Source organism: Triturus cristatus, chromosome 3_1 (assembly GCF_964204655.1).
Source record: "Triturus cristatus chromosome 3_1, aTriCri1.1, whole genome shotgun sequence".
NCBI lineage: Eukaryota > Metazoa > Chordata > Amphibia > Caudata > Salamandridae > Triturus > Triturus cristatus.
The window spans coordinates 636620594-637774026 of record NC_140583.1 but is presented as its reverse complement, the minus strand read 5'-3'; the positions used below and the strand labels follow the sequence as shown (position 1 = coordinate 637774026).

The 1153433-nt window shown below is 45.5% G+C and overlaps 2 protein-coding genes and 1 pseudogene across 12 annotated transcripts; 1 reads left to right on the top strand and 2 right to left on the bottom strand.

The window, feature by feature from the left end:
• The first annotated feature begins 183178 nt into the window (after positions 1-183178).
• Positions 183179-662327, top strand: ZWILCH (zwilch kinetochore protein). 8 transcript variants are annotated; one of them, XM_085644606.1, is made up of 20 exons: positions 183179-183307; positions 250682-250730; positions 311449-311499; positions 349983-350078; positions 519366-519481; positions 521222-521424; positions 545851-545930; positions 547855-548010; positions 556092-556163; positions 556979-557072; positions 576594-576649; positions 578471-578576; positions 597190-597269; positions 605752-605908; positions 607976-608004; positions 609842-609978; positions 611506-611601; positions 612069-612187; positions 612602-612698; positions 661785-662327. In XM_085644606.1, the coding sequence occupies exons 1-19, from the start codon at positions 183255-183257 to the stop codon at positions 612691-612693; spliced, it is 1842 nt and encodes a 613-aa protein (XP_085500732.1). In that variant the 5' UTR covers positions 183179-183254; the 3' UTR covers positions 612694-612698; positions 661785-662327. The 8 variants fall into 8 exon arrangements, with proteins under 8 accessions (XP_085500732.1, XP_085500733.1, XP_085500730.1 ...); XM_085644608.1 differs by lacking the exon at positions 311449-311499 and adding an exon at positions 508165-508249 and having other exon boundaries at positions 183218-183307; XM_085644609.1 differs by lacking the exons at positions 183179-183307; positions 311449-311499 and adding exons at positions 183906-183943; positions 508165-508249.
• LCTL (lactase like) lies at positions 661832-843402 on the bottom strand. 4 transcript variants are annotated; one of them, XM_085644615.1, is made up of 17 exons: positions 843346-843402; positions 782297-782375; positions 781318-781553; positions 780638-780798; positions 777428-777515; positions 764589-764698; positions 762748-762876; positions 761390-761485; positions 709832-709886; positions 709124-709285; positions 695562-695836; positions 693291-693417; positions 691548-691747; positions 687725-687788; positions 680265-680326; positions 663968-664012; positions 661883-661969 (listed from the first exon to the last, which is right to left on the bottom strand). In XM_085644615.1, the coding sequence occupies exons 3-15, from the start codon at positions 781439-781441 to the stop codon at positions 680268-680270; spliced, it is 1650 nt and encodes a 549-aa protein (XP_085500741.1). In that variant the 5' UTR covers positions 781442-781553; positions 782297-782375; positions 843346-843402; the 3' UTR covers positions 661883-661969; positions 663968-664012; positions 680265-680267. The 4 variants fall into 4 exon arrangements, with proteins under 4 accessions (XP_085500738.1, XP_085500739.1, XP_085500740.1 ...); XM_085644612.1 differs by lacking the exon at positions 680265-680326 and having other exon boundaries at positions 661832-661969; XM_085644613.1 differs by lacking the exons at positions 680265-680326; positions 843346-843402 and adding an exon at positions 842316-842449 and having other exon boundaries at positions 661832-661969.
• A 194834-nt stretch (positions 843403-1038236) lies between these two features.
• Positions 1038237-1041368, bottom strand: LOC146860682 (peroxiredoxin-4 pseudogene; annotated as a pseudogene).
• Positions 1041369-1153433: the final 112065 nt, after the last annotated feature.

The following is a 1153433-nucleotide window of genomic DNA, read 5'->3' as shown; positions in this document are numbered from 1 at the left end:
TGTGCACCGCATTGACTTGCCGTTGCAAAGGCTTGTTGGCATCCTTACACCAAGATCTTCGGACTCCAAGAAGCTCCAACCTCAAGCATCTCCAGTGACCAGAATCTTCATCCACACCACATTGTTTGTACCATGGCCTGCATCTTTTGGTGAGCTGCTCGAGGTCCTCCTGCGACTCTAGTGCCTCCGGACTGTGGGTCCTGCTGAGGGTCATCTTTGTTTCTTTGAGCTCCCCTGATTGCTTGGGGCCTGCCCTGACTCCCCTGCTTGTGGTGAGTCCCCTGGATCTTGCCGATCCAGACATTGCACCTTCTTCGACTTCTATGTTGTTTGCAGTTGCCAAGGCTTGTTGGTGCTCCCGACAGACATTGACCCCTCAACTCTCGACATCCGATGTGGGACAGCTTGTGCATGGCTCCTGGTCTTCCTTAGCGTCGCCTGATCCTCAGCTGCAGAGTCAAGGTCACCACCAACTCTCCTGCAACTCCCGACATCGGTAGGCATTCGTCTTCCAGGTCTCCTGGTCACTCCTGAGTGACATAGACTCTGTCCCCTCTGATTGCAGGTACTTCTCATCCTGAATCCACCTTCGGATTCCACCAGACAGTTTTTCCTTTTCCAGCAGCGGTATCTTCCTGAAGTCTTCCATTGGATTCGACTGCGGTTTCCGACACTACTTCACACCTATGCACCGGCTTCCCTGGTGTAGATATCGTGGGTACTAGGGTATCCATGGGTGAGGTGGCTCTCCAACCTTCTGTCTTCCACGGGGTTTCTTCAGGGTCTACTGGGAAGGGTCATTAATCTTTAAAATTGCAACCGCGACCTACACGTTGATTTGTACGGAGAACGCGGTCGCATTCCCACACTGCACACGATCACGTGAGGTTCCTAGTCTGTCACATTGGGTGGTTCCTTGGGTCCCCAGCACTTCTACGTCCTCTGGATATTGTCTTGACACGCGTCGTGGTTCTTATACCACTTTCTTAGTATATGGTTTGCCCCCCCCCCCCCCTGGGGTCCACTGTGTATTCTGTGCTATTTACTTGATTTCTGCGCAAAGTATTGTGTGTATTGTGTATATCTCCAGGCAGGAGATATTTGTACGTATTAGTGAGTGTTATATAATAGATCCATATTTTTATAAATACATTGTGTGGTTCTTTTTCACTTAATTTATACATGTAAGATTGCATTCTGGTAAAACAAGCTGCTTTACACTCCTTTGGGACAAAGCCTGAAGGCTGCTCTCCACTGACATCACTTAGAGAGCTTTCTAAGGTTGATTAAGACCTCTTAAATCACCTTAAGGGTTGTCTGGACTGGTGTAGGGTGCCCACTTACATTGCTTAACATCATATACCAGGCCAGCCTCTCACATTGGTGTGCAGCGGTTGGGATTCAAGCCTGCATTGTTTTACCAGATAAATCTTTGTGTTGATTAATTGAAAAACCATCACTAATACTAGGCACATATGAAAGAAGATCGTGGGCTGTAGGCGGACTGGAAAAGCAGGCAAGGAGGCCGGATATAGTGGGCAATATTGACTTTTTTATTGTACACAAGTCAGGTTGTATAGTAAACAAGGGGCCCCAGAAAGGTCTCAAGCCGTGAGAAGGACGACACTCCGAGTCGGATTCTTCCTCTTTTTCCGTCTTTGGGGTGCCCCAGGAACTTGGAATCGGTGACGTCGACTTCGCCACCCGGTGGGGACGGTTCCTCGGAGGGCAGTAAGAGAAAGAAAAGGAGCCGTTAGTCCTAATGAGGCTCGTTGTTTGAAACCGTAACCATAACCAGGGGTGAGAAAGGCGAAGAAATGACCGTGAGGGCAAAGGGAAGAGAAGGGGGACGGAGCGGGGTTGACAAAGAAAAACGGGGTGCTCGGAATGGGGGCGTGTGGGACAATATTTACAAAGTGCACGGTGCTGTATATGATTTAGACAGGGTCTGTCCGGTGAAAAAGGACGTGCCTAGGGGAGAGGGGGTATTTACACTGGAGTTACACTATTTACACAGAGCACCTAGCGTGCTATTAAGATGGTAACTGGTACTCACGCGCTCCGCCGTAACTCTCCTCCGAGTTACGGCCGCTCTTCAGCCACCTCCGTAGGATTCCACCACTCTTCGGACCACTCTTCGGTTTCTCCGCCACCGTCTTCACCGTTCTCCGCACCTCCTGTCGAAACCTCCTGCCACGATACTCCGACGCTCGCTGACTCCCTCCTCCCGTCTTTTCTCTGTCTGGCCGGCAGTATGGAGGAGGGACTTCCGGGGTCAAGGGGCAGTCCTTCCGGTCCGCTGTCGTTCCGGATTGGCTCCTGTAACAAAGAGAGGGGCGGGGTCTCCGTTGTCACGGACGCTGTAGATCGTTTTCCGTATGGTGTACCCTGGAAGGGAGAGCATTGGAGGGGGAACAATCCAGGGGGGGGAAACACGGGTCTTGGGTGGCCGGGGACTACCTCACACTAAGTTCTACCTCCTTAGGGTTGGGTAAGCCAAGGGTATAGCACACCCTTTCTCCAACCTCAGAGAGTTTTGTTCCTACTAGGTTAGGTAGGTGCCACACCACACCACACTTATTATGTCTTCAAAAGGAGAAGCCTGTGGATCTCTGACTGGTATATACAGTGAACTTTCTTTCGTAGAACTGAAAGCACTGTGTGCCTCTAGAAAGCGGAAGACAGGGAAATGAGACAACACTCAACGCCTCCTAGAGGTGTTACTGTTAGATGACCTTCAGAAAACAAGTGGGTCAGAAGAACAGGAAAGAGTGGGTGGGCAGGAGACTGAAGATATGCCAGGGGGGAACCCCTTGATGACCTTGAATCTAACCCTGACCAGGAAGAACCTAATGACTCCCTCCCGAAAAACTCAGATCTCCCAGAGGATACTACAGGTGGCCCAGTGGGTGTCCCCCTTTGTACCTCCTGGGAGGGGTCAGAGTAGACCAAGGAGGTCTAGATCCTCATGTGGAGAATCCAATGTGTCAGGACAGTCAATAGGGACCTCCATATCTAGTAAGAGGGGAAACTCTTTGGATAGGGAATACCAAATGCTTGAACTTGAGAAAGCAAGGCTTAGGCTCAGGCAAGAGCAGTTGGCTTTTGACAAAGGGTCCCTAGAAGTCCAGAGAGCAAGGAAGAAATTGGGGCCAGAGTCCCATGGTGGCAGCAACAGTGTCCCTAGAGTTAGAGAAACTTGATCAAGATAGGCCCTCCCTACCATGTTGGGGATGACAAACACAAATGGATAACTGCCTTGGAAAGGGCCTGTAAAGTTCAGAGGGTCCCACAGGAGCAGTGGGCAGCTATCTTGTGGCTCTCCTTTGCTGACAAAGGTAGAGATAATCTCCTCACTGTAAGAGAAGAGGATGCTGAAAATTACTCAGTACTGAAGAGTGCTCTCATAGATAGGTTTGGTTTAACCACTAAACAGTATAGGATTACGTTCAGAGACACCCAGAAAGCACAGACCCAGGATTGGGTAGACTTTGTGGATAGTGCCATTAAGGCTCTGGAAGGCTGGCTACATGGAAGCAAAGTGCATGACTACCAAGGATTGTACAATTTGATTTTGAGGGAGCAGATCCTTAATAATTGTTAGAACCAGGTTTTTCACAAGTACCTGGTGGACTTTAATCTGACCTCTCCCCACAAGAATTGGGAAAGAAGGCAGACAAATGGGTTTGCACCAGGGTGAAGCAGAAAAACCAGGGCAATAGTGGTGACCAGAAGAGGCAAGATTCTTCTAAAACTCAAGGTAAGGGATAGGGCAAAGATAAGAAAAAGTCTTCACAAGAGCCCCAAAACATGCATCTTGGGGGGAGTCACAAACATCCAAGAAAGACATGAAGAAACCTTGGTGCTATGTCTGTAAAGTAAAGACCCATTGGACAAAGGATACTGATTGTCCAAAGGCCAAGGAAACTTCTATTACCACTGCCCCTAAGGCAACTGCACCCCCTAGCTCCAGTACAAGTTGTAGTACAACAACCAAGGGATTAGTAGGGTTAACCGTGGGTTCTGAGATGGGTTCTGACTTCTATGAGAAATTACGAGCTGAAACATAGTAGCACGCTAATTGTGTAGGTTATTACTGGGTCATATTCTCACCTTTCAACATTGACAATGTTTTCCCTTTTTGGTTTTTAATATTGACAATACTAGACACGAACGGGGTTCCCTGATCTGTTAGTATTTCTTTCGGGAACCCCACTCTGGAAAACAGCTCCAAGAAACAGTCGGCTATGTTACGGGTGTTGGGGGTCCTTAGGGGGAAGGCCTCGGGGAAGCGAGTGGCGTAATCTACTATCACCAACACATATAAGTGGCCTTTTTTTGTCCGGGGCAAAGGCCCTATGAGGTCCATCCCGACCCTCTCAAATGGCGTCCCTATTATGGGTAAGGGCTGTAAAGGGACACAAGGTGGCCGGTGGGTGTTCCTTTTCTGGCAAATCTCACATGCCTGACAATGGTTTTTAACGTCTTGGTATATCCCTGGCCAGTAAAAATGACGTAGTATGGTTTGGGTTGTCTTTTCTGTTCCTGTATGTCCTGCCAGAATGTGTGCATGGGAAAAGAACATTATTTGTTCCCTAAAGGGTGTGGGTACTAGAAGCTGATGGGGGTCAGACGGAGACGCCTGTCGGTATAGGAGCCCTGACTCAACGAGGAATCTGGGGTACCCCGGAGATTCTGTGTCTGCTGAGCTGTGTGCTTGTTCCCATGCATTGTATAGGGTAGCGTCGTTAGCTTGGGCGAACTTGAAACTTCGGTCCGTAAGCCACGGTTCGGGGGTTAACAAGGCTGATGATGGTGGGGGCAGCTCTTCCCTCTCTGGCCTACCTTGCCCTGGTTTGTGGAGTACCCGTTTGAACATCTCCAAAAAGTCCGGATTGTCTGTGCCTATTATGATGTCTTCTGGAAGGTTGTCCAAAACTCCTACCCTTATGTGTGTTTTCCACCCCTTCCCTGGATGTAAGATGGAGATGACAGCCACTGGGTATGGTTTCACGTCACCATGTACACACCTGATGTGTACGGTGGCCTCGGGGACTAGTTGTTTAGGAGACACCCATGTTCCTTGTATCACCAATTGCTTACACCCTGAGTCTAATAGGGCTTTTAGGGGGTTACCGTTTACCTGCACACTCACATGGAACGCCGTCCCCATCTCCGCCGTATAGAGAATGGACTTGGGTATGTACCCCACCTCCATGGGCTCTTCCGTTGGTCTCTTTTTTTGGCACACACGCGCTATATGTCCCCACTCCCCGCACTCGAAGCATTGGGGACCCTTCAGCCCAGGGACTTCGAGCCGTAGCTGTCGGTTTTTTAGCGGTTCCGGGGGTTTCGTTCTCCGTTCTACTCGGTAGGGAATACTACGCGTCTTCTCCCCTTCTGTCCCGAATCCCTTAGGTTGCGCTCTGGAAAATGTGGTAGCCATCTCCACTGCCTGTTGTATAGTCAGGTGACTATGCTGCCTTAACCACCTTTTGGGTGTGATATGGTAGGGCCTCGAGATATTGCTCCAAGTAGATCTTTTCCATGATCTCCTCCTTGGAACTTACTCCAGGGGTCAACCATTTATCGGCCGCCATCTTTAGCCGGAAGAAGAGCGTTTTGGGGTTTTCCCCGGTGCCCCCTTTCTCCTTCCGGAACCGCATCCTATACGCCTCCGCATCCAGTCCCAGATGATCCAATATGACGCTTTTAATGGTCCCGTACGGTGTGTCCCCGTTGGCGTTAGCCACCTGATATGCGGATTGGGCTTTCCCTATCAGGAGTGGAGCCAGGAAAAAAGGCCATTTTTCCAGGGGCCAACTGCATGCACGGGCCACCCTCTCGAAGTTGGTGAGAAAGGCGTCGGGGTCCTCACCAGGGATGTACTTCTGCAACGACAGCCCGGAGGGGGTGTGATGGCTGGGTCCCCTAGGTTCCCGTACTGCACTGACTTGGGGATCGGTTATCGCTTTTTGTAGTCCTTCCAACTGGGCAGCGATCGTGTCCTTGAATACTTCACGGTCCGCACTAGCGGAGGCCATTTGTCGCTCCACCGCCCATTCTAACTTCTCTTGTCCTTTGATCATATGCTGAATTAGAGCATCCATCTTCACAGTACAGATGGTGGGGTCACTGCCCGCGATTCGGACAGACGACTCAGGACACGGCGTCTAGTAAGTGAGGGTTTTATTTTTGACAGTACGGGTCTGTGCTTTTTATCCAGGTTGTGGCGCCTCGCTCCCCAGTGGTTCTTGTTCCCGGTTCGCCTTGGAGAGGGTTGGCCAAAGGACAGGTCACGGTAGTGGACGTCCGAGGACTCTCGTAGCCGACCACGCCAACACAGGGGAGACAAAAACAACAGAGGCTATGATCAGTCCGATGACTATGTAAGGAAATGACCAGGGCCGGGGACGTGAGGGATACACACCGGTGCTCTTGTGTCAAGCCTCCTACCCTCTCTAAACGATCGGTGTGCTCAGGGTCGGTAGTGCAAGTGAGGGGGGGGGAAACAGATAGGGTCAAGTACTCTCAATATTTACAAGTGCGGCGGCGAGAGAGAGTTAGGTCCTTACTCTGCCTTCTCCCTCCTCCCTACCCAGCCCGTGAAGCGTTCACGCACCTGGGTCAGCCACGCTCCTCCGTGGGCGCGGCTCGGCGAAACGTGGGTGCGGAGTCCTCCCTTCTCCGACTTCTCCTTCGACCCTGTCTCTCCCGTCTCCGACCTCTCCTTTGCTGTAGTCTCTCGCGTAGTCTCTCTCGTCTCCTCTCTCCTCGAATCTCCTTTTCCCGCTCCGGTGTAGCCACACACTACTGCTCTGTCTGCCTCCGATCTTATTGGGTGTCCGTCGTCCACGTCATTGTTGGGGGCGTGCATACCAGGGAGCTGATTCCAGTTAAAGGGGAATACGTCCGGGGATGTTTCCTCCGTTCTTGTTACATTCCACTTGTCTTCCTGAAAATCACAAATGACACTGTCCGTGATCTCCGGCACCTCCCACCAGTCCGCCCCCTGTAGTCTGTCACCCCAGCTCTCCTCGTGACAAAGTCAAATGTGAGCCACTTTTTTAGATTCTTTCTTACAAATTTTGTTAAGTGGTGATAATAATAGGACTTGCATTACGGAAGTATAACACATTAAATATTTGATAACTTCTTCCAGGCAGACACACATGTGTCTTCCGTGCGCTATTTATGTGACTACATCTGAATATAATACTTTCTAGCATCATGCTCATAACTTAATACATCTCCTTATGTTATTTTTTTGTAGAGTTGTTGGACTTAGACCAACATATTCTAACTAAATCTTAGAAGCTGCCGTAATGGATTGGTTCAGCACAATATAGTAGGACGCATGGTTGTTAATGAACTGACCCTATAAGGTATGTCGTATCTTATGAGCTCAGCATAATAATTATTAACATCTGTTGGCCACAGCTCAATATTTTTCATAAAATCTTTTCTCCTTATAGGACTCATTATTTTGCCGACAATATACCTGCATATATGCCCCACTTAATGCACAGCGCATAAGAAAAATTTAGGTAAGACGTTAATGACCCTTAGTAGATTCCATACTGTTGGATGCAATCTGGAGACGAGCACAGATGATATGCATCGCTTTATTTACCCTAAACAGAGTGCGGCATATATATCTAGAAAAATAGTCGCACAAGCGAAAAACATAGTCTCCTGTGGAGTATTAGTGGCAGTAAGTACTTCAGAGCTTCTATTCTTTTTAACTCTTGCCTACTTTGCAGGATAAGGTTATTATCGCTCTCTTGACAATTAGGGGTGTTTTTACTTTGTTTTTCTTTGTTCTTTGTTCTTGTTTCTTTCAAATTGCCTACTTTGGCAAATTGTGGTGGTGGCACAACAAGATTTTTTTAACCTTTTTGATTTTATGAAAAAACCTTCCCTCAGTATGTAGGGGCAGGATTATGTGGTCAATCTTGGTGGTATATGGAGTACACTTTTCAGTGGTATTGCGCCTTTTTGTATATGTACTGTGTTTGATCACAACCTATTGCACTCGCAATAGCCTACATATGAAGGTCCAATCAATATGATCTGTTTTAAATCATGGGCTATGAATTGATTGTACTTATACCTTTTCAGGTATTCCCTGGGTGTACCGATATGGATCTGATATCTGGTTAAGGTCCTGAGGAAGGTGGTGTCTTCCATTCTTCAAGCCACCGAAACGCGCGTCAATAAATAAGCTGAATATTTATAAATATGATTATGTTTTGGGATTTTGTTTCTATTTAGTTCCTCTTTAGCCCATGTTGAACTCATGTTCAGTTAGATAAAAGCAATATAGGTCACGATGGGAGCGTTCTCAGATTGTATGGGTTCTGACTTAGTCAGGACTCTAGTTCAGGCCGTTTTGGTCTGTGATGGTGGCATAAATCTTGCCACCTTACGAGTCAGTCCCACTAACTTGGGCAAGTACAGACAACTGCCTTTAATAAATGGACAAGAGGCAATAGCCTACAGAGACACAGGGGCCAATGTCACTATGGTGACAGAGAAAATAGTATCTTCTGGCCAGATCGTACTTGGACAAGTGTACCAAGTGACCAATGATAGCAATATCAAGACTGACCATTCCTTGGTAGTTGTGAACCTCAGCTGGGGAGGGGTAACTGGACCTAAGAAGGGTGTTTTATCTTCAGACCTACCTGTAGATTGTTCGTTTGGCAATGATTTAGAAACTTCAGCCTGGGCTGAGGTAGAGTTCAGGACTCTTACCACTGAACAGGCCCTGGATCCTGCAACAATGGACCAGGTGCCTAACAAGAGAAGGAGCAGGAAGGCTAAGGCTTTGCCCTCCACTCAGATTCAGTGTGAAGATCAGTCTCTTGAGGGAGATGATCTTAGCCCCTGTGAAGGTACTACCCCAGAGGAACTTGGGCCTGATCAGGCTGAGTTCCTGGGGGCAGGGAGCCCTTCTAAGGCAGACTCGAGTTTGGATCAGCTGACCTGCCCACTCTTGAACCCCTCGGACAGCAAGCTACTGTTGAGGCTACAGGGAATATCAGTGGGTCTCAAAGGATCTACTGGGATGAAGGACTTATTTACTCAGAGGGTAGAGACCCCAAGCCTGGTACCACCAGGAGGTTGGTAATACACCCAGAAGTTCAGTGGTTTCCAACTTACCCTAGCACATGATATTCCTCTGGCAGGACACGTAGGGCAAAGTAAGACTTGGGACAGGCTTGTCTCTTACTTTCACTTATGTCTGAGGACACTAAGGAGTTATTTTTTCTCCTGTGCCACTTACCAAGTCAGTTGTAATGCAGCTGGGATCACAAAAACCCCCTTAACACCACTTTCAGTGGTTGGGGTTCCCTTTGAAAGGGTAGGGGTTGACATTATTGGTCCCATGAACCCTCCAACAGCATCTGGGCATAGTTATATCCTAGCGGTGGTGGACCATGCCACTAGGTACCCAGAGGCTATTCCCCTTACAACCACTACAGCTCCTGTAATGGCAAGTGCCCTCTTGGGAGTTTGTTCCAGAGGGGGCTTCCTAAGGAGGTCTTTACTGACAGAGGTACAAACTTCATGTCAAGTTACATAACTGCAATGTGGAAAGAGTGAGGAGTGAATTACAAATTCACCACACCCTACCATCATCAATGCAATGGGCTTGTAGAAAGGTTCAAAAAGACCGTGAAGGATATGATCATGGGACTCCAAGAAAAGCTTAGGCGAAAATGGGATATCCTACTACTCTGCCTTCTCGTTGCCCACAGAGAGGTTCCTCAGAAGGGTGTTTGCTACAGCCCTTTTGAACTTCTGTTTGGACATCCAGTTAGGGGTCCCTTGTGTCTAGTGAAGGAGGGATGGGAGTTACCTCTCACTCCCCCCAAACAGGACATAGTGCACTATGTACTTGGTCTGCGTTCTCACATGGCTGAGTATATGAAGAAGGCCAGCAAAAACCTGGAGGCCAGCCATGAATTACAACAAGCTTGACATGGCCAAAAGGCTGTCCTGACTGTTTATCAGCCAGGTCAGAAAGTGTGGGTGTTGGATTGGAGGCTGTCCCCAACAGCTCTCCAAGACAAATGGAGTGGACCCCACACTATACTTGAGCAAAGGGGTGAGGTCACCTACTTGGTGGACCTAGGTACTCCAAAAAGTCCCCATAGGGTACTTCATGTCAACAGGCTAAACCCTTTTAATGACAAGGCTGACATGGGCTTGCTCATGGCAACTGATGAGGGACAGGAGAAAGAGAGAGGCCCTATCCCTGATCTCCTCTGTCAGAACCCTGATGATGGATCAGTAGATGGAGTGGCCTTGGCAGGGAACCTCACTGATCAACAGCAGATTGATTGCAGGAAAGTCCTCAATCAGTTCACGTACATGTTTTCCCTGACACCCAGTCAAACCACCTGGTATACAAATGAAGTGGACACAGGTGATAGTCTACCCATTAAGAATAAAATCTTCAGGCAGCCTGACCATGTCACTAACCGTGCCTTCCTCAAACCACAGCCCACGAGCAAACTGTACCTACCTCAAACCACAACCCTCTAGCAAAAGGTACCTACCTCAAACCACAGCCCTCGAGCAAAAGGTACTTACCTCAAACCACAGCCTGTGAGGTAAGTGTGCCTACCTCAAACCACAGCCCGCCAGCTAACTGTGCATACCTCATGCCATAGCCCTCAAGCAAACTGCACCTGCCTCAAACCACAGCCGCCGACAAACTATGCCTACCTCATACTGCAGATACTGCAGCCCTCCGAGGAACAGGCCTGCCTCTGAGTCATCCACACACAGCTCTCTGCCTACCAACACACTGTGCCTACCTCAAACCACAGCCCTCGAGCAAACTGTGCCTAACTCATACTGCTGCCCTTCAACGAAGAGGCCTGCCTCTGAGTCAGCCACACACACACCCCTATCTACCACAGACTACAGCCCTCGAGCAAACTGTACCTACCTCAAACTGTAGCACTGCAACAAACTGGGCCTGCCTTAGAATGCAGACACAACCCTCTAAAACATATAGAGGACTCAAACTATACCACAGCACATTGTCCTGCAACAAAGTCCAGGCACAGTCCTCAACAAACTCTTCCTGCCTCAAACCACAACTGCAACAAACAACTGGGCCTAACTCAGACTTCAGCCCGCCAACTAACTGCGGCTCCCTCAAATTACAGCCCTCCAACAAGCCACATCTGTCTAAATCTACTGCCCCTCCATTCACCAGCCTGTTCCTGGCTGTAACTGCATCCCTCCAAACATCCGACTGCCTCACATACCAGGCGTCCCACAAACCAGTCTGCATCAAACTACAGCCCATACAAATCCACCTGCCTCAGCGCAGACCCAACCCTATCAAATATCCTATCTCCAAACACACTCTTCAAACCTCAAACGAGCAGTCTCTCCAACACACTGCTCTACCTCAAAATACAGCCCTCAAACAAACTATCCTACCTCACTCTCTATAGGCCCAACAAACCTATCAGTTTCAGAGACCCGGCACAGACCTAATGAAGAGGCCGAGCTTCAAATGCAGAAGTCGTTCTACAATGAATAGGACTTGAATGTAGATATCTACCTCAAAAGCACCGCTATTTGAGTCTGGCTACTCTTTCAATTGCAACATATCCATTTACCATGGTAAACATAATGTTATCATCTTTAGCACGCACACTGCTGGCATTGGAGCTATGGGTGGGCTTTCAAACAGATTCATTGACGAGATTGATGATGGTTGGTTGTCACTGTGTTCGTACAGAGGGGATTGGTCGGTTCAATGTACTTGATCGATCATTTGTATCACTAACCAGTATGAAATTGATTAGCATGGCCACTATGCTGAAGGTGTTGTAGGCTTTCCTTTTACAAAGCAACAGCAAAAATCTGAAGTTTTCTGTACCAGTCGCCACTGAGATTGGAGATTCATCAAAGCTTATGATTCTTAATAATCAAGCAAAAGTCGCATAAAGTTACGCCAAAATAGCACATTTCGAATTGGCTAAGCTTTCTGCACATAGTAAAGGTGACACAATGATAACAGTTGGCCGTAGACCGCTTCCTGCACAATGAAAAGAGGACAAACAAGAAGAGGAATGAGAGGGCATGTGGAGACACAATACTTCTCCAATTGTACTAATTTCGGACTCTGAAGTTTCTTAAATGTTCATTTAACCCATGCAGGACCTTTGCGATACTGAAGTCAGTAGTCTGAGGCCAATGACTCAGGACTTTAGTTGTCCTGTGCAGGTGGGCCTATCGTCTATCGGGGAATATCCTGCACTCCAGAATTCTAATAAACTGAAATCATGTTGATCAGGCAGGTCTTAATAAATGCAATCAAGATACATCTCCTAATGAGAAACATCCTTTTACATGGTGCACACGAAGACACTAAATTGTGCTTTATGCAAAGTTTTCAAATTTGCCAGACGTCTACGGTTTGCTGTCTTTGATTCTATCGCCAAACTCAGCGGAATTCAACTTTTCTATGAGTCTTTGCCAGGGAGTTCAACTCCTGTGGCTTCTAGGTTTTCGACAAACTCACCGAGTTATCTTAGCCGTACTTGCCCAACTGACTGGTGTTCTATATGCATGCACAATATCACTTATAACTTCTTTAACAACACACTTTTTCAGGTGACAAGGGCCTCTTTTCTCACCATCTACACACCTCCGAGCAGGGCTGGAATGGACTCTTTGCCCCCATGGCATCTCCCCAGTGATAGTGGGATCATTGAAGAGCAAGATGGGCTACCACCATCCATCTCAGAAAGTGTGTAGGTCCCCATTCTAATCGTGGCCTCCTTCGAACATTTATGCCATGAATCACAGCGTTCTTCTCCAGCAGATGCTCAAAACAGATTCAGAAGTGTCAGATCTAGGCCATTATTTAGGGATATCCACTTAAGATACATTTACATAAAATTAATCTAAATGGATCTGATTTACACAGCCCAGAGCTATCCAGAAAATCTAATGCAATCGCTGACAACACTTTTTCACGCTCCTAGGGTGCGCACTATTCACGTACAAACATTAATTCTCTCACATTTTCATTAAATGTAATCACAATTGTGTTTTTGTGTTTAATTCAATCTCAGCAATACACTCCATAATGTTTTCTAAATCCTTATGTTGTTTAATACATAGTCAATGAATGTTGTATATGTTTCGGCACTCTGCGTGATGCCTTCACCAGTAAATAATTTAAGATAGACCTTCAATAAACAGAAACAATTTTGTAGTTGTATATTAATTTTTGAGTACCTCCTGTAATAATCCCCAATCCTATCTGCAAACTTCGTCCTACTAAAATCCTTTTATTTACTTAAATCTTCATTTGAGTTCATTCTCCAGTCCTCGTTGCTTTGTGTCGGTGTGTCGGTCCGTTCTAGACAGACAGAATCCACACCCTTTTTAGGTCTCGCCTGGCGTTAGCAGCGCGCATGCGCTTCTCTCGCCATGCGAGGGCCTTTTGGAATCAATACTGTTTTAGACCTCGTGTCTCTGCTCCGCCTGTAATTTTCATTGGTGAGCGTCGTTTGTCGTTAGTGTTTCTTTATGTTAAACACAGTTTGTTGATTGCACCAATGTCCTTAGCCCCTCCTTGTTGCCATCCTGTCCACTTTAGACCACGCCCACCTGGACTGGATGTTTTACTTGCGGCGTGATACTCTCTCCTTAATTAGTGGGAGAGAGTTGGCTCCCAATCTGGTGCAAAACTGGACAAAGGACATGGGAGTAACCTCCCCCTGTTCAAACTCTCCCCTGGGAGGGTATTCTGAATCATCCCAACCCTTTCTTTAGGGTACTTAAGGGCACACCTGGGTGTAGGTCCCTAGATTCATCGTGGGACACAATTAAATTCAGACACCACTTCAACTTCTACCGTCTGGACACTCTGGACTTCGCTGGACTTTGTTTGGGCTCGGCTTCGTCCCCCTTTCAGTGTGCTGCATCATCTGTGCCTGTGCACCATATAGGAATCTTCCAAGGCCTGTGGGCATCAAAGACACCTGAAATAATCTCCCTTGAAGTGAAGCAATCACTTCCCTGCATCTGCAGGCACCGCAACTAAGCTGACCGGTCGGCTGATCCTGAGCTCCTACAGACTCCAAAAGGTTCAACAACACAAGTAGTAGTTCTTCACAGCTCTTAAGGCCTGCCCTGCCCTCTCACCAAGTTTGAGGCCAGTATCCCTTGTGGGAGTCGCAGGAACTGAACCCCTGTGCACCGCATTTTCTTGCTGTTGCAAAGGCTTGTTAGCTTCTGTTGGACAGGCCACACGAAGGGCTGGCGCCCTCCCCGCATGACAGGGCCCAAGCCCCGGCCCCCCAGGCGCGGCCCACGAGAATCACCCGCACCCCGTCTCCCGACGGAACTCCTGCCCTCGGACCTCCCTGTAGCACGGGCCCAAACCACCACCGGCTCCCTCGGCCGGGTCAAGCCGCCATCTTGGGCCCTGCGCCACGAGGCCGCATGGCCTCCCCCCGACCCTAACCCTGGGCCTGGCCGGCCCCGACATCCCGGCACCACCATCCACCCAGGAGGTGAGCGGATCACTTGGCAGGTCAATGGGAGGACGAAGTGCCAAGGACTCTCCCCCGCCAGGTGACGATCGCCTCCAGCTCCCCCAGGCACCGGCTCCACCCCCCGCTGGGTGTCTGGACACCTTCATCCCGGACCCTCCGACCCCCAAGTGCGAGGGTCCGGACATCAAAGGGCACCTGCCCTATAACTGGAGCAGCTGCGGAGCAGGAAGGCAGTTGTATCCTGGAGTCGAGAGACACCGAGAGAACTCAGCCTTGACGGACTACTGGCGCTGCCGTAGCCCTATCTTGTGATCCACCGTCCTGCCTGCTGGCGCTGCCGCGGCCTTCTGCAACATCCATCCTCGTCGGGACCTGCTGGCGCTGCCGCGGCCCGTTGTAACGACCATCTTCACCGGGACCTGCTGGCGCTGCCGCGGACCGTACATCGACCATCTTTTCTGGGACCTGCTGGCGCTGCTGCGGCCCGTGTATCGACCATCTTCACTGGGACCTGCTGGCGCTGCCGCGGCCCGTACCAGCTAGACCACCTAGGCTCGAGGATTGTGAGCTACCCACCACACCACCTCAACTACCAGACTGGTAACCAGACTGTCCCGCTACCCCCTTTTCCCATCTTGAGAGACTTGAATCGAGGGGACCCCTGAGTCCAGACCTCCTTGTACCTTTTCATCGTACCTTAAGAAGTGCTTATAAAGAACGCTAACTCATCTCCTTGTGTGGTATCTGTCTGTGGGGGGGAAGTTATTTGTCTGTACGATCGCTGGAGACGGCTCTCCCCGGAGACCTCTCCCCTTGTCCTCGGCCGACCCTCCCGGTCCGTCTAACATTGGTGGCCAGCGGCGCGATCCGAATCAACGCGTAATCGTACAGAGAGTAGCTCACCCCACGACAAAACCACGATGTCGGCTAAAGATAGCGGTTCCACTGAAAAGTTCCAAATGGATAAGTTGGAAGAGTATAACCACCGCGAACTTAAACAATTCTGCATGGAACTAGGCATTGCTACCACCGGCCTGAGTACCAAAGAGGAATTGAAGCGCGCCCTTGAGTCGTGGGCAGAAACTGGGATCACCGGATCCTCCGACCAAAACAGTGTCGCACCAGAGGGGAACGCCACGGCTCCCGAGGAGAGGGGAACGGGCCTCTCGCAGGAGGAGATCCAGGAAAGAGAAAGGACCAGATTACACGAGTTGGAAATGGCACGACTCAAGATGGACGGTGAACTAAAGTTAGCCGAGCAGAAACTAAATCTAGAGCATCTGCGGCTCCGAGAGGAGCGAGAAGAAAAACAGAGACAGAGAGAGCTTGAGGAAAAAAGAATAACACTCGAACACGAACGCAAACTGGCGGAAATAGAACTTCGGAAACAGAATAAAGAGACGGGGGTGCCTGAGCGACCGCACACCCCAGGGGCAACCGAGAAAAAAGTCCACATCCCCAAGGATGTTGTCCGAGAGTATGTCCGAGAAGACGACATACAGCAGTGGTTCAAAGCCTACGAGATCGCCATGACCTCCCACCGGATCGACCGGAGTGATTGGGGAGCTGGACTATGGGGGAGGTTCGTCAACGAAGGTCGCGATGCCCTGTTGCAGCTCCCAGATCACCAAATGTCGTCCTACGACCACATGAAGGCTGCCCTCCTCACCCGCTACGGCCTCACACCCGAGATGTACCGCCAGAGGTTCAGAGATTGCACCCGGATCCCGGGTACAACTTGGGTGGAGTACGTAAACTATTTCAGCAGAGCCTTCGAGGGGTGGATCAAGGGGAGCCATGTAACGACCTACGAACAACTCTTTAACCTCATGGTATGGGAACACCTGTCGAACAACTGCTTCGTCGAGCTCAGGCAGCACCTCCTCGACAGTAAGTTGACCGACCCCCGGCAGCTCGCCGCTGAAGCTGACCGATGGGAGAGCACCCGAGTGGGCCGGAGAGGACCGCACGAACAGAACCGAAGCAACCAAGGCCAGCACCGTCCTCGGGGAGGAGGAGGAGGCCAGGGGCGAGGGAGAGACACCCTCCCGGCAACACCCGTGGCCAGCCCCTCGCCCTCGGCCGGCCGGGGAAACCCCCCGATGCGTCCAGGGTTCCGAGCCAATGTCACGTGCCACCGATGCCAGCGAGTCGGCCATTACGCCAATGTCCCGAGCTGCCCGCAGAACCAAACACCCAAGCCCCGCCAGGTAGCTGCCGCCGCCCTGGGGGAAGAACGACTGTCAGAGGAACAGGAAGAGTATGAGCCGGCCCAGCAAGAGTGGGAACCGGCCGCCATGGTTCTAGCATGCCTAGGGGGAAAAGACATAGTCCCGCGGGCTCCCCTACCCGCCAACACCAGGAAATACGGTCAGTGGGTGACCATTAATGGGCATCGGGCCGAGGCCTTACGTGACACAGGCGCCAGTGTGACGGCCGTCCGCTGTCACCTGGTGAAACCCGAGCAGATCCTGCCGAACATTCTCTGCCCCGTCCGCTCAGCTGACAATTCCGAAAGTCTGTGTCAAATGGCCTGCGTCCCCTTCGAATGGGGAGGGGTCTCCGGCCTGTTGAAAGTGACGGTCCGGGATGATGCCCCCGTGGACTGCCTCCTGGGGAATGACCTTGAGAGTTCCCAATGGGCCACCGTCGAGAGAAGAGAGCACCTGGGGATGCTGGGCCTCCCGGACTGGGCCTGCGTAACCACCCGGTCCAGGGCAGCCCGTGCCGTTCCCCGACCAGAAGAACCGGAATGGCCAGCACCTCCGCCCCCGGTCGCCCCAGTAGAAGACAACGATGAGACCAACCCCCCGGAGCCAACGACCGAAGGGGACGCGCACCTCCAGGACGTCCCCGGCCTGGCTCAGTGGCGTCAAGAAGGGGGGCCCACCCAAGAGCAGTTCCGCCAGGAGCAAAAGACCTGCCCCTCCCTCGAGGGACTCCGCCAACAAGCCAGCGCCCAGAGCGCAGGGGACTCCACCGGAACTCACTGGGTCTACTGGGAGAACGACCTGCTATACAGCGAACAGAGGATCGCAGAGCTAGGGGCCGGTCGAGTACTGGTGGTACCTCTCCGCTTCAGAAGCTTCCTGCTCAATCTGGCCCACGATGTCCCCCTGGCTGGACACCTGGGCCAAGACAAAACTTACAGTCGCCTAGTGACCCACTTTTTCTGGCCGAAGATGCGGAACGACGTCCTGAACCACTGCCGGTCCTGCCCCACGTGCCAGGCCAGCGGGAAGAGTGGCCGTAAGCTGAAGGCCCCTCTACAACCCTTCCCGGTGGTCACCACCCCGTTCGAGAGGGTAGGAATAGACATTGTGGGGCCCCTGGACCCCCGCACGGCACAAGGACATAGGTTCATCCTAGTACTGGTGGATCACGCCACCCGCTACCCCGAGGCGGTGCCTCTACGAACAGTAACAGCTCCGGTGGTTGGCCGGGCCCTAATGGGGATCTTCTCCCGGGTGGGCTTCCCCCGAGAAGTCGTCAGCGACCGAGGCACGAACTTCATCTCCAAATACATGAAGTCCCTCTGGCAACAGTGCGGGGTCACCTACCGATTCACGACCCCCTATCACCCCCAAGGGAACGGACTAGTGGAGCGATTCAACCGCACTCTCAAGGGGATGATTGGGGGATTGGAAGAGCCCCTCCGTCGCCAATGGGATGTGCTACTCCCGTGCCTCCTCTTCGCCTACCGGGAAGTTCCCCAGAAGTCCCTCGGTTTTAGTCCCTTCGAACTCCTGTACGGGCACCCTGTGCGAGGGCCCCTCAGCCTAGTCAAAGAAGGTTGGGAGATGGCCCCCCTAAAGACCCCTCCAGACGTCTTCAAGTACCTCCTGGCCCTACGTAATCAGACCCGGCGCTTCAGGGAGATGGCCAAGGCGAACCTCGAGGCCAGCCAGGAAGACATGAAGAGATGGTATGATCACCATGCCTCCTCCGTCGAGTTCGAACCGGGACAACAAGTGTGGGTGATGTCCCCCACCGAACCATGTGCCTTGCAAGATAAGTGGACGGGGCCCTTCAAGGTGGTCGAGCGCAAAAGCCCCGTCACTTACCTCATCGACATGGGGACCACCCGGAACCCCCTTCGGGTCCTCCACACCAACAGACTCAAACCACACTTTGTGCGCTCAGAACTCAGCCTCCTGATGGCTACAGACAGTGGGGCGGAAGAAGACTCCGAGCCTCTCCCTGATCTCCTGAAGACTCAGGAGAAAGACGGTTCCGTGGACGGGGTCCGGCTCTCCGATGCCCTCACCCCAGAGCAACGCCAGGGCTGCCGGGACCTCCTGCTGCGGTTCGCTTCACTGTTCTCCCTCACTCCCGGGGTCACCCCTTGGTGCTTGCACGACGTAGACACCGGGGACAGTCCCCCTGTCCGGCACCGGGCCTACCGCGTACCAGATCGGGTACGGGCCTGCATACAAGAGGAAGTGGCCAAAATGCTCACGATCGGGGTCATCGAGCCCTCGGACAGTCCCTGGGCCAGTCCAGTGGTATTGGTCCCCAAAGCCACTGCCCCCGGCACCACACCTGAACTGAGATTCTGCGTCGACTACCGGGGCTTGAACGCTGTCACCCGAACCGACGCTCATCCTATCCCCAGAGCGGATGAATTGATCGACCGACTGGGGGCCGCCCGCTACCTCAGTATCTTCGACCTAACAGCGGGCTACTGGCAGATCGGTCTCACACCCCGAGCTCAAGAACGATCCGCCTTCTCTACCCCCGATGGCCACTACCACTTCAAGGTCATGCCCTTTGGCATGAAGAACGCCCCCGCTACATTTCAACGTCTTGTGAACCAGGTCTTGGCGGGGCTCGAAGAGTTCAGCGCTGCCTACCTGGACGATATCGCTGTATACAGCCGCCACTGGTCCGACCACCTCCTCCACCTCCAGGAGGTCCTACAGGCCCTCCAGCGGGCCGGCCTCACGATTAAGGCCGGCAAATGCCAAATTGGTCAAGGGTCCGTGACCTACCTGGGGCACCAGGTGGGGAGCGGGCTGGTGGCCCCACTGCAACTTAAGATTGCTGCCATCCAGTCCTGGCAGCCCCCCGTCACTCAGACCGAAGTCCGAGCCTTCTTGGGGCTCACCGGCTACTACCGGCGGTTCGTGAGGGACTACGGCAGCATTGTGGGGCCCCTCACGGGTCTCACGTCCAAGAACCAACCAAAGCGGATTAACTGGACCCCCGATTGTCAAGCGGCCTTCGAAAAGCTGAAGGCCGCCCTGTGCACCGCCCCTGTGCTCCAGGCCCCCGATTACAGTCGGGAATTCGTAGTACAGACAGACGCCTCCGACCACGGCATCGGAGCGGTTCTTTCCCAAGTGAACCCCGAGGGTCATGACCAGCCGGTGGCCTTCATCAGCCGACGTCTCCTGGGCCGAGAACAGCGCTGGAGCACCATCGAGAGGGAGGCCTTCGCAGTGGTGTGGGCCCTCAAAAAGCTCCGGCCCTATCTCTTCGGTACCCACTTCCGGGTACAAACCGACCATAGACCCCTGCAGTGGCTGATGCAGATGCGGGGGGAAAACCCCAAACTACTGCGCTGGTCCATCTCCCTGCAGGGAATGGACTTCACCGTGGAGCACCGACCGGGCCAAGACCACGCCAACGCAGATGGCCTGTCCCGCTTCTTCCGCCTCGACGAAGAGAGTCCCCAAGGAGATGGGTGACTCTCCCCGCCTTCAGCTGGGGGGGACGCATGTTGGACAGGCCACACGAAGGGCTGGCGCCCTCCCCGCATGACAGGGCCCAAGCCCCGGCCCCCCAGGCGCGGCCCATGAGAATCACCCGCACCCCGTCTCCCGACGGAACTCCTGCCCTCGGACCTCCCTGTAGCACGGGCCCAAACCACCACCGGCTCCCTCGGCCGGGTCAAGCCGCCATCTTGGGCCCTGCACCACGAGGCCGCGTGGCCTCCCCCCGACCCTAACCCTGGGCCTGGCCGGCCCCGACATCCCGGCACCACCATCCACCCAGGAGGTGAGCGGATCACTTGGCAGGTCAATGGGAGGACGAAGTGCCAAGGACTCTCCCCCGCCAGGTGACGATCGCCTCCAGCTCCCCCAGGCACCGGCTCCACCCCCCGCTGGGTGTCTGGACACCTTCATCCCCACCCTCCGACCCCCAAGTGCGAGGGTCCGGACATCAAAGGGCACCTGCCCTATAACTGGAGCAGCTGCGGAGCAGGAAGGCAGTTGTATCCTGGAGTCGAGAGACACCGAGAGAACTCAGCCTTGACGGACTACTGGCGCTGCCGTAGCCCTATCTTGTGATCCACCGTCCTGCCTGCTGGCGCTGCCGCGGCCTTCTGCAACATCCATCCTCGTCGGGACCTGCTGGCGCTGCCGCGGCCCGTTGTAACGACCATCTTCACCGGGACCTGCTGGCGCTGCCGCGGACCGTACATCGACCATCTTTTCTGGGACCTGCTGGCGCTGCCGCGGCCCGTGTATCGACCATCTTCACTGGGACCTGCTGGCGCTGCCGCGGCCCGTACCAGCTAGACCACCTAGGCTCGAGGATTGTGAGCTACCCACCACACCACCTCAACTACCAGACTGGTAACCAGACTGTCCCGCTACCCCCTTTTCCCATCTTGAGAGACTTGAATCGAGGGGACCCCTGAGTCCAGACCTCCTTGTACCTTTTCATCGTACCTTAAGAAGTGCTTATAAAGAACGCTAACTCATCTCCTTGTGTGGTATCTGTCTGTGGGGGGGAAGTTATTTGTCTGTACGATCGCTGGAGACGGCTCTCCCCGGAGACCTCTCCCCTTGTCCTCGGCCGACCCTCCCGGTCCGTCTAACAGCTTCCTTCCACCAAGATCTTCAGGCTCCAAGTTGCCCCAACCTCAAGTCTCTCCAGTGACCAGAAACTTTGTCCACACCGCATCGTTTGCACTGCGGCCTGCATCTTTTGTTGAGCTGCTTGAGGTCCTCTTGCGACTTCAGTGCCTCCGGCCTGTGGGTCCTGCTGAGGCTCATCTTTGTTTCTTTTGGGCTCTCTTGATTGCTTGGGATCTGTCCTCACTCCCCTGCTTGTGGTGATTCCCCTGGACATTGCTGGTCCCAACATTTCACCTTCTTTGACTTCTACGTTGTTTACAGTTGCCAAGGCTTGTTGGCACTCCTGACGGACACCGACCCCTCAACTCTCGACATACGTTGTGGGACAGCTCATGCATAGCTCCTGGTCTTCCTCAGCATCGGCTGGTCCTGCCAACTGCAGAGTCAAGGTCACCATCAACTCTCCTGCAACTCCTGACATTGGTGGGCATTCGTCTTCCAAGTTTCTGGGTCACTCCTGAGAGACATAGACTCTGTCCCCTCAGCTTGCAGGTACTTCTTATCCTGAATCCTTCTTCGGATTCCACCGGACACTTTCTCCTTCTCCAGCAGCGGCACCTTCCTAAATTCCTCCATTGGGTTCGATGGCGGTTTCCGACACTACTTCACACCTAGGCACCTGGTTTCCCTGGTGTAGTTATCGTGGGTGCTAGGGTATCCATGGGTGGGGTGGCTCTCCAACCTTCTGTCTTCCACGGGGTTTCTTCAGGGTCCACTGGGAAGGGTCATTAATCTTTAAAATTGCAACCGCGACTTACACGTTGATTTGTATGGAGAACGAGGTCGAGTTCCCACACTGCACACGATCTCCGTGAGGCTCCTAGTCACTCACCTTGCATGGTTCCTTGGGTCCCCAGCAATTTTACACCCTCTGGACATAGTCTTGACATGAATCGTGGTTCTTATACCACTTTCTTAGAATATGGTTTAGTCCCCCCCTGGGGTTCACTGTGTATTCTGTGCTATTTACTTGATTTCTATGCAAGGTATTGGGTGTATTGTGTATGTCTTGGGGTAGGAGATATTTGTACGTATTAGTGAGTGTAAATACATATTTTTATAAATACATTGTGTGGTTCTTTTTCATTAAACCTACACATGTAAGATTGCAATCTGGTAAAACAACCTGCTTTACACTCCTTCGGGACTAAGCCTGAAGGCTGCACCCCACAGATACCACTTAGAGAGCTTTCTAAGGTTGTCTAAGACCTCTTAAATCACCATAAGGGTTGTCTGGACTTGTGCAGGGTGACCACTTACAGTAGTGGGCGAATGTATGACATTACAACGCATATCTTTACAACGCAGTTTTTACATCGCAACATCCTTTACAACACATACATTTACATTGCATGCCACTACAACAAATTTTTTAAAACTACATTTACACCGCATTCCAACACATCACATTATACCTTTACAACGCATACCATTACAACACATACCATTACATTGCATTTAAGTTAAGTGTTGGATAGTGTAGGGGTAAAAATGACTATTCAAACTCCAGGGGGTGCAACAGTAGGGTTAGTGTTGGATAGTGTAGGGGTAAAAATGACTATTCTAACTCCAGGGGGTGCAACAGTAGGGTAAGTGTTGGATAGTGTAGGGGTAAAAATTACTATTCTAACTCCAGGGGGTGCAACAGTAGGGTAAGTTTTGGATAGTGTATGGGTACTATGCATTGTAATGATATGCGTTGTAATGACATGCGATGTAATGCCTGCGTTGTAGTGACATGCGTTGTAGTGTCATGTGTTGTAGTGACATGCAATGTAATGGCTGCGTTGTAGTGACATGTGTTGTAAAGGATTTTGCGATTTAATGACTGCAGTGTAAATGTAGTGCAATGTAATGACTGCGTTGTAAAGGTTGTTTCCCGTAGTGGACATCATATACCAGGCCAGCTTTTCACAATTATCATCCCCCGAAATGTGAGGTTACAGTGAATGGTACTCTGGTACAATTTTGGGAAGACTCATGTTCACCTTTCACTATTATTGACAAACTAACATGGGTAAAGCTAAACAGTCCTGTATTAGTTCCCAAAGACATAGAACCAGAAGGTTACTGAGGGGAAAAGCTGCCTGTGATTGGATACATCATAGCGAATTTAAAGTTCCAGGGGAGACAGGCAGAGGGTGAGGTGTGCGTGGTTGAGAAAAGGAAATCGCTATTAGGTTGGAGAGAACAATGTGCACGGAGTATGATTTTAGACCCCAATCATTCACAACAAGTTTTGTTAACTCAAGGTGAATGTGAGTGAATTAGTCAGTCACCTGCATTGTTTAGTTGCGAATTGGGTTGCTTGAAAAAATTCGAGCACAAGATCATACTTAAACACGATGCTAAACCTATTGTACATAAAGTATGAAATGTACTATTGACAATGAGGGATGCTTAGAAGAAGGAATTACAAAGAATATGTGATAATGGTGGAATTGAGCCAATCAAAGCTTCGGAATGGTTTAGTCCCATAATTATCTCGATGAAACTGAATGGCAGTATACACATGTGTGTGGACCTAAGAGTTCTAAATAAGTGCATATGGGTGGATTAATGAAATGCTGTCAGGAATTTCTGGGGGTAGATATTTTACCACTCTGGATCTATCTTGTTCTTTTTTTTTTTGATAATCAATTTTATTGAGTTTTCAATGTAACCAAACATTCAGAGTTACATCGCATGGGAATAGTCCAGAGTAAGCACAGTTCACATTGATATAAAAAGTGACATACATGCAAATCAAAGGCCCAAGGGGCATATGTATCAAACTCCCTGTTAGCGAATCTCAATTTGCGATATTTTGCGATTCGCAAATTCAGATTCGCTAAACGGGATGTAAAAAATAAATCGCAAATCATTTGCGATTCCTTAAAATCGCTAATGATTCGCAGAATCCCATTTTGCGATTTCTTAATAGCGAAATTTGCAAATTAAGAAATCGCAAAAACGGGAATCTGCAAGCCAGGTGCAACAGGAAACTGGAGTGATTTCCAGCACCTGCTCACCTGAGCCACACCCAGAGGCTGCTTGTGGAGTGTGAGGAGGCATCCCTGGAGAGTGCAACCAGCAATGGATCCCACCCAAAAACAGCAGGGCAAGGAAGGAGAGAAAAGAAAGCGAAAACATACGTTTTCTGAAAAGGAGCAGGAGGTCCTCATTGAGGAGATGGTCTGCAGCCATGAGCTCCTCTTCGGAAAGAAGGCACTGCGTGCCCCAGAGTCCAGGAAGAGGAAAATCTGGCTAGACATACAGAGCAAGGTGAATGCTTGTGGAGTCACCACACGTACCATCGAGGAGCTGCGCAAGCGGTGGTACGACATGCGCCAGAGGTCCAAAGAAAGGGTGGCAGCCAGACTGAAGGATGCCAATCAGACTGGAGGAGGACCATCCACTGCAGAGCAGCCAACCCCCCATGAGGAGCTCGTGGAGTCTACTCTCCTGCCTGAGAGCGTTGGTGGTGTGGCTGACATAGACAGCTCCGACCCTGCATCCAGCAGCCAAGGTAAGATGCATGCAAAATCAATCTGCATTCCTCCCCATCCCTTGCACTCTTCCCCAATTGCGCATAGTAAACTCCCAAAATGTAAATCCAGGCCAGGTCTTACAGCACACCCAGCAATGCATCATGGGAGTCGTAGTACTGTGTCTGACTGTGTGTCCATGACACTATCAAACTAAAATGCAACATGTGTGTTTTGGGGATAAGTGAATGAAACTGTGTCAGAGGTTAGCCTTAAACAAAAAGTAACTTTATTGATTGCCACATGCAGACAGTAACACAAACTCATGTAGTCCCCTTTACATCCACAGCACATGGCATGCCACAAGAAGACAGCGCAGAGGGAGAGGAGCCTGCAGACCCTGCGGACTCCAGCGATGACACAGAGCAGCAGCCAACTCAGCGCAGGAAGCGCGCACATGTGCCCCCACTGCCCCCATTTGAGGACAAAATCCCAGCAACAGGGGATGACACCAACAGGAGAGAGGGGAGTCAGGGTGTGACACAAATGGCCTGTCATGACGCACAAACACCAAGGCGAAGGGCACAGGAGACATCCAGATCAAGGCCCAGGAGCAGCACTGCGACAGAAGCAGAAGGGTCCGTGTTCTCCGGCCTGGAAGAGAGCATGCCGCAGGAACAGCGCCTGCAAAGTAAGGCACTGCGGTCAATTAATCGCCAGCTATGCCGCATACATAAGGACCAGAGGAACATGGCAGCGGCAATCCATGAGCTCTGTGCCACTTTGAGGGACACTCAGGCTGCCAATGACAGGGCTGGACGACGTGCCAATGCACGCTACAAAATTATACTAAGGCAGTGAACCGCCTCTGCACCACCACCAGCGCCCTCACACGCAGAAGCATAACAATGCAGGTAGACATGGCACATTGCTGCCAGGACATTGCCCGAGGGCTTGCGCAGGTAACCACTGCTGTGGAGCAGCTGCAGACAGCCAATGCTGGTGGCAGCGCACTAATGGCCTCTGCGGAGAGTGAGGACACATCAAGTCGCAGCAGCATCACTCCCACCTTGCCAGGGGAAAGACGCCGCAGTGCCAGACAGGGTGCAGGCCAAGGGGACAACATGGGGGGCACTCAGCCTGGACGGCACCGAAGGAGGTGATCATCTGCGGGGACACTGACTGCAACACGGGTGCATTAACCCGAAAATGCTGTTTGCACAATTACTTGTGCCTTATCTGCACTGTGTGCACAATATGTACTGGGGACAGCTACTATTTCTTGCATGTGAAGTGTGATTAAACACTTGACACATCATCAAGCGTTGTTGTCTCATTTCATCATTACTCACCTAGAAGTAGTTTTGTGTGATCTCAGTCCGTCTCTGGCGTCCAGCAGCTGCCCCAACTCCTGCTGCTGGTCTGGCAGGGGGAGCAGGGCGCTCGTCATCCGATGTGTCTGTATTGGTCACATCAATTGTGGTGCCTTTCCTCATTGCCATGTTATGTAGCATTGCACAGCTTGCCACGATTTTACAGCAGGTCTCAGGGCTGTATTGCAGTGCGCCTCCACTTTTATGCAGGCACCTGAAGCGGCTCTTCAGGATTCCAAAGGTTCGCTCAATGACGCAGCGTGTAGATCTGTGTGCCCTGTTGTAGCTCCTCTCACTTGCATTTGCAGGATCCAGGTATGGGGTCAGGATGAAGTCGCGCACTGCATAGGCACTGTCATCTGGATGGAAAAAAACACAATAGGTAAGTCAATGTCCCCCCCCTCACATGATGTAGTGGATGTATTGATGTGTGCAATGTATTTACCAAGCAGGTACCCCTACCCAAACTCTCCAGCATTCAGACGTCTGTGTATTCCACTGTGTCGGAAGATGAAAGAGTCATGTGTACTGCCGGGGTATTTGGGTACGATGTCTGTGATGAGATACTTAGCGTTGCACACAATCTGTATATTGAGGGAATGGTAGCATTTCCGATTCCTGTAGACATATTAAGTTGCTGCTGGGGGTGTGATGGCCACATGGGTCCCGTCAATGCAGCCAATGACGTGGGGGAAACGTGCAATCTGGTAGAAGTCCAGTATTGTTTGCTGTAATGCCTGTTGGGTGGTGGGGAAGTAAATGTGATGTGAGAGCCTCTGTAGCATTGCATCTAGGAAGGCATGGAAGAAGCGCGAAAGTGCACTCTGTGACACCCCACCAACCTCCGCTATGACCCGTTGAAAACTCCCTGACGCCAGGAGGTGCAGGGAGCACAGGACCTGCACATGTGTGGGAATTGTTTGTGTCCTGCGTGTAGGGTGCTCCAAGTAGGGTTTCAGCTCCTCAATCAGGTCCATTATGGTCTGTGGGTGCAGTCTGTACTTGTCATAGATGTCCTCTTCAGTGTGCTGGAACAGGGTGATGCGCAGCCTGAATATACGTTCCTGTCTCATTCTCCTGTGAGCAAGGGCCCGAATACGCAGCCTCCTGGCTATCACGTACATTGCTGCCATTGTGGGTGGGTCTGTTGCATTGTGGGGTGGTTTATGTACCTTGCACCAGTTAACCACCTGCAAGCAATTGGTGTTAATAGCGATTTCTTAAATTGCGAATTCTGGGAATTCGCAATTTGCGACTTTTTCATACATGCGCTTGCGATTTCTTAGTTTGCGATTTCTTAGTTTGCGATCTTCGCTAGGCTAAGAAATCGCAACTTAGGTATTCGCACGTTATTTCGCAGTTTTGCTGTGTCGCAGCCTAAGAAATCGCTAATTTAGCGGTTTCTTATTTTTCTATGTGGAAGTGTGTCATACATCTGGAATAGCGAATAATAAGTCGCAAACGCTGTTTTTAGCGATTTGCAGCGTTTGCGACTGATTTTTCCTTTCATACATATGCCCCCAAATCCCTAGAAGCATTCCGTATACCCAGCCGACTCACCTTAAAACTCTATCACCCCCACCCACTTCCCCCACATTCGGCAAAATTTCCCGGGGCATCCCCATGCCACATAAAGAGGTTGTTCCTGGGCGGCACACCAGTCCACCCCCCTACGCCAGCGCGCCAATGTTGGTGCTGTGGCCGTCAGCCAATGGACGGCGATATCTCTCTTAGCTACCACCAAGGCCGTGTTAAGAAAAAGCTTTTCGGCTCTGCTACCGTCCAGACCATCAGTGATCTATCTTGTTCTTACCACCAGGTAAAGCTACATGAGAAGTCAAAACATCTAACTTTGTTGATTACACCAGATCGGGCTTTTCGATTTATCCGTATGCCATTTGGTCTGGCATCTGCATTTGTGGTATTACAGAAAGTGATGCAGAGTATAGTGGGGGACATGAAGAATGTGCTATTATTTCAAGACAACGTCTTAGTGTGGGGGAAAGACATGATTCAACACAATGATATTCTTAATGAAGTGCTAACAAGGTTAGAGAAAGCTGGTGTAACAATAGGATTAAAAATATGTAAGTTCGGTCAGACTGAAGTTGAATATTTAGGGCCTCATGTAGGTAAATATAATTTACCGATTCTTAAATACCGAACTTTATCGAATCGGTATTTATGAATCGGTAAGTTATATGTAGGTAATAATTCGGTAATAATTACCGAATCGGTAACATTCGGTATTCAAGAATCGGAATTTTCCGATTCGGTAAATACCGAGGTGGTATTTACCGAATCGGTAAATTCCGAAGTGGTATTTACCGAATCAGTAAATTCCGAAGTGGTATTTACCGAATCGGTAAATACCGAATCGGTATTTACCGAATCGGAAAAACTAAAACACATGACTGGATGAAACAGCCAATCCTGTGCAACCACACCCCACCCAACCAGGAAGTGGCCACACCCAGGCAGGTGCAATCAACAGACCCTGGAGAGGCTGGGAGTGCAGAGGAGAGGCAGGGAGCCAGTGCCTGATTGTGCAGCTCAAAATCACTATGGGCCATATGTAGGTAGCATACAATTTACCACTTCTTAAATACCGAACTTTACCGATTCGGAATTTAAGAAGTGGTAACTTTTATGTAGGTAATCAGTCGGTAAATATTACCGAATCAGAATTGATCGGTAATTTAGAATCGGTATTTACCGATTCGGTAATGGTAACTGGCTTCCCATTGATTCCTATGGGCCAGGAGGCCCATAGGAATCAATGGGAAGCCAGTTACCATTACCGAATCAGTAAATACCGATTCGATAATGGGGGGAGCACAATCAAGGGTGGCAGGGTGTCACAGTGACACCCTGTTGCACCCCTGATTCCTGCATGTGTGCACATGCGGCGCACATACATGCCCTAAGGGCATGTATGTCTGCCACATTGCACACTTCAAAGTGCACAAAAATGCTTTTTCACAGCTAATCGTCATTTACCACCAACTTTTAGTTGGTGGTAAATAACGAATCCCCACACCCACGACACACTCCCCCTACATCTCATTTCAGGATTCGGTATTTACCGAATCGGTAAAATTACCGATTCGGTAATTTTACCGATTCGGTAAATTACCGAATCCTGAAATGTGCCCCCTACATACCAGAAGCCTAAATACCGGTCGGTAACGGGATATTTACCGAAAATCGGCCATTACCGATCGGTATTAGGCTTCCTGCATATGGCCCTATGTCCAGCCAGAGGACACAGAGAGATGGAGGGGAAAGGAGGAGGAAGCAGAAATTCAGCCCCAGGGAACTCCAGGTGCTAGTGGAGGAGGTGGTGAAGCAGCACCAGAAGCTGTTTGGGAGGCAGTCCCTGCAAGTGCCAGAGTCAGAGAAGCGCAATATATGGCTGGGAATCCAGGCGCAGGTCAATGCTGTTGTAGTGACCCCCAGGGACATTGAGGTACTTAAAAAGCGCTGGTACGACCTGAGGATCGTCACAAAGAGGAAGATGGGGGAAATACAGAAGGAGGCCAGCCGGACAGGAGGTGGAATTAACAGGGCACCTGCCCTCACCGAACTGGAGGAGCTGGTGGAGGCCACAATAGAGCACGAGAGCGTCGTGGGCCTTGGGGATGCCGACAGCTCTGCCAGAGCCGCCACCCAACAAGGTAAGACAAATGCACAGCAATGTAGCCCCCCCTACCCCTATCCCACATCCCCCATTGTGAAATGAGTATCCCACTCCAGTCCATGTGTTAGTGCAGACAGGCAATGCATTATGGGAGATGTAGTCAGGGAAACCCCAACCATGAACTGAATAGCACAGAACAACAATGCATGGTACACACATTAGCCAAAAGCAGGCAGAGGACAATGTGAGAGTGTTACATAAATTTATTGTGATGCTAGCAATGCAGGGCTTCAGGTACACTGAGCTGATGTTGCATTTCTGTCCACTGATGTAACATCGCGCAGGACTGCACATGCTACAGGAGAGAGGGCACACCGGCAAGACAGGTCAGCTCTGGCCAGCACAAGTTCTGCCCAGGGAGCATTGCCACAGCCAGCAGCACCACTACCACAGCCAGCATCACCACCACCACAGCCCGCATCACCACTACCACAGCCAGCATCACCTCAACCACAGCCAGCATCACCTCTACCACAGCCAGCATCGCCACTCATGTTTGAGTCACCGGCCACATCACCGCCTGCATTTGTGAGGTCGAGGAGGCGTGCTGCTGCCAGGTTGCGAGCGTTAGAGACCTCATCTGACGACAGCAGGGGCCTGGAGCCAAACACTATGCCCCAGGATGGGAGCCATGCCACTGTGCCCTCCACCTCACAGGGAGAACACACGGGTGCAAGACGGCGCCGCAGGTCGCGGGTGCAGAGTCCACCAGCAGACGTTGACAGCCATGGGGTCTTTTGGGGCTCGAGGGCAACATGTTGAAGCAACAGCGCCTGCAAACAAAGGCAGTTATGTCAGTTCAGCGGCATATGCGGGGACTGAAAACCACTTTTGTCAACATGGACAGGAACATCAGCGCAATGGCGGTGGGGATGGGTGACATGGCAGCGGGCATTCGGGACATGTCCCAGTCCATCAAGCTGTTGTGCAGCAAATATGATGCAGACAGAGCTGCACGGCGCCGGGAACGGCAGAGGAGAGACAGTCACACCAGGGCACTCAACCGGCTGGCAACTGCCACTTCACTACTCTGCCGGCGCTCTGTGTCTATGCAGGAGGGCCTGACACACTGCAGCAGCGACGTGTCTCGCGGGATGGTGCAGGTCACAAGTGCACTTGAGGTGCTATTGACAAGTCAGGCGGCCACAACTGGTGCAGGGGATGCTGCGGAAAGCATCGACACCAGCAGCAGGAGCAGCATAACACCCCCGGTCCCAGATACACGCAGGAGCAGCAGGCGGCTTGGGGCTGGCACTAGTGAGGAGGCTCAATCCATGCCATCCCACACTGTAGCACGTGGCCGCAAACATTAATGCAGCACCGCATAGCCAAAGACTATTGGGTGACGTAACCCTGGACATACTACTTGTAATTACGCAATGTTGCCAGAATGGCATATTCTTGGTGTTGTGGCGTAGTGCCGCATTATTAAACTACGTCATGACATCCAACAACTGGCTGTGTCCCCTTACTTACTCAGAAATAGTTGCATGTGATCTCTGCCCGTCTCTCTCTCCCATCTGTTGCTGTTGGCACTCCAGCTGTGTTGGCCTCTGGCTGACCTGACTCATCCTCATTGTCCTCAAAATCTGTTAGTTCCACCTCTGTACCTCTCTTCGTGGCAAGGTTGTGCAGCATTGCACAAGTGGCAATGATCTTGCAACAGATGATGGGTGTGTACTGGCGTGCGCCTCCGCTCTTGTGGAGGCAGCGGAACCTGCTTTTCAATAGTCCAAACGTGCGCTCCACCACGTTGCGTGTAGATTTGTGTGCCACGTTATATCATCTCTCACTCTGGGTTGATGGGTGTAGGTAGGGAGTGAGGATGAATGACTGCACGGCATATACACTGTCGCCTAGGTGAGTAAAAGGGAACCATCAGTCACATGCCTCAATACACTATGATTTGCAAGTTTCATGGGGCGTCACTGTTACTTACCTAGCAGGTATCCTTCTCCAAATTCTCCGGCAAGCAGTCGTGTGTAGATCCCACTGTTCTGGAAGATGTAGGAGTCGTGGGTGCTCCCAGGAAACTTCGCAACAATATCAGTGATGATGTTCCCTGCATCGCAGATTACCTGCACATTGATGGAGTGGGTGGACTTTCTGTTCCTGTAGATGTGCTCAGTGGCAGCTGGTGGGCAGATTGGGATGTGTGTGCCATCAATACAGCCAATGACATGGGGGAACTGTGCCATGTGATAAAAGTCAGTTTTAGTTTTCTGCAGTTCAGCCTGTGTGTTTGGGAAGCTGATGTAGTGGTGCATTCTCTGCATCATGGCATCCAGGAACTTCCTGAAGAAACGGGACAGGCAACTCTGGGATACACCGCCCACCGCAGCTATCACCCCCTGGTAACTGCCAGATGCGAGTAGATGTAGGCTGCAGAGCACCTGCACATGTGGTGGAATGGCATGCGCCCTTCTTGTTGGCTGGTCCAGGAGTGGGTGCAGGTCCCATATCAGGTCCATGATGGTTTGTGGGTGTAGCCTGTACCTTTCATGTATCTCTGCGTCAGTCTGTTGAAAGAGTGTGATGCGCTGTCTGTAGATGCGTTCCTCCCGTCTCCAAATCCTCAGACCTGCTGCCTGTAGACGTAGGCGCCTTGCAATGACATACAGAGCGGCCATGTTGTCCACGCTGTTGCATTTTGGGATTGCTTATATGCACTGTTGATGCTTACCACCTGCTTTCAATCTGTGTTAATTACCGACTCTTAATTACCGAATTTCATGGATTTCTTAATTACCGAATTTACCTACATGTCTTTTTCCGTTTTACCACTTCATATTTACCACTTCATATTTACCTCTTCATAATTACCACTTCATATTTACCGAATCGGAAAATATGTATTCGGTAAATATGAATCGGTATTTTAGTAATCGGTAAATATGAATCGGTATTTACCGCTTCATATTTACCGAAAACTGGTTTTTGGCCTCCTACATCTCACTTGACTAAATACCGGTCGGTAACGGGATATTTACCGAATTTCGGACGTTACCGACCGGTATTTAGCTACCTACATATGGCCCTTAGTACCTATGTTAATATTCAGTGGGGTCAAGTTAGTGAAAGCTATGGAGAGTGCTCCTGCCCCTCCAGATAAAGGGCAGTTCAGGTCATTTTTGGGATTGGCTAAATATTATGCCCAATTTGTGCATCATTTTGAGGACAAGGTACATAGTCTGCATGATCTCATGAAAAAAGAGGTAACATACTCATGGACAGAAGAGTGTCAAAAGGCATTTGACATGATAAAAAAGGAAATTGCAATGGCAGTGGCACTAAAAGCTTTTTATCCAGCTAACCAAACCACGATTGTTACCGATACCAGTGTCTGTGGTCTAGGGGCAATTCTAAAGCAAAAACACCAAGGGTAGGAAAGGGTAGTAGCATTTGCCTCGTGGACCTTAAAAGGTGCAGAGCAATCTCATTCAGTTATAGCAAAAGAAGCCTCGGCATGCTGGTGGGGGTGCAGTATTTTTGGATTTATATCCGGGGTACTAAGTTTTATTTACATGCAGATCACAAACCATTGGTAGATTTATTCTCCTCAGCAGGTGCAGTCGAGGCTACACCACATATTGCTAAATGTTTACATCGTTTGCAGGAATACCATTTTTCTGTGAAGTATGTCCCAAGTATAGAAAACATAAATGCAGATTGTTTGTTCAGATTACCCTTGGATGTTGGTGTATGTGAGGAGGATGATGATTGGATGGTGGCAGACATTTCAGAGGTGTGTCGGGCGATAGACGAGAATGAATGGAGGGGCACAGTAAAAGGAGACCCTGTATTGGTAATAGTGGCAAGCAGGTTACCTCGAAATTTCTGGTTGGTAACTAGATGAAGACTTAAGTATATATAAGAACGTGTGGGAGGAACTATCGGAATTGAATGGCATTGTGAGGAGAGAGGACAAGTTGGTAGTACCGGAGGGGCTGCGCAGTAGACTTATAGGCATAATGCACGAAGGACGTGGTAGTATGTCTGCCATGAAAAGAAAAATCAGGATGGATTTCTGGTGGCCAGGAATGAGCAGACAGATCACAAAATATGTGAGGGATTGTATTTCGTGTATGTGCAGTGATAAATCACATTCTGTACAGGAGACCACTATTTATCTAGTGGAGTGGACCCAGAGGACCTGGGAGAAAGTTGCTATGGATATAAGCGGGCCGTTTGACTGCTTAGGGATGAATGATAGATTTGCCGTAGTGAGGATGGATTATCATTCAAAATGGCTGGAAGTAGCATTCATGCGCGAGGTGAAAACAAAAAATTTGATGGCATTTTGCGAGGATATTTTCTGCAGGGAGGGTTGTCCTGCAGAGATTCTGACAGACAATGGTCCGCAGTTTGTTTCATTTATATTTCAGAGTTTCCTAAAAAAAAAGATGCATTAGGCACAGTCAGAGCCCTGTGTATCATACAAGGAGGGACGGTCTTTTTGTGCACTTCAACCGCGTGTTGGGTGAAAGCGTGCAATTAGCCATATCTAATAACATTTGTTGGAAGAAACCGGTTAAAGAGATGCTGTGGAATTACAGGACGACTCCCCATTCTGCAACGGGGAGACTCCTTTTAGTTTATTGAAAGGAAGATTACCTTGTACAGTGGCTGTTCCTGCATGAATGGTGCGGTATGGGGAAAGAAAATTCAGGAGGAAGTGTTACGTGAGAAAATGAAAAATTACAAACATCAGCAAAGACATAATGGCAAAGTTATCAAACAGAGATTTATGGTGGGCATGTGGGTGAGAGTTTGTTCAGGAAATATGGTGATGACGGGTTCTTCCAAATGGTCTGAGCCAAGAAGGGTTGTAAAGAAGGGTTGTAAAGATTCTAGGAAATCAGTTGTTATTGTCGGATGGCAAGTGGCAGAATGCCAGAAGAGTGGTGGAATGTTTGGATGTGGAAATGTGTGAGTGGAAAAGTAGGAAAGAGGATCAAAATGGAGGAAGTAAACGTGAAAGACTAGTCATGAGTGAGAAAAGGCTGAGTGAAACAAAAACCAGTGTGGCACAAGGATTTCTGGTGTACGTAAAATGTAGTAAATGAGTAGAGTTTATCATTAAGTTGTGCTTATAAAGCATTTCAAGTGTAATTGTGTTTATGTGCAATTTTAATTTTGATTTGTTAAAAGAAGGGAGATATGTTATATTGTAGTATTGTATTATACCTGGAGACGGTTGCCATGTTATGATGCAGCCAGTGCTCTCGGCTCTGAATCTGGAATGTAGAGAGGAGACAGTGAGAGACCAGGACACGGGTGGCAGAAGAACTTGGTGAGCTCCCAGGGGCCGTTCCAGTTATCCTATATAAAAAGGTTTAAACCATCTAAGAGTGTCTCCTCTTCTTACAACTGACCTCAATAGTGTCAGAACCATGGCGGCTGAAACCCCATTTGACTTCAATGATCGTTTGGATGTTTTACAGGACCTTGAAGAATACGGAGCTTTATAGAGCAACGTCCAAGTAGAACGCACCACCACTGATGAAGTGAAAATGGTAACAGCAAGACCTGCCTGGGTCCCAGAGATTGGGGACTTGGTCAGAGAGAAAATTGTGGACAAAAAAGAATTAGAGCCATCTTACAGAGAGCCTGTACCTGTCCTAGAAGTCGTAGGAATCAGAACTGTCCTTCTTCCGCCTCTTGCTGGCCGTCGAGTCAAAAGGATGTCTCAATTAATCTGATCAACCCACACTATGTGGACAATTTTCAACATTAGGCCACGTGGGCTCCTGGGTAGCCGCCGGATTTGTCTTGCTAACATATAGAAAGTTCAGATAGAAGCTTTAATGACGACTGAAGACTCTACTTTTCAAAGAGAAGCTGTAACTGAAAATGAGATGATGCTACTCCCTATTGAAACAACTAATACTGTACAGTCAACAAGTACAGACATTTTAATTTGAAAAATGTACAACATATATGTCAACATGTCACAGATCGAGTCATTTCCCAGTTCTACAAAACCTGCTGAGCTGCCAAGAATAAACCGGACGGCATCTGGCTATTTCATGCATTATGACGATTTCTTATCAGATCCCAGTGAACCTCAGCTGCAGACACCACCTCTACCTTTCAAGCTTTGAGTTTATGCTTTCTATCTTTGGCTGAAAAAGACTTACTTCATTGTTCCCTGAATACATCCATGGATTACAATTGGATAACTTTTCTTGGTACTTTGGATTGGTATAGTAACTGTCTTTTTCCTACTTGTGAATAGAAAATTTCTCCCAGAATGCTCTGCAGTGCAACCAGTAAATTTGGTTATTCAGCAACATGCAACATCACACCGTGAACCAAGAGACTTGTCCCTGGTAAACATTACAGTGGTTCCAGTTTCTGAAGGGATTGTATGTGACAGGGTATTGTATGATGTATATGGTCCTACTGAACTTTTGAAAACTCCTTATTTGTTAAAAATTTCTTTACATTATATAATCACCTTTAGTACTTTCTCTGATGATTGGGACATTGAAACTGTGCATAATTTGCTTTCAGATTTAGAGCAATCTGCTGCATTTTCAAACGATGAATTGTATGATGGTACAACTAATTTTGGGGACATATTCTGTTACCTGCATTTTGGTCACCATTTTTTAGTTTAAGCCAGTATCCCACACCCTTTTTATAATTACACACAATGGAAACACTGCCCAACACCGCGGAAAGGTAGTTCAAAGACTTTTACACAAAAGTTTGTTTATTTTTTCAGGTTTTGAAACATCACACCCAGCCTCATATTACTATAAGCTTGCACCAACACCTGTAAAGAAAAATCTGCTAACAAACACCAAGCTGATATACTTTGCTTCCTTTATTTACCAACTGTCTACACAGGGTTTTGACTTTTGGAAAGACACAATAGACACAAAGTCTATCTGGAGAACAACAGGTTGGCAGGTTCAGGGAACAGAGGCCTTATTTAGAGCATGCCTCATACCACATCAAATGATTTTTCTGAACAATACAGTGCAGCAAACTTCACGTCTAGGTATAGCTAAAGCAAAAAATTTGAACATCCCACGTATTCCTGCATTCTCACGTTTTGAGAATTGGCAGCACTTTACACACTTTAGTGAGGATACACTAGATACCTTGATACGTATTGGTTCTTTAAATTCATCAGACCCCAATTGGAAGGTTTGGTTGGTTTGCCCTGTGGACACAAACGGATGTCAATGTAGATGTCACGCTCCTCCCCCGGCACGAACCAAAGAGCCCCAAGAACATACCTCGCAGCGGTGAGGGCATTCAAGAAACGTTGAAGGCGCAAACCCTGTGGGAATGGTCGCTCGGATGGTGGGGGCGCAACAAAGGAACTACGGAAGCAGAAAACACGGAAGTGGACGGGCGCCACAGAACCCAAAACTACATCCCCCATGATTCCCGGCGCCTCCGCTACTGACGCCGCTCACGTGGTTAACCCGGAAATCGCTTCAGGTTAAATCACCACGCAGCGTTCCACTCGCTGCTGGTTATTCTGAGATGCAGCCGAGGATTTCGAGGCTCCGACAAATTCGAGTCAAGCCTTCAACCCGTGTAGGGTAAGGGTGCACTTGCACCACTACGAACCGTGCCTTGCAATTCAGCTATCATTGTGGTGGGCGCTGAGTCCACGCTTGTTCTAACAAAAAGTCGAGTTGCACCATACGAACCTTGCCTTGCAATTCAGCTATCATTGTGGTGGACGCTGAGTTCACGCTTGTTCTGACAAAAGTCAAGTTACACCATTCCGAACCTTGCCTTGACATTCAGCTATCATTGTGGCGGACGCTGAGTCCACGCTTGTTCTGAAAATAAGTGATGCATCATACTTGTGAATGTTGAACTATGTCTTCCTAGGTACTCCTGTCTAGGTACAGCTCAAGACTAGAACGATTAGGTGTTTAGGACCCTATGTCTTGTGGAATACAATTCTGAACATGTACTACGTTTCATGGAATTGAAAGAGGCATTTTAATTCCTTTTCATTTGTGTATTAACAGGGGGTTTAAGAGGCGGCATTCTGATCTTCCCCTGTGAAGTGAAGCACAACTACAATTCTGGTGTGTATGGTTACGTGTGTGTGGTGGTGTGTTATATCGCATGATTACTGTGGAAAGGTGCGTGTTTTTATGATGCCTTCCCTTTATCCTTAGAAGCCAAAAATAGCGCGCAGAACTAGTGTTGCTTGTGTGAAGTCCAGGATGAATACACCTGGAGAACACGAGCTTTATTGATTTACAGGTGCGACAGGTTCAATACCCTCCACAGACTTAAGTTAACCCCGCAGGTTCTGGTAGAGCTTAGGGAGATTGGTCTGCGAGGGACGGTGTTGGACTGGTTTCAATCCTTTCTTGCCGACCGCCGACAGGTGATCTGGGCCCCGCCGTTCTCGGCCGAAATGCTTCCGCTGGAGGTGGGGGTGCCTCAGGGCTCTATCCTGAGCCCCACCATCTTTAACATATACATGGCCCCTCTTGCGGAGGTAGCGGAGGCGTTCGGGGCCCGGGTCATCTCATATGCTGATGACACCCAGCTCTTGTTCACTTGCAGGAAGGGAGAGGCCTTTAGCGGCGGCAGAATTAAGGACTGCCTGAGTGCAGTCTTTGCGTGGTTTCAGCGGCACAGCCTGAAATGCAACTCAGATAAATCTGAGCTGCTCTTTTTCGGCTGTGCCCCTGATCCGGGCTGGAAGTCATGGTGGCCCCAGGACATGTCCCCCCCTGAGAAGCCATCATCCCAGGTAAAAAATCTCGGAGTGGTGTTTGACGATGATCTATCCTTTCGTCCACACATCCTGGGATTAGCAGGGAAATGTTTCAGCATCCTTAAGATGCTTAGGAAATTTCTTCCCCTACTTTCACTGCAGTATCGTAGGAAGGTAGTCCAGGCGCTTGTGGGCTCCCGCCTGGATTATGCAAATGCTCTTTTTGCAGGCCTACCTAAGTATTTGTTATCTAAACTGCAGATTGCCCAGAATTCGGCGGCCAGAGCTATCTATGGGTTGCCTAGGAGAGCTAGTGCCTCTGCGCTTTTGGCTAGGCTGCACTGGCTCCCAATTTTGGGGAGAATTAGATTTAAGCTCCTCACTCTGGCATTCAAAGCCCTTCATGCGATTGGCCCTTACTACCTGAGGAAGCGTATTGTCTTCTATGTGCCGCGGAGGCTGCTGAGGTCGGCGGACCTGGCTAAAATGGAGGTGCCTATGGTCAAACGTGTCCGGATGGGAGGTCGCTCCTTCCAGTACGTGACAGCCTGCTTGTGGAACGAGCTCCCACTTTCCCTTCGGAAAGCGAATAATCTTCTGGCTTTCAGGAAGGAGTTGAAAACTCTGCTTTTTACTAAGTAACCTAGTGTGACGGTAGTAGGTCGTTCCCTTTGGGTTTCGTGTTCCTTTGGGTCACTTTGCCAAAGCGCCGGGACACCCTTCTGGGGTAGCCGTGCGCTCAAAAAGTGCGGAGTAACATAACATAACATGTGTTGAGTGTTTTTTCCTTTCAGATCTCCCTCCCTGCTGTTCCCATCCTTTCCTTCCCCCGCTTGACCATCCCACTCACCTGTGCTTTAATAGCACCAGGGTTGGGGCTGTCGAGAGGTGGACCCCTTTTGGCATCGATCCGCTCCCGAGGAATCTTCGAGTCAACACTAGATTCCTGGGTAACATCGAAGGATTTATGATCAATAAGGCTGATAAAAGATATATACAGACAGAACATTCGGGGTGGTGACATCATATAGTGTTGGGAAGTTATGCCTAGGTTGGCTAAAAACCTCAACACTCTCCCAGATGAAACAACACTTGTCCCTTCTTTCTGATGACATGGATCTCAGGGATTTTTTACTAGGTCCCTGGAACCCAAGTCAAAAGCACTTTATGGATGGAATATACAAGGAGCTGTTGAACATTTCTCAGTAGGAAGCTGATGAGAGAATGCGTGAGATCGTATGGTTAATTTAGAAAAGCTCTGGCTGTGGATGACAATGGTATGACCACTTTGTCATCCAGAATGTATTCATTGGGCAACATAGTGTCTTCCACAATTGACATAATACAGCAAGACATGCCTATATTACAACAAGCAAACACAAACCTAGAAACCGGTCCCAGGATGCTTGTTTCCGGTTCAGGGAAGACCTGGCTTGGCAGTTCGGGCTAGACTATTCCCATGAGGCACAGGGCCAAGACTGATTTGCATATAGCTGGGTCTGAACTGAGGTGGCTAAGTGAGCTAAAGAACGATGATGGATTCAACCATCACTGGGGGTGAGTGTCTTAAAAGTTTCAGCGCTCCGCCCATCATCTTCTTGTGTTTGCCATATAACAACAAGGACAGTTGCAACTACGGTCGATAGTAATACTGAGCTTGACGTTAGAAATTTTACTTTCTGACTACGTTCCATGACGTTACATCAACAGTACAAATCTGTTTTCAGCATACTATCTAACAGAAAGTCAGATGACAATGGCGCGTAGAAATGCGAAATATACCATGTTGCACATTGAAAAATTAGACGAGTTACCTTTCACCGTGGCTGAGACACCATCCACTGACTGGATAATCCATGGTTACATCACCCTACCGGTCACAACCTTTCAATTCCAATATTGTCTCCAATACCAACAGGTGGGCAGATATGAAGTGCTAGGGGAAAGATATGTGCACGAGTATTGGGAATTACCGTTCAGGTTTAAATGCAGGAATGGGGACACAGACGTTTTTCTTAGTGGCTCAGACTGTGAAGACGCCTTAAGTGGTTCCTGGGTTTGCAAGGACATTTGTCTCCATGGAACATGCAATGCTTAAATGGCAAACTTGTCTTGTTATCTGAAGGGTTCCTCAGCTGCTTTGATTCATCCTGTGTTCAGGCTGCTTTCGAATGGGAGCTAGTAGATGCCGAATGATCAAGGTTGCAGCGAGATGGAACCGGACAACGCTTATCTATTGACGGTTAATTCCATAGTCACTTGTGTACACAAGTATTGTTTCCACCTGCCCGTACAGTTAGGGAGGCAGCGCTATGTCCTTCGATAATGTTTCCAATATACAATTTTACTCCCTGAGCAAACTGAAAGCCATGCTTTTACAGAAGGATGTGGACTTAACTTCAGCCAAAGAGACATTTGATCTCCAGGTTGCAAGGTCCTCGTCTGAGATACAGACACTACTCCACACTAACCTTTTGTATCTTTAACATATCTGATACAAAAGGAATAGTGCACTTTCTCAAATGTATCAGCTCTGGCCTGGTTAGCACCTTTTAGACGATATTCAGACTTATACCATCTTTCATACACTCTGTGTTTGGAAGTGTATTTGGAAGGCTCCCACTTGTCCTGCTACTTGTGGCAGGAATACTGATTTTATTCTATCTGCTCCGCAATGGACGTCCCAGTTAAACTCGGAATGGAAACAGCTCTGCTAGTGCTGTGTTGCAGTGAGTGTATGATACACTGCTTTGGCACACCTTGGCTTCTGGTTCTTGTCGTTCTGGCTGGTCTGGCTTGACTGCTTTCAACCTGTCTTCTGCTGCTTGCTTTGCAGCCAAGAATGTGTCCTGGATATAGGTCTCAGAATTGGTTGGGCCACCTGACATTGAAATACTGATGGACCCCTTAAAGGCCAATGCGTATTGCTGTCCCAGCGTCTTCCATTGATGATGAACGCATTATTAGAGGCACCCTGGGATGCTTCAGCTCCTAGTAATGTGAACAAGTGCTCTGCGGACAACTTGTTAGACATGACATCTCCCTCAGCGGCTGCTGTGGGAACTGGATGAAATCACCTTTGCTCCTTAAACATGCTACAAGGTACGCCTCTGGGAATGTCAGTGGATGAGGGCAACAGCAATTTTGCCTTTACCACTTGGAACACATAAACAATTGGCCTTTATCCGTGTGGGAACAATTTGGTGTCTTTTTTGAAAAAAATGCACCAAACAGCTTTTTCTAGGCACCTCGGCTTTCTAAGTGCCTGGGATCTCAAATAATATAATGACTATTAAAACTTTTTTCATATTTTATCGAGAAGCCCTCTTATAGATGTTTGTAAAACTTGTCTGCTGGCTTTTTAGATACCTTATTAGATATCTACTCTTAGTATGAGGAGTGGGTGTTAGATTCCTGGTTTAGACCCGTGTAACGAAACAGCTCATTTTCTTACATCGTCCTCACTAATAACATTTCCCAGCTGTGGCCTTTGGTACACATTTGCACGCATAACAATGTTGGATTAGTTTCTCCAAAACTAAACTTGTTTTACATCTAGCTTCGCACAGCTTCATCACAATGCCCTGAACATAATGCACAAGATCTCTTTCCTTACTATGTACAAATGTCATCACTATTTTATCCACGGGGCGACAGGGCAATCTACATATCCACAACATCACTAATCTATGCGTACAATGCAAGGCTGCTTTCTATTATAAAAGATGATCATCCTGATAGATGAGTAGAGGAGGTACTTCCGCTGACACCGAGGGTCCTTGCATGCTGAGAAATCACCAAGCAGCTACCTGACAACTCGTGAGGGGTGTCCAGTTCGTGACCAAGACAGAGTCCTTCACTCTATCCCATCAGGTAAAGGGGTTGGATCGTCCCTTGGGGGGATTCTTGCCTTACACCTACAAACACTCTAGATACACTTAGAGTAAGGTCCGCATCATAGGAGTATGCCTGGTTGCCGCCTTGGTTTATATGCCTGCATCCATTGCTTTAGCAGCATGGTAGAACTCTACCTACTATTTACGCTTTTGGTACTCATAATCACGTTTATCTGATTCTGTCTCCTAATCATTCCAGCACCCGTATTTTATGCAAGAATAACGTTGGTTCAATAAATATTTTTGAAAATGTCCTACTGTGTATTCTCTATATGTATCTCTGGGAACAAGTGAGCACGAGTGACTGAGTGAAAGGTTCCGTACTATTTCCACGATCCCTGAGGGGACAGGGTTGTCATGTTCAGTGGTTGCCTGAAAACCATTCGCTCCCTGTTAGGATAGGGGGCTTATGGTAAACTGTGAGCCAGCTGGTCTATAGGCCAACATATCCTGTGGGGTGTCTGGAATCAGTCTTGACACTAAGCCTTTAGTTTATGTTGTCCAAACAATGCACAGGTCCTACGGATTGGTAGGATCTACACGACAGTGTGACACTTAGAGTGATACTTTTGCATGTGTAAAACCAAGCAATGAGGCACAAAGAAAGATGTAAATATAAACAAGCATTTACAATGCAATGGTCTCGGCATTGTTAAAGTTAGAGCTATTGGCATTGCTCATGACATTATTTTTGTTTATGTTTTTGTTTTTAAAACATATAAAGAAACAGCATTGTTATTTACAATGTCAATAGCTTAATCACTCTCAAATGCGAGACCTATTGCATTTGCACCCACACACACAGCCACACACACAAAGCCACCCACACACACAGAGCCACCCACACAGAGCCACTCACATAGAGCAGCCCACAGACAAATAGAGCCACCCACAGAGCCACCTACACACACACACACACAATTATTAAAAGGTGTTTATGATGGCGTGACAATCGTCTGCTCTAAATACACAAACACAACCGGTATAGCCATTCGCCGCAAAGCACGGATACACATTAGGCTTTTTATTATCTTTAATAAAGTTTTATTTTCTTACAGCCTCACAAGCACGCACAAGAAACAAACACAAACTTCAACAAACACACATTTCTGCATATGAGTGCACCTTAGTTGGCATAAGGAACCGTGCTCAACGCTTAAACGCATTTCTATATCCAAAATAATCCTAACACAATAGTTAACACAACCACAACGCATGCGTGCATTTCGCAGCACACATAACGGCATAACACTGACACCACACACACACCGGTAAATGTGAACCGGTGGTTGCAGGTGGCACTCACCGGCACTCATTTTTTAGGAGAAACCCTTATTTTTCCTCAGCATACCTTTATCCAAAGAAGAGAGAGAGAATTATACACAAGCATTTGCAATGCAATAGGTCTTGCATTTACGCGAGTTTGAGCTATTGACATTGCAAATGACAATGCCTTTTTAATTTTTGTTTTTGTTTTTAAAACATAAATAAAAGGCTTTGTCATTTACAATGCCAATAGCTTAAACTTGTGTAAATGCTTGTTTGTAGTAGCAACTGGTGACACTGGATATCCTCAGGAAAATAGACTGAACAGGTGTCTCACTTTACTTTTGTGTGTAAGTACATAGCCCACATACAATTTTCACATAGAAGTCCGGCCAGCATAATTCAACTAAGAAAATGACATTTATTTCACGAGGAAAAAAAATATACAATGCTGCCTACTTCTAACTGCTATCGAACAGCATCGCATGTTACAAGGGACACTTGACAGCAATGGGCATATTCAATCAACTTCCTTACTCCTTTACTGCATTGTTTCTCTCTTTTTTTTGCCCTTCTTCAGTTGCCTCCATCCTTGCTTCTTCCCTTTCCAGCTCTCTCTCCTTCTGTCTTCCGTCCCATCTCTCTCCCTACTGCTTTTTTCTGTCCCTTCTCTCTGGACGCCCTTCTCTCTTCTGCCTCCAGTCGTTAACTAGTGAGGCGGTGGCCACCATCCCCTCCCTGCGGCTGCCACTCAAGCTGCCAGTCTTGCTTGATCGCCTTCAGGTGTTGTATTGGTTGTGGAAGGGGCGGGTGCTGATGCAAGGGACTCCCAGTGGGCTCTTGGGGGGGGGGGGCAATCTGGTATCTGCCCTCTCGGACTGAGCTGAGGAAATAAGCCATCTGTCAGAGAAGCAGAGGCCCCTGACTGCTGCCTCTGCCTACAAGCAGGGAGGTGGGTACTTCCTAGAAAACTCTCTAAAAGCAACCGTGGGCGAAGGAAAACCTGGACTGGATTCTGTGCCGGTTGTGACTTGGGGATGAGGTAACGGACTGGATTTTGTTCCACCGTAACCTCTTTGTAAGAGTTCACTGGCGAAAAATGCTACGTCACCCGGAATGAACTGTTGGTAAAAGTATTTTTAATTACACAAACCTTGCCTTAGGGGGTTACAATGGACCAAGCCTAGTCACATGTTTTTTGCCCAAGACACAAGGAAATCAAACGATTTGCTTGACAGGCGCTGCGATCTATTGCCTCTATGAAAACTATACCCGCGCCCCCAGTGCCCTGTCATAATATCCGCAACCCCCCGTGCTTGCGAGTCCCCCTGTCTTCACTCGCTGTGCTGCTGCCAAGCTGTTGAAGTAGTCAACTGTATACTTGCCGGTCAGAGAGGGCCTGGGCAAAGCCGGCTTGGCACCGCACCGCCCACTCGCTCGGAAGTTACTTAGCAGTGCGAAAGCCGGCGGTGGCCAGGCCAAAAGAGTGTAGGGGCAGGACAGGGTCCAGGGGGTGGGATGGAGCATGGGGGGACACTCTGGGGGATCAGAGGGCGAGAGATGAGCACCGGCCATGGAGGCACGGACTGCTAGGGGGCGGCACAGAGCACACCGACATGGCTACGGGAGAAGACCGACTCTCGGGACTCTAGACGCGACGACGAGAAAAAAAAAGAAAAATGACGCAGCGGCATTTTCGGATTCGGAGGCGTTATTTTGTTAATGTTGTTTGCCTCATATTTGTCGTGGACCACAACTCAAAATATGGTAAATTACTACATTCAATATCACGGAAGGCGGCACTCGCGTCGCCTTTCGTACTGCTTGTTAAAACATGACGGCCTTTCCCTCCTTGCAAAAATCACGACTGAATTATTAGCACCGCCCAACCACCAAACCCTCCCCTCGCCCCTTCCTTACAAGACAATAAACCGCCTTTAACACCAGCCAGCGTGCGGCAGCGGCAATTGTGAGGCCTGCAACTCGTGCGGAGTCTCACAGTATCCCACACTTTCAGAGACAATACAGCTGCCGCACATGCGAGGAGCCTCGTTTTAAAAACCTCACATGTCTGGGCAATCATCTGTGTAACTAACATGACACCAGCTCCTTTGATTCCCGCGCGCAACTCGTGATGCGTGGACGCTCGCGGCTCGTGTTTCAAGACACAGGGTCACCGTCAGCTGATTCGTCAGTTCGCCTTCGCTATTTCTCGCTGCTGCTTCTGAGGTTATTCACAGCAGCGTGCGGGGCCGCCGGCAACAGAATCAGCACAATTTGGGGACGCTTTTTTTTCTGTGTTGGAAATAGAAATATTCTGCTGCCTACCCGTGATAATGTCTATTTCTGTCGCTGTTACGGTGACTCTTGAAAAGAACGCTTTAAATTAACAGCAGACATCTCACGCGATGAAGTGCAATTAGTAAAAGCGATAGCGTGTGTGCGCGGGAGCAACGCCGGGGCACCACCGCCTTTCTCCGAGGCACAGCAGAAAATGCCTCGGAGAAAGGGAGTGTCCTTTTCGGATTGGGGGGCGTGTTTTGCTGTTGTCTCCTCCCTGAGACTTCTCGCAAAAAACACGCCCCCCGATCCGAAAAGGACGGGGCCTAATCGGAGTGACTGACCTCTTCTCCAGTGGCTGGCCAGCATTTACGAGGCCAGCCAATGGAGAACAGGAGAGAAGAGGGGCGGGTGCAAGCCCCTCTTCTCAAAGTCACTCAAACTCATTAAATCTCGGAGCGAGACTGCGCAAGCGCAGCCTTTCGCAGCCGAGACCTAAAAAGCATTGAAAATGCAATAGATCTCACCTTTGATAAAGTTGAAGCCATTTGCTTTGCTAATGGTATTGTATAGCAAAGTAAATGGCTTTAACTTAATGAAAGGCGAGACCGATTGCATTTTTAATGCTTGTTTAATATCTGAAGCTTTTAAGCCTCCAATGTCGAAAAACGTGTGCCATTAAGTTAGGTAAAAGTGCATCTGTCATTCTAGCAATTAATGTGTTTAGAACATTCACTATTATTATTGTTATAGGAGTTGCAATGCCTTTCTAGGTAGCTTCTGGAGCCACGCTAAAGGTCATCGTTTGAAACCTACATATTATTTTATATTTCAAACATTTTTATATAATACATTGTATTGCAGAGCTAAAATGGAGATCAACCCAACCCCACAAGAAACGATCTTATTTTATCTGTTATATCTATTGTCTGCCTTGTCCCTGTTCCCTGGTGATATTTGGCAAAAGGTGTGCTGGTCTGATAATATTTCAATATAACGCATGCCATGTTCTCCCAGAGGGGTATTCACTTGGCACAGCCCCTCTTCGGCTCACTGCTTAATTCAGAAAACCACTCCTGAGGCGCTAAAACTTTGGTGCGTTTCCAAGGGTAGCGTTTAAACTCGTTTTACATGAGGTTTTAACTGTGGGTAAACGAACCAGCCCACAGGGAGGATGCAGACACAGTACCAATGCGGTTCCCTCGAACACATGAGGGGTCAGTGTCTCAGCACGCGGTGTACATGCCAGGGGTCGCTGTCCCGGAGACCTCAGTCTCAGCTGAAAAATGCACCATTTTCATAATGTTAAATATCTGAGCTCTGACACCATTGTAACATCCCCATAAATGCAAATGAATCATGAAAAAGCGATTGTGCGCACTAATATTAATAAATAAGATAAAAAGAGGGGAACTTAGTTCCTTTGAAAAAATGCCCTTGGCCAAAAGTCGTTTTTAAGAGATACCCTTTAGAATCTCAGTTCATTATTTATAATGAAGTGTTGTTTACATTCAGGAGCTCAACTATTTCTTTTATTAAAATTACCGACGGTTTTTGTTGCACAGTATTTAAACTATCTGTTTTCCGAGCCACGTCAGATAAGATCCCACTACTGCCAATTAAACGGGTGTCTCTCTTTTCGACACTGCAAGGATGAAAAGCTGAATGGACTATGTCGGCGGTAGGATACTGAGAGACCTCTACAGTGGGCGTTTTTCGGAGAGTTCCACCTCATTGTTTTGTAGCGAGCTCGCTTGCTCTGCCAGCGTTGCCTGCATTATAGTGTGTCACAGCCAATTTTTTTAATGGAAACTATTTTGAATACCTAATCAGATGTGTAATGTATCGCAAGTTGTGAAAACTGCAAAGCGTCCCAATTCTTCTTTGATAATTCAGGGGGAAAAATCAGAATAATGCCATACATAATATCTATAACTTTCTCACCCAAAACAGTGAGGTCCCAAAGACATTTATCAATCACGGCCATCTTGCTTGTCAGTGTGTCAGTGTGATCTAGTTGACATGCATTAAGACTTAAGATAATAGGGCGTAATGTTGAATTGATATAACAATTTCACCGAAATTACAAGTAGTCTAAAAGGAAAACGCAAAGAGCCAAGGTATAAACTGTAATACGCAGTAGATTAAAACAATCCGAACATTAATCTAAAATAACACGTCAGCACTCTACAATACAGGGAGAGAGCACCTCCTCCACCACAGCAATACTGCCGCATACCAACAGCAATACTTAATGACTATAGTTCCACAGCACCACTCCACACACCTGCATTCCATCTCCACACCGCCGCACTACCACCACACTGCAAGCCTTCAAACCACACCAGGTTCTGAGCCCACAGACCCAACCCCCGGCACCCACTGCAGCTCCACAGAAGATCACAACCACTCCCTGCGCTCTCGTTGTCCCACAACACTATGTTGCAACTTCACAAGAGCTCACAAACATCAAACACACAACTTTACACTGCTTATTTGCAAGCCCTTGCGCCGTCAGTGCTTCACTTTTAAAATGGGAAAAAGTGGCCTACCGACGGTGCAAGGGGCTTGTAAATAATCCCCAAAGCTTCTTCAGCACGAATGCAGATCAGTTTTCACTATAAAATCCAGATGTGTTGTGTTTGGCAGTGCAAGCTTCACACCGGCTCTGGGCCCAGGAGCCACGGTATATAAAGCACTAGTTCAGCTGAGGGTTCGTGAAAGCTCATCAAAGCCGGGGCCCTGCTCGAGATCAGAGGCGCTAGCAGTGAGACTTTCTTTTCTTCTTGTAAACTCTGCCATGTTTAGATGCCTGAGGCGCTGCCACTGGGTGCTTGTGACCAGGGCCGTTTCTAGGTGTTTTGCCACCCTAGTCGAGAATTGAAAAATGCCGCCCCCTCCCTTTTACTACGATACACATACACATTGACAATAAATCGTGCAAGTGTGTAAATCAATGTACAAGATGTGTTGCATGACTCGGTAAGGGTTAAAATATGTAGAAGTCACATACCCTACATAGCTCACTGTGGTATATTAAAAGGCTTACTAATTATGAGCTGCAAGTAATGAAAGGATCTGTGTTCAAAGCAGTAGCCCACTTACCTAGCTACATTAAAAAAAAGATTCTGTCATCTGCACATTCCATGATGTGCTTTGAAGGAGACACATTAGCCTTCAATACTACCTTGATTCAGATCTGGGACTACACAAAACAGAGATCTCTCCAACAAATACTTTAACATCCAGAGTTAACTCACCAATTATTATTCCCTGATATTTACTGGGCACCTCTGCAGAAGATGTCTTAACCCCATGACATATTAGAAAACGCAGACTTTGCAACCAATTAAGCATAACAGATGTACTACCATGCTTCTCCTTTTTGCCAATTTCTTTATGGCAGGTTTTTAAAAAATAGTAAAATTAGTTGAGGCCCACATTTTGCATCGGGAGTGTGCCACTTTTTCAGCACAACCCTAAAGCAAAATTTGTTAAATTAAATAATGCGCTGAATGCACTCTTGATATACCTAATAAAAACCAATGCATGAGATCTTATCTGATGTTACTTCTTGTGATGTCACTTACTGTAATGCCACACATTGTGACATCGTGGGCTATAATGGCATACACCATGATGTCACTTGCATACCGACTAACTAGGTTATTCCCCCACATGCTGAGGCTGCAAGAAACTCCTAGCGTCAAGGCCTTCCATTTCAGGAAGAAATAATTTTACCCAAACACGAAACCTGCTTTGACATCTTTTTCCAAAAACTACCACCCATTAATTTTAAGAGTATAAAAAATACAATTTACATATGTTTTCCTTTAATGCAGCAGCAAAAGTAACAAACTGTCCTACCATGGAAAAAGGCACTATAAAACACACAGGGAAGACAATTCCATGCTTTCTCATCCACATGCATTCCACAGGTCTGCCCCTTGCCTTCTGGTAACTTCACATGTGGTGTCCTTCCAACTTTCACCCATTTCGAAAAACAGGACCAGAGACACCTTAAACAGCCACCCTGAAGTTAATTTAACAAATATTAGGTTGGCTGCACCGGGCCAGGAACACATTGGTCATACGTTTCAACCCAGACCAGTTCCTACTGCTTCTGTGTAGCCTGGACGGAGACGTAAAAATTAATTTCACTTACTTAAATTAGGCCAGGGGGCTTGCTTCTCACCAGCAGTGGCGGGTGACTCTCAATCAGATTCTGAACCTAATCAAGAATCAAGGGAAGGCTGGGGTTGGGCCACAGCAGCACACACACCAGGCCCAGTGCACGCAGGTCGGTCTCCAAGTTCGATAAACACTGCGTGAGCGTGACTGGTATTACTCCATAATCCGTTGGTCCGTCCAGAGAGTGAGACTCTGATCGGTCTGGGGTCTCAAAGCGGGAGGACTCGGAGTAAATGATGGGACAGGACTGTGTGGCACTGACAGCAGTAATCAATTCACCAAGGCACCAAAGCAGCCAACACACACAGTCTCTCCCCCACACGCCGAGATAGAGGGTGGTGTGACGTGCGCATCCGCGAGTCACCGTCACTGGCTGCTGCATAAAAAGTACCACTTGGGGACTGGCCAAAAATGATGCCCAGGGCCGTCATTGGTAGCGCTTTCCCGCGCTACTGCTGGAGCAGGATTTTCTAAATGAAAATCTATAGGGTTTTGAAGCTCTGGTTTGTCTATTTGTCATGATTAAAATTAATAATCATTAATTAATAATTATTTGTTTTGTGTAAGTGTGTGTTTAAACTTACCAACATACTAATGATAAGAAAACCGACACGTGGGAACGCTTTTGTATTGCTATTAATAAATGTGCATATTTTATTAAATAAACGTTGCTGAGTGCTGTTTATTTTAAGCATGAAACGCTTTTGAATTAATGCTTTTTTGTGTTGCTAAAGCTAGATAATTACATACACATAAGGGTATTAGTGGGGTTAACACTGTTCAATCACTATGCTGTGGTAACGTTGTTTTGTCTCTTTTAATTAAGATGGTCTATTGTGGCCTATTGTGGCCTAATCAAAGATGGCTGACTTTTGAAGCCAGGTTTCGAGTGAGAATTTGTGATGGAAAAGGCCTTGCTGAATATGGATGCGAGTCATCTGTCCACAGTCCTTGCCTGGTTAAAACTTTCCGTGAGGACGGCAGCAGATCTGGGCAAGTCTCCAGATGCATTGGGACAGCCTTGGCAGCCTTGGAAAACAAAGGAGCTTTAAAGAAAGACTCTAAACTCTGAGCTCACCAGAGGAAATGTGTGGAAGTTGAGAAGATACATTTAATATTTAGTTCCTGTTCTGTCTTTTTATTTTTGTGACTTTTTCTGAGCGGAGATTTTTCCAAATGTAGCGATGCTACATCCTTTTCCTTCTCGCTCTGCTCAGCGGTTCGGCGGATGAAGTAATATTAAATGTTTCTTTCTTTTGTCTGAATTATTATAAATATACTAGACTAGAGAGGGTTTGTGTCATTGCGTTTTGGCCACTTTGCCATTTTCTTCCCAAACCTGCGTTGGTGAGGATCGATGCTGTGAAGACGGTGACTTGGGAGATTTCTACTGAGAGACTTGTCCTGATGACCCATTCTGACATTTAGCTAGAATAGGTAATTATGAGAAAATGATTTATTCTGATTAATTTCTTTGACTAAGTTTAGATAAAGAATCATAATTGTAAAATACGGTGTTGGTGATTATTTCTTGTCAATTATTGAGTACTCTATTTGATTATTGATGTATAGATTGTTTAGATTATGACAATTGCAATAGCTAGGTCTTATCGACCTCGGTGTAGTTGTGGGGTTTAGGAGGTTTCTTTCCACAGGTTCAATGCTGGTAGAGTATTAGAGTGTATGTTAGTGAAATGGGCCCTAGTGTATGGTGAGTGTATGTGCGTGTAACTGTGAAATTACTCTATCCGTGGAAGTAGGGAGATTTTGTACACCCCAATCTGCATCAAGTTCCTGGTAGCAGAGTGATGATGGTTATTGATGATTGTCTTGATCTGATTAGATTGCTTGTACATTAGCTTAGTGATTATTGATTATTGATTGATGTTGGTATATGTACTAATACTATATGTTGGAGTCGTCATGTTGAGTTATATGTAGTGCTTCTGGAATTTGGGAGCTAGTAGCAGTTCCGTAGTAGGGCAGAGGGAAGTATATGCTGCTCTCGGGAAAGACGGGATTGTTGGTCCTGTACGTATGCAGGAAAATTCACATTGTCTGGATTAAAATTCACATTGTCTGGATTCGGAATCAGTGACATTGTTATATGTTACTATTTGAGATATTTCTGGTATATAAGGAGTGCGTATGGTAGTGAAGGTTATCTGTGAAACTCTGGGTTTAAGTCCCAGGGATCCATAAGGTTCGCCGTTAAAGCTTATCACGGGAGAGGTAATAGGTATTCTCTGAGCTTGTTTGAGAAACTGGGTAGAAGTAAGCTGCTTGGTTGATGTGTGTTATAATTCTGTAGTGGAGCAGATTGTTTGCTGTTCTCGGGAAAACCAGGATTCTGTGTGTATGTACTACATTTTCTTGTATGAATGTGCGTGAATGTTTGTATACATTTAGTTGATTGTAAGACTCTTTGGACAAGTCCTAGAGGAAACAATTAATGAATGAATGAATGTTAGAAGGGCAGAGTAGAGGGATGTGCTACTGTGTCAACGGAATCCTTGTGAAATAGATTTTCTTTACTATTCTGTGGTTAGCGAGGCAGACAATGGAGATGTTTATATGTTGTAACTAATAGATTTTGTAGAAATTCGACACGAAGTCTACTGAGAAATTTTGTAAAGGAGGGGTAGACGACTGACAGGAGACAGGAGCGAGAAACTGCAGCGACTGCTGATGTCAAACAGACCGCGCTCTTATTGGATATTAGATCAGGATAGTGCTCGCGCTGAGATTGGTGCGTTGGTGTGAGCCGCGCAAGGATTGGTGGAGCTATTCTAGTGACGTAACGTTCCAGGATTGGTGCGTTAGTGTGAGTCGCGCTGTTATTGGTTGAAAAATCATATTGTGTAGTTGTATTACGGAAGGGATTAGAAAGTTTTGGTAAGCGTTAAAATATATTACCAAGAAGAGAAAAAGAAAAAATCTTTGTTCAGAAAGATTAAAAATTGGTTCGACAAGGATAAAGATGTTAAAACGAGAGAGGGTGAATTGTTACCTCCATCGAAAACGCCTGCATCCTTCATGGCTGCGAGATATGGGTATCATACCTGTATATGGTTGGAAAATTGAGTTAGGTATACCAAAGAAGATGGAGTTTTAGCATTTCCAGAGCATGGTTCATTTAATCTGGCCGTGTTGAAAAATTTACGGGAAAAGATGTTATGTCTTGACCCAAGACCAAGGCCGACACAATTCGAGGCTTTAGTGGAATGGGAAGAGGAAGTGCATGAGCGAGAGAAACAGAGGTCTGGAGGCAACTATAGGTATATGTTTGGGAGGAGACATGGTCGTGAAACTCATCATGATCGAATGACGAGATGGCGAGATGCTAGTATGTCAGAGGGATTATATCCTGTGAGAACAGTTGAAGAGGGAGCAGAAAGGGTTCCTGAGGCAGAAGTGAGAAGATATGGAGTTAATGAATATGAGGATGAGGTTTTGAATGACATGATTTACAAAAGACCACCTCCATATAGACCGGAACCAGAAGAGAGTACACCAGTTGTTTCTCCGATAAGAGATACAGTGTGTATCATTGAGACAGAAAATGTGACACCTGAGTTAAGAAGTGGTAATCCTTTCAGGGAGAGAGAGAATAGAAGCAGTGGCGAAAATACGAGAGAATTAGCCAGAACTACATCGGAGCTGACTGAAAGGATTAAGGAGCTGACAAAAAATCTAGATGCTGTTACGGTACCCGTAACCATAGGTCCGGTTATGCCTGTTTTTGATAAGCAGAGGAAGGGTGAGAATGGTTTGGTTATTCCATATGTTGGGAATAGATTGACAAGTTTGGCTGGTCCTTCAGGAGATTCAGGAAAAAGGGCAGGAAAATTCAGACATGACACCTGTAATGAAGGATTAGAGGAGTCTAATTCAGGACTGGATGCTGGTGAAGCTAGTTGTTCAGGGATGCCAATTTTAGAACCGCAGAAGAAAGTGGTTCCAGTGAGAAAATCTACTGAAATAACAGCTGAGGATCTGAATGAATGGATGAAAGTTCTTCAAAAGAGGGATAAAGATTCACAAGCAATTGATGTTGCTAGATTACGTGTAGAATTAGAAGAGCTTGTTGCAGGGACAGTTCCAACCGAAATTCTAAAAAATCATCATGATGGTGAATTATTGTTTATGTGTAAGAATATCACCTGGAGAGCGAGAAATACTCATGACAGATTAAGAGCGATAGCAAATGACTATGGAGTTGACATTGATAAAGTGAAAGTTTTGCAGAAGTCTTACAAGATGGATTTCACAGACAAAGACATAGAGAATTTGAATGGTACTGGTAGAACAGGACAGATTAAAGAAATGATCGCTTTATTGCGAAAATGGGGTGATGTTGAAAAGTGGAAGGATAGATGGTACAAAAAGAGAGAAGAATCAGGGGATAGGACTTATTCAGCATTTCCTGTGAGAGAAAAGGAAAAACCAGTGGATACTTATCCTATGAGAGAAATACCTGGAGGAGGATATGTACATGTTCCATGGACCAGACAGGATATTTTATCATTTACGAATGATTTCCCTCGATTGAGAGAAAAGCCCGTCGAGTGGTACAGGCAGGTAGACAGGTTTGTGAAATTGTCAAAAGTGCTGTGGATTGACCTGAATAGTCTGTTTGATATAATTGTTCCAGCAGACTTGTGGGCTGAGTGTAAAATAGTTGTGAGTTGGCCTACTGAGGAATATCCAAGGGATCAGAGAACAGGAGCACCAGATCCAGAAGTAATGAGAAAGTATGAGCAGGTGATTGTATACCTGAAAAATAAAGTACCTCCAAAAGAAACAGACTGGGTTAAAATAGATCGAACACATCAGGAAGCAAAAGAATCAGTTCATGCTTTTTACGAGAGGCTGATACTGGCATTTAAACAATTCAGTGGAGATGAACACCTGGGTGACAAGGATTTGAGTCATTTTGTATACAGATTTGTATATGGCCTGAGACCTGAGATTAGTGAAAGAATTCATGAGCATACTGTGGATTGGCAGAGTAAGAAAATAGATGAGATTCTGAGACATGCAAAATACTTCAGTGATGAGATTGAAGCAAAACAGAGAAAGCTGAAAGAGAAAGCAATGTGGGCACAGGTGAAAGTTGCGGAAAGACAGGAAGCACAGTTGGTGGAACAAGCGAATAATGCAGGAAATAATGCAGGGAATAGACCTAGGTATGCAGGGAAAGGAAAGGGGAATCTTGAGGAAGCTAAGAAAAAGTTCCCATGTCACAACTGTGGCCAACTGGGACATTGGAGATCAGAATGTACCAATCCACCATTAGTGAATAATGAGGGAAACTCCTTGAATCAACAGGTGCAGAACGAGGGGAAAAATCAACAGCAGCAACAGCAGAAAGTTGTGAGACAGCAGAGTCAAGAGCCAAAACCGCCCTTGCCGCAGAATAGAGGAGCACAAAAGTATAATCCGGATTCGGGATTCTACAATGATGAGCAGGTAAACAAACCAAGGCGTTCTAACCAGGTACAACAGTACTTGTTAAAGAATGAAGGGAGTGAGTCTGAGGGTGATTATTGACGGTGCCGAAGAGAGGAGGAAGAGTGCATACTTGGTGCAACTCTAGAAATAGACCAGGCAGGACCATTTGTGGATGGAAAAATAAATGACGAAGGTGTTACTTTTTTAGTAGACACAGGTGCGACAAAATCAACTGTCAGGTCAACAGATATTAGAAATCTTCCTCTCTCGGATGAAGCAATCCAAGTAGTTGGTGTAGCCAATACACAAATCAGAACACGTCTTACTGAACCAGTAAGAGTACAAATAGGGAAATTTTCAGACATGCACAGATTTATCGTCTGTGACACAAGTCCAGTGAACCTGTTAGGTAGGGATCTACTCTGTAAAATGAACTGTACAATTTTTTGTACACCAGATGGAATAGCTTTTGAAACACCAGATTAGGATATTTTGTACCGAATGACTCTAGAAAATAGAGAAAGTGAGTTAATTGGTGCATATGCTGTGTTTGATCCAGAGGATTTGCCTCAAGAGCTGAGAGACACAGTGAAAAGGACAGTTTGGGATTTTACTGGAGAAGATGTGGGATTGATGAATAATGTAGATCCTGTGAAAATTTCAGTGAAAGAGGGAATTACTTATCCTAACATTCCTCAGTACAAAATGACACCAGAAATAATTGAGGGAATAACTCCTATAATTGAGAAAATGATTCAGCAGGGAGTTCTGAGAGAACTACTGAGTAGTCCGTGTAATTCACCGATGATGGGGCTAAAGAAGCCTAATGGGAAATTCAGGATCGTACAGGATTTGAGAAAAGTTAATCAAATTGTGGTGGCATGTTGTCCTATTGTGCCAAATCCATCAGTGATTTTGTATCAGATTCCACATGATGCTGAGTGGTATACAGTGATTGATTTGTGTCATGCTTTCTTTTCAATTCCATTGCATCATGACAGCCAGCCGATTTTTGCATTTAGATTTGGCCAGCGTATCTTAGCATGGTGTCGTATCCCACAGGGGTATACAGAGAGTCCTTCAATATTCAATCAGTTATTGAAAAAGTCATTGGAGAGTTTGATTATGCCTGAAAACTCAGTATTAGTGCAGTATATTGATGACCTACTTGTGGCATCAAAGACACGTGAAGCTTGTGAAGTAGATACTATAGCTTTACTGAATCATCTGGCAGATGGAGGGTTAAAAGTATCTCCAGCTAAATTGCAATTCTGCAAGAAAGAGGTGCATTATCTTGGACACAATATTGAGAAAGGTCTGAGAAAAGTGACTGATGACAGGATCAAAATTATCAGGGAAATGAAAGCCCCAAAGACCCAGAGAGAGGTGAGAATGTTCCTGGGAATGGTGGGTTATTGTCGTCAGTGGATAATTAATTTTTCGCTGATAGCAAAGCCACTGATTAAGCTGACTAAAAGTGAGATGACAGACCCATTGGAACTAGATGGAGAACAAATGGCAGCATTCGAAGAGCTGAAAAGCAGAATGTGTGAAGCCCCTGCTTTGGGTATGCCAGATTATGAAAAAGAATTTGAATTGTACTGCAGTGAGAGAAATGGATGTGCACTTTCAGTGTTAATTCAGAAGCATGGATTACTGAGAAGGCCTATTGCGTACTTCTCATCGACACTTGACCCTGTAGTGAGAAATTTGAAATGTCTTTTCCCTCCTTACACAACACTACACACCAGACACTCTTTCATCATCCCTCTTTGTTTCTAAATAGACACTTTCCCTTAATTCTTCTAATTCAATTTCTTGTGGTTCTCTTTTCAACCTTTTATTTCTCTTTTCATTATTTCTTTTAATTAATTTCTTTTTCCCTCCCCTGTTTTTACAACACAAACACACCAATCTCAATATCAATAAAGCAACAATTATACAAGTTAAAGGAAACAATATCTTACCTATAATAGTACTACCTATTTTTGCAATAAAACTCTTAACAGCTATCACCTTATTAGCTATTTTAGTCCAGATACTTTCAGCTTCAAGTGGTACTAATTCTTCATGTAAATCAGTAATATTTTTGATATAGACCTTCAGGTCTTTGCTTTCGTCTGGAATGTAAGTGCAACAATGTTGAACTTTCAGCATTCCACAAACTCCACCTTCCTTAGCCAATAAAATATCAAGAGCAAGTCTATTTTGCATAGACATAGCTCGTACGGCAATTAACTCCGTATTCACCAAAAGAAACCCTCCAGCGGTATTTGTCGATAAGCGATCCACCACTGTTGACAGTTTCCGAATCCCATTAGCATTTAAAGAAATTCCCACTGCTGGAATTAAAGCTCCAAAAATGTCACCCACAATTTCAAACCAAGTTTCCCTCTTGAAGCGCATTAGTAAATTAATATGTTCTACATCTTCTATTCTATCTATATGAAAAATCTTTGGAAAAACCAGGCCCACATAACACGTGCCATACCAATGGTCAGGCAACTTGTAATAAGCCTTGTTCCCACAAACATAATACACTCCTGGAAAAATTGTATCTTCTCCACCTCTGAAACCCCATCCTGTTGCAATAAAGTATGTATCATGACATTCACTAGTCCCAACAAAATATGTATCATATTGGGATTTCCCTCTTGTAATACACAGCTTACCCTTCTGTGGTGCATCTAAAGCTAAAGTTGGACTAGCTCCATTTCTCAATTCTTTTCCCATCTCAATGTCCCAAATTGTCTCACTCACTTTATATTTCCCTGCCTTTTCATGCATACTCAATCTCCTTTCCTCCACCATGTCCAGGAAAGCTTTCTCCTCTTCTTCCAAACTACAAGTTAAATTATTCTTAAAAATGTAATCTAATGTTAATTCTTCTTTCTCAATAAAAATCTCACCAAAAATGTTAGCTTCTTTAGCTGGATTCAGCTCTTTATTCATTGGCAAGTGCCCAAAAATACTATCTTTGTTAGACATCTTATAATCTATTTTCCCTAACAAATAAAAAACACTACTTAATACACTACAAGAAATTCCATACGTAGCTGGTAAATGGTGATAAGTAACACCTTCTGAAACGGATGCAGGTAATTGCATACAAACGTAGCAATCCCTTACTTCCATTGTTTTCACATATTCGTATAACAATTTTGAAAAAACATTACTAGAAAAATCATTAATTGACCTATCTTTATGCATGTAAGTATTACTAATTCTAGTTGGAACTACTTTTTGCGAATTCTTTTCTACATTTGTCTCATTCTCAGTATTTATTCCAAATGTACCTATTGAAACTCTAAATGTAACTAATAAAGCTAAAATACCCCATAGTAGCATTAATAATCCAGTACAGCAGCAGCACATTCTACACCATCTTCTTAAGAAGGCACATCTACTTTGATTATTCTCTATGTTAGCCATTTTACTACTTTGACCTTGTCTTTTGACTTAGCCTCTACTACTCCACTACTGTAATTTCTCAAACTTTGGATTACTTCAGACAGCTGAGTTTCAGACTTTCTCCTTTTCACTTTTTCCAAGTGATTTCTTCAGTTCACTCAATTTGGATATTCATCACTTTTCACTCCTTCTTCTTCAGCAACATCAAATTGTATCAGATCATCAACAACATCCTGTGCATCTGACTCTTCTCCAATGTCAGTCAGGATAACTTTTAAGATTCCAACAGATTCTTCCTTTTCCTCAACCACTTTTCTCAAGATCCCCTCCGGATTATCTCGAGTCACTGTTTCTTCTTCTCCTTCTTCAGACAGTGCCACATAAGACCATTCCGGTGATCTGTACTTTTGGTTGGGTCTTCTAATTCTCTTTATTTCCTCAGGTTCTCTTGACTCCTTTTGCTCCTTTCTTTTTACTTCGTTTTGACTCGATACTTCATTCACTTGTTCAGCTTTCGATGTATTTCCTCTTATCAGTCTGTATCTCAGCCTCTTTACTCTGTTGTTAGGCCAAAAATCTCCTCTTACAACCTTTTTCGGTCTTATTTCTGTATTATTTCTTTCTCCAATCCAAGTTCTCTTTCTCAGAACTCGACCCTCTGATTTTCCACTTTCACTTTCATCCGATTCTGTTTCAAATGCCTCTTGTTCTTCAGCAGTTTTCTTTCGCTCCACAGTCTTTTTCACCACTATTTGAGACTTCCCTACTTCTTTCCCTCCTCGGGTCTCCGACACGTAATCTTCTTGCTGTCTACTTGTCCCTTCACCTAGCTTATTAGAAGTGTTCCCTACACCTCCTCGGGGGTCTTCCGCAATCTGTCCCTCTCTATCTTCTTCTGACCCTACTTCTTCAGATATAATCTCAAGTGGTTCTTCAATCTCCTCCTCTTCTGATTCAGGAGTAATTTCTGTGGAACTGCTCTTTTCTTTTCTTTTTCCTCCACTGCTTTTTGGAATTTCAGGCTCTCTTTCAGAATCAGATCTCCTTTCTGAAATTCTCAATGGTTCCCTTGAACTTGAAGCCTTTTCTGCTTCTTTTCCTGAACCTTGATTCTTTCTCACTGGTTCTGGGTCTTCATCATCACTGGAATCTGACTCTTCAAAATACTCTCTACCAGTCCCATCCTTTGGGTTTGGAACTCTCAGAGTATGACTCGCATGCACCCAGTTTTTCACACCAGCACACTTCACTGCAGTCATCGTAGTTAGAATGACTTGTCTTGGTCTTCCCCACCTTGGAACCAAGCAATTTCTTCTTCTGTGAACTGTAATCCTCACCCAGTCTCCTGGACTCAGATCATGAGCTTGCTTCTTCTCAAGTGTAGTAGCTTCTTCTCCAATCTGGTGAAACACTGAATGAACTGCGTCAGCCAGGCCTTTACAGTAGTCCAAAATCATGTCATCAGTTATTGTCATCAACTTATTGACAGGTACATATGCATGTCGCATTGCACGTCCCATTATGATTTCATGCGGACTTAAACCAGTAGGTCTATCTGGAGTAGATCTAATAGTCATTAGCACTATGTAAAGGTCCGTAGGTTAGTCTGCAGGAGCGTCAGGAACGTGAAGAGAAGTCTCGGTCTTCCCCTGCGGCCTTCCGTCTCTATCAAACACTAGAGTGCCGGATGACGCGCTAGGGGAAAACAGGGTAACAAAACAAGGGAAGGAGGGAGTGACGTCAAGGTTGTGGCGGCACCAAAGATGAGGCTCTTTTCTGCTGTAAAGAAAGTTTTAATTATTTGACAATGCTCATTAGGTTCTCCACTATTATCAACCTTGCTGATTCTGAAGTCCTACCTCTCGGTTATGCTCTTTTCTGTGGAGGATGTTGATTCCAATCGGAGGGGTATGAACCTTGGAAGGGGTATGAACCTTGGGAAATACAGGCCAGTATCCTATGTAACAAAAAGCACTGAATTCAGGAACTATCCCCCGCACTCTAACCTTTGGTTTCTTCATACAACTAACTCACCCTTTCATAAAAACCCAGTAACCCCGAGTCTTCAATGATGGTCCATGTAACATGTACTTCATGCAGGTGTAGACAAAGGGCTAGAAGGCTAGAACAGAACACCAAATGTTACCTCTTCCACTTGATCAATAATATGATTTAAGTACAAAAAAAAGAGTAGCGCACAGCGCTGTTACCGTACTTCAGTTGCCCTCCGGCCACCGATACCGTGGTCCACGCGAGTGCTTTCCCTCAGGAGTTACGCCGTTCTTCGGCCTCGAATGACCCTCACATAGTGACGAGACAGTGAGGATATGTGAGGGATGTGGCCCAATTAGTGAGAAAAACGCCGATGAAACCAAAATCGTCCACTCGTAACAAAAGGCTGGGAGGCACAAGGGAATTGACAGTGCCTCTCAACTCGCTAAATACTGGACTAGGTACATCAGCTGTGTTGAGGGTGCGGATAGTGGGGGCCAAATGCTGGGGACTGGGAAGTCTCTGGAAGTGGGGCAGGAAGAACGAAGCCAGAGCACAACGGGGCACAACTACCACACACACCATATGCCGCCTCCAAGGAGTGAATGTAACACGGAGAGGGGTTGCAAAAAGAAAGGGGAAATTAAACACACTCACACTTCACGCTGCGAATCAGTCTCTGTAAAGGTGAGATCAAAGCTGTACGAAAACCGCCCAGAAACTACCGGACTTCTACCAAGAGCAAGTAGCGTCTCCACGAGAATGCCAGGGACGCGGGTATCAGCCGCGAAACACACGAACATCAACAAAGCAACTCCGGAAACAGGAAACCAAACCCCCGGAAGTCAGGCACACGATCTACGGACGGAACAGGATTCCCGACTAGAACGCTAAGCGCGTTCAAGCATGCGTAGAGTCCTTATATACTGGACCGTCTGCCGATCCAAACCGCGGGGCATGACACACTAGAGGCAAGACATCTGGCCATTTCATGCCAGTGGCTAAGCACATCTTACCAATCCTGTTCTTGATTGTGCCATTTATCTGCTCAACCACACCAGAAGCCTCTGGTCTGTATGCACAATGTAGCTTCTGCTGTATGCCTAATGCTTCACAAATCAAACTCATGAGTTCATTATAGAAGTGTCCACCTCTATCAGACTCAATCGTTACCGGAAATCCGTATCTAGGAATCAATTCTCTTAACAGTAACTTTGCCACTGTTACTCCATCATTTCTCCTAGTCGGATAGGCCTCAACCCATCTTGAAAACAAACAGACTACCACTAGTACATATCTCAGTCTGTTCACTTGGGGCATTTCAATGAAATCAATCTGCATTCTTGTAAAAGGACCTCCTTCTCTGCCTATTGTTCCCAGACTCATCACTGTCTTCTTCCCAGTGTTAAATTGCTGGCAAATCAAACATCTTTGACAGATACTTTCTGCAATTGTCCTGAACTTTGCATTGTACCAGGTTTGTTTAAAAGACCTAATCATCGAATCCCTTCCCAAATGTCCCTGGCCATGATACATCCTTCAAAATTAACAAATTTCCATCATGGATTTACTCAATAGTCTCCAACTGTAAATTTCAGATCAATATATATTGAACCAAAGACAAGGAGTCCATAAGACTTAAACACAACAAAGATAGAATATATTGTTATTTTATTTAATTTAAAACTTGTTGTATACCTCAGATTGTATTATAACGATATGTCCACAATTATCAAGTACAATGGGGTAAGCATCTTCATAAACAACATACATATGAAAAATTAATAATCAATAAAATAATTCTCAATAACAATTCAAATCAATATTTACACATAATTAAATCAAACAAATCAAACATTCAATATGAGAATCAAGGATGTATTACATACATATAAAATTGGTTTAAAAACACAAATATGATTTTGTCCTCTTGTCGACGCGTTTCGGTGTAAAGTGTGATTTGTAACACCTTCTTCAGGACCAATACATTAAAAACAGCTCTCTCTATCAAGTATAATCAATCTATAAAAAGAGAATATATACAATTATAATACATACATGTACTCATGGTGTTCAACCCTATCTTTGGTTCGACATACTTGATTTTGGATGACTGAAAACATTAAGAAAGTTTTCTTGATTTATACAAGGTCTGTTATGTATTAAAGGGTGCAGAAAACTACACCAAAAACTGTCACAGCCTCGCTATTCTATGACCTACATTAGGCCTATTCTCTTGTGGCCCATCGGTCTATTTAATCGCTAAGGTATAATGTTATTTACTTTAATTGAGGACCTCCTGAAATTCATTACATTTTGTAAGAGGCATGCATTAAATAAATCCTCCCCAACAACGATTATTACCAAGAGTATATTGCTGTTACTTCTGTCATTGCTGTAATTGGCCCATATTGAATTTTAGGCATATACTCACATGAGAATAGGACCTTTAATCGCAGTCCTTAAGTGACCAGAGTGGCGTGTTAACTCAGTACATCGTACTCCAATCTAATTTGAAAAAAGGTATGGAGATTGTATCAAGATTTATCATTTTTTCAATTTTATCTATTTACCTCTTATCTTCATAGGCATATACTCACATAAGAATAGGACCTTTAATCGCAGTCCTTAAGTGACCAGAGTGGCGTGTTAACTCAGTACATCGTACTCCAATCTAATATAAAATAGTATGGGATTGTATCAAGACTTATTATTTTTTCAATTTTATCTATTTATCTCTTATCTTCATAGTTATTTACTCTAAAGAGATTGTTATATCAATTGTTTTAGAGTTAGTGGGTACCACTCACCCTAGTTGAGCGTGTATCTCTTCTAAAACCGCTCGTCAGCGTTATAGGTAGCTTTTCATATTCAAGCTCAGTTAATTCTATTAAGACAAATTGGATATGGACTTAATTAGTATCCAGATAAATAGTACACCCTGATAGCTAATGATTCTATTACGCAATGACTTGGCTTACCATAGAGTCAGCAACAGTGTATTCATTACTTTCTTGTCTTTAGTTACGCTGAATTGCCGGTCATTCCACTATGGACCAAGGTGTCTGTGCTTGTGACCCTCGTGTTTCGTTTGGGCGGGGACCGGTTTCTAAGATTAAAGGAGATAATCGCACTAGTTTATAGGATGCTAGAAATCGGGTCGGTATACGGTAACTTCTGGAGCCATTTGTGAATATTATCATGGGTTAAGTACTCTCACCCCATAAGTTATATAGTGACATTACTCTCTATATCACTAGAACTAAAACGCTTAAATATTTAAGAAAGCGCTGTGCTCTTTCATGGGGAATACATAGTGTCACGACTGACAATATTTATGCGCTATGTGTCTTAACGTGACGCTATGTCACAAGTTATTTCTGTTAATAGACAGAGGGTCTACCCGCTTATTGCACTCAATTTGGTGGTAGCACCTCTAAACTCATCCATCACGGACCTCAAACTCTTACCTTCCAAGGAGCGTAGCGTCACCTCGTACCGGATTCTCTGGTATGGCTCACCACCATCGTCTTCATTACCTCTCTTTTTATACGTATCCGCGTTTCCGGCAATTACTTCATTGCTTGTTTACGTATAGTGGGGCCATCTTGGTAGTTCCTAGTTGTTTTTTTTGCGATTGAAGCTGAGTTTGCACAAACTTTATGGAATCCAAGAAGCCACCTCAAATGGGTCAAACTAAGGTTTAGACGACCGCATTTCCGGCATTCGCTTGTTTACGTGTTTACGTGCAGTGCGGCCATCTTAGTAGTTCCTCGCTCTATTTCTAGCGATTAAAGCCACATTTGCAAAAACTTTATTAAATCTAAACCGCCACATCTATTAGGTATTAACAGTATCTATTGTTAAAAACCTCGCAGCGCTTATCGTTTTTTGAAAAAAATATATACGTTTCTATATTACTCGCAAATAATTATTTTGACGTATTTACATGCAGTATGGCCCTCTTGGTTGTTCTGAGGTGTTTTTCTTTTAGTTAAAGCCAAACTTAATTTCGATATACGCCAACACCACTGTGTGCAAAGGTTAAAAGATTAGTTGGTATAAATTATAAAAAAGCCTCGCAACGCGTGTCGCTTTTTAAGGGAACGTCTAGTTGATTAGTGTTAAGTTTGGGTTATACAGACACATTTATTTCGAGATGATTTTCTCGAAATTATAGATTCAAGTTTACTTTCCATTCGATCTTTAGGAGTGTTTTAATAACAGCTACATATTTTATTTCCTTCACTTACTTATAAATGGCAATAAGGTATTATACATCCTGCTAATATTAGCATTCGTGATCACGTTTCATTGTAAACTCAGAAGGACTCAAAGGCCATATTTTTCATGTAAATAGAGTGAGTTAGGAATAGATTTGTAGTACCTTATAAAAGACACAAAGATACAGGGCTGAAAATTGTATAAAGATAAAAAGCCCTTTGAAAACGTTAACAACAATTTATATTGTGAGTGATGTAATCCAATTACCTGATGATTCTTTCCCACTCTTCTCTATTGTTGAGACCCTGGAAGAAAGTCTTGAATTTAGACATGAAAAATTGTTCTCTTTGTTTTCTTCTTTTGTCCGTATCACCGCCTCTCACTGAGATTTTTATTTTTTCAAGAATGAACCATTTGAGATCATCTTCCTTGTGTTTCATTTCTTGCCAATGATCAACCAAAGGGGCATTCTTTTTGCCATTTTTTAGTGCTGACCTGTGTTCTGTAAGGCGAGACCGCATCTCTCTGCTTGTCTCACAAGCAGAGAGATGCGGTCTCGCCTTACAGACAAAGAGAACAATTTTTCATGTCTAAATTCAAGACTTACTACCAGGGTCTCAACAATAGAGAAGAGTGGGAAAGAATCATCAGGTAATTGGATTACATCACTCACAATATAAATTGTTGTTAACGTTTTCAAAGGGCTTTTTATCTTTATACAGTTTTCAGCCCTGTATCTTTGTGTCTCTTATAAGGTACTACAAATCTATTCCTAACTCACTCTATTTACATGAAAAATATGGCCTTTGAGTCCTTCTGAGTTTACAATGAAACGTGATCACGAATGCTAATATTAGCACGATGTATAATACCTTATTGCCATTTATAAGTAAGTGAAGGAAATAAAATATGTAGCTGTTATTAAAACACTCCTAAAGATCGAATGGAAAGTAAACTTGAATCTATAATTTCGAGAAAATCATCTCGAAATAAATGTGTCTGTATAACCCAAACTTAACACTAATCAACTAGACGTTCCCTTAAAAAGCGACACGCGTTGCGAGGCTTTTTTATAATTTATACCAACTAATCTTTTAACCTTCGCACACAGTGGTGTTGGCGTATATCGAAATTAAGTTTGGCTTTAACTAAAAGAAAAACACCTCAGAACAACCAAGAGGGCCATACTGCATGTAAATACGTCAAAAAAATTATTTGCGAGTAATATAGAAACGTATATATTTTTTTCAAAAAACGATAAGCGCTGCGAGGTTTTTAACAATTGATACTGTTAATACCTAATAGATGTGGCAGTTTAGATTTAATAAAGTTTTTGCAAATGTGGCTTTAATCGCAAGAAATTGAGCGAGGAACTACTAAGATGGCCGCACTGCACGTAAACACGTAAACAAGCGAATGCCGGAAATGCGGTCGTCTAAACCTTAGTTTGACCCATTTGAGGTGGCTTCTTGGATTCCATAAAGTTTGTGCAAACTCAGCTTCAATCGCAAAAAAAAACAACTAGGAACTACCAAGATGGCCCCACTATACGTAAACACGCAATGAAGTAATTGCCGGAAACGCGGATACGTATAAAAAGAGAGGTAATGAAGACGATGGTGGTGAGCCATACCAGAGAATCCGGTACGAGGTGACGCTACGCTCCTTGGAAGGTAAGAGTTTGAGGTCCGTGATGGATGAGTTTAGAGGTGCTACCACCAAATTGAGTGCAATAAGTGGGTAGACCCTCTGTCTATTAACAGAAATAACTTGTGACATAGCGTCACGTTAAGACACATAGCGCATAAATATTGTCAGTCGTGACACTATGTATTCCCCATGAAAGAGCACAGCGCTTTCTTAAATATTTAAGCGTTTTAGTTCTAGTGATATAGAGAGTAATGTCACTATATAACTTATGGGGTGAGAGTACTTAACCCATGATAATATTCACAAATGGCTCCAGAAGTTACCGTATACCGACCCGATTTCTAGCATCCTATAAACTAGTGCGATTATCTCCTTCAATCTTAGAAACCGGTCCCCGCCCAAACGAAACACGAGGGTCACAAGCACAGACACCTTGGTCCATAGTGGAATGACCGGCAATTCAGCGTAACTAAAGTCAAGAAAGTAATGAATACACTGTTGCTGACTCTATGGTAAGCCAAGTCATTGCGTAATAGAATCATTAGCTATCAGGGTGTACTATTTATCTGGATACTAATTAAGTCCATATCCAATTTGTCTTAATAGAATTAACTGAGCTTGAATATGAAAAGCTACCTATAACGCTGACGAGCGGTTTTAGAAGAGATACACGCTCAACTAGGGTGAGTGGTACCCACTAACTCTAAAACAATTGATATAACAATCTCTTTAGAGTAAATAACTATGAAGATAAGAGATAAATAGATAAAATTGAAAAAATAATAAGTCTTGATACAATCCCATACTATTTTATATTAGATTGGAGTACGATGTACTGAGTTAACACGCCACTCTGGTCACTTAAGGACTGCGATTAAAGGTCCTATTCTTATGTGAGTATATGCCTATGAAGATAAGAGGTAAATAGATAAAATTGAAAAAATGATAAATCTTGATACAATCTCCATACCTTTTTTTAAATTAGATTGGAGTACGATGTACTGAGTTAACACGCCACTCTGGTCACTTAAGGACTGCGATTAAAGGTCCTATTCTCATGTGAGTATATGCCTAAAATTCAATATGGGCCAATTACAGCAATGACAGAAGTAACAGCAATATACTCTTGGTAATAATCGTTGTTGGGGAGGATTTATTTAATGCATGCCTCTTACAAAATGTAATGAATTTCAGGAGGTCCTCAATTAAAGTAAATAACATTATACCTTAGCGATTAAATAGATCGATGGGCCACAAGAGAATAGGCCTAATGTAGGTCATGGAATAGCGAGGCTGTGACAGTTTTTGGTGTAGTTTTCTGCACCTTTTAATACATAACAGACCTTGTATAAATCAAGAAAACTTTCTTAATGTTTTCAGTCATCCAAAATCAAGTATGTCGAACCAAAGATAGGGTTGAACACCATGAGTACATGTATGTATTATAATTGTATATATTCTCTTTTTATAGATTGATTATACTTGATAGAGAGAGCTGTTTTTAATGTATTGGTCCTGAAGAAGGTGTTACAAATCACACTTTACACCGAAACGCGTCAACAAGAGGACAAAATCATATTTGTGTTTTTAAACCAATTTTATATGTATGTAATACATCCTTGATTCTCATATTGAATGTTTGATTTGTTTGATTTAATTATGTGTAAATATTGATTTGAATTGTTATTGAGAGTTATTTTATTGATTATTAATTTTTCATATGTATGTTGTTTATGAAGATGCTTACCCCATTGTACTTGATAATTGTGGACATATCGTTATAATACAATCTGAGGTATACAACAAGTTTTAAATTAAATAAAATAACAATATATTCTATCTTTGTTGTGTTTAAGTCTTATGGACTCCTTGTCTTTGGTTCAATATATATTGATCTGAAATTTACAGTTGGAGACTATTGAGTAAATCCATGAGGGAAATTTGTTAATTTTGAACGTTGTTACGTACCCGGTCCCTTCTGGCTAAACCTGGGAAACTCTCTATTTGTTTTTGGATTTTAACAGCTCTTGTAGCTGGAGAGTCATTTTGTGAGTGCAATGGACACTCTTCGCACATTTGGGTTTTCGGAAGACCAATTTAATAAAATAATAAATGGTACCTTCAAGACTATTAATACTGTAACCCTATCCAAAGGAGACGATGAGAAATGGAATAATTTGTGGAATCTAAAGAAAAAAATGATTCGAACCGAACTCCATTCTGATTTTTTGATAGAGTATTGCAAAAAGGGCATAATCCCTAAAGGGTTACAAATTAAAAACGAACCCGGATTATTCGTCAAAAATGAGAAATTTAAAGAAAATTGGACCCTAATAGCCAATCGCTGTAGTCGCGATTGGATGCTGTTGATAATCGAAACAGCCCAAGAAATAATTATAATTGAAAGGGAAGAAATAGAAACCCTAGAAAAACAATTAAAAGAAAATACAGCCTTAGAGGATGCTAAACGTAAACTGGAAGAAATCCAGGAAGATATAACCGGCTATAGGGACTACTTAATAAATAAGAAATCTAATAAACTACGAAAGGACATTGCTAAATTCAATACAGAGTTGATATATCCCTACTTACAAAAAGATTATTATGATCAGCCGACACCTACAGGATACGGACCTAGAAATCAGTATAATAAGAACAACTATTTCAAAAAACTGTTACTTTTTCAGATACCTCTTACAACAGCTCTGACTCAGAGGGAGAGAGAAATACTGATATTAGACCAAGAAATGATCCTAGAGAGGAGGTAGCAGGCAGTAGCCGTGATTATCCGATTTTTTTAGGACAACAACAACGAAGACACCCCCAAACATTCAGAACGAGAGGCAGGGGCCGCTCTGGGAGTCAACAAAGGGAAACAGGACAGAGGAGACCTTATATGCGGACGCGCAGCCAGAAAATTTGGGACTAGCAACGGGTTCCCTTAAAGCCCCAATCATTAATCTATCCAGCAGGGTACTTACAACAGATGAAATTGCCACTTTGGAAAAGGGTTTAGGTTTTGCGCCTAGTGCGCCAGCATGTAAATACACGATGGAGAAAGACATACGTGACCTCTTTAGAAAGATTAGAATAAAAAAATTCTTTGAAAACAAGGAACCCAGGCCCACTCAAAACAGATCCGGTATGAAACCCCAGTCCACATGGACACCAACAATTGGGATGGTAAGCCAAGAAGTAGACACTTTTGAAAAGGTCATCACTAGGGGACTAGAAGTTATGTTTGACAAGAAACAATGGACGGATAGGAATTTAACGAAAAGTCAAATAGATGCCCTTAAGAACCTTCATGACTGTGACTCTATCACAATTAAACCAGGTGACAAGGGTGGTAGTATAGTGGTCGTTGACACGGTTGATTACAATAGGAGGATGCAAAAGCTATTGGATGTACCGTTACATTACAGGAAATCCAACGCAGATGAATGGATTAAATTGAAAGATAAGGTTAGCAATCAATTGAGATTGGCGAAAGAGGATGGCGTAATTTGTGAAGAAGAATTTCGCTTTTTACACAACGATCATCCATTAATTGCAGCTATTTACGGCCTCCCGAAGGTACACAAAAACATCAATGACCCTCCTATGCAACCCATTGTTTCAGGGATTAATTCAATTACAGGATCACTCAGTAAGTATGTCGACAAATTCATAAGCCCCCTTGTTAAAAAGTTACCATCATATATAAAAGATACAACAGACATGATCTCAAAGGTAGAAGGACTCAGTTTTAATCCAGAGACTGAATGGTTGGTGTGTTTGGATATTGAGTCCTTATACACCAACATACCCCAACAAGATACAGTAGAGATGATAAAAGAGATACTTAGTGAAGAAGGAAGAGATCTCTCGCCCTTGGAAGTGTTCATTGTGGAATGCATAGAAATTATTCTTATGAACAACATCTTTTTATTTATCAATACATACTATTGCCAAATCAAAGGCATCAGTATGGGAGCCACATGTGCTCCCAGCCTGGCTTGCCTCTATGTGGGCAAATTTGAGGACCGCCACATCTATAATGAAGTCACTCCTTATTTTGAAAACATAAAGCAGTGGTCCAGATTTATAGATGATGTGTTCTTTATCTGGCAAGGAGACGAGGTGGAACTGGTTTCTTTTCTAGATTGGCTCAATTGTGGTGATGCCAATTTGAAATTCACGGGGAGTAGAAGTAAAGAATCAGTAGATTTTTTGGACATTACCATATAAGTAAAGGATGATAAACTAAAAGTTGAACTCTACACTAAACCATCAGATAGGAATACACTACTACATCACACGAGTCATCATCCCAAGTGCCAGAAGGATAGTATTCCTTTCAGTCAGTTTTTAAGGATTAGACGAAATTGTAGTGAGAACAAAGATTTCGAACATCATGCACTGGTTTTGCAACAAAAACTCCTACAACGAGGATATCCTAAACGACTCATTAAAGATGCGCATAAGAGAGCTAAATACTATAATCGGGATAGCATCTTTGAGCCTAATGATAAGCCCCAAAAAGCCCTACAAGAAATTGTCATGGTGACTAACTTTAATGGCTTGAGTAATAAACTTAAAAGTTTGATAAATAAAAATTGGTATTTACTGAACAAACCAGGCCAGTGCCCACTCAGTAAACCTATATTTTCCTACAGAAGGAACAAAACTATTCGAAATCAGCTAGTAAGAACCTTCAGTGAACCTAAGATGAGTATACAAACCAGTATCCATGACGGAACGAAGTTAAAAGGCAATTTTCCGTGCAGTTCATGCATACATTGTAAGACCATCGTTAAAGAACAGAAGATTGTACTAAATAACATATCACATTGGATAAATGAAATGGTTAACTGCCGAACCAAAAATGTGGTATACCTTCTAATTTGTCCCTGTCAAAAGGGATACGTAGGTGAGACAAGCAGAGAGATGCGGTCTCGCCTTACAGAACACAGGTCAGCCCTAAAAAATGGCAAAAAGAATGCCCCTTTGGTTGATCATTGGCAAGAAATGAAACACAAGGAAGATGATCTCAAATGGTTCATTCTTGAAAAAATAAAAATCTCAGTGAGAGGCGGTGATACGGACAAAAGAAGAAAACAAAGAGAACAATTTTTCATGTCTAAATTCAAGACTTACTACCAGGGTCTCAACAATAGAGAAGAGTGGGAAAGAATCATCAGGTAATTGGATTACATCACTCACAATATAAATTGTTGTTAACGTTTTCAAAGGGCTTTTTATCTTTATACAATTTTCAGCCCTGTATCTTTGTGTCTCTTATAAGGTACTACAAATCTATTCCTAACTCACTCTATTTACATGAAAAATATGGCCTTTGAGTCCTTCTGAGTTTACAATGAAACGTGATCACGAATGCTAATATTAGCAGGATGTATAATACCTTATTGCCATTTATAAGTAAGTGAAGGAAATAAAATATGTAGCTGTTATTAAAACACTCCTAAAGATCGAATGGAAAGTAAACTTGAATCTATAATTTCGAGAAAATCATCTCGAAATAAATGTGTCTGTATAACCCAAACTTAACACTAATCAACTAGACGTTCCCTTAAAAAGCGACACGCGTTGCGAGGCTTTTTTATAATTTATACCAACTAATCTTTTAACCTTCGCACACAGTGGTGTTGGCGTATATCGAAATTAAGTTTGGCTTTAACTAAAAGAAAAACACCTCAGAACAACCAAGAGGGCCATACTGCATGTAAATACGTCAAAAAAATTATTTGCGAGTAATATAGAAACGTATATATTTTTTTCAAAAAACGATAAGCGCTGCGAGGTTTTTAACAATAGATACTGTTAATACCTAATAGATGTGGCGGTTTAGATTTAATAAAGTTTTTGCAAATGTGGCTTTAATCGCAAGAAATAGAGCGAGGAACTACTAAGATGGCCGCACTGCACGTAAACACGTAAACAAGCGAATGCCGGAAATGCGGTCGTCTAAACCTTAGTTTGACCCATTTGAGGTGGCTTCTTGGATTTCATAAAGTTTGTGCAAACTCAGCTTCAATCACAAAAAAAACAACTAGGAACTACCAAGATGGCCCCACTATACGTAAACACGCAATGAAGTAATTGCCGGAAACGCGGATACGTATAAAAAGAGAGGTAATGAAGACGATGGTGGTGAGCCATACCAGAGAATCCGGTACGAGGTGACGCTACGCTCCTTGGAAGGTAAGAGTTTGAGGTCCGTGATGGATGAGTTTAGAGGTGCTACCACCAAATTGAGTGCAATAAGCGGGTAGACCCTCTGTCTATTAACAGAAATAACTTGTGACATAGCGTCACGTTAAGACACATAGCGCATAAATATTGTCAGTCGTGACACTATGTATTCCCCATGAAAGAGCACAGCGCTTTCTTAAATATTTAAGCGTTTTAGTTCTAGTGATATAGAGAGTAATGTCACTATATAACTTATGGGGTGAGAGTACTTAACCCATGATAATATTCACAAATGGCTCCAGAAGTTACCGTATACCGACCCGATTTCTAGCATCCTATAAACTAGTGCGATTATCTCCTTTAATCTTAGAAACCGGTCCCCGCCCAAGCGAAACACGAGGGTCACAAGCACAGACACCTTGGTCCATAGTGGAATGACCGGCAATTCAGCGTAACTAAAGACAAGAAAGTAATGAATACACTGTTGCTGACTCTATGGTAAGCCAAGTCATTGCGTAATAGAATCATTAGCTATCAGGGTGTACTATTTATCTGGATACTAATTAAGTCCATATCCAATTTGTCTTAATAGAATTAACTGAGCTTGAATATGAAAAGCTACCTATAACGCTGACGAGCGGTTTTAGAAGAGATACACGCTCAACTAGGGTAAGTGGTACCCACTAACTCTAAAACAATTGATATAACAATCTCTTTAGAGTAAATAACTATGAAGATAAGAGATAAATAGATAAAATTGAAAAAATAATAAGTCTTGATACAATCCCATACTATTTTATATTAGATTGGAGTACGATGTACTGAGTTAACACGCCACTCTGGTCACTTAAGGACTGCGATTAAAGGTCCTATTCTTATGTGAGTATATGCCTATGAAGATAAGAGGTAAATAGATAAAATTGAAAAAATGATAAATCTTGATACAATCTCCATACCTTTTTTTAAATTAGATTGGAGTACGATGTACTGAGTTAACACGCCACTCTGGTCACTTAAGGACTGTGATTAAAGGTCCTATTCTCATGTGAGTATATGCCTAAAATTCAATATGGGCCAATTACAGCAATGACAGAAGTAACAGCAATATACTCTTGGTAATAATCGTTGTTGGGGAGGATTTATTTAATGCATGCCTCTTACAAAATGTAATGAATTTCAGGAGGTCCTCAATTAAAGTAAATAACATTATACCTTAGCGATTAAATAGACCGATGGGCCACAAGAGAATAGGCCTAATGTAGGTCATAGAATAGCGAGGCTGTGACAGTTTTTGGTGTAGTTTTCTGCACCTTTTAATACATAACAGACCTTGTATAAACCAAGAAAACTTTCTTAATGTTTTCAGTCATCCAAAATCAAGTATGTCGAACCAAAGATAGGGTTGAACACCATGAGTACATGTATGTATTATAATTGTATATATTCTCTTTTTATAGATTGATTATACTTGATAGAGAGAGCTGTTTTTAATGTATTGATCCTGAAGAAGGTGTTACACACTTTACACCGAAACGCGTCGACAAGAGGACAAAATCATATTTGTGTTTTTAAACCAATTTTATATGTATGTAATACATCCTTGATTCTCATATTGAATGTTTGATTTGTTTGATTTAATTATGTGTAAATATTGATTTGAATTGTTATTGAGAGTTATTTTATTGATTATTAATTTTTCATATGTATGTTGTTTATGAAGATGCTTACCCCATTGTACTTGATAATTGTGGACATATCGTTATAATACAATCTGAGGTATACAACAAGTTTTAAATTAAATAAAATAACAATATATTCTATCTTTGTTGTGTTTAAGTCTTATGGACTCCTTGTCTTTGGTTCAATATATATTGATCTGAAATTTACAGTTGGAGACTATTGAGTAAATCCATGAGGGAAATTTGTTAATTTTGAACGTTGTTACGTACCCGGTCCCTTCTGGCTAAACCTGGGAAACTCTCTATTTGTTTTTGCATGATACATCCTTGCCATTGCTGACAGCATGGAGTTCGGCATTACTGGTCTGCCATCTCTATAGACCCAAACATGGTCTGTCTCTCTCGGGGCACAACCTGCCTTAATCCAATCTTTCCTTTCTTCCTCCTCTGCCTCATCCTGCAACTGTTTCACTTCATCCCATGTCTCTAAGACATTAGTAAACATCACAGAACAAAAAGACATTTCACCCTCTCGTTCCCGATTAATAGATTGGTTATTTTTGGCACAATATTGTGCAATGTCGTTAGCATATCTATTGCCAACTGTCACAAAATCATCTCCTTGTCCATGAGCAGCACATTTCACAACTGCTAATTCTTTAGGCAGCTGTATCGCCTCAAGCAATTTCCCAATCACTTCAGCATTCTTTATTGGAGTCCCACTCGACGTCAAGAAACCTCTTTGTAGCCAAAGTTGGCCAAAGTCATGCACAACTCCAAATCCATACTGACTATCAGTCATCACAGTCGTTCTCAAATCTTTCCCAATTTCACAAGCTTTTGTCAATGCAATTAATTCAGCAACTTGCGCAGATTTCACTCCTTTCAATGATGATGCTTCCATTACTTCTGAAACCTTACACACTGCATATGCTGCACATAGCACACCCTCATCATTCCTCAGGCATGATCCATCCACAAACAATACATGATCACTCTCATGCAAGGGAAGATCCCTTATGTCTGGTCTCGGTTTTGTACAGTAATCAAGCACGTCCAAACAATTGTGATCATCTTCTGTTTTCACACCTACATTTTCAATATCCGGCAACAATGTCGCTGGATTCACATTCACACATCTCTCAAGAGTCACATTTGATGCTCCCAGAATGACTTTTTCATATTTAGTCAACCGACTATGTGACATGTACTGAGTTCTGCTTCTCGTCAAAAGAATTGCCACATTATGAGGTACGAATACCCTTACAGGATATCCCATTATTATTCCCTCACTCCGTTCTAGGCTTCTGCATGTTGCAGCCACAGATTTCAGACAACCTGGTAAACCCACAGCTACAGGGTCAAGTGTCGATGAGAAGTACGCAATAGGCCTTCTCAGTAATCCATGCTTCTGAATTAACACTGAAAGTGCACATCCATTTCTCTCACTGCAGTACAATTCAAATTCTTTTTCATAATCTGGCATACCCAAAGCAGGGGCTTCACACATTCTGCTTTTCAGCTCTTCGAATGCTGCCATTTGTTCTCCATCTAGTTCCAATGGGTCTGTCATCTCACTTTTAGTCAGCTTAATCAGTGGCTTTGCTATCAGCGAAAAATTAATTATCCACTGACGACAATAACCCACCATTCCCAGGAACATTCTCACCTCTCTCTGGGTCTTTGGGGCTTTCATTTCCCTGATAATTTTGATCCTGTCATCAGTCACTTTTCTCAGACCTTTCTCAATATTGTGTCCAAGATAATGCACCTCTTTCTTGCAGAATTGCAATTTAGCTGGAGATACTTTTAACCCTCCATCTGCCAGATGATTCAGTAAAGCTATAGTATCTACTTCACAAGCTTCACGTGTCTTTGATGCCACAAGTAGGTCATCAATATACTGCACTAATACTGAGTTTTCAGGCATAATCAAACTCTCCAATGACTTTTTCAATAACTGATTGAATATTGAAGGACTCTCTGTATACCCCTGAGGGATACGACACCATGCTAAGATACGCTGGCCAAATCTAAATGCAAAAATCGGCTGGCTGTCATGATGCAATGGAATTGAAAAGAAAGCATGACACAAATCAATCACTGTATACCACTCAGCATCATGTGGAATCTGATACAAAATCACTGATGGATTTGGCACAATAGGACAACATGCCACCACAATTTGATTAACTTTTCTCAAATCCTGTACGATCCTGAATTTCCCATTAGGCTTCTTTAGCCCCATTATCGGTGAATTACACGGACTACTCAGTAGTTCTCTCAGAACTCCCTGCTGAATCATTTTCTCAATTATAGGAGTTATTCCCTCAATTATTTCTGGTGTCATTTTGTACTGAGGAATGTTAGGATAAGTAATTCCCTCTTTCACTGAAATTTTCACAGGATCTACATTATTCATCAATCCCACATCCTCTCCAGTAAAATCCCAAACTGTCCTTTTCACTGTGTCTCTCAGCTCTTGAGGCAAATCCTCTGGATCAAACACAGCATATGCACCAATTAACTCACTTTCTCTATTTTCTAGAGTCATTCGGTACAAAATATCCTCATCTGGTGTTTCAAAAGCTATTCCATCTGGTGTACAAAAAATTGTACAGTTCATTTTACAGAGTAGATCCCTACCTAACAGGTTCACTGGACTTGTGTCACAGACGATAAATCTGTGCATGTCTGAAAATTTCCCTATTTGTACTCTTACTGGTTCAGTAAGACGTGTTCTGATTTGTGTATTGGCTACACCAACTACTTGGATTGCTTCATCCGAGAGAGGAAGATTTCTAATATCTGTTGACCTGACAGTTGATCTTGTCGCACCTGTGTCTACTAAAAAAGTAACACCTTCTTCATTTATTTTTCCATCCACAAATGGTCCTGCCTGGTCTATTTCTAGAGTTGCACCAAGTATGCACTCTTCCTCCTCTCTTCGGCACCGTCAATAATCACCCTCAGACTCACTCCCTTCATTCTTTAACAAGTACTGTTGTACCTGGTTAGAACGCCTTGGTTTGTTTACCTGCTCATCATTGTAGAATCCCGAATCCGGATTATACTTTTGTGCTCCTCTATTCTGCGGCAAGGGCGGTTTTGGCTCTTGACTCTGCTGTCTCACAACTTTCTGCTGTTGCTGCTGTTGATTTTTCCCCTCGTTCTGCACCTGTTGATTCAAGGAGTTTCCCTCATTATTCACTAATGGTGGATTGGTACATTCTGATCTCCAATGTCCCAGTTGGCCACAGTTGTGACATGGGAACTTTTTCTTAGCTTCCTCAAGATTCCCCTTTCCTTTCCCTGCATACCTAGGTCTATTCCCTGCATTATTTCCTGCATTATTCGCTTGTTCCACCAACTGTGCTTCCTGTCTTTCCGCAACTTTCACCTGTGCCCACATTGCTTTCTCTTTCAGCTTTCTCTGTTTTGCTTCAATCTCATCACTGAAGTATTTTGCATGTCTCAGAATCTCATCTATTTTCTTACTCTGCCAATCCACAGTATGCTCACGAATTCTTTCACTAATCTCAGGTCTCAGGCCATATACAAATCTGTATACAAAATGACTCAAATCCTTGTCACCCAGGTGTTCATCTCCACTGAATTGTTTAAATGCCAGTATCAGCCTCTCGTAAAAAGCATGAACTGATTCTTTTGCTTCCTGATGTGTTCGATCTATTTTAACCCAGTCTGTTTCTTTTGGAGGTACTTTATTTTTCAGGTATACAATCACCTGCTCATACTTTCTCATTACTTCTGGATCTGGTGCTCCTGTTCTCTTATCCCTTGGATATTCCTCAGTAGGCCAACTCACAACTATTTTACACTCAGCCCACAAGTCTGCTGGAACAATTATATCAAACAGACTATTCAGGTCAATCCACAGCACTTTTGACAATTTCACAAAACTGTCTACCTGCCTGTACCACTCGACGGGCTTTTCTCTCAATCGAGGGAAATCATTCGTAAATGATAAAATATCCTGTCTGGTCCATGGAACATGTACATATCCTCCTCCAGGTATTTCTCTCATAGGATAAGTATCCACTGGTTTTTCCTTTTCTCTCACAGGAAATGCTGAATAAGTCCTATCCCCTGATTCTTCTCTCTTTTTGTACCATCTATCCTTCCACTTTTCAACATCACCCCATTTTCGCAATAAAGCGATCATTTCTTTAATCTGTCCTGTTCTACCAGTACCATTCAAATTCTCTATGTCTTTGTCTGTGAAATCCATCCTGTAAGACTTCTGCAAAACTTTCACTTTATCAATGTCAACTCCATAGTCATTTGCTATCGCTCTTAATCTGTCATGAGTATTTCTCGCTCTCCAGGTGATATTCTTACACATAAACAATAATTCACCATCATGATGATTTTTTTGAATTTCGGTTAGAACTGTCCCTGCAACAAGCTCTTCTAATTCTACACGTAATCTAGCAACATCAATTGCTTGTGAATCTTTATCCCTCTTTTGAAGAACTTTCATCCATTCATTCAGATCCTCAGCTGTTATTTCAGTAGATTTTCTCACTGGAACCACTTTCTTCTGCGGTTCTAAAATTGGCATCCCTGAACAACTAGCTTCACCAGCATCCAGTCCTGAATTAGACTCCTCTAATCCTTCATTACAGGTGTCATGTCTGAATTTTCCTGCCCTTTTTCCTGAATCTCCTGAAGGACCAGCCAAACTTGTCAATCTATTCCCAACATATGGAATAACCAAACCATTCTCACCCTTCCTCTGCTTATCAAAAACAGGCATAACCGGACCTATGGTTACGGGTACCGTAACAGCATCTAGATTTTTTGTCAGCTCCTTAATCCTTTCAGTCAGCTCCGATGTAGTTCTGGCTAATTCTCTCGTATTTTCGCCACTGCTTCTATTCTCTCTCTCCCTGAAAGGATTACCACTTCTTAACTCAGGTGTCACATTTTCTGTCTCAATGATACACACTGTGGGCCTCATGTAGGTAGCCAAATACCGGTCGGTAACGGCCGATTTTCGGTAATTATACCGTTACCGACCGGTATTTTGGCCATTGGTATGTAGGGGGACATATTTTGCTTTCGGAATTTACCGAATCGGTAAAATTACCGATTCGGTAATAATACCGAATCGGTAATGTTACCGAATCGGTAACTTTTCCGAATCGGTAATTTTACCGATTCGGTAATTTCCGAAAGCAAAATCGAGATGTAGGGGGAGTGTGTGTGTGTGTTTATGAGTCGGTATTTACCACCAACTTATAGTTGGTGGTAAATAATGAATGTATGTGTAAATGCATTTTTACGCGCGTAGCAGTGTGCAATGTGGCATACATACATGCCCTTAGGGCATGTATGTGTGCCACATGTGCACACATGGCCGAATCAGGGGTGCAACAGGGTGTCAATGTGACACCCTGCCACCCTTGTATGTGTTCCCCCCATTACCGAATCGGTATTTACCGATTCGGTAATGAGGCATACCTTCCCATCAATGGTAAGGTATGCCTCATTACCGAATCGGTAAATACCGATTCGGTAATTACCGACTAGTAACGAATCGGTAAAAATTACCGACTCATTACCTACATACGAGTTACCACTTCTTAAATACCGAGTCGGTACGGCTCGGTATTTAAGAAGTGGTAACTGGTACGCTACCTACATGAGGCCCTGTATCTCTTATCGGAGAAACAACTGGTGTACTCTCTTCTGGTTCCGGTCTATATGGAGGTGGTCTTTTGTAAATCATGTCATTCAAAACCTCATCCTCATATTCATTAACTCCATATCTTCTCACTTCTGCCTCAGGAACCCTTTCTGCTCCCTCTTCAACTGTTCTCACAGGATATAGTCCCTCTGACATACTAGCATCTCGCCATCTCGTCATTCGATCATGATGAGTTTCACGACCATGTCTCCTCCCAAACATATACCTATAGTTGCCTCCAGACCTCTGTTTCTCTCGCTCATGCACTTCCTCTTCCCATTCCACTAAAGCCTCGAATTGTGTCGGCCTTGGTCTTGGGTCAAGACATAACATCTTTTCCCGTAAATTTTTCAACACGGCCAGATTAAATGAACCATGCTCTGGAAATGCTAAAACTCCATCTTCTTTGGTATACCTAACCCAATTTTCCAACCATATACAGGTATGATACCCATATCTCGCAGCCATGAAGGATGCAGGCGTTTTCGATGGAGGTAACAATTCACCCTCTCTCGTTTTAACATCTTTATCCTTGTCGAACCAATTTTTAATCTTTCTGAACAAAGATTTTTTCTTTTTCTCTTCTTGGTAATACATTTTAACGCTTACCAAAACTTTCTAATCCCTTCCGTAATACAACTACACAATATGATTTTTCAACCAATAACAGCGCGACTCACACTAACGCACCAATCCTGGAACGTTACGTCACTAGAATAGCTCCACCAATCCTTGCGCGGCTCACACCAACGCACCAATCTCAGCGCGAGCACTATCCTGATCTAATATCCAATCAGAGCGCGGTCTGTTTGACGTCAGCAGTCGCTGCAGTTTCTCGCTCCTGTCTCCTGTCAGTCGTCTACCCCTCCTTTACAAAATTTCTCAGTAGACTTCGTGTCGAATTTCTACAAAATCTATTAGTTACAACATATAAACATCTCCATTGTCTGCCTCGCTAACCACAGAATAGTAAAGAAAATCTATTTCACAAGGATTCCGTTGACACAGTAGCACATCCCTCTACTCTGCCCTTCTAACATTCATTCATTCATTAATTGTTTCCTCTAGGACTTGTCCAAAGAGTCTTACAATCAACTAAATGTATACAAACATTCACGCACATTCATACAAGAAAATATAGTACATACACACAGAATCCTGCTTTTCCCGAGAACAGCAAACAATCTGCTCCACTACAGAATTATAACACACATCAACCAAGCAGCTTACTTCTACCCAGTTTCTCAAACAAGCTCAGAGAATACCTATTACCTCTCCCGTGATAAGCTTTAACGGCGAACCTTACGGATCCCTGGGACTTAAAACCAGAGTTTCACAGATAACCTTCACTACCATACGCACTCCTTATATACCAGAAATATCTCAAATAGTAACATATAACAATGTCACTGATTCCGAATCCAGACAATGTGAATTTTCCTGCATACTTGAGAAGGAAAAGGATGTAGCATCGCTACATTTGGAAAAATCTCCGCTCAGAAAAAGTCACAAAAATAAAAAGACAGAACAGGAACTAAATATTAAATGTATCTTCTCAACTTCCACACATTTCCTCTGGTGAGCTCAGAGTTTAGAGTCTTTCTTTAAAGCTCCTTTGTTTTCCAAGGCTGCCAAGGCTGTCCCAATGCATCTGGAGACTTGCCCAGATCTGCTGCCGTCCTCACGGAAAGTTTTAACCAGGCAAGGACTGTGGACAGATGACTCGCATCCATATTCAGCAAGGGCTTTTCCATCACAAATTAGTAGTGTTTTTTATTTGTTAGGGAAAATAGATTATAAGATGTCTAACAAAGATAGTATTTTTGGACACTTGCCAATGAATAAAGAGCTGAATCCAGCTAAAGAAGCTAACATTTTTGGTGAGATTTTTATTGAGAAAGAAGAATTAACATTAGATTACATTTTTAAGAATAATTTAACTTGTAGTTTGGAAGAAGAGGAGAAAGCTTTCCTGGACATGGTGGAGGAAAGGAGATTGAGTATGCATGAAAAGGCAGGGAAATATAAAGTGAGTGAGACAATTTGGGACATTGAGATGGGAAAAGAATTGAGAAATGGAGCTAGTCCAACTTTAGCTTTAGATGCACCACAGAAGGGTAAGCTGTGTATTACAAGAGGGAAATCCCAATATGATACATATTTTGTTGGGACTAGTGAATGTCATGATACATACTTTATTGCAACAGGATGGGGTTTCAGAGGTGGAGAAGATACAATTTTTCCAGGAGTGTATTATGTTTGTGGGAACAAGGCTTATTACAAGTTGCCTGACCATTGGTATGGCACGTGTTATGTGGGCCTGGTTTTTCCAAAGATTTTTCATATAGATAGAATAGAAGATGTAGAACATATTAATTTACTAATGCGCTTCAAGAGGGAAACTTGGTTTGAAATTGTGGGTGACATTTTTGGAGCTTTAATTCCAGCAGTGGGAATTTCTTTAAATGCTAATGGGATTCGGAAACTGTCAACAGTGGTGGATCGCTTATCGACAAATACCGCTGGAGGGTTTCTTTTGGTGAATACGGAGTTAATTGCCGTACGAGCTATGTCTATGCAAAATAGACTTGCTCTTGATATTTTATTGGCTAAGGAAGGTGGAGTTTGTGGAATGCTGAAAGTTCAACATTGTTGCACTTACATTCCAGACGAAAGCAAAGACCTGAAGGTCTATATCAAAAATATTACTGATTTGCATGAAGAATTAGTACCACTTGAAGCTGAAAGTATCTGGACTAAAATAGCTAATAAGGTGATAGCTGTTAAGAGTTTTATTGCAAAAATAGGTAGTACTATTATAGGTAAGATATTGTTTCCTTTAACTTGTATAATTGTTGCTTTATTGATATTGAGATTGGTGTGTTTGTGTTGTAAAAACAGGGGAGGGAAAAAGAAATTAATTAAAAGCAATAATGAAAAGAGAAATAAAAGGTTGAAAAGAGAACCACAAGAAATTGAATTAGAAGAATTAAGGGAAAGTGTCTATTTAGAAACAAAGAGGGATGATGAAAGAGTGTCTGGTGTGTAGTGTTGTGTAAGGAGGGAAAAGACATTTCAAATTTCTCCTAAAATGGGACTAAATTTCACTAAATTTTTTTTTTTGGGTTATTTGGTGATAAAATCACCAAAGGGGGGATTGCTGGAGCAGGATTTTCTAAATGAAAATCTATAGGGTTTTGAAGCTCTGGTTTGTCTATTTGTCATGATTAAAATTAATAATCATTAATTAATAATTATTTGTTTTGTGTAAGTGTGTGTTTAAACTTACCAACATACTAATGATAAGAAAACCGACACGTGGGAACGCTTTTGTATTGCTATTAATAAATGTGCATGTTTTATTAAATAAACGTTGCTGAGTGCTGTTTATTTTAAGCATGAAACGCTTTTGAATTAATGCTTTTTTGTGTTGCTAAAGCTAGATAATTTCATACACATAAGGGTATTAGTGGGGTTAACACTGTTCAATCACTATGCTGTGGTAACGTTGTTTTGTCTCTTTTAATTAAGATGGTCTATTGTGGCCTATTGTGGCCTAATCAAAGATGGCTGACTTTTGAAGCCAGGTTTCGAGTGAGAATTTGTGATGGAAAAGGCCTTGCTGAATATGGATGCGAGTCATCTGTCCACAGTCCTTGCCTGGTTAAAACTTTCCGTGAGGACGGCAGCAGATCTGGGCAAGTCTCCAGATGCATTGGGACAGCCTTGGCAGCCTTGGAAAACAAAGGAGCTTTAAAGAAAGACTCTAAACTCTGAGCTCACCAGAGGAAATGTGTGGAAGTTGAGAAGATACATTTAATATTTAGTTCCTGTTCTGTCTTTCTATTTTTGTGACTTTTTCTGAGCGGAGATTTTTCCAAATGTAGCGATGCTACATCCTTTTCCTTCTCGCTCTGCTCAGCGGTTCGGCGGATGAAGTAATATTAAATGTTTCTTTCTTTTGTCTGAATTATTATAAATATACTAGACTAGAGAGGGTTTGTGTCATTGCGTTTTGGCCACTTTGCCATTTTCTTCCCAAACCTGCGTTGGTGAGGATCGATGCTGTGAAGACGGTGACTTGGGAGATTTCTACTGAGAGACTTGTCCTGATGACCCATTCTGACATTTAGCTAGAATAGGTAATTATGAGAAAATGATTTATTCTGATTAATTTCTTTGACTAATTTTAGATAAAGAATCATAATTTTAAAATACGGTGTTGGTGATTATTTCTTGTCAATTATTGAGTACTCTATTTGATTATTGATGTATAGATTGTTTAGATTATGACAATTGCAATAGCTAGGTCTTATCGACCTCGGTGTAGTTGTGGGGTTTAGGAGGTTTCTTTCCACAGGTTCAATGCTGGTAGAGTATTAGAGTGTATGTTAGTGAAATGGGCCCTAGTGTATGGTGAGTGTATGTGCGTGTAACTGTGAAATTACTCTATCCTTGGAAGTAGGGAGATTTTGTACACCCCAATCTGCATCACTACAAGATTGACGGCACTGGAGACCCACATACACTGGTACCACTGGCCCGCTCCACACACCACCATGCTAGGGTGCGCTGCACAGCATGTAGAAGGAGCTGCGCTTGCACTCACATACAGGTGCTGCTGCCTTCAAATTAAAAAAAAAATCCCCCTTTTGCCGCCCTAGCCCTTTTGCCGCCCTAGACAGCCGCCTAGTGTTGCCTAATGGTAGAAACGGCCCTGCTTGTGACACAGGAGAGGAGGGCTGGAAGCGGCGCAGTGACATAGAGCCCGCATCCCATAGGAACTTTCTTTGTGGTGGCCAGTGACATTTCAGCCACCTCCATTTTGTCCAAGAGTGTGAATATTTGTCCGTAACCCCTGAAATGCAAGCGTCTGCACATGAAATCCAACCTCAAGCCTTTCCCCACTTCCCTAATTATACCGTTGACTGCTTCCAAGAACAAAGGTTGGAAATCCAAACTGAAACTTCATTTTTTAATCTTTTTACATAGCTGTCAAGTGGCCCGTCTTCGTGTGTGACACTTTCAGCCAACCCCGGCTTTTCATGGACAACGTCGCTGCAACCTGGGACCTATGACTTTTTTAACATAACTTAAAGATTGTCTGAAAGCTTCACAGGCAAAGTGCTGTTCACTAAAAAAGCCAGACGTGCCAGATTCTGTGTGTTGCATGACATCATACATGACATAAGATCACATGGACTTGAGGTTTTACTTTTTACAAAGAGGTTGAGTCCATTTCCAATACTATTATTGATTTCTCGCAGGTTATGCCAATGGTAATATTTCATTCACGTCAAGCATGAAAACAAGCAATGCCAACGCCATCTGAACACATTTATGTGAAAATTTTACTTTTAAGTGCGCATTTTTTCAAAGGTTCTTGGAGTGCCCGACCTCCTCCTTCCCCTACCATCCACCACATTAACCCTACTGAAAGAAGTCAGGCAAAAGACCCTGGTGGGCAGAAGTAACAGGGTGCAGAATCAGCAGAGGGGACTGGTGTGTACAGAGCAGGCAGCGGTAGACTTTTGGCACTTAAATTGGCAGCTTTCTTGACTCTTAAAATTGATAAAAATCGCTTACATTTCACCAGTGGGCAAGAAGCCTGCTGCACTTGCCTATTGAAAATTCGGCCATGTGACCAGGATCCCCCAATAATTTCGTGAACCTGGCTCCCATGGCTCCGCTCATAGCGTTCATGCCATACAAGCCACCGGGCACTCTGTGCCAAGTGTGATAGTCTCTGGAATTCCGGCTTTTAGGGGCTTGGGGTACCCCTCGGGTGCTACTTAAAGAACTCTTTCTGGTGAGACTCTCCTACGGGGAAAGGGGCAACCATGGTGCGGGGTTAGCCTGCGTTGACTCGATCAGTTGACTGGCATGAAAACGGAGACAAAAATATTCATCTGCGCCTACGGACCGACCCTAGAAACAGAATAATCAAAAAATGGGGTTTGTGTGAGCGCTGGGGCGGGAAACCAGTAGATGGAGAAAGGGGGCACAGAGGGTCAGGCAGGGAAAGTACAGGGCACAGGCAAAGATATCCTGAGGAGGAGGGAGGGGGGAAAGTGAACGCGAGACACAAATCGAAAGAGAGGGAAAGGGAGGAGGGGGCAGAGTCAGAGAGGGGAGGGGGCAGAGTGACAGGGAGGCGCGGCCCCTCCTCTGTGCGGGCGAACATGCAATAAAAACTCTTGGCTTACTAAAGAAAACAAGCCTTGATTTCTTGTCTTTATGGGGCCATGTGTTTTGAACACATGGCCCCATAAAGATAAGAAACCTTTTGCGACAGCAGGAAGGCGGACGAGGCCGTCCAAGTGGGCCGGCCGAAAAGTGGAAAAGTCTACGTCACGCAGTGCTCTTTCCCAATGGCTGGCCACCGTTTAGCATAAACGGTGATGCTGGCAAATGGGAAAGAGGGGCGGGGCTTGAAGCCCTTTACAGAATTCCCTCTAAATCATGTGCGCAGCCCACGCTGGCGAGACCTAAAAATGACACAATTTTGAGCAATAAGAATCTGTAAAAAGATCTTGAAACTGTTGCAAAACCCTTGAAATGGAAGGCTTGTAATACAACAGATGCATCGTCTCAGTGCTTTAAGTGCAGGTTGGCACCTTAAAGCACTATGAATACACAAGTCAGTATTCCTCCCGTTATTAGAGGCACCCTGGGATGCTTCAGCTCCTAGTAATGTGAACAAGTGCTCTGCAGACTACTTGTGGGACACGACACCTCCCTCAGTGGCTTCTGTGGGAACTTGATTGATCACCTTTGCTCCTTAAACATGCTACAAGTTACGCCTCTGGGAATGTCAGTGGATGAGGGCAACAGCAATGTTGCCTCTACCACTTGGAACACATAAACAATTGGCCTTTTTCCGTGTGTGAACAATTTGGTCTCTTCTTAAATAAAATGCACCAAAACAGCTTTTTCTAGGCACCATGACTTTCTAAGTGCCTGGGATCTCAAATAACATAATGACCAATGAGCACCAACGAGGACTCAATTCTGTTTCTCTCTACTTGTATATATATTCATTCTCAATCTCTCATTCTCTCTTTCTCTCTCTCTCTCTCTCTCTCGCTCTCATTAATCAAATAGAGTTTCATAAGGTGAGTATAAAAGAAAAACAAAGAATGCCTTTTCCGATCAATTTAACTTGACTGCTGGAGCACCACGCTCGCTATGTTTTCTTTGACGGAGATATTGCAGGTTTATAAATAAACAGCCTTTCTCTCTCTGCTCTCAATGTAATTTAAGAACCTCCATTAATACACATTTCAAAACTTTGCAAAGGAAAGATGCTTTAATATCGGAGAACCTGGTTGACCGCGACACAAGTGACTTTTGTGCCAATGGGCCCTTCTCAGCCCCCCCCCCCCCAACCCATGCAGAGGCCAGCAGTTGTTGTCTAACATGTACCTGAGTGGCAGTGAGTCGTCCTAGAGTGACAGGTGCTGAATCAGTGGCGTAACAAAACTTGAGGGGGCCTTTGCACAGTACATGATGGGGCCCCCCTCCGTACTCACACAGGAACGCTCAGGCCAGCCCCCCCCACACTGCTGGGGCTGCTGGGCCTTTGTTATGCCACTGTGCTGAATCTGGGGTGCCTTGGGTGACAGGACTCGGAAAATAGCGCGTCCTCCTCTGCATCTCAAAGTAGCACAGAGGTCGTCTGTTGAATCTGCAGCGGGCGCCAAGAAAAACCAAAGCTGCCACCCACCGCCTCAGGGGACCCATCACTACATGGCATTAGACACAACTGAAAACAACAACAGGCAAGGTGCCACCCACGGATTTATAAAGCGTTAGGCAGAATTCTACTCTCGCTGCAAACTACGACAGTTCTGTTGTCACCGGCCTCCCGATTGTGATTATTATTAGGCTCCACATGTATATTTATAAAGCAGGCACAGCTAGAATACATCATCAGCACATTCACTAGAAGCATCCTCGCTGCTTAAATACATGTATCTCCATGTTGTTGAGTGCCTCGCAGGGGCTGATCCCTAAGGGCGCTTTTAAAATGCATGACTAATGCATTTTAGTGTAGTGATGTGGACACCACACGAAAATGCGTTAGACTAACTCCTGATGCATGGTATTTGGCAGGACTGGCAGTTAATGTTCCATGTCCCTTTGAATTGTGCAATCACACACATGCCAACATTTTAGAAGAGAAAAGTGATAAAAAAATGAAATAAACAGGAGAATGTATTTCCTCCATTTACTTCTATTTAAGCAGAGGCAATGTCAGATGGGAGACAGCCAAAAAAGCAATACTTCTGCTTAAAAAATCTGGAGTCTCCTGCCTGAATTGGGTCTATAGGTATGCATGCATTCAGAATCTAAACAAGCACTGCAAAGCCAATAGGTTTCGACTATGCCTAATGTCTTTGTCAATGCGTTTAGACATTTAGATAGCAGTCATTGCCCTACTGTGCAACATGGCTGAAAGTGAAGAAAAATAATAGCACTATGACGGGGTCAACACTGGCCGCATTATAGTGCTATTATTTCCAATACTTTAAAGTGTCTAAGTGATTTGCCCAGGATCACATCATGTTGAGCGGACACCAAGACTCAAATCTCATTCCCATTTCCAGCACTTCCTGCGGGGGGTTGGAGGAGTGATGGTGTAATGAGAAGCCTTGTGAGCTCCCAGAACAGACCCAGATTGTAAATGTTGCTGGGAGGCAGGCAGGTAGCAAAAAAGGCAGCTTAGCCTGTGACTGCTCCTAGGTGTAGTGTCTTGTGAGTTTGTAATGACAGAATCTTTGTGGATCCTGATGGACTTTGTAAAATTGTGACGTAAGCATTAGTTCGTAGCGAAGAGAATTCAAGTTTAGAATGTTGAGTTTGTGGTTACACGCAGAAGAATAAAGATTCATTATACGAAGCTCCATTTGTGGTTTAGTCATTGGCGAGTGACCGGCTGGGGAGGACACTACAACTGTCGGCGAGATAGGGGATAAGTACCCAAAGATCGACAGTGCTCTCCCAGAGAATTTGCCGTGGTCCAGCAAGTGGCTCGTGCATGCCACGCGTGCCTCCGTCCAAGTTTGGAATCGATGTCTGGCATATGTTAAGTCAAAGTGCTGTCCCAGTTCTGTGTAAAGCATTTAAAGATAATGAAAGCTTCACTGTAAAATCTACATATCAGTGGCTGAGAATCTGTGGGGAAAGCCGCATAAAGTGGAACTGTGCTACTATGCCACTCAAAGCCATACATTCATATGGAGGGATAACACTGTAAACAGGAGCGCTGTGAGGCAGAGATTAACCAGGTGTCAGACCGAACAAAGAGATGCTTAAAGGCAAAGTGATACAAGAAACTGTACTTTTACTGAGTCATCATGCCACAGTGCTGAAGGAAGTGACACTTAGAGTTTTGCTTGCAGAGCCGTCCCTATCCAAAGAGGCACCCCATCAAAACTGCAGAGTGGGCTCAGAACATCTCCAAAGGTTTCTGAAGTGCAGAAAGTCGAGAGCAGCGATCGGAATAGTGACAGTTTGCTTCTCCCATGGAGACGAAAGAAAGGGGTCCTGTTTCCTGTCATTATCAAAGATGATCCAGAGGCCAGCACATTGCAATGTCTTAGAGATGGTGTGCATAAACAAGATCACCAAGCAACATTGGAGAGCACTATACTCTCCATGTCAGTAAGTTCCACCAGTGGCTACAATGCTGCTGCCTTTTTGAAACCACCACCGCCATTCGATACTGCAAGAAAGTTGAAAATTGGCAACAGATGAACTGCATGGATAGAGACATTTGATGATTTCATTGATGCGATTGAAGAAGCCGATAACAAAAAGATTATCAAGTAGCATAAGAATCTCGCTGCTGAATGTGTAAAAGCTGTTATTTAGAAAATGCTGCAAGCCAATGCAATTAGATACTGTCAAATCAAAGCAGCTTTGAATCTCAAGTTTAATCCAATGACAAATGTAAATTACGAAATGTACATCTTCAGTCAAGAATGGCAAAAGGCCAGTGAGTCCATTGACGACTTTGCTGAGAGACTGGATATGCTAATAAAACATTGGAAGTTAAATTGATTTAATGATGAGGAAGCTATACACCTCAGAGTGATTGACAGATGCTTGTCGGATTTGTTCAGACGATGAATGCTGAGAGAAACTCTTAGGTTGGAGCAAGCTCTCATGGCTGCTAGAGCTGAAGAGTGTGCTGATCGACAAACCGCTGACATGGAGGCCAGAGGTGCCAGAGTGAGCCAGTCACCTCTTGACATCCCCAACTCCTGCACTAATGGCACGGAAGGTTTAGGGCAATCAAGCGAGGGAAGGGAAGGAAGGAAACAGCGGGGAGTAGAACTTGTAAAGAAAAATACACAAATACACAAATACAAACGAAACATAGAGGCAGATAAAGCTACTCTCATGAATTCTCACTAGAACCATAGATAACGTCTATGAGCTATCCTTCCTGATTTTCACTTCAACAGCAATATTGCGTCATACGCTTACAGGCAAAGAATCCAAAACCAAACCCATCCACTGAACATTCATACATGGCACGAGATCAAAGCACTGTCAGGAAGACGCCCCCCCCTATTTCCTACTCCCTGAAAGGGTCTGTAGTGGATGTGACAGGAGGGATTCCCTAAAACTACTAGTTACGTCAGTGGAGGGTCTGGAAAGTCTTTAGGACGGCAGGAGGGACAAACTCTATCCACTAGGTATTAACTAGATCACCTCATTATAGTTTTCATTCGGTGTCCTATAGGGTTCTAGCAGTATCCTCATTAATCATCTTAGTTGCGTGAGTCTTTAATCAGCGGTTACCTCACCGCTCCATGTATGAATAAAATCCATCAACGGAACAACCTACGCACATCCACTCACGCTGGTGCAGGATCAGGACGGGGTAAGTTTCAGGTGGGGTCACCCACAGAAAGCCCACAGCGCTCCTGTCACGGAGTCCGCGGAAAGAACTAGGGGCAAAAAACAATAGAAAGTCGTCTGCTCCAGGGAGGCGGAGACGGGGCTAGCGGTACTGGGACTGTCCTCCGCTCGTCCGGGAGGGTGGTGCACTTAACTGGCATCCAGCGAGGGAGTCATCCGGCAGTTCTTCGGCCATCCGGTTTGAGGCAGCAGACAGGCCGCTTCGGAGCGAATTGGACCCGTTGGCAAAAGACTGCAGGAAACCAATCGTGGAACGCTTCCACTTCGGGTTCAACGATGGACTCGCTTACGGGAATTACACACAGCGTCACATGTGCGTTTCATCGCTTTTATGATCCCGACCCCTCCCCCTCCGGACCTCGGGCATTCTGGGGGTCGTAGGCAATGCAGGCGCGCGATGCCTGCTTCCTGACAGATAATTTCAGGTACATTACAACCTTTTCTACACATATTGGCATGTTCTGTTACAAGAGGCTAGGTTTTGGTGTGTCATTAGCTGCAGAGCCAGGACCCCTGCATATTGCGCCACGGATTTTATCAGGTACTCGTGGGAGGAGCTCCTGGCCTTGGCCTCCAATTGTCCTTCCCTGCCTTGGTCCTTTCAGGATCAATCCTTCCATTGTGACTTCTGTTCGCTCAGACTGACCTCTGCAAAGAGGGACCCATGCTCATCAGGCTATGACTACAAGTTCCTCAGCCTGAATTGCCGCTCGCTGGCAAAGCATCATGCAGAGGTGTTCGACCTCTTGGCTGACGAGTCCCCTGATGCCCTTTTTCTAATGGAGACTTGGCTTAACCAAGACTCCGTGGCAGAGCCTTGGTTGGCCCTTTATTATATATTATAATTATAAATCGAGAGGGGGGGAGAGGAGGTGGTATTGCAGTTGTGGTTAAGGAAGCATACACCTTTAGCCTATGTAAGGAGAACATAGTGGGCTGCGAAAGTGCTTCATTTAAAATCAGGCTAACCCACAATTTCACCATATCCGGCCTTCTAATCTGTAGGCCCCCGCGCCTGCAAGTGGTTTTAGGGAAGACCTACTTAGTAAATTGGGACACTTTGCCAGCAAGGCGGCACATTTCACTATTCTAGGGGATCTTAATCTCCACCTCGAGAACAGTGAGAAAGCCGAGATCGTCAGCTTCTTGGCCGACTTAGAGGCCTTCCAGCTGATGCAACACGTTCTCGAAGGTACTCACGTGGCCGGCGATTTGCTGGACTCCGTTTTTTCTAATCTTAACCCTATAAAAATGTATCCGCCGATCTCGTAGGCTTGGACTGACCATTTTTTGGTTTCATTCTTTCTGCAGCTGCCGGGCAAGGCTGATATAACTTGCTCAGCCCAAGTTCTCAAACGCCCATGGCACAGGTTAGACCTGGAGCTTTTCTCTGCCTGGCTATCTGGGCATAGGCCTCAGCTACCATCAGATGTGGACGCAGCAAATTCGTGTTTCCATGAATGGCTGATGGCCGGCCTGGATAGATGTATTCCAGCTAAATGGAGAGGAAAGGGACGTGGGCCATCGAATCCATGGTTCAATGATGCTCTTTCTCTAGCTAAGAAGGGCTGCAAGCAGCTGGAGCGTGCCTGGAGAAGCTCATACGATGCGGCAGCAAAGTTAGAATATCGGGCGGCCATCAAGCAATACCATAAGTGTATTCGGAGAGCATGAGCGGAGTTTGTGGCCAGTAAAATCTTGGGCAGTTCTAATCCCGCCAAGACTATCTTCTCCCTGCTTGATGTCATGAAGAGCGCAGGTGTCATTAGGGCTTCCCCTATCGCCTCCAACTATCAGTGCGACGAGCTGGTTTAGTATTTTGTCAACAAAGTGGAGCAGATTTATCTGGCTCTACCAAAGGCAGCTCTCTCTCTGTGGAGGGGAGGGGGCCTAGAGGGGGTGATATATCGGGGGGTGTCAGCCTGGCGTCATTTCCTCTTTTAACGCCTCTGGAATTCAAGGCCTTGTGCTTAAAAATCAAATCTGGCTCCCCGGCCGACCCTGTGACCCCTACCCACTTTCGCCAGTTTTACCCTCTGATCTCCGATGTGAGCTTAGATCTGGCTAATTTGTCTTTGCTGACAGCATCTGTACCACAGGCGTGGAAACAAGCGAAAGTTATCCCCTTGTTAAAAAATCCCTCCTTGAACTCGGCCGAACCTAGTAATTATCGGCCCATTTCCCAGCTGCCTTTCTTGGCTAAGGTGGTGGAAGCACATGTGAACTCCACTTTGTCTAAATTCATTGAGCAGTATTCCATCCTTGATCATTCACAACATGGCTTCCGGCCCAGGCACAGCACCGAGTCAGCGCTATTGGCTGTGTCGGAAGCCATTAGGGGCAGTTTGGACGAAGGGGACTCTGCGGCCTTGGTCCTTTTGGACCTAAGTGCCGCATTTGACACCGTGTCCCATAAGATACTTCTCATACGCCTACAGGATATTGGGATCAGGGATTCAGCTCTGGCTTGGATTGAGTCTTTCCTAGCGGTGAGATCCTTTCAAGTCTTAGTACCGCCTTTCTCCTCTCAGGAGTTTGCGTTGCATCAGGGGGTGCCACAGGCTCCATACTAAGCCCTCTTTTGTTCAATCTATATGTCAGCCCCCTGGCAGAGGTGGCTAAGGGTAGGGGGTTGTTGTTGGTGTCATATGCTGACGACACCCAATTGGTGATAGCTTTCTCCAAGAAATGCAACACCAATTTGGACAAGTTTAGGGAAGATCTTCTGGCTATATCCGATTGGATGGCAGCTAACTGTTTACAGCTGAATGTCAGTAAATCAGGGATTCTGTTGTTTAGGAAGGACCGGGAGCTATGGTCTGAGCAATGTTGGCCGGATCGCCTCAAACCCGCCCCTCTCCCTAAGGAAACTGTAAAAAATCTGGGTGTGTGGTTTGATAATGGCTTGACTTTCGATAAACAAACGAAAGTCGTTGCGGGGGTCTGTTTCGGGCTCCTGCAATGGCATAAAACCTTTGCTCGGGTTCTTCCCTCCCAAGGTGCGCCAGACTATTGTCCAGGCGTCTGTTTTGTCAAGATTGGACTACGGAAATTCCCTTTATTTGGGAGCTAACAAGGCTAGTATCAAGCGCCTGCAGAGGGTTCAGAACGCGGCAGCACGGATTTTGGTTGCATTGCCTAGATCTTGCTCAGTAGCGCACGTTCTCCCCAAACTCCATTGGCTGCCGGTTGACAAGCGGATTCAATTTAAGGCGTTGTGTATTTCACATAAGATCTTGTCTCCATCTGATGGAGGCCTATGTGCCTAAGTGCTCGTTGCGATCCGCCGACCTTGCTCTGGTTTGTACTTCCCGAGTCTGGAGAGCGAGGGCCAGGGGGCGTTCCTTGCGCTGTATGGCGGCGAAACTCTGGAACTCGCTCCCGTCCGACCCCTATCAAAACCATTCCGAATCATTTGGCTTTTCGCAAGGCCTTGAAGACATGGCTTTTTCCTACTGCTACTGTCTAATCACTCTGTCTTTCTCCTTGGCTCTTGTTTCTGGCCGTTGGTTTGCGCTGGGACGCCTCGTCGCTGAAGCAGCCATGGGCACTATAAATCTGAAATAAATAAATAAAGAGCTATTCCAAGATGTCATTCGATGTATCATAGAGCCTGTCATGAATGCTTCCAATTATAGTGATTACATATTGGTTTTCGGAGCCACACAGAAGAAGCACGACATAGCTCTCATGCAAGTGGTTGAGTTGCTTGCTGATGCCGGTTTAACTCTGACTGCAGAGAAATGTATCCACCAGACAAAGTTGAAATCCTTTGACCATATCTTTTATGATGGAGGCATGACAGCCAGTCCAGCTAAAGTGAAAGTGCTGTCAACTGCCAGTCCCCAACAAGATATTTCTATCTTACATTCATTCCTTGGCATGGCAAGTTATTTCTCTGGATACATATGAGTCTTTGCCATTGTCAGTGCGTCATTCAGAGACTTGACAAAAAAGAATATTTCTTTTCTTTTCTTTTCTTTTCTTTGGTCACATGAATTTGAGCTAAGCTTCCAGAAATCAAACAAGCTATTCAGAAGGCTACTGAAATGGCATATTTTGATCCAAAGCTTCATACTGGGTTTGTTGTTGACGCTAGCCCAGTTGGGTTGGACATCATCCTTGTACAGCACAGCGGACACCCAAATGCTCGAAGATGTATTGTGGCTTATGCAAGCCGAAGTTTGTCCCAAACAGAACATGCTTATTCCCAACCTGAGAAAGAAAGCTTAGCAGGGGTGCGGGCTTCTGAACACATCCATGTATTCTTGTATGGGAAGCCCTTCACACTTGTGACCTATCTGATTGGCTGAGTGTTCCTAGCTGCATGTGGCATCTGACTTTGTGGTATTTTGGGAAGGCTCACCTTTGGTGCTTTAATGGGGCCAATCTCCTTACATCTTTTGTGGTGTAGCTGACTATCAGTGGGATCAATCTGGATTTTCCCTGTTCGAGCATTTGTTTTCGGGCTATGTTTAACCTCACCTGTGACCTATAAATCGGTAGGCTTGGGTCGCAGGGCCTGTCTGACCACGTATTCCTGACTCGGGGTTGATGGGGAGGTCATCTCAAGTGGATTCGAAAACAATGATCAGAGTTCATTATTACGTGTACATATAACATGGCGTTCATTGATATCGTGTTTACGGATATTACCATTATTATGTGTACATTTGTCATGGCTTACATCAACATCGTATTTACCAGTACTGACATTGTTATGCGTACATATATTATGGCGTACATTGACATCGCATTCACCGATATCAACAGTAACGTAACTTGTGCTCTTGAAAAACACACCAATACCTTAGAGTCCAGTTTGCGCTATGTAAAACTGCAAAAACGTGCCTTTTAAAAGATTCTTGCTCTGCAGCAGGCAAGGATGCAGTTCAGCATTGGAATGCTCACATTTACCCTGATGCTGTCAGACATAGAACTAGATAACATCACAAGGAATAAAAAGCTTCCTATGTGCTTAATTATTTTCTGGGATTCCTAAAACAAGTAAAGGAAGTAATTTTTGCTCACTATTAGTTTACCTGCATGTTTAACATTATAATTTCAGGTTTAACTAACAAAATACTTAGCACCCTTGGTTCATTAATCGTTAAAGGGTATCCTTTATTGAGCGTGAGTTTGGGACAAAGGAAGGAGACAGGATCGAAGAGAGATAAATGAAGCAGTCAAAGGGACAAAAGTTGATTGGGAGGCAAGCGGACAAAGACAAAAAGAAGGATGGGGGAGTGGAAGGGAAAGTAGAGGAGAGACAGCAACCAGATAGAGGAAAGGAGACCTAGAGAAGCAGAGAGGTAGAGGCAGATCATGAAGAGAGGAAAGGGCGAGAGATAAAAGAAAAAAGGGTGGAAAAGCAAAATGTAGTGGAGGGAGGTGACAAAGAGCGAGAAGACTAAGCGTCATAGAGAAGGATGAGAGGGGAGGGAAAGTGTTTTAGGAGTTTTCTGATCCGTAACAATAAGGAAAGTGTGAATATTGTGACTGAAGCACTATCTCAGTTCATGTGCGACCCAGCAGTCTATTGGCCGGATATCAGGTTAGGCTTTAATGCAGAATATTCAGCTTTCTAAATTAGTTCTAAATCTGGAGGAAAATCCACCAGTTGATTTGAATGTATGACGTTACAATGCATACATTTACAACGCATGCCTTTACAACGCAGTTTTTACATCGCAACATCCTTTACAATGCATACATTTACATCGCATGCCACTACAACACATTTTTTTAAACTACCTTTACAACGCATTCCTTTACATCGCATTATACCTTTACAAAGCATACCATTACAACGCATACCATTACATTGCATTTAAGGTAAGTGTTGGATAGTGCGGGGTAAAAATTACTATTCTAACTCCAGGGGGTGCAACAGTAGGGTAAGTGTTGGATAGTGTAGGGGTAAACATTACTATTCTAACTCCAGGGGGTGCAACAGTAGGGTAAGTGTTGGATAGTGTAGGGGTACTATGCATTGTAATGGTATGCGTTGTAATGACATGCGATGTAATGCCTGCGTTGTAGTGACATGCGTTGTAGTGTCATGCATTGAAGTGACATGCAATGTAATGGCTGCGTTGTAGTGACATGCGTTGTAAAGGATGTTGCGATGTAATGACTGCATTGTAAATGTAGTGCGATGTAATGACTGCGTTGTGAAGATTGTTTCCCGTTGATTTCCTTCATATAGGCATAGTACTGCAACAGGCGTATTACTGGTTGAGTCTCCTCTGGTTTTACCACGTCCTGTAGAAATAGTTTTTTTATTACATTCAAAAGAGGGGGGTCATTCCAGATATTTACCTCATTACATGAACGTAACTGCTTTGTTCTCTTTAAATTATCAGTCATATGTCACAAATATATGCACTAAAAATGTCAAACATATGTGAGGTGAAAAGTTGGCAGCTATAGGCAGGGACCAGAGTGCAAGATAGGTATCCATGAGTTTTATGCGAATATGATTTTATGATGTAATTTAGGTATTTATATTTTACTAATGTGTTCAAATCAGCCAGTCTGCTGTTAGTTCTCAAGATTTTCAAAATAAGAGTCTAGAGCCGCCTGCTAAAATTTTGTTAAAGTCAGTAGATTTTTTAAAAGTTATTTTTGTGATTGATTCTAAGCTCAGTATGGGATTTAGACTTTCAGTGGTTCTAAGTTCCTCAACAATTATCCATTTTAATTCACTTGTCTGTCACATGATGAATGTTGATCAGTGACAGTAATGTTAGTTCGAATCGCAGGTTCATGTCTGTGCCAAGCGACTTAAACTCAGCAGGGATTTTATTTCATTGATATAAATTTGATTGAGTTTGTGTATAATATAATCCTTGAAGATAATAGAACCATATAAAAGGGTTGGTACCAATTTTTATTTCATTATTTTAAGTCCTTGAGTAATTTCACGCCCTCCATAGATGCTGGAAGATCTCTTTACTGATCTGGCAACAGTGATTGCTTTCTTCCACTTATTTTCTATATGCTTAGACCAGGTTAGATTATTTTCGACAGCTAACCCAAACAGCCATATGACTTTACTTATTCTATACGACTTCCCTCGATGAACCATCTCAGACCTTTTCTGATCTTCCCAAAGATCAATCCCTTTGTTTTCTACAGGTTTACCTGTAAGTCGTTCTTGGAATTACATTTTTGCCAGTTTAGTTATTTGATTTTGCAGTCTGGTTGAAGCTAAGAGTAAAATAATATTATCTGCCTACGCTAGGTAAATGATAGGCTGTTTGCCACGTTTTTGGGACAAAGCTGCTCGATGACCAAGATATAGTGTTAGGGCTGAGATGTATAGTGAGAAAAGTAAAGGAGCCTGTATACAGCCTTGATTCAGACCATTTTTGGGGTCCATTTTAGGAGAGAGGATATTTTTGCTAATTTGATTTGTAGGCAAGTATTTGCGTGCAACCTGATTGATAAATATTCCAGTGTTTGGTCCATACCCTAGCTGGACAGTTTTTCCCACAGTTCTGTTCGGTTCACTCTGTCAAAGGCTGCAGAATAGCCGACAAAACGTGGGTATGACCCAAGTTCCCTTTTTTACGTTTTATCAACAAGCAACCCTTTTGTCTGGTAATGTTATTCTTTGTGGACCAATTCGATGTAAATTCAGACTGATGTGATGGCAGAATACTAACTCCCATCGTCCATTTGTATAGAGCATTCAATAGGTCCTTGCTAAAGAGTTTACCCTCAGAATCGAACATGGTTATAAGTCAATATTTCTTTGGCTTCGCTTTGTCCCCTTTTTTTGTAGATTGGCTGAATTATTGCCAATGCTTGTCTGTACTGGCTCACACGTCTATGTGTTGATGGAGTGATAATACTGGTCTTCCCCACTCCAGCTTTCTTGTTAAACTTCCAAATCCACAAGTACCCTTATAAAATTAGATATTTTAGGTTACTTCATTCATCTGGGAAGTCCGACTACCAAAGGCTTTATTTACTGAATTCGTGTAGTACCTGTACACGGGGCCGTTGCTATAAATGGGGCAGCAGTGTCACCCTAGGGCCCTCTTCACCTCAATTATGGATGTTTTTCACTGCCCAACAGGGGGTTCGGCCTTTTCTCAATGTTTCCGGTAGGGTCCATGGGGACCCTTGCTTCCTAGCCACTGCCAGTACAGGCAGTCTCTTGAGATCACTGGCGGGAGGATCAAATAAACAAGCATTCCTTCTTCTGCAAATGTTAAATGTAAAAGCATTTCGGATGACCCCAATTTAATTTATCTACTGTTTACATAGATTATAGTTTAGAGAGAGTGTTAAATGCGTTTAGATGTTTCATGTGGCAGTGGAAGGGATTTGGCAAAGATGCAGCATTCTCAGAGTGGAATGAAATGTTTTTCCTCCTGCAGAAGATACTGAACCTTGCAACATGGAGGGTCCTGCAAGTGCCAGCAGACTCTTGAAGCTCCTCGTTTCTGAGCTCCATGCAAGTGTAGATGATGCACTCTGACCTTTTTCTTTGCCTTCTGGTAGTTATAGTCACATTTATTGTTTTATAAATACAGGAACACATACTGGAATACAAAGAAAGTTATCGGAATGGATCATCTCCTCAAGCATGGAACATGGACACTTGAGAATTCTGGACTTCTTTTTGACAAGCTGTCACTCACTGCCTGTCTCTGTCCAAAGTCTTCCATCCCCACAGGGACTGGTGACACAGTGGGAACAGCCCAGACTTTAGGTACCCTACCTGAGTGTGATGTGTGAGTGACATGTTTTACCTGTCATAACTATTTAGCCAAGCTGACTTTGCAATCAGGGAAGTTGAAATACTTCCACTGTACCACGTGGCGTAAAAGTCCCAGAATGCCAAAGCAAATGCAAAAAATGTAGGAATTGCTGTGGGTGTGGCATATGAAGTTTTACTACTGGTAGCTATTCCAAAAGAGCTAAGGCCACATCATATGAACTCTACAGCGCATACGTCACAGTCCAACTGTGTCTGAAAACTGTGCGTCAGCAGGAGTGCTCCAAATCTATACAAAAGGTCAAGCATCATTTTTTTGATAAATGTACATTTTTATTCTTGCAGTACATTTTTGTTCAGTGTCACATGCAGAGTATTGCAGTAAATTTGTGTTCAGTGTCACATGCAGATATTAAAATGTCACACCTATGCACTCTCAAAACATGGAAATATCACACATGAATAAAATGAAAACTTGAAAGCTATGCTTAGTATATGCAGTCATAGGTGGGGATGTAGAGAGATGGAAAAAGAGCCTCGTTTCTGGAGGATCATGTGCCCAAAATGTGTTCAGCCTGACACTTTCAGTTCAACAGTTCAGTAATTTGAAGGCACATAACACATAAAATCCAATGAAGACAAAAGACTCAAACAAAAAATGGATTAATATGAACTAACAGTCGTCTAGGATATGTTCTCTATTAGGGACACAAACCCTCGCCCACAGACCTGGTGACATGCTTCATTACAGCGATTCTCCTCACGCCCCAAGGCGTTGGCTACAACCCAGCGAAACCAGGGGAGCTCTTGAGATGGTGTGTAAAAGGGCACTATGGAAAAGGGGCCCTGTGGGTGTGGTGTACATTTAAGACCAGAGGAAGGCTGATGCCAAATGGATAGGTACAGAGGTGAAAAGTACGGTTAGAAATACCCACTAGGTAGACCATTGTTGTCCCCCTAAAATTATATTAAAATCTAGGGGGATAATTCACCCCTATAAGGTCAACATGTTTCAGCCCTAAATTGCCCTCAAGAAGGTGTAAGTGGTATTTCCTCAGGACCTCGATAACGGCTTGAACTCTGTACCATCATAAATCATTTAGGTAAAAATTCAAAGTGAGAAGGTACTTGACCATTTTGATCACTACTGATGCTCATGTCGTCCAGACATGCACTCAATTTATGTGAGGAGGCTGCAGAAGAGACAAAACATATGCTTTAGATCATCAGTGTTAGGTTGTGTCCTCCTAACCCCAGAGCGGTGCACAAGGACAACCACTATTAAATATGTTCCTGCAGGCCCTGGTAAGGTGCACCAGTTGTGGTGCAAAAGTTCTTTGTATGTGTTGCCCACCTGTGCATGTAATGACTTTCATTTATTGTACTGGGTGCAGCTTAAAGTGTACATGAGCAGAGGATAAGGAAACGGCTCCCTTAGAGGAGTTGCTAATATGCAGCAATAAGGACCTAACACTCCTTCCAAAACATAGGGACTAGAAGAGGCTCTAACCAGTGAATATGTTGTAGGTATTTTAGCCACCTATGACGTCATTTACAGGTCCCAGCTGTGACGCGGGGGTTGTAATGACATTACTGCTGCTTGGAAGCTCTTTATTACCCCTTGTATAGGCCTTCTGGGTTATGCATGAAGAAGAACATGCGGTGCCAGGTTTACCTCAAGTATTTTTCACAGTTATTAGCAGAGTTGGTTAGATCAGCATGATAATAAGGGTCTATGACCCACATGCATCAAACTCCCAATTTGCGATTCCTAAATAGCGATTTTTAAGAAATCACTATTTGGTAATCACAAAAGTCTATGCATTAAGAAATCGCTATCGCTATTAGCAATTGCGTATAACCGATGATATCGATGCAGCATAATGACATCACAACCAGGAAGTGATGCTGGAATTGCTCACACCTGTGTACTGAGAGAGACAGAGGAGGAGACAAACTGCAGGAGTAGAGCAGAAGGTAGCATTTTGGAGAGCACAACCTGTGCAAGGTCACAAGCATGGCTTCTGGAACAGGTGACAAGAAAGTAGAAGGGCGCAAGAGGAAGCTGAAATTCAGTGACAAAGAACTTGAATTCCTCATTGAGGAAGTCGTCCAGAGCCACGACAAACTGTTGGGCAAGCAGTCCCAGAGTAGGTGAAAAGGAAGATTTGGCTTGAAATCCAATCCAGGATCAATGCTGTGGGGGTCAAGTTATATTCTTCTCAAGCAATATTATGTAATCTTTGTATTTCTATGTCATCCCTTGGAATGCTTTCTGCTCCCTAGCAACCTGTCCTCTCTGATGCTGTTTTTGAATGTAAGGCAGAGAGAGAGAAGCAGTTGCTGTGGAGAGTGGCTGGAGCTTTCAGGGGTCATTCCTGTTTATCTCATTAAACCTATTTAATCATCCTGAACGTATCGTGCCTCTTCAAAACTGGCGACGAGGATGGGATCTCCTTTGCAGGTGGCTACCAGCTGAGGAGGATGTTCTGGTGGAGGAAGAACCATTTGTGACTGCAAGCGACCCCTGAAAAGTCTTTTATTAAGATATTGTTCTGCACTAGAAAATCGTTTAGTGTCCATCCAGCCGCTGGATACAGGTACAACTTTCTGCTGTTATTGTTTCTTTAAAAAAAAAAGAATAAGCTTAAAAGTTACCTGTAGAGGCAACTGTCAGAAGTGCCACGCGCTTTTGTGTTTTCCGCCTTGTGTACATTTGAATTTGGCTCCTCGAGGATTCTCTCTCTGACGCCCTGTGAAGACGCGCAGGCGGACGTCCTGACGTTATTGCATCACGCACGTTGCGTGCGTAAGAAACGTGCCACCATTTTGGGAGTATAAAACTTTGGTTACACGCACACCAGGAATTGTGTTGATCCCCGCAGTCAAGTTGTTTCTGCATTTGAGTTGCTCGCATTCAAAGTGTGTTTGTGGCGTTATTTCACACCTTGCATTGGTGACACGCACACCTTTCGCTATTGGTCATGGTTTCCAGTGTTCAACCATCGTGTTGAAGAATCGACCCTACAAGGTCAATTTGGTACTGTATCCTGATTTTTTTTTTATACCTTAAGCGTTCTGTCAGTGATATCTCCTAGACTCAATAGGATACAGCACTGTGGACAGCAACACCAGGTTATCTGTGAACTTGCGTTTGTTTGAAAACATCAGATGTACGCAGAGGCACTGATATCTTCTTAATGATGACAACACAAGTCATTCCTGCGCCACCTTATTTCCTACAAAGTCCAGGCCAACCGTGTATGGCTTGGGAAGACTGGAAGGAGATATTCGAAACATATTTAGAGGCCATAGGAGGAGATGTACATGTATCAAAGAGGAAATTAAGGATTCTTAAACAATTTTTAGGATTAGAGGGCAGGAATGTTTTAAAAACCTTACCCATGGTGGATGATATCATTGTTGAGGAGAATACTGAAGGTGAGGCTAGCGGAGCAGGTGAAAGCAGTATTGATGTGTATGAAATTGCTCTGAAGGCATTAGAATAAAACTTTGGAAAAAAAGTCAGCGTAGTGGTAGAAAGACATAAATTCTGTTCATGCACACAGTCACCAGGGGAGTCTATTGAGCAATATGTGGCTAATTTAAGGATGTTGGCTGTCACTTGTAAGTTCAGAGACATGAGAGATGAAATAATTAGGGATCAATTAATTAACAGAATGTCCAATCTTAAAATTCAAGAAAAATTACTTGGCATGAAAGATCCATCTCTAGAAAAAACTTTGTTAGTGGCTATGAGAATGGAGAATACCTCCATATATGTGAAGGAGTTAAGCACAGTTTCTAAAAAAGTTAGTCAAGATGAAACAGTTTATAACATCAAGAAAGGTGCTAAGAAAATTGATGAGAAAGTAACATCTGAAAAGAAACCTGAAGTAGTAAAATTCAGGTCCATGTCATGTTTTAGGTGTGGTAGTTCAAGACACACTGCGGATGTCAATCACTGTCCGTCTGTTAAAAGTAGATGTTACAAATGTAGAAGGTTTGGTAATTTTACGAGATTGTGTAAAAGCTCTGAATCTCCTGTTCCTTCTAAATCTATCAATCTGGTAAAGCAAATAGAACCATCTGAAAGGGAAGATGTTTCATGTGACAGTGATGATGACAACGTAGAGGTGATGGTGATAGAGACCAACCAAGTTCTTAAGTGTGAAGGGGGCAAGCATGATAGTTATCGTCCTTCCAAATGTGTAATCAAAATTAAGAGCAAGGATGTACAAGTCTGGGCGGATTCTTGTTCTCCATTCACCATCATCGATAAATCCATTTGGGAAGGTTTGGGTGGCAAGTTAGATGATTTACAACCCACTGATGTCATCCCTGAAGGGTACTGTGGTGACAAATTACCTGTTCTGGGTTATGTTGAAACAGAAATGTGCTTTTTAGACAGAAAAACGACAGCCAAACTGTATATTGTAAACAAACGAAGATCTCTTTTGGGTTGGAAGGAACAGCGGGCTCTTGATATTGTGTTGGACCCTAACCAGCCGCAACAGGTACTGTTGACAACATCTGTGGACACTACTGTTTGGATTACCAAATTTCCTAAACTGTTTAGGAAAAAATTGGGATGATTAAAAAAAGTCAAACACCGTATTATATTGAAGGAGAATGCAGTACCTAAATTACACAAAGTTAGAAATGTCCCGTTGATGTTAAGAGACAAACTTAAGGTTTTGCAAGGAGGGGGTGATCGAGCCCATTGAGGCATCTGAATGGTTGAGTCCAATTGTTTTAGCCAAGAAACCCAATGGCAATATCAGGATGTGCATAGACTTGAGAGACTTGAATGACAACATCTGGATTAACCGACATCCTTATCACCGCATTAGTGAGATATTAGCAGGTGTAAAAGGGGGTGCGTATTTCACCACGTTGGATTTATCCAATGCCTACCACCAAGTGTTGTTGCATGAGGATTTGAGACATGTTACAGCTTTCATCACTACTGCTTCTGCAGTCTTCCAAAGAGTTAAGCAAGCTGTTTTGTCTGGTTTGAAAAACGTTTTGGTGTTTCAGGATGACGTTTTGGTGTGGGGGTGTAATAAGGCCATGCATGATGAGATTTTGGAAGTGGTATTGAAGAAGCTATTAGATGCTGGTCTCACTATAGCTTTGGAAAAGTGTAAGGTTGGTTTAAAGGAAGTCGAATACTTAGGTCACACTTTGACCTGTGATTGAGTCAAGCCCAAGCGGAGTTTGGTGGAAGCCATAGAAAGAGCATCTGCTCCGTGTGACAAAGATCAACTCAGGTCTTTCCTCGGTCTTCCAGAGTACTATTCAAAATATGTGCACCATTTTTCTGAGAAAGTTCATGATTTAAGAAATGTAATGAAAAAGGGGGTCAAATTTGAGTGGTCTAAAATTGGTCAAATTAATTTTGAGACGATAAAGAAAAACATTGCAAGCGCAGTCACCCTTAAGCCATTTGATCCTGAAGATGAAACTATCATTTCTACTGATGCAAGCAACCATGGTCTTGGTGCGGTGCTCATTCAGGTACACAAGGGCAATGAGAGAGTGGTAGTCTTTGCTTCCCGCACATTAAAGCGTGCAGAGCACACTTATTCCACCATTGAGAAGGAGGCCCTGGCATGTTGGTGAAGTATGCAATATTTCTGTATTTTTGTGTGGGGAACCAGGTTCCAGTTACGTACGGACTGCAAACCCTTAGTGGATCTTTTCTCCACAAGTGGCGCGGCCAAAGCAACACCTAGGATTGCCAAGTGGTTGTACCGCCTTCACGAGTATGTCTTTGAGGTAAAATATGTTCCGGGTGCCAAAAATGTTAATGCTAATTGTATATCCAGATTACCATTGGATAATGTATAAGATGAGGGTGATGACGAATGGATGGTTGTGATGCAGCGCGGAATACAAAATCCCTCCCTACTGCCACGGACTAAAAGATCTCACACACGCACACTATCCATACATTCGCTGGTGGGGCCCATAACACCAACATACACTTACCATTAGTCTGTGCGAGAGGCGATTATCCTCCTAAGCGCTGAATAATGAGGGAGGAAAATACCACTTTACCCTAATGAGCAACAAACCTACAAACCCTTCTTATACTCATTAGGCCCTATATTCCACATTTGGTATTACCCTCATAACCGGGATGGATCTGCTAGTTGCGGTTTAAGTGAAATACTAATACTCTAATTAACCTTTACATTAACACATTTCAATGAATAAAAAACCCAACTCATTTCTGTAGATGTTCAAATCCAAATTTATAATAATATTGCAGATTAAATCATTCATTTGATCAAGTTGCCATTCATATTTACCTATTCTGGCTAAAGTCGTCCTCTATGTCAAATCTGTCAGTCTCGCAAATCTATGCCCATCAATTTAGCAGGTTAAGCTCATCAGGATTTTGGGCATTAATTCAGTCCGTCAAAGATTCAGGCTAACAGCTGTCCTGCAGTGTCACCGTCCTCTCCGTCAGCATAACATCAGGAAATCGAGAAAGGCCAGAAATGAACCCGCGCCCACCTCTCTATTCTACCATAATTTATAGTAAAAATCATTGACAATTTGTATCAAAAACGGGTCTTCAAATGTTCTGATTGGTCCATTGGAATCGTCTGACAGGAGTCTCATTGAACTACAGTCTCTGATGTCATTGAACTTGAATTATCCGGTTTTTAGTAGCATTATTATTGTTCATTCAGAAAAGCTGGCTTGCATCCCAGAGCAACCTTGAAGGGTACATGTTCATCTGGGGTCAGGTCCAGGCCACTGTGTATCTGTTATCAGCGAAGGCGCACTTCACCCAAGCACTGTTCAGCGTTGGTAGTCGGGTTAGGCACCAAAAGCAGCCATCTTTCGATAGGCCAAAATGGACAACTTAAGCAAAGAATCACAAAAACGTAATTAATACATAGAAATGACTAATGAAATGTTATTCCCTCGCTAATACCCATATGTGTATGTATTTATCTAGCCAAAAGCAACACTCAATGCGGTTTATACTTACAAAATAAAGCACGAATCACAATTACATCACTAAAGCAACATATATCATGCAACATTCTATTTATCTATCATTAGTATGCGTACGGAATTTAGTTCACGTAATTAAATAGGCCATGGAGATGCAAATCCCACGTGTATTTCGGTCATTAATAAGGTTGGTTAGTTATTCTCACATCACTCCAAACCATTAGTACGATTATAATTAATTAATTAATCTAGTTAATAATGACATGCAAAATGGGGTGGGTATACAAAATTTTGCATAACCCGCTCCAGCAATCCCCCCTTTGGTGATTTTATCACCACACCACCCAAAATTTTGTTCTGTCTTTACGGAATCTTTAAAATGTTTTCTTGCTCTTAATCATAATTCAGTTTCACCCATTTCTTCTCTTTTTACTGTTTTATACATACTCTCCTTCCATTCTTCTAATGTTATTTCTTCCAAATCTCTATTTTGATCTTTGTCTTTTATTTTTAATTTTTCTCTTTTTATTCTTTTCTTATCTTTCTTATTTTTACAGCACATACAACATAATCTTATCATTAAAACTATGCAGATTACACATGTTAATGGAAACAATATTTTACCTATAAGAGTACTACCTATTTTCACTAAGAAATTCTTAATAGCGGCTATTTTCTTTCCAATTCTATCCCAAACACTTTCAACCTCCAGTGGTGCAAGTTCATAATGCAATTCAGTAATATTCTTAATATAAGTTTTCAGATCTTTGCTTTCGTCAGGAATGTAAGTACAACAATGTTGAACTTTCAGCATTCCACAGACTCCACCCTCTTTTGCCAATAAAATATCAAGGGCAAGTCGATTTTGCATTACCATAGCACGCATGGCAACCATTTCAGTATTAACCAATAAAATTCCTCCAGCGGTGCTTGTTGACAAGCGATCCACTACTGTTGACAATTTTCTAATTTTGTTCGCATTCAGAGTTATTCCCACTGCTGGTATCAATGCCTGAAAAATATCACCTACAATTTCTGCCCAAGATTCTCTCTTGGTTCTAGCTAAATGATTACTTAAGCTATGTACACCATCTTCTCCTCTATCCATATGAATTTTTTTTGGAAAGACCAGGCCTACCTAACATGTGCTACACCAATGGTCTGGCAAACGATAATATGCCCTGTTCCCACAAATAAAATATAATCCAGGAAAGACTGGATCTCTTCCACCTTTGAATCCCCATCCACCCATGATTCGGTATGTATCATGGCACTCACTATTACCTAGAAAATAATTATCATACGCAGTTTCATTCCTTCGAATGCAAAATTTCCCTTTCTGAGGCCAATCTAAAGCTATAGTTGGACTAGCTTCTCCTTTCAAATGTTTTTCTTTCTCTATATCCCAGATTGTTTTCTCCACTTTTCCTTCTGCTGCTTTCATTTGCATTTTCAATCTCCTTTCCTCAACCATGTCTAGGAATGTCTTTTCCTCCTTCTTCAAACTGCATGTTAAATTGTTTCTAAAAATATACTCTAATGTTAGTTCATTAGTTTCCAAAAAGAATTCACCTAATACCTTAGCAGGCTTCACTTTGTTCAATTTATTATAAGAAGGCACTTGCGCAAAAATGTTATCTACATCTGAAAAATAATATTCTAGTTTCCCTGTCTCATAAAACAAACTAGCTATTACACTAAATGTTATACCATACGTTGCCGGAAGGTGATGATATGTCACTCCCTCAGAAACAGATGCAGGTAACTGCATACATACATAGCAGTCCCGTACGTCCATTGTCTTTACATATTCATACAATAATTTTGAAAACACATTATTAGAAAAATCTGTTATTGACCTGTCTTTATGCAAATAATTTGTATCTATTCTAGTTGGAACTACCTTTGAAGTTTTCCCTATATTAGTTTTATTCTCACTATGTCCTTCTAGTGTATCTATAGTGGCTTTAAAAGAAATGACAAGAGCAAGGATGCTCCATAAAAGCACTAATAATCCTGTACAACAACAACACATTTTACACCATCTTTTCATGAATGTACATCTACCTTTACTACTTTCTATGTCAGCCATCTTTGTTAAAATGGACCGTGTCTTTTGACTTAGCCTTTTTTACTTCACAACTAGTTTTCCTAACCTAAGGTTCTAACACCTATTTGGTTCTACCAGTCACTAATTTTAATTCAATATCTTGTTTTCTTCCTCAATAGTTTTCTTAACTTATTCAGTTTGGCATCTCATCGTTCTTCACTCTCCTCTCGTCTTCCAAATATGGATTTTCCTGAACTTCCGTTTCTTCTTCTCCAATGTCGGACAAGAGAACTCTCAGGATTTCCGATTCTATTTCATCCTCAACCACTTTCAGTACAGTCTCCTCTGGATTTCCTTGACTATCTGCCTCTTCTCCCTGTTCAGGCAGAGCCACGTACGTCCATTTTGGTGACTTATACTTCTGGTTAGGTTTCCTTGTTCTTCTACTCTCTTTGTCTTCAGTTAATTTGTCTTCTTTTGATTTTTCTTGACTTGTCACTTCATTCACCTGTTCAGCTCTTGGTGAATTCACTCGTGTCAGTCTGTATCTCAGTTTCCTTATTTTATTGGGCCAAACATCATCTCTTGCAACTCTTTTTACTTTACTTCCTTTGTCATTCTTTTCATTCCTCCAAGCTCTCTTTCTTAGAACTCGACTTTCAGGTATTTCATTTTCACTCTCTTCAGACTCTGTCTCAACTTGCTTTGTCTTTTCAGCAACTTCTTCTTCCACCACTTGTTTTGTTTTCCCTACTTCTGTCCCTCCTCGGGTCTCCGGCACGCAATCTTCCTGCTGGCTACTTGTCCCTTCACCTAACTCGATGTTGCAGTTCCCTACACCTCCTCGCGGGTCTTCCACAGAAATCTGTCCCTCTCTCTCTGTACCTGTCCCTTGTTCACTTAAATTTGTTACTTCAGGTGAAATTTCTCCCAGTCTCTCATCTGGTACTTCCTTTTCACGAATTACTTTTGTTGCGTCTTCAGTACCTTTTCCTCTTTTCTTCCTGTGTTCCTTCTTGGAACCCTGCGCTTCTTGCTCGTTTCCAGAATCGCTGGATTCGGAAATCTGCAATCTTCTTCTCAGAGCGATACTTCTGGGGACTAAAGCTGATCTTTGTTCTGTTTCCCCCCTTTCAGAGTTTCCTTGTGTCTTTGACCCTTCGTCATCTGATTCAGTGCTTGATTCTGATTCATCAAAGTATTCTTTCCTGTGCTGTCCACTGGATTTGGAATTCTCAATGTATGACTGACATGGATCCAGTTTTTCAGTCCAGCACACTTCACAGCTGTTGTCGTGGTCAAAATGACTTGTCGTGGTTTTCCCCACCTTGGAACCAGACAATTTCTTCTTCTGTGGACTTTTATCCTTACCCAATCACCTGGGCTCAGATCATGGGCTTGCTTCTTTTCAAGTGTGGTGGCATCTGGTCCAACCTGATGAAACACAGAATGAACTGCGTCAGCCAGGCCTTTACAGTATTCCAACACCATGCCATCAGAAATTGTCATCAGCTTGTTGACTGGTTGTGGGAGGGCAGGGCGAATAAACAGACGAGGAGGCAGTATATATGATGCCCGTCGGCGACTTTTATTTAAAGCGTCACTTAACGGATTCAAAGGGGTTGGGGTTTTCTTGGCGTCCTCGGGATTTGCTTCGTTCTTCAGGGAGGTGTCGGTTTCCGTAGTGCCCTCTCTCGGATGGTATTCTTCTCTGGGAGTGGTCTCCCCACGGAGGCTCATGAGCAAACAAAAAGAAAGAGGAGCCGTCAGTATATGTGCTTGTTTGTTTTTATAATAGTCCCTTCACCGTACCCAGGTGCTGGACCTACAGGTCTTTGTGCTCGGGAAGTGTTGCTCGTGAGGATGGGGAACAAGCGATAATTGTTTAGGGTGTCTACTGGTGATAGTAGTTTCTGTTTCAGAAAGTCCTGCTACTTGCAGGTCATTGCACAGGGAGTGGGTAGTGCAGGGGGGATGAAAGTGCTCTCAGGATCTTCAAAACGTGCCCTCGGGGTTGTTTTTACTCCCTATTCCTGGCCCCCCCAACCTCCATTTTCTCTGTCCACCTCTCTCCTCCCCTTCCTGGTCCTGAATCACTCACCGGCTCCGTAACAACTCTCCCGAGTTGCGGCCGCTCTCCAGCCTCCTCCTGTGGTGACCACCAGTCTTCGCACCACTGCTCGTCGTCGTCTTCTTCCTTGTCCCGGTCTTCTCCCGGTTCCGCGTTGTCCCCGGACTCCGCGTCTTCCTCTCTCGGCGTCTCGTCCTTCGCTGGCTTCTCTCTTCTTCCGGCTTCTTCGCTGTTGTTTTCCTGGGATTGGTCCGTTTTCTCTGGGTCCCCGTAACTGCTTCCGGGGTTCCTCCCGCCTCCTTTCGCGAGGTCTTGCGCGAGTGGTTCCTGTAGGGGCAGAACACGGAAGGAGTTGGTTACGCTTCTGGGTGACGCCTGGTGTTTCTCTGCACTCCGGGTCCTAGCGCCGGCGGGCGAGTGTTCGTGGTCGTGATGCAGGGGCCAGGGATGAGATACATGCGGTTCTTCCCCACACTGGTATAAACACATGTCTCATTGCACGTCCCATGATTATTTCATGAGGACTCAATCCTGTAGTTCTGTCTGGAATGGCCCTGATTGTCATGAGTACTAGAGGCAAGACATCAGGCCATTTCATACCTGTGGCCAAACACATTTTCCCTATTCTATTTTTGATAGTACCATTCATCTGTTCGACCACACCAGAAGCCTCTGGTCGGTAGGCACAATGTAGTTTTTGTTGTACATTCAATGCTTCACAAATTAATCCTACAATCTCATTATGGAAATGTCCTCCTCGGTCTGACTCAATTGTCACTGGGAACCCGAACCTGGGATGAATTCTCTCAACAGTAGCTTGGCTACTGTCAACCCATCATTTCTTCTTGTTGGGAAAGCTTCCACCCACCTGGAGAATAGGTAGACCACTACCAAATCATACCTCAATCTGTTATAGGGAGGCATCTCAATGAAATCTACTTGCATTCTGGTGAAAGGCCCTCCTTCTCAACCTATTGTTCCCAGACTCACTACTGTCTTCCTTCCAGGATTGTACTGCTGACATATTAAGCATCTCTGACAAAGACTTTCTGCCACAAGTCTGAATTTTGCATTGTACCAGGTCTGCTTAAATGACCTGAACATAGCATCCCGTCCAATATGTCCCTGGCCATGATACATCCGTGCCATGGTAGACATCATGCTATCAGGCATAACTGGTATTCCATCTCTATAGACCCATACATGATCCTTTTCCCTTGGGGCACATCTTGCTTTTACCCACTGTCTCATTTCCTCATCTCCTGCCTCACCCTGCAATTGTTTTACTTCTTCCCAAGTTCCCACAATGTTAGTAAACATCAATGAGCAAGAAGACATTTCTCTTTCCTTAGCCCGATTGACTGAATTCTGATTTCGTGCACAATACTGCGCCATGTCATTGGCGTACCTGTTCACGGTGGCAATATAATCACCACCTTGAATATGTGCAGCACATTTTACAACAGCCAATTGTTTAGGCAGCTGTATTGCCTCAAGCAACTTTCCAACCACTTCTGCATTCTTAATGGGAGTTCCACTCGAGGTCAGGAAACCTCTTTGCACCCATAGTTGGCCGAAGTCGTGGACGACTCCAAAGCCATACTGGCTGTCAGTTATCACAGTCACTCTCACGCTCTTTCCAATCTTGCATGCTCTAGTCAAAGCCACAAGTTCTGCTACCTGGGCTGATTTCACTCCTTTCAAATATGATGCTTCGATTACTGCTGCAACTGTGCATACTGCATATGCTGCACTCAGCACTCCTTCATCTGTTCTCAAACATGACCCATCAACGAACATCACAAAATCCCTTTCTGGCAAAGGTACATCTTTTATGTCTGGTCGTGGTTTAGTACAAAAATCAAGTACATCCAGACAATCATGATCAACTTCATCTCTTACCTCCACAATCTCATTATCAGGCAACAATGTTGCTGGATTCACATTCACTCATCTTGCAAGACTCACATTAGTGGCACCCAATATGACCTTTTCATACTTAGTCAGCCGACTGTGTGTCATATACTGAGTACAACTCCTTGTCAGCAGAATTGCTACATCATGGGGTACAAACACTTTCAATGGATATCCCATCACAATTCCTTCACTCTGCTCCAAACTTCGACATGTTGCAGCCACTGCTTTCAGATATCCAGGTAAACCTACAGCTACTGGATCTAGCATTGATGAAAAATATGCAATTGGTCTTCTCAATTTTCCATGTTTCTGGGTCAACACAGAAAGTGCACATCCATTTCTCTCACTGCAATACAACTCAAATTCTTTTTCATAGTCAGGCATACCTAATTCAGGTGCTTCACACAAACCATCTCTCAATTGTCTAAATGCTGCCAATTCTTCTTTGTTTAATTCAAGGGGATCTTTTACATCACTTCACGTTAATCGCACCAAAGGCTTTGCAATCAAGGAGAAGTTCCCTATCCACTGACGGCAGTACCCTACCATTCCTAAAAACATTCTTACTTCTCTCTGAGTCATGGGAGCTCTCATTCCTTTTTATTATTCTGATTCTGTCTATGGTTATTTTCCTTAGCCCTTTCTCAATGTTGTGTCCCAGATACTGCACTTCCCTTTTACAAAACTGTTGTTTTGCGGGTGACACTTTAAGTCCTCCATCTGCCAAATGATTCAGTAAGGCTATTGTATCTACCTCACAAGCTTCACGTGTTTTTGACGCCACCAAGAGGTCGTCAATATATTGTACCAGTACAGAATTTTCTGGCATTTCTAGAATCTCCAAAGATCTCTTTAACAACTGATTGAATATTGAGGGGTTCTCTGTATACCCCTGTGGGATTCGGCACCATGCCAAAATACGGTCACCAAAACGAAATGCAAAAATTTGCTGACTGTCATGGTTCAATGGGATGGAAAAGAAAGCATGACACAGATCAATTACTGTGTACCATTCTGCATCATGGGGAATCTGATATAAAATCACTGATGGATTTGGTACAATGGGACAACATGATACCACAATTTTATTCACCTTTCTCAAATCTTGTACTATCCTGAATTTCCCATTAGGCTTTTTCAGTCCCATTATCGGTGAATTACATGGACTACTCATTATTTCTCTCAAGATTCCTTGTCTGATCATTTTCTCTATTATAGGAGTTACACCTTCAATTATTTCAGGTGTCAATCTGTACTGTGGAACATTTGGATACGTTACCCCTTCTTTTACAGTTATTTCAACTGGATCTACATTTCTCATTAGTCCTACATCCTCTCCAGTGAAATCCCAAACCTCTGCTTTTACAGAGTTTCTCAGTTCTTTTGATAATTCATCAGGGTTGAATACAGCATATGTTTCAGTAACTTCACTTTCTCTGTTAGCTAAGGTCATCTTATACAATACATCATCATCTGGTGTTTCAAAAGCTATTCCATCCGGAGTACAAAATATAGTGCAAATCATTTTGCACAACAGGTCCCTACCTAATAAATTCACAGGACTGGTGTCACATACCACAAAGCGGCGCATTTCTGAAAATTTCCCTATGCTGACTTTTACTGGTTCTGTAAGATAGGTCTTAATTTGCCTGTTGGACACACCAACTACTTGGATCGTTTCATCCGAGAGAGGAAGATTCTTAACATCAGCTGATCTAACAGTTGATCGAGTAGCACCAGTATCCACTAGGAAAGTAATATTTTCATCATTAACCCTCCCATCTACAAAAGGTCCTGTCTGGTCTACTTCTAGAGTTGCGCCAAGTACGCACTCTTCTTCCTCCCTTCGGCACCGTCAATAGCGCTCTACTGCGTCACTTTCATCGCGTTGCAGCCAATACTGCGAGACAGCGCTAGCGCGCGGTAGCTTATTTACCTGTTCTTCATTGTAGAATCCCGATTCACTACTGAAAAGGCGGCTTTGGCACCTGATTCTGTGGGGAAACAACTTGCTGCTGTTGCTGCAGTTGACCACTCACCTCATGCTGCACCTGTGGGTTCAATGATGGATTTTCATTGTTAGTACTCGGGGGAAATTTACACTCGGATTTCCAATGCCCTATCCTACCGCAATTATGACACGGAAATTTCTTCTTAGCTTCTTCAATGTTCCCTTTGTACTTCCCATTATTAAATTTTGGCTTGGTCCCCGCTTGTTCCACCAATTGTGCTTCCTGTCTCTCCGCTACCTTTACCTGTGCCCACATTGCCTTCTCCTTTAACTTTCGTTGTTTTGCTTCAATTTCATCACTGAAGTATTTAGCATGTCTCAATACTTCATCTATTTTCTTGTTTTGCCAATCTACCGTATGCTGTTTAATCATATCACCAATTTCTGGTCGTAAACCATATACAAATCTGTATACAAAATGGCTCAAATCCTTTTCACTCAGATTCTCGTCTCCGCTAAACTGCTTAAAAGCTTGTATTAGCCTCTCATAGTATGCATGTACTGACTCTTTACTTTCCTGGTGTGTTCGATCAATTTTTACCCAGTCTGTTTCTTTAGGGGGCACTTTATTTTTCAAAAATACCATAACCTGCTCATATTTCTTCATTACCTCGGGGTCTGGTGCTCCTGTTTTAGGATCCCTAGGGTATTCCTTGTTTGGCCAGTTTATCATTAATTTGCACTCTGACCATAGGTCTGCTGGTACTATTATGTCAAACAGACTATTCAAATCAATCCATAGTACTTTAGACAATTTTACAAATCTGTCTACCTGTCTGTACCACTCGACGGGCTTTTCGCGTAGTCGAGGGAAATCATTCGTAAATGACAAAATATCCTGTCTTGTCCATGGAACATGTACATATCCTCCTCCTGGAAACTCTCTCATAGGGCACTCTGTCACTACCTTCTCCTTTTCTCTTACAGGAAAGGCTGAAAATGTCTTATCTGAGGCATCATCGCGTTTTCTGTACCACCTGCTTCTCCATTTATCCACGTCTCCCCATTTTCTCAGCAAAATGATTATGTCCTTAATTTGACCTATTCGTCCTGTGGTGTTCATGTTCTCAATGTCCTTTTCAGTGAATTCTACTCGATAAGGTTTCTGTAAAGCTTTTACCTTTTCCATATCAATACCCATTTCATTTGCTACTTCTTCTAACCTTTCATGCAAGTTTTTCGCTCTCCAGGTTGCACTTTTGCACAAAAATAATAATTCTTCATCCTGATAGGTTTTCAATTTTTCTGTCGGAATCGTCCCTACAATTAATTCTTCCAATACCATTCGTAACCTGGCCACATCAATAGATTGGGATTCTTTGTCTTTCTTCTGCAATCTTCTTAACCATTCACTTAACTCGTCTGTTGATGGTCCTACTGGCTTTTCTACACTTCCGTGTCCAAAATCATTTTGTGTTTCTGACACTGTCTTTATCATTGTCATACGTCTCTCTGCACAATTCTGATCTACAAATGGATTATTTGTAAAATTTGGTTCCATTACACTCATAGTTTGCCTCCATGGATTCTCATTCTGTCTCACTCTTGGTTGTTCTACAGAGTTACTATTTCGGTAAGGGACTGTCAAACAATGCTCACTGTCTTTCTGTTTTTCAAAAATGGGCATTACTGGACCTATTGTTACTGGAACAGTTACTGCTTCTAGATTCTTGGTCAATTCTCTTATTTTCTCCGTTAATTCCAGAGTTGTTTTTGCTAATTCTACTGAATTTTCTCCATCTGTTCTTCCTTCCGATCTCTTTTCTACTTCCCCGGTACCACTGTTTTTACTCAAGCTTAGGGATTCTGGTTCCGATTTTATAATTCGCACTGTTTCTCTCATTGGGGCACTTGGAGTTAACATTTCTGGTTCTGATCTATACGGTGGTGGATTTTTATAGAACATGTCATCAAGAACATCATCCTCAGACTCATTCGCTCCATACCCTCTTGACTCCAAATGATGCCTCTTTTCTGCACACTTTTGACCTTCATTCTCTCCTACAGTTCTTACAGGGAACACACCCTCAGTCATGCTCGCATCTCACCATCTTTTCATTCGGTCACTATGCGTTTCATGTCCGTATGGTCTTCCAAACCAGTACCTATATCCTCTACCACTTCTTTGTCTTTCTCGTTCATGCATTTCGTCTTCCCATTCTGTCAAAGCCTCAAACTGTGTCGGCCTAGGTCTTGGTTCCAAATTCATCATCCTTTCCCTCAGGTTTCTTAAAACAGCCAAATTAAATGAACCATGCTCTGGAAAAGCTAATATTCCGTCGTTCTTGGTGTATCTCACCCAGTTATCCAACCAAATACAAGTATGATACCCATATTTCGTAATCATAAAGGATGCAGGGGTTTTTGGTGGAGGAAGTAACTGTCCTTCCCAAGTCTTAACTGGTTTGTCTTTCTTAAACCACTTCTTAATTCTCCCTAACCAGGTCTTCTTCTCCTTCTCTGGTAGGTCGTAATACATTTTCTTGTCTTTCGCGCAACGCTAGTCCCTCTTTACAACTGTACCGCTAGTCTATCCAATCACAGGGCGACTTCACACTAACGCAACTATTCAGAGCGTCCACGTCACTGTCACAGTCCTCGAATCCTAGCGCGACTCACACTAACGCACCAATAAGGAGCGTCTACGTCACCCTGTTTCTTCTCCAATCCTAGCGCGGCGTACACTAACGCACCAATCCGGGGCGTTTCACAGTTCTGACCGACTGTCCAATCCCAGCGCGGTCGTTCTGACGTCAGCAGCCGCTGCGGCAGCTCCTGCTCCTGCTTCTGTCTACCCCTCCTTTACAAATCCGCTCAGTACGTTTTTGTTTCAATTTCTACACTTCTGTTAGTAACAACATAGAAACATCTCCATTGTCCGCTTCGCTAACCAAAGTACAGCAAAAAGACCTTTCTCACGAGAATTCCGTCTTTCCCGAGAGCAGCGCTTACCTCTGCCCTACTACGGAATCATTACTTCCGTTGATAAAGTAGCACATCCCTCTACTTCACCCATCTAACAAGCATTAGCTAATTGTTTCTCTAGTATTTAAGACACATAGTTGGAGAGCCAATGCTCCTGAGAAATAAACCCAGAGTTTCGCAATCAACCCAAATGCCTTTGCATTCACACTCGTTCACACCAGAAAATGTAGTACATTCACGCAGAATCCTGTCTTTCCCGAGAACAGCGAACAGTCTGTCCTACTACAGAATTATGACATACGTTAACAAAGCAGCGCTTACCTCTCCTTTGTCCTTCTAACAAGCTCAGAGAACACCTATTACCTTTCCAGTGATAATTGTTATCGGAATGTCAGTTGTATCCCTGGTACCTAAGACCAGAACTTCACAGGTAACCTTCACTATCATACACACTTCTCTCACACAGAAAACGTCTCTAATGGTAACACACGGCGATGTCACCGAATCGCCCCCAGACAATGCGCCGTGCAACTTTAATTGTCACACGTTTCCCCTGTGTACCTACAGGGCAACAACAATTCCGTCTTTCCTAAGAGCAGCGCTTACCTCTGCTCTACTACGGAACCGTTACAACCTTTCGACTTCCTACATCCCAGAAGCCGTGCATACAACGTATAACTCAACGTAACTCAACATAGAGTGTTAGTACATAAATCAATACCAATCAATAACCAAAATCAATAAGCAATGTACAAGCAATAATCACTAAACCAAACAATAACAAACCATCATTCTGCTACCAGAAAAAACTGATGCAGCGCGGAATACAAAATCCCTCCCTACTGCCACGGACTAAAAGATCTCACACACACACACTATCCATACATTCGCTGGTGGGGCCCATAACACCAACATACACTTACCATTAGTCCGTGCGAGAGGCAATTACCCTCCTAAGTGCTGAATAATGAGGGAGGAAAATACCACTTTACCCTAATGAGCAACAAACCTACAAACCCTTCTTATACTCATTAGGCCCTAGATTCCACATTTGGTATTACCCTCATAACCGGGATGGATCTGCTAGTTGCGGTTTAAGTGAAATACTAATACTCTAATTAACCTTTACATTAACACATTTCAATGAATAAAAAACCCAACTCATTTCTGTAGATGTTCAAATCCAAATTTATATTAATATTAAAGATTAAATCATTCATTTGATCAAGTTGCCATTCATATTTACCCATTCTGGCTAAAGTCGTCCTCTATGTCAAATCTGGCAGTCTCGCAAATCCATGCCCATCAATTTAGCAGGTTAAGTTCATCAGGATTTTGGGCGTTAATTCAGTCCGTCAAAGCTGTCCTGCAGTGTCACCGTCCTCTCCGTCAGCATAACATTAGGAAATCGCGAAAGGCCAGAAATGAACCCGCGCCAACCTCTCTATTCTACCATAATTTATAGTAAAAATCATTGACAATTTGTATCAAAAACGGGTCTTCAAATGTTCTGATTGGTCCATTGGAATCGTCTGACAGGATTCTCATCGAACTAAAGTCACTGATGTCATTGAACTTGATGTCATTGAACTTGAATTATCTGTTTTTTAGTAGCATTATTATTGTTCATTCAGAAAAGCTGGCTTGCATCCCAGAGCAACCTTGAAGGGTACATGTTCATCTGGGGTCAGGTCCAGGCCACTGTGTATCTGTTATCAGCGAAGGCGCACTTCACCCAAGCCCTGTTCAGCGTTGGTAGTCGGGTTAGGCACCAAAAGCAGCCATCTTTCGATAGGCCAAAATGGACAACTTAAGCAAAGAAACACAAAAACGTAATTAATACATAGAAATGACTAATAAAATGTTATTCCCTCGCTAATACCCATATGTGTATGTATTTATCTAGCCAAAAGCAACACTCAATGCGGTTTATACTTACAAAATAAAGCACGAATCACAATTACATCACTAAAGCAACATATATCATGCAACATTCTATTTATCTACCATTAGTATGCGTAAGGAATTTAGTTCACGTAATTAATTAGGCCATGCAGATGCAAATCCCACGTGTATTTCGGTCATTAATAAGGTTGGTTAGTTATTCTCACATCACTCCAAACCATTAGTACGATTATAATTAATTAATTAATCTAATTAATAGAATGACATGCAAAATGGGGTGGGTATACAAAATTTTGCATAACCCGCTCCAGCAGTTGCAGAGGTGAAAGATGTACGTAGTGCATTCAGTGAAGAGGATTGGAGAAAAGAGGTTACTGAAGATGCAGTGTTTACTAAAATCAAAGGAGTTTTAGGGTGTGAACAAGGATGGAGGTTGCACAAAGAATTTGAGTCTTTTAAGCTAATTTGGTCTGAGTTAAATGTTGTGAATGGTTTGCCGAGGAGAGGATGTAGGTTAGTGGTTCCTGAGGTGTTGAGAGAAAGATTATTGAATATCATGCATGAAGGACATGGTGGTATGTCTGCTATGAAAAGGAGAATTAGGGAGAATTTCTGGTGGCCTGGCATGGATATCAAAATTGAAAGATATGTTCATGACTGCATAGCGTGTGCATGTAGTGACAAGACTCACTCTTCTCAAGAAAATACCATCGTTTCTTCACCTTTACCCAAGGGTCCTTGGGATAAACTTGCTATTGATATTCGTGGACCGTTTGATACCTTGAATGTGAGTGAAAGGTTTGCCTTAGTCATGGTCGACTATTTTTCTAAGTGGCCGGAGGCAGCTTTTGTGAAGGAGGTCAAATCCAGTGGAGTAATTTCTTTTTGTGAGGACATTTTCAGGAGAGAAGGTTGCCCTGCCGAGATTGTTATGGATAATGGTCACCAATTTGTTTCAGAGGAGTTTGAAAGATTTTTAGTCAGATGGGGTATCAAACATACTAGAACCCCTGTCTATCATCCCTGGGGAAACGGCCTAGTTGAGCGCTTTAATAGAGTTTTGGTGGAGTGTGTTCAACTTGTGGGTATGAGTGGTGAGTGCTGGAAGTGACAGGTCAAGGATATGTTATGGTCATATCGCACCACTCCTCATTCTGTGACTAAGGAGACACCTTTTTCATTACTCAAGGGCAGAATACCTTGTTCTGTAGCGGTACCAGCTTGGATGAACAGAGCAGGAAAATGTGACATTGATGTGAAGGATGTAAAATGTAGAGTGGATAAGTACCAGGAAGGTTATTGTCAAAGGCATAATAAGAATGTTGTGAAACCCATGTGTCTTTTCACTGAGGGCATGTTTGTTAGAGTGTTTTTGGGTGACAAAGCTAGGAAGGGTTGTTCGAAATGGTCGTGCCCTACAAGAATTGTTCTTGTGAAGGGTAATTGTGTGAAGGTGTCAGATGGCAAATGGTGAAATACCAGGAAAGTGACGCCATGTTCTGGTACTGAAGTGGCAGTGTCATTGAAGGTCCAGCGGGATGTTGATGCACATGAAGCTGATTCTTGCTTGGGGGATGTGCCCTCGTTTAGAGTCAGAAATGGTTCTGGACGTGTCAGAGTGATGCCAAAAAAATATGATGATTTCATATGTTCATAATGTTACTTATATTTTGTTTGGACATTTTCTTATGGGGGAGATGTGTTATATTCTTCTCAAGCAATCATATGTAATCTTTGTATTTCTATGTCATCCTTTGGAATGCCTTCTGCTCCCTGGCAACCTGTCCTCTCTGATGCGGTTTTAGAATGTAAGGCAGAGAGAGAGAAGCAGTTGCTGTGGAGAGTGGCTGGTGTGTTCAGGGGTCATTCCTGTTTATTTCAATAAACCTATTTAATCATCCTGTCGTGCTTCTTCAAAAGGTCACACAGCGTTCCAAATCAGACTTGCGCAAGCGCTGGTATGACCTGCGGAGCCGTGCAAAGAAAAAGGGTTGCTGCAAGGTTTGCAGATGCCAAAAAGACAGGAGGGGGACCATCAACAGAAACTGCCAACACCCCCCAGGAGGACATGGAGGAGTCAACACTGCAGCCGGAAGCAGTAAGTTGGCGTAACACAGATTGACACCTCGGAACAGGCCGTCACTTCACAAGGTAAGATCCATGAAAATTATCATTCATTGTTAAATCTTAAAAATCTCCCCTCTATGCAGATCAGGCTTAGTGTAGCAAATCTGACTCCAGTCCACATTTTACTTGCCACACCCAAATGCATTATGGAATTAGCAGACAGCAACTACAATATGAAAGGCAAGGAGGGATCAAAACAGAATTAATGCATCAAATTACAACTAGCAAGTGAATAAACTAGACTTCGTATATAACTAAATAACTTTATTAAACAATGCGATGCACAATGTGACATATATGTCCAGCAAAGATACTGAACTTGCACTGTTTAACATCACAGATGCAGCTGTGCAGGAGTCTGACGGTGGTGAAGTCCATGACACCCAGGATACTGAGGCCCAGCCAGAAGAGGATGCACAAGTGGCACCAGCAACACCAATACCTGCATCACCTAGACGCAGGACCACAGTGCCACCACTGCCAGATTTTGAAATTGAAGAGGGGAGCCAACCTGAGACTCCAACACCACAGGCTGGCCATACCCCCACAACAAGAACAGAGTTACCGATGCAGCGCAGAAACGTTCATTTCCGTAGGCGCAGGACAAGGGCGCACATGGCAGCAGCAGAAGATGATGGGTCTGCTGTCTGGGGTGGGCTGGAGGGACAGATGTTAAAGGTTCAGCTCCTACAATGTAAGAACATGTGCTTAATGCAGACCCAACTTGGTACATTGGCCACTAACATGGCAGAAATCAGGGACTGCATGAAGGAGCTCACCACTGCAGTTGTGGAAGAACAGAGGTCACAAATGACAATTTCACTAATGTCACCAAAGCCATGCATGAGTTGTGCAGGGTGATGCAGGATGACCATGCATCACAACGTAAAGGCATCATAATTTGATGGTGCGCCTAGATGGGTACACCAGGGCCATCAATCGCCTGAGCACAACCACAGCTCAGCTGTCCCGTCGTGCTGTGGGGATGCAGGTGGAGATGACCCATTGCTGTGGGGATGTTGCCAGGGGCCTTATACAGGTAACCAATTTCAGACTGCTGCGGTTGGTGGCAACAATGTACTGGGTGGGGGAGAGAGTAAGGAGGCCTCCAGCCTAAGTAGTCTCTTGGCACCAGTAACCACAAGAAGGAGGAGCAGTACTCAGAGCACCACTGGCTCCGAAGGCTCCACAAGGGATGTGGCTGAGCCCACAGAAAGGCCCCCGGGAGTGCGTGGCCGTAAGAAGTAAATGAGGGACAAAGTGAAATCTGGTGAGGTAACCAGTAGCATGCAAATTGTCTGGGCTGACATTAAAGTACCATGGCAATGTCATGTTGTTTAGTTTCATGAAACACAATGCAAGTTTGCACCTGGTATGTGTGCATTAACACTACTACATTTTGTTAATTAAACAGTTGAGCATGTAGTGTGTTGTCTCATCATTACCCACCTTAAAGAAAATGCTGTGTGATTTCTGCACGTATCTGTCTCCCCTCAGCTGCACTCGGACCGTGTGCTGCTTGTGGTGGTTGTCCTGGCTGATTGTCTTCCTAAGGCACGCTATCAGAGTTCCAGGGGTATGCCTCTAGTAGTAGCAATGTTGTGCAACATGGCACAAGTGGCCACAATTTTGCAGCAGGTATCTGGCCTGTAATGCAATGCTCCACCAGTTTTGTGGAGGCAGCAAAATCTAGATTTCAGTAATCCAAATGTCCTCTCAATCACGTTGCGAGTGGAAATATGCGCCTCATTATATCACTGCTCACTTGGGATACTTGGATTTAGATAGGCGTTGGTATGAAGGCGTGCACAGCGTATTCGCTATCACCCACAGGGTGTAAAGCAAAAAGATTACTCACTGCTATGTGTCACCATGCCCAAAGAGTCTGCAAGACAGTATTACATATGTTTACCAAGCAGGTATCCTTCGCCAAATTCACCTGCAAGGAGACGTATGTGTATGCCACTGTGTCTGAAGATGTAAGAGTCATGTGTACTGCCAGGGTAACTAACCACTATGTCTATGATGATGTGTTTGGAACTGCAGATGACTTGTATGTTCAATGAATGGTATGATTTCCTGTTCCTGTAAATGTACTTATTCACTGAGGGCGGACAAATTGCTACATGCGTCCCATCAATGCAGCCAAAACTAGTGGGGAAAATGGGCTACCTGATAGAAATCATATTTGGTTTGCTGCAATTCCTGTGGTGTTGTGGGAAACCTCATGTGGTGGTGTATCCTCTGCAACATGGTGTCATGGAATGAGTTGATAAAGCGTGATAGGGTACTTTGGGAGACACCTCCAGCTGCAGCTATTACTCCCTGGAAGCTACCTGATGCTAGAAGGTGCAGTGAACATAGGACCTGCACTTGAGTGGGGATGGCATGTGTCCTGCGAGTCTGACGCTGCAGTTGTGGCTCTAATTCAGCTATGAGATCATAGATCATGTCTGCATTCAACATATATCTCTTCCTCTGTCTGCCCCAACAATGTAACATGCACTCTGAAAATGCACTCCTGTATCCTCCTTCTTTTCTGTGCTGCTGCTCGTAGCCTCATCCTCCTGGCCATGACTTAGAGCGCTGCCATTGTGAAACATTATGAGGCCTTCTGGGCCTGCTTAAGTAGTTTGCCAATGGTTACCACCTGATTTGTTAACTTTGAAATGGTTTCCACCTGATTTCATTTGGTGGTATTTAGAAAATGCAATTTGTGATTCCCAGCTGATTCGCAGTTTGCAAATTTTTCATGTATAGGTTTGCGATTACCAATTCAAAATTTGAGAATCGGTGAATAGGCAATCGCTACATTTTGCGAATTTGCAGAAGATTCTGCGATTTTGCTTCATGCATTGCTTATGGCTATTTTGCAATCGCAAACGGACAATTTTTGAAATTCGCATCGTTTGCGATTGCAAAATAGCTTGATGCGTGTGCCCCTAAATTTTTTTATGATATAATGCTATTTTACTGCATTTCAGTGACGCAGAAATACAATGCAGCAGTAAATCAGCAGAATGCAGTACATTTGTGCCGGACAGAGCCAACATATTTATTGCATTACCACGTCATCTGTAAATGAGGTCATTAGTTGTTTGGCCAGCTTTGACCCCAAACTTCCTGTCCTTAGTTGTATTAAGATCTATTTTGTCTTTCTGTTGATTGGCGCAAGTCCATCGGCCGCGAGAGGTGCAACTAAGATCGCAATAGACCGCCAAAGTGGTGATACTGCTAAAAATGAGAAACAGTGTTTCCTGGCCCCATCTCAGAGCAGCAAAGATCCGCCTGCATCTGTGTTTCAGTAACTGATGGACATTTCTATTGGGTTTCCTGGATTAGCTCATTAACATTTTCATGGAGGGCACGATTGTTGCAGTAGTTTGTTAAGCAGAGGGGCAATGTTGCATCCAAATGTAGAACTCTTGGTAGGAAGTGCCTCAGAATGCCATGTATAAATGATATAAGTATATTGCCAGATAACACAGATCTTCTACCAGCAGCAGTGCAACCACCACACTCATCCTCCCTCATATAACTGTCAGACCTCTCATACATCACACCAGCACCATTTCAAACTACATGATGCATCACAAACTGAGAAGGGGAAATAAAAAAAAACCCAAGAGAACATAAAACTGCACACCTTCCTACTACAGACACACAACAGATGGACAGATCACCTGTAAATAACACACAACACAACTACAACCATATAAAGAAAGCACTCCCATTAGTGCACAATTCAAACATGGCTCTATTATTGTAGTGGAGGCCACGTTTTAGATAGATACATTGCTATGTTAGCATAAGCGACTTTGATGTTAGAAACGCCATCTTGCCGTGTTTGCTGCTTTCTGCACACGACACTGCAGGTACATGTTATTATTTGAAAACTGCTTGCTTGCCTTTTCTTCACATGAGAACTGCCTGTTGTTCACATCCCTAGACGTGCACTGCGACCTTGGTCTGAACATTGTGTGCAGAAACAGTCTGAGCCACCAAACAATGTATGTTTTTGAGTTCAGGTTGATCGGCCCACGCTCTAGCCATAACACGCACACAACTGCAAATATCTGAAAGTCGAGAGCCTTTAATATTGCAGTTTGCATGCATTAGACACACATTCTGGAGAATAACTTTTCCAGGCGCAGAGCAAAGCTGATCCTGTGATGTGATTCACCTAAGCTGATCTTTACGGTATGGGGTTCCCCATTCAAACCTAGAGACCTTCTATTAGTATAATAATACTAGTTCACTAGCGATGGGAGCGTGGTTGTATTCCACTGTCATTTGTAATATGATTTCTCCCTTCATTTTCTATGGTATTGTAACAATGCTGATGGTCTTAATTATAATCATTTGTCTGCTTATGTTAGCCAAAGTACTGCATCTTAGGACACGTAGTTTATAACATAAACATTTTAAACTTTACCGTGTCTCTGATTACTCTTGTTGTGACTGATATGAGAATAATAACGAACAGGTATTTCTGATTCCCACCATGCCTGAGAGTACTCTATGTCGCTTGTTCTGGGTTGTCTATACATTGGGAGCTCCGAGAGGATACGGATAATGAATGGGACACTGATGCTAGTCGGATTGGGGTTCTAGGTACCGAGGTGACTTTTTGGTACACCGCAATTCACTTAGGTCCTTGTTTCCTGCGCATAGTTCTGTGCATGAGCAGAAACCCTGCAACATGGCGCACCTAACGTTTGGTCTTCCGATTTGAAACGCCTTAGTAGTGCTTATATTAGTCCACGACACCCTCACTCTTGTTTCCGGATAGCGGGAGTGACCGTTTTAACCTACCTGTTTGTACGATAGGTTCCCTCAAGCTTGTTAATTAAAAAGGTTTTTATATTTCTGAACTCTTGTGCTACTGTAATATCCACTGTTGTTCTTCTCTGTGTCCTTATGGCGGTCGATATTGCAGCGCATAGCCGGACACCTCTGCGACGTCATTTGACACAGTTTGGGGTGCCGGAAGATGAGATGGCTGTTATTTTTGAGGTGAGTGCCGATGCATCATATCCCTACGAGTTGTTTTACTCTTGGGTGACTATGCCGGCGGTGAATGCAGATGATGATACGTTTCACTCCTATACTCCCACGCGGCTCCCAGCAAACTACACGCCATATAGGACGCAAGAAATTCCTATTTCAGCTTGGCAGCATCGCATTTGGTTTAATGGCGCCCTTCCCCATGCGGTTACACCGGTTAGAATGGGCCCTTTGTCAATTCCGGGGGCCACTTGGCCGGTGCTGGCCGGATTTACACCTCATCCTTGTTATTTGAATGTCGCGGTGGATGAGTTACGTGTCCTCCATAGAGCCCTGATTACTGTATATAGGCTTTAGTGCAATACATTTCACGCAACGTGCAGGTGGGGGCACCTGCTGTTGCAGGACAGACAGCTGGCCAGACATGGGTTGTTATTAGTCCCGTCATGGTTAATTCGGTAATGGGAAAGCACCCCCAGAATAAGGACGATTTGCCTTATTGGCTTGCTGAGAAATTTGACCAGCTGGAAGCAGTATTTCCGCACTCTACTCCTGTGGAAAAACACAGGATCCTCACCATTAGTTTGCAGAAGGACTTAGTCCCAGAGTTGTCCGATTGTGACAACTGGGGTAAGGTTTTTGCAGCGGTTTACTCGAAGTGCTTCGGCACCCTGTCTATGGCTGTGCTTCCCTCCGTCATCAAACGTGTTCAAGATCAACACGGTCCGGAGGCGGCAGTCGAGTTGGGTATGCGGCTTGTCGGTGTGTTCGACGTAGTTGCCACTCTCGTCCTTGGTAATCTCAAGGGAGATGCGGTACAATTTCAAGTGGCTAATGGCTTGGCCCGCGTCGATGAGCTCAATAAGCCCCGAGAATTGCCTAAAATTATTGCGGAAGCTTATAGAACTATTGGCCGCAGTAGTTTAGGGATTAAGCCAACAATTGTCATTCCAGACTTAATACAGCAGACTAAGGTGAGTTTGTCTGTTAAAGACAATCGTCCAACTTTTCCTAAACAAAATTGGTGAACAAAGAAACAGGGAAAGCAGCAACAGAAACAGGGGTCTCGTCCTGCGTCTCCAGTACAGGCGAGTGGTGAACGTACATACGATTTGCGCGATCGCACTAATATTAGGTCACCTGATAGATTTCAGGTTACTGAACAACGTTCTCCTCGTTCTTCACAGGAAACATCGGTCTCACAGTCCGGTGGCGGAGAACGTGGCAAAGGTCGGGGTGCCCAACAAGGACGTGAGCACGCCCGTCAGCCTGACGGTAAAGGCAAGCAGGACGAGTTTGCACGTCAACGTCCCCAGTTTCAGAAGAAGAAAGTTGCTGCGCTAACAGCAAGGTATGCCACAGATAGTGAGAATGCAGCTTTGGAACCTGACATGGGCACTAACGCTGCTCAACAGCGCAGCGGAGGTTACAGTAGTGCGGCAAGTACTGCGTCCATATCTGGAGACGACAGCAACTGACACGTTCATTACTGTAGAAACTGATGACACTAGAGTGGCTCCCCCTGATAGACTATATGGCATAGTCCTTTTAATTGAAGGTGACATACAACATACAATACAAGGGATTTTTTGGGATAATCTGTCCTCTTCCTATGATATTCTCTTAGCGGAGGCGGACTGGCCCCCGGCTTTCATTTTGGATCCTCCTAGAGGGGAGGAGGTAAACCTCCCATCCTTTGCGCACACAGTGCCAAAGGAAAACGCTGAAAGGTTTGACGAAGAGTGGGCTCAGGTGCTTGTTCCGGCGTTGTACCGTACTCCGGTTGGGTGGGATAAATTGTCTCCAAGCCATGATATTCCTTTACGGTCCATGCCTCAGCTGCAAACCCAATATCCCATGCGCCGCGAAGCTAGATCTCACGTTGCAGAAATCCTTGAACAATTGGAACATCAGGGTGTTATTGAAACATGTGTGTCACCAATGAATAATCCTTCATTCACTGTAACGAAGCCTGATAGGTCGTACCGCCTAGTTTTGGATTACCGGCATTTGAACTCGCATTGTCAGACGTGTGCTGTACAGAATACCCACAGTTTTGTCCTCGTTGATAGTCTCGTGCGTAAAAGGTTTAAGACCACACTTGACATATCCAATGGCTTTTACAGCCATAACCTGTCCTCTATTAGTAGTCAGTGGACAGCATTTACTTCTGGCGGCAAACAAAAACAGTTTAAGAGATTAGCCATGGGCTATAAAAACAGCCCTGGCGTCTTTGCCGCACATGTTGTCTCTCTGTTAGAGAGCATTGACCCTGATGCGTACTCGTATGTTGATGATATCTATCTCACAGATGACGAGTTATGGCCGCATCTGTGTCGCGTTGATCACATCATTGTTATGTTTGCAAACTTCGGTTACAAGTCTCACATTGCAGAATATACAGTGTTGTTTTTGGGCTACGAGCTCAACAATGAGGGTCGAGGGTTAGCTCCTCACTTTCTGGAGAAGTGCGCATGCTTGCGTGCTCCTACAACACTGAAAAAATTACAGTCTTTGCTGGGCTTTCTGAATTTCGGTCGTACTTACATTCCCGATTATGCCCAGCGTATCAAGCTGCTATATGCCTTGGTACAACCTACTTTTTCCAAATCGAGCTGGCTGCCAGAGCATTCAGCTATTTTGCACTCTTTGCAAGCTGATCTTCTTGTTTCAAAATACTTACTGACACGTGATAACCACACTAACCTTGTAATAAGAATTGTGCCGGGCGCAGTCGGTTTCACGTACTTAACATTCAATGAGGGCGACACCGTCCCCATTGCCTACAAATCGCACCTGTACACTTCGGCTGAACTGCGCTTTTCCACAGTCGAAAAAGTTTTGACTGCAGTGTAGATGGCGATTCTTAAAGAACGAGCGCTTTCGCAAAGAAAACGCATGTTGGTGGTCACACCATATCCTGCTCTAGAGGCAGTGACAAAGGCCAGTGTACCTAATTCTAAAGCTTTGCATCCACGTTGGATACAATGGGCCACTTCTTTGACATTGCCAGATGTCATCTATACCTTTGAAGCCTCATTACAGACTCAGGAGTACTTGCAGTATGAATTCGTTCATCCAGCATCTCTGTCTTTGCGCCCGCTTGAAGATTACCATTGTGTCATTTACACTGACGGTTCGGCGCAACCGGCGACGGAATCGAAGCATGCCTATTCAGCAGCCTGTGCAATTGTGGCGGGTACTTTCGTGAATGGAGAATTCAAGTCTGATGTCGTGCATACGCAGTCATTGGGTGATTGTACTGCACAGTTGGCAGAGCTCCGTGCTCTGGTGCTTGCACTGGAGTTTGCTGATCCTCGGGTTACTACTCTTACAGTGAGTGACTCGTTTTACTGTGTTAAGTCTTTTAACCACAATCTATTCTTTTGGTCTCAGAATGAATATCGTGATTCCAAGGGTAGCACAATTAAGCATAAAATGCTTTGGGTTCGAGTAGCAGAACTTAAACAGCATCTGCCTCTCGTGAATGTAATTCACACTCTTGATCACCAACGAGTTGGTGTCCATGCTGTCGGCAACAGCTTAGCTGACGAGGTAGCGAAAACAGCAGTGGCAACATATCTAGTAGCAGCAGTTACAAGATCCAAAAGTAAGATCGATGATGACATCTTGGCAGCTATTGCTGCTACAGAGAAGGGAAGTAATTACCCGAGAGGTTTCCCTTCTCGGTACCATTATCACTTAAGTCCTGATAACGTCCCGTATGTGAGAATTAACGACGTTGGTGACAGAGTAATTCCCAACGCGGACTGCAGACCGTCCTTAATAACAGCGGCTCACAAGGGTATGGCCTCTGCCCATGCCCGCGTGTTTGCTACTGTTACTCAATTACAACAGCGTTACTGATGGTGCAGATTGTATAAACAAGCTCGCACTTATGTTCTTGATTGTGACATTTGCCAGCAGAATAAGCCTTCAACTGCTGTACGCCCACCACAAACTCAGTCGCACATATCTAATAAACCACTTGGATGTGTTTATTTAGATCACTGCGGTCCTTTCTCCTCTGATACTGCGTATAAGTGCATCTTAGTTGCAGTGGATTCGTGCACACATTTTGTTTGGCTATGGCCTCAAAGGAGTGCTGATGCTCGTACTGTCATAAGGGATTTGCGTGTCTTTGTGGGAATTTTTGCGTGTGGTACCTTTCATTCTGATCAAGGCCCCGCGTTCGCCTCTTAGGCGTACAAAGAAGCCATGAAATCCTTGGGGGTCCAAGTCAAATTTTCGTCTCCATACCGACCTGAGGGTAATAGTGTAGTGGAGTGAATGAACCGTGACTTAAAGCAATCCTTGACAGCCAGGGTTTTAGGCACTGGCCGGAACTGGTTAGCCCATCTGTATAACGTTCAACGTGCACTTAATAGTCTCTGGGTGGGCGGACCCCATACATGATGCTCTTTGGCATCAAAATGTTTGTCCCGGACCTTGATGGTCTAGACATGGCGGCGTCAGCCGCACCCTTTGACGTAGATGATCACTGTGCTGTATTACAGAATCTACAAGAGACAAGAGACAGTCTCGCAAAAGAACACTTGCCCTCCACATCTGATGCTGCGCTTCAGATTCCGGTAGTCGGCTGGCTACCTCGAGTTGGAGACCTGGTCCGGGAGAAGGTGGAGAACCAGAAGGAGTTCGGCCCCTCTTATCGTGCCCCGGTTCCAGTGCTTGGAGTGCAGGGTAGAAGAACAGTCATTTTACCTCCACTTCCTGGTCGCAAGGATAACAGGTACATCTCCATTGACAATGTCAAACTACAGCGAGTGGCCGATTCTTCTTAGTATGACTCCAGCGGTTTCTTGCCCTGCGATGCTGAGAAATTCTGTTTTGGCTCCCGCTTCTACCACCATGCCTGATATTGCCATTGAGATGCATACAGTTACTAATCCTTTGTTGCCACCACCGGCTGGTGGTCTGCCTGAAGATACTGAGTATGCTTATCTCACAGAAGTGTCATTGCCTGTTTTACAATCAACCGCAGTTAACCAGTCACGTTTCTCCTTTGACACTAACTCTATGACTTTCGGTGACCCGTCAAAAGTCTGTATTTTTGCTGTTTGGTTTAAAAGAAATTTTTTAATTCCCCCTTTTACTAACATTTGGCTGGTGCTCATATGTATTTTTTTGTTTATGTCCATTGGATTTGTGGTGGTATTTTTTTCGCTTGTGAATGGACACTACCTAAAGGAAAGATCTACAATTTCGACTAATTGATGGAACTTTGGCCCCCCACTCCTCATCACACATCATGAAGAGGGACCAGACTTTTGTGAATATTACTGCCTGGCCTGTGTTAGATGAGATTGTGTGAGATGCTGTTAATTTAAAAATTAATGGACCTACTGAGGTTATTAATGTTACGAATGTTCTGTTGTGAAACAAAACATCCGCTCTGATGATTGGGACGTTCAGGCCATAGAGGCACTGTTTTCTGATTTGAAATATTATGCTGCCTTTGATGCTGAAGATTTGTATTTAGACACAGCTAATTATGGGGAACTGTTTTGCTATCAACACTATGGCAATCATTTCCTACATAAAGCCAATACGTTTTGGAATTTTGAACATTGTCCGACGCCAATGCAAGGCAGCTCCAACACATTGGTGAACAAATTTGCTTATTTTACTGATTTCAGTGTTTCAAAACCTGCCGCCTTTTATTTTAAAGTGGCAGCAGAAGCTTCCTTGAAGTTTAGGCTGACACACACTAAATTGTTGTATTCCAAGTTCTTTATGGATGAATTGGCTATCGAGGGGTATGACCTGTGGAAAAGTACTGTTGATCTTAAATCTGTTTGGGGTTCCAAGAAATTGCAGGTGCAAGGGACTGAGGCTCTGCATCGTGCTTGCCTTATCCCAAACCACATGTTATTTTTGAATTCTACTATTTTTCAGACCACCTGCTTTGGATTGGCTACTTCTAAAAAGCTGAATTGACCCTCTATTCCAGATCTGGGTGCTTATCCAAATTGGGATAATCATACAGATCTGTCCCTTGATGCGTTGCAGTCATACATTACTAATACATCCTTCAATATTTCTGAATTACATTCTGAAGGATGGTTAACTTGGCAGACAAGCTCAGATTCCTGTCAACATCGTTTTCTGGGTCAACAACCTGGGTATACGCAGGTTCGCGTAGACCCCCGCTTTGAATCTTCTCATTCTGTTACTACCTACTCTGTAGGGAAGTTATGCCAATCTTGGCTGCAACATTCCACTTTGGCATCTGTTAAACTTCATTTATCTAAATTAAATGACAAAATAGATTTGAATGATTTTGTCAAGGGTCCTGTAGGTGGCAAGTCCAAAAGGTGGGTGTATGCTGTTTATAACGAAGTTTGGAAATTATCTCAAATTGAAGCGGCTTCCAGATTGAGAGCCATTGACCAGGCCAATTTGGAAAAAGTTCTGGCTGTTATCGATAATAGCATTAACACCCTTTCTTCTAGAATTTACACATTAGATAATATTGTTTCGTCTGTTGTTGATATTGTGCAGGATGATGTGTCTGTTTTGTATCATGGTCAAAATCAATTACGTTCTATAATGCAGTTTGCATGGACTTTGCAAACGTTAAAGGCTGGGGAAGTCCCCTGGGACTACATGAATACTTCATCTTTATTCCTTCCCTTTAATCTAACTGCAAAACAACAATTCATGTCCATGAAAGATGCAACATACTCATTACTACATATTGAAAAGTTAGAACCTTTGCCTTTCTCTGTGGCCGAATTGAACTCCGCTGTGTGGCTTATACACGGGTTAATCACATTACCATTTACTTTGTTTAAATTCAGTTCGTGCATGAAACATTATGCCCTAGGCAGATATGAACCGTTGGGTACTGCTTTCCTGCATGAAGTTTGGTCACTCCCATTTACATACAGGTGCATGAGAGAAGGTAAAGAAGTTTATTTGAAGTGTGAGGAATGCACTTCCACACCTGATCACTCTGTAGTCTGTAGGCACATCCAATTGCATGGCGCGTGCAATGTGCTAGCACCTAATTTTGCATGCGTCCTGAAAGGTATTCCGGTGCCAGCTATTATACCCTCTTTCACATTGCTGGCTAACGGTAGTTATTTGCTTTTAAATAACGAGGCTTGCTGCGGGATGCTAGTGGGGGTACCCTACATTGTGACTGTATCACAGAGAGTAGTCTGCTTTAAAAATGTCCTTTTTCCACACCGCATGGGCGGCTGGATGTATCCATCTGGCCTTCCATTCCAACCTTGAAAGCAGAGTTCAACAAGATGAGCAGAATAAGGGCTCTATTGTCTCAAAAAGAAGTCGCTCTGACTTCTTCCCGTGAAACATTTGTCCTTCACGTAGCGAACACCCGTACAGAGGTGCATGCGCTTTTAAATACTGATCTCCCACTGCATTTCGGTGCCCTGATTCAAACTATATTCAATGCCTCGTCCACAACTGGCTTGGCGCATTTTTTCAAAATTGTGGACTCCGGCCTCATGACCTCCTTCCAAACTATTTTTGGTGTGATACCGGCATTTTTTCATTCTATTTTTTCCAGCGTCTTTGGCGGGCTCCCATTGATTCTCACCGCTGGTGTGCTGTTGTTGATCTGCTTACTACGCAATGGCTGCACAATTTGTGTCACATGACAGCCTGTCCTGGCTGCTCTATCTTCGTAACCGGATGCTTGAATATTATGGAACATTACCACTGGCAACCCTGAGCATAGCCTATGGATTGTCCTTCCGGATTTCCTATTTTATTTGAGTACAACCTGTTTTTCATTGCCTAGATTGTCCTTTCGAATGGGCTCTGGATTTGTGCTTGTCAAACTCGGTGTCTCCTGCCCCGGTTTATGATCGACTGATGAATTCCTTAGTGGCACATGAGTTGGACTGTTCTGGTGTCAGGATCATGGCCTGTGGAGCGGCACATGGAGTCCTAGGGAATTGGGACATCGGTACGGTGGCGTATGACTTCTTGGCAAGAAGTTATCTTGAAGAACACGCCAGTTGTCCTCTGATTGTGCTAGAGGCCCCTGTTGTCGAGGAACATGTATGTTTGTTTACCTTAGTAGACTGGATGGCGGAAACTTTTACAGAACATTCCAATGACTTCCTCTTGGAAGCTGTCACTACTTACTGTGCTTACACGTTGATGGATTAACTTGGATGTCGTCCAACTTTCCTTGTACGGCCCACACACATTTTTTTTTTCTTTTCGAACTTTCACTCCCCTTTATTTGGATTTCCAATACATGCACTTGGTTCCGCTCTGCGAAGTTGAACTCTGTGTTCTTTAATTGTATCCCTAATAGTTTGTGGTCCGATCAAGGGAGAGTGTAGTGGAGGCCGCGTTTTAGATAGATACATTGCTATGTTAGCATAAGCGCCTTCGATGTTAGAAACGCCATCTTGCCGCGTTTGCTGCTTTCTACACATGACTCTGCAGGTACATGTTATTATTTGAAAACTGCTTGCTTGCTTTTTCTTCACATGAGAACTGTCTGTTGTTCACACCCCTAGACGTGCACTGCGACCTTGGTCTGAACATTGTGTGCAGAAACAGTCTGAGCCACCAAACAATGTATGTTTTTGAGTTCAGGTTGATCGGCCCACGCTCTAGCCATAACACGCACACAGATGCAAATATCTGAAAGTCGAGAGCCTTTAATATTGCAGTTTGCATGCATTAGACACACATTCTGGAGAAGAACATTTCCAGGCGCAGAGCAAAGCTGATCCTGTGATGTGATTCACCTAAGCTGATCTTTACGGTATGGGGTTCCCCATTCAAACCTAGAGACCTTCTATTAGTATAATAATACTAGCTCACTAGCGAAGGGAGGGTGGTTGTATTCCACTGTCATTTGTAATATGATTTCTCCCTTCATTTTCTATGGTATTGTAACAATGCTGATGGTTTTAATTTTAATCATTTCTCTGCTTATGTTAGCCAAAGTACTGCATCTTAGGACACGTAGTTTATAAAATAAACATTTTAAACTTTACCGTGTCTCTGATTACTCTTGTTGTGGACTGATATGAGAATAATAACAAACAGGTATTTCTGATTCCCACCATTCCTAAGAGTACTCTAAGTCGCTTGTTCTGGGTTGTCTATACATTGGGAGCTCCGAGAGGATACGGATAACGAATGAGACACTGATGCTAGTCGGATTGGGGTTCTGGGTACCGAGGTGAGTTTTTGGTACATCGCAATTCACTGACGTCCTGGTTTCCTGCGTATAGTTCTGTGCATGAGCAGAATCCCTGCAACATTATGTATAGAAAACACCTCTCTTGCCATTATAGCCAAAAGTACAAAACGTAACCAGAGAGGGCATGCTGTCACACGTCCACTTCCTTCCCATCAAGGGCGACACTCACTTCATTGAGAGCGCGCCCCTTGTGCTTCCTGGGACGAGCTTACACAGGGAAACTCTACAAGTCAACTGGAGAAGAGCTGGAGTTCATACTCTCCCGCACACTGACACATTTGCCATGATGCACGGATAACCAAAAGTCGGCTCTAGTGGACACAGATTCACACCTTCTGCCCGTGTAAGTATTTGCACGCTTTACCCTGGGAAAAACTCAACCAAGAAAGGAGCAAGAGTATTTAATTTCATTGACTTAAGGCTGCCTTCATAATGCAATGCCATGCAATATGTCCGATAAATAAGCGTTATCCTTAAACATACTTTTGGGTACTATGCATGTGTAGTTTTATAGAACAGACCAAGGCACAAAGACAAGGAGCACTGACGAGAGGAAGATGGGCAGATGAGGAACAGAAGGAAGAGTCCAGGGGAGACATCAGGAGGAAGAGGGAGGGGCCACAGGGAGGGGCAGCCATTAAGAGACAATCTACCAAGATCAGGGAGTGCTGAGGATACACTGTTAAAGAATGCTTGAGATTTGCATATTGATGAGTTGTTATTGAAGAGGAGGGCCTCTTTTATGAAGCCCCTACACTACACACCTTCAGGAAGAGCCTCAAGACCTGGCTTTTCAGCTGACCTACAGCTGTACCACAGCTCCTCCCAGCGCCTTGAGACCCTCACGGGTGAGTAGCGCACTTTATAAACCCCTGATTGATTGATTGATTGATTGAATGGGAGTGGAGGATTCATACTCAGATTGCATTTCATAATCTTGGTATGTAGCAGGAGAAGGCTTTTGTTGCTTTCAATTTGTGTTTCTTGTATTCTATTACAGGACCGGAGGCTTCAGATTATGCTTTCTCTTTCTTTTACTGCAACAAACAGCAGCCAATAAGATCATTTATATCATTGAAACAAAAACATTCCCAGAATGCTTAGCATAGATACACAACAACCATAGAGACTAGCCCTATATAACTGTCTTTACACCGGAACACTTCCTCTTTCTTTGCCCAACGAGCATAGTTCAAATTGAACAAGAACAAGTCCAAATAAGATCCATAATGCATCCAAATCACTCTAGAATGCTGAAATAACAGGAACTGTGAAACTTGAATATGATGATCGTAGAGCACGACCTTCCCCGATGACCACACGATGTTCTATTCTCCCTTCTGGTCAGCGCCTGAAACTGAAACATTTGTACTCGTAATACTTGCCATAGACCTGCAAACCAGGGTGGGGAAACATGAAATTATGAATCATAATATACATTTTCCTGGGCGGGATAATCTTCTCCTCCCTGTCCTTAATAGAATTGAAAATTTTGGGCGCGAATGCTAGCACATTTTTTATTCTATTACAGGACCAGAGGCTTCAGATTATGCTAGTTTAACGCTTATCTAATACAACAGAAGCTACATCGCCCACAGGTTTATAATAAAATTGCTTGAAAGTGGAGCTGGAAGACCAATCAGCAGCTTTCATGATATTCTGTATACTGGTACCAAGCATGAATGATTTGGAGGCCATAGCACCTCTGACTGAATGCGCTCCAAAGAAATCAGTGTCAATACCTGCTTCAGACATTAGATATCTAAGCCACCTGGCAATAGTAGCGGAAGTAACAGGTTTGAAAGGTTTCGGTAAAGCAATTAGTAACCTAGAACAACCAGCTGGTCGAAAAGAACGTGTACATTCTTCATACACCTTGAGACATTTCACCACACAAAGTTTTTTATTCAAAGGAAAAGCATTGTAATCAATAGCTTTGGAAAAGGTTTTGGTACAAGCTGTAATAACAAATGACACGCCTTCAGGCGAAAAAATCCTACCCTCCAAGTCTAGTACTCTGACATCAGAAACCCTGCGGCATGCAGGCAAACATAATAACATAGCTAACTTAGCTGATAATTGCTTTTGAGACAGTAGTTCATTATTAGGCCAGTTATCAAATAAATCCAAAACTTTAGAAACATCCCATAAAGAAGAATACTTAGCCTTAGGAGGATTGGCTATGCGTATTCCTTTCAAAAGCTAGCACACCACCGGATGCATGCCCACAGGCCTGCCATCTAGATGTGAATGGCCTGCTGAAATAGCTGAACGAAAATTGTTCACCGATCTATAGGATAGCCCATCAGCAGCTTTCTGAGAGAGAAAATTCACGACTTGAGAGATGTCTGCTTCTACGGGATCCAAGTGCTTCTCCAAGCACCAACCCAACCAAGCCTTCCAGGCCGAACAGTATCATTTCCTGGTTGAAGGAGCCCAGGCTTGTTGGATAAAACCTGAAGCTTGCTCCGAAATTCCTGGCAACGACCATTGTTGCCGGAAAGCCTCCAGGCCATCAGGGATAGCTGCCCCGCCAGGACTAATGGATGGAGCTCTCGCTGAGGGCCCTGGAGCATTAATGGAAAGTACGGGAGACGAAGTGGGCAATCGCATGCCATCTCCAGCAGGACTGGAAACCATGGTTGCGATTTACAAATCGGGGTGACCAATACAATCTCCGCTTTCTGCGGAGATACTTGATTCGCTACTCTGGGTATCAAGATGAACTGAGGAAATGCGTAGTGGAGACTTAGCAACCAATCCTGCGTGAATGCATCTGTCGCTCTCGCTAGGGGGTCTGGCCTCCAGCTGAAGAAGGACTCCAGCTAATGGTTCAGTCTGGAAGCAAAGAGGTCTATGTTGAACGGACCCCACAGAGATTGGAGCTGGTGAAACAGGGACGGGTGAAGCTTCCAATAGCTGTAATCTTTCAAGTGACGTTATTGCCAGTCTGCTTCTGCATTGTCTTGCCCTGGAAGGTGCTCCGCAATCACTGTTATCTGATGCGCTAGGCAATAATGCCAATAATCCTTGGCGATCTCCGCCAACATCAGGGTTCTTGTTCCCCCCAGCTTGTTGATATAGCACACAGCTGATATATTGTCCATTCGCAATAGAATACAACACGATACCTTCCTGAGGGAAAGAGTACGAATCGCAAATGAGCCCGCCAGGAGTTTGAGACAATTGATGTGCAATTCCAACTCCTGGACACCTCCCCGCAGCGGGCTCCCCAACCCGATCTGCTGGCATCAGACTCTATGATCAGCTCTGGGTGAGATCCGAAGATTGCCTGACCATTCTAGGCATCCACGTGGGTCAACCACCAGTGAATCTCTGCTCGGACTTCGTCCGTAAGTGGGACCAGCTCTGTATAAGAGAGACCTTTCTGGATGTGTCTGATTTTGAGACGTTGAAGGGCTCGATAGTGTAAGGGCCCCGGAAATATCGCCTGTATGGAGGAGGCTAGCAGACACACCAAGCGAGCGATCTCCCGTAATGTCATCAACCGCGTATCTAGAGTCCTCCTCAGTTCTCTCTTCAAGTCTCTGAGTTTCTGTTTGGGCAGCTGGAGCTGGGCTGATTGTGTATCGATCACAAACCCCAAGAACTCCAACGACTGCATTGGAAGGAGAATCGACTTTGTTTTGTTCACCACAAACCTCAGATTCTCCAACAGAGACATCATTATCTGAAGATGGAGAGATGCTAGGTGCACAGAGGGAACCATGATTAGAATATCGTTGAGATAGATCATCAAACGTATACCCTGCTCCCGGTGAAGTGAAACCACCGGCTTCAGGAGTTTAGTGAAACACCATGGAGCCGCGGAAAGACCAAAAGTCAGGACCAAGTATTCCAGGCGCCTGCCGCGCCATTGAAATTGCAGGAATCTGCAATGGGGAGGAAAGATGGCAATTGTTAAGTATGCGTCTTTGAGGTCTAGACGAACTAACAAAGCCGCCTGCCTCATGATGTCCGCTAGAAGATGGATCCCCTCCATCTTGAAATAACGGTAGAGAACAAAACAATTAAATTCCTTCAGATTCAGAACCAGGCGGTAACCGCCACCCCTCTTTTGCACTAGGAAGACGTTGCTGCAGAAACCCGCCGGTTCCCCTTCCTCGCAATAGGCAACCGTGTGTTTCTCCAGCAATTCGTCTATTTCGTGATCTATAAAAAGCTTGTCTTGTTGGGAAAAATATGGAGGGGTTGGAGGGGCTCCTTGCCGGGGAGTTTGGTAGAAATCTATGTGAAAACCCTGTACTGTCTGAAGGACCCAGGCGTCCTGAGTAACAACCTGCCAGTTGTGAAAGATGTGGCGAATCCGACCTCCCAGAGGGTAAAGAGAAAAAGATAGAGGGCTTACCTGATGTAATCTGAGGCTGGGTGACCACCTCGATGGAAGCGGCGGCGGCTGAAACGTCTGGTTGGATAGAATGTGCCTCTGGTGGGGTCTTGAAAGTCTCTTTGACCCCGGCCGTAAACCCCTCTGGAGGGACCTTGTTGATACTCATGGCCTGGCGAGCGGCCCCTGCCTCGCCCGGCCCGTCCAAAAAGGCCAGCGTTGAACACCCACTTAATGTTAGCCTGGGCTTTGTCTAAGCTGGTGAAAGTTCCCACATATTTGGATACGTCCTTTACAAAACGTTTACCGAAGAGTAAGCCCTCCGCCAAGGCACCTGGCTCTGCTGAGGCCAGCTCCGTTAAATTAGTGTCCATGCGCATTAGGAGGGACTTCCTGCGCTCTGAGGAAATGGCGCAGTTTGCGTTGCCTAAAAAGCAAATAGCGCATTGGGTCCAACCAGCAAGAATGTCTGGATCAGTCGGTGCACTCTTCCTCTTCTTCCTAAAAAATTGCTAAAAAAACACTGATTAAAAACAGGTTCGATCTTTTGCTAAAAGCTAAGGAAGAACGACAACGTTAGGACATCCTATAAACGCTGCGTCTAATCTCCTATGTGGATTCTCAGTTCTTCTTACACATTGAGTTCCACCGTGTTCTTAGTTCCTAAATTCGCTATGTGTTTAGATTCTCTTTTCCTGACAGCAAGTGCTCTATTGCCCGCCTGCCACCCCTCCCGGATTCAATTTTCACCTGCTCAATGGCAAAGTACCTTAGCATATTTCTATTGCTGGGGTGTAATTCAGCAAAGGGGAGGGCTAAGGGATAGTGTTGTCTACATAATCTATTGCCTTCATGTGTTCAAAGACTCGTTGTTTTAATGGGATGGATGGTGCTACCTACATATCGTTTTTCGCAAGGACACACTAAGACATAGATCACAAAGTAGGAATTGCATGAAATAAATTGTTTAATTTCCTTATTGCCATTTCTATATGGTACAGAGTATTCCATCACATGTTTGCTGTTCCTGCAAGCTTTACAGTTTTTTACAAAGAAAAAAGCCTTTCAGATTACATAAGGTCTGTGCTGGGATTCCCCTAAAATAGCTTTGCATCAGTTGGTCTCTTAGGGATCTCCCCTTCCTGTATGTGATGCTAGGTGTATCATCTATAGCATATTTGTATGATAGGGTCACATTTGAGCATCTGCCAGTTCTTAGAAACAATGTTCCTAATCTTTTTAGAAGCTTTGTTAAATGTGGTTATAAATCTCATTCCCTCCTCTACCTTTTTGACAGGGGTAAATATGGTCTCTTCGAAGAGCAAGGACTCCCTGGTTTTCTCCTTGACCCTTTCCACTACATTTTTCAGTACCCATTTCCTTTCTCCTTGAACATTTTTATCATTGTCTCCTCTTCTTTTTTGTAGAATACATCTGTACTGCAGTTTGTGCATGCTCTGTGGAGCTCTTCATATGGGATACTCCACTTGAGCGGTTCAGGGTGGTCACTTTGGGCATGGAAAATGGTATTCCCTGCTGTCACTTTTCTGAATAACCTGTTACAGATGGTGTCCTGTTTCATCTCTATTTCTATGTCCAGGAAAATGATCTTTTCCCTACTAATCTCTGATATAAATGTGAGATTGAATTTGTTGTTCAGGGCAGTCACAAGTTCCTCTACCATTTCCTTAGTACCATGCCAAATCAGAAAAAGGTCATCAATGTATCGAAGCCATAATACCACATGCTCGAATCCTGTCTGATTATCTTCTGCGATGGACACCTGCTCCTCCCACCAGCCCATCATGAACCCCGCATGAGTGGTAGCAAAACAAGTCCCCATCACAGACACCTTTTTTTGCCTGTACAACACATCATCAAACCTAAATACATTATTTTCCAAGCAATATTTGCAATATCTAGTAACGTTTACATGTATACTAAAAGGCTCACTGATCTGGCCCTGAGAAAATGTTTCATGACCTCAAGCCCATCTTTATGTCTGATGCTTGTGTAAAGTGAGGAGACGTCTAATGTCATAAGCCAGTAGTTGTGTTCCTATGAAATGCTTTCTATTTTTTCCTATTTTGTTTTACTTTTTAGAAGGGGATCCTGTAAACAGTTTTAACTCACTACCTTCACAATCTGACACTAATAAAAACTAGCTCTGCTGTAATCAGGCGTTGAAGCACACCTAGGATGTACTAGGCATCTTAGGTGGGAACCCAAAGGTGAAGCATGCCACCAACTACTTTGGTGGGTGAGAGTTCTTTTAAAAACCTATAGGTTTTTCTGACAGAAATGTTTTTGGAATGCAGTAAATGCAGTAAACTTTTCCTGAGCTCATTCTTTTTGTTGTATAGTATTTATTTTGTGTAAAGTTACTTTTTAGGACTCCAGCACTAAGTTCCCGAGTCCTAAGATAGGGACTGCAACTTTTCCTTCAGTTTTCCAATCACAATGCATGTTTGAGCTTGCGGATCTGTGGCAGATCCACTGTGGATCTTCTGTGGCGTGAAATATCTATATTTTTATAACTGTAACTTCTCAAAAACGACTAAATAGAATTACTCCTAGATCTAGCTTTCTGCCAAATTCAGTGTAATTCTGTTCAGTTTTTATGGTATCGCTGTTCAATTTTCCTACGGAAAAATGTATGGGGAAAATGCATATCTTCTCCCACTTCACGGATCACCCTGAAACCTTCCACGAAGGAGCTGAGGTCCATGAAGCTTTTGGATAGTTTTGTGAAGATTTGTCAAACGGTGTCAAAATTATAAGCAAACCAAAAATTCCTTTTCCTATGGAAACGCAAACCTATCTGTAACTACCCAGTGGTGACTGTAAAAAAAAATACTCACATCTACTGAAGAACAACTATTAAACTGAGTGCTGAGATGTGAGGCAGTATGCTCCCACCCTCTTTTTGTTTGAAAAGACACACTTGAGCTTTTGAGCTGACGAGCGCTGGCTGATACACCTGCGCCAAGTGAGTGGTACAGAGACCTGAGAAGACTTTGGGCAGCATTTCCAGCACCCCCAAAACCAGTGGCATTGTCAACCCCCTGCTTTAGCAGCTACAGCATAGGTGGAGTTTGTGATAGGCCTCTTCTGTCTGCACCTCGGCAGACAAAGGCTCATAATTAAGGTGAACGAGTAGAAGGGTAAATGAGTGGATGGATTGATGGATAGATGGATGCGTAAGTGAAATGGTGGATGGATGGGTGAGAGAAAGGGTTTATCCTTACATGAATGAGAAAGGACGGGTCTAAGGGTGGATTAGGGAAAGGGAGGATGGATGGATGAGTGACAGGATGAATGGATGAGGAGAGACAGGATGGATGGATTGATGACTGAATGTAGATGGATGAGTGAAAGGCTGGATGGCTGGACAAATTGAAAGGGTGGGTGGATGAATGAGTGAAAGGATGGATGGATGAGTGAAAAGAGGGATGTATAGATGGATGAGTGAAAGAATGGATGGATGAGTGAAAGGGAGGGTAGACGGATGGCTGGATGAAAGGTTTAACAGATGGATAAGTGAGAGTATGGATGGATGAGCAAGTGAAAGGATGGATCGATGTGTGAAAGGGTAAATGAATGATGGATGAGTGGATGGATCAAAGGGTGGATGGATGAGTGAAAGGATGGATGGCCAAGTGAAAGGGTAGATGGATGGATAAGTGAAAGAGAGGATAGATGGAGTAAAAGGGTAGATGGATGGACAGGGGCATTGACAACCCTCCGCTTTAGCAGCTACAGGGGGCTGGAGTTCTTGATGGGCCTCTTTTGTCTGGACCTGGGCAGACAAAGGCTTATAATTAACATGAACGGCTGGCAGGGAGAATGAGTGGATGGATGGATCAATAGATGTGTGAGTGAAATAGTGGATGAATGGGTGGGTGAAAGGGAGGATGGATAAATGCATAGATGAATGAGTAAAAGGATGGATGTATGGGTGGATTTGTGAAAGGGATGATCAGTAAAATGTGAATGAATGTGAGAAATGGTGGATGGATAGACAATGAGCGAGAGGATGAATGGATGAGTGAGTGAAGGTATGGATGGATAAGTGAAAGGATGGATGAATGGAGTGAAAGGCTGGATGGACGAAGTGAAGGGATGGATGCGTGAGTGAAAGGATGGATGTAAAGATAGATGAGTGAAAGAATGGATGGATGAGTGAAAGCGAGGGTAGATGGATGGCTGGATGAAAGGGTTGGTGAATGGATGAGTGAAAGGGTAGATGGATCAATAAGTGAAAGGGTAAATGGATGATGGATGAGTGGATGAACGGAGGGGTCGAAGGGTGGATGGATGAGTTAAAGAATGGATCGCTGAGAAAAAGAGTGGATGGATGGATGAGTGAAAGGGTGGATGATTGGAAGGATGGATGGATGAAAGGGAGATGGACAAGTGAAAGGATGTATGCCTGAGTGAAAGGATGAATGGATGGATGGATGGATAGTCTGATGGATGGGTTTGAAGATGAATGGATAGGTTTACCTATGGATGGGTGGAAGGATGAATGGACGGAATTGTGACAGACTGAACAATGGAGGAAAGATTGATGGATAACAGAATGTGAAAATGAAATGGTGGATATCACCAGAAGGATGAAAGGATGAAGGGATAGATACTTGAATACAAGAGAAGCAACCTCTTCTGAGGAGGGTTGCAATGACTTGCTGGGAAACAATGAAGCTGGAACCCAGCAGGCCTTTACCATGCAGGCTTTACTACGCATGCAACACTACCACGCATTCCATTACCACGCAAGTCTTTACAACTAATATGCCTTTATCAAACATGCCATTACAATGAATTTCGCTGTAAAGGCATGGACATTAACAGGCATATTCATTGTAAAGTTTTAAAGGTAAGTACAGTAAGTATTAAGGCCCTAATTACGATATCAGTCGGAGATGCCTTCAACTGACCGTAGGTCAGCGGTTCCGCACATGGCATGCACTACGCGGTGCAGGGATTTACAGGGGGCACCTATGGTGGCCCCCAATTCACCATCCACAGGCTGCAGAGGCATGGCGGTCCTGCTAGGGGCCCCCAAAGTTGCTTTCTGATAGGCTTCTCATGTCGGATAGCCCGACATGAAAAGGCTGTCGGAAACCAACATCATAATCCTGATAATGGAAACGCCATCCATAGAGGATTTATGGCAAAGCCTGGAGGCCAATATTATGCAATACCTTTATTGCTCTCAAACACAGCAGCAACATCAAATCACTAAAAACTCTAGAACACTGAACATGCATAAAACATCAGAACAGGCAGCCATCTTCCTCTTTTGTTGCTGCTCAAGCACAGATAAGTACATTCATTTCTTATGTACTTAGAGATTGATTTTAGTATAGTTGAAATTTGAATATTTAATAAGAAAGTAATTGGTTTTTGGGATATGTGCGATACATATTAGATGCAGTTTTATTGTTTTAATGATACTTTTAAATTATAAATATTTTTAGAAATGGTATTTTTAATAGTCAGACTTAATGTGTAGCTGTGATTTGAGGTATAGATTGACGCGTGTGACTATAGTTTGAAGTATAGATCGGCGCGTGTAGTTACAAAAGTTATTCAGTATTTAGTTTACCGCTGAGGTCCGGTGTAGATTTGAAATCCAGCACGCAGTGGTTCGCGTGCAGTTGATGCCGGGTGAAAGTTTGCTCGAGCAGGTAACAGCATTCTTATGCTGAGGCTCGAGCGCGGCTCAATCTTCACGCGCTAAATCTTATGAGTGCACGTGCGGGGAGAGCTTACTTTGCTTCTCTCCCGTCACGTGTATTGTGGGCAGAAGGAAAGTATTCAGGTTTTATTTATGGAACCCAGAGGCCGCCGTACACGCAAAGTACGCCTGAAGTGAAGTTTGTGATCACCCATGTTTTAGGGATTATGATGACCGGAAACTGACTGAACGATCGTCAGTTTCAGTCAGAGATTGACAGGAGTTCAGGAGGATGTTGTTTAACGGCGCGCTGGGTGAATTAATTTGAGATTGTCAAGAGGAAGTTTGTTTATTATTATTGAAGTGTTTAGGAAAGAAAAAGTTAAGGTGCCTTTATCAGTATAATTCAATAAGGTGAAATTTGGAAAAAAAGAAGCATTAGTTGTTTGTTTTGAACCTAATTAAAATATAGAAAAAATTGAGAATAGTTAAGGATCAGCTTTTGAGGAAAGGATGAGACAGTATATGGAGAAAATGTTTGGGAAGAATTCTGCTTCTTTTGGTAAAAAAAAAATAGAGAGTAGTGTAGAGAAGGGTTTGCAGGCTAGAGACTCTAGAAAGAGTTCTGGTGAGAAAGAAAAAATAGAAGGTTGCTGAACGTAAGGTTCAAGCTTTGGATGATGCTATAAAGGCAAAGAGAGGCGCTATAAAGGCACAAAAGAGAGGCCATAGTGTTGTGGCTTGCAATACATCATCTGCCAGTGGGGATGTAGAGTTGACATGCTCTAAAAGTTTTGAAGACTCTGATGTGGAAGAGATACCTCAAAAAAGGAGGAAAGTGGATGAAAATAGATTTAAGTTGGAGATGGGAGATTTTGTGGATCCTCAAAGGTGAGGATATGTTTGATCCACTTTTGATTCAACATCCTTTTTCTCCTCAGTGGACTCCTGCGGAGCATGTTGCTAAGTATGTAAGATATTGGATTAGGAGAGAAATTCCTAAGGAAGTGAGTACTAGGTTAAGATCTGAGTACCCACGACCAAACTTGGATTGCCAGGTGGCATATACACCTGAATTGGACCCGAAAATGTTGACTTTTTTAAATAAGTCAGGGAGAGATCCCATAAGGGGTCTGGATAAGGGTCTCAATGGATGCCAAGACTTGTAGCTTGACGTGCTTGGCCCACTAACAAAAGTATTTGATCTATGTGAGGAAGCACATACGAGCAATACAGGAGTGGATGTGGTGGAGTTACTTCAATGGGTGCAAATGACAATTTGCCTACTTGGAAATTCAAATGCCACCTAATGTGTTGAGAGGAGAAAATGCATATTATTAAAGATTGACCCATAGTTGGCAGACTTAGCAAATAAGGAGTTTGGAGAGCAAAGCAAATGGATGCTCTTCGGTGAGGAGTTTGTGAAGGATATGTCTAGGTATGTTGGTACCTTTAATTCATTACAAAAGGCACAAAAGGATATCCGGAGGGTTTTTGGTACAGCAGGGAGAATGCTGGGTTGATTCCCCGGCCGTGTTTAAGGCATTACAAGAGGATCGTTTGGTAGAGGATATAGACCTTATGGTTCAGGTTATGGATTTGGTTTCTCAAGCTCAGAACAGGGTGAAAGTTTCTACCCACAGAGACAAAGGTCGCGGTCTCGTGGAATGAGAGCGGAGTGAAGAACAAGAGGTTCCTCAGGTAAGATGTTTCACAGACCCTACTTCTATTGGGCAGCAGACTAGCCCAGTTTGTTTCAAGGTGGAAAGAGATAACTCAGGATTCATGGGTCTTGGAAACAATGGCAGGATATGGTATAGATTTTATGGAGACACCGATTCAAGAGAAGTGTCCTGCAGTTTTAAGATTTTCAAAGGAACTGGAGGATCTAATTACAAAGGAGGTAAAAGCATTGGCAGGGAAGGGAGCAATAGAGGCTGCGAAGATGGTGAATGGTTGTTTCGTGAGCAATATATTTTTGGTGGAAAAAAAGGAGAAGGGTATGAGACCTGTTATAAATCTACGAGAGTGGAACAATTGGGTGTGTTAAAATCTTTCAAAATGGATGGAATCCATATGCTAAGGGATTTGTTGAGGAAAGGGGATTGGACAGATCCCAAACTGTGGCACTGGGTGATTTCCATTCTATACCTTTCTCTTTGCCGTGCGGAGTGCCTCAGGGGTCCTTTCTTATCCCCACTCTTTTTAACGTATATGTTTCCTCCTTGGCTACTCTAATTAGTTCATTTGGGTTCAGACTGACATCATATGCTGATGACACACAAATTGTGGTGGCTCTGCAACCTGGCCAGGCAATAGGAATTGAAAATAGGTTCCACGATTGCATGACAGCAATCAGGAGGTGGATGTCACAAAACTGCCTGAAACTGAATTCAGGAAAGACCGAGGTCATCCTATTTGGTAACGATCCCAACTTCTGGACCCCAGGGTGGTGGCCAAAGGAAATGGGGACTCTTCCAAATCCCGTTAGGAAGGTGAAAAACCTGGGAGTCATAATTGACGAGAAACGTAACTTTGGCGATCAGATCAACACAGTGGCATCATCCACCTTCTTTATAATCAAAATGATTAAGAAAGTTTTTCCCATTTTGCTAGCTAAGAGCTAGCGGACTTTAGTCACTGCATTGGTCATGTTCTGACTTGATTATTGCAACAGCCTGTACTTAAATATACAGGTTGTTTCTTGTATAAATTGTAACTGCTGCAAAATGCAGCAGCGAGGCTGCTTACTGGTACTCCTAAATTTGCCCCTATTTCTAAGGAAATAAAAAAATTGCATTGGTTGCCGGTTAGGAAACGGGTGAATTTTAAAGCACTCTGTACCGTCCACAAGGCACTACATGGTATAGGCCCAGACTTATTGAAAAGGCAAATGCAGTGGTACATACCTAGAAGAACCCTTCGCTCCGGTGGTGCCAAGTTGGTAATAGTGCCACCCATCAAAAAGTCTTCATGGGGTGGGAGAAGCTTTACGGTATGCGCAGCTAAGGCCTGGAACGATCTGCCCCCATATCTGAGAAAGGCACCTGACCTCCTCATTTTTTGGACATGATTGGCAACTTGTTTTTTTACGCTTTAACAGTCTCCTATCCCAAGTTCTCAGAGAATTAGTGGTTAGCGCCAGGACACCTTCGGGTAATTGCCGCGCTTTAGATATAGCCATAACATAACATGACACGTTTGGACTTGAAGGATGCTTATCTGACTGTTCGGGCGTCTGTGGAGCAATGGGATTTCCTTCAATTCAGGTGAAAAGGAGTAAGTTGGAGGTTCAAAAGTCTCCCGTTCGGGTTGACATCAGCTCCTTGGTGCTTTACAAAAGTAATGAGGCCGGTAGTAGCATGGTTGAGATCCAGGGGAATTCGGTTGATTGTTTATCTGGATGATATTCTAATAATGGTCGAGGAGAAAAGTTTAGCAAAGGAGTAAACGGAGTTTGCAGTGAGAGTTCTGGAGGATCTAGGATTTGTTGTGACCAGGGAGAAGTCATGTGTTGAGCCTGCGCAAGTGAACCAGTTTTTAGGTTTTCAGATTCTGACATTGGAATGTGTGTTGAAGTTACCAATGGAGAAGGTGATAAAGATTCGGAAGGAAGTGTAGAGAGTATAGAGTGTGGGATGGATCCCTTTGAGTCATTTGGAAAGATTGCTGGGCCTACTTTCAGTGCCTATTCAAGCGATTTTTCCAGCTTCCCTTCATTACAGAACATTGCAGAGGTTGAAGGCTTTTCATTTGAGGCGGGGGCGAAGTATTCACAGAAGGTGAGGATGAATCAAGAGACTCTAGCGGAGTTGAATTGGTGGTTAATGAGCTTGGAAGCATGGAATGAAAGAGCAATATTTGGAGAAGTTCCAGAGGTGGAGATAGAGTAAGATGCAAGTCTATCTGGATGGTAAGTAAGGTGTGGGACACTGTCAACTGGGGGACAGTGGTCCAAGGAGGAGAGGGAGCTTCACATAAATTGTCTAGAGCTCCTGGCAGGGTCATTTGTGGTCAAGAGTTTCATGAAGGATCACGTGAAATGTTGTGTACTGCTAAAAATGGACAACATATCAGCAGTGTGTTATGTGAACAAGCTGGGGGGTCCTCCGTCAAGGGGACTAGCGGATTTAGCAAAGGAATTTTGGAGGTTTTATTTGGAAAAAGAGATTATGGTGCAGGCCCAGTATATACCAGGGTTGAGCAAAATGGAAGCGGATAGGTATTCAAGATATCTCAAGGATGTGAGCAATAGGAGATTGGACAGGGGAGTATTCAGGAAGTTAAAGCAGAGGTGGGGTCCTCTGCAGGTGGATTTATTTGCGGACAGACTGAATGTGCAGAGGCCGGAAGCGAAGGGGATAGAAGCTTTCCTACAGGTGTGGAATTTGGGGAGGCTTTATGCATTTCCGCCATTTGCCATGATTCAGAGGGTGTTGATGAAAGAAAGGAGAGAGAGGGCAGAGTTGGTTCTGGCAACACTCTTTTGGCAGACCCAAGTGTGGTTCCCAGACGTGATGGGTTTGTTGGTGGAAGATCCTGTTTTGTTGCCGATTTTCCCGGAGATTCTTTTGAAAAGGGAACGTACACGAGTTAGTAGTGACAGGTCAGTTGAGGCTTATAGCTTGGCTATTTCATGAGAGTTAGGTAAGTGCATGGATTATCAAAGGAGGCTTTGGATCTCATTGCAAGTTCGTGGGCTTCAGGAACAACAAGGGTCTACAAGTTAGCTTGGAGAAAATGGTGTGGTTGGTGTGGTGAAAGGGGTTTGGATCCCGTATCAGCTCCTATAGTGGAGGTTGTGAATTATTTATCAGTTCTGTTTAAAGGTGGTTTGGCATACAATTCAGTGAATTTGAGCAGGTCTGCGATTTCAGCTGGGCATGTTTTGGTGGATGGTGTGCCTGTGGGTCAGCATGCTTTGGTTAAAAGGTTGGTTAAAAGTGTGCGGTTGGAATGGCCACCTAGGGCAAAGTATGGGGTTCTTTGGGATGTTTCGGTTGTTCTAAAGGAGTTGGACAGTTGGGGTGCAAATTCGTCTTTGGATCTGAAGTTTTTGTCATGGAAATTGGTGATGCTTTTGTGTTTGGTCTCTATTAGGAAGGTTTCAGATATTAGAGCTCTGGAAGTGAATTCTAGGAGTTACCAACCGGAGGGTGTGTGTTTTGAGTTGCGGAAAAGAACAAAGACTATGTCTAGGACTATTTTTATCCCCATTTGGAGGGGCATAGTAATTTGTGTGTGGTTCGTTGTTTGAGAGAGTATGAGTTGAGAACATTGAGATTAAGACAGTCTGGTGTTTCTCAGTTGTTGATTTCTCTCAGGAAGCCTTTTAGGCCTGTTTCTGCTCCAACCTTGGCTAGGTGGGTAAAGGAGGTGATGTATAAGGCTGGTGTGAGTGCTTTTGTGGCACATTCTGTTAGGGGTGCTATGGTTAGTAAATCGTTTATGAAAGGTTCCAGTTTGAGTGGCATTTTGAAGGAGGCTGGTTGGTCAAATTATTCAACTTTAAAAAATCCTATTTCAAACCTGTGGAAAATGTGTTGGAAAGAGTTTTAGAAGAACTTTGAACATGCATAATATTGGCCTCCAAGTGGGCTTGATGTTAAATTCGCAATAACAAAAGCAAATATCTCCATCTCCTACTATTAAAAACAGTTTTTAATCATAGGAGACGGAGATATCAGCATACAATGTGGAGGAACGTAAAAGAGCTACAATATCAGAATGTTTTTATTATTGAGGAAGAAGTTGTTTGTGATTACTTTAGAATGAGAACTTAGCACACTGGGGCGGAGTTGAAATCGAATGTACTATGGACACATTGAAATTAATGGTATATTCGCTGTCGTTGTGACGCATTTTATGTTGTTTGTACAAACCCACTTGGGCTTGATGTTAAATTGTTGGATGGATAGCATTAGCCCACTGGGGCAGAATTGTATTGTTCTAAATTGACTTAAACATCAATTATGTTTATCATTCATGCAAAATGAAATCATGTGTGACAGCTAAATGAATTTGGAGTTTCTTACACTTATCTGTTGTGATTTTACTCAGTACATTGTTAACATCTAAATAATACTGTGGCTTAAACAGTCCATGCATAAGAAGTCAGTACTTAAAAATGGATGCCGTTTCTCAAAACTTGTGATGTGATATTGTAGTCCTACCTTTATTTCTATTGATTTATGTGCACTATATGTAATAGGTTAATACAAACGGTACTTGACCCGTGACCAAGGAGCGGCTGCTCCGAAACGTGTCGGTTGTTGTTTTTGCCATATGAAATAATTAAAAAACCACGCTGATAAGGAATTGGGCTTGGCTTTGTTTGTTCATCTACAGATGATTGTTTGTATGTGTGTGTATATATATATATATTCACTGAAAAAACCATAGGTTTCACACACGTTATAGTTAGGAATTAGCATTTAAAAAACCTTGCAAATTCACTTAAAAAACCATAGGTTTCACACATGTTATAGTTAGCTGGACATTTCCCTCGTAAAAAACCAATGAAATTCCCCCGTTATAGTTAGTGCAGGCAACTATAACTCACGCGACCGCAATCCTCTGCTGATGACGTCAGATATTACATCACTGTATTTAGACACCTATTTACCCATGTCTTCTTCCATTAATCTTTAGCTATACATATTTTACAAATATTTATTTTTCAGAAAGACACATGTAATCAGTGATGTAATATCTGACGTCATCAGCAAAGGATTGCGGTCGCGTGAGTTATAGTTGCCTGCACTAACTATAACGGGGGAATTTCATTGGTTTTTTACGAGGGAAATGTCCAGCTAACTATAACATGTGTGAAACCTATGGTTTTTTAAGTGAATTTGCAAGGTTTTTTAAATGCTAATTCCTAACTATAACGTGTGTGAAACCTATGGTTTTTTAAGTGAATTTGTACGGTTTTTTAAATGCTAAGTTATGTATTTATTAATATATTTTTTTTCTCAGGTTTTTCACCGTGTGAGCACAGTGCGCGTACGGTGCGCTTCACGCACCGTGCGCACGCTGTGGGCACTCTGTGCGCTTCGCGCACCGAGCACTCACGAAGCATTGTGCTAACCGTGTGCACACCGTGCGCGCTCCGTGCGCGCACCCCGCGCATTTTCGACAAAAAAATAAATGTTTTTTTCACCCTTGGGGGTCCTTCAGTGACCCCCTGACAAAGGCTAGTGGGTCAGGAACTGTCCACCCTGCCCCCTTTTCACGTTCTCCCCCTTTGTTTTTCACTGCCTCAGACTGCGAAAGACAAAATGGCGGCCGCCACTTCCTGATTTCGACCGATTCGAATGTTTACTGACATCTAACAACCAATCAGAATTGCTCTCGCGCACGGCAGGGTGCACGCACAGTGTGCGCACGGTGCGCGCGTATAGATATTGATATGGTTTTAAATGCTATTTTCTCAGGAAATACTGAACAGATTTACACGAGACCTTCAAAAGGCACTTCATTGACCTTATGGCTACCTCTCTGCCAAATTTCACGTAATTCTGTTCAGCCGTTCGGGCTGTACCTTCGACTAAAGGTCCTATGGAAAAATGCATGGGGAAAAAGCGTTTTGGGACCCCCCTTTTTTCTCGGCTCCCGCTTGACTAATCACCCCGAGACTTTCAGGGTAGGAGCGGAGCGGAGCGCCCCACCTATTTTGAAAAATTCACGAGGATTCGTCAACCGGCGCCAAAGTTATTCAAAATAGAATTTTCAGATTTCCTATGGAAACACGGTCCTAACTATAACTATCTACTGGCGACCGCCAGTAGATAATATATGCATATATATATATATATATATATATATATATATATATATTGGGGTTATATTTACCTGTTACATTTTTACCACGCATATACCTTTACCATACATGCCTTTACGACGAAAATTTCTTGTAAAGGCATGCATGGCAAAGACACATGCGTGGTAAAGACTTGCGTGGCGATGACATGCATGGTAGTGTCACTGTTGTTGTAATGACTGCGGGGTAACTGCATGCGTGTTAGTGGCATGTGTGGTTCCGTCATATGACCACACTTACTTGGTGCCATAAGAGCTTTGGTTCAAAGTGGGAGGTAATTTAATTTTCTGGCTATTCCCTTGCCCAAAACAATGTTTTGCTCTCTACTTAAGAAGGACAGCTATCCTGAAACACATGTCTATGGAGATACACCACTGGTTGCACCAACAAGAGTGAAAAACTAAAGGCTGTCACTGAAGTAAGTTTTATCATTGTCTGAATTAACCATGATGCATTGGGGTCGTTCTGAGTGCTAGCAAAGGAGGCTGTGTGTTTCCACCCTCTTTTCATTGTTAAAAAGTAATGACAATATATCTGGTTCAGACAACTTTTCCCTTCGCTGGAATATTCCTATCTTTCATCTTTTTGGGGGACAGATAGCATGTTCCCCCTTATACTGAAGCTGCTTAGGAGGTCTTTGTGGTCTCACTTTGTGCCCCACTACCAATTCACTGGCATGCTCTAATCTTGTATGGTGGCACATACACTTAGATTGTGTTCCAGATTTATTTCAACTCTTTGTGCAACTGGCAAGGTCCTTTGTCCTCTGTCTTTGAGAATGACCCAGCAGGGAAGAAACTCATTAAAAGCGAGTGGTTAAGTCTTCACAAAATCCATCAGCACATTTAGTTACCAGTTAAAAAATGTGTTTTTCAAATTCCAGACACCTGTGCAAACATGCTACTTTCAGCCATTTCTAAGCTCAATTACATGCTTATGTGTGGAAATCATATATGCACTCAAAAAGAGTAAAACTGACTTAAAAAAAATTATTTTCACACTTTTTCTGCATCACTGCATTCATTTGGTGTTTTTTTAAAGTACACACACATTATTGCCACAAACTTTATGAACCATAGCACATTTTTAAATGTATCACAAATAATTGGCTTTTACTTCATGAATCATCCCTGATACCATAAATTATATATTTATATGTACAGTTTATTTGTTAGTTATTTCATGCCGTGCAAATGGTAAATATTTATAAGTGCATGGATTACAACTCAATAGAATATGAATTGTAATCCCACTTCATAAATTTAATTTTCGGACGAGTTGTATCTTTCAAGATTACCTGATTTATATTTGGGGATTTAGAATGAAACCCCAAAAATGCGCTATGCAACTCACAGTCCTCCTGCTCTCCAATAAAGTTCACCTGATACACGCACACAGTGTCGCTGCATGTGTAATTTTTCTCCACTGGTACAAAGTGTCCTGCAAAGTGATAATGAAAAGTTGAATACCCTATTCCAGGCATTGGCTTTTAAATTAGTCTTTCAATCTGGCGTGTTGTTGAAATTCAATGAAAGCATACCAGGACATCAACATGCTGAATGGATTAAGTAGTCAGTCAGAGTTGCCATAAGCTCTCTCAGAGCATTTACGGAATCAGCGGCTTAGCATCACTTTACTGCTTTTTATATAACCCTGCTCATTTTAAGCCTCACTAGACTTCGCAGAACTAACCTATGTGATCCTGGTATCATAGACAATGTTTTGCTTACGGCATAATTCGTACCTCTCTGTAACTTTATTGGGCATATGTTGATATTGTGCAGTCCTCCCTTGCTCCTGCTTGTATTTTCTCCCTTAAGTGTACTCATGATCGTTTGCTCCTAATCTTTGAACTTAGGGTGTTTTCTCTGTAAAGCGCTCTGATACCCTAACGGGTCACGTTCGCGCTCTATAAAACACTAAATAAATAAATAAAAACCCAGGTCTGGTAACAGTGTCCATGATGATATGGAATGAGGTCCCCAGCCAAGCGACGGCACCTACTTATGTGTGGAACCGGTACTTGCAAGCTAGGGTGGCCAACTTTCCATTATCACTTTACGCCTGTGGTCTTCAGACTATGCCAAAAAAGACAGTAGCAATTCCAGCACCACACATAGCCCACCACTGATACTGCAAAACCTTCACATAGAAAACAATTGAAAAGGGCACTTAAAATAAAACCACACAGGAAATAAGGTTAAATTAAATGCGTTTTTTAAAATAATTAAAAATATAATTAAATATAGTTTAATATTACTTTTTAAAATAAAACATATTTATTTATAAGATATTTCAAGATCTTTTTAAATGTAAAATTAATGTAAGCTTACATTTTAATAAAATATCATGAATTTACTTTTAATTAATTCTATACATCACTTCTAATAAACATTAAGGCACAACAAAACATATTTATTCTACTTTGGGTGAGAATTAATTTTTTATATAAACTTCAGAAAAATTAAAATATATTACAATTAATTAAAGATTTAATTTAAAAATAAGTTAATAGTTCTGTGGTACTTTTTATTTTGCTCTACACTTAAAATAAATATAAACAATTCATCTACATAAAAATTTAACATAAAAATATTTTATTGATCTATTGTAAAGTTCAATAACTTTTTTTAATTTTCCCTATACTTTATCATTGTGAAATCTCCACCCTGACTGTGGATTCTTCCTATGTTTGTTTAACTAAAAAACATGAGTTCTTTCTGAGGTGATATATTGAGCATCCCTCCATACAATAGAAGGAAATGTTCAATATTCCAAAGTTGGAAACAAGAACGATGGACTGATGTAAAAAATCTGCCTTTCCTGTGTGGTCACCTCTGATATGTTGCCTCTTTCTAGACCATATATTTCTTCTGGCTGTAGAACTCTGTGCCCTTTACCTATGATAACTTATGGTAAGGTGTCTGTGTTGCCCCTTTCAACATGATGAAATTGGGATACACCTGACTGTCATATTTAACTTACCTATTAGGACCTTGTATATGGTAGAAAGTGTGCCCAGTGCCTGGAAGTTAAATGCCATGGGTGGACTAAAGCCCCCATTGTGCCACTAGCAGTGCAAACATGGTTTCAGGCCAAACCAGTGCAGCCTGACAGTAACAGTGTAAAATTTGCACGTTTGCCTGTCAAAAACAAATGCTTTTCACAGGTCAAAACCTCAATTTCAAATAAAGACACCCATTTAGGGTGACACACTCAAATATACAAAAAGGTGATTGATGGTATGCTCAAATTAATCTCAGCCACTAGTAATTACTCGATGGCGCATACCAGTCCATGATTATTTTGCACTCTTTGCCATCTCAGTTTGGATCCAGCCATATGGAAATCAGTCCTGACACTATTCCAATAGGAAAGGTTTAGCCCGAACAGCCAGGCCAGGTCCTCCCTGAACTTGAACACAAGCAACCCAGGACTAGTTTTACTCTAGCTAGGGCTCAACAGCCAAGTATAGCTTGATTGCGGCGACACAGTTTGCACGGGGCCTGCGTCTGGGCATAACTGTCCTACGTAGGGTGAAACACTAAAATATACGAAAAAAAAGTTATGGGTGGAATGCTTGAATTAATCTCAGCCACTGGTAATTACTTGGGTTGCATCCAGGCCCATCATTATTTTGCACACCATGCCGCCTCAGTTTGGACCCAGTCATATACAAATCAGTCCCGACACTGTTCCTATAGGAACAGTTCAGCCCAAAATGCCAGGCCAGGTCTTTCCTGAACCGGAACACAAACCTCCCAGAATGCATTTCGCCCTAGTTAGGGCTCAGCAGCCAGGTATAGCTTGGTTCTAGAGTCACAGTGTGCACTGACCCACATCTGGACATACCTGTTCCACTTAGGCCGACACATTAAAGTGTACAAAAAAGTGATGGGTGGAATGCTTGAGATAATCTCAGACACTGGCAACTACTCCCTGTGTCACTGGAACCAAGCTATACCTGACTGTTGATTCATAACTAAGGTGAAACTGGTTCTGGGTTGTGTGTGTTCGGTTCAGGGAGGACTTGGGTTGGCAGTTCGGGCTGGACTGTTACAATTAGAGCAGTGTAAATCTCAAGACTGGTTTAATATGGCAGGGTCAAAACTATGGTGGCATGGTGTGCAAAATAACAATGGCCTGTGATGCGACTCAAAGTATTTATTTTTGAGTTTTATATAGTGCTAAGTAGACCCGAGGGTATTGTAGCACTTTACAGGTTGTGATAGTAAGTTTATAAGAGGTATAAGTGTGGATTCATATGAGTGAAACGTTAAAAACAATACAGCATTAAGTGCACAAAGAGTCCCAAAGATATATAACATGGAAGCATTGAGGAAGTCAATAGGACACAGATAAGAGACTGAAAGAGTCATGCGACCGTCGAGATGGATCCAGTCAATGACTGAAATGTAAAGCAGCTTGTGTGTTGAAGTAGTTGTTGAGCAGTAGAGATTTGAGATTCCATTTGAAGGAAGCAAAAGAGGTGTTGCAGCAGAGATCCTTAAGGAGTGAGTTCCAGATCTTGGGAGCGTTTTCCTGAGAAGGAGCGCTCCTGGGATGATTTCTTCTTCAGATTGGGCAAATGAGAAGAAGAGAGTTGGAGCTTTTCAGTGCTCGGGCTCTGCCTGCCTTTGATAGTTTAGTTTCTAGGTATTTTAGGATTTTAGTATAAAGGGCTTTGTGGGCGATACAAGCTATATTGAAGATGCATCTATCTTCAAAGGGAAGCCAGTTAAGACTCTTAAGAGCAGGAAAGATGTTTTAAAATCGTTTAATTCCTGTGAGAAGCCTGGCAGCCCCATTCAGAACTGTTCTAAGTGGCGCAATGCGACATTTCGGAGTTCCTGTGAGGATGGCATTGCCATAGTCCGGTTTCGAGAGGACAAGCGATTGCACTACCGTCTCAAGATCATCTGGGGGAATAAACGGTTTGATTTTCTTGAGATGTCTTAGTGAGCAGTGGGCACCTTTGGTTGAGTTGTTGATGTGCTCCTTCATTTACATGTTTGTTTCTAGGGTGATACCCAGGAACTTAATGGAGTTAGAAAATGAAAGAGAGCAGTTTAGCGTGCCCACACTCTTGGCCCATTCTTGGATAGGTATAGGATTATTTTTTCGGGAGAGGAGTAGTAGTTCTGTCTTATTAGGGTTCAGCTTAAGGTGGTTGATGTTTAGCCAAGTTTGTATATTAATTAGTGTGGTATTAAGACGCAAGAGATCACTGGGTGATTTTATTTTGTGGTAGTGTTGTGTGTCATCGGCCTATAGGTGATATTTGTCCCCTGCTTGGTTCAAAATAACAGTGAGGGGTTCCATGAAGATATTAAAAAGGGTTGGGGAGAGAATTGAGCCTTGAGGTACACTTTATGGAACTGGTGTAGGTTTTAAGAGACAACTATTGATTTTTATTTGTTGAGAGCGGAGTAGCAGATATGACGTGAACTTTCTCAGGACTGTGTCATTGATACCAGTGTGGTTTTCAGCATTGCAAGTAGAGATGGATGGTTTACTGTATCAAATGCAGCAGATAAAGTGAGTAGGATAAGGAGGCAGGAGTCATCCTCATCAAAGGATCTGTGAATGTCATCAGTTATATTGAGCATAGCGGTCTCTGTGCTACAGCCTTTCCTGAATCCTGATTGGAAAGTGTCATGGAAGTTGAATTCCTCTATGTGTCGATTGAGTTGAAGCAAGACACACTTCTCCGATGTTTTGGTTAGGAAGGGAAGGTTAGTGATATATCTGAGGTTATTGAGGTCATTGGGGTCACTCCTGGTTTTTGAGAATGGGTGTGACTTGGCCAATTTGGAGGGATGCAGGAACACAGACTGATGAAAGAGAGGCGTTGATGATTTTGGTCCATGGTTGAGTTTCTGTACTGGATGGAGGGGAAGGGATCGGTAGTGTGGGATGTGGGCTTCAGGTTCACGATTATTTTAAAGACTTCTCCTTTGGTCATGGGTTTGACGTCTGTCCATTTAACATTGTTTTTCGGTTGTAGGAGACCATGATTGTTTTCAGTTTTTCCTTGGGTCACTCTAGTATTTTGTTATGTCTTGGAAGGGGATTTACGTAGAGATCTGAGGGTCAATGAAGTAGATGGGCTGGGAAGACAGACTGGTGTTATGGATAAGAGATTGTTCGATTTTTGCAACTTTGCCAGTGAGGAAGCTGGCTATTTCTTCATACCGTTCGTTGGTGACTTGTTTCATGTTGGGAGATGAGGGTACTTTGTTGTTTTATTATGTTGAATAGCTCCCTTGGTCTGTTCTTCGTACGGTCCAATTGATTGCGAAAGAATGTGACTTTTTCTCAAAGGATGTGTTTCCTGTGGAGAGACATTCGGCTCTTAGGAGTGCCAGGTGTGCCAGTAAAGGTTTGGTCTCCATAGCCTTTTGGTTTGCCTTAGTTGTCTCCTCTCCGTGTTACGGTCTTAGTTGAACCATGATCTGGATTGGATTTTTCTAGATCGCAATTACCAGTCGCTGAAATTAATTCAAGCATTCCAACCATTACTATTTTTATACTTTCGTGTTTCGCCTTAAATAGGACGGGTCTGACCAGATGTGGGTTCCATATACACCATGTCACTGGAGCCAAGCTATACGTGGCTGATGAGCCCCAACTAAGGGCAAACTGGTTTTGGGTTGCTTGTGTTTTGGTTCAGAGAGAACCTGGCTGGCAATTTGAGCTGTACTGTTTCCAGTGAAGCAGGACCAAGAAAGATTTACATGTGACTGGGTCCAAACTGAGGTGGTGTGGTGCAAAAAATAATGAGTGCAAAGACTTAAGGCAACTAACTACTTATTGAACAACAACAGTTGCAAAAATAAACTGAAAGAACCAAGGATTTTTAAAAAAAAATGCAAAACATAATTTATTGTTACAAATAAATGCACTTTACATAAAATACTCACTCATACTAACTTCATTCATGCCCACATGCACACTCCACATCCACATGATTAAAAACACAGTATTCAAAGACACAGAAAATTGTTCAAAGATAGCTGATATATTTTTACAGAAGCTAATCAGTCTTGCTCTGAAACAATTCAAGATAATTTGATGATTTCAAACATGAATAAGACATAAGATTAAGGTTCAAAGATTTTGCATTAGGACTGAAAAGACAGAACAAGCGGCGTGGCACAGACTAAAAAGATTCGATTGTTTCTACGTGCGTTTCGGCACCAGAAATGCCTTCGTCAGGAAGAGCCACAGCTTTAAAGACTTGGTGGCCTATTAGGATGTGGTCTACCCGGCATCCTAGCGGGAACGGGACCTCCAGCCTGCCATGCAGCGGTCTCGCACCCCTGATCATGATGCAACCGCCACCGCGGCGGTCGCATATGGCATTTTAATATTGGGGTGGGTGCTGCTGGCTGCAGCACCCACTGCAATGGTAAAATGCCATTGTGAGCATTTCCATGCACAACGTGGCTGGCACCGCGTGGTGCCTGCCACCTTGTGCATATACATGTAGGGGGGTACCATCGGTACCCCCAAGGGCACCCCCATCCCCCTAGGGGCCCGCAACGGGCCCCCAAAGCAAATCCCTGCCAGCCTCTCCATGGCGGCATCGCAACCATGGAAAGGCTTTGAAATCCCGCCATCATAATATGGATGGCGGTGCCTGCTAGGCACAGCCACCATATATGAGCCCCAGCTCCGCCCAGCCTGCGATACCCACCGCCATGGTAATATGGCGGTGGGAAATTCACGTTACGATGGCGTGACGGTCGGCGATCGTTACGTCATCGTAATCAGCCCCTAGATATCTGTAAATGCAAAAAACAATGCATATGGTTCTTTCAACAAAAGATATGTGTATCCTAATGTTACAATGAGAAAACGTAACTGATACATTGCTTACATTTGTTCGCAGTGAGAGAAAAAATGGAAGAATGAATCCCCATTACCATTGAAAAGATAGAATATAGGGCAAGTGTGTCAACAATTTCATGCTATCCATGTGCCAAATGGGAAAAGAAAAGAAAAAAGAAAAGAGAAAAAAGAAAAAAGGGTGCTCAGATAAAAAAATAAGTGGCATGCTTTTAGAACAAGAGTAACCAAGCACCCACAGTGTTGCCTTTTCACTTACATTTTTCTGATAAATCCAGATTGCAACAGATGACATGTTAATGTGACAAAAAGTGACTCTACACCCACAAAAGTACCATATTAATTTAATTTAAGATTGCTGATATTGCCAGATATTGTAAATGTTGCCCTGTGATGGGCAGGAGTCTATATAATGTGATGCAGAAAATTAGTCCATTATCCTAGGGTGTGACGCAATAAGCGCCTGTTGTATGGAAGAAATAACAAATTGTGTCATCAAATGAACCGCAGGAAATGCTATTCAGCGAACTAACTGATATGAGGACTATATAGGATATCTACCTCAACCGGTGGCTGTACAAGAATAAACTAGGAAATGCTGCCTGACAAACATCGTCAGGGTGAGTCGTAGCCAGAGAGAGTGCAGCGAAATACGCTAAGGCTGCAAGATGTAAAGATACTGAAAAAGTTCAGAAGAAATGTATGTTAATACTGCGTTTTGATAGTCATAAAGTAAAACTATTTGAAACTTTTCCCTGTCCGAGTATTGAACTTACACGTTGAATACAGAACACAAACGTGATAATATTTAAATATCTCAGGGGACGGCAAGTATCTAGAAGATAGAGAGGACGTGCGTGCCCGCCAAGTATAAATATGTTGCGCTGCTCCAGAATTCTGAATGATATCTGGAGCTAAAAAGAGATCATAAAGAGCATAAATACATACTCCCTCATGGTAGATATTGAGACAAATGCACAAATATTGTGGCAGTACCGCCGAACTTACGTTATAGTCGGAGAGCCAAACGGATCAGTACGGGCCAATAAGATAAGTCGGTGTTTCTGAAACAGAAACCATGTTCTTTGAAAGCTTGAAGTGAGATAATGATACAAACTAACAGAAATATCCCACACCCCCGTCTTACTTTAAGGATAGCTCAGGGCTGCAGTGATAAAGAAACCCCCAAGCGCAAACGTACTCCACATGAGAGATGCAACGCTGTTAGACCGCCCTTTAAATAGCCAATGGGCCGCAGTCACATGATACCCTTTCATCCTATATGAATCGCGCGAATGCGGTTTCACTAAACTTCATTAGACACTTCCAAGGCAGAAATTCCCAGCATGAGCCAATCTGCCAAACAACCTGCCAAAGTACTCCAATCACACGGTAAAACCGACCATGAAACCGGATCCAATACGACCTGGCAAATGATAAAATGAGTGACAACGATCACAATTGTGTTGTGCTTGAACAAAGACAAAAACAAAACATGTTAAAAAAATCATAATTGCCCATACGTATACTGCAGAGACAAAATCGCGCTCTGTGTGGCGTTATGTGGCAAACAAAATTGAATATCACTGCAGGTCGAAGATGAGAAAGCCAAGACAGATACTGATGCAAAAAATAACAATGGACTGGGATGCAGCCAAGTAATTACCAGTGGTTGAAATTAATTCAAAATGTCATCCATCACTTTTTGCATACTTTAGGATTTCTACATGTAACAGAGAGGGTGAACTTGAAAAGAAAGGAAACAAGATGCCAAAACAATTGTGTGTTTCCAGTGTCTGGTTGCTGAAGGGTCAGCTCTGTCCCACTAAACGTCTGTCTCTGGGTTTCAGCATATAAAAATGGAGGCATACTTGAAAAGAAGGGAAACAGGATGTCAGAACAATTTTTATTTATCCACTGTCTGGTTACTGAAAACCCCTGCTTTGTGCTACCAGACTTCTGTCTCTGGGCTTATTATGGGTACAGGGGCTGCCCCAATCTGGATTTTAGTGTTATATGTGGGAGGACACTGGGAACTTTCACCCCATTGGAGGTAGTGCCGATAAGTCATCCCCTCCCACTAGCTTGTGCCAGTTATAAATGTGACACCTCTATGCACCCACTTCAGAACACTCCTGGACTGGAGTGTGTAAAAGGGGACTGGGCGTGCTGTCTGTGACCTGAGAGGAGCCTTAAAGGATAGGACCTGCTCCTTCTTGTATCCTAGACAAAAAAAGTGGTCTCCAAGAGTCATAAAGTTGGCCTCCTATTAAAGCTGCAGGCACACAATAAGCTCCAAGAGGCCTTTTCCAGCACTCCCAGCAGACCAGTAGCTACTGGACCTGAATTGGACCCTGATGTTTGGCCTCAACCCAACACTCTGTGAGTCTCTAGGTGCCTCTCCTATGATCCTGGAGGACTTTGAAAGAGTACTCATCTGGTAGTTTGGGATTAAAGGACTAAAGTTAGTAGGTTAGTAGGACGAACATGGTTAGTGTATCTCACCCATGCTCTTCTCAGTCAGCATCAAATTGCACCTATGTCCCAGTCTACTGCAATCATTGACTATCATTGGCACTTTGAGTTTCTTGGTTCTATTTCTACTTAAAACTTTCAAAATTCATATATATTGTTTCCCTCACTAGATGTTTGTCATTTTGTTTGTTACTCTACTTTTCTTATTTGTTTTGGGATTGTTATTCCAACTGTTTCAACTACTCCAATTTCAGGAAATCATTAAAAACAGTATTGTTTTAGATCACATACACAGGCTCGAATTTGACTGAGTGCCGAGATACCCCCGTGGGGGTGATTTGTGCGCTATATCAAATTATGTTAATAATAATAATTATTATTATTATTGTGATGCATTTCAACTTTATTACTGTTTTGGTACTTCATACTTTCCACTTTGCTCCAAGCTAACCCTGTCCACTCTGTCCCATAGCTAGTAGAGTGTTGAGCTCAGGTTAATTTAGTGACCTTAAAGGTTTACCTGGACAAAGGTTGTGATTATACATTGAGGTGGCAGTCACCCACCCCAATTAATATTCTAAATTCTTACAAGGAGCTTTTAAATTTTGGGAATGCCTATATTATTAGAGAATAGTGACCTAGATGGGAAGGTGTTGGAGAGCAGGAGGATGATGAGTTCCTTCACACAGTTTGGAGTTTCATACTAAATCTCCCTCTTCTAAATCAGTCCATCTTAAAGGATATTACTTGTTCGAAAAATACGCTTATTGTGTGACATTAAGTTTGATATTGTATGTGAGCTCTAACCCCTTTACCACCTCCTGCAGTAGCCTTTGACTGCTTGCATTTGCAACTTTTGAAAAGTTTAGAAAGTGAACAACTCTGCCATACAAATCGACTGAAGTAGTCTTAAGCTTAGAAACACCAATGGCAAATATCAGTATCAACTACGTATACTGTCCAGTAATAATCTACTGCAAGAGGATCAAAAGAAAACATAGTTAGTGCAAAAAAATACCCTGGCAGTCTTGTCAACAAGTAGCAGTGTAATGCAGTCTAGGATTTACTACTTTAACAAATTGTTTGTTCCTGGTGTCTCCATCCACTGATCTGGCAGTATGCAAGCACTCTGAAACAATGAAAGAAATAAAAACCAAGGGCATACCACAAGGATAGGCCCCCAGACCTTCCAACTCACATTGAAGTGCTGATATCACATCATGTGCACACAGTGAGATGGAAATGCTTATAGACAGCCGATTCCAAGCTCCTTGTATTGAGGGTGTATGCAGCCAATGTCCCGACGTCCAGTAGGGTTTTTACAGCCTCCGCATGTCATCAGACAGCCTTAGAATCCTCTGTAATTTTTTACTTTCTTTTAGGGAACTCCACGGTGCTAGGCTTTAAGGCCTGTCCACTCTCCTTGGCCCGCTCTTTTGTCGGCCAATGGTGAGGGGCTTAAAGCCACTCTCCCACACCCGACTCTGCACCTTCTAGGCCCCGCCCTTCCCCGCTCAGAAAGTAAATGTATTTTTAAAATAGGCACATCGGAGGTCCCAAGAATAGTTTTAATTCACACTTTCAGGGCTATTTATTGGCAGGTGGCTGTATTTGCATTTCTGTAGCCGAACATGCTCCTATTGAGGCACTGTGCAGAATCTCTCATGTGCAGCAACTTCAGGTTTAATAGTGGCAGTAAACCAAAATGCATGGCAACTGGTGCGCCACAGTGCCTCTTTGAGGTCAGTGCATACATGCCAATAGACCTGATTCAGGCTGGAGACTCCCAATTTTTTAAGCCAAAGATGGCTTCATTTTGGCTGTCTCCCACCTGAAATTGTCTCTGCTTCAGTAGAACTCAAAGAGGGAATTAAAAATGTGCAAACATTCGTGACAAGAATTTTCAATTCTATTAAGGACACGGAGGCGAGGATTATGCTTCTCATTTTCTTTACTGAAAATCTCAGCAGCCAATCAGAAAGAAGTAAAAACACAACAAGTACTACAATACCCATAAACCTAGTGGGTATCACGACATAACCATAGAGTAGTCCACTATAAATGCAGCACAAGAGAATACCACTTCCTCTTTCTTTGTGTGAAAAGTTAAGGCAAAATATAGTCACAGTCTGGAATGCGAGGAAACTGGTAAAGTCCATCCAACAAAAAGAATCCAAAGGCCAAAGGCAGCAACGAAAGTGAAGACAACTTCAAAGGAACAGCATGTCCTAGAAGATGACGAAGATCCTTCGTTAAGATGAAAACAGGGCAGCAGAGCTTACTTGAGATCAGAACCTGGAAATAGAAATATAAAGCCGTAATACCATATTCCCAAGAAGGGATATAGCCAAAAAAGGGGGGGAAAAACATGAGCATAAATATACAATGCCTTATAAAACAATACTGAGAATGGGTGGGATAATCCTCGCCTCCGTGACCTTAATAGAATTGAAAATTCTTGTCACGAATGTTTGCAAATTTTTAATTCTATGTCAGGACCGGAGGCTCCGATTATGCTTGTTCAAAGCTGTGCCACCACAACAGATGCAACATTTACAATAGGTTTATAATAAAAAGTTTTTAAAATGTAGATTCAGAGGACCAATCAGCAGTCTTCATAATGTCCACTAAAGTGACTCCCCTAGAAAAAGCCTTAGATGCCATAGCACCACGAGCAGAATGCGCACCAAATTTGGAAACATCAATACCAGCTTCGCTCATGAGCCAATGCACCCAACGTGCCAGTGTAGCTGGGGTCACTGGACGAAAAGGTTTCTGGAGAGCAATTGACCAGTCAAATCTTGACGAAAACCTGCAGTACTTACCTCATAATCTCGGATACATTGTACCACACATAGTTTGGGATTGGCAGGAAACGCGGGATATGTGACAGAAGTGGTGTTAGTTTTTGTGCATCTAGTGACCAAAAAACTAACACCCTCAGGGGATAAACTACGACCCCCTAGATCAAGAGCGCGAATATCAGATACGCGTTTACATGATACCAAACAAAGTAGCATCGCTAGTTTGGCAGAAAGCTGTTTGTGAGACAAACTCTGATTGACAGGCCAGGAATCCAAGAAACGAAGTATAATGGAGACATCCCAGAGCTCAGAATATTTAGGACACGGAGGTTTTACCAACCGGATACCCCTAAGTAATTTACACACCAAAGGATGCTCACCAAGCGGTTTGCCCTCAAGGGCCACGTGACCTGCCGAGATGGCTGATCGAAAATTATTAACAGTACGATAAGCAAGACCTGAAGCGGCTAAGGACGCTAAGAAGTTCACTACCAAGGAGACATCTGCTGCAGAGGGATCCACATCCCGTGAAGAGCACCAATCACACCATCGTTTCCATGCTGTAGCACAACGTTTGTGTGTGTTGGGCGACCAAGCCTCATTGATAAATCTGGTAGCGTCTCCCGAAAGGCCAGGGACTTTCCAACGATCCCCGAAATTCGCCAAGCGACCAGCCGTAGTTGACCTGATGTTATCAACGGATGCGGAGATTGGAGAGGGTCTAACAACAGATTCCAACGAAGGGGAAGAAGAACCGGAACTGCACATAACATTTCTAGAAGTACCGGGAACCATGCTTGTGCCCTCCAAAGAGGAGTGATCAGAATCAATTCTGAGCGATAACATTTGGTTCTGGCCAATACCCTGGGAATCATTAGAAACGGAGGGAACGCATAACACAGCACTGGAGGCCAAACTTGCAGCATCCGTGGCTAGAGCCTCTGGATCTGGACGCCAGCTGAAAAAGTCCGGAATTTGTTTGTTGAGTCGGGAGGCAAACAGATCGATCTGGCAAGGGCCCCATAAACTGTCCAACAATCGAAACATTTGAGGGTGAAGCCGCCAATCGCTGAAATCTCGGAGATGTCTGGAATTCCAATACGCAACTTGGTTGCTGCACCCTGGAAGATATTCCGCCACCACAAAAAGACTGTTCTGAAGGCAAAAGTGCCAAAAGTCCTTGGCAATTTCTGCCAGAAGACGGGACCGAGTCCCTCCCAGCTTGTTGACATATCGAACCGCCGACACATTGTCCATGCGGAGAAGGATGCAACAATTTGTCTGGCGAGGAGAGAGACAACGAATTGCAAAGGAGCCCGCTAATAGCTCCAGACAGTTGATGTGAAGGTTCAATTCTTCCGTAGACCAACGGCCGCCTGTCGACACTTGACCGCATCGGGCTCCCCAACCCCACCGACTGGCGTCGGATTCGATCACTACCTCCGGAGTGGTGCCGAATAGGGCTCGACCGTTCCACGATTCCATATGTTCCAGCCACCATAACATCTCCCACCTCGCCTCCTCTGAAAGAGGAATCTGATCCGAATACTTGAGGCCTTTCTAGAGATGTCGGATTTTGAGGTGTTGAAGCGCTCGGTAATGAAGAGGACCCGGAAAAATTGCTTGTATAGACGAAGCCAACAACCCTACGACCCGGGCTACAGACCTCAAGGACACAGTCTGCTTGTTCAAAATGAACCTCAACTCTCTCTTGATCGATCTGATCTTCTGTTGGGGTAAGAGGAGTTGACAAGATAGGGAGTTGACAAGAAAGCCCAGAAACTCCACCGACTGAGATGGAGTCAACATTGACTTTTGAGGGTTGATCAAGAAACCTAGATTCTGCAAGAGATCCGTGGTCCAGGCAAGATGTTGCAAGACAAGACGAGGACATTGACCCATAATGAGGATGTCGTCCAGATAAAAAATGAGGCGAACGCCCCTGACCCGAAGAAACTAGACCACAGGCCTCAGAAGCTTTGTGAAGCACCAAGGTGCTGACGAGAGGCCGAAAGGAAGGACTTTGTACTCGTACCATAGACCCAGTCATTGGAATTGGAGAAAATGACGATGAGGTCCGAAGATGGGTACTGACAGATAAGCATCCTTCAGATCTAGACGGACCATCCAGTCCCCTTCCTGAAGAAGATCGCGAAGAAGATGGATCCCCTCCATCTTGAAATGACGATATACGACCCATCCATTGAAGTCCTTGAGATTTAAAACAAGCCTGGATCCACCCCCCTTCTTCTGAACTAGGAAGACGTTGCTGACAAAGCCCTGAGGGTGACGAACCGTCTGCTCTATGGCCCCTTTTTGGAGAAGCGAATCTATCTCGCTGGAAATGAAGACCCGATCTAAATGGGAAAAAACCATCGGACGGGGGGCATGACTCTGAGAGGGGGAATGAAGAAATTCTATTCTGCATCCCTGCACCGTATCCAGGATCCACGCATCCTGCGAGATCTCTTGCCATTTGTGGAGAAAAAACTGGAGTCGGCCCCCCAAGAGAACCTCTGAAAAGGGAATTAAGCTCACCTGAGGGTGTGGAATTGCGGTGACCTCCTTGGTTGCCTCCAAAACGTCCTTTTTTGCTGGAGTTACGGGATCCCCGTGTGGGGTAGACCTTGGCGGATGAAGTGGACTCCTGATACTTCCCACGGTGAGTATCATAGCCCTGTATAGTCCGGCCCTTCCAAAAACCGGGCGGAAAGCACGCTTTAAGGAGCCTTGTGCTTTATCCAGACCACTGAATGTTGCGACAAACTTAGTCAATTCTTTTAAAAAGGGTTGACCAAAAAGGAGACCCTGAGCCAAAGGGCCGGACTCCAAGGAAGACAACTCAGCTAGCTTGGGATCAAGCTTTAAAAGGATAGAGCGGCGGCGCTCACTGGACATGGCACAGTTTGCGTTGCCTAAGAAGCATATTGCCCGTTGGGCCCAACCAATTAGATCATCAGGGTTGATAATCTTCCCTGTGGCTTTGGCAATGTAACCCAAATCTAAAATCTTTGTGATGGGGCCGGACAAATCCAGCAACTTATCTTGGCAGGATCGCCATGCCCGATCAAGACCTCTCTTTGGATCCTTTGTATATTTTTTAAGATAAGTAAGCATGGAAGGATCCACATCAGGAGTATCCGCTATCTTGTCTGCTAGGTCTGGGCGTGGACATTCAGAACGCAAACGCGCTCTAACATCTTTGTCAAAAGGTTGACGTAAGTGGGAATGGACATAGGTCGCAACTTCATCTGAGGGGAGCCATGAAGAAGAGTTCGGATGAACAATTGTAGAAGGCTCGAAGGTCAATAAAGAGGGATGCGAGGGGGCGTCCACAAATCGCTCTTTGCGTGATTTCTTTGCAGGAGGAGGAGAAGACTCGGACTCCGACGAAGTACCAGAGGAGGTATTACCATCATCTCCGGGGGGGGAGCTAGAAGGAGTAATTTTGGACGTAGATCCATAGGAATGGTCTGAAGCCATGGTTTTTGCGAGTTTTGCAAAATCTGAAGAATGTGGGTTCTTACGTTTTACCCCAGAAGAAGTGCGGGGCGAAGAGGCTGGAAGCCATCCCTGCTGTAAGGCATAGTTGCATAAATGGCACTTCAAGGGTTCAATAGCCCTGACCATCGCTTTATTAACGGAGTGCTGAACTCCCACATCAAGAGCTTCGACGAGCTCATACTCCAAAGACCCAGAGGGTTCCTCCTCAAAATAGTCCGCCTCATCATAATAATATTCGGACATTGTAATCACCAAAAGTGACCAAATCTACCCACAGGAGGAAATTACAGGAGTAATATGCACTGTCAGAGGTCTCAAGCTGTTAAATCAATAAAGACAGTGATAAATAAGGGGAGTGGCCAAACCCCAGGCAAGCCAAACACAGAGGAATGAGGAAATTCCAATGTGAAAAAAAATATACAATTTTTCTTTTTTTTTTTTTAAATGTGGAGGGAGGGCTTGCCAAATAATGCCACTCTAGGCAAAGCCTATGCAAATTATACAGCCCAAGCCCTCTGGTGGACTTGGACGTCACTGGGGAGAACAACTGGCAAGTTTGTGGGTATAGAGCACTTAACGCTGCCCCTGCGTTCAAACACCGGTGCTGTCTGAGGAGAAAGTCGCCGGTAAAGCAATTATGCAAATATGGCCGCCGCGCATGCGCAGACGACCAAAACAAGCCAGAAAAAGGATTGCGCTTGCAACGCGTGCGTGTCCTCACTCCCCCTGCTCCCACTCCACTTGTAAGCTAAACGGGCGAAAAAACACCCGTAAGCGGGAGGCGAGAGACGAGCTCCCAAGGAACCGCAAGCGGCAACGAAGCAGGAAACACCGACTCTGCTTGAAGTGCGAAGGTGCGCAGGGAAGGAGGCGGAGACCGCCGAAGATCACAAATACATGAATAAATAACAATGCGAGCAGCGCGCACCGCAACCACAAAGCCAAGTAAGCAAGCAATATAGTTGAAACACTCGTAAGAAAAAAGGTGAATGTACTTAACTGGCTGCGGAGCAGCAAAGAAAGAGGAAGTGGTATTCTCTTGTGCTGCATTTATAGTGGACTACTCTATGGTTATGTCGTGATACCCACTAGGTTTATGGGTATTGTAGTACTTGTTGTGTTTTTACTTCTTTCTGATTGGCTGCTGAGATTTTCAGTAAAGAAAATGAGAAGCATAATCGGAGCCTCCAGTCCTGACATAGAATTATATTCTCCTGATTCTTTTTTTTTAAATCTCCCACTTTCCTCTTTTAAAATGTTGGTAGGTATGGCAGTGGGACAGGAGCCATGACTGGAAGACAAACCTGCAAAATATGGGATGACTGGCTAGCCTAGACTAGAAACTCTGCCTATGATAACATAAATTGAGGTCTCCCATTAGCAGCAAAACAATGCCAGGTAGTACCTGTTCTCTGTCTGTTCCCATATCACAAAACTCCATGGGCGTGGTTCCCAAAGGTCCTTCGCCCTCATGGCGGAGGACCCGGAGTCATGGTGGGGGGTCCGAACTCGTGGCGGGACCTCGGCATTGAGAAACAGCACTATGGAGGGCCTGCCAGGAGTGCTGAGGTCCTTTGTGAATCGGGCCCCATGTATGGAATCCAGATTTATTTATTCTTTTAACTCTCACTGGAAATCTCTTGCAGCTCAAATTAAATCCACTTCTCTATACTCACTGCCTTCAATACTTCTCCAGAGGAACACCTTGAGTTCTACAATATCTCAGTAGTTATTAGGGCATCCTTAGCTTGCACATGCACTAATGCTAGCGCAGTTAACGTGACTAACTGTATACGAATATTAACAAATGTGTCCATTACACTGCATTTTCATGTTTTATATTAGCACCTCACCTGGCCCATCCCTTTCATATTTGTTTCGATCATAACTACTGTTTTTGCACATGTTTGCATTGAAATTCTTCTAAAAAAAAAACTCCTGCTGGCCAAACAATTTTTGGGGAGTTTTATATAGCTCGAACTCGACCTGAAGCTATTGTAGCGCTTTACTTGAGCGCCAGTTAAATTACACCAGCACACGTTCATTTTCTGTAGGCACGGGTAGATTACGTGATATGTTCCGAAACACAGGATATTGAGCCGAGACTACAACCTGGTTTCCAGATTCAAAGTTGGCAGCTCTTAACGGTTGGTACGAGTTTACAACATTCCGAAAAAATATGCCAGAAGGTAGATATCGATGCTCCACAGAATATTTCAATTGAAAAACACAGGTCAAGCTAAAATAGACACTGACCGCTGACGAAGTACAGCCACGATCTATAGACGGGTTGTGTGTACGCCATACCTTTGAGGACTGATTCCTGGTCATTAAGTTGTTTATGAATCCTAATGAGAGGAAGTATTAATAACACTGCGAAGGCAATCTACTATACATTTCCCTGACTGACGGCTTACAATTTGGAAAAGATATAAAAAAAGAACATCATTGTTTTTAAAGTTTTGTCCTAAAGGAGGTGGAGTAGACCAACTGTGATCCACTGAAACGCCGCCTGTGTCCACAACTTGAGAACTTGATTGTTTTTGATTCTTTAATAATTGAAAATCATGTTTATGTAAATTTTTAAGGGGAGATTTAGATGCGTTGATTGTGTAGGAGAATATCTTGTTTGAGTATATGTATCAAATAATGACGTTCTACCTAAACAGTGCAGTGAAACTGTTATAAAGGACAATGTTGAAGCAGTACAGTAAGAAAATATTAGTGATTTGTTTATATGTAACAGGGTTTTATAAACCCCTTTTCTTTATGATTATTTTATGTAATGAATTGTTGATATTCTTTTTATGAGATTTTATTGAAGAACAAAAATAGTATTTTTAATAAAAGGATAGATATCTTTGCAATCAACAGGTCTCATTGCATGATTGGGAGGATGAATGAATATGGGGACGCGCTTATAGACCCTTGGCTTGCCCTTTCCTCTTGTAACGTTTCTACCCCGGTGGGACAGGAGTCCCGGGGCCGATAGACTGTCTTCCTTCTTCAGCGACCTGTAATCGCTCACCTGCACACCTGTGATCAGTAAGGGGACTACAAATCCCACAAGCCCTGGCGCTGCTGTACCACCTGAGGGGGAGGCGAGACCAACGCGCTATAAAGCGATGCCTCTCCCCCCGCAGCGCGGGACGCGCTTATAGACCCTTGGCTTGCCCTTTCCTCTTGTAACGTTTCTACCCCGGTGGGACAGGAGTCCCGGGGCCGATAGACTGTCTTCCTTCTTCAGCGACCTGTAATCGCTCACCTGCACACCTGTGATCAGTAAGGGGACTACAAATCCCACAAGCCCCGGCGCTGCTGTACCACCTGAGGGGGAGGCGAGACCAACGCGCTATAAAGCGCCGCCTCTCCCCCCGCAGCGCGGGACGTGCGCGGGCGGCGCCGGGCTAAGCCCGGGCCATGGGCGCGCCCGTCCTTGCCCGTCAGTGACCGGTTGAGGCCGGGCTGGGCCCTCTCTCTTGGCCCTTGGATCCGGTGTTTAGTTTGGACGTTGTAGGGATTTACAAATCTATTCTGTATTATTTGTGGGGTATTTGTTTATTTAAATACGGGTTTCCTAGGTGGCAAGTAATCTATTGATATGAGTAAGAGGAAGGCTGAGGGCAGGATGGTGGGGACTCTTGACGATTATTTAACTAGGGCAGAAACAGCAATTAATCAGAAGATATTAGCCGTGGAGCGAAGGCTATCCCTGGAACCAGCCCTAATATTACCCTGTGCACAGCCTTTTGTTGTACAGGATAACATAAAGAATAATCGGGCGGGTAATTGTTCCCCGACGGGACGTGTATGTTTAACATCTAGGTCTGGGATTACAGACCCCTCTTCAATTGTAAGTAGCCCCTCTAGCCCAGCTATGGTAACCACACGGGGGAAACAAAAAGCTACTGGAGCCAAAGCTAGTGAACCGCCCTGTAAGAAAAGGAAAGGACGAGGTCCTAGTAAGAAAAGTGCTCCTAAGGCTGTTTGCGGTAACATCGAGGCTCAACTCCATGGGAACCCTATTGCCCCTGTAGGCACCTCACCATCGCAACCTATGGCCCAGCATAACTTTGAGCTATTATGTTCTCTACTTAGGGAACAGTTAGTATCCCTCATACAACCCGTCCTGGAAAAGTTAGATTCTGTGGTGGTAAGGCTTAAGTGCATCGAAGCAAGCTTTATAAATAAACAATCTTTAGCCGCATCATTACTCGAGTCGAATCCCAAGATAGTGGCTAGCTACACTGGTGAGGGGGCTATTAATAGACACTATGCCCCATGACCCCAAGCAGATAACCCTCATGATCCCTTAGTGATCAGGGAACTCCCAAATCGGTCTATGGTCCCTCCCAATATTGGTAGTAGGCCGTCGACCGAACAGCAGTCAATGGGGAATAGGTTAAGGTCTGTTGCCCAAGTTATAGAGGGCCCTGATGCGATATCAAGTTTACATCTTCCCCCGGAAGCCACACCCTATACAGTTATTCTAGCTAACGTTCCAACACTTCCAGAAGGATCTAGGGAGCACTGGTCTAATCTTGAAAACAAGGCCCTGTACTGTCTTGGGAATAAATTTGGGGCCAGTAAAACGTTGTTTGAGGAATTTAAAATGGTTAGGCGGGTGAATTGGGTTGGTCATTCCCAAAAGTCATTGGCAGGGGATTGTGTGGTACTGAGCTTTAGGTCCCCGCTACTGGTAGAACATATACTAGATATGGCCTCCCATTATGCTCCCACCCCCAATGAGATTATGATTCTACCCCTAGGTTATTTTTATAGACCAGCAAGGGCCATGTTCAACAGACAGCACTGGGCCCCGCACAGTGCTCCCCAGCAGGGTTTGCAGCCTATTATGACACATAATCGATTTTCCGCCTTATCTACCTTGGAGGATAACGACTGACTGAGGGATAGCATTGTCCTCCCTCGGCCTGTGGTAATAGGGGGTCTAGTACCATCATGTCGGGAGTTACTTGTTCAAGTAAATCCAATTGCCCAAGGAAAGGAATTAATTTTATGCCCTACATATGAAGGTTTACCCAGTGTCTGTCCTGTTTCCCCTTCTAACCTGGCTAATCAGGTGGTAAATACAAAAATTGGTTGCCACAATGATACGATCTCCTCTTGGAATATAGCCGGGTTACAATCCAGGTTGGCTGTACCCGATTGGGTGGTTTTTGTCGACCAGGTGGATATATGATGCTTTCAGTAGACCTGGGTGGTAGATCCTATATTTCGTGTAGGGTTTTTTAATTACTTTAAACCAGCCGTTAAGGGCCCTAGAGGTAGACCGGTGGGAGGCCTGACTACATGGGTACGTCAATGTGAGGGTATTACAGTAGTGGAAGTTCCGATCGATAACCCTGATATCCTGGTCATCAGGATTACCTCCACAAGGGGTCTTAACATCTTTATCATAAATATTTATGTGAGGGGTCTTCCAGGAGGTAAGTGTTCCCCGACAGTTTTTCATCTGGAGCAATTACTTAGCACTGAGCCCATAGATGGTCACAGGGTGGTGGCAGGTGATTTTAACACCTGTTTTGAGCCTTTGGGCGATGATGATGGGAAACTGTCTGAGGTTGAGGACTCCGTGTGGGGAATCCCTCAGTTGGAACTAAAACCCATAAGGAAATGGACCCAAGCAGCCTTACACGTGAAGGGACTGTGCCTTGAAAAGGGTTTGAGGGCTGCTAATGGCAGAACGAAATCGGACAGGTCTGGGAAGATGACTTTCGACAATGGCAGAAGTGGGAGTAGAATAGATTATATTCTGGTTAATTGGAAGTTGTGGTCGGCTATCATAGATATGGTGGTGACTAATAGGTTAGAAAGTGACCACAACCCCCTGACGTTGTCTTTATCTGATAGTAGTTTTATTGGGTCCCCATCGATGATGCTAGTATTGTGCAAGCGCAAGTTATGCTAACTAATGACCAGAGAAGGGTTCGTTCGCCAAAGATAGCTTCTAATGTGAATACACGGGTTGCTATTGGGAATTTGGTTAGTATAGCCATGCATAAACTGACCAGATGTGAGTCCGAGGAGGGGATTAAGTGTATTATCCCGAGTATCCATAGTGAATTATTTGTGGGGCTTAAATCTCTCTTCATTAAAAGCATTCCTGTTAATGGTAAAACTAAACTCCTGAGGGAAAATTCGTGGTACGATGTAAGCTGTAGACAGACCCATAAAGCTTTGTTAACAGCTATTAAATCTAGGTTACCAGTAACCATTAGGAGTTGTAGAGTTGCATACAAAACTGCCCAAACAAAAGCAAAGAAAAACTGGGATGAAACTCGTTGGAGGGGGCTATACGAGGCGTGTGAGGGTAGAAATATGTGCCAATTTTGGCACCTCCTTAATGGGGCAGGTACCCGCAGGATGTGACCACGGCTACTCATGTTGAACCCGAACAGTGGGTTAGCTTTTTTGAAAACCAGTTTAAGTCTAGGGACAGGTTAGAAGCAGTAACTTGGTCATTTAGTGGTGAAGAAGTTCTACAGTTTGCTCCCAGTGAGGTAAAGGCAATTTTAAAATCTCTTCCGAGTGGTAAAGCTCCGGGACCTGATTGTATACCCGCAGATTTATTTAAGCAGGAGCAGGACCTCTGGGTCCCCTATTTAACCATCCTAGCTAATGCCCTGGCCAGTGGAGCATCGGTTCCGGATTCTTGGTTCAGGGCAGAGATATTGCCGATCTATAAGAAAGGTGATCGCTCTGCTCCGGCCAGCTATCACCCGATTAGCCTTATAGATGCAGTTCAAAAAATTATAGCTCGTTTGCTATTGGGTCGTATTCAGAGTTGGATGTCCGAAACCGATATACTAACGACATTACAGGCGGGTTTTCGGACGCATGTCGGAACCCTCGACCAAGCTTTCAGGTTCATTCTCTTATATTGGAAGGAAGTATATCTTGGGGGTGGCATGCTTTGTGCAGCCTTTGTGGACCTAAGGTCTGCATTCGATTTTGCGTCAAGGCCCAAACTGTGGGAAGTCCTCCGGGAGATGGCTATGCCGCCAGAACTGTTGAGGCTGTTAATTAACCTGCATGAACATACATACGCCCAGGTTCGCTGGGGAAGACCAGGGGAGGTGACAACAAGATTTGAGGTGTCCAAAGGGGTAAGACAAGGGTGTATACTGGCCCCCACCTTGTTTTCCTTGTTCATTAACGGGGTTATAAAAATATTTTTTAAACTTCCCGACAGATGGACCCTCCATAGCTGGCATGAAAGTCCCCTTGCTCATGTTCGCGGATGACACTCTTTTAATTTCTAAGACGCGACAGGGGCTACAGTTCGCACTGTCCCGTTTTGAGTTGTTTGGCCGCGAACATGAGCTTGAGGTAAATGTGGGGAAGACCAAGTTTATGGTCCTTCATGGTGCTAGACCAGTAAAAGCAAGGGTTGAAATGGGAGGAGACACTTTGGAACAGACATCTACTTTCACCTATCTGGGGGTCACCTTTAGTGACAATCTAAGCTGGAAGTCCCAGATTGACCTCTTCACCCTAAAGCATATACAACTAGGTGGAGCCTTGCTCAAAGAACATAGGCATTCCATAACTAAACCTATGGCCCCCCTGATTAAAATTTATGGGTCTAAAATTCTTCCAGCGGTAATGTATGGTGCTGAACTATGGGGGTTTAGCAATTTGGATTCTCTGAGGGTGGCACAAAACAAATTTCTTAGGTCTGCAGTAGGGTTACCACAATCATCCCCACGCATACCTCTCTTATATGACCTAGGTTGTCAGCCTGTTGAGGACATGGTGCGGTATAGGCCGCTGGCGTTTTGGCGGCGCCTGTGGAACTGTCCCTGTATGCCAAGGCATTACTAGAAGTTAAAGCTCTAGGGGGCTCTCATAGGATCAGTTGGTTGTCTGAAATTAAAACTATCTTGATTGATATGGGGATGGGTGAGTTATGGACCAACCCCGAGACGGCTGTTTTCCGCCCGAAAAAGACCTTTAGGGACACCTATTGGCAATGGATTAAAGTTAAGCGTCATGCATCCCTGACTGGTAGTTCTTTGACTATAACATATCTGGCTGTCAAGGATGATTCCTTTCTTTTTTTTTTTTTTTTTTTTTTTTTTAAACCTTTATTTCGGTAAATGCACAATACACAGCGTCTGCCTACAACCCCTCGGGGCCGGCCGCTATGACATTGTAGAACATAGAACAAGAATGTCAGGATAAGAAAAGGTTTAATTTTATGATTTTGTCGTGTACAATGTAGTGAACTACGAAAGGAGTCGAAGCTAACATTGACCAGGAGAGACCTAACCGTTCACGGAGCTCCCAGAAGGAGGCGTTATATAGGAAAGCATTTGCAAGGAAACAGGTAGCCACCATCCGGGAACTAAGAGCAAGCACTATACCACAGAATGATAGAACACAATAAACTCCCAACTAACACTGAACCCCGACCCCGAAGAAACAAAGAAACATAAAAGAAAAAGAAACCGAAGAAGAAGAGCGAAAGAAAGAGAAAGAGGGCCATAGAGACAAAGAAAAGACATAGAACACATCCCATCCCCCCACCCTGCATACCAGCGGAAGGCCACGGCCCACCCCCCCCCAATAGGCATGCCTGTCGCCCCAAATGAACCCCAAGTAGGAAGAGAGTCCGGAGAGTGGGAAAGAACATCCCAGTCTCCGACTCCCAGTGAAGGCAGGAGGAGGAAATTTTACATACTCCCGGTTACCACAGCCCCATAAGCATCCCCCACCCTGAATATCATCAGCACAACTGAAGTAGCAAGCAAAGCAGCAGGTGGGGAGACTCCATTCCAAATGTGCAAATAAATCAGATAATTAGCAGTCCCGTCCTAGTACCCGCCCGCCAATACGTACAGCAAACTAAAGGGAATCGCCCAGCCCTGGCCCGATCCTAAGTGGCCCCACAGATCCACCCCCGCAATCAACAATAGCAAATTACACACATGCGGCACAGCAAATACATAGACAAATATTCTAGTCCGGGTCATGCCAGGCGGTCAGGCAGGATCATCAAGGGAGACAACATCAGCCCTGGCCAGAACGCGGAGACCCCACCAAGCATGGCCACCGCTGGGAGTGTACCTCAGGCAGAACAAAGGAGCAAGATGGCCGCTCCCGGCATAGAAGACGCAGAGGGAGAGGAAGCGAGAGTTCCCAATCATAAACCATCACCACAGCGATAGTAACCAACACAGTTTTCCCCACAGAACGGCACACACTCCGGCGATGTTGAGGAAGCCGTGGCGACACTTGCAGAGGCAGAGTCTCAGCTTGTAAAGTGGAAGGGAGCTTTGTATCTGCAACTTTGTCATTAAAAGAACACTCGACACTGTAGCCAGGGAGAGGACGTTCCACAGTATCCCCCTGTCGCCACATTGTATCCACCTCGAAGGGAATGAGAGGCATTGGGGGGTCAGACAACCGCAGTAGTTCCCTGGATGGCATAGCAGCATCGATCTTCTGCTCCAGTTCTCGAGTGTGTTGGCACCATGTCGCCCTCAAGTCGTCCAGGGCTAGAAGGATATCACCATAGGTCAGGTCTGCTCCTCGCTTCCGCATGTCGGCAGTATGTAAAGGCGCCACCAGGACACCCTCCAGCTCGACAGTAGGCAGGGAAGCTTGCGTCAGGGGTATGGAGGCTTCCGTCTTTCCGGCGAGGTAGACCGGCACCGCCACCATTTTGGCAGTTAGCCCACAGCGGAGGGGTGAGGGCGACTCCATAGGGCGGAGGAATAGTAGTTAAGGCAAGAAAAGTTACTGCTCGCTATACGGGGCTCACTCGATGGGAGAGCCCTCGGCTGTATTGCAATGCGGGTGGTGGGCGCTCTAAAACGGATACCGCTCTGACCGCTGGTAGCAGGACAAAGGAAGGTTCGCCAGCCCGGGCCCAATCATACAGGAATTCTCTCCGTCGCGAAGAAGGCTCCGCCAAGCCGCCCACTCCACATCCGGTCACATTTCCCCAGGCGCCGGTCCAGCCCCAGGTCGTCTCACCGTACGTGATAAGCGGTGTCCGGTGACGGTGGTCGGGCCAGGGTGCGTGGGCAAGGTCCGAAGTCGGCAAACTCTATGAATCCTCGACCAAAAAAGCCGGCGGGGACATCGGAGGAATGCGGAAAGTATCAGCGCATTCGTGGATACATTTGCTCGCACCGTAGGCAGGATTAAAGATCAGGATGTCATATAAACAGCAGACGGGCTGCGGAGCCGGGAGCTCAGACGTCCTGTCCGTCCGCCATCTTGGCTCCTCCCGTCGATGATTCCTTTCTTGAAGAGTATTGGGACATAATAACAAAGCTGCAGGATCGAAAACTTTACCACCAGTTTAGACTCGGCTCCCTACCGCTACGTTGTTTTACAAAAAGCTGGAATACATCTGGTAGTGATAAATGTCCCCTATGTAAGGATAAGATCGAAACAGTCGATTATTTTCTCTTTGTCTGCCCAGAGTATCTCCAACCAAGACGGTTGTGGTTACGCCCTGTATGCCGTGAACTGGGCGTTAGATCTGCATAGGCAGCTAGCAGAATATTGAAGTCTGATACATCAAAATTTGTGGTTATTGGTGTGGCTAAATTTATTAGTTGGGCATGGCTCCTACGGTACCGGAGGATTAGTCCCTAATTGTCTGGCCCCTAAATAATGCTGAGACTAATGTGGTATATGCTTTACTTGATTTTAAGGTCAAGGCAGGAGGATTTCTACTATTTCTTTTATTATAACCAATTTTATCAACTGTCAAGTCGTTGCAAAATTGTATATTTAATATTTTCTTATTACTGATTTTAGTATGTTACTTATTTATTTGTCTTACTAAGTTTATTGTGTTAAACTATATTCTTACTATTTTTAATTAATTGCATATTATGAAATGTTTGTGTGTCTTTTATGAAGAAATATTCACAATAAAGACTTTTTTGTGTGAATGAATATGGTGTGTATGAAAAGCCAAAGGTAATAATACATATATGTGACACAGAAAGGACCTTTTTCTTGTTGGTAGCTCTGGTCCTTACGCCATGCCCTCTCAAAATTAATTTCTTGAGCGATTAATAAAATAAGTTTACTATTTTAAAAAACACCCAAAATTATCGAAGTTGCTAAACCCTCATACAACTATGTGAGCGCTTGAATCAATTTAATTAAATATGAACAAAACTTAAAACATAATTAAAAAATAAAAGTAGTACTAACATAGCAGGGTCATGGGTGTATATACAAAGAGCGGCTGCTCTAAGTTTTTGTTGTTGAATGGTGCTAGCTCAGTAGACGTCACCAAATGCTTCAAAAGAAGTGACCACATCACACCCATTTTGTCTTCTCTTCGATGGGTTCCCCTCGAGGCAAGATCAATCTACAAGACTGCCTGTATCACCCACAAAGCCTTGCACACTTCCTCCCCTTCGATACCTGGTAAATAAACATAAAATCTCTGGAGGCTCTAGACCTTCTCGTAATGCTGAAGATGTACTGCTTGAGCCCCCACCTTCAAAAGGGAAAGATCGCTGGCTCAATCCTTCTCAACAATGCGGTTATAATCTGGAACTCGCTTCCTCCACTACTCCGTACCACAACCTCTACCCGGACCTTCAAAACTGACCTCAAATCTCTTCTCTTCCATAGACACTTCCAGAACGAATACATTCCTTTTCATGTCCCTCAAAGAAGTTCTTTCAATATTGTAAATTTGTAATCTATGCCTGTACGAACCTCATCCTAATGTGTTTTTTGTGTAACTGCCATCTATTGTTTTATTTTACTTTTTCTGTTTTCTCGTTTGTATCTGTAACCTGTAAATATGTAAAAATTCTCCTCATGTAACATACTTGGTTCTATTGTGAAGCGCGCTGACACCTTTGGGTAAAGTCTGCGCTATATAAAAATGCATTCAATAAATAATAAATAAATATAAAAGGGTCTTCTTTCTCAAATTTAGAAACTCTTCAAATTTGAGCTTCATTAAACAAGTCCAAGTCATGTAGTTTTGAAACTATGGTTTGTGTCACACGGTTTAGAGAGAATGTAACGGAAAGGATAATAGAACCGTTTGCTCTGCAACAATGACAAACTTTAAACGTAACTACTGCGCGTAAACATAAACAGTAAATCCGCATTATAACTTTTTATCGGTCAACCTTAGAACTTGCACTGTGCCAAGATGGCATCTCGGTCGTCCCACGGGCCGAGGGCGTGGCCTAAAGAGTCCCTTATCACGCCTGGAGAGTTCTAGTGTCTGGAGTCTGCCTGTCAGTGCCTGCTCCCTGTTCCGAATCTCTTTGGCGGGATGTGGGAAGCACGGCACCGGGCAGCGGGGGAATTGCACCGTTTTCTTCGCAGGTAAGCCACTTTATGTATTAAATACGACGATGACAGCCTGCCATTGCTCGCTCATTTTTCGTCTCTATTCAGTTCCCTGCAGTTCTTTAGGCGGTTTTGGGTGTAGGGGCGGAGTTGTTTTGGTTTACGCATTAGTTAAATACTTTTTTATTAGTGGTATTTTGTGACGATCTAATCAGGTTGTAAACTGGACTATTAAGCGACTTTTTTAGAATTCCATGAACCTCTGGCTGTAGGAATGAAGGACGTGCTTAACTGTGCCGTGGTCCTGTAAGGAAGTAGCTACCTCTAGCAGTTTTCCCGGCGACTGTTATGCTTTAAATGTGTTCACACTTTTTTTGTATGTCTTTTTAAACAGTCTAGGCAATAGTGTTCACTTAAGACAAATAGAATGAGAAATTCTTTTTCTTAAAATGTGCGACGAAATTAAGGAAATTGATGTTTGAATTAAATTCGTTGGAGCTAGTGCATTTTCTGTGTGCTTGGACTGCCTCTACTTCAAGATGGCTACCTAATGTCCCGGCAGTGCAGGGCGGGTTCAGTCTTCCGGGGTTAGGTTGGAACCAACTTGAATACTCTTTGGCGGGATGTGGATGAAGCGGGTGACTGTCAGCACCGGAGGCGAGGATTATGCAGGTCTTTGTTTAGTACGCAACTCGGTGAAGTTGGTAAAGTTATACTTTATTGTAAATATGCGCCAACACAAACTCCGGGGGCGGAGTAGAAAAAACATCCGATGGATTTCGTGATCAGCTGTCAACTGTCACTTGACAGGTGGCAGCTGATGACATCACAGCTGATACAGCGTATCACCTGGAACAAACAGAGTGATGCTACGGTGTCTGCGCAGGGACACAACATAGGAACACAACACATCCTTCCCCCTAGGGAAACAAAGGAGGGGAGGAAAAAAGGGGAAAAAAGGGAACGAGAGTTCACTCACAAATGTAATCTCTTAATTTAGCTGGCGGACCAAGCAGTCTACCAGCCCTGCTTGTCGCTACCGGTACAGCATTGTCCAAAACCGGTGGCACAGGCAACCTGCGTCTGGTTCTGTCTTCCTTAGTCTGGGGAATGGGCTCCTCAACATGTCCAGAAGGAGCACCCTCGCCCAGGTTGACACTGGAAGTAGGACCCATTGGTATATCGCACTCAAAGTCACAATCATACGCCCGCTTGCGCAGGGATTTGTCCATAGGTTCCTGCCCGGAACCTCTGGCTGGTTCTTTTGATGTGCAGGTATCAGAGTCATCCCAAGAGTGTCTAAAAGCTGACAGATTTGAAAAGTGCCACACCCTTCCATCTATAAGAAGAGCAGAATTGCAATATACCTCACGGACTCGCAATGGAGGGGTGTACTTATCTTGACCTTTTGCAATATGACCACTCTTCTTCACCTTGACATAGTCACCCTTCTTAAGAACTATAGGTTTGCTTCCATGCGTTTTGTCATAGTATTCTTTTACTTTTGCTTGAGACTTCAAGAGCTTTTCTCAAACTTGTTTGGACGACCAAGCAACTCTCTTGGCTGCTTTGATCCAACCCACATTGTCTTTAGACAACGGTGTCCTACCACGCATTCGCTCAAAAGGGCTGTGACCCGTTGTTTCACATGGAGTGATTCTAGAAGCCCAAACAGTCTTGAGTGTTTCACGTCTCCATTGTAGACCATTGCTATTGGCAATCTGTATTATGCCTTTAATAACCCTGTTGAATCTCTCAACAGCCCCATTACCTGCTGGGTGGTAGACAGATGTGGTTTTGTGGTCAATATTGTTTTTCATAATTTAGTTTTTGAAAATGTCAGACGTAAATTGAGTACCATTATCACTTACGATTTGTTTTGGTAAACCTTCACGACAGAAGACGCTATCCATAAACTTTACAATGTTCAATGCCTCCGGGTTATTGATGAATTTAATTTCTGGCCACTTTGAAAAATGATCAATTATAACAAAAACATTCCATTTTTCTTGTCCTTCAGATATTGGACCCATAATGTCTATTCCAATCCTTTCCCAAGGCATGCTTAGGCTGGATAATGGTTGGAGAGGTGGTCTGAAAGTTACTTGTGCTTTGTCTGATGTCATACAAAGAGCACACTCTCTCACTGTACCTTCTATTTCTAGATTGACTCCTGGCCACCAGTACATGTTTTTAACCCTCTCCTTCGTTTTGATAATGCCTAAATGCCCTTCGTGACACAGTTTTAAAAGTTTACATCTGATATTGAGGGGAGGCACGAACTTTCCACTTCTGAGGAGGAAACCATCCTCATACGACAATTCATTTTTTACCTCCCAAAAGGCTTTGAGTTGTTCGTCAAGCTTATTCTTTGTGCACAAACCCTCTTTCAGTCTTTGTATGACTTGCATCATGGTGCTGTCATTATTTTGCTCCATGAACCATTCATCCTTAGATATGCCGCTGTCATGTTCCAAAATAGCTGCGACAGCATTCTCTTCCATATCGGAACATGTATCGTAGTTAGGATGACATACGGGCATTCTACTTAGGAAATCTGTGACAACCTTTTTGATTCCTGGAACATACTTAATGTCATACATAAAGTCGAAAAGGCATACAGAAAGTCTGGCTAGTCTCGGAGATGCCGTATACAAACCCTTGGTGGTGAAAACTTTTGTTAACGGTTTGTGATCTGTGCATAAAGTAACTTTACGGCCCCAAACAAAATGCCTGAAATGTTCCAATGCCCACACACAAGCCAGGGCTTCACGCTCAATAACCGAAAAGATCTCTTCTGAAGGAGTGAGCGAGCGTGATGCAAAAGCTATAGTATACTCCATACCCATGGAGTCTTTTTGTGAGAGCACTGCACCTAAACCTTTGTTGTTCGCATCTGTTGTTGCAAAGCTCCTAAGTGATGTATCAAAACCTTGTAGAGGTAGAGCGGAGTACATATCTTTTTTTATTTCCCTGAAAACCCTGTCATAGTCCTCAGTCCACACAAATTTATTTTTCAATTTGAGGAGTTGCCTCAATTTATATGTTTTGTGTGAGAAGTTCCTTATAAACCTCGCATAGAACTCCACCATTCCCAAGAATGATCTCAGTTCATCCTTGTTGGTGGGGACCGGCGAGTCCTTGATGGCATCCATCAACTCTTTTTTAGGGCTTATACCATCTCCTGTAATTTGATGTTCCAGGTAGTTGACCGAGTTACTTCCAAATTTGCATTTGTGATATTCTGCAGTTAATCCCTTTTCATTTAATATTTCAAGGACTTGCCTTACTTTTTTGTCATGCTCCGTTCTTGTTTTTCCCATGACTAGAATATCATCTTGAAAAATTAAGATGTCTGGGATTCCATCAAAAATGTTATGCATGAGCCTTTGGAACATTGCAACCGCAGAGGTTAGACCAAATGGGACCCGTGTAAATCTGTAACACCCGAACGGTGTTATGAACGTTGTGAGTTTTTTTTACTGTCTTTATGAAGTGGCACTTGGTGATATGCTGACTTCAAATCAATCGTAGAAAACCATTTTATACCCTTTTTTGTGGCCAGCATTTCATTGATTTTAGGTAGGGGGTATTGTTTGATCACTATGTTTTTGTTAAGATCACGCAGGTCCACACAAAGTCTTAAATTGCCATTGGGCCGTTTCACGACTACTAAATGCGCGACCCACTCTGAAGCCTCCACCCTCTCAATTATTACTTCTTCCAGAAGATTGTCGAGTTGTTCTTTGAGTTTTTTTTATTGCAAAAGGAATGTTCCTAACTTTATGTACCACAGGGGTGGTGATTGGTTTAAGTTTTATTTTGTGTAGGTACCCTCTCAAGGCACCTATTTTTTTGCTGAAAACACGTGGAAAATCATCAAGTAGGCTTTTACTAAAGTCTCCCTGCTCTGCTATGCTTAGCACAGGATCTTCTTTCCTCGGATCCAGAATAATTCCGAGATTACCCTGGTCCATCTATCCATCCCAGAACAGACGGACCAACCCTCGACACATAAAGTTGTCCAGTGGATTCCCTTCCTTTGTAAGCAAAATTGAGATCTCTGTAGCCTAGCACATCAATCGGCTCACCAGTGAAAGACTTTATTACTATGTCTGTTTTTTTTTTTTTAATTTTCACCAATTTTTCCCATAAACTTCTCTGACCACACTTTTTCATTTTTAATGGTATAGGGCGAGCCTGAATCTGCCACTATACTTATGTTTATACCACCAATGGTCATGTTACAAATAGTTTTTTTTGTTTTGGTAACATTCACATATGCAGGCTTTTCGTTATTTCCATCTTCAATATTGAGGACAAACATCTTCATATCTTCCTCCTCAGACAAATCTTGTTTGAACTCATTAGTTTCTGAAACAATTTTTACTTGTTTAGTTTTTCGTCTGTTGCATGCTTTTGAAAAATGTCCTTTTACCCCACAATTCGAGCATTTTACCTCGCGAGCAGGGCATTTTAATTCATTAGCCGAATGGGAAGCACTTCGACACCTGTAACATCGCCCCCGGTTTTTTGTCTCATACTTCTGGTTTTGCATTTTTTGACCACTTTTACACCACAGGTTATCCTGGATATTTTCATTCAAGCCTTGCATTACAATTTGATCCCTGATGAACTCATCGTGGAGTGCACCGAAACGACAATTTATTGCAAGATTCTTTAACACTGAAACGTAGTCATCTATTGATTCATCCTTCCCTTGTTTCCGGTGAAAAAAATTTGTAGCGATCCACACCCACGCAAACTGTTGGTTTATAATATGTGTTCAAGTCATCAATTACATTTTGAAAAATGTCACCTTCATTCTCAGCCCTAACCTTTTTGTTAATGGAGTTATACACTTTATAACCACCAGCGCCAAGACAGTGCATTAGCATCTTGTATTTTTTTATCTGGTTTAACCTCATCATCATCCTCCAATGTAGAAATATATAATTTAGAAAATACTCCCTCCATTCCTCCCATTTTAATGTAGGTTCGCCCCCACCACGTAAAAAAAATTCTGAAGGAGACAAATTCCAAACGCATCCTGATGCCGTGTTGTGGTGTGCTAAAATATAATACGCTGAATGTGTGTACAAAAATTGGATATACCAACAAAGAGATGGTGGGATGGTATTGAGAACGAAAAGTAGTCAAGTGCGCACCCTGTTAGATTGTTGTAGCAAGAGGAGGAGAGTGGTGCAAGTGGGGGTTCCCAAAGCAGTATAGATCTGTATATATCTTTTAGTGTCTATTTAATTTTGAAGTATTTGCTATTAGAAACGACAACACACTGAAGTAATGGAGAAAATAAACCTCACTGCACTTGTTTGAAAATGCTCTGAAAGTACATTACTTCCCTGGATGCATGTTCAACAGCTGTCGATTGTAAGCAAGCACCGCTTAAGTTATTACCTTTAATTTTCTTCATGCGCGATGACTGAATTGCAGGTGACGTTACGAAGCGAGGTTGTTTATAACGCGCACAGAATGAAATGTTATTTTGCTCAAAATGGCATCTTACATCGTAGCACGTAGACTAGACCGCTAACCTTGTAAGTAAAATGGAGACCTGACGTCGGATACGTCACCACGCGTACCGTGCAGGAATGCTAATCAGCAGTGAACTGACAGTTGGAAATCTGTTGGTCCGTTGGTGAGTGACAGTTGATTCCGTTGTAGTGGAGGATTTTATAACACGTTGGTCAGTAAACTTGCGCCATTCAAAATTGTATCGCCAAATTTTTCTCAGTATCGCTGCGACAAGGTTGATGCTTGAATAACTCGATATGTTTCAAATATCAGTAGACCAGCACTTGTCTGTTGTGAACAATGCCCGAACTTTTCAGGAACACAAACTAATTCCAGATATAGAATTATCCGCCTGTGCTATTTTCTTGAAACTGCGTGCAGACATGAATCGCCAGGAGATCTACTCGATAAGGTCCATAACGTAATCATCCACTATTACACATTCTTTCAATTAGATGAAGAGCACGCCTGGTTAATTTCTTTTAAGTCTTTTTAGAGAAATTGACTGACCTTTTAAGACGAAAATTGAGCTGAGAAGTCCTTATAATTTTTTATCCTTCAGGTGTGAATCCACAAATTCTTAACTTTTTTTATTTCTTCACAGAAAATTATTTTTCCTTTTTGTCCATAAATTCTTTCGTGGGTTCCTGTGTTGGTGCTTGTCGCCAAATTGTTAAGTACGCAACTCGGTGAAGTTTGTAAAGTTATACCTTATTGTAAATATGCGCCAACACAAACTCTGGGGGCGGAGTAGAAAAAACATCCGATGGATTTCGTGATCAGCTGTCAACTGTCACTTGACAGGTGGCAGCTGATGACATCACTGCTGATACAGCTTATCAGCTGGGACAAACATAGAGCGATGCTACGGTGTCCGCGCAGGGACACAACATAGGAACACACCAGTCTTACTACACTTATACTTATCAGCAGTTGTTACAAGTATATTCTTTAACTTGAACAAATTACTTTTACCAGTGAATGTGTAATACACGAGTAACAAAGTAACTTGCAGACTATGAGTCACATAGTCCAGTCCATTATAAGGACGCGTAACGCCCATTTATTTCCTTACAGGTCATGTAGATAATACTTTAGGTTTGTTTACTTGTCATCAGATTTATGTGCTTGCAAGGCTTGGTTAACCTTTCGTTCACACGTGCGTGACAACTGGGCACCCCGCGGAAGCATGGTTGGTGTAATAAGTTACAAATTACCAGGTTAGAGGAAATCTCTTATTCCTGTTCAATTTAGTGAGTACAGGGGCAGGCTCATCAGCGCATCCTCACAAACCGGCTAGCATTTCCAACTGTCTTTACAGAACCCCACAGCTGGAATGTCAGATTGACACCAATAACGCCCCCCACATTCCAGAAAGAAACATATAAGGATACAACAGTGGGCTCCGTACTGAGAGAGGCTGAGCCATCCAGGGCTTTTTGGCTTCTTGGAGACACAAGGATGACGGTGTGATGCCGGGCGACGACTCACTCAGTACGGCTGCTGCTTTGGTGTCGGGTGTGGGATTAGCGATCCTTAAACCTGTCACGGCACGTCGTCTGTGGAACCTCATGCTATCATCACAGGTGGCTTCTTGAGATCCCTCTAATTGTTCCTTGGCCTCACACTAAACACTGGTCTGCGGTAGGGTATGTCCCAGCTGGAAAAACGTCTGCTTGAGCATCTGAGTGGCGGCTTAAGTATCTAATAGGGTGCTGGTGACTGAAATTCAGGTATACAATTCATAGTAAGGGGCTACTGCCATTATTAACATGTAGACATTTATGACCACAAATACTTCCATTTCTGTGCAGGAGGTGGATAGGATTGGCCATCTGTAAGCTATGGTCTGCCTGGGGAGGTACTGAGGTCTAGTTTTAGGGCAATTTCTGAGGCCCTCAGACCAATTAATGGCCAGAGTATTAGTCTTTATGCTAGGCTTCCCATACCTGTGGTGGAAACCCCCCACACCTTCTCAGAATACTAGCCAGGTACTGTTTAAAGGTCCTCACTGCAAGAAGGAATTATGAAAGGGGCAACTGGAAGGCTTCAACACGTATTGTCTCTGGCGGCTGACTTCCGTGGAAAGAGTGGTAATACAAGCACCCCAGATAATGAACCCAACACCAGCCTCCCGCATTAGGCGATGGAGGTAATCACCACTCCTCAGACAGTGGATAAACATGGATGCAATAGACCCTCATGGAGTTTCTCCAGCCCGTAATGTTCAAAGCTGAAATTATTTGCCATCCTAAATTATCATATTGAGTTTGTGTGGAAGGCCTGTCAGGATCAGCTGCTTGATGTTGTGTGAGCTCTCATGAATTTATTGGAGTTAGTGGAAGAGGCCTAAGACTCAGGCAATTGCCTTTGCAGAGATGGTGCTGGGATGAGTTCAAAGAGCAGTCTGCGTGCTGGCCAACTCTAATTGTACCCTATCAGCAGTACACGCTGATCACTCTTGATTAGGATTGACCCTAAGTTAGGAGACCTCTCGACTTCAGAGGCAGGCGCTGTTTCTCAGGGCAATTTATTTGGAGACCCTGTGACCCTTTTGTAAAAGAGCAAATTAAATTCATAGCCACTTTATCAGCCCTACTCCAGACCCAGACTTTTATCAAGAAGCTATTTTTCTGTGAAGGTTTTCACCGGGGTTAAAAGAAGCAAGGGCTGCTCTTCCAGCTGGGTTCTCCAGCAAGGCGTCTTTCAGGGAAAAGGCAGGTGGAACAATGACTAGTATGATGGTGACCAGTCGGGGGCATTGACGTTCCTTCTTTAGAGGCTTTGGTAGAAGCAACAGAAAAAAACTTCAGAGGCAGAGCTAACACCCCAGGAGGATTTTCTGGTAGGGATTATCCATTCTATCTTGTAAAATTATTAGGGGAAAGGTTTAGGAGGGTTCAATGACAAATTGAGAGAGATCTCATTATCTACATTGGCTCTGAAAACAACTGAAGGGAAGGACCTTTTTCTATTGAAGATAAAGGCCATGGGTTTCAGACCCATAATAAATCTGAATGACTTGAGAAAGTGCTTAGTTTACCACCACTTACAGAAGGTCCTCCTTTTCAGGGACATCTTCCCACCAGAAGAATTGGGTGGTCAGGTTTGACTTGAACGGTGGCTACATTTTGTAAATTTGTTTTTAGTTTGACTTACACTTGGATTACATGAGCATATCATGGTATCGCCAATATACATAGGTGATATGTGGGTGAGGTTTCTCTAGTCTGTGTAAACATTAAAACAAATAAGCGACCATAAGGTCAAGTAGCTTCAATTTTGTCTTCAAGGCTGCGTGCTTTGTGGGTTTCGACTATAAGATTATGTGATATGTTTAGGGTGTCCGAGTCTGGACTCCTACCAATCCGCCTGGGATGTGGAATCTCTCTTACTAGGGCCCATTTGCGATTTGCTGTCTCAATGGGAGTCTCATTATGGGTCATGAGTACGCTAGAGTACTCTGATGCTCTGGGACACCTCTCCACATGTCTGAGGTAGGGCTTTTGCGTATTCTCCTGGATTGATCGCGTAACAATGCCCTTTCCTCTGCCTAGGCTCCTCTTTCACTACTGCCCCCCCCCCGCCCCCCCCCCCCCCCCCCCCCTAATCTAGGTTCATGCCTTCCAAGTCAAAGCTGTCTGCTTCCTATCGAGTGCAAGGCTCAACAATTTATTGCCTGCCCTTCTGGGTGTCGGTCGAGTGAAACCTCTCAAAAGGCAGACCTTAGGTGTCATGGCTATCTTTCTCTTCAGGGTTCTGTCCACGTATCTGACTTTTTTCTTCCAGTAAGGCAGTATTACTGGGCAAATTCACATCACATGTAAGATGGTCTCTGGAAATGAGCTACTTCTCAGGCAAGGTCTCGGGTCCCCTCCCTCCCCCCCCCCCCCCCCCCCCCCCCCAAAAAAAATTCAGTCTAGTATACAGGGACACTTTTTGGGTGTATGTTAATATCCTGCCCCATTCTTTATGCAAAATATCGTGCCCCGGTCTATTCCCCCCCCCCCCTTCCCATGGCATTAGTCAGATCTTTCTGTGCCATCTCATTAAGTGCACAATACACCAAGTAATCACTTGACTGCCATCTCCTATTGACATGAACAACTGTAGCACCTTGTGATGCGGTGTTCCTTGCAAACCCTTGTTCCACAGTCTGGAAACATTCAGATCAGCGTTCGATGATTTAGGAATTGCCATAGTGCTAGGTCATGATCATCTATTAACTGCTGTAGCAGTATAACAGCCTCGCCTGCGAAGTAGTCTCCGGCTGCTAGTAGACCTACAATAGTCTTTTGCATCAGATGGTGAGCTGTAAAAAATTACACCTGATCCATTTGTGGTAGGCCGATCAGAGGTAACACCGGAGCGTACAGAGAGTAATATTTAGTCAGTTTTAAGTGCATTTGCACCAGCATCTGATGACTACGAAAAGTAATATCGGTAGTTTCTGGATACTAGTTGGTTTTTGTAATAAGAGCCACTAAAGCTCCCTGGTTCGGCTCCCCTCCGTTCACTCTTCTCTCTTCCACACACTTTTCATCAAGCTTTCAACTGTACGTATGCAGTCTGATAATAATATAAGTCTAAGGCAGTGACACTTGGGTCAACTTCAGTAATCTGGTTTCTAAGTCTGACTAATGCCACTCTCAGTATCCCAAATCAGCCCCTATACCGATGAGTCAAGCTGCCTGAACCCCTTAGTCTGGACACAGGCTGTAGATTTTTTTTTAAAGTGCTGGAAAATGATAATTTTCACGAGGACAACCCGTGGCATGATTGGTAAGTGTTGTGACCTCCAGAATGCCACTGAACCCTTTAATGCCCCAAGTGCCGCTCCCAGGTGCCTATTTCGAAGGTCCACCAATTAATGGTATATATTCACCTCCCAAAAACTGACATGCTTACTTGACTGTTCTCATCTATACCCCTCATAATAGATTCCTGCAATTAATTTGGAGGGAGCAAGTGTATGAATTCCTGACACTGCTGTGTAGCCTGCTATTGGCCCAATGGTGCCTTACTAAGCTACTACGCAGAGTGGCTGAACATCTGAGAGCCAAAAGAAAGAGTGATCATCTACCAAAATGATATCCTCTTGATGGTCCAATGTCGACACCGATTACAGTTAAACATGATCACAACTATTATCATGTTTCAGGCATTGTGATTCGTAATCAGACAGTGAATCTAATTCCAGTGACTCCAGTTTGGAGATCACAAGTGTAGTTTTCGAATCTAATTGAACTGTCGTGGGATCTTCCACTTGCTCTTCAGTGATTCCCAACACTCTACTAGACTGCTGTGGGCAACTGCACCCCCTTCTGGTACAGGGGCACCTCAGACTGATGGGCAGTAGGATTTCAGGTGAACAAGAGCTTTTGGAAGTCACTTCTGGTTCCATCAGGTTGGCATGGGCCTCAGTCATACTTTAAGAGATATCGATCGGCTTTGAGGAGGTTGTCTGCTTGGAGAAAAACTTTGATTCACTGGGTGGGTGGCAGGCATTGTCCTTGTCCTGAATTTTATCTTGGAGAAGGCCTGACATGCCTGGCTTTTAGGACAGTAAATTCATTGAGCTCTGCCATAGGCCAGTAAACAAGAACATCCTTGGGTGTTTAAATTGAAAGAGATGCGATTATTCGAAATGTAGATGTATCCCAGCAGGATAATACATTTCTCTTGCGGAAGGAATTATCAGCCAAACTAGCTATGCTACTGTGCATGATCTCCTGCAAGTTAGTGTCTGCGTCAGACTTGGAATTTTTCAGGGCACATGCTCATGCTGGATAGAGTTATCTTCACCACTTTCAGGAGGACCAACGCAAATACTAGAGTATTTTCACACCCAGCCTTAAGGGATCAGCCCAATCTGTGTGTAATAAGATGTTTGAAAGCGTACGAAAATTTAACAGCAGCCATTAGACCATCGGGTGATAAGTCATTATTCATCCCCGTCAGGCCTTGAAAAATCATAAAATGTTACTAGACTGTAGTATCCTGGTTTGTTATGGTTCATGCTGTGCCAGTGGAATGCTGCCTGAATGATGCAAGATGGAATGTTGGGAGTAGGAACTTACAGTTGGAGAAGGGCTGAGCGCCTGGCTGGCTGCTCCTGGTGGGGCTGAATACTACTGAACCTACATCTTGTAACCAACTTGAATAAATCTACTTTAAACTCTGGATGTGGACCTGATTACTACATTTTATTGGCGACGAGTTATAAAAGAACCTACAATCTCTACCTCTCAAGTTCATGTGGAAGTGTCTGGGAACCTCAAGCAATCTGTTTCAGTACCTGGTCTACGTACTACCATCAAACTGCCACGTCAGCCCCACCAGTGACCCCTACATCGGTCGCCCTCATCATCCTTCAAGTTGGTTCCCGTGCTGTGCCCTCAGTGAGGGTAAGCCTGACACTCTACAACACCTTAGTCAAGTGCTGTGCCTTCAAGAGAGGGTAAGCCTACCTATGTCTGGAAAATTCTACAGCATTCATCAATGTGTATTCCTGAGTCTAAGTTTCAGCCTCATGTTCAGGTTTCCCTCAGCATCTCAAAAGGTCAGTGCCTGCTGTCAAGATACTTTAGATCAAAGTACTGCATGCTGTCGCTACTACTCCCCAAGATCTCCGTTTTTACTGCCTGCCTCCCTACTGCCTAGAGAGCGTTTACTTGTGGAGTGCCTGGCTTCAATCAATCAATCTGCAGTTCTCACTTGGTCCTGCTGCTCTTACAGTGTCTCTTGGGCCCTGTTGGGATTTTCAACTAACCTACTGTGCATCTACATAGGGAAGCTCTTGCCTTACATGCGGGCTCTACACTCTGGGATCGTCATCCTGCTGTCAGAGGAGACACGGAGCTGCTTAGGTGTGAGCATTGTTACCAGCTGTAACATGCATGTTTTCTCTGACAGCAGCATTTTGTTTTGGTGAGGCACGTTTTATATAATTTTAACTGTCTGTCCAAGTACTGCCTGTTTGACCATCATGGGTTGGTAAGAAAGAAAAAAACCAGCGCCAGTTTAACTGCCATGTTTACATTTCAAAAATGCAGCGTGCGTCTCACCTAGTGCGCGCACTTGCGTATCTTGGCTGCTTTCCACAGAGCCTTTATGATCTGTCTTCCTCCATGGGAATCCTCCGATGCTGTGTGATTTTGGGGAGCGACTGCGCACCGGGAGCCACCCGGCGTGACGTAATTAACGTGCCGCCATCTAGTGGATCATGATTCTTTAGTGCAGTTGCAAGTTCCCTTTCTCTGTGTTGCCAACCACATTATCGGTGTTTTGGATAAAGTTGTTTGAAGCTTTAACCTGTCAGGAGCACAAGGCATGCTGGTATCTTCATCTATGCAGCGTTAATGTGTGTCTTCCATTGTTCCCTGTAATCGGAGGGATCATCTTTCAGAGGGATGAGTGGTATTATTTACACTCTTGGACACAAAAAAAAAAAAAGAAAGAAATATGACGTCAAGATGTTTCACTAATGGAATTCAATAACGCTATTCTGTTCTCAGACTGCCATTTACCAACCAAGTGCTGCTATTGTCAAATTAAAAGCATCCTGAAACGAAGTGCTCACAATTACAATAAAGACGCAGAAGATTTTTCTTTGCCTGTCATAGTAATGTAACAGAACTGCACAAGTCCTTTTGTAGCTCGTTTAACAGTACACAAGTGCTATGGAGCTGTGTTCACTGCTATGTGTTATGCTGCCATCTAGTGACAAGTCGGGAAAGTGAATGGAATTTATTCCTATTGTTTATCTGTTTTTATTCACGGAGTTCAATGTTGGCAAGTCTGTATCTGTTAGCTCCATGTTCGGTGCCTCATTTCTCCGTATTATTATGCCAATTTTGAAGGTCTAAATGTATTTCAGTTTAAAGTGTTTCGTTCCATTTACAGATTATACTGTTTAACCCTATTTCTTCAATGCACAATGTCTCTTGACCTATCCGTGAGGTGTGTCTGACCTCTCCGTGAGGTGTGTCTGTCGGATCTCTTTCATTTTGATGTGCATACACTATGACTTCCAGTGGAGGTGCAACCTTTTACTTTTTCATCTTACTTAGGGTGTCGTGACGATTTCGGTCACAGCGTGGGGTACACAACGGTATTACCTCCTTACGAGGTGCCTGTACTCCTTGTATTTACTTACCTCACTAGTGCACACCGTTTCTTTCCACGAGGTGTGTTTCTTGGGTTGTTTTCGCCCATTATTACTGTGTACAGTGTCTCTCCTCATGTACACATGGTTATGCGTGGACTACAGTCCCACTCACACATTTTCATCTAATGACCTCTCCGCGAGGTGTGTTTTGGGGTTATGTCCCACTTTCATGTGCATATCAGTTGACCTCCAGTCGGGATGCGTTGCGCAGATGTGTGTCCCGCATTTACTATGCACAATCTCTTGACCTCTCTGGAGGTGTGTTGGGGGGTCTTTCCCCATTACCCTGTGCATAGCATTCTTACCTCCAGTCGAGGTGCGTCCAAACATGGACATCACATTACATGTATTTTGCCTTCACTGCAGTGCACGTTTTACGTTTCCTAAGGTGTCTAGTGTTGGTTATGTTTTTTTTTTAACAGTGCACATATCCTTACCTCCACTCGAGGTTGCCCATCCATAAGCAAAGGTTTTTACCCTTAGCGGGTGTATGGTTTAAGTCGCCATAGTGCATGGGTTACGTTACTCTGGGCGTTTTTTATTATTCTAGTTTTGTTTTCCACGCTGTAGCCCACTTGTATTTTCTATTTGTAATTCTTTCTTCAAATGTTTGATGGAGAAGTATGAGTATTTGCATTCCTCTTCTTCTCTGTCGTCTTGTTTCCTCCTGATGTGAGCTGCCTTCTTGCATGCTTACCTGGCCAGTGGGTGTGCAGAGGGCAGTCATGAATGGTGGTTTCTTCTTTTCTTTGTCCTCTGGTGTTTCTGTTCTGTTGCTATCTTTGGAAGAGAAGATGAGTTTGGTTTGTTATTCTCTTTTATCTCCCTTCATTATGTTTTACCCCTACTCTCTCTGGTGCTTTCCGCTTTTCTCGTTCCTTTAGCCTGCGTATAGCTTCTTCTCTCTTTCTCTTTTGTTATTCTAAATTTTGGCGTTCCTTTTGTTTTCTTTTTGGAACAAAGGAGGATATGTAGTATCCTGGTTTGTTATGGTTCATGCTGTGCCAGTGGAATGCTACCTGAATGATGCAAGATGGAATGTTGGGAGTGGGAACTTACAGTTGGAGAAAGGCTGAGCGCCTGGCTGGCTGCTCCTGGTGGGGCTGAATACTACTGAACCTACATCTTGTAACCAACTTGAATAAATCTACTTTAAACTACATTCTGGATGTGGACCTGATTACTACATAGACCTGCAGGTCTAGTGACTTAAATAATCTACTCAACCTATTTATAATGCTCTTGACCCATAAACTGGTTTCAAATGATGTGATAATAGGCAAATATTTCAATTCATTAAGTGCTATTTTCTTCATTATCACACATGAAACATATCACCTTCAAATTTGCGAGTTCAGGATGTCTTCTGTACGAAAAACTCTTGTTTTGATTTAATAAACTAAACTTTTTTTCCATATATAATGCAAATCTAGCCACATAAAGGATACACATTATCCCTGACTTCCCTTTTAGTTCATTAACAGCATTGTCATCAGGGCAGGAATGTTTCTCTAATCATGTTTAAAAACTAACAATTTTACTAAATATATAACTAAAGCAAGAAGTGGTAGCACATTGTCATTTGTATTCAGCAGATTTTTCATTGAAATGGCTACGAACTTTCCCACTGACATGCAGCTTTACTGATAAAACTATATCATGTAGAAACAAGAATGCTTGGAAGTAAAGTTTCTGCAAATGTGTCAATTGCACATCACCAAGTAAAGTGTTCTGGTTTATTTTGCTCCTATTTAACACTTTGTTTGCATCACACTTCTTAATTACAAAAAAATGCTTTTGTAATTCCTGATCCATTTTGAAATATTTGTAATAATAATTTACAAGCTATTTATATAAGTGTTATGTGTTAGAGAAACATAACTGACATCTTCAGACAGCTCACAAAATCCTCTAATTCTAGTGAGAGAGAGAAACATAAACCTAATTTTCAAAGAAGCAATCAGTTAAAAGACTTTTGTCGTCTTTCCTTGAACAGAGAGCAAATGTGTCATGGCATCTTTATTGCTCATTCCCTTTCTAAATGAACAGAACACCTGTTCCTTTCCGGCCTAAGTTTACTCTTCAGATGGGGCTAGTAGGTGCTAAAAATAGGTCGACCTGATCAAATTTTACTTGAAATAATTAAAGGTGGAAAGTTTCTTTTACAGTCTTCACTTTCTTTGTGGTTCTTTGATAATGGGAACCGGAATGTGTTATAAAATTTCTGATGGTTTTGACATCTGTTAACTGATGAGTTTTGTATTCTCTACGAATAGGTATAGTACATCATTATTTTTGAAAAACTGGGTAAAAGCCTTTGCATGACTTTCTCCTCGAGTCAGATCCTGATAGTGAGCAATAGGATTACCAGCGAGTGTGAATGTTGCACAAGGAAAGACTTGGAGGAAAGGATGCCAGGTATGGGTATTTAGGGCAAGGGCTGTGTGATTGGTGGTCTTGGAGATTGTTCCTTACTTGTTCAATCACTGGAAAATGTATATTGATCAAGTTTAAAGGAATATACTTGATTATGACTGCTAGCAAATAAGTGACAAATGAAATGTCTTGCCTCTTGTCCATAATAAAATTTAAACTTTTCGTCTTTATAGCTAAATTTTAATATTTTCTGTGAAGGCACAGAATATTATTTGAGACATCAGGCATTCCTATTTTTTGCCTTCAGCTGTTCCCTCATGGTAACAGTGACTGGCATTGCTAAATTCCAACGTGTGAACCATTAAAAAAATATTTTGGAGAGCTGTGGGCTTGAGGAAAGCTCATCTTCTCTAAAATATTCTAGTGCTGGAGAAAGTAAAAAAAGCCACTTGGAATTTAGGAGGTGGGTTGTGGGATCACACTATGTGGGGCTAGATTAGTAATTGGCCTTTCCAGCATCCACAAATTGAAGTCAATATCCCCCTCTTTAGTCCTGTTTCAGGTGGGGTATGGGCGAGCACCTCAAAATAAGTAATTTTCTATTTTATTTGCAGAAAGGGATCCATCGGTAAATAATGTCTACATGAGTTGGTTGTCTTCAGAGTTTTTAATGAATATCGTAATAAAAGAGGTCACGGAGGCTCCTATTGCCGTGGTTGTGTCAAACTCATCTGAATGTTTTCAGTTGAGATTCCAAAATTGACTGAAACACATGCACATCTAAAATAATGTTGTAAAAAAATCGAGTGCTGAGTCTACTAATACTAACTACTACATTTTGTAAAATCATGCAAGTAATTGTTACACCAGTACACAATGTGATCTCTTTTTTTTTTTTTAAACTTAATTATTTGAAAAAAGAAAAATAAAGGTACCAAACATATACATCAGTAGGCTGTTACATGTTGATCATCAAGACCATCCAATTAATATACTGTAGTACACTCCAAACATATAAAAGTCGATGTTATCAGGTGCAGCGTTAACCATAGAAATAGTCTAGTACACAGCTGTATACATATCATACCCCCCTGCATTCTGTACTCTGGTGCCTCCCATTATGACCCGGATTGTGTATCTGTGGCGTTCTCTAGTTCAAGTAAATAAGTACGTAACGGCTGCCAAATGTCCCGTGGCTGTGAGGTAGGGGGCTGTTTGTGTGTAAATGTCACTGTTTGTGTTGCACTATATCACACTATTAAGCCATGCCTTCTGGTCCCTGGTTCTACCTCCCCAATGTAATGCCGCTTCCATTTTGGATAGCAGGAGTGCTATGGCTGTGAATCAATGCGTTGTGTAGTGCCAAAACGGGTTCGGTGTAAGTGTGTTTTGGGTCATACGTGATAGCTCCAGAAATATGGCCCTCTAGTACTTAGCCAGTTTCTCGCATGTCCACTTCTTCATGTTTGCAAAATCCGCAGAGGGAGCGTGGCACTTGGGACAGTCGCGGGGGCGGTGGATGATGCATTTAAAGCTGTGTTCTATAAAAACTTGAAATGCAATATTTTGTGAAGATGGTTGAAGGTTACCCAGCGTGTTTGCGTACAACATTATTGTCATCAGTTCGCGTGTGCCCCAGGTTCCTGTCCCATGCGTTCTGGGTCCCTGTATCCCTAGAAGGGAGTAATGCCACGGCTACGTTGTACATCTTCGAGATTAAATGTTCACCCCCAGAAACCGTGATTATTAACGATCATGGCGGGAAGTCTCCTGGTTCAAGAGGATAACTAGGAATCTGGGCTCTTAGTGCCCCCGTCGTCCGTCTCAACACAAAGTGATCTATCATAGGTACGTCTTTAAAACGAGCGCCCAATGTCCGTGTGAAGGCATGTCCGTCTGGGAACATGTCGCCAATGGCATTCAGAGAGTATTTAGTTAGAGTACGTTTAACAAGGGTTTCCTGCGTAATGGGCTGCCACGTATTCCCTGCTATGGGAAGAGCAGATGAATATAAGTGTCCCCCCGTAGCCTCTTCTATGCCTAGCTAGTCGTAGACATTGTCTAGATGTCGTGTGGATCACGCGGTATTCCAACTGGCAGTATCGCAGCCAGTGGGAGTGGATCCTTTTAGGGATGGGTGGGTTTCCTGTAAATAGGCTACGTCTACCTTGTGTCTCTGTAGATAGTGAAGCACTAGTTTGCCCTTACGTGTGTTGTTCAGCCCTCTTATGTTCCAGGTTGCTAGCGCAAGATTTGCCTAGGGATGTATCTTGTGATCGAACATCAGTGTTGTGCTAAGTGATATGTGTTGGATGGTGACAGTAACAATTATGTGGTACCAACAATATTTTGATCAACCTGCCCAGCCCACCAATCCCAAGCCTGACACTACGGGGAAATCCTATTCTCAACAAATTGCACTGCTTACTGAAACTATAAAACCAAAAGCTAACATTTAAACCGTTGGGTGAGTACACACTTTGGAGGTGCCTCTCCAGCTACTTGTAAGTAGCTCTCCTGTGTTCAGCCCATCCTCCTAAATTGGAATACTTTGCTTGGTTGAATTATTATATGCATTCCAAAATGGAACTGCATATATTTGAGGCAAAAATGTGTGTATTTTCTCAGCTCGTCAGCTAATGTTTGGGAAAAAAATGGTTGACTTTTCAAAATATATTTAAACTGATATTTGAGTGATAAACTGACTTGTTAGCATGATTAGTAACTTGATACCAGTGGCATTGCAGCTATGACGGTTATATATATACAATGCTGAAGTATTCCAAATTGATAAAGTCCATTTCACAATAATGCTGGCAACCTTTCCGGATGAACTTGGGTGATCACTGCTGGTAATATGTATGGAGTGGCCATCTTATCTGACGTGGTCACTATTAGCACACTAAAAATATTAATGGCTCGTTATTTATTTCATTGAACATTAGTAGCTTTTGTCACAGAAAAGGTTAGAGACCCCTGGTTTTAACAAATGAACTAGTGTAAAGCATTTAGATGTACCAAACAACTAAATAAGGAAGTCACCCAACATGAAAGAGATCTGACGCCAACTTATGAAAAAAGATTATGTATTTTGGAATATTTAGACACCAAGATAAGCAGAATCCACCAAAGGGTTCTAGAGCTATAGATTTTTAAGTAAAATAGAAATCTCAGTTTTTCAGTCCTAAGTAAAAGCAAGCATTGGTAACCGTAAACTTGGCAAACTTTTATAAGTTTGATAGAGTTGTGTTTGGCTCCTCTGGCCTGAGTTGGTGACCAATTATGACAGGGGGAAGGTTGGGGGCGTCAATGAGGAATATTTGAACAATTACCTGGTCACCAAAGCAGTCTCAAGTCCAGTTCCACACTTTTCATTTAGACCTCAATGGAGTGGTCCTATACTGAGGATGCAGGATGCTGTGGATGATAAAAGGTGCTCTGGGTGCTGTGCAGCAAATGATGTCTTCTAGGGTTATTCCTCGGTACCTGGGTCTGACAACAGGAGCCTGTCCCTCGAAGGCCTCTTTGAGACCGTAGAAGTCCAGCTGCGGCTGGGCCACCAATCTCCAGAAACCGCGAGTCTAGCGGTAACCTTAGATGAAGGCTAGTGTCTTTTGTTTGGCAATCAATCCACTCTCTGACTACTCTACTGAGTCCGGCCACATGGGGGCAGCTTTTGAGTCTGTAGTGGAGTTTTTCTTGGCTGCACGTCGGGGGCTAGTGGCGATTCCTTGTGAGTGGCTGCTGACTGGCCAGAATGCCCTGTTCCTGGAACAGGGGGGCAGCAGACTGACCCTTGTAGTCACAATTTCGGTGTGGGGCTCGGGAGCAACATTTCCTCGAACCAGGCACCACAGGGTTAGTTGTCTCTTTGCTAGTCCAATGAGCAGCAGGCGCAGTTCAGCTGTTAGTGCAGCCTCTCCTGCCATGTTCAGAGGTCAACAGGGCAACATCGGTCCTCTCTCCAGTCTACATCTAATCTGAGGTTCAGTGTGCCTGTGATGCTAAATGTATACCCAGAAAGTGCCCTGGGGGGGATGATGCGGTCACTAGCTAAAGGGCTTCTAGGATCTCTCCCACCCTGTGACGGCTTCGGCTATGTGTGGCTTCCTGCAATTCCAGGGTAAACTATTTTGCCCTCTCTCAAGATGTCTGAACCCTTCTATTGATGTTAAGAGCTTATGAGACACCCTAGAGGTGTGGCTACCTGTGGGCTACCCGCCATCGGGAAAACCAATTTGGCCACTGGTCTCTCCTCTGTTCCCGCCACCAGCCTGTCTACTTGAACAAAGGGGCAGCCTTACATGAGTGTGATTGCCACTTGCCCACCGAAGGTGACTTCTCCTTTGAAGCTTGCCTTTTGGTCCAACACCCTGTGTGACTTTCTGAGAGGTGGAGGTAAAAATCTCCCTCTGTAAAAGGCCTCTATTGTCCCTCAGCCTAGGAGTCATTCACACTACACCCCAGGAGGACAGAAGGCAGTCTGATTGTCAGCAACTGTGAAGGTCACCAGATAAACTGGGCAACAGAGTGGCAACTTTCTAAATGTTACCTGTCTCCAAAAGTGACATTAAATTCGACTTGGGTGTCTAGTCTGGTTTAATGCCACGATTAAATTGATACATTGAAGTACCCATTTTAGTAGTCCCATTCATAAATTAGTCAGACTGAACGGTCAGCCGGTAACGCTGTTCTAGCCAATGGAGCTACTAACAACAACAAAAACAACAATCTAAGGGTTTTGCTTCTAGGACATATTAAAGTATATGTCCCACTTAATATAGCTCGCTGCCTTATGGCTTCAAAGGCTTTCCTTAGGTGGAGACTCCCATATATTAAGGAAAGTCTAGGCTTTGAAATATGCTTTAAACTGATCTCCTGCCTACTGTGGCAGGATGGGAGACATGTTACACGCAGGGTGGCACAATCAGTGCTGCAGCCCAGGCTTTGACACTCTTATCTCGCATGCCATGGGTACCCTTGGTACTATATACTAGAGACTTATAAGTACACCTATGCCAATTGGAGGTGCCAATTCAACATGCATTTTGGAAACTTTATTTTCGAAAAAAATGTGTGAAACTTAGTTGCTAATTGGGATGAGAGAAGCTTCAAACCTGGAGTGCTGCTGTTGACATGTCACAGTGTTAGACTATCTTGCACATAGAAGTATTGTTCTGTTGAGAATCCTGGACATTCCCTTGGTAGCAGGGCATGGATGTTAATGCTTCCCTTTGAGAAAATGTGTCTTGTGAATAACGTTATCAACATACCTCTACAGTTGAAATAATACAATAAAAACCTGAAACTCATTTAGTTAAAAGTAAAACCACATAAGTGAGATTTAGAATAAACGGACTGTAGTAAGAAGCACCAGTCAATTTGGACTATTTAAAGGACTTTTTATTTTTTTGTGAACATTTGTTTTCCTGCCCAAAACAGTGTGTATGTTTGCAACACATGCTCTGGTTTCAAAAAACATTGTTGAAACCAAATTTCTAGGTCCTCAGACACCAGTGTACAGTTTCCAAAGTTCTATAACTCCCTCCTGGTGTTCCAGAAGTTCCCAGTTTTCAGAAAATTAATGCTCCTTGCACAATAAGCCACGGGTTCAGCTGAGAGAAAAGGGCTTTACTTTGCTTCCTTCAAGCCCAGAGCCAAAAGTAGCATCACCAGTGGTTTTGCTGGTTTACTTCCAAGAGGTCACAATTCCTGTTACCTGAACCTTCTACAGCCAAAGGAAAACATCTGTAGTGGGCAAACTCTCTCCAAATAGACCTGCCTCTAACTCCCATAGTCCTCAGAGTAGCTATCCATTTCCAGGGTTTCAAGACAAATCAGGATATGCCTCTCATCTCTTCACCAAGCAGATCAGAAGTCTTCCATATGACTGTCTTATTTCTTTTCTTGTTTATGCGTTCTGCTCCAACCTCACAGAAAATTGGTTTCAGAGCACTGTATATCAGTTTAGAAATTTACAGTGATCACACATTATGTAGCAGAAAACATGGGTACTTTGGAAGTAGCGAGCATGTAAAAGCAACCAAAGCATACAATAGTCACTATAGGTAACAATTGTATGTTGCACAATAGGAACTGAAGCACATAGCTATCTCAATCTTTATCTATGCTATGTCATAAAATCATATTTTAGTCACAGCTGTGGTAAAAAAAAACTGAAAATGGCAGGAAGCAAATATCTGTTGTCTGTCTGACCGGGTAGTGTGAATTGTAGTAGTCCGCTATGAAATATATTAGACCAAACAAGCTCAAGATGACATTGACTTATTAGTCGAAGTAAAATTGGGTGAGGTTTGAAACTCAAGTAGACAGCAGTAACAATAGCACACATTTGAGAAGGTAGAAAGGGCAAGCATTGAGAAACATAATAGGGAGGTACAGTAAATGGCTTCACGCTCAGTTTATTAGTATATAGCTTTTGTATGTTTGTAGACTGGGCAAAAATAACATAGAATGAAGTACGATTTTGCAGGGGTCTGATAGAGTATCGGGAGACTAGGCTGAGAGTAGGGACCTATACTTATGTGGTAGACCAAAGTTGTGGGATAACGCTTCCAGATAAATGCTTACCAAGGAGCAGAGCTTAGCATTTTGGAATGTTAAAATTTGAAAAGATGCTTTTCTGGTGTAAAAAGGGGGAGTTGTGGGCTTTCAGATTCTGCAAGCATGGCTAGAGACAGATTTCCAAAGCATGGTAGTCCCATATTTTTTCTTAACACATTTTATATCAAGTACAAAACGTATCCAGTGCCTGACTGGGAAGGCAAACCGGCCCTGACAATTAAGTCGGATCCGCAGATCGGCGGGTGGAGGGGTACCCCCTCCAGGGGTCCAAAACAGAGCCCCCACCCTGAGGGCTCACCGGGGAATCGCCCAGTGCCCGCTACCGGCAGTCCGGTCTTGAACATATCACTGCCACTCTTATGAAGAATGTGGTAGCATCATTGTGCAGTTGCCTGCAGCAGTGTCCAGTTAAAGAAACAATACCTTGAGAGTGCATCATTCGCTTGGTCTTGACTGCTCCATCATGCAGCTCGGGCATGGTAATCCTATTAAAAGGGTAATAGTAGGAAAAACTTCTGTCTTTGCAGAGTTTGGTGGAAGACCACAAGATGTAGATAATTTATTGGTGGGACGCAGGTGGTTTGAATGTTTTAAGATTTGTGCATGTGGAGCAGTGTGCCTCAGTAACTATTTGAGGTAGGCAAAGAGCAGGGGGTCATATGATCCTTTTATTTATTTGTAATTTCTTTAGGTCTCGCCTAGGCAGCGCGCATGCTCTGCACTAGGAGATGACCTTTAGAAATCGGTCAGCTCTTTTCAAGCACTCGTGCTTGTGCTGGCATCCACCTTGGGAGCGAGCAGCGGCACGCGTGCTAATTGAAAACAGATGGCCTGTTCGCTGCTGCTCGCTCCCGCAGCCAGCACTAGCAAGAGTGCATGAAAACAGCTGCTGCTTGAACTTTGCCCTTCCTCCTCTTTTCCTAAGGCACGCGCTGTCTGACGCAATGAGGCTCGAGAATACTTCTGAGGGGGACAGGGGGCAACATGTGTGAGCGTGGTTGCATGCTCGCGTGAACCCGTCGCTGGTAGGTTTTGACTTTGTGCTTTGCGTCCAAACACTGGTTGCTGCATTTATTTTTCTAAACTTGCCTCGAGTGCGGGCGCGAGTTTGTGTGTGCGCGTGCTTAAGCTTATGCATCCACTAACCAGTCCGTGGAGTGACTTCAAATATTTGAATATATCACTGCTTTTACCCTTATTTAAATCCCCGACAGCACAGCCCGCCGAAGCTGAGAGAGTTTTTTATGTAAGCTCCTCGGCACCAAAGTTCAAAAACTTTTTTTTCTAATTCTTCCGGCTCCAGTCCAAGCAAACGGCTTCTTTGAACAGAGTGGAGCAGCTGCTCCGACGGAGGGCTTAGCACGCTCATGTGATCCTGCTCACGACTAATCCTGACCCGTGATTTACTTAATCTCCCTGTGCCTCCCTCCCTCACAACCCCTCGCAGCTACTTTTCTTTAGCCCTCTGCTTGCCGGCATACAGTGCTGATTTCACTTCTCTTAATCTCCCAGCCGCCCACAACACCTCCCACCCCTCGCAGCTTCTTTGCTTAATGTAGCGCACACAAACCTGAGGTAGCCCACCGTTCTTTATTTACCATGTTGCCTCTTCAAATTTGAGATTTACATGGATCAAACATGGCTATTTATAGACTTGTTTTAAGTGTCTGTGCCCCCCGTGATCTTTTGTTCCGTCTTTTACACTTCATTTGTTTTCCCTGTAGTTAGCTACAGGCAGTTTTTTTTTATTTTTTTACTTAGTTTACAAATGGCTGTTCTCTCTTCAGTCATTTTAATTAAAATTCACTGTTTTATGGCAATTTCAAAACGGTCAGTTAATGGTGACTTACTCATATGGCTTTCGATGTATTTTTCTTTTTCCATTTTAGTTTACATAGATATGGCCCTTCAACATCTCACGTAGGGAGAGTTGTTTATTTACTTGAAATACCTTTTCCATTTATATGGTACGTGATCAAGATGACCGTGTTTACAAGGCAGATATGATCTCATAGCTTCAAAGTTTCTTTTGCTCGAAGTTCTTTTGCGTGATCGGCGTCAGATCCTCAGCATTTGAAGCAGGAGTATCGAGGGCCAGGATTTGGTCCCTCCACTGCTGCACTGCTCCATCTTGTTTTCGGCATTGTGTACGGCCCTACCTCCAAGAAACAGTGTCACTCTGAGCCACTTTTCTGATGAAGCAAACATGCTGAGAGCAGGGAAAAAATCTTAACAAATGCCATTGATGTTTGGTATGATAAAAAGGTAAGCTTTTGTGTCTTTTGTTAAACTAAATGGGGCATTAGTTCTGAGAGAGTTAAGCCAATATATTTACTTCAAGCTGCTTGTTATTCTTGGCTTCTGTGAGGCGGTATGGCTAAGTGGATTCTGCAGTTACTCTTACCAGAACTTGTTTAGTATTTTTCCTCGGTTTTTCAGGCACATTTCAGAATTTGGATGCATGGAAGTTTGTTTGTGTTTAGTTCTGTAGCACTCAGAAAGAAAATTAATGTTAGAAAAAGGGCTCCCCTATTTCTGTCTCCCCTCCTGCTAAGAGCGTGTAAGAATATGGTATTCTCCTAATAGGGGGTTGCTTGTTATTCACATGCAGGGGACTTAAAGCTTGAGTATATCATCACTGCCATTTGCTTTCAAGGTGCCCCAGCACTGACACAAGTGCATATAACCCGGAAACATCCCACAAGGTTTGTCTTCATGGTAGACATGCGTTGCAGCATTTTTTATGTTATTTCTTTTTTAATATAGTTGTTCAATAATACATAATATCATCCTAATTATATATAAGGTAACAAAAATGCTTATAACTTTTTTAATGCACTGTAAAGCAGATACACTACGCTACACCACAGCTTAAACACACTGGTAAAGGCAATAGCTCTCGCTAAACACTTATAAGGTCCCAAAGGTGAGATCTATTGGCTATGCCAATGCTTGTTTGTGATGGTGATGAAAAAGAAGTAGCATAAAGATGAACTCTTACTGGGAGGGAGGGAGGCCAGTGAGGAGGGAAACGCCTTTTATTAATTCTGTAAATTGCTGTAGCCTCAACTACTAGTTTCATATCCTGAGGGCAGCAAATTTGTTTTGAATTCTTGAGTTTGTCAACTTAGAATCTGGCCAACTTTGCCACAGCTTTGATGAGACCCTTTAGCTTTGTGTTTTAGTTAAGAAGAAAACTTACAGATTTTCAAGTGCAAGTCACTGCATGAGAGAATGATGCAAACTGTGGTTTTGTGTTAGAGAAGATCGGTTATTAGGTCAGATATTGAGGATGGGAGAAGGAATTCTGTATTTAAGGCTTGCATTCAGTGTGCTTTAGTGTTAACCATTTATGCATGCTATATAATATTTGATATAAATTCAATAAATTGAATTTTGGTCGACTTGTGGCGTCCTCTGAATATATGGATGAAACAAGATGCAGGCTTCTTTGAGACGTTTTCCCTATAGTTCAACAGAGAGATTAAAAAGGATGGGTACTAAGATCAAACTCTAGACCCTGCATAAAAAACAGGATTTGGTCAGAAATGGAGTCCAGATTTTCTTTAGCTTAGGGGCACAATTGTAGATGAAACCTGTTCCCTCTAGGGCCATCTTGTTGAGTGTTGATCAAAATTTGATTGTCAGCAATCTCGTAGTAAAATGCTAACAGGAGAGAAGACAAGTAGTCAGTCCTTCATCCAAGATGCCAAGGATACTGTCAACCACCATTATTGTTGTACATTCTTTTCTGAATATGGTTAATCAATTGGGAGCAAACTCATTTCTCTAGGATCTTCGTGCGGAAGGGGAGGTAAAAGTTTTTTTTAGCTCTCAACATTAAGGGTTAGCTAAAGTAAGGTTTTTTTCTCTTCATAGGAGCTTTGAGGTAGTTCAGTACAACACTATCTTGAAAGTTGGAGTTGTGGAGGACCAATCAATGACGGGAAAGGCTTTATTTATAAAGCGCATAACCATACCAAGGTATCCTGGCAAGAGGAGGCAGAGATCCAATGGGACCGACCATAAGGCTGCAGGCTGTTTGAACATCTGTCTCAAGTTGGCGCTGTTTGTCTGAACTGAACGTTTGTCCAAGAATGTTTAGTTACCACATTCTTCATAAAGAGCGGGGCCAGTACAAAAGCAAGTCTTTTGTTAATGTTAATTTGGATCTTTTATAGCGCACGGCTACTCCGAAGAGTGCACCAGTCTTGTTTCTGCTGCTATTTGACTGTGAGTGCAGGACCAGCCTAGTTGTTGATACATGATCTGGCTCCGGAGACCTGACTCTGATTTGACAGTATTTGTAGTTTTCTCGTCCCAGGGGTCTCCTACCTGTTCTATAGTAAGAGCTACCTATTTTCAATGGAAATCGTCTTGAGCTGCTAATATTATTAGTGTTATAACTGTGTCCACACCAGACTAGATAACATTAGTGGCCATACTATGGAATTTTATCAACAGTGTTCACCCTGGGCATCAGGCAGGATGGCCAGCAGTAATGAAAAGGCTTTGTTACTTTGGAATTCCTTTAGTTAGGTAATACAAAATTGCCATAGCACCAAAGTAATAATTATAGAATCTCCCTAATGCCTCATGATTTATCATTTAGATATAAACTATTGGAAATTCAACCATTTTTGTCCATAAAGCTGAGTTTTGAAAATACAAGCATTTTCATTTCAAATACACACTTTTTAATTTTGGTATCAATATGTGAATTTAGAGAAGCAAAAACCACGAATTTAGTAGGCTTGACTACACACCGAAGAGCTGCTTACAGGTAGCTGGAGAGCTGCCAGTAGCTCGCGAGCTACTTTTTAGAGAATCCTGGCTAATCACAATGGCCGGGAGACCACAATATCCCAGGTCTTATAATGGACAGACCTCGACTACTGTAGGATGTAAAGCAGGTGTTAAAAATGAGTCTTGAATAGTAACTTTTAAGTTGAAAGAAGCCTGCAACCTAAGCCTTTTGCACTTGGTTGTTTGACAAAAGCTTAGTAAAATATATCATTCCTGTATTTGACTGACAAGACTGGTTCTGGGAGCACCCACAATTAGTCAAGCTAGCACACTGGTGACCAACAGGTGGTGTTCTTGCTCACAACTAGAATCTTTACCTTGTCTCCATTCAAGTCCGTGTTTCTATTGTCTGCTCTGAATGCAGCACTAGGAGATGGGCAGGTTGCAACCAGTTGTTAGCGAAACCAGACAGTACCTTTAAACATGGCCTTTCACTACTTGGGGTAGAAGGGTAGGTCATTAGGAAATGAGTGTTTCTTATCAAAGGCAGGCAGACAAGGGTTTCTTCAGAGATTGAAGTGTAAGAAACAAAGGGAGACTTGCTTGGTTTGTGACTGAGACGAAGAAACTAAATTAGGTGGCACTGGAGATTTTTGTCCTGCTAGATGAGTTGTTCTAAGTGACATGACGTTTCTTTTTAATTTCACTATTTTATCAGAGAAGGAGGCAAACATGTTGCATCTGGATGCATTCGTATTAAAAAGGGTGTGTTAATTATTGAGATTTAGTAATCTCAAACAGTTTCTTTGATCTTCTATTATAGAGGGTTATTTGACAGCTCCGTCCTTCTGCTTTTACAGAAATGATGCAGGCTTTCACATTTAATTGTTTATATTTTAGCTGAGTGAGTGAGTCACTGCTATCTTCCTGAATAATGGAGAAGATTGGCAACAGGCAATGACATAATTGGAAGAAGTTGTTTGAAAGAGAAAATGTGTGCCCTACTAGTGGTGGGTATTGGATTAAGAAACAATCAGACCATTCTAATTTGATGGGTTTCTAAGATTTTGGACAAGAGTCTGTTTGGCAACAGTGAGGTCAACGGTAAAGTCTTTGCTATGGCTAGTTCTGTGACAGTGTTTGATGTCATTGCCTGACCCAAAGGGTGTAAGATAAGGTGAATATGAGGGTTTGAATTCATCCAAAAAATTGTATCAAATGGAAAGGAGGTTTGAGGTGATTATTGATGCTCCCAATAAAGAAAGTGGAGCTGTTCTCTAGGTTACCAGAGAGGAGTCTCAATCTTCGTATTGTATTGTAATAACATTTATATAGCTCTAACTACCCCTAACAAGGCTTTGACACAATTTATGCAGGGCAGCAAGCTGCTCCGAACCCAAAGATTTGTTCATTATTGGTATTGTTTTTTACTGGGATTGGTCTTGTTTTCTCAGACAAATCACTCCACACGATTGCTCCAGTTTGTTTGTGGTAGATTAAATTCCAAGGAGTTATGCATGAGCATTCATGCTGGGGGGGGGGGGTCGAGGGTGTGTTATGTATGTTTTAATGTTGACAGACTGGTGGCCTTAATTCATGAGCAAGAGGAAATTGGATACTGTAGGTGGCAAGGGTTTGACTTTCTAAAGGAGTGGTTGTGGTCTTTGAAATGAGTTGTAGACTGTCCGCATTAATATATATTAGGGCAAACATGCATGTCACTTCAAGAAGCCTGTGTTCAGAGACCAGGCAGGCAGGAAGGAGAGGGCCATTTGAAAGCAAAAAAAGAGATGACAATCAACAATTTTTTATGCCAGATGTTAGGAATATAAAGAATGCTTATTGAGGCAACAAGTAATTTGAGGATGCAAGGTTGTAAAAAGAAACGTCCTATTTTAATTCAAATTTCTAACTGGTCATCAAGTAGTCCTTATGGCCCTCTTTATCTTCGCATACATGCCGGGATTAATCACTTTCATCCTTGCAAACGTTCTTTAAAAGCCTCATTAAAGTTCTCTGGGAACTTCACATGACTACTATCAAACATTAGCTCCCTTGAACACCTTCCCAGCAGAGAGGCCAAGGACATCTTAGTCAGGGAGCTTGAATCAAAATAAGTGATAAACTTGCCGGCAGTGCTGAGGACGGCTGCAGGTCACACTGCATCCAATACAGTGCTATTGACCACTAAATTCACAATCTAAATTGTGTTTTGGCAATGACCTAAATGTACAGGACTGATTGATTTCATTTCACAGTAGGAATTGCTCTTCTGGTACCATGTTGGTCTCCTTCATCCCAATTCCCCTCCCCCCCCACCCCACCCCCCCCCCACGTACGACCCCTGGCATTAGGCAACAGGCACAAACCCTCTTTACTGTCCCATCTCTGCCCTGCATGACACTCCTCCGTGGTATCCAGGCGCACCCATGGTACCTGGAATGGCTGACAGGCTGCAAATCCATTGTCACCATGGTTTGTTTGGGTGGGCCATCAACCTTCTTGCCTACTACAGTAATCTTTGAGATTCGATGTAACAAAGTGCCTGCCTATAGGCTTTTCCACAGTGTAAAAACAAACTGCCCTGAAAACCCTATTCCCTTTAACACACATACCCTCCAAGATGTTAGAGACCAGGAAGCAGACAGTAATTGAAAGAGATATTACTTCAAAGGGTTCCTGTTCCACTAGGCTGAGATTGGTTTACAAGAGAATTGGAAGGTGATGAAGAGAGAGAAAGGCAGTCATTGAGAACAAAGCTGAACTTAGTCTTCATCAGGAGCACAGCTCCAGAGCAGGGGGTGAGGCGAGGAGGGGCATGGCAGAGGAGGTGGAGCAGTGGTAGATTAAGTAGAGCGGATGCAGTTCAAGAGATACCTTAACTGGGAGATGATCAGTGAATCATAGAGGAAGAATTCAAGTTCTGAGGAAGAACCATCTGTACTGTGAAGTTGAAGGTTGCACACTCATAGTGGAGTCTCGCCTAGGATTGTGATTTCAATCTTTTCAAAAATTCATGTTAGTACGAAATTCCTGAAAATCATCTCAAAGTGGATGCCACCAGTTAATACGGGATGCTTGCTGCCGGCAAGCTATTTTGGTGAATATTTTTACTGACTTGACTTTCCGAAAAGATGTGTTCCTCTGTAGGTTGTTGCAATAATATTTACCAGTGCCCTTGGGGCTTTAGACAGATGATATTGGTCCAAATGAGACCCTACAATTGAGATTGGGTCGAAACGTCATTACCCCATTCCCTGGTCACAGAATTGCATATAGGGAATATAATACAAATGTATTTAATCCTCCTACATAAACTGTTGATAACCAGGAATATGTGCAGTGTATTTTGTCGCTCTTTTACATATTCACCTGCACCATAACCTTCTGCACTTTTCTGTTTTACATATTGCACATTGTATGTATATATCTTGTACGAAGACCAATAACATTTCTACCAATGAGTGAAGTGCTGGGTCTTGACTAATGTTTGTATGTTCATATATCAGCAATGCTAATTATCATACAATTCAGCTGAATACCTTCAAATTAGGTATTCCTGGAATGAGTCTTGCATGACAACTGATTTAAAAAAAGAAAAGAATTATGTATGGGTAAAATATAGTTGGCTCGGACCGTTCCGTGTTGTTTCAGTTTTTTGTCACACATCGCCAGACCATGCCTCTATCCTGGCCATGAGTTTGGGCTCTGCTTGCCAGAAGGGCAATAGAGTGAGTAGTCGCTACAGAGATGGGAAAAGGGGGCTAGGGACAGCTGCTTCTTGGTGTTCAAGAAGGACAGGAATTGAGATGTATCGAAATCCTCAGTTTTCTGAACACCATCCTTTGGAAGTAGAAGTTGACTTTGGCCCACATCCAGCCTTATCTTGCCCAGTCCCAAAGGCATTTCCTCCAGTTAATTTTGGAGTTGGAACATTTTTAGTTCACAGTCCTGCCCTTCGCCTCATTACGAAGGTTCTGGCGGTGGTCACAGCCCATTTTCGCAGGTCTGCGATGTGTTCGCATACCATGATGACTAGTGGGTGGAGGCAGGTTTGCCTCAGTCTGTTTCTGACCACCTATGACAATTATGCCTTTTTTGGTCTCCTTGGGATTTTCTATCAATAAGCTGAAATACAATCTTCAGCTAGTATAGATGATTGTCTTTCTTATTAATAATTATTATTATTAATTAATATTTATAGAGCGCCTGCCTACCGTTAGGCATCCCAACGCTATCAGTGACGAGCAGAGCAAAAAGGATTAACTGATTACGGCAGACTCCGGAAGAGCCAGGTATTCAGCTGCCTTTTGAAGTAGAGATGGTGGATGGTTAAGCGCAGCTGGACGGGGAGTGTGTTCCATAGTTTGGCAGCGTTGTGGGCAAACATGCGACTGCCTGATCGTGCTCTCTTAATTTTTGGTATCACTGCCAGAAACTGGCTGGCTGACCGGAGACATTTTGTGGGGTGGTCAAAGGCCATAAGAGAGTAGTTTATCTTAGGACCTGTCCCCCAAAGCGTTTTATGAGCTATATACAATGCTTTGAACTTAATCTGTTCGCTTATTGGCAGCCAGTGAAGTTTTTTTAGAGCCAGCTTAACTGATTGTGGGTAGGGAGTGTGATAATTAACCTGGCTGCACAATTCTGTACTACCTTTAGTTACCTTAAAGTGGCCTTTGTGGTGCCAAAGTAGAGGGAATTTCGGTAATCTAGCCGCGAGAGCACCAATGCCTGTACTATCACCCTTCGTGCCGGAACAGGGAGCTGTGGGAGAATTTACCACAGCATTCTAATAATGTCAAAACATGATGCGGCTAACTTGATTGCTTGGCTATTAAAATTGAGAGATTTATCTAGCCAGACTCCCAAACTTCTGATCTGACCTTTGGGAGTTGGTGATAGATCAAGACATTTAGGCCAGCTTAGTCCCACTAGTTCAATTGAAGCGCAGGGGTAGTTGCCTAGGATCATTAACTCAGTCTGGTCTCCATTGAGCTTGAGCCAAGACTGGTCCATCCACGTGGCCACAGCTTCCATACAGAATTCAAGATTAATTGGTGTATTCTTTGGATGCTTTAATGCTACTACTGATTGCGTGTCATCCGCGTAGGTAATAATTTGAATCCCATAAGGTAGGACTAGCTCGGCCAGTGGTTTGAGATAAATATTAAATAGGATGGGACTCAATTATGAGCCCTGGGGAACTCCACACGAGAGTGGAAGACATTTGGAGGTGTAGTTCCCCTCGAACATCTGAAATACTCTATCCTTCAGGAAAGATTTAATCCATGTCAAGGCCTTGGCTGAGACTCCCACCATTCTGAGCCTGTCAAATAAGATGTTGTAATTGACCGTATCAAATGCGGAGCTTAGGTCAAGTAAAATGACCCCACTGCCCCTCCCTGATCGAGTATTTTCCTGGATTCCTAAACTACTGCTAGCAGGGCTGTCTCTGTCCCATGGTCAGGGTGGAAGCCTGTCTGGGTGGTATGCAGAAGAGAGTGATTCTCTAGGTGTTCTGAGTGGATTTTATTTACATGTTTTTCAAGTATTTTTCTGGTCCTGGGAAGCAGGGAGACCGGGCGGTAATTACTCCATACCTCTGGATCAAGATTGGGTTTTTTCAGGAGAGCTCTTATCATGGCGTACTTCCATGACAAAGGTACCTGCCCACTGGATAGCGAGGAATTTATTACCTCCAGCAAAACCGGAAGAACAGTTTCTTCTACCTTGTGGAGTTTATGGAGGGGGGCCGGGTCCAGAAGGGACCCCGATTTGACCTGGGCAAAGAGCTGTGTTAATGTGGCCATGTCCAAGGTTGCAAGATATTCCAGATGGGGGGGGGGGGTGGGGGGGGGGGGGATAGTGCCACTAGGGGGGTCTGTTTCCTGGTCCGACTTGTCTGTCCTTATAATTTGAGGGAATGAGTTATAAATATCTGAAATGTTTTTACTAAAAAACAGCTTTCGTTGCATCATGCCTGTGCGGAGTCTGAGGGAAGATCTGGTGCAGGGAGCCTAGTACATTTTTTTTTGTAATTTGAAATATTTCCCTAGGCGCATTTGCAGCTGCTATTATCTTTTCCTCAAAATATAGGGCTTGCGTTCCTTTTTATTTCCGATTGATAAAATTGAATAGCCTCTCTCTATGTCTGTTTTTTTTTTCAGCATTTATAGTATTTCCTCCAGGTTCTCTAATTTCTTGCAGTTTTGGATAAGTTCTCTCAATTTGGGTTAGTACCATGGTGTCTGTTTTACCTTATGCTTTTCCTGAATCCATTTATGTGGGATCCTAGCTTCCAAAGAGGATCTTATCCAGTAATTCTAGTTATCTGACGCTGTAGTAGTATTAATTTCTTCCACTGGTTTGGAACTTACCAGAGCCTCAGATCAGGCCTTTGGCGAGAGTTTTGCCCAGGGACGCGCCCAATTCTTACATGTTTGTGTCCCAGCCGTCTGATGTGGGATGTTCCAAGTAACTGGTATTAGAAAGTGATCTGACCATGGTATCGGGACAGGGCTTCCTGTGCAGAGCTGTGTCATTTAAAAAGACTGGGTCCAGGATAGGACCTTTTTCGTGTGTAGTGCTAGACATTTTTTGTAATAGCTGAATGGCTAATAGATTTTGTGTGAGATCTACTGCCTCCGCCTTAAGAGGGTTCTCTAAGTGTAAGTTCAGATCGCCTAATAAGGTCCAATTAGGAGACGTGCTTGCTAGTCTAGCGACAGCATCTGTAAGTGATTTTATAAACTGTGCGTACGGACCAGGGGGATGGTAGACCAAGATCCCTGAGAGAGTGAGGGTTGAAGCAAAGGAGATCGAGAATGACATACTTTTGCAGTCTGATATAGTATCCGTCCCTATACGCCCCCTCAAGTGATCTTTCAGATTGATGGCGTTGCCTCTTCCTTTTTTCTTTTCTCTATCTCGTCTCAAGCTGTGGTATCCTGGGGCCAAAGCTTGGATCACATCTGGTTCAGCATTCTCGTGAAGCCAGGTTTCTGTTAAAAATCGGAATTCCGGCTGTTCCTCAATCAATAGAATATTAATTTCCCCCACGTTTCGGGAGGGACCTGCAATTGAGGAGGAACATTTTGTGTTCACTCTGCCATTCTATTGTGGAATGTGCTAGTATGATATTCGCAGGGTCAAAAGAGCAATGAGCACAGGATGCAGGGTCATTTGTGATGCTAATGGAATGTGTGCATCTATCTCTGAGTGGAATTCGCATTCTATACAGTTGGGAGGCCGAGTACTTTCGGTTGTCTTTAACCTGTGGGCCAGGGGTTCTGGCCCATGGTCCTGATCGGGTGCAGATGGGCTTGCTTATGGCGCGCTGTTTGCGCGTCTGCGCTTCCATGCAACTTAGGTAGTTGCCTCTACTTCCGCCTGGCTGCTTGAGCCCCGTCTCCTCTGGCCGCCTCCCTCCACACAAATGGAACTTCCGCGGTGGACCGTGGAGTCGGCTCGAGGTAGAGCCAAAAGAATGTACAGTGTGCTTTTGTTAAAAATATTATCAGGATTAAAATCTAAAATCCAAGTTAAAAATGCCCCCAAAGTGCTATGTGCTGTCGTTCTCGTTCTCTCTAGTCACTTACTTGTCGCTGCTGTTTGTTTCTGGTGACATTTTGAACATGGTAGCTTGTAAAGCTTTTCCACCTTTGCAATAATTTTTCACCCTTCTCAAGGGTAGATGGGAGACTTGTTCCTGCCTCAGTAGAACTCCCTACCTCTTCTGTGAATTTTCTCCTGCGCCTGTGATTCTCTGCGTTTTAAAGAAGGTAACCAGGTACTTATCACAGCTCATCCTGATGGCCCTGATTGGGCTTGGAGGGTATGCTTTTAAGATCTGCTGAGCCTGGCTTTTGCCCTAAGGAAGAGCAGAGGGTTCACCAGCTGGATCCCTAGTTTCATAGTTGACAAGATAAAGGAGCACTAGGTTGAACTTTTTTTGCCATTGAAAAGAAGAGGAGAGCGGTTTAGAAGAGGATCTTTAATAGGTGGCTTGTCATGAGTTTAAAACTTTGCCAGGCTTGGGCCCAAAAGGCGCCTCCTGAGGGCCTTTGTCTCATTCTATCGGTGTGAAAGGTTTGACTTTGCCTTGGCTAGAGGCATTCTTGTGTCAGGCATCTGCAAAGCTGCCTCATGGGCATCTGCAAAGCTGCCTCATGGGCATATGTCCATATATTCACCAGGCATTACTATATAGACTCATGGCCACATTGGCGGCCATGTAGACTACTAATGTAAAGTCTTTTCCTCACACCTGCCTCTATTGGGAGAGGTATTGCTTTGGTGTTGATTCAAAAAGTGAGCCAACAGCAGTTGGAAGTATCCATCAGTAACGCTCTTTCTGATGGATAGCCTAACCACCGATTCCTCCCCACTTGCCTGCCCTTGTTTCCCTTCTGTGGAGTAGACCTCCTGATAGTTCAGAAGGTCCCACTTTAGTTGCTACATATTGTCTGACTGTTATTTGTCAGTCAAGTGTGTCTAAAGGCATGGACGATGCCTTGGATGCAGATACCAGCATGCAAGTGTAGTTCCTGTATGCGGCTCTGTCATCGCTTCCTGAGGTCGGAGAAGGCTGCCACAGACGCCGAGGGCAACACTTGTTGAAATGCAAGAGAGAGTGCAATAACAATTCTGGGCCAAATGTTGTCTGGGGCGGTTCAAAAGGTAAGGAATCTGCATTTAGAGTAGCCACCAGAAAGACCATTACCAAAGTACATTGGGTTCTTTTTTGTGTACTTGTAAACTATGCCGTAAAAGGTCCAGACTCTCCAGTCTTCTATTTTACTATTTTCTTTTGGGTGAATATCTAGAGTAGTGTAGTCTTTACAGAGCAATTCCAGACCTATTACTTTCTTGATTCCGGTATTTGTCTCTGCTAGACTTTTATTTCTTCCGAACTCAGCTGATGGGTATTACTGAATTGCTTAGTTTCTTGGCAGACCGTTCCCTTGGGTGCCCTAAATGCTCATCTGGGCTCCTGTGGTGCCTACTATATCTAACTAACGCACATGCAGGTTGATGATGATGGCATTGGCCGATTTAAATAGTATTTGTGGCTGCTTAAAGTTAAAGTTCAAAGAGCCTTTGCTTGAACTGTTGACATGCTTGCTAACTAAGTGTCCTTTGCATGTGCAACCAGAGAATCTCTATAAACATTCTTCCTGTTCCAGTACTGAAAGTCCTAGTTGGAAAAGGCCACCAGTTTCCATTTGCATTGAATGTCTGGTGTTAGTTCATGGATTAACTGTAAACCTATGGCTTCTGGCCTGCTCCTCTTGGCAAAGGACAAAGGTCTAGATGTATCAAGCAGTTTTCCGATCGTAAACGGGCGACTCGCATATAGGCTCATTATGGGACTAGAAAGGGAAGACAAAGAATTGTCTAAACCTACTGTAAGAGCGCATCAGTTGCTAACAAATTCTGGGGAGATGGAATTGTATTTGAGAGTGGTTAATAATTCCAATCATAGATTCCTGTTGACCAGATTTAGGTTGAACAAAATGCATCTTCTTATTACAGGTCGTCCGGGTTGGACAAATGTGAAAGAGTTAGAAATTTGTTCTTGTGACGGATTCTCTATCATGGACACCACGCACTTCTTGTTCTTTTGCACATATTTTATCCCAATAAGGAAAAAGTTCATATTACCCCTAATTAAAGATAAAGGCTTCAGACAGGTTAGACCGGCCCTTCTGTACCTGCAATTCCTGTCAAATACTTGGGAAATTTTTAATATTGCGAATTTTCTGACCGTAGTTATGAGACTGAGCAAAAGAATAAATTGGAAGAGAGTAGTCAGATACATTTTAGAATGATATTTATAATTGTATGTATTTCCATTTTCTTTTAAAGAAAAAGAACGTATTTTTAGGGGACCTATTCATTTTTTTTTTTTTTTTTAAACCGTTTATTACAAAATTAAAAAAATATACAAAGATGGGCCTACAACCTTCAGGCCGGCCGCTAGCAAACAAGAGGAGCATGGGATACAAACAATAGCGCGCATGCCGCGGCAAAGGGAAATGCACAGGAGTTAGAAGCGGTGGTAGCCACACCATCCGGGCCCACATAACGGTTTCATTTTAATATAAAAGGGGACCTATTCTTGATGTTTGTACACTTTTATGGTTTTTGTAAATGAACCGAATAAAGTATTTCTTGACTTGACTAGAAAAATCCCATTTTGTATGTGTCATTCCCAAATTGCAATTCGGTAACATGTTACCGAATCGCAGTTTGGAACTGCAAATGGACACCGATTCAGTATTAAGATCTAGCGTGCCAAGGGTGTCCCTTCCTAATCCCAAATCTCAGTGGTATGTAAGAATGTTTAGCAACCGAAATGCGCTCGCTAAACATTCTCGTTTTACAACCTACTTGAATTGGTTGATAACCCATTCGCAAATGGGAAGGGGTCCCAAGGGAACACTACCCCTTTGTGCATGTTTGTAAAAACGTTTGAGCAGGCAGTGGTCGCACGGGCCACTGCCTGCTCCTTGAAAAGAAATCTTTTAATTTTTCTTTTTTAAATGCATCCTGTTTTCCTTTAAAGAAAACGAGCTGTATTAAAAAAAAAAAAATAAGATGGCTTTATTTAAAAGCAATCACTTACATGTTGGACTGCTGACCGCAGCAGGCCACCATCTCTGTGATTTTTAGCAATTCCTAATGGGTCTCAAATGCGACCTACCTCATTAATACTCATGAGGTTGGTAGTTTTGTGACCAACTAAAAATTGATAAATGAAACTGAGTTTCAAACATTAGGAATAGTGATTTCTTAAATGCGATTCGCAGTGAATCGCAATTAGCTTATTGCTATTCCCAATATTGATACAGCTGGCCCAAAGTTTTTATAGGAGCTGTGGAACCACAAGAAAATATGCAAGTTATATTTTGTGCATTGTCTTGGCCACGTTCGAAGGACTTGGATACATTTTAGTTCCTCTTTGTGAAGTGATTTGCTTTGTGTATATATGACACGCCGCAGTGTTTCACGTGGCAAGAAGCCACAATTCTTTGAAGAAGGGGAAACTAGTTGGCACAATTTAGAACAGTGGCTAGCATTTCCTGGAAAAGAGCTGAGTGAAAATATCAAGTTAAAATTATCTTCCAAAACCTAGTTCATTTGAGCTAGAAGTAAGAACCCTTTTAGAAATAGGCTTGCACAGGACTGTGGTCAAGCAGAGGTGTTAATTGGGGAAATCTACAGATGTTGCTTACTGCGTTCTGAAGTCTCAACATTGGTGTTGCATGTGGCAGGGCTGATAAAAATTTTTGCAAGATGACGATTTGGACCAAATTGGCCCTTTGGTCTCTTTACACAAAGATTTTGACCTGGTGTGCTTGGAAGTCTTGAGTCGACACAAGTGTAATTAAGGGTAGCTTCTGCCTCCTTTCAAGATTAACTCTCACTCCACATCCTTGCTGCTCCTGTCGGCATTGAAATGAAACTAAGCTCTACGGTTTGGATGATCTTATGCAGGCTTCTTCAACGAGTAGCCACGAGCTACTGGAAGCTTCCCATCTACCTAATAGTAGATCTTCTGTGTTCAGCCCGTCTACAAAATTAGACACTTTTGCTTGGTTGAATTAATGTGTATATCAACAATTAAAAGTATGTATTTGATGTTTGGAGAAGAATAGTTGAATTTCCAAAATATATATAAAGCTAATAATTCTGTTATTTTGCAAAATGTTCTTTACTTACCCTACCCTGGGTCTTGTTCGCGCTATAGAAAACTCTAAAAATAAATAAATAAACTAGTGGATTGGAATTGGGATATTATGAGGTACAACTTGGAAGCCATGCTCTTGTTTAAGTCCAGAAGCTTTAGCAACCTATGTTTGATTGTGCACTTATATTTATATTATTTTGTGGATCCCTCTGCAGCTGTTCTCCTTGCATTTACTTGCATCTTTTTGTGTATACCTTTGGATATTTTAGTAGATAACGTTATCAAATGAGTGCTTCAGCATGTTAATACCGTGCGTGGTTTATTCCATGAGACTGTTAAATGTAGCTTATTCTTTATCAACGTTCTGGCATTTGACCTCACCATACTCGCAACAGCACTACACTCATGACAATATGTTCTTGAATTGGTAAAGTCCTGTGGTTATATACTTGAAACTACTATTAAACAACAAAAGAGTATGGGAAAAATACTAAAAGAAGGGAGTGAAGCCAATACAAAAAAATCAGATTTGTAAAAAGAGCCCTCACTCACCAACCTGGTTGGTGACATGCTTCATCATTGGGCTCCCACCAGGGAGGTCTAATACCTCCCCGGTGTGCTACTACGCCTGTTTACAGCGGAGCTGGCGATTGAATGTGATGTGTGAGTGCAGAAAAATGTGCAAAGTGAGATAAAAAATGTCAGTGTTTTAAACCAAAATTCTTTATTGGGGTAAACCCGGCATTAATTAAAAAAGGGGGAGTTATAATAACTAAATACCAGATCTAGTTAGTTATCTCTTATAGTGAAAAAAATATATAAAAAGTGGTTAACATGTTTCTGCCTTTTTAGCGTGTTCACCAGGCATTCATCAGGACCCCACTGCCCCGGTGGTATGCACACGCTAAGGTGCACCCAACCGTTGGCAATAATACTTTAAAAACTCACGGTTTTTGTTATCGGAAAGCTTCAGGGTTTCTGAAGACCATGTGATTAAAGCTATAATCAGCCTCGCATCCTAGATCCAGGAGGGGGGTGCGCATTTGTATTCACACTTTCGTCAAAGTGCTGCACCTGCCGGAATACCTAGAGTTCCCTCTATCTTGGATCCCGTAGATGATTCATTTTTTATCTCACTTTGCACATTTTTCTGCACTCACACATCACATTCAATCGCCAGCTCCGCTGTAAACAGGCGTAGTAGCACACCGGGGAGGTATTAGACCTCCCTGGTGGGAGCCCAGTGATGAAGCATGTCACCAACCAGGTTGATGAGTGAGGGCTCTCTTTACAAATCTGATTGTTTTTTTTGTATTGGCTTCACTCCCTTCTTTGTAGTATTTTTCCCATACTCTTTTGTTGTTTAATAGTATTTTCCTAGTGGGACCAAGAGTGTGTTTTGATCATCTCTCTCTTGTTTGATTCTATATACTTGAAACAACAAGCATTACATTATGCACATGAGTAATCTGTGCACTCTCTTGGTCCCCAAACTTAAACTAGAAGGCAAATTGATTGGGTGCCAACAAGATATCACTCACTGATCCAGAGTGTCCCCAAGACCTGTCAGTTATGCACAGCACCAACGTTGATGCAGTGTCCCCCTGGCACACCATTGGGTCCCCAAAAGTGGGGTTCTACAGTTTAAACAGGAGGTTTATCCTTGTAAGCAAAAAAAAACAATGAAACTTTTCAAAGTCTTCGCTCATAGTATTAATTTTATTCTCTTCATCAAACGGCCATATTCATTGGTATATACATGGCCACTGGAATTATGCGATTGTGCAGCGATTTTTGCTCAATTATAGTTTTGCTGTATTTGCCACATCATCTGCCACACAATCTGCAGATAGATATTCCAGCACACGTGAGCTGTACGCATTAGAATATTTCAGGCCCTTCTGGGAACCACTCCCTCTGAACCTCGCAGCCATTCCGTATCGCAGGCGGCGCATCTTATTCAACCAGCGGTCCAATTCCGAAATATTTTGGTTGGTCAACCAGCGAGTAAGCATTGTAATTGGGCGGCCGCATAGTAATATTCCCAAGCTGTGCTCTAATAAAGGGGCATATAGTTTATTAATTGTCACTCGCTTCCTGTCATTACTCCATTTTAATGCAATCATGAAGATTTTCAAGTCTTTAAAAAAACCTTCGGGGTAAAAGAATAGGAAGGGCCGAAAAAAAGTGTAGCAAGCTGGGGAGAAGCAATGTTTTTGAGATCGCAATGCGACCCATATGTAAGATTGGCAATGTAGTCCAGAGCGGAAGGGAAGAACTTGATCTTGGACTAGTGATGGCCTTACGTATATTACCACCAGCACATATCTATCAGAATGTAAGACCTGGATCCCCAGATATTTAAACGTGACACAGGCCCATGGGAGTATGGTGTTTGGGAGTGCCCGTCGTTGAGCTGGTGTGAGGAATGTCAGTGGAAATAGTTGGGATTTATCCCAATTCACTTTTTTTTCTGGAAGCATCCCTGAAATGCCCTAGTAGCTGTATGAGACTTGGAAGGACCGTGGCATCCTCACAAAGATACACCAAGGCCTCGTCAGCAAACCTAGATGTTATATGCTAATGATTGTCTGCCTGTATCCTCCAACACTTGGCGCACAAGCCAGTGGCTTTATTGTGAGCGTGAAAATTATTAGGATAGGGGGGCAAACTTGGTGGGTGCCACGCCCGATAAATGGACCAGCAAATGTGGAACCAGTTTTTGCTCGAGCCAAGGGCAAGTTCTGCAGCAAAGAGGCCCACTTGATTAATTTAGGCCCCATTCCGAATTGACAGAGTATCTCCATTAGATAACCCCACCCAGGGTGTAATGCCTTCTCAATGTCAAGGGATGCGACCCAAAGGTGCACACCCATCTCACATGGCACAGGTTCAAAAATGTATTCTTACCAGGGCTGAACCTCAATTGATCTTGATGTACTACATGCTACACTATAGGAATCCATCTGTTGGCTAGCACTTTCCCAAGAATCTTATAGTCTGAGTTCAGAAGACAGAGTGTGGACGGTATGACCCCAAGAGCAATGGATCGCTGTCTGGTTTGGGTAGCATAACCATTTCTTCCTCTCTGGGGGAGGGGGTGGGTAAACTTCGGCGAACACTGTGGTGTAAACCTTATGCAGACGTGAAACGTAATGTGATTAAACAGTGGTATTAAACTCAAATGGCCTACTCTGTGCCATTTGTTTGATTGCATCTGAAATTTCAATTGCAGTAAGCGGAGCCTCCAAATCCGCCTGCCGAAATGCCTGTTTATGTGGAAGAGCCACTCCATCTAGAAACAGCTACAGTAAGAGAGGTGTGCAAGTTATAAAGACACGAATAATGAGTACTCAATAGACACAGGATTACGGCCGCACCAGGCGTCCTGCATCTGAGTATTAGAGGCCGACTTTTGCAAATGTTGTGTAAGGGAGATCGATTGAACCCCATGTACTGGGGGCGGGTGCGGTCATATATAGGTCCGGAGTGCAATTGAAGTCCCCTCCCCAGTAACTGGGCGCCAAAGTGTTGTGCTATAGTGCCGGCGTTGAGGAGTGTAGAAAAGGAGCCTGGTTGGTATTGGGCGCATATAACGATATAAGGGTAGATGTCTAGCAGTCCCTCCAACACCACATACTTTCCGTCTGTGTCTGGTATGCAACACCTCAAGAGGTACTCCTAGTGCCACCCAGATTTGAACTTCCCTATCATATCTAGACTATATGGTCCCTACCACTGGGCCCCTCCAACGCTTGAGCATAGCTATTCGGTTGGGGGCTGTCAGGTGCGTCTCCTGGAGGCTCAGCGTCTGAATCTGGCATCTACGTAGGTATTGATAAGCACTATATCGCTTTGTATAACTTGCTAGCCCACGTACATTCCAGGTCAATAACAAAAATGTCCCCACATCCGCAACAACGTTGGCGGCCATTGTGACGTGCATATGTCGTACATCCCAGGCACACCACACACCCTAAACCCCTCCCTTTCCCCCTCCACAAGCCCTGCAGCATGTCACACTGTCCACATGAACATAATGAAAATCTTCGTAGGAAATTTAGATCACCAGATTTACCAGAACTGGAACTGCAACCAATATCAAGTCCTCCGCTGTCTGAGCTGTGTCACGCAGGCCGCCACCTAGTATTTCGGCAATCTGTGAAGTAGTCACTTCTGGAGATTTATCAGGTCGGTTCTCAGTTTCAGATCTTGTGGGGGTTGAGGTTACCATGCGTCGCTCTCCATCGGCCCACGCCTGAGCCCTCTCCCTAGCCGCCTGTTCCTTAGTAGGACCATCAGGACGTGCCTGTTGCGTGATTTACGGTGTCTTTGTGCTTTCCATGTAGGAGGAGGGTCCATCTTAACCTCTGAAGGGGATGTGATGCCTCTGCGTTCCAACCAAGACCAGAAATCTTCTGGCATTGAGCAAATGGATGTGGTGCCCTCATGAACGATCCAGAGTGTATCTGGGAATTGCAGTGCATATTTGATGCCATGGTCGAGAAGGCACTTCTTTACTGTTATGAAGGAGGACCTGCGGCGCTGGACTTCTAATTTGTAATTAGGATAAATGTATACTTGGCCATTTCCTGCTGACCAAGGATCTCTGGCCTGTGTTACTTGCAGGATATGGTCTCTATCCCCGTAGTTGAAGAGGTGGGCAACCACTGGTCGTGGAGTGGCACCAGGAGGGGGAGGTCTCTCAAGTACTCTGTGGGCACATTCAACAGAAAAGGACGATTGCTTTCCCTGCAATATCGTGTTTACAAACCAGTCTTCTAGGTACAGTTCCATATTTAGGCCCTCAATTCCTACATTATTCCGCCTCGATCTACCTTCTTGATCATTTACTCTCCTTTGAATATAATCTATCTCCTCCTGCATGACCCAAAGACGCTTGTCAGAGTCTGCCACCGTAGGCCTCAAGACAGCAAGCGTTGACTGTGTTCTCAACACTGTCTTTTAGTTTCTTGTGATCTTCTCAGAGGAGGCCCATATCTATGCTTAATGTGTCTATTTTGGGTTCAAGGGTGGCTTTAATGTCCTGTACAGCGGACAAGAGTTCATCAAAGCAGCGGTAGTACTCTGAGAGTATGGCTGCATTGGACTAACCCGCAGCCTCAGTAACAGTTGTGGTCTCTACACCACTCCGGATGTCAACCATAGTTCCTGGGGTTTTGTCGGGCTGCAAACATACCATTGTGTGTGTGGTATGTGGCCAGGTACTAATACGCCTTAGGGTAACTGCAGGTAGCAGCAGGTACAAAGAAAAGGCAGTATCTGTACTCCAGTGATTCAGGAATCGATTGTAAACCAGTCTGGGCGATCCCAGGGGTGGACAAGAGGCAGCAGGTGCAGCAATGCCCGGGAGTCGCAGCAGAAGACACCCGGACACAAGCGGGCAGCCACTGGGAAAGAAAAGATGTACCCCTGCTAGGGGGAATCAGAGCTAATTTGGTTCACCCTCCAGGGGAGGGCCAGTGTTGTCACTAGTCGTAGATGCAAAGTTGCAGAAAAGAAGGCAGGCTGCCTAGAGTTAAAGTTAATGCAAGTATTCCTAGAGCATCCTAGTCAGCAGATGTGGAGCAGGGCGCAGACCTGTACAACTCGGGAGCCTCAGAGAGGGAGGCACATATTTTTCTGACTCAATAAATCTCTGATGCAGAAGCCAGAAGGACTGGCAAAGTCATGCAATTTAGGAGGGGTCTTCCATGTACCTGGATTATCCAGGGCAGTAGGGGACAAGAAGACAGTGTGGCATATATCTTCACAGTTGAAAGTCAATTGAGTGTCTGCCACGATATCTTCACAGTTGAAAGTCAATTGAGTGTCTGCCAGAGTAGCCACACGTAGCGCAATTGCTCAGTGAAATTAGCTACACATTTGAGACAGCCGTGAGGTGTACAACAGCAACTGACTCGCCCCTTGATAACGCTGTAGGGCCCTTTAGCAAGGCGTGTCCGTTTTGGGGCAAGTTGCAGATGGGCAGTGGTAACACCAGAAGGGATGGGAATCCGCCATAAATGGAACATGCAGAAACTGTTCCAGGCACTGGGCGATGTGTGCAGGGGAGATGTAGCACTGAATCTCAGCAATTGTGACCAGGTGTGTCAGATCCGTGCGGCCAGCGGCCTGAACTACCTCCTGCGAGAGGGCGGGCACACAGATCATAAGCAGTCTGGTACGATGTACCCCCAAGATGTTCCCCAGTCCAGCCGAGTAATTGGAGAGTGAGCCCACGCCGAGGCCACCTCCTCAGGGGGCAGTTGGGGACACTGGAGGAGCCGGGCATACCACCCAAAGTTGGCCGTTCAGCACCACGCTGACACTACTGTAGGGGTGACAACAGGACCCACTGGCTGCGATCCCGGGACAGGCAGAGGCCGGGCCGCAAGCTCCAAGGACCTTAGTTAAGGGCCCTCCGCATACAGGCCTCAGCAGTTTCAGGTTGTCAGCTGGGCAGTATCCCTGCGTTTCATGTTCCTCCAACGGCACTTGACCTAGGCGCCTCCCACAGACTGCACACACCTCCGTTCTTGTGTCCCCTTCCCCCCCAGCATGCCTCCACTGACCCCGGCGACACAGGTGCATGTCAACCGCACAGGTGCGGGGCTACACAGTCCTCTGCCTCAATCAGGGTCCAGCGCGCCGGTTGATGCCTCATGCCTGCAGGCAGTGTGGAAACAGGCATGCTGCTCATTAGGAATCATATCGGGTGGTGTCGCCTCTCTGCGGCGAGCTGACATTTCTGGAAGGATTGGAGATGGATGGGGACAGTAAATGCAGAATATTCTTTGGGCCATGCACGGAGCTCACTTCAGTGCGCCTATTGCGGCCACCATCTTAGCCACGCCCCGATATTTATTCAGGTTGCCAAATAATGTTGATTGCTCTGATGCAGCATTGCTGTTGTGGCATCATAAATGTTTGAGTTCAGACCATCCTTCAAGATACAGGTGCGCCTGAGGGGGGAAAATAAGGAAATTTGGGGATTCTCATAACTTTGTGTATCACTGTACCCCACCCAGTGGTTCTTGTCACAGGACCCACCAGCATGTGTGTTTATAGAAGCGCATAAAGCTTTTAGAAACAACCGAACCAAGAATGAATAATTGGACTTCTCAGTTGTCTTGTATGGAGCAATTGTGTGTTGACCATTCACTGTAAGTAATGATCTGGACCCCCCCCCGTGTCTATTATGTGATGCTTTTGCCTATATGTTGTGTATATTTGTTTTACTCCTGTAGTATAGGCACAGCGAAAAAGGGGGGAAAAATGAATAGACAGTACTACTAAGTTATAGTTTACGTAGTGGGTCGCGACACTGCTCGTCATACTAGCAAATAGCCCCAAAGAATTCTGGATAATGTAGTGGCAGCGGTGAGTACGCCTATGCCACGAGTATGTGAAATAATGCCATCCCTGGACACGTGTTTCGAGGTAATTGCCTCTCGTCAGCAGGGAGCAGGTAGGTATGCGGGGTGCCAAGTAGACTGCCAAAATATATAGGTAAAGTACCTTTCAAGGCGCGCAGGTGCAGACACCAGGCTCGTCAGCCCAAAGTCGCTCGAAAGAGCTTTAAATAGTTTACGTAGTGGGTCGCGACACTGCTCGTCATACTAGCAAATAGCCCCAAAGAATTCTGGATAATGTAGTGGCAGCGGTGAGTACGCCTATGCCACGAGTATGTGAAATAATGCCATCCCTGGACACGTGTTTCGAGGTAATTGCCTCTCGTCAGCAGGGAGCAGGTAGGTATGCGGGGTGCCAAGTAGACTGCCAAAATATATAGGTAAAGTACCTTTCAAGGCGCGCAGGTGCAGACACCAGGCTCGTCAGCCCAAAGTCGCTCGAAAGAGCTTTAAATAGTTTACGTAGTGGGTCGCGACACTGCTCGTCATACTAGCAAATAGCCCCAAAGAATTCTGGATAATGTAGTGGCAGCGGTGAGTACGCCTATGCCACGAGTATGTGAAATAATGCCATCCCTGGACACGTGTTTCGAGGTAATTGCCTCTCGTCAGCAGGGAGCAGGTAGGTATGCGGGGTGCCAAGTAGACTGCCAAAATATATAGGTAAAGTACCTTTCAAGGCGCGCAGGTGCAGACACCAGGCTCGTCAGCCCAAAGTCGCTCGAAAGAGCTTTAAATAGTTTACGTAGTGGGTCGCGACACTGCTCGTCATACTAGCAAATAGCCCCAAAGAATTCTGGATAATGTAGTGGCAGCGGTGAGTACGCCTATGCCACGAGTATGTGAAATAATGCCATCCCTGGACACGTGTTTCGAGGTAATTGCCTCTCGTCAGCAGGGAGCAGGTAGGTATGCGGGGTGCCAAGTAGACTGCCAAAATATATAGGTAAAGTACCTTTCAAGGCGCGCAGGTGCAGACACCAGGCTCGTCAGCCCAAAGTCGCTCGAAAGAGCTTTAAATAGTTTACGTAGTGGGTCGCGACACTGCTCGTCATACTAGCAAATAGCCCCAAAGAATTCTGGATAATGTAGTGGCAGCGGTGAGTACGCCTATGCCACGAGTATGTGAAATAATGCCATCCCTGGACACGTGTTTCGAGGTAATTGCCTCTCGTCAGCAGGGAGCAGGTAGGTATGCGGGGTGCCAAGTAGACTGCCAAAATATATAGGTAAAGTACCTTTCAAGGCGCGCAGGTGCAGACACCAGGCTCGTCAGCCCAAAGTCGCTCGAAAGAGCTTTAAATAGTTTACGTAGTGGGTCGCGACACTGCTCGTCATACTAGCAAATAGCCCCAAAGAATTCTGGATAATGTAGTGGCAGCGGTGAGTACGCCTATGCCACGAGTATGTGAAATAATGCCATCCCTGGACACGTGTTTCGAGGTAATTGCCTCTCGTCAGCAGGGAGCAGGTAGGTATGCGGGGTGCCAAGTAGACTGCCAAAATATATAGGTAAAGTACCTTTCAAGGCGCGCAGGTGCAGACACCAGGCTCGTCAGCCCAAAGTCGCTCGAAAGAGCTTTAAATAGTTTACGTAGTGGGTCGCGACACTGCTCGTCATACTAGCAAATAGCCCCAAAGAATTCTGGATAATGTAGTGGCAGCGGTGAGTACGCCTATGCCACGAGTATGTGAAATAATGCCATCCCTGGACACGTGTTTCGAGGTAATTGCCTCTCGTCAGCAGGGAGCAGGTAGGTATGCGGGGTGCCAAGTAGACTGCCAAAATATATAGGTAAAGTACCTTTCAAGGCGCGCAGGTGCAGACACCAGGCTCGTCAGCCCAAAGTCGCTCGAAAGAGCTTTAAATAGTTTACGTAGTGGGTCGCGACACTGCTCGTCATACTAGCAAATAGCCCCAAAGAATTCTGGATAATGTAGTGGCAGCGGTGAGTACGCCTATGCCACGAGTATGTGAAATAATGCCATCCCTGGACACGTGTTTCGAGGTAATTGCCTCTCGTCAGCAGGGAGCAGGTAGGTATGCGGGGTGCCAAGTAGACTGCCAAAATATATAGGTAAAGTACCTTTCAAGGCGCGCAGGTGCAGACACCAGGCTCGTCAGCCCAAAGTCGCTCGAAAGAGCTTTAAATAGTTTACGTAGTGGGTCGCGACACTGCTCGTCATACTAGCAAATAGCCCCAAAGAATTCTGGATAATGTAGTGGCAGCGGTGAGTACGCCTATGCCACGAGTATGTGAAATAATGCCATCCCTGGACACGTGTTTCGAGGTAATTGCCTCTCGTCAGCAGGGAGCAGGTAGGTATGCGGGGTGCCAAGTAGACTGCCAAAATATATAGGTAAAGTACCTTTCAAGGCGCGCAGGTGCAGACACCAGGCTCGTCAGCCCAAAGTCGCTCGAAAGAGCTTTAAATAGTTTACGTAGTGGGTCGCGACACTGCTCGTCATACTAGCAAATAGCCCCAAAGAATTCTGGATAATGTAGTGGCAGCGGTGAGTACGCCTATGCCACGAGTATGTGAAATAATGCCATCCCTGGACACGTGTTTCGAGGTAATTGCCTCTCGTCAGCAGGGAGCAGGTAGGTATGCGGGGTGCCAAGTAGACTGCCAAAATATATAGGTAAAGTACCTTTCAAGGCGCGCAGGTGCAGACACCAGGCTCGTCAGCCCAAAGTCGCTCGAAAGAGCTTTAAATAGTTTACGTAGTGGGTCGCGACACTGCTCGTCATACTAGCAAATAGCCCCAAAGAATTCTGGATAATGTAGTGGCAGCGGTGAGTACGCCTATGCCACGAGTATGTGAAATAATGCCATCCCTGGACACGTGTTTCGAGGTAATTGCCTCTCGTCAGCAGGGAGCAGGTAGGTATGCGGGGTGCCAAGTAGACTGCCAAAATATATAGGTAAAGTACCTTTCAAGGCGCGCAGGTGCAGACACCAGGCTCGTCAGCGCTGGTGTCAGAGCTGCTACTCTATCATCCAGAATCCTATGGGGCTACTTGCTAAAGACCAGCGGAGTGCGACCCACGTGAAAATAATGTTTGAAGCTCCCTGAGCGATTGGCTGACGAGCCTGGAGTCTGCACCCGCGCGCCGCCACGAAAGGTACTTAAACCTCATATCTTTTGGCAGTCTACGGCACCCCCCACACAGTCCTGCTCCCTGCTGACGAGAGGCAACTACCTCGAAACACGTGTCCAGGGATGGCATTTATTATTACACTTCGTAGCATAGGTGTACTCGCCGCTGCTACTCTATCATCCAGAATCCTATGGGGCTACTTGCTAAAGACCAGCGGAGTGCGACCCACGTGAAAATAATGTTTGAAGCTCCCTGAGCGATTGGCTGACGAGCCTGGAGTCTGCACCCGCGCGCCGCCACGAAAGGTACTTAAACCTCATATCTTTTGGCAGTCTACGGCACCCCCCACACAGTCCTGCTCCCTGCTGACGAGAGGCAACTACCTCGAAACACGTGTCCAGGGATGGCATTTATTATTACACTTCGTAGCATAGGTGTACTCGCCGCTGCTACTCTATCATCCAGAATCCTATGGGGCTACTTGCTAAAGACCAGCGGAGTGCGACCCACGTGAAAATAATGTTTGAAGCTCCCTGAGCGATTGGCTGACGAGCCTGGAGTCTGCACCCGCGCGCCGCCACGAAAGGTACTTAAACCTCATATCTTTTGGCAGTCTACGGCACCCCCCACACAGTCCTGCTCCCTGCTGACGAGAGGCAACTACCTCGAAACACGTGTCCAGGGATGGCATTTATTATTACACTTCGTAGCATAGGTGTACTCGCCGCTGCTACTCTATCATCCAGAATCCTATGGGGCTACTTGCTAAAGACCAGCGGAGTGCGACCCACGTGAAAATAATGTTTGAAGCTCCCTGAGCGATTGGCTGACGAGCCTGGAGTCTGCACCCGCGCGCCGCCACGAAAGGTACTTAAACCTCATATCTTTTGGCAGTCTACGGCACCCCCCACACAGTCCTGCTCCCTGCTGACGAGAGGCAACTACCTCGAAACACGTGTCCAGGGATGGCATTTATTATTACACTTCGTAGCATAGGTGTACTCGCCGCTGCTACTCTATCATCCAGAATCCTATGGGGCTACTTGCTAAAGACCAGCGGAGTGCGACCCACGTGAAAATAGTACTACTAAGTTAATCTAATTATTATAAAGTGACTTTTTCTGTCTGTGACTGCAGGTAAACTGGTTTCAGTGGTCTTATAGCCAAGATGGGTAATGTGCTTTCATCCGGTCAATAACTGATGTTCACTAAAAGACAAGACTATTGCCCGTAATATTTAAATTTAAACATAGCAATGTTACATAGCTCATCCACAACATAGTCATTGGCTCTCCCCTGTAAACAGAAAACATACAGTTGATCATGAAGAATGTGTGAGTAATCTTAGACCTGTAATCTGCTTAAATTGCGTGCAGAAATTGACACACACACACACACACACACACACACACACACACACACACACACACACACACACACCACGCCACCCCCCTTTACCTTGTGTATGCCTCGGAGTGAGTACGCAGGTTGTCCTAGTCGTGTCCACTGACTGGCGTAGGCGCCACTGATATGTTAGAAGTGAGCGTGTGTTTTGCTAAGGCTGGATTCAATGATGGTTACTTAATGTTGCCAGTCTACGGGTTGTGCCCTGGACGTGGGGGTCTGGGATGCCAGTATCTCGTGTTCGGCCACCAGGGCCAGCCGGAGGGCAATCAACCAGTGTTTGGTGGAAGGGCCTGCCAGGGTTTTCCAGGCCATAACCAGTGTACTTTTGGCCAGAACCAGTGCTAAGTCAAATTTGTTGAGGTTCTTGCGACGTGCATTACGTTTTGTAATGCCTAGCAAGTAGTGCGCACCCTGGGTTGGGATTGTGGTTCCCGCTGCTGACGACAGTATATCTGAAACTTTCTCCCAGTATGTCGTGATGTGAGGGCACATCCAGACCATATGCACAAAGTTGGCATCCGAGTTATGGCATCTGGGGCATATATCAATGGAGGTCGGGAACATATGCGTCAGCCTATGGGGGGGGGTTTATCATGCGTGGTGTAAATAGTTAAATTGAGTGAATTTTAGTCTGACGTTCATTGAGATTATCTTGGGGTTCCCCACGTATTGCTTCCATTGTTTATCTGTTATTTCAGTGGATAGTGCCCTCATCCAGTATTCTCGTAGCGGAGTTAATTAGGGGGATCTGTCTGCTCTTAAAGAGTTATAAATGGCCGTGATGGCTTTCCTGCCTGTCCCGCTTGCAATAGTGTCTGCAAGGCTTTGGAAGTTGTAGGTACTGTACTTATGTCCCCCCAAATTCGTGTTGCCTGTTGTGTTAATGTCGCTTAGAGAAGGAAAGTCCCAGGTGACACACCATAGTCGTCCATCAGAGTGTCGCAATCGCATAGGGTTGAGTCAGTAAACATGTCACCCCACATTGTCAGTCCGGCTGTCAGCTACTAAGCCAATTCTGGGTGCTTTAGGCGGGTGTATGTCCCTGGTAATGTCTCCATGGGGAGATCTGGGGCGTATGGTGGGGGACGGCATCTGGATAATACGTATTTCGACCAGACGTCATGGGCTACCAGCATCAGAATGGATCCCTCTGTCTGCTGAAGCAGAGTTTTAGAGCCTGACAACCACTCGAGCCGAGCTGGCTGCGGTAACGACACTGCCCAGGTGTCCAGATCAGATAGGTTCTTTTTTGGAAGCCAACGCATGGGCCACTGGAGCTGGGTGGCTGCGTAGTATAGCTCGTAATTGGGCGCTCCTAGTTCGCCCTCCGATATGGGGAAATGAAGCTTCGAGTGCTACCCTTGCCCTGGAGTTGCACCATATCAAGGAGATGAGCAGTGACCGTAGGTCATTGAATAGTTTCTGAGGCAGTCTGTAAGGGAGGATCGTGAAAAAGTATAGGAACCTAGGGAGGAGGAGCATCTTGGAAATGGCTATCCGGCCCCTGGGGGAGAGCGAGAGAGTGGTCTAGAATGGGAGTGTGGCCCTAGCCTTGCCCAAGTTTCTGTCTATCAAGTCAGATGAAAAGTGGTAAACTTGGACCCCCAAGTATTTAAATGAATCATATGTTGTGACGAGTGGGGCGGCCGCCGCCTCCGCTCCAACGGTATGGGTGACATTGGGAATAAGACCGACTTGTCCAAGTTAATTTGCAAACCCGATAGCCGAGCATGGGCGTCTAGTAGTTTAATTAGAACCTTGAGTGCCCCAGCCTGATGTGAAGGTAAATCAGGGCATCATCCGCGTAAAGGGACACAATTTACGTATGCCCCAGTCTATGACATGACTGCGAAGCGTGCAGGCCATAGGCTCCTTGGACAGGGCAAAAAGGATTGGTGAGAGCGGACAACCCTGCCTGGTGCCTCGCTCGATATCAAAGGGCAGGTAGGTAACGCGGCCCGTTTTCACCCGGGCTCGTGGGCTGGTATATAGTATTTTCACCCAACTTAGAAACTTGGGCCCTATGCCGAAACCGAGCCAGCACTGCCGATAAGTAGTCCCATCATAGGGTGTTGAAAGCTTTTTCTATGTCTAAGGCGGCGATTCAGTGCTGCTCAGTTGTCGTTTGGGCCCATTCTAGTAATTTGAATAAGCGAAGATTTAGCCCCGGTGTTAGACCTGGCACCATTGGCGTATGTCTCCCTTCCATTTTTGTAGTTTATGTCGCCTTCATGGTTGCTGGCATTAGATGTTGTGGGCGCTGTGCCACTGCCATTCAGCGACGCAGCACAAATGCTCCTTATTATAAAATAACTGATGAACCAGTGTAGTCCTAGTAGTACCAAGGACCATGCTAGGGAGATCGAATTTGGTATGCTTCCGCTCCAAATATTAACGTGCATCTGGTAGTAGTGATTGTCTTTATGTTCTGCGTGTGCAACTGCCGCTTTTGGAAAGTAGGTATCTTTTTGTCTAAGTCTTTCTGTGTGTTTCACTGGAATGTGTATTGGTTGTCTGGTTTAGAGAGCCAGGGCAGGCCGGGGCCGACCTGGGTCGAATGGAGCAATCTGCCGTTGAAGTATGGGGAGGGGTGACCCCTTTGATCTGAGCAGGGCTGTGCCTGGCAAGGTGAATGATGGCTCCACCTCCCGCTGGGTGTCTGATGGTGGGCCCCTCTCCCTGGAAGGGAGGATGCAGCCTCGTAAATAAAGTGACCCAAGTCAACATCAAACTGGTTCTGGCCGGGTAGAGTGATTTGTGACTTTCTCAAGAACAAAGACTTTGGGGGTATAAAGATCTGAGCTGAAACCCTTTCATGGTGTGTAACTTCGAGATGCCAAGACTAACCTCTGGCCTTGTAAACGAGAGGGAGAGGACTTTGAAACTTTGATCCATCCACTGAAGCAACTACCCAAGGGCCTGAATCGAGCTTGCCTCCTGCTGAAGTCTCAGGGATATTAGACTTCATTCATCAGCAGCCCGGTTTCCTATTGAGAGAAATCCTACTCACAGGTGAGGCCTCTGTCGAGAAATCCAAGGCCTCTAGATCTACTGTGGGGAACGCCCGCATTTGCTTGCCTACGGAAACTAATGCTATCGCCATTGTGGGCCGCTGCAGCCGAGGAGCTGTGCCGCTGAGTGCCCGTATTTGCCTTGTCTACGGAAACTATTGCTATCGCCATTGTGGGCCGCTGCAGCCGAGGAGCTGTGCCGCTGAGTGCCCGCATTTTCCCTACTACGAGAATCAGTACCACAGCCACTGTGGGCCGCTGCAGCCGAGGACCTGTGTTGCTGCAGGCCCTCATTGGCTTTGCTACAGGAGTCCTTACTATCACTGTTTTGGGCCGCCGTCATTGAGAAGTTTTGCCGCTGAGTGTCCATCCCTTCTTTGCCACAAGAATCATCGCTATCGCTATCGTGTGCCGCTGCAGCTGAAGAGCTGCGCCGCTGAGTGCCCACGCTAGCCCCACATCGGGAGCCTTGTCAACTTCCGCGTGCACCGCTGGGTGCCGCTTTTACCCGTCCCAGGATTATCGTGAGTGCACGCTGCGGATCGCCACCGCCCAGGAACTGTGGCCGCTGGGGGTCAGCCTGTCACCCCGCACCTTCGCTGAGGAGCTGTGCCCCGTGCCCCTTTACATCCTAATTACCTTGTACATCACCGGGTCGCATAGATCTCGGCTCCGAACCATGTTCGTTCCCCGCGCACGCACAAGTGCTTTCATCGCTCTTGAGACGAATCTGTAATTACATGCATTGTGGTTCCTTGAGCATTTCTCAGTTTCGTGTTTAATCTATATAAAGAGAACTATTTTTTATAACTACTTGTGGTGTCTATTTTGTAGCGTCTTTCCTGCGTTGTTGTTTATGGTCCTAAATGCTTCACACACTGCCTCTGAGATAGGCCTGTCTGCTCGTGCTACGATACCACAGGGTTGAGCAGGGGTTATCAAAGGGTGTAGCTCCCTTACTCTGATTTAGGAAGAAGGGTCACTATTTGACATCGGCGCCAGCCACTGTCGACTAGAGACCCCCATTTCTAACATTGGTGGTCAGCGGTGAGGATCAGGACTTGCATTTGTGATCCACATACAATAACCAGTGTACGCTACTAGTGAGGGTAAACCACGTACGGTTTGATTTTGGTTCTATTGCTGACTATGGTTGCCAGCCAAGTATTTTTTGTTGTTCTGTGCTGACTGTGATTGCCAGCCAGGTGATGTTGGTTCTATTGCTGACTGCGATTGCCAGCCAAGTATTTTTGTTTTTGTGTGCTGACTGCGATTGCCAGCCAGGGGATTTTGGTTCTATTGCTGACTGTGATTGCCAGCCAGGTGATTTTGGTTCTATTGCTGACTGTGATTGCCAGCCAAGTTTGTTTGTTGTTCTGTGCGGACTGTGATTGTCAGCCAGGTAATTTTTTGGTTGGCTCTGTCCTATTGTTGACTGTAGTTACCAGTCATGTCTACACTGGGAAGGCCAGCCTCCAATGCTTCGGAGAATCTCCTCTTTGAGGAAGATAGGTTAGAAACATACACTGCCAAACAGCTAATGTCTTTTTGCAAGCGATTCACCGTCCCTATTGCGGGCCTTTCTAGGAAGGAGGAATATCAGAAGGCCCTTAAGGCCAGGATGAAGGCGAGAGAATCCGCCAGGAATGAGGAAGAGGACGCTGGAGGGTAGCAGGATGAGGATGAGGAGGTGGGTTTAGTGGGAGGTAAGGCACTTTCCAACCCAGGTACTAGTGTGTCCTCATAGTCTGTCTCCAGAAGAGATGGCGGACAGAGAGAGAGATAGGAGGCATAGTTTGCAGATGGCCAAATTGGAAGGTCAGAAGGACCTAGAGAGCAAAAAATTGGATATTGAGAATAATTGGTTGGCATTTGAACTGGAGAAAATGAAACTTGAACATCAGAGAGCATTGAGGGAGTTGGAGATCAAAGCTTAGAGTTTGGAGATCTCCCCCTCTGGTGGCAGCATACCTTTAGTACCTACCGAGAGTAGAGTGTACATACCCAAGGATGTCATCAAGGATTTCCATAAGAGTGAGGATATTGGGCAATGGTTTGCCGCATACGAGATAGCCATGGTGTCCCACCGGGTCCCTGAGAAGGATTGGGGAGCGGGGTTGTGGGGACGCTTTGTGAGTGATGGGAGGGATACCCTGTTAGACCTGCCTGAGCAGAGCAGGATGGTGTATGCCCATACGAAAGAGGCCTTGATGACGCGTTACGGTTTGACCCCAGAAATGTACAGGCAGAGATTTAGGACCTGCAAGAAGCTAGAGGGTACCACTTGGGTTGAATATGTGTCTTTCGTTTGCAGAGCAATGGATCGCTGGGTAAAAGGTAGCAAAGTGGAAACCTTTGAGCAGTTGTATGACTTGTTCGCATGGGAGCATTTATCTAATAACTGTTTTCCAGAGCTACGCCTGCACCTTGTTGATAGCAAGCTCACTAACCCTAGGAAGCTTGCTGAGGAGGCAGACAACTGGGTTCGCACCCGGGTTCGCAAGGGTCTTGTGGGAGACTTCGCCAAAAGGGGGCAGGGGCCCCAGCAGAGGAGTGGGGGGGGGGACAGGGGTAAACGGAGAGAGTTCCAGAGAGGGCCCCAAAATAATTACCCAGGGAACCAAGGAGTGGTGTCCCAGTCTCCCCCTGATAAGAAGCCAGTGCCCCCGACAGGTAGGCCTGTTCAGAGGGGGCCCCTTACTTGATTTAAGTGTGGTCAAGTGGGCCACAGGTATTATTATCCTCAGTGTCCCCTGAAGGACACCAATGCACCACCCCGTGCACCCCCCTGCCAGATTGCCAGTGTAGCCCTGGGAGGGGAAGAGATGGGTGTCCAAAGTGGATGGGATCCCGTAGAATTGACCCTTGTCTCGCTAGGAGAGTTTGAAAAGGTCCCTAACCTCGCACTGCCTGCTAACACTAAGAAGGGTAGGCAGTGGGTAACAATCAATGGCCATAGGGTGGAGGCTCTGAGGGACACCGGGGCTAGTGTGACTGCTGTCAGCTCCTGGTTGGTGTCCAAAGAGCAGATTGTCCCCCATGCATTCTGCCCAGTAGTGTCAGCAGACAACTCTGAGAGCCAGTGTGAAGTGGCTCAAGTTCCCTTTGAGTGGGGGGGGGGTCTCAGGAACTCTACAAGTAGCTGTGAGGCCAGCCATGCCGGTTGACTGTCTGTTGGGCAACGATTTAGAGAACTCCCCATGGGCTACGGTGGAGAGGAAGTCTCATTTGGAAATGTTGGGTCTGCCTGAGTGGGCGTGTGCGACCACTCGGTCCATGGCAGCCAGTAAGGATGTTCAGAAGGACCTGGAGCCTTGAAAGTATGGCCCAGGCCCCTGCCTTAAAGAGAAGAGGCAGGGGGCATGGGAAACCGGCCCCCATGGTTCCCACGGTCCAGTAAGGAGCAGACCTTGAGGGGGATGCCCTGGAACCTACAGGAGAACAAGTAGCCGAACTGGGGGACCTACCCATTGGCAGCAGGAAGGAGGGCCCACCAGGGAGGAATTTTGTGAAAAGCAGAGAACGTGCCCTTCTCCCGAGGGACTGTGGCGGCAGGCCACAGCCCAGGCAGCAGGTGATCAGTCAGGATCACATCTGATCTATTGGGAGAATGACCTCCTTTACAGGGAGCCTAAGGCTGCTGAGCCTGGGTCAGCCCGTGTGCTGGTAGGGCCCCAGCGCTTCAGAGCCTTCCTACTGGGGTTGGCTCACGATGTACCATTGGCCGGACATCTGGGGCAGACTAAGACCTTTGAGAGGCTGGTCACCCACTTTTATTGGCCCCAGATGCGTAAGAGCTCAGATGCTCACTGCAGGACGTGTGAGACTTGCCAGGCAAGTGGAAAGAGTGGGGGGAAGATCAAGGCCCCGTTCCAACCCTTCCCGGTTGTCAGTACTCCGAGCGAGTGGGCATTCACATTGTGGGGCCTCTAGACCCCAAGACAGTCATGGGCATCAGGTTCATCCTGGTCTTGGTGGAGCATGTCACCCGGTACCTTGAAGCCATCCCCCTCAGGACAGTGACTGCCCCCGTGGTGGGACGTGCACTGATGGGGATTTTCTCCCGTGTGGGATTCCCCAGAGAGGTGGTGTCCAATAGGGATACTAACTTCATTTCCAAATATTTGAAGTCTCTGTGGGAGGAGTGCGGAGTAACGTACAAGTTCACGACTCCTTACCACCCCTAGGTAACGGGCTGGTTGAGAGATTCAACCGGACCTTTAAGGGCATGATTATGGGCCTAGAGGAGCCCATGAGGCGCAAGTGGGACGTCCTCTTGCCATGCCTGTTGTTTGCTTACCGTGAGGTGCCACATAAGTCTCTAGGGTTCACTCCCTTTGAACTGCTCTATGGTCACCCGGTAAGAGGGCCTCTGAGTTTGGTCAAGGAAGGCTGGGAGCAATCTCCCAGAAAGCCTCCCTAGGATGTGTTTAGCTACATGCCGGCCTTCAGGAACCAAACTCGGCGTTTCAGGAAACTTGCTGAGGCAAATCTGGAAGCCAGCCAGGAAGAGATGAAACGCTGGCACGATCACAATGCCAATCTGATCGAGTTTCAGCCTGGTCAAAAGGTTTGGGTCATGGCCCCAGTGGAGCCCTGTGCGCTCCAGGATAAGTGGACCGGCCCCTTTGAGGTGGTGGAGCGCAAGAGTCCTGTTACCTACTTGGTGGACTTGCAGTCTCCCAGGAACCTTCTGCGGGTCCTGCATGTCAACCGCCTGAAGCCCCACTTTGAGAGGTCTGAAGTGGGCATGCTTCTCGCTACAGATGCTGGAACGGAAGAGGAGAGTGAGCCTCTGCCTGACCTCACGTGGACAGAGGAGAAAGATGGGTCAGTGGAGGGTGTGGTCCTCTCCACCACACTGACCCCTGAGCAGCAGAGTGATTGTCGCCAACTGTTGGGACAATTCAGTGATCTGTTCTCCCTGGCACCTAGTGTCACTGATTGGTGTGTCCATGACGTGGACACTGGGGATAGTCCTCCCGTGAAGCATAAGGCTTACCGAGTGACTGACCGGGTCAGAGTGTACATTAAGGAGGAGGTCTCCAAAATGTTTGCTTTAGGGGTGATTGGGTGCTCTAGCACCCCTTGGTCCAGCCCAGTGGTCCTGGTACCCAAGGCTGCGGTGCCTGATGCCACCCCAGAACTTCGGTTGTGCGTGGACTACCGAGGTCTCAAATCAGTCACCAAGACTGACGCGCACCCCATCCCCAGAGCTGATGAGCTCATAGATCCGCTGGGGCCTGCACGGTTCCTCAGCACGTTTGATTTCACATCTGGGTTCTGGCAGATTGCCTTGACCGATGGGGCAAAGGAGAGGTCGGCGTTCTCCACACCTGACTGGCACTACCAGTTCCGGGTGATGCCCTTTGGGATGAAGAATGTCCCTGCCACCTTTCTGAGGTTGGTCAACAGAGTGTTGGTTGGGTTGGAAGATTTCAGCGCCGCCTACCTGGATGACATTGCAGTGTTTAGTTCCTCATGGGAGGACCACCAGCGCCACCTCTGGGAAGTGTTGATGGCCCTCCGAAAGGCGGGCCTCACAATCAAGGCAAGCAAGTGCCAGATTGGGCAGGGTTCGGTGGTGTACTTAGGACATCAGAGTGGGGAGCGGCCAGGGGGCGCCCCTGCAACCCAAGATTGAAACCATCCTGGCTTGGGAGCCCCCAAGGTCCCAGACACAGGTGAGAGCCTTTTTAGGACTCCCAGGTTATTACAGGAGGTTTGTCAAGGAGTATGGCAACAAAGCAGCTAAAGATAGTGAACTGGACTGACACCTGTCGGAAAGCTTTTGATGCCCTGAAGACTGCCATGTGCTCCGCACCAGTACTTCAGGCGCCCAACTTTTCAAACAAATTTGTTGTCTAGACAGACGCTTCCGAGCATGGTGTGGGGGCCGTTCTGTCACAGGTCAATGAGGAAGGCCTAGACCAACATGTGGCTTTTATTAGTAGAAGGTTGCTCCCCCGGGAACAGAGGTGGAGTGCAATTGAACGTGAGGCATTTGCTGTGGTCTGGGCATTGAAGAAGCTGAGGCCATACCTGTTTGGGACTCACTTCCGGGTTCAGACAGACCACAGGCCCCTCAGATGGCAGATGCAGATGAGGGGGGAGAATCCAAAGTTGTTGCGGTGGTCCATTTCTCTACAGGGTATGGACTTTACGGTGGAACACCGCCCTGGTACAGAACACGCTGGCGGTCTGTCCAGATTTTTCCACCTCCGTGATGATAACTCCCAGGGGGTTGGTAGTTCTCCCCACATTTCAGCTGGAGGAGACGCGTGTTAGATCTGGCACCATTGGCGTAGGACTCCCTTCCATTTTTGTCGTTTATGTCTCCTTCATGGTTGCTGGCGTTCGATGTTCTGGGCGCTGTGCCACTGCCATTCAGTGACACAGCGCAAATGCTCCTTATTATAAAATAACTGATGAGCCGGTGTTGACCTAGTAGTACCAAGGAACATGCTAGGGAGATCGTATTTGGTATGCTTCTGCTCCAAATATTAACGTGCATCTGGTAGTAGTGATTGTCTTTATGTTCTACGTGTGCAACTGCCGCTTTTGGAAAGTAGGTATCTTTTTGTCTAAGTCTTTCTGTGTGTTTCACTGGTATGTGTATTGGTTGTCTGGTTTAGAGAGCCAGGGCAGGCCGGGGCCGACCTGGGTCGAATGGAGCAATCTGCCGTTGAAGTATGGGGAGGGGTGACCCCTTTGATCGGAGCAGGGCTGTGCCTGGCAAGGTGAATGATGGCTCCACCTCCCGCTGGGTGTCAGATGGTGGGCCCCTCTCCCTGGAAGGGAGGGTGCAGCCTCGTAAATAAAGTGACCCAAGTCGACATCAAACTGGTTCTGGTCGGGTCGAGTGATTTGTGACTTTCTCAAGAACAAAGACTTTGGGGGTATAAAGATCTGAACTGAAACCCGTTCGTGGTGTGTAACTTCGGGATGCCAAGACGAACCTCTGGCCGTGTAAACGAGAGGGAGAGGACTTTGAAACTTTGATCCATCCACTGAAGCAACTACCCAAGGGCCTGAATCGAGCTTGCCTCCTGCTCACGTCTTAGGGATATTAGACTTTATTCATCAGCAGCCCAGATTCCTATTGAGAGAAATTCTACTCACAGGTGAGGCCTCTGTCGAGAAATCCAAGGCCTCTGGGTCTACTGTGGGGAACGCCCGCATTTGCCTTATCTACGGAAACTATTGCTATCGCCATTGTGGGCCGCTGCAGCTGGGGAGCTGTGCCGCTGAATGCCCACATTTGCCTTATCTACGGAAACTATTGCTATTGCCATTGTGGGTCGCTGCAGCCGAGGAGCTGTGCCGCTGAGTGCCTACCTTGGCCTTGCTAAGAAAAACCTTGTTGTCGCTATTGTGGGCTGCTGCCGCTGAGGAGCTGTGCCGCTGAGTGCCCGCATTTTCCCTACTACGAGAATCGGTAACACCGCCACTGTGGGCCGCTGCAGCCGAGGAGCTGTGACGCTGCAGGCCCACATTGGCTTTGCTACAGGAGTCCTTACTATCACTGTTTTGGGCCGCCGCCATTGAGAAGTTGTGCCGCTGGGTGTCCATCCCTACTTTGCCACAAGAATCCTCGCTATTGCTATCGTGGGCTGCTGCAGCTGAAGAACTGCGCCGCTGAGTGCCCTCGCTAGCCCCACATCGGGAGCCTTGTCAACTTCCGTGTGCACCCCTGGGTGCCACTTTCACCCGTCCCAGGATTATCGTGAGTGCACGCTGCGGATCGCCACCTCCCAGGAACTGTGGCCGCTGGGGGTCCGCCTGTCATCCCGCACCTTCCCTGAGGAGCTGTGCCCCGTGCCCCTTTATATCCTAAGTACCTTGTACCTTGTGCATCACCAGGTTGCACAGATCCCGGCTCCGAACCAAGTTCGTTCCATCCGCACCACAAGTGCTTTCATCGCTCTTGAGACGAATAAGTAATTACGTGCATTGTGGTTCCTTGAGCATTTCTCAGTTTTGTGTTTAATCTATATAAAGATAACTAATTTTTATAACTACTTGTGTCTATTTTGTAGCGTCTTTCCTGCGTTGTTGTGTATGGTCCTAAATGCTTCACACACTGCCTCTGAGATAGGCCTGTCTGTTTGTGCCACGTTACCACAGGGTTGAGCAGGGGTTATCAAAGGGTGTAGCCCCCTTACTCTGACTTAGGAAGAAGGGTCACTATTCGACATTGGTGCCAGCCACTGTCGACTAGAGACCCCCATTTCTAATACCCGTGCGTCTGCCAAACCCGTTTTGGTCTGTCTGGACTAGCAGTGGGACAGCCTCCACTAGCCTGGTGGCTAGCAATTTTCCTAAGATTTTGTAATCCAAGGTTAATAATGGACGGTACGACCTCATAAGGAGGCTTTATATAGCGTTGTGTAGTATTTTTATAGAAGGAATTGTTTATTTGCTCCTGTGTGTTGATTAAGTTGACTTCCAGGGCATATATTGCAGTGATGGGTGGTTGCGTAAGATTGCTTTTCAACAACCATGCAAGTGTCTTGCCTGCTTTGTCGCCTAGCCAAATATTGCTTATAGTCTAGGACACATAGTTTATCCTGTGTTTCCTTGTGTGCTAATCTTGATTTAGTAAGTGAGGGTATTGTGTGGGTCCATAGGGGCCTTGATTTCGCATTGTATTTCAGTTTCTAATTCTTGTAGTTCCCTACATAGGGACATACGAGCGCCTACACTGCCTGTATGACCTGTCAGCGCAAGACCACCTTGAGGGCGTCGCATTCAATGCCGGCATGTGTGGCTGTTCCATCATTAGTTTGAAAGTATGAGGTTATGGATTGCGATATGGTGGCGCTCAAAGCAGGGTCACAAAGTGCCTCCAAAGGGAGGCGCTAAGTTGGTATACTAGGTCTGGAGGCGCCCCAGGTCAGTTGAATTTGTAGGGGGCTGTAGTCCGATAACGTGTGAGCTAAGTAGTCAGCGTGGGTCACGTGTCAATGCTGTTTCTGTGCAATAAATAGCATCTATGGGAGTGTATAGGTCGTGGAGTGTGGAGTAGTGTGAATATGTTCGATCTGTGGGGTGTTTTGCATGCCAGCTGTCAAACAACTGCATGTGTGTGGCCCAAGTGGACATATGGTGTGCAAGCCCAAAAGCCGGTGCCCCAGGGAGGGGAGGACGAGAGCGATCCGTGACTAGGTCGGGTACGCCATTGTAGTCACCCCCCCCCCCAGTAAGTAGGAACCAAGGGTTCCCTAAGAATTGCTGGAGTTAACGTCTGTAACAATGTGGACTGCCCTGAGTTAGGCGCATAAATTGAGACCAGGGACAGTGGGCGACCATCTGGAGAGCCTTCTAAGATCTTAAAGCGGCTTGGGGGGAGGAGGAGTGTTAACGGAACGCGCATGCGCATTATTTGTAGTGGAGTGCCTGGAGCTGCCCATATCAAGGCACCTCTGGCATAGCCAGTGTAAGTCGTGCCAATTGCTGTGCCCCTCCACCGCTTACTGAGGGACTTCAATGTTTGCTGCGTTAGAGGAGTCTCCTCAAGTAAAGCTATGGAAATTTGTGCCTGCGTAAGTATTAGTAGACTTAGTGTAGCTTGACACAACCGGCCAGACCGCACACATTCCAGGTCATCGATAAATAATGATTCCCTTGCATTTACACCAGTAATGAAGAGACTGCAGATATAAGCTCCCCTCATACATCGTAAGTTTAGGTAGCGCAAAGCAGAAGGACCTAGTTTCACCCCACCGTCTATTAGAAGTACAGGGTAGTTCAAACAAGTAGAGGTCATAGCCATCTTGCCATACATTCTTTCTTAAACCATTCAACCTCCCTCAGCTGCCCAAACGATCAAACACTAGTACTTTCTGGGACCCCTTTGGGTGGAAACGTGCTTTTTTAGGTCTTGCACCTAGCGTTGCAATATGTAGCACTGCTCGCGCAGCGCAAGACATTTAGTAGGTGAAAAACGGGGTTTTGAAAGCTGACCAGACGCTAGAGTGTGTGGTTTTGCTCTCGCTGGCTGCCATTAGGTTTCGTGTGTTTTTTTTTTATTTTTTAAAAAAGGCACGCAATTGGGCAAAGGCGGGCGCATGTCCTGCCTTTGCGTCACCCATTCCCACTGGAGTCTAGGATGCGCAGTAACGCGCGTTTTGCCTCGCTGCCGTGCTCCCTTGCCCCTGTTCCTATGTGGTACGCGCGCACCACTGGTTAGCCATGCCGCCGGCTTCTAAGAGTCCGTGCTGAAGAATGAATGCGCGCGGGTGATTTATGCTGGCGTTATGCAGCAGTGTCGGCACCCATTTGACCGCTCGCGCTGAAAGGACGGTGCAGCTCGAGCTCCGGCCTGCATCCCCCACCGCGTGCCCCCCGCAGCCTACATTCCCATTCAGCGAGTCCTTGGCAAACGTCAACTCTGACGGCATAGATGACTGCCTGGCTACTCACTAACAGCAATGTCCCAATCCCCTATTACTTATCGAGCTGTCAAACGCAATGTCAGAATGCACGGCTTTCAGTCTCCCGTAAATCGAGCGCCGGGCTGCGGTCTCCGATCCTCAGGTTTCCGGGCACAAGCAGCCTCGCAGCAAACACGATTTCCCATCAAGTCTCACGAATTTAGGGCCACGGCTATTTAACGCATCAAAATTCATGAGTTGTGGTTTTAAGGAGCAGCGAATCCACTGTTTTTTTTCCCTAAATTAAAAGGCATCACCCGCTTTTAGAATTCTTCAAACGTGCCCGTTCATTAAGTAATACACAGCAGAGCCGTGTGCCACGTTTTACATCGGCAGTAATGAAATTGTTGTCCTGAGCACAAAGATTAACTGTTATTGTGACAGTAATCATGCACTGTGAGCTAGTGTGCCAGTAACCGTGCCCCATCAGTTATTGTGCATGCCATCAGCTGCTTCAGAAAGTGTCTGGGTAGTAATTATGCCCCATCATATGTTAACATGTCTGTAAACATGGCACACCAATTATTGTGCCAGTAATCCTACCCCATTCGTAATTTTACGTGGAACAACGTCACAACAGTAACCGTGCATGTTAAATAGTTACTTCTGATTCGTTAACAGGCTTGTTAGTCCCTCCTTAGCAATGCTTTGTCTGCATTTGTAAGCTCCCATGTGATTCCTTCCGAGTTGATGTCGGCGAGTCACGAGTGCTCGTGAGAGCGGCCTGTGTTACCGGAGAAGAGTGTTTGTGTGGCTGGGCTTCAAGCAGGTGTGTGCCTTCTGTTCTGTGATGAATGAGAGGCGGGGCTTGAGGCACCAGGTGTTGTTTATCAACGTGACCTCTGTGCAGGTTGTTATGTTGACCTGTCTGTGCATTTCGTGGACATTGTGCACCGGGCGAGATGTGGTGAATGGAAGAAAAAAGTTGTTTGTGGAACAAAACTGTAAAATGAAGTTACTGTAATTGGAGTGCTTTACATAGTCCTCGAATTACGAACATTAGCCTGGGTTACAAACTCTACCTCCACAAAATAGGCAATCATAAAAAACGCGTTCATAAAGTTACTCTGGCTTATTTCATTGGTCACAGACCGGATACATTTTGAGCTAGCCTAGAGGGCTAAGACACCTGCCGCAGAGAGCTATATGTTGAAGCACTTATCACGGTATTTTAACACCTGTAACATAACACTTGTAGTGGAGTGATCTATGTGCATTCTCGGGTTTGAATCATCCTAGAATAGCTCAGCGGGTTAATGTGCCTGCTGATTGTAGCATGTATGTGCAGGTCTGGACCTTATGTAGTATATCTCACTGGGTTGATACTTTTTTAGAGCTCCATGTGCTTCTTGCAGATGGCAGGTTAAGATCCTGGTAAAAGCGCTCAGTTTGATATATGACCACTTCAAAGAGCTCAATGTATCTATCGTTCAAGGCATAAGTGTCAATCCTTGCAGGGTTTAATCTGTCATTATTCTAAGGATGACATAATGGGGTTCGGTTGGTAGCAATGAACTCCTAAAATGCCCAAAAACAGTTTGTATTATGTGCTATTAATTGTTTACAAATACGTTTACACAGTGAACAAGCATTTGCAATGCAATAGGTCTCGCATTAGTAAAAGTTTGAGCTATTAGCGTTGCTGATAATAATGCAACCCCAATAACTGAAACATTTAGTAATGCGAGACCTAATGCTTGTTTTTTTTAACATCACAATAGCCTGCAGGGCCTAATGTATAATGTGAATTTTCACTTGATTATGACACTTATGGGCTTCATTGGTCTAAATACCCATTTTCTATTTTTAGATGAAGAGGCTGTTAAAGGGCACTCTCAAAGTGTGGACTATCTGATCATGTATTTGCCCCTAGCAAATCCATTATGTCCTTCATTACCCCTCTATTCTTCACGTTTGTGTACGACTCGAGATATTATGTAAATCCATGTATATCCTACACCATCCGCAATTTAAATTATTTAAATGTAACATTTAAAAATATATTAAATCTTGCAAAGTATTGTACCCAATGATAACTAGTTGTCTCAATGACTTTCAAGTAATGGAGGTTATTGGTTGGTCGAGCGACCATTTCCTCCTTCATTGGTGGTGTACCATGGTGTTTCCTTGGTCCCTTTCTTTGTGCTAGAGTTTATTTTTTTTTAAACTAATGTTGGGGCCAGGGCACATGGAACTTGCAGGAAGGGTCCGATTTGAAACCTAGCATTATATATTTTTCAAACTGCACTAATTACATTTTATATAATATTTCCTTCTCTCAATATTTTTGTTTCCATGTGTGCACTTTTTCATGCCTCAGTTAACTTTTATTTCTTTATTGTACACTACTTTACATCTTCTCAATTCTGATTGTTTTAAAGAAAATGTCACCCTATATGTCTGATAGTTAGTTTCGACCATTGGATGTCTGCTGCTCAAATCGGTGCATGGTCTGCAGGTGGAATTTCTACTATAGACATTGATCTTTTTAAGTGATACAGAATCCTTATTTTTCCTGAGATTTTAATTTCTTTTGTGTGCCCCCCCCTCCACCTGCCCACACCACCCGCTGGATGTCAGTTTTGCGATGTGATTTTAGCCAGCTTTCGCCACATTTATAATGGTTAAATTAATCTGTAGAGTAGTGCGCATTATAGCGTTTGTCTGTAATCCTAATATGAGCGTCTTCGACCTGCCTGTACAACATTTTTTAATAATTAAAGACATTTCCAGGAATTTCAGCCACAGGTCTACTGCATGCCTTTCAAGTGATTCATGGTTACCGGTGCTAGTATTGTGAAACATGAACTTGGATGGTTGTGACCACCTTCCTTCATGAGATACATTTATTTTTGTGCAATACTGTTGTATGTTTTCACTGACTTTGTTGTTGCTGTTCTAACCAATGATATGTTGTTTTTTTTAAATAGTGCGTGGGGAAAAAAAGAAGAAACATCAGATGTGGTATTTTTCTATGAGGTAATTCTTTTTTTACTTGCGTACATGGTGCTAACTTAAAAAATGCTATTGAGTTATACCTCCCGTGTGTTGAATTTCTGTGAAATAGGAGTTGTGCCTGCATGGATCATGTTTTACTGTTAAAATTGCTATTTTGTAGTTTAACCTGTTGCACACATCTCTCCTGCAACATTGGAGTTGATAAAGCCAATTTGTATAGCGATTGTATAGTGAAACTATTTTAATTAACACACACACAACACATACAGCTTGGGCATCAGCAGTGCTAGCTTCCCTAATGCACACGGATAATCAAAACAGAACAAGCATTTGCAGAGCCAATATGTCTGGGTTTATTATGCTTACCCTTGCAGCGTTGGCGCATAGAGCAGGACACATGAAAGGAGCCAGTAGGATTTGATAGACCACTATTGTTGTAAAGTAATCTCACATTGCAATTCATCGCAAGCAATCGCATGGAGGTGAAAGCATTATGTGAGAAAGACCATTCACTACTCGAAGCTCAAGCCAGTGTCTGAAAAAAGCAAGTGGAGAGAAAGCCAAAGCTTACTGTTTTTTTTTTTACCGTTTTCAATAGGCGAGTTCAGTTAAATTTTTTTCGGGCACAAAAGTACCCATGAAAGTGCATACAGAAATAAATATGCTTAAAAACCATTTATACACTTTTCTGTCCTCATTCCATAATAATAAAAATCAATAAAATTGCAGCACCACCCTATCATTAAAAACTAAAAAGTAGTATTTTTGTAAGACTAGCCCGCACAGCTGTTTTCAAAAACATACCTACATGGAAGGTACGTTCATCGGTATTCAATAGAAGCAGTTTACTATACGCATCTCAAAAATCAATAGTGTGAAACCTCTTGATTAAGGGAAATAAAGTAGTCTTTGTGTACAAAAAATAAAAAACATTAAATAGTAAGAAGTGTGACATAGATTGGCCTGATCTCCCATTTCAAGGGCAAGTATGTATTTTTGCTTGAAAACCTATTAAGATTATTAGCAAATATTTACATTGTCTGCCCTGAGGCGAAACAACAAACTACTCTCCCATTGCCCCAAGGGACTTGTCAAATAATTTAAGATTAAACTATTTATTTTCATATTTATATTCAATCAAGCACTCCCACTCGGTTCAACAGAGTCGCTCGCCAGTCTCTCAGCCTGTAATAGTTTAAGCCAAATAGTCTGCAACTGTTTTTTGCTAATAGTGTATGGACCTCTAGGTTCCTTAAACAACTGTTGGTAACCTGCCTTACACAGGATGGATCTGCGTACTCCAGCCAAGGGATGCTCCTGCCTTTATCGCAAGAGAGGCAATCTGTGAAGATGCCTCTAGTAAGAACTGCCTCCGTATTTCTCCATGCGGCGAGCCATAGCAAGAAAGGGCGGGCACTAATCTTCAACAAATGGGATGTTCAGTTCTCTGTGACATATAATATTCAAGGTAGAGATCGGTGCCCCTAAGATTCTTCTAGAGAATCTGTTTTCTTCAGCTTGGATTAAGTTGCACTTATCAATACCCCAGACTTCAGCCCCATAGGTAGTGATTGGGAGGCACTGCATTTTAAAAATCTTCAATAGAGGCTCAAGGGCTCTCACCTTCCTGGGTTACGGTAAGCTAAACAAGGCACTGATCACTCTGGAGCATTTATTCCCACTATATGCTATGTGCGCTCTCCATGACCCATTATCAGCGAAAACCAATCCCAGAAAAGAGAAAGTGCTTGTGCATTTTAGACTATATTCGCCCAGTGCTACAGATGCCAAATTATGCTTCTTTGGGCTGCAGGTCATAATGAAGCTTTATTAAAATTAGTGCGTAAATCCAGCAATGTCATAAAAATTACAAAACAACGTACTAACTGGCAAAGGGCCTTTGGAGTACTGGCCATTAACATGGCAACATTGGCATACATTAGTGATGTTAAAAAAAGAGCCTTTAGCTTTAGGGACATCAGGCGTAGTGGTTAGTAAAACAAGCATTTGCAATGCAATAGGTCTCGCATTTGCGAGAGTTTAAACTATTGGCATTGTAAATGACAATGCCTTTTATTGATCCGTTTCGATTATTAACACATAAATAAAAGGCATTATCATTTACAAAGCCAATAGCTCAAACTCTTGTAAATGCGAGACCTATTTAATTTCAAAGAAGCAACAGCCATTATCCCAGCTGCTTGGAAAGTGAAAGTGCGCTTGGGGTGCTGAAAACAGAAATACAGTGAAGCACATTTAAAGTGGTTAGAATAATGCACATTAAACAACAACTTCAAGGCAGACCGACTTTCCAAATGCATGTCCATTCTGGCTCGCTACTCAGTGGGCGCTGCACACATCTGTGGGGTATTTTCAACTTTTCTATCTGCAACAAGAACATCCTTCCGTTCCTAAGCAGCCAGATGTGTTTACACGACTGGCCTTCGTTCAGAACTCTGTCCAATCACAACTATCCAGTGAAAGCTTCAGAATTCAATTTGTGCATATTACGAAGAAAAAAAACACTGCAGGAAGCTGGCCCCATTCCAGTGTGCCCCATGTGAAAATAACGAACAGCCTGCAGTGATTATCAAACCTCTGATCCTGAGTGTTACAGTGTAAGGAAGTAGTAAGGTGGGCAGCAGGGCACAGGCCATGAGAACACCACAACTGAATGCAAGACATTTATTGCCGATGCCACTCAAGATGGCTGGCGCTATAGAGTAGCTGCATTTCTGCATTGCTTTGTATCCCAGACGATGAAGCAAAGCTCGTTAGCAGACAGGCAGCATGCTGCACCGTAGGTTGTGATAGGCCAAAAGATGTGGCCATTGTTGTGTTTGAGTGTCAGGCGTGATGACTGCAGTGATGCTCCTAAAACGTCAGTCGCTGGGCTTAAGCATCTAGTGGAGCATAGAGGGCTGTGTGGGTATGATGGAGTCGCCTTATATTATTGCCGACATGGGGGCGCAGACTGCCCGACATGGGGGCGCAGACAGCCCGACATGACAGTGCTCCTGATACACCAGGAATCATCCACAGGAATCGCTCTGTCCGAAGCAAAGTCCTGCATCCTAACAATTCTCATGTTTGCTCTAGTTTTGGACACCTCCCCAGCTGCCAGTGGCTGACTTCCAATTGGGTGGATGATGCCTTGTGAATATGTGAACTCTCCCCCATGCCCCCCACATCAAAAAGGGAAACAACATCCGCTGTGGGGTTGTACCCCGGCCTTTCCCTCCTGTTTCGAAATGTCCCTCTTGGATTTCTGAAATGTTGACAAGGATGTGCTGAGCCCAACCGCAGTCTTGAGAAATAACGTGTTATTATTACCCAACCTGGTGGCACTCCTTTTATGCCCCCTGCACCCATGAATCGGATCGCGTGAAATTCGATCCCGCAGATTGCAGACAGACTTATGCAGCAGGCGCATGAACCCACCGAGGTGCCTTCGGCCTCATTAATATTTGACAGCTTATGAAAGCCTAATGGCGGTTCACAGAGACTGTTCTAGGCACAGAATAGCAGGAATAGACTATAATGTAATGTGTGTCGATTGTGCAAATCACCGGGTGCAACATATATGCTACCAGAAATATAAATAGATATTTTGCACTTTGTATTATTTTATTAAGCTGTGGCACTGCAACTCTATCATTATCTACACGTATATTCTATTTTTTGTTTCACTGTGTATATATAGTCCACTTTTTTATTGTACATCGCGTTTTTACGGTTTCACATCTTTTTTTAACCCGTTACTTGAATGTCCGTTTGTGAAATTACTTTTAAAGCGCCTTAACGCTTCCAAGATCTACTTCATGCTATATAAAATATCAAATAAGTAACAATGCTGGTATATAACGGCATGCATACTTTACACATAAATCACAAGAAAATGGACCTGGGATCTCCAAACAATAGTAATCTACGCATGCACTTAAGAGCAAAACTTTTATCGCACTACGGAATTTAAACATAGGTGTGGACACGAAGCACATTCAGTTTGAGCGCTGCGGTATAAGCTACCCGAGCTCAAGAAAAGAGAAAGGGGACAGTCCAAGAATAACGAGCAGCATGCGCTGCCCGCCTCTCCTGCACACCGACTCCTGCCGCAGCCTTGCGCATGCGCCTCTGCCATGTTTACGTCAGGCAGAGATGCTCCACACACAAAGCGCGATCTGGCAGACGAAAACTGTGGTTGGTGGCCGCTGCTTCCGGACTACACGGAAGTCAGTTTAACATAATCAGCCACTAAAAAGCAAGCTAACAGGAGCCACGCCAACATTCAGCAAAAGGCAAGCAGCCGGAGAAACTACCGGCCGCTTGCCAACACATACAGATTACTTTAGGTCTCGGTGAGACAGCGCATGCGCTGCCAATACGAGACCTAAAAAGGAGGAAGGTAATTTATATACAAGATAAATGAAAGCGGGCTAAACCACATCCTTGTCTCGCGCATCTACAGATATCCACATCCCGAGACCTCTCCCCCTGAGCATTAATTCTTATTCTAGCCTTAATGCCCCTGTGCAAGTATTCCAAAAAGTGCACCAGTGCTTCATCCATGCCAGGGGTTAATAAGGTAGACCACACCTTCAAAAGGTTTACACTGTCAAACGCAGTGGTCAAGTCCATGAATGCTAGATAAATTGGGCAATTTTTGGCTACAGTGGATTTTCCTATTTGCAAGTTAAGGTTAAGACACTGCTCTACTGTGCCGACTTTAGAACTAAAATCCTACAGACTGGGAAATAAAATACTGAATTCGCTTCATTTCTTTCTTTAATCTATTGTATAGGACCCTGCCTAAAATGTTTAAAGTTGTATCTATTAATGATATGGGCCTATAACAACTGGGCTGAGAGCGATCACCCTTTTTAAAAATAGGCACTATAATAGATGATGACCATGTATGTGGTGGCGGGGCAAAAGCAAGACTATTAAACATTCTGCAATAAAGGCGCCCAGAATCCAGGGTTATATTTTAAAAGATCTATTGACATCCCATTGGGCTTTGGGCCTTGCCCCCCAATAATCTGGCTAATTGCATCTTCTACTTCCCTCAGGGTCAACTGTACTAGATATAAACACACTGAAACCCGACTTAGTCTGAGCAGTTAACTGTACTTTTTCAAAAACATCTGAGGTTAGTTAGGAAAACCTTTTAACTTCCCTCACAGGCTAGGTTCACTGCCACTGGCCTGTTAGTCCAACTGTTCACTTTTAAATAAAGCGTCAATACACCACAGTCCTTACACAAGTCAACAGACAATCAAAAAAATGTTTGACTAACAAAAAGTGTAGGAAAGGTCAGAAAGTACCTCACGTTAGCATCACCCTGGGGGGAAGCTAGTTGGTACTCACAAGCTTGCCCGCTTTATCATCATCGGTAGCTTTCTTGACCGTGAAAGGGAGAAGAAAAGTGTGTGTTCTTATTTCTCAGAGCTGAGAAATCACACAGAAGAATTGTATCATAAAAAGCATATGTAAATGCACTGTCAGTGCTAGTGTCACTCAGTGCCCACTGGTCCCCGTGATAAAAGAAACAATGCAGTTCCCCGTGATAAAAGAAAAAATGCAGTTCTCAAAGTTTAAAATGGGGTACGACTAAGCAAAAAACAGCAAACTGGCCATTGTCACTAATTTTTTTGGGGAGGGAAGATGTATATTCAAAGGTGGTTGAGAATTTTGTGTTAGGCATATTACTAAAAATCATTATTATAAAAGTTAATTAAATATATAGCTGGACCGCTTTTGTACCTCACTGCCAAAAAAGTGGTGTTAACTATCTCTAAAACATTCACACTGCCTCCTGCTTTATTACTCACCCAAATAGCCAACCAGCCTATTGCACACCCTGACCTAGAGAGAATTGCTGGGTTATAACAACATACAAAACCATCTTTATGTATTTCATGCGTCAGCCAAGTCTCCTGGAACATTAGAACATCAAACTGGATAATAAAAAGAAGACAGTCAGGACATAGCAACTTTGATTGTAGCCCTGCAACGTTCCAACTCATGATTTTTAGCTTATAGTCATTAGGACATTCTATTGTGCTGGGGCTAGACAGAATCTTAGGAACAGGTTCGGGACCCATCACATTAGATTCCGAACTAGACCTGACTGTAGACGCAGGCCTCAGTCAATCCAACCCATTAAGGTAGAAAACGTGTTCCATTGTGCAAAGATTGGTGAAGGGAGTATGGATTCTCAATGCCAGTGGTTTGTCAAAATAACCAGGAGGGATGCTACAGATATTGAAATTAAGGCCGCTGGAGTCCTCTTGCTGTTTTGGTATATTACGCACGCTCAGTGGAATACGAACAGTAATAACAATGCAGTCGCCCTCAGTGTTCTTTCCAGAACGACCAACCCACCTCTGTACCATCAATATAGCATTACTGTGAGCAGGGTTACAATTGTTGTGTTTACTAAGCCAGTTAACACATTTGTTCCATAGCTCCTCATAGGATTCCTGTTGAGTCTCTCAAAGGTGGTACGCCAGTTAATACCAAAACATAAGGGCAAGCTGCAGGTGGAAGACCCAGAGCATCCATGCTGGACACATGCCTTTTTCATTTCCACGGGGTCACTTTTATTGCTATAGTTAAGATGGTCATAAGGTCTGGCTCCTTGATTATTGCTAGTTTGGCGACAGTTGTTACACCATTCTCTTTGGTGCTTTCCTCAGCAGGCCGGGTCAGTCTCTTTCTTTTGCTGAGTTCTATCAGAGAGGTCGGCACCGGAAGATCGTTGCAGAGCTGAAACTTGGAACAAAGGTAGCCATTAGATGGTGTGGAGGAGTTATCGTGAGCTGTTCGGCCGCCGTCCTTGTTGGCATCCAATATGGGGGTGGGTTGGGGGGGGGACATTAGGATCAGCGCTCAGACACTTCTCCAACCTCACCAGCCGTTCATCATGGATATTGCCAAATCTGTTACAAAGGTTTTCAAGTAATAAGGGATCGGCAGGTAGGTCTTCAAAGGCCAAACCGCACAAATAGGATTATGAGATAAAGTCAGAGGTTGAGGTCGAGAGAGATTTACAGCCTGGGGGAAGGGGAGGGGCTGTATCCACGAAAGTAGTTAATTGCTATTACTAGCAGCCCAGGAAGGTTGTTTCCTTTTAATAACTGTCTGTTTACTAGGAACTCTTATTCTTTTTACAGCTGTTCTTTTAGGGGGAAGACCCACAGGTGCAGTCGTGTGACCTGCTGGGACAGGGTTATTACTGACACTCAGAATTATTACTCGTCGTGTTTGTGCAGGAGGTAATGATTTGTGGCAGCATCGCCCCCCTCAGAAGAGATGGAAGCAGCTGCGTTTTCCCCTGTAATCTAATGATGATATTCTCGAACTTAATTCAATTTTGTTGGAAACGATCCCCATGACTCTTTCCAACATGGAGTCGATGGAGACATAGGAATGGGGGCAACTGATCCCCATTCATTCTTGCTCTTTCCCATAATAGATTATCAACCTCTCACCTGACTGCAAAGATGCTGTTTTTCCAAAGTGCTGCCACCAAAGTTCAGAGTCTAGAACCCAAGAGGAGGAGGGACCCAGCCCGGCCTCCCACGGCCGCAGATGGGCCCTCTCTTGGCCCGGGTGCAGCTGGGCCCTCTCTTGGCCCGGGCGCAGCTGGGCCCTCTCTTGGCCCGGGCGCAGCTGGGCCCTCTCTTGGCCCGGGAGCAGGCGGGGCCTCTCTTGGCCCGGGAGCAGGCGGGCCCTCTCTTGGCCCGGGAGCAGGCGGGCCCTCTCTTGGCCCGGGAGCAGGCGGGCCCTCTCTTGGCCCGGGAGCAGGCGGGCCCTCTCTTGGCCCGGGAGCAGGCGGGCCCTCTCTTGGCCCGGGAGCAGGCGGGCCCTCTCTTGGCCCGGGAGCAGGCGGGCCCGCTCTTGGCCCGGGAGCAGGCGGGCCCGCTCTTGGCCCGGGAGCAGGCGGGCCCGCTCTTGGCCCGGGAGCAGGCGGGCCCGCTCTTGGCCCGGGCGCAGATGGGCCCGCTCTTGGACCGGGAGCAGGCGGGCCCGCTCTTGGCCCAGGCGCGTCTTACTCTGCGGGACACCTCAGATAATTATATGGTGCTTCCAGGGCCGGCTTTAGGGCGGTGCGACCGGTGCCACCGCACCGGGTGCTGGCTTCCTGGGGATGCCGTGCTTGAAAGTTTATTATGCTTTTGAAGCACCTGCTGCAGCGTTTCTTTCCCCCGGCAATTAACAGGCCTCACATAAATGTCACAATAACTCCTGTGATTAATTATCCTCCTGGAGAGAGATCAGCATTTTGCATAGTTGAGGTTTTGACTTATGTGAAGTTAGTGCAGAGGGTTAATATGTTGCTTGCGGGTGAGGGGAAAAAGGTCATCATCCCTTACTAGTCATGTAATAAGCATGTATCCTTCTTGTACTGGTTCTGGCCCAAAAACAGGGGGAGAGGCCCCCTAATATGAAGTAGGATTTTGTAGGTGTATCTGGGCAAGAGTTTAAGTTTTAAGTTAATTAGGATGAAATATCCAAATCAATGCAGATAGATCCGATGATATTAATCATATATTCGTGCTTTATTTGTCAGGTAGGAAAGGAAAAGAGATGGCACAGCCAACATGTGTTTCGCCCCCTAACAGGCCATCAGGCCTAGGGCTTCCTCAGGGCGGGTAATCACGTAATGGGGTATCTATGAAAGGATTGGGTTTGTTAACCCAAGATTCTCCGGTCTCTGCTAATGCCAGATTCGGTGAGTTTCTGCGGCTTGGGTCGACCTAATTAACTTAAAACGTAAACTCTTGCCCAGATACACCTACAAAATCAGAGGGTTAATATGCCTGCTGCAAAGAATGTGTACCAAGTAGATTACAGAGTGGGTATGATGTAAACAGATCAGCAGGTTATTGCTTTCAAAAGAGACATCCTTTTGTTACTTGCAATTTATAACTTAAAGTCCTAATATAGAATAGTGAGCTATTAACTTTCATCATAGAACTGCATACACACTGCAAAGTATACATTATTAGAAGATTGATTAATATTGCAAAAAGGATTAATTTGGCTAGGTGCTGTGCTGCTGGGAGAGTGTTGGGAGCCCACCGTTGATGACAAGAACTCTACCTATATTCCGGGAGCCTGTGTGTGCGCTCTTTCTGCCGGCGGGACTGCGAGGACCAGGGTGCTCAGCGCGGAAACCACCGCTGCACCTGGGGCCTCTTCCCGCCAGCTCCTCCCTTAATTAGCACTATTTAAGACTCGCGGGAGCCGCTCGCTGATTCCAACTTGTGCTGTGCTGCTGGGAGAGTGTTGGGAGCCCACCGTTGATGACAAGAACTCTACCTATATTCCGGGAGCCTGTGTGTGCGCTCTTTCTGCCGGCGGGACTGCGAGGACCAGGGTGCTCAGCGCGGCAAACACCGCTGCACCTGGGGCCTCTTCCCGCCAGCTCCTCCTCTTAGCCCTCACCTTATTTATCCACGCCCCCTCCTCACGCGCTAGCGGGACGCGCGCGGGGCGGAGCTCGGGGCGAAGACCGGGCAAAGAGCGGGCCGTTTGAGGCCGTTAGAGGACGGGAGAGGCTGGGCCTGGGCTTCCCCTCCTGGATCCCCCGGAAACCCTGGCGGAGTGTGAGGGCTATTGTCTAGTTACGCGACCCTCAGCATTTGTGCCCACGCCCTGAAATGGCAACAAGAGAAACAAGGAGTAAAAGTGCCAAGGCTCTTGAACCCGCACCAAAGGGAACATTGGACAACTACTTTGTGAAAGCTGGGTCCTTGCTAATTGAGGATATAACACTCCTGGAGAGACGAATATCCCAAGAACTGGACTGGGTGCGGAGATCGTCCATGGGACCTTTGGCTCTGGCAAAATCACCTGTGGTAAGCACAGAGCTCCTTACGTTGGACACAGGGGTGGATGGCACATTTAATCTTTCTGGGACATTGGACATATCAAATTGTACCTCCCAGTTAAGCAGAAAGGATCCCAATGATCTTGTTGATTTTAGTATGTTAACCCTCCCTCCTGCTCAACCCCACCCCATATCTATTACAAACCCCGCGTCAGATTCTGACAATGTCAACTCCATATGCCCAAAAATGACAAAGCGGAAGGGAATTAGGGAAGGAGCTATCCTGAAAAACAGAGGAGGAAGTAAGAATAAGAATGTGCGAAAGCCAAATATCCCAAAACCCTCCCTGAACCCGCTGTCAAAAAGCCTCAGCCTAAATACTAGGGGAAAAATGCAAAAAGATAGAGTTGAGACCTCGCGCCTCAAGCCATTGGAGGAGACAAGTAATCAAGTCGAATTAAACTCGCTTGAGTCTATTGAGGAGGATGTCACCCTGGCAGATATAGGCGCCCTCATGAGAAACCTTTTAAGCCCATTGGAAGAAAGACTAATAAAAATAGAAGCTAGGCTTGTGATCATAGAAAAATCTACAGTGCAACTAGCTGATAGTCTGAAAACAATGAATATTGGTAGGACTAAGGCTCCAGATAGGGCAACCAAAAGGGGACCCCCTCAGCCTACAAATGAGACCAAAAACGCTACACACATAGTGCACCCGGCATCACTTGCACCGTCCCTAAGCATTAACATTCACCCGAAGGCAAATGTTCCAAAAAATCATGTAGTTCAGCTGAATCATCCCTCTTCGTCTCAAAATAGGGTAAACCAAGCGGGGCTAAGTGATTGCGCTCCAGACAAAGCACCGAACAACGGGGAGCTATTAACGGGGGGTGTGAGCAAGAGGCTAGACCCGGGGCCAATACACCTTCCACCAGAGGCAGCCCCATATACTGTTGTTCTGGTGGGGGTACCAGAATTGAATCCTGCCTCCAAAGAATCCACCGCTCCGTGAAGGTATATTGAGCCCTGTTCTTATGGTACGAAGGGTCTCATGGTTGGGCAGTTCAACCAAATCTATAAATGGTGACTGTGTTATAGTCAACTTTAAAGACCATAGGACCGTTCTGCATATATGTGGATGGACCCCAGAGGAAGAAGGGACTACTGTTAAATCATTACCCCTCTCTTTTTTCTATCCCCCTCCAGTACATGAGAGAGAGGACGAGACTTGGGTGGGTTGGAAACAAAGATCGACAGGGTGGGGAGATCTCAAAAGAAGGGAAGTTTACCATCACCCCAGAACCCAATATCAAGGGCACCCTGAAATCCATGCACATTACACACACTCCGAGAGGCCGGGTGGAGGGCTGCTAAGAGGATGGAAAGAACCACCCAACTCTCGAAGACAGGAGCTAGCCCACTATACCTCCAACATGGACGATGAGGGATGGGAAATCTGCCATAGGAAGGGCGGTAATTGGGGTGCAGGCGGGCAAAATTACTATCCCCGGAGACCCCTCCAGCAATGCCAGCAATTCTACCTTCCAACCTATAACAGGTACAGCCAACTAGACATGGTAGATTGACTGCCTACATACAGGGGCAGGAAGTCTAACTCTGTAGTATGGGAGGCTGTGGAAGAAACTAGTTTAGAAATAGAGCCGCCCAATACCTTCAAACATCATGGGGCTCTGAGTAATTCCATTGGCAATTTAGACCGTAATACAACAGGGGAGGCTGGGGATCGAGCCAGTTTTGGATCGGAGCCGCCCAATACCCAAGAATGTCAAGGGGCCTTGGGCGATTCCATTAGTAGGGCAGGTCATGGTGTGGGGGAAGAATCAACCACTCTCCTAATACCACCAGAGATCACGACCAGCAGTAAAGGGATTGACTACACATATACCACTTCTTTGAATGATAGGCTCCCCATACTAAAAATACTATCATGGAATGTGGCGGGCCTGGGTAACAAGTCTGACTATCAGGAATGGATAGAATACATCGACTCCAAAGACTTATGCATGTTCCAGGAAACTTGGGAGAGAGAGGAACATGCAAGGCAGGGATTTGCAGTATTCTCCATTCCTGCGAAATGGGGAGGAAGGGGGCGCCCATCGGGTGGACTTGAAACCTGGGTAGCAGTGCACCTGGGATGCAAAGCCACGCGCTTTCCAGTGGCATCAGAAGACATACTTGTGGTCCTATTGGAATGGTCTCATCGCTGTAGACTAGCGGTGGTAAATGTATATTCGAGACCGGTAACCATTTCCCAGGAGTCACCCACCATCGATGAGCTAGCGGATCTTTTGACAAAACTTCCCAAGGGTTTCCCTTTCATAGTGGGCGGGGATTTGAACTCACACTATGAGCCCCTGCCAGGTCTCCTAGATGGGGACCTTCTAGAGGAAGAGATAAGATGGCGAGTACCATCGCTAGTATCTATCCCGCCCAAAGCTTGGAGCCCATTGGCAGTGCAGATTACTGCTTTAACTCTAAGACATGGGGTTAGGGCTTGTAATGGGCGAGCCAAATCTGATACCCCGAGTAAACCCACATTCAATCGGAAAGGTAGTGAATCAAGATTAGACTACATCTTAGTCCAACTATCCTCGTGGTTGCACGTCATTGATTTTAGGGTCACTGATAGAGAAGACAGCGACCATAATGCCCTGGAATTGGACTTACTCCTTCCCGGACGGGACCCCGGGGAAGCAGAACTACCCAAGATAAACCCTGATATAGTCCTTGAAAACAATAGGAGAAGAATCAAGTGGGAAAAAATCGCAGCAAGTACAACCAAGCTCCCACAGTTTTATAAAAATGTTATTCCTATTTTAGAGAATATGGCGTTTCTAAGTGATGAACCAAACACAGGGGATATTAACAAACAAATCTGGCTTAACCACGAAGAAGTCACAAAGACTCTGTCCATAGATCTATTTAATAATGGTCCAAAGAGGGGGGTGGAAGGAACCAGCGTACTTGGTACAATGCGGTATGCCGCAGAGCAAAGAGAGATCTTTTGTTGAGTATTAAGAATCGCAAAAGTAGGCCGGAAATTCATGCTAGGAGACTCGAATATAAAAAGCTGATTGTCAATGCAAAGATTGACTGGGAGCAGAACAAATGGGAAGAACTTGCTAGCTCCCTAGCGTCTATGGATTCACGGAAGTTCTGGAGAATCGTCAACTCAGGTTCTGGGGAACTCGCCCCGGCAATAGAGCCAAATATTTCCTCTAAGGCCTGGCAGGAGCACTTTCAGTCTCTGTATACAGAGGAACCAGGCCATGGGGGTTGCACCACTATTACGTCGCTCTTTAATTTCGTGGAAGGGGACCCATTTTCACTTAGAGAGGTCCGGGATGCCATAACGGGCTTGTCAACTGGAAAGGCGCCTGGCTTGGATGGCCTTCCGGGCGATCTTTATAAACAAGAGCCGGATATATGGGCCCCTTATTTTTTGATGCTATTTAACGCGATTCTAGGGGGCATGGAGGTGCCCTGTACTTGGCTGGGCACAGAGGTGGTCCCGATCTTTAAGAAAGGCTCGCCCCTGCTCCCATCCAACTACAGGCCCATCAGCCTGATAGATGTGTCCCAAAAACTCTTTGGGAGGCTTATCTTGGACCGCTTACAGAATTGGATAGAGGAGGCAGCCATTATGAGCCCTTACCAGGCCGGGTTCAGGAAAGGGGTTTCCACTATGGACCAAATCTTTCGCCTCAACCTCATTTACTGGAGGACGGCACTTATCGAGGGCGGCAGCTTGTACACGGTATTTGTGGACTTGCGGGCCGCCTTCGACCTGGTCCCCAGATCCAAGCTCTGGAGTGTCCTGGGTGAGCTGGGAGTCCCGCCAGATATCCTGGCTATTTTGATTAAATTGCATCAGGATAACTTCGCGCGGGTCAGGTGTGGCATGATGGGGGGCTTAACCGAAAGATTCCCCGTTGACAGGGGGGTGAGACAGGGATGTGTGCTTGCACCCACCCTGTTCTGCCTCTTTGTCAACGGGGTAATTGCCCATCTGTCCAGGCTGAAAGACATTGATGCTCCCAAATTGAACGGCAGCAGGGTGCCTGCCATAATGTTTGCAGATGACACCCTGCTGCTGTCCAAATCCCCCATGGGAATCCAACGGATAGTGGACGGGTTCTTGAAATTTTGTACTGAGAGGGGCTTAGAAATCAACGCCTCCAAGACAAAATTTATGATCCTAAACCCTACCCCCTCAAAACGTCCAAACCCTTTGTTGGGTGTGGTGCGATTGGAGAGGGTTTCCACATTTGAATATCTGGGGGTAACCCTGAATGAGAAGATGACATGGGGGACACATACGACTAAGACAAATTTGAAATTATTGCAGAAGTCGGGGGCATTTTGAGAATGATGGGCAAATCTATATATCGCCCACTGGGCCCTATGATACAGATTTATAAATCTCAAGCCTGGGGTTCAGTTGTATATGGGGCGGAACTTTGGGGCCATGTTCCTGTAAAAAATCTAACAACTACAGAGAATAAATTCCTCAGACAACTAGTGGCCCTCCCATCCAGCACGCCATTGCTCCCCTTGAGACTGGACTTAGGTCTAAGGTCAATTGCCGAGGAGCTAGGTATAAAGCCCCTAGCCTTTTGGCGACGAATATGGAGTAGCCAGGATCTCAGTGATTACAGAAGTGAGCTCCAAGAGTTCCTGGCTTTACCAAATACTTATAACATCCCCTGGCTAAAATACATAAGGAGCACATGTGAAAGTTTAGGTCTCCCGGAATTATGGACCGACCCTGCTAATTCAAGTAGGAGGATCTCCAGAAAGGCACTTACACAACTCTACTATCAGTCAAAGTTGACTATGGATCTAGGTAATACATGTGCGGGATCTTTGACACACACCTTTATCCAATTTAAAGATTCCTATCAATTGGAAACTGTTGGAAAAACACACTCCCACACTGAAAGGGTGGTGGTGTTCTTCCGGACACACTGTGGTAGCTTGGCTCGAGTGGTCAGGAATCAGGCACCGTGCTAAGCATACGACATACCCAAACAATAACCATGCGTGCATCCGTTCCAAAAACGACTCTACACCGTAAAAATTATGAAAATATCTTTCTTTATCTTCTTTTTCTCTTAGTTGCTGATTAGATCAATAATAACACAATCACAATATACAAGCTTTTTAAATAGTGCAGGTCAAATAAATACTGGCTTAATGATTCAATAAATAGGGGTGATCATAAATAAGGAAGGTATAAATATAAGTGCGATACATACAGGCAATTAAATATTCTGAGGCAATAAATACTGTAAACCAATAAATATTGTGCATCAATAAATACTGTGGACCAATAAATACAGTGAAGCAATAAATAGGTTAAATACAATAAATACAGTGCCCCTAATAAATACTTAAAAGCTGATAGTGACACTCATAGAATCAGATCACATTTGCATTCCTAAGGGCTGATTTGGCCCAGGCACAACTTGTGGGGATGTGGAAGGCTTGAGGGTGTCTACTCCCTGGCTTGGACAAGGCTGAGGCCTAAACTGAGGTAGATCAAGGGGGGAATACCAGAGTCCTGGCTCTCTCCCTCCACACAACCCCTCTAAATTGGTCTCAGCTCACCCCCTGGCACAGTCAGGTTGGTTCCAGCACCTCCCTAGCCCCTTAGAGCAGTCTCTCAGGTCTCCACAGGGCCTTAGGCGCCCTCTACTCCACTTACTGCCCTTTTTCTGATGCTCCGACGCCGCTGGAGTCGTGTCGACGCCGTGAGGCGGTTCCGTTTCGATGTCGGCGGCCTCGGCACAATGTCAGTTCCTGACGACGCCGGTAGGCGGTTCCGGTTTCGATGTCGGCGGCCTCGGTTCGATCTCGACCTTCCGATTCGATGGCGTCGAGCAGTCTTTACTCGATGTCGACTTCGGGCGGCTCCGGTCCGATGGCGACCTCAACTTCGATGACGTCGACCGGCCTTGACTCGATGTCGACTTCCGGCGGCTCCGGAGTGCGATCCTCACTCCCGACCTCCGGTGCTCCTCTCCTTAGGTTTCCGGCGACTCCGGAGTGCGACCTCCACTCCCGACCTCCGGCACGATTCTCTCAGGTTCCGGCGACTCCGGAGTGCGATCCTCACTCCCGACCTCCGGTACACTTCACCTCGGTCTCCGACGACTCCGGAGGGCGGACTTCACTCCTCCGATGACGCCGCTCACTCGACCTCGGGTGACTTCCTCCTCGACCTCTGGTACTCCTCACGACCTCTGACGGCGCCCTCTCTCGACCTCTGGCGGCTCCGGGTACGACGTCCGCTTTCCAGTCGGCGCCGCTTCTCCACCTCGGGCTCCCGGTCTCAGGCTACTCGACGTCGGACTCCAGGGAAACCAGTTTCCAGGTCAGGATCTTGCTGTTCTCTGTTTCTAAGGCCTGTTCCTGCTGTCCAGGTCCTTAGGATGGTTTTTCTTGCTTCTTCCCACACAGGGCTCCAGGCTGGGCTCAGTCAGTAGGGACTAGTATCAAGGGTGGGTTTATGGACCCCACTCCAGGCACAAGTTTCCACCCCTGCTGCTTCACTCCTTCCTCCTTCAAGTTTTTGCTGCTCTCTCTTCACCAGTCAGGTGCCAACTGCCAGCTCCAACTGCCAACTCTCTGTCTTAGCTTCCCAACATTCTAAACCGCCTCCAACTGTCACAGGGTTCTGGAATGTTCTGGAAGGTGCTGGTAGGTTCCAGTGGATGCTGGTGATGTCACAGGTGGCCACCATTTTGTGCTTCAGGCCCTCAGACAGAAGTTTCAGGGGTAGGTAAAATGGCTCCCTGAATCTGCAGCAACACGAAAAAGTCTGGTGGTTCCCAAAAAGGAAAAATTCAAACAGGGTTTGAGGCAAAAGTGGGACAAAATAATTAATGATGAGGAGGGACCACCCAAAGGGCTGACAGGTCTAACAGAAACCGTATTAGATGGTATGGGTCCTGTCTTGACAAGAAAACTCTACCTACAGTGGAGGTATGGCTCTCTACCTTTGAGGGCCTTTACCAGTTCTTGGTCCCGCCCTCCATCAATAGAGCAGTGCCCAGCTTGTACATATCCCCAGGAGAGTGATCTACATGTGGCTCTCTTCTGCAAAGCCTACCAAAGAGCAAGGAAGTATTGGCTTTTACCTATCCTCAAAAACATGGGCTTTAGGAAATGCCTCCCCGCATTTAGAATCCTTAAAACTGACTTGTCACCTCCGATTGTTTTTGCTGTGGCAAAGTATCTAACGGCCATGTGGCACGTTCGATCTCGTATTCTAAAGGAGGGGGGCAATGTGTGAAGCTATAAGATATTGGTTTATTCTTTTATGATTCTTAATGTTTGACCTATGGGTATTTTCTTTTTGAATTCCATTTGCAAATGAAAATGTTCAAAGTACTGTAAATTTTAAAATTTTAAACAACTGTATGTATTGATATCTTTGATGATCTAAATAATCGAGAATAAAGATTATAAAATTGAAAAATTGATTCTTATTATTAAAAAGAACTCCCAACTATGCTGTTTCTTTTTCGACTCGGAGTTTGTGCTTCTCCACACCAAGCACTCTTAAACTATACTGCCTACCAGTATGGATGACATGTGACTACACTTTTAGTCCTTTGGCTTATGTAACATTTCCTATACACTGATTTACACACGTATGATTGATTGTCTGTGTAATGTGTGTGTGATGCAAAGTGCTCAGACACCCTACACTGGTATGAGTGGCGCTATATAACTAATTCAATGCATCTGAGAGAGTGTGGTTATGGACACTTGGTCACTGTTAAAGGGTGCTAGTGAGAGAATCCGTGGTGGAGGTGGTCATTGGGGGGGCGCCAACAAACATTGTCGCACCGGGCGCCACCAGCACTAAAGCCGGCCCTGGGTGCTTCAGCACCTGCAGAGTGCGTTGCGGTCCTCCTACGGGCCGGGGCAGCTGGGATATGAAGTCTCTCTCCCCTGAGCACAGCGAGCAGCTTTTAGCAGCAGTGAGGTCGCCATAACAAGGCTCCTGCGCTGAGGGATGCCTCAGATTAGTTATCTGGCGGTACGGCACCTGCAGAATGTGTTGCTGCCTTCCTCCGGGCCGTGGCAGCTGGGGAATGGAGTCTCTTTTTCCTGAGGAAAGCGGCCAAGTCCCATCAGCATCAAAGTAGATGTAACAAGGTGGGGTTGACCGCTGTGCTCTCAAAACCATGCTGTAAAATAGGGATGTTTTTAAATGTGTAGTGTACAAGACTATGAAGGTGTCACTAAGGTGTAATTCGTAGTTTGTCTCTAGTTCTAAAGGCTTATTCTACTTTTCAATTGGGAATAGTGCTCCACTTTCTGTAGGACTGATCTGTGGAATTTGGCCAAGTGTAACAATCCAATTTGAAATATTGTGCCCTGTGTTTATACTCCACCTACACTATAGATTCTGATTTTAGAAGATTTGGCATACAGTGCCTTATTTGCTCGTTTAGTATCTCGAGTGTGTTACTAGTGGCAGCACATATTGTCCCGTTTTGGATAGATTACACTCCTTAACTGGTGTTTGTGTATAATGCAGTGAGAAAGGAGAAGGTTTTAGTTACTAACACATGAAATCGAGGTACACAAACTGTAAGCCTCTCTTATGTTGAAAGAACAGATTTGTGCCATTTCTTCAATGTCTGAACTCACTTACATGGATACTTGTGAACAGCTAGCTATAATGGGCTCTCACTAGTCAACATTGTTGGGGGTTAACACAGAATTCGAAGTTTGAGAGGGACCGCAAAGTTTGTCCCGGAAGGGTTCATTGATTGCAAGGGTCTGTGGTTCAAGGGGGCATTCTGGGGCGATTGAGGGGAAGAATTTCCGAAGGTTCAATGTTAGGAAGTGTATACTATGTAGGCTTGTATGAGCTTTTTTTCTGGGCATTCCGTGTGATCTAGACGGAATAGCTTGCCACTCCTTATCATTAAAAAGTAGGTTTTCTGTCTCACTGGCTTGTCTGAGGTGTCAAACCAGCAAGTTCACTGATCGCTCTGTATAGCCATGTAATCAACATCTTCGCAAACCCAGTTGTATGGATTGTTTAAAGCACAGCATGTATGAGAGGGGTGATGGGGGGCAGTGTGTTGTGCTTGCGAGGCCGATTACTATATATCCCATATGTGGTAGATCGGTCCATATGTAAAAATCCGCCTGCCAGTAAGCCAGATTTTTCTGTCACCCTGATCCACCTCGCTCGCTCTCAGGAAATTAATTCACACGCAGAGACAATCCCACCTCAGAGAGGGATTGTAGGTGCATAGGCAGGTGCCGGACTGGTATACCCCCGGTAGGGCTACCACTACCAGCGAGTGGCAGAGGGGCCCCCTACAAAAGGGGGAAAAGGGTGTTCTTCAGCACCATAGGTACGATTTATGTTAGTGAAGCCTGTCTCAGCAAGGTGGTGTCCAGTCAACTAGTATGCAGGCCATTGCAGTTGGGCAGCATAATAGTAGGCTTGAAAGTCTGGCGCGCCAAGGCCACTTTGGTCAGTGGTGGTCTCAGCCTGGCTAAGGCAATTTGACGACATCCCTTGCCCCATACCAATTGAGTTAATAATGTGATCTTAATATCTTAAACGGGATTATGATTAGTAGACTTACAAAATGATAAGGTGTGGAAGCAGCATCACCACCATGGAAAGGGATATTCTATCCTTGATAAGGGGAGGGTAATCTAGAATGCTATATGGGCATAAAGCGCTTGTACAGTGCCTCCAAGGTTGCTCTCAAGAAGGTCCTGTAGGAAGTGCTATATTTAGATTCCCAAATATCGAAAGAGTCACCTTTGAGTGACTTGGATCGGGCCAATGCGGCACTCCCTGACACTCCAGACACACAGACGCAAAAATCGCAGCTTTTTTGCATCCACGTGGTACCCCTCTAACGGTAGACACTTAGGCTACAGATGACTGGATCAATAAAAAGTTCTTGTTTAAAGAGTTCCTAGTTCAACACGCTTTCTTCTACCACACTGACGCCCTACCATAACTATATACTGCATTTACATACCACTGACGCGAATTGCACCATGCTATGCTGACTATTGCCTGTAAGATTGCTGGACACATCCCAAGTGAATGCATTTGGAGCATACCCGTTTGTCTGATTAATGAAATCAATAAAAATATTAGAGTGGATGGAAAGAAGTATATCATTGACATATACAGAAACATGCATGTGAGCCTTCAAAGTTATGTCCTATGCCCCTTTTAAGGTGGCAGGGATAAAAGGCATCTCTACATTGTTTCATCGACGATCGAGTAACTGCTGGAGATATGTCGACCTTTCTTAACCCTGGTCATAGTGTCCGTGTACAGTAACTAGATCCATTTCAACAGTTAAGGGGCCCTATCCCAAACCTTTCCAGCGCAGCAAACGTATAATCCCAGCTCAAAGTATTGAATACATGTTTGAGGTCAATGACTATACATGCTACCTCAGGCCATACATTGGTGACCTCTTCAATTATATGGTAAAAGCGACTTATATTATTTAATGAAGTATTTCGTCAGGGACAAACTTGTTTTGGTCTGGGTGAATGAGAAAAGGAAGGTGGGGGAAGAGCCAGTCTGTCAGAATCGTTCCTAAAAATGCGTAGTCTGTATTTAGAATTGATTATAGGCGATGGGAGGCTCTGTTTTGTGGATCACAGATCTGTTTAGGTGTTTGTGTGAACATCGCATGGTGGTAGATATCAACACTGGAGACATTCGTACATCTCCTAATATTCCACAGGTAGGCCATAGGAACCTGGTGTCTTACCACGTGCAAGAGCCTTGATTGCCTTCTGAATTTTGTGCTCTGTGATTGGAGCCTCAAGATTTGTTAAGTCATAGGTGCCAGTAAGTGGCTGGATTAATCTCACGATAAACAGTTCTAACACACCCTGTGCTGCGAGAAGGAGGGGGTAAATGCAACCTCTCGTAATACTGTTTGAATGTTGCATTGAATAGTGTTTTGGAAAAGGCAATCCCCATCTGAGAACTTCCTCCTTCTATTGCTGATACATCCTGGTAAGTGACAGAACAGTCATCTGTCCAAACCACAAACCATTCCCAAAAGAGGAATATAAGCTAAAAACACTCTGAAAATAGATTTAGCAAAGGGGTTGTCCGTTGTTTGGAATAAAGGTAAGGCTCAGCAATAGGGGTGTGCTAGCTTTGGCTCTACCTACTGCATCTATAGGTTTATCCTTAAATGCGGTACAGCAGAGATCATATGGATAGAAATCATATGTCAATCCTGATACCCAAGAGAAAGCACACATTAGTTTAATATGTAGCAGGTACATTAGGATCAAAGACCTATGTTCATCCAGTGCACAGAATATAGCCTTCTGGAGAATATTATCAGGCATCTCAACATAAGGTGTTTAATTGGGTAGATCAGTTTTGTTTTCATTATTATGAGAATTAAAATATATTCTCCCTGGGCAGGAGAACATATTGCAGACAGCTCAGATCAATTTATCTGCTGTATGTGAAGTAATCCGTGTTATGATTGTTGAGCTGATGTTCGAGTTGGTGTCTTCTTCTTACTCTTCCTCCTGAGTCCTCCCTTGTGTGGTACCTCGGCAATGTGTGAAGTGTGGCGGCAGTTTCAAAGGTATACCTGTGCCACCCCCCATGCCTGTTTCTAGGAGGGGAGGCCCTCCATAGCCTTGCGTTGCTGAAGTGGGGTTCTCTCTATCTTTTTTTAAATTTCAAATCGTTTTTATTGAAAAAGAAATAGAAAAATGACAAATACATACAATAAATGACATATGAAGTCCCAGTACAAAACAAACAGATAGTACCTGCGATCCGGCAAGTCAATAGGTGGTTCATACCCATCACGGACATGTATAATGCCATTGTCATCATAAACATAATAATAAAATCAGTAGGTCAATTCATTAACTCAGTTCCTCACATCAGAGTAATTTGAATTAACTTATATCAAATTTAAATTAAACTAAAACAAACTAAGATATGTCATGAAACCACGCCTAGCATACCAAGATCCGATTGCGCTATGTTGAGTGAGCACCATAACTGCCAATACCTTATTATATGTGTGTTACTGTCCTGAATGCCCATGCCGCGATCCGCCACGCCCTTTATGGCAGAGCATTATCCGCCATATTTCTGTATCCTCCAGTCAGGGTGGGTCAAATGAGAATGAAGATCCATCTAGAGCTTTCCATAGCCTCTTGTGGGGAGCACGCCACGGAGAGGAGTGCAGAGCTGGATTGTCAGCTCCTCTTAGAAACGAGAGCCATTCCTGCCATACCCTGAATGAGACCTCAGAGGCGCTTTTCCATTTACACAGCACCACCTTACAGGCTAGAGTAAGCAAGATATCTAACAACTGACGATCATTGTCATTATGGAGCTCCTGATCCAACACACCCAATAGAACATAGACAAACTCTCTTTTAGGTTTGATATTGAAAATATGATCTATGCAATCGAATACTTTTCCCCAGAATGGTCCCAACGCAGAACAGCCAAAGAGCATATGAGCTAAGTCTCCTACCGCTGAATCACAGTTCCAACATAGGGGGCTATCTCTCAGATGAAGTTTATGGAGCTTTTCTGGCGTCCAGTATGTCCTATTAATGAGCATGTACTTGTTTTGGGCTAGAATCGGGGAGATCTTATTCGTTAGGGCAGCAGCATGTATCAAATCCCAGTCAAACACTAAACCGGTAGAGTTGGGTTCAGACTCCCACTTGGATTCATTCTTCTTGTGTGCCTTCCTTGGGGCAGGGAGAAGCAGCTTATAAATTTTGGAAACAAAATGACCCGACTTCATAAGTCGTGGGACATGGGTCTTAAGCCATGGGTCACTCGTGTTAAGGGAGCGAGTAGACAGAATAACTTTGAGTTTCAAAAAGTCATAGAAATCCATCGGTGACAGATTGTGGCTGGCCTGGAGCGAGGAGAACGGCAAAGGATACCCCCCCTCAAATAAGTCGTTCACCAGGTTAACTCCTCTCCTAGACCAATTCTTCCACTGCATAGGTTTTCCTTCCATCTTAAGTGAGGGATTATACCATAAGGACACCATAGTAGTCTTCCTCCAAAGTAGTCCTACTTTATGAGTTTGATCAAGTCTCAGAAGGGCCCTTCTAGTGTTTAGTAAGATGTATTTGGAGTGGGGGAGATGGGATAGATCCATCGTGAGCAATGCTATAAGAGGAGCTCTACCAATCGGGGATTTTTCAATATCAATCCACATCGGAGTGTAGTCCGAGTCCTCAGTCAGCCACTGCGCCCCCTGTTTACAGAGAAAGGCCGTCTGATAATTCCTGAAGCTAGGAAGACCCAAGCCGCCTTTTCCTTTTGATAGCTGTAGCTTCTTCATTGATATCCTGGGTTTCTTCCCCTGCCACAGGAATTCACCAAATAGCCTATCTACCTTTGTCAAGAAGGCCTCCGAAAAGGTCATCGGTAACATACTCGCCAGGTAGTTTACCAATGGGGTCACCATCATATTTAAAGTTTCCGCCCTGCCCCACCATGTAAGATATTTCGGTGACCATCCTTCTAGTAATTTAGATATTTTCTTCAGAGTCAAGTTTTCGTTAACCCCCCAATGTTGTGATTAGATCTTTATCACATTCCAGCCCCAAATACTTAAAGCAGCCTGGTTGCCACGTCAGACCAGAGTCCCCCATAACCTCTCTATTTCCCAAATTATTCAACAATTTAACCTCTGTTTTATCTTTATTTAACTTGTATCCAGACACCCTGGAGAATTCATCAATGGTAGAGATGAGGGCCGGTATAGCCTCCTCCGCCCTTTCCGATACAATTAAGACATCATCCGCATATGCAGTTAGCTTTATTGTACAGTCTTCAAATGGAATTCCAGCAATACCTTCGTTAGCTCTCAAGTGATAGAGAAATGGCTCAATGGCTAATAAGAACAGTGAAGGTAAGAGGGGACACCCCTGTCTGGTACCTTGGTGCAATTGAAACACGGAGGAAAACGAACCTCCAGCTCTAACTCTAGCAGAGGGGCAAGAATATAGAGACATCACCGTCTTCGTAAAAAATTGGCCTAGGTTGAATTTATTTAATACCGCATTCAAATAGTTCCAATCGACTCTGTCGAATGCCTTTTCGGCGTCAAGTGTGATTGCGACAGTGGGGGTAGATAACAGTTTTGCTTTTTCGAGTACATGTGCTAGTATCCTGGTGTTATCACTGGACAGTCTATGTTTTAAAAAGCCCGCCTGTGAAGCGTGTATCAGTTTGGGCAAGACCTTCTGAAGTCGATTAGCTAGAATAATGGCTAGGAGCTTACAATCAAGATTAATAAGTGAGATAGGCCTATAATTCTTTGGGAGCGTTGGATCTCTCCCTTCTTTTGGTAGTACCGCAATGATGGCTTCAGATAGCGTACCCTTCACCTCCCCAGCAGTGCTGATTTCCTGAAATAGGTGCAAGAGTGGTTGTGATATAAGTGAGGAAAAACCCTTATAGAATCTAGCAGTGAACCCGTCCGGTCCGGGAGCCTTACCGCATTTTAACAACTTAATAACCATCTCGACTTCCTGAAGCGTGATGGGACCGTTAAGGTCTTCACGATCCGTATTAGAGAGTGAGGGAAGAGCACACTCATCCAAATAGCCCTCAATTTTGGAGTCTACCACCTCTGTATTTTTGGCATAGAGTTGCTCATAGAATTGTTTGAACACCTCTGCTATCTTAACCGGGTCCGAGTGTGCCGTCCCCCCTAGATCCCTAATGGAATTTATCATATTTTTCTGTATTTTGAATTTGAGGTATGCAGCAAGGCTCTTCCCTGCCTTATTTGATTCACATAGTTTGAATTGTTTCCTCCTGGTTAACCAAATCCCTGCTCTTTCACTTACTATTTTGTTATATTCGTACTTATTGGCTAGTTTATTCAGTGTTTCTTCCTTCCTATCAAGCAAGTGTCTCTTCTCCAGTGTGGCAATTTCTCCCTCTAAAGCCTCCAGTGCTTTATTGTGGTTCTTGTTTATGGCAGATTTTATTTTAATAATGACCCCTCTTATCGTGCTCTTTAGTGCTTCCCACCGTATCAAGTCAGTAGTGTCTCCCCCACTGTTATGCTCTAAATATTCTCTAATAGCGGTCTCGATCGTTACCCTATGCTGTTCTTTATCGAGGACCTCCTCATTAAACCTCCAGATTGATTGGTGAGTGGAAGATTTGACGTTGGAGATGGACAGGGAGATACATGAGTGATCGGATAAAACCCTTGGTTCTATGGATGCTTCTTCTATTCTGGGAATGCCATTCTTTGTAATGAATAAATATTCAATCCGGGAGAATGAATCATGCGGAGGAGAGTAAAAAGTATAGTCCCTCCCGTCAGGGTTCTGAAACCTCCATGTATCCACCAAATGGAACCGGGTACATAGGTTAGTGAAAGCCTTATGAGATTTGTTGCTTCGAAAGGAGCATCTGGAATCTCTGTCCAATACTGGATCAAAGGGTAGGTTAAAGTCCCCTGCAAGTATGTGTATGGCTGAATCAGGGATAGTCTCGAATTGCTTGGACAGATCGGACCAAAAAGTCAGATCACATGTATTAGGAGCATAGACATTCGTAACATAGAATTCTCCAGTATTTGGGGTGTCTTCCATAGATTCACATGCTTGAATATTCCCCGTCGTCGAAGTGGGAGTCCCACGGTATATATAAAAAGCAATAAGTATCATGTATATATACATATACACATACCTAACCACATAAGAGTATATACATACCCAAATAAACATATATATATAGTTCAAATAACCTATCAAGTTAAAAATACCATAGGATAGCATTGAGACATAGGAAAGCATAGAGAAAAAGAATCACTTTGCTAACATATCACTGTCACTTTATAGTCCAAACTCCAGCCAATCAGGCGCTAGCACCCTCTAGAACCTTCTCCTCAGAGGCTCAGGCCCTCAGATTTTCTACCGCACGTTGTGTGAAGGGAGTCTCCCTGAGCTCTGCTCAGTTCTTCATCTGGTTTGAGGTTTTTTATCTCTCATCATGTCTGCAAGTAAGAAATCTCTTTTCCGTCCTTGTTCATCTTGCGGAAAGTCAAGACTTTTCTCTGAGGATCCCCATGAGAAATGTATTTATTGTCTGTATCCTGATCATAAGGTGGCTAATTGTAAGATCTGCAGAACTTTCTCTCACAAAACTTTGAAAGATAGAGAAGGTCGCCTTTTAATATGGCTTCAAAAACTAAAGGACACAGACAACCCACTTTCTGAGGTGGAAAGTGTAGCCTCTGTCAAAACAGGAGTCTCCTCAAAGCGTGGAAGTGTCCAGGACTTGCCATCTCCTTTTCTGAAAAAGAAGAGACTTCACCTTGAGGAAGTGTCTACAGGCAAAGTCTCTGTCTCCACGTCTGCGCCCCCGAGACGTAGCTCTCAGGCGTCTGTGACTCCATCAGCACATGTTTCCAGTCAGAAACTTCCAAAACCGTCGACGGGCCCGTCGACGGCCCCTCCGTCGACGAGATCGGCTACTTCATCAGCCTCGTCGACGACGGTGACGACGGTATCGAGTAGATATCCTTCGTCGACGACACTGACTTCGTCGACGTCTTCTCCGTCGACGATAGTATGTGTGTCTCTTAGAACTGTCTCGTCGACGATACCACTCACTTCTTCGTCGACGACTGGGAAGCTGGCGCTTCCGTCGACGTCCACAACTCCGTCGACGATGGGTAAAAAGAAGAAGAGGAAATCTTCCTCGTCGACGACCGCCTCGTCGACGACAGCCTCGTCGACGACAGCCTCGTCGACGACAGCCACACCGTCGACGACAGCCATTCCGTCGACGGCAGCCACCCCGTCGACGACAGTCCCGTCGACGGCAACAACCTCGTCGACGACAGCTCCGTCGACGATTGCTTCGTCGACGGTCGCCTCGACGACGGTAGGGTCAAATTTTGCGACAATGCCATTGGTGCCAATGTCAACACCAGCACCGGGGTCTGTGGACAGCTCCTTAATGCTTCGTCGTAAGGCCATGCTAGACCCAGTTATGTTACCACCTGGACCACGGCCACCTCGTCAACTATTTCCCTCAGGGGATGAGGACGATTCGGATGAAGGCGATCAGTCTCTTTTTCGGGATGCTCATAGTCCTTCGGAGCTCCATATAAAATGCCAAGAGTCTGAGGAGGATGAATTTTATGAACAGGAAGAAGAGCAAAATACCTCTGCTCCGGTTCCTATGATGCAGCTTCCTGTGCAGCTTGTTTCCAACCTCCAGTATATGTTGGAAGACTATAATCGTCGTTTTCCAGCATCCCCTCAAAATACTCCACGTGAAGCGCCATCTGAGGTTCCACCTCCTATATTGCCAACGATACCCACGCCCTCCACACCTGCACTGCCTTTCAATGCAGAGGATGATAATATGGAAAATCCGGATACGGAAGAGGGCGAGCTCCCAGAGGACGACACTATGGCGGACTGGGATGATTACCAAATCAATTCGCCCGCATCACCGCCAAGGTCACCAGTCAACTCGCCACCTGTCGACATAACAGGGTTCCATCAGCTGATGGAGAGAGCAGCACAACGCTTTCACCTTCCCATGGTGGTTAGGGAAGAGGACTGTTTCTTATATGACTTCAAGTCCCAGCCTCAGAAACAAGTACGAGCTGTGCCAATCATAGACTTCATATGGAATGAAGGCCTAAAATTAATGAAGACACCTAATTCTATTCCGGCGGTGCTCCCACGCCTGGAGAAAAAATATAAAGCTCCGGATTCTTCCCCAGCCTGCTTGGTGTCTCAACCTAAGCCGGACTCAGTGATCACACAAGCGGCACAGCGCCGCTCCAAGAATCCATCATCTCCAATGTCGGCGCCTCCGGACCGCGACGGCCGTCGCCTGGATGCTATAGGCAAGAAGTTTTCAACCATGGCGTCAACGGTCCGGGCTGCGAATTCCTTGGCTATCCTCGGCCGTTATGATAGACAGATGTGGTCGGACATGGCTGCATTGGTCAAACTTATACCGGAGGATTCAAGAGCGGAAGCTCAGAAAATCCTGCAAGAGGGAGAAAGGGCGTCATCCGAGATCATTGACTGCTCTGTTGACATCGCATCCACCGGTTTTCGCCAATTGGCGGGAGCAGCCGTCCTAAGAAGACAGGGCTGGCTTCGGTCAACCTCTTTTCGGCAAGAGGTCCAGGCTAAGATTTTGGACATGCCATATGACGGGGAGTCATTATTCGGCCAGCATGTAGAAGATGCCTTGCAAACCATTAAAAAGGATACGGATACGGCTCGTTCCCTCGGCACTCTACAGTTTAAGAAGCAGCCCTTTCGAGGTGCGCGCGGCCGCGGCACCTCCTCATCATCATCCTTTCGTGGCTCCTCGTCCCAATACCGCTCGTACAATCAGGGGCAACAGCGGTACTATTCACAACCGCAGCAGTCCTACAGACAGCAAACTAGCAAGTCATACAGAGGAAAGTCGAATTACAGAGGAAATTCAACCAAGAAGCAGTGACTCTGTACGGAAAGAACTTCCTTTTCCCAGTTGTCCTCTAGTTCTTGTTGGAGGAAAAATCTCCCAGTTCTTTTCAACCTGGTCCTTAATCACTTCGGACCGCTGGGTCCTGGATATAATTTCAAGGGGCCACGCCCTAGAGTTTGTGAAGGTTCCTCCACGCACACCCCCATCCGGGCCACCACCCGCCCATCTCAGAGAACTTTTCAAACAAATCCAAATAATGTTAAACAAGGGTGCCATCGAAGTGGTTCCGAAATATCAAAGAGGGTTGGGATTCTATTCCCGTTTTTTCCTCATACTAAAGAAATCAGGGGAATGGCGTCCGATCCTCGATCTCAGATTGCTCAACAAATTTCTCAAGACTCAGTCCTTTCGGATGCTCACATTGAAGGACATCCTCCAATTCTTTTCTCAGGAGGATTACATGACAACGATCGATCTGCAGGACGCATATTTCCATGTGCCCATTCTACCGCGCCACAGGAAATACCTACGGTTTCGAGTGGGCCACAGGGACTACCAATTCAAAGTCCTACCCTTCGGACTCTGCTCAGCTCCGCGGGTCTTTACAAAATTCCTAGCCCCGGTGGTGGCTCACTTACGACAAGAGGGTATTCAGATATACCCCTACCTGGACGATTGCCTCATCAAAGCTCAATCCTCTCACCAGGCGGCCCTCGATACCCAGCGCTGTCTCGATCTGTTTCAGTCCCTGGGGTTGTCGATCAATGTACAAAAATCTCAACTCACGCCGACTACGTGCAAGACTTTTCTCGGCGCTTGTATCAATACGAGCACAACCATGGCCTTCGCTTCAGCAGAACGTCAGGAACGGATTCAACAGCTTGCGAGCTCCATCGCAGCAAAGCAGTCAGTTTCAGTCCGCATATTAAAATCCTTTCTGGGAATGGCGTCCTCATGCATCGCTTTGATCCCTCTCTGCAGACTAAAAAGTCGCATCATCCAAGAGGAGTTAGACAAGCAGTGGCGCCAGGTTTCCGGTTCCTTCAATGATCAGGTCGTGGTGTCACCCCGCATGGCTCAAGCGCTGCATTGGTGGACGTGTCCTGCCAACATCGCAGCAGGAACATCCTTTCTGTCGTCAACCCCAGAACTCGTCCTTACCACGGACGCATCCATGGAGGGTTGGGGCGCACATTTTCAAGATCTATCCGTCAAGGGCCTATGGTCAGCGGCTCAGCGTTGCTGGCACATCAACAGACTGGAACTGATGGCCATTTTCTTGGCGTTGAAATCCTTCCGCCTGCAATTCCAAGGGAAGTCAGTCCTCATTCAGACGGACAACACCACGTGCATGCACTACCTGAACAAACAGGGCGGGACAAGATCTCCACTGCTCTCCCGTCTGGCGCAGAGGATTTGGAGTTGGGCCATACTCCATCAGATGACGTTACAAGCAATTCATCTGCCCGGCATTTCCAATACTCTGGCGGATGCACTCAGTCGGTCAGCATCATCAACCCACGAGTGGGAGTTACATCAACCGACGCTGGAATTCGTCTTCAACCTTTGGGGTCACCCGACAATCGACCTCTTCGCAACCCCGCAGAATGCAAAATGCCAGTCCTACGCAAGCTGGTTTCCCCACGAAGGGTCGTGCGGAAATGCCCTTTCGATCAATTGGTACGGGATATTTGCGTACGCTTTTCCGCCGATTCCGTTGATTCCACGAGTGCTGCGGAAGATGAGACAACAACCGTGCCATGTACTTCTAATAGCTCCACGGTGGCCTCGGCAGGCATGGTTTTCGGAGTTGCTTCTCCTATCCCAACGCGAGCCCATCCTTCTCCACCTGAAGCCGGATCTGCTCACAATGAACGATGGTCGGATATGCCATCCGAATCCCAGATCTCTCAGCTTGTCGGCTTGGAACCTGAGCACCTTGAATTTGCTCATTTGAACATTCCTCCAGCCTGCAGGGAAGTGTTAGCTAAGGCAAGAGCTCCATCCACAGTGAAAACGTATAAGCTCAAATGGAAGCGATTTTGTCATTGGTGTGCTTCTGCCCACATTCATCCTGTGCACGCTCCTCCAGAACACATTCTGCCGTTCTTCCTACAACTAGCGCAGTCTGGATTATCGCACTCTACCTTAAAGGTCTTTCTAGCGGCAATATCTCGCTTCCGACAAGATGGCTCGTCCTCTCTCTATTCATCCAGAGTCATACAACAATTTTTCAAGGGTCTCTTCCGCATGTTCCCGCCCATTCGGCGTCCTCCACCCACGTGGCGCCTGAACATCGTGCTGGCTCAGCTTATGAAGGCGCCCTTCGAACCTATCCACTCAGCGGATGTCAAATTTTTAACTTGGAAAGTGGCCCTCCTCCTTGCTCTGACCTCTTCCCGCAGAGTCAGTGACATTCACGCTTTTACAATAAAGCCTCCATTCCTTCAATTCAGATCGGATTGTATCATCCTCCGCACTAATCCGGTTTTTATACCTAAAGTGCCATCCGATTTCCATCTTAACGAACCAGTGCTTTTAAAGACTTTTTTCCCGCATCCACAAACCCCGGCGGAGCAAAGCTTACACTCTCTGGACTTGAAGAGATGTCTAAAATTCTACATTAGCAGGACTCAATCCTTTCGCAAATCTGACCAGTTGTTTGTGGCCTACGGGCGTGCTTGCAAAGGACAATCTGTCACCAAACCTACTATTGCCCGTTGGGTTTCATCAGCAATCTCTTTTTGCCATCAAAAGGCTGGTAAGCCTCTGTCTTCGGGAGTGAGAGCCCATTCAACGAGGGCTATGTCATCTTCCACTGCCCTGTTCGCTGGTGTGCCCATCCATCAAATATGCCGGGCAGCTACGTGGTCCAGCAGGCACACGTTTACGAAGCACTACTGTCTGGAATCTATTAACGAAGCAGACACGGCTGTGGGACAGGCAGTTCTACGAAATCTGTTTAAATAAGGTGAGCCTCTGCTACTTCCCTCCTCCTGGGGTATTATTATTATTATTATTGCGCTTTAAATACATTGTTTGTATTACATGCAATATCAATACGGCTTGGTCAGCCGAATACTGTTTACTGCTTACTATTCTATTCAAGCATGTGAATCTATGAAAGACACCCCAAATACTGGAGAAGAACAAATGTTACTTACCTGTAAACTGTGGTTCTCCAGTATTGGTGTCTTTCATAGATTCACATGCGACCCACCCTCCTCCCCTCAGAGGCTCTCTTCTCCTCTTTCGGCTCTATGGTCACTCTCGTGCTCGAAAATCTGAGGGCCTGAGCCTCTGAGGAGAAGGTTCTAGAGGGTGCTAGCGCCTGATTGGCTGGAGTTTGGACTATAAAGTGACAGTGATATGTTAGCAAAGTGATTCTTTTTCTCTATGCTTTCCTATGTCTCAATGCTATCCTATGGTATTTTTAACTTGATAGGTTATTTGAACTATATATATATGTTTATTTGGGTATGTATATACTCTTATGTGGTTAGGTATGTGTATATGTATATATACATGATACTTATTGCTTTTTATATATACCGTGGGACTCCCACTTTGACTACGGGGAATATTCAAGCATGTGAATCTATGAAAGACACCAATACTGGAGAACCACAGTTTACAGGTAAGTAACATTTGTTCTTCAGTATCATCCTTAACCAACTTGGTTGTAACCCATCTCAGGAAAGCAAATCTACGTTAGATTTTTTTGCAATCAATGTCAATACCCCATTTTTCTTCCCTATCGCCTCTGACCCTGCAACTTCAACAAAAAATTTATTCCTGAGACTATGAAACTGTGTAGCGTTAAGTTTAGATTCCTGCAACAGGACAATATCACCTTTTTGCCTACGTAAATAATCCAGGACCTTCTGGCGTTTAACGGGCTGATTGAGACCCTTGACGTTGAGTGAGAGTATTTTCAAGTTGGTCACTCTTGTTACGCCTATAGGAGTGTCAATTGTGGATAGTGACATAGCAATTCAATCGCAAAACATGGTGAACTGGTAATAAACTGCACTTATATATACTTATATGGACCACCCTCATCCTCACCAAAAATACCCAAACTATCACAACATTGGTATGAAGGTAAAAGCAGCGTCTGGTCTGAGCCTGGCTAAGTGAGACAACCACAGGTTGAGAGGTGTCAACAGAGGTAACGCAATAGAGCATTCTATCAGGGCCGTGGCAGTATAATCGGCATAGGCATAGGCATTGACAGTAAAATGATTCCGGACCTGGCATGCATTGGATCATGACGACATAAACAACGACACAAAAGAAAATTAACACAAAAAGCAAACATTTACCCCACCCTATCCCCCTTTCCCGTCCTCCCTCCACCCCCTCACCCCCCAAACCACCCTCCCCCCCCCCTCCCCACTCCGAGATAAGCTAGTAGACATGGTGACATGGAAAAAATATTGTCCCTCCCATGGCCTCAAGTCGTACCCATGTTGACAATTCGGGAGCTAACCCAATAGTCAAAACAACACATAACTTGTGCATCCATTAAGCAATAGCACTGTTTTAAGTAACCACTAACAGATACAAATATAGCTGCAATCGGACCGTCCCCTGGTGGGGCTCTCTACCTTCACTGACCGCAGTAACTATACAGCCTCACTGAACAAGAAAGCACAACCGAACAGGCCTCCCATCCACCCCAAAGGACTCAATACAATATACAAGACCCCCTTATAAGCCAGACATTGGGTGCATCTCCAGAATTCTTGCATGGCTGGAGAACACGAGTGCACTTAGCATACCATTTAGTGATTAGCGTTCGAACAAGGCACAAAATACATAAGAGCACATAAGATAGAATTAGTGTATCCCCCTTCCCCATGAACATAGCCCAACAGTGCAACAGTACAACAGTACAACAGGACCCATCCGCGCATGACCCCAAGTGACACAATAATCTGCTGCGTAAACAATCAGAGGGAGATCTTATTTAGAGGAGGAAGCAGAGGCCAACGGTGATGCATCCATATGTAGCTCTTCGCCTCCATCCAGAAATTGTCTGAGTTTTAGTGGATTTGTGAATATCTGTGGAGAACCCTTGACAAAGACACGGAACCTAGCAGGACCTACAAAACCAAATTGGTGGCCGAGCGACTTCAACTTTGGACGTAAAGCAAGAAAGGCTTTCCTCGTATCGACAGTTTCTTTACTATAGTCCTGTGACATATAAACCTTACTGGATTTCCATAGTACGTGGTTATTTTTGCGCACAAAGGATAATATTTGATCCACATGCTGGTAACGCAAGGGTTTACAAACAATAGGTCGCGGACCTTTTTGACCCGGCATGATCCTGCCCGGAACCCTATGAGCTCTGTCAAATTCCAATGGGTGATGAAAGGTAAGGTTGGTTGCCTGCGAGAACCATGCCTCCAGAAATGGGACACAGGACTCGTATGCCTCTTCTGACCCCTCCGGTATTCCAAAGATACGTAGGTTCCCTCTTCGATTTCTGTCCTCCAACTCCGACAACTTCCTTGACATCTGTTCTGTGGAGATATGTAGGTGTTTAAGAGAGTTACAGGTTTTGTTCTCTGAATCTTCTAGACGACTGATTCTCGATTCTGACTTCGTAAGTTTGGCATTAGTGTCTCGGATATCCTCACGGATAGCTACAATTTCTTCCTTTGTGGACTTCGCAATCTCCCGCACCTCTTCTAGTTTATTCAGTATTATGTCCATTGTATCGGTCACATCCTTTTTACCTTTGATAGGTGAGATCGGTTTAGGGGGTTCAGCCTAAAGTCTTTTAAGGTTCTTTGTGTCTTTGTCCCCCATTTTGTAATCACTTCTAGAAGCCACTTTACTCGATTACCAAGTGATAGCCCGATAGCTCTTAAGAAGGCCCAGTCAGCTCGTGGCTAGGAGCCTTCCACCGGACACAATAAATGCACACTTGACAAGATATTCACCCTAACAAGGACACTTCTACCGGGTCCCCTCCTACCGCTGACAGCAGCGTGGTTAGAGACTTAAAACTATAAAGTAGACACCAGTGCCCTACTTGTGACCATGTCGTGCAGGGGGTGCGGTGTCGTCGAGCCCATATCTCGTCACACATCATGCTCAGACCTTCTTGTGCCCCTATTCTCCGTGATTGACCTTTCCGTTCAGCACATCCGAGCCACCTGTGCCCTCCCTGCGACTTTCCTGTGATCCATGTACTGCTCAGATCCCGTGCACTGCAAACGTGGATATGGTGCTTCCGATCCTCATCTCACTGCCTTACAATTTCATCTTGTGTCATCATAATCCTGCACAATGCCATCCCCTCATTGTCAGCCTCTCTCAGATCAACATTAGCTGCACAGCCCGCACATATGCATATTTAGAGAGCCATGAGGCCTGCATTACCAGCAATACATTTTGCAATACATCTTGCCTTCATCAGTACTCCTTACGTACTCCATGTGCTGAATATGTAAATGCTAAACATGTAACCTCGCTCCCCGACGTGTGATCCGCAGCACTCGCTGGTTAAAGCCAAGGAGGGTGAAGTGAGTCCCCCACCAGGAAGCCCACTCCTGCGCACCCCTTATCGCCGTATATTGAGTTATTTGAGAGACCAGCTAACGCTGCTGATTTTCAGTGTCCCGAGAGGAGCTTGATATCCGCAGTCACTGCCGCCATTTTGTGTAGGAGCGTCCATATGCACCAATCCAGCTCTCTACCTGAGATACGATGCACTCATTTGCAGCATTAACCATAAAGTACTTCACACTTCATATGCTCCAGTAGCAATCCCGCGCTGACCTCCCTTCTTATTGAAGCCTTTCTCGCACGCCGACAAATACACAGGAGCCTCGGAGACTCTCACCGCCGCCATTTTGCTTCTTCCACGCGTCGGCGTTTACCCAGCATGTTGGGGATGATATATATATTAACCATAAAGTACTTCACACTTCATACACTCCGGTGGCAATCCCGCTCTGACCTCCCTTCTTATTGATGCCTTTCTCGCACTCCGACAAACATACAGGAGCCTCGGAGACTCTCACAGCCGCCATTTTACTTCTTCCACGCATCGGCGTTCATCGGCAATACCCAGCATGTCGGGGATGATATGTATCCACCCTATCCAGTCCTTTATCCAGGCCCACTCACTCTTGGATGTGGTAGCGATGTGACTCCCCTTCAATCCTCCGAGGAGGCAGCGACAGCCCGGGGACCAGCAGGATCCTACGGCTGCATGCACCGCTCGTGGTCGGTCTCCAGGGCACTTGCTTAAAACTTGCCTTCAGGACCGCCTAGAAGTCTCAGATTCAGCCCAGAGGTAGACATTAACCTCCGATCACCAAAGTCTTCATTCTCGTTATTCACGGATTAGATTGTGACTCCCAAATTACTCCGTGCTTCATTGCCACGGGAGGAGCGATGCGCAATGCCGCCATTTTCTCCGGCGTCCAAACCACGCCCCCCGGGGTTCTCTCTATTTTGACTGAAATGTTGTTGCAGGGCTCCATGTCTGTGGTCCAACCAAGCCATGGCGTCCTCTGGCTCATTAAAGAAAACCGCTTTGATCTCCGTGGTTCCCCTCAGACGAATCTGGAATAAGAGTGCGTATTTAAAAGATAGGTCTCTCAGCCTCCTCTTGACAGACAAGAAAGATGCCCTGTGATGTTGGACTGCAGTGTGAAGTCTGTGGAAAATCGAGATTTTGGAAGCTCCTACAGTAATATAACAGGTCTCTTGCTTTCTGGAGTATCATGATTGCGGAAGTTCATTAGTTGAGCAATAATTGGTCTTGGGGCACCACTGGAACATGTCTGGTTATTGGCACATGGTGTGCCCCTTCCACTTCATACATGGCTGATAGACGATTTCAGGTTGCAGCCACTTGTCTGTGTAGAGTGTGGTGTTAGATCCTTCTGTGTTCTCTGGCATGCCATTATATATTACTATGTATATTATGCCGAGAGCAACTTTTAGCTTCCTCAGATGCCCTTCCAAGAACCTGATTTTTTCTGTAATTTCTGCGATTTGTTTAGCAGTCTCAGCACACTGAGGTTGAAGTTTATTAATAACTTGGCCATGGGTCATCTTTCTCTTTCATTTTATGCTGATCATCGCATTAGTAGGTTTAAGTCTATTGAGATTGCTAAAAATGCATCTATTTTAGCCTCCATTGCAACTTGGGAGTCATTAACCGCTGCTAGTATTCAATCCAGTTTGTTGGAAGAATTGTCGATGCCAGTCCTTTGAGGTTTCGGCTGTGATACCAGGTGTAAAAAAGGTGCTCCCCATAAAGTTCCTCTGTGAGGTGAGTCACAGTGAACATGTTCTCAGCCAACCTAAGGCGCCCCATTTTTCCCGCATATAGGGGAGGAGAACAGACCCGATATCCAGGATGTTGGAAAGAGTTAGGGCATTTATGCCATGCCGATAGTTCACTCCACTGTATGACAAGTGTTGATGCTGGCATTGGCATGAGAGGCCAGCCGCACGCCGCGCCAAGCAACTATGTGTTGGCCAAGGCTCATGAATGGGCGAAGAGCAACAGATTGCCAGACACCCAAATCACACCAAAAATCGTCACTACAGCCAGTGGGGAGGGGTTAGCACTTACAGCTACTGCAGCAGCACGCTTTATTTATGGTCATGCAGAGGGCGGTTAGAGCAGATGTTTGCTGGGGTTGGCCAGTTCTGTGCACCTCACAAGAGCACAGCAGTGATCCGGTCTTTTCAAAGGGAGCATCAATCCAGTCAGGCTGGCGCCATGGTAAACAAGCATTTGCAATGCAATAGGTCTCGCATTTGCAATGTAATAGGTCTCGCATTTGCGAGACTTAGAACTATTGGTATTGTAAATGATAATGTCTTTTATCTATGTGTTTTCCGTTGGGACATTATAAGTGTTAAGCCATTGAGCACATTAACCACAACTCCTGCGCACACTCACCGATGTAAACGTCCGAGTTTAATTACTATTGGTAACTCTTTGCCAATTCTTCTGACATCAAAGTGTGTGCTAAATCATCTCTGATATACTGGCTACGATTTAACTCACAAATGTTGTTCCCCTGGGAAATTGGTAAGGTGTGAATGTGGGCTGTGGGGGGGTGGGCAAGCAAGCAGTTTTGTGGGAGGGGGCTACAGAGACGGGTGAGGGTGCAAGGACATTGTAAGTGTTTAGCCATTGAGCACATTATCCATAACTTCTGCGCACACCCACCGATGTAAACGTCCGAGTTTAATTACTATTGTAACACTTGCGGATTCTTTTGACATCGAAGTTTGTGCTAAATCATCTCTGATATACTGGCTACGATTTAACTCACAAATGTCCCCTAGGAAAGTGGTACGGTGTGAATGTGGGCTGTGGTGGGGTCGGCAGGCAAGCGCATTTGTGGGAGGGGGGAGACTGGTGAAGGTGTCCTGTTGAGTGAAGCGGAGTATATGTATGTGAATGCCGTCTGTGCTCTGCATTAACAACAAAGCAGCCCAGCAATCTTCAAAAGATAAAAATAAGTAATACCGAGCAAATGGGGTGGTCAGAACACTTCTATGTTGACAGTGATACATGCCCAAGCAGAGATGGGGGAAATGAGTGGGAATACTCGTTAAGCAGCCATGTGGGAGGGTGTGGGACAGAGGAGTAATGAGGGAGGGAGGAAGCAATAATGACGATGCAATAGCAAGTGGTGGAGGGTGCAAGGAATGATGTGAAGACAGCCTGCAGGTGCACTGTATGTAGTGCTAGATACCAAATTAAAACATAATGCACAGCGTTTATTCATACGTATTTAGTCTTCTTTTGATTAGGCAGACACTTGCTGCCCCACGTTATTTCTCCTGAAATGAGACTCGTTTTGTGTTATCACTATGGCGGAATTTCTTGTCTTTCTTTCCGTAACTTGCTTTCTAGCCGCAGTGTACATCTCCCCTGTGAGTTTTTTTTCCTGTTGGTGCACATTCTGTAACTGGGCAGCGGTGCATGTGATTTACATGTGGGAGAAAAAAACGGTGCCTGGGAAGAGAATACATCCGAGAGTCTGTGCTTGCTTCAGAGCAGGGAGGTGTCTTCAAAGCATGTTTTCTGATGACGTTGTAATAACCAAGCAGCAGTATAAGAACGCGACAGGTAGAAAAAAAATGGCGCTAGGCGCTGATGAGAATACTGTGAACATGGTTCAATTTTACCAAATCAGTGCTGCGCTCGTGAAATGGGCGCAGCGCTGAGACAACAAAAAACCTTATCACTTTGAAGAAGTGCTCGTTCTACATAGAAAAAAAGTGCCACAGACACAACATTCAATGACAAAAGTGGAAGTAGACAAGTCCTCCGGCAATACTCCATGGGAGTTAGCAATTGAGAAAAGGTGGAAGCAGGAAGCAATTTTTTTTTTAATTTTGTAATTTTTTAATAAACATTTTTATTGACATTTAAAATAAAGCAATAATATCCAACACACTGAGATATTACGGTGCATATAAGAAGGCATAGCAGGTTCTTTAAACTTTCAATGTTGCATAGATACATTGGAAACTGATTGGTATAAGTTACAGTACCTAATAAACAACTGCATCACCTCTCGCAAATTGTACCAGTTATATTGTGATCATTCACTAATATCTGAGATAGAATCTTCATGCGGGGGTTGACAGATAGTCCCATGGCAAGTATTCCATTTTCCCCATACCCTCGACCATTTTTTGGGGCACCCGCGATGAGCGTAGACTGACTTTTCTGCCACCATTGCCACATCCATGTCATTACACCACTGGTGAAGGGCAGGGGTTTGCCTAGATCCCCAGTGTTGTGCTATATTTCGCTTTGCCAATGTCATGCCGAGTGTTACCCAATCTTGATCTGTATTATTTAAGTCTGTGGGCTCCCACATGTTAAGAAGGCAGCATTTCGGCTCTGGAAGAATCGTGACCTTCGTCACCTGTGAGAGCGTGCGCATCACCGCTCTCCAATACTGCACAATCTATGGACACTGCCATAGAGTATGGAAGAGTGTACCTAATTTTCCACATTGCCGAAGACAAAGTGGCGTGTCCGTCCGTTTTATTTTATGTAGCAGCGTCCGTGTATAGTATGTGCGATGCAAGATTGTAATTGCACCAACCTGAGCCTAGATGGTATTGCTGCCTCCCGAGGGCACGCGAGCGCCTCTCGCCGGTGTGCTTCGTCTATGTCACCTATATCTAGTTCCCATTTAGCCTTCAATGCCGCTGTAGGGTCCGGTCGGTTATTTACAATTTTACGATAGGTTTGGGAGATAGCTTTTTTGTGGAGATGCTCTGTCAGGAGCCTATCCTCTAATGGCGAGGATTCATCGAGTCGTGTTCCCGGTGGAATTACTGACTTAAGAGCATGCCTAATCTGCATGTAACAAAATATTTCGGTCTTTGCCAGTCCATATGTGGTCTGCAAGTGAGCGAATGTAACCATTTCCCCTTTCTTCCATAGATCCCCAACCCTTGTTATGCCTATCAGGTCCCATTGTTGGAACCCTTTAGTGTTAAGTAGTGTACCCTGCCTTTTTGTGTCCCATAATGGCATTGCTTGCGTTATTACTCCCTCCCATTCCAGTGTTCGCTGCGCCTCAGCCCAGACTTGGACAGTGTGTGCTGTTGGACCCATGAGGCTGCTGCTCCTGACCCTATTATATAGTGCACCCATAATTCCCACTGTGTCTAGTAGGTGTCTATCCATTCGGTATGCTGGGTCATCCTGGGGCACATGGAGCCATTGGTTTATGGCAATAAGCTGGGAAGCCCAATAATATGCTTTAATATCGGGGAGGGCAATGCCACCGTCGTACCAACTTCTTGTAAGTTTTTGCATGGCTATACGGGGCGTTTTGTCCTCCCAGAGCAGACTGGTCACTTCTGCATTTATCGCTTGAAAGTATGCTGGGGCGACTGGGAACGGTGTGTTCTGCAGTGCATAAAGGAATCTGGGGAGTGCAATCATTTTGAAGAGTGCTGCCCTTCCCAACAGCGTCCTTGGGAGCGTGCGCCAATGTTTGACGTCGCCTCTAAATCTCATCAGAGGCTGTGTAAGATTTTGCGCGATAAACTGATTTGTCGTGAGTTATGTACACTCCTAGGTATTTAAAACCACTGTGCGTCATCTCAAGCATACAGCCTCGTGGAAGTTACGGTGGGGAGTCATGTAGGCTGTATAGAAGTGATTTTGTCCAGTTTATGGTATATCCGGAGACCCGTCCATATGCCGTACAGATATCTAAAAGGCAGTTAATTGAGCGTGCCGGGGATGCCAAATATAATAGGACATCGTCCGCATAGAGCGATATGCGATCCTCCCAACCCATTGTCCACTTCAACCCACGTATCCCCAGATCATGACGTATCCACGCGGCCAGCGGCTCCAAGACAATCGCAAAAAAGAGCGGTGATAGTGGGCAACCCTGCTGCGTTCCCCTTCCCAACGGAAAGTCCGTCGATATATGGCCATTTACCACGACCTGCGCCAAGGGTTGCGTATAGAGTAGTTGAACCCATGCGCAGAATTTGGGACCAAATCCCAGGAGGACCGCAAACAGGAAGGGCCATTCAACAAGGTCGAACGCCATTTGTGCATCCGATAGGATAACTGCGTCTTCCTCTATAGTGGATTTGCGCGCAATAACACTATGTAGCTGCCTCAAATTAAGTGCAGTATTACGATTGGGCATAAATCCGGACTGATCCGGGTGGATCACTGTGGCGAGATGCGGCTGTAATCTTGTAGCCAATATTTTAGCTAAGATTTTTGCTTCAGCGTTTATCAGGGAAATCGGCCTATAAGACCGACAATCGTGTGGTGGTTTGCCCGGTTTGTGGATCGCAGCTTTCGTAGCCAGGTGCTGGTCTCTGGGTAGAATCCCCTTCTCTAGGCTGTCAGTGTACATGTTAAGTAAATGTGGTATGAGTTGGGAAGCTGCTTTTTTTATAGAATTCCACTGGAATTCCGTTGGGCCCTAAGGCTTTACCCGTATGCAACGCGCCTATCGCCTGTGTGAGTTCTTCCGGCGCAATATCCTTTTCTAGAACTATTGCTTCCTCCGACGCTAACGTGGGCATATGTATGTCTCTGAGGAATGCAAGATTGTCATCTATCGTGGATGTGTATACAGATTTGTAGTGTGCCGCTATTGCTTCAGTTAATTGTTGGCGGTCAGTTGTCAGTCGTCCATCATCTAGCCGGATCTGTGCCACCCATTTACTGGCTCTCTCCTTTCTTCCCAGCCATGCCAATAGCTTACCCGCTTTGTATCCTAGTTCGTAGACGGTGTGCAGTGTTCGAGTAAGCTTAGTGTTGGTCTCTTCCCGGGCGTAGGCTTTGAATGCCTGTTGTGTCAGATGTAACTTATGTGTTGTTTCTTCATTAGGATCTGCTATATGGGCTGCTTCTGCTAGAGATATTTCCAGTTCTAGACTGTTAATCTGTTGTTGCTGTTCCCTTTTATGGCCCGTCACCTGGGAGATTGCTTGCCCTCTGAGCACCATTATATAGGCCTCCCATAGTGTTATTGGGGAGGTGACCGAGTGTTGGTTGTTCTCAAAATAGTGCTTCGTGGTATTGAGAAGATCTTTACTAATTTTAGCGATTTTGAGGTACCCGGGGTGTAGTGGAAATAATCTACGCCTTCTCGGGGTGGGAGTAGTATAGGTAATGAGCCCTGGGGAGTGATCCGAGATACCTCTGGGTAGATGCGTAATACGGTCTTCCCTACCAGCCCTATTGCTAATGTAAAATTATAGTCCAGTCTGGAGAGACTATTATGTACTCCGGAGTGGAATGTATACTGCTGCTCAGTCGGGTACCTGGCACTCCAGGCGTCTATTAAGCCTAGCGCTTCTGTGAACTCTACCAGTTTGAGGTTTGCACTAGTAGGATCCCTAGGGGGCTTCCTATCTAAGAATGCATTCATAGTGGTATTAAAATCTCCTCCGATTATCAGCTCACCTTGTGGTAACGTCAGTAGGAATTTCCCCAGGTCCGGGAAGGCCATCTGGTGTAGCGTCAGCGGGATATATACCGACACCATGTTACAGATTTTCCCATGCCATTGACATGTTAATGCTGCAAATCGTCCTTGGTCGTCCTTGTGGGTCCCAGTCACGATTAACGTGAATCGCTTATTGACTAAGATTCCCACCCCCCGAGAGCCGGAGGTAAAGTCAGAGTGTACTACCATTTTGGAACCCCATCTGTCTAACGCCTTGCAGGTAATCCCTGTCAGATGTGACTCCTGTAGTAGCTCCACAGCGGGGCTCCTGCGCTTGAGAAATTGGAGGACTAGTCCTTGCTTGATCTTATCTCCCAGTCGGTTCACATTCCATGACAACACCGTCAATGGAAGGCTAGAAGGCTGAAGGGGTTGCGCCCGGGGGTCTGAGACATCAGTCACCGTGTTTATCTGTGTCATGGCAATCAGTCATTTTAATCAAGCATTTAATTTTCTGTACAGTTGTTTCTTCGTTGTCTCCAAGTATAGCCTCCATGCCTGCACCTTTCCAAAAAATTAGGACTAAAACAAAAACTAACCTGGTTAACTGTTCCCACTCTCCCTCCCCTTTCCCTAAAACCATGAACTGTCCCATTATTCCCTCCCTCCCGGCGGTCCCCAAACTTCCCGCCTCCCCAACTGAGCAGAGTGCTTTTTCCCCATAACTAGTACTTGAGTGGGGGATGAGAGTCCGTCTATGGGCCTCGGTAGCCCTCCCTTCCTAGAACATATCATCAGTAACGGCTCAGATCGTCTCTGAAGGTAATAAATTCGGAACTTTACCGGTACTCCACTGTCATTTTGGCTCGTGCGCAGGAGTCCTCCGCACCCTATGTCCTTCCACCTCTAAGGGGTAGCTAGTCTGCCGGTCCATTCCAGGATATTATGACTCTTGGGTGCTAGTCTATTGTCCATCAGTTCCCTTTTTCGCTGGATTCGGGGGATCTTGATCTGTGCGATTCCTGGGATCAGTGCTGCTGTGTCGTTCTCGGTTTGCCAGACCTCGTCGCCGGGCACCATGCCTCCAGCCAGTCTCTGGTCTTCTCGGGTGTATTGAAGAACCAGGTTTTTCCTTCCGCCTCTACCCGGAGTTTCGCTGGGAAGAGCATTGAATATTTGAGGTCTCTGGCCCGCAGTTCTTTCTTGACCTCTAGGAAGCTTTGTCTCTGTTTGGTTACAGCCACTGTATAGTCTGGATATAGCGTGATTGTATAGTTCTCTAGCCGGATTGGTGGGGCTATCCTTGCTGCCTGTAGATTAGCATCTCGGTCTCGAAAGTTGAAGATGCTTGCCAGAATTGGTCTGGGGGGGGGGGGGGGCCACGTCGTGGCCTCCCGCCCCCCCCCCCCCCCGGTACACGGTGGGCTCCTTCCACTGAAAAGAAGCTAGACAGTCAAATGGGTCCAGAGCTGGTCCCCTAACATTTTCGGGCACACCAATAATGCGGACGTTGTTGCGCCGAGCACGGCCTTCTTGATCGTCCAGTTTGGCCAGAATACGTTTATTTTCATCTTCTAGATGGCGCACATGTCGCTGCAGTGTGGCCATAGCTGCAGAGAGTGTCGTTGTCGTGATCTCCACTTCAGAGAGTCTGTGAGATAGCTTGGAGAAATCCGCCCTGATCAGGGAAATATCCGTAGAGATTGTGCCGATTGAGGACTGAACTTGTTGTAGAGCGGCCATAATGTCCACTAGCGTGACTGCTTCGGAATTACTCGATACCGGGGCCTCTTCTTGTGCTGTGTCAGTGTGATGTTTTTACCTGGCCCTTGCTGTAGGCATATTTTTCCAATTTACCGGTTGGGGCGCCCCTAGGTCCTCAGTCCCCCATCTCGTGCCCCTTGTCATGAGGTCTCCACCCGGCTCACAGGGGGAGGGCGGTAGTCGCCGCTGCCCGCTGCGTTATGAGGTCTTGCGTGAGGCCTTTCGGGTTTCTCACCCTCTACACCTGCAGCGTAAGGCTGATGCGATCACCATGTATAATTTACTCCCTTCTGCACCGCTAGCTCCAGGTATTAATTGCACCACAGGTGCCCGTTGCGCTGCAGCAGTTGCAGGCGTTGAAGTCAGCAGGTATGTATCGTATGTGGGGAAGTCCAAGTACTGGAGGCCCACAAGGGGTATTTGTGGTGTACAGCAAGCCGACCAAGGCTGTGGGCGGTAATGCTGGGGATATGCTGCGAGGCCAGCACCCGTGGCAGGCGGTCACCGCCGCAGGGTGTGTGGAGTTCAACATATTTTTTTTAAAGGACACTGACAAAAGCTAACCAAAATTTGGAGGCAAATATCTAAGCCCATAGACTGAATGCACTATGCCTCGAAGACAGTACATGCACGCTGCCTAGGCTCGACCTAAAACGGTCAGATCAGTCAGCAGGTGGGGTGCGGAGGAGATGTTCGAAGCCCCAATACCAAGGGAGATTCGTCACAGTGCTCCCTCACCATGATTTGTGGGGTGGTGCTGCTACAGGGCTCAGCTGTTAGAGATCTGTATAGCGAGTATTGGAAGGATCCAAATCCTGTGTCTCAGGGCGACGTCCAGCGTGGTCAGTGAATAGAATAGGGGCCCAAACATGTACATTGGCCCCAATCCCCAGGGAGCGTACCTGATGAGTGTGGTCCAACTGCAACTCTGTTGGTAAGGGCCAGTGGGCATCAACAGAGCTGTTCCCCTGGCTGGTAAGACTCCAGGCCAAAATTTCCCATCGTGGGGCTGATTCACGCTGTCCCCTCTGCGCCGGCCACTGAAAGATCAGGCCCACAACCACTTGGTCTCACTGAGGAGACGGCAGCCATATGAGAGTGTGAGGTGGGCAGGTTCAACAGGTCTCTGCACCAAATAACTGAGGATGTGTGGGCTTAGTACAGAGCTGGTTTAGAGTGCTTCTTCCAGCTTCAAAGGCCGCAAAACCCCCACCCACTTATAGAGAGCATGTTTTTACTAACTAATTCAATGTGTTTGAGAAAATAAAGAATTTCAAAGCAGTTTTTACTTGCAGGAACACAATGCCATAGGTTAACATTCTAGTTCATTATCATAAAACGTATTGATATAGGTTGTATGAGCCGCAGGAAAGGCTGAGCTCATCATGCCTAAGGCGTGTTGCTCAATAGACCGCATAAGTTAAGGATGTGGCTAAGAAGAGTAAGGGTTTTGAGATTTAGTTGTACTGTCGAATACCTTTACACAGCTACCGCTGGGCAGTGTATTGGTGTCCCTGGTGTACTGACCTATTTTTAATTGCCCCATATATGTCACTGTGACTTGAGCCCAATTGTGTGCACTTGCTGACAGCCCCTAAGGCTGTGGATACTCCTTGTGCATCCAGATTATCACTGAGCGAGAACTTTGGATTGCAAGGACTCTAGTTTCGAAGGGGTGTGCCTTCCAGCATGCCATGTGCAATAAGTACTCCAGTTGGGATTACTCATCTTCCAATTTAACAATACAATGATTTACATAAAGCAAGTAAGCGTGTCTTGCCTTTTTCCATAGTCTACAATGTGTAGAGTACCAAGATGCAAGAATGTGCCAAGTTTCGAGAGTGGGTGTATCCTTTAAATGCCAGCTATGAGAACCCTGTTGAGCTAAAGGTTTTACATTGATCTTCTCCAGTCAGATCTAATGATCCAACTACTGCATATATTATGCATGCTCAATGTGAATGGGATTTTTTTTCAAATGTTAGTGAAGTTTCTACAAACCTGTTAGGTCTTGCCATTTTTCCCAGCACTTTCTAGTTTTCCTTCCTCGGGCTGCTTCCCTCTCAAACATCTACCTCCACACATTCTGTGTTCCTCTCATGCCCCCCCCCCCTCCTAGTCTCGTCTGTTTCTGTCACCGCCCCTCCATGGTTTTTCCTTTTTACATTTTATTTTTTGCTTCGATATGATCTAGCCATAAGCACCTGTGTGTTGCTCCCTGATCTCACCCCACCTTTTCCCAGCCACCTGCTGCTGCGTTGCTCCCCTGCCCGTTGTGGCGCGTTAGATAAACGTTCTACTTTTTTGGAGGACCTGGCTGATTACATTTACTCCTGGGCTGCTCTACATTATGAGAAGTGTGTTTATTGGAGTATTATTTCATTGTTTCATTTTCCAATCCAAGATGGGGGAAGCCACTTGCAAAGGTAAATAAAAATTAAAAGTGGTATCTGCTTCCCTCATAGGCAGACGTGTGGTGACCCACATACGTTGCGTGGCAGAGGCATTGTGCTTTTATGTTTTTTGTCAGTGGCAAAGCCAGTAGCAGTAGGTTAGAAAGTTGACAGGTTGGTTTTGCCAAAGTTTATTTAAAATAGCTTTCAAAACAGCAAAATATCATCCATTTTGAGGACCATTTTAAATCACTTAAAATGTATGCCATAATTATGAATCTTTGATCTGCCCATGACAGCATATTTACTCATTGCAATTGGCAGTACAATTTATTGATCTGAAAATAAGTATTGTGAATTAAAAAATATTTGCAAAGTGCAAAATGTGACTGGGTTCTAATTCCTTGTAGAGATCGATTGAATTTTCTTATCTTTCAATGGCAGCATGTCTTTCGTAGATATAAAAGTTTAAAACAATCAGTCCATCATTTCATATACAAGTTACATATTTGAAGTATTGTATCCAAATACTGGTGCTTGCTGTATAAAGTTTCCATTCCTTAGCAGAGGCAAGATGTCCTGAAAAATGCTTTAACACAGAACCCATCTGACTGACGAGGATTAAAGTACTATAGCTCTATGAAAACTTCTCTCCCATGCAATTAGTTTTTTTGGTAAGTGAAGGTCCTGCAAGCATTGCCTTACTTAAAAAGTGATGTCAATATAAACAGTGTTATACATTTATTGTAGTAAGTCACATTCTCTTCTGGTAGACTCACTTGAGTGCAGTGGACACTTACTTTTTACCAAATATTGCCCGCTGCTTGTTGCAATTGGATATCACTTGACAATAATGTTAGTTTTTGAACTGATCTGTGCAATAATGTCCATACTATAAGCTCTTACTGATCCCTCAAATAAAGAAAATGGAAAGTGTGCAGTTCCTAATTTGTTGCATTGCCGAGGAATCAAGTTTCGACAAAGACTGACCGTTTAAGGGTAGGAGTAAGTTGATACACAAAAAGTAAGAGACCTCTTCGATCTCTTTGTCTGTTGAGAACAAAGATACCGATATTCAAAAATCACTGTTTTAGTTATTTGAAAGATTTGATTGTTTGATCAAGTCAGTATTTGATCAGTTGGACATTGAAAGCCATAGAGGGAGGATGGTGCAAGGGGACTGTGGAGGGGAAGGTGCGAGGAAAGCTGGAGAGGTGGGAGATGGGAATTCCCCCATATATAGCAGAGCATAAGAAGCAAGGTCGTTTCTCCTCAAGGTCATGGGCATCTGCGGACTCCAAGGACAAGCTTGGAAGAAGAAAAACTAGAAGCACCACTAGAAGATTTATAGTTCGTGAGCTAGGTTGTATAGTCTTCGTCCACAGGATCTATGTCTGGATTCATCTTCTTACTCTGAGCCCATTTTGCTCCTGAAAAAGATGAGCCAGCATAGCCTGGGCTGTCTTTGGATCTGCGGCACGTTGGGGCCTTCAAAGCGGATAAGATGCAAATTTCCATTATTACTTCATATCACTCTTGTGTGCCATTGGTCCTCCCAGTTGCACTTCTGCCAGTGGTCCCATCCTCTGATGGTTGGCCCTGCCTGAAACTTGCCTGATCTGCCTTTGGTGCCAGGTTGTTCTTGGCTCCTTTGCCAAAATCTTTGCTATTTGCCTCCCAACAGCTCCTATGACCCAGAATTCACAGTTGTGGCCCGCAGGGCCGATCTCCTCTTTTACAAAAGTCTGCTGTATGCCACACTATGCCATAACAAAATGGCAGCACTCCCTCCCCCCTCGCCCAAACTTAACTTGTTACTCTCAACTGAAGAAGGACTAATATCCTGAAGCATGTCTAGGGAAACACAGCAATGGCTACACCAACAATGGTGAATACTAAAGACTTTCAACGAAAGTGAGTTTTACTTTGCACTGAATTTACTACAAATGTGGGCGAATTGTGTGCTGGTATGACACTGTGTGCCCTCATTCCCCCCCTCCTTTTTATTTTATTTTACGAAATGGCAACCCAGGTTTAAAGACGAGCGCTGCTTCTGCTAATCCAGAAGTTTGCTAGGATTGAGGCACTTTTTGTATCTCGGTTAGACAGCGCATGCGCTGCCTCTTCATGACTATCTTGTGCAACAAGGGGCTTGCTGCCCGCCCATTGCATACATACCATTTGTTCACTTTATTGCCACTCTTCATTGCAGCTTTGTATTTGGCTAGCACACGCCAGTCGCCATTTCCTTTTCTTTGTTCGGCAAATGAACCAAGCACAGACTGGTGATGCATTTTAATTAAAGTGCGTCGGCCGCTTTCGCGGTTATTCAGATACTATTTCCCCTCCTTCCACCCACCACTTTTCAGTGGTGCTGCTCCTGTCCATCCACCCCCACACCAACCTGTCTTTACTTTAAACATTAAAAAACGCACCCTTTCAACTGGCCATGTGACTTATTTCTCCCACTGTTACCAGATTGTAAAAGAAATTTACTTGCTCCGCCACTTTTTATAAAATAGGGCAACATGTTGTGACAAAAGGATGTCAGGAAGTGAGTTGTTAAATAAAGGTTTTATTTATAAATGAGGCCTACGAGCAGACAGAATAAAAACGTGACTCACAAGTCTAGTAAGGAGGCAAGAACGCTGACAACGTTCTATGACATCTTATATATACACAGTCAACCGTCTAATGATGACATAACAGTGGTAACAAGTCGGCAGATATAGTACAGAGTGGTAACCTGGTATCAACCATATATATCAATTTTATTTATATATATAATATATATATATATATATAATCTCCCTTTTTCATGAAAAGCTAAAACAAAATCTTTACATTTATCTGGAATTTGTGAAACCCTTGCAAAAGAGGTAGAAATACATTCTGAAGAATTCTGTAAAACAATATATCCGTTACAACGTTTTCTAAGTTGAACCTTCGAATCATTTGACATATCATTTAAGTTCGAATGTGCAGAAGAATTTACATTAGGTAAAGCAACATTGGCTGATGTTCAACATTTTGTTGTTCGTCCAATGCATCATCTAAACTATCGTTAGAAGAACTTACATTTTCACTTACTGAAACATCTGATTTTCTTTAATACATGCATTAACATTTCTTTGTTTTTCAAAATCAATATTATCTCAGCTCAACCCTTCTCCCTCCTTATGTAAACTGCTTTTTGAATTTTCTATACTTTTGTGTTGACCTGGTTTAATTTTAACTACATCACTCCTATTCCACCAACCCTTTTCTCCTAACAAAAGAGAATTAATGGCAACTTGCTCAACCAAAATGATTCTGAATTAACAGATAGTCCTTTCTGTGCTTATATGGTTTTTTTTAATTATAACCCAATCTCCTTTTTCAAAATGTTTCTTGACTGCCTTATGAACATTGTCACGATCAGTTTTTGCCTTTAGTTGTTTTTCAACAATATTTTGATGAACCTTTAGTATTCTGTCATCTAACATTTCCACTTGTTTATTTATTTTTTGAGTGCTCTCAAACTTAGGAGTAAGAACAGTTTTTCCATTTCTTCTCCCCATTAAATAGAATGGTGTATAGCCAGTAGTAGAATTGACAGTGTTATTGTAACCATTTACTTTTTCCTGAATGGAATTAGAGACTGGTAAATTAGATGCTACTGTAAGTTGGATTCCTTCTTTTATAAATCTATCGACACGTTCCACTTGACCATTACATTTTGGAGAATATGAAGGTGTTTTTTTCCTGTTTAATCCCATATTTTTTGAAAAATGAAATCGTTTTTTGTGATGTAAACTGTGTTCCATTATCTGAAACAATAATAGATAAAAGTCCCTCGGTAGAAAAACATTTTTCTAGAAAATGTATAGCACAATCAGTAATAATTTGAGAAACAAATTCGAAATAAATCCATTTGTTGTAGTAATCAGTCAAAACAATAATGTATTTGCAATTACTTTCAGGAATTTGGAAAGGTCCTCCAAAATCTATTGCAACTTTAGTCCATGACATCTTTGGAATAGAAACCTATTCCATTTCACTTACACTGGATTTCCAGTGTTTATCAGACATAAGCACTCTGAACACATATCCATATATGCATTAACATCTGCATCTAATCTTGGCCACCAGTTATACACTTTTAAAAGTTTCCTAGTAGATGTTGAACCTGGCGGGTCTTTATGCGCTAGATTAATCTTTTTCTTAACTTAACAGGTGGTACAAATAGTTTCCTTTTCGATGGTACTGTAAGATAGTTCTGCACTGTTTAGTCTTGAAATAAAAGCAACTGTTTGAATTTTTCCTTTCACCTTCTGTGTGAATACGGTTCCAATACCAACACTACTTGCATCAACAGTCACAATATTGGTACCCTCACAATTATAAGGTTACAAAGCAGGTGCTTCAACAATAGCCTTCTTAACTTCAGTGAAGCCATCATTTTGTTCTTTACTCCATATGTATTTAACACCTTTCCTTAATAAACATCTTAAAAATTCGACTTTATCTGCCTAGTTAACAACAATTCGTGAGTAATACTCACTCAAACCCATAAATGTTTTAGTGAATCCTTGTCCTCTGGTTTGGCTGCTTCTGAAATAGCTTACACTAAATTCAATTTTGGTTTGATACCTATTGGACTTAAAACATGCCCTAAATACTCAATTTCTGCACTTGTTAAGGGAAACTGTCATTCATCTTTTCATTAGTGTACAAAGGACCGCATCCAAAATCTCATTGTTTTTCTACAGTGCTAGCATGTATTGGTATGTCATCTTGAATTTTTTCAACTCCATTAATATCTTTAAACCTAACATCCATACGTTTCTGAAAAACACTTGAGGCTGAAGGTAATCTTATGAATCTAAATGCTCCAAAAGGAGTTATAAAAGTTATATATTCTTTTGAATCCTCTGAAAGTTTGACCTGATGGTATGCTGACTTGAGATCTATCAACAAAAAATATTTTGACCCAGATGTTGCTGCCACAACGTCCTGTATATTAGGCAGTGGATGACAGTCAGCAATGATATTTTTGTTTAAAGATCTCAAGTCAGCACATAGACGAAGGTCCCCTGCCCTCTTTTTAATGATCACAATAGTCGAAGCCCATTCAGAAGAATTGGTTTGTTCAATGACTTTTTCTCTGACTAGTTTGCTAATATTTATTTTTTACTCATCCCTAACTGAAAGTGGGATAGGTCTTACTTTATAGTTTAAATGTTGTATTCACATTTAATAATAAAATAACACAGAGATATGGGTCGATGCTCGTTTCTTGCAAAGAAAGCTTTATACAATCTCATAGTTTAAATAACAAAAGAAGCGAAAACTGTGAACCCCTCCCGCCTACCTCCTCCATACCTCTTTTATGTCATATAGCGTTCTTCATGGATGCTTACAGAAGGTTGATTTTTAAATATATTCTTGCACAGAAATGTAGACCGGTTTTAATCATGGTGAACCATCATAACCTATGGCAATATGTAACTGGAAATGGGGTGTACTAAATATAACAAAGCTGTAGGCGTCTTATTTATTTTGATAATATAGTTCATGTTGGTGGCAGCATTCTTTTCCCTTGAATGACTGTTCAAGAAACCACATATATTGTGCGTTTTCCTTGAAGAGCTGAAATTTTCAGAGGCCCCACTCATACAGGTGACCTGAGATTTGCATTTCCTTTTATCAAGCCGTAAGGATACCACATGTTGGGAAGAGTATCTGTCCTCTGCCTGCCTGCACATAATCATTGCTCCCCATTGATTCCTCAGTAAATCTTGAGCCTATGTCTCCTGCACCAACTCTAAAGTCAGTTTCCACAACGGCCAGTCACCTTACAAAACACTAGTGGCATAGATACATCCCTGAGCTGAGTTTCCCCACTTCAGAGGAAGTTGTGCTAGTAGAACAGCACACTTCCATGCCCTTTTTTTATTATAGGCCTGCAGCCAAGACATTCCTGACTTAATGAAATAGTCAACTATAGATAGACACTGCGATGCAGCTAGACTATTTGACGGCCTGCGTCTCTTCCGAGAAAGGAGTCTGGCCTCCTGTACTTTTAAAGAGAGCAGACCTACTTAAAGGGCTAGACTTGCCTATAATACAGAACATTCAGAGGATTTAGCTACCAGGCCAAAAGACCACCTGACTATATCCCGCTGATGCTGCACTTTTGGTCCTTGTTAGAATTGTCAGCCTTAGGGTGGTCTTCCTCCAAACCTTTTGCCTTCACCCTCCTATTATGCTGAAGAAGTGTTTGTTCACTTCCTAAAATATGGTAAAACTGGCTTACACCTGATTGGCATATTTATTCTACTTAAGTCCCTAGTAAAGTGGTATACCATATGTCTGGGGCCTGTAACTTAAATGCTACTAGTTGGCTGTGCAGCACTTATTGTGTCACCCACTCACATAACCCCTAAAAACATGTCCCAGGCCTGCCATTGTGGCTTGAATGCAGTTTTAAACTGCCAATTTGACTTTGCAATGTACCTCCCCCCCCCCCCTTGCCAAGCCTTAATCTACCCTCTAATTTCATATAAGCCCCCCCCCTAAGGTAGCCCAGGTGGCAGGGTGCATTGTAATTAAAAGATTGGGCATATACTTTTAAGTTTTACGTATCTTGGTAGGTAAAAACTCCTAAATTAGTTTTTCACTACTGCAAGACCTATCTTTCCCAAGGGAGAACATTGGATTGCCTTACTGCAATTAATAGCTTTTAACATTCGATTGAGAACAGGTAAACATTTCCTTTTTGGTGTCTTTGTAATTGAAAACCCGCTTTAATGGTAAAGTCAGATGTTAGGTTTCAATTTTGAAAATGCCGCTTTTAGAAAGTTAGGTAAGTGAAAGCTGGTGTTGCACTCAACTCGTATGCAGTTGTAAAACAATTAAATCAAAAGTAAACATATAAATTATATTTTGTGTGCACACCGTGAGGGGACTGTACCCACATCCCCGCTTACTTATAAAATGAAAGAATTCCTAGAACAGGTGTCCCAGACACAGTGTGCACTACTGGCTCCCAAATATGGGCTAACAATAAATCCACTATATAACCAAAAGCTTGTATGAAAAGTTCAAGTTGTAATCAATTCAATGATAAAGCGTCCATGTACACGAAATCACCAATAGAAAATGATTAACTGTGCAAAAGCGTTGTTTTTCAGCCAATCACTTTAACAACAGCGATGTGAATATTCGTAAATAGTTTCAATGCATCAGCTAGTCTTGACAATCTTCAGATGCTAGCTGTGAAAGGGGTTCCCAATGTATTTCGGGCTACTGAGAATGCCCTTCATTAGGGGTAATTCTAAACAAAACATATGAAATGAGAATTAATTTCGAATTCATTTCTTGCAGGAAATTCTGGTATTGCCAGCTTAAGCAATCTCATAATGAGCAGGGCATATGTCAAGTTCAAAGCCATCGACCAAAAAAGAGAGGATAAAAAAACCTGGAGAACCACAAAAAAGTAAAAGAAGAGTGGACACTTAAAAACATGGTTTCCAAACACAACTAATCGTAGGGTCATGCATTACCCATTCACGAAAAATGTGAGGAAAACAACTAAAGCATTAAGCTAATAAGAAGGAAATCAATCCAGTGGAAAAAATGAGAAACAATGTGCAAAAAAGTGGAACAGGAAAGACAGCCTCCTACATAATGAATAGTGTGGCAAACAGTATCTTAATACCCGTTTGGTAATCCATAACAGTTACCATCGACATCTGTGCCTTTGTCAAAATCTCTGTCTAAAATAGAAAGACAAACCCAAAAGTGAAATTACAGGTACCCCAATGTATAAATCACCTTGAGTGTCCACGTGGAAATTCTTACCGAAGAGAAATACGCGAACCAGAAGAGTGCATAAAAAATGAACTGCCGACTGGAAAAAGAACGAGGAGAACAGTAAACCGAAAACTGAAAATGTGTAAAGAACGGTGAAAACATGAATAAGACATTGTGAGCCTTACTTGAAAGTGCTGCAGCTGCAACAGAGTGACACGCTCCGTTACACAGAGTTGGAACATGAAACCCGTAAACAAAGTGCTTTTAAGAAAGCCAAAGAAATAAAAAATTGACTAAGTGATCGATAGTATTGGACGGTGGTGAAGTAAGAGATGATTCCCATGAGAAAACTAGGGCAAAAAAAAAAGTTAAGGAAATCTAGAAACATAGTAATCACATGAAAGCTACATTTGGTGCAATTCAAACATAGTAATTACAAAGAAAACTAAATCCAATGCAATCAAAATGTTTGTGTGATGACCTATCATAATTTTCTAATGACAAAATGACTGGCTATTTTTGTCATTACACCAATGAAAATAACAGTCATAAGTGTGAAGCAGCATGATGAGTTGTGATAAATAAAACAGCATGTTGAGTTGTGATGAATGCAACAAATAAACAATCCTATGAATTGAGTAAATAGCAATGGCAAGTTAGCAAATCTGGATAATGTTACACAAGGGAGAAAGACACATCTATATAAAACAAGGTGCTGTGTGTACCACCAAGGTGGTATTGTATGTGTTAACAAGATAATCATCTATCAAAGGTAACACGACATTTCCAGCTTATCATTCAGATCCTTTTGGATGAGTGTGTCAAGATACCTTATCCAATGGGTCTCGCGTTGTAATAAGGGCTATGTCAAATCCCTGCCAGGTTTTGGTGAAGCAACCTCCAAGATGGTAAAACGTAATTGAGCAATAGAGTGTTTACATTCAACCCAAAGGGGAATTGAGAGCTTTGGTTCTAATATGACTCTTATGTTCAATTATCCTGGTTCTGATGGATCTCTCTGTTTTGCCCACATAAAGGAGTCCGCAAGGACACTTGACGGTGTAGTTATAACACCTTGGGGGTGTTACAATCTGCAGTGTATCCAAGAACAATTTGCTTTCCTGTCCATGGGTGCCAGATCATGTTGCCTACTAATGCATTGTTGGAATGCTTGCAATTGTAACATTTGGTCATCCCTTTATGAGTTTCAACTGGTTGCCTTGTGTCTTTAGATAACAGTTCAAATTGTGTGAGCGTTTGTACACCGTTTGAGTATGATGTTTTTGATAGTTACAGACTTAGTTGAAAATGTGGATACAAACACCTCTCTTGGTTCTAGAACTTTTGTTTGTGTCATCAGTAGGCTTTCTCTGGGAATGGAAAGTGCTCTCTCCTCAGCACGATCAGCCACCTCTTGCGGATAGCCGCAAAGTCTAAATAGTCGTTTGTATTCTTCAAAGGTGGAGAGGAATTGATCAGAACTAGATGTGATGCGTTTAATTCTCGTAAACTGGGAAAACGGTAGATGCTTTTTAGGTCTCGGCTGACCCAGCGCATGCGCTGGTCTGGCGAGACTTTTAGTGAGGGCTTAAAAAAATGCTACCATGGCCGGCCTAGAGCTTGAGTGCATATGCATATGTGCGGTCGCACGCCGTGCTTGATCGCGATCACTTTCACTTTTGCGGCCGCTTTGATGTTCTCCGTGACCCAATGCTTGTCTTTTTTCCTTGTTTGATTTTCGCTCTTTCGCTCCTCTCCCCTGAGATTTCCTCATGCTACCTATATCCTTTCCACTCGCTCTTCCTTTATGTTCCCTTTATTGTAGTTTTTCTGCTTTTGCTTCTCTCTTGCCTAGTTGTCTTCTCCCATCTCCTTCCATTATTCACAGTTCCCCACTCATCTCTTCTCCTCTCATTATCTCACTCATTTTCACAGCCCCCCTTGTTCTAGATATTAATTTCCCTTTGTGTCTCCCATACCTCAGTATCTCATTTGTAGCACCTCACTCTCTCTCATCTTTCCACCGATAGCTCTCTCATTTTGTCTTTCTCTTCCCTCACGCCCCCCCTCGCTCCCCCTTACTGGTTTCTTTCTTTGCATCACAGCATAGCTAGCTCCCCTTTGTTCCCCATCTTTCTTTTCTTGTTTCTGTAGCCTAAGTATCTTGCCCAGTTCGGTATCACTTGGAATTCTTCCTTTATTCTTGTCGCCTGATCCATGTTTCTATTGTCCTCCTTCATGCATACTCTTCTTATTATTCCCTTGTTTCTTCTCCCTGTGCCTAGTGCCTTTGATTAGCTTGTCTTTACTTCCTCCACCTTCTAAGGATGGAGGGAGAAGGGGTCAAGCAGCTGTAGCATACTGGAAAAAAAGATTATGTAAATTCTTTGTTCCATAAACTCTACATTTTGCTTCTGTTCCTGCGAATCGTATATAAATAATAAGTACATTCTGTTTTATACCAGTAGGTTTAAAAATGAAAATTAACAATGTTTTACGTTACGGTCATATTGGCTTTAATAATGCTTTGCCTGCTTTGGCGAGTTTTCACATATGCCGAGTCTGCTCGTTAATTGCTGGTCAGGGATGAGTGACTCCATCTACAACACAAACCTAAAGTAACGCTTAAACTACAGTCCTTGCTGGATCCAGCCACATTAGGGCATGACTGCTTGCTGCTAACTGCAAACAGTAAATTGATGAATGGCTGCACCTTGGCGTTCACTCTAGACAGGCCAAAATTGGGTCAAGCCCTTTGAAAATCCAGGAGCTTTTTATTTGTGTTCACGAATAATGGAACTCTAATGTGAAGAACTGGAATCCCCAAAGAAAACCCTGCTGGCTCCTGGCAAAGCAGAATATTAGGCTTGGGAAAACAGGCTATGACAGAGCTGTAAAATTATAAAATCTAATGCGGGCTTTAGCAGAGTCAGATGATTCAAGGAAGCAGAGGTACATAACCCTGGCAGAAAATTAAGGCCAAGGAGAGCATGGCAGGGGCTATTTATTGTGCGTAGGCCACTCACACCTGGCCCCAGCACTACCTGTAGTAATTCAGCAGGGTAAATTACAGGCCCAGAGTGGAAATATGTTGGTTTTGGACTGGTAAGACTAGAAACAAAACAAAAGTACACACACTTTATCACACTCTCATACACTCTTCACTTTTGTAAATTGTACAGCCATGAATGGAACACATTGTTGATTCTACAAGTTTAGATGCAACTGGAACACTTACTTACTGATACTTTGAGAATATCAGATCGCCCTGGAAGTATCCCTTTGGCTTTCTGTCTGCAGTACCACAGAATAGATATGTGAAAGAGGATTGTCTGCAACTAAGGCAAGATGTATAAGCTCCTCGCACTTGAATGTATGGTTTAATAATGCAAATCCTTTACAGAGGGGATGAGTGCTCTGAGGAAGTGCACTGCGTTTGATCTCCACTCACGGTGCTGACAGTTGTTCCAGTATAAACATGTGTACACATTTGCAAAACATAAGAATTTGAGACTGCTTGTAATGTTCCCTGTTTATATGCAAATACATGCAAATGGCTGAATGCAAGATTAGAAATGTTTTGGCTTCAAAATAAAATGCACACACAGAAATGTGTAATTTTGGGGGGGCAGAAATTTTGTGCAACTTGTATATCCATATTCTGACGCCTCATTTAGTAAGACCTTTGTTGCATGTCAGTATTTAAAAAATAAATAAGTCAAAAGACGCATACTTAAGATTAAAAAAAATAATCCAAGGCAACACAAAAATAAATAATGGGCCCGATTTTTTTTAAAGAAAGTCAATGAAGTGTCCCCTCATATGCCCTTGCATTTGTGCAGATTTCTGGCTTTCAGGAATCCAGAAAAGTTTACAGAAGTTGACTTAGAAACCATTCTCCTTGCAAACGTCGTAAGTCCTATTCTACATGATCAAAGGTGTTGGCATATGCTAAATTGTGCTGAGTGATTGCAAAATCATTTTCGCTACACCCTTAGTGCTTTGCACTTTAGAGCATATTCTCCCTTCGCTTGTGCTTGGCCTCAAGAGAAACCCATGTCGGTAGAGGTACTGCACTCATGCCAGTAGGATATACACCTTCACTCATACTTACTTAGAGATGGCTGGCTTGTGAAGACTTCCACACCTCACGTAGCACTTGTGAGGCATGATCAGAGTTGGTCCAGGGTTATCCATGTGGTTACCGAGCATCAATTGCTTCTACTCGGGTCATTTGCCAGTGGTGTCCTGGAGTCCCCATAGTTGAAAACCATACCCCTTCATCGTCTGACTCTCAGAGTGACAGCAAAGCAGTCTAAAATTCCCGCCAACCAGTGAGTGCATTTCAATTTATGGTAAAGTAATTTATTCCGCACAAAGCTACATACTTTGCTGAAAATGACATTTATGTACAGAGTGTACATTTAGCAGAACAGTATAACACGCTCTTGGTGGGGAATAGCCCAGATGACGAGGGTGCAAGTAGCCCCTAGCCCTAGTCATCTCTTATAACTACAAGGTACTACTTCACAGAATTGCATGCCTTTTGGCACTACTATGTGCAATTAGCAACACCCCTAACTAGGCCTATTGCTGTAATAATGTTAGGCCCAGGTACTTTGTCATGGTTACATTGTTCCCCAACATACTCCTTTGAGGTGTCTGGCCATGGAACCGATTCCTCAGTTGGTTCAGATGCACCTGTAATTTGGAGGCTGTCAGCCCCGCAGCAAACCAAAACCTTCAAATAAGCCATGGTGCAAAATGTTTGTTTGTTCTTGGGCTCCATGGAATGGCTTGGGCCTTCTGTTTGGGTACTGCCCGCGGGTTCCTCCCAGGTTCTGTTTAGCCGCAAGGGGACAATTACTGGGCACTTAATTACACCTTTGCAGATTTCTACTCCAGCCTGAGATCCATGCCAGTTCCTACCACCCAATGCCAGCAGAGGATGATCCAGTGACTATGTTAGACTGCAAACTGACATCGGCATGATCCTGACTGATGTCATGCTACAAAATTACAGAAGTGCAGCCAATCATCATGCAGCAGAGACTCCATTTTTCCTTTTGTTCTCTCCCAGACTAGCGATAAATCACATACGGCAGAAGAGTCAGATTGTTCTGAATGTGTATGCCCTGCTTTTTCGGTTCTCCCCACCCACTATTCCTCCTACACCAGAATACATTTCTGCGGTGCTACTGTTCATCCTGTTAAAGGAATTCTGCCTAATGCTCTCCAAGGGTGCCATTGAGAGAGTACCAGATGCTGAAAGAGGCTAGGGTTGTTGCACTCGCTATATCCTATTCCTGAAAAGGGACGGGAGACCACTCCAGTTTTGTACATTCAACATCTGAATGCCTTCCTGTGGAATGACAAAATCAAAATGCTCATGGCGGCCCAAGTTATGTCTGCTCTGGACTTGGGTGACTGGATTGGTCATCTGTGGACATGAAGGACATGTTTTCAAGTGTGCTCCCGCCCCATGACTGCACAGCCTCTCACAGCACACGGGCCACTTACTACATCAGTCCGTCACTATGCTGAACCAAAATGCTTGGAACTGGAGAGGCTACTCCTATCTTCAAATGTCTATCATTTCTGATATAGTGTTCGAGACCTCATTTAAGTAGTCTACTTTAGATGGCTTTCTTTTACTTCTAGTTGCAGAACCAACTTGGATCCTTAGAGGTAGCAATTTTGCGTGTTTGAGTTTGTGTCTCTAGTAGAGAGAAGTGTATGCATCAGAACAGTTTTAACTACTCGTGTGACCAAGGTTCATTAGTCGGGTTACCGTTTTTTTTTCTTTCAGATTCTTAAAAGATATGCTAAACAAATGCCCATCAGTCCCCTTCAGCATTTCTAGTGGTGCCCCAATTTGGAACTCTTCTTTTTATGGGTCTTCCTTATAAATCTATGCATGTGTGTCCATCAAGGTTTCTTGCATGGAAATCCGCTGTTCTTGTTGTCTTTAATAAGGAGGGCTTATCAGCTTCTTTGCTTTTCACTACCTTCTCCAATGATAAGGTGACATTGAGAGTTAACCTGACTTTCTGCATGAGATTATCTTAGAATTTCACCTAGCTCAAGTAATATATTTACCATTTCTGTTTCCTTCCACTCTTCTATCCATGGAGGAGTAGTGGCTGTGAAGACGTGAGTCTTGAAGGGCTATTAGTCATTACATTTATTGATCTGTGAATTACTGTTGGTCAGGCAGTGCCTAGGGACTCTGTGCACTCTTTCCTAAATACTGATTTCTGTTTGAGCAGAATGGAGCACTCTGGAAGAGCAGAGCTTTAGGGTTTTTAAGTTATGGATCCATGGTGGACCTCACACCACCTTCTTGTCGGAGCTACTTTGCCAGTGGCCCTTAGACTGAATCACCTGGGGTGAATATCCATTAGAACAATCTATTTACCTTTCATGACCTTATTACCAATGGACATAACATTTAATGCAAGTTCCTTTTGCCATTTTTTAGATCTCGGATAGACCGTGCTTGCGCTGTCTCTTTGAGACCTGCTGTATTGAGGTATGTACTTGAAGCACTGCCCTTCTTTTAAATTGGCTGCTGTCAATGTCCTTTGTAAATGTTGGCTTTTCTTTTGTTAATAGGCTTGTTAGTCCCTCCTTAGTACCTCCCTGTCTCCTATTGTCCCCTCCTATGAGGACTAGCTCTTTTACATGTGTTGTTACTCAGTAAGTTTCATTTACGGCCTGTCTGCACTATTTTCTTAAACAAGATTCTTCTTCCTGTTGTTCCAGGCACACTTTTTAGATCTCGCCTGACCCAGCGCATGCACTGGTCTGGCGTGACTTTTAGTGAGGGCTCAAAAAATGCTACCATGGCCAGCCTAGAGCTGCAGTGCATGTGCGCGGGCGCGCGCATAGGAGCAGAGGCACCATATGGCAAACCTCATCATGCTCATTAAGCGCCCGCGATCACTTTCACTTTTGCCAGTGTTAGAAAGGCTAGCCTCCGAGAAGGTCGGAATAGGCACCTGACCACCCTGCGTCCCACCCTTCTGGGAGGAGTAGCCGAGCACTGGCCGGAGACCCCCTCAGGGCTGGGTCTCGTACCTAGGATCGTACACGCCGATTCAGCACCAGGCAACACAGAGACACCACACCGTAGATTCTGGAGTACGTATACTTTATCTAGGAATATCAGGATCTTTATGATCCGCAGAAGCGTATGTACAAGTAGAGCAAGGGCTCACAAAGTCTCGGTTGGGGTATGGGTAGCGGGACAGTCTTAGGATCTGGGTCAATGCGGGAGCGTATCCGGCGCATGGCTCTCAATCCTCGAGCCGGGGGATACGAGACTATCTTTGGGGCCCAGCCGGACCGGAATGTCTCTTGAGTGTGTCCAAAACTGCAGGGCTCGAGTCCGGGTGTCGGAGGTCGGACAATCTTCCGGGAGCCGCGAGTCACTCAGCAGGGCTCAGAGTTCTCTAGGGTGCAAGGTGAGCCGCGACCACGTCAGCAGGGCTCGGATGTTTTAGGCAGAAGTCCGTCTCTGCCAGGGGGAGCCGCGACGCTGTCTGCAGGGCTCACCGAGGTTCCAAGAGTTCCGTCGGGTTTTGGGAGGATGTTCTTCAGCCGCGACCACGTCAGCAGGCCTCGTTTCGTTCCAGGATTCAACTGCCGAGGGTCCCAGGCGCCCCTTGTTATAGGTCGACTCCTCTTTGATGTCCGGAGTCCTCACGGGCAGGGGTCTTGGCGCCTGGGGGCCGTTTGTTGGGGGTTCCTGCCACGCGGCCCTTTGATCCTTTCAAAGTGGGTTCGGGGAGGGATCCCAGACACGCAGCAGGCGTGGAGCCAGCCCTCAGGGTGGCCGGAGGGGCGATCGAAACTATCTCTTGGGAGGAAGCCAGGTGTGAATGAAAACTACTCCTCCCTCTCCTGCTCACCAGGAGCTCTCTCTCCCCCCAGCCGGTATGGCGCGGCTAGGCCGGGGTTGCGCTTGGGTCGAGGGCGGCCATCGGGGGTGCTGGGCCGGGTCACTGGAGGCCGCGAGGCTGATGGAAGGGGAAGGGTGCCCGGTGTCGGGAAGATGGAGGGGAGGACGTGGGTAACCCCGGGTTCTGGGTCGGGTAGGCTACGTGAGTCAGGGTCGTGTGGGGTGTAGGGGTTCATCTGGTGTCGCTACGGGTCTGAATGGGCCACGCCACGAGGCCGGGTCCAACATGCGTCCCCCCCCAGCTCAAGGCCGGAGAGAACTACCCATCCTCTTGGGGGTTCTCTTCGCTGAGGCGGAAGAATCTGGAGAGGCCGTCAGCGTTGGCGTGGTCGTTGCCAGGGTGATGCTCTACTGTGAAGTCCATCCCCTGGAGGGAGATGGACCATCGTAGCAATTTGGGGTTCTCTCCCCTCATCTGCATGAGCCACGGTAAAGGTCGGTGATCCGTCTGGACTCGGAAGTGGGTTCCGAAGAGGTAGGGTCGCAGTTTCTTTAGAGCCCAGACTACGGCGAACGCCTCGCGTTTAATGGTGCCCCATCGTTGCTCCCGGGGCAGTAACCTTCGGCTAATGAAGGCCACGGGCTGATCTAAGCCCTTCTCATTGAGCTGGGATAGGACGGGCCCAATGCCATGCTCGGAAGCATCTGTTTGTACACAAACTCCTTGGAGTAATCGGGGGCTCGGAGCACAGGGGCCGTACACATGGCGAGTTTCAGGGCGTCGAACGCCTTCTGGCAGGCAGGGGTCCACTGCACCTTTTTAGGTTGTCATTTGGACGTGAGCTCCGTGAGGGGTCCTACGAGGCTGCCGTAACCATGGATCAACCTCCGGTAGTAACCAGTGAGGCCCAGAAAGGCGCGGACCTCGGTTTGGGTGGTGGGTGGTTCCCAGGCCAGGATGGCGTCAATCTTAGGTTGGAGGGGGGCGACCTGCCCGCTGCCGACCTGGTGCCCCAAGTAGACCACCGACCCTTGCCCAATCTGGCATTTGCTGGCTTTCACTGTGAGGCCGGCTTGGCGCAGGGCCCTCAAAACCCTCCGGAGGTGCTGGAGGTGCTCACCCCACTCGGAACTGAATACCGCAATATCGTTCAGATAGGCGGCGCTAAACTCTTCCAGCCCGGCCAGGACCCTATTCACCAGTCTCTGAAAAGTGGCCGGGGCATTTTTCATTCCGAATGGCATCACTCTGAAGCGATAGTGCCCATCCGGGGTGGAGAAGGCGGACCGCTCCTTGGCGCCTTCCGTGAGTGCAATTTGCCAGTATCCGCAGGTCAAATCGAAGGTGCTGAGAAATTGAGCAGACCCAAGGCTGTCAATGAGCTCATCTGCGTGGGGGAGAGGGTGAGCGTCGGCTCTGGTGACCATATTGAGCCCCCGCTAGTCCACGCAGAACCGTAGTACGGGGCAACCCCAGGGGCAGCTGCTTTCGGGACTAGTACCACGGGGCTGGCCCAAGGACTGTCTGTGGGCTCGATCACCCCTAAGGACAACATCTTCGATACCTCTGCCTGGATGGCTCGGTGCCGTACCGGGGGGCTGTCTCCGGTGTCCACGTCGTGGACGCACCAGTCTGTGACCTTGGGGACGAGGGAGAACAGGTCGGAGAACTGGCCCAAGAGCCGGCGGCAGTCCTCGTGTTGTTGGGGTGTGAGGGAGGGGGAGAGGATCACCCCCTCCACGGAGCCGTCCTTTTCTTTGGCCCGCAGGAGGTCAGGAAGAGGCTCCGTTTCCTCTTCCGCCCCGTCGTCTGTGGCCAGGAGCAAGCTCAACTCCGTCCGCACGAAGTGAGGCTTGAGGCGGTTCACGTGGAAAACCCGAAGGGGGTTCCGCGGGGACTGGACGTCCACCACGTATCTCACCTGACCTTTTCGTTCGACCACCTTGAAGGGCCCGGTCCATTTGTCTTGGAGGGCGCACGGCTTCACTGGGGCCATTACCCAGACCTGCTGGCCGGGCTGAAACTCGACGAGCGTGCCGTTCTGGTCGTACCAGCGCTTCATTTCTTCCTGGCTCGCCTCGAGGTTGGCTTCGGCCAGCTCTCGGAACTTCCGGGTCTGATTCCTGAGAGTCAACAGGTACCGGAACACGTCCTGCGGGGGGTTCCGGGGTGTCGTCTCCCACCCCTCTTTGACCAGGCTCAGGGGACCTCGGACTGGGTGCCCATACAGCAATTCAAACGGGCTGAACCCCAAGAACTTCTGGGGGACTTCCCTGTAGGCGAACAGGAGGCAGGGGAGAAGGACGTCCCACTTATGCCGCAGGGGCTCCTCGAGACCCATGATCATTCCCTTCAGAGTCCCGTTAAACCGCTCTACTAGGCCATTGCCTTGGGGATGGTAAGGGGTAGTGAATTTATACGCTACTCCACATTGTTGCCACAGGGATTTCATATATTTTGAGATAAAATTGGTACCTCGGTCGCTCACGACCTCTCGGGAGAACCCTACCCGGGAGAAGATCCCCATCAAGGCCCGGCCCACCACGGGGGCCGTGACGGTGCGGAGGGGGATGGCCTCCGGGTATCGTGTGGCATGGTCCACTAGGACGAGGATAAAGCGGTGACCCTGGGCGGTCTTGGGATCCAGGGGCCCCACGATGTCAATTCCGACCCGTTCGAAGGGGGTACTGACGACTGGGAAGGGTTGGAGGGGAGCCTTGCGCTTCCCTCCACTTTTACCACTGGCCTGGCACATGGGGCAGGACTTGCAGTGGGCCTCTACGTGGGCTCGCATTTTTGGCCAATAAAAGTGCGTTACTAGGCGGTGGTAGGTCTTGTCCTGGCCCAAGTGGCCGGCCAGGGGTACATCATGGGCCAAGCCCAGGAGGAAATCTCGAAAGCGTAAGGGTACCACCAGCACCCGGGCCGACCCTAGCTCGGCAGCCCGCTGTTCGCTATACAGGAGGTCATTCTCCCAATACAATAAGTGGGTTCCCGTTTGGTCGCCCGCGGCTTGGGCGGCGGCCTGCTGCCGGGGTCCGACCAGGGAAGGACAGGTCGCTTGTTCTCTTCAGAACTCCTCTCGGGAGGGGCCCCCTTCGTGGCGCCACTGAGCCAGCACGGGCAGATCACCTAACTCCGCGATCTGCGCCTGATCGGGCTGGATGAACCCGTCGTCGGTGAGGGGCTCTTCTCCTGGGGATAGGGCGTGAGGGTCAACAGGGTCGCCCCCGGTTTGGTCAATGGAGGTGGTGCTGGGGGTTTCGTCCTCGACTCCCCCGCGGGGGGGGGGGGTAGTCGGGCCGCCATGGATCGGGTGGTTGCGCACACCCATTCTGGTAGACCCATCATTCCGAGGTGGGTCTTGCGCTCTACCTGTCTCCAGGGGGAACTTTCCAGGTCGTTTCCCAGGAGGCAGTCTACAGGTTGTGCGGTTCGGACAGCTACCCGCAATGTTCCGGTTACTTCCCCCCCACCCCCCATTCGAATGGTACCAAGGCCACCTTACACAAACTCTCAGTGTTGTCAGAAGCTATCACAGGGCAAAAGACATTTGGGATGATCTGATCCGCCTGGACTAAGTGGCTGAGGACACCAGTGATGCTCGCCCCGGTGTCGCGAAGGGCCTCCACCGGGTGGCCGTTAACCTTTACTAGCTGGCGGTACTTCTTGGTGTTTGCGGGTAGGGGGGCCCCGGGAATCATATCTCTGTCTCCTAGAGAGACTAGGGCCATGGATGCAGGTTCCCATCCCTCGGGGTCCTCAAACTCCTCCCCTAGGTTTACGGTGGCCATGTGTCGGGCTGGGGGAGCTGTCGTAGGGGGTTTCTGGGCCATGGGGCACTGAGGGTCGCTGCCGTAATGCCCTAGCCGTTGACAGCGGAAACATGTGATATTCACCCGGGGCCCTTGTCTGCCTGGGGTGGTGGCACTGCCTGGTGGAGGAGCTGGGAACCCCGGGAGAGGTTTCCTCGGGGGGGCTACGCGGGGGCCCGGATGGAAACTCCCTCTGTCTCCCTTGATTTTCCCCCCCCTCTCTGATGGGGAGGTCCTTGCTGGCTGCGGGGGTAATCTCCTACGGGGTTCCGGGGGACCCGGGTGTTTACCCAGCGATCTGCTTCGACGGCCAGCTTCCTCGGGTCTGCGAGTTTGCTGTCGAGCAGGTGCTGGCGTAGTTCTACAAAACAGTTTGTGGACAAGTGTTCCCAGGCAATGAGGTCGGTCAATTCTTCGAAGGTAGTTACCTTGCTGCCCTTGATCCACCCTTCCAGCGCGCGGCTGTAAAAGTTTACGTATTCCACCCAGGTGGTGCCTGGGATCTTTCGGCAGACCCGGAACCGCCGCCGATACATTTCGGGGGTGAGGCCGTATTTCGTGAGGAGGGCCTCCTTCATGTAGGATGTTTGCATAGAGGCCGGTAGGTCGAGGACGGTGTCTCGTCCTTCTCTCAAGAATCGCCCCCACAACCCGGCCCCCCAGTCCTTCTGTGGGACGCGGTGGGAGGTCATGGCTACCTCGTAGGCTTTGAACCACTGCTGGATGTCATCATTCCGATAGTACTCCTTGACCACATCCTTAGGGATGTGTACTTTCGGTTCCCCCAGGGGCGCGGGTTCTTGGCCCCCCGAGGTTCGAGCTCCCTCGCTCCTTGCTCGGAACTCTATTTCTTTCAAGCTGCGCTCGTGCTCCAGCTGAAGTTTCTTTTCCTCGTGCTCTCGTTGCAACTTCTTTTCTTCCAGCTCTCCTTGTACTCGGAGTTGTTCCACTGCTAGCTTTTTTCGGCTAGCCTTATCTTGCCTTCTATTTTCAGTTTGGCCATTTCTAGTTCATGACTTCGATCCCTTTCCCTGTCTGCGACGTCTTCCGGGGACCAGCCCCCACCCGTTGCTTTGCTATGTGCCTGGGGGTTATTGCTTGTTCTCGGGAAGTTCCTGAGATCGTCCGGCCGCTCTGTCTCCTCACCGACGTTGTCCAGTCGGGGAAGGGATGCTCCGGAATCCACCCAGGCTTTCAGGGCTTGTTGCATGTCTTCCTTGGTGTTCAGACCAGTGGTAGCGATTTTCCGTTGTTTGCAAAACTGTTTCAGCTCCTTGTGCGTGTATTCTTCTAACCGCTGTTCACAGAACGTAGCACTCGCGTCGGTTTCAGTGGTGCTCGTGGTGGTTTCTTCTGTCGTCTTTGTTCGGTAGTGCGTCAGCCGTTCGTTGTACGATCTCTAGATTGTGGGCTCGGATCCCGTCGCTTGCCACCAGTGTTAGAAAGGCTAGCCTCAGGGAAGGTCGGAATAGGCACCTGACCACCCTGCGTCCCACCCTTCTGGGAGGAGTAGCCGAGCACTGGCCGGAGACCCCCTCAGGGCTGGGTCTCGTACCTAGGATCGTACACGCTGATTCAGCACCAGGCAACACAGAGACACCACACCGTAGATTCTGGAGTACGTATACTTTATCTAGGAATATCAGGATCTTTATCATCCGCAGAAGCGTATGTACAAGTACAGCAAGGGCTCACAAAGTCTCGGTTGGGGTATGGGTAGCGGGACAGTCTTAGGATCTGGGTCAATGCGGGAGTCTATCCGGCGCACGGCTCTCAATCCTCGAGCCGGGGGATACGAGACGATCTTTGGGGCCCAGCCGGACCGGAATGTCTCTTGAGTGTGTCCAAAACTGCAGGGCTCGAGTCCGGGTGTCGGAGGTCGGACAATCTTCCGGGAGCCGCGAGTCACTCAGCAGGGCTCAGAGTTCTCTAGGGTGCAAGGTGAGCCGCGACCACGTCCGCAGGGCTCGGATGTTTTAGGCAGAAGTCTGACCCTATTGTCAAACAGCCTATTTGTTAGAAGCTGTTTCTGCACCATTTTTAGATAAGGATTGGCAGGAATATTTCTCAATAAACTTTCCTTTTTTCCTCCTTATCCTTTTTTAACATTTCACCTTACTGCACTGCACCACTTATATATCATTTTTGGTATATATCTCATATTTTGCCCCTACTAGCGGCTTGTCTGTCCTTCTCTCCTTCCCCCTCCATGGGCCTCAAAAATGTGCTCCGGTTATTAACTAACCACGAATGAAACTCCAAGATGGAGTGAATCACAGTGGTGGGAAGGTGCGGATATCCAGATGATGATATTCACCAATCACTGGTTTTTGATGGAAATCTTAATGAATCCTATAGCACTCTGAGGCTTCCTTTTCAAACTCTTCGCTTATTCTTACCTTCTTAGCGACTGTGCCTTTGTTTTCAGACTGACAGATTCCTTGTTGTATTGAGAAGTCTGTCTCTGCCAGGGGGAGCCGCGACGCTGTCTGCAGGGCTCACCGAGGTTCCAAGAGTTCCGTCAGGTTTTGGGAGGATGTTCTTCAGCCGCGACCACGTCAGCAGGGCTCGTTTCGTTCGAGGATTCAACTGCCGAGGGTCCCAGGCGCCCCTTGTTATAGGTCGACTCCTCTTTGATGTCCGGAGTCCTCACGGGCAGGGGTCTTGGCGCCTGGGGGCCGTTTGTTGGGGGTTCCTGCCACCCTTTGATCCTTTCAAAGTGGGTTCGGGGAGGGATCCCAGACACGCAGCAGGCGTGGAGCCAGCCCTCAGGGTGGCCGGAGGGGCGATCGAAACTATCTCTTGAGAGGAAGCCAGGTGTGAATGAAAACTACTCCTCCCTCTCCTGCTCACCAGGAGCTCTCTCTCCCCCCAGCCGGTATGGCGCGGCTAGGCCGGGGTTGCGCTTGGGTCGAGGGCGGCCATCGGGGGTGCTGGGCCGGGTCACTGGAGGCCGCGAGGCCGATGGAAGGGGAAGGGTGCCTGGTGTCGGGAAGATGGAGGGGAGGATGTGGGTAACCCCGGGTTCTTGGTCGGGTAGGCTACGTGAGTCGGGGTCGTGTGGGGTGTAGGGGTTCGTCTGGTGTCGCTACGGGTCTGAATGGGCCACGCCACGAGGCCGGGTCCAACAGCCAGCGATCACTTTCGTGGCGCCCCTTTGATGTTCTCGTTCAAAGAACATCAAACATCAAAGAACATGTTGTTGTGTTAATGCTTTGCTGCGCCCGTTTGACTTACAATGTGCTTTCTCTTGCCACAAACTCGATGTTTGTGTTCCTTTATTTTGATATGCTTTTAGTATTACTACTCCCGTCTGAGCTTTAAGGAGCACAAGAGAAATTGACCGGCTGAACCATCCGAGGGTGATATTTTGACGACAAAACTCCCGTGTGGGTTCTATTTAAATGCAAACACCTCGTTTTTCATCGAAATGAGCTAACAACCTTTACCTTGCCACATTCGAGGATTGCTTTTGAGATAACCCCTCTTCTCTAGCCTTCTCCGACGCCATACATACGGTACATCTACAAGAACACTCACATCATTTAACCTACATGACTTGTTGACGTGAGACAACCAACAAAGGACAGTCGTTAATTAATTACATACCTATGGACAGAGAACCGAAGTAAAGTAGGACTCAGCTGTCAGCGTTCCTTTTGCTCCATGCATCTAAACTAGCACTGGTGAACATATTACATGGCCCCCTGACGAAGGCACATGCCGAAACGCGCGTAGGATTACGGAGACATCCTAAGGCCATTGACACACCCAACAATTTGTGCAATAGATTGCAAACACTGGTTTTAATATTTTGTTATTTGTATATTGTTTATTTTTCTATGTCCACTTTTGGGAGAATATCCATGTCATTTTCTGTGTAAACATGTTTTCGCATAGATTTATGATATAATTGTGAGTATTCGTATGCACATATGTAAAAAAAAATTAAACATGAACTCTTCCATTCATTCAAAACTAATAAAAAAAATTGCTATAAATCAACTTTTATAATTAGTCTTGCTTTCAAGAGCTATGCTGGCTATGTTTTGCTGATATTAGGATTTAAATACTGTTTCCTAAATCTTTGCTCTTTCTCACTCAAGCTTTTATACCCTGATTTAGGATTAACAATTAGGGGTATCCCTCTTCCTTCTTCACATACAGTATTACTACCACACACACAACCACACACACAACCACAACCACCCCCACACAACCACACACACAACCACACACACGCACAATCACACACACACACAAACACATGCACAATCACACACAAACACACGCACAATCACACACACACACACACACACAACCATTCACACACACAACCACACACACACACACAACCACACACACACAATCACACATACAACCACACACATACACACAACCACACACATACACACAACCACACTTACACACAACCCCACATACAACCACACGCACAACCACACGCACAACCACAACCCCACATACAACCACAGGCACAACCACACGCACAACCACACACACAACCACACACACACACACACAACCACACACACACACACACAACCACACACACACACACAACCACACACAACCACACACACACACAACCACACACACACATAACCACACACAACCACACACAACCACACACAACCACACACAACCACACACACAACCACACACACAACCACACACACAACCACACACACAAACACACACACAACCACACACACACAACCACACACACAACCACACACACACACAACCACACACACAACCACACACACACACAACTACTCACACACACACACAACCCCACACACAACCACAGGCACAACCCCACATACAACCACAGGCACAACCACACGCACAACCACACGCACAACCACACACCCTCAACCACACACCCACAACCACACACACACACACACACACACAACCACCACACACACACACACACCCCACACCCCACCCACACACCACCCACACCACCCACACACCACCCACACCACCCACACACCACCCACACCACCCACACACCACCCACACCACACACACACCCCACACACACAAAACCACACACACACACAACCACAACCACACACACACACAACCACACACACACACAACCACACACACACACAACCACACACACACACACACACACACACACATACACACAAACACACACATACACACAAACACACACAACCACACAACCACACTTACACACAACCCCACATACAACCACACGCACAACCACAAGCACAACCCCACATACAACCACACGCACAACCACACACACAACCACACACACACAACCACACACACACACAACCACACACACACAACCACACACACACACACACAACCACACACACACACACACAACCACACACACACAACCACACACACATAACCACACACATAACCACACACATAACCACACACACAACCACACACAACCACACACACAACCACACACACAACCACACACACAACCACACACACAACCACACACACAACCACACACACAACCACACACACAACCACACACACAACCACACACACACACACACACACAACGACACACACAACCACACACACACACAACCACTCACACACACACAACCCCACACACACACAACCACTCACACACACACACAACCCCACACACAACCACAGGCACAACCCCACATACAACCACAGGCACAACCACACGCACAACCACACGCACAACCACACACACCCACAACCACACACCCACAACCACACACACACACACCCACAACCACACACACACACACAACCACAACCACCACACACACACACACACACACACACACACACACACACACACACACACACACACACACACACACACACACACCCCACACCCCACACACCACCCACACACCACCCACACCACACACACACAAAACCACACACACAAAACCACACACACACAAAACCACACACACACACAACCACACACACACACAACCACACAAAGTATTGGCATAGCCAATAGGTCTCGCCTTTGGGACCTTATAAGTGTTTAGCCACGCAGCAGTTGATGTGGTTGTACCATGGATATTGTGCTGCATAACTAAATACTTAGAAGGTCCCAAAAGCGAGACCTATTTTCTATGCCAATGCTTGTTGCTTCCTAGTTAACACGCAGCTTTTGTATCCTACTAATCGGAGCATCTGGAGGGTGCATGCTCTGTTCCCTGCGTTTAACAACTCCTGCCCCCCACCCTGCATGTTTTAATAATTGTTGACATACTTTATCAGCTCTGTGCTGGTTTCACTTTTATGGTTGTGTATTTCCCAGCTCTTCTGTCCCACCTTCTCTGCTCTCTCTCCCCCCCCCCCCAATCAGTCAGCAGGTTCCAGCCTGCCTCACAGCAGAGCCAGACCTCAGAGCAGGGGGCACTGCTGTCTGTGCCTGCTCTGCTCCTCGCAGCTGCCCCAGTTGTGGACTGGCTCTGGTCTCTGGGAAGAACAGCAGGGAATGAGCTCTTTCAATGAGTTTTTAGTTTCTATCAGCGCAGCGCCCTTTCAGAGCACCACGCTGGTTAGCTTTCAATCTCCTTTTATCCCCCTCACCCCTGCTCCTCTGCTCCTCTATCCACTCTTTCTGCTTCTCCTCTCTTCCGGTTGGTCAAGGGGCCTGCCTCACAGAGGAGCCCGGTGGAGGAGATGAAGGGCTGTCCAGCCAGATGAGCATCATAAACCAGGCCTGGTTTCTGTCAAGCGCTGACATCATTCTTTCACGTTCTGTGGCACGAATTAGAGGCACCAATGCACTTTGACATTTATACTGAGACAAGAGTAGAACGTAGGTATGGAAAGTACACACTATGCTTTCCCTGCTTTGGAGTCAACATGATGTAACCACACTTAATATGCATAACTTCCCTCCTATTTTTTTCTTCTTCAAAAGACTCCTTTTTTAGGAAATATCAATTCGGATTGTATTCACAATTCTGTATTTCTGTTGCTAACATGCTGTTTGTTTGCTAAATTAAAGTATTTCTGTTGTAGTTTTCATACATTTTCTTTATTGTGCGCATTGTTTTTTGAGACGGTGCTTTGTAACGGGCGTGTTACGTAATATGCGGTTTGTCTTCTATAACATGCAGAAGTGAAAGTTTTCGGTTATATTTTTTATTTATTTTTCACAGTGTTGCTTTTGTTCGCGATGTGTAAAAAGTATGCTGTGAATAGATGTCTTTCAGTGTTCTGGGTGTCAATGTATTGTGGCTAAAATCTACTTTTGACGGTGTGCAATTTTTTTTTTAACTATGTACTGTTGTAGGCACTTGAACTTTGACCGTTCAAAGTCAGCACCTTTCTACCTTTATTTTGCTGATGTTTTTTTCATCCTAATTCTATCATATACTGTATCTTTGCTAAAATTAAACTTATTTCTACTCTACTTTAGAGATATATATATATATATATATATTCTTCTGTGCAATGTTGGTTTTGTGCTTGCTGTATAAGGTGCATGTTCTGTAATATGCTGTTTGTCCAGTACTAAAAGTCATCTGTGTTATATTTACTATTTAGGTTACACTATATTGCTTTTCTTCGCGGTGTCATAAATATGCAGTTACATTATTTTACACTTTAATACCTAAAAACAAATTTTTGTTGCATGTATTTTTTGACATCCACACTGTGTATCTGCCTTAAGTTTTTTTAATCACGCACTGGGTGTAAATGTGCGCTCAATTATTTATATAAACAATTTTAAACTTAAAACTACTGCTTAATTTCAGCTGGGGTTTTCCTGTACACACCACAGCCCTTAATAAGTAACACATGCTGTTATAGAGCTTTTAAATAACACCACTTAAATCCATAATACATTTACGTACACACAAAGTAAATAAAATATATGCCCAGGATCACAGGATATTTAGGCCACAGCAAAACTTAAACTTTAATCCCCAACCTCATTCTGCACCTTACGCCACATCCACTCCACAGTGACCTTTCACTCACACATTCTGTTCCTTCTTTCCAGCACATTCATTTACCTTTTTCACGTGATCCCTTCCTTCTTTTCTTCTCTTACTCCCTCTCACACTTTTTTCCTTTTAACATTTTCTCCTTCTCTCTTCCACTCCTGTCCTAATTTCTCCCCACACTCGCCCTCACTTACTCCTATTCTGTCTCTTAGCCACTCTCTCCACACTTTCTCTCCTTCTCCCATTCTCCTCTTCACATCTCTCCTCTTCTCCCTTCCCCAGCGAAAGTCTTCGAGAAAGCCATCAACAGCCAACTCGCCACATTTATCGAAGGGCACAACATACTCGACTCCTCCCAATCTGGCTTCAGAAAAAAACACAGTACGGAAACGGCCCTCCTCGCCGCAACAGACGACATCCGTACCTTACTGGACAAAGGAGAAACAGCAGCCCTCATCCTCCTCGACCTCTCAGCGGCGTTCGACAGTCTCTCACCACACCCTAATGCGCAGACTCCATGACGCAGGGATCCAAGACAAGGCCCTCGACTGGATCCGCTCCTTCCTCTCCGGCAGAGTGCAGCAGGTCAGACTCCCCCATCTCCCTTTCCTCTCGGACCCTACACCTACCACCTGTGGAGTCCCCATGGGTCCCCTCAGCCCTACGCTCTTCAATGTCTACATGGCTCCGCTCGCCCCCATCGTCAGAACCTACGGACTCAACATTGTGTCATACGCAGACGACACCCAACTCATGCTCAGCCTATCCAACGAACCCAACACCGCCAGACACAACTTTCGAGAAGGCATGGAAGCTGTCGCCAAATGGATGAAAACCAGCTGCCTACAAGTAAACACCAACAAAACGGAAGTACTCATCATGGGCCCAAACCCAGACGCCTGGTACGACACCTGGTAGCCCCCCGCCCTCGGAAGCCCGCCCACCCCCACGGACCACGCACACAACCTGGGAATCATCTTGGACTCAGAGCTCAAAATGGACCGCCAGATCAACTCCGTCTCGTCCTTCTGCTTCCACACCCTCCGCCTCCTACGTAAGACCTTTAAATGGATCCCCCTCGAACACAGAAAGACCATCACTCACGCCCTGGTCACCAGCAGGCTCGACTATGGCAACGCACTCTATGCCGGAATAAACAAAAACCTCAACCGCAAGCTACAGAACATCCAAAACGCCGTCGCAAGACTGGTCCTCAACCTGCCAAGACACTGCCACATCTTCCAGCACCTGCGCACAGTCCACTGGCTCCCCATCGAAGCTAAAGTCACGTTCAAGATGCTAACCCACGCTCACAAGGCCCTCCACGACACCGGACCAGCATAGCTGAATAGCCGACTCAAATTCCACGAATCCTAAAGGACCCTACGATCAGCCCAGCTCTCCTACGCTGTAGTCCCCCGCACCAGAAAGACCAGATCGGGAGGCCGCTCCTTCTCCTTTCGCGTGGCCAGAGCCTGGAACGAACTTCCGCTCCACCTCAGACAGATAACATCGCTCCCCATCTTCGCAAGAAACCTCAAAACCTGGGTCTTCGACAGACCCCCTCCTTGATGAACTGGAACCTGCGAACCCCCCCCACGCCCCTCAGCGTCTTGAGACCCTTGCGGGTGAGTAGTCGCGCTTAACAAACACCTGATTTGATTTTGTTTTACACCCACCCTCTCTCATACAATGCCACACCAAATCACTCTATGCAACGCCACTCCACTCTATGCAACACCACTACATTATACGCAGCGCAATTCCATTATATGCAGCGCCACGCCATGCAACACAACACTGCTTTGCTCCAGTCCTCGCCTCTCAGCTTTACCCCACGCCCCTTTACTCCACGCCACACCGCTTTACTCCACGCAGCTTTACTCCACGTCACGCAGCTTTACTCCACGCCACGCAGCTTTACGCCACGCCACGCAGATTTACTTAATCCCCAACTTCAAATTCTGCACCTTTCTCCCTTACGCCACATCCACTCCACAGTGACCTTTCTCTCACACATTCTGTTCCTTCTTTACAGCACATTCATTTACCTTTTTCACCTGATTACTTCCTTTTCTTCTCCTACTCCCTCTCACACTTTTTTCCTTTTAACATTTTCTCCTTCTCTCTTCCACTCCTATCCTAATTTCTCCCCACACTCGCCCTCACTTACTCCTATTCTGTCTCTTAGCCACTCTCTCCACGCTTTCTATCCTTCTCCCATTCACATCTGTTTTACACCCACCCTCTCTCAAACAATGCCACACCAAATCACTCTATGCAACAACACTCCACGCAACACCACTACATTATACGCAGCGCAATTCCATTATATGCAGCGCCATGCTATACTCCTCGCCACTCAGCTATACTTCTCGCCACTCAGCTATACTCCTCGCCACTCAGCTATATTCCTCGCCACTCAGCTATACTCCTCGCCACTCAGCTATACTCCTCGCCACTCAGCTATACTCCTCGCCACTCAGCTATACTCCTCGCCACTCAGCTATACTCCTCGCCACTCAGCTATACTCCTCGCCACTCAGCTATACTCCTCGCCACTCAGCTATACTCCTCGCCACTCAGCTATACTCCTCGCCACTCAGCTATACTCCTCGCCACTCAGCTTTACTCCTCGCCACTCAGCTTTACTCCTCGCCACTCAGCTTTACTCCTCGCCACTCAGCTTTACTCCTCCCCACTCAGCTTTACTCCTCGCCACTCAGCTTTACTCCTCGCCACTCAGCTTTACTCCGCGCCACGCAGCTTTACTCCGCGCCACGCAGCTTTACTCCGCGCCACGCAGCTTTACTCCGCGCCACGCAGCTTTACTCCGCCCCGCTTTCCTCAACCCTGCTTTCCTCCACCCCGCTTTACTCCAATCCACTCAACTCCACTCTTAGTCCACTCAGCCTTACTACACTCTGCGTTGCTCTGCTCTGCTCTGCGTTGCTCTGCTCTGCTCTGCGTTGCTCTGCTCTGCGTTGCTCTGCTCTGCGTTGCTCTGCTCTGCGTTGCTCTGCTCTGCGTTGCTCCTGCTCTGCTCTGCATTACTCCTGCTCTGCTCTGCATTACTCCTGCTCTGCGTTACTCCTGCTCTGCTCTGCGTTACTCCTGCTCTGCGTTGCTCCTGCTCTGCTCTGCGTTACTCCTGCTCTGCTCTGCGTTACTCCTGCTCTGCGTTGCTCTGCTTTACTCTGCTCCGCTTTACTCTGCTTTACTCTGCTCCGCTTTACTCTGCTCCGCTTTACTCTGCTTTACTCTGCTCTGCTTTACTCTGCTCCGCTTTACTCTGCTCCGCTTTACTCTGCTCCGCTTTACTCTGCTCCGCTTTACTCTGCTCCGCTTTACTCTGCTCCGCTTTACTCTGCTCCGCTTTACTCTGCTCCGCTTTACTCTGCTCCGCTTTACCCTGCTCCGCTTTACCCTGCTCCGCTTTACCCTGCTCCGCTTTACCCTGCTCCGCTTTACTCTGCTCCGCTTTACTCTGCTCCGCTTTACTCTGCTCCGCTTTACTCTGCTCCGCTTTACTCTGCTCCGCTTTACTCTGCTCCGCTTTACCCTGCTCCGCTTTACTCCACGCCGCTCTGCTTTACTCCACTCCACTTTACTCCTCTACAATGGACAGCACTCTTCTTTACTCCACTCCTTTACTCCACTCTGTGCAATGCCACTCTGCTTTACACAACTCCACTCAACGCCACTCTACTGTACTCCACTCTACACCACTCCTTTACTGCACTCCACTCTGCTTTACTCTGCTCTCCTTTACTCCTCTCTGCTTTACTCCTCTCTGCTTTACTCCACTCTGCTCAATCCCACTCTGTTTTACTCCACACTCCTCAATACTACTCTACTTTACTCCACTTCACTCAACGCTAATCTGCTTTATTCCACTCCACTCTGCTTTACTCCACTTTGCTTTACTCCACTTCACGCCACTCTACTTCACGCCACTCTAATTTACTCCACTCCTATCGACGGCACTCTACTTTGCTTCAACCAACTCTGCTTTACTCCACTGTAGTGTAGTTCCTATATCCCTGATAGGCTCTGCACATTGAAATAATATTCACTATAGTTTAGACATAGGACTGAGGTCAGTATGTCTCTATCGAGTACATTTAACTTAATTACTTGTGTGTGCCAGCTAACTCAGAGGTCACTAGAAACTTCTCGAATATACAAGAAGGGATTAGTTTCTGACAACCGCATAAACATGACAACTTTGTTTCCCTTCGTTAATACAGAAGGAAAAAAGGCCGAAACCATTTCATAGCAGGTTACCACAAATCAATTGTTGATGTGACAAGGTGGCACAATGTCCCTGGAAGATTTTCAAAGAATTCTGTGCTCTATGAATAGTTCTACTATAAGCAGATTACTGTGCCAAAAAATGAAAAAAGTTCCAAAGTTAGTCCCTTGTCTGAAAAGAAGGCCAAATTCAGAATCTCATCGGAACACTGTGTGCCGGAATCAAAAGTCAGTGTGTGGGCCTGGAGAAAACATGATATCTTCTAATCCTGTAGAGAAAAAGTCGTCTACCGTTGTAGGTGAAAGTTGGAATACCTCGTTTAGAAGATTAACTGCATATAGATGTGAACTATCACCTTCAGCATTGGTTGTATCAGCAATGTCCGAACCGGATGTTACCTCCATGCCTGATGTTTCCTCTCATACCTCAGCAGTAGCAATTTGTGTCTGTGAGATCTCAATGAATGCCGTCATCAGGTTTGGTAGCCGCTGGGGACAACAAAGAGCATGGGCCATTACCGGGTCCAGCAGAGTATCGATATCCGTAGGCATGACTGATGGGAGTGTTAGACAGATGTCTAGCACGCACTCTTCACAGCAAAGCAGGCAGCGTAGAATAGGTAAGATGCAATACTGAAAATGGAAAGTTGTAACAGGCAGAGTAATTTTACCATGTGTGATGCACTCAGTAGCTGGTTTTTCTGCCACTGTGAATGGTAATTTTTCCAGTTTTTCAATGCTCAGCATAGTGTAGTCTGCTCCCCTTCGTGCCAGTCTGATCTGTTTATCAGTGAGATTGAATTCTAAAAACAGCGACATAGTGTTGATTATACGCCAAGGCACATAGCCTGCATGCAAGTTTTGTAGCGTCCAGCCCAATAGCATGATAGAACGTAGCTGAGACTGACCATGTTGCAACATGACCAAGTCCTGTTCCATGATGTCTATGACAGAAGACACAATGCTGTCCAATGAATATATCCTGAACGACAGTCGTTAACCCATTGTCTACTACAGAGAGAGTTTTCTCTAAATTAATACGATCAATTCCTCGTATTCGTTCTGCAGTCTCTGCTTGGGTAACCTTCCATGCTTCATTATAAGCAGCGTAGATACCGGCATATATGAAACGTTTTTGACGCGGTTTTCTTGGTCCTAGCAAGAATTCCCTAAAGTCTGTGCCTTCTTGAAGTAAAGTTAAGTGTTGTTTTACATCCTTCAGTGTAGCTTTCTGTAGCCAATCAAGGCAAAGTTTCCCTACACTGTATGTTGTTACTACCCCTGTTTGCTGTATTGAACATAGCGTGGGTCTGGCCTATTGATATTGAAACCCTGTGTTTTGTTCAGGAATCGATCTTGACAGTTGTTTGTGTCTGGGGGCCAGAGCAACCATTTTTTCCATTCAGGATCTGATCTGTTGTGATGCAAAATATTATGTATGTCGACCTCCCCCCGTGTAGTGCTATTACTTACAGGTATAGGTATGGTCGGTGTGTTCATGTCTTTGATCTTGGCTAATCCAAGGCAAGACGTTTGTTGGACAGTGTCATTCAAAAACATAATTTGCTCAGGGATGATACAGGCTCTAAACAAAGCTTCTACCCCCTGTATTTGCCAATCTTTTGTACCCCAGACAGATTTTGTCTCAATGTTTTCTTTCCAAAAGTCGAAACCCTGTCCAGACAGTTGGGCAATAAAGGCTGCAGAATAAATCTGTATTGGTTAACATATTTTTCGTTCCTCTCTTGTTCACATTTTTAAAGGAAAACGTTCCTGGATTGGACAAATTGTAGCCTGAAAACTATGGAAACTTCATTGCAAAAGTTTTCAAACTACCCTTTGGAGGTGTAGGACGATGTTCTTATTGGTTATACATAAAAACATTTCTAGGTGTTGCAGATTTATGCAAGAAATGATGACCATAGTGGTTATAACAATACATTTGTTCATAGTCTGATGAACCCTCTAAATATTCATGATTTGTGAATACTGCAGACATTTCTAGATCAGACCTCATGTTATTAACAGTCTCGAAGTCTCAATCATCAGAAAAGGTACTAGAGGTAATAAAGTCACTTAATGAAATTTTAAATATGTGTGGAGTCTTCAAAAGCTCTGACGGCCAAAAATGTCATATTCAGTTGTGTCCCAAATTTGTGTGGCTGGAGAAGTAAGTTCACTCTTTTACTTGCAGTGTCCACTTGAATATATCTTCCATTTATCAGCATACCCAGAGTTATTACCAGAGCTTACCAAAATAGAAAGAAGAATATTCCCAAAACAATCCGTGGTGAAACCAGATAAGTCTTTTTCAGGAGATGAAAAAAGTCTGTTACTTGTTCTTTGAACGTTCTTTGTGCTGGCGTCGTTTCAGGTTCGCTGGGATCCTCAGAAAATGTATCAAAGTTCATGAAATAGCCAGAGGCAGTTCTGTCAATGGTTGGAATTGCATCAGGATTCGTTGAAATTGCTGTAACCAGTTGATCACTTGTCACTTCGTTGTAGACATGTGTATCAGGACGAACTGCTGTTTGGGTTTCAAGAGGGCCGAGTTCCATAGCTTTGTTGCTTAGTCCTTTATGTCTCACTGTAGAATCTTCAAAGGTGATGCGTCTTTCAGTTTGAACCTCTTGGATTGTAGCTAGAGGAGTGCGTCTGCTACATTGGCGGAGTCCACTTGGCCTACTGCTTACTATCGGCCACATAGTGTGGTTTGATCAGGTTGATGGAAACAAATCTTTTCTCCTTTTTACCAGCAAGGGGCAGCAAAAGTACTGTTCTTGATCCGTGGATTGCTAGGACAGGTACTGGTTGTCTGTAAGAAGGCCCAAATTCCTTCTTGTCTGCGATCTTTTCTCTGACTAGATCATCAAGCTTTGGGATCCAGACAGGCCTTGCTGGGACGGCCGATTTTTCACCAGTGATGGTGTTTGCTTCAGGAGCACGTTGCTTTGTTTCGTTCTTAGTTCATTTAAGTCCTGCAAAACAGCCAAACGATCTTTGATATCAAACTTTTTATTTTCAATCACTGTGCCTTGCATATCAAGGTCCGGTACCAACATTCTAGTTCCAAATAGAACTTCATATGGAGTGACAACCCCTAGAGAACTTCTTGCAAAGTTGTTAAGTGTGCGCCTGACCCCATAAAGGTGTTTTACCCACCCATCACCCAAACCTAATACTCTAGCTGTTATAGACTGATTTATGTCGGGGTTTTTTTTCTTTCCACAACAGAATTTCGCGCAGGCAGGAATGGAGAAGAATACCGCAATGCTACGCCCAAACTGGCCATGGCTTCTTTGTAAGCTCGAGAGCTAAACTCAGGACCCTGGTCAGAATGTAGTGTGCCATTTGCGTATGTGCCGATAAAAACTCGCAAATCTTTTATAACAGTTCGAGCATCAGACGAGCGCTGAGGCCATATCCATAGGAACCTTGATTTAGTGCTTGTGGGACTGCATTTGTCCAAGAGGACGCCTGCACGTAGATAGTCTAATGCTGTCTAATAATGGTGTCTGAACTGGGCTGGCTATGTTGTAGTCGGGTATCTGTACTGCGATCTCTATTGCAGTCTATGCAGTTATTGATGAAGATATGTATCGGTGTATTCATTCCTGGCCACCAGTACATCTCTTTTAGTTCTAAAATAGTTTTAGAGATCCCCAGATGTGTCAGACCCTCTCCCAGATGTGCTTCGTAAATCAAAACTGCTCTTCGTTCCATGTTGGGTATCACCCTATCCCCCACTCCAAGGGATTCGAGCAAACGGAAAATTGTTCGCATCGATTATATATGAGTGGAAATATTTTAGGTAACGCTGCGCCGCTGCCTTTGCTTGAAGCATTGACAGCCAGAATTATTTCACTGTCTATTTTCGTTTTTGAACAAGTGATTGCAGCTACGGAAGCTGTTTGCACAGCCCCTTTCGCGGCTTCATCAGCCAATGAATTCCCTTCAACGTGAACGCCATCACGTTGATGACTCAGCGTGTGTATCACGTGAGTCTTTTGTAGTCCGTTTCGCAACTGAACTACTTGTTCCCAATGCGTTTTATGCTTGATTGTTCCACCTTTTGCATCTTTGAAACCATTTTGAAGCCAATTCTGTAAATATATCCATGGATAGATTGAACACAGTAAAAAGAATCTCACACTATGAGTGTGGGGAATTCGCGATCCGTGTTTACAAGTGCCATCTTGAATGCTTGTGGTTCAGCTCGCTTAGCTGTACAATTTCCAAGAGATTGCGTTTTTGTGACCATTGCTCTGAATTTGCCATTGCGTATACGACCTTTAACGATCGCGCATGCTGCACTGTAAGCTTGTTTACTCACCGTAGCGGGATGTGCAGATCCGTCAGTATAAATTATAAATTCGTACTGATCTAGATGGAGAATTTCAGTAGACGGAGGACATTCGTGTTCGTATTGCAGGAATGCTAGTGTTTTCAAATAAGGATCAAAAACCTATTCAACATCAGTTGCAGCAAGAGAATTAACCCATTGTATCCATCTGTGATGTAAAGCTTTTGCGTTTGGAATGCTAGCTTTAGTAACTGCCTCTAAGGCTGGTACAGGAGTCATGACCATAATGCGTTTCCCCTGTGCTAGGGCTCTTTCTTTTGCTACAGCGGTTTGAACTGCTGTCAGAATTTTTTCTGTAGAAGTGAATTTCATTTCTGCTTGAGTATACAAGTGTGATTTGTATGCAATTGGTACTTTTTCACCTTCATTAAAAGTTAAGTAGGTGAATCCGCATTGACCCGGAATGATTCGGATCACTAAGTTGCATACATTTACGCGTGTTTGCAAGTGTTTAGTTGCTCAAATGTCTGTTTGAAGTGCACGCAGAATTTGTGTATTCTTGTGTCCAAGTTGTGGCTTTGAAATCAGGTTTGATTAATTCGTAGAGAGGTTTAACCCTCTCTGCGTAGTTTAGAATGTATGTTCTTCCAAAATTCAGGAAACCTAGAATCAACGGTAAGTTCTTCAGCGTTTTTGGAGGTTAGAGCAGCGCACACTTTCCTAAAAAGTTGGCTGCCAGGCTTTTACCTTCACTTTATAGTTCATATCCAAGAAAAAGGACGTTGATATGGGCAATTCTGGACTTTTTAAAGTTGAATTTGTAACCCCTCAGAGGCGAAGCCCAATATAAAGGTGTTCACCCTGTTCAAGTGTCTCTCCAGGCCATCGTCTGTCAGATATATATCATCGACATATGACAATGCCTCGTCATCATAAATTTGTAATCACTCTGTTACTCTTGCTGAGAATAACCCCGGGCTGTTTTTGAACCCCTGTGGGAGTCGACAAAATTGACGCAGGGTTCCCATTATTGAGAAAGCGGTCAAATATCTACTTTCAGGTGCAATATTTTGACAAAAGAAACCATTAGAAATGTCTAATGTGGTTTTGTACTTTTTACGCACAATGTTATTCATTAATGCTGTACTGTGTGCATTTTTCACTGCAAATGTTTTACAACATGAGTTTAGGTGTCTGTAATCCAAAACTAGACGATATGTATTGTCTGGTTTGGAAACGGGAAACAAAGGATTGTTCATTGACGCGGTGCATGTTTCAGTCACCCCCTGGTATTCAAGTTGATCTATGATCTCCCTGACTTGTTTTTTAGCTTCTTGCTTAACTGGGTACTGCCTTTGTGCAGTTGGTTGATTTTTTTAACTGGATTTTGTGGTGAGGTGAGTCCTCATCCCATCCTATATGATTCTTATATAATGCTGGGACCTGGGCTACTGCCCATTTCCTGGCATAAGTATATTTTAAATGTACTGGAACATGGTTAGAGAAGGCTGGCATAATGATGTCTTCGCCATGTGGGCACTCTCAGACAAATTCTGGTGGCCAGTCTTGTTCTGCTAGAGGTAGATCATAACCCTTTGAAAGTCGCTCCCAAAAGAGTGTTTTCACTTTTCTTGGTATGTCTCCCTCCATCCGGAGTGTTATTTCATATAACCTATGCGGAGAACTAACCCTGGTATCTGCAGTTTCAACTTGAATGTCCTCATTCAAGTCCACTGTCTCCAGAAGCCCCCTTCAGGTTCTGGCGAGCTACTGCAACTTCTGCTGCGCTGTCCAACATTGTCTGAGCCCATTCTCTGTTCTTTAGTTGTGTTCTCAGAATCCTCGGCATGTCTGATCTTCAGACCTGCTATTTTCTTCTTGGAGAATTGAGGTTTTGGTTTGTTTTTCTGAACGTGTTGATCGTCTTTGGACTTCACGTGTTTCGTCTTTGTTCTCTGACCGTCCTCTTCTTTCGGATGTGTGTAATGATATCTGGAAGGTAGGAGAGGAACATGTATCAGTATCTTGATACCTGTCAGATTTTCTCAAATTATCCCTATTTCTGAACTTATACCTCCTTTCAGAGGGCTCCTTTTGAGGAGACCTACCTCAGGATTGAGACTCTTTTTCTTTTGACTGTTGTTTGTTATTGTCCCACTTCTTTTTAGAAGATGTAGGATTGTTTTTAGTAAAGACCTTTTCAGGACTTTCAGACAGTTGTGGTTCAATTGTGTAATTCTATTAAATTTTGTATCTGATTAAGTAATTCTACATCTGACATTGCTTCAATGTCTGGATGTGGTGTGTAGCCGGCTAAAATCGGCCATGTTGCTCCTGTTCTACCTAGTGGACCGAGCCTTCTAATGTGATTGTAATGTTTTAGGGTGCCTTTAAACCAGAGATCATACTCCTGGTATGTGAGTGGAATTTCAATATCCTCGAAAGGAATATATTCCTCAGGTGGTTCATCTTCTTTGTAGAAGTGAAACGTTTTAGTTACTGGATTTGATTCTGGGAATACTATCCATGAATAGAATACCTCTGTCTGGTGAGATTCATGTGCCTCTATCACAAAAACTGCTCTACCACCTCTTGGTATTTGGCCATGTTTTATAAGTTTTAGAGTGATGGCTCTCCTTAAATTTGGATGGATGTTTATAACACCCTCATCGGTTTCATTTAAACCTGTAGTATTAAAAGCTGCTACGACTTGGTCAGCCGGAGCCTCTGTATCAGACATTTTTGTTTAATGAAAAATGTAGAACAAGTTTCAAGGAAACAAAAGATAAGGTGCACAATATTTTGGAACACTGTATCCTTCAACGTTGAACAAACCAAACAGCTAATACATAGGATTTTTGTCCTACTCGGCTATGGCGGATATTATCCCTACCCACGCCAGACGTCTTATGGAGTACTATGAGCAAGGGTCTCTGAGAAAAGCACGACTGAGTTACTTTAGTATCTAGCATTAAATGAGTGCCTTACCAAAATGTTGGGCACCATGTAGTATAGTTCCTATATCCCTGATAGGCTCTGCGCATTGGAATAATGTACACTATAGTTTTGACATAGGACTGAGGTCAGTATGTCTCTATCGAGTACATTAAACTTAATTACTTGTGTGTGCCAGCTAACTCAGAGGTCACTAGAAACTTCTCAAATATACAAGAAGGGATTAGTTTCTTACAACTGCGAAAACATGACAACTTTGTTTCCCTTAAAGTCTGAACAATCTCAGAACCGTGGAAACAATAGATAAGTTTCACTCAGTCAATCGTGCATGCTTCGTTTCTACAGAGTTGCACAGAAATAGAGAGACTGGCGTTTCAATAAAAGGGGTTTATTGAACAGTCTTATTTCTCATGCAAGAGAAATGAACTGCTACAATCGTAAGACAGGATGCGAAGTACAATACGTACAGAGTTAGCAGTAAGATAAAATAATACTGCAATAGCATGGTTTGTAGCTATGACATATATTCATAAAATACATATATAAATAACACAGGCTAAAATGTGAATACTCATCTGATGCTTCTAAATAGTTCTACCCCAATGTACCTAATCTAAGTGTAGTACGAGGTAAGAAGTAGGTGCTGTTTTCTAAAGTATAGCTAGCTATAGTTTTAGTTTTGCAAAGAGTTGCCAAAGGTTTCTCTAAGTTCTAGTCTGCTCCATACCTTAGAATGTGTGAGGTTGGAATCTCTTTCCGGGACTCGATATCTAACACCCCGCAAGGGGAGTCCGAAACACTGAAGCTGGATTCTCTGCGAGGAGGATGACAGCGTCTGGTCAGTGCATCAGGCGGGAACTCTATCTCCTTCCAAACTTGCTGTGGCGAACCGCAAGTAGGCAGTCAAACTGGACCGTACCAGAACCGTGGTTTGCCAAGGCAAGTGCAGGTATATTTATACCTTGAAGATGTTTAAGAATGCCTGTATTGACGTAAAAGTCGGGCATCGGAACGTAATTAATGAACCCCTAAGGAATAGATGTTCATGCATATAAAATGAGTTCTTGGAGAAATCAATATCCAAGCAAGGGGAATTCGTAAAGGCTTAAGAGTCTGGTTTAATTTTTGAAAAAAGAACCAACGATCATAATTATATGCAATGCATAGAGGGGCAAGTTTCATGCAAACATGCAATTTGTCAAAACCTGTTGATCAGTGTTTTAAGAAGAGAAAGAATCATTAAATCATTCTATTTATCTTTATTTTTTATTGAATATATGAAAATTATTTGTCATATCAAAAATAGAAAAACATTCATGTGTACAGATTTACAAAAATAGAGTGAATAAATACATATACCCAATGATAATCAAAACCACATGTTGAATTACCTCTATACCAAACAATGATTTTAGACAGCTGATAGCAAGTTGGCATAGTATAGTATTACAATATACATGATAAATCTAGTACCAACATTTCAATGATTGGCTGAAACTGTCTGAATTACTGACATACATGGTAAAGAAATTGATGACACATAATGAGAAAACCAACGCGTTTCGGCAATACCTTCATCAGGATTCCATCACTGTGGTTGACTGCACAAGGGAAAAATATATATATATACATATATGAAAAAACTAGAATACAAATTTGCCCTTACATGCATATACACGATGCTTAAATTCATCTTTAATTGATGCTGTAAGATGCTGAAGTGACTGATCTAAAATTTCAATAATGTGAGTCAATGGAAAGGAAAGGAGAACCTAGTGTGTGGTAAACAAAACCACTAATGCAAAAACAAAAGTGTGTATTCTGAAAGTTATGGATGTACTGTTCTCAATTTATATATAGCTCAGGTAATTACCTCTGTTAGTTCCTGCTGGGGAGAAGATATTATTTATTCAAGACATCAGCATTAATAAAAAATGGTGTCTCAATAAGACTGGAAGCTAAATGAAAGTAAAATATGAAAGAATGAAATGACCATTTTAATGATGCAATGTCTCTAACTCGTGAGAGAATCAGTGAGATACCAACTCTATTTAATCTGTATAAATTTGTTTATGAGACGGAGAGAATTGAAAACAAGAATACCTGGATGGTGGAGGGTATATAATAGAACCTGTAGATAAGTCAAGAAGAAAGCCCCATACTATGAGTTGATAACCTGCAGAATAATGTATGCTATAATGAATTACTCAGGATTTAGGATTATAATTCACCTTGTATCGTGATGGTTAGAAGGATACTGATATTAACCTTACCACTCCTATAATAGTCGTACTCCTTATTATTTAATGCCTCAACGTTGCAGTATCACTCAATCAGGCTATGCCTCCTTTTGATGGATACGAATTATAGAGGTTGAGCAGGAATTTGTGTATCTATAATGAGAATGGAGATAAGACTACATTATAGATATCTGTGACTGTAGAGATACTATTCACTTAAATGATATGTACTAACCTTTAACATAAAGGTGTTTGCACTTCCAGTGTAGTGAAAAAATCTTTGCTGCGATACAGCTGACTCTAATTTATGATGGAGATAAATATCTTCACTCTATTAGAAAAACAAGCATAAAAATAGAATGTGTGAACAAAACTTTTTTGTATAATGAAAAATGTATACAACTACACTATATGACCTAAAGTTCGATGTTTAATGGATCGTGTTCACATACTGACCCCAGTACAAGATGTCTAACTTATACTTAAATATGTTCTTAGTGAAAACCTAGTAATATTAATGTAGCTGTATCTGAAACTACAACCTAACAAGAATAATGTTAGGTAAACGATATGAAAAATGACGGAGCACCTAATCGAAATCAACAGAGTAAAAAGGTTCCAAATTTGCTTACACTGCAAACTAAGGACGTGGAATGCAGTGGTTGGTCTATGAATTTACGGCAGGAAAATTCTAATGTCGTGTAACTGGGCATATGATGAGTGTTGGATGGAGCTGTGCCGAAAAATGCCAGGGATGCACGAAAGATGACTCGTGGCCAAAAGCTGCAAATACATATTGGATAAAACTGTGCCAAAAAATAACAAAAGATCAGGGGTGGACGAAAAAAATGACTCGTGGCCAAGGACTACAGATGCAGGATGGGTTCGCTAAAATGCTATCCTAGAGCATAAAAACCGGCCACATGTAGTAGCCAGAGTTTTACCACCTGCCGGTATATATGAAGCAATAGCGTCTGCTGGGTATTGGTATCAAGATGTGCAGGCTGTTGTACTAAGGTTTATATGGTTGTAAGACGCGCCAACGTCGCACTACCTGCTTCTTCATCCGCGGAAGCCTGTGTGGAACAGCCGTTTTTGCTAATGTATGGGCGCCATATTAGAATGAATTTTCTAATAGAGAAAAAATGTGGGGTTGAACATAGAAAACCCTGCTGGAAAAGAAGTTTAAGTTTCCACAGGGGAATCTCTCAAATTGTCAAAAGTAACTGACCTAGTGACATGATAATTAAAGAATCTGTCTTGACCTGTATTGAGTACTCGAAACGTGGATCGGATGACCTCGAATTTCTTGTGTGAATTAGCGCCATATTGAAATGACTGATCTCATAAGGAGAACATGTAGGAGTGGACATGAAAAACCCTCTAGAAACATATAATTGTAACCACAAGGGGAACTCCCAAATTATCGAGAGTATCTAACATATTGACATGATAATAAGAAAAGCTGTCTTAGCCTATATTAAGGACTCAAAACATGGATCGAATGACCTCGAAATTGGTACATATAATTGATCACCAGGAAATGCGTGATAAATTTACTCTGATACATGAAAATATTGATCGTGGCAATGTCATGTCTCGCGCTGCATAGTAGGTTAAACTTGATGTTAAACGGTCATAAATGCCGATCTCAAGACGCCATTTTGGAATGACTATGACTATGTGGATGGAAGGATTACATTGGAATAGAATAGGAAAATGATCTACTAGAGAATTATTTGTGCCGACAACTAATCTTGCAGATTATTGATGTTGTCTGACAGAAGGCATGCAAATGTGTAAGATTTCATAATCCAAAATATAGTTAAAGTAACCTCATGTAAAGTAGGTATATGAGTGGGTCACTATTTTAAAACGGATGATTACATGTATGCCTTGTTATATTGTCCCAAAAACATGATTGCAACCAAAGTCTCTCTGAAGTCATGCAACCAGTCAAGGTGTCTTGAGACAGTCAATACTAGTACAGTTTACATGATGGAAATTGTCAGAGAACTGATGTTGGACAATTGGTATGATTGATAATGATTACCCGTTGGGAATATCTGAAAAAAATGTGTGGAACAAGGACAGGCAGGGAATGAATAAATACTCGGTTGTTATATTTGATAGCTTGATCCGAAGGTATCTCTTGATTCAATACCCTGTCTGCCGTGCCTAGAATAAAGATCCAATACACTTCCCTAACTTTTCTGGTCTTCCAAGAACTCGTTGTGACATCGATTGACGTATGTAGGAGACCATGCCTGTATTTGGTTAGCATGGACAATGCCTAAATAAGAGCTGGATTTTCTATGCCTAAATAAGGGCAATATGAATTGTACCTATATAAGGGCATAAATCGGGAAACCTATATACAGAATCTAAATCTATACACAACACCACGTTCCTTTATTCCACTCCACTTTATTTCACTCCACTTCGCTTTACTCACTGCACTTTATTTCAATCCATTTAGCTTTACTCCACTCCACTCCACTCTGCTTTACTCCACTCCGCTTTACTCCACGCACTCTGCTTTATGGATTCAGGAGTAGAGTCCTACTCACAGAAAAAATGCTTCAACACCTCATCATGGGTAGCAAGCGCTATATAAATGCAAACCTTTTTCCTCTTCTATCCCTCCACTGTTCTTTCTCAATCCAAATAATTGACTACCATATCCACCACTCAAATTGCTTTCATATTTTACTATACTAATTCGCTAATCGTTAATGGGTTCTGGAGTAGTGTGCTACTCGCCGAAAAAGCGCTTCGACATCTCGTCAGGGGTAGTATGTGCTATATAAACGCAATTACAATGTTATGTTATGTATGGGATTTATAAAGCGCTGGAATCACCCCTGTAGGGGTATCTCCACGCTGCCAGAATGAGAAGGTACAGGACAAGCACAAATCAGTCATGGGATAGTTCAGTCTTCAGGAGTTTCCTGAAACGAAGCAGACCGGAGGATCTCCGGCAGAGGGTTCTTATATTTCGGGGCAAGGTATGCAACAGTTGTGCCACTTGTTTGCAATTTCCTGTAGCGGGGGACCACAAGCAGCCCTTTACCTTCGGATCTAAGCAGTCTGCTTGGACAGTAAACTTTGAACATGTCTGCCAAATAGTGGCAACATTCTGGACTATCTGTAGTCTGCTTTAGAAGAGATTTGTTTGCAGATGCTAGCTGAGCTTTGCAGTAGTCAAGACGACCAATGACCAGTGCCTGTATCAAAGTTCTTCGTGCAGATAGAGGCAGCCACTGGAACACACTGCGCAGAAGCCTTAGGGTGTGGTAGCAGGTCCCTGTGGTGGTCATGACTTGATCCCTCATAGATAACGAGACAACCAAACTGACCCCAAGATTTTTTGCAGCAGGTAAAGGGATAGGGGTGGGGCCCAAGGCAGCCGGCCAACAATCAGGGGACCGGGTTGTCAATACTTTACTCCATGCCACTCTTCTTTACTCCACTCCGCTCAATTCTGCTCTGCTCCACGCCACTGTGCTTTGCTCCACGCCACTGGTCTTTACGCCGCTCTACTTTACTCCATCTGCTCTACTCTGCTTTACTCCACACACTTCTCCTTTACTCCATGCCACTCTGCTTTACTCCACTACACTGAACACCACTCTGCGTTACTCAACTCTGCTTTACTCCACTCAACGCTACTAATTCTCAGTGCCACTGCTTTACACCACTCTGCTTTGCTTAACTCCACACTGCTTTACTTCACTCCAATCCACTCTACTTTACTTCACCCCACTCTGCTTTACTCCACGCTACTTTGCTTTACTCCACTCTGCTCTGCTCCATGCCACACTTCTTTACTCCATGCCCCTCTTCTTTGCTCCATGCCACTCTGCTTTGCTCCATGCCACTCTGCTTTGCTCCATGCCACTCTGCTTTACTCCATGCCACTCAATGCCACTCTGCTTCACTCCACTCAACTCTGCTTCACTCCACTCAACTCTGCTTCACTCCACTCACCCCAATACCACTCAGCCACTCTGCTTTATTCCACTCCGCTTTACTGCACGCCATTCCGCTTTACTGCACGCCATTCCGCTTTACTGCACGCCATTCCTCTTTACTGCACGCCATTCTTCTTTACTGCACGCCATTCCGCTTTACTGCACGCCATTCCGCTTTACTGCACGCCATTCCGCTTTACTGCACGCCATTCCGCTTTACTGCACGCCATTCCGCTTTACTGCACGCCATTCTTCTTTACTGCACGCCATTCCGCTTTACTGCACGCCATTCCGCTTTACTGCACGCCATTCCGCTTTACTGCACGCCATTCCGCTTTACTGAACGCCACACTGCTTTACTCCACTCTACTTAACCCGACTCAAGGTCTCTCTGTTTTACTCCAAGCTTTTTTAAATTAATTTTTTAGTACGTATTGGGGGGGTAAATGTTTGTACAGTTACACCCTCCTGGACCAAGGCCACTCCGAAGCCCTTATCCTTCTCGACCTATCAGCGGCCTTCGACACAGTCTCCCACCGCACACTAGTCGCCAGGCTACACGACGCAGGCATACAAGGAACAGCCCTGGACTGGATCCGATCATTCCTCAACGGGAGAAGCCAAAGGATCAGACTCTCACCCTTCCTCTCCGACCCTGCAAAAATCACCTGCGGAGTCCCACAGGGTTCATCCCTGAGCCCCACCCTCATCAACATCTACACGGCCTCCCTTGCAGCCATCGTCCTACTACACGGCCTCAACATCGTACCCTACGCCGACAACACCCAGCTCATCCTCTCCCTCACAAAAGACCCCACCACTGCCAAACTCAACTTCCAGAAAGGAATGCAAGACGTCGCAGTCTGGATGACCAACAGCTGCCTGAAGCTCAATGCCGAGAAGACAGAAGTCCTCATCCTCTGTACCACCCCTTCTGCATGGGACAGCACCTGGTGGCTGACCACCCTCGGAAGCTCACCTAACCCCTCAGACCACGCCAAGAACCTTGGCATCGTACTCGACTCCTCACTCACCATGAACCGACAGGTCAACGCCGTCAGCTCCAGCTGCTTCAACACCCTCCGCATCCTCCGCAAGAGCATCCATTGGATCCCCCCTGAGTCAAGGAAGACAGTCACCCACGCACTCCTCACCAGCAGACTGGACTATGGAAACGCACTCTACACCTTCATCAACAAGTCCCTACTCCGCAAACTCCAGACAATACAGAACACCGCCGCCAGACTCCTCGTCTGCATCACCCGACACAAACCCATCCGCCAACACCTACTAAGTCTCCACTGGCTCCCTGTGGAGAAAAGAGTTACTTTCAAAATCCTCACTCACGCCTACAAATGCCTACACATCAACGGACCCAAATACCTCAATGACAGAATCAACTTCCACGTACCCAAAAGAAACCTCCGATCTTCCAACCTCGCACTGGCTGAAACCCCGCGCATCCACAGAGCCAGAGCAGGCGGAAGATCCTTCTCTCACATTGCAGCAATTCCCCGATTGATTGATTGATTGATTGATTGATGTCAACAATATTAGCCTTTGAACTAGTGCTTAATTTAAGCTAGGGTTTTCCGGTGCGCACCACCCCACCCCACTTAATGATTAACACATACTCTTATAATAAAACAAAAATCACCCCAAGTATTGAAGTGATTTTAAATAACACCACTTAATTACATATTAAATTTACGTACATACAAAGTGAATACATTTTTTGGGTCCACTTTAATCCCCAACCATAGAATTGTCATCTTTCTCCCTCACGCCACATCCACTCCACAATGAACTTTCACTCAAACATTCTGTTCCTTCTTTACAGCACATTCATTTACCTATCTCACCTGATACCTTGCTTCTTTTCTGCTCTTACCCCTTTACACTTTTTTCCTTTTGAATATTTTCTCCTTCTGCCTCCATTCCTTTCCTAATTTCTCCCCACTCTTGCCCTCGCTTTCTCCTATTTCATCTGCCTCTTAGCCACACTTTCTCTCCTTTTCTCACTCTCCTCCTGTTCCCTTCTCTCCTGTTTTACCCCCTCCGTCTCTCACACTCCTCTCCCTAGGACACATTTCACAGTGAAATTAACTGTATTTAAATTAGTCCTTAATTTTAGCCTGGGTTTTCCGGTGCGCTGCGCGATACTTCATATTGAAAAAATCACCCAAAAGTATTGAAAGTAATTTTAAATAACACCACTTAATACTATATTACATTTTTTTACATACAAAATAAATAAATATTATGTCTCTTTGGTTAAATAATGTTTTCTTTCATATTTAATGTACAACACTTTTTTTGTGGCTTGGATGGCTTTTTATGTCAACAGTGCACACATGGCATTCTTTCTTTTGTTTTCAAAATCCAAGCCATTAAGCATCCTTTTTCCCACTTGCATTGGAAGGCCTTTTGATAATTATCAGCATTGCCACATTTTCTATATGGTTAATTTGCACCCAGACAGTAAAAAGAACATGTATTTTCCACCTGCTGTTTCATTTCACAGTTTGTTGTGAACATTAAGCCAATGGGCTAAATTATTTCCTTGCTGGATACATTAACATCCCGCTTTCAAAACACAATTACATTTTATTATAGGTTTCTACAAAATGTTTTTACCATCGATACTGCAAATATGTTTATTTAACCCAAGGATATTACACTTTTTTTTTAAACATCACTTGAGGACATAATACATTTTCATACAGACAAATACATTACAGGATTTTCCCAAACACACATGCTGTTAGACCACGCCACGTTTGTTGTTGTAGGCTGCACAATGTGTTTTGCTTGTGCAACCCGTGATGCTGCAGAGTAGGTATTTTTTTATATTTATAGCTGTATAACATGCCGTTTGTTTTAAACAATTTTAGCCTTTAAATTAGTGCTCAATTTGGGCGGGGGTTTGCTGGTGCACACCACGGTGATTAATTATTAACACCTGCTTTTATTGCATTAAATTCACCCAAACATAGTAAAGTAAATTCAAATAGCAGCAGTTAAGGCCATAACAGGTTTTTACATATAAGGAAACTCATTTATTTGCCCAGGATCACAGGATGTTGGGGCCACGGCAATAGTCTGACTAATCCCCCGCTTCAAAATTGGCGCCTGTCTCCCTTTATTTTTGCCAAAGTGTTTTTTTCGTCCTAGTTCTGTAATATACTGTTTCTTTGCTAAAATAAAACCTATTTCTACTCTTGTATGTATGTATATATATATCCACACACAAGGTGGCCCTTTGATTAGGAAAGCCAACACAGTTGAAGGTAAGTTCCTTACTTTATTGCAGGTCGGGGCCAACAGCGCATTTACTCCTCCATATAGCGCCAAACGTTTCGGGCCATCATACCCTTGCTCACTGGCTTTGAACACAGCTGCTGCTGCTGAGCCAAACTTTAAACCTCATGCCCCGCCCTGATGGGACCTCGAAATGTTTCATGGGAGAGGTAGTTTGTGCATTTACTAAAATAGTTGCTGCAGTCATGTTGTGTGCAATGATTTCTTTCCCCAAGTGGGTTACACGGAAGAAAGCGGCAGTATGTATGTATATATATATATATGTATGTATATGTGTGTATATATATATATATATATATATATATATATATATATATATATATATATTCACTGAAAAAACCATAGGTTTCACACACGTTATAGTTAGGAATTAGCATTTAAAAAACCTTGCAAATTCACTGAAAAAACCATAGGTTTCACACATGTTATAGTTAGCGGAAATTTTACTGATAAAAAACCAGTGAAATTGCCCCGTTATAGTTAGTGCTGGCAACTATAACTCACGCGACCGCAATCCTCTGCTGATGCTAATACTGTATTTAGACACTTATTTGCCCATGTCTTCTTCCATACATTTTTAGCTATACATATATTACAAATATTTTTTTTTCATAAAGACACATATGTCATCAGCAGAAGATTGCGGTCGCGTGAGTTATAGTTGCCAGCACTAACTATAACGGGGCAATTTCACTGGTTTTTTATCAGTAAAATTTCCGCTAACTATAACATGTGTGAAACCTATGGTTTTTTCAGTGAATTTGCAAGGTTTTTTAAATGCTAATTCCTAACTATAACGTGTGTGAAACCTATGGTTTTTTCAGTGAATTTGTACGGTTTTTTAAATGCTAAGTTACTTTACGCCATTCGAGGCGTGCGCGCCCACTTAACGCAGTTCGTTCCGTGCACGGTTTTTATCAACTTTAATAAGCCCTGTACATTTGGTGGCCTTCGGCCACCAAAAGCACAGGGGGTGGGGTCAATGTGGATAGTGTTTTTTTTATTTCGATTTTATAATTTCATGTTGCCAAAATTTAGTTTTTTTTACCTATTAATAAGCCCTGTACATTTGGTGGCCTACGGCCACCAAAAGCACAGGGGGTGGGGTCAATGTGGATAGTGTTTTTTTTATTTCGATTTTATAATTTCATGTTGCCAAAATTTAGTTTTTTTTACCTATTAATAAGCCCTGTACATTTGGTGGCCTACGGCCACCAAAAGCACAGGGGGTGGGGTAAGTGTGGATAGTGTTTTTTTTATTTTTTATTTTTTACCGTACGCTTACGGTAAGCGTACGGTAAGCGTACTCGGCGAAATTGCCGAAAAAAAAATAAAACCGTTTTTGCTCTTGGGGTATGTTTGGGGACTCCCTCAACATGACTATGTGGGAGGGAGTTGTCAAAACAGCCCCGTAACATGTTTTTGGCCATCTTGTTTGATAAACAACACTCAGTGCGAGAGACAAAATGGCGGCCGCCGCTTCCTGGTTTCGGCCGATTCGAATGTTTACTAAGATCTAAGAGCCAATCAGAATCGCGCTCGCGCACGCCACCGTACGCTTACGGTAAGCGTACGGTAAGCGGGCTCAGATATATATATTGATTTAAAGGCTATTTTCTCAGAATCTACTGAACAGATTTACACCAAACCTACAAAAGGCACTTCCTTGACCTAGGGACTACCTCTCTGCCAAATTTCTAGTAATTCTGTTCAGCCGTTCGGGCTGTAGCTCGTTCTAAAGGTCCTATGGAAAAATGCATGGGAAAAACGCGTTTTGGGACCCCCCTTTTATCTCAGCCCCCGCTTGACGAATCCCCCCGAGACTTTCAGGGTAGGAGCGGAGCGGAGCGCCCCACCTATTTTGAGAAATTCGCGAGGATTCATCGACCGGCGCCAAAGTTATTCAAAATAGAATGTTGAGGTTTTCCTATGGAAAAGGGGTCCTAACTATAACTACCTACTGGCGACCGCCAGTAGGTAATATATATATATATATATATATATATATATATATATATATCTATCTCAAACAGTCCACCTCCTACAGTGACACCATGGAAGGAACCATGGACACGAAGTGGCTTAGGATACGGCATCTCTTTATTAGTTGATGTCGCCCTCGATCCCGAGCTCAAGGAGAGATGCGTTTCGGCCTCAAGAGGCCTTTGTCAATCTGGTTTGGCGCCGTTTACAACCGTATTATATAACCCCTCCCACTGGGCTTATGAGTAAACATAGAAAACATACTGTGGTGTATGTAATTGTCTTCAAGCAACATAACATCATATGCATGCAGTCTGTAGCTGGAAGTCAGCAAACTGAAAGTAAGGCATTCCATTAACTACTATTGTACATAATGCCTATATTAAAATTGCCCAAAATATCTAAGATTCAGACCGCATAGTTTGTTTATGCATATAAATCACATCAGACGCTGTACACAGTGAGAGTTAATACGGGTATTTAACCTCCATGGCCAAACCATAAATCCTATAGTGCCTAATGAAAAACAAATATATCAAAAGCAATTTAAAAGACAGTTTAAAAAGCCGCTACTACAAAGCATTTCTATTCATGTCCCAATAATGTCATTTAGTGTCCCGGAAAAACTTCTCTCGAGCTGATGCCAAGATCGTAACAGCCCGACCTCTGACCTCAACCATTAAATCACTTCAAATCTTGTCGTAATAATAGTGGCACGCTCACATTAATATAAGCCATAAGGCACAGATAAAAATACACTCCTCTCGGGCCACAAAACTGGAAAATGAGCAAACTGGAAACCCACAGTCTATCGCGCTCGTGCTCCCAGCCCCACTTGGGACTCCAACTCCCGTAATGCTATTGAATGAACAGCTGCATAGCAGCAAAAGTCAAGAAGTAAAAGTTACTGCAGGGTCAATGTCGAGAATGTCTTCTCATCGGGGTAAAGGCACATGATATTCAGAAAATAGTAGTGGACAACTTTTAAAATGAAATCCAAGATAGCACACCCTCAGGATTGAGGAGGACCCATCAGCAAAAATGATAGCGCCAAAACCACCTCACCACATCGGCGTTGGCGTCTGCGGTGCCCAATTACCAGCTGGTGCCAGACTTCAGGGCAAGGCTTTTCTTGCTGGCAAGCACTCCGATCCCATGCTGTATATGTGTGTGTGTGTGTATATATATATATATATATCTACTAGCGACCGGCAGTAGATAATATACAACACTCCATGTTGGTTTTGGACGTGCTATTTAATGTGCGTGTTCTCTAAATATGTGGTTTATCTTTTATAACACCCAGTATTAAAAGTCATCTGTGTTATACTAACCATTTAGTTTACACTATATATATTGCTTATCTTTGCAGTGTTTTATAAATATGCAGTTACATTATTTTTACACTTTAATACCTATAACATATTTATGTTGCAAATCCATATGAATCTTTTAGCCATATGTGGTACTATACCCTGCAGCATGCCTTGTAAAAGAAGCATTTGCAATGCAATAAGTTTCGCAATTGTTAAAGTTAGAGCTATTGGAGTTAAAAATGACAATGTTATTTACTTTTGCTTTTTTTATACCAATGGCAATAGCACTATGCAAATATAATAACTCAACTGCAGATAAAAAATTAAAAAGTAACAAACATTGTCATTTTCAACACCAACAGCTGTAACTTTAACAAATGCGAGACCTATTGCATTGCAAATGCTTGTTTTAAAGGTTGGTATGAACATTTATTGTTTTCACAATATTTTGGTTCCATCAAGTGTGTGCTTAATCTGTAGGGACGCAGAAATAACACAGTAGAATGCATTGCACTGGCCTTTGTGGCCTCTTCCATGGGCATTAGATGTGGCATTCTGTGGGGTCAGTTGGAACCATGGACTGTTGTGAATTGTTGCTCTGGTGACATGCTATTGTTAATACATTTTCAAGTCCAGTCTGGCAGGACGGAAGAAGGTTAATATTACACATTTGCAGGAGTAAGATTATCCAAAGGTAACTAATAAGTTCTTTTGAAGTCTCCCTATACCACCGTGTCTTGGCACAACAAAACATAAATACAAACATAGCCTGCATTTCATTCATTTATAGTTATTGGGGTCAAGCAGCGAACAATCCTGCTAGTTGAACACTTGGGAGATTTTATCTGCCCTTCATCTACTCTCCTTTGCATCCTACATAATGGAGCTCTTTATGCATTTAGATTGTGTGATACAGTTAAACCAAAAGTATTTTCTTCCACTCCTGTAATCTTCTTTCTTCTTCACAGAATGAAATCCAGGTGCAAATGATCAGAGAAGGACACAAGAGCCCACTGGATACATTTTGGAATGGCCAGGGTATACTGTTTATTGCAGAGAAAAAGGTGCGTACTAATTAAGCACTAAATCTTCTAAATTAGTATGATGCTTCCTTTTACCAGATCAGGTATGGTGCAGTAAAAAAAAAGCTGCACAACTTAAGTGAACAGGTTAACGTATTTTAGGGTATGAGATGGATTTTGTTGGGTTTGAGCAAATTGGAGTAGAGAGCACAAAGTGCTTTACATTTTTGAGATTGTTCTGTAGGTGTCCACAAATGCTAATTTTATATTGTGTTGCTAAAATGCCGTCTTGGTTTAAATAATGCAAAATGTAATTTTGCTTAATTAATTTTATAAGGCAATTTCTAAACGTCATTGATGAGAATACCTTCTTTGTGAGATATTGTATGAGAGGGAGGATTGTGGAGAGCCCTGTGCTTTATACCTGAGCCAGAAAGCAGCAACCAGTTGGTTGGGGTTAACTCACCATATTGTTTAGAAATGTTCTCCTCTGGTTGGGTTAGCTGTTCAGTTACTAGACATTGTTATAGAATGTGCCAGTCAAACAGGTCCAGTGCGAGCAAATTTGACTGAAATTCTTAGACTATATTATGATATTGAATGAAAGACCATAATTGGATGAAAAGTGTCCTCCATCTTATCCTCTGGGTTTGTAGTAAGAGGTGGCAGGAGAGCTCTTTGGATGACTTTACAGTATGAAAAATCCTTGCATATATGTGTCTTTTTAAAATATGTAAGAAGATTGTTTATAAACAGTTTAATGTAGTAAACAGATGACATACATTATAGTTAGTAGATTTATAGAAAAAAAATTAAAGAACAGATTTTATCAATCAAATAGCACTTATAGAGCACACAGCTACTCTGAGTGTGTCCCGTGCTGTAGGTACTATCAATCAATCGGGGGTTTGTATAGCGCACTACTCACCCGTAGTCTGCTGGTTATGAGGGCGTGGGTGACGGTCCTTCTGCAGTCGGGGGGGGGGGGGATCCATTTGAAGGTCTTACGGAAGCGACAGCATTGATCTGGCGGTTCATGGCGAGGGAGGATTCAAGGATGATGTCGAGGTTCCGAGCGTGGTCTGTAGGGGTGGGTGGGTTCCCGAGGGCGGGGGGCCACCAGGTGTTGTCCCAGGCGGAGGTGAAGGGTCCGAGGATGAGGACCTTGATCTTCTCTGAGTTGTGCTTCAAGCAGCTGTCTTTTATCCAGACTGCCACGTTCTTCAGTCCTTCCTGGAAGCAGAGTCTGGTGTCTTCGGTATTCTTTGTGAGTGAGAGGATAAGCTGGGTGTCGTTGGCATAGGATACGATGCTGAACCCATGCTGTCTGACTTTGGTGGCGAGGGGGGGGCCATGTAGATGTTGAAGAGCGTGGGGCTGAGTGATGATCCCTGGGGTATTCCGCAGTTGATTTCCGTGGTTTCGGAGAGGAAGGGAGGGAGTCGAATCCTCTGTGTTCTGCTGGAGAGGAAGGATCGGATCCAGTCGAGGGCGGCTCCTTGTATCCCCGCGGCGTGAAGTCTGGCTGCGAGCATGCGATGTGAGACGGTGTCGAAGGCTGCAGAGAGGTCTAGAAGGATGAGGGCCGCAGTGTTTCCCTGGTCTAGTAGCACGTGGATGTCGTCAGTGGCCGCGAGGAGGGCGGTCTCGGTGCTGTGGTTGCTACGGAATCCAGACTGGGAGGTGTCTAGGATGGAGTTCTCTTTGATGACAGCGGTCAGCTGGGCGTTCACAAGTCTCTCGGGTGACTTTGGCCGCGAAGGGGAGGAGAGAGATGGGCCGGTAGTTTTTCATGTCCGTGGGGTCGGCCGTTGGTTTCTTGAGGAGGGGTTTCACTTCTGCTCGTTTCCAGTCGTCTGGGCAGATGCCGGATCTGAGGGAGGCGTTGATAGTCTGTCCTAGTTCAGGGTCGATGACAGCGGCGGCCCTGTGGAAGATGTGCGGTGTGCAGGGGTCCGTTGGGGCTCCTGAGTGAGTTTTCTTCATGGTCGCGATGATGAGTTTGACGGTCGTGGGATCCCAGGACGTGATGGTTGGCTTATCAGTGGCGGTGGGTAGGGGGGAGGTGTCCGGTGCTGGTTCGCTGAAGTTGCCGTAGAGCACCTTGATCTTCAGATGGAAGTAGGAGCTGAGCTTTTTGCAGAGTTCCTGGGAAGGTGTGACGTCTGTGACTTCGCAGGTGGGTTTTGCGAACTGCTGCATGACGTAGAACAGTTCCTTGACGTTGGTCGTGTACATCTGGACTTTGTCTCTTATGATGGTCCGTTTGGTGTCTCTTATGCGCTGGTGATATTCCTTCAGGGCTCTCTTGTGGTTGTTCCGCGCTTCCGTGGTTTTTGTGTTTCGCCAGGTTTTCCTAGGCGTCTGCAGGAGTGTCTGGCTTCTTGGAGTTCTTTGGTGAACCAGGCGGCCTTCAGAGGGCGTTGTTTGGTGGCGTGGTGGAGGGGTGCCAGCTTGTCGGTGCAGTAGGAGACCCAGCTGTGAAATTCCCTGGCTGCGGAGTTGGTGTTGGTTGTGGCGCTGGGGGTGTGGGGTGGGTTTGACAGAGGGTGGTGTTGAGGTGTTCCTCTGTGATCTTGCTTTAGTTCCGTCATGACGGGCGCGGGGTGGGGCGGGCATGGGTGCGATGGTGGTGTTGAAGGTGAAGTGGACGCAGTGGTGATCCGTCCAGAAGGGCTGGGTGGTGTGGCTGAAATGGATGTTTGTTCCTCCCACGAAGATGGGGTTTAGGGTGTGACCCGCTCTGTGGGTGGGCGTGTTGACGAGCTGCTTCAGTACTAGGTTAGCGAGGTTGTCGAGGAGAGTGGTGGAGTCAGGGTCGTTGCTGTTGATGTGGAAGTTCAGGTCCTCGAGTAGACTGTAGTCTGTGGAGGTTATTGCGTGAAGTGCGGTGAGCTCGGCGATGGTAGTTGCGGGTGCCGCGTAGCGTCGTCCTGGGGTTGGTCTGGATCTGGAAGTGGAGGTGTTCTGTGTCGGAGTGGGGGTCACTTGTGCTGGATGTGGAGAGTTGGAGGGGGGTCTTGTGTGCGATGGCGAGTCCTCCTGGGCGGTGCGGGCGATCCTTTCTCTGGATCTTGTAGCAGTTGGGGATGGCCGTGACGATGTCTGGGCCCGGAGGTGGCGTTGGTCCAGGTTTCCGTGAAGAAGGCGACATTGGGCGAGAGGGTGTCGATCAGGTTCCAGATTTCTACGGTGTGTCGGTGCAGGGAGTGAACGTTGAGAAGGATGCAAGTCAGGGTTTTGGTGGTGCGTGCATCAGGCGGTTGTGGGAGCTTTGTCGATGGTGAAGGCTCTGCGGCAGTGTCTGCATGAGAACTGCCCATGGGTGGTGTTCAGCGAAGATCTTGCGCAGTCGGCGTGTCTTCCGGGATTGAGTGTGTGGAGGGTGGCTGAGTCATAGCGGTGGGGCCTAGGAGAACCAGGGTTCCCGGCGGACGGGCGCAGACGGGGTTGCCTTAAGCACCTCTTTGGGGCGCGCGACCGCGCAGTGGTCGCCATTAGGTAGGGGAGGGGGGTGGGAGCAGAGGTAGGGAGGCGGGGCTGAGTCGGGGGCGGGGCAGCAGAGTACAGCGAGGGAAGAAAAATACAACACACTGGTACAGTAATGCAGTCAGCAGTCCTCAAAAGGCAACAGTGAGGTGGGGAATAACAGTAATAAGAGCGGAAACACAGGGGAAAATACCGGATGGCACGCAATGTGAAACCTGAGGCGCAGGGACGGGCTGCTGGCTCGGACCCGGCTTGGAAGAAGGGCTCTGTGCTGGCGCTGTCGGCAGTGAGGCGGAGATGCTGGGGAGAGTGCTGGCCTTGGACCAGAGGTCAAGGTTTCACTAGGTACTATAACCACTGAACAATGCATAAGAGAGTTAGGGATGTATGGCGGAACCACACATGCGATTATATTGCATGCCTTAACAACGCAGTCTTCACCACAACCGTGTCTTTACCACGCATGCCTTTACAATAAATTCCATTGAAAAGGCATGATTGGTAAAGGCATATGCATGGTAAAGATTACACCCCATCGCTCTTCCCTGAGCCCTAAAACCTATCCCCCAGCCTTGAAAACAACCCTGCGTGCTGATAGGGTGCGGTGCGGTGGCAGACCGTGTCAAAAGCTGCTGATAGGTCCAGGAGGATGAGGGCAGCTGTTTCTCCTTTGTCCATCACGGTCCGGATGTCGTCAGTGGCGGCGATGCGGGCGGTCTCGGTGCTGTGGTTGCTGCGTAAACCGGATTGGGAAGGGTCCAGGATGTTAACTTCGAGGTAGCAGGTCAGCTGTTTGTTGACAATCTTCTCGGTCACTTTTGCCGGGAAAGGGAGCAGGGAGATGGGCTGGAAGTTCTTGAGGTCCTTGGGGTCCGTCTTGGGCTTCTTCAGAAGGGCGTTGATCTCGGCGTGCTGCCAGCTTTCTGGGAAGGTTTCTGTCTCGAAGGAACAGTTGATTGTTTTCCGGAGGTGGGGCGCGATGGTTGCGCTGGCTTTGTTGAAGATGTGGTGAGGGCAGGGGTCCGATGGGGATCCGGAGTGGATGGAGTTCATGGTTTTGATGGTGTCTTCGTCGCTGACGCTGGACCAGACGGTCAGGTGACTGGTGCGAGTGGTAGTCGCAGGGGTGGTGGACTCGGTGGTGGGTGCGGGGGGGTCGGAGTTGAAGCTGTCGTGGATGTCGGTGATCTTGCGGTGGAAGAAGGTGGCCAGGGAGTCGCACAGGTCTTGAGATGGCGGGATGTCGTTGGTGTTGGAGCTGGGGTTGGAGAGTTCTTTCACGATGCTGAAGAGCTCTTTGGTGTTGTGTGCGTTGTTGTCTAGGCGGTCCTTGAAGGTGGTCTTCTTGGCGGTCCTGATGAGTTGGTGGTGTCTGCGGATGGCGCTCTTGAGAGCTTTGTGGTTGTCTGGTGTACGGTCGTGGAGCCATTTCTTCTCCAGCTTCCGACAGGTGTGCTTGGAGATCTGGAGGTCCTCGGTGAACCAGGCGGCTTTCTTGTTGGTGTGGTTGGTTGTAGAGGTCTTGAGAGGGGCGAGGGTGTTGGCGCAGTCGTTGATCCACTGTGTGAGGTTGGTCGCGGCAGTGTCTGGGTCGGTGGGTGGTCTCAGGGCAAGGCGGTAGTCAGTTGGTCCTCGGTGACCTTGCCCCAGCAGCGGCGTGGTAGCTGTTGGGTGCGGTGGTGTGTGGTGGGTTTTCTGAAGGTAAAGTGGACGCATCTGTGGTCGGTCCAGTGTGGTTCGGTGGTGTGGTTGAAGGAGACGTGAGGGCTTGCGGAGAAGATGGGGTCGAGCGTGTGTCCAGCGGCGTGAGTAGGTGTCGTTACGAGCTGTTTGAGTCCGAGGTTGGCGAGGTAGTCGATCAGGGCGGTGGAGTCTGCATCGTTGTTGTTCTCGAGGTGGAAGTTCAGGTCCCCGAGGAGGATGTAGTCCATGGAAGCGAAGGCGTGGGTGCTGATGAGGTCGGCGATGGTGTCACTGAACTGTGGGCGGGGTCCGGGAGGTCTGTAGATGAGAGTTCCTCTGAGGGTGGTGTTGGGGTCGGTGTGGATCTTGAAGTGCATGTGCTCGGCGGTGGTGAGGGTGTAATCGGTGTTCGTTGAGATTTTGATGGAGTCTTTGTGGATGATGGCGATTCCTCCTCCCACTCCGTTGGTGCGGTCTCTGCGGGAGGTCTTGTAGCCCTGTGGGATGGCTATGGCGATGTCTGGTGCTGAGGTGGCGTTCAGCCAGGTCTCCATCAGGAAGATGACGTCGGGGCGGTGGAGTCTAGGAGGTCCCAGAGTTCGATGGCGTGCTTGCGAGCGGAGCGGGTGTTGAGGAGGATGCAGCAGAGGTGGTTGGGTTCTCTGGCTGGTGGTGTGGAGGGTTGGATGCTGGTGAATCTGCAGTTCCGGCAGGTGAAAGGCACCTGGGTGCGTTTCGGGGTGGCCCGGTAGCAGGGGTGGTCTCGTCTGGTGTTGAGTGCGTGGAGGGTGCTTGCGTCGTAGTGCAGTCTGGCGTTGCGGGGGGTGCGGGGTCCAGGGGTTCTGGCGCTGGGTGCGACCCAGGCACGGACGGGCACAGACGGGCTTGCCTTAAGCGCCTTCGGCGCACCCGCTGTGCGGCCGCTTAGCGGCCTCCATATGAGGGCAGAGGGAGGGAGGAGCAGCTGGGAGGTGGGAGAGGGGCGGCCAATGGGAGTGAAGGGGCGGGGCCGCAGGGGCTCAGCGGCGGGGGAAAACCCGGGGGAAAAAACGGCGGGAAAAGACGGCAGGAGAGGGACAACAGAGCACAGGGGTACAGAAAGCAAAACACAGGGGCACAGAATAAGAAAACAAAGTGGCACAGAAAGCCAAGCGCAGGGGTACAGAATAAAAAAGGGAGCGAGCAGTCAGGCGGCAAAAGCGGCAACGAAGGTTCAACCCACAGGGGGCTGCGTGGCGGATGGAGGGAGCGACCTGCCTGCCTAGCCATGAGGTATTTGGACATTAACATATGTTAGCACAAAGTGCTTAATGTGTGTGGGCTTAAAGTATGTAGGGGTAAATAATGTAGCAAACGCATTGTTTAATAGGTAGTAATTTATGAGCTGTTGGTAGTGTGTTACATTGTGGAGCAATGGGTTATTTTAAAATATTTGTAAGGACTGCAACTAGTGTAAACATCGCTGTATTTTTAGCAACAGGACATGGGGTATAAATGTGAGCATTGTTGTAGTAAGGATTTGCAATTGGTCCAATGCATGTGTATAGTTATAATCGCTAGTGACGTGATGGAGGAGGAAGGTGGAGATGGGGCGGGGGGAGGTGAGACGAGCGAGGAAGCAATCCTCGAACAGTATTTTGTGTAGTATATGTTACAAATTATCCTGGGAATTCGTGGGAAAAGTGCTGCAAAACCTGTGTGTAGCTTGTGAAAAGTATGGAAGAAATAATTTGTATTTAAAGGCAAAACAAAAGGTGCATTAGCGTACTAGCATAAGGCTAGTGCTGCCCGTGCCGTGCGGGGTAATGTCCGGTGACAAGATTGGTATTGTAGCTTTGTTACTAGTTTAAGATGGCTGTTTGTACAGTAATAGAACGTGTCGTAAGATTATTTGTTGTAGTGTTTTGGCATTGATCTAAAAGTATTACAAAATTTTCAGAAATGTAAAACAGGAAATGTAACGGGCATATGCGCCAAAGGCGTTTTTATGTCTCGCCTGAGACAGCGCTTTAGCGCTGCCTCTCGCGAGAGCTTTTGTTAATGGGGGATCTGGAAGTGCAAACGAGTGCTTTCAGGCCTCCAAATACAGTGCATGTGCGCCGGGCGCGCGCACCATTTGGCAGCCTGCACACCGTTTGCTTTCACTTTCGCGGGCCGCACGGCCGCTTTGATGTGATCGCGATCACTTTCACACAGTGCATGTGCGCCGGGCACGCGCACCATTTGGCAGCCTGCGTGTACATTTCGTGGGCGCTTTGATGTTCTCAGTGAGCCGCGCAGCCACTGCGAACATCAAAGCGCCCGCGAAATGTACACGCCATTTGCCACCCCCTCCCTTATCCCACTTCCTGCTTGTTGTTGAAGGGCAGCGAAACCCATACGTGCCTTGTTTATTTACTGTATTTCGGAGCTTGGCGCCCGCTTCAGGCACACCGCGCTCCGTTAATTTACTTATTTGCCTTGAGGCTCCCCCTCCGCTGCTCTTTGCCTCGGGCTGTGCCGTGTTTAAGATCCGCTCTCGTGTCTGTTTTTCTTTGCTCCCCCATGCACTCGTGCCTTTTTCTTGTTTTTATTTTCGAAGCACCATGCATGCTTTCACTTTCACAATGCCAGACCGCGCACACCACTCGCGGGGCCCTGCCCTTGAGCAGTAATGGCGCCCGCTTCATGTTAACATAAGGTGCTATGTCTGCTTTAGTGTGAAACAAGCCTGGTATGGTTGCTTTACCATAGAGCCGTGATGCATTGTGTAGTTGCCCTGTAAAGGCAGCCAGACCACTTCCTAATTACAAGTCCAGCATTTGATTAGCAGACACCGTAGCGGGCTACCCTGGACAAGGCGAAGGACCTGCACATGCACGAGACGCAAACCCAGTCATTAAGCAGCCTCTCTCCTTTCACTCGGTACAAAGGCGAGGCGCTATAATCCCTTGGGCAGGGCAGCGGCCTTGCCTGTAAACTACTCCCTGCCCAGGAACACGCAGGCATAGCATTGCAAATGCGTCCTTGTTGCTCCTGACCCGGGCAGCTAATTTCATGCAGCGCTTTTAAACTGCAAATGTCATGTTCTCGCCCGGAGATTGGGCCTCCGAGCTTCAGCTGTAGGCATGAAAACTGTCAAGCGCAGGCTTCCTCACGGCACATGTGATGCAGCTGTATATAGTACCCATCGAAAGCCAGGCTTCGTCACTGCAGATGGGTGCCTGCTGCATGACCCCGTCTGCAAACAGCTAATTTCAGATAGTGGCGCTTTCGTTTCATATGGGCATCTGCTGTAAGTACACCGCCAGTCTCAAGCCGCACACTAGCCAATTTTGTGAGACCAAAAATAGGATTTGTCAGGTTTTAAAACTACTAACTAGCATATGGATGAAATCACTGAAAATTACACTTGTTGGTCAGAGGATGACGTAATATGAATTCACTCTGTGTTTTTATTTAACTCCATATCTCTGGCCAAAACTTCCCCAAAAATAGAAACGGGCAGAGACTGTGGAGTAACGGCCAGAGCTGCCGTTTTTTAAGCTGGGCATCGACTCAACATCTTGTGATTCTGTGCAAATTACTTAATCTACCCTTGCCTACCAAACATTAATGTGTACTTGTCTATTTTGAAACTGCGTCCCAGGACGCAAGAAATCGCCATGGCCTATACATAAAGCTCGGCGTTCCTGGCATTTGAGAAAGAGCGGGTGGCAGAGAAGTAGCAAGACTCTGTCTTTTATTCTTGCCCAGAGAAGACAAGGACGTCCGCCATCTTCACCCGAAGGTAGGCTCTCAATCTGCAGGTTATGTCACCAGGAACCAATATTCACACTTTGTTCAGTCTGCCATTTAATTTTCATTAAGGCTTGCAGTTGTGTTAAGGTAATTTCATTACCCGGCCCCTGACCGTGCATGAAAGTTTTTCAGTTGGGGTGTCTGTTTATGGGGCACTCACTGCCCACACATGATTACCTAATGGGAAGTTGGTTTCAAGAGGGCTGTCATGGGCCCAGCCAATATGTTTACCTTAACATATTACGGTAATTACATTATGCACACTTCTGCAGTGCTTTTAAAAGCAGCTATGTTAGGCCTCGCGCTGCATGTTTCTTTTTCCACAAGAGGAGCAATCCTAGTTCCGCTCCATAGGTGCAAACATTTGTGAATATTGCCAGTGCTGAAATTCCCCTGGACATTTCCCCCACCCTTATCTACTGCAGTCAGGACTTTCACAATTACACAGGAAGGGACGGGAATAGGGAGATTTTGCTAAGTGCGTGAACGTTTGTTTACAGGTTTTTTTTTTTTTTTTTTTTTTTTTTTTTACATTCAAAATGTTCTACTTCTAAAATTGCTCAGTTTCTGGTTAGAAGCTTTGTGACACCTGCCTTAGTACAGGGGAATTCAGAAATTGTGTCAAGTAAATGGTGGCTAAAAGACACAAGTTTCAAACCAGGGTGTTAATTTGAGCAGCAGCTCCTACATTTTTGACATCTGTGTCCCCTCCTCTGAGTCAGTACTTCAAGGCGGGACCCCTCAAGCCAGGGACCCCCCAAGCCAGGGACCCCCCACCTAAGCAATCTCTTTGATTTACTTATCAAAACAGTACAAAAAATACGGAAACATGTATACGTCAAGCAATTACCAACTTCCAAAATATTTTATTTAAATAGCAAACAATACAAAAATTAGAGCTTTCATTTTTAATGGGAATCTTTGCAATATTTGCTTTCATTTCTAAAAGAAATGATATGCTAGATTTTAGTAATTTGGGCAGCAGCTCCTACATTTTTGACATCTGTCCCCCCCCCTCCACTGAGTCAGTACTTCAAGGTGGGACCCCTCAAGCCAGGGACCCTCACCTAAGCAATCTCTTTGATTTACTTATCAAAACAATACAAAAAATACGGAAACCAGTATACGTCAAACAATTACCAAAATATTTTATTTAAATAGCAAACAGTACAAAAATTAGAGCTTTCATTTTTAATGGGAACCTTTGCAATATTTGCTTTCATTTCTAAAAGAAATGATATGCTGGATTTTAGCATATCACGTTGTCTTTTTTGCTCTTAATGCATGCTCATTTTGTCGGCGCTCGCCAGTACTTCATTTACGGCTACCAAAGCATCCACGTTGGGCCCTGTTTGTTGCAATTGTGCTGCTCTAGCAAATCAAGCTAAAGATACCAACTTAACATTTAGCCTCCAATTTCTAACTCCTTCACATTTACCCAAGATTTCCAAATTGTATATGTTATTTTATTTTTTTTTATTAGGGTCGTTCAGTTGTACATAATGTCTTCTTGGTTATATATAAGGTGACAAAATTGCTTATAACACTATTTTATTAAACATTTTCAACGTGCTGCACAGCAGCGACACTGCTCTACAACATAGCTTAAAGACATTGGCATAGCCAATAGCTCTGGCTACACACTTATAAGGTCCTAAAGGCGAGATAAGGTCCTAAAGGCGAGACCTATTGGCTATGCCAATGCTTGTTTAGTCTGGCTGTTTGTAATTGTCATGGAAGCTTTTACGGGGAGGGGTAAAGGCGCAGCTTGAGGTATACGAACCAGACAAGCTTGTTTTAGCGGCTAATTGAGACCACACAATAGATGGTGTGATAGATTAGAAAAAATAATGTTTCTCGCAGACAGTAAACAGTGCTGCAGGGCATGTGTCTGCTATATGGAGGTTTGTAGTTAGCTAAAGATGTATTAGCTAGTGTATTAAAATTATGGAATGCAGTGAAAGGGCTTAAAGATGTATGTAATAAAAGTAAGGTACTGCTTTGCGAATGTATTTTGTGAGAGTTGCTGTTTTTTATAAATATTTATTCAACATTAAAAGTTAATCCATGCCTGTGGCTTTTTTTGTGTTTTTTTTGCGTGGGGCAGTTGGAGGCGTGTTAATATTTATAGGTTGTACCTTATGTAGTATATACAGCTTATTGTGTGCTAAGGAATGACGACATGGCGCGTGCAATAAATAACTAGCTGCACCAAGCATCAGATGAAGTCACTTTGGGAGATGGCATGAAACAGTCACCGGGAAGGAAATGCGCAACTTTGGGACCATGTTGAAAATATATTCAAATGCTGTGGACTGTTGGGCTACGAACTGGCCTTTTATGTGAAGACTTTGCATTGTGTAATCTCAAAAGCAAAGAATTAATCAAAGAGAGGGAGTGAAGAGGTACTAGGATAGAACCTACCTCCTATCTGATATTTAATAAACAAAAGTGATTCTACCCTGTCATGGAGTGAAAAAAAGTGATTATAAAATATTAATTTTTAATTTTTGATTTATAATTTATAATTTACGTAATGATAACTAAAGTGAGTGTAGAGTGATCCATGAGATGTCACGGAAAACACTGTTTTTAAAATACCCCTCACACACTATGAATCCCATAGTGTCATGCTTCATCATGGGGGTCTTCCCGTCCCGCTACGGGGCGGGGCGTGCTACTACCTACGACTACGTGGGAGCACTGTTGTTATGATGATAAGGCTTATGTGTAGTGCAAGGGATGTGAGTGTTTAGAATTATGTGTGAAATATAAAGATTAAAAGAACCCTGGCTAGTAGAAAAAACTATTTTATTCTGTTCTCTAGCTGGGAGCGTTAAAAATGGGGAAGAAAGTAGGAGATATCACAAGTTAGTGGCTACCTACTGGGTCAACATGTTTCGTAAGCAGTCCCCACTGCTTTACTCATCAGGACCAGTAAATAATCCCTTAAACACTTGAGGGATATTATATCCAGGTTTGTATGCCTATTTGTCTCTTTTGACAGACTTTAATGAAATCTGCGCCCAAGGTTACACTGACCCCAATGAAAAATAAGACCAATTTGGTATTTTAATTGGGCGTAATGTTCAGGCTTCATGAGCCGTCGGTGTGCACGGAGGCATACGGAAGCGAGGAACGATCCTACTAACTTGACTTAAACCAGGCGCCCTCCCCTCCAGTGCGTGCTCATGAAGCCTGAACATTACGCCTAATTAAAATACCAAATTGGTCTTATTTTTCATTGGGGTCAGTGTACCCTTGGGCGCAGATTTCATTAAAGTCTGTCAAAAGAGACAAATAGGCATACAAACCTGGATATAATATCCCTCAAGTGTTTAAGGGATTATTTACTGGTCCTGATGAGTAAAGCAGTGGGGACTGCTTACGAAACATGTTGACCCAGTAGGTAGCCACTAACTTGTGATATCTCCTACTTTCTTCCCCATTTTTAACGCTCCCAGCTAGAGAACAGAATAAAATTGTTTTTTCTACTAGCCAGGGTTCTTTTAATCTTTATACTTCACACATAATTCTAAACACTCACATCCCTTGCACTACACATAAGCCTTATCATCATAACAACAGTGCTCCCACATAGTCGTAGGTAGTAGCACGCCCCGCCCCGTAGAGGGACGGGAAGACCCCCATGATGAAGCATGACACTATGGGATTCATAGTGTGTGAGGGGTATTTTAAAAACACATAGTGTTTTCCGTGACATCTCATGGATCACTCTAATCTCAAAAGCAACCGATTTACATTCTGCTGACCGATTATTGGCAAACACAAACCAGTCGCGGATACTGGTAAAAGGGGTTAGGGTGCAGTGAGTTCCTATGCACTATACACACTGCTGCCATACTCTGGATTACCGATGTTATCATAATCCAATGTTAAATCACTGCATACGGTAGCCCGATTATCGGGTCAACCTAATTTTCGAGTTGATATCAATTAATTGAGTTTTAACTACATTGGTATTTGTATATTTGCATGTGACAGGAACTCCCACCCTCGGGATTTCAATCATACTGTGTTAATGAAGTTGGCATTGCGAGGGAAGGCAGTACCCAATAAAGTTGTTGACGTGACAAGCCAGAATACAAACCAGTGAACAGTCGGCTGATAGAGCGTTGCAATGCTAGCACCAAACATGCCTCCGGCACCTGTAAATAGGTGGAATGTGCACTCTATGGGCTTACCCAGAAAATGTTTTGAATGGGGGGAGTTACCTAGTATGTTAACTAGAGCAGTGAGGGGAGGCAGCCTTTCGGCTAACTGATGCAAGCCAACCGGCGCGTTCGTGGCTACCACCTTTGACACGCTCCGCTCGTGCAGAGATGCACTGCATGGAGTAGAAACCTAAGCCTCGTAATGAAAATATTCCACTGCAATGAGCATATGGAACTAGAACATGGGATCCACAGAAGGACGAGGGTTATGCAGAATGTCATGCGTGTGCAGTACCGGCTCTGCAAGCCAGACTTGGACGTAACACAAGGGGACAAAAGTATTCAGAAAAACACCATGAGCAGAGTTATTTCGCCAAGGTTAAACAAATCGGCAACTAAACATATTTGGTGTAGCAGCAGGTCTGTCGGCAGCAGTCAGCCAGAATATTAACCATTTGTAAACCGGGCACAGAGCAAGTCAGTGAAAACTATGAGAATGCCAGAGCTATATTCGATTTCACACTACAGATGTTAAAAAGTCGCTACTTACCATAGTAAATGTCACTCCTAGTCCACAGGCTCCTATTAACAAACCCTAAGAAATGTTGCCATCTGGTGGCCAGGGAAAGAAACTGTAAAGCATCTTGAAACAAGCATAGTACCCCCAGGGGCACCCCGCTGTCTCCCCTCCCCCATAATAGGTTACCCAAATGACACACACAAGACAGTTGGTGTTGGGTAACAATGCTGCAGGTTTATTACATAATTCCAGTATATGTAATGGGTGGGTTATCTTACGGGCGATCCAAGGGCAGGCAACCAACTGGGTCGCCTGCCCGCCTGATGAGCCGGGACAGATGCCCGCCGTTGCTGCCCTCCAGGTGATTCTTTCTACGATCACGTGCCGTTGGTAATTCTACTCACGCCCCCCCTCTCGGGGCGGAGCGTCGCATAGCAAGCCCCCGGTTGTTCAGGCCCACAACCGCCCGCAGGACTAGCGGGGCGCCGACACGGCTTCCGGGACCTCGCTTGAGGCTTCTCGGTTTTGGCTCAGGCACCCCCTATGGTGCCGCGCAGAGGTACCCTTTGTACCGGCCTGCTTCCAGATCGCCCTGTAACTCCGCCACAGCCCTGGAGGCGGCTTACCGTCGCAGCCAGGGCCCCCCACCAACCCGCTATAGTCTTACCTGCAACCTTTCCTATCTAGGGCTTCCTGCGCTAGCTGGAAGGGAACCATCCTAGCAGAAAGAAGGGTTTGAAATTCTGCCACCTCATAGACAGTGTGACAGCGCTAGCGGGACTCAAACCCTGTGGGATCCCTTATGTCCACAGGCCCAAGACTTACCAGTCAGCTATAGCTCCTGGTGTTGTAGATGGCCCCATCTATGTCCCCAAGGCCCCAGTCGCTATCCTAACCGGATAGGGTCCGCTGCAAGAGAGGACCCGATGGGCCTGGGGAGATGCGCCAAGAAGTATTCGCGCCCCATGCGGGCAGGTTACCCTCTTCACAATTCTGGGCCTGCCCTCTTTGGCTATGAAGGCGAGAAGGGTTTTACTTAACCTTTGGACTGTCCCCTCTGATTGCTCAACCTGGAGCACAGGAGTGCTCCTGGCTGCCAGCGCGTGACCATGGGCAAGGGGCGACTCTTGCCCTTGCCCACCATCCCTTATGGGAATTATGCCCCTACAGATCCCTCAGTGATGAAACCCCCTAGGTATACCAGCTACGGGAATCTGTCTGGCTTTAAGCATTGCGCGCTGTCGGTAAAGTTCAAGCCTTGAGGATTGAGTAAGGGGAACAACCTTTACAACGCAACTGTTACAACGCACTACACTTACAACGCATTTTTTACAATGCATAATCCATTACAGCGCACTACACTTACAACGCATGACACTACAACGCATTTTTAAAAACTACCTTTACAACGCATTCCATTACAACGCCTACCATTACAACGCATAATATTACACTACACTTTCCAACACTTACCCTACTGTTGCACCCCCTGGAGTTAGAATAGTAATTTTTACCCCTATACTATCCAACACTTACCCTACTGTTGCACCCCCTGGAGTTAGAATAGTAATTTTTACCCCTATACTATCCAACACTTACCCTACTGTTGCACCCCCTGGAGTTAGAATAGTAATTTTTACTGCTATACTATCCAACATTTACCCTACTGTTGCACCCCCTGGAGTTAGAATAGTAATTTTTACCCCTATACTATCCAACACTTACCCTACTGTTGCACCCCCTGGAGTTAGAATAGTAATTTTTACCCCTATACTATCCAACACTTACCCTACTGTTGCACCCCCTGGAGTTAGAATAGTAATTGTTACCCCTATACTATCCAACACTTACCCTACTGTTGCACCCCCTGGAGTTAGAATAGTAATTTTTACCCCTATACTATCCAACACTTACCCTACTGTTGCACCCCCTGGAGTTAGAATAGTAATTTTTACCCCTATACTATCCAACACTTACCCTACTGTTGCACCCCCTGGAGTTAGAATAGTAATTTTTACCCCTATACTATCCAACACTTACCCTACTGTTGCACCCCCTGGAGTTAGAATAGCAATTTTTACCCCTATACTATCCAACACTTACCCTACTGTTGCACCCCCTGGAGTTAGAATAGCAATTTTTACCCCTTTACTATCCAACACTTACCCTACTGTTGCACCCCCTGGAGTTAGATTAGTAATTTTTACCCCTATACTATCCAACATTTACCCTACTGTTGCACCCCCTGGAGTTAGAAAAGTAATTTTTACCCTTATACTATCTAATACTTACCTTAAATGCAATGTAATATTATGCGTTGTAATGGTATGCGTTGTAAAGGTAGTTTTTAAAAATGCGTTGTAGTGTCATGCGTTGTAAGTGTACTGCGTTGTAATGGATTATGCGTTGTAAAAAATGCGTTGTAAGTGCATGCGTTGTAAAAGTGTGCGTTGTAACGTCATACATCCATTGAGTAAGTCCTACTACGCCCCTCCCATCATGCTCCTCAGTAGGAGGGTGGCGGGGGGGTGCCCCCCCCCACCAACCCAGAGCATCCCCAGCGGTGTCAAATTCCTGCTCCATTGAAGTAGAGATTTAGTGCACCCTGGGAGTGACAAATGTACTATTGACATAATGTCCCCTTGTGTTTGCCCCGCAGACACCCCAGTTATTGGGACAGCAGCACCTTATGTTGGCAGGCAGCGCCCCTAGCGCGGTAAACGTGTCCGTAATCCCGGATCCCAGACTCCCGCAGCTGCAGTACGCGACCAGTGAATCCGGTGGGGGGATACCCGCAACCGCAATGGCCCTCTAGACCTCCAGAAAAGGCCCTATTTTACCTGGGCCTATCTCCAAATGATGGTGGTTTCACCCAGCTGTAAGGCCAGAGGCCCGCCTATGGAGCCTATTTACTTGTTTTGCTACTCGGCCCCTTTATGGGTGGGCCTCAGAATTAGGGCAACGCGCGTGCTCCCAGGGCACGGAGTTGCTGGAGAGCAGCTGCCTGTTACCCACACGCTGATATTTATCTGTTGCTGACAACAACAACAATGACACCCGAACCAAGCCCCCCTTCAGCAAAAGGTTGGAGACGAGGGACACGTGGTCACGTGTGGTCAGGATCGGATAGCGCGACCCTTGCCGTGAATAGCACTTTTATATGCGCGAACTCGACCCAAAGGTATAGCAGCGCTGTGCATGAGCACCATATTTACACCCATATTCGGGCATGGGAGTGAGATCATACGGCGATATTCACTGATTTACCCAGCGTCACCCACCCAGCGCGAACTCGATCCGAAGGTAATGGCGCGCCGTACGTGAGCACCGTATATACATACATCATCGGGCACGTGGCTATTAATTAACTTATCTGCCCGGAATCACAGCGTGACCCGTCCGAAGGTATTGGAGTGCAGTACATGAGCCCCGTATTAGCATACCTATTCGGGCACGGTGGATTAGTGATTAGCTCCAACCGTAATGCGCGTGAAATTATTAGAGCGCCGGACACTAGCACCGACCAAATAACCCATTCGGGTGCAGGGGGTGTCGTAATGCCCGGAATCACCTGATGCGCGCGAATGTGGGCACGAGCAAATTAATACCTGCACTTGTATCATGGTCTGCATTATAGGAAGCCAGCCCATACACGTTGCATATTTATCTAGCGTGAACTCGACCCAAAGGTATTGGAGCAAAATCTTGTGCACAATGCCTGCACTTGTATCAAGTGTCTGCCTTATAGGAAGCCAGCAGATACAAGTTGCCTATTTGGATAGCGCGAACTCGACGCCAAAGGTCTTGGAGCGCTTTACATGAGCACCGTATCCACATTACACCATGCAGGCACGGGTAGCGTAAGCGATTCGTACCATATAACACGATCCCTGTGCCAAATCACGCGAACACCGCACCAGATTAACCATTGAGGTGCGGGGGGTTTAGTAATGCCTGCAATCGCGTAATGTGAACAATGCATGTACTTGTGTAACGTATCTGCCTTATAGGAGGCTAGCAATTGCATGTTGCATATTTATTTAGCGCGAACTCGACCGGAATGTAATGGAGGACTTAACATGAGCACCGTAATTACATTACACCTTCAAACAGGGGGTGCTTAAGAGAATCGTACCATATTACACGCTCCCCGTCCCGGATCACGCGAGCACAGCACCAGATTATCCATTGAGGTGCGGGGGGTTTAGTAATGCCCGCAATCGCGTAATGTGAACCATGCATGCACTTGTATCATGTATCCGCCTTATAGGAAGCCAAAAATACAAGTTGCATAAATATATAGCGCGAACTCGACCCGAAGGTATTGAGCACCTTATTTACATTACACCTTTTTAAGCACGGGGAACTTACAAGATTCGTACCAAATAGCCGCGGCCCCGAGGCACGAACCCTGGTTTCCTGCCCAGAGGTGGCCGTGCAGCCGACGGACCACGTCCACTCCCGACATTGCAGGCGGTGCAACGTCCGTAACGGGATGTGTTTTTTGCCCCGATGGGACGCTTCGTCAGCGTCAAAATCACACAGCGCAGAATTAGAGACGCCATGATTAAGCTCGTATTTAGTTCATGATCACTTCTAGGCACTGTGCGCTCCGTTCCCGAGTGCAATATTGCGTGATCAGGTGTCTCGGCGCAAAAACCTGCGAGCCATGCATGCCCTGATATCGTGCATCTGCCTCTATGGGCAGCCACGATTACCTGTTGCATATTTATGTAGCGCGCCATCGGCCCGACGGTATTGGAGCGCTTTACATGAGTGCCCGGCTTACATAAAACATCCAGGCACTGGGCGCGTAATTCAAATTACTACCGTACGTGATCACCCGAGCACCACCCCCGATTATCCCTTGAGGTGCGGGGTGTTTAGACCTGGCCGCAATGCGGACGCGATCCCGCGGGCCGGGACTGATTACCGTAACCAGCCCCCAAACCGCAGCGTGCCACGGCTACTTTTTGAGCGCCGCGGGGGCTGCAGGTTCCTCGCGGTGCGCAGGATGTCGAAATAGTGCGCTGAAACACCCAGGGCCCGGTGTCATTGAACATGCCCCTGACCCCCAGCACCACGGAACAGTGACACACCCCACCAGGGTCCTCGACTACTACCCCCGGCAAGTGGCAATGTTGTCGGATAAGGCACTTGCACCATGGGAGGCGTCTCTAGGCCGCGCTTGTCGCACCCCCCGTCCCCGCACAGCGGAGGCACACGCGAGCACCGGTCAGAGCAAAAGGCAGCACTCGCCTGCACAGACTCGAGTCTTTTCGTCACATGATTCATGCAATCGAGTCCCGGCCGGCAATTGTTAAAACCCAGCGCCTCCTCTGAGGCTTCAGGCGCCTTGTGCTGTTCTCTGGCACTGGCCCCCATAGCAGAAACGTGGTCGCTCCCCGCAGTCCACTAAGGGAGGATGTCCTACTACCAACATCTGCCCAGTGCTCCTGCGACACCCTCCCCGTGTATTACGGTCACGGAGCGGCATGCACCCCCCCAGCCAAACCAGAATTAATGGCGGCCGGGAGGATGGTACTTAAACCGACCCGACCCGGGGAAATCAGGGAGGGACGTAGAATCCTGAGCCTGCACGGCTCCAACCCCCCACATGCTGCTTCGGCAGGGTGGAAGCGGCACCCCGCAGGCCTCTGCTCTGTGGCCGTGCATCACCCTTCGCATCCTCTACAGGAGCGGAGCGACGTGCTCAACCCCCAGCCGGAGTCGGGTTAAGCAACGGCTTGCACATGCTCATTCTCCTTCTCCCCCGGGCCTACCCGTACACCCGTTTGCTCTCTCGCCACAACCGCAGGCGGCGGCTGCCCGTGCTCGCAAAGAGCTAACAACTCCCCCTTGGCAGCCCGCGCAAAGGCCACACTGGCCTGCCCGGGACTGCCTTCCAGAAGGCGATCGGAGGGGGAGGAGGGGTGGCAAGCGTTGTGCACTCACCGTGGAAACGGATGCCATGAAGTCGCGTGCAGTGCACGGCCCGAGCAGCCAAACAAATGGACACGAGGGAAAAGGCGAGGCTCGAACCCACAACCTCAGCATGGCTCAGTGCAAGCACTGCTACACAAGTAAAGCGCGCCATCCGATTGCGCCACTGGGGCTCACCCATAAACTTCTCGACGGAATCAGAGCGCCTACCTGCGCACCGGTTTCGTCACAGATGACACGTCCGTCCTTGTTAGGCACGGGGAGATCAAGTGACTTTGCCCAGAATTACCGGATGCTGCATCGTTGCCGACACCCGAACTCGGCTGCCCAGCTCCCAGGTCGGCCCTCTCCCGCCCCGAGGCCACTACATCCTCTCCAAACGGTGTCATTAAACACCCGCTAAGCTTTTCCGCCCACGCACGCCTCTCAACCACCCATGCCCCTATCTTGCGCCCCCTCCGCCCGTGGCCATCATCGCCACAGGGCCCCGTCGACCTGGTACTGCCCAGGGACAGGGCCGGGGCGGAGTGGGTGCTGCAAGACTCACCGCATCCAGTAGTGCAGAGGCGACAACAACCGAAGTGCCGTGGGGGCCGGAGTCACACGAGGACGGCGCGGTCGGAGGACCGATGCTGCCGAGGTAAGGCGAAATGGCGAAGCGGGCGACACAGAGGTCGCCAGGAGGGTGGGGGAAGGCTAAATAGCCTCCCCCTCACACCAGGGCCAGGAAGTGACACGCATTGCGCGTCACTTCCGGCCAGCCCGAGGAGGGGAGCTCTGGTCTGCGTCCCCGCCCCCACCCCCACCCCAGTGGGAGGGGGTGGGGAGGGGTGACCGGGGCCCCGGGGGCACTAAGGCGCCGACCGCCGATTGGCCCCCTGCGGGGGCCGCGGTCAGCGGCATTGGCACGGCCGCGCAAGTGAAAGTGATCGCGATCGCGATGCACTTAATGACCCGTGATGGAGGAAGGACAGATGGCGGTTTTAAAAACCAAAACATAAATAAAATGCATTGCCATTTACAATGCCAATAGCTAAAACTCGCTTAAATGCGAGACCTATTGCATTGCAAATGCTTGTTGTAATTGTGTGAGCATGGTTGTGTAAAGCGCGGTCAAGAACTGCATACCTTGATACATGCTCATAAAGCACTCGTGCCACACAAATGGAATGGTAATGTGCTGGGCAAATTGAAGTGGTTTTTTCAGTTCCAATGGGCTAAGTGTGGTTTATGTGGCTTCATGATGTATTGGAATTATGTTCTAAAGCTTCCCTTATTAACCATGCGGAATACATGCTAAATGTGTGGTAAAGCAATAAAATGTCCGTGGTTGATTTACATTTTAACTACATTTGTCCTTCGTTAGATTGGCACAACACCCAGGATAATGTGCTGCATGGCTAAAAACTTTTAAGGTCTCAAAAGTGAGACCTATTGGCTATGCTAATGCTTGTTTGAGGTCTGTACTGACACAGTCCCTGGCCTTGAGCCTATCGCTGGTCCTTTTTCTGGCCCGGTCATTGGTTCTGTCTGAGATTCTGTCTCTTCTCGTGTCACCGGTGCTATGTTCCAGTCCTTGACAGAATCTAAGATTGCGCCTCGAGCCCTCGGCCCGTCCACGGTTCCCTCAATGGCTCACCAATTGCTTATGTTCCAGTTAGGAATAAAGAGCCCTGTGACTGGCCCTATTCCTGGCTTGTCCAGGCTTCTATCTGGGGGTACGGAGGCCGGGCTTGCGCCTTTCCTGTCCCTATCCATCTGCCCTTGCGCCTGTTCTCTTGCCTTGCTCAGAATGAAGCGAGCCTATTGATAGGGGTCGCTCTCGGTAAACCATTACCAGAGACATGGTATGGCTCTGAGAATTGTGAGGGGAGATACGGGTGAGGGAGGCAGGCATAAGCAGGCCAGGGATGGACTAGAGTAGGAAGGGTGGGTTGGGAGGAGGGATAGAGAGAACAGCACGGGATGAAGAGCAAAAGATGAGACGGATAGAAGAGGAAGGAGCAATGGAGGAAAGAGGGAGAGATTGTTGCCCTAATAGAGAGAGTGGTTAGAGGAAGATATGGAAGGCAAGAAAGAGTTGATGGGTGGAAATGAAAAGGGTAATATGGTGAAGAAATGAGGTAGAGTGACGGGGTGACAGAGGGCTGGAGAAGGGAGGAAGGTAAAGGGAGTGGAGAGAGTGATTTGAAGACAGGGGCAGGGATAGGTATGCATGGGTAGTGGAGCGGGTGAAGGAACGGGGGTGAAGGGGTTGCATAACCCATCGAAATAACAGAGATGGTTAAAAATAGGGACAGAGAGGGTAGGCTTCGCAGTTGAGCAGATAGTGACGGCTTGGGTACAGGAACTTCCTGAAAGAGGGAGAGGAGAGTGTCAAAGCCGGAGAGGATGTGGTGTCTTGGGGGCGTGGCATGGTTCCTCACCGTGCTAATGATTCGGGTAACAGTCTATGGCTGCCGAGGAGACCTCATAGGTCTTCACTCCGACTTGTACACAGCAACGCACATCAGCTGCCACCAATGTGGATATGAGCATCCAGTACACAGATGTGCAATGTTCTTTAGATACAAGGACATCTATCGACATAAAGGTTGGTGATTCCATTGGGGCCATATGCGAAAATACACGCGGACAGCATCATTGCCATAACTGACACTGAGGAGAAATCACAGGGTTATAGAGCAAGTCATTTTCACTCAATAGCTACAGTCAGATGTCCAGCTCCCCACATTCATACTGAATGTAGGACATATGGGATAAAACCACAAACGTTTGAAAAAGCAAGACAAGCACCCAGAGTGTCTACTGAAAATCAGGACTAATGTTCGGAAACACACTCTTGTGCCCGATTGATAAATTGGAAGGGGCAGTATGCCTGAGTGGGATACCGTTAACTTCCACCCAATTATAACCTTCACCCGGGTTTCCCAGGTGTGACAACACCGGAACTGATTTTATTTGCCGGTAAAATCACACAAGGGTTAGGCTGCAAGCACAATCTGGCCTCGGCACCTGGCCCCCGCCGGACCCTCCCCCACCCTCCTTTAATGTCACAGGGCACCAAGGAACGCTCACCACTGCCAGCATACAGGCCTGTTCTTTTCTTACACCATGCCCACCTTAGATTCTCAGAGCAGTTGGTTAAAGTAAGCACATTTGTCCCCAGAATGGAGACACTGCAGGCAGATTTGAACCCGATAGTTCCCGCTCCACGTGGAATTTATTACCCAAACACTCACGATATACGGCTTTATGTGCAGGAATACTGGCCAGAAACATTATTTCCAGCCACAAGGTATCTCTGCAATTAAATCCGGCCACCTTGTATTCGGGCACTAAGAGACAGCATCTGGTGCAAGCTGTCCACGAATCGAGATATTGAACAAAGGTACCAGTCTAGTACGTTTCGTACATGACACCTTAATGAACCCCTGTCAAATGCTGTTAGTATACAATCAGTTTCTGCTTTATGAACAAGTGCAAGCAGCTGCCACCAACCAAAGCCACCTTCTAGCCTACAAGACTGATGGAGTATGCACATGAAATAGTCACCAAATCAGATGCCTCTGCCATGACGAGTAGTGAGACGATCAGCCATAAACAGTGACACATCAAGGCACTGCCTGCAACAGGAGCTGAAGCCTGCTAGGGAAGTGTGAGCAAAAAAACTGTGCACAGAAGAGCATGGAGCAAAAAGCCATAATATTGCATCTATCTAAGCCACTTGGAAAGCTCGCTCCAGCAGAGGCCAGCGTTGGGACAGGGAGACAGCGGGAAGTGATGAGAAAAAGCACCAGAGACACAGTATGTTTATTGTTGACAAGCTGTTCTAGTGACAGGGGACAGATCTCACCAAATTAAAGCTAGATAGCGTGATCTATCAGTTGACAGCTAAGAGTGACGAGGCAAACCACAAACGAAAATTAAAAGAACATGAAGTCTTTGGAGACAGTCATTAACAAGCTGTCTCCGTGGAGCCGACGGGGGGACGGGAAGTGAAAGCGCGCGATGCGTGACGCCAGCTCTTCGTGAACACTTTACTTACCTGTCTGCAGAGAGGAGAGGCCATGCGCGCGCACATCGCCTGTCCATGCGCGCACATGGTTTGTCTCCCTTCGGCAACAAACCAACAAAAATAGAGTCTTGCAAGGCGAAGCAGCACGTGCGCTGCGTTCACTAGCGAGACCTAAAAAGAAAAGGACTCAAAAAGTGCCCCTGAAAATGGAAGAGACTGAAATAAAAAGGTTAGGAAAAAATCGGTCACTTGAGTGTATTTTGGAAAGTGTATTCCAAGGAGCAGAGTAGTGAATGAGTGATAGACGTGCCATCGAGGGTAAGATAGTGCCAGTGTGAGGGAGTGTGGCTCAATGGTTGGAGCGGCAGGCCCTGATGCAGATTTCTGGCCCGAGACCAGGGTTCAATTCCCGCCTCGGCGGGTCTTTGGGCTTAATTTCCTCGGACCTGTTAATTCTCGCCTCGGTGCCTATTCTAATCATGGGTCCCACGCTGCAACTCTGGGCAATAGCTTGCTTAACCTCCACAACGGCCCCAACAGCGCTAGGATGCCTGGCCTCACCCTGGGGGTGCCCAGGAGTGGGCACTTCACAGGGAAAGGCCAGGAAGGGTTCCACAGCGGTATGTGTACAGCGCCTTGAGACCCCCTTGGGGGTGATACGTTGCGCTATATTAGCACTACATTACATAAATATATTCACTATATAATTTAGTTACTATACAGTATTATAGCAACAACTATCTTTATTGGAAATTCTGTTTAATATTATTCTTCAATAATCTGAAATACTACTGGTTCTATTCTGACTCTAGCCAGCATTGAATGTTTTTTTCCAGGTAACCACTTAGTTTCCATTATTTTACTGGAACTTGGGAAGGTGAACCATTTTTAGGTCTCGCCTAGGCAGCGCGCATGCGTTGCTTTAGGAGATGACCTTTTGAAATCGGTCTGCTCCTTTTCAATCACACTCGTGCTTGTGCTGGCATCCACCTTGCGGGAGTGAGCAGCGGCGCGTGTGGTAATTGAAAACATATGGCTGTCGCTCCACTGCTCGCTCTTGTGGATGCCAGCAGAAGCACGAATGCTTAGCCGGGCTTTTTAAAAAATTCCTTTTAGCGCGTGTGCGCGCACCACTCCCGGGCTTGTTTGACAAGATTAGCAATTAGACGTGCCAAAGCCATATTGTTTCTTTCTACCAGTGCTTCAGCTCGTAAAGATTTCAGCACGCCACATCCATTCTCCAGGACTCCCCTTTGCACCTACCTATTAAAATGAAATGAGCTGCAGTTCTGTTCTGCAATTCACAGGTTTTTATGCAAGGTTTGTTTTTTGGCAGGATGCCTGCTTGCTGGTTCAGCATCAAGGCAGCCCACAAGCGCTTGGCGCATCGACCCTGGTGGAATTAATGAGATTCGAAGGGGAACCCTGTTTTAGTAGCAACTCATGCTAGATAGCCTTTGAATGAGTGACTTGCTAAATTCAGCCACCCTTGCCTTTCAGTATTTTGTTTTTCACAGCGACCGCTGCTATGGAGGTCACTGGGACCGAGGACGCATGTTTTTTGCAGTTTTTTATTATAGCGGGAAGTTGGCCCGAAGGTATTGGAGGACTTTACGTGAGCACCAGTTACATTACACAAGGACACATTCACAGATTAAGGGCTTTGCCCAGAATCGAAGTGTGTTGAGCCGGTGCCTAGACTTGAACCTGGTTCCCACGTTCCAAAGTGGGCTGCTCTGGCCGTTACGCCACATCGTCTCTCCTATATCGGTGCGCGCCTTTTTCTCTCTCTGTTTCATGGTTCCAGTGTGCAAGACATTTCTCGTAGCACTGGGCACTCTTCTGGGCTGTTTAAACTTGGCTCCAAGTAACGTCTTTTGGCCTGTTCAGAGTTCTCCGTCTGACCCTTACTTCCTGTAATCAGAACCCTAAGAGGATTCTATCGCCTGCAAAACTACTGCAAAAAGAGCTGTCACTGTCAAATGGCCGGTCACACGGAGTAGGTTATGCAGAGCAGGATGGCCAGGCTCGCTGACGTCATACTTAGGAGCTCTCCTTTGGTGATAAATTTGACAATTCTAGCTGGCAGTTTTTTAGGCACAATATGGTACTTTAGTTACGCGTTTACTGACCAGTTCAAACAGGAAATGACTGTTGTGTTTTCGTGATGTAACTTTTTATTACCGAATTTTCGGATACCTGCCAGTCTTCCCAGTGGTAGTTGGCATGTATCCGAATTGAGTGCGACCTCAGGCTCTACAACCTAAACACAACACACAGCAATACTCTTGTACATAAACACAAAGGCACCTGACTCAAGGAGTCACCTATAGCATTGAAAATGCTTGTCTCACTTTAACATCCGCTCACAGAATCCCTGGTATGAGGCGCTCTTCCTCCATTCCGATCCCTATGGCTTCAGAGTATGTTGGTTTGATAAATATCACACTCTTTTCCTGGTTCACTATGATCGGAGCTCAGCTGGTAGCTCGACCCAAGCATTGGCAAAGCAATTCTTGCGTGCAAGTTAGTGCACGTCAATATGTACCCACGAGCCTGTTGGATTTGCTAATGCTTGTTTGTCTGGCAGCATAGGTGTTCCATAATGTTCCTCTCCCACTAACCATGTACGCAAGCCCATACTTACTGCATTAAACCCTCATTGTGAATCCGCGCTCCTGCTCACGAGCTCATCTACCTGTTCCCTACCCTCCCCGAGTAAAGTACCTGAGCGCACTGCCCCTGTTCTCTCCTACCCTCGCTGTATCACTAACCACTTATAAGGTCCCAAAGGCGAGACCTGTTGGCTATGCCAATGCTTGGTAATACTTTTGAGACCTCTAACCTATGCCTTACTGTTGACTAATTAATGTTGTTTCTCTGTAGCCTCCTTGTTTCACAAATCATGCTTAACTTGCAGGTTGTACTGGTGTCCAGGTGAGGGTTGTCTTTTTTTATTCTAGTTATATATTGCATTGGAGTCCATCGGACTAGGAAGTAATCAGACGATTCTGGCAACAGATGTATGTAATAGCAGGCATAATCCACTATTGTACTTCGTCCCATTACCACCATGTAAATCGAGAATATCATCGCTCCACCTTTGCTAACCATGTATGCAACTTGTAAAACAAACTTTAATAAACATATTTAAACAAAAAAATTCATTGCATTGGAGTCACTGCTATGAATTTTTCTCTGCATAGTATTTATTTTAGTCTTTTAAGATACGACATGATTTATGCTTTGTACTTAACCTTTTGTTATATTGTGTACTCTCTTCCTGAGGCATAATTTACAACACATTTCTCATAGAAACCTGCCTGATGCTCTCAGCACCCACCCCCTTCACCCTTTTGATATAATAATTTCTTTATGCTGCCTTTTATTAGCAAGTAATGTAACAAGCAGAGCAAAGAGCATGTTGAGAAGAACCTTTTCTGCTATTTTCCAAACTACAGTGAATTTTGATTTGTTCTACAACGAGGGAAAAGACTTAAGAGCAACTAATTCTCATTTAATAGAGTTGTAAGAGGTGCAGGGAAGTACTCTGGAATCTATTTTCAACAAAACTTCTTTTTCTGTTTTTATTAGCAAGGGATCGTCCTTTAAAGAAATGATTGTACTGTACCACTCCATCTTCCATAGTACTTTACTCTACTAATAACCTGTCATCTATCCAAGTTTCCATTGTACGTCAGTGGATTATCAAACCTTTATGGTGAAAAGACTTCTACAGAACATGATTCCTTTAACCCATGTAACCTATTTTTTGGCTAGCTGTAATGTACGTCTGAAGATCTTGTTGTTTAGCATGGTCTTTGCCACCTGCGTTTTGAGTTCTCTAAAGGTATTTGAAGGACGAACGGTTTGGTGCATTTGCAATTTGTTCCAAAACTCTCATGGTATTATCACTTGCTTCACTAGTTTGCTTCATTATAATAGCTTGACTACATGCTGAAATCATTGGGGACTTTATAGTGCAGCAGTTAAGCACCGACTTTTAGGCCATTCAAGTGCACGATAAAAGTGATGCATTTACAAAAACACAGACAGCAATAGTCTTTCGTTCAGCGAAGAGTCTGTCAAACTTGTTGAAAGATTTTTTGTCTTGATATTTGTACCAAAACAGTTGCTATCAGTTAATCGACTAAAGATTGTTTCCCTTGAGCTCAGTGACACAGGGAAAGAGGAAAGTGATGGCTCAAAGCTATTATGATACCAATATGTAGCCTGGAGAGGTGGATAGGCTCAAGCGCAAAATCACTGATTTGTAATCAAGTTCACATTACCTCCATATCTCTGCTCATCAGTTAACACTAATTATACAACTAGCTGTATCTAAAATACCAGAAGTGAAAAGTTTCTCTTGTGACTTTTCTGACTTTCTGAGAATAAATCATACAGCAAATATTCAGCTAGTGGCCAATTTCAAACCACTTGTGGAAAATGTCTAGTTAGTTTACAGTATAAAGCTGTGGGGAATGGGTGACCTAGATGAAAAATCACCAATTTCTATCCTGTTGCCACAAGATTCTAGGATTGCTCTAATGATTCATCCAATAGGTTCAGAGTTTGAAGACTGTAGCACAAGAAGGCTGACTACTGTCCCTTAACATTCTTTAGACTGCTCACCAAACTCAATAGATAATACTTTATAATAAAATCCTAATATCCGCACTGGTAAATCCATACAGAACATAGTATATCCTTAAAGGGAAACCAATTGTCATACACCTGTTAGGTAGCCCCATCTCACTGAAACAAGGTAATATTGTATGACAATGTCACGTAGAGAGCACAGGATAACTGCAACTTGAAGGGGGTCGGAAGCTGTAAGTAGTGTCATATGAGCATCATCATGTGTGGCCAAACTCATTTGTTTGTATGTCTGTTGTTTTGACGTTCAAGAAGACTACAAAAAATAGTACTGGAAAGGTACATAAATTAAGAAGAGTATGTGTGAAGACAACATAGTCACATCTGTAAAAGCAAATATTGAATATTCATATTATAAATATGTATAGGAAGTAACATAGAGGCACAAACAACAGCTACTGTGTATATATTTTAACTCAGATTAATCCGCAACCAAATTAATATACATTCACGGAAGAGTATGCAAAGAAATCTAATAATCAGCAGGTTTCCAAAACAATTGGTATGAGGTGGCATTAATAGAATAACCATGAAGGGATAAATGGGCACCTCGTCCCGTAAGAGTAACACAGGACCACCAGGTATGCACTGATAAGAGAAGCAGTTTTCCAGTTTTATGTAATTGACTTAGTAGCCGAGAATAGTTAATCAAATAATTTACTATGAATATCAGATAAATTATGTGACAATGCAAGTGATTTGCAAACAATTCATAAGAAAATGAATCGAAGCTGGGCAGTATTATAGTGATAACATTCCAAACCTTCTTCCAAAATTCTGAAACATGTTTCAAAGAACTATCAACGATATTACAATGCCAGGACAGCACAACAGCTTAAGTGGAGTCCATAAACAGTTTAATAAAATTTATGTATTTGTTTGGTATAAAGTGACAGGGAGCCAGCCAGAAATATTTCGCAACCAAATTTTCCTTCAGGTATCCAAGGAAAAGGCCTGTAAGAGTTCTTCATTCTAAAAATTACTAAGAAATAATAAATCACCATCACCTGTATGTGGAGAAACACTAAAAGCAGTTAAGCACATTTTCTAATCTGGGAAAATGGTTGTGAGGATAGTGTTTGGAAAAGCATTAACCATAGAATTGCATAAAATGTCATGTTTATAGAGATATCTGCTGATGGTGATAAACATTTGCTGTAAATCTGAAAAGATAAAAAGGCATTGTCACTATAAATATCATTTAAATAAATATCCATCATAATCCAATATTTTCAAAACCTAATATTGTGGTTAAACTTAATTAATGGATTATACCGCAGTGAGGCTTTTTTTTAGATTTAGGGATAGGTGACTCATAGTATCAAAGTCATGCAGAATGAATTTTGTATATTTGATAATAGGTGCGGAGTTAACCAGCAAATTTGAATTGGGCATAGATCATAATGCTGGTGAAGGGAATGGGAAAAAGTTGTTGTTAAAATTGAAGCTATTTAGGTGTATCATTAGTATTGTGATGTCAGAACTCTAAGGATCCTTGTTTTAATATTAAAGCTTTATAATATTTGCGGAAATCTTGTAATCCAAGCCCACTATGGATTGTAGCAATTTTTAGCTGAACCTAAACAAACGATGGGGATTTATTATTCCAAATGCATTTGGAAATGATTCTGCCTATTTTCTTTTTGAAAGTGTGAGGCAGTTGTAAAGGAATCATGAATAGTACATACATTATTTGAGGAGCAATGGTCATTTTGATAGATTCAATTTTATCCGACCATGTTAGATATAGAAGAGACCATTGATGAATTTTGTCTGAATATTTTGAAAGTATAGAATCAGTTTAATGTAACTGTTTTGCCGAGTGTGAGAATTGAATGCCTAAGTATTTCATTTGATCTTCTTGTCAGAGAATATAAGTATTATTTAGAAAGTCTGGGGTACAATAACCACACGGGGACAAAAGAATAGGTATATATCTTGGTTACTAATAAATGTCCTCTTCATATGCAGTTGTTTTAATATTCAGTTTTTAACATTTAATCCTATAGTGAATAGCATGGACTATCTCCATAGCTTAGAGAAAAAGTAAAGGAGATAACAGCCAACGATGCCTAGCTCCTTGTAAAACGGAAAAAGAGTCGGAAAAATGCCCATTAATTATAAGCTTTGCGTAAGGGGAGTAATAAACGGCAGAAACCATTTTAATGAATGAATTACGAAATTAAAGGTAGATAAGGTGCGGAATAAGAATTTCCAATTAACTTTATCAAAAATCTTCTCAGCATCTAGAGCTAGAAGGCCAGAAGCAGAAATTAATGAAGGGATAGCTTCAAGTGTGTGAAATAAGAACCTGGAGTTCTATTTTTCATAAAACCTGTTTGATCCTTGTGGGTGATATGAGGCAGTATATTGTGCAATCAGGTATCAAAAATGCTTACAAAAATGCTTGCAGTCTTCATAATTAAGGTGAGATAGGGCGATAGTTAGATACTTTAGTATGATCGTTATCAGACTTGGGTAATTCTATGAACCAGTCTTCCGTGAAGGATCCAGAAAACATTCCAGTAATTAAGGGAACTAAATAAGGGGTAAGATACTCGGATAATATTTTATAGAATTCAGCAGGGATTCAATCAAAACCTGAGAATTTTATGTGGTTTTAAAGATTTAATAGCTACATTAATTCCTTCAATACAGATGCATGAGTGTAGGGTATATTTATCAGATTGCGATATTGAAGGAAGGCTACATAAGGTGAGAAAGTAATCTATACAGTGGTTATCTATGGTGTGTGGTACACTATATACATGGAATAAAACTCTAGAAACTCTTTAAGGATATCTGATGTAAGAGTCAAGTTTCCCATCTATCCCATAAGCAGCATGAATTTGAGATGTCATGCTTTGCATGAAGGTAATTACCTGACAATTTCCCCAACCTATTTGCATTAAAAGAAAATGTAGCTTTGTGGTTGGTAAATTGTAATCCAGTTTTTTCACTTAGCAAATAATTCTATTCATAACAAAGCTTCTTCAAGGTATGTTTAAAAACATTGTTACTAGAGATAATAAAGAGACATTCATATTTAGCAGTTTCGTTTTATAGGTTGGAGTTTTTAAAATGAAATTACGAATTTTCATGAGACATTAGAGAGAAGGTTGCATCTCTAATATATGGTTTAAAAGCATCCCCATGGCCAATATTGGATATGACACCATCAATTCAATTCAATTCAATTCAGCTTTATTCGGTACAAATTAATGACCATAAAAGCATACACAATCACAATCACAAATACAAAATATGAACGACTTATAGCAGACATAATCATACATCACTAAATGCTATGTTTAGTTAAAACAATAATTTACACCTTTAAAATTACATATCTACATCTAAAAACACATACTTTTCCTCGAATTGATGCATTTGTTTAAAAAAGTGGCAGTATAAAAACAGATGTCCGCAGATTGTAAGTTAAAAATCAATTTCATTGCGTGCTCAACCGTACGTGTACCGTATATAACAAACATGGGTTTAAGCAAGACGATACGGAAATTAGAGTACAGCTTGCAGAATAATATAAAATGCATTGTGCTCTGCTTGGAAATCCCATCACATCTACAAGGTCCTAAAGGATATTTTTTCATTACTGGACGGGCCACCAGATGGTGCACTATTCCAAATCTCAATCTGGTCAGCACATATTTATGTGTCGGCCTGGTGACAAGAGTTAAGTAGACAGGGAAACCATCCATGGCCAAATATCTGTTATAAAACATAACAGTGGACAAAGTACCAGCAATAACTGTTCTCTTCCTCTCAACAAAAGCTAGGAAGACCCTTTTTAACTCGACCTTGGGGATCAATAAAACAGCGTTCGGATCAGTTACAATATTCAGGTTAAAAATATCTGAAAAACACACAATAATGTATTTAATCCAGGGTATTGCTATGACTTTATCTAATCGCAAACAGTCCTGGATAATAGACCTTGTAAAGGACTTTTCCTCATTCAACCAAATAGACCGCCAAACCATCAGAGGTCTAAGTGACAAAAGGTCAGATAGGTAGTTCACAGATAGTTCTTGATGACATAAGGCATTCGAGGCCGAAGTGGGTAAACATAAAAGTTTTTTAAGAAAAGAATTCTGTTCCAGTTGCAATTCATATGCGCAACTGTAACCCCAGATTCCTGCCCCATACAATGCAGTTGATACACATCTAGCCTGATAAATTTTTACCATATCTCTGGTCCTACGATCCCCAATTTTCTGAGCAAATCTAAAAATTCCATGGGCGTTTCTAGCCATTTTATTGCGTATATTATTAAATTCATGTGTCCACTTTTTGTCATTAGAAAAAGTTATACCTAAGTAACAGAATTTGTCCACCTGCTGTACTTTTAACTTATCAATAAAAAACCCTTTCACTACATGTTTTGATTTCTTTGGGCCACAGATCATAGTGTACGTTTTACTTTTGTTAATAACTAATTTTTTGTCGTCAATAAAGGAAGCAAAACTATCCATCAATCGTTGTAACCCTATCGGAGTTCTTGACAACAATACAGCATCATCGGCGTATAGTAACACCGGTACTGGAACACCATTGATCATGGGAGCATCTGCGTGTACTTCCTTTAAAATTGCATCAATACCATTTATAAATAAAATAAATAAAAGAGGAGCTAAAACACAACCCTGCCTTATACCTCGTTTTACGCTAAAGTTCGGGGTACATTCTCCCTTCCTACCAAAACGTACACATGTTTTTAATCTCTCATACATCCTGGCAAGAAAATAAATTATGCCCTCTGGCGCACCCAATTTCAACAGGGTCGACCACAAAATAGAATGGTCGACCATGTCGAAAGCGCTGCTTAAATCAGCAAAGCACATATATATATGGCCAGGTTTGGCTTCACTATACTTCCCGATCAATAATTCTAGATTAATACATTGATCGAGCGTACACCTGCCTTTCCTAAAACCATATTGGCTATCTGCCAAAATACGATCTTGTTCTACCCATTCTTCCAATCTTACCAGCATAATCCTACTCATAACTTTTACGGAAGCATCCAGTAATGAAACTGGTCGGTAGTTTTTAGCCTCGGACCTGGATCCTTTCTTATATATTGGTACAATTATAGACTCCTCCCATGACGACGGAGGATCTATACAAACCGCGGCGTTGAAAACAACAGCCAGCAAAGGACCCCATACTTCTGGCGCATCCTTGTACACGTCGCTTGGAACCCCATCCGGGCCTTGGGCCTTTCCTCCCTTACTTGCCCTAATCCCCCTTTCAACTTCTTCCACAGTAATATCAAGTGGTAATATAGGCCATCTATCTGACCCAACATTACTATTTTTACCTGAATCAAAGATAGTTGAAAAATGGGTAATCCAGCCTTCGCAGGAGACATTTGCTGTTAACTCAGGTGTATTTGTCTCCTTAAGGAATGGGGAATTGACTGTTGCCCAGAATAATACAGAGTTAGAAAGTTCCGCCGCTTGGTTAAGAGAATCCCATGCCTGAAGCTGTAGAACCGTCTTCCTAGCTTTAATGGCATTTTTATATTCTAGCCTCAGAATTGTTACTAATTTTTTATCCCTAGGTCTTATTGCTAGGGCCTGCTTAAGATCAGTCAGAGCAGCAGAACAGGTTTTATCAAACCAGACAAAACCAGGTTTTGTACCACCCCTGCTACCACTTGTGAACTTTGCGTTAATGGCATTGTTGATTCCTATAAAACTAGATAAGACCTGCTCATGATCCAATCTATTTTCTAAAATAAAAACAATGTCTGCTAAATTCTTCATAATAATGGATTCAGTCATTTTGGATGCTTTTGCACCTATCCACCTCAACCTTACCCCATTAGCCCGGTGGGCTTCGATATTTCCAACGTGGACCCTGTCTCTCTATCATTCTCCTCCCACAAAGTCATGGCCACAATAATACAGTTGTGATCACTAGTATCCATTATTTCCATTTCCAATTGGGCAAAACAATCGGCAATACTAGAGGATACCAACACATGATCAATTACGGATTTGGAGCGCCAATTCCTAAATGTGGGGATAGGTGAACCATTACTGTCCCTGCAGCAATCCAAAATTTCCAGGTCTAGGCACCCCATTAATGTATTCACATTTTCCCCATACATATCATGACCAAAGTGTGGGACCTCCCATCCGGCATTATTCGTAACCCCACAGGCCTTTGTAGATAATAATTCACATAATGAGGTATTGAAATCCCCACACCAGATAATATCGAATACTACATTGGAGTCCAAACTTAAGGTATCAATAGCGTTGGCCAATTCGGTTATTATTCTGCCCCTGGTGCTATCAAAAATGTTGTTATAATAATTGATCAGAAGGATGTTACGACTTTTGCCTTCGCGAATCCAGATCATCTGTATTAGATCGCCCACCGGCACATATTTTATCACCAGCATCTGGCGATGGACCGATACAAGGGTGAGTAAGCCCCCCTTAGCTCTTCCCGGGCCCTCTCCATATGCTGGTAGGTTATATGAAACGAATCCCTCATAATCAATATTATCTTTGCACCAGGTTTCCTGGAAACATAAAATATCGTACCTATTAATAAAGGATTCCCAACCAGGGTCTCTACTTTTAGATTTCAGACCAGCTACATTCCAGCACACCATCCTGGAACATGTACCTATTCTGGTGGTAATCCCAATGGTGGAACCTCGGGCATTTCCCTCCGTGTTGCCAGCCCCGCTTGTTTGGCCCATTTCACATACATTCATACTACCCTCATGAATATTCTCTACCTCATTCTGATTAGGCACAAATCCGGAGACCATAGAAGTTATTTCAGGTACACAGTCGTCCATATGTTCATCCCTATCGGGACACCATCATTAATAGAAAAAATACTCAATAGCCGATAATATTTTTAGCTTGTTAACATTGTGGATCACAATGTTTGCATGCATACACCATCTTGCCTTAGAAACAAGAGAGTTACCTAATTACAAACACATGGAAATGAGAGCATGGCCTGAGACTTCAATGCTTCCAATAACAGGATTAGTGACAAAGTGAACTAGATTTCTTGAGACAAGTAAAGAATCACTTTGGCCACAAGAATGATAAGGATTGGAAAAAAGGTAAATTCTTTTTGAGTTGGAATGGGAAAAAAAGAGTTGCCAAATATCAATAAGTTTGTTATTTTTAAACAATGCTTTAAATTATTGGAAAGACTTGGGGATGGGTGGGGTCTGATTTTAGTAGTTAAAAGTCGATCAAGAAGAAGGTCGCATATTTTAAGTTAAAATATCCACTGACAATGAGGGGAAATAGGGGAAGTGTGAGAATTTCACATGTACTCTGGTTCCAAAAGGGCAGATCGTCTGTCGTAGGACCGTAAATGAGATGTAAAGTAGTAGTATCAATTTTAACCTTAACAAATAAGTATTGACAATCTCTTTTTTTTTTTGTAAATATTTTTATTTGCATTTTCGTTTTTTTCTTTATCATCAAAGAAGAACAACCAAACAGACAGATCAGCACTGGTCAGCACACCCACTTCACTTCTCGGCCGTCCCCCCGCACCCCCTCCCCCGAGGAGCCCATTCGATAATTGCTCTGCTGAATGTACCATCATCCTTATTGTTCACATCCGCCCACGCTCTTGGGCTACTCATACTGTCCGTGAACTGTGCAGGACCCCCCTCCCAGCCACCCTTCTATAGACCCCCCCTCCATGCCATGATATTTCCTCCACCGGGACCACACCCTGCGAAATTTTTGGGGACAGCCCCGCGCCTTGTATGTAACCCTTTCTGCCGCCATGTAGAGGTCTAGACCCTTCCTCCATTCCTCCAATCGGGGTGGCGTGGGCGCTCCCCAGTATTTCACCACGTCCCTCTTTGCGACCACAAGGGCCAGAACCAGGAAGATCAGCAGGGGGCGAGTGAGGTCTACATCGTTCGTCATGCCCAGTAACACCAGTTTGTGATCCTCCGGTAGTGGAACCTCTAGCACTTTACCTAGTTCCCCTAAAATCCCTCGCCAGTATCTCTTAATCTGTGGGCACATCCAGAGTATGTGATAGAGGTCCCCCCTTTCCCTTCCACATCTCAGACAAGTCGTGTCCCCTATCTTTCCCATTTTGTACAATCTTAATCTATCAAAATAGGTCCGATACAGGATATTAAATTGTATCAGCCGCAGCCGGGACTTGATCGCCACTTCTCGTGGATGCATAAGAACTATGTCCCAATCCACATCGTCCATCTCCCCCACTTTCGCCTCCCATGTCCCTCTGAGTGCCCCCAGAGTGTCAGGCATGTTATTCATGAGGGTCCGATACGTTAGGGACACCGCTCTCTCAATCATGTGTTCCTGCAACAGGCGTCCCTCCAGGGGTGCATATTCCGGGAGTGAGGCCGTCTGCTGCCCTCCCGACCTCCATGCATGCTTCAGCTGAGCATATTTATAATACTGCGTGGGGAGTAAGCCAAATTCCGCCCGGAGGACCGAGAAGGACTTCAGTTCCCCCTTCACTAGCACGTCCCCTAATGTCGACACCCCAATGGTATCCCAGTGTTTGAACCCTCTCAGCTTATTCAGTTCCGGCAGCCACGCGCAGTGCCATAGAGGCGTTTGTCTAGTCAATTTCCGATCCCATCCAATCTCCCGGTTCGCCCTGTGCCATATCGCCAGGGTGAGTCTAGTCGCCGGCAATAGCCGTCCCGTACCCTTACCACCATAGAGGTAGTGATTGTATGAGTGTGCGCTCATGGCGTACCGCTCTAGAGCATATGTTTGGTGCATGGCTGGGGCGTGGAACCAGTCGTTAATGGAGACCAGGTGTTCCGCCCAATAATAGGCCTCTACGTTAGGAAGCGAGATCCCCCCGCTATATTGGTGTCGCTGCAGAGTCCTTAGCGCCACCCTGGGTTGCTTGCCTAACCAAAGTAAACTACGGACCTCCGAGTCAATCTCCCGGAAGACCCTTCTGGGAACCGGATAATATTCGTTTTGGAATGCACACAGGAACCTGGGTAAGGTTATCATCTTAAACATGGCTGCACGCCCCAGTATCGTAAGCGGCAGCCGTCGCCATCGGTGCGCGTCCTCTACAAAGTTTTTAAGAACCCTTCCGACATTCTTACTATAGGAGACGCTCTGGTCAAGCGTTAGGAACACTCCAAGGTATTGAAACCCTTCCTCCGTCTTCTGGAGCCTGTCCGGGACACACAGCCATTGCTCCCTACCCCCTGGATCATACAAAACCGACTTGTGCCAGTTAACCCTATATCCCGAGTGGGCACCGTACCGTTCCAACTCCGAGAAGATTATCGGGATCGTCGTGTCCGGGTGGGTAACATAGAGAAGGACATCGTCTGCATATAGGGAGATTTTTTCTTCCACCTCGTCTTGTGGTCCCTTGCGAAAACCCCTGATCCCCGGATGCTGCCTAACCATTGCCGCCAGTACCTCAATTGTCATTGTGAATAGCAGGGGGGACAAGGGGCACCCCTTCCGTGTACCCCTACAGATAGGGAAGTCCCCAGAGGTGACCCCATTTACTCTCACTCGTGCCCTGGGGTCCGTATACAGTAATCGCACCCACTGGCGGAAGACTGGTCCGAAGCCCATGCGCCCCAGGACCCCTTCCAGGAAGGGCCAATGCACCGCATCAAATGCCTTCTCTGCGTCCAGGGAGGGAAACCAGTGGGGATCCTGCCTGCCGCTCACCGCCTGTAGCCAGTTATGCGTTCTCCGCAGATTCAGTCTCGTCGCACTGCTTGGGAGAAAGCCCGTCTGGTCCAGGTGCACCAAATCCGGGAGCACCTTCCGCAGCCGGAGGGCCAGCACCGTCGCCAGCAATTTCACTTCAATATTGAGTAAGGATATCGGGCGATAGGAGGTGTATTCCTCCGACTGCTTCCCCTCTTTGAAGATCGGGATGATCATGGCCAATCGCAGATCCGGGGGGAGGCTTCCCTCCTCTCGCGCCCCCTCAAATAAAGCCAGCAAGTGGCGAGCTAAGAGATCTGCCGTTTTTTTTAAAAATTCCGCCGGGAACCCGTTCGGGCCCGGGGCTTTCCCCACCCGCAGCTTGGTCAGCGCCTTTTTTACCTCGTCCAACGTGAGGGGAGCCTCCAAGTCTTTGAGGTCCCCGTCCGCGAGCACTGGCAGGTCCAGATCCGCCATGTACTGCAGCGCATCATCCTGCGTGCCCAGGTCCCGTGCTGCATTAGAATGCCCGGAAGTGTCCCGCAAATGTCTCCGCGATCTGGGCATCAGAACTCACCAGAGTCCCCTGCGCATCTCTCACCTGCTCTATCCACCGCGCGTCCCTCTCCTTTCTACTTAGCCACGCTAAGAGCTTACCGGACTTATCTCCGACGTCGTATAGACGATGGAGCGTTGTCATCGCCTGTTTTTGGCTTCCCCCGTGACAAGATCTCTATACTGCCGTTGGACGTCGAGCAACCGGCGGAGTGTCTCCCGCGCCTTTCTGACGAGATATTCCCGCTCCAGTTGAAGTATGTGACGTTCCAGTGTCTGCATTGCTCTCTGCCTTTCCCTATTCTCCTCTGCAATCCTATCCTGAACCCTACCCCTCATGACCGCCTTCATGGATTCCCAGAAGGTCACCGGCGACGACACCGAGCCCTCATTGTCGGCTAAGCAGACTTTGACATCCGCTCGTATGCCCCCCAGTACCTTCGAGTTCTGCAGGTCCCAGGCCGACACCCGCCAGTGTCCCTGACCCCGCAGCCGGTGTCCCAGTGTCACCAGAAGGGGGGAGTGATCTGATAGGCCCCTTGCGTTGTACTCGGCTATAGCCCCCCTAGTCAGCATGTGTCGAGCCATGAAGATATAATCCAGTCTGGAATACACCCTGTGGGCACCAGAGAAAAATGAATAATCTCGCCGTTCCGGGTGTAACCATCGCCATATATCAGTCAAACCTATAGCCTCTATCATGGTGGCGAGGGCAGTCGGAGGTAGGTCTCTCCCCCTGTCTCCCGACCTATCAAGCGCCTGGGCCATCACATCGTTAAAGTCGCCCCCAAGCACCTGCACCGTATCTGACGTATCAAGCATTATTTCCGCCACTCCTTTCAACGTGGCCGCCTGAAGTTTAGGTGGTGCATAAGCAAACACTATTGTGTATTCTTTCCGTCTCCACACTCCCCGGACCCCCACGTAAGTCCCTAGTGAGTCCGTCCACGTCCGTGTCACCCTAAACGGATGTGTTTTCCGTACCAGGATTGTCACCCCTCTCGAGCCTTGGGTAAATCCCGCATGCGCTAGGACCTTGTAGGGCCCTCGGGCTAAGAATCCACAGTTGCTCCCCATAAGGTGTGTTTCTTGCAACAATGCAAAGTCAGGGCCTAGCTTCTTAATGTATGCATTTACCAGGCCTCGTTTGATTTTACTACCCACCCCATTTATATTCCACGTGAGGATCGAGAACCCTTCTCTGTCTACTCCCTGCGGTCCCTGGGCGTCAGGCATTGCGGCGCCATCGGTGGTGATTGGTGTGGTGGCTCCCCGGTGGCGGCCAAGCCCCGTGTCGTGTTGTGTGTGCCGTCATTGACCTGTCTCTGTCCCCCGCCCACCCAACCCGCCCCAACTGTCCCTTCCCCTCCCCCCCATCCCCCAACACCCCAAAACTGTGAACCCCCAACACTCCCCTAAACCCCCCCCCCTCCCCGCCTCCCCCCGTCAGTCCCAACTTCCACGGAACCAGGACTGCTGGCGGAGTAGGCCTGTCGCCCTCCCTAGCAATCCCCCCGTCGTCAACCTATCTCGTGCCCTCTATATGGTCAGCACTAAAACAGTCCCAGCCCACCCGTGCCGAGAAACAAAATACATTGACGAAAAAGTAGGAAACAAACAAAGAAATAAAAGGGGGGTGCAGCAACTTGCGTGCTCCATCAGGTGTAAGCTGCACTCTTCACTGTTCAGTCCATCCGCACTCAGGAGTGGGAATCCTGGGTATCTGGTCTCAGTTCTTCCGTGAGGTCCGGTGCGTCCCGCTCTAGGTCCCGGATTGCTGCTTCTAGCGGGTGCATGGAACTCTGCTCCGTCCCACCCCCCCCCCCGATGCGCTGCCGTCCCCCTCATCATTCTCCTCAGAACTTCCGTTGCCCGCCAGACAGCTGAATCGAGATCCCGGCACCCTAGTCCCTCCGGGTGACACGGAGTCCTGCTTTCGGCATCTCGGCGAGCCGCCATCCGAGTATGGTGTCTTATGCAGCCGCTTCCCAGTTCTCCGCCGTGTCTGGCCCTGTGTCCGCATCAGCGCCGCTTCCTTGGGCCTCGCTCCACTGCCAGACGGTCGTTCTCAGCCCTCGCTCCGGTCAGTTCTTCGGCTGCTAAAAGTGGGTCGTTCCTCCAGCCATTGCCAGGCCTCCTCCGGCCGGGTGAAAAACTGAGTTCCGCCATCATGTATCACCTTAAGCTTCTCCGGGAAGAGCAGCATGTAGGTAATGCGTAGATCTCTCAATTTCGCTTTTACCGCATCGAAGGCTCGCCTCTGCTTTTGCACCTCTTGGCTGTAGTCCGGGAAGATCATAATGTTCGTATTTTCCAGTCTTATCTCCCCCATTTTCCGAGCCTCTCGCAGTATCAGATCTCTGTCCGCATAATTGAGGAATCGGGCGATGACGGGGCGGGGGCGCGCGCCCACCGGCGGCTTCATTCACCAGGAGCGCCCTATGTGCCCGCTCAATCACAAAACAGTTCGAAAATGGGGCCCGCGGAAAAGTGCTTTTCAGCCAAGTATGGAGGTACTGCGCCATGTCCGTCCCCTCGATACCTTCTCTAAAACCTACGAATCGCAGGTTGTTGCGTCATGCCCTGTTTTCCGCATCATCCACCTTCCAGAGCAGTTGTCTGTGTGAGGCCTGCAGTTCCGCCACATCCTTCCGGAGATGGGTGATAGTATCCTCCGCTTCGCCTATTCGGGTTTCCGCCGTCTGCACCCTCTCCGACAAGTTACGAAAGTCCTGTCTCAGCAGTGTCACTTCAGAGCCCACCTCTCCGATCTTGACCTGCAGCGCAGCCCTCGACTCGTGTAAGTCCATCCTTGAGGCCTGTATGGCTTCCAGCAGCATCTCCGTGACGGAGCGCGCGACAGGGGGGGCGGGATGGCGCCCCGGTCTGCGTCCGGGTACGTGCATAGTCCTCCATGGTCCCTTGCCGGGTGGGTTTCTCCAGCGGGGCCTTTTTCCCCATCGCCAGCCGCGGTGCAGGGTCACCAGCTCCCGCCTGGAGCGTCGGGCCGTTCTCCACCCCCTGCTCCCGGAGGGGTTTGCCAACTGTCTCCACTCCCCAGAGAGCCCCGCCGCAGTATCACCGCAGCACCGGCCCCCACGTCGCGGGCGCTGCTGTCCTCCGCGTGCTTGGCGACTCTGCTGCGCCGAGGCCGAGGACTCCTCACTGCTTCAATACCACGGACCGTGCTGCCACGGGTGGAGCCCCCCCGGCAGAGCTAGCCGGCCCCGTGGGGGGATGTGGAATGTGGGGCCCCCCTAGCTGCGGTCGAATCCTCGAGGCAGGTGCAACTCAGCCTCACTCGCTCCCATGCTCCAGCCTCCGATCGGGACGAAGGGCCCGGGCCCCAGAGACAGCCGCCACTGGGTCCGAGATATCGCCGGGGTCCACCGGTCAGACTCCACTAGCTCTCGAGCCCGCCGCCGCCAGCCGTCCCTGCCACCGCCGCGGCCGTGCGTCTACCGCTGTGTACACCCCTGGGTAGCCTCCCCGATCAGCGGGCTTTCCATCGGCGTTGCGCTTTAATCCAGCCGTGCCTCCCTGTAATGAACGCCGGTACGGACCTCTTCCTTCCGGCGCGCGCACCCACGCTGCGGGCAGGCGACAGGCGTCCCAGTCTCTCAGTCCAGCCTGCCTCTGCTTACCGGGGATATGCAGGAGTCGTAACGGCCTCGGCTCGCCCACACGATGCGTCGCGGTGTCCCCTGGAGGCTCTACTCCACACTCCGCCCTGCCGCCGCGCCGCCTCCTAGCTCACGGAGAGCAGCCGCCATCTTGCCGTCCCGCGGCCTCGCTCGATTCTTGGGCTGCGCCTCGCGGTCTCCTGGGTGCGGCACACTTCCCGCTTCTGTCCCCAGACTCTCCAAGAGCCCCTGACCTGGTGGCATGACAGTCCCGTCTTATCCGGACCGCCGGACCTACATAAACGCCGGATTCAGAGCAGCTCAGGCAGAGCTAGCGCGGAGCACGTCTCACTCGGCCATGTTGCTGGCCACGCCCCTCCAAGTATTGACAATCTGAATCAGAGTAGTTTGTCTAAAATCAGTATCTCCAATTTATTACCATTTGCTGGAGAGGAAATATTACTGACCCATTTTTTTCAATATAAGATATTTTATCCTCAACATGAGTTTCTTGAAGCAAACAAATAACAGCTTTGTCTAGTTGTATCTAAGATTTTCATACGCTTAACCAGATGTCTTAAACCCTTAACATTAAAAGAAACAAGTTACATTTGTTTTGAAGTATCCACATGGCAATATAATAATTAAGAAGAAAGGGCATTGGAAACTAGATATCCTTAAAAGGTGTAGGAAGTGAAAGGCATTAAAGTAGCTTTGAAGATTAACACGTAGAACAAAAGAAACAAAAGACAACATAGAAACAACTACAAAGAATATTAATGACAGATGTGAGTCACACACACACCTATGCAATATGAACCAGCAAGAACAAGCCTGTACATCTTTGCTGATTTTGGGCTTGTTTAACCATATTATGAGTTTAAAAATTGGGCTATGTTTGACTACTTTGCAATGATAGCCTAGTTACATTATATATTACCCGTTAAGGGTTTTGTTTCATTTTAGATCACAAAATAGTTAAATATGTTATGTTATGTTAGTAAAACTTATATAGCGCACAGCTACCCAAAGGTGTCCCGGCACTTGCTACAGTCCTCCTAACTAAGGTTTCGGCCAGAGGGAATTAAAACAGCCATGTTTTGAGAATATCAAGTAGTCAAGGGTGCGGCAACCCTTTAGGTATGTCGGTTCAAATAACTTTCGACTTGACATTGTGTTGCTTTTCTTGGGTTGAATGCATTAGTTTAAATGTTGTTTTAACTCGGGATTTCTCGGGAACTCTGTTTTGAGTTGATAAGGTAGCACCACATAGGATACGACCCACTATCCGGTTAACGCACGTTTTAATATTGGAATTAAGAATTTGGGTATATTGAAGGTTAAAACGTGCCACTGTTAGGTTCACCTCAAAGTAGTTTTGTCGTTTTTGCACTTATTTTAGAAGATTATTATGAGGTCAAAAAATGTGGGCTATGTGTAACTATTTTTACTTTTAATTAGAAAGTCTATAAAGGGCAGCACTGCACTGTTTAGTTTAGTTCTAAGAGGTTTTTCTGTTTTTGAGCTTGTTTAACCATATTATGAATTTAAAAATTGGGATATTTTTTACCATTTCGCCGCAAAAGAAGAGCAATGTTACAAAGTAGGCCATATTGAGAGGCTATTATTACAATAGAGCGGATTATGTGCAGAGTATGAACTGCCAAATTTTAGCTTTTGGTGTGTTTATCATTGAGTTCTTGTTAGTGAACATGGCTTCTTTGAAGGACAATATTGTTAAGCTCTATCTGGATTACCTTATAGAATATCTTTACTTAAAGTTTTTTCTTGTCTTGAAAAGGAATAGTTTTGAGCGAGGCTGATTCTGGGAAACCCTCGCAGCTCTGTAAACTAAATTACCTGCAACCAGCCTCCTTCAAATACTTGGCACAATATTTGAGGAAATACATTAATAAATCCTATGTTGCTTAATTTAAGAGGAAGACCATATAAAAAATTCAAGAATAAGGATATCAAATATTAGAATAAATTGCCCTGAAGAAACAACATGTTTTGCTGTGAAACACGTTGGCTGAAAATATTCTGTATTAGAAATGAGTCAATTGTAACTATTTGTGGAAATAATTTGTAATGATGTGGAACATTCTTCTTTTTTTTTTTTTTTTTTTAGAATTCTTTTTTAGTAAACAATGACGGAGCCATGCAGTTGACACTTCGCACAATGCATGAATGGAAGGATATACAGATAGTACATATGAGAAGAACATCACGGCAAAATAGGGTTGTCATGTTCAACATTTCGAGGTGGTGTGTAGATATCTTCTCTAAAAGTATTCCATGGGTTCCAAATAAGTGACCACTTCCTAGGGCACCCCCTTGCCAAATACACTGTCTTTTTTCTAAACATACACCAATCGAGGTTTTTCTCCCAAGCTTCCAATGTGGGTGGGTGAGCTGCCCCCCACAGTTGAGCGATGTTTCGTTTTGCCACCATGTACCCAAGAGTGGCCCACTGGGTCTGTGAAGTGTTTAAATCTGTGGGCTCCCAGATATTCAGGAGGCACCGTCTCACCTCGGGCGGAGGGAGACATGTAATACTTTAATTGTGTTGTTCACCTGGCACCAAAAAAGGTTGATATGTGAGCATTCCCAGATGATGTGCATAAACGTTCCGGTAAGGCCACATCGCTGTCTGCATTCCCCTGTATCAGACCACCCCATGTGCACTAATCTAGGTCCTGTTATTTAGGTTCTGTGGTGGATCTTAAGCTGAACCAGTCGCAAGCGTGTCGGGATGGCCACCACTTTGGAGGAGGAAACCGCTGCCTGCCAATCTTCATCATCCAGCTCTACCCCATCTTGTACCCACTTATCTCGCAAGGGGGTCTGCCATGTGGTTAATTAACTTTTTATATATTAATGATATTGTTTTATCTGGGAGGTATCCATCTAAGACTCTGTCCTCCAGAGGGGAAGCCTCCGGGGATCAGCTCCTCTAGGCAATGAAGACTGAAGTGAATGTGAGACCTGTATATAGCTAAAGCGTGTTCAGTATCTGCAAAATCATAGTCACTCTGAAGCGCGCTGAAGGACTTAATTTCCCCTTTTCCCCAAACATCTTTAATCGCTGAGATCCCAATAAGGTCCCACTTATCGAACCCCTTTGTCCTCCACAGGTCGCCCAATTTTCTGAATCCCAAAGAGGGGTGGCTAATGTTAGTCTGTGTTTCCAACCAAGAAAATTAGCGGCGTCGTGCCAGATTTGAACCAAATGCTTCGTGGGGCCTGTTAGCTGAAACCGCTTAGGGCGGGAGTACAGCGCCCTACTATATGTGCCGCCCGGAAGGAGCCATCTGTCCATGGCATAACCCGGGTCATCCGCCCGACCATATGTGCTATGACCGATAGCTGCCATATGGGATGCCCAATATTATTTTTTAATATCCGGAAGGCCGATGCCTCCATCATACCAATGTAGCGTGAGCTTATTCAAGGCGATTTGAGGCCTTCCATCCCATAATAGGTCCCTCTGTAGGCTCTCAACCTCCCTGAAATAACGTGATGGAATTAGATCTAAGGTATTTTGCAGGGCATATAAGAACCGTGGTAATGCCATCATTTTGAACAGAATAGCTCTGCCCAAAAGCGAAATGGGGAGAGTCTTCCAGCTAGTAATATCGCTTTTAAGTCTACGAAGAGGGGGAAGGAGATTCTGGGCATAACGGACCGAGAGGTCCAGCGAGACAAAAATCCCCAAATATTTAAATCCATCCAAGTTAATTTGTATTGGGCAGTACCGGGGAGGGACGGGAGGGTCCCCCCTAAGAACAAACAAAAAGGATTTACTCCAATTGATGGAAAGTCCCGAAAATCTACCAAAAATTGTGAGAATGTCCAGCACCACTGCAAGCGACTTCCTAGGGGAGGCCAAATAGAGTAAGACGTCATCTGCATGTAAGGATATGCGGTCCTCCCAGCCGGGAGACCACCGCAAACCCCTTATCATTGGGTCCCAACGAATCCAGGCGGCAAGGGTTTCCAAGGCCAGGGAAAAGAGAAGGGGGGATAGTGGGCAACCCTGACGAGTTCCTCGACCAAGCACAAAGGAGGCTGAAACCTTATTGTTTACCACCACTTGATATAAAAGTATAAAAGACGTACCCACTGAATGTACTCCGGGCCAAGTCCCAGTTTCGCCAGAACCGCCCACAAGTACGGCCACTCGATGGTATCGAAGGCCATGGTTGCGTCCAATGACACGATCACGGCCGGCTCCCGAAGGGTATGGGCTCTGGCTATCACCCCATGAACTCTACGCAAGTTCAGGGCTGTATTTCTATGCGGCATAAAACCGGATTGATCCGGGTGCACTAAGCCACCGATCACCTTCACCAAGCGGTTAGCTAAAGGTTTGGCCAGAATCTTAGGTTCAGCGTTTAAAAGAGAGATGGGCCTGTACGAGGCACAGTCGGCTTTGGCCTTCTCTTCCTTGTGGATGGTGACAATAGTTGCTATTCTTTGTTCCCGGGGCATCATTAACACTTCTCTAGATTCTTCAAACATAGACTTTAAATAGGGGGCTAGCTTATCCCGTTTTAGCTTGTAAAGCTCAATGGGAAGCCCATTTGGGCCCAATGCTTTCCCAGAATTCAAGGAGAGTATCGCTTGTGCGATCTCATCGGTTGTAAGAGGGCTATCCATATATTTCCGGTCATCGAGGGAGAGACAGGGAAGCTTGATATCTCGCAGTAGGTTCTGAGAGTCCTCTACAGTGTGGGAGGACACCGCTGTGTATATACTGAGTGGAAATGTTCCGCAAACCTGTCTACTATGTCACCTCCCTGTATTCTGAGCTCCGGGACTAATCGACTCGCCCATTCCTTTCTGTCTAGCCAAGCTATGACCTTCCCGGCTTTGTCTCCCAAATCATAAAGTCTGCCTTGCTGCTCTCTACTCAGGGCCTTGGCTCTTTCTGAGGTCAATGCTTTATAGTCGTGCTGTTTCAGACTCAGCAGATGAAGCTTCTCCGGCGTGACACCTGACTCCAATTCCCCCTCCAGTCTATATATATCTGCTTCAAGCTCAAGGACCGCTTTTTGTTTGTCTCTCTTGGAGCCAGATATCAATGACAGGGCTTGTCCCCGAATTACAGTTTTAAATGCTTCCCAAAGGGACCGCGAAGAGGACACTGACTCCTCATTTTCGGAAAAATAGTTGTCAATAGCTTTAATTAGCTCTTTACGGATCTTGGGGTTACGAAGATACCAAGGGTTTATTGGGGCCAATCTACCGACTCCACCCATACTTATGAGCAAGTGGACCCAGACAGGCGAGTGGTCCGAGAGCCCTCTAGCTAAGTGCTTAATTTCATTGATGTATGTGGCTTGTGCCGCTGGCACAAGGCAAAAGTCTAGGCGGGAGAGACTGTTGTGCGCCCCAGAGTGAAAGTTGTGCTGAACCTGATCTGGATGATATACTCGCCGGCCATCGACCAGTCCCATTGCCTCAAGAAAGTCTGGCAGCCAACGGGCAGACGGTCTCACCTCTCGAGGGGGATATCTATCCAATGTACCCGAGACCACTGCATTAAAGTCTCCCCCCCCCCCCCCCCCCCCCAAGACCAGGAGCCCATCCGGAAGTGTGAGCAAGGCTGCGCCGAGATTGGCAAATGTTGTACCCTGTAGGCCCGGTGGAACATAGACAGAAGTAAAGGTGATGAGCCGTCCCTCCCACATCCCGGATATAGCGACATATCTGCCTCTATCATCCACCCATGTGGAGTTGATTGTCAATGGGAAGGTGTTCCTCATCATAATACCTACGCCCCTAGAGCCCGATGTGAAACCAGAATGCGCAATGAGTTTATACCCTCCCCTGTGCATCGCCCTACATAAATTTCCAACCAGATGTGTCTCCTGGAGCAGGACTATGTCCGGAGAGTGCCTCTTAATGTATTGGAGAACCACGCTTCGTTTTATTTTATCAGCTAAGCCGTTAACATTCCACCTAAAAATGTTTACGTTTTTATCCCCCATCATGCCTGCTATGCGAACTGTAAGTCAAGAAGCCCCTGGCTTGTATTCTTTCTGCAACTCTTCTGCATGTGTACCCATACATTGCACCGATAAAATAACTGTAACAGATAACAAATAAACCAACTACCCCAATCAAACAACCCCCCACCCCGCTGCCCTGGGCTCAGAACTGCCCATCGGAAACCTGCAGAGTGCCTGTCGCCCTAAAGAGAAATTCTTTTTTTTTATTTTTATTTTTTTTATTTTTTATTTTTCTCTCAACAAAAGTAAGTACAGTATCTCTTACATTGAACAGTTTACAATATTCTCCTTAATTTCTATTATTTTTATCACCTTGATTGTACAATAAGAAAACCTTGAAAAAACATTAAGAAAATACAAAGAATAAAGGAGGCTCAGTCGTCCTTACTTTTGCTTCTCCTTCCAATTACTTATTGGCTCCCAGATCCTTCTCCCCAAACTTCTTCCTCTCCTCCCTTTCCGGGCATAAATATTTTGCTCCATATTATATGCATACAGCGTATTTGCTAACCACGTTTGGAATTTTGGTGGGTTTTTGTCTAACCAAGCCCTAGCTATTGTCAATCTATAGACAGCCATTATCACAAACAAAAATTCTGCATACTGCTCTTGCTCCCCTTCAGCCACTCCTAACATGATCCAAGATGGTACCAAAGAAATCACTATACCTAGTGACTTTGCTAAAAACCCCTCTATCTCTTTAATCAGTGTTTGTAGCTGGGGACATGTAGCAAATATATGTATACTATCTGCCTCTAACGCATCACAGCGAGGGCAGTTAATTCCTGTAATCCCACCCCATTTTGCTATCCTTGCAGGCGTAAAATATAAAAAATATAATGTTTTATAGTGTTGAGACTGGAGAGGGGCTGCACTTAATATTGTGCGTCGTAAGTTCAACGATTCGATAAACAGGTTGCATTCACCTCCTATTTTAACCGCCCATTTCATGCCAAATTTCTCCAGGTCGTCCTGGGTTTCTTTCAGGAGGACTGCATAAAATGACCTTATTGAGCAATCCCCCATCAACTTAATTTTCTCCATTATTTCTATTTTATTAAAGCCTGCAGGACCTCCCGTTTTGTTTTTAAAGAAGCTTCTAATCTGCAAATATTTGAAAAAACCCCTATTATCTAAACCATATGTAGTTCTCAAATCCGAAAATTGCTTGAAACCATCCTGGGAGAACAAATCTCCTATTTGCGTAACCCCCCTCGTTGCCCATTCTGCCATTATCTGATCATCAAATATTTCCGGTGGGAGCGATCTGTTGTTAGTTAAATGCACATATCTATTAAACCTCCCTATCTTCACCCTCTTTAAGAAAGCGTTCCATACCGTAACTGCTGCCTTAACAGTTTTAAACCTAGTTCTCTTGAAATAACTAAAATCTATACATTTTAAAAAACAATTATAAGAATTTGCCCCTAACACAGCAGCGTACACCCCAGTAGACATGTTATACATACTTGCATCCTCAGTATTCCCCCCTATTAAACCTTGTATATATTGTAAAACAGTTGCCATATAATACAGTCTAAAGTCAGGTGCCCCCCATCCCCCTTTTTCCCTGGGTAATGTCATGAACCTATAGGCCCTTCGAGTTTTGCCATGTGCCCAGATAAACCTATTACATATAGCCTCTAGGCCATTAAACCAACTATTTTCAAACAGTAGGGGTATAGACCTGAAAAAGTATAGAAATTTAGGTAAAACCAACATCTTGATGATATTTGTACAGCCTACCAGTGAGAGATGTAGATTGTTCATTTTTTCCAGATCCTTTTTGACTAGGGCTATTAGTGGTGTCATATTGTTTTCTACAATCTTATCTATTTCTGCTGTAATTTGCACCCCGAGATAGGTTGCCGCTCCCACCACTCTGCCGTCATTACAAATTGCCCACTGATTTTTTACTATCTGAGTTTTACCATTATTCAGACTGTATCCTGAGAACTGGCCAAACCGCGCAGCTTCCTCTTCAATTACCCTGATAGCTTCTGAGGGTTTTGCAGTTAGAATAGCCACATCGTCAGCATATGCTAATGTCTTTAATCTACAACCATTTAAAACTAGTGGTGGAATCTGTGCATTACTTTCTAACTTACGTATGTAGGGATCAAGGTATAAGGCAAAGAGGAGCGGGGAAGAAGGGCATCCCTGCCTTGTTCCCCTCTGAATCCTGACTGCGGATGACTGTCCTCTATTAACCTTTATCTTGGCCGTCGGGTTTATATATAAGGTCTGCAGAGCCTTAATAAATCCTACCCCTATACCAAACCATCTCAAAACTTCCCATAGGTACCTCCAAGAGACCCTATCGAATGCTTTCTCAGCATCCAGAAACAAAGCTGCCATAGGGTCTCCTAGAGTGCCTGCCGCATCAAATGCCGTAATTACTTGCCTGACATGCTGAGTTGTTCCCTTACCCGGGATAAATCCATGTTGAGAAGGGGTTACCACTGATTCGACTACCCTAGACAGCCTTTTCGCCAGAATTTTGGAGAACACCTTAACATCTGCGTTCATTAAAGTAATGGGGCGGTAAGACCCCGGGAGATCTACAGGTTTACCCTTCTTCGGTATTACGATGATTTCTGCGCCACCCCATGATTCTGGAACAAACTCACCCTTCTGAGCTAACAACATAACATTAAACATTTCTCTTACCAGGGATGATTGGAAAGTTTTGTAAAATTCTACCGGAATCTGATCCGGACCTGCTGCCTTCCCAGATGGTAACTCCCTCAGGGCCTCACCCAGCTCATCCAAGTGCAATACCTCTTCTAGCCCCTGCCTATCTTCCTCCGATATCACTGAGGGTTCTATCTCACTAAGATATGTCCTTACATCCTCCTCTCCCACAGGAGCATCTTCTGTGTAGAGCTCCGTATAGAATTGTTTAAAAACCTCTCTTATCTGTTTCACTTCCTTGACCCTGCTTCCCTGAGAGTTCCTGATCTCTTTGATATCATACACCTTTTCTTTATTTGCTATATACCTCTCTACTGTTTTTTTCCCCATCTCATCCATAGCTTCTGCCTTAAGAGCAACTATTTTCAGTAAAATCTGCTCTATTGGTGATTGTGTAAGTATGGATATCCTAAGTGCTTCTTCCGCTTCCTCAAGTGATTTATTAATTTGTTCAGCTTTTGCCTTCAACATTATTTGGTCCTTAATTACATAGCTCAGGGTTTCTCCTCTTATTCCTGCTTTAAAAGCATCCCATACTATCCCCGATGATGATGTACCCCTGTTTATCTCCCAATAATCCTTAATCCAGTTGCTCATTCTTTCCCGATACCGTTCATCCTGAAGCAATGTTCTATCAAACGTCCATTGCCTTAGCTCTCTATTTCTCCTTTGCCCAGTTTTTAGTGATAAGACTAACGGGCTATGGTCTGAAATGATCCTTGGTTCCCTATCTATTCTAGCTCCATCCAACAGTCCTCTTGTTATTAAAAAATAATCAAGCCTCACCATCACCTGGTGAGGGGCTGAGAAAAAGGTACTCCCATCTAAATTTGGGTGGCATTTTAGCCAAGGATCTTCCAATAGGTTGTGTGCTACCATATCTGCCAAGGCTGTGTAAGTCCTCTTTTTCCTCCCTGTGTATTTTCTGGTAGGATCTAAAAAGCTGCTGTCTGCAATATGTATATTCATATCTCCACATACTATAATAGGCTCCGGCCAGTGTGCCAACTCTGTATCTAGAAACTGAAAAATTTCCGGATCATCTCCTGTGGACCCATACACCGAGACCACCGTAATAATTTCTCCCCTAAAACTCAGTTCTGCCATAACCCATCTACCCCATTGATCCTCCTTCTTTCTCCTAACCAACGTGTCCTGTCTCCTACCGAGTATCACCACACCTCTTGTTTTTGTGTTTTGATTAGTTTTTGCTAAAACATTAAAGCCAAGCTGGTCCAATAAATATGCTTTATTGCCTTCAATATGTGTTTCCTGAAGACACACTAAATCGAGGTTCAACGATTTTAGCAGGGCGGCGGTTTTAAGCCTCTTATTTAATTCATTTAGGCCACAGATATTTATTGAGGCTATCCTACAAGTCATCGTAATCCATATTGTTTTCCCCCACACTCTATATATACCTGTACCGCCAATATTTCAATATTCATTATTTCCTTGTCAACAGTTTTTTTTTTTTGCTACGTTACTGCACATCCTGCATCGACAATCCTCCTTATATATACTGTACTCACAATCACCTCCTAAGTATGTGTCTACCCCCCCCACACCACCACCCCCTCCCTCTGTCTCCCTCCCTTCTGGATCCCACCCCCCCTAACAACAGGCAAATAGGTCAATCCTGACCTATGCGTGGCACCTGTAGTCTGTAGTGTCGCTACTCTCTCCTATCCTGTTTTTTCCTCCTATTGGCTATATCTTATGGCCATTACGGGGCTGTTACGGGGTTTTTGGTGGGCTATTTGCTGCCGTTTTCGATGGAGCTCTCACTTTACCTAGCTCCGTGATCTCAGCAAGATACTCTCCCGCTTTTATTTCAGACATAAACATTTTAGTGTGCCCTTTCCTAATAACTTTCAGTCTCGCCGGGAACAACAGATAAGCCTCTGCACCCTGCTTTTGAAAGGGTGCAATCATCTGTCTTAACTTCCACCTTCTTTCCACGGTAACGTGGCAGAAATCTGGCCTGGCAAAAAATAAATTTCCATCAGCTGTCTTTCTAGAGTCTGGTCTAGCTTGATCAATTATTTCTTGCCTTGCTAAGAAGTTCCCTAGACAAACCAACATTGCCCTTGGGAGTGCGTTCTCTTGAGCCATCCGGCTGTTTTTTACAAACAGAGGATATCTGTGAGCTCTTTGTACTTCTAGTTCCCAGTGCCATTTTGATTCTGGAAAGGCTTCTTTTAATACCTTGACCACGTACCCTCTCGGGTCCTGTCCCTCCCGCCCTTCCTCCAGTCCCAAAAGTCTTACGTTGTTCCGCCTCTGGCGGTTTTCAAAATCCTCCAGTTTCCATTGTAGGTCTTCCACTACTTTTCCTTGCTCCATTCTAAAAGTCTGCCAGTCTGTTACCTCATCTTCCACTCTACTTGTTCTTTCCTCAACTTGCGTTACTCTCACCTCAACCTCTTCATATTTTCTATTTACTTTTCTTAATGAGGCTTGCAGTTTTTTTGTATCTCTTTTTGCCCTTCTACTTTCTGCTCTGGCCTCTGACTGCATCTGCTTTAATGTTCCAAATAACAGTTCGAGAGTTACATTTTGAGGTTTAGGCCTCCCAGCACTGTCTCCTTCTCCCTGATCATTTTCCTGGTACGTTTCTGATGTAGCAGCATAGTCCCATGATCATTTTTTGCTCGTGTTGCCTCTAGATCCTCGACCATCTCTTCTAGTTCCAGCTTTTTTTTTCTGAGTCACTAGGTCCCTGGAGCCCCGGCTTTTATCAGAGCCCGAAGAATTTTCTGTGGAACTTTGCTCTTCCTCGCTTTCAAGGTCGCTAATATCCGTTGTATCAGAGCCCTCATTAACAGAAAAAAATTCAGGGGAGCCACCCCTCATACCTCTGTCTTCTCTGCCGCTTTTTACACTGGCCTGGTCAAGATCTTGGTGCTCTTCGATGCTCTGAGTGCTCCCCCAACTCGGTTCCAGATGTTGCATATTTCCTTTATTCAGCCCTGCCTCCACAGTCAACAGCGCGTCTAGCATTTCCACATTATTGCGCTTTTCCAGCTGATCTAACGCGCTTGAATCTGCATCGTCCTTTTGATTCTCCTCCTCGTTCGGCTTCTCGACTCCCAGCTCCGCTTGATGCGTGGTACTTCCTTCCGCTCCCAGCGGTTGCCCAGCAACCAGAGCTGCCGGGCTTGCGTCCTCGCGGTCTGTTGATTCTTCGGCGTTCCAGGCGGCTGGAGGCTGCGAGGCTCCCGCGTTACTCTGTGAAGCCGTAGGGTGTCCGCTCGCTACCCCAGATTGCCCAGATTGTCGAGGGTCGTCCGGATACTTCTGTGACATCATGGCTGTCTTCAACACAAAGGACTCAGGTAATGTTGACTGCCGCATCTGCTCCTTTAAAGTCGTCGTCATTTTCAGCCGATGAGTTTTCCCTTCCAATTCCAATGTCTGGTCCCTTACAGCCTTGCTTGCTGTTGAACGAGTCTCTGGTCTTGCCTCAATCTTCTTTCCTTGCCGCTCAGCTTTTCTCGGCGGGGGTTCCTTTGTAAGGCGGGTGAACCGCTCCGCTTGTTTTTTAACATTAGTGGCTGATTCTTTAGGGATCGCTCCAGAGCGATTTTCTTCTCTTGCTGCTAAGCCATCCATGGAGCCAGCCACTCTGTCTTTATCATTATCCGTACTTCTGTTCTTGTCTCCATGAATGTCTCTGCCCAGCTTACTTCTCTGCGACATACCAAATGACACTTCGCCACTGCTGAGTGCACGCCTCCAGCAGTAGGACAAAATTCTCCTCACACCAGCTGCAGTTCTCCAGAGTAAGCCTAGTCTTGCATCTACTGGCAAGATGTTAAATAATAGCCCACCGAGGAACCACATCCCAATCCACACAGGCCTCTTGACATCCTAGGATAGGAGAGAGGCAGAGGAGCGACTGGTGCCTACAGAGCTACGGCGGCCATCTTGCCCGCCCTAAAGAGAAATTCAAAGGAAGAAAAAAAGTGGGAATAGTGTGCTCCGTGTCCCCGCCCCTACTCATGTAAAGTGTAACACCCCTGATAGAAAAAAAAACTTAAAACATAGATCATATCACCAGCTCCCGCAATGAAAACTTAAGTTCCCCGCACACCCCAGCCCACCCCACATCAAAGTCCCCGTTACTCAGTTCCATGTCGCCATCTCCAGAGTTCCAATGCAAGCTGGTTAGATGCCCGCCTATTCACTGGCGTCTCGATCCGCCCGATTCTTTGCTTCGCGCTGTTCAATCCACTTTGCCACTGCTTCAGGCTGTTCGAAGAGCCACGCTCTTCCCTCTGCTTCAACCCGAAGACGAGCCGGAAACAGCATTGAGTATTTTAGGCCCCTTTCTCTCAGGTCACGTTTCACAGAGAGGATGGACCTCCTCTGCTTCTGTACTCTCTATGTGAAGTCCGGAAAGAAGGAAATATCAGCATTTTCATAGCGAAGGGGGGCCCCCGCTCTGGAATTTTGAAGAATAACATCCCTGTCCCGATAGTTCAAGACCCGAGCCAGCATGGGCCGCGGGGGAGCGCCCGGCTTGGGACAGCCGCCCGGGACCCTAGGAGCACGTTCAATAACAAAAAAATTGCTGAGGCCTTTGGGCTGCAGGTGTTTAAGTATGAGGTCCTCAACGAACAGGTCCGGGGATTGCCCCTCCGATTTCTCCGGAACTCCTAGGTTGCGGAGATTGTTGCGGCGGAGCCGGCCTTCATAGTCATCCAGCTTGAGATCAGTGTACTTGCGAGAGTCCTGGAGTTCATGCACCTCCCTTTGCAGTTGCGGGACATCACCCCCTAGGCTGGAGGTCGTTATTTCCACCTGCTTGACTTTTTCACTGAGTTTCCCTAGGTCGGCCCTAATAAAATTGATGTCGATCGCCATAGTGTCCATTTTGTGTTCCAGTGAAGTTTTGACCCCAGTGATAGCCTCCAGGACATCCTTGAGCGACGGCTCTGGTCCTTCTTCCCCTGATTTTTCCTGAAAGATCTCTCCGGACAGCCGGTTCTGCTGGGCGTCTTTTAGAACGGTGTACCTGTCCAGTTTATTAGTCTGGACCAGCTTTGCCCCACGGGACCCGGAACCCTTGACGCGATCTATGGTGGTGTCCAAGGTGTGTTCCAACGGGGCCGAAGTACTGGGGGCAGGCAAAGGCACCAATCCGACAATGCACACCAGTGAGGTCAACTATGCAGAGTATCAGCGACCAAAGCTCAGGCCCCAGAGGCCTAAAGTCAAGTCTTTTCTCCCCAGGGGGCGAGACCCGCAACCCAGGAAGACAGCAGAGGGCCGCCGGCCTGGAGGGTGGGGGGGCCCCTCACCTCAGTGCCTTGATGGGTTCAAATCGTGGCCCCCAGGGTCTCTCCTGCTGCATCTATGCACAACTGTACGCTAGTAGGGCAGGCTGAGGAAGATTTGCCACGCACAGGGGCGCACTGCCCCCACCAGCAGAGGCACGGCAGGCACACCCTGCGCCATCTTTACTCCTTAGTGCCCCCTCTCCCCTCACCAGACTCCAGATGCGGAAGTGTGATCACCGCTGCAGCCACGGGTCCCCGACGTCTCTGTACAGTTATAATTTTGATGGTCCTGGTGGCACTGTGAAACCCCAGCCTCACAGTATAGTTCAGGCACTTCTGACAGCGCCGGAGGGGGGTGAAAGCTGTGCCAGCTAGCTTCCGTTTGGACTGAGCATAGATAGCACCGCCCGATCCGGGCGCCCGACATTCATTCCCCTCGCAGGGACAATCAGCAGGAGGGCTCTCGTTATTGGGAGTGCGCCGCCGCCATTGATCAACTTTCGGCCGGCGCGCTCCTCTTCATACCGTGATGCTTGTTGCGGCCGCAGTGTTGAAAGCGCAAGGGGTGCTCACAGCCCCGGGTCCCGGGAACTCACTCTGCTCTGCTGACAGATGTCACGGCGGCGCCTCCAAGGCATGGCGCCCCCGCGCGAAGGTATCAGACCGGGCCGAGCCTTCCCACGGACCCTGCAGCCACTGTGGGTCCCGGCTCACGAGTTCAATGCAGGCCTCAACCCGCCGGGGCTGAAATCTCGGCTTCCCGAGCAGCTGGACGAACCGGGGTGGGCGGGTTGAGAACCGCTGCCGCTTAGGTCTTGGGAGCTGTCGAGGGATGGCACCAGTATGTAGTCAGGATAGACGTGGGGCAGGGACACACGGAGGAGCAGGTACACTACGCGCCCATCTTAGCCCCGCGCTCGGCCACGCCTCGATGTGGAACATTCTTATTGTCTTTAATAGAAATACGTGGAACAATATTTTTTGAAAAATGCACTTATTTATAGAAAGCAATTACAATACCATACAATTTAAGTGCAGACTGCAATACTGGCAGGACCACCTTAGTGGGGTCCGGTAGGTGGTGGAAAATTGGATCTCCATAAAGCATCCCAAGTATGTTATCTCTGCCATTGAATGCTATCCCCAAATGGTACGTTGGGTTGTGCCACCCTCCGCTCATCCAGTCATTAAGCAGTATTATGCGAGCTGCCGAATATCAGCCTGGGCCAATCCTCCATCATATCATTGTGATATATTCGATATCTATATGTGCGTTTGTTAGATGTATGTACATGGTATGCAATATGTAATCACGATATTTGGTTGTATAAGTTGAATCTGTATTTTGTTATATAAAAGGAGCTCTTTGTGAGTGCTTTATAGAATATAATTAAATTACATTGATGTTTTGAAAAAAAGACTTATTGGCACACATGATTTGTGTTTATGTTGTGATGAATTAACTAATGTATCTATGGCTTGTGGGGGGCACTTTGCTTTGATTATCATTTTGAGCAGGGCAGCCCTGCCAAAAATATTAGGAAGGAGCTTTGCCCACTTTACAAGATCCGCAGTTAGCTTGTCAGTCTTGAGTTTGAGATTGAGGGTCTAGGTTAGATTAAGCTCCAGTGCTATATAAATTCCCAGGTATTGAAAACTGAGTCTGTGAACTGGCAGCCGTAATTGCAGTCCGTCGCGCCCCCCCCCACCCCCCCCCCCCACTGCCCCTCAGAGGGAACAGAAGCTATTTCGATAAGTTAATTTGTAGGCTGGAGGCCTCTGCATAGGGTCAGCATCTGAAGCAGGTGTGTGCCTGTGAGGAAAGGTCAGGAAATAAAAAGGACCTTGATCCTCCATTTCCGTCCTGCCGTTCAAGCCCCATATTTGTGCATCATGTCTCATCCATACTGCCAGGGGCTCTATGGCTTAGGCCATAGCTGAGGGGGACATAGGCCGGTCCTGCCGGGTACCTCACCCAATCAAGAAGGGGACAGAGAGAGTCCTATTAACGCAGATTTGGGCCTGAGGATTAAAGTATACAGGTGTGTGCTCAAAATTTGGGTCCAGTTGTCATCTCTGCTGACACCTCGTCAAGAAAAGCCCAGTTTAAGGAATTGAACGCCTTTTTGAACTCCTATGTAGGAGGACCCTGGAATCTATTTGATCAGGGAGGGGTACAAATGCCTTTTGGACTCTACGGACACAGTGTCTAGTACTCTAGTAGTGCATAATCCCACATTGATCAGGGTGAACCAAGTATGGTATTATTCTAAGAAGTCTGTTGGCTAGAACTGGCATCAATCTTAATCTCTGTGTTAATGAGATGGGCTGATAGGAAGCGCACACGTCCGGGTGACTGCCCAGTTTGGGTAAAACCACAATGGTTGACAGGTCAAGTTCTGAGCAAAAGTGTGATTTCGCAATCTCTTCATGAAAAATCTCCAAAAGGTGGGGGCCCAGGAAGGTCTGAAAGCAGGAGCAGTATTACATGGGGTACCAGCCTGGTCCCAGGTTTTTACTGTTGTGCATGTCTTGAATAGCAGAGGCAATTTCCTCTTGAGAGGGGGAGATCCAGGCCAGCACGGTCGCTAGCGCATACCTTTGGCAGTTGGCTGGGTAGAGTCTTCACTATCTGTGTTATCTGAGAAGAAACCTGTACTGGTGGTGCATGTTCTGTGTTTCTTTGGTGCTTTGCTATAAGGAAAGCTTGTACTGTTGCTGCTTGTGCTGCAACAGCCTTGTCCACTAAGTGTTAAGTGTAGGTGGCACGGAGACGAGGCACAAATGGTCCAATCATAGAAGATTAGGAACAGACATTTTGGCTTTGCCTATGGTAGTTTATTTGAGTTAGATTGTAGTTTGTGGGCTTTTTTCTCCTTGATCACTCTAGTTCGCTCACGCTTTTAATTGTTTTATTTAAACAGTTTTTCGAGTTGCAGTCTACCATGCTTTGATTAGAAAAATTATATCTCCATTTTTTGCCTCTGCCATCCAACCAAAATAATACAATCTGGCTTTTAAAAACACAATAGCCATACTCCGGCACCCAACCCCACCCCTATTCAGAATAAGTTAAACTTGCCTGTGCAAATGAAAGCTACGGTTCTTTGATCAAGAATAAAATGTGAGTTTTACATGTAGGCAAAAAACAGATTCATTTAACGACAAACCTGTGTGCAGAATGTAGTTGTGACTGGAGGGAGCAGAATAATGGCATAGGGAACATGAACGTAGTTATTATGTCTCGCCTGGGCAGTGCATGCGCAGTCTCTTTCAACATGCTGTATCTATTGTATGGGCTTTCAGCACTCCCATTTCGATTTGTTCCTTCATGTGCCTTTCGAAATTCCTTTGTTTTGTGTGGTGAATAGTTTACATTTGTCCTTTTTTTGCTGTTTTGGTGCCACCTTGTTGACTGGCCTTGTTATATGGATCACTTCACTATCGGCCATGTAAGTTAGTTTCAGCGCACTGCTACTACCTAGGCTTGTTTTGGCTTTCTGAACGCACTCAGCCGAGGACTGCAAATCGTGTACTTATCTTTTCCACTGTCTTTGATTTCACAAGCGCTTTTTTGGCGGAGCCGGTCTTGTTTGTCATCCTTGAGCATTTTTGGTTTCATTAGCTCAAATATCCAAACCTTAAATAATATACTTACTTGGAAGAGTAGTTTAAGAAGACATCCAACAGTAGTCTCAACCTATTGTTATTGCTCCGGTTTATGAAAATGAAAGCAGCTTTAAATTGCCTGCTTTCAACTTTAGATGCTTTTTTTCAGGTTTCAATCGTGGGTGAAGTAAAACCAATATCAAGGAATGCCTCCTTGTGCTTTCTAAATGTGGCAATTATTTAGAGGTTACTTAACTATATTTCCTGTAAGTAGACCGTGCAAAACCACTTCAGTACCACCTCCCCACTAGTCGGCATCACTCCGCACCACTTAAGCATCACTCAGCAGGACCTAAGCACCACCTGAGCCCCAGCAAAGCACCAACGCATCCCCAATTCTGCATCAGTGCAGCATCACCTCAACACCAACTCGGCATCGCTCACCCCCACCTGAGCACCAGCGCAACATAACTCAGTAACACCACAGCATCACCTCAGCACAGCACCATCTCGGCTTCAGCACAGCACCATCTCAGCTTCATGGCATTACCACCTCCTCATCAGTGCACCCCCACCAGTGCAGCACCACCTGAGTCGCACCACAGCACCCTTCAGCACAGCACCATCTCATCAGTGCACCACCAACGCAGCCCCACCTCCATAGTAACTCAGCACAGCAATACCTCTGCATGAACGCATCACCTCAGCACACCACCAACTCAGCACCAACTGAGCACAAGCACTGCACCCCCATCTCAGCACCACCACAGCATTACTCCGCATCACCACAGCATCACTCTTCGCCACAACAGCATCACTCAGAGCCATCTCGACACCAGCGAAGCATCTCCTCAGCATCATTCAACACCACCACAGCACCACCTCAGCATCCGCACCGCCTCAGCATCAGCACAGCACCACCAGCGCATCACCAACTCCGCATCAGCACAGAACCTCCTCAGCATCAGCACAGCACCACCTCAGCATCAGCACAGCACCACCTCCGCATCAGTGCACCACCAGCGCATCACCAACTCCGCATCAGCACAGAACCTCCTCAGCATCAGCACACCACCAGCGCATCACCAATTCAGCATCAGTGCAGCCCCATCTCGGCACTAGTGCAGTGCCACCTCAACACTAGTGCATCACCTCAGCACCAACTGAGCATCACTCAGCACCCGCTGAGAATCAGCAGAGCACCACCTGAGCGCTACCTCGGCACCACCTCAGAGTCACTCAGCACCACCTCAGTACTAGCGCAGCACTAACTCAGCATCACTACAGCATCACTCAGCACTAATGCAACACCACCTCAGCACTAATGCAGCACTACCTCAGCACCAATGCAGCACTACTTTGGCACTAATGCAGCACCACCTCACCACCAGCGCAGCACCACCTCAACACCAGCCCAGGAGTAACTCAGCACCAATGCAACACCAGAGAAGCATCGCCTCTGCACTAGTGCAGCACCAGCTCAGCATCACTCGGCACCACTTGAGCACCAACACAGAAGAACCTGAGCACCATAAAAGCAGCACTGACCACCCCAAAACATCACTTAGCACCACCGGAGGGTGACCTTAGCGCCACTGGAGGGTGACCTCAGCACCCCCTCTGCATCAGTACAGCCCCCCTCTGCATCAGTACAGCCCCCCTCTGCATCAGCGCTGCACCCCCTCTGCATCAGCGCTGCACCCCCTCTGCATCAGCGCAGCACCCCCTCTGCCCCGTAGCATGCCTCTGCGCCTCAGCATCCCCTCTGTGCCGCAGCATCCCTTCTGCCTCTGTGCCGCAGCATCCCTCCTGCGCCACAGCATCCCCTCTGCCTCTGCGCCGCAGCATCCACTCTGCGCCGCAGCATTCCCTCTGCCTCTTCCCCGCAGCATCCCCTCTTCCCCGCAGCATCCCCTCTGCCTCTGCCTCTGTGCCACAGCATCCCCTCTGCACCGCAGCATCCCCACTGCCTCTGCACCGCAGCACCCCCTGTGCATCTGCGCCGCAGCACCCCCTGTGCATCTGCGCCGCAGCACCCCCTGTGCATCTGCGCCGCAGCACCCCCTGTGCATCTGCGCCGCAGCACCCCCTGTGCATCTCGCCGCAGCACCCCCTGTGCATCTGCGTTGCAGCACCATCTCTGCATCAGCACCACCTCATCAGTGCACCTCACCATTAGCGCAGCATCACCTCAGCACCAGCACAGCGCCAACTCCATTACCTGAACACCACCTCAGCACCATCGCAGCACTGTCTCAGCATCAGCACAGCACCATCTTAGCATTCCCTCAGCATCAGTGTACCTCAGCAAGACCTCAGCACCACCTGAGCACCAGCGCAGACCACCACCTCCGCATCGCCCAGCACAGCATCACTCAGTGCCACCACGGCATCACTTAGCACCACCTTTACACCAGCACAGCATCACTCAACATCCCCACAGCTCCACCTCAGCATCAGTGCACCACAACCAGCGCAGCATCACCTAAGCAGCAACTCCGCACCAATGCAGCACCATTGCACCATTAGCGCAGCACCACCTCAGCACCAGCGCTGCACCAACTTGTCACCTGAGCACCAGCACGGCATCACCTAAACACTACCAACTCATCACTCAGCACCACCTCAGTATAACTCCCACGTACAAGTACACCACCAACTCAGCATCAGTGAAGCCCTACCTCAGCACCAGCGCAGGCTTGCCTCAGCACCAAAGCAGCACCTACACAGCACCACTTCAGCATCAGCGCAGCACCACTTCAGCATCAGCACTGCATCACCTCAGCACATCACCAAATCAGCCCCAACTGAGCACCAGCGCTGCACCACTACCTCAACATGACTGCACCACCACAGCATGCTTCTGCATCACCACAGTATCACTGAGCACTATCACAGCATCGCATCAGCACACCACATCAGTGCACCACTATCAGCGCAGCACCACCTCAGCACAGCACCACCTGAGCGCAGCGCCACCACAGCATCACCCAGCACCACCACAGCATCACCCAGCGCCACAACATCACTCAGCACCACCTAGACCCAATTGCAGCATCCCCTCAGGATCACTCAGCACTACCTCCGCGCCACCTCCGCATCAGTGCACCTGCATGAGCGCATCACCAACTCATCAGCACACCCCTACCTCAGCACTAGTGCAGCGCCACCTCAGCACTAGTGCAGCGCCACCTCAGCACTAGTGCAGCGCCACCTCAGCACTAGTGCAGCGCCACCTCAGCACTAGTGCAGCGCCACCTCAGCACTAGTGCAGCGCCACCTCAGCACTAGTGCAGCGCCACCTCAGCACTAGTGCAGCGCCACCTCAGCACTAGTGCAGCGCCACCTCAGCACTAGTGCAGCGCCACCTCAGCACTAGTGCAGCGCCACCTCAGCACTAGTGCAGCGCCACCTCAGCACCAGCTGAACATCAGCACAGCACTACCTGAGCACCACCACAGCATCACTCGGCAGCACCACAGCATCACTCGGCAGCACCACAGCATCACTCGGCAGCACCACAGCATCACTCGGCAGCACCACAGCATCACTCGGCAGCTCCACAGCATCACTCGGCAGCTCCACAGCATCACTCGGCAGCTCCACAGCATCACTCGGCAGCTCCACAGCATCACTCGGCAGCTCCACAGCATCACTCGGCAGCTCCACAGCATCACTCGGCAGCTCCACAGCATCACTCGGCAGCTCCACAGCATCACTTGACTCCACCACAGCATCACTCCCGTTGTTTGTGGTCTATTCCACCCCCATAACAAAAATAATAAAGCCATAACAAACAATTATTAGAACAGGCAGAAAGAGGTTGCTAGCATTGCAAGGACAAAAATAAACTAGAAGACATTTTTATGTTCTTTTTTAATAGGGTCGTTTAGTTGTCTTGGGTATATATAAGGTAACAAAAATGCTTGTAACACTTTTTTATTATAACTGTTGTAAGCCACAATGCTCAACAACATAGCTTAAAGACATTGGCAAAGCCAACAGCTCTGGCTAAACACTTATAGGCGTGACCTATGGGCTATACTGGTGTTTTTTTTAGTTTTTGTCTTAATGGTTCTTTAGCATGGGTTTCAAGCTAAGACTTGTAATGGTGTACACGTGACTATGGTGCTTCAGCATCTGTTCAGACTGTTGCTTGAAGACATTTTTGTAATAATCAAATATCTTGCCACATCTTCTAAACTGCAAAGAAGAATGTTTTTGCCAAAGAAAATTATAATAGGTCTACTCTGAAAAGAGCATCCTTTCTAGAGTTAATCCATTGTAACTTTTTCCTGATCGCAGCTGTTGATTAAACACATATTTTTTTCTTAGCAAGATGACAACGATTTTCTTTTTTTCGCTATTGTCTAGTGGACTTACAACTAGTTTTCGATAGGTTGCCTTTCTCTCCATCGTGTTGTAGAAATGAAAATGATTGAAATGTACTTACTCTATGCCCAGCTGCTGTAGCTTTGAGGAGTACAGGAGGACTTGCTGTTCTCCACATCCTGCTACCCCCTTTCTTCCTGCTCTCCATCCAGAAACGTAGGCAAACACCAAGTGTCCGACTGCCCATCTACAAAACTGCAGTTACACCACTCTACAACTGCAAAAGACTGCAACTGTTTAGTTTTGCAAATGCAGCTGAGTTTGGTTTATTCACCACCTGTTATATATAGTCCTTCAAAATGACAAAACTGAGCACTTTTACAACACAAATTGCACATCTGCAGCATTACAACCAAGCTGTGCTTCTGCATCTGCAGTGGCACATTGAGAGCAATGCTTCAAGTGCACAATTCTGCAATTACACCACAACAGCATGAGAATGCTACAACTAGACGACACAACAAACTCCGTAGTACTGCAGGCACAAATATAGGAAATCTGCAATTCTAACTGCAACAGTACAGTTACAGCTGAAACAATACAATAGCAAATGTAACACCACATAATTTTAGTTTTCATAAAAAATGTATTGCACTTATGTTGATAACATACACGTGCAATATGTACCTTTTGTGTTTGTTCATGTTTTTAAAATAAATTGTGCAGGCTCAGGTCAGGGCATCATCTGGCTTGCTTTGCCACAGAAGCAACTTGCACTAGTAAGGAGCGTGTTTTAACAAAATGATTGTGCCCTTCTGTCCTAGCATGCCACTTTCATCTACTAATAATCTCTCTCATATCATCCCAAGGTTTCGTCGTACATCACTGAATGGCCGATGATTTGTGGAGAGAGGACTGCTTCTCTGGAACACTCTTCCTTCTGAAATCTGTGCTAATCCTTTCTGTGCTATCTTTAAAACGCTGCCTGAGCACCTGGTTCTTTAAGATGGGGTACACTGCCTGAATTCTGATTCTTACCACTTACGGTGATCAAATGGCGGTGCTGAGAGTCTTTTGAGAATTGCACCCTATAAAAAGAATGTAACACTAGGAGCCTAGTTGCAAGATTGTTTAACTAGTAGACAAAATGAATGCAGTTCAGGAGTTGCTCAGCAAGCCATTTTTGGGTCGGACCCATGAAGAGAAACTGCAGTTGAAATTCTTAGGACCTCATCAGCCTGATATGAAAATGGAACAACCGAGCTCTATGGATAGGACTAAGGCTTACACCCGTAGGTTTACCACAGGATGGTATGCAAAAAAGAAATGGCTTTGTGGGTGCCCCTTGAGGAAGGCATTGTTCTGCTTTCCATGCTTGCTGTTTGGTGGTGATAGTAGTTGGACAGAAAAAGGAGTTAATGATTTGAAACATCTTTCTGAAAAAATAAAAAAACATGAAACATCTAAATTTCACTTGAACAACTCATTGAAGCTGGTTATGTTTGGCCGTGTGAGAATTGCAGCACAGTTGGATGAACGCTATCGTGTGCAAATAAGTAAGCACAATGAGGAAGTTGATAAAAACAGATACACCCTATCTAAGATCATTGATTGTATACGGTTTTGTGGTGCCTTTGAATTAGCCTTACGGGCCCAAGATGAGGTGGACTGCTCTTCAAATCCTGAAATATTTAGTGGCCTTGTGGATTTTGTCTCCAGCATAGACAGTGCCATGGAAACACATTTAAGAACTGCAACAGTGTTTAAGGGATCTTCAAGAACTATCCAAAGGGAGCTACTGGACTGCATGCTGGATATCACCAGAGAGTTTATTGTACAGCAGTTACGAAGAACTGAATATGTGGCTGTCCTAGTTGACAATACTTCTGATGTGTCACCAAAAACCCAGTCGGCAGTAGTCTTTCGTTATATTGATGAGAAATCTAAACTTGTTGAAAGATTTTATTGTTTTACATGTTTGCTAGATACTAGAACTGAAAGCATAGCTACAGCTCTATTTGCTCACCTGCATACTATCTTTCCAGAGCAGTGTAGCAAAGAAAAAGTGATTGCTCAGAGCTATGACGGTACCTACGATGGTGCTAGTGTAATGCATGGAGAGTCTGGTGGGCTGCAGCACAAAGTCATCACTGTGTACCCAAATGCACATTATGTCCATGGCTATGCTCACCAGCTAACCCTAATTGTACAGCAAGTTGCATCTAAAATCCCACAAGTAAGAAGTTTCTTTTGTGATTTGTCTGGCTTTCCATCTTTTTTTATACCATTTCCAAAAAGGACAAAGGTGTTGGAGGACATAGTGACCAGAAGATTTCCAGACCAAGCTTCAGTACGATGGGACTTAAACAGCCCAACAGTCAATATTGTCTACGTGTACAGAGAAGATCTCTTTGAATGTTTTAAGACTGTTGAACATTGTGGTCATTTTGAGTCAACGGCTATATGTGAGGCTCGGGGACTTATCAGAGTGCTGGGTGACAGGGAGTTCCTTTTCTTTCTCTTTTTATTTCATGATATAATGGCTCATGTTGATACATTGTACAGCCAGGTACAGAAGCAGGACATTGACACATTATCGGTTCAGAGAGCTACAGCGGACTTTGTTAGCAGTATCTACGGTGTCCGAGGATCTGTTGAACAGTTGGGTTCTAGGCTTCCAGAGAATTCCATGTTTCCAAGCCAACAAATGGATATTAAGACCTTAAACCAAGTTGCAAAAGAAGTGTGCGATATTCTAGTTGTTCATATAAAAGGACGCTTTGCATTTACAAAACACCTGGTGAGTGCCAAGTTATTGAAGAGTAAACTATTTGAAAGCCACGATAAATCGTTTCCTGTGGATGCGATGGCTGATGCTTTGGAAACATATCCCACACTAAACAAAGAAAGATTGCTTACTGAACTTTCACTCATATATAGTAGGAGTGAGTTCCACCATGCTAGTGGTATGGTTGCTTTATTTAAATTCTTTGTTGAAAATCATCTACAGGAGGAATTTTCAGAGACATTGACATTACTGAGAATTCTCCTTACCACACCCATGATTACAGCTGAACCAGAGTGCTGCTTTTCTTCTCTGAAGAACATTAAAACATTTTTAAGGAACACTGTGAACCAGGATGGCCTCAATGCATTGGCAATGCTGTCACTGGATAAACAGCTCATCCAAGATATACCAGATTTTAACAAGAGAACTATTGAAAAGTTTGCTGGTCTTAAAAATCGCCAGGCAATGTTCATGTATAAGTAATAACATGATTAATGTTTTGAATGTCTTGTTTATCATGGCTTGTACATCACCCTAAATGCACCGCAAATTAGCCACGTAAAAAACTTTTTATTACACCTGTCTAGAATGGTTAATGATGCAAGGTTATTTTGTTTATTAGGAAGGTACAGTAATAGGTCTGTTGAGGATAGGAGTTTGAACAGGTGCCTTAAAACACATGTAAGTGTTTATATGTTTTTTCTGTTAAAAGAAATGTTGGTAGAATGCGTTTTCAATCAAGAATTTTTCAATATGTTATGTCCCCATATGGCCAGTAAAATGACAGAGAAAATAAATGTCAGTCCATGAAAGCAAGTTGTTTTGAATAGTGTACACATTTAATCTTTAAATCGATGCAAAGCTAAATCTGAATGTTATTTCCCGAGTACAGGCTAGGTTATCCTTCAGATTCATCTTTGATACGAGTATGATTCTTACCTGTTCATAACTTTAATACATACAAACATAGCATTGTATAAATCAAATGTTGTATTACCTTAATTTATAGAAGTGAGGCTGCCATGACACACTTAAGGATTCATCTATCCAAATAATGAGCCTCCTTACTCATAATAGTGGTAAAACGTATTCCAATCAGACCAGCTATATATTTGCAAGATAAAGGTACACGTGCTCACAAGTATAGGTTTGCAGCATAAACCTATAGATTCATATGCTGACATTATTCCTACTTGTAGTTTGAGTCTAGAATATTTCCAGCAAAAACAAGATTTGTTTTTGGATGCTGACCATTGTCAAGTTAATTTCCCAGTAAGTGAGCACCATCCTTAGATTGGTTTTAGGCTGCTCTGTACAGAATCAGGTAGGACGTGGTGGTGGCAAGCTTCAAATGTGAGGTACATTTAACAGAGAATTGTGTTTTGGAGTTTGGATGTAGGCCATAACAGATGTATCCATAAAATGTTTGTTCTGGCTTGAGGAGTCTATATGCACTATTGACAGTGGATATTTATTGTTACCAAACTCAATGGTCCTTATTTTATTGAATCAGGAGTTTGAAAGACTGATTGGATTTCCTGGGATTTGAACCTATCACCATGCGGCAAAATGTAGATCTCTGGAGGGGATGCATTAGCCTATTGAGTCACCAGACCCTGCTTAAACCTGAACCCATTCTGATATTTAAACAGATTTTAGTGACTATCCTACTTACCATGCATACCTAAAGATATAGGTTTTACATTTGCGGTCCAGTTCTGAGAATGACTGTTTACGTTGTTTTTTTCCCTACTAAAAATTTAAGTTTTTGTTAATGAAGAGACCGCAGTTTAATTTTCGTTGAAAGTGTCACTGTCAATGAACAAATTATTTGTGAGCACATATAAACTAGTTAATTACTTGGAACCTAGGTTTTGGCTCGAAACTTTGTAGATCCACATGCTGTACACTATATCACCAGTAAGTGCCGGGTCTTTGGCAAAGTTCATTATGAAATTGACCATAAAACTACTATGGCACAGTACATGACTACCACCTCTAGATTTTTCCTGTTGCTGTGTATATAGTTTGCAGGTCAAATGATAGACACTGGTAAAACGGTTCTCATAATGCAAGATTCAGTTTCGAGAGGCAAAACAAGCATTTGGCTTTTGAATGTAAGAGTAGGCCATCAGATCCCGAAGTAAAATAATAAAGTATTCAAAATATTCAGCTTTTAAGAGCAAAACTAGCAGCTTGAACTGAAAAATTGCTTCAATTGGAAAATCTTTTGATGAAGCATTAGAGCAAATACTATACCATATAGGGAAGAAAACCCAAAGTGCATTATCTGCGACTTGCAAGAATGATAAACGCATAATTTATTTTAGTGATCTAAGTTTTCATTGAAGCATGTGTTAATCTTGTGCATCTCTGATCGTAGGAAGGAAGATCTTGGGAGTGGAACTCTAAGCATTTCCTTAGTTCACTTATTATCGATCCAAGAGCATTATTGTAATTGATTATCTTTATGTGGTTTTGCTGCATCCCTGCTACCCCCTTACAGGGCTGACATTAAGGACGAGCAGCGCTTCCATTTTCTTGACACATAGTTTAGAAGTGGGTGAACTAGACTGCCACCCCCTGAATGCTAGAAAGGGGTTTAGCTTATTGAATATGAATTTTGGAGCTGCTTAGCTAGAAAGAACAGACATCATGGGCAGGCTGTAAATCCAAATAGAAACACAGTGCCAAATCTATAAAAGAAAAAGCATATGAATAGATATCCGATTCACTTCAATGTCATAGGAAAGGCCATTCCTAATTTGTTCTGAGGTTAAGAGAGGGAAATGTGGAGCCTTATCTTGCTGACCAACGAGCACTAACGTTAGGATTTCAGCTAGACAGAGAAGTAAAGTAAATTATTTTCCAGATGAGCATGTGTGAATAATCTCACTAAGCGGCCTTTTATAAGCTATTGAGCAACATGGCTTCAGTGCATTTGTCCTGGGTGTAGAAAATCGGGGAATATGGCTGTGAGGAGACGGACAGGATCTGCAGTCTTGATGCGAGTTTAGTTCCCAGAAAGTTACAAGCTTCTGACCCACAAAGGTGTAAGCTGCTTTTGTTGCGGGATCCTTAAGTGGCACAAGTGAAGTCCTTCCTCAGTATAAGAAGTGCATGAGATATATGTGCAACAATTCAACATCAGTGTGGTTAGGACATAAAAGAATGAAGCAGTGCAAATCAAGTCATTACAAAATACACATTTGGTAAGGAAATATTCCCACAAATAAATGATGTAGGGATCAAAAGTATGGAAACTGTCCCAAAAGTAAGTATGAAGAGGTTTGGGGGCAGCATTCAGTCTTATGCTGTAGGAAATATGAAAAAATGTCAGTCATCCATGCACTTGACCAGCACTTACACGGTTCTGTGGCAGACGTATGATTTATAAGAAGAAACATTTGTTCTTGTTGAATTGTATTCTTTTGGCAATTAAACTTCACACTTAAAGGTCAAAAGTCTTCATTGGAGAATTCCTGGACGCTGTAGCCAGAATGGGGCCTATGACATGGAATGCTCTAAGTGGTGCTTATGTGGCCTTAAACGCCTCACCATATAGAAAAAACTGTTGAGGATTAAGTGTTGGGAGAAATTGGGCAGGTTTTCCTAAACCTGCAGAAGTGCATTTTTATCCAAATCCTGCTAGTACTACTCTAGTGTATGGAAATGGTGCGTCAGCAGTCTGTTCAAGTCAGATTGCTCGCTTGACAGTCCCGGGGGCTTCTCTTTGCCTTTCCATGAAATGTTGCGACAGTAAATGTCTTGTGGGTAACAGCATAATCACAGAACTGTGTTTATGCCTTTTAGATATTACTTCAGCTGAGTTGCGGCAGGGTACATATCATAATCTACTTCTCTGCAAATGTAAAATTGCTTGTAATTTTTTATCAAAGTTTCAGTTTTCAGTATTGTTTTTATAATCTAAATGCAATTTCTATGCTTTATAAGTAGGTGGGACATATATATCCATCACTCCTCTTTCCAATGTTGCTACTTTGTGCAACTAAGCAAGAGTCTTGGTCACAGAGTTACTGTGGAATACCATAGCAATTGCCGTGACAATCACAAGAACATACAACAATCTCTGCTTACTTTGGCAGGGACGGGTCAGTAAGAGCAATGGGCTGACTCTCCAACAAAACAAATACACACTTTTCGCAATAATAACTGTGCTCCACTTGTATGATTGGGTCTAGTGCCCATGAAAAAGCTCCTCAAAATGCAACATGGACAGATCACATTTTCTCACTCAAAACCAGCCCTTTTTTCCAATGTGGTTAGCTGTTGATTTTGACTCTGTGCTTGGCCGGAAAACAGGGAAACTTGCCTAATTCCAAGGAAGTCCAAGGTGGTGTGCCATACAGTGGTATGGCATGCATGGATCACATGACCTCTTCATACACACAGTGCCCTTCAAACATTAAACTTTGACAAAACACTAGTTTTGTCAGAGAAAGTTCCAGAATCTGAGTATTCCACAAATTTCACCCAGCATTCCTGCATGGCTCCCGATTATAATAAAGATAAAAGGGTACCCCAATTGTGTGGTTCAAACCAGAAAGACTGTATTGCTCCGTATGGGTGGGGATATGGCACCATGATATGGTGGTCTGTCACTTTTTCTTAAACGAAAACAAAAAAACGAATGTGTAATGGGCTTTTAACACTACCCCTGATTGGGGGCAAAATGATTGGGGGTGGGTGCAGAAAAAGTGCATTTTCCCCTTTGGGGTTGGGGGCAGCACTAGATATTCACTGCTGTTGACCCTTTTAAGTGACCTCCATGTCAGTAGTACCTAGCGTGGAGCATGGTTGACGTGAAGGCCCCTTTGGTCCTATCCAAACTGTTAATTTGTGGATAAATTCTGTATACTGTGATGGATACTTCGAACTGCAGAAAATTAACCTTTTGCATGCCTACGGATCTGGAGATTTTTGTCAACGTTGTTCCGGCGCACCAGCAGGTGCTGTCATGAGACTCTGCTTCGACTCAAGGAAGTAATACAGAAGCCACATAGAAGCTCCGCCCCTGTTTGCTCACGTCAGCTCCTTTCTTCTGCACCCACTGATTTGGTTCTGGAGTTAGCTGCTCTTTCTTCGTCAGTTGAAGATTTCTTTTTTCTTAATAAATTTACAATTTTCTTCAATTTGCAAGGGAAACCGGCTTTAAACCTTGCAGAGATTTTTGCAATCAAATTAATGTGATTGACAAGGTGTCCCTCTGGTGTCTAGGATCTGGCCACGACTCACAAGTCATGCAGGGAGTGTGCTTTGATGATTCAGAAGAAGGCAAGCTATACTTTACTAAACATCATAATTCACGAAAAGACTGCTCTTGCTCAAAGTAAAAGATTTTCACTCTGCCCATTCCTGCGGCCTGTCCTGCGACCCCTGTCGCAGGCCAAGTCTTCAGGTTAACCCAAATCTAAGAAGAGAAGCAAGAAGTCAAAACAGGCCTTGTCCTTTCCTCCTAACTGTCCTGAAAAGTTAAAATTATGTCAAGGTGCCCTACAGTCTTGCTCATGGTCCCCTGCTGAGGAACTGATTCTGCAGTTGATTCCGATGCACCCCAGGTTTCTGGGTCTTTCGACGATACCACAACACATTAAGGAGTTTAAAGATGACATGCATTGCAACGTCTGCAACTTACCAGTTCTCTCTGGTGCATCTTCAGGCCTCACGGATCCACGGAGGACTCTAGCTGGGTTACCTCCAGCATACCTGCCCTTGGAGACCACTATGCCTTCTGAACCTGCTGTGTGTTCTGCTCAGACCCTGGAGCCGATCCTATGCATGCCACTATAACCCACCTTGGTCCTTGCTGCATCTGTGTTGTAGGAGGACTTCAAGCCTATGGTTTTGTCTGACTTTGAACTGAATCCACCCTGTCATTAAATGAGCTCCTACGTATCCCGCCCATATTTGTTCTAACTGAGACAAGAGAATGTCTTTGCCTAGAGGCTATCCTCCAGTAATCCAACAAATCTTTGGGTCCGACTCTGATCAGAGCCATCCTTCATTTGGTTGTGATGGGGATGGATGTTGAGGATGGTGGTGATATTTCCTCCCAAAACAAGTTTGACACTTTTTTATATCTACAAGAAGCCAGTGGGCACAACTCATTTCCTGAGACATTGATGGTTGTCCCCCCATGATCCTGCTGCAGAAGAATTTGTGTCCTTCGCCATGGTTTGTAGAAGGGAAGCCAAAGTCCTGGATTTGCATCCAAAATCTAATTAAGTGAAGACTAATATGACTTCACTTAAGACTAATATGTTCAGAGATGTTCTGCAACCAGAACAGCCTTCTTCAGAACCTCTGTTACCATTTAACAAGGCACTTACTGATACGCTCATGGGCACTTAAGCAAAATCTTGTCTGTGCCTGCCAGTGACTAGACAAGTGGTCTGTCTCCATAAACCATCTTATGGTGACTCCACCTCACTTTCGTAGCATCCTACTCTGTAGAGCTTTGTCAAGGTAGAAATCCTCAGGGTGGGTTTGTAGCTCAGAAGGGTCCACCTTTTGATATTACCAAGCCAAAACAGCTCTAATAGCACAGGACAGTGGGACGATCAAGCGAGGGAAGGAAAGGGAGGGAACAGCAAGGAGGGAGATCTGAAAATACGGCAAAAGGTCATAAATACACCATTTTGATGAGGGCCTCGGCATGTACTTAACGCGTCACAATTCCTCAACAGATAAAGCATTTCAAATACCTGTAACAAAAAATGAAACTTCTATGCAGCATGCGATATTCAACGAATTCCGTAGGTCCAATGGGGGGGAAAATCTGTTCTTCCTCTGTGATTGCGGTCTCCAAATACACATGAACAAATGTGTGTATACATCAACAGCATAACAATACAATACAAGTCAAGAATATGAGCGAAAGAAGTAATGCTTTTCCCCACATCATGCCATACCCTTTTATTGACTCCACATGACATCACAGGGATTGAGCGTAGACTAGTACCGCTCTGAAATCAGCCCTGTTAAATGGAGCCCAAAAGACAACAAACGTATAAACAACTTAATCAGCAATCCCACGTAGATAATATACTTTCATAAGCACATGGAGGTAATGCAATACCAGAGTTCAGTGTATAAGATCAATCCGCCAACTCCTCGCAAAAATCCTCACAAATAATATGCGTTTTAGCTTGAGTGTATCCTCACCATGAAGCAAATAGCAATGTCAGGTTTAACATAGAAGGAACCAACAGACGTGATTCTAGGTTGCAGGATTGAACCAAAGTCTAATGGAACTGAAACCAAAATGCTAAATACTCCTCAGGCTATCTGGGCTAAAGTCAAGTTTATAAAAGAACAAATCGAACTGGAGTGGTTCAACTTAATATCTGTGGGCGTGAGATATTAGATGCTGTGCGTTGGACAGTGGAGCAGGAAATGCTGTCCCAACGCGATGTGTGAAACGGAGGCTCCCCGTTATACAGAAAGCAACATGGATAAACAAAAACGGGAATTGACAAGGTGGTTTGCGCGTTGGATAGCGGAGCAGGAAAGCCGTTCCAACACACGGTAAAGTAACAAGGGCCACCCCGTAAAACAGGGAAGCAACAAGGGTAAGGGCGAGTGGTGCAGAGCACCCTTACCACACCAGCATGCAGACGTAGTCTTTCCTGGATCGGGAACAAAAAAGAATTTCCCACTGCATCTCGGAGTCAGTCTTCTGCTTAATAGACTGAATTCCTTCACTCTCAGCCGGCCATGCCTCATGAGAATTGCAGTTCACAATTCTCCCGCTTTTGTGTGCCTGTCACAATGCAGCGGATTCTTGGCCAGCCGTGCCCTTACGTCTGTCAATGCTGCTTGTTAAGATGCTACTCCCATGCATTGGGACTCTGTTGCCGAAATTCTGATGGCAGTCCAGGGCTAATTTGTCTCTGTCCATTCAAGATAGTCAGGACATGGTTAAGTATGTCATCCACTCTGGGCTGTAGACCACTGACTAAGTGGGTAGAGCAATTGGTACTATCATGGTTAAGGTGCCATGTGTGAATGAGACCTATGGAGTTTTGGGGGCGTCCATTAAAGTGTTATAATAGACCTGTCATTTGACAGTGCTAGTCTCCTATGAGATAAGGCGGATTTGGCCTCGGAGTGCTTCAAAGAAAGCTTGGGACACAGCACACTCCCTCTGCATTTCTGCGCCTGTGACCCCAAGTTTCGGAAGGGGCTTGGCTCAAAGACAAGGTAATGGCCTGCTCCATAGCGTAGCGCCAGCTATGCTGCCCGTGATGCTGTGGAGGACACAGTCTGGGAGCGGATCTGCTACGCGAGTGAGCAACTCAAAAGGATAGGTAGGTCAGTGAGCGATAGGTCCAGTACTTCCGGTGTGAAAGGTGTTTCGAACAGTAAAATTGATCCAAAAAGGAAGAATGCCATACTGAGAGGGCTGCTCAATGTTAGGTCATTGCCCAAACATCATGTGGAGATTCAACTGTTACTTGACTCTCATTGTCTGGACGCTCTCTTTATGACCGAAACCTGGACCCTGCCTGGTATGGAGGTCGATTTAGGCCTGGCTTGTCCTCAAGGTTATAAGGTTATACACAAGCCAAGGGCCTCAGGACTTGGAGGTGGGGTAGGAATTATATACAGGGAAAATCTGGACTTTATCCAAATAGAGATTGATGAGACTGAGGGCTTTGAACTTTATGGCTTTTTCTTTAAAGACTCCAGGGGATGCCTTCTGTCGGGCATTATCTGCTACAGACCCCCAGGGATGATCAAAGTATCTCACCTGCAGGGATTGATTGACACTATCTGCAATGTGGCCCTCACTCACTCTAATTTACTCCTTATGGGTGACTTCAATCTTTGGTGCAATGGAACACTGGATTCTGGATATAGTAATTATATCCAGGCCTGTGAGAATCTACAACTGCACCAGTGGATTACTGAACCCACGCATATTGGAGGGAATATTCTGGATCTTGTCTTCTCAAAGAAAAAAGCGGTGGAAATAGTGGAGATTCTCCCGGTTGACTGGTCTGATCATCACCTGGTCAAGTTTCAGCTACTTGACATTAGAGGGGTCGACCGGACACCAAAGTAACGAGAGTGTTTAAAAGTAGAGATTGGAAAGGTTTTTTTAAAAAAAGGACTGATTTTTTTTCTCAACCTTTCCGGTGAATCAGGTTTCTGATACAGATAGAACAGTTGAAGATATCTACCTGGACTTCTGTGTTCAGATTTCAAATAGGCTCGACATGGTTGCTCCTATCAAGGATTATAAAAGGATTGGCAGGCCGTCGGCATGTTGGTACAATGTCTATCTGAAGAAGCTTAAACTGAACTGTCGAAAGGCTGAGCGGAACTGGAGGAAGCATTACCTGGATGAGGATAGAGCCTCTTGGAAGGCTTCTATGGCAGAATACAAGAAGGAGATTAATGCGGCTAAATCTAACTACTTTGCCGACACTATTTTACACTCTAAGAATGACTCCAGAGCCATTTTTAAAATAGTGAAGGATATGAGTGCTCCTGAGTTGTACCCAATCTAAAATTACTCCAACCCAAGCCCTTTGCAATAACTTAGCAACCTTCTTTATGGAGAAAATCAGCAACATCATTGATGGACTGAACAGGAATAATTATTCCCAGAAAGAAAGAACTACTTCTGGCTGTAATAAGTCATGTGACTTGGGGCAGGACAACAGGGTAGAGAAAAGGTAATTGCCGGCTTTAAGTACATTCGAACTACCTTCGGAAGAAGTATTTAATAAAAGCGCCTTGAGCGTATCCTCAGGGTCTCCTTTAGATCCGCTTCCTCATAAGATCTGGAAGGAGCTTTTTCCTATTTTACGCCAGCTCTATAACCACTCTTTCACTTCTGGTATGGTGCCAGCTTGTTGGAAACGGGCTACGGTTACACACCTCCTAAAAAAGCAGACTCTGGACCCGACATGTGCGGGGAACTATAGACCCATCTCTCTCCTACCATACCCGATTAAGATTATTGAGCTGTTGGCAAGTAAATCTTTGTCTCAGTTCCTGGAAGCTAATTCTAAATTGGACGATGCTCAGTTTGGTTTTCGACCGGGCCATGGAACCGAGACTGCCTTAGTGACCGTGTTAGATGATCTACGACTGCGGGCAGACAGTGGTCAATCGGGTATCTTAGTCCTACTCGACCTGTCTGCCGCTTTCGACACGGTGAATCACGGCATCTTGTTGACCAGGTTGGAGGAGGCTGGAGTGGCAGGTGTAGTGCTAGAATGGTTTCGATCATACCTTTCTGACAGAAGTCAGGCGGTCTTTCTTCCTCCGTACCAATCAGAATTTTCTGATGTTCGCTACGGTGTTCCTCAGGGATCGGCTATAAGCCCTATTCTCTTTAATCTCTATATGAGACCCCTAATTGGAGTGATGAAAGCGCATGGGGTGAGAATAGTGAACTATGCCGATGACACTCCGCTTTTCTTCTCTTTGGAGGGAGATCAGTCAATCTCCTTGACGTCCTTTCATGATTGCATGCAAGACACCGCCCACTGGTTGAGAAATAACTCACTCCAATTCAACTCAGATAAGACGGAAGTCTTATACTGTGGGGTGGGGAAGGTCCTCCCTCCTTTTCCGTCTAATTTTTGGCCTTCCCCAACTACATCTGTCCAAACACCAGTTGGAACAGTGCGCAATCTGGGAGTGATGTTGGATGCGCGTCTGACCATGGAAGCGCAGGTAAATAAGGTGGTTGGAAGCTGCTTTTCCCTGATCAAGATACTAAGGAAAATTCTCCCTTTGCTGCCAAAGGAAACCAGGGCGCTGGTTGTTGGTAGTATTGTCCTTAGTAGGCTTGATTATTGTAACGCCCTCTTATTGGAGGCCCCAAAATTTTTGATTGATCGCCTCTGAAGAGTCCAAACTGTGGCAGCTAAATTGGCACTGATGTGGCCTCACCGCTCGTCTGGGTCACTAGCACTGGCAGAACTTCATTGGCTATATTAGAGGGTCCAGTTTAAGTCCCTGTGTCTGGTCTTTAAAGCCCTTCATGGCTTGGGACCTAGAACCGTGCAGGGGCTCTTTACATGGTACATACCATCAAGGCGCCTTCGCTCAGCCACTGCCTGCCTGGTGAAAGTCCCAAGGACTCAAAGAGCTAGATCAGGAGGTAGAGCGTTTAGCTCCGCTGCGGCCAAACTTTGGAACAGTATTCCTCTTGAATTTAGACAGACGACTGATCTGCTACAGTTCAGGAAAAAGATTAAAACGTGGCTGTTCCCTAGAATATGCAGCATTTAGGTGCTGCTATTATTATATAGCGTTCTTCTCTTCCTATATGATTCTTCCTCCCACTGCTTGTTGAGAATCTACGTAGCAGCGCCAAGATACCCTTTGGGTGATAGCTGCGCTTTACAAGTTCCGAATACAATACAATACAATACAATTCTCCACCTTTTTGAGGATGGGTTTGGGCAATCAGCCAACACCCAAACCCACAAGGGCAGCATACTGCTAAGGCTCTGCCTCTCCCGCTACCGCCACCAAACTTCTTTAGTTTGCCCTCTGCAGCTCATTTCAATTCCTTTGGGTCTATAAGGTAATACCTCCATGGGTGGCAAAGCATTACTCCTGACTGAAAGTGCTTTAACTAATCCAACAAGGATATGCCCTACCATTGCTTTCCGATGCACTGCTTATTCCACTTAAATTAAAGCGGCTGTGTGAGAACCACTTGTCCATTTTGTAGGTGGAGGTCTAGGCTCTTTTGGCTAAAGGAGCTATAGAGAAGGTCCTGGCAACAGAAATAGGTACTGAATGTTACTTCAATTATTTACTGGTGCTTAAGAAGGATGGATACCTTAGTTTTATTTTAAAATGTAGTCCTCTCAATTTCTTCCTTAGAAAGGACAAAATCACAGTGTTCACATTGGCCCAAGTTCTATTGGTCCTGGATCCAGAAGATTTGATGGTAATGCTGGACCTGCAGGATGCCTATTTTCACATTTCTGCCCTGCACTCCCACTAGTCTTTCTTGAGGTTAAAAGTGGGCCAGATGCATTTTCAGTTTTCTATGCTCCCCTTGCATCTTACCAGTGCCCCTCTGGTGGTCACGAAAGTGGTGACAGTGGTTTGCAGCACATTTTCAGAGGGTAAGGAGGCCAATCTTACCCAACCACGACAACGAACTGTTGAAGGCGGGCTCACCACATTCAGTAATAGACTACCCTCCATTCAATGTGCTCGACTGCAAGCCTTCTAATACCTTTGAGGTTCTCAATCAGCATGCCAAAGTCACACAGGACTTATTCGCAGAGGCTCCCCTTCATCCGAGTTGCTCTGGACACAGTGCAGTTTCAAGCCTTCCCCACCTCTTCAACGAGTCCAGGACATTTGACAAATGAGCCCAATATTTCTGCCTTTGTGGATTCCAGTGAGAGTGGCTGTGAGACTTCTTGACCTTGTGCATCCTGCTGGTGGGCTGTGCCAGGTGGTACATGTGGACTCTGCATTGTGATTTGTATGCCCAAAGGGGTTAAAGAACCTTGAGAACCTGGACGAGGGTGTGGCCTAACGACTAGAGTGGTCGACCTGGGAGCTGGGGAACTGAGTTTGAGTCTCGGCAGGGACGCTCCACACCCTGTGATTCTGGACAAATCACGTAATCTCCCCGGTGCCTAGCAAAAATGAATGTGTCCATCTCTAACATAACTGGTGCTCATGTAAAGCGCTCTGATACCTTCGGGTCGAGTTTGCGCAATATATAAAAACTAAAAACCAAAAATAAAACTGCCTGATTCCATCCAGAGTGTGTTGGAGACTGCAAAAGACATGCAGTAGTGGCTATTTGACCACAATTGGAACAGCGGCAGACAAGACTTCCTACTCCACTCAGAGCTGACTGTGGTGAAGGGCATATCACTGTTGTGTTGGGAAGGTATGTGGGAGATATGGGGATCAGAAGAGACTGGTCTATGGTGGGGACCTGCCTCCACATCGGTCAGTTGGAGTTGAGAGCCATTTGCTTGGTGCTGAAGACCTTTTGTCTGTCCATTAAAGGAAGCCTGGTACATGTCCTTCCTGACAGTACCTCTGCAATGTGATACTGCAACAAGCAGGGTGGACTGTAATCCTGGGTACTGTGACTTGAGGCCTTGCACCTGTGTAATTAGCCTAGTCAGGAGGTCATCTCCCTGGTCGTAAACCACTTGGTGGCATCCTTAAACGCTAGGGTGGGCAAACTCGGTTATCGACTTTTAATGGATACTGAATGGCAGCTACACCCCGTGGTAGTACAGGGCATCTTACAGCAATGAAAACTCTGGCAAGTGCTATTATCCACTGCAGGCAATGAGCAGTATCAACACTTTTGCCTGTGTGTGTGATCTCAAAAAGACTGTTTCTCATCCTGCCTAGAAGAAGCTTGAAACTTATGTATGCCTTCCTGCCTCTGCATCTCCAGCCCTAACTTCTAGGCTTGGGCATCTGCCCTCTGGTCGGGCAGCCGCTTCGGGAGGATCTCCTGTCACAGTATTAGGACAGGGTTGTGCATCCACGCCTGTGCAATCCACACCTCAGTGTACTGAGATTGAGCGGTGACAGTTGGCTGCCTTCAATGTTCCTCCAAAAATAGTGGATGTCATTCTATGGTCAAGGCGTCTAAGTATGAAAACTGTTTGCGCAGGGTGGGGCACTTGGCATGGTGTACATCCTGCCATATAGACCCATTACAAGCGAAGTTGGCAGTGTTTTGCTTTTTGTGCTGTCTTTAACACAGCAAGGACTTGCCGTGGGCACTAGTAAAGGTTTTTGTCTCCTCTTTCGGCCTTTTTGCACTTACCAGACCAACAACCCTCATTATAAATAACCTCTTGTGATTTGGTTCATATGTTTCCACCCAAGCCCTTTTCAATGCTGCTGTGGAACCTTTATTTAGTTCACTTTCTCCATGTGTACCCTATTTGGCCTGATGTACTACTGTTCTTTGCACTTACTCTCAAAACGGTCTTCCTCATAGTGATCACTTCATCTTGTCACACGAGTGAGCAGCAAGCTGGTTCATTCCACTGTACACTACCATTTTTCCCTGACTAACTAGTGTTGTGGACTAAGGCAGCATTCATGCCAAAGGTGTCCCTTTGCCTTTTCATGTCAGACAATCCATCACTCTTTCGGCATTCCTTGCTCCTTCTCACCCCTCGAAAGAGAAGAGGCATCACTACTTGGACCCCAAAACAGCATTTAGTTTTTACATCGATCAGACCAAGGACTATCGGGTGGATGATCAGATCTTTGCGGAGTACGCTGGACCAAAGAAGGAGAAGCAGTGCTAAAACGCACCATATCATGGTGAATAGTCCTCTGGATTAAGATCTTATGTGCGTTGGCCAAGAAACAGCCCTTGTAAGGTCCAAAGTTGAGGCTGCCAACACTGCGCGCATGCAGAGTGCTTATTCTGGACATCTGTCAGGCTGCGACATGAACGTAAACCCATATGTTCCCAAAGCACTACTGCCTTGATAGCCAGGTCTTGTGGTAAGGGCACTTTGCTCATTTGTTCCTGCAGTACTTCTTAGTTTGAGCTATTCCACAGACCTTTTACCTTAGGAGGTACTGCTTTGATACTTATTCAGACGGTAAGGAACCCTATCTAATAGTATATTCCTCACTGCCCTCCCACCTCCCCGAGGTGCGCACAGGGGTGGTAATATGTGGCTCTGGCATCACTTCCAGAGCAGAAGGGAGTTGACACATGCACACAATGCCACCTGCTGGCACGCAGAAGAAGTGCTGAGAATATTCTCCGGATCCTGTCTGGCGCCTGGAGGTATTCACATGTTGAGGAGTCTACGCTTAAACTATCCACCAGAAAGAACATGGCCAAAGGTAAGTAATTTGTTTGTCTTGAATACTAGTGTTAGTAGATTGTTGTTGACCGAGCCAGCCAGCCAGCTTGATTACAATGAGATTAACTGATTGTGTATTTTGAGAGGTGAGGAGTTTTAGGGTAGTGAAGTACAGAACGTAATTTGGTGAGAGAAAAGAGTGCTGGGGGGGATCTACTAAGAATCTATTACAGAAGACCAGTTTACTGAGTACCAGTGAGTTGATCAGTATTTTAGCTATGTGAAACGAAGTGAAATGGCAATTTTTTGTATATTTAAAACATGCAGAAGCACTGATATTTCAGATGCATGTTTGCACAGTAGGTGGAAAAGAACACCAAGATTTCTAGCAGAAGGGACAAAGGTTAGGGAATTAAGAGGGAAATGGATAGGTCATGGGTACTCAAACATTTCCCCCAAATACCAAAATATATGCCCTGTGGCATGACCAAGGGCTGCATTGATGCTAGCATGTTGGTGTAGGGTGGGCATAGGTGGAAGAGAAGCATTGCATGGTGTGGACAACAGACCACACTTTTGCATGATTTCTGTCTGCTACCCGCTCTCTAACCTCATTCGCCAAGAAATGAAGACAAAGCATTAACTTTTGATGTAAAACGTGAGACACTCATTTAGTGGCTGAATTGCACAATGTGAAACCAGAAAACGTGGGAACAATCCCAGCTTCCTCACATGCCCAAAATTTGTGATCCTAAGCAATTGTTTTATTTCACTTTGCCTTCCTTTTCGACGTATGAGATATAGGAGTTCAGGATGTGTGCTGCACAAAACTTTCTATTGTGTTTGATTTCATAAACTGTAATGGTGTTCCAATTATAACAACAACCTGTGAGGGTGAACCTCACAAATGGCTTGCCTCTTGATTCACTAAAGGCATTGTCGGGACGAGGGTTGCTTGAATGTTTTTAAGTTCATGTTTGAAAATTATCACCTCTAATAAACGCCTCTCAGTGCAGTGATATAATCTGACGTACTTCGGTGAAAACCTTCGGCATGTTACTGAAAACCATGCTTTTAAAATTTAAAGAGTGTCATATTTTTTTTTAAATTCTTTTCGTTGAACATTTGCTCAGCATACATGTAAAGAGTCATATATAAAATGCTGTTAAACAGATGATACAAAGAATAAATGTGTACTACATTAGCAGTGTCCGATAACCTCAAATAAGTGACCAAGTCACTTATCCAGAAGATTTGCAAATCTTTATATTGGTAGTTCTAAGACGTCTCTGTATCAGCTCAATTAGAATCTCTGTATGATATGTACTCAGCGGCCCCTGTATGCCTCCCACAAACCACATACCTTTTCCGCACTTCCGCGGGCATCTCTCACTGATACACAACTTTTTTGGCTTTGCTACACCAGTCGAGGTCAATTTTCCAGTCTGCCACTCTCGGGGGACGGAGTCTCATATTTTTAGATGTTTGTTGCACAATGTCTTGTGGTGTTCTTAAAGAGAAGTTTTGCAGGACCCCTTCTTTGCTTCTTAGCTGTCACTTTAGTTTTGGTTCAAATAATACTTGCCCATTTAACAGCTTTCCGAATGTTCGTGCTTTGTCTATTAAAGAGTATGTGTTGGACCTGTCAGCCCTAGGGTGGTCTCCCCTTCTATTTTTGTATCGTGCCTCATTTTTTCCACCCTCATTTTTATGTTGGACTAGGTCTCCGGGCGCCTTTTCATTGCCAATCAGTGTTAAGGTGCAGGTGCTCCCTTCTCCCAAGATGGCTGCCACAGGCCCCTGCTACTGCAGAGTGGTCTTTCATAGTAGCACCCTAGCTGCCAGGAGCTGGCTGGAACCCCACAACAATGTTGCGACTCCAGCCCGCCTTTTTGTCCCATAGGTAGAGTGGGGAAGCTCCTGGAAAGTGCTGGAACCTTCTAGAAGGGAGGTGTGGTTTTTCTTTTGCCGCCTTGGCTAGAGGTCACCTGACCTAGGGCTACTTAAGAGTGGGAGGGAAACTATTGTGGTGAGTTGGCCATTGGGGTGAAGCAGAGCTGGAAGAATCCACCAGGAGTGTAGGCGGTAGGGCCTAGCCAGGGACTTATGCCTCTGAGAGTGACAGGATTTAGGTGCTGCCTCTTAAGTGAGTGAGGGACCCTGTGAAACCCACTGATCTTGCCCAGCAGTAGGAGGACCCAGAGACTCTCTGCCAGCCTGACTAGGAAGGATCTAGTTGCCCTCTCCATCCCTACCCCCCTGTAACAGAACCCTTTAAGGGCGCCAGATACATCTGCGCCAACAAGACTCTATCTAACATCTGAGAACAGAACTTGTATACCAAGCACTGAGACTGCGTGTCCAGATTGAACTCTCAAACTTATATGCCAAGCACTGAGACTGCGTGTCCAGACTGACCCCTGAAGCCGTATGCAAAGCAGGTTGAAGAGCCACCGGGGATCGACCAGGTATTAGCGCTGTGACCCATGCGCTCCCTGACCTGGCCTGGGACCCCCGGCAGCGTGCTCCGCTGAGCGCGGAGTCCCCAACCTTAACTTGAGCCCCCCCCTGTGACGTGGAAGCCAGCGCGCTCACCGCCGCGGCCCGGAGGCCGGAAGAAGTGCCCTGCAGAGTCGCGAGGCCCGTGAGAAGCCTGGGGTCCCGCCGCTGCCGTCGCAGCTGTGAGAGAAGGTGCGCGAGGCCTGGGGCCGAGTTCCCCCATCGTCGCTGGAGCGGACGCCGAGAACGAGGTAAGCCCGGAGGCTGGGATTGCCCCTGGTGCGCCCCCTACTGGTCGGGAACCGCACCGCACCCTCAGCCCGGGTCCCCTCTCTGTGGGAGTTCCCCCTGCCAGCGCGACGGAGAGACCCCGCCGAGGGATCCTCTCCTTGTGTCCCCGTGACTGCTCTGAAGCGAGGTGCCCTACGAACTGCACCGGAGCCGAGAGACTCGCTCCTCCCGTCCCGGGCGCTTCCTGCTAAAAACTCCGTGAGGCGCATTGACTGTCCTACCCCACATTGAAGTACTCAGCGCCCACCATTACAAGTAGCGCTCTGTCAGTCAGGTGCCCTATTGAAGTGCTACGTGTTGGTGATTACGAGTAGCTCTCTGTTATTCATGTGCCATATTGAAGTGCTACGTGTTGGTGATTACGAGTAGCGCTCTGTTATTCATGTGCCATATTTAAGTGCTACGTGTTGGTGATTACGAGTAGCGCTCTGTTATCCATGTGCCATATTGAAGTGCTACGTGTTGGTGATTACGAGTAGCGCTCTGTTATCCATGTGCCATATTGAAGTGCTACGTATTGGTGATTACGAGTAGCGCTCTGTTAGTCATGTTCCATATTGAAGTACCACGTGCTATTGATTACGAGTAGCGCGCTGTTATTCATACTCCATAATGAAATGCTAAATGACATCTATTACGAGTAGCCCTATGCTAGATGCCCCGTTCTGAGGTCGTCACCAGTTAGCGCGCCTAGCGCCATCGTCACCTCCCTAAGGCGCTACAGGAAAGCGAAGCGCGCATCTACCTCCAGGTGAAGGGTAATTGTACCTCAGGCAGTACTGAAGTATACTGAATGTCATTTGTGGTATTACCAGCTTATGAAATGTACTGCTACCTCATGAACTGCATCTAACGTGCTCTGCTTGGATAAACTTGAGTATTTACTTAACTCCTACCGTGTGGCGTCACTTATTGTGTGTGTTCCTTGTCCCATGTGAGGTGCGTGTTGTATGGTTGCTTTACACACAGACCTTTGGTGGCCCGACCGCTCGTGTCACGTTACCGCCCCATAGGGCCTGGCGACCCCAGGTCCTACATTGTTGGCGAGCGGTGGGATCCTTAGGACCTGTGACCATACAGCACCCTTCTATGAGGCGAAGGGCGCCACAATTAAACGCCTAATTGTTCCAGAGCTCTGAAACCATTGATTGCTGCATTTTTTATTTCCACTGTCCAGGTTGAGAGTACAGGAAGCCTGGTTAGCTGAGAACTGTTACCTATACCCTAAGAAATTTTCTCCTTAGTGTCTAGGTCCCCACCTGCCAGAATGGAATTCCGGCTAGCTGACCTCGAGGGGTACTCAGTGAAGCAACTAAGGGAGTTCGGGCAGGGGATGGGGGTGCCTGGGGTACGGAAGGCCAAAGGACCGGAACTCCGCACCGCCATTAGGGCATGGGTAGAAGCCCACCCAGACGGGAGAGGGGATGAGGGACAGGAGGCACCAGAGGCACCTCAGGAGGAGAGCGCTCAAGAAGTGACCGACCTATTGAATGTAGATGTCTGAAAATGTGCCCCCAGGGAGACGTTCTGGGGCCAGTAGTAGGACAGGGTCGAGGAGGAGCGCGTCCCCAGAGGAGTACGAGGACAGGAGGGAAGAGAGGGGGTTAAGGTGGGAGCTGGCCAAGTTAGAACATGAGAAAGAAAGGGAATTGGCCAGAGTGGAACAGGAAAGAGAAAATAGGAAATGGGCAATGGAGGAGAAGAAGCTTGCGCACGAGCTTCAGCTAAAAGAGCTGGAGTTACGCGCCCTCCAATTGAACGCGTCCAATAAGGACAATGGTGGCAGCATACCTAAGGAACCTCAAGAGTCAAAGTTCTATCTACCTGAAGAGGTAATTGCCAATTACACAGTGGGGGACGACATCATGAAATGGTTGGAGGCATACGAGGTAGCCTTGACGGCCCATGGGGTACCCGAGAGTAATTGGGGAGGTGGTTTATACCGGTATATACCTCCCAATGTTAGGGACACCCTGTTATATTTGGCCAAGGCGGATCAGGTAAGGTATGCCCCCATGAAGGAGGCCTTGTTAAAGAAGTTTTGCCTGTACCTCTCGGGGTTGAGACCAAAGTTTCGTGGCAGCCATAAGCTGTCCACACAGACATGGGTAGATTTTTTTGACTATGCGAGGAAGGCACTAGATGGTTGGGTGCGTGGCAGCGAGGTCCAGGACTACCAAGGGTTGTACGATCTTTTTTTAAGGGAGCACCTCTTGGATAAGAGCTTTTCGGAGCTGCGCCAACATCTGGTGGACCGCAAGTTGATGGATCCCCGTGAGCTTGCGGAGGAGGCAGATATTTGGGTGAGCACCCGGGTGTCTCACAAGGGCCCCGGGGGAGATGGCTCGAAAGGCGGACAGGGTTTCCCCCAGAAGAAAGAGGGGGGAGATAAAAAGGTGGAGTTCTCGAAAGCTCCCCAAAATAAGTTTGGGAAGGGAGTAGGAACCCCACCCCCGTCCAATTCCACAAGACCCACTTACCCTGACAGGAGTCAGTAGCCTAGGATTGTGCGGTGCTACGAGTGTGGGGAGATTGGACACTACAGGGGAGATCCCAAGTGTCGCAAGCGACCACCAGCCCCAACGGGCGGGAAAAGTCCCGGGGTGAGTAGTATAGCGCTTGGGGTGGAGCTGCCCTTAGATAGGGAAGGGGAGTGGACAGGCCTGACGCTGGCTTCACTCGGGGATAGAGAAGTGGTCCCCGTAGTGTCCCTGCCCCCGAACACTGCTAAATATCATCAGAGGGTGAGAATTAATGGGGAGGAGGTGGAAGCTCTGAGAGACACAGGGGCCAGCATGACTACTGTCGTGCGGCGGCTGGTGTCCCCAGATCAAGTAGTCCCCGAGGAGTTCCATACGGCCGTATTGGCTGACGGCAGTATGAGTCACTATCCAGTGGCTCGTGTTCCATTTGAGTGGGGAGGAGTCAGAGGCCTGCTGAGAGTTGCTGTGAGCCCTGCCTTGCCTGTGGGGTGTTTGCTATGAAACGACCTGGAGCACACCAAGTGGAAAGACGTCGAATTTCACGCTCACACTGAGATGCTGGGATTACCAGGGTGGACTTGCGTCAGCACGCGGTCCATGGCTGCCCGGCATGGAACTCACCCTGGGTTGGAGCCTGGAATCATGGCCCAACCCAAAGCCCAACGTGGAAAGAAGAAGGTGGTAGAGGACATGCCTCGTGAGATGGATGGGGAGGCCGGAGAGGTGCCCCCGGAGTCCGCGGAGGTAGATGTCGTTCCTGTGGAGGACTTGCCGACCCTTGCTGACTGGCATGTGGGAGGAGGGCCTACCCGGGAAGAATTTTGTCAGGCACAAAGGGCGTGCCCCACTCTTGAAGGCATGCGGCGGCAGGCCAAAGCCCAAGTGGCCAGTCAGGAACTGGGAGGTTATCACGTGTATTGGGAGGATGGTCTCCTATACAGTGAGCCCAGGGTGCCGGTACATGGATCTTCGAGGGCCATAGTGGTCCCCCAATGTTACCGGGCCTTTCTGCTGGAGTTAGCGCACGAGATACCCTTAGCCGGACACCTGGGTCAGGACAAAACCTTTGCACGGTTAGTCCCCCATTTTTATTGGCCCAGGATGAGGATTGCATCAGACACCTTTTGCAAGACCTGCAAGTCTTGTCAGGCTAGTGGCAAGACGGGGACTAAGTTGAAGGTCCCGTTGGAATCGCTCCCCGTGGTCGGGACCCCTTTTGAGAGGGTCGGTATCAATATTGTTGGGCCATTGGACCCTCCGACCGCAGCGGGACACCGGTTCATCTTGGTTTTGGTGGACCACGCCACAAGGTACCCAGAGGCTATTCCTCTGAGGACCATCACTGCACCGGTGGTGGCGTGGGCACTGTTGGGGATTTTTACCCGAGTGGGATTCCCCAAGGTCGTGGTGTCGGACAGGGGCACCAATTTCATGTCGGCCTACATGCAGGCCATGTGGAAGGAGTGTGGGGTGACCTACCGGTTCCCCACTCCTTACCATCCCCAGACGAACGGACTTGTAGAGCGCTTCAATAAGACATTGAAGGGGATGATCCGAAGCCTACCAGAGGGTTTGAGGCGTAAATGGGACGTCCTCCTCCCCTGCTTGTTATTCTCCTATCGGGAGGTACCGCAGAAAGGAGTCGGGTTCAGCCCGTTTGAATTGCTCTATGGCCATCCCGTTCGGGGGCCCCTCAGTTTAGTGAAGGAGGGGTGGGAGAAGACTTCACAGAAGCTTCCCCGTGACATTGTCAGCTACATGCTGGCGTTCCGCAGCCAGATGGCCAAGCTGTGGAAGGCAGCCACAGAGAACCTGGAGGCTAGCCAGACCGTGATGAAGGAGTGGTATGACCGCAACGCTCGGACGGTCGAGTTAGACGTTGGACAGAAGGTGTGGGTTATGGAACCTGGGGAGCTTTGTGCCCTCCAGGACCGGTGGACTGGCCCGTTCGACATTGTGGAGCGGCGAGGCCAGACCACGTACGTTGTAGATGTGAAAACCCCCCGTCAGCCCCTCAGGGTGCTGCACGTCAACCGCCTGAAGCCGCACCATGAGAGATCAGAGCTTGCTCTCCTTATGGTGACGGATGGGAGCGAAGAGGAAGAGAGTGAAGCTCTTCCTGACCTTCTAGCGGTACAAGAGAAGGATGGTTCGGTGGAAGGTGTAGTCCTCTCCCCATCCTTGACCCCAGAGCAACAGAGGGACTGTCGCCATGTCCTGGGACAGTTCGCCTCGTTGTTCTCCCTCACGCCTGGAATCACTCATCTGTGTACCCATGATGTGGACACAGGGGACAGCCCCCCGGTGAAGAACAAGTCTTACCGGCTCTCTGACCGAGTGAAGGATAGCATCCAGCGTGAGGTGGCAAAGATGCTGGAGCTGGGGGTGATAGAACCTTCCAGCAGCCCGTGGGCTAGTCCAGTGGTGTTGGTGCCGAAAGCGGCCCCACCGGGTACGACACCGGATCTTCGGTTCTGTATGGACTAGCGGGGGTTGAACTCTGTCACGAAGACAGATGCTCACCCCATCCCACGTGCAGACGAGCTGGTGGACCGGCTGGGAGCAGCCCGGTACCTCAGCACCATTGACCTGACATCCGGATATTGGCAGATTGCCATGGCCGATGGAGCAAGGGAGAAGACAGCGTTCTCCACCCCCGAGGGCCACTACCAGTTTCGAGTGATGCCCTTTGGGCTCAAAAATGCTCCGGCCACATTCCAGCGGTTAGTGAATCAGGTACTATCTGGCCTGGAGTCCTTCTCAGCGGCCTACCTGGATGACATAGCTGTCTTCAGTGGCACCTGGGAGGACCATCTGCAACACCTCCAGGAGGTATTGCAGGCGCTGCAACGCGCTGGCTTGACCATTAAGGCCAGCAAGTGCCAGATTGGACAGGGATCTGTCGTGTACCTGGGACACCTGGTGGGCGGAGGTAAGGTGCAACCCCTCCAGGCCAAAATCGAAACCATCTTGGCTTGGGAGCCCCCCCAAGACCCAAACAGAGGTCCGAGCTTTCCTCTGCCTCACTGGGTATTACCGCCGGTTCGTCAAGGGATATGGCACCATCGTAGCCCCCTTGATGGAATTGACCTCAAAGAAGCAACCTCGCAAGGTCATATGGACAGCTGCATGCCAAGAGGCCTTTGACACGCTGAAACATGTGATGTGTACCGCTCCAGTACTAGCAACACCAGATTTCAGCAAGGAATTTATTGTGCAGACAGATGCCTCAGAGCACGGCATAGGTGCGGTGCTCTCGCAACTCAATACCGAGGGCCAAGATCAACCTGTGGCCTTCATATCCAGAAGACTCCTCCCTCGGGAACGGCGATGGAGCACCATTGAGAGAGAAGCCTTCGCGGTGGACTGGGCACTGAAGAAGTTGAGGCCATACCTCTTTGGCACTCACTTCCTTATTCAGACCGACCACCGGCCCCTTCGCTGGCTCATGCAGATGAGAGGCGAAACCCCAAGTTGTTGAGGTGGTCCATTTCCCTACAGGGGATGGACTTTCGGGTGGACCATCGGCCCGGAGTTGACCACGCCACTGCTGACGGTCTCTCCAGGTTTTTCCGCCTTAGTGATGAGAACTCCCTAGAGGTTGGGTAGCTCTCCCCTCTTTCGGCTGGGGGGGGACGCATGTTGGACCTGTCAGCCCTAGGGTGGTCTCCCCTTCTATTTTTGTATCGTGCCTCATTTTTTCCACCCTCATTTTTATGTTGGACTAGGTCTCCGGGCGCCTTTTCATTGCCAATCAGTGTTAAGGTGCAGGTGCTCCCTTCTCCCAAGATGGCTGCCACAGGCCCCTGCTACTGCAGAGTGGTCTTTCATAGTAGCACCCTAGCTGCCAGGAGCTGGCTGGAACCCAACAACAATGTTGCGCCTCCAGCCCGCCTTTTTGTCCCATAGGTAGAGTGGGGAAGCTCCTGGAAAGTGCTGGAACCTTTTAGAAGGGAGGGGTAGGTTTTTCTTTTGCCGCCTTGGCTAGAGGTCACCTGACCTAGGGCTACTTAAGAGTGGGAGGGAAACTATTGTGGTGAGTTGGCCATTGGGGTGAAGTAGAGCTGGAAGAATCCACCAGTAGTGTAGGCGGTAGGGCCTAGCCAGGGACTTATGCCTCTGAGAGTGACAGGATTTAGGTGCTGCCTCTTAAGTGAGTGAGGGACCCTGTGAAACCCACTGATCTTGCCCAGCAGTAGGAGGACCCAGAGACTCTCTGCCAGCCTGACTAGGAAGGATCTAGTCGCCCTCTCCATCCCTACCCCCCTGTAACAGAACCCTTTAAGGGCGCCAGATACATCTGCGCCAACAAGACTCTATCTAACATCTGAGAACAGAACTTATATACCAAGCACTGAGACTGCGTGTCCAGATTGAACTCTCAAACTTATATGCCAAGCACTGAGACTGCGTGTCCAGATTGAACTCTTAAACTTATATGCCAAGCACTGAGACTGCGTGTCCAGACTGACCCCTGAAGCCCTATGCAAAGCAGGTTGAAGAGCCACCGGGGATCGACCAGGTATTAGCGCTGTGACCCCTGCGCTCCCTGACCTGGCCTGGGACCCCCGGCAGCGTGCTCCGCTGAGCGCGGAGTCCCCAACCTTAACTTGAGCCCCCCCCCTGTGACGTGGAAGCCAGCGCGCTCACCGCCGCGGCCCGTAGGCTGGAAGAAGTGCCCTGCAGAGTCGCGAGGCCCGTGAGAAGCCTGGGGCCCCGCCGCTGCCGTCGCAGCTGTGAGAGAAGGTGCGTGAGGCCTGGGGCCGAGTTCCCCCATCGTCGCTGGAGCGGACGCCGTCGGACGCCGAGAACGAGGTAAGCCCGGAGGCTGGGATTGCCCCTGGTGCGCCCCCTACTGGTCTGGAACCGCACCGCACCCTCAGCCCGGGTCCCCTCTCCGTGGGAGTTCCCCCTGCCAGCGCGACGGAGAGACCCCGCCGAGGGATCCTCTCCTTGTGTCCCCGTGACTGCTCTGAAGCGAGGTGCCCTACGAACTGCACCGGAGCCGAGAGACTCGCTCCTCCAGTCCCGGGCGCTTCCTGCTAAAAGCTCCGTGAGGCGCATTGACTGTCCTACCCCACATTGAAGTACTCAGCGCCCACCATTACAAGTAGCGCTTTGTCAGTCAGGTGCCCTATTGAAGTGCTACGTGTTGGTGATTACGAGTAGCGCTCTGTTATCCATGTGCCATATTGAAGTGCTACGTGTTGGTGATTACGAGTAGCGCTCTGTTATCCATGTGCCATATTGAAGTGCTACGTATTGGTGATTACGAGTAGCGCTCTGATAGTCATGTTCCATATTGAAGTACCACGTGCTATTGATTACGAGTAGCGCGCTGTTATTTACGCCCATGTTGAAGTACTACGTGCTATTGATTACGAGTAGCGCGCTGTTATTCATGCTCCATAATGAAATGCTAAATGACATCTATTACGAGTAGCCCTATGCTAGATGCCCCGTTCTGAGGTCGTCACCAGTTAGCGCGCCTAGCGCCATCGTCACCTCCCTAAGGCGCTACAGGAAAACGAAGCGCGCATGTACCTCCAGGTGAAGGGTAATTGTACCTCAGGCAGTACTGAAGTATACTGAATGTCATCTGTGGTATTACCAGCTTATGAAATGTACTGCTACCTCATGAACTGCATCTAACGTGCTCTGCTTGGATAAACTTGAGTATTTACTTAACTCCTACCGTGTGGCGTCACTTATTGTGTGTGTTCCTTGTCCCATGTGAGGTGCGTGTTGTATGGTTGCTTTACACACAGACCTTTGGTGGCCCGACCGCTCGTGTCACGTTACCGCCCCATAGGGCCTGGAGACCCCAGGTCTTACAGTATGCCAGTAGTACCATACACCAGAAGGCATATATAGAATCCCCAGGCCGTTCTTTGAATATCCCAGGGATAGAGATTCGCAAGGGCATTGGTGTGGATGAAGAATTCTAATTCAGGATCTCCGCTAAAGGTGGAAAGAGAGTTGGAAATGAGAAAAAAGTCATCTATGTATAATTGGAAAGAGGAGCCACAAGAAGGGTGTAGAGAGGAAATGCTAAAACCCAAAACAGATCTTCGAGGGGCTGCCTGCAAGTAGAGACGTGGGTGTAAAACGTTCAGAATCACTGGCATCTGATAGCCAGTGGTAAGAGAGATAAGAGAAGCAATTTAGGGCTGTACTAGTTATACCTAGCTTGTTAAGGGATACAATTAATGTAGGATAGTTGGTGGTGTTGATTGTAGCAGATATAGGATGGAGGAAAGGCAATGTTATGAGCTTAAACGTGCAAGAGCGGTTTCTGTAGAGTGTGGTGCATAAAATCATGATTGGAGATGATTTTGTAGGTTGTTAGCAGAAAGGTGGTCGGTAGCATTGGAAAACTTAGTGGTAGTGATATAGCAAGGCGTGGGCGTTGATTTGAAAATGTAGAACAGACACCCATATATGAGGGAGTGGTTTAATAGAGTGTATATTAGTTAATCTGAGAAAATCTTTTAAGTACTGTGATGGTGTGGTCCCTGCAATGCCCAGAATGATTGGTCAGGAGAGGTGTTCTGTGGTTAAAAAGACCTTGGCCTCCTTTCTGCATCTCGGGTAGGACTTCCTCTTCTACTGACCAATCCACGCAGACACTGCTGAAATTTACCACCTGGACTTCAAATCTGAGCTTGATCATAGACTTCAACCTCGGATTAACGAAGTGACCTTATGTGCCTTATGTTCACCATGAGAATCCTATGCCAGATATTCCCTTAAATAGCAGTCTCCCATAGGGTGCTGGCCTCAAAAGAATGACTCTTACCATGCCTCATTATGCCTGTGGGCTACATCTTGAGTTCCTAAAACGGCTAACTGTAAACTACAGTAAATCTAATCTAGAGTACTGCAGCTGAGCAATTATTAATCTTCACCCAACACAAAGCATCCCTTTTGCTTTCAACACAATGTACTGGCTTCCTTAGCAGAGTGTTTCATATTCTTTGCATTGCCCTCCTGGCGGTACACAGGACCTGCTTTTCTAGGACCCAAACTCTGGCTCTATTGCTAAAGAAATGGCTGTAGAACTATTCCCGTTATTGTAGTGCTCAGGCATGTTAGCACCGTCGTGAACTCAGAGGGAAGATACGCATTAGTAGAAGGCATAATTGATATAAATACTTAAGAGCTGAAATATGCTGTCCTCAATTCAATTTTTATTCAGAATTAAATGCTATTTATGAATTAATGAACCTATGGGTTTTATACTGTGGGCAAGGGGCATTTCAACACCATCTTATATACTACTTTATATAAACGTATTCCCACAGGCTTATCATCCACAGGAAAAACATATTCAGCAAGTCATAGAGTGACATGGTCTGGTGGACATATGATGCTATAGGTACCCAGTGTCTCTAGAATTTGTTTTACTCCAGCCCATGGGGGTTTGCCATATATGGATTTCTGTCTAATCTCGCAAGAAGTGTGCCAATGGTGGATGAGGTGATGCACTTGCTGCATACTCTTATTCCAGGACTGTACCAACTCTGTATGCCAGCTAGGTCTGCTCCATAGCTTGTTGGTTCCCATGAGATGCACTAATTGATAATGCTTTACAGGCTGAGCTTCCAGCGAATGGTAAAGAATATTTCTGAATCAATTTATATTCAGTAGCTGAGAAATGGTGTGGGGAGCTTTTAATGTCTAGTTTGGAGGTGGTTCTGCCCTGCAAAACAGGCATCGTTTTAAAATCTATTGGGGATAGGCTAAACACCTTGGAGACCTCCTTCTGAAATCTTAAAGAACTGTATGTTTAAACGGGAGATTCAGCTTTGCTGTCGGAGGGACATGCAGTTCTGCGGTAGTTTAGAGCACCTGCTGACCAGCAAGTCCTATATATGGGATACATTAAAACCAGATTAAAACTTGCCAAATGCTTAAAACCCCCTATGGCTACCAGTAAAGTTGTGAGCGTTGACTCTGCAGTAGGGGGCTGGTATAAAATGCCTCAGTAACCTGCTTCAGGGATTACTACTTCGAATTCTATCATTCCCAGCTGATTCCTGTAAGAGTTGACCTGCACTTGCAAATCTCCATTTTACCGAGTGGCAGAATACAACATGAACTTTCCCCCACTAAGAATTTTCTGGGTAAAAATTAAAGATAAGTGGGTGAGCCCGATGTACCCCCCAGGATCCCAGGTCCATGACCCACCGTACACTCACACACTGCGGGGGGGGGAGCAGTCACGTGTTCCACTCCTGCCATAGTAGGCCTGAGGTGCCCTGGCAGGAATATAGGTCTTTGTCCCGCAGTCTTTTTTCCTGCATGGAATCACAACGCGGTCGTTCCAATGACCGCGTTGTGATTACGCATACCAACTCCGCAAGTCGGAACAACGACTTGCGGAGGGGGGGGGATGGATGTTGGAATAGTATAATTTACTATTCCAACTCCAGTCTGTGCGGACACTAGGGACGGTGTTGGATTTTAAATCCAACACCTCCCCTCCCCCCTAAGTCGTTCCGACTTGCGGAGTAATGGTATGCGAAATCACAACGTGGTCGTTGTAACAACCGCGTTGTGATTCCATGCGGGGAAAAAAGTTTCGTCATAAACGTTGATTACCGCCCTGGCAGAGCTTCTTACTTTCCCAATGGTGAAGCAGTAGAGGTGCAGATATGCTGCGGTAGCTGGGAAGAGATGAGGTGCATTGGCAGAGTTATGAGTTTACTAGTGGTGGAATAAAAAGGAGGCTAATGCTGCATTGAAGGATCGAGGGGCACTGGCAAGCGCTCTGTGTTCCCTGGCTTGGAGCTATAAAAATTTGAAGCAGTGCGCTGGTATAGACTGAGGATACGTTTTTTGTTGTCGCTGTGGGTGATTGAGACGGTCTAGATCCTGATCAGTCTGTTCAAAAAGTGCCAATGGTATCATGCAGCATTGAAGGATCACATTGCGTGACAAAGTTGCAAAGTTGACAGAATTATGCAGCAAGAAAAACACTTTGCTTATTAAAAAAAAAAAGGCAAATTATGATCCAAATTATGCAGTTATGGCAAATTAGCCAGCTGATTTTCTCCAATTATTTTATAGATATTTGGCATTTTAAAACCTATTCACACATAGTGAATGCCGTTAGTCTTGAGTCGATATTTGGTGGGTTGTTAAAGTCCAAGCAATAATTAAAGATACATTTACATTCTGTATTTATCTTGTCACATTTGCTGCGCTTCAAAGACAGAGGTCCAATGTCAGACTATGTCTTCGAGCAAATTGCTACTTATGTGTTTTTTACATGGGGATTGGTGTTTTCAAAATCCTCTCACTTTGCAGTCACTTTGGCTACAGCTTGTTCTGAAGGCGGGTGAATTGGAGGGGCGATATTCGTTTTTAGGTCTCGCCTGACCCAGCGCATGCGCTGGTCTGGCGAGACTTATTGAGAGGGCTCCAAAAAGTGCTACCAGGCCAGCCTAAAGCTACAGTGCATGTGCGCGGGCGCGCGCGCCGCACTTTACCGCCATTACTTTCACTTTCGCGGCCGCACGGCCGCTTTGATGCTTGATAGTGATCGCAATTGCGATCACTTTCACTTTCGCCGCCGCACGGCCGCTTGGCATAGCCAATAGGTCTCGCTTTTGGGACCTTATAAGTATTTAGTTATGCAACTGTTGCATGGCTAAACACATAAGGTCCCAAAGGCGAGACCTATTGGCTATGCCAATGCTTGTCTTTATTCCGGTTGCAACAGAACAGCTTCCATCGTTGGTGTGACTGGCAAAGCAATTAGCCGTCGTGTAGAGAGTATGCCAGAAGCAGGGGACTGAAAGGGGTATTTTGAAAACTGCCATGAACACCACTGGAAGTTTTCGAAGCACAGTTTTCGCCTTTGCTGAATTATGCACAGCTTGCAACAGCGCAGGCATTGGCGACAAGAACAAGGAGCGCCCTAAAGGCAGCCGCAGGCATAGGTGAAAAAAACGGTAAAAGATGCATTTCTATAATGAAAAACAACATTGAATTTCATGTGGCAAAGTCTCTTTTGCTGTTTGCGTTTGTCCATTTGTCATGCACATTTAGTGGAATGTCAGTAAACACGCAAGCACTGCGTTTAATACATTATTTGTGTTTGTGGTAACCTATTCCACAGTAGCTGCGTGTTTCTCAGAAGTGCCAGTACTCTCCCGTTAAAAGTATTGCACCTCTGCTGAGAAGTGCAGGTATTCCCCCTCTCCAAATGATGAAGTGCTCACAGTACAGGCCCATGTAAAGCATGCATGTATGTTTAGCGGAATGAACTAAATCTAATTTTTTCTATTTTCTAGTCAATCCTAGTAAATTCTCTTACCGAGTGCAGTACTGCGAACGTAATCATATCTATGCGCGTAACATGGTAAATTGATACATCGGAACACATTGCCGAGAAACATTTAGCATTTAAGTGCGTTTAAAGAAGGCCCGTGGCACTGCTCCGGCAGCGAGAGATCAACAAACTGCCACCCGAGGTAGAGGGACGTTAATCTCTTCTTCCTATACATCGAGGCAGCCGGGGATGTTGAACACGTAAGGATGGGCTGATCTAAATGAACGGCACGAGAAGTAAGTCGGATTTCTCTTCTCCAGCTGCCAATGGGAACGGCCGTGAACTTATTTTAAAATGAAAGAACATAGTTGAAAAGCTAGGCACCACGCATCCAGGGAGCCATGGCAGGCTACTCCCCTGTTGTGAGACCCCGCCATTTTACTTAGGCCAGATTCATTTTGGGCTGCCTCTAGCCACTACTTTGTTGCTAAATAGGAAGACATTGCACATTTACTACATTTAGACAAGCGAGACCACGCGGATGATGAAGCAACACTACCGTGGGCCAGATTCATTTTGGGCTGCCTCTAGCCACTACTTTGTTGCTAAATAGGAAGAAATTGCACATTTACTACATTTAGACAAGCGAGACCACGCGGATGATGAAGCAACACTACCGTGTAGCTTGCGGTTCAGTTGCTCCTGAATCCTTGTTTTGATGAGACCTGTAAGTACTTTTTTTATAGAAATAATTTCACACCAAATATAAATTCACCCCAGTAGTCGGACGATTGCACCTCTAACTAGAAAATGAGTTACTTTCACTGTGTAGCAGAGGTTAAATTATAATATGCGGAGACTCGCAAAAATCAAATGCCAAAACTGAATAAAAACACATACAAGGACCACCCATGGCATAGCAAACAAGCATTGGCATAGCCAATAGGTCTCGCCTTTGGGACCTTATAAGTGTTTAGTCATGCAACAGTTTGTTGTTGCACCAAGGATATTGTGCTGCATAATTAAACACTTAAAAGGTCCCAAAGGCGAGACCTATTGGCTATGCCAATGCTTGTTTTGTGTGTAAGTGAGGCTTTCGGTGTAGCCATCTTCTATAGGCTGAAAAGATGGTCGTACATTTGCTGTTCTGTTTGCTTCTCAGGCTTCCCAAGTGTCTTTTCTCGACATGGCCAGCTGTGTTTTCTTCGTTATATCATTGTCTTGCTTCTTGGTTGTAATTTTAATGCTGTTCATTTTTTGTGATATTAACCAAAAGGTTGTCATTGATATGGTTATGCTTGTCTTTGTTGGTTGTGCCTCCAGCACTCAGACAATGAGCCTACCTTTTCATGTGTACCGGTACCCTCCTCTGCAGTAGAGAAGTGCCGGTACTCAGAGTGATAAATCTAAGAAGTGCCGGTACTCAGTGCCGGTGAGTACCGGCCCGTTTAGAGCACTGTCTATACAGGGGCTTTCCGTCAGCCCTATTCATCCATCGGTTTGCTTATTCACATTCTGCTTCCAACGAGCACAACCTACTCCATGGGGCAGTGGATTGGCTCACTTACTTTAGTCATTGGTTCTCTTCACTCTGAATGGCTTAATTGTGCCTGTGCACATGTGCAATAAACCTATGTGAACAGGCACCTAAAAAGTAGCCCACTTCAACGCAATGGCTGATGGGCCCATCTCTGCTTTCATTTAATGTTTTCTTTATCTTTTTGATTGGTCATTTTGTACTTATTTTTTGCCGACATATGCGCACCACTTTTAGACCGTAGCACTGTTACATTTTATTGCTTCCGATCTTTTAATGCCGTTTGCATGAGTTTAAAAAAACATAAAAACATCACAAGCTTGCCAGGGCCAGACCTATTGGCTTTGCAGTGCTTGCTTTATCATCGCCTTAAATATCAAACACTGTGTCAAACCGCACGGATTTATACCTGAATCTTTCAGAATGGATTTAGATGTTTGCAACGGGTGCATTGATACTCTGAGCTATCTCACCTAACCTCAGACACATAATGTACACGCTTTTGAAGTATTCTGTGCTTGTGGTCTTTTGCCCAAAACAGATCTCATTTAAAAATACACTACCCATTGCTGTCGGTTCATGTTTGCTTTCAAATGTTCCAGTGACTGGAGCTGCTTGTACAAGAGATGTGAACAGTCACCATGAGCTTGAGAGAGGTTATGACAGAATCCTTCTGACAGGTCTGTAATGTACAGAACTCTGCAAACATGTCGAGAATGATGACGGCCGTGTAGGCGGTTATGATGTGGAGGGAGGGAAGGGAGTGGAGGTGAAGGAAGGAAGGGGGGGGGGGGGTAAGAGCAAAAGAAGTTGTAAAGGAATAAGAAGACACAAACATGGAGAAGCGAAAACAGAGGAGGCGTGTCAAAGAAATATGGGCACACACCTACACGAAGTCTGAAAAGAAAAGCAATCTGTTAATTACTGAAATGGGAGACAAAAGGATCCCTCAGCACCCAGCAAAGGTGTACAAAGGACACATGAATATGTCATCATGCACAGAGCTCTGCTTCGAAACTGAAACATAGAGAGGCTTAGCTGTGGCAGAAACTCTAGATGGAATAGTACACATTCTACCTTTGAAACGATACAATAGTAAATGGTCGGAGCTGAGCAAGCTCTGTTGATGCCAGACATGAGAGTGAGGCTTTACAAGTCAGAGATGGGCACAACTGGGCAGCATTGGTTTAACACTGGGCGTACAGTGACCCTAAGGCAAATCAGGAACATTTCGTAGTCCCTCCTTTTGCACAATATTGTCTAACCCTCAAAGCAAATCTATCAAATCAATCATCATATCTGTACACTTCATCAAAAATTACTTTAATAGAGTATTTAAAAAAAATCACACTCAGAATTGTTATCAGCATAAAATACCGATGTCTAGTAATGTGAAGGGGAATAAGGGAGCGGTCCCTTTACTTCTCCTGAGACGACTAATGGAGCATATACAAACAGTGATGAATATACTACCACACATCCCCCATGCATGCCCCTCCTATCCAGCCAAGCGTCCTTCCATCAACCCACCTCCATCCATTCCGAGCCATACTCTTCTTCAAACTGCAGCGTTTCCACTAAAAGCTGCCCTGTCGCCTGCCCTATGCAAATGCATATGCAGTAACCTAGTTATTGCACAGTGCCTCTTACCGCATTTCTTCCGTGTCTAAACTCTACGAGTAGGAATTACTATTATCCTATGTGAATTAATCAATGTACCGACATAAGAAGGATGGAACACCGAGTCAGCCCGGTGATGACTGCATGCCAGCTTCAAGTGTTTTATCATCTGACCCATAGGGCTGTAGCAACGTGTAACATATTCCCATCCTAGAATCCAATACAGTGGCTGCAACACCTCGCTGGATAGTTTGTTTCCTGAGCTTGCACAGCAGCTTCTCTCCCAGCACTCACTGATCGGTGTGTATGCTGCCACCCAACACGCACACAGTCCCACAAAGAAACTGCTACCGTCCTTGTCAAACACTTCCCAGAAAGCCAGCCTCGTGGATAGGTATCTGCTACCGATGCACTCTACCCTAAAGCTCTATTTCTATGGTGACATGAAGTGCTTTCAAAATAGAGCGCATTAAACATAAAGCAAATTTGAAGCTACAAGTTGCACCCCAGGAGGAATTTCTCACTGGAAGATTAGAAGAGACATTTTCACAATCTTCATATGAAATCGAACACTAAATGGATGCAGGTGACAGGGTCCAGTGTCCACCAAGACCATAACAGGGGGAGAGATGTGGATTAAAGAAAACAGCGTCTGCCTAACAGGGTTAGCATAGTCTGTATTTCCAAGTAACAACAAGCGTGCGCTCGCGCTGCAAATTAAAGCAAGCCCGGGAGTTGTGTGTGCGCGCGCGAGCTAAAAGAGAATGAAAAACAACTATAACAAGCATTGGCCGCGATGAAAAGTGATCGCGGTGAAAGTGATCGCGAGGATGAGCAGTGATCGCGCTGAAAGGGAGGCAGATGGCGGCTGCGCATGTGCACGCTCGCGTGAACGCAAGCGCTAGACCACCAAAAGCCTGTGGCAGCACTTTGTACACCCACACACTAAATTTGTCGCAGAGCAGTGCATGAGCTGGTTCTGCGAGACCTGAAAATAATGGCTCCTTGCATAATGTAATATGTAGCGAGGCCCTGTAAGGGTGGTACCTCCCTGTATACTACGTTGTGCACGCTATAATAGATGACTTAAGGATATGCGAACATCAATAATAGGGTTTAGTTACACAAAAAATCCGTTATTTGTAACGCCATATTTAGGGCCACAAATCCATTTGCAAGGAATTAAGTAAATGATCACAAAGCCATCAAGACCGCCAAGAAATCTTTAGTTGAGGCCGCTGTTGATCATCATCAAATACTTAATTTGGCTCTATTGAACCATAAACGTTTACAAAACAAAAATCCAAATAGAGTATTACATTTCATAAAATGATAGAAACATTTGTTTAAAAAACACTAAAGGGCTTTAAATGTGATCATTTATGTCTGCAGTCGTTAGCTGCTGTTCTATAACTTACATGGAAATTATTTTTATAGTATCTGTGAGGACTGGGCTCACTCATAAATTTAGCGTATATCATTTTTATTAAATAGTAATAATATAAACAGTTTAAGCACCTTTTCCTAACTTACAGCCATTGCCCTCAAGCCATCTTTGTATTTTTATAGTGCAGTGGCGTTATGTGGCAATAAAATGTTTAAACTATTCTGTATGTTCACAATAGAAATTGGAGCCTTGTATGTTTCTCTTGTCCCCCCCCACTTTGGTTGTATGACTTATCAGCAATTATAATGCAGTGCTTTAGCTCGCATTGCCTTTACCAAACAAACCTTTACCACACACATGCCTTTACAATGCGATATAAGTATATGTAAGGTAAGTGAAATCCATGTGTGTGTATGTGTGTGTGTGTGTGTGTGTATGTATATATGTATATTCAGTGAAAAAACCATAGGTTTCACACATGCTATAGTTAGCTGGAGATTTTACTCATAAAAAAACAATGAAATTCCCCCGTTATAGTTAGTGCAGGCAACTATAACTCACGCGACCGCAATCCTCTGCTGATGCTAATACTGTATTTAGACACTTATTTGCCCATGTCTTCTTCCATTAAATTTTAGCTATACATATATTACAAATATTTTTTTTTCATAAAGACACATATGTCATCAGCAGAGGATTGCGGTCGCGTGAGTTATAGTTGCCTGCACTAACTATAACGGGGGAATTTCATTGGTTTTTTATGAGTAAAATCTCCAGCTAACTATAGCATGTGTGAAACCTATGGTTTTTTCACTGAATTTGCAAGGTTTTTTAAATGCTAATTCCTAACTATAACGTGTGTGAAACCTATGGTTTTTTCAGTGAATTTGTACGTTTTTTTAAATGCTAAGTTACTTTACGCCGTTCGTGGCGTGCGCGCCCACTTAACGCAGTTCGTTCCGTTCGCGCACGGTAAGCACGCGGTGCGCTTTGCGCACCGCGCGCCCACTTTACGCAGTTAGTGCCGTGCACGCACGGTGGGCCCACGTTACGCTTGATGGGCCATGTACGCACGATGCGCTTCGCGCACCGTCCGCACATGGAGGACATATTATGCGCTTCGTTGTGAAAGGTAATATTTTAAATGTTCCTTAACATTGATATGCCTTGCACAAAAGGTGCCCTTCAGGGGTGGGGAAAGTGTGGATAGTTTTATTTTTAAAAAATAATTTTTACCGTACGCGTACGGTAAGCGTAATCGGCGTTTTTTCGAAAAAAAATAAAATTGAATTTTTTGCATTGGGGGTTCTTTTGGGACACCTTAATCAAGGCAAGGTGGTTAGGAGCTGTATAAACAGCCCCTTTACATGTTTTTTGCCTTTGTTTTTCCTCCCTCCCTCAGAGTGCGAGAGAGAAAATGGCGGCCGCCACTTCCTGGTTTCGACCGATTCGAATGTTTACTAAGATCTAACAGCCAATCAGAATCGCGCTCGCGCACGGCACCGTACGCGTACGGTAAGCTTACCGTAAGCGCACGGTAAGTGCACCGTAAGCTGGCTCAGATATATATATTGATTTAAATGCTATTTTCTCAGGATCTACTGAACAGATTTACACCAGACCTACAAAAGGCACTTCCTTGACCTGTGGACTACCTCTCTGCCAAATTTCAAGTAACTCTGTTCGGCCGTTCGGGCTGTAGCTGTGTCTAAAGGTCCTATGGAAAAATGCATGGGAAAAACGCGTTTTGGGACCCCCCTTTTTTCACAGCCCCCGCTTGACGAATCCCCCCGAGACTTTCAGGGTAGGAGCGTAGCGTAGCGCCCCACCTATTTTGAAAATTTCGCGAGGATTCGTCGACCGGCGCCAAAGTTATTCCAAATAGAATGTTGCGGATTTCCTATGGAAACAGGGTCCTAACTATAACTACCTACTGGCGACCGCCAGTAGGTAATATATATATATATATATATATATATATATATATATATATATATATATATATATATATATATATATATATATCTTTTGTAAGTGGGGAAACCCAGTTCCTTTGTCCACCCCTTAGCCCTAAAAAAAACATTTCCCACTCAAATTCCCTTACCCACCCCAAAACGCTAAAACAACCATGCCACCCTATACCCTTACCCACACCTAAACCTTAAAGACCCATACCACCCAATTCTCTTCTCCACCCATAAACACTAAGACACTCTTACCACCCTATAGCCTTACCCTCACATAAACCCTAAAACACCCCTACCTACCCATTTCCTTACCCACTCCTAAACCCTAAAAACACCATTACCACCCAATTCCCGTACCCACCCCATGACCCTAAAAACACAATTACCACCCAATTCACTTAACCCCTAAAACCACCTTTACCACCTTATTCCCTCACGCACCCATAAACCCTAAAAACACCCTCATCACCCAAAGTGAAAGAAATGTTGGAAGGGAGTTGAGATTTCAGTAAACATCAATTGTATGCATGAATTTAAAAATACTTTCAGTGACTTTGATTCACTGGCAACGTTTATAAACAAATACAAATGTTGCCTTCTTCATAAGTAGACACAAAATCAAAGGCATTGATTGCACAGAACTGCATATGTCACTTGGTATGCAAACAAATATACATGACGTTTCCTATGGAAAAGGTATCCTGATAATAAAATGCACAATGGATTGGAACGTTGTGGTAAGCTATGGAGAAGGGGCGAGGAGAGGTGGTACCCATAACAGGTCACTGGTGCTGTCACTGAGAATGTGAGGTGTATCTGGCTGACTGGAGTGGTGAATGGGGTGAACATGTTTTTAATCTAACTAGATTGTGACTTCATTGAGTGAGCCTTAGTTCCCGTGTTGTGGCTTATAGTGCAGTGGGAAAAATCACTGTCATACTATAAGGAAATGGCTCAGAGATCCGAACTAAGACTCAAGTAGGCACCTAGGGTTGTATTTGTCATACCACTCTGATATTTTCCCGATGGGCTGCAGGATGGCCTCCCATGATCTATCCATGGGCCATTCTAGTCACTGCTGCCTGTAGTGTCACCATTTTTGCCAATCTGATTTTTGGTTTTCCAGCAGCCACCCAGCAAGCTGCATTGCATTCTGGTAGAAACTTGCACCAGGAAACGTAATATCTCCCTCTCCTCTCTATCAGCAACCCCAGCCCCCAAACTGCACCTCTGAAAATTATCTTCCCTGGCCCATTTTTAGGTCTTGGCTAGACAGCGCATGTGCTGCCTTGAAGAGACATGTTATATTCTATCTATGGGTTTACAGGCCACTCATCCCCTACAATTGGTAAACTTCTGCATCACTCTTGTTTTCTTTGACATTTGTCAATGCACGCGGGTGTCATTCTCTCTTCTTGTGCTTGGCCCTCCTATAGCTCATGTACCAAGTACATATATCCTTATTCTGCTCCAGGTTATCGGATCAATTTTTTCCTTTGTTTACAAGCACTCCACAGGAAAACTTCTGTTTTCAGGCCGTCTCCCCCCTTATCCGTGGGGCTGTTTTTCGGTCTCGCCTGACCCAGCGCATGCGCTGGTCTGGCGAGACTTTTAGTGAGGGCTTAAGAAAATGCTGCCATGGCCGGCCTACAGCTTGAGTGCATGTGCGCGGGCGCGCGCTTATGAGCAGAGGCGCCATTTGGCTTTCCTCGTCATGCTCATTAAGCGCATCGCTCGCCGCCACTTCACCGTTTTGTTTATTCACTCACCTTGTCCTCTTGGACCCACCCCCGCCCCCTTCCTCTTCGGGGTCTGCTCAGCCCCAGCATCTTCGGCCTCTGACGTCACGTCTCCCTTCCCCCAGCTCCAGCCGCCGGCTGTGGTCCTCTCTCCGTCCGGTCTCCTTGAGTGAAATGCTGCAGCTGCCTGGTTACCATGTGGAAATTTAGTTCGTAACTGAACATTTTCTGCGCCATCTTGTCTCTCTCCAGCGCCGCACGCAGAAACACACGGCGGCCATTTTAGGCACCATGGCCCCTCTCCCCGCTCATTGCCGATCGCCAGCGCGTCCCTCTGGCGCTGCGAACATCCCCCCGCGCGCTGACCACCCCCGCTCTCTCATGCATGGGCCATAAAACCTCTCCTTCTGCGCGACTCTGCCATGGAACCACATCCTGTGCTTGACCAACACCTCCCTTCATCCCTTACATGGTCACACATCCCTTTGATAACCCCCCTTCCTCTGCACCCGATTGTCCGAGCCGATCCCAGGCCATCACCTAGCCCTGCGGATGCAGTTTATTGCCCCTACTGTAAGGGAAACACCTCACATCAAAGGGATTACAGTAGATTAAGGCCCCCACCCCCTGAGACCCGACCAGTCGCACACACCCCCGGGAATTGGCGGAATGTCCAGCTGTGTGATAGCCATCTCCTACTGCGGGTGGGGTGGGGACTTCTACTGTAGCTATGTGTGGGAGCGGATCTGAGCCGGGGATTCTGAGGATGTTCTTTCATGTATCAAAGCGATCTCAAGAATGTGCCATGTATGATAAACCTGCAATAAAGTCATAAACGTGTGTATAAGAGACCAGGTCTCAGAGATGCAGTTAGAGCACCTCGAGACGATACCTTGCTGTCCGATCTGACGTGTTCTGCTCCGACGGAATAAAACTTTGTTTCCTGCCTTCCAGTCTCCGGCGCCTGCCTCTTTTGTTGGTTAATCATCGAATGGTATAAGAGGCGATTACCGCCGGGCAATACTTGAAAGGTTATCGACTGAAACTGCTGCTACCATATAACAATTGGCGTCCCAAATGTGGGGCCCATCAGCGACACGTGGATCCAAAGAGAGAGGTCCCGACGACGGAGTGAACGACTGCAACGATCGGGAAGAGCTCCTGCCCGATAGACCCTCGTCTGGCAGCCGATCATCCGAACTTCACTGGTTCCGAGCAGACCTCTCTCGAGTGATCTACGGTCCTGACTGGGAACCATCAGGAGTGCCGCGGCAAATACGGAGAGTAGAGGACGATTGGGCGCTGGAGGCGGAAGACGAGAAACTGTCCATGCGGTCCGGGTAAGGTCGTGTAACACGACAAATTGCGAAACGATTGATTGATTGAAAATACTAGTATTGCTCATTTGATTGTTCTTTTTGAGATATTCGCTGCCTACAAACGGGGAAGAGTAGAAATACTCTCTCTCCCTTTGCAGATAGTGAAGGGTAGGTAACGCGGACTTTTGTCCCCCTTTGTAATCTGTCGTGCCTATTTTTCTCCCCACTGATTGATTGTCCGAACATTGATTGTTTTTGACGAATAGTGCTTTTTGAGATATTCTCTGTTTGCAAATAACGTAGAATAGAAATATTCTGTCTAGTCTTTGCAGATAGTGAAGGGTAGGTAACGCGGACTTTTGTCCCCCGTTGTAACCCGTCGTGCCTATCTCTTTCTCACCATTTGATTGATTGATTGTCCGAACACTGATTGTTCGATATTGGTTCTTTGGAGGGATTCTCTGCTTACAATTAACGTGGAATAGAGATATTCTGTCTAGTCTTTGCAAGCAGTGAAAAGATAGGTAGGGCAGACTTTTGTCCCCGTTGTAACCCGTCATGCCTATCTTCTCCCCACTGATTGGTAGTTGGTTCTGCCCTGACCGCTTATTAGAGATGAACCATCCGGCTCCACTGGAAGGCACCCCTAATAAGGACATGTTTACTAAATATGGACTAGTCGCTGTAGCCTATAGCAAACTATGGCATAAATATACAAAGAAGGACTCCGAAAGTCAGTGGCCACTGATGGGATCCTTTGATGACCATAAAATAGAAACGCTAGAAATAGCTCTACGTAGCAATAAAACGACGCCCACTATGCTCGATAGTATTGGCATGTGGCGCAAAGAAGCAAAGCAACGGAAAAAGAGAGAAGAAGTAAAGGCAGAAAAAGAACTACGAAAGGCAGCTCACCTTGTCGCTAGAAAGTTAGAGGAAGAAATAAAGGAGAGAAAGGAAGCTAAACAAAAACAAGAATCTGAAACGTCAGGCCAGTGCCCTGTTAGGACCCCCTCTACGCTCTACCCTGAGTTGCCTTCCAAGCAACGGGCGAAAGATGAATTGCTATTAGGTCCTCCGATCATCTACATGCCCCCTCCATACGCTCCCTCCCAACCTATAGTGCAGCACCCACAACCCCCGAACGCAAGCGAAAGCGGTACCAGGGCCTCGGTCCTCACGGCCTCCGCGCCGGCCGAGCCTCTTGTACTGAACACAACGTTAGCAATAACGTTAGATGACCCCGAGACGAGAAAGAAAGATTCCGCCAGAATGAATCGGCTAACAAAGGGTGAACGAGCCGGAATCGATAAGGTAGTGAGAACACTAGTGGAACGGAAGGAAAGTGAGGAATATGTGACAGATATGTATAACTCGTATGCCGACAACCACAGACGACACTTAGTCGTACGACTTTGTTATCACACTCTGAATGCCTATGAGGATAGGTACCAGGATAGAGGTCCCGAAGGCTTAGCAACCTTGTATAGAAAGGTTGATATTGGGGAAGAGGAAGAGGGCGATGTGACTGACCTCTTCGCACGTACACTCGAAGTCTTCCGACATCTTAAAGAACACAGGCAGACGACCAAGACAGAAACCCCCATAGCGACTGAACCCCAGGTAGGAAAAGCTGATACCATGATGCCCATCAAGGAAGCCGCTCCTTACTGGGTCCCCCCACGAGGTCAGGGAACACGATGACATCAACCACCAAGATGCGAAGGGAAGGGTTGTATATAACTGGGTCTATCAGCCATGGGACCAACAAGACATCCTGACCTTTAGAAAAACCCTACCCGACTTAAGAAAGAACCCGACTGCCTTTTACACAGAACTAGGTACGGCCTTAGGTTCAACTATAATGACCTTGGCGGATATCGATTTGTTCTTCGGGTTATGTCTGCCGGCTGATGTGTGGAAGCAAATCCGGAAAGTCGACCACGCTGAGCCGTTCGGATATACCTGGGTACAACTCGATACCATAGACAAGCAGCGAGAACCTGGACAGAAACCTCTAAAGGCCATATTGGAACTCCCAGACAAGATTGTTCAGAAATTAAAGACCCTAATCCCAGAAAGGAAGGTAGACTGGTCGATAGTGACGGCTTGCCGCCAGAAACCCCAGGAGGATGTATCCGAATACTTCTCTCGATTCGAGACAGTGTTTTCCGATTATAGTGGCCAGGACATGACCACTGCAACCGGACATCACCTCTTTGTCCAGAATTATGTGAAGGGTCTGTCACAGGAAGTCTCCCAGAAGTTACAGACCAGCGAGAGTAGTTGGGCAGCCTCCAAACCCGCGGCTATCCTCCAGATGGCCCAGTACTACGAACACCAAAAGAATGAGAACGATAGGGCGTCCGAGAGAAAGAAAAAGGAGCTGAAGGAAAGGGTAATGATCGCACAGTTGCAAGGGGTGACCATAGGAAGGGAACCCCCCCAAGGGAAACTACCAACCGACTGCTCCTAGAAAACTACCCCCTGGAGACCATGCACCCACACCCTACGCTGGACGCAGGGACTTAGACGAGAATCAGTGTGCGTTCTGTAAAAGGTTCGGACACTGGAAATCCCAGTGCCCGGTCCTTCTAGATATGAACAAGAATAGGGACACGAGAGACATAGAAAACAGCCCCAGAAATAGAGGACAGGGACGAGGGTACACGAACGACACCACCAACGACAGGCCAGACAGACCAAACACCTTCGACCGCCCCCGACAGAACCAGTGCCAGCAGTCCGACTACGAAAACATCCATGACTTTGCATAGGACCGCCAGGGGCAAGGGAGGGATCCAGTCGAACTCCGTGTTGACCAGCAAGGTCCTTACGTCACTGCTAAGGTCCTGGGCACAAAGTCTCCATTTTTGGTAGATACTGGGGCGACACGTAGTGCGCTATCTAAACGGCTGATCCCAAGGGCACCCTTGTCTGGCTCACATGTAACCTCAATAGGCTTTGATGGAACGCCCTCCACTAATCCCTTGTCCGCACCAATCTCCTTTGACTTGGAAAATAACACCACTGACACGACATTTCTGCTCTCCTCCAACACCCCCGACGCCATTATGGGTCTTGATTTACTAAAGCATTTCCGGGCTACCATCAGATGTTCCCCAGATGGAGTTCGAGTCATACTGCACGATAACCCAGATCTGTTCAGGCCTTGTCTCGCACGACGTATGTTCTCCATAACCGATGCTGACCTGTCCCTACTTGACACATTACCCACACATCTATGGGCTAAAACCGACTCAGACGTAGGACGCATGGTGATCGACCCTGTACACATAACTGTCCGACCGGACGCAGTGCTCCCAAAGCTTCCACAGTATCGGATATCGCCCGAAGGTGAGAAGGCGTTGGTGGAAATCATCCAGTCCCTAGTCGATGCAGGAGTGGTAGAGGAAGTAGTTAGTAATGTTTGCAACAGCCCTATCCTACCCATTGTTAAGAAGCAAGGCGAGGGAGATGAGAAAGCATACCGCTTCATTGTCGACTTACGAGAGGTTAACAAAGTAGTCATACCTCAGTACCCCGTAGTCTCAGATATCCCCACCATCCTCACCCTGATTCCGTCCACTGCCACTACCTTTACCGTTATTAATCTCAAGAACGCATTCTTTTCCATCCCCATCCACCCAGACAGCCGCTACCTTTTCGGCTTCACCTTAAAAGCCCGTTCGTACAGATTTTGTAGGGCACCACAAGGCTACACTGAGAGTCCCAGCATATATAGCCAAGCCCTCAAGAGACAACTGGATGCAGTTCGACTACCGGATGGAGTGGTGTTAATACAGTACGTCGATGATATTCTTTTGGCGGCCGAAACCACTCCGCTTGCAGTCACAGCCACCATCCACCTCCTCCACTTCCTTGCGGAGAACGGTCACAAGGTCTCCAGGAAGAAGTTGCAATTCTGCCAACCCCAACTGACATACCTAGGCCACCTCCTGTCCAAAGATGGGAGGAAGCTCACACCTGACCGAATTCAGACCATCCTAGAAACCCCTGTTCCCAAAACTCAGAAGCAAGTGCGGTCTCTGGTAGGCCTCACCTCCTTCTGTTGACAGTGGTTGCAAAACTTCAGTCTTATTGTAAAACCTCTGCTTTCCCTGTTGGCTAAAGATGTCCCCTTCCCCCTCCCCTGGACACCCGAATGCCAATCCTCCTTCGAAGAATTACGAGATGCCCTTTGCTCAGCACCAGTCCTAGGAACCCCAGACTACACTAAACCTTTCTCCCTCTTCACCCACGAAAGGGAGGGATGCGCGTTGTCTGTTCTAACGCAGTCCATAGGTCCCAAGCAACGCCCTTGTGCCTACTTCTCTGCCACTCTTGACCCTGTAGCCAGAGCTTTGCCCGCCTGCCTTCGAGCGGTAGCCGCCGCTGCTGTCTCTATCCGACAAAGTGAGGGGATCGTGCTTTCAAACCCCCTCACCGTGCTAGTACCCCATGCAGTTGACACCCTCCTGAACCAGACTAAGACTCAACACCTGACTAGGGCACGACTGACTGGTTATGAACTGACACTGCTTGCACCCCACATCACGTTGAAACGATGCACCACTCTGAACCCAGCCACTCTGCTACCTCTCCCTGACAATGACCCCAATGCGTCCCCTAAACATGACTGTGTGACCCTCACCGACGAACAGACCAAGAGTAGGGTTGACCTCCGAGATACTGCCTTCCCAGATCCTGACGGAGAGCTGTGGGTAGATGGCTCATGCATCAAGCTCCCCGACGGCACCACTTCAGCCGCCTATGCAGTCACCATGGCCCGAACAGTTGTTGAGACAGCCTGCATCACACAGCGATCCGCACAGGCGGCCGAACTGATTGCTCTCACACGAGCATGCATCCTAGCAGCGGGGACAACCGCAAACATTTACACCGACAGCCAGTACGCCTTCGGGGTGGTTCACCACTTTGGGCTCCTATGGAGGGAGAGGGGATTCCTGACTTCCCATGGCACACCCATCCTACATGGAGATCTAGTCTCCGCTCTGACCGAAGCAGTCCTCCTCCCCACACGGCTAGCTGTGATCAAATGCCAGGCACACAAAAAGGTGACGGACATTATAGGACAGGGAAATGCGCTGGCTGACATCACTGCCCGAACCACAGCCGAGAATAGGTCAGCAACACGCATGTACGTGACCAGGTCACAAACTGAAAAATGGAAAGATGCTAGGGAAACCATTAGAGACATACAATTAGCCAGCTCACCACACCAGCTCACCACACGAATTGACTGAATGGTCACGGGTGGGATTGAAAGACGATGAAGGCTGCTGGCGAACTAGAGACACGAACAAATGGTTGCTACCTGACTCATACCTGATTCCCATGCTGACCATGACACACTCCCCCGCACACATAGGGTCTGCCCCCATGATTGAACTCATCTCCAAAGTCTGGCACAACGACAAAATCCCAGACTCAGCTAAACGCCTAGTCCAACAATGTCTGATATGCCTCCAACACAACTCTGGTAAAGGAACTGCTGTACCCCGGGGAGGGTTTGGGGTTCCTAGTCACCCCTTTGAGGTCCTACAGATGGACTACATTCAGCTAGAAAGGTGCCAAACCCTGAAGTACGTGCTTGTCGTTGTGTGCGCCTTCAGCAAATGGGTGGAAGCCTACCCAACCCGCGACAACACTGCTATGACTACCGCAAAAGTACTATTGAAAGAATTCTTCCCCCGTTACGGCCTTTGTCGAATTTTGTGGAGCGACAACGGCCCCCACTTCGTAGCCGAAGTTATCCAACTCATCTTAAAGGGGTTGGGTGTAAAACAGAAGTTTCATGCGGTCTTCCACCCCCAATCTGCAGGCTTGGTTGAGCGACATAATGCCACATTGAAACTCAAACTAGCCAAAATAGTTGCCACCACAGGACTGAAATGGCCAGACGCCCTCCCACTAGCATTGCTATCAATGCGTTCCACTCCTACCTAACACCACTTAACCCCCTACGAGGTCGTCTTCGGGCGACCCATGAACCTTTGGACTGCACCAAAACCAGCATCCATTCACGACGTCCCGGATGTCCTCATGTCTGACTATCTGTACAATCTAACTAAAACGTTGTCTGTTATCCATCAGCAGGTGCTGCAAGCCATTCCCGATGCTTCCAGGGGCCCCGGACACGACATCCAACCCGGCGACTTTGTCCTAGTGCGCAACTTCCAGCGCACCAAGAGTCTGGAGCCCCGGTGGACGGGCCCCCTGCAAGTCCTGATCACCACCCGAACAGCTCTTCGAGTGGAGGGGAAACGTAATTGGCTGCATGCACACCACTGCAAGAAGGTATCATCGACCCTGACGACCACAGACAACATCACCGCCCAAGAGGAACTTCTGGACAAAGACCGACCATCCCTGAGCTGCTACCCGAATACAGAGACACTTGAATTGACTGAATATCCCGATCCCACTGTGCCATCCAAAGAAGGGTATAACCTGCGACGAAAGGAGGGAACTTCGGCTAAGCAGACCACAAACTAAGTTGAAATCTCAGAGCGGTAGCCTAGTCACCTCAAAGGCCTCCAGGAGAGAAACTAAACAAAGTCTGTGGTTCTGCCCGCTACCGAGTCCCTTGAAGGTGATGGAAGCGCCCGACATGAAGATGATGGAAGCAACCGGACGTCCAAAGATCCACTACAAAAACCCAAAGACTGACAAAATGCACAGCTCAAAGACTATTGCACTTTTTATTACCCTTCTCCTTTGCCTCCTTCTCATGGTCACTTTCTGGATCATGGAAGAAAACGCACCCGCTCATAAGACATTGCTGACCACTGCTCAACCCACCACCATGAAAGAACACCATCTGATTTCACTTTCACCCCAACTCCGAGAAAGACGTAAGGAGTTCTGAAATAACTCTTTTGTGCAACTGCTCCACCAACACAATCTTGCCGCCAATGCCACTAACTGCTGGATCTGTGGATTGCTACCACATGCCACTGGACATTCTATCCCTTTCATCCCTTCGCCCTTCTCTGTCCATGGCTCCTGCCTCGCTTGGCTAATCCTCCTGCAAGAAAGTTACAAGGACAGTGCCACTTCCAGCAAAACTGTGTCGCACTTCTATCATGGGTTCTGGCTGAACCAAACTGGAAAAACCTCTGCCCTCTTTTGTCCTCTGAGATCAAACACCTCTTTCCATATGGACATCCCTGCCAAGGAGCGAGTTGAAATGCAGGTGTTCAACAACCCAGCCAGACCCACCTTCTCTTACCTCCGGAAACGAACGGCCGCCACCCTAACAGTGGCCCTATCCGTCGTCAACATCACAGGTCTGGTGTGCCTCGAAGGCCTAGGAACACAGCCGGTAGGCCACAGTTCCTGTCTCATCGCCCGAACATGGGACTCAGTTGACCCACCCTCCTTTGTTACCTCCCCAAATATGTACTTCGTCTGTGGTACTAAGGCCTACACCTGGCTTCCGAAAGGTTGGGGAGGCACCTGCTACATCGCTTTTATCCTTCCTCCAACATATGTGGCTCCAGCAAACCATCACCGGCAGAAACGTGCAAAGGACATTGTACAAGCCGACTCCACTGGAGCACAGTTCATGGATGCGGTAAAGGGACTTGTTCCACTGTGGGGTCCAATGGCAAACAGCCGTGCCATCCGGCACCTAACCCAGGCAGTCGAAACCACAATGAACATTACAGCCGGCATCCTCACCAACAACAGCGCTGAGCTTCAGGCCGTCCGCCTGGTAGCTCTTCAGAACCGCCTCGTTCTAGACGTGGTTCTGGCTGACCGTGGAGGAGCATGCCGCATCATTGGATCCAGCTGTTGTACTTACGTACCGGATAACTCACCCTCAGTCTACAAGGCGATCGAACACCTCCACAGACTTTCCTCAGAGGTTCATCAAGAACAAGAAGGATGGTCGCTTGGGAGTTGGTTCTGGGACACAATAAAGGACTGGGGGTGGAGGTTGTTTACGTTTATCCTAATACCGATTGTGGTACTGTGTGGATGCTGCCTGGGGATTCAATGCTTGCCACCTCTATGTTCACTTTTCACGAACTGCATCTGCCCTAAGACTCTGAACTTTGAAGCAGAACGTATGAAAGCTCTGTACGAGGTAGAAGTACGTGGTATTATGGGGATAGATCCGAACTAAACAAGCTGGCGAGATATGTTAAAAGGGAGGACTGTGGAAATTTAGTTCGTAACTGAACATTATCTGCGCCATCTTGTCTCTCTCCAGCGCCGCATGCAGAAACACACGGCGGCCATTTTAGGCACCATGGCCCCTCTCCCCGCTCATTGCCGATCGCCAGCGCGTCCCTCTGGCGCTGCGAACATCCCCCCGCGCGCTGACCACCCCCGCTCTCTCATGCATGGGCCATAAAACCTCTCCTTCTGCGCGACTCTGCCATGGAACCACATCCTGTGCTTGACCAACACCTCCATTCATCCCTTACATGGTCACACATCCCTTTGATAACCCCCCTTCCTCTGCACCCGATTGTCCGAGCCGATCCCAGGCCATCACCTAGCCCTGCGGATGCAGTTTATTGCCCCTACTGTAAGGGAAACACCTCACATCAAAGGGATTACAGTAGATCAAGGCCCCCACCCCCTGAGACCCGACCAGTCGCACACACCCCCGGGAATTGGCGGAATGTCCAGCTGTGTGATAGCCATCTCCTACTGCGGGTGGGGTGGGGACTTCTACTGTAGCTATGTGTGGGAGCGGATCTGAGCCGGGGATTCTGAGGATGTTCTCTCATGTATCAAAGCGATCTCAAGAATGTGCCATGTATGATAAACCTGCAATAAAGTCATAAACGTGTGTATAAGAGACCAGGTCTCAGAGATGCAGTTAGAGCACCTCGAGACGATACCTTGCTGTCCGATCTGACGTGTTCTGCTCCGACGGAATAAAACTTTGTTTCCTGCCTTCCAGTCTCCGGCACCTGCCTTTTTTGTTGGTTAATCATCGAATGGTATAAGAGGCGATTACCGCCGGGCAATACTTGAAAGGTTATCGACTGAAACTGCTGCTACCATTTAACAACCAGCCTTTCATACCAAGGAAACGTCACAATGCAGGCTTTCCAGCGTGTCATCATACATCACCACTTTGTAGGTAATACCATGACTTTCAATTTCAGAGGGTAGCAGGCAAGGTGCGGGTATTCTCCAACTTCTTGAGAAAACCCGACTATTTAGCCACAAAAATTATCCTGCGATGAACCTGAAAGAATAATCAATCCTACCCGACATACTTCCTCTCCAGTTGTCTCTCCTTTTCTCTCTGCTGCAGTTTAGCCCCTTCTCCCCATTCCCCCATGCACTTACAGTGGCCCTCGTGACGTCACACTGAAGGGCCTGTTGTTTCATAAGTGTTCCATTCACAGGATTCCGCGTCTGGCGCTGCTTGGAAGGCACGGGCCTGTCAGGTGAAGTTTAGAATGCGGGCTTTTCTCAGCCTCTGTTTAAATACATATGTTCATCATAAGAGTTATCGTCACAGCTGCTCGCACACCGCTCCTTCATTCTACATATTAAGAGTTTTACTGGGCCATAGCGACATCTGTGTCGGCTCCTTCCCTCGAGTATTATCCTGTAACCGCTTCACTCTTAAGATATCTATTGTAGACTGTGGAAAAATGACCTAGTTCAATTCTACGATTTCGTGGAAGAATATTTACATTTTTCACATTTGTGTCAAATCCGTTGTACGGAAATGTAAGGCCATTCAAAAGCCCACTCCACTTAATAAAAAGTAGAAGCACTTCTCCTCCCACTGCTGATTCCGGCACACTAACGCACCGATTCCTACAACTCCCCAGGCATGGAACTCACTCCAGTACACCATAAGTCCAAACCCTCTAGGCATGACTTGCACCCAAGCCCTTCCCACCTACGCACCCCCCTCCTCAGACTCCCGTGCACCGACCTAAGGCATGACCTCTCCATAAACGAACAAGAGAGTCCTCAGGCTTCACTCAATAATACAAACTCCCTCACCTGCCAGTAATGCAACCCCAGGTCGCTCCTACATATTTAATAGTAGGGGTAAATTCTGCTCGGAAAGTCCTGCTGCACTTGAGATGATTGTTGTTAATTCCGTCTATTCATCATCATCAAAGAACCTTTATTTGGCCAATCATGGCCCTAAAAGAGATAAATCAACACAGTAGAAACAAAAATAATCATAATACAAGAATTAACAAGCATTGGCATAGCCAATAGGTCTCGCTTTTGGGACCTTATAAGTATTTAGTTTTGCAGCACAATATCCTTGGTGCAACAACATCAGCTGTTGCATGGCTAAACCTTGTACCTTATAAGTGTTTAGCCATGCAACAGTTGATGTTGTTGCACCATGGATATTGTGCTGCATAACTAAATACTGATAAGGTCCCAAAAGCGAGACCTATTGGCAATGCCAATGCTTGTTCTCTTTAACGACTCTGCCCTCGTCTGTTTCTTCTGTACCCTGCCTCCACTTTTTACATTACAGTCATACCCTAAGGGGGCTCATCCCCGAAGTAGAATCAAGACATCTGTATTTTAACCCAGGGAAAAGCAAATCCTCATGTTTTCTGTACAATACATTCTGTTCTAAATTAAAGAGCCATTGCTTGAGTCTGGGAGTATTTACAGCCTGGTGCGTTTCTAGCTGCGTCCATCTAGTGTACATTTGAATCCGTTGCATCCTTAATTCAGTCTGAGGTGCACAGGTATCGTTAAAGATTGAGTAGCACACAGACAGTGTAATGGTAATATCAGTTATTTATAGCGTCTAGAAAACTCAGAAGTGCTCTCTAAAGGGCTATATAAAAGAAGATCATTATTAGTATTGGTTGCGCATGTGTTGATCCCTGCTGGTACACTCTCGCTCGACTGACCTTACCATAAATGTCTTTACCAGGATGTCTGGAGCAGAGGTGAAAGAGGCATTCAAGTGGAAATTCGTGAAATATAGGGAGGTTACAAAGGTTTTTAAATGCCCCAAGTGAATGAAGAGGTCGGTTAAGCCATAACATCCTCCTTTTTTTTTTCTCCTAAATGTGTGTTTCACTGTAATGAGAATTTGCCACTTGTATTGGAAGCTGTTTTCTCAGCATTTGTATAGTGCATTCTATCATTGTTTTCCGCGCCAATTTAAACTAAATAGCTTTACAGTGGTCTTTAATGTTGGTACCTGAGAGACTTTGGAACTGGGGAACCAGGTTTGAGTCTCGGCGCAACATCCTTTGATTATGGGGAAATCACTTACCTCCCTGTGCCTAAAAAATGAATGTGTCCGTATGTAATGTAACTGGTGCTCATGTAAAGCGCTATACTGCAAAAAAAAAAAATGCTTCCTGAGATTAATTGCCTAAGGCACTGCTTTTCTTTTCAGGGAGTGGGTGTCTTACTCCTGACTTGAATGTAAATTATTAATATTACCTAAGTGTCAAATAAAAGAGAAAAGGCGAGTTCTGGTGCTTTTTAAGCCTCAGCTAGACAGCACATCTTCTGTCTTTAAGAGACCTGTTGTGTTCTATCTATGGGCTCGCAGGCCGCCCATCTCCTACCATTGATAAACTTCAGTGTCATTCTCAATTTATGTGATGCCATTTGTCATGGCATGTGGACGTCATTCCTCTTCTTGTGTTTGGCCCTCCCATAGTGCATGGAACAAGTACATGTCTCCTTACACTGATCCCGGTCTTCAGAGCTATTATTTTCTGTGTTTTCAAGGACTCCATATGAGTACTTGTATTTTCAAGCTGTCTCCCTTATCCGTGGTGCTGCTTTTCTTTCCAACCCTGCTGCCTCGTCTACTACTTCTCTACCCTCCCTCTGCTTTTCCCTGCCTGTGTAGCACATACCTGTATACATGTGTACACAGCCATGAGTGCAGACTATGCATATTTGTACACATACCACTAAAATGCATGCATGGGTACATGCCTGAATGCATTTCTCAAAAAGTGGTTAAAAAACAAACAGCACTTTATTTATTTTGCATGATCCGATGGTATTGGAGTGCTCGCTTCGTCCTCGGTCTTGCCATATTGTGAATGGTATTGAAGCACTTTAAGTGCTCACCAGTTACATTACACAATGACACATTAATTTTTGTCGCTGATCCTGCAACAATGAAGGTATTTTTTTCCCCTTCATTGTTGCGTCCTTCCGCTCGCTCCCGTCGTTGCTAGCACTTCTCCCCATCCCCTGCTGCTTCCTTGCTTGACCCGTCCCCTCCACTACCTTCCTCTTCTCTGCTGCTTTAATTTTTTTATGCACGATCCGATGGTATTGGAGCGCTCATTCCATCCTCCACTTTGCCAAAGTGCTAACACCAACCAAAGGTATTGGAGCGCTTTAAGTGCTCATCAGTTACATTACTCAAAGACTTATTCTTTGTCGTAGGCAGGGGGAAGCGTAAGTGATTTGCCCAGAATCAGATTGTTCAGCCGCCCCTGAGATTCTAACCTGGTTTCCCAATTCCCCTTTCGGCAGCTCTGGCCGTTGTGCCACATCCTCGCTTCACTTCATAGCTCCTCAATTGTTTCTCACTATCACTTCCAAATTTATTCAGCAAGACCCCATCAACACCCAACAAGCATTGGCAAAGCCAATAGATCTTGGCATGCCCGAGCTACTGGACTTGTCAATGTGAATGTCTTTTAGCCATGTTGTCTAGCAGCAAATCTGCTGTTCCCTATGACTGAAAGTCACTGAACAAAACTGCTATGATGCAGGCAGCGCAGGCTATGTCCGAGCACTTTTTTGTGTTAGGAGGGGTAGGACAAGAATCTCAACATGGGGGGCGAAGAGACCCTGCATCGGCTCAACATCCTGTGATTATGGGCTTTCAGTAACTTTCAGCCATGCTGAACAGCAAATGTGCTGCTAGACAACATGCCTAAAAGACATTCACATTGACCAGGCCAATAGCTCGGGCAGTGCTGAGACCTATTGGCTTTGCTAATGCTTGTTACAATGCTGGCAACTCATCCTCTGGGACTACTTCACACATGTCAACATTAGGCACCCTTAAGAGGAAGATGTAGAAAACAAAATCAGAAGGATTTCCTCATTTACCCCTTGTTAGATGTAGCTTTAAGAGGCAAAAAGTCAAATGAGAGCATTTGGCTTGGAGAAAAAAAAGTCCCCCGTGTACATGGAGTATATTCACAAATTTGATGCTACAGTTTGTTATGTTATGTTACTGAGATTTTTAGAGCGCTCTGTTACCCTGGGGTGTCCTGGCGCTGTGCGCTACCTCTCGAAAAGAGGAAACTGTGACAATTGGCTAAGATGACCATTTAGGTGAATAGCCACGTTTTTAATCCTTTCCTAAAAGGAAGAAGCACTGTCGAGTTTCTAAGATGGAAGGGAAGGCTGTTCCATGCCTTGGTAGCACAGTGGCGAAAACTCCTGCCACCCCAGCTAGTTTTGTTGTAGCGGGGGAGAATAGCGTGTTTAGCTTGCATGGAGCGCAGGGTTCTTCCCGGAGCATACCACTGTATTGAATGTTTCAGGAAATTGGGGCCTATGGCATTAAGGGCTTTAAAAACTATACACATGGCCTTAAATTAAATCCGTAGTTCCACAGGGAGCCAGTGAAGAGTTCCGAGTCCCGCCCTCACCGAGACAAACCTGGGTGTATCTGTGAGCATCCTAGCTGCCGCATTCTGCACGATCTGAAGTCTGGCCAGATGTTTTTTCTGGATGTTAATGTAGAGACTATTGCAGTAATCCAGCCGTGACAGAATGAGTGCTGTGACTGCTGTTTTCAGGCTGTCTTCCGGGAGGAGGAATTTGATTTTATGGAGAATTCTAAGAATAAAGAAGCAGGATGAGACAACCCTGCTGATTTGATCACCAAAGGCAAGTTTCAAGTCAAGAATCACTCCGAGATTTTTCGCCCTTTCACCGGGACTAGAGGCCCACCCATTGTATTCGGCCACCAGTCCAGTGTCCAGAGGTTGGCAGTGTTCCCGAATAATATGACCTCAGTTTTTCCTGCATTGAGTTTGAGGCAATTTGATGCCATCCAGGCTGCAATCGCCTGCATGCAGTTATGACATTTTGAGCCAGTCTCAGCCTCTGACCCTTTTTGGATTGACAACACAATGTGCGTTTCGTCGGCGTAGGAGTTTAACTGGAATCCAAAAGATTTGATCAAAGCTGCCAGCGTAGTGACATATACGTTAAATAATGTCGGGCTGAGCGAAGACCCCTGTGGAACTCCACAAGGGAGAGAGAAGGGCTTAGAGCTATCTCTGCCAAGGTCCACAGATGGTGTTCTGGTGGCCAGGAACGATTTCAGGAGGTCCCAGGCCTTGCCTTGGACACCGACCGCTGATAAACGGTCCATCAAAACTTCATGATGGACCGTATCAAATGCGGCCGAGAGATCCAGCACGATGAGTATGGCGGCACCACCCTGATCTCGTCTGTAGATTTTATTAATGCCAGTTCAGTGCTATGTTCCGCACGAAATCCAAACTGCGTGGTGTCTAATAAAGAGTTGGTCTGAAGGAACAGGCTAAGTTGGCCGTTCATATCCCTCTCAATCATCTTACCCGGGAAGGGGAGACGAGAGATGGGTCTATAATTGCTCGGGTCCTTTGGGTCTAAGTTAGGTTTTTTGAGCAGGGGAAGAATAGAAGCTATTTTCCAGGAGCCCAGGAAGTGACCAGTATTAAAAATGGAGCCAAATGGTGGGGTAAGAGCCTCCCCAATAATTTCTGGAATCAGTTTTAGTACCGAGACTGGACAAGGGTCCAGAGGGGGAGTCTGATCGAATCTCTGATTGAAGTTCAGTAACTCCATGCTGATCCAGAGATGTAAAACTGTCAAATATGGGGGAGGGCCCATTGTGCTCAGAGAGCCCTGTTGGCACTACCTCATTAGTAGCAGTGGACGTAAACGTAAAGGAGGAAAAGATATTTTCAACCTTTTGTAAAAAGAAGGCAGCAAAAGACTCGCATTGTTCTGAGTTGCTTTCTGTCTTGGGGCTAGGAGAAGTAGTTAGCATGGAAATAGTTTTAAACAACACTTTAGATTAGAATCCATCAACTCTAATTTGTTCCCCAAAGTAGTATTTTTTGGTTTCAGAAAGCAGTTTTTTATAGTTAGCAAGACCTACTTTGTAGGCCTCTCTACCAGAGTTACTATACTCTCTCCTCCATGCTCTCTTCAGTTTTTTGCACTCTAATTTGTGAGTTTTTAAGCTTTCAGAGTACCACGGGGCAGTTGGCCATGCCCGCTTGAGAATGCACCGTTTACCTGGCACTAATTTCTTGCAGGCAGAATCCACCCAGTCTGTATAGATGGTCGTGGCTTCTTCTACGTTACACGATGGTGCGGCCATTGAGCCTTTTAGGTTTCCTAGAGCAAGATTGTCAATGTTTTTCCAGGCCCTTGTGGGTATGGCTGCCTTGACCGGAGGTTTGCGGTTGTTGTGCAAGACTTGTTTAAATTCAAATAAAACCGCTGCATGATCGGTCCAAGTAAGTGGTTCAGTATTAGTATAGACAAGATTGGGGTTATTAGAAAAGATTCCATCCAGCGTATGGCCTGCGGAATGAGTGGAATCTAGCACGAACTGCTTAAGGTTGCCTCCACTTAACATTTGCTGCAATTTTACGTTATCAGAGTTGTTCGGATTTTCCAGATAAAAATTTAAATCGCCCATGACTGTGAAAAACTTGTTGCACAATCCTTCCTCTAATAGTGTTCCTATGGAGTCTAAAAACACACCCCTGGGCCCTGGGGGTCGATATAGGAGGATAGTGTTAAGTGTGTCATGATCCGAAGTTTGAATATTAATTGACGGTGCCTCACATGTCTGATTGGAGGCTTTAGTGAAAGTGGGTTTCAGAGAGTCATGATAAATGACTGCCAGCCCTCCGCCTCTCTTGGAGAGTCTGTCCTAGGTGAAGCAGAAGAAACCGGGGGGAGTAGCTTTATCAGATCGGGCCCGAAGCTTCATCAGACCAGGATTCAGTTATAAAGCCTAATTTGATGTTGTGGTCTTCCATAAACAGAGCACATTCCACACTGTGCTTAATTAAAGACCTAGCATTGAGCAGAAGGCATTTAAGTGGCGCCTGAGTTGCTCGGATGGTCCTAGCATGGGATATATTACCACGAGGAATGCTGGGATTCTCAGTGATGCCAGGCAGAGCAAAAGAGCACTTAGAGCAGCGCTCAACCTGTGCCTCCATGATTAATTGACCAGTAAAGACTAACCAGAGGCATTCAAATGAAGATTATGTTTACAGTGAGATAACCCAATGAGAATGCCATAGAGCTAGTAATGAGAAAGAGTATGGCAGTTGATATTCAAAGAATCTTGACAGAGTTGCCAGCCTGGTACTTAAAGGGAGAGAAAGTGGAAGCCTCTGGTGGTTAAAGGGAGATGTACAGACCACACATTTCCCATTGAAATTGGTACTAAAGTTATGCAGGCATAGAGGTTTACTGATAAAACTAGATAGCGCACAAATGATAATGTGTGTAAATCGGGTTTCGACAATCTTTATCATTTTTGCATCACCAAGTAAAAGTTCTTGATTTGATCCTATTAAAATCTTTGTTCTATCACACTGCAGAATTGCAAACAAATGTGCTTCATTTTTGCTTTCCTAACTGCTGAATGGTTGAAGTTCATTTGCAGGTATTTACATTATGTTGTGTTACAAAAGCAGCATCCACAGCCTTTCCTATCACACTGTCTGAACCCCAGCAAGATTGTCACATAATTCACTTCACTTTCTCTGACTGCAAAGTCAGAGGAGTTTTTAAGCACCAATAGCCTGTTATTTGACCTGCGTCTTTGAAACGCAACAAATGTAACAAGATAAATGCAGAATTTAAAGGCTTATTTATTTATTGCTTGAACTGTACCGACTCACCAAAAATTGGTCACAATTGACAGTTTAGTAAACACTGATTTAGACCGCTCTCAGATACAAATGCAATTACAAAACTGTACATGCCCGTGTGTTTTGAGTGTCATTTTGTGACTTGTCTGGGTAGATGTACCAGTGCCATCTTAAGAACCTTCATAGCTACGGCCAACCCATATTTCCTGGACGTTTTCTGTTTGATTTTTATCCTCAAAATTTAAGACGACTTCTGTAAATATTTTTTCACAAAGCTGAATAGTGCTTGGTCCCTGAAGTTTAATTACGGTTATTTTGAAAAGAAATGTGTTTTGTTAAAATTGTACAAATACTTTAACATCTGCACTCTCTGAACTGAACAACTGAAAGTATTTTCTGAGTTTGTTGATGTAAATTATCAGCTACTCATAAATACTAGCAACACTCGCTTGCTTTTCCCCAATACCTACAAAATCCGTTACCAGAATTTTGTTAAAAAAAAAAAAAAGCTCCACTGCACAATGAGCTACCTTCCAGGAGAAGCACAAGTGAAGAACATCATCTGTCTGCCAGATGGTACTTAGACAATGTTTAGTTGATCACAGGAGTAAACAAATCCACTTATGTTGCAGATAAGAAGCTAAATATTCTTGTTGCGTGACACAAGGCCTAATCACCTCGAAACCAAACCAGCAGAGGAAGATTATTATATTTTCTTTTTCAGATACACCAGTCCAACCTTCTACAAGAAAGTTCTAAATTGAACATGGGTACTAGTGTCTTATCTGCTTCTGCTCTGAAGCACAAGTCTCTGCAATCTTCAATGTTTGACTTCCTGCCATCACTGACGCAACAACGTATTACTAAAGAGGCTTGTCCAGCTCAACCAACTAGCGATGAGCCTAGTAAAAGACTGTCCACCTTTACAAGGACTTCCGCAGCTGAAGAGATTCTTAAAGCTAAGCAGAACAATACAATGGTGGTGAAAGTATGAGAATGCAATGGCAAATATCTGGAAGGGCATGCAGCTTATTTGACACTGCCTACTACTTGGCAAAAAGAATCGCCTATTCACTGACCACCCTAATTTAATACTTCTTGAGATAAAGAAAGACAGTGCAATGGACGTGTGTTGCACAGTACAGCACTTCAACATTTTTCTGGACTCATTGTGTGCCACATACAGCATGTCACCCAAAAAATAGAGAGCTAAACTAGGCCAACAGTGAGATGTGTATACAGCTTCAGAAGATTGGGGAAATGCTGGATACTAGATGGGTAGCATCCAGTTACAGATTGGTGAAAGCTGTTTGTATCTGCTTCCCTGCCCTATGTAAACATTTTGAGGATGCTTCCAAAGACACATCTAGACACATAAGAGAACAAAATAAGTTTTTTTTTTTTTAAAGTTTTATATAGCGCGAACTAGACCCGAGAAATCGGGTATCAGAGCGTTTTACATGAGCACCAGTTTCATTACAGAAGAGCACATTCATTTTTGGTTGGCATGGGGAGATTAAGTGATTTGCCCAGCGTTTTAGCGTTGTTGCCGAGACTCGAACCCGGTTCCCCAGCTTCGAGGTCGACCGCTTTAGCCGTAAGGCTACATCCTCTCCCCAAACTGAAGGTCTTTTCAAGAAGCTTACATCCTGTTATTTTATTAAAGATTTGGGGGGGATGCGTTATGCACTCCAGGAACGCAAAGACTTCGCACTCTCCTTACAGAGCAGGGACGTTCCAATTGTTAATGCCCTCAGACTTTAGGTCAGCCAAGTACGTGCATTTACTGCAATAAAGGACTTGCCAAATTAGTTTGCTTCTGTGGCTTCGAGAGGAGTCGACGAGGGCAAATTCAAGAATATTCCTCTTTTTGCAAAGAAAGTTAACTCTGTTGCACTTGATATCAGGCAGTTTACCCAAATTCTGGTTGTAAACCTCAATACACGATATGCCCCATATTGTGAGAAAGAACCTCTAGCCTGCTTCAGTGTGCTAAATGCAGGAAACCTGCCTGCTGGTGATGAATGTATGGTTTATGGTGAAACAGAAATCCAGAGGGCGTGTTTATGTAAACTTTTAGAGTGTTCAAATATTTTGGTGGAAACAAAACGCCTGAAGCATGAAACAATTAGTTGCTTGTATGGAACCCATGCCAGCGAGTAATGTAGACTGTGATAAAGATTTCAGCTCAATGAACTTGATTTATTCTCCAACAGGCACCTCTCTTCTTGTAGATACCATTTCTTCATGCTTATGGGTAAAACTCATTGGTCCACTGCTTTAAACAGTTGACACACAGCTGTATGCAAAGAGTGGGAGGGCTGCAGATTTTGAAAAAATTGTGAGGAAATCCCAGCAAAGTAGACAATATCTTTAAGGAATTTTGGGGAATCGTGCATTAGATTTCTAAGTAATATAAATCTTTTGTATATATATTCTAAACTGTTGTTTTTATTGCTTAATATAATAAATATACCTTCTTGCTTTTTATTATCCTTTGGTGAAAGCGACTTTATGATTTTCTTCAGCACTCAATGCTAGTTCTCATGATTTCGGCATCACCCCTGATTGGATTGGCCACACCCCTTTTACAGGTTTTCCATGCCCCTTTTAGAGACTCTCCATTTTTTTAATCCTTTTTAAAGCCCTGACCCGAACGTATTTGAGCGCCCTACATTATCACCAGTAACAAGGTTAATCATTATGTTTTTGTAGGCAAGGGGGGATTTTGTGATTAGTTGAGAATCGCATGATGCTGAGGCTGGTACCTGGTCCCCCAGTCCAGAGTCGGCAGCTCCGGCTGTGATACCGCATCCACTCCCCATCTCGGGGTTTGTGTCTTTACTCTCATCCATGGGTTGCATCTACCTTCTCAAACTCTTGTTGCTCTTTTTTGTATTCTCCTCCTGTCCCCATGTTTGCTCTATCTCCTTTGCTACTTTTTCTCTTCCCCCATCCACTCTTCCTCTGCCCTCACCCTGCATTCCCATTAAAAAAATATTTAATGCTAAATAAACGTTTTCGCTAGACATTACCGATCCATTTTAGAGCATAGATAGAAGAAGAAAAAAAAGACAACCACCTCATGTGAACGCATCCGCCCATTCAACTCTCAGATAATTAGTTTGGTTTCACCTAAACATGAGGGACAATGTAAATTACTTTTTTTCTATGCCCCCAGCGTTCTCTAGCAATGAGACATGAACTCTTCAAATGTTAGCCTCTCAAAAAAAGAAGGCCCTCAGATTGTGAAAGTGGACTATGGAAGATCGTGGACAGGAGGGCGGCGCTGGCTGAAAGCTTTCAAGCAACAAACCAAGCCGTATTGGCATTTTTTTATTTCGGCGCGTTATTGCCAAATGTTGTCAAGGCATGACAACATACACAGTGATATAGTGCTCATCTCTGGAATTTCAGCAGTGGAAAACTGACCTCTGGTAAGTGTAAGCGGAAGGTGTGCAGCTCAGTGCTGGCACTGGACATTACTCCTTCTTGGCAGTGGCAGCATTGGCTATACTGCTCAGGGCTTGCAGTTGTTACAATGGCCATAACACAGCTTATTGGTGACAGTGATGGAAGGGAACATAATTCACAGAGCCTAGAATGTTGGCATCAGGCACACAGTGTTTTGTTGGCAGTGTTAGCAGTGCAAATGCTGCTCAGGTAGTACAATGTTACCATTGGGCACTTTCCTGGCAGTGTTAGTAGTGCATTTACTGCTCAGGGCCTACAGTGTTAGCATCTGTCATACCACTTTTTGTAAGCAGGGTTTAAACTGTTAACATTGTAAACGTTGCTCATTTCCTGCTGCGACATCCGCTGTACACAGAAACGCAACTAGAGCCACATTTCGGGGAAGGGGGTTAAGAAAAGATTTCGGTGGGGGGGGGCTGAATCTTTAAGCAATAGGCAGAGTGGAGCTGATTTGTGGGGGGGGGCTGAATCTTTAAATAATAGGCAGAGTGGAGCTGCAGGGGCTCTTAGAAGGGGTGAAACAACAGCAAGACCTCATTAACATGCAAATGGTCTTTTAAAGACCTGTGAAGTGCTCGGGTGCGGCTGTGTGTGTGCCCGGGAAGCGGTCTCATCCCGGGCTGCCACACACGACGGGGGTGGGGGGGGGGGGGGGACTGAAGCCCTTTGAGTCCAATGGGTGTTGCGCGCCTGGCTGTACATATATATATATATATATATATTCACTTAAAAAACCATAGGTTTCACACATGTTATAGTTAGGAATTAGCATTTAAAAAACCTTGCAAATTCACTTAAAAAACCATAGGTTTCACACATGTTATAGTTAGCTGGACATTTCACTCGTAAAAAAACAATGAAATTCCCCCGTTATAGTTAGTTCAGATAACTATAACTCGCGCGCCCGCAATCCACTGCTGATGACGTCACATATTACATCACTCATGACATGGTCAGTGGCATCACTGATGACATCATCCTTGTGATAGAGTGGCGGTCGCGCGAGTTATAGTTATCTGAACTAACTATAACGGGGGAATTTCATTGGTTTTTTACGAGTGAAATGTCCAGCTAACTATAACATGTGTGAAACCTATGGTTTTTTAAGTGAATTTGCAAGGATTTTTAAATGCTAATTCCTAACTATAACGTGTGTGAAACCTATGGTTTTTTAAGTGAATTTGTACGGTTTTTTAAATGCTAAGTTATGTATGTATTATTATATTTTTTATATATTTATTTTACAATAAACTACCTATGTATATAGTTTTAGATTGACTGTATCCTGTAATATGGAATGCCTCGTTTAAAATGTTTTTTTTTTTTTAAATGTTTTCCACGGTGCGCGCACTGTGCGTGCACCCCGCGATTTTTTAAAAATTATTTTTAATTTTTTTTTCTTAGGGGTCCTTCAGGGACCCCCTGACAAAGGCTAGGGGGTCAGAAACTCTCTACCCTGCCCCCTTTTCACATTCGCCACCTTCCTTTTTACCTGTCGCACACAAAACAAACAAAATGGCGGCCGACACTTCCTGATTTCGACCGATTCGAACGTTGACTGACATGTAACCACCAATCAGAATTACGCTCGCGCACATTAGGGTGCGCGCCTATAGATATTTGTGTACTTTTAACTGCAATTTTCTCAGGAACTACTGAACAGATTGACTCCATATATGCAAAAGGCACATGCCTGACCTGAGGACTACCTCTCTGCCAAATTTCTGTAATTCTGTTCAGCCGTTCGGGCTGTACCTTCGACTAAAGGTCCTATGGGAAAATGCATGGGGAAAACGCGTTTTGGGACCCCCCTTTTTTCTCGGCCCCCGCTTGACGAATCACCCCGAGACTTCCAGGGTAGGAGCTGAGCGGAGCGCCCCGTTAGTTTTGAAAATTTCGCGAGGATTCGTCAACCGGCGCCAAAGTTATTCAAAATAGAATTTTCAGATTTCCTATGGAAACACGGTCCTAACTATAACTATCTACTGGCGACCGCCAGTAGATAATATTTGCTCAAAGCCTAGATTAGCATTGGGAGCTTTGCTTGCATTGTCAGGAGTGCATATACTGCTCAGTACCTGTCAATAGTGCTAACACCAGACACACTGCTTATTGGTGGTGCTGTTAGCCATTCAAATACTGTTCAAGGTGTTCATTGTTAGCATTGGGCACATTGCTCATTGCTGGCAGAATCCGCTGTATATATACTGTTCAGGGCTTATAGTGTTAGCATTGCTCACACTTTGCTTGTTCGGAACAAAAGCAGTACCTATACTGTTCAGAGCATTCATGGCTTACAGTGCTATCTTTGGGCACGTTGCTCATAGTTTGCAGTTGCTAGTAGTGGATATACCTCTCTTATTGTTTGATTGCAACTTCGTGGTACATAAATTAATTCTTTTAATTTTATATATATTTCTTAAATTCTTGCACTGATGGCACGAAAGACACTTGATATTTTGCTCTGTATAACGTGCTGTTGCTTTGTTGGACTTTTGTTAAATGAAAGCTTTTTGAACCTTGGGTATTTTTTATCATTGTCACATCTCATGACGGGGTGGAATATTTTATTACGTTTACTCACTGTAAATTAGAATCTTATCTCATGTATACGTATGTAATTTTATGATTTTTATGTGGACCCCTTCGGAGTTCCGTAATCATAAATAAAGTAAACTTGAAACTCTCAGAGCTTGTAGTTTTTCTTTCGGAAGTGTGTACATGGTAATACTGGGACCATCACAGTGCACACTTGAGCAGCGGGGATGGCGCATGCACACTTAAGCATCATTGTACCTTTTTAAAGTTGTTTCTGGTTCGCCATTGGCAATAACTATTTTTTTCCAATACTTGCTACTATATACCGATTTGAGTGCTTGGGCTGTGATCTCAAAATTTAAACCAGCTGTATCCTGCTTGTGTGCCGTGAACACATTGCTACAGCACTAAACCACGCTTGAGTGTCGATGGCTAATAATCAAAGGTATTTTTGGAGCTTAGCTCCAAATGTCATGGGAAAACCGGGGAGTGAGAGATGTTCTTGTTCTGGCATACGCAAGTGATTTTTGAAGTTTGCAGCGCCAGTGGGAAGAATGTACTATTTAACAAATGTTATCAAATCTACAAGGAAGGAATTGTTACACAAATAATTAATTCATATCTGTTTGCCTTGCCTGAAAACTGAACTGTTGGGTAAAGTTTTATTGTTGAACTAAGGTGCTATCTATGTCTAGAGAGCTTTGACAGACATTTTGCTGGAGATCCTGTAGCTCCTATGCCATTTGACTGAATACAACTTTGATCTCAAAGAACAATCCTGTTTATGAATTTGATTTAAGATTTGGGTGTTGACACCAAAGGATATGAGGACCATTGGGTTGACTGATTTGGATTGTCAAAGATGCCTTCAAGTGAAACAGACTTTATAAATCAGACTTGGGTGATCCTGGGAGTGTCGGCTTTCTGGGGGTAGGTGTTTACTGAATTACATTCAATGATACCATTTTTGATTAGAGTTTCCACCCTGGTAGCACGTTTGGGCTTCCACAATAACATTTCACTCCTTGCCAGATGACATGCAGGTTTGGTGCTGCTGTGAGTGAAGAGGTGAGTGGCTATTTCCTGGGTTTGAAGCCCATCACCTAATATTAATGCATTGCACCGCCCCATTAATTTACATCCTCAAGTTTTATGGGAGGCAGCATCTACAGCAGAAGAAAGATGCCTCCCAGATGTGTTAACATTTTTGGTCAGAGATGCAATCTGCCTTTTGTACAACATTTCTGATTGCTGTTGCCCCTAATCGGTATAAGTAGGCTGTGCATGCTCCTAAAGATTAGATACAAGTATATTACCGTAAGCCTGAAAACACCTAAAATACTGTAAGTACGCAACAATTTTTCTTCTTTTATAGCTTATGTATTTGTATTGCACACTGTGACAACATGCGATGTCAGCAGCTAGTATCATGTTTTGTTAATGTGATTTTAAGACGTAAAGATTTTAAAAATAAATACATAATGGTGCTACTTCTACTCATTCCCTCCTAGAAGAGTACAATTAAATGAGAAAGCTTTCTGTACAGTCTTGCATGCTCTGATGCACACTCTCGAGTGAAATGAGGAATGTCGACAATCCGCTTCAACTTAGTTTATTTAATAGGCCTGGTTGTTTCTTAGAACTGAATTCCAACAGCGTTCAGTTTATAACAAGCATTGACAAAGCCAATAGGTTTCGCCTTTACGAAATCTTTTGGATTTTTTTTTAGACAGGTTACACAGCAGCACGAGCTGCTGTGCAGCATGTCTAAAAGTTAAATTTTAAAAACGCTATGACGCACCCAGCCTTGACCACGTTGTGGTGCTTTTTTTCTTTTTATCTTTCAGACATGCTGCACAGCAGCTCGCTCTGCTGTTTAACGTGTCTGAAAAAACATTACCAAAACCAATAGATTTTGTAGAAGCGAAACCTATTGGCTTTGCTAATGCTTTTTGTACTAGGGCATTGCTTTTCCTGTACCCTCCTGCTCGTCTGCCCCCAGGGATGGGGCCTAGCAATAAAACTTGCTGTATTGGGAGTGTTGCACGCCTTTTTTCTTGCTGAGCTCATGGTTTGACAGGCAAGTGTCAACAGGTTGACCGGAGAATGTGTATAAATCAGGTTTTTTTTGTTCTAGTATACTTTTCAATACCTACAGGTGTGGAGTTTGGGGGTGTAGGACCTGGGGTCTCCAGGCCATATGGGGCGGTAACGTGACACGAGCGGTCGGGCCACCAAAGGTCTGTGTGTAAAGCAACCATACAACACGCACCTCTCATGAAACGAGGAACACACACAATAAGGGGCGCCACACTGTAGAAGTTGTGTAAATACTCAAGTTTATCCAAGTAGATCACGTTAGATGTAGTTCATGAGGTAGTAGTACATTTCAGAAGCTGATAATACAATTCCTAGCGATGTACATGTCAGTCAGGAGCTATAAATGTTGGTCATACCATAAATGCAATTCATGAAATATCAGTACTGCCTGAGATACAATTACCATTCACGGAGATGTACCCGCGCGCTTCACTTTCCTGTAGCGCCTTAGGGGGGTGATTATAGCGCTAGGCGCGCTAACCGGTGACGACCTCAGAACGGGGCATCTAGCACAGAGAGCTACTCGTAATCAAGGACATTTAGCACTTCAATATGGACCATGAATAACAGAGCGCTACTCGTAATCAATAGCAGGTAGCACTTCAATATGGGCGTGAATAACAGAGCGCTACTCGTAATCAATAGCACGTAGCACTTCAATATGGAACATGAATAACAGAGCGCTACTCGTAATCAATAGCAGGTAGCACTTCAATATGGGCGTGAATAACAGAGCGCTACTCGTAATCAATAGCACGTAGCACTTCAATATGGAACATGAAAAACAGAGCGCTACTCGTAATCAATAGCACGTAGCACTTCAATATGGCACATGAATAACAGAGCGCTACTCGTAATCAATAGCACGTAGCACTTCAATATGGCACATGAATAACAGAGCGCTACTCGTAAGCAATGACATTCAGCATTTCACTACGGAGCATAGATAACATAGCGCTATTCGTGAGTACGGCTATTTAGCACTTCAGGTCGGAACAGGGCTATCAGAGCGCTACTCGTACTCAGGGGCAGTCAATGCTTCACGCGGGGGCTGTCCGCAGGGAGCGCACGGGACTTGCTGAGCGAGTCTCTCGGGTTCCGGTGCAGTTCGTAGGGCACCGCGCTTCAGTGCAGTCACGGGGGCACCAGGAAGGGATCCCTCGGCGGGGTCTCTCTGTCGCGAAGACAAGGAGGACTCCCACGGAGAGGGAACCCGGGCTGAGGGTGCGGTGTGGCTCCCAACCAGTAGGGGGCGCACCAGGGGCAATCCCAGCCTCCGGGCTTACCTCGTTCTCGGCGTCGGAAGGCGTCCGCTCCAGCGACGATGGGGAAATTCGGCCCAGGCCTCGCGCACCTTCTCACGCAGCTGCGACGGCAGCGGCGGGGCCCCGGGCTTCTCACGGGCCTCGCGACTCTGCAGAGCACTTCTTCCGGCCTCCGGGCCGCGGCGGTGAGCGCGCTGGCTTCCACGTCACGGGGGGGTGCTCAAGTTAAGGATGGGGGTTCCGCGCTCAGCGGAGCACGCTGCCGGGGGTCCCAGACCAGGTCAGGGAGCGCAGGGGTCACTGCGCTAATACCTGGTCGATCCCCGGTGGCTCTTCAATCTGCTTTGCATACGGCTTCAGGGGTCAGTCTGGACACGCAGTCTCAGCGCTTGGCATATAGGTTTAGAGTTCAATCTGGACACGCAGTCTCAGTGCTTGGCATATAAGTTTAGAGTTCCCTCTGGACACGCAGTCTCAGTGCTTGGCATATAAGCTTCTGTTCTCAGACGTTAGGTGAAGTCTTGTTGGCGCAGATGTATCTGGCGCCCTTAAGGGGTTCTGTTACAGGGGGGTAGGGATGGAGAAGGCGACCAGGTCCTTCCTAGTCAGGCTGGGCAGAGGTTCTCTGGGTCCTCCTACTGCTGGGCAAGATCGGTGGGTTTCACAGGGTCCCTCACTCACTTAAGAGGCAGCACCTAAATCCTGTCACTCTCATAGGCATAAGTCCCTGGCTAGGCCCTACCGCCTACACTCCTGGTGGATTCTTCCAGCTCTGCTTCACCCCACTGGCCAACTCACCACAAAAAGTTCCCTCCCTCACTTAAGTAGCCCTAGGTCAGGTGACCTCTAGCCAAGGCGGCAAAAGAAAAACCACACCTCCCTTCTAGAAGGTTCCAGCACATTCCAGGAGCTTCCCCACTCTACCTATGGGGCAAAAAGGCGGGCTGGTGTCGCAACATTGTTGTGGGGTACCAGCCAGCTCCTGGCAGCTAGGGTGCTACTATGAAAGACCACTCTGCAGTAGCAGGGGCCTGTGGCGGCCATCTTGGGAGAAGGGAGCACCTGCACCTTAACACTGATTGGCAATGAAAAGGCGCCCGGAGACCTAGTCCAACATAAAAATGAGGGTGGAAAAAATGAGGCACGATCGAAAATGGAAGGGGAGACCACCCTAGGGCTGACAGGTCCAACATGCGTCCCCCCCAGCCGAAAGAGGGGAGAGCTACCCAACCTCTAGGGAGTTCTCATCACTAAGGCGGAAAAACCTGGAGAGACCGTCAGCATTGGCGTGGTCAACGCCGGGCCGATGTTCCACCCGAAAATCCATCCCCTGTAGGGAAATGGACCACCTCAACAACTTGGGGTTTTCGCCTCTCATCTGCATGAGCCAGCGAAGGGGCCGGTGGTCGGTCTGAATAAGGAAGTGAGTTCCAAAGAGATATGGTCTCAACTTCTTCAGGGCCCAGACCACCGCGAAGGCTTCTCTCTCAATGGTGCTCCATCGCCGTTCCCGAGGGAGGAGTCTTCTGGATATGAAGGCCACTGGTTGATCTTGGCCCTCGGTATTGAGTTGCGAGAGCACCGCACCTATGCCGTGCTCTGAGGCGTCTGTCTGTACAATAAATTCCTTGCTGAAATCTGGTGTTGCTAGTACTGGAGCGGTACACATCGCCTGTTTCAGCGTGTCAAAGGCTTCTTGGCATGCAGCTGTCCATATGACTTTGCGAGGTTGCTTCTTTGAGGTCAATTCCGTCAAGGGGGCTACGATGGTACCATATCCCTTGACGAACCGGCGGTAATACCCAGTGAGGCCGAGGAAAGCTCGGACCTCTGTTTGGGTCTTGGGGGGCTCCCAAGCCAAGATGGTCTCTATTTTGGCCTGGAGGGGTTGCACCTTACCTCCGCCCACCAGGTGTCCCAGGTACACGACAGATCCCTGTCCAATCTGGCACTTGCTGGCTTTAATGGTTAAGCCAGCGCGTTGCAGCGCCTGCAATACCTCCTGGAGGTGTTGCAGATGGTCCTCCCAGGTGCTACTGAAGACAGCTATGTCATCCAGGTAGGCTGCTGAGAAGGACTCCAGGCAAGATAGTACCTGATTCCCTAACCGCTGGAATGTGGCCGGAGCATTTTTGAGCCCAAAGGGCATCACTCGAAACTGGTAGTGGCCCTCGGGGGTGGAGAATGCTGTCTTCTCCCGTGCTCCATCGGCCATGGCAATCTGCCAATATCCGGATGTCAGGTCAATGGTGCTGAGGTACCGGGCTGCTCCCAGCCGGTCCACCAGCTCGTCTGCACGTGGGATGGGGTGAGCATCTGTCTTCGTGACAAAGTTCAACCCCCGGTAGTCCACACAGAACCGAAGCTCTGGTGTCGTACCCGGTGGGGCCGCTTTCGGCACCAGCACCACTGGACTAGCCCATGGGCTGCTGGAAGGTTCTATCACCCCCAGCTCCAGCATCTTTGCCACCTCAAGCTGGATGCTATCCTTCACTCGGTCAGAGAGCCGGTAAGACTTGTTCTTCACCGGGGGGCTGTCCCCTGTGTCCACATCATGGGTACACAAATGAGTGATTGCAGGCGTAAGGGAGAACAACGAGGCGAACTGCCCCAGGACATGGCGACAGTCCCTCTGTTGCTCTGGGGTCAAGGATGGGGAGAGAACTACACCTTCCACCGAACCATCCTTCTCTTGTACCGCTAGAAGGTCAGGAAGAGCCTCACTCTCTTCCTCTTCGCTCCCATCCGTCACCATAAGGAGAGCAAGCTCTGATCGCTCATGGTGTGGCGTCAGGCGGTTGACGTGGAGCACCCTGAGGGGCTGACGGGGGGGGGGGGTTTTCATATCGACTACATACGTGGTCTGGCCTCGCCTCTCCAAACGGGCCAGTCCACCGGTCCTGGAGGGCACAAAGCTCCCCAGGTTCCATAACCCACACCTTCTGTCCAACGTCCAACTCGACCGTCCGAGCGTTGCGGTCATACCACTCCTTCATCACGGTCTGGCTAGCCTCCAGGTTCTCTGTGGCTGCCTTCCACAGCTTGGCCATCTGGCTGCGGAACGCCAGCATGTAGCTGACAATGTCACGGGGAAGCTTCTGTGAAGTCTTCTCCCACCCCTCCTTCACTAAACTGAGGGGACCCCTAACGGGATGGCCATAGAGCAATTCAAACGGGCTGAACCCGACTCCCTTCTGCGGTACCTCCCGTAGGAGAATAACAAGCAGGGGAGGAGGACGTCCCATTTACGCCTCAAGCCCTCTGGTAGGCTTCGGATCATCCCCTTCAATGTCTTATTGAAGCGCTCTACAAGCCCGTTAGTCCGGGGATGGTAAGGAGTGGAGAACCGGTAGGTCACCCCACACTCCTTCCACATGGCCTGCATGTAGGCCGACATGAAATTTGTACCCCTGTCCGACACCACGACCTTGGGGAATCCTACACGGGTAAAAATCCCAAACAGTGCCCGCGCCACCACCGGTGCAGTGATGGTCCTCGGAGGAATAGCCTCTGGGTACCTTGTGGCGTGGTCCACCAAAACCAAGATGAACCGGTGTCCCGCTGCGGTCGGAGGGTCCAATGGCCCAACAATATCGATACCGACCCTCTCAAAAGGGGTCCCGACCACGGGGAGCGGTTCCAACGGGACCTTCAACTTTTTCCCCGTCTTGCCACTGGCCTGACCAGACTTGCAGGTCTTACAAAAGGTGTCTGAGGCAATCCTCATCCTGGGCCAATAAAAATGGGGGACCAACCGTGCAAAGGTTTTGTCCTGACCCAGGTGTCCGGCTAAGGGTATCGCGTGCGCTAACTCCAGCAGGAAGGCCCGGTAACATTGGGGGACCACTATGGCCCTCGAAGATCCATGTACCGGCACCCTGGGCTTACTGTATAGGAGACCATCCTCCCAATACACATGATAACCTCCCAGTTCCTGACTGGCCACTTGGGCTTCGGCATGCCTTCAAGCGTGGGGCACGCCCTTTGTGCCTGACAAAATTCCTCCCGGGTAGGCCCTCCTTCCACATGCCAGTCAGCAAGGGTCGGCAAGTCCTCCACAGGAACGACATCTACCTCCGCGGACTCCGGGGGCACCTCTGCGGCCTCCCCATCCATCTCACGGGGCATGTCCTCTACCACCTTCTTCTTTCCATGTTTGGCTTTGGGTTGGGCCATGATTCCAGGCTCCAACCCAGGGCGAGTTCCATGCCGGGCAGCCATGGACCGCGTGCCTACGCAAGTCCACCCTGGTAATCCCAGCATCTCGGTGTGAGCGTGAAACTCGACATCTTTCCACTTGGTGTGCTCCAGGTCGTTCCCTAGCAAACACCCCACAGGCAAGGCAGGGCTCACAGCAACTCTCAATAGGCCTTTGACTCCTCCCCACTCAAATGGAACACGAGCCACTGGATAGTGACTCATACTGCCGTCCGCCAATACGGCCGAATGGAACTCCTCGGGGACTACTTGGTCTGGGGACACCAGCCGCCGCACGACAGTGGTCATGCTGGCCCCCTGTGTCCCTCAGAGCTTCCACCTCCTCCCCATTAATTCTCACCCTCTGCTGATATTTAGCAGTGTTCGGGGGCAGGGACACTACGGGGACCACCTCTCTATCCCCGAGTGAAACCAGCGTCAGGCCTGTCCACTCCCCTTCCCTATCTAAGGGCAGCTCCACCCCACGCGCTATACTACTCACCCCGGGACTTTTCCCGCCCGTTGGGGCTGGTGGTCGCTTGCGACACTTGGGATCTCCCCGGTAGTGTCCAATCTCCCCACACTCGTAGCACCGCACAATCCTTGGCTGCTGACTCCTGTCGGGGTAAGTGGGTCTTGTGGAATTGGACGGGGGTGGGGTTCCTACTCCCTTCCCAAACTTATTTTGGGGACCTTTCGAGAACTCCACCTTTTTATCTCCCCCCTCTTTCTTCTGGGGGAAACCCTGTCCGCCTTTCGAGCCATCTCCCCCGGGGCCCTTGTGAGACACCCGGGTGCTCACCCAAATATCTGCCTCCTCCGCAAGCTCACGGGGATCCATCAACTTGCGGTCCACCAGATGTTGGCGCAGCTCCGGAAAGCTCTTATCCAAGAGGTGCTCCCTTAAAAAAAGATCGTACAACCCTTGGTAGTCCTGCACCTCGCTGCCACGCACCCAACCATCTAGTGCCTTCCTCGCATAATCAAAAAAATCTACCCATGTCTGTGTGGACAGCTTATGGCTGCCACAAAACTTCTGCCTGTACCTCTCGGGGTTAAGACCAAACTTTTTTAACAAGGCCTCTTTCATGGGGGCATACCTTACCTGATCCGCCTTGGCCAAATATAGCAGGGTGTCCCTAACATTGGGAGGTATATACCGGTATAAACCACCTCCCCAATTACTCTCGGGTACCCCATGGGCCGTCAAGGCTACCTCGTATGCCTCCAACCATTTCATGATGTCGTCCCCCACTGTGTAATTGGCAATTACCTCTTTAGGTAGGTAGAATTTTGATTCTTGAGGTTCCTTAGGTATGCTGCCACCATTGTCCTTATTGGACGCGTTCAATTGAAGGGCGCGTAGCTCCAGCTCTTTTAGCTGAAGCTCGTGCGCCAGCTTCTTCTCCTCCATTGCCCATTTCTTCTTTTCCCTTTCATGTTCTAATTTCGCTAGCTCCCATCTTAATTGCCTCTCTTCCCTCCTGTCCTCGTACTCCTCTGGAGATGCGCTCCTTCTAGACCCTGTCCTACTACTGGCCCCAGAACGTCTCCCTGGGGGCACATTTTTCGACATATCTACATTTAAGATGTCTAGTACTTCCTGGGCGCTCTCCTCCTGAGGTGCATCTGGCGCCTCCTGTCCCTCATCCTCTTTCCCTTCTGGGTGGGCCTTTACCCATGCCCTAATGGCGGTGCGGAGTTCCGGTCCTTTGGCCCTCCGTACCCCAGGCACCCCCATCCCCTGCCCGAACTCTCTCAGTTGCTTCACCGAGTACCCCTCGAGGTCAGCTAACCGGAATTCCATCTTGACAGGTGGGGACCTAGATACTAAGGAGAAAAATTCCTAGGGGATAGGCAACAGTTATCAGCTAACCAGGCTTCTTGCACTCTCAACCTGGACAGTGGAAATAACAATGAAGCAAACAATGGTTTTCGAGCTCTGGAACAAATAGGCGTTTTATTGTGGCGCCCTCCGCCTCACGGAAGGGTGCTGTATGGTCACAGGTCCTAAGGATCCCACCACTCGCCAACAATGTAGGACCTGGGGTCTCCAGGCCCTATGGGGCGGTAACGTGACACGAGCAGTCGGGCCACCAAAGGTCTGTGTGTAAAGCAACCATACAACACGCACCTCTCATGAAATGAGGAACACACACAATAAGGGGCGCCACACTGTAGAAGTTATGTAAATACTCAAGTTTATCCAAGTCGATCACGTTAGATGCAGTTCATGAGGTAGTAGTACATTTCAGAAGCTGATAATACAATTCCTAGCGATGTACATGTCAGTCAGGAGCTATAAATGTTGGTCATACCATAAATGCAATTCATGAAATAAGAGTACTGCCTAAGATACAATTACCATTCACGTAGATGTACCCGCGCGCTTCACTTTCCTGTAGCGCCTTAGGGGGGTGATTATAGCGCTAGGCGCGCTAACCGGTGACGACCTCAGAACGGGGCATCTAGCACAGAGAGCTACTCGTAATCAAGGACATTTAGCACTTCAATATGGACCATGAATAACAGAGCGCTACTCGTAATCAATAGCAGGTAGCACTTCAATATGGGCGTGAATAACAGAGCGCTACTCGTAATCAATAGCACGTAGCACTTCAATATGGAACATGAATAACAGAGCGCTACTCGTAATCAATAGCACGTAGCACTTCAATATGGAACATGAATAACAGAGCACTACTCGTAATCAATAGCACGTAGCACTTCAATATGGCACATGAATAACAGAGCGCTACTCGTAATCAATAGCACGTAGCACTTCAATATGGCACATGAATAACAGAGCGCTACTCATAATCAATAGCACGTAGCACTTCAATATGGCACATGAATAACAGAGCGCTACTCGTAAGCAATGACATTCAGCATTTCACTACGGAGCATAGATAACATAGCGCTATTCGTGAGTACGGCTATTTAGCACTTCAGGTCGGAACAGGGCTATCAGAGCGCTACGCGTACTCGGGGGCAGTCAATGCTTGACGCGGGGGCTGTCCGCAGGGAGCGCACGGGACTTGCGGAGCGAGTCTCTCGGGCTCCGGTGCCGTTCGTAGGGCACCGCGCTTCAGTGCAGTCACGGGGGCACCAGGAAGGGATCCCTCGGCGGGGTCTCTCTGTCGCGAAGACAAGGGGGACTCCCACGGAGAGGGAACCCGGGCTGAGGGTGCGGTGTGGCTCCCAACCAGTAGGGGGCACACCAGGGGCAATCCCAGCCTCCGGGCTTACCTCGTTCTCGGCGTCGGAAGGCGTCCGCTCCAGCGACGATGGGGAAACTCGGCCCAGGCCTCGCGCACCTTCTCACGCAGCTGCGACGGCAGCGGCAGGGCCCCGGGCTTCTCACGGGCCTCGCGACTCTGCAGGGCACTTCTTCCGGCCTCCGGGCCGCGGCGGTGAGCGCGCTGGCTTCCACGTCACAGGGTGGTGCTCAAGTTAAGGATGGGGGTTCCGCGCTCAGCGGAGCACGCTGCTGGGGGTCCCAGACCAGGTCAGGGAGCGCAGGGGTCACAGCGCTAATACCTGGTCGATCCCCGGTGGCTCTTCAATCTGCTTTGCATACGGCTTCAGGGGTCAGTCTGGACACGCAGTCTCAGCGCTTGGCATATAGGTTTAGAGTTCAATCTGGACACGCAGTCTCAGTGCTTGGCATATAAGTTTAGAGTTCCCTCTGGACATGCAGTCTCAGTGCTTGGCATATAAGTTTCTGTTCTCAGATGTTAGGTGAAGTCTTGTTGGCGCAGATGTATCTGGCGCCCTTAAGGGGTTCTGTTACAGGGGGGTAGGGATGGAGAAGGCGACTAGGTCCTTCCTAGTCAGGCTGGGCAGAGGTTCTCTGGGTCCTCCTACTGCTGGGCAAGATCGGTGGGTTTCACAGGGTCCCTCACTCACTTAAGAGGCAGCACCTAAATCCTGTCACTCTCAGAGGCATAAGTCCCTTGCTAGGCCCTACCGCCTACACTCCTGGTGGATTCTTCCAGCTCTGCTTCCCCCCACTGGCCAACTCACCACAAAAAGTTCCCTCCCTCACTTAAGTAGCCCTAGGTCAGGTGACCTCTAGCCAAGGCGGCAAAAGAAAAACCACACCTCCCTTCTAGAAGGTTCCAGCACATTCCAGGAGCTTCTCCACTCTACCTATGGGGCAAAAAGGCGGGCTGGTGTCGCAACATTGTTGTGGGGTTCCAGCCAACTCCTGGCAGCTAGGGTGCTACTATGAAAGACCACTCTGCAGTAGCAGGGGCCTATGGCAGCCATGTTGGGAGAAGGGAGCACCTGCACCTTAACACTGATTGGCAATGAAAAGGCGCCCGGAGACCTAGTCCAACATAAAAATGAGGGTGGAAAAAATGAGGCACGATCAAAAATGGAAGGGGACACCACCCTAGGGCTGACAGGTCCAACAGGGGGAAAGGGCAGAGATACCATTGGGGTTTCTGTTTAGTGCCAGGACGTTTTGAGGAGGTTTTAGGAAGTGCATTGTGACACCACAACATTTCTTGGGTGTGAGAAGAACACCTGGGTCCAGAGAATAGAGAAGGGGGCTGTACAGGCAGCTGGAATCCTGCACACGGTAATTCTGTTTGAGCTTTTGTTTCCTTCTTGCTTCGCTTAGTATCCATTACCAAAGGGGACTACGGAAAGAATATATGTGGCACATGCGGTCTCTTGCAGCAAGGACATAGGAAAATCCAAGCTTTTTTATAAGGGATTTTGACTGAGGTAGTTACATTTATACTGCTCCATTGGTGCTGCATGGCTGAACAAGAAGACAAATTCTAATCGCCTCTAGCCGCTTTGGTTTGCCCCGACAAAGTCAGCATCACAGATTCTGTAAATACAGTGCTGTCTGCATTTTTTGTACAGCGTTTTTACCAACTGTCACCAAGCAAATCAAAATCCCCACTTAAACTAGTAATACACTACAGAATCATGGCGCTGTTACCATAATTCAACACTACCTATCCTAAAGCAAAGCAGAAATGCAAAAATGCCCAGAAGCTCGGAGGAGAGAAGATGGACTGCAGATGCACTTATATGGGGTGCTCGTTTGGAAATGAAAAAAAAGTTCCCTTCGGAGTGAGTAGCCAGTTACTGGAAGCTGTACTTGGGCCAAGCTCCACGGCATGGACGACAGAGCAGAAAGGGAAAGCAGCTAACGTGCTGGCCAACCAGAAGTATCTACACTAGAACGACATTGGAATCAACGAATGGTACGTTCAGGTAAGTATTGAACGGGTTCTAAACCCCGTTTAAGATTTTTAAAATTATTTTTATTACAAGAGATTTCTAAAGCACTGCGCAAGTGAAACCTAAAACTTCTGGTTTGAATATGGAAACTGTGTTTTTCACCCTTTCGTTATATACCTCATCTAATATTGTGTACAACACACTCTGCAGCAGGATTGCCATACCCTTCAGTCCTATTGTACAACGTCAATATATCTCCCAAAGGCACAAACACAATTAGCATCTTTCAGTCATAGTGAAAATAATTACTTGCCCACCTCGAAAATGCGTTGGGCTTCACAAGTGGTAGGAAAGTGCTATATAAATGCTAGTGACATAAAATACCATTATGACACTTAAGGTAGTTTGAAAATAAAAACAACATATGCTTTTAATAAGAACACTTGTGGCTTGACCAGTTTACAAGTCCACTGCTCCTACTGAAGTCAAACCCTAGATACCTGGAGTAAAGAAATATGGGCGGCGCAGCAGAAAGAACATTATTTCCACAGGGTTAACATTCATTCATCTGCTTTGCAACTTTGCCTCCATCCGAAATCTCTTTGAACCAGAGCCTGAGACACAAAGCTTACTGGGCCCGTAGCTCTACAATCACCAACAATGTTCAAGCAACCATGTAGGCTCTGGGGTGACTGACAATAGAGTTGGGAATGGGCGTGTAAAGGCTTGATCATTTGTTAATGAAGGAGTTGTGACGGGGTTGTAGCAGTGTGAGCCCCGGACCTGTTGGACAGTTGTGGCCAATGGGATAACGGCATTACAGGGCAACCTACACGCAGGACCGGTTTAGCGTTTGTGGCCTCCACTGCAGTAATGCCCCCCCTCCCCCCCGCTCTTATGACCACCTTCATAGTTTCCCTCCCTTCAAACCGCCCTCCAATGGTGTAGCTCGCCCCTGTGTGGCCCTCGGCTCTGTCATTTCATGTTTTATAGTACTACTCATCCCAATATAGGGTATCATCACGTGCACATTATACAGAGACGATGAATCGTGTGTGTCAATCTGTGTTTCACTCAGTGTCGCAAATAACCAGCCCACAAGCCTCGTCAGTGTGACAGCCTATCTTATACTATGTGTAATTGTTTAAACTGTGACATACATATTTACTGTGCTTTCTGTCACAGGCTGGGCTCTCATGGCACCAAATTTACACGTCACTGTTCCCCAGGGCACCAACCCGCATTCTAATCCTTATACTTTCTGACTACACACCTAGACATTTGAAGTGGTCACACAAACCTATTGAGCTTCCCTAGCTGAACAAAGCGTATCCCACAGATAATTTTCACTTGCACACATTTACAATTGAAGGGTGTGCATTACATGGCATGTGCAGTGACCTGAATATGAAAGGCCAACACAATAGTCACAGAATATATTGTTATTTTCAGCTATGTGTCTCCATTCTCCATATGCTGACCTCACCCTCATTACGCTTACGTTTCCCATATTTTTTCCATGCACAACCGCTGTTTGGATGTTTTACAAGACTGCTTATCCACATAAGACGGGTGCTTAGTGGAGCGACACATTGCATTTGCATTTTGTAGGGTTGATGGTTTCACATTGTTACATGGTGATGCTGCATGTGTGTGCAGATAGTCCATAAACCTGTTTGGGAGGTTAATAATGTTTCATCACCTCTATTATCATGTTCTGATTGATGATGATAAACCAAGCAATCTTCTTGCCTGGACATGAGGTGTCAGAAGTGCTCTTATGGTAAGGGTTAATCTCGACAAGAAATTGAACTGTCCTTTTATGCTTGGGGTAGGGGGGGGGGGGGGAGTCATGATTGCATTTGATAAATATGACCTAAAGGTTTGTGATGCTTGTCAGACATCAATATATTAGGCGAAATGTAGATCAAGAACATATACCTCTAATGTGGAGGATTAGCAGTGTGCCTCGAACTGGCTGCAGGAGTTTAGCTGTGTGGGAAATAAGTGCGACTGCAAGGTTCTTAAAGCAAAGCACAACCTACAGGTACAATACAGTGGCACAGCGTGGAGAGGAGAGTGCTTTTTTGTAGTTAATGCTAGGCGTGTCTGCTAGACTCTGTCATTTGATAGCGCTACACAGGAGCACAGATTTGTGGGGCTTTTGTATGTGACTGATTTATTTTCTGCATTCAGCTTTAATGGTGATTATGGATGGGATCATAAAAGATCAACATTTCAACGTGCATATCTGAGTCAAATCTTTACCAAGCAATTCATGTACTGAATATAAGTGGTAAATCATCAGAAAGTATTCTGAAAAATAGAAAGGATGATTAGAAGAACTGAGGACGGGGGGTGGGGGTAGGCATCTGCATATTTGAAACACATGGTGAAAAGAGAGGGTTGGCTATACTAGTGTTTGAAGTTGCAGGTGTAGGGTATAGGATACTAGTGGGACCAAACTCAAGGCTAGAGTCTCTTAGCTAAATAAGACTGCATACAGGCCATAGGAAATCCGCTTTTTCTCTGTGGGCATACTGGATTATTTGCCTTTTAATGGAACCTAAATGTTGCTGGGTTTAGAACTCTCCTACTGATTAGCAAGGGAAAGTGTATAAAGTGCCTGTGCTTCCCCTTCAAACATGGTCAAATTGGCTTATTCCTAATTGGTATATTCAACTTGCTTATAAGTCTCTAGTATATGGTGCACGGTGTACCCAGGGGTTGGAAACTTAATGCCAGTAGTGGACTGCAGCACCTATTGTGCCATCCGAAACATTGGCAGTACAAACATAGTTTCAGGCTTACCATTGCAACCTGAATGATGCAGTGTTAAACCTGCTAAAATGAACCTTTTTGACAATAGAAAACCTCCCTTCTAACTATTAATTTCGCTCCTTTGTTATTCTTACAGCCTACATGATGGGGGCCATGGTATTTAAAGGTGGGACATACAGAAAATTAATATTACCATATCTCCACAGTGACCAGGCCCAAAAAGCTATTTTCACTATTGCATTACTTGCTATCCTATGTAAAAACCAAGAGTGTTATGTTATTTATATTTCTAAAGCGCGGCGGTTACCCGAAGGTGTCCTGGCGCGGGCTACTACCCTCTGAGCGCAGATTATTATGGAGACACTAAGTGTTAAAAACCCAGGTTTGTAACCCCTTCCTATATGCCATGAGGTCAGTGGCAGTTCTAAGATGGAGGGGAAGTTCATTCCAGGGCCTTGCGGCACAGGTGATAAAACTTCTCCCTCCCCACATGGCTTTTTTAATGGGGGTATTGTCACCATCTTAGCTCCTAGGGAGCGAAGAGTTCTTTTAGGAGTATACCATTGAAACCGCTGTTTCAGATATTCTGGTCTTATTCCGTGGAGGGCCTTGAAAGCGGTACATAAGGAATTAAAACGCGCCCATTTTCTAACTGGCAGCCAATTAAGTATTTTGATTTTCTTAGAAACCGAAACAAGTTTTGGTGTGCCGGTAAGCAGTCTTGCTGCCACGTTTTGCAGAAGTTGTAGTTATTTAGGTATCACTCTTGAATATTCAGATAGAGGCTGTTACAATAGTCCAACCTTAATAGAATGAGAGATGTAATAACTGTACCTTGATTGTCCTCTGACAGGAAAGGCATTATTTTCTTGATCATTCTAAGAGAATGAAAGGTGGATGAAGCAACGGTATTTATCTGATCACCAAAGTTTAGTTTGTTATCAACTATGACTCCTCGATTCTTAGCTTTTCTAGTGTGTTTAGGGAGGGTTCCTATTTATCTTGGCCACCAATTGGGAGTCCAAAAATTGGCATTGTTTCCAAAGATGATGATCTCAGTCTTGCCTGAGTTAAGCTTCGGGCAATTTTGTGTCATCCACATCTTAACTGATTTCATACAGTCGTAAAACTCCTACTCTTTTCTAGTTCTTGTCCTGGAAGCAGAGAGACAACATTTTGCGTGTCATCTGCATAGGAAGTAAGATAAAAGCCGAAAGATCTAATCAAGGCAGCCAGGGAAGATACGTAAGCATTAAAAAGAGTGGGGCTAAGGGATGACCCATGCAGCACGCCACATGGTAGGAAGAAAGGTTTTGAGCAAACTTTTTCCAAGGACACAATTTGTGTTCTTTCACTTAGGAAGGCTTTTAGCAGCTTCCATGCTTTGCCCTGACTCCTGCATGCGGACAAACGATCCATCAAAAGATCGTGATGGACCGTATTGAAGGCCTCAGAGAGATCCAACATAATCAGTGCTGCATTGCCTCCCTGACTCAGTGCAGACTCTGTGCTATGTCCTTCTCTGAATCTATATTGAGTAGGATCCACAGTATGTGCAGTTTAAAATACTAATGCTGCATCTCTAAAATGTTAGTAGTTGATAATGGAATTTTTCATTTATGTTTGTAATTCTGATAAAAACTAACATGATGCACTCCCATCACGCGATGAGCCTAGTAAGTGTACTCTTGAAATTCTTAGTAAGGTATTGGCTGCAAAAGGGTGCAGGTGTATTACTCGACAGGTACAGGGTGACCACTCCAGTTTTGTGCCTTGGTGCCAGATAGTCATTAATATCTCTTGCCTGGGACAATCATCTGTTAAGCTAAGAATCATCTCACTATGTACATATAAAATTATGCTACTTAGCACTGAAAGCTCACCTAATTCCATTGGATAGGAATTTGTGGTTCAAATGTCTGAGCTTTTGAACTGTAGTCCACTGTTCATTATGTGTTTGTCTCATGGGCACTAAGCCAGATGTAAGAAAAGATGGAGACCTTGATAGGAGGTCTATCAGAGATTCAAGCTCAGTAATGGGGCTTAACGGGAGTGGTTTATCATTATTATTGTGAACTTTAATGGTTATGTCGTGGTCTATGCTATTGGGTTACTGTTCATTCCAGTTTAACTATGCGCAGTCCTTAGATCTTTATGGGAGTAACAGGGAGTGTAAGGCGTCCTTGACAGTGAGGCAGCTGCTGGAGGGTTGGTCCTTTGTGGCTGTGCTGCTGTACATGGTGGATGCATTGAAGAGAGCTGAACAAACTGTACAGGGTGTGCGTTCCCTTAGCGGGTGAAATCAATGGACTAACTGTAATCATGTAGTACACGTGGCAGATAGGCATAGGAAGGGTGCATTTTCAGTTGGTACTATACTCGGGGACCGCTTGTGTCAAGGCACAAAACAGAGCCCGATGGAGACCCGTTTCGAGGCCCCCTTAAAAAAACTGCCGGTGCTCAGACCCGGTGAGACCCGGCCCACTTAAAGCCCTGACTTTATTCCTTCCTCTGGCAATTGAGATCGCTACTCCTGGCCTGAATTTCCGGCGAGAGAGGAGATGCTTCTTGATATTTCGATCCTCATTCTTTGTGGTATTCCTCTAGCGCCACCTAGAGGGAGAATGAGTTGGGATAAGTAACTGAATATGAATCTCTGTGAAATAGAGTTCACAGCTAGATATATGTTTGCAAATGCAAACAGTAAACATTCTCGGCAAGTAACTAACGGAAGATAGGTCTAGCTAAAGTCCATTTTCAGGCCGGGTTGAAAGTCATAAAGAAAGCAAGCCTCTACTAGGCCCCATCAAAGGACAAACTCTCACTTTAAGGGACGCAATCTAAGGAGGCAGCCGAGGCCCTCGTGCACGTGCTGTGGTCCGTGCATGGAGAGAAGAGACTTAATGGAGGCAAACCGTAGAAAATGGTAGTAGAGACAAGCAAGAGGTGGACCTCGAATCTAGGGAACTGGGTTCGAGTCTCGGCAATGAAGCTGAACATCCTGTGATTCTGGGCAAATCACTAAATCTTCCCGAGCCTAACAAAAAATGAATATGTCCTCATGTAACGTAACTGGTGCTATGTAAAGTGCTCTGATACTCGATTCGGGTCAAGTTCGCGCTAGATAAAACTCCGTAAAAAAAAGAGAATAAGCTGAAGAAAGCAAACGAGAGAGGGAAATGAATGTCTTACTTAGAAACTGTATTAAAACAGCATTCATTGTTGAGACACCGTATGCACCTGGATTTGTATGTGGAACAAATTAATTTCTCGAAGGCACAGCGAGACATGATTTTGGTTATACCTCTTATGCAGTGCTGAAACAGAAATTAAAGCATAGATTGTTTTAAGAAGCTATGGACTCTTGCGGTTATCGTTTACCTTTCACGCTTCTACAGTTTGTCATAGGACACAATAAATACACATGTGACATCGTACTTAAAATTTGTCATCATGTTATGTTTGTGCTCTGAAATTTCCTCTTGACTGCTTATATGGTCTTGATCCAGCGCGAGGCCAATAGCTGATCAGGGATCAATACTCAATAACATCACAATACAATGGCCCATACACATACACCCAAATCCCTGATGCGCCGGGGTCAATTTATATACGTTCAACTCTTCTCCTTTTAATATTCATATGTGAAATCCCAAAGTACTCCTCTAGCTTATACATCAACTTTCCTTCTACTTGGTCGATGAACCAATTAGTTGAATAGTTGATGGTAATGATAATACTATCTAACTATCAGTCAGCTAAATGATCAAAGACTCTTGGTGAGGTTAATAAAGTTTTATCTTAATATGGTCAATAAAAATACTCAATGGATATGGTCACAATGCAAACAATGAACTCACAAAGGGAAAGAATAACATCTGTAATTTCAAATAGAGACAAACTCGTCAATCAATGACATTGTGCATGAAGGAGTGGATAGATTAAGACACATCAGTTCCAACAAATTCACATGCGAAACAATATACATCTAACGGAGGGGATAGATGAAGAGACAATGGTTTCATTTAAATAATACTTTTCAATGCACCTATAATGGAGTGGATAGGTGAAGAGACAAAAGTTTCAGAGACAAAATACATTTGCAGGTAATTTTGCAAGAACGAGTCAGAATAATACAAACCAAAAGGTCAGTAGAAAACCACTCCCTGGCCAAGGTGATGGTGGGGGTTCCCTCAATAGAGCCAAAGAACAAAGATTACATGGACAGGAACGGGACAGGACAGGAACAGCTAGGCCTCTCTGCAAACTGACGGACAGCGACGCATCTCCCCTCTCTCTCTCTCTAGTCAGCCTAACTTAACCACACTCCTAAAGGTACCGCAGTTATACCCTAAAACCTACATGTCTGTCCCACATCAGTTGAAACATTTGACTAAACTCGACAGCTGATTGGTGGATGTAGGAGGTGGTGGGTCACACCACTGTGATCTTATTCAAAGGTTGGACTTATTCATTGTTCTACATCCATTTCCATGATTTCATTATTGTTCCGTTCACAAGTTTTTAGGTCTCGGCTGGCGTTGGAGCGCACATGCGCTCCTCGCCTCGAGACTTCTAGTCAACAAGTTTACTTTTACCAAAGGGCTTTAAGCCCTGCCCCTCTTTCCCATTGGCTGGCGTCACCGTTTATGCTAAACGGTGGCCAACCATTGGGAAAGAGCTATGTATGTTGCCTCCTTTTGGCTTTTTTGGACGGCCCACTTGGACGGGCTCTCCTGCTTTCCTTCTGGCGTAAAAGGCTTGTTATCTTTATGGGGCCATGTGTTTAAACACATGGCCCCATAAAGACAAGAAATCCCCCTGCTGCAGCGCGTTCCAGTCCGGATGGGCCATCTCAAAAGGAGACATGGCGCCAGTGTTTATTTTTACATCGCGCTTTCACTTTAAAGTGAAAGCGTGATGCAAAAATAAACAGCGGCTGACTTGCGAGCACTTGTTTATTCTGGAAGAAGTTACAAACAATAGTTTTAAATTCTGAGCTAGGGGATACATATTGGAGTGATTCAACGGAATGAATGAAGGTATGAGTGAATGAACACAATTTCTAAAGCCAAAACGACCTCGGTATCTCAGTGCTGGCCACAGCTGCCAAATTCTAGTAGACAGACACGTTTTGAGTTGTTTACAGAGCCGGAGATGACGGACCGTACAACCCTCCCATACATGTTGCCCTCGCCCGCCAGGCGCGCGAGGACACCAACGATGCTCTGTCCACTTGAAAGTGATGGATTGTGACACTGTCACGACAGTCAGCTGCCGAACGGAGTATGGACTCTCATGTTTATATCAGCCGTAGGTCTTGCAACATTTACTGTGAAACAGTGTTTCCCACAGTTCGAAGGGGTTCACTGCCTGAGAAGGCCCCTTCCTCCTCGTCCTTGCCTGCCCATCACAGCCTAGTGCATAATGCACGCATTGACCGTGAATAGCCTTTTTTTGTTTACCCTGGTTTTGGGAAGAACTCTTGCTTTTTGGAAATGTTTGGTGTATGAAGGGGCTGCCTGTCACTTGGATGCACGCGGTTTCATTTCAGTGACAGCTCGGCGTCACTTAACCTTCTAGGTACCCTTGCGCGAGCGGCATGTAGAGGGGCCTACCGCGCCTGCAGTCAGTCCCTTGTAGAAAATGTCAGGGAATTCTTCTGACACATTGGTAAAGTGTCTGCAGTGTCTGCCAAGCGACCCCTGGTCACTCGTGTGGATAGAGCCCGAGCCTGTTTTTATAAACTCATATTCCAGGTATGTCAAATTTCAACGTTTTTTTCTTAAAGGGGACCGGTCTTGAATTGTTCATTGTGTGCTTGTTCCACGTAATGTAATTTGAATCGACTGTAGGCGCTAGGGCTCGAGAGCCGGCGAAAGACGATAAAACGAAGGTGCTTTTCGAACGTAAGAGTTTGTTTTGTGAGCAACGCTTGTACCACTCTGTTCATGCATTCTAGGTGCCCTGTTGTCCCGAAGTTCAGAGGCGAAAAAGTCAGAAAGTGAAGTACCATCAGAACTGCTGCCGTCATGTGTCAAGGTTCTGGCCTTAAAATTCAGGGTGCCCAACTGACTCAGGACAATTACATAGCGCACCGAGGCTCCCATTTAGTCGATAGGCACAGCAGGGCATAAGTGGGATAAAAGCGGGGGGCGGGATCAAATGGGGCGTGGCCGATGTAATTAAGGGCGTGGCTTAAAAACAAGTATGATTAAAAAATCTGTGTTTAGTATAGTGTGCCTCCCGACTGGTAAATTTGCTGCTTCTGTATTTGCATCCAAATAAACAATACAACAAGTAAAATTACACTGATAAGCCAGGACTATTGACTTTGTCAAAGGCTGTTAGGTGCACAAGCAACACCTTCGTTGTATATAACATTGAAAATGCTTCAGTTCAGAAATGATGAGACTGTGAAAGAACTATAACGAGTCTCTTTCACGTTACGCCAAAGGCAGTGGTGGGTAGTGCTGCTACAGGGCTAAACAAAATGTTCACCGTGGGAGTGAGGTCAAAAATGGAGAGCCCGATATGGACCCGTTCCAGCACCTACTTTTTAGAACCGCCAGTGCTGAGCACCAGCAGGACCCGGCCCACTTAAAGCCCTGGATAGGCACTTGTGATCGAAGTGGTGCAGTAGTTAGAAAATGTAAGCCACAGAAATAAATTGTCTCGTGGAGATGCTTGGCCGCCGCATTGACTATAACTTTCTTTTCCCTAAAAAAAGTGATGTTACCAATGTCCTTTTAAAGATTTGTGGGGTTGTACGCAAGGCTTATTTGGGGCGCCCTGTCTCGGAACAATTTTGAATTTTTTTACACATTTTGTGCTAGCATATTGGCCAAAAAACTAAACTATGTCAAACTTTCGGAATCCCATAAAAACAGCAGACATACGTCTTGCCCTAAGTCTCAATAGTCCTTAAGATTACAGCAGAGAGTGAGAATGGCTGAGACAGGGGAATAGACAGATGTGACATAGAGGGAGGTATCGCCTTCTTAGGTAGCCCCTTTAAAGCTGGGGTCCCTGGGCTTGACCATATGTGTAGGCATTTGAAAGGCAAACTTGATACCATGAAGATGAGCTTTTCCTTCACATGGAGCCAATGCAGGGATGGCCTGACCACCGACACAGGATCTCTCCTCTTGAGTCCTACACTTTGTGCAGTCTGTAGTTTATGCAATAGATCCTTAGGGAGGCAAGCATAGAGCGCTTTAGTGCACTCTAAGCAAGCTTTACCCATGGCCCCTGCTATCAAGGCAAGGGACTGCTAGGTCTCTTGGCGCTTACATATGCCACATATGCTTACATATGTCTCCGCTGCTCTGAGAGCAGTGGGGCGATGCTCCTCCGCCTTAGTGGAGGAGCCGCCCCTGGTGCTCGCACTGAGCAGCGGTGACATATGTAAGCATATGTGGCATATGTAAGCGCCAAGGGACCTAGAAGTCCCTTGCCTTGATAGCAGGGGCCATGGGTAAAGCTTGCTTAGAGTGCACTTAAGCACTAAAGCTATGATAATAACTAAGCTATCATTTTATTTGTCATTGCTGCTGGGTTAGGGTGGGGCGGGGCAGGTGGTATAGGGAGGAAAAGGAGTGGCTCATGCACTTAAGTGCGCATGACTGTTTGGCCGGCCATCTTCGCCCGGCCAAATAGTCATGTGCACTTTGCATATTCCCCACCAGGCTGTAATGCACAGTCTGGTAGGGAATATGCCCAGGCTCCCTCTCCCCAGTTGAGCGCACGAACCACAGTGCTCACACAAATCACAGCGCTGCATTGCAGAGTTGTGATTGGCTTAGGGCAGCCTGTGTGCTTCCTGCTTCTTTCGGACTCTGAGTCAGGAAGAGAAGAGAAGTGGAGGCGACGAAGAGAGACGATGGAAAAAGTAAGTGGTTTAAAAAAAAAAAAAAAATTCGCCTCACCACTCTCGTTCCCTACCAGCCGCCACTGGCGAGCACGCTGCTTAAACAAAAGGCAGAGGCTGCTCCTGTGCCAAGTTTGGCTTGCTTTTGTGCAAGTTGAGGTTGCTCAAGTACCTGGCTTGGGCAGCGTATCGTTTGTGAGAACTGGGGCTGCTCAAGTGTCAGGCTTTGCTGCTCATGTGCCAAGCTGAACTGGTCAGTACCAGATACAGACCCCTTGTATGCTAAGGTGGGCTGCAGATGGGACCGCAGTCTCTACCTTCTTAAGTTGGTTGAGCTCCTCTCTCCGAGCAGATCGTGAAGTCCTTGGAAGTCTTCTTAGATAAGAATCCCTCCCACAATGTACACAGTGACTCTGGGGCCTGGCCTCGTTTCCACATGTTGAGTCTCTTGTGGAAATCCCTTCCATTTCTTCTGAAATATCACCTTGCGACCCTGGTGCCTGAGTGTCTTCTTTCCAGGCTGGATTTCTGTAACGACCTGTATCTAGATTTGCCAGCAAATGCCACCCCTAAGCTAAGAATTCCAAACTTTAAACAAAGTGCCTGTTCACAAGTTCCCTGGTAAATTATGAGCAGGTGTGGGCAGGGATTGCAATTCTAAATGGTGCGATGTTTGTTGATCCCACCTGGTAATGACAGGATGTGATAAAAAAAGTCCACACCCTCTGTTAAATTACGGTAGGCCAAACATCCCAAAATTTAATAGGTGAAGAATGCCTGGTAAGTACCGGGACTTGTGGATTTTCATATGGTGCACAACAAAATCCACATGCTATGCTCCATTTTTTAGGGCTAAACTCAGAATAGGTGGTATTTATCCTACGCTATAAATTCGGAATCCCTCAGTATCAGATTTTATTGGGGGCGATTATTACCAGGACATATGTGATCAGCCCTTAGAAGTAATCATGCACCTGCAATAATTTGAACAGGCCACCAGTCCTCGGTAGCTTCCACTGGCTGCCAGTGGAACAGAGATTTACCTTTCAAGGCCTTTATATTTTGTGTAACAATTCTTTTTTTCTTTCTAATAACAGAATAGTACAATGACGTTAATTTCATTGAGCACTGTATGGGCACTTAAGGTGAGAAGTGAGACTGTCTTATCTTAGTCACTATCAAGGGCATTGTACTGTACTCTAATACTTTACCAAACAATTTACTCTGCACAGTTTCTTGTCATCATGGCTTTCCCTATATTTAACAGTGAATTTGATGATACTTGAACAGACAGAAAAGTTCCGTCCAACTTCTCTCTTGTCTGCAGCTCTGTGACATTAACATCAATGAAAACATTGTGTTAAACATTGGACATAAAACAGGCGGCTTATATTATTCAAGTTGTTTTACCTTAGATAGTCGTACTTTGGATCCGTTCTTTTTCTGCTTTGCTTTTCTTCATCATGTCCATCCCCCTCCAGTTGTGATCTGTGTAACGCATCTTAAACTAATCGTATTTAAAGGGGAGGTGGTGGGTGGGTTATGTGTGTGTAATGTTAGAATGAGAACAGTTGCTTTCGTTATTACTAACTTGGTTTTGTCGGGTAGGCTCTGGGTGTGTTACTAATTTCAGATGAAATAGTCACATTTTGTATAACTTCCTACCCACTGTTGTGTTGAGGATTATCGGTGACTGCTAAGTATTGCCCCATGTCTCGTTAAATGTGTCTAGTGTTCGCTAATATCATTTGCTCCCAACCTACAGTTCATGTGATCTCCACATGCCATTCCCCAGTAGTGTGTTCTCCCTGGGTTCCCCAGTGTCGGAGGATGCATAGTTACGCTGTGGCCAGAGAAGTTGCAATCCATTTCATTTTTAGTTCACCAATCCCATCAGGTCACTGGTGTCCTGTTTTGAGCCTAAACGGGTAGAGACAGTCATTTGAGTGTAATGAAATTGTGACATTTCGGTCCAAAAGTGAACGCTAGTACTGTTCTAGTGTTGGGTAATACCAGAGTATGTGTATTAAGTCGCAATTATGTGACGCACATCGCTGGCAGTCAGAATGATGCACTATTGAAAAATACAAGGGTTTTAGTTTTGCTTCCCTGAGCTGTTTGTTGTGTGTCTCCAATAACGCAGCCCATTCGTTCGCTGTATATTCTTTATTAAGTACTGTTTGCCACTGTTGCCTAGTAATGTGTAGAAAGACTGCTCAAAGCGCTTATTGTTGAAGCCCTGTCCTCCCTCCACTGAATACCTCCTGCCCCCACATATAGTTGTGAACTAATGCAGGAGAAGTTGTGATTGGTATTTCTGGTACCTAAGTATCTTACGGAGATAATGCAATGGCTGAAGAGGTTGCCAGTGGTCTGAGACAGGGAGCAGAATTTATACCTTCAGTATTTAGAAGGACTTTAGTACTTGGTCTATTTTGCCCTTTACCTCTAATGGTTTCCAGTATATCAGTTTACTTTTGATGGTAATCCCTCAATTTATGCAGATGGGTGCTGAGGCATGTATGAGCAAATTTACTCTTATCCTTGTGTGCCATTCTCAGTTAGTAAGGAGGTCCTCACAATAGGATTGATACCAAAATACAAGTTCGCACTTTAATTATGCATGAGTACCAAACCATGTGCTCCACTCAGGAGGGTACGTTCCATTCATGTCCATATAAGGGATAGCGTATAAGGCCAGGTAAAATATATCACTTCCTATAGGGAATGGGCCCAGTATTATGCACACATATGTGGTAGCCTCAGGTCTCCTGATGTTGTGTGTACATGTAGCTTAAAATCTTACAGTCTAGAGCATTTATTCTGCCATATGAATGTGTTGATATCATTGTCTAGACGAGTAAGTTTCAAGTGATGTGTTGTAAAAGGTAGCATACCAGTTATGTAATTTAATTTCTGGGCTATTTCCATTTTAGCAACTTGAATTCTACCCCGAATGGAAAGGTTCAGGCATATCATTGAAAGTTGTTTGCATTAAGTGGTTTTGTTTGTCGTCTATCATTCCTTCAAGCCCTCTATTGATCTTAATACCTACTTATGTGAGGCCTTTATGGGTCCAACCCATATTGTGTGGTTCTAAACTAGTTCAAATCGTCATCTTTGTCATGGGCTTAATCTCACACTGTCACCAGTTTATTTAATATGTTTCAGAGAAGTCTTCAGCTATTGCCATAAATGTATTTAATGATGATTGGGGCTTTGTGATTCTCATCAGGATGTTGTCAGCAAAGAGGAAAGATTTTATTTACCACATACTACTGTTTCAATCCCCTATATGCCGTTTGATTCTCATATTGCAGCTGACAGCGGGTCCAACGTGAGTAGGAAAAGCAGGGGAGAGAGAGTGAACATTCTTTTTTGGTCCTGTGTTTATTGGAAAGGGTTCTGACAAACATCCCCCACATGAAACTTGTCTGGATGTGCTTATGTACAGCCATTGGCTCTTGAAAGGAAATCGCATCCCAGCCCTAACTTGCCCATGGTCTAAAAGAGACAGTCCACGTTCACTTTGTCGAACACTACTTTAGCTTACAATGAAGCAGCTAGCTTTTCCTGAAGTCTATCCCTCCTATTCCATAGCAAGTGTGCTAGTGTTTGCAGATGGTGCCTGGAAGAAACGGCATGGTAGAAAACCCACTTGTTATTCATGCAGCAAATATTTTTTCCAAGATTTTTATTTGGGCAACATCTTCTTTGGTGATCTCATCTTCTAGGAACTCTCCTTCCTTCAAATTATAGAGCAGGTAGCTTGAAACAATTGAAGAAAGCTCCCTCAGTCTGTCTCGTGTCTCACTGAACTGGGCTGTGTAGCTTCTTACAGTATGTTGTAAAGATCAATGTTTTCTACTGGATGCAGGTGTAGTAGACTGTCCTTGTTTTTAATGACTGCTATCAGAGACCCACTTTGTCGCAATTGGGCTGCTAACAGGCGGGTAACTTTTTTCCACCTTTCATAGTGTTTGCAGTAAGAGGGATATTAAGGTTATATTCATTTTCTAGTTTGCGTTATATATGTTGAGTAGAGCGTTGTGTTATTTCTTATGTTCAATTCAAGTTGGGACTTGTCGTTTTGAGCTTTCTTTCTGCCAACGAAGAGTCTGTCTTCATCAGCTCCCTCCAATTTAGCCTTTCCGGCTGCCTAAAACAGGTGTGCCAATGGCACAGAGTTCCTGTTTTCTGCTAAATATGTCGCAATGTATGTACTTGATGTCTTTTTTACTGGTCCAGTGTTGTTAAGATTAGTGAGTGGTCTGTCACCCTGCTCTCCAAAATTTCACATTTGCACAAATTTGAAAATAAGGATGTACAGGTCAGAAAATAATCTGTGCATAATGAAATTTCATGTGTGTTAGAAATTAATGTATATTCACGATTGTACTGGTGTAGGCATCTGCATCTATCAGCCAACCCAAGGTCAGCCAGCATGAAGGTACTGCCCTGTCATTATTTTTATCTGGATATCCTGTTTCGGCTAATATCGGGTGTAGTGGAAAGTTGTAGTCTCCTCTGTGTATTGCTCGTGAGTGTCCAACCTGTGAGTAATCTTGAGACTTTGGGAGGAGTTGGGCAGACAAATCTCTGTCAGTATTGGAGGCATACAAGGATCCAATAATCAGAGACATGTCTAATGTTTTCAGATTAATAAACACGTACCCGCCCTTTGGATCGTTGCATTTGTTGATAATTTTATGTGGGAGCACCTTCCTGAATGATATTGCTTCGCAGTGCTTTCTCAAGTTTTGTCTATAGTCCCTTTCCTGACATTGGCAGTATGACTCCCGCTGATTACCATGCCTACCCATTCACGCTTTAGTTTGGCTGATTCTGATTTATTCAAGTGTGTATCTTGAAGCAGAGCAATAACTTCATTCTTGGATCACAATTAATTCAAGATATGTTTACGCTTGATAAAATGCATCAAGCCATTGACATTTAAAGCGGTCTGTATCAACAGTTTGATTGTGCTAGTGTTTCCTGTTATGTCTCTGTTGGTAGGTTGCCGCATTGTAGGTTGCTTGGTGATCGTATCCCTGAGAGCGCAGCACCTTGCCTTTGGATGTCCGGCAGTTGTTCCATTCAGGTACTGACTCTTTGCTTGATCTTCTCCCCTTTCTTTTCAGGGAACTACATGCATCTTGAAGCCTATCTGTACAACTATCTTTTTTTATTGGCAGGCTATTAACTTATGCCTTTATACGGGCTGAGCAAGACCAATCATTGCACTAAGGTTAAGCTACTGAAACGGTGGGTGAGGGTGCCGCGACCACCATGGTAGGGTACAAAATAGGTCAATATAGAGGGGCCATCGCGTATCCACGTGGAATGCAATAACAGAACTTTCCTAAACCAATTTAATGATTCAGAGAACCTTTTCCAAATTGTTTGATTGTCTTGGAACATTGTAAATGGGGAATTAGCATTTGCAAACCCTCTGATTTCCCAAATCAGATAGTTTGCAAATGCTAAAACCCTTTGTACATGAGGCCCTTGGTATATAAGCAAAGTAGGGACACAAGCCCTCTGCCAAAACCCAAGATAACTGCCTTAGCATCTCATCTGTACAATCTCCTACCACTCCGAAGTTATTATTCGATGGAGCGTGGACCGGCTACAGGAACACAGTTAGGCCAGCTGAACAAGAGTACCCTAAATCCTGGTCCCGAAGCGTTGTGATGTTCTGCGTCGAGGATTCCTCATGCACTCGAGGCGATGCGTCTGTTCCGAGGGGCTGCAAAGTTGCAATGCAAGGTCCTGCATTGTCAGAGGATTGCTTGTGATGTGAAGTCCAGCGTCGAGGCGATGCATTAGTTCTGATGATCTGCGATGCAAGAACCTGCATCTTCGCCTAGGCTGCCATCAACGCGAGATTTGTACTGTGAGGGCATGTGTCAGGGAAACTTCACACAGCGGTGGTTCTGATGCGGGCTATTAGGGCAATGCGTTCTTGTGTTAAGAGAATCCTGGCAGCAGAGCTGATGTTGGTACTACTCGGGTTTGCGCAGTGCAGCAGAGGAGATGCATCTGTTCTCCTGAATCCTCAAATAGGCTGGCAGAGCACCTTCAAGCATGCTTAAGTGTACAGAACTGGGGTGGCACCACTTGGCAGGGTACGGCTCACAGATGGCAGAGTCCAGGTGCTGGGTTCAAGGTTGTTGGTGCCTTCTGTCCTTGAGGCTGTAGTCCGGAAGCCAGCCAACTAGCCCTTGGAGTCACTCTGAGGTCCCGGTTTCAATAGATGCTGGTTCAGTCCTTCACACCTGGGCAAGAGAGCAGCAGGCAACACAGCAGGGCAGCAGTCCTTCAGAGAAGCAGTCCATCTGAATGGCAGTCCTTTCAGCAGCGCAGCAGTCTTTCCTGGTAGAGTTCCACAAGTCCAGAAGGGTACTGAAGAGTTGGTGTCTGGGGTCCCATATTTATACCTGGGCCTTTCTTTGAAGTGGGACAAGCTTCTAGAGGTTTCCCTTTGAAGTCCCCAGGCATTGTGCCTTTCCTGTCATGGTTCCAGATTCACAACATGGGATATTCATCCATTTGTGTGGAGGCAGGACACCAACTATTCAAGTTCAAGTAGGTATGTGCCCCTTTCCACCCTTCCATTCTGACAGTAATGGCCAATCCAGGCACTCCTAAGCTCCCTACTGTGTGTGGCTGTCTAGGAGGAATACACAAAGCCCAACAGTCAACTACAACCAGTCATGTGACCCAGAGACAGGCCGCAGGCTCTAACTGGCTAAGCCCAGAAAATGCCAACCGCCTGAAAGTGTCCTTTTCAAAATTGTAATTTCAAATTAGACATAACCATGAGAGAGGATGTCTCATTACAATTCCAGAGACATCAGACATAAACTGGTTACCTACTCCCATTTGGAAATGACCACTTATTAAATGTAATAAGGTAATTTCACTGTTAGCCTGTGGGCGAGATAGGCCTTGCAGTAGTGAAAAACTAATTTACGAGTTACCATGTGCAAAACTAAAAAGTACATGTCCCTTTTTTTAAATACACTGCCCTCTATGCTGTCCAGGGTCTACCCTAGGGGTGACTTATAAGTATTAAAAGGCAAATTTGGGCCTGTCAAAATGTTTATTTTGCCAGGTCGATATGGCAGTTTAAAAACAACACACATATGCAGCAATAACAGACCTGAGACATGTTTAAAGTGCTATTTAAGTGGGTGGCAAAATCCGTGCTGCAGGCCCACTAGTAGCATTAAATTTACAGGTCCTGGGCACAGGTAGTGCCACTTTACAAGGGACTTACAAGTACATTAAATATGCCAATGTCACTCATGTTCCAAGGCTTGGATTCCTAGGGTGCCAGGCAGGTACCACTGGTTAATTGTATGGGACAGATTTTAGGCCATGCTGAGGATGTGAACTGTTATCCAGATCTTCATTTGCCCTTTTCTCCCCCGATAACCTCTCCTTTTTTCACTACTCTTCATTTTCCGCTCTCCATCCTCCTGTCTCCCTTCCCTCTTCTCTCCCCTTGCTCCTTCCTTCCTCTTCTTGCCCATTCCACTATCCTCACTGCTCCCACTAAGCTCACTGCTCCCACTAACCAACTCTTTGGAGCATCTATCGCGGTAGCGTAGGAGGGACTTGTCTCCTTGCTCCATAGCTAAGTACCCTACACTTGGCTATGTTATTCTGCTTTTCAGAGACAGATATTATTTTCAAGGTTAATATACAATATCTCGAAAAACTTGCACATAGTTGTTATCTTGAAAAGTGTTCATCAGTTAACAAAGTGCAAATGGGCTAATGTTAGTTTGATGGGAAATAAGTTAAGAGATTCTGCTAGTAGATACTTAATCAACCCTGAAAGAACAAGCATTGAAAATGCAGTAGATCTCGCCTTTGATTAAGTTAAAGCCATTTGCTTTGCTAATGGTATTGTATAGCAAAGCAAATGCCTTTAACTTAATGAAAGGCGAGATCTATTGCATTTTTAATGCTTGTTATTCATGTTACAATTGCACATAATTTCAAGCAATGTCCGCTGAAGGAGTCTTTTTGTCCCACGGTCTGTCACATCTCTTGGCAAGCGTTCATCACATTGGCCTTCGCCCTTGCACTTCTTCTGCTGTGCTCAGTGCTTCAGCGTGTCTTTGACAGTTCAGATTCACTCATTTTATCCTGCCCCTCCTTTATGCGGCTATGTTAAGGGAAAATGGCGTCTCATCCAGCTCTATAGCAAATGGAAAATGAACATTCATTAATTATGTGTTAATGTAGTTTTCACTGTTTACCACCCACCTTTGCACTATTGCCTGTTAGCATTTTGCATAGCATAGCTTTAAGCGAAAACAGCATTATTTATTATTTTAAAGCAAAATGCACCATGCAAACTTCGAAATGCACTAGACATGCATTATTTCTAATTTCTTTCTAAACACAATGTAAATAACGTTTTAGTTCTTTCATATATTATTTCACGTTATTGCACACATGCGCAAAGCAAATTCCCTTGTGTTTATATAAGGTGCACGTTAGTTTTCTATTACTACTTACTGTTAGTATGCATTATGGGGGTATTCATTCGAGCAGGTTTCTTTTTGCGAAATCCTGCTCCATCAGTCTCACGGCTAGACTGCCGACCTTGGTGCTGGGAAACCAAGGTTCGAGCCCCGGGGTTGACTCCACATCCTGTGATTCTGGGCAAATCTCTTAAACTCCCTGTGCCTACCAAAAAAATGAATGTGTCCTTGTGTAACGTAACTGGTGCTCATGTAAAATGCTCCAATACCTTTGGGTCGAGTTCGCGCTATATAAATCTGCAAAAAAGCAACAAATATAATTATTTCTCATAAACGTCCAAAGAGCATTTAGATGCCGTTTTTACCTATTGTAAGTCACATATGTTTGCTTATACTTATGAGGATAATCGATCTTAGAAATGACTTCAAGAAAGAAAACGTTTTGAAACACATAGTAAGTGAATGGTTAGTGTGCGTTTTTAGGTCAAAGCCTACCTGACAAGCGCAGCTACATTTTTGCTAACGACTTCTTGAGGGCTTTCTGAAAGCTTCCATGGGAATCTATTCTGCTCATTGCTTACCATTGGCTTTGTAACTCCCATTTGCTTGCTTTGTTTTAGGCAGTCCAGTTCGCCTGGTGGAGCAATGCTTGTATAAAGGCCTTTAAATTCATGTTCGTATCTTGTCACATTTGATGTGCATTCAAAGACAGAAGTCAAATGTTAGGCTCTATCTTCTGAGGGAGGTTGGTGTTTATTTTTCTTTCTCTGACTTCAAAGTAAGATAATTTTTCATGACAGTTTTGCTGTGAAACAAAATGCTTTTTTGTAGCACACAACAAAAATGAACTGTGCTGATATTTCTGAATATATCAGAATTGGGACAGTACAAATTAAGTAGAGTTTCTTGTAATTCTGAAGTGTGGAGGAAATAAATAATTGAATACCATCAAAACACATCGATACACTAGGTGATAATATTTTCACACATTATCGTTTTTGCGCAGTAAAACTGTGTCTGTGCAAATGTAATGATCATCTCAATGACATGCAACATGCCACTCCCCTCCACGCCCCTTCTACCCCACTCCACATGACCCTACCTCAATGTACCCCAATTCTCTCTACCCCACCCCACTTCACTACAATATAACCCTCTCCACCCCAGTCTACCCCACCCCAATCTATCCCACTCCAGTCTACCCCCATCTACCCCACTCCACCACAATCCACCCCCTCCAATCTATACCACTCCACTCTAACCTTCCCCACTCCACCCAGTCTGCCACACTCCACTTTATCCCAGTCCCGACCAGTCCCCTCTACCCCACTCCACCCCACTCCACACTACCCCACTTCAATCTATTCCACTCTAATCTACTTATAGCCTATCTACTCAAGTCTACCTCACTCCACTGCAGTCTACTCCGCCCCAATCTACTCAACTCCACCCCAATCTACCCTACATCACCACAGTCTACCCCACTTCACTTAAATCTACCCTAATCTATTGAAATCCACTCCTCTGATTCTGTCTTCCCCAATCTACTTCAATCTATCCCACTCCACTCTACCCTACTCCATTCAATTTAACCCACTCCAATCTTTAACTCTCCCCCACTCCACCTCAATGTACCCTACTCCATTCTGCTCTAGGCTACCCCACTTCACTCAATCTACCCCACTACACTCCTCTCCATTCCATTCTAGTCTACTCCACATCAATCTACCCCACTCAACCCCACCCCAATCCCTCACGCCACTCCATCCCAATCTACCCTAACCCACTCTTCCCCAGTCTACCTCACTGCACTCAATCTACTCCACTCCAATCCATCCCAGTCCACTCATCCCACCCACCCACTCCACCCCAGTCTAACCCAAACCACCCCATTCCAATCTACCCCTCCCTACTCTAATGTACCCCACTCCAGTGTACCCAATCTACTCCACTCCACTCTCCTCTACCCCACCCTATCCCACTCCATTCAAGCCCCCCTATCTATCTCACTCCACTTTACCCCACTCAAGTCTACCGCAATATACACCAGCCCACCCCATTCCAGTATACCACAGTCTAATCCACCCAGTTTATCCCACTCCACCCTAATCTACCTCACTCCTCTCTACTTCGCCATAATGTAACCAGCTCCACTCCACTCTACCGGACTCCACTCTTAACCACACCTTTCTACCCCACCCCACCTCACTCCACTCCAATCAATCCCACTCCAATAGACCCCACTCCATCCCATTCCAATCTACCACACGCAACTGTCAACCTTTGTCAATGCTTGTTTTGTTTTGACAGGTTCAATGGAGAACGTTATTGCTGGGGAAGCTGGCAGACCATAGCCAATCTAAAAAAACAAAAACAACATTGTCTAAAAGCAAACTTTTTTTTCTATACAGTGCCATAGTAGTCCTTGCCATTTAATGGAACTACTTTCTGCATGGATGTGCTCCTTATGAAAGAGCAGAATGAAGTCACTCTTAATAAATAAGCTATCGGCTCAAGTAGACTGACTAACTGCTGTATGCTGTAACGGATGGAAGAAATTGTGAACGAGACAACAAGCACTAAAGAACTGTCTGAAAACCCCATAAAGTATAATTTTAGTAAGCCTAAAAAATCTTGTCCAACACCAGACCTAAATAATACAGCAATACCAAATGTCACGTTGTGTCCATGGCCATCTGATTATCGACAGTACAGACCAGAATTTGACTTAACCTTCTTTAGTAACAACATTTACAACAAAACCAGAAACAAAGCGCTGAAACAACTTAATGTACATGCCACGCAGTGCGGAACAAGATAGTCCAAACGGGTTTATGAAAGCATTCGCCCTGATGATTCTGCCAAGCTAAGATTGATAGAGAAATTTGCAGTTTGTCAACTTGTATACATATGGTAAACGACATGCCAACATAATGTTTTATTTTGTGCAAAGTTACACAAAATACATTAAAATTGTAAAGTGCACCATAGGCAAGGCATGCAAAGATCACTAATTATGAGAGCCCAGGGCCACAGCTGGCTGAGTAGAATTTGATACTCATTGGTGCTTTTATGAGATGTTGTCTTAATCAAGTAAGACTATTAGTTCATTAAAACATCTACAGCACAAATAGATGGTGCTGGGACTGGATCAACACAGAGAAGGTCCTGAATAAAATACTGACCTTAGTCTACACACTTGGGCCCCGATTATGAGATAAGGTGTTATTTATCACACCTAATAAATAATGATACACAGATTGCATTATTTATTGGCTGCGCTAAATAACACCTATCACAAGTTCATGGGGAATAATATACACATTTTGGTGTTTAAAAATACACAGAAATCCGCATTATACAGTAAATACTGTATGTTTTCCCCTGTCGAATTTTGTCAGGTTTTACTTAACGAAATTTAATGAAGGTTAGTTGTTTAAAACACAATTCGGAATATAACGAGGAGCTCGTAATCAGGCCCATAGGGTCTTATTTTCTGTTTCTGAAATCTCCCTCTAAAAATGAGAAATGTTTTTGTCCCCCTTCTGCACGCAAATGTGTATAACTGTTACATGGATGGAGGCGAGTACTTAAACATGACCTTCTCTGGGTAGAGGAACTGTAGTGAAGAGGATCTGCATGAAGCAGGTGCCACATAGCCAATCATCAAAAGATTGCCCTTTATAGCTGTCCCTGACTCCATCAACAAACTAATTTTGCAGTAATGCATATTGATTGCAAAGTACAAGGATAAGTCATAAAGTGGTGGTCCTAACGGGACATTATCCGTACAACCTAAAACTCTCCAGACACCGAGTTAGTAGCTTGCGCTATTCCTTGGTATGTGAGTTTCTACTTGGTGTATGTCAAGATTGGTAAAGGTTTTGATTCCGAATACTAAGCTGATCAATTCCTCCTCAATGTCTGTGGATGTTATCCCTAGTGAGAACTTGTCTTAAAGTGTTGCTCACATACTCCGAACACATGCTAGGAATAGGAAGAAGTCTGGTTGGTTGAAAGATTTTGCAGAACACTGACCTTGATCTTTCTGCTCTATTTTTATTGTTATTTTCATGTCTGTATCAAAAGTTTGGGGAAATCATCCAAGTGTAATTGTTTCCATGTTTCTGTAATTACACTTGGTACGTTGGAGTTTTTGTTGCTTCTGATTGCGTTGTCATATTTTTGTCTTGTGTTCCTTATCCTTCTGTCATGGGTTTGGAGTTTTTCTTCAGGGTGAGATGTGTTGTGGCTTATCTTTGTAAAGTACCTTGGAGTAACCTGGTGTAATTGGAATCCGGTGAGGTCATCGGGAATGGTGAAGTTGCTTACCACTTTACATCATTCTCACCTCACTTTCACTTTAATGGTTAGAGGCTGGTGTGGTGCAGTCTTCCTCTGCTCCTGCTAACGTTTTGTTTTGTCTTCCCCAAGTGTACTCATGATTGCCTACTCCTACTATTTGTAATTAACTTGTTGTCTCTGCACAGTATTCTCATAATCGCCTGTTCTGATTCTTGCAATTACCTTGTTATTGCTGTACATAACTTGCTATCGCTGTAAAGCGCTCTGATACCCTAACGGGTCGCGTTTGAGCTGTATAAAACATAAAATAAAAAAATAATATAAACCACATACTTAAATAAGTAATTAATACATTATTACTCAACTTCCCACATTACCCCCTACAAACCTAACAACCGCTACAACACTATAAATTACTAATAACAATTAAATTACAAATTCTAAATCACTAAAAATTGCAAACTATATTAAAAAAAAATCATAAGCATTCTACAAACCATGATGGCACACAAAATTAAAATAAACTAAAACACATTAAATTAGTTACAAAACAATATTCTTTAAACGGTATTATTGAAAATGAGATAAACAACAACGTTCTACCTAATAGCGATATTACCCAAAAAAATATTCTTGACAACGATATTTCTGCATCACAATATTGTTGTATCACAATATTTCCCCCCCCCCCCCCCCCGATATTTCTGTATCACAATATTAAAACTCGATATTTTGTCCAAATGCCTTCTCATTACCAACTGCCAGACTACTCTCATGTTGGGTAACTTTAGAAACTATGAGCAAAGATTCCTCTTAAACAACATTGTTTCAGTTTATTTAATTCACACTGTCCTCACATTCCAAAAGGCTCCACCTCATCTCTTTAACCCATCCCGTAGTATTGTCAGTCCTCTCCGCAGTTTCAATGGCAGCACTTGGAAACAAGTTCCTGGATAGTAGTTTCTCTTGTACTCTCATATTGTTCGTACAAGGGAGTCTACAGTTATGAGAAAGCCAAAATGATTTTCTAGCATTTCCACAGAACGTTCATAAATGCCCCTTGGTGCCTCATCACAATTACACTAGTTATTATATCAAAGCTGAAATGAATATTCTTAATCTCAATGTCCAAACTGTTCAATAAAACACCCTGCTTTCTATATGGAATTCTTTTTTCACCACCTATGGCAATGAGGTAAGAACTGAATACTTTATCCACTGTTTCCAAGTAAAGGGTCTCCTTTTTCTGGAAGAAAAGATGGAGGCTAGGACATGCTAAATGAATTCATACTGACGATAAATGTTTCACCAAACAACACTCAAGTATGCCAGATGTCACAGATGATTTCAGAAATACTTTTCTGATGAAAAACAAGTCAGCTTGTTGCGTAACCCAATCCAATGGAAAATAGATGAAAAATGAAAGCACATGTTCAGTAGTTGTATATGTGATAATGTCACCACCTGCAGTAATAGACATTGCAGAAACAACAAATGTTAAAAAAGATTTTTTGAAGTTTTTTGTCTGCATAGAATCACTGCAGTTTGTTGCAGTGATGATAACCAAACATTACAAAAACTCATTTAATGTGAAGATACTAAAAATTAATTAATTAATTACTTAGTATGCTTGAGATCTGCTGATGCACATTAATCTAGAGGGTTAAATATCATTTTCCTTAAACATTCAATCCAATATACTTTCACCAAGACTTACAATATTTATACCCCCGTCTTGGAATGTCTCGTCTGGAAGATTGTACGTAGACCGCATTGCTTCCAAACACTTAAAATGGTGCTATACAGTAGGCGTGATGACGTACGTAAATGTTGTGCTTTCCTGTGTTTCTTTTACCAACAAGATGGCTGCTTACAATGTTGTTGATTAGTAACTTTTATCTCTTGCTGTAGTCCAGCTTCTAGGTGTGACTTAAGTAATTCCTTGCATGTCACTAATCGCATGAGTGCTAACATCCATACGAGGGTCTGACTAGAACAGTCAAAAATGTCAGAGTTCTGTGAAACCAGTTCTGAAATGTTCTTGGTACTCACACTGTACCAGTAACGTGTGGAAGGTTCCATTCCTTGGTGAGAAGCAGTTCACCATTGAAGATGGTGGTGCCACATGTAGCCAGCACAGTATATTCATTGCCAATGTCACCATGCTTACCCACAGAAGAAGCAACACTCGTGGCATTATTTTGTAATGTAATCTTCATAAAACTGCGGGTAACGGCACCACCAATCTTTGACCGGCACAGAGCCCCCCCCTTTCCCAACTGTCACATCAGAAATCCCAAGCCCTAACTATTCCAGATGACCTCACTCGCTTCTGATTAAATCATGTTACTCCAAGACATGTTATGAAGGTTGCTTTGAAAAGTTATGCACTTCAGTGTTATCCAATATTGGTCTATCCAATTAACGAGTTGCGAGGTTTTTATTTTCTTTGTCAATAATGCTTTAGTATTCTTTTGGGATGCTTTACAGAGTTGACCTACAACGCATCACAATTTATTCTTCTTTTTGTCATCCTTGGTGTGCTTCTACTGCTGTATCTCCTTTGTCCATCCCAGGCACAGGATGCACTGTAGCGAGCAGTTGTTATACTGATGAAAATTAGCACATACATATGTTTAAGTGAATCCTTTTTTATATATACCTGGTCACCACCACTCACGTCACACTCCTTTTATTTTCACATCAAAACAAGCACTCTCAAACCTGTTGCACATGTCAGATGTGTACGGAAGGTTAGATGTACTTTTCCACTCCCACTTTCCTGAAACTTCATGGAATGATTGTCTTCCTTAGCTACCTCCACCTAAAGTTCCTATTTTTCTCTTGCTGTTGACCCTCGTCCCCCTCCCCCCCCTTTGCTCATATGCCACAATTCTTTTTTGAAGCTTTAAAGTGTTCACTAGAAGTAAAAGGGCATTCACAAAGGCGTTTCCCATAAGGGGTCTGTGTCACCATAGTACAGTACCCACATTCCAACCGAACACATCACAAAACCAACTGACTGAAGTCAAAACTAGCATGTAAGGTATTTTCTTTTATTCTGTACGCATATCTGGAGGTGTTTGTGAAACTTTTCTTTTGTTTGTTGAGAGAAGGGGTAGCCCTACTATGTTGGAAGTGGCATCTTGCATGAAAAGATGTGCCTAATGGCCTGACAAAAATAGAGGAGTTCCTCTGGTAATACCATGATAGTTTACCTGCTGCCAGTAGTTCAAGGTTGTAGTTCTTTCTCTGCTGCCATTTTGGCTATTCCTTTTTCAAGTTTTTTGTTTCTGTGGTAGCAGATTCATTGATAAAAATTGTTCTATATTGAATGATGCCATTTACATGCTATCTGCCATAACCACTTGAGTGTTCGTAGTAGTCAAGTAACCTGTTTTAATATCATAGCCTGTGAAAATTGAAAATGGAGAACAAGAAGAACCATCAGCAGACGAGTCCCATGCATTGCAGAATTCATTGCAGGAGATCAGTGAACCAATTCCCTTATCTGTGCACAAAGCCAGGTACGTGTTATGGGTGGCGTTTGTAATGGATTCTTAACATAGGAAATAAAGTATCACATTGAAAAAAAAATGTTTGTGCTAGCCTGACTTTGTATCGCACTATTGTGCTGATCTGGCTTGCTCCACAATGCAACAGTAATGTTTTGAAGCATTATCCTGGGAACATTTACCTAGGGTTTTTGTGCATGAAACATTGATGGAAAAGTGTGATTCTGATTCAGAATGCGGGGCATGTTTGGGTTTCACCATTCCCTCTAATCTTACTTTACTGGTATCCTCACAAAATACGAACTATCCTGCTCGTCCTCTCTGCAAGAGCTTAGACTTCTGTTTCAGATGCACCTGCTCACTGGAACAGCCAACTACAATTTGAGGGCAACAATCAAATCTATTGCACTGTCGCCATATTTCTGACAAAAACAAGCAGTCACAGACGTACTTAAGCAGTCTTCCAAACTAAGAATAGAGCCAACCCTACTGCCAGGCAAGGTTTCCTAAGCACGAATTCTGAAATGCTTCGTGTAACATCCTCCACCAATAATCCTTACCTGTTAGAGAACTCTCCAATTTGTAGCATTCACCTACCTTTCTGTGAACCCACATGCATAGTGTTGATAGTCTGAAATTAGTTTTGTAAAGTGGAGCTAACACTTAAATTGGGTAGGTTTTCACGATACTGCAAAACATAACTTTGATCAACTGAATACGTTGCCTTGGAAACTTAGCCTTGGAATAAATGGGTGAACATTGAAATAATAATAATAATAATAATCCACATTTGTAAAGCACGAACAATCACCGGTAAGGGTCTCTAGGTGCTGGGGGCCGTCGGGAAGATTAAGCAAGCTATTGCCCAGAGTCACATGGTGCTGGGCTAATCTGCCCCCGGCGATCGAAACGTGATCCCCACATTACGGAGTCAGTCGCCCTGGCCACGGCGCCACACCTCTTCCCCGCGGTGCCACACCTCTTCCCCGTGGCGCCACACCTCATTGTATTAATTTTTGGCTAGACTACATCAACAGCTAGGAAAGTTTGAAATGACATTTGCTTTTTGACAGATTTATTACCAACTTTAGATACCTTTTTGTAATTTAAGCGCTATCATGAGCATTGACCAACTACTTCAGTTACTTAGTTCATGACCAGCTAACTACAATAGCAAAAGAAACAATTGATGGACGGAATGCTGGACAATGCAAACATTCACCCTCAATCACAAGGATCTGGGTTTAATCCATCATTCTTTTGCTTGCTCACCACACCACCCGCTAACTACAATAGCCATTTTGTACTTTACCAATGAAATGCCAGAGGACGGACCCAATCCAAGAGAAGTCTATTACTTCACCTATGTTAATTTATTGAAATATGTAACTTTCATGTCCTTGCCATGAGAAAGCGAGTTAATCCTGCAAAACGTGTTTCTAGTCTCTGGGTTTAATTTTGGAACAAACTGTTTGATTGTTATCACAAAACGATTATGATCCAAACAAAAAAATATACATCTATGAAGAATGACAATGTTGAGCTCACAATATTTTTATCATACAGTGATATATGTATATAATGTGAAAACAGATGTTATGGACAGTAGCTGCTTGATTTTACAAGGGTTAGATGCCCCTATGATAGATTTTCTTTAGGTATACTACATAATTTTATGTATTTGTATTCAAAACTTTGACAGAGGGTTTATTAACTGTGGTCATTGGTTTCTGTATGTGTTCTTCCTTCTAGGCAACTGTTGTCAAGCTACATTATGGCACATAATCCCAATATGGACCAGTTATCAATTAAGAAGCCAGTGGCAGTGCTCCCTCCCTTGTGGGTGAGGTGTGACAGCTCTGACCCAGAAGGAACTTGCTGGCTCGGAGCTGAACCAATCAAGACCAGTATCAACAAGTTTACTGGAATCAGTACCCATGTGGTGAGCTGTAAAGGTACGACTACACTCTGTCATATCTTTTACAGGGTATTGTTTGGGATGTATGTGGCATGGCGAATAAGCGTGTTGTGTCCTGTGATTTGTGAGTGATAACACAGATAAAATGATAAGAGGTTATTTGGAAGCCCCACTCCTATAACATGTTGACACCCAAAATATGTATTGTGTTTAGTAGTGGTGTTAGTTTGCTCCAAAACATTATTAATTTCTGGCTCATAGGGGGGAGAAACTAATTAGCCGAGGATCAGATAGTTTTAGCAAGTGGAAAAGCTCGGATTAGTACCCATTACTCCTGGTTCCAAAACCTACTTCTTAAATAATTTGGAAGACTATCTCTAATCAAATGGTGTCAAGTACTTGTACTTACGAATGATATAGACATTTTGTCATGCATCCATGAATATGTAACTGAATCTTGAACACCTATGGTACACTAAGGGTAAGATTTTTTGTGCTATTCTATTGTATTTTTATTCAATATGATACAGAACCTTCAGGACATAAGATTCCCTCAACAGCTTGCAAAGTGTAATGAAAAGCAGCCTTGGTTGAGCAACAAGGTCTTCAAGGTGCAGTACTTGTAAAACATCTAACATTTTATGCAACAGCTAAAACGTTTCACTCCATATGGCAAATGTGCCTGGGGCTTTTTCAAGGCTGACATGATGATGATGTATATTATGGTATTTCAATTTTGATACATTTTAGCTGAAGATGAAACAATAATGCAAATGATGCAGCTGTCATAACAGCAAGCATATTGCACTGCACTCTGTAGATGTAAAATACTTTTTAATGTTATGTGAAAATATGGTGCTAAACTCAAACCTGCACACTTATGCAGACACGTGTTGGTAGGTAGTGTTAGTAATAGTATTAATAATGTGGTGATTTAGCATACCTATTTAAATCTATGAGAGGCAGCTCAGTATATAAATGACTTAAATTTAGGATTTTCAAGGGAAAAGTGAAACTTCGTGCCAGTCACTTGGGAAACCAGAACAAACATTGAACTTGGAAAGGTGTGTCAGTGCAGAAATAGGCCAGTAAATGAGTTGGACAAGTCTCTATTCCCAATTGCTGGTAGCATGGCTGACCTTTCAGAAGACTGCAAGGAGGGTGCAATTTGGGACAGGTCCAAATTTGATTTGCTCATCAATCCGGGAAATATGTTCTGAGGTCGTGTTGGTTGTTTGCCATCAATGTGTCCTACTTGTCACATCACCTTGTGTTCATCACATTATGTAGTGTGTAATTAACTTCAAAAACCAAACAGAAAAACATGTGTTTAGCCTGCATCCTGGATCGATTTAGGACAAGGATTCCTAGGAGATCGACCTACAAAGACCATTTATAAGACAACCTGACTTCGTCTTTTACCTTGACCGTAAACTAACTCTGAATGCAAAAACTTCAATAAAATGTGTTTGAATAACATTTTTTTTTTAAAAACCTACTACCTCTTAATGTAGAATCTCATGGCAACCAAAGTAAATCACCAATGAATCTGGAATATCTTTTTCTTTTTTAAACTGTTTTATTGATGAAAAGCATAACCAACAGAACAGCAATGCATTGAGGCCATTGTATGCATTAGGTATACAGTCATTATGAGCTGGTCAACATTACATTAATAACATCACGATCCTCCATTAGGGGGTGACCCGTCGGTAGAAAATGTATTATCAAGTCTCATTCTAGCACGCCGCAGTTCAACTGTTGGAGACAAACATATATCCCCCCTATATTTATTCCACATACCCCAATTGCGGTCAGACTTTTTGTTTGAAGACATGCTTTTCCGCAGTCATGGCTCTATCCATGTTAACTGCCCAGTCGCGAATACTAGGCATCGCTCCCACGCCCCATTTCTGTGCGATGTTGCGTTTTGAGATGGCCCATCCCATCGAAGTCCATGTTTTCTGTCTGTATAAGGTCAGTGGCATCCCACACGTTTAGTAGGCAACATTTTGGGGAGGCCGTCAATGTCTTACCTCCAGCCCTCTCCATTTGTTTAGTAATAGCGTCCCAGTATGATCGGCCAACTGGGCATTCCCAGATAGTGTAAAAAAGGTCCCCTCCTGGCGACATCATCTGAGACCAGAGGGATCTACCCATCTGCCCATTTTGACCAAAACTCCCGCATCCAGATAAGCTCGATGTAGGATCTTCAGTTGGACAAGACGTAGTCTCATGGGGATGGCCACCTGTGAGAAGTTGGCCTGGTATATGCTGGTCACTAGTTATAGTGGCCACCTTGCACCAGTCCAATTCGACTCTTATGGTAGATAGGTTTAAGACAACCTTTTAAAGAAAGCTATCCTAGTGGTAGCTGTGGAGAGCAGCCTTCAGGCTAAGTCTCAGAGGAATGTAAAGCAGCTTGTTTTACCTTATAATCTCTTGAATTACCAAATGAAAGGACACCACACAGGTATATATATAAAATATATATGTATTTATTACTAGACACACTCTACTAATCTCTTTATGAGATTAGAGGTCAGGGACACTTTCAAATATCAATGTTTCACAATAAGTTAAGCACAAATATGGCTGGGGCCCTAGGAGCGTACCAGACCATATACTAAAAAAGAGGTTTAGGAAAGTCGACTTGCAAGGGAACAAGGCCTAGGGCCTGTAGAATCGCCGGGGCTTCACTAATCCACCCAAGACAGGTAAGTAAAAGACCCACGGGAGACGCGTGCAGTGTGAGAACACAGCCGCGGGTTCCCTATTGATATCAATGGAGAAAGTCGCGGTTGGATTTTTAAAGTTTTAGGGTACTTCGAGGAAGTCTACAAGCAAGCCACTTACAAGGTAAGTAATTCGAGGGCCAACACACACTAGTGCACCGGAGTGCACGAGTTACCTCACCCAGGGAAGCCGGGTGCATAGGTGTCTTTTGGTGTCGGGTCGCGTCGTCGTTTTCTATGGAAGCCGATGAAGATTTGCTGCTTGTGGAGTCTGTGGAAGTGTCCGGTGGAATCCAAGGCTGGATTCAAGATGAAGATGACCTGAAAGCAGAAGGGACAGTGTTCAGTCACTTGCCAGTGACCCGGGGCCAGGAAGATGGATGCCCACGGAAGTCGGGTGATTTCAGGTGATCAAGGGTGTTTTGACTCTTTGCCCACGAGGTCCAGGAGGCATCGATGATGACCAGCAGCTGGATTCGGAGTGTCCCACGACGTCTGCAGCTTACTGAGGTGTCGGCAACCGGATTGGAGCCAACAAGCCTTGGCAACAGCAAGTGTTGTGGAATGTGAAGGAAGTCAGCGGTGCAGACCCGGGAATTGCTGTTCCTCGTCATTCGTGGGATCCACTCGCCTCAGCTCTGCTGGAGACTCACAATGGCCATCGAGAAGTCAGGAAATCCACTTCCGGGGCTGCAGGGGGAGCGGGAAAGTTTGCGACCGTTGATTAAAGTTTTTGGTGCCTGCCAAGCAGGGGAGTCACTCCTTAACTCCAAGGGAGATTCTTCAGTCTTCCAAAGGTAGTGGAACGTCGAAGGGCCAGGATTCTTCTTGTAGAGCGTCGTCCAGGGATATCTGATTTGCAATGGCAAGGTTTCCCTATCTTATACTAAAGGTAGGGGAGGGACTAGCTCTATGTCCACTCCTCTGGGAGGGTCAGGGTAGGGGGTGGTTACACCCACTTCCCTTTGTCCAGTTTCGCGCCAGAGCAGGGACAGGTAGCCCCTGAACCGGTTTGAGCTGGCATATGCACATAGGAGCCTACTGCTCCCCCAGTGCAGGACTTCAAAGCACTCTAGGAGTGCACCCACCCAGCCCCAATACACTAAATCCTGTCTGGAAGGTGGTGACACCTCCCTGTGACAGCATGCCTATTGTTGGGCCTCCACCACTGCGAGTTTCAGTCAGCAGCAGGAGGGCAGCCCAGTGTCTGTGCTGGTGGCATCCATTTTGTGATGCCAGGGCTCTTTCAGATTTCTACTGTGTTACCACAGTAGGTGCATGTCGTCCCCTCTAGAAGGGTGGGATCATACTCCCACACCAGTTACTGGTGTGGGGGTGTGATTCCAAGTTGTTTGACACCAAACACGACATGTTTTGATGCAGTCATTCCAAAGTTAGCATTTACCGATAGGTTATAATGCACTTAAGAGTATATGGTTTAACCACATCCACAAACAGCCATGGAGAATAGACTCTGCCAGCTGCAGAGGGGCCCTGCTCATGCAGAGGCACCCCCTCACATTGTAAGCCAAGCACCCTGCCCTCAGGATTGATAGGGCCTGCCTTAGGGGTGACTGATAGGTTTATATGTGTGTGTATGGTGAGATATAGGGAACCTATACCTCAGTGAGGAGTGCTAACACCACCTCACCCAGGCTGCAGTAGCAGGCCTGTGGTGTCAGATTTAGTCTGCTTCCCAGGGGTGGCATAATACATGCTTCAGCCCCTGGTAGGCCTGTGAAGTACCTATGCCCTTGGTACCTAAGGTACCATATACTAGGGGCTCATAAGGTACCACAGTATCCAATCACTAGTGCATCTAATATGCACTCCAAGTTGTTATGGGGAGTAAGCAGATAGGCTGGGGTCCTGGATAGCAGCATCCCAGCCAGACTAGTCAAAAACCATTCAAACACCAGGAAAAAAAAGTGGGGGCAACCATGCAGTCAGATTCCAACTTCCTACACCACCTCTATAGGGGAGGCAATGGCATCACGCCAATCATCCTCCTCAAGCACACCCAGGTCCAACTCTCAGTGTTGTCGCAGACACGCCAAAGGGTCCGGGCGGTTGTTGATCAATTTTTTGTATGTGAGGGATATGGCCTTTTTGTTCATGGGATCCAGTAGTAACCTATCTTCTAATGGAGAGGCCTCTGTAATTGGGTCGCCCCTTGGCAGCACTGCTTTGAGTGCATGGCTGATCTGTAAATATCTAAATGTTTCGATCTGTGCAAGCTCGTGTTTCTTCTGGAGGTCTGTGAAGGTGGCTAGTGTCCCTGAATTCCATTAGTCCCTCAACCGTTGAGATGCCAATCCGGTCCCACTTATCAAACCCGGGGCAGGCACTCAGACAACCCAAGAATTCGGGCTCTCAGAGTGGTGTAGCGAGTGCAATTCTATTGTGCCAACCCATTTGTTTGTTGACCTTATGCCAAGTTTCAACTGTGCGCGCAATAGACCCTGTAAGGTTTAATTTCCGGGGGTTTGTGTATAGTGCTGTATTGTATCTGCCCTGCCACATGAGCCACCAGTCCGTGCGAAAGTTCGGGTCCCCATGATCCCTATGTGCCCAACGGTTAATCGCGACTAGCTGAGATGCTTGATAGTATAATTTGATGCCTGGTAGTGCAATGCCCCCATCATAATATCCCGCCGATAGCTTTTTCATGGCAATCTGTGGTGCTTGGCCGTCCCATAGCAGAGCGCACACGGCACTGTCTATGTTGGTGAAGTAGGAGTCAGGAATTTTATTGGGGGTGTTTTGCAACACGTAAAGAAAGCACGGCAGCACCAGCAGTTTAAAAAGGGCTGCACGTCCCAAAAGAGTCAGGGGGAGTACGCCACTGTTAGACATCAGTGCGGAAGCGTCTCAGGGGTTCCTGCAAGTTTGCTTCATAGAATTGGGCTGGGTCAGTCGTGATATATATACCTAAATAGCGAAAGCCCCCCGAAACAACAGGGATGTCATATTCTCTTGGATTACGCAGTGGTGGCCCCCAGAGTATGTACATCTGAGATTTAGACCAATTAATTGTATACCCTGAATGAGTGCCAAATATGTGGAAAATGTGGAGGATACGGTGAAGGGTAGATGACGGAGAGGCCATGTATAACAGAATGTCGTCCGCGTACAAAGAGATGCGATCTTTGTGATCCTCTGTCCATTTGATTCCTCGGATCAGGGGGTCTGCCTTTACCCAGACCGCTAGTGGCTCCAGCCCCCATGCAAATATTAGGGGCGATAAGGGACAACCTTGCCGGGTTCCCCTTCCCAGTTGGAACTGTCTAGAGGTATGTCGATTCACCACAACCTGGGCGATCGGGCAGGCATATAGTAGTTGAACCCACTTTATGAATTTGGGTCCAAATCCCCTCCTCTCCAGGACTGCGAACAGGAAATTCCATTCAATGGTATCAAATGCCATCGTGGGATCTAGGGACAGTAGAGCTGCATCCTCCCTGATTGTGTGGTGTCTGCCCATTCAGGGCAATATTCCGTCCAGGCATAAAGCCTGATTGGTCTGGGTGTATCAGATCAGTGATAAGGGAAATTAGTCTGTTGGCCAGTAGTTTTGCTATTATTTTTGCTTCTACCTTAAGAAGGGAAATAGGCCTGTATGCCTTGCAATCATCAGCTGGCATGCCCTGTTTGTGGATAACCATGATGGAGGCTAGTCTGAGATCTCTTGGCAGCATCCCTTCTCCAAAACTTTCGAGGTACATTTGGCGCAAATAGGGGGACAGATTGGAGGCCATTGATTTAAAGAATTCAATCGGCAACCCATTAGGTCCCATGGCCTTGCCCGATTGGATGTCTCGAATCGCCAATTGGATTTCCTCCTCTGTAGGTTCTCCCTCGAGGAAGTCTCTATCTTCAGGGGACAAACAGGGTACTTTGATAGTCGAGAGCAGATCCCCAGCTGCAAGTGGCGAGTTCATCCTGGTTGATGTGTATACTGATTCGAAATAGGTTGCAAATGTATCCGCTATCTTCTGGGGATCAGTAATTTCCTCTCCGGTAGACCCGAGCAATTGATGCACCCATCGTGATAACTGCTCTGTTTTTTTCAAATCAGGCAAGGAGCTTGCCTGTTCTCCTCCATGTTCATATATTTTATGACCGGTTGATTTGTATTTTGCCTTCCGTAAGGAGTTGTTTATAGTCTAGTCTCACGACTGCCAGTGACTGTTGCTCTTCATGATGTGGGGGTTGTGCTAGTATCAATTCCCGCTGTAGGACATCTGCCTCCAGTTGTGTCATGCGTTTGGTTAGTTCCCTCTTGTGGCCCATCATCAGTGAGGGCTCTCCCCTTCACCACCGCACCGAACACGCCCCACAGGGTTTGGGCTGTAGACCGCGCCAATGATTTCTTTTGAAGTATAGTTCTGTATCTTTAATTAATGCAGCTTTGATGTGTGGTATCTTGAGCACCCAGGGATTTATGGTAAGGGGCGTGCATCGAGGTTGGGAGCCAACTGTCATCCTAATAAGAAGGAGAGAATGGTCTGAAATTCCCCGAGCAAGGGAGCAGGATTCAGAGAATTCATGAATATCTTATGTATGTGTGTGAACATGTGATCAATACGTGACTGGCTATTGTGGGCCCTGGAGTGAAAGGTAAATTGTGTAGTCGTGGGGTTAAGTCGTCGCCATATGTCAACCAGGCCCATGGCAGATAGGAATTCAGCAAGTTTGGATCCCACCGTATGGTCTCTACGCGGGGGAAGGCGATCCAGTGCGCATCCACTGTGAGATTGAAGTCTCTCCCTTGCACCAGCATGCCGAGTGGAAGATCGTGAAAAAACTTTCAGAGATCTTGCAGCGTGGAGTGTTGTAGCCGGGAGGGAGGGGGGGGGGGGTGTAGGAGAGTAGGGTCTGCAATCCTATGATCACCCAGATTTTTTGCTTTTGCTTCATTGGTTTATGACTTTCCCCGGCTGTGGGCCTGCCAATCAGACCCACAGCCTAGCTGTTCTCTCTCGAAATTACACACATGTACATTAGGTGCATCCACCAATTGGAACTGGGCCGCCTTGTCAGTCCCTGTCTCAGCATACCACAGGTATCCAGGGCATCGGTGTACCCAGGGCCTACCAGGGGCTGCAGCATGTATTATGCCACCCCTGGAATGGCCACCCAAATCTGACACAACTGGCTGCACGACAGCTGGGGCAACGTGGTGTAATCACCCGTTGCTGTAGGTGTAGTATTCCTACACCTAACCCTAAAATGGACACATGGATTCCTATCAGTCACTCCTATGGCAGGCCTTATCAATCCTGAAGGCAGAGTGCAGGGAATCATGTGGGACGGTGCTCTGGCGCGAGCTGAGCCCGTCGACGGCTTGCGGAACCAAGTCCTAATAGCCGTTCCATGGTGACGCGGGCCAACTACTTTTAAATGCATTATAATCCTCGCGGTTATTTGCTAACTTTGGCATCGCATCACCTACACATGTCGAGTAGGGTGTCATACGAATGGGAATACGAACCCCTCGCCAGTTCTGGCGACAGGGTTAGCATTCCCCCCTTTTAGAGGGGCACGACATGGAAGTAACCTTGAACCCCGGTTAAAGTTGACTCAAGCCTCAGCATCACAAAATGGATGCTGCCACCAGACACAAGTCTGACCTCCTGCTGCTGGGAGACCTTCCAGCGAGGGGAGCTTGGACAAAGGGTTTCCTGTCGAGGGCGGTGTTAGCACCATCCCAGACAGGGTTTGTGTATCCCAGGTAGGCAGGGCTGAAAGGAAGGTGATTGCCAGTGGCACCCCGGTGCTCACTGTGCATAGCCCGGCTCAAACCAGTTTCGGGGGCACACCAGCCCCTGAGCTGGGGCGAAGCCGGACAAAGGATAGGGGTGTAACCACCCCCCTCCTGGCTCCACCCATAGGTAGAACCTAGTCACGGGCCAGCCCCTTTTCTTAGAATAAAGGTAGGAGCGAGTCCCCTTCCCAAATTGGATAATTCTGAATCTTGAACTACTTTCCACGAAAGGAACTCTTGACTATTTCTGAAGACTCTCCCTTGTGGCTAAGGAGTAGCCACCCTGCACCAGCAGGCACCACCTAAGCGCTTGCGGTTTGCTGTAAGTCTCTCCTACGGATCAAGACTGCTCAGCTCGACGAGACCCGAGTTCCCTGCCATCTCCGACCTTTTACCTCCCTCATCAGCTCAGCTGAGAGTCGTAGGTGTGACGAGACCTGCGGGACCGGCTATCCTCAGAACCTGCACGACGCTTATCTAAGCACGCCCACCGAGGGACCCTCGAGTGAGTGCACCTAGGGTTTGAGAAGCCCTAACCCTGAGCAGCTCCAGCACCGAAGTCTGCCTCCCCAGCATCCCCGAGATCTGCGTGGGGGCCCTTCCGCTCCTTGCTGTTCACCGCGTTGTACGACCACTTGCCGACCGGCTTGTGGCCCTCTTCACGACGCACCACGTTTGTTTCATCACTAGTCTGGTTGCTCCAGACTGGCTCTTGCTCCCCTTCAACAGAGGAGTACCACGGACCCTCCTGGTCCACTCCAGACGCCATCTTGACTCCACCGCGTGGGCTTGCCACTGCCAAGATCCGCTGCCCCATTCCTGGGCCCAGCATCATCGACAGCAGACACCTGCGTGGGACAGCTCGCCCTCCATCCTGGTCGCCGCCGCGCCTCCTGGTCCGAGGAACAGCCGAGTCTGACGTCATCCACTCACCTGGTCGAGGTGACTTCAGCCGGTACCCTCCTGGTGCCCCACGATCGCTGGCTAGCGGTTGAGAACTGAGTCCCCTCTGCTTTCAGGTTTCCTTCATCACCGCTCCAGGTTTGGATCTCGCTGAACATCGACACTGGTCGCCTGCCAGCAACTCTTCTTTCAGGCTCCTGAGACTACAACGAGGACGTCCGACATCTTGCCGAACCTTCCACAGCCGCAGCCTCTGGGCTAGGTAACTCGAGCATTTCGGTGCTCCATCGCAGGTTCGCTTTACAAGTGTCCAGTTCCTTTTACGTTTAGTCCCACTGATCGGATCACTCCGGAATCAGTCACTTTAGACTTTCTACACTCCTCCCCTTCCACTTGCAGTGTAATGGTTTCGTGCCCTCGGGCATTTGTGTAAATTGTGCAACCAGAAGTATTCTCCTAAGAGTTTTGTATTGTGCTTAGCTCCCTGACTCATAAAGAGCCAGGGTAGTCTTGTTATAAATAAATATCCTTTATTTTCATAACAACTTGTGTGGTGTCCTTTCACTTGGTGTTCAAGGGGTATATGTGATGGTAAACAGCTGGCTTAACACGCCCTCTAGAGTTTAGCCTAAGACTGCTCGTATCCACGCTACTAGGATAGCTGGTCTATAAGGTTGACTTACAACCAATCATCAATAAGGGTCGTTTGGGATGATACACAGTTATCACTAGAATAGTGAGCACTACATATCAGGCCAACTTCTCACAGGGGGCATATGCTGAAATTACATTAAGTGCTTTCCCTTCCCAGGTACTGAACTCTGCAACGAATCTACCCTGCCCATCAGACCAGGTCCTAGGAATCATATAGGGACAACCCTTCCGTATAAGCACCACAGTCCTCCGGGAACCCGAGGTGAACCCAGCATGTGTGGTCAACCGATACCCTCACATGTTCAGGGCCTTACAGGTGTTACCAACCAGATGTGTTTCCTGGAGGAGGACAATGTCCAGTGCCTGTCTCTTCAGGTATTGGAGGTCAATCCCTCGTTTGATTTTGTCCTCCAGACCATTGACGTTCCATGTCAGGAACTTAAGATCTGCATGTAGTCCCATTTGTGGAGAGGGAGAGGTGACTTGTGTGAACCACAAGCGGGGAATCTGTGCCACTGGGTTCACCGTGTTGGTGTGATGTGCGCATGTTCATGCTATGGGTCTGTGGACCGGTCCGCTGCATCGTGTAATATGTAAACAACCCACTAACTGTGTGCCTGGGCACCCCTATTCAATCATCTGGCATACCGGTATGAGCGTAAAATGTTACTTGTGGCTTTGTAGGAATATGGCATTGCCTTACGAAACTAGAACTACAGAAAAAACTACTCATCCCAACTCCCAAAACTCTCTCCACCCCCGTCCCTGCCTCCCTGCTAAACGGATTCCAATGACCCGTATCCCCAACAGTGCAGAGTGCCCGTTGCCCTCCCAACACTGTGATGGGGAACGTGCACGTGACCTGCTACTCCCATCCCTTTACATAGGAACTTAAATTTAAGCCATGGGAACTGGTATATAACACGGAGTATACTCATCACAGTCCCGGTGTACGCTTCCTCAGGTCCCCAAAGCGGTGTAGATCAACCTCAGTCGGAAGTGAGACTCTATGACAGAACAACAGGTCACATAGGTAGAATCAACCCCACATCCTGCCCCGCTCAGTCTGTGGTGGCGCAACACCAGCCAGGTGATTATTTCTTCAGGCGGCTTAAAGTCTAGGCTACACAGTCCTTTATATATATCACCAATTGGATATCCTCTCTTTGCTAGACGGGTCCCCAAATTGGTTGTTGGTATCTGTTCTCAGCGTTGTTTTCACTCTGGGCATCTGCCTTCCCCCACCTTCCGCCATTCGTCGAGCCAGTCCATTACCGCAACGGGGTCAGTGACGAACCAACTCCTGCCATCCGCCTCAACATGCAATTTCGCGGGGAACAACACTGCGTATTTGAGCTCTCGCTCTCTGAGAGACATTTTTGTGTCCAGGAAGGAGCGTCTGTTTATGGACCTTGTTAGTAAAGTCAGGAAAGAGAGTGATCGTACTGTTCTCAAATCTAAGAGGAGATGCACTGCTGGCCTTTTGAAGGTTATGATCTCTATCTCGGAAGTTAAACACTCTCGCCAGGATAGGTCGTGGAGGTGCCCCAGGCCTGGGTCTACTCCCCGGTACACAGTGGGCTCTCTCAATTGAGAAGTTATTGGATAGGTTTTTAGGCTACAAATGTTTGATCACCAAGTCTTTGACAAAAAGATCTGCTGCCAGCCCCTCCGCCCTTTCGGGCACCCCCAAGATACGAATGTTATTCCTCCTCGACCTCCCTTCGTAGTCGTCCAACTGGGCCACCAAGTGCTCGGTCGTTTGCTGTAGTTCCGAGACTTGTTTCCCAAAGCGGATACATCAGTGGCAAGTTCCTGGGTGACGCCCTCAACGTTTTTTACCCGAGAGTCCATTTTACGTAGCTCAGCTCTGAGGAGGGATATATCAGTGGCCACTGAGTCAATACAGCCCTCAAGCGAGACATGAACACCATTAATAGCTGCTAGTACGTCCTGGAGCATGGGTGGCGCTTGCTCGCCCTCCTGTTATTGGGTGTGGTGATCAGACTCCAACGTTGACTGTCCCCTTCCGGTGTCTATAGAGAGGTGAATGTATCAATTTTCTGTTGATGTACGAGTCAACCTCCCTTATTCTAAGTCATTTTGGACGCACGATTGTCGGGACCACAGCCCAAGGGTACTCACCGCTGCCTACCGCTGTATGCACTGCGTGGCCTGTCGGGTTTCCCCCCTTCCTGTGGTGCAGCCACTCGAAGAGGAACTCCTTAGGATTACAATCTCCAGTAAGATCTGTATAGTGTCCTTCTTGCTATGGAAAGTGGGGGGCAGTGCACGTGGAGCTCCACCACTCCGATACAGGTGACTCGTACCCTCCTCTTCTGTGTACCGTGATCCACTGGCTATAGGCAACACCTCTAATGACACGGATCCTCGTCAGGGCCTTATGGCGGTTTACAAAGATGTCACTCGAGTGTATGGCAGAACCCGTCGCTGAGGCGCCCGTCAGGCCGAGTGTCACTGAATCTCTCTGGCTCCCCCCAGTTCAGTGTTTAGTTGGCAGCTAATAGGAGGACGGGGGCCAACCCAGCTCTCTGGAACACCCACTGCTTCTTGCTTTTCGTGGGGAAAAAACGAAGCCTGCCAGCAATTGGCTCTGATGCTGAAGTGTACCACTCACTGGGGGTCCACTGCATGGTGTACCACCTTCAGTTGCCCAGGTTGTTCCACTCTTCTGCAGAGGATCACACACTCCGCATATAGCACGGGTCGCTCGCATGCCCCTCACTTGGACATGCACTCTCCCTTCCGGATAGCTGATCGTCTGGCTCTTTAGGGCCATCGCTTCACTGTTCTCTTCCCTCTGTAGCATTTGTGAGCGGGGCAATTTTCAGTCACGCCTTCCTCTGGGTATTGGTACACCAATATATGTGTCCCGTGGCCGGATAAATATCAGGATATTTCAGGAATTAAGGTCGCGGGTGCCGGAGCCACGTTAGCGAATGGCGGTCTTCTTTGGCTGCTGGTCACGCCCCTCCCCCCCACAAAATCTGGATTTTGGGTGCACTTGAGTCTTGTAATGAGCTAATGATTCACACCAAGGGCATGGAGAAGTCCACCAGGAAATATAAATAACTTCCAACCTTCAAAAAATTGCTGATGATCAGATTGTGCTCCATGTTAAGTGCCAGATTTCTCTTCGCCCTCTCTACTTACTCGTCCATATATCAATGATAACTGGAAATGTAACTTGTAACAAATAAACTGTAGAAATACAGGGATGTGGAATTTATCAAAATATCTACTTGTCCATGGGGCAGGTTGCGTCATAAATCTACTTGTCCTGTAACAAAATCCACTTGTCCCTTTGGTGCCATGTTGTGCGGCAACAAATTATGGCAGCAATCTCATTATATAAGAGCTCTTATATAGCCTCTCTGATTATGCCAGGGCTCATACCATAGTAGTTTTTGAATACTAGCAATCCCTTTATGTGGCTACGTTTCCGCAGATCTACATACTGGGACTGAAGGTAGTGGTAAACAATAGTTCCAGGGTTGTAATGTCCTTCTGAGTCTGTGCAAACCTACTAACTTGCATGTTTTAAGGGTTTTCAACAACTCTTCTCTAATCTTTTCCAATACTGAGAAATGTTGGAAATTTACTCCTGACAATGGCAGAAGTAATCTTTCTTCCAGAGTTGGGAAAAAAATGGATGGAGGGAAAATAAACTTGCAAACACTCAGGTTTTCGCATGAGCAAATCTACACATGCAAATTTGCTCATGATAAAACGCAGTTCACAAATATTTTTTAGGAGTACTGTCTCTTGCCCTACTGCTGTAAATTTGTGTGAATTCACGAAAGCCATATTCCTGCCCTTAATGCAAGGACATCAGTGGCAGCTGGTGTTAAGGGGCTTCGGGACTAGGATCCGACAGGGAGGAGATGAGAGAGTGTGTACACAATGTAGCAGCTCTCTTCCTAGAAAAGAAAAATGGAATTTGTATTCAACACGATGCAGTGACCACTTTATTCGATTCTAATGAAGTGCTCACTGCTTCGTGTGAATACAAATTCTGTTTTTGTTTTAGGAAGGGATGAGGTCAGAGACCTCCTGCGCATGTGCTGGCCGGGGCGAGGACTATTGCTCGCCCTCGATACACAATCTAGAAGAGTGATGTCCGCATGAAGGGAGTGGCCAGAAAAAGGAGAAAATGGTTGGTTTTCAATAGGGCGCATATACTGTTGCCCAGGCGATATTAGCACGCTATTTAAATGAATGGTAAGGGGCAGGGCTAGTGGGTGAGTGAGAGAGTAGTGGGTGGCAATAATAGGAGCACCCATTGCCTTCGCGGTACTTTTAGGCCTCCTGGTTGGATAATGGAAGCTGGGGGCGTGGGCTGTGGGCTGTGGAAGAGTTGGCTGCGCAGCTCTGATTCCGGCATAATCGGCATGCAGGCATCAGGTGTGCTGTATTCCTGTTGGCTGTGTTTGATCAGGATGGACTTGCTGTGAACCCCACTGGCGATCCTGTAAGTACAACATTTGAGATAAACTCATGTTATGAAGATCGTGATATATATGATGGATGGGGCCTGATTTGCATGCATACGAATATAGAAGCAAAACCCTGTAAATGTGGTGTGGTGTACAGTTTGCGTCTCCTAAACAAACTGCGCGATGGCTGTAACGCGAGGTAAGCTTTTATGCTCCAAGCCTCCCCCTTTAAAAAAATCACATTGCTACCTCTGTTGAGTTAGACATGGTCTGAAAGAATTCTGAACTTGCTTTTAATTAGAGCTTCCTATTACATATTATAAAGTTCTCGAGGGCACAGCAGCTGCGAGATTTCTGCGGTTAAGTCACACAATTCTGATAGCGTTAAAAGTCTGGCAGTATGTGTGAAGGGCATTGGTGCACATGCACGGCCTCTTGGCGCTGTGTAATATATCTCTGGCTACTTCATTTTCTTTTTTTTTTTTTTTATTAAACATTTTATTGAGGTTAACAATGATTCACAGTCCGATACAATTAATTATGCCATTTTAGAGTCTGTACAATCATTTACCGGTTCTTGTGTCACGGAGAGTTCACCGCTTATAAAATTAGACTTGCTTTTTGACCCAGTCCCTTAAATTGTACCACCCATGATCATTGGGGTCTTCCCGACCCTCTACAGGACGGCGTGTGCTGACTTACGTAGACGCAGGAGCACTTTATTCAGTGATTAGGTGAGTATGTGTAGTGCGTGGGATCGTGAAAAGAAAATGTGAGATTGTTAAAAATTCTCTGGGTAGTGGAACGAAAATACTTTGTCTTCCCTGGCTGAGAATAGTAAAAGTGGGAAGGTGTAGATGGTGTACTATAGTGAGTCACCTCCTACAAGGTCGACATGTTTCAGAAGCCATCCCCTTGGCTTTCTTCCTCAGGACCAAAAAAACGATCCCTGTTACACCTCAATGGGTGATAGAATAAATGTACATATGCTTGATAGTCACAAACAATATCCTTTGTTCCCTGTTATGGTAGTAGAAAAATATACCACTTGTATATCTTAAGAACTTTAGAATGTAATCGTTATCGCTCCATGAGCTTACACGAGCTGTGTAGGGCGCCTTCAAATAGACAATGCTGGAAGGAGCGCGATCACCAAAGGAAGTACCTTCTCGTGGCTCGTCAGAACCTGGTTCGACGAGCCACGAGAAGGTGGTGATCGCGCTCCTTCCAGCATTGTCTATTTGAAGGCGCCCTACACTGCTCCTGAGGAAGAAAGCCAAGGGGATGGCTTCTGAAACATGTCGACCTTGTAGGAAGTGACTAATAGTACACCATCTACACCTCCCCACTTTGACTATTCTCACCAAGAAAAGAAAAGAAAATATTTTCGTTCCACTAGCCAGAGAATTTTTAACCATCTCGCATTTTCTTTTCACGATCCCACGCACTACACATACTCACCAATCACTGAATAAAGTGCTCCTGCGTCTACGTAAGTCGTAGCACGCCCCGCCCGTAGAGGGGCGGGAAGACCCCAATGATGAGGCATGACACAATCAGGTTTCAGTGTGTGAGGGGTATTTTACAATTTTTTGAAACATTGCCCTTCCCGGAAATTGAGAGAAGGAGCTTTGATCCTTTTGCACCATTTTTCACGTATGACTAAACACTTCAAATAAAAATAGCAGCCCACACATGGGTGCATATATATTCACATAATACATGGTAGAATCCATCTATTACATAGCAACCAGGAAAATAGGCTCAGAATTTCTGACATTCATATACAACCTACCTTCACCATAGTTAACCAGCCTGACGTCTATCTGCTAGTGGAAAAACCTATAAAAAGGGCAGTGTCTGATAAGACTTCTTTAGCTGTAGGAAGGTTTTGAAACACGCACTTTAACTTTTGTTAGCTCTAGCTTCATCCAGGGCCCACAAAATAGAATAAATACTGGCCCTCTGGGCCAGAGAAATTGTACTTTATCTGGATTTTGAGGAGGCTTTGTGTTCCTTTATAGAAAGAACATTTGCCAGTGACCGGACCGTGATGGTGGTTGTTTGTCTTGTGGGGTTGGGACTAACTGTGGACTTTGGCCCAACCTTTCTTCTATCACCTGTCCATAAAAAGACTCTCACTGGTACTGGAGATGAGTCCGCAGTGGTTGATGGATCTAAACTACCGGAAAAAGAACCTTGCAAAATCTGAAATTATCCTGCCACAAAACTCCCCAAATAAGTGAGGACTAAACCCTCCCTGTATGGGGCTCTGCCCCCCTCCGGAGTGTGTAGTAGTCTTAACTAACCCCAATATTTCCCTCTTGCCTGAAATATCACAGGGTATCAAAGGTGTGCTTTATATGTTTTATCCCTTTTTGAGATTTGTCATAGTATTATGACAATGTGTGCTTTCATCCAGTGTTGCCTTTACTTTGCATTTGTAATTTTTAAATACTTAAGGCTTTCTGCCATATCTGTTTCATGATCCCCCATTACACTCCCCTGTCAGAAATAGTCAGGCCCGTCCCCTGGGTGCCATAATTTCTATCTGTTACCTGCCCTTTTCTTTTTTTAAATATGGATGCTCGAAGTTTGGATCCAAAGGGGACACCTTGGTGGGTGCCTTCACCACTACACCAGTTGCCTTCCTGTCAGAACTTTGTGTGGGCCCTTAACGTGTTTCAGTTGTGAACTGCATCCTGCTGGACAAGGGTTACTGGACACCAGGTCATTTTCTTAGCTAGACTCGAGACTGTTGAGCGGCCTGCACACTCACCTTTTGCCACAATTGTTGTACAAACCTCTTTTCGTTTTTCATAGTTTTTTACTCGAATAGCCTTTGTGAAATGTATTGAAAATAATTTAAATTGCAAGCCTTGTCATTTAATAATAATTTTTTATAAGTATATTTTTATTTGTACTTCACTAATACAATTGAATACAGCATTTTAGACTTATCAATGGTTATTTAATTATTAAAGTCCTTTTTAGTATTTATGTATCTACAATAATATGGGCCATATGTAGGTAGCTAAATACCGGTCGGTAACGGCCGAAAATCGGTAAATTTCCCGTTACCGACCGGTATTTAGCCCTTTGAGATGTAGGAGGCTGGATTGAAGGATTCAGTAATTTACCAATTCGGTATTTTAAGGAATCTGTAAAATACCGAATCTGTAAATTACCAAATCCTTAAATCCTATGTAGGGAGCACTCAAGTGAGTGCATTTTTGGTTTAAGGATTCGTTATTTACCATCAACTACAAGTTGGTGGTAAATACCAAATACCTTTTCAAAAGCAATTTTGTGCTTTTTTAAAAGTGCTATGTGGCAGGCATACATGCCCTTAGGGCATGTATGTGAACCACATATGTACACATGCACTATTCAGGGGTGGAACAGGGTGTCAATGTGAATATGCTCCCCCTATTACCGAATGAATGGCTTCCCATTCATTCCTATGGGCCTCCAGCCCATAGGAATGAATGGGAAGGTATTCCTTATTACCGATTCGGTAAATACCGAATCGGTAATAACGAATATTACCGAATCGGTACAATTTACCGATTTTTTTTTTTTTACCTACATTCTATTTACCGATTTTTAAATACCGAATAGGTAAATATCGGTATTTAGGAATCGGTAAATAGAAATTACCTACATATGGCCCTATGTCTTTAAAAATGTAAGTCAATATGCCAGTAATAACTGTAGGAGGTTAGCTTAGTATATGGTCCACACTTATTTAAGTGAAGCACCTTGCACTAAATCAGGCGACCCTTATGGTGATTTTAGTGGTCTTAGACAACCATTGAAAGCTCTCCAAGTGGTAGCTGTGGAGAGCAGTCTTCAGACTTAGTCCAGAAGGAGTGTTAAGCAGCTTGGTTTACCAAGTCTAATTATGTCGTGTTGGTTAATTGTAAGAGAACTGCCCAGTGAAGTAATAAAAAATAGGTCTATTTATTACACAACACTCACTAACACATTGATATACCTCATACCCAAAGAGATCAACCCAAATATACAAGAATACTTCAATTGCAAGAGTTAAGTAAGCACAATACACCGTGGTCTCCATGTGGAGAAAAAACCATATACTAAAGAAGTGGAATGCGAACTGCAACCGAAGTTGGAACTTGGACCAGGAGACTCAGAAGAGCTGGGGACACAAGGGCCCACCCGAGGTAAGTACCCAGGAACCCCACGGAGGCTGTGTGCAGAGTGAAAACACAGCTACATACCTACAAGTCACGGTTGCAGTTTTAAAGAAAGAGCCTTCCCAGTGGACACTGAAGAACCCCAGAGGAAGACAGAAGGTTGGAGAGACACCCCATCCATGGATACCCCAGAAACCAGGATACCTACACCAGGGAAGCTGGGTGCATAGGTGCAAAGTGACCACAGTGGAGGACTTTGGAAAGATGCTGCTGGCGAAGAAGGTGAAAGAGTCCGGTGGAATCCTAGGGTGGATTCTTGAAGAGAAGAACCTGCAAGCAGAGGGGACACAGTCTGCCACTCGGAGGTGACAAGTAGGCACGGAAGAGCAATGACTACCGATGACGGAAGATGAAGGAGTGCTGACGGTGTCCTTGTTGCTGCAGCTGTAAGGACTAGGCAATGCTGTGCAAGACCAGGAACCGTTCACAAGCTGTCTCACTCAAAAGCCGAGAACTAGGGAGTCGGTGTCCTGCGGGAGTACCAACAAGCCTTGGCAGCAGCAACAGACGTGGTAACGATAAAGGAGCAACGTTGGGGCCAGCAAGGTCCAAGGGACTCACCAATTGCAGGAGAGTCAGAGCAGGCCCGAGCAAGCAGGAGGGCCCACTGAAGTTAAAGAAGACCCTCAAGAGGACCTACAGGCCAAAGGCACAGGAGTAGCAAGAGGACCTTGAGTAGCTCACCAAAGATGCAGGCCCACGGTGCAGCGGTTGCGGTGAGGACGAAGATCTTGGCAGGAAGAGATGCTGGAGCTTCTTGTAGCCCAAAGATCTCTGGAGTACAGAGCCAACAAGCCTTGGAAATGGCAAGTCGACACGGTACACAGAGGTTCGGTTCCAGCAGTTCCGACGAGGGATACTGGCCTCAAACTTGCTGAGAGGACAGGTCAGATCTCGGGGGAGTTGCAGAACCACCACCTATGTTGCTGAGCTTTTTGAAGTCTGTGGGTCGTCCGGAGCAGCAGACCAGTCAGTTTTGTTGCGATGCTTGCAGATGCAGTGGAGTGACTCCTTCACTCTAAGGGAGTTTTCATCAGGTGTCTTTGATGCCCACATGTCTGGAGAGGAACCTGGAAGAAGCTCAGTCACAGACAATGAAGAAGACTCGCAGAACAGCGAGCCCAAGTGCAGCAGGAGTCTTCCTTGGTGCAGTCTGAGTTTCAGGCGAAGTCCAGCGAAGTACAGGTGCACAGACGATCGAAGTAGAAGTGGTTTCGGGTTTTAATCCTATCCCATGACGAATCTAAAGAGCCACCCACAGGTAAGCCCTTAAGTGCCCTAGGGAAAGGGTTGGAACGATTCAGGGGTTCCTCCCAGAGGAGTTGCTGGACAGATGGGGAAGATACTCCCATGTCCTTTGTCCAGTTCCGTGCCAGAGTGGGAGTCAAGGGCTCCCTGAACTGGCTCAAACTGGAGTATGCAAGGAGGGCACCAAATGTGTTCTTCAAAGCAGTCTGGCGGCGCTGGCTAGTGCCTCCCCACCCCAGCCCAATACGCTAAGTCCTCTCTGAGAGGTGGTCACACCTCCCTGTGACAGGAAACCTATTGTTCTACGTTCCCCTGCTCAAGCTCAGCTGAGTAGCAGGAGGGCAGAAACGTGTCTGTCGTTGGCAGCAGCACTAGCTTGCTGTTAGACCCTGAAAGGCTGGTCCGGGAATACAGGGGGGCACCCAAGGGGAGCTCCCCAGTACATGGGATCCTACATCCAACACTGGAATCGGTGTTGGGGTAGGATTCCAAAATGTATTCTACCAAACATGACCGATTTTGGTGCAGCCAAAATATAGGTAGACCTCTTGTAAATGACTACTTGTCCACTACTTGTATTAAATGGCTGACCACACTTACAAAGCCAGGAGAATCGACTCCGGGGTTTGTAGGGGTATCCTGCTCATGCAGGGGCACCCTCATACTTATAACAAAGCACCCTGCCCTCTGGACTGAAGAGCCTGCCTTAGGGGTAACTTGTACGTTTTAAGTGTAGTGACCTCGGATATAATGAAACCTAATGGATGTGAGAAGTGCAAACACCAACTCAAACAGGATGTAGTCACAGTTTAAGTGGGCTCCCCTGGGTGGCACAATACATGATGCAGCCCAGGGAAGACTTCTGATGTACCTATGCCCTGGGTACCTCAGTACTATATACTAAGGACTTAGAAGTGTATACCAGTAGCCAATTGGGAAGGTACCAGTGTACTTACCATTTTCAAATTTAGGGAGAAAGCACAGTGACTGGGGTCCTGAGAAGCAGGATCCCAGTCAGACTAGTCATAAAAAAGAATAACACCAGCAAAAAGTGGGGGTAACCATGAAAGCAGATCCTACTTTCCAACAGTAACTTTGTCATTTTTTATTAAATTAAGAAGTGGCTTCTGAATTCGGAAGAGGTTGCCTCACAATGGTCCTAAGGCTTTGCTCCATGTTTCTCTGTCAACTGTTTGTGACTGAAAATAATCTAGAAAGCAAAACCAACAGATGGCTCGCAGAAAAACTGGCAAAGCTAAAATGAGAATATAATGGACAAGCGAGGTACTGGAGCAGTATCTGCCCTATATAAAACCATAATAACACTAGATTGTCTCCTCTGACTTAGGATGTCATAGTTAAATAAAGTAGGTCCTCTAAAAGATGTTAAACGAGAAGCTTCCTTGATGCGTCCCAGGGAAGTTGATATGAGCAGAGGTACACCTGATTCAGTTAAAAATTATTCTCAAAGCTTATTATGACATGCTAGAAGAGGAGATTAGTTGCATCCTCTGTTAGAAATGTGGGGTGGAAGAAGACTTTGTTTAAATAAACTTGGGTCTCTGTGCATAAATAGCCTCGGGATAATGGATTACTGCTTGGTTTCGTATTTAGTATTAATACAATTTATGCTTTTCTGTTTTGAGCACTTTGAGCAGCAACACTCTTGGGTCCTCAAGAAGGCCACAACACCTTCTGGGTCATAGACTGAAACATGTCGACCTTGGTGACACATAAGAGTGCTTAATTATTCCTGCAGTGCCACACTGTTTTTAATGCTGGCCCAGGGTAGCCCCAATAAAGTTTGTGCAAACCCTGGAGTTAATTGTAATCACTTTTCTTCATTTGCTCTGCTGCCCTCACCACACCCAACTCCACACTTGGGTATTTACACCTGTCTTAGCACAAAAACATCCCGACCACCTCCCTCTCAGTGAGGGAGTTGTAGCCCGTATCATGAGTAGGTATCATGATACAAGGAGGTTCCCCAATGATAAAGCATGCCACCTACGGTGGGTGAGGGAAACCGTCCTATAAGAGGGATGCTCTTCGGTGGTTAGGCTTCCTGCAAAGCTATTTATGCACACAGACCCAAAGGTTCCTTTCTGTGTTTGCGCTATATGAAGTAGAGAAGCAAACCCTTGCAGATCTCTAAATCTCCTTTAACCCTCTGTTGTGATATAATAAGAAGACTGTTTCCTACATACAAGCAGAGAATGTACGTTTACCCCTAACTACTAGAGAGGGGTAGTAGCAGGAGAGTAACAAAGGCCCCCACAGCCCCAAGGCTTACCCATATTGGAGGGGGCTCCCTCAGTTCCTACTGATGTGGGGTTTGAGGGACCCCTTCAGCATATCTTGCAGGGCAGGGTGCCCCCTTCATGGTCCACTCTGGAAACCCATTCCTCATTTTGTAAGTCCTTGAAGACCTGGCTTTTCACCAGTCCTAATCTTTCACCTTTCCTAACCTTTAAACTCTGAACTTTATAGACATCTCTTACTCTGATCTCTTTCCGCAGCGCCTTGATGCCCCTGGGCTAAGTTCGCACTCTACAAAACTTGTATTCATTCATTCATTCATTCATGGTACTGAAAGGTCTTAGGCCGTATCTAATGCTTCCCTAAAAAGAATAGTTTTTAGCTGTTTCCAAAAGGGAAGAAGACCAGGTTCAAGGAAGCTTCTTGTTTAACATCTTTGAGAGGACCTACTTTATTTAACTATGACTTCCTAAGTCAGAGGAGACAATCTATTGTTATTATGGTTTTATATATAGCAGATACTGCTCCAGTACCTCGCTTGTCCGAGAGCAGTGAAAACCACTCATTTCCCGGACTTGAAGAGGCAAATATTATTGTTAATGAATTTATAGAGCGTGACAATTACCCAATGAGTGTCTTAGTACTAGGGGTGTATAAGAATGGCCGACCATTCTCAAAGTATTGCTGTGATTAATTACTGAAAAGCAAGGTCTTTGAACCTTTTCTACATGGAAAATGGCCATGGAAAATTCTCACAAATAATTGTAAACAAGTATGGAATCGGTGTTCTGGCCTCCTCTTGCGCTTTGTCTGGGCACAGAGAATTGGGTACTATGATTATACCCCTGCCCCACCCTGTGGAGCAGAGTGGACCCGTGGCAAGGCTGATATTAAAGAGAAGATGCTGCAGCCTAGCAGCATATGGAAATTCCAAGGCATTGGTATTATGTGGGGTCTTTGTTTCTTTCAACTATACATCCGTGGTCTTATGAAAATTAACAGAGGAAAAAGACTTATTGGAGCAAAGGACCGATTTATCTTCAACATCTGACTCTACAAGGAAAATACCGCCCTGCAGACAGAAACTTGGAGTTGAAGCATTGAGAGCCCTGGGCCCTACGCTGTGGAACTCTCTGAATCGTATCCTGAGAGCAGACCCAAAACACTTCATTAAAAACAAATGTAAATCTGGAATCTTCAACACAGTGTTTGGCTGTGGACTGGGCATCTGATTGGGACACAGAATAACAAGTGAGTAATATCACGTTTGCTTGGACTCCTGCTTCCCCAGTAAACTATTTGAAAATATTCAAACTGCAATATGATCAGCACTCTGAGCCACCAGTCAGTACAGAGTGTCACGACTGATTGTGTTACCTGGGATCTACCTATTGGATTGTCAGCCCTGTGCTGTTTAAGTCACAACCGGTCATTTTCAAAATGAAATACATAGTGGTGGTACTCCAAAATGATATTTGTAAAAGATTGGGCAACAATTTTGCAGTCACCTAGACTTTACCAGAAACTAATTGCACAGTGATAAAAATGAAGCGGCCTCTGAATAGGTATTCAGATTTTTTTAAGCATCATTTATACAAACGGTGGGCTAGAGCGAAGACTAGAAGTCTGATTGCAACAGTTCTAACCTGTGAAAAAGGTGGGGTCGTGATCTAGTCAAAAGATATTATATTTGGGTTACTTTGTGTTTATGGGAAATCACCACCTCCACTTGGACAGAATCATAGGGTTTTTCTGGTATATTTCCAACATTTAAGAAATGTGGTCTTGCACATTGGGTATCAAATGAATGCGAACAGTTTATATAGCTGCCTACCAAACTGGATCTTCTGATGTGTTTCTGAGAATCAAGGCTGTGCTAAGCATTATATGACTGATGCATCTCTGAAAGCAGAAACTCAATGTTTTTGTGACTCTATACTTAACAATGTCATGCCTGCATTAAAGCCCATGCCCCCATCTTTACAGTGTCCTGAAACGTTTAATACCTCCAAATGAATTTCATAGTTCAGGAAACTCGTATACATTCTAAATTGTCGAGTCTTCTTTCAGGTATTGAAACTACCATTATCTATATATTTGACCTCAATTGTAAATTCAGAAATGTTGCCAAGTGTGTGCCGTGTAGACCTTGTTTACCATGAACAGTGCACTAGTGAGATTTGAAAGGCTTTATCATTTTCTCATTTATTTTTCTTGCAGGTCCCATGTCTGACAAATTGCCCTTTGCTAGCTTGGAGGACCTTAAGCGAATCCATAAAGGCCAGCACCACTCATCTGTGGTAAGTTATAGTCCTAGCGTGTTTCAGAAATACCGCCTAAGCCAGAGCAAAGGGCATCGATGGACTCAGTCTGCTGGTCAGGTTCTTAGCTGTATATGTTGCGTTTGGGCCACTATAGGCTTGCCTCATCAAGTTGCATTAGCAGACCCTGACAAGTATGCTGTGGCATGGAAGATGCACAACCCTAATAAAATTATAATATAATGCCTTTTTATCGTTGGGTATACAAACCATTTACACTGGTAATTTTGTTATCTTATTAAAACTTGTGCAGTTGTGTAGAGAGATCAAACTCTTTGCGTTAGACTGCCACCTTGTGATTTTGTAGTCCTTTTAGTATGCTTTTCTCAGCTTGGATGGACCTAAGTAATTCATCCTGGCACTAACCCCACATTTCCCCTGATTTTTTTTTTTTGTTTAAATATCTTTATTGGTATTTTCTGATTTTATCAAAGCTGGCATCACATTATTGTACAGCATTTGCATATGTCCGCCACAAGAAACACAAAACACATGCGATCAACAGCAGGATATGTGACAACAGTATGAAAGGGATATTAACACAGTGTACCTGCTGATACATTTACATTGCGTGGAGTACATGTGGCGATGTCCCAGTGTGCCATTGCTCGCATGCGTTGCTACATCATGGTCTATGAATCTTAAACAAGGTCATATACATCTTGGTCAGGACATATCCTATCTGGGTCAGTCTCGCAACACCAAGTATATATACAATCCAAACACACAAAAATAATTAGCTTGCCGTTCGGAACTGAACAAACCCCACATTTCCCCTGATGCTTCTAATGAGTCCAGCATTCACTGATTTGCTGCGACTTTCCCTTGTTGTGGGCTGCATATGCATCACTCAGTCTTAAGTGATCCAATATGCACCATAACATTTTCAAAGTGTTGCAATGTTTAACTTTGACTAATCACTGCGATATTTGATATCTTTTTGTAAATGCCCTCCTTTCAACCCTCTGTCCATCTGCCAATATTTCTTTACATCTGCTTTTCCAGAATATTTCTCTGCTGCATGCTGGTTAACGGGGATGCGGGGCACACGGTTTTTAATAATAAAATATAAGTAGTTTACAGCTTTCTTACCTCGAAATTTTCTACAGGTTTCATACAATATTTTGTTAACAGTAAAGATGTTCTATTGGACGCATTTGCATGAAATGGTATGTTGCAATGAACAATGCTATACAGGTGTCAAGTTTCAGAAAAGCTCTATGAGCCTCAAACCTCTGCCAAGCAAACCCAACCTGAAATATTTTAAAACATTTTACAAAATATTTTTTAACACCAGGCAAGATGTTCTTAAGCCATTCAAACCAAAATGATTTGTTGTAGGTAGAAGCGGTATGGCGTCAATAGTGATTAAACCTTCACATCCTCTCAATTGTTAAACTGTATCTACGTTGACAGTTTCAAACAAGCATTGGCATAGCCAATAGGTCTCGCCTTTGGGACCTTATAAGTGTTTAGCCATGCAACAGTTGCATAACTAAATACTTATAAGGTCCCAAAAGCGAGACCTATTGGCTGTGCAAAGCGGCTGCGAAAGTGAAAGTGATCGCGATCACGATCAAACATCAAAGCAGCTGTGCGGCCGCGAAAGTAATCGCGGTACAGCGCGCCCACGCACATGCACTGTAGCTCTAGGCTGGCCTGGTAGCACGTTTTGGAGCCCTCTCAATAAGTCTCGCCAGACCAGCGTATGCGCTGAGTCAGGCGAGACCTAAAAAGTAGTCTGTATTTACTGAAAAGCAATCCCTTCACAACTTTAGGGATCATTCTTGGGATTAATGATGATAATATTATAGACCTGCCTTTATTCATATCGTAGCCTCTGCTGTTAAACTAGAACATCATATAGATGTGACATTTTTAACCTGTCCTTTTTTCCTTCTAGACGATGACTAAAGGTTTTGCTCAGTATGATTTATTTGGATCCACCACAGTGGAAAACAGCGTCATCGAATCGCAGAGTAATGTACTTGTGGATTTCATGTGGAATACGGTAGACAAGATTTTGCAGAAGCCACCAAGTTCTTCAACTGCAGCACTGGTAGTAGAATAAAGAAACTATTTCATGTATTGTACTTCTTTTAGGCATAATTTATTTGGTCAAGTATATGTATACATACTAGACAAGTAAAATATTCAAGTCCAACAACCTTCTAAACAACATTTTTGGAAAACTACTTGAAATATGCACCCCAATTAAAACACGTAAGTGCAAGCCAAAGCCTAAAGACCTTGCTGACAAACAATCTATTCACAGACAGGAAAGAAAATGAAAATAAAGATGAACTCCCAAATACCTCTTGATATTGTAGTCCCTGTGCACAACATGCAGACTGCTCACCATATCAGCCAAAGCAAAGTATTACACAAACCCCATCAGTGTAGCCATCAACAGATCAGAATACTTTAAAAAAACAATCAAATATTATCGATTTCCCTGCTGGCCCCACCTTTTTGACACACCACAGAAAAGTGATGCCATCATCCTCTGTAGTGGAACAAATACTGCAGGTCCAGAAGCACATTGACCTCACCATGTCTGCTTTATCTTTTTCATCCACCCCTTCAAATAGAATACCACAATAGTCATCCTTCAAAGCCCAATTTCTTGCAGATCTCCCTGACATACTAAACTTCCTCAGAGCCACATGTTATGAAGATGTCTTACCCTTGTCCTTCATGAAAGCTGTCTCCATGGATTCTCTCTGCCTCCCTCACTCAAGACATCATCGCAGAAGCTCTCGAGACAGGCCAGATCCTCCCACTCCTAAAGAAATCTACACTGGACCCTGATGACTTTGCCAACTACCAGCCCATCACTCACCTACCAATCATCTGCAAGATCATTGAAAAATCAATCTATCTTAAACTGCAAGATCACATCAGTGCTGTCTCCTGCACGACTATCAGTCTTACTTCATACCATGCAGTAGCATAGAAACTGCTACCTCACACATTGTAGATGATGCCCTCTTGACCACAGGTGAAAATATGCAACCTGGCATTGCTAAAATTCCCAGCTGCCTTCGACATAATTAGCCATCCCAACCTCATATACACCCTTCATTTTCAATGGGGATAAACCGGCAGTGTGCCTCACCAGCTTTCTTTCTATCGTTCCAACAGATCCCTGGTTGTTCACATGAGGACAACCAGGTCCCAAAATAATCCTGTTACATGCGGAGTTTCCCAAGGTTTCATGCTATTCCCTATCATCTTCAGCCTGTTCATGGAGCCGCTTTGTGTGCTCGCATAGATTTCAGCATCAAGATACTCCAATATGCTGATGATACATGACTCTATTTGAAAGTCTACCCTCTTTCAGACATCCAACTCCTCAAACACCGCCTGCTCCATATTGCTAATTTTCTATTACTTGCCAAGAGCAACAAACAAGAAGATTGTATAAGTTTGGTAAATATCATGAACCTTGATGGCTTTGAATCCCAACTTTCAATTAGTAGCAAGTCGCTTGGATTCACCCTGGACAACACACCATATTGAGAAGGACGCTGTCAGCAAAGACGTGTGCTCCGGCTTAGCATGCCGTTTAGAGATTGAATCCTTTTCTGTCCGCTTACTCATTGACGTGGTGCCAGAACTTCTTTATGCACCTCTGTATTTCCTGGGACGAGATGGTTATCTTGAAATACGGGAGGGCGATTATCTTCTTAATTTACCATACAATTCATAATTAATTTACTTTTGCCAGCAATTGCGAAATGATGGCATCTTCTCTATTACTACATGTATTCAGATATTCAATAAAGGTTCTTTTCGGGCTCCTTAATGGGAATCTCCTTTTTGCTAAACAACATTGAATCTACCATGTGCTCTTCAAACTGATCACTGTCCTTCTGATGACCCTTCAAATATTCTGCGAGTTGAAACTCAGTCGACATTTTCACATTGCTTCTGGTGGGCCAACCTTTATTACAAACAAAAGAATTGAAGGACTTTTTGTCTGCTTGGAAACATAATAATTTGTTGTATTAGCTCAGCAATTGGATCATTATATTAACTGCTGCCCATTTCCTGATCAACTTTTATCTTTTTCTCTCTATTATTGCACCTATTTGCACTATGTGATCACGTTTCATGGAGCACCATTGTTCTTTATTGTTGATCTTGTTGGACAGTATATGAATTTGAATCTCTTGATACATTTGATATATAAAGGACTTTTGTACTGGACTCAGGTCTATATTAACATTTGTCTGTTGCGTCCTTGATTATTGTAGACCCTATTTGTATCCAGGTATATGGGTTGCTTCTGTGAGGTTATCAGATATTACTCCAGCATTTGTCTGTGATTCCTCTGAAGTATTTTTCCCATGCTTTCATGTAAGTTGGGGACCTCATCTGCAAAGTTGTTTTGCTTCTCCTAAGCCTGAGATTTACAAAAACACAGGGTTTGTGACCGCAAAACACATTTTCACAATGTATCAAAGCCCAGTTAAGGTCGAAAAAGTCTTTCCAAAAGTGCTTTTGTGATCCACTACGAATTGCAAATAGGAGGGAGCATGAAAGTGACATCCCCCTCTTATTTGGGAATCACAGTGGTTTGTGACCTTAGTTGTGGTAGTCAATTATTGATTAGTTACAAATGCCCATTTGAGGTGGTAACTGATATGCAAAGGGGAAGCTGCCTAGTTGGATAGATTTGTCTTTGGAACGCCTCCAAGGTGATATACATTTTTTTGCTTTAAAATAATACCTCTCCATTTAATGGACTCAGGCTGCTCAAAATTAAAAGAAGAGTCCAGCTTTTTTAATGAAAATACAGGCTTGAAAGTCTTTTGATTTTACAGGCCTCCAACCTTGAATTCACAAATTTGCAGACAATAACGAGTTTTGCAAATGGCAGCCTCTCTAATTAATATTCATTAGACAGTTTGTTTTGCTCCCTCTGCGAATGGACAATTTGTGATTCGACCTTTCAGTACTAAGTAACATCTGAAATTGCATTCTTATTCGCGAACCACTTGGTGTGCAAGTTGCACTTCAATGTCCTGTTAGTTTATTAGTCTTTTTCCTGGGAGTAATATGTGTAACCATGTGTACGTGTGCTGTGTAATTCCCTAAGTTAGTAGTGGACATTTTCTGTCTGGATCTCCCCGCGCCCTCTTTTTTTAAAAATTTGATAGTAAGTAATCCAGTTTCTAAATTGAAGTAGGTTTATTTCATTTAGAGCAAAGTCTTTTCCATTGTGTTAATGTGTTTCAAATAGGACTGTCAAGAACATGGGCTTTCTTAACATAGATTTAAGCGGGGTCATGTGAAAGGAAATCTTAAATATTTGCATTGCTCCATCCCATTGGTTTAGCAGTATTCATGCCATTTGATTTGTTTCTCTCATTCCTCTTTTACAGTTTTTGGGTTGTCAAAATCAGTTAATAATTGAGTATTCAAACGCATTCCTTTTTGGTTGTATTGAGCCATTCAGAAATAGTGCAATGGTTCAGTTCCCTTTTTTCAGTGTTTCGTATTCCCAAACCTGCCTCGCCTCCTGTGGATAGTATTTTGATACTTAGCCTTCTCTTTTCCCAATAATAGGTTACTTTATTAGGAAATCCACATATAACTTTACTCTCGATTACAATGACAATTGTTTGTACTAAACATAGCATGTCGGGCAAACAGTCATTATAATAAGGTTTTTTTTCAAAAATCATTAAATAGCCCCAGTGAATAAACTGGAATGCTACGGCGAGAAAATACAAAATCCTTGCTAATATAAATATTTCATTTTCTGACCTGCCAATTTGTAATCATATTCTCTTTCTAGAGGCTATGTTATTGCAGTGCTGCTTGAAATGTTGATCTACATATTTAAACAGTTTCTTAAACTGGAAATCTTGTAAAACTCCAACAATTCTTCTTTGATAGCTGCAACCGCCACCGAAAAGTTTCTTGTATAAAGGGGTTTCCTAACATTCAGGTATTGGACTTTAAAGTGGTATTCTGTGGACAGTGCAAAATCAAGAACATAAGGAAAATCCTTGGCGGTTGCCCTTCTGAGTGACGCACAGTTTTGTCCTTCACAAAATTGTTCAAGGGTTTATCAGTCTGTTGATGTGTTCTCAACTTCTTCCTGCTACACTACTCTGAGTTGTGCCATCCTCTAGAAATTGCACTTTTTACCATAGTTCCGTCTTCTTACTGGCTGTTTGCTACTTTTGTTTTCAAGTCATCAAATCTTTCTAGGGCAGCAATGAGATTTTTTGTTCAACCCTTTGTGGTTTGGGATAGCTTCTCTTCTTATATGCAAACAGCTCCATGCAATCACTTACAGAAACAGCAGACTACTGAGCAGACATGAGACATAATTGCAGTCAACAAATATGGGAGCTAAACCCAAAAATGATATTTCGACAAAACTCCAAATCGACTAGACATTGCACCTTCAGGAATGCTCCTTCACCCCATAAAAGATCTAGGATCCTATGAAAGTGGTTTGTTGTTTAGTACTGGCCAGCAAGCGAGCGATGAAGAAGAAATAAACTTCAAGAGCTCAGACACGTGTTTGTTCGCCCATGTGTGTCCCCTTCCATATTGCTTTGATGTACGGTGCTCCAGGTGACCACCAGACAATGAAATGGAGGAGCTCTTTACAGGTGAAAAGGACATTTGTGGCTTCAGAATGTTTTCTTAATAAAGGTGCAACGGTTAACAAGCTGGCCTGATTTGAAAATAAAAGGAAATCTGATTCGAGTTACTGGTGGGAAGATAAGACTATGTTACTGGAAAGGGTCACAAAAAGGTTAGATGGTGTTAATCTGATTTATGAAAAAACACTGGAGGTTTTGATACATTTAATTTGACTAGTAAAGCATATAGTGATGCAATGGTGCAGTGAGTTCCAGAGTCGTTTAGAATGTGGTGTTCAAATAGTTTTGAAGCGCCTCACCAAATATTAGTTTTTTCTAGTAGCCCTCATTGAATATTAACTCCAAGCTCTCATTAAAGTTGTAGATGACTAAGTTGATGGAGAAACTGCTGACCAATGCATGTCGTATCTGATAGCCCAGCTTCTGCTGTTCCGGACTGCTTAAGGAATGTATCCTTGACGTCCATCCCTAAATATCACAGCTCTGAATGATCCTCAGCAATCTGGCTCCGGAGGCTAAGAAGATAAAACATTATTACAATGGTAGTCATGTCTAATTCCAGACAAGTCTCACCCAAAGAAGAATCCACAGATACTAGAATGTGCACATGCTTTCTTTATGAGACCTTTTCTCTCAGGCTAACATCCCACCCTTCCTGTCATCTCCCCATATCCTCATTCTTTTGTCTAACCCCTTACCATTCCTACACCATCTAACTGCTCCCACCCAATCTAACCACCCTAGTACTTCTCATTCTAGTACAGACTTATCGAACACTCTTCCTAACCTCACTACATTCACATTTATCCAGCTTACGCAACTTGTATGCACTTGAATCTGCAATTTATTTACTCTTTTCCTTTATTTAACTCTGTCCTCCAGCTTGTTATCTCAGCAAATCTCACCTTGTTCTTCCATCTTTTCCTCATCAACTCTCCTTATCTACTGGTTTACATTCCTCTTACCTCATCAAACATATGCTGCTCCCCTCCACTCTGCTCCTTGAATCCTTCTCTGTTCTCTTCCCTTAATCCCCTATTAACATACCAATTTTTAGGTCTCGTCTGAGCCAGCGCATGCACTGCACTGGTGAGATATTTAGTGAGTGGGCTTTTAAAAGTCCGACCACAGCTTTGTGTGGCATACAGTGTGCGGTTACGTGCACAGACACGTGCAGAGGCGCCATCTGGCTGTCCTCTCGCTCGCGCAAGCACTCGCGCCTCGCTTCAATGCCCCTTCCCCTTCCCCACCACAGAGCGCGTCTCGCAGCTTGTTTTTCCTTCAGCACGAGGCGCGCGTCTTTCTCGTCACCCTGACCCCACCGCCCTTCGAGGCTTCCGCTTTCTTCCTCTCTCTCACCTTCATCTCCAACTCTGAAGGTTTTCTGTTATTATTTTCCAGTGTATGATTACGTCACTTCACACCACTGGTCAACGCAGGTATAGCGCGTCGAGCGTAATACCCACACCCTTGTGTCTGTTCAGCGTGAGTTGCCCTTGCTACCCAGTCGCTGCGTTCTTTGGCTTACCTCTACGTCCATTATAGTGCATAGTTAAATTCACAGCTCCCTCGCCTCACGTAACAAACAACCTTTCAGCTGTAGCCTCCTGTTCCATGGTACTTACTCTGATCTTCGGTCGCCCGTCAGAACAACAATCCCCAGCCATTAGCAGAGCTTCTGACACGTCCAATGCTGATTTTGACGCACTTTTTTTTTAAAATCCCAGGTTCGGGTATTTTCATATCGGGTCGGTAATTCTTCTGCAGCACCTTGATAACAGAAGACCGTTTGAGCCCAGTCCACCAGTCACCCAATCAGTAGTGCCAGTTTGTCAGTGCTTAGGGCTTTGAGGGGCAGGGTGCTGTCTTCATACATCAATTTGAGGAACTGTAGTACATAGGCGTGCTGTCTGTTTTATCCTGCTACCTTAATGTGATATGGGTTATCTTCCTAAATAGGCATTTTTTTTCTTGACTGGAGGTTTCATATTTTCCTTCGCATATCCGTTACTTCACAAGTAAGGTATTCCGTGATCCCGTTTGATCCTCCGAGTGTTTGCAGAGAATACACAGAAGTTCACTTGCACTGACAGTCTTGAAGTCTCCGTGAGAGAGGGGTGCTGTAATTCAGCAGTAAATTGGATTTTAGTGGTTCAGCATGAATTGCTTCGGGACTGAGGGAGGTGTTTTGGGGGTTAGGAACACGTCCCCAAAAGTACCTCTCTAGGATGCTTGGCACAGATACTCTGCTGGCCAGGAATGTTATACATTCCAAGAACTGTCTGTAGGGCTTATAGCAGGCTGGTTCTGATCCACAGGGAAGCTTCACGGATTTTTCTTTTTTGCAAAATAAAGAGTTGCTACAGATGAGGCATTATTGGCAGAGCTGTGAAGGCTTTGGGTGGGTGGCATACGAAGGAGAAGACTAAGTGGGGTGTCACATAGCATTTGCATAGCGCGAAGGGGTAACGTACTTGACGTACGGGTACCACATGTACCGAATGTTCTCACGGCATGCGGTCCTCGGCCGTACAGGCCTGCCCCTGCAGCCTGGGTACCTCGGACTAGCCCAGGGCAATCTGGTCCTGATGATGGTCCTGAAGGAATAGGACCGAAACGCCATCGACCTCTCCCTCAGCACAACTTACCGCGCATCCTTTTTCTTTGGTTCTTCCAAAATTAAGACATTTTGTACAGTCATTGTATAGAACTACCCGTGTTGAACCTTTGATCACTGTATATAGCTTTTTGCCACCTTGTCACTTTGCGCCGCCCGCTGTGTTCTGCACTAGTCACTTGCGCCGTCATTCTCCTTGCCACGAGCACAACGTGCACTTTGCCACCTTGATTGCCACTACTATTTATACTCACAGTGCTGTTGAAACTGTAATGGATAAACTGTGGTTTCTAAAATATATGATGCCATGAGCACCTTCATACAAACAATCTGGAGTCTCCCGTTCTTTCCTTTGCAATGACTTGTACATGCTTAAATACTTGCCTTTCTCATTGAATCCAGTTGAGACATTGTTGTTATTTTTTGCTTACTTACCCGGTTCTCAACCTGGTCTACGGGTTATACTCCTGTTGTTGTTTACTATGAAAAAGCAGTCCGCGCACACTATGCTAGAAAATATGTAAACTCTAAAGGGCTTTTTTTGCTTGTGACTCTACCACTTAATCAGCACTATTGTTTTTACAGTTTGAATACTCATTTTGACCCTGCACAGTCTTATCTTGATTGGTGCATGAGATCATCACAATAGACTTTTGATATTATGTGCCTGTTTTCTTTTCTTTTTATGGTTTAATGTTGGCACTGTAGGGTATGGTCCCGTGAGCTCTTGCCAGCAAATGTGCAGATGTCAAGGCCGGGTGTCTATAGATGCATGGTTCATTTTGTAATAGGTTCCCTTAGCTTAATGATGAATTCTGCCTAACTTTTAGTATTTGGCCTTGTGTTGATATTTGAAGTAACGTCGGTCTTATGTTGATGTTTTTTCATCTTAAGAATATTCAGGTGGAATCTGGGGATCAGAGAAGTCCTGTTTATCAAGTTTACAGAGAGCTTGATTTCCTGCTGGTAAGATTATACTTAGCATTTATTCCTCCTGTTGGTAGCTGAATATAATAGGCTTATGTACTGCACAGTATTTATCTTTTAGCATAGTTATAATTTACATGTATTTCGTCATCATCTGGTAAATGGCTGTGATGTGTGGGATGTTAATTCTGAGAGCACAACAAAACACTATAGGTAACAGTACCTCAGTTTACCTGGTCATTCTCTGTAGTGAAATCTACAGTGCGTGAATACGGCTTCTACATTATAATCATAAACCTGTTACTGATCATCCTAGATCAGGCCTCTTAACAGCCCAAATTCCAGTTTTAAACATCTTTAAAGCATGTTGTTTGCACTACATTTTGATCAGACAGTCCATAATCAGGACTTGAATAAGAACAATTGGTTATGCTGTTGATTGTTTGTTAATAGTATCGTAGAAAGAGTTTGTCTCTGTTAGTGAGGGTTGTTTGATACACCTTGGTTACTTCCCATTTCATTTGCCATCTACTCCCATGCATGACCAAAGCCTATATCTCCATAAAGCCCTTCAATCCGGCTACCTATCTTTTGTCCAAAATACTTAGTATGTCTTTCTAGCAGACCTTTGTAACCTTTGCACCAGAAGCCTTGACTTTACTTGTATATCCTTTCATGGTTCCCCTAATCACAGATTGGCTTGCACTGTGATTGATATCGGTATACCTGCACCTGAGCAGTACTTGCATGGGTTACGTTTTGGGGGGCCTGTACAGCGCCCAGGTGCAAGGCCTTTTCGTATTTACTTAGATTGGTAAGTAGGTCATAATAAGACAAATTCTTCATGTTTCCAGGCATTGGCAAAAGGCTTGAAGACTGGGGTGACTGGTTGGCCAGAGCCTCTGGAGACACGGTCGGCTGTGGATTTGGTACAGGAGCTTCTGAATGGTAAGCTTTGTCGTGATTCACATTTCATGCTCCGTGCATTTCAAAAACATGTAATGTGTACTAGTGGGAAATAATTGTTAAATTTGGTTTATGTTTATTTAAAATCGGCTTGGAGAACTCCTGTGAGATTGCATCTGTCCAGTGGACTTTAGTTAGTTGAACTTCTTTATCTAGATTTATCTGTTTTTGTTTTGCCCGAATGACTTTTCATTTAATCTTTGTATCCGTAAATTAGATTTTACTCAAACTTAAAAAAGAGCATTTCCACTTTTGTGACAGCAGAGTTCTTGGATTCCCATGCAAGCATGATACATCAAGCACTTTTTACAGATCCCCTGCACCCAGTGACCAGTTCATATAGATCCTCTCCACAGGCAGGCACTCTTCAAGTTAGCATGTGAAACATACGTGTGCTGACTTTTACTGGATTCAACCCAAAAAGTAGTCTAAGATGTTTGTATGTCAGAATATTGATACAGAAATATCCTCTGAACCAATTATGTTGAAAATATTTGCAAAGCTGTTGTTATGGGTGTAGAACATTAATATTGCAATACTTTTCTAGACACTATTTAGGCACAAATACTTATGTCAGACAATATTCCAATAACAGTGTTGTAGTACCACACTGTCTATGCTTTGTACTCTGATGAATCTTAGTGTGCCAAAGAGCTTAACACTCTGTCATACTCCGACTTATAGATGCTAATGCTTGACCCTGCTTCGAAGTACCACAGAAGCTGGCTTATTCTTGCAGTAGGCAGACTCAAATGAGTTGATGCAGTCTTAAACTCTACCTCTAGTAGAGATGCAGGAGATCTTGACATCAAGGAAACTGTTTACAGACAATATACATCCTCGTTCATCAAATCCTGGACTCCTTAGAGAGGCCTGTGGAAGGTTCAGTTCCCAAAGAAAATGACTCATTCTGCTCTTTTATGGGGACAATATCTAGTCTCTTTCCTTCAATGTGGCCCAAACGGATTTAATCGTCCCGAAGGTTTTGGAGCGCTTTAGATGAGCACCGTATTTACATTACATATTCAGGCACCTGGAGATTAAGTGATTTGCCCAGAATCACAGGATGTGGACGCGACCTCGAGGCTCGAACCCTGGTTTCCAGCACCAAAGTCGGCAGTTTAGCCGACGGACCACATCCTCTCCCCAGTGTAGTAGAGCATGCCTCTGGGACGATTCTTCAGATTTCTTTCTGTGGCTAGAATGTCTCCATTGCATTCTGATTTGTATGCTTTGCCCATGGGCCACCCTTTGTCATCCTGATGCCTTTAAGTCGCCGATAGCGCATACACTGGATCCTCTTTGCCTGCACCAAATCATGGCCCTTTCCATAATTCTTGCATATCGATGGTCATTCTTATCCCAATGAGCCATCAGCTGCCTCTGATTGATGCCTCTCTGCTTATTACTGTTGCTTTTCTACAAAGTGAACCATTATATATATTTTTAAGGGCTGTCCGTTTCTGCACTAATGACAACTGTGTTTGGCCTTGTACAGGCAACTCTGGATATCCATAACCCTTGCCCTAGCTACAGGTTCCAGATGCTCTTCTCAAATCTGTGTTGTTTATGAAGAATCCTCTGTGCCACTGATCTATCAAAATCCCGAAAGAGAGACTCAAGACCTTTGCCGTCCCTTATTCCGAAAGCCCGACTGGAACATTGATGTTAGTGTTGGATCTGAAGGTTGCATGTTAATATTTTGGAGTATTTTTCCTCAGTGTTGGAGTTATTACATAGCATGAGCCTTTACATTGCAGTGCTTTACATCAGGACTGTCTTTACATTGCTGTTGAGATAGTAAATATAATTTTATACATATCTGTGCGTTTGTGTATATATGTGCATGTGTTTATAATTATGTATATTTATGTATACATGTGTTCATTTGTGTGTATGTATGTGTATAAGTAAACTTGTATACATGTGTATAAATATACATAATTTTATAGTTCTGAACATTTTTGTTCAATGTAACAAATATTAAGCCAATATGTAGTTGTAAATATTTGTTAATGCTTTTTAAATACGTTATTTTATTATTGTAGTAATATTTATTAGTTTAGCATAATTATCTCACCCTGAACCCTAAAGCTCCTTACTACCTACCCATCACTGGAACCTAAAACCCTTTATTACCTCTATACCCTGCCACTGTCCTGAAGCCTAAAAACCCCTTACTATCCCTAAGTGCTACCCACCCCTGAACTTAAAAACTCTACTTCACACCTGTAAATTCTAAAAACTCCTTTTTACTGTATACTCCACCCATCCTGAACTCTAAAATTGCCTTTATATTCACCTTTCCTCATCATTATACGTATGTAAATATTTATGTATATATTTAACTGTTAACCCCTTCGACGCGCATGACGGAACGGTTCCGTCATGCACGTCGGTTGGGCTGTGCTTATGACGGAACTGTTCCGTCATGGCCCCGCCCGCGCTCAGAACCTTCAGCGTGGCGCGGAAATCCGCGCCGCGCTGAAGGGGTTAATACTCACATATGTAAACATGTTTAAATGTACACAAAATCCTGCTCCAGAAATGAGGAAGGCACGTACTCGAGGCTGCTAGGATACGGCAACTTTATTTTCTCGGGTCTCCCTCGACCTTGAAACACAAAATATTTTTAAACGTATGCATATATAGTATAACTGTGTGCCTATATATTGACTTACAAATACTTACCTGCAAAGAAAATTTCTGTAAAGTACTGAAAAAACTACCTGCGAGGTAAAAACCCCTATGTACCTACCTGCAATGTAAAGTCCCACAAAGTAAAGTGTGTAATGTAATGGTAGCATACTCGTATGTAAAATGCGTTTAAGATGGCTATCTCAATGCGATTTGCTTCTTTCATGTCTGAGTCACATTGTGATATAATTAACTCATCCTTCACTGAGGCCAGAATGCTTGCCCTATCATTCCATCCCTTGGGTGGCAAAAGGACTGCTTGGCTATTTCATGGATCCTTTGTGAGGCTGTATCTCCTCTTCTACAGTCCAGTGTATTTTGTGGAGTCCAGAGTAGAGGCAAATACCGGTCATCAATTACAGTGACTCTTTTTTAACGTTGGAAATCATAGAATCTTGTTTCAAGCATTTCTGTGACAGTACCTTCTTGGACGAAAGCATTTCTATTTATATGCCCCATCATCTAATTTGCAGCCTTTGGCAAGATGTGGACAAATAACCCACTTCCATTCTAGATTTCATGGGATGCCAGGCAGTTGCAAAACCACAGCAGTGCCCCCAAATACCACACATCAATTGCAATTTTTTAAACAAATGTTTATTGGTATTTTGTTCAATTCAACACTCCTTGTTACTGTGGTATTTAATAATGACAACAAGCATTTAAACAAAGCATATCCTTGAGACTGACAATGCATTTTGTCATCAGGGCACCCCAATGGATCCTTTTTTCCCTTTGTCCTGCCGTATGGACTAGTAGTAGAAGGCTCTTCAGAGCGAAGTCTAATCAATTAGGATATCTACAATATATTCTTGAAACAAGGAGCCTAAAATAAGCTCCACCACATTGAAGCATACATTCATTTTCGGCTATGGCAAGGATAGGCACGTAGAGGTCGGGACCACAAAGGACCAAATTAAACCATGGGTTTCTTAGAAAGACGTGGAATGGATGTGGAATGAGCCCAACAGTCGGAATGTGTTATCTATACCTCATTGGGGGAGTGGCAGCGTTTTGGGTCCAGGGGGAATCCCAGCTTTCTCATGATAAAGTGTAAGGAGCCTGAAACAGCTGTATATTATTTTTAGTGTTCTGTGAAGTCATGAAGAATTTTATCCCTGTATTGTCAGAAGACATTTTTTCAGGGCCGTTTTTCCCTCTTTAAGGAGGGACTGTCTCGCTACTTATGCCTATTTACCTTTGCTCTCCACTGTATCGTTGAAAGGGAGACTGGAAACTTCCATCTCATTGCCAGGGTTCTGTTGACCAGGTGCAACGAAAGATCAATAAACCTTGTCGTGACTTTCTTGTTTTTAGGTCTGGGAATAATTGTAGGAGGCAAAGTTGGGCAGGGGATACATCTGTTCATACAGTGGTTAAATTGATATTAGATAACACTGTACTCCAGTATGCATTATTTTTTGGGATTGCTTAGAACATGTGAATCATGACCCTGCATCAGTTGATAGATTGGGATGTTGGGTCCTCTGTCAGAAAGAAACCAGAGCTTTGCTTCCCCTGCCTCAAACAGAAGCCTCAAGGTAGAGTGCTAAGACGTTTTTGATGAGATTCATAATCTGTTCTAAACAAGGTATATAATAGCCAGGTCAGTGTCGCTTATAACAGCGTTACAACCTAATTCCCCTCGAAACCATGGAAGCTAGTCTAACAGATGGACCTTCCAACACATATTTTATATTGACAACAGGAACAGGGACATATCCAATCAGGCTCTACACAATCTAATCAATATACGTCAAAATAGTCCGAATTGACACTTGTATCCTGGATAAGGTCATTGGGTCAGGAAAACATTTCTAGATTCTTGCAGGAATGAGGCAACATAATAAAGGACCCCTCAGTTCTGAGTAATAACATTCTTCGATACTTAATGCTTATAAATGTATATATCCATAAAGAAGACCATCGACAAATGAAAGGGTGGCTGGAACTATTTGAATCTTCTTTCCAGCATCTCTTAGTAAAATACCCGTCAGCAGTCATAATAATGGCCCGAGATGTTAATGCTTGTCTCTTCCCCCGAACAGCTCGACCTGCAGCTGGAGGAAGTCTAGGAATCTTATAACTTTCCCCCAGCGCAGTTTCTTCCTGGTGTTATCAAAAAGGAGGCCAAAGTTCTGAGTCAATGGTTGGCGAATCATGGTCTGATTTATTCAAACAGACGATTTAAAAATCAGCAGCAGCTTTCCGGCAGAGTCAGTCCTTAGGTCCTATTGACTATATATTTACGTCCTTTTGACATTCAATCTTTTTCAGATTTTTGAGGTGGCACAGTTTGAGGGTAGTGACCATTGGGGCAATTACTGCAGTTCTTGACTTTTTCGAGCCAGGGTCCACTGACAGGGTATTGCCTCTAGGAATGTCATCTGCGTAGGCTCTCAACACGCCTGGACTCTATTTATCTCCAACAGTTAGCCATTCTCCAACTAGAGGTGAAGATTGATATCCCCCCACCATTAAGTTGATATCATCATTGTGTAGTCCAATAAAATTGTATGCCATATTTTGGGTTGTATCACAGTAAACCAGAGGGTGAAGGATATGCGCACAGACCCATGTGCCAATAAGGGGGGGGGGGGGGGGCTAGGGGTTGATTCTGCCTGCCAAGAGTTGAGGCGATTGGTGAGACGGAGAGTCAGGAGCTCTAGACGTCAGCCTGGCTCCCTAGCCTCCCAGGAGCTGGCTAAGCTTAAACTCCATTATAAATCTCTTGCAGAGGCGAAAAAGTGGGAGGAGAAGCAGGAAATTATCCTCTCCAAAGATCAGCAAAAGTTCTGGGCTAAACTTGGGGAGTTTAGTGCCCCAAACATGGGTACCCTTGTTTGTGTGGTCTCGGAAGATCAGTGAGCTACTTATTTGACAGACCTGTATAGGGGTCCTTCTGGTTCAGATAGATTCCAGAGATTTCCAAGGCTAAAACTCCCTGTAGCTTGGTTTTCAGTTAAGGAGATAAAAGCTGTCATCGAGAGAGTGAAGCTCTCCTGTGCTGCTGGCCCGATAATATCCTGGCAGTAATAATCAAGACGAAAAGTGTTTGGTGGGCCACGGTTTATTCCTCCCTGTTTAGTTGGATTGCCACATCCACTTTTACCCTTCTTCTAGGAAGGGATCTATTGTAAAAACCGTTTGTTTGTTAAAAAGGGAGTGGTACAGACCCCAAACATTATAGGCTTATTAGCCTCCTGGATATTTCACTAAAGATCTTCTCTAAGATTATTTTATCCAAACTAGAAGACTGGGTCCTTAAATCCCAGAGAATACCAATAGAACAGGGGGGTTTCCGGGAGGGTCACTCTACTATAGAACATTGTTTTGCATTATGGGCCATTATCCAGAAGTCATTGGAGGTAAGTCAAAGGCTGTGCTGTTGTTTTGTAGACTTCAGGACAGCTTTTTACTCTGTGGATAAGGATATTCTCTGGGGCAAACTTGTTGCCTGGGAGCTTCTGTTAAACCTCCTGGTGTGTACTCCAATCCTTGCATTCTTGTAATTGGGCTCAGGTGGAGCTAGACAAGTCAGGTCGGTTATCCCAAAGAATCTCCATCAAGAAAGGCCTTCGGCAAGGGTGCGTCTTAGCTCCCCTGCTTTTTAGTTTATTTTTAGCTGACCTTGCTGCCATTATCTCCCAATCCAAGTCCTTTTCCCCCAAAGTTGGGAAACATTATATTGACTGCTTTCTAAACGCAGACGATTTGGTATTACTGGACTGTACTCCAATTGGTCTGCAGAGGAAATTAGTTGCTTTAGCAACTTGCAGAACCAGCTTTGCTTCAACTTAGAAAAGACCACAATTTTGGTTCTTGGGGGAAAAAAGTAAAGAAGCTCAGTTGCTACTTAGATAGATGGGAGGTGGAGCAAGTTGACCAAAATAAATATCTGGGTCTGACTTTATTAAGCAGAAGGCCCTATTGCAAGCCAGTTGCTTACCAAGATTTAATAGTAGTTTTTGGGGGCTTTCTCATATTCCACTATTAAAGGCTTATGAAGGGCATATTCTCCCAATTGGTCTGTATGGGTGAAAGGTTTTTTACCTTGAAACGAAATATAAATGGGATAGATTAGAAGGGGCAGTACTTAGAAGGCTTTATCTCTCCCCCAAAGCCCTATGGTACAAGCCATAAGGAGAGAGTGTAAGTTGGCTTCCTGGAACCTGATGGCCTTTACTTTTGCCCTTAGATATTTCAACACACTTTCTGATGACGATAGTGTTCAAAGTTCCCAATTTGTACTGGGTAGAGATCCAAGGTAGTGAAAGAAGGTGGGCAAATTATGTAAGAACCAGATTAATTGCCCTTAGGAACCTCCACACAGATAGTGGTACAATTAATTCCTGGTATCCCTTCCCAGGCAAGCAGCTATTAAGAGTCTGTTGCCTTGGTGTGTGAATCCAACAACTTATTTTACCTGCTTAAGAAAGTCTATCAGCTTTTCACGTACTACTCTAGGCCAGGATACTGTCTTTCCCTATTTGTTACAGCTACCAGATACAGGGTTGCGAAAGGAAATATTAAGGCCATGGTGGGATGTAACCCAATTTACACATCCCGGCCAAATAGGGCCTGGGTTCAGGATAATAGTGCCCCCTGTCCCTGCCCCTTGAATTTAAAATGTTCCTTGCTGCATATTTTAATGTACTGTGTTTTTTAATCTGCAAATCGAATTCAGTTTTTAAGACCTTTGTCTTTTAAATATGGTACTCTCCAAGGGGGAAAGCTGTGGAATTGTTATCAGAAATGCGCTATTTAGATGTGGCAATTGGAATTGCTCAGTTTTTATGGTCGTTAAATAGAATTTCATGATGAAGTATAATGTGAGTGGATTGTCGGGTAGTAAGATAGGACTTTTTATTTATTTTAATTGTTAACTGTGTTTTAGAATGTTTTATGTACAATTGTCTAAATAAACGTATTTTCTACCTACCTGTCCGTTCCAGGGGTTTTCATACTTCTGCCACTTCAGTCATTAAATCCTTTCCTTACTACGTCACCAATGCACTAATAAGAATTTCAGTCATTTCTGGCGTTCATAAACCTGTGCCTTTTTTTTTCTGGCAAAGTTTCAGTTCTGTGTGATAATCATAAACCGGGGGGTGGAGGGAGAAGGCTTTTAACTTTACACTTCAACCTCTTCGCTTTAACTTGACTTTGACATAACCCTTCCATTCCTGAAGCCGAGTGGACTGTTGTTGGGCACTAGATCTGAAGGATGCTGGCAAATGTCTCATCAAGACTGCTTCACCAAGTTTGCCTTTCATTTGATTAGCTTTACAGGCACCCAGCCTTACTATCTGGGTCTGTCAACAGTTGGGCAAAAGTCCCTCTCATTTCCTTGCATAAACTCTGCTCGATTAGTACACTGACTGGAAAGGCAATCATTGTGCCTCAATGAATTTTGGTCTTAAGACATGGTTTTCCATACCTCGGGTGTCACCATCAGGCCTCTGTATGGCGGATTAACGGATTTGAGTCTGAAGATATTCCTCATTAACATATTCCCACCACCCACAGCTTGTCACAAAAGATGAGGCTTTGAATCACCAGTCAATGATGATTCCAGTTTTGAACAATTGTTAAGAGGCTATATATGGTGGGGTTTGGAACAGACTATGCTGACTAATCTCGTTTAGTGCTTCACATTTGAAGGTCTCTGTTCTGATCACTCTGTGCCACCAAAATATTAGGATCTTTGTTCTAAGTACGTATTTATTGCCTCCCTATCCTCTGTTTTTGGGATCAAGGTAATTGCAAAGTATTACATCCCCAAACAGGAAGAGATATGTTCTCCTTAGCTAGAAGTTGCATTGCATTGCAGTCCTGGTCTTTCTCCAGAGACATTTTGCTATCAGCAATTAGACTGGTTGGATGAAGAAATCCCAGGCAGATTCCTAGAGTGGGCTTTCTCACGCCTCTTATTACTCAGAGTCCCCTTGAAATTACTTTTCATTTACAGAGGTGGGGGAATTTGGTCTGTAAATCTCAAAAAGCAACTGCGAAATGCCCTGTATTTGCTAAATTGTGGTATGTGCTAATCTCCTTGGATTGTGCTATCCTGGTCATCTTGGATTATCTGCACCTTTATTCATTTTCCCCTCTGCCTCTTGGGCTCAATGTCCTACAAAATATGTGCACTAGCAGGAATTACACTATGATCCTTATTGCTCTCCATTATCCCAACAGGTTCTGGAACTTGGATATTCTAGTAAGTAGTTATGTTTCCTGATATTGTTCTACCACTTATGAGGACCCTCTTAGAGGCTGGTGAATAATGCTTCTTCAGAGCTTGGCAGTGTAGTGCATAAGAAGCTAGCCTACGATAATCTAGGACTTTTACAGAGAAATGGTGATATTTAAAGCTGCTAAGACATGTGCAACTGATAAGCAGTATAGAGACTTTGCCAACTCTTTCGTATAGAAGTATTTACATCTGAGGCACTGTCCTTTGAAAAATGTACTTGCACTTTCTTTACAGCGAGCTTGAACAGGTTTTCACAACAAGGCATTTTCGCCATTAGTAGTCCTTGAAGAGATCTGAATTTAATTGTAGAGTGTCCTTTAATATGTGACTTCATCTAGCACAAAGCTTGTTTCGGTTGTATTTTCTTCAGCCCATGCTCTCTAGACTGCTAAACAGTACATGCTGTCCCAAACACACAAAACGAACAATTGTATATCCTGACATTTTTCATTGATCTTTGCCTGATGCCGACTTTCTAAAAAAAAAAGAAATGTCCTCATTTGTGCAATAAACAGGTTAAGGAGATATCGGGGGTCGCATTTCTCTCTGTACCGACTTGAATCTGGTACTGGGGGTGGGGGTGGGGTTCCTTCGTTTTAGTAGACCCTTATCATCCTGTCCCCTTAATTGCAAGGAAGAGGCAGCTTTCTGGGGCCACCAGCGCAGCTACCTTGTTTGTGGGTTATTGCTATAATGCATATTCATTGGACATCATTCTTTTTCTCTACCATGCTAATTTTCAGTGTTTAATTCTTTCTCCCACATGTCACTGAATCTTGTCCTCCTACTTTGGGTCGCCCTACGATCCATTTTATTAACTCTCTGGTCCGATGTTCACCACTCCCCTTGTGTGGGCGGACTATTGAGTACCCACTTAATGCAACTCTCTCGTCTGGCCAGTAAGATCAATATAAAGAGTAGGTTTCTATATTTATTACTTAGTTTAGCTTTTTCTTCATTACAACTTAATACCCCAAACATTACTAAGTCCGTGCTTACCTCTATATGTTGGCCTATCTCCTCCGTGAGGATCTTACCCACATTGTGCCAGAAGCTCTAGAGCAGAGGGCACTGCCGAAACATGTGTATATCGTTCGCCCTTTCTTCTCTGCATTTAGGACAGCACTTGGTTATTTAGCTTTGTCAGTTTTTTAGGCGTCTAGTATGCTCTGTGCACTGTAAATAAATGATTCTTTCTTAGAGGTGCGGACTTAGTAGTGTACCAACATGTAGACATTGATACTTGGCATAACTCTCCAGCGTCGGCAGGTTTTTCCCCCAGATCTCCATAGGCAAGGTAAATTCTCAAATTTCTGCTACTATTAAACTCCTGTACCATCTTGAGACTTCCTTTTTTTTTTTTGCATCAGACTATCTTGCATTCTTTCTTCTAGGTACCAATTCCCTGGCCCATCATTTCCCAGTGGGTTAGACCAACTCTTTAGCTGGTAATACTTACATTTTGATATGGTGCCGTTTGTCATTGTTGAGTGCCGTTCCCATCCTATTAGGTTATTTTCCTCTAACAGCTGTCCCCATTTTGTTATGCCTTTCTTCTTCAGGGGAATTGCGAGTTTGTATTTCAAGCATTCCGGAGTGCCTGGGGAGGCCGAGATTGGGGCATAATAACTATATTAAGGTATTTTCATACATCTCCTGATCTGGTACCATAGTTTACAGGCTGACCACAGCACCTTCAATTTCACTTTAAAAAAAACTTTGGGTGACCGAATTTATATAGGAAAAAACTGCCTTCCGGCTGTGTCTTGGCTTGCAGGTATGGGGGGGCAGGTTTGATATTCCTTTAGTAGCACTCTTATATTCTTAAATTGGAAAGCTCTGTAGTACTGATAAAAATCTGGGCTGGCAATCCCTCCATGATTTTTTCTCCTTCTGAGCTTTTTCCAAGCTATTCTGACTCCTTAGAGGCCCATATAAAACTGCTTAGCTCTCCTTGTAGTTTTTTTAACTACTGTCTCCTGAACTCCAGTGGTGTAGCATTAAAAATATATGTACATTTTAGGAGGACTGACCTTTTTAAGATATCTGATCTGCCAATAAAAGTTAATGGGAGGGCCCCCTAGCTTGTTAGTAGCTTCCTGGTTTCTGAGGCAAGTTTGTTAAAGTTCAGATGGGCTATTTTATCTATTTCTTTTACTACTAGGATGCCAAGGTATTTTATCCTTTCTTTTACTAGGGGATTGTTGTTTTGCGAGTTCCACTCCATGAGTTCTGTTTTTTGTTGGTTTACCTGGTGGCCTGAGCTTTCCCAAAATGATCCAGGACTTTTAATATTATTGGAAGTGTGGCTGAGAGGGTGTTCGTGAAATGCATTAGGTCGTCAGCATAGAGGGCAACTTTCTTTTCCTATCTCTGATAATAAAAGGGGTAATTTTTATGATCGTGTCTAAGGGCATAGGCTAAAGGTTCTATGTATAAGTTAAAAAGCAACGGGGAGAGTGGGCATCTCTGCCTGGTGCCTCTTTTTATGACTGTGTGGTAAGTAAAAAGGTGCCTACAAGGGATTTCGCTTTTCTCAACTGAATTATCAAATGTATCAAAGCACAAACAAATCAATGTGTTCAGTTAACACAAAACCTGAACCTGAATGTAGTCAAAGCATGTGTTCATCATATGGGTATCAAACTCCAATATTATGACTCATGTCAAAAGCAAATATAAAGGAAAATGTAAAGGAAAAAACACGGGAATATCTTTTTTTCAAAAAAATAAATCAATTTTATGAAGATAAAAGCCAAAGGGTACTAATCACAAGAATTAGTGTAGCAACAACAACATGAATGGAGGAATGTACAAATCAACCTACAATTCATGTACATGTACATCTATTCCTTTGTTTTATAAGTAACGTATCTAAACATACATAGAACAGTTACTACTTCATCAAATCATCAGGAAATAGATGGAAAGTCAACGTTTCGGTCTGTGATGATATAAATCCGTCAGACCATCATCAGGACGTACAATTTGATTGCATGAGAAAGACCCTATAATAGATAGTCAAAGTTGATTAAATGACCAAATGCAAATTTGTAAATTTAATAGACTGTTGCACCCAAAGTTGAACTTCATGGATGAAGAACTCTCTCAAGAATAGTAGATCATTCCTTACTTTTATTTTGAAAGTGCTGTCTGTTCAATCCGTAGTATGGCCGTTTAGAATTGAGACAAGGAAAGGCAGCGCGTCTAATTTCGTCAACCCGGGTATCGTCAGAGCAAATTTATAGTCTTTTTATGACTAGCTTCTCTGTGAGGTTGCCATTAACTAAAACTTTAGCTGTTGGGTTTTATACAAAGATTTTACTGCATCTGAAAACACCCTCTCCAGTTTGTGCTGATCGATCACTTTAAACAGGAAGGGCCAGCTAACCCTGTCAAAAGCCTTTGCTGCATCAAAGGTAAGAACTGACAAGGGGAATCTTCTCCTGGGAAGCTGCATCTATTGCTCTAACCATTCATATGTCAGCTCTTGGATCTGTCTTCCCTTAACAAAGCCCTTCTGATCCTGGTGTATCAGCTGCCCATCAACTTTCCCCAGCCTTCTGGCCAATATTTGAGTATATATTTTGTAGTCACAATCTAATAGAGATAAACACCGTTTAGGGTCCTTCCCTGGTTTCAGTATTATGCATATAATCGCTTCCCCACATGATTTTGGAGTATTTTACCCTTTTAAGAAGGTGGCATTAAATACCTCTGTCAAGAAAGGGACCAGTTCTTCTTTTAGAGAGCTATAGATTTCTGTTAGTAGCGCATCTGTGCCGGGTGCTTTCCCTTTTTTTATTCTCGTTATCACATGGACTACCTCATCAGTTGTTTTCTCTGAATTGAGATTGTCTCTGGTCTTGTGACAATTTCGGAATTGCCATTTTCTCAAGGTAGTCATCTATTTGCTCCTCTGAGGCTACGTTGTCCTCTAAATAAAGGTCCTGAAAGAACTTCATAAAAGCTCTCTCAATCTCTAGGTCTTCTGTGCTAAGGTTTATCTTGTCTTCTAGTTGTATGGCAGAAATCTTATTACGGTTTTGTTCTGTTAAGTTTCCAAGCTAACAGTTTACCGAAACCTTCCTTATATTCGTAGTGTGAGAGCTTGCTTGCCTCCCACTTATTTCTGACTATAAGCTCCAAAGCACTGGATAGTTCCTCTTTTTTCCTTTCTATCTCTTTTTCTATTTTGCCCTCCTCTTGAGAATGTTTAGTTTGCTCTAGTGTCCATCCCAGGAGTTGTAGATCACTCTCTAGTTGGTTAAGCTCTTTCTTCATGTTTCTACATTTATGTGCTGCTAGGCTGATCAGGTTTCCTCTGAAAACTTCTATGCATCCAATGTGATTTGGATGGGAGTTCCAGTTTTATTTATTGAGAAGTATTCTTTTGTCTCTGCTTTCAGTTTTTCCATAATCTGTTGATCTAGGAGTGTTCTATCCAGTGGCCATCTCGGAGGGGATTGAACCTTACCTACTAATAATTCCATTCAGACCACGGAGTGATCAGACAGATGCACTGGTAGATGTTCCACATTCCCGACGTTTTTGCCTAGGTCTTTATCTACTAAGAAGAAATCTATTCTGGAGAAATGTCCATACTTTTTATTTTTAAAAGTGAATTTTTGTTTTTAAACCCCTTTAGTGTTCCAGACATCATCCAGGCCAAGGTTTTCCATGTAGCACTTCAACCAGTTTCTAATTTTAGGCACTTTGAGTGCTTTCCCTTTGGGTAGTCTGTCTTCCCTTGGGTCCATTATCAGATTAAAGTCTCCACCTTGCATTACTGGGACTGAGAAATCTAAGATGTGGCTATACAGAGATTGTAGGGGGATAGGGTCATCTGTGTTTGGCCCATAGTATCCTTACAAAACATACGCATTGCCAAGTATTTTAACTTTTACAGAAACCCATCTCCCCTTGGAGTTGTTCCTCGTTCCTTCCACTGTTGCTTTAGCTGATGTTTTAAACAATATAGCCACCCACTTGACACAGCAAGCTTGATCAGTGCAGACATATGTATCAACCCATGTTTGCTTCTTCACTATCTCTGCCCATTCTTCCTTCAGTAAGTGTGTTTCCTGTAATATTATAATTTCGCTATTTGCTGATTTTAGATATTCCAGAATTGTTTGCCTTCTGCTTCTGACTCTGAGGCCATTTACATTCCAAGGTAGTATGTTAATTGACATCTGGTTTGTTTGGGATGTTTTGGATGGGCCCCTGCGTCCCCGTTTCTTGAATTTCTCAGGATTCACAATTTGGGCAAATTCTTTTGGTTGTTTCTTTTTTTGCGTATGCTCCCACACCCAGTGCAAATATATCTTCATGTTACTTTCTGGGTTCCCGTCATCTCCCCTCTCTCCCCCACCCCCCCCAACACCCCAGGAGAAGCATCCCTTTCTACTTTTGGACGACACGGTCTTTGCCCCTTTTGAGATCCCTGCTCCCCATGCTTTTTATGCTTTTCCCTTCTATATTTCATTTTCCTTCTCTTTTTTGTGTTTTGATCTGATCAGTGAGAGCTCCCACCTCATTGGGATCCCTTATGTTGTGCACTTGGCTTTTCCACATTATTTTTAATATGGCTGGAAAGCACATTTGAACTGATTCCCCCACGGACCTTAGCTCCTGTCTACGCTGCCCTAAATCACACTGTCGATCCTGTGTGGCTTTGGAGATATCTGATTGGATTCTGAAGGTTCAATCACTTTTGGTATAGGAACCAGTTTTGAGAGCTTCATTCAGAATTTTTTCGTTCAGGACATAGGCTTTGAAATGAATTAGTATTCTTCTCGGGTTTTTTCTCATTGTTCCTTTCCTGAATGGGTCCAGATGAACCCTCTGTATATCTTCTGCCAAAAGTGGTAGCTCTATCCCAGGGACGAAGTCCTTCAGGATATCAATAACAAAACTCCTGATATTCACTCCTTCAGCCCCCCTCTGGTACGTTTAGGATCCTCAGGTTGTTTCTTCTTGCTTGGTTTTCCAACGTTTCGATTTTTCCTGAGGTCCTTCTCATTAGATTTCAACATCTGTATCTCCTCCAGGTTCACCTTAACCTCCCTACCCAACTCATCTAGGGTGGCTTCCACCTTTGATCCTTTTTCCATTAGTGTGTTGATTTTAGCCTCAAGTGCTTCACATGTCCCTTGTTTCTCCCTTGGTTCCTTTCTGATGTGGTGAAGTTCGCCCTCATTTCCGATATTAGAGTCTTGATCAGTTTCTCCATGCCTGTGTGCCCAATTTGCTCTTCGGATCTTTGCTCCTCTTCTTGCCTTCCAGATTCAGCTTGTGATTGCTGGTCCGAGAGCTGAGATGATAGCATATCTAGCCTGACAGTCTACTCTGCTGCTAGGGCTTGGTATTTGTTACCGCTCAAGATTTTCTACGTTGGCAGATTCTCCCTGGTTGTAACAGGGCCCTCTTTCCTTTCCATCTGATTTCCTGTGTTTAGCTCAACCAGCTTTGTGGGGAGGGGAGGGTTTCGTTTAGCTAGAACTTTAAGAAAAGTTCGTAAAGAGGGGGTGATTTTAACTTTGGTGCCTGCGGGTCTACCCCTTACTAGAATAGAGGAGGAGTCCACGGGTTGAGTTGAAGTACCTTGCTTCCACCTCTTATTGTTTGTTAGAGGTATTAAAACAGGGCTTTTCCTTGTAGTTCCAGTAGTAGTGTCTTTGGTTATAGATACTTGTTTCGCCCCTCTTTTTTCTGTGTTTGGTTCTGTAATGCCAATGTTATGCCTCTCCTTATTCCCCCCGCCTTGTTTACTTACCGAACTCATGCGCGTCTGGATAATCTGTTCCACTGTTTGTGGTCTGTGTAACTGGCGAGGTGCTGTTCTGCTGTGTTGTGGGCTTCCCACCTTGCCCCCGAGGAAACATGAGCTGCGGCGCTCCAACTGATGAGAAGGACTGAGGCAGTGTCCGCTCTCACAGTGCTCGCTGGACTGGGATAGATCAGCATTCTCTTGCGTTACTCGTCGCGTTCCTCCGCTGGCATGTGAAAGTCTTGGCCAGCCTCTGAGGTATCAAACACCATTATTCATTGCGACTTCACAAGGTGGTAAAAGGAAAGACATCTGAGGCTTTCGCCAAGAATTTCAGTTTGCGGTTTGTTATGCCTGGAGAGCTCTGGAGTTCCTGACAGGACTCCTCAGCCGTCCGCCATATTCTCCCCCCTTGAGATCGACTGATGGCGACTTTTGAAAAGTTTCCCTATTGGACCTTATTATAGACATTAGCCCCCGGCTGGACTCTTTATTTGGCCAAGCCTTACTAAACAACTTGTTTTGGGTAGGTTTCTTTTCTGTAGCTGCCAGGTGCCACATGTCATTCATGGCAGCTTCTGGCACCTTGGCTTTTTAAGCAACAATGGTTGCTTTCTGGGGCTTGTAGGTCTGCATCTGTGATTTATTTCATTTATGCACTAAAAATAAATTCTGCATGCAGTGTGCCGCTGGTGAAAAAGTCCTGACTGACTAAAGCTGTCACACATATTAGCCCACTTAAGCATGGGGAAAGGTAATGTAGTAAGATCCTCTGTTTATTGATATCAGAGAGGTTTCCATGACCTAGACAGAAAATGTAATTAATGTAAACTTAGTTCTCTATCATGGGCATTCTCCCTGAATCTGTAACACCCACCGGCTTTCCCTTTTCAAAGAACTTTGGCAATTAGGCTATGAATACAGCAATGCTTCCGCTTTGCTTCTTTTAAAACAAACTGCCTTACTGACCCTGGCTGGATAATGCTAAGGCTGGCCGACTGGAGTTTCTTAAAGGTGCACTGCCTTTTAGAAGTTATGTTGTCCCTTTATTTGGGAGTTTTAAAAAGGGTGGAATTTAGGGGGGAAAGTAACATGAAGCAGGGAAAGAAAGCTTTGTCAAAGCCAGAAGGTCTCACCAAGAGATGAGAGCTATTGGCTTTGTCAATGTTTAGCCATGTTGTACAGCAGCAGGCTGCTGTGCAGCATGGTTAAACGTTTACAACAATAAAGCACCGATGTCAGCGCTTTATTGCTGGCATGAGGGAGGACAGGGTAGGAGGAAACAAGGAGGGACGGGGAGGCAACACAGAAATAGAGGGTGGGGAGTAAAGCGCAGGCACAGCTGCATCATAGTGCCTGTTTTTTTATGTTATGGTGGGCAGGTGGGGGCAAGTAACAACACGCGAGAGAGAGAGATGGAGTGGGTGGGTGGGAGCAAGCGACAAAATGGGTAAGGGAGACACTTGTTGCCTTAATATTGCCGATGTGTGGCAGTGGATTTGTTTTGTGCACTATTTTTTGGAACCTCTTGGAATATTCCACTTCTGCTGACAGAGAAATATCTTGCCAGTTTGTGATCTTTACTGTCCAATATTAAGCAGACCATTTTTGGGGTAACCCTATTGAAAGTCAGCTTTCATCCAAATTTACTCAAATATAAAGAAAACTTCTGCCAGAAGATCACTGTATCAGTGGTAATTCCATTCTGGGATGACTTCAGATCCACAGCCTACTCTTTTTAACAGCGGCGCTGCCCTCATCCTTCTTGACCTATCATCAGGCTAAAGAAAAAGTGACTCTGGAATCTCGGTTTATGTGCTCAATAGATTAATGGAATCTGTTTAACCTAATGGTGACAGATTTTTTTTATACCCCGGGGCACACTTTCATCCTTCCAGTGTGAATAAATCGAGTATTATTAATTTGGGTAAGATTAAATAGCTGTAATTCAGTGCCAATGGGTAAATGTGCTCTATACAGATACACGTTATGCTAATTTATGATTCTGTTCATAATTGGGTCAAGACCTACAGTCTGAATTATCACTCTTCATTCTTTCCATTCATCACCGACAGGTAACTGTCTCTCAAGGCCCAAAGATTGCCTTTTTCTGTTTTAATGAGTACCTTTCCCCAATTCCACAACGTATGAGTACCTTCAAGCTTGCTTACAACTATGTTTACAATATCTATATAATTCTAAATTGCAAAACTATTCACACTTGCATATGCCAGGACTTTGCCAGTGCCTGCAAGCAGTGGTCATCTGGACGCTGCAGAACAACGTGAAGCTGAACTCAGAAAGGCATATGTGTAGTGTGACTCCATTTTTCATCACCCCTGTCTCTTTTCAAAGAACAATATTGGGCGGCAATCTTTCTCTGTACCTACATGCATGTTCTGGAATTCACTATTTTCCAAATAAAACGAGGATAATTGGCAATTAACTAGAATGCTGAAGGGCAGTAAAATTGGCTGTTTCTTGAAACATAATGTCAGCTGAGTGAAAACTTCATCAATTACTGATCTATATGTGCAGGCCGTGATCCTCTGTCGTGTGCTCCTCACCTTCAGCACTATTGTGCCTTGACAAGCCTGTTGCAACGCGATTGAGACACCTCTCCAAACCTCACGCGACACACCATCCCACGTCTTTCCTAGGCACCACCTCAACTAATATTCTTTCAAATTTGCATAATGAAGTAGTTAGTCACCACATAGAAAATGGCTTGCCTCCTGCAAGAGTAAGAAAGTGTGAAATAAATACTATTACAATACAATCTACAGCTTTTTTTTGTTGGAGTGGAAATTTCCATCATACTGGTACCTCACTCCTCACTTCATGTAGACAATGGCGGCAAATTCTCACATCCTGGTGAACGCAACTGGAATTTCTGGACTCTGCAAGAAGCACACTTGTGAGGTGGCGTTCCTTTTCAGAGCCTCTATTTCCCTGTTGGCAACAGCCTTGCATCAAGTCAGAATGCAGTTGCTGTATTTCTTTGTGCCCTATTGATGACGGGAGGAAAACCATGAAGATGGGATGGTGTGAAAGGATCTGCATACATCTTAATATTTGTGAAGCCAAGCCTGATCTCTCATTTACACTCAGTGCAATTAACATTTTCAGTAGTAGTCACTCACCTACAGCATTGTGTCCAGTTCAGGAGGTCAGTGCTGGTGTGTTAGCTGCTTTTTGAGGCCACTCTTATTGCAGGATACAGATGGCTCACAAGAAGGAATGCATCAGAATTCTTATGAAGAGATGCAAGTACTTAACTGTTTAACAGAAAAGACTAGACAGATGGGAGTTATTATAGGGACCTATAATTAAGTCAGGTATACATACATACATTTAGTAAGTGGTGATTCTTGGACAGAGAGATTCCTCTAGAAACTAGAACAATGGTAACGATAAGCAGGGGGTAGAGGTGGGAATGGTATATGTTCAGCAGCAACATAATGATTTACTTAATAGAATGTCGGATAAATGCATGGTCCTGCCTTCCACAAGTAGTGTGCCTCAAAAATCATGAAGGCCTTAGATAGACTGGGGAGTAATCCACTTGAAGAGCAGAGAGACCCAGCTGGTGACCAAATAAAGAGTATGATGTTACAATAGGTAAGAAATGTGTACGGTAGTTCAACCCCGTAGACAGCTGCCCTATAATATTTCCAAGTTTGTTCGGCTAGATCAAGAAACTTGGCAGATCTTTGGGTAATTTAGATTGAAAGAGGAGCGTTTTACATATTCATAATCTTCTTCTGTTTTTTAATAGATTTGAAGAGTAAACTAGATGGAGTAAATAATCCAGTCAACACAAATGAAGCTGAGGTATGTTTGGAGACAGTGTTTCATTCTTTCCTTGTACTATAGACCTGTGGGCTCGATTTAAAAAATAAAATAAAAGTCCCTCCTTTTTGCTTTTCATTTTGTATGGTGTATGCCTTGGGTGTGAAGCTCTTACCACTTTACCTCTGTACACAGTTGCCCTGCCGCTGTATAGCCGAGTTTTGCAAAGAGCATTGGTGACTTAGAATTTGGCAATGCTTCCTAGGGATGGAATCGGTGGTTCTCTATGGTCTGTGTCTGCCTTTATGGCCAATCTTATCCTTCCTCAAGGTTTAATGTCATTTCATAATTCTTTTTCAGATGAATCCTAGATCTCTGATTTATTATATTTCATGTTTTATTTTATGGGATGCTTGGCAGTTTTTTTAATTCCTTTATCTGACCTGGTCAGTTAAGTGCTAGAGTAATAGCTGTCGTTTGGTGGCAGTTTATCAACTTTTAGAGCAGCTTAAACATTTAAAGTGATTTTTGATATACTAACAGCAATTGGTCTGATCCCATTTACAATTTAAGTGGTCCCTTAGTTTAGTGCAGGTGCTTAAGGTGTTGTTTAAAGTTCAACTTGTGGGCAATCTGTACCCTTCGCTATGATGGTAGTATATTCAGAGCTTTTCACTAAAGCTCTATCATACTTGACTGTGTAGTGTATGTCTAGGGTATTACCCTCATTGCTTTCGCTACCCTATGTTTGCAGTATGTCTCATGTTTACAGTGTTCAAGGCGTTATGTCATGTAACACTTCATGCTTCTAAACAGTTCTCTGGAATTTAATACAATGTAGAAAAATGCCGGCTGACGTGTGGTGCGTTGGATTCTTTTGTAGGAAAAATGTAACTAAATAAATAAAAACTTACAGAGCACAATAGTTATGTGCATGTCTTTTGTAAAATCATTCATCGTTCTGCTAAAAAAAAGCAATTTTATTTCTGCATCAAATGGCTTAAATTGATGTGTATGCTGCTTTCAAACTGTGAGAAATGTTGCTTAAAAATTAAAAGGTAGAATTGTTTCTCAACAGTGGTGCAATCTCCAATAGGTAAGCTCTCTACAATATCCCCATTTCCACAGTGCTCTACCTTTGTACCACTTTTAATATCTCCTCCAAACAGATGCCCTGTTTCTCTGCTTTCCATTACCTCAGCATATTTCTTCCTTCCATCTTATTTTGTACATAAGACCATAGCAAAGGTGAAGTTGTTCAGAAAGCAATACAAAATTAACATCTGGAAGTAACCTCAAGGTATTTGGTGTTGCCCCAAAGATATCACTAGGGGCAGTTTTAAGGAACAATAACACATTGTAACGTGTATTTATAAAGCGCAACTATCACCCAAGAGTATCAAGGTGCTGAAAAACAGATGTTTATTGTTATCCAACTCAGTGGTGCTCATTTGATCGACCTAAGAAGGATGAAAGGCTGAGTAGACCAGCCGGTATTTGAACCTGTACCATGAGGTCAAACACAGGCCCCATCAGTGGACACATTAATCCACCAGACCATAGTATAACAAAATGGTAATCTGCATAGCTGTGCTTAATCTGCGTCTACACTGGCGAATTGTAGCTTGTGGAATAGGTCACTTGACATTAATAGTGCTCCTGGAAACATGCACCTCGCGCCACTTTCCAGGCGTACTACACGTATTGTTTGTTGATTGGGTTAAAAACGTAAAAGTAGTAAAGGCAAAAATGTAAATCTCTGCATATGCAACTTGGCCGCCTTTCTCTGCATGCTTGATGGTGCTGTTGAAGTCCTTGGCATTATTTAAAGTACTGACATTGGAATCTAACCTTGTCTTCCAGAGTTTGAAAGGTGATGTTGCTGCGGTAGAGCGGGATGTTCAAGCCTTCAGCACAGAGCGGGGAGACCTGGATTTCACCGAACAGCTGTGGTGCAGAATGAGGAAGAGTAGGTGTCCCCTGGTTTGAACAGCACACTGTTTAGGGTAAAAGAAAACAAACTAGAAATGGCATTGCCTGGTAGATTGGGCGGTCCTCATGGGAAATATGTCTGTGAGTGTGGGGAAGGATAGAGATGAAGTGGAAGGGGGGGATGCTAGTAAAGAGGCACACAAGACGTGTAGGCCATTGGAATCTGACAAGTACTCCTAATGGCGGGGTGAAAATAATATGCAGAGAAGAAGCATGATTGGGTGGGAAATACATGGAATGGACATGACGCTGGGGACAAGTGGAAAATGTATGACCATCATGCGTCCCAGGAGGGTGCTATTTGGGGTTATGTGATTGCACTGTTCTTAATGTTGCTTTGGAGTTTGCCTTTAATTTTTGTCTTATTTCTATGCCTATGGGATGCAAGCTTTAATAGGAGGAAAGTGGTACACGTGTGTACATAGAGAATGTACTGTGCATATTACAAGATGCTGTACAATACGATACCTAATACAAAGCTTCCACACAAACAAAAGAAATGCCACTGCCTATGCAAGTCACTCATGCTGTCACCTGTTCTTTCCTGTACTGCTTTTTGATTTATTGGCCGAGTTGTGCTCCGCTGTCATTATGTCTGAGTGGTCACGCCAAAGAGTCCTGCAGCAGAATAGCTTGGGAGATAGTCTTGGGCTAGTATTTCTCATTGACGCTCTGGCACCCTTTGCATCAGAGTTTTAATTTACTCTACTTTATATTATTCTTCAAAATTACACACAAGCCAACTTTTATTTTTTAAGCAAACATGGTTCCCATCTCAACAACCTCATCTTGCCCATTCATTCAAACTTCTGAAGCCCAGATGAACTCTTTGAGCGGTGTTTTGCGAGTGCCCTGCTCTGACCCACAGCTCCTGATACCATGGGGCGCTGGACTCTGGGTGTCTACCTGGCCCTGTTAGAAGTGTCTTGATATTTATGCCCCCAAGCATTTCCATGATTCCTAATTAGGGGTGCATTGTCCACACCCAAAAGATCTCTGAAATACGATGGATTAGTAAAAGTCCCATAGTTCAAATAATTTGTTTTAAATACCACTACTCTGCATAAACTGCTTGCCACAGTGACAACAGTTTGGGGGCAGTGTTAGTTTATTACAATAGAGAGCGCTTTAATGACATTAAAGTTGCTGCAGTGGTGGTAGTCCTAGAGTGCACCTGTTTATTTCAAGCAGTTGTGTCACAAAGCTTTGTATGGTTAAGACCTTTAAATCCATTGAAAGCAGTAGTAGGGGTGTAAGTCCAACATCATTGCTACACATTGTATAACTGGAACATAAAAACTGACCTGTCCACAGATGTGTTTTCTGAGAGTGCTATGATGCTATACAAATGTCAAGAGTGCTATAGAAATGCTGGTAACATACGATTATAAAGTAGTTTCACATGTATATTCAAGGAGTAATTGGTTTACAGATAAGAATTGTTTGAGAATGTTCCTGGTGCCCCCAAACCGGTTTCCATCTTTGCCACTTCTGGCTCTTTGGCTTGTTTTCTTTACTGGTTTTGCCCTCAAATGTGCACAGTCCCTCCACTAACATGCTACAAACTCGTAGCTCCACACAGCGTTTCACTCTGTGATGTCTTATGCCATCACCCTCATCAGAACTTGGTTTCTCTGTGATATCTTGCCCCCATTCATCGAGCCATCAATCCTCACACTAGTGGTTCTTAGCCTTTTGGCTGCTGTGGACCCCCACTTAATCATTACTGGACTCTAGGGCCCACCACTGAATCAGTATTGGAATTCAGGGATCCTGGCTTAAGCAATTTAGATGATTTGAACCGCAAAACGATACACAAAAAACAGAAACAAGCAAATGATTACATATTTTACTTTTAATACACTGATGTATATAAAGTAAAATCTAAATGCTAATTGTAAAAATCAGTATGAGGATACAACTAAATTTTTATTTTCCAAGTTCACATTTCTTCACATTTACAGAATGTTTTAAAATGTTCAATGTTGCATCTTTATTTATTTACACCTTATTCTATTAAAATTATTTCATTTTCTAAGCAGTCCTTGACCCCCTGAGTAGGCTTCAAGGAGCCCAGGATAAGAACCACAGCTCTACACAATTATAATGCTTAGCGCTTTACAGCAAATATAATCAAGCAAATGCAAAATTAACTTTCAAGTTTTAATCCCAATGTCTTAAACCAGTAAAATGAAAACTTCACAATGGATACCGATACAGCCTGTGGTTTTAAGTGTGAAAATATAACTTTAATAAACCAAAGAAACCAAAGTCTGTCTTCGTGGACTAGCTTGTGAGGCAGACGTTCCTCGTTAACTGGAAACAATTTATACTTTCCCCTCCTGAAGCCCACCAGTACTAGCTCCTCAACTAGTAGCCTTTTCTCATATTTCCCATCTGTGCCAAATATCCACTGTTGAAGCTCCTCCTCCTGCCCAGCAAAGTGCATATAGCCACCTCCGTTGTGAAAGTTGGACTTCAAAAGCTTATGAAATTACAGCATTGTGTCAGACCCAAGGAACAGCCAGGAAGAACAGCTTGAAGACAGTCCTCGTATCTTGGGGCCTTATGTACTAATGGTTTTAGCATTCACTAATACTGTGATTTAGTAAATCAGAGGGTTTGTGAATCCTAAATCCCCATTTAAAATATAAAAAGCTCATTTAGCGATTTGGAAAAGGTTTTCCGAATCGTTAAATGGGTTTAGGAAACTATTACAAAATGGTATTTGGAAAGGGTGTGTTCTAAATACTGATTCCTTGTGGTATGTATTAATGTTTTACAACAGAAACCTGTTAGCAAAACAATATGTTCAAGGAATGTGTGCTATAGATACACATGCTTTGCTTACTTCTGCAATCTAGTATTGGGTCCGGATGTTTTCAAGTTGTTTTTCTTCGAAGAAGTCTTTTCCAGTCATGGGGTAAGGTGACTCCTCCTTTCGGAGATACTACACATGGGCGTCAACTCCATTGTTCCAGTGTTTTCTCTCTGCCATTGGTTTCGTACTTGTATTGCTGCGCTCGGATTCTAAACCGTCATTCAGGAATCTTTTGGTGCTCAATTCACTATACCCTCGTTGGTATTGTTTTTGATTGCATCTTCCACCTTTTTGAGTCGAAATTTATGAAAACTTTATCTAGATCATCGAGAAAACTCTACACTTGGCCTACAGGCCTACCTCTTTCCTCGGTCAGCTTCTACTTCAACCACCAGCGTCCTGCCTTGCATCAATGGAACGGACACCATTTCAATTCTGTCCTTGATGCCATTCCAGATATCAACGCACCGACCAGCATTAGGTCTGCAACCTCTGTTTCTTCCCAGAACATAAGAGGAAGACTGCGACACGTGTCTATTGTTCCGATTTAAGAAGACTCTACTAGACCGTTGGGCTCGACGGAGAGACATGCAATGACAAGGTAATGAGGACACGCCTGATATCTTCAGTGAAGATATCGAGCAGGAAGAAATGGCAGCTAAAGAAGAGGCCTTCATCCCCCAGGACTCTAGTTCCTAGTTGGAGATCGAACTAGAGTCCCACGCCATCCCGGCTGGATAGGGTGCTGTGTGTACCAAAGATTCTTTGCCCACCAAACCAACTCCAACAAAAGAAAGGGCTATTGGGCCACCACTACCAACAGGCCATGGTCGGCACTGAGACTCTGGTTCAAAATGCCCCGCCTTCCGGCTCGGCACAGAAACAGCACGTCAAGCCTTCCGGCTCGGGCCCGAGCCAAGATGAGACCGCTTTGGTTCCGAAACTTCTCGGATCAAAAGACAAACAAAAATTCAGCTTGTCACAGAAACAAAAAGACGCTCCTTTACAACCACCAGAGCCGTTCTTGGAAAAAATGAAGGAAGATCTGGATCCCAAACAAAAGAAAATGCACATAAATCCTGATACTGGTCACATAACAAGAAAACCAGTAATACCTTCAAAAAGGAAAGCTGACACGTAATACAAATTTCCTCTCAAGAAGAAAAAGCTACTAGCCCTATTCATATTCCCCAAACCCCTCCACCTTCTTCACCAATGCCCATATTACCACATACCTTACACCATCAGGTTCTCCTAACACAAATCCTGATATAGAAGAGGATGATAACAATTATAATCAGGCACCACCAGGTCCCTGGGATGACTAACATAGATCCACCTCAAGATACAGAACCGGATCTATACCCAGCAAAACATTCCCCTCCTGATTATAATACTGCATATCAGAAATGAATTGCTAGGGCAGCTAATTACCACAAAGTGCCTTTATTCAAAGAAGCATTGGAGGAAGATTTTCTATTTGAAACATTAGGAAACACACACAGAACACCACAAATGTTGCCTATGCTTAAAGGTATGTTGAGACATACTAATGATATTTTTAAAGACCCAGTTAGAGCACGTATATTAACACCTAAAGTGGACAAAAAATATAAACCCCCTCCATCTGACCCAGTTTTCATTAGGGGTCAGTTGCCTTTGGAATAATTTGTGGTCTCTAATGCCTGTAAAATGGCAAATTCCCAAATAACAGGGGAAGCACCACCCCCAGATAAAGAATCCAAACTCATATATGCAGCGGGGAAAAGAGTGGCTGCTCAATCAGCCAACCATTGGCGTATAGCTAACACACAGGGTCTGTGGTCCAGATACGCTAGAGCTCACTGGGATCAAATGGAAGAATTATTAAAATATCGCCCAGAACAACACAAAAAGAGGGGGCAGGAAATAGTACAAGAAGATAAACTCATCTCAAATTCATCTATTAGGTGTGCATTGGATGCTGCAGATACTGCAGCCAGAGGAATCAACACTAGCATTATGCTCAGGAGACTTGCATGGCTCAGAATGTCTGGTTTCAAACCAGAAGTGCAACAAACCATTCTTAATGCACCCTTTGATAAGGAACACCTTTTTGGGCCTCAAATAGATCAGGCCCTTGAAAAAAATGAAAAAAGATACAAAAGTAGCAAAGTCTAAGGGAGCACTTCAATCTCCTTCTACCAGAGGTTCTTTTCGTTGCTCCTTTTACAGAGGAGGCTCCAATACACACCTCAGATGCGGCCGCATCTTCATACAAGACAACCACTATCATGCCCCTCTAGAGGATTCTACAGGGGTAACTATAGAGGGAACAATTTTAAAGGAAGAGGGAAAGGTACACCAACACATACCTCCCAGTCCTCTAACAAGCAGTGACTTACTACAACTTCCCCCCCGACTATTCATCACCATTCGGGGGAAGATTACAACAGTTTCTTCCCACTTAGCAAACCATCACAACAGACAAATGGGTTTTGGGTATTATCCAACATGGTTATTGCCTGGAGCATACCAGCAATGCCCCCAATATTCCTCCACACATTCTCAAACACTCTCTACAACACCTACCGCTTCTCAAACAAGAGGTACAAGCTCTTTTAACCAAAGGAACTACAGAACCAGTTCCATTAAAATGAAACTTTATCACCAATACACGGAACAGTCCCTCCACTTTTGGTTGTAATGGGGATTTGAGGTTACCCCAAGAGCAATTGGTGTTTGGCACTGTTGAAGGTGAACTACCAGGGTCAAAGTGGATTGCAGTTGAAAATATTTATTTAACATTAGTTACGTCATAAGGTGTTTTAAGAAAGCACATCCAATTGCCACCTTTGTGAGCTCTACGCGCTTGCAAAAACAACACAGCAACCATGCTCCATTGCCAGGCTAAGCCTACTGAGGAAGATTTTAAAGGCTTATAGTCAGTATAGCGATTAATGATGATCTCTGTTTCGGGACAGAGTGTTCCACTGCTGTGCAGACTGGCGCGCAACGCCCATTGGGCTCAAAGGGCTTCCCCTCCCCACCCCTCGTGTGTGTCAGCCCGGGCTGAGGCAGCTTCCCGGGCACACACACAGCCGCACCCGAGTACTTCACAGGTCTTTAAAAGACCATTTACACGTTAACGAGGCTTTGTTGTTTTTCACCCCTTCTTAGAGCCCCTGCATCTCCACTCTGCATATTGCTGGAAGAGTCAGCTCCCCCTCCCCTGAAATTTTTAGTTGCTTCCCCCAGAAATGTGGCTCTAGTTGTGCCTCTGTGTGCAGCCTACACAAAAACAACAATCAACCAAGCAAGATCATCGCTCTGCCCCCGAGAAGGCCATGGCTCAATTCAATCGCCTGGACCCTCCTCACCTCACCTCTGTTCCTGCAACAGCTGCCTCTGTAGAAAGTCTCTGACGGCAGCAACTGGTGATACCTCCAAACGATGAGGTTGTGAACGTTTTTTTTTTTTTTGTCAGTCGCCGCCGCCAAAGCACCCCAGAGAAGCCTGTTCAGCAGTCAGATACAGGATTCCAACAGGCGGTGAGACTGGCACAGGCAGCCTTGATCCACCAAAGAGAAGAACTAAAAAATGCAGCTTCACCGCCACTCTCCCAAGCCGTGGCGGCAGGGTTAAGGGCATGGGTTCAGCAACGAGAGGTCGTCGGCGGCAGCCAGGCGAGGAAAAAACAAAACAGGTAACTGTGTGGGGATGCATTCCCCCTTTTATCCTCAACTGGCTGCGCCCACGACCGCCCAGGTGCCCCCTTCACCTACACTGGCCTACTGGCCAATCACTTATCGTGGGCATCACGCCCGCGAAAATTCAAAACTAAGGCACCACGGTTGGTGCTGCCGGGCACCAGTCCGAACCGGCCTGCACTTGTCTTGGGGGCCCGCCATTGGTTGGCATTGCCCCCCTGGCCAAAACATTGAGGGTCAGGAGTTTACTCACTTTACTTCCTGATCCCCAAGAAGGATGGGTCTCTGCGACCAATCTTAGATTTAAGACCGTTACACTTATACATACTGTCAGAATACTTCCATATGGTTACCCTTCAACAGTGCTTCCACTTCTACAACAAGGCGACTTTATGTCCACACTAGACTTAAAGGATGCATATTCCTATCCATCCAGCACATTGCAATTATCTCAGATTTGTGATGGAAGGAAATCACTATCAATTCAAAGTACTTCTATTCGGAATGACTACTGCACTTAGAGTATTCACAAAATGTCTAGCAGTAGTAGCAGCTCATCTAAGAAGACAACATCATGTCTTCCCATATCTGGACGTTTGGCTCATCAAAGCCAACACACAGAAAAAGTGTTTACAACGCACTCAAGCTACAATAAACCTTCTCCATCAATTGGGATTTACAGTCAAAGCACAAAAATCCCATCTTCAACCCTCACAACTGCAAACATATCTAGGAGCAACGCTAAAAACTCACACAGCTCTAGCCTCTCCCAACGCAGCCAGAATTCAAAACTGTATTACTACAGTTTCAAAACAACCAATACCTAAAAGTGAAGACTTTCATGCAACTCATAGGAATGATGGCATCATGCATTGCATTAGTGAATGCTTAGCAATCACAGGCTCAATTAACAGATCTAGTGTTGGTAGACAGCCACACTCATCGCTCTCTGTAGTGGTGGAACACACAAAACCTCAAAAGTGCGGCCGTTCATCGACCCAATTCCACAAGTCATACTAACTGCTGCTTCTTCTCTCACAGGTTGGGGTGCTCATCTCCAACATATGACAATTCAGGGTTTATGGGACACCAAACACAGAAGTCTCCACATCAGTTACTTGGAGCTTCTTACACTTCAACTAGCACTAAAAGCTTTTCAACCTCACCTAATAAAGAAAGTTGTCCTGGTCCGGACGGACAATATGACAGTCATGTACTATGTACAAAACCAGGGAGTGGGGGGCAATGTCTACAGTTGTCACTCCTCTTTCAGAACATTTGGCGTTGGGCAATACATCACAAAATTCATCTTCTGGCAGAACACCTTCCAGGAATCAACAACCAATTTGCCAACCTCCTCAGCAGGATCTGCAACAAGTACACAAATGGAAAATTCATCCCCCAGGTTCTCCTCCCATACTTTCAGAAATGGGGATTCCCACAAATAGACCTCTTTGCCACAGCAGAGAACTCAAACTGCCCAAACTTCGCCTCTAGATTCCTGCGCCATTGATCCGAAGGCAATGCCCTCTGGATGAACTGGTCAGGGATATTTGCTTACGCTTTTCCACCTCTCCTTCCATTTCTGGTTTTGGAAACTCAGGCAGACATCATTCACACTGATTCTAGTGGCTCCCACGTGGGCTTGTCAACGTTAAACTGTCAGTAGTTCCACACCAAAAACTGCACCTCACTTTTAACCTTCTCACACAGAACCATGGAGAAATCAGACATCCAAAGCCCAAGGAGCTCAACCTAGCGATCTGGCTCCTGAAGTCATAGAGTTCGGATACCTAAATCTACCACCAGTTTGTATGACCATTCTTAAAGAAGCAAGGAAACCTACCACTAGAGCATGTTATGCAGCAAAGTGGAAAAGGTTTGTTATATATTGCAATAATAACACAATTGATCCGCTAGAAGCATCTATACAAAATATTATTTTGTTATCTTTTGCATCTATATCGAGCAGGCTCAGCCTACACATCAATTCGACTACACCTTGCGGCAGTAGCTGCATATCTACAAAACAGAAAACATTTATCCTTATTCAAAGTTCCAGTTATTAAAGTTTCTATGGAAGGACTTAAAAGAATAATATCACCAAGGGTGCCACCTTCACCTGTCTGGAACCTTAATATTGTTCTCACAAGGCTTATGGGTCCACCATTTGAGACTTTACACAATTGTGCATTACAATTTCTTTCATGGAAGGTTGCCTTTCTACTTGCTATCACTTCATTACGACGTGTTGGTGAGCTACAGGCATTAACCTTAGAAGAACCTTTCTTTCAGCTTCACAAAGATAGAGTGGTTCTTCGTACAAACCCAAAATTCCTTCCAAAAGTAGTTTCTGCTTTTCAATCAGTTGAGTTACCAGTGTTTTTCCCTCAACCAGATTCAGTAGCAGAAAGGGCTCTACACGCACTTGATGTCAAAATAGCACAATTGCACTATATTGATAGAACCAAATATTTCCGTAAAACAAAACATTTGCATTTGCTCCACCTCATCAAGGAAATCCTATTTCTAAATCTGGTATTTCTAGGTGGATTGTTAAATGTATTGAACTTTAACTATACCTCCTAGAGCACATTCTACGTGCAAAATAGGAGCATCTATGACCTTTTTAGGTAACATTCCCTTACTTGACATATGTAAGGCAGCTACATGGTCTACACCACACACATTTACCAAACATTGTGTGGATGCGTTAGCACGTCAAGCTAATGTAGGACAAGCAGTGCTAAAAACACTTTTTCAAACAACTGCAACACCCACTGTTTAGCCACCTCTTTCGGAGGGTACTGCTATACAATCTATGCAAAGCATGTGTATCTACAGCACATATGCCTCAAACAGATTGTTACTTACCCTGTATGCATCTGTTTTCGGCATTTAGAGCTGTAGATTCACATGCGCCCTCCCTCCTTCACGGACACCTGTGGTTGTTGCAGTTCTTATTATTCACACTACATACGCATAGACATCTCTATACTACATTTACTCCATTCTCACCCTCTTGCGCAAAAACAATACAACAGTGGAATCGATGCCCATGCTCAGTATCGCTGAAAGGAGTCACCTTACCTTGTGACTGGAAAAGACTTCTTCGAAGAAAAACAACTTGCAAACATTCAGACTCAACACTAGATGGCAGGAGTATGCAAAGTATGTGACTCTACAGCTTTACATGCCAAGAACAGATGCTTACAGGGTAAGTAACATAATCCTTTACCACCACCTCACAAGAGATGTTTACCCATTTGAAAATGGATAGGGGTCCCTAGTGCACTCCTTCCCATTTGTGAATGTTTTAAAACATTTTTGAAGAGTAGGCACTGGTCAAAGGACTACTGCATACTTATCAAACACGCTTGTAAAATATTTCAATATTCTTTCTAAACGCATCTATTTTTCCATTTAAGAAAATGTGCTACATTTATTTAAAAACATTATTTTTTAAAGATTGCTTTATTTAAAAGCAGTTACAGACATGGTGATCTGCTGACACCAGCAGGACACCACGCATGTGATTGTAGGCAAGTGTAGTAGGTCATAATTTGTGACCTAGCTGATTAATATTTGAGGTGGGTCAGTTTGCTACCCACTATAATACTGTATTTTATGAACAGACTTAATGGGTTAGGTTGCGTTGCAAAATACAGATGCAATTGGTAGAAGTCCGTGTGCAAATTGAAACCACCTTTACCAAATGCATTTTAGTATGAGGCTCTTAGTTGCTACACTTTTTAACTTCTTGATGGCTAGCCTTGTCTTGCAGAGTTCCATATTAATCAGGCTTTCACAAAGGTGGCAGCTCAGAGACTTTATATCAGTGATGGCATTGATTGCATTTTGGACAGTGGTAATTTCTGGTTACTCATCTTTCTTAATTTTTTTAGCTGCTTTCAAAATGATTGACCATTTGACACTCGTCACATTCCTAGAACCTTGTATGTGTTCATCAGTCCTAACTTATAGCAAGTAGTTAGTTAGGTTTGGCAGTCTTCTGACTGTTTCCCAGTTTCTTCTGGTGTTTCCCAAGGTTCAGTTCTAATGCCTGTTCAGTTCAACTTGTTTATGGAGGTAAGAATCATGTTGGAGGAGGCAGGGTTTGCTGTACACCAACATACATGTGAAACCCAGATAAATCTAAAAAGATTCTTATTCGAAGACATCTACGCAAATTGCCTTGAGGATCTTCGCAAATGGCTGCCTTTTACCAATCTCAGTCAATCTGAAGAAAACAGATTAATTCTAATTAGATCACCACACATATCCAAACTCAACAAAAATTAACTCAGAGTTACCCATTTGTGCCTTCTAGCCATTCGTGGTAAAAAGTCAAGTTGCTTGGTCTGTGAATCATAACCCACCGTCCTGTGTACTCCCAAATGGAGCACACTTCAAAATCTGTGAAAGCTACCTGTTATACGGGCAAGAAATCATTCAACACTTCCCAAGTCCAAAGGACAGTTGTACAGGTCTCGGATTGATTATGTATCCCCCCCCCCCCCCCCCCCATTGTATCTAGCTTCCTAGTTCTTCCTGTAAAATCCATTCTTCCCTCAGTGGCAGTTCTGATCTAAGGAACTAAACTAGCAAATTACATCACCCATTTATTTATTTATGGTCGAGGTATATGAGCTGCAGATTATACACTGTGCATAGATCGCCATCTGGTGTTGGGCCCGGATGTTTGCAGTTTGTTTTTCCTCTTGAAAAGTCTTTGGAAGTCACGAGGTCGGTGACTCCTCCTTTGGTTCGTATTGCGCATGGGCTTCGGCTCCATCCTCAGATTGTTTTTTTCCGCCATCGGGCTCGGATGTAATACTTCGCGCTCCGGTTCCAAACTTTTCCAGTTCAACGATCGACGCAAAATCCTCGCTCATCGAGATTCTTCAGATAATAAATCATCTTAATCACCTTCTCTTCGACACTTCTTCGATTCCGGTCATCGACGGCGGCCTTAGGGCCTATCCCGGCCCGGTCTCGGCTGATGGAAAGAACTCCCTTCAAGAAGTGCCCTCGATGTGGGTCCAAATTCCCCCACACCAATCTTCATGAGGTGTGCAACCTCTGCCTCTCCCCTGAACACGAGGCTCGAGACTGTCCCGCCTGCAAGTCTTTTAGATCGAAAAAGACTATTCGAGATCGAAGGGCCAGACGCAACATGGCGCACTCCTCGACCTCCGCTCCAGTCGACATCTTCGGGGACGACGCCGAAGCTCCGGGACAGCAAAACATCGAAGAAGATGACGACGACCTCCTCAGTGCTTCCGAGGCCGACGACTCAGATGTGGAGGACATCACCCCGGCGCAGAGGGTCGTGAGTACTATACCTCCTCCCACACCCATGCCGATACCCAAATAGGCTTCGGTCACGCCTTCGAGCCTAGGCAAGACCAAGGACACTGCTTCTAACACCCCACCTTCGGGCCCGGTAAAGAAGCCTATTAAGCCTTCCGGCAGCTCGGGCTCGAGCCAGCCTACCAGCGGTGCCGAAATACACCCTTCGGCACCGAAGAAAAAATCGGCCCCCACCTCCACACCGAGCTCAGCACCAAAGCTCTCGATGTCGAAACCCGCCCTCTCGGTGCCGACCAAACATCATAAGGCCCTCGGCGCCGACACTCCCGTGCCGAAGCCTCTCTCGGCACCGAACAAAAAATCGGAGGTCCCGAAAAAGCACGGCACAGACAAGCCTAAGAAGCCGTCGGCCCCGAAAACCTCGGCGCCGACCGAACAACCAGTGTCGCAAGAACTATTCACACCGGATCCTCTGCAAAAAACACTTACCAAGGATCCAAAAACTGGACATTTGACACTGTCTTCAAAAAAGAGACATTTGGACAAACCAGCTCCACCTCCAAAGAGGAAGGACACTGCTACCTCCCCTTTCAGAGTGCTTTCCCCACCTCCTCCACCCCCTCCACCCTCCCCACCTCCATCTTCTCCACCCCTGCCTCATCGCTCTCCGACCCTGTCTCCAGACCATGATGATCAAGGGGACCCATACTATGATCCAGCAGATGTGCCACAAGACCCCACCCCTACTGGATCCCCAGACCCATGGGATGATTATAACAATCCGGACATCCCAGGTGTCCCACAGGATGACCTTTATCCATCTAGGCCATCCCCACCAGAAGACTCGTTAGGTTTTCACCACCTACTACAGAGGGCGGCACATTATCACGGGGTAGAGCTACATACTGACCCTGTGGAGGAAGATTTTCTCCTAGACACCTTCAATACTGCACATAGGTCTACTGTTATACTACCTATGCTAAAAGGAGTAATCAAACATGCACCGGAGGTTTTTAAAGACCCAGTCAGGGCTAGGGTCCTAAACCCACGTATAGAGAAAAAATATAAAGCCTCCCCCACAGATCCTGCATACATTAAAGGCCCTGCACCACTGGATTCCTTAGTGGTATCTACAGCTAGGAAGAGATCAAATTCTCAGGCGTCAGGCGAAGCACCACCACCTGATAAAGAGTCCAAGCTCCTAGACGCGTCAGGGAAGCGCACTGCATCACAAGCCGCCAATATATGGCGTATCGCCAACACTCAAGCGCTATTGGCCAGATACGACTGGGCGCATTATGATGAGCTAGAAACCATCATGCACCATCTCCCTGAAAAATACAGAAATAGGGCTAATGAATTGATCCAAGAGGGAAAAACTATAACTAATACCTCTATACGCTGTGCCCTAGATGCGGCAGATACAGCCTCCAGGGCCATAAACACCAGTGTCCTCCTCCGCCGCCACGCCTGGCTTAGAGTTTGATGCTTTAAACCTGAGGTGCAAGCCTCCATATTGAACCACCCATTTGATCAATAACATTTATTTGGTCCAAAAGTTGATGAAGCCCTTGAGAAGATGAAGAAAGACACTGATACGGCGAAATCCATGGGAGCCCTACAGTCACACACTCCTAGGCGCTCCTTTCGCCGCTCTTCCTTTCGGGCCACAGGTAGAGGCTACTCCTCAGATAGCGCATCTACGTCCTACAAATCCCCTCCTCAGTCCACCTTCACAAGGGGTTATCAAAGAGGCGGCTACAGAGGCAATAATAATAAAGGCAGAGGCAAAACAAATACCGCCCGCTCTGCCACACCGCCTACCCAATGACTTTCCCCTGCTCCCTCCAGACCATCCCACTCCGGTCGGGGGCAGAATACAAAATTTCCTTCACGTCTGGGAGACAATCACCTCAGACAGATGGGTGACCCAAATTATTCATTCAGGGTACTGCCTAGAATTAACATCTACCCCCCCAAACATTCCACCCAGGCAACGCCCAATGTCTCAAGAACATGCCACGTTACTAAAACAGGAGGTAATCTCCCTCCTGCAAAAACAAGCCATAGAGCAAGTCCCCATCAATCAACAAAATTTAGGGGTCTACTCCCTGTACTTTCTGATTCCAAAAAGAGACGAGACTCTACGACCTATTCTAGATCTCAGACCTCTAAACACTTACATATATTCAGACCATTTTCACATGGTAACCCTTTAACAGGTTCTTCCACTCCTCTCCCAGAACGACTTTCTCACCACACTGGACTTGAAAGACGCATACTTTCACATCCCAGTACACCATGCTCACAGAAAGTACCTCAGATTTGTAGTGGACGGGCAACACTACCAGTTCAAGGTGCTCCCGTTCGGGGTCACAACAGCACCAAGGGTATTCACCAAGTGCCTAGCAGTAGTCGCGGCACACCTCAGAAGACACATTCACGTCTTCCCATATTTGGACGACTGGCTAATAAAAACCACGTCCTACGACCAATGTGTGCGCCACACCGCCGCTACAATCCAACTACTTCACCAGCTAGGTTTCACGGTGAACCACCAAAAGTCCCACCTGGTACCATCACACACAAAACAATACCTCGGTGCCACCATAGACACCTCAAAAGCCATAGCCTATCCCAATCCTGCCAGGATTTTAAACATACAGGCTCTGCGTCAAAAATTCATACTTCAACACTTTCTCCCAGCAAGAGTGTTTATGCAACCGATAGAGATGATGGCCTCTTGCATTTTCATAGTGCCTCATGCAAGACTCCAGATGCGTCCACTCCAAGAGTGTTTAGCGCGCCAGTGGAACCAGGCCCAGGGGCAACTGACAGATCTGATGTTGCTGGACGGTCGCACCCATCGCTCTCTGCAGTGGTGGAACACCACAAACCTTTCCAAAGGTCGACCGTTCCTGGACCCGGTTCCACAAATAATCCTAACAGATGCATCGCTCTCCGGCTGGGGAGCTCATCTGTTACATCTCACAGTACAGGGCACATGGACGCCGCAACAGAAGTGACTCCACATCAACCATTTGGAGTTACTGGCAATCTTTCTAGCCCTAAAATCCTTCCAGACGCAGATTTCAGGCAAGGCAGTCCTCATTCGCACAGGCAAATTGACTGTCATGTACTACATTCAAAAACAGGGGGGCACACACTCTCCACAGCTCTCTCAATTAGCACAGAACATATGGAGATGGGCAATTCCGCAGAAATTTTTTCTCCTGGCCCAACACGTCCCAGGAGTCCCAAACACCGTGGCAGATCTGCTCAGCAGACAAACGCAACAGATTCACGAATGGGAACTTCACCCACAGGTTCTTCACCCGTTCTTTCAGAAGTGGGGGCATCCACAGATAGACCTATTTGCCACCCACGAAAACAAAAAATGCCCAAGCTTTGCCGCCAGATATCCACACCCATTGTCCAAAGGCAATGCGATATGGATGAACAGGTCAAACAAATTTGCATACGCTTTTCCACTTCTCCCACTAATTCCATTAGTGGTGCGAAAGCTACACCAGCATTCCCTCACACTGATCCTAGTAGCTCCAACATGGGCCAGACAACCGTGGTACACCACACTGCTGGAACTCTCGGTAGTACCACACCAAAAGCTGCACCTCTCACCATGTCTCCTAACCCAGAACCATGGAGAGATCAGGCACCCGGACCCAGCTCAGCTCAACCTTGCGATCTGGCTCCTGAGGTCCTAGAATTCGGATACCTTAACCTTCCCCCTGATTGCATGAATATTATCAGGGAAGCTAGACGCCCTACTACTAGGGCATGCTATGCTGCAAAGTGGAAAAGATTTGTTGTTTACTGCCACAACAACACAATCAACCCTCTAAATGTGTCCATACAGCACATCATATTTTACTTGCTCCATCTACAATGGTTTAACCTAGCATATACATCCATTCGGTTACACCTCGCAGCAATTGCTGCTTACTTACAAAACAGGCAGCACCTATCACTTTTCAGGGTGCCTGCCATCAAAGCCTTTATGGAAGGCCTCAAAAGAGTAATTCCACCCAGAGTACCACCCTCACCTGTCTGGAACTTAAATATAGTTCTCACAAGGCTAATGGGACCCCCTTTCGAACCATTACATAAATGTGAGCTGCAATTTCTCACATGGAAAACAGCATTTCTAGTGGCCATCACTTCCCTTAGAAGGGTTAGTGAAATACAAGCACTCACTATACAGGAACCTTTTCTCCAAATGCATCAGAACAAGGTTGTACTCCGCACCAACCCAAAATTTCTACCCAGTCATTTCTCCCTTCCATCTAAACCAGTCGGTAGAATTACCAGTCTTTTTCTCACAACCTCAAACCGTTGCGGAAAGGGCTTTACACACACTGGATGTTAAAAGGGCCTTACTTTACTACATCCAAAGAACACAACCTTTCAGAAAAACCAAACAGCTATTTGTCTCTTTCTCTCCACCACATAAAGGCAACCCTATTTCTAAATCGGGGATAGCTAGGTGGATTGTAAAATGTATACAGATTTGCTACCACAAAGCAAAACAAACGCTATCTGTTCCCCCTAAAGCCCACTCTACAAGGAAGATAGGGGCTTCTATGGCTTTTCTAGGGAACATACCATTAGATGACATCTGTAAAGCAGCGACATGGTCAACACCGCACACTTTCACAAAACATTACTGTGTAGATGTGCAAACCAAGCAACATGCTAGTGTGGGCCAGGCTGTACTAAAAACACTGTTCCAAACAACTGCAACGGATGCCGGTGGTCGCCGCTAGGGTTGGGTACTGCTATATGGTCTATGCACAGTGTATAATCTGCAGCTCGTATGCCTCGAACGGAATATGCTACTTACCAGTGTGCATCTGTTCTTGGCATGTAGAGCTGCAGATCTATACACGCCCACCCGCCTCCCCGGCTACCTGTATCCGTTCCAGTCTATCTTATTTAGATACAACACACATGGGTTTCTTTACTGTTATTACTACGCTCCATCTTTCCCTGCTGGCGAAAAACAATCTGAGGATGGAGCCGAAGCCCACGCGCAATACAATCCAAAGGAGGAGTCACCGACCTCGTGACTTCCAAAGACTTTCCAAGAGGAAAAACAAACTGCAAACATCCGGGCCCAACACCAGATGGCGATCTATGCACAGTGTATAGATCTGCAGCTCTACATGCCAAGAACAGATGCACACTGGTAAGTAGCATATTCCTTATAGAGCGCAGCATTCATCCCAAGGGATATCAAGGCGCTGAGAGCGAAAAAGAGGGCTGAGCTACTGGTGAAGGCAGAACAAGTGGATATTAGTTATTAGGGAACAGGTGGGTTTTCTGTTTTTTCCGGAACACCAAGTAGTTGGATGTGAGCCGTAAGTCTAAGGGGAGTTCATTCCATTTCCTAGCTGCCAGATATGAGAAGGAGCACCCTCCTGTCTTCACTTTCTTGATGCGCTTTGTTCTGGCCAGTGCTTGATGTAGTGACCGTAGGCTCCTTGTGGGGACATAGAACTCAATTTTTCCCTGAAGTATTTTAGGGCCACTTTGATACAGTACTTTGTGTGCGTCACTGAGCAGTTTAAATACTGCTCTTTGACGCATAGGTAACCAGTGCAGACTTTTCATGCACATCGATGCAGAGCATAGTCTGCTTTTGTTGCAAACTAGTTTGGCTGCAGCTTTTTGAAGCACTTGTAGCCACATGAAGAGGAGCTCGGTCATGCCCACGAATAAGGCGTTTCCATAGTCAAGTTGACTTATGAGCGTGACTGTGATATTATGGTGATGTCACGGACCCATCACCATAATATCTTTGAATTCCTCCAGAAACAGGAATAAAATTCGACCTGGCTTTCATCACTTCTAAGGCTCTGGACCAACATCTGGAATGTGTATGCTCTGCCCTCAAAATACCTTGTGGGTCAAAAAACCTGGGACGCCACAATAGCTTAAAACTGGAACTCAAAAACTTAACTTAAGATGTTTGAAAAAGGTCCTTATGTTTCACAGAACGCTTAAAACCTACCTCTTTATACTCTTACTGGACTAGTTACTGCCTTCCATGTTTATGCAGTTCTCCCATTTCTTTTCGGATGTCTTTTCTCTGTTCTGTTCTTCTGTAGCCTTCTACAAATCGCCCCTTTTCTGACGACCCTTACTCATTCCATCTTAGTTACCTGCCTGTCCCTCCGCTTTACTCTTACCTCTATCTCTGTTAACTCTCTTGACTATTTTGGTTCGTCAACCTTTTACCTCTGTGCACTTAACTATTTTCCTCAGTTTTACTTCCTGTCTGTGCCATTCTCTTACAACTTTGCTGCTATTAGTCACCTCTATCCTTTAATTTAGCGACTTATGTTTCTTCTAGTTTTATATGATATCCATTTTTAAACTGAGTGTATGTTTGCCGTTTTCTTGTTAGTTCTCAGAAAATGGAAGCCGTGATCTCCCTGTTTTGTGAAAAGTGCTCTGAGAAGTTTATGCTTGGGTTGCACTTCATAAAAATGCTAAATTAATAATGAGACTGCACAAACCACGCTTAGTGATAGTTATCCTATGTAACCTTTTTATCCTTGCTCGCCAACCATATGTCCATCATTGACTTTAATATTTAATCCAGTGCATTGTAATTATGTCACAAACTAGTGCCTGCCTACACATATTTCACTCTGCCCATCTTGTTCTTTTTTTATGTATGCAACAACTGGTGCAGTAAATGGAGTACATAGTAATGTTATAATGTTATAATTATCATTTTTCAGGTGTCACCTCCTATCAGGATGTGGTTGATTGCTTTGCTTTGGTCATTCAGTCTCTGAAGCATGGTGATGTGCAGCCATGGGTAAGTAGGCAGTCAGGAGTTTCCTGAGTGCACCCAAGAAACTGAGTCATTGACCTTCTTTGCCTTTTGCCCCTAGGCCGCCTTGCCATGATTTTCTCATACTTAGGCCCTCACTTAGTTTGGTGGGATGGGTGAACCACCATAACTTGGCGTTTCAACCCTCCTCCCCCTCCCCCTCCCCCTCACCCCCTACCCCCCAAGCTCCCATATAAATATGGGAAAATCACAGGGTTCGAAAGACAGAACCCCTTGACCTGGCAGCCAATCTGCCATGTGGCCTTCACGTCACAGTGAAAGTCCCTCCGCCTATATAGCATTAAACAACCATCACCAGATTGCCCTGCGTTAGCAGTGAAAAAACTTAATAGCCCTGATGTGCAGGGAGAAATACCCCAGTGCATTCAGCCATTGATTTTTGTTTTTCAAAAACAATCTGCATCTTTGGGAGATTACTTATAAAAAAAAATAATAGAAATGGTGAGCGGGCCAAATCAACATGGCAATGGCTTGGCAACATGGAACTGGCGGTTCCTTTGTAGGCTTTAAGATAAGATCTCTAAATTGGCTGAGTGGTCGGTCTCTCACCTCGCCCTGGGACCAGCGACCCGCTGGCTGCCCACCCAACTTAGCCAACCCCTTAATATTCTCATATCCTTCACTAGCACCATATTCCTGTTATATTTGTGTATTATATCACAGAATCCAAAAGGATTAGCTGCAGTGTAGAATTGTCAAACCGGGATCTTAACAAGCATGCTAGTCAAACACTGGGTGCTGTGTCAAGCAGTTTTAAAAACAAGAATACATTATTCTGCTAAGCTGTTTTGTTTATAAAATCATCTCACAACCACAATATTTGGGTCAAAGAATCGAATCATTGAGCATTATTTGCCAAAAACGAAACATCCATTCATAGAATTAGCAAGATGATATGGTGGTTCTAGCACAGAGGACTTTTAATCCTAAACACAGGTTTAAAATGCTACCTAGATATCAAAGCCTGTCCTTTTCCGCTACTGTCTAACTCTGTAACCCGTAGTTAATCTGCTGCTCTGTTTTGGCTCTCACAAAGTTACTTCTCTCCGTCAGTCCTGGCTCTTATGATTTTCACATATATTAACCCCACCTCTCCGGCTGACTGGGGTTAGGAACTCCTGTACAAGACACTTTCTTATTCAATCCGTTTGCTGAAAATCAGTTTCTCTACTTATTCTCTGAAAGCACTGATTGTGGGGCTGTGAACCTGTATCAGAAAACTGAGAGCAAACACATTATCCGGAACACCGTACACACACTCCATTCACCAGAGATATGCTGTGCGTTTGATTGCCTCTCTGCTTACAACAGCCCTGCTTACAGAAGAATGTAGAGAGGCCATAAATATGGGTAACAAAAGCACTTGCTGTCAAGACCACTCACACATACTCTCCTCCCCTTTGTCCATCTATTATGCTTTAGGTATTTCTACCTCCCTTAAAGATGACTAAATAATGAAGCCAACCAACATCATCCTTTCACGTCCTAAGCCCACACCCACAGCTAAGTGAATAACAGACTCACTTGACCAAGAATATTAGTAGAGCACAATACAGCGTTCAGATGATGTGGAAATTCGGTCAACTACTTGCAAAAACATAACTAAAGGCAGGAAGAACCCAAGCAGCAGCAGGTGCACTCTGAGCACCTCCGGTGAGATGTTAGGTGAATAGCTAGTTCTAAACCTTTGATCAAAGTCTTCCCTTGCCCCCATGAAACCGAGATAGTAGTGTAGCCTTCTTCTCAAGGACATGGGCTAGTCTATTGTGGAGATGCCTGGGCCATTGGTGTCAAATGCCTTGTGCCAAAGTAAACTAGGATGATCTGATTGGTAGCGCACCTCTACACAAGTGTATCTCCATCTCGTTAATTGCATGTTGTGTCTCTCAGGCACGCATACACCCTGATTCATTTTAGGAAAGCCCTCCCCCCCTTCTCTGGGAAGTTCACAACTTCTGATGATGGTTGGAAAATTGGAAGCAGCAACTCTCTAACTATTCTCTCCAACTATGGGGCTCGGGTAATTAAACGAGAAAGCCTGCTTAGCCTCTCGAACTAGTTACTATGGATAGTTCTGCATTCTCCCTGGTAGAGTTGTCATCTCATTTGCCACTCCTTTCCCTATATGTGCTCCCCTTCATGACCTAAACGTTTATTCTTATTTGCTTCTAACACTTTTCCTCTACTCTTAACATACCTGGTGCACCGCACAACACCATACTATTTGCCACATCATTGTGGCTGCTTCCTCCTGTCACAGCACCACAGCACGCATCCTTATTTTTAACTGTCTTCTAGGCCCTAACTATTCTTCTGAATGTCGCTGTTTCCCAGTTATTTAAAGATAGGTTTGTTGTGCCCAGATCTAGGCTTACTAACCAGTAAAGTTAAAAGTGCAGGATCGGGTCTTTTTCTTCTTAACCTAAGTTGACTGTTGTGTTACACTTCATTGCATTATCGGACATGAAGGTTTGCTAAAAGGCAATGCCTTGAACTAAAAATCCTGTTGTTTTCATTGAGCCCAAAATTAAGTGCCTGAAGTTCTAACACTTCATGTCCCACAATGGTACCATGCCAGTTGATGGAGGAAAGCAGATGTTAATGGAGAGTTAGGGTGCTGTTTTTTAGCAACCTAGATTGGACTATAGATTGGGTCATTATGCAGTATTCGTTGTGCACCAGACTCCTGGTTTAAACCCGATTCTAGAGACTGCTGAGGCCAGTAAGTCACCTTCCGTTGTGGCCGAGGCTAAAGGCCTAAATTGATTTAAATGTTTTCTGGAATCTGTAAATGAGCTCCACTATTCGTGCTTTAGCGAAAAACGGACTTTAGTAAAATGCCCACCTGGAAGAGTACCCTGTGGTTAGTCTGCATGTATGTGGTGATGTTCATTCATCTGTTCTGGTGGAATTCACAACCCACAATAACATGGCGATTCCAAGCACAAACTGGTCCTGGTGGGTGGTTCATGGGTATTTGGGAAGGAAAGACATCAGGAGGCCCTACCAGTCCAAAGCCTAGAACTTTGGTTTTTGATGTAGGCTATCCAATAACACAACAACAAAGCCTGGCTATTATTAAAGAAATTGAGTAACCCCCAGTCCCTGGGAAACCTAATGTTCTTTTCTACAGACTTATGTTAATTTTGGCCTCAAAGAGTCATATTTTTTAACAAAAGCAAAGCAGTTGGTGCACCACCTTATGAACAATGTCACAAAATTACAAAATCTGTGTCCAAGGTTGTTTCTTCAAGTCATCCTTTTTTATTTAATTACAATTTAATTTAAACATATAAACCATGTTGAGTAGACCAACCAACGCGTTTCGTCCAAAATTTTGGACTTCTTCAGGCCTGTAGAATAACAGATATATACACATATCAATACATTAAAAACATTTAAAAGACATTTTAAAAACACAACCCTACAATATAACCAACAAACAATTACATTATGACAGGACTGACTATACATATATTCATTGTGGAAGAAAGTGCTTCACAACGACCTTATTCCATGTAAACATAAAACTTAAATGATGTAACATATGAGTGACCCACTAAGACACTACATACAAAAAAGTACATTGAAAATTGGCGTCCAAGTTCATGTCATTGCCATGTAGTATGAGACACTATAAAACTCCCAATCTTAAAAATTAATTCAAGAATAATCTAGGAGGGAGTGGAGTGCCCCCAAACAGGTGAACAGTGCTCCAAGAATAAAAGAGAGAGAGAGGGAAGAGGAGACATAAATGGAAAAGCATATGCACCAGAAATCAGCAAAAACAGCAAAGAAGGAGTGGATGGCATGTGAAAACCCTATAGTTTGATGAAGCAATGAGAACATAAACGTGGTCCATGCATATCCGCAAACAAAAGTACAAGTAGATTGGAAGCCCAAAGAGTAACGAAAGTCCTAAAAGGGGGCGATTTCTAATACCCACCATATGCGAGGTGATCCTAACATATGGCGTAAAAAATACCAGTAGCAAATTAAGAATAATCAGCATATGGATATAGCTGTAGAATGGACAACTGGATCACTCTGTATATGTTCTGTTAGAAAGAACAAAAAAAGAGAATGATGTATCTCAATACACATGAGACATATGTTTATGAAAATATAGAGCATATATGAGTATCTAAACGGATACTCACTCAAATTGAATATAAATGGATATATCTTATTAACAGATGCCGGATTTCCAAACTGCGTCCAAATATATAGAGCCTGGTCACACACAAGTAAAGTGTGCCAAAGCGGATGAAATTAGCAGTTCCGCACCTGTAAGCAAAAAGGTGAAAATATCTTAAATAGGGCCCTTTCTGTTACCCTGTATCACTAGGGCATATATTGTAAGCATATGACAAATAGCAGCTTGTAAGAGTTAACTTATACAGGTTAACACAGGGGTACTCACAAACTTTCTCTTGGGGGCCAAATTTACAGTGTGTTTTGTGGCCGAGGGCCGCACCTTGGGGGCGGGGTCATTGGGGGAGGGGGCGGGCTAGAGCAACAAAAAAAACTGTGACCATGAGCTGGAACACAGGTCCCTGCAGCGGACGCCTTCGTCCACTGAGCCACCGGACCCGGCATACACATCTCTCTCTCTCCCTCTCTCGATCTCTCTCCCTCCCTCCCTCCTCCGTCTCCCTCCCTCCCTCTCCCTCCCTCTCCCTCCCTCACCCTCCCTCTCCCTCCGTCTCCCTCCGTCTCCCTCCCTCTCCCTCCGTCTCCCTCCCTCCTCCATCTCCCTCCCTCCTCCATCTCCCTCCCGCCTCCATCTCCCTCCCTCCTCCCTCTCCCTCCCTCCTCCGTCTCCCTCCCTCTCTCCTTCTATCCGTCTCTCTCCCTCTCCGTCTCCCCCTCTTTGTCTCCCTCTCCCTCTGTCTCCCTCCCTCTCCGTCTCTCTCCGTCTCCCTCCGTCCTCCGTGTCCCTCCCTCCTCCGTCTCCCTCCCTCCTCCGTCTCACTCCTTCTCTCTGTCTCTCTCCCTCCCTCTCTGTCTCTCTCCCTCCCTCTCTCTCTCCCTCCCTCTCTGTCTCTCTCCCTCCCTCTGTCTCTCTCCCTCCCTCTTCGTCTCCCTCCCTCTTCGTCTCCCGCCCTCTTCGTCTCCCTCCCTCTCTGTCTCCCTCTGTCTCCCCCTCTCTGTCTCCCCCTCTCTGTCTCCCCCTCTCTGTCTCCCCCTCTCTGTCTCCCCCTCTCTGTCTCCCCCTCTCTGTCTCCCCCTCTCTGTCTCCCCCTCTCTGTCTCTCCCTCTCTGTCTCTCCCTCTCTGTCTCTCCCTCTCTGTCTCTCCCTCTCTGTCTCCCCCTCTCTGTCTCCCCCTCTCTGTCTCCCCCTCTCTGTCTCCCTCCCCCCTGTCTCCCTCCCCCCTCTGTCTCCCTCCCCCCTCTGTCTCCCTCCCCCCTCTGTCTCCCTCCCCCCTCTGTCTCCCTCCCCCCTCTGTCTCCCTCCCCCCTCTGTCTCCCTCCCCCCTCTGTCTCCCTCCCCCCTCTGTCTCCCTCCCCCCTCTGTCTCCCTCCCCCCTCTGTCTCCCTCCCCCCTCTGTCTCCCTCCCCCCTCTGTCTCCCTCCCCCCTCTGTCTCCCTCCCCCCTCTGTCTCCCTCCCCCCTCCGTCTCCCTCCCTCCTCCGTCTCGCTCCTTCTCTCTGTCTCTCTCCCTCTCTGTCTCCCCCTCTCTGTCTCCCCCTCTCTGTCTCCCCCTCTCTGTCTCCCCCTCTCTGTCTCCCCCTCTCTGTTTCCCCCCTGTCTCCCTCCCCCTCTGTCTCCCTCCCCCTCTGTCTCCCTCCCCCTCTGTCTCCCTCCCCCTCTGTCTCCCTCCCCCTCTGTCTCCCTCCCCCTCTGTCTCCCTCCCCCTCTGTCTCCCTCCCCCTCTGTCTCCCTCCCCCTCTGTCTCCCCCTCTGTCTCCCCCTCTGTCTCCCCCTCTGTCTCCCCCCTCTGTCTCCCCCCTCTGTCTCCCCCCTCTGTCTCCCCCCTCTGTCTCCCTCCCCCCTCTGTCTCCCTCCCCCCTCTGTCTCCCTCCCCCCTCTGTCTCCCTCCCCCCTCTGTCTCCCTCCCCCCTCTGTCTCCCTCCCTCCCTGTCTCCCTCCCTCCCTGTCTCCCTCCCTCTCCCCGTCTCCCTCCCTCTCCCCGTCTCCCTCCCTCTCCCCGTCTCCCTCCCTCTCCCCGTCTCCCTCCCTCTCCCCGTCTCCCTCTCTCTCCCTGTCTCCCTCTCTCTCTCCCTCTCTCTCTCTCCCTCTCCCCGTCTCCCTCCCTCTCCCCGTCTCCCTCCCTCTCCCCGTCTCCCTCCCTCTCCCCGTCTCCCTCTCTCTCCCCGTCTCCCTCTCTCTCCCTGTCTCCTTCTCTCTCTCCCTCTCTCTCTCCCCGTCTCCCTCTCTCTCTCCGTCTCCCTCTCCGTCTGTCTCTTTGCCTCTCTGTCTGTCCCTGTCTCTGCCTATCTGTCTCTGTCTGTCCCTGTCTCTGTTAGTTTCTATCTCTATCTGTCTGTCTGTTTCTGTCTCTCCCTACTGCCCTCTGTCACCCTCTGTCCCCTTACCCGACTCTCACACCCTGCTGTTCTCATGTCATTCTTTGTCACCTCTCCCCCCCCACCCCCTCTCACCCCCCTTTGCTTGTGTGGCAGCTGAGGCAGCTTCCCTTCCAGGGCACACACACAGCCCCACCCGAGTACTTCACAGGTCTTTAAGAGACCATTTGCATGATAACAAGGCTTTGTTGTATTTCACCTCTTAGCGCCCCAGGAGCTCCACTTGGACTATCGCTTGAATCCCCGGGCCCCCACAGAGCAGAGTCTGTGTTTGCAGACACTGTTAAAAAAAAAAAAAACACCGGTACGATGTCTGCAAGGTCCGCGGGCCGCCAAGAAAGGCTTGCCGGGCCGCTGGCGGCCCGCGGGCCGTACTATGAGTACCCCTGGGTTAACAGAATGGGCCCTATTTAAGATATTTTTACCTTTATGCATATAGGTGCGGAACTGTTGATTTCATCTGCTTTGGCCCACCTTATTTGTGTGTGACCAGGTGGCTCTATATATTTGGACGCAGTTTGGAAATCTGGCTTCTGTTAATAAGATATATCCATTTATTTTCAATCTGAATGAGTATCACGTATTGGTTTAGATACTCCTGTATGCTCTATATTTTCATAAACATAGGTCATGTGTATTGAGATACATCATTCTCTTTTTTTGTTCTTTCTAACAGAACATATACAGAGTGATCCAGTTATCCATTTTACAGCTATATCCATATGCTGATTATTCTTAATTTGCTACGGGTATTTTTGACGCCATATGTTAGGATCACCTCGCATATGGGGAGTATTAGAAATCGCCTCCTTTTGGCGCTTTTGTTACTCTTTGGGCTTTCAATCTACTTGTACTTTTGTTTGTGGGTATGCATGGACCATGTTTGTTCTCATTGCTTCATCAAACTATAGTGTTTTCACATGCCATCCACTCCTTCTTTGCTGTTTTTGCTGATTTCTGGTGTGTATACCTTTCCATTTATGTCTCCTCTTCCGTCTCTCTATCTCTTTTATTCTTGGGGCACTGTTCACCTGTTTGGGGCACTCCACTCCCTCATAGATTCTTCTTGAATTAATTTTTAAGATAAGGAGTGTTATAGTGTCTCATAGTACATGACAATGGCATGAACTTGGATCTCAATTTTCAATGTACTTTTTTGTATGTATTGTCTTGGCATGTCACTTATATGTTACATCATTTAAGTTTTATGTTTACATGGAATAAGGTCGTTGTGAAGCACTTTCTTCCACAATGAATATATGTATAGTCAGTCCTGTCATAATGTAATTGTTTGTTGGTTATATTGTAAGGTTGTGTTTTTTTACATGTTTTTAATGTATTGATATGTGTATATATCTGTTATTCCACAGCCCTGAAGAAGTCCAAAGTTTTGGAAGAAACGCGTGGCTGGTCTACTCAAAACAGTTTATGATATATTTAAATTAAATTGTAATTAAATAAAAAAGGACCTTGGACGCAGATTTTGTAATTTTGTGACATTGTTCATAAGGTGGTGCACCAACTGCTTTGTTTTTGTTAAACTTCAAGTTGAGGACTGCCCCGTGACAGTGGGTGCTTACACTGTGTGCACATGTATTTGGGGTACTTCCCTTTGCCTGTATAAAGTTGGGGATCAAAGGTTAGGTGCTAGCTTCTGTAGGGTTCCACTGTCAACTATTGCATGAGTCATATTGTTTCTTGCCATAGTTTTAAAGTTGTTGAGCAAACATGGGCATAATGGGGAGACAAATAGTCTCTATTCGTTTATGATATGAAGAATAGGTTTTGTCTGCTTAGTGGAAAGGAGTTGAGTCAGATGAATAAGTCATGAGATATTTGACTCTGGATAATGGCTCAAGCTGTAGACGCCTAGTTTGCTGCATCTCCTTATTCCCTTACCTTCCACGATCTTTCAGATTCACAGAGGCAGCAGCAGTTCGCTTAGCCGTATAATTCAGCAGTCCTATAGTGGCACCATGGAACCTGTCAGTCTCACTGGCCTGGCACCCATCCGCATGTTACTGGAGATCGGTCTGGACAAGATGAAAAAGGATTACATTAATTGCTTTATAGGTGAGTTTGCCATGTACAACTTTCGCTTGTAGTCCCATCACTTAACTGTATCCACCTAGTGCAGAGACACAAAACCTGAAGCTGGGCCATCTCCCTGTTGGCCTTAGGTTTTTCACACTGTTCTTTTTCACAGCCTTCATTACTATCCCCGCTCTTTACTGAGAGAGCCAGTCTAAATCTGTTATAATTGTCATGTATTTTCAATTTAATGGGTATCCTCTGATACATATTATATGTTTATTCATTTAGGAATGTGTTTTATTGCAAATGTGCGAATGCCAGTATTGTAGAAGTCTTTTTTATTGCAGTGTGATAATTCAGGCTTGCTTGAAGTATATTCCTGTTTTATTGTAGCATGTTTTGAATTGCAATTCTAGTTATTGTTTGTAAACAATGAACAAGGTTTCATAGAACTTGATATCTTGGTTTCTCAGTTATTGTTTTTAAACATAAGCAACATTTCACAGAATGTAAGTAAATGAGAGATTAGAGGGGCTTGATTGTTACTTGTTTGTTCTAAGGATGTTCAGCATGAAGACAGAATATATGAGCTAGAACAAAGTGTTTTTAGATAGAGAGGAACTTTGCTCCAAGGATTCGAGACTGAGGGTCATTTGGTAGCTTTAAACACTTTTCTTGCTGAATGCTACAAAGAAGGCACATAGAGTCCACTATGCAGTCTGGCTTATCTGCCTTTCTCAAGGTCATGGAAACTGAAACATGGGCACAGGAGCAGCAGATGCTGTTTCTTTATTGAACACTGCTTCCATTGTTCAAAAAAGTATGCGGGTGTGAGCCATCTAAAACATTTGAATAGGCTTCTCTTCAGTGCTAAGTTTAGCTTAGTTAGCTAAGTGAAAGGAGAGTTGGTGGATTCAGAAATTCCTAACAGTGCTGCTATAAGGTTACAAGATTTTCTGTTGCTGTTGCTTATTTTTATAATAATTTGTATTCATATTGTGTGCGCTAGGACATTTAGCAAAATCTTAAATTGTGTTCCTAGCTACCTAGTGTTATTGCATCTGCCTGACCATGATGAAATGGTTGTAATTCCACAGTCATTCCTGTGAAGTTTCATAGGACTGATTATTACCACATACACACCTCACTCATGTAATACTCAATGGATTCTGGAGGGTTGCAGTTCATTCAATACTCTGTCTCATGTGGGCACATTGACTGAGTCCTTAGTACAGAGGGTTTAGAGAGCTATCTACCGAGTTGTATTCTGGACAGTTCCAAAAACATAAGCCCACACCCGCCTTCCATGTCATCTGACTGATGGGACTCCCAATGTAGCCCTCTTCCTGAAGATCTATCCCCTGTTCTCTATACTTTGGTACCCAGTTGAACCGATTGGTGAGGATTGTGTTTTTCTACTGCTCACCAGTCGATGTATTTTCCATCATCGTATTTCTGATGTGTGCTCTAATAGGTTCCCTTGTGACATATTTCCTTTGGAGCAAGCCAACATCATCACACTGCGGAGTCTCAGATGAGGCGAGATGTTCAGTGACTACCAAACGCCTTTGATAGATAGCTGTCTGATTATGACATTATTGTGAACCTCTGTTTCAAATTGCTAAAGATAAAACTGGAGGCCTCCAATTACAACTTTCAAACCCTCGGCTTTTGTTCTTCCATAAATCTGATGTGCATTATTTTGGAAAGATGCGCTGCGGGGGTTATGTGCTTCTTCTACTTTATGTGGGAAATGTCGGTCTTCCCTGCAGGTTTCAGGATTAGAGGTTTTCGTGTTGCTTTATTCTCTGTTTCATTCGAATGTGTGATTATGAAAGACAGAACCTCGTTACAGGGAGTACAATCTAAAAATCCCATTACAATTCATGTATCATGAGGGGAACTTCACTTTGCGTAATCATGTGACAGTCCACCAATATTGGCATGCTACGGTATAAATGAGTTCCTCAAATTAGTTTGAAATCTATTTACTAAAAATGGTTCGGCTTGTTAGGTTTCCTATTCTCTATTAACTGTGAATTATCTCAATGTGATATTTTCCTATTTGCTGTTCTAGTGTATTGAACTTGCCCGTTCTTTCCACAGGTCAAGAACTAGCGACTCTGAATTACTTGGTGAGATGTTTTAATATTCAGAATGTGTGTGCGATTACATTTTTGTTTTTTCAGTAAAGAAGGCTATTCTGTGTCTGCCGTGCGACTTCATATTTTTCTATCCCAGAACTACCGGCCACACACTTCACGCTTAACTGTGGTCCACGGCGCGCACTGCATTCCTTGGCAGGCATTGGTACACCTTTAGCCCCTCGTTTTTTTTAGCAGTACTAACTACAGTAAAAACACTTTTAGTTTAGGGTCCTAGGACCACAACATCCTGTTTGCCCCTTCCCATAGTTTTTAATCATCCCCACTGACCCCACCAATAAAGGGACACCGTGATGTGAACTAGGGATTTTTATTATATGTAAAACCCCCTCTAAAAAATCAAGACTTCTCTAAAGAGCTCCCTGGAACGTGGTTGAGCCCACCCTGACCTTTAAGAGTCAGGGTGAACCTGATGATGAAGCATGCCACTACTAGAGTGAGTGAGGGTTATATATAAAAGAGTTTGTTTCCTCTTCCCACCCCCTAAGAGTGGCGGAGTATAGATATCTCCCTCTCTTTGATCACTGTTGTTCATAAAGGAGGATACTATTTGAGGTAAGGTTATTACAGTGGGAGTATGTATCCCCCCTTTCCATTCTGTTTTGAAAGGTTCTCTCTGCCCCCTTTGGGATCTGGAGTATCCCTCCGGAACCGTACGTGCTAAAAGTAGTACTCACTGCACCTATTAGTCTTGTCCACTGTCCATATTCTAGGACTCAGTCTGGTCCAGGCATACATTGCTGCTCTCAGTCTGTTCCACAGAGCACAGTCTAGATGTGTCTAGTCCGCAGTCCCACTGCAAATCTATGTCTTTTCCATGATGGACACTGCAGTTCTACATCTTGTTCACTGTACCCATTTCATGTCTCAGTCAGGTTTGTGGTATAAACTGCATGACTCAGTGTGGTCAACGTTAAACACTGCACGACTATGGTACAACCTGTAGCTGCAGTATGGTTCTGGGGAGGCTGCAGACCTCGCACCGTAGTCAATCTGCTTTATGGTACACATAGAGCTATCGATCTAGCCCATATTACAGACCCTCCTTTAGGATGACGTGTTACATTTTGGACAAACTACAGGTTATTCAGAATGCTGCCGCTCGTCTTCTACTGGATCTTCCTAAGAGCTCTAGTGTGAGGCAACATTTGCGTAACGTACACTGGCTGCCAGTTAAAGCTAGGATAATGTTCAAAGCCGTGACCATTGCTCATTCTGCACTTTACGAGTATGGCTATGCCTATCCCAGGAAACGTTTTCAGTTCTACACCCCCGGCAGGTGTCTTCGTTCCTTGAATATACTTCTAGCATCTTTTCCCAGGTTTTGTTTGTAACGTAAGGGTGGCAGCTCCTTGTCCTACCTTGCAGCAACTTACTGGAATTCCCTGCCTCTGGATCTGCGTAACCTTAAGAATCCTTATCAGTTTAGAAAAAAAACTCACAACTTTCTTGTTCAATTAGTTTGTTTTTAGTTCTTCTACGCTTTGGTTCCCTTTGATTCTTGGGCTACAAGTCCCTGACATAACATAACATGACCTCCATTTGGCAATACCATGGGGGGAGGGATGTAAAATCCGCACAAACTCTTGAAAACACTGAAGTTGAGTTATATCTAAACATGTAATGCAATGTTTGGGCTGTCGTATTTCCAATTTTTTCTCCCTCTGTGTCCCAGTTTGAAGGTTGCTGTAAGACGGAAACCCTTATAAGCTGTGCCATACCTCTCGCAGTACCTCTGCATCTTTAGCATCTTACACCCAAGCGTGCTGGGTTCAATGTTCACTTGTCTCTCGCTCTGCACTTACAGGATTACTTCATCTCGACCTCCGTGGATCTTCAAGAGCAGGTGCACCGTGTGCGCAAACTACACCACATGCTGGAAATTGTGGTGGTCTGCAGCGTCTTCCTCTCCCTAGGCCACGAGAACCTCTTCCCACTGACACAGTAAGAAAACACTTTGTAACTTGTTTCCTTTGTGCAGGTGGTGGTTCCATATTTAGCCAGGGTTAGGACTAGGCCTGGGCGAAGCACTACGCTACGCTCGCGTAGTTTGCGAAGTTCGCGCTACTTCGCGCTACGCGAACTGCACGTAGCACAGTGCGAACACGCGTAGCGTAGTGTTGCGTAGTGCTGCGGTCATTTTTTGCTTGCTCGCGGTCCTCAACGTCAAGTTGGCGACCGCGAGCAAGCAAAATGACATCCTGGCGAGACTTTTTCCTTGTTCGCGATCGCGAGCATGGAAAATAAACCTCCCGGCGAGATTCCCAACGCGAGAAGGTCAGGTTTCTCATTGCGAGGGGTCGCGTATGCTCGCGACCGCTCGCGATGAGAAACTACCAGTTCGCGTTGAGAAAGCTGCAGCTCGAGTAAAAATCTACTCGAGCAGCAGAAAACTACAGCTCGCACTGTGCAAGATGCCATTTTCAATGATTGCACAGTGCCGGTTGCTTGTCTGCACTGTGCAATCATTGAAAACAACATCTTGCACAGTGCGAACATGTTACTTCGCAGTTCGCGAAGTGCTACGCGTAGCTCGCGTAGTGCGAACTTCACTTTGCGTAGCTTCGCGAAGTGCTACTTCGCGAACTACGCCCACCCTTAGTTAGGACATGTCCGGCTTCTCTAATGACAGATTCAACCAGACACCCCTTAAGCTTTATTACTTAATCCATGTCAAAGTGCATTTCAAAGAGCCAAATGTGCCTGTTTAAAATTTGCTACATACCTCTTTTTGGCTACTTGTGAAGGGACTCTGCCTGTAGATTATTACAGGTGTGTCCTGTAGTTACCCTGGAGGGTCGGATTCTTGCCAGAATTTCAATATGTATGTGACTCCAATTTAGTTTCATCATGTACAAATGTACCATAATAACTATTGGCATTGTACCCCCATTAAATAGATTTATCGTTTAAAAATGTATCTAATCTTATGTCAATATCTTGAATATGACATTACTCAGCCCTAAGAGACTAATGTTGGACCCCAGTGGCTTATAATATGATTCTGAATCACTTGAGCCGATACATTGTCAATCCTTGGTAAACCATGGCAGTGGTGTGTGAATAATAATGTGATGTATTTTCACTGCCTAGATTTTCAAATGTAAAATGCAGGGTTCATTACCAAATCAATTATTTTTGTCATTGGCGAGTCCGCATAAATGATAAAAAGTGTGATAGCAAGTCTGAGCTGGAAATGTAAGTAGCATGTGCGTGTTACATCAGTAGGCGGGGCATTAAGTGCACTAGAACGGCCTGATGGCCTTGTGTGCTCCGAATTAATACCTTTGTTCACTTATTAGAATTTTTTTTTTACCTTCCACCGTTGATTTTCTGTTAACTTACTGATGATGCCAGCCCGCCATTTCCCACAACCCACACTGCGCTCATGCCATTTAAGTGCACTGCCCCTTTTGTTGCCTAAACGTTTTTGCTATGTCTGTACTGATACACATTTATTTAACCTTCTAGGTCATGCATCAAATACTACAAAGAGAACCCATGGAACGAGAAGCACGTCTTCCAGCTGCCCGTCAGGCAGAGTGTGGTCAGTTCCTTCTACCAACAGTAAGACATCCTTCCTTCCTTATACTGCCGGCTGATAAGTGTGTTAAGGGATTATTACTGGAATTGTCACAGTGCGAGAGTGAGTGACCCTTGTGCACTGATGTAGTTCTTTTGTAACTTGTGCGGAAGGTGCACTTGTCTAGAGCTTGGCAAGTGGTAATTTCTGTGCCCAAGGCGGTATTAACAACTGTGAAAAGCATCGTTTTCAATGTTTTTCTTGAGATTCTGTGTTTGGGGCAGTGCGTCTCATTCTGATTGGTCACTGACCTACAGTAAGTAGATCCTTGCATCCTCAGCCAGGACTTCACTTAGCGCATTGTTTCAGAATACCTGCTGTCGAGGCACAGTGCCTTAGTCCCAGGTGGAGCGATCTTCGCAGCTGGTCCTCTGTCCCACTGTGCACCAGTGGATATCAGTAGGTGGGCCAGGCCCCACTAATTCTTCTGCCCCTCTCTGCCCTTCTTTAGTGCTCACCCACAGACATGGCGAGTGGAGATCATCAGTGGACACGGGCAGAATGAGGTGAAGACCGTATGGCAGCTGAGTTCAAAGCCACCCGTGGATCACGTGGTCTTCGACATGCCAGGTACACTTGTTCATGAGCACGCCCGTTCGACTTATCAAGGTGGCTCATTTTATTTCATTTGTATTTTCCGTTTGTCAGAAAACTTAATCGGTGGATTGGGCTCCAGGGTGGTGGAAAGTTTTACTCAGTAGGGACTTCAGGGCTGGAGCAGGTTGAGAGTTTGCCTGCCATAGATGGGCATTGTAAGAAGGCTTTTCCTTGACATGTAATAGATTCTGAACTAGTCCCATTGGTATTTCAGGGGGCCCACCGCTACCGGCCTTGTGGGAAATCGGATTCCATTTTAGACCCTTAGACCTCTGTCTTAGCACCACTCACTGAATGGAGAGCTGTTTTCAGAGGCCTTCATGCAGTGAATCATTGGTGGGAAGCACGAGTTTGTATACTGTTAACATTATCATTTTGTTGCTGCAGATGTAACCATGGAAAACACTGTGATTGGCGATAGTGATGAGACCTTGTATTTCACAACCCTGGTCACCTGCAGCCAGTTGCACTTCACATGAACCAGGTAAGATCTTTTAATACGCTCTCCTGTTTCCATCCATCGCACACAAGCCAAATCTAGTTAATATTTGTCCTATGGTTGAGAATCTGAGTCACTGTGATGTCCTGAAGCCACGGAGCATGAAGAAGAAGCTGGACATTGTTCAGTTACAAGTAGGCTTCATCGTTTTAGAAAGTGCAGACACTGGTGCCCGCAAGGAGCAGTAGGTGTTAATCGTTCGTCTTCTGCCTTCATCTGCGCCACGCAACGCTCATCAGTACAACGCCTGTGTGGTCTTATTCAGCAAAGACTATAACTATTCCGACCTTGGCAGAGCAATACATGTCACAAGTTCGAACACATCTTCTCACTTAAAGACCAAAAGAGGCAAAACTCAAAGAGTACCAGATCAGACCAAACCTGTAAAACACACCATACGCTGAGAACTACACCAGAATCTACTCGCACAAGCTAAAACTGAGCTGGACCTAAATTATACTGGTTACACTATTAATCCACAAACCTTCATGAACGTAAACCAAGGAATTAATCAATTTTAACCAGACTCACAACTCCTCACACTTCACTTACTATATAGCTACAACTCTACTCCAAATATTCATAATAGGCACTCAGTAAAATACTTTTGCTCCCACACCCACCCAGGATAACCTAACAAAAAGGGCAGTCTACGGGGCAAACAGCTTTTTGGTTATATGACGCAGTGTAGACCAAGGTATAGGATCTATGAATTTGATTAAGGTTATAGGGATGTCAATGTTTAATAGAACCTAATGCCCTTCAATATGGTGATAGTTTTGTAATTGGTATAGAAAGTTGACTAGTTAATCCTTACGAGTCATAATGGGTTTATCAAATGTTTTACACAGTATTGCCTGCACTACAGGACCAATTCGCAGTGCATTTCTTTGTATCAACGTATTGCCTTGTGTGCCACTTCATTACATATTTTATTATGGGATGTAGTATTAATGATCAATTCCTCACTTAAAGAATTTTAAGTACAGGTGCAGATCAATTTCCCGATGTGGGGTCTGCAAGAGAGATTTAGCTGCTGTTCCAAAATCTTGCCAACAACCTTATAGTGGTGTATGCTCGTTGGAGTTTTGTAGGTTTTTTATGAGCATCCTGAGGCAACATACCCTCGAATGACAATGTTCAGCCATTAGGACAGTCTTTTCAGAGTTTCTTCTTTGAATGCACACTTGCCCATAAGGCAGAATGTGCTCACTCATTCGCGGTGTCTCGTTGCTGTTGTCTCAACTGCCTAATAAAAGGTGAATGACACCTCTTTGTAGACACAGTCTACCTCACTAAAGCAAAGTGAGCCTTATGTAGAAAGAGGGCACTTTTTCCTATATTTTATTCAGCACAAATATTTCTTTAATATTAATCCACCCTGCCACGACGTTCAAGGCTGAGGGATTTATTTCATTTGACTAGAGGGAGTGTTCTGCTACATCTCCTTGGAGGAAAGGTGGACTTCCTGTTTTGTTACGAGATAACGTCCAAAGTCAGTCTCCTTGCTGTACAGTTATCACTAAAATTAGGATAAATCAAATTTAAGCATTTGTTTCCCATGTCCTTCATGGTTTCCGAAAACGTGACTCAAGCTGGTAGTGGAAGTATTATGATGTATATTGTAACAGTAGTAAGCTTGGGTTTGGAACTCTTCCTCACGTTTACTGGAGGCAGTTCACTGTCTACAACAGTCAATATTTTTTTTTCACTGAAATTAGGGGACATTTTTACCCCTCATGCCCCCATTCTGTTGCTTTCAAGTTTCTAGTGAGCAATACACTGCAATACCTGGATTGAAAGGCAGACTCCCATTTTGTGTGCAGCATCTTTATGAATCAAAAGTTGATATATGTTTTCTAATTTCCAACTTAGACACACATTCAGTTCCTTTATAAAGAATGTATCGGTGTAAAACAGGAGTACCCTTACTAGCAGAGCTGCTTTCTTTTTCTGCAATAAAGTAGGCTGCCCAACAGTTGTATTTATTTACAGTAATATTTAAAGACTTAGGGCCTGATTTCAATCTTGGCGGCAGAGAAAGTCTGTTGCAATGGTGACTGAATTCCCTCCCCCAAAGACCACGGTCCCCCCACCTGATTTAAATGCGATTGGACCATAGATCAACGATGGCGGAGACTATTCTGTCTCCCCCATGGACATTGGAGAATTGGCTACATTTCTGCCCACTTAATTTAAATGGTGGGCATATAACTTTTTTTAAAGCTGATCACCACCAGGAAATCCCTGACAGTAAGAGGCACTGAAAAGTGCTTAATGCCCCCTTACCTCTCATGGCGAGAAGGGAATTTATCTTTTTATTTTTCCCCAAATATCCCACTTTGGGATTATTAGTTAGATAATAAAAAACAAATTGTAACTACCATATGGCTCCGTCATGTTTGACTGAGCTGTGTGGTAAAATTACAACATATTGACAGGAACCGTCAATGCTTCAAATGTCCAACTGACATTTCAGAATTTGATTGTCAAGATCTCCGTCCGAGCAACAGAGTAATTTACTCTGTCGCCCTTGCAGGAGCTGCCCAGCTGCCAAATTATAAATCGGGTCCATAAATTCTTATAATTACTTACAGAAATAATGCTCTACAAGAGATATCTCTGGTCCTGCGCAGATTAGTTTTATATATTATAATTCTTTCTTCTGTCTTATTAGTAGTCTGTCTTTACTTTATTGGTGAGTTGGAACAATGATGCTTAATCACAGAGGAGAGCAGCTGGCCAATGTAGCTTTTGTACCTAGAGGCCTGGATAGATTTAGTATTCTGTAGGCCAATTGTGCTTCTTGTCTCCAGTGTGCGTACTCCCTCCCACCCCAGGGTAGCACGGTGCTTTACAGGTGGTGCCTTTTGGAAAGGAACACATAAAAAAGATGTTCACATAACAAGTACTGTTAAGCTTGCATATCTGGGAAGTATAGCAAAACACTACTGAAATGTTCGTTAGTTTTCTGTCGATTCTCTAATATCTCACATTAGTCAATTTTACCCTGTTTAATATTTTAGCTGAAACAATCCTCACACTCAGTAAGTATTTCTTCATTGCTTGATTAATAAAAACTGTTACAATGTAATACATGGTAAATACCTATACAGTAACACATACAATCGAACTGTCCTCCTAAATTCATGGCAGTAAAATCAATTAAAACCCGTACCTCCGGCCTAGGGGAGCCCCTTTCTCTTTGCACGTACTGATGCGACAAAGGGTTCAGCGGCGTAGTATGGGTCAAAGTGGGGATGCTCATTCTAGAGAACAGGATAGGTGGGGGGACAGATAGAGTAAACCTTAGAGTAAACCTCAAGGGATCAGTACCCTGCATAGTTTAAAAATGTGAGTGCTTATTTTAAAATTAAACAAAGGTAAAATCTAGGAAAGCAGTGTGACCATAAAAGCAGAGTCCATTTTGAGGTGAAAGTGCAAATGCTCATTTGTGCGCTGTAGTTCAATGCATTATGAAACATTAAGGTGCAAGTTTTCATTTATAAAATCTAGTTTTATCAAATTTAGTGTGCAGATGCTTATGGTATAATCTAGGTGGAGCGAGTGCTGGGCATGGGAGCAGCGGCCATTATAGAAAAGAAACTCCGAAGTGCTTGTTAGGAGGACTGAGGCGGTGCATTGTTAAAGGAATCCGTGTGATTGACATTATGGAATTTAGACAGGAGTTATCAGACTCAAACTAGAAACAAGCCCTTTCTAAGTTGCTATTCTACTTTTAGGTTCTGCAATTAGCCAAGACGTTTGGTTTATGTGGGAGTTATTTTCTGATTAGAATCATATTTGTTTAATAATAGGAGTCCTTTGCAATTAAAACAAAAATGCTGGATTGTGCAGAACTATGTTTTCCTAACTTATGCTAAACTTTGCCTCAACTCCAGCTTGCATTAACATGGCTGCTGTTTCATAATATTCATTGTGTGCTAATTTTCTCATTGGGCACTGCACATGGCAAAATGTGAGTTGTTTTGTAATGACATGTTGTTCACGAAGAACTCCGTAGGGAGCCTTTAGATACTTTTCAAGCTTCTTCCTGCTCATACACTAGTTCATTCGCTCATGAGATTTTCCATTCGGACACCTGCAATGACAATAGGTCAAAAGGGACATAATTATTGGATCTTGGAGCTGGGTGCAGTCCAATCTTAAGCTGTGAACCCATTCATTTGGAAGGATTGGTGGTTACATCTGGCCGGAGTTATCAGACTTACATTTTCTGGACTTTAGAATTTGACACAAAGTTGGGGAAAATGTCTGGAGGCTTTTTGGGCCAAGGGTCTTCTCTTCTTTGAAAATGATACATAGAAATATGAAATGTACTTTCTGGGCCACCAAGAGCTTTCCGTGCCGGGATATAAGCTTTTATTTCTCAGGGTTAAAGCAGAGTCTACCTCTGTTTTTGTAGTCACTGTAATGTCATATTTTTTTTATCGAGGCCCCTTCAAAGATAATGTTGCAATAAATCAATATCTGCATTACTTAGACCCTGATCAATTCAATATGATGGTGTAACTTGAAGCAGGGGGATGATTGTTCTCATTTGTCAGAAGTTAAACCTGCGGTTTTAACAAAAGTTTAAATTTCATGGCCAAGATATAGATTTGTGTCAAAACAGACTCCAATGTTTTTAACTATTTTAAATGGACTCGCAGTTGCTCTAATGTCTCTGTACACTTAAGTGGCAGCTTCTATACCATTCCAATGAAGGCAGACCCCTTTATCCAAAGGTACCGTTGTTAATGGCAGCTGGTAAAGGTTTAGTGTTCTTTATGGCTGCCTAACAGGCTGTGTAAATGAGTGCCATACGCATCTATGGTGAGAGACAGCTGATTTCTGCAGTATCATGTACATTTTAAAAATGAGGCAGCGTAGGCAACTCATGTGAAACCTACACCTGAGACGCACTTCTTTTTCAAAGAGTCAGCACCAATTAAAAAATTCCTAGCTATCGTAACAGAAAGTTTCCGTTATAGTAAGGACTCGAAGGCGAGGATTATGCTTTTGCTTTCTTCACTTTAGTCTCCGCAGCCATTTTATTGCAGAAACAACATTTCCCATGAAACACTGGGAATTAGTAAAAACAAACAGTTCATCAGTGTCCAGTCAAGTGACGGCATATGCCTCATAGTCCCTTGCCACTTTTCTTCGCTCCTCTTTTGTTTCACGAGTCACTCTATAGAACTTTTTTCACGAGTCCTGCTTCCCATTGTCTGCTTGTAGAAAAAATGATAAAATACCAAGAGCACCCACAGACAAGCTACATGATAAGAAAGGAATGCACAACCATATGTCCGTCAATCCGCATAAACTTACAATAGTCATGACAATGAGAATATAACTCAATACTTTAAAAAACCACTTTATTTACCATTTTAGTACATTGCTGCGATACAAACATGAGTGCTCACTGTCATTGTTGCATTGACTAAATAATACAAGAAGGCAGACCATATAAAAGTCAAAATCTCAAGAAAGGAAGCGATGAATAATGTTTGCAAATACAGTCCAGGTGGCATGGTCGCGCCATACAGAGGCTGCCTCCAACAGTCCACCGCCCAGTCTTCTCGCTAATAGAACAAAGCCAAACATATGCATACACTCAAGAAAACAAACCACTAGGGTCTGCCTGGAGGCGTTTGTAAACAGGTGTTTGTGGTGCATACGACGACTATCCCACTCCGGTTGGGACAATGCCCTGTTCAAGTTGAGAGTCAGTGGTTCGATGGTCTGCCTCCGTATAAGCCCTGAATGTCCCCCAAATGTCATTGGGATGGGAGGATCGAGGCAACGTGGTAGAATAAATTTCACTGTTGGTATTGCAGAATGCTAGGCTATTCAACCAACCCTGTAATGTGGGAACTGTTTTGCGACCCCAGTGTAGTGCGATTTCTCTTTTGGCCAGCAGCAAACTAAGGGCGGCGGATCTCCGAATTCGTTTGGGGAAGTTACCCACATTGCCTAATAATGCGATCTTAGGAGTGGGAGTGAGGGTCAGTTCAGTCATATCTCCTAGTGCAGGGGTACTCACAAACTTTCTCTCGGGGGCCAAATTTACAGTGTGCTTTGTGGCCGAGGGCCGCACCGGTCGGGGCGGGGGCAGTGGGGGAGGGGGCGGGGCTAGAGCAAAAAAAACAACTGTGACCATGAGGTTGAACACAGGCCCCTGCAGCAGACGCTTTCGTCCACTGAGCCACCAGACCCGGCATTCACACATCTCCTATCTATCTATCTATCTATCTATCTATCTATCTATCTATCTATCTATCTATCTATCTCTGTCTCCCTGTCTCCCTCCCTCCCTCCCTCTATCACTCTCCCTCTCTCTGTCTCCCTCTCTCTCTATCTATTTCTCTCTCCCTCTGTCTCCCTTTCTCTCTCTCTCCCTCCCTAAGTCTCTGTCTCCCTCACCCTCTCTCCCTCCCTAAGTCTCTGTCTCAGTCCCTCCCTCCATCCCTCCCTCTCCCTCCCTCTCTCTTGTCTCCCTCCCTCTATCTCCCTCCCTCTGTCTGCCTCCCTCTGTGTCTCCTTCTCTCTCTCTCTCTCTCCCTCTGCCTCACTCACTGTGTTTGTCTCCCTCCCTCCCTGTCTCCCTCCCTGTCTCCCTCCCTGTCTCCCTCCCTCCCCCTGTCTCCCTCCTTCCCTCTCTCTCTCCCTCCCTCTCTCCTTTCATCTCTCTCTCTCCCTGTCTCCCTCCCTCTCTCTATCTCTCTCCCTCTCTCTCAATCAGTTTGTCTCCCTTTCTCTCTGTCTCCGTCCCTCTGTCTGCCTCCCTTTCCATCTGTTCTCCCTCTGTCCCACTCCCTCCCTCTGTCTACCTCCCTCTCCCAACTTGTCTGTCTCTCTCTCGCTGTCTCTCCATCCCTGTCTCCTGCTCTGTCTTCCCCCTCTCCCTCCCTCTGTCGCACTCTGTCTTCCTCCCGCTTTAAACTCACCGGATGCTCTCACTAGCTGCTGCCCCCCCCCCCGCCCTCCCCCCGTCCGTCACCTCACCCGGCGCTGAGTCAGCTTCCCTGGAACACAAACAGCCGCCGCACCCAAGTACTTCACAGGTCTTTTAAAGGCCAAGTCACTTGTTAATGAGGCTTTGTTGTATTTCATCTCTTCTTAGCGCCCCTGCATCTCCACTCATTCAGAGGGGAGATGCAGGGGCGCTAAGAAGAGGTGAAATACAACAAAGCCTCATTAACAAGTGACTTGGCTTTTAAAAGAATCGCCCGGCCCCCATAGCTCCGCGCTGCGGCAACCGGTGGTGCTTGCACAAGTACGATGTCTTCAAGGTCCGCGGGCCGCCAGGGAAGGCTTGCCGGGCCGCTGGCGGCCCGCGGGCCGTACTATGAGTACCCCTGTCCTAGTGTCTTGTGCACAGCCTCCCAGAATGGCTGTAGCTTTGGAGATATCCACGTGAGGTGGGCGAAGGCTGCGTATGGGTCATTGCATTTACGACGATTGTGTGGTCTGGAAGGATCAAGTCTGTGGGATCTGGCTGGGGTGACGTATGTTCTACGCAGAAACGTTAAAATGGAGCAGCTTATGCCGGCTATTTAAGGAGACTTCGTTACTGTGCAACATTTGACCCATTGGTCATCTGTAATGGGGTGTCCTAAGTCGGCTTCCCAGTGTTTGCAAATTTTGTCATCATTGACTGGAATGATATCAGAGCTAGCCTTGTATAGTTTAGATATAAGATGTATCCCTCCCTGACTCTCGATGATCATGGACAGTGGGGTGAACGAATCCGGTTCAATGGGAAAACCAGGCAGAGATGCCCATAGTGCTGAACGGATTCGCACCAGAACGAAGCGATTCATGAAGGTGGTATCATGGAAGCATTCCACGTCCGCCACAGAGAGGTTATACCCCGCTTTAGTGATGGCAAATGTAGCTAAGGTGCGCTGCACCAGTCTCTCTCCCATGATCGGCAGCCAGAGGGCATTGGGAAGGGGCAGTGCCGAGGAGTAAAGCGTGGATTTGCCGGTGACTTGCTTCAGTTTTTCCCACGCACAGCTGGTGGTAGACTGTCTGTATGTCATTGGGGTCTCTAGGTACACCCCTGGGTAATACCATGGATAGCTTCTCAGGCAGTACAAAGTCTGCCTCCGGACGGAGATATGGGATCCTAGCGTCGGGGTGGAATCAAGCAAAGGTGTAGCTGCATTGGGCCACTAAGTAGTACAACAGAAGGTCAGGCACTCCAAACCCCCCTCTTTCATACGGAAGGGTCAGTACTTGCCAGCGCACCCGGGGCTGTCAACCTCCCCAGATCAGTCTGATAAGGTGTGAGCGCAATGTTAAAAAGAAACTGTTAGGGAGGGGTATGGGGATGTTGTGGAAGAGCTATAAAAATTTTAGGAGCACAACCATCTTGATGATCGCTACTCTACCAGCGATGGATAATGATAATTGCAACCATCGCTGCGCCTCAAGGGCGTTGATAGCTTGACCATAATTTAGGTGGATGATGTGGACCGTGTCCAAATGTATATGAATGTCCAGATACTTAACGTAGTCAGTACACCATTCAAGGGGGAATTCACATTCCCACTGCAACGTGCTAGGGGTTAAGGGAAAGATAACTGACTTACGCCAGTTGATGCCCAGGCCAGAATGTTGCCCAAATCAAATAATTTCCCTTATTAGGGGTTCCAGGTTAACGGCAGGCTCCCTAACTTAAAGGATAGTGTTGTCCACATAAAGTGAAACCAACAAGGGGCCAGTGTTGAATTGGAGGCCCCTCTGTAAGTGTTTCTTCTGGAAATGCCGGATTAAGGGGTCCATGGCGAGAATAAACAACAAGGGGATAGGCTTGTCGATTACCACGGGATAGAGAAAAGGGTCGGGAGAGTGTACCATTCAGGCAGAGTCTCGCTGTGGGCCGGCTGTACAATAAATCAGTGTTGGCAATAAATCCCATAGACATCCCCATGCGGCGCATAATGGACACAAAAAAGGGCCACTCTAGGGAGTCGAACGCCTTTTCAGTGTCCAACAAAATGGCGGCCACTGGGATCTCAGGGTTAATCCTATGAAGGATGGAAAAAAGCATCCTAAGATTCAATGAGGTCGAACGATGAGGGACAAAGCCTGATTGGGCCGGGGAAATAATGAATTCCATCAGGAGAGACAAGCGCACAGCGAGAATCTTGGCCAGAATTTTATAGTCTAAATTTAGTAAGGACAGGGGGCGATATGACCCACATAAAGATGGGTCCCTGCCAGGCTTGGCAAGGAGGATAATGACAGCTTCGCGGATGGTATGGGGTAGGATTTGCCTTTCAAGGCTTCCGCATATACCTCAATCAGTTGAGGCACCAGTAGGTCTTGTAAAAATCCCTGTCAAGCCATCCAAGCCTGGGGCCGAGGATTCTCGAAGGGCCATGATGGCACTAATGACTTTGTCCACTGAAATCGGCTTAGCCAAGAATTCCTGCATATGCTTCTCTAGGTAGACCAAGGCGATCTCAGATAGGTATGCTGCCTGAGCAGTGGGATCGTGCCCTACTCTAAAGGTGTATAGAGAGGTGTAATAATCGAGGAATTCGTCACGGATCTGTGAGGTGGATGTGAGTGTCTGGCCAGTGGAGCATGTCAACTCGGTGATGTATGCTTTGTTGTATGGGAGGCGAAGCATCTGCCCCAGAACCCGGTCTGGCCACTCTCCTTCGCCATAACGACGTGCAGTGGAATATTTACCTAAGAACAGTATCTTGCGATCTGCAGTCTCCCTGTATTCGGTGAGGAGGGAGAGTCTGTGTGTAGCCGCCTCTGAATTAAGACTGTTTGTTGTATCGCTGTCTATGTCCCTTAAGTCTCACTCCAGACGGGAGAGTGTAGTTTGTAGAGCCTTTAGTACCCCGGCATGTTTGGCAATGCAGACTCCCCTAATATATGCCTTGAACCCTTCCCATAGAACTGCCCAAGAGTCAACCGAGCCAGTATTGATGGCAAAATATTCTTCAATGGCCTTGTGCACCTCAGAGTGAAAGAGGGCTCGACTAGGAAGGCGCCATTGTTGCTCGTATCCATCGGGTCTGGACACACTAAGGAGAAGCTTAACTGGGAAGTGGTCTGAATATGTTCTCGGACAGGTGGAGATGAATTTGTACCAACAGGATACGCCAGGGGAGATTAGCCAATAGTCTATCCTGGTCCAAGTGTTGTGGTGGCTGGAGTAATGCATGTAGTCAGTGGTGGAAGGATTGTGCTTGCGCCATATGTCGGAGAGTGGTAATTGTTCGCAAAGATCTAGTAGGGCTCTGCGAGCGCGCGGCTTAGTGCTAGGAGATTTGGTGGTGCTGTCTAAGGCGGGGTTGAGAAGCAGATAGAGATCCACCCCCCATCAGCAGCAGGGCGGAGTCTAACTTGGCAAGCTGGGCCTGTAGGGAATGAAAGAATTCCGGGGAATCAGTGTTCGGAGCATAGACACACACCAGGGGGACGCTGTGGCCCATTAATGAGCCAGTGACAATTGTGTATCTACCCTCATCATCCCCAATGGTGGAGCAAAGACTGAAGGGCACCCTTTTGTGTATAATAATTGCTGTGCCATGGAAATAACTGCTGAAGTTAGAAAAATATCTATGTGTGCACCAGGCTTGAGGCAAATCATGCGGGGTCAGATTTGGACAGGTGTGTTTCCTGCAAAAAAGCATTGTAGATGTTGTGACGTACCGAATAGTGAACAACATGCCTTTTCTTGCGATTGTCCTTTAGGCCTCTAACATTCCAAGACAACAGGGACAAATCAGAGGGACCACAGACATTACCTAACTGCACCATCTAATAGTCTTGACATTCATAACCAAAATAATCAATCGTTGATAAACGTTGAATAGGACAGTGAGCATAACAGTAAATAATTCAAAACTCCTGTACAAGGACAGTTGTCCCTCCCCCACCCTCCACCCAACCTCGCCACAGATAAAGCAAGGCAGAACCCAGATCATACAACGAAACATGATATACCAAGAGACTTTGAGCTGGAATGAAAGAACCCTATCTCGGTATATCCGTAGCCCTAGAAAAAACCAAAGGTGTACACCATGAGGGCTGGCAACGCCACGCCCGTTGGCCAGCCAGTAGAAACATTATGTGGTGATGAGTGTTAATATCCCAATCCAGCTATGGCATCAAAGCGACAACGTGTAGTATGGGAAAGTCAGCCAGTGCCCGCACTTGAAAACAGTTCCATGCTTGCGTTAGAGCCGCTGCCCGGAGGAGAGGATCTGGCCTCGTCTGCAATCGCCTGGTTGTTGTTGTGTTTGTATGTGTGGCAGAATTCCTGTACCTCAGTAGGAGTGTCGAAAATGCAGGCCCGGACATTGACATGGACTCGCAGTCTGGCCGGGTAAAGCATGCCATACTTTAGACCCAGGTTTCTGAGGGTGGCCTTAACCCCATTGTATTTACGACTGGCTTCTTGCACCATGAGAGTAAAGTCCGGATAGAGCGCTAGTTTAGAGCCCTGCCATATGGTGTCTCCTCGCTCCCTGGCGAGGTGCAATGCGGTATCATGGTCTCGAAAGTTCATGATGCGGGCGATGATAGGCCTTGGGGGGCAGCCCGGATTGGGTCGGGGGCCCAGAGTACGGTGTGCGCGCTCCACCACAAACCCTGGGGTGAAGGACTCCCTCCCAAACATGTCCACAAGCAAGGTTTCAACAAAGAGGTCAAGGAGGCCAATAGCAGTGGTCTCCGGCACCCCCAAAATAAGGACGTTGTTGCGCCTACTGCGCGCTTCGCGGTCTTCGTTCTTAATCGCCACGTCTTTGAGGATGCGCTCCACGCGCTCTAATCTTTTGTGGGACTGCGCAGTGCCATCTACAATGTCAGATATGCGCGCCTCAGCCACATCCAGGCACCAGTCGTGTGCTTGAATTTTGGCCCCCATTCCCTCAAGACGCTTGTCTAACGTGTCAAATCGCCAATCCAGTGCCCGAAAACCCGCCCTCATCTCCTGAAGCAGTGTTGGGGACTGAGCAGCGTGGTTGTCCACGTGGTCTGCGCCCTGGACACCCTCCGCCATGGTGGAGCTGCCCTCTTGATTTTTCTCAGTGACCTTTTCGAAAGTGAGGGTCCTTTGCTTAGGGTCTTTGCGGCCCATGCTGCTGTGTGACTACACGAAGGGAATGGCAGCAGCTCAATGCCTGCGCTGTTTGCAGGTAGAAGACATGGCAGGAGAGCCAACCAGCAGGTAAAAAAGTGGGGAACGTAGACAGGGTCCCGGGTACAGATGGAGCCAGCGAGCCGTTACTCTGAGCAATCTAATAGAGGGGGGGGGGGGCACCTTGAGGAGCAAGCACGATGACTGGCACGTTCAGCGCTGACAGGAAGTACAGACTCTTACTGCCACACAGAACAAAAACGGGGCCACCACCTTTGCGTGCAGATGACCAGAGGCAGGCAGAATCCGGGGTGCAGGCAGTGACTTGGCGATCAAGGCCCAGGATGTAGCCGGCCGCTGTGCTGCAGAGCGATGAGGCACGGAGGCAGCAGACGCGAGGCCCGTGGCGCAGCCAGCAGCTGGAGCGTTGGGCCCAAAGGCCGCAGGTCGGATGGATGCGTGGTATTGTAGTTAGGCAACCGGGCGCCGGGGGCGATGAATCTACTCTAGCCTCCCCCCGATCCGCACCTACAATTGACCGGGTGGGCGCCTCCCTGGCCCGAGCACAGGCCCTATCCCTGCGGGGCCTCTGGGAAGGGGAGGACCGAGTGTAGCCAAGCATGGCCGCGACCCGGCAATGTTGGAGAGTAGGCGGGTAGAGCACAGAAAACGACCCGCGCCCGGTGCACTCACCACAGCATCAGTCGTTCACTCCGGTCGGGTGACAGCCTCCGCCCGCGCCCACACTTCAGACGTGCTGCGTAGAGAAGGAGATGGGCGCAGGCCGGCACTCGCTCCGCAAGCCCCCAAATGCCTGGAAACCAGTCTAGGAGACACCCAGCCGCGGTCCGGTGGGAGCGACGTGTGCGCCACTGAAGCTGCAATCCGATGGTGTCGAGCTGCAATCCATTAACGCCGCATTTGTGGGGGATATCGCTGCTGGGCTGGAGTCGGCTCACGGAGCTTCAACGCTGCGCGGCCATGTTGGTCGGCGGCTTGGCCACGCCCCTCTCATATAACTAAATACTTACTAGTCATGGTGAGGGTCTCCCGGTTCAGCAATCCGTGGGTGAGATAATCTTCACCTCCGAGTCCTTACTAGAATTGAAACCTTTGCGTTACGGTAGCTAGGAAATTATTCATTCTATGTCATGACTGGAGGCGAGGAATATGCTGGTTTATAGCTTAATCACCAACAAATTAGCCATATCCAACACTGGCTAAAAATAGAACCTCTTAAAGGTAGAATCCGAGGACCTATTGGTCACGTTCATATTATCTTCTACGCGGACACCCAGACTGAGCTCCTTGGAGGCCATGGCCCCGTGAGTAAAATGTTCACCAAAGATTTTTAGATCCTCTTCAGCCTCCTGCATAATTCACCATACCCAGTGGGCTATGGTTAGGGAGGACACCACCTTTTTCAGCTTTCTGATGGCGATTAGGAGCTGTCTCTCACCTAGGGGTCTGAAGTCCTCAGAAATCTTCCTGTATGCCTTAAGGCATTGAACTACACATAACTTAGGAGAATCTGGAAAGCCTGGGTATTTTCTCACCCTAGATTTAGATTTGGTATGCCTGCTTAGCATAAACACCTCAGAGTCGGCAAAATTCCTTCCAGTAAGGCCCGATCATCGGAGACCCTTCTGCATGACAACATCGCTAGCTTCGCCAAGTGCTCCTTCCTCGATAGCAACCTATTGGGCTTCCAGGATAGGAAAAGGTTAAGCACCTTGTTAATTTCCCACAGAGCCAAATAACATGGCTCCGAGGAACTTGTAACCGGATGCCATGTAGAAGGCGACATATAAAGGGATGTTCTGCTACAGTGGACCCTTCCAGGGGCATATGTCCCTCTGAGATAGCTGAATGGAAGGTGTTTATCGAGCGGTATGCCATATCCTTCTGTGCTAAACTGGCCAGGAAATTCAGTGCCTGACTATATCAACACACACAAGATCACAACCCTGTCGCGCACACACCAACGACAGCATCTCCTCCACGCAGACCTGTATCGCTTGATGATGCTATGTCAAATGGTCTTTAGCATGTGTCGAAAGTTCCTGGAGCGACCATCAACCCCTGTAATCCGCCACACCATTTGGCAGAGGGACCCTTCCAGCATCATCTGGTGCAGGAGCCAATCCTGAAAGAGAAGAAGAGTTGGAAATAGTGGGAGGTTGATTGGAAAATCCCAAGAAAGTTCCAGAAGAACAGGAAACCAGACTTGAGATTTCCAAATCGGGTGATCAACACCACTTCTGCCCACTGGCGTCCGATCACGACTGATGCCCTCGTAATCATTGAGAACAGAGAAAACGCATGCCATGTCTTCAGCTCAGAGTTCTGTAGAAACCGTGGCCTCCAACTGAAGAATCTGGGCAGTTGATGATCCAATCTGGAGGCAAACAAGTCCACCGAAAAAGGACCCTTCCGGTTTTGAAGGCTGGAAGAGACTTCTTGATGAAGCTTCCAGAAGCTGGTGTCCCAGAAGTGACGGGACTGCTAGTCTACCACCCCGTTCTCCTGGCCTGGAAGATATTCTGCTGTGACTGAGATCTGATGATCGAGATTAAGTTTCTTAATTGATTTATTTAGACCTCTAACTAGGTCAACAATTAGAACAAATATGGAGAAATTCATTGTTGTGAAACTTAATAACAATAAGCACAATTCTTCTCTAAAATAGTGATAAAAAAGATTTTAAAAATGTATACAGATTATAGCAAGCAAATTGAAGGTAGATTAAGGCAGACAAATCCTTAACAGTGGATACATAATATCTAAAACTTTTAGGATTTTAAAAAACAAAGTCAAGCTTCTACTAAAAGTTTATTCAGGCAGATATATAGCACATGGTCTAAGTCTTTGTTCTCCTCCACTACAGAGTTTACATAATCCTGTTTTGTCGCTTGTTTTATCCCAATGCTTCGCATGGCTTCCTAAAGGCAAGATCCCTAAACGAAGCATGATGATGCATCGTCTAACGTTATGTTCTAGAGTAAATCTCAAATAAGGTTGATAGGTCTTGTATTCAAAGGAAGATGTATAAGACCTATAATGGGATAGTTGAGAGCAGTAAGTTGAGTCAAGGTTCAAGCTAAGGTGTTGTCATATTTTTCAGAAATAGTGTTAGATGTGACCTCAGATAGAGTAAACCTTAAGGGATCAGTACCCTGCATATTTTAAAAATGTGAGTGCTTATTTTAAAATTAAACAAAGGTAAAATCTAGGCAAGCAGTGTGACCATAAAAGCAGAGTCCAACCAAGACTGTAAAAGTGATGTAGTGCATTTAAAGTGAAGTAAAGCTTCTGCAAGATTTTCATAAAAATGTAACTGCTCAACCCAGCCTCAAAGGTTTTGTGCTTTAGGAGAGCTCTCAAAGTATTTTTTTCTATGTGTAACTAATAAGCCCATTTAATTGTGTTGGCCAAGGCATTTGTATAGGCACTCGTCAGTGACAATTCTAATCGTAGTACCTGAGCCGTAGCAGCCTGACTTGTAGTGGTTATTTTCCGTAATAATTTCCCTTCGCTCTTATTCAGAATATGCCATTTGTTTATTGGTAAATATTCTAGGGCGTATGTCAGAGTGGGGGGGATTTTAACTGTGTATATTTCCAAAAGTGGATAAAAGTGCCTCTTTCCTGAAGAAGAATAAACGCTCTTTAATGCTCTTACATGAGCAGTAGCCTTAAATTGGAAGCGCCGAAGAGGAGTATTATTTTCACGCGTCTTTACGAATACTCTCTTTAGGTAAGTGTACAGTTTACTATTTCAACTTTTTTTCCTCCCAATTTCTAATGAATATGATGTTTCCTTCCCCAAATGGAAGCACTTTTGTTTTAGAAATATTAACTTTCAGAAAATTCTCTGCGGTGTATCTGAAGAGAGCAACTAAATTATTTTGTAAGCCGATTGGTGTTAAGTCGAATACGACTACATTCTCGGCATACATTAAGGTGTGTATTTCGTGGGAAGCTATTTTTGATGAGGAAAATTCTGTATTCCTTATATGCACTCCAATAGGTCACTTACGAATAAAGAGAACAATATACGTGCAAGCAGGCAGCCCTGCTTCAGGCCATTCAAAGTAGATATTTTGTAGGTTAAGCCCATTTCTCCCTCCATCTGAACACTACACCATGTTTCTTTATGCAAGACAACAATTAATGTTAAGTCATCCGGGGTCCCCATTTTCTTCCATTTCCTCCATATGGTGGGGTTTATCGACCCTATCAAAGGCGGTTGATAAGTCAACGAACAAGGTATAGACTATCTGAGACTTTGTTATAACATACTTATCAATTATTGTTTATAAAAGTCCAGTGTTATTAATAACACAATACATAGGGCGAAAACCTGCCTGGTACATCAGATTAGTTCCCCTGGAAAAGGCCAAATCTTTCAGATGCTCTCAAATACTTGCCGCAAAGATTTTCCCAGTTGCATCCTGGAGTGAAATTTATCTGTAGAAGCGGGAGCCTTTCTTCAAGAGTTGAATCGCGATGTTCTCAGTCCATGATTTTGGGATTTGGCCAGTATTGCAGCTGTAACTGAAAAGTAGAGCCAGAAACTTGATAATCCAGACAGAACCTGCCAGAAGTTGGTCGCCCGATCCGAGAATACCTTGGATCAAGTGCCTCCCAGGTGATTGATATACCTGACTGCTGAAATGTCCATTTTGAGCAGGAAACAGGACTGGATATTGTCTCTGGTCCAACACCGGATCACAGAGGAACCAGCCAAGAGTTCCAAACAGTTGACATCTAATGTTCTTAATGAGTCCACAACCCTCCTGTGGAGAAGTCACCACACCGAGTGCCCCAGCCTGACCTACTGGCATCTGACTCTGTAATGAGGTCCGGAGCAGAGCCGAAAATCGCTCTCCCGTTCCATGCTTCTATGTGGTAAAACCCCCAGAGAATCTCCTACTGTGCATCATTAGAGTGCGCGACTGACTAGGAGTAAGTGAGGTCCCTTCGCCTTTAGTATCTGAAGGGCCTGGAAGTGCAGGTGTCCTGGAAATATGGCCTGGATGGATGACAGGAGACCCACCAGGCGAGTAATCTGTCGCAAGGACACTGTTTTGGGCTTACATTCTCCAAAGCTTGTGACGAATCTTGGACACTTTCTGAAAAGGAAGACTCAGGGTAGCCTCGGTGGAGTCTATGACGAACCCCAGAAAAAGCGCCTTTGGAGAGGGGATAAAGAGGGATTTCTTTTCATTCATCACAAAGCCAAGACTTTCGAGCAAGTTGAATGCTATCTGCAATTGGGGCGACAACTGTCGGAGGTCCTGTGCCAGGAGGAGCATACCGTCTAGGTAAATAATGAGGCGGATTCCCTGCACCCGGTGGTATTCCATGACTGCTTGAGCACCTTCGTAAAGCACCAAGGGAAGCAGGAGAGGCCGAAAGGTAGGGTTGGAAACTGTAATGTTTGCTGTTGCCAGATGAACTGAAGAAACCTCCTGTGATGATGGAAATTTGGCATGGCCAAATATTTATCTTTGAGGTACATGTGGACCATCCAGTCTGTGGGACATACAACATCCTGAAGGAGGTGGATACCCTCCAATTTGAAATGGTGGTACACCAGCCACTCGTTGAACTCGAGTACATTTATCACTGGTCTCTGACCCATGTTGGTTTTGTCGACTAGGAACAGGTTGCTTATGAAACAACAGGTACCCGCAAAGCTGTGTGAAACCTCTGAACCATCTACAGGACCCACGCATCGCTTGTATTAGCCAGATGGCCCCTTACCCTTAGGAGCTAATAAGGGCAAACACCCACTGGAAGTGGAGTCAACGTTGAATCCCTTGTGTCTTCGGCCTCTGAAGCACCGTCCTCTGGTCCGGTAGAAATTTCCAAAGCAGGCTTGGTCTGGTTATTGCCTGGTGCCTGGTCTTCTAGGAGGATACTTGCAGAAGGACTGGCCAGCCGTGTGGCTCCTGCCTCGACTGGCCCTGCAAAAAACCCTGAAGGAAAAAACCCTTTCAATAGAGGTCGGGGCTTTGTCTAGTGATTTGAAGGTATTTACAGACTTTCCAAGTTCATAATAAAAGGCTCACCGTAGAACCCCCACCCCCTCCCTCCTCCCTGGTGCTACAACCCCTGCCTCAAAATCAGCGAGGTCCCCAGGATTCGGGTCCACCTTTACTAAGAAGAAACGTCTCTGTTCAGTGGACAGCGCACTATTCGCATTGCCCATGAAGGCAATTGTACACTGTGCCTATCCAAAGAGGATCTCCAGGGAGGTGAGGGATCTCAAAGCCTTGGCATCATCTTCCATGTTGTGGATCCTTGTTAAGGGGCCAAGGGCATCCAGGAGCTTATTCTGGCACTCCCGCCAGGACCTGCCTATGTCCATTTTGCAGTCTATTATGAATTTGGCCAGGAAAATGGCCATTCTGGGGTCCAACTCTGGAGTCAGGACTACCTTCCCTTCCAAAGAGAGACGAGGGCACTCCTCCTTAAGGCAATTTTTGGCTTGCTTCCCCAACGGGGCTGTGATCTGCTCTGCCACGTAGTTTGCCACCTTTGTGGAGGGAACCCACTCAGACGAACTGGGATGGAGGAGTTCCTCCAGGTCAAGTATGTTTGACCCATCGTCAGGGGCATTGGGGTCAGTGCCAGGAGGTGCAGAAGAGGTGCGCCAAACCCTGTAAGGGCCGGCACTATCATCCATGTCCCTATGAGCATCATTACCTTATGGGTGAGATCGGATCTGAGTACCATTTTATCTGAAAGAAACACGTTAGTTAGATTCCTCACCTTAGAATATCCCCATGCGTCAGGCTGGATCCGGAAAGATTTTTGTAGCAATACCCCTTGCGTCGTCTGCGGCTCCACTTCCGTCATCGGCGCCGTGCGCCGGAATGACGTCGTCGGAGTACTTAGACGCCGCCCTCGCGCGCTGTCGTCAGTTCTTCTTTTTTCCGCGCCAGTAAGCGCCAATCTGGGAAGAGCTTACCCCTAGTAATTTTTTGACTAACTTTTTTGACTTGTTTTGGTCTATCGACTCGACTCTGGTGCCGGAAGGATGCCTGGTTTCAAAGCCTGTGACGCCTGTCATCGCCTGATGTCGGTGACGGATCACCATCGCAGGTGCCTTTATTGCCTGGGGGCCGACCATGACGCGGAGTCGTGCCTCGATTGCCAGGCCTTGACATCGAAAGCTAGGCGGGAGCGGTCCCGTAAGCTTCTCGAGCTTCGGCACTCGGCTCCGCGCCGCTCTCGGTCCCGGTCCAGGAAGAGGTCCAAGGACCGATCTCGGAGCCGCAGCCATCGTCATCGCTCGTCGGGGTCTTCGGGCAAGTCGAAGCACTCCAAGAAGTCCAAGAGACGACATCGCTCTTCGGACTCCCCTCGCCGGTCGCGTGACTCTGCTGAGGGTCAGGGTGGTCAAACCCCGCGGCTCTGTCGGAGCCGCAGGAGCCGCGTCCGTCCCCATACCCGCCGGTCCCTGGGACTGACGCGACTCCGACAGAAGTCAGTGCCTTCCTCTCGGCCATTAGGGGCCTGGCTCCGGCATCGATGCCTGTAGGCGTGCCTTCGGGCCCCGCAGGTTCGACTGGGCGACCTCGCGTGCCGGCGGCTCCGGCCCCGTCGACGGCTCCGGCCCCGACGCCGCAGGTCCCCGAGGGATCCAGGCCTGGATCTCGGTCGGCGCCGGTCGACCTCACGACGCCTCCTCCGCCGGCGCCGACACCGGTTCCACCTCCGACGCCGTCCCCGGATGACGTCGTTCCCCAGTTTAGTCCCGGTCCGGGCCCGACGCCGGCGCGGCGCCGGCCGGCGCCGCTACCGGCGCTGATTGGTGAACTCTTCATCTACTGCCCGGCTCCGATCATTCCTCCTGTTTATCGGGAATCGGATGACGAGGGCGACTGGGAGGGGTCTGAAGACCCTACGGCCGCTCAGGCCCAACTTTCTCAGGACTGGGCAGAGGAATTGGGGGATGCCAGCTGTCTGTATACCTCCCTGGTGCTGGTTTCATCTCTCCTCCGACTGTGGCCTCGGAGGAGGGTGCAGCCTTCTCAGTGGTGCTGCGCAAGGCGGCCGAAGCCCTAGGGCTCGAGTTTCCTGCTGTGGCCGTGAGGACTAACGTCCTCACTGAGGTCCTTCAACCGACAGCAAGCTCCACTGAGCCTCTGCTGCAGTTTAATGAGGCCCTCATTGACGTTCTGCAGGGCACTTGGTCCAAGCCCTCCACAGTCCCTCCTGTGGACCGGAACGTTGCCCGGCGCCACCGCCGTGCTCCGGGCGACCCCAGTTTCCTCTCCCAACACCCAAAAGTCTGGTTATCCAGGCCTCAGCCTCCCAATCCTCCTTCCCGTCCGCTCCTCCGGATCGGGAATCCAAGAGGTTGGAACAGTTTGGCAAGATACTGTTCTCGTCCCTGAGTTTGGGGCTGCGGTCTTTAAATACCGCTTGCCTTTTGGACCATTATTCCCACTCTCTGTGGGATATGGTGGAGGACGTGCTGCTATTGTGCCCGGTGGAGGCCCGGACACGACTCACTCAAGCACTTGCTGACGGTCGAGATGCAGCACGGCATGCCATACGGTGTGGACTTGACACCACGGACTCGCTGGGTCGGGCGATTTCCACCACGGTGGCGCTTCGGCGTCACGCCTGGCTGAGGTCCACGTCATTTTCGGGGGATGTCCAGAATTCCCTCCTGGACATGCCCTTTAATGGCACTCGCCTTTTTGGTGAGAAGGCGGACAGTGCGCTGGCTCGGTTCAAGGACTCCCGGGCCACGGCCAAGTCCTTGGGTCTTTCGGCCCCGCAGCCGCAAACTTACGCCTTTCGTCCCTTTCGTGGCCAAGGAAGGGGCACCTCCTCACGTCCGCCCAGCCACCGGCTGCAGAACCAAACTGCACGCGGTCGCGGACGTGGATTCCGCCGAGGCGGTACTGGAGGTTGTGAGAAGTTGGCCTGGCATATGCTGTTCCTGGTTATAGGGACACCTTGCACCAGTCCAATTCGACTCTTATTGATGATAGGTTTAAGACAACCTTTAAAGAAAGCTATCCTAGTGGTAGCTGTGGAGAGCAGCCTTCAGGCTAAGTCTTGAAGGAGTGTTAAGCTTATTGTTTTACCATAATAACCTCTTGAATAACCAAATGAAAGAGTAGCCCACACAGGTATATATATAAAATAGATGTATTTATTCTAGACAGAATCCCACAGTCACTTTATGTGGCTAGTGGCAAAGTTACAATTCAAACAAGCATTTCTAAACACAATAAATAGCACAGAAATCAATGGGCCCCGGGGGGGGACCAAACCATATACTAAAATAGTGGTATAAGAACCACGACAATTCTACAGGCAATGCCTAGGGCATTCAGGATCGCTTGCCCCTTCAGAATCCACCCACAGTTAAGAGGAAGGGGACCCACGGGAGACGCGTGCAGTGCAAAGAGCTGCTATCGGGATCGCAATGTTAGCCTATGGAGAATGTCGCGGTTGAATAATTAAAGGTTAAGGACACTTCTAGCAACAGTAAAAAGTTAAGGCTTGAGACTTAAGGCTTTGGAGAGCCCACCACCACGGGAGTACCGAAGTACCACTGTTACTCACGTAGGGGTCCCCCCTCACACATACCTCAGCACCCAGCCCTGTAGGATTACCAGGGCCTGCCATAGGGGTGACCTATGAGAGTATATGTGTTGTAAGGGTATGGGATATAGGGTACCTACATCCCTGTAAGGGGTGCTAGCACCACCTTACCCAGACTACAGTAGTGGTCTGGTGGTGTCAGTTTGGGTGGCTGTCCCAGGGTGGCACAATAAGTGCTGCAGCCCTGGTAGGCCTACTGGGGGACCCATGCCCTGGGTACCTAGGGTACCATCTACAAGGGACTGGTAGGGCATGCCCAGCATCCAATTAGGTTTGTACCTAGAGTACTTTACATCAGTTTTAGGGAGAAAGCAGATAGGCTGGGGTCCTGGATAGCAGGATCCCAGCCAGACTAGTCAAAAACCACTCAAATACCAGGCAAAAAGTTTAGGGCAACCATTAGTCAGATTCCACTCTCCTACAGAGGTCAATGTGCCGGTCAGTCCACATCCACCCCGGCAGCATCCGCCTCAAAGCCTTCCTAGTCCGAGCTTTCAGGCCCATTCAACGCCAGTGGGCGGCAGGGTTCGCCATCACCTGCTCCACCGGCGCTCCATCACGTCGGACAGGTGGGTGCTGCAAATCGTCCGGATAAGCCTTTATTTCCTGAGTGGCCATATAAGGAAGAACCTGTACTAACATGGTTGCTCCCTGTGTCATGGTCCACTTGGGAAATCCTACCCCAAGGGGTTCTAGAGTTTCTCCAAGGTCTAGGAAAATTACCTGTATTGGTTTTTGGGTCAGAGGTGGGCTGGTGGGGTGTCTGAGTCTGGAAGTGAGACCCTACTTGGGTTGGTCTCAACCTCCTCAGATCACTGGCCACTATGGAAGCCTTTCTGCCCAGGACTGTGTCATATCTGGCCCTAAGGGTCAACCTCTGGCTGCCTACAGCTGGGGGTTGGATCCCTTTGGCTGGAATAGTGGAGGGCACTGGAAGGTTTGGGGCAGCTAGGCCCCAGGTTTCCCTGTGCTCAACAACATCCATTTGAGGGGTGCCTATACCTAGGGGTAAGGGGGATCCCTCAGTTTGTAGAGGAATGTTCACCTGGCTGAAACTACTCTGCTGGGTGTCCCTAATCTGTTGATGAGGGGGTTCCTCTGGACAGGGGCCCAGTAAGGGTCCACTGACCTCCCTGACCTCTGCAGCCCTGGGCTGACTGAGGCAGGGTAGAGAGGGGCAGGATACCTGCTCCAGACTGGGTACCACCTTGGAAGGGTCCCCTGCCATCAGAGAGGTGGGCAGGCCAAGCCTGTCCACTTCTGGGGCAGTTACTTCACAAGGGGCAGGATCAGTTCCCTGAGAAACTTGACCCGTACCTGTAGTCTGGTGGGGGGAGGACTGTTCCTCTTCCCCTATGCTCTCTGGGTAGAGTGATCCATAGTTTCAGGCTTCACTCTTTCTATTTTCTCCTGGGGTGGAGGTGAGGCCCTCAGGGTCTCATCCACTCTCTCAGGGATTCCTACCATTTTCAAATGGGCCTTGTGGTCAACCTCAGCCCAGGCTGAGATTTCCAGATCATTCCCCAGTAGACAATCTACAGGCAAGTTTGGGGACACTGCCACTCTCTTTGGGCCAGTGACCCCTCCCCAGCTGAGATTTACTACTGCCATGGGATGATCTGTCCTGATTCCATCTATATTGGTCACCTGGTAGCTAAATCCAGGTAAAAGCTGTTCTGGGGGCACTAGCCTCTTGGTCACCATGGTGACACTGGCCCCTGTGTCCTTATAGGCCACAGCCTTCTGACCATTGATCATGGGCTCTTTTCTGTACCTGCCCAGAATACCGGGGCTCATGGTAAAGTTGGCAAACCCCATGCCACCATCACAGACTAGAGTTGCTAAGGCAGGGGACCTTGCTAGGCCAGAGTCCACTGGTGTTCCCAAAGAGAACCCAACTAAGTTTTTGGGTGCACGCCCACCACCTGGGGGATTACTACTAGTAGCAACAGGAGGTGTTGGAGCTGGTTTTGGAGGAACATTTTCTTTATTGCCATTCTTTGGACAGCTGGAGTCAGTTTTCCAGTGGCCAGGTTGCTTACACACATGGCAATATGGTTTCTTGGTATTAGAGGAAGTATTTTGGGACCCACCCCCAGCACTGGGTTTTTGGGGCCCTTCAGAGGACTTTTCTTGTTTATCATCCCCACCTTTCTCTTTGGGCTTAGTGGAATCCTTCTTCTGGTCACCAACTTGGTTCTTAGGCCTAATCCTGGTTCTGACCCATTTGTCTGCCTTCTTTCCCAATTCTTGGGGAGAGGTCAGATCAGAGTCCACCAGGTGCTGGTGTAAAAGTTGGTTCTGACAATTATTAAGAATCTGCTCCCTCATTATGAGATTATACAATCCTTGATAATCATTAACTTTACTGCCATTTAACCAACCTTCCAGTGCCTTGGTTGCACAATCCACAAAGTCTACCCAATCTTGATTCTGTGCTTTCTGGGTGTCTCTGAACGTAAGTCTGTATTGATCAGTGGTTAAGCCAAACCCATCTATTAAAGCAGCTTTCAAGATATAATAATCATCAGCATCCTCTTCTCTTACAGAGAGGAGCTTGTCTCTACCTTTATCTGAAAAGGAGAGCCACAGGATTGCCGCCCATTGCTCTACTGGGACCCGCTGTACTCTACAGGCCCTCTCAAAAGCAGATATCCATTTGTGGATGTCATCCCCATTCTGATAGGGGGGCACAATCTTGTGGAGGTTCCTATTGTCAGGGACTTTCTCTCTAACTCTAGGGGTTTCATCACTGCCACCAGGGGTCTCTAGACCCCACTTCTTTGAAGCTTTCTGAAGCTCCAGGGCTTCCCTGTCCAATGCTAACTGTTCTCTTTTACGCTGAAGCTTAGCCTGCTCAAATTTGATCAGTCTGCATTTCCTCTCATGGGAGGATTCTCTTCTCTGAGAAGAGGCAGAGGACCCTTTGGATCTCTGAGAATGGTTGGATCCCACTGAGGGGGATCTGTTCCTTCTTGGACCCACCACTCTCCCACTAGGGATGGAGGGAGTGCCTCTTGGGCCATCACCTCCATGTTGTGAGTGGTTTGTTTCTTCCAGGTCAGGACTTTCATCCTCTTCCTTGTCCTCATCAGAGTCCACTCTGGGAGTGTCCTCTTCTGATGGATGCCCACCCACTCTGTCTGTCCCCCTGGACCCTATGGACTCCATAAAGTCTGCTATGAGCAAGATTTCCCTGAGACGTTGGGTGTTGGCACCTTTGTTTGTCTTCAGTTTTCTAAGGGTGCACATCTCCCTGAGCTCTGCAAAGGAGAGATGATCATACTTATCAACTGGGACCCTCTGGGGTCCTTCCATAGCCTTAGTGGCACCTGCACCTGAAGACATGTTTAGTGTAGTGATGTATCTACCTACACTAAGTGTGGCCTACTGAACCCTCTCTTGAGTTGTAGTCAAGGTGTGCTAAACCCTCTACACACAACTCTCTAAGTTCAGTAGAACTTATTGTATTCTAGCTTGAATTTATATGTACCTTTGGTACCAAGTGGCTTTCACTTTAGAAATTCAATTTGTTATCTGGTAAAATAATGGCAAGCTTGAATCCAACCGCTGCACACCAATGTGAGAAGTTGGCCTGGCATATGCTGTTCCTGGTTATAGGGACACCTTGCACCAGTCCAATTCGACTCTTATTGATGATAGGTTTAAGACAACCTTTAAAGAAAGCTATCCTAGTGGTAGCTGTGGAGAGCAGCCTTCAGGCTAAGTCTTGAAGGAGTGTTAAGCTTATTGTTTTACCATAATAACCTCTTGAATAACCAAATGAAAGAGTAGCCCACACAGGTATATATATAAAATATATGTATTTATTCTAGACAGAATCCCACAGTCACTTTATGTGGCTAGTGGCAAAGTTACAATTCAAACAAGCATTTCTAAACACAATAAATAGCACAGAAATCAATGGGCCCCAGGGGGGGACCAAACCATATACTAAAATAGTGGTATAAGAACCACGACAATTCTACAGGCAATGCCTAGGGCATTCAGGATCGCTTGCCCCTTCAGAATCCACCCACAGTTAAGAGGAAGGGGACCCACGGGAGACGCGTGCAGTGCAAAGAGCTGCTATCGGGATCGCAATGTTAGCCTATGGAGAATGTCGCGGTTGAATAATTAAAGGTTAAGGACACTTCTAGCAACAGTACAAAGTTAAGGCTTGAGACTTAAGGCTTTGGAGAGCCCACCACCACGGGAGTACCGAAGTACCACTGTTACCTGCCCCAGGGAAGCCGGGTGCATAGGTCGATTCTGGTGTCGGGTCGCGGGCTGATTTTCTATGGAAAAGTAGTCCAAACTGCTGCTAGCTGAAAGCGTCATTGAAGTCGTGAAGATTAAAGTTGAAGAGAAGATAAAGATGAACCTGAAAGCAGAGGGGACAGAGTCTGGGTCACAGCAAAGTGACCAGGGAGCTCACAGGAAGGAGCTCGTGGATGTCGGGTGCTTCAGGTGTAGAAGGTACAGCTGGGCTCTGCAGTCACGGGCTCCGGGAGGCTTCAAGGAAGGCCAGCTTCTGGAGGGCGACTGTCCCACGTCGGCTGAGGGTCGCTGCTGTGTTAGTGTCCCGATTGGATCCACTAAGCATTGGCAACCGCAACTCACGCAAGATGAACAAAGCAGCTGCTGGTGCAGACCCACGAGGTCTGAGGGTGCTCACCTTTGCAGGGAGCGCAGAGCAGGCCTGGAGCAACCAGGGGAACTCTTGGAAAGATAGGTTTTCCTCCGTCAGGGCCCACAAGTCGAGAGACAAGGGACCGCGGAGGGCAGCAAAATGGAGTGCGTAAAAGGGCTCCCACGGGCTACCGGAGCGGACTAGGGAGCTGAGCTTTGGCACGGATGCTGCTTGAAGGTTGGCTCAGAAATGGGCCAAAGCACAACTTCCCCACTGGTCGGGGTCGTGTGCTATGCAAGAGGTGGCCGGGGTCTCGGGGTATGCAGGGATCTCGGCACCCACGTGGTCCACGGTGCTCAGCCTTGCTGGGCACGCTCACAGGACTCTGGGATGCACTGGAGACCCACCTCAAGGTTGATGGAAGGCGTCGAAGTTCGTGAGAGCAGCGAAGTTCCAACCGGGTATCTTGCAGTCTTTTAGGTGCCTGCCAAGCAGGGGGATAACTCCTTTATCCCAAGGGAGATTTCTTCAGTCAGCTGGGCAGCAGCTCGTCGAAGGTCAGTTCTGTGAAGTTCTGGACGAATCTAAGGCTCCAGGGCAAAGTTATTCCCATATATCCCCAAGATTAGGGGATGGTCCCAAATAGAGCCTACCAATCAGAGTAGAGGCGGGAAAGGGTGGCTACACCCACTCCCCTTTGTGTGTTTCCCGCCTGGGCGAGGGGCAGGATGCCCCTGAACCGGTTCCAGGCGGTGTATGCAGAATTGGGGCTCTTCCACCATTCCACATCCACCCCGGCAGCATCCGCCTCAAAGCCTTCCTAGTCCGAGCTTTCAGGCCCATTCAACGCCAGTGGGCGGCAGGGTTCGCCATCACCTGCTCCACCGGCGCTCCATCACGTCGGACAGGTGGGTGCTGCAAATCGTCCGAAGGGGCTACTCCCTCCCCTTCGAGACGACCCCTCCAGCCATGCCACCGCTGAACCACCGTATGTCGGGGGATCATTTGCATCTTCTACGAGCGGAAGTTTCGGCCCTCTTGGCTAAAGAGGCCGTCGAGCGCGTTCCTGCTCCAGAAGTAGGTCGCGGTTGTTATTCCCACTACTTTCTGGTTCCCAAGAAGGGCAAAGGGGGCCTACGCCCGATCTTGGACCACAGGAGCGTCAACGCTTTCCTCCGGAAGGACCGGTTCAAGATGCTCACTCTAGCTCAGGTTCTTGCTTCCCTAGACCCTGGAGACTGGTTGGTAGCGTTGGACTTGCAGGACGCTTATTTCCACATCCCCGTCCTGCCAGCCCACCGGCGTTACCTGCGGTTCACGGTGGGTCAGGAGCACTTTCAGTTCACCGTGCTCCCCTTCGGCCTCACCAGTGCCCCTCGAGTGCTCACGAAAGTGATGGCGGTGGTCGCAGCTCATCTGCGCCGATCAGGGGTTCCAGTCTTCCCCTATCTCGACGACTGGCTGTTGAAGGCGGGCTCGCCCCAGCAAGTCGTCTCCCACCTCCAGACTACGGCCGACTTCCTGCACTCGCTGGGGTTCTCCATCAATGTGCCGAAGTCGCACCGGAGTCCCTCCCAGAAGCTCCTTTTTCTTGGGGCGGTTCTCGATTCGACGCAGTTCTGGGTCTATCCGCCGGAACAGCAGGTCCGGGACATTCAGGCCCTGATTTCCATCTTCCGGCCTCTGTCCTGGGTTTCGGTCAGGTTGGTGCTGTGGCTTCTGGGGCTGATGGCCTCCTGCATCCTGTTGGTACCTCACGCCAGGTGGCGGATGCGGTCTCTGCAGTGGGACCTGAAGTTTCAGTGGGCCCAGCATCGAGGCAACCTGTCCGACCATGTCTTGATCTCGGAGGGCACTGCGATCCAGCTGCAGTGGTGGCTCACGAATCGCGATTGGGTCAGCGGCAGATCCCTCTCCCTACCCCAACCGGAGCATGTCGTAGTGACGGATGCATCCCTCCTGGGATGGGGGGGCCATATGGGAGAGGTGGAGATCAGAGGACTCTGGTCTCCGGCGGAGACTCGGCTCCTTATCAACCTATTGGAGCTGAGGGCGATCCGACTTGCACTAAAAACCTTCCTTCCCTCTGTCCGGGGAAGTGTCGTGCAGGTGTTCACGGACAACACCACCGCCATGTGGTATTGCAACAAACAGGGCGGGGTGGGGTCGTGGACCCATTGTCAGGAGGCTCTGCGCCTCTGGACATGGCTGGAACATCAGCGCATCACCCTGGTGGTTCAACATCTGGCGGGCTCTCTGAACGCCAGAGCAGACGAACTCAGCCGCCGGTGCATGATGGATCACGAATGGCGTCTGAACTCGGATGTGGCGCAAGGTCTCTTTCTGCAGTGGGGAGAGCCTTGGTTAGATCTATTCGCCACCGAAGAGAACGCGCAATGTCAGCAGTTCTGCGCGTTGGAATTTACAAGGTGGCACTCGCTCGGAGACGCTTTTCGTCACGAGTGGAGTTGCGGTCTGTTGTACGCCTTTCCGCCTATACCACTTCTGCCCAGAGTGCTGAAGAAGATCAGGCGCGACCGGGCCCAAGTCATCTTGGTGGCTCCGGATTAGGCACGAAGGTACTGGTATCCCGAGCTACTCAGTATGTCCATCGATCCCCCGATACGACTGCCTCTTCAGGAGGACCTTCTGTCGCAGCAGCAGGGGACGGTCCTCCACCTGAACCTGTCCAGCCTCCACCTCCATGCATGGAGATTGAGCGGCGACAGTTGATGCCATTTGACTTGCCTCCTGAAGTCTGTGATGTCATTCTGGCAGCCAGGCGTCCCTCCACAAAGACGGTATACGCCTGCCGGTGGAACAAATTTGTGGCATGGTGCACAGCAAAGGCTGTGGATCCCCCCTTCTGCCCCTCTTTCTGAGGTTCTCCTCTTTCTTCTTTCTTTGGCCCAGCAGGGCTCTGCTCTGGGCACCTTGAAGGGTTATCTTGCTGCAATCTCTGCTTTCTTCAGGCTTCCTGATCAGCCTTCTCTTTTCAAGTCCCCTGTTGTCTCCCGTTTTCTCAAGGGCATTACTCATATGTTCCCTCCTGTTCCATTCGTAATGCCTCAGTGGGACTTGAACCTTGTTCTCACTTTTCTGCTGTGCGCTCCCTTTGAGCCCCTTCACAACTGTCCATTCGTCTACTGACTCTGAAAACTGCCTTCCTGGTGGCTATCACCTCCGCTAGGCGGGTGAGTGAGCTCCAGGCTCTGTCTGCTAAGCCTCCCTTCCTTTTGGTTCATCCGGATAAGGTTGTCCTCCGGACACGTCCTTCTTTTCTTCCTAAAGTCGTGACTCCCTTTCACATCGGGCAATCTGTCACGCTGCCCACCTTCTTTCCGCCTCCGCATCCTTCAAAAGATGAAGAGAGGCTCCACCGTCTGGACCCAAAACATGCGCTGTCATTTTATTTGGACCGCACAAAACAGTTCCGGGTGGACGACCAACTTTTTGTTGGATATGTAGGTGCGAAGAAGGGTAAAGCTGTGCACAAGCGGACCATCTTGCGATGGGTCGTGTTGTATATTAAACTCTGCTATTCTTTGGCTAAAAAGGTACCTCCTGTTGGGCTGAGAGCCCATTCCACCCGGGCCACAGCGGCGACAACTGCCCTGGGACGGGGAGTCCCCTTGCAGGACATCTGTCAGGCGGCGACATGGGCTTCACTGCACACGTTCGCCAAGCACTATTGCCTGGACAGCCAAGTCCGGAGAGATGGCCACTTTGGCCGCTCTGTTCTCCAGGACTTTCTGGTGTGATCTTGGTTCGCAGGCCCACCTCCGGGGTTGGCATTGCTGGGGTATCTATTCTAAGGTGAGGAATCTAACTAACGTGTTTCTTTCAGATGAACAAGTTACTTACCTTCGGTAACGATGTATCTGTAAGAAACATTAGTTAGTTAGATTCCTCACCGACCCACCCAGCCTCCCCGTTCTGCGAACCGACATCTAGGGTTAAGGTTCTCCCTTTCAGGGCCCTAGATTTTTTGGCACCAGTGTCGGTCTCTTGCATGGCTCAGCGTCCCTGGCGCGGAAAGCTATGTATAAGAACTGACGTCAGCGCGCGAGGGCGGCGTCTAAGTACTCCGACGTCATTCCGGCGCACGACGCCGACGACGGACGCGGAGCCGCAGACGATGCCTAGCGACACGCAAGGGGTATTGCTACAAAAATCTTTCCGGATCCAGCCTGACGCCTGGGGATATTCTAAGGTGAGGAATTTAACTAACTAATGTTTCTTACAGATACATCGTTACCGAAGGTAAGTAACTTGTTCGCTAGGTCAGGTGAGTCCTTGGGCGCAGGAAAAGGCTGGCTTGGACTAGGAATGCCAGCTTAAAGCGCGCAAAGGCGCCATAATCAACCCCCGCTTCACAGGTATGTTTGGCCGGGACGGTGTCTGATGGCTAGGCAGGGGGTCAGGGAATCCGGGGCAGCCTGCCCCTGGGAAGTGGACATCTTTGCACATTCACTTACAATTTACTGCGCCAAGCGCTGCTCCATGGGGGGGCGGGGCATAACCCCTTCCACTGCCCTATAGATTGAGGCATCTACTGCATCATAAGTCTACATCCCATGGGAGGGAAGACCGGGGATCCTTTTCATACTGAACCACACCCTCCTCTTCCATGGTCACTGACCAATTTTTGGTCCTGGGGTCCTAGCAGGTCAATAGTGGGCAGAGCCGCACATTTACAGGGGTTCCTGCCCGGGGACACCACACTACTCGTGTCAATATCACAAAATATGCATTGAAAAACAGCCACCTGAGAGAATTTCCCCTTCAATGGTCTCTAAGCCTTAAACACCAGTACAGACCCCTGGGGGCGTCAGTGTAACACTCATTACCAACGGCCTTATTACAAAATGCGCCAAGGCCACCAAATCTCAGGTTTATATGCCTGTACAGAGCCCAAAATGAAGGTACATAATTCTCCAGGGGCAGCATAGGCTCAGGCAAGCAGCGCACGATTCTGGACTCCCTCTGACAGGAATTCCAAAATTGCAGATCACCGAGAAACGGTGCTACCACAGCGCCACCTAGTGGAGGGAGGGCTCCTCCGCACTGTTCAGTCACCAGGAATATATAATGTAGCAGCGTAGGAGTGCATAAGCGGTCCCGCGACCGTGTCAATCACACATGAACAACACATTCTCAGGGGAAACAAGCATTGAAAATGCAATAGGTCTCGCCTTTGATTAAGTTAAAGCCATTTGCTTTGCTAATGGTATTGTATAGCAAAGCAAATGGCTTTAACTTAATGAAAGGCGAGACCTATTGCATTTTTAATGCTTGTTGCATGTTCCTTCCGCGCAGGCAATACATATGTTACGGCCACTGGGTGTTCATCGCCATCTAAGGGCTGCAGTGGGTTGTGGGGAGATTGCTGAGTGGCCCTTATTAGATTGATTGAGGCTAAAGGAAGGGTAGGAAGGAAGCCTGCATAGAGTGATTATATGAAGGACATGGACGTCACATCTGCTAGGCCAAAGTAGTCGCCATTTGGAAAGGGTGCTGTCCCAATCGGCTGATTAGTTCGCGCCGAAGCCGTGGCAGCCATGCCGTGAATAAATTATGAAAATGGCGTGGACTCCCGAAGCTTCCTTGAAGCTGGAGCACGGTGTCTGTGAAGTGGAACTGTGCTAATAAAGTGAAACAGGAAATTTGTGTGAAGAGCAATATGAAAGGAAGAATAAAGCACCCGCTCCGTACTGACAACATCAGAAAAAAGCCACTGAATTAAAGGAAATAAATAAAATAACGTGGGCAAGTAGCATGAAGGGTATTCAGTGTTTAACAATGGTGCGTGCGAGTACGCCGCTGCACGTTTATTTTTGCTGAACAGAGCGCACAGGGAGGAGAGTGAGCGTGGGAAGGCAGTTAATGAAAATAAATAAGTAAAATAACATGGGCATGCAACATGAAGGGTATGGATGTGGAGGAGGGTGAACAATGGCGGTGCGACTAACTGGCCACACAGCTTTTTTTATTAACATGATCGTACAGGGAGAAGAGCAGACGGCGCTGAAACAGGAAAGCACGTGCAAAGAGAGCGCAAACACCAAGGAAACCAAGACAAAGGGAGAGGGCTGGAGTAAAGGCAGCACAGACAACGGGTAGCACTCGCGCTAGGAGCAGATGATACATATTCATAAAGGGAACAGGAGCGGGCAAGCGAGAAATGGTGCGGTACCATTGAATGCCCCAAAAACAAGCTGTCGCCATTGCCTACCTGTAGGTGTTTTTAAAAATGCGTACAAATCGGCAGAAGCACCAATACGCGTAGATGTTCTTAACTTCTATGCGTATGTATCGGCCCAAGCCGCAATAAATGTATAACCATTATTATTACGTAAATGCCACAGATTAGTAAATGCACAACACACGGCAGACGTGTGTTTACATCGTGCTTTCTCTCCCAAAAAAGTGCCTACACCGAGTAATAAAGGGGAGAGTGTCACGCCACCAGTAAAGCCTCAAGTCCAGGTGGGCGGGGCTAAAACTGGACAGGGTGGCAACCAGGGGAGACTAAAAACCCTCCGGTCCAATCAACGGACTCTGTTTGACATAATGAATGACGACAAACGACGCACCCCAATCAAAATTATGGGCGGAGCAGAGACATGACTTCTGGAACCGTATTGATTCTAAGAAGCCCTCGCATGTCGAGGGCAGCGCATGCAAGCTGCTAACGCCAGGCGAGACCTAAAAAGGAATGCACTTATCTGGACTGCGAGCAGAGAAGAAAGAGGAGCTAAGAACAGTGGCAAAGGTCTATAAGGCAGACGCTGTCACCTGACCGGACATTGATGGGCTGTTGGACTTATGTTGTCAGTTGTTTGTCTTTGCCAAGTCCCAGTTTTTCGAGGGAAATTTGGTTTATGGTTAAATGCAAGAAAATGGCTGCTGAGAATAAAGTGAAGAACGTTAAAGAATAATCCTCCCCTCCTACCCTGACATAGAACTCTTATTTGCTGACTACAATTTAGTATAAATGATGAGCACCATTGAAGGGCTGATCACCCGTTTGGGGCCCATTTTCCATGGTGTACTAACAGTGTTTATCTGAAAGAAACACGTTAGTGGTAGATTCCTTACCTTAGAATATCCCCAGGGGTCAGATTGGATCCGGAAAGTTTTCGCTAGCAGTACCTCTGCACTTCAGTAGGTGGCGTCTTGCGGCTCCGTGTCTGCCGCTGGCGTCGTATGCGCCGAGATGATGTCACGGAGACTACTTAGGTGCCACCCATGCGCGCTGACGTCAGTTCTTTCTTTTTCCGCGCCAGTAAGCACAGATCCGGTTTGAGCACGTACCTTAGTCATTTTTTGAATGTCTTTTTGAGACTTTTGTCTCCTGTAAGTTTGAGTCTACTCTGGTGCTCGTAGGAATGCCTGGTTTTAAGTCTTGTGGGGCCTGCCATCGCAATATGCCGGTGGCGGACCCCCACGACGTCTGTCTCTACTGCCTGGAGAGCGACCACGACTCTCGGTCCTGTATGGACTGTCTGGCCATGGCCCCGAAGGCCTTGAGGGAGCGGCACCGGAAGCTGCTTGAGTCCGGCACTCGCCCAGCGCCGTTCACGGTCCAGGGGCTGCTCCAGGGAACGCTCGCAGGACCACCGCCATCATCGCTGCTCGGGCTCCAAGTCTTCACCCTCGGATTCGGGTAAGAGATGACACAAAAAGAAGTTGAAGAAGCGTTGTTACTCTCCGACGTCCCCCCGTCGGTCCCCGGATGCGGATGAGGGGGACAGGGGTTCTGCCCCTACGGCTCCTTCGGAGCCCGGGAGTCCCGCGGCCTACCCACCTTATCCGGGTCCGTCGGCGACTCCCGCACAGTTGCAATAATTTCTTGCTACCATGGACCGTCTGTTTAGGCCTCGGGCTCCTGCCGGCGTGCCCTTGGTCCCTGCGGTCCCGTGTCAGGATCCGGACGGCGTCACCGCCGGCTCCGGCGCCGCAGGATCCTGCGCCACTGGCTCCGGACGCGGTGCCGCAAGGTCCCCCGCTGCCGGTTCCGGGCCCAGCGCCACCCTCTGCTCCGCCTCTGGCGCCACAGTGGATACCATTTGTTCCGCCCTTGCCCAGGTTTCAGGACAATTTTGTTCCTACCTGAGATCCGTATTGGGACACGGGGCCGGTTCGGCCCCGTCAGGTGCCGTTCCCGGTGCCGTTTCTTCCTTCCATGGTCCCTGCCCTGCCACGGCAGTCTGTACCACATACGGTGGAGGTGGAGGACGACTGGGAGGGGTCAGAGGACCCTCTTGCTCGTCTGTGTGACTCTGAGCAGGACTGGGCATACGAGTTAGAGGAGGCCGGCAGCCTTGATGTCTCCTCTGACCCGGGGTTTGCCTCTCCTCTGCCTAGCATGGAGGAGGGCGCTTCTTACACGGTGGTGCTTCGTCGGGCAGCTGAGGTCCTCAACCTTGATCTCCCTACGGTGACCCTGAAAACTAATCTCCTCACTGAGGTGCACCAGACGGCGTCCACTTCGTCGGAGCCCCTGCTGCCATTTAATGACGCTCTCACTGACGTCTTACTGGGCACTTGGTCGCGGCCAGCCACGGGGGCCCCTGTGGATAAGAATGTCGCCAGGCGTCATCGCCCGGTGCTGGGTGACCCTGCCTTTTTGACCACTCATCCTACGTCTGAGAGCCTGGTCATTCAAGCTTCGACGTCCCAGAGTGCCTTTCCCATGTCTCCGCCGGATAAGGACTCTAAAAAGCTTGAGCAGTTCGGCAAGCGGTTGTTCTCTTCAGCCAGCTTAGGGCTCCAGTCGGTGAACACCGCTTGCCTATTGGGCCGCTATTCCCACGCGGTGTGGGATACAGTTGCACAGGTGTTACCTCAGTGTCCTGATAAAACCCAGGCTGTGCTGTCCCAAGCTGTTGCCGAGGGTAAAGATGCGGCTAAGTTCGTCTTTCGGTGTGGTTTGGACACCGCGGACTCACTAGGTAGAGCAATTACTACGACTGTGGCGCTTCGTCGCCACACCTGGTTGAGATCTACCGGGTTCTCGCCAGATGTCCAAAGTTCACTCATGGACATGCCTTTTGATGGCACTCGCCTGTTTGGCGATAAAGCCGTCAGTGCGCTGGAGCATTTTAAGGACTCGCGCGCCACGGCCAAGTCCTTAGGTCTTTCCATGAAAAGCCCAGTCACTTCTGGTTTTCGTTCCTTTCGTGGCCACGGAAGGGGTGCCCAGGCACGTTCCTCCAGCAAGCCTGTGCAGAACCAGCCTCAGCGCGACCGCAGACGCGGTTTCCGCAGGGGCGGGTCTGGGAATCAGCGTGGGGGTCAATCCACCTCCGCCTCTGCTGCTTCTACCTCCAAACCTTCCTAATCCGAGCTTTGGGGGGCACCCCACGCCTGTGGGTGGCAAGATCCGCCATTTCTTCCCCCACTGGCATGCTATCACATCGGACAAGTGGGTGTTACAGATCATCCGCAAAGGTTACTTCCTTCTCTTCCAGTCCACCCCTCCAGCCATGCCACCTCAGTACCACCGCATGTCGGGGGAACACTTGGCACTTCTCCAGCAGGATGTCACGGCCCTCTTGGCCAAGGGGGCCATCGAGTGCGTTCCTGGGCCAGAAGTAGGGAGTGGTTGTTATTCCCACTACTTTCTGGTCCCCATGAAGGACCAAGGGGGTCTGCGTCCCATCTTGGACCTCCGGAACGTCAATCACTTCCTCTGAAAGGAGAAGTTCAAGATGTTGACTTTAGCTCAGGTCTTGTCTGCTCTCGATCCAGTAGACTGGATGGTAGCGTTAGACTTGCAGGACGCCTATTTTCATGTTCCCGTCCTGCCGGCCCACTGGCGTTACCTGCGCTTCATGGTAGACCACGAGCACTTTCAGTTTACCGTGCACCCCCTTGGCCTTACCAGCGCACCTCGGGTGTTCACAAAAGTGATGGTGGTGGTCGCAGCTCATCTGCGCAGATCAGGGGTCTCAGTCTTTCCCTATCTAGACGACTGGTTGTTGAAGGCGGGCTCGCCCCAAACGGTCGTCTCCCACCTCCAGACTACGGCTGACCTCCGTGCCGAAGTCGCTCCTGAATCCCTCTCAGAAGCTCCAATTCATCGGAGCGGTTCTGGATACGGCGCAGTTTTGGGTCTAGCCTCCCGAACAGCGGATCCGGGATATCCAGGCTATGATTCCGATCTTCCAGCCTCTATCCCGGGTTTTAGTCAGGATGACCCTCCGGCTCCTGGGCCTGATGGCCTCCTGCATCCTGGTAGTGCAACATGCCAGGTGGCATATGTGGGCTCTGCAGTGGGACCTGATGTTCCAGTGGGCACAGCATCAGGGCAACCTGTCCAATCATGTCCAGATCTCGGAGGGCACTGCACGGCAATTGCAGTGGTGGCTCACGAATCGCGATTGGGTCAATGGCAGATACCTCTCCCTTCCCCAACCGGAGTACACAGTGGTGACGGATACGTCCCTCGTCGGATGGGGTGGCCACATGGGAGAGGCGGAGATCAGGGGCCTCTGGTCTCCGGTGGACTCCCGGCTCCATATCAACCTTCTGGAGCTGCGGGCGATCAGACTTGCTCTGAAAGCCTTCCTTCCATCTGTCCGGGGACAGGTAGTGCAGGTATTCACAGACAACACCACCGCCATGTAGTACTGCCACAAAAAGGGCGGAGTGGGGTCGTGGACCCTATGTCAGGAGGCTCTGCGCCTCTGGGCATGGCTGGAACATCGGGGCATGTCTCCCTGAACCCCAGGGTGGATGAACTCCGCTGCAGATGCATGTTGGATCACGAATGGCATCTGACCTCGGACGTGGTGCAAGGTCTCTTTCTGCAGTGGGGAGAGCCTTGGTTAGATCTATTCGCCACCGAAGAGAACGCGCGTTGGAATTTCCAAGGCGGCACTTGCTCGGAGACGCTTTTCGGCGCGAGTGGAGTTGCGGTCTATTGTACGCCTTTCTGCCTATACCACTTCTGCCCAGAGCGCTGAAGAAGATCAGGCGTGACCGGGCCTAAGTCATTCTTGTGGCTCCGGATTGGGCAAGAAGAGTATGGTATCCCGAGCTACTCAGTCTGGCAATCTGTCCTCCGATCCGGCTGCCTCTTCGGGAGGATCTTCTGTCGCAGCAGCAGAGGACGGTCCTTCACCCGAACCTTTCCAGCCTCCACCTTTATGCATGGAGTTTGAGCGGCGACAGTTGACAGCTTTTGACCTTCCTGCCGAAGTCTGTGATGTCATCTTGGCAGCCAGGCGTCACTCCACTAAAACGGTATACGCCTGCAGGTGGAATAAATTTGTGGCATGGTGCCCAGCGAAGGCTGTGGATCCCCTTTCTGCCCCTCTTTCAGAAGTTCTTCTGTTCCTCCTTTCTCTGGCCCAGCAGGGCTCTGCTCTGGGCACTATCAAGGGTTCTCTCTCGGCCATTTTCGCCTTTTTAAGACTTCCAGATCAGCCTTCTCTTTTTAAGTCCGGTCCCCTTTATAATGCCTCAGTGGGACTTGAATCTTGTGTTGACTTATTTGATGTGCGCTCCCTTTGAGCCGCTTCACAACTGTCCCTTACGTCTTCTCGCCTTAAAGACTGCTTTCCTGGTTGCTATCACCTCTGCCAGAAGAGTGAGTGAGCTTCAGGCTCTTTCTTCTAAACCTCCTTTCCTTTCTGTTCATCCGGACAAGGTGGTGTTAAGGTGTTAAGGTTGTCACGCCCTTCCATATCGGGCAGACCATCACTTTGCCCACCTTCTTTCCGCCTCTGCATCCTTCGAAAGAGGAAGAGAGGCTCCACCGTCTGGACCCAAAACGTGCGCTCTCGTTCTATCTGAAGCGCACACAACAGTTCCGGGTGGATGATCAACTCTTTGTTGGCTACGTGGGCGCCAAGAAAGGTCGGGCTGTGCACAAACGAACCATCTCTCGTGGGTCGTTCTGTGTATTAAAGCCTGTTACTCCTTGGCTAAAAAGGAGCCTCCTGTGTGGCTGCGTGCCCATTCTACTCGGGCGACAGCAGCCACTACCGCTCTTGGACGGGGAGTCCCTTTGCAGGATATCTGTCAGGCAGCTACGTGGTACTAGCTGCATACCTTTACCAAGCATTATTGCCTTGACAGCCAAGTCCGGAGAGACGGCTTCTTTTGCCGTTCTGTTCTCTGGGATTTTCTGGTGTGATCTTAGTTTGCAGACCCACCACCGGGGTTGGTATTGCTGGGGTTTCTATTCTAAGGTAAGGAATCTAACACTACCGTGTTTCTTTCAGATGAACAAGTTACTTACCTTCGGTAACGATATATCTGTAAGAAACATTAGTTAGTGTTAGATTCCTTACCGCCCCACCCATCCTCCCCGTTCTGCGAACTGATTCCTAGGGTTAAGGTCATCCCTTTTAGGGCCCTAGTTTCATGCACCAGTGGTCAGTGTCTTGCATGGCTCTGCGTTCCTGGGGCAGAAACTCGTGTACAGAACTGACATCGGCGCACATGGGTGGCGCCTAAGTAGTCTCCGTGACGTCATCTCGGCGCATATGACGCCAGCGACGGACGCAGAGCCGCACACCGCCACCTACTGACGCGCAGAGGTACTGCTAGCGAAAACTTTCCGGGATCCAGTCTGACGCCTGGGGATATTCTAAGGTGAGGAATCTAACACAAGCTAACATTTCTTTTTTTTTTTTTTTGTTTTTTTTAAACCGTTTATTACAGAATCCCAAAAATATACAAAGATGGGCCTACAACCTTCAGGCCGGCCGCTAGCAAACAGAAGGAGCGTGTAATACAGACAATAGAACGCACGCTGCGGCAAAAGGGAATTCACAGGAGTTGAAAGAGGCGTTGGCAGCCACACCATCCGGACCCCACACGACGGTTTCATTTTTGTATAAATAACAACAAAAAACAAGTCCACAAGGCAACCCACAGTCGGAAACAACAGCATGTGCTCCCCTAGGGGGGGGACCCCACCGATTCATAGGAATATCGAGGGGGGGAATAGGTCAGGACGGGGACTAAGTAAACTCATTGCCCAGAACCGGGAAGACAAACAGGCTAAGGAGACGGGGCCAGTGACGGATCAGGCAGTAGCGGCGGGGTACAGATTCCCCCACGGTAAGCGTTCCAGGGGCCCCATACTTTCACCCATGTCCCAGGCTTACCTCTCGCAACATACACCACCTTTTCCCGAAACATACACCAATCCATGTTGTCCTTCCACGCCGAGACAGTCGGCGACCTCTGGGAACCCCACAGTTGCGCAATGTCACGTTTGGCCACCATATATCCCAGAGTCGCCCACCACGTCTGCGGCACTGAGTAGTCAGTTGGCTCCCATACATTCAAAAGACATCTCCTCGCCTCAGGCAACAGCGGCACATGCGTAACTACCTGCAAAACCTCATGCACACCACGCCAGAATCGCACCACCTCCGGGCATTCCCACAGAATATGGAGAAAGGTCCCCAAAGAACCACACCCACGCTTACACAACCCGTCCACAGCATAGCCCAGCATAGCCCATACGCATCAGCCTCGGCCCCGTACCATAGACCCTATGGAGTATCTTGAGCTGGACAAAGCGAAGGCGGGCCGGTATGGCCACCTCTTTCGGGGAGGCCACCGCAGACACCCAGTCCTCGTCATCCAGCTCCAATCCATCAGCCCCCCACGCCTCACGAAGGCCGGTCAGCAGTCCCGAACGGTCATTGATGAGCTTTTTGTAAATTAATGAAATCGTGCCATCCGGGACATGCCCATCTAGCACTCTATCCTCCAGAGGGGAGTACTCCGGGATGGAGGCAACGTCCGGAAATACGGAGCACAACGCATGACGGATCTGCATATAACGAAAGTACTCCCTGTCCTGCAGCTGGAATTCTGTCTGCAGCACATCGAACGTTTTGAATCCCCCCCTCGTCCAGAGATCGCCCACCCTGCTGATGCCTATCATGTCCCACTTCTCAAAGCCCTTCGAGGTCCACAGGGAGCCCAGCCGCTCAGATGCGTATAGTGGCGTCGCCCGGGTCAAGCGATCCTTCCACCCCATCGCCACGTTAGCCGTGTGCCACACCCGTACCATGACCCTCGTGGGGCCCGTCAGCCGCGCGTCATGCGAGCTAGAATAAAGCGCCCGATTATAGTCACCACCCGGCAGTAACATTTTATCCATCTCAAAGGCCGGGTTTAGGGCGGGCCCGTAAAGGCCGTGATTGATCGCAGCCAGCTGGGAGGCCCAGTAATATCGCTTGATATCTGGGAGGGCAACCCCCCCGTCGTACCACGGGAGCGTCAGCTTCGCCAGGGCGATATGCGGCCTACCCTCCCAGAACAGTCGGCGCTGCAAACTCTCCACCTCACGAAAGTAGCGCGCCGGGACAACGTCCATTGTATTCTGCAAAGCATACAGGAAACGTGGCAGCGACATCATCTTAAACAATGCCGCCCGGCCGAGCGGCGAGAGCGGCAAGCGCCTCCAACGCGCGACGTCCTCCTTCAGGCGCTGGAGGGGGGGAAGCAAGTTCTGGTTATATCGGGCCTCAGCGTCCAGGGTAATGAAGACACCCAGGTACCTAAATCCCCGCGGGGCGATCTGGATAGGACAACCCCGCGGAAGGATAGGATCCTCCCCAGAGAGGACATACACACACGATTTAGCCCAGTTGATGACCAGGCCGGAGTTGAGGCCAAATGAGTGCAATACATCAACCAGTACTATCAGTGATTTACGTGGGGAAGCCAGGTACAGAAGAATATCATCAGCGTAAAGAGATACGCGGTCCTCATACTCGGGGGTCCATCGGAGACCACGAATAGAAGGATCCCACCGCAGCCACTCCGCCAGGGGCTCCAGGGCAAGCGCAAAGAGGAGCGGTGATAATGGGCAGCCCTGCCGCGTGCCCCTGCCCAGCTCAAACGGAGCCGACACTCTACCGTTCACAACCACCTGCGCCAGCGGTCTCGAGTACAACAATTTCACCCAACCGATGAATCCCGGGCCAAACCCAAACTTCGCCAGTGTCGCCCAAATATATGGCCACTCAAGTGTGTCAAACGCCATAGTGGCGTCCAGGGATGCCAAAATGGCCGGTTCCCGTATAAACGGGACACGCGCGAGCACCCCATGCAAGCGCCGCAGGTTAAGCGCAGTGTTGCGATGAGGGATAAAGCCGGACTGATCCTGGTGAATCAAATCGCACACCACGCCAACCAGCCGATTGGCCAACACCTTGGCGAGAATTTTGGGCTCCGCATTCAGCAGCGAAATAGGCCGGTAGGACGTGACCCGGTCCCGCGGCCTCCCCTCCTTGTGAATGACCACGATAGTAGCCAGACGCTGGTCTAGCGGGAGGGAACCCGCCGAACGGGCCGCGAGGAACATCGCACGGAGATGCGGCGCCTGCGTATCCGGTCGCAGCTTGTACAATTCGATGGGAAGACCATTAGGACCCATGGCCTTGCCGGAAGCGACCGAGCGTATGGCGAGGGCAATTTCTTCAGAGGTTGGGGCGGCGTCCAACAACACTCTGTCCTCCTCCGAAAGGGAAGGCAGCGCGATATCCCTAAGCAGGGCATGGGAATCCTCTTCCGAGCGGGAGGACACCGGGGAATACACCCCACGGAAATCGTTTCTCAATCGACGGGACAACTCGACTCGCTCTCTCCTTTTTATCCAGCCACGCAATCAATTTCCCAGCCTTATCACCCACATCATACAGTCTCCCCTGTTGCTCTCTACTGAGGCCCCTGGCCGCCTCCGTGACGAGGGCCCTATAGGCCGCCTGCTTGAGTCGGAGAACATGTAATTTGTCATCCGTCACCCCACATTCGAGGTCGCCCTCCAACTCAGTTATTTCAGTTTCAACACGGGTCACCTCCTCCCGCTCGCGCCTCCGGGAATGGGAAATAAGGGACATCCCCCCGAATCACCGTCTTAAATGCCTCCCATAGCGAGACCGCAGATGACACCGACCCCACATTATCATCAAAATATCGCTTAAGGGACTTAACCAACTCTGCGCGAATGGTGGGGTCACGCAGGTACCAGGGATTAATCGGGGCCACCCTACCCTCTCCCCTCGGGAGAATATCGAAGTGCAATAAGAGCGGGGAGTGGTCTGAAATACCCCGCGCCAAATGGCGCACCTCCCCGATCCTCCCCGCATGCGCCGCCGGAACCAGGACATAGTCTAGCCTTGATAGACTGCCATGGGCCCCGGAATGAAAAGTGTACTGTTTCTGCGTAGGATGTTTCAAACGCCAACAATCCACCAGCCCCAAGGCATCCAATAGGCCAGACAACCACGCTTGGGCACGGGGGAGATCCCTAGGGGGGTGACGGTCCTCAGTTCCGGAAACCACAGCGTTAAAATCCCCCCCAACCGCCAGAATCCCCTCCGGAAGGGCAAGGAGGAGGCGCCCCAGATCCGCAAAGGTGGTCGTCTGCAACCCTGGCGGGACATAGACAGAAACAAAAATAATCACTCTGCCCTCCAGTCTACCCACCAGAACCGTGTAACGTCCCCTGTCATCATGGAGCACCTCATCAACTTCCAACGGGAGCGAGGTCTTGGCCATGATGCCCACACCCCTTGAACCCGACGTGAAGCCCGAATGGGCCAGAAGGCGGTAGCCCCGTCGGTTCATAGCACGAAAGGAGTTGCCAATGAGGTGCGTCTCCTGCAGAAAAACTATGTCAGGTGAAATTCGTTTCAGGAACTGCAGGACCACACCCCATTTTATCCTGTCCCCCAGTCCATTAACGTTCCAGGACAAAAGACTCAGTCCCCTACCCCCCATCATAAACGAAAGCAATCACTCGTCCCCCCGAGAGCACTTTGGGAATAGCACGACGATACTTTTGCCTTGTGGTACAAATGAACAACACCCCACCCCAACCCAACCGCCCCAACAAAACGCCCCCCTCCCTGCACCCCTGCATGAGCCCAAACAGCCCCCCCAACTTGCAGTGTGCCTGTCGCCCCTATATAGTTGAAACTAGGTAAACCCCCTAGAGGAGGAAAGAGTACCCCTTCGAGACCCCGCACCACCTACAAAGGAGGGAGAACGAGTACAAAAAACGAGAGACCCTAAGCTTGGCCGAAAGCGGCAGCATCTTCGTCCAGAGTGAGTCCCAGTATCAGCACCTCAGTCCCGGTCCAGTGGGCCTTCTCCTCCCGCAGCCCCCGCACCCGCCATCCCGATCCCGACCCCCAGACAAAGTGTCCAGCCAGTCCCCGGCCGTTTCAGGACGGTCAAAAAAGTGAGTGCGACCATCCACCTCCACCCGCAGCCTGGCCGGGAAGAGCATGGCGTATTTTAAGTTCATGTCCCGAAGCCGCCGCTTGACGCCCAAGAAGCTCAGTCTCTGCTTCTGGACCGCTTGGGTGAAGTCAGGATAAAAGTTCACCTCCATGTTCTCCAACTTAATCGGCCCTTGCAGTCTGGAGGCTTGCAGAATCGCATCCCTGTCCCGAAAATTAAAGATACGGGCAATAAGAGGCCGCGGAGGGGCTCCGACCTTCGGCCTTCCCTCGGGAACTCTATGAGCCCTCTCCACCGCAAAAAATTTACTCAGTCCCCGAGGCTGGAGATGGGTAGTGATCAGGTCCTCCACAAAAAGATCCGCCGCCGACTCCTCCCGTCCCTCAGGTACTCCGATGATGCGGATATTATTCCTCCGGGCCCGGCTCTCGGAATCCTCCAGGCGCCGATCCATGAGCGCACTCGCCTGACGAAGCCGGTGTACCTCCGTCTGAAGGGCCGCCACCTCAGTCGTGAGGCCCGACGCGGTGTGGGCCAAAGAATCGACCCGGTCGTTGGTCTTCGAGAGATCAGCTCTCACCAGGTTGACATCAACGAGGACCGCGTCGATTTTATGCGCTAACGTGTCAAACCGCTGGCCCACCGAGGCCTTCATCTCAGCAATGGCGCCCATGACGTCTTGCAGAGTCAGATCTGTGGGCAAATCCGGGGCATCCGGGGTGCACTCAGAGGACTTGTGCGGTCCACCGGGAGATCCCTTCGGGAGGGTGTAGCGGTCCATGATGTTGGCCTGATGTGCGGCGCCACGCCGGGTCGACCTGGCCTTCAACCGATCTCCATCTTGTTTAGTGGCCATCGTCGCGGGTCTCACACCCTCACCAGCCACGCAGTAAAAAGCGAGCAATCAAGGCCACGAGCTCCGGGGGGCCACCCCAGGACGGCGGAGCGGGCCACAGCAGGCAGGCAGGCAGGGTCTCCCAGCGAGGCCACCCCAACACAAAGAGCGCCGCGATCCCACTTGCAAAGACAGCAAGGGGGCGCGAAAGTGAAAGTGCGGGGTGCGCGACTCGCCAGGCCCAGCCCGCCGTTGTTGTTCACTTTGCCACCGGGTCGCCCCCAAGCGCGAATCCGATGTCAGGAGAGAAGTAGGCCGCAAACTTCAATCGGTGCTCACTCCGGCACCCGAGGTCCGATTCGAAAACGGGAAACGGGTACCACCTCGGCTCAGGCTCACCGACACAGTTCCCTCAACCGATGCAGGATGAAGACAGGATAAACGTAGGAGGTTGCGGAGGTCCTCGGGAGCCTCGCACCTACGCGGCCATCTTGGTTGCGCGCTAGGCTCCTCAAGCTAACATTTCTTACAGATATATCGTTACCGAAGGTAAGTAACTTGTTCATTATATACTCTATCATATACAATGGATAAGTAATGGCTGATTAAGTTTCCAGTGTGCCTTTGGTTGAAGCAAGTGAGCGGATCTTTGTCGATTATACTCTATTGACATTTCTATGCACCTCCTCCTTATCAAAACTGATTGTCAGGTAGAATATAGTTTTATTCCACAAAATATTGCATATGTTGTTACTTCACTCCCCTTGATTTTGCTAATAAAGAGTAGGTTAGAAATGGGTCCACAGATCGTTGTTGTAGGGAGGCATTTTTGTGATATCTCGGTTAAGTCTACGGAAGAAATCTTATTGTGGTGACCAAGCAAACCCCTAGTAGGATGTTTGATGCTTTCAGCTTACTGGCGGCTTTGCACTCTTACTCGAGACTCATTATTGCAGAAAAATCTTTTTGAAAAATGAGGTAGTGAGGCATTATTTTGGCAATCTTTCACCTGGCCATCTGCTCCAGAGTGGGGATTTTAATCTTGGCCTTGCTTCGGTTATGAATGACCCATTAGAACCCACAGGCTCCTGACATACATTAGTTAACTTGGAGGACGGTTTTCTTTGGAGTTATCATTTCTGCCAGAAAAGGCAGTGAGTTTCGCATTTTTGTTTTTTTAACTGACATGCCTTTCACTGTCTTCCACAAGGACAAGGTGCTTTGCATTGTCCCTTCCTTCAATGCGAGGATGCTATCCTTTTGTGGCTCCGTCTGGACATGGATTTTCAAACTCATGTTCTCATTGCGGATATCTGTAAGACCGCAACATTGACGCTCCCCCGCTTTTGTTGCAAGCCTTTCTTTGTGCGTCTTCTGCACAGTGTGTTTACTCGAAACCAAGACAGGCTTATGTTGTCTCCCCTGTCCCTCCTCTATGAAATTTAAAATAAGATTCCCAACCAGTTGGGAAAGGGGTAGTGGTTGGCGACAGTAAGTAAGAAAAATTAATCTTTATGGGGATTGTGGTATTCTTAAGCTTTTCTATCCTTCCTTCATTAAATCCCATCCATCTACTCAATTTGTAGATTCCATGCTAAAATCTTGTGACTAAGAACAACATATTGGAACTAAGTACTAGCAACTAGGTATTGTGGAGAGGATACCTGGGTAGGTTAAAGGGCTTACACACCAATGCATCGATGGTAGCTACATTTTCAAAGTGATATGTTTTGGTAGAAGTTTGTTCTGGGCCTGTCTTCCTCCACAGACAATTCCCAGCCAGTTCTGAAGGAGAAAAGAGCAGGAACTCGAATTATGATTGAGAAAGTTATTACTTTATTATACTTCTGTAACTCCACAAAATGCATGAGTTAATAAAAGTGATTAAATGACACATACACTTAAGCCTAAATTGTACCCACAATAAGGTACTCACATTTCCAAGAATCTTTATGAATGGCCCACAATGTCCATTCTGAGTGTGGCGCGTTCTATGTGACATACACTTTTGAAAAGTGCTTTCCTCACTAGATCTGATGCATGTGATATCTGGCTAATGTATGCAATATTACAATATCCCACACTGAATAGAGCAAAAAATATACTTAATGATATTGAGATAATTGGCAAATTTTGTTATAATGTGTATATCGTTTAAAAAATATTGCCTTTTCCTCACTTAGAATTGTGCTTGAAGGACTCCTCTCTTCTTCCTTTTTATCCCTTCTTCCTCATCTCCAGGACTTGTCCCCACTGCAGGTGCTCTGTATTTTTACCCTACTTTATTTTTATATTGCAGGGGAGTATCCCATTTCGCTTGCAGTCTGAGGCATCTCATACCCGCCTCCTTTGTATTCTCCTTTACGACTCCTGATGTGCTGCAGGTTTTTACCCACCCCTTTTCACTTTTAGGTTACGCATATCATACAGCTCAGCTGTCTGGTTGCAAAATACCTATTGTGGGCTTGCCTGGGCACCTAGCTCGCCCCTTGCCATTGGATGGCTTTGTCACTCCTTTGCGTGCCTCTTATTCAATGGCTTTCTGACTTGCAGCTTCTATTGTCTCTCCCCTGGAACATAGCCTTTTTAGTTTTAACATCTCTCTTATTGGCTGGCTTTTATAGCTTCCACGGCTGAGTTTTACCAAACGATTTTTTTCTTTTAGCTTAAGAACGACATGTGAATGCATGTTTTCCCGCAGTTTCCCTTGTGCGCTCCCCCTCCACCATCCCCACCCTGTGCGCCATATTGCTCTCTTTTGCCCTGGTGGCTCCCCCCGACCTTCACATTGCTGTCTCTCTCCCGGGCGTTTCTCTCGCCATCACCCATGCCAGTGTTCCTGTCCCGTCCATGTGCTTCACTAAACCCCGCTCTCCAAGTTACTCTCTCTTGCCAGGAGCTTATCTGGCCTCTCTGTGTTGCTCTCTCATCTGTGTGCTTCTCCCTATGCCACTGTGTTGCTCTTTTCCGGGTTCTTCCCCCGCCGTCTGTTGCTCCCTCCAACAGACCTCGATTGCGGGGGAAAAAACTGTTTGCAATACCTTTTTTAGATCAATATATAAAAAGAAGTAAATGTGCTCACCTTATTTTGTAGGCACCATACAAAATGACATGGCTGCATCATTGCACATTTTTATTTCTTCCACCATGCTGTACAGTATCGGCGATGCTGTCTAGCATCATCAAAAAACATTGGCAAAGCCATCGGTCCCAAAGGTGAGACCCGTTGCCTTTGCCAATGCATGTTTCTCTCGAGCAGGTATACCAGCTTTCTTTGTGCTGCACTGTTCTTTTCATGCCTGCCTCACTCAACCTATTCACATCCATCTTCTGTCCTACTAACTTGGTAGCCACCTTTAAATATTTTCTAGACTTTAATTGCACATAGGTCCTGATTACGATGTCGGGCAGGCGTCGTTGCAGAATTGGAACCGACCTACCTCAGTTGGGCGGTTCTGACAGCATCATTTGGATGCGACTGCACACAGTGCAGCCGGAAACATATATTTTTCTATGGGAGCTTGTGTGGCGAGCAGAAAACACCTGCAGAATAAGCTCCCATAGAAAAATGGATGTTTCCAAACATCGCTGCCCCTTGTGGCAGGCACCTTATGGTGCGGGGTTGTTTGGAAAACGCCTGCAGAATAAGCTTCCATAGAAAAATTGGCATTTCCAAACATCCCTGCACCTTGTGGCAGGCAATTTATGGTGCCTGCCACATGGTGCATGGATGCTTCCCCCCGGCCCTCCGCATTTGGCCCAGTGCCCCCAATGTCGGTTTTCGACAGCCAACCCATGCAGTAAAGGCCAACATGGATTGGCTGTCCAAAACCGACATCATAATCCCGACGGCGGAAACGGCGTCCTCAAGGGATTATGATGCCTTTCTGACTGGCCAACTGGTTCCTTGAGTCCGTCGGATTTCCCGGCCAGTTTAAACTCCAACCGCCGTCATCATAATATGGCGGTCGGACTTTAAACCTATAATGACGGTCGGAAAACCTCAGACCAGCGGACCGACATTTTAATTAGGCCCTTAGTGCTTACTGTTAGAGATAAATACGTTTGGTGAAGCTTTCACAACCTTTAAAAAAATATCTTTTTTATTACTTTGAACATTTTACCTTCATTTTGAGTTTACAATTTTTATTTACACGTTTTTCTCTAAATCGACTTTTCAAATGTAAACCTCTCTGGCAAGGTTAAGCGAAATATGTTCTCTTCTTGTGGCAAGTGGACATCATTGTTGCCATTCAACATAGTATTACCAGCCTGCTATGCACCTTTGATGACATCAAAAAGCCTTCACTGATTTTGATAAAGACTAAACCAGCAACTTTTTGAAACTATTTTATTTATTTAGTTTTTTAAATAAATGCATTGTACTCTGTGTTGTTTTAATAAATTGTGAAAGTCTTTTTCTAGTTGCAGCAGTTTGACATATTTGAAATCTAAAAACAACATTATTATATTATTTTGCATTTTTGATGATGCGATGCTCCAAGTCTACTTGTTGCAGACACTTTTGCTGCCTTGTGTCCCATGCTCAGGGTGGAGTAGTGTAAAGAAGCAAAACCCTTAAGAGTTCTGACCGGACTGTGTTTCTTTCCATCTGCAGTGACCGCTTTGAGGATGAGGAGGGGGCCCGGATGGAATAGGTCTCTCCGTGAAGATACAGCGCCTCCGTTCAGCTCTGCCGGCGCAGCAGGAACATGAGGAGCACAGCACTGAGGAGGATGCAGAGAGTAAAAACTGTGGGCACTACAATCTCGGTCACCATTTCCATATGGCTAGCCAGAGGATCTGAAATTGAAAAAGACACAGCAGTGAGCCAGGCCAACCTGTGGCTTATTGCATCTTGCACATATGCTTCAAGTGAAAATCGGATGCCATGATAACTAGAAGGTGCCTCGTTCAAACAGTGGTGGATCTCCCTCCTTCAGGGTTGGACTGGGCTCTCGGGAAGTGATTAGCCTGCACAGGCCAGTCGGGCTGTGGCGGAGTGAGATTAGAGCTTCCCAGGCCCCAGTGTTGTCAGAAGTGGTATTCTCACAATTTCACAACACACCAGTCTATCGCTGCCCTCCCTGTGCCCGAATGTGAGCACTGAAAGCTTTTCTAGGACCAGTTGTAAAATAAATGCACAAGTCATTGCTTTATAGATCCTGTGTCTTATTTTTCTGGTGTGCCAAGAAGTCTTGCTTGCACTAATGCCACTGTGTTAATTGTACTCCCCTTGACTCACTTTTACTACCTGGTGTCCTAAGACCGATCCAATCAACTCTCCTTGCTTCACTGTGTGGACCGGAGTCAGACACAGTTTCTAGTAAGATGTATTGAGTAGAAATGTCTGCTGCAGTGAGATGAAGGGTAGACATGCGTGTGGTTGTTTTTCTCCCCTGTAGCAATACAATGAGGTCAGCGTGAGAGTGTGCTAGTTTCTTGGTGCTGACCCTTTACCCTGGATTGAGGCGATGAACGGGATAAGAGTGCTTGTTGATCTTTCTTGTGTGCAGTGTTAAAGTGAAACCTATAAATAGAAATGTCGTGGGATGCTCTCTATAACATACATTGATGCAAAAATAGGGGGTCAGGGTTTATCTTAGACTTTGATGAACAAGCGTAGAAAACTGGTGAGTAGTGTCAGATTGAAGGGATATATTCTTTCTGCCAAGCAGTAATGTCCTGAGATAAAAGAATATAAACGTCTGGAGCGCTTCTTTATTCATGCAGTGTTGTACAGTGCCAGAAATGCTTTTATTCTATACAGTGAGATGGAATGGATAGATATGGTTGGGTATCTGCTATCCTGAATGCAGAAATGAAGTGAGATAGAAGAATAGACAGGTCTGGGGACCATCCTTTAAGCATTTAGTAGTACAGAAAGACGAAGCCAGTGTTTATCTTAGATCTTGGTGAACTTGCATAGAAACACTTGGTGATAGAACTGAGACATACACGCATTATGTAGGAGACAGTAGTGTGTTTGGGAATCACACCAAGTTCTGTTATAGAACAAATACTTGATTCAACCTGTTGGATTTTTAGCATATTCTTTATCTCCCTTTAGACTTGGAAGACATTATTTTGGGGTTCAGAAGTGATTAAGGATATACAGAAACAAATTGCTGGATGTTGGCATGATAAAATAGTTTTACTTATTCTGAAGCATTTTTTCGGAAGTTATACTAATCCCGTTAAAACGGATTAATAAACCTAGATATCTGTTTGTTGACCTTGTACTTCACTTAATGCCATGGATTCCTTCCCAGAGATACATCTAATGCCAGTGGTACTGATGAAATCTCTGTAGGAGTAGCTGGAAGTTTTATCTCCCATGAAAATGGCTGCACACAGATCAGATCGTGTTCAAAATGTTCATTTTAAGTTTGAATCGCACAATTGTGTCAAGTGAGGAACCAGGTTTAGCACTTGTGTCTCCTGGTTCCACTCAGCCACATCTTGTGCTGGGAGAGATTAAAACACATTGTCCTATTTCTTTTATGCCCTGTTAAGAATGTTCCAGTCTTAATGACCGGTTAATTTAACGCCCAATGAGCTTTGCGCATATTGGTTGGATGCCACGTGGACTTTTTAGCTAGTGGAGCCTCCTGCAACAAGTTATCCAACCTCCATGAAACCGCTCAGAGTGGCGCTGCTGCATGAAAGTGATTGTCCTACTCTGTGCCTTGTTTGGGCTCTTAACACAGATGTAAGAACAGTTACATATTTACCCTGGTCTAAAAAACTCTTGAGGAAAAAACCATGTCAGTGCTCAAAGGGTGTCAAGGCAGTGCTTACCATGTATTAGCCTCAGAATGTTAGCAGCAGTGTTCCGCTGTTCCTCTGATTTTCAAGAAAGAAAAATGAAGAAAAATGGTCATAAGGATATGTAGACTTCCGACAGATTAAGCACCCCCCTACCCCTTTGAGCACTGCACTACATGTGCAGATGCCCAAACACCACCACCCCAGAATCACACTTTTGAGCACTCTTATACTATCTAGGAAAATAAAGAGCTGGCTATATAAGTGAATCTTAGCTAAATGAATGTTCTATCTTGTGCAGGCAATCGTGGCAACTGTGTAAGTCTTCCTTCCTTTGGGATATTTTATTTAAAAATAAGGCTGCAGTAAGACTGATGTATTTGGGTTATGAGTACCAACTATTCGACAGAGGCAGCAGCAAAGCCCATAACGATAATAGATATGCACTTCTACAGAATAAAGAGCCTGCAACATGAAAACTATAGAGTCACAGTTGTTATATTGTCTGATAATAATGAATTTAAACTCTTCCTGAGAAAATTATTTTTTTAACTATCATTAGAGTATCCAGCTACCCTTATATTGGTTTTCTCTGTTTTTTGTTTCGAGTCTTACTCTTCTCTTGATAGGGGTGACTTACAAAGCATCACATTTCTCTTTCATGTGCTGCGATTACGTTTGCTTCCCAGACCCTCTTCCTATGCATGTTCTTCATCTTTAAGAAGAGTATGGCTTGGCTCCAAGCTTCTGCTTGGCCTCCAATATGGAGTTCAGATCCTGTTGCAAATCCCCATAGGCACTGCTTTTTTAATTGCTTTCAGATCTTTCCTGCACTACTGTACAGAACTGTTGTGGGAAAACGTGTTCTCTTTTGACTTTATTATGAAAGGCAATAGCTTTGGTCTGTTTCCGCTTTCCAGATCTTACTTGGTCACATCAGGGGTTGCATCTGAGTATGCTGATCTTCGGCCTGCTCTAGCCTTTTAGGTGACAAAGGAGTAACGAGGACAGTAGAAGACAATTCAGTTTACTTGGTGAAATATTATGGTGCTTTATACTCCTATTACTGGGGAAAACTCTATGTTGTCTCCTGTATAATTTACTCTGTGACAATCCAGAGGTACCACAGCCAACATCCATACTGAGCTTAGCCTTATCATACAGTTACTGTATGCATCAGTACCTTAATACTGTTTATACTAACGGCCACCCAGAAGGCACCATAATGTGATCTCTTCATTAAGTAGTCAAGATCACCAAACTCATGCTAAGGATTGGCATTGCTGGGCAGCAAGTATCTCACTTCAGGAAGCGTGTAGGGCAGAGGCAGGACAGAAACCTCATCCTTGCTCAACTGTGAAGGTCACACACTAATATTTCTCCCTCTTCTGTGTTCCCTGTAAAGATGAGGTGATATGAACTGCTACTTGCAATAAATCCAGAATGGTTTGTTGCTCCTGGTAAAGAGCACAGAGGTTCTGTTCAGTCGATAGACAGACCTCTGCATCACAGATGCAAGAGACATTACCCTGGGAGAGGTGTGGACCTGTTGTTCTCTGCCCTGGGATTCCCATTTCAGAGTTTGGACCACCGATTCTTCCTGTTAGTTTGTGATGCCCTATTGTCCCAATAAGCAAAGTTAAATTCTCTTGACCACTTATTTTTGGACAATTAGGTGACCCACATTCACCAGCTCCCTTGTGGGTCTTTTTTCCCGGGAATTCCACGATGTTGCGCCAGGGTCTGTGCCTCATTGATATCCTTTGACTAATCTAAAGAGGATACAACCATCATGTCTCTTTGCTTCTACCAGTGAAATACCTGTCGATACCAGCTTAACGAGTGGCAGCACTGGAAACTGTTTCTTTAGATGTAAAATAGGGTCTTAGGCGACTACTACCACGCATGTGAGGGTGTTGTACATGCTGTGTCCCTTTCCCCACATGGCTCCGTACCCTCACCAGTTCCTTTTATTCAACCAGCCCATGTAGTTCCAAATATTTTCTGTTGTCCTTACTGATGTGCTGCGCAGGGATCTTTACTTAGTCATTCACAGAATGTTTTTCCGTTGTCTTATTTTGTACCATCCTCGATTTAGCTCGGGTAACCTATTCCACACCTTTCTGATTTACCACCAGGTACATTGTGTTACTTGCTGTTTGCAATAGCTGTTCTTGAGAGCATCTGTTATTGTTTGGGGGAGCTGACATATGTTCACACCTAGGCTTTGTGTGCTGTCATCCCTAGAAATACCATCTAGTGTTCATGCAGAGTAAGTGTGCCTCTATTCTGCAAGAGGCATTTGTATTTTGGTTATAGGCACTGCATTCACGGAGGGTGACTATGGTGACTCTGAAACTTTGCATGGTACCAAGTTCCTGTTCTGCCATTTAGTCCATGAAGCATCCAGTCTGAAAGCCACCTTCAGTTACCCTGAGCAAGTAACTATTGGGTTTTGGTAATTACCTGGTAGCATGATTGTTTTTTGCCAGTAACTGAAAGTTTGTTTGACTGGATTTAGTTGGGAAGACCCAGGAAAGAAGCATCAAACATCCAGAAGTTGATGGCCTTCTAGGAACCAAACACTTGCTCCAGAGATTGTTGGGCCGAGTCCTACTCTTTAACTGTGCATGAAGATCATTCCCCACTGCTGATAATGGATTTAACCCAGATCTCTTGACTGGGGGTGAATGTTTTGATTTGTTCTGCATTCCGTCCATCAATTGTGTGTCTTTTGCTTTCTCACCCTTTGTGCGCCAGGTATGCCCAGACGTGGGTCCTGGGCTCACTGTGCCACTGGAATCAAGCTATCCTGGCTGATGAGGGATGAAACCCCGAAACCGGTCCTAGGATGCTTGTTTCCGGGCCAGGGAGGACCTGGCTTGGCAGTTCGTGCTGGACTGTTCCCATGAGGCACAGGGTCAAGACTGATTTGCACATGTTCAGGTCTAAACTGGGGTGGCATGGTGATCAAAAGAATGATGGATTTAACCCAGATCTCTTGACTGGGGGTGAATGTTTTGATTTGTTGTGCATTCCGTCCATCAATTGTATGTCTTCCACTGCTGTAATGTGGCACTGAGTCAGCCTCTCCTAGGTGTGGAGCTGCTAATTTGTGCAAACGAAAGAGTGAGCATGCACCCTGCCTTGGAATGTGGGTAAGCAGTTCTGTCTCAATCCATTTGTGGTTCTAAATTTGTAACTTTTTGGGGCGGGGGAGGGGAGCTGTTGCAGAGCTTTGTCGTAGTATCAGTCAGAAAAAATCTGTCTGACCCCTCCTTCCATGCAGTTCAGCCTGCCTCTCTACCTCCTGCAGCTTGAGGCTGCTGAAATGGGAAGACCATAGAGTTGGTATTGTAAGCCTTATACCTCTGGATCCAAATACTGGCTTTACTGTGGGTTACCCAGCGTGGGTGACTTGACTAGTCACATCTATGGTTTGACTACTGGCCTTCCAGTTATAATGCGTTCAGGCTCACAACTATTTAAAGGCCTTTGTTCAATCCATTTGATGAAAGGAACTGCTAACGTTTGTAGACTACACAGCAGTAGAAATATATGTGACAAACGCTAGGGAGGACCTCATATCGTAGATGTGTTATTATAAACGATCTTTTGCATCTTCCCACCTAGTAGATTAATTAAACTCAAACGTGCAACTCAACAGACTTCCAGAGCCCGTGTGGGTGAAAGGCGTACACCTAGAGATGCTCTTGGAAAGTTCCTGTATACACTTACATTAATCTGTCTAAGGTGCAGCATGTATTTCAGAGAATCTCTTTCCAAATAATCCTTTTTGCTCTTCTCATCATCCTGAGCTTGTTTCATGGCCTATTGTCTATTGTAGTTACGGGAGGTGTAGTCCTATCTGGGAGAGCTTTCTTTCTCAACATGAAGCTTTGGATACTTCATCCCACTTAGCCTCGCTAGATGTTTCAGGATGAGTGCATGATTCCTGAGCAGTTCCACATCTGCCTTTAGGAAGTACATTTTCCAATTATTCAAGCAGGCAGGAAGCAATATGCCAAGGTGCATTTAAAAAGCAAATCATTGTTCTGGTTGCGTCATTTGGCTCCAGTCCGAGAGATTTTACAGTATCAGGAGCAACTTAGTCACTTGTTTCTTACTAAAATAAATAGTCAGGCTTTCAGGTTTTGGTGATGGGACAAATGCAAAAACAACAGTTGATGGACAGAATGCAGAACAATGTCATACATTCACCCCAGTACAGAGATCTGGGTCTAAATCCATCGTTTTTTTGCTCACCATGCCATTCCAGTTCGGACCCAGCCATATGCAAATCAGTCTTGACTCTGTGCCTCATGGGAACAGTCCAGCCCGAACTGCCAAGCCAGGTCCTCCCTGGACTGGAAACAAGCATCCTAGGACCGGTTTCGGGGTTTCACCCCTCTTCAGCCAGGGTAGCTTGATTCCAGTGGCATGGAGAGCACAGGACTCACGTCTGAGCATACCCGGACCACTCGGGGTGACAAATGCAAAAACAACAGTTGATGGACAGAATGCAGAACAATGTCATACATTCACCCCAGTACAGAGATCTGGGCCTAAATCCATCGTTTTTTTGCTCACCCTGCCATTCCAGTTTGGACCCAGCCATATGCAAATCAGTCTTGACCCTGTGCCTCATGGGAACAGTCCAGTCCAAACTGCCAAGCCAGGTCCTCCCTGGACTGAAAACAAGCATCCTAGGACCGGTTTCGGGGTTTCACCCCTCTTCAGCCAGGATAGCTTGATTCCATTGGCATGGAGAGCACGGGACTCACGTCTGAGCATACCCGTTCCACTCGGGGTGACAAATGCAAAAACAACAGTTGATGGACAGAATGCAGAACAATGTCATACATTCACCCCAGTACAGAGATCTGGGCCTAAATCCATCGTTTTTTTGCTCACCCTGCCATTCCAGTTTGGACCCAGCCATATGCAAATCAGTCTTGACCCTGTGCCTCATGGGAACAGTCCAGTCCAAACTGCCAAGCCAGGTCCTCCCTGGACTGAAAACAAGCATCCTAGGACCGGTTTCGGGGTTTCACCCCTCTTCAGCCAGGATAGCTTGATTCCAGTGGCATGGAGAGCCACTTGTGTGTTTTGGCGATAGGACTACAGAAATGTTTTGTGGGTGTCTACGTATTCAAAAACTGCACTACTAAATGGGATAGGTTGATAATCTTGTCACCAGATTGGAAACCTCATCCTGTCTGAAATGTAAAAGTTGTCTTGACTGCTTCGCTCACAATACCTTTTAACACAAGACTTCACCAGGTAGCAATCTAGTCATATCTTTGTGGCATGTATATTATCCCCCAATAATTTGTAACACTGTTGGCTAAAGGTGATAAAATAATTCTGAAAATAGACATGATCCATAATTATTAGTTTTTTTTCCTTAACCCCTTCCATGCGGGGCGGATTCCCCTGCTGTGCTGAGCGCTGCTTGCGCGGGCGTGGTCATGACGGAACGGTTCCGTCATGAGCACAGCTCAACCGACGCTCATGACGGAACCGTTCCGTCATGAGCGTCGAAGGGGTTAAAGTTGTCATATTTTCAGTGAATCTGTTTTTGTTTTCAAATCGCTGTTTTGAAGCACAGCATACCCTCAATGAACTGGGTGTGAGGAGGGACTGCATTAAATTTGGATTGTGCTACTACTTTTCAGTAGGGAACTGTTTATGACGTAAACAGCTTTGAACAAGGAGGCATCTGAACCAGTCCTTTGCCTGCCAGGTTCTCATACGTTATCTGCATGGTAGTATTCCAGTGACCGAAATGTGGTGTGCTCGCTGTTGGGATATAAAGTGCACCTGGCGTTGCTTTGGAAACACATTCTGATTGAAGTATCTGCAAAATGTACAGTTTGGGTAAATCGTAAGTATATGGTTGATATGTGTAGGATGCTGTTTTCGAGACCTGACAGATAGTATCTTTGGCTAAGTTTATTCAAGTGACAAAGTTACTTCCTTGCTGGAGTCTGTTATGCTTGTGCATAGTCAGATGTGTAAGAAGGAACGGTGGGGAAGGGGCTTGGAACAAAAGAATAAATGCATGGTACTGACCAAAGCAGCTAATAATGATCTTAGTTCTTCGGCTTTATCTGTTTACATACCATTGTTTACCAACCTGTGATACCTTGGTATATTTGTAGGAAAAAAACTATTAAGGTAGTGAGGCCAGTGGACGAATGAGACTGCAATAATAAGTGAGCCTTTACTTGGTTGTGTAGATAGGGGATTCCAGCCGAAACTTTTCTTGGCTAGCAAAGTTCTGCAAAGCTTCCGTTCTGATGGATATCTCTAGCCACAGATCCCTCACCTTTAAAATATCTCCTAGGCACCAGACTGGATTCAGAGGTTTTCACAGTAGTGCTTCTGCACAGCACTAGGTGGCATCATGGTTAGACTGGGGCAGAAAATCTTCACAGGCACCAAAATAAAAGGATCCCCATTAGCAAATCGGTAGCTGAAAAAGTGGCCAACATTTGCAATGTGGGGCAGTTTTGAATTTGTAAAGACGCGCTGTATGTGTATTGCAAGGTTTGGGCGACTATGCATTTGAGCTTGCTGAAGGTTATGTTTGTGGTTATCCCTTTGTTGATCCCAGTGCGCTCAAAATTTCCCAGCCCATTGGTGATACCACACCAGGTTGAGGCCTTTAGGGAGGACATGCTGGATGTTTTTGGCATTTGTGGCTGCCTCTGGTGCACCTTCAGGCCTCAAGGATTTGTAGAGGCATCCAGTCGGGTTATAGTCAGCGGATTTATCCTCTGTGCAGTGTGAACCCTTGGAACCTGGCTTCGGTTCTGCACCAACTCTGGTGTTGACTTTTATTCCAGCTACAAGACTTTAGCCGGTCCCTTCTTGTTGATGCAGGTCCCAACGTCGCCAGAGGTGGAACTGCTACAGATACAAGTGTCTGATACTGATCCAAATTAGTCTCAACCCCAACAGAGGTTGCACGCTGACTCCACTCCAGCGACATACACTTCACCTACCAAGAAGCCACCCTCAGTTGCTCCAGCAGCTTTTCGGTTCAGACTCTGACCACAGTTAGCCTCCACTTGGAGATGAGTGGCTAGATGATGGGGATGATTTACCTTCACATTATGAGGATGACAGTTTATATATAGATTAACAGGAGGCTAGTGGGCTGAATAATTCACCTTGACAGTATTGTTTCCCCTCTTGTGCCACCAGCTGAATAGAGTGCTTCCTTTGATATAGGTATCAAATGTGCTTCTGAGATTTTGGATTTAGAGCTTCCTTTAGTTGAGGTTAAAACAAACGTAGTTACTGTAGTTCTAGAGCCTGAGTCATCTTCTTCTGAACCCTTTTTACTGCTCAGCAAAGCTCTGACATCCTCATAGGCACTTGGTCAAAACCTTGTTCTGGCCCACCAGTCAGGTGGTCAGATGCCATAAACCGGGGCTTGGTGACTCTGATTTTCTTACTCCGCATTCTACACCTTAAACTTTGGTGGTCCAAACTTCCTCCAGCAACGTGAATCCGAATTCATTCCCCACGACTCCATCCGAAAGGGAGTCGAAAATGATTGAGGCATATGAGAAACGGATGTTCTCCTCAGCCAGCCCCGACTTGAGGTCGGTCAATGGCAGTTGTCTACTAGGCTATTATACACATGCCGTGTGGGCCACGGATGGCGTGATCTTTCTGTTGGTCCCACAGTTCAGGGCCTCCTAGGGTCAAACTATTCAGCAGAATACATAATTTGGGCTGTTATTGATACGAACGATTGTTTGGGGCAAGCAATGGGCACTAATGTGGTGCATTGTCGCCATGCATGGATAGCCACAAGCATTCTAAATATATGCCTTTTGATATATCCTGCCATTTTTAGTGACAAAGCTGATTGCACGTTGGAGCCGTTTAAGCAAAGCAGGGCCACAGTACACACTGAACCCTCCAGGTTACCAGGGGCACCGATATTTTTGATCCCCTTCCCCTGTTGCATCCGCCTCCAGCAGCTTTAGCTTGCCCATAGCAACAGTCAAACAACCACTTCAGGGAGGGGCAGGGTTTGGCATTTTCTCTCTGTGTGGCTGTTCATCACATGACAGATAAGTCTTCCAGATTGTCCAGCAAGAAACTTTTTTTTTCTGACCCACAACAGCTTCCGCCCACATCAGAGCAGTTCTCAATCTTACTACAAAAGGTATAAACTCTACTGTCCAAAGGAGCCATCAAGATGGCTGCAGGCCTCGAAAATAGAGGCAGGTTGTTACTCCCATTTCCTCGTGCTGAAGAAGGATGGAGGACTTCGCCCTATCTTCGTCGTATTGTCATGTAACCGTTCTTCAACCCCACAAACATTAACTGCAGTCTATGGTCGACCAAGAGTATTTTCAGTTTGCCATGCTTCCCTTCAGCCTTACCAGCACCCCTCGGGTGTTCTCGAAAAGGATGTTGATAGTCGCTGCTTATCTGTGGAGATAGGGGAAACCAGATTCACCCTACCTCAACGCTGGCTGTTGATGGCGGACTCATCGCAGTTATTTGTAGACCACCTCCAGACGGTGGAGAGCCACTGATATTGTTGGGGGTTATTCAAAGTGCCAAAGTCACACCTGACTTCTTCACAAATATTTCCCTATATAGGAGTGGTCTTGGACGGGGTGCCATTCAGGGCCTTTCCTCAGCCACAACGAGTCCAGGCTATGATCCTGATGTTCAGCATTGGTCCAGGATTCAGTGAAAGTGGCTCTGAGACTTCTTGGTCTGTTGGCCTCAATCATCCTGCTTGTCCACTCTGCCACGTGCCATGTGCATGCACTTCAGTGGGATCTAATGTCTCAGTAGGAACTGCACCAAGGGAACCTGGTAGACGTCATTCAGGTTTCGGAGAAGACTGCACAAGTTCTGCAGTGGTGGCTGCTCAAATTCAATCTAACCAGTGTTAGCCCCTCTCCCTTTCCCAAGGTTGGTGGGAGTGACTCGTGCATCACTGCCAGGCTGGGAAGGCCATCTGGGAGAGGTGGTGATCAGAGGGCTCTGGTCTCTGGCAGAAACCTGCCTCAACATAAATCTCCTAGAGCTTTGGGCCATCCGCCTGGTGCTGAAGGTCTTCCTGTTGTCCATCAAGGGAAGGCTGGCACAGGTTTTCACTAACACCACCACTGCCAGGTGTTACTGCAGCAAGTAGGGCGGAGTGGGGTCCTTTAAAAAGGTACTGCACCTCAGGTGTGACAGGTGTGTCGGGGCATTTCCCTGTTTGGAACAACCTGGCTGGATCTTTCAACACCAGGGCAAACAAGCTCAGAAAGCGATGCCTGGTAGATCACGAATGGCTGTTGGACTCTGAGGTGGCGTAGGACATCTTCCTATAGTAGGGAGAATCCTGGCTGGATCTTTGTGCCACCAGAACGCACAGTGTCAAAACTGCTGCGCGCTGGAATTCCCAAGGACACACTCTAGGAGATGCATTCAGAATACAGTGGAGAATGGGACTCCCCCAAGTTGTGAAGACGATTAGGAATGACTCCCAAGTCATGCTGGTGGCTTCAGATGTGGCCAGGAGGGTGTGGTACCTGGAATTTCTGGGTTTGAGCATCTGTCCTCTAATCAGGAGGATCTTCTGACAGCAGTAGAGCAGGATTCTGCACCTGAATCCATACAATCTACACCTCCACATGTGGAGATTGAGCATCATCAGTTGACTGCATTTGATTTGCCAACCAAAGTTGTGGCTGTCATTCTGGCTGCCTGGTGCCCTTCTATGATGTCTATTTATGCCAGCGCCAGGAGAAATGTATGGCCTGGTGTAGTATCCGCAAAAGAGACCCTTTGCAAGCCAAGATGTTTTGTTATTTGTTTTGTCTTTGGCACAGCGATGCCTTGCAGTGGACACTATTAAAGGTTATTTTTCTGCCCTTTCTGCCTAATTGTGTTTGCTGGACCCTTCAAGCCAATACACAGCTGCTTGCTTCCTCAACTCTCAAAACTGTCTTACTTATTGCAATGACTTCAGCTTGTCGTGTGAATGAGCTCCAGGCATCTCTTAGGTGGCGACTCGGGTGTCCATGCACACGTTCACAAAGCACTACTGACTTCACAGTGAGGTCCAACAGGAAAGGCATATCACCGTTCAATCATGCAGGGCATTTTGCCTGAGCCCACTCCATAGACCCTTCACCTTGGTGAGGTACTGCCTTGGAATCTGTGGTGAGGACTCTACGGTTAGAAGTATTCATCAAAAGAACAAGTTACCTACCTTTGGTAATGCCCTTTCTGGCGAATACCCTATGTAACAGCAGATTCCTTGCCGCACTCCCACTTCTCCATTCTGTGGTGTCATTTTTTCCCCCAACTGAATGGTCCCAAATTAAAGATATGCTGCTCTGCTCCGTTAGTTCCAGGGTTGTACAAAGCCATCGCATACCTGCAGCGCCACCAAGCAGCGTGCTGGAACACAGCTGGGAAAACATCTGAATCCATTATGGCACTTAGGAGAAATTCTAACGGTAAGGAAACTGCAGTTAAAGTATCCACCAGAATGAGCGTTTGCGAATGTAAGAAACATGTCCATTTTCATCCTTTGGGAAGATTGGGAGATTTCAGGGTTTACCTTCACTTGAGCACAGTTGGATCCTGATTGCAAGATAATTGTCACTCTATTTGAACAAATTGAAGCTGGAAAATGTATACAGAATATTTTTCTGCAAGTTTAACTTTTTCAATGCACAAAGGTGAGTGTTAAGATTTTTTTTATACACTCTTTGATTAGTTTTTTCATACACAATGGTATTAATAGTAAAAGAATACTAATGCCCTCATCATGGTTTACTTGCAATTTGACTTAGGATTGTGTGCATTTCCACTTTTTCAGAGTTTTGTAGCTCCGTACATGCCCAGACTCAATGTTATACCTCATACCAAACTTGATTAACTTCGAATCTGGAGATAAAAATACCCTGGGGTAAAACAGGAAGGTGTGTAATTGTACTATTTGGTATTTCCATGGTCCTCAGAGTGAGACCCCAACTGTTTTCTATGAAGAAACCAGGAATCTGAACTACATTAGTGGTGAGTGAAAGATGGTAACAAAAGTTAGTATTTGCAAACGAGAGACTAACTCAAACAGAGAACTTTGCACAGGTTGAAAAACAACTTTTTCACACACCTTTAGTTCTGCATTATCAATCAAGACCTATAGTCTTCTTCATACTGTGGAGTCCAAATTTACCCTCAGCTTTTTTTATCCCGGGATACAAGCTCATTGTGCATTTTGTATTGGGATGTACACTTGAAGCTTCTAAGCTGAAGCTAAGTATTCATTAGAGACTGTGTTCTGAAGAGTGTGCAGAAAACCATCTAAAACAACTTCCAGCCATTTTTTTCCTCCACACACTGGGGTTTTAAAATTGCTTCACTGAATTGGGTGTGGCAGAACTGACATTCTGGATGGGATTTTTATGCATACAATACATTCTCCATCCCAGTCCCTCCAGAGGCTGCTGAGGCTCCTAACACCCTCTTTCCCCATGACCTGGCTTTAGGCTGGGATCAACATGTCCTTACCTATGTGCATGGGTTTTCTGTTTCAGCTTCCATTGAACACATTTAAAGGATGCTCCACTGTTTCTTCACTCCATTGCTGTAGTCAGTGAGTGACTGAATGAATGAAGGACTGGATTTCTTAGAATTTTTATATAGCACACTCCTACCCTGAATGATAATCTATACACTAAAGACTTAAACACTGCATTTCGCACAAATGGGCCTTGATCAGATGTTTCAAGCTTGCCAAGTTACTATAAGATCACATATTGTCTAGAGGCCCTTTCCAAACTTTTGTAGCTCTAACCGAGAACCTACACTTATATTTGACATTAGTTTGACAGCCAGAGTAATGACACAGTGACTTCTAGCTTGTAGCGGATTCGAAGGGACTGTTGCAGTAGACTTTGGTGGATAGGTGAGCAGACGCTCGTTACAAAAGGCAGGTAAAAGTCAAGTTTTACAAATTATTAAAAGGGGCTACTTCATGCCTTTCATTTCCTCCCCAACCCATTTTACTCCTGCACCGAACAATTTTTGGAGGAGCACTCCACAATAGTGATACAAAAGGTCATTTTTCTGTTTTCCAAAAGTGCTAGGAAGGGGGTGCTCCACACTGTAGGGGTGGAACGTGATGTGGTACTTCTGGTTCTGAAGCCTCAGGCCTTTCTTGAATCACTGCCTATTGACCATCTTTTTAAGGAAGGACAAGTTCAAAATGCTCACCTTGGCTCAGGTGCTTTCAGCTCTGGACCCAGAAGACTGGATGTTTCCCTGTCATCTTATTTTCATATACGCGTTCCGCAGTCCCACCGGCATTATCTACAATTCAGGATGGGCCAGGAACACTTAGTTTACCGTTACCTTCCAGCCTCACCTTGATCCAATGGTCTCCACTAAAGTTATGGCACTGGTCATTGTCCATCGTCAAAGGGCGGACTACAAGTATTCCCTCTCTTTGACTGACTGCTAAAGGTATCCTTCAGGTTTTCCTTCAACGAGCCGAAGTCTCACCTGTGACACACGCAGAGAATTCCTTTCATTGGGATTGTTCTGGCCAGAGTGGCATTCAAGGCATTTCCACTAACGGAGCAAGTCCAAGACGTTCTGAATATGATCCTGAGATTGTGGCGTCAATCCTGGGTCTCAGTGAGGATGCCTTTAATCCTTCTTGGAATCTTAGCTTCATACATCCTCCTTGTCCTGAATACCAGATGGCATATGCGGGGCCCTGCAGTGGACTCTCAGATTTCAGTGGAGCCAGCATCAGGGCACGCCTTGACAGTATCCAGATGTTGGAGGAGATGGGTCTGAACATATACGGTGGCAGACCAGCACCACCCTGGCCTGTGGGAGGCCACTGCTGGTGTGTTCCTGCCGGAGTGGAGGGGCTCATGTCGGGAACATGGCAATAAGAAGCCTCTGGCAGACAGCCAGCTCCATTTCAGTTTTCTGAAGCTTTGAGCGATCTATCTGGTTCTGAAAACGTTCCTTACAGATAACGGGCTGCGGATGTAGGTACTCATAGGCAACACTATCACCATGTGGTAGTACAACATACAGAGCAGATTGCGGTCCTGGATCCTGTACCCTACATCTCTGGAGGTGGCTGGACCTGCAGGACATCTTTCTGGTTGGCAACCATCTAGCAGTTTGTTGAATGCCAGAGCAGACAAGCTGAGCAGATGCCAGCTGGTGGATCACAAGTGCCATCTCCATCTTAAGGTGACAAGATGCATCTTCAACCAATGGTGTTAACCCTGGCTAGAGTTCTGAGGAAGTTCAGGACAGGCGAGTAACAAGTTATCTTAATCGCCCAGACTGGGCCAAGAGTGTGAAATACCCAGTGCTCCTGAGCCCGTGAGCATGCCCTCTGATGAGGCTACAACTTCAGGAAGACCAACTGTCTCAGCAATAGCGCAAAATTCTGTATCTGGATCTCCTCAATCTAAACCTAATAGCGTTGGGCTTGAGCATGGACAACTGAAGGTTTTTGACTTGCTGGTCGCAGTACTGTGAGGTGGTCGATGTGATCTTTGTGGCTAGACAGCCTTCCACAAAGGCTGTGCACTTGGACAAGTTTTTTGCAGAGTGTGGACCCTAATACACAGTCCCCTTCAAGCCAGGCTTTTTGATGTTCTGTTTTTTAGGATGTCCTAGGCACTTTGATAGGCTATCTGTTGAGCCTTTGTATGTGTTTGCCTCAAGTTGTCATGCATTTCTTAAAAGGTTTGACTTGTATCTTTCTCCCAAGCCATTTATTATGCCACAATGGGACCTGAACCTGGTCTTAATGATCCTCATGTGCATGCCATTTAATTAAATGCACAGTGCTTCATGACTCTTGGCTCTAAAGAGTTTCTTCCTCATTCCAATTATGTCAGCAAATGGAGTGCATGAACTACAGGCATTTTTGTTGCACCCACCCTACACCTCCTTCTTTTCCGAACAAATTGGTGTTGAGGACTAAGTTGGACTTTCTACCAAAGTTTGACTCCATACTATGATGGCCAATGATTAATCTGTTAGAGTTTGTTCCTCTGCCGCATGGATCAAAAGAGAAGAGATTCATCATCACATCGACCTCACAAAAGACTATTGCATGAATGATCAGCTTTTTGTGGATTTCTCTGGGGCAAAGAAATGGAAGGCTTTGGAAAAGAGAACAATGTAAAGGTGCATAATCCTCTTTATCATAATCTACTGTGAAGTGGCCAAGAAGGGCTGTGGGCCCACTCCACCAGGGCTGAGCTGCCACAACAGTATTGGTGTGAGGGGTTACCTGTTTTGAACGTCTGCCAGGCTGCTACGTGGACATTGGTGCACATGTTCACAAAGTGCTATTGCCTATTGCCTTGACAGTCATGTCTGCTGGGATGGTTACCTAGACGAAAAAGTCCTGCAGAACTGAAAAGGCTGAGTACACTCCTTAGACCCATCACCTTTGGAGGTACTGCTTTGGTATTTACGGATGAGGAAACTCAAGTTAAAAGTATCCATCAGAAGAACAAATTACTTAGCTTTGACACTGTTTCTGGTGAATACCCTAACTGTAGATTCCTCACTGTTTTCCCGTCTCCTCAATCCGTATAACGTCTAGGAGGGAGCAGATAGCCACTGTCTACTCTCTGTATTTGTGCAGGCCATTGAGGGACGCAAGCTGAGAGAGGTTGGTTGGATATTAATCATATATTGAAGATAGAGTAAATTTTAGTGGAGGAGGTGGGATGAATTGTGGTGGGTGTTTATAGCAAGACATTAGTCATTTTCTTAAATACATGTGAAGAGAAGCAGGGGTACTGCCTGAGGAAGCTGGGTGAAAGTCCGCCTGTTATATTTTTGTGTATTTAGTTTAGGGTGAAGGGGATCAAATTAATCAACAAGCCATTGTTTTAGAGAGAGGACGCCATGCTTTGGTCTCATGCAAGCTCTCTACTTTGCACAGTTTACCCATGAGAATGAGAGTCGACATAGTCGACCTGATGAGTAGGCATGGAGAACCTAGATCTTATCCACATCTGGCGACCAAGTGATATTATGCAAAACTCAAACATGCTGTTTACTGGCTACAATGTTCCTTGAAACCCTGGGTGTAAAGCATCCCCATTGTACATACCAATCCATCTACAATTCTACACTTTGCTTTTGTTAAGTATGCGCCCATACTCTGGCCCACGCTAGTTTGACTTATCTTTAACCATTCTGTACTTGGGAAACCACAATGTTGTTTGGTACAGTTTTTGTGACACGAACACACGTTTCATTTTATGCAGCAGATTTCCTGCCTGTTTTATTCCCGCAATCCCCTCACGTTTTTTGTAGTTTGCACACGTTTTGTGCGTTCTTGTTGCTTTTAAGTCTTTGGCCGCTTAAGCAGCGTATCATTGTCTGCCTAAATCTTCACTCTAAAAAGTTAGCCCGCATCCTTGACTTGTGTGAGGTAATGCTTGACTTCTAACAGAAAAAAAACTGTTTCAGTTCCACTGCAACAAAGGTTGGGTCTCAATAGTAGGTGCAGCGCTTCTTGCTCCAGGTGTCTGCCGCGTGTATATATCTTTTGTAGATCGCCATGCTTCACAAACCTCTGCCATCTATCCATGTTTACTGCTTAAATGCAATTATGCCTAAGTCCGAATCTGGCACTCACTCTACTGGACACCTTCTGATCTTTCGCCAGTCTATTAGTACATCTCTGGGTTTCCCTATAAGGAGAGTCACTGGAGACAGTCGATTTTGTGCCAGCTCCGTATTCAATTATGGATGTTATCTATCATTTGTTGCATAATTTGCAGATTTCCAAAAAATCATTGAAGCTCAAACGACTGAAGTTAGTAAAAAGACCGCAGAGGTGGTGGAGGGCAGAGACATGCATTTTTTTTGCAAAAATTAAGTGGTCACCCTTGAGTTGCTGATTGCTGTATTTACGTTAAGCTGCTAGTAATATTTGGCCATACAGTATTAATGTGCATTAAAATGTCGCAATAGTGAACTAATACTTCTATAGTGTGTGCAGCAGTGTGCTACATAATTTAATTTTCTTGTTGCAAAGTTTAGTCAACCCCATCGTTTCATTTGGTCTTCCTTTGCTGCATAATTCCAGTGGCCGTGCATAGAAGCCATTCCATTCCTATTCATTTTAAGTATGCCAAAGCCCCTGGAAAGCTCTAAACATGCATACGTTTGTTTTTTGAGTGCTACTGATGCCTGTGCTCTTCGCTCTCGTGTGTTAAGCTGGCAAGACAGTGCAAACACACACACAAATGCACACACACTGGACAGCACGTCTATGGTAGGTCCCTACCCCTTAAACTTCATCATGCAGCGGCCAAACCTTGGCAACGTCTGCTTGAGCTGCTCTTCTAGCTGAAAAGGGCAAACAAAGAAAACATAAAGGGCTAATTAGTTGCCTCAGTAGGATATCTGACACCCATCTTAGTAAGCCTGTAACGCTATCAAGATGCTGTGTTCGCCAATTGTAACTTTTGAAGTATAAATGGTGGATTTAAATGTGCATAATAGCGATGCAAGTCACTCCGCTTTTAGGGCATTTAACTTCTGTGTCTTTAGCCTGGTCCACAGTGTGTCCCAATGGCAAAAATAGTTTTCTTTGTGTTTTTTTTATTTGCAAATAGTATGAATTGAAACATCATTGTTTTACAATTAAAATGCCACTACCCCTTTTAAATGTACTTTTAGAGTCCATTTGTTCATAGCGCTTAATAGCCTATACCTTCTTCTTTGTTAGATATCTGTGGTTTAACGTTGCATCTTTCTTCAAGTAACTATATTTATTCCCCTTCTGGCCTAAACCCTGTTATGTCATCTTCTAGATCAAGCAGCCACCATTTATCCTACCACTTTTGAACCACGCTCCAACTCTAACCACAGCCCCGACCACCAGAATTGTGAGGGTAATCTTATCCCCATCCAAAAGAAGTCATTCTAGAGAGGCATGTTCCTACTTTAATGTCAATACAAAGTCACTGAGAAGCTTTTATATTTCATCACAGCATTGTGTAAGTGAATAGGCGACTAATTAAAATGCATTCGTGGGTTTGAAGCACTGAGGGGCTTTAGAATTTGGAGGAGAGGTTCTAAGCTTGGATGATACTATAGAAGTTGGATGTATGAATGAGAAGGTCATGGTTACTTGTTCCATGTCCTCCCATCTTAGCTAACAAGGTGGACAGTCCTAATAGTGTCTTTTCTAAAACCCCTTCCCACACCAATTGCAGATGTTTACATATTCTAAAAGCCATTCCTGCTCAGTCCATCTACTTGTGATACTCTACTCTTTTGCATAACGTATTTGTCCCCATGTTAGCTGTCAGAGTTACTTTGAAGATTTTCACATAAGCTTCCAATAGTAAGTACAATCTGACTTCGAAACCCACGGACTATCAGGGATCCACGCTTGGTTGCACCATAGCAAAGTCTGCAAGAGCTCACAAGCTCAGACTATCTGGCCATGCCCCAGATAAACTGTTCTCTATATAACCATTTCATGTGGTTAATCTGCCCTATCTTTAGCTGTCAAACTACTTTGATGCAGCGTCAGTAAGGTGCCAGTCCACAGAGCCACATAGTTTGCCTATAATTTAATGTTGGTGCAGCATGCCCAGTCTGAGGTTAACTTCATTACTCTGAACCTACATATCCTGTTTGGTTTGGACTTTTTATGACACTCCCTCTCCCACAAACCCACATTAAATGCGAGAGCTGTGCGTCGTTGTGCAGCTGCCCAGTCACCACCGTGGTACTAGCCATGCATCTTCTAGGAGAAGGATTGGGGGCTGAAGGCAACACGTCGTACGGGTAGCAGGACCAAAACGTCATTGAGCTCCTGCAAGTGGTTCCCGTAGGAGGCACGACCTTGCTCCACCAACTGTTTTGTCCAGTCATCTGCTAGTGAATCACTCTTGACTGACTGACTACTCATACTACCCAGGAAACCACAGCAGAGGCACTTTTCCCCTCGAATAATTAAAACGGGCGTCAGTACAGGATTACTTTTTAACAAATCTCTTTCTAAACTATGAAATCTTTCAAGTGCCCACAGTCCAAGACGTGTCCTGGGTTGCATTTTTTTTTCTAATTGCATATCTGCTTTTCTGCCCTCACAATTCTTTGAAAGTTTGCAAGACTCAAAAAGGTAAACAATCAAGCAAAACGACGGCGCACTGTCACAGCCGCACTTCACTGTCCTGTTTCTTTTAAGTCAGTGTCTTGTACAAATGTGCACAAGTCCTGCACCTTCCGACGTTCAGTGCGACTGCAACGCAGAACAGAAATCTTGAATATTTGGAATGGTGCACCAAAAAGCTTTGTATCCAAAGTCAATAAGGAAATGGGTAAGAATAGGTTTTCCTTTTAATTGTTCTTTTATTTAATCAATTCAAGTTCTTTGCATTAATGCACAACATCCAGCCAACGCGTTTCATCCACGTTTACACTTGAACTTCATCAGGGCTCTTTTAATAAACATTCAAATGATTGTTCAGTTTAGTCCCAAGATATTTCATATGGCAAGTGTAGCATATATTTATTCTCGATATGTTTATCCGACACGCCCAGAGCTGGCAACCTTCAAAGGGACATGGCCCCATATTAATGTCCACGGGTTTGATCGCCCGTCAAATACACCGTAAGGCCACAGCAACACATCACATCTCGAGCCTGGTAAGATAAACATATCGAGAATAAAGACTCAAAAAGGTGTCCTGAGTATACTCCGTGTGCTCTCCTACCTATACCCAAGTACTCCACTAGTCCTTGGCAGCGTCTTACAGTATTGTCATCTCTGAGGTCGTTATGCACCCTGTTATCTCCACCTAAACACAGTTCATCCTCACAAATAAAAGACCTATCCGACCCCGAGTGGAACATGGTAATGTTACGTAAATAAAAATAAAAAAGCTAGTGATAAGTGATATACAATTAGAATGATCAACTGTATTTTTAAACCGAGCTTAGCTGGATCAGCTCAATTACTGAAGCTAGCAAAAAGGGAGATACAACCAAGGAAAAGAGTGGATCCATCTATTAAATGTATACATTTTTGGTAAGGCGTTGAGTAATCTCATGTGTGGGTGGTGCTGTGCGTTGCTCATTTATATTCTTATTTCATCTGCCCCTTTTGCGTTTGCTACATATACGCAATGTCCTGTGTCTGATCCAGACACTGCTCACAATCATATTTGGGCATTTTGCTTACCTACTCCTCTACAATGTACATCACTTTTCGGTTTGCTGTCAAAATTAAGCCAATTATGTTCCACACGCTTAGTTGTATGCGCCAAGCTTGGCTTTGTCTATTCTAGGTGGTGCCCACTTCTCGCGGACTGTCCTCAAATTGTCTTAACTCTGCTGATGGCCTCGTGTTTTCATAACGATTCTGTTCAATTTAAAATATTTTGTAAACTTGGCTGTTAAAAACTTCTTAGACATCCAGCTGTTGCCTGTGTTGTGTACATTCTCCTGTACCCTCGTATTTTGTACCAAGAGATTACATTTGCAGCCAAAATATTAACAAAAAAAACACGGTTGCCCATACAGACCACTTCAGTGTAGTTCTGCTACCCCTTAATGTTAACGGACGTTCAGTCACACTACCTCATACTATTTTTCTCTCACTGCTAGTTCTATCGGCCTTCTATGCCTTGCACTCCACAGAGTCACTGGCTTCCAAGAGAACTCACAACACCCACTATGTGCCTCTTCAACTCACCAATCGTTCCTCTATGCACACCTCTACTGTACTCTCCGCAAACCCAAAAAGCCATTCACTGCCCACTTCATCCCTCCCCCTCATTTAAACACAAAGTAGCCATATGAGTAGTAACCCACAGCTCTCATTCCTTTGATAGGTCATTCTTCATATTGAATTGTGCAACAAAACAACATACTATACTGACCATCTTGATTTGCCCCTCCAGTTCTAGGTCTCCACTCAACTGTCACTACTGAGACTCGAGTTTCAACCCTGCAGCGTTGCATCCGCAGCCCTGGTTCACTCATCCATCCAAGCAAAACAAAATTGTGCACTCCTTTTTAAGGAAGGAAACATCAGCCACGGAAAACCTTTAATCCTATGTATAAGCCCCGAACAATCTCACATCTTCCCTCAGGACTATCAACTTCTATTTCCAAGGGTCAAGCTCCTCACTATGCGCCCACCCTCCACTTTTTGTCCACTCCATCTATTCACTTCTTTCTCCTTCTCATTTGTATTACTCATTCCATTCTCTCAGCTAAAAACTTTGCATTTTACTTCTCTACTAAGATCTTGGCCTTTGGAACTAACCTGGCAGCATTCCGCTTCAGCCCACCTCCTTCGTCTTATGTGTCTGCTAGGAGTCCTAATCCCTCCCTCAAGGGTCAAGCCTTCTCACCCACATCTCCAGCTGAACTTTTACCCATACTCAAAGTTGCCACCCTGTCCTGCTCACCATCTAACTCCTTCAGTTCAGAAATTCCCGAAACCCCTGGCTGTCTCGTCTCCTGCGTTATCCTGCCTAACCTCTCTCTTTAATCACACTGCTAATAAAGGCACCCATCCATCATGCTGTAAATTCAGTAGTCCTAATGCTATTAAGTAAAAAAATAAATAAACTCAACCCTTCTGCCCTAGCTTACTATTGTCCCATCTCCCTACATCGTATCGCCTCAGAATTGTTGAATTATTTCTGCATTACCGCCTTGCAGTGCCTAATTTGAGTTAGTGGTTTCCACTGCTCAGGACCCACACTTAATCATCAACACCAACTCAATAGAACCAGCCCTCTCCCATGTGTCCAGTTTCATATGATATGATTCATATGATATGTGCAAAACAATCATCTCTTCTCCATTTTAATGCTTGTTGATCTCTGCAGCTTTTGATCACTTTACCCTACTCTTAACACCATCTTGTTTTGGTTCCACAGATTTGATACTAAATTGGCTTCTGTCCAGTATTCATTCTTTCTTGGTGCCCCTTGCGCTCTTCTCCACATCTCCTATAGGTAGCAGGGAGCTGGCCCACAAACCTTGATCCTGTCCCTTCTCTGCTTTTCCACGGCAGACTCATCACATCCTTTGGTCTTACTTATTCCTTTGTTGATGACACTCGAGGCTTTCTGTTTTGACCCATAGATTACTCCCCATCAGCAAAAACGGATCTCTAATTGCCTCCCAGCTCTCAGTCGTTGGATGACTATCGGATTACATTTGCTAAACCCATCCAAAATGGACATAATATATTTTCCTTCTCCTACCCTTTTCACTTTCCCCAGGTATCCTATAACCATAAACCTCATAGTACACTTTAAAACGTTTAAGAACACGGAAACGTTCATAACCAATACAGCTTCAGCCGCAAGATTTAAGGTAATCTTTGCCTTCCCTTCATCTATTTTTTATTTGATTTATTTATTTATTTAATGTGATGTTTGTTTTTTTTTTGGTAGCACAAACTTTACCCAAAGGTGTCAGAGCGCTTTACAAAAGGACCAGTTACATTACATAAGGACTTCGGAGTACATGAGTTAGATAAGATATACAAACAGAAAAACTCTAAATTCACAAAAGAATGGTAGTAAGTATATACGTCTGCTACAGATACTAGTGGTCCGTTAGCCTCACCTGTCCTTAGTATATCTGACTACTAGAACAGTCTTCTAAAAGATTGAGTCTCACCCTGTACTCATTTAAACATTACACAATGTACTAGGTACTCAGTTCCTACCTCCGACTACTGTCGCCATTGCCAGTTGGCCGTAACAGCAGAGCCGTTGCTACAATGTATTAGTGCTGGCCTTCAAAGCCATCAATGCCTGCTCCTCCAATTACCTCTCCTCATCAATTAGTATCTCAAATCGCAGCCTAGGATCAGTTAACCTTATTCTCCTGGTCACTCCCAAGCCACCATCTGCAGCTTGATCCATCTGTTTATTGGGACCCCTGCATTGGAACTCTCTTCCAACCGAAACCCGCTCTTTCAAGGACCACCTCCAGCTAAGAGAAGCCACAGTATTAGCCAAACACCAACCTCAACCAAGCATTAAGTTGGACACAGCTGTAAATATGTATATTTGAGATTTGTCCGTACGGTCATGTTGTCTAAATATCCACCACCTATCAAATGTACAACTTCCCTAATGCTCCTATCCCAACTGATAACAACTGCTCATGTACTGTTTAACTATGCTCCGCTTTTCTTCTCAAAATGCTGCAATAAATTAATAAAGCAAAACAAATATCAATCCACCACCAATGTATCACTTTTCCCCTACTTCTTCCCCAAAGTGATGCTATACTGCTGCATTCATTATTATATTAATTGTAACTGTTTATTTCGCATCAGTCACACCGATGCACTGGATAGACTGTTGCTTTAGCACTCTTCTGTTTATGCAGCTGCTAGTATTTGTTACCCTTTCTGTACCCATGGCCAGTGTCTGAAACGACTGTAATACATTTGAAACGTGGAAAATTGACCAGGTGGGCCCCGCTGGGAGCTCCCCGTTACTGGGATAGAGGTTCCAAGGCTGATCATGCTTTAGGGCCAATTTAGGCTGCGCGGCCCTGCAAAGCCACCAACAGCAATCATAAGAGGGCATCAACTTGGAACTAACTGCCTTGTCCGTAAGGGAACAGGAGTGCCTAACGGGCAAAAATGACTTTGGCTCTGAAAATCCTTAAAACAGAGCTGGGGAGAGGGAGCTCCTCCTTTTGCTGACTAGTACCACTGACATGTTCCAGCCTGCAGAGGGCAGAGTCATTTGGATGAATGAGGGGATATCTGCATGGGAAGTGAAGAGGCAGCAGGCGAGACCGTGCAGTACAGACAAGAAGTAAAGGTGGAAGGGCAAAGTGCAGAGAAGAAAAGAGTACAGGTTTATGATCATGAGAGTGAAGGAGTAGAGGCATGTATGTGAAATTTGAACAAAAGAGGCGGGTGCAGAGAAGAGGGGAACGTGTGTGGAAGAAGGACTCAGGCCTTGGGAAATGGGAGGTGTCTGTGGGTCATGGCTGGTAAGGTAATAGGTGAAGGATAAAATAAGGAACCTTCCCCTGTACCATAAGCAAGAATAGGGTGGCAGAGGCCCCACCATATCTACTGTTAGGTGAGTATTTCCACCCTAACACCCATTGCTGCAAACAGAAAACACTAATAGTAACTTGCCATATTCAGTCCTAGGGGTTATGAGGGACTTCTCTGAAGACTAACCGCACACGTGCCTAATGCTCAGCCCCATCTGCAAATCAACTGAGCATCCTTTACAAGGAAATATTCCTTGGATCAGTGCCCTCAGTCCTGTTGACCTATGCTGATTGGTGATATTGTAGAACCCACCTCTTTTCCCATACCCACTTTTAATTCTTGAGATGTTTTCCTTGTTTGTAATCTCTGCCTAAAGGTAGATATTGTACATTTGTAGGTAATTTACAAAATAAGAATGTTAATTTTGGGAAATGTTCTATTTCCTCAGAATGATCAGCACTGCCCATCTGAAGAGTCCCTTGCGCCCCCTTTACAGCCCAGTTCTTTGTTAAACAATGCACAAGCACGTGGACCATTAAGTTGTCGCCTATGGGCAACGAGACCCTCCATCTAATTTCTGCGGCTTCAGTTTACCAAATTGTGTGCAGAGCACCCACGTTAAGTGGTATATAAAACATATTTACATTGAATTTCTTTGTTTGCCCTTATTGCACGGCCAGTTGTACCAAATTAACGAAGTGCAAATATTAATGTACGAAACAAATGTTGCTGGTTACCTGCAGCCAGGAGCTGGTTGGTGGTGGAGCACATTTCAGTGGCTTTGCGATGCCAGTTCTCCACCTAAGAGAAGAAATATACTAGAAATCAGCACATGGGAAACTACGTCAGCAAACTCTGCACGTGCCCAAGGACAGGAACCTATACCTTTAACAAGGCAAAGAAAAGCAGGTATTTACACCTTTGCAACCACAGGCTGCAGCAGCGTTGAGATGAATGAATACATTGTACAATAACTTTAGTCATCTGGGCAGCGACTGGCAGTAGAACCCATCTTTCTGAAAGGGGAGAGTGTAATGTTAAATTCTGGTGACATAAGGGCCTTCTTTGTCCCAACCCCCAGAGACCCGTAAGAGTGACGTCTGAAGCAGTGCGACCGCATGTAGTCCTTCAAAGTGTACTAGACGCCCAAAAGGGCATCAATGTATGGGCAGCGTCAATCGAGGCATCCGGCAGCCCCTATTGCAATAAACCAGACCACAAGGGAGCACTCCTAACACGATTCACCGAGAGTCGGCCACTCACTAGGCCTCGAGGGCAAGAGAGATGACGCATTGGATGGACTCTCCTCGGGCTCTGATTGGCTGTAGGCAGGGCCACTGGATTTATGCGCTTGTGCGGCTGCGGCGTTTTTACATCAATATGGATTTGCTGCATAATCCATCATCTGCCTCAAAATCTGCAGATCTTAACCCCCCAAAAATTGTTGTTAGCTCAAACAGTTCAACAGTTACTACAAACTAAGCGACACGTGTTGCCACGCAGTGGCAGGCCCTCTACAAAAGTTCACTGGTCACCTTTTAGTTGCTTATTGCTTAATCTGGATACTAAACTGGTTCCAATTAGGTGCAACCAATGAACAGACAGTGTTAACAAGCGTAAAATGACAAAATGTTGAAGTAATGCTATTACAAAATGTGCCACATTACGCCGTATAATTTGCTTTTTCCTTACACATGATTTACTAGTCCATGCCACATCATTTGAGCCTCCCTTGTCGTATAATTCCAGTGGCCCTGGCTTTATGCATGTAGGTCTGAAACAGGGGTATACCAGGCTCACTTTCTGTGTGATGAAGTAGTCAGTCACTGTAGGTCTACACATTTGCAAGGTTAGTATGACTGGGCGAGTTAACTATTTGTCAAACGTGGACAATGCAGATACGCTCATATATTACTCGTGGGATGGCATATAATACATCCCAGGCTTTAGAAATGATCACATCTTGAATTTTATGGTGGTTTCGTTGCTGTCTTGTTAGTCTCTAGAAGGAGATCGCTGTATTCATGATGGGTTTAAATGTGTAATTCCTGGCCATTCTGTACTTCCTCTTTAATTATTGAAAATAGTAGGAATGTAATATTTGTCGAAAATTACTGGTTTTGAAAACACTGCTGTTTGTTAAATAACACAAGCCATTTGTAGCAGATGAGGAAACTGCAACTTCGGGTAGGTGTGTATTTTATTTCACTGAAAAACACTAGGTAAAAGTTTTTTAGCATGGCAAGCAAAACGAACATATGGACAGCAGAACCCCTGGTTTGGGAATGAAAAGATGGAAGTCTGTTTAAAAAAAAATCCTCCATCAGTGAAAAAAAAAAGTTTAAAGTGTATAACTGGCCGACAAATATAAATTCACTGAAAACAATACATTTAAAGTGAAGTTATGTTTAGAATTGGTAAGAGACCTTAACAGGTGTTTAAAAAAACCTTCTGAAATTCCTTTTTTTTTTTAAAAAAAAACAATTAAAGACCAGTTATGGTTACAAATTAAAACTGAAAACACACAAATTCACCAGTTACAGTGAATCATATCTCACACAAAAACTATGCAAACCATAACTCGCACACCAAATGCAATGCTTATGAATTCAGAATTGTATATCTATTCATGTTTAATATATAATTTAGTAACTTACACCAATACATTAAATATTCAGATTTGTGTCATTGATAATACTAATGTAACATTGTCATTCGAAATTGCTTTTGCAAGGTCAAGGGTGAGGTCATGAGCATTGCATTTGGTGTGTGGGTTATTGCTTGCATAGCTGTACTTCGAGTTATGGTTTGCAGAGATCATCTCAACTGGTAGATTTCAGTGATTATTTAGTGTTCATAATTATTACAGTCATTTAGCTATGTTTATTTAAGTACTAGGGAAAGTGGTAAAACTGCAGATATGAACCGCCCCACCTCCAAATTTGTGGTTTCACTGAGGCCTCTGTACTCAACCTTAGGCCAGGCACAATATGGACTGGGCTCAAGGTGCAGCCTTTGCCCTCACAACCGCAGATAGAGTGTAACCCCTGTCCTGAGGAGGCCAATAAGGAATTGGAGGCTGAAACGCGACCGCGTCGACACACAGATTAATGAGGTGTCCACCGATTGGGTTGACTAAAGATTAGTTATTTGGTGCACGCAATAAATTAAGATAGAGGAATGATACCTCTGACGCCAAGAGGACTACCTCTGAATGTACCACTGTGATGGAAAAGTGTACATAATTACAATATTAGTTAGGGGAATGTATAGGATATATATGTTGTATATATGAGATGTATATATGTTGTATATATGAATTTGTACATATGGGTTGTTTTGTAATGAAATTCGTTGTGAATTTTTTGGTTTAGTTATGTGTAATTCTCACTCTGATGTTCACTAATAGATATCTGCATCTGATAAATAATTGTTGAATTTGATAAAAGAAAAAAATGGATTGCCAAGATAATTTATAGTTTCTTGTGCTAAAATAAACAAGAGATTGAACCCTCCACACCGACTGTTTATATATTATAGATGTTTCTATGCCCAGGTATGGGAGGGTCATTTGGGCATGCCCCATAGTGTTCTTTTGTTTTTGTTTGTGAGCATCACCTTTGGCCATGCATAGCAGATTTGCCCAATCCATCCATCCAGATTCATCAAACGATATAAGCAAAACAAAAATTCCTCTTTAATGTAAACTACACATTTTCAATAACAATTGCATATTTACAAACGCCGTCTCAACACAGTCCTGAATCTTGTGTCTTACAAAGCTGTTTTTCTGCATAATATGCTTAGTTTTTCTACCCCTCTGGAATCTGCCCTTTCTTCCTTTATACTAAACTAAACTCGCTATCATTCCTTTACAGCACATATTTTCCACTGTGTCCCAGATTTCAAGATAGTGTAAAAAAAATAATCAAAGCATTTCACCAGTCACATCTCTTTAAAAAATCAAATATGTTTGACAGAATTCACAATTTCAACATTGTGAATCCGACGGTCACCATATGGATTTTTTCACCTCATTTGCCTCTTTATTTTTTGCTAAAAACCACATGTCATATTTTCTCCAATCCACAAATAGCTTGCAATTTGAACTAGACTGCTTCACCTCATCCACGTTTGTCGAGCACCCATCCAGCTGTTTTTGCTGTAGGTGCAACAGATTTCTTTCCCTATTAGAATTAACTTAGCTTCTAGCCTTTACAAACCCCCAATAATAATAAACCTCTTGGCGAGCTTCACAATACTCCCCAGAATTAAGCCAGATTCAAACTTGAGGAAACGTCATCCTAGTTTTGTCATTCAAGGTTAAAAAATGCATTGCATTTCCAGGGACACATGGAGTGCTGTAACCATGAGAAGAGAGTTGATCTGCAATGCATCTGCATATAGTATATGCAAAAGGCGAGTCGTTCCCAATATCCACAATACACCCTTAAATCCTCTTCTCACTCTTAATTACACCCAAAAAACATTACTAGGAGTAGGCCCAGGAATCCCATTAGAAGTACAGCATCTTGAAGAAATGCTTCCAGTGGTACTGACCTCTCGGACGTTGGGAAAACCGTTGACGGCGATGATTTTTTTGTAGAACTGAACGGAGGCCTTGGGGTATCGTGGTTTGTTCTTGTTCTTAAACTCGACGTAGTACAAGCCAAATCTTTCAGAGTAACCTTCATCCCACTCAAATTTGTCCATCAGAGACCATGCTGTGTAAGCCTTCACTTTCACCCCGTCCTTGATGGCTAGACGTCAAAAGAAGGTAGTTTAGTGTCAATTACCGAATGGCCAGGTGAGTGACCTTTGAAAGTACTCCCAGATCTGCAAACTATTCTCCCTACTACCCCCACCCCCCACTTTCATTATTACCTAGTTACCCTGGCAGAATACCAATCAACTTGAATGTTTATATATATATTTTTTTTACTACGTGCGAGCCAGAGCTACAAGATATCGGAGTGCTGTATAAAAAGAGGAAGAACAAGTTGCACAATGATAACAGAATAAATAAAATTAAAGCGAACAGTATATTATAGGTATATGACTGGAGGGTTCAGTAGAGAAGACCTATTCTAGGAGAGAGAATCGATGCAACAGTAAGCGTCTGAGTTACCTCTTGAATGGTTTAAAGTGGGGAAGAGTTCTGGTTGATTGATGGGTGGAGTTACAAATTCTGTCAGCACAATAAATATTTAATTCGAGCTCAACACTACAACGTACGAGTTGTCCACATTTTTTAAACTGTGTAACTTGGAAATTTGTAGCAGCTACAAAAAGTCTTGTTAGATCAAGACATCACAACACAATATGTTGACACACTCTTGGACAAAATGGAGAAATCTGCCCCTTAGCCGAAAAGATCAAAAGAACACATTGTTGAAAGAAAGGTCCTGATGAGTGTCTGAAAAATATCGAAACAGAATCCAATGTCAACAAATTTGACACATGGACAAGTCTTTCTACCCTTCAAATAGCCGTCTCTAAATCCATTCAATAATAGCCCAGTTTGACTTCTGTTAATAGAGTGGTAGTTGCCATGTCCTTTCCATGATAGCTGTGACTGAAGACAATTGAGTGCAGATTACATAGGACCCTTGCACATTAAACTGTAGAGGCTGTCTGGAGAAAGGAGGCTTGCCTATGACAAATAAGCTCAGTGTACAAATACAAACGTTAGAGGATTTTACAGCCAATAGTTACACTTTGCACATTATTTAATACAGTATTCTAATTTCCAATATAATTGGTAATCAATATCTACTTATACTAAATTAGTTACCATTTTCTGTGGCAAAATATGTGGCTGTTTCTTTGCATATTGATCAATAAATACATGGTCAGTGATTAGTAGCCACCTGGCCCAATGAGATAATATTCTGTGGTCCGATAATATTGGTGTCTGTGACCTGCAGTGTCTCTGAAGACCAATATGTACTAGTCTCAAATAACTAAAATGCATTGACCCAATCACTGGCAGTCCCACCATTGAATAATCAGTAATTATATTATGTTCTTAGTTTTAGAATAGGCTGAAACCCTGTGTGCCACATGATAGAACATGTTCAAGACCCACTTAAATCTTTGGCTCCTCTGCTAAATTCTGATGTGTGACCAAAATTTGGGCAGGAGAAGAGGCTATTTCCCTTCTCTCTCTCTGTAGGATTTCTGTACCGCAGCAGGCATTGTGTTTGATCTTGACTACACAATAACTAGCTCTACAAGCAGACATGGGTTGGGAGCAGTTATTAGCCGGACTCCAATCTCTGCCCGTGTAGTATCGCGGTATACCTTTCAGCATCTCATTGGTGTAGCCTTTCAAGTATTTGATTCTCCATTCGTCGCACAGCTGAGCACACTGCATCTTTTCGGACACGCCATTCTCTGTCACATACACGGTGGGGTTGCCGTACTGGGTCTAGGAATAAAGGAAAGCCCAGATGGGGTGAAATAACCTCACTCAAAAGGAAATTCGGATGATTCAATATCATTACAATAGAAAATGTTGCTCCACATATAATACTATTGACATCCGCACAGCTTTTTTTGTATATTCTTGAGTATTAGCAAGGGGGTAAGCTACAAAGGACTCAATAGTGAGAAAACTTTTTTTTCACATGAGTATTTGATCGTTTTCTATTATTTGTGATGGATAAATATCAGTGAATGTATTGGAGTCATTATGAACCGATTTGGAACACACTTTAGATCAAATAGTTGGGCATTCTATGATATGCAGCTGCACAAATTAACAAGCTGTTCCATGGCTGCTCTTTCGTTCTAGGATGGACATGCCAGACCTGAATTATAGGTATGGTGCCACATTTCAAACATATTTTGTTTTTGTGACCTTTGAGGTACCATAAGCAATCCATAACAAATAACCCAAAAGTGATCACTCACAGATGTGGCATCACAACCTTTAACACATCCAATACTGATCCTTTAGCACTGCGGTTAAGACATTTTTACCACCCCAAAGATAGTGTCCCATTACATACATTTGACCTTTTATGTAGCTTTCCTTCAATGCTATGTACAAAGACAAGCATCCTAGAATCTTTGACCTGTATCCATAATCCACTGTGTGCACCCAGCCGTACAATAGATGGTGTCCACCTCTCAGCAAAGTCCTGCTTATTATGTACTATATTCCTGTTTATTAGGATGGATGAAGAGTCAGGATTTGCCCTAACTTTGAGTTCATGTTTATAAAGTTTGGCGACTGTAGTCATCATTAAAGTGTAATTCGGACTTCTGTAGCTACCTGTATTGCTGTTTTTTTTTCTTCATGTGCATTCTTTCCTGATTACAATATAGAGATATTGGACATTGTTTTAGTAAACTCACGCAACCAGAGCATGTTGATTTCTGAATGTAGCGCTGGCTGTCGTTCTGAGCTGTATGCACTGGATGGCAAAAAAGCATGGAAACTTACTTACATTGCTGAGCACTCTTACCAAATACGTCTAGTTGGGCTTATGTTTGTTGTGAGTCCTTTATTTAACATTTTAACAATTGTTTTACTTTTACTTTTTTAATTAAAGTATGGGGTACAATGAAAATCAAGACTTGATTTACTTAGAACATATGTGGAACCACTTGAGACTGGGGAAGGTTGGTTATGATCACTCGGACACAGTTGTTCAAAATTTCAAAAAAAGATAATACTGGAAACCAATGATCTTCCGCAGTAAGTTAGGCTACTTAGTAAGCTACTGTTCAGCATACAGGCCTGTACAGAATACCTTGTGTGGAAACAACTGTGTTACCAAGCCCATCTTGGCTTTCCTGTAGCCCTGGCATGTGGCCCTGGAAAGGACGGTCGGGCATTACTTGTGTCTGAGGTGTGTGATTGTCTTTCAGGCGGCATGGGGTCACTGCTGAAAAAAGTAGGTTTCAGTAACACATGAAGCGACCAGGGAAGTTAAGTAAAGGGGGCTCGAGAATAAAATGGAGGTGGGAACCTAAATTCATGAGGCTTGCTGTATTTCTGATCTTTGCATCTAATGTCAAAGTTTCACATTTCGTACTCCGGCTGTATTTTTGATGGGGAAAAGATGGCTTGATTAGAACACCTTAATATCAATCACGTATTGCTATCCAGCAAATAACTCTTAAAGTAAATCAAATCCAGGTAAGGAGAGAATGGTACAAGCTGCGATAAGAGAGGAGAGAAGGAGGCAGAAGATGGATGGAGCAAAGGGATATCCCAGTGCCGTAACAGCCATCCAGCCTGACTCCGTATACCCTAAATACAAAATCAATGAGGGAATAACCACGATTTCAGCAACCTACAAAAAGTCAGAAGATTAGAAATCGAGCATAAATAAAGAGGAAGAACATTCCAGTGAAAAGCCGCCAAATAAGTAAAAGGAAAGGTGGGTGGCTTGATTGAAATTTTGTGACACATCTGCGATTAACTCCTAGTCTATCCCTTCTCATACCCCTCTTTTTCCACACAATCTCCACTAGAGTCACGACCACTTCCAGTCTGCCCCTGCACCTAAGACACAGAGTACTTGGGAATATTCCGCTTCCTCCTTGAAGGAAGACATGTACCTTCACAAAGTTGAGCAAGCGACGGAAGCCCCAGGGCACAGAATACAACCACTTGGATTCAGGATCAGGCCACCTGGGATCCACGAGCTCAAGCAGGTCCCGATCGGTGAAGTAGCTCGGTCCCTGGAGAGCTGGGTAGTTCCTCTGCGTGATGTAGCGTGTTGTGAAGTGTCCTAAACCCAGGAAGTCACTTGTGCCTTTGATGTAGCTCTTCTCCTGTGACGAGAAGGTTGGGAGCCTCGAGACTGCCAGACCCTGCTGCGCACTCTTCCGCCCTAAGCAAACAAAGGAAATTTGTGACCACTCTTTTCATTCCACTGATCAATTCACCGTAAAGACCATGTCAAACAAATGTAATTAAGTGGCAATAGAATGTAATCATTGGCAAAGCCAAGAGGTCTAGCGCCTCAAATGAGAGCACCAAGTTATTGGCTATGCCATTGCTTGTTTGTGAAACATTGTGTGTTAAAAATGTCTGCTGATGGATGGTGATGCATATGCATACATCGGAAGCCATCTATGAATGCCTTTTGTTTGATGAAACCTGCTTTAAGATGGCTATCAAAGGCTGCACGCATATGGGTGTCCATTTTGAAATGGGTTTTCATAAAAAGAATGGTCCATTTTGGCTTTATATTTTTAAGTTTATTTTGCATTTCAAAGGTTGGTGACAACCATTTTTGACCAGTTAATAGCAAATAAACGTTGCAGGAGTGCAAACTTAAAAGAAGTGAGTGGCACAGTTGCAGGTGGGAGATCAATGGAGGAAGCAGGAGAAGAAAGCAACATACACACCAGAAGAGGAGGGGGGGGGGGGGCAAAATAGAAAGCATGGCAAGCAGACAAGGGAGAGAGTGCTGAAAGAAAAAAGTACTTCCCTGATTATAACAACACAGTAGAATGATGTAACTCGCCCCAGCTGAAACACTGTAAAACAGCTGTAAACCAGGGTAGGGACAGTAAGAAACAAGCAAATGATACTGACAAGAAAGCCAACCACTGATGAGCAGTGGGCTAACCCAAAGCCCACTCTGTATTGGGATTTTACACAACGTCCTTTGATGAAATGCGAGAGTGATTACTGATATACTTACAATTCAGTAAAACTTTAAAATATATTCTACCCTGAAGACCTGTAAAAAAAGGGTGGTAGATCTGTGTAGGGACTGAGAGTAATGGACAGAAAAGATATCTGACAAATGTATTTATTTAATTTTATACTATTTATAGAGCGCACAATCATCCTCAAAGGGATATCCCAGTGCCGGAACAGCCATCCAGCCTGACTCCTTATACCCTAAATAGAAAATCAATGAGGGAATAGCCAAGACTGCAGCAATCTACAAAAAGTCAGAAGATTAGAAGTCAAGCATAAATAAAGAGGAAGAAGATTCCAATGGAAAGCCGCCAAATAAGTAAAAAGCAGCCCCCCATTTGAAATTTCTTAACTTGCCTACAGCGAATCAAAGCCTGCCTAGCAGGGCGAAAAGTTTGCACTGGCTAGTGAAAAACAACTGTACTATTTAGGGCCGCTGGTCCATTACCATAAACCACTCGGTGCACATGACAGAATACTTAAACACGGCTCTCTTACGGACTGGTAGTCAAGGAAGAGACTTTAAACAAGCCCATACTGAGCGCCTAATAGGAAGATTGCAAATCAATCGTGTCACTGAGTTTTGAATCAGTTGTATGCGGGTAAACAGATAATCGGCCATCTTAACTTCATGGTATCATCACAGCTCGATCTGCTCATGATAATTGGATTTGGAAAAACAGAAAAATATATACAAAGGGAGAAAGCAAGGATCAGCAAGAGTGAGATATAGAGGCATCAGTGGATGGAAGAAGCCTGAGGTGAATTCAAGACTATGCAGCTTTGGTATTCAGCACGTTGTTAGGTAGAGCATGGGCAGTGCATGCGCTGCTCTGCGAGGCAGGCCGTATTCAGGTATGGACTTGAAGCTCAGCCCGTTTTCCGCCCACCTTTTCAATTGGCTCCTGTTACTGTCCTTTCTAAATGGTTGCTTTTGATTCATGAATAGGCTTAGTAGTCCCTCCTTAGTACCGCCTTGTCTACATTAGTACTCTCCCATGAGGACTGTCGCCTCTTACTTGTGTTGTTACTCTGTATATTTTATTTAGTCTGTGAGCACTATTTCCTTGAATGATTTCTCCTATTCCACCCGTGATATGCTTTCCTACAATGCAGCACCCACCCACTTTTATATTTTTATTAGTAATGGCGGCCGCGTCATATTTACAAAATGCGCGGCTCACCCAACTTACACCTTTTCATCTGCATTATTTGTTTTTTCTTTGCCAGCACCGTCCGCTTTAACTATAGCGGCCACGCTCCTTTCTTTGTCTTTGCCAGTCTGGTCTGCTTTAACTATAGCGGCCGCTCTCCTTTCTTTATTTTCTTTGCCAGGCAGTCCTTTTTAGGTCTCTCAGACTTGCGTTGCAGCGCGCATGCTCTGCTCGTATCAGTGAGACATATAGTGGGTGAGTATATTTCAGAAGGGGGCTTGAAGCCCCGCCCCTCATTTTCATTGGGTAGCATCACCGTTTATGGTAAACGGTGGCTTCCCATTGAAAATGAGGCTTCTGTGTTACCGCCCTTTGTCCTTTTGGGACGGCCCATCCGGACTGGGTCTCCTGCTTCACGGCTGTCGTGAAGACTTTTCTTATCTGCTTGTTTATTTAACAAGCAGATAAGAAAAGTCTTTATGACAGCTGTGAAGCACTCGAGCCAGTGCTCCAGGCTTCCTGCAACCACGCTGCCTTCACGCTTGGAGCATGCACCAGTCGGCTCTAAGCACTTTCTTGTCTTTATGGGGCCAAACACATGGCCCCATTAAGACAAGAGTTCAATGCTTGTTTTGGTAGGCGCGGGGAGGTTAAGTGATTTGTCCAGACTCACAGGATGTGGAGTCGACGCGGAGGCTCAAACCTTGGTTTCCCAGCTCCAACCAAGGTCGTCAGTCTAGCCGCGAGACCACATCCTCACCCCAGGTTTTAAAACCCATTCTTACCCAGATCCTCAAAAAGAAACTGCAGTATAGGTGTTAAATTGTACCTGCACTTAACACCCAGTCTGGCATGTTGTGCATTTTGGGCAGTCGCTGTGTTGTGTCCTAGTATATCTCCGGTTTAAAATATATATTTTAGAAAGTTGACAGAATAACTAGGCAGGTTCCTGGGCCCGGATCAGAAATCTGTGTGCGAAGTGCTTCGGCTCTCCCTTTTATCTGTTATGAAGATAGTGTTGGCGAATGGAAAATATAGTGCATAGTTACAAAGTATGCATGCACTTTCACACAGCTTTGTATATTTACTCACCATTTACAGAATTCCCGTGCCTGCTGCAGAACGCCGCGTACAAGGTGCAGACAGACTCCGCCTTTCATCTTTCGAAGAAAACAAAATGAGTATAACGCAAAACAGTTCCAGGCGCTAATATAGCACTATTTGATAAGGTCAGCGTCTTGAGAAGTGCGTGCAGGGCGCTAATTAATTAAATAATGGAATGGGGTGCGTGTATGGTGCTTGTGAGATGCAAGGCCAAGGGCTCCCTTTGAAGACAGCGATGTACCGTGCGAACAATAGCCCGCATCAAATATTTGATGAAATGTGCACTTCAACTGCCTTAGAAATGTGTATGTACCCTCAATTGCAGATGCTATGCTCTGACTCAATAGTCGAAATGTGATTTTGTGCAGCTCGTCCACGCTAAGCTGCTCTTGGGCTTCACAAACACTGCCGTTTGGCTGATTTAGAAGCATACTTGGGGTTTCAGCTGTTGCGTGCTAGGCCGGACCCTCGCGCATAGCACGATCATACCAAGGAGCGGTAAAGCACTTGGTGGGAGTGCACACGCGCTTGCCTTCATGCATGACGGTCAATGGAGCCTGTCCTGGGCCAGCACCGCTCCTGCGACACTCTTATGGCGTTGGAGGCGCACTAGTGCCAAGGACACAGACCCTTGTTCACACGCGCGGGAGGAGTGTGGCGGAGGCCTGGGCGCACGCAGGCTGCTAGAGGCGTAAATGGGGGGCTCCCAACTTTTTTTGTGTTTTGATTTATATAGCGCGAACTCGACCTGAAGGTATCAGGGCGCTTTACACGAGCCCAAGTTACGTTACACAAGGACACATTCATTTTTGGTAGGCACGGGGGGATTGAGTGATTTGCCCCGAATCACGGGATGTTGAGCCGAGGCTCGAACCTGATTCCTCAGCTCCAAAGTCGACAGCTCTAGTCGGGTGAGAGGCGGTGGCCTGCTGCCTGAGTGCTGCGAGTGTGTGCCGAGCACGCGTTGGCACGGCTACTCCTGTTGTGGAGGTGTCCCGGGCACTTGAGTGTGGATGCGCGCGTGCTGCAGTTTTCAGGATGTGGAGAGAGGGTTTGTGGCTGGTTGTTGTGAGTGTGCAGTGTGTGCTTTGCTTTGAGAGCCGCAATTGTGTCTGTGTGTGTGTGTGAGAGAGAGGGAATAGGTCACGTTTGAATGGTATGGCTGAGTGCTAATCTGTGCATGCGCGTGCCTGTGTGTGTACGTGTCTTTGTAAAAGGGGGCGGTGCCGGGAAATGACTAGGGTAGCTGTGAGAGACTCTAGGTGGCTGGGAAATGTCTGCGAGGATAGCAACAGTATTCTATTTAGTAATGTATTAATGCGAATGACGATATCATAGAAACAAAATAAGATGAGATTTGGTTGAGGCTGCTTTGTGTGATTTGGGAAGAACGCTGTGCGCTTGTGAGTGAAGTTGCGGTATCATTGTGCTGCATTTGTAAGATTAGGGAGGACTTATTCCTGGCTGTTATCAAAAAGCATTGGCAAAGCCAATAGGTTTCACCTGTGTGAGATCTATCATCCAGGGCACAAGTCGGGGGTACACGTAGGTACACCGCGTCTGACAACTATTTTACGCCGTCCACCCTGCCAAGCAGGTGAGCCCCACAGAAATATGTTGAACTTGTCCCGATATAATGTAATTTTCAGACACTGTGGCACGTTCAGCAGCACCTGCATGTTGTCTGCTTTCCATTCCCAGTAGCAACATGCAGGCAGTGAGGGGTGGGGGGGGGGGCTTTTTTTTCTTTTTTCTGGGCCAAAGTTAAAGGCCAAAGTTAAGGAGTCATCAGGCCTCCGTTTGAGCAGTATCCTGACTGGACGCCACCTGGAACCTCACTCTTAAATGCACATGCAACAAAGGGGAACAAGCATTGAAAATGCAATAGGTCCCGCCTTTTATTAAGTTAAAACCATTTGCTTTGCTATACAATACCATTAGCAAAGCAAATGGCTTTAACTTAATCAAAGGCGAGACCTATTGCATTTTCAATGCTTGTTAACTATAGCGGCCGTGCTCTGGAAGCATTCATTTAAATTAGCTATGTTTTTTTTTTTGTGAAAGCACCCCATGCTGTGCTTTCAATTTAATGGTGGCCTTGTGCCTTTCTTTAGACGCTGCTTGCCGTATTCAGCTTACAGTGAGCGGCGCCTAAAGGAAGGGGCGTTGCCGCCATTAAAGTGACAGCACGGCATGGGGCGCTTTTTTACAAAAAGAAATATTTGTTTGTAAAGTTCACAAACAAGGGTTTTTTGTGAAAGCTCCCCATGCCCCGCATTCACTTTAATGATAACGGCGCCCCTTTCTTTAAATGCGGCTTGGTGGATTCACTTTGTTGGCGCCGCTTCCATAGCTGAGCATCGCCTTTTAACACACGGGCATCCCCAAATGCAGCAGTTCCCTCCCCCTCCCTTTCAATGTGATTTGTGTGAGGTCTCGCATTTCCAAGAGTTTGAGCTATTGCTATTGTAAATGACAATGCCTTTTATTTATGTGTTGGTTTTCAAAACACATAAATAAAAGGCATTCTCATTGACGATGCCAATAGCTTAAACTCTCGCTAATGAAAGACCTAGTGCATTGCAAGTGCTTGTTTTTTAATAGCACCACCAGGGCAGAGCTTTAGGCACCGATTCTTTTACAAATCAAGCATTGGGTCATAGGGTCATTTCTCCTTCATGGTGGTCATAAGTGATTGCAGGGAAGCTGTAGGTAAATAAGACAACTTACAGAAGGAGAGAGGAAGAAGGTGCATACCATGTAGAATTAGAAAAACAGGTTTCTTCAGAGAATGTGCTGTAAATGCATAATCAGTTTACTTTCAACAAAGGAAGTGAAGACAAAAGGAAGAAATTCACGAGAAATAGGGAAAGGCACAAGAGGAAAATTACTGCACAAACAAGTCTAATGTCGGAGACATTGCAGCATTCACGTGTTAAGATAAGGCAGATAATATTATATAGAAAACAAGCGGTAGATGCATGCAAAAGAAAGCTACGACCAGCTGCAGCTTGGACCCACAGTGTACCATGCTACGACCTTCAGGTGCGTAATTGTGTCCAGTGGGTGCCATACAAAACCCTATTCTTATTTGAAATGTGGCATATTGTATAAGCCTTTCAACATCCTCCATTTCAGGTGCTTCCTTTGTGCTATGACTACATCTTACCTGTAGATGTCTTAGTCAACAGAGTAATGCTGTTAGGCAAATGTACCTGCATTTCTTATTCTGGACCGGTATGAGGTTACTCATTCAATTGCTGTCAGACTTTGTCTCCAGGTTCTTTTGATTGTAGAGACCCCTAGCAGTTTCAAAAGAGATACAGCCCTTGCCTTCAGGGTTTGTCACTTTCCATGCGTTGTGGTTTCTGATGAATATTTTTAACTACAGATTCTTCACCTTTAGAATATTCCCATGGGCCAGGCTGGATCCTGAATGTTTTTTTATGCTGTGCTCCTCGTGTTGCGGTTAGTTGGTGCAATATAGCTCTGCGGTGACTTCATGCCGCAGCGGAGGTGATGTAGAAGAGCCATATTAGCTCCACCCCTGCATGTTAACATCTGTTCTTTTCTTTCCGTGCCCTGGACACGGATCCCGACCACCGCTCAGTACTTTGTTGTTTTTTCTGATGACTCCAAGCTTTGTTTCAGAGACAGTGTGCCAGTGGGGATATCACCCCGAAAACTAGATTTGAGCTGTACTGTGGCTGCAGGAAACAGATGTCGGTCACGAACCCGCACGATGTGTGTATAATAGATTCACGGGCTCCAGTTGCAACTCGAAGTTGTGTAATAAGTATGGCCTCAGGCACTGGAAGGCAAGTGGGAGGTAAAACTTTATGTCAATCGGCAGAAGGAGAGGTTGCATTCAAAATAGGGATCCCCCTCCAAGGCGCAGGACCAATCTTGATCACAGTCACAAGGCGGGTCCCACTCGAAAACTCCCCTTCCTGTCCGTAATCTTCTGGCAAGTCAAAATCAAGAATGCCCCTTAAGCAAAAGAAAGCCAAGCCGGACTCGTCCTCAGGAAGATTGCTGCATCTTCTCTCTCCGAGCTGGTCTCACATTGGTTCTAGTGCATCTCGAAATCCCTATGTATTTGTCGCCCATGCAGCACATAGCAGAATTCAAGCATCCATGCTGAAATTTTCCTTGCACTACTGGCTCTATCTAGTGCTTCCTCTGGCTCCACTGAGGTGCAGAGGCACCCAATTAGAGCTCTGCCGGCAGGCTAGTAGCCTTCGCTGCCTGCCCTCTTTGACCCGTTCCTGGGGCTGTGCCAAAGGCAGTCTAGACTTCAACTCTGGCCCTAGGCTCCACTCCAGTTCCTCCATGCTGATGTCGACCCAGGTGGCACTAGCACCGGAACCAATCGTGACACAGGTTTATGACCCCAAACTGACATCTGCCCATGCATGGCGTTTGTCACTCCATGAAACAACTAAGGCGCAACCAGCGGTTGTAAAGTAAGACCTTCAGAACTAGCCTCCCTTTTGATGCCAGTGCTGTCAATGTTGAGACCCTCATTGGTTTCAAATCCGATTCGTCATAACGGACACCCAATGTCCCTCTTGATGCTGCTAGTGATAAAGCAGACAATATACTCCCCACAAAGGAAAGCCTGTATTCAGACTTGCAGAATGCCTCTGAGCTAAATACCTCTCCAGAGACAGACCTGGACTTGCCACCAGCCACAAATGGAGTAAAGTATCTTTTGCAGTAGGAGTGCGTAGAGCAGCAAAAGTGCTAGGCTTCCCACTGCCTGCTCTGGAAACCATAGCCAATTTATTGAGTGAAATTCTTCAATCAACATGTGAACTACTTATACCATGTACAGACACTCTCAAGGCTACTTGTTCTAAGCCATGTTCTTCCTCTCTGGTCAGCCAACATATGGCTACACAGCACAGACCTGCCCCTGGTGACCCTGATTTTTTGACTAGATGTTCATAGCCTGGAAGTCTTGTGGTGTAAATATCCACGAGTAAAGTCAGTGCAAATGTTTTTCCTTCATACCTCCCTCCCCGTCCCCCTCATTAAGGAGTTGAAATGTATTGATGCCTTTGGAAAGAAAATGTTTTCCTCAGCTTGCCTGGCTTTACACTTGTTGTAAGTGGTATGCCTTCTGTACAGGTTCACCCATGGCCAGCGAGATCCTGCAGTCATTCTGGAGGACCACAGGAACTCACTTGCCCAAACAATGCAAAACAGACAGGATTCAGCAAATTCTGTCTTGTTTGTAGGCCTGGACCCCACTGCCTGCCTAGGCCATGCTATTGGCAACAGTTGTATGATTAGGAGATATGCCTGGATGCAATCCACTAGATTTTCAGGGGGTGTCCAAGCATCTCTTATGGACATAGCCTTCTATGGACCTAGACTCGCCAATGAGAATGCAGACTCGGTGCTCGAAAGATTCAAATATAGGCTTTCCACAGCTTTGTCCATTAGGGTTATTGTCCCCAGCCAGACAGCTCCACCAGCAGTATAGAAAGTTATAGGGCATTCCAGATCCTTGCTCACCAGCCTGACGAGGTAATGCAGCCAGAAATGTAGCCCTTTTGGGGCAGAGGGCGTGGTGGTGGCCTATGCCATTCACACCAGCATGGGCAGCTGTCCTCTAACTCTTCCTATGCAATTGCAGCAGCTCCCAAGCTGCTTTGAATTACCTTCCCAGGTCCAGAGACAGTTGGTAAGGGATGCGATGCAATGTTTCTTCCCCAGCTTTAGATCCACACGACAGACAGATGGGTCTTACACATTGATTCAAAGGGCTATGCTCTGCCTTTCATTCTATTCCCGTCTCTTCTTCCACAACCCTACACCTGAGCGATTTTTTTAGTAGATCACGTCACTATCTTGATGCAAGAAGTCAATCTTCTAATGTAAAGGTGTCATTGCATAAGAGCTGGTCTAGGCGACGGGTGCTATTTGCTCTACTAACTCTCCTGAAATAGGATGGACCTCTGTTCACTCAATGTCTTCTGGAGGACAAATTCAAAATGCTTATTCTGGCTTGGATATTATTTGCTCTGCATCCTGGGGATTGGATGCTGTCCATGAACTTGCAGGACATGTATTTGCATCTACCCATCCTGCAGTCCCACAGACATTATCTGTGGTTCATGGTGGGGCCGAGACGGATCCCTATTTCCTGTGCTCCACTTTGGCACCAGCCACTCAGGTGTTCATGAAAGTGATGGCGGTTGTTGCATCTCACATTTGGAGGTTAGGGATAAATATACACCTGTACCTAGACAACGGCATGCGCAAAGCGGGCTCTCCACATTTAGTCACAACCCAAGTGCCAGACTGCTGCCTGGAAGTAATCTGCTTGGAGTTTTCTATCTTGAGTCCTATTTCCACCAGAACCCTACTCAGAGAATTCCTTTCATATGGGCAATATTGGACATAGTAGCGTTAAAGCCCTTTCTACCACTGCTCCGAGTTTGGGTTATTCATGTTGTGATCCTGAATGTTTTTAGATCAGTTGTGGGTGTTTGTGAGGATGGTTCTGAGGGTTCTTAGGCTTCTGGTCTCGTGCATCATAATTGTTCCATACTCAAGATGGCATATGCAATCCCTGCAATGGAACTTAAGATTCAAAATGCCCAGTGCGGGGGTTGTTTTTTTAACCATGTCCAGATCTCATAAGAGACAACCAAGGACCTCATGTTGTGGCAGATAAGCGCCAACCTGACTTGCAGCAGGGCACTCTCCCTCTACACCCAGACTTCATGATTGTGACATATGTATTGCTCCTGGGGTGGGGAGATCATATAAGGAGATGGAGTTCAGGGGCCTCTGGTCTCCAGCAGAGTCCGGTCCTGGAACCTCAGGGGGTCTTTTTGGCCCTTAAAGACCAGCAGATGGTTTTTCTTGTAGCCAACCACCTAGCAGGGTCCATGAACGCCAGATCAGATCAACTGGGCTGGTATTGAATGGTGGACCAAGAATGGTAGCATCACATGAGTGGACTACAGGCAGTCTCCATGGAATCTCACTGCATCACTTCCTTCCTCGACAAATTGGTGCTGCGGTCTCGGGTTGCATTCCTGCCAAAGGTAGTATCAACCTTCCATGCGGGTCAGTAAATCACCTTGCCGACATACTATGCTCTGCTATGTCCCTTGAAAGAGGAGGAGATTCTCTACCGGTTTGACCATAAGAGAGCTTTGAGTTGCTACATCTTCTAGTAGATGATAAGTTGTTTGTGGTGGTCACTGGGACAAAGAAAGGCCAGGCAGTATAATATAGGACTCTGTCCATTTGGATAGTCCTCTTCATTAATATCTGCTACGTGCTGGCTAAAAAGAAACCCCCAGAAGGCCTGAAGGCTCATTCCACAAGGGCCACTACAACTGCATTCACAATCTTGGTGCCAGGTCTGAATATGTGACAGGCTCCAACGTGCATTAAACATTTTCACAAAACACTAGGGCCTTGACAGTCCTCAGACTCTCCACCTTTGAGAGGTACTGCTGTAGTATCTATTCTAAAGGTAAGAAACCTTTATATGCAAGTACTTATCAGACAAACAAATTACATGCCTTTGGCTATGCCCTTTTTTGGTGATTACTCTATCTGCAGATTCCTCACAGCCCACCGACCTCCTCGTTCTGTGGAGTGGACTCCTGAACATAATAAGGTCCCAAGTTCGATTTTGGCACATTGTAACCTGCAATTTATTCAGAATGTCCTGTGTTTCAGGGTGTCGAGGGAGAAGGCTTCAGATACTGACATCAGTGTGCAGGGGTGGCACTTATATGCAGCTCAATTCTGTCACTTCTTGGGTGATATTAAGTCACTCCGGAGCTGGGAGCTGTATTACACCACCTACTGACGCATGGGGCGCATTACAGAAGAAAATCTCTCGATCTAGTACGGCGCCTGTGAATATTCTGAAGGTAAGGATTCTGTATTTACAGTACTCACTAGAAAGTGTGTTACCAGCGGTAAGTAGCTTGTCATGAGGGACTCATGGTTAAACATGGAGTAAGTGGTGTGAGGTATGAGACCAGATACAATGTAACACAAATATCACAAAAGTTAAATACATTTGATTGGTTAGTCTAGTTTTAACTTTCAAAAAGAATACATTTTACATTACACGTTAATAGTACAGCCTAAATAAAACACTAAATAATACAGCAGGCTCTAACTTTTACTCTGGTCCCATAGCACTTTGCACGAGATAGCACCTGCTTTCATGTCAAAGAGAGTGGGGCTTGGCATTAACCACTAGGATGTTTGCAGTCCCCCAGTTTGAGCAGTATTTTTGGTTTTAGTAGAATGGCCTGCAAATAGAATAAAGTGTCCCATTGTTCCGTTACTGACCAACACTGGTGCATGGAAGGAATTTGCTAATCCTTCAGGCTGGTGTGTTGTGCAAAAGAAATGGCCAACAGTATCTTATGGTCTGCTCAAGGCCCAACAAGGCTGATCACCTGCACTGAAGAAGTGACCTCTAGAGGTGTTTCATAGGAACAGTAGACATACCTGGCACTGACTCCCACATTGTCTCCCCCTCAACCACCAGTTGAGGGTGGCTTTTGCTGTAGGAAAATAACAAGCATTTGCAATGCAATAGGTCTCGCATTTATGCAAGTTTGAGCTATTTGAGCTATTTGCATTGTAAATGACAATGCCTTTTATTTAGTTTAGTTTTTAAACATAAATAAAATACATTGTCATTTACAATGCCAATAGCTTCAACTCGCGTAAATGAGAGACCTTTTGCATTGCAAATGCTTGTTTCATCCCAGCTACCCTGCATTGGAATCCCTACCAGGAGATTAACAATCTTGCCCAGAACTGCCCATTCCTTCTTGACCTTGCATGGCCTCCACTTTTACCCTTACTTTATCAGTACCACAGAATCAGTTCTTCGAGGTTATTTTTTGCCCAAATTTTCTTCTGGGGGACAGTTCAATGGATTTACAACACAGTCAGTAAATCAAGGCCATTACACTACAAGTCTTTGCTCATAGGCAGAACCACTGAAATAACGCAATATTTTGTCTGCCGCGTTCTCTGAGTATTTACATATTTTCCACTCTTGCCTTCTGTATCAGTTGCAAACAGTGATTGTAGCTCAGCTGGATCAAAAGAGGCTTTAAACAGCATCAGCTGTGGTTCCCGGGGGGACAGACGCTTTGCAAAGATTAACTGTCACCATTCCATTGCGTACAGCTGTATTCGGTTGTTAGAGTGCTGCTAATGAGGAGAAACGTTTGCCCAGACAGTACTACTGTGTTGTAAAATGACAAAATAGCAAAATATTGCGCCAGAATGTGCCATAGTATGCTGCATCATTGCACCTCTTCTGTGTCTGATTACGTTTGTACCCCTCCCGTCCCTGCAGCACCTGTTCTGTCCTGGTTCTCTGGCTTTAGAGCAGCTCTTCTGACCTGGTTCTCTGGCTCTACAGCAGCACTGCTGACCTGGTTCTCTGGCTCTACAGCAGCTCTGCCGACTTGGTTCTCTGGCTCTACAGCAGCTCTGCTGACTTGGTTCTCTGGCTCTACAACGGCTCTGCTGACCTGGTTCTCTGGCTCTACAACGGCTCTGCTGACCTGGTTCTCTGGTTCTAGAGTGGCTCTGCTGACCTGGGTTTCTGGCTCTACAGCAGCTCTGCTGACCTTGTTCTCTGGCTCTAGAGCGGCACTGCTGACCTGGTTCTCACACTCTACAGACGCGCACGCCAAAACCCCGAATACAAATACCAGACAAGCGGTCGCCATTGTGAAAAAAATATAGAGCTTACCGACTAATGAAGGAGACAGTGTAACACCGCAGGTAAAAGATCCAGTCCTGATGGGCGGTCACAAAAGGAGACAGAGCGGTAACAAGGAGTGACTAAGAAGCCTCATTATCAATCGGAAGCCAGCGTTTACCAACGATGATGACGCCAGCCAATGAAAAATATGGGCGGGTCTTCCACACCACTTCTAAAACATACCCGACTAGAGCATGCCTCGCAAAGCGAGCAGAGCATGCGCTGCAACGCTAGGCTCGACCTAATAATGTGGGCTTTTTTTATACCCTGAGCTAGCAGACCTGAAACGCATGTCTCACGCCATAGGGTTGACAAGGGGAGCCCCTAAAGGCAAAAGATTGGTCTGAGTAACTCATTGCCCTGCTGACATCAGGCGAAGGCTGTTTTGCCTCTCACCACATCCAGTATCCGTTCTCCACAGTATACTCACCTATGTAGTCCTTCATCACTTCAGGATAGTCTCCATTATAAAGCGTATTTGCAAACCAGCCCAGATAGAACTGCATGTAGCGCTCAGCGGCTTCTATGTCCTTCTGGTTGTTCATGTCCACTGGCTCTCCCCAGTCGCTGGTCAAAGAAATCCCCACCATGCCTGCAAGCAGAGAGCAAACTGGGATCAGTCCAGGATAACTCGGAGGAAGGTGGGCGGCATGCACTCAGGCATCATCTCTTGGGTGTTTAACTATTACAAAAAGTAATCCTGTTGACATGCAGCTTTTCTTGCCCCATGATCAATAACATAATAAAGCCTGGCTCCTGTCGATCAGCAGTAGCCAACAGGCAGGAAATCCTGCCCCACCCCTTCAATCAGTGGTAAATTACAGATAGTAAGGTTTTGTCTTTGTTATTGACAAGTAAATAGAAGCCAATAGGGCCGAGTCCCTTATGTCACTGGCTGGGACAGCCAGTAAGACCTGTTGGTCAGGTATGGTTAAAAGCTGCTTTTGCCAGTCATTTTGTTTGGCAAAAGTCTGCCTCCTGTGGGTCAGTTGTGGATCACTGCTAGTTTGGGCCAATACCTTGTGTTACTGGTAGAGTATAGCGGGCATAGCCAGTAAGACATAACCTTCTTTGCTAAGTAGGCAATACGAGCTGGTAGTTCACCCAGGGTGCACACCTCTGCCATGCTTTCTCTTACCTCTTTGCTTGCTGCGCCATTGCTTGTTGTAAGTGTGCCAGACCTTTGCATGAGCCTAGAAGTTCAAATGAGAAAATGTGAAATATTGAAATTAACAAGGTATCTGCACCGAGCATCATTGTCTGGCATATGTGCGCTCACTCTTTGGCCGATGGAGTTTCTCTTTAACTTGTTATCCCCATGCCAGTCTCCTTCCTTCCTTGTTACCCCATGCCAGTCACCTTCCTTCCTTGTTACCCAATGCCAGTCTCCTTCTTTTATTGTTACCCCATGCCAGTCTCCTTCCTTCCGTGTTACCCCATGCTAGACTCTTTCCTTGATACCCCATGTCAGTCTCCTTCCTTCCTTGTTACCCCATGCCAGTCTCCTTCCATGTTACCCCATGCCAGTCTCCTTCCTTCCTCGTTACCCCATGCCCTCCTTCCTTCCTGGTTACTCCATGCCAGGCTCCTTCCTTCCTTGTTACCCCATGCCAGTCTCCTTCCTTGTTACCCATGCCAGTCTCCTTCCTTGTTACCCCATGCCAGTCTCCTTGCTTGTTACCCCATGCCAGTCTCCTTTCTTCCTTGTTACCGCATGCCAGTCTCCTTCCTTCCTTGTTACCCCATGCCAGTCTCCTTCCTTCCTTGTTACCCCATGCCAGTCTCCTTCCTTGTTACCCCATGCCAGTCTCCTTCCTTCCTCGTTACCCCATGCCCTCCTTCCTTCCTGGCTACTCCATGCCAGGCTCCTTCCTTCCTTGTTACCCCATGCCAGTCTACTTCCTTGTTACCCCATGTCAGTCTCCTTGCTTGTTACCCCATGCCAGTCTCCTTTCTTCCTTGTTACCGCATGCCAGTCTCCTTCCTTCCTGGTTACCCCATGCCAGTCTCCTTTCTTGTTACCCCATGCCAGTCTCCTTCCTTCCTTGCTACCTAATGCCAGTCTCCTTCCTTCCTCGTTAACCCAATGCCAGTCACCTTACTTCCTCGGTAACCCAATGCCGCTCTCCTTCCTTCCTCCTTACCCCATGCCAGTCTCCTTCCTTGTTGCCCCATGCCAGTCTCCTTCCTTGTTACCCCATGCCAATCTCCTTCCTTGTTACCCCATGCCAGTCTCCTTCCTTGTTACCCCATGCCAGTCACCTTCCTTCCTCGTTACCCCATGCCAGTCTCCTTCCTTGTTACCCCATGCCAGTCTCCTTCCTTCCTTGTTTGCCCATGCCAATCTCCTCCCTTCCTTGTTACCTCATGCCAGTCTCATTCCTTGTTACCCCATACCAGTCTCCTTCCATGTTACCCCATGCCAGTCTCCTTCCTTGTTACCCCATGCCAGTCTCCTTCCTTCCTTGTCACCCCATGCCAGTCTCCTTAATTCCTTGTTACCCCATGCCAGTCCCCTCCCTTCCTTGTTACCCAATGCCAGTCTCCTTCTTTCCTTGTTACCCCATGCCAGTCTCCTTCTTTCCTTGTTACCCCATGCCAGTCTCCTTCCTTCCGTGTTACCCCATGCCAGTCTCCTTCCTTCGTTGTTACCCCATGCCCTCCTTCCTTCCTTGTTACTCCATGCCAGACTCCTTCCTTCCTTATTACCCCAAGCCAGTCTCCTTCCTTCATTGTTACCCCATGCCATTCTCCTTCCTTCCTTGTTACCGCATGCCAGTCTTCTTCCTTCCTTGTTACCCCATGCCAGTCTCCTTCCTTCCTTGTTACCCCATGCCAGTCTCCTTCCTTCCTTGTTACCCCATGCCAGTCTCCTTCCTTCCTAATGCCAGTCTCCTTCCTTCCTCGTTAACCCAATGCCAGTCACCTTCCTTCCTCATTACCCCATGCCATTCTCCTTCCTTGTTGCCCCATGCCAGTCTCCTTCCTTGTTGCCCCATGCCAGTCTCCTTCCTTGTTGCCCCATGCCAGTCTCCTTCCTTGTTACCCCATGCCAGTCTCCTTCCTTGTTACCCCATGCCAGTCACTTCCTCGTTACCCCATGCCAGTCTCCTTCCTTGTTACCCCATGCCAGTCACTTTCTCGTTACCCCATGCCAGTCTCCTTCCTTGTTACCCCATGCCAGTCTCCTTCTGTGTTACCCCATGCCAGTCTCCTTCCGTGTTACCCCATGCCAGTCTCCTTCATTGTTACCCCATGCCAGTCTCCTTCCTTCCTTGTCACCCCATGCCAGTCTCCTTAATTCCTTGTTACCCCATGCCAGTCACCTTCCTTCCTTGTTACCCAATGCCAGTCTCCTTCTTTCCTTGTTACCCCATGCCAGTCTCCTTCCTTCCGTGTTAACCCATGCCAGTCTGCTTCCTTCCTTGTTACCCCATGCCCTCCTTCCTTCCTTGTTACTCCATGCCAGACTCCTTCCTTCCTTATTACCCCAAGCCAGTCTCCTTCTTTCATTGTTACCCCATGCCAGGCTCCTTCCTTGTTACCCCATGCCAGGCACTTTCGTTCCTTGTTACCCAATGCCAGTCTCCTTCTTTCCTTGTTACCCCATGCCAGTCTCCTTCCTTCCGTGTTACCCCATGCCCTCCTTCCTTCCTTGTTACTCCATGCCAGACTCCTTCCTTCCTTATTACCCCAAGCCAGTCTCCTTCCTTCATTGTTACCCCATGCCACTCTCCTTCCTTGTTACCCCACGCCAGTCTCCTTCCTTCCTTGTTTGCCCATGCCAATCTCCTCCTTTCCTTGTTACCCCATGCCAGTCTCCTTCCGTGTTACCCCATGCCAGTCTCCTTCCTTCCTTGTTACCCCATACCCACCTTCCATCCTTGTAACTCCATGTCAGTCTCCTTCCTTCCTTGTTACCCAATGCCAGTCTCCTTCCTTCCTTGTTACCACATGCCAGTCTCCTTCTCTCCTTGTTACCTCATGCCAGTCTCCTTCCTTGTTACCTCATGCCAGTCTCCTTCCTTCCTTGTTACCTTATGCCAGTCTCCTTCCTTCCTTGTTACCTCATGCCAGTCTCCTGCATTCCTTGTTACCTCATGCCAGTCTCCTTCCCGGGTCAGTTATAAGCTGTTATCATTTCAGAATAACAGAATATCCATTGGTGTGTGTGGTTGCACTCTGGATTCTCCATAAAAGGAGGCCTGTGAAGATTCATTACCCAGCCCTCCCTTACTTCCACCCTCGCATCTACGTGGTGGAGTGGCACCTCCCACGAGTCATTACGTGTTCGTGCTCTTGAAGGGATAGTGCGCTTTAGAAAGAGGTGGCAGGGGTGATCTTTTGGGTTCTTAGGTCCCACCTCTATTTCTACAAAGAAACGATCTGATCATAAGTATGCACCATAATGATCTGAACTCCTTACTAGATCTAAATGTAGGACAGCTGTCCTTACGGAGGTTGGAACATCAGGAAGATGAACTGTATATTCAATATCTCTTATCGCCACACTTTTCCCCAGTTATTTGAATGATGCCATAAAGACACCCTTCGAACATGTAATGAATGGTGTTTCCAATAGTCCTCCATTAAATCCCTCCATGGCCAATTATAGAGAGTATTTGAGGCTTTAATATACTGTCAATGTAATTCCACGATGACAGTATGGTTGCTAGCCCAATGCCTAATTTTTGTCAATTTAGTTTGTGCAGAACACACTTTAAATAAAACCGTCTCTTGGCGCTACCAACAGGAAATGACATCAACAATATGCACAGTAAATATGATTAGGATGTCTCGACAAAACAGCCATGAATATTAATTTCCAATCCAATCCAAAAGACTTTATTCGGATAACACCATATCCGTAAAAGTAGAGCACATACAAAGATTAAAATCACAATTATAATAGCGTGATCAGAAGTTCATAGTGTAAGGAAAAAGAGACAGATGGACTTCACAATAAAAACAATTCCAGTAGTACAGTCAAAAATTCATAGTGTTAAGAACAAGGTAGAGGTGGACTTCATGGCTTACACATCGTTTTGCGAGCCCCTGTAGCTATTCGCAAAAAAGTGCCAACACGCAGAATCAATTCATAATTTTCCAATTTGAGTATACTACTAAATGCATCAGCTAATTGGATAGGTAACACTTTTTTTTTTAAAAACGGTATTAACAGCCATTGTGCATATTTTATGTAGTACTTGCAAAAAAATAAGAAATGTAAAAGTGTTTATCCACTCTGTCCATCACATGGGCATGGCAGGGAATCGAGTTTTGCATTATACCCAAGGGGAAAACAGAGCAAGTATTTTAAAGTCCCAGCCCTTAAATGGAAAAGAAGTCCCTTCTCCCAATGCGACTTAGGTAAGGTAATATAGCTGGGCAAGCAATTTTCAGTTCACTCAATGGGTATAAAGTTGGCAACAGTTGGTTTCTTTGATTCCCTCTCTAGTCTTTCCGCGCTATAAAGTGCATACAGTGCTGACCTAAGAACCTTTTTACCTACAATCTCCGCTGTGTTTCGGCTTAAAAACAACCCTTCAAAATTAACAATTTTCAGGCTTTTGTTTACCCCAGCAAGCCATGGGATATCCATTCCTTTCTCACAGCTGATGCAATCATCTATTATCTCCCTGGTGAGAGATGTTGCTGGATTTTTCATTATGGCTAGCAAAAACAATGCGTGGCGTGCCCTTATAAAATCTTCAATATAACTTAGTTTTAGTTCGCTAAGGCATATATACTGAGGAGTGGAGATTGGTGCACCCAGAAGCTTTCTACAGAATCTGTTTTCCTCTTGTTGAACACTGGGGCTTTTAGCAATGCCCCAAACCTCTGCGCCGTAGGTTGCTAACTTGCTATGGGTATGCACTGGGATTTAAAAATCTTTAAAATCGCTAAATTTGCCCAAGATCTTTTTGGGCGGGGAAGGCTGAGGATAGAATTGGTGGACTTTGAGAACTTGTTCTTACAAAACACCACATGTTCAGACCAGGTGCCATTCGCAGCAAAGACCAACCCCAAGTATGGGAAAGTACTAGTGCAAGTTAATTTTTTGATCACCCATAGATATAGAGCTTAAGGAGTATTTCATTGGCCCGCAGGACATTATAAATTCATAAAGTCCGTGAATCCCCGTACTAACGTGTGTAGTGCATTGGGTGTGCGTCCAATCAAAACCGCATCCTCTGCGTATAGAAGCACAGCACAGGGAGGGTTTTACCTTGGATTCTGAGTACATCATCGGTGAGTTTGTGCAGATTATTAATATAAATGATAAAAAGAAGGGGGGCTAAAACACACCTTTGCGTGACCCCTCTACTTACATTAATATCATTAGACACCTCACCCCCGCCACCAATCCTGACCCGTGCCTTCAGGCTAAAAGTGCACTGAGGCCCTTGACGGTTGCTTGGCGGCCCTCTCTTCCACCCCTAACTATTTTCTCTACTGAGGAGGGAAGTTATCCCGAAACCCGAGCCATGTCTCGGGTGATATTTTAAAACCCGGGACATGTATCGGGTCTAGAGATCATCAGTTCAACAAGTACTTACTTGCACCCACTGGGGTGAACCACTCAAGAACTCCATCAGAGATAATCAGCTCAACAAGTACTTACTTGCACCCACTGGGGTGAACCACTCAAGAACTCCATCAGAGATCATCAGTTCAACAAGTACTTACTTGCACCCACTGGGGTGAACCAATCAAGAACTTCATGTACCAGCTTCCCTTGGGGCGACCCGGAGGAGGAGCTAGCGGAGTGCGGTCCATTGCGGTTGTTTATAAAAATGGCTCCTTCGAGCTTTGAGCTGACGAGCTCCTGGACGACGCACCTGCGTGCCTGTGCGGGCACTGAGGCCCTTGACGGTTGCTTGGCGGCCCTCTCTTCCACCCCTAACTATTTTCTCTACTGAGGAGGGAAGTTATCCCGAAACCCGAGCCATGTCTCGGGCGATATTTTAAAACCCGGGACATGTATCGGGTCTAGAGATCATCAGTTCAACAAGTACTTACTTGCACCCACTGGGGTGAACCACTCAAGAACTTCATGTACCAGCTTCCCTTGGGGCGACCCGGAGGAGGAGCTAGCGGAGTGCGGTCCATTGCGGTTGTTTATAAAAATGGCTCCTTCGAGCTTTGAGCTGACGAGCTCCTGGACGACGCACCTGCGTGCCTGTGCGGGCACTGAGGCCCTTGACGGTTGCTTGACGGCCCTCTCTTCCACCCCTAACTATTTTCTCTACTGAGGAGGGAAGTTATCCCGAAACCCGAGCCATGTCTCGGGCGATATTTTAAAACCCGGGACATGTATCGGGTCTAGAGATCATCAGTTCAACAAGTACTTACTTGCACCCACTGGGGTGAACCACTCAAGAACTCCATCAGAGATCATCAGTTCAACAAGTACTTACTTGCACCCACTGGGGTGAACCACTCAAGAACTTCATGTACCAGCTTCCCTTGGGGCGACCCGGAGGAGGAGCTAGCGGAGTGCGGTCCATTGCGGTTGTTTATAAAAATGGCTCCTTCGAGCTTTGAGCTGACGAGCTCCTGGACGACGCACCTGCGTGCCTGTGCGGGCACTGAGGCCCTTGACGGTTGCTTGGCGGCCCTCTCTTCCACCCCTAACTATTTTCTCTACTGAGGAGGGAAGTTATCCCGAAACCCGAGCCATGTCTCGGGCGATATTTTAAAACCCGGGACATGTATCGGGTCTAGAGATCATCAGTTCAACAAGTACTTACTTGCACCCACTGGGGTGAACCACTCAAGAACTCCATCAGAGATCATCAGTTCAACAAGTACTTACTTGCACCCACTGGGGTGAACCACTCAAGAACTTCATGTACCAGCTTCCCTTGGGGAGACCCGGAGGAGGAGCTAGCGGAGTGCGGTCCATTGCGGTTGTTTATAAAAATGGCTCCGTCGAGCTTTGAGCTGACGAGCTCCTGGACGACGCACCTGCGTGCCTGTGCGGGCACTGAGGCCCTTGACGGTTGCTTGGCGGCCCTCTCTTCCACCCCTAACTATTTTCTCTACTGAGGAGGGAAGTTATCCCGAAACCCGAGCCATGTCTCGGGCGATATTTTAAAACCCGGTACATGTATCGGGTCTAGAGATCATCAGTTCAACAAGTACTTACTTGCACCCACTGGGGTGAACCACTCAAGAACTCCATCAGAGATCATCAGTTCAACAAGTACTTACTTGCACCCACTGGGGTGAACCACTCAAGAACTTCATGTACCAGCTTCCCTTGGGGCGACCCGGAGGAGGAGCTAGCGGAGTGCGGTCCATTGAGGTTGTTTATAAAAGTTCACAAGGGCCTCGTCCAATCCGTATGCTAAAAGAATGGACATATATAATACATAAAAGCTAAATAAAGTGGCGAGTGCTGTGCTATAGTGTATTTCCCAATGATCAAGTTGAGATTTAAACACTGTTCATTCGTGCCTACTTTACTCCTAAATCCTAATTGGCATTGCTCTAAAATGTAATTATCCTCAGCCCAAGTTAAAATTTTATTATATAAAACTCTACCTAAAATTTTGAGTGTGTTATCTATTTCCTTTTTTTTTTTAAACATAGTTTTATTGATTTTTGTAAAACATTTACATGTCATCGCCATGTTGCGCATCATATATAGCCATATTCACATTCAGGATAACATACATCATTAGTTATGTTGCTATTGTATTGTAATCCTAAGACCATTACCATTTACAGGAAACAGATAAATAGTGATATCTTATAGAGTCTACGAACCAGCATAGCCGGTGATGTTGGCCATATCATAAACGTCCATTATCATCTGGGTACGGAAGCAAATATCTTAACTATGGCTATGATCATGAGTGATGATCTAACAAACGTGTCCCCAACTCCCACCACCCCAACCCTCCGATCCCATGTACATACAGAAAATCATAAGTACATTATAACAAATTTTGTAGGCTCTTATAAAAGTTATGCATTTGTAGACAAAACCATTGCATGTTTCTTGTCATTCGGGGAATGGGTGTCCTACTGTGCATTCAACTTTGTGAGTCCAGGGGTTTACTGATAAATGTCAACTGATTTTAGGGCCTCAAGCATAATATCCCATTCCAATGCTATTGGGGTCTTGCGTAAGCCCCTAAATTCCTCTCTACGCAAAGCAGCACTCTCTGCACTGGCCCAGCGCAGCAGCTCACTATGCCATGTGAATATAGTGGGTGGTTTCCGCGACTTCCATCGCATAGTGATGGCACGTATCGCTAACATAAGCGCCAGGTCAATAAATCGATATTGTACTTTGTGTTTGGACACCTGTTTGTGTAGGCCTAATATACATTCCTCTGCAGTGTTTAATATTTCACGGTGTGCGGCGCCACCAGTCATGTCCCTAACAGTGTCCCAGTACCCCCGCACTTTCAGACAAGTCCATAGCATATGAAGCAGGTCCGCCCCCTCCAATAAACATCTTGGACAACAATGCTGCGTCTGTGGGAATATTTTATCCAATTTATGTGGAGTAAGATAAGCCCGGTGGAGAACCATAGTCTGAATACATTTGAATTTCGCATTCCTGGAAGCTTTTTTGGGGTGTTCAAGAACACTCGCCCACTCCTTATCTGCTAAGTCCCTGTCTATATCCCCATTCCATGCCGCCCGCATTGAATCCAGAGCAACCATTGTATGAGAGTGCAAACCAGTATAGAGCCACCTAATAAGGTGTCTGCCTCTGCCCATGTAGTAAAGCATCTTGACCAGATCATGAGTGGGGATTCCTGTCTCCGTGGGGCCCAGTGCGTTTTTATATATTGGAACAGTGCAGCATGTAATAAATATAAGTGCGCCGGGGCTCCCGTTTCATTAACAAACGTATCGTGATCCAGCAGTGTCCCATCCCCAAACAGATCCGCCACTGTACTAATCCCTGCATCCAGCCACGGTGTTATCATACGCTCAGTGAGCCTGCCGTCCATCAGTGGAATTCCTATATTGCAGCGCTGCTTTTCAGCACTGGAGCGCCGTGCACAGCAGAGGGGGGAGGTCCCTCGGGATTCTACCACCATTGAGGGTGTTACCTATTCGGGAAATCAGCCTGTAGCAGCTCGGTTGCGAGCGGTCACCCTTTTTAGGTCTCGCGCCTAGGGTTGCAGTGTGCAGCACTGCTCGCGCAGCCCTAGACTTCTTGTAGGGGCTTCTGAAAGCTGACCACACGCTCGTGGGTGTGGTCAGCTTTCGTTACAGGGCTATTGGGCTTTGCGTGCGTTTTTCTGAGAAAGACAGCACGCAATTGGGCAAAGACGGGTGCATGTCCCGCCTTTGCTCCACCCACGGCCTATTGGTGTCGGTTACCCACACAGGCCACATCTGTTTTCAATTATCGTGCCCAGACACGGGTACAATAATTAAAAATAACAGAACGCTCGCTGTGGCGCGCGCGCACCACTCGCGGGCTTGTTCTTAGTTTGAGACCATGCGGCAAGAGACATTCAGAGTGTGACAGTGATATCTCTCAGGGAGGCTCCGCAGTACCTGGATGACGACAGCCCGGAGACTGAAAGCTGAGGATCAGTGCAGGGTTATTTTTCTTCTCTTTTGTGTCACTTGAATGCAGCTCTTTCAGTCTTGGAGCAGGTGCTGCTCCCTGAAAGAAACTCTTCATAGCTTATGGGAAGAGGAGAAAGCTTGTTTCATGCTGTGTAGTCGGATTTGACATGAAGTTTATGTAAGCAGCAAACCGGAAGGCCTTGCTGTGGATGAAGTTCCGGCTAGAAAAGGACTGCCATAGCTTCTTTCATGAGGGTTCTGGCCAATGGGGGGAGGACTTGTAGGGGGACAAAAGGTTGTTTAGATATGTCCTTGTAGTGGCCTATATTGTACAAGAACAATCTTTGGTCCCAGAGTAGAGCGCAGCTTCCTGTAAGTGAACACTGGCACACATCGCCCAGTAGGTGTGCATGACAGGAATCCTACGAGGGCTAACATGGGAGAATATATCTGTAACTGAGACACAGAAGAGGACAAGTGCACAAACATCCATTTGAAAATGTCCACTTCTTGGGGCTCGCAGTAAGAGAGGGGTCAAGTGTGGATGTGCGCTCTAAGAAAAAGCAGATGGTTATTCAAGGCCTAGTATGGTGGTGTAGTTGTGATGTGTGTATGACATTGTAGTTCCACGGTGTGCACAAGCAAAATTCATCATTTTCAACTGCCATTGATTTGTGACTTGTTTCATATTTTCTCTCTCTTGCATCTCTGCCAAATTTGTTCAATCAAATTCACCCTCATAAAGTAAATATGAAAAAAAAATCCAGGATGTTTTTTTTCAAACTAGAACGATGGCTTACTTATTCTAATAATAACCAAATCTGCAAAAAGTGGATTTGTGGCTTTTTTCTCTAGCAAAACCTATTTTCTAAGATTTTTTTACTACAATTTCAAACACAGAATTGCAAATATCAACGACTTTGCACAGTTATCAAAGGCATGGGATAAAATTCACAGAAGCCACTTCCTGCAGTCATGCACACACAGCAAGCATCAGGATGCAGCCAGGCAAGTATAGCTATGATCAAGCAAGGCCCATAGCCGTTGAAACAGGCGGAGACATGAGCAGATAGTCTACCTGCTACCTGCCTGCTTATAACCTTCCATGAGGGTTTTTTTTGGTACTCAACCACTATTTGTATTTATTAAGGTTACCATGATTTTAAACTTGTGAACATGAAGCTCATGAGATCTGTTGTTTTGCCTCTTTCTTTTTGTTGTTCTATGGAACTGTTTAAATGTGGGCGGTGGTCCTGAGACCTATAAGTTTTATCTTGCTTCGCACATGGGGGTGGCGTTTGATCCTGTGGTTCGCTGTACTCACAACTGGCGGGGACTCCTCCGAGTAACTGACTCATTGCCTGTGAGATGTTCCATTTATGACATGTGCTATGTCTATACTAAAAAAATGCCAATAAACAGATTTCATAATAATGAGACACTCAATACATCACGTATAAATTCACACCAAGCTTCCACCAAGAGCGTGTTTCATGGGAAATATGGATAATTTAACCCTACACTTAGTTCACTAACTGAACTTGGGAGACATTGAACATGCTAACTCATAGAATTAAGTGTGCATGAGAAGTTCCACATTTTCAAGAGTTAATCCTTCCCTCAGTGAGATCATTCATCATCAGATAACCTGTAAGTGCAGATGGCAATATCCTACTCCAGGGAGAGCAGTGTGGCGCTATTTGATGAAGCCCACAACCACCTATAGACTCTAAACTCGTGAAATGTGCCCAGACGATGTTTTGTTGAACATGCTGTTTTGCCAGTGACTCCTTCACTTGCAAATGCACGGTATGCAAAGGCACCCAAATGGCCGTATGTCTTTTCAACAATCATCCCAAGTGACAGCGGTCCATAAGCATTCCTCTGCAGCCCACCAGCTGTATGCATCGTGCTGCCCAGGGTCCAGATATTGAGATTTCAACGGTAGCCTTACAAAATGTGGGTATAGTGACAAATTCATTTGGATGCTTGAAAACGGCGGAAATATAGACCAGAATTGGCATAGCCAATAGGTCTCTCCTTTGGGACCTTATAAGTGTTTCGGTATCTAGCACAATATCCTTGGTGCAACAACATCAACTGTTGCATGGCTAAACACTTATAAGGTCCCAAAGGCGAGACCTATTGGCTATGCCAATGCTTGTATCAATAAGCATTAGCTCGGGAGCATGCCTGCAGCATATATGGCAAGTTCAAGCTGCAAAGAGGGAGATTTTGAAAATAAATCGGAGTAATGTATTTTCTTGATTGATTTACATGTAAGCAGAGGCAGTTTTGGGCATAAGCTTTTACCTTCCCCAGAAGTATTTTCTACTCCCTTCGGCAAGAATTCTCTAGTTCTCGGGCCGCAGTCAAAAGGTCACTTCTGAACTTTGTTGACATTGTTTTTATTTCAAGCCATAAATATTATGCTCACCTGTTGTAATCTGAAGTGTGTGATTTGCAGTGGGCACAAGTAGATTAGCTGCGACTGCACCCCTTTATGCAGTGCTTTATATAGAAATATAGAAGGGCCGGTACTCACTATTTCGAGTACCTGTTTGCTCATTAAAAGTGCCATACGCTTCCATCAAATCTTTTGTAGCAGTGCTAAGAAGGAGAGTGTAGTGATGAAGGTCCACTCAGGAAGGTAGTATTTCTAGATGCTTTATTCCATGAAGATAGCAAGTAGAAAGATACAAGACAACATGTAGTTATGTTGTAAACGGATACTACAGAGAGGTACTCTCCTTTTCAAACTGGACAGTACCTGACGATTTAAAGCACTGCCTTCATGAAGTCTTTCAAAGAAAACAGGTACATGCCGGCCCCACGCAGGATCTTGTTGGGGCACCAGCTTTGAAAACAAACATTTTCTTTCTCACATAGCATAAGACCTCCATTTGTTTCCATTTCCCCTCCTTCTACACAATAGTGACCGACCATCACTCTGCAAATGTTTTATCAGCCCACATTGTGATCCATTTGTTAATGTCTGATAATCTGGATATTAAGGTCGATGCAGGTGGAACATTCTGTTCAGTCTTCTAATTTTTAGATGTCGCCTAAAGACACCTTTTATCTGTGTTTTGTCGTAGACATATTGTTTACAATACCAATGGCTTATGGTCAACCCCTGGTTTATGATTTGTGAGGTCGAGCCTGGGCAGTGCATGCACTGCTCTGCGAGCCATGATGTATTGAAGTATGGCATAGAAGCTCCGCCCACTCTCCCCCCCCCCCATATTTGTCATTGGCTTGTGTCATTGTCCTCCGTAAATGCTGGCTTCTGATTCTTTAATAGGCTCTTAGTCCAGCCTTAGTACTGGCTTGCCTTCATTCGGAACCTCCCATGAGGACTGGACCTTTTACTTTGGTTATTACAGTCTGTAGGCACTATTTTCTTTAAATAGTTTCAGGCACAACATGCTTTCCAGCAACATTTAGCGCGCCATGCACGCTTTCACTTTCTAAGCAGCCTGGGACAATGGCGGCCGCTTCTTTGAATAGGTCTCGCGTTTACAAGAGTTTGAGCTATAGCCATTGTGCATGACTATGCCTTTTATTTATGTGTTAATTATCAAAACATATAAATAAAAAGCAATGTCATTTACAATACCAATAGCTTAAATTCTCGCAAATGCAAGACTTATTGAATTGCAAATGCTTGTTAAAAATTGGAACAATGATACTAGTGGACCATGACTTTGGCAATGGAGCGTTTGTTAAATTATTAAAAATATTTAACAGTAGTGGGGCCCAGAAATCAAGTTTGTGTTTGATGAGGTCAATGGGTAACCCATCTGGACCTGGGGCTTTATTGCCCACGCTCTGACGGATGGCCTCCTCAACCTCTGTTATCGATATTGGGATCCTACATGGGGTCCTATGCTTAAAGAGGTCGAGTTCCAATGAAGGCACTAGGTGGATTGTAGAAAATGACTTCCCCAGGTTGCACCTGTTATGTTGCAGCTTATGGCTGTCCCATTGTTCTTAGATTTTTAACAGTAGACCAAAATGTATTCCTGTTTTTTAGGCCAGCAGCATTAACAAGCGCGTCCCAGTGCTCATTTAATAGTTCTTCCTCCCTTTTAGTGTTAGCCGACTTATACTTCTGCCTTGACAATTGAACCAGTGAATTACACCTTGGGCTATGTGACAGAACATTACGTGCCTGCCTATTAGCCTCTGAGCATTCACGATTAAACCATTCAGGTTCGCATTGCACTGTAGTGGTGGGTTTTGATAGCAAGGATTTAATGGCTCCACAAAGTTTGGTAAAAGCATTAATTACCTCGGGGTATGGGTCCTGAGCCAACAGACAAGAGTTAATAAGGCTCAAGTTATCCCTGACCATTGTGCAGAATAAGTTGGTGTTATTATCACCCCGCCACACCAGTCTTAGATTATCCGTAGAAGGTGATAATTTCCTGGCACCACATTCTGTCTTGGGCATTGGTGCCAGGGGATAATCTTAGCACCATTTGGATTGGGTTATGATCCCCAAAAGTTGTGGCAATAATTTCTGCTTTCAACAGGCAAACCTTTAAGACAGGAGAAATGAAAAAGTAACCAATTATAGATGCACAGCCCCTCCCTCTAAATGTCGGCTCCGGGAGGACATGATCTTTTGTTATAGCAGCGATCTCCATGACATTAATTAAGTTATGGTTATTCAAATGGTCCACTAATTCCTTACCCCTATGGCAGTTTTTTCCTCTGCTACAAGGCTGATTACTTGGCCAGGATTGGGGTAATTTAGCGTTACAATCGACTCATAGGCAGATTCCAGTTGTCTTAAAACAGTCTTTTGATTTTTGGATAGATGCAATAAAATCCAATACGTTTATGAAATTCCCATTTGGTATGGAAGGAAAATCATTATTATAAAAGTGAAGTAAAAGAAAAAAAGAACCCCCCCCCCCCCCCGTTATACAGTATAGCTTGAAAGTTATTATTAGTGCATACAGGTTTAATGCTACTGCCCGCAGTGATGTTTACCCAAATCGATAGTCCCCCAAAGGGTCAACCATGCTTAGGGCTTGTTGCTAAGATGTTGTGGCATTCAAACCCATCAATGAATAGATCTTGGGTATCCCAAGTTTCTTGTAACAAGAGGATATCCTGCTCTCTCATGAGTTTTAACCAGCCAGGTTGATGCAGCTTGGAATGCAGCCCCGCAACATTCCAGCTTAGAATGCGAAGGTCTAGACTGGCTAGGACCTTTATTGGTATGTGTGGGCTTGTAGGCTCATTTGCTGGAGGGAGAGATGGCGGTCCGGCATCGGGGTCAGAGGATTCCAGGGATGGCGAAAGTCAATCCTGGGTGTCTAGCCAAAAACCTGTTAAATGTGGTGGGACCTCATTAGTGTGGGGACAGTAATGTGGTTTATAAAAATAGCCCAGTGGTAGTACACATATATTGGTGCTATTAATTGTTGTGGACTCGCATGCTCTTAATAGGTGTCTCACCATAGATGGTCTACGAAAATTGATTACAATACAGTCCCCTTCAATGTTTTGTAGATGCACCAACCCACCCAACTCTGCGTGCCATGATAATGTTATTCATGTCTAGTGGGTGGAACCTCCTATTCCTCGATAGCCAGTCCACACATTTGTTGCGTAATTGGTCCCATGACTCATTCTGATCTCTCTTTCCGCCTGCTAACACCAGCACATAAGGGCACCATAAGGTCTGTTAGGTCTGTTGACACTGCCCAGGGTGGAATTGGGCTGGGAGGTAGTGACCAGTTCAACAGTAAATGTGGTGCCATGCCTGTTAGAGAGGGGTTGAAAACATCCCCTGACTTATCTGCATGTAGTACACACGCTACTTGCAGGGCTCTGGGAATAGGGGTAGAATATCATTATTTGGGACGCTCGTTATAGCAGTAGGACCTCCCCCCCCCCCCCTTCATCTACTACAATTTGTACATTCCCTGCTGATTGGCCAGACCCCTATGAATAAGGCCAGGTTGTCTATACTATCCTGTAATAGGGCAAATTTCATATCTAAAAATTCATTAATTTGTTTGGTCACCATCACAGAGGCAATATTGGCAATAGCGTCCCCAAGGTTCTCGAGGTCCAGTATCGCCTCAGTCTGTGTACCAATTGAGCAGCTAAAATGTGTATTAAGTGCTGTGTCGGGGGGGATCAGAGATTCCAGATATGCCAATCCTTGAGAATAGCTGTATCTAAGCGGACAGACAGATTCGAGAGGGACCAGTACGGATGGGCTGTTTCCTTTTAGTACAATTGGGCTTCCTGTTGTTCCTCTTTTGTTTGGCAACTGGAGTTCCTGCAGGTGTAACAATGTCTATATCTGGCTGTGACTCAACAGTGTCAGGCCCACTTGTGCTCCCGCTTGGAATTGGAGATTTATGAGGGCATGTTCCATAGGACTGTGATCGGGGGAGGTCTTGTGCATGATTAGTTGCTAAACCTCTAAATTTGGCGATATCCGCTCGCCCCTCAGTGCCTAGTGCCAAACAGCGCTCTGCAAGTTCGATTTCACCCGAAACAATGTTAACCACCCTCTCGAGCATGCTATTAATGCTATCAGTGATCGGACGTGCGGGTGGTAGCGTGGTGTGCTTTCCCATTATGGCAACTCAAGGTTTACTTTTCAGGGGATGATTAAATCAACACGCACCCCATGTTCTCGCTGAGTTCAAGATGCCACTTAGAACCTGAAAGGGGGGTGGCCTAGCCCAGCCTCCACCGGGCGCAGAAGGGCCCACTATTGACCCGGGCTTTGCCCGCGCTGCGGGAGTTCTGGCCGATTTTTAAGCGCCTCCTGGCGCTGGCAAGGTGCGGTGGCGGTGGCGTCCTTGCCGCAAAGCAGACTGGGGGTTGTGGTGCCAACCTCCCCATGAGCCCAGCAGCAGTGATGGCGGTTGTGGTGGGCTGGTGAGCGCTCAGGCTCCCCCATGGCTGGAAAACAGCAGCAGTAAGTCAGGTATGAGCTCCTGTGCTGTGGGAGCCCTGGCCGATTTTTAAGCGCCTCCTGGCACTGGCAGGGTGTGGTGGCAGGGTCCTCGCCGCAAAGCAGGCTGGGGGTTGTATTCCCAACCTCCCCATGAGCCCAGCAGTGGTGATGGCGATAGTGGTGGGCTGGTGAGCGCTCAGGCTCCCCCAAGGCCGGAAAACAGCAGCAGGAAGTCAGGTATGAGCTTGCAAGACGTACAACGTCGTGTTTTTTTCAATGAAGAAGGATGCAAGGAGCAGGAAGGAGAACGACCTGGCAGGGGAGGTGGTAGAAACACAGGTAAGTGCCTTCTTTTATTATTTTTAAAGAATTTGGGAGGGGGAAGGGAGCGGAGCGAAGCGTAGCTCCACTGTTCTTTTCAAACTCTGTGGAGCTATGCGTAGAGGCACTACGCCAGCTCCGCCCACCCTTAATTTTAATAGTGCACTAATTACTTCAGACTGTCGGATGCAGAAACATATACTAAGAAGTGAACGAGAGTGAGTAGGTGTTCAATCATATATCAATTGGATAGAAATCAGATAAAATTTGTATAGCGTGGCTCATCACCCTGAGGGGTATTCAGGCACTGTGCTGCAGGTCTCAGCCAAAGAACCAGGTCTCGAGCCCCTTCCTGAAGTGGTGCAGCGAGGGTGCGGAGGTGGAGAGGGAGGGTGCTCCAGGCTTTGGTGGCAATGTGGAAGAATGAGTGGCCTCCGTGCATCCAGAAAGGAAGAGGTTCACCTAGTTCCTAATCTGCAATGATAGACCCCTGTTCATACTGCAGTCCAATTATGAGACTCTTATCAATCAAGGATGCAAGAGTTTTCTGAAGCGCCTGTGTTTCGGTTCGTCTCTATAAGCGGGGCTGAAGGTATTCCACAGCCAAAGTCCTAGCATGCCAATGTGTTTTATTCAGTTTTTCATCCATGCGATCAAGCATTGCGGAATTTGAATCAGTGGTTGCCAGTGAGGGCCATCAGCACTCATTTTTGAGGACCGGCATCTTTCCGCTTCAGACATTTCCCGAGAGGAAGAAAGTTAAAAGCACACAAAATGGCAAGATGGAAGTAGAACAAGACGGAAAAAATGTCACAAAAATATGTACTTTTCTCACAGGCAGACCTCAGTGAGTCAGACTCCTGCCTTTCCTATCGGAATCAACAGAGATCGGATGTGGAGTGCCCCAAGGATCATCCATAAGCCCGACCCTCTTCAACATCTACATGGCCCCCCTCACAACCATCGTCAGAAACCATGGGCTCAACATAGTCTCCTACGCCGACGACACCCAGCTCATCCTCTCCCTCACCAGAGGACCCAACATCACTAGGCACAACTTCCTAGAAGTGATGAAAGCTGTCGCCACCTGGATGAAGATGAGCTGCCTGAAACTCAATCCAGAGAAAACAGAAGTCCTAATCCTTGGCTCCACCCCATCCCCCTGCCCTCGGAAACCCCCATCCCGACAATCCATGCAAGAAACCTCGGCATCATACTAGACTCAGTGCTCACAATAAACCGCCAGATCAACGCTGTATCCTCGGTCTGCTTCAACACCCTCCGCATACTCCCAAAAACGTTCCGATGGATCCCACCCAAATCCAGAAACACAGAAAAGCACGCCCACAGCAGCAAACTGTACTACGGCAATGCTCTCTATGCCGAAATCAACAAGAAAATACTTCGCAAGCTTCAGACCATCCAGAACGCCGCATTTAGATTAGTCCTAGACATCCCCCTGCCACCACCACATCACCCAACACGTCCGCGAGCTGCACTGGCTCCCATTGAAAGAAGAATAACCTTCAAGTTCCTCACCCCACCTACAAGGCCCTCCATAACAGCTGACCAGCATACCTTAAAGAAGACCTCTCTTTCCACGCACCCAAGAGACACCTCCGACCAGCTGACCTCTCTCTGGCCACTATCCCACGCACCGACAAGACCAGAACAGAAGGGAAGTCCTTCTCCTACCTCGCAGCCAGGGCCTGGAACGACCTTCCCCTCTGCCTCCGGTAAACCCCCTCACTGCCCCAGTTCAGGAAAGACCTCAAGACCCGGCTCTACGGATGACCCCAGCATGCCACAAAGTTGCCCCGCCCCCCCCCCCCCAGTGCTTTGAGACCCTCGCTGGTAAGTAGCTGCACTCTACAAAACCCCTGATTAATTGATTGATTGAAAGGAAGAAAGCTGAGACCTGAAAAAGTGAGATAAAGGGGCAGGGAGTGTCTCGTTGGATTAAAGAGATGTGAGGAGGATTCCACATTATGCCGCCTTGGTATTCTGCACACAGGTAACAGTGCTGTTTACTGGCTTCTCCGTAGAGTATTGGGCGCCAACGCTCATTCGGTCACAAATTATGCACTGAATATGCTGCATCAGATTGACAGCACATGCGTGGGAGCTTATAGATGGAGTGTCACTTGCGGCTATTTTCTGTAGGTATTTGGGACTGTTTCTCTGAAGATTAAGTGGATATTGCAGAAAACTCTAAATTTGAACCTGATTTTGACCGCCAACAAGTTTTCAGCACAGGTTTTATGTGTTCATGTTTACTACGATTAAGGCAAATTCTGGCTTCCTGGTTTTATAGATTTTGTAACCTGGCAATGAGTGTTTTTGGGAATGCCAGTGTAGATGGTGTTGTAGTAGTCCAAGCAAAATATGACACTGGTTCTTCTCATTCCACAATGTGATCAGATTTGAGTCATGGGAGAGGTTTCTGGTACAGAGAGCGCTAGCAGTTAATCACTTTGTGCACCGCACTGACTTGGAAAATGAAGAAATGGTTTAATGGATGGATGGGTACCAAGGCTTGGGCCAAATCAAAGGATAGTGAGGCAGGTTCACTTTCTTCCATTATGGTGATCTGAGCATTGGTCCCAATCCTACAGGGGAAGCTTTATTTAAAGTGAACGATGTGGCACTGGAATGTGGTAATGTTGGTAGAATTGTTTGAGTTATCTCGTTGTAAATGGATTTTCGTATTATATCCTTACGTATGGAAGTTTATTTTGTGCAGCTCACGAAGGTATCCTAGAGGGTAAACATAAATGTTGAACAGGAGGAAAGATATGATTGGACTTTAGACACAGAGTAGGACAACAGATGAGTGAACGATTCAACTGTACCTATCCTTATTTTCTGGCTGTGTTGGAAAGAAAGAAATGAATCCAGGATAAATCCCAGACTGATATTCCCATCAAGTTCTTAAGTGTTTCCAGCAGTGTAGTGTGATCAACTGTAGTAGACCGTGGCCGGGATATTTTATGTTAGGAGTTTATAAGCGCGCAAATACCTAAAAGGTGTCCTGGTACTGAGAGAGAAACAATTACCTCATGCACAGCTAAACCTAACAAAGATCCAACAAACAGTCAACTCACATGAAGCAACAGGCATCAGGTAGGAAGAAGAAAATACTCAGAATTTAAAAAGAAAACAGTAGAAAGACCCGAAGCCAATGTTATCTAAACGGCTAAAAAATAATTATATAGTATGCAATCAAGTTTTCAATGCCTTCCTGAAGTGCATGTGCAGACATGTTTTCCGCAATGTAGTAGGAAGGATATTCCATAATTTCATTGCCACCACTGAAAAGGCCCTCTTGTCTAGGCGAGCGCGTTGGAATTTTGGGACTAAGAGAAACATCCAGAGATCAAAGAGACCAACTTGGGACATAGATATTGAACCTCCTCCTCAAATAGAATGGGCAAGATTACATCTGGCATGATGGACAATGACTTCAGGATACCCATGGAGGAGGCTTTTATGTCTTTCAGCACTATCTCGACCGAAACATTCTTGAAAAAAATGCAGTCATGTAAATCTGGGTCCCCTTTGGATCCGTGTCCAGTTCAATTATTTAGCTCTCTTGCCCCTCTCATCATTCCCCCATTCAATTCGATCTGGAACACCTCATTACAAACTGGTCTGTTCCCCAAGCCATGGAAACAGGTTATGCTGATCCCTATTCTGAAAAAAACAGAAGCCGATCCTTTGGTGTTCAGTAACTACCGGCCCATCTCCTTCTTACCTAAACAAGCCAAAATATTAGAGAAAGTAGTGCAAGAACAACTTGCTGGCTATTTTGAGTCTGGACAACTGCTACATGATTCGCAATCCGGGTTTAGGTCCGGTTATAGTACCAAGACTGCACTCCTGGAGGTGACTGAGACTATTCGCGAATGCGAGGACGCGGGCGAGGCGGCTATGCTTGTGCTCCTCGACCTGTTCACGGCTTTCGATACGGTCTCCCATGCCATATTGATAGAAAGACTATATAATCTCGGGATTCAGGGTACCCCTCTGGCCTGGATTAGATCCTTTCTAAGTGGTCGTACTCAACAGGTCCACCTCCAACTTTTTGTCTCCGAGAAAAAACCACTAAGTTGCAGTGTCCCTCAGGTTGAATCAAGTGGGGTCAGATTGATCTCTTACGCCGACGACACTCAACTTGTATTTTCTTTTAGAGATCACTCTGACACTAGTTTTTCCAACTTTAGACGTTGCTTGAGCAACATCTTATCTTGGATGGCACTCAACACTCTCAGGCTCAATTCAGATAAAACCGAGGTGTTGTTTTTCAATTAAAAAAAAACACCTCTACCTTTACTTTGGTGGCCTCCTGAGTTGAATCCTCCCCCTGTACCGGTGAACTCAGCTAGGAATCTGGGTTTTCAGTTCGACAACGAATTGTCTTGCAAGGCTCAAGCAAATAAGGTCACCTCTGCATGCTTTGGAAAGCTTTGCATGATTCGTAAAATTCTCCCTTTTCTGCCCATGGACACACGTAGGACCATCATTCACGCTCTCATAACATCACACTTGGACTATGCAAACAGTCTGTATGTGGGAGCACCGGCCTATTTGATTAAACGCCTGCAGATTGTATAGAATGCAGTGGCAAGGCTGATATGCAATATCCCCTATCGTCACTCAATCTCTCCTCATCTCATAAAGCTACATTGTTGTCTGTGACTAGCCGTATACAGTTCAAAGCCCTGGTCCTGACATTTAGAGCAATAAAAGGTCAAGGGCCTGCATATCTCAGAGCCAGACTCAAGCTTGCCCAGTCCAATCAATCACTTAGATCTAATTATCTATGCCTCCTGCGTGCTCCTCGATTTTGTCGCACCAGAATGGGGGGCAGAGCCTTTGCAGTTATTACTGCTAAAGCATGGAACAAAAATATACTGTAAAGTAAGAAAAGTTCCCTTTGTACTTGTTGTCAAATTATATTGGGGGCACTACTAGAATGTCATATCTTGAAAAGATGTCAATAGAAATATGGGATTAAAAGCACCCAAAATGCAGCAATGTATGCAGAAAATGAGAGAAAATATATTGTCACAAAGATGATCCAATACACAGCAATAAACATAACATAAGTAAAACCAATACAGTGAATCAATATGAATTTTATTAAAAAGTGTCTGAACTACTGCACAGATGTACATAATAGAAACAATTTTCTGCATACATTGCTGCATTTTGGGTGCTTTTAATCCCATATTTCTATATGTGACATCTTTTCAAGATATGACACTCTAGTAGTGCCCCCAATATTATTTGACAACAAGTACAAAGGGAACTTTTCTTACTTTACAGTATATTTTGGTGCTCTGTCCCTTTGGACTCTACTGAGCCCCTCTCCTTGTTTTTGGAAAGCATGGAACAGCCTGCCGCTATCTTTGTATGATTGAATATGAATGCCTGTTTTGGCGCAATTTAAAAACCCTTAGCCATGCTGAGATACTCACTACTGCCCACTGTCCGTAGCGCCGGGACACCCCCGTTGTGGATAGCTGCGCGCTTTATAAGCTTCAAAATCAATAGAGACTTAAAAGCAATCATTTTAACAACTGAAAGCCAATGTAGCATACACAGGGGCAGAAGAGAATGTGACATGCCAAGGCAAGCCAAGAGCTAGCTTGGCCGCCATGTTTGGAATTCTCCAGAGCTTTGTCAACACACCTTGTGCGGCACCCAACAAAAGAGAGTTACAGTAGTCAAGACACCTAAGAATAGTCGCCTGAACCCCTATCCGCCGAGCTGAAGGAAGTAGGAGCTGTACAAATTTCCTTAGAATCCTCAAGAGGTGGAAATAGGAAGATGTTAGATGATTTGGCTTCTTTAACAAGGTCAGGTCCTCATCCAGATAGAAAGCAACGTTTTTTATAGACTAGATGAATTGAATTAGACCAAGTTGGAAGGCCAGAAGGTCGAGTATTATGAAAATGCTTACATTTTACCAGCTAAGCCAAGCCTCTAGCAGTTTGAAGGAGGTAAATGCATTTTGTAGGGAAGGTGGGTATGTGTGAGTGGGTGTGGGAATGGGGATGGTTCTGTGGTGCTACGGCATAGGGTTGATTATATCATGGTAGTTGTTGAAGATCTCCATAGATTTATTTGGAACTTGTTGGTGCATTTTGCAAGGGGGATCTTTTTGGTTCTGCTTGACTATCTTATAATAGCCATTTGTGAGGTTTGACATCCTGGAACAGGGTATTCCAGGAGGAGGAACCTGTATAGCAAATTAATGATCCCCTCACAATTTACAGAAAGAGTGTAGAGTGAGAAGTTTGAGTCTTGTAGGAATCTCTGTAGGGATACATCAGTGTACTGTATCTGCAAAACAGGCTAGGAAAGAACCAGAAAAGCATTTGAAGGCTACCCTTCGGTCTACCAGCAGCCAGTTCAGACATAGTGTGGGGTTTGGAGTTCATGGTCACAGCCAGATTATGTTCATCTGCAGAGGTGTTTGGTGAATTTCCGATTTCCTTGGGTCAATTGAGGATGATGTCATATATTGCCACTCTTCACAGGTGAAGATTTAAGCTGCATGTGGTTCTGTAGCATCCAGATGTCTACTGCTTGTAGTCACTGGCAGAGTCCTGACCTATCCCTAGGACTTTGTATGCTTTAGTGTAGTTGTGCCAAGTAAACTAATGAACGGGTGAGATCTGGGAATGAAGACCTGTCTACATTAAAAAGAAGTAGGCTGATTATTGGGTGAGAATACAGATACTTGTTTGTCTTTGAGAGAAGAGTTTGCTTGGTTGATAGAAGTTTGCTCAAGAGCTTCCCCAGAAGTGGGCTGTTTGATATTAGCTTGCAGTTTCCTAGATCTGATTAAGTACTTGTCTCTTTTATTAGTGGCTTAATGTAGGATGTTTCTTATTTACTAGCACTCTCCATTTGAGAGGGATGAATGAATGATCGAGCTGGCTGGTTTGATAACCGGGAATCTCAGAAAGCTGTCTTTGAATATATTTGAGGACACGGTTCAGTTGGTGATCCAGCAGTGGTGATAGACTTGCTTAGTTCAGTACTGTACTTTACAAATAGCGCGTTGAGCTTGTGGAGATTAGGCTGAACAGTTTGTATGTAGGACTAAGCTTGAGTGGCAAGGGAATATCGCTGATCATTCTAGATTCCAAATGAGTTTTCAGTATGTTAGCTTTTTCGATGAAGTGCTCTGCACAGTGGCGTAACACAGGCCCCGCAGTCCCCACAGTGCGGGTGGGGGGGAGGCCCGAGCTGCAGGGGGCTCCAGAGAGTTCTACTTTGCCATTCACGATCAGCTAAGCAGGGCAAGGTCCTTTTCCACAGTGTCCTGCAGCTCTTCGTCTACAGTGTCCCTGAACTTTCAGTTCTCTCTATCTTCATAAAATCATCTGAAAGGACATAGAGGAGGCATGAAGGGGTGCGGTTGTTGATATTACTGCGTTCCTTTTTATATTTTAGAAATATATTAATAGCAGGCCTGTGAGTGTTGAGATTTAAGCTTTGGAGGGCATCTTAGGGATTCTGGATTGGGCAGGGATTAGTCTAATGACCTTGTTCCCAGGACAGGAGCCTAGCACCAGTCTCTAGCGACAGCAGTACACTTGCAGTGTGGCATCCGAGCTAGGCAATTTAGTACAACATAATCACATCTCATCAGGGGAAAGTTGGTCTGCTGTTGGGGGCCTTTGGGATGCGCAAGCAGCCCCAGATTCTGGATGGTAAACATTGTTTAGATAAAGAAAGGATGTAGTTAGAGTTGTATCTTGACTGATAAATATTATTCAGTATCTGTGAATATGGGGTAGGCGTCGTCCAGAGTTATTTGCATTCATCCGAAGCGCCAAGCATGGTTAGTCAGGCACAAAAAAGAAATGTGGACTCCCATGACCAGGCATGCTCGATGGTGAGCACATTTGAGGCTGACCCTGTGTAGCCCGTCCCTGCCATCGTCAAGCCGTACCTCAGGACACAAGCGGTTATACATTTGTGTATAACCATTCTGCATCTGACTACACTGATGCTCAACACCTCTCTTTCAAGTCCTCTGACTGATCAGCTTCCAGAAGCCCTGTGTGGCTTGTTCTGCAGGTTACTGACTGGATTCCCCGGTGACAAGTTACTGAGTACCCCTTTTCTACCCGCCTTTCACAAGCTCTGGGCATCTCATTTTTGTCTGTAGACTAGTCTCTGTGGCATATCGAGGTGTCCTTATTTTATTTTTTATCTTTATATCTTTTTTATTTAAAGAATAACATAAAATACAAAAATACAACCAAAACAAATGCAGTACGATGCATTGATCATTTCATTCAAGAAAAGTGGTATACAATACACTTATAGACTGAAAATTTGAACTATAGACAGAGCCGGTTACTCTCGATTTTGTTGGTAATAGCTAGATTGGTAATTGCTCGAGTCTGGATCAGTCCGAGCCCCCCACTTATAAGTGATTGGTGGATGTTGATTAAGGAAATTTACGCAATGGAATATGCTTTGGCAAATGATAGGGGTACTCAATCTCTGATCAAATTAAAATCTATATGGGGGCTTATATTCTAACGTATATGATACATGAACTAGGATTGATTGTATTAGAGAACTAACTTTTTTTATGTGAGCAGCTCTTTGTTCTGTCTTTATGTCATTTAGGATATATGTAGTTTTACTTTTCTGTTTGTTGTTTGTGCCGTTTTGTTGACAAATAAAAATATTTTTTTTAAAACAAAAAAGCAATACACTTATAGGTTCAGTTATTGGGTTAATTCTAAAACACACACATCGTTCCATAACTTGGACCATTAAATATCTTCATTGTCGACCACAAGGGAGGGAGGGAGGCTAATCGGAGTACACAGCATGCCTCTTCACTCGTTACATGGGCCCCATATCCTTTTCCATTTATGGGGGCAACCCCTACTCTCAAAGACAACCCTCTCCGCCTGAATGCACCACTCCATGTCCAACTCTCAGTCGGTGTACCTGGGCTGTGTTCCTCCCTTCCATGTTCTAGCTATATTGCACTTCGCCACTATACATCCCAATGTAACCCATAGTTTCTCAGTGCGTGACAAATCTGTGGCATCCCAGATGTTTAACAGCTGGGGGGAAACATCAATCGGTATCTTACATATTCGGGTCATTCCAGTGATAACCCTCTCCCAATATTTCTGGAGGATCGGGCAGTGCCACCATTGATGTATATAGATACCCACATGACCACACCCACGGGGACAGTCAGGGGATGTCATTACGCCCATCTTGACCAGTACTGAGCTGGTGTAAAAGGCCCAATGTAGCAATTTAAGTTGAATAAGTTTATATCTGGAGCGGATCGCGACTTCACGTGGGGAGGCCAGCGCCTCCCGCCAGTCGTCGTCATCTAAGTCCCCTACGTCGTCTGCCCACTTAATGCGGAGTTTCTCCTGGGCATCTGGAGTATGATTAAGAATTTTACGGTATTTCAATGAGATGGCTCTTTCACGGAGATAGTCATCTAATAATCTGTCTTCCAGAGGTGAGGAGACAGGTAAATCTGAGTCTCTTGGAATAGCTTTGTACAATACATTTCTAGTCTGTAGATAGCGAAAGGTTTCCCTTTCGTCCAACTGGTAGTCTCTTTGCAGCTCGCTGAATGGAATCACTTTTACCCTTCACCCACGTGTCTCCTACTTTCGAGAGGCCAGTCAAGTTCCATTTGTTTGATACTGGTTGTTTCATAATGTTAGACCCGGCCCTCGTAACATAGATAGACCTGACCCCTGCACCTCACACCAACCCCAAACCCACGGCCTAGCCGATCCTTCCCACCAGAACTCGCACGCACCCAACCCGGACTTCCCCGTCCGTGGCCTTCTGCCCTTCGGCCACACCGGGCCCGCGTGCCCACTTCATGCAACAAGATGGCCGCCCGGCCCCAGCGCGACCCTGGCCTAGAGGCGCCACTCCGGCTGGAGGACATCACGCTCCCCTTGGGATGAGAGAGGGAGGAGCAGTTTCTATCACACCTCTGCGCTTCCCTGGGACGGTGGGTTTCGATCGACCTGCCGGCCTCCCCGAGGGCTGGCTCCACGCCTGCTGGGTGTCTGGGACTCCTCCCGACCCGGCCCTGAAAGGATCAAAAGACAATGGCAGGAAACCCCAACAAGCGACCCCCAGGTGACAAGACCCCTGCCTGCACAGACTCCGGACATCAAAGAGGAGTCGCCCTATAACAAGGGGTGCTCTGGGACTATCCGGCAGATTCGCCTTGGAACACTTGAGCCCTGCTGAGTGACTCGCGGCTCTCCGAAGATCGTAAGACCTCCGAACTTGTGCTTGAGCCCTGCAGAGTGACTCGCGGCTCCCTGAAGATCGTAAGACCTCCGAACTTGTGCTTGAGCCCTGCAGAGTGACTCGCGGCTCCCTGAAGATCGTAAGACCTCCGAACTTGTGCTTGAGCCCTGCTGAGTGACTCGCGGCTCCCTGAAGATCGTAAGACCTTCGAACTTGTACTTGAGCCCTGCTGAGTGACTCGCGGCTCCTCGAAGATCGTAAGACCACCGAACTTGTATCCGAGCCCTGCTGAGTGACTCGCAGCTCCCACAGACTCTCTTGGTCCCGCCGGACCCCACGACGACAAGCGTATCCCCCAGCTCGAGGATTGTGAGCTGTGCGCCGGGTACGCTCCTGCATTTGATCCATATCCCCAAAGACTGTCCCGCTACCTCCTACTCCCCTCCAAGACTCTGAGAGCCCACGCTCTGCTTGTATATATTTGCCGTGCTGATCATAAAGATCTTACCACTCCAATCTGATAAAGATTTGCTCTTAAGAACTCCTCGTGTGGTGTCTCTCTGTCGTGTGGTGCCGAGTGTGCGTTCCTAGATACGAGGTTCCTCCCCTGAGGAGTCTCCCGCCAGTGCCCGGCTACGATACCTCGAGGGTGGGTCTCAGGGCAGTCAGGGCCCCCTCCGGGCCCCTCTGAGGTCGCCTTCTAACACATAAACATACCTAAATGGGCTGTTTCCAATAATGGGGTAACTTGGGTTAGTTTGTCTCTCCAACCTAGAGCAGGTACTGCTGTGAGCCATAAAGTGACAGTGGAGGACGTAGGAGCGAATTTAGGTGTGTACCTAGCCCCCCATAAAGCACCCTACGATAAGTGCCAGGAAGCATGTTATGTCTGTCCATTCTGTAAGCCGGGTCCGTTATGGGTCGATGGAGCCAGTGATTCAGAACAACTAATTGTGAGGCCCAGTAGTTGGATCGAAAGGCGGGTAGGGCAATGCCTCCAATGTATCAGCTTTTTGTTAGTTTGGTGAGGGCGATACGGAGAGTACCCTGGTTCCAAAGCAAAGCACGTAATTCGGAATCTATTAATTGAAAACATTGCGGTCGTACTAAGTACGGCGTATTTTGCAGGGCATATAAAAAGCGCGGGAGTGCCATCATCTTATAAAGGGCAGCTCTCCCTAAAAGTGTAAGAGGTAATGTTTTCCAATGGAGTACATCCGCTCAGAGGCAGTTCAACGGGGGCATCAAGTTACGCTCGTAGAAAACAGAAGGGTCTGGCGTAATACATATTCCTAAATAATGAAAGCCGTCTGTTACTATTTGGGTCTCACAACCTGAAGGTAGACTCGGAGGGTCCCCACTCAAGACGTAAATTAGGGATTTATACCAGTTAATAGTGTAGCCGGAATATTTTTGAAAGAGAGCGAAGATGTGTAATACAAATAGAAAAGGGGGGTTTAGCCAAATATAGCAAAATGTTGTTGGCGTAGAGGAAAATCTTATCTGTCCACTCTAAGGACCAATTCAGACCCCTAACAAGGGGGTCTCCCCTTATCCAAATCGCCAGGGGTTCCAGTGCCAAGGCAAAGAGCAGAGGTGAAAGCGGGCAACCCTGTCTTGTGCCCTTTCCCAACGCAAAGGGTGCCAAACGGGTGCCATTTACCGAAATCCTCGCCAGAGGTTCCGAGTAAAGAAGGTGCACCCAGGACAGAAACCGACCACCAAAGCCATATCGTTCAAGTGCAGTGAACAGAAAGAGCCATTTGATCAAATCAAAGGCCGTTTTGGCATCAAGGGACATAATAATGGAATCTTCTTGTATGGTAGGGGCTCTGCCCAGGACACTGTATAGACGGCGGAGATTCAATGCTGTATTCCTTGTAGGCATGAAGCTGGATTGATCAGGATGCACTAATTTGAGGAGGCACGTGGTGAGTCGTCGTGCCAGAATCTTGGCTAGGATTTTAACCTCAGGGTCCAATAATGAAATAGGCCGATAAGAGCTACATTTTTCGGAGGGTTTACCCTTTTTAGGTCTCGCATAGCAGCGCATGCGCTGCATCGCACGGCGAGATCTATTGTCGTCTGGTTGCTTTTGGAAGTGGGGTTGGTGTCCACCCTGTCTCCCTTAGGCCCCGCCCACCCAGACTGGACTTGTCGTCTGTTGCTCGCAGCAATCGTTCTTGCCTTGGCCTTGGCCTGAGCCCTCTGGAAGCGGTATTGGGCGATCAGCTTGTTTTATAATGCGTATACGGCGGCCGCGCAACTTTATTGTAACGCGCGGCGCCCGCTAGGGACACCGCGCTCACTTTACTTATTTATATTATTGCGCTGCAGCGGTATGCTCTTTAAATTGCATGTTTTTCATTAATTTCTTTGATGAGCTCTGGGCCCGCTAGGGACACCACGCTCACTTTATTTATTTATATTTTCCCGGCGATTTACTTGCCAAAAAAGTATCATGGCTTGACTCTTGCAGAAGTCTTAGAGCAAAAACAGAACCTTGCTGTGGCTCTGGCTCGACGGTCATTGTTAGTTTGGTTTGTTCCCTTCTGCCCCAACCCCTTTCGACTCCTCACCCTCTCCTTGTGGCTGCGGGAAACAACTCAAGGAACGGCGGATCCTAGCTTTTGCAGTCTCATAGCACCACCCCTGAGGTAAAATGCACAAAAAACCTCCAGCTCCAGGCCAGTCATCTAAAAGCAGAGTGTGTTCTCGTGCTTTTTCATGTTTCCATGCCCTGCCTTTGTCTTTCTATTTCGTGACTCGCCATTGGCAAGTTGTTCCCCACAGGTTGGTGGCAGGACACATTCCCCATGTTCTCCCTATGCAAGCTGTTTTCATTACGTGGCCCTGCGAATCACAGGGGATTATGAGAAATGCGGCAGCCAGTTGCCCCACAAAGAACAATAGGATTTCTTTGAAGTGGTGGTGGTTGAATTCTTTATACTGGCTAGCAACACTATAATTCCTCTAAGTAGGTCATATTGCTGCTGTATGTGTGTTAATGCAGAACATTGCCTTTCTTTGTACACGCAATATACTGCTTTGTATTATATATATTTTTTCCTATTGATTTGCGTGTGTTGGTCTTGCAGAAGAGCTAGGTGTGTTGGCACAGGATGAGAGCGCCTTTTACCATCAGTTACATCTGGCCTGGTTGGGTGGTTGTGCCAGGTACTTGCCATCCGGTGACTACTTATTGGCCACCACAAATGGCTCTCTTATGTCTGTTAATAGTTGTGCTCTGTTTGCACGAGCTTTAAAAAACAAAAGGGCACACAAAACAGCACAGAAAAATTATAACACTGAGACAAATGTTATGCTGTAAAAAAAACTGCGTTATTTAGCCATATTCAAATGTGACTGTGTGTCTTCGCGTCTAGGGAAGCAACAAAATTGAAAAGACGAAGGTGCACACCTGAATTAATCAAAACTGTACATGAGATATTAATATTCGACTCAATGGTGCTACGGTACTGCACCCGCTGTCAAACCAAGTGCCTGTAAACTGAAGAAAAATTTAGCTAGCAAGAAAACCTGCTTGTACCGTGCACTGTTCACTGGGTCTCCATCTGGACCCTATTGAATAGTTCAGTTTAAACAAAAATTAAGCACATTAACAAACCATATTCATCCAAGAATCATTATATTCAATGTGCTCATAAATTATACATTATAAATTTTGTGTACAACAAAGCCATGTGATTTGCAATAAATACAATTTAAACGTTTACACATAATTGTTCATAATACAAATCAATCTTGACGTAGCATGAAACAAAGAAGATCAATTCATCTGTTTTTGCAAAAACGGCCCGATGCATTTCGGGACTGTGGAGTCCTTTCCTCAGGGGCAAACCATGTATTGTCAACAGTGCTCAATAAAGATTTGACAAATTCCCGTCTTTGCATGGAACGCTCACACTCAGCGGTGTCTAAGTAGAAGGCTTCTATGGATGCTTCTATGTGTAAGATGTCCAGTACCCGACTCGAGATATTGGTGATTAATAATCCAGGATTCAGCCGTGTGATAAAGGAGTGCTTATGTCGGTGAAACCGCGTATTTAGTTCAACATAAGCACCTTCGTTATCACACGGCTGAATCCTGGATTATTAATCACCAATATCTCGAGTTGGGTACTGGACATTTTACACATAGAAGCATCCATAGAAGCAAGCCTTCTACTTAGACACCGCTGAGTGTGAGCGTTCCATGCAAAGATGGGAATTTGTCAAATCTTTATTAAACTGAACTATTCAATAGGGCCCAGATGGAGACCCAGTGATCAAGCACGTTTTCTTGCTAGCTACATTTTTCTTCGCGTCTAGGGGACATAATCCCTGGCTGCTCTCTGGACTGTGCTTATGTCAACTCTCAGCGCCCGGCCGACGGTAGGTGCCACACGGCTCTGGCTTACTATTTTATAACAAATGTCTTGTACCCGTTCTGTTGCACAGTTTAAAAATCCTTGTATGATACGTGTGTTTACTGCAAGTTGGAGGGGCTCGTGTTTTTGCAGAAGTGAGAGTAAGCGTTTCATCCTTCTGTGTGCAGTTGTTATGTTATGTTACGTTAATAAATTCTTGTAGAGCGCACGTTCACCGGGAGGTTTCATGGCGCTAGCTCTAGCGTGTGCCGGGACCAAGCAGGAGTTACTCGTGGGCCTGTGTGAATAGCCATGTTTTAAGCTTTTTCCTAAAACTTGGGAGGTTGTTGCAGGAACGGATTTCCAACGGAAGGGAATTCCATAGTCTGGGAGCCAGAGTCGCAAACCTGCGTCCGCCTTGGCGTTGAAGCTTAAAAGACGGGGCGGCCAGGAGTTGGAGGTTGGCGGAACGGAGGTTGCGGGAGGGGATGTACCTAGGAAGAAGGCATTTGATAAATTTGGGGCTGCGGCCATGGAGGGACTTGGAATGTAGTGGAATGAATGCTGCCCGTCAGTGTGAGATCATGCAATTGTTAGTCAAGCGCCTAGACACATTCAGCTCATGGTGTGAGCTCTCTGAATAGATGTTGTTAAAGACCCCATAGAAACAGCGCCTACTAAGTGCTTCTGCCAGCTATTAAAAGGCGCACCGCCTCCTGCAGACATACCACTGCCACCTTTGGTAGCGCGCTGTGCTTAGTGTTATCAGCTCTGAGAAACATTCCCAGCTTTCTAAAAACAGCCTTTAAATATAGCCCTGCTATCGCTGACTCGAGAACCCCACGCCCCCACCCACCCCTGCCCCTGGCCCTCTCCTTATCTGGCGTTCCTCTCGCCTTTTGTCTCAAAATCATAACATTTTACACAAACCCCGTTCCCGGCCTCTTAAATTCACACTGAAATAAACTTTAGTGGCATTTCAAACCAGAGCCTTATTTTTTTACTGCATGCCATGCATCAAAGTGCACCGCGTGCCTCCAGTTCTACACGCATGACTCGGTGCGGGTATCTTTAGGGTGCCTGGATAGCAACATGCCAAGGGGCCAACGTTGTCGCAGCCATGGACTTTCCTTTTTAGGTGGCATCATTATCAGGTTCGTTAAATCGTATTGGTTCCTTTCAACCAACGAAAGACTACATCTCCCAGAATGCACTGATATGTTAGATGGCATACGCATACAGGAAGCATGCTGTCAAGGTGACCTAGAGTCCCCCTATGGAGCTTTCTTGTTTAGTATTTTTTGTGATGTTTTCGCAGACTATAGGATGCCAGGGGCAGCAGGAAGATTTTTTAATGGGGTTTAAGGGTTTTGATAACACAGTAATAGTATTGTCGAAAATCGACATTTTAAAACTTTCTTGCCTCCCTACGACTCTCCACCCACACCCAAAATGTCAAATAATTTGAGGAAAATGGCAACACGGAATGCAAAGGCTCGGGTCTGAGACAACAGAACAAGAGCACAGATTACATAGAACAACAAGCTCTGGCTTTAGACAGCAGAGCAATCCCTACAGATCCCTACAGTCAGACATCGTACAGCAGAGCTACCCGCAACGTGACAAACACCTTACAGGCACTGGCCAACCACAGCAGAGACATTCCATACATTTCTCCGCTCTTACAGGCGTTAACCTATAAACAGCATAGCAATGCCCCGGGAAGCCTATAATGTACAGTAAGGCATCTCAAAGCGAGCTACCTCCAAAGTAACAGAAACCTTACAGCCACAGGCCTCAGAAAGCAGGGCATTCCTCAAATTTCACAAATCTCACAGGCGTTAGCCTGTATAGAGCAGAGCAAAGTCTCGGGGAACCTAGATTGAACAGAGTTAGGCACCGCACAGCAGAGCTGCTCCTAAAGTGACAAAAACTTTATAGGCACAGGACTCTCACAGCAGAGTCATTCCTGGGATTTTACACCTCTTACAGGCGCTAACCTGTAGCAACAGAGCAACGCCTCAGGAAGACAAGCACCCGCACAGAAGAGACATCTCTCAGCTTTATGCACTTCACCCCTCCTCCCAGTATTGTGACACCCACAGCAGGGCTCCATAAGAAGTCCTGCAATTACTGTCAGATCAAGAGAAACATATCTCTCAAATCAGCAGTGTCACCAGAGGCCTGTGAGAAACTAGAACGTCACCAGCTTTCAGTGTGGATTTTTATTTGTGAAAACCGAGGACGCTGTGAAGAGTCAGGAACGTGAAAGTGGTGTGTCCTAGAGATTAGGGGTTATTCTGCGATCGTGTGCCATCAAAGTGGTCTCAGTAGTGATTGCTGCATTGTCTATGGAAAAAGTCCAGGTTATGCTACTAAAGGCAAAGTGAAAAATTGTATAAATTGCTCTGTGCAAACAAGCATTTGCAATGCAATAGGTCTCGCATTTGCGACATTTTAAGCTATTGGCATTGTAAATAGCGATGCCTTTTATTTATCTGTTTTCAAAACCAACACATAGATAAAAAGGTTTGTCATTTTACAATGCCAGTAGCTCAAAGACTCGCAAATGCGAGACCTATTGCATTGCAAATGCTTTTTATGAATTACTACGATATTAGCTAGTCTTTGCATCTCAGGCACTGTACCCCGAGTTGCGCTCTCCTCATACATTTGCACTAAGAATGGGGTGATGGTCGTGGCGTTGGATTTATATAGTTCAATTGGGAGGCCACTCGGGCCCATGGCCTTGCCCGACTGCAAAGAGCAGATTGCTTTAGAAACCTCTTCGACTGTCAGAGCTGCTTCGAGGTCTTTAACATCTTGGGCGTCCAATACAGGCAGTGGCAAAGTAGCAAGCAGTTCTGCCGCCTCCGCCTGGGTAGATGGCTGCAGAGATGTATATACCTGTTCAAAGTGCTTGGCAAACGCCCCTGCAATCTTAATTTTATCCTGAATTTTATTGCCCTCCTGATCAGTGATCTGCGCCACCCACCTATTTGCCAGTTCCCGTTTGTCCAACCACGCTAATAACTTGCTAGCCTTGTCCCCTATATCGTAAACACGATGTTGAGTGGCCCAGTATTGTGTCCTAGCCGCTTCCTCAACAACATCCCTGTATTCTTTTTGTTTTATTGACAGTTTATGTGTAGTAGCCGGCGTGTGCGAGGCCGTCAATTCGGCTTCTAGTGTGGTCATCTCTTTTTCCAACTCTACCAGTTTTTTACGTTTCTCTTTTCTGTGACCCGCAATCTCTGCCACACCACTGCCGCAGCTCACAACCTTTTACACCTCCCATAATGTTACGTCCGAAGCAACCGAGCCATTATTTTCTGCGAAGTAATTTTGAGTAGATTTCACCAATTTGTCTCTAATCGAAGGCACTTTGAGATACCAGGGATTGAGGACCATTTCATGTCGGGTAAGGGGGGGGAACACCTCCATAAAGCGTCACAAGTGGGGAGTGGTCTGAGAAACCCCTGGGAAGGAAGGCAGTCCCCTCGAATAGGGTGAGCTGAGAGGCTTTGCAGAAGAAATAATCGATATGGGACAGACTCCCATGTACCCCAGACTGAAAGGTGTATTGTGAGGAGGTGGGATTACAGGTCCTCCATACATCTATCAAACCAGATCCTCAAGAAATCCGACAGTAACTCCCCAGAAGACTCTACCCCCCTGGGCGACAAAAGATCTAGTTCTCCATTTAGAGCAGCATTGCATTCGCCCCCAACCAACACGCCGACGTTTGGCAAGCTCAGCATATGTGGTCCCAGGTCAGCAAATGTAACGGAGTGAAGTCTTGGGGGCACATAAAGGGAGGTTGCACTAAGGGATCTCCCTTCCCACTGCCCTGAAACCGTGACAAACGTGCCCATTGGGTCTCGAATAACTTACTGTATTTGGAAAGGGAGAGAGCTACGTACTAGAATACCCACCCCTCTCGACCGTCTTACATGACCAGCATTAGCCACCAACTTGTATCCCCACCTGTTAAGAGCGCAGTAGGAGGTACCCTGGATATGGGTTTCCTGGAGCAAAACCAGATCAGGGTCTGTCGTTTTAAATATTGCAGCACTATTCCCCTCTTAATGCGATCTCCCAGACCGTTCACATTCCAAGAAAGTAGTTTAATGCGTGCCAAGAGCAGGGCTGGTCCTTGATCAATACTCATTTGTACAAGTAGTAAAGGTCCCTGGTAGTTGAGGGATAGCTGAAGATAATGCAGATGGCCACTACCACCCCCCAACCGTGCAAACGGTAGAAATGATAAACACTTGATGCATGAAGTATGGAAATCAACATTAATGACAACCCAAATTGCTATGAAAAAGACCACATCTGTCAGGTTGTACTGCGCATACACATAAAAACTACAACAACACCCAATAACGCACCCTGGATTCCACCCCCACCCTGCCTCCCTGCAACGTGGACTCAAAACTGCCCACCCCCCAATTTTGCAGAGTGCCTGTAAACCCAATTCAAATCTACTCTATGGCGGAAGGCGTGACACCGCCGAATGGCCCAAAAGACTACTTTACCAACCCCCCAGATTGAACAATGTATAAGCCCCTAAACATAGTGCTGCAAGAGCCAAAGCCTAGTCCGTACAGTGCCACCAGATACGTTCCATCCGCGGCTCTGCCCCCTAACAATGATTCAGTGGTGTGCGTCATTGTCGCTACCAGCCTGTTTATTAGTCTTTGGTGCCATCCCGAATGAAAAGGTGCACCACCTCAAACTCTGATTCAGAAACTAAGTACGGATCCCTGCCATCATAAAACAGTCAATACTCATCGTTCTACTGCTTGGAGGCATTCTGCTCTGACCATCAGGTAGGGCACTGCAGTACTGTGAAAGAAATGAAACCATCAATCATTCACTGCTGCTTCGACCGTTGTTTCAAGCCAGTCCCAGGTCTCCACCGGAGTCTGGAAGAACCACGATTTCCCCTCATCAAGCACTCTCAACTTGGCTGGAAATATCATGGCATATTTTAGGTTGTGATCACGAAGTGCCTGTTTTACTTCATGGAAGGATCTGCGTCTCGTGGGAAAAATTTAATGTAGAGTTTTCGAATTTGAGTGGTGGGGCAGCTCTCACCGTTTGACGGATGACATCTCTATCTTGAAAGTTAAATATCTTGGCCAGCAGGGGTTGCGGAGGGGCTCCTGGTTTTTGTGGGCCCCCCGGCACACGGTGTGCCTGCCTCACAGGGAAGTATTTGGAGAGGGACCGGGGCTGAAGGTGTTTCTGTATGAGTTCTTCAACAAATAAGTCTGCAGCCTGCCCCTCTGACCGTTCGGGAACGCCCAAAATTCGTACGTTGTTTCTTCGCGCTCGCCCTTTGTAGTCCTCCGGTTTAGCCTCAAAGTCTGATGCTTCGGCCTGCAAATGCTTGACCGATATTTCGAGGGATTTTGTTGTAGTCTGAGGTGTTTTCACTGAGTCTTCAGTCTCCTTGACTCTATCACCCAAGTTGCGGAGGTCAGCACGAATGAGGGTGACTTCCTTCATCACCATATCAATCTTTTGCTCCACGCCGCCCGAACCCCATGAATGGCCTCCAAAACGTCGGCGAGAGACGGGCTCTCTGTTGTGGACGGCAATTTCGTTTCGGCCTCGCCTTGTTTCTCGTCCTATGTGTTGACTTTAGTGTGTGCGAATTTAGATAGTTTCAACAGGCTGGATTGCCTGGAGCCTTTGTTGGCAGCCATTGAGTCTAAATGGGTCAAAAAAGGCAGTCCTTAATTATAAGTAGTAAAGGAGGGGCGCTTAGAATGAGGAGCAGATTTCAACAAAAATCTAAAAAGGTCCAATTGCTCTGAGCCCTTACATCAACCTCCAATGAAGCTGTAGCTTGGTCACACTGGGGAAAAACCTCACCCCTAGCGCTTCAGCAACATTCTGCTGTGTTCGTGGGACAATGAAGGGAATAGGTTGGCGATATAAAATGCAACCTGCCAACAGTGTGCAACCAGTAGACCCAAAGGGCTCAGAACTGTGTGACAGTTTCACCTCTTTGTTCAGACTTCATGCGCCCCCATCCTTCAAGTACAGGAGAGCTTCCCTGCCAGGATGGGGGAGGGGCACCACTCAGAGACTCAATGGCGACCTGACGTCGAGTAATAGCAAAATGCCCCCGTCAATCCTGAGATGATCAACAAGGGGGGGGGAGCCAACATCAGCGCTCCCCGTCCCGGCAGAAGCACAGGAGGCAGTTCAATGGCGCCCGTCTCACGCCGGCTGTCTTCAGCGTACCGGCGCCAATTCTCACAGCGTGGTGGTAGGCACTTGATTCTCTCGCCAAGGATCAAGCAGGGACTCACCAAGGCTCGATCCTCCCTGTAGAAGGGCAGTGGCGATGAGAGTAGAATGCCCTCTGACGATCGCAGGCCCTCGGGACAGCAATGGCTGTCGCATAGAGCGGCTCCGGATGTCATCTCGGCAAGCGCGTCTTTCAGGTCTCGGCCCGGGGTGTTCACTGGGATTTCACTGGACAGAGGTGACGGATTTACATTAGCAGCAGACCGGGTGACTCCGCAGCGATCAAAGGGGGCTCCAGTCTTGTTCCCACCCTGGCGCCGTGAGGACAACGGCATCTCGACACCGTTGCCCAGAAGGGCTTGCAAAGCAGGGAACACTTACGTGCTCTAAGACCTCCAAGTCTGCCGTAAGGGCAATGGCACTACTATAAACTACCACTCCCAGGCTCCTTGGACCGGCGCTAGCAGGTGTCATCAGTGGCAGGCGTCACCTGCCTACATCTACGCTGCACGCCTCCCGCTGCGCGGGACGCGATCAAAGGGGGCTCAAGTCTTGTTCCCCCCCCTGGCGCCGTGAGGACAACGGCATCTCGACACCGTAGCCCAGAAGGGCTTGCAAAGCAGGGAACACTTACGTGCTCTAAGACCTCCAGGTCTGCCGTGAGGGCAACGGCTCTACTATAAACTACCATTTCCAGGCTCCTTGGACCGGCGCTAGCAGGTGACGTCAGTGGCAGGCGTCACCTGCCTACATCTACGCTGCACGCCTCCCGCTGCGCGGGACGCGATCAAAGGGGGCTCCAGTCTTGTTCCCTCCCTGGCGCCGTTAAGGCCAACGGCATCTCGACACCGTAGCCCAGAAGGGCTTGCAAAGCACGGAACACTTACGTGCTCTAAGACCTCCAGGTCTGCCGTGAGGGCAACGGCTCTACTATAAACTACCACTCCCAGGCTTCTTGGACCGGCGCTAGCAGGTGACATCCGTGGCAGGCGTCACCTGCCTACATCTACGCTGCATGCCTCCCGCTGCGCGGGACGCGATCAAAGGGGGCTCCAGTCTTGTTCCCTCCCTGGCGCCGTGAGGACAACGGCATCTCGACACCGTAGCCCAGAAGGGCTTGCAAAGCAGGGAACACTTACGTGCTCTAAGACCTCCAGGTCTGCCGTGAGGGCAACGGCTTTACTATAAACTACCACTCCCAGGCTCCTTGGACCGGCGCTAGCAGGTGACGTCCGTGGCAGGCGTCACCTGCCTACATCTACGCTGCACGCCTCCCGCTGCGCGGGCCAAGGGCGGGCACGTCCTTGCCCGTCATAGCCCAGATTAGGCTGGGCTGGGCCACGTTATTTGATCCCTTCATTTCAACAAGGGACACTGGCTTGGACATAGAAGAGTCAAGGTACTGTCATTAAGGATTATCTGAAAACCCCGGGCTACCCCTGTTTATCGCTAGTTTGATTGTTTGGGCTGGAAGATTTGCAATTTTGATTAATTTTTACTCATAAGTGCTTCATCGCTCAAGTAATATATTGGCAATAACAGCAAGTAATGAATAAGGCCAAGGCTAAACTGGGGAACAGGGTGGCGGGTACATTGGATGCTTTTATCACCAGGGCTAACACTGTATTAACTCAGGAAATAATTGAAACAGAACGTAGACTCTCCCTGGACCATCAAAGTTCAATCAACAGGTTATCCCTAACCCCTGAACTTCTCTCCTTATCGCAACCTAGTGTTGCAGAAGATCCCCCCGCCCTCACATTGATATCCCAGCCTTCCATAGAGAAGGATACCTCCCTTTTAAAGGAATCCACGGCAGAGAAAAAAGGGATGATGACCAGGGGGAAACAGGTTAAAGCTAAAACATCAAATGTTAACACCCCTAAAACGAAGGGACGACAGGAAAAAAAGCAAGTGGGTGGTCAGGATAGTGCGGTTGGGACAACACACAATGATCAGAGTTCAGAGGTAATCGAACTTGAAACTAGTCCCAGGGGAAAACAAGCCTCTAAGTGTGTCCCGTCCTTGGGTCAGGTGAACGAGTGCAGTTTAGTAAATCTAGAAACCATGTTAATAAAGCTACTGGACCCAATTTTAAAGAAGCTTATCAACATAGAAGATAGACTAGCACTATTAGAGGGGAGTTGTGGCTGTAAAACTAATGACAGACTTGCCAATGAGACTAACAACATAGCAGAAGTGCTGATAAGTGGCACTCCCAGGGTCTCAAAAAAGGATCAGAATGGGATACATAATGGTGATATATGCAAACCCAGAGAGGCTCCTGCTAATTTAGTTTCTCAGCCCAACTTATCTATTGAAACCACTTCATCCTCGGGGCCACTAGAAACTAGAAAGCTCAACAGTATCACTGATAAATCAGGGAGAAACCGGGAGGGGGACGTGCCTGTTCAACATCTCCAGGGATCCAAGTCAGTTGATCTACCAATGGAGTCTACTCCATACATAATAATTTTGGGAAATGTCCCTCAACTAAAGGAAGGGGCCACAGAGGATTTTGATCAACTCAAAAATAAACTGAACCAATGGTTTACCAACAATTTATATATGGGTCACGATGTTATCAGATATATAATAATGGCTCGTAGAACTAGTTGGATTGGCAATAGGGCAAAATCATATCATGGTGATTGTATTGTTGTAAACTTTGATAATCCGTACACTGCTGAGAAAATATTACAGGAGACTCAAAAGCGTTACCTGAGACCTAGTTCAAACATAGTCATTTTACCCCTGGGCTACTTTTATATCCAAGAGCCCCGGATGCTCAAGACTGACACCTGTCATAAAGCTTACATACACACAAGGGATACTATGGAACAGAACCTCCAACATCGATTTCCTACCCGTTCTCACTCCTCCAGGGATACGGACATTGCTCATCTCCCCCCAAGTTTAGAACTAAGAAACAGATATTTACCTTTATCGGATATAGAAGAGTGTGACTGACTAAGCACCCAGGCAATAAGTGGAACAAGTCTACATACTTCCTCACAGGACCTTATTAAAGAAGTAGTAAAAGACAGACCGTCAACTCCCAGCAATAATATTTTATCATGGAACATTGCAGGGCTGGCCAGGAAAAGTAATGATCCACTTTGGCTTGCCTTTGTCAGACAGTACAAGATTATTAGCCTCCAGGAAACATGGGCCATGGACTGTAACTATTACTAGGATGGTTACAAGGTCTTTTTTGTCCCGGCCTCCCCCTCAGCCAGTGGCAGGCCTAAGGGAGGCCTGGTAACCTATATTTCACTTGATATTAAATGTGAGGTTCGTATGATTTCACACTCATATCCAGGAATTCTGGCAATGACACTAAGGAGGGGGGGGTCTGAATGGGGTTTAATAAACTTTTATAATTCCCCGACTACCCCAGTTGAAGGTGGTAACATTAAGATTTTGGCTAATTTTATAAAAAAACACATGGCCAACAAACTACACAGTCTGATAATAATGGGGGATTTTAACATCCACCCGTGTGGTAACCCCACTACCACCTGCTTAGCCAACTTAGGTTGTCCGCGCTTGACAGGTCTGCACTTTGAACACACTCCGCAGGGAGAGGAACTTAATAATCTTCTGAGTGATAATGACATGGGGGTGGCTATGGCCTACATGAGCCCTGCCACAATGCACAATGTTTCCGATCCCAACATTCATAGGCAAGGGGAAGGGTACCTTTTTTTTTTTTTTTAAAGACCTTTATTGAACGAAAAAAAACACACAAAAAACCCCCCACAGTTTGACACAGCTGTCTTCCGCCTACAACCTCGTTGGGCCGGCAGCAGCATAGGAACATCCAGATGTTACACATTATGCAAATTTAACACAGCATGCCGCCTACAACCCATCAGGGCTGGCCGCGTCCATAGAAAACATATATGTCAGGTAATTCCAGGCAACCCGAGAGGCAGTAAAAAAAAACAAGTATGGCATCTCAATATTAAAGGACAAAATAAATAGTAGGGAAGCAATAAGAAGGTGGGAAGCTAGCATATGTTTCACACCGCACCACCCTACCCAGCACGCATTCAAAGAGGACCCCCCCGACAGGCCAGGCATCGCTACTCCAAACGCAGCATACCCACAGGGACACCCCACGGCCCCCCCACATCCCCGCCCGCCGCCCCCTGCACAATACGGCAACAAGAGGCCCTCGGGACCAGACAACCCGCGCCTATAGGAGAAAGCAGGCATCAGAGTCTCCGAACTCACTCAGCGCACCCCATTCATTCCAAGTGTGCGGCCAGCCTAGGAAGTGACAGTGTTCGTACCAACATGAGCCTGAGGGTGCTGAAGCAGGTACCCCCTCAAGGGGTCCCATATGTCCCTTGGCTTGGAAGCAGTCGGCAGGAGGTCTGCGTACAGAGTCAATTGATCCTGCCATCTAATCATATCCTCCAGCCAGTTCTTGAACTTGGGGGCCCGTCCTCTCCCCCATCTGCAGGCTACCTTACGCTTGGCCAGGAGGAGGCGAACTTCCTGTGAGGAGCCGGTATGCCCTCCGTACAACCTCAAACACCCATTAGTGGGGTCGGCGGCAAAGGGGCCGCAATCATCTTCCCCACCGCATCAAACACCAGCAGCCAGAACGCATGCACTGAGGGGCAGGCCCACGCCAGGTGGAGCATGTCCACCCCCTCGGCCCCGCAACGAGCACACCTGGTATCCTCCCGCAGCCCAAACCTATGCAGCTTCATGGGGGTGTAATAGTATCGCTGAACGAATTTGTAGTGCGTGACCCGAAGCCTGCTATTAGCCGCAATCTGCTCTGTCTGTCTGCAACTAAATAGCCAGTCACGGTCAGTCAATGGTTGTCCTAACTCTTCCTCCCACTTGCCCCGTGCGGCACATTGCGCATATTCCGACCCAGAGTATATGGATCGGTAAAGTATCGATACCAGATGGGAGGCAGTGGTAGCACGTAGCAACGCATGTAGCTGGGGAGAAGTCTCCGGTTCTGCCGGATAGTCCGATGTGACAGCCTGGACCCCGGCTCGAAGCCGAATGTACAGGAAGGTTTCCATGACGGAGGGGGCAGGGTCAGCACACAGCTGCTGTAAAGTAATGAACCTGCCGTCCCTGTATAAATCACCCCAGGTACGGAGTCCCCTGTGCTGCCTCAGTTTAGTGAAAATACCTTCCTGCAACAGTGGTATGCGAGGATGGTACACAAGCGGGAGCAGCGGGGAATACAACAAAGGCAGCCCCGTCCGCTGCATGATCCATTCCCAAGCGCGAGTCGTACACTCCACAGTGTCGGGACTGCGTTCTCGGCGGGAGGTGGGCCTCCACAATGCCCCTCCCAACGGCACGGGGTCAGCCAACCAATGCTCCGTGGCAACATGCGCCGTGTACCGCGGGCCGCCCGTCCAGTAGTGCGCATAGTGGGCCTGGGCGCACTGATAATACAGTTCAAAATTTGGCAGATCCAAGCCCCCCGCCGCGTACGGCCGAGCAAGCACATCCCACCGAATGCGGGCCTGTTTCCCCCCTCCCCCCACACCAGCCGCAAGAGCTCAGTGCGCAGGGCGGCAAAGAACACTCTGCCCGGATGATAGGGAATATTCATGAAATAATAAAGCATTTTCGGGAGAACAACCATCTTTATCAGAGATGCTCTGTCTGCAAGAGACAGAGGCAGGGCTATCCATCGTGTGATAGAGTCCTTAATGGCATCGAGCGCTCGCCCATAGTTGTCTCTCATCAGTTCATCCCGGTCCGCCGAGACATGCACCCCCAGATATCGCACCGTAGTGGCGCACCACTCCAATGGATAGTCAGCCTGAAAACGCGACACCGCCACAGTAAGGGGGAAGATCTGTGATTTGGCCCAGTTAATGTGGATACCCGAGAGCCCCCCGAAACGCACAAACTCCCTCAATAACGGATTCAAATTCGTCTCCGGATCCTTGACATAAAGGGTGATGTCGTCCGCGGAAAGCGAAATAAGTATGGGGCGTAGAGGGCAGATAAGCGCCTTGTCCCGGTAATATTGCCGCACCCGGGCCGCCAAGGGTTCCACCGCCAATGCGAACAAGAGAGGCGATAACGGGCACCCCTGTCTGGTACCCCGGGAGAGCGCCACGGCAGCAGAGGTGTGGCCATTTACCATCACTCTAGCCACTGGCGCAGTGTATAGCAGCCGTATCATAGCCGAGAAACCTACCGGGAACCCCATGTTGCACAAGACCGCATGAAGATATTCCCACTCGATAGAGTCAAACGCCTTAGTGGCGTCCAAGAAGACAGCGGCCAGCGGGAGGTGCGGGGCCACCTGATGCATGATGGAGAAGAGAGTGCGCAAATTATGGGACGTCGCTCTCCCAGGGATAAATCCCGCCTGGTCCGGCAACACCAGCTTATCCATGAGGAGATTTAGTCTGTTAGCTATCATTTTAGTAAAAAATGTTATGTCCACGTTAATGAGCGAGAGAGGCCTATAGGAGTCACACTTATCAGAGGGTTTCCCAGGTTTCAACAGGGAGATAATAAGGGCTTCCCTCATCGTGGCCGGCAATACCTGCACTTCCAGCGCCTCCGAGTACACCTCCAGCAGCACTGGCGCGAGGTGTTCAGCATATAACTTATAGAAATCAGCCGGCAGGCCGTCGGATCCGGGCGCCTTCCCCGCTGGCAGTTGGGCAATAGCGTCCCGAATCTCCTCAAGCGTAAACGGGGTAGCAAGGAACTCCCTCTGCCGCCCACTTAGATATCCCAGTGTGATGTCGCCAAAGAAGGCAGCAAAGTCAGTAGAGTTTACCCCTTTGGAGGAATATAGTGACTCATAGAAGTCGGTGAAGGTATTCAGAATCTCCAGGCCATCCCTGTGCCTATTCCCATTGGCATCCTCGATTTCCAGCACGTAGTTTGTATAGCGTGGTTTGCTAATGTCGCGAGCCAAAGCGTGCCCCGGCCTGCCTCCCTCGCCATAGCGCCGGGCAGTGATATATTTCTCCCGGAACCGGGCTTCCCGCTCCGCCGTGGAGGTGTAGTCAGTGATGATGTCTCGCATTTTTGCCTGCCCCTCGCCAGAGTCTCCGTGCCACAACTCCCCCTCAAGCACCTTTAGTTGGCCCTCAAGCAGGCAAAGGCGCCGGTGCAAGTCACGCAACACTCCATAGCTTTTTGCCATGCAGGTGCCCCGAATGGTGACCTTCAAGGCCTCCCATACCGTACCCACCTGCGCCACAGACCCCCTATTGCGGGCAAGGAAATTCAACAATCTCTTCCTCTAGTTCCTTTTTAAATACTTCGTCCAGAAGGGCCCCCGGGGCCAGCCTCCAGCTGCGAGGAGTGGCAATAAGGTTCGGTATCTCAAGCGTGAGGCACACAGGCGAATGGTCAGAGAAAGTGCGGGCAAGGTGCCCCACTGCGCAGACCCAGTGGCACAATCCCCTAGACCCCAGCCAATAATCCAGCCGCGACCAGGTCGCCTGTCCCGTCGAATAGTATGTACCCTCTCTATCGTCTGGGTGCGTATATCGCCAAAGGTCAGTAAGCCCCTCATGCGCGAGGAGCCCGGCCATCGCCGCCTGACTACGGGTGTAGTGATGCGAGAGTGCCTCAAATCTGTCCACCGGGGGGTCACTGACTGTGTTAAAGTCCCCAGCCCAAAGGACGTGTGTGGCTCCCACCCCCACTATCTGTCCCCAGAGGGAGTGCAGGAAATCTGGGTCATCAACATTCGGCCCGTAGCAATTTACAAGCACAACAGACTGCGTGCCCAGCGTGCCCCACAGCATACAACTCCTCCCATCCCTACTCCTCTTCTGTCCAGCACATACAAACGGAGTACCCCGCTTCACCAGGATGACGGTGCCTCTGGCATATGTAGAATAGGACGAAAACACTCGCACAGAAGCCCACTTACACCCAAACGCCGGGTCCTCACCCGGGGCCATGTGCGTTTCCTGGAGGAGCGCTACACTGATATGATGCCTATCAAGGTATGCGAGGATCTGCCGCCGCTTACGGGGGTCCCCTAGCCCTCGAACATTCCAGGACAGGAGTTTCAATTTGGTTAGGGCAGGCTGTGCGTGTGTGCCGAACAGTCCTTACCTAGCGAATGACCATGTGTGATCCACCCTTCCAGCGTCACCCTCTCACTATGTGGAAAAAAACCCCGAAGGATAATGCCCTCCCATGTTCACAGCTGCCAACACGATTGTCGATGCCTCCCGTCCCCTCCACCCACCCCCGAACAACCCCAACCAACCCCCTGCCGCTCCCAATCCCACCCACAACAGCACCCCAAACGTGCCGGTATCCCTACACCCCTCCCCCAGCCATCCCCCTGGTGACCCCAACAGATTGGTCAACAAGCATTCAATAACATTTCTACCCCGTGGGGGACTTCCCATGATGGGGGCGCCTGTGGACCCAGAAAACCCTCCCGCGCCCCTCTCTCCCTTGGTGTTCAACCAACTCCCAGAATGTAGGAGCCGAGAGAGGGAGCATTGGGAGGGAGCCTGGCTAAACATCAAAATTCGCACGTGTCCCCTTACTCAGCAAATGCACAAGCAGGTGTGCGCTACGGGTTCAACCATTACCAGGAACAAGTGTAATCATGCCTTATACCTCCCCACAGGCCGCGTATCCGCAAGAGAGACAATTCCATGCAGCACACATTTAATGGTTCACATCCCCGCCCCAGAATAAATCTCTCACCTCCAGCCGCCATGGTGAAGTCAGTTCCACTGCAGAGTCCATGCCAACGTCCGGATCCGGAGATGCTCATTCCCCCCCCCCGCTCCGCAAGGGCAGGCGAAGTGGAACGCGGCTCCCCGTATCCCAACGACAGGTCAGGCGAGCGACGTCGCAGCGTCTTAAGGAACTCTTCCGCCTGCTGTAGGGTCACACACAGGATCGTGCGGCCCTGATGCCGGAGGCGTAATTTCGCCGGATACAGAAGGGCGTAGTCCACTCCGGCCACGCGTAGTTTTTGCTTTACAGCCACAAATTTGCGTCTCGCCTCCTGCACAGTCACCGTAAATTCCGGGAATATGGATAACGCTGCACCCTCAAACTGTAGATTTTGTTGTTCTCTTGCCCGCCGCAAGGCCACATCACGGTCTCTATAGTTAAGGAGTCGTGCCACGATAGGTCGAGGCGGACCTCCCGGCGGCGGCCGAGGTCCCAGCGATCTGTGGGCCCGCTCCACTATCAGATGAGACGAGAATGCCTCAGCCCCAAAGGTCGTCAGGAGAAGTTTCTCAACGTAGTCCTCCATCCGTCCGATATTGGTACTCTCCGGAATTCCCGTGAGGCGGATGTTATTCCTGCGACTGCGGGCCTCCAAATCTTCGTTCTTCGCCGCTATTACCTTCAAGAGGCGATCCATCTGCGTCAGCTGCTTATCCATGGTGCCCGTGCGGTCCTCATTGTCCGAAATGCGCTGCTCCATCTCCTTCAGCTGCTCCTCATGCTTATCCACCTTCAAAACGGAAAAAGTCGAGCCTGGTGTTCATAGTGTCCATCTTCCCCGACAGCCCATTGACACTCTGCTGGAGCAGCTGCAACATTTCCTTGACCTCATTTTGCGGGCTCGCCACCGGGACGGGTGGCGATTCCTGCTCCTGCCCGGGGGGCTCCCCCGTCCCCTAGCGAGCGCCCGTCTTCTTGGACTCAAAGTGGAGCCTCCGCTGACGCCCATCCGATTTCCCCATCTCAGCAGGCCCAGCGTTATACGCAGTGGCACTGTACGCAGTGGGGTCGTCCACGCACTACCAGTGGGTCCGTTCGCCCCCAGTCTGCAGCCGGCAGCCGCGATCCCAGTGCCCCCGCCTGCCCAGCTCCGAGGGGACCAGCATGTCAATATCCAAGTGGGGGGGAAATCAGGGCAGCCCTCCGCCACCAGTTGGCAAGCCCTGGGACAAGCTCCTCGCGCACAGCCGATCCAGCCTCACGGGCCTCCTCCCGCAATCTCCCCCACAAGTTCACACAGGGCCAGGGGGCAGCCGAGGATCTCAAGCGGTCAGTAGGATAGCCCCCGGTAGGCCTGCAGCGTAGCCAGCAGCATCTCAATGGACCCCCCCGGTCAGCTTCCACGCAGCGGCAGTACAGGTGAGGGGTCCCGCAGCGCGCCCCCAGTCCAACCTCAGCCCCCTCGCGGGCAGCAGCAACAGCAGGCAGGAAGGCGCCCAATCCAGCCAGCCAGGGTCACAGGATGGGTGGTCCGTTCTCCGCAGCGCCGAGATGCGCAAGGTGAGCCCCACAGGAGCAAGCAGACCCCACAGCCTGCAGCTAGGACGCCAGCCCCCGCCGCCACTCCGACGATCGGCACTTCAGCGCAGGAGGCGCGGTCAGATCCCGGCGCTCGCCGAAGGAAGGCAGCAGAGATCAGCGGCGTTCTTCCGCGGCATAAACAGCGCCTTACAGCAGAGGTGCAGCTTTAATTAGCAGGAGCGACTCGGCTGCAGCAACCCTTCGAGCTCCAGGAGGCCACGCGCCACTCTCACCAGCTCCGCTAGCGCCTCGCGGCCTCGTGCCTCATGGCCGCGCCGGGCTCGCGTGTCAGCAGTGTCCACCCCAGAGCTCCAGCGCCGTCCGCAGGCAACCTCCCGGGCAGCTTGTCAAGGTCTCCGCGCCTCCGTCTCTCCCCGCAGCGGGCCGTAATCTGCACCGATGTCAGTCCCCGCTCTCCGCCCAACAATCCAGGTAGTCTGCCACACGGGGAACGTGCGAAAGTGCGGATTAGTGTAGGATTACTGGACCAGGCAGCCAGAGCCTCACAGCGGTGCGGCCATCTTGGTCTGGCGCCACCTAGCGCCCCGCCAGGGTACCTTTTTCGATTATATCCTTATTTCGGCATCCCTAACCCCCCTTTTAGGGGGATTTACCATTACAACTAATGAACATAGTGACCACAACCCGTTGTCAGCTCATCTCAGTGGTATCTTGACCAATCTTACCTGTAACACCCCAGTAACAGGATTATTAAGTACGACAGACGGTAAGAGGAGGTTAAGGTGGACTCAAATATCACCTGTTGTCTTTAATGACAACGTAAAGGCCTACTGTTCGGGAGAAATAGTTACCTGCACTACAGATGGAGCAACCGCAAGTAGTGTCCTGGATGCATTTATTAACATGTCCGGGAAAATTAGTGAGCTACTGACAGGGAAGTCAGGATATAGAGTCAACCTGGGTCCCAAATGGTTTGATACCAACTGTACCAAAGCAGCTAAACGGTTAAGAGAAGCACTGGCAAAAAAAACTAGAAATCCGACTGTAGTGCGCTCCCTGAGAAGGGAGTATAGGGATGCCCTTGCAACCCGTAAGACTTCACTAAAGGATAAAGCCTGGGAATAACTAATAGACAGTAGTACCTTGAAAGACAGTGCCAGGTTTTGGAAAGTTGTTAATGGTCCTTTATTTCAACAGGAGGAGGGGGATGGCTTGGTGGCTCATATTGGAGAAGGGGACTGGGTTCATCACTTTAAATCAATGTTTGATAGCCTGGCCGACCCCGGCAATGTGATATCAAGTCACGGGGACACACCAGCTATAACCTTTACCCTATCTGAGATTTTAGACGGTATCACGGGTTTGACAAGTAACAAAGCCCCTGGCCCTGATGGGATTCCACCAGACTTATTTAAATCAGACCCTAACTTGTGGGCATCTATCCTTTGTCCTGTTTTTAATGCGGCCGCCATCGAAGGGTGCCCGAACACCTGGGCATCGTCAACTATAGTGCCCGTATTTAAGAAGGGCAACAGAAGTGACACTAGTTGTTATAGACCGATATCACTTATTGATTCGGTCGTGAAGGTAATGGGGCGGGCTATTTTAAACAGACTGAAGGATTGGGCAGATAACAACAAGATGTTATCAGACTGTCAGTACGGTTTTCATTCAGGACGTTCAACCACCACTCAGTGCCTCAATTTGTATCTGTTGCTCAATAAATACACCGTGGTGTACCCCGGTACAATACACCTTGCCTTAATGGACCTATCATCAGCGTTTGATTGTGTTAACAGATCTAAGCTCTGGCAGTCCATGGAGGCGAGAGGGGTAGATGTGGGGTTGATACATTTTTTACGGGATCTACACTCTTCAACCCGGGCAAACGTTAGGTACAGTAAGGATTTGAAAGTAGCGAATGACTTTCCAACCAAGAAAGGTGTAAGGAAGGGCTGCATCATGGCTCCGTTTTTATTTAATTTCTATATAAATGATCTTGAGAGCACCTTGATAGAGACTGGTGCTGACTTCCCGCGTATAGCTAGACGGGGTATTCCCGTTTTGCTATACGCGGATGATGCTGTACTAATAGCTAGGACAGAATCTGGGCTTCAAACTCTCTTAAACTCTTTTTACGAGTTTATGAACAATCTAGATTTAAAGATTAACAGTACCAAGTCTTATACCATGAGACTGGGTAAATGTACTAGAAAGGTATTCCAGTTTAAAACAGGGGGTGACATAATTCCTAGTACTAAGGTGTTCTCTTATTTAGGAGTTTTATTTGATGATAAATTAAAGTGGGAGGCCGTGATACACAAAAAAAAGGGAGAGCTGGCCCGGGCAAACGCTGCAATCTTTAATTTTGCCTAAAAAATTGGGAAGAAACCGACGGGGGCCATGCTTCAGATCTACAGAGCCAAGAGTGTTGCCATAGCATGCTATGGTAGTGAGTTGTGGGGACGTGGTGTGATTAAACCCTTACAGGTCGAGGAAAATAAGTTTCTAAAAAGACTACTATGTGTCCCGCAAAGTACTCCGATCTTGGTGGCTCGTGAAGAACTGGGAGTACCTTACATAGCCGACCATTTAACACTGCGCCCTATGATCTTTTGGCTACAGTGTTGGCTCAATCCGGATATTCCCCTGACCCGAGCTATACTTAGGGACTGCTTGGCTTTAGAGAACATGGCACGAATCCCCTGGTTCAATTACATTAAAAAGGGATTTGACTCACTGGGACGGGGTTCCCTATTTACCAAGCCTGAAGAAATCCTTAAGAACGACATCCCATTAATCAAAACCTCTTTCTTGAACCATAGGAGGCAAGAAAGGGAGGGGATTGAGGTTATGAAACCAAGTGTCCGGACCTATCTCACCTTAATTACGACCCCCACTGCCGAGCCTTATCTGCTTTCCACCTTTACCTCACACGAAAAATTTCTGCTAACCAGGTTTAGATGTAACACATTTCATTTTTTATTGGCTAGACCAAAAGGGGGAAATAGAGGTCAGCTGTTACCAGTATGTGCTTGTGATGGACAATCGCCGCAAAACTTAGAACACTTTATGTTTTTTTGCACTTTTTATTCAGTCCCAAGAAAATCCTTTTTGATCCCAATTTTAAAGAAAATGAACTTCACTCAAGTCAAATTTGCTTTAATGTTTTTACAACTATTGAACTCGGATTGTATATATTTTATTGTCCATTTTTTAAAATCTACCTTGAAATCCAGAATGGATATGGATTGTTAAATAGACTGATGGGACTTGATTATTTTATCTTGGATGTGTATTTAAACCTGTGCCTGTTTGTGACTTTTTATGAATTTATACTCTAAATTCGAAATAAAGTAACTTTGATGATGACTCCGCAGCTCTACGTGCACCTAGGACGTTGTTTTTGGGCTATCCAGATGCTTTAGCGGATTATGGGGGAGATTATTTAGTTGAAGTTCGGAGCTTCACTCCTTTGCGGCCATCTTGGGTGTTGACTAGCCACATCCTCCGAGGTGTACCCTATTTGTGCTTTACATATTTCTATCTTTACCACAAGTTACACCTCTACATTGTCTAATTTTGTAACCTGTACACAGAAGTAAATATTTAGACTGACAGCACAACAATTGAGTCTTTATTCTGGGCCCCATGCACAAGTGTTTCTGGGATATTCGGTCTTCCATTCTGTTGACCTAAACTCCAGATTGGCACATACTAAGGCACAAGCCCCCGCCCCCATCTAATGTGTGCATCGTCTTACCTTGATCATGTGATGTGCCGCTTTGTAAGCCCCGGTACCCTGCAGACGGTACCCTGGGGCGTGCTCCCCCGTCTCGTACCCTTCCACGGCCACAGACTACGGATGGAAAGGAACAGTGGTTAATACTGTTGGAAGGAATGCCTTTTATGTTCCACATGGCACCCTGGACGTGCCCCACATCCCACCACAACGTCCTACATTTTGAGTTGTATGGGTTAAGGCCACTTATTCCCATCACTGGCCAATCACAGCTCTCTGCTCCCAGCGCAACATGAGGTCAGTCGAGTCTACGACTGTAACACTGATCTGGTTTCTCATTGGAGCAGTATGTTGGTCGCTGAGCTCAATTCAGCACACAAAATTCTCGAGCGAGCTCCCTGTTGACTACCAGTTTATCTCATCATGTCATCCTGTTCGTGACCCAGACCCATCCACGATATTTCTAAGAAAAAAATCAACAAAGGATCCCAAGGTCCAGTAACCCACAGGCTACCTTTGGAGATTTTGGGGTTACTAGAAATGTGAGAGTGCATTTGAAGACGTGATGATCCCACTGAGTGAAACTTGTGGTGTATGTGACATCACGTTGCTGCACAGAGATCTCTCCGGTATACAATATCGTTGTGCATTACAATCCCCAAGCGCAGATGTCTAGCGTTCAAAACAGATACCCTCTTGCAATGGGGGCTTCACCGACGTGCCCGTACAGGCACAGATATTGTTTAAGAAAATACTGATAACAAATTTATTTAAACAATTCCTGTAAATAACCAGTGCACAGCTCAAGGTAATTCCTCCTCCATTTCCTTGACTTCCTGCAACACGTGGCACAATATTTTACTTTGATCTACTAAAAAGGACTATTTTTTATTTGAATGTACTGAATGGAACTATATTTTACTTGACTATAAGGGCTCGGTGCCCTACAGCACACACAGTTGCTGTACTAAAGACCTAACCGCTATGATTACCTTATTCACTCCTGAATCTGATGCGTCACATGCATCAAACACATGATTCTAGGAGCCCAGAGAGCTTCTCCCTCAGAAACTGAGTTCAGAAGGAAATTGAAAACATGGCTGTTTCTCAACTCGATCTAATATCAAGCCAGTTTCTCATCTCTTTATTTCCCTCATCCATCCCTCTTCCTAGTTTCGGGGTTCAGTGCAGGGACACACCCAGGAGGTGTAACCAAGCGCTTTACAAATCACGTTATTATTATTCACAAAGAAATTTGTACATCTTCAACCTTGCATAGATGCAGATGTCTGAATTTTCCAGGTTTCCCCAAGAGCTCCTGGAAAGGTTTTATGATGTTGAATTACATCTATGTGGAGTGTGCTGCTTGTATTGCGTACCCAAGGGTTGCTGAAGGTAATCCAGTGTTTCACCCGGTCCCCAAACTTCTCAAAGCACAGATTGGCGTACTCGTTGAAATACTGGACCATGCTGATGTTCTGCCATCCGCTGTGTTTCTCTTGAAGCACCTATTGGGGCAAGCACAGAAATTCATGGAGTAAGAACATGGTGTGGAAAGAGGAATGTTGTGCAATCGCAGGTGGGCTGGGATTTCCAGGAACATGGTGCCTAAGAATTTACAAATGGTGCAGAATCCTGCTTCGATTGCTTTTCAGTGGTTAAATATCATTCCCAGCGCTTCCAAGATCCTTACATTGGCTCCCTATTTCTGTTAATCCCCATTAAAGATCTTGGTATTGCACACCTGTACATTTATGAACAAAGCCCTACATTTCTTGGCAAAAACCTATCCAAATGCTTCCCAGGTAGTGCCTTTTGGGCCAGACACATCTTTTAATACCATGCTTTAAATTATATAGGGTCCTATTATGAGTGCCTTGCTAATACAGCATGGTAATACTGCATCATGTAACCCCAATACCGCGAGGTATTAGCGCACTCTCACAGAGCTATTACAATGTGTGCCGCTGGAATGCAGAATTATGTCCAGGGCTCAGAGTTTTTGTATCTGTTCCAGCATGCTATCCCCATCTCTGGGTGATTTTTACCTGGACATTTTTCTAACTTTAAGCTGTGTGTGGGTCAAAACTCGAGAGCCGTGTAGCCATATAAATCTTTCAGTCCTGATGGGTAGTTAATTGCAACTACCAGCCACGTTGGGATTGCCAACCAACCTATAACTGGTCTCATACAAGAGGAGGCAGTAACTTCCTTATTGTGGCGCCTGCAGCCTGGAACAGTCTTTTCTGTTTCGTGAAACACCTAAGGATTAGCTATTTACTTTCAGCTCCCAAGACTCTTAGTAGATTCTCTCTGACCGCAGAGTGTGAGGTAATCAAGTAGCGCAAAGAACATGTACAAGTGCCTTACAAAAGACACGTATGCTCTCAATGCCGTCTGCATGCCCATGCCTTCTGCTTCGGCCTCTGTTCTGGAGTGAAATGTATACTGATAGGGTAGCATGGTAGCCATGAGGCGGTGCATATTTTATACTTTGCTGTTTTATGTATAGTTGAAAGGAGTAAACACCCTATACATTTTCCATATATTCCCAGAGACACCCTCAGAGCCCTCCCTCACGCCCTCTGAGTATCTCTTACCAGTTCCATGATACTCCCTGGACAAGGGGCTTACATTTCAGCTGGGTGCAAGTCTGTACGGTAGCTTGTAACTAATGACCTGTGTAGATGGGTAAGTATAGATATTCTATTCTTAACTATAGATGTACTATTCTTACCTAGAACTATTGATGTACTATTCTTAACTATAGACGTACAATTCTTAACTATAGACGTACAATTCTTAACTATAGACTTACTATTCTTAACTATAGACTTACTATTCTTAACTATAGATGTACTATTCTTAACTCCACATCTGTGTACCTTGAACATATACATATCTTTAAGGTACACAGATGTGATGTCCAGTAAAGTAAAGCAGTACTGATCTATATTTCCTTACCTCGTGGATATTTCGGTCCTTGATATTTTGTCCACGATATTCTGGTAGCATGATATTCTACAGGTGATATGAAGGTGGAATACCACAGAGCCTATAGTGGCTGTTGGTAAATGGTTGATCTACGCACCCGCGCACTCTCCACAGGACCATTTGTAATTATTGGTACTACCCCAGCAGTCTCTTCCTGGCGTTTAATTTTAGTGGTCTCCCTTGAATTAATATTGTGCATGATTAACGCCTGTGAGTGTTCACCAACCTGTGGAAGGTCCCAGTGGTAGAGGGTCACAATTGGTGTGATCTTGTTCTCCAAAAGGTTGTTTATTAAATCATCATAAAATTTGATCCCCTTCTCGTTTACATGGTCAGCTATGGACACAAATGAGTTAAACATTTAGTATTCCACACAATGACTGGAGATATAGTGACATGATAATAATTCCAATTCATATTAATAAGTTATAAAGTGCACAGTAGATTACAGTATACAGTTATGTTTTTTACTATTATCATTGTCGCTAACTAAAAGTAGTTGGAGGCCGTCTTTAAGAAGGATCGTTCAGTTCTTACCTTGCGTCTCACCTCCTAGTAGTGAACCTTTGCATGCATGCTTTATTGCACATTAACTCCAAAGCTATTTAAATAGCAGCACATGTAACAAAAGGGAAACAAGCATTGGTAAAGCCAATAGGTTTTGCCTTTGTGAAATCTATTGGCTTTGTCCATGGTTTTTCTTTTTTTCACATGTTGCACAGCAGCATGAGCTGCTGTGCAACATAGCTTGAAGTAAAAAATAAAAAGCACCATGACGCGGCCAGCATTGACCATGTCTTAGGCCTTTTTTAATTTTACTTTAAGCCATGTTGCACAGCAGCCCATGCTGCTTTGGAACATGTATAAAAACAGAGTGGGAGGTTGGTGCAGTAAAGCAACATGAGAGAGGAGAATGGGAAAGACATTTGAGGGTGAGCAAGTTGGTTGAATCCACGGTTAGCAAAAGGAGGGCACAGGAGGAGGATAAAACAATGGGGAGGGTTACAAACATGTTAAAACAGTGTGAGGGGTTGGGGGAGTCGAGCAACACGAGGGTGGAACTGGTTGGAATGACATTGGAGAGTGGGGGACTGGTGAAACCTCAGCTAGTGGGGGGATGGTGGTAAAAGAGAGGGACGGCAGAGTGCATGGCAAAAGTAAACAAGCATTGGCATAATGGTGGTGAATGAGAGGGACTGCAGAGTGCATGGCAAAAGTAAACAAGCATGGGCATAGCCAATAGGTCTCGCTTTTGGGACCTTATAAGTATTTAGTTATGCAACTGTTGCATGGCTAAACTCTTTTATAAGGTACCAAAGGCAAGACCTATTGGCTATGCCAATGCTTGTTTTCTTTCTAATCGCGGCACCGGTGCTTTACTTTTAACATTAAAAGTAAAGCGCGGGTGCCGCGATTATAGCAAAAGTAAAGAAATAGATGTTTGTTTCTATTTCTTTACTTTTTCTATAGTCGCGGCACCGGCGCTTTACTTTTAACATTAAAGGTAAAGCGCTCGGGTGCCGCGATTATAGCAAAAGTAAAGAAATAAATGTTTATTTCTATTTCTTTACTTTTGCTATAATCGCGGCACCGGAGCTTTACTTGTAATGTTAAAAGTAAAGCACCGGTGCCGCGATTAGCAAGCTAAAAATGCTACCGCCGGCCACAGCTTGCAGTGCATGTGCGCGAGTTGTGCGCGCACAGCAGTAATCATGCCATATGGTGCCTTTGCTGAAGCCCGCGCACATGCACTGCATGCTGTAGCCGGCGGTACCGTTTTTTAAAGCCCTTACTAAAGTCTCTCTCTCTCGGAGCAGCGCATGCGCGCTGACTCAGCGAGACCTAAAAAGGAGCGCCTGCGGCCAGTAGAGGGACACTCGCCACAGGAAACAGTACTTGGTCCATTCTCCACTCCATGGATGAAGACTCAGAAGCCCGGAGGAAACTGGAGGCCAGAAGGAGCTGCTGAAAAATAGGAAGACAGGAAAGCAGAGTGACGTGGGAGCCAACCAATGGTAAGTAAAGGCAAGTGATGGGCAGGCCCTAAGCCCCTATTAAGATTGTTGTTTTAATTACAAGAGATGTTGCAAGCCTAAAAATGAGAATCAGAGCAGGCCAAAGTACTGGTTATTTCTCATTTGGTATAGGCAGGCAGCTTGTGGTCTGACACTTTGAAGGGTTAGTGGTGGGGCAAGCCCATAGAAAGGAATCCTTGGCTATCTTTTACTATATTGGGCAAAGTAATTCATAATCCTTGAGGCACTTAGGATTCAGCTGTATCCAGTATCAATGGAATTAGGATTGCTGGAGGTGCTGCAATGCCGCCAGATAACTTTGAAGTTCTCTTTGAAAATTAACAATAAAGAGGCAAATTTGTCTTGCAAGGTGTAATATTTTTGTTAAAGATAGGCAGTTAAATGTCAACGGGCTCCTTGTGACTAATTGCTGATACATTTTTTTAACACAGTGTTTACTTTTCTTTGAATTTGAAAGTAAAGGCGTTTTGTAACTTGACCCTACTGGCACACTTGCAGTGAGGAGGGATACAGGAGAGTGTGTCAATGTACAAACTAAAGTTTTCAAGAAATAATGCAAATATCCACAACATTGAAATATAAGGGGGGATCATTTTAAGACCCACGGCATTTGAGGAGGTAATACCACACCCAGTAAAATAGAGCTTTGGGTCGGTATTTACCAGATGTGGTATTACTTGCCAATTAAGAGTTCTGCACCTTGAAATATGGGGATTACATGGTAAGAACACATGTTTTACCCTGTCCAAAGCTGCAAAACTCAGAATAGTGTGGGATTTCCTCATGCAATTTCTTCCTGGTGTTACCTGACAAAATTGTTCATATCTCTATGGGCTTGCTTTAGGGTGTGGCAGATGGGATATTCTAGCCGAAACCTGACGAGTATCTCATCTGCCCTATTACAAGTGCATTAAGTCCTGTGGTGCTTGAAATAAGGCAGACAGGATATCTGTCATGTTTGTGACCGAGTAACCCTCCAGCAAGCTATAAATCAGGTCCAATGCCTTTAGTGGGTTCACGTCACTGGCCAGCACCCCACCCTCAAAACTGTTCCAGCACCACTGGCTCTCGGTGTCTTCTAAGCCCTTGTATAGAGACCCACCATCCTATGGTGAGGAGTGCTGACTGTGGCTGGTGTGTATGTGGGACTCCCGGGGGTCTTGGGGATACCGCAGCATGGGATGTGCTGTAACAAGGACGTGCAGTGTTGTTCCCCACTGATCATGAGGAATGTCACATTTCTGTTTGCCAAACCAGACCCTCCATGAATATGGCTGGCAGTATCCTTGAGTCTCAAGAGCCATTACAAGGACGAGGGTAAAAGTGGACTCAAAAAGTACCATTGTTGTCTGGTTCCAGGGTTTCCTACTGGTTATGGGCACTTAAGTATATAGCAGTCTCTGCAAGCATTTCTACTGGTGAGAATTTCGTCTACAAGAACGTCAGGCTCAAATGTTATTTACTTAAAAAATATCATTTCTACCAGAGTACAAACACGACTTGAGCCCAATTTGAAAGTTACCACGGCACTTGTAAACGGGACTGCAAACTCCTATATTTCCATGGAAAAAGAGATTGTTAGGAGACAATGAATTCAGCAGACTATAATCAAACATACAGCCAACTAAGAGCAACAAACGTTTAACACCTCCCCACAGTAGGAAGGAGTCTTCCCTTTGTATCTGATCACAAACTGATTATGTGACATCGTTTACAAAGTGCATTGTGTCCTGGTGAGATAGTCTCTCTGCGACATAAATGTTGTTCACTTGCGTCTCCATCATAAGATCTTTATCCATAATTATCCCTAAGTCCTGGGCATCGGTGATGGCAGTGAGATAGTACTGTAGCAGCCATCCCAGCCCTAACAAATTCACCATTCAAAATAATCTAGGGATCCCAAGCCCCCATGTGCGAGAGGGATTTAATGGTAGGCATCATCTTTAGTCCTTGATCTGTGTGATATAGTGTGGCCATCAGCGTTGTAACAGAGCTCACAGCCACATCAAGATGCCAATTGAGCTCCAGATGATCGAGTTCAGGATCCAAAGGGGCACCAGGAAACTGAATATACAAAAAGTTAAGGGTTCTGTATCTCGAAAATTGATGGTTGCAATCCCAAAATAGGTGTTGAGGGTACCCATAGGTCTCTGGTCACCCAGTAAAAAGGTTTTCTCACTTTGGGAGGAGAAGCACTCTAACTTAGGGTTAATTAACAAGAAAACCTGAAGCAGCGAAAACTCAAAAACTGAAATTTGTGGAAGAATGGTTCCAGCGGTTCCAAGTTCAGCGTGACCGGAACACAAGAGCAAAAGATGAAACCACAGTGTTTCTCTCAGTCTTTAGAAAGGGATATATGCTCGTATTATATAAAGCCCCAGGCATTATGGTCACCTCTTCAAGGCCACACTCACTGCCCACACTTGGGTCCCAGTTCCAAGCACACACCGCCAGAGTTTAGGGCAGGTGTGTAGCGTTTAAGACAAAGGAGATAATGCAATCTAACCTGCAAGCACAGTGCTTCAATCTCTCTTGCACTTCCTTCAGCCTCTTGTGATATAGAAGTTAATTTAGGCTTTGTCTAGGTCATCTATGCATCACATCCTGTGTCTTCTAGGCAGAATCTCTCATTGGGCTGGTCTCCATTCAGGTCTCAGACAGCTGACACTTGGCTCTGTCTCCTTTTGGTCAGGGCAATGTCCCTACAAGCTGGGCAGTGCAGCTCCTCATCTTCCGTACAGCGGCAGCAGCTGCAGCCATCTCTTTGGTTCCAGGTCTTGTCCCTACATTGAGTCTGCTGCCTCTGGCCCTTAATCCTTTGAACTGGGGCTGCAGAGATTTTTTTTTATCAAGTTCAATACAAGTACACTGCTTTGGCTCCAGAGTGCTTTTACCTTTGACAAACTGGTGCCTTTGCATTCAATTCAGTCCAAAAAGTGAACCTCTTTGTTGGCTTTTTCCAGCCTCCTACACTGGTGGGTGAAGGGTGTCAGTGTGATGTGGTTTTCGGTTTTACAGGTCACACACCGCAAGTGGAATCAAGCTGTCGCCTGATAGATCAGGGGCTGAATCTGCCCAGGTAACCAAAACTAATTTTAACCACGTGCTGCTGGAGAGCAGATCATTGAGCTGAACGTCGATTGCACGTCTGAAGCTAGAGACGTGTGAAACCACCACAGTTACAGAAGTGTAGGCCCCAGTACTTCAAAACCAGAGAGGTCAGACCCACTACACAATCAGTGAAGAAGCATAGAATCCTTGTAATGGTCACTGTACATTTTAACAAGAGGGCCAGTAGACACCTTTTCCAGGGATCTGCTTCTACAATCCATCATACTCTCCATTAATTGATACGTGGGATCTAGCAAATGCCCCACCCCCACGATGGTTGGGGGTGTACTTTGGATGCACCTCAAATCAAGCAGATCATTCTAGTAGGTTCAAAGATGCCAATACCACAGGGGAAACATAGTCAGCTGGAAAAGATTAAATGGGAACAGAATGGTATGGTTGGTTGCATGATGCAAGGACATTTGCGCTTTCAGGATCAGCATGCCATTGGAGGCTGAATAGCAAATGTTAGCCACAGATTCACCTTTTAATTTGTTAAAAACTAAACTTATTAGAGCACTTTACAATGTGATAGTGAAAAAGTATGAAATATTTTGCCGAAATAACTGTAATTGTATATATTGACTGGGAGATAATGTGATCTTATCTATACTGAAAATAATAAAGATTTAAAAGTGGAACACTGCAAGTGTCACCCTTCAAAGAATGATCTACCCTCTTTCCCTATTTTACCATTCCTAACTTTCAAACTTCTTGCTTTGAAGTGCTGGGACGCATACAACGTTTTGTCCCTGAGCGGCTATCATAACTTTCTTATTTATTTGAGAATGGCAGCCAACTTCAAAATGTACCTATATATTGCTGAAGGGCTCATAACTCTTGTCCCTTTTTCTGACTGGCAGGGGACGTCATAGATTTCCCCCATCGATTCTTGATGGGCACCTCTCCTCCTAACTCCAGTGAACATTGATGGGCAGGCAATCACATACTTACTGGTGTACACAAAATGCAGGGTCCCTCATTACTTTCCTACTCCCAAAGAACAGGTGTCCAAATAGCTTCTCATGTTCCTGTAGGGCAGGGACTATCACAACCTCGTGTATTCTTATGTGGCAGTGGCCCTCATGATACCTTTGCTTATGGCTGGCAGGCCCTCTCGAAATGTCCTTCTTGTAACCACTCCTACTTGTGCATGGTAAAGATACTCGGGGGAACATGGCGGCCATCAGTTAGTGTAGGTCGTGAGCTCCATTGCCCATGCGGTAAATATATTGTAAATATACCTGTGCTTGTGTGTAGTGAAGCGGGCTGCTGCCTCTGGATGACTCCCTGATTCCTCCGAGGGTTTCTTTCTACTTTCGCGGCTCCCGCTGCGGGGGTTTCTATGTCCGCGCTATTGATTGTTTTCTCCAGATGGCATCTGAGCAGCGGTGTAGCGTGTGGGCAGACGCAGCGGTCCGGCTTGGACAGAGTCAGCGTGCTGCCGCCAGGATCAGCTTTCGGGACAGCGGGAGCTGTAATTCGACCGCCCACACTCAGGAGTGCAGCATATTTCACATTGGCAAGTCCCTACCCTCCAGTGGTAAGGAGGGCACAAAGGCAGAAACGGTCAAGCTCACCATAAAACCTCTGATAACTCCGGTAAGAGGGGAGAAGGGGCAAAAAAAACTTTTTGGACGGGGCTTTCAAATCTCCCTTCTAAAGGAGGGGGGAGTGAGGGTTTGAGAGAACTTTCTACCTGCTCCACTAACAGATATACCCTGAGAAGTCGGGACTTAAAGGGAAAGGGTCAAAACTTTGCAGGACCTTTAATTAAAAAAGTACCCCTGTTACCCTCTCAAAAGGTTTTGGATAAAGGAGGCTCTCACATCTCCCTGCTGGTTCCTCCAGCTAGCACTGCAAAGGGCTCTCTGATAGATAAACCTACACAGGGGTCAGGGAAGAGACGGTCTAAAAGAAATCCTGAATGCTTAACCATTACGCCCTCACTTCGCTCTCATTTTAAAGTTCAATCCCAGATTGTGCATTTAACTCCCCCCTCGACTTCGGTACCTACACTCTTAGAGTCGGTGCATACCTCTGATTCTGACAACCCCACGTGCATTTCGGACGGCATTGTTCGTATGGAAGCCATGGATGGTATTTTATGTTTAGACAACAAGTTTAGCCTTTTAGCAGTAATAGCAGGAAACAAGTTAGGGTGCAAGCAGAGGCTAGTTCCACAAAGACTTTTAACCAGCCTCCTGAAACAGCCTCTGTGTCGGCTGAACCGCCTGGCAAGCCTGGCCAGCCTGACCAGCTCGGTATGGAAAAATTACTATCTACTTTACTAACGGAAGTCAGGGAAAAGTTTGCCGTCTCAGAGATAAATCAGCAAAAGATCCAAAGCACTTGTGAGATCCTGGAAAATAAGATTAAGAATTTGATGGACATAGTCGTAGTAATGGAGAATTCCCTGGATGACCTTTCAAAAAAAGTTGACTTAAATAAAAATGAGATTGTAAAATTGGAAGACAGTGACAAAGAACTCGGGGACAAACTGGAAGTTCTTGAAAATAACGCCAGGAGAAATAAAATTAAAGATCCTGAATGTCCCGGAGGGTCTTTAAGGGGAAGACATAAGGGGTTTCACAATCAGACTCTTAAAAGAGTACAACATGAATATTGAGGAGTTTACTCTGGAGGAAGACATCCAGAGAGTACATCGGGACCTTAAGAGACCGGGGAAAAAAAATCCAAGGAGAATTCTGGTTATTTTTAAATCATATTCCATTAACTACTCACTACTCAAGATCGACAATGGGAGCTAGGGAAATTTATCTAAGAGTTGAGAGGACTGGGGGCTACTGTTAATCTACTCTTCCCTGCTTCCTTAAAAGGGATGTGGGACAATAAAATACATAATTTCAGCGACCCCACCGAAGTCAGCTAGTTTATTGAACAAGTTAAAGCACACCAAAAGTAATTTGTTAATTTCCGCCTGAAGCAATGGAGCTCAAATCAGAGGTAACATCAACATACCTCTAGTAATGTTAGGAGGGTTTCCTGGGGGGGGAAGGTTGGGAAAGGGAGTAGGGGGGTGAGTGGTGGGTCACTGGCAAAAAATAAAACATAAACAAAAAGATGATTTAACTTTTTCACTGGTTGGTGGAGCATATGGGTTAAAAAAGAAAAAATTCTCATTTGTCAATATAATCCAATCAGACTAAAATATAGTTAAGTCTTTCCAAAGAGTTATAAACATACGAAACACCGCAGATACCTTGAGTTACCCAAATTACTGTGTATATGATGAATTCAGATAAACCCCAAAAATTGGAAGTTTTATCCTGGAATGTCAATGGCCTCAGAATTGTCTCTAGGAGAAAACAAATTCTAGAGTATTTGAGACTCTCGGACAGCGAGGTGCTAGTAATACAAGAATCCCATTTATTAAAAGATGACTGGGCTGAGATACTCAAAGGACAAAACTGGGTGGAACACTGTGTGTGCACCACCTAAACATGCCCATCAAAGGGAGTTGCACTTCTCTTAAAAAAAACATTCAAGCTACCTTAGGGGAATGTGTGGTTGATCCCCTCGGTAGATGGGCAATTGCTAGGGCCAATATTTACGGATCTTGGCTGACCTTTGTGGGATACTATGGCCCTAATATAGATGATCCGGCCTCGCTATGTACTTTACTTCTCCATCTAGTAGATATTAACAATCCTATAATATTCGGTGGCGACTTTAATGTTATAGATCCAATTCAGGATACAACATCTAAGCAGTAACTCGCGAGATGAGAAGTACCTTAATACAACTCATGGAAGATATAGGCCTTGTAGATATATGGAGGCTGGGACGGGTGGGGGAGCCTTTACCTTCCACAATAAAAAATGCGCCCATCGATCCAGGCTCAATTTTTATCCTGTGGACACCTATATTAGTAAAAACACTATTAAAGTTACCTACGCCCCGGAACGTCTTTCTGATCATTCAGCAGTTATTTTAGAGGTCATGTTAAGAACAAGGTCGCTTTCCCACGTGAATTTTTTCTTGTCAATATGGATTTGGCCCCACTTTATGTGGTCTGGGACACATATAAGGCCTACATATGGGGGATCATAACTGGCTTGTCTATCGTACAAAGTAGGAAAGTCAAGGATGATATAAAAAAAAACTGGAAACTATAATTCATGGCTGCCAGGTAGAACTTGAACAAAATTTAGGAAGCTTAAATAGGTTGCAAATAATTCCAAAATTGCAAATTGCAAAATTGGAGCATGCTGATTATCTTGAGGCAATCATCAGGGAAAAATGAGAAGCTAGTAGACTGTCACACCATGAATTTGGAAGGGGTAGGTGGGCGGCAAACTGCTTGTATGAAAAACAAAGGCTAACCAGGCAAGAAATCAGATTAGAGACCTTAGATGTCAAATTTCTATTGATATAATCTCTGATGAAGATGAGATTGAGAATGCGTTTGCCTCCTTTTTTCAAGACCTTTACAAAGAAGATCTCAAAGTAGACGATACAAAAATTGAAGATTTTCTTCAAGACATTGAACTCCCCTCATTGCAGGGCCCGGAAAAAGACAGGCTAAATAGTCCATTTAGTCTTGAGGAAATACTTATTATTATTAGGGGTTTGAAAAAAGGGAAAGCTGCTGGTCCGGATGCTCTTCCAAATGAAATTCATACTATACTGAAAGAAGAGCTTGCCCCGATATTATTGCAACTGTTTAACTCTGCTTTTATTTCTAGACAGAATATCCCGTCATCTTGGGATATGGCTACTATAACCATACTTTTAAAACCAAACAAAAATGTGAGGGTCTGTGAATCATATAGGCCAATCTGTCTCCTCAACAGTGATTGTAAAATCTATACCCATGCCTTGACAAAACGATTGGATAAGGTGATAGGATCATTAATCCTTGGTGAGCAAAAAGGTTTTATAAGGGGGAGGCAATTTTATGAGTTAACTCATTAACTAATTGCTACTATAGATTTAGTGAAGGAATTTGGGAACCCCTTGACAGTGATGACCCTAGATGCCGCCAAGGCTTTCGACAAGGTTAGTTGGTCTTTTCTGTTTAAAATGATAGAACGCTTTAACCTAGGAGAAAGCTTTTTAACAGCAACAAAAGCAGTATATAAAAATCCTTTGGCAAAGGTGTTAGTAAATGGGAACCTCTCTAAATTAATAAATATTGGTAGAGGGACTAGACAGGGTTGTCCCCTTTACCCCTTCTGTTTAATATTTACATTGAGCCTTTGGCTTGTAAATTAAGGGCAAGTCGGAGTATCCAGCCTTTTCTCTGTAATGGATGGTAAAAAAAAATTGGTCTATATGCCGATGATTTAATGATCTTTATTGGTGACCGAACTAACTCACTCTTGGCTATTTGGGAGACTCTGGATCAATTTGGAAGCGTATCTGGGTATTCCGTAAACCAGCAAAAAACAGAATTGATGCAATGGAACACCCAATACAGCAGTAACCTGATAAGACAAGAAATGAAATATCTGGGAGTACAAATAGTTCATAATTTGGAAAAATTAGCTCAGGTGAATTTTGACAAACTAGTTACATCAGTTAAGAAACAACTTCAAGTCTGGAGAGCGCTTCCACTGTCCTTTCTTGGCAGGTCAAATCTCTTAAAAATTTCAGTGCACCCGAAGTTCACGTTTTTGTTCAACACCATCCCTCTAGAATTTAAGAAATTCTTGTTTAAGAGAATACAAGGAGAGTTTACCAGTTTTATCTGAGAAATAAATGTCCTAGAATTGTCTTGAAGAAACTACGAAGGAAAAAAGAGTAAGGTGGCATTGCCACCCCAGATTTATACCAATACTATCGAGCCTTCCATCTAAAGATTTTTCACCAGCTACTAAAGGACAGTACCTGCTTAGCTCCTTATTTAAAGGCTCTCGTAAAGGATCCCCAAGTTCAATCAGAATCTTTCCTTCTTAAATTTGGTCCTCCTAAATTTTTCAAAAAAGTTAGATAGAAGATTCTTCATGGTGCAGCCAAGATCTGGTATTCTATAAGACTCACATTACAAATACCATATTACTGTGACTCTGCTCCTATCTGGGAATCTCCGGTTCCCCCGACTGTCTTTTGGATTCACTAGCAACCCCCTTGCGCGAGTGTGTTCTCAAACATTGGAGGCAGCTCCTAGTAAACTCTAAATTAATTTCGTGTCCGAGACTGTCAAAGATCTCCAGTGACTCTGTCTCAAAATTGAAATATTATCAACTAGCCAGCTTGGCAAATGCCTTGGCCAAAGACGGTGAGGGGAACCTGGAGGCGGAGGCTAGCATACGTCTACGTCCCACCCTGCAGAAAGAAATCGCAGCGTGGTATTGGATGTTGATTCAGGCAGAAGAAGGGGCACAAAACTCACTGACGGAGAGCTGGAAGAGGGAACTGTCGGACCAGGATCATGAAGCTTTATGGCAAGTATCTTTGGCTTATTTATGGCATCACATGAGATCTGCTCCACTGAAAAAGAACCATCTTTTCACTGTCCATAAGGCTTACTGGACGCCCAGGAGACTATCGAAGATGGGAAGTGGGGCAGTGAAAAAATGCTCCAAATGCGGCGAAGAAAATGCGAATGAAGCCCATATGTTCTGGCAGTGTCCCTTGATCCGGGCCTTCTGGGAAAAAGTGGGTAAGATCATATCGGAAGTCGTAGGCCAAGAATTAAAGGTGAGCTTGGATATAGTCATCTTTGGGGTTCTGGCGGGAGGAGTGGAAAAGGCTAACTTTCCTAAAATTCAAAAAGCCATCATTTTTGTCTTAATTCTTCTCGCGCGTAGGGAGTTGTGCATTAAATGGATACTCCCATGCCCCCGTACAGAGGCGGAACGGATTCGATCAATACAAAGGGTTGCGACTCTTGCCCAAGCTATAAAAAAGGTTGAGAGAACAAAATTTTGGGAATTATGGGGCACATGGTTTGAGGTTCATGTAACAAATTCAACTCTGTAGTCTGGAAGTATTCTCTAACTTGAGTTTAAATTTGGTTAGGTAATTAACTCCATGGCTTGTAAATCCTTTCTTAAGTATGGTCTTCCGTCTTTTGTTTCTTTTGTTATATCTATGGTCCTATGATTAATAATATGCTTCACAGGTTGGTCTGATTTTTTTAGAGTTACTGCTTCATTTACCTGTTTAGTGAAGTTAGTCCCTTTGACCGGACAGGGGTAAATCTGCTAATCCGGGATGTTTATTACATCCCCTCCGTATGGAGAGACCGGGCACCCCTTGTCCTAGTAGAATGGACCTTCTTTGACATTTTTGCATATTGACAAATGAAGACAAAAAAAAAATGGTAACGATACTCAAGTCTCTCTTTTCATGAATTTCACACCTCTGAAGGGATGGGTCTCTAGGTCCATGTATTGCCAGTTCCGAACTCTTCCTCTCCCCCTCTTCCAAAAATGAACTGAACCTTGTGTTTCTGTCAATGTATAAAAATGGCCTTTCATGATAGCCCTGTCTCATGTAAATTACCCTTCTCCTTGTTCCTTTGCCAATTTATTAATGTCTTCGTGTTAACAGTCTGTCCTGACAATTTCTCCTCACTGCAACAACTATTTTGCCTATTCGTTAACTTAAGAATTTGTTTATAAACTGCCCTGTCTGCTAATTTTACCCCATTGAATCAACTGTACTGACGGTAATGATTAATGCTCATATAAAGCCCTCTGATACCCTGGGTCTTGCCAGCGCTATATAAAACTTTTCAAATAAAAATAAATAAATACATAAATTGCCGAAGACACCAACCCCTAAATCATCTTTTACCCCTCAATGGTGGGGGCGCCTCAGAATTTCTTGTTGTGTCAATACAGTACATCTAATCAAACCACCTATAAACAGTCTCTGGGGCTGTTATGAATAGAAAAATCCAATGCTGTTTTATTTCATCACATAACTTGTAAAATGTTCAGTTTACCTTTGATTCCATTAGGGATCAGTCGTGGCCACGAAATAGAGAACCGGTAGTGATTAACTTTCAACTCTTTCAGTAAGCCGATATCTTCCTACGGAAATAAGTGAACATTCAGCCCTTAGAAATACTGTAGGGCAATTTAAAGCCTGTGTATAATCTCAAAGTTTACTCTTGGAACTTTTTCCTAGCACAGATGATCTCTAGTAGGTGCTCAAACTTTGTTTAGTCCAGCTCACTTTGGATGGGTATCAGAAAGGAAATATTTACTTGTTTTAGAAATCCATTATTTATAGGTAGACACTATAAATTAATTAAAACATTTATAAAGCACTTTGATACCCTAACAGGGGACTGTGGCATGGAAAATAAATTCAGAGGTAGAAAGACCAAATTTAATTTTTTACATAAAGTCAGGCAGTCAGAATTATTTACAGTGTTCTAATGCTTAACATCCAGAAAAGAGAATGAGTGACAATATTTTAATGTCAGGTTGACGCAGGACGTTTGCTGTAGCATCGGATTTGTCTGTCCAAATGAATATCCTGACTTTTCAGGAATTTGTAGGAGAATATCGAAAATCAATATTAATGTAACTTCAACCATTTTCTAAAGACAACTCTTGCTCATATATGGTGCAGAGACAGAATATCGAGTCTAAAATATCGATTTGCAGAAATATCAAGTCATAAATATCGTGGGTCAGGAATATCGACAGACAAATTCTCGTGGTCAAGAATATCGATTTTAGGTAAGTAATATCGATGTTAAAAATATTGAAGTGTTTAATAACGTTTGCTCAAATATAGCTGTTAAAAATATCGATTTTTATTAGTTATGTTTTTTAGTATTAATTTTATATGTATGTGATGTATGTTTTTGTATAAGAATTGTTTGTATTTTTATTATATGTGTTAAAATTTGAGTAGTTATTAATTTTTTTATTTGAATTTTGCGTTTTTAGTTCCGTAGCGGGTTGTGGGTTTATAGGGGAATAGGGTGGGAAGTAATTTAATTATATAAAATGTATTGATTATTTTTAGTAGTTATATATTTTTTATTATTTGAATTTTGCGTTTTTAGTTCCATAGCGGGTTGTGGGTTTATAGGGGAATAGGGCGGGAAGTAATTTAATTATATAAAACGTATTGATTGTTTTTAGTAGCTATACATTTTTTTAATTGAATTTTACGTTTTTAGTTCCGTTGTGGTTTTATAGGGGAATAGGATGGGAAGTAATTTAATTATATTAAATGTATTGAATATTTTTTATTTATTAAGATTTGTTTGAGATGTTATAGAGTTAAATGTGTAAAGTAATTTATTATGAATGAATTAATAATTTGTTAATAATTTTAATTAATTAATTGGCAATAATTATGGTAATTGTTTAAATAATTTTAGTTGTGTGTTGTGGTGTTTATAGATGTACATGGTGGCAAGTAATTTAATTTTAATTGATGAATTAATAATTTGTTGTTAATTAATCTTAATTAATTAGTAATTAACTATGGTAATTGTGTAATTATTTCAGGTGTGTGTTGTGGATATTATAGTGTTAAACCATGTGTACTCAATGAATGTTTATTTTTTTATTGATAATAATATTTTAATTGATTATTAATTATGTTAACTATGGAAATAAGTAAACATTTTGAAGTATTTTTTTATTGGTGTGGTGTTATACGGTAGGAAATAAAATTAATTGATTTATCTTTACAAAAATGTTTGCTTGTTAATATTTGCTCATTTTAAATTATTATTTATAAATGTATTTATTAATTTATTGTATATAATATGTGTAGATTTTTGTTATATGTAATTAATATTATAATATGGGTTCTTTTTATATGTTTAATATATTTAAATATATATTTTTTAAATATTTCTTTAATTAATTTTTAATTTTTTCAATTGTTGAAATATTATTAGTAATTGTCTCTCTGCTATCCAACAATTTCCCTAATATTACACTCACTGGAGTGGGAGTAGTAATTTTCACCCCTCCGCTATCCAGCATTTTCCCTAGTGTTGCACTCACTGGAGTGTGAATATTAATTTTTACCCCTCGGCTATCCAATACTGTCCCTACTGTTGCACTCACTGGAGTTGGAATAGTAAATTTAATTATTCCGCTATCCAACATTTTCCCTACTGTTGCATTTATTGTATTGCGAAATTTAAGTTTTAATTTTTTTAAATAATTTAATGTTTTAATTTATTAGAGAATTTTTTGTATTTTAAATTATTGATATATATATATATATTATTTTTATATAATTTTAAAGTTTGAAAATTAAATAAAGATACTACTTAATAAATAACTTTAAAGGATATGTATGTATATGTATAAATTATGTTTGTGTGTTTATATATTTTTTAAATTAAGTTTATTTTTTAGATTTGGTTATAATGTAAATTAAATTTAATTAATGTTAAACATAATATTAATATTTAATATATATTTTATTTTATATATATTTTTTACATCTATATTTTTTACTTCGATATTTTTGTACTTACCTGTTAAGGTATGGGAGTCAATATTTTTGTAGTAGATATTTTTTTTCGATATTTAGAACATCGATGTTTTTAGCATCGATATTCTATCAGTGAACCCTCATGTATACAGCACTTTCTACCCTCAATGTTCCACAAGGCACTTAAAAACCAAGACACAGTAATACTTCATTTACCTTGCAAAGTTAGGTTCCTAGAGAGAGACATGCTTCTGTCGTATTGGTGATGCCCTCATTATATATATAGAAATATGAATAATATTAACCACTCAAATAGCACATAACACAAATTGAATTTTATGTTGGTAAATTAATAAAAGAAGATATTGTTTTCCAACTCAAAGGTTCTCTATTTCATTTTTACACTTGCAGCATTGTGGAACCTTTCCATGAATGAAAAATAAAAAAACATTAACTGGCAGGATTTAGGCTAAATGGCAGAAATAAATGTGATGGTCTTGTTCTAATGATCTTGAAGGGACAAAAGGCGGAATAGACTTTGATTAGATTCAGAACAGCAGTTTACATTCTCACTTTCACGCTCGCTGAATCAATGATAAAGCAATATCTACCTATTAGGAGATGTGTCTACTACTACTGTGAAGCAGCTTGGCCAACGTACGATGAAGAAATGTTTCTTATTTCTTACCGCTACCTCTTTCTCCTCCTCTGATAACATACCTTATCGACATCTTACCTTCACCTTGTAGTACCCTTCACATGAAGAGTCTGCTGTCTCATTCATAAACACCTTTCCCTTTTTATGGGTGAACACATCCCAGATACTCTTCCCTTTGCCATCCTTGTCCCATGCCCCTTCTGTTTGGAAGGCAGAGCTGCCGACACCCCAGGAAAATCCTGTGAAAGACAAAGGAGGAATTCAAGTTGATGGGCATCAAGTAGATGCTACGTTGAATCCATTTTCAAAGAACGTTGTCATTATTTCTTTACCCTCACTCATATGCTTAAATCTCCCCGTCTACAATCAGAAACGATAAACCCACCCACCAATCTAGCTTCCCCCTCTTGATGTATCCAATTAGAGAACTCTGACCTATTGGCACACCAGCTATCTATTCACTTATTCATCCGAACATCTATCCTTCATCAGCACATCTGCCCATGTCGGACAGGTCGGCTTCCCATCAACCCATTCTTCAATAAAGCTATCTTTCTGTCCATCCTTCTTTCCATCCACCGTTCTTGTAACCATGCAACAATTCTTCTGTATTTCCTAAATGTTTCCTATGTGGGCAGCCAATGTTAGCTCCTAACTTCTTCTAGAGAAGAACGTTTATTTTTTATCCACCGTTTTTCTTCCTCAAGAATTGTTGAAGCATTGATCTTGGCAAAGTTACTATCTGAGCAGACACCTACCTGAGGGAAATGATCCATAGTAGAAGGAGCCACGTTCCCCGTTCGACCACTGCAGGTCCTCCTCTGCTCTCAGCCACTGCATCAGCAACAGTGCTTGACACAGCCTCCAGACACACATCCTCATCCTCTTATGTCACTTTGCAGTCAACTTCAGAAATCTTTCCGGTACACTTTCACTCTTGCAGGTATGCCTTGATTGTGCTGTAAACCTCAGCGGGTCATAGAACCAGTGTCATCTGGGGAGACGGAAGAAGATGGACATGGATGGAATCATTACAATTTTGGATCATTAGTGCTGCCAAAATTTGTAGCACATTTGACGATCCATATTCGCAAAATGGAAAAATATTGGAATTCTAGAGGATCCTTTGGAATGCCAGGTATATGACACTTGGAATTCAAACTGGTGTAGTGCGAACTCTAAATGGCTCATTGGAATGGTTGCCTGTGAATCAGAATTCTATATTCAAATCTCCCTAAGTATATTAATGACTGAATGAATGTTGGAAACATTCCAAATTTAGATGGATTGCATTGCTCACAGATTGCATCTGTATGATGTATAGTCTGAAACAAAAATTGCAAAAGACCAATCAAAATTTCATGAGACATACACAGTTCCACTAGTCATGCTGCAATTGTACACAACAATTCAGGTACTATAATTTTTAAAGACCTGCTTGCAAGCCTTTTTCTGAATCTCCATTGCAATTCAAAATCTGAATATCTGGATGCACCTAGATATCTAACAAAAAATGATGATAGGTTGCAGAATTTAGATAAATCAACTTTTCTAGCATTCGGAATCTTTCAGATTCACATTCGTAAGAAAAACTTAAGAATTACAGAAATCCTATCTATCGAATGTGTTAAAAGTAGAACTCTTCTATTCTCTGTTTGAGAAAAGGTGCAAGCAAACACATACATGAACTGTGTGTAGATGCAAATCAGTTTGCAACCCAAAGAGCATGTTTCTTACCTGAAAACCACCCATTTCAGTCTGGGGTGACGAATAATTGCCTCCCCGCTGGTCTCAAGCAATCTCCGATGTGCCACTTCTGCAGAAAAGCATAAAACATACACAATCTGAGTGTTGCTTTCCTCTCAACTGCAGCCTTGTAATATTGTCTCTACCCCTGTTTTTGATGCATGTATATACCGTTGCTTAATGCCCTTAATGTTTTCATAATTACAGCCACAGACTGGAATCACCATCTTTGTACCTCTCTACGGCCACACCACCACCATTAGCAGGAAAAACACTAAAGTGACTATAACTCACGCCCTCGCCATGCACTGCTGAATACTTCCCATATTACATCACTCTTGACATGCTGTATGACATCACTGATAACATCACTGCAAAATGTGAAATCACATCATTAATGGCCACACTGTGCATGGTGGGGGCGCAAGTTATAGTTACTTTAAGGCACGAGTTAATGTTACTTTAGGGCACTAGTTGTAGTTACTTGAGATAACTATAACTGGTGAATTTCAATGGTTAGTTTGTTTAAAACGGTATGTTTTAGCTGACATTTTCACCTGCATAAACTATGATATTCATGTTAAGTTAACTATAGTTAATTTAGGCCTCAGTTTCAGTAAAATAATAAAAGGTTCTGTGTTTGCTGTTCTTTGTTTCGTATCAGGAGCCAATCTGCAGTAGTTAATTAGAATGTTGCAAAATATTTTGGTTTCTGTAAGAATTGCTTATCTGTATGCATTCCATAGAGCAGAGAATTTCCACACTTTTGCCTGGGACATGCTGACTGTGATGTATCATCCTGCTACGAGATATCTGTTGAAGGACACCCAGCAGAAAACTTCCAAGGTGCATTGTCTGGGAATAAGACTGAAGATGCCCTATAGTGAGATGTTAGATTTTGATTGGTTCTCTTCATGGGATCCGGAAGGAAGTCGTTTCTCCACTGCAAGGAAGTGTATGATTTAATTGGTCATTGTGAGCTAGTTACATTCAGATGCCCCGTTTCCATTCTTTTGAGATTGGATGCTCTCTACACTCCTGCTCAGAGTTAAACTCCAAAGGAAATGTGGTCTCATATACCAGGCTGAATCCTTATTCGATTCTGCCTTTATTTATTTATTTCTTGTGACTTGTATAGCGCACTATAACCCAGGGGTCTCTAAGCGCTTTGTTAGGATCAGCTATACAATAAAAAGATGCATCAGATTAAAATTTAGCGGCCACCCCACGCTTGCTGGAAAAGCACAGTTTTTAATTGCTTGCGGAAGGGCATTAGTTTCTTTTCATTGCGGAGTTTCAGCGGTAGTTTATTCCACATAGCTGGCAAAGTATGTGAGAAAGCACGCCCACCCACAGTGGTCAGTCTACAGCGTGGCTGAACCAGACATATGGAATCAGCAGATCTAAGCACCCTCCCTGGTTTGTAAAGGGACAGGCGAGATTTCAGATAGGTGGGTGCTCTGCCATGAAGCGCTTTGTGTACAATGCAGAGCCCCTTGAACATTAGCCTCTGCCTAACTGGCAACCAATGGAGTTCCCACAGGAGGGGGGATGCCTGGGTACTCCTTGGTTTCTTGAAAATGAGCCTGGCAGCATCATTCATGACCGTCTGCATTCTGTTTAAGAGGCCCTGTGGGAGTCCTATATACAATGAATTGCCATAGTCCAGCCTAGCCAAAATCATTGCAGAAACCGCGCTCCTTAGGGTGGAAAAAGAGAGCAGCGGGGAAACTTTCCTGAGTTGGCGAAGGAGGCCGACGCAGCAGCCCACCACAGCTGTGACTTGCTTTTTCATGGACAGCTTGCTGTCCACCTGGATGCCCAGGCTCTTAACCACCTCAGCCGGTTCTGGAGGCGTGCCCAACTCCCCAGGCCAGAAACGGTCACACCAAGGGTTGCCAGCGATGGTAATCGGCAACACCTCGGTTTTGTCCGGGTTGATTTTTAGGGAGTTGCCGGACATCCAGTTAGCTGTACTTCTCAAAATGTTTTGCAGTCTGGTAAAGGCATTCTGGCTATCCTCCAGCTGGATAATGATCTGGGTGTCGTCTGCGTAGTTATATACCTGACAGTCCATTTGATTAAGCATTCGAATCAAAGGCTGTAGGTATATATTGAACAATAGGGGTGACAGAGCAGACCCTTGTGGGACTCCGCAAGTGATCGAGGTTGCGGTAGAGAGCATGTCACCTAATTGCACTTTCTGCGTCCTCCCTTGAAGGAAGGATGTGAACCATGCCAGTGCTATGCCCTGAATGCCGAAGTCCCTCATCCGCGACAGTAGTTGTGCATGACACACGGTATCAAATGCCGCGGAGAGGTCCAACAGCACCAGGGCCCCCGGGATTTTCTTGTCTGCTCTGTTCCTAAGTTCGTCTACGATTGACAACAGAACCAGCTCCGTGCTGTGATTCGCACGGAAGCCTGCTTGATTCGGCTCTAGCAGCGTGTTGCTTTCCAGATGTTCTGAAAGGGTGATAAGGACATGCTGCTCCAGGACCTTCGCCAAGAATGGTAACTGGGAAATTGGTCTGAAGTTCTTCAGACATTTTGCGTCTGCCCCCGGTTTTTTTAGCAAGGGAATCAGACGGGCTTCCTTGAAGGCAGATGGCACTTGACCAGTTTGTAGAGAGAGGTTCAGGAGACTCAGCACGTCATCCTCAATGCCCGGGAGTGCGAGTTTGAAGACTTCAGGTGGGCATGGATCCGCCCTAGAGCCGGACTTGACCCGTCCCGTGAGGGAGACTAAACTCTCCTTTGTAATCAAGGGTAGATTAGAGAGCGGGATTATAATTGGCAGTATGGCTGGGATATCCACCGGTGGACAGTCAATTTGCGAGGTTGCCGTAATTTCAGTGACCAAATCAATGACTTTGTTGGTGAAGAAATCCTGGAACTTCTGACAGTCCTCCTGACTAAAGTCCGGGGGCTGTTCCTTGTTCTTCCTGAGCTCCGTGAGGACTCGGAAGACTTCTTTCTGAGGGTTCGTGGCCGTAGAAATCCTCTCCTCGTAGAACTCGGACTTCCTGGCTATAATCGCTTGCTTATAACCAGCGAGAGCCCGTAGATAGTTACTACGAGAGTCAGGATTGTAGTTTTTCCGCCAGGTTCTTTCCAGTTTGCGTATCCCACGTTTCTGAGCTCTGAGTAAGTCATTATACCACGGGGCCCCTCGTTTCCTATCCGTACGGTTCACCCTACAGATTGGTGCAACTTTGTCTGTGGCATTCTGAAGTTTGTCCATGAGTGCCCCACAGAGGGCCTCTGGGTTGAGGGGGCAATTGTTGGCAGGGGGGTTGGTGCGAAGTAAATTTATCGTTTTATCCCCATCAAACTTATTCCACTTCCTAACTGCCTTCCATCCTCCTTTGGTTATTGTTTTCAGTCTGTCCGCCAAAACCTTGCCTCTCACCAAGTGGTGGTCAGACCATACGCATGGCAGAGCCGCAGCCATGTCCTGGACAGGAACTGTCGTCCACACCAAGTCTAGGGTGTGTCCCTTAGCATGTGTTGGGCCTCTTACTTGTTGAGCCAGATCTAATGAGGTTAACGCCTCATCGATCTGTAACGCCTGACCATCTTTTGGGACCTTCTCCCAATGGTAATTAAAATCCCCCATTATCATTACCTTGTCATATCTTGAGCGAAAGTCCGGGAAATCAGGCGAGGTCCACGGAGGGCGATAGACTAACAGAATCAGCAGACAATCCGTCCCTGATTGCAACTTAACGCCCATCACTTCCGCGCCTGCCAAATTTTCCGTCAAGACCCTTTCAACCAATAGGCGTGAGTTGTACAGGAGGGCAACACCTCCCCCCCTCTTGGCTCCAGATCTATTGTAGAAAAGTGCCGAAAAGTCGGATGGTAGGGAGGCGACGAGATCCGGCATAGAGGAATCCTCTAACCATGTCTCGGTGAGTCCCAGGAGATCTAGTTCTCCTTCTTCAAGAAGGGTAAACACCTCTAAATTATGTCGTTGCAGGGAGCGTGTGTTAAGGAGGCCAAAGCGTAAGCCGCGGGCCTGACTCATAACCTTACGACCCGGCTGGGGAGTGGGGGCGGACAAGATTCTCTCACGCACAAGAATGTCAACACAATCTGGGCTAATATCAAAATTGCAGGTGTTCAAAGACTCCAACTCACCTCTGGTGTATACCAAGCGAGAACCAGGGGTCGTGGCCCCGGGTCCCGTCTGGTCCCTGATGGGCACAGATGGGCTTGCCTCTGGCGAGCCTCCGGCGCGCCCACGCTGCGCGCATACGCTGCGCGCCTGCATGGTGGCAGGGTTAAGTAGCCTCGAGCGTGCAAGGTGGCCAGGCAGCAACTAGGCTGTCAACCACAATGGCGTCCCAAAGCGGCGCTTCCTCCCCCAAGATGGCTCCCGCCCCAAGAACCCAAGAAAGCAGCTAAAGACCCGCTCAACAGCGGTGCAATCTCCGATTAGAGTGTGGGTATATCCTAACTCAAACCCCACCAGAAAACGGGACCCTTCGAAAAAATTTTAAAAGTGCAAATTAATTAATTATTTCCGCATTTAAAAAGCGCTATACTCGCGCTAGTAGCAGCATGTAAATTCTAACAGGAGCAGCCTCAGTATCGCGGCGCTTACCTAGCAAAAACAGAGGATCTAGTTGCGGACTCCTCCTACTTGACTTCTCTCACATATTTCCTCTCAGCTTAGCACAGCACTGATTGATCCCTTCATAGGAAACTGAATTTGATCAATTTTGCTGTGTGACAACTTTTAGCATTTTGTTTGTATTTGCTAATTTTAAATTGATTTGGATTATATAACGCAGACATTTATGTACTGACCATTTATCTTTGATAACGTTAAATGGTTTGAGTTTGTAATGTGTTTCACTGTTCTTGATATATTGTTAATGGTAAACCTCAGCCCACGAATTAAAGTTCATCTGCTTGAGTGCAGCTTGTACTGGAATTTGCACCAGAACTGCATGTTGCAAATGCCATCCTGCTGCAAAAAAATCCACAACAGCCTGATTAATTAATTAAACAATGACTAATGACAAACCCAGAGATGCTTGAATCCTGCAATGTTCAGTTTACAATGTGCACTGACTACAGTTTGAATATCCCGGTTTTGCTTGAGATTTCATGAAGAGGTTAATAGTTAAGCAATAGACACTAGTGAGACTCTACAGAGGCCAATATTATGATGACATTTGAGCAAAATATGGAAAATAGTTCACAGGCCTTTGTGAAATATCAATTTTGATACCACTGCATTTTGTGGGGAAAAAATACCCAAACATGTATTGTATATGTGGTACTGCCCTGCCAACGAAAACAAATGTGTTCCAATAACAGGTTATCTGGAGCAAGCAAAAATGTATACATGCATTACTAGTGTCCAAAGCTCAGATTCCATGTTGTAACCACAGTAGAACACACAAGATGATGGACGGAATGTTGCACATAGGCAAAACATTCACCCCCAGTCACAGATCTGGGTTTAATCCATCGTTATTTTGCTCACCACGCCACCCCAGTTCAGACATGGCCATATGCAAATCAGTTTTGACCCTGTGCCTCATGGGAACAGTCCAGCCCGAACTGCCAAGCCATGTCTTCCCTGGACCGCAATCAAGCATCCTAGGACCGGTTTCGGGGTTTCACCCCTCTTCAGCCAGGATAGCTTGACTCCAGTGGTGTAGTGAGCACGGGACCAACGTCTGGGCACACCATGAGGCACAGAATCAAGACTGATTTGCATATGGCAATGTCTGAACTGGGGTGGCGTGGTGAGCAAAATAACGATGGATTAAACCCAGATCTGTGACTGGGGGTGAATGTTTTGCCAATGTGCAACATTCCGTCCATCATCTTGTGTGTTTTGCTGTAACCACAGTAGAGCATAACTGACTAGAGAAAATACAGTTTAATGCCTCTCGAATCCTATTCTAAAAACAAATTGCAGAAGAAAACAATGGTGCCCCTTATGAGGATTAGTTATTGTGATTTTAACACTTGTGTTTTATATATGAGTAACTTGTTTATAACTACTACACACAAAACAACAGCATGGAATAAATCATATATGCAGATTTGCTGGTTGCAATATGCTATTTATCAGGTTTTCTAATGTCTGGTCCACACACAAAACAGTGGGTGATGCAAAAGGGCCACGTGGTCACTCTACGAAGTGTGGCTTTAAACAGGAATGCATCTGCAACTGCTGACCGGTTTGGGGTTCTGTTTGCAGGGTTTTGGAGCTTAAACCTCACTGGCAAACCCACCAAACATCCTCAGACTGGGGTGGCAGACTGAGCAAGATCTTAGTCCTGCAGGGGGCAACTTGGGGAACACACTGAGAGTTACTTGGACTGAAGGGGCCCATTACAGTGCCCTATAGGACTGGTCGTTTCCCTAGGCCTCACAGCATTGATATAGAGATAATCAGCGGATCCCTCTGCACAGTTTCCCCAGACAGGAGACCATTGGGTTGTGGTCTCCTTTTATGGACAACCCTTCCTCTGTAGAGGTACTGTCTAGCACCCGCTCACTTAGGGGCCGATTCCGATCTGGGTCAGAAAGCTCTCTGACCGTGCCAGATCCGGAGTGTTTTCCGACCGAGCCAGACTCCTGCAGTCCGACCGAGCGAGTACGATGCGGCCGCATGCTGCTGGACTCAGTTCGGTCGGACTCCCATAGAAGTCAATGGGAGCCAGTCATACGATGCGTACATGGGCTCCCCTTGACTAAATGGGTACGTCTCGCACAAGGGTGCCCCCTACAGTGGGTACGCGTCAGTGCCGTCCGCACCACACATGCCTGTGTTTGGGAGACCCTTGGGTCTCCCCCTGTGTCCAAGTCGTAAAGCTACGGGTGACGGGGGGGTCCAACGCGGACCCCCAAAGGCAGCTTCCCTGACGTTTTGCGAGCTGGAAACTTTGCCTCGATCCGGCTGTTCGACACATGCATCATACTGGCTCGGTCGGAATTCGCCTCTATTGAATGGCATGGTTTGCTTACGGATGAGGCGTACAGGGCGGTTCGGACCCGGAAATGATTCGGTCGGCGATTTTGTGTTTCTCGCATCGTACTTGCACGCTCGTACAACTGTACGAGTTGGGCGGAGAACACGCGTACGGCTCGTACTTTTTACGTCCGGATCGCGTTCGGAGCCCTTCCGAGCGAGATCGGAATCGGCCCCAGAGTAGTTGGCTTCCTCCTTCAAGGAGAGAGTCAAGCATCCCTTCTAGTATTAATGATCCCCAAGTCTGTCCCTGGCTTGACAAGGGATATGGTAGTGGGACACTCCAGCCCTGGAGCATAGTAGAAAACTCATTCAGAAGGCAAAAGTGAATTCCAGAGCCCCTCTCTGTTTGCAGTTAAACCTGTTTTTGGGGGTGTTGGTGAGTTTCACACAGGCAGTCTCAGCCTTAGGCTTTTGGCCTGCATGAATCAGTAGGGCGAGGTGATGGAACTGTGTCCTGACAGGAGATTTGAAACAAAAATAGAAAAGAGGAAGAGGCAATCCTATCCAGCCACTACACAAAACAGTCTGCAATAGCAACCCTGGTGAAGGGAAAGCAGGAAGAGGCCATGAACTTCCTTCGCACTTCAAACAGAGGCCTCTCCCACCCTCCAGCTACTAAGGCCGGCTTGCTGCAAAGGGAAGGCGGTTGAATGTTCCTAAACCATCCCTCACTCAACAAATAACTCCCTTATAGTCTCTATTTTGCCAGCCATCCATCCACAGGAGTTTTGAAAGAGAGTACAACACACATGCCCTATGCTTGCCATATCTCACACAAGCGGAGTAAACATCCTCTCTCCAGCCGTTTCTCCCACAAACGGAGTGAAGGACCCAGTTGATGGAACACTAGGCAAGTAGGCACGTTTTACTATTACAATGAAGGCAAAGGCCCTGTCTCCTCTGTTATTATTAATGCAGCTGGTGTCTTCCAGCCTAGCGAGAAGACATTAATCACACTCTGAAAGAGGAGTGCACTTTTGAGTGCACTTCCTGACCTCGCTCTTGTGTTTCTTGTGGAGCAAAAATCAAAAGCCTGCAGAAACCTTACTATCAGTCTAACACAGGGCAAATGCACATGTTCTCCAGAACCCATGCAGAGATCAAGTTCTTACTAATAATATGCATGGAAAAACTTTGAAACTGGAGGGCTAAACATAACCTGAGCATAAACGGAGTCTGGATGCATATTTATGGAGAATTGTTTGTGCAAGAAAGAGTCACAACTTTCACCAATGCACTGGAAGAAGCATTCACTGTCAAGTAACCTACACAAAAAACACCAACTCTGTTTCCAAAGGCTCAGCGAAGCATTACAGATCATAAATTAAATGTTTGTATGCTAGATTATGTGGTGTTGCTGTGGCCCCCCTCTGGTGGCTAGGCCCCACTCCTAATCCAGTAGGAGTTTTAAGAACAGAGTATGAGTCCTGTAGATGTGTAAGAGAATATTGAGCATCCAGTAGGATCCTTTGACAGGGTATCTCCTCCCTGGTTGATCTATTTGGAAAGGCCAAGAGGAAGCTTCCCTCTATGGTGGTAAGATAGGTCCTTCTAGATGTGCCCCGCCAAAATACAATATACATGTGTAAGATCTCTAAATACATGTACTTGTTAAATGGGTCCCATTCTAATTGTTATTGCTTGGTGGTTTTTGTAATGTATAGCATCTACCATTTAGAAGGCTGTGCGTGTATCCTTATCACTGTATATGTGTTGCATTGTCTATCGTCCAATGTTTTCCTAAATATCTTTATTGATATGTTGGGGTTTTCTACCGCCCATATCATAACAACCAGTACACATATCACTACCAATTCATGGGCACTTTTCAACATAGGATACATAGCCAGGGTGCGTTTATAGGAGAGGACAGCATCACGCTAGCATCCTTAGTGTTGTTAATGCTCTTAGTGTAGGGGCAAAGAATCCTGGCCCCCCACCTTGAAACTGCCCCTTTCTCAAGCCCTTCCTTGTCCATTCAATTACTTTGCATTATCTTGCAGCCCTTTAAAATCACAAATCTTTTGGAAATTTTGGGGCAAACGTTTCACTTTTGTTACCTTTTCAGTGGCAGTGCACACATCCATACCACGTTCCCATGTTTGCTTTGTTTGCTTGTGCTGAGATCCCCAGTTCCTTTCAAAGTGCCAAGCGGTCATAGCATACAAAGCATAAGCTTGCTTTTTCTAAGATCTGTGTAGTTGGGAATCCCCGGGATCACACGTTGAGGCAGTGGCAAGACTTCAGACTATAAAATCTGCCCCAGTTTATCCAATACACTCTGCCACTATTCCTGTAGTTTGTTACAGATCCATGTTGTGTGCTGTTTAATTCAGATTTCAGACAGTTGGGTGTTTAGGACCATCTCATTGTATAGAGTCCCCTTATATGATAATATACCCCGTGTAGGATTTTCAATGACCTCAGGCCTAATCTTACCTTGATCGCTACCTCTCTTGAATATATTGATACAGCATCCTCATCTATTTGTTACATTAATCCCACATCTTCCTCCCATCCACATCATAATTTTTGCTACCCATCTAGCGTATTGTTTATGAGGGTCTTTTAGGAGGATGAAATTGCCCCTTTTCCCAATTCCCCAGGGTGCTCTGTCTTCCAATGGGGAATGCCCAGGGACTTCAGGCCAGGTAAAGCATTCCTTAACTGTGCACGTGTAGGCCTAGGTCCAGTGATATTCATTTTTCAGGCTTGACAGGGGTTTTACATTTCCACCATCCTGTAGGCCCCTAATGTAGATCACCAAATACATTTCCACGCTTTGAACCTTTGTGACTTGTCTACTTCTTTCAGCATACTCTCCTCCCTCCGTGTTTCTCTTGTGACTTTACCGTTCCACCCAAGATAGCGCTCTGCTCTACGCCAGGCCGCAAGGTTCGTCTACATGGTTATTAACAGTTTTTTCCTTCTGGTGCTGCCATATATATGTTATTTTATGTTATTGAGATGTATACAGTGCGCAGCTAATCAGAGAGTGTTCCGGCGCTAAACAGACATAACGACACCCGCGGTGATTGGCCTGTGAAGATTGTTGAAAGAGCCATGTCTTTAATTTTTTCTCAAAAGTAGGGAGATCGAAATAAGTACGTAGCTCCAAAGGGAGTTTGCTCCATGTAACTGCACCAAGATAGGAGAAGGATATGCCGCCTGTTCTGTGCCGACGGATTTTAGTAACTTTAGCCAAATGTTATATAATGTATATATAAGGATGTTTCTATCATCGATCTCTCAAGTCTGACTGAAGAGCTATCTCTCTGGCTTACATACAGACATTTATTGGCAGGAGTTGGTCAGTCCAGGTGTAGTCTGTCATATCCAGTATAGCAATCCGCCATTGTATATTGATTTGCAGAGCATTTTCGTTACTATCCTTGGGGTACCCCCTCCACTAATAGAGTCTACAGCTCTCTGTCCAGTCGGAGAAATATAATTCCCAGCATGGGGAATAGGGTGTTCCGCACCACACTGAGTAATTTTGGCAAAGTGATCAATTTGAATATTGCACCCTCCCTATTATTATAAGCGGAAGGGATCTCCAGCGACTTACACCACTTACGCCCACTTGGAAATCAACGGGCTTCTTTCCAAAAGTTGGTTGTACAAAGATTTATTTTCAGTTTTGTTGTCTTATGTTATTTTATATTGATGATGGTGAAGACTAAGTGGATATAGTATTGCCCAATTTCGATCACTGAAGTCAAGGTGCTAATGAACTGAGCTACATTACTAGTGGACACGTAGTGAAAGAAATGTGTCTCCTAGTAGGAAACCCTTATAATGCTGAACAATCTCTGTCAGATGCGGAGGTTCAGAGCTCCAAAGTCTGTACCCTTGTGCCCCTTTTTCCACCTGCTTTCTTGTGTCTTCATAAATGGGTGCATTTTTAGCTGGTGTAGCACGGGTGATCTGTGAGCTAGGTTTGATCAGGTCTTGATCATCATGTTTTAACTACTTGTTGGGTCGCTATTCTAGTATGGTCTTAAGTCCACCGCAAAATCATCTCCTCGAAGCTATTGACGTGCACATCTGCGTTGAAGGGTCTTAAGTTAGTAAACTTTTGACTTCACTGCACCTATACACAAGCCAGTAGCAAACCTTAATGTTGAGCAAAACAAAGGTGTAAACACACAAGTTTACACGGCCCGTACCACCATTGGAGTGGTGATGTAGGGGTACGCGTGGTACGGGCCGTACCCATGCTCTGAGGGCGTGGGTACGGCGCGTACTCCTACATCACCACTACAATGGTGGTACGGGCCGTACCCACGCTCTGAGGGCGTGGGTACAGCGCGTACCCCTACATCACCACTACAATGGTGGTACGGGCCGTACCGACGCCCTCAGAGTGGGGGTACGGCCCGTACCACCCGTACCTCTAGGGCACCAGTACATTAGTGATACAAGGCGTACACACGCCACGAATGTTGGCTTAGGGCCTGGTGCAGCATATAACCAGTATATTGGGGTGTGTACATGGCCAGGACAGCAGTGTACAGCACCAAGGGTGCGGGTGGGTGGGTGGGTGTCTGCCAAGAAGTCCCAGCAGTGGACACAGACATGTGAGGGGTGGGTGCCTATCACTTCCAGCAGTGGACATACATATGAGGGGTGGGTGCCTATCACTCCCAGCAGTGGACAGAGACATGTGAGGGGTGGGTGCAGAGGACTCCCAGCAGTGGACAGACATATGAGGGGTGGGTGCCTATCACTCCCAGCAGTGGACAGAGACATGTGAGGGGTGGGTGCCTATCACTCCCAGCAGTGGACAGAGACATGTGAGGGGTGGGTGCAGAGGACTTCCAGCAGTGGACAGAGACATGTGAGGGGTGGGTGCCTATCACTCCCAGCAGTGGACAGAGACATGTGAGGGGTGGGTGCAGAGGACTCCCAGCAGTGGACAGAGACATGTGAGGGGTGGGTGCCTATCACTCCCAGCAGTGGACAGAGACATGTGAGGGGTGGGTGCGGAAGACTCCCAGCAGTGGACAGAGACATGTAAGGGGTGGGTGCAGAGGACTCCCAGCAGTGGACAGACATATGAGGGGTGGGTGCCTATCACTCCCAGCAGTGGACAGAGACATGTGAGGGGTGGGTGCAGAGGACTCCCAGCAGGCAGTGGACAGAGACATGTGAGGGGTGGGTGCCTATCACTCCCAGCAGTGGACAGAGACATGTGAGGGGTGGGTGCAGAGGACTCCAAGCAGTAGACAGAGACATGTGAGGGGTGGGTGCAGAGGACTCCCAGCAGTGGACAGACATATGAGGGGTGGGTCCCTATCACTCCCAGCAGTGGACAGAGACATGGGGGTGGGTGCAGAGGAATACCAGCAGTGGACAGAGACATGTGAGGGATGGGTGCAGAGGAATACCAGCAGTGGACAGAGACATGGGGGTGGGTGCCTATCACTCCCAGCAGTGGACAGACATATGAGGGGTGGGTGCCTATCACTCCCAGCAGTGGACAGAGACATGTGAGGGGTGGGTGCAGAGGACTCCCAGCAGTGGACAGACATATGAGGGGTGGGTGCCTATCACTCCCAGCAGTGGACAGAGACATGTGAGGGGTGGGTGCAGAGGACTCCCAGCAGTGGACAGAGACATGTGAGGGGTGGGTGCCTATCACTCCCAGCAGTGGACAGAGACATGTGAGGGGTGGGTGCAGAGGACTCCCAGCAGTGGACAGAGACATGTGAGGGGTGGGTGCAGAGGACTCCCAGCAGTGGACAGACATATGAGGGGTGGATGCCTATCACTCCCAGCAGTGGACAGAGACATGTGAGGGGTGCGTGCAGAGGACTCCCAGGAGTGGACAAACATATGAGGGGTGGGTGCCTATCACTCCCAGTAGTGGACAGAGACATGTGAGGGGTGGGTGCAGAGGAATACCAGCAGTGGACAGAGACATGTGAGGGGTGGGTGCCTATCACTTCCAGCAGTGGACAGAGACATGTGAGGGGTGGGTGCAGAGGAATACCAGCAGTGGACAGAGTCATGGGGGTGTGTACATCATGATCAGATGAGCACAACTCCATGGGTGTATGTACGCATCCCTAATGTTCGACTATGTTGATAGTGCCATAACAACACATCACTGACAGCAGTGTCCCACTACCATGAGGATGGATGTCCTTCCCCCACTGCATGACACAACACATGTGGGTGTGAGGACAAATGACACATGCATACCCACCCCTGGCGGATGCAGCACAATACACACACAGAGATCATGCCACAAGACTGTATACTCATGGTAATGCCCACTACACTAAGAGAGCCAAAGGGAAGACACACTGGCACGCACATCCCAGGACTGATAGGAATGTACAGGTGCTGGGACAGCCACCAAGATGTTGCCTCTCATGGAAGGAATAGGGTGGACTTCCCACAGATACAATGCCCACAATTGTCAGTCAGGTGCTCAAATACCCTGCAGAACAAGTACCAAATGTGTGCTAGGCTGGGATAACACACATGCATAGTGCGGAAAATGCTGAATGTCGCCATTAAGGCATGACAACATACTCAATACACAAGTACAGTGACTAGCAAGGATGGCACAGACGATGCAGCCGGAGACATTGCTGAGCAAGCATGGCTATAGTTGAAGGGATCCGTCACCAACAAAGGAAATGTAGACACAGGTCAGCACAACAAAAGTGCAACTCCCTGCAGGGTAGATGTCAGGTGCCACAGAGGAAGGAACAGTCCTTGGGACAATGTCTCCAAACACAAATAGCACACACAACCAAATATACTTTGCAGAGACATTGTGATGGCACGCAGATACCATGGTCCACCCCATTAGCATCAGACTACAACTTTTTCCTGAAACATAACACATTACCACCACCCCAACTCCGGGACCATCAGCACCCACATCAATACCTGAAATGCAAATGTGTTCAAACTGAAAAGAAAATGCTTTATTCAGCATTAAATGAGAATGTAGTTAATGACACTATTTACAAAGGCACATGGCCAGTCCAGATCTGAAGTCCTTGGGGGGGATACATGGCCACGCGTCTCCCCTAGCTTGCCTGCACATTAGAACCCTCAGGTTCCTCGACTGGGGGGGGGGGGGCATCATGTGGGGAAGGACCAGGCACAACGCATGGACAGGAGGTGTAAGGGTAGGTGTGGTGGGTGCAGGGACAGACGCCTCCACCACAGGAGGTGGGGCAGCGCCAAAGGTGGAGGTCAGCTCGGCGCTGCACACTGCTGCCAGGTCGTCCAGTGTCTCCCCTTCACCCAAAGAAAACACAGCCTCAAAGGAGGGGGGGGGGATCGGAGTTATGGGGTGCAGCGCTACTGGGGGAGGGGAGGGACAGGGGGGGACTCATCTCCCCTACCCGTGGAGTGCCGTTCCCATTTGCGGGCTGGAGAGGCAGATGGGCTGAGGCCCAGCACAGCCAAGTAGGCCTCTTTTTCTGGATGTGTGGTAAGGGAGCCGAGGGGAGTGCCTTTGGAGGGACTGGTTAGTGCGCCATGCGGCCTGGGACTGTGGCTGCGTGTATGTCTGTGTGCCCCAGACCCAGTGGGTGTGCCCTCATCCCCCTGAGTGTGCGTGCCAGGAGGAGTGCGCTTGCCCTTACGTGGTGGTGTGCTGCCTGTGTCTGGTGGGGTGCGTGCTTGTGAATGTCTGTGTGTGCTTGGGACAGGCATGGGAGTGGGAAGTGTGGATGGTGCAGGGGTGGGGAGGGGAGGAAGCGCTGCAGGAGACTCACTGCTGCCGTCAGTGAAGAGTCCATGGACCTCAGCAACATCCGTTGGTCAGACATCGCTGATGACATGCCCTCCATGTACGACACCATCTGTGTCATCATTCGGGTGTGGCCATGGAGGACATTCAGCAGTGATGTCTGGCCAACCTGCAACTGCCGCAGAATGTCCACAGACTTTGCAGTGAGGGTAGCAGGGGGGACAGGGGCAGGGGGTGCGGTGCCTGGCACGAAGGAGACATGGTGTTGCCTAGCACGGACAGAAGGGACCGGAGCAACTGGGAGGGCGGTGATGGGAATGGAGGGGGCGGTGACAGATTTAGTGCTGCTGCCAGGTGTCGTAGCAGCCTCTGCCCCCTGGAGGAGTTCAGCATCAGACCCGTCTGCGTCGTAGTCAGTGTTGTCACTGGACAGGTCCTCCGCCTGACTCCCCTCGCCCTCCGTGCCACTTGCTCCAGCAGACTCCGCAGCAGTGGTAGCAGCGGTGCTGGATCCCTCCTCCACGTCCGTGCAGGTGTCTCCCTCGGTGTCCTCCGATGATGCTGTGGGCAAGGTGAAGAGACAGAAAAAAATCAGTCACCTGTATACAACAGACACATGAGTCCCAATAAAAATGTCACAGTGCATATCAGGAAATGCATCATGAGTAACATCTAGAATAGTCCGCACATATGTAACCCTGCACTCCCCAGATGGTTGACCCACCATGACACTTGGAAACAATGGAGATCATGACACAACAGCAAATAACTTGATATCGAATTATACTGAGAAGCTAGTGTCTGGGGACAGTTGAGCACAGCAAGAATAAGAATCCATGCCACCTCTTGTTCACTGTGAACGAAACAGTATTGGTGCACCCCAGGCCAAATAACACACCTCAATACTGGAGGTGTCCCCACACTCTGAGACCTATGAGTACTTAGGAAACCATAGCCAAAAACATTGCTATCCCTTGGGACTCACAACACTTTACACAATGTACATGTTTAGAATGTGTGAATGTGCCACTTCGTGAACAGAAGACACATCTGCCTCTATGACAGAAGTCACACAATGATGTGCACACAAAAATACATTTACACAGTCATTGTATGAGCTGGCAGCCGAATTCTAAAAAGCCACTGAAAATAAGAAATGGGGTATCAGTAAGTACATATACATGGCACCACGGTGGTCTGGATGACTTGACACTCGTAAGTTTGTATCAGCAACAACCAAGGACGACTTACACACATGCAAACACACTGTGTGAACATGGATATGTATATTCAGAAAACAAGTGGTAATCAAACTGTGCCTTCCAGTGAAATGTGCCTGCGTGTCCACGGAAAGTGTAAAAGTACTTTATTTTGCACTTCCCTGGGAGACATCTGTCATGCAGGCACATTATTGTCCTTCACAACCAACTAGCAAAAAGAAGCATATGAAAAATGGAGACATGTTGACAAGTGTAGTGAGTGCCAAGGTACAATACTTATTGACTAAAAACTTGAATCATGCCACCTGTCACATGGACATCCGTACCATGATGACACAGTTGGCAACACATCTGACCCACTGCCTGTCATGTGGAGTGGCACACATGTCCAAACACAGGACAATGCATTAGCTAATCGGCCTGCAATGTGCCGGGATAAGGAGCACCTGCACTGAGGAGACACCCTCATGGCAAGAAAGAATGTCCACACAGATGTCAGCACACACAGACCAAACTACGTAGCATCTCGCCCACACACTGGTGGCAAAAATGGATGAGCATGAGCCATGTATTTCCATTTTTGACACATGCTGCAAAGCACAAACATTAAACCCAGCACAACATGACTGGGTCACTGCATGTTGAGTGTCTGTCCAGACAATTATCACACACAGGTCAGACCCGGCAAGGAGACATAAGGTTTGGACATGTAGGCCTTGCCCGCACAAACCCCCCATACCAGAGACAATGTGATTGAGACAGATCCTGAAGTGACACCTCTTCATCTAGGTTTACTCTAATGTGCATCAAGAATTCCTAAATGTACTCCACATCACCTCGTGAGGCTGCCAACACATATTTGTGACCAACAAACATCAACAGATAGTTGTACATAGACACACAGGCACTGCCCAGTGTGAGGATGCATAAGCAAAATGGGGTCAGCCTGTACAATGGGCACATGTAGCACACTTCAGATAAATACAAATGAGGGCAGGGAACTATACCACAGAGGCCAAACTATGCTGAACACACAGAGAATGGGCACGGTGTTGGATGACACACATGATTCCGAGGCAAGGGTGTCTTAGGGGACTGTAGTGGGAACACTGCTCCATGGTCCTGGAATTATCTGACTGTAACCTGATCTACTGTCCCGGCACTATGCATATCTCCCACTCATGCACATCATGTCTGAAGCCACAACATTGTTAATGCATGGTGCAAGTCTGTTCATTTGAAAACTCACACTCCTATGTTGAGACTCAGCATCATTGCCAACTAATATGGACACCCAAATGACTGTACAGGACAGGGCACAGGCAAGGTAACAACACATGTCTCAGACCCCCCCTTCCCCCCCTGATGCAGAAAGCAATGTGCACTTTGATTAACTGGCAGCCTAGATGACCATGTGCAATAGTGATTACACACAGACCAGGGAACACATGTCATTTAGGGGAAGGGAGGAGGAACAGCACCGTTTGACTTTGGGGAACAGGATATGCACTGCACAAATTAACCCTCGCTGTGTATCCAGGCAACTGAGCACTTCCAAAAGCTGGTGACACACAACAAACACACATGTACCTACCCCCTTCCTGCTGCTGCAACTCCTGTAACCGCCTATCCAAGTCAGGGAAGACCACCGCCAGGACACGCTTCATCTGTTGGGTCAGTCGTTGGCCCCCGCTGTGCTTGTGTGGAGGTGAGTCTTTCAGCTGCCACCGGGCGATCCTCCGGGTCCAGCACCGGATGTCCTGCCAGCGTTTCCTCACCTGGGCGAGGCGCCGACTGCGACCCTCCACAGATCTCACGGCCCTGACGGCCTGCTTCCGTATCTCCCCCTTGGCGTAGGCAGTTACCTGTGAGGATGACAAAGTGAGACAACATCACTACACCTGCTCCATGTCACAGAGACACACATTTGAACATCTTTGATATGTTGAACAGGGCATAGTATGCTGGCAACAAATTGCACCTATGTCATAGGGACATTAGCCTATGTGGAAGCCCCAATGCACTACATGGCATTGAAAGTACACAGGTGGCATGAGGGGTGCAACACACTCCATGATCATGGCACACGCTGTGCATCACATGCAACACCAGGCTGATGGACAGCACCTCCAAGCAGTCACATGCCCCAGGCCACTGACGCAACCTCAGCAGAGTACAAAGACACACACAGGCACAGATCAATCACCTGCCATTGGCAACAGCGGATACAAACCTCACTCTTTACATGTGCCACTTGCCTGTGGGGTGTCACAGGTGTGGTGCAAGCTCAGCAAGTCAGACACTCTGCACGGCTTACTTCTCACATCAGATGGGTGGAGCTGTTGCCTCCTCCATGCAGCTGCGGTGCAACACTCCACATAGACACTCACCCACATGACAAGGAACATTCACACACATCAATGTCCAGGGGGCGTACATATCATTTGGACACTCTCACCACAGCTCCACTCAACTCACACACATCTGTGGGTACAGTCACCTGTCACACCGGGGGGGCCAGGGAATCACCTCTGGACAATAGGACAAAAATTGGCATAAGGATTGGGCAGGCTGAATGTGCCATGCACTATGCAGTGAATGTCACAGTAAGCACAATGCAAGTGAGGAGTGCACACAGGAACTACATCATGCTCTGCATGGGAGACATAAGCCATTCCCCCCCCCCCCCCCGGGACCCACGCTAAACAACATTGCATGTCTGTCACACCTGGACACAATGCCAGAAGTGACAGTCACAAAAAAGGTGCACAGTCAACGCTAGTGGAGTCAGCACTCACCTGCTCCCCTGGTCTCCCATACAGGCTGGGAGGATGACATCAAGCAATGCCTCATTCTCCTCATGGGTGAAAGGCTGGGCCCTCTCCACAGACCCTGACATGGTGCCAGAGGAATCACAAGCAGCAGCAGTGGTGTCGAGTGTAAGGTAGTGCAGGCAAGTGCCCTCTCATGGGTTCTGGCTGACTTCTATCTGCCTTGCTGGGCTGTTTCATTTACAGGAGTACAGAATGATTGGTCAGTCTCATTTGCATCCTACATTTCCTCCAATCCCTTTAAATATACCTCAGGGAGGGCCTTTGCATGGTTCAAAATTTGAGCATGATGTGAAGTCAACAACCACTTTGCAACATTGTATTTAGTTGCCAACTGCCTATTCCAGGCCACATGATTGAAAATTTGAACTTGAAAATCGGTATCCATGACAACCAGCATGCATTTAGGCCCTAATACTTGTCCCTCATTTGTCCCTATGTAATTTAGCTATCCACACACAGGTACGGTGCGTTTCACACGTACTCCTACCGCACCAGTTGCACATTGCGTTTGACACGTTCGTGTATGACCAGTGTGTACACGTACGTGGACTACCAGTGTGTACACGTACGTGTACAACCAGTGTGTACACATACGTGGACTACCAGTGTGTACACGTACGTGTACGACAGGTGTGTACACTTACGTGGACTACCAGTGTGTACACGTACTTGTACGACCAGTGTGTACACGTACGTGTACGACCAGTGTGTACACCAACGTGTACACACTGGTAGTCCACGTACGTGTACACACTGGTAGTCCACGTACGTGTACACACTGCTCGTACACGTACGTGTACACACTGCTCGTACACGTACGTGTACACACTGCTCGTACACGTACGTGTGTACGGTCCGTACACACACCCGTACTCCGGAGGGAACACCAATGTGATGATACGGACCGTTCACACGCCCTCAGAGTGTGTGTACGGTGCGTTTCACAGCTTGCACAGATGATAGTAGGCGCACACGAATGGAATGGAGGTGTCAGACTCGTGCACGGCTGTATGTCATAGTCATTGCAGTCCTACATGTACAGGGCCTAGGTGTGTCAGGCAGTGATGTGGCACATGTCTCCTCATGTTTTAGCACAATAGATGTGTGATGACCTGTCATGTGTGATGGGGCAGTATGTGGCACATTTCCCCTTCCCACTTTGCACATGTGTGCATGTAGTACAAACGTGTCAAGCACTGCATCACTGGTATGGCACAGTCACCAACACCCGCAAATGTCCCATGATGCCAGGGACAGGGACGCTAACACCTGACATCTAAGTACCAGCGTGCCCCGATGTGACTATGTCCTGTGTGTGTCATGTGTTCCCATGAGCTTGCTGTTGTTGTTCCGTCAACTGCATCTGCTGTTGCTGCATCCAACATGTGTCTGTGTGTAGATGGGCATGGCATACATATACGCACACCATGCCACATGTGGATTCACACGTTACGTGTGTCTGGATGCTTCAAACATGATTTTATGACATGAGGACATATCTGTGCCGTATCCATGTCTGTGTTTTCGTTTTTCACGTGTACCCCTTCATCGCTATGTGTATGATCTGTACATTTCCAATGACATGTGACCTGTGCGTCTAGCTTGCCGCCAGCAGTCTGTATGAGATGACATCCTTCAAATGCAGATATGTGGATGTATGTCACTCCTGTGATGTCTCTGGCTGTTCACTTACACTGGCCTACCGCTAGTTTTGGGCCATGTTATGTAGAACTTGACTATCAACGGGTGTAGCTGGCTTGTCGTAGGAGTATCACCTGGTTGGCATACGTGTCCTGGATGTATAGCACAGACCTGACTCTGTATTTAGCAGATGTGTAGTAGCAGTTGAGCATGTGCTCAGTTCATTGACATTGATGTTGTTAGGTACTCACTCTTCGTTATTCCTTCCAATTTTCTGCAGGGCACCGCTTCTCCCCCGACCAATGCCAGACTTGGGTGCCATGTTGGAACGTGACTGCATAAGACGTTACCGCTTCTCGCAACAGTTGATTGAGGACTTGACCGCAAAGCTTGAACAACACCTCCAACCGCGACACAGGTATCCTACTGCGCTGACCCCCAAGATGAAGGTGATGGCAGCCCTACATTTTTTTGCCACCGGTACGTTTCAATTCACCATAGCTGATGTGGGTGGCATGTCACAGACCATGTTCAGCCGTGTCCTGCATGATTTTTTAGAAGCCATGTTGGAGCACCTGGATGAATTCATCCATTTTCCAACTCGTGAGCAGTTGACAGGTGTCAAGGGTGAGTTCTATGCCCTGGGAGGGATGCCCCATGTCATTGGGTCTATTGATGGGACACATGTGGCTTTGGTACCACCACAGGCACTGGACGTCGCCTATCCCAACCGCAAACATTACCACTCTATAAATAAATGCCCTTGTGGTGTGTCTTGCTAACATGCTGATTTCCCATGTCTGTGCACGTTTTCCAGGGTCAGCACACGATGCCTACATCATGAGGCGTAGCAGGGTGCCAGAAATGATGCTGGGGATGTACAACAAACGAGCATGTCTTGTTGGTGGGTATACTCTGTTTGTCCTCTGTTTTGCGCTATTTTTGTATCTTATGGCATCTCCTGAGCCACTTCTTTACATGATGTTTCCATGTAGGGGACTCTGGCTATCCCAACATGTCATGGCTGATGACGCCCCTCCGCAACCCCAGAACAGCTGCAGATCACCGTTACAACAACGCACATGGGCAGACCAGGCGAGTGATTGAAAGGTCGTTTGGCCTCCTGAAGATCAGATTCCGGTCCCTTCACAAGACAGGCGGGTCCCTCCCATATGCACCGGTGAAGGCCTGCAAGATCTTCCTCGTGTGCTGCATGCTGCACAACATGGCAGTGGAGAAGGCTGTGCCACTCATCCTGAATCCGGATGAGCAGGAACATCCACCCGTGGAGGATGAAGGACTTGGAGGATGAAGTGACGATGAGGAGTAGGAGGAGGACGACATCCGGAGTCAGCTCATACGCAACTTCTTCTCATAATGGTGAGTCCATGGGTCTGAGTGTGCACGCCTGGAGCCTTGTGTGGCATGTGTTGCAATGTGTGTGTCCAGCTGACTGTATGCTAAGTGACTTAGATGTGTGTTCAGATGTGTCACTCGAGTGATGATGTCCTTCCACACATTTTAGCTTAGACACTCAATTGTAATATAGCATGGTGACAGACTTATTCCTGTAGAGTAAATGACCATGCATGCGGATGACAATCTCTTCCCTGACTTCTTGTGTGTCTGTCATCCCCAGGTAGTTTTGCATGCTGTCTGCTCGTGTCATCGTTGGGCTCCCGCTATTCCTCATGAGTATTGCAACGTGTGCTGAATCAGCGTCCCATGCACGGACATGGGGAAAAGTCTATTTGGTTAAGGATTGCTGCACGGCATTTTGGTGTTGGTAGGTGTTTGTAATGTGTGGGCACTGCTCCTGTGCATGTTGTGTTACTATACATACATGTCGACTCACCATGGGGCACATGACATGTTGCATGACTCCCATGTATTGACAGTCACCCTTCGTAGCAGTCATCTGTGATGGGACTGTGGATTCTGATGAAGGCATCAATGTGTGTACAACTTCCCTCTGAAACATACGGGATGCTACGGGTGGACATAGTGTGGGACATCCCCATTAGAGGATAAATGGGGAATTGAAGCCCCTCCGTATGCAGCAGGGGGTGTTTGGCTCACACACTTCACTTGTGTGCCAGTTCAATGGATTTACAGCATCTGTGTTGTGAAGGGGGTGTCCAGTGTGGGTCCCACATGTTCTGCAAAATGACCTGTGAGTCTGTTCATATTGATGCATTTCCCTAGGTGTGTACCTGAGTAATAAAGGTGTACCTCACCCTCCAAGGTGCCTCATCTCTGTCAATGCTGGTCTCTTGCCACTTTGCATGCGGCATCTCTTTGCATAGTTGTCAAAGATTGTGCATATGAGTCTATGTGTAGTTTAGCAACATGCATGCAGTTCTTCAGGGATTAGAATATCCATTGTGCATGATGTCCATGGTTGTGTATGTATTTGGGCATGTTGGTTGCCACAACAGACCGTCAACACCTGCTGAGGGTGTGTGTGTGTATCCTGTGCGCAGCTCGTCCTTCAGTTTAATGATCCATTGTCAGTCATCTTTGGGGATTGTGCATCCATTGTCTCTGGGTGTGCCATGGGAAACCGGACACTCCTCCTTTACATGCGCCTGTTGCAGTAGTCCTTTCTGACATCCTTGTCTTTGTGTGCAACTAGTGGAATAGTTTCCAGGTCATGCTGCCTGCTGCTGCAGCCCCTGCAGCGAGGGCACAGAGAGTTTACAGATTCGGCAACACACACACCTCAAAGATGCTCCTCCCTTCCTCCCTCCACCCATTCATTTGTCTGGCATCAGCTTGTCTGTGCCACTGTTGCGTCCACGCGGTGCCAAAGGCTGGACCGTCAGCACATGCAACGTGCACATAACACAAACCTCATGTCCTTACATGACCCACATCACACTACAGTCTGATGTTGCAGCCACCCTCCAAGCATTGTCCATCCAAGGAGCTACCGCCTGCTCTCAGGCATACCCTAGGCGCACACACGACACCTTTTCATGATGATTGTGCAACTCCAACTGCCTACACAGCGCTGCCCCGCCTTCCAGGCCCTGTTACACCAACCAGGTAATGTCCCTCCTACTCCCCACCGGCTCCGTACACCAGCAAGGCCATGGGAGTGGGACTCAAGCCATCAGAATGTAGTATAGTGGCATAATCTGGCACATGGTCCAGGTATCATCTCTCAGTGTGTCAATCCTCAATGTGTCCAGGTCCCCCTCACCGGCATCACATGCACACAGCACCTCTTCATCAGCTCGTATGCCATTGACAGCCAGGTGCTCCTCACCCTCACCAAAGACGCAGCCATTGGCACTTCCAACATTCAAGAAGGCATGAGATCCATTGATGGATGGCTGAACATCAGCCACCTGAGGCCAAACTTGTACAGGACTGAGGTAATCATCTGAGGATTGTCCCCTTACAGGTGGGTCAACTGCTTGTGTCCCACCCGCAAGAGCATCATGGAATTGTCACTCACATTTGCAATGCTAAGCACCAGCATCTGTACCTCAGGGTGCAACACCCTCTGCATGATCCACAGATAGATCCACTCCAGGGAAAGACAGACCATGCCCCAGGAGCACGACACCAGCCGTGTCAACTACTGCCCCCCCCTCTAGGGAGCAAGTGCATCCTAACACCCGGGAAACCAGTCCACATCCAGGCTGCATGTGCACACCTCAGCTTCAACGTCCTGCGCCCCAGCCACATCACCGTCCAACAGAGATAGCTGCAATGTATCACTGTGTGCTGCAGGATGACCTTCAGACTCCTCACCCACACTCAGGAGGCAGGCCACAACCCCAGACTCCACACCAACCTTGGCCGTCTGTCATCCGAGACCCCGTAGTGCCAACTCCGTGCATCCAACCTTGCCCTGGCCACCATTCTTCACATCCACCGTACTCCAGCATGCAGGACATAGTTCTCCCACCTGGCAAGACATTCCTGCTACTCCCTCCCCGGCAACATCCACATGAGCCATGACCTCTACGCCTTCAGGATACTCTTCCCAATTGGTCTGTCCGCACAGTAATGCATGCCCCCCCTCAGCATCTTGAGGCCATCGCGGGTGAGTATTGTGCTCCATGTCTGTATAGTATGATACATTGCGACCCATGTGTGTCCTGTCCCAGACTCAGATTCCAGGGTGTGGATGGCTGGAGTTAGTTCAACACTTATGCATAGTTTGACATTTCCCCACACGTAGGTTGTGTACTCATGCAAAATGAATGCAACATGTAATTGTAGAAAAAGAGATTTATTCTCGGTGGGGGGCCTGTTTAGTGTGGACAAATAGGTGCTATACAGTGGGCATGGAATCCAAAGTTCACAGGGGAAGATGGCATCCTTGTCAGTTGGAGTCATCAGAGTCCAGACCACAGTGTTGGTCATCATTGGTCAGACTGTGACCAGCAAGTCCATGTGGCAGAGAATGTCATTAGATGAAGGGCTGCTTTTGCGCCAGAGGGCCAGGTGCCAGGCCAGGTGACCTGGGAGATGTGGATGGTCCGCTGCCTCTCACGGTCTTTACCGTGGACGACCCATCTTCCTTGCGGGACCCTCAGATGCAGGCCTTGACGATGCTTGGGACGCTCCGTCGGATGAATCCTCCTCCTCCTCCCTCCCTGTGGCTGGTGCTGGTCTTCGCCTGGTGGCACAGGGAGGGTTGCCCATGTTGTCGGCGATCTGACGGAGTGAACGGCTTATGTCCGTTTGCACCGCCAGGAGCTCAGCCAGTCTTGCCTCCATCCGTCCTTGGTGTTGTTGTTGACTGGCGTGTTACTCGGCCTGCTGGTTCTTAATCTCGTTGAGGGTCCCCACTACCTGGCTGATGCCCCTGGTGTTACGCCGGTATGTCTCCAAGATGTGGCGTATGTGTGACATACCGGTTCCCTCAGCTGGCTGGTCAGGTTCGCGCCTCCGCCTGCCTCCACTCCCACCACCCATGCCCACACGAGCCTGGCCTGCCGTTGTGGGCACATCGGGTCTACCGGACCCCTGAGGGATGGCATTTGCAGGGTTGTCTGCCTCCTCCTGGGTGGCCGGAGAACCTTGTCCCTCCAGGTCAGACTGGCTCAGTTGTTCTGTGCGGGCAGGGCTCCTGGGTGTCTCCTGGGATGTGGCAAGAATGGGGGTGGTGGTTGGCACAGATGTACCTGACGCAGGGGCTGGGCCACCAGAGGGTCCAGGTTGGTTGGGGTCATCCACAGAGTGCTGAGAGTCGTCGCTGCCGGTGGGATCATCTTCCTGCCGAGCCTGGGCCTGTGATTGTTCCCCCCCCAGTGTTGGGGGGAGATCCATGACGTTGCCCTGTGTGTGAGAGAGAGACAATGTTAATGGTGTTTCATGCGACATCCATGTTTCATATATGTTCAGGTTGCCACAGTTACTCCAGGTAGTTGTATGTGCCTAGCATTCACATCAATGTTCACTTGTGGATGGGTATGTTGCAGGGGACTGATTGAAAGGTTATCCAGGGTCTTTGACATGTCGCATTTGGCCTTGGATGCTTTTTTGGCTGAGGCTTGATCTTTTTGTGTCACATGTCCATTGTGAGAGTGTGTGACTCCCTTGGGTGTGTGCTTGTGTGAGGGGTGAGTGATCATCACTCAGCCCGACGCTGTTCAACATCCACATGGCCCCCCTCACACAAGTGACCCGCCACCACAACCTCTAAGACATCTCCTACGCCGATGACACCCAGGGCATCCTCTCCCTCACCAAGGACCCTCACACCGCCAAGACAAACATCCGCGAGGGTCTGAGGGCCATAGACGACTGGATGCGGAGTGGCCATCTGACACTGAACTCGGACAAGACGGAGGTCCTCATCCTAGGACCCACACCCTCAGCCTGGGACGACTCCTGGTTGGCAATCGCTCTGGGGACATCACCGACACCCACCAAACACGCACGCAACCTAGGATTGATCTTCGCATCCTCCCTCTCCATGTCCAAGCAGGTCAACGGCGTCTCCTCCTCCTGCTACGACACCCTACGCACGCTCTGCCAGATCTACTGGTGGATCCCGACTTAAACAAGTAGAACAGTGACACAGGCCCTCGTCAGCAGGTGACTGGACTACGCCACTGCACTCTACGCAGGACTCCCATCCACACACCAACGGCGGATACTACGCTTCTGCAACGCCTCGGCACAAGTGATCATCAACGCCCCCCGCCACAGCCACATCAACCCCCTCCTGAGAAACCTGCACTGGGTCCACATCGACAAGAGGATCACCTGTAGGCTCCTCAGCCACGCACACAAGGCACTCCACACCGCTGGAAAAGCCTACCTGCACATCAGACTCAGCTTCTACACCCCCACCCGCAAGCTCCGCTCCGGCATCCTCGCCCTCACAGCTGTCCCCCGCATCCAACGTACGCCCGCCTGCAGCAGATCCTTCTCCTACCTCGCCGCCAGGAGCTTGAACACCCTCCCAATCCGCCTACGACTGACCCAAGACCTACTTGCCTTCTGATGTCTCCTCAAGACCTGTCTCTTCGAGCAGTATTGGAACTCCCCCCTCAGCGCCTTGAGACCCTCACAGGTAAGTAGCGCACCTTACAAGTACCCAGATCGATTGTTGATTGATTGACGGTGCCTGCTGGTGGGTGTAGTGTGATTTGGCAGTTAGTCTCCCAGGTGATGTATCTGTCCCCCCATGGCGCATGCTGCCATGTCAGTGAGTGTGAGTTCCTGTCCTGAGCTGGTTGTGTTTGTGTTAGATTTTGCAGTTGTCACAGGAGGGCCTTGTGCTGCCTACAGCAGGGCCAAGTGTCAGCTACCTTGTCAGTACTTTGCCAGTCCCTGTGCATTGCGCATGGTGCATGGGTATGTACCTGGGCCATATGGGCTGAGGGCATTGGTGTCTGTTTCAGAGTTGTACAATATGTTTAGTGATCCCCACCCTCCCAGCATCCCGGACATCCTGTCTTGGGTTTGTGGTTTGTGTAGGTTGGGACATGGCATGGCCTTGCTTTGTAAATGGGGCATACTCATGTTAGTGGCCTGAGCGTTGTTTAGAGTGTGGTTGTGTCAGGTGAGGGCTTGGGGGTAGGTGAGTGCATTTGTTGCAGCTGGGGTGTGGATGCCATTCCCCCATGTTTCGTGAGTTGTTTGTGTAGTCACCAGGCTCTCGGACTCCTTCGACTCCATGTACTCCCACAGGCGGAAGCAGGGCCATCACCTTCTCCTCCCAGGGATGGTAATGTACCGGTCTGCGGGGCAGCCCACCTCCTGTGATGTTACTCTGGGCGTATTCCTCGTTCATTTTGCGCTTGACTGCCCTGAGCAGATCGTACCACCTGGCTTGACATTCATTCCTGGTCCTTCTGATGGGCGCAAGAGCATTCACCCGATCGACGATCCTCTGCCACAGGCTAGTTTTTTGGGATATGCTGGTCTGTCTGACCAATGTTCCAAACAGCTGTGGCTCGACTCTGATGATTTCGTTGACAAGGATGTCCAGCTCCTCCGTTGTGAACTTTGGATTCTTGTCTGTGGGCATGGTGTGGGTGTGGATGGTTGTGGGTGTGTGGGTGTTAAGGTGTAGGTGTGTGTGTATGTGTAGAGGGGGTCTGTGTGAAGGAGGTTGTGTGAAGGTGTGTGAGTTAAGGTGTATGGGTGCAGTTGTTTGTGTGTGATGTATATCAGCAGTGGGTCTGTTGCAAAGGCTCATGGTATGTGTTTGTGGGCCCTTTTTATTGGTCCATTTGTGGGTGTGGCTGTGTTTGAACTTTTGGTGGGTGTGTTATAAGAGGTGGTTGTGATTTTGGGCCTCTGTTTGACTGTTTGGATGTGCCAGGTCAGTCTTTTAGTTGTTTTTTGTCCCGAAGACGTGTTTTGTGGTGTTGTGCGAGTCGAATTGACGGTCCTTGTGCTGTTTTACAGTGTCCTGGTTCAGTACGAGACTTTTACGCGTAGGTAAGGTGCGTCCATGGCTATGTTGTTGTACAGTGTTCACATGTGCAATGGTGTTGTACGAATCGTACATACGCGATGCTGGGGTACGGTGTTGGGGTACGGTGCGTCCAAGTACGGGGCTGGGGTGGGAGGTACGGGGCGTACATACGCGGGTGTTGTGGTGGGGGGTACGGCGCTTACATATGCGTGTGCTGGGGTACGGCGCGTACATGGGGGGATGCTGGGGTACGGTGTTGGGGTACGGTGTGTCCGAGTACGGGGCTGGGGTGGGGGGTACAGTGCTTACATACGCGTGTGCTGGGGTGGAGGGGTACGGCGCGATCTTACGCTGGTGCTGGGGTACGGCGCGTACATGCGCAGGTGCTGGGGTGGGGGGGTACGGCGCGTACATACGCGGGTGCTGGGGTGGGGAGTACGTCGCGTACATGTGCGGGTGCTGGGGTGGGGGGGTACGACCCGTACATACATGGATTCTGGGGTACGGCGCGTACATGCGCGGGTGGGGTGGGGGGTCCGTACGACTTGTACCCCGGGCCCAAGTGTACCGGGGTAGTGGTCGTACAAAGTTCGCTCCGTACGCAACGTTTTACATACGCTTGGGGATTCGGAACGCCGGTACGGATCGGACTTGTGCGCTCGGACTTCAGTTTTACGACTCGTACGTAAATCTGTCCGGGGACGTCTCGTAGACTTTTCCCGAGGGAATTCATATGTAATTTTACGGTACGAATTGTACTTCGCCGTTTGTACGGGACTTGTACGACTCGTACGTAAAAAAAACGAGTCGTACGGGAAATATTTTTACCGGATCGGAATCGGCACCCAAATGTTGGCTTTAAATGTTTCTTACTTAGTCATCTATTTTCTTCTGACCTTTTCTGGAAAAAACATTTGCTTTTTATTCTGTTTAGCTTCAGACACTGCAGCTTGCTGTAATTCTGCATTCTGTCAATTCCGTACAGGAGTACCAGAAAGTCTGTATCACATTCAGTTATTTTTTGTGGCTTTTGGTAATAATCCAGTAGTTGGTCTTGCTGCCCTCTGTAACTCACCCGCCTTGGTCCCTGCTGTCAAATCTATTGGATTCCTCATTGACCAAAACAACTCCCAAATGACCAGATTGCAATATTCCAAATTCTGCTTTATTTGAAAATTAGAAATCCTACAACCTGTCCTTGATCTTTAGTTTCACTTCTCAGGCATTTGTGTGCTCATATCCAGACAGTGATATCTTGGTAGCTGGCCTATCATAAACAGCACTAGTCCCTCCCACATCCATTCTATATGCTGCGTTCTGATTTATTAACAATTTGATTTGTTTGTGTTCCCGTTCAGGGAGGACATGGCCTGGCAGTTTGGTCTGGACTGTTCCTATTGGAGAAGGGTCAAGACTGATTTGCATATGGCTGTGTCCAAACTGTGGTAGCATGGTGCGCAAAATAAAGATGGATTGGGATGAGGCAATTACCCGTGGCTGAGATTAATTCAAGCATTCCATCCATCACTTTTTTTAATTCACTGCCAACCTCCTTTATGTAACTTAATATCTCACACTATACTGTTACCGTATTAAAAAGATTATTCATTTAATTTTGCACATGTTCTTCACTCTAGCAAAATTTGCGTTGCCATCAGAAGTGTACAAAACCGTGAGTGGTTAAGAGCCTCGGTGCACATGATGCCTACTGTCTATACTTGGTTGCGTCTGTGGAGTTGGTGGGCCAGGCCTGTGGCCTCTTAAGCAACAAAAAAAAAGGGACACCTGTAGTTCTTTCTTTCCATCTTTTTTATTATTATTTTTTTTTTTACCAACCAAGCACTGCAGTCAGGTACTATATTTAAAATTTTATGGTATAACACTACACCTGACACTCTTCTCCTCATCTCTGAATAACCATGTCTACAATTATACTCCGACCAACATGGGGCTTGCTATAGCCCTGCCTGCATGGTAAGGATAACATTCAGTTACTCTGTATCCTCACACTCCTACGTCACTGCCGCTAATAAGGATGCTGTAACCTACATGTGCAGAGCCCTCCTTAGACGCATGCATATTTATTTTCGATGTTTTCAAGATAAGACAGAAAAAAAGCAAACACATTTAATTCAAGCATATAACACTGCTTGATCTCATAAGCTAGAAATGAACACATCAACAAGAATCAGCAGTTGACATGACGCGTCCTCCTGTACAGCAATTAGCTGACATTTCTCCTAGCGAAATATACTCTGTGTCATGTCAGATGTACAGTGCCCACACGCTCATAGAAAATGTACACTGAAGCCCTTCAATATGTTTTAACGCCTGGCTCTCTGTGCAAGCAAAGAATAATATGCATCTTCCAGCTTAAGTAGAACAGTTCTTCAGCCTCTCTAAGCATTAGGGATGGTCTCCCAAACTCAAAGCTAACCTCCTTTTAGCAACATTTGCAGCTTTACAAAGAAGGCAATCATTGATTGTATCTCAAACAATCCCAAAAGTCAAACTAAGTTTTAGGAAATCTTTTTGGAACGTCTCCTACATATCTCTATTCAGAAGTTGTGTGTGTTGTGGGGGAGCCTAAGCCACATGCAGAAATCACGCCTTCACAAGCATCTGGATTGGCCAGATCAACAAGGTTGATCAGCACTGAAGCAGTGGCGGTGCGTCCACTGCAGGGTGTGGTTTGTTGTTGACTGACAGCAGCAGGGCAGGCCCAGTGCATATGTTCAGGTTTGGGCTGGTCATTTTTCGGACCAGCCCAAACATGCGCACTAGTATTAGCCTACAGTGCTGCTGCTGCACATTAGGAGAGCGAGCGAGGGCTGCTAGTGGCCAGTGGCTGCAGCCCCCGGTCTCCTATGGGCGGGGAGAGTCCCTGCTCGAGCCAATCCTGGCGCTGCTGGAGCAGCATCTGGATTGGCTGAGAGGGATTGCCGTTGCCACCAGCCACTCAACCGAAGGCGCCAACGCGGACCCCGGGCCTAGAGCACACAGCAAAGACGGCACGGTCGGACCTGCCGGTCAGGTAAGTTTTCTTTTTTTTTAAACTTTATTTTTAAACCCCCCCGGCCCCTAAGCCCAGCGCGACCCCACCCCCACGAGTATTGCGAGCCGCGACTGGGCCACGGCCGCCATAAAGCAGCCCCGTCGCTAACCTGAGTGCTTCCAGTCGCTGCCCTACACGGGTCCAGTCATTTAGCTGAGTGGGTTAGGTTTTGTCACCAGCACAAGCGGGCCCGCTGTTGTGAGTTTTGGTCATTCAATTTTTTGTTGGGGAAGGCACGGGGAGATAAAGGGATTTGCCCAGAATCACAGGCTGACGCCGATACTCAAACTTCGTTCTCTATTTCCCAAAATCGCCCAATCTGGCCGTTACGCACTTCTTTTTCTGTCCTGTCATTGCTCTGAGGAGTCGAGCTGCCGATTGAATCCAGTGTTTAATCCAGTTGGCCCCTTCACAAACACAGCAGAGAGCTTCGTCACTATGCTAAGTGGCTCTAATCGCTAACCTGAGTGGCTCCTGTCACTGTCCTGCGTGGATAACATTATTGTCGGTACTTCAAGACACTGTCCGGTGTGGATGACATCCCTGTCCAGAGTTCCTCAAATCACTGTCCGGTGTAGATGACACCACATTCAGGAGAGGTTTATATCACTGTCTGTAGTGCTTCTAAAATATTACCAAGTCAACATAAGAGTGCCAAAGGAAGTGACAAAAAATATCAAATACGACCAGAAAATATGACAAGGGCGTATTTTTCCATTCACTTTCTATATATTCTAACTCAGGAGGAAACTATCTCATTTCTTGCTCGTAAATCAAAAAGCTCAAAGCAGGCTCGTACTTTTGGGTATTCCCTAGCCTCTCAAATGAGGCTCAAGACAAACCATTTTCATGACTGAAGCTGTATTAGGGAGGCGGGGGAGGGGCTGTTGTGATTATAAAATTCACTAATGCTTCTACAGACAACAAACACCCACTGACAACCAACTACAAATAATGTATGATGAGAAACAAAAAGATGGAAATGAAACAAATAAGTTTTATGTTCTGGAGAAGGCAGAATAAATAAACTGTTGACCACCAAAAGTGCATTTGAAGTGATAGTGCATCCAAGTTTAAGGGATTTACACTAGTGTTAAGTGTAAAGCGAACAGCTCAGTGGCAGAAGCAGAGGGCTTTGAAGGGGGAGCGGTGAGAAACAGATAATATGTTATCGAAAATAGATGGGAGGTGGGAGTGTGATGACAGACTGAAAATAATGTGGAAGGTTCTGGACCTATGAAGATGAGAGACTGCGTGCGTGTATGTGTCGCTGCCTTCAGGAAGCGCCCGTGCAAGACATATCGTGCTTTAGAAAACCATGTTTAGGCACAGCCAGGTCTGCTAAGAACGTCATATGGGCATTAATTTCTATTTTTCCCACGCTGCGAGGTATGTTATTTACGCATAAACATTATTCAAATATTAATATGTGCCAAATCCTGCTGCGTGCTGAGAAAGTACGCAAATTCAAAACGAGTCAATGATTGTGTAATTATGTACTGCTTTTGTTAAGCGACTTCTTCGTAGGCCACAGATGTTTGGGTGGGCTCCAATGTTGAAATGTGTCACCCCGAGGTTTGAGGTCTGACGGGCCGCGGGCTCAGGATTGGGGGGGCTCCAATATTTAAATGTGTGTCACTCGCAGGTTTGGGGTCTGGCGAACCCCTGGCTCATGTTTCGGGGGCACCAGCTGGCCTCCAGTCATTAGTATTAGTCTGTCCTGGGTTTGGGGGATACCGGGCTCCTAGAGATTGAGGGGTAAGTGGCTTCTATTAATGCGGTGCATGGCCACTGGGAAATGCACGCAGAGTTGGTTTGTCCGATGGGGGACGCTGGTTTGGCTGGATGCTGCATTGCTCTCTCTGAGGTGAGATCGGGTCATCATGCAGGGCTTGAAATGGCCGATGGCATTGTGAGACAGCAATGGTATGTTGAATGTGTGAATGTCCCTCTCCGTGATGCCAATGTTGTGCTGTGAGTCCCCAGTGAACGTTTTTGCACACCGGTGGCTTCGGATGGTGGGGGCAGGTGTCGTCGGTTTCCCAGCCAGTGAATCGGGAGTTCGGTCCCAGCTGGGAATGGGTGTTTGGGTCTGAGCTTATAATCATGGGTGTGTTTCACCCAATTGTTGTAGAATTCTTGTGCCGTAGTATGTTTGGTTGTGCTGGGTGAGCGTCTTATAGCCGCACCGGTATTGTGTCTCTCCTGGGATCCAGATATGCTGGTGGGTTGGCCTTGAGGCATGCCTACACGGATTTTCTAATATTAGCTGACACAATGGAGGCTGTTTAGGCAGCAAGGTATCTAGATTGCTGGGGAAGGACTGATGGGTGGTGCAATTGAGGTGATGGCACCCTTTTACTGCAAAGCTGTGTTACATGTTTGTTGCTACCTGGCTGTACTCGGGGGGAAGGGGAGAGAACCCACTACTCCCAATTTCCTTTCGCAGGATCAAGTTAGTGACAGCCGTCAGCATACACTCGGGTTCATGCAAATGTTGAACTATATTGTTGGCAGCTCTGATGAATATTGTATTTAACAATTTAGTGTTGTGTTGGGTTTTGGACGTTGCAATTCAACTGCTTCATACTTGTCTGCAGAATTTGGTAGCCTAGTAAAAGGGAAGTCGTACTTTTACGCTTAATCTGAGGACTGCTTGGTTATGAATGCTGGTCTCAGAAAAACGATGGTATGCACATTTCATTAATGATTATTGAATATTGTTGTCTTTAAAACCTGAGACATATAAGCCCATTTTCCTGCAGTAAGCTCGCAGTCTCCACCGCTGCTCGGATTCATTTAACACATCTGTGCATTGTATGTTGCAATATATAAGGCTGCTTGCGCCAGGTGTACAGTGCTGCACACGGCATCCTTCAGGCTGACACACTGCCCTTCTGTGACTTTTTAGCTTGACCCGCAATTTTATGTTTTAGGGGGGTCTCTGAATACAGAGGACGGGTGTGAGGACTGTGGGGAAGTGTTAGGCTGAGGTCGAATGCAGTGATTATGAAATATACTTTAACGCCAACCGCATCTGAGCAATTAAACACATTGTACTGATACGGTTGAGGTGGGTGCTTTTGTTTTTTTTTTTAGGTAGAACTGTCAGCGAGGTGAAGTCTGCTAGAAGGGTAGTGTACGTGTATTGAATGGATGAAAAGATCATAAAATTGATCTATGAAGACAGCCCTGTGTGCCTCCCAAAGTAAAATAGATTATGTGAAACAATCATCTGAATACACGGTTCTTGTAATAAAGGATGTACCACACATATTTACAGCATCCTATTTACATTCTAAAGTATGTCCAGTTTTCCGTTTCCTATCTGTTCCCAGTACAGAGCCTAAGGAAGCACATGAGTACACTAAAAAACAGACCTGCAGAGCAGCATTTTATGTTTGTCTCACTATTTTTAATTTGATTGTAATGTTTTCTTCACACTTGTGCTTCAAAATGTTATATTTGGATCCCCCTTTTTCAACAATTTGCAATAAATATGTGGTGTAAAACCCACCATTTAAATCCATTTTTTTTCAAAATTTTCTTGCGGGGGGAAAACCTCCCCGCACCCTCCATTTACTTCGCTCGCTCGCTTATTACATTAGGGTACAACATTTTTCGCCTCACCACTTTCAAAATCCACCAGCCGCCACTGCACTGAAGTGATTCCTAGACCACCCCTGCACTGAAAGGTCTGTGAGATCCTACTTTTATTCACTTACAGACAAGGTAGGCAGGCCTCGGCCCTACATGCAACCAATCAAACAAGGCATGGTCGCTCCGCCTTGAATGTAGTTAGACAAGAGCACAGCTCTGCAGGGCCTTACAGATAACAAGTAACAATAACAAATGGATGAAGAGAAGTCAGGAAGGACTCTTTAAACATTTACTGCAAAGGCATCCATCTCAAGGAAGCAGCAGTGGACCCTTTGCCTCTAGCAGAACGTGTTATTTTTTCTTTAGGCGGAGGAAGGTTGGCTGCCTCTATGCACTCTTGACGTAGGACACTACTCATAAGGAAAGTCTACATTGTTTTCGCCATCCTCCTGGGAAAGCTTCAGTAGGCTATAAAAAGTTGCTTTTATATCATACGTTAGACAGAGCTGAACCTTTCTTAGATATGGTCTGTGTAGTTTCTCCTCTCCAGTAGTTGCAGTAAGAGTTTGGCAACTGTACAACAAAGTTATCATCTTAGTAAGAAAATATGGTTTTACCCTTAAAGATGCATGGTCCTAAAACAAAGTGCGCAGCAAAGCTTGCATCCTACTCCCCATCCTTTCATTGCCACCAGAACGCCTTTAGCATAAAGCCGGTCCTAAGCTGAGATTTCAGAAAGCTGTGATACAAGGTGCAAGGGGGAGCCCGCTCACAGTTCCCTTCAAAAATTGAGAAACCACACAAGTATCAAGGTTGATACGCGTTCCTCAAAAGAAAGAAAGTGACACCCTCTTAAGTCTGATGATTGAGATTTGCAGATCCCACTTTGAGTGAAAAATCCAGGAACACAGCGAAGGATGCTCTAACTGACTCTAGAAGTTCCTGACTGCACCATCTAAAGAACTTCAACCATCTGCTCTTGTAGAGATCCTTTCACTCTTTGGCCTGACGTCAGTTATGAGAGCCACAACAGCAACAGAAAGATCACGGTATTTATATTTATTTATTTATTTACAGTTTTCTATAGTGCGAACCAGACCCAAGGTAGGGTAACAGAGCGCTTTACATAGTGAGCAAGGTATGAGTAGCACATTTAGTAAAAACATAGCATATAGAAAAATAAAACAACGCATAGAAAGTAACAACATAGCATAACAGAGTTTGGAGGGTAAAAGCAGAGTATAGAACTGTTCTGAGCAAAGAGAGTCAGTTCGAGATTATGCACGTTTTGGCTTCGAAATATCAGTGGACGGAGAATATAGACAAGTTTGAGGTTGTAAGCTGGCGTGGTGTTTGTGCGGATTTTAAGGGAGGAGTTTGCTCATCAAGAATGATTTTGCTTCCTTTTTGAAGAGGGGTGTCGAGGTGATTTTTCTGATGGATGGCGGAAGCGATTTCCAAATTCTTGGCGCCGCTCCAGAAAAAGCTCTGTTGGAGGTTTTAGTCTTGTTGAAACGTGAGGGTTTCAGGAGTAGATTATCTGCGCTCCTAGAATGTCTGTTTCCTCCAGATAGTGTACGTTTTTGGGCTAGGTACTGGGGGGTGTTGTGGTGTAACGCCTTGTGAGTGATGCAAGCCATCTTTAGGTGAATACGAGCTACATAGGGTAGCCAGTTGAGTGCCTTTAGGTGTGGCGATATGTGGTCAAATTTCCTAGATCCAGTTATGAGTCTTGCTGCGGCGTCAAGACAGGCTTTTAGAGGGGCGGTAGAGATTTTGGGAAGCCCTGAGAGGGTAGAACATCCGTATTCCAGCCTCGATATAACTAAGGACTGAACTGCAGTTTTGAGGTCTGGGTTCTCGATGAACGGCTTCATTTTTCTGAGGTAGCTGAGGTGAAAGCGGGCATTTTTAGCCATCAAGTTGATGTGAGCTTGCATGTTAAGATTCTTATCCAGTGTGATTCCAAGTGATATTGTGGAGTCCACCAACGTTGGCGTGCAGTTCAGAGCAGTGATCATTTTGGTCCATTCCTTTATTTCCTGGGAGTTATTGGTGGGAGAGATTAAAATAAATTCAGTTTTTTGTGAGTTTAGCTTGAGGAAGTTGGTTGTTAACCATTGGACGTTTTTTTCGAGGGCTAGATTCATTGTCTTTATCTCTTCAATGGAGGTGATCTTAATGTAAAGTTGGGTGTCGTCCGCGTACATATGGTAGGAGATGTTCGCCTGCTGAAGTAGGTCGGTAAGTGGTTCGACATATAGGTTGAATAGTGTGGGGGATAGGGTAGAGCCTTGTGGTACTCCCAGTAGGTTAGGTGAGGAGAGAGAAAGAATCTTGTCGGTCATGAACGATTGCGTTCTGTTTTCCTGAAAGGATTCAAACCATTGAAGGACTGTGCCAGATAGACCCATCCTGTTTTCTAGCCTTCTTAGAAGTTTGTCGTGATTGACCTTATCGAAGGCTGATGAGAGGTCAAGCGGGACTAGTAGGCAGGTTTCATTACGGTCAAGAGCTAAGAGGGCGTAGTCTACTATATGTAGGATGGCTGTTTCTGTGCTGTGGCCAGGTCTGAAACCCGATTGGTGGATGTTCAATAAATTGAAGTTTGTGATGTGTTGATTCAGTTGTTGTTGAACACATCTTTCCAAGACCTTAGCTAGCATGGGGATGTTGGTTATTGGTCGGAAGTTGTTGGGGTCGGAGGTGTTAGCTGTCGGTTTTTTAGGATAGGGGTGACTTGTCCAGTTTTTAGGCAGTCCGGGATGTGACCTTGTGTCCCCGAGTGGGACGTGTATGCTCAGACGTGAGTCCCGTGCTCTCCATGCCACTGTTCAACTGTTGTTTTTGCATTTGTCACCCCGAGTGGGACGGGTATGCTCAGACGTGAGTCCCGTGTTCTCCATGCCACTGGAATCAAGCTATCCTGGCTGAAGAGGGGTGAAACCCTGAAACCGGTCCTAGGATGCTTGTTTCCAGTCCAGGGAGAACCTGGCTTGGCAGTTCAGGCTGGACTGTTCCCATGAGGCACATGGTCAAGACTGATTTGCATATGACTGGGTTCAAACTGGAATGGCATGGTGAGCAAAAAACCGATGGATTTAGGCCCAGATCTTTGTACTGGGGTGAATGTATGACATTGTTCTGCATTCTGTCCATCAACTGTTGTTTTTGCACTTGTGTTAGCGAGGCATTAATGATTTTGGTCCAGAGAGGGGAGATGATATGATAGAGGTGGGGTAGGCAATTTGCTGGGACGGGGTTATTGAAGTGGTTGTTGAGTTTGGTAGTCTCCATAATTTTGGTGATGTCATTGAGATCGTAAAGTTTGAAAGTAGACCAGTGAGAGTTATTTTTGGGCAGAGTTAGCTTACGTTGTATCAGGTTAGTGGCTTGAGTGATCTTTGGGGTGGCTAAGTTGATTGCTGCCGTTCTAATTTCAAGTTGGAGGGAATTTGTTTTTGATGTGAAGAATGAGGAGACTTCTTCACTACTTAGCTGCGAAGTAGATGTTAAGGGTGAGGATTTGGCCAATTTATTCGATCGTTGTTTCATAATTTCGACGAGTTTTTTTGGTTTATTTTTGGCATTCTCTAGTTCTGATTTGAAGAAGTCTTTTTTTGATTGTAGAATACTTTTATTATATGATTTTCTGGCTTTCCAGAGTAGTTTAAGATGGAGGGGGGAGGGATGTTGCCTCCATTTCCATTCCGTTGATCTAAGTTTGCGTTTCTCATCATTCAGGGCTCCGCTGAACCATGGGTTTTTATCCTTGTCTGGAATTCTTTTGAGGTTAGGCGGAGCGTCTTGGTCGAAAACTTTGGTCATCGTGGAGTTATAATGAGCAGTGAGGGCATTGACATCTGCCATGTCGTTGGGGGGGGTAAGAGCCTTCTCACATTGGGAGGTAAGGTTGTTCCAGTTAATGTTCTTTGTGTCTCTTATCCATTGTTTCGGCTTGATTTGTTGCGAGAGAGTTTTCTTGTTAGCGGATGGGATTTGGAAGGTGATAATGTGATGGTCTGACCAGTCACAGGGGATAATTGAGATCGATTCAATTGTATTTTGTTTGGAAATGAGCCAGTCAAGGGTAGCACCCTTTGTGTGAGTAGGTTTTGAGATAGCTTGGATCAGGGAATGGTCTGCAAGGAAGGTTTTGAGGGGGCGTTACCCTGCTTGTCGAGTGGGTTCTCCAAGTGCAGATTGAAATCGCCAAGGAATATGTCAGTGGAATGAGGGGAAGAGTTTGCAGTAATGATTTCCATAAGTTGTTCTGTGAAAACTGTGTTTTGACCTGGAGGGTGGTAGAGTATATGTAGTTTGAGGCAGTGGTTACTTGATGATTTCACCGAAATCCCAAGGTATTCACAGGAGTCCAGGGGTTCCGAGTGAAATTTTGTGATTGTGATGTCAGATCGATGTATGCAGGCTAAGCCTCCGCCTATTTTGTGTGGTCTGTCTAATCTAATGATGTTGTAGTCTGGAGGGACAAGAAGGTCTAGGCATAGTGAGGATGATTCCTTGAGCCAACATTCTGTGAGGGTGATTATATCCATTTTCATGATAAGAGGCGTGTTTAGGGGCTGAACGGCAGTTTAGTAGAAGGCAAGATATCTGGTTTGAGGAGTTCATTAAAGTAGGCTCCTGATTATCGAGGTTCGGGATTATAGAGTGAATATTATTCCGGTTTATTCCTCTATGGATTGGATGGGATGTTCTGCATGGGTTGATGGAGACTGGGAGGATACCGTATTCCTCTTTGTCTATGATAGGGCAAGAAGGCGTTTCGTATAGCAGTAGCAGTGATTGTATTTCCTGGTCCGTTATGTAGTTGGAGAGTTTGCGTGTGCGCAAGTGTCGATTGTTTAGAAGCAGGGGCATAGATTTTATTATTTTGTCGTCTGTCTCTAGAGAGTTTTGAAGATGCTTAAGTTTAGTAAGAGATTTTTCTGCAAGTTGTAGAATGGTTCTGATTTCCAGAATAACGTTTTGTAGGTTCCTGGAGGTGCGGTATGATTGGGTTTTGAGTGAGTCTTGTTTAATCTGCTGATGTGGCGGGGGAGACAAGATATTGGGTGTTGAGGAAGTCGTATTGTTGTTGGCTCTAATGGTAATTCTAGGTGAGGGTGTTAGTGCAATGCGTGCTAAGGAAGGAGAGTTGTTGATGCTTCTTTCATCGGTTCTGGGTGCGGGAAGGGGTCGATTTTCTTCAGGAGAAGATGGGGCGGGGGGTAGTAGTAAGGTCCTGAGAAGTGTTGCGTGAGGTGGATCGGGGTGTCAGTGCAGTGCGTGCTAAGGAGGGAGGGTTGTTATTTCTTTCATCGGTTCTCGGTGAGGGAAGGGGTCGATGTTTTTCAGGAGAGGAAAGAATGGAGGGGGTAGTAGTAAGGTCCTGAGATGCGCTGCGTGAGGTCGATCGGGGTGTCAGTGCAGTGCGTGCTAAGGAGGGAGGGTTCTTGCTTGTTTCATCGGTTCTGGGTGCGGGAAGGGGTCGATGTCCTTCAGGAGAGGAAAGGGTGGAGGGGATAGAAGTAAGGTCCTGAGATGCGCTGCGTGAGGTTGATGGGGGTGTCAGTGCAATGCATGAAAAGGAGGGAGGGTTGTTGTTGCTTTTTTCCTCGGATCTGTGTGAAGGAGGGGGTCGCTGAGAGGTGCTGCGTGAGGTAGATGAGGGTGTCAGTGCAATGAGTGCTGGGGATGGAGAGTTGGTGGTGCTTCCTTCCTCAGGTCTGGGTGAAGTGGGGGGGTCGCTGATCTTCATGAGCAGAAGGGGTGGTGGGGGTAGTAAGGACCTGAGAGGCACTGCGTGAGGTGAGGGTGTGGGTTTTTAGGGTGATGAATAACAGTCATTAATATTGGTGCTGTAGAAACCAAGCGTGCAACACCATGCTGCTCAAGGCCATAAAATGAACTGCATCTTTGAGGACAGAACGAATGAAAACAGCAGGTTGAATGACTATACCACACTCCAGAGAAGTTGATTTGTATACTGATTTCTTCTAAGCCAATAGGATCCTTGCTGTCTGAAACCGATATCTGTTCAGAACCAGATAAAGAATAGGCGTAGACAAGGATCGAATACTTCAAGGACCACATCATGGGGCAGTGGACTAGTAAGCTGCAACTAATTCACCTACATTACCAAAGGTTTTGATGAACAGCCTGAACAGTGCTTTCCTAACAAATAAACAGCATAACTGCCCAGTGCCACAGCAGCCCCGCTTCTCTGCACAGCTTCAAGGAGTCTAGTGATCTACATTTGTTGATATAGTAAATGGAAGTGATATTATCCATGAAGTCCAATCCCATCTGCCCTGCACACAATAAAGAAAAGCAATCAGATCCAACCCTATCACTTAGTGCTCCAAGAAAGTTGACGTGGTGCTGACTCTCCAAAGGACACCCCCCCCCCCATCCCTTCATGGAATCATCCCTCAGCACTTGGACCTGGAATTCTTGGAAAACAAAATCCTGTTGTGCCACCAGAACCTCACACCAGATACACCAAATAAATATAATTTTTTATGTAGGCATGTTTTGGAGTTTCAGCGACATCTCCAACTCATGCGGCAGATTCATTGCTGTTCGAAGTCCGGACAAAACCTTATTATTGCAGACATCTTTGACAAGCCAGCCATACTTGCAAGGAAATACTTGGGTGACTATTGAGTTAAAAGAGATCACCTACGCTAGCTGTTTTTTCCCATTAAATCAGTCCTGGAAATGGCAAGAATATCTTTTCTCAAATTACCAAAATGGGCATCATAAATGCCTCTGCAAAAGGTGTCAAATCCTTTGAGATGTTGTGCATAGTGTTTTTCCCTGTGTCGCGGTCACGGACGTTACTCGTATGGATTGTAGGTAGCGCAAACCCCACAGTAGTTAGTGAAAGCTGGCTTAGGAGGCTTACCTTTGTATTGTAGTCATCGGATGGTGTTGTTGACACAATCTCATTAGCAACACTTGCTGATGAAGTATCCAAACCGCATGCATTTTCATTGTAGTCTTAGAAACCTATGAATCGTTTCCCGCTCACTATCATTTATGTGGTGATGTAGTTTTTAATTGTTTTGAACCCCCACCAATTTCTAAGCCAGGTTTTGGTGCTATTGACATTTACATTGGCATTATAGAATCACTGGATGGCACAAAGAAGGACTACGCGTTTCACCCTAGTGTGGCTTTCTGATGCTTTCGTGCAGTGCTGGTTTTATAGTGATGTGGCCGGGATGACCCTGCTCTTTAAAATATCGCATCTGGTGAAAGGTGCTGCAGAGATCTTTGTGTGCCCAGCACTTTTCAGGACATTATAATAATGGTAAGGCATAGGTTTAAAACCCTATTTTGTTTTTCCTATAAACCTTTTCCTGATTCTAAGGTTCCTGAAAAGGATCCTTTGGGTAGTAATAAATTATTATTAGTGCTGGCAACCCCTACCTTACATCCTGAGTTTGTGTTTCTCCAGACCAAGCACTTTTAACATACAATGCCCAGCTGCGTGGATGATAGGTGACTCCTACTGTTTGTAGCCCCAATTGTCTTATGTCATATTTCCTATTTGTTTGCACACTTGCATGATTCATTGTCTCTGTATAATGTGTTTGTGTGATGTGAAGCAGTCTGGCAGTCAACATTGTCATGAGTAGCGCTATAAAATAAATGTAATGGGGGTTGGAGGTTTTTTGGCTGCCAATAAAGATTGTACCACTGGGGGCCGCCAGCGCTAAAGCTGGTCCTGCTTCAGTGTGGAGGAGTCAGATGGTTTCCTCGACTGTCTCCTGTGTGGGGGAGAGTAAGGCGATGTGCAGGACTCTCTCCCAAGGCGTAGTGAGAAGGATGGCTTCCACTACTCAGGTGGGGGAGTGAAGGTGGATTCTTTTACACTCCAGCATGGTTCATCTCCTTTCTCCTGAGTGGGGGAGAGTTGGATGGCTTACACACTCACTCTCTAGAGCTTAGGAATATTTTTCCACTTTTTCCTCGGTGTGAAATCTCAGCGTTATCATATCCTGCCTAATTACACAGCCTTCGAAGGAAAGGAAATTACTTTTGTGCATGAACAAACCAGCTGCCCATCACTAGACCCAGCAACAATCCGCCTGTTGGTAGCCCCTTATGTCAGCGCCTAAACCAACCATTCAAAAGGCCTGGTCTTAGCAGTACTGGCATGCAAAGGCATAAGCAAGTCTGCGTGCTGACCCCTTAGCGCCTCAACACATAGCGGGGAGACATCGGGGACCTGGACTTTTAGAAAGGTGATGTACTACAAAAAATACTGTCATACTAGGTCAAGTCTGGACTGCCTCACTAGGAAATGCAGATAAAGACATATATACTACAGCCAATAGAATAGGGATCTGAGTATATAAGGACGTGGGTGACCTCCACAGAATGCCACTTTTCAAAGGCTGGTAGCACTGGGCCGGCTTCAGTCAAATATTAGAAATCTGAGGCCTGACAATCCACCCAGGGATTGCCCCCATCAGCCCCTCCTATTTCCCGCAATTTAGAAGGTCTCTTTCTTTTTTCCAAACCGGTTTCTAAAACGTGCAGATTACAGAGTTCTGGGCGTTTCATGCTTGTTTGTGATCTAAACCTCGGCTGACTAGCTTCCCAAGCAAGGAGAGAAACTCCCTGGAAAAGAATGAGTCCTAGACAGTGCTTAATTTCAGCTGGTGGTTGCAGGTGGGGCCACAAGCATTCTATTTTTAGGTCTCGCCTAGAGCGCAGCACGCATGCGTTGCTCGAGGAGAGGGCTCTTGGAATAATTTCAGACTTCCAAGAGCCTTCTTCGTGTGCCTCCTCCTACACATCCCATTGACCTTTGTGTGTGGCTTTCAATAATTGAAAGCACGCAAATGGCCAAACACGGGTGCATGGCCCGCCTCTCCTCAAAACTTTCACTCCCATGGCCTAGGGGTCTCGAGAGCGCGCAGGGTGCCATCTGTTCTGGATCAGGTGTCACTTTCGCACGAAGCAGCGGGCACCATTGCAGCTGGATTACATACAGCGCGTGAGCACACCACTCGCGGGCTTATTCTTCTATGAATTCTCCAGTGTTCCAGTGAGTTTCCCTATGCTGCTTCCGCGAGTCCCGCACGCTCCTATTGTGTTCCCTCTGCTGCTCCTATGAATTCTTTCAGTGTTCATGCGAGTTTCTCTACTGCAGTGAGTGCTCTGATGCTCCTCCTGTGCACTGCTCTATGCGTAGTCTTTCAATTCCCCCTTGCTGCTCCTGTACGTTCCCCCTTGCTGCTCCTATGAATTATCCTAGGCTGACCATGTGAGTTTCCATGTGATGCCCCCGCAAGTTCCCCTGCGCTCCTGTGAGTTCTATGAGTTCCCCTAAGCAGTTCCCGTGAGCTTCCAAGTACTGCTTCTGGATGCTTCCTTATGCTTCTCCAGTGAATTATCCCGGCTGCTCCTCTGGGTTTCCCTACGCTGCTCCTGTGAGCTCTCTTGCCCTCGGATCCTGAGTTTTGCCCCTGCTGGTCCTGTGATCTCCCAGGCGAGTTTACCCACTCTTGGTCCATCAGCTGCGCTGCAGTTAGTTGCCAGATCCCCGGTGTCCCTCTCTCCTGTGTACCTCGTGGTGCCCTGTGCCGCCTTACCTCTCCTGTGCTTCCCCTCTAGTTCTCCTGTGTGTCCACACACTGGTATGTGATCTTCCTCCTCACTACTGTCACGTGCGTGAGGTCTCCAGTCCCCGTCCTGTGATAGGTCGTCCCCTGGTGCTGCTCTGGGTTCACTGGTGCCGCTTATTTGAGTTTCCCTGTTCCGTACTTGTAAGTTGTAAGTTCTCTCCTCCTGTCTTTTCCTGTGAGTTCCCTCCCCCACCCCCCAGAGCAGCAGGCTCCAATCAAAGCAACTTGGAGGGGCGTTAGTGGGAACCCACCGACCCCCTCACAGAGGATAAAATCACACCTTCTCCCGAGCCGCAGACCCTTACCACCCCTTCCTTGGCTGCCAAGAACACCAGTGCCTGCTTGAGAACCACCCGCTCCCGATGCTGATTTGAGTCACCAATTGCCCTGAAGTAAATTTAATTAAATGCAATCTAATTTCAAGCACATTAAAATATCAGTAGACACCACACATAGTGCCTAGTAATTGACTAGATTCAAAGGACCCAAAGAAATGTGTAATGTAACTGGCACTCACGTAAAGCGCTCCAATACCTTCGATTCGAGTCCACACTATATACAACTGCAAAAAAAGGCAGTGAGTGCTATATATACATAAATTACAGGATCCCCTAACAAGGTGGGCAAGTCACTGGGGCGGGCAGACAAAATAAATAAATGTGACCCAGAGGTACATTTTAGCTATAGAACTAAAAATACTTGGCACCTAATCTCGGCTTCACCACTTCAACTAAATATGCAGAAAATAAACACTTTATTCTAAAGCTGGACGGGACCTAAAACAGAGTGACATTTCCCTGGGAAGTCCTTTGCCTTGCTATCAGAATCATTGCCAACCAACCCAGAAGTTAAAACTGTGGAACCAGGAGACATGTTTTTCAACCCACTTCTCCAATTGGGCCTACCTGTGTGCTCTTGGGCAATCACTTTTTGAATGTATTATCTCTAGGCATATAATGCTGCATCTGGAGGGGCTGTGGACAATGCTCTTAGTTTAACAGCCCCCTCTGCCTCACCATGCTCTGACCGGTGTGAATCTTGCTCCTCAGCGACTCAGCACCCTGAAAGCTCCAGGGCTGCACAATGTGCTGCATTGCTAAATCCTTATAAGGTCTCAAAGGCGAGACCGATTGCATTGCAAATGCTTGTTTTGAATATTGAAACGTATTTTTCTTCTTTGGACTTTGACTCAGAACTAGGGACAGAGTGTCAGACAAGAAGATAAGAAGGCAGTGCATAAGCCAAGACGATGCCCCCCAAATATCACGAGTGGCTCCTCAGACTCCTGTAAGGAACAGATATTCATAGGCTTTAGACGGAATGGAGGGCCCCGATGGGATAGGGTCCACCTGACTGCAGGGCAGAAGGGGCCTGTGTTATGCCCTGGAGCACTGAAGTACAGCTGGAGCTCTGTGGCTGTAATTTCAGGCCCTGCTTCACTAACGCAATGCTACGGTCAGAGTTCTGAACCATAAAAACTGTGCAGTCTGTGAGACTGGACCTAAGGTTCATCAGAGAAGCATTTAGTATGTGGTCTTTTTTTGATCTGATGGTGTGGATGTGCGCTGCAGAGGCGGCAGCACACCTTCAATCCGCTCAGAGTGCAAGAGTGTAAAGAGGTGGAATGGTGTTGGAATGCCTTAAGCTTCCCCTGCTCTTCACCTCTCATCCATGACTTTCCTGCACTCTTTAGCTCTCCTCTCATCTCCCTTCTCCATCCTTCACATCTCTCCTGTCTTAATTCCTTTCTATTATTTTATTTTACCATTGTCTCTCTTCCTCTCCTGCCATTTTCTATCCTCTCCTTTGTTTTGTCTGTTTGCTCCCCCTGGCTGTCTTTCTCGTCTCCCTTTTCAATTTCTCCTGCCTCGCTATCTTTCTCTTTGTTATCTTTTTCTCACCTGTCTGTCTCTTTAATACCTAATTCCCTCTCTCGCTACGCTCTCTCGCTTTCTTCCATCTATCTTTCTGTTAATCTTTTACCTCATAATTATTTTTCACTCTTGCCTCCTCAATATATCTCTCCATCCCACGTTCTCATGCACACTTAGCTGTCTCTTTGTAACTTTTCTCAATCTCACATACACATTGTTCAGTCTTGGGTGTCATGCACTTTTTCAGTTGGTTGTTTCCCCTTTCTCACCTCTGTTATGTTTCTTACTTCCCCAGCGCTTTTCCCCCACTTGTTTGTTTGAAGTCTCTTCTTTTTAACTTTTGCACTTTCTCTCTCTCTAGTGTGCCTTACTCCCCAGGTTCCTTCTAGCCTGTGTGTCTCTCTCTTTCTCCCTCTGCCTCTCTTCTGTCTTGGGTATCTCTCTTTTCTTTCCGATTACTCTCTCACACATTCATTTCTTATCTTTTTCTTTTATTCTCCTCACTCAGCTGTCTCTAACACTTCTGTGTATCCCATGCGCTTCTCTGGATTGTTTCGTAGTCTCTCCTCCTCCAGTTCTCTAATGATTATGCCCCTCTCTTTCTCTCTGTTTTTCCTCCTCTCATATGCTTAGAGACAAGAGGACAGGATCTAAGAAATACCTCCGTCATCTCTCTATATTGTTACAGTACATAACAAGCATTTGATATTGCAATAGGTCTCGCATTTATGACAGTTTGAGGAATTGGCATTGTAAATGACAATGCCTTTTATTTATGTGTTATTTTAAAACAGATAAATAAAAGGCCTTGTCATTTACAATGCCAATAGCTTAAACTCTTGCAAATGCGAGACCTATTGCATTGAAAATGCAAATGGTGCATGTAACATAAATTTTTTTTAAAGCGTTAAGAAAGAGCGTGTGCTCCCTGCAACAGCAGGCAGGACAACGCTATTTGAGAAAATAGTGCTCAGAGGCTGTAATTAAAGCCTACTGAGTAAAAACACACAAAACAGGGGGTGTCGCCATGGGAGTTCTGGACCTAAAAAGTCAGGTCTTCAGTTTCATGTGCAATTCAAAAAGTGAGGAGGAGGCTCTCATGTGGCAGAAGGTCATTCCGCACTTTAGGAGCGATGTAGAAGAAGGCTTGACTGCCGGATCTGGTTTTCCGTATGGGTGAGATGTGTGCAATTAGGAGTACAGGCGAGCAGAGGTGTCTGGAAGGCTTGAGAAAGCAGATGAGATTGCAGAGGTTTGTTTGGTCACTGTAATGTAGTGCCTTGAAAGTGTGGGTGAGGAGCTTGAATAGTGCAGTTTGTGTATAAAGAGGCAATGGCGCTCCATGAGGTTTCCTGTTCCATCCTGGGGAAGTGATGTGTGCAAGAGTTAGGCAGAGACAGTAAGAAGAGTGCACTTGGCACGGCCCGGAGGCCAAACGCAATTCACTGAATGGACTCTGTGGCCCTGCTCAGGTAGAGACTGTATGCATGCTGTGCTTATCCTAGCACATACAGAAGTGCCTGTTCACAAGCACTGTGCATTAGCTGGAGCGTAGTCCAATGAGTGGCTGAGTCCCTTTGAGGGCAAGCCGATAACTCTAAATCCTCGATTGAGCTTTTATTTTGGAGAGATCTGCTAAGGTTCCCAATTACAGAAACAATTAAAAGACAGATTCAGGAGATGAGCGGGGGGTCTCTCTGTCTCAGGCAGTGCTTAAATGTGCCAGGGCTCTTGTTAGGAGGCCTCTGCAGCTTAAACCACCTATTGCCACTGCCAGCGCTGCCAGCGACAGTACTCACAAAACTACTAACCTGCACACTGCTACAAGTGTGACAATTCAGCCTATTCCAGGACCCCAAAGCCATAAAAATAGCTTGGGCGGCAGGTATTAGTTGTTTTTAATATATACTGAATTGATAAACAATTTCTGCTCTGCTCATCTTTAAATTATATAAACAGCGTCTCCATGTGGTAGCTGTCACCAGTGCCAGTGTTGATAATTAAGAGCCGGTGCCGAGCACTGGAAATCATCTGCTCAAATTAAGCAGGTCAGGTAAACAATGTATAGCTATGCTTTGTGATCTTATGGAAGACAAGGGGCTACAGACCACGCCATTAATGCAGAGACCTGGTGAGGGGGCAATATGGCAGATAAGAGATTCCACCTCTGCTAACAACCAATGCACACAAGCAACACCTGCAGGAGAACAATCAAGCACGACCCTGGTGCCGAAAGACAATGCTTCCAAACAGATGAACTCGCCCTGCTTCGACAGAGAGGCAGGGTCTTCTGACCAACACCTCCTAGTTAATGACAAACCGTTGCTGCCTGCCACTTGCACCCAAAGCACAGAAGTCTGGACCGAGACCAAGAGGGGTTGCGGGGGCGGGTGTAGAGTAAACCTATGCATCCTTTTCACCCACCTCTCTCACCCACGGCCACCTACCTATGGTCCCTGTCTCCCCATTCCCCGAGAAACACTTTCGAGGCACAGAAGAAGCTTTAGAAATAAAAAATTACAGGTAGGCGCGACTGGAAACATTTCATCTTTAATAAGGCAGCCTATTCACACAAAAAACTGAGATTGTTTAAAAGGCGTAAAAAGTCATAACATTGTAAACATGGTGGGGTAAAATCCTGTGGACTAAAACTACACCAGGAAAAATCACGGGCTGGAGACTGTGTTTTACTGTCACATATTCTGAGTGGCCTGAGAAAAAGCGCCTAAACAAGACTGGGTAGCCCCAAAGCACTCTATAGCACCTCACTCTGCACTTTTCTGCTGTCTGTTCAGAATTTTAACAAGATGGGCCAAGAAAGTCACAAAACTACTGAATTTTGGAAAGCGCTGTGGAACGCTGAGGTGAGACTAAAACTTTAAACTGCTCAATTGTTGCTGAAAAGAGACCGCTGCTGTCACAAAGCATCGCAAAATACATTTCACACAGTTATGCTTTACTGCCTGTGGAAACACATTATGGAAGATTCAGTCCACATTGACTTTATGATACATAAATATATTTCAAACCTTAGTGAGCGCCGTGGTGTCGGTGTGCTTTCATAACTAAACACACCACGAGTTTCGAGAAACCTATATATATATATATATATATATATATATATATATATATATATATATATCCAGCTCGGGCTTGTTTCCAACACAGTGAGAGGCACTCGAGCGCAGACACGAGCCTCAAGCGGCAGCTCAATCTTGTGTCAGGAACTCCGGACTTCCGATACCTTTGGCAGCCCAACCACCACTGCCTGACGCGTTTCAATAATCTTCCTCAGAGGCTGTTCGTGGAAAGGAACACGCACAGTCCGGAACTGCAGGTGAGAGATTTCTTTAATTGCGCGCCCCCTATAGGCTGCTTCAATAAGACTGCGCATTGTCTGCTGGTACCTGTAGTTCCAGAGGGATGCAGATATCCCCTCTAAAGTGCGTTTGAATGTTCTGCCGGAATATATAAGCCCCCAATGAGCCTCAGAAGTCGGGGGTTCCCTCAATTTAGTGTCTTACGCCCCACATCACGAGGCTGCTGAATGTACTCCTCTGCGGCCCCCAGGTTCCCGGGGTGGTGCACTCTCGGCGGCTTGGCAACCGCCTATAGATCCAGCTCGGGCTTGTTTCCAACACAGTGAGAGGCACTCGAGCGCAGACACGAGCCTCAAGCGGCAGCTCAATCTTGTGTCAGGAACTCCGGACTTCCGATACCTTTGGCAGCCCAACCACCACTGCCTGACGCGTTTCAATAATCTTCCTCAGAGGCTGTTCGTGGAAAGGAACACGCACAGTCCGGAACTGCAGGTGAGAGATTTCTTTAATTGCGCGCCCCCTATAGGCTGCTTCAATAAGACTGCGCATTGTCTGCTGGTACCTGTAGTTCCAGAGGGATGCAGATATCCCCTCTAAAGTGCGTTTGAATGTTCTGCCGGAATATATAAGCCCCCAATGAGCCTCAGAAGTCGGGGGTTCCCTCAATTTAGTGTCTTACGCCCCACATCACGAGGCTGCTGAATGTACTCCTCTGCGGCCCCCAGGTTCCCGGGGTGGTGCACTCTCGGCGGCTTGGCAACCGCCTATAGATCCAGCTCGGGCTTGTTTCCAACACAGTGAGAGGCACTCGAGCGCAGACACGAGCCTCAAGCGGCAGCTCAATCTTGTGTCAGGAACTCCGGACTTCCGATACCTTTGGCAGCCCAACCACCACTGCCTGACGCGTTTCAATAATCTTCCTCAGAGGCTGTTCGTGGAAAGGAACACGCACAGTCCGGAACTGCAGGTGAGAGATTTCTTTAATTGCGCGCCCCCTATAGGCTGCTTCAATAAGACTGCGCATTGTCTGCTGGTACCTGTAGTTCCAGAGGGATGCAGATATCCCCTCTAAAGTGCGTTTGAATGTTCTGCCGGAATATATAAGCCCCCAATGAGCCTCAGAAGTCGGGGGTTCCCTCAATTTAGTGTCTTACGCCCCACATCACGAGGCTGCTGAATGTACTCCTCTGCGGCCCCCAGGTTCCCGGGGTGGTGCACTCTCGGCGGCTTGGCAACCGCCTATAGATCCAGCTCGGGCTTGTTTCCAACACAGTGAGAGGCACTCGAGCGCAGACACGAGCCTCAAGCGGCAGCTCAATCTTGTGTCAGGAACTCCGGACTTCCGATACCTTTGGCAGCCCAACCACCACTGCCTGACGCGTTTCAATAATCTTCCTCAGAGGCTGTTCGTGGAAAGGAACACGCACAGTCAGGAACTGCAGGTGAGAGATTTCTTTAATTGCGCGCCCCCTATAGGCTGCTTCAATAAGACTGCGCATTGTCTGCTGGTACCTGTAGTTCCAGAGGGATGCAGATATCCCCTCTAAAGTGCGTTTGAATGTTCTGCCGGAATATATAAGCCCCCAATGAGCCTCAGAAGTCGGGGGTTCCCTCAATTTAGTGTCTAACGCCCCACATCACGAGGCTGCTGAATGTACTCCTCTGCGGCCCCCAGGTTCCCGGGGTGGTGCACTCTCGGCGGCTTGGCAACCGCCTATAGATCCAGCTCGGGCTTGTTTCCAACACAGTGAGAGGCACTCGAGCGCAGACACGAGCCTCAAGCGGCAGCTCAATCTTGTGTCAGGAACTCCGGACTTCCGATACCTTTGGCAGCCCAACCACCACTGCCTGACGCGTTTCAATAATCTTCCTCAGAGGCTGTTCGTGGAAAGGAACACGCACAGTCCGGAACTGCAGGTGAGAGATTTCTTAAATTGCGCGCCCCCTATAGGCTGCTTCAATAAGACTGCGCATTGTCTGCTGGTACCTGTAGTTCCAGAGGGATGCAGATATCCCCTCTAAAGTGCGTTTGAATGTTCTGCCGGAATATATAAGCCCCCAATGAGCCTCAGAAGTCGGGGGTTCCCTCAATTTAGTGTCTTACGCCCCACATCACGAGGCTGCTGAATGTACTCCTCTGCGGCCCCCAGGTTCCCGGGGTGGTGCACTCTCGGCGGCTTGGCAACCGCCTATAGATCCAGCTCAGGCTTGTTTCCAACACAGTGAGAGGCACTCGAGCGCAGACACGAGCCTCAAGCGGCAGCTCAATCTTGTGTCAGGAACTCTGGACTTCCGATACCTTTGGCAGCCCAACCACCACTGCCTGACGCGTTTCAATAATCTTCCTCAGAGGCTGTTCGTGGAAAGGAACACGCACAGTCCGGAACTGCAGGTGAGAGATTTCTTTAATTGCGCGCCCCCTATAGGCTGCTTCAATAAGACTGCGCATTGTCTGCTGGTACCTGTAGTTCCAGAGGGATGCAGATATCCCCTCTAAAGTGCGTTTGAATGTTCTGCCGGAATATATAAGCCCCCAATGAGCCTCAGAAGTCGGGGGTTCCCTCAATTTAGTGTCTTACGCCCCACATCACGAGGCTGCTGAATGTACTCCTCTGCGGCCCCCAGGTTCCCGGGGTGGTGCACTCTCGGCGGCTTGGCAACCGCCTATAGATCCAGCTCGGGCTTGTTTCCAACACAGTGAGAGGCACTCGAGCGCAGACACGAGCCTCAAGCGGCAGCTCAATCTTGTGTCAGGAACTCCGGACTTCCGATACCTTTGGCAGCCCAACCACCACTGCCTGACGCGTTTCAATAATCTTCCTCAGAGGCTGTTCGTGGAAAGGAACACGCACAGTCCGGAACTGCAGGTGAGAGATTTCTTTAATTGCGCGCCCCCTATAGGCTGCTTCAATAAGACTGCGCATTGTCTGCTGGTACCTGTAGTTCCAGAGGGATGCAGATATCCCCTCTAAAGTGCGTTTGAATGTTCTGCCGGAATATATAAGCCCCCAATGAGCCTCAGAAGTCGGGGGTTCCCTCAATTTAGTGTCTTACGCCCCACATCACGAGGCTGCTGAATGTACTCCTCTGCGGCCCCCAGGTTCCCGGGGTGGTGCACTCTCGGCGGCTTGGCAACCGCCTATAGATCCAGCTCGGGCTTGTTTCCAACACAGTGAGAGGCACTCGAGCGCAGACACGAGCCTCAAGCGGCAGCTCAATCTTGTGTCAGGAACTCCGGACTTCCGATACCTTTGGCAGCCCAACCACCACTGCCTGACGCGTTTCAATAATCTTCCTCAGAGGCTGTTCGTGGAAAGGAACACGCACAGTCCGGAACTGCAGGTGAGAGATTTCTTTAATTGCGCGCCCCCTATAGGCTGCTTCAATAAGACTGCGCATTGTCTGCTGGTACCTGTAGTTCCAGAGGGATGCAGATATCCCCTCTAAAGTGCGTTTGAATGTTCTGCCGGAATATATAAGCCCCCAATGAGCCTCAGAAGTCGGGGGTTCCCTCAATTTAGTGTCTTACGCCCCACATCACGAGGCTGCTGAATGTACTCCTCTGCGGCCCCCAGGTTCCCGGGGTGGTGCACTCTCGGCGGCTTGGCAACCGCCTATAGATCCAGCTCGGGCTTGTTTCCAACACAGTGAGAGGCACTCGAGCGCAGACACGAGCCTCAAGCGGCAGCTCAATCTTGTGTCAGGAACTCCGGACTTCCGATACCTTTGGCAGCCCAACCACCACTGCCTGACGCGTTTCAATAATCTTCCTCAGAGGCTGTTCGTGGAAAGGAACACGCACAGTCCGGAACTGCAGGTGAGAGATTTCTTTAATTGCGCGCCCCCTATAGGCTGCTTCAATAAGACTGCGCATTGTCTGCTGGTACCTGTAGTTCCAGAGGGATGCAGATATCCCCTCTAAAGTGCGTTTGAATGTTCTGCCGGAATATATAAGCCCCCAATGAGCCTCAGAAGTCGGGGGTTCCCTCAATTTAGTGTCTTACGCCCCACATCACGAGGCTGCTGAATGTACTCCTCTGCGGCCCCCAGGTTCCCGGGGTGGTGCACTCTCGGCGGCTTGGCAACCGCCTATAGATCCAGCTCGGGCTTGTTTCCAACACAGTGAGAGGCACTCGAGCGCAGACACGAGCCTCAAGCGGCAGCTCAATCTTGTGTCAGGAACTCCGGACTTCCGATACCTTTGGCAGCCCAACCACCACTGCCTGACGCGTTTCAATAATCTTCCTCAGAGGCTGTTCGTGGAAAGGAACACGCACAGTCCGGAACTGCAGGTGAGAGATTTCTTTAATTGCGCGCCCCCTATAGGCTGCTTCAATAAGACTGCGCATTGTCTGCTGGTACCTGTAGTTCCAGAGGGATGCAGATATCCCCTCTAAAGTGCGTTTGAATGTTCTGCCGGAATATATAAGCCCCCAATGAGCCTCAGAAGTCGGGGGTTCCCTCAATTTAGTGTCTTACGCCCCACATCACGAGGCTGCTGAATGTACTCCTCTGCGGCCCCCAGGTTCCCGGGGTGGTGCACTCTCGGCGGCTTGGCAACCGCCTATAGATCCAGCTCGGGCTTGTTTCCAACACAGTGAGAGGCACTCGAGCGCAGACACGAGCCTCAAGCGGCAGCTCAATCTTGTGTCAGGAACTCCGGACTTCCGATACCTTTGGCAGCCCAACCACCACTGCCTGACGCGTTTCAATAATCTTCCTCAGAGGCTGTTCGTGGAAAGGAACACGCACAGTCCGGAACTGCAGGTGAGAGATTTCTTTAATTGCGCGCCCCCTATAGGCTGCTTCAATAAGACTGCGCATTGTCTGCTGGTACCTGTAGTTCCAGAGGGATGCAGATATCCCCTCTAAAGTGCGTTTGAATGTTCTGCCGGAATATATAAGCCCCCAATGAGCCTCAGAAGTCGGGGGTTCCCTCAATTTAGTGTCTTACGCCCCACATCACGAGGCTGCTGAATGTACTCCTCTGCGGCCCCCAGGTTCCCGGGGTGGTGCACTCTCGGCGGCTTGGCAACCGCCTATAGATCCAGCTCGGGCTTGTTTCCAACACAGTGAGAGGCACTCGAGCGCAGACACGAGCCTCAAGCGGCAGCTCAATCTTGTGTCAGGAACTCCGGACTTCCGATACCTTTGGCAGCCCAACCACCACTGCCTGACGCGTTTCAATAATCTTCCTCAGAGGCTGTTCGTGGAAAGGAACACGCACAGTCCGGAACTGCAGGTGAGAGATTTCTTTAATTGCGCGCCCCCTATAGGCTGCTTCAATAAGACTGCGCATTGTCTGCTGGTACCTGTAGTTCCAGAGGGATGCAGATATCCCCTCTAAAGTGCGTTTGAATGTTCTGCCGGAATATATAAGCCCCCAATGAGCCTCAGAAGTCGGGGGTTCCCTCAATTTAGTGTCTTACGCCCCACATCACGAGGCTGCTGAATGTACTCCTCTGCGGCCCCCAGGTTCCCGGGGTGGTGCACTCTCGGCGGCTTGGCAACCGCCTATAGATCCAGCTCGGGCTTGTTTCCAACACAGTGAGAGGCACTCGAGCGCAGACACGAGCCTCAAGCGGCAGCTCAATCTTGTGTCAGGAACTCCGGACTTCCGATACCTTTGGCAGCCCAACCACCACTGCCTGACGCGTTTCAATAATCTTCCTCAGAGGCTGTTCGTGGAAAGGAACACGCACAGTCCGGAACTGCAGGTGAGAGATTTCTTTAATTGCGCGCCCCCTATAGGCTGCTTCAATAAGACTGCGCATTGTCTGCTGGTACCTGTAGTTCCAGAGGGATGCAGATATCCCCTCTAAAGTGCGTTTGAATGTTCTGCCGGAATATATAAGCCCCCAATGAGCCTCAGAAGTCGGGGGTTCCCTCAATTTAGTGTCTTACGCCCCACATCACGAGGCTGCTGAATGTACTCCTCTGCGGCCCCCAGGTTCCCGGGGTGGTGCACTCTCGGCGGCTTGGCAACCGCCTATAGATCCAGCTCGGGCTTGTTTCCAACACAGTGAGAGGCACTCGAGCGCAGACACGAGCCTCAAGCGGCAGCTCAATCTTGTGTCAGGAACTCCGGACTTCCGATACCTTTGGCAGCCCAACCACCACTGCCTGACGCGTTTCAATAATCTTCCTCAGAGGCTGTTCGTGGAAAGGAACACGCACAGTCCGGAACTGCAGGTGAGAGATTTCTTTAATTGCGCGCCCCCTATAGGCTGCTTCAATAAGACTGCGCATTGTCTGCTGGTACCTGTAGTTCCAGAGGGATGCAGATATCCCCTCTAAAGTGCGTTTGAATGTTCTGCCGGAATATATAAGCCCCCAATGAGCCTCAGAAGTCGGGGGTTCCCTCAATTTAGTGTCTTACGCCCCACATCACGAGGCTGCTGAATGTACTCCTCTGCGGCCCCCAGGTTCCCGGGGTGGTGCACTCTCGGCGGCTTGGCAACCGCCTATAGATCCAGCTCGGGCTTGTTTCCAACACAGTGAGAGGCACTCGAGCGCAGACACGAGCCTCAAGCGGCAGCTCAATCTTGTGTCAGGAACTCCGGACTTCCGATACCTTTGGCAGCCCAACCACCACTGCCTGACGCGTTTCAATAATCTTCCTCAGAGGCTGTTCGTGGAAAGGAACACGCACAGTCCGGAACTGCAGGTGAGAGATTTCTTTAATTGCGCGCCCCCTATAGGCTGCTTCAATAAGACTGCGCATTGTCTGCTGGTACCTGTAGTTCCAGAGGGATGCAGATATCCCCTCTAAAGTGCGTTTGAATGTTCTGCCGGAATATATAAGCCCCCAATGAGCCTCAGAAGTCGGGGGTTCCCTCAATTTAGTGTCTTACGCCCCACATCACGAGGCTGCTGAATGTACTCCTCTGCGGCCCCCAGGTTCCCGGGGTGGTGCACTCTCGGCGGCTTGGCAACCGCCTATAGATCCAGCTCGGGCTTGTTTCCAACACAGTGAGAGGCACTCGAGCGCAGACACGAGCCTCAAGCGGCAGCTCAATCTTGTGTCAGGAACTCCGGACTTCCGATACCTTTGGCAGCCCAACCACCACTGCCTGACGCGTTTCAATAATCTTCCTCAGAGGCTGTTCGTGGAAAGGAACACGCACAGTCCGGAACTGCAGGTGAGAGATTTCTTTAATTGCGCGCCCCCTATAGGCTGCTTCAATAAGACTGCGCATTGTCTGCTTGTACCTGTAGTTCCAGAGGGATGCAGATATCCCCTCTAAAGTGCGTTTGAATGTTCTGCCGGAATATATAAGCCCCCAATGAGCCTCAGAAGTCGGGGGTTCCCTCAATTTAGTGTCTTACGCCCCACATCACGAGGCTGCTGAATGTACTCCTCTGCGGCCCCCAGGTTCCCGGGGTGGTGCACTCTCGGCGGCTTGGCAACCGCCTATAGATCCAGCTCGGGCTTGTTTCCAACACAGTGAGAGGCACTCGAGCGCAGACACGAGCCTCAAGCGGCAGCTCAATCTTGTGTCAGGAACTCCGGACTTCCGATACCTTTGGCAGCCCAACCACCACTGCCTGACGCGTTTCAATAATCTTCCTCAGAGGCTGTTCGTGGAAAGGAACACGCACAGTCCGGAACTGCAGGTGAGAGATTTCTTTAATTGCGCGCCCCCTATAGGCTGCTTCAATAAGACTGCGCATTGTCTGCTGGTACCTGTAGTTCCAGAGGGATGCAGATATCCCCTCTAAAGTGCGTTTGAATGTTCTGCCGGAATATATAAGCCCCCCAATGAGCCTCAGAAGACAATGCGCAGTCTTATTGAAGCAGCCTATAGGGGGCGCGCAATTAAAGAAATCTCTCACCTGCAGTTCCGGACTGTGCGTGTTCCTTTCCACGAACAGCCTCTGAGGAAGATTATTGAAACGCGTCAGGCAGTGGTGGTTGGGCTGCCAAAGGTATCGGAAGTCCGGAGTTCCTGACACAAGATTGAGCTGCCGCTTGAGGCTCGTGTCTGCGCTCGAGTGCCTCTCACTGTGTTGGAAACAAGCCCGAGCTGGATATATATATATATATATATATATATATATATATATATATATATATATATATATATATATATATATATATATATATATATATATATATATATATATATATATATATATATATATATATATATATATATATATATATATATATATATATATATATATATATATATATATATATATATATATATATATATTGCACAGTAGGGCAAGAGAGAGTGCCAATAAGTGGACCGCGATGAGCGCCATACCTCTCGGGCCAGGGTTCCCCGTGGCATTGGGCAGGAGCCTCCGATAGATGAGGTCCTGAACACTCACTACCTTGAGAGCCAGCGTGACGGCTCAAGGAGGGGGGCCTGGTAGCTGTGCGCCATGGCTGCGGGGTCGGTGTAACCCTCCCGGCACCCAAGCTCCTCGTTAGTGCCAAACAATGCTTGTTGTACACCTTCTCCGACTCAGCCCGACTCCTGCCGGGGATGTGGGGTAGTGGTGAGGGGCGTCCGAGAGAAGCAACCAACACCAAGGTAGTAAAGCTCAGTAAATAAATATACGTCAACACAGTAGTCGGGAATAAAAAAACGCCCTCCCCCACCCATAATAGCTCACTCACTGCGGAGAATTCACCACCTTGGCCAAGCATATTAACAAATTAAGAAAACTAGCCACTTTCCCACCCAATCTCATCCACACCCCATAAGCAGTGGCAAAACCTTGCCATTGTTGCACAGCGTGATTTATGACAGGCATGGATTGGATATACAATAGCTGATAGAAATAAAAGTACAACACAGAGAAAGTGTGCTTTAATGTGCTGCCGCAGAAATACAGAGTTATAACGAGGGGCGCGCAGCCGCTTAAAGGGTGCACATTAAAGAAACGATCCTGTCCCAGTGGGCGGGGCCTAAAGGAGACAGGGCGGTCACCCAAAAACCTCGCTCCAAATCACATGTGAGTATTTAACATAAAGTATGACGTGCGCGAATGAAAAGCAGAGGCGGAGCTTCCACCCCACTTCCGAAAGCAACCCGACGACAATAGAGCGTGCAGCACATGCGCTGCAACACTAGGCGAGACCTAAAAATGTTTGCAACTTTTCTTTCTGCTCACAAACAACACAACCCACCAAGGAGGGTGCAGCCAGGCCAGAGCAATAGCTGTTCTCTAGTTAGGTGGTTCTTAACCTGTAGTCTGGAGACCCCTGGGGGTCCGCAAAGCCTTCTCAAAGGGTCAGTGACTGCTTAGAAAATTAAGTTATAATAACAAACAAATAGAGTGTATATAAATAAGCAAAATTTAGAACTTAATTGTTTTTGGTAACATATTGTAAATGTGAAGCAATTTGAAGCTGGGGCTAAAGATCAAGTTAGTATCCTCAGTTTGATTCGTGGGAGGAGTGCAATTGCATCAAACAGAATATAGTGTGGACGATGAGTGGCTTCAAATTTATTTTGGGACACGCCAACCTTCCCATTAAAATGTAGAATTTTTTATGTTTGTGAATTAAATATAATATTTCATCATGTGCATATTTGTTTGATGAATACTTGTTTCTGTATTTTTTTTAATATGTATTGTTTTGCAGTTAAGCTTATCAAAAAATGCTTTAGTCAGGTCATTGGCTTCCAGTAATTACTCAGAGGGGCTCCCCGGATTCCAATAATTATTCAATGAGTGTCTCTGGGCTCCAGTAATGAATAAATGGAGGTCCGGAGAAGTCAAAAGGTTAAGAACCACTGCTCTAGTTTTATCGCACTGACACTTTTTGGTTGTTTGAGGGACCACCTCCCGTGAGGGAGATCCTGGGGCCCCACACTGGTGGGTCCTGCGTTATACCCCTAAAAGAAGAAGTGAGAGAAAGGCTATAGACCGTGAAAAAGGAAGAAAGCAGGGATGAAAAAGAACTTCAAAGGGTGAGATAGAAGGACTGGGAGAGTTTGATGGTGAATGAAAGAGGCATGAGGTGGAATCAACACTAGACAACAGTGGTTTTCAGCAACCTAGACATTTGGCAGCAATGCCAATAGGCTTCTGAAAATTTCCATGGGCCAAATCATTTATTCTTTTACAAATTAAGCTTTAGTCCTCGATCCTCACTAACCTTTTCTGGAGGACACGTACCTCTCCCTATTTCAATCAGTCAATCATTCAGTCAATCAGGTTTCTTATAAAGCGCGAATACTCACTTGTGAGGGTCTGAAGGCGCTGAGGGGGAATATCTGCGGTTCAGTCGAAGAGCCAGGACTTGAGGTCCTTCCTGAATTGCAGCAGCGGTGGTGATTGCCTGAGGTGCAGAGGCAGGGAGTTCCAGGTCTTCACAGTAATGTAGGAGAAGGCCTCCAGCTGTGGGCTTGCAGATCTGTGAGATTGTGGCCAGGGCCAGTAGGACGGAGCGGAGATGTCTGGTGGGAGTGTAGAATGAGAGACGGTGGTTGAGGTACGCAGGTGCTGCGTTGTGTAGGGCTTTGTTTGCGTGCGTGAGAAGCTTAAAGGTGATTTTCTTGTTGACAGGTAGCCAATGAAGGTCTCTCAGGTGGCCGGTGATGTAGCTGCGGTGTAGGATGTTCAGGATGTGTCTGGTATTTCAGGGAAGTTTATGTTCATAAACTAAATTGAATAGACTAGAGGATGTGTCAAGCAAGCTGTGGGAAGGAGGTTAGGGAGAGCTTAGTCTTGGGCTGCTGATAACGATTTTTATGAAATGATTTGGTTCTGGCTTGATTTCCTTGTAATTGAGTAGACGAGTAAGAGTTCAAAGCGGCTTAGGTTGTGTGCATCGCTTCTGTGTGGCTTAGAGGTGGTTCTGTCCAATGCAGAGAAGGTTGGTACTATGCAGGCAGCTGAGCAGTACCTCCTGGTGGAGACTGACGAAAGCCTCTCCATGAAGCCTCGGCTCAGATCCCAATGAAGCATGGAAAACAGCTGTCCCACCAAGGCTAGCACCATCGGCTGACAGTATCCGCCCCAACAGGCCATGGCCTGCTGCCTGGCCGGTCCTAATGGAAGCATACCCAGCCCTCGCCTCCGTACCAGCTTGTTCAACAGTCCCCGCTGACAACAGCTGCTGCGGCAGGATTTCCACCCCTATCACCTGAACGCAACCAACTGTGAAAGCATTCAATGTAAATGTAAACCAGCTTACGATGTGCACATAGAGATGGAGCTAGCGACATACCAAACCATAACTGAGTATAAAAACAACATTGATAGGCCTACCTCGGGTACTTCTTCACGCGTGTGATCTCGCTGTGAGAGTTCTCTGAACTGCCAGAAAGCGACCTGGACATTCAGAATAAATGTAACTTTTTCCTGAACTGTGTTTTTCTTCACAACACAAAGTGCGGACGAGCTCCCACAAAAGGGACAGCAGTGGTGGACCCCCGAGAGAAGCATCTCGTAGCAGGTCGCGTTGTGCTAGTTTAAGCCCCTAAACAAAAGCGAACAATCGCCGCTTTCATGCTCAATGACACAGGAGCTAATTCTGCAGCAGCAGCCAAAAGCGTGACATCAAAAGAGGAGCTTTGCGTGGTGTAAGCAGAGGGCGCGCAGTGCGGCTGACCCCGAGCACTGACGCGGCGTTGTGCAGGCCACAGGTGTGAGGTGTATCTGGCTGCTGCGATGACTCATGAGATGTTCACTGGGTGAAACCCAAATTAAATAAATATCCACGAGGGAAGCTGTGTTGAGTCATGACACTTCAGGCTCAAAGCAAAACGAGGATATTTCCTGATAGGAGGCTTTGAACAGACGGGCCGGGCAGCCCCACTGTACATGGGCACTCCCACCAGACCGGCCGGTATCAGTCTATGAGATGGGCAGCTCTCCAGAAAATGTTGGAAATGTTATAGGTGGGCCCTTCATTGTGCTTTAGGCCACAGTTAAAGTCAGCCACAAGGAAGAACTATAAACAAATCTGGGGTCCTCCGTGCAAGGCTTCAGGCAGGCCAGTGCCAGGAGACAGAGACACTCAGTCACCTATCAGTCCACGAACAAAAGCTGCCGCAGGGTCCTGGGCTTTAGGCAAGCTGCCCACTTACTGCAGCCCAGGTGCCCTTTGACACGTGGGGAGTATACCAAACTACGTCAAGAGAGCGTGCACCCGAGGAAGCGCGCATCGAACGTCTGTCCTTAAAAGGGCAAGGTGAAGATGGAATCTCAGACTCTGACCGGACCCTGCAATCCGGAGAAATCAAATGGTCACAGGACTGATCGGTTTAAATATCCATTATTTAAACCTTTGTGCTATAATTCCTTCTTTACTAATGACGTGAGAAAGGCATGCCTTACTCGTTAACGCCTAATAAATGCACTCGATTAGGGGGAGAGCATCCCCCGCCCCTTCCTCGGCGTGGGTTTGAATTTGATTTTGCGTCATAGTCTCGTGCCCCTGAAGAAACGGGCGTTTCAGAATCTGATAGCTCTCAAGCGAGCCTCACCTGTGCATTTATGGCTGAGAGGATTCGGCCTAGATGGAGGGAATAAGAATCGTCCTGGAATGTAACTAGTGGTAGGAGGTAGAGATGGGGAGGGAGGCAGGGAGATCCACTCCATAAAAACACAGCCGAAGGCAAGACATGCTTTCAGATTAGGCCATTGTACTAATCTTGGTGAGGTCTTGGCAGTCTGCTTTGTCGCCTCCTGAATATGAGCGCTCACACAAACACATATAAACAAACTCAAAGTCATACAAAATTTTCAGGATGCCAATCAAGCATTACTTAGGTCTGTGGAAGGGTTAGTGGTCTTCGGTGTGTCTCAATCCCTCCAGTTCTCGATTCAGCACTTTTCCTGCAGACTTTCATTTAAACTCTTGTGCCCTTTGTCTCCTGATATCTTTCTGAAACCCTTCATCAGCATGCCTCACTCCTCATCTCTTTCATCTCCACCGTGCTCTTTTCACTCTCTCCTGCACATACTTCCTTGCACCTTCTTGACCTCACCCCCAACACACGCACTCACCTTTAAGCCTCTGCCAATTCACACGGTGCCACTGTGTGTCACACAATATTGGCTGCCTTCAGATGGTCACCTGGTGAGGAGCCGATATCGCATTGTGGCAGGCAAGGTGAGCCGGAAACCAATGCAGAAAGTGGATTTCCAGGTCATCTTTTGGGACTGTAAGCAGCCTATGTCCATTAAGGGGTGTAAAAACACTCCAAGACATGTAAAGCAGCCTTTTGTTTTTGGCTTTTTTGGGAGGGGGGAGGAGGTAGATAGGGGCAGGGGTTGGAGGCATATGTGTGGCTCTGGAAGTTCTTGGCACAAAGTCCTGCCCCCTCCAAGCCACATCCCCATCTCACACAGGGACTTTTCTTTTAAAGTTGACAGGTGTGGCGCTGTCTTTTCATGATCTTTCACTCTGGCAACATTTTGCCAGTTGTGCATGTCCTTAACACACTTTCACATAGAATCACATTTACAATTGGCACACCGGACCATTTTGCTGTCTGCACTGCAGAAGGGCCAAAAAATAGCTGAGTAATTATTCTGAAACCCCTTATAATCCACTAATGGGGACTATGAGAAGTCCGCTCTGCCTTCGACCTCAACTCCACAGCTCTCAATCGTGGCCCAGTAGAAACACCCACCCACAACCCAAACTCATACAAATATATTGAGGCAGCTCGTTCCACATTATGCACTATACAGGAGAAATATGTTGCATGAAAAAGCTACGAAATTCAACGTCCTGAATGAGTGAAATACTCTCGGAAAGTAAAGAGTAAGGGGCCTATTCCGATCCGGGTCGGAAGGGCACCGAAGACGATCCGGCCAGAAAAACTACAAGCCGTACGCGTGTTTTCCGCCCGACTCGTACAGCTGTACGAGCGAGCAAGTACGATGCAAGCTACGTGAAATTCACCGACCGAGTCGTTCCCAGGTCTGAACCGCTCCGTACGTCTCGGTCGGAAGCTAACCGTGGCGTGTAATGGATGCGATTTACGACCAAGCCAGTACGATGCACGCGTCGGACAGCCTGTGCGAGCCGGAGTGTCCGGCTCGCAAAACGTCAGGGTGGTTGCCTATGGGGGGTCCGCGTCGGACCCCCTGTCACACACAGCCCTACGACTCGGACACAGGAGGAGACCCGAAGGTCCCCCCAACACAGGCATGTACGGTGCGGATGGCACCGACGTTTACCCACTGTAGGGGGCGCCCTTGCGCAAGACGTACCCATTCAGTCAATGAAAGCCCATGTATGTACGACCGGCTCCCATTGGCTTCTATGGGAGTCAGACCGAACCGAGTCTGGCAGCATACGGCCGCATCGTACTCGCTCGGTTGGACTGCAGGACTCCGGCTTGGTTGGAAAACACTCCGGATCCGGCTCGGTTGGAGTGCTTTGCGACCCGGATCGGAATCGGCACCTAATTAGAATGTGAAATACACATAGCTACAACATTGCTGGCCACAACCTTAGAGGTCAGTGTATGTCTTTGCTGGCCGAAGCCGCCACCGGTGGTGGGATACAAAAGAGGAGGGGGAGGCAGGGCCATTACAGATGGGTACCAGTCCACCTCTGCCACACCACTATAGGTATTGTGTTTTAGTTTGCAATTGAAACAAGGTGCTCAATCTCTGCAGGTGGTTGGCACCTGCACAGATTTATATAGGACCAGGACTTATTTTTCCTACATCAGCATTGACCCACGGGGGTAGAGAAAGATGGGCAAAAATAAAAGTGACAAATAGAGAAAACAAGCATGAAAAAGAACCTGTAATAGGGGGAAGACACAGAAAGTGGAAGAAAGAGGCATGAGGTGGAATCAGGACTGGGCTTCTTGTTATTCGGCAGTGCCAGTTGCGACTCCTAAGAAAAGGCAAGAAATCTACACTTGTTTATGGTTGCAAATTAGGCTCTGGTGCACTACGCATGTGGCATCTCTCCCCTCAATTCACTTTATAATCAGGCGATGAGTTATATGCTTTTATTGTCGGATCACGCAGTTACTGCATTTTGTTTAGAAGGAAGGCAGGAATAAAACTGATAGCGCCATTCTTGCCGATACCTATAAGTCAACGTTCATCTTACAACTGGGGTAAATTAACCCTCTGGGACCTTTTTACTAATGAGGTTGATGTGTTTGTGCCCATTCACAGATGGCATTGTGCACACATCAACAAAAATATCCCTATCCAGGTCAGCATGCAACACACAGTTAAGAAGTGGCGTGAGTGATCACTTCCAGAGCACATGTTCACATCCTGTTAGCATGGTACCAGCAGCATGTGCATTGCAGCAAACCTTTGGTGGCAGGTCAGGGCTCGCCCATGATGGTTGCTGCAGAGGGCTACTAAGGCCATTTTACCATCATTTCCCCCATGAGTGTGAGCTAAACCTCTTCTCCTCCTCTATGACAGACATAGAGGGGTCGATTTCGATCCTGGAGAAATATTTCCCGTACGAATCGTATCCGGATTTTTTTACGTACGAATCGTACAAGTCCCGTACAAACTGGCAAGTACGATTCGTATGTAAAAAACACCATACGAATTGCATTGGGAATATACCCCGACACGTCCTCGGGTCGGAAAAAGTGTCCGAAACATCCCCGGACGTTTTTACGTACGACTCGGTAAACCGACGTCCGAACGCGCAAGTACGATCCGTCCCGTCCGTCCGAATCCACAACCGTATGGTAAAAACACCGTACGGAGCGAACCTCCACAGCAACCATGGAGACGTCCAAACATGTGCCCGCATATGCGCCGAACACCCCCCCATGTCCGTGCCGTACCTCCATCCCCCCGGCATGTCCACGACGTCCCCCCAGCCCCCCTATGTACGGTGCAGACCCTCACACCACCCCCCGTATGTACGGTGCGGACCCCCATCCCACCCCCCGTATGTACGGTGCGGACCTCCACCCCACCCCCCGTATGTATGGTGCGAACCCCCACCCCACCCCCCGTATGTACGGTGTGGACCCCCAGCACGTAGCGCTGGGGGTCCGCACCGTACATACGGGGGGTGGGGTGGGGGTCCGCAACGTACATACGGGGGGGGCTGGGGGTACGGCACGGACATACGGGGGGGCTGGGGGTACGGTGCAGAAATACAGGGGGGGCTAGGGGGGTGTCCGGCGTGTACCGGGCCCCCTTTTCCTCACGCTTCGCGGCATACTTAGCTTTACCGGCACTTTTTGAGTGCCGTAAAAATATAGCCGTCCGGAGTGCTGTCGGTACGAATCGTACTTGTTGGTACGTACAAAGCTGCCTAACTCTGTCCGCATGTCGCGTACGCGCCATCCCAGATCACATTTGTATGTGTTTTTGTGTCAGTCGGTGTTTTGTACTAATCGTACGGAAATGGTGTTTCCATACGAATCGTACTTGCATGTTTGTATGGTGTTTTTACCGGGTACGAGTCGGACGGAGAAAACGCTCCGACCGACGGTTCGTACCCGGTTTCTCCAGGATCGGAATCGACCCCACAGTGTCCTCGGTGTGCCACTTCTTCCATGTGCGTGCTTTGTGAATGGTAATATATGCACCATCATAGGAAAGTCTCTTCTTTGTGTAGGGGGAGACTTTGGAAACTGGCATCCAATATACTGACAATCGTCGGAAGGAGAAGCAAGAACCTGGTTGCAGAGTTCGACTAGCTTGTAGGAAATTTAACAATATCCCAAAACTCTATGGGTTCATATTTTTTAAAAAGGCACTCAACGCAGTGTAGCGCTAAAGAGGCTGCGCTGTGTTGCGTGACAGGAAGGGAGCAGGAGAGTGCAATATCTACAGAGATATGGCACTCTCCTCCCATTTACCTAGTGCCGGTGCTGAATTCAACTGTCGAGCGCCACGCATACACCTTAGCACCATACATACCTTAGCGCCATAGCGCTAGAGTGTGTGTCTGAATCTAGCATAGGTTTTGTACAGGAAGGCTAACCTTCCTGTAGAAAATACCATGCCTAGACAATTTTAAAAGCTTTTTCCACTTTGTATATGTGCTGCACAATGCCCACGCATGCAAAGTTTGCGCTAAACCCTGTCTACAATTCTTCCTAGATAAGGTTTTGCGTCAAAAGGCATGGGTGGTTGCATAGGAACGCCCAGTGGCGCAACTAGAGCCACATTTCGGGGGGGGGGGGGGACTTATAAAAATTTCAGGGGGGGGCTAATTCTTCCAGCAATAGGCAGAGTGGAGCTGCAGGGGCTCTAAGAAGGGGGTGAAAAACCAACAAAGCCTCGTTAATAAGTAAATGGTCTTTTAAAGACCTGTGAATTACTCAAAAACTGTCTGTGTGTGTGTTCCATGGAAGCTGTCTCAGCCCTGTGGGGGTTGCACGCCTGGGTATGCCCATGTACCACCCATGTAACGCCCCCTTGGCGCTAAGAAACACAAAGCAGTGCCTTCCACTACTTTTAGGGTACTTTCCAGTGCAAAACAAGTTTTGCGCTGGAAAGTGAATTCCCCCAAAAATATTTTGTGCTGGTTAGTGTCACTTTTGTGACGCTAACCAAGTGCAAACTGTTTGAATATCTACCCATATGTTCTCTGAAGTCCTATAGACCTTTAGTAGAATCTGGTGGACAGCAGGCTAGAGAGATCTAGAGCTGCCTGCCACTAAGGCACTCGTGGCCCATGTACCATTCCTGCTGTCATTATATTGTTTCTGGAGTTCAAATGCTGTTCTCTCTAACCCTTCCATTACTGCCTTTTCTTTAGCAGCTCTTTGCATGGCCCTCAGCGGACATTGTTGTTGACATAGTACTTGGTGGCCATGTTTCCAAAATCATCAATTGGGCCCGGTCGTAGATGTGTTTTTACCCAAGGCCATGAACATCCCTCTGAGATATCACGCCCCAGTAACATGGCTAAATTTGCATTTGTGTGTGGAAATTGTTGGGGAAAAAATAGAAGCACCTTTTCCACACTTTCCATAAAAGGCAATTGACCAAATGCCTAGTCAAAAGACCAGAGCTTTGCCCTTCATGGGTTGGAACATGTAATGCTTACATCTATACGTTTCGGGTCTACATTTGTACCGTTTTTAGGTCTCGGCTGCGAAAGGCTGCGCTTGCGCAGTCTCGCTCCGAGATTTAATGAGTTGGAGTGACTTTGAGAAGAGGGGCTTGCACCCGCCCCTCTTCTCTCCTGTTCTCCATTGGCTGGCCTCTTAAATGCTGGCCAGCCACTGGAGAAGAGGTCCAGTCACTCCGTTGAAGCCCCGTCCTTTTCGGATCGGGGGGCGTGTTTTTTGCGAGAAGTCTCAGGGAGGAGACAACAGCAAAACACGCCCCCAAATCCGAAAAGGACGTGGCGTTTCTCCGAGGCATTTTCTGCTGTGCCTCGGAGAAAGGCGGTGGTGTCCCGGCATTGCTCCCTCACCTGATCTCATTGTTTTTTTTACAAGGACGTTCTCTGTTTATTTACGTCTCGGCTACCGAAGGCTGCGCTTGTTTTCACTGTGACCTGGAGGGAGGATTGAATTGTGCTGAACTCGAAGGCGCACAACGGAGGGCTCCGAGGGGCTGGTGACATATGCACGGCTCGGAGACACAACGTGATTTTTCACAGCACGAGACACATTGTTGTTGGGCTGGGGGCTGTGATAAAATGTCGTCAGGGAGGGTTGCGTTTCACCGGCTGGGCAGCGGCAGCGCAGTCAGGCGGGGTGAAAGGTAACCTGAGCGCCGCAGGTCTCGGCTACCGAAGGCTGCGCTTGTTTTCGCTGTGACCTGGAGGGAGGATCGAATTGTGCTGAACTCGAAGGCGCACAACGGAGGTCTCCGAGGGGCAGGTTTTTTTTGCTCCTGTCCTGCTGCAGCAAATCTATTACTAAGCCCATTTCCTCCTAAAAAAATAACTTTATTCTGACTTTTTACGATCAAGCTAATTTTTCGCTGTGACTCGTACAGCGCTCGGTTTGCGGGACAACTCGGCTGCGAGGTGCTTGCTGGGGGGTGTGGGGCAGACGGACCCTTCATGATTCCAGCGCCCTGAAGCCTGCACAGCCGAGATACGAGAGCTTTGAAGTGAGCCCGGCTGCCTGGGTTGTAGGTGTGGAGTGTTAAGAATGACTCCGATGGGTTCTCTCTAATATTGTTTCCTATTGCACACCCCCCCCCCCCCCCCCAAATCCAACGGAGTGAAGACCACAGAGCAGCAGCGGGGCTCATCACCGTCAGTGCTTGAACGAGTCACCAAGACTGAAGAGTCACGAGTTATAGAACTCTTTAGAGCTCTTTTCACCATATTTGTTTCAAATCAGCAACATTGTGAAACTTTGAAACCCGCTTCTTCGTCTTTTGTTTTTTTAGTCAGTTCAGTTTGAAAAACATGAGACCACGAAAATGGAGGCAGTGAATGTTTGCAGGAGCTGTGGGGATTAACCCCACCCAACGCAACCCACAACTGTGCAGCCCTGAACCCCGCTCTACCGCGTCTGCTGCAGTGACTCAACTTTTCAATAACGCTGCCAAGAATTTCTTTTTTCCTCACAGAATCAAGACGACATTTACACACACTATCGAGAATGTTGTGTGTGGGGTAGTAAATTATGGAGCAGTGTCCAGGGACGACCCGAGCCTGCAGTGTAGAAGCTCTTGGTATCCAGGTTCGGAAGTCATTCTTAGAAACATCTCTGACCCCCACGTGCTCCCTGGATAGGAAGTCTTTTTAACTGCAAAGACAGAAATCCTAACACTACACTCCACTCCGTCATTAGATCAACTTGGAACCACGCCACTTGTGCACTGTTGTGTATGTTAGGATGGCCGAGCGGTCTAATGCGCTGCGTTCAGGTCGCAGCCTCCTCTGGAGGCGTGGGTTCGAATCCCACTTCTGACATCTACGTTTGTCTCAGATGCATGACATACTTCCGTAAGTTGGCGCTAAATTCTATTTTCCGTTCCATCTACTGATAGCCAGCAGGTGGCTCTTGAAACAATAAATCCCAGAATCATCTTCAGACCGCCTACATAGCGGGACTGAGATCAAGCCTAGCTATCTATAGTGCAGCAGGTTCAGTGGCACCAGGGTGCACTCCGCAGCGGGCGGCGCACAGACAGTTTGGAATACCTTCCCTAGTGATGAGGGTGTGTAACTGTCGCTTGTCTGGCGTCCTCGTACTGCAGGTTGGGCTTGTTTGGGGGTTCTTTCGGCAGGAGGTGGGTCTAGTTGCTATAGGCATGCGCTGTTCCTCCCATCACACCCCTTGCGCTGTGTCTGGCTGCAGTGATTCCAGGATTTCTGCCGTCTGGAGCTCATCAGCGAGGGGAAAACGAACACAGGAGGATTTGACGTTGGCCAGGATTGTTTTTTGGGAAGTTTTGAGAAAGTTCCGGGTCCCGGAATCTTGCGCCTGGACGGACCACGGAAGGTAAAATGCGGCCGACTAGGATTTGGGGGTGAGTACCGGGATCCGCCGCTGGTGTTATTTAACCAAAAAGACTCGGATTACGGGATGTTTTAAGGGCTGAACCGGGGAGTCCCTCTACCCTTTAAACGTATTTTAGAAATCTCTGTTTAGTAAATGACAGCCCTTTACATTGTTCCTCCGCTGGCTAAGAGGGTTGGAAGAACTTCAAACAAACAAATCTGAGCATTTGGCGTTGTATGGTCTGTAAAGCTTGCGTGATCTGTCTTCACCAAAAATGTATCACGATCTGCAACAAAATAATCACGTAACCCCCTCCCCCCACACTCTGGGATTTTTGTATTCGAACTGTGCTTTTTTGTTAATTGCGTACCACCTTCATCATAGGGAGTCGCAAGGTTTTCTTTGGTTGTACTATTTGTGGCCATATTTTTGCAGTCGGTGTTGGTAGCTCTATTTTGAATGCTGTGTTAGTTATTGACTGTCTGTCGCCCATAATACCGAAACAGTGTTTCCATCACCCCCTAATGTCTGTGTGTGTGTGGCTGTGTGTGTATGTGGCTCTGTGGATTTATGTGTGGCTCTGTGTGTGTGGCTTTGTGTGTGTGTGGCTCTGTGTGTGTGGCTCTGTGTGTGTGGCTCTGTGTGTGTGTGGGTGGCTGTGTGTGTGGGGGAGGCTCTATGTGTGTGTGTGTATGTGTGTGCCTCTGTGTGTGTGGCTTTTTTTGTAGGTGGCTCTATGCGTGGGTGGCTGTCTGTCTGTCTGTGGGTAACTCTGTGTGTGTGTAGGTTGCTCTGTGTGGGTGGCTCTATTTGTGTATGGGTTGCTCTATGTGAATAGCTCTGTGTAGGTGGCTCTGTGGGTGGCTTTGTGTGTTTGGCTCTGTGTGTGGGTGCAAATGCAATAGGTCTCGCATTTGAGAGATTAAGCTATTGACATTGTAAATAACAATGCCGTTTCTTTAAATGTTTTAAAAACAAAAACATAAATAAAAATAATGTCATGAGCAATGCCAATAGCTCTAACTTTAACAATGCCGAGACCATTGCATTGTAAATGCTTGTTTCTAATACAACTGAACAGAAGCGAGTACACGAATTCGAAGCAATCGAAACTTACTGACAGGCCCAGATTAGCAGGTGCCAAGCTCTTCTCATGGGAAGAATGAGAGAGGCGCTTGGTGGAAAAAATAAACGTATCGTGAGCAGGAGCGGACTCTACGGGGAATATTTACAAGCTCCTATAGCCACAGGAACGTCACTTTTAGTGACGTTCCTGTGGCAATAAACCTTTGCCTTATTTACAAGGTGGCGTTTGGCCTCTTAACGTTACTTAACGCCGCCTTGTAAATAAGGCCCCCTTTCACGCTACACTTAGCGTGAAAGGGGTGGAAAATGGGTTTTGCAGTGGGCGTTCCACCGCACACTTACTTAATTTGAAGCTGCCTCCTATTTACAAGGGTGGCGTAACTAGGCGGCAGCACCAAAATGAAGACCAGGTAAAACCTGCTCTTAACATGGCGAAATGGGAAAAAACGTTTTATTTCTCCTCGTTTTTGCATTGTGCAGCACACATAGAAACAGCAAATTGCAGTGAATGATTGTTTATGTGCAAGAAGGTGTACCTTCCTGCACATATACAATCATTTAAAAATGATGATTTGCAACTTCTATGTATGCTGCACAATGCAGCACACATAGAAGTTACAAATCACCATTCTGGATTGTTTATGTACAGGAAGGGACACCTTCCTGCACATAAACAATCATTCCTTCAACGCAAGCACCCTTGCACCATTGCTTGGATTGACACTAGGCAGCTGAATTTAGCACCAGCGCTGGGAGAAACGCAGAGGTGCACTGTATTATTGTAAATATGGCGCAACACTGCATTTCTAAAGTGACAGAGCGCAGCGTTAGCAATTTTGGAGCTTAATCGCGCTCCACCGCTTTCTTATACATATGCCCCTACATCTTTCTAAAATCCTCAATTTGATGTGGAAAGTGCAGAATGAGGCTACGGTTCACTAGAATGATTCAGCAGAAATGTGCAGTGTACAACACAAGCTAAAATGATGGAGACTTACTTAAATTGCATTATAACCGTGCATTAATACTAAGGCTTTAGTGCTCTTCAAACAAGTACAAGACAACATAGCATTTGATTACTAAAAATGTACCAACACACGTTAAGGCACATGTGGGCATGTGATTTGCATTTTCATAGTTTATATGCAAGCTTTAAGGCTTGTTTACAGGTGAATTTACTGACTAAAGCTCCCTTTTTGCTGGGAGGTGAAATCCCTACAAATTTGTATATATGCTCAATATCTTATATAAGAATAATTTCAGTTTTAAATAATTCATTTTTCTATCCGTCACCATCCTCAAATGTATTGAGCATATCAACAGGAGCAATGCCTCTTTTATGCACACCCGATGGATAATGCACATATTAAATTTAATTAAACCATATAAGGTTATTATGACAAGAATGACCACAATCATAGTGCCAAAAATCTTCATTCCTCATTTTGCAAATATCCTGGACAACCAAGATTAGACACCGCTCAAGTTAAATCGAAGACATTTTGAATCTCATTTAACTTCTTCACCCTAACCTCAATGCGGTCTATCTGCTTGTCAATGGGAAGGCAAATATTGGGAAAGAGTGTACGGCACTCAGAAATGACTATAGCGTAGACCAGGCGCGGTGCGTCCATTAGGGCGTGGGGGCGATGCCCCCCCGCCCCCGCGCACCTGCCCGCGCCCGCAGCTCCCTCGGTGTCTCTGAACTTAGTTTACTTAAGTTCAGAGACGCCGAGGGTGGGGAGAACTGACAATGCATGTCAGTCAGCATGACGTCGGACCGTGGGCGGTCCGGCGTCATGTTGACTGACATGCATTGTCAGACCAGGCAGCACTGCAGCACAAGTGCGCATGAGTGGGCATGGTGAGCTTGTTTTTAGCCCGTGCCCAGTCATGCGCACTTGTGTTTTCACGGATTTGCGCATGCCCATTAGGAGCCCCTCGATCTCCTAATGGGCAGGCGGCGGGCGAGGAGTAGGCTGTGCCATCAGCCAATCCTGGCGCTGCAGCAGCGCCAGGATTGGCTGAGGGGTTGCCACTGTAGTGCTGACGTGACGTGCTGTTCCATCCAGTTTGAAGAGGGCAAAGGCGTCAACGCGGACCAGGAGCAGAGGCGGTCAGGTAAGTTTTCCTTTTAATTTTCATTGTATTCTCCCGTGCGACCCCCCGCGCATGACCCCCCCTCGCGACTGCTCACACGTTCGTTTGCTTACTCTCCCGTGCGACCCCCCCCAAGCCCCCCGCGCGTGACCCCCCCCGCGACTGCTCACACGTTCGTTTGCTTCCTTTGCAATCATTTTACACCCGCCACTTTCAAATGTCACCAGCCGCCCCTGGGATAGACCCATCCTGTGGCTGCTGGGATGTATTCAAGGCCATTCCATTCTGCAAGAATATGGTCTTCTACCTGATCTGGTCTCAAGCCTAAGGAAATTGCAGAAGTGGTAGCTATTCTTCAAGCATCTGAGCATTGCGTCAAGTCTCTCGGATGACCTGTCCTACACCACAGTTGGGAAACAGAATGGAGGAAAATCTGTTTGTTTCTGAGTCCTCGAAACACTTCGGCCGCTGTTGGAGAGAGTGCACAGCAGAATGTCTGATAGCAGGGATGCCGTAACCAGAGTAACAGGCCCAAGCCCTACCCCGAGGCAGTCAGGGATACCTGTTATTTCCGCAGCTGAAATGAGCATATTCGTCTTGAAGTCGAGGCTCATGAAAGGCCATGCCAGTCTGGAGACAGTATTCATAAGGGAGCAGTTCGAAACATACAATCTTTACAACAATGTCACAGTCACTTCATCCCACAAAAAACTTACTTTATCTAACTCTAGTGCACACAAACCAGCCTTCAAAGGCAGGATGAGCAACATAGGGTTTGATACGTCCAAGTGGATTGTTATATTTTTTGAGGCCTTGGAAAGATGGGAGGAAGATGCTCCACATCCAGGCAGCGTCTGCTCAAGATGGAACAGAATAAGGCGAGTTTTTGCTTTTTGGCTAAGAGATCCTCCGATCAAAGCAACGCCCCCTTCAACATCAAGAGGCAAGTGTGTGCAGATCAGCAAGAAGAAAGATGAATTGTTTGGGGCTATTTCTCAAGTAAGAGTATGTAGGAGTTGTTTTCATACACAGAGCGGCAGCTCCACTCAAGGACAGGTTCAATACAATTAGGTTTCTTGATAACTCCCCACTCCGCAGCATGAGCTATTGCACCAAAAGCCAGAGATTGTAGGGAGCAGCAAAGACAGCAGGCCAGACCCGCAGAGGGATCTAGTATCAAGGAGATGGTCACTGATGAGGAGGATGGCTCACCATAGCATGGCCATGGTGCAGATGAAGGTGGGCGCTGGATATCTGGCCACTGGCAGATGGCAGGGCAGCAACAGGAGCAGGTCGGGCAGAGGTCCCCGTCCTAGGGCCTGGTGCAAGCCTGGAAGCAGGTGACGATGAGCAGTTGTCTCGAGGAGGTGCAGCACACTTGCACTGAGAGGAGTGGATCCACTTCGCCAGACCACAAAGCTTAACGGCTGTGTTGGTGATGAGCAGCACTTGATAGGTGTCCCTGCAGTGAGCTTGTTCTCGGATGTACTAGAGTGTAGATCCAGCCACCAGGCTGAAGGGAATGGCAGCTTTCGGTTGAACACTAGAGTAAGGCGGCTTGGATATGAGAAAAGAAAGCATAAAGACAGTTTATACATTTTCTGCAATATTGTAGGACTGCATCAACATTCAATTGTAAGTCTAACTTAGCGGCAGATATCAGACATTTTGAGGGTCGCAGCTCAGAGCATCCCGTAACTCTCTTGTATGGGCTCATCTTGATTTTCTGGGTTGGCACATCCCTAGTGGACCGCAGTGCTAAAGGCAAGGCATCAGGCCATTTCTACTGAATTTCTGAACATATCTGTGCTATCTCTTTTTTTAAACAAATGTTATTAGATTTTCAAGGCACATTATGGACAGGAGCCCACTGCATAAATTATAAAGACATATCGGATCAAGAATACCAATAATTTTATACAACCATCCTGGCTGTAGTGTATTGGTGCTCCCCTTGCCAACCATCACTTCACCCGCAGGCCCAAATTCACAAGGCGGGCTGCAGTAGTAGTGGCACACTGGTCAATTCCTGGCAAGTCTTTATATAGGGCTCAGCATGGCCTCGTTTCACTTGGGGTATCGCAGAGTCATATATAAGGCTAGACCCAGCCCACTGCGCACTACGCAGGGCCCGGGTCCCACTACTGACCTATGCCGTCACTCCAGGCACTTCAATGTAATATAGGGGCCAGCCAGGGCCTCCATTTGCCGCGTCGCCGAGCAGACTCCTCCCGGCAAGCCGCTAGGCCCCACTGGCTGCGTTGTCTGGGCTGAACAGGGCTAGGTGCGGCCCGGCCTTGGACCCAGGACCCAGCTGCAATGGGGATCCTGCCGCTGTCAGCCCTTCACTGGTTTCATATCTCAGCCCAGGACAGCCGATGCGGGCAAGGAAGTGCCGCAGGGCAGCCCTGGATGCCCGGGCGCTGCCGCACAGGCAATCAGGCAAGCCCCCACAGAGCCACGGGCCTGCGGTCACCCCAGAGCCGGCTTGGCCCCGGCCCAGGTGACCACCGCCCCGGGAACAGCCCACAGCAGAGTCGCCTCACTTCCGGGGGTCAAGTCGGCACCCATTTACTTCTTAGGCTGCGCCCCGTTCCAGGCACCGGCTGGAGGGAGACGTCCTTTCGCTCCCGGTCGGGCCAAGGCCCCCGCTGCAGGTTGGCCGATCGCAGTCTAAATCTGCCATCGGACCGCAGTTTCACCACATTTCAGGGCACCGCTTGCCTCCGACCGTTAATGCGCCCTATATGCTCCACTGGAGAAGGATTGCAGTAGGAGTCCGATGGATTAGCGGCTTGGACGGCCGGAGCATCGTCAGGCTGTGTCCGCCATGATGGCTATTCAAGCCACGCCCTGGGTTATCACGTTTTCGAGGGTGGTATTATTTCTCTCTACTTTGCCTGCAGACTCGAGGTGGTCGATTTACTGATATTTCTTTGCAAACCTCCTGTCCTATGGATAAAATGAAGTTTGTTCTCTGGCCACTTGAAAGGCGGCTCGGGATTCTATAGCATGGAATAAAATCCAGACGTATGCACTTTACAAATGTATAGCTATCATGTATTGTGTAGAGGGAGGCTACCGCCCACCCCAAAAACATACAAACAATAACCAACACACAAGAGTATGATGTGCACCTAGGCATCTGGATAAACTCCATTTGGAGGTGAACAAACAGACCTTGAGGGGGAGCAGCAGGAGTGGTCTTGGTCCCTTTCTCAGCATTATTGGACTGGCAGGTGACACAGGACTGGCAATGTTTTGGTCCATAGATGGGAATAACAGCACATACCAGTGGCTTGCAGCTGCATGGATTATACGTCCCTACCGACATAAGCAGTTCGATGATACAACTGTGAGAGGTTTAGTAGTAGAAATGTTAGTACAACCACATCCCCTGAACTGTCTGTCCACATTCACTCAGGGCCCATTGCACACTTCTGCTTGATCCAATATTATTTCTAACTCTCAGAAGCTTGTTACTACAACAGAGACAAATCTTTTAAGGAAGGTGCAGGAAACAAATCAGTCTATACAACATTTATAGCAGCATCAGTAGTTTACAACAGGGTTGCGGTTCTGGCAGCAAATCAGCAAGGGCATTCCCCAGGGACACTTCATCATGTGGGTAGTGGTAGGCAGTACACTTAACCACTGCAACCTGTTGGGGCAATGTCGAAGCATGCAATATATTGTGCACAAATTGACCATTTTTAGTTGGAATTCCGGCAGATGTCCCCAAGCCCGGATGCAGGCCTGAGTGAGTGCAATGAGTTTGGCAACCTAAACGGATTCAACACTGGAAAAGCATCAATTTTTAGCAATTTGATAGAGAGTAACTACTGTGTAACCCGCTAAAAGGACACTTTCATCATATCTGAGACATGAACCATCCACAAAATCATAATTTGTTATGACTATATGTAGGAATTCCTCCTTTTCTGGGTGGGAACCTGGAATTTTTTGCCTTTTAATGGACCCTATATTATTACAGCAAGTATACCACTGTGTGCTTTACCCCTACTAACAAGTAAATAAGTGTCTGTGCTCTTCCTTTCAACATGATGAAATTAGTATATTCCTAATTGGTATATTTAATTTACAGAGAAGTACCTTGTATAGGGCACAAAATGTACCCAGGGCCTGTTAGTTAAATCTCACTAATACACTACAGTGCATAGTGTCATCTACTACAGTAACAGTGTAAAGCATGGCTTCAGGCCTACTTCGAACTGTCAAAATAAATCCTTTAACAGGTCAAACCCTATCTTTTAATTATTAAGTCATCCTTCTGTAGACTCTGTAGTCACAAAGAAGAGTGCATGGTATTTAAAAGTAAAACATGTAGAAATGTAATGTTAGCATGTCCTTACAGTGACTACCACCCAATAGCTATTTTTCTCAGTGGCAGGTCAAGCTGTCCTACAGGGCGCAGATTAAAAATCCTGTACTGTATCTCGGGAATGGGACTAGGTAGAAAACAAATAAAACAGTTAATAAAAATCAAATTCAATGGTGAAGTCAGATTTTTATTAAGGAAAAGTAACTTTTTACAAGTCACATTTTCCCTGCCTGACGATCATGGAGTCTAAATTCACATTTGTTCTCCCACTTCTGCCAGCCAGTAATTAGCATTTGAATAGGAGTGAAAAATGTGTGAAGTGCTTCTCAGGGGCAAACAATAGACTGACTGGAATAGGCTCTGAATTTGACTGATTATGAAGTATGGAGCTGTGGACATCCTTTTTGAAATTACAGAGTTGAATCTTGCTTGAATATCAAATCCTGATTGACAGTTTTGCTGGGTTTTACAGATAACACTAGGATTGCACTCGAAAGGAAAGGGAACAGGATGTCAAAACAATGTGCATGCATCCACTGTCTGGTTGCTGGAAAACTCTGCTTTGTTCTACAAGACTTGTGTCTCTGGGCTTATTTAAGGCACTCTGGCTGTTTCAACTAGAATTTGGTGTTAGATGTGGGAGGTCACAAGGGTTACCATAGAATACTTCCTACTCTCATCTCGAGCCCTCAGAGCCCAAGTTTAGTTTGGCAAAAGACTTATACCACCTTGAAAATGCCCAAAATGGGTAGGGTTGGCAACAGAAACTTTTACTCCATTGATTAGGGCGTGCCCAGGAGTCATTCTCACCCATTAGCTCGTGCCAGGCATAAATGTGACATTTTCAGGCATCCACTTCACTCCTGGACCTATGGAAGATTAGAAGAGTACTGAACCTGCTGTCTGAGACATAAGAAGAGCCCTGGATGACTGGGCCTGCTCTCTCTTGTACCCAGGACAAAGAAGTGGACTCTAGGAGTCAAAAGACTGACCTCCTGTTAAAATCTACAGGGACACAAAAAGCTGCAGGAGGCCTTTTCCTGCAACTTCCCAACTTACCTGTGACAACAGGACACAGACTGGACCCTGCTTTTTGACCTTTGCCTGTGCGTCTTGAAGTGCCTCCCGTGAGGTCATGAAGGTTTTGGAAGTGTCTCCAGTAATGGATTGAGACTTAACAGAATGAAGTCAGAAGGCAAAATCTTTTAACAGAACCCACCTGGTTGGTGTATCCGACATGCGTTCCTTCGCTTTCAGTGTTAATCTGTATCTAGATCCTGGTCTACGGTGACTGTAGACTATCACTGGCACTTTATGCTTCTTGATGCTATTTCTAATTGCAACTTTAAAAAGGCATTTCTCTGGTACCTGTTATTTGATTTATGTTATTTCTGTGTCATTTTGTTTACTAAATGTTACTCTATTTTTCTAATTTGCTTTGGGATTTTTATTGTTTTGCATTTTAACTTCATTACTGTTTTGGTATAGCAGAATAAAGACTTTACACCTTGCCCTATGTCAAGCCTGTCAACTTTGTGCAGTAATTACCAGGGAGTTGAGCTCAGGTAATATAATGACTTTGAGGGTTCACTTTGACACAAGGTTTGTGATTATTCCAAGAGGTGGGTAGTCACCCATTGCCAAATAATAATCCAGTTTACTACAGGATATCAGTTACATCAACATGGGCTTGGTTACATGTGCAGTTACAACAAAACAATTGTGACAATCTCCCTCTTCAAGAGCGGCCATCAGGAATACAGAGTTCAAAGTGGGACAACGGACAACAGGGACAGTAGCGGTATTTCATATCTAAACAATTTGGCAGTAGAAAGGTGTTGCGTTTTCTTAGTGAGAAGCGGGGTTACAGAACCATGGGCCACCATGACAGAGTGGTGCTCAGTACAATGTTTTCAGAGGCTTCAACAAGATGGACAGTAGCAGCTCCAGAGCGATGATATGGAGGGAACTCAGCTGGGACTGGGTCCAAAGCAGAGGACTAATAGGTTACAGGCTTTTTAAATCACCGTAGTCTTGTACCAACACCCCAAGGTTGAGACCATTACATTCATGACAACACAGATTAAAAAATATGGCATAACTGTGGAGCACCAAAGTGGGTGCAGAAGACAGGGCTTGTTTTATTCTACAAATGTCTTCTTGCCCTCTCTAAACCACAGCAAGGGCTCACAGGTGTTTTTACGGAAAGAATCCTGAAAGGGTTTCACCGTAGTGGCATATCCAAGACTCCATTGCCTAGAATATCCAGCAGTACCCAAGGAAGTTCATACCTTTTAGAGAGGCACTAGATACGGCAACCTATGGATGACTTCAATTCGCTTGGGTGATGGGTGGCGTTTGCTGGTTGAGATTTCATAACCAAGGTATCATATTTGCTACAGGCAAAATTGCAATTTCTTTTATGAAGACTTGTGCTTTTCTTGGCCAATCCAGGTCGGAGGTAGAGGGAGTTGACCTTGCAGTGATCTAAAATAACAGATGCCAATAGTAAATTGTCTACATACTGCGCTAGAGTAGATACCTGAGCTGAAGGTCTAAGTTTCCAAATCTATCTTTAAAGCTTGGGAAAAGATTGTTGGGAAGTCTATAAATTGTTGCGGCAGCCTTCACCATGAAAGATGAGACCCACTAAATGAGAATGTGAAAAGGAACTAACTTACTTCATGTATGGAGGTGGAGAGGAAAGCAAAGCAGAGATCTACAAAAGTGAACCATTTGGGTGTTTGCGGGGGATACAAGAAAGGATAGTGGCAGGTTTGGGGACCATAGAGAAGCTAGGAATAATCACAGTATTACTGGCATGGGGATGTTGGACTAATCTGTACACATTGATTGTTTTTCCCACCTTTTTGATATAGAGAATAGGAATACATCTGTGGATAAATCGGTATAAATCTCCCTGCTTAATGAGATCTCCAGTGATGAGACAAATTCCTATGTCAGCCTCGGGTTTGAGGGTGTATTGAGGGATCTGAGGCAGGAGATGCTGTGAGTTGATCTTGACCTTTACAGATTCCATTGAAATACATCCCACAATGGTGGCTCCTGTGGACCACAATGTGGAAGGTACTTGAGAATGTAAATTGTTAGGGCAGGAGCTAATTCTGCATTATTCACAGCAGGTTTGTGATTGGTATTCTCACAGAGTAACACTAGCACGTCATTCGTCAGTCCTGGTGTATGGTGAGGTGGAATCTGTCAGGGGTACATAAAACTGTGCACTTGAGTTTACATAAAATATTCCACCTCAACAGATTAGCTGATAAGGTAGGTCTGAGTAGGAAAGCATGTGTATCTGTAAGGGGTCCAAGAGAGATAGAGACAGGATCTCAAATATGAATGGGAACACTATTAAAATACTTACTGCATCTATAGACAAGCCCAGCGGAGATAATGAAGGAAACTCATAGGTTTTCAAAGCAGAGTGGTTGGCACCAGTGTCAATAAGACTTGTGGTGCATTTACCATTAAAAATGCAATAAATATGGGCACCTTTCTGATCTACAAGAATCAGGGTATCGGGGACACAGTCAAAACATATTGGGCAGTCCTAAGATTTAAGAGAGTATAGGTAGAATGTTTGTAGAATTTGTTTAAATTCGAGCTGGTTGGCAAGACCTGGTACATTTGTAGCAGATTAGAGCAGTCTCTTTCCCAATGTTCCTGATGACCACAGGCACAACACACCTGGGGCTTCTCCTCTGCCCATGCCCATTCTGCTATCTCCTTGTCCCGTCTTTGCTTCGCCCCTTCGTTCTTCCCTTGCAGTTGGCTCTTTCCTCTCCTCTTTACTCTCTGCTGCATATTTAGTAATTTCAAAGACATGAGTTTAGATTCAACATTCTTTTCTTTCTCTCCCAAAAGCTTTATAGTGGTTCATGACAGTAATGAATCCCACTTTTTTCTTAGTTTGGTATCCAATACATATTGTCATGCATTTATTTCTCACATTCGGTAACAATCCCTGCACAAAAACAACACATACAGCTTGCAGGGCTCTCTCTGTCAGGCTGCTAATGTCTGAGTATCTTTCAAAAACATCCTTAAGCCTGTCTAGAACCTCTGTGGCAATTCGCCTTTTATTTTGAATGCAATTTAAAACTTAGTTCAATCCGTTTTCGCTAGGTACATCCACAACCGCACGTCCTTTGTTGTGTGCAAGGTTCCGCCATTTCTGGGATTCTGTACCGCGCCGACTTTCCCACCAATCTGCCCCTCACTACTGGCTACTGTCAAATATATCATTTGATTTATATCAGCCCCGTTTGGTCTAAACACAATATGCAAATCGTTACGAAACTAGGTAGGATTTTTTCTAGTGTTGGGGAATGGTTTCTTAATACTCATTAAAACAGCAGGGGCCCGAGGTACAAGAGCAGTGACTCTGCCCTCGGCAGTGGAGGAGTCTGTAAAGGGGAGAAAGGTGTCTGGATAGGGTAGGGTGTGATCTTGGTCATTGGCAGCGTTAGACTGAGGCAAGGGGAAGTGGCTTCTCACCAGCCAGTCAGCCCCCCTTCTAAAGCTTTCCATAGTAATTGTGGAAATGCCCTCCTGGAAGTCTCTGCAGTCTGCTGGGCAGCAACACGTTCTCTGCCTAGACCCCTCCTCAGTGGTACAGTCTGTGGCTTGCTTGACTATTAGGGTGCTTATTGCCAATCTCTGACATCGCGGTGCTCGCTTGTGCGTTACATCCTTGTGCTCTATCTCTCAGTGGCCCTGAAGGCAAGACTTCATTTCCGGGTGCATGTGAGGCTGCAGCCCTGTCCCCATTGGCCAGAATGGAGGAAACAGCTGATAAAATATTCTCCTCCCTGTAATCCTTGCTCTGCTTCTCTTTGTCTCATGGTTCACTGATCTTGGGGAATAAATAGGGGGGAGACAGAAATAGGAGCAGAAGCCCTTACACTGTCCGTAAGGTGACTTATCTTGTATTCTAGCTTTTCCTGTGTATTCTTTAAACCATAGACTTGGGATTTAGGCTTCTGTGAATTGGCCTCCTCATGTCAGTCCAAAAAGATTGGCCATTGTTCAGCTTCTGCCTTGTTTTTAGGATCTTTCAACTTCTTTTGTAAATTGGCTAATCTCTATAATTAAGGTGCTGTGTTCAGGAAAATACTTCTTATCTGAGTTAGTGAGTCCCACCCACTGTGCTTTGCCGTCAATCCTTTGAAGCATGTAAATCTAAAATCCACACATTTATCCACTTTTTCTCAATGCAAAAGAATGGAAGCAAGAACATGTGATAAAATCGAAGCCTACAGATAGGCGCTAATGACCAGGTGCCAGACTCTTCTCATGGAACGAATGCAGGAAGACACTGGCAGCAAAAGATCGAAGTATTGTCAGCAGGTGCTGATTCCATAGATTTTTAAAATCTTCACTTTGATACGCTAACTTCAAAATGAGGCTATGCTTTTCTAGGACGGTTCAACAGAAATGTACTGTGTACAACATAAGATAAATTGATGGAGACTCATTTATGGCTTAAGTGGTCTTCAAACCGATACAAAAATGAAATAGCATTTGATTAGTAAAATGTAACGGCACATGTTAAGGCACATCTGGGTAGGTGCTTGCTTTTCCCCAGTGTAAGGAAAAGTGGTTTATTATATGGTGTAGTTGTGCAACCTCACCATGTATTAAAGTCCATATCAGGTCCAGTCAGGTTCGTTTGTAAAACCTTAGCTCAGTCCTGACTAGCTGTGGCTCAGAACAGTCAGGCTTTATCAAAGGTACGAGTGTAAAGCAAAAATAAGTATTAAAACAGCTGTATAAGAAGAAAATGCAACACAATAAAAATGCAACACCAATTTATAAAAATAGGTTGTATTTTTATCTTTACATGGACAATTCAATGACAATAATATGATTTTTTAAAGAAACAATAAATCATTGCTTTATACTGAATGCAATAAAATGATGTAATCTACTGCAACTTACGTTTTAGGGTGAGCCACAACAAGTAACTTGAAAATGGCTATAAGGGCACTTTTGTAAAGTCCAACTCCAATAGGGAGCCTGTCCCAATGACCAGTCAGGTCCAGTTGAACAGTTACCTCATAATATAGGCAGTCTCCAGTCCAGTTCCAGGACCTATGCCATAGAAGTCAATGGAGTAGTCTTGATGCAAGGGATGCAGGATGCTGAAGATGCTCAAGGATGCTGAGGATGCTCATCCTGAGCCGGTGTCAGTTGTCTTCCTGTGGCCACCCTCTGGGTCGCGAGAGGCCGACCTTGGCCTCAAGGGTCGATTATCCTACGAAGTGCTGTTGAAATCTAGCACAAAACCAGTTTCCACTGGTTTACTGCTTTCTGGTTACAGCAAACACTAGCATTTCCCTTTAACTTGCAGAAACTCCTGTGCTAGGTGACTATACTGCACTCTGACAATTCTCCCAGGTACAGCAGATGTGGGTGCAACTTTCTAGGTTTGGGACTCGGTCTCCAAGGCTGTACCTTGGTATCCAGCTGCAGTCAGGTTTCTTGGCACTTGCCTCTCAAGGGTGCAGGTTTCTCAGCTTTTATGACCCTGTGGATGTAACAGGGAGTCAGCCAAATGACTCTTGGAGTCACCAACTTGGAGTCACCATTTCTGTCTGGGGCTCAAGGATGACTTATCCATGAGTGGGACTCCACAATCACTGTCCTTTCTTTGCTAGCCCAAGGTACAGCAGGTTCAGTCTAGCCTTTGGTACAGCTTCTCTTTGCTGGGTCCCGTTAACAGCAGAGCAGTCCTTTCTCAGCCCTCTCTCCATTCAAGACGTGATCTGAGGTCTGGGTGCCATGGGTGCCACTTTTATGCCCATTCTGAGCCTCGGGGTGTGGCGACTAACTATTCAATGTGCTACCAGGTCCCTTCCTGCCTAATGATGTCTTTTTGCAAAGTGCGACATCTAGCTAGCCCAGAATGCAGTGTATAGCCCTTTCCTAACATGGCAGAACCCTTCTCTTGGTGCGGGGAGCTCCCTACCCCACCCAGAGGTCTAGCTACATGTGGGCTACACTGCCCTTAAAAAACTGGTTTGACAAAGGGTTTTCCCTATCTACCCCAAATGCCAGCCTGTCTGCAAAAACAAACGAGCAGCTCCTTCCATGTGTGAGTACAATTTCTCTTTATAGGCGACTTCCTGTTTGAATCTCGCCTTTTGTTTCTCTTCCTGAGAGTCGTAGAGTCGTTTTCACTTCTCCTCAGGAGGGCAGAAGGTTATCTAAAAAGACAGAAACTTGTTGTGCAACCATAAACAGCTACTGAAAACTTTGGGCAAAAAAGTACCAACTTTCTAAAGTTGCCATTTGTAAACCAGTAACATTAAGTCCGGCCAGGGCAGCAAGTCCCGTTTAATGCACTGATTCTTTTGATACCTTGAAGTACCATATTAAGTAATCCCCATTGAAAGTTAGCACAGCTGAATTGTCAGTTTGTAACTCCATACTCGCCAATGGAGCTACTAGCTTTCCCCAATAAAAATGACAATGCAGGATTTTCACTATATCAGTATATGTAAAAACACATGTCTTTCTTTTTTTAATATACAGTACCTTGCCTTAGGGTTCGTTAGGCCTGCGTTAATGGTGACAGGAAGTAGTAGCATTAACTGACATAAATAATGTCTGACCACTGTGTTTGGTAACCCGTGATCAAGGTTCGAGTGAGAACCGAAACGCGTTGGGCCAGTGTTGTTGTTGACTGGCAGTGCTGTGCTGAAGAACTTTTCTTTTTGGAATAAAAAACGAACTGTTAATTTAACCTTGGATTCCGAGTGAGTGCGTGTACTCCTGACCTCTGGGCTCAGAGGTCTCCTGCTTCTTATGTACACCGGCTGTCCTACCGGCTGTTTCACGCACCCCCCAGACCGAAGAGCGCCGTTCCTCAACCCAGGACACTACATGCTTTCACTTTGCTGGAGCAACGGCAGCCACCGCGACTAGAGTGCAACTTTGAACGAGGAGTCTAACCAAATCTTAGGATGCACGCGCACGGTTAAAAAGCAGACGGTGTAAACTTTACCTTGCAGCCGGAGGGACGCAGGATACAGTAAGCCTTTGCTTTGAGGTAAGACGCGGCATGAACATTCATCGTAATATCCATTTGCACTCCATGCGGGTTTAACTGGGGCTCTCATAAAGTCATTAATTGTTTTAAGCAACGGAAGCAGCAGCCGTGTCAGATTCACGCGGGATAACAAGCGTAATCTACAAATTTCTTAAAACAATTGTCTCACGCTGGCGTTACAGAAGCCTGCAGCATCGCTATTACCGAACAGTATTCACAGCAATTGCTCGATCAATGCATGTGCGCACTTCATGACAGTATTTTGAAATTGCTATCTGTTTCAAAGTGTGAGAGAGAACTCGGTTTCTTGCCATCAATTATTCAAATAACCAGCACACTACTCGCCAAATACGACAACAATTATGGAAGGCAGAGAAGCTAAACGCAACGCTGATGTAGTACAAGTCTTTGACAGCATTCCAATGTCTTACCAATCTAAAGGGAAATTCAATATAGATGCCACTAATGACAACAAAGAGATTCTCAGATACTGGGAACGTTTATCCAGAAAAGAGATTAACAAATGGTGGGAAGTCATCACCTTGAAAAAATATGTGGAAGTCAAACGAATACCTCGAGGCTTACGCCTCACTTTAATGCCCAGCCACCAGGACATCAGTGGTGACCTCTTGCAGGAATGGGGTGAGCACTTGTTGGGCTCCTCAATGGGCCTCATAACGATCCTTATTAAACACACAGAAAAAGCACTAACGGACATACAAACAGAATTAAGTGCATTGGAAGAGTCGCTTGACAAACTCACTCTCTCGGAAGAACATCAAAAACTCAAGGAGGAAATGATCAAAAACCTTGAAAAACACGAAGATCGCGTAAAACTACGCAAACAACTTAAGTTCCAGAGGGACAGGCTGGACTTTGAAGAAGGACGCATTTTTACCTTCTCCAGAAAATACGAGCAACAAAGGAGTAAGGAACAGCTTGAGGCAGCAAGTGCGCAATCATCTAGCTTCGAATCGCTGCCAAGTACTGATGTGAGTGAAAATGAAAGCAGCAATGCCCCCCAGACAACCACAGTAAAGGTTCCTTTTTTAACCGAAATGCGCCTGGCCCTGCAACAACAAAACTGGGAGAAAACAAGACCACCAGGCCGTGGGAGAGGAAGAGGAAGGGGCAGGGGCCGGGGCAGAGGAGGAAGAGGAAGACAAGGAGAGGCAAAAGAGGGCAGGGGAGGCAACGACACCTCCATGGAAACCCGAGCCAGACCGAAACGGACCTAAAAACATCCATACAGCAAGAGAAAATACAGCAAAGTGCCATTTCTCAAGAATTAAATGTTATCAATTTATCATCTCGCCAATTAACTCAATCGGAAGAACAATTGTTAAAGAAAGGCCTCAACTTCTGCCCAAAAATTCATTTGGACCTTGCTCAAACACGGATTGACCTCTACAAATACATCCGCAAACTCAAATTAGTTAAAATCTTTGCGGAAAAACAGACACCCACAAAGGAGAAAATTGCCATGACTCACACCAGTGAATTATTAGTAGAAGACGAACAAGCTCTTATCACCCTCATAACAATGGGGAATATGGAAACAACGGATCCCTGCGACAATCTGGGAGAAATACTTCCACCATTGGGAGCTGGAATAAGTGGAAAAAAAACCAAATCCCATTTCTATCCGATCCTACCACCGGGCAACAAAATTGACTTGTTTCATGAAGCCATCACACATGATTTATACCACCTCAATCAACGTAAACTAAATGACAACCTTTCACCATCGGAAAGATCAGCGCTAAAAAATTTACAGCAGGATTCTACAATCGAGATCAAGCCTGCTGACAAAGGCGGAAACGTCGTAATTCTGAATAAAACAGATTACGTATGGGAAGCTAACCATCAGCTGCAGGACACAACGTGCTATAAAGAACTTAGCACTTATCCAATTAAAGAAATTGAAGTAGTCATCAATCAACATCTTAATGACTGGCTTAAGGAGGGTCTCATCGACGAAGAAGAGAAAAAATATCTTACAGTGATAAAACCTATTGAAGCCACCATGTACTTCCTACCTAAAGTACATAAGCGATTACATAAACCTCCGGGCAGACCCATCGTCTCCGCCAACGGTTCAATCATGGAACCCATCTCAAATTATATTGATCATTTTCTAGCGCCAATTGTAAAGGACTTAACCAGCTATCTCAGAGATACAACAGACCTGTTACAGAAACTTGAGGGGATACCCTGGAATCATCGATATAAACTTGTGTCAATGGACGTAGTCTCCTTATACACAAACATAGAACATGAAATAGGTCTAAAAGCCTGTAGCTTCTTTCTGGGCAAACGCAACATCCAATTTAAACAACACAACTTCATGTTGCTTCAAATGATCACTCTATGCTTGCAGAATAACATCTTTACTTTTAACAGGAAACATTACCAACAAATGAAAGGTACAGCCATGGGCTTTTCATTTTCACCGAATTTTGCGAATCTAGTAATGGGTTGGTTCGAACAGAAAATTGCATGGAGCAGTGACAACGACCATCATGTGCAAAAAATCATAGCATGGTGGCGCTTCATCGATGATCTATTTATAATATGGGATGGCACTATGGAAGAATTTGCTACATATTACCAAATCTTGAACAATAATGAGACCAAACTACAATTCACCTATGAAATCAGTTCAACTAAAATTTCATTTCTCGACATCGAAATCTATGTACAAAACAATACAATACAAACAACCCTGTTCAGAAAACAAACAGCAACCAACTCACTACTACATGCGGACAGTTTCCACCCCACTAATCAAAAATGGAACATACCCTATGGGGAATTTTTACGCTTACGTAGAAACTGCTCCGCCAACAATGATTTTGAACATCAGAGCAAAACAATGGCAACAAGATTCCAAAAAAGAAAATATCCAGACCGGATAATTAAAAAAAGTCTCAAAAAAGCAAAAGAAAGAAATCGAATGGAAATTTTGAAAAGCAAACCCATGGTGACTCAGAATGATTTCACAAAAATACGCCTCATTACAACTTTCTCAACTGAAACCAGTGATCTAATCAATATTTTAAAGAAACATTGGGGCATCCTAAAACTAGACACCACTATTGCCGACCTGATTGGAGATCATCCGGATGTCACCTACAGGAGAGCACCAAATCTAGGTGACAGACTCACACGTAGCCATTTTAAAATTAAGCAACAGAAACCATGGACCAATATTGAGGGCTTTTGGCCATGTAAAAACTGCAAAGCTTTCAAAATTGGCATACCTAAAAAAGTGGTGGAAGGCAGAAGTGGAGGAAAGTGGAAAATTCAGCAACACATTTCTTGTAAAACCAAATATGTGGTGTATGTTGTCGAATGCCCCTGCAAGTTAAAATACATCGGAAGCACTATTTGTGAAATCAAGAAACGCATCCTAGAGCACATCAGAGCTACGGTCAATACAGATCGTTCAAATGCCATTGCCAAGCATATGGAAAGCTCACATGACAGCAAATGGGAACTGCTACGCTACTATGCCATTGAACATGTGCCACCTTTGGATCGTGGAGGAAACAGAGAAAAACTCCTCCGCCAAAAAGAATCCAAGCATATTGTGTCATTCAGAACTCTGACCCCTTACGGGCTTAACCAGGATGAGGAACTCTTTGTAGATTTGTGAACTCTGTGGGTATAATTATACAATATACCCCAGCCTTGCAGTCAAACAATAATACTGACCAATTGTAAAACAACTTTCTCTTTGTTTATTTCAATGCAAGAGTTTTATCGGACTAACTAGGCACATTAACTTAAATATAAGCCAAACACCTACTAAAAGGTGGATTTTGGCCTTTTGTTTATTTACTTGCTATAGTTGAATTTGGTGTCAACATGTGCCTCCCCACCAGAGGGGTGTAATTTCTTCTTTTTGTGACTTGTAGTTTCATATGAGACTATTAACACCACTAGAGGGTCAATATGATATACATATATAAAAGTAATTTTCTTCTTTTTTACTTGTCACACAAACATTTGCATTGAGCACTATGCCTTATGTTTATCTGATTAATTGAAGTATTATTTGACTATCTACTGCGTTGCTTATAGCGTTCCACTTATGGATTGTTATCATGCTTCACCTTTATATTAGCTTTCTCTCCGCCAGTTACCGGAGTTTAATTTTGACAAATTTTGTTTTTGTGTATTTACCAGCACAACTCGCAAACACACGCACTACAATGACCAGCATGCTTTGCAAGTGCTTAAACAGGAAGTAGTAGCATTAACTGACATAAATAATGTCTGACCACTGTGTTTGGTAACCCGTGATCAAGGTTCGAGTGAGAACCGAAACGCGTTGGGCCAGTGTTGTTGTTGACTGGCAGTGCTGTGCTGAAGAACTTTTCTTTTTGGAATAAAAAACGAACTGTTAATTTAACCTTGGATTCCGAGTGAGTGCGTGTACTCCTGACCTCTGGGCTCAGAGGTCTCCTGCTTCTTATGTACACCGGCTGTCCTACCGGCTGTTTCACGCACCCCCCAGACCGAAGAGCGCCGTTCCTCAACCCAGGACACTACATGCTTTCATAAATATATATATATATATAATATATATATACATACACACATGTATATAAACATGTGATCAAGGCCGTGGAAACGCGGCCGAAACGCGTCATGCTGAAACTGCAATAAAGCACTCACTTATAATCTACACGCTTGTGTCCGTACCTGTTTTTGTTGCCAGAAGCGGTAATTCAGTACTCTGTATGTATGTATATATATTTATAGCTATATCTAGCTATATCTAGATATATCTAGGTATATATATATATATATTTATAGATATAGATATATTACCTACTGGCAGTCGCCAGTAGGTAGTTATAGTTAGGACCCTGTTTCTATAGGAAATCCGCAACATTCTATTTTGAATAACTTTGGCGCCGGTCGACGAATCCTCGCGAATTTCTCAAAATAGGTGGGGCGCTACGCTCCGCTCCTACCCTGAAAGTCTCGGGGGGATTCGTCAAGCGGGGGCTGAGATAAAAGGGGGGTCCCAAAACGCGTTTTTCCCATGCATTTTTCCATAGGACCTTTAGACAGGGCTACAGCCCGAACGGCTGAACAGAATTACTAGAAATTTGGCAGAGAGGTAGTCCTCAGGTCAAGGAAGTGCCTTTTGTAGGTTTGGTGTAAATCTGTTCAGTAGATTCTGAGAAAATAGCCTTTAAATCAATATATATATCTGAGCCAGCTTACGGTACGCTTACCGTAAGCTTACCGTACGCGTACGGTGGCGTGCGCGAGCACGATTCTGATTGGCTGTTACATCTAAGTAAACATTTGAATCGGTCGAAACCAGGAAGCGGCGGCCGCCATTTTCTCTCTCGCACTCTGAGGGGGGGGCTGTAAACAAAGGCAAAAAACATATAAAGGGGCTGTTTAGACAGCGCCCATGCACATAGCCATGTTAGTTGAGTCCTCAAAGATCCCCCAAGGCCAAAAACGGTAAATTTTTATTTTTTGAAAATTTCGCCGATTACGCTTACCGTACGCGTACGGTGCGCTTACGCTAAAAATTTTAATTAAAAAAAAAAAACACTCTCTGTGCATGGCATATTATTGTCATCACTTACAAATTAAATTTAACAGATTACCTATCACAAGGAAGCGCATAATATGTCCTCCATGTGCGCACGGCGCGTAACGTGGGCACGTACGGCACTAACTGCGTAAAGTGGGCGCGCGGTGCGCGAAGCGCACCGCGTGCTCACTGTGCGCGCACGGTGCGCGAAGCGCACCGTGCGCGCACGGAACGAACTGCGTTAAGTGGGCGTACACGCCACGAATGGCGTAAAGTAACTTAGCATTTAAAAAACCGTACAAATTCACTGAAAAAACCATAGGTTTCACACACGTTATAGTTAGGAATTAGCATTTAAAAAACCTTGCAAATTCACTGAAAAAACCATAGGTTTCAGACATGTTATAGTTAGCGGAAATTTTACTGATAAAAAACCAATGAAATTCCTCCGTTATAGTTAGTGCAGGCAACTATAACTCACGCGACCGCAATCTTCTGCTGATGACATATGTGTCTTTATGAAAAAAAAATATTTGTAATATATGTATAGCTAAAAATTTATGGAAGAAGACATGGGCAAATAAGTGTCTAAATACAGTATTAGCATCAGCAGAAGATTGCGGTCGCGTGAGTTATAGTTGCCTGCACTAACTATAACGGAGGAATTTCATTGGTTTTTTATCAGTAAAATTTCCGCTAACTATAACATGTCTGAAACCTATGGTTTTTTCAGTGAATAGATATATATATAGATATATATATAGATATATATATATAGATATATAGTCTGGGCTTTGCCATAAGTCTAAATAGCAAAGTTGAGTGTTGGCAGTTTTAAACTGCTTTACCATTCTGCAGTGACAAACTGGGAGACATGTTGGCACAATCAGTTCTGCATTCCATGGGGAACTCTTAACTTACAGGCTCTGGAGTACATCTAGTACCATATACGACGGTGTTTTCACATAAGTTAACTCTTTCCAATTGAGGGTAAACCAATTAAACATATTTTTAAGGATTAGACCACATGCACGGACGCCAGGTCAGCAGGGCCCAGTGCACTACAGAGTCATTAACCCAGTACCTAAGAGTCAGAAAGCGAGGACAAAAAGTGGGGGTGAACCTGCAAAGTCATTGTATCATGCATAGTGGATAGGCAAGCATTAAGGCTCGTTCACATGTAAATTTCCATTTCCAAAGCAATGTCTCTGTGTGAAGTTTATATGAATGAATGAATAAATAATTGAAATGAGATTTGTATACCGCAGGGCTGACCAGGAGCATGAACCTATCTAGAAAGCAATGGATCTCTCTACAAAAAGTGGGGATGGAGTTATACGATAGGTGGCCATAAAAAGTTTCACTGTACAGGGGATAAGGACGTGGGAGTGGAGACAGGAGGCAATAGGGAAATATGAGGGGGTAATGAGACTCTGGAGAAATACATGCATGAAAGAAGGTTGAAATGGGATCTAGTAAACTATGCCTCTCTCTGCTGAGCAGAGATAATGTGTTATTGCACCAGTCTCTAGTGAATTAATTTAAAATTACTAGGTTTGCACTCTATCCAGGCCTGTTACCAGGGGTAGATATTTTGGGAACAGAGTCCATTGGATAAAATGCAGCATAAGGGATTCTCCAGGTTGGATAGGGGTCTGGTTCCTCACCATAATATGTTTTTTTAAATAATACAATAAGGTGGAATTCAAAACAACTTCGTGTCATGCCGTGCACCGCCTTCTTGGTGTGCTCCCCTGTTCACCGTGCCCTCCTCGCTCTCATGCATAGTGATTCAAGACCATGGCTATACCTCCACTTGTGGCTCTCTGACCCCCTTGACCCTCCCGCATCCCTACCAATGGCCTTTGTCTCCCCTCACAGACTGCCAATGTAAAGACCTTCTCTTTTGGACTTGATCTTTCTAGTTGACCTTGGACTTCCAACAATCTCACAAGATTTAAGGAACCGGTGGCCGTACAGGGCGTGGTCGTATAAATACTACCCCCTTCCTAAAGCACCCTGCTTACCTTCTTGACTCTTTGAGGGAGAGCACCTACTTCACGCCCAGCAGCTGAGACAACCCTGCAGCAACTTCCAGAAAATGGATACTTCTCTCCTCCATCACTACTCGCAAACCTAAAAAGAAGGAAAAATTAAAGTTTGAAAAACATTGAGATAATTTGTACACACTCAACTCAAGCTCACAGACTACCCACCACATGAAAAACTTTAGTGCACCAATCAGATGGTTAATGATGATAAACTTCTCTATTCTGAAAGCATAACTGCAAAAAACTTAATGATTGAAGTGTAATTCGATAAAAGACTTAATGCCAACTGCAGTTTGAAGTCAAGGGGTAAAGACTTTTAACAGTGAACTGTGTGTAGTAAACGAGTCTCAAGAAGTGGAGACAAGACAACCTCTGAAACTGAAGCAGGGGGGTCTGTGTGTTTGTGGAAGGAGATGACAGCCACAAATCTGGGTATCTGTTGGGCTTGGCTGGGCCGGTATGTTTAGTTCCTTGAAAGTCTGTGAGGAGTGTGAACTTTGCTCGCTGGTGTATTGGGAACCAGTGGAGCTCCTTAAGGTGTGGTGCGAAGTGTGTGCGGAAGGTTGATTATTATTCCTGCAGCCGAACTTTGATGGTTTGTAGTTGTCTGGTGATTTGTTTGCTAATTCTGGTGTACAGGGCGTTCCCATAGTCCAGTTTACATCCATCAGATGCTGACAGGCAGCTACTATTAATGCTTTAGTTTGCAACCATAAACCCTATGTAACCAATAGACTTTGGTTTGCTGGAAGCTGCTTGCCAAGTCATAGAAATAAATCTGTCAGTTATCAGTCAGCATGGCTTGTGATCAGAATGACAAATTATCTTATTATCATCAAAACCACTAACTTCATTCTCGTTTAATGAAAACATTCCTGGAAATATTTTTGCTTACGTTCATGCTGGACTGGTCCAAGAATTCCACCTCAATGATATCAAGGCCCTAGTCGATCCCTTATAATCATGGCTCCTTCTCTAACAAGCGTTGGCAAAGCCAATAGGTTTGGCTTTGGCAATCTGGTATGATGGTTAATTTGGTTTTATTTACAAGCATATGTTTCAAAATAAAAGGGGAAAAAAGAAAATATGTCACCAACATATTGCTGTTTATGCTTGCCATAAAAAATGAGATTTTAAAAAACATTCGCCGATGCAGCTGTTTTACTATTGATGTTTTTAAAGCAACAAGCCTTTCAGTGGTTCCATGCGTTTATTATAAAAAAAATTGTGAAGAAGACAAAAATAAACCACCACCTAATTAGGAATTCAAATTGAAGGCAGCTACAATGTTAAAATACAATTAACACTTTGTTACATAAACCTTAAAAAGCAGAGCAGGCAAAATAAACAGCTGGTATTTAAAGTTAATTTAAAAAAATCAAAAATAGTAGACTTTGAACCAGCTTTGAAGATGATGAGAAAGAACTAATATAGGTAGATGAGAACAAAGTGCACCGCCTTTTCTGGCAGTCACGCAAAGTGAAGAGAGCCAATGGGCAAAGTGGTCTAACCATTGCCCTACGTTCTATACTGTGGCAAGCAGAAGCAAAATATGTACGCAACTTTAACAGACTGATGAATGAAGCCCATTGAATAAAAGACCCTGTGTGTATGTCTATTGTGTATGTTTTTTTTTTATTTAAAGAAAAACAATATTCTGAAGAGAGAGTTGGAGCTATTTCAAAGGACAGACCTAAAAAATCAAAATGTATCCAGAGTCCAATCATGGTATTCCTACCTGAGGAAGTCTGGAGACTCTCATGCCTACTTTTTCAAAGTAAACGTTTCCAATCCCAGGACACTCAGTCGGGATTGCAGAGCGGTGCAGCGTAACAAAGACAGGACTGCATGGTCACAACTTGTGGCTGGTTACAAGCCTTATTTAAGTACTAGGGGTAGCTCAGTTAGAGACTTATGCTGTAATAATGTCCCCCCCTACTACTCCACTACTACAATTACTACTGGGTTGCAAATCGAAGGACTACGTGTATGAAAGAGCAGGGATGCATACGCTTCTCACATCTGATATAGGATAACATAGAAAGCTCTGGTTGTTCTTTTTGTCTCTGGTGTCCTTCATATGCATTGTTCGCAAAAATACAAGTGGATGATTTAATACTCATTAAACCTACTTTGCTGGTTAAATCCCCATAATCTGCTTTGTTTGGGTCGCATCTCCAACAGAAATTCTCTAGGGAGGTTTCATTTGTTTTTGAGGCTTCAAGATGTCCCAACCAGACCCTTTGGGGTGTCACAGCCCCGTAGAGGGCTGAGGGACGAAATAGAAGAGAGATGTTGACTTTTTCTGTGGTGCGGTGCAGCGCCCACACACATCAGACAATGGCGTTAGAAGCAGCAACTGTAGCTGGAGCACAGGACCATCAAACCAAGCAGCGTAGGAATGCAAAGGCGTTCATCCCCAGAGGCAGCTCAGAACAATCAGATATGACAGAAAGGCTGACTTATGCCAGCCTCACTCAGGAAGACAGCAGCAAGTAGAGATTCAAGCAGTGCATAGGAGTTGATGGTCACAGAATCCCTGTGCTTGAGAGGGTGGAGGGTGCGTAAAGCATTAAAAAGTGAGCACAGCAATCACATCAAACATTATACAATAGTCTATGTAACCTCGCTGCCACCACCCGGGCTCGCGTCTTGTGACCTCGCGAGTACTGCAAGTCGCTGCATGTAGGAATAGTAAAACAGATCTGAGGCGCCAGATGTCCACAACGCAGAGGCCATCTTAGAGCACAGTACGTGGTACTTCAGCAGATGCCAACATCTGTAGTGGCTGCCTTCCCATCATTCACAAGCCAAGCAGCAGACATCTGGAATGTCCTTTCAGGGCAAAGCTGAACCCCCACATATTCTAGTCTTGATGCCCACCCGGTATGACTCGGTTGAATCAACAATGTTACAGCCCCGGCCGGGTCATGAGAGCAACTTTCAGGCAGTCCCGGTTTTTCAGCCAATGCTGCTAAGTATAAGCACTCCTTGTTCCCCTATTGTGCCCTTCTACCTCTGATGCTACCACTTGTACGAAGCATAGCCAATCACATCAACGGTATGCTCCTCTATGCTGTATCATTGATAATCTGTTCTTGTTATTGTAAAATGAAAAATAAAGTTAAAAAAACAAGTATAAGTACTCCAATACTGATAGGCCAATATTTACAAGAGGAACTATGAAACTACGGGCCCCAGCATGCTTAATGTTGGTTGAACTATTACTATTCGGACTGGCTGAGCATCGCCCAAATCACACAGCGCCTGTTGACAGCTGCGTAGGGGTCACTTCGGTGGTCTTCCAAAGCCACCCTTGTTTAGCAGAAAGAGATTCTCCACCCGTTGCCCCTTCTCGTCTTGGTATGTGGCTCCCTCTAATACTAGACCCCTTTATATTCCAATGCATCGATCGCCAGAGCCTCCACTTAGAGCAACACGGTTATCTCAGAGGCAAACTTCCCTCTCCGGAGGTGCCTCCCCCAGTGAACCTCTCCTCCCAGTCTAGAACCCGCACACAGCTCCAATGAGACTGCCTCACCTCCATCCTTAAGACCCAGCCTGCTGCTGGTCGGAAAACACATCTGATGCCACTCTTCGGCCCCATCTCGTCAGCAGGCTCAGTGGTGGGCCAGCATCCTCCATCTTGGTCCAGCGTGTGTTCCACATATATATGTAACCGGCTCTGTCCGTCTATAGATCCGCGGACCCTGCGTTTTGAGTCGCACGGATTGGCAGCGTGCTCTTACTTCCAGCAGTTCCCCTCCCCCCTACAACATATAATGCTTCATTGCTCGCTAAAAGGTCTAATGTGGCCCCAGCATCACCGCCCCAACCACCACCTCTTTGTACTCGTTGATCTTGTGATCCTTCTAATGAAGTACACCTCCCAGGTGCATAGTGTATGGATTAAAAAGTAACATAAAATGCATACTGAGGGTTAGAAAGTTATGCAGCTGCTTCCTGCAAGCATGTATTTTAATCATTATGTGAGCCAGTGTGCGAGTTAGTTTTATGCTTTTAGAATGGGTGATAACATGCACGTTGGTTCCATCTCCTGCACTGAACTCCAGGAGTGCAGTAAATAAACAATATGCCGTGCACATTATTCTACACTGAGTTTATAGGGTTTTCCTATTATAAGGCATTTGCACTCTCCTTCCTGAGCAGCAGGGAAGGGCGAACCCTCCGTGGTCAGGATGTGCACCTTGCGGCTTGCAAAGGATTGTAAGGTGTACATTGCGATGTGCAACAAGTGAGGATTGCAGTGCACATGTATGCATTGTAAATGAGTACACTCAGGCGTTCTGCTGAGGCACAGGTTGTTACATAGAGTTTGCTGGCTTACATACTGGGCCGGCCTTAAGCATGGGAGAGCTGGGCCCAGGCCCAGGGCGCCAATATTCAGACGGGCGGATGGAGCTGTGTGCATTAAGGTTACGCCAACAGCAGCGCACTTCTCATCTTGTTCAAGTCTTGTCCTTGCCACTGCATGCTCGTTTCTGTCTCATTTGCCAGTTTAAATTGGTTTTAGTCTTTCATTATCATATGGTGGGCGATGTTTTTAACACCTCTTCAGCCCTCTTCCTTGCCCTCTCTTCACCCTCTGACCCCTACTGGCACACATTAACAAAACCATCATCTGAGTAAGGCAGCTAAGCTATGGTGATTTAGGTGAGCTGGGGGTGGTCCGGGGATGTTGTGTTCCTGCTCATCCAGGTACTGACCAATCAACACAAAGGGGACCCCCTGCTGACTCATTTAATTCACTACCATCAGCAAGGGCGCCACATTTCTCCCGCCCACGCCAAGGGCGCTATCTTAGCAAAGGCAGACTCTGCTTACAGATATTACCAATAAATACATAAACATTCTTTATTGCCCCATTGTCTGTGACTGAAAACCCCAAACTACAGCAGATCTATTATGCCCATGTTAAATGTGCGCTTGGTAAACATAAGGTTTCTTCTGAGGGGACAACACAACACAGGGTTTTCATATATTTGAGTGGAAATTATCAAATGGAAGCTAAAAACAGACTACAACTCCCAGAATGCACTGGTGCGTTAAATGAAAGATTCTAAAAGTGTTTCCACTCTGTGGCCTGAAATAGCAACTGTATTAAATGAAAACAATCGAAGACAAAGAAGCGATTGATCTACCCAACCCCTCCCGTCCACCCCTGAGGAGGAGGAGGGGGAGGGGGGACTCGGGGCTGGTGGGGATGGGGTGATGGCGCTCTAATTTCAACGTTGTTTTATTCTGCGTGGCTACAATTTGTGCTGAACGTGGCCAGTGAAAATGTGTGCACTGCAGGACGAGGGCTCTTTCTTCCCTTTGGGGGATTCTCTGCACAGGGCCGGCTGCGCTTAGCATATCAATGCGCAGGGTCGGGGGTCTGCGCCGGGGTCATTCTAGCAGCCACCCATTGAGCCAGCCTGGTATTTAAGCTGTAGGTGTGGGCCAGGGGCTCAAAGGGGAGGCCTTTTCATCCCGTTCCCGGAGCCGAACAGTCACTCGAGGTGAGTCTGTGCTGCTCTGGTTCCTCCGGGTATGTATCCCTCTGTGTCCTTTCCTTAACTAACAGCGGTCACTGGCATGTGGCATCGGGTGGGTCCACTGGTCTCACTGGGCGTGTTCCTGCCGGGCGCGTAGGGTATGTTTCCCCCTCGTACAGAGTATGCATCATCGCTACACACCCAACAGTCACACCGAGTAGGTCCCCCCCTCCTCTCCCCCCCACCAGCGCCACGGGCACGTTGCCCATCACACTGGCTGTGTACGTATTGGTCACACTTGGAAGGTATGCGATAGCCATGTTGGGTGGGTTTTCACCGGACACTGTAGGTACACACCGGTCAGCAGTGAATATGGTAAGTAGGACCAGACAAAATGAAAACATTTGGGAATTTTGTGTCACACTTGTGTGAAATTTCCACACTTATGCCACATCACGTAATTACGCTGCCATTCAAAGCAAAATTATAAAGTAGGGACAACGAGAACATCCAGAACGTGAGCAGCTACTGTTCGTGGCACTTGTGTTTTTTAATCTATTTTTCTAGTGCAAAATTCCAGACGTCTTCTCTGGCCGTCACATTCCGTCTGACAGTGGTGTGTTATGGATGGTTGGGCGGTAGCTTTATCACTACACATTCATTCAGATTTTTTTTTGAGTCACAGTTTTGGTTTTCTTATTGATCTGTGACACTTTGTCACAGGTGAAGTTGGCTCACATGGTCAGGGCTGTGATTGGGAGCCACAGATAGCGGTCAAACGGGTCTGCCGAAATGTCAGCAGGTTTCTTGATCAGTGGGTTTTCCTTTTGATCTAATCCTTTGTAGAATTTCTCGTTGAGTTTGCGTAGATGGTCATCCAACACCTCAACGCCTAGATCTCCGTGGAGGTCTGTGGTTCTTGTGAAGCAAGGAGCACCTGCAGCTCTCCGTAAGGCCTTGCTCTGTAGTTTCTGAAGGTCTTTCTGATACTTTGGATGGACCCACTCCATACCGGTGAAGCATATTTCCAGGGCTCGAGTCGGGGTACCACGCGGGTGGACGGCGTCCCCCCACTTATTTTACCGGGTTTTTACCGGGTGGACGCCGTCCACCCTGTCCAAAAGATGGAGCCGGTCCCCGAGCCTGCGCGCGCGCTCAGCACTCACCAAACCTAACCTTCTATTGTCGAGAGAGGGCGAATAGAGCTCTTTAAGTTGTTTCACGTTGATGGAGCCGTTCAGTATGACAGACGGGCGCTCGTGGCCCTATATTAGAAAAGGTCAGTATGTGTTTATGCATTTCAGACGGAGACCGGCAAATTTACTGTGGGCAATAAATACGCACCGAACAAGCGCATCTTTAATTTCCCCGCTCCTTTGAGTGTCAATACGGTGACTAATTCCAACGTAAACATTCTCCTTTGCCCTTTGAACCTGCCCCCATCGCCTTCTAACCTTTGTTAATTAGTGGGGACTCCATCTCGTGACGTCACTTCCGGCTGTGAGGTCACTTCCGGTGACACCACCTAACTTGGAGCGTCCCCCCACTTCTTTTTTTAGGACTTGTGCCCTGCATATTTCATTGTTGTTTGAATAATTGAGTTGATTGCGCACACCTTGCTCCGCATGGGCATCGACTTGGTCCTCAGAGTGGATTCAACGTGGCCAGTTTGGTTGATGCTTTCTGGCAAGTCTTCTCTATGTGGTTTCTCCAGCTTAGTTTGGAGTCAAGTGTCAGCCTTAGTTCGGAGCTGTTGTTTTCCCACTTAAAATGCATTTTTGCATCAAAAAGTAACGCAAGAATGAATTGTACACTAAAATAAAGCGCTAAATGACGGATTTGCATTTTGAGTAATTGCACATTATTTTTCCCAAATTTTGCATAATTACTCAAAAGTAAATTGCATACATTTTGCACACCTCTGATTATAATTATGTTTATAGTCATCAGGGCACATGGCACTGGTTCAGCGAATACTTTAAGAGCAGGTGTCTTCAATCTGGGGGGCGCACCCCCCTAGGGGTCTGTGGCAGCATTCTTGGGGAGGCACAAATGCCTCATTAAGTACTATATGGCTGACTTTGTTTATTTTTCCTTTTCCAGGCTGTCTTCATTTACATAAAAGTTGTTTGTCGAAAAAAGCAAGGCTGTTGTGATCCTGAGCCCTGGGGTGGGGGGGTCAAGGGCTTGGCTAGAAGCAATAACATATTCTAAGTATTTTATTGTATTTACAGGTTCATAGCAACTGCTTTTAAAATTATGCACGCACCTAAAAAGTGTAAAATGCGGTGTAAAATAAATGCACATTAAACTAAATGATGGGAAATGCACTCCTTCACATTATGAAACCTGGGTAATGTGCTTTCTGCAGATGTCTGTATGTGAGACTAGAAAGTCACAGAACTGATCCTGGTTGGTGCAGTGCGTAATAGTGACATATATTTATAGTGTTATAAGGTCCCAGCATGTAACAGAAAGCAATGTGAATATGTTATACATTATTCTAAAACTTTATTAAACACTGCATAAGATAGGCTCCACACAATGATTTTGTGTATATGATCTATGTGATCAGGGCCACTGGAATTATACGTCAGGGGAGCACCATAGTATGCAGCAGAGTTTGGTAAATATGCGGCAAGAAAAGGAATAATATGCAGTATAATGCAGCACATTTTTTGCCAGTATTACTTAATTATTTTGAAATTTTTTCACAATAGTACTGTCTGTGCAAAGATTTTCAACATTAACACAAATTTAACAACCAAATACAGAAATAAACAACTGAAAGATGGCCAGTTACCCTTTATGAAGGGCTTCCACTGTGCACAAACACGGCACCAGGTATTTAGTAACTTGTGATCAGTTTAAGCTAGAAACAAAATATTTTTGGTTAAAATCTGCATATTCTACTGCAGGTGGTGGATTATAATAATAATAATAATACTGATATTTGTAAAGCGCGAACAGCTACCTCACGAAGAGGTGTCCCGGCGCTATAGACCGCTGGGGAACCCGTCCTGGCTATCCCTGTGAGATGGTCCCTTTCTGGGTATCTCCAAGGTGAAACCAGGCATCCCCAGCGTCTGTGGGGGGCCGTTGTAGAGATGAGGCAAGCTTAATGCCCAGAGTTGCCGAGTGTGTTCCTGGTTAGAGTAGGTACCGAGGCGAGAATTATCGAGTCCGTTTTGACCCTGGTCCACAACCCTGCCGCGTCGGGAATTGAACCCTGGTCCCTGGCCAATTCTCTGCTTACGGGTCTGCCGCCTCTAACCAGTGAGCCACACCTCTCTCTATGTGGCAAATGCAACAATTCCATAACTATGAGAAAAATGCAGCGGCTGCAGAATTGCATAATTCCAGCATCCCTGTATAAGATAAAACAAGTTCTTTTAAAGAATACATATTAGTAATAAGCTAACCAGACTGCTCTAGCTCAGGCATTTTCAATCAGTCTAAAAAAACACTTTAGAAAACTCAGCATCCTTACATCACCTCTTAAAAAAGAATTTTTGTCATCATGATGCTTCAAGTGACTCCATAAATTAAATCAATTTAGACCTACTCGTTTAACTCTCATGCAGAGCTACCTGCAGGTCCCCATTAACAAATCTGGGATTTTTTTAAAACAAAAAGTATAGGAACAGTTTTTGTAAAATTAAAAACACATCGGCACCTTAGTCCTCATACAGCCTGCCAACTTTGGACTCTGTTTACATGCAGATGTCCTTTCAGGCGAGTTGAGAGGGTAGAAGGGAGGAGGCCAAAAGTGTCATATGCAGTGGACTGATTGTCCGGACCACAAGGGTTTCTGGGGAATGGCCCTGGAGAAAGAGTGAAGGAGTGAAATCCATGGATAGCATCAAAGAGATGGCACAGAGGAGGTGGAATTTAATTTTTTCGTTTATAAATAAGACAGCTTCCCACCTTCCTCAGAGAGATGCCCTAAACAAGGTGCTGAAAAATGTAGGCTATTTTTTTTTAAAAAGACCACCATTAGTGCAGCAGGTGTATTGGCACTGGGACAATGGTGTGAGGGGCCACTGCACCCCAACAAGTGTGGTGCTAGCACAAAGGGGTGGGAAGCAATTTTCTTTTTAGCGCTGGAGCTCAGATTACAAGCAACCGATGGGTGTAGGTGTGGATATTTCCCCCCTTTTTTCAAACAAAGAGGCAAGCGGTCTGTTTTGGGTCTCGGGCCTAGAAATGGCCTGTGGAATGGGCAGAGGATTAGGCATCATTGGTGGTGCAGTGGCGTGATAACCCTACTAAACCCCTATTACGGCTGCTTTACTCATTCCTTTCTTGCATTAGGGCTCAGTGCACCCATGCTGTGCCAGTATTGTTTTCGGCATCGGACCAATGGCTCCAGAGAGGGCATAATTGGCGAAGAGGAGACACCTCAGCATTAGGCTTCAGGGAGATGGCAGAATGGAGGATGGGAGGAGGACTTTAACAAGGGGCAGAAAAGCCTTGCCGCTTCGCAAGGCAGTAGGTCTCATTAGTGAAGCAAGCGAAGTGGCACTGGGGCCCAGAAGTGTGAAGGGCCCACTGCATTACAATTGAGACTGTCTCATACCTTACAATAAGATATGAGGAGAGAATTAGGGATGAGGTGGACAATCACATGGGCTGTCCTTTTTACTGAAAGGGACATAAAATCTGTTTCAGGAATGGAGTAATGGCCAGATGTGGTGGGGAAGAGGTGAAAGAGGCAGAGGGGACAGCCTACTATTAAGGGCCGCAGCTATCAGTGCATAAGACGCAGTTGCATTGGGACCCAAGAGCAGAGGAACCTTAAGTAATGGGAGTATTTGTTTTTGTTGTCTAGTTCAATTTTTTATGTTTTGCTCTTTTATACTTCTCACATTTAGTGTGGAGTATGAGCTATTGAAAAGTGCCCCCAATATTATTTCCTAAGCCCCGCCCCCTGTGCTCAGCCCCAACCCTCCCAATTACCCACAACTTTCATTAAAGTTTTGCGGAGGGACCATGGCTTCAAAATATTTTGGGGGAGGGTGGTCTCAGATGAAAACAATTTGAAGACCAATGTTTTAGAGGAATCCTAAGTGAGGCATTCTGCAGAACCCCATCACCCCCAGCATATAAATTAGTGGAAATTTCGAAGCGCAAAGTTGAAATTACTTTGCCAGAAATTCTACCGTTCTGGTGGCCTTACCTCAGTTGTAAGTTTAAGACTACAGGGATGAAAGAAGGACTTATATGCGGGGAAGGGGGAAAAGAAGCCGCATGCAGTAAAAATTGCTAGAGCCATATGTTTGTGAACATTCACAGATGTTTTACCAAGTAGCTGCCACAGCAGGCAATTCCTTTCCAGGGGTTTAAAGAGAAGAGAGCACTATCCACTACCATATTTAATGGCTGGAAGGGAAGATTTCGCCACAGGGAAAAACATTTTCCCAGAAGGGAAAAAAAAATATAATTTTAAGAAGAATCTTCTTGCACAACTTAATGTCAGTCATCCATCAAGTAGAAAATCCGCAGGAGAGAGCCAATGAGAGTGAAATATGGATGTGGGAGGAGGGCAGGGGGTGAAAGATATTCACAGAATGTCAAAGGGAAATTATGGTTCTGTGCCCTGAAGATAAAATGTTTATTTGAAATGCCCCCAAAAACCTCAGATGAAACAACATTATGGTTAAGGTGAATGCCCCCCAAAACTCTGAAATATCCCAATAATAGTGAACAGTGCAACCATATCTCTCCCAAAACAGTCAAAACTGCTTCAACAGCATTGGCAAGTGGTGTTCCTGTCCTAAACATCTGTAAACTTGGGCATCTGTGCATACGTTCACCAAGCACTACTGCCCTGAAGGCCAGGTCCTCAGAGAGGGGCCATTTTGCCCACTTGGTTTTACAGTAATTCTTGGTCTGTATTCACTCCTCAAATCCACCCCCTTTTAGGAGGTACTGCTCTGGTATCTATTCAAAAGGCAACTGTTAGAAAGAGAATTTCTGGTTGGCTAGGGTATGCACCTAAACCAGGCAGAACCCACCACTCTAGTCAGGGTAAGAGAGTTACATACTGAAGATAACCCCTGCTCACCCCCTTGGTAGCTTGGCACAAGTAGTCAGGCTTATCCCAGAGGCAATGTGTAAAGCATTTGCGCAACACACACACACACCAGTGACACACTAGGCACACCTAAAAACGATACACCACACAAGGCTATATATATATCCTTTGTATTAGAAATAAAACACTTTAGACCACACTCACATAAATCACTGTGCCACTAGGCACTTTGTCATGACGTCACGTAAAATCATACCTCACTTTTGCCAACTAGGCAATTGTCATAACAGAGGCAGTGTAATAAAGTAAATACTTATAGGCTGCACATGTCCTAAACACATCATGAAAGACATCCTTACATAAGGCACGCAGACATTGGCATCATCATATTAGTATAAGTCCTGCCTCTTGGTGGTGAACACACACAAGTCAGCAATACAAGCTACACGGCGCCAAGACACCTGCTCTACTATTAGGCTCTATATGGTCATGTCTGCGAATTCCACAATGATGCGGGAGCCTACGTTGAGAACTCACCCCGTTCTCGCAAACAAGATATTGTGCCCCCAATATGCAGGCCTGAAGGGGTGGGCACACACACTGGTAACTCTAGGTGGGGAACCCTCACGGTGTTCCCCACTTATCACACACTAAAAGGCAGCTGCCCACGAACGCTTGGTGCAGTTGCTGCCAGCCAGTAGGCGTCAGAATGGCCCCCGTAAGCCGCACTGACCTCTCCATGTGTCCAGGGCCTCGCAGACCGCTGTTGCAGGAAGAAGGGCAGACACCACAGGAATGTGCGGAAGAACTCATCAGGTCCCCACACTCTGCCCACCCCTGCAGCGGGCTCAAGATCAGAAGCAGCGCTCCCTTCCAGATTATCCTGAAGTGTCCCTACTTTGGTCTCACCACGGTCAGGGACTTAGGGCTGGACTCCGCCAGTTCTCGATTGGGTCACACTGGCCGTGCAGTCCCTCCGGCGGTTCCGCTGAGTCCACGTTCATAAGTCTGTGACAGTATTTCCCTCTTTGAAAGGGAGGCTGGGCCCTATCTGGGGGATCCCTGACAGCTGGCGACGCAGCTCTCGGAAGCTGGGCGATGCTGCGAGACACCACCAGTCCCTCTACCAGTGTAGCTCACGGTCAAATTTACCAAAGGGAGGCTGTAGGGAGAAATCCAGCCGCTGTTTTCAGGAGTAGTCACGGAGCGCCCATGACGATTTCTCCTCTGGCAAGCACGGCGCTCCTCTCAGGGCTGCTCCCTGCACCACAGTGCCTCGGGGCACAACGAGCGGGGAGAGTTTCCCGCCACATGGTTCGAAAACTACCAAAATGGGAGTGCTGTCTGCTCTCCAGAGCACTCCTCCTTAAAAATAGGCAGCGAAGAGAATCCTCCACCCTCTCCTTGGCAAAAGAAGAGATCCAATCCAGCGCTCACCATGTGATGATGTAGTCAGAGCCACCAGTGTCTGGGGAAGCACTGGGGGGAACAAGCAGAGGGCGGCAGCAGGCCAGCACACAGGGCAACAGTTGCAAAAGTGGCAGTCCTCTCTGCAGCCCAACGATCAGTGTGCTGCAGACTAGTCCCACAAGCAAGTAGTCCAAAATGGCGGTTCTTCCTGGGGCATAGCAGTCCTTGGGTGTAGCACCAGCAGTGTCTGGTGGCAAGACCACACAGTGTCTTGATTTGTGGGGTCACAGCCCCTGTGCTTATAGGTAGAATGTCTTTGTTCTGGGGGGCACTTCAAACACTGTATAGAAGTGCACAACACCCTCATTCACATCCAAGGCCCTGGCCCCAGACACACCACAGGGGGGCGGAAACAGCATTGTAGAAGGCAGGCACAGCCCTATTCAGGTGCAGGTGCAACTCCTCCCACCACTCTGAATGCAGACAAGGCCTATTCAGGTGCAAGGGAAACTCCCCCTGCTACTCTAAATGCAGCCAAGGTCTATTCAGCCTAGTGCTGAGTCACCCAGGAAAGGCAGGACACACCTCAACCCTACTTGTGACTGTCTAGAGTGAATGCACATCCTCTCTCTTCTGTCAGTCAAAATCAGATGGTGAATACACATCCAGGCAGGGCACAAAGACACATAAGCACACAAAAATGACCACTCCTAAAAGTGGCATTTCTAAAATAGTAATGATAAATCTGCTTTCACTAATAAGCAGGATTTATCACTACTGTTCCAAACATACCAAACATCGTCCCGCTACCCCTCTCATAGCAGCAATTACCACTGAAGCACATATCAGGGAATTCCCCAATGCAAACCTATGAGAGGGCAGCCTCACAGCATTGATGAACCAAATAGGTTGTTTGTCACTACCAGGACATGCCACACACAACAAAGGCACATGTCCTACCGTTTACCTACACCACACCCTTTCCCATACGGCTAGTTAGGGCCTACGGTAGGGGTGACTTACATGTAGTAAAAGGAGAGTTACAGACGTGGCAACCACTTAACATGCCACGTCACTGCGGCAGTAAACTGTGTGTGCAGGCCCTGCAGTGGCATAGGCCTGAGACAGGTTTGAAAGCCTCCTTCAGTGGGTGGTGCAAGCAGCGCTGCAAGCCCACCAGTAGTATTTAATTTACAGACCCTGAGGATATACCACTGTACAAGGGAATTACAAGTAAATTAAATATGCCAAACAGGTGTAGACCAATCTTACCAAGTTTACAAGAGAGAGCACATGCACTTTAGCACTGATCAGCAGTAGTAAAGTGCCCAGAGTAATAAAACTAACAGCAACAGCTCAGAAAAAAACACAGGAGGGAGGCAAAAAGTCCTGGGATGACCCTACAAAAAGGACCAAGCCCAACAGCGACAAATTAGAAGCATTCATCAGAAGAAATTGTTATTTACCTTTGGTAATGCTGCTTTGAGCAGATGCTCGAGGGGGCAGATTTACAAGCCCCTTGCGCCACTTTTGCATCACTTTTCCCGTGTTAAAAGTGACGCAAAAGTGGTGTAAGGTTTGTAAATCTGCCCCTCGCTATCCACAGATTCCTCACTGCCCTCCCTCTTTTACTTTCTGTGAAGTGGACCCCTGTACCTGTTAAAAAGTTCCCAAGTTAGATTCAGCACACAATCACCTCCAGTCTGTCATGAATGATCCATGACTGAGGGTACAGAAAAGTGCACGAAGCAAACAAATGCATCTATATGAGGCTCCTCGTTATCACTTCTGGGGTTGTAGAAGGCTGTCATAGTCTGCTGTTGCCTCTTACTGGCAGACAGAAGCAATAGCTATTACAAATATAGATCCAGTCTGCTGCCTTGAAATATTCAAAAGGTGAGGAATATTCAGATAGACAGAGTATTCACCGAAAATAGCATTACTGAAGGTAAGTAACTTTATCTTGCAGCAATGAACTAGAGGTTTCCTTTATCAAGGATTGCTCACTGACTTTGTTTTGCTTTTTTAAAAAAAAAGATATCCTTTAACTCCCAGCCAAAAAAAATAACCATTCTGTATTGCCTCTGCTTATGCCCTGAACCTGACAATTTGCCACAGAACCTGCAGATTTTTATTTTTAATTTACATGGATTTTTTTGATCTCCCACCCCTTGCTTTTTTCTTTTTGTGCCTTCCTTAGCTAATGCTTTTTTAATAGTTAAGGAAGAGAGATAACACAGTGATGGTAAATGGGACAGGTCATGCACTGTTCGGAGTCATCCATGGTCTGGAAACTAAGCAGTGATTAACTTTTATGACAAACTTCCATATTACCGCCTGCTTCGTGGTTTCTTTACAGTTTTTTTTTACTTTTCTCTAAATGTAGTACCTCCCCCCAAATAGTGAGCCCCAGTCATTGACTTTTTTCCAAACAGGCGTGCTCCCCAACAGAACTTCTTGAGGGTATTCCACCAAAATATTGAGTTTTTAATATCATCCTGCAAAAATATTATGGCAAAAATATCTAGTACTATAGTACTCCACACAAACATACCTTGAAAGTATATATAGCTATATTTATATATAGCTTCAAGGTACTGAGATCTGGCAAGGCACATAGATGTTAAGTTAATAATAAATAGTGGAATGCTATACAGTTCATGAAAAAACAAATACATAAGTCCATGTTTGCCTTAGGTCCTACTTTATTGACCTGGTCGGAGGTCACTGACCAGCTATTAAGTTCGCTCAATCTCTCTTATTAAAAGAGAACAAGTGGTTGTTGCAGGCAAAGTTCCATTCTTCATTCTGCCTTGATTTGTTTCATTTTATTCATTCACTCTGAGCAAGCAGAATTGCTGGGGACCTCCCCCTTTGAGCACTCAAGGTGCAATCCATAATGATCCCAAAATATTTGATTTTTCATAACCTGCTGCCTCTTTGGTTCTTGTTGCCTTCCCAGCATAACCATACATCAGTCCTAATTCACAGAACATTGGTATAATTTCTCAAAATGGGATTTAGCAAGCCAAAAGGGGTGAATTTGAAACATTCCCTCATCATTTGTTACCTAATGGAGTACCACGCCAACTGCGTAGGAGTGATAATTACATAGCAAATATATTAATTGTCTCTCAGTGTAAGATAGAGTCTAAGTACTGAAGAACACTGTGGCCAATGGATGTTGGAGCTAATTGGCTTATTGATCTCTCCACTGATTATTTTCTGGTCACCAAAGACAAAGAGGCAGCCGTGTTGACGGCAACTGCACCACCTAGGCTAGTTACGTAGTATGCTTAGTACTCGTCTTGCCCACCTCAAACGGCCAGCTGTCACATGACCACAAATAGAAACATGAAGATGATAAATGAGAGGCAGTACACACGATCAGCAAATTACAGAGTGCACAAAGTAATTTTCATTCAACAGTTGTTTGTAGATTTCGTTGTATGTCTTTATTTTACACAAACTCTGTGTATAGCTGTAGAAACAGCCAACGCGTTTCACCCTAGCAAGGGCTTCTTCAGGGCAAAAAAAGGAGTAATGAAGTATGTTTGCCACAGGATTCAATCCGGTAGTGTGTAATTCATGCAATACGTACTTCTTATGGACATGACATCCAGAAAAGTGGCCAGCCGGACACGGGTCTAGATTGGGTACACACACCAACAAGATCAACTACTTTGTTGAAATACATTGGAGGTGCCCATTTGCCATTTAAGTTTTACCTCCGCTTTGGAGGCCACGTACACTGCATCTTGACTGAGGACACATAGGAACTCCTAACTGGCCTAAGGCCACTTTTCTGGAGATCACGTCCATAAGCAGGACGTATTGCAAGAATTACAAACTACCAGATTGAATCCTTTTGCAAACATACTTAATTACTCCTTTTTTTGCCCTGAAGAAGCCCTTGCTAGAGTGAAACGCGTTGGCTGTTTCTAGAGCTATACACAGAGCTTGTGTAAAATAAAGACATACAACAAAATCTACAAATGACTGTTGAATGAACATTACAGTGTGCACTCTGTAATTTGCTGATCGTGTGTATTGCCTCTCATCTACCTAATTCAATTTTCTGGTTACCATCTGTAAGTTTGAACCCCACATCCTCCATCCATATTTGTCTAATCTTCCTAGATTTCCGGACTTCAAACGTAGTCAGATTTTGATAGACCGGTGTTATGTAACCTGGTATGGTGGTAAACCACCTCGTAGAACAAAATTTGACTCCTCGCTGGGGAAATAGTCAATAAAGAAGCTTCTTAGCTGAAGTAATTAACCCCACGCCCCCTCACTCATTTTTGACTGAAGCTGCTTGAACATGTTTAAAATCTGGGTTATGGTTAGCTTGGTAGTTATGGTTAGTTTGGTGGTTTTATGAGTTATGAATTGCAGAGTCAACCAAAATTGGCAAATGTAAGTTGGGGTGGGAGGGAATGCTGGTTTCTCAGCAGCTTTCAGGTTTTAAATCATAACCATAAATGCACTTTAGCTATGTTTTTATGGACTTCTAAAAAGCTTTTTTAAAGCATATTTTAATACATTATAACTAATCCTAACAATAACTTTATTTATAATTTTTTTCAGTGAATCTTTATCCATTCATCAATACATTGCTTTAAGTGATATGAAAAATGAGAGTGAGGTCTCTTAAAGGGGTGTGGCTAAAGGAGCAAAACTTGTTTCCTTTCCTACAGATGTGCAATATGCAATTAAGGATGTTAATTGAAATATGTTTAATAGCATTCTGTGTTCCACATTGCGGGGCCACCTGTCTAATATTTGGGTGCCTTTCGGCGAGTTTGCTGTTATTGAATTCAAATATATCATACACATCTAAAAAAACAATGATTTTGTTATGAATAATGCGATTTGAAAATGTTTCAATTCCCAAAATATGAGACTGTGAATGAAACATTACTGAGGTCTGTGGGAGCTGTTAGTGCTCAAACACTGCTGTTCACCCTTTCACACCACTTTCCTCTGCAGTCTCCCTGGGAGACATTTATGCTCTTAGGCTCCCCATATCTTTCTGATGTCCTTCATCTGACACGTCATCTATTTGATCTTCAGCACCATCTTTTCACTCTCTCCTCCACGTACTTTCATAGCCTCTACTTCATTATCCCCCCCACACAGCCCACCCACTCACCTGTAAGCACTGCATTTCCCTTTCCTGAGATGCTGTCTATATTTAGACATTTGTGTACCTCCTTTAGATACCTTCCCACAATTACCATTGGCACATAAGCAACTGTCAATCTATGTGTTCTGCACAGTTGCCAAGGAGTGGATGTGCCCCCCTTATGAGACACTGAGAGAATCTTCTTTGTGCACAGTCATAAACACCCACCCATAACCTGAACTCACTCAATCACCTGGAGTCTGTTCAGTTCCAAGCATGCCCAGTCCAAGAGTCATGCGTTGCATCAAAAACTACAGAAACATAGCTTGAAAGAAGCAAATACTCGTAGACAAGGCAAGATATCTGCCTGTCTGTCTGTCTGTCTGTCTGTCTACCTATCTCCTAGCTATGCTAAACATGCTATGACACCCATTTGGAGAGAACTCGCCCACAGATTGAGTGGACTACTTTGATGGCCACTTACTTAAAACTACCCTGCTCCACTTGCTATGCTGTAGTAAAAGGAAAGAAACTTTTTGAGAAATTCAGGAACTGTAAGATACTATAATACACTAAGGCGAGGTGTATCGAGTGGGGGGCGGGGTCGCAGGGGACGCAGGGACGCAGCGGCGGGAAAGCACGGGAGGAATGGCGAGAAGGCAGAGAAGGGCACAGAATAGCACAAGGGGCAACAGGAAAAAAGAAAACGGAAACAAAATAAACAATACAACAGAAGCAATACCATTACATAAGCAACCTATGGCCTACCACTGGCCACCAGGAATGAGGCGCAGGTGGTAGGACACGGGCAGACAGGTGGAGCTGTTGCTGCGTGGGAAGCGACCTGCCTGTAGAAGGGTCAAGGGTCGCTCATGATGATAATGAACGCAGGTAGCAAGTTTGAAATACAAATTTGGAGACCACCCTTTAAGCGACTTGATAGTGAAAGTATGGCAGGTGTAAAAATAGTCAAAAACCCTTCTACAGGGACAGGTTTCCTGGAAGCAGATCACATAGGACATAGAAGTGGTATGGACCCAGTCTGAGGCAAGTAACCTGTTTTTAAAACCAGCCATGTTCCATGAGGTGAACAAGCATTCTTCTTTATAGCATTCTGGAAACGGCAAAAGTGATGCCTTGGTTTGACCAGAGTCTGGGCTCGAGGCTCCCGATACAGTTAACCCAATTAGAGGGTAAGGGTAATTAAGAGCTGGGGTGATGGATCCTGCATCTGGGCCATATAAGTAGGACATGAAGGATTCATTTGGTCACCTTCTTCCCTCCTGGTTGGGTGGTGTGCTTAAACAAAAAGAAAGTACCATTTGAAAAGTGAGCAGTGGAAGGATCCATGTAATGCACGGGTACTCATAGTACGGCCTGCGGCCCGGCAGCGGCCCGGCAAGCCTTCCTTGGCGGCCCGCGGACCTTGCAGACATCGTACCTGTGCTTTTTATTTTTTATTTTTGAAGAGTGTCTGCAAACACCGCCAGTTGCAGCAGCGCGGAGCTATGGGGGCCGGGCGATTCTTTTAAAGACCATTCACTTGTTAATGAGGCTTTGTTGTATTTCACCTCTTCTTAGCACCCCTGCATCTCCCCGCTGATTGAGTGGAGATGCAGGGGCGCTAAGAAGAGGTGAAATACAACAAAGCCTCATTAACAAGTGAATGATCTGTTAAAGACCTATGACGTGGTTGGGTGTGGCTGTGTGTGTGCCCAGGAAGCAGTCTTAGCCCGGGGTGACACACGCTGGGTGAGGTGACAGAGGGTGACAAGGACAGTAGGGTGTGAGAGCAGCGGGTGAGGTGACGGAGGGCAGCAGGTAGAGAGAGCAGCGGGTGAGGTGACAGAGGGAGACAGACAGAGGGAGACATATGGGGACAGAGAGAGGGAGATGGAGAGAGGGAGATGGAGGGAGGGAGACAGAGGGGGGGAGACAGAGACAGACAGAGGGAGGGAGACAGCGAGAGGGGGACAGAGAGAGAGGGGGGCAGAGAGAGAGGGAGACAGAGAGAGGGGGAGGAAGACAGAGGGAGGGACAGAGAGAGAGGGGGACAGAGAGAGAGGGAGACAGAGAGAGGGTAGGGAGAAAGAGAGAGGGAGGGAGACAGAGAGAGGGAAGGAGACAGAGAGAGGGAAGGAGACAGAGAGAGGGAGGGAGACCGAGAGAGAGGGAGACCGAGAGAGAGGGAGACCGAGGGAGGGAGACAGAGGGAGGGAGACTGACAGAGGGAGGGAGACTGATAGAGGGAGGGAGACAGAGGGAGGGAGACTGACAGAGGGAGGGAGACAGAGGGAGGGAGACAGAGGGAGGAGGGCGACAGACAGAGGGAGGGAGACAGATAGTGGGAGACGGAGGGAGACAGACAGAGGGAGGGAGACAGACAGAGACAGAGGGAGGGAGCTAGAGGGAGGGAGACAGAGGGAGAGGGAGAGAGAGGGGGTAGACAAAGTGAGGGAGGAAGACAGAGAGAGAGGGAGGGAGAGAGAGAGAGGGAGGAAGACAGAGAGAGAGAGGGAGACAAGCAGAGTGCGTGAGACAGAGGAAGGTAGGGAGACAGAGAGAGAGGGAGTGAGAGAGAGAGAGTGATAGAGAGAGGGAGGGAGACGGAGAGAGAGAGGGAGGGAGAGATAGAGAGAGGGAGGGAGAGATAGAGAGAGGGAGGAGGGCGCCAGACAGAGGGAGGGAGACAGACAGAGGGAGAGAGAGGGAGAGAGACAGAGGGAGGGAGACAGAGAGAGGGAGACAGACAGAGGGAGGGAGACAGACAGCGGCAGACAGAGGGAGGAGGGTGGGAGACAGATGGAGGGAGACAAATACAGACAGAGGGTGGGAGAGGGAGGGAGACAGAGGGAGACAGAGAGAGGGAGACAGAGAGAGAGGGAGACAGAGAGAGAGGGAGGGAGACAGAGGGAAAGAGAGAGAGGGAGACAAGCAGAGTGAGTGAGACAGAGGCAGACAGAGAGAGGGAGGAAGAGAGGGAGAGAGAGAGTGATAGAGAGAGGAAGGGAGATGGAGAGAGAGAGGGAGGGAGAGATAGAGAGAGGGAGGGAGAGATAGAGAGAGGGAGGAGGGCGCCAGACAGAGGGAGGGAGACAGACAGAGGGAGAGAGAGGGAGAGAGACAGAGGGAGGGAGACAGAGAGAGGGAGACAGACAGAGGGAGGGAGACAGACAGCGGCAGACAGAGGGAGGAGGGTGGGAGACAGATGGAGGGAGACAAAGACAGACAGAGGGTGGGAGAGGGAGGGAGACAGAGAGAGGGAGACAGAGAGAGAGGGAGACAGAGAGAGAGGGAGTGAGACAGAGGGAAAGAGAGAGAGGGAGACAAGCAGAGTGAGTGAGACAGAGGCAGACAGAGAGAGGGAGGAAGAGAGGGAGAGAGAGAGTGATAGAGAGAGGAAGGGAGATGGAGAGAGAGAGGGAGGGAGAGATAGAGAGAGTGAGGGCGAGATAGAGGGAGGGAGGGAGAGATAGAGGGAGGGAGACAGAGCGAGAGAGAGAGAGCATCGTTTTTTTTTTGCTCTAGCCCCGCCCCCCTCCCCCACTGCCCCCGCCCCCACCGGTGCGGCCCTCGGCCATAAACCACACTGTAAATTTGCCCCCCGAGAGAAAGTTTGTGAGTACCCATGATGTAACGTCCATGTTCCAGGGGAGGGAAAAACACTAGAACAGGAAGGAAAGTCCACACAAGCTGGCGAATAAGAAAAAAAAAATAAGAGCGGAATTAAAGCCAACCAAAGGTAAGCTATGGGTTGGCTCTAAGCCAACTGTAAGCTAACAATACGTCTTGAAACCTAAAAATCCTCCTTCCACACCGCCCTATTACCAATTGACTAGAACTGTCATGCTTTACTTCACAGTTATTTGTGATGAGAGGTTGAAGTATAACAACATTTTATAATGAATTACTGCAAATGAATGTGACCAACTCCTGAGATTTTATTTCTTGCTGTGGTTGTCTGTCATTGACATAATTGTTGTATGTGATGTTTTTATACTTGTATTTTACAATCGCCCACATTTTGGCTGCTTTTCCCAGCTTCTGTTTCTGTGTTTTAAATGCCTTTGAAGGAGAGAGGGCAGGCGAGGACACACTCTTGCCTTCCAGGGAGATTTATAAATCAAAACAGTTGTAGGGGTTTGTCAGGTCAGTTCTGCAGCCCAGGCTGGGCAGTCTGGGGAGGATTAGAGAGTTAAAGCTGTGTGGCACTGACGGATCAGACAGTATTGGGAGAAAGCCTGCATCCTTAGAGTGCGGAACACCGTGCTGGAGTGAGGCCAGCCAGAGGAAAGTGATTGCGCGCAAGGGCACTCCTACACACCCAAGCAAACACTATGCATCATAGATGCCATATACACACCTTTGACTCTGTAAGACAAGCCTCACATTGCATTGAATAACATTAACTTATCACAAACAGAATACAAAGACAAACACCTTTTACACATACAACGTGCAATGCACCCACAGCATTGATACTATGAAAAACGCACAACATTCACACACTCATTCACATGCCATCAGTAATGCTCAGACCATTCACCCACATCAACCCTCAAGTACCGTTCAAACTCACAGCACGCATGCACACGCACACAGTTCTCCCATGCACACATCCGATCCTCCACAGTTCACACACCGAACAGTCACACACACTCTTTTATTCCTTTTAGTAGTACCAAATACCAGTCTCGGTGTTTTTAATAAACTTGGCGTCTGTCTTTTGTAAGAAAACTGAATAGGAGATGAACCTAATTGCCCCGTTTTTAGAATTTCTTTTCTTAAACGCATGGTGATTTGACGGAAGGTACAAATGCAGGAATTTGTTCATTGAATTGTTTTCGTTATCCAGAAAGATTGAATAGGGGAAGAAACGGATCTCTTGCACCCATCCTCCCATACCTATTGAAGCTAAGACATTTTTGCCAATCCTTTTCTATAAGTGCTTTAAAAATAACCATGTTATTATGTTTTTCTTTAAAATATGTCGGGAGACGTCGCCAGGCTTATTCTGCAATTGTTTATAAGAATCTGCGGGATCTGCTGCCCCATAGTCCCGTTAACTATTATTTCCTTAACTTGTCCTGCATAGAAGCCACAGCACATGACCAAAGTCTACGCATTTATGCCCACCATTTGAACAAGTCCTTGTCAAACCGCTGGGCGTCGCTCTATATAGCAATTCGCTCATCTATAACTTTGAGCGAGTACCTTCTGAATTATCAGAAATATCAGTGGTGCAATATTGACATCTGGTGGCCATACAGAATATTGCCATTTACTGCTTGGGGAACAGGAGCGTCTTCTCAGTATTAACAATTATATCAGTCCACAGTTGACATATATCCAAAGAACAATCGGCAGGCAAGATTATGATTATGATAAAATGTTCAATTTAATTCCAGAAGTATAAAAAACAATATAATCTGTTCAGTATCACACAATCTTGACAGCATACGCGTTTCATCCTATGCTGGACGTCATCAGGGCTGTAAGAAAAGTACATATAAACACTTATCAGTACCATTATATACAAACAATATAGACATCAATTCGTTGTTCAATATCAACCAAATTACAAACAGTTTTAACGGTATATTCTATGAAATCATGCCTGTTTCCATTCTATATTAGTTGACCCAGGACCTTAACTTCCAAAAAGGGTTTCTCACAGAAACAAGAGCAAATCTGTCACATTTATAAGCATAATCATTTCTATATCAACAAGTCTTTTCACAGAAAAAAGAACAAATCCATCCGATTCATAAACAAAAAGAACCTCCACAATTCTTCTGAGCAACTATTTAAAGCTCTGTAGACAAATCATATGTAAATAGAACTGATAAAAATTGGGACATACCTTCAAATTGTTATGCAATAAATCCTGTTTTCTGATAATTAATCTTCCTAAGTTGTTCCTTCTTGATAAACTTCAATTTCTAAATAAGAAAATATTGCTAATAATTTTCTACGTGGCAATTATGGTTGACCTAATTATTTTCCCTCTGAATACCCAAACCTACCTCATCAGTTGTAAAGGCTATTTCTTGTGATGTCCCTTCTTTATTCCATAAATCAAATGGTATCTCTTCTGACTTCTTACAAAGTTCAAACGATGCGCCTTTTAAATGCTGCTATCAGTTTATTTCTAAAACAAAAAGGGATTTGTTTAGAAAGAATCCTACTATTAATCCGTCCATTCTATATTAAATTAACATCCGCCTGTGTTTCTCTATGGTACGTACCTTTAAATTAATTTTATTCCATTCCTCTCACTCTTCGTTGTTCCTCAACAGCTTGACTTGTTATATTGCACTGTTATTATCTGAATCCAAAGAAAAAGGGAAAAGAGAAAAATTACCTTGATTTAAGTTCACACTGCTGTTACACTCACTTGCTACATAATAAAAAAAAAACTTAATTGGTTCTCACAGTAACTCTCCAATTACTTTCCTCATATAGAGGAGAATCGTGTTACTAAACGAAGAGCCGTGTCCACGTACAGCCGGTCCGATAAATCCCGCTGACGCTGAACTTCCCGCGCTCTACTCCCTTTAAACTGTGTTTACACCAATCTGGTTACTCCAATTTGTGGGCACCAATAACAAGTCTCTTGTTTCTGGCCCGGTAATTTGCATGTTCGAAAACCTGTCTGCGATGCAGTCCGACAATATTCAGACCAATCAGATTTCCTTTTTTTTCTACCTTTCTTCTCTGGTTCACTATTGCCACTTATCCATCCACCAACCCGGTTATTCCAATTCGTGGGCACCAATCAACAATCTCTTATTTCTAACCCAGCAATTTACATGTTCAAAACCTGTTTCCCATGCGGTCCGACTTTATTCGGACCAATCAAATTTCTTTTTAGTTCTACCTTTCTACTATGTTTCACTTTTGCCACTTATCCGTTCTCACGTTAGGATATCGAGCTAATATCCGGTACCTGTGCGCCAATTAGAACTCCTCATTTACCCGTCACGTATTCCGTCTTTTAAAAGCATAGTTAATCCTGTTGCAACATGCTAGTGCGCTGAGTATTTTTTACTCCTAGATATTACATTTTACTTTACAAAAACCGGGATGATATTTGACGTGTTTGCCTATGTCTAACTACCATCTTATATCCCCACTTAATACACATACTGTATTCATTTACCTATATCACTCTAAGGGCTCCAGTCGCGAGGAATTCACTTGCTACGTTTAACCAGCTACCAACCAGCTACCAATCCTATATTTTTTATAACAATTATCACACTCTGTATGCCAAATTATAAATCGCATATTCCTCAATATCTCCCCTGGATCTCAACATCTCAAATTGCACTGTATCTAAGTGCTTCATTAGATCTATATCTATCACTACAGGTGTCATGTTAGTATTTATTATTAACAGTGGTCTGTTTTGGTGGACCACGAAGAGTTGAACGTCAGCATTTAATTGGACTGAATAGTTTAAATTGTGACTAGTGCACGCTTGTTCTTTGCTCTCATCGCTTGTGTCTCATAGTGTTAAAGAATATGGCCATTGTCTGAAACATCGTATGCTACTATTGACTATGACAGAAGTTATTATTTACAGTTTGACTGATGCATTCAAACGTTAATGTAGTAGAATGTAAAGATGGTAAAGGTGTTGATGGACGTAAACGTGCTGTGTTGATGTCATGTATGTCAAAACGATGTGTACTTAGCATGTATCATGGCATGTGTTCCTCGCTACTTATGGCATGAAGACGGGTGCAAGGTATACTTGAACGTTTCAGGCTAGATTTCAAGTGGACATTGTGGCAGTGGCGAATTGTAGAGTTTAAGGCACGTACACTGGGGTGCGCCTAATGGACACCGGGTGCATAAGAATTGCTGAGTTTGTATAAGCACCACACTGGCAATAAAAACAAACAGTACCAACAGGTGCTTTAGATCAATGATCATTCCTTGAGACTCGCCTTATACCTACCTCCCTGTTCGTCGCATAGCTACCAAGGTTTCAGATGACATATGCGTGACATTTTGATAATTTCAGTGCAATTATGAGTGACATTCAACAGCTATGAGTTACACTTTCTTGTGAGCAAAATCAAGCAATGAAGATGAGGGAAACATATAAATATCAGAAATGACACCCCATCGAGCAAGAAAAAACTCTAAGAAGATCTTAAAACTGCTGCAAAGCACCAGAAAAGGAAGGGCACTACCAGGCTCTGTTGTCTTAAGTGACACCGCTGGCCGCAATTAATTTGTTACACCAACCAGCACCAGTGGGACCACGGGCTAGCTCTATTAAAGCAACTTTTTATTAGAAGCTCACTTCAGATGGCCATGCCACTCACTCACTTTAAATTAGGGCAACAGCAATTCCGGGCAGCACTTCATCATGGCCGTAACGACTTCCGCAGCAAATGCCGGCGGCCCGGGCATCCTGATGATTCTGAGGCTCAGAGCAGGAACTACACACCACATTGTGGGCTGGTGTGCTCTCTTGGCTGCTGAAGAAACATGCAGCATGGGGTTCACTCAGCCGCTGAGTTGGCTCCAGTCGCGGGCTCATTTAATTTACTGTGGTGTAAGCAGCACTCCCATTGCCACTTCAGCCTGCCAAAACTGAACAACAGGTGCCCGTGGTTGCACCACCGTAGGTAGCAGCAGGACGTTCCTATTAAAGTGTATGTCACAAAACAACTGAGACAAACTCAAACAGGCTGATGTCTCAGTAGCAGCCATTGGGCACTGACTCAGTCTCATGAATGCTACCAAATAAGCCGTGCTGCCTGGCCTTGTGAATACTAGCAATGTTACATTGTACTAGAATAGCAGATAGTAGAGCTGCGGACTCTGAGCCAACCCTCAAGCCTGCCGGGAGCAGCGCCACCTTAGTTTCAGTTACTATGGTGTGATTACTAGTGCTCCTGCTTGACAGCTCAGGACGTGCTTTTATGCATGACTTTTCATTTCAGTGCAGTGATGCAGACCACCACACTGAAATGTGTTAGTCTAACGTCTGATACCTGGTACTTGGCAGGGCTGACTTGGTTCATGTATGTGTTTGACTGGTTGACCGCCACCACCACTGTTCTTATGAGTCAAGCATCACAGAACTCAAACAATGGTTTATATATCGATGGGTAACGAGCTAATGCCAGAATATTCAAAAATGTGGGGCAAAACACAGCTTTTTTATGGAACGTTTCCATTTGGATATTTCCACGACAGGACACGACAAGACAGTCACAAGTTTACGTGGAGGAGAGCATGTCTTACTTTCACAGGCACTCAGGCCATTGCTCGTGCGGCCGTGGTCTGCTCAGAGGCGACAGATCCCACAAACTCTGAGGCTGCTGTTGTTTGTTGCAAGGTTCTCTGCACAGTGGAACAAGACTTCAGATGGGAGCACACTGAATTCTTATGCTTGGTAGGCGAGCCGCTCTAACTGCCCAATCGCAACGCTCAAACAACCGTAGGCGGGATCAGCTGAGCTAGCAAGAGCTAGTGCCACAGTTAGTGTGGAATAGGAGCGCCAAAATACCCAATGCTAATTAAATGACACGGACACAGTGTAATTATCAAATACTAAAGACCATGCCTGGCCTGACGTGCTCTCTGCTTTTATTCAGTCTTTTATGTTGGTCGCCAGGCTGAACTAATCTCTGGACACCCATGGGGTAGACATTCACGTTATCCGCGTGTTCGCTCTCCCCCCCTCCTGAACTTAGTGGGCGAGTCCACTTGACCCACAACACTACAGTTTAAAGACAAGAGACTGCTGGCGCTCTATTTAGATAGTTAAGATAATGCATGTTATGCAGCCGTACCAAGTGCCAAGCATTGTGTGACAATGACACACCTTGTCGTGAAGCGGAAAGATTAAAAAGCGTTAGTCTAACACTAGATGCGTGGCACTTGGCACTTGGCAGGGCTGCCATTGACATTTATTACACGGTTCACCCAGTATGGAAGCTGTGGTGTAGCGAATAGTTGGAACTATTGGAAGCATTCATGCAAGAAGACAACATGCTCTAGGACTTGTTCGTGGCGAGGCTCTTGGAGCTGTTATAGTAAGACATGCTTGTGTCAGCTGTTGCCAGACCACAGAGAGGTTTTTTTAGCAGTTTTGTATAGCGCAAAACCCACCTGAGAGTATTGGAGTGCTTTACATGAGCACCAGTTACATTACACGAGGTTGGCCAAAAAATTTTAAGCAGAGGGAGATTACGTGATTTACCCAGAATCACATGATATTGAGCTGGTGCCAAGACCTGAACCAGGTTTCCAAGTCCCAAAGTTGGCAGCTCTGGCAGGAACACCACATCCTCTCCCCATCTAGATTTTAAGTTTATTTCCATGTCATCCATCTTCCTCGTCCTAGTCCTGACAATATGTGGCTTTGGCTTGTCATGCAGAAAAAAATCCTATATCCAGTCATAGAGAAAAACCCTGAAAAAATATAAGGAGTTCCTCCCTGATTCCTAAACTAGGCTCCTCCCTCCCAGGGGCAGCTCCTCCGTTTGAGTGGAGGAACATTGCCCAACTAAGAAAATCCCCGGGCCAGAGCTGAAAAATAAAATGGTAATAAAGTTTATTTATTACCATTTTATTTTTCTGCAACCAACCTATCCCGAACTGAGTGTCAGGACAGGGCGAGGCCAGTGCTGCCGAATGGCATCAGGGAGCTGTGGGCTTAAGTTTAAAAAAGGCATGTCCCTTTGGCCAGTCGTCCTGCGCCGGCCAGCCTGTCATGCTCCTTTTAAACTTCCCTAACCGAGCCGTCTTAGACAGCTGGGCTAGAAAAAGCAGAGCCCTCCAGTGCTCTCGGGAGCGCTGAGGGAGGCCGCTGCCTCCGATCCTGCCGCTGCTCTAATGTCGGTGAGAGCAGCGCCAGTATTGGTTAGGAGAGTTTGCTGCTGGGTCCCGCATTGGAGCCTGCCAGACGACCGAAGGAGGAGGACGTCATGTCGGAAGGTCAGTCTATTTTATTTATTTATTTATTTTGTCACCTGCCCCACCACCCTTGGTACATGCCAGTTGCCACTGCTCCCTCCTCTCACAAGCCTGATATTAGGGAACTGCCTTCCCTCTTCCTGTATTATCCAAGTAAAGGATCTGTCCACCCCCCAACCCCATCCGGGTAGTTGGGAACCCAGGACTGTGACGAGGAAGATCAGGATACAGAGTAATGAAGATTGGCAGTAAGTAACCAGGGGGCATATTATCAAGCACGGCGTTAAAATTCTCACCGCTTTAGTGGCAGAAAACTGCAGCTAAAGCGGCGATAATGGGCTTGATAATATGCCGCAGAGAATTCCAATAGAAGCCCATGTTCACACCAGAACATGGACTTCTATTGGAATTCTCTGCGGCATATGATCAAGCTCATTATCGCCGCTTTAGCTGCAGTTTCCTGCCGCTAAAGCGGCGATAATTTTAACGCCGTTTCTTGATAATATGCCCCGAGGTCTTTAGTGAATATCATTGAGAAGCACAGCAACCTTAATAAGTGACATAACCTCCCACGATCAAAAGGACAGTAGCTCGTGGCTTGTTCTCTCTGTTTGATCAGTGTGAAATGGTACAGGCATTGTTTAAGAGACAGTTCTATGCGGGTCCTGAGCATTTGTTCATGAGCAGTAAGTAGAAGCAAGGTGGTGCTTGGTAAGCTCAGCTTCCTGTGGCTGAAATGAAGGAGACATTTTGAAAAGGACCCATTTACATGTACACAAGAAGAGTCTACCGCTAAATGGTAAACACTTGTGATTATAGCAGACTCTGAAGACCGGTTCCTGTTGACATATTTGCCTGATTTACAGAGGGTGGAAGGCCGAGGACATCTTGGGTTTTATCAGGATACACTACCGAGGTTGGGAACACACATCGCTCCAAAGAAAATGACTGCCATGGAAAAAATGCTGATTTTACACGAGCGTGCATAATATATATAAGTAAAAAAAAAGTATCAAACTTTGTTTTACAAGTTCCATTAATCTGCGCTCACATAGTCACGCAGCAGTCATTAAAGTTTGCTGTTTCAAGGACCTTGGTACGAGGTGATAGATATGGTAATGGGATGGTATTCCAAATACCTCTCACATGGCTGCCATTTGGTAGATTCAAACTTTCACCACATGAATACCGAAAAAAGGAATGTATCCACTTGTCACAAAAGATGTTAAAATATACTTCTTTATGTATCCAAAGTTTAAAAATCAAAACTCAGCAGCCTTTTTTCACATTATTGAAGTGCATCATGCTGAAAAAATGTAAAACGTTATAGTTTGTCACCAACTGAAACATTTTACTGGTTTGTCGACAACATACAGCTTCAAAACATATGTAGATCATGTGCTAAAATATTAATAAATATTCTAAAATGTGCAAGCTCATAGTAAGCATAGAGGAAAAAAGTTGTGGTTTACCTGCAACCGTGCTTGAGTGATTGTAGCGTGTAGAGTAATTTATAAATTGCTGGAATGCTAGGGAAGAATGTTTCTGCAATAAGGACAATGACATGGAAACTAAAGAAAATGCATTGGTAATACATCGGTTTAACCTAAGTAATAAATAAAGAGCTGTTTTCATCAATCATCGTCCTGGAGAAGGAAAGAGCTCCCTGACAGCTAACATGGGAGTGGAGAGGATGTGGCGCAGTGGCCAGAGCTTCAGACTTGAGAGCTGGGGATCCCAGTTCAAAACCTGGGGATCCTGGTTCGAGTCTCAGCTGCGCCACGCAACATCCTGTGATTCTATGAAAATCACTTCCTCTTTACGGGTGATAAATTGTTATATAAATATGCTGCAAGAGTAAAAGGCAAAACTTCATGAAAATATAATTCCACCAAAGCGGATGTTAACAGTATTTTGGCAGCGGGAAGCTGATAAGAGAAGCTGATAAGAGAAGCAGACGAGGAACAAGCATTACAGGAAAATATGCTACAGCCTATAGAAATGGAGGAAAGGTAAATGGCACGCACAGGAACCAATGAGAAGCCAGGAAAGAGAGGAGGCAGGATGTAAGTCCCTTTTAAGTTTATATTAAAAACAATAGACTTCTCAAGCACAGCGCAAGTGTTGTGCAGGCGAAACCTAAAAATGCCATCTTTTGAATACGAGGTTGACCACTGGGTTATCCAGGAGAAGAGCACAGATGGTTAAGGGTGCTCGAGTAGCAACCATATGTCACCACACCAAGGGGCAGATTTATTATTTTTCAGCACAGCAACCAAAGTTGCTGCACTGCACAAGGGGGAAAAAGCAGTGTAGAGCCCTATTAAATAAAAATAAAAATGGCATCGCTGCTGCTGAGCTGGCACACAACCAGGTTGCCTAGCGCCACGCACAACCTTTGCAACATTGGGCAGAAGTTTGTGCGTGTGGTCTAGCACAAGATAAGTACTGGAAGCATACCCTTCCAATACAAAATCCTACACCCGGAAAAAGTCTTAAACACTCCACACGTTTTATGTGTGATGTACAGAGCAGTATACATGCAATGAGAGGAAGGTTTGGAGAAATGAATCAATTTCTCCTTTTTGTGTCTGCTTCAAGGAAGTGTTACTTTTTGACGCAACGTCCGGTCTGGCTTTCCTAATGGATCGGGCTTTGCGTAAAAACTATGGGTATTTGCGGTGAATGGCCAAGTTACACCCAAGTAAAACCGCCTTGATACAAAGTGGCTGAAAGTAGTGTAAAGCGCTATTTGTGATGGGAAAAGGCACCGATCCAGCATAGCATGTCTTTAGTGCAAACACTCATACAGGAGTTTGCCAGGAATTTACGTGTGATATCTCATGGTGCTTCTTGAGTGGTGTTTGCACATGAGCAACCAAGAGGCTGCTCTCCTTAGGGTGGGGCTTTGTTGTCTGATGATACTTGGATATTTGTGCCTGACCGTGAACTCTGACCTCAAGTTATTAGTCCATGTATTTCTGTTCACACAGTTTAACTACAGATTAATACCAAGCACACAGTGCCCTGTGCACCTGATCTAAAATCTCCAGGTAATACGGAATACTGCAGCTCATAAGCTGAGACGAGTCTTTCATCTTGAACATATACTGTCAGGCTATATAATCTGTAGGGTATCCCTGTCAACGTCACCGCCTGGTTCGAAATGGCGAAATTGGCCTCAAAGTTCTGCAGGGATTCGTAGTATTTGAAGAGTTGAATGTTAAGACAAGACATCAGGTTCACAACAACAAACCTGCCTCTTGCAAATACAAATTGCAGCCTGAGAAGGTGGCCTTAGAGGAGGCGGAGCTTTCTGCTGATACCTACCTTTGAGGTCCGTTGGCCCGGTGACCTGCCCCCATTGACCTCCTTCTCCTAAAAAAAATTGTTAAAAAAAAAAAGCTGCTTACAGTCTCCAAGGTGGAGTTTGAAATCAATACTTTTCAGTGATTTCCAGATTCTCTTGATTGCCACAGTGTGAAGTTGCCTCCTCACCAGGTGAGAACCAAAATTGTGTGACACAGAGTGGCACCGTGTGAGTTGGCAGGTCTGCAACAATCCTTCCTTTGTTCAGAATGCGCCCCTCCAGCCCAATTACTTTGCTACAGCCGCGGCCCGTGCAGGTAAGAGTGGTGGGGGCCAGGTGGAGGCTATGCTTTTCCCTTCTTCTGTGTTTCTTTTCTAGAATTTTTTTCATCTATGACAAGGTATTTTGATATCCCATTAGTAGGGCATTGCTTTCAGAATAAAGTTAAACCGATGCCGTTGATGAAGTTGAAGTGACTGCACTGCGCTGTCCAGTTTGCTGGTTAGTTCCTTCTTCCAGAATGGAGGTTACATATAGAGGGACGAATGATTTGTGCCTGATCTATGACCACGCCATAGCAGGAAGTTTGCCCCTTTTTGAAGTAACTACTGGTCACGAAAACTCCTGATCTGCCTGAAAGACACTCCATTCTTGTATCTTAGTCTGTGAACTCAAGGGACTTTATGCTAAAGTGTTCCTGTTGCTTTTCTTTCAGCAAACTGGGGTCTGTCCTGCAGCGAGCGTTCTTCTGGTCCAATGGGAGGGTACGTTCTCCTTTTTGTATTCTCTTTATAATTGGAAAGTGATTTAAAAGAACACCTACTAAACAGGTGAACCACAGATAAAACGATTGTCAGGCAGATCCATGTCTCATTCAGATTATGCTGTTTATCTTTCCAAATATATTTATGTATAATACATACACAACTTCATTAATACATTTGAGTTATCTAAACATTTTTTCAATTTTCTATGTTTTGCAATCTTATTTTCATTATTAGGCTTTTATAAAACATGGGAGCCTGCAATCCAGATATTAAAAAACGGTCCTTAATTGTCTTATTACAGTAAAGTTGTGACATCTCTCGTCATCTGTATTAATGAGCGGCTCATCTGTAATAACCTATTGCAGTTGAGTTGTGACATCACAATGCCTGCTGCTGGAGTCAGCCGGCAGTCAAGGTGAAAGGCTGGTCACAGAGCATCATTATCATTATTATTGTCATTATCTTCTTCTTATCTGTTTTTCTAAAATGAACAGTGATCAACAGAAAGGCTATTTGTATGGCAACATGTTTATTTTTGGCATGTACAGGCCATTACATGAAAGGCTTTGTATCACATCAACACCTCACCTTTTGGTCACTTCAAAACATATATGTTATTGATTAAGAAATTTAAAAAGTTCAATACAGCACTTTATGTTTAATACAAAGGCTTCAGATAGCTCTCCCTTCATTTTCTAAAATGTACTGATCCAGGCGTGATTCCTAATGAGTTTTTTTTTAAAGTTCAAATAGTTTTATTGAAAAGAAATCAAGGTGAACATACAAAGTATACATTGTAGAACTTACTACCTCACATTTCAATCTTGTTGTTTACAAGCAAAGGAAATGGGTAGATAACACAGAAGTGAAACATAATAGAAAACAATATACATTAAATAAAACATATATGCACTGTAAGAAGTATCAAAGAAACTTATGGAACTACTAGGGAAGTCAGGGTGGTTTGGGAACCTCCCGTTGAAATGATTTTGGTAAAGAACAACTCTTGGCACTGTCATCAATAAATGTCGTAACAGGTGACCACAAGTCAATACGCTTTGTAGCCATTTGGGGTGGGTATACAAAGGCAGTATCCAGCCTATGATTGTGACAGACAGTATACCACCAAGCTCTATCTGAAATCTTCGAGAATTCTTTCCAATTAACAGTAATTTGTTGAAAAGCAATCACTAATAATAAATCAATAATCTTGACATTAAGTACCCCGTCCCAGATAGAAGAGAGACTACCCAAAAAAATATGAGTAACAGAAAAAGGATATGTAGTATCATATATCAAGTTAACTTTTGACCATACTTGCTTACAAAAAGTTTGCACGTGTGGACAAATGAATAACATATGAAACAGGTCAGCGTTGGGGGAAAGGCATGTCCAACATGTGTCCGGGATGGCTGGAAAACGTTTACATAAAATGGCTGGCGTGAACCTAATGAGGTTTTAATCTATAACTACTAACCATATTAATATGGATACCTGGCTGTAATACACTTAGTAAAGCACAATGCCATGGTTACAGTACATTTCTTAGTTATTTCTATATATTGTGTGAGATTCTTCAATTTTAATATCCTTTTTAGCAATGCTTGATGGCAACTGATGATATTGCAGATATGCATTTTGTGGAAAAACATTGTGAGATTACTACTTTTAGATATTAAAAAGTATTCAATCATCACGTTTCCAGCACTCAGTGCTGGCATCCAAGCCCTTCTCGCCTATTTTATGAACTCCTGCTGGAGGGAAAGCGAAACATGGAAGACCTTATTCGAGGATACACCTCTTGCTCCCACCGCCCCAATCCACCAATATGTTAAACCTAAAATGCCATTTCCTCTGGGAGGTGAACATTTTGAATGCAATCAATCACTTATTACCACTTTCCTTGGATCACAGCATCGAGATGCATCGAATAAACTGCAACATTCAAAAAAGTTGGGCAAAGATCATCCATCCTCTGTTTTGTTCAGCTGCCTATTTTTTAAATCTTTTCTAGGATTTTTTTCCTTCTTTGACAAAATCCGTAGTTTTGACAGAAATGAGGTCTGAGGCAATGGAGCTTCGTTAAAAACCATTTTGACAACTTTCGTTATATTGACAATTTTACTATGTCAACTTTTGTTAGTAAGTATGGTGGTAGGCAAGACCAAGTGCGCCAAACGTGTAGTTAAGTTCTCGTCTGGTCCAGTTGGAGGATAAACTCTCCCTCTCTAGGGGTATAGCTCCATGCCTCTTGTCTCATGCCTGCTGTCTTGCTTTGCCCCAGGTGACCCTGTATGACCAGCGGAACTTCTCCGGCCGGAGACTGGATCTGAATGGAGATTGCCCACATCTGCATGAAAAGAACTTCCCTGAGAGGTGTAACTCAGTCCACGTCGACAGTGGGGCGTGAGTATCTAACTACGGCTCTCTTTTACCAAATGTATTGTACGACAGAGTATGAAGGCTGCAACTACGGTGCCAAAGAAAACTTCTTCCCTCTACTATATTCTGCATAGACTTCTAAGAAGCTCCCTAAAATGCAGTTCATGAGAGGGTTGAAGGAAGAGGAGAGCGGCACAAAAGAGGAAGACTAAAGGGAAGAGGGGTACCACTAACAGGCGGTTCAGGGGTTTCCCCTTCATACAGTTTAGATTGGTTAACGGGTTCCTAGCAATCTCTGACCTCTCCATGAAATGGCAAGGCCTTCTGTGCTGAACTATGAAACATGGCGCTTCAAAGGGCAGAAAGCTAAGGGTAAAGGTAACCCAACAGAGTATAGGGAGCAGATGGGCACCCAGCAGGCACTCATGGTAAAGCTGGGTCTGATGGCTCAGGTAACTCATGCATCTACTAGGGTGAGTTACATTTCACATCATTGACTCAGGCTCGAATCCAGGCGGGTGCAGTCAACCTTTGATCGTCCAGAGGTAGATATTGAGTGGGATAACAAGACAACATCTATTTTTTATTCTTTGAAGTCCCTGGGTGAATATACACTTTGCAAACAAACATACTGTGTCAGGGAGGTGATGTTCACACAGGCAGGCCCACGATCCTTCAGACTGCTCCTGCTCATCCTACTGGCCAGGGGCCGGGGATTGTCTGGAGAGCTGCACAGACAGCTATGTTTGTGATAGCCACACAGGGACAGTCATGGAATATTTCTGATACTCACACGGAGGCATATATTGTTTGATGCCTCCAGCTCAGCAGTCATGGCACATATGTCTGTGGCTCCCAAGATGTAGTCAAGCATATGTGATGATGTTTAGAACTGAATGTTCAAGCTATTATGTAATGGAGCCATAGTCATGATAGAGTTCCAATTTAAACCAGTACTAAGATGTAATGCTGGAGGTTGTTGTTGCTGTGATGTAATGGAGCCATAGTCATGATAGAGTTCCAATTTAAACCAGTACTAAGATGTAATGTGGGAGGTTGTTGTTGCTGCCGGTTTTACATAGAGTTGACAAATGTGGTTTGACGATAAAGAAGGAAAAGTGTCAAGTCAGATTGGGAGTGGTTAATTATCTTGGACATCAAATATCAGCCGAAGGGATAAAAACCTGATGAGAGCATTGTATCTTATGTAGCAACTCTTCGTGGATTGGCTGTCACATGTGAATTCCAAACTCTCTGTGATTCATTAATAAGAGATCAGATAGTCAGGTGCACAAATAATAAAAGAGTTAGGGAAAAGTTATTATCCAAGAATCCTACTCTGGAAGAAGCCATCCAAATTGCTAGAAGCATGGAAGATACTGATCATTGGATTAAGGAGATTGATAAAGAAAAAAAAAATCCAGAGAGTTCATTAACAGTAATTGAGAAAGAAATATCAGCCGAAGTAAAGGATGTAAAGGAGGAGGCTAAGAAAACAACATATAAGGGTTATGGGAATGTACCGATAAGACCAGGAGAGAAACGGCCTGTAATTTGCTACAGGTGTGGGTGTCCTGGGCACATAAGTTCAAGTTTTGCATGCGGAGCTAGAAATGCTACATGCAGGTCTTGTGGAAAAAGGGGTTACTTAGCCAAGGCATGTAGGTCAAAAGGAAGTGTACCATCAACAGGAGTGAAATAAATAGGAAACGAAGAAGAAGACAGTGGAGAGATATTTTTAACTGTAGATGGCATTGAATTAAATGAATGGCAATTGATGGAGATAGTTGAGGTAGATAATGTAGAAGTTGTTTCAAAAGTCAATAAAAATCCAATGAATTTAAAAATGGAAAGTACAGAGAAACTGGTAAAACCACATTGTGAAATTACTGTGGGGGATGGGGTTGTGAAATTACTAGTGGATTCTGGTAGTCTATTCACTCTTATTTCTAAAGAAACTTTTCAAGAGAAATTGAGTGGGAAGATGAGTGAACTTACATCTCCTGATGTGAAAGCTGTTGGATATGGGGGTTCAAAAATCAACATCTTAGGGATGCAGTGGACAAGTATTATCTTTGAGAAGAGAGGGGTTTATGGAAGGGTCTATATCACGGAAGAGGGATCCAATTTGCTAGGGTGGAGACATCAGAAAGACTTGAGCATAATTCTCAATCCTATTGCACCAGAACCTGTAATGACGGTTGAGAATAATGTGGGAGAAAAGTTAGTTAAAGAAAATGCAGAGGATGAATGGCGTGAAAGGATGATGTATAAGTACTCTAAAGTATTTACTGAAAATTTAGGAATGTTGAAGGGTTTCACACATAAAATTGTTTTGAAAAGTAATGCAAAACCTGTGGTACATAAAGTAAGGACAATACCTTACATGATGAAGGAACCCCTGCAGAAGGAATTAGAAAAACTCTTGCAAGCCAAGGTTATTGAACCAATTGAGTCATCGGAGTGGCTATCTCCGATTGTCATAGCCCCTAAGGAGGGAAATAATATTCGTTTGTGTATTGACTTACGAGACCTAAATAGAAACATCTGGGTAGATAGGCAACTCTTGCCCAATATTGGAGAAATGTTGAGTGTGATGGGTGGGGGGTGTGTTTTTAGTGTTTTGGATATGTCTTCGGCTTATCATCAGATAAATTTGCATCCAGATTCACAACATTTGACCTCATTTGTGACACCACTAGGAGCATTTCGTTATCGGAGGATGCCATTTGGTCTGGCATCAGCTTCTGCTGTATTTCAGAGGGTGATGCAGAACATATTTAAGGGTTTGGAGAGAGTGATGTGTTTCCAGGATGATATAATGATAGTAGGGAGGTCATTCAAAGAGCACGATGAGATCATGGAAGAAGTTTTACATAGAGTTGACAAATGTGGTTTGACGATAAAGAAGGAAAAGTGTCAAGTCAGATTGGGAGTGGTTAATTATCTTGGACATCAAATATCAGCCGAAGGGATAAAACCAAAGAACAGAATTGTGAAGGCAGATAAGGATGCACCTTCTCCCACCAATAAGGAGCAATTGAAATATTTTCTGGGACTTGTAGAATATTGTTCCAAGTTTGTTCCCAAGTTTAGTGAGTTAGTGGAACCTATGAGACTCTTGTTGAAAAAAGGAGTTGTTTTTGATTGGGATTTGGATTGTGAAAGAGCATTTGGGGATTTGAAGACTTGTCTTGCTAGTGCACCATCGTTAGGGCATTTTGATCAGAAAAGGAAAACTATTTTAGTTAGTGATGCAAGTAACGTGGGAATTGGTGCTGTATTGCTACAAGTGTCTGATGGGGATGAGAAGATTATAGGATTTGCTTCTAGGAGACTGCAAGGTGCAGAGAGAAGCTATTCGACAATTGAAAAAGAAGCGCTTGCCTGTTGTTGGGGGATAGCGCATTTTAGGTATTATTTGTGGGGAATACCTTTTGTACTTAAGACAGACCACAAACCTTTAATTCACATATTCAAGGGTGGTCGTGGACTAGATGGTAGTGTGACTCCCCGCATATCTAGGTGGTTGACATCGTTACTGGATTACAATTTTGTTGTAGAGTATGTGCGGGGAAACAGGAATGTGATGGCTGATTGTCTTTCCAGGATGCCAGTAGAAGATGACTCTGGTATTTTAGATGTGGATGTGGAGGATTTAGTTGTAGAGGTGGATGATGAATTTGCCATAAGTCAAGGTGAATGGAAGGAAGCGGTGGAGAAGGATGAGGAATACAAAGGATTGAAAGAACTCATTATCAATTGTTGGGTTGATTCTAATGTGTTGCATAAATATAAACAATATTTACAGATCAAAGATGAATTGAGCCTGCAAGGTGATAGGATTTTGAGAAGGAGCAGGATTGTTCCTCCAGTTGTGTTGAGACTTAAGATACTGAGAATTGTACATGAGGGACATCTAGGTAGGAGTTTGACCAAGCGGAGGTTGAGAGAGTCGTTTTGGTGGCCTGGAATGGACAAAGATGTGGAAGATCTGGTGAAAGAATGTTGTGTGTGCAGTAATAGTGACAAGGTGAAAATCACAAGAAATCCTCCTTTGAAGTGCATTGAGCATCCGAAGAAGCCATGGGAGAAACTGGGGTTAGATATATTAGGCCCGGTTGAGAAATTGGGTAGTAATAACCGATACTTAGTGGTGTTGGTAGACTACCATAGCAAATGGTTCACCTGTAAATCCATGGGTGAAGTGACTTCAAGGAATGTAATAAAATTTCTGAAGGAAGTTTTTTTAGAGGAAGGGATGCCAAAGACACTTGTGACTGACAATGGTGTCCAATTGGTTTCATCGGAAATGGGCAATTACTTAAGTAGTCTTGGTGTTTTCCATAATAAGGTTGCTTTGTTCCATCCACAAGCAAATGGTTTAGTGGAGAGGATAAATCGAATGGTTATGGAATCTATTCAGCTTTCATTGGCGAATGGTTTGTCTTGGAGAGATGAACTGAGAAGAATGATGTGGGGTCATAGGATCACACCTCACACGGTGACTGGAGTTTCTCCTTTTGGTGCATTGAGGGGAAGGGAGCCTGGAACTAAAGAATCTCCAATGTGGTTGCAAGAAAAGAGGCAAATTTGGGTTGACAGAGAAGGAATGAGATTAAGGGTGCTGGAAAGTCAGAGGAGAAATAAAATGGAGTATGATCACAGAAAGGCAGTTAAGGAATTGGTCTTTGATAAGGGTGATTGGGTGGTGGTAAGAAGATTTGGATTTATAAAGAAAGGTGAGAGTAAGTTTTCTCAACCCTGTAGAATAATATCGGTGGAAGGTTCTGTGGCTCTTCTTGATGATGGGGAAAAAAGGAGTGTGGGAGATTTAGGTAAAGTATCTCATTTATGAAATCTAATGAATGTAAGATTTATGTAGAGTATTTCATTCATTAACGAATTCCAATGGATGGAAGATAGTTTAAGCATTTATAGTTTCTTTTGCTTAATTTGCATTGTTTTTTTTTGTTCTATGAGGTGATTTGGAAATGTTTATTAATTATTTCTATAAGGGGGGAAGATATGTGATGATGTTTAGAACTGAATGTTCAAGCTATGATGTAATGGAGCCATAGTCATGATAGAGTTCCAATTTAAACCAGTACTAAGATGTAATGCTGGAGGTTGTTGTGTTCAGATTCACTTCAATAAAGATCCTGTTTTTGATCCTGGATTTGGACTATTTACTACAGCATGTGATGTCCCCAGGAAAAAAAATTATATTCTGGTAGAGAAATTGGAAGATTTCCTGTCAGGAATGTCCTTGAAGGGTCTTGTAGAAGAGTTAGTTACACGTCACGCTAGAGCATGCCGCCTGACGTCCTCTGCCACAGTGCAATGTGCCTAGAGAGTCACAGGATGTAGAGAACTCCAAATATCCATGTAGTCCTAGAACCTGGTGGGCAGGGAGAGGGGTCTGTATCTTCCCATTTGTTTGACCTAGGGCATATGCGTAGGACCTCCAAAGCATTCCAGATCTCTGAATCCAGGGTTTTGATCTCTGTGCAGGTGGATTGGATATGAAGACCAGAACTATCGGGGGCGCCAGCACCTCTGGGACATGTATGATGCCGGTGACTATCCCAGCTCGGACCGCTGGTGCTCCTCCTCCGACCAGATCGCCTCAGTGAGGAGCCTCAAGCAGGTGGGTAGATTCAGGGGACACAGCTGGAGGTGGGTGGGGGAGGTGAGGGGCTGAAAAGGGTGGCTATGGCACCTTTGGGACTTTAAACTCGCTTAGCTCAGGTCCCAGTGGTTAATAGTAGTTAGAATATATCAGGTTATTGGGTTCGTAGAACGTGGCCTCAGGTGGAAGCGCATAGCATGATGTGCGTATGGAGGTAAGTAAGTAGTAGTAACAGAAAGAGTACTACTGCCGAAGAAACCCAATGGGCAGAGTGAGGGGACCAGACAGGCATAGACTTGTGATAGAGAGTGCAGGAAACACATGAGCCAAGTGTAGAATAGATTTTGACATGCAATTACTACAGGGAGCGACTGGGAATGGGGAGAGACCCCAAATAGACTGAAGTGATTCTGACCCAACTCCTTTAACTTTTAAAGGCAACAGGCCTGTCGTCAAATGTCGTCATCACACTACCCATGTGCTGAATTAGATCTATGTACCTTTGTAACCTTTCCCTTACACAGATCCGGTTATAGCCCTTATGGCACAGTGATCTGTTGAACTTAAACCCGTATCCCCAGACCCAGTGAGAGCTTTTCCTCTCCCACACACATTTGTGAGTATAAGATAAACCCACCCTCCTGCTGCTATCCACGTGCACAGTATAGTTTCACATTCACACAACTTTCCAGGGGGACAAAGACCTGCTCACCTGCTTCCTTTATGCATGCGTGTTGCGGATCTGTGTACATTATATGTTCTCCATCTGCAAAATGAAGATATCTTGTCTCTGATATCCCTGTTATGTACATAATGAACATCTGTTCTCCTTATACTTCTATCCTTGTGCACACTGGAAATCTATTCCCTTCATCTACCTGTGTGCAAACACAATATATGTTGCGCCTCACCCCTGTATTTGTGCACACTGAATATCCGCCCCTTCGCTCCTCCATATGTGCACACACCTATCTTTAAATGTAAATATACAAGTGCCGGTACTCACTCTCTAGAGCATCTGTTTGCATCTGAGAAGTGCCAGTACTCTCCCATTAGATGTATTGCAGCAGTGCTGAGAAGTGCACGTACTCTTCCTTTGAAATTATAAAAGTGCGGGTACTCAGTACTGGACAGTTCCGGCCCATTTAAAGCACTGCAGTTCCTAGCCATGAATTTAACGAACACCTCCCGCCCTCTCTTTATGTCTAGGACCAGTCAGTGCCGAAGATTCACCTGTTCGAGTGGCCTGGGTACTCGGGGCGGAAGTGTGAGCTCCAGGAGGATGTTCCTAATATGATGTCTCGCTTCCGCATCAATCACATCTCCTCGGCCCGGGTCCTCGGAGGAAGGTAAGGCGGGCTAGTTCTGTAGTTAGCGGCACTTGGTGGTGAAAACTACTGCATTGGTGTTACGAGTGTGGGAGACCTGGGGAGGAAGCAACAAGCCAAATCTTTCTTTTTGCAGAGTTTTATATCGCGCGACCATTAGCTGGAAAGTTACCCTTTATAGGGTTTTACCATATGATATCAGTTCTTCACTGGTTGACTGTGTGAAAAGAGACAATATTGTAAGACACACAGGGGCACTGTGAGAGTTGGCAGGTTTGTTACCAAGCTGCTCTTTCTCCTATTTCTGCTCCTCGTCTCCTTTTTGGTGCTTGGTCATCCATTCTTTGAAGACCACTTGCTGACCTCTCTCTTTATTTATTTCATTTATGTACCTTTCCTGAGCTGACTCACCTCTTGATGATTGGACTTTAGTTCTGAAACGCACCTGAATTCTAAACCTCAGAACGTTCTTATTAATTTATCCTTTACAAAATGAAATACGATGTCTCATGTGGGTTAGAGTCACATGTGCACTTCATAAGTCATCAACGATTCTTGAGATGCCTTATTATGGTACAAGAGCGTAAGCATCATGCATGTACAAAATGGTTGAACCCCCACATAGGGCACAAAGAGTTTGTGAGGGTTAGCTGCTGCAAACCGCTTGTGGCACAACATGCATAGCTTTAATCCAGAACAATGTGGCATAGACTGACTAAGCTAGAGGTACAGGAAGAGAAAGAAACAAGCATTTGCAATGCAATAGGTCTCGCATTACTGGAAGTTTGAGCTATTGGCGTTGCATTATTATTACCAATGCCAATAGCTGAAAGTTTCAGTAAAGCGAGACCTATTGCATTGCAAATGCTTTTGAGACTGTTGCCTTGTGTTGCGGAGAGGGTACGGGAGAGAGAGGAAGCATGAGAGGCAGGGAGAGAGAGAGAGAGAGAGAGAGAGAGGAAGCATGAGAGGGAGGGGGAGACAGAAAGGAAGAGGGATAGAGGGCAAGAGAGAGGGAGAGGAAGAGGGGAGAGAGAAAGAGGGAGGGGGACAAAGAGAAGTTGGGAGGGGCAGAGTGAGAGCGGAAGAGGAGAGGTAGCGAGAGAGAGGAAGAGGGGAGACGGAGAGAGAGAGAAAGCGAGGGAGGAAGAGGGAAAGAGAGGGGGAGAGAGAGGGAAAAGAGAGGGGGAGAGAGAGGAAGAGAGAGAGGGAGAGAGAGACAGGGAGAGAGAGGAAGGAAGGGGGAGAAAAAGGGGGGGAGAGAGAGATCTCTGTATACCATTACCAGGACCGTAAGGGAGGTTTGGGTTAACACTGGATTCAAAGCTCCTCGGCTCCTTATGCTTTAGAGTGGGAGACTCAAGTTCCTTGAATGCCGTTTTTTTAAAAGCCTGTGCGCGAGGAAGTACCACTGACGGCAGCAGAGCAATTTGTATATAGAGATCCTTAACACTACATCTCCAGTTGTATCTTGTTTCAGAGGATCATCGTCAGAACTCACCGGAATTTGTACTTTAGTCATGATAAGGAATGTATTAGCAGCAAACGTCTTCAATATCTAAGTAGGCAACCTGTTAAACTCCTTCCTGGCACATTCAGTATCTTTTCTGTTCCATCGATGCTAAATGAGCGCATAAAATAAAGATATCGTTGCTGGCCCACAAACACTGAAAACTTGGCTAAAGAGGTTAAGCTCACCCTACACAGATTTATAGGCTATGTGTAAAGCACCGTAATTCCAATGGGATAGCTTTGTGGGTTATCATCCGTGCTGCACAGATCTCTCTTTGGCCTAACAATTGATCCCATCAGGGCCAACTCAGATTTGAACTCTTTCGTCCTATATCTTCATAAAATAACTGGTGCTGTTCTTGTAGTACTGTGGTATTAAATCTTTTGAGTGTTTTGAATAAACTATCTTTAACAGGACACGCTACAAGTAGACGCTGCCTCATGTACCGTCTGACACTTCCAGCCTGTCCTGGCTTCTTAGATAAAATATTTTTGGCTGCTGGAATGTTAAAGGCCATTTGTACGACATCACCACTTACACTACAAGTCCCAGAATGCAACCTTGTTAACTAAAAAAAACAGGACTACTTGAAGGTGTCAAGCCAAGCACCTACCTGCCAGCAATGTTACAATTGATGGTTTATACAGCTGTAAGACGCACATCACGAAACGGCTTCCCACATCTTTCCTGCAAATTATAGCTCTCACTATCCGCCCACCATTTCCTAAGCTCTCCCCGTGCTTTAGTCAAATCAATTTGAAATATTTAAGTAACTGGTGATGGTTCAGGGGATTCCCCAGTTTGGCTACTCATCAATGGAATGTTACTGAATGTAGAAACCGCAGTGGCCCATCTCTAATTGTGTTAAACCCTTTGCACCTGTTGTAGGGCAATACCATACCAAGATCCCCTTCTGTGCGGTGAGCGCCAGCCCCTCTCCACCACTACCTGCTGGTACTCCTCCAGTGATCACCCAAAGCGCCTGACAGTCCACTCCTCTGCTTTGCATCTTAGCTGCCACGGAGACCACTCTCCACCCACTTTCTGAATTTTCCGATAACCCTATTTTTTTATATATATATATTTGTATTACATGACATATTCGGCCTGCTGACCCTTGCAGAGAAGGGAAAATAAAGGGGTAACTTTTGGATACAGAAAGACTGATAACAGCACAGAATGCAATGCTCAACTAAAACTTACGAATACAGAGAATAGAATGTCCGCTTCCTACACTGTGCAGCCCTTGCGTTGAATAGTGTTCCACAAGTTGCACAGCAAGGATGCCATAGACCCTGGTGAAAGCAAGGAAAATGCACTGTTGACTGCCTTTGGGGTAGCAATTACAACAATTATCAGTGTTCAAATGGGCTCTGCGCCCTGGTGCCACTGCACCCGCTGCACCAATGGTAGCTGCATTCCTGTGTTCCAATTGGTCAAAGCTGCTACCTATCACAGGTCAATATGTGACCAGCTACAGGAACACAAGGTTTTCCTTTACATTCTGGGATTTGTAGTCATTGTTTTTTATTGGCTAAACAAGACTACAAGTCCTAGAATACTAAGAAAATACCTGGACCAGCACAGAGTCACGTGTCGACTTTGAAAAACTTCGCAGGGCTGCTTGCTACACCTGCCTTACTAGCACCACCCAAGGCTGCATTGCACTACTTCATCCATAAATTTGAGACATTTGTGAGGTTATCATTGAGGAGTTATGTCGCGAGACGCAGGAATCTAAAGCAGAGACACTGGAATTATGCAATTCTGATGCTTTCCTCGCATAATGATGGATTTGCTGGATTTGCTGCATTCGCCACATAATCTATTATCTGCTGCAAAATCTGCATTTTTACCCCAAAAATAGCTTTTAGCTCAAACGGATCAAAATGTACTAAAAATGTGGCAACGTGAGACACGTGCAGTGGAAGGCCCTAAACAAAGTTTAACTGGTCATCTTTCGGCTGCTTTTTTCTGTACTTACTTGTTAAACTGGTACAAATGAAGTGAAACATTTTGGCCCAGAAAGTATTACCAAATGTAACAAGCAAATGTCCTGACCTGGAGCAACCCCAGAAATGTCCATCAGTATGCATTTATTCCACTATCAGCTAATAAAGTGACAGCCTAGGAACGGGCTACGTGGCGGCGTTTATTTACAGGGCAAGGCCAAATCTCCAGATGGTCTACGTAAATTTTTTTTTTTTTTAAACTAGGTGAGGCCGGACCATCTGAACTCACTATTTCATTAAATTGCAAAACTGTTTCCAAGGAAATAACTAACGAGATATTTGAAGAAAACTGAAATTTATTTCAAAACAACGTATTGTAACATTTCACAATTGCCAAGTGGAAATCAGTATGAAAAGCCAATGGGTTGCCGCAAGGGCCGCCAGCCAAAGCTGCAATTATTCACTTTTTTTCAGTTTGATATAGCGCAAACTCAACCAGAAGCTACTGGAGCATTTTACATGAGGACTTTAATATAGGACTACGGAGCTGCCTTAAATAGCCTTATGGGACTCAATAATCGTGAATGAAAGCATGCGACTCAACGGGCCAGAGTCGTAACCAAAGGGCTCCCGGGGGAGAACGGTAGGGCTAATGGTGGACTTAGGCATTTGGCCAGGGACAATATGTTTGCGTCTTCCCTCTCCCTCCCCAACCCTGACCAACAAAGAAAGGGGGTGGGCAGTGTTGCGAAAAGGGGACCACCTGGGGGCAGGAGAGCGGTAAGGGCCAAACACCTCTGGCCAACTACCACGGGCAGATTGGCCAAGGCCACAGGCTGTATTCAAAATGACCAATAGGGCGCCAGAGGGCGGTCAGTACTCAACGTGCATTACGGCTCTACCTGAGCATGCACAGTGAACGTTTATCGCAAAGAAGGAGCAGACTTGGAGCTATGGTGAGTGGAGCATCACCAGCCACACAACAACACAACAACGCAGCCCAGCATGCCTGTCCGAAGGGTAGCTTGAAAGGGGACACACTACCTGTGATGCAGGAAAGGATATGAGCTGCCACGACCACAGGAGGCAGCCATCAGCCTACAGGTTGGTAGAGCCCTTGGTGCACTGTTGTGGCAGTCTAAGGAAGGCACGAGCACAGACCCTGCCAGCAAGGGCCAAGACCATTTATTACAGGGACACCCATGTCAGCACACCAGACACAGCAGTGCCAGCGGAAGCAGATAGCAGCGCCCGTAAGATCTGAGGATGTCGCTGCACACAGATACAAACAGGACACAGACTCTGGTTGGCAGGCACACGGGAGGCAGCAACCACACATGGTGAACGGCTCGGTCCCACCAGGGCTGGGAGCCAGCATCAAGAAGAACGAAGAACACAGGCTCCACACAGCATGGCCTGGGGGCCAGTCAGAAGCAGATATCGGTGCCTGGGAGATCTGAGGAGGGCGCAGCTCCACCAGTAGAAACAGAAAGAAACCATCCACAGAGCAGTGCCTGGTGGCTTTTAGAATAGGGCACCGCTTCACAAGCAGGGCAGGAATCTCCCCATATACGGAGACATCGGAAACAGACTACGGAAGTCAAGCACACAGGCAGCAGCCACCATACAAGGCCAGACTCTGGTCCTAACAGGGTCAGGAGTCAGCTTTAAGGGGACGAGCAGTCGCACTCAAAACAAGCGGCAGTGAAAGCGATCGCGAAAGCGATCGCTATCGTAAAACAAAAACACGCCCATGAGTGGTGCACGTGCCACAGCGAGACATGTGCTTTCAATTATTGTGCCCGTGTCTGAGCATGATATTTGAAAGCACATGACGGCCGGTGCTCGTAACAGACACCAATAGGCCGTGGGCGGAGCACGGCGCCCGCCTTTGGCCAATTGCGTGCTGTCTTTTATAAAAAGACGCACGCAAAGGCCAATAGCGGGCCACAAAAGGAAAAGCACACACACAAGCGTGTGTGATTCCTAGATCAGCTTCCAAACCCCGTTTTTCACCTACTAAAGGTCTCGCGCCTAGCGTTGCAGTGCGTAGCAGTGCTACGCACTGCAACACTAGGCACAAGACCTAAGAAGGGAAGGCAGAAGGTCCCAAAGTTCAAGGTTGCTTTCACAGCAAAGTGTTAGATAAATCCCAGCTAGAGGTTGTGCTTTGAATGAATAGCCTCTGATAGCTCCAGATCGAGATAACTGGTCACTGTGAAGACCACAGCTGATTAGACACTGTGAAGCCCACAGCTGATTGGTCACTGTGAAGACCACAGCTGATTGGTCACTGTGAAGCCATCAGCTGATTGGTAACTGTGAAGACCACAGCTGATGGGTCACTATGAAGACCATAGCTGATTGGTCTCTGTGAAGACCATAGCTGATTGATCACTGTGAAGACCATTGACTTGTGATTCAGTACACACAATATGGAATACATGATCCTTCTCCATGTGCTCTGAGGCCTGACACTTGCAATTAAGGCAAATCCTAAACAAAATCTCTTTTGCTTGGATTTGATATCGCCACCGTCTCCTTTCAGGCGCTATAGCGGAATTCTAACAATTACCAGCTTTGAGAAACATGACAGGGTATGGAACAAGATGAAGAGAGGAAGCTATGATATAGACTTACTTTGAACACTTATTATGCGTATATTGTTTTATTAATTTTACTTTATTGAATTTATTTATTTTAGTGTGCACACTGCAAAATTGTCACCAGGTGCCACATGTGCTGTAAAAATGCCACAACCGTTAAACCTCAGAACTAGACCAATACAACAACATAATAATATCCTAACTTCCAAGCAGGACTGAAATACATTTTCCCATTAAAAAAATTCCAATTACGTTTTTTAAACTCATCAGTGTTCGCTTGTTTTTGATGTTTTGAAGTTAGAGAGTTCTAGATTCTAGGGCTGGGTACCCCAAATATGTGATCCTCTATTGACCCGAGCGATATTCTTGGGATCATAAGGAGGTGGAGATTACTTTATCTGAGATTACATGGCAGCTTGTTTCTAGTGTTTTTCTTTCTAGAAGATATACCAGAGATTTTCCTTTGGACACTTGTAAACCCTGCATGTCACCTTGAAAATAACATTCTCAAATACTGGCAACGAATGGAGGGAGTTTAAGCCTGGTGTGGTGCTACCACATTTACCCAGGTTGAGTACCAACCATACCGCTGTATTTTGCACGTCGCAGGTGAACACTTTGGAGTTTAAGAGGGGTTCAACAATCAACAATATTCTGACTAAGAGCCACAAAAGTGTGTAATATTTAAAAATCCTGACCAACGGAATCTTCCTCAGGCCTACACGGTATCTGGATCTCAAATGAAAAGGTAAATGGACTCCAGTTATGGAGCCATGCAGAAACATACAGGACAGCAGAAGCCTGTGATGGCGAATACCTGCTGTGGACTGTTCCAAGAGTCAAGAAGACTCAAAGATCTGGTCTGAGCAGGTTAGTGTTAGCATCGGCATGTTGGACTACTTTCCCGTTCAGTTCACTATTACCCTACCCTAGCGTGGCCCTTCACCCTACAACCTCAGATGCTCAAAAGTCCTGATGAGGAGGAGCTTGCACGGGTCTGTCTGAGCTCCTAACAGAGTTGTATAAAGGCAGCACCAAATCCACGTTCTGCGTTAGAATGCTGTTTAGAGGTGTCGCCTCTAATATCGGACACTATATCAGAAATGTACGCAGATCTTATGTGTTGCCGCATGACATGAGTTGAGTATGTGTCTCTTCTAACTTGTGTTCTCCTCTCTAGGGCTTCCTTGATTCACAGAGGTCACCAGAGCCAGGCGTGCTTTCAGTACATTGGTTCTACACTGGGTTTATCCTGCTAGTGGCTTTTAGCAGTGAACACAATTGCAACACAAGAAGGGAAGGCGCTCAAATGACCTTACCCACTGACATCACAGTGAGAGGAGCTCCCCTTACTACAGTGATAGTAGTAGGCGGTCTTCCCTTATATCAAATACGGTACAGGGGAAGGTCCTCCCATTCTGTAGGGGGAGCGATTGTTACTTTGTTGTCTACACAGTGGGCGCAGCCTGTACTGCAATGTCAGCTAAGGAACCGCAACCTGTACTCTGTGGGAAGCAAACCATACAAAAATAACAAATAAATAAAACACAGTCCACTTGTGTAGAAAAAAAATGCACTGATTTCTAAGTTATGTTCAATGAATGAGCTATTAGTTCTTTAAATAATTCTGTTTTTTTCTGTTCTTCCTGTTAGCTGGGTGGCCTATCAAGAGCCCAACTACCGGGGAGCACACTTCGTCCTAGAGAGAGGGGACCACAACAACTGCAATGAATGGGGCAACCACTCCGGCATCATTGGGTCTATCCGCAGAGTACAGTTCATGTAACATGTAACGTTCATGAGCCTCTGAAGCAAGCCATCTATGTGATTTTACATCAGCAGTGCCACCTGCCTGGGCGCAAAGAACCTCTGTTTTGCTTATAATAAATACATACAAGAAAGACATGTGTTCTGCTGTTTTCTTTAAACATCTTTTTATTGCCATTTTAAAATAATACATGACAAAATTACGTAATTTCAGTACTTCACCAGGATATCAACAACAGAATCTGCATCAATCTCAGTAAGGAGTAAGGTTCTACCTGCAGCCCTCTACCCATACACGTGTTCTGCTGTTTACTCAAACTTTGTGTGGTTGAACTTGGAATTGGAGCTGTGGTGCAGAACATCACTTCTTGAGGAGTTGAATACACAGAAGGTGATGGTTCAACAACTTTAGCTGCCCCTGACACCAGTTACTGGTACCGTCGGACCGGGTGTGCTTGGGTATTCTGATACCCAGATGCTCTTCAGGGACTGATTCCTGAAATGGGACAGGCACATTCTCACTGTAGTGTACTTTGCCACCACACACATGACACACATAATAGCCAATAACTCAGAAAGAAGTGTACTTGTAGATGTGCAGGAAAGTGCTTTGAACCTAATGAGCTTCGGAACTAGATCTCGCTGACAGTCAAATGTTGTGCTGAGCACTAATTGCTGTAAGGCAAGTCCCAGATCATTCCCACCAAATCAGCTGCCTGGCTCCACGCAGGTGCGCCTAGGAGGAGACACTGCTCTTTGCAAGGCCTTCCCTGAGCACATTCTCTTTTGTTGTCGAGAATGTGGTGTTTACTGGACAGGGTGCTGGATACTCAAATGCTACAAGCTATGTCCAGATAAGTACCTTGGTGCTGGCATGACCTCACCAGCATTTCTGTTCCTCAAATCTAGAGATGTACAAATAAGTACAATGAATGCACTTCTTAAGCTTATATTCATACAAACCTAGAGTAGTCCCATGAGAACTATGTTCTGCAACAAGAGAATGACATTTCTTAAACACTGAGGGGCTTATTTATGAGCCCTTGTGACACTTTTACGCCGCCGGTGCATTACTTTTTGTGATGAGCCGGTGGCATAAAAAATGCACCCCGTTGCGCCCTATTTACAAATTGACTCATCTAGGCAGATGCGTCACTTTGTAAAGGCATGTACCACACTATACCTGCACCAGGTATAATGTATGAAGGGTGGGCGTTCTCCGGCATAAAAGCCTCAAAAAAGTGGTGCATTGAAATCTATAAGAAATCAGTGAGCCACTTCTAGGATGCCATTGCGTCAAAATCTTATGCCTGCCTCAGGCAGGCATAAGAGTGATGCAGTGCATTAAGGACAAGCCTCCACCACGCATTGCTGGAGTTGCATCATGCTTGCAACACAACTCCTGCATTGCATGACTTTTGCGGCGATAGATACGTCAGATTTCCTGACGTAGCTGTCATTCCTGGGGGCATGGCGCACTGTACATTAGATACAGCAGATCCACCGTGTCGCAAGGAGGGCGCAGTAAAAACTGTTGCATCGCTTTTTTTTGCAGCAATGCAACAGTTTTCATAAATTAGGCCCTCAGTTTTTGAGAGCATACATTTAAGACATTGCTCTCTTGTCAGATTTCCCATACAGTAACAGTAATATTTGCTTACCCCGATTTAGTCCTAAAACTGAAACCTTTTAGGGTATTTACAGGAGTCTTGTTAGGTTTCACCTACTTTGGTGGAGTAATACGTTTGTTGGAAATCTATTCTTTGTTATCAAATCATCAGTCTGTTCGCCAGGATCTCTGGGCTCAGCTTGATTCTAGAAGAGTGTTGCCAAGAGTAAGTGTCGGGTTAGAGGTGCCTTTATATGTTCATAACATCTAGCGGAAACCTGGGATCTTATATAAGATTTTCCATGAGAGCCAATTATCAAATTAGAGCTGCAAATAACATGAGATTAATTTTAAGGTAATGTCAAACCACCAAGCATGTGTTCTGCTAAGTGCCATGTTTGGAGGAAGTCAGGGGCAACGTAACAGATTGTGTGTTTTTCAACAATGTTTCGGATCGATAACTAGTATTTCAAAGGTCTGAGTGGTTATACAGCAGCAGCTTCTTCTTTTTTTTTTAGCAAGGAACAGATGAAAGGTAAAATTATTTTTTTTTGGGTGCAAGAAAATGTAAATGTACTAAGAGTGGAGGCACCATGAAAATGTAATGTGCACCTCATTTGAACTTTAGTGTCCACATGGAAGGTCATAATCCTGGTTAAGTACCAGACCTTATCTCCTAGTTGGCATTTAGGGGCCCCATTTCTTTTTCTTTCAGCATTTCTTTTAACTGCGAATTTTAGTTTCTGGTACTTCAGTTAAGTCCCTTCAAAGCCTTATGTAAAAAATATACAAGGCCATTGGAACTCTGGCAGGTTGCCTGCTGGCTCACGAGGTCACTGGAGGCCGCATCCTCGCTTACCGGCAGAGGAACACCCGCCAAATGTAGAGATCTCTCCCATCTGGCCTGTTGGGATGTCTGTTCCTTCAGAAGAACCTCTTGAGTGACTCCGAAAACTAGAGTTTCCAATCCAAGCCATGGCCCTGAAACACAGGGAGTTTTATCCCTGCACACTGGGGTCATTGTTTGATTTTCCTGCCCAGGACCATACTGCCTGGAGCAGAGGTCCTGGGCAGAGAAATCAAGTGATAGTCACTGTGCCCTAAATTGAGCAGGTTGCCTGTAATTATGACCCTGTGGGGACAGGCCATCAGGTCAGAGGTTTTCTTCAGCAGAGCCAGCTGAGACTCTGCTCTCATAAACCCTGTGGGTCCCCCACCTGTAAATAGGGCTGGAGATCTGCAAGTTTAGCGGGGTGGGAGCACATCCAAGTTCTGGCAGTGCTCTAGTTCCAGCTAAACTCCAAAGGACCTCTTTATCTGTCAAGGGTATGTGCTCCTGAAAGAGTGGACATGTTTAAAAAAATGTTGGGTAAGCCCTCACAATCCAATCTAGGTGTCATCCTTTGTCATGGGGCTCTCACAGTCTTCGAAATGATTATAATGACAAATGTGCTCCTTATGGTACAGGAAGTAATTTTGTAGAAGGTGGTGATAGCATGGGGATGCTAAAATGTGGACTAAAAACTCCAGGAGTTTCTCAAGGAAATTGCTTAAATTGTAGAGAACCCAGAAGAGGGCTAAAATCAAAGTTGCCATGCCTAGGAGTGTAATTCCTGTGTGCATCAATGGGTCAACATGTTTCTGCTACCTAATAATGGGACCCAAACATGGTCCATGGCTTTTATGAGGACCAGGATCCCTCAATGGCTAGGCAAATATTCCCACTCATGCTTCCGTCAGACATCCATATCTCATTGATTCCATGCAAAAATATATATTGAGATCCCCAAATTTAGGATTTCAATAAACCATTAAGAAGAATCTGATAGAACTCCTTGTAGTCACAGCCCAATCAGTGCACATCTGAATCCTCACACCAACCACAGGGAGTCCTTAAGGTATGGCTCTCCACACAGGTGCTCCAGGCTCTAGACGATCTGGGTTTCCCTGGGTGATGTTCTCTCACCCATCAAAGAGACTGCCAGGCCTTTGCACCCAGACCGGGTAACAGGCAGAGCTCATTCTTACATAGCTCATCTGGCTGCTTGGCAGATGACAAAGTTTGGGGTCTCAACCTCCCCTTGTTAAAGTCCATTTCCAGAGATAAAAAGTAATTTAGAGTCTGAGGGGCCTGATTTATATCTTGGATGGAATACCATCGTCCCTCCGCGGCAGAGTGTCCAAGTACTCTGCCAAGCGGATGATATCCCACCCACCGTATTTAGATGAGTGCTGGCTGAACCTCCGTTTGCATCAACAGACTGTTTCCCGTTGTGTAAGTGGTGCACTGTCATTGAGGCAGCAGACTCCTCTGCTAACTAACAGTACTCCGTCGCCATCAGGTCAGCGGGTTTGTGCTGAGTCTATTTAGATGCCCCGTTGTGCTGCTGCTGTCCTAGCGGTGGTTTGCTGATGGAATGAGTCCCTGGTGGAGTAGAGACTGATAAGTCCTACTGATTTATGTGTCAATACACATATATTTTGTGTTTGCTTCTAAAATACATGTAGGCAATGTGTTATGCCCCTTTTCTTACATATTGCATAGCACACAAACAGCACACAGACACTATTGAATGCACACCCACAGGCACCACAAGCACAACACACACAACCACCACAATACCATAAATGTTTCTTTAAGTGTCAATGCAGGTGTGTTCATTTTACCTTGATAAGTTGTAAAATGTACACTAGTTCATAACACACAAAAAATGCATGTAAGTACAGTGTAAAAATGCACAAGACGAAATTGTCAACACACTATTCATAGTAAGACAAGTTAAAAGGATCTTACCTTAGATCACGGTGACAACGGAGATGATTAGTGTCATAGTCATGTACTAGCAGTAAAGGGAGGACCTGGGCAATGTGGTTCAAGAAGGAAATGGAAGTGAGAAATAGAAAAAGGTACCCTTCTACCTCATTTTCTTTGATTCCACCAACTTAAAGTAGGAGTTATCCCTGCCACAGTTTCCTTGACGGAAAGGTGCATCATGATTTGCCTGGCAGTAATTTTGGCTGGACTATCGCCAACAGCCGCGTCTGCCTATAACGCTATCAATGCGGTTGAAAATTTCTGGCGGAGTCGGCGGCACTCAGGTGGTCTTTTGTCCATGGACCCACTAACATTTAAAGAGAGCAAGCGGACCGCTAAGTAGGCGGGAGTTGAAAATGTTGAAAAAGTGACGTCGGGTCCTGATCCATCAAGATCTAAATCAGATCCTGAGTCTTTGAAGTTTGTTGGGGTTCTGCTTCTTTTGAAGTAGACACTTCTCTTTCTCTTTTTTCTTCTTGAAAGACCTTCTGTCACAGCAGGCAAGACTCCGAAGATGATTGTCCCACACCAAAATGCTTGGGAGTGACCAAAGTTCACACCTGAATATAAGCCACAGTGATATGTGCATCAAAAGGTTAGTCTCAGACCTCCAGTACTACTCTTTATGATCCCCTCACCAACCCCATCTCCTTTCTTAAGATATGTCCAGGCTCCTTCCTTGTGATCGATGCATGAATCAAAGACCAACCTTTTGAAGCGAAGTAAATAGCTGAAGTATCCTAAGCCAATAATAATACCAGAAGCATGTTTTCGCAAACTACGTGCATTAATGAGCAACTATGTTGCGACAGTGGGAGGCCTAAAATAGCACTGGAGGTTCTGAGGTTGCCATGGGAGAAAGGATAAATGCTAGGGCCAAATCTTAGGACCTACTATCAGGAAGGCCACCTTCAACATGTGACATCTTGCTGGTATTGGAACAATCTGATCCTGTATTTATAAAAATAAAACAGTTGAAAACATAAAGAACTTTGCCATTATTATTTAAGAAAGTGGCACAACAAGTTTCCATACCAATGCAAATCATCCTTAAAGTCTGGAACAGGGCAGCTAATACTGCACAATACAGATATAGGTATACCCCACATTCTGTCCATATGGCATACGACTTTACCTTCGACTATGGAGGGCTTCATGGCAGAGGCCAAACCACAGAATCTAGAGGCCATATATGAGGAAGTCGAGTTTTGGAGCTTTCTGCACTAAATGAGGCCTCTCAATTGCTCATTTTCTTGCCTACACCAGGATAGCAATAATCATATGGGAAAGCTGGCCTGATTTCCCTAATGAACCTGAAATGCAATGGTTAATAAAGAAATAATATCGTTGGGAAGAGAGAAAAATAGTTATGAGATTTCACCAAACATGTTTAGAGAGTACCAACCAGAAACTGAATAGATTGCATGGGAAGCAAATGTATGTGTAGACATGGTACACATCATGGAACAAAATGCTCATGAACTGTTGAAAAGTTACCAGAAATGGCAAACTCAAGTTCATACATTATAGGTGCCTACACATCAGATATGTTACCGCCCAACCTGATGTAAGAAATAAATTCAACTAATTGCAATGATTGCCCTAAATGTGGTACACATGAGTGAACTTCTGTGCATATGTGGTGGGAGTGCAATTGGATCCGTAAGTTCTGGCAAGATGTAAGCCAAAAACTGAGAAAACTGGCCAGGCTACAGCTCAGCATGACAGCCCAGCTATGTTTGTTGGACTAGTATTGATAAGAAAAACATACACGTATTAATGAAAGTACTGGAATTGGGACTTACAGTAGCTAAGCTGAATATAGCAATGAAATGGAAAAAGTGCAGTACTGCTGTACACAATTTGGCAAGCAGACAGGATTAAATGTGTGCCTTGAGACGCACACTGGAGAGTAGTCATACATTATAAGTCCTTGATTGACTGATTGAAATGGGTGGTAGTGGAATGAGGGGTGAGAAAATGGATACAATACAAGGATCGGGGCACTATGAATATATCAAACTGTGATCTGATGCTCACTCATATAGAACAACACAGTGATCAGGAAGAAGAATCATAAAAGTGCAAGTCCAGTGGCAATTAGGGGAGAAGGTACGGATGTGATGGAGAATGTTCCTGTATAGTGACATTGAAAAGAAAGCACTGTTAAATGTAAGTAATACATAATGCTAGGAAGATAAGGCAATGAGAAGAATTGTTTATGATTGAACACTGGTGGGAGAGGGATTTAAGGTCACTTACTGTTATGTTTGACATTTACTTTAAAAAAACAATAAACTGATACTTACAATTCTTATTGCCTTGTTTGTGTGAAATGTTTATAAGTTTTGAATTGAAAGATGAAACCGTCTTTAATATTGTTATTCGACTACAACCGCTGCCTTCACTCAGAGTGCTGATGGACTAACGGGATCTTTTGATTGACATGTCTGTATAACTGTGAAATAACACATCTCGTACTAATTAGCGGCCGGCCCAAGTGGGTGTAGGCCCATGTCTGTAACTCTGTGAAGTCAAATAAAGGTTTCTTTAAAAAAAAAATCAAAAAAAAAAAAACAATAAACAGACGTAAAAAAACTAACTATCAAAAAAGAAACCATATTTTGTATTTTATTTCAACATATTTTAATAACCTTTTTTTACATTTAGACTGTAATGTAACATACAAGTTCATTAAGATAGAACTACATTTATTTTAATTAATTCTATGAATCTCTTTTTAAAATTATTAATACGTAAAAATATATTTTTTTACTTCTGGGGGGATTTTAGTTTTTTGGTTGAAGAGATGAACAGTCCACGGCTGCACCGTATGCTGCAGGCCAACACACAATGGTTGAAAGTTTAAGGTGAGGTTTGGGCATAGAAACATAATGTTATGTTAATGGCCATGGAGAAAGAGGTAAGAAATTGTTCAAAATAAAATACAACACGTAATAAAGTTCTTCAGTCTACTGTGTTTTAATCAAGAATATCAAGCATCACAGACAGCTATCAAAAAACAAACTAACATTTCAACTGACCAGAGATTTTACTCGAGAGGGGGCAGTTGGAGCCTAATGCTAAAATACATGAAGTTAAGCACAGTGTGTGCATGTTTCCTTAGAATGCAAGTCTATGGAACCTAATCACATGACAGAAACGTGTTACTTTCAGCAACAACCTATCTATTGAGCAGGTTGCAGGATCTTTTCCTGGAGGACATGCAAGACGCCCTTGAGGAGAAGATACTATTCATGAATTTAATACTGAGTTCATTATTCTTTTTATATTCCGTTTCTCTTGGCCAACTCTAAAAACAAGCTTACCCTTTGCAGAATTGTGCAAAGGTACTAACCTGGATAAAAACAGCTGGTGGGCCTTTTAGAATCATAAAATGTATCAAGTATAATTTAGGCTAAAAGGCACTTCAGATCAATAAGAAATAACATCCATATTTGATTATAAAATATACAGATATAAACAGTGATGTGCATATTTATATATGAAAACAACAACAAGGTTGAGATACAAGAATATAAAATTATGTTTTTACACAGTGGGTTTCACACAATATACTAGTAACACTGGAATAACAGGTCCAAAAAACAGGAGTTTATTGATGAAATTGAGCAGTGGCTATACACAAATCATGATCCAACCTATAAAACAAGGGCTGCGGATAGAGGTGAGCAGTGTGTATTACTGAACTTGTGAAGACAGAGCAACAAGGGTTGCTTTTACACATTTTGCTTAATAGTAAAAGTTATCACTTTTACAGACATGGTGAATCCTTTATTGAATTCACAATATGTGATATGGCTAAAGAAGTTACTTTGAAAGTGACTGCTTTTATTCAGACCTTTTGCTTGGAGTTAGTTAAGTTAAAAAGTGATCATTTCTTCGCGAAATGTATACTCTGGGAATAACTCTCTTTATAGTGGCTTGTAGGTTGCTGGCTGATCTATGCTGGTCATACAGAATTTCCTCTTTCTACTGAATGTTACTGTGAATGTTTTTTAACCAGATATTTCCTTCCGCATAAGCAGGAGGGATGGTTATTTGTCCAGAAGTTAAGAATATTTAGATAAATCATCTTTTGTTCACAGGACCACTTCATTCCAATTCAGTTTGGGTTGGGATGTGTCAAAACAAGTTACAGGTTGCGAGAAAGGTGAAAAGGAAGACTAATATACAATATCATGTTTTTCAGCAGAGAATCAGACGAAATATAAGTGTACAGAGAGGGAGGGGCATTGACTTAAAAAAATTCGGTAATGTTTTTTTTCTGGCAGCAATAAGAAATTTGCCAACGTTTTTGAGCAGGAGAAAAACTTCACCATCCTGCTCCAAAATAACTCATGGGTTATCTTCCATCCAGTAAGTGGAACCGACTAGATTTCTGACTATCAAAAATCTTTTAGGACCTTTTTAAGTCTGAAAATGCTTAAAGCAATCAGGAAAATTGACCAGAAAGTGAAATACTGCCTAAATTGCATAGTGTATAAAGGATAACATCGTTTTTCAGGCTAGGAAATATAATCAAGCTGATAGATGTCTATTGCTTTCCTTCACCATCTTCTTGAGTCACTCTTTCTCACCAGTTTTGTGAAAATCGCATTGGCATCAGGGCCTTCCACATTAGACATAGAATTAAAAAAGGTGAATGGGGAAGATTCACTCTAGTGCATAACCTAACTTAATCACTTTCATTTTTTCATTATGGAAATTGTCTTCTGTCAAAATCTTAGGCATTTTAGTATGTAGATTTCCCCCAAAAAAGTGGAAAAATATCAAAAATTTTAGACATGGTATTTTAAGAATTCCACTCCCTAAAATATTAATCGATGCTGTGCTAGTCAATGACTTGCTAAACCATTGAAAAGCAATGTACATATGTCTCCATTGAAAGCTCATACAACAAGTGCAAAATCAGGGAGCTAAGTTGGTTTTGTGTTCGAATTGGCGTTTGCTTGATGCTACGCCACATTCACCAACGTAAGTAATGACGTTACTGTTCAGGATTTGCAGGAAACAAAACAAATAAAAAAAAGGCTCTGATGAAGCAGAAGAAGGAGTGAACGAGTTACTTCAAACAAGGGCCCAACCCAAAAAATTGCTGCATACGGCTAGCATTGAACAATGTGAAATGTTTTACTACTACAATGTCTTTCCTTGCTATCACATCTCTCTCACTACCTCACTTACAATGGCCATTCATGAGTCACCAAATATTGAGACCCCTGACATGTAGAACACTATGGGCCTTATCATGCTGTTAGGCGTTCGGACCGCTAACCACTATCGTGGCAGTCAGGAGACCGCCTGACAAGCAGTCGGCGGTGTGACTGCCCAATTAGGATAAGACCGCCGCACTGGCAGTCGGAAAAGTGCTCTCTTACATTGTGGTTTGTGCTGTGGCCCAGGAAAAGGGCCGTCGCACAAGCTGCAGTGTAAAAGAGCACTTTGTGCACATCCATGCACCGTGTGCCAGACAACATGTGCATGAATGTGCGTGGAGAAACTACATGTGCCCCCAGGGCCATTTTGCGGTGCCAACTGGGGACGGGGGCCACGCCATGCCATGAAAAGACTGTCGGAAAGGGTCATCGTAATCCCTAATGATGGTGCCTGCGCAGGCACCACCTCCATGCAAACGATACGATTCCGACTGCCACCCTAACGGGATCTTAGATCCTTTCAGAGGCAGCGGTCTTTCCCCTGAACTCTGTGGTCCGACCGACTGCATTGTAAAGTGGCAGGTGGACCGATGGCCTGTCTGTTGGGCAGAACGCCACCGACGGCATTGCTTTTGCCAGACTGCTGCAATCATCACGTTTTACTAATAACTCACAATGGTATGTGAATCTACTATTGCTTATGTGCAGGCACATTGGTAAAACAATTCTGCACATCAACATTCTGAAGAGAATATGGGAAAAACACAAGACTCAGTAAATAAGAAAATGTTGAAAAAATTGGTCTTCTTAAAATTATTTTGGGGCTTTATTTTTACCAGTTTGAAAGTTTGAAGAAATGTATTTCTCTCCATTGGCAGATTATTCACGTTGTCAGGGTTCTCTGTTGTTGATTCCTGTAGGAAAATAAAAAAGATTAAGTTAAAAATATACATTTGTAAAACCTCTGAGTAACAATAAAGATAGGTGCTGATAAAATCAACAAATTAAAATGCAAATTATTTAGATTAGCAATTAAAACATGTAATGATTAATGTAAAATTCAAAGCTGAAATGACACACATTTTTAAGGTGCAAACTGCAATAGGCAGGCATAGCTATGCGTATACCCCACAGAAATACTAAGAAGCAAGCTTCCTTTAACTAAAAGTTAACCTAATATTGCTGAACAGTGCACAATATAACTTAGAAGTCTGACCTTAATGTGACATGCTTAGCAGTGGTCGTCATAACTTTAGAATGAACTGGTTTTAATCAAATACATTCTTTTCCTCTGACCCATTCCTTTGTCCTAGGCTGACAGTTGTGGCTACTGCTGCTTCTGTTCATCTACTTTACTTTTGAGGCTTTATTTTAACATATTGATACTGCAACTGTAGGATCACTTTCTTGAGAACTGAGACTCAGCTGAGTTTCATGAGCTGCCTTTTATGTGAAGTTCTGTTGCTTCAAATTATCTTTGAGCTTTATGCTTCTTTAATTTCACTCTTTTCTTTTGAACTTGAACTCTTCATGGGTTCTACTGACTCTGAAATTCTGGTCTGAACTTTTAGAATAGGGTTTATTTCTATATGGAACGTGCTTGAAACATTATTATACCTATTTGATTCTAACCAAACCTTTTATGGGATTTCTGTGAACTTGCTAAATATTTCTTTACTAATATGAATAAAGAAAAAGAATAACAAGACAATTACTAATCTCTTAATGAAAATAAAGCATTTAAAACGTATTTGAAACTCTCATCATTGATCGTACTTGGAATTATATTTGAAATTTTGCTTGTGATGCCAAAATAGCTCATTGAATCATAATATGGTGACCAAGATCCGTCACCTCGAGAAGAAGAGACTGTTACAGGGAATGAGCTTAACCCTGTGAATGATGCCAATTGAAACAGTGAACTATATTATTTAATTTTGGCCCCAATCCATTCTATCAGTTTTCTGGTAGCAGAGATATGGTTTCACCTTGATCTAAGAGCTACAAATAATTAGCTAAGTTAATACCCGAGTCATGAAAATGCAATGCCTCGAGTTTGAGGAGCTGACAAGGTGTGATTTTCAAAGGATGTCGCTGGTTTGGCAGTGTGAGTATTAATAGGCTGATGCAACGCCTATTGTAATTGATTTTATGGTTGTATTATTAAGTTTAGAGTGAATGGTTTGATGAATGGAGGTGTTTATTGTTGCTAAGTGAAGAGATTTAAGAGTTTTGAGATAGAAATACTAATAATTTGTTGTGGTTGTTTAATATCAATTGATGTTAGCAGAACCTATTTGTGCAAAAGTGTGAAGCTGCATTAATTAGGGCTATTTCACTCTGCTCAAAATTTCACTTGTGATTGTGGAATCCGTTTGTGTGGATGAATTACCATTGTTTTATTTAGAAGAGCAGATAAGAATTTATATATACTTTTTATTGTAATTTGAAAGGTTTTTGTTGGTTTGCATAAGTATGAAAGAAATTGCAAAGGAGGGGGAGCTGCTGCAAGAAGTGAGATTATACGTCATAGTGTTTTGTGTTGAGATTGATTGGTTGGTGTGCTTTCATGCTGGGATTGGTTGGTCACATCAGTGTGCCGCGCTGTGATAGGTCAGTGTTTGTGTGGATATTATATTGGGATTTGTTAACATGACTTTGATAAAATAACAACTGTGGCCAGACAGGAGTAAAGAAAATCGGACGTTTATGGAACAGAATCAAAATATTGAATTGAGATTATTTTGAGATTTTGCCAGAATCATGAAAAGCTTTTTAAAATGTAAGAGTTTTGTGAAGGGTGATGTTTCAATTCTGGTGTGGGAGGGTGAAGAGGTACCCCCTGATGGTACGCCTGCACATAATATGGCAACTGAATTGAGATTACATACATGTTTATGGCTTTGTCAATGGTGTACAATCACTGAGAAGGATGGTGCATTAAGATTTCCAAAATACAGTAGCTTTCAGACTAGAATATTTGATAGATACAAAAAAAAAGCAAAATTACGAAATGAAACCGCCACCTAGACCAACACAATATGAAGCCATGATTATGTGGGAAAAGGCTACCTGAGAGAAATAAAGGGAAAATAATCAGTAAAGAACATAGAGAGCAATGCGTGAATATGCAGATGCTCAATTGGATGAAGAAAAGCAGAAATGGGCGAAAGCCATAGTTGAAGGCACTAGATTCTATCCAGCTATTTCTACAGAAATACTGGAGAAAGGGAAGAAGAGAAACACACAGGGGAAAGATAAAGAGTGAAAAGAAAAATAGAATGAGACAGATAGTTATTAAAGGGATGATATTTTAGAAGAAATGTTGGCTGCATGACCCCCACTTATGCAGCACCAACTGATAATACTGAGTGTGGTACCACATCAAGCAGTACAATAGGTACTGCCCTTGTAGAAACTAGAGTAATATCAATTGAGGGACCCCTTCAAGTATTACAGATTGCTCCACCACGAGTTGCCCAGCCATAGACTATTTCTTCACCTGTGGCAAATGCATCCACCTGTTATGCATGGTCCGATGCAAGTGCCATAACCAGTAATTGTACAGACAGTGCCTAGACCAGTTACAAATGCCCCAGTAAATATTAACATGACTTCAGAGACTCAAGGAGCAGTAAGAGGTTTACCGACTACAGGATTCATTCTGAATTGTCAGAATTCATAGATTGTTGTATAGAGACCACCTTAGGCAGTCCAGGCATTAGGAGATGAAGGAAGCCTTGCTTTTACAACATCAATAGCATCCAGGGAAGCACATTTGTTTGAAGATGGAATTTTCCCACCATGGTTCAAAGAAGCTGCAGAGATTTCAAAGACAGAAAGCACAGTGCAACAGGCTAGCCGAGAACCTGAAAAGGAGAGACAATTAGATATTTCCAAATTAAAAGTTGATTTGGAAGAAATAATTAGGGGTTGCCTAGAAATAGAGCTTTTGAACCAATATCAAGAGAAAGAATTGATTTACATGTGTAAAGAAATTACAAGACGAGCAGCAAATGCACATGATAAATAGACCAAATTGGCTTGGAAATATGAGATCGATCTTGCTAAATGTTTTCCTGTACAGAAACGTTACAGGATTCAATTAGATGATGAAGCAATTGAAACAATGTGTTCTTCAAGAATGCGGTTGCACATTACAGAATTAATAAAATGAATTTGTAAATGGGGTGAAACTTCAAAATTAGAAAACAAATGGGCAAGAAAACATGAAGCAAAAAAGAAGGAGCCTAAGTTGGTAGGGGAAAAGAATGAACAGAAGGAGGAAGGATCTTCAAACAATCCATTAAGAGAGAAATAGTGGGATGCGTGCATGTCCATGTACTTTGGAGTAGAGCAATTTTGGAAGCTTCTGCAAACAATTTCCCAAAATTGAGAGATAAACCTGTGCAGTGGTACACTCAAGTTGATCAATTTGTGAAAATTCCAAAAGTGCTGTGGATTAATTTGAATACATTTTTATATATTGTAGTACCGAGTGATTTGTGGGCTGAGCTTAAGACTGCTATACAATGGTCACATGAAGAATCACTGAGAAAGGCAAGCTCTAAAGCACCGTCTCCTGTAATCACAGGAAAAATATGAAGCAGTGATTAATTTCATGAAATGCAGAGTGCCTCCAAAAGATCTTGATTGGGTGATGATTAACCAAACAACACAGGAAGCAAAAGAATGAGTTCATGAGTACTATGAACGGTTTCTTCAGGATTTTCAGCTGCACAATGGAACAGAATACATTGATGAGAAAGACTTGGGGATTTTTGTATCTCAGTTTGTTCTAGGATTGAGACCAGAGATCAGTTTGCATATAACACAAAGTTTAATCTGCTGGCAGAGTAAGTCAGTTGACGAGATACTAAGGTATGCAAAATATTGCAGTTATGAACAAGAAATGAAACAGATAAAGATTAAGGAGAAATGTATGCTGGCTCAGACAACATTTGTATAAAAAGGTTTTCAGAATCTTTCTTTTGCAGGAAATCAAAGAGGAATTCAAGGTGGTGGTGTTCCACAGGGGAAATCCAGGAGGGTTTGTTTTTTCACAAGTTAGAGGCAGAGGTGTTCCAAATGATCCAGGTTCAGGAATGGATGCTGCAACACTAAAGAAGATGACTGTTTGTCACGTCTCTAACAGGGTCGGGCATTGGAAGAGGGAGTGTGGATTTAATCCTGATAATGCAAACGGACATGTGCAAATGCAGTAGGGAGTGCAGATGCAAAATATACCAATGCAACAAATGCAGGTACCAATGCAAAAGCAAGTTCCAAGGATGCAGGTCCCACAAGCTCAAATGGTCTCACAGAATATGAGAAACCCAAAATGTATTTTGAACCAGATGCCAAGAGCTAATCAAAATAGCAATTGCCTAACACAAATCAAAATGCCTTACAGTAATTTCTTGTTTTCGATAAAGACGGCTCAGGCTCTGATACATCTCAATGACGGTGCCTGAGGAGGGGGGAGATTGCATGTTTGGTGCAGTCTTAGAAGTAGATCAGAGTGGTTAATTCGTAGAAGGTGAGGTATTCACCTCACCTTCTACGAATTAACCACTCTAAGAAATCCCATAAAAGGTTTGGTTAGAATCAAATAGGTATAATAATGTTTCAAGCCCTGTGATATCCCATACTTCTGGATTCACAGTTTCGACAAACCCATATCTTTCCTTATTGAAACAGGTGCTACCAGATCCACTGTTAGAACTGTGGAAGTCTCAGATCTATCCATCTCAGGAAAGAAGATCCAAGTTGTGAGGTTCAAAAGAACAGATTACCTGTCTAATTTCAGAGAATGTCCCCATAAAAATAGGCTCATTTGTAGAAAATCCCAATTTATTGTTGTGACATAAGTCCAGTAAATTTATTAGGGAGAGATCTGTTGTGCAAGTTAACTTGTACAATTGACTGCACGCGATGAGGATCTAGAATTAAAAACGGCTCAGCAAAAGATAGTTGCAGGGTTTTTAAATATGACCATTGAAGAATTACCCGCTGATTGGAGGGAAACTGTGAATCCAGAAGTTTGGGATTTCACAGGGAAAGAAATTGGACTGATTAAAGGAGTAGAACCAGTCGGAATGACCTTAAGGCAAATGCAGCATACCCAAGAACACCACCGTACCATCTGACTCCAGAATCCATTGCAGGAATAACACCTGTAAAAGAAGACATGATACAGGAAGGATTTTGAGAGAATTGATTGAAAGTACATGTAACTCTCCGATCATGGGTTTACAAAAACCCAATGGAAAGTATAGAATAGTGCAGAATATTAGGACAATTAGCAGCATAGTTGTTCGATGTTATCCCATGTTACTGAATTCAGCCACGCTATTGTTCCAACTCCTTGTACTGCAGAGTGGTTCACTGTCATTGATCTCTGCCAGGCTTTCTTCTCAGTGTCATTACATGAAGATAGCCAGTTTAGTTTTATGTTTATTTTCCAGCCGAGCTTTTAGGCATGATACAGAGTCCTACAGGGGTATACGGAGAGTCTCTAAATCTTTAATCAGATCTTGAAAAAGAATCTAGAATCATTACAAATGCCCTACAGATCAGTCCTTGTGCAGTACATAGATGATCTGCTTGTAGCATCCGAAACACAAGAACCTTGTAAAGAAGATTCTATTGCTTTGTTGAATCACTTGGCCGAAAATGGACATAAAGTGTCACCAGGTAAACTGCAGTACTGTCAGAAAGAAGTTCAATATCTGGGACACATAATTGAGAAGGGAGCTAGAAAGGTGTCACCAGAAAGAGTGGGAGTAATTCTTCAGTGAATCCACCTCAAACACAGAAAGTCAGGATGTTTCTGGGAGTGGTTGTTTACTGTAGACAGTGGATACCAAACTCTTCTCTAGTGGAAAAGCCTTTACTGAAGCTGATACACAAAGATGTGTTTGATCTGCTTCCTTGATACAGCGAGTGCTTGAAAGCCTTTCCAGAGATGGAAGAAAAAAGTTGTTGTGCCCCAGCACTGGGAATGCCAGACTACAGTACAGATTTTACATTATTTTACAGTAAGAGGGTGGGCTGTGCTCTCTTAGTACTGATTCAAACACATGGTGATGCTTGTAAGCCTGTGGCATACTTCTCGACTACCCTTGACGCTGTTTATTTTTTATTTTTGAGTTTTATATAGCGCGGACTAGACCCGAGAAATCGGGCATCGGAGCGCTTTGTTTCGTTACAGAGGGGCACGGGGAGATTAAGTGATTTGCCCAGAATCACAGGATGTTGCGCATCATTGCAGAGACTAGAACCCGGTTCCCCAGTTTCAAAGTCGACCGCTGTAGCCATAAGGCCACATCTTCTCCCCACCCTGTTGCCGCAGGTCTGCCTGGCTGCCTTAAAGCGGTTGCTAAGGTGAGTGAAAGTTTGGAAAAGAGTGAGAGCATAGTGATGGGATATAATTTAACTTTGTGGAGCTTCTATTGACACAAACGAAGACCCAATACATGACCCATAATACACTCACTAAATATGAGCAAAGAATTTTGTCATCCGACAATGTAGTTTTGAAACGTTGTCAAATTGCCATCCATCAACTTTATTGCCAATCAATGATACTGTTGTGAATAAATTGAACATGATTTATGGATTTATGCACCAAGCCTAGACCTGATATTAAGGATGAACCGCTGCTTGGTCCCAGCCATGTAATTTTTGTTGATGGCTCATGTCTGATAAATAATTAAGGTACCCTGAGAGCAGCTTACACTGTGTCTATAATAAATGATGTTGTCCAAGCTGCATGGCTTCAAGGGGTTACCTCAGCTCAGGTCGCAGAATTGGTTGCCCTTACAAGAGAATGCAGTTTGCTGCTCAAATGAGAGTGACTATATTTGCAGGTGGTCAGTGCGGCTTTGGTGTTGTCCATGATTTTGGGAAATTATGGTCACAAAGAGGTTTCATGACCTCCTCTGGTACCCAATTAGAATTTGAAAGGAACATTTCAGACATAAAACCTGAATTAGAAGAGATGGAAAGTGTTTTGAAAATTTGGAAAAGGGATTCATACAATTGGGAATTTGATTACAACAGCAGGAGGATTTTTTGGGAAATCTGTACTTATATCAATACTAACAATAGGGCTTTGTTTGTTATGCCTACTTGCTTTATTTAAAGGCTGCAAACTTTACGCACACAAGAGAAAAAGCAGAGAAAGTAATAAAAGATTTGAAAAAGATTGAGACCTAAATTACCTCATGAATGATTACTATTGAAAGTCATTAAAATTCCAAAGTTTGAATCTAAAATCACAAGATTCAACGGACGATGACAGTGACCTTTGAGCAGAACTCACAAGTGAAAACAAATTAGTGCGATGGTTAAGATAACCATCACACGAGGGACTGATAAAATCGACAAATAAAAAAAAAAAGATTTAGATTAACAAATAAAAACGTGTGATGATTAATGTAAAATGCAAGGCTGAAATGACATGCATTTGAAATGTGCAAACTGCAATAGGCAGTCATAGTTATGCCTAAAGGGCATAGGAATACTAAGAAGCAAGCTTCCTTTAACTAGAAGTGAACCTAATATTGCTGAACAATGCACAATATAATTTAGAAGTCTGACCTTAATGTGACATACTTACAAATGTTTGCCATAACTGCAGAATGTTCCAGTTTTAATCAAATGTATTATTTTACTAAGCAACATATTGTTTGCAATGATTAAAACTTTCGATTCTCACCCTATTTCACATAATGCCTGAATAGAACAGATGCACATTGAAAACAATATTTCTTGTTCGTTTTAATGAAATGCATTACTAAACAGTATTTTTACAAAGAAAATGTTTCTTCTTTTTAGCATTTTTCATTGTGTATGCAGTGAAACAATTATATTAGAAGGCCAACTTCTGGTAGATGCCGATAAGAACTCAGGTTTATGTTTCCAGAACTTAACTACATAAGAATGTCTGTAACTAACTGTTAGAAATGGGGGTCTCTAGTTGGCAGTGGTATGCACCCTGTCCAAGTAGGGACCCTTCCTTCTAGTCAGGGTAAGGGAATTACACAGCTAAGATAATCCCTGCCCACCCCCGGGTAGCTTGGCACAAACAGTCAGGCTTATATCAGAGGCAAAGTGAATTTTTTTTGTACTTAACACACAGTAACACAGTGAATACACTACAAAATGGACACCACACCAGTTTAGAAAAATAGCCAATGTTTATCTAATCAAAACAAGACAAAAACAACAACAATGTAAAATACACAAGTAAAGATATGAATTCCTTAAGAATAATGCAAAAATACAGTTCTTTGAAGTCGAGAGCACCAACCGCGGCTATCGGGGCTATCACCTTTTGTGACCAACAAATCCCACAGTTCAATCTGACCTTGATGGACTTGAGGGTGGGCTACGGCATCGGGAAAGACCTGCAAACAGTACCTGGGAGTTAAAGAAGCCTTGAGGACCTTGCGGTGAAGTGTAGAGGTGAGGCGACGCTGGAGTTGCGAGGCTTCGGTGCAGAAGTCAGGGAGTTCTTGAAGTCACACGCCTTGCAGATCAAACTCCGTGAAGTTGAAGTCAGGAGCGCTGACGTTAGCTGCGGTGTCATTGTGGGTGGTGCGTCTTGCATTCGCGATGCGGTGTCCGTGGCTTCGGTGCAAGTAGCGGCGTGGCGTCTGTGCGGCACTGTCGTCGGTCAATCCGGGGCGGCTGTGTCAACGTTGTCGGTGTCTTGTGCTCCTCACAAGATGGTTACTGTGGCTTTGGTGCAGGCAGCGGCATTGGGTGACGATGTAAGAGTCAATGCTGCTGTTGTAGGCAGACCAGAGGCTGCGGTGGTGTCGAGGTTGGTGATCACAGCTATGGTGCAGGCAGTGGAGTCACAGATGGCACGAGGCATCGTCGGTGGTGAGACCAGGGCTGGGGCTTGTCAAAGACGGTGTTCACGGCCAGGGTGCAGGCAGTGGTGTTGATGACAATGTGAAGTAGCGACGTCGGTGAGACCAGGGCTGCAGTGTCGTCAAGGTCGGTGCTGCGCTCATCCAGCGAGCGATGACCACGGCATCGGTGCAGGCAGCGGTGTCGGTGACAGTGTCGGGAATGCTTTTCTTGAATTTCCAGCCCAGCAAACACATCCAGTGGCCCAGAACTGGAATTGGCACTACTTGGCAAGTCTTTGATAACCCTGAGACTTTCAACAGGAGGCAAGCACACACAGGCCCATGGAGGAACTTCACAAGCAGGCTACACAGCAAAGTCCAGTCCTTTCCCTCTCCAAAGCAGATGGAGCAACTGCAGGCCAACCCAGCAAAGCAACACACAGCAAAGGGGGCAGTACTCCTCTTTACAGCTCTTCAGCTCTTCTTCTTTGCAGAGTTTCCTCTTGTTTCACAAGTGTTCTAAAAGTCCAGGGTTTTAGGTCCAATACTTATACCTCTTTGGGCCTTTGAAGCAGGCATTCATCAAAGGTGTAAGTGACAACTCTGCCCACCACTATAGCATAGAAAGGACCATCAACCTGGTGATTGGCAATCGAGATATGCAGGGCACACCTCAACTCCCTTTGTGTGACTGTCTAAAATGAATGCACAAACAGCCCCTGTCAGTCTAAACCAGATAGTGATTCCACAGGCAGGCAGAGACACAGGATGTTTAAGCAAGAAAATGCCCACTTTCTAAAACTGGAACGGCATTGGGAGCAAAAAAACAATGGATTTAGGGCCAGATCTCTGTACTGGGGTGAATGTTTGACATTGTTCAACATTCTGTCCATCAATTGTTCTTTTTGCACTTTCTAAAAGAGGCATTTTCAAAACACAATTTAAAAAACACCGACACTTAAAGGTGTGTTTTTAAATTCTGAGCTCAGAGAGCCAAAACTCCAAATCTCTAGCTTTTCCCAATTGAAAGCTATACTTATAGAATGTTACAAGGCAGCTCCAATGATAACCTATGGGAGAGATAGTCCTTGCAATAGTGAAAAATGAAAATTGCAGTATTTCACTATCAGGACATGTAAAACACACCAGCACATGTCCTACCTTTCAAATACACAGCACCTTGCCCATGGGGGAACCTTGGGCCTACCTTAGAGGTGCCTTACAAGTAGTAAAAGGGAAGGTTTGGACCTGGCAGGTAGGTGCACTTGCTAGGTTTACATGGCAGTTTAAAACTGCAATCAAAGACGCTGTAATGGCAGGCCTGAGACACGTTTACAGGGCTACTCATGTGGATGGCACAACCAGTGCTGCAGGCCCACTGGTTTCCTTTGATTTACAGGCCCTGGGCACACTAAGGGCACTTTACTAGGGACTTACCAGTTAATCAAATATGCCAATCAGGGAGAACCAATCAGAATTACAATGTATACAGGGAACACTTGCACTTTGGCCCTGATCAGCAGTGGTAAAGTGCACAGAGTACCTAAACAGGCAAAAACGAAGTCTAGTATAACTTCAATAATACAGGTGGTAGAGGCAAAAAGACAGGGGAAACCACGACAAGGATGCCAGGTCTAACACTAAGGGGCCGATTCCGATCTCGGTCGGAAGGGCACCGAATCGGGCTCGGCCGGAAAAACTACGAGCCGTACGCGTGTTTTCCGGCCGACTCGTACTGCTGTACGAGTGAGCAAGTACGATGCGAGCTACATGAAATTCACCGACCGAGTCGTTTCCGGGTCCGAACTGCTCCATACGTCCCAGTCGGAAGCTAACCGTGGCGTGCAATGGATGCGATTTACAACCGAGCCAGTACAATGCACGCCTTGGACAGCCTGTGCGAGCCGGAGTGTCCGGCTCGCAAAAGCTCCTGGAGTCGGACTTTGGGTCTCCCCAACACAGGCATATACGGTGCGGGTGGCACCGATGCGTACCCACTGTAGGGGGCGCACTTGTTTGAGATGTACCCATTCAGTCAATGGGAGCCCATGTACACGTCGTACGACCGGCTCCCATTGACTTCTATGGGAGTCCGACCGAACCGAGTCCGACAGCATACGTGCGCATTGTACTCGCTCGGTCAGACTGTAGGGGTCCGGCTCGGTCGGAAAACACTCCGGATCCGACTCGGACGGAGTGCTTTCCGACCCGGATCGGAATCGGCCCCTAACTTGTGATAAAGCTTTACAATCCAGATGTATTTTCATGGGAAAGGAAGAACTGACCCTGCTCAATGACGAGTGCTGCCCATTGGTTGGTCTAAGATGCCTGCTACAATGTCTGCAACATGTCTTTTATATTAGTCGTGTTTCTAGTTCGATGCAATGCTTCACTAGATGCTTCCCACGACCCATTCCTTTGTCCTAGGCTGACATTTGTGGCTACTGATATTTCTGTTCATCTACTTTACTTTTGAGGCTTTATTTTTACAGATTGAGACTGCAACTGTAGGATCACTTTCTTGATTACTGAGACTCGGCTGAGTTTCATTAGCTGCCCTTTATGGGAAGTTCTGTTGCTCGAAATTGGCTTTGAACTTTATGCTTTTTTAATCTCACTCTTTTCCTTTGAACTTGAAATCTTCATGGGTTCTACTAACTCTGAAATTCTGGTTTGAACTTTTAGAACAGGGTTTACTCCTTTATGGAATGTGCTTGATGCATTATTATGCCTATTTGATTCTAACTAAACCTTTTATGACATTTCTGTAAACTTACTAGAGATTTCATGACTAATATGAATAAAGAAAACTAATAAAAAGACAATCACTAATCTCTTAATGAGAATGAAGCTTTTAAAGCTTATTCAATGCATTATTAGAACTTGGAATTGTATTTGAAATTGTGCTTGTGATGCTAAAATAACTTTCATAACACAGTGACCAAGATCCGTCACTTCGAGAAGAGACTGGCATAGGGAAGGGGCTCAACCCTATAATTGATGATAATTGAAAAGGTGAACCATATAATTAAATGTTGGGCCAAATCCACGCTCTCAGTGCTTTGACAATATTACAACTAGCTTCAGTTAGTGAAATGCGAGAAATATCAGGTTTGAGTTAATAACAGAGTCTTGTTTATTTTTTCTTTGCATTTTGCTTTCTGTAGCCTGGGTTTACAATTGTCTGCTTGTAAATGGTAGGGGTGGTGAGGGGCAAACGGAACCAGCCTGAAAGAGCTATTCATATCTAAGATGGGGCAGCTTGAGGTTTTTGCTTGTTTATCCATCACAATTCGTGAGTGCAAGCTGGGTCTCTGGGCCCCTACAATAATACAGCGTGGTAGATATATTGTCACTGTCTGGGGTCTCCTCAATGGCTAGTTTATTGCATTTGCTGGGAATTGGCAGATTTTTACAATATAACCCACTTCTAAGTCAAGCTTTAATGGGGTCATTATGAGTTTGGCAGCTTTGCTGCCAAACTGCCTTTGTGGTAGAGATGGTACCTCTTCCACAACAACAGCTGGGCTCCCAAAGATAGAGATGCCTAATTCTTCAGTAAACGTTTTACCTCTGAAATGGATCCAGTATGCATTCTGCAAGACGCTTCTGAGGGATAAGCATGGTGACAGGTCCACCAAGTCTGCATGGCGAAAATGTCTCCACTCATGCGATTCTTAGAGATAGACCCCAAGGTGTTGATAAGGCTTCTATCTGTTTTTCATGTCACATGCAATACAGGCATGGTTGCCTGTTACACATGCTAACATATCATTGCCTTTGCATGTACATGCAGTACATATGTAGTGCTAGTAAAAAAGCTTAGATAGCAGACTGATTTGTTGTTATATTTTTTGCAGCTAATTAATGTGTGCTTGGATTGGCATGATTTTCTTAACCTCATGCTAACAAGACCAAGAAGGAATATTTTCATTCTCTGATTCATGCATTGTTTGTAATTGCAGCACCTGAGACCCAGCAAGAACACAGATGACCTTGCACGTTCTTTTCTGTAGAAAGAATGAAGAGAGAATAAAGGAAAACATCAGGAAGTGTCTGCATGCACTTGAACAAGATGTATTGCTCAGATATCCTGTACAATGATATAGGAGCGGAGAATGAGCAAATCTCTCCTCACTCCATTGAACACCATGTCTAGAAAATGCATAGAAGGTATTAGTACAGGGGCGGGGGTTAGACACACAGATAGGTTGATGAAGGGAGTGCTGAGTCCTGGAATTACAACTTTTAGAACAGGGTTTACTCCTTTATGGAATGTGCTTGATGCATTATTATTAGTAAACCAACAGCAGATATTTTTCTTAAAAATAGAAAACGAACGCTTGAATCAGGAGGGTGTTCCAAACATGTTCAGTGCAAGGCAGCTTTTAATATCATCCTCTTAAGGCAGCCTATAGATAATACAGGTCACGGAGTGAACGTTACAAGCAGACATGACATATCATTATGAAAAGGTACCACACTTCAGGGGTGTTTAAAATAATTTATTGGAGAAAAGACACATCACTCTGATAGCAACTGACAAGGTTTGGAACCTTTAACATTAAATTCAACGGAGTTCAATTCAAGATATTCTAGAACAGCTCATAGAATCCAGCGGCGGCATCTGAATACGTTGAGAATACCATGCACATGTTTTCAAAACTATGGGGCATATCAGCAATGAGGCGATATAAAATTCCTGCCGCTTTTGCGCCCGTTTTCGGGCGAAAAGCGGCGATAATTTTATCGCCTAATTAGCAAGGTCATGCTATCGCGTGAATCCTTGCATTAGCGCCCATATTCTTAACGCTCAGCTTTGCATCTCTAATGAGATGCAAAGTGGGTGTTCCTGTACTGGACAAATGTCGCTAAGCGACATTTCTCCTATCATCAAGCCCCACGCTATGAAGCATAGCAGCAAGAAAAGTAGCGCTAACCCGTTATCGCTACTTTCCTAACGCCTGCTTCAGGACTGACTTAGCCATGATATCCTATGGAGGGTGGATATCATGGCTAAGTATGTGAGGCCCTATCATCAAGCTAACGCCAAACTTCGTGAGATTATCGCTGGGTTTCCAGTGATAATCTCACGTTTGGCAGTTAGCGCTAGGATTTTTATTGCTTTTGAGATAAGGGTTGCTAATAGCACGCTATCTCAGCGATAAAAATCCATGTTAGCCGGCGATAATTATCCTAGCGCTATGTGCGCTTAGCGATAATTATCGCCGGTTGTTGCTGATATGCCCCTATATTGGCCTTAAGGCCATCCTCTCTGAGTGGAAAGACATATCCAAGCTCTCCTGCCACGCCTGGCGGGAATCGGTTCAGTTCAACAAAGGTGCAATTAACTCACTAAACACATACTTGAGGACACTATCACTTAAAAATGATAAGATCCGGTTCAAACTAGATTGTTTTATATCAAACATGTCCCTATTGTAGTAGTTGCCACTCCCGTTCCCCACCCCATCACCACTCCCCCCACTCCCTACCAAACTCCTCCTCTGTATACTCTTACTCTCTCCTCTCTCCTCTCTTTCTCTCTCGCTCTCATCCCATCCTGCCTACCAGGGTATCCCACACACCTCCTTCACTAAACAGCTTCACTCTCAAACACACAAACAACATTTAAATCTGTTTCACTACCTCACACATATATATATTTACACCCGTCCACGCTGTTCTATAAGTGTAATTCATTATGGAATATACTGTTGTATTCATGCGTATTGATGGTACCCCACCATGTAGTGGCTTTTCTATATGCTTTTAGCTGTATTTTTCTGTTCGCATTAAATCCTCATAAACACTTCTTTGAAATAAAAAAATTAATATATTGGCTTGGTAATTTAACAGAAGCAAAACTCAAGATTGTTCTGTGCGCTTATGCTCTCTTACCACGTGGTGGCAGCAGTGCAGCAGAAACTGTGACCCGCTAATCCTTATACCACTGTTCAATATATTCTGCTGTACAAAGTAGTTAGCTAAAGTCCCCTTGACGATATAATTCCAACAAAGCCAAAAATCATCCGAAAATGGGTGCCAAAAAGTAAAAGACTTCGAGGTTTATAGCCTTTATCAATATGGTTAAACCGGCTCACGAGCGGTTTTTTCCATACCTCGCCTCCCTGATTCCCTGTCAGTATATTTCAAAGGACCACGCGTTCGCAAAGGCACCAGTGTTCAATGCAACTGCCTTAACACACTTTGAAAAGCCCAGTTGCTAAGTATAGAGGACATTTATTTTCCAAAAGCCTTTTGCATTTTGCTATATTCGTTTCTTCTTCCCATTGATATTTTGTATAATTTTCTTCTTCGCAACAGTCCGTTGGCCGACAGTGAAAGTTGAATTTGTAAGTGTGCCTTGTGTGTCGCATGAGGACGGGCGTGAGATGGAAGGCCAAGTAAAGCCACTTTGCGTGGCTTTACACAGCCTTGTGAATATGGCCCACTTTTACGCAGTATTCTGCATTAAAGGGGCGTGTCATGAGTGTTGCTGTGGGTGTTTTCACGCAACACCCATGGCTTTTTGACACTGCTTCAGATTCGCAAGGATTGGTAAATCTGAGGCAGGTCCAAAAACTAATGCCTTTCAAGGAGCGGCGTTAAAGTGGCGCAACGAGGAGAAATACTCTTATTTTTCCTCGGTGTTTGCTCTTTCTATGTGTGCTGCATTCTGCAGCACACTTAGGAGCTAAACACCATTAATGATTGCATTTTTGTAGGAATGCCTCCCTTCCTGCACAAACACAATCATCCCTGCAACGCAGGCACCCTTGCACCATGGTGCATGGGTGTCTGCATTGGCGCACGGCTGCTGTTTTAGGGCCGGCGCAGGAGAGAGGAAAGGATGACTCGTATTTCTGTTAATGCGGCGCATCCCAGCGTTTTTTAAATGACGCACCTCAGTGCAGCAAAATTGCTTGTGGCACTGCGCCATTTCATTTTAAATATGTCCCTGAGTGTTCGTCCATTTCTGAGGGGTTCCCTCAAAGTATAATCAAGCTACTGGAATCAGGAGGAGCAGACAGCGGCTCACTCCTGCAGGCAGGCGAGCTGTGCACAAGCCGAGCCTTGAAAATGTTTTTTATGTAAATCATACGACAAACCTTATGTAAAGTATGATAAAGTCTCTCCATAATTTAAAAAACTGTTTCTTTAACTCGTGGAAGCTTTGACATTAACATGTCACATGATAGCACTGCACTGAGAAGTACTTTATTAAAAGTGTCAATGTTTAAACATGAACTATTCGTGAACAAGAAGAATAGATAGATGTCATGTAAACCCTGTACGTGGCCCAGGTTATTATAGCAACAACAACAAGGTGATGGATGGAATGGTTGAATCAATCTCAGCCACTGGCAATCGCTTGGGGCGCATCACAATACATTGTTTTTGCCCACCATGCCACCTCAGTTTGGACACAGGCATATGCAAATCAGCCTTGACCCTGCCCCAGTGGAAACAGTCCAGTCTGAACTGACAAGCCAGGTCCTCCCCAACCAGAATATAAGGAACCTGGGACTTGTTTTGCCCTTATCATGGGCTCTTCAGCCAGATATAGCTTAATTCCAGTGGCACTTTGAGATTGGGCCCCACGTCTGGGCATGCCTGTTGCATTTAGGGTGTCAACTGGAACAACAATAAGGTGATGGATGGAATGCTTGAATTAATCTCAGCCACTGGCAGTCGCGTGTGGGGGCTTAGGTTTACTTATGGTAAAAAAATATTTCTTCACTTTAAAAAAGAACCTAGAAATTCACTGAAAAAAACAAAGGTTAAAGTAAGTTTATAGTTATTTGAAATGTTCAGTAACAACATAACATTTTAAACTCCAATCACCATAGAAATTCACCAATTATAGTTATCTCAAGTAACTATAACTCGTGCCCTAACTATAACTTGCACCCTTGCCATGCTCTGCTAATTACCCCACATATTACATCACTCATGACATCTTCTATGACACCATTGATTATATCACTGCAACATTTGCATTGAAATATTGATGAAAAAACTCCCTTGAGGGGGGCGCATGTTATAGTTAACTTAGGAAACAAGTTATAGTTACTTGAGATAACTAATATAGCCTTATAGCCCGCCGTTGCGGGCTATACCGGCTATTAATGGCCCGCTGCAGTGTTAAAGGCCCGAGCCGAAGGCGAGGGACTTTAGCAAGGCAGCAGGACTTTAATAGCTAGTATAGCCCTGCTACGAAGGGCTATAAGGCCATTAGAACATTCTGCCACTATAAATGTATGTTGACCTATGTGGTTATTTAAAGAAATGTCATCCTGTTTTTTATTTTCCCATGCTGTCCATCTGCTGGCCTATAATTCATGAAAGACAACTCGGAGAGTCACTTAAAAGAAGCCCAATTTTCTGCATTTAGCCACTTTTAAAAATAAATGCAGACAGAAAACATATTGTTTTCTGTCTGCATTTATCTGTAAAAGTGCGTAAAAACGGAAAACAGGGAGCTTTAATTATAATGTTACTTTAACCTTTGGGGACCTAGGGGCATCAAGGACGGAGTTAAAATTATCGCCGCTTTAGCGGCAGGAAACTGCCGCTAAAGCGGCTAAAGCGGTGATTATGGGCTTGATAATATGCCGCAGAGAATTCCAATAGAGGCCCATGTTCACACCAAAACATGGGCTTCTATTAGAATTCTCAAGGGCATATTATCAAGCCCATTATCGCCGCTTTTAGCGGCAGTTTTCTGCCGCTAAAGCGGCGATAATTACAACGCAGGCCTTGATAATATGGCCCTAAGTTTCCATAGGAAAAGCATTTTTTGGTTTGCTTATAACTTTATTGCCGTTTAATGAATCTTCCCAAATAAAAGGTTCATCCACCTCGTGGGGCCCTAAAACATGTTTTTTCATTTCCATTTTTCCATAAGAGAATTAGACATAGCTATAGCCAAAATGACTGCATGGAATTACACACAATTTCCTAGAAAGCAAGATCTTGGTCCAGAAAGTTGGATTTTTGTGATTTGGTTTAATTCTGTTCAGTAGTTTTCAAGAAATTAAGGTTAATAAAATATAGGTATTTCACATTGCGGAGGATCCGCAGAGATGACAGATCTAGAGGTAAGATCTGATTGTCTGCCACCACGTCAACAAAGATGTGATGGCAGCCATTTTACGACTCACTCCACTGTCCTACAAAAAACAATAAAAAAACATATAACAGGGCAGGGTAAGGATACCCTGCCTCTCTTGGCCTGGTGGGGAGCAAAAACGATTAAAAAACAAACATTTTCCAGCATAAAAAGGTGCCGCTTGCAGGGAGCCAGAGGGAGTGTGGGGTTGTGGGACTCCCCCCATAGACCCCAACCTAAATTAAAGCAGTATATATATATATATACATATATGTACATACAAATAAGGAAGCAGGGAACTCTGGGTAGTTCCCAAGTTTAGGTAGAGAGCAGCTCCTTTATAGTGCACACTACAACACCAGCGACACTCTGAATCTGCTCACCTCAAATGTCTGTTTTTCTAGCAAAGTCTTTAAGCATAGGATTAGCACGTGCCATCCACGCCGAGCTGAAAAATTACAAAAGCCACAGTATCACAGCTTTGGATTGGTAAAATATCATCAAAGCCAGCTTGAAATGAATAAAAGCACATATGTTTAGCACTAGTTAGAGCTCATCAGAGACATATAGCTTTGTCCAGACTTAAGGGAACATCCAGTAGAATTCAAGACAATAACTTTTCAGGCTTAGAGTGCCACATACATTATACATGGCGCAGAAACATACGGCAGGATTAGGCCAAAATCAGTGTGCCTATTGTTTTCCGGAAGGTCATTGGAAGAATGAATGCCATAATTTACAGGGCCAAACAACAGTGACGAGAGGAAGGGGTAAGTCATTGACAAGGGGTACAAGCAGAAGTGGGGTGAGCCAACAAGATTTTGCCCATCGCTTTAATGACAACAGACGCCAGAACTATTTTGATAGCATACAAACAGACAAAAGCTTTTACAATGATGACCATGCTGACATTGACTATAATACCTTTGAATACCCTCAATAGGGCAGTCTAGGAAAGGAGGTAATGAAGTTAATGATACCAGTCACTAAAGCTGGCACCTATGTTACTGTACAGCTGGGGGAAGGAGCATGGCTCCCCTCTCCGGTATATTTAATTCATCTATAGGATTTTCTGGCATCCCCGTTCAGAGCCCTATTTCACAACCACTGAAATTAACTATACAGGGTCTTCAACCTTTTCTATAACAAGAGCTACTAGTGATGTAAAAACGAACACCCCATCCAAGAGTGTCAGCAGTGGTCACATTGGTGCATTAAGCAGGGTTTCCAGCAGTAATGTAAAAAAGGATTTGACTATTTGAACTGAAATATTACATAGTTAGTACACACAAACCATAGCTGCAATCCTTCTTGTGTCAAGGAATAAATATAAGTAATACATATTTCCAACTCAAATAATAACTTTAAGCATTAAAGCACATTTTTTTAAATTCAACTTACAGACATCAGCTTATAAGTTATGAAAATATAAACATTTGTATCTTGAATACATGCTTTTTAATTTTGGTATAAATATTAGAATTCAACCAAGCAAAAGCTTTGATAGTCATAGGCTGGGCTGCACACAGAAGAGCTACTCACGGGTACCTGGAGAGCTACTGGTAGCTCATGAGCTACTCGTTGGAGACACACCAATACAGAAGAAGGTTGCAAACAGACTACAGTGAAATCATTGCATCACTTAGCCACCTTGGGACATAACATTTCTCTCTCCCAATTAAAGTATTGTCAACAGAAGGTTACCTATTTAGGTAATCTCCTGTCAAAGGGGGTAGGAAGCTGCCCCCACATAGGATACGATTGGTGCAGAACATGCAGAGACCACCCACATAGGATACAATTGGTGCAGAACATGCAGAGATCACTGACTCAATCTGATGTCCATGAAGTTATTGGAATTACCTCTTTTTGTCGACAATGGATATGTAATTGTTCACTAATTGCAAAACCTCTGCTTGCTTTAACATTAAAGTATGTATGCATGCAGCTTCCTTAGACTAATGAGTGTGAAGCTGCCTTTTTGCTATTGAAAAATGCTTTATGTAATGCTCCTGCTTTTGGTAACCCTGATTATAACAAAGTTGTGCATGAAAAGATGGTTGCAGCTTGGCTGTTTTAACAGAGTCCCATGGAGGAAGGAATAGGCTATGCGAGTATTTCTCCTCCACACTGGACCAGTAGCAAGAGTTTTCTCAATTTGCTTGGGCTCTTTAGCTGCTGCATCCACTGCAGTAAAGCAATCCAAAATGTACGTTTTGGGTCACAATTTGACAGTTATGGTACCACATGCGGTGGACATATCATTAAACAAAACTCAGACCCAGCACCTGACCAGTGTGAGATTAACCGGGGATGAGTTGACACTTTTTGCTCCAGACATCACTCTGAAACACTGTAATGTTTTGAATTCTGCCACTGTAGTACCCCTCCCCGAGTCCCAAGATGAAAAGCATGATTGCATATTAACTACTGAGGAGGAGACTAAGGGGCGGGTAGACCTGACGGGTACCCCTATGTTTTTTACCCCCGGAGGAGACTGTTTGTGCATGGTTCATGTATTAAACTACCCTATGGTACTAGCACCGTGGCCTACACCATAACTACCTTGAAATCTGTGGTTGAACATGTAAAATACAACAAATGTTGGCCCACTTCGCATGGTGCTAAGATACCGCATGGGGAACGAATAGTACAGTTATTGGATGCCTTGAAGTTACCAAAAAGAGATGCCATTGTTAAATGTAGTGCCCAGAAGAAAATTGTAGATGAGATAGGACAGGGAAAGGCTTTTGCCAATGAAACAGCTAAATGAACAGACCAATCAGAGTATAGTCTAATGTATGTTGTAAGGACAGCTAGATGGATACCAGACGTGCCTATGTTCAATCAGACTTTAGCTTGTGTTAAGGAAATACAGGACGAAGCTACAGAGAAAGAAAAGTGGAATAGATACGGCATCAGGATGTGACAGGATGTTGGATAGATCTGTCAGAAAAGCAAAGATTGATGCTTCCAAATTGCTATGTTAATGCTATTGTTACCACGGCCCACAGTCCAGCCCACATCAATGCTAAAGGAATAGTGGCCACGTTATATCATGTATGATTCAATGATTTGATTCCCAGGGTGGCAGAATCCATATCAAGAGATGAATGATATGCGCTACTTATAACACAGGAAAAGGTCCTCCGTTTCAACAGGTCATTTCGCACCCCCAGATCTGCCCGTTTGAGGTGGTTATGGGGAGGCCAGCAAATGTATAGGGTGTACCGAGATCAAAGAAATTCTCTGACATTGAATAGCCTTTGCTTGTCGATCACTAGGCATGGGCAGAGAACTCCGCTCTGCCCGTGGAGTACGCAGAGATTTGCCTACTCAGTGTTCCGCGAAGAACGTGGAGTAGGCAAATCTCTGCACACTCTGTAGCGGAGCAGATTTGACCAGCCCCTGCCTCCAACCCCCCAAGTAAGAATTAAACAAATATACAATATAAGTAAAATAATAATCACTTACCTTGCCTGCGGCGTCCCCGGGCTGCCGTCCTCCTCTTCTTCTGCATTTCACGGTGATCTGCTCATGCAAGATCACCATGAAACGCCGAGGAAGAGGAGGACGGCAGCCCGGGGACGCCGCAGGCAAGGTAAGCGTTTATTATTTTACTTATAATGTATATTCCTTTAATTCTTACTAGGGGGGTGGAGAGCGGGGCGGACTTGGTCCTCAACTCCATGGACCTCCGCGTAGAGCCGCTCCGCCAGCTCCGCCCAGGGTTATCGATCACTGTGACCAATTGACTAAAGATTAGCGTTTGATCCATTCACAGGTGAAGGCCAGTCTCCCTTCTCGTCTTGAAGACCCAGGTCATAAGCGGAGGCCTGGAGACTGGGTCTTCACCCACCAATTTCAGAGGGAGTCCAGTCTTAAGCCATGCTGGAAGAGTCCGGTGCAAGTTCTCTTTGCCACTCAGACTGCTGTTAAGTGCATAGGGACTGGATCCATGCAGTCATGTATAAAAAAAGTGCCACTTCCTTTGCCCAAATTCCTCAGCAAGTGCCGTTTGGGGATGATGATCTTTTGATACATGGTGAGGTGCTGCCAGTGGACCAAGAACCTGCTGCCATCATACCTGACCCAGACGAAGAAAGGCCAACAAGAACTATAGACTTTGATTGAAGAAACTACCTCTGGGGAGGTGGCAACCCATGCTGGTGATCAAGACCGCCAATGTCCGGACCTGTACATAAGCTTGCCAGTGAAGCTTTGAAGCAAAAGACACTGGGGACTTAATGCTCATTGATAGTGTAGCGAGGGAATTTTTGAGAATTTTGATTACATTGCTCTGTTTCTGGCTGATCGTTACGCTACTCTTTGTTCCCGTGGCACTTAAACAACAAATATGTATAGGAAGAGGAAGGCAAGTTAAGAAACAACATAGGTTGAATATAAAGACCAGTATAAGGAATAGTATTAGACATTCTTCTAAAACAGGTATTTGTATATAGATTAGGTTGAAATGGGTAGAGTTGTGAACCCGCCATTAAGGCCCTTAAGCCCACTGACGTTCCACAATAGTATCTTTATGCATTCCTCAATTTGGGTGTCTGTTACCATTTCAAAACTTGTTGATCTTAAGATCTCTCATCCCAGGAAAAACAATGAGTGGCAGCATCAAACACAAATTCAGACACCACCATGCCTCGAAAAAAAACAGTGCAAAAATGAACCATTAAAGAACAAGACTCCGTCCAAAACTCCCCATCTCCCGGCACTGCGGGAGAAGAACTACCCACCACCACAATTCACTAGAAAGCTGTCACCCAAGACAAATCAGTTTATTTTCAATTAGAGAACAAAATAAATAGATACAAGCTTAGGTACTCCAAACAAGGCAGTTTTATCTAATCCCACATTGTCCTTTACCTATATCTCATACCACAGGTATCAGGAGCCCTCATGTGTTTCAAGGATACTATACTGTACATACTTTTGCATGCCTTGCTCGTCTGCCCACCAACAGATATCTATAATTAGTCTAGGCAGCAGAGGACAGGTAGGTCATGGTGTCCTCCCCATGTCAAAGCAACTGTGTCATAAATTGTATAACGGGCAGGACTGCCTAGGGTCAGTTCATTTTTAATCTCCATTACTGTAATATTGTCTCCCAGGGCAATACTGGATTTCTGATCTTCACTGTGTCTATGGGGGCTGGATGCCCCTTGTTTTGGGCCTACCAGCACTCAGCAGGGAGTTTCCTCTCTAGGAAATCACCAATGTTCAACAGGTATCCAGCCCTCTGGCCACTCCCAAACCATCTCACATGTCTCCAAGCTCCACTATCTGCCCTTGTCGGGAATAGCATCATGTACTTGTTCCCTCTGTCTCATTGGGGCCACTTAACCTCGTCAAAAGAACTCCTCTGCTTCTGGATGGCTAGTGTGAATACTAGGAAGATACGGATAGTGACATTCTTGTATTGAGGATCCTCTGAGTTCTGGCCTCTTGTGCAATGACATCTCGGTCCCTATTGTTGACATTTATTTTTCTTGGTAGATGGCCAGGTTTTGGCCGGGGGGTTGGGGCCCTGTTTGCTCTTTCCACCGAAAGAATATGGAGGGTCCTTTAGGCAGGAGATGATTAAGTATCTAATCTTCGACAAATAGGTTGACGCTAGGGCCCTCAGCTCTATCATCGACCCGACTAATCTTATATTATTTCTACACGATCTACCCTCCTCATCTTCCAGCTGGGGCTGGGCAGTGGCATTGTCTTTTTTCAAGGTGGCCACCGCCGATCGGACAGTGGTCACCTCCTTTTTTGGCCACGCAAATGTGGTTTCTGTCGTTGACACCCTATCACTCATCTTATGAAGGCCAGTGTAAAGTAAACTTATCTCCATTGCACCAGATCACTTTTGGATTCTAGCGTTGATATCATATCCTTGACTGCCAGGACATTATCACGTAGTGCGAGCTCCTCCTCATTCGCAGCATCAGATTGTTGTTTTGGTCTTCCCCAGGGCTCCAATCCTTAACATGAAAAAGCCATACTTTTATTTTTTTATATCTTGATGTTTCTCCATTATGAGACCGTCTAGCACTGTAGCCTAGAATCAACTCATTCACCCGAGTATGATCAGACAAGGCCAAAATGCGCACAAGAGCAGACTTTCCACGTTTGGAGGTAAGACAGCTCCTCACAGCTGCTTGCCTCAGAGAGCCATTGAGATCGGCTCTCTAGCAGCCTGTTAGTTTTGGCTCTACCCCACACCCCTGGTTGTTCACTTAGGTCAAAGCATCAGCATAGGCCCAATTGGGGCCAAGCAGACATCCGCAGTGTTGCCCGCCCTTGTGGTTTCAGGGACTGGTGCTAGTGAGTATGCACCACTCCAGGTTGTCCCCTCTTTACCCCTTCTCACCAATCACAGCTCCTAAGGCAGATGGCAGAGAAGGCAGCACCAAGGGATTGGGCCGGGATGACAGCGGTCTGCACCATAGGCCCCTCACACCAGGGACCTAAATGTCCTCGGTCTCATTAGCACTGGGGGAGCAGCCACAGCAACACTCAATTTGAATTCCCACCACGCTCCTTCAGGCTCTGTATGATCTCCACCACCCCTGGCTGCCAGAAGCAGCAGCCGCTGCAAGTCACCATTTGCTCAAGGTGGGTGCACACACTTCTCCTGCAGTTCATCAGTTTTTACTCCTGTTTCAGGCCACAGGCCAGTCTCTACTGCCTCCCATACCTAGGTAGTCATGAGTTGAAGGCTGCGCCTCCTCTTCCTTATGAGCTGAGCCCAATGACACTCGCCGGTCAAAGCTTTTTCAGTGCCAGTCGGCCATTTTGGCCATCAAGACTCTGTCACACTATCTTCATGGAGTGCTTCCAGTTTCGAGATACATCCCAATCATCAGTATATACTTCAAACTAATATTTCATGGGATGGCAGATTATAGAACAGGATCTTTTGGTATTAGTCTCTGCCGCTTACAGGAACTCCCTCAGCACGCCGCCTTCTTGGTCGGCACTCAGCCATGCTCCCTTAAGGAGTCTTCATTGATCATTACTTCTGAAAGTCAGACAGCTCCATGTATTTATTGCCCTTTGTATGATAAACTTCCCAGTGTACTGATGATTCTCTTTAGAAAAGTCTTACTACCCATTGCCTGAGCTTCTCTAGTCACTGCAGGCAGCTGCCTCACAGAAGCATCATAATTGCCACAAGAGGGTGCCATTTTACAAGAAATTGGCTCAAAAAATGGCATTGATTTTAAAGAACTGCCTGTACGTGAAAATCAAATTATTCCGAGACCGCCGAAAATCTGAAGTTGGTCTTACCTCATAACCCATTATTGAAGAACAACATCTACTAGAACACGTTCTCATACACTATGATAGAACAACTCAGATATCTAAATAGTTTGATCATATCTTCAATCTATCTCACTGTCTTCTGGTGCATGTCTGTGTCTGGATTCCTAAAAAGTCTCTAATATCTCTCCTCTCTCACTCTGTCATTCCAGAGTTGACCATGATGATGATACTTGTACCAGTGCAAATGTGCCCATTCCCATGGCCTCCAAACACTGCCTAGATCTCTGCATCTCCTTGACACTTGTTTCATTGAGGTAAATGAGTGCCTGCTGTTTGTGTTTCCAGTATCTTCTGCCTACTGTGCACTGCTCTCTGTGAGTTTCAGTTGCCAAAGGATAGCAACAAAAGGCCTCACATTGGTATGAAAGTAGTACTTCTAGCACATGTTTGTGTTTCTGGCCTTTTCTGTACCTTTCTCTCTGAAGAACATGACTCCTGCTAACCCACACAGGGTGCTGCATGTTTTTGTTTTGCTCCTCCAAAAGAGACTCTGTTGACCAGGAGGCAAGCCCTGAGAGAACTGCACCCACGGCAGGGGGTGGCAATTGACCCCTCCATGGGCTAGGAACAGAGTAATAGTTTGTGAAGGCGAATTCTGTAATATGGGCGCAGAAGCCTATTTAGGATACGCCTGTAGCAGGGCCTATTGACCACCTTCTGTGAGATATGTTTTGCCCAATTAATGGGGGTCTTTTGCGTGATCTAAATGTATGTTGTATTTTGAGGTCTGTGGTGTTTGTATGATGTATAGATATGCATGTGGATGTCTAACACATTGGATGAATACAGTCCCTTGGAAAAATGTGGTGTTCTTCACAGAGGTAGAGGGTCCCCATCCGGTTCTTGTCATTCTCGTGGATGTGATAACCAGCATGTGGTTTCCTGCTGACAACCCAGTAATCTGTAATGAGGGGTTGGGAAATCCACGTTCACCTTGTGTTACCCTGAAGTCTCCTGCAGAAGTAAATGACCGATCACCACCAATATGGCTTTCTGCGCTGCCCTTGTAGTCAGGCTTGGAATGTCCTGCCCTGTACCTGCCCAAAGCCATCTGTATCTTTCCCCTTTTGTCCCAAGTCAGCTGCCCAGTGTCCGGTGGGATCATACGTCGGATGTCTCTCTCTCCCCAGTGTATATTCTTTTTTTTTTTAAACACATTAATTTTGATTTTTCTCAACTTTACAAGTAGCATGTATATTGCACTGTAGTAAGGAAAACAAACAGTGAATTCTTCTGCCCCCCCCCCCCCCATGGACTCAGTCCTGCATAGTTATACATGCCTAACAGTCAGCATTACAGTATAAACATTTATACAAAATAACACAGTTACAGTCCACAACCTGGGCACTGTATATATAGGGCTTACACCATCCCGCGTTTTACCCATCACAGTGTTATGAACGATCTCATGCTGTATATATGTGTCCTACTACTATGCCTGCACATATATAGCTATAAATTCTTCCAGCATTGCGTTCCATTCTAGTGAAATGGGTGTCTTCCGTATCCCTCTCTGTTCCTCCTGCTTAAGTTCAGCTCCTTCTGCCCTACCCCATCTAACCACTTCATTATACCAATCTAGTCTTGAAGGTGATCTGGCAGTCTTCCATGTCATAGTGATATTTCTTTTAGCTAATAGCAAAGCCAGATTAGCAAATTTGCGGACAGGGCTTCCCTTTTTTTCCTTTGGAATCAATCCTAATAGGCAATATGTCACACTGTTCCGTACCGGGGCAACACTATTTACTATTTCTTGCATTGATGACCAGTAGTGGGTCAGTCTCGGGCAGTTCCATAACATATGCAGGAAAACTGTATTTGAGGAGTGGCATCGGGGGCAAGTATCCGCTGTACCTGGAAACAATAAGTTCAGTTTGTGCGGGGTCAAATAGGCGTGGTGATCAATCATAAGCTGTATAAATTTAAATTTAGGATTTCTGGATACCTTTCTTGGGTATTCTAACAGTGTCTAACAGTGTCTCCCATTTTTTATCAGTGAGTGCACGGTCTATATCAGTGTTCCATTTGTCACGGGTGGTCTAGAGTGACACTAAAGTGTTTGTACGAATACCCCGGTATAACCATTTTGTCAAGTGACTACCGTTGCCCATCAAATATTGCATGTGGGTTAGTGCGTGTGTTGAAGGTTCTGCTCCCTCTGGGGCCTAGACAGTTCGTATATAACGAGAGATGTTGGCATGGAGCAGAAATAATGAATTCAGCACTACCTGTTCTCTCACAAATGTATCGTGATTCATTAGGGTACCATTCGTAAAGAACATGCCCATTGTGGTCACACCCGTCTCCGCCCATGCCGCTATGTGCCGAAGAGTTACCGTCCCTCATGGTAAGGGGAGTCCGAGTAAGGGTATATTGGGAGCGTAAGGGTCAGTGTCTTTGTGTAATGTGTTGCCTTTCTCCAGTACAACAATGCAGTTCTTAACAGTGGCGGCACTGTCGGAGGAATTCTGCTGTTCGGTAGCAACAGTGCATGTAGTCCTCTTCGCTCCCATGCCTGGCGAGTCATACCAATTTCTTGTAAATTGCGGCCTGCAATCCAGTACGCCAACCACTGCAATTGGCCTACATAGCAGTAAGCCCTCAGGTCCGGAACTTCCAGTCCCCCTTGTTTTGTGTCCAATTGTAATTTAGTGAGTCCTATGCGTCTACGTCCCGTCCCCCATTAATTCAACAAGGAGAGAGTCCAGTAGTTTAAACACCGGCAGTGGAAAAATGATAGGTAGATTGGTGAAATAATAAAACAGTCTAGGAAGCATCACCATTTTGGCAATGGCTACTTGTCCCGGTACCGATATGAGTAAAGATGTCCAGAATCTTATTTGTGCTCTAATCGCCACAATAGCTCGGTTTAGATTTCCATCTAAAATACCTTCCGTCTCTCTGTATATCTGGATGCCCAGATATCTAAAAGTAACGGCTGCTGTTTGAAATGTCCAGCGTCCAAAGAGAATTGGTTCATCCCTTGTTGTGTCATTAAAAAAAATACATATAGGCTGACACCCTACCCAGACTGGAGGACGCAATCCGTTGTCCCACCAATACTGGAGCTGCGGGCTTGTTCTTTCCCATTTGTATGAGCAGAGCTGTTTACGGTGTTGGGACAACCCGTGCCAGAAACATGGGTCGATGTGAGGAGCGGACATTGACCGACGGTGAGTCCCCTTCTCACTCTGACTCGAGCTGCCTGGCGACCGCGCACGCAATCAGGGAAGCTCCAGGGCCGCGAGGACCCAGATAATAATCCACATTTGTAGAGCGCGAACAATCACCCGTTAAGGTCTCTAGGCGCTGGGGGCCGTTGGGAACATTAAGCAAGCTATTGCCCAGAGTCACATGGTGCTGGGCTAATCTGCCGCCGGTGCCATGGATCGAACCGTGATCCCCAGATTCCGGAGTCAGTCGCCCTGGCCGCGCGCCACACCTCTTCCCAGAAGAGATGGCGGCTGCGGTAAAATCCAGCGGCGACGTTCCCCAGTGCAGTTGAGGCTCTCAAGTGGACTTGCAGCTGGTGAGAGGCACAAACGGGGAATGTGAAGAGCGCACGGGAGCGGGAGGCTCTATGTGATCCCAGTCTGCTGTTTTGACGCGATAGGTGCCCACGGCAGCCCACAAGACAATACTGCCTTCCCTGTGTGGCCCCCAAGGTGACCAGAAAGGGCCCATATTTTAAGGAGGCAGACCTCAGAGGGTGCATTAGCAAACACAATACCTCCGGTGTTGGGTGGGGTCCCCCTGATTTACTCACAACAGTTGCAGAAGCTCTGGGACCGGACTGCCTGACTTTAAAATGGCGTCGGTCAGGCGATTTCTGCCTTAGGCTTGTAGCCTCGGGCCTAGGCCACAGAACGTGCCTCTACATCTCCCAGCCTGCCCCAACCTAGGCGGGCCACCCATTGCCCAGTGCGCCGTCCAGTGCCAGTCTTCAGATGTCAGATGAGTTATGGGACGTACCGCGGCTCCTGACCTCGCGGTGTGCAAGCTTGGGCATATAATATACAGCTGGTTGGGATCAGCAGCAGGAGCATTATCAGGAACGGTCAGCCTGCCTCAGGCAAGCAACGGCAGCAAAACAGATCCACGCCTGGCCGAGCCTGACCCCAAGATGGCGGCCAACACACTGCCGAGGATCTTCTAATTGAAGGGGGTGTCACATTAAAGTGCCTTTGCGGCATCTAGCTCCGCAGTGCAACATGAGGGATGTAAAGGAGGAGGGGATCGTTGCCTTCCACATAGGCCATCAAACACTGATAGTGCTCAGCATTGGACTACCGGTTTTGGGAGCAAGCCCCTAGAGGACTGATAATCTGTCTCTTCCACCTCTCCTCTCATGGGGCTAGCGAGAGGACAAGGCGGAGGGTGTTTCCCAATTACACCGGGACCGATGCCTTTGATTGAACTATGATGATGCCCCATGGGCGAAAACCAAATCTGTTTGTACTTACCGCTGAACCCGAGTACCATTGGTCGTTGCCCAGTGGAGCTGTCTTATGCAGCTATAGAGGAGTCTGGCTCTGGTTCACCCCCTCAGCCGTCACCTACCCATCCGGCCATCGGACATTGTTTTTAACTGTGCTTCACGGTTTTGTCTGTCTTTAACTTTAACTGCTTGTTTCCCCTGAAGTCCCTTCCCCCCTCTGGTCTGCCTGACGCTATCTGCATTCCTTTCCCCTGTTTACTTTTCCCCCTCTGCCTTCCATTCCACATAAGACGTTTTGGCTTTGCTATACAACGCGCAAATAACTTATGTTATTATGTAATCTCATGTTTTTCTACTGTCTGATCTCACCGCGGAGTGCGAGCAACCTTGGCCGATGCCCGTTGGAACTGTCCTATGCAGCTATAGAGGAGTTTGGCCCTGGTTCACCCCCTCGGCTGTCACCTACCCAGCCTGGCATCTGACATTGTTTTCCTCGTCTCCCCGTTATGTTTCCTTCCCTCTACCTTTCTCCTATGTCTATACTTGGAACCTGTAACTGAAGTAATTATGTAACCTGTAATTTGCTGATCCTCATGTAAAGTGCTCTGATACCTCAGGGTCTAGCCAGCGCTATATAAAACTTTGCAAATAAATAAATAAAATAAAATAAAAACAGATGATTTGTTTTCATTAATGGAAAGACCTGAAAGCCTCTGAAATGCATTAAAAATGGTGGGTATTGGGTCATAGTCCTCATCCAAATTATTGAAGTATAAGATGAGGTCATCCGCATATGCCGAAATGACGTATATCTCTCTATCTATCCGGATCCCTCTATGTCTCGCCATAGTACGGAGCTTAAGAAGTAGAGGCTCCAAAGCTAATATAAATAATAATGGTGAGAGCAGGCAACCCTGTCTTGTACTCCTCGCTATCTGATATTGTTGTGAGATGTGAACACCCGTACGTGCAGGCGCCGTGGGGTTCGTATACAGGAGACGCACCCAGTTCACGAATTCCTCCGGAATTCCAAACTTTGGGAGTGTACGTAACATATATCGCCATTGCAGTGAGTCGAATGCTTGACGTAACTAAGTCTAGGGAAATACAGCCCTGTGAATGGATGGCTGCGGGTGTATGAGACATCACCTGGTGGAGCCTTCTAATGTTAAGAGCTGTACACCTACCCGGTACAAACCCACACTGATCAGAGTGTACCAGCCGAGGGATAAACTGCAGAACTCTATTGGCCAACAATTTACTCAGAATCTTATAATCTGTGTTGAGAAGCGAGAGGGGTCGATAATCTGCCATGTCTTTACTGTCGCTTGTGTGGAAGTGACCCGTCATCTAATGAGGCCCGATATAATCTCTGTAGATGGGGGACTAATAATTCAGAATATGTGGCATAGAATTCTATAGGCAATCCATCATTGTCCGGTGTTTTATTATGGAGGAGATCCTTGATTGCTGTTTTTATTTCCATGCTGGTTCTTGGCTTTTGCAGGTCTGGCTTGTGATCACTTAGCAACTGTGGGAGCTGTAGTCCCTCAAAGAATGACTCGTATTCATCATCATCAACCTCTTCTGAGGACGCATACAACTTTTCATAATAGTGTTTAAAGGCATTGTTTTTTTCTAATTTGGTGCGTACAACAGCACCTTCTGGAGTATTTATTTCAAGAATAGGAGACACTAACGGCGCATCTTTAATAATTCTAGTAAGTAATGGGCCCGCTCTATCTGCCATTGCATGCTGCTTCTGTGTGTATAAGTGGTAATCCAAAATACGAAGTTCTTCTAGAATTTCAGCGTATGTTATCTGCGCCTCTTGCAGAGATCCCTGACACGTGTCTCTTGATGCTACCTCCTGTTCCAGCTTACCCATCCGATTTTCCACTTTTTTGAGTTTGTAAAGTAAAACAATGCGCGCCCCCACCTTTGTTCTACTTGCCAACCCCCGTATCACAATTTTAAAAGCGTCCCATTCAATTTGAAGTGTGTTAGCGGTGCCTGTGTGGTCAGTGAAATAATTAACTATAGCCGTAGAAATGGCACTGTGAAACACTGGGTCCTCCAACAGTGAGGGGTGCAATCTCCAGATTGGTATTGGTGTTGGAACTTTCCCCCACAACAGTGTGACTTCTAGTGGGTTGTGAACCGAATAGGTTTTGCCTAAATACGTAGTATCTTTAACATTTACCAGTAGATTCAGCGGACAAAATATCCTATCTATACGGGTATGGAGCCCATGCGGCGCCGAGAAGAAAGAATATTCTTTATCAGTGGGGTGCACCTTGCGCCATGCATCTCCTATCACCCAACCCTCTGCCCAGGTCTGAAGGGCATCTGCCTGCTTTCTGCATCCCGTGCCCTGAAGTGGGGGGTGCGACCTGTCCAGTTCAATGTCCATCACCGCATTAAAATCACCTCCCTTAGCAGAGACCAATCGATTTCTATTGTTTTGTTTCTTTTACTTTGATTTGTCTCTGTAAGTTTTATCAGCTGTATATCCTTGACAGTCAACCTGTTCTCACTTGGGTGATTGAGGGTATATGGAAAAAGTTTCTGAAATAGCTATTCGCATGTCCTGACAGCAAACACCAGAATAATTAAAACAAATATTGAAATTTGAAATGAAGTCAAGACTATGACATGGTGACGTTCATGGACTCTCTCTTTACCTAAATGAGGACACAAAATGTTGGCCTATTTTTTTGTCCTAATCGTAACTTCAGGGGGGAGTTTGTAGTGTTATACACCCCTAATAAATGTATTCACCAGCAAATAGTTGGGTACATTTGCTTTCATTCAGGTATCGGCAGGTGCTTGTTGGACTTCACCCGGGATTTTTACATCCATGCAGACAAAAACATACACACATACTCACTCTCTATCTCCTCTCGTCTCTGTTTTGAAGTTCTTAAAAAATGTAGCTCATTTTTACAAAATATTGGTTTTAATCACTTCTAACAATCAGCTTTGCTCTCCCTTTCCCCTGCCCCTTAAGCCGCCTCGTGCCCTACTTCTCATGTATGTATTTTGACATGATGTGCCACTGCCAGAGTGATTGTTCGGAAAATCTCAAACCCCCTCCCCCCCAATCTTACTAAGCAAGCTATACCACTGCCGGTCTGACCCTGCTATTGGCTATGCCAGTGCTTTTTTGTGCTGGGCCTGTATTGCTAAACAGATAACGTGAAAAATATGAAAAACAGCTCGTCTAATTACAGGGTGGTCGGTGGTCCACAGCAGAGTCATCAATGAGACTGGTTGCCCGTCCTTGGGAACACATGAGCTTCTACCCTCCGAATCAGGACGCGGGCCGGAACGCGTACAGGGGCAATATTTGCCATGATTTTGCTTTTCCTGTTTGGTGGGGCCGCTGTCAGGTCCATCTGGGTCCCTCACAGATGTCGGTGGAGTTGGTAAATGTGGGGGGGGGAGGAGGGGGGGAGGGACTTGGGTATATCGATATGATGTGATGTTTATTCAACCTACAGAAATATCAGTGCACCATTGTGCTATGTATCTGTGTTTTACTGAACTGTCAATACACAGAGTTGTATTTTTTTTTTAATAAAAGGACACAGGTCCATCCTGGTGAAAATGCTGGTGCCGTTATACATACCCATGTCTCAGAAATGCAGTAACTCCTGCAGGACCTCAAGACCTGGCTCTTCGAATGTTCCTCCACCCAGACCACCCTCCCCCAGCGCCATGAGACTCTAACGGGTGAGTAGCAGCGCCTTACAAGCTCCCTGATTGGTTGAGTATCCATACCACCATGACTTCCCTCAATCACAAATGTACCTTTACTTTTCTTTTTTTTTGCTGCCACCTCATCACTTACCTCCAGCCTCTCAACCACTTATTCTCGTAGCCTGGACCTGCTCTGAAGCCTATTCATGTTTTTGTTACCAATTTGGGGTAAGGAAGGTCCACAATCAGGACTGTTGCTTACATGCTGAGTGCTCCCCCAGGCTCTGCTATCCCATCCCATTGCCTTGGTTTTGCCAGCCCCGGGTGCCACCCCGCCCCCCAGCAATTGCTGCTGTTTCTCTCTCCACCCTGACTGCCCCATGCCTCCCTGGCTGCTGCTAGGCTGTGGCATGTATTCCCCCGGCTGACTTATGCCCCCTCCCCCCTATAAGACAATTCCACCATGGCGCCCCCTCCCCACTGAAAGCCGAGAGCCGCGCGTAAAACTCCGGAATCCGAGTTATTGAGTTCGAGCTTCGGCGGCCCCAGGCCTTCACCTTGACAGTGAGGCCTGTGAAATCCAAGCCCTCAAGAGCACAGTGTGTGCAAGCAGGAGGGGAGGGCAGGGGGCACGGGACCTGTCATCAGGCTGGGGCGATAGTGGGGTCAGAGGTCAAGCTCGTGAACTGGGTAGGTGCCCCCACGACAGCTGCACAAAGACCGCACTATTTGAAAGGGAGTGGGTGGCTGTTTTGCAGCAGAAGGAAGTCCTCTAACATCTATTAAGAGCCGACGCCGCAGTACATTCGGCGTGTGGCTCGTGGAAGCGCGCCCCGCTGCACTGGTGGCTTCATGCATGTCGAAAAGCGTCCACTGGCTTCCGCTGATATTTCTTTTTAACTGGTGGAGACTATTTCAGAACAGGAAAATTGGAAATTCCTCAACGTGTAGTAGGGGTCGGGGGGCGAGTGCCTTCGTAAATAGTTTAGTTTTGCCTACTGTAAAGCAGCAACACAGGGACTTCACACACAGAACAGCTAGTTCTTGGATAAAACAAGGACCCAACTTTTTTGAACAAACTTAACCAACCGTTTAGATAAGGCGGTGGGTGCAGAACGCTCTATGCTGCCGAAGGCCCCAGTGCCAAGCCACAGTCCACCACCGTGCTGAAGGAAAACCTTTCAAGTCTGTAGTAATACTAGAACATGTGGGTGTGCGTGAAACTCTGGAGTCAAGTAAGGAGGTTCTTCCCAGAATGGATCAAAGGATGACAGTCACATTTGTGCACAAGCCACAAGTGCTGTTTTAGACCTTGGTATCAGAAAAGCCAGGGCGAGGACAATAAACCGAGCTGTGCCAGTGAACAGAACGTGTGAGCACTGTCCTTAGCCTTTGATGGGCACAACACTCCATGGGAGAATGGCCCAGGTGCTCATGGGAGCTTAAGTAGTATGTAAGGACAACTTTATTGTGGTAGGCCTGAGTTCACAAACCTTGCTGCACCTGGACTCCTGTTGTACAAAACCATCAATTAAACGGATAAACGCAAACTCCTTTCCTACCTCCCTTGAGGTAGGAACTCTTAGGTATATTACCTCACCACTAACCGTTCACTCGCCCCACCACTTTCAAAGGATACCAGCCAGCTCTGGGTGGCACTATGGCTGCTTTGTTTAGAATGCGTTGTGATCCAAGACTTGGGGCCATATTCACAAGGAGCTATCGCCGAATTAACGGCACTTTATCGCAGCCATAGTCGTGATAAATTTACATTCCCATTCCCAAGCTGGTGCTAACAGCCCACAGCACCAGTTTACCTGCGATAGCAGCCGCAAAAAATATCACCACAGAGGACCCCCGCAAATATCGCTAATGAGATGGAGAGTTGACGTTCCTGTACCAAAAACTGCGACCACACCACACCTCACCATTCTCAACGACGAGACAGATCGGCAATAAAAACATAAAACACACGATAAGGCGCGTTAGCACCAGGAAATCTACACCTGCTTTGACCTGGTGTTAAGTTGGACGGCAAAGAAAAAAACTTATCTCTACCTATATGTTACAAAATGTACACTGTATCATTTATTTGTGCGCTGACACTCGGACTGGGCCTACAAGCATACCATTTAACACAAAAGGAACAAAGTATTCATTCTTAAATTTTATTTTTCATTTTTGTATAAGTAAAAGAGATTCATTCCAATGCAATAACATATTTGCAATTTATGAGTAGTATTACATTAAAATGACAAAAGGTTTGTATACAAAAGAGTTGATCAGACTCAAAGAAAAGGTCCCAAACAACGTCATTCACAACAACACTCTCAGACTCACATCAATATCATACAGCACCGACAATACATGTATCACACTTAAACCAAACAATAAGCTAAATGAAAAAAGAGGTCCTACAAACTACGGAATCTATATTCAAAATCAATGTATAGATGCTCAATACTGTGCATAATTGTACATATTATATTGTAGTTTCAAATGCGATTTCCATATTGGAGAGATGAAAGAAAGTTAGAAAGGCCTCATTCAATGCGCCGACGCGCGTTTCGGTGATCACACCCTAATTCGGGAACCACCTTCCTCAGGGTGTACAAAAAACCGTATTGCGACGGTTAACGGTGTACTGGGAACTGACGGGTACAAAAGATACAAGATGACAATTTGACCAATAGCAAAAACATTAAATAGCTCATTTGTATCATCTCTCTTAAATAGCGCGTATAGCTCAGTATTCATCAGTCACGAGTGTCAGAAGGCAAAAGAGTTTTCAAGATTAAAACAACATTAAAGCCCAGTCACTAGACCCCAAGATAGGAATCGCACCAATTAAAAAAAAAGTTAAATTGAATCAAAATGGTAAAGAAATAAAGTCTACATCACCAACATAGCGGGCAACCAACATCCCACCCCACACCAAGCTGCTGGATTGGCTGCACCTGTTGGCCCCTGGCACCCCCCAAACAACACCCACCAGAGTCGGAGGATTCTCACAGCCAGCCACATCCAAGTCCCCCACACCTGTCCTGGACATCACCATCACCCTGGTACCCCAGTCCCCATACGTCCAACACAATGCGCAGGATCCACTGGAGACCAAGCAAGGACCACACGCCATAGCAGGATGCACGCATGTGTTGGGGGCAATCCACAGCACAGATGTCCCACCTATGCCCCCAGGTGACACAGCACACAATCACCACAACAGGAAGCACACGTTTCACATCAATGTGCAGGCAACTTCAGAACACTGTGGAACCTCCAACAATGTCGCCTCCAAAAACACAGCCAGTGTGCATGATTCCTTCACCCTCCGACAGTCCATCATCAACCAGCCTACCCAGGATGGCAACAATGGAAATGCACAGCCCCTTGGCAAGTTTCAAATGGACACCCTACTCACCTCAACTCCACAACCATGCAACTCACAACTCTGGCAATGCACACGTCACAAAATCACTCCCAACATGCACAACAACATGCCCACCCACCAGACACAACAGAACAACTAACAATGCTAACCTGGGCAAGCCCTGTACATGTCCCATCAACAGCATGGTACCTCAGCCACACAACATCTGAACGTGGGGAGAGATGCAAACCGGGCATGTGTGAAGGATACAGTAGAACCATGATTGGGAAAGTACACAATGCCAAGAGTGGCGGAGATGTGCTGGACAGACCGCAGTATGAAGAACACACCCATATCAATGGCGACACACACCTCTGGTGTATGGAGTCCAGTGGACAGTGGACGCAACCATTTCACCCCAGCCAGTGGGGGACCTTGCGGAAATGTTGCCTGTTACGCCCCTCCCACCCCCCAAGCATGACCAGAGTGGGATGGCCCGGTGTACGCCACACCAGCGTAGGGGTGTGAATAAAAAGCACGTAGCCCTGGGCGTGGTCCTCTTCCGGAAAGCACAACGTCTCTGCCAGGGTGGCGCCTCCCACCCCGCCATGAGGCCGACGCCGTCCTCGTGAGAGCGGAGTTGTCTGTGATGCTGTGCGCCTGCCGGACCCCGGCACGCTGGACCATGAACCCGACAGGCCCGCCCCTGCGCAGCCAGGCCACACTGATTACCTGCAGACACCGGCGTGTGTAAAGGAGGGCCCACCACGTGCCAGCGCAAGCTCCAAGCCTGAGGGCCGCGACCTTGGCGGCCTCCTCAGTCCATCACGGCCTCCACGACACAGGCCCACTTTACTCCTTTCTCGTTGACGTACTCTACTGCTGCCTTCGGACTACTCTTCGGCCAAGTTGGTCACATGTGCGAAAATGTCTCCAGATTCATGAATGGTAGTGACCCCAATTCAGGGCCAGCGGCCACAGCACCAGACCCACCCCGATCAGTGGTGCATAGTTCCATATGAGCATCTAGCGACACGTGGTGCCACTAACCCTGTTCAACGCCAGCCGGCGACACATGGTGCCACTAACCCTGTTCAACCCCAGCCAGCAACACGTGGTGCCACTAACCCTGTTCAACGCCAGTCAGCGACACGTGGTGCCACTAACTCTGTACAACACCAGCCGGTGACACGTGGATGGGGGACCAAGACTACCCTGCGGACCAGTAGGTCCCATATCCAGCACATAGTCACAAATCACGATTGGCAGAGTCCACACCAGTGGTCGCATGGAGAGGAGTAAGAAGAAGATGCGGCTCAGTCCAGATGAAAGCTGGGTCACAGTCACGGAGGTGACCGAACATGTGGTGCCACTGAACCTGAACTACGCAGGCCAGTGAGGCCATCAAACCTATGCTGGCGATACTCAGGGAATGGCCAGTGCTGACCGCTGCCTCAGGCTGCCGCCACGGACAACTAGGTGACACATTTGGTACTGAACATCGGTCATTCCAAGGCAGAATGCATTTTATCGAACGCACGGAGACGTGTAAGAGGATGACGCGTTGCAGTCCGGAGGGAACAGGATCATCGTTACGGAGGTGAGCGAACACTACCAACAACTGCCCTTGTGTCACTAACTCTGTGCCTCGAGAGCCCACAACATGTGGCTGTGGTCCACTGCTGAACGCTGGCTCCGGCCTACACTGCGGGCCAGTAGGTCACAAAGTCTTGATTTAGCAATGATGGAGTTCATATCAGTGTACTGCCAGCATCGTAGTCTGCACACCCTCTCAGCACCTGTGCCACTAAGTCTGTTCCCTGACATTCATGGACACTCACTGGTCGTACATTTGTGGCGTTTGAGTCTATGGACTAGGGGCTAGTTTTCATCCGCCTGTAGCTGATACCGAGTTGTTGGTGTGAATGGGGTTTGCGCTTTCCACTCCTCCATTTGCTGCTTCCAGATGACATCAGACCTTCCGCATCATGCCCGGGAGGACAGCTTCCGCTGTCCCCCGAAACACTCTGCAACATACACCTCAGACATTGATGTGGACCCGATCAGGTCGCATGACCCATCTGACTGCACCGCAAGTCAATGTCCCGTGGCTGGGTGCCGGTGTCGGCCGCAGTGCATCCGGGGCCATTAACTCTGTGCTGGTCCGGTCTGGGACCCCTTCCGAGAAATAGGATGGCCACTGAAGCTTTGGCCTTGGGGTCAGTAAACGCCATGTCTCTGTGGCCCAGCGCTGTACGCAGCCTCCGGCCCCAATAGCGTCCCACCAGGCCTCACACACCAAATCGAGTCCTGACTGGCCTGGACGTGGCATCACTGCAGGAGGCAAACGCCACCACAGCAAGGACCACCTCCAACAGCCATCTTCCACAGTCGACATGGTGGTCCTGACAGACTTACGGAGCTGCTCAGACCTGTCTTGGATGCCATCATCAGTCTGATACCCTGCTCAGCACTCCAGTTGCCAGTGACTCAGTGCACTGCAAGCCATTGTCTGTTACTTATTGACTTTTGTGCTGTGGAGATGTTGCGCAGCAATATGACCTCATGCAGTGGGGAAGACCTAGGACTATGATGAGGAAGATGTGTCAAGTGTGCGGACGGGAGATGGCACAGACAATGGGAGGGCAGTAGGCAACATCCCCAAGGCAGGAATGAAGACTGGAGGTGGTAGTCAAGCTACACACCCAGAACCATTACTGGGTATTGCGCTGTGGACTGCGCACACAATTGTCACCTCAGACATTGTGGGAGACCTGGGATGTTTATGAGGAAGTTGACGCAGGTGTAACACACCCAACTGCATCTGCATCAGGACTAACACGAAGGGACACAATCCTAGCATTTCCTTTACATGAGCGCGCTCATCTCTAGTGCCCCTACCTCAGTGCACTGCAACTCACAGAACCACCTGACTGAATTTTGGGTGACCTCTGTCCTTACTCTGGCTTCCTCCATGTTGCTGTGCAGTTGACTCTGTTATGCATGTGTTTGCTGTTTCTGTTGCACTGGTGTCCAATGTTCAAGTTGTTGCCAGCACCAAGCATTCCGTGCGGGCTGACTTACACTCACCCCACACACACCCAGCACAGGTGTCACTGTACATAGTGGCCCTGCCAATAAAGGGGCCGGGCGCATGTGCCCGTAGCCAGTTTAACATGATATCGGCGTGTGTCCCTGTGGTCTTGTTGTATGCATAAGGGCCCTGGGCCCTATGACATTACATTGTGCTGTGTACACCGGATGCAGACGTGTCACCACAGGCAGCGGGTTGTAGCTTGAACATGTAGCTTTGTCGTCCCCCACTCAATTCGTAAGGGGAGTGTCCAGGGCCGTCGTACGCAGAGCCAACATGGGTGTGTGACTGCTATTTGAGCACTCCTGCCCGTGGTTCTGTAGTGTGAATGTGCATCTGCATGTGTCTCTATGGCAGTGTGGGTCTCCTTAGTGGGGTGTTGGTGGGCCCTGAAGGGTGATAGATACCTACGTATGTGTCCTGGTTCGCAGTCCATGGTTTCGGACCCCACCCATACATGTTGGGCCACCTTCTTTTGGCGTGCAGGAACATGGAATTGGGGTGCGATGTGTGGGTGGGTGAAGTGTCGTGAGCCAGCTGTGCTTGCGGGTGCTTCCTGCTGTGTGGTCTGTTGCAGGCTCGGTGTTCTCCTCTGAGTAGCTTGGCTCTCCGGGTCCTGGTGGGGGGTTGCATGGGATATCCATGTGCTGTTGTAGGACGTCGGTGTCGACGGTGTGGTGGTCCTCTCAAGCATCACTGATGTTTTGTATTCTGTGCTCTGCTGAATGTGTTGTGTGCCCCTCTGCCATGTGAAGGGGAGGTGCATATTGACTTTGTGTTGACATATATGTTAGCACATTGTGCAGGTTTGCATGCAGACTGTATAGCAATGTACATTGTGACTGTTTGGGGGGTGCAGGATTCTTCTGCGGGACAGTGTACATTTGGTCTACATGATGGATGTGAGGTTGTACACATACATTTCCATTTCACAGTTTCCGGCTCCATCAGATGTAGTAGGCATGTTTCTGTGCATGTGCAGAGCCAGTTGTGTCCTCTGTTCTGCAGTGTCGGCTATGCGCATTGTTCCTCATTGTCGTCAATGTGGGTGTGCTGTTCATGCAATGTGTGTGTGCTGCAGTGTGCCAAGGGGATCTGGGCCATGGACCTGTGTGATTGTGGGTGTGCAGTGTGGTACACCTCGTTGTGCATGTATGCCATTGTGCCCACTCTCCCCTTCCCCCCAGTCCCTGTTCGTTGCACTTCCTGTTGATGTTGTGTCAGGTCCTCTCGAGCTGTGTCCGTACTCCCTACTCCTTGCACCGTCTCCACACTGATGACTGTGGCCTTGGTTTCCTTCAGCTACCCCGGTAGCGCTGGACTGCCGCCTCCTGTCGCCATTGCTGCCTACCTGTTGGCAGTGAGTTTGTGCCTGGTTTAGGTAGTCACGTAATGCCGCTGCCTATTGGCCTCCTGGATTGGCCTCCTCGGCACTCCGCCTGCAATCCAGGTGGTCTGCTTGTGGGTCAGTTGCTGGTAGTATTCTGTCACCTCCGTGACGCTGGTCATGTTTTCCTGCGGTCTGCACCCTGTCTTCCACTCCCTCTTCTCCTTGGCCTTCCCCGGCCCCGTTGTTCCTTGCTGGTAGTATGTGGGGGTTGTGGGGTTCGGGTTGGCCCCTGCGCTGTGTCAGGGTGCATCCATATTGCGACGCACTTTGGATTGTTTTTGGTGTATTTTTTCTGTGATTTTTATAGTGCATAGTTCCGCCAGACGTGTGGGATTTGCAGGCCTGTGGCTGGTTTTCGCTACTTTTTGTACCGCGGATGGCCTCATCGCATGTTTTTTGCGTTCGCATATCGCATTTATGCGGCGTGGCATTGATTTTGAGGTGGACATTTGGCGCGTTATCTAGTGACTATCGCATGCTACCGCCTTGTTGTGAATCCCACGTTGTCACAGGGTTATTTTCCAGCGATAGGCTGCGATATTGAAAGTTTCGTTACGCTACTCTTGCGGTAGTTATCACACATTCTTCTGAATATACCCCTTGGGCTTCTAACTTATTGGATTATGTTTTCAAAGCCAGTTGGAAATGTCCTATGGGTTAGCACTGGCACTCAGGCCACGGTAAGGGGTACATTGCAATGCAAAGAAGTGCAAATGGCAGAGTCAATCGACTCTCTGATATTAGTGTTTAGTGTTGAAAGTCGATGTGAACGTAACCCCAAACACCCTGCAATGTAAGTAGAACTGGCCTTTCCAGGTGGGAACAATGAAAAGCCCTGATGACACCAGCACTAACCACGCCCTACTCAGGTCATGTATGGCAGTGCGAACGAGTGCTTGAGTAAATAGCGCAAAAATACTACAAAGGGAAAGCAAGTGTAAACACTTCACACGATTTTCAGTATACCGTAAAATACATCAGCAAACACACCCACACCCAAAAATGCAGGTCGTTATTGGCAGATAGGCCTAGGCAAAAACCTTTTGGTTTCAATCTGCAGTCAGTGGATGTGAAACTGAGGAGTATTCAGTGTTTAGGCAGCTGCCTGCCCCAAATTGTAAAAAATGGAGGGATGCCGGTGAAATACCCTGAAGAACATTAATGACTTTTTACACATAGCGAGGAATGCACGAAATGAGGAATTCTTGTACCATCCAGTATTGTCAGGGGTTGGATGATGTAATTACCTTGTCTGGTGTTACATTATGTTCATTACAATATCTGGTCCCGCCACCCTCATTACAGCAACTTTCTCAGCAGAGGAGCAGCCGCGGACCGTGCAGGTTAGAGCGGTGAGGCAGTGGGGCGAGAAGGGGGTTGAGATTTCAACAGACGATGATGAGGGAAAATGAAATAAATAATTACATTTCCCTCGTCCTTATCCGTCGGAATCCCCTCCACCCGGCCTCACCGCCCTACTGCTCTTACCTGCAAGCGCCGCGGCTGCAGAAGAGCTTGTGTGCGGCACCAGTCTGCTGGAACGCTAGGAGTACCCTACAGGCAAGTGATACACACAGCCTTCCCTAGTAAGGAGATTGTTTTGAAGTGCACTGTCAGGGGTGCGGCAGTGTATGTACCACTTAGCTTTAAGGTAAATACATTGCCAGGCCGCTCACAGTGCTTCTAAAAGCAGTTGTGCTTTTGTCATTTTTATCCACCCATGGAGCAGTGGATCCACCTCACTCCCACTACATGGGCAGAAACAACAAGCATTTGCAATGCAATAGGTCTAGCATTTAGGAGAGTTAGAGCTATTGACGTTGTAAATGACAATGTCTTTTATCTATGCGTTGTGGTTTGGAGTGTGGTGAATGTATGATGTGTGGAATTATGTGGGTTGTATTGGAATTGTTAGTTGTGGAATTGTGTGGGGTGGGGTGTATTTGTGTAGTGGAATTATGTGGCATGGTGAATAGATTGGGGTGAGAGCTGCACAGATTAGATAGAAAGGAAGATAGAGAGGGATAAGTAGTTTGTGCAGGAAGTGGTGAATGAAGTCAAGACAGAGGAGCAGAAAGAGTGTTGTGAGAAAGAGAGAAAGAAGGGGAGAGCAGGCCTCAGATGCATAATGAGCACCTGCATAAGCAGAAGACACCCCAAGAAGAGGAGGAGAGCATGGGAAAGACATTGTGCTTAGTATGTGTGAGCAAAAAGAACAATTGATGGACAGAATGCAGAACAATGTCATTCATTCACCCTAGTACAGAGATCTGGGCCTAAATCCATGTTTTTTTCTCACCATGCCATTCCAGTTTGGACACAGCCGTATGCAAATCAGTCTTGACCCTGCGCCCAATGGGAACAGTCCAGCCCGAACTGCCAGGCCAGGTGCTCCCTGGACTGGAAACAAGCATCCTAGGACCGGTTTCAGGCTTTCAGCCCTCATCTGCCAGGATAGCTTGACTCCAGTGGCATGGAGAGCATGGGACCCACGTCTGGGCATACCCGTCCCACTCGGGGTGACAAATGCAAAAAGAACAATTGATGGACAGAATGCAGAACAATGTCATACATTCATCCCTGTACAGAGATCTGGGCCTAAATCCATCGTTTTTTTGCTCAGCATGCCATTCCAATTTGGACCCAGCCGTATGCAAATCAGTCTTGACCCTGCACCCAATGGGAACAGCCCAGCCCGAATTGCCAGGCTAGGTCCTCCCTGGACTGGAAACAAGCATCCTAGGACCGGTTTCGGGCTTTCAGCCCTCATCAGCCAGGATAGCATGACTCCAGGGTATGGAGAGCACGGGACCCACGTTTGGGCATACCTGTCCCACTCGGGGTGACAAATGCAAAAAGAACAATAGATGGACAGAATGCAGAACAATGTCATACATTCACCCCAGCACAGAGATCTGGGCCTAAATCCATCGTTTTTTTTGCTCACCATGCCATTCCAGTTTGGACCCAGCCGTATGCAAATCAGTCTTGACCCTGCGCCCAATGGGAACAGTCCAGCCCGAACTGCCAGGCCAGGTCCTCCCTGGACTAGACACAAGAATCATAGGACCGGTTTCAGGCTTTCAGCCTTCATCTGCCAGGATAGCTTGACTCCAGTGGCATGGAGAGCAGATAGGGAGTGTGAGAGATGAGAGAGGGCAGTGGGATTGCGAGATGAGAGGGGATGAGGCAGCAGACACATTTGTTTTGCGTGCTGGTGGAGCCCAAGGATTTTCTCTGAAGCCTTCACCAAATAATGTCAAGGCTGCATTGGCTTGATTTCACCTTATGTCTCTTTCTTCCACCATATTAAACTCTCTGCCCCTTTCTTTCACTCATATGGTGCTTTTCATCACCTGCTGTCTCTTCCTGTGGTGTTTTTTCTCTTGTTTTATATAGATTGAACTTCGCACAAGGGAATGAGCGTGCTTAACATGAGCACTAGATTACATTATTTTGTAAGCATGTGGATATTAAGGGCCTAATTACGATGGACCACCGAGCCAGTGGTGGCAGTCCCTGGACCACCAGACTTGTGATCTGCCCACCGTATTACCAATATGGCGATGGGACCACCACAGGACCGCCAAAACTGCCGGGGATCAGAGATCTTGCGGCGGTGGCACGGTGGTCAGAGGCGATAATATGCTTGGCGGTGCCACTGCAGCACAGCCGAACATATTAGGAGTTTCCTTACTGCCTCATTTTCAATGGCGGTGAGCCGGCCATTGAAAGTGCTGCTGTGAGGAAATGTAGGGGGCCCTACAGGGCCCCCTGTTGCCTGAGGACCATGAGATGCATGCAAGGGGGCACATGGTGTGCCCCCCTGTCAGCATGCACCCCCTTCCCTGCATAGCATGGACTCTACATTAATTCCCGAGTAGGAACGAGCTTTGGAATTCCCATTGCGGTGTATTTTTGATAGGCACTGCCGTGGGAACGCCAAAGGACCACCCGCCTAATTTGACGGGCCGTCTGACTATGGGTTTCGTGGTCCTGGAGCAGGGCTCTGGTATGGCGGCCGGCTACAGGACTGCAAACTTGTAATCAGGCCCTAAGTGATTTGCCCAAGATCAAAGGATGTTGAGCGAGGACAGGACTTGAACCAGGTTCCTCAGTTCCAAAATCGGCAGTTATGGCCTTTATGCATCATCTTTCCCCCCACTACTCTTGTCTGGGTCAATGTTTGATGGGTAAAGTACGTGCTGGGTTCCAAAAAATGAGTACTGGTGGGCTACACCTTCTACTACCTCGAATTAAGCACTGCGCATAGTGCCGTTTTCAAACCAGAAATGATGCAGCGCAGTGACAGTATTACAGTCAAAGATGGTGCTACCACTTGTAGCTACACTGGGCTCCTCTACTGCAATTACTGCATTTCTAGTCACAGTGAATTTAGTCAGACAATTATGCGTTAGTTCTGATAAAGCTGAATGGTCACTGCTGTCTGGGATTCATCCTCAGATGAGGTGAGAGGCAGTGGCATAGCTAGGCCTCATGCAACTCGTGGCGGCCTAGGACCGGTTTCGGGCTTTCAGCCCTCATCAGCCAGGATAGTTTGACTCCAGGGCATGTGTGAGAAGTTGGCCTGATGTATGATGTCACTAGTTATAGTGTACACCTTATATCAGTCCAAATACCCTTATGGTGATTGGTTGTAAAGTCAACCTTATAGACCAGCTATCCTAGTGGTAGCATGGACAAGAGCAGTCTTAGGCTAAACTCTGAATGGCATGTGAAGCCAGCTGTGATACCATATATAATCCCTTGAATACCAAATGAAAGGACACCACAACAGATATATATATAAAATAAAGTGTATTTATTCTAAGCAAACCCTCAGCACTCTTTATGAGATTAGAGGTAAGTACAACACAGTCTTATTTATGCATACATTAAGTCACACAGGTAAGTAATACAGTTAGGCCCTAGGGGCCACGCAAACCATATACTAAGTAAGTGGTATAAGAACCACTGTCACGGAAATAGAATAGGCCTAGGCCTAGGGAATCGCTGGGGCTACACTACACTAGCGTTAGTTAGGAAGTGGGAGGCCCACGGGATTCGTGTGCAGAGTGGAAACACTCACGCGTAATGCGTAAAAGTCAATAGCAATAGTACAGTTTAGAAAACGGTAGATTTAGAACACTTCCGGAGTAGCTAGGAAGTTGAGACTTGAAAACTAGACACTAGGATAGTCACTATCCTGATGAGCACCGGAGTACCCAAGTTACCTAGCCCACAGGCTGCGGGTGCATAGGGGTGAAGATGTGTCGTTTTCGTCGTTGACTCCTATGGATGCCTGAAGAAAGATGCTGACAGGCAGTCAGTGAAGAGTGTCCGGTGGATCCCAAGGCTGGGATCAAGAAGGGAAGAAACCTGCAAGCAGAAGGGACAGAGTCAAGGTCACTAGCCAGTGACCACGTGGAACCAGGCGATGTCGTGAAGATTGCAGGTGAAGGTGAAGCTTGTCGCTGCAGCCCGGAGGACCAGGAAGCGTCGAGGACGACCAGGACCAGGAGGCGAGCTGTCCCACGAAGGCTCTTGCTGTCGGCGGCGTCGAAGTTGGACTAGGACTCACCAAGCCTTGGCAAGCGGAACCCACGAAGAACGAAGGACTTGCTTCTGGTGCAGACCAGGAAGGTCTGGGGTGCTTCTTCTTTGCAGAGAAGCGGGAGCCAGTCTGGAGGAGCCAAACCAGCGCAGAAGATTTCAGGGTGCGTCGTCACAAAGGCCACTAGCCAGCGGGCAAGCAACCGGACAGATGCGGCAAGCAGGAAAATGCTGAAGGGCCCCACGCAGGACTCGTGGAGTGTGGGGGGCTGATCTTCGGTGCAGATGGTGCTTGGGGTTGGGGCTTCTCAATCCCCGGTGCACAACTTCGAGGGTACCTCAGAAGCTGCGCTGTAAGTTACTAGCCACTTTTTCCAGGTAGCCGGTCCCACGTCGCTCGTCGCCTCCACGGATCTCAGCTTTGCTGTCGATGTGGATCAGGGTCGGAGAAGTCTGGAAGTCAAGGCTCTGGTCAGGCTCTGCAGTCGGTTCCTCGTAGAACGTGGGCAAAGCAAAGGGTAGTCTCTTGATGGTGCCTGTTTGCACAGGGTAGCCACTCCTTGGCTACAAGGGAGATTCTTCAGTCTTCTTCTTTCGTCGAATGTCGAAGGTCCAGAGTTTCTGTTCAGTTTTGCAGGTTCAGGATAATCTAAAGTCTTGAGGCCCAACTCCCACTCTTATACTAATCTGGGGGGGCTGGGATACCTGCTAGGTCACGCCTTATGGGTGGGACCTGGGAGGGGGTGGTTACACCCACTTCCCTTTGTCCAGTTTCGCGCCAGAGCTGGGGCTGGAGTGCCCCAGCGCCGGTTTGAACTGGACTATGCAAGGAACACCTTGTGTGCCCCAGGCATGTCTCATTCCTTTCAGCCCACCCTGCCCCAATACACTAAAGGCTGTCTGGGGAGGTGCTAGCACCTCCCCAAGCAGGAAACCTATTGTCCAGGCCTCCCTGGCTGGGATCACTCCCAGCAGCAGGAGGTCAGACTTGTGTCTGTGGCAGCAGCATCCATTTTGTGATGCTGAGGCTTTGGTTAGAGTTAAACAGTAAAGTATGATTTTAACATGTCTTTCCCTCTAGAAGGGGGGAATAATATCCTCATGTCTAGAAATGGCATGGGGGTATTATTCCACAGTGTTAGACACCTTACACGACATGTTTCGATAAAGCCAAACCATAGTTACCATAACCGTTTAAGATTATAAGGCACTTTAAGAGTATATGGTAGGCTATATCATAGAACAGCTATAAGGACATGGTTCCGAAAGCTGCAGACAGGCTCAGCTCATGCTAGAGCACCATCTCACATGTTACCAAGCACTCTGCCTCCAGGATTGTCAAGGCCTGCCATAGGAGTGACTGATAGGTACACATGTGTCTATATGTAAGTTAGGTATAGGAATACTACACCTAAGCAAGGGGTGATTACACGACCTTGCCCCAGCTGAGTGATCAGCCAGTTGTGTCAAAATGGAAGGCCAGGCCAGGGGTGGCATAATACATGCTGCAGCCCCTGGTAGGCCTAGGGTACACCTATGCCCTGGGTACCTAGGGTACACTGTACAGGGTCCAATAAGGTGATCCTTACCAATTGGTTATCTACCTAGGGTGCATGGAGTCCATTTTAAAGAGAGAGCAGACAGCCTGAGACCCTGAATGGCAGGATCTCAGGCCAACTAAGTCGAAAAACCAGCTAGACACTAGGCAAAAAGTTGGGGGTAACCATAGTCAGATATCCACCTTCCTACACAACCCCCCCCCCAAACGAAAGGAGATAAGGCTGGCCTTGACAAGGTAAGCCTCTATTGCCTAAGTGGCCATATAAGGAAGAACCAGCACTGGCATGGTTACCCCCTGTCTCATGGTCCACTAAGCAATCCCTCATCCTAAAGATATCATAGGGTCTCCACCATAGGGAATCTCTACCTTTGGTGTGTCTTTGCAAAGTAAAAGGCTGGTGTTGAGATGGAGTACTGAAGTGAGTGTCCTCAAAGTGAGGCCTCAGCTTCCTCCAATCATCCTCCACCATGGATGCCTTTATTTCTCTAACTGAGTTGCACTGTGCTCTCAGGGTCAGCCTCTGGCTACCTAAAGCTGCAGGCTGGGTCCCTTTTGTGGGCTTACTGGATGGACAGGTCAGGTTTGGGGCCCTAAGGTCCCATGTTTGCCTGTGCCCAGCAGAATCCCTCTGGGGGAGGTCCCTAACTACCTGTAAAGGGGATCCCTCAGGAATGTTTTTACCCATCACCTGGCTAGGGCTACTAGCCAGGCAATCCTCATTCTTTTGATGGGGGGGTTCTTGTGGACAGGGGCCCTCTTGGGGTCCACTGGCCTCCCTGACCTCTGCAGCCCTGGGCTGACTGAGGCAGGGTAGAGAGAGGCAGGCTGCCTGCACCAGACTGGGTCCCACCTTGGAAGGGGCCACTGACATCAGAGGCTCTGCCAGGCCAGGCCTGGCTACCTCTGGGGCAGTTCCTTCACAAGGGGTGAGGTCAGATCCCTGAGGAGGCTGACCTTTTCCTAATGTCTGGGGAGAGGGAGACTTTTCTTCCTCCCCACTACTCTCTGTTTGTGTGGAGTGATCCATAGTTTCAGGCTTCACTACACCTATGTCAGTCTGAGTATAGGCTGAGACCATTACAGCCTTGCCAACCTTTTCAGGGAGGCACTCAGTTTGGGTTTGAGCTGTGACTGTCACAGCTCTGCCAGTCTCTACAGGGAAGTCTGTCTTTGCCTGGGCTGTGGCTACCACTGCCCTTCCAACCTTCTCAGGGAGGAAATCTGCTTGGACAGGGGTTGTGACTGGCACAACCCCACTACCCTTTTGGGAAAGGCCTACCATTTTGGAATGGGTGTCTTGTTCAACTCCAGCCCAAGCTGAGAGTTCTAAGTCATTCCCCAGTAAGCAGTCCACAGGCAAGGTTGGAGACACTGCCACCCTTTTAGGGCCAGTGACACCTCCCCAGCTGAGACATACCTCTGCCATGGGATGACTGTTCTGTTTGCCATCAATGTTAGTCACCTGGTATGAGAAACCAGGCAAAAGCTGCTCAGAGGGAACTAGCCTATGGGCCACCATAGTGATGCTAGCTCCAGTGTCTCTGTAGGCCTCAGCTTTTCTACCATTGATGTAGGGTTCCTGTCTGTACCTACCCAATGTGTTGGGACAGGCAGTGAAGTTGGCAAACCCCATGCCACCATCACAGACAAGAGTAGCTGCTGTAGGGGAATTGGCTAAGCCAGAGTCCCCCTGTGTTCCCCAAGAAAACCCAACCAAATTTTTGGGGGCACTCCCACCACCTGGGGGATTACTGCTGACAGTAATAGGTGGTGTGACAGGAGTAGTTGGAGGAACAGTTTTGTTTTTAGCCTGTGGGCAACTGCTGTCAGTTTTCCAATGCCCAGGTGTTTTACACACATGGCAGTAAGGCTTTTTAACTGTGGTAGAGGAGGGAGCTTGGGACCCACCACCCTGTGTGGAGTTTTGGGGCCCTGAGGAAGATTTCTCTTTTGCTTTATCCCCACCCTTCTCTTGAGGCTTGGTGGTATCTTTCTTTTGGTCACCACCCTGATTTTTAGGCCTAATCCTGGTCCTGACCCATTTATCTGCCCTCTTTCCCAATTCTTGGGGAGAGGTCAAATCTGAGTCTACCAGGTGTTGATGGAGAAGCTGGTTCTGACAATTACTAAGGATCTACTCCCTCATAATCAAGTTGTACAATCCTGTATAGTCCTGCACCTTGCTGCCATTTAACCAACCTTCCAAAGCCTTAGTGGCACAATCCACAAAATCAGACCAGTCCTGTGTCTGTGTCTTCTGGATGTCTCTGAACAACAACCTATATTGCTCAGTGGTTAAGCCAAACCCATCTATCAGAGCACTCTTCAGGACTTTGTAATTGTTTGCATCCTCATCACTGACTGTGAGGAGCTTGTCTCTGCCTTTGTCAGAAAAGGAGAGCCACAAGATAGCTGCCCACTGACTTTGGGGTACCTGCTGTACTTTGCAGGCCCTCTCCAAAGCAGTCATCCACTTGTGGATGTCATCCCCATTCTGATATGGGGGGACTATCTTGCTTAGGTTTCTATGGTCATAAGACCTATCCCTATCTCTAGGAATGATGCTGCCACCAGTGGGTTCTGACCCACACAATATTTGCTCTCTAGCCAGAGCAAGCTTCTCCTTGGCAAGGGCAAGTTCTTCCCTCTGAATCCTCAGATTAGCTTCCCTCATTCTGGCTTCATGCTCCTTTCTCTCAGGTGAAGTCATTCCCCTGTGAGAGGAAGCATTAGAGATGCTAGAGACATGGGAGTGGATGGATTCCCTTGAAGGGGATCTGTCCCTCCTGCTTCTCTGTGAAAGCCTACTTGAGGGTCTGTGTGGGGGGACCCCATGCAAACTCCCATGTAAGCTTAGGTTAGCCTGGCTAAGCCTTCCTACTTGGCCCTGGCTGTCTACTTCTTCCTCTGAAGTCCCATCTGACTCATCTGTGGTGGGTAGACCCTTATCTACAGCTATGGCACCATCCCTGGCAGCTCTTTCAGCATCATAGGCCTCCAGAAGCTCCACTAGCTGTCTAAGGGTAGGGTTGGAACCCTGTTTTATTCCTCTGGAGGTACACAAATGTCTCATCTCCTGGAATGTTAAGGTATCATACCTAGAGGGGGTCTTCTGCAGACCTGCCCCTCCTGAGAGAGCATCTACTTGATCTCCTCCCAGAGGCATGATCTAGTGAGGGTGTGGTGTGTGCACCTACCTACACTAGTTGTTTCTACTAAACCTCTCTAGTAGTTGTAGTCAGGGTGTGTTACTCCCTTCAACCTACAACTACAAAGTCCAGTAGGACTTAAGTATTATAATCTATGTTATATGTACCTAGACAATATCTGTGTGATCTTTCAATTTAGTATCTTAAGATTACAATGGTATTACAACAGCAAGCTCAGATCCCAACCGCTGCCCACCAATGTGAGAAGTTGGCCTGATGTATGATGTCACTAGTTATAGTGTACACCTTATATCAGTCCAAATACCCTTATGGTGATTGGTTGTAAAGTCAACCTTATAGACCAGCTATCCTATTGGTAGCATGGACAAGAGCAGTCTTAGGCTAAACTCTGAATGGCATGTGAAGCCAGCTGTGATACCATATATAATCCCTTGAATACCAAATGAAAGGACACCACAACAGATATATATATAAAATAAAGTGTATTTATTCTAAGCAAACCCTCAGCACTCTTTATGAGATTAGAGGTAAGTACAACACAGTCTTATTTATGCATACATTAAGTCACACAGGTAAGTAATACAGTTAGGCCCTAGGGGCCACGCAAACCATATACTAAGTAAGTGGTATAAGAACCACTGTCACGGAAATAGAATAGGCCTAGGCCTAGGGAATCGCTGGGGCTACACTACACTAGCGTTAGTTAGGAAGTGGGAGGCCCACGGGATTCGTGTGCAGAGTGGAAACACTCACGCGTAATGCGTAAAAGTCAATAGCAATAGTACAGTTTAGAAAACGGTAGATTTAGAACACTTCCGGAGTAGCTAGGAAGTTGAGACTTGAAAACTAGACACTAGGATAGTCACTATCCTGATGAGCACCGGAGTACCCAAGTTACCTAGCCCACAGGCTGCGGGTGCATAGGGGTGAAGATGCGTCGTTTTCGTCGTTGACTCCTATGGATGCCTGAAGAAAGATGCTGACAGGCAGTCAGTGAAGAGTGTCCGGTGGATCCCAAGGCTGGGATCAAGAAGGGAAGAAACCTGCAAGCAGAAGGGACAGAGTCAAGGTCACTAGCCAGTGACCACGTGGAACCAGGCGATGTCGTGAAGATTGCAGGTGAAGGTGAAGCTTGTCGCTGCAGCCCGGAGGACCAGGAAGCGTCGAGGACGACCAGGACCAGGAGGCGAGCTGTCCCACGAAGGCTCTTGCTGTCGGCGGCGTCGAAGTTGGACTAGGACTCACCAAGCCTTGGCAAGCGGAACCCACGAAGAACGAAGGACTTGCTTCTGGTGCAGACCAGGAAGGTCTGGGGTGCTTCTTCTTTGCAGAGAAGCGGGAGCCAGTCTGGAGGAGCCAAACCAGCGCAGAAGATTTCAGGGTGCGTCGTCACAAAGGCCACTAGCCAGCGGGCAAGCAACCGGACAGACGCGGCAAGCAGGAAAATGCTGAAGGGCCCCACGCAGGACTCGTGGAGTGTGGGGGGCTGATCTTCGGTGCAGATGGTGCTTGGGGTTGGGGCTTCTCAATCCCCGGTGCACAACTTCGAGGGTACCTCAGAAGCTGCGCTGTAAGTTACTAGCCACTTTTTCCAGGTAGCCGGTCCCACGTCGCTCGTCGCCTCCACGGATCTCAGCTTTGCTGTCGATGTGGATCAGGTTTGGAGAAGTCTGGAAGTCAAGGCTCTGGTCAGGCTCTGCAGTCGGTTCCTCGTAGAACGTGGGCAAAGCAAAGGGTAGTCTCTTGATGGTGCCTGTTTGCACAGGGTAGCCACTCCTTGGCTACAAGGGAGATTCTTCAGTCTTCTTCTTTCGTCGAATGTCGAAGGTCCAGAGTTTCTGTTCAGTTTTGCAGGTTCAGGATAATCTAAAGTCTTGAGGCCCAACTCCCACTCTTATACTAATCTGGGGGGGCTGGGATACCTGCTAGGTCACGCCTTATGGGTGGGACCTGGGAGGGGGTGGTTACACCCACTTCCCTTTGTCCAGTTTCGCGCCAGAGCTGGGGCTGGAGTGCCCCAGCGCCGGTTTGAACTGGACTATGCAAGGAACACCTTGTGTGCCCCAGGCATGTCTCATTCCTTTCAGCCCACCCTGCCCCAATACACTAAAGGCTGTCTGGGGAGGTGCTAGCACCTCCCCAAGCAGGAAACCTATTGTCCAGGCCTCCCTGGCTGGGATCACTCCCAGCAGCAGGAGGTCAGACTTGTGTCTGTGGCAGCAGCATCCATTTTGTGGTGCTGAGGCTTTGGTTAGAGTTAAACAGTAAAGTATGATTTTAACATGTCTTTCCCTCTAGAAGGGGGGAATAATATCCTCATGTCTAGAAATGGCATGGGGGTATTATTCCACAGTGTTAGACACCTTACACGACATGTTTCGATAAAGCCAAACCATAGTTACCATAACCGTTTAAGATTATAAGGCACTTTAAGAGTATATGGTAGGCTATATCATAGAACAGCTATAAGGACATGGTTCCGAAAGCTGCAGACAGGCTCAGCTCATGCTAGAGCACCATCTCACATGTTACCAAGCACTCTGCCTCCAAGATTGTCAAGGCCTGCCATAGGAGTGACTGATAGGTACACATGTGTCTATATGTAAGTTAGGTATAGGAATACTACACCTAAGCAAGGGGTGATTACACGACCTTGCCCCAGCTGAGTGATCAGCCAGTTGTGTCAAAATGGAAGGCCAGGCCAGGGGTGGCATAATACATGCTGCAGCCCCTGGTAGGCCTAGGGTACACCTATGCCCTGGGTACCTAGGGTACACTGTACAGGGTCCAATAAGGTGATCCTTACCAATTGGTTATGTACCTAGGGTACATGGAGTCCATTTTAAAGAGAGAGCAGACAGCCTGAGACCCTGAATGGCAGGATCTCAGGCCAACTAAGTCGAAAAACCAGCTAGACACTAGGCAAAAAGTTGGGGGTAACCATAGTCAGATATCCACCTTCCTACAGCATGGAGAGCACGGGACCCACGTTTGGGCATACCCGTCCCACTCGGGGTGACAAATGCAAAAAGAACAATTGATGGACAGAATGCAGAACAATGTCATACACTCACCCCAGCACAGAGATCTGGGCCTAAATCCATCGTTTTGTTTGCTCACCATGCCATTCCAGTTTGGACCCAGCCGTATGCAAATCAGTCTTGACCCTGCACCCAATGGGAACAGTCCAGCCCGAACTGCCAGGCCAGGTCCTCCCTGGACTGGAAACAAGAATCATAGGACCGGTTTCAGGCTTTCAGCCTTCATCAGCCAGGATAGCTTGACTCCAGTGGCATGGAGAGCAGGTAGGGAGTGTGAGAGATGCGAGAGGGCAGTGGGATTGTGAGATGAGAGGGGATGAGGCAGCAGACACATTTGTTTTGCGTGCTGGTGGAGCCCAAGGATTTTCTCTGAAGCCTTCACCAAAGAATGTCAAGGCTGCATTGGCTTGATTCCACCTTATGTCTCTTTCTTCCACCATATTAAACTCTCTGCCCCTTTCTTTCACTCATATGGTGCTTTTCATCCCCTGCTGTCTCTTCCTGTGGTGTTTTTTCTCTTGTTTTATATAGATTGAACTTCGCACAAGGGAATGAGCGTGCTTAACATGAGCACTAGATTACATTATTTTGTAAGCATGTGGATATTAAAGGCCTAATTACGATGGACCACCGAGCCAGTGGTGGCAGTCCCTGGACCACCAGACTCGTGATCTGCCCACCGTATTACCAATATGGCGGTGGGACCACCACAGGACCGCCAAAACTGCCGGGGATCATAGATCTCGCGGCGGTGGTGCGGTGGTCAGAGGCGATAATATGCTTGGCGGTGCCACTGCAGCACAGCCGAACATATTAGGAGTTTCCTGACTGCCTCATTTTCAATGGCGGAGAGCCGGCCATTGAAAGTGCTGCTGTGAGGAAACGTAGGGGGCCCTACAGGGCCCCCTGTTGCCTGAGGACCATGAGATGCATGCAAGTGGGCACATGGTGTGCCCCCCTGTCAGCATGCACCCCCTTCCCTGCATAGCATGGACTCTATAGTAATTCCCGAGTAGAAACGAGCTTTGGAATTCCCATTGCGGTGTAGTTTTGATAGGCACTGCCGTGGGAACGCCAAAGGACCGCCCGCCTAATTTGACGGGCCGTCTGACTATGGGTTTCGTGGTCCTGGAGCAGGGCTCTGGTATGGCGGCCTGCTACAGGACTGCAAACTTGTAATCAGGCCCTAAGTGATTTGCCCAAGATCAAAGGATGTTGAGCGAGGACAGGACTTGAACGAGGTTCCTCAGTTCCAAAATCGGCAGTTATGGCCTTTATGCATCATCTTTCCCCCCACTACTCTTGTCTGGGTCAATGTAAAGTACGTGCTGGTCTCCAAAAAATGAGTACTGGTGGGCTACACCTTCTACTACCTCAAATTAAGCACTGCGCATAGTGCCTGTTTCAAACCAGAAAAGATGCAGCGCAGTGACAGTATTGCAGTCAAAGATGGTGCTACCACTTGTAGCTACACTGGGCGCCTCTACTGCAATTACTGCATTTCTAGTCACAGTGAATTTAGTCAGACAATTATGCGTTAGTTCTGGTAAAGCTGAATGGTCACTGCTGTCTGGGATTCATCCTCAGATGAGGTGAGAGGCAGTGGCATAGCTAGGCCTCATGCAACTCGTGGCGGCCAATGCAATTCCCGCCTGCAGCGGGCGAATGTAGGAGCGTGGGTGCTGCTGATTCCTGCTGCTGCTGCCCCACGACAACCACTGGTAAGAGCGGGCCGCCACCCCCAAAACTTGTGCTACCCGGGGCAACCGCCCCCACCACTCCCCTTGCTACGCCACTTGTGAGAGGTGAAAAGGTTCACTGATAGAATGTCTATATCAAAAATATCGATGTTCTAAATATGGAAAAAAGATATAGAATAAAAGAATATCGACTCCTACACCTAAACAGGTAAGTACAAAAATATTGAATCAAAAATATTGATGTAAAAAATATAGATGTAAAAAATATAGATTTAAATATATATATAAAATAAAATAATATATATTAAACATATTAAATATTATTATTAATTTTAACAAAATTAATTTAATTTAATATACATTTTTACAAAATATAACAAATAAACTTAATTTAATAAAAAAAACACAAATATAATAATTTATACATATACATAGATTTACTATACAATAATTAATAAACTATCATCTTTAATTTATTTTAACATTTTAAAACTATATAAAAATAAAATATGGATATGGATAAAAAAGGCAAGGATGGGAGCTCGCTCATTTGGCTATCTAGCGGCCAAAAACTGGAACACACTCCCACCTCTGCTGCATGCAGAGAAATCTGAGACCATCTTTCATAGAGGCCTGAAAACCTGGCTATATCAACTCTAGTCCGGTTTTCTCTTTCCACTCCAGCTGATGTGCTTCTAGCGTGGGGACACAGCTATAGGGGTAGCCAGGCGCTTTATAAATGACCTATTATTATTTATTATTATATAGAAATAATTTAAAATATAAAGAAACATTCTAGCATAAATTAAAACATTAAACTATAAAAAAATATTTAAACTAAAATTGCCAATACAATAATTGCAACAGTAGAGAAAGTGCTGGATAGCAAAATAATTAAATTTACTATTCCAGCTCCAGTGAGTGCAACAGTAGGGAAAGTGTTGGATAGCAAAGATGTAAAAATTACTATTCCCACTCCAAAAAGTGCAACAGTAGGGAAAGTGTTGGATAGCGGAGGGGTAAAAATTGCTATTCCCACTGCAGTGAGAGCAACAGTAGGGAAAGTGTTGGATAGCAGAGGGTAAAGAATGACTATTCTCACTCCAGTAAGAGCAACTGTAGGGAAAGTGTTGAATAGTGGATGGGAAGAAATGACTATTCCCACTCCAGTAAGTGCAACGAAACGTTGGGGTATCCATGCAAGCCATACCTCATTGGACTCCCCCGGGTGTCTAGTTTTCAGAAATGTTTGGGTTTGGTACTTTCCCAAGATGGCTGCCAAGCCCGGGGCCAAAATCTCAGGTGCCCCCCCAAAACCAGGTAGTTTTGTTATAGGTAATTTTGAAGTCTCCACGGTACGATTTGGGCCATTTCCTGTTGCAGCCACTATGCATACCCACACAAGTGAGGTACCATTTTTATCGAGAGACCTGGGGGAACGCTGGGTGGGAGGAAATTCGTGGATCCACGTAGATTCCAGAACTTTCCCACACAGAAAGTTGAGAAAAAAGTGATTTTTTCAGTGAAATTTGTGGTTTGCAGGGGATTCTGTGTAGGAGAATGTTGGGGGACCCGCGCAAGCCATACCTCGCTGGACTCCCCCGGGTGTCTAGTTTCTATAAATTATAAATATGTGGGTTTGGTAGGTTTGCCTAGATGGTCGCCGAGCCCCGGGCCAAAAACTCATGGGACCCCCCCTTTCAAAACCAGGTTGGTTTGTGATAGGTAATTTTGATTTTGCCTCAATAGATTTTGGGCCCTTGGCTGTCGCGGGTCCTTGACCTACCCACGCGAGTGAGGTACCATTTTTATCAGGAGACCTGGGGGAATGCTGAGTGGGAGGAAATTTGTGGATCCACGCAGATTCCAGAACTTTCCCCACTCAGAAATTTGAAAAAAACGTGATTTTTTCAGCGAAATTTGAGGTTTTCAGGGGATTCTGTATAGGAGAATGTTGGGGGACCCATGCAAGCCATACCTTGCTGGACTCCCCCGGGTGTCTAGTTTCCATAAATATGTGGGTTTGTTAGGTTTCCCTAGATGGCCGCCGAGCCCCGGGCCAAAAACTCATGGGACCCCCCTTGCAAAACCAGGTTGGTTTGTGATAGGTAATTTTGATGTCGACTCAATAGGTTTTGGGCCCTTGCCTGTCGCGGGTCCTTGACCCACCCACGCAAGTGAGGTACTATTTTTCTCAGAAGATTTTGGGGAATACGGGGTGGTTGGAAATTTGTGGATCCACGCAGATTCCAGAACTTTCCACCACAGAAATGTGAGGAAAATGTGTTTTATTTTTATACTTTTTTAGGTTTGCAAGGGATTCTGGGAAACAGAACCTGGTGAGAGGCAGTCACGTCACCCCATCATGGATTCCCCTGGGTGTCTAGTTTTAAAAAATGTATGGATTTGCTAGGCTTCCCTAGGTTCTAGCAGAGCTTCGGTTAAAAAACTACAGCTAGGCACTTTGCCAAAAAAGGGTCATTTTTCACTGTGAAATTGTGGTGTGTCCACATTGCATTTTGCTCTGTTTTCTGTCGCGGGCACTTGGCCTACCCACACAAGTGAGGTACCATTTTTCAAGGAAGACTTTGGGGAACGCGGGATGGGTGGAAATGTCTGGATCCACGCAGATTCCAGAACTTTCCACCACAGAAATGTGAAGAAAATGTGTTTTTTTGGACAATTGTTTAAGTTTGCAAGGGATTCTGAGTAACAGAACCTGGTGAGAGGCAGTCAAGTCACCGCATCCTGGATTCCCCTGGGTGTCTAATTTTAAAAAATGTATAGGTTTGCTAGGTTTCCCTAGGTGCCGGCAGAGCTAGGGTTTAAAAACTACAGCTAGGCACTGTGCCAAAAAAGGGTAACTTTTTTACTGTGAAATTGTGGTGTGTCCACATTGCTTTTTGCGCCATTTCCTCTCGCAGGGGATTAGGACTACCCACACACGTGAGGTACCATTTTTCAAGGAAGACTTTGGGGAACACGGGGTGGGTGGAAATTTGTGGATCCACCCAGATTCCAGAACTTTCCACCACAGAAATGTGAGGAAAATTAGTTTTTTTGGACACTATTTAGGTTTGAAAGGGATTCTGGGTAACAGAACCTGGTAAGAGGCAGTCAAATCACCCCTTCCTGGAGTCCCCTGTGTGTCTAGTTTTCAAAAATGTAAAGGTTTGCTAGGTTTCCCTAGGTGCCGGCAGAGCTAGGGTTAAAAAACTACAGCTAGGCACTTTGCCAAAAAAGTAAGCCTGGGCGTTGAACTACGCTCCGTTCGCGGAGCTTGCGAAGTTTAGGCAACTTCGCGATTCGCATAGAGCGCGAAGTTGCAGATTGCTACGCAATCTAGAGCGTAGCGTAGTAGTTTTGCTTCCTCGCGCGCTCAATATTCATTCTCGCGCGCGCGGTAACGTCTTACCGTGATTCTGCGATCGCCAACTTGCTTTTCTGTCCGTTCGCGAGCGCTACGAGATTTGTACTATGGCTGCCCAATCCCGCGAGAGTGTGCGAACGCGAACACGTCATTCGGGAGCGCGAGCTGACTTCCGGCGGCTGTCTTGGTAAGATCGCGATCCCGAACATGCAAAAACTCCAATCTGGCGAAGAATATCTCTCGATCTTCATAAAACCTTCTCTAAAATGATCATTTAGCTCATAAAACTCCTCAGATTGGGATTTTGCTGTAGTCTTTTGTGTAAGGAGGAGTCCTTTAATTTTTTTAACTCTTTTTTTTCAAGAGGAAGGAAGTGCCCCTGAGTCTACAACTTCCTGTTCCTGTCCAGCAGGCTCCTCCCAGTGCTTTGTGCATGTGCTGTTCACTTTCATTTGGATTTGGAGCTGGAAGGATCACTTTTTGTGTCTGTCTGCTCATACCATTGGATTGGATTTATTTGAGGACTTTTTGATTTGAGATTTAATTTACTACAAGTAAGTTGGAGAATTGGTGTGTTTGTTTCATTGGGGCTTGTATTTGTATTACCTACATTTTTCTGGGTTTTTCATTGTTTTTTTAAATTATTGTTGTGGCGGGTGGCCTGTGCTTTCAATAGGGGCCTAGTTGTTTTTCTCTGCAATTTCAGCCAGTAGGGTACCCATGGGTTCATGTTTCGTGGTGTCTGTAGAATTTTCAACATCATGTAGGGCATGGATGGCATAGGATTATTTGAAATGCTAAATGTGGCTGCGGTTTATTTCTCTGTTGGTGTGTGTGTGAAATACCTTTGTGGGATGTGTGTGCTTGATGTGTAACTTCTTTCCAATCCTTTCTTAGCCCTGTTCATTTTCATTTGTGTATTAAAGCTGTGTTGTTTAGCAGGCCTCCTTTGTCCGGTCATATATTATAGGCCTGCTTCAGTTCATTGTTTTCCATGGCCTGTTGTGACTGTGAGTGCCCATGTGGCTTGTGGCAATTTTGTGGTGGTAGTTTAGTAGTGTGTGCTTCTTTTTCCATAAAGGCCTGTATTTCTTTTCTTTGTTCCCCTTGGATTATGCTTGTTGTTGTGTCCTCCTGGCCATGTGTGTGGCGGCCATTTTGTTAAGGCAGGCATTGTGCTTTTGCTATAGGCTTACATTGAGTGTTCCAAGCTTGTGGCCTAGTCTGCCAGTAGGCCCAGAGGTAGTCAGCCTCAAGTCTTTGGTGCGTTATTTAAATTTACAGTTTGTGTTGTCTGTTGATTTTCTTTTACACCATGGATGGCTTTGGATTTTATTGCAAAAGGTGTTTTTTGGTGTGGAATAGCATTTTTTGGGTGTGTGTTAAATAAATAGGGCTTTTTAGGCAGTATGTAAGCCTAGGGATTCAGCTCGCGTACTTTTGGTAACTCTGCACAGCGCGACAACGCGGACTTACAGTTTTCGTCATTTTCGCGCTCGCAATATGCAGGTTCGCGCACGCGATAAAGCCTTTTTGTACAGTTCGCGATCCCGAACACGCAGCTTTTGCAATCTGGCAAACAATATCTCGCGAGCAACATAGATCCTTCTCGAAAACGCTTTTTTGTGCATTTCTGATAAAACAACTCCTCAGGTTGTCATTGAGCTGTAGGTTTGGAGCACGGAGAAGCTTTTATTTTTTTCAAAATATTTTTATGAGAGGAAGTAAGTTCCACAGACACTAAAACTTCCTGTTCCTGTCCTTTGTAATCACTTTTTGGTTATTTGTGGTGGGTGGCCTGTGCATGTGTGTGGCGGCCATTTTAGGAAGGCAGGCATTGTGCTTTTGCCATAGGCGTACATTGACTGTCTTCCATTTCTTGTTGTTGTGGGTGTGTGGAGGCCATTTTGTGGAGCCATCCAAGCAGTGTGCTTGCTTTTCCCATTCAGTTCCAAGGTTGTGGCCTAGTCTGCCAGTAGGCCCAGAGGTAGTCAGCCTCAAATCTTTGGTGCGTTATTTAAATTTACAGTTTGTGTTGTCTGTTGATTTTCTTTTACAACATGGATGGCTTTGGATTGTATTGCAAAAAGTGTTTTTTGGGGTGGAATAGCATTTTTTGGCTGTGTGTTAAATAAATAGGGCTTTTTAGCCAGTATGTAAGCCTAGGGATTCAGCTCGCGTACTTTTGGTAACTCTGCACAGCGCGACAATGCGGACTTACAGTTTTCGTCATTTTCGCGCTCGCAATATGCGTGTTCGCGCACGCGATAAAGCCTTTTTGTACAGTTCGCGATCCCGAACACGCAGCTTTTGCAATCTGGCAAACAATATCTCGCGAGCAACATAGATCCTTCTCGAAAACGCTTTTTTGTGCATTTCTGCTAAAAAAACTCCTCAGGTTGTCATTGAGCTGTAGGTTTGGAGCACGGAGAAGCTTTTATTTTTTTCAAAATATTTGTATGAGAGGAAGTAAGTTCCACAGACACTAAAACTTCCTGTTCCTGTCCTTTGTAATCACTTTTTGGTTATTTGTGGTGGGTGGCCTGTGCATGTGTGTGGCGGCCATTTTTAGAAAGGCAGGCATTGTGCTTTTTGCATAGGCCTCCAAGCTTGTGGCCTAGTTTAATAATTGTGATGACCACCCACCAGACACTAATAAGTTATATATTATATTATGGATCTTTTGACTGATGTTCTTCTGGCTTTTTTGCTTTTAGGTGCACAAAAGACAGAGGAGGTGTGTCATCATCATCCACTGTTGTGGTGCCAGACCGGCGTCCTGCTGCTGTACACAACGTGACGTGTGAGTGACCTGACCAGGCATCTCTGCAACTTGTGCAACTGAGTACTGTTTTGACATCTGTTGAAGATGCCCCCAAAGAAAGCAGGTAGCAGGTCCTCCGGTACCAAGAAAGTTGCCATGGAGAAGAAGGAACAGAAGAAGAAGGAAGTGTTACTTAAGTCTGGTGTGCCTCTCAAAACCTTTTTTGGTACACCAAAAATGACGCCTGCATCAGCGGTGTCGGGGGGCCAAGCTGGGGGCAGCACCTCCACATCAGTGGGCCCAACCCACCAACCCAGGCCCAAGCAGATGAGTGTGGAAGAGGTAGCCAGCCTTATGGTGGAAAGCAGTGATGCTGAGCCTGAACTAAACTTATCGCTATCTCAAAGTAGTACACAATCAACGCAGAAGGGAACATCATCAACACAGCAGATAAGTGGTCAACAGCCGCAGCCACCGCCCGCAATAGTAGCTGTTGTTCCTCCCGAAGTAGGGGCAGTTCAGGAAATTGAGCCTCATGCAGAGGAAGAAGAGGAAGCCACTCCTTTAGAAGTTCCATTGGCTTCCAAATCCCCAGCAAGGAAAAGGAGGGTTAGTACATCAAGTTCTTCACCAAGCCCCCCTTCTGATGATCTAGATGCCACTTGGAAGCCACAAACACAATCACATCACAAGAGCAGGCATGGGAAAAGGAAGGTTCCAGAAAGCCTTACACTAATGGATGTTGATGGAGAAGAGCAGGATGATGATGATGATGATGAGCCAGTCATCACAAACATCACTCCCGGCACTGAGGAGATGGAGACCAACATTTTTACACTATCCAAAATGGATGCGAGGGATGTAGCACGCATACCTCCAACACAGGTAACACCAACACGACCTCCAGCTTCCACATTTACATTAGCAAAGGGCCGGCAGCGTCCTACATCCAGCACAACAAGCACCACCTCAGCAGAAGTAGGTAGTGGTCCTGCACAGAGTCAAATTCAACACACACCCTCCAGTTCATCCGGCATTGGAAGTGGGAGTGGCACCTCCAGCAGGAGACAAAAGTTAAGCTCCCCAGTGTGGGACTTCTTTACGGTTAGCGGAAAGGAGGAGAACATTGCTATATGCTCCGTTTGTCATACCTCTGTTAGTCGTGGTAAGCTTGGTACAAACTATGGTACCAGAGGCCAAATGACCCATCTGAAAAAACACCACGCAATCCAGTGGGAGGAGCACCTTAGTCGCTTCAAAACTGGAACCATTGGCCATAAACGAGTAGAAAGTCCGCTCCCGGTGGAACAGGAAGAAGAGGGAGACATTCTCTGTGGTAGTGGTACACAAAGTAGCCCTGTCCCCAGCACTGCAGTGGTAACGCCCACATCCTCAGCCACATCTCATTGGCACAAGAGTAAGAGCCAGCCTGAGACACCAAGGAGTACTGCTGGCCCAAAAAGTGCGATGTTGACCACAGGAAGGAATACCATGCAGCCTATCATTCTTGCATGTTTAGTAGGCCGGAGGGGCAGTACGAACGCAACCACCCAATAGCACGTTTGTACAATGCAAAGCTGGCAAAAATGTTAGCACTGGACCTTCTCCCTTTTTCTTTTGTTGAAGGGGTGGGTTTTCTTGAGTTTGTGACCACCATCTGCCCAAAATGGAAAGTTCCCAGCCGCTACTATTTCGCAAGAGTTGCTGTTCCAGCACTACATCACGACGTGCTGGAATTGCTTGGAAAAGCCTTAAAACAGAGTGCTGTTCAGAGTATACACCTGACAACAGACATGTGGACCAGTTGCCAAGCCACTGATTACATGTGCATCACTGCACACTGGGTCTCTTTTTCGGGTATTAAAGATAAGATATCTGACGGTGTTGTTGACACCGCTGAGATTTTTAAAGACACTCACAAACATGCAACTGTAGCCATGTTTGCTATGGAGAAATCTCATACTGCTGCTAACATTTTGGATGAGTTTAACAGCAAGGTGTTTGAGTGGCTGCGACCAAGAGGTCTTACCATTGGTTTTGTTGCCACGGACAATGGCAGTAATGTAGTTAGGGCCATGAAAGAAGGTGGCTATTTCAGGGTGCCATGTTTGGTACACTGCATTAACATTGTTGTTCAAGACTTTCTGAAAAATGAAAGCAAAGTCAGCAGCTTACTGACCACCTGCAGAAGAATATGCACACATTTCAACCATTCTTTTAAAGCCCGGAAGGAGCTGAGGGTCATTCAACGTGACCATAAAATGCCAGTCAAAGAACTTAACGTATTACATGCTTGAGCGTCTGTTTGAGCAGTACATACCACTTAATGCTTATGTCATAAAAAGGTCAGGAGATCCTACTGTGAAAGGCATGAGAGTTGAGATGTCCCAATGGGACCTTGTCAAAAGCCTGACAGAGATGCTACTTCCTTTTGAGGTCTTCACGCGTGAAGTGAGCAGGGAGGACTGTACTATGGGTCAAGCTATCCCATTGTTGTACATGCTAGAGCAAGAGCTGAAGGAGGTGTCAGAAATGTACGCAGGTGTGGATGACAAAGTAGACGCATATTATTTGGCAGACACCTTATCCGCTCGCTTATCTCACAATACAAGGATTCAAAATAACATTGTGTCACATCCACATTACATTACTGCCTCAATTTTGGATCCACGTTACAAATTATTGCTGCGCAGTAATGAAGTCATTCCTTTTTCAGAAGTGAATGTTGCCCGGTACAAAACTTTGATAGCTGAGGAAGCCACTGAGTTTGAAAACGAAAGGATCTTCATTAAAGGCCCGCCCCCCCAGGGCAGAAAAAGTACTGCAGGGCACCCAGAGCCAAGTTCTACTTCAGAGGCCAAGAGCAGTGCGTTTGCCTCCCAGCAGTCAACAACACTGCCAGCAATAACATCAACAGCACCAACAGGATCATCAGGCACATTTAAAAAAACGGCAGGTGATTGGTTTCTACGGAAAGGGTATTGTACGTCCATGACTGATGCAAAGGCAAAAGAGGCCCAGGAAATCGGAGCACCCCTGAACATTGAGCGGATGGTTCAGGCCTATCTAGATGACACAACAGAGGTCTTCATGGAGCAAAGCCCATTGGTGCATTGGCATGGGAAAAGAAGCCAATGGCCAGTGCTCAGCAGGCTGGCGATAAAGTATGTGGCTTGCCCTGTTGCAAGTGACTCTTCAGAGCGTGTTTTCAGTGCTGCTGGTGCAATTGTTACTGTCAAAAGGACCAGTCTCTCGCCCAAAAGCGTTGAGAGGTTAACCATGATCAAAATGAATCAACACCTTTTACCACCGGAGTACAAAATACGTGAATCACAGCAGGAAGAGGAGAGCGACTTCAATGACATAAGTAGTGGGTTGTTAGACATACTTCTGTCTGAACCACCAGAGTTTGAGGACGAGCTCCTCTCCCTGACAACTAGGCTTACAAATTGTTCTCCCTTCCTTTATTTGTGTGTGACTGTGTATCTGTTTTTCTGGTTCAAAATCTAATCACAACAAATCCATCAACAGTCTCCTCTTTTTATTTCCCTATTGAGGTTGCACGTCTGTGCATAACTGTCCACTCCACTCCTCAGGGTCCTGCTCCATCTTCCTTACTCTCCCTAAGTACATTTCAAGCAAGCCAGACATTGGATGGAGATGGAGAATAGTACAATACATGTTGCCTCTAACAGTACCTCCATAAGAAGTGAAACGTGACTCCAGCTATATTCCATTTTGTTTCCAAGCCGAAAGAAACTCATCACTGACTGGCAGAAGGCTAGGCAGGCATCAGATCAGACAGCCAAAGAGAACACCAAGACAGGTAATGAGTGATTATTGTGAATGATGGTGGCATGCATTGCATTGGATGCTGGCTGACTACGAATAATTGTGCATGAAGTAGAACTAGACTAGTTTATCGACAAAGTAAAAGTGACTCAGGTGTGGTGACAGTTAATGTTTCCTTGTTGTTTAATAATAACCACATTGTACTCCTACCATTGCAGGTGCCGGCCAATATCCGTTGCAATTTAGTAATATGGAATATATTCTAAACTTAATCAGTCACTACAGACTGAGTTGGTGTTGGAGAAGACGTACCACACGGTCATCATCATGATGCTGCTGAGCATACTATCTTTGCCCACAGTCAGTTGGATCGGAGAAAATTGATGGAATAACTGCGTTTCATGGGCTGACTTAAAAGGTAAACATTTTGAACAAGGACAACAGCACAGCTAGATGTCCGTGTAGTGGTGTGGACTGGAGTAGAGTGTAGTGGTATGAGGGACAGTGGTGCATTGATTTATTCACTTCGTTTGGAAAATGCTCGGTTGCTGCAGTGCATATGACATTTCTCTGGCTCGCTCAAAATGTAATTAAGGGGTAGGGTGCCTGGCCTGTGCCGCGGTTCTCCTGTTCTGTGGCTGTGCTGGCTCCTGAGTCCTGTCCCGTTGTTGTTGTACCTTAATGCTGTAGAGTAGACACTTATGTATCCTATCCAAGCTGCCTCAGTCTGAAAGTGTTCTCTCCAGAGTGTTGTCTTCTCGTCTTGCACTCCACTATAATTGAGTTTATTGTTTTAAATGCAGTTATTTTTCAATACCCCGTTTGTTTTTCCATCTACACTGACAGGCCGGCCTTTAACCTGTGCTATAGTGGGAGAAACGACTCACACTTACCTTACCAATCCGCATCAGGCAGGCAGTGGTACCCAAGATTGATGTGCGGAGTCGGAGTGTCCATGGAAGGGAGGACCAAGAGGAATGACGATAATGATGCAACTCCACATTTGGACAAGGATAATACAGTAACTTTAGTATCATTCATCATTCGTCTTTAAATTTATTTGATTGCTTTTTTCTCTTCAATCATTACGACTGTGTCTTGTGGTTTGTTTGGTAATTGATCCCTACAACTATTTTTTTATTTCCTTTGCTTGCTTGAAAAATAAAAGTAAGCCCGGTACATCATGTAATTGGGTTCGGTCTGAGCTCTGAGGGCGGCAGACAGGCAAGGCAAATTTCAATTTCTTCCCTGACTGTACTGTCTCATTGGGTAATAGTTGTTATAGTAGGTACAACACATTATCATTATTACCATCAAGTTCTCTCTTCCTCAGCATGCATGCATTTGCTTTTTCTCACTTTATACTTTGATTTCTTTGATAATGGATCATGGTCGTCTTACAAGATTGTGTTTTACTTTTGTTGTGTCCATGCATACTGTCTGTTTTTCTTTCTCAAACCTTTCCCAAAACCCCACTTCCCATCCATTCTTCAATCCCTAACCCTCTTTCCCCAGGCTGTGTGATTTATATTGAGGTGTGATGACTACATTAAATGTACACCAATTGATCACACGCTTGCTGGGGCAGATATGGTGAAAGCAACACGAATTGAATTTCAACTGAGGCTGTGCTAGGATCTTCTTCTGCTAGCCCACCCATGCTGTAGTTTACTTTGTGTTCTGTTCTACTACTCCTCCCACAGTCTCTCAGTCAAGTGACTTTCTCTTTCTTTTTTCAAATGTTATTGCCAGTGTCTACTACTACCACCACAATAATAGATTCTTGTCCGTTAATTTGGGAAACCAACCATGCAGCCATCAGTGTGCCGAACTTCATCATCCATTGCAGGTAAGATAAGTTTGGTGGGAGGTATGGACCAGGAGGAGAGACTGACAGTACTATTATGACAATTCAAATAACTCAGTGAGGGGTACTGCATCTATCGGTTTGTGTGTTACAAAATCGGCAGATCTTTTAAATCAAACACTGGCTGTGGGCATGTAGCAGCACGGAACAAAGTAAACAACCATGTAACTTAGATTGAATTCGGAAAACTGTAACCCACCACAAAACATTAACATAAATAGTATATATTTTAATTTCCCTAACAAATATAAACTATCCCGCTCTGACCTAACCCACCCCCCTCCCTAACCCAACCAATGTCCACAACAAAACGAAACGAAAGTCCAAAGTCCCAATGTGTGAATTAATCCCCAACGCCCACAAACCCACCCACCAACAAAAGGAATTAAAAAAGGGGCAAATGACGAGGTCCTCTATCGTCGGCGGGCCTTAAGGTGTTGATCAACCAGGATCTTTACCCGCTCCTCCAGGTTCTCCTTTAAGCGGGCCACCCGGCGGAGCAGCTGGCGGCGAAATGCCCTGCAAGTTACATGCAGGGTGGGGGGCAGCAGTGATGGGCCGGACCACGGCGCCGTGAAAAAGTGGAGGCAGGGCCTGACTGGGGCCCAGGGCATTGGAGGAGGCTGCAGCCGCCTCCTCCTCCTCCTCCGCCTGAGCCACCAGCCGGCGATAATGCTCACAGATGGTCTCCAGTTTCCGGCGCCGGGCCCTAGCGGCCAACTCCTTCCTTGTTGGTTTCGTGGGTGTGGAAGGAGTATCTATATCAAGAAAGAAAAGGAACATGTTGTAGGCAATACTCTTAGCAAAACAGAAACACTAAAATCATTCAACACATAGTGTCACAGTATCACTAGCAAACACAGTTCATAACATTTGAGATTTGGTGGTAAGTATCTATTCTCTACTCCTACTTCCTTGGACTCTAACATTTGTGGGAGTTTCCGACATTATAAATATAATCGTACTATGTACTCCGGACCGGTACACCAGTCGTGTTGTTCTTATCTGTAGTTTGGCCCAATTACATAACCTTGTTGTAGCCGGCATGCCAGTTCAGTCAGCTAAGCTTGCATCCAAGAGAAACAGATATGAGCCACATGATGCAGACTCACGTTAGTTTTATTTACTACTACTGTCTGCAGGTGGGGAAGCTCATATTTTTGTATGACGCCTTACGGCCGTTGGCACTGGCCATACTCTGTTACATTTTTATGTTGATTACCTGTATTTGGCCGTAATACACAGTTTACTCGCCAGTGCCACCCACCCGTCCCCTCCCCATGTCACCGCCCGCAAACACTCCCACCACCAACCGCTACTGTTGAGGGTACTTTGCTTTCATTGATTGTGTAACCAATAACCATAAACAACAGATAGGCCACCCTTTGCAGGCTGGCTGCCACAAGCGAAAATAGTACATTAATAATAGGTAGGGAGTGGTCCCCAGAGTGGGAGGAAGGGGCTTCCGCTTGATAATATATATATATGTAAATATATATGACGTGCTTGCTAACTACTGCAAGCGTACTGTATTCGGAAAATACTACCTATATTCCCCTAGGCTTTGCTCATGTCGCGTAGTTTCTTTGACATTTTCTTCAAAGTAAGAATCTCCAGTGACACTTTCCAATCCTATACTGTCTATAGTACGTCCAGGAAAGGCTCATTTTTCACTGTGAAATTATGGTGTGTCCACATTGCGTTTTGGGCCGTTTCCTGTCGCTGGCACTAGGCCTACCCACACAAGTGAGGAACCATTTATCTCGGAAGACTTTAGGGAACGCGGGGTGGGGGGAAATCTTTGGATCCACACAGATTCCAGAACTTTCCACCACAGAAATATGAGGAAAATGTGTTTTTTTTTAGAATTATTTAAGTTTGCAAGGGATTCTGGGTAACAGAACCTGGTGAAAGGCAGTCAAGTCACCCCATCCTGGATTCCCCTGGGTGTCTAGTTTTCAAAAATTTATATGTTTGCTAGGGTTTCCTAGGTGCCGGCAGAGCTACGGTTCAAAAACTACAGGTAGGCACTTTGCCAAAAAAGGGTCATTTTTCACTGTGAAATTGTGGTGTGTCCACTTTGCGTTTTGCGCCGTTTCCTCTTGCAGGGATAGGCCTACCCACACAAGTGAGGTACCATTTTTCAAGGAAGACTTTGGTGAACGCGGGGTGGGTGAAAATGTGTGGATCCACGCAGATTCCAGAACTTTCCACCACAGAAATTTAAGGAAAATGTGTTTTTTTGGACAATTATTTAGGTTTGCAAGGGATTCTGGGTAACAGAACCTGATGAGAGGCAGTCAAGTCACCCCATCCTGGATTCCCCTGGGTGTCTAATTTTTAAAAATGTATAGGTTTGCTAGGTTTCGCTAGGTATCGGCAGAGCTAGGGTTAAAAAACTACAACTCGTTACTTTGCCAAAAAAGGGTCATTTTTCACTGTGAAATTGTGGTGTGTCCATGTTGTGTTTTGGGCCGTTTCCTGTCACGGGCACTAGGCCTACCCACACAAGTGAGGTACCATTTTTCTCAGAAGTCTTTGGGGAACACGGGGTGGGTGGAAATTTGTGGATCCACGCAGATTCCAGAACTTCCCACCACAGAAATGTGAGGAAAATGTGTTTTTTTTTACACTTTTTTAGGTTTGCAAGGAATTTTGGGTAACAGAACCTCGTGAGAGGCAGTCAAGTCACCCCATCCTGGATTCCCCTGGGTGTCTAGTTTTAAAAAATGTATAGATTTGCTAGTTTTCCCTAGATGCCGGCAGAGCTAGGGTTAAAAAATTACAGCTAGGCACTTTGCCAAAAAAGGGTCATTTTTCACTGTGAAATTGTGGTGTGTCCACGTTGCATTTTGCGCCATTTCCTGTCGCGGGCACTAGGCCTACCCAAACAAGTGAGGTACCATTTTTCTCAGAAGACTTTGGGGAACGCGGGGTTGGTGGAAATTTGTGGATCCACACAGATTCCAGAACTTTCCACCACAGAAATGTGAGGAAAATGTGTTTTTGTTTGACAATTTCTTAGGTTTGCAAGGGATTCTGGGTAACAGAACCTGGTGAGAGGCAGTCAAGTCACCCCATCATGGATTTCCCTGGCTGTCTAGTTTTCAAAAATGTATAGGTTTGCTAGGTTTCCTTAGGTGCCGGCAGAGGTAGGGTTCAAAAGCTACAGCTAGGCACTTTGCCAAAAAAGGATCATTTTTCATTTTGAAATTGGTGTGTATCCACGTTGCGATTTGCTCAGTTTCCTGTCCCAGGCACTAGGCCTACCCACAGAAGTGAGGTACAATTTTTCTCGGAAGACTTTGGGGAACGCGGATTATGGATCTATGCAGATTCCAGAACTTTTCACCACAGAAATGTGAGGAATATGTGTTTTTTTTTTACAATTGTTTAGGTTTGCAAGGGATTATGGGTAACAGAACCTAGTGAGAGCCAGTCAAGTCACCCCATCCTGGATTCCCCTGGGTGTCTTGTTTTCACAAATGTATACAGAGCTGGACTGGCTACCGGGCGTTTTGGCATGCTGCCGAGCGCAGGGCTGATGTCAATGTGGTGGGGGCTAATTTCGTTGATGAAGACCTGCGTGTGCTTCGAAATAAACAAAGCAAAACGAATTTCGTTCAGCACACGCAGGTCCCCATCAACCAAATCAGCCCCCAGCTCGGCAGCATGCCAAAACGCCCGGTAGCCAGTCCGGCTCTGAATGTATAGGTTTGCTAGGTTTCCCTAGGTGCTGGCAGAGCTAGGGTTCAAAAACTACAGCTAGGCAATTTGCAAAAAAAGGTAATTTTTCATTGTGCAAATGTGGTGTATTCACGTTGCGTTTTGAGCCGTTTCCTGTTGTGGGCACTATGCCTACCCACACAAGTGAGGTAACATTTTTATTGGGAGACTTAGAGTAATTCAGATTTGTAAAGCAACTGTTATTACCTATTGACTTTCAATGAATTTCTGCCTTCCAAATTAAAGATAATGTGTAAAAAAGAAGTCATTTTGAAAAATGACCGATAATTCTCATGCTAGAATGAGTATTCCCAATTTTGGAAATGTGCAAATATCTACTGTTTCTAAACTCTATATTTTGTTCCCATTTCAGAAATACATAGGTGTCTTTCATACCAATTTTTCCATGTATACATTTTCCCAGAATAATTGCTATATACCCGGTACATAATATAAAACCATTGCAAGTCGCTGCTCAGTTTTTGGCTCTGGGTTCGTCAGGTTCTTGGTGAACCTACAAGTCCTATATATCCCCACAGCCAGTAAGGTACAGCGGATGTAACGGTATATTGCTTTCAAAGAGCTATCATAATTAGAAGTTACAGGTGAAAACATTGACACAAAAGGCTGTTTTTTTCAACTAATTTTCAATTTTTCCTATATTTAACTGTTAGTTTCTATAAAGAAACCTTGAAGGATCTACACAAATGACCCCTTGCTGAATTCAGAATTGTGTCTACTTTTCTAAAATGTATAGCTTTCCAAGATCCATTGTTGCTTTCATACCCATTTCTACCATTAACTGGAAGAAGGTTGAAAGCACACAATATGGCAAAAATAGGCTATGTCCCAGACAAATGCCAAACCTGTGGAAAAAAAAATGGTTTTCTGACAAATGTCTGTCATTCCCTAAAGGCTGGGAAAATGGTGATTTCAGCCCCACAAACACTTATTTTATACCATTTGCAGGGAAAACACCAGACACTTTCATTTGCAGCACTTTTTTCCCATTCCCTCCCACCCCCAATTTTTTTTGCTGTATTTTGGCTAATTTCTGGGTCCCCTCCAGGGGACTCCACAAACCCTGGGTACCTTTAGAATACCCAGGATGTTGGAAGAAAAGGACACAAATTTGGCATGGATACCTTATGGGGTCTAAAAGTTACAGGGGCCTAAGCGTGAACTACCCCAAATAGCCAAAAAAAGGCTTAGCATAGGGGGGGAAAAGGCCTAGCAGCGAAGGGGTTAAACACAGGAGACCCTCACCCCCACATATGCACCACATGCATCAGCACCACAAGGAGGTAAACTCTCAAGACCAGGCCCCTAAAGAGTTTAAGTGCTTAACAATTCTCCCTGTCCAAGGATAGAATCATGTTTGGAAAAAATGTGCGCATGTTGGGGCCTTAACAAGAACAAATCTTTTCCTATTGGTACCGTTGACACCTGAATTCCTTACTTAACCAGCTTCTCCCTTCGTGCTCACAAGCCACTTCAGTGCTCCATTGCCTCCCAACAGATCTTAGTTGTCTCTCTAGCACTCGTTCCAGGACCAGTCAAAAATGTAACAAATGATATATCACTGCAGAGAATTTCATTCAACCCCTCCAAAACAAAGGAAGAGATCAAAACTAACTTGAATTGGTCAAAGCCTCCCCATGAGTCCCTGCTGCGGAAAGCTAGATCTCCCCCACCCTCTTGTTTTGTTGGTGAGAAAATTTGTGCATGCGTTTTTCATTTAGTTTCTGGTCTAGCAGAATGTGCACCTTAGTGCTCAGGCAAGTTCTCAAAACTTTGGAAATAACTTTCAAGGATCTTCTAAGCACCACAAATAGGTGATAATATCTTTGGATCATGAAAATTTCCAACCTCCGGTTGCATGATTGTGTCTGCAGTTTTCATGTTGTTAATATCTCTGCCATTGGAACCAGGGACTGAAGGACAACCTGGCGGCAGAGGGCCAGGAGCCACAAACCACATCTGATACTACCATTGATGGCTATCATCCTGCTCCATATCTGTCCCAGTGCTTCTAGTTTGCTTTTAAGCGCCTGTCTGAAAGATGGCAAATTCTATTTGCCCTCTAGGGTATCACTTATGTGCAAAGTAGTGCTATTGTTATATAGTTACTGCATTTGGCCAAGTTTTACAGCTTTCTCGTCTTTTTTTATATTGCACCCTATCGAAAAGCCCTACTCAGTGTGCAATAGCACAGTATCATTCTCCTTTGATTGTAGCCCATCCTGCATTTGGTTACAATTTGTGCATCTCCTGGTTCAGAGGATCTGTTGGTAACTAGATCTTCCAAGGTACCTATGACCCGCTCTTTAATAGTGGGTGAGGGAGAGGCTGAAGAGTCATTGCATCTAACTCCTCCTGTGCATGTGGGGGCCACTGGGCTCCCAGTGCCCACTAATGTAGTTGCCATGACTCATATGAATAACACTTAAGGCTCAGACAAACTGTGTACAAGAACAACCAGTACAGAGAAAGGGACACAAAAGGCTATCAATGGAAACCGTGAAGGACTGGCCATTGGCAGCTGGGGCTGAGATACAGGAGCTGGATCATCCAGGTCAGACAGAGATGGCCAGCCAACCCGATCAGAACCAGGACTACATCCAGGACAATTTAAGCAGCCATGTAACACACACAAGCTGCCTCTCAGCTGCTCAGTAGTATGGATTCCGTAAGCTCAGTTCACTCACTGTCTTTGGCATTCCTTGTCCTTTTGTTTGTTTTTCTTATTTCTCCTTGGGTTTCCCTCTTCTTCGATTTCATATTTCGTAGGTCAGGCACAATCTTGGCCTTCAGCCGCTGACATTTAATAAACGCAACTGCCCACTTCTCAGTATCACCTGGTACTCCCAAACTCGAGGAAGGTCTTGAGGTACATCCAGGGTTCGTTATCTGCTGTCGCTTATGGAGCATAAGATAAGACATGTTGGAATGGTAATTGTCCTTTGTGATCGCAGCTACACATACAAGTGCTCGAGGGTAAAGGTATGCCCACGGTGGGCAATATCCCGAATTGTTTTTAATAGACAAAAGCAGTGGTGCAGGGTGGAATGACAATACCCCACGCCCTGAAGAAGTTGCCGTGAGTTTATCCAAAAGGCAATGACACATGTCGGCATTTTAAATACGAGCAGTCACACAGCATAGAATAAAAAACGCAAGCCAGTGTGATCTAGCTCAAACTTGTATATAACTGTGGGGCTCAACGTGGTGCACGGATCACTGCACAGCTTTTCCTTTCTTACTACACACCCTAGCACTTTGCTTTTTGGGTCATTACCCATTCATTTTCTTACACCTATTTCTTTCCCTGGAGTGTTGGTAGCTGATGATGAGATCTTGAGGTAGCAGGCGAGTACCCTCCTGCTTTATCCTCCTTGGTGTTGCTACCGTGAGGCACCATAACTCCTTTTCTACACTTTTTTCACCACATTTGGGTGTTAGAGACACAAGTTTTTAGTCATACAGATAGCCTTCTTGTCTTACCTCGTATGAAAAATTCTTGTCTTTTCTTTTCTTTTATTGGTGAGCCATACCGATAAGTAGCACAGATGATGTCATCACTTGCTCTACAGACTGTCTAAAATATATGACAACTGCAATGGATGTATGAATTATGTGCTCACTGTGTGAACAGGTCCTTTATTGTATACAAATTTCTGAGTGGGGGACGACCTGTTCTCTGCCCCTTCAGCTCCTTATTGTGGTTTGACATACACTTGTACCAGTTTCTCTGTCTAATGCTATGGCTTTGTTATTACAGTCAGGATACCTGTACCAGTGGCGAGTGGGGGCTATTTGACACCTCCGAGGGACAGCAAGTGAGACAGATGTATATTCACTAGAATTACTGTGAGATGAGTCATCATTCTCAAGTGAGTTTCTCTTCTCCTTCCCACCCCCATTTCCACTCTTGAGAACTTGCATGATGGAGATTGTTCCCTTCGCAACTCATAGCTTTTGTGCAGTTTAGAGTGGTAGACTAAGGGGCGTGGCTTCAGAGCCTCTGGAGATGGCCGCGGATCGGGAGAGCTCCGTGACGACGTGAGGCAACGGATGGCCTCCAGGTCGCATTTCTCTGTCGTTGAGCTCCAAACTGTGCCCACATGCATCGGAACTCTGGCTCCAGCGCTTGTCAGCTCTACAATCATCAGGGTGAGTGTTAAGGCTCCATATTTGACTTTTTTCCCTCAGCCGCGGAAGCATTGTTGTTGTGGCCGCCATTTTGAATTTCAGCCGTTTTTCCTCATATTACTGACTGAATGCCTCAAACTCCGTTTTCCTAACAGAAATTTGTTTCTATGACAATTTTTCAACGTTTTTCTTTACTTTTTCACTACAATCATCTATTACTGGCTACGGCAAAGTGTACTGTATGCAACTGAGCTTAGAATATGCAAGTATTCTTCTTTCTTCCTCAACAACCCATATTTTGTGCACTTACAGTTATTACTGAAATCTCAAAGAAGTTTCTTTTTCATGAGAACTCATGGCGAAACCACGTTCTATTCGTAATAGTGCTCAACCCAATAATTTTACTTCCTTTGAGGAATACAACCCTTTCAGAGTTTTACAAGAAAATATGGAAGAGGCAATTTCTGGTTCTTCGATAACAAATAGCTCTGTACCCAATACTCCTCGTTCCAACTCCAAGCCAGGCTCCAAAATACTCTCTGCTCAGAATGCTGCAACGGGCAAACAAGTCAAAAAGGACCCACCTTCTCCTACTGCTCCTCCTTATTCAATCTCCATGGAGTTACTTCTTGAGGAGATTTGTGCGCTTAAGTCTCACATGGAGGAAACCAATATCCACCTTCAGAATCTTGAAGATAATTGGGTGCATACTGAGCAAAAAGTTGAAACATTTAGAGAAGCGAGTTGACTCTGTTCAAGCCGTCACTGACCAATTTCCTTCCATGCATAAAGAATTCATTCTTCTTAAACAACAGATTGAAAATTTGGAAAACCACAATAGGCGTAATAATTTACGCATTTACGGTCTTATGGAAGACCTCGAAAGTTCAAATCCTCTTTCCAATCCTTTTTGCCAACCCTTCTTGGCTTCTCGGATTCTCCACCATTGAATATTCAATGAGCACATCGATTGGGTCAGGGTCCTCGCTCCTCATCTTCTTCTTCAACGAAACCTAGAGGTGTTATTTTGTACTTTCTGGAGTACACTGATCTACTCAAAGTCCTTCATGCCGCCAGACAGAAAGGAAAGATTTCTTGGAATGGCTCCACTCTTTTCTCCGCTCAAGACTATGCCAAAGTCACTGCGGATCGTCAAAAGCAATTCCTGGACATGAGACCGGCGATTCGTAACTTGAATGCTAGATATGGCTTGTTCCACCCTTGCCTTTTCAAGGTGACCTACAACAATAAAACAACAGCCTATGAAGATCCTGCTCGTCTTCAACATTTTTTGAGCACTTGCAGAGGCGTATCTATGGACATTCCTCGATCCTCAACGGCCTGATTGTTTCATTAATACTTGTCATTGTTTGTGCTTTTTCTTCTTCCTGATGTATCCTTTGTGGCTCAGTTATGTCTTTTTTGCTAAGTTCTTTATTTCTCTCTCCAACAGGTGTGGTTTTGTGATCCCTTGATTTATGATTCCCTCATTATACCTGGATGGTGTCCCCCCTTGCCATCGTCGCTCTGGAGTCTCTTGTTTTGACGTGCAATCTCCCCTAATTGGCTTCACCAACCCCGCTTTACTGTATGTTTGTGGTATGCCTTTTCATTACCTCCTTTCAGTATACATTGTTTGATTTGTATTGTATCTCTGTTCTTTTTTATATTTTTTCCTTTTTTCCTATCTTTTCCTCATCTTTCCTCTCTCTTTATCTTCCTCATTTCCTCTCTTATTCCAATCACTGGTCATTCTTCTATTTCTTTACTTCATCCCATTCTATATCTGATTTTCATTCCTTTCCTTACTCCACGTTTATCTTTTTCTAAATTCATCTCTTCTCTATGATAGTTCCTATAGTTAATATTTTGTCATGTAATGTATCACTATATACACATATTTCAGAATGTTGATATGAATTTTTAGGATTTAATATTCCTCTCTAGATGTCGTTAAACATTATATCTTGGAATGTCAAAGGTTTGGGTTCTCCCATTAAACGACAGCGCGTTTTGTCGCATGTTGCAGGTCTGAAAGGTGATGTTGCTTTATTGCAAGAAATTCATGTCACAGATACTGAGATAACCAAATTACGTCGCCACTGGGTAGGCCATGTTTTTGCATCACCGGGTTCAGGGAAACATAATGGTGTTGCTATTCTCTGTGTGTATCATCAAGAAGAACTAGTTTCAGTGTACGTGATAAAGAGGGGCTGGGGGCCCGATTCACAGAATTAACTTAAGACAAAATCCTAAACTTACTACTTTTGGTATTCACAGAATGCACTTACTACTTTTGGTATTCACAGAATGCACTTACTACTTTTGGTATTCACAGAATGGATTTACGACTACTAACTTTACGTCCACACTCAGGCCGGAAATTCCGGCCCGGAGGCGGGGCTTCCGGGCCGGAGGCGGAGCTTCCGGCCTGGAGGTGGGGATTCCGGCCCGTGGCGGAGATTTAGCCATGGCCAAAATCTCCACCTCTGGGCCAGAAGCTCCGCCTCCGGCTCGGAAGCCCCACCTCCGGGCCGGAAGCTCCGCCTCCGGGCCGGAAGCTCCGCCCCCGGGCCGGAATTTCCAGCCCGAGTGCGGACGTAAAGTTAGTAGTCGTAAATCCATTCTGTGAATAGCAAAAGTAGTAAGTTTATTCTGTGAATCGCAAAAGTAGTAAGTTCATTCTGTGAATACCAGAAGTAGTAAGTGCATTCTGTGAATACCAAAATGGTACTAAGTTTAGGATTTTGTCTTAAGTTTGTTCTGTGAATCGGGCCCTGTATGTTTAAGGTAAAAAGAAAAAGATTTGTTTTCTTTTTTATGAAGCCCTCACCCACCAACCTAGTTGGTGGCATGCTTCATCATCAGGCCCACCTGGTGACACCGAGTGTGTCCCTGGTGTGCTACAACGTCTGTTTACAGCGGAGCGGGTATTTTACTGAGTGTGCAGTGAGGTGGTGTGAAAGTGACATTTAAAAACTGTACAGTGGTCCCATTACCCACAGGGATTAATTTTAATGTTTGTGCCACTGGCAGTAGTAAAAGCAAGGCGGTGGATGTGGGTGGAGTAAAGATTACGAACTCCTACATCCAACAGACGGTCTACATGTTTCAGCCAGGCCTTGTGTATGTACTGGCTTTCCTCAGGACCTTAATGTGAAAGTGTGGGATCTAAACCTAAGTGTAGTATTAGACCAAGAAATGTGATGCACGCTCTAAGGTGCACTAAGTGTAAGAGGGGGATTCCCTCTCAGAGCATTCCTGTAAGGCAAAGACATGGAAGCGAGAACAAACAAAAACATACAGACGAACATACAAATATTTGTGAAATTTAGCATTGTGCTGAAAATCACGTACATAGTTATACTGCCGCGGTGACCTGCAATGATGCAGAAAAAACGGCGGTATAATGCCAAGGTGAAGGCAATATGTGGCATTTACCGAGTTATGCGCTACTGTGTTACCGGTTGTGCATCTCGGCGGGTAACTGTGCTATAATTCTTATATTTGCGATTAGCAGGGAACGCCTCATGAGATCCTGGCAGGGGTTTCAGGCTGTTGGTTAAATCTGAAAAAAGAAAAGGAAAAAACGGGCGGCATGGTGGACGTGGTGAAGCGCTGGAAGAGAAGGGCTTACCCGGGTAGTAGCAGAAGAGCGATCTCGGTGGCCCCACTTACTACATGTCAGCTCTGCACCCGTGTGAAAACCTAGTCGGCTGCTCGTCTCCGTCGGTAGTACGGCCATGTCTGTTGCATCCTTAAATGTACCCCATGATTGGCCGGTATGGCAGGTGTGCTCAATTCCCACTAGGTTCTGTGAACGAGAGGGGAGGAGGAGAAGGACATAGATGACAGACTATCAGGAGCCCTCGTAGGGAGTGCGGCCGTATAAGATGACCTGGGGCGGATGCGCCCGGTCGTCATGGAAATGTAGTAAACTATTCTGAAGATGGGCGTGGCCATGTTTCAAGGCTGTTCGGCGTATTTCGCCTGGTCGGAGCATTTGTGTGTAACGAAGCCCTATATGGAGGGAGTGACTGAGAAAAAAGTATAGGGAAATAAAACCATTGGGAGAAGTATTTCTGGAGGCAGAGCATTTAGCATTATGTGCGTGTCAATCATGCATATCATCCGGTCAGGTTGACTGGGACTAAGGGTGTTATATGTCTTCTTGGGACAGGGGAACAAGGTGCGGTGCTGGGAGCACAGTGTCTGAAGGGGTAAATGCATCATACGTTTAGTGGGGAATGGAACTTAGTGCCCCTGTGTCCAGTCAGGGTGACTGGGACTCGGAAAGTGATATGCCCTCTTGGAACTGGCGAACAAGGTTCGATGCTGGGCGTGCAGTGTCTTAAGGAATCAATGCATCATACGTTTAGTCGGGAATGGGTCTTGATGCCCCTGTGTCTAATGTATATAGGGGGCCAAGTAGAGGTGGGGTATCTGCCGTGCTTTTAATGACCCCGACTCGCCACCCCTTGTTTAGGTTTAAGATATGTTTTATTGCAACACATATAAACAAACAATACAAATCATTGAGAGTGTCGGGGCACCACGGCGAAGGTCAGATACCGGGCTGGAGGCCCTGCAAGGAACATTCCAACAAAACAGTAGCCCGCCGTGACCCTCGGGGATAAACAGCGTTGCGAAAATTGTAAACAGCCCCCCCCAAGCCACCCTCCCCAACCCCCAACCCCCGCCCTCCCCTCATCCAGTGCGTGGGTCTGATCCTACCCGTCCCCCCCTGCCTCCCCAAGAGGGATTTCCGCCACATGACCAATCAGGAGGCCGATTCCTCCAGCGTCGTAAGCCGCAAGAGGCGAAGATATCTCTGGCAGGTCAGTTCCCTAAATTCAGTAACCAGCAGGGACTGAAACGGCTGCCAGAGATCATTGAACTGCTCTATATCCCCTGCCACTGTAAGCGACAATTTCTCCATCCCCAGCACATGCCATAATCTATGAAGCCAGCCCGTGACAGTGGGGAGTGTCGTGGAGCGCCAGTGTGCGAGAATGTTCTGCATTGCCGACCCCAGTGCAATAGCTATCCGTCTACCCCTGCGGGATCTCAAGGGATACATCAACCCGTTCGGGAGGCTTAGTAATATGTATGCTGGGAGGCGCGGCAGTTCAGTGTCAAAATGGGAGTCGATATCGTCTATCACCTCTTTCCAGTAAGAATCGAGGAGCGGACAGTCCCACAGGATGTGTGTCAGCGTGCCCACCCGCCCGCATCCCCTCCAGCAGGTAGCGTCTTTGCTGTGGTCCATGTTGTGTATGCGCTCCGGGGTGTAGTACCAGTACGTCGAGACTTTGGTTAATGTTTCAGTGAGTCCCATATGATATGCCGAGTGCCTGGCCCTATATGCCACCCGCTCCCATTCCTTGTGGCTCAGTGACCTGCCCAATTCCCTCTCCCAGCGCTCCCGTCCTGGATTATAGAAGTGTGAGGAAGGTGTTTTCAACAGCTGGTAAAGATCGGTTATCAGCTTCGCGTCGGACGTGCGAGTTAGAAGCCAGCGTTCATAAGGGAGAAGTCTCCTATCAGCCATCTCCCGCACCTGTGGGTGCAACGCCCAATGGCGGGCCTGTAGGTAACGCAACCTCTCGGTCTCCGGGAGCGCGTACTCCTGTCTGAAGCGCACAAAGGGGATGACCCCTTCCGGGTCGTACATATGACACAGGGCCCGCCACCCCGCCGCTCGCCAGAGAGCGAAGGCCCCCCTCTCCAGTCCCGGAGTGAAGTCCGGGTTATCAATTAAAGGTGTGTTATCAATCGAAGGGAATGTTGTCAGGCCGTGCGCGGCGTTGGTGGCATCCCAGACCCGCATGGGCACCCTCGTGACGAAGGAGGCGTATAGATTTGCAGGGCGGTGAGCCCTACGAAGGTAAGGCACCTCTTGCAGGGGCCTAACCGCCACCGCTTGGTCCTGAAAGAGCCAGTGCTTGTCGGATTCCCACCTACTCCACTCCACCAAGTAGCGCAGCTGTGCTGCCTGAAAGTACCTGCGGAGGTCCGGAATCCCCAACCCCCCGGCCTCCGGCGCCAGCATAGAGACACCCTCTTCATCCTGGGCTTCTTGGCCCGCCATATGAAATGCGCCAAGTCCGACTGCGTCTACTGGATCCAGCCAGTAGGCGGCTGCAGCGGTAACGCCCTAAAAAAATACAGAATCTGGGGCAAAACAGTCATTTTGACGGCAGCTATTCTGCCCAGCCACGAAAGGGCACTCCGGTCCCACCGGCCCATCTCCTCCCGAATCTTCCTGCCCACGGCGGCATAATTAGCCGCCACCATAGCCGGCAGGGTAGGAGCTAGTTGGATCCCTAGGTAGGGCACCAAATCCGTCGACCAAAGCATCGGGAAGAGGTCCTGCAACGAAGTCCTAGTAGCTGGCGTGAGAGACACATCCAACGCCACCGACTTCCCCACGTTCATTTTGAAGCCCAAGACCGTAGCAAAGGAGTCTAACTCCTCGAAACATGCCGGAAGGGCAGTGAGCGGATCATCCAGCGACAGTATGACGTCGTCTGCATAAAGGCTAATGGCATGAGTGAAGCCCCCAAACCTCACCCCCGTTACCGCCGGGTTGTGACGTATCCGTTGGGCGAAGGGCTCCATGTACAGGGCGAAAAGCAGGGGTGACAACGGGCAACACTGCCTCGTGCCCCTCTCGATGTCAAAACTCCTGGAGCTATAGCCATTCACCCGCACCACCGCCGTCGGGAATTTGTAGCAATTGAGAATCATTGATCGGAATCTGTCCCCTATACCCACCTTCCGCAGAACCTGCTCCAGATAAGGCCAGTGGACGCGATCGAACGCCTTTTCCGCATCCACTGAGAGCATCATTCTCTCCCCGGGAATTTGTGATGCCTTTTCTAAGAGGTGAACTATCCGCTTGGTGTTGTCTACCGTCTGCCTTCCCGGGACAAAGCCCGCCTGGTCTGGATCTATATGTCCCGGTAGGTGGGGGGCCAATCGGGCCGCTAGGATCCCGGTGTACAGCTTGAGGTCTACGTTCAAAAGTGAGAACGGCCTATAGGACCCGCATTGCGTCCGGTCCTTTCCCGGCTTGGGGATAACCGTAAGAGAGGCTTGCAACAGGTCCGGCGGTATGGCTCCAGGGGCAGAGAATGAGTTGAAGAGGCGCGTGAGGAGCGGGACCAGCATCGCACAAAACGTTTTATAGAAAAGGGACGTGTAGCCATCCGGCCCCGGGGCCTTCCCATGCTTAAGGTTGGCGATGGCGGAAATCACTTCCTCAACTCGTATATCCCTGTCGAGGTGCTCCGCCTGCAAAGGCATCAGGGAGGGGAGGGAAACCGAGTCCAGATATGCCGCCGTCGCAGGTGCATCCGGGGGGTCCCCCGAGTAGAGGTCGGCATAGAACCTACGGAAGGCCTCGGCTATATGAGCGTCCTCCGTAACCATCGACCCTGTGGAGTCGGAGATGTCCCTCACCAGCTGCTGCTGTCGAGCCACTCTAAGCCTGTTCGCCAGCAGCCGGCCGCATCTATCCCCTCCCGTGTAGTAGGCATGGCGCAAGCGCAAAGCTGCGTACTCCGCGCGGTCCATGTCCAGGGCCACCAGAAGCTTCCTTGCCTCCTTGAGCTGCTGCCATATTCGGGGAGCCCCCGTCCTGCGGTGCATATGTTCCAGTTCGCGGACCCGCTGGGTTAGCTCCTCCCTCTTGCACCACCGCTCCTTATTGTCAGCCGAGGAGAGAGCTATAAACTCCCCCCGGAGTACCGCCTTCAGAGCAGCCCACTGTGTCGCCCGGGAGGTAGCGGAGTCGTCATTATGGGACAGATAGTCCTGAATTGCATGCGTCACGTGCGTGACTACCGCCTTCCTATGCAGTAAGGTGTCCCGCAGACGCCAAACCCGCGGTGGGCACGAGATCGGCGGCAGCCCGAGCTCGACGGTGACCGGGGCGTGATCAGATAGGGAGACCACCCCCATCTCCGTCGCGGTAGCGAGAGCACACACCGGTGCGGTGACCAGAAGATGATCCAGGCGCGCATAGGTTTTATGTGCGTGGGAGTAGAATGAATAGTCTCTATCAGTAGGATGCATGCGATGCCAGAGGTCATGGAGGTCCAGCTCCACCAGCTGTGCCTTACACCCGGCCGAGAATTCCCCAGTTTGCGGAGAGCGATGCGCGGATCTGTCTAAGGCCGAATCAAAGACCATATTAAGGTCACCTCCGAGGATAATGTGCCTGTCCTGTGTGGCAGTGATGTCCTCCAGCGCTGAGCGTAAAAAGCGCTCTTGTTGTTCGTTGGGGCTATACACGGATCCCACTGTGAAGTGGAGACCCCCACCCTAAACCTGTAGGCTAATAGCCTGCCTTTCTGTGCCGATTGTTTGTGTAGGACTTCTCCCCTAAACTGCCTGGCCACCAGGATCGCCACCCCCGCTGTCTTAGTGTTGCCAGAAGAGAAGAGTTGTGTCGGGAATTTGTGGGAGCGGAGCCTGTGACAGTCCCTGAGCAACAAGTGGGTCTCCTGAAGGAGGCAAATGTCCGCTTGGGTGCTTTCTAGTAGGGATAACACAGCCTGCCGTTCGACCGGGTTGTTGAGGCCCCGAACATTAAGTGTCACGATCTTAAGAGTGGTGGGCGGCATAGGTGAGGACAGGCGAGATAGCGCAGAGCCTCCGCATACGCAGAGTTCATCTCAAGAGTGCCGCCGCCGCGGCCATAACCTCTGTGGTGCACTGGACGACCCCCCCTCCCCTCCTGGTTCCCCCCCAATTCCCCCGTTCAACCCCCAAACAACTCCCTTTCCACACCCTTAACCATACAGCCTATGCAAACCCCCCCGCTCCCAACGAACAACCCCTTAGGCAACAATCCAACAACCCCTGACCCCCCCCTCCCTCCCTCCCTCCTCCGACCCCCAACCCCAGTAAACCATAGTCCCAGTCGAGCCCCACGAGGGACAAGTCTGTGGTAAGTGACTTGAGTGGACGTCCAGCCACCGTCTCCTCCCCGTGGCCCCCCCTCCCTGGAGCCCCCAAACCTGCAGTATGAAGTAGGCTGTGACGATCTCCCCCCGGAGTGTTCTTACGCCGTCAGCGCGACGTCACCGGCGGCAGTGTCCCTGGCCACCTCGAGTACTGCGCCGGCCATTCCGGCCATGATGGTGGGTGAGTCCGGCCTCCCGGCGCGGCCAGAAGAACGCCGCCCCGCCGCCCGTTGCCAGCCATCTCTAGTAGAGCGCCTCCGGCGCGGCGTAGTCGCGTCCTCCTCCATTGCAGTGATACCCAAGACCCTGCAGGTCTCCTGCAGGGAGCGTAGTTGGTGCAAAGTGCCATTCCACCGAAAAATGAGACGGAAGGGGTAACCCCAGGCATAGGGCGTTCCGTGCTCCCTCAGAAAGTCTGTGGCGATCTTGAAAGCTTTGCATTTCTGAAGCGTTATGGCAGATAAGTCCTGATATAAAGCTACTGGGTGGCCACGAAAGTTCAGGGATGGCCTCTTCCTTGCCTCAGCCAGGATGCGCTCCTTGAGTGGGAAGTCCGGGAGAAAGGCCAGAATATCCGGCGGTGGTGCCGACGCACGCCTCAGCAGCCCCACCCTGTGTGCTCTGTCGATCTGGATGGGGAAGTCTGCCGACTCTCCCAAGATCTCCCTGAACAGGGCCTGTAAGTAGCCGGCCACATCGGACCCCTCGTTCGCGGATGGAACTCCCCGGACCCGAATGTTGTTCCGCCGGCATCTGTTTTCAAGGTCCTCGTTATGTGCCTGAAGATCGAGCTGTTGGTCCCGGAGGCGCAGCACCTCCTGCTGCAACTGTTCGATGTCTTCGTCCCTCCACGGAAGCCACCCGCTCTCCCAGGCCATCCACTTCTCTGCGCACCTCCCGCATCTCACCGGCGACCTCCTGTTTCAGCGTTTGGAAGTCATCCCTGAGGGAGCTAAAAAGGGACTCCATGAAGGCTCTAGTGACCGGCGGCTCTCCCTCGCCTGTCTCCCGCGTACCCCCGGAGGAGCCCGGCGACGGCTGCCCCCTGTCCGCTCTCTGGTGGTTCCTGCTGAGCATCTCGGGGAGAGTGCGGTCCCCCCTCTTGCCGCCTCTGTGGCCTGCCATTGTCAGGGGGACGCAAAGCAGACGGCTCTTCCTGCGTCTCGGGTGCTCAGTCCACTCCGCGTATGATGCCACGTGTCCTCTCCTGGATCGCAAGCCGCCTGATCCAAGCCCTGTTCCACCACTGCAGTCCCCCGGGGCTCAGCGAAGCGATCGGCCAATCTCTGTGCTCCACAGGGGCGACTCCCCCAGATGGATGCGCGCCGGGCCCCAGGCCAGGCCGCAGGGGTGCTCCCCGAACTCTTCTCCTGCCACGTTCACCCTGCGTGCTGTTCCTCGCTCCCCACCGGGCCCGGAACCTCTCCGCTGCTCCTCCTCTGGCGTCAGGCGGCCTGCGGGGGTCACCCGCCGGGGCCCCTGTGGACTCCAGGACCCTCCGCCGCCGGGCCGGCTGCCCCTCTCATAGGCTGTCCCTCCGGATTCCCTCCTCACCGGTGCCTCGCTCTCCACCTCGAGCGCCGATGTCCCGCCTGTAGGCTGCACTCCCGGCCAAGCGCAGTGAAATGGCGCCGGGCCCCGGGCTCGGCTCCGCCTCCAGCCGTCTTCAAATGTCCTCTCCCTGTGAGGCTCCTCCGGCAATCCTCCTCCCGGCCACTCCATCAGGCGAGGTTGGCTCACGCCGGCCCAGCCTCGCCGGTGCTCCGGTTCCACACCGTGGTCCGCGTCGGCAGGCTCCAGCTCTCGGCCCCACCTCCGCGCTGCTCCGTCCCGTGCGTGCTCTCTGGGCCTCCCGCGGTGCTGTCCGGGGGCCACGCTAAGACCACAGCTGGGCCGCCGACATTCCCCCTCTTCGTCCGCGATCTCCCAGCAGACCAGGGGGAGATTCTGCAAAAAAGCACGGTCCAGGGGCCTAGGGTCTCGGGAGCTCACGGAGAGTGCGACCGCTCACCTCGCCATCTTGGCCACGCCCCCCGCCACCCCTTGTTTAGGTAGTTACTGGTCAATAGTTAAGGCAGTGCCAAGGGATGGAGTCGTTTAAACCATGTAGCTGGGTGGATAGGCGGTAAATCCACCGTTGTTCCTTGTTGAGTAGGAACTTTTCATTGTTAGTGTTGTTATAGTCAAAGTATTCGATCACTGTCCAGGACATGTCATTTGTAGTGTCTCTTAGTTGTAAGTAGTGATCTGTTAAGCGACTGATGTTTTTCTTACACCGGATTGTGCTGCGGTGCTCTACTATTCTAGTCCTGATTTTGCATGTCATCTTGCCTACATAGCATAGGCCGCATGGACATTCAATCAGATAGACCACGTTTGCAGAGTTGCAGTTGGTGTGTCGTAACTGCTTCCAGGTGGCTCCAGGTTCCAGATCAAGTGTCTTGGATGGTCGTGTGAGATGGCACACGCTGCAATTGTTGCATGGGTAGTGTCCTGTGACATTGGGCAAATCCCAACTGTTCAGTACAGTGTTTTTGGTTGATTTTCGAGTTGGTCTGGGCCGTGTGGATACTAGTCGATCCTTGAGGTTGCCGGCACGCTTGTAGGCATAGAGTGGAGATTCCCAGTTTCTGCTGCCTGAGTTAAGGATCCGCCAGTGCTTGTGGATGATGTTTGTCACTTTGTTGGAAGCCTCATTGTAGGTAGTGACATACGTCATGGGTTGGTTGAGCTTTTCACGTGTTGTGTCTTCTAAGAGGGCCTCTCGATTTTGGTTGTGGGCTCTTTTTTTCATTTTTTGCACAATCTGTCGTATAGTTTGGAGACTAGTGCCGTTGACTGTTTATGGTAATCCTTTATTTGGCTGCAATTTCTGTGTATTCTCAAAAATTGGTCAAAGGGAAGGTTGTCCCTGAGGGCTCGAGGGTGAAAGCTATCGAACCAGAGAAGGGAGTTCCTGGCCGTCGGTTTGTAGTGTGTGGTGGTTTTCAGAACACAATCCTCTGCTGTTATATTAAGGTCCAGAAATGCCAGGTTTGTGGGGCTTGAGGAGCACGTGAATCTTAAGTATGGGTCCCTTTCATTAAGCCACACAAGGAACCTACAGTATAAATGCAAATGGTCCCAGAACATACGTAAAATTGAAAAAAGGTAAACAAAATAACTGTTGCAACGAATAAGGCAGAACCAAAGTGTTATTTAATCACACTTGGAACAAGCACATAAATGCATTTGAAAAAATCACACTATTTATAAAGGTGCAGGGTGCCACGGGGAAGGGGAAGGAGTGATGAGTTAGGTAGGGTAGTAGGATAAGTGACATATAAGTGTTCATAACAATAATACAAATCAATTGCTGGGCACGTTGCTGTCGTGCCGATTAGTCAGGATTAGAGTCATTCATTGACAAAATTGAATGTTTAACCGAACAACCATATACAAGTGATAGTCCACAGTGCTCAACGCACTATTGAATGTATTGGCATGGTGGGATGTCGACGTTTCGACCCCTCTTCCAAGGTAGGTTGATTAAATCCTTACAGGTGGGGTCTTCCTCAGGACAAAGAGGATGGTTGAAAGGGGAAGGTGGGCACCTATAAAAAGATGGGTAGGAGTTAAAGAGTAGTAGAGCCAAGCGGGGATTTAAAATGCGAGGCTGGATATGGAAAATAAATGCCATAATTACCCGTTAAAGGAACGAACATCTAATCAGTGTCAGCTTAACAGCAGGGCAAAAAGGCTCCAAAGACGGGTGGGAGTGAAAAGCACCTAAAAAGAATTAAAGGTGACAATGGAGTCAAGAAAATGTATTAAATTTGAATAGGTGGACAAAGGGTATGACTCCGTGTGAAAATGGACTTACGTGTATTGCTTGAAACAAAAGGGAGGAATTGATTACTCCATCGAAGCACACCGTCGCGTAGATCGGTATGTTGAGTGAAAATGAATCACTGGAAAAACAGCCTCTACAAACCAAATGGAGAGAGTGCTCATTTTAAATGTGAAACCGGATAGGTGAGAAATACAATGCCAACAGGACCTGGCCGCCCAACCTATCATCCGTATACTACGATATACAAAGGAGGGGGCGAGAATCCACAGACTAGGAAATAGACGTAGGAGAAACAGAATGAATCCAAGGAGCGAAATATCGCTTACACAATATGCATGAAAAAAGCACAATCATACGTTGAAATGTGGACGGACTCGTCGTGTGAACCATAAAAAACCCATAAGGGGGACTGGCCAATAAATTAATGAAAAACACAAAGAAAGAATTCAATATGAGAAAAGAACGCTTAACGCAATATGCAAAGGACAGGCAAAATCGTCAGTATACACGGGGACGCACTATTTATGGGAAGCATGGAAAAACATGGGTATACTTATCGGTCGGTTATGCCAAATACAGCGGGATGCCATACAGGCAGTGACTATACTTTGAGGCTGCGTTCGAGTCTCCAACTGCTTGGATATACCAGCTTACTGAGACCTCGGAGCGGCTCCCTGATATGGAGAACGCTTATGACCGCGTGGGGGGGAACTGGCCAATAAATTACATAAATAAAACAAACCACTTTGAAAGAATTCAGTACAAGAAAGGATCGCTTAACGCAATATGCAAAGGACGGGTAAAGTCGTCTGCATACACGAGGACGCGCTGATTGTGGGAAGTATAAAAAGCCTAGGATTAACTGATCGGTCGTTTAAGTCTTATAAAGCAGAATGCCATACAGTCAGTGACTCTACCTTGAAGCGGCGTTCGAGACTCCAACTGCTCGGATCTGGCTGCTTACTGAGACCTCGGAGCGGCTCCCTGATATGGAGAACGCTCACGGCCGCGTGACGCTGGACCGGGTGCAGCCGCTAAATGCTGCCAATACCGGGAGAGTGGAAGAAAGACCATTCTCGTAGTTCCTAATTGGGCTTGGAGAAATCGTGAATAAAAATTAATAAATAAACAATGTGGAAAAGTGTATCTGAATAGGTCCGGGTGTTATAATATTTAAGTAAGTGGAAGGCATAACCGGCAGTGGAGTCATAATCAGCTGAATGGGATTTGATTATGGACACGCAACGCCGTGAAAAATCATGGAACGAAGCGTCAGTGGTATGGAGGTGCCTGGTTGGTCAGCAAACATGGGTGTACATTTGGATTGACATCGTTTAACAGACACATGAAGGTGCGGCCAAAACTAATGGTCGGTTCTTGGGTAAACTAATAGTCAAATAGACATATTCGCACTGAGTACATGAATTGAATGCTTCTGAAGGTTGAAATGACAAATTGCGCTAAAAAGGATATCTCAGTTGTAGAGAATACAAGACATAAAAAAACATTGGTCGTTTGAAGGTGCATCATTAGAAACCAAGCATGTAAGCTCATGAAAATTTGCATTATCTAATAAAATTACGACAAAAAAGATGATAATTACATTGGGAAAAAGCAATCTATAGTAGTATGGAGTTCATCTATGAACCGACCATTAGTTTTGACCGCACCCTCATGAGTCTGTTAAACGATGTCAATCTAAATGTACACATATGTTTGCACCTCCATACTACTATAGATTGCTTTTTCCCAATGTAATTATCATCTTTTTTGTCGTAATTTTATTAGATAATGCAAATTTTCATGAGCTTACATGCTTGGTTTCTAATGATGCACCTTCAAACGACCAATGTTTTTTTATGTCTTGTATTCTCTACAACTGAGATATCCTTTTTAGCGCAATTTGTCATTTCAACCTTCAGAAGCATTCAATTCATGTACTCAGTGCGAATATGTCTATTTGACTATTAGTTTACCTAAGAACCGACCATTAGTTTTGGCCGCACCTTCATGTGTCTGTTAAACGATGTCAATCCAAATGTACACCCATGTTTGCTGACCAACCAGGCACCTCCATACCACTGACGCTTCGTTCCATGATTTTTCACGGCGTTGCGTGTCCATAATCAAATCCCATTCAGCTGATTATGACTCCACTGCCGGTTATGCCTTCCACTTACTTAAATATTATAACACCCGGACCTATTCAGATACACTTTTCCACATTGTTTATTTATTAATTTTTATTCACGATTTCTCCAAGCCCAATTAGGAACTACGAGAATGGTCTTTCTTCCACTCTCCCGGTATTGGCAGCATTTAGCGGCTGCACCCGGTCCAGCGTCACGCGGCCGTGAGCGTTCTCCATATCAGGGAGCCGCTCCGAGGTCTCAGTAAGCAGCCAGATCCGAGCAGTTGGAGTCTCGAACGCCGCTTCAAGGTAGAGTCACTGACTGTATGGCATTCTGCTTTATAAGACTTAAACGACCGATCAGTTAATCCTAGGCTTTTTATACTTCCCACAATCAGCGCGTCCTCGTGTATGCAGACGACTTTACCCGTCCTTAGCATATTGCGTTAAGCGATCCTTTCTTGTACTGAATTCTTTCAAAGTGGTTTGTTTTATTTATGTAATTTATTGGCCAGTTCCCCCCCACGCGGTCATAAGCGTTCTCCATATCAGGGAGCCGCTCCGAGGTCTCAGTAAGCTGGTATATCCAAGCAGTTGGAGACTCGAACGCAGCCTCAAAGTATAGTCACTGCCTGTATGGCATCCCGCTGTATTTGGCATAACCGACCGATAAGTATACCCATGTTTTTCCATGCTTCCCATAAATAGTGCGTCCCCGTGTATACTGACGATTTTGCCTGTCCTTTGCATATTGCGTTAAGCGTTCTTTTCTCATATTGAATTCTTTCTTTGTGTTTTTCATTAATTTATTGGCCAGTCCCCCTTATGGGTTTTTTATGGTTCACACGACGAGTCCGTCCACATTTCAACGTATGATTGTGCTTTTTTCATGCATATTGTGTAAGCGATATTTCGCTCCTTGGATTCATTCTGTTTCTCCTACGTCTATTTCCTAGTCTGTGGATTCTCGCCCCCTCCTTTGTATATCGTAGTATACGGATGATAGGTTGGGCGGCCAGGTCCTGTTGGCATTGTATTTCTCACCTATCCGGTTTCACATTTAAAATGAGCACTCTCTCCATTTGGTTTGTAGAGGCTGTTTTTCCAGTGATTCATTTTCACTCAACATACCGATCTACGCGACGGTGTGCTTCGATGGAGTAATCAATTCCTCCCTTTTGTTTCAAGCAATACACGTAAGTCCATTTTCACACGGAGTCATACCCTTTGTCCACCTATTCAAATTTAATACATTTTCTTGACTCCATTGTCACCTTTAATTCTTTTTAGGTGCTTTTCACTCCCACCCGTCTTTGGAGCCTTTTTGCCCTGCTGTTAAGCTGACACTGATTAGATGTTCGTTCCTTTAACTGGTAATTATGGCATTTATTTTCCATATCCAGCCTCGCATTTTAAATCCCCGCTTGGCTCTACTACTCTTTAACTCCTACCCATCTTTTTATAGGTGCCCACCTTCCCCTTTCAACCATCCTCTTTGTCCTGAGGAAGACCCCACCTGTAAGGATTTAATCAACCTACCTTGGAAGAGGGGTCGAAACGTCGACATCCCACCATGCCAATACATTCAATAGTGCGTTGAGCACTGTGGACTATCACTTGTATATGGTTGTTCGGTTAAACATTCAATTTTGTCAATGAATGACTCTAATCCTGACTAATCGGCACGACAGCAACGTGCCCAGCAATTGATTTGTATTATTGTTATGAACACTTATATGTCACTTATCCTACTACCCTACCTAACTCATCACTCCTTCCCCTTCCCCGTGGCACCCTGCACCTTTATAAATAGTGTGATTTTTTCAAATGCATTTATGTGCTTGTTCTAAGTGTGATTAAATAACACTTTGGTTCTGCCTTATTCGTTGCAACAGTTATTTTGTTTACCTTTTTTCAATTTTACGTATGTTCTGGGACCATTTGCATTTATACTGTTTGTTACCCAGGTCCCAGTGACTATTGGGTTTGCCCTTTGTTCTAACACACAAGGAACCTAGTCAACAATGCTGGGGTGCCTGTCCGGATCATGAAGATATCTTCAATGTAACAACGCCACACTTGAATGTTGCTGGTGTGTGGGTTGCTGGATGTGGCTATGTTTGTCCGTTCAAAATGGTGGACGTATAGTCCTGCCACGCCGGGGGTAAAGACGCTCCCCATGGAAGTACCATTGGTTTGGAGGTAGAACCGCCCCTAATATTCGAAATAGTTTTTCTTTAAGGCCAGAGTTGCACAGTTGAGGATAAATTCTCTGGGTGTGTGGTATTCCCAGGGTGTGTCCATAAGGATGTCATGCAGGACCTGTAAGGTGGCGTCCTGTGGCAGACTCGTATAGAGGCTTTCGATGTCCAACCCCACTAGTAGTTGGGAAGTGGGTTCAAAGGTCAGATCATTGATGACATTCAGGAGATATTTAGTGTCTTTGATGTATGTAGTTGTCCTCTGCACCAGGGGGTTCAGGAAGAAATTGCAGTATCTGGACAGGGGCTCTAGAAGGGACCCAATTCCTGACACAATTGGGCACCCTAGTGGGGGTCTTGCTTCCTTGTGAGTCTTTAGTACAGTGTAAAAATATAGCACTTTCGCGTTTTTGGTGCACAGGTAATCCACTTCCTGCTTTGAAATTTGTCGGGCCTCTTCTGCATGCTTGACTAGGGCTTGGATGGTTGATTGCAGGGTCTTGGTTGGGTCCGTCTTTAGAAATTCGTAATTCCATGTGTCACTCAGGAGTCTGCGGCATTCATTGTCGTAGTCTTTTTTATCTTGTAGGACAATGCCTCCGCCCTTATCCGCCGGTTTTATGATCAACGTGGGGTTATCCTGTAGTTTACGGATGAACTCCCTGTCTTCTTTGGAGAGGTTGTTGAAGGTTTCAGCTTTTTCCATGTTTTCTATGTCATGGTAGACAGCTTGTTCAAATATAGTGATTTCTGCTGGGGTGCTGGAAGGTGGAGGCATGAAGGTAGATTTTAGTTTCAAGCCTGTTTCATTGGTCCTGATGTCATTTTGGTCATCACTTGTTTTTTCTTTCTCAAAAAAGGCTTTGAGCTTGAGTTTTCTAAAAAACTCAGCTAGTTCCGCATGAAGTTTGAATTTATCCAGATTGGTAGTAGGAACGAACGAGAGACCCTTATTGGATACAGTTTCTTCTTTTTGTGACAGTGGAGTGTTTGACAGGTTGAAGACCAGTGTGGGTTGCGGTTCATTCTCTTCCCTCATAGGTGTCCGCTCGGTCCGGGTTGTTGTTCCCGTGTTCTGTTCCGGGTGTTGGCACTTACTGGATCTTCTTCTTCCGCCCATCGTACTTGTTGGTTGCTCCTCCTCCGGCTGCGGGGTCTGCGGCCCTGTCCTAAAAAAGGTGGTCTTTGGTTTCCCTGACAGTAGGCTGGTGGTCCAAATTGGTACATTGGGGGCAAGCCAAAATAAGGGTTTAGTGGCGGGTGGGCGAAGTGTGGTGGTCCAAAGTTATTGCCTTGTGGTTGTCCATTCCAGGGTTGTTGACAGCGCTGTTTGCGACCTCTTCCTCTTGATTTCCATGAGCCTGTGCTGGAGTCACTGGATATGGAGCTACTGTCCCCAGAAGCCTCGCTGTGCTTGTCTTGTTTGTTGGGGGCTACATAGTTGTCCTCAGTGTAAGGGTATGCCTTGACATAAGAGAACCTCTTAAGGTCTTTTTGGAATTTAGTTATCTTTGCCTGAGTCAGGTATTCCTTGTATTAGGCCATTTCTTTGTTCCGTTCATCCAATTTCTTCTTGAATGAAGTTATGGTTGTCTTAAAGTGGGTTTCTGTGGCCTGAATGTCAATGATCATTGCCTCTGATAGTCGTTTGGTGGTCTTGATGATTAGTACCAGCCAGTCCCTGGTACAGTGCCAGGCGATCTGGGCCAAGTCTTTCCTGAAAGTGGCATCTTCCAGGAAAATCCTGGGGGCGCTGGTGACTAGGAGTCCGCGTGGGGCGGTGTTGGTGCGTAGGTACTCCGTTAGAATAAATCCGTGTAAAATGGTTCTGTTCCGGTTGCGTTTCTTCTCAGTCAAAGTGTCCCAGTCAGTAGTCTGGGCTATGGTGTTCATGATATTGAAATCTACCAGGAAGGAGGGGTCTGCAAGTATTTCACTGATGTCACTATCAATGAAAGTTAAGCCTGGGTTTTCTGTCATGAAGCGTTCCCTACTAATCGCAAATGTAAGAATTATAGCACAGTTACCCGCCGAGATGCACAACCGTTAACACAGTAGCGTATAACTCGGTAAATGCCACATATTGCCTTCACCTTGGCATTATACCGCAGTTTTTCCGCATCCTTGCAGGTCACCGCGGCAGTATCATTATGTATGTGATTTTCAGCACAATGCTAAATTTCGCAAATATTTGTAAGTTCGTCTGTATGTTTTTGTTTGTTCTCGCTTCCATGTCTTTGCCTTACAGGAATGCTCTGAGAGGGAATCCCCCTCTTACACTTAGTGCACCTTAGAGCGTGCATCACATTTCTTGGTCTAATACTACACTTAGGTTTAGATCCCACACTTTCACTTTAAGGTCCTGAGGAAAGCCAGTACATACACAAGGCCTGCCTGAAACATGTAGACCGTCTGTTGGACGTAGGAGTTTGTAATCTTTACTCCACCCACATCCACCGCCTTGGTTTTACAACAGCCAGTGGCCCAAACATTAAAATAAACCTGTGTGTAATGGGACCACTTTACAGTTTTTAAATGCCACTTTCACACCACCTCACTGCACACTCAGTAAAATACCCGCTCCGCTGTAAACAGGCGTTGTAGCACACCAGGGACACACTCGGTGTCACCAGGTGGGCCCGATGATGAAGCATGCCTCAAACTATGTTGGTGGGTGAGGGCTTCATAAAAAAGAAAAAATCTTTTTATTTTCACCTTAAACATACAGCCCCTCTTTATCACATACACTGAAACTAGTTCTTCTTGATGATTCATATATAATGTGGGGATAAGGACTAGTTATCTAATCCTCCCTCTCCTCTTGATAATTGAATAGTTGGTATTCTCTGCCATAAACGTTTAAATGTCCAGCTCATACGTCAGGATAATGATTCTGAAGGTAGATTCCTTTAATCATTTTTAATGTATATGCGCCCTCTAACCAAGATAAACGGTTTTGTCCACAAATCCTTTCCACTGTGATGCAATGTACTAATGATTATTTAATTTTGGGTGGTGATTGTAATATGGTTATGGATCCTTTTATAAATAAACGGTCTACTGCTAGATTCTCACCTTCTTCCATGCATACTCAATTTACCTCCACTATATCTCAAAGGTCTCTTGTAGACTCTTGAAGATTATGCCATCCTACTTTACAAGAATATACGTATTACTCTCCAGTACACTCCTCTCAATCCCGAATTGATTATCTTTATATTTCCAAAGCTCTAACTCAACACATTTCCCAATCTGACATAGGCTCTATTTTAATCTCTGATCATGCCCCAGTTTCTTTAAGTTTGGACTTGCTTCCTCCCATTAAAAGTACTAAACGATGGAGATTCAATATCTCTCTCCTACTAGATTCTAAATTACATCAGCCTTTCTTGATTTTGCAACCACATTTTTTTGAGAAAATGAATCCCCTCAATCATCCCCCCAACTTATCTGGGATACTTTTAATGCTACCTCTAGAGACTTCATTATTTCGTTTGTAACCCAAAAACGAAGAGCATCTTCTAACTCCTTACAAGTACATAATACGCAAATTAAAAATTTGGAATACTCTTATTATTTAACAAAGAGCCAATCTGATTTAAATGAACTTATTAAAGCTAAACTCACTTTTAATAAACTTTCTACTGAGTCTGCAAACCTGTACCTACTTAAATCTAGTGCTAAATACTATTGCGCAAAAAATAAATCTGGCAACCTTCTAGCCAATTATTTTAAGATTAAAAAAGAACGTACTAAAATTGAATCTGTTGTAACTGCATCTAATAAGACAGTCCATACGGATGAAGATATTCTATTAGAATTCACAAATTTTTACCAAAAACTATATACACCTGAATCTCCCCCTCAACGACTGACATTTCACAGTATTTATCTTCCATTTCTCCACCTCCCTCTCCAGATGTAGATTTCTCTTCCTTAGAGGCAGACATACAAATTAAAGACATTCTTAAAGCCATTCAAATGCTCAAAAAAGGGAAAGCTCCTGGGCCTGACGGCTTTACAATAGAATTTTACACGTATTTTTCTAGCTTCCTCATTCCCAAACTGCATCAATTATTTCTATTTTTTATAGAATCCCAGAAATCTGAAGGTTCTTTTCAAGAGGCTTTGATCTGCCTTCTTCCTAAAGAAAATAAAGACCACACATTGTGCATAATTATAGACCCATTTCTTTAATTAATTTAGCTTATAAGATATTTGCGAAAATTCTTGCTCTCTGCTTAGACATTATTTTACCACATTTAATTGGCAGAGAACAATGTGGTTTTATAAACGGCCCCCACCTCTCAGATAATACTCAACTCTTTTTCAATGTCCTTAGTAATTCCCATTCTCATAAACAATCATTGGCAGCTATTGCACTAGATGCTGAAAAAGCGTTTGATAGAGTTAATTGGCAGTTTATTTTACAACACTTGTCTGGTTTGGTTTTGGCCCCAAATTTCTTTCTTATGTCTGGCTACTCTATTCTTTTCCTAGATTCTTTATTCTAGCAAATGGTCAAGTATCTTCCTCTTTTCCCCTATACAGAGGTGTTTGACAAGGCTGTCCATTATCTCCCTTATTATTTATTTTGGCTTAGTCTTAATATAGACATTACTGGTTTTCCATATGGTGATAAACAACTAAAACTCTCAGCATATGCAGATGACATTCTTTTATTTATTTCCAATCCCCAAACCTCCATACCGACTTTTCTATCAGAAGTCTCAGACTTTGCGTTAGTTTCAGGATACAAACACAATGTCAATAAATGTGAAATTCTCCCTCTAAACAAACATTGTTTTCATGCTTATTTCCTGACTTCCTCCTTTCAGTGGAGCCCAACTAAGATCAAATACTTAGGCTTATGGTTCACACCTTCCATTAAAGACACTGTAACATTAAATGTAAAAAATCTACAATCAACTCTATCAAGTTCCACGACGCATTGGCACCCCTTATTCTTATCCTGGTGGGGTAGATTAGATTCTATAAAAATGATGCTAGTCCCAATAATTTTCTTTTTCTTATCTAATCTCCCAATCAATATCCCCAAATCTTGTTATAAAAACATCTACAATATTCTATCAAAATGTTTATGGCAAAACAAAAAAACTAGGATGTCTTTCTCCAAACTCAAACAGCCTAAACATATGGGTGGAGTCAACTTTCCTGACTTTTCTTCGTACAACACTTCATTTTTTCTTAAACATTCCTCTTCTCTGTTATCTGAGAATAAGACTGATTCTAATTCTCAGCCTTTGTGGGTAGAAATTGAAACTTTTTTCTTCCACCCCTTCTCCTTTGAAGAGTTTGTTTCCATTTCTTATACTCTAGCAAGATGGTCTCTCCTCATTCTTAAAAATATCCGTAAAATCTTTCATCCTCTCATATTCAATGGCCTTGATGATTGTACCAGTTTTTTACATTCTCCAATTTGGTATAATAAACATATTAAAATTAAAAATATGACTCTTTTTTGGAAGGATTGGTTAAATCTCGGTCTTAAATGGACTCATCAACTTTTTCATGGTAATATCTGTATCCCCATTTCTATAATTGAAACCCGCTTTTCTCTACCTCTCTCCTTTTATTCCAAATATATGTTGCTAACTGCAGCTGCTCAAACTTCCTATGACGCGTTCACATCCTCCTCTACATATGTCAATCCTTTTCATACCAAGCTCTCATTTTTACATACCTCTCCTTCTGCATCTCAAATTTATAAGAAATTAAGAGACACCTCTGTCACTCATGATAAGTCTAGCGTAGAATGTCACTGGGAATCTGATTTAGCTGTTTCTTTTCCTATTTTAACATGGAGCAAAATTTGGACAAAAATAAGGAAGTCTTCTAGAGCAGCTAACACTACACAGACTTTATTTTTCATATATAATTGACTTCTGATCACTCCAGCTAAGTTGCATCACATAGATCCTAATGTCCCCTCTGCCTGTTGGTCTTGCCCGTCTCCTGTAGCAGATCTTAAACATATGTTATTTACTTGCCCTCCTATTCATGATTTTTGGATCAAAGTGTGTCAACAGATTAACAAAATGTTTCTTACTCATGTCCCTTTTTCTTTTTCACATATTTTTCTAGGTAGCTTCTCAGAAGTATGGTCCTCCTCCAATTTTAATATTTCCATTATTGACCTTCTTATTGCTGTAGCATTTCAACAAATCATCAAGTCATGGAAAAATGCTTCAAATGTTTCATTTCAAGACTGGTGGTATGGCGTTTGTTATAACCATAGATTAGCTAAGGCTTACGTTCACCCAATTGCACTTGCTATCAAACGAGATTTATTATGGTCACCTATTACTAATTTCTTAAGCACGTCAGCAAAATCCTCACCCCTACATAACCCTAGCAATGAAGAAATACCCAAACCTCCTTGAAGTTAATGGTTATTAACTGTTGTATCATTTGTTTTATATTTTCAATATAGTATAAGTTACAATTATGGATAAATACTGTTATTCAATTGTTCTATTTTAAATATATGACCAGTTTTACCAGATAATGTATCCGCCCCCCCCCCCTTTCTACCCTCCCTTCCTTCCTCTGCTTTTTCCCCTATATGAAATTATTGCATTTTATCTTATTTATATGTTGTATCTTACTGCTGTTGTATCTTATATTTATATTCAATAAATTATTTTTTTAAACTTAGAGTGGTAGACTAACTTTGGGGCCCTACAATCTCTTCACACAACCCTCCTGGGTCATGACAGTAATCTACAGTTCATCATGTCTAACTCATCCAGTGCTTAATTTGAGCCTGTGGTTTCCAATGCTCGGCACCGGCACATAATTGTCAACACCGGCACTTATGATAGCTGCCACATGGTGTTGCTGTTTGTATAACTTAAATATGAGCAGAACAGCAATTGTTTATTAATTCAGTATATATTAAAAACAACTATCACCTGCCGCCCAAGCTATTTTTATAGCAATGGGGGCCTAGAATAGTCTAAATTGAAACACTTGTGGCGGAGTGCTGGTTAGGAGTTTGGTAGGTACTGTCACTGGCAATGCCATCAGTGGCAATGGGTGGTGTAAGCTGCGGAGGCCTCCTAACGAGAGCCCTGACACTTATTTTTTTACTAATTAAGCACTGAACTCCTCCTTCATAGAAACAGCCCACTACCCTTCTCAGCTAGAGCGTTGTGTGAATGGACGTACTGGCGAGAGTACTTTGGAGTCTTTCTCAGATCTATCCTACAAGTTTAGCGGGTAATCATCTGAATTCTTCAATAATGTCCTTGAATCTTAAGTTTAAAAAATATTCATTTTTTATTTTTAGTATGTTTGGAAAGACTGCAGCTCATTTGGAGCCTAATTCTATTACATTGTTTGCCTGTCCAATAAGTCTACTATCTTCCTCAGCTGCTTGTCGGCCTTCTGCCCTGGGCAAGGAGAGACATAGAGATGGCATCCAGGGTGTCTGCAATGGCACTCACTGATTTAAGAATGGGATAAACAGGCGGAGTGCTGTTGATGGTTTGTGTTTCCTTATTTTCTCTTCCTATTACAACCAAATCATCCCTGGCCTACCATACCTTACAAATCACGTAACACCCCAACGGTTTTCTCAGTGATCGTCATATGCACCAACCTATTTGTACCACCATGGATTGAGCTAACTCCACTATTTACTTTACGATCAGAAATTGACTTTGTACTGCCCTGGAGCAGAGCAATCGACAGATCTCTCAATAACACAGACAGACTCATAAACAGGAGGGTCTTAGGAGTACAAGGAGCGCTGTGTTTGAGACAGCATGGCAGAGGATGCTGGTATCCAGTTCAGTACCAGATTTAAGAAAATAGACTGTAGTTCTTTGGACTAAGTGTTATGCCAAAGTGCCAGATTTGCAAGAGTGAAGGGTATTTAAGCTATCATTAAGAGCCTGGATGAAACTGGGCATAAAGATCAGTGTTGTAATGGTTATAGTAGGGATGGCATTATTGGCTTTACTGGCAGGGAGGGTCATCAGGAAATTTCTAGGTGGCTGAGGAGCTGCTGCCTATCCACATTACCTAAGACTGTATATTTACAACTCTTCTTGGAGTCAACATAATTATAAAATGGTAATTCCAAAATCATCTCTGCTATTCATGCTATGAGCATTATATGCCCTTTAACTTCCCATTCTTATTATTTACTGAAGATTTACATGGGCTTCTTAAGTTGTAAGCCTGTCACAGTACTCACCAGTGCTCACCAGGGTCCTTTAATTCTTCTCAGTGATCTTTACCAATAGTTTGTCATTGTTGGAATTAAGGTTCAAAACAACATTTGAAGAAGATGTGCTAGTTTTGGTGCCGAGCTACGGCCATCTCACAAGCTTATGCTTATCCTCTTCTTGATTTCGACAATGTTCCATGATCCACTAATAGGCACTAGAGCAAAATCAGAATGCACAATCAAGATAGTAGCCAGCCAAAGAAGTACCAACATGGGGATGGCACAGGGTACCGCCTACCTCCCACCACAACACTGCTGTGCTATGCCTGGAGAAATGACAAACTGTTAATCAGGAACTTCAAACTGCTTCCTTGGTCCAAGACAACCTTGCTTCCTTGGAGTATTTATCCATGCTAAGTGCGTAAACTGTGAATTCTCAGAACATGCTACCACTTCAGTGTTTATAGATCTGAATTCTTCAATTCGGTCACTAAAGTCTATTATTTCTGTTGGACTAGAAAAGGTGAAGTCGAGGGGATATAAAAGAAGAAAACTAGATATTGTCCTTGATAATCTGAAAGTTTCAGTTCCTTAAATTCTCCATTGATCACAGCCGTTCCTTCAAAAAAAGGAGATGGTTTGGAAATCTTTACCTTGCTGAGGTGATTGGAAGGATCTAAAACTGGAACTAGGTGTCCTCTCCTGGGTACACCCGACACCTGGCACAGAAGTGGCACTCCTCGTCCACCTAGTACATCCTGCTTTGCGGAGGTTTCTCTTCTTCGGCTACGACATCGCAGACCCACAGCAGTAAGCAGAGGGCGATGGCAAGGCCAGTCGCCATGCAATGCCGGCGTCTCCATAATGCTGTGCTTCACTCTGTTTTCAGAAGCATATTTCAGCACAACATCATTGGAAAGGTAGAGTTGGAACTGAATGATGAAAAAGCTTTTGCCCATGGAGAACAGAAGTCTAATATGTTGGTGTATTTGGGTTGGTGTATTTTGTTTCAACAATCTATTTCCAGGAAACAAAACATTTAGGTAATATTTGTGTGGCCAGACAGGGTCAACATGTTTTGGGGTGGAGACACAAAGGCAAATGTTGGCATTAAGTTGGATCATGGCGGTCCAGTTTATGGCATGAGAATTCAAGTGGAAACATTGTGCATTCTGGTGAAGTGCGAACATGTTTCTTGCAAATGGTTGGGGAAAGATGAAGACATTTCTCACAGAATTGAGCTTATAGTGCCATTCCAAACTCAGGGATGTTCCATTGAATGCTAAGAAGGAGCTAAGAAGTGTGTTGAGGGACTTATTGTCTCACAGTTTCATCGAATCTGTGTATGCCTTAGATTAGGTCTCTCTGACTGTTTTGACACGCATGAAATTGGGATCTTTGAGATTGTGTGCAGATCCCACGTCATTAAATAAACAATACAGGGTGGATTACAAACCATTTCTTTCACTTAAGGAGCTTTTGACCTCAGTGAAGGGAGCAAAGTTTGTCATCCCTCTTGAACTTAGTTCTGCAAATTATAACATTTAGCTCACACAAGATTGCTGACATCTCATGACTTTTATTACCGCTGATGTGGCTTTTCACTGTACTAGGATACATTTTGCTTTGTCTTCAACTGCCTCCATGTTTCGAAAGATTATGTTTGTCTTGTTTGGTAATATGGAGTGGGGGGCTGCCTGACAAGATAGCATTGTAGTTTTTGCTAAATGTGTAAAAAACAAAACAAAAAAAAGAGGTTTAACTTTGTTATGCACGTACTTCAGAAAACGTAATGACAAAACAAAAAATGCAGAATGCTGGTTAAGGAAGTTGAAAATCTAGGTCACTCTGTATTGTAGAGGGGGATTTGCCCCAAGCTCAATTTACTGCAAGCTATAGAGAAAGGTTGCTCCCACCAGCAAAGTCCAATTATACTCAAGTTTTGGTCTATTTGAGTTTTATAGGCGCTTTGTTGATCATTTCTCTATGATGGCCACACTTTTACGGTCCTTCCTTTAGAAAAGGGTGAAGTGTCAGTGGGATATTACCCACTAAAAACCATTTCAAGAAATAAAACAATCCATTGTCACAACTTCACCTTTAATGCCATTTTCGGCGTCATCTTTAATTGAGGATGCCGCAATGGACTTGGGGCTGGTCTTAATCACAAGTATAATGACAGGATAAAAAAATTGCCTTTACTTCTAATCCACTGTCTGTTGCAGAATCAAAATCTTTGACACTTCAAAGCGCACTTACGGCGTAAAGATTTTTTTTTAATTAAAACAGACTATAAGTCTCTGTTGGCGTACTCAAAAGAAATGGGATTGGAAAAGCCTATGAAAGGTTAGTTCACATTCTAGCTAAGTGTAATGAGTATCATTACAAAGGACTCTCTCTTCCTTGGTCTTGCAATCTGGAAGACAGATTGTCTTTACAGACTACCTAATACCAGCTAGGCATGTGAAACAAAATTGATTGGAGATCGTGTGGTTGCTGCAATTTCTGATGTGTTGAGTTTATAAAAATGAAGCCTTATTATGTGCGTTTTGCTTGGACAGTTTCCATAGATTATTGCTGAGGATGATGCAGTCAGCGCAAAAAACTATGTTTTGGGGGGGTTTCTGTTATCTTTTCCATGTTGCTGTTGTGTTGTGATTATTAATACAACTATTTAAATGTCTACATGTTATTGCAATACCACCCTATTGATTTTACTATATGTATGACTTCTCTTTAAACTTCTGATATGTGTCTGATGACTTCACTTATGTACTAAAGTTGTAACCCAATGTAAAGAAATGCCTCTTTTTGCATGATCCACCCAATTGTTTTGGACTGATTCTGCTGGTGTTTCGACTTTGAGAGCACACAGAAGCCTTCTAACCAGTCCTCAGTGCCAGTGTACTGACACCTTTAAAGTGTAATGTTAAATTTGCAATACCCAAGTGGCATAACTTTACTTACTTATAAGTCCCTGACATATGGTACCAGAGGTACCCAGGAGCTGTAAGTTAAAGTGTCCACTGCAGGACAACTTGTGCCACCCTGGCACCATTTTTAAATGCAGAATGAAAATATTTGGCACTTCAAAGAGCACTTACGGGGTAACAATTTTTTTTAACATTAAAACAGATTATAAGCTTCTGTTGGAGTACTCTAAAGAAATGGGATTGGAAAAACCTATGGAAGGTAAGTTCACTTTCTAGCTAAGTGTGAAAGCCATTATGTTTCAAGACACATCCTGCATTTGATATTTTTTAACAGTGACACAGATACCCATGGAAAAAAGAGATATCTAGACTTTATCCTTAGTCATTTTTAGATGCAACCCTACATTTTCCAGGAAGGACATTTATCTCAAGTTCCCAAACTCTGACTTCATTGAGCCCATCAGGTGGTATTGACCTACCTTGATGAAAGGAGGCACCCATGATGAAGCATGCTGTTAAGTGGCAGTTGAGGTGTCTCCTTCATTCTCTTAAAGAGGCTCGTGTAGGATGCTAAGTGAGCCCTAAAATAAGTACTAATGATTCTGTGCCATTGGACTTTTTATGATATAGACCTTTTACTCAATAGGTTGACAAATTTTGATTTCACCATTAAATTGGATATTGGATAACTATAAAAATTAGTCCTTGAATTATTTCTCTAGCTTCTACTAACCTGAATTTAGCATTTAATAAATGCAACAGTGCAGACCAGAATTTCCCAATGGAAGCAGCCAGCCTTGCTATAGTCAAACTAGCTTTTGGGGAATATTTCACTGTAAGAACATGTTCAACATTGACTTTCACGTGACCTGCTTTTAAATACCAAGCACTCTATTTTTATTGGCAAAAAGGCCTACTTAGGGGTGACATCAATATTTATAAAGAAGGTTTATGGATATCAATAGGGGTTATTTTAACAGTTTGAATTTGCAATTCAAAACTTCCACAGGCATGTCCCTGTGTGCAGCTTCCAGGGTGCGCACGATGGTAGTCTTTCAAAAGCAGCCTGCACATGTAAGCGCACATATATACACATATAACCAGCCCAGTGCCCTTTACCCTGTCTGCGCTACTGCAGCATTATCTTAAATGGCAGACACTGGCAGTAAACACGCATAGTTCAATTGTCATGAAATTGCCACGAATGAGACTCAGGTAGCAAGACTCACCCACAGTAAAGGTCCAAATACCGGGTGATCAAAAGCAAAAGATCCTGGTGGACTAAATGGGTGGAATCCATTTGCAAAAAGCTCAGACAAATAGCACTTTTCTAGAAGGTGGTCGGTCCACTGGAGGATGTCGAAGTCTCTTAATCGAAGATTTTGCAAAGCTTTTTTCTGTTTTGTCAGTTCCTGTTTGAAGTTTATTTAAAGAAAGCTTTAGGAATGGAATGTGTGTTACAATGCATTTCATTCCTTTTTTTTCAATCATTGTCCCTTACTTCTAATGATGTCCCTGATTTTTGCTTCACGCAGGTGGATTGTTTTCCTTTTGTTATTTGCATCGTCATAAGCTGGCTTTTTTCTGGTACCTGGGGTCAGGTGGACATTGGCGCCTTGCTGATTTCTCCAGTGCTATCTTCATCTTCAATTAAGAATTACAAGATTGTCCTGACAATCTGCTAGAATTACGACGTAAATGGGAGGCAACAATGGGAGAACTAGAGGATATAGACTGGGAGATGGCCCTGATGTACCCTAGGGAAGTAGCAATAAAACTTAGGCTACGGTTGATCCAGTTAAAAATATTACATAGAGTGTATTATGATAGGGCGAGACTACATGCAATGGGCCGAGCTGAGACACACGAGTGCCTGCGATGCAAAACTGAGAGGGGCTCCTATATCCACACTCTCTGGGATTGCCAAATAATACGTCGCTACTGGGGGCGGGTGCTACGGGAATTGACTGATATATTTGGGATGCCAATCCCAATGGATCCCAAATACGTCCTGCTGGGCATCCATACAGATGTAGACTTACCTAGATATAACCTTTTACTCTCCAATTTAGGACTTATAGTAGCAAAACGCGACATAGCCAGGAACTGGGGAAGAGCAGACCCCCCCGACTATGAAAGATTGGAGGGTGGGCATGGACATGTAAATGGGGCAGAAAAAAAACAGTATATCAGGCAAGAGGGTGTCCCAAGAAATTTTTGAAGATTTGGGAACCTTAGCTCAGATACTATGGGCTAGAGATAGATGATGGAGGCACGGACATTATGCAACTGATCTCCCAGGAATGTGTAGGTGCAGAGCCCAGAGTCCCAGACCACGAATCTCTTGAGGGAGGTGTGCAACAGCCATCGCGAGGAAGATACCAGTATGAGAGACCTAAGTTAGCAAAATGTAACGTGATATATTCTACATTTCCACCAATTGTATCCACAACCTACTCCACACGTATGGGAGAAATGGGAGATATTCCTTCTGACTATTGTTTTGCTCTTTTTTGTATTTTTGTTATTTCTAATAAATTAAAACAGTTAAAAAAAAAAATTACAATATTGCCAAAGGATATTTTTCCCCTTTTTATTTTTCCTAATAGCTGTGACTCTAGAGGAGAGACCTGTCAACATTCATGGACGTTTTTCTGTGTGGGTGGCCCTGTGACTACTGGGAGGAGTTGCCCTTTCTGCAGGCAGTCTAGAAGGATGCTACTAGACTTTTTCAACATCGAGTCCTTGACAGTCAGCCTTGCAATGCCGTTGCTGTGCACAACTGGGTGAGTAACATTAAGGTGCACCAGTCTACCACTACTTGGAGGCTGTACCTGCCTGTCTTCAAATGGTTATACAGTGTAGTGGGGGTGCTGTAGGTTGTTGGGAGAAGGCAGGTGTCTTAGAGGACCTTATGAGATGACAGAGAAAACCAGATAGATGAATTAAAGGACAATGCAGGCAAGGATAACCAGGGTAACTGGATAGCCATTAGTAAAAAGACCAGGAAGACAAGGAGGAGGGGGGGAGGACCATCGGGATGAAGAGGAGGACCAGGATCAGGATATGGGGAGATGGTGGGACCAGGAAAACCACAATGAGCAGGAAATGCAAGAGTAGGGGACAAAGACCACAAAGAAGGCTTGAAGCACAAGGACATGAACCACGGGGAAGACCAGAAGGAGGTGCACAGCCAAGAGGACATAAGAAGATCAGGAGAGGGAGGATGAGAGAAGGAAGACCAGTAGGACTTGAACTATAAAGAGAAGCATGAGGAAGAGAAAGAACTAGAGTAGGATAATGGAGGAGGAGGATTACCAGAAGGACTTGGAATTCCAGAAGGACAAGGAGCACCAGGAAAGTAAAGGGAAGGAGAATGAGGAAGACAAAAACCACCAACAGCAGGACTTCTGGAAGTACTGGGACCTGGATTACTAGGAAGACGTGGACCACAATGACCAGAATTGATTTGACAGCACATGTATTAGGACACAGTCTTACTTAGAGCCCATTCTCCTTAGCAAAGGCTCCTTGTTATGCTTTTAGACATGCCCCTTTTAGACAAACAATCTTTTTCTGCTCACTTAAAGCAGTGGGTAATAGTGGCACTGGCTAGTTATAGTGTTTAGCAATGGCATAATATGGTATGAAGTGATATGTAAAACAAAAGTTACAGCTACTTACTGTCACATTGCCCTATCTTGGAAAGTGTTAACCTTGTTTTGTCTCTCTCCCTGTCATATCTCTCTCTCTTTCCCAGTTCCATGTTTTTTCTCTTGCTTTCTCATTTTCTCTCCTACTCTTCCTGTATTACTGTTTTCTCTCTCCCAATCTCACCTTCTCTCTCTTGTTCACAGTCCCACATTTTCAACTTCTCTGCCTCCTTGTTGGTCTGTCTCCCTCCCTCCCTCCACCTGCCTCTTGCTTCCTCATCCTCTCTCCCAGCATCACTTTCTATCTCTTTCCTAGCTCCACTTTCTTTCTCCCATCCCCAAGACTCACCCTCTCTCCTGTTTTCTTCTTCTGTTCCAGCATCATGCGGGTTTCTTTCACCGGTCCTGCTTCACCTTTGCACTCTCACATTCACACCACATGTTCTCTCTCGCTCAGTGTCATTGTTTCCTTTACTTTTCCAGTTGCACCAATTATTTCTTTCACTGATTCGCTTTCTCTGACAGTCCACAGATTCTCGCTATCCGTGTCTTATTCTTACTCTCTCTTTCTCTCCACCTAACATTTCTCTTCCTGTTTCTCAGCCCCTCTCCTTTTGTCCCTTTATATCCTTGATCCTTCTCAGTCAGTCAGTTCCTCTTCCCTTCCATCCATCCCTTCCTATTTTCTCTAAGACTCACCATACCTCTATTTCACCATAGCTCCCTCTGCACATCTTTCAGGCCTCTACAACATGAAAAACTGTTCATAAAAAATCTCAAAAGAAGCTAAAAAGAAAAATAAGATTTATGGCATTGTGATTAAACCTGTAGCCATGCCTCAGTGAAGAAGCGTCTGTTCAGTAAGTGAAGCCATTGCAATTCCTTACTGGATGGTTGTCTTCATTTCTAAAGGTCACATCTAGACCATTGCTTTCCACACAGAAGATCACATCAGGTGTACTGTCCGGATCTTATTGGCTTCATTGGGCTATCGTGACTGTTCTGGAGGACACGCATGGACTAATGTGATCAGTTCTAGAAGCATCACCTCATGCATTCTGTCCAGTTCAGGAAATCTCAGCTGCAGTATCTAGTTTTAGAGCTCATATCTGAAGTACTGTGTCCAGTGCAAGAGCTTCCATTAGTTTTAAAAGACATCAGCATTTTTTCACCCCTTCATCTCCATTCTATCTATTGCTGGAAAAATTTCCCCCACCCGAAATTTTTAGTAGCCCTCCCCTCCCCCCGAAACGTGGCTCTAGTTGCGCCTCTGATGCTACATCAGGTGAGATGAGTCTCTATTTCTGTATGAATCTGGAATACTACTTCACGAAGACTTATGCGGATGACTGCAAACACCAGGGATGCATAGGGATGCCTGCCGCACATTTTAGAATCAATTTGGAGATAATTTTGAAGCAAAAAGCGGCATTATGAAGGTTACCTCTCAAAGCTCACTATTTTGTACGTCAAAAATATTATATATAGTCATAGACAGCAAAGACACAATTGTTTTCATTTTCCCAGCAAGTACGGTCCTAGGGAATTCGGACGTGTGGCGAGCTGTCTGGAGAGGTTGATGGCGCCGTGCTTCAGGAGTGGTACCGGTGTACCTAGGCCTCTCTCCTCCTTTCCACATGTCCTGGGAACGACACCGCATTTGCCCTCGATTTGCCTCCCCAGCTGGGCCAGATTGTCTCTTTTTCCAAAGCCGGAACGGAGCAAAAAAGGCTAGTAATTAGGCTTTAAACAAAGTAGGCCCTAATGATATCAGTGTCCTTGCTCGTAGGCGGGCACTGCCTTGGACAGCCCGGTCCTCCCCGTAATGCCTTGGAGACCTTGGCCCCAGGCTCTGGTTGCCTAGCGACGGCGGCGTAGGACCCCTGGGTCAATGAACACAAGGCGTGGGGCTGCGGACTCAGCGTGCCGGGCCCTGACTCGAAGAGACAGGCCCTGGCGAGGCTGTCAGAGGCCGGCCAACACCGGGAGCCACCTGCGCGGCCTGCTGATTAGCACTTTTCACGAGGAAGGCCTGGCATACACAGGCGCAATTAGTCGCCCTGCCTAACCATCCTTCACTAACGCGCCCGATAAAAACTGACATCCTCCTTTTTTTGTATCTGACAAAAAATTCCCTCATTAATTGAAATATTTAAGGGGGGCGGGGGAATTTTTTTTTCTGAGGGGAGCCTCTGTGCTATGGGGAAGGTGCAAGATTCCTTGAGTACACACGTTTTAAACGGTGTTTGCTTAGATGCGGTTTAGTTTGCGTCATACTGGGTCTCAACCATTTATTTAACCATCTTTCTTGTTACTATACTTAATGTTTTAAAATAATATTTTGAAATAAACGTTCCGTGCTCTGTCCCGATCAACATTGGCAAGAGCAAGGGTATTTGTGGTGTGCAACGATCATCTTTGCTGGTTTCTTGGCGCTCTTGGTCTTCTGATATACAACTGGACTTGCACCTACCTATATACTCATAGCGGCTTCTACTGCCTGACACTACTGCGTGAAGGCAAGGAAACACCGTGGGACCAGCTCAGCATCATCAAAAGCCGTGGGGGAGGGGTGAGAGAAAGCAGTAGGAAGCTCAGAATGCCATCTGAAGTCACCGGTAACCTGGGGTCTTGCACGCAGGTTTGCACGGTACATTACCCACGTGGTGGCAATCCTCTCGTGCATGCTGGAGCAGGGTGAGGGCCGGGGTGGGGGCACAGGGGACGCACAAAAAGACCTGCACAAGAGACCGGCCTAGGAAGTGTTGTGAATGAACTGATTATCCACGTAATATACTAATTTAGCGACTTACAGATTGACAAGGGCATTTACACTCCCTCTTTTTCAAAGTTCATTCTTGTTAAATTCTCTAGACGATTCAGAATTTACTGACTGCTTCGACATCCGCCACAACCATGCACTTCTAAAGATTTGCTGTTCTAAAACGGGAGCATTATTTTTCTCTTAAGTTATATCTGTAAGGAACAGTTTTCATTGACGGATAATTTAACTTTTCCAAATGCACCGTCTTGGTCTGAATGGCAGCTCCAACGTAGGAACATAAGTGATTGGCCTGACTGCAGCATCTTTCTGCCGTTAATATTTATAGAGGAATATGCACATCATTATAGGCATGTAGGCTAACAAATTTCACCTCTCCAGGCTTCCTCAGACCTTTGCTCCAAACTTCTAGACGATCATTAACTACTCTCCTGTGCATGATGAATAGGAGCTGGGCTGTATCAGGATATTTGTGAGTTTACATTGAGTTTACTTTGTACCCCAGTCCAATCCCACAATCCATTTCTGCACTGCTAGTGCCTCCACTCGTTCATTTGTGCACAGAAACCCTAAAATTCCTCAGCAGTTAAAGACTCACCCATCACTGATTGAGTGCAGTATTCCTGTCGCTATTCACACCATTGGGCTGGACGCTGCTACTGTGACGACTCATTTCTAGCCATCTCCCTGACTCACAGGGAATAATAGTGAACATCATAACAAAGAGATACCATAGATATACAGATAGCCAAGTCATATAAAACAAGTTATTGGGAATATTAATGTATTTGTTCACATATGTCCCTGGCACATCTTAACCACCCTCAGATGAATCACAGATCTATCCTCTGGCTTCTGACACATTGCTTGGGACCGATTCCCCTTCCAACCACCATGATGCTATTTCTAGGTGGCTTCTTACTTCGACATTAAAAAGAGCAAAGTGCCAGGGCAATGATAAGGTAAATATGAGTTGGAATACACCATGGATAGGTAGCCTTACCCATTCACTTTAATAGTCCCAAACAGTAGTGAATCCTATGTATTGCTGTAGAGTGGTCACTGGTACTGTGTCCTTGTAACAACCTGTACTTCATTTTTACTTTCTGGAAGATCCAGGATTTTCTCTTGTGCAAGAGACACACAAGTCGCCTGGCGTATCACTGCCTCTGCTGAGCAGTGTGGCCATAACGACAATCCCCCTGTTTCTTCTCACATATTGCACAATTTGTGACAGTCAACAAATCAAAAGAGAGCATCAGAGGCCATAAAATATGTGTGCACCCCAAACCCATTCCAAAGGAGCAGATGCGCTTGGCCCCACGGAGTTAACAGTAATTTGCATACTATGCAGATATGTAGGAAATGCTTTAAAACCTACTGCTACTGAACTTATTATCCTAATGATAAGTTATATATTTTTCTAAAAGAATAACATTTCTTGAACATTACAGTTACAATGTTTAATGCTAGTGCTGTGTGAACTATACATCCTACCCCACAAACCCTCTAAAACTAAGTCTTGCCTGCCTAACCCATGAAATAAATGCTTAAAGAAATGGTACTTGGCAAATCAGTGAGTTCACAGTGGTATGCAATCCCTGCGTTTTCAAGGTCAACAGCAGCACATGTCACAAGTACAGCCTAGCCTCCTTAATTCACAATGGTCCTGGAGAACTGGTGTGACAGTTGCTCACTTACTTTCATGCAGGCGCTTCCGTACAGCTCTTTTAATCCTCAATCATTTAGCAGTGACTCCAGAGAAGGCCATTGAACAGGAGGACCCGAGGGAATCTGCCTTTTGGTGTGTTAACTGAGCTTGCTGCTAGCTAACAAGTAATTCCTTCCTGGGTGGCCCATGCCCGTTTCCCCTGGGTACCCTTAGGTTTTAACTTTTTTCTCGCCCTTCTTCAGGGAACAAGTATAATCATGATCTATCCTCAGGCTCTGCGACAGAGGAACCCAAATTTGGATACCATTCTCTCATCACGTATGCACACAATCACTTCCCCACAGGCATTCCCTGAGTTGGACAGAGTTGAGTGCCGTTATTCACTCCAGACTCATTCCACGCATAGTGTTTACTGCACCCTGCATCCAGTTCACTAGTACAGACAAAACTGAAGTCCTAATCTTTGGCAACAACCACTCCCGCTGGGACGGCTATCGGTGGCCCTCCAAACTTGGTACCCCACCCACCACTGCGGACCATGCCAAGAACCTCGGGATCATCCTAGACACCAAACTCTCCATGAGCAGACAGATCAAAGCCATCTCCTCCTCATGTTTCCACATCCTGCGAATTCTATGCATGATTTTCAAGTGGATCCCACTGAACACCAGAAGAACGATCCCCAGACTCTTATCACAAGTAGACTTGATTACAGAAACACCCTCTACATCAGAATCCCAGTCCATGTCCTACACCAATTTCAAATTACCCAGAACGCAGCCAGATACATCCTGAAAATGCTGCGAAATAACCACATCCCTCCACACCTCAACAATCTCCATTGGCTCCCAATGCAGGAAAGATGAAAGTTCCAGCTACTTACCCACACCTACAAAGATCTCCACAACACCTGTTCAGCTTAGCTTAACCCCACTCTCAACTTCTACCAACCCACCAGACATCTTCGATCTGCATCCTAGGCAAGAGCACGCCTCCTTCGCAACAAGAAGACCAGATGTTTAGGCCACTCCTTCCCACACCTTGGAGCCAAGACCTAGAACGACCTTCCAAAACACTTCAGAACCTTCCCCTCCCTCATGGACTTTCCAAAGGAATTCAAGACATGGTTCTTCCATATGAAACAGGCATGATCTGCTCCGCCCCCCTAAGGCCTGCCATAGTCAGCGCCTAGACACTCACGGGTAATTAGTTGCGCTCTACAAATTAACATACCATAACACAGCATAACATAACAACTTAACATAACATTACATTGTGCTCCCTCAGTCATGCAAAACATGGTCCTCAGACACACTTCTCAGCAGTGCCAGTAGGGACACTTACAGATCTTTCAATATTTGTCCTTTTACACATCGTTCTCCAGTTAACAAGATGCTGAAGAAAGCTGCTACAAATAGCTCCAGAGACTAATGGATCAATACAGCATCCTTGATCATGGTGTTTCATGCCTCATTACAGGAAAGAAATATTCCCTCTTAGATGTGATAGATCAATTATTGGAGGCCACTGATGAGGTACGATTACTCATACTTATTTTCTTGGACCACTCTTCGATGCTGTTTATTGAAGTAACCTTGGGGACGGAGGGACTGCTGCTCTTTTTAAGAAACAAAAAGGAATAAACTAGACATCTAACTGAGGTTGGGTATATGGTCCCACAACATCTCATCTTTCTCTGCCTCTCTGTAACAGCATATATTAAAGCACTTTAAATTCTCATCAGACATTATAAGCTAATTTCCCCCCCATAGGCTGACAATGACCAAACCATCCTAAAAACCACTGAGGCTGAAACGTTATGATAATCTTGTTGGCAAGAAATCGAATTGTCGCTGCACCAGAGCTAGTTGGAGTTGAAAGCCACTAAAAACTGAAGTTATATTCTTTAGCACAAAGTCACATCTATTGAACTATTCCCAAACTGAAATCTGGTCTTCATGTTTCAACCAAAAATTATCTCGATTTACAGTTAAATAAAACATTTTTGGGGGTTTGGACAAATCCACTTCCACGGATCATTCTACACTACACATTTGTTGCCATAATATCTTCTACAATCATTCATGATTGACATAAGTTTTCCCATAAAACCTTCAACACATCATCAATGGGCCTGTGGCTCACTGCTGGCTTGACACCACTGGTGCATTGTACATGGGCACTCCCAAAAGTTCATAAGATATGAAACCTGCCAAGATGTCAGACTATGTTTCATTATCCTCTTTGAGTAAGAGAGAACAAGTGTACAGAGCTCACATAAACCACATTTGAATCCCAGCAGAGACGAGGCTTAAGGCACAACTACCCCAGACATTCATTTACATGATTTACACAACCATTTCACCTGAGTCTCTCACTGTCTATGTCTAATTTACAGCCGGAGCTCAACTCCACTCATATACTCCCAAAAGCAGTGCTTAATTTGATCCTGTAGTTGCCGACGGGGGCTATCTTCACTCATTTTTGGGGACTGGCATTTAATTTTCTCATTAAATATTTCCAGAGACAAGAGAGGGAGAAACAGACATATTGGAAGGACAGAAGAACAGAAACACAGAAAAACCGCCATAAAGGGAGAAAGCAAGAACCTGCACGAGTGAGATAAAGGGGCAGGGAGTGTCTTGTAGTGGATTACAGAGGCACAAGGTAGATTTAAGACTCCACAGCCTTGGTATTCGGCACGCTGACAGTTAGTTGCACCGGCCCTGGGCTATTGAGCTGAACTTTGGGCCCCGGCAGTAATCATTTCGCAAATTAAGCCCCATCCAAAAGGCCAACAATCATTTCCCAGCCCTTTAAGCTTTCCACACATGCTAAGAAAGAGACATGGACATTTCAAAGTGGACAATCCACAGAGGGTAAAGCATCTTCACCAGCCACCTCTGATCTACAACTATGCACTGTGTCCAACTATGAACTGACATGACTGTAATGTACACTATACACTTTCGAACGCTTTTGCATTGGGATGCTATAAACTTTTGAATTGTTGTTTCCTTTTTCGTTTATCACAACTGGCGTAGCATGGGCCCTCTATATGGTGAAAGATTCATTAAACTGTTAGGAATGCCCCAGTCTGGCAAGGCATCTAGGTTTAATTGATTTGAAGGTTAGTCCAGGAATCTCCCTGAATGGATATCTCCAGAGGTAAATGACTATACAACTCCAAGAGAGAGTCCTGTACAGGGAAAAAACGGGTACAGGTCGAGGGAAGGGAGAGAAGATAGAACACACCTGCTGTCGTCCATCACAGGAGGGGCTACTCGGTACTCATGAAGATAATAACGGTGTCTGAGTAACGTTGGGGTATAAGCTGTTCCTTAAGATATTGAATAGTATAACACTACTAATAAATAAATTAGTCCAGAACACAACATACATTTTTAGTTTAAGTTTGTAGATTTATATAGAGCGGCTTATCACCCATGAGGGTATCCAGTCGCTGTTCATCGGCACAGGGAGATTAAGTGATTTGCCCAGAATCACAGGATGTTGCATTTAATGCCTAGAATCGAACCCAGATCCCCAGCTCACAAGTCAGTAGCTCTAGCCGTGCGCCACATCCTCTCCATGCCATGCAAGTTTGTTTAGTGACTCGTCGATTCCTTCAGAAGCATAAACAATTTTGAGCCCCTGCAAGTACCATGAGATACCTCGGGACCCAAACGGAATAGGCACTGTAGATGCCATCAGACCATTGCCATGTAATCCAGAAATTCAGAATCTTTCTAGGTGAGGTAATCAGGCATGGCCCGTCATTAAGGCTGCAGGGGTTCTGCCCCGCTTCCTTTTCCAAAGCATGAGGAGTGTCTGTCAGGCTGAGCAAAGGTCAGTCAGACAGATGCTCATTATGTCAGGGGCAGGCAGTCAGATACTTTAAATATACTAATGGGCAGGCGCCTGGCAGCCTAAGCTAAGTTTTGCAGGGCTGAAGATTTCACAGCCCACAGTTCTCATGACAAGGGAGAGCGTCACTGATAGAATCAGACCTGGGCCTTCAGGTTTAAGCCCTGAAGTGCCCAAGGCTGACTGTCTGTCAATGATGCCTTGTCACAGAGTGGGGTGGAGTCAGCAAGTGTCACTGACCCCATCCCACTTCCTGAGGAGTTGCCAACCCCCCCATGTCAATTCTGACCCATCAATGACAAGGTCAGCCAACCCTCCAATGACAAGGTAAGCCAATGAGAGGAGGAGATGGGATCTTCTGTGCAGCCTTTCCCTACAAAACCTTCAGCAATTTCTCTGAAGCCTTTCTCCTTCCTGCTGTCACCCGGTAAGTGTTTGTTGAATGTTGGGTGCCTGTGTGTATGAATGTAAGTATGGATGTATGTGTATTTGTATGTGCGTGCTGTGAATGAGTGTGTGCATGTGCTTGTGAATGTTGGGTGTATGTGCGTGCGCTTGAGAATGGATGGGTGTTATGTTATGTGTAGATATGCTATGTTATTATTATTTGTAAAGGGCACGTATACCCAGGGGTGCCTTGGCGGCTACTTCAACGTTCTGATCGGACTATGTGATAAACAGGTAGGTTCGTAACAGCTAAATGGCCAATTTTTTTTAAAGCTTTCCGGAATAGCCAAAGGTTTGGCATAGCTTTAATATGGGCAGGGAGAGCATTCCAAAGCCTGGCTGCATTGTAAATTAAGCTCCTACCACCTCAAGAAGCATGTCTTACGGTTGGAACAATGACATTGTTTGCGTTGAGTGAGCGCAAATGTCTGGTTGGGCTGTACAAAATGAAACTCTGCTGCAGGTGCTTAGGGCCTGTGCCATGCAGGGCTTTATGAGTGATACCTAAGGCCTTAAAAGTTATTCTCTGGCTGACCGGTAGCCAGTGTAGTTTACATAAGGCTTGCTTGGCAGATTGAAATTTAGGGATACATGCTTCTGTATTCTGAAAGACTTTAAGTTTGGTAAGGAATTGTTGTTGAATGTTTAAGAATAGACCATGACAGTAATCTAGTCGGAACATGACTAGCGCCGTCATAACTGTTTTCTGTAACGCCACCAGGGGATACGGTAGAATTTTTAAAACAGTTTTTTAACAACCAATTTTATTTGTCATTTGCACATTATATGCAGGGCTCTGTACCCCAGAGGCCGCTGCAGCATCCAGTTACAAAGCAATAACACAGCAAAGGACATTTTCAATTTTTAAGAAAGGGAACCACAAAGAAAAAACAAAGCAAACACATTCTTTGATCTAAAGTGGAATCTCGGATCGCCACCCTGCTCCCGCCCACCCCCGTCAAGTTGCGCTCTGCCCACTGAGAACCGCTCACCCGCCCGCACCCATAGTCCACTGAGAGGAATAGAAATGACGGCCTACTTGCTCTAATAGAGGCCCGTCCCACCCGCAACACCCCTGCACCGCCCGCAACCCCCCTACCCCCACATCGCAGGTCCCCCCACTCTAGCCCTGCCCTAATCCCACTGGGAGATCTTCCGTCCCCACCGGTGGTTCCAGCCACAAGCCCCGATAATCCGCCCACCGCTTCCATATCTTAAAATGTTTACGCGGGCAGCCCCGAGCCACAAAAATGTGTTGTTCCAGCCCCATACAGAAGTCTAGGCAATTTTTCCAGGCGACAACCGAGGGGGCCCGCTCATCTTTCCACATCCTGGCAATATCACGTTTCGCCAGCGTAAGACCAAGCAGCATGAGGTGCCGTTTATAGATATTGCTCCCGGACAGGGGCTCCCTCCAGCCGACCAGGCTTATGGAATACCACCACTTCCGCATGTCGCCAGTCCCGTGGGAGCCGGCCGGTCTCCCTGGCCTCCTCAACCGCCGCACAGTAGTATGGTGCCAATTGTAAGTGGTGGCGATGAAAAAACTCGCTTGGGAACCCATTTGGTCCCGGCGCCTTCCCGGAATTGAGTTCCCCTAAGGCCTTACCCAACTCCTCCTCCGAGAGGGGGAGTTCCAGCTGGTGGCGTGTCTCGTCGGATACCACCCTAGGCGGGAGGTCCTCTAGGAATTTAACCACTGTTGCCTCCGAAAGGCATTCCTTTGGGGCATAGAGATCCGCATAGTAGGCGGCGAAGCTTTCTGCTATGATCAACGGGTCAATAATCAATGCACCTCTCTCATCTAGCACCCCCGGCAGGACCTGTGGAGCAAACGCCCCCTGGCAGAGCCGATGTAGCATCTTGCTCGACTTGTCGCCCCATTGATAAATTCTACTGCGCGTCGCTAGCCACACCTGGTGAGCCTCATCCAGCAGGAGGGAGGCATAAGACTGTCGTGCCAACATCAGCTGTCGCACCGCCAGCCCGCTATCTGTCCCCCGACTCCGACGCTCAAGTCCCTGAACCAACGCTTCCCGACGCTCTCTACGGGCCGCCACGCACCATGCAATGTCGACCCCACGAAGGGTGGGCTTCATGGCTTCCCAAAGTATTACCGCGTTGGGGGCTGACCCCGCGTTGGCGACAAGGTAATCCGCGAGCGCCTCCCTCATACATCTCTCATACGCTGGATTTTGCAAGTTCCACACCGCTAGCCGCCAACGAAACGGCTGCCGCCCCCTGCCCCACCGCAACGCAACCGACACCGGCGAGTGATCCGACAGTCCTCTAGGAAGGATCGCTGCAGATAGTACCCGTGTCGCAATCGCCCGGGGTACGAAGATATAATCCAACCGCGAAAAGGACTTGTGTACTGCGGAGAGGTATGTATATTCCCTCCGATCGCCATGCACACGTCGCCAGGTGTCTATCCAATCAAGACTATGCACCATGGTAAGCAGTTTCGTGGACTGGGTACCCCCCAGACCTCCCCCTGCCCTGTCCCTGTCCTTTTCCAGATCCATGACGTCATTCCAATCCCCCCCAACAACTGTAGCCACGTCCGGCATCGCCGCCCACAAAGAGAGCAGCTGCTCCACCATGGACCACTGTAAGGGAGGGGGAGCATACACGCAGCCAAGCACAATAGATTCGTCTCCTATCTTACCCTGAAGAAATAAGTACCGCCCCTGCGGGTCAAGCCACTGTTGTGTATGCACATAAGGGACCCTACGATGTATCAATACCGCTACCCCCCTGCATCCCTGTACGAACCTAGTGTGATAGACCTGCTGGAAGCCATAGCACTGCAGGCACACGGCCTTAGAGCCCATCAAATGCGTTTCCTGCAAGAGGAGAATATCAGCCCCAATCCTTTTGGCCTGACGCAGAACTGCGCCTCGCTTAATTTTGTCCAGTACCCCCGTACATTCCAACTCACAATGCGGAGGATGCCCGAGGGCCCCCCTATCCCTACGTTCCCCATAGCCATGGGGCGTTCAGCTGACAAGATACACAAACATGGTTCCCACTGCGGGTGTGTATGGCGATATGAGCACAATGTAAGAGCGCAACTCGTCCCCTTAACTAAACCCCTACCCCAAAACAAACCCCCCCACCCCATACCTCAAACACACTGAAGTACCTGTCGCGGCGTGTGCGCCTCCGGACCCCCAACGGGGAGGTGCGGACTGCACCCGCCAATGGATCCCCAACGCACAACCCATGTCGCCCAGACCCACCCCCCACCACCCTGACCAGGTAGGGACACAGCCCACTTTAGGAGCTCCCTCGTGACCCAAAGAAGCGAACAGTCACAGAGTCGAAGGGAGGCTGCAGCACGGCATCACCCTCCTCACGCGCATTCAGAACCCAATGGATGGGGCTGGGTGGCAGCATCCCCTGAAGCCAGGGCCCCCCGAGACACAGAGCGCCTCCGGGAGCGCGATCGACCATGTCCTCTCCGACGGCAGCCCCGAGCAGTCTTGGATGGTCCCTCACTTAAGGGTGAGTCGGAGAGCCGCCCAGGTGGCGTATGCGCCCGCACCCGCACAGTTTCATCGGTCCACTTAAAGACCTCTTCAGGGGAGTTGAAGAAGTGGGTGCGGGACTGGAAAACCACTCGCAGGCGGGCTGGGAAAAGAAGAGCATATGGGAGATTCAGTTCTCTCAGCCTAGCCTTGGCTGCCATGAACGACTGCGTTGTTGCTGTACCAGTCGGGTATAGTCCGGAAACACCAGGATGCAGTGGTTATCATATAGCAAGGGATCTTTGGCGCGACCGAGCCTGTTTCAGCACAGTGTCTCGGTCCAGGTAATTCAAAAGTCTCACAATCACTGGTCTTGGACGGGCCCCCACCTGGGGTTTCTGCAGGAGCGCTCTATGGGCCCGCTCCACGACGAAGCACCGGGAGAGCGCCTCAGGCGGGACCCAGCTCTCCAGCCACGTGTAAGGAAACGCTCCATCCCACCATCTTCGCATCCTTCCGGGAAGCCCACGAAGCGCAGGTTGTTCCTCCGGGCCCGTCCCTCCGCATCCTCGACCCGGAGCGCCAGTCCCTTCTGAATGCTCTCCAAGCCCGCCACCTTCTGTTTGAGGACACCGACATCATCTTCCACCCCAGATATGCGGGTTTCCGCCTCCGTGATACGAGACACTGCATTGCGGAGATCCTGCCGCAGTAGCATAACATCCGCGCCCACAGAGCCAATTTTGGCATCCAGCATATCACGGATTGGGTGATCGCCGCCATCAGGGCAGCATTGTCCGGTATGGCAGCCTGGGAGGACCTGGCAGCCCCACTCGTCGCCCCCGGGCCCGTGAACTTATCTATCTGCCCCTGCTTCGTGGAGCCCCCGCCGCCCTTGTCCCTCGTCATGGTGAGCTGCCACGAGCCTGTGGCGCCTCCCGGAGTCGGTGGATAGGGCGCCCGCCCCAGCGACTCCTCTTAAGCGGCACACTGTCGACAAAGTCTCTGCCCGGCCCACGCCCACGGAGCAGCGCAATGAGCAGAGGATAAATGAGGAGACAGCCCCGTCCCCGGGCCAGCAGTTCGCCGGCGTGAGCCACGACACTCCAGGGATTGCACCCCGGGTTCTCGCAGCACCCACAAGTTCTTCGGGTATACCCCCGGGTCCCTGCGGTCCCACCACTCCGTCCAGCCTTTATATCGCCTCGTGGTCGTTGTAGGGCATCCCCGACAGAGCACCCCCTCTGCCCAGCCGGACTCCGCAGCGGCCCAGGGTACCCCCAAGGCCGGGGCACCTCCAAGTCCGATGGCCGCTCTCGCCCCCGGACTCAAATCACCCAGGATCCGTTGAACAGCACTCGAGTGGACTGCCCCACCCCGCCGCCGTGGCCCGACCTAGCCACCGAGCCCCCAACACCTACGATATGGGGGGGGGCCCTTGGCAGGTGGGCGCCCTTTTCTCCAGGCACTGCTGCCCCGCTGCGTCGATCCCTTGACCCAGAGGGGGGCCCCCGCACCCGGAGCTGCCGAGGCCGGTCCGGCTCCCAGGCACACTGTCCGATCCAAGCCCACGATTCCCGTAGGCCGGGGCATCCCCCCCCACTCAGCTCCTCACCGGTGCACCAGCTGCCACCATGCGTCGTCCCAGGAGTCGATTCGCCCTCCGATGTTCACCGCGGCCCCCGGTCCTCTCGCCGCACCAGCCGCCGCCCTGGGCCCTCCGTAGCCGCTGCGTGCCTCGCGTCAGTTCCAGGGGCTGCCAACTCGAGGCCCCGGCTTGATCGTCGCGCACTGGGCCGCGCCACGCGCGTTCGCCAGCTCCCGGCTTTCTTCTCTCCGGTCGCCGCCTCAGCTCACTCAGCACCCCCCGCCAGGTGCCAGTGTCGCCATGCTCCCTCCAGGACTCGTCAAAGGTCCGAGGGAGCCAGGATGATCGACGGATCTATGTTGGGCTGGACGGAGCTCACTAGCACACATCCGCCATGTCGGCTTGCTAGGCCACGCCCCCCTTTAAAACAGTTTTAATGATCAAAAAGTCAGACGATGGGATGGCTTTAACTTGCTCACCATATGCCAATTTACCATCCACCTAAAAACCCCGGTTTTTGGCCTTTTTGGCAGGTTCAGGGAGGGTACCCAGTTCTTGAGGCCACCAACATGGGGACCAAAAAGAGGTGCCTCTGCCAAACAGAATGACTTCTGTTTTCCTGAATTAAGTTTGAGACAATGTGAACGCATCCATTCTATGAATGCCAGCATGCAGTTGCTGAATTTGATGTTGGTACTCTCGATATCACTAGCTAGGGAGACGACAATCTGGGTGTCGTCAGCATATGATGTTAGAAAGAAGCCAAAAGATTTAATCAGAGCCGCCAGAGGCTTCACATATACATTAAATAAGGTGAGACTCAGTGACGACCCCTGAGGGACTCCACAAGGGAGAAAAAAGGGGTCTGATTCAAATACTCCGGCTGATACTTATTGTTCTCTCTGACTTAGAAAAGATTTCAAAAGTGATAAGGCTTTTCCTTTGATTCCTATCTCAGAGAGAGGGTCAATCAAAATTTTGTGATTGACAGTATTGAACGCCGTGGAGAGATCCAGCACAATCAACCCAGCTTTTCCCTCTCTATCAAGGGTGGATCTAATCTCCTCGGTAGCCGCGATCAGTATGGTCCCAGTACTATGTCCACATATGAAACCGAATTGCGTCGGGTCAAGGAGTTTGATGTTGTTTATAAATGTGGTTCATTAAGTTCGCTACTATTTTGGCAGAGAGTGGAATCCTAGAAATAGGCCGATAACTATTTGGGTCTAGCAGGTTGAGGTTAGGTTTTTACATTAATGGGAGAATAAATACCTTTTTCCATTGTTTGGGAAAAAGACCCGTATTAAACATATTGCTGAAAATTGTAGTCAATTGATTTGCAATAGTATCAATAGCATGTTTTACAATCAATGGAGGGCAGGGGTCAGTAGGTGAGCCTGATTTTGCTGCATTTATTAGATCAGCTACTTGTTTACTTTTGAGAGGGGAAAATTCAGTGAATAAAACGTCATCTGATGATATAGGATCCAAATCAGAGTTCTTTGACTTGGACTTATTGTGGGTGGAAAAATAGTTGAAAATCATTTCGACTTTGTCAAAGAAGAAATTTGCAAGAATATTGCCGAAATCTTGATTGTTACCTATAGAATTAGTACTGGGTGGGGTGCATAGTTTGTTCACGGTCAGGAACAGCTCCTTAGTAGAGTTTTCGGCCAGTTTGATTTTTGGGGAAAAATATTGAGATTTTTCCTCAACTATTAATGTCTTATATTCTCACAAGTAGTGTTTGTATTTTTGTTTTTTCAGAAATATTGTAGTTTGCCCTCTATTTACGTTCTTGTCTCCTGCATTTTTGTTTAGTAGATCTTAATTTATCTGAAAACTAAGGTCTGGACTGTTTCCCTTTATGGTCCTTGATCTGTTTTACTGGTGCCAGGGCGGATACTGCTGAACTAAGCCAATTAGAGTAGCCACTGACTAGTTGCTCTAAGTCGTCAGTTTTGGGTGGCATGTGTTCATAGAGAACCTGGTTGAATTGATCAGTCTGAACTTTGTTGCAAGCCATGTATGACTGACATGTAAGAGGCTGTCTTGTGTAGGTACTGACTTGGGTGGCGCTATTTTCAAAGAGTATAGCACTGTGGTCGGACCACGTTAAATTTAGGATATTACGAATTTTTAAGGAAGGGTTATTTGTGAAAATAACATCTTGGATGTGCCCTGCTGAATGAGTGGGGGAATTAACCCTTTACATAAGGCCAGAGCAAGCCATCGTTTCCATTAAGGATTCAGTGTCTCTGTCAGTTAAAAGCGCAAGATGAAAATTGAAATCACCTCTCAAGATGGTGTATTCTGTGTAGAGTAGGCAAGGTTCTAGAAGTGCTGCTGCCTCCTGTATGAACTTGTTTCTAGGCCCTGGAAGGCGATAAATGTGCATTCACTTACTGGTTTGCTTATTGGTAAGTTCAATTTTGTAGGAGAGTACCTCATATTCTAGGAAAGGAGCTTGCAAATGATCCCGGTAGATAATCGCACGGCCCACCCCACCTTTTTTAAGCTATCTATTTAGCCTAAAAAGAGCATATCCTGAGGGAATGACTAAAACTAGGTCAGGGCCAGAGATCTGATCTGCCCATGATTTTGTCACAAAAACAATATCTAGGTTTTGGGCCTCGAGGGGATTGGCAAATTCTAGTTGGTGTTTTACAAGGGAGCGCACATTTAATATTGCACCAATAAAGGATTTTGCCTTGCTTTGTGACTGGGTATGTGTGTCACTGCTCACCTGGTCTGCTCTACTAGTTTCTATCTGGGGTAGCAGATGTGACATGTGAGAGTGGACCGACTCATAATGTTGATAGGGTTGTGTATAGTACACTCCTTGTCCTTACCTGCAGGGTTCATCTTGATAAGTGCCTCACGGCAATACCATATTTTAGGAGGCTGTTGTGTTTTGGAAATGTCAGTGGGTCTGGCACTCAGCGCGGTTTTAGCACCAGCGGACTTACCTTTGGCATTCCATCAGCGTGCCGGACGTGCAACTATTTATGCTTAAATAGTCCGCCGAGTGCAGGGGCATGGCTGCAGTGCCTTGAGCTGTAAGCAAAACTAGTGGATAAATGAAAACACAAAACGAGGGTCCAGCAACACTTTCAGTCCCTCAGCAGGCTCCCCAGGCAAGGGATAATACTGGTAACAGAGTACAAACAAAATAAATACATTGGGTGAAAGTGAAAACTTAAACTCAGTAAAATAGGGTACAAACCCTCTCTAAAATGGCGCCCGTTCTACCAGGAGCCAGGCATCTCCTAAAACGGCCCCTGTGTGCCTACAAGAAACTGAAAAGGGCAAGTCAGGTCAAATTTTCAATGTGAAGGGCGGTGGTTGGGTGTGTGGGTGTGTGTGTACTTGTAAGTGGATGGGTGAGTGTGCGCTTGTGTACCCGTCCCACTTCTCAGCCACATTACAGGCCGGCACTGGAGGTAATGGGTAAGGAAGCCACTGAGTTCTTTAAGATTGGGGAAGGAAACTACATACATGAACTGTGAAAGGGAACCCAAAAACAATAACGGTGGGGGGTGCAGAGCAAGTGACAAATACATCAGGACCATAACCCTACAGCAAACGAAAGGTTGCCCGACGCCATCTTCCTAATTGTATTTATGGGAACCCAGAACCAGTATGAGTGCTCTTCTGCCTACACTGCCTTGACCCACAAGAGAACATTTCTGCAGACTTGCTTGTGTATGGCCCAGCTGTCAAGAGATGGTCCTCCGTATTCTCCATCCTCTCTTGAGAACTCAGCAGTCTCTGTGTGCCCCCTGTGTCTTGCTGAAACCATTTCTTCTTCTTTGTGTTCTCCTGAATGAAAATCTGACATAAATCTTCATAGGGAAGTCAGGAACTGCATGAAGGTGATTTAGGCAATAGACTTGCATTATCAATATCCTAATAATATTGACACATGAGTATACGTGATACATGCAGAGAATCAGCTATTAGTACCCAGTAACCGCAATGTGTAAGGTAAGACTAGCGATGCTTATGCTGTAAAGATGTAAATGATACATGCCATACTTTGAATCTAACACATGTAAAATTATCCTGTGGTTAATGCACTCCAAAATATAATATAAAATGCAATAAAAGAAATGTCATTTCTTGTGATGTAATTAGGGCCAAAGGTCATGGGAAGTATCTTTCTGTTATGTCACTAGGAGGCCAAAAAGCAGAAAGTGTTGCTTCTTCTATTCCTATGGTTTTAGCAAAATGATGTAAGTGATGAACTTAAAAAATGTTGAGTGCTCTTGGACGGACTCGCCATTGGGATAGTGCTGTTTTTTTTTCTAAATCGTGTCCCCAGAGAATATCTTGGATAACTAGGCCGTCAAACTGGGTTAATGTTCCTGCCTCATCTGCAGTGAGATACCAAAAAGGAGGATAGCTGATGTGTTTTCAATGACATATTTACCATACAATAGGAAAGCCTAGAAGGCTGGCTATTGGTGGAGCACGTTTACCATAGACTAGAAGGGCCTGGTAGTGGGGCTTGGTGACCTTTTAATAAAAGAGCAGTAAATTAGCTCTGGGGTTTTACGGGAGTTATGGCCCCCACTGGCCAAGAGACAGAGTTGGCTTTGTCGCTGGGTCCCGAGTTCTTCACACTAGGCCAGCCTGGGCCCCCAGCGCCTTCCCCAGCTCTGCTTTCTGTTGTGCTTCTGTTGCTGTGGAAATTGTGAGCTCACTTTTGACTAAATAAAAATCTACAAATTACCCTGTCAGATGATCTCATTCTCGGGAGCCAGATTTACAGACCCTGGTGTGACTGGAAGGAAAAGTGTGAAAGCTGCTGGAATGTTCTCTCTCTGCAGGAATGTTATTCTTGGACCAAGGAGGGCGACCAGCACGCCACCGCCTCGCGCCGCCCCCCCCCCCAAGGCCTACCGTACTTCAAGGCAGTTTGTGATGTCATGGCTGACAATGGTGATACTTGTGTGTCCGTGCGTTTCTATAGCGCTTATCTACTCAAAGGCCACTTCAAGGTTGCTTGCTGGTGATTCACGCGTGACAAGAAGGCAATGTAAGCGAGTACACTTCTACAGCCTGTTAACTGAATAACCTCGACACTGTCCAGGGTGAAACCCGAATTGTACCTTTTTCAAATAGCTTGCCTCACAGGTGAGTAGTCAGCTTCTTGGCACTCCAGAATTTGGCAGCTAAATTAACTGATGTACAGGTAGTTAAAGTACCTTGCTCGGGACCCCACAATGTAATCAATATAATCAAGTGTTAAGGTTAGGATGGGATCAGAACTTAGGTTTCTTGTTTATATACACAGAGAACAGCTCGCTTCCTGCTTCAAAGATCAGGTTATGTGAGAAGTTCAACTCGCTTGATTAAATTTCCAAGTTATTTCAGAAGTCCTACAACATTCAGAAATCTGAGTAACAGGCTCAGATGTAACATTTTAACTATACAATGTCAATATCTGATTTAGGTTGGCGTTTGTCCAATGTTTCCTTACTCGATGCTTGTTGGACAGCTCAATAAGCTAATGCACCTGCTGCAGATACACATAGGCTTTTTTATATATATATTTACTGCTAAAAGCAGAATGTATGTTTGTTAATGTTTTAAGTGGGCTCTGAGAAGTAGGTTTGTTTGGGTTATGAAATTAGTTAGCAAATATAAAAGCTGTCACCTTCCATTGGGGCATAGCATAAATATCATTTTGGGAAAATTATGTCAAATGGTGCATTCTTGGACTATTTGGCTAAAACGTGATATGTTTGGATACTAAATTATAAGAATTTGGAGAATGCATGAATACTTACCTAATAATAGCCTAAATCTATATGCCACTTACTGTTATTATGTAGAAAATATTTGCCTAGGTAAGATTATAGCAATATTTTAATGGTTTTGAGAAAATGTGCTGCAGCTTGAATTCCTTTCTAATTAAATAACTTGCATGTATGTACTCAGGGAGAAACACAATTCTATGGTTCAAATGTAAGAGTTAAAAAATACATCATTTGCGGATTTGAGCCTCCAAAACAACAGTTCAGTACACCACATACACTTTAAAAAGCAACGGCCAGAGCTGCCGTCTTTGGAACATGGGAACCATGTTTGAGTCTCGGCGTCGGCTCAACATCCTGTGATTCTGGGCAAATCACTTAATCTCCCTGTGCCTACAAAAAATGAATGCGTTCTTGGGTAACATTACTGGTGCTAATGCAAAGCACTACAATGACTTCAGGGCGAGTTTGCGCTATCTAAAACTGCAAACAAAAATAAATACAATATGTGAGTGAATCACAAGTGGGTCTTATGCCAGTTACACTTTATTCACATGCAGAACGTCAGTTGAGGGCAAAATCAGCCTACATACCAGTCCCATGGTTTATCACGGAACCCTTAATAGCACAGAGCATGAGTGAAGTCACCACATATCCTGGTAAAACGGAACACAGTAGTAGGATCATTTTGTTTATTCAAAAACTCCTGCAAAGTATAGACAGTCCTCATTTCCAGAATACCAGCAAATTAAATATATTTACAAGGATTCCAAAGAGGGAAGAGCCAAAGGGTTAGCAATTAGATGGGAAAGGGAAACAGTCATGAATGACAGGATTTCTTGTATCCTGAGACACTGATACAATACAGTAAGATATCCTTTGCAACATACTGACAACAATATATCACTGGTCAAAAAATTATATATGTCTATTCAGAGCATAGAGAGTAATCTATTTACAAGTGCGTGCAGGAGGAATGGCTGCAAACTACTGCACCAATTGTAAACAACTCAAGCACGAATACTGCAACCCTGGACTAACCTTGGTTCAAAAGGATGGATTGACCATGTAGGCGTGGCAAAAGATGGTGCCATTACACCTGATCAAGAAACAGTATTAATAAAGGCTATTCGTTAATTTAATTATGCAGCATGCACCCAGCGCGCAATGCCCATTGGAATCAAAGGGCTTCAGTCCCCCCCCCCCCCCCCCCACCCCTCCCGTCGTGTGTGTCAGCCCCGGCGGAGACAGATTCCCGGGCACCCACACAGTCGCACCCGAGTACTTCACAGGTCTTCAAAATACCATTTACTTGTTAACGAGGCTTTTTTTGTGTTTTCACCCCTTCTTAGAGCCCCTGCATCTCCACTCTGCCTATCGCTGGACGAATTAGGCCCCCCCCCGAAATTTTTGTCAGCCCCCACCCACCCCTCCAATACAGAAATATGGCTCTAGTTGCGTCTCTGGCATGCATACAGGGAAGTCAGGCCTCACCTGTGAAGAGCTGTAAAGGATGCAGCACAGAGAACTTTGAAATAATTATAGAAATAATGGCATAATTAACTTATCGCACCAGACAAATAAAAGAAAACATAGGCAGTGCTTGCATATGTACTTAAAAATACTTTACAGTTTCTTCTTATATATTTACCAAATGTGGAAAATATTTAGCAAACTTATAAATAAGGAGGAAACACTTCAAACCATGTAAAAACTTTAATATAGCATCGACTCTTTTGGTGCATCTTTAGTATTATACATGATCAAGAAAAAGTATTATAGTAGCCTTTATAAAGATTAAGAGTCATTAAACATTTTGGACACTTCAGGGTAAACAAAGTACAGATTTGGTCAAAATAAACTGATATTGTCAATCACTGAATCAATCGATAAATCAGAGGGATAATTTAGTCAAATTGCCTCCCGCCAAAGTACTATACAATAAGATTTAATAAAACTGTATACAATAAAATGAAGCCGGGCGTGGCTTGGACGGCAGTGCACATGGCTGCCTAATAACATCGGATCGGAGACTAAAACTGAAAACCCAAGAGCTATACGCGAGAGTTAAGTACTCAGAAGGGATCTAGATGCGTCGGAACAAGAACTGCATTCAAGGGCATTAAAGTGAAACTCCAGCACCCAAGCAACGGACTGAAATTGGGAAAATACGGGGGTGAGGAGGGAGCGATGGGTGGAGAGGTAAGATGGCGGGCCGAGGAGCACAGAACTGAAATTAACCCCGCATCGCATTGATAAGGAAAAGATCGACTGCTCAACAGCGTGGCTGCAACGAAGGGGGATCGCGCAATAACCACTCCACGCAATTAGTTAGCGTAAAAGGCCCTTTATTAGGACAGGGTTGAACAACATAACAAAACATCAATCAAACCCCCCAACAATCCCCAACGACATATCTCTCATCCTTCCTTCCATTCGCTCCCATACTCCAAATACTCACTCCCGCATCACACCGCAACCTCCCCACTTATCCCATTCGCTTCATCACTTCTCTTCCAACCTCCTCCATCATCTCCATCCATCGCACTCCTGCATGACGCACCCCCACCTTGCACCTGTATCCCCCTCCCTGGAAGGGTGAGTATGCCCGTCATGGACTCCCCCCCCCTCCCAAGTACCGCCCCACACACTCTCAACCCGTCCTAAACTGGCACGCTTTATAACCTACACCCGATCCTTCCACCAAAATTGTAGGGGGGGCGGGTGGCCAAAGCAGAACTCCTAACCCACCCTGGGGCGCTGGGGACAGGAAGAGGAAGAACTTCCTCTCCAGCCCCCTTTATTACCTAGCCTAGACCCCACCCCCTATCTAACCTCTAATTCCCTGTCCTAACTATCGCGCGAACACCCCAGGGGAAGACTGGTCTGTCGACCTCACTTCCCCTGGGGGCTGCAATGCGCCAAACAGGATACAGTACAAGTAAGCCAAAGTCAGCAGAATTGCAGCAAGCTTATGCCGGCGCAGACCTGTGAATGCGGGAGGAGAAGAGGGGTCGCAGCGTGATTTGGTGACATTACCCAGGTGCCGGTTTGTGCCCCATCCGGTAGCTCAAGCATGCGGATCTGAGTCCAAGGGAACAAGGGACCCTGGGCAAAAACGCAAAATTAGTGAGTGTCCATCGCTCTGCAAAATAAAAACGCTAGAGAGGGAAAGCGAAACCTACGAGTACAAGAATACAAGATGGTGCTGAGCCAGTGACCCGTGAGTAGAAAGGCAGAAGAAGCGAAAGTGAAACCTACAAATTCCCCCTAAAAAGAAAAGGGGGCGCTGAGTCCACCTTTCTACAACTTGTGAGGTCAGCACAACCAAAGCGCAGTACTCAGAGCTCTCCCCTGGAAGCAGACCATATCTCGTAGCACCGGCATCCGCCTGCATACACACCTGGGAGCGGCAGGGCTGGGTGCACAGCGAGCGAGGAGGCAATAAGCGGGATAAGCGGCATAGGCAGCAATAAGCAGTTGATCACTGGCAGGCTTCGCGCCAGGGTTGGCAGGTGGAAGTGGTGGCGCTAAGAGGAAAGTGCGCATCAAAAATAAAACAGATCGCCAACTGCACACGTCAAATCAAAACTCAACAGACACTCGCAACGAAGGGGGGGTTTGAAAACCGGAAACATTAAGCACGTCCCGCCTAACAGCCCTAACAGCGCTATCACTGAGAAGGAGGAGGTATAGGAGGCCCTGAGGGCTCAACAAAAGAGGCTTCTGGGGGCAGCTGGAGTAGGAGCACCCACTCAATAATCATGGGGGGCATGTGAGGAGTGGTCCCATCAGCCGAATAGACCACATAACTGTTAATGGTCCTGTCATACACAGGGAGTGCAACGCAGGAGATGATGATAGCGTGGTGAACAGAAAAGAGAACACACCAAAAGTGCTCAGGAAAGAGCGCAGCTTAACAAGAGCAAGTGCACCGGTGAGACAGTATTGGGACATTTTCGTGCCCCTCCCACACTGCACGCTATCAGCACAGTGAGAGCACAGTGAGTGCGCGGCGACTCGCATTAGACTCAATCTCCGACAGTGCAGACCGCCGGCAAACCCCCCCATAACCAGCAGACCTCCAGCGCCGGATTCACCAGAGACCGCCAAAATAAGTGAAGTGCACCAAGGTTTTGATTTGTTCTGCATTCCGTCCATCAATTGTGGGTCTTTCGCTGGGAAACAAGTGAACACGGGACGGGGGGGGGGGGGGGGGGGGGTGAAACAGAACCCATAAAATCTGAAGCTACAGAAACAAACGGTCTGATACAAAAAATCCACAAGAGGCAGCAAGGGAGGAGCGAATACCGCTAAGAGAAGCCACAACCAGCGTCTAAATAGGGGATCAGGAGACCAGAGGTGAGAACGACAGCTGGAAGGCCTAACGCAACAACCACAACAATAACAGCAAAAACAACAAAAACAAGAACTAAATAGCACTGAAACAACAATAGCTCAGCACAAGCGCAAGCCGGGAAGCCGACAGCCCGATCAGCACAACTATGGCGGAAAGAGAGACAAGGCTACAGCAGCAGCAATTAAAGAAAAACAAGGGGGATCCAGCAATCTCAGACTCTCCCAATAAACAGAAACACGGTATTAACAGCACCCTGGAGATGATCTTAAAGAAGCTAGCAGAGATCCATGACCTGACGAAATCCACAAAGAACACCACGATCGCTATACAACTTGAGATCGCAGTAGTTAGAGCGGACCTACACACTGTCAACAACAGGCTCGCCGCAGTCGAGCAGAGAATCAGCGATGCAGAGGACACATCCCACAGCACAACGCAGGAGGTAAAAGCTCTAATAAAACCACCGCTTCACTCCAGAAACTGACAGCGGAACTGGAAGACCGAAATCGGCGGGGGAACACCCGCATACTGGGTCTACCGGAGGGGAAAGAAGACCCAGCAGGCTCATGTGTGGCATTTCTTGAGGATCTGATCCCCAAGTTAACAAATGTAAAGTTTGAACGTCAATTTGAGTTGGACAGAGCGCACAGAGTCCCTACGTTTAAGTCGTCAATGAGACAAGGGGCCCGCCCTATCATCTGCAGACCGTTAAGAGCCCAACACACGGAGGCCATCTTTGAATTTGCACATAAAAACCATCAGATAACATGGAAGGGCAACAAGATCATCTTCACGCAGGACTACTCAAAACCCACGGTTGATACCAGGAAGGGCTTTCTTGCCCTGCGGGACAAGCTAGGGGCCAAAAACTTACAGTTCTCCGTTGTGGCCCCTGCCAAATTCAGGATAGTCGACTCCGGGAGACAGCACTTCTTCAACGACCCTAAAGATCTAGCTACCTACCTAGATGGTCCTGCACTTCAACTAATGGAGACGGCACAACCGGGGTCCAGCAGAAGGAGAGCTTCACCAGAACCGGCCATTGGGTGAGCTTTGTTAGATAGTAGACCAGTCTCAGGGCTCACCTACACAATGCCTGCTAGGGGATCAACATAACTCTAAGCACACCGGCTACCTCAGAAAACCACCCTAGTCTGGCCACTTTATGCAACCTCTATCTACCTCAACTGGCGAACTCGTCTACCTCATGGGGGGGGAGGGGGCTTCAGGCATACACATTTGTCTACCTCACGGGAGAATCCTGTCCCCATCGGGCAACAGTGAGACACCGACACAGACTTTCTCAACTTACAGCATTCAACGTAAAGACGATCCCTGGTATCCTTTTTAATACAGACTATTCTCAATCTTTGTTTCAGATATCAGCTGACGGACTCATTAATCACACCTATTTTTGTAATGCATAAAGAGGGTTGACTTTATGAATAATATCTAGCGAATTCTAATAATCTCTCTTGGGACTACAAATATATAAGCCACACACTAGTTAGTCTCTGAAAAGACGGGACGAGGATCCTGTCGTCGCACGTCCGATATACGAGACAGAGGAGTAGGGGGGAGGAAGGAAGGGGGGAACGGGGGAGGGGAGTTTCTTTGCTATCTATCTTCTTGGCTTTCCTGTCTTTTTTCACCTCTTTACTCTCTATATATCGGCATGATCAGCTAGAGTATATCCGCAAGAGATCTGACACAGGCATACGTCCAGAAATGCTAGGTACATTGCTGGAGGAGCACGGGAGGAGCACAGTTGCACTGGACCATGGATGTAGGGAACCGGTACCAATAGGTCGGACAGAACGAATACACCAGCCACTCTACACCCTCGGTGATGGCAGTCAGTAACACACTCAATCTCGCAACAGACCTTGACATTGTGTCCCTCAATGTGAAGGGCCTTAACCATCCCATTAAGCGCAGGAAGATCGTAGATTACCTGGCCAAAACTAAGGGAGATATAATCTTACTACAAGAAACCAAAATATAAGGAGAGGATGCCAAACTAGGTAGAGGTAATTGGATCTCGCAGATGGCATGCTCACCGGCTGTTAAAAAAAAGGGGGGGTGATGGCACTGGTTTCCAAGAGATCCAACTTAACAATAGAATCTCAATCCAAAGATAGCGAGGGGAGGCTCCTGGTGACGCACCTGAGAAGGGGGGAGGAGCTAATCCACGTGGGTAATGTATACGGGCCCAACACAGATGACACAACATTTTGGGCGGAGGTGGCTCAATCTTTGGAGAGCTTCCCCCAAACTGACCTCACAGTGTTGGTAGGAGATTTCAATATGCCAATAGACCATATGACAGATAGACAGTCCACCTGTCGTCTCCAACCCATGAAATCACACGTAGCCCTCCTAAATATATGCTCAAAATACAATCTAAAAGACGCATGGCGTCTGCAGCACCCGGACACAAAGGACTACACTTTCTACTCTAACCCTCACAATTCTTACACCAGGATAGACTACGTATTAATATCCAGACCCCATACACACCTAATCGAACACTCAGACATAGCCCCTAGACTTGTATCAGACCACTCATGTATCAGTCTAAAGTTCAGCGGTTGTCATAACGAGCCCATCCCCCGAAGATGGCGGTTTAATAGTGACGTGCTGTCAGACCCCGCGGACAAAAAAAGGGTTGAGGAGGCCATATCTGACTATCTCAAATTTAATGATACCCCTGTGACTAACCCAAATACTTTATGGGAAGCCCTGAAAGTGACAATCAGAGGCACAATAATTGAGATTAAGTCTAAAATAAACAAAACAAAAAACTCAAGAATAGCGCAGCTGGAGCGGGAGATTAAAAACCTTGAATTATCCCATGCTAAGGCTGTGAAGGATAATAGACTTTAAACTAAACTTACACAGTTGAAGTATGAATACAACAAAATACTGAGTGAGAGGGCGGGACTGTGGATCAATAAATACAAAGCCCTTAATCTATGTGAGGCCAATAAAGCGGAAAAATTACTGGCCTCCTACTTAAAACACAAACGTAACCAATTCGCCGTCTCTTCCATCACTGATTCAAATAACAGAACCCACACAAAACACAGGGACATCCTGAAGACCTTCCAAGAGTTCTACCAGGAACTATACTAGAAAGACCAGATCCTCGATACAGAGGTATGCACAAGATACCTCAATAGACTTAGCCTACCACAATTAAACATCGAGGAGATGCGCAGGTTAGGCCAAGAAATGAATATCTCCGAAATTGAAATGGCAGTCAAATCTCTGAAAGACAATAAAGCCCCGGGGCCAGATGGGTTCACTGCCGCCTTCTACAAGGCTTTCCTAAACCAATTGAAACCAACAATGAAACATGTCTTTAACCAAGCTGCGGCCAATGGGGGGGGGGTGCCAAAATCCATGTCAGAGGCTAACATTATAGTCATCCCCAAGGAAGGTAAAGACCAATTATGACCTAAAAACTACAGACCTATATCCCTTATTAACGTGGACTGCATGATATACGTGACAATATTGGCAGTAAAACTTAACTCCGCTCTCCCCAAACTAATAAGTAACTCAGAGGTGGGCTTCTTATGGACACGCATGTCCAATAACAACACACAACTTCTCTGCCATATCATGCAGCAGGCATCTACCAAATCGGTACCGGCTGTGGCCATTACTTTGGATGCAGAGAAGGCCTTCGACAGAGTCTCCTGGGAATTCCTGGAGCACTGTATGCAGGCCTTCAACCTAGGGGAAGGATACATACGGATGGTGTAGGCCCTGTACTGGGAGATATCAGCCAGGATAGTGGTTAATGGATCACTCTGTGACCCTTTCACCCTGCAACAGGGCACCAGACAGGGATGCCCGCTGTCCCTCTCACTATTCCTGCTAGCACTAGAACCTCTCATCCAAGACATCAAACTAAACAAGAACATAAAGGGCGTAAATATCAACGGCATTGACATAAAAGTAGCCGCCTACGCTGACGATATTCTAATAGTAACAGAACAGCCAAAGTCCTCAATTGCTGGTCTGATGCAAATGATAGCAGAGTACTCCGGGCTCTCTGGGTATAAATTAAATAAGGATAAATCTGAATGTAAACCTTTAAATATACACTGCACGAGTGACAGTCTGGGGGGGTCGGGCCTAGCATGGCAAGCGGGATACATCAATTACCTAGGCATAACATTTGGCAATGACCTAATTGACACACTACACCACAACAAGAAAATAATGCTAGAGAAGATTAAGAAACTCCTATTTTCATGGTCACCAAACTTCATAACGTGGTGGGGCAGAATAGAAATGATCAAAATGATGATCACGCCAATGATTAATTAATTATCTGTCCAGCATGCTACCACTCCTACTCACTGATGACTTCCACCGCAAAGTTGATATTATGATCTCAAATTTCCTCTGGCGCGGAAAGAAAGCTCGCATAAGCACTAAAAAACTAAGACTAGAGAAAAAACTAGGAGGAGTAAACTTAGCAGACTACAAAACTTTCCAATTAGTTTTTCTGGCAAAATAAAATTTTTAATCTCGCAACCGTCAATCCTCCAGCTCATTTCTAAATAAATAAATTAGGACACCAGGTCACACACCTATACAAACTCCTCCGCCACAATTCCACCAAGCTTAACGACAAGACAATTACCTACTGGAATAATCAAAGTAAATCCATTTTCAATAACAAAGAGTGGGCCACACTATGGTCGTCAGTATCACGTAATAAGCTTTCCCCAGTGCTTGCACAAACTACGTTTTGGTTGCTCCACAAGGCTTTCTGGACCCCTGCACGATTACACTCATTAGGAATCAGGGAGGAGGCGACATGCTGGAACTGTAACAAAGAAAAGGGGAATCTTGCACACCTTATCCTGTGCTGCCTAGCTCTTAAAAAATTCTGGGACGAAATCTTTAGGCTTTTAATTAAAATGTTCGACTTCACTCTGACAAAAGAATTCTCCACTATCACCACTGGATTTATGTGTACAGATCCGAAGTCAGCTGAGGACAAGGACCTTCTGGACTTACTACTGACAGCAGCAGTGAAAATGGTCCTCACAAACTGGAAAGACACTTCCAAGACATCGTACAAGGTTGGTTCAACTGGATCACGCGTCTTAGAGGAGCAGACAACATGTCTCTACAAAGCTCACCCTGGAAACCGGCTTCAAGAGAGATGTGGGGGTCCCTGGACACATTCCTAGACTCTTTTGAGCCACCGTGAAAAAGTGGGGGGTTGGGGGCCACCCTGGCACCCCAAGTGAAACTCCACCCCAGCAAGAATGTAACCTGTCCCTAATGGTCACATCCAATGTCAGACGAATTGTATATGTAATGTAATCTTGCGTGCCTGTCTTCTATCTCTTCTTTCACCCCTGAGCTCTCAAGCTCCTTTCCTATTTTCCTTTCCTTCTGGATCATTAAGACTAGTAGGGAATGCACAGAAGTACATAGGCAAAAAGCAAGTGGATGTGGCAAAGCAAACCCTGTTACAGAACTTCTAATGTGATCCTGTTTTTTAAAAATTGTAATAAAACGTTGAAAAAAAAATGAAGCCATTTTTATACGATCTGTACTTCAAGTACATATTCATAAAACGTAGGAGCCTGTGTTGACAAAAAAAGACATATCGAATAGCCCCCTTTGATTCTATAATGAAAAGATGACATCAATTGTTTTGCTTTCTCACATTATTAAAACTAAGAAAGTGTCTCCTTCCACCTAGGAAAGGTGTAATTCACAAGCAAATACAGAAGCTGAGCACAAATGTACAAATCTGCTTTCCTAGGCCTAGCCTGAAAAAAACATCCATAGGGGGAAATTTACAATGAAATGACCCAGCGCTGCAACCAATTTAACTGCGCTCAGATGCGTCATTTAAAAACGCAAGTTTGCGCTGTATTAACAAGAATGTGGCGCACCCCTGTGCTCTCCCCTGCGCTAAAAGAGCTGCCTAGCGCCAATGCCAGCACCATTGCACCATGGTGAAAGGGTGCCTGCATTGCACGGATGTTTGTGTTTGTGCAGGAAAGGACATCTTCTTGTACAAAAACAACCACTAATGGTGTTTGCACACATAGAAAGAGCAAAAAACGAGGAGAAATAAAAGTTTTTCTCCTTCTTGCGCCACATTATGCCTCATTTTGAAAGGAGTTAGTTTTTGTCGCTGCCTCAGATTTACAGGTCCTTGTAAATCTGGTGCAGCGTCAAAAAGCAATGGGTGTTGCGAGGGAATGCCCACATCAACACCCATTACACACCCCTTTGCGGCAAAAAACAGTGTTGGAGGAGGGCCATATTTACAAGGCAGTGTTAAGTCACGCAAAGTGGCTTAGTGCCACCTTGTAAATATGGCGTAGGGCACAGCACCAGCGGGGTGTTGGAAAATAAGGTGCTCAGTTGCGCTATGCCCTTGTAAATATGCCCCTTAGATTAAAACATTCCCAGGCAAAGCCACGTATCATGATAGGATATAGAGCCTCTATTTCAAACCCTTCATGCACCATAATCATGTTAACCCTCACCTATACATGCAGTGGCGGCCGATGACCTTTGAAAGTGGTGAGGCGTGTAAGAGGGAACTATATAATGAACAATACATGCTTTATAAATAACACCTCTGCAAAATAAATTCCATTTTGAAGCACAGAATAACTGTTCAATGAAATTCACAATGCACTGTCTATTTAAAAGCATTTACTGTGTCAGGTACAAGGTCAGTGACCTGAAGGAAGTACAGTCACTAACCTTGATTGCGGAACTCAGCAGGAACGAAGGCAGTCGTGTGCTCCCCGTCTCCCAAAAGGCGCCCCCTCTCACAGCGACATTACACTCGACTGCATGAGGAGACCCCCAGGGGAAACGGGGAAAATAAGGAAAAACAAGGGTAGGTCTGACAGGTGAAGCGTCCCCCTGAGCTGTCGCAAGGACCTGATGTCCTGTGAATGGAGTTCTCTGGAGTGGGAACAAAACAACAAGGATTACTAATTCTCCTACTGTTCGGAACGCTAATGCCCCCTTGTGCTCTCACCCTAAGTGGTTCACCCTACTCACCGGAATTCCCCTGCACCCAGGACACAAGGTCTAGGTTCTACGACAAGCGCCTAGGAGGCCGGGGTCTGATAGCACCTGTGAGTGTCTCGTAACAAATGAAAATGGACGATGTCTGCAGTAGCCCTCCTCAGGGTCGAAAAGCTCCTACAGAAAGTCTCGTAATTACACCAAGTAAGGTTTCCTATACAACGGGTAATGGTCCCTTTAAGACCCGCTAGGCATAGGAAGGAACCAGGCGTCAGGAATCAACGAAGCGGTTACAGTCACCGCTTCTGCTAATTTCGCCCGTGAATACAGTCCCGGTAATGGCAAGGGTATCGGAGGGTTTCTAGAGCGGAACACAACGTGAGGACGCCTATTTGGAGCGTTCTGGAGAGAGACGGCAGGCACGGCTATCGGAACGTTTAGCCGGGAAACAGAGCAAGCAGCGCGCTCTCAGCCCGTCCCTCAAATACCTCGGTCTTGGCTTCGCTTCGGGCAGCTTCGCGGTTCCTCGGACTTGGCTGGCTTCGACGACAGGAACGACGCAGCAATTCTTCTCGCTGGAATCCGGCGGGGAATACCTTCCGCCAACTCCTCTCGGTTCTCGATTGTCAAGCACTTTCCTCAGGAGGAGGAGGTGCTTATATAGGTGTTCCCTGCTTCCCTTGGAGGCGGTCCCAGGCATGCTGGGACATGTAGTGTCCCGGACTCTTTCTCCACCGGCTGCCTGAAGGGTGTATAACTAGTGCCTGTCTAACTGTGGCCCTCCGAGTAATCTCTACATACTGTCCCTTAAAAGAATGGAGTACTGCATTAAATAAACTTTCTTACCTTTAGTGCAGTACGCCCGACACGCGTCGCACTGCCTGGCTGTTAAAAGACCAAACATGCTTACAGAGAAAATAAGGCTGAAGCTTCCCAGCCAATCTAAGCACTGCTCTCATGCTGTCCAGAATACAGAACAGCATAAGAGCAGTATCAGGATTTGCTGGGTCAGGCAAGCACAATGCTCCGTCGTAGTCCTACGGGGCTGTGTCTCTGCAATTCCAGCTCCCTCATAATATTGGTTCTGGAGGCCTGAACTGCGCATGTTAGGCTGGCCATGGTGAAAACACTGGCCAATCTAACATGTGCAGTCCAGTTTCCATAACCTAAGCTGGTCCTGGTCGTCACTGGATAGTGCTGTAACCGCGCCCCATTGGAAACACAAGTTACAGAAAATATACGTATTATTTTAATTTAAAAATGTGCCTCTTGGCCTGTAGGGGCTCCCAGTAGGGGGTCAACGCCCCAACGCTCCAATAGAGGAAGCGCCCCTGTAACATAATGCTGAGAGGGGAAACAACACCACGCCAAGTACCCTCCTGTAAAGTTAGGTGTTGGAAGAGTGCTGTTAACAAGTCCTAACAGTCCCCTCCTTTGATAGAGACCATTTGTTATCCTCCCCTATTTGGGTCAGTATAACAGTACTTTTATTAGGCTAACTTCCTGCTTTCAGTGTAAGTCCGAGTGGATCTGGCCAAGCAGTATGAAACCCCACATCAATATAAACTCTCTCACTAGCTACCAGTTAGCTTAATGAAGGCACTTTCTTTGAGGTCACCACATAGAATCCTAAAAATAAATCTTTTGCATTTAGAGATTTTGAGATATTCTGTGGTAACAGCACAGGGAAGCTCCCTCAATGATAGCGATAAGTGAGAATATACTTAAATCTGTCCAGATAGAAGAGACCGAATTAGCGCTGGGAACATGGAGCTGACCCTTAGAAAATTTGTTTTCAATATACTGAAAAGATGAACAATGCACCATACGTCTGTACATTTGCAGACGGTACCACCCCCCTTACCTTACTGTGACAGGCATATTAAACGTGTAACCACTGAGTCTCCATAGCAGTAATTGAAATCCTAAGGAATATTGACTAAGGAACTCAGAACTACCTCATCACCAGTACCATCTGTAAAAAAACTTGTTAGTTTGGTGTGACCGACCTCTCATTCAGTGAACAAATTTATGCAAAGATCACTACTTGCCGGCTCATAGTGTTGAGAAACTTTCTTTCTTTACTACATTTGGACCACAACAATGAGCTCACAATTGCAAAGTAAACTAGATCAGCGCTCCAAAAAATGACTTGCAAATTCTCCAAAGAATACAAAGCCAAGCAGCAAGACTCTGTCTCAAGATGATGATACTTGACTACATAACTCCAACCATGATTTCCAGTGGAACAAAGGATAAGATTCAAACTTCTAAGTCTAGGTTTCAATCAGTTTAAGAAGATGGTTGCAGGTACCCCAAGCTTTGAGCCCTCTCTACACCCAAGGCCTCGACCTCAGATCCAGCAGTGCAAATTTGATTACACACCTACAAATACAAAAATAAAAAGTATGGCAGGAAGACCATCAGAACAAAAGGTGCTCACCACTAGAACTTCCTGGATTCTCCTCTTAAATTAATAGTAGGCCTGGGTATAGCTCGCGGAGTTTCACTTCACAAATTACGCACAGTTGCCAAAACACTCCGTGAAATTCCGCTGAGTTCAGTGAGCATGCGTAGTAGAGTTCACTCTGCTCAGTTGCAGCTGAAGTCGTGACTGGGTCACAAGAGAACAGCAAACAGGACTAACTCAAGCTGCTCCGCTTGAAAACGTGAACAATTCTGGTGTCAAGCGAGCGCTTTCTAAATCCCAAATTAATTTGTTTCGGAGGAGCACACTTAAAAGATTATACATCTGCCCTGGCCGGGGGCAGGAAGGCCTAGAAACAGGTGGCAAGAACTCCACCTTCAGCCTGCAGGAGTTGAAGGGAATATCGCCATGTGGTGAGGAGGACCCTCGCCAGAGCTGCCCTGGAGAGTCACCTGTGCTGTGTCGAAAAACAACAGCCCTGCGTGCCCCGTTAGGGCAACTATAAGAATTTTTAACTCCATATTTTAGAGCGCCAAGAGGTCCCTGCTTCGGTCACTGGTTGCTCCGAGTTCATAAATAATGATGCTAAAAACTTAATACTAACACCAATAAATGAATTAAAATCAGGCGCAGTGCGTACATTGGGGCATTGCCCCCCCCCCCCCCCCGCCCGCAGCTGCTCCCTCGGCGTCTCTGAACTTAAGTAAACTCTCAGTTTACTTAAGTTCAGAGACGCGAGGGAGAACTGACAATCATGTCAGTCAGCATGACGGGTGGTCCGGCGTCATGCTGACTGACATGCATTGTCAGTCAGACGTCACCAGGGGCATGCAGCAGCTGTGCACAATGCACAAGTGCGCATGAGTGGGGAAGGTCAGAGAATTTTTCCTCCGTGCCCAGTCATGCGCCCTAGTGGCTGCACAGGCTGGCACATGCCCATTAGTAGAGCGAGGGTTGAGCAAAGGCTCAAACCTCGGTCTCCTAATGGGCAGGTGGGCGGAGAGTAACCGTGCCCTCAGCCAATCCTGGCGCTGCTGGCAGCGCCAGGATTGGCTGAGAGGGGTTGCCACCCACTTGCCAGCAGTGATGAGGCTATTCCTGAGTGTAGGTAGGCGCCAACGGACTCGCCGAGGCGGCGCAGACCTGCCTGGTCAGGTAGGAATGGATTTTTATTTTATTTTAAAACTCCCTCGCACCCATGCACGACACCCCCCCACCCCACCCAACACCTCACCCCCCCGCGAATGTCACCAGCCGCCACTGTTTATATGGCTGCAAAGAGCATATGTGTAAGGAAAAACAAAAATAGTACTAATTACGCTCAGTAATCCAGATAAGTGCAAGATTGCACTCGCTTGGAAACACATTATCACCCAGGAATACTTTTTGCTAGTCCTGCTGGACGTGATAGTCTGTGTCACTTATTACATCTTGATATTACGCCAGTAAGTTTATGCCGTGGTTGTATAGCTGGATGCGTGGAAAAAGTGTGAATAAGTGGGTGAGTGCAGGGGTTGCGGATTTAATTTGTGCGTTCATACGCGAGTGGCAGAGTGCGGGACGAGAGGGTGAATGAGTGAGTACAAGGATGAATAAATAGGTGAATGAAAGCATGAGCGGAATCCTCTTGTGTACATTCACGGCGTCAACACTAAAGATTTTTTGGCATGTTGTAATTTACTCATTACCCTGCTTTGAAGTCCCCTTTCAAAACTATCCCCCACCCCCTGACACATACACCACCGGCACCACCTTGTGTTGCAGATAACAACAATATCGATTAGCAGAAGTAATAGCCCAGGTAAAAGAATTGCTGGTGTCTGTTATGTCTGGCTGTCACCACCGCTGTACTAGCAACTTTCGAAGAAGCCGACAAAAGCAACTCACAGAATAGGACACGTCTGCATCTGGAAGTAGGGGTGCTGCATATATCTCTGATGCACCCCAGGTCAAGAATTAACAATCACGAGGCCTACAAACGGTGTCCTGACATGCAGTTTCGGGTGACAAAGTGCGGCTGGTTATTTTAGCATGGGTCGCTGAGTTTACTATTTCTTTCTGCCCTTTCCGGTATTTTGTAATGTTCACAAGTTTTACTTTTTCAAGGGAATTGCTGAACGGAGAAGGTCACAGTGTTCCAGAGATTTGCTAGCACATACAAATAAAGACATGCTTGATTTACAAAGCAAGTCAAGTGATGTCATGGCCAGCACCCTCACTCCGAAAATTGTTACAGGACCGCTCTCTGCACTGAACAAATCCCTGACAAAAAGTACCAAGTTGCAAGCTTCACACCGCCTCATATGAGACGGTGAAAGCTGGTCTCGGGAGGCGGGGGTGGGGGGGGGGGGGAAGGGGGGGAGGACACCCCTGCGCTCAGACGCCAGGGCCTTAGGGTCTCACTCCGAGTCAAAGAGTGATTTATTCATAAGGACCGCGGAAAGACACCAGGAGTCCTTCTTCTGTGTTGTCTGCCTAGGGCACCTGGCCTCCCTTCAGCTGGCATCTTCTCCTGTCTCCTCTTCTTTCTATGACTCAAAGAGGCCCTGAGATGGTTTCCTGAGAGATACCAATGCTGCCTCGAGATGTTTAGTCCTAAAGCCCTACTGGAAATGGACACATTTTCGCTGCCTTACACAGCCCTAGTTGTTTGTTTACATGATTCCCTACACCTTGTGTGCTATAGGTATTTATAGTGCTTACTACCTTCAGACGAAGCGCTTAATCAGTTTGAGAAGGTTAACATTCTACTCCATGGCAGGCCAGTGTTGGTGATTTAGCCATGCTTGATGGTTATGATTTGCGATAGTATGTTATGGTATTTTAAACAATTTCGTGCATTATTTACTCATGGAAGTTTACTGGGAAGTTTTACAGAGAGGTTATTTGGGCAATAAGATGTTTAGTTACATGGATAATTTTACACTTAGTTGTAGTTTTTGCACAAGGATATTACCGCCCTGTTGATTAAAGTTTGTTTCTCATGCTCTTAACTAGAAATTTTGAAACAGTCATTTTTAGGTTGTGATTCAGGGTTAGGTAAAAGTGAGACCTCAATCAATCAATCAATCAATCATAGCATTTGTAAAGCGCACTACATACCCGTGAGGGTCTCAAGGCGCTGGGGGTGGGGGTGGGGGGGGAATGCTGCTACTGTTCGAAGAGCCAGGTCTTGAGGAGTCTCCTGAAGGTTAGGAGGTCTTCGGTCTGCCGTAGGTGGATGGGGAGGGTGTTCCACGTCTTGGCGGCGAGATGGGAGAATGATCTGTCACCGGCGGTCACTCTTCGGATGCGGGGGACGGTCGCGAGGGTGGTGGTGTGCGGAACGGAGTTGGCGGGCGGGGGTGTAGAGGCCGAGTCGTCTGTCGAGGTACGCTGGTCCGGTGTCGTGGAGTGCCTTGTGTTCGTGGGTGAGGAGCTTGAAGGTTATCCTCTTGTTGATGGGAAGCCAGTGTAGGTCTTTCAGGTGGGGTGTGATGTAGCTGTGGCGGGGGATGTCGATGATCAGGCGTGCGGAGGCGTTCTGGATGCCGTTGGAGTCATTTCAGGAGTTTGGCCGGGGCTCCTGCGTAGAGTGCGTTGCCATAGTCCAGTCTACTGCTGACGATGGCCTGGGTGACCGTCCTTCTAGTTTCGGTGGGGATCCACTTGAAGATCTTGCGAAGCATGCTGAGGGTGTTGAAGCAGGAGGAGGAGACGGCATTGACCTGCTTTGTCATGGAGAGTGTGCAGTCGAGGATGATCCCTAGGTTTCGTACGTGGTTCGTGGGTAGACATTGGGGAAGACTTGTACATAAGGTTAGATTGTGATTAATTACATCATTCTAGGAGTGCTTTATGTGGTTCTTTCATGCACACTAGTCTGTCTGGTATCAAGCACTGAATTCAACTTCATGTTGAACTTTGTTTTGCTCTTAAAATTTCCAATTAAGCAACGATATTTGAAAAACCTTGCGAGTATTTGAATAGCAAAATGTATCTGCACAGCCAGTAAGACGGATACACGCGAGATACGTGCATACCTAACGGTCTCACCAGACCTACTGGCTTTACCGCATAGTCGCATACCCCATCCAGAGTAATAAATAGTAGTGACAGTCTGTTTTGCTGTGATTGTGTATGTAGAGGGACCAGATTGTTTAGGGATTTACTTCGAGGTGTTTGAGCATTGACCAGACAGAGCAGTGCAGGTGACTTTTCTCTCATGTGTGAATAGGCTTTTTGATGGTAGTGATGTAAATATTTTGAAGTGAATATTTGAACCTGTGAGTCGAGCCTCCCCGACCCTATAGTGAAAAGATGTGCCATTTAAAAAGAGACAATCCTCCTAATAGCGTTTAATACAAAGTCACCAAAGTGCATTTTGGGTCGCATCAGCAACAGGCAGTCTTCGAGGCCTCACCACTCTGGCTCAGAGAATGCTGTGCAGAAACCCTTTTCGTGGTGAGAAGGGCTTCTCCGTGGGAGCATGGTTCACAAGTTAGCACTAATGCAAAGTGTTTCTGGCACCACGACAGCTTTTATAAGGCTAACGAAGTTCGGAAGAGATGGCCATGCCAGAAGTTCAGTTTTCAGTGTTTGGTTAATCTTAGTCTAATCTACCATTGACCAGTACTCCAGAAAAGTGGTTGTATTGAGGTGACCACTGCCTGTTTCATGTACCAAACCCTGGTCCGAAAGGAAATTAGTGAAGGGGTGAGGTTTCCACCACTGGGCAGGAGGCCAGTGTCTGAAGGTGGAAGGGGCAGGATCTCTCAGGACCTCTGGTACTGGCAAGTGCCCCCCCCACCCCAAGCCATGGCCCTTTCACCCCTTGTGCTGTCCCTGTGCATTAGTTTGTCCTCTTTTCAATTGCTATATTTTTGTGTAGTGTATTCCATCTCTTGGGGTGTTACAGGGTAGGTTTGTGCTGGTTATATTTTAATGCTGGATGTGAGGAAACTTGATTATTACTTTACGGAATGGTGTAAAAAATCATTCAGAATACTGCTTTTGAGAAGAATTTAATATTGCATTCTCGCATAGCTTTAAATGTGGAATGTTTGGAAATATTTGCGGTTTTGTGGCCACGTCATATAATGTAATTTTGGATCGTATGAAGTAGGGATGTCCCGAGTTGCTTCACAAGAGCTTGAATTTAGCCATAATTTTAGGATAACCAAAGAATATGTAAATGATTCAATTTAGATCAACTTTATGCATGATTGTCATATGTGTATATAATAAAATCTGATATGAATCCAACCTTCATGGACCAACATTGGACATCACTGCCAGAAAGGGCCTCTGTGGTGGAGGTATTCTGGAAACATTGGCCCCTTTTAATATACATTGGCTATGAGCATGTGCGATGTCGGACTCTCTCTCGACGTGGTGATGCCTGGGATGCCATTGGGCCACGTACAGGCCTACAGTCTCTATGTTAACTAGATTTTCATTTCTGTGAGGAGGTTGTTTTCGATGCTATGAATGAATTCACATATGTCCAGAAAGCAACCAGCAGCTACTTGTAAAGTGTTCATTAGCTTTCACACTCATTTGTTTTTCGGTATATATTTCTCTGATGAAACAGTGTGCATCTTTTAGTGCAGTGCAGCGAAGGGTGAGTGATGTCTGTGTGTGTGCAGGTTGAGCAGTGTGCCTGTGTGAGTCTAGGGTGAGTTATGTGGATGGGTGAATGCAGGCTTAGTTATGTGTCAGAGAAGGGTGAGTAATGGGTCTATGAGTGCAGGGTGAGAAGTGTGCCTAAGTGAATGCAGGGAGAGTGATGTATCTGTGCAAGTGCAAAGAGACTTGTCTGGCTACTCCCAGAGATGTGTTCGCCAAGCCTCCTCTTTCTCAAATTTGCTTGAAAATGCACCATTTGCCCCCTCTTTTTTCAAAATTTTCTTGGGGGGAGAACCCCCCCCGAGCCCCATGTAGGTGGTTCCGGCGCGCACGCTACGCTCACTTGCAACAGTGCAGTATTTACGCCTCACCACTTTCAAATGCCACCAGCTGCCTCTGATTAAAATTAAAAACTCACCCTTCAGGAGCCTGGCTGCCTTGCAGGATTAGCACAGGATTTGACCAGCCGTCTTAGAATGCTGTAGAGGGACTGACCCCCGTCCACACGGTAGCACAAAATATACATTTCCAACATCTCTAAAGACCCGCCCAGGCTGGAATTTTCCAGCCTGGGTACTAATGAACAAAGGGGGTACAGAAAGACAAGCTACCATCTTGAGAATGGGTACATGCTATCTTAGTTTCAAGGTTACTCTGCCGAGGCTGCTTTCTGCTGAGGCAAACATAATATGAAGGAAGCTTATTTTCGATCATATTACAAAATGGAGGCTGAATACAAAGTGGTGCCACAAATGCTAACTTAACTCGCACAATGCTAGAAGGAGTTGGCTAGATGCATTCTCAGTCCAACAAACCCTCCTTTTAGCATTTGCTAACAATTTTGTCTAATGCTAGGAGGTCAATAACTACTCGCATAATAAGAAAATCATTAGTACATGATAATACACACACTGTTAACATTCAAAAATGCCCTCGTCAATTGACATAAAATAGTGGACAGCCTGCATCATCATAGCCGAAGACTTAGCATCATGTATTGGGGCTTTCGGTGTGGATGTCAACTTTCCAACACAATAAGCACAGCAAGCAGGAAGGCAATGTACGCATAGGCAACATGTAAAGATAACACCCGCAATTGGTATTAGAAAAAGAAGAATTTTCCATCCCCAGGATGTTATTAAACCCCAGAACCAACCAGAAAGACTCCAGGTACCATTCTCTTGGTGGATGACAGATGCGAGCCTATGCAACTTCTGTATAGCAGTATATACATTTGGAGCGTGGTCCGGTATGTAAACACAGCAACTTCTTCCAATGATGAGACAAGCTCTGCCCCGATCAGCAAGGAAGACGTCCAACACCATCCTGTTCTGCAGAGCAACAAGCCTGATAGCCTGGAGCTCATCTGTAATATTTGTCACAGTCCCTGCTGTGGTAGTAATGACCCCTTCCACAACTCTGATGAGCTGGCGAATGTTGAGGCTATTAGACATAGGACCCCAAAAGAGTAGTATACCTTTCATAGCATCAGTAAACTTCTGCAATGTAGTATCTGTCTGGTCTATCTCTTCTGTGTTAATAACCCTTTCCATTCAGAACAAATCGGCACTCCTACGTTGCAGTTGATGGTCCCTATGATAATTGGACGGTGCTATATACACAGGGGAAAGGAGGAATCAGACACCCGACCAGCCTCTAGGAAGCCACACATAAGCTTGAGATCCACAAGTAAAGTAAATATTATGCGGTGGGAGAAGAGACAGGCTTTTGCTCGTGCTCAATGTATAAGTATAGTTGCCATTACTCTTACCCACTTTTACTGTGCCTACCCCTCGAACACAAAACCCAGCTGTTGTGTTGACTACTGGCACCGGTATTGCCTCATCATGAGTAATATTGTGCATCTGAAATGAAAGTAAATATTTTGTGACATTAAATCCGTAAAAATCCAGCATTTCATTTTGAAGCCATGTTACATTTTTCTCCCTTTCATATACATTCATGCAGGCTGTTGGGGACAATGTATCAGGTGTCCCTTGTGCTCCCAGGGTGAATCCTTGGTGAACTCATATATATTCTAACACTGTAGAATAATCGGCAGTTGTCATATTCATAGTACAAGAGTGATTATGGATGTATACCATAGAGAACAACTCAAACCAGCCCTCACAGCTGCCCAAATAAGACATGGGCAGCAATAAGAGGCTGTCACTTTTATGTGTAACAGAAGGGAGCAGGCCACACATCCAACAATTTGTGACATTCGATGTGTTGTGTGCTTGGTGGAGTGTTTGCAAAAATACATTACCTACATATGTTTTTCAGTGTTCACCTTTATGAGGGGCTAAGGTAATAAACATATGTTCAGGCGAACAGGCGTTGTACCAATCAAAGAGTGCACAGGATATTTCTCTTCAAGAAATCATACTATTCCAAGTACTGCAATCAGGGAGATCAGGGCATTTACCACAAACACTATTTTACTCATTGTAGATCAACTGGACCAACCAGCCTCACATGGCCGAACACGAGGAGTTGCAAAAGGCTGTTCCTCCTCCATAATGGGACGACCAAAAGGATACATTGTGATCATAGGAAAGGACAAGTGATGGAGCCAATGACAAGAAAGCAAAAAGGGGCAAATGTTCCCAGTGTCCTTTAGAGCCTCAATGGTAGACTCCTATTGTTCATTAGTTGGCGCTGTTGAGCACCGGCGGTGGAGCTGTCGGACCAGCTCTTGAAGAAGCCCACATCGTTCAGGATGAGGCGCCCCCCTTCCTTAGGGAAGCACACTCCATAAATCCTGTCCAATGTCCAAACAATGCACCAATCTCTTCTCTCACTATGCTACTGTGGCCTGACTTATCAAGTCCATTAATCTAACTTTCCCTTTGGTGCACTGTTACTCCATCGAGGCTGCAAATTGTACCTAGCTACTCCAGGGATAGAGGGGTTTGCAAACCAGGGCTCAGACTCAGAGGGGCCAATGGACTGGGGCTCAAGCACAGGTGGACCAACAGACTGGGGCTCCTGGGTGGCTCTGATCTCAGGAGGGACTGCCTCGTTCAATGCTGCATCACTTTCACTCTCTGCTTGTGCCCACGTTAGCCGAGCATCCGAGAAAGGAACAAAATGAGGCACCTTCTTCATTTCGGAGTCACCCACTCCATCAAGCACCCACTGATCGTGGGGTAGCAGAAGGGGCACCCTCCGGCAATGGTTAGAATGGATCCAGTTCTTCCAGCCGATCACCTTTACTGACATGCGAGTGGCGAAGAGGACCTGGGTAGGCCCCTTCCAGTGCACCTCCAAACTGTCTTTCCTCTGAAAATTCATTACCAGGATATAGTCTCCAGGCGGGATATCACGGCCTGGCCCCTCGGGAGCTGGTGGTAGGGCTTCTTGGATCTGTTGGTGAATAGAATGCAAGCTTTTAGTTAACTCATATAAGTAATCCACAAGTAAAGGGTATTCTATCTCAGAAACCCGTCAAGGTTGCGGGACGCTCCAGATATTCGCCGGGCGGCCAAACATGACCTTGTACGGCAACAATCCTGTCCTAGAGTGAGCTGTAGCTCTTGTAGACAAAAAAATCTAATGGTAAAGCATCTGGCCACTGCAATCCTGTGCTCTCTTTAATCTTTGCCAATTTCAGTTTGAGAGTACTGTTGTACTTCTCAACCAAACCTGCTGACTGGGGGTGGTTTGCAGCATAGAATTTCTGCTTGATGTGCAGACCGTCACACACCAGCTGGATAACCTTTGAATTGAAATTACTTCCGTTGTCACTCCAAATCAAACCAAAATGCGGGAAGAACTCCTTTAGGAGTGCCTTCGTCATCGCCATGGCTGTGTTCTCTTTGGTGGGGTAAGCCTCAATCCATTTACTGAATGCACAAACAACTACTAACACATATTTCAGATTGTTGACTCGTTCCAATTCAATGAAATCCATCTGGAGAACCTTAAAAGGTAACGAACGCGGTGCAAAGTTACCAGGGGGTGGAGGGGTACCTTTTCCAGGATTATATATCATGTATATCATACAGTACTTCACTAAGTGAGCAGGCAAAATTTGGGAATGTTATTGATCTGCCATACAGGATCTAACAGTTTACAGATGCCTTTCGCACAAATTTGGGCTGGCCCATGCGCCATAGTGACCACAGGGAGGACATATGCATCTGGTAACATCCATCTCTGTTTTCCTGACTTATCGGTCCAACACCCATCTTCATCTAAGCTTGCCATACTGCTAACTCCTCAATCGTTGCCTCACTTTGAATTTCTTTCACATTGTCTAGAGCATCCTCAAACATGGTGGCCTCAGGTACCCACCTGGCAGGACCCACTACAAACATCTTTTTCATCTTTGTTTGAGCTTTCTCCTTAGCTGTCTGGTCTTCAAATGCATTTCCCCTTCCCACATCATCAATATTAACCTTGTGTGCACTGCACTTTACTATAGCCAATTTCTTAGGAAGTGTCAAGGCGGACAGAAGCCTATGTATAAAAGGGCCATGCTGAATGCGGGTCCCATGTGATGTAAGGAACCCTCTTTTTGCCCAGAGCCGCCCAAAATTATGGGTGACCCCAAAGGCGTATTGGCTGTCAGTATAAATAATAACAGCCAGTCCCTCGCTCAATTCACAAGATCTAATAAGGGCGACCAGTTCAGCTGCCTGAACGGACTGATAGGGAACTTGTGATGTCTCAACTACTGTATGCAGTGTAGTAAATATGCAGCAGTGGTTGTGCCATTTGGTAATTTGAAACAAGAGCCATCGAGATATAGTTCCCCTTGGGGGTCAGATAGGGGAACATCAGTCAGGTCTACCTGTCCCTTCGTCTCTTCCTCTGTCCGTAAAGGACAATCATGTATGTCTGTTTCCTCACCCTCAGAGGGGAGGGGTAGCAACGTGGCAGGGTTCAGAGTTGCACATCTTTTTATCGTAATATGTTGTGCAAAAAGATTTAGCTCATAACCGGTCAGACATGCACTGGTAAGGTGCTGTGTCTTGGTCTTATTCAAGAGGGTGTCCACAGCATGAGGCACCATGACTGTGAGGTCAGTATCAAGTACTATCCCAGTCGAAGGCCTTATAGAGATGGCCACAGCCGCGACCTCTCTTAGACAGCTCGGGAGGGCTCTGGCGACTGGATCAAGCAAAGCAGAAAAATAAGCACACGGCCGTTGCTTACCTCCAAAGGCCTGTGTTAAAACAGAAAGCGCACAACCAGCCATCTCGTGTACATACAACACAAACGGCTTCCCATAATCAGGCGTGCCAAGCACAGGAGCAGAGCAAAGCGCGATCTTTAATTGCTCAAAAGACTGCTGACATTCAGGCGTCCAAGGCAGGGGCTTATGCACATCTTTAGTGGTTAGCGCAAGCAAACACTTTATTAGTAATGAGTAATTAGGGATCCAATGTCGACAGTAGGAAGTGATGCCAATAAAGATGCGTACATCCCTCTGAGTTTTAGGGATGGGCTTTTTAACAATGGCGCTAATACGCTAAGGGGTCAATCTCCTACCCTCTTCGACAGTAGGTAACCTAAATAGGTGACCTCCTGTCGACAATATTGAAATATAGAAATGGACATGGTGATCCAAATGTCTTTGCATCCCCGTTCAGTGTCAGAAGCAATCAGTATGTCATCCACATACTGGAGCAATGCATTACCTGAGGCAAGCGTGAGGGACTCCAATTGGGCTTTCAAGGCTTGGCTATATATACTAGGGCTCTCAGTATACCCATGAGGAGCACAACAGAATCTAAAGCTTCTGCCAGCTAGTGTAAAACCAAACAAATGGCGGCAATCAGGATGAATGGGGATACTAAAGAACGCATTTTTTAAATCAATGACAGAGAAGAATTTGGCAGAGGAAGGAAACATTGTCAGAAGGGCAGTAATGTCAGGAACCACCAGGAACTGAGGGACCACTATTTTGTTATCTGCATGCAAATCAATCACAAAACGATAAACATCTGGGTGGTCATCGGGGGAGTCTGGGGATGCCTTTTTTAGAATAGGAAGAACAGGGCTGTTACACATTCGCTGCTGTCTCCTCAACTACCTCAGACTCAATCAGATCTTGTATAATGCGTAACAAAGCTCGCTCCCCCGCCTGAGGAATTTTGTACTGGGAATACGGGGCAAAATGGCATTATCCTTAACCTTTAATGGAAATTGGGGGAGTTTACAAGAGTCCCACATCTGTGTCATCTGTCGCCCACAAAGTGGGCAGCACAGTCTTAATCTCAGCAGGAAGGGGCGCATCTTTGAACAGGCACTGGTTAGAACTTATCACATTCGGTCCCATCGTCATGGAGACACCTCCTGGAGAGCAAAAAATTGTCGCATACAACTTTTTAAATAAATCTAGGTCCATTACATTTTCTCCACAATTGAATGTCTATAGAAATTGCGAATACACAGTAAAAGGACCGATAGTCAAGGCAAGAGGTTTGGAAATGGGGCTTACAACCGGTACACCTGAAAATCCTACCGAAACATTATTTTGGCCAGACAGAGCTGCCCCGGGGACCAGCGAACGAGAAACAGAGCTATTCATTGCACCTGTATCCACCAAGAATTTCTTAACTGAGCCTTGCAAATCCACTGTGACATAAGGACCGCGCTGATCTACAGGTATCTGGACTGGTCCCTCACCATGTCCCTGGCTGTCCTAGCTGTGGGACAACCCTGTCACCTCATCCAGATCATAGTCGTGGTGGTAATACTGTCTCTCTCGGGGGTCATCAAAATAATTCTGGTCTGTGCGACCCTGCGATGTCCTATCCTCCTGAACCCTCTCTTAGTCACCTTCTTCACGACCCCGTCCACGAGAACCTCGTTCCCTGGGGGCAGCAACTTTCTGCAATAAAACCGGACACTCGCTACACCAGTGCTCCTGCTCCTTGCAGTACGCACAGTGATTCGGCCCTACTGGCGCAGTGTTCCTACTGGTATGAGGAAACTGGCAGGCCGGACCAGCACCACGTCCCCTGCCACTCCCCCAGACAACACCTTTGTCTTCAACTCCTTGTGCTTCTCCTCTACCTTATCCTTCTCTTCGTTCTCCTTGTGTTCATAATACTATGCCATACTCAATATAACAGAGGGAGAGGATGTTGTCCAAGTGCTCTCCAAAGCCTGCAAATGAGCCGCTATCTCAGGAAGCAAATTTGTCACAAATCTATTAACAAACAATCGAACACCTACTTCCATCGACAAATCCTGCCCACTAAAATCCAAAAAGACTCCCTCAAACCAGGTGAAGAAGTCTGACACACTTTCATCTTTCTTCTGACAACATGCTGTTAACTTACCCCAATCTATCCTTCTCGGTGGAATGAGTGAGTGCATATACGTAATAATTTGACCGGGCAAAGCTAGTATCTCGGCCTCAGGCTTTTCCCCGGGTTTCCTGTCTTAGTCCCATTCTTTAATCAGCTCCCAGGTACCTCCCAATTCCACAACGTGGTCCTGCGTGTGCACCTGCCTCCAAATGTCGACGGGCACCAGCAGACCAAAGAACATTTCAATGTCTGCAAGCGTTATTATAGTTGAAGAAGCTACCTCAGTCAATTCCTTATAATATGCAGTTGGCTTTTTCCTAGGGTCAGGTAACTGGGTCTTATGGGACAAAACCTCAATCCTTTTCCACGGAGTGTAGACCCATTGTTCTTGGAAACGGGCCTCTACTCTCTGTCTAATAACAGTATTCTGATGATCCCGTAGCTCCGGTAGTTTAGGGTGATATATGGGGTGAACTTCCCTCATAGGAAACTGGGACACTGTCTTCGGACTCTTCTCAAACAGCCTCCTTCGATAAGCTAACAGCATTGCAACAAACACATTGTTCCCGACATCATAAATAATCTGAGACGCTGCAGCGTTGAAGCACTGTTCCCACAATCCAATCAGTGTAGCCGACATATGCTTAAGGGCATGCTGCTGCACGAATGGCTCAAACACTCTCATCACACTCCACACATCTTCCATACTATAAATAGGGTGGCAAGCCCACTGAGCTGCCTTATTGGCTACTGCCTTTTTATCTTCATCTCCCACACCGATCATATCAATATCCACCCCAGTCTCTCCCTAGCAGTTGCCCAGTCCCCTTCCCCCACTCCCCATGCAGGTGTCCCACTACCCAGTACCGTCGTGTAATGAAGGACAAGGGAAGGAGTAGTGACAGAAGGAACAGGTACTAAAGTCGTCAATGGCTGTGTCGTAGGGGTTCGGGTTGGGGACATAAGTGACGCTGATACAATAGGCGTAAGAAAAACAGAAACAGGAGTAAACCTGTTAACCCAGCTGAGACCGGGTAGGTATAGTAGCAACAAGACAATGTCTCAAATGGTAAATCATGTAAAGGAACCATTAAGCATGAGAAATAATCATATAGCACAGGAAGGGACAAGGGAGACCAAGAGGAGGATAAAGGGTTGTTATTTGTAGATAGAAGCACAAAAAATACAAACAATTTACAGTAACCATAACAACCATATGTGCACTGGGGGTGTAGTGGTGAGTGAACGGTGCAGTGACATAAGTGTACAGGCAACAACGTGGAACGGCGAAGGACAATTAAAACATGAGGATCAAACAAAAGTATTTACAAAGGAATTTACAATCACAAACATAATTTCACTATTTATGAATGACCCTTTTTCAATGCCGCAATTGGCGTTGTGGAGTCGACGGCGTTTCAACCTATTTAGCTTGAGGTCATCATCAGTACTATGGCTACGTGATTCAGAGGTACTTCTGGAGTCAAGGGATGGAGAAGGTCCGAGGAAATGAAACACATAGAACACGGTAACGTCAGGGTACCAAGGGATGTTGACTGTGATAGAAATCAATAATGAAGAAGGTAAAAACGCGGTAGAGCGTGCATCATACTTAGGCAGCGCTCTGAAAGTAGCAGGGAACAGGATAACTCATCGCTCAGTGGGGCGCTGGAAAGTTGCTACTTCGTGTTCGGGAGCGTTCCTGAACGTAGAGTCATCGCAAGTGGAGTCAGACAGGAAAAAAGTCAGCAATTCTGGGCACAGCCGGGATCAGTCCGGAAAAGCGCAGTCGTGGGACGAATGAAGCGTCTGAAAATACAATAGGCGTAGCAGAGAGACTAACAGTTATCGCAGAAGGCGAAGCCACAGAAACTGCAGGAAGCGCGGCGGCCAAAGCAGCTGGGTTATTAACAGAAGAAACAGAAGCAACACGACAGAAGAGACAGATGACTGAGGTTGTGGTACAGCAGTGTATATTCTCTGAGGGCGTAGGGAGGTGGAAGTTGGGTGTCTAACACTCCTCCACAAATGCTTCATTTTCTTCTCGAACCACATAAGACTTTTCACATTGCAATCAAAACCTCCTATCAGCACACTCTATCTCCTTCTCAGTCCTTTCTTTATCATACGCAACAGCTTTCTGAGTCACTGTCTGCATCCTTCCCTTCCGGGCCTCCTTTTCCGCTTTCATTCATCTCTCTTTAGCTTCCTTTTGCCAAGTTCTGAGGGAATCAAACATTGACTGCCTACTTCTTATTGCAAACAATTTATCCTGCAGGAAATTATGCTTTTGTTCATCAAAGGTGCCTGTCAGTGGCCACTGTAACTCGGCATTGTCCCTCGTATATTTGTGCCATAATGTACTAAACATAATAGGGCCAAGGCCGTGTTTCAAATACATCTCAAAATTAGGCGTGCCTTCTGGAGGTGCAGGCTGACTCTCTTTCTATCGAGCATCAGCAGAAGAACAACGACAACTCACACAACTTAGTTTACTCAAGCAGGGCATTTTTCCAAACAAAACGTTATATTTGCAAATATCTTACCAAAGTTGGTCCTCAGATCTCACCAAATCCGAATCAAAGTGGTACCATGTTCATAAAGAACCCAAACAAATTCAAGCGCTTGTCCAAAAACTATCCTCAGACTGTACCAAACACAAACTGAAGTGGCGCCTTAGCCACAACAAAACCAAAACAAACTCACCTGGTGCACAAAGGTCAAACGAAGTTATTCTCCACTGCCGACTCTTCGGACCAAACGGTCAAATCCAAGGGTTACGCCTTTCAGGACCCCAGTCGGGATGACCACCGGGCAGGGCACCGCCCGGTCAGACAGACGGGGCAGCTGCGATTACTAGATTCTCTTGTGCAGGGATTCCAGATCCGCCCATCCGACCCGACGTGGCCCAGTCCTCCCCACCCGTCTGCGGGTGAAGATGCGTCACATGATGGAGTCCCTGTTTAGGTGCCAACTTAAAGAAGTGGCCCGATTAGGGCTACCCGAGTCACTCGCAACCACTTCTTAGCCTTCCATACAAATGAAGAGTTGGTCAGACAATAGAGAATGCAAACCAACGTTGTTTATTAGTAATACACTTGAGCGGAGTTCGATCTGACCAGTCTCCTTAGAATGTTGTAGAGGGACTGACCCCCGTCCACATGGTAGCACAATATACATTCCCAACATCTCTAAAGACCCGCCCAGGCTGGAATTTTACAGCCTGGGTACTAATGAACAAAGGGGGTACAGAAAGACAAGCTACCATCTTGAGAACGGGTACATGCTATCTTAGTTTCAAGGTTACTCAGTCCGTGCCCGTCTTACAAAGAGAGGGAGCAGGGCTTACCTAGTGTAGTGAAACTCAACCTTGAATATGATAAAGAGAAACAATCAAGGCTGCTTTCTGCTGAGACAAACATAATATGAAGGAAGCTTATTTTCGATCATAGTACAAAATGACGGCTGAATAGAAAATGGTGCCGCAAATGCTTACTTAACTCGCACAATGCTAGAAGGAGTCGGCTAGACGCATTCTCAGTACAACAACCCCGGCCTACGATTTAGCGAGTCTGCCTCAAGCTCCGAGTCCTCGGTCCTCACCATGACCAGTTGTGTCTCGCTGTCCATGTGCCTCAGCTCCTCATGCTCTGTGTCAGGTAAGAGCAGAAGATAGCAGAGCCACCTCCGGGGCACTGAGCACTTCCTACACCCAGGGAGCTTTCATTGCTTGTGAGATCTGTACCAGGGAAGAGCAGTAGATGTCAGAGCTACCGCACACCCACTTATTATAATTAATTCCGGTAAACTCTGTACCGCCGACGGCTGACGGAGTTTTTGCCTTCAACTTCGCATTTCAACCGGAATGTGGAGTTTCAACACTCTGCAAACTCCGGCAGCGGAGCGAAGTTTACCGCACACCTTTAACTAATAATTAATAGACACCTTAACATCTTTCCAAAATGCTTGGAAATCCTACTTTTCCGAAGAGACCTTCAAATCATAATCAACTGTTTTTGTTACACTTCTTTTTAGGTCTTGCCTACTAGACAGCTCAAGCTGTCTGGTTGTGAAAGACCTTTTGTAAGCTTACCAGAAAATTACAGTGGACTTAGAGCCTACTTGGTGCTTACTATTGGTTGGCTGTATTACCACTTTGCTTGCTTCTTATTCTGTACCTTGCCTTCCACCTCTTGTCTTAGTTCAACCCCTGGAGCATAGCCTCTTTACCATTATTTTGACTGACTGCTTGTATCCTTCCACCACTCAGTATTCAGGAACTATTTTGTTTGTTTTTAGTTAAGCACCCATTGACAGTGAATGTGTTTTCCAGCTCTACCTCATGTACTTCTCCTGTTAAGCACTCCATGAGAGTGCATGTGTTTTTTAGCTCTTCCCCAGGAGCATCTTCCCTAGCAACAGTGCCTGTGTCATCACACTTTTTTACGGTGGTGGATAGATTTGGCTAAAAGCATTGGCATATCCAATAGGTCTACAAAACGAACCATACATGTTTGGTTAAGGCGTGACTGCATAGCTGCCTGCCATACCTATTTTTAAAATTTCTTTAAAATATTCATAGAGAGAGCTTTTGGCTCCACTCACAGTAGTATCTCCCCCTCACATAAATGCTATTGGTTGTTCGCTTTATTATTCCGCCTCTTATAGAATGCTCACTTTGCAAGGCATGAGCGACTATTTTGCATGACTGAAGTTTACAGAATCATTCATACATTACATTCTTTATGCCATATATGCATTCTATACAGAAAGCAATAATGTTCTGCTTTGTTTTTTTCAGGCCGTGTTTGATAGCACAGTTGTCTGCATGAACTATGATTATCAATTCATTAAACTTGTCTAGTGTAAGTGTTGGCTCCCCCAAGGGAAATACTTCCCTCTCACCTCATGTTATTGGCCATTTCTTTTATCATTCAGTCTCCTATGGAGTGCTTGCTTTGCAATGCATGAAGGACTATTTTCCTCATAAAAGTATTCCCTATAATCACACATTAATGTCTTTATCCTATAGATGCATTATATGCAAAAGGCAATCTTTTTTTATGCTTTTTTATTTTTTTCAATTCATAAGGATTTTTAACTGTTCCATTCAGAACTCAAAATTCAGGCAAGACTTATTGGCTTTGCTAATTCTTGTTTTTTTCCTGTCATTTTATGCCCATTATTTTGCACAAGAACTTTTCATCCATGTTGAAAGGATTACTGAAACGTTCATCTCTTTTCCTCCTTTCTCCCTTGTCGAATCTATTAACAAAACTTTCTTTTGGTGCTTGTGATTTGAATTGTTCTTGGAAACATGTTATTGCTGCAAAGTAACTAAATAAATGAAAAAGGCTTTTAATGTCTGTTTTATTTGTGCTCCAAATGTTCTAGTATTTTCCAGCCTCTTCCCATGGATGTAGAAATTTTAATTAAATTAAATATTGGATTTTGAATAATTACGTATCATATCAATTTCAATGATGAAAAAGGGCCTCATTATGATGTCGGTCGCAGTTGCCTTCGAACAACATCTCTGCGGTTGCGAAACCGACCAAACTCCGTTCGGCGGTCCCGACACCGCTATTATGATGCGACCGCACATGGTGCGGTCACGTACTCCCATTTCTCTATGGGAGCTTGTGCAGCATTCGTAAACTGGTTGCAGCACAAGCTCCCAAAGAGAAATGGGAGTTTCTGTAAATCCCTGCACTGTGAGGTGCCTGCAACACGGTGCAGGGATTTACAGGGGGCACCATAGGTGCCCCCCAGGCCCAGAACCGGAGGGCCAGAGGAAAAGGAACCCTGATAGAGGCCCTCAAAGACGCTCTCCGAAAGCCTTTCCATGTCGTAAAAGGCCGATGTGGAAAGGCTGTCGGAAACCAACATCATAATCCCAACGAAGGAAACGCCATCCATATGTGGAGGTTTCCAACTGGCTGATGGGCTCCTTGAGCCTGTTGGAAACTAGTCGTATTGACCAGGGTTTACACTCTGACTACCGACATTGTAATTCGGCGGTCAGATTGTAAACCAACCATGTCGGCCGGAGGCTTACTGTCCGACATCGTAATAGGCCACAAAATGTTTTAAACAACCTCTTTAGAATTTTCTGGGTCTGGCAATCAAAATGGCTCCATCAGCACCAGCCAAGTGTGGAAATGGAGTGGCAGCCACAGGTCATACATCAGTCCGTCCTTTCCTATGGTTCTGTGGAAAAGGCCTTTTTTTCAAACTCTACTCTCGTTGTGGAGGTGTCGTACTGGCTCTCCTTTTAAAATTCATCCCCCTAATTTTGGCCGTTGCTGTCTGTGTTCGTTTGAGGCATGTTAAACATATTAGTTTTACCTGGGAGACTGTTTCTGAATTCAGCAAAAACACAGCGACTGCTCTGTATCTGCTTTTGTCTATCTTTTAGTCCAGGGGTCTCTGCCTCCTTAAGTTTCAGTGGGCTGGGGGTATATATCCCTGTTCTGCCAGATAGCAATATCTGCCGTGCAACAGTAGCCAAGCATACTTGGATATTTTCACCTAGGGCAAGCCTCATGCAGTGAGTATGCAATACCTTTTACCCGTAAGTGGTGTGTCAATGTACGAGTACTAATGAGTGTGCGCATGCTTAGCGGGGTGTGCATATGTGTGTGAAAATCACTGTGTTGGTGTGCATATCTGCGTGAGAGTCACTGTGTTGGTGTGTGTATGTCCATAGATGTGTATCAGTGTCTCACTCTGTGTAAATGTTTGCCAGTGTTTGTGCATGTGAATCAGCGTGTCTCAGTGCGCATATACGCTTGCCAGTGTTCGTGTCTGTAATAGTCAATGTCTGTCATTGTTCATAGATGTTTGCCAATACGTATGTGTAGCAGTGTCTGTCAGATGTAGATGCTCACCAGTGTTTATGTTTGAGTATTTGTCACAGTGTGAGATGTTTGCCAGTGTTTGCGTGTGAAGACGCTTTCTAGTGTTTGTGTGTGTCCATGTGTGGTGCATGTTGGTGATGTATATTGATATGTGTGCCTCAGAATGTGAGGGCGAAGGTGTTGGTGTGTATATGTGTCAATGCATGTGGATTGATTTTTGCACTGGTATGTGTAGCATCAGCTGGGTCTAAGTTCTACATGTATGTGGCTGACACCCAATTGATCTTTGGGCTTGCACGTGACCTTTCCATCACTTCATCCACACTCTACACCTTGGCCCACATTTATAAAAACTGTGCTTCTGGTTTCTGTTACTTTTTCAATGCAGACCACTCCACAAAGTTTGGATTGGCATTTAAAATCCAACGCAATTCACGAATTGCGTTGAATTGTAACCCAAAGTAAAGCGAGGCAGTGCAAAGCCTTGTGTGTGTTACTTTGCATCAAGGAGGCGTTCCATGGGTGGTGCATGGACGTTCCTGTGTATCCACCCATGGATTTTGTTGCAAATCCATATCTACAAAGCCTTGAAGAAATGACTTTACACCAAAATCCTATGCCTCTCTGAAGTTGGTGTAACAAGGAGAAATATTTTAATTTCTCCTTGTTTTTTATCCCTTTGCATGTGTGCTGCATGGAGGAAATTGCCTTTCAGCATAGTGTTTGCTCCGGAAGAGACCCTTTTCTGCATACAAACTACCATTGAAGGTGTTTGCTCTACCGAGTGCTGCTTGCAGCTTTCACTCATTCCCGACCTTTTGGGGAAACAGGAAAATGGCACGTGACAGACAGGTAGACTTGCCGTCTTTGCGAGTGGTTGAGCCGGAGAGATATTCAGACCTCGTGCTTTGCAATGGAGTCGAGCTCTAGCAGAGTGCTAGCGTGGTATTTTCTGTTTCAAGTGGTTGCATTAAGAAGCAGATTACCCGTCCTCAAAAATCTGTCCGTTTTTGCTGCAATAGACTGTGTGTGTGTTTCACTTGTGCTATCCTTGCACTGACCCCTGATCGCAAATGTCATCCATGTATCTTTGCAAAGATTTTTTGCATGCGGCCATTGTACGAAGGGAAAGGTGAACACAGGCCATTTGTGGTGGCATTTTTAGTCAAGGGGGACTGAGCATTCGGCCTTTGAGAGACTTCCCTGCAGACTGACACCCAAGAAAGGCCCATGGCAGGGTCCGACACATTTGAGTTTCTGTGCCTAACATACTATAGACTCTCCCCGACCCTTCCAGCCTTTCAGAGGCCCCTCCCTACTCTTCGGGCAGTCTTCATGGGCAGTAGTGTAGCAAGGGCAGCAGAGGTACTAGTGCAAGCTAGGAAACCGCCCCCTTAGCGCTGGTTTGGTACTAAAATGCAACTACAATCAGGTTTCAGTAGGCTCATCAAGCCACCGATCCCCAGTGCCACTGCACCTGCCGTACAATCGATAGCCACGCCCCTGTTCATGAGCCACTTCACCATGTGACATTCAGGCTGGGCTTTGAAACGCAGAGCGTTAGACTCGCTTAAGCCCGGAGCCTCAAGCGAGACCCAGCGGCCTGCGCTGCCTTTCTGCTCAATTAGGTTGCGGAAAAGGGGTCCTTCGCACGACCTTTCATGGGGGCTCCGCTTCCACCTGCTGAAATAAGGGGGTAAGATATTTTCAGACACTTCCTAGCCCCTTTTTTGGCCCAAATCCTCCTCCGCCGCACATGGCCCGGCTTGTCAGCCCAGTTTCTGACACCCTGGGCAGTTCCTTTAATGAGCACCATTAGGTAGTTCTGTCCATTAATGGGATTGAGAGCTGGAAATGCCATGTAATATCACTTCATCAGCTAAACATCAACAAACAGCCCTCAACAGAAACCTCCGGCGCCTTTTGATGTGGCCAAGGGCGGCTGTCACTCCGGAATGGGACTTGACAGGCCGCGCGCAGGGGGGCGGCCCGCTCTCTGCATGGGAGGGAAGCGCCCGGGCTTTTCCGGGCCCGCTTGCGTCACGGCTACTGAGATCTCTGACTGAAAGGCCGGGCCAAGGCCGGCTGCGGAAAGTGAGTTGCTTCAACGCCCTCGCGGTGTACAGAGAAGATTTGTCAAACTAGGCCTGGGCTGCCGAGCATGGGTCTGGTTTGAAGGTTCAAAAGAACTGCGATCCAGGAATAGAAATGAATCACAAATGAGGCAGACCGAGAAATAACTTCGGGAAGAAGAGAGAAGCAGAGTAGACAGAAGAGAACAAGCATTTACAATGCAACGGTCTCGACATTGTTAAAGTTAGAGCTATTGGCATTGCTCATGACATTATTTTTGTTTATGTTTTTAAAACATTTAAAGAAACGGCATTGTTATTTACAATGTCAATAGCTTAATCACTCTCAAAAGTATTTGGGAAGTTTGGCAAATCCATAATTATGAGGAAAACGCTGCAGCATCGCAAAATGCCAGTGGCCCAGACTAATATGCATGATTAGTATTTGGATTCCATGCCCATTCCTTCTTTGTCCTCTCTGCTGAAACTGCTGTCTGAAGTGTCAAATTTTATTAATACTAAACAAAAATCGCACTACCGTGCCAGGGCCAGACTTGGCGTTGATAATGATTGTTTGAAAAGGGAACTTTGAAAGGATACGAACTTGACCAATTCTGGTTTCAAAATATAAGAGAACACTGTAGAGGCATGCGTCTACCGACTGTTATATATAATTTGGGATATATTTCTTAATCTGTCGAGTTCAGCCACTGCATGATTATATTGTTGTCTCTTTTTGAAACTCAGGAGCAGTAACATTGTCGTGGTGTCACTAGGGCTTCAAGTGGATGCTTTTTCAATATTATATACAAGCCACAGTTAGTGCTAATTTATCTTATGCAACTAACAACGATTGACAAAGCCAATAGTCCTAACTTGTTGTAGGTATCATGTTACTTGTTGTATCATTATGCCTGGATGCAATGACAAAAGAGACAGCAAAATACAAGTCGTATAGACCCCGCGTAACACCGCCTCCCACCCCCACCCATTTTTTTTATCCCACTTAAAGCCCTGGGTAGGATACTCAACAACAGGGCCGAACTGGAACCCCAAAGTAGGCCTGGCAATTATGTCGGACCAGCTGGAGGGTCATGGGGGAGGTTAACTGTGAAGCACTTTTGCTACAGGAAACGCCCGATGCCCGGGCAAGCCAGCCCGGCCCTGCTCAACAACCCCGTTCTCTCCCGCATTTACCTGTGATCAGGCGCACAACACCCATTGAACTCAAAGGGCTTCAGCCCCCCCCCGTCGTGTGTGGCAGCCCGGGATGAGACCGCTTCCCGGGCAGACACAAAGCCGCGCCTGAGCACTTCACAGGTCTTTAAAAAGACCATTTGCATGTTAATGAGGCCTCGCTGTTGGTTCACCCCTTCTAAGAACCCCCGCAGCTCCACTCTGCCTAGATTCAGCCCCCCCACCCACGAAATGAGCGCCACTCTGCCTACTGTTTAAAGATTCAGCCCCCCCTGAAATTTTTGCTTAGCCCCCCCCCCCCGAACATTAACTAGCAAGTGATTTCGCTGGTCGCTTTTTCACAAGCTCTGAACTTTGGCAGTGATGTTTCTCCTTGATAGAGAAGTTTCAGTTTCTGTATTTCGATTCCATGCCCATTCCTTCTTTGTCCTCTCTGCTGAAACTGCTGTCTGAAGTGTCAAATTTTATTAATACTAAACAAAAATCACACTACCGTGCCAGAGCCAGACTTGGCGTTGATAATGATTGTTTGAAAAGGGAACTTTGAAAGGATACGAACTTGACCAATTCTGGTTTCAAAATATAAGAGAACACTGTAGAGGCATGCGTCTACCGACTGTTATATATAATTTGGGATATATTTCTTAATCTGTCGAGTTCAGCCACTGCATGATTATATTGTTGTCTCTTTTTGAAACTCAGGAGCAGTAACATTGTCGTGGTGTCACTAGGGCTTCAAGTGGATGCTTTTTCAATATTATATACAAGCCACAGTTACTGCTAATTTATCTTATGCAACTAACAACGATTGACAAAGCCAATAGTCCTAACTTGTTGTAGGTATCATGTTACTTGCTGTATCATTATGCCTGGATGCAATGACAAAAGAGACAGCAAAATACAAGTCGTATAGACCCCGCGCAACACCGCCCCCCACACCCACCCATTTTTTTTTATCCCTCTTAAAGCCCTGGGTAGGATACTCAACAACTGGAACCCCAAAGTAGGCCTGGCAATTATGTCGGACCAGCTGGAGGGTCATGGGGGAGGTTAACTGTGAAGCACTTTTGCTACAGGAAACGCCCGATGCCCGGGCAAGCCAGCAACAACCCTGCTCAACAACCCCGTTCTCTCCCGCATTTACCTGTGATCAGGCGCGCATCACCCATTGAACTCAAAGGGCTTCAGCCCCCCCCCGTCGTGTGTGGCAGCCCGAGATGAGACCGCTTCCCGGGCAGACACAAAGCCGCGCCCGAGCACTTCACAGGTCTTTAAAAAGACCATTTGCATGTTAATGAGGCCTCGCTGTTGGTTCACCCCTTCTAAGAACCCCCGCAGCTCCACTCTGCCTAGATTCAGCCCCCCCACCCCCAAAATCAGCGCCACTCTGCCTACTGTTTAAAGATTCAGCCCCCCCCAAAATTTTTGCTTAGCCCCCCCCGAACATTAACTAGCAAGTGATTTCGCTAGTCGCTTTTTCACAAGCTCTGAACTTTTGCAGTGATGTTTCCCCTTGATAGAGAAGTTTCAGTTTCTGTTTGAGATACACGCTTATTGCACCTCCGCTGCTGACGCATGTATATTTACATCAAACTCCTTTTACCGCCACTCAGTGCCTTGCTGCAACAGAGAATCTTCGGTACCTCAGTACTTGCAGCGTTTTGTCAAAAGCATATTTCCAAGCAGTCATCGAACACCGCTGCCTTTCTCCGAGGCAGAGCAGAAATGCCTCGGAGGAGGAGATAATTAGACTTTCTGCAAAAAACACGCCCCCCGATCCGAAAAGGACGGGGCCTGATCGGAGTGACGGGACCTCTTCTCCAATGGCTGGCCAGCATTGAAGAGGCCAGCCAATGGAGAAAAGGGGAGAAGAGGGGCGGGTTCAAGCCCCTCTTCTCCAAAACATTAAATCTCTCGACTTCCGGTTCTGCCTTCGGCAGACCGGATGGTCCCGAGACCTAAAAATGTTCAAACAGGAAACACTCTGGTGCCTTTTCACGAAGGTCGGCAGTAATCTTACCTTTATGGCCGCAAAGACCTTATTTTCGGCTACTAGGAATTCACGAAGTGGATCTAAGCGGGTGTAAATGCACTTACCACCGCTTATTTTTCTTCCCTTCCACTATTGAGGAAAGCATTCTAGAAGTAAATTCAATTCAAGGGGTGTAAAGTGGGTGTTACAGGGTGTGTGGGTAGGCTAGTGTTTGTGAACACTCAAAAGCGTATGTTTATGGGCATTTTCAAACTCTGGTCCAAGGCCTTCCCACCCTGGAAATGGTCAGAAACTTACTCCAGCCATGAGCTGCAGTCAGAGGCGCTACTAGAGCCAAATTTCGGGGGGGGGGGGGGGGGATTGGCTAAGAAAAAATTTCGGGGGGGGCTGAATCTTTTAAGCCATAATGCAGAGTGGAACTGTATGGGCGCTTAGAAGGGGTGAAACAGACCTGTGAAGTGCTCGGGTGCGGCTGTGTGTGCGCCGGGAAGCTGTCTCATCCCGGGCTGCCACACACGACGGGGGGGGAGGGACGGGGGGGGGGGGGGGGAGAGCTGAAGCCCTTTGAGTCCAATGGGTGTTGCGCGCCTGGCTGCAGTACTTGGCCCCTCAGGATGGGAAGGCAAACTCGCTGACCCTCAGATTTGGACTTTCTTCAAGGGAAAACATTTTTCACTGTAGAGAAAAAAAAATTATTTGCACAGTGGGCTCTGTGCTGAACAATACTCAAAAGGGAACAGGAGCCTGCTGCAAATGTCAGTTTACATTCCCAGTAGTGTTCCTCTAAGCCTGCATCTAGTGCAACTTTCCAGGCCTACTACTAGAAATGTTAGTAAAACCGGAAAAGAAACCATAAAAAAAATACATTCAGGCGGGTATGCAAATCTCTGCATGTACTTTTACTTACATTTGTGATTCATCCTTTTGTGTATATGTGCACATTGCTAGCAAGCATGAACAAGTTAATTACATTTCTTCTTTTAGTGAAAGATGCTGCCAAGCTTCACTACATCACAGCACCGTAAAGCATGGGCAGCTACAGTGCAACTTCATGAACACAAAGAACAGCTGCAGTGCACATTAACTGCCTCTCTTTCTCAAACACACCCCACCTGCACATATTTAGTACAGCATGTGCAGCAGCAGTGCAAGCTTCATGAACACAAAGAACAGCTGCAGTGCACATCAACTGCCTCCCTTTCTCAAACACACCCACACCCGCACATATTTAGTATAGCATGGGCAGCAGCAGTGCACGCTTCATGAACATAAAGAACAGCTGCAGTGCACATTAACTGCCTCTCTTTCTCAAACACACCCACACCCGCACATATTTAGTACAGCATGTGCAGCAGCAGTGCAAGCTTCATGAACACAAGGAACAGCTGCATTGCACATTAACTGCCTCTCTTTCTCAAACACACCCACACCCGGACATATTTAGTATAGCATGGGCAGCAGCAGTGCAAGCTTCATGAACATAAAGAACAGCTGCAGTGCACATTAACTGCCTCTCTTTCTCAAACACACCCACACCCGGACATATTTAGTATAGAATGGGCAGCAGCAGTGCAAGCTTCATGAACATAAAGAACAGCTGCAGTGCACATTAACTGCCTCTCTTTCTCAAACACACCCAAACCCGCACATATTTAGTACAGCATGTGCAGCAGCAGTGCAAGCTCCATGAACACAAAGAACAGCTGCAGTGCATGTTAACTGTCTCTCCTCAAACACACACACACACCCACACCGGCACATATTTAGTATAGCATGAGCAGCAGCAGTGCAAGCTTCATGAACACAAAGAACAGCTGCAGTGCATGTTAACTGCCTCTCTTTCTCAAACACACCCTCACCCGCACATATTTAGTATAGCATGGGCAGCAGCAGTGCAAGCTTCATGAACACAAAGAACAGCTGCAGTGCATGTTAACTGTCTCTCCTCAAACACACACCCGCACATATTTAGTACATCATGTGCAGCAGCAGTGTAAACTGCTCTCACCTACACCGGGCGATACAGCGAGTTTAGCAGCAATGCACGTTTCCCGACCACAAAGAACATGCACAGCAGAGGCGGCACCGGCGCAGTAATGTATGACTGCATGATATGCACAGAATAAGTACAGCACAGGCAGAAATGCAACCCTCGTGACACACAAAACAGGTCCAGCATGTGCAGCGGTCATGGGATCTTCCTTCACCTACACAGAAGATACAGCACAGTCAGAGCAATGCAAACTTCCCTTACAGAGACAAAAGAGAAATAGCAAAATCAGCAGCACAGCCTATCCTTGTGCTGTGGCAGCTTTGAATTTATTTCTATGCTGGTTGACCTCAAAGTGGGAAAAGAATATAACAAAACAGCAGGAGCAAAAAGAATGTTGGGGTGGAGAGAGAAAGTAATAAAACAGACAGGAAACAAAGTTTGTGTTGCAGATGTACATTGTACACATCAGTAATAAAGTGCCACCTGGAATATTGTATACTATTCTGAAGTATTCCTTTGGAATATTGTCTAGTTCTGAATTCCTTACCTGGAGAGCTACTAGTGTATTTAAAGGCCATTTATGTTTTGTGTTTCAGTCAGGAGACCAGATGAAGAGTACTGTGTCCACAGCTACAAAGCTCGTTTGAGCCATTGGGATCAAATACTTCAGGCGTGTAGGTTGTGGTAGAAGGACCCTCATTTGAAGTGTTGCAATCAGTTCTCAAGGACAATCCTGCCCTGAAGGACACATCTGAATTTGTGTGTCAAGTTCTGGAGGCTACCTATTTTGCTGAGCCATAATGGAGGATTATTGGATGGTAAAAGAGTGGTCAATGGTGAAGGATGATGATGTCTAGGTGGTGAGGACCATGACAGTGAGGGACAGGAGTGAGAGAAGAATGGGACCAGCAGGAGGGACAGGTGATGGGGTTAAATCAAAAGTCACATCAGCAGCCGAAGGATACAGGAGGGAAAGAAACATAAAGATTTTTGCATTAGGAGTGATTGTGACATTGAGGAATGGTAGTGAAGAAGACAAAGGACACGGGAGGGAAAGAAACATAAAGATTTGGCATTGAGAGTAAATGTGGCGTTGGGGAATGGTAGTGAAGAAGACGCCCAGAATGAGGTGCGGCGGGGATTGAATTAACAGGTGCATGAGCAGTTGGGGAAGGAGCACAAAACGGATGGAAAAGTTCTAGGCTGGTGTGTATAAAGGTGGGGAGGGATGACAGGCTCCTAGTGTCTGAGGCCAGCTCTGAGTCACGAGGCAGGGCAGGGTGACTAGCATGGGTTGGGAGGCCAGAGGTTTTGGATCATCATGGATGGAATGGTCTGAAGAGCCAGTGGCAGACAGAAGTAAGATACATTGGAAATGGTAAGGGATCATCTACTTATTAGGGTGGACAAGAATTAGGAAGTTCAAATTCTGGAGAGCACGGGGCTGGAGGAGCACTTCCACAGTAGGGCAGCATCCAGCTGGAAGACCGGGGCGGCTGATCAACGCCAGAGTTAAGCGTGATGAGTTTTCTCAGACCCCTTTCCGGGTGCTCTACTATTGAAACGCCAGAGTCCTAAAAAAAACCCTTAAATGCTGACCTCTCTCATAGAATCTGGCTGTGCCGTGACTCCTGCTGTTGGGGCATAACTTCAGTTTTTTTGCATTTTCCTAGGCAGATGGCTGCATTTGTAGGTGAACATATGTCTTTCCATTGTTCCTGCAAGTTTCGGACAGATAGCAGATCCAAAGCAAATTCTTTATTGATTTTCCACGAGCGTTGCTAATGTTTCCATTCTGTAAACATTGTTTTAACTTAGAATTCCATTAGAGGTTTCATTGTATCTTGCATGCAATGGTTAAATGGTTCTCCAGATTTGCAATAGTAGGATTCTGATGCAGTGTGCTCCCTTACAAACATAAAATATGGATGTAAGAAATGGCTTATGTGCTATCTGTTTAATTAAGCAATCACCTATGTATGTGTAGGATTTTCTATGTATACAGTAAACCTTGCTGAAAGCAGCAGAGCGCTGTATATTTAGACACCAAGCTGCAAGAGTTGGGAGTGGACAAATGAATACAAAGTCAGGAGTACAGATGAGGCAGACCTTAAAAACCAAGATAAGATGCAACGAATGCTCCTCGTACTGCGGTGCGATGAAGCAGGTCTTATAGATGACGCAAGTGGCATACACTGAAGGCCCTTTAGGGTGGGTGAAATATGGTACAGTTCTGGATTCTCTTGATGAGAAGTACTGCAGTGTGGATGATGCCCATCATTGGTGTTATAGATGAATGAGACTCCTGTGAGCAGGGCATTGCTACCATGTTTGTGGAACAGGACCAAGTCTTAGGGATAACCAGTGCTTAATTTGTAAAAAAATGAGCGCAGGTGCCAAAGCTCTGTTCAGAAGTTGGTGGCCAGTGCAAATACACATCGAAGTGCCAAATACCAAGGCTAGTAGTCTTTAGTCCACTACCAGACAGTTCCTGCCCCTTTTTCTCGCTCTTGAAGGTTCCTACCTTCTCCTTTGGAGATTATTTTTCTGTCTTTCTCTTCTTCCATCATTCCAATCTGTGTGTTTTCCCTCTCATGCGTTTGGTAAATATGTGATGCGGGAAGTGCCGATCCCCAAAAATAAGTGCTGGTGGCCCCACTGGCAACCACCAGCTCAAATTAAGCACTGGGGTATAACCTTGTGCAAGAAAGAATTGGCACCATGCCTGCATTTTCATTTCAATGTGAATTTTGAGAGGCAGGACTAATTCAAACAGGGCTTCACTTCAATTGCAGCATTGTGTGATTTAGGAAGAGATGGGGGCTTTCCATCAAGTTGATCTTGGGATTTCAAGCTCAGTGCAGCATGGAGGTAATCACAAGTTCCATGGTGTTCGTTGTGTTGTATGTTAGTTTTTGCATATGTTATTTCTTGTTGACAGTGACTAAAAGATCATGGTAGGAGAATTTAGGTTTTGTGGTGGTGGTGATTTTTTGCAGGTTTTGATCCTCAAAAAAGATGTAGCTGCGATTGATGGATGTGGTGGTGGAGTAGCCAATCCATTTTTCAATGATAGTTCTGTTTCTTGGAGGTTGATTCATGAGATTAAAATTGATGTGGAGATGTGGATGCATCATTTAAGTACTTCCCTGGAGGAGAGTTTGGATCGTTTTGGATCATGCAGCATTGGAGATGACAGCAGGGTCTTCATTTTTTTCAAAGTTCTAGGAAGATTCCAATAGTGCAATCCACAATTGACACAGAACTCCGGATAGGGCCTCAACAACTGCTACTATACACCAGATGTGATAACCAGAACTGGACACTAGGGGCAAATTTACAAGACCCCATTGCCGCAGGAACGTCACTTTTTTATACGTTCCTGTGGCAATAGGGGCCTCGCCTTATTCACAAGGTGGCGTTAAGCCACTTAAAGTGGTTTAACGTCGCCTTGTGAATAAGGTACCCTTTCATATTTAGCGTGAAACGGGTGGGCAATGGGTGTTGCTGTGGGCATTCCGCTGCAACACCCATTGATTTTGACGCTGCCCCACCTTGTCTTAAACGGGTGAAACGAGGAAAAATGCTTTATTTCTCCTCATTTTTGCTGTTTCTATGTGTGCTGCATTGTGAAATACACTTGGAAACAACAAAATACCATGAATGATTGTTTATGTGCAGGAAGGTGTCCCTTACTGCACATAAAAAATAATTCCTACAACGCAGGCACCCTTGCACTACAGTGCAAGGGGGCCTGCGTTGGTGCTAGGCAGCTAAATTTCGCACCAGCGCCGGGAGAAACGCATGGCTGCACCGCATTGTTGTAAATACGGTGCAACCCTGCATTTCTCTAAGTGTCGGAGTGCGGTGTTAGCCTTCTTGGCTTAACACCACGCTCCACCACTTTAGTTGTAAATATGCCCCTTGATTCAAGATAAAGCATTGAGATCCGGACACACCGTTCCAGAGGTGGCCTCCTGGACTGGACAACAGTACTCTAGATGAGGCCTCTTGAAATGGACACAGCACACCAGAGGTGGCCTCCAGAATGGTAAACAGTTCTCCAAGTGAGACGTTCAGAACTCCAAACAACACTCCAAATCGTGACACAATATTTAAAATAGGTCCTCCAGAACAGGATACAACACGGTTGGAGTAAATATCCATGATGAGGCTCCTGAAATGATGAAGGCATCTGTAAAACTGGTGTCTCTTTTAAAGTAGTATTCCGCCACTTACTGACCTGGCAATCTTTAGCCCGATTTTCTCTTGCCTTTTTCAATAAAAGTTCAAGAAAACAATCATCAAACAGTTGTCTGGAGACCAATCATATCCTCGCTATAGCTCAGGCTGGTTTTCTTCTTTTCCGTTAATCAGTTGTGGTTTTGTCCTTCTGCTCTAATCTCCATACTTGATGACCTCTGCAAGTCTTGTGCACCAGGGAAGCTGCACTGCTCTAGTCCTTCTTGACCGCTATACGGCCTTCAATACAGTTTCTCGCAGCATACTCATTGACTGCCTTGTGGCATCTGGAATCTGGCACTCCTGTCTGGATATCCTCCAACCTTTCCAATATGGCTTTCGCCATTCATCTTCCCCCTTTTTGCTCTGGTGCTGTACATCTCTCATAGAGGGTTCGACAGTGCTCCTCTATAAGCCCTACTCTTTTCAATGTCTAGAATCTTCCCATTGGCCAACCCATACGGTCTACCGTTTTTCATCTCAAGTACTATGCAGAGGACACTCAGATATTGATGACACTTAACAATCAATCTTCAACAGCCAGGGAGAAATTTCAAAAGTTACATTTTTTAATGCAATCACCTGGGTGTAAAGCAATTCTCTTAAACCAGGCTTCTCCAACGAGTAGCTCATGAGCTACTGTTAGCTCTCCAGCTACCTGCAAGTAGTACTCCTGTGTGCAACCCAGACCACTAAATTAGAAACGTTTGCATTTTAGAATGAATGTATGTATACCAATATTCAAAAGTGTTTATTTGAAATGAAAATGAATGTATTTTCAGAACTTATAAAAGAATGTTTGTTGAAAATGGTTGAATTTCCAATTCAACCATTGCAACCATTCAGTTAACAATAAGCATATGTTATTTCAACACCAAGAGATCCTATAGGGTAAAAGTGCACTTTTCAAATAAATACACATGCTATATTTAAAGCTAATATTTCAATGCAAAATTATGCAGCATTGGGGAGACTTATTATTTTGGTGCTCTGCAGCTATGGCTGTTATGCATTACCCATGTAGAGACATTTCAAACTGATAAAGCCTTTTTCACATTACTGATAGCAACTCTGCCAGACACTGATGTGATCATTGCTTATAAACTAGCATGCAGTGGCCACTAATGTAATCTTGTCTGTTGTGGTTACTATTACAGCTGTATTAATATTAGTAGCTCGGGACAATATTTGTTTTACTTTAGTAGCTATTAATACAGAAAAGGTTGGAGACCCCCGCCTTAAACACAATACAATAAACCTCAGTCCTGGACCTATGCGTTCTAGCACTCCCAACGGTATCTTCCTGCAGTCTTAGGGTACTTTTTGATCAGGACCTCTTTCTCATCGCTTAGTTCAACCAGGTCTCTTCTTATTGCTTTCTCCTCATGAGGTTTCTTAGAAAGATCTTCCTGTTCTCCCTTTTGGTTCATGCTGTCTTGTAGTACAATTGGTCATTTAAAGTTGGATCAATTATTGCACTGGTTTAAGCCCTGGATCACTTTACTTCTTTCTGCAGCGCCTGCAACACAATTAGAATTCTGCAGTGCATATATTCACTTGTAAGTCTTCCTTCCTGTTCCTCTACTTCTTCTCACCTGAATTCTCTTGGCCGGCTACCTGTCCCTCAAAGGATCATTTCAAGTTCTTAAGCATGGTTTACAAGGCCTTTCATCACACCTGGTCCTCTCTATTTTCAATGCAAGTTTATATATGACACTCCGTCCCTTTTTTTTAGAACTTCATCATCAAATCTGCTTGTTGTTTACAGACATTCTTGCACTCGGGCAGGTGGTCGAGCTTTCTCCGTGTTTGCGGGCAAACATTATAATGCTTTCCGTCAGCATCTCTGCTCCATCAATCACATACTCATACTGCCTTTCTGTGAAGCTTTTAAAACCTGGCTGTTTTTCTTCTAGACTATTGCCACTTGTTTCTTCTGTGTAGTACTTGGTTCTGTTTCCATGTTACCCCTTCGCTCCAGTACGCCTTTACAGGTCATTGGGCACTTTACAAAAAATCTCAAGTACATAATGCAATAAGGTGAGGTACAAGAGGGGAAGATATGGGCTTTTAACACTAGACACACTGTTCCAGATGAGTCCTCCAGAGCTGGGCACAACTGTAGCCTGTAGACCTGACTGGGCACAAAACCCCTGATGTGCTCTGCGGAAACAATATTCCAGAGAGGGACTCCAGTCGTGCACACAACACTCCGGATGTAGCTTCTCATCTAAACACAATCTATTAGAGGTGGCCCCAGAACATGACGCACTATACCAAGGGTTTCTCTAGAACTGGGAATAATACCCAGTTTAAACAGGGGCGGCTTCTCGGCTATGGCGGAGCAGCGTCGCCCCATTGCTGCTACCCAGCAGAGGCAACAGTGAAAAATAAAATGATAATAAAATAATGTTATGATCATTTTCTTTTTCACCGTTGCCTATGCTGGGTAGCTGAGTCACAGGGCGGGGCAGGGTGGGGCGGGGCCATCCAGAGCTTCAGGGGGAGGAGTTGTGGGCACTACTAAGCGCACATGACGGTTTGGCCGGCCATCTTAGGCCGGCCACACCAACAGGCGTATTTAGCATTCTTCCACCTGGCTGTCCTGCACAGCCGTGTTGAGAAGAGTCCCAGGCAATGTCAAAGCGGCAAACCAGGCCACTCAGACTAATCCCATCGCTTTTCTCATGCTGGGAATATTATTCCATCTGTTATCTATTGACATCTGGGAGCCTGCGCAGTGTGCACCAGTCGAGGATCGGGAGAGGAGCAAGATGTAGCATCAGGTATGTCGTAATTTATTTATTTTCAAATGTTTTTCTTTGTTTTTGTATTTATTTATTCCCCCCGCTCCACCACCACTGCTGCTCTACCTCGTCGCATCGAGAGCAGCCGCCACTGAGTTTAAACCTCCAGAGCTGGACACAACAATACAGTTAAAGGTTTCAGAACTGGGAACAACATCCTACCGGTGTTTTACATCTGTGTCAAGAAGTTACCAAGGACCATGTGTGTTCATGGAAGGAAGAAGCCCTGCATGTCTGCATGTTCAAGGATACTGTGATCAGTACATGCCTGAGAGTCCACGCTACCCAGATTGCTCTCGTGTCTTCCTGATTGCAGTCACCCAGAGGGGTTGTTCCATGAGCTGCTTTGAGCACCAGGCATAAAAGGTGGCAACGGATCTCAGGATTGAGAACGGAATAAGGGATGACAAACTTGGTCTGTTTATTTGTTTATTAAATGAAGCCACGACGTTCATGAAATGGGGTTGAACAAGCCTTATCACCAGCTTAACACATCACTGTTTTCACCCCTTACTTCTATTTTTGTATCAGACATTTGCTCCTAATAATTGGATTGACTTCTGGAATTCTGCACTTGGGCTTCTTACATGGATTTTTCTCCATCCTGGTGTCAGAGGGGAAATTTGGTGCCTTGCTGATTTCTTTAGTAGTAATCTTCATATTCAGTGAAGAGCTACAAAATTGTCAAGGAGGTTATTTACCCTTTGTGTTTTTTTCTTTTAACTGGGATCCTTTTCAGGAGACACTTGACTCATTTCATGTGTACTATTCTGTGCAAGGTGGCACCATGCCTACTGGGAGCAGTTTCCCCAGACAATCAACAGATCTCCTCAGAGTTCAGTCCTTGACAAGATATTTTCCAAAACTGGTATAATAAATGAATGGATGAATGAATGAAATAGAATTTCCAAAGCGCAACAATCACCCCGGGGGTATCTAGGCTCTGGGCGAAACAGACAACATGAGGGCTCTGGAAAAACCACGATTATTTATTGAAAACCAAGTATTCAGGTTCTTCTTGAATTCCAATAGGTTTGTTTTAGATGTTAGTTCTAAAAAAGGAAAGACACAGAATGGGAGATTGGGTCTATACAATAGTTGTAGCTATCTAGGTGAGTCATCACACGCTGCACACATCGCCTGATACAATGCTCCAGAAGGGGTCTCCAGAACTGGGTGCAATGGAGGCCCCCTAGACTAGACACAATACTCCAGAAGGGCTGTCCAGAACTGCAAACAGGAATCTAAATGTAGCTTCTAGAACGGACACATTATACTAGAGGTGGCCTCATAACTTAACATGATACCCTTACAGCAGCCTCTAGAACTGGGCATATGAGATTACAATAACTAGGTGCTAAACTCCAGGAGACAACATCAGAATTGGACACACCACTCCACTACCATTTTGGTATTCACAGAAGTCACTTACTCATTTTGGTATTCACAGAAGGCACTTACTCATTTCGGTATTCACAGAAGTTAGGAGTCCTAACTTTAGGACTCCTAAATGCCTTTACTACTCCTAAACTGAGAAAAATCCTAACTTTAAGACGTTTGGTATTCACAGAAGGCATTTAGGAGTCCTAAAGTTAGGAGTCCTAACTTTACTACTCCTAAACTGAGAAAAATCCTAATTTTAAGACTTTCGGTATTCACAGACGGCATTTAGGAGTCCTAAAGTTAGGAGTCCTAACTTTACTACTCCTAAACTGAGAATAATCCTAACTTTAAGACTTTCGGTATTCACAGAAGGCATTTAAGAGTCCTAAAGTTAGGACTCCTAACTTCTGTGAATACCGAAATGAGTAAGTGCCTTCTGTGAATACCAAAATGAGTAAGTGCCTTCTGTGAATACCAAAATGGTAGTAAGTTTAGGATTTTGTCTTAAGTTAATTCTGTGAATCGGGCCCACAGATTTTTATGCAATTTTTCAGACCAAGAATTTCATTCTATAGTAAGTACCTTTTAAGATGAAGAATTTTGCAATTTTGCAAAATAAATCACTTTTGTGAGCAATTACGCACCATTGGAGTCAATGGGAAAAAATAGAAAAATGCATATAAAATCCTACTGTTCGATTTCAAGGTTCACCTTTGGCACTTTCAGTAGTAAGGCCAGGTCCAGTGTTTCTCCAGCGGATTCTCTGGAGCATCACAGATTCAGCTGGGAGCAGGGTGCTGAGGTTGTTGGTAGCTGATGCGCTATGGAGAAGGGGGCCACTTGAAAACACAGTGCACAAGGGGACATAAAGATAAGTCCGGGGGGCCTTACTCGGGGGAGCAGGTCGCAAAGGACTCAGGACCATGGGAGCACAGCTGGTTCATCTGTATCCAGGGCAGACGGGCTGGGTGCAGAGTAGCCGGTCGGCGCACGTCAAGATGTCCTCGCAGTCAGGAGCAGGCAGCTTGGAAAGGCAATTCTGGGACAGCTGGGCCACTCACAAAGTGAGTCTCAGGGGTCTCGATGTCCCTTGTCTGGTGTCTTTTCCTGGGCAGTTGGAGTCCAGATTAGATGCTTCGTCTTTGGGAATAGTGCAGAGGTTTTGGTACCCTGGGTATTGGTGCAGCATCGCTCAGGTAGAAGCTGGTGTCTCCACACTTGGAGGGAAGACAGATTTGATCCTCTGGGGCTGGTGTACCACTTTTGGTTTGGGTGCTGCGTCGGTGTCACCGGGGAGCAGCAAGTTGGTAAAACCAAATTCTGGGGCTGCAAGGGAGCGGTACCTCCACTCCAAGGGAGTTGTTTGGTGATTTGTAAAAGGCTGGAGGAGCTCCAGGTTTCCTGGAGGCCTCACAGTTGCAGGACAAGACGGCACACAATGATTGTCGAGTCCTGAAGGCAGTAAGCAGAGTTTGGCACCAATTTTCTGTAGCAGGGCTTCAGTCTTGGGGTCAGCAGCTCTTCTTTGTCTTTATCTTCTCTGTGTCCATCAAATCTGAGTTCTGGGTCCAGGGATGCCACCTAAATACTAGATGTAGGGGCGTTAAAGGGGTTGACAGGTAGTAGCTAATGGGCTCCCTACCTTTAGGGTGTCTACACCCTCTAAGTGACCACTTTCTGTGGGAAGGGGCACTATCCTGAGCCTAATTGGCTAATTCCCTCCCACACCAAGATGGAGGGAAATTAAAAGTGGGCTCCACATCACCTGCTCCACCTTAGGGGTGGCGCTAGCTGAATGGGGACTCACCTCCTAATTAAACACATTTCCCACCTGTCCTCCTACCAAATGTGGAGCAGGAAAGGGAGGTTGGCATCCTCCACTGTCTGGAAATGCCTGGGTCACATTTTAAAGGTGGCATCGCCTTTGAAGCTTCCCGCCCTGGAAGGCCATCCAGGCCTGGAGGAGTTGCAAAGCACTTCCGCCCATAGCAGGCTTTGTTCCTGGCCTCTGAGGAGTGCTGGCTCTCACCCAATGAGGTCAGAAACATGTCTGGTAGAGGCAGGCTGGCTAAGACTAGTCAGAGACCACTCCAGTGCTTGGTAGGTTTTCAGGGGCCTCTCTAAAAAGTACTCCTGTGTGCATTTATTAATAAATCCAACACTGGCATCAGTGAGGATTTATTTAGATGAGATGTTTGGTACCAAACATCTTAGGGTACAGTAAAGCCATCATAGAGCTGGAAAACGCGTAATGACAAGTATCCAGCCCATGCACTCTCTATGGCTTCCCTGTGCACTTACAATTTCCAAGAATGGCTCAGATATGCAGGGTCATATCTGCTCATGCAGATATGTCCACATATGGGATATAGTGCACCCTGCCTTAGGGCTGTAAGGTCTGCAGTAAGAGTGACTTACCTATGCCTCATGCAATGTATGGGGGCATGGCACACAGGGATGTGTGCCATGTTGATTCTTCAGTTTTCTCTGCATCAAGACACGCAGCCTGCAATGGCAGCTTGCATAGTCTTGGTGAGGGGTCTCTGGGGTGGCACAATTTGTGTTGCAGCCCCAGTGGACTCTGTTCAGTCCCAATGCCCAACTTTTTTTTTGCAGAGTTTTATATAGCGCGAACTTGACCCGAATCCAATCGGGTATCAGAGCGCTTTACATAGCACCAGTTACGTTACATGAGGACACACATTCATTTTTTGTTAGGCACGGGGAGATTAAGTGATTTGCCCAGAATTACAGGATGTTCAGAGACATTCCCGAGACTCGAACCCAGTTCCCCAGGTCAGAGGTCGAGCGCCCTAGCTGTTAGGCCAACTCCTTACTGGGGTTGCTGAAGTTGTGCCAATTGTGGTACAGTTTTATTTAGGGGTGGGTGGTGAACTCTGCTCCACTGGCACAGCTTGCAAAGTTTATTTTACTCCTCGCTCCGTTTGGAACGAAGAGTTCGGGAAAAAACTCCACCTCCCACATAGCGTAGTGGAGTTTACCGGCGCTTGCCCACCCTTAATTGGCATGCCAGCAGCTCCCAATGCGGGGCTGCCCCTTGCATACTAAGTAGGCCAGCAGGCTGTGATTCATAGGCCCCCGCTACAGCTCCAGCACCTACAAGCACTTAAGACATGTAATTGGTGGCACATAAGAAAGCTGGGCCACATTAAGAACACTACAGATAGTCTGAAATAAAAAATGAAAGACTTTTGCTTTGTCTAATCCTGCGTGCATTCGTAGGAGAGAGGTGGGGGACCTGGATTTAGGGGCATTTCAGAGAGACGCACAAGGGAACAAAAGGCTCTGCTGCCCTATTTACAGACCCAATCATAAAAACACAAGTGACAACTTTTTAGGCATCAGCAAGTAGAGAGACTACCTGCAGTTCATTAAGGTGCACAGATTTCCGTACCGATTCTGTAACGTCTCTGGCTGAGACTGCCCACTCTGCCCCGGGTTCACCGGGGGAAGGGGATGGAGGAATGGCCTTGATTCTAGGACCAGCTCCTTTGCCCCGCCCATTCAGTCCATCCCATCCCTCGGGCGCACTGACCCTGCCACTAGCCCGGCAATACCTCTGCCTTGCCCTCTACTTAGTCATATTGATAAGGCACCGCCTCTCGAACTTTGGCCTCATCTCCTACCCATATCACCTGTATTTTCATCTCCTCCCAGCTCCTGTGGCCCCGCCCTTGTCCCCTAGCTCTGAATTCTCCCTCGCTTCTAGTTCCATGCCATATATACCCGACTGGGGGTCTTCCCTGCCCTGGTCTACCTTGTACTCTGCTAGTGGGAGTGGCGTGCACTGCACAAGGCCCGCTCTCAAGAGTCGTGCCTTTGTCTTTGATTTTGGAGAGGTGCTGATGCAGCCCCCCGGGTTGCCTGTCATCCCACAGAGCGAGGTGCGGGACCTAAGCCAGTTCAGGTAAGGTCTGGAGTGGATTAATGTAACACGCCAAAGGATTAATGATAAATGCCAAAGTGCCTTTAAGTAACGGAATAACGCATTACTGGCAGAATATAGCATGCTACAGCGCATGCTCTTACATGGCGTTCCATTACAACGCGGTCGTTACAATGACTGCATTGTTAGAACGCGATACCTTTACAACGCACGTCATTAGATAGACTTGCTCTAGATGGCGCTACAACCTTAGGAATAGTATAACTTAATATTCCAACTCCACTCTGCGCAACAGTAGGGAAGGTGCTGGAAAAGTAAATTATACTATTGCTTAGGTTGGAGCACCATCTAGAGCGAGTCAATCTAATGACTTGCGTTGTAAAGGTATCGCGTTGTAACAACGCAGTCATTGTAATGCCCGCGTTGTAAAGGTAACGCAATGTAACAACCGCGTTGTAAAGGCTGTTTCCTTTACTGGCATGGTTATCTGTAGAAATGCTATACAAATCCTGATTGCTATGGTGAACTGTTATGAGTGTGACAGGTAAACACCTTGGTCCACGGAGCCCTGTCCTGACTCCAATAGTGACATCAGCAGACAAGCCCCGTCCCCATATCATAGACTTACTGCAGCGCACATGCAGAGACATCATGGAGCTTGACCCTGCAGTAGTGGATGCCTCGCTAGTAGGACGCCTTCTGGGAGCTTGAGCCCCACCTTCAAAGGTTCAGTAATCGAACACCGAGAATGTTGGTGCTTTTGGTGTTCGATTGCTGATCCTTTGAAGGCGAAGCTCGTGCTTCCAGAAGGCGTCCTCCTATTGAGCCTTACCCTGCTGCAGGGTCGAGCTCTATACTGTCTCTGCACTTGTGGCTCCTGTGCACTGTGTGCACTGCGGTAAGTCCCTGAGCAGGCAGATTATAACGTCAGCCGGAGGGAGCCATTCCATGATGCAGCCCTGGATTCGGTAGCTGTTTATGGTGCTTGTAGGGTGAAGCGGACCTCCGCGGAATTCCACTGAGTTTATATGCAAATCTGCGGAATTCCGCTTAGTGCAAATCCACAAGCTAAGCCCACCCCTAGTTTTAAGAAAGAGATCTGGCACTGAGAACCTGGTTGGCACAGACCCAGTGCACTTTCAATTCGAAATCACATCATACACCAGGCAAAAGTGAGGGCTAACCATGTGGAAAGAAGCACTTTCCTACAGCCACCAGAATGGATAATAATGCTCCAGGTAAGGCCCCAAAACTAGACATAACATTCCATATGAGGCCTACAGATCCTGGTACAATACTCCAAATAAGGACTCCAGAACTGAACATAATTTAGATAAGAACTTCATAACACATATGTTAGATGTTAAAGTTGAAGTAACAAATAAAGAATGAACATCCTAACGTGTTTTATAATGTTTGTACTCATTGATTGAAGCTCTATGCAACTCTGTTTTTGGACTCTCTGTGGGATATAGGCCCTCTTTTCAGGTTTCAGGAGAATTTTCCATCGTTCACTAGTATAATGAGAGGTTCTCCCTCCTGTCGTCACATATGTTAGGTGTGGTGCATAAAAGTAGTTGCAAGCGATGCATCAATTTCTGCATAGATGTGGCTTCAGATATTTGAATGAATTTGCCAGATATGGCCTCTAGCACCTGGCGCAACAGAAGCCAGCAGAACTGGACACAAATTTCCTGATGTGACCTTCAGAATACAGCGTTCCATATGCCTCTAAAACTGGATTCAGCTCTCACAATGTTGCTTCTAAATTTAACACAATACATCGGAGGGGATCCTCAGACCTTGCTTAACAGAATACACAAGAGGTACCAGCAGAAGTGATAAAATATTCCAGCTGAGAATACAACAATCCAATTGATGCCTCCAGAACTCGACAATGCACTGCAGTTGAGGCCACCAGAACTGAATACAATTCTCCCAATAAGGCTCTACTAATTATATAAATGCTATAGGGTAACACAACCCATTTGATATTATTTATAGCTCATCCTCTGCACCCCACCCTTCATCTTGCTTTCCCACCCATCTGCTCGTCATATTGTTTATCCTTTTCGGAATCACATAATATGAGACCTCTAAGATGCTCAAGAGAAGTTTGTACTTCATCTGTGTGACCTGGGCTTGGGTTTTTATTATGTTTCCATTATCATTTTTAGGATCTTCACACACTTAAATATGTGTGCCACCCTTTTTGCACTCCAATTAACATCATTCAAAGGTGGTTAATCCTTCAACCACAGTTCTTCCCGAATGTGCTTATTGATACAACATAAAAAAAACGATTTCTAATATGATCTTCACTCAAGGGACCAAATTGACAGATGCTTGCTAATTTTTGTAAATTGGTAAAATTCTTTTAGCATCTCACTTTTACTTACAATTAATGTTTGTGTGCTTGGGATAGCACGGAGACTCTAAATATATATTGCAAGTTCTCTTATTACAGGTGTTTGGTAAGGTTTTCATCAGAGGTGTGTGAATTTGGAAAACTTCATGCATCTCCCCCTAATTTATTCCTAAAACTGTTGATAGATATCCCCTAATTTTTCTTAAAAATTGTAGATAGCTCTGCCAATTGCAAAAATATTCATAGTTTTTTTTAAAGAAGTGGGCAGTTAAGGGCAACACAGTAACTGGCCTCTCTGACCTCTCATTTGAGTCTCAGTCTGCACTTCTGTTCCTGGCTGATTGATCCAAACCACCAAACCTGTTTAAAGTGGTTATGAGACGGGTCGACGACTGATCTTCTGCTCCGCCAGCTCTAGCCCGTGGGGCCCCATCCTTAGATGTGACATGTATGGGCATGGAGTTGTGCAGATTGATTTAGATAGCTAATCAGGCAGGAGGTGCCGTAAGCAAGCTGCACTGTCCCAGTAGACCCTAGTACGAATACTGGTACACGTCGGAGAGGGCATTTCGGGACTCTTTTCATGAGGTGTTGCTCCCATTACTTTTAGCCAAAATTTCCTGATTTTTATTCACTGGACATGCGTAGTTCAATCGTTGCACCAACTTGGTCCTCATACCATCCACTTACTGTTCCTTGCAAATAAACCCATAGGGACCGATTCACAGAACTAACTTAAGACAAAATCCTAAACTTACTACTTTTGGTATTCACAGAAGTTAGGATTTGTCTTAAGTTTGTCTTAAGACAAACTTAAGGCAGACTTAAGACAGACTTAAGACAGACTTAAGACAAACTTAAGACTGACTTAAGACAGACTTAAGACAAACTTAAGACTGACTTAAGACAGACTTAAGACAGACTTAAGACAGACTTAAGTTAGGATTTTGTCTTAAGTTTGTCTTAAGTTTGTCTTAAGTCTGGCTTAAGTCTGTCTTAAGTCTGTCTTAAGTTTGTCTTAAGTCTGTCTTAAGTCTGTCTTAAGTCTGTCCTAAGTTTGTGTTAAGACAAACTTAAGACAAAATCCTAACTTCTGGGAATACCAAAAGTAGTAAGTTTAGGATTTTGTCTTAAGTTAGTTCTGTGAATCGGCCCCATAGCTCTAAAGTCACCTTTGTTTTGTGTGATTCTTTCAGAATGTCCTGTCTTGTCCATAGTACTTTGAATTCTGGAATTTGTAGTTTAACTTCTACTGCCCGTTATATTGTGCACTTAGTGCTGCAAAGGTAGCAACCATGATGGGAGGATAATTTACTGTTCTAAGCTCAGCCCTAGAAGATTTTTAGAAAGTTACATGTAATCACAGCTTCTATTGCCCTTAGTAAAGGCACAAGATTAGGAATGTCTTCTAATTAGGCAATTAATTATTCCGGCAATCAAAATGCTATTGGGTGAAAAACGATGATTCGCTATAAGTGGCATGTAGTCAGAATAACATTATTCGGTCTAGCTAGACCATAAAAGTACATAAAACATCAATGCACACATCAATGAAAAAAACACAAGATACACCCCTATTAGTAAGTTACAATCAATGAAAAAACAGACCAGACAAAGATTGAAACAATCACATAATAAATTGACTTATCATTCCTAGCCTATATATATTTAAATACACAGTGTGAGAATATTGTGCAAAGTAGGCAGATATATTAGCCCTTTAAGTCAATCAGAACCAAAGCAATACATACATTTTCAACTTCTTCTAACAATCATAAAAGTGCAATAAATCACAGTAAAAGTGAATTGTATAAAAAAATCCAACTAGCTGCCCCCAAGGTGGACAAAATGTGCAAATTAAGCAAATAAATAAATCAACCTAGCAATTTAGGGCTGGAATAATACATGCTTAATAAAACCCCAGAAAAAAAACCTCATAACAACAATAAAGTGCAAGATAAAAAACGAATCAGGCCTGCCCATAACCCAAGTTGAATGTCTTATGCATCTTGAATATTGAGGCAAGAAATCAAGTGACAACATAAGTTGTATAAGCATCTTTAGGTAACTGAAGGTACATGAGAGTGGGATAAACCTAGTGACGCAATGGTGGCGTAAGGGCCTCATAAATAAGGCCCAAAGATTTTAGCAATGGTAATAAAAGTGTACTTCGAGGGGTATCATAAAAACCACAAAAAAGCAAAATGCACAAGATCCTGAGCAGAAAAGTTATTGCATGTGCAAGGGCTCAGCTTCACACTCCAGACACCAGGCTTAAGAAGGACCAGCAATAAATGGAATTGATTAAATCTGAATCTGGTGAGGAGAAACTGGTGATGGCCATTAACCACATTAACCAAATAGGATTTGACAAGCAGCCCTGTTACGATCTGCGCATGTCCTCGAACAGAGGACTTCTCTAATTGTATAACCTCCCTCTTTGCTTTCCTCTATAGTAAAAAGTTGTCCAGCGTCCAGGAGATATCTGCCTTCAAGATGTTAGATGGAGAATAAAACAGGGCGGGTCTGCCTAACTTAACAAAAATGTTCTGTATGTATGCCAACCATTTGACTGACCTCCACCCTTGAAGCCGAATACAGTACCTGTGTATTTCCGTGTTTAGGTGATTCTCTGGTCGCACCCATATAATGAGCCACTTGACATGGGGACACAGGGAAATAAGGTCCGACAGATAGTACAACCCCAGCTCCTCATGAACCATAAAATCAGGGATAGAAGCGGCCAGAATTCTTCTCCACTGGAAGCCCCCTTGAGTATACGTAACCCCATACGTCGCAACTAAATGTGTCTACTGAGACTGATTTGGCTGGTAAATTTTAATCAATGCCTCTAATGGCTTACTGCCAATTCTAGAGGAGAAGAAAAAGAAAAGAGTGCCCCTATGGACTGGGACAAGGCTAGTCTCTTAGGGCCAGATGTATCAAGCATTTTCCCGCTCGCAAACGGGCTGATTCATAGAATCGGCCCGTTTGTGAACGGGAAAAAGCCTTTTGGGATGTATCATCCCAAAAGGCATTCGCAAAATAGGGAATCGCAATTTTTGCGATTACCTATTTTGCTAATGCATTTAAGGAATCGCAATTTGCGATTCCTTAAATGCAATGCAGGAAGCAAAACAAATTGCTACCTGGCTTTAAGAAATCTCAAATTACTACCAACTCCAAGTTGGTGGTAATATGTGAATTCAAAGAGAAATTCACTTTTTTGCATTTTGCTAGGTGCCATGTGGCATACATACATGCCCTTGTGGCATGTATGTGCACCATATGCATATTTCAGGGGTGCAACAGGGTGTCCTTTTGACACCCTTGCACCCTTGAAATTGCAAGCGCAATTTGCGAGTACCTATTGGGTATTCGCAAATTGCGCATGCAATTCCCATTCATTCCTATGAGCCTTTAGGCCCTTAGGAATGAATGGGAAGCCATTCCTTATTTGCGACTCGCAATTTGCCAGTCGCAAATAATGAATATGTAGGAATCGCTATTATTAGACTTATTACCACATTAAAAATATGGGTTAAGATCAGGGCCCAGAGACTAGGTGACAGCTTAAACAAATCAACATGAATCCTGTCGGGACCAGGGGCCTTGTGACCTGGCATACATATACAGATGATATGACCTCATCAACACCAAATGTTAAATTACATTGGTAAGTGGCTAGCGAAGGGGGCTCAGAGAAAACACCACCATCCAAAGAGCCATAGATGCCCTCAAAATGTTCAGTTTGTTTCTGTGGAAGAATGTGGGTAGAAATAGTATGGAACCCATTATCATTAAATAAAGAATTTGCTACTATCAGCCCTAAGTGAGGCCACCATAAGATCAGCCCAAGCCTCCTCTCTAAGAGCCCTCTTCATCAGATCAAGTGCCTTCTTATAAATATTACGTCTAATAGCTATTTGATGTCAGTCTTGCTTTGAGTGCGGACAATAACAATTTGTGTGCATATGAACAATTCTTATTAAGCCATCTGCAAGTACTGTTTACCACCAGTTTAGAAGAGAGTGATAGTCTAAACACAAATCAAATTCCATAAGCTTAGAATCCACTGTCATGTAGTTCCCACTAATAAGTAGGACCTGCGCGTTTGTTTGGACAACATAAACTTCGGGCAAAGTGCCTAGACTGATTCTGGGCACCCCTGCAGGACATGTTGACCTAGACCAGCTAGCTCACAGTGGCACCGTAAGCCCCACCTAACCTTACCAGGAAGTGAATGGTTTCTGGCAACCAATAAACATGACAACTTAGACCCCTCAGGAAACAGATCAGAACCTTTTGCTCAGTCACTCGTGCTCACTAGTGCTCAGAAAATATACAGAATACACAGTGGGACATTTTCAATATATTTATTGAACCAACGTTATTCTTGTATAGAATACATGTGCTGCGATAACCAGTAGACAGAAACAGATAGAAGTGATTACGAGCACCAGATGAGTAAAACGTAGGTACAGCTCTACTATGGTGCTAAAACAGTATATATATGCAAGTATATAAACAAGATAGTAATCAGGCGTAGTCCTACTATGCAAAACCCTACACTAAATGTACCTAGACTGTGTGTAGGTGTAGAGCCAAGAATCTCCCCCAGGGACGATCAAACCCAATTACCAGGCGGGAGAGAATGAAGGACCCCATCTTGGTCACAAACTGGACACCACTCACGGAGATGTCAGACCGCTGCGTGATGCAGTCTCAGTATGCAAGGACCCTCGGTATTAGCTTAAGTGCCTCCTCTGCTAATCTATCGGGATGCTCATTATTTATAATAGAAAGCAGCCTTGCGATGTACGTTGTAGATTAGCAATGTGATAGATATGTAGATAGCTCTGTCGCCCCGTGGATGAACATAGAATGACATTTGTACATAGTGCATAAAGAAGCCTTGTACATAATGTTCGAGGCATGATGATAATGTTTTGTGAAGCTAGATGTGTAAACTAAGTAGTTTCAGAGAAACTAATCCAACATTGTCATGCATGCAAATATGTGCAAATGTTCACAGCAGAAATGCTATTGTGAAAAAAAGGGTCAATGTAAGAAATGAGCAGCATTGCCATATGGGCCTAACCCTGGAACATAACACCACACGACATTTAATAAAAATCCTCAGGGACAATCCTTGACCACCTTAGTCTTCTTTCCTGATCGGTCACCACACTATCCAAATGAGTTGACACACCCTGTGCCGGGGCTTGTACAAACAAATCATTAATATGAACAGAGATACAGTAGTGGTCACTAAAGCCAGAAATTCGGATGGCTAAAAGTGTCAGCTTAGGTTGGACATAAAGTGTCCTTAGCCACTGCATTTGAACCCAGTACTATTCTCTCAACCAAGAGACCCCTGCTCTTTCTAGTTACACGAAGAGGAATCCTCCTAGAATTCCTTCCCAGCCAGCTTCTATTTTCATTATTTGTAGTGAATGACATTTCGGAGTGGAAAAGAGTTATGCTCCACTCACATTATGTATGAATTTAAATACAGTGTTGGTAATTAAGAAGCAGAATAAAAATAAATTGGGCAACTTGGGGAATACAACCCCACTGAGAATATTTCACAGATTTATTTTATGTCTATTGCTTTGCGCAAACCTCTCGTTTTTTTAAAGGGAATTGGGCACTAGGCTTTTCTGTGTAACAGGCCATGACAAAGCCTGAATGATGGTGAAACGCATTGCCGAATAAAGCTACCTGAAAATTAGAATTTGTGGAGTGCGAGTTTCCTGGAGTATTATTTGTCTACCCCAGCTTTGCTGAGATTTTTATATGTATATATGTATATATATATATATATATATATATATATATATATATATCTTACTCGAAGATGAAATACACGGCACACCTCTTGATGATTTTAAAGTTGTTTATTCAGTTCCTGACTGTCTCCTACGCGTTTCGAACTGTAGTTCCTGATCACGGTAGAGTGTTATTCTAGTCCTTTTTCAATTTCCTCTTAAATACACTATGACTCTTTCTAGTGCATTATGGGTTAGGTAGTTTTTACAAACATATTTTTTGCATTTTTACATTTTACAAAACTTTATTGTTTATTGCGCTAATCATTCTCTTATCTGCGTGGCGAGTTTGAGCACCATAAAACAAAGTAATTTAGATCAGGTTTTTACTTTTGTCGAGTAACCTCCATGTAGTAATAGGAGCGGTCCACTGATAGTAGCGGGCGTGCCAATATTGGTAATTTGTCCAATATATTTTATATGATTACACATGGGGTGAACTTGAAGGAGACAGTCACGAACTGAATAAACAACTTTAAAATCATCAAGAGGTGTGCCGTGTATTTCATCTTCGAGTAAGATTTCGCACGAGACCCTGTACTGGTCTCGACGCGGGCACCAGCTGGCTAAGGAGCTCCCACTGTCAAATGGACATTTTGCTCAGTGATTAATTCAGGACAGAGGAGAGCCCAGCGGAAGAAACTGCCGTTCCTCAAACCTCTCTTTGGAGGCACAACATGCGGATGATTGAAGCCGGGGCCATTACAGCGAGACACTAAGTATTCGGAACCATCATCCTCAGTCACACGCCTATCAAAGGAACCGCAGCAGAAAACAGTGACGGAACGTATCTAAGAGACCCGGTTGAGCACTGGCGTTTGGGGTCGGAGGACGCCACCACGACGGGAGTCTCCCGGGTAAGAACAATTCTTCTCTTTTTTTACGAGTCACATACGCTGCAGCGAGAATATAGCGTAGTCAAAAAGTTACCAAAACATACGCTGGGAAACAAAATCACAGTGTTTCCTTTCTCTCTTGATGATAATCGTTTAAAAAAGTTCACGACTCGGGGTTGAATCTAGCTTATCCCCGCTCACTAAAGAACCATTACGAGTGTTTTTTCAAAGTCCTGACGAATAAAGCGCAAACTCAGAAAAAAGTTTCCAAAACGCGCTATACACAGTGCCTGCACCGAATACAACTGGTGGCAGAACCCACAGCGTCTCGTACTTTGGGGCCATTATGGAGGAAAGGGCTGCCAAGAGAACATCCAGAGCGCAGAACATGTTTCAAAGAAGCACAGGGGCTTCGAAAAACGCGAACTCAACGGACAAAAGATCGCAACCCCAAACTACTACCATCAAACAATTATTCATGCAGCTTGAAAAATTACTACGCAAGGAAACCTCACGAAGTTGGGAGATCATCACTCTGGAAAAATACATCGAATGCGACATGGTACCCAGAGGGCTTCGCATTTTCACTCTCCCAAACCACCCGGACACGAAATCTGAAATGCTTGAAGAGTGGGGCAGGAACAACATGGAGTGTTCCAAAAACATGATGCATATAATCATCAAATATGCTAAAAAAGACGTAGATGAACTACAACAGAAAATATCAGAACTTGAAACTCAAATCACAGCATCAAATGAAAACAGTGAGACAATTAAGAAACTACGAGCTGACATGGATCGCAATCTTGACAAACATGAAGAAGAAGTACAGGAGAGGAAACAACGCAAGTTTCGTAGAGATGAGGACGACTACGAATTTGGAACCATCTTCACATTTGCAAGAAAATTCGAAATTTACAAACAACAATGGGACACACAACCTAATGTAGACACAGGTGCTGGCTACACAACAAGTGGCTCTGAATCAGATCCAGGCGAAGGAGAACAAAGACAAACAGGCCTGCGCAAATTCTCTTTTTTAGAGGAGATGAAACTGCTCTATCAAGAAAAACAGACACCCAGAGACAAACCAAGAGGACGTGGATCAGGGAGAACCAGGGCAAGGGGAAGGGGATTCTCTCACTCAAGAGATCAAGGAAAACAAGAAGAAGCAAGCGGCCCAAGCGGAAGATACAATCTAAGGAACCGCGCGGTGGTGAGGAAATAGAATGCAATAACTATGCAATCCCAAATCTGGTCATCAACCTATCCAGATACACTTTATCTCAATCTGAAACAACACTTCTCAACAAAGGATTATCATTTTGCCCAGAGAAACATCAGGACCCCCTGGAAACCAAAATAGATTTATACAAATATGTAAGGAAATTAAAACTAAAAAAATACTTTGCCAGGTACTCGCCTAAAGCGAATTCAGATCAAACCCAACTGCCTGATCCTGCAAACCCAGAAACTTACAGAATCTCTGATGCACCACACCTGAGAATAGCTTACGAATTAGCAAATGAGACTGATGCTTCTCAACTAACAGATACCCAAATCTTGGGGGAAATGGGGCTACAACTGAACAAACGCATGCCAACCACATTCAAGAAAAAATCCAAGTTTTGCCCAGCGCTGCATCCAGGGAACAAAATTGACATTTTTTACGATCTGGTATTGGGAGAAATAGACACCATGCGGAATGTCATCTCAAAGAAAAAACGGGAAAATCTAACCAAAAAAGAACGAGAGGCCATACAATCTTTAAAGAACAACAATGAAATCGAAATCAAACCGGTCGACAAGGGCGGAAACATTGTAGTGCTTGACAAACAACACTACATAGAAGAAGCACTGCGCCAACTAAGTGTAACTAAAAACTATAAAAATCTGGTAAAAGACCCAACAGCTACACTAATATCAGACCTACAAAGAAAACTAAATATGTGGCAAGAGAAAGGTCTGTTGACCGAAAATGAAAAAGGATTCTTAATGGTTGAACACCCAATAATGCCAACCATCTACTTCCTCCCAAAGGTGCACAAAACACTCAACAAACCACCAGGTCGTCCAATCATCTCGAGTTGTGGAAGCCTGTACGAAAACATATCAACGTATGTAGACTTTTATCTAGCACCCCTTGTAACAACTCTGAGTTCCTATATAAAGGACACTGGGGACTTTCTGCGAATACTCATGAATACTGAATGGCAACCAACCTACCTACTGGTAACCATTGACGTGGTGTCACTTTACACCTCAATTGATCATCAAAAGGGACTGAACGCTATCCAATATTTTCTCAAACAGAGGCCTATGAATGAATTAGAGCATTCCAAGATGTTGATTGAAATGATCACTTTGTGCCTGTACAATAATGTTTTTTTATTTAACAAAAAAATCTATGCCCAATGCTGCGGTACCGCCATGGGAGTTTCTTTCTCTCCAAGCTATGCGAATCTCATGATGGGGTGGTGGGAGAAAAACATAGCTTGGAGAGAGGAAAACGACCACCACATGTCAAACGTAGCCCTTTGGCTACGATTCATTGACGATCAATTTATTTTGTGGAGAGGAACTGAGAAACAATTTCAAGACTTCTTCGAGGAGCTCAATGAGAATGATGTAGGTTTAAAATTCACTTACAACATAAGCCCGAAAGAAATCGAATTCCTAGACACAAAGGTATACGTCAAGGACAACCAACTGCACACCACAGTCTATCGCAAAAAAACAGCAACAAATAGTCTGCTCCATGGTTTAAGCTTTCATCCCCAAGCACTGAAAAAAAGTATACCTTACGGTGAACTCCTGCGGATGAAAAGAAACTGCTCGGAGGAGCAAGAAATGGAAGAGAAATTTGAAGAAACAAAAGAACGCTTCAAACAACGTGGATATAAATATGCAGACATAAGACGTGGCGAAATGAAAGCATGACAAAAAACAAGAGCGGACACATTACTGCCCAAAAAAGAACAAAGGAGCAGTGAAGAGAACAGCACAGACACAGAGGACAATCCAGACAGTCAAAAGAGTATTATAAAAGCTAACAACAATCAACCACGGCTTATACTCACTTATAGCAAAGAAAGCTATGAAATTCAAAAAAGAATAACCAAATACTGGAATGTACTCAAAAAAGATCCAGACATAGGAAACTCTATTGGAGAACGGCCTTTGGTCTCATTTAGGAGGGCGCCAAATCTCAATGACCACCTGATCAGAAGCCACTTTGAAAACAAGAAACCGGAAACTTGGCTACAGATGAGATCTAAGGGGTTCACCAAATGCACATCCTGCAAGGCATGTAAAATCGGCAAAAACCTGAAGAATTTGAGTGACCCAACGGGCAAAACCTTTGAAATAAAGGAAACTATCACATGTGAATCTACACATGTAGTATACATTCTCCAATGTTATTGTGGAAAACAATACATAGGGAGCACGATCTGTCCCCTTAAGAAACGGATATTGGAACACATCCGAGCGATACAAAACATGGACAACACATACGCTATCGCGAAACACATGACCATGCATAAGGACAAAACTTGGCTAGACATCAGATACTCAGGATTAATAACAGTTCCAACAAATGAACGTGGAGGGAACAGAGTACAAAAACTACGCCGCCTAGAGTCCAGCATGATCATGAGATTCAGGACAAAACAACCGCTAGGTCTCAATGGGGATGAGGAGATGTATGTTCACCTTTGAAACTGATTGGAAAAAGAAAGAAAGTCAAGAAACATAAAACCCGACTAATTTGCTCTGTCAATGAACTCTCAAGAACATGCTTGCAGTAGAATTGTGTGTACACATCATAACTGTGTTGAGAAAGACAACAACACCTACACAGCAGTTGCATTAATAACAATGATGCTCGCACACTCTCCATCTAACTGGCGACATGAGTAATCAAAAACAAAGTAAGGGGCACTCAGCCCTCTAACCTGTGAACACTTAGTTCAAGTTCACCCCATGTGTAATCATATAAAATATATTGGACAAATTACCAATATTGGCACGCCCGCTACTATCAGTGGACCGCTCCTATTACTACATGGAGGTTACTCGACAAAAGTAAAAACCTGATCTAAATTACTTTGTTTTATGGTGCTCAAACTCGCCACGCAGATAAGAGAATGATTAGCGCAATAAACAATAAAGTTTTGTAAAATGTAAAAATGCAAAAAATATGTTTGTAAAAACTACCTAACCCATAATGCACTAGAAAGAGTCATAGTGTATTTAAGAGGAAATTGAAAAAGGACTAGAATAACACTCTACCGTGATCAGGAACTACGGTTCGAAACGCGTAGGAGACAGTCACGAACTGAATAAACAACTTTAAAATCATCAAGAGGTGTGCCGTGTATTTCATCTTCGAGTAAGATTTCGCACGAGACCCTGTCCTGGTCTCGGCGCGGGCACCAGCTGGCTAAGGAGCTCCCACTGTAAAATGGACATTTTGCTCAGTGATATATATATATATATATATATATATATATATATATATATATATATATATATATATATATATATATATATTCTGCTCCAAAGGTTGTCCACCAGGTGAGCAGCACTCGATCAGCAGCTTTGTTTATGATAGGCATGGACGAGGATCCGCTTGTAGAAGCTGCTCCGTAGTGGAATTGCCTGACGCGTTTCGAAGCTCCATATGCTTCTCTTCAGAGGCTTTAACGGAGACGGTGTGTGCAAGCGCTGAACCTACTTCGCCATTTTGAAGAGCCTCTGAAGAGAAGCATATGGAGCTTCGAAACGCGTCAGGCAATTCCACTACGGAGCAGCTTCTACAAGCGGATCCTCGTCCATGCCTATCATAAACAAAGCTGCTGATCGAGTGCTGCTCACCTGGTGGACAACCTTTGGAGCAGAATGTAACACGCGGCCGTCCTGCCGCGGAGCTTGCACCACCCCGTAATGTTACGGGGGCCACCTGACATGGTAACCATCATGTCAGTAATGTGGGCCAGCAGCGGCAAACAGGATTGAGGACGAGTCCACTTGCAGGGTCCATACAGGACAAGATTTGTGTGCTATCCGGACCATATTTCCCACAATGCACAGTCTCATTCGAGCTTCCCATTGGTGGGAGTGCAATATGAAAATGGCGAAGTAGGTTCAGCGCTTGCACACACCGTCTCCGTTAAAGCCTCTGAAGAGAAGCATATGGAGCTTCGAAACGCGTCAGGCAATTCCACTACGGAGCAGCTTCTACAAGCGGATCCTCGTCCATGCCTATCATAAACAAAGCTGCTGATCGAGTGCTGCTCACCTGGTGGACAACCTTTGGAGCAGAATGTAACACGCGGCCGTCCTGCCGCGGAGCTTGCACCACCCCGTAATGTTACGGGGGCCACCTGACATGGTAACCATCATGTCAGTAATGTGGGCCAGCAGCGGCAAACAGGATTGAGGACGAGTCCACTTGCAGGGTCCATACAGGACAAGATTTGTGTGCTATCCGGACTATATTTCCCACAATGCACAGTCTCATTCGAGCTTCCCATTGGTGGGAGTGCAATATGAAAATGGCGAAGTAGGTTCAGCGCTTGCACACACCGTCTCCGTTAAAGCCTCTGAAGAGAAGCATATGGAGCTTCGAAACGCGTCAGGCAATTCCACTACGGAGCAGCTTCTACAAGCGGATCCTCGTCCATGCCTATCATAAACAAAGCTGCTGATCGAGTGCTGCTCACCTGGTGGACAACCTTTGGAGCAGAATGTAACACGCGGCCGTCCTGCCGCGGAGCTTGCACCACCCCGTAATGTTACGGGGGCCACCTGACATGGTAACCATCATGTCAGTAATGTGGGCCAGCAGCGGCAAACAGGATTGAGGACGAGTCCACTTGCAGGGTCCATACAGGACAAGATTTGTGTGCTATCCGGACCATATTTCCCACAATGCACAGTCTCATTCGAGCTTCCCATTGGTGGGAGTGCAATATGAAAATGGCGAAGTAGGTTCAGCGCTTTCACACACCGTCTCCGTTATAGCCTCTGAAGAGAAGCATATGGAGCTTCGAAACGCGTCAGGCAATTCCACTACGGAGCAGCTTCTACAAGCGGATCCTCGTCCATGCCTATCATAAACAAAGCTGCTGATCGAGTGCTGCTCACCTGGTGGACAACCTTTGGAGCAGAATGTAACACGCGGCCGTCCTGCCGCGGAGCTTGCACCACCCCGTAATGTTACGGGGGCCACCTGACATGGTAACCATCATGTCAGTAATGTGGGCCAGCAGCGGCAAACAGGATTGAGGACGAGTCCACTTGCAGGGTCCATACAGGACAAGATTTGTGTGCTATCCGGACCATATTTCCCACAATGCACAGTCTCATTCGAGCTTCCCATTGGTGGGAGTGCAATATGAAAATGGCGAAGTAGGTTCAGCGCTTGCACACACCGTCTCCGTTAAAGCCTCTGAAGAGAAGCATATGGAGCTTCGAAACGCGTCAGGCAATTCCACTACGGAGCAGCTTCTACAAGCGGATCCTCGTCCATGCCTATCATAAACAAAGCTGCTGATCGAGTGCTGCTCACCTGGTGGACAACCTTTGGAGCAGAATATATATATATATTCACTGGAAAAACAAAGGCTAAAGGGACGTTATAGTTAGGTGTGATAGAAAGACCTGATATTGTTTAAAAAGAAGCATAGTAATTCACTGGAAAAAAAAAGATTGAAGTAACGTTATAGTTAGGTGAATATGTCAGTACCAGTGTAATGTTCTCAACTAAAAAAAACACAAACATTCACCTGACTATAAAATATGCCCCACCATGCAATACCTTTAACCTCACATATTATATCACTCATGACATGTTCTAGGACATCAATTATGACATCACTGATGACATTTCAATTGACACCTTGATGACACCTTGCACCTTGCACCGTAGGCACCTGAAGAAGGGCTTTTGGACATACCCAGGCAATGCCATAGGAAATCAAGAATGGCTCTGGCGGACAGTGGACTCAGCCATGGGAAATAACACAACATAAACAGATTGCCTGAATGCAAACATGGCTAACAGTACACCCCTCTCACTTTCGACAAGGCAGACCAGTAACAACGGGGGCTGGAGAACTGAGACGGCTTATGAGTGGAGCCCCATAACCACTATGACACAAACGAGGTAAAAGGTGGGCAGGGAGACGAGAGACTTCTATGGCCTTTGAGTTGCTTGTTGATTATTGTTTACTTTTTGGTTTAGGAATATTAGTGGGGAATATGGAATTTTGAGGGGAGGGATCACCATTGCATCCACCATGGAGTTGTGCAGATTGATTTAGATAGCTAATCAGGCCGGAGGTGCCGTAAGCAAGCTGCACTGTCCCAGTAGACCCTAGTACGAATACTGGTACACGTCGGAGAGGGCATTTCGGGACTCTTTTCATGAGGTGTTGCTCCCATTACTTTTAGCCAAAATTTCCTGATTTTTATTCACTGGACATGCGTAGTTCAATCGTTGCACCAACTTGGTCCTCATACCATCCACTTACTGTTCCTTGCAAATAAACCCATAGGGACCGATTCACAGAACTAACTTAAGACAAAATCCTAAACTTACTACTTTTGGTATTCACAGAAGTTAGGATTTGTCTTAAGTTTGTCTTAAGACAAACTTAAGGCAGACTTAAGACAGACTTAAGACAGACTTAAGACAAACTTAAGACTGACTTAAGACAGACTTAAGACAAACTTAAGACTGACTTAAGACAGACTTAAGACAGACTTAAGTTAGGATTTTGTCTTAAGTTTGTCTTAAGTTTGTCTTAAGTCTGTCTTAAGTCTGTCTTAAGTCTGTCTTAAGTTTGTCTTAAGTCTGTCTTAAGTCTGTCTTAAGTCTGTCTTAAGTCTGTCCTAAGTTTGTGTTAAGACAAACTTAAGACAAAATCCTAACTTCTGGGAATACCAAAAGTAGTAAGTTTAGGATTTTGTCTTAAGTTAGTTCTGTGAATCGGCCCCATAGCTCTAAAGTCACCTTTGTTTTGTGTGATTCTTTCAGAATGTCCTGTCTTGTCCATAGTACTTTGAATTCTGGAATTTGTAGTTTAACTTCTACTGCCCGTTATATTGTGCACTTAATGCTGCAAAGGTAGCAACCATGATGGGAGGATAATTTACTGTTCTAAGCTCAGCCCTAGAAGATTTTTAGAAAGTTACATGTAATCACAGCTTCTATTGCCCTTAGTAAAGGCACAAGATTAGGAATGTCTTCTAATTAGGTAATTAATTATTCCGGCAATCAAAATGCTATTGGGTGAAAAACGATGATTCGCTATAAGTGGCATGTAGTCAGAATAACATTATTCGGTCTAGCTAGACCATAAAAGTACATAAAACATCAATGCACACATCAATGAAAAAAACACAAGATACACCCCTATTAGTAAGTTACAATCAATGAAAAAACAGACCAGACAAAGATTGAAACAATCACATAATAAATTGACTTATCATTCCTAGCCTATATATATTTAAATACACAGTGTGAGAATATTGTGCAAAGTAGGCAGATATATTAGCCCTTTAAGTCAATCAGAACCAAAGCAATACATACATTTTCAACTTCTTCTAACAATCATAAAAGTGCAATAAATCACAGTAAAAGTGAATTGTATGAAAAAATCCAACTAGCTGCCCCCAAGGTGGACAAAATGTGCAAATTAAGCAAATAAATCAACCTAGCAATTTAGGGCTGGAATAATACATGCTTAATAAAACCCCAGAAAAAAAACCTCATAACAACAATAAAGTGCAAGATAAAAAACGAATCAGGCCTGCCCATAACCCAAGTTGAATGTCTTCTGCATCTTGAATATTGAGGCAAGAAATCAAGTGACAACATAAGTTGTATAAGCATCTTTAGGTAACTGAAGGTACATGAGAGTGGGATAAACCTAGTGACGCAATGGTGGCGTAAGGGCCTCATAAATAAGGCCCAAAGATTTTAGCAATGGTAATAAAAGTGTACTTCGAGGGGTATCATAAAAACCACAAAAAAGCAAAATGCACAAGATCCTGAGCAGAAAAGTTATTGCATGTGCAAGGGCTCAGCTTCACACTCCAGGCTCCAGACACCAGGCTTAAGAAGGACCAGCAATAAATGGAATTGATTAAATCTGAATCTGGTGAGGAGAAACTGGTGATGGCCGTTAACCACATTAACCAAATAGGATTTGACAAGCAACCCTGTTACGATCTGCGCATGTCCTCGAACAGAGGACTTCTCTAATTGTATAACCTCCCTCTTTGCTTTCCTCTATAGTAAAAAGTTGTCCAGCGTCCAGGAGATATCTGCCTTCAAGATGTTAGATGGAGAATAAAACAGGGCGGGTCTGCCTAACTTAACAAAAATGTTCTGTATGTATGCCAACCATTTGACTGACCTCCACCCTTGAAGCCGAATACAGTACCTGTGTATTTCCGTGTTTAGGTGATTCTCTGGTCGCACCCATATAATGAGCCACTTGACATGGGGACACAGGGAAATAAGGTCCGACAGATAGTACAACCCCAGCTCCTCATGAACCATAAAATCAGGGATAGAAGCGGCCAGAATTCTTCTCCACTGGAAGCCCCCTTGAGTATACGTAACCCCATACGTCGCAACTAAATGTGTCTACTGAGACTGATTTGGCTGGTAAATTTTAATCAATGCCTCTAATGGCTTACTGCCAATTCTAGAGGAGAAGAAAAAGAAAAGAGTGCCCCTATGGACTGGGACAAGGCTAGTCTCTTAGGGCCAGATGTATCAAGCATTTTCCCGCTCGCAAACGGGCTGATTCATAGAATCGGCCCGTTTGTGAACGGGAAAAAGCCTTTTGGGATGTATCATCCCAAAAGGCATTCGCAAAATAGGGAATCGCAATTTTTGCGATTACCTATTTTGCTAATGCATTTAAGGAATCGCAATTTGCGATTCCTTAAATGCAATGCAGGAAGCAAAACAAATTGCTACCTGGCTTTAAGGAATCTCAAATTACCACCAACTCCAAGTTGGTGGTAATATGCGAATTCAAAGAGAAATTAACTTTTTTGCATTTTTCTAGGTGCCATGTGGCATACATACATGCCCTTGTGGCATGTATGTGCACCATATGCATATTTCAGGGGTGCAACAGGGTGTCCTTTTGACACCCTTGCACCCTTGAAATTGCAAGCGCAATTTGCGAGTACCTATTGGGTATTCGCAAATTGCGCATGCAATTCCCATTCATTCCTATGAGCCTTTAGGCCCTTAGGAATGAATGGGAAGCCATTCCTTATTTGCGACTCGCAATTTGCCAGTCGCAAATAAGGAATATGTAGGAATCCCTATTATTAGACTTATTACCACATTAAAAATATGGGTTAAGATCAGGGCCCAGAGACTAGGTGACAGCTTAAACAAATCAACATGAATCCTGTCGGGACCAGGGGCCTTGTGACCTGGCATATATATACAGATGATATGACCTCATCAACACCAAATGTTAAATTACATTGGTAAGTGGCTAGCGAAGGGGGCTCAGAGAAAACACCACCATCCAAAGAGCCATAGATGCCCTCAAAATGTTCCGTTTTTTTCTGTGGAAGAATGTGGGTAGAAATAGTATGGAACCCATTATCATTAAATAAAGAATTTGCTACTATCAGCCCTAAGTGAGGCCACCATAAGATCAGCCCAAGCCTCCTCTCTAAGAGCTCTCTTCATCAGATCAAGTGCCTTCTTATAAATATTACGTCTAATAGCTATTTGATGTCAGTCTTGCTTTGAGTGCGGACAATAACAATTTGTGTGCATATGAACAATTCTTATTAAGCCATCTGCAAGTACTGTTTACCACCAGTTTAGAAGAGAGTGATAGTCTAGACACAAATCAAATTCCATAAGCTTAGAATCCACTGTCATGTAGTTCCCACTAATAAGTAGGACCTGCGCGTTTGTTTGGACAACATAAACTTCGGGCAAAGTGCCTAGACTGATTCTGGGCACCCCTGCAGGACATGTTGACCTAGACCAGCTGGCTCACAGTGGCACCGTAAGCCCCACCTAACCTTACCAGGAAGTGAATGGTGTCTGGCAACCAATAAACATGACAACTTAGACCGCTCAGGAAACAGATCAGAACCTTTTGCTCAGTCACTCGTGCTCACTAGTGCTCAGAAAATATACAGAATACACAGTGGGACATTTTCAATATATTTATTGAACCAACGTTATTCTTGTATAGAATACATGTGCTGCGATAACCAGTAGACAGAAACAGATAGAAGTGATTACGAGCACCAGATGAGTAAAACGTAGGTACAGCTCTACTATGGTGCTAAAACAGTATATATATGCAAGTATATAAACAAGATAGTAATCAGGCGTAGTCCTACTATGCAAAACCCTACTCTAAATGTACCTAGACTGTGTGTAGGTGTAGAGCCAAGAATCTCCCCCAGGGACGATCAAACCCAATTACCAGGCGGGAGAGAATGAAGGACCCCATCTTGGTCACAAACTGGACACCACTCACGGAGATGTCCGACCGCTGCGTGATGCAGTCTCAGTATGCAGGGACCCTCGGTATTAGCTTAAGTGCCTCCTCTGCTAATCTATCGGGATGCTCATTATTTATAATAGAAAGCAGCCTTGCGATGTACGTTGTAGATTAGCAATGTGATAGATATGTAGATAGCTCTGTCGCCCCGTGGATGAACATAGAATGACATTTGTACATAGTGCATAAAGAAGCCTTGTACATGATGTTCGAGGCATGATGATAATGTTTTGTGAAGCTAGATGTGTAAACTAAGTAGTTTCAGAGAAACTAATCCAACATTGTCATGCATGCAAATATGTGCAAATGTTCACAGCAGAAATGCTATTGTGAAAAAAAGGGTCAATGTAAGAAATGAGCAGCATTGCCATATGGGCCTAACCCTGGAACATAACACCACACGACATTTAATAAAAATCCTCAGGGACAATCCTTGACCACCTTAGTCTTCTTTCCTGATCGGTCACCACACTATCCAAATGAGTTGACACACCCTGTGCCGGGGCTTGTACAAACAAATCATTAATATGAACAGAGATACAGTAGTGGTCACTAAAGCCAGAAATTCAGATGGCTAAAAGTGTCAGCTTAGGTTGGACATAAAGTGTCCTTAGCCACTGCATTTGAACCCAGTACTATTCTCTCAACCAAGAGACCCCTTCTCTTTCTAGTTACATGAAGAGGAATCCTCCTAGAATTCCTTCCCAGCCAGCTTCTATTTTCATTATTTGTAGTGAATGACATTTCGGAGTGGAAAAGAGTTATGCTCCACTCACATTATGTATGAATTTAAAAACAGTGTTGGTAATTAAGAAGCAGAATAAAAATAAATTGGGCAACTTGGGGAATACAACCCCACTGAGAATATTTCACAGATTTATTTTATGTCTATTGCTTTGCGCAAACCTCTCGTTTTTTTAAAGGGAATTGGGCACTAGGCTTTTCTGTGTAACAGGCCATGACAAAGCCTGAATGATGGTGAAACGCATTGCCGAATAAAGCTACCTGAAAATTAGAATTTGTGGAGTGCGAGTTTCCTGGAGTATTATTTGTCTACCCCAGCTTTGCTGAGATTTATATATGTATATATGTATATATGTATATACATATTCAATGAAAAAACCAAAGGTTTCACACATGTTATAGTTTGCTGGACATTTCACTCGTAAAAAACAAATGAAATTCCCCCGTTATAGTTAGTTCAGCTAACTATAACTCGCGCGCCCGCAATGCACTACTGATGACGTCACATATTACATCACTCATGACATGGTCAGTGACATCACTCATGACATCACTGATGACATCTCAAATGACATCACTGATGACATCATCCAGTGAATGTGTCTTTTTCTGAAAATTACATATGTTTTATACATGTATATCTCAAGGTCGATGGAAGAATCAATGGGTATATAAGTGTCTAAGTGGATGATTTGTTTTTGAAAAATTGATTGTATTACTGACTGATTAAGTGTATCTTATTGAATACATGGCTTAGTGAGTAATGTTTAAATATGTAAATATCTGTATCAGTCTCTCACTTTGTGTATAAGTGGCTGCATGGGTACATGAGTGTCTATAGAGGTTATTAGTTGGTTTTTTGAGTATCACTATGAGTGTCTGAGTGTCTGTATGGTTCGGTGGGGGGTATTATGTAGTGCATAGGTGCATGAATGAGTGACTCACTCTTTGTATGTGTTGAAGACAGCATGTGTGCAGGACTGTAAGGGTGGATGACTGTATGCATGGATGTGTTAGTGAGTGAATGACTGTCTCAATAGTGTCTTTATGAGTAACTACATATGTTTTAAACTAGTATATGTGACTATTGGTGTATATAAGTGAGTATATGTGAGAGTGAGAGATTGGAAGAGTTCCTGTATGAATAAGTATGTGTTTCTATAAGTGATTGTTAAAAAGACTAAGTATGTGTAAGTTTCTGTTAAAGTAAGTGTGCTGGTGTGTGTATAACTGTATATGCAAGTTAATGGATGTTTGTTTCTTTATTAGCATGAGTGACTATGTGTGTGAGTAACTCTATGGATGAGTGGAATTGTGTTACAGGATGTTTAGGTGTATGAGTACATATGATGTGTGAGTACATGTATGAGTGACTGTATAGGATTGTTGGTGGATGAGTGGATGTGTATGTGGATCTTAGAATTACTGAATAGGTTGTTGTAACTGTTATTGGTATGTCCATTGTTTTGAAAATTTTAGTGTCTATTTTTGAATGTTTGTATCAAAGGTTATATTAGGGTGAGAGGAGGTCTACCACTCTGTCACAAGGATGATGTCATCAGTGATGTCATTTGAGATGTCATCAGTGATGTCATGAGTGATGTCACTGACCATGTCATGAGTGATGTAATATGTGACGTCATCAGTAGTGCATTGCGGGCGCGCGAGTTATAGTTAGCTGAACTAACTATAACGGGGGAATTTCATTGGTTTTTTACGAGTGAAATGTCCAGCTAACTATAACATGTGTGAAACCTTTGGTTTTTTCATTGAATTTCTAAGGTTTTTTAAATGCTAATTCCTAACTATAACGTGTGTGAAACCCATGGTTTTTTCAGTGAATTTGCAAGGTTTTTTAAATGCTAATTCCTAACTATAACGTGTGTGAAACCCATGGTTTTTTCAGTGAATTTGCAAGGTTTTTTAAATGCTAATTTTTTTTTCTTTCTTTTTTTTTTTTTACATATTTTTATTTTAATTTTCTATCCTTTTTTAAAGACTATGCTTAAATTTTTAAAATTCTATAATATGTTTTTTTAATATATTTTATAAAATAAACATGTAAAATTTATTAGCAATACATTTTTTCCTTTTTTTAAATTTTTTTTTAGTACGTGTACCGTAAGCTTATGGTAAGCGTACGGTTTACGCAACGTCCGTAATTTATCTACGCTGTTTGCGTATAGTTACGCAATTTGCGTAGCCGCGCGTACTCCGCGTGGGACGCGTACGCGTGTATGCTACACGCGCACGTTACGCGGAAGTGTCGGGGAGTGACTGTTAAGCGCATGCGCGCAAGCACGTGTCTTTTTTACGCACATGCGTACTTTTGCCGTAAGCGTACCGTAAGCGTACCGTAAGCGTACGGTAGGTCATGTGATCATGAAACACAACTTTTGATTGGTTGAAACTACTTTCAGTTCTAGAACTCTCCTACACCATACCCATTCCCCTCATTTCTGCTTGTGATCCCTTAGGAGAAGGAGCTGGGTTGTCTTTGTGATACGATGGCAGAACAGCAGAGCCCTTCTGAGAGTGAGGCTAGCAGCACTACCTTGAGGCAGAGAGCGAGGAAACAAAAGACCTCTTACGTATGGGATTATTTTACTTTTCCAGAAGGCCAGCAAAAGGTAAATGCACCCTTAGTGACTTGCAAGCTGTGTAAGCGTGTACTTTCAAGAGGTAATCCTGACAGGAAGTATTCCTTTGGGAATCACACCATGATGAGACACCTTAAGGATGTACACAGAAGGACACATGCTCGACTTACTGAAGGTAACCCTTCAGTAAATCAACCAAGCACATCCACAGCAGCTCAGACTGGACCATCATCTGCAGAGCCGAGTCCTTCTTCTGCAGGTCAGGTGAGCCCTTCATCTGTGGTGGGAGCATCTCCTTTTTCTGGTCCTCTGGAAACTAACCCTCGGTTTCTGAGGGTTGATATACGGTGCGCCACTTGTCATGATCTAATTTGTCATAGGGAGACCAGTATTTCCCTAGTGAACAATAAAATAGATCAGCACACTTGTCGTACCGACTAATATTCCCAATCTTTCTTTCCTCTGTCCCTGCATGAACACAACGGCTCTTTTAAGAGCCAACCTTACCTTTCATCTATTTTTTATATATGTTTTTAAAAACTTTTTTTTTTTTTTTTTTTACCGTACGCGTACGGTGCGCGTAATTTTTTTTTTTTTTTAAAAAAACACTAAAAATCAATTATCACATTACAAGGTCCTTGAGAGACTACAATTAAAAACTGCAAATGTGATTGTAGAGAAGTGGAAAAAAGGGACCATGACATTATTGACTTACCATAGCCACTCAAAAAAAGATTTATTCATTTTATTTATTTTTAATTGCTTTTTAAATGGTTATAGTTTTCGAAAATTTTCTATCTCAATCTGAAAAAAAAGAAAAAAGTATTAATATTTAATAAAACATTTAATAATACAGTACACATATTTACATATTTTTCAAAAAATATTTTTGCCTTTTTTTTGCTGTTTTCAGAAAATATTACATTTCACTATAAATTGTGAAAGCAATTGCATTCATCATTTAACAGCAGGCAAAAAAAAATTAACAATCTCAAAGATTGTTTTTAAAAAAGCCCAGAATCTCTTTTTTCATAAACATAACTTTAAAGAAATGCATAATATTCTAAAAAAATATCATCTAATATCTATACTTATTTCTTTAAAATACCGTCTGACATTTTTGTTTCAGAAGTATAATCACAATAATATATGTCAAATAACTCCACAATACATCTGGTTCCATTTCCTTTAGTCCAAATAGTAATTTTAAAATTCTTTTTTTGTTTAATTTCCAATGGTAATCCAATAAAAAACAAAAGTTTAAATTGTATAGATGTCACCGTTTCTCTGTAACATTTTGGTTTCCGAAAGATTAATTAATAATTAAATAAGTCCACAATAGAATTGTTTACTTTTCCGCATGGCCAAATAGTAATTTTAAAAATCTTTTTTGAAAAAATTTCCAATGGCAATCCAATAACATTCCAAAATTTAAATTTGCAGATGTTACCGATTTTTTCTAAATTTTTGGTTTTCCAAAATTTCCTTAAAAAATGGAAAAATTCCACATTACAATTGGTTACCTTTCCATTAGGCCAAATGATAATTTGTTAAATCTTTTTATTTGTAAATTCCAAATGGTAATCCAATAAAATGGTAAAATTGTTTTCTCCAGATGTTGCCAAATCTCTCTAAAATTTAGGTTTCAGGAAGATTAGATAGGAATTTGCTAAATCAAAAGGCAAACGTTGCTTAAAAATCAATTGGGAATCATTACACAGTGTCCAGCCTTTTTCACATTTAAGATAAACTGTGTAATGACCAGAAGTTACAGTAGGTCCATCATGGAAAATTATTGCAACTGTTACAAAAGTTTTTCCTGAAATTGATAATTGCTGTCCTGTAAACTTCTTTATTAAAGTATCCAATTTTGAACCATCAGCTCTACATCATTGCATCATTAAAATTACATACTGTCTGTATTCCTTTAAAATTAATGTTGAAAACATGTCAGATTTACACTCACTGCATTGCATGCTATGATTAGCATCTTTAACTAATTTAGCAAAAGTAACTGTTTTACTCTCTGGCAATGTTAAATAAATAAACCTTTCAGAATCAACATTAGAGCCACATATATTATAACAGTTTTCACAACTATGTTCCCATTTATAAGAGAGACCAAAAATATTTTGTATTTGTACCCCTTCCTCTTCCAGTACCTGAAGAAAATATATCAAGAATTCCTGTGCATCTTGCTGTACATTTTGAGAAAACTGTGTTCGTCCTGAACATACATCTAAAAGTTTTCTAATTTCAGTAGCACTTTCTATTTGAGTTTTATCATTACTCAGCTTTTCAAAAAGGAGACTCAGCACAGTACAGAATCTTTTTCCCTGATTTACTATTATCTGCTCTTGCAAACTTTCCAGATAAAATGCAACATTCAGCACTACATTAGCGTAGCAGTTGACACCAGAGCTATTTTCAAAATGACATCCTACAACCTGTTCTTCATTTTCCTTATTCTTTTTGCTTGCAATTACATCACTCCTCTTTTTTTTCCTCCTCTCTACATCTTCATTACAGATATTCTCATTTCTCCTTTTACGAGAAACTACACGTTTCTCCAACACAGGATACTGACCTAAATGAGGAGCATAGCTTCTTCTTAATCTATTATACTCCTTTACACAGTTTGTATCAGCACTAACTTTTGAATCATCAAAGTCTATCATGAATAAACCTGATAATGTTTTCACTCGTGACAAAGCAACATATGCCATACCTTCTTTGAACACAGTTGAACCAATGTTCACAAATGCACAATCTACAGTCAATCCTTGAGACTTGTGAATAGTTACAGCATATGCTAGAGAAAACGGAAACTGCTTCCTACGTACATATAAGTCTTTCACAAGCATGAAACGAACTGTACAACGACAAATATCTTTAACTTCTTCTATCTGATCAAATTTTATTTTTAAACATTCAATTCCATCTTTTTTCTGATAATTAATAAAACCCACAACTCTTCCCATAGCTCCATTAACTAAACCTTTTTCAACATCCAAATTTCTCCTTAAAAATACTCTACAGTTCATGCAAACATATAGATTTTTTTCTAATCCAGCTGTTTTGGAAATCTTCTTCTCTAGTGAATCCAATTTATTTTTCAGTGTGCCTGTTAATGTGACAGTAATTCTTCCATCCTCAATTTTGTCCACTGCTTCCAATTTCCTGATATCTTCCTTTTCCAATTTCAAAAGCTCCTCATTGAATATTGAGCACTCACGTAGAGTTGGCATTAAGCAGATGACACTTTTGTTTTCTGCAATGTTCTTGTATATCTTCTCTGCAACTATTTCTTCCTTTGGAAATAAATTATGTAGCAGCCGAGTCTGTAATGCTTTTTTGCCAGCTTCTGTGAGTAGTCCAATCCTGATATCTTACAGAATACTTCCATATTCTTCATCGTTTGCTTGCCTCATTTTAGTTGTAAGTTCCTTGTACTCAAAGAAGGACCAAATATTTGCATTACCGATGCTTCCCAATGACTTCTTCGTGTCTTCATGTGTCACAGTATTAAACACTGGTTGTCCTTTAACTGGAGTAAGTTGCAAAAGATCTCCAAAAACTATGACGTGTTTTCCTCCAAATAACACGTCATAGTCTGACTTCAGAATTTGCTGCATTCTTAAATGCACAAAGGCAAGCATTAAGTTCGATACCATGCTCACCTCATCAATAATGAGAACTTGCATCTTCTTCAATACTCTTGAAACTTCCAAGCATGCTTCTCCAGTTAGCTTGTTGTATTGTATTTTGTTCTCATGCTCCACTGGTAACATTAGCAAACGATGTAAAGTGATTCCTTTTATGTTATATGCTGCTAACCCAGTTGGAGCAGTAACCACACAAGACAAAGTAGAATCCGTTTTTTGCTGTAGGTAGCTTCTGATGACTTTTATAAGGAAACTTTTTCCAGTTCCAGCTTGTCCGCTTACATACATCCTGATTGGATGAAATGATGTGCATGAGCACTCTTTTTTTTCATGTAGAAATCCGTGATCAATTTTGTTTCTGATCTCTTCATAAATTTGTTGCTGCTCTTGATTCAGTTGTCTTTCCAAATTTTGTAAGTCTATAAATTCTTCTTGAGCTTGATTCATAGCTGTTTCCACTTCATTCATGGCTATTGATGCTTCATTTTCAACGATTGGTTGTCCTAGGGGATCTTGACTGAGTGTTCCTGAACTTTGGCTGTCCTGAGAACTGTCTCTAGCTATTTCTGCTGCAATTGTAGTTTCCTGTTCAATTTCTTCATTTAACATTTGCAGATAAGTTGTGAATGTTCTGCATTGTATGCTGTCTTTGCAAGCATTAAATGAATCTTCATAGCTTTGAAATTCTCCCAGTAGTTCATCCTCTGTACGCCATGGTTTAAACAGCTGTAAAAGAGCCAAGTAGTAAAATTCCTTTTTGTCAGTAGTGTCGCAACTCAGCTTCCGGTGATTTATCAAACTTCCTTTTGTTTGCTTCACCAAACATCCTTCCTCACCAATGACTTTATATTTTCCATTGTTGATGTCTTCTGCGGCTTTCCGTGAATAAATGTAGTTCTGCAGCACTTCATAGAGACACATGTTCTCCAGATGATGACTTCTCTTTGGGTAATATGTATCCAACATGTTTGATTTCAAAATATCTGTACTTTCTGGGTCATTCTCGGCCAAATATTCAATTTCTCCAACAGATTTCAGTACCCGATTTCTCATTGCTGCAAGGCCTAAACTTGCCCAAATTCTTCTTCTTGATTTCGAGTAGAGACTTGCAGAAGATAACCTATCTGAACATTCGTAGGATCCAATTTCTCGATGCGATAACATCTTCAAACTGAAACTGTACAGCTTCTTACTGACAGTTTTCTCGTGAGAAATCTCTTCCCACATTTCCTTCAATTCTGTTTTTTCTGATTTCGTAATGTAAGACGTTACATATCGAGCAAGAGCAATGGAATTGTCAGCTACATACTGTATATCCATGTTAGCGTTCCACATGGATAAAATCACTGGGTTGTAGTCATTTATATTTTTTGATTCTTCTTTTCTTTTAAGGTTGTAGGTATTCTTAGGTGATTTTCTTGTGATAGTATGTCTCACAGCTGACATAAAACTGTTAACTCTTCCTTTTGAAAGAACAGGTCTAGGAAATCCAAATCGACATTTAGTGTAGTATTTATCTTTGCTCTTGTATTTCCGTCGACAGTATTTTCCACACCGATGACTTTGGAAACGTAAAACTTGCTCCTTTAACTTTTTCTCTTCTGTGCTTTTTGGTATAGCACATGTTGCATATTCTTCAATGTAAGATAACACTGCTTCATCAGTATCTGTTCCAAACTTTGGGGCATCCTTGATCCACAACAGCATATGAATATGAGGAGCACCTCTTGCCTGGTACTCTTTTCTCCAAAAGAAATCCACTACTTCTCCTAGAGGTGGATTTTTTTTATTGCAGATGAAGGACATCATAGCCTCAAATCTATGATTGAAATATCTGCAAACAGTTCTCCTGCTGTTTTGTATTCGATGTTTTTAATGTTTGAATTTGCCTCTCGTAGAAAATCCAGTAAATCTTCCCAAGCGTACTCGGCACAGCTTAGGGTAAGGAACCATGTTGGTGTTCCTAAATTCCGTAACATGCATTTTAATTCACCATGGCGTCGGTACCAATATTCATTTGTCCCACGCTGACAAGCCATCAGATTGATCAGTTGTGTTTCCAAATGATCATCTCGGTGCTGCACTTTCTCCATAAAATCCTTAGCAGACACATTTTGCAAATGTACTCCACTTTTTAAAATGTGATTTACTGCATAAGACAGTGCAGACAAGTCGCTTTCAAATAAAAGATGGAACAAATAAGGAATACTTTGTCGAAATCTGGGATCTTCAGCATATAGTCTTGTAGTCCGATACTCAGAAGCTGGAATCTGTTCCGGACGTTCATCGTATCGTCCTCCTTTTCCTTTAGGAAACAGCTGGGGAAAACATCGAGCTTCCAAGCTCTCCTCCCATACACTCACGGGAGTTCCTTTTGCTTTCTTCATCTGAAATAGATCAATATTGTCTCCCATAGCTTCTTTTGAATGAAGAGGATGTATGCTAAAATGTTCATAAATTTCTTCTTCCTTTGACTTGTCCACTTTTTCAATTTGTCCAGTTGGTGTTTCTGTGTCTTCTTGTAAACCTTCTTCTTCTTCTTCTTCTATATAAATTGATTCATACCATTTGTTATTCCTTTTCAAATACAAATTTGCTCTTTGTACTTTCCGTACATCTACCAGCTCCTGCCAAATCTTCTTATTCTTTGTAGGTACACCATTAACCAGAATAATTAATGGTTCAGTTTCCAAAGTATCCGCATCAATAGTTTCCATATTTTTTTTCAAATCCAAGGGCAAATACACCACTCTACCTTTTAAACCTCTCAGTAAATCTGAAGGAGGTAATTTACCAGTTTTGGGCTCCATACGTACTATGGTCTGGAACGGATGAACACATTGAATGAGTATAGACTCATATGTATTTAATTCAGAAAGTTCAGCAGGAATAGCATCCAATTCTAAATTATTATATACAGCTCTGGTCGGCATTCTATTTTCCTCTAACTTGTTGTAACAGTATTTACAAATACGCTGAACTTCACCCAATTCAAAACAATTTTCAAGAAATATATAGGTGGCAAAATCCTTCCACTTATAATTATCTTCATTTTCACTCTTTCTGTAGAGATCCACATACCTGGTTTGTTTTCTATAATGAGTTCTGCGGCAACAAATACAAGTTATATTTGGTCTTTCATTAGAGATTATTGCAAATTTTGTTATGTGATCATTAAATGTCTTACTTACAGAGGGTTCTACATTTTCTTCCACTTCTTCCTCATTTACTGTGTCCTTCTCTGCACTGTTTTGTTCAGGACCAAAGTAACAAAACTGAATTTCATCAACAACCTTCTCTACATCTGATACCGTTCCACGGAACAGAGCCCTATTCAATTCATCTAACTTTATTGCTGGACTTTTAGCAAAATACAACCGTCTCACAAACTTTCTCATTTCAGTATGATGAACAGCCAGCATCCTAAAATGATGGAAAACACTATTACACACTTTTCTAGATAGACAAGCCAGAGAATGACCCTGCAAACCAGTATTCTCTCTCACTCTGCATGGATCTAGACTTTGAAGCACCTTAATCTTCTGTTTCACACTTTTTTTGCTATATTCTCTTAGAAACTCACGAAATTTATCAATAGATTCCTGACGCACAGTGCAAATACTACTACAATTCCAAGTGTACACTGGGGCTTTAGGACGTCTCCCCATAGCCTCATCCGCCATCACTTGTACCTCATCTCTTGGAACCATTATCTCCTTCTCCATTATGCAACCATTTTTCACTTCATAAGCACGACCTCTGGTGTCAACTGCATGCAGCAAACTATTACTTTGAAAATAGCTCTCTTCATTAAAAAAAGGTTCACTACTTGAACTATGCATCCATTTTCCTAAAAACACTTTACAAAAGTTTGTTCTGTTCACTACTCTTTTCCTTTTGCTATGTGATTTCAGTACATTAACCATTTTGTCTAATGTACGCATCCTATTCAAAATTAAAATGAATAGTTTTCTTTTTAATGCTAATGCCTTTGCTGCAATGGCTTCAATTTCTTTTTTTCTCTTAAAAAACTTTGCCTTTTGCTTATATTTCTTCACATCCTTTATCAAATTGGACATAACTCTCCTCTGAAACATTTTTCTACGTATCTCTTTAAACGCTGTTTTTCTGTTTAAGTTTATCTTTTGAGTTGCAGAAGGTATATTTGCATTAACTAAATTCTCAATTTTTTCCTGTCCTTTTCGATTCAAATCATTCTTTCCAGTACAGACATTTTGTACATTTTTCCTTTTTTTGAATATGTTCCTTAGAAAATCTTTTTTTTGCTTACCAGAAGATTTTTTCTTCTTCCCAACATGAGCATCTTCAACTAACTTAGGTCCTCCAGTTGTCTTCAAATATAGGTTTTTTTTCTGCTCTTTTTTTGCTCTGGATTTTGTAGGCATCTTAAATTTTGTTCACTGCTCTTCAGCAATACCTGAAAAAAACTAAAAAAAAATTCCTTTATTTTATTTAAATATATTACTACATTTGTTTTCACATTAGTCACAAAACGAAATTTCTTTGCCAATTTGAAAGCACACTTACTGCTCTTTTTTTTGGCAAGTGATAAACACTTTTACAGACTGACACATTATGAATCCACTTTTCAGATTTTTTACAAAGCACATGTCCAAACTGCTTTTTCAGACCAGCATCATTTCTAACCTGGGTGTCTGCCTACACTCCAGCAAGGGCAACCAGCCTTAGTGATGCTGAATGTATTTGCATTACTGACTGAAACCTCAAACCCCACTCGCTTGTGAATACTGTGCATGATTCCACATGGTAAGCAGCTACCTGTGTGCTAAGAGTCTGCTTCTGCACCAAAAAATGGCTCCCCCTTTCCATCTAATGCAACTGTGAAATCTCCAGAGCAATACGCAATAAATCTCTGCCTGTAATTCCTATTTGTACAACTGAGTCATGTTTTCACATTAGTCACAAAACGAAATTTCTTTGCCAATTTGAAAGCACACTTACTGCTCTTTTTTTTGGCAAGTGATAAACAGTTTTACAGACTGACACATTATGAATCCACTTTTCAGATTTTTTACAGAGCACATGTCCAAACTGCTTTTTCAGACCAGCATCATTTGTAACCTGGGTGTATGCCTACACTCCAGCAAGGGCAACCAGCCTTAGTGATGCTGAATGTATTTGCATTACTGACTGAAACCTCAAACCCCACTCGCTTGTGAATACTGTGCATGATTCCACATGGTAAGCAGCTACCTGTGTGCTAAGAGTCTGCTTCTGCACCAAAAAATGTCTCCCCCTTTTTCATCTAATGCAACTGTGAAATCTCCAGAGCAATACGCAATAAATCTCTGCCTGTAATTCCTATTTGCACACAGAGTCATGTTTTCACATTAGTCACAAAACGAAATTTCTTTGCCAATTTGAAAGCACACTTACTGCTCTTTTTTTTGGCAAGTGATAAACACTTTTACAGACTGACACATTATGAATCCACTTTTCAGATTTTTTACAAAGCACATGTCCAAACTGCTTTTTCAGACCAGCATCATGTGTAACCTGGGTGTCTGCCTACACTCCAGCAAGGGCAACCAGCCTTAGTGATGCTGAATGTATTTGCATTACTGACTGAAACCTCAAACCCCACTCGCTTGTGAATACTGTGCATGATTCCACATGGTAAGCAGCTACCTGTGTGCTAAGAGTCTGCTTCTGCACCAAAAAATGTCTCCCCCTTTCCATCTAATGCAACTGTGAAATCACCAGAGCAATACGCAATAAATCTCTGCCTGTAATTCCTTTTTGCACACAGAGTCATGTTTTCACATTAGTCACAAAACGAAATTTCTTTGCCAATTTGAAAGCACACTTACTGCTCTTTTTTTTGGCAAGTGATAAACACTTTTACACACTGACACATTATGAATCCACTTTTCAGATTTTTTACAAAGCACATGTCCAAACTGCTTTTTCAGACCAGCATCATTTGTAACCTGGGTGTCTGCCTACACTCCAGCAAGGGCAACCAGCCTTAGTGATGCTGAATGTATTTGCATTACTGACTGAAACCTCAAACCCCACTCGCTTGTGAATACTGTGCATGATTCCACATGGTAAGCAGCTACCTGTGTGCTAAGAGTCTGCTTCTGCACCAAAAAATGTCTCCCCCTTTTTCATCTAATGCAACTGTGAAATCTCCAGAGCAATATGCAATAAATCTCTGCCTGTAATTCCTATTTGCACACAGAGTCATGTTTTCACATTAGTCACAAAACGAAATTTCTTTGCCAATTTGAAAGCACACTTACTGCTCTTTTTTTGGCAAGTGATAAACACTTTTACAGACTGACACATTATGAATCCACTTTTCAGATTTTTTACAAAGCACATGTCCAAACTGCTTTTTCAGACCAGCATCATTTGTAACCTGGGTGTCTGCCTACACTCCAGCAAGGGCAACCAGCCTTAGTGATGCTGAATGTATTTGCATTACTGACTGAAACCTCAAACCCCACTCGCTTGTGAATACTGTGCATGATTCCACATGGTAAGCAGCTACCTGTGTGCTAAGAGTCTGCATCTGCACCAAAAAATGTCTCCCCCTTTCCATCTAATGCAACTGTGAAATCACCAGAGCAATACGCAATAAATCTATGCCTGTAATTCCTATTTGCACACAGAGTCATGTTTTCACATTAGTCACAAAACGAAATTTCTTTGCCAATTTGAAAGCACACTTACTGCTCTTTTTTTTGGCAAGTGATAAACACTTTTACAGACTGACACATTATGAATCCACTTTTCAGATTTTTTACAAAGCACATGTCCAAACTGCTTTTTCAGACCAGCATCATGTGTAACCTGGGTGTCTGCCTACACTCCAGCAAGGGCAACCAGCCTTAGTGATGCTGAATGTATTTGCATTACTGACTGAAACTTCAAACCCCACTCGCTTGTGAATACTGTGCATGATTCCACATGGTAAGCAGCTACCTGTGTGCTAAGAGTCTGCATCTGCACCAAAAAATGTCTCCCCCTTTCCATCTAATGCAACTGTGAAATCACCAGAGCAATACGCAATAAATCTCTGCCTGTAATTCCTTTTTGCACACAGAGTCATGTTTTCACATTAGTCACAAAACAAAATTTCTTTGCCAATTTGAAAGCACACTTACTGCTCTTTTTTTTGGCAAGTGATAAACACTTTTACAGACTGACACATTATGAATCCACTTTTCAGATTTTTTACAAAGCACATGTCCAAACTGCTTTTTCAGACCAGCATCATGTGTAACCTGGGTGTCTGCCTACACTCCAGCAAGGGCAACCAGCCTTAGTGATGCTGAATGTATTTGCATTACTGACTGAAACCTCAAACCCCACTCGCTTGTGAATACTGTGCATGATTCCACATGGTAAGCAGCTACCTGTGTGCTAAGAGTCTGCTTCTGCACCAAAAAATGTCTCCCCCTTTCCATCTAATGCAACTGTGAAATCACCAGAGCAATACGCAATAAATCTCTGCCTGTAATTCCTTTTTGCACACAGAGTCATGTTTTCACATTAGTCACAAAACGAAATTTCTTTGCCAATTTGAAAGCACACTTACTGCTCTTTTTTTTGGCAAGTGATAAACACTTTTACAGACTGACACATTATGAATCCACTTTTCAGATTTTTTACAAAGCGCATGTCCAAACTGCTTTTTCAGACCAGCATCATTTGTAACCTGGGTGTCTGCCTACACTCCAGCAAGGGCAACCAGCCTTAGTGATGCTGAATGTATTTGCATTACTGAGTCCAACCTCAAACCCTTAAACTATTCTTTTATTATACCAGTACACCTTAATTTATTGTGAAAACATAGTCCATATTATTTTACATGTTCCTCACATTTAAATTTCTCCCAAAACAGAAAATAATAAACACAACTTCAACAAAAAGAATTGCATTTCTATTATTCATTTCTTAATTTACCATATACATCCCCTCTCAGACTCTAAACTCACCTTTAAAATTAGTTAGTTGTGAAAGAAATGTGGCACTCAAACAGCAGATTATCAGAGCCAGGATCTCTGTTCTCTACACCTCTCTCCTCTCAGCAGAACCAGATAATGGCAAACTTTCCCTCTCTTTTTCCACACATATACATGTTAGTTTCAAATCTCAGTGCTTGCCCCTTTTTTCAAATGTAATCACACATTTCTATTGGTTGAAAACCCAACCCTTTTCCAAAAGTACCCTTCCCCCAACTTGACTTCTGCCTAGTACCCTTCCCCCAACTTGACTTCTGCCTGCTACCATAGCAACAGCTCATGGAACACTGCTGTGTGGAGTCAGGTCAGAAGTTCGCCAAACAATGTTTCAATTCCAAAGAGCAAGAGTGCTTGACTTTTCAAACCTAACAGCAAATCCATAGTACTGTTCTTTGGTAACACATTTTTCTGTACCAATACAAAACATGCTTCTATTAATTTACACATACAGCCTAGTTTTTATTCTAGAATGGTATGAAACAGCCAATCAGTTCTTTTTTTTTTGAAAAAAATATGTATGCCTCCATTTCCAAACTGTCTTTCTTTTCATATTGCCATTCTACTGAAAGACACCTCCTGAGTGCATCCAG

Excerpts from the sequence above, each read along its gene's own strand:
- ZWILCH (XM_085644604.1), top strand. The coding sequence starts at position 415,261 with ATGAATGCAGTTCAGGAGTTGCTCAGCAAGCCATTTTTGGGTCGGACC.
- LCTL (XM_085644612.1), bottom strand. The coding sequence starts at position 781,441 with ATGAGGATGTGTGTCTGGAGGCTGTGTCAAGCACTGTTGCTGATGCAG. Across the intron at positions 691,748-693,290 it reads CACCAATGAGATGCTGAAAG|CCATCAAGGACGGGGTGAAA; the intron begins GTATACCGCGAT and ends TTTGACGTCTAG. Across the intron at positions 687,789-691,547 it reads GTTTTCCCAACGTCCGAGAG|GTGGAGAACTGGCATCGCAA; the intron begins GTCAGTACCACT and ends TTCTTCTCTTAG.